We start from the raw sequence: 1063533 nt of genomic DNA, 5'->3' as shown, positions 1-1063533 counted from the left end.
CCCTCCACGAATTGACTACTCCAACCTGCTGCAGATGCTCCTTCAGCCGCCCCACTAGCGCCGCCTTCAGGCCGCCCGTGTCCAGGCCGCGCTTCTTGAGCTCTCGCTGCAGATCCTTCACCTGGCACGTAGGAGCACGAGAACGGCGCGTCAATTGAGAGCTGCAGACTGGCACGAGCGACCGCACAGGCGCAAGGCCACGGACCTTCAGGCTGCTCAGCTCGTCGACGTCCAGCTTCATCATGCCTCTCCTCACTCGCAGCGATCTATTGACTTGATGTGCGCTTATATGTGGACCACACAGGAACAATTTTACTTGACCCTAAGTGATTAGCATGGACGCCGCATTGACTCTGGGCGACGCCGCGCTCGAGCAGCTACGCGAGCAGCTGCTCGCCTTCAGCGCCGATGCGTCTACGCAGCCAACGCATCTCCACCTCGTGGAGCAGCTAGCGGCGGAGCTGCCGGTGGCAGCGGCGTCGGAGCTGCAGCGTCTGCTCCCAGACGTCCTCCGCGCCGTCAAAGCGCTCTGTCGCCTGGCCATCAAGTGCGTGGCAGCGGTCGCAGCGGACACGCAGAACGTGGCGGCCCTGGTGGCTCTGGACGACAAGTTGCGGCCGATTCTGCGCGTGCTGCGGGCGGTTGTGGGCCGTCTCAAGGCCCGAGAGCTGGCCGACGCAGTGTACGAGGCCAAGGAGCTGCGACGCTGGCTGCCGTTCGTGGCGACGACCTGCAGCTTCGTTGAGGCGGCGGAGCTGCCGGGCGCGGACCTGATGCAGAGCGTTGAATTGGCTGGCGAGACCCTGGACGGCTGTGTGGAGCTGCTGCAGGTGGACGGGCGGACGCAGGTGCTGGCGGAATACGTCGCGCAGATCGTGGCGCTGTGCTCGCAGGACGTGAGCAAGGACGAGTGGGTGGCTGCTGCGTCGGTCAACAAGAGGGTCATGCTGCATGTGGTGCAGCAAGTGCCGTTCCCTCACTTGGGCGGAGATCTGCTGGGCCGCTTGCTGGCGCTCACGTTCCCACTGGTGGACGACCTGACTGATGCCACGCAGCTCGTTGGGGCGCGACTGCTGCGCCACCTTGTGAGGAACGTCACGCCCACGGAGCTGCGCTGGTACTCGGACGTCCTGCTGGAGGTACTACACACGGCGATGGTCTCTCGAAAGCCGGCGACGCTTGATGTGCTTCTCGACTGCCTCGTGGAATCGCTGGACAAGGTGTCTCCTCCGGGCGAGCTCAAGCACTACGACCGCTTTACGCCGCGGATGCTCCGCGACACCAGTCTGTGCAGCGATATTGCGGTACGAGTGGTGTTTGTTCGGCACCTGCGGGCTCTTGTCATTCGACAGGGTGCGCCGCATAGCCTCAATGTGATCCGCTACCTCCAGCCGCTGCTGAAGGTGCTAATCGCGGGCGTTGAGAGCGTCAACGTCGCAATGTTGGAGGAGACTCTTGAAACATTACAAGCTACCATCCTCGCTGCGTGGCCCCGCATTGCACCTCATACCGAGCAGATTCTCGTTGGTGTGCTACGTGCCGTGGCTTTCTGTGAGATTTTTGAAGAGGGGGCCGATTTTACGCCGTCCCCAAAGGAAAAGGAGCAGCTTCTTGCACTCGGCGAGGATATCCTCGACTTGTTGCACCAAGTCAATGCTGGAAACCCCGTTGTTAGTGATATGTTGGCCACTGTCGGTAGCCAGAGCCCCAACCTGTCGCCGTTTTGCGATCGTATGCAGGTTAAATGGACATCTCGCTAGCAAGGTAGGAGGATATGCTCTAGGCTAACTTTGTGAACGAGCAACAGTTGTTGAAGTGGAGCTCCTGTACTCAATCACAAATGCCAAAACACGACACCAACATTAGTTGCCTCAAAGCAAACGCAAGAAGCATTATCGATCAACTTCACTGGAGTATTAACTTGCGCATTCTCAGCGCGGACCAAAGTACTGGGACTTCGACGATGGACCTAGTTGCTCGCACGCTTCGCCAAATGCTTCCGCCGAGCACATTCAGCACGGTGCCACTCCGCGTGCGCAGCCCACGCCCCGCGCGATCTCATGCGTTTCCCGCATCCTCGCTCTGGGCAAGCAAAGTCAACTTCTTCTTCCGACGACGATCCAGGATCCTGGTCAAGCACCATCTCCAAGTCGGTGCTGGTGAGAGTGAATCCGGGAAGAACATCGCGGCCATCGAGGTCTCTCCACGCAGTGTCGTCCGAGCATTTCACCTGCCCGCGTTCGTTGAGATAGTACTCATACATCTTGTAGTGGCCGGGGCGCGGATCGATCAACCAGCCCAACTGAACGCCATGCCGGAAGTACTCGTAGCGCATCTTGCTGTTTAGAGCTCTGCGTTGAGATCCACGACCGGAGAGCTTGTCAATTTCAACGACGAAGCTCGGGTCAAACGGTTCTCCGCGGTACGTCCACATTTGTGTGCGATCTAGACCCCTGTCCTTCTCATCTCGCAGTGTGTATGCCACGTCAGGCATTCTCACTGCTGGCTTTATTGGACGCTGCTCCAGAACGAACGCTCCTTGTGAGGTTGTCACTCTGCCTCCTTCTCGAGACCACTTGGCCCACCGGCCAAAAAGTTGTGTTATCTTGGCTGCGACCGCCTCATTGTTATACGACCATTCAGTAGGGAGTGAAGTGTCCTTCGTCGATTAAGAACGCTGGCTGGACACCAAAATCGGGGCTTACAATTGGACCGTGCTCCGCCGCGCGAGCGTCGCACCAGGGTAGCTTTTGACTGGGCACAACGTCGGCTTCTCTTTCAAGTCGCGGACAAGTCGACCAAGTGCGTCTTTGGGGTCTTTCTTCTTGCCCTTTGCGGTCTTCATGGTGCTTGTCCTTCCAGCAGAAGTTGCTGTTCTCCTACTGTGTGGCCCACTTTACTTAGTCCAGCCAATCGCTGCATGAATAGTCATTAACTTCAACTTGCGGGGTGTCCAATGGATACTATCTATCCGCCCGTCGCGCCGCGCCACTTGAGTACAAATCTTTTTATATTGAATCGATCTGGATAAAGAGGACATGCACGAAAATACTACTGTACTACGCACGCTTACACGTTCGGTCCGTAGACCGACAGGTCGTTGCCCGGCAGGATGAACTGCTTGAAGTTCTCCTTGAACGACTTGGCCAGCTTGAGTGCCGTCTCGTCGAACGCCGCCTTGTCCGTCCACGAGTCCTTGGGGTTCAGGATCTCGGACGGCACGCCCGCCACCGCCGTCGGGATCTCGAAGCCGAACAGCGGGTCCTTGACGAACGTCGCGTCGTTGATGCTGCCGTCCAGCACCGCGTCCACGCACTTGCGCGTGAACGGCAGCTTCATGCGCTTGCCCACGCCGTACACACCGCCCGTCCAGCCCGTGTTGATCAGGTACACGTGCGTGTTGTGCTCCTGCAGCTTCTTCTTCAAAAGGTCCGCGTACTTGGTCGGGTGCAGCGTCATGAACGCCGCGCCGAAGCACGTCGAGAACGTCGCCTGCGGCTCCGTGATGCCGCGCTCCGTGCCCGCCACCTTGGCCGTGTAGCCCGACAGGAAGTGGTACTGCGCCTGGCCCGCAGACAGCTTCGACACCGGAGGCAGCACGCCGTACGCGTCGCACGTCAGGAAGATCACGGCGTTCGGGTGGTTGCCGCGCGAGTTGGGCTGGTGGTGCGGGATGTGGTAGATCGGGTACGACACGCGGCCGTTCTCCGTCTTGCTCGAGTTGAAGTAGTCGGGCTCGTTGTTGGCGTCGATCCAGACGTTCTCCAGCATGGCGTTCGGGCGGATGGCGTTGAAAATGTCCGGCTCGTTCTCCTTGCTCAGGTCGATGGTCTTGGCGTAGCAGCCGCCCTCGAAGTTGAACACGCCCTCGTCGTCCCAGCCGTGCTCGTCATCGCCGATCAGCTCGCGCTTGGGGTCGGCCGACAGCGTCGTCTTGCCCGTGCCCGACAGCCCGAAGAAGATGGCCGTGTCGCCCGCCTTGCCGATGTTGGCCGACGCGTGCATGGCCATCACGCCGTTCAGCGGCAGGTAGTAGTTCATCATACTGAAGATGCCCTTCTTCATCTCGCCGCCGTAGAACGTGCCGCCGATGACGGCCATGTGCTTCTCGATGTTGAAGATCACGAACACCTCCGAGTGCAGGCCGTGCGCCTCCCAGTCCTCGTCCACGACGTTGCACGCGTTGATGACCGTGAAGTCGGCGTTGAAGTTCTCGGCCACGCTCGAGAACTCGGGGCGGATGAACATGTTGGTCACGAAGTGGTGCTGCCACGCCAGCTCCGTGATGATTCGCACGTTGAGGCGGGACTTCTCGTTCACGCCGCAGTGGCCGTCGAACACGTACATGCGGTCCACGCCGCTGAAGTGCTTGGCGGCCTTGGCGTACAGCGCGTCGAACACCTCGGGCGTCGTGGGCTGGTTGATCGAGCCCCACCACACGTTGTCCTGCGACGGCGCCTGCTTCACGATGAACTTGTCCTTGGGCGAGCGGCCCGTGAACTTGCCCGTGTCCACGGTGAACGTGCCGTTGGCCACGAACGTGCCCTCGTTGAACTTCTTCTCGTGGTCCGCGAGCTGCTCGTACGTCAGGTTGTGGAACACCTTGCAGTCGTTCTGGATGCCCAGCTCGCCCAGGCCGAGCGCCGCGGTCGTGGTCTCGTGCTGCGCCATGGCTTCGGTTGTGTGTGTGGTGCGGGTTGCGCTTGGTTGCTGGAGCTGCTAGTGCTCGGGCCGGTGCCAATTGGGAAGTGACCTCTGGAGGCCAACGCGAGACCGACAGTGCTTTGTTGAGAGGGCTGCGTGATGCCTGGGAGTACTTTGGGTCGAGTGCACGTTGGTCAAGCCAAGCCTCGATGTGAAGCACGGCCTGCCGGCTACGCACGTTGCATTTCGACCGGAGCCCTACCGGTTTTGGCGAACAAAGAGGCGCCGCCGACACGCCCTCGTCGACGCAGGTAGGTGTTCCTTTTCGGCCAATCAGAAGCATGTTGTATTTGGCCTCGTCTCTGGCGACACCTAGGGCATACGAAGCGCAAGTGGGTCGGCTCTCCCGGGTAAGTTGCCATGTCGACGCGGCGCGCCAGAGACGAGACTGTTGTGACGTGTTCGGCGTGCGTAGCAAGGCCATTCAAATTCCGCGCGGTCTCCGACGTGGTGCTTGGTTTTGGTAGAAGGACACGCTCGTTCAAAACAACACGACTCGGACCCGAAGATCCCACAGCTTGCGTTTCTTGCCATTTAATCCCATCTGTCGGCGCGGCCTCCGTCACAGGTTTATCGTGGAGCGCTTCAACACGTGAGATACGTACTCTGCGGCGTTCAACCATCTGTGCGAGGCACGGTGGCAGTGTCGATTCCACGCGTGAGCTCAACTCGAGGTCATACCGAAATGGATAACAAGGAACGGAGGGCGGGAGAGCTAGGTTGGCTTGGTCGACAATTTCCGAGCGTGCTAAGCTACTTCGTCACTTACCAAACCACACGACTCGCGGCCACAAGTTTTATTCGCCTCGATGACCGCTTGAAGCGGCCCGCATCGGCTTCTTCTCCTCTCGCCCTGTTCAACGCACCATGGGTTTGAACAACTCGTCGGGCCCCGATTCGGGGCAACTTCAAGAGCCACACACACTCCTGCCCTCGCTACGTACACACTGCATGCCATCCAAACATCGGAGTCAGCGCGTTCATTCGCAGAAATTCTAACCAATCGTCGCCTTTAAATTCAACCACTTCAACTTGCCGGTATCCGCGATGATAACGCGAACCAAATGACGCAGATGAAAGGGTTACTACATGTAGTAGGAAGTTTTCGAGAGTTTTGAATGAAGTCGACACCAGATGTCCATCGGCAGATATGCTGTTGAACGACAGCGTTGCATGTTTAAACTAGCCGTATATTGACTCGAATTCGATGAAGCAGAGCACATGCAAACTACACCACTAAGCTAGATAGATAAAATAAATTCTCCTACAGCAACCGGCCACCAGCAGCAGCAAGCTCAATTGCAGCGGACGCTTGAGCCTAATCAGACTTACACGTTCGGTCCGTAGACCGACAGGTCGTTGCCCGGCAGGATGAACTGCTTGAAGTTCTCCTTGAACGACTTGGCCAGCTTGAGTGCCGTCTCGTCGAACGCCGCCTTGTCCGTCCACGAGTCCTTGGGGTTCAGGATCTCGGACGGCACGCCCGCCACCGCCGTCGGGATCTCGAAGCCGAACAGCGGGTCCTTGACGAACGTCGCGTCGTTGATGCTGCCGTCCAGCACCGCGTCCACGCACTTGCGCGTGAACGGCAGCTTCATGCGCTTGCCCACGCCGTACACACCGCCCGTCCAGCCCGTGTTGATCAGGTACACGTGCGTGTTGTGCTCCTGCAGCTTCTTCTTCAAAAGGTCCGCGTACTTGGTCGGGTGCAGCGTCATGAACGCCGCGCCGAAGCACGTCGAGAACGTCGCCTGCGGCTCCGTGATGCCGCGCTCCGTGCCCGCCACCTTGGCCGTGTAGCCCGACAGGAAGTGGTACTGCGCCTGGCCCGCAGACAGCTTCGACACCGGAGGCAGCACGCCGTACGCGTCGCACGTCAGGAAGATCACGGCGTTCGGGTGGTTGCCGCGCGAGTTGGGCTGGTGGTGCGGGATGTGGTAGATCGGGTACGACACGCGGCCGTTCTCCGTCTTGCTCGAGTTGAAGTAGTCGGGCTCGTTGTTGGCGTCGATCCAGACGTTCTCCAGCATGGCGTTCGGGCGGATGGCGTTGAAAATGTCCGGCTCGTTCTCCTTGCTCAGGTCGATGGTCTTGGCGTAGCAGCCGCCCTCGAAGTTGAACACGCCCTCGTCGTCCCAGCCGTGCTCGTCATCGCCGATCAGCTCGCGCTTGGGGTCGGCCGACAGCGTCGTCTTGCCCGTGCCCGACAGCCCGAAGAAGATGGCCGTGTCGCCCGCCTTGCCGATGTTGGCCGACGCGTGCATGGCCATCACGCCGTTCAGCGGCAGGTAGTAGTTCATCATACTGAAGATGCCCTTCTTCATCTCGCCGCCGTAGAACGTGCCGCCGATGACGGCCATGTGCTTCTCGATGTTGAAGATCACGAACACCTCCGAGTGCAGGCCGTGCGCCTCCCAGTCCTCGTCCACGACGTTGCACGCGTTGATGACCGTGAAGTCGGCGTTGAAGTTCTCGGCCACGCTCGAGAACTCGGGGCGGATGAACATGTTGGTCACGAAGTGGTGCTGCCACGCCAGCTCCGTGATGATTCGCACGTTGAGGCGGGACTTCTCGTTCACGCCGCAGTGGCCGTCGAACACGTACATGCGGTCCACGCCGCTGAAGTACTTGGCGGCCTTGGCGTACAGCGCGTCGAACACCTCGGGCGTCGTGGGCTGGTTGATCGAGCCCCACCACACGTTGTCCTGCGACGGCGCCTGCTTCACGATGAACTTGTCCTTGGGCGAGCGGCCCGTGAACTTGCCCGTGTCCACGGCGAACGTGCCGTTGGCCACGAACGTGCCCTCGTTGAACTTCTTCTCGTGGTCCGCGAGCTGCTCGTACGTCAGGTTGTGGAACACCTTGCAGTCGTTCTGGATGCCCAGCTCGCCCAGGCCGAGCGCCGCGGTCGTGGTCTCGTGCTGCGCCATGGCTTCGGTTGGACTTGAAGGTTGTGCTGCGCTTGACTTACAGCGCTTGGTCTCTTGACTTGTTGTTGGAGCTTGTGCTTGGTCCAATGCCAATTGGAAAGTGAGGCCCGGCGACCAAGGTGCTGGTTGAGTTTAAACATCGGCAGGCGGAGCAGAGCAGCGCGGGTACGTGGCCGAGCAAGCGACCCCTCTCGGAGAAAGATTGGCGACGTACCTCGTTGCATTTCAGCGAACAACGCAAAGGTTTACTTCAAGTCGGTGGGACCGTGCGCGTTATCGCGTTTCTACGGTGATGTTGAAGTTTTGGCTTAATTGGCATCTAGGCGCCACTTGGTAACGGAAAATGTACCGACGGGCTCGATTTTCACGGGGGTGTCGTAGATCCGCGGCAGGCCAATGAGTAAGCTGCCGTCGCTCTTGGAGCGCCCCATGTCGCCCTGTTCCTCGCGGATGCCTCGTGGACGGTAGCGCAGCGGCCCGGCGGAATCGCCGCCGGGCATGGCGAGCCCCCGGCGCTGCTGCAGCGGCTTCAGCAGCTCCTTGCGCGCCATGAGCAGCTCGGAGCGGTCCTTCACCCGGCGGAACTCGAGCGCGTTGGTCGGGTCCACGGGCAGCTCCGCCGGCGGCAGCTGTACGATGCAGCCAGACACGCCCAGCGAGGACTTGAGCTTCACGAGCCGCTCCTTGGCGCGCAGCCGGTTGAATTCCGTGGCAAATCCGGCGCCACTTGCTATCTCGTCCACGATCTGGTCCGTGGACTTGTAGCGGAAGCTCTCGTCGTAGAGCCACATCTGGCCGGCGTTGCGCTGCACGAAGTCCGCCACCATCATCTTTCGCCCTTGGATCTGCTGGAGGTGGCGCGCCTTCACCTCGTCGCGGTTGTTGCTGCTGCCTGTGGCCTCCTGCAGACGCAGGTGCATCTTCATTTCGTCGTCGTCCACGATGCCGTCTCCGTCGATGTCTATGGCTCCGTAGGCGTTGGAGAATACCTCGGGGCTGCTCACGCTGGCTGCCAGATTGGGCTCGACGTCATCGAGCTGGTTGGGATCGAGCGCCGGTGACACGAACTTCTTCTTCGGTTGCAAATCCGGTAGCGGGTGCTTGGTGAACGACGAACTGCGCAGCTTTCGAGTCGTCTCCACCCACGTTTGCCGCTCGGCCGACGAGGTGGGGGCCGTTAACGCGTCGGCTGCAATGTCGCCTTGAATACACGAGCGCATTTGGTGCGACGAGCGCACAGTGCGGTTGCGCTCCGTGCTCTCGAGGAACGGCATGAGCTTCTTGAAGTTTTTGTGGGTCGCGATGAACTGGGCTGCCTGCTCGTCGTTCATGCCCGTGAAGATGGAGCCGTATCTCCAAAGTCGCTCGTGGTTGCGCTCCACGAATTCCTTTGCAATAAGCAGCCGGCCAGCGCCTTGACGCATTGCTAACAAATCGGCTTCAGTTGGCTCAGGACCTTCATCAAGGGGGTCTTTTCGTCGATCGAGTAGCATCGCGTCCAGGAACTTCGCGAGGCGCATCTCGCGGACGTCCACGAACCCGTCGCCGTCGATGTCGTAGCCGAGTTTGAGCGCCCCCTTTATCGTTGGTCCTGGTTTGACGCTAGACTTCCTACGGGCCTTCGCTCGGAGCTTGGCCGCTGGTTTGTCGACGACGTCCGAGACGTCTGCGCTCAGGTACTTCCATCGGGCCTTGGAGTTGGAATTGCCGGCCTGCGGCTTGCGAATGCGCTTGCCCTTCGTGCGCCCGTCGTGGCCGCTCATCCCGGATGCGTGCAATCCACGCACTCTTGGACTCCGAGTCGGAGGCTCAAGTTAACGCTCCTTCGACGCAATCGCCCAGAAATAGACACACGGTGGCCCAGAGTGTTCTTGACACTTTTCATATTTGTCTCGAGTCCAGAAGTGAGTGAGTGAACGAAGTACTTAGTAAGTTACGACGAGCAACGCAGCCTTGTGCTTGATCACCAAAAGCGAAGTCACAAGTAAGCATGCATTGGAGGATCGCCGATAGAGAATCAACTGGATTCAGTATACTATATTCGGTAGTTGACCGGTAGCCTAACGGTGGCTCTGTGACGCGTCGACATGGCAACTTACCCGGGAGAGCCGACCCACTTGCGCTTCGTATGCCCTAGGTGTCGCCAGAGACGAGGCCAAATACAACATGCTTCTGATTGGCCGAAAAGGAACACCTACCTGCGTCGACGAGGGCGTGTCGGCGGCGCCTCTTTGTTCGCCAAAACCGGTAGGGCTCCGGTCGAAATGCAACGTGCGTAGCCGGCAGGCCGTGCTTCACATCGAGGCTTGGCTTGACCAACGTGCACTCGACCCAAAGTACTCCCAGGCATCACGCAGCCCTCTCAACAAAGCACTGTCGGTCTCGCGTTGGCCTCCAGAGGTCACTTCCCAATTGGCACCGGCCCGAGCACTAGCAGCTCCAGCAACCAAGCGCAACCCGCACCACACACACAACCGAAGCCATGGCGCAGCACGAGACCACGACCGCGGCGCTCGGCCTGGGCGAGCTGGGCATCCAGAACGACTGCAAGGTGTTCCACAACCTGACGTACGAGCAGCTCGCGGACCACGAGAAGAAGTTCAACGAGGGCACGTTCGTGGCCAACGGCACGTTCACCGTGGACACGGGCAAGTTCACGGGCCGCTCGCCCAAGGACAAGTTCATCGTGAAGCAGGCGCCGTCGCAGGACAACGTGTGGTGGGGCTCGATCAACCAGCCCACGACGCCCGAGGTGTTCGACGCGCTGTACGCCAAGGCCGCCAAGCACTTCAGCGGCGTGGACCGCATGTACGTGTTCGACGGCCACTGCGGCGTGAACGAGAAGTCCCGCCTCAACGTGCGAATCATCACGGAGCTGGCGTGGCAGCACCACTTCGTGACCAACATGTTCATCCGCCCCGAGTTCTCGAGCGTGGCCGAGAACTTCAACGCCGACTTCACGGTCATCAACGCGTGCAACGTCGTGGACGAGGACTGGGAGGCGCACGGCCTGCACTCGGAGGTGTTCGTGATCTTCAACATCGAGAAGCACATGGCCGTCATCGGCGGCACGTTCTACGGCGGCGAGATGAAGAAGGGCATCTTCAGTATGATGAACTACTACCTGCCGCTGAACGGCGTGATGGCCATGCACGCGTCGGCCAACATCGGCAAGGCGGGCGACACGGCCATCTTCTTCGGGCTGTCGGGCACGGGCAAGACGACGCTGTCGGCCGACCCCAAGCGCGAGCTGATCGGCGATGACGAGCACGGCTGGGACGACGAGGGCGTGTTCAACTTCGAGGGCGGCTGCTACGCCAAGACCATCGACCTGAGCAAGGAGAACGAGCCGGACATTTTCAACGCCATCCGCCCGAACGCCATGCTGGAGAACGTCTGGATCGACGCCAACAACGAGCCCGACTACTTCAACTCGAGCAAGACGGAGAACGGCCGCGTGTCGTACCCGATCTACCACATCCCGCACCACCAGCCCAACTCGCGCGGCAACCACCCGAACGCCGTGATCTTCCTGACGTGCGACGCGTACGGCGTGCTGCCTCCGGTGTCGAAGCTGTCTGCGGGCCAGGCGCAGTACCACTTCCTGTCGGGCTACACGGCCAAGGTGGCGGGCACGGAGCGCGGCATCACGGAGCCGCAGGCGACGTTCTCGACGTGCTTCGGCGCGGCGTTCATGACGCTGCACCCGACCAAGTACGCGGACCTTTTGAAGAAGAAGCTGCAGGAGCACAACACGCACGTGTACCTGATCAACACGGGCTGGACGGGCGGTGTGTACGGCGTGGGCAAGCGCATGAAGCTGCCGTTCACGCGCAAGTGCGTGGACGCGGTGCTGGACGGCAGCATCAACGACGCGACGTTCGTCAAGGACCCGCTGTTCGGCTTCGAGATCCCGACGGCGGTGGCGGGCGTGCCGTCCGAGATCCTGAACCCCAAGGACTCGTGGACGGACAAGGCGGCGTTCGACGAGACGGCGCTCAAGCTGGCCAAGTCGTTCAAGGAGAACTTCAAGCAGTTCATCCTGCCGGGCAACGACCTGTCGGTCTACGGACCGAACGTGTAGTTATCGTGTGTATACTTTCATCAAATCAAACAAAATGAAGAGAAACATTTTAAACCCACAAGTTGAAGTGAGCGAATCTCGAGGCGGTGATTGGGAATTATTCCTGCGAATGGATTTGTCAAGAAGTAGCAAACCGAGGGGCACTCGGCTCTGCTGCATTTAGAACGCTGTGTCTGTGTATCTGTTTGCTTGCTGTAGTGACGAATAGCTAGGCCCACTTAAAACCTATGTTTACCGATCTCACTCGTCTGGGCACTGCGCTGTTCTTTCGTCTGGTGCGTTGTTGAAGCTCACAGAATCGCCATTGATTTCAAGATTCCACTTCGAAAGCTCGACGCTGTTTCCCGATGCATCGACAGACTGCACTTGTCCACACTGCCACTCGCTAAGAACAGGCTTGTAAGCAAGAACATCCGTCGGCTTGAAACCACATGAGCCAGCTGCCGCAGTTGGATACGTACCTCAGTCGATGAGCCCGCTTTTCCGGTATTGCCATCGAGTACAGCCGCGACAATTTCGTATGGCTGATTCCACAGCGCTAGCTATTATAGCTCCTGCTAACAGGCGCGCGTCACAGATCTCTGCTTAGTACAGTCACAGCGGGGAGAGATAGAAAGATAAAGTGAGAGTACTCGATCGCGTTTGATAGGTGTCGAGTCAACACGTTACATCGATTGCAGCGCCTGGGAGGTGGTTGATGGAGTACAGGCAGCCTTGAAGCACCAGGCCAGCGCAGTCGGCAAACATGACACCGACCGTGTCGCCCACAGGCACCGCTGCTGCCAGCTCAACGTGACTCGGTGGGATCTCCTTCGACAGCAGCATGTAGGCGCTCACGTAGACGCCGCCGCCGAGCAGTCTGACCACGAAACACACGACCAGCAACCCTCAGTTGTACCAAAAATGCGCGGCCGCCACGAGCGTGAAGAACCCGAGCAGCAGCACCTGCAGCGCTGGCATGAGGTATAGAATTGGCCGCGTAGCTTGGAACAGCACGCCGGAGGACCTCGAGATGAACACCCCCGCTTGGTAGGCCAAGCCCGCGGCCGAGTAGAAGCTCGCGTGCGCGTCCTTGCTCTCCACTGGGAACCCGATGGCCGACCACACTCCCGTCTGCATGGTATACTCGGCCAAGTAGACCGTCGCCAGCGGGATAATATACGACCCCAGTGTCATAATGAACTTCATCTTGGCTCGTTTCGGGTCGGTTCCCGCTGCCGTCGCTCCTGGGGCGGTCCGGCAATAGGTGGGATGCATCTTGCTGCTGCCGGCGCTATATGTACATACTGCACCAAAATCGTGGCAGTATGGAAAGGGGTTGGCAGCAAGATAGCAATCGAGTTTTAACCAATCACAGCTCATATCCTTCAAGATGTGTTCGAGCTGCTGTCAGAAGTTCTGACTCAGAACTGAGACCCACTAGTGGGAATATCAAGTGTATCTCGCTTCCAGCAGAATGAGCCGGCACAGCAAGAACGCGACGGCCACCACGCACTTCACGTACCACGAGCGCGCGGCCGCGGGCCACGGCACGCTGAAGCGGCGCTTCGGGCGCGACGCGCAGCTGTCCTTCGGCGTGTGCTGCCTGTGCCTGGCCTCCACGCGCGGGCGCAGTCCGCTGGCGTCGCCCGCGGGCTTCGTCTACTGCAAGGAGTGCATCTACGCCAACCTGCTGGCGCAGAAGCGCGCCATCCAGGAGAACACGGCGGCCTACGCGCGCTTCTTGGAGGCGCACGACCGCAAGGCGCAGGACGCGGCGCTGCAGCAGGAGCGCGACACGCTGCGGAAGGCGCTGGACGCGGCCGAGGGCCAGCAGTCGATGACGGCTGCCTCCACCTCCTCCTCCTTGGAGCCACAGGAGCGCGCCGCGCTGGCCACGCGCAAGCTGCAAGAGAAGGTGGACGCGGCCACGGACAACGAGCGGCGCGAGGCTATGAAGCGCACGAGCTTCTGGATTCCGGAATGCACGCCGTCGCAGGAGACGACGGTGGCCATGCCCGACACCAAGACGCGGGACCCCATGAGTCTCGACGAGATGAAGCTCAAGCACCTCCTGCCGATCAAGTTCGAGTGGGACGCTCCTGGAGACAACGCCAAAGAGGCCCACGTGCTCTGCGCCGTGACCAAGAAGGAGATCTCCCACCGCCGCGCCGTGCTGCTGAGACCGTCCGGCCAGGTGGTGCTGGAGAGCTGCCTCAAGGACATGGTGCTGCCGAGCATGACGTGCCCCGTGACGGGTCTGAAGCTGCGCAAGAAGGACATCGTGCACCTGCAGGCGGGCGGCACGGGCTTTAGCGCGCACAGTACCGTGCAGGCCAAAAAATACAGACCCACCATGACCTAAAGATACCTACACGGGTACGCGCCTGGTCGGTTTGTTGGTCTGTGGGTGTGTGCTGAAATGCTGTGTAGTTACTGTCGGATCGTTTCGTAGTGACGCGCGTGCTGCTACTGGAGTATTTTTAACAGGCGCGGCACCTAAGAATGTACCTATAACTGGATTTCTCCGAGAAGACGCATATTTAGGTACCAGAAAGAGACTACTAGTGCAGACACGAGAGGCATCATTGGATAGGTCTTATAGTTTGTGTCATACAAACAAAATGTATCTGTTGGCTCTGAGGCCACTTGGGTCACTATCCAGGGGAGTGACAGATGTAGCCATCCCGTAATAGTGACAGGGCACTATTCCATGTAACCCCGTTACATCCTCCCCCACTTAGATTCGATCTTATCGACCAATCAGAGCGAGGTTACGCCGGCGACTCATATTTCACTCGCAAAGTCGAAATCCAACGACGACGGTGCGAGCTCTGGCGCCTCGGCTCCTCACAGAGCAACTGGCGCATCGCCGAGCAAGCCGCAGGGTCTCCACGTCGACCGGAAGCATGCCTCCAACGCGCAGTGCGCGCAGTGCGAAAGCACCTCCGAAACCGCGGGCCGTAGGGCCGAAGACCAGGGCGGCCGAGGCCAAGGACGAGTCGTCCGCGCTGATGGAGGCCACGAAGGCGGCCGAGGAGGTGGTGCGCTCTCGTAGCAGCACGCCGGAGAGTGGCCGTCAGGCCGGGGCTCGGAGCAAGTCTCCTGACGCCGCGCAAGGCAAGGAGGAGAGTCCTCGGGGCCATAAAAGCCCGGCTCGCGACTGGGAAGCCGCCGTCTTTGACTGCACGATGGTCCAGTACTCCGGTGAGAGTTCACCCGACGACGAGAACGTCTCGGAGGGCAGCACGCACGCTGCCGAAGGCACGGAGCTGGCGGCAGGCGACATGACCAACGCCTCGGCCGACGCAAAGGCCTCGTCAGAGAAGGAGGCGGAGGACGCCGAGTCCGGCTCAGGCGACAGCAAGCAGTCGCACGACGAAGTCGCCATGGCCGACGCTGGGGTCGTGGCCGAGAAGTCGCCGAGCGACGCGGGCTCCAAGCCCAAGGAGGTGCTGGCATCCAAGCATCTGGCGCTGGCACAAGGTCGTGAGCGTGCCCAAGCGTCGAAAGCGGCTGCCGCTGCGAAGGCCGCCGAGGCCAAGGCGAAGAAGCGTTCAGCTTCCAGGTCGCCTCGCGGCTCCAGCTCCAAGCTGTTCATCGACTCGGAGTCCGAGGACGAGGAGGGTGCCGTCCACGAGCCCAAGGAGCTCTCCAACAACCTCGACGAGCAGCAGCAGCAATACCACGCTGCTAGCTCGGGTGCGTATGCCAGGCAGCCGACTGCCACGACTGCCATCGAGTCTTCTTCAGGCGGGGATGCCACGTACCTGCAGGGCTACTTCCCGCCCGAGCCTGGCACTGGTGCGCCAGCGCTGTTGGAGAAGCTCTCGGCTCCTCGTGGCCTTATCGGCGGGTACACCTCGAGGGGTTCCTATGAGCGTGCTCTTGTTGAGAAAGAGCCACTCTTCCCTTGGCGACGTTGAAGTCGCCCGGTGTGTGCTACTAGCACCACACAAGCTCACACTGAAGGAGTTCACCACGCTTCGCAAGAAGCCGGAGGACAAGGGTGGACTCCATCCTGTGTGGGGTTTCCACTGGGTCAAGCCGAATGACAACATGACCTGGAGCGAGGTGGAAGACCTCTTCTGGCGCTACGTCCAGAGCAAAGGGTATTCAGACCAAGAGTTCAAAGAACTCGTGAGGATCGCACTCTGTCCGCAATCCTGGACGTGCGCGAGCTCCGCATCGAGTTCGCTCAACTCGTGAGCAAGCGCAAACTCCACTCGAAAATGGACGAGCTGAAGCAAGAGGCGAGAGCCAAAGCTCGTGAAGAGCGTGGGCGTGGTGCGACTACGTCTGCTACCGTGCCCCGGGTACCGGCCAAGAAGCCAAGGACTACTTACGAAGCTGCCGCTGCTTCTCGTCCCATATCGCAACAGCCTTCGGGCAGTCTGCCTGGAGCTGCTCAACGGGCTCCCACGAGTTATCCGACTCAGGGTAACCCCTCCACTTCACGAGCAGCTGGCGCTTGCCATGGAGCCGCCGCTCCCGGACGACTCGTTTTACGTGGTAGTGGATCTGCCCATTACGATCAAGGAGGGCCGGCGGTGGCCTCGCACGGCCATGGCTACGAGCCTGAGGCGACGCAGCCGTATGCTGGGGCCCCGAGTCAGGTGGTGACCCTGCAGCAAGAGGAGATTCGTCTTCTCCGGGACCGTGTGTATGTCCTCGAGATCGCGCTTGGCGTCGGCCTTGGTGGCGAGGCTGCCGCTCGTGCCGGTCAGCCTGGTGCTGTGGAGCGGCTCCGTGAGGATGTTGCCTCGCTCTATAAGAAACTCGCAGTCTCCATGGCCGTGTGGATCGTCGAGCCGACCTGTCGTCTTACGACTCGCTGCGAAACCAGCTCGCTGGCCTTCGGGCCGAGCTTCATGGCCACGCGCCGTATCCGGAGCAGCAGCAGCCCCACTCGTATCAGGCCCAGTTTGGCCAGGGCTCGTACGGGGCCCCTGCGTATGCTGCTTCGATGTACGCCGCGCCGTCTTACGACCAGCGCGCGTATCAGGCGCCTTACCGCGACTCGACGCCGCGCTTCGAGGAGCTGCGCTCTTCTCCACCGGGCCACCCACCGCTTCCTGCGGGGCAGCCAGAGCCAGAGGGTCATGGTACCTCTTAAGACGACTCACGTAAAACGTCGGGTGAGTCGTCATCGACTTGGGCAAGTCTATGGTGTACGCCGCGCCATGCCGGCTGAGGACCGTGAAGGGTCCAATGAAGCGGTGCTTCAGCTTGTTGCTCTCGACCGAGCTAACAGTGTTTAGCGGTAGGTTTCTAGTATCTAGGAGAACTAAATCCCCAACCTTAAACACGTTCATGTTTCCTCTTCCATTTCGGTCAGAGTACTCCTTCTGTTTATCTTGGGCTTGCGCCATGGTGTCTCGCACCCTGCTGATTATGTTCAGCCTGTCTTCGGCAAACGAGGACAGTTGCTTCCGCAAGGTGGCTGGACTCACGTCCGAGACTTGGGAGGAAAAGGTTTTCCGAGCCTCTCCCCCACTTAGGACCGAAGCCCCGGTACTGCCTCGTAATGTGAGCAGCACCTGGGGGTGGCGCAACCCGTTCAGGTAAAAGGGCGTAAAGCCCGTCGATGCATGTACCGCATTGTTGAGTGCGAACTCAACCATGGGCAAGCGATCAGCCCAAGAGCGGGGCATCTCCGCGCAGATACTGCGGAGCGTGTCTTCGAGCACGCGATTGACGCGCTCCGTCTGGCCATCCGTCTGCGGGTGATCCGCCGTCGACATCGACAGTCGTGTGCCGAGAAGGCGAAACAGCGTCTGCCAGAACGTAGCGGTGAACCGCGGGTCTCGATCAGAGACAATGGTCTCGGGCAGACCGTGGTGTCGGAAGACACAGTCCATGAACAGGCGAGCGACCTCGTCGCCAGTGACGGTGTCACGAACTGGAGCAACGTGGACCATCTTGCTCAGACGGCACACGAAGGCAACAACACCAGTGTTGCCACGGTCATCGGCCGGAAGTCCGAAGACAAAGTCGAGACTCATCGACTTCCAGCAGTCCGCTGGGACCGGCAGGCTCTGCAATGGTGCCGAGGCGTGACCGGCAGGCTTCACGCGCTGGCACGTCTCGCACCTACGGACGTAGGTGGCGACCCACTTGTACATGTGACGCCACCAAAACATCTGCGAGACAGACGCGTACGTCTTCTCACGGCCGAGATGGCCACTGGATGGAGCGTCGTGCGCCTCCATCAGGATGTCGTACTTGAGATCCTCGTCGTTGGGCACGACAATACGGGGAGGATCCTCGGGCTCGACCCTATAGTGGAGCAAACCGTCAGCCCACTCATAGCGGTGCAGCCTTGCACGTTGTCGGGACGTGAGCCACTCGGCCTTGGCTTCCGAGTCAGCGGCCAAGAACCGCACAAGAGGTTCGATACTGGCATCGACTCGGTACCCCAGCCTGATGCGATCATACAGATCCGTCGTGACCCGACTAATATGAGCAAGCTCGTAGTCGGGTCGGCGCGACAGCGCGTCGGCAAGCACGTTCAACTTGCCCGGCTTGTACTCGACACGGAAGTTGTATTCCGCGAAGAATGACAGCCAACGCGCCATCTGCTGTGAGAGATGCGGCGTGTTGACGGCAGTCCGCAAGGACGCGTGGTCTGTATAAACGACAAAGGGCGTCGAGCCCAGGAGGTGCACTCGGAACTTGACAAGAGCGTACTTCATGACAAGTAGCTCCTTGTCGTGGACTGGATAGTTCCGTTCGGCTGTCTTGAGCTGCCTGGACTGGAACGAGATGACCCGTTCGCGGCCTTCATCGTCGGCCTGCAATAGCACACAGCCAATTGCGTAGTCAGACGAATCACAGACTACGCTGAAAGGCTTCGTCTCGTCCAGCAATGCCAGGACTGGCGCGCGCTGTAAGCTCGCTTTGATGTCGTTAAAAGCATCTTGATGGCGACGCTCCCAGCGCCAGTCGACATCCTTCTTCAGGAGATCCGACAAGGGCCGTGCCAGCTCGGCGTAGCCTGCACTATACTTGTGCAGGTAGTTGGCGAGGCCCAACCACTGTCGTAAGTCCTTCTGCGACCGAGGCGGCGGCCAAGCCGCGATGGTTTTCACCTTCTCCGGGTCCGCCCGGACCCCGGCGCTGCTGACGAAGCAGCCCAGTACCTTGATCTCCTCAGCTGCGAACACACACTTGTCGATGTTGGCGTACAGCTTGTTCGCCCGCATGACTTCGAACACACGTCGAAGGTGCTGGAGATGCACCTCCATGGCCGTCTGGCCTGCCTCGGCACGGCTGTGGACGAAGATGTCGTCAAAGTACGTCTGTGTGAACGCACGCAAAGGTCGGAACAGTTGTATGACCAAGCGATTGAACGTTGCCGGGGCGTTAGAAAGCCCCTGAGGCATGACCAGCCACTCCCAGAGCATACCGCTCGGCGTGCTCACAGCCGTGAGTGGGATGTCGCTCTCGCGCATCAGGATCTGGTAGTATCCGTCCACCAGGTCCAGCGCGCTATACAGCGTGCAGCCGGCCATGTTGTTGAGCAACACGTCCTTGCGCGGGATCGGTGTCTGCGCAGGCACTGTCGCGCTGTTCAGCTTGTTATAAGCATGAACCAGACGCCACTTTCCGTTCGGTTTGCGAACACAGAAGGTAGGCGTCGAGTGCGGGGACTTCGACTCCCGCACCATGCCTGCCTTCGCCTTGGCGGCAAAGAAGGCATCAATGACTTCACACTGCTCCCGGGGAAGAGGCCATTGCCTCGTGACACAGTACTTCGTGCCCGGCACGAGATCGATCTCGTGCCTGATTCCCCTGTCCGGAGGGAGATTGGACGGTGAATCCTTGGACACCACGTCCTCAAACTCCTTCACCAAGGGGTACACCGGGTCCCGGGGGTTCTTAAGAATCTCAGAGCCCATGCGCGACGCGCGCTGTCTCTGGAACTCCTCCAGGACTGCCTGGTCCATGACCGAGGACGAGTTCAACTCGGCCGACGTGGACTCCGGTCGAAGAAACCAACTCTGCGATCTCCCCGGCCTTTAGCTCGGCCAAGAAGTCCTCCATGGCGAGCTCCTCAAGGTTCAGCAACTCTGAAACCTCGGGCAGAGCTGTAAGCTCGACAGCTCCTGTCTTGACCCGACTACCGGTCACGCCGTCGAAGATGTGATAACACTCTTCGGCGGCTGGAGCCTTGGCTGGAGGCTCGGAGTCGCTGGCGACTGGCGTCGTCGGCCACACGACTAGGCCCGGCTTACGACGTGACCCTCGGGTGTCTTCGTCTCGTGGCGCCGCCTTGACGGCACCACCGATCTTCTCGATCTCGTGCGGAACTACGTTACCCGCCTTGTCCTTGAGCGGAACTTGGCTACCCGCCTTGTCCTTGAGCGGAACATGGTTACCCGCCTTGTTCTTGAGCGGAACTTGGTTACCCGCCTTGCTGGGTGGAACTATGTTACCCACCTCGCCGTGTGGAACTTGGTTACCCACACCAGGAGCGCTTCCAGCGACTCCCGCATCAGTTATGGTCTGAGTGACCTCCTGTGGAACTATGTTACCCACATCGGAAGCGCCTGCATTGCCTTCCTCATCAGTTACGGTCTGAGCGACCTCGCGTGGAACTTGGTTACCCACGCCAACGCCAGCGGCGCCTTCTCCAGCAACCCTTGCTGCCTGCGGTACTTCGTTACCCGCGTGTGGACCTACGTTACCCACCTGGTAGGTGCTGTCCGGCACCTCCACTCTCAGGCCTTGTCCGGCCCGGTCGGAGTCGTCGTCAGTCTCGACGGACCCCAAGAACTCATTAGACGCTGCTGCGCCCTGGCGGCCCTCGCGGGCGCCCCAGCTGCTGCCAGAGGTGGGAACATGACTCACCAAAGCTCTGTCAGACCGTGGGGGACGGCTGGCCCCGATGGCCTTGCCGCGCCAGTCGATCCAAGGCTCGTGTTTCTCCAGCCACGGCATGCCAAGGATCAAGTCGTACTTGTCCATGTCTAGGACCAAGAACGGCTCCGTGCTGTCGAAGTCCTCGAACTTGACAGTGAGGTCCACGTGGACCCGAGGTACTTCTACCTCCGTACCGTCGGCCAGTCTTACCGAGACCAGCCCGTTGTCTTTGCTGCCTCGTAGCGCATCGGCGTACTTGTCGCGATTGCGTGCGACAGTCTGGCGGCGCGCAAAGTTCTTGGACGCCCCAGAGTCGATCAAGATTCTCAAGGGACGATCGTATCCCGGTACACTCGCGAGCACCACAAGCAGCCCACCGCTGCCCTTCTCCGCTTCGAGAGTACAGAGACTCTCAGAGGCTAAGTCCCCATGGCGTGCGCCACCCGCACGCCCCTCATGAAGACTTAGTGTTTCCCCAGTAGGGCGCCTGCCCCTACTGGTGTCCGGCGTTCCCCTGGTTCCTGGGGCGCGGCTTCTGCCACCGACCCCTAGAGCCAAAGGGCTTCGAAGAGAACTTCTTCTTCAGTCCTCCCGCGGGGCAAGCACGTTTCATATGCCCAAGCTTGCCACAGCCGTAGCAGCGAATGTCGCTCTGCTCGGCCATGCCCAGATCCATGGGAACCGGCCCGTTGATCGCTCCATTGCCGGAGTTACCATTAGGCGCACCGCCAGAGGCAGGGTTGCTCTGCCATACCGTGGCGGGGGTACGAGCCTGCTTGTGGCTGTACTCCTCCTGGAGGGCGATCTGAATCGCCTCCTCCATAGTGTTTGCTTGCACACGGAACAGTTGCGTGCGGGCAGGACCGACACGCAGACCGTCCATGAACACGGTCACCTTGATGTGTTCAGGCAGGGGGTTCCCCACCAAAGAGGCAGCGAGCACTCGCATCTCCTGGATGTACTCATGCAGCTCGCGCCTTCCTTGTTTGCAGGCGAGGAAGCGCGAACGCTGGCGGTACTCGTAGTTCACCGGAAGAAACGCGGCCCGCAGCTGCTCGCACAGCTGGGACCATGATGCGAAGCATCCAGGCGTCGTCGCTTCGCGCGTATACGCCCAACTCTTAGCGCGACCACTAAGGTTGGAGAGCGCAAAGGCGACACGGAGTCGCTCGTCCGAGACGAGAGCCGCGTCCATCGCGAGCTCAACCTCTCGAACCCAGAAGTGAAGGTTTTCCCCTTCCTTCCCTTCGAAGGGGTGAACCTTCAGCCGCAGGGGCTTCGGTTGCACCGGCTTCGGCGCGGCCGCAGTGGCCTGCAGCCCTTGAAAGTGGGCGATGAGCCCTCGCTCGTAGGTGTCGAACGCGTTGATACGCTCAACCTGCTCAGCCGGCGTCGCCACCGCTAAGCTACGCAGGGCATCTGTCCCAAAGATGCCTGCCATCTTACGAATGGACTCGTACTGCGAGTCGTTCAGATGGGGAAACTCCGTACGATCCATCTTGGCTCACTCGATGAGACCACAGAGGATTCAGGTAGTCCAATCTACCCGCGTAGGCGTAGGATTGACTACAAGTGCTACCAAGTGTGACGGGGCACACAGCACTTCTTAACAGAGGAAGCAGGAGTATACAAACTCCAAGTGAACAGCCGTTCACGTGTCCCTGGTCTGAAGGGGACGACTTGACTTGAAAAGCGGTAGATCTAAGACTGAATGTATTTATAGGTTGGTACAGATTTGGCCTGCATACAAATCCTAAGTTCCCTATAGTTTGTGTCATACAAAATGTATCTGTTGGCTCTGAGGCCACTTGGGTCACTATCCAGGGGAGTGACCGATGTAGCCATCCCGGAATAGTGACAGGGTCACTATTCCATGTAACCCCGTTACAGTTAGGAACCCGGTTTTGGAAAGATACAAATTTTTCTGCCGGCCAAGCACAGCTCTTCGACCTGTGAATAGGTCGCTCCGGAGGTCGAATTAATTGAAAGTTGACCTCTGTAGCTGGTATTTACTAGCAATAATGGCTCGACCTCAGCGAAACATGTTCAAATCGCAAGTTAGTCTTGTATGCGAACCCGACTTGGAGCCATTTCTGTTAATAAGGCTTCAGAAATTAATTGATGAACATTACAGTAGCACGATAACGTTGTTGGCAAGAATGAATAGTTGCTAAATAAATCGTTTGCTTACAGTCGACTAAGTCGAGTATTTTGGGTGCTGAACTACATCACGAAGATACTGAGGACGACTAGTGTCTCATTTTGGCCTGGAAACTGAGAGAGAGAGAGTTAAAGCTATTGCAGATCGTCAAAAGCACGCAGATTTTTGGTAGCTCACTGTTCGAAACCATTCCTGAGGTTTCACATGATGATAGGCTTCAGCAGACACAGCTGGTACACGTAATTGATATATTAGTACATCGAAGCTGAGCCGGAAGCTAATGATACTCAAGTTGAAGTGCACCCTGGATAGATACCGATATTCGCAGATAGATTCACAAAGTGATGTATGTAGTCCAAAACAATTTTACACGGAAAGAGATGTGCTCATTCCTCAAACAGGGCTGAAGCACGCAACCCTGCTGCTATGAATTTTGATGCCATTATCATATTGAATGGGGCAAGTATCTAAGTATCCAGAGAGTGACTGGTGCGCAGCATGTGCGGCGCACCGAAGTAGCTTGCAAAGCGGATTAGTGTAGTATTTCCCGGGTTCAAAGCAACACAACACACAACGATGCGGGGGCCAACCCGCACGGAAGTAAGGCTGCTGCTGCTCGAAGAAGTGGACATACATAATAAACTTGCACTTGAGCCTACTAAATCCTCATGTAGCTCGACTGGACACTTCAGTCCAGCGAGCCACGCAACTGCTCGACCTGTTTACGCCGTAAGACACCTCAGCGTCGAGAGTAATCATTCGAAGAGATCATCCATGGTCACCAATCGGTGCTGCTGACGCACTTGGGTGATCGTAGCTTGGGTTATGCTGCGGTGACACCAAGCTGAACCTGGAATTCACTACACTGCCCCCGAAGCTTGTGTCACCGCTCATATCGTCTCGATCACCGACAGCGACTGCATTTCTCCGCAAGAAAGCTAGTCATGCTGGCCACGGTCCTTACGAGAGCGATTTGAACGGCGAGAATGTCGTTGACCGCCACTTGGAGGCTGTCCAGCCTCTGCGACTCTTGTCTTCGGACGCTTGCGTTTTTTGCTCGCAGCAAGAGGCCTTGCTCCAGCTCGATCGTCATTATCAGATTGTGGAGCGCTGCGATCAGCACCTCCATCACGTTTTCGCCGCTTGTTCCCGGATAGTCGGCGCCTTGCCTGTCCCGCGTTGCCTGGTGGCACACGCGATTCACCGGTCGACGTAGCGTCGGGAACGACAGGTTGCCCGTCGGCGCTCTGCCTTGTGTTCCCCTGCAGCCTTTGCCAATGCTCCGCGAGCGCCTGGTCCTCAGCATGCAGTACATAGTTGTTCACCAGAACACGAATCTCCTTAGCCGAATCACTCAGCGGCTCGTAGGAGTCTTCGATGGCCTGGAAACCTTTCCACCCGACCAAAACCTCGTAGTCCTCGGTGTTTTCGTTCCAGCGATGGCCTTTGAGTTTCTCCACTGCGAGCACGATGCCTTGCGATGCCACGTACTGCAGTAACTCCTCGGAAACGTCCAGGCTGTCGTCCTCATAAAACTTGAGCCTGGAGGGATGCACGTCCAGCTCTTCAACTGTGATAAGATGTTGTACGCCGAACGAATGCTTATCAGCTCGCACCACCTTATAAGGGCCAACCCACGTCACCTGCAACTTGTTGCGGTGCTTCTCGTCGACTCTGGAACGCATCACGTAGTCTCCGGGCGCGAAATTCACCATATTTTCGCCTCGTTCTCGCCGTTTGTTGAGGTGACGTTGTTTTCCCTTTTTGTCGGCGACGTCGTTGTGCATGTTCTGGATACTCGCGCGAAGTGTGTCTAGGAGCGCATCAATTTCATCACTTGCAGGAATTTCTTGCAGGTCGTTCTTGTCAGGTAGATAAAACTCCTTCAATGGGTCGGGCACTCGAGACCCGTGAACAGATCTACTGGAGCGCAATTTCCGAGCGAAGGCACAGCAGTATGGTTGAGATTTGACTGGATCATCGGCACCAGGTACACCCAGTCCTTGTAGCTCACCTTGTACTCGAGTATCATCGCACGAATGACTTGAAGAATGCCGCGATTGATTCGTTCAATTGAACCGTTCACCCACGGACTGTACGCAGATGTGAAAGACTGCTGGGAGCGGAGGCGGCGACAGAGCTCGGCAACTACCTCACACTTGAAGTGTGATCCTTGGTCGGATATCCAGTCAGGTGGAACTCCAAACCGCGAGTGCCAATCCAGCAACGCGTCCACCACGACGTGACTCTCAGGTGTATCCGCGACTACCAGCTCACAGTAATGGGTTGCGTGGTCTTTCAGGACCAAAAGGTACTTGCTCGCACCATAACTCGGCCCCAGATATAGGAAATCAAAATGTAAAACGGCGTTCCGTGTACTGCAGTCAATCTGCTCACCCCATGGCCTCGGGATTATCTTGCCTCCGGGAGAGTGTAGACACAACGAACATCCACTCACAAAAGTTGCTACCGTCTTCGTCAGGCGATCAATTGCAAACAGCCGATTCAGGTGGACTGTCATTGCTTGTTGTCCCCGATGTCCTTGGGCTCCGCAGTGCGCCACGACGCACAGTCGCTGGATCAAATCCGTAGCTTCGTGCGGCACCCAGATGCGGTTCCCAAGCGTTATGACGCCATTCTCACCACGCTCAGCCTTCGGCGGAGGTGAAAACTTTGCTTGGATCTCGCGCAGCTCCTCCAGCGTAGGCCAAGTGAAGCCGTCGTCATCGAGAGGTCTTAGCAAAGGCGACGCGTGTCGCTCGGCCCCTTGTTGCCGTCGTACTGCTTTTATCCGTTTGACGGAAACAGCGGGCACATGGTTCCCAGCCCAACGGGAAATCATGTCTGCCCACACATTATCTGGTCCGGGCACATGCTCTACGACGTATCGAAAGTTCATCAGCTTCATCGCCCATCTTAGAAGCTTGCCCTTGATATGCTTTTTCACGCTTTCGTGTGGGGCGAAGACGTGAATCAGGTTCCTATGATCGCAGTACATCCTGAAGGGTTTTGGGCGGAGAAGCAAGTAGCCCAGCTTCTCGCACGCAATGACTATTGGTAGTGCTTCCTTCTCGATAATTGACCTGTTTAGTTGGCTGCCCGTGAACGTCCCGCTCATGCAGTGGATCAATCGGTGTTGCTGTTCCGTGGCAGGCTTGGAAGAGTCAAACTCCGCAACTTGGGTCACGATCAACGACCAACCAACGTCCGATGCGTCTGAAAACAGGCACGTGGTCGCGTTGTCATCAGGGAAGTCGAGCGTGGCGGACGTTGCAAGCAGCTCCTTCACGTGATCATACGCCCGGCGCTCTTCCTCAGTAATATCGATCTCAATACCTGCGGCAGCACGTCTTGTTCGTTTAGTGTCGGCAAGTGCTGCATCCAATCGGCGCTGCAGGGGTGGGACTTGGCGCGCGAAATCGACGATACTCTCGCGCATCCAATTGATGGCGCAGACAAACTGCTGTAGCTCCACAGCAGTACGCGGGTACGGGAGTGCTCGCAGAGTATCAATGCGCTCGGTATCATGCCGCACACCTTGGTGATCAATAACGTGACCACACCACTTCACCTTGGTCTGGTACAAACTGCATTTCTTAGCACTCAACTTGAGGCCAAACTGGTTGAGCAGTGAGAACAGCTCCGCGAGCTTAATCAAGTAGGTCTCGATGTCCGCAGCGTACAACAGCAGGTCATCAATCCAGATCAGAAGGTGCTCGTAGATTAAGGTTGAGAAGCACTCCTCAATTGTCTTCTGGAAGTGAATGGCAGCGTCACTGCTTCCTTGCGGCACTCGACGCGGCGTGAAAATCTTCATGTCAGTCATATAGGAGAAAAACTCTTGGCAGAGCTCTGCAAGCGGCAACTGCCAGAAACCCTTGAGGAAATCAAAAAGGCCAAAGTGCTTCATTCCTCGGGCGTTTTCCAGATCTAACGAAAGAATAGGCATCACTGCCGCCATGACGTCCGTCAGCGAGTTGACTGCTCGGTAGTCGGTAGTCTGGCGGAGGTCCATGAGGTCGGCCGATTTCTTGACTGGAAAAACGGGGCTCGACCAGCGGCTCTTGGGGTTCTCGTACACCAGTCCTAGAGCCACAAGACGATCGTTAAATTCTTGCAGGAACTTCCGGATGTGCGGCGGGTACTTGCGGGGCTTACACTTAGCTGGGCGAGCCCCGCTCTGCAGACGCACTTCCAGGGGCGGCACGTTTGCCGGTGGGTCAGCACGCAACTCGAGGCGCCACACATCGTACGCGTGCACGATCGTGCGCAGCTGCTCCACATGCTCCAGCGGAAATCCGTTCTCCACGGCGCGGTCAATCAATCGTTCCACTGCAGCAAAAATGTCATCATCATCACTTGGCGGGGATCCATCGGCACCCACAGGCATTTCATCTGCCTCCAAATTGATCGGATCTCCACTTAGTTCATCTCCATCACGCGAGGCCAGCTGCTCCAGCTGGTGATCTACATCAATGCCGAGCGATAGTAGGAGGTCATTTCCAACGATGAACTCGCCATCGTCGACATCCACCACCACCACGTCGACCATGCCCATAGGTTCAACAGGGCCGACTGCTGTATGGATCATTACGTGCAGCTTGGCCTTCAGGCGGGGCGTCACCACCGTGGAGCCAAACGTCTGGTTCTCCACGGGGACAGCAAGTTCTTCGTCTGTGATACTTGGGTCGAGAGCACGCAATTGCTCCCAGTGCGACCGCCCAATGACTGTAAAGTCCGACCCACTGTCAGGGCAGTACGGTACTTCCAGCACACCGTTGAGCATCACCGTGCGGCCCCCACTTGGCAGCAATTCTCCGAGGCGCTTTAGCTTCGCCTTCTTGTTCTTGCGCAGTGCCTTGATCAGCTTGACCTTCTCGTCTTCCGTCGCCACCGTGCACTCGCGGATCCAATGCATTGCCTTGCACTTCGGGCACGGGCCTGGCGGCGGCTTCCCGGTCGTCGATGGCTTGGCAGGACCGAACGGTTTTTGGCTATTGTCGGAGTGTGCGGGCCTCCAATTAGATCTCGCTTCAGCACTAACAGGCACAGTCTGCTTTGCGGGCCGCTTGTTGTTCCAGTCTTTCTTCGGCTTGGCTGGCTGGGTTTTCTTCGACTTGTCTTGGTCTCGTTCAGCGGGCTCTCGCTTCTGCTGCTTGAGGCGGATGAACTGCCGCTCGTGCTCGTTCGCCTTCTCGACGACCAGCTTGAACAGCAGCTTCGGGTCCGTGGCAGCTGGGACGTGCGTGAAGCGGATGCACTGCTTCACCTCGTTCTTCAGCGCCTCCGGCTTGAGCTGCGACACGAGTCGCTTGCACTTCTCACGTACGCCGTTGGCGTGGCTGAAGCATGCCGTCAGCCCGTTCTCCTTGGTGATCTAGTTGAACAGGATAAAGTAGTCCAGCACTCGGGCGGTCACGTCGCTCTCGCTCATGTTCATGCGCAGCTCGCGCTTGAACAGCTCCTTGATATCCGGCGGCGCGTCGTTCTTGACACTGTCGACAATGCGCTCGATCTCTGCCAGGAGAATGGTGTCGGTTACAGCGGCGGGGGTCGTGTCCAGCTGGAGCTCGCAGAAAACCTCCAGTAGATCCTCGTCGAATGCCTCCTTGATGGACTCGGCGACGATGTCGTAGTCTTCGCCCGAGATACGGCAGCGGGAGCACAGCTTGGTCTCGTAGTCGCGCCGGTCGCGCTGCCACTTCACCAACGCCTCGTGGGAGATCGACGTGATCTTCGGCAGCAGGATAGGGACGAAGAGTGGCACAGAACCGGTCAGCCCGTCGCTTTCCGTCGAGCGCGTCATCTTCAGCAGCTGGCCGTCCGGATGCTCAGGGACTTGGGTCTCTGCACTTGGAGAGGAGGTTGTAGTAGGCTTTCGACGTCACTGAGCGGCGCAGTCGGTCTGTGGCGGGCTGCGCTCGGGCAGTGGTGTCCTACTAAAGAATTCTTTGTAGTATTTCCCGGGTTCAAAGCAACACAACACACAACGATGCGGGGGCCAACCCGCACGGAAGTAGGGCTTTGTGTATTGCTAGGAAGAATCGAAAGTGAAGGGGGTGAGGCACTGGGTCTGATGGTAACCAGCCCGTGGCCTCACCGGCCTCCTAACGAGAGAAGCAGCTTCTAGAAGCTTCTAGAAGGCAGCTGCTGCTCGAAGAAGTGGACATACAGAATAAACTTGCACTTGAGCCTACTAAATCCTCATGTAGCTTGATTGGACACTTCAGTCCAGCGAGCCACGCAACTGCTCGACCTGTTTACGCCGTAAGACACCTCAGCGTCGAGAGTAATCATTCGAAGAGATCATCCATTGTCACCAATCGGTGCTGCTGACGCACTTGGGTGATCGTAGCTTGGGTTATGCTGCGGTGCCACCCAGCTGGACCTGGAATTCACTACAATACTGCACCAAAATCGTGGCAGTATGGAAAGGGGTTGGCAGCAAGATAGCAATCGAGTTTTAACCAATCACAGCTCATATCCTTCAAGTTAGAGCTGACCCACTGTGGGAATATCTAGTGTATCTCGCTTCCAGCAGAATGAGCCGGCACAGCAAGAACGCGACGGCCACCATGCACTTCACGTACCACGAGCGCGCGGCCGCGGGCCACGGCACGCTGAAGCGGCGCTTCGGGCGCGACGCGCAGCTGTCCTTCGGCGTGTGCTGCCTGTGCCTGGCCTCCACGCGCGGGCGCAGTCCGCTGGCGTCGCCCGCGGGCTTCGTCTACTGCAAGGAGTGCATCTACGCCAACCTGCTGGCGCAGAAGCGCGCCATCCAGGAGAACACGGCGGCCTACGCGCGCTTCTTGGAGGCGCACGACCGCAAGGCGCAGGACGCGGCGCTGCAGCAGGAGCGCGACACGCTGCGGAAGGCGCTGGACGCGGCCGAGGGCCAGCAGTCGATGACGGCTGCCTCCTCCTCCTCCTCCTTGGAGCCACAGGAGCGCGCCGCGCTGGCCACGCGCAAGCTGCAAGAGAAGGTGGACGCGGCCACGGACAACGAGCGGTGCGAGGCTATGAAGCGCACGAGCTTCTGGATTCCGGAATGCACGCCGTCGCAGGAGACGACGGTGGCCATGCCCGACACCAAGACGCGGGACCCCATGAGTCTCGACGAGATGAAGCTCAAGCACCTCCTGCCGATCAAGTTCGAGTGGGACGCTCCTGGAGACAACGCCAAAGAGGCCCACGTGCTCTGCGCCGTGACCAAGAAGGAGATCTCCCACCGCCGCGCCGTGCTGCTGAGACCGTCCGGCCAGGTGGTGCTGGAGAGCTGCCTCAAGGACATGGTGCTGCCGAGCATGACGTGCCCCGTGACGGGTCTGAAGCTGCGCAAGCAGGACATCGTGCACCTGCAGGCGGGCGGCACGGGCTTTAGCGCGCACAGTACCGTGCAGGCCAAAAAATACAGACCCACCATGACCTAAAGATACCTACACGGGTACGCGCCTGGTCGGTTTGTTGGTCTGTGGGTGTGTGCTGAAATGCTGTGTAGTTACTGTCGGATCGTTTCGTAGTGACGCGCGTGCTGCTACTGGAGTATTTTTAACAGGCGCGGCCCCTAAGAATGTACCTATAACTGGATTTCTCCGAGAAGACGCATATTTAGGTACCAGAAAGAGACTACTAGTGCAGACACGAGAGGCATCATTGGGTAGGTCTTACTGCGACTAGATCAACGGTGATGCTTAGAGCTACACTAGTGCTCCAGTTCACGAGCACATGAAGTTTGCCATTCATGCGACTCTTTGACATAAATTACTGTAATGCCTTTTCATATGCAAGTTATTTATGATAATGTGCGAGTAATTTATGATATTTGTCATCTATAGAGATCGACGAAAGTTGTAGACACTGGGGTATTCCTGCTAAACGGCTTCTGCTTGGAAACCCGCTGGCAGATGTCTTCCCCACAGATTGGGTGCGTTGCCATCACCGAAGTAATCTATTGGACACGCGCGACCTTTCGCTGTACGAAAGCCTGCACTCAAAATTGACTACGTCTAAGTATGGCATCTTGCAGAAGAACGTAAGTGCTGATGAAGCAGAGGGGTCTCCGCGCTGAAACGCGTCAATTACTCCTTTTAGGTATTGATGTATCCCGTTCCGAACTATGGCGTTGATCTGACAAGCACAGGACAAAACGAATTTATCAGTTTCTCGGTAATATTGGACACCGTTAGGGGCCGCGCCTGTTAATAGTTCGCGGATGGTATGGCGAGTTTTCCGTTTAAAAGTGTAACGGAGCCCTCTGTTAGAGTTCAGTGCTTAAATGGTGTTTACTTAAAGAGTTTTTGCCGTTTTAACTGGGCGTCCCTTCATGAATGCACATGACAGGTCGGAAACCTGTGATTTCGGCGAATTTAACTCTTCAATATGAGGAACATCGCCGTTGAGACCGACATGGATAGAAAGTCTGCATCTAGTTTGGGTAATGTCGCTGTATGAAGGGCTAAATGTATGTAGATCTCGAGCGATTTATCCTCAAAGTTGGCGTTGCCTGGCCCCTCTGCGATGTTTCTTACCGTTATTTATGCAGCATATAAAAAGCTATATGTATTTGTGTGACCTTTCAGGTAGGGGTGAAAGATCGCGCATTACTAGCGACAAGATGGCTGACAAATAGTAAGGGGGGAATGCACACCATGTCCTCGTTGCCGAACGGGACAAGAAAAGGAGAAGCCACTTTGGCATTACTCCTTTGATGGACGTATTAGTAGATATGCAAAGTTTCAGCATCCCTAGACTCGCCAGGAAAAACCGAATTTATTATTTTCCCGAGATTCCCGTACATTGTTGAAGGGACGTCCAGTTAAATAACTTAACAACCGGAATCTGCCTCAAGTAACTCGAGTGGGACATGATTTGACATTTTACTAAATAAAAGATCCGCTGAACACTGAAACGTATTGCGGACTTAACCAACATGTAGAACATAGATCAACAAATACATATCAAGTGATAGCATTCCTGTACGACCAAGTAGTCGAGCACAGGAGCTCCTCGAGTACAACATTAGGGCCGATTTTCGGGCGCGTGTAATCATGACGCTTTTCGACCAATCACATTCTGGTTTAGGAGGTTCATACAAAACATAGGATAAGATACCACCATCATTTTGATGTATCCTTGTATCGACACTGTTGATTGGTAGAAACTCGACTGAATGTGAATACATACGGAGGTGGGGGGGGTCATAAGTGCCTAGTTTGAGAGGAGACTTTTGAATTAATATGGCGAACTGTGAGCCGTCGGTGCTGGCAAATGTGCTTTGAAGTACATTGCTGTCGCTTGGACCCTTTGATTAATCGTTACTATCTGTAGCGGATCTTTTATTTTTGAGTGACCCCCACAAATGTACAAGTACATCAGGGAGAACTCGAACCACCGTGTCACGATGGACGACGTGCGAAGCGTGATCAGGCGAATGAAGACGCAAGGCAAGTGGTTATGCTGGTATTCTATACTATCTGTGTACTGATGTTTATACTTCTTATGACTGCAGCCGTGGAACTGTCCGATGACGACGCGGTTGCGGAGATGATCCTGAACTTCAATGGAGAGTCGCCCGCTAATGTAGCTTCCGTTCACGAAAGCCAACGAGGAGATACTGATGTTATTTCGTTTACCAGTGGGCACATGCGCGCGATGGTAGAGAACGTTCCGGAGGTTCTGCAGATGGACTGCACACATCAGAAAAAATAGTGAGCCCTCCAACTCTGTTATGCATATCATCCAGGTTTAATATTTGACCGTTTTTTTTTATTTGCTGACACCAATTTTCCAGGTATTAACCATGTGTTCATGTCATTTGTGAATAGATACAACTACCAGCTTTTCACGATTGTAGCTATGGATCAATATGGCCAAGGGCAACCGGTGCAGTACTCCCTCATCGAAACGAATGACGATTGGCACATGTCACAGTGCCTCGACCACTTCAAGCGTGCAAATGAGCACTGGCGGTTCGTGCGGATAGTCATCGTCGACAAGGACGTGCGCGAGATCGATGTGATTCGCAAGAAATTTCCAGAGGCGCGGATTCTTCTCTGCCACTTTCATGTCATCAAGTGGCTTCATGACACCATCAAGAAATCTCAGACCTATGGCGTCTACGAAGCAGAAGTTTTGACGCAGATGAAGCACACCATCACGAACATGACATACTCCAGAACTGAGGAAGATTATGCGTGGCATCGGGATGAGTTCAAGATTCTGGCCTCGCGGAATGGTCGTGTGGAGCTATGGGAGTATTTTGACAAGAACTGTAATGCGTGCCGAGAGATGTGGGTGATTGCTTATCGTGTCGATTTGCCACACTTCGGCAATCACACGAATAATCATGTCGAGAGCCTATTTGGTAAGCTGAAACGAAAGCTGAAAGGCCATCTAACTATGCGTGCTAGTCTGGAGGTGCTTCTGGAATATCAGCGCCGAAAAGAAGAAGCATATCGGTCCAAGGTCGGGATGCCAGGTACCTTGAGAGACGCATCGAACTCGGAGGAGTTGAACGTCGCTTTGGGCATGACGGCGCGGTGGGTAGCTGCTGCTCTGAAGACGCAATTTGACATTGCTGCGAATCCCGAGGTTGTCGATACCTACGCTTTCAAGGACAATGGCGCTACGATCACCGTACACAGCGAAGAGAAAGAGTATATTTCTTGAGAAGGAAGGCTGGGTGTGCGACTGCGAGTTCTCGCAGACTACGAAGCTTCCATGCAGGCACGCAATAGTCTACCCGAAAGTATGCGGAAGCCCCTTCGTCATCCCATTCTCTTCAATTTCGCCCAGGTATGTCCAGGTTTTCTATGAGTATTGACCAGGTGTTATCCAGGTATTTGGCTTTATCCATGTATTGACCAAGTATTAACCATGTTTTGTTATTGATATGTACCAGTAGGTGGTTTCGACAGAATCGCATCTCGCAACAGGACTTGATGGAGGTGGAAAATCCGTTAAGATCTACAAGGAGCATGAAGCTGCGAGTGCTGGCAGTTTGAGTGAAGCCGAGAAGTATCGGCGTACGCAGCAGGCGTTCGGTCGGATCAGAAGCGAGCTTGTCCGATGTGATAACACTGGGTTCGAGTCTGCGATGAAGCAGATTGACCAGTGGTGGTACACTTACGTCAAGGGCGGTTTCCGCTGGTGCAAGCTGATGCAGACCTGGTCGACGACTCGGGCCCCGATCGAGATGACGCTGCTGGTGGTGGCGGTAACAGTGGAAGCCGCGGAGGCGGTGGAGGTAGCCCAGGAACAGAGGGTACGAATGTAGGTCCTGGTGCTTCTGGCGGAGAGAATACAGCTTACGAAAACGGACCATATGATGAGGAAGACGAACCTCCGACACAAGTGGCAGCCCCCGCCCAAAAATCGGTGCAATCAGGTAAACGCTCAAAGGTTCGACTGACAAACAAGAGGCGTATCGGTCGACCACGGTTGAATCGTGCTCATATGAGAGAGGAGGCAGCATTGGCGCTGAAAGAATACAACAATGGAATGAAACTCAGAGCTCTACTACGAGATAAGGACGTGACGGAAGTGGTAGCAACGCTGGAAGTGATTAAGCCAGGTGTCCGCGAGCTCAGCTCGTTTTTGACAACGCATGAAACAAAGAAGAAAGGTGACGGAAAGTCAATCCAGTGGATGTCGGACACGGAAAATATTTGCGAGGACGTGCGCTTCCGCCCACTGGAGTCCGTCGTTGAAGACGCTCTAGCTAAACGGAGAGGTGGTTTGGCGAAAGGGGAGGAGATTGAGCTGGACAGTGATGGAGAGGTGACACGCGAAACGGAAGGTTACGTGGCCGCCATTGAGACAGTTGGCAGATTTACCCGGGAGCAGTTAGAAGCGCTGCAGTCGCTGTGGAATTGGCAGGCTACATGCCGGAATGCGGTACTGTGTTGCACATGGCTGAGCCAAGACGTGAAAGGTATCGTAGCGGACCCCCCCTAGGCTGTTACTTGGCAAAGTTCTCGAATGCTGACCATACACACCGCTACTTGGCTTTGGCTTCGACCTGACCTACGCAGACCTTTTCTGCTTCAGAGACTCCGCTTGGCTGAACGACAACGCCTTGCGGGCGTTTAGCGTGTTTCTGTCTACTTACAAGAGCAACGTGACGGTGATGGTTACTTCTCTCAAGAAGGGTAAGATGGGAAAGCACATACTCACGCCAACTTCACTGGACGAGGTTGCTAATGGCATTGAGGCGCATGCTTTTGTCTTTATGCCGGTCAATTTTGGCGGGGTTCATTGGGATGCACCGTAGTGGACCGTGAAGGGCGGCAAGTGAAGACGTTTGACAGCATGGGTGGGAAGAGAAACAAGAAACGACTTAAGAAGATGGCTAGCGAGCTCCTCGCAGATCCCCTTAAGGAAGAAGCTTACAGCGACATCGAAGTGACGGGGCCGAAGCAGACAGATAGCGATAGCTGCGGGGTGTTCCGTCTATTGTGGACGAGCGTTGACAGCGAAGTGCCAGGTGATGTGTCTCCCAGTGACATCACCAAGCTGCGCTGGGCAATGCTGCACAAGATCATCACGATGAAGCGTAGTTATGCTGTGAACGGCAGCGAGCAGTGCATCTTATGGATAATACATGGACAACTTCTGTTTGCAACCTGTAAGAAACCTGTACGAGTAGAAGAGTACATGCTGCTTGTTTTGAAGCCATTATCACGTCATGTGGTTCCGATCGATACCAATCGACGCACCTCGACTTTTTGCCGAGTAGTGCACACATGAGTTTTCCAGGTTGCATACCTGCAAACTACCTAGACACTGAAACAGGAAATGAATGGCTAGAATGCATCCGACACAGCCTGTAGGCCGTCATTTTCACTTTTCATCAAGTACTACGCACATGAGTTTTCCAGGTTTTTAACCTGGACATTAACTGTTCTGGTAATTTAACCATCCTTGTTTAAATTACTTTCATCTGATAACGCTCATAATTCATATACCTGGATATAACCTGGGGCATCACCTGGACAATACCTGCATAATCAGAAATCTGAGTATGTTTCTAACCTGGGAAACCTGGGCGCGTAGGCTGTCCCAAATACAACAACGAATTTCGCAATAGATCACCTACTCGCTAATGGGGAAGGCGAAGCAGGATGGGGATTCACCATTCCGCTTCGCCTCGTGCTGCACGCACGAGATGTGCAGATGCATCAATAGATAGGATAACCTGCCGGGGTCCCCGAAACCAAACAGTTTTGCATGTTCTACCGAGGTGACACGGTTTTCAATCAGAACAGTTGTGTATAGGCCAACACTCCGTTGATTTTTATGTTTCTACAGTATTACATCCAATTGGCACTTCGTGACTGCTTACTCCTTGGCGATCTCGATGATGATCTTGCCCCGGGCGCGGCTGGACATCTGAACCTTGAAAGCCTCCATCACGTTCTCGAGCGGGTGCACCGAGTCGATGATCGTCTTGACCTTGCCAGCGTCAATCAGCTTCTTGACCTCCAGCAGGTACTCGGTGCATGGCGCGTTGAAGATCTGGTGAAAGGTAGCTCCAATGGGCGACTCGATGGGCTTGTCGACCGTCAGAATTGTCACGAAGATGCCGGTCTTCTCCTTGAGCACCTTCTGCGCGGCGTCATTCCACGAGGCCGGCTCATGCCGCAGTCGTAGATCAAGTCGATCGAGTGCTCGGCCAGCACGTCGCTCCACTTCTCCTTGGTGTAGTTAATAATCTGGTCGGCGCCCAGCGACTTGACCAGCTCCACGTTGCGGTGGCTGCACGTCGTGATGACCTCAGCACCCAGCGCCTTGGCGATCTGAATGCCGAACACGCCGGTGCCGCTGCTTCCGCCCAGGATGAGCACGCGCTGACCCTTCTGGAGCTTGCCGTAGGTGACGAGCGCCTGCCAGCTCGTCTGGCCGGCCAGCGGCACGCCGGCCGCCTCGTTCCACGACATGCTGCTGGGCTTGGGAGCCACGTACTTGGTCTCAATGTTGATGTACTCGCCGAAGGTGCCGAAGCTGACGAAGCCGGGCATGGCGAAGATCTCGTCGCCCACCTTGTAGTCCTTGACGTCGCTGCCCACCTCCACGACCTTGACGGCCATGTCGAAGCCCACACGGAAGGGGTTCTCGGCCGTGGGCGTGTGCGGCAGGATGTGCGGGCCGTACGTGACCAGCTTGTAGTCCACGGGGTTCACGGCGGCGCTGAAGACCTTGACGCGCAGCTCGTCGGCCTTGAGCGGCTTCTGGGTCACGTTGGCATTGAACTTGATCTCCTCCATGGCGTCGCCGTACTTGTAGTACTCGTAGGCCTTGAACGTGGCGGGGTAGGCGGCCATGGTGCTTGGTGCTTGGGTTGAAGGGGGACTTTGTTTGCAAAATAGCCAAGAAAATGGGGAACGTGACAGGGAAGTACTCAAATTCCTGGAGTGGGGACGTCCTCCAAAACTCTGTGGTCAAAATCGTTTTGGGGGTCGTCCCCTAAAGCAACATGAGCGCAGCGACCGTGATGCTCCACTAGTGTAAGTAAAAGTAAAAAAAGGCCTGTACTGGTATGCACTGCTACATCAAGCAAAAGATGTCAGTGCTTCAAACTTTTCCAAAAAGGCCCCCTAAGCCTTTCCCTAACACAGTTCGAACTGCGAACTTAAAAACGCTGACTATTATGTTGCAGGATAAAACTTTTCTAAGGCCCCCTAACACAGTTCTTCGAACTATTGTACTGGCACAATGAAATGATACATCAACCTGATATTTCAGACCATAACTTTAAAACTACTTCGCGGATCATGGCAAGAAGACCCGCAATAGAAAGCTTGTAACTTCAGCATTGTAGACAACCAGTACATGTTGACACCGCTAAGTTTTTAGTTGAGATGAAGAACCAAACGTCATCTCTGGAAAAATGGTGCAAATCGCTATCGCAACACAAGATTTGGTCGCTATATCAAAGACAAAAGCACAATTACCAGTAATTCCAGTGCAAGCGCGCAGCTTGAACGACAGCGGACCCTACATGCAAGTTTTCATGAGCAACAGCTGCGCCGAGTGAACTCCACACGAGGTTCATTGTGCCGCCAACGGTGGTGTTGCCACCACTCCAACGTGCATAAAAAACTCATAAAAGGTCACATTGAAATTTGTACTAATAGCATGTGTATACATGTAGTACGAGACATATGTAGACATATGGTGTGAACATAGCCTCGATTTTTGGGGGGAATCAAATGTGATGTAGCGCCTTGAGCTTTCGCCCTCGACACTCCGCCAGTTCCCGGGTTGCGTTCCTAGACAGAGAATCTAGGGAACTAGAGAGAGCGAATCTCCTAGTACATAGACGGCCCGCCCGGACGAGGGATTTATCCGGGGCCGTGAGTTCCCGGGACCTTTACTGGGACTCGGTCAGTTACCGCACCTTGTGTACCCCCTTCGAATCGGTTGTTTGGATCAGAGGGAAGGTCAACCACTGAGGATCTCCTGGGAATCCTGACCTTATCAGTACGCTGGTTCGGTAGCAATACAATCAATCGCCCGGGGACGTCAACTTCCCGGGCGATTGCTCGCACATCCAACCTGGATTTCTAGATGGGCTCTGACTTGGAAAATGTATTGGGTTTATAGGTTCAACCGATGCGTTGGGCCAGATTGCGTGAATCAAATGCTTACACAACCGATCCGTAGCGTTATCCGCAGTGTGCTTGACGACACTCGCCTCATTCCGCAAAAAGTCAAGGTGTAACGCGTATATTTGTCATCGGTTAGCGTCCAACCCGGAGCTGAATGGAGAAGAAGACTTACTGGGTGGTGATGAGGAAGGTTCTACTCGTAGTGGGCGCGATAAACACCGATCATTTGTGGCATCATTAGTTCGCGAGATGTTTGATGGATCATGGACTGAATCGCTGGACGACGACGACGGCATGTTGTACACGGGATCCTGCACTTACTCAAGTGTTGACTCAAGCAGCGCGGAAGGCGAAACCGAGACCAAGGCAACAGAACCAATCGCTCCCACTTGTGTTGCCCGCGAATCCTGGTTAGAGCTCAAAGGCCGTAGCAGAGCAGTGCGCGAGTGTGTTGTGTGTCGCTTCGAAGGCAGACGACCAACCCAGAAGACCGATTACTGTGAGCAGCCCAAGGTAGCGTTGTGCAAGCGTCGATATGAGGTCGGCCCTACGAAATTGCATCTTTGCCAAGAACCAACTTGGACGTGCTGGCAAAAGTACCATGAATACTATTTCCCGAAACGCGTCTACAACCCCCAAGGTCGTTTGATGCGCAGCTCTCCAATTTACCTGGCCCAAGCCCCGTTTCTAAAGCAGAACAAGAAGCCCAGCCGCGATGCTCAAGCTGACGAAGAGACGGAGAGGAACACACCATGCTCAGAGCGTCGTTAGATGTGTCTGATTGAAGAAATTACTACCAGCAACCCTACGTTGTCAATAAATTGTGTTTGGCCCTCCACTTGCTCAATAATCCCACCACTAATTATTGAGGTTGCAGCCGTCGCCTGAGTAGAATCCAAATGCAACGACGGACGCGGGTGGCAGAGCCGAATCTCGTCACCGACTGCGCTCACTCCGTCGTCGAGCCACGGTGTGCAATAGATCGCCCCTTGAATAGCGGCGCAACAACGTTATCAGTAGCAGCACAGTCATCTTCAGCAGGAACTTCGATCGTGGGGATCGGAGCTACTCGCGAGTGTCGCGCTCTTGCAACAGAGGTGCCTCCAACGGTGGGCAACGCGTATGCTGTCATGGCGGACAGCACGAACAAGAAGACCAATGTCGAGCACGGCACCGATGCTGTCATGGCTGGCACCACGGAAGAGACGACCAACAGTGAGCTCGACGCCAACGCCACCACGTCAGACAGCACGAACGAGAAGACCAACGGCGAGCACTGCGACCGTGCCGCCGTGTTGGACAGCACGACGAGAGGCCTAATAGGGAGCACGGTGACGAGCCCAACGACGGGCATGACGCCCGTACCGTCACGTCAGACAGCACGGCGGCGAGACCAACGGCGAGAATAACGCCCGTGCAGTCGCGACAGGCACAAAGGCGAACGGCGAGCTCGATGCCAGCATGCTGGCCTCAGCGGCGAGGAGACGGCAACGGTGAACACGACACCCGTGCCGCGATGTCGGGTGTCTACTTGGGAGCGCTGGCGGTCGAGGCTTGAGCAAAATGTGTCAAATTTTGAAATGAGCATGGATTGCAATCACGCCGCGCGCGCAGCTTGAAGGACGCCGATTGGCGGAAAAACAAGAGCTCGACGCTCTGATTGGCGGAGTAGGATAAATGGAATGGAGAAGAAGACTTACTGGGTGGTGATGAGGAAGGTTCTACTCGTAGTGGGCGCGATAAACACCGATCATTTGTGGCATCATTAGTTCGCGAGATGTTTGATGGATCATGGACTGAATCGCTGGACGACGACGACGGCATGTTGTACACGGGATCCTGCACTTACTCAAGTGTTGACTCAAGCAGCGCGGAAGGCGAAACCGAGACCAAGGCAACAGAACCAATCGCTCCCACTTGTGTTGCCCGCGAATCCTGGTTAGAGCTCAAAGGCCGTAGCAGAGCAGTGCGCGAGTGTGTTGTGTGTCGCTTCGAAGGCAGACGACCAACCCAGAAGACCGATTACTGTGAGCAGCCCAAGGTAGCGTTGTGCAAGCGTCGATATGAGGTCGGCCCTACGAAATTGCATCTTTGCCAAGAACCAACTTGGACGTGCTGGCAAAAGTACCATGAATACTATTTCCCGAAACGCGTCTACAACCCCCAAGGTCGTTTGATGCGCAGCTCTCCAATTTACCTGGCCCAAGCCCCGTTTCTAAAGCAGAACAAGAAGCCCAGCCGCGATGCTCAAGCTGACGAAGAGACGGAGAGGAACACACCATGCTCAGAGCGTCGTTAGATGTGTCTGATTGAAGAAATTACTACCAGCAACCCTACGTTGTCAATAAATTGTGTTTGGCCCTCCACTTGCTCAATAATCCCACCACTAATTATTGAGGTTGCAGCCGTCGCCTGAGTAGAATCCAAATGCAACGACGGACGCGGGTGGCAGAGCCGAATCTCGTCACCGACTGCGCTCACTCCGTCGTCGAGCCACGGTGTGCAATAGATCGCCCCTTGAATAGCGGCGCAACAACGTTATCAGTAGCAGCACAGTCATCTTCAGCAGGAACTTCGATCGTGGGGATCGGAGCTACTCGCGAGTGTCGCGCTCTTGCAACAGAGGTGCCTCCAACGGTGGGCAACGCGTATGCTGTCATGGCGGACAGCACGAACAAGAAGACCAATGTCGAGCACGGCACCGATGCTGTCATGGCTGGCACCACGGAAGAGACGACCAACAGTGAGCTCGACGCCAACGCCACCACGTCAGACAGCACGAACGAGAAGACCAACGGCGAGCACTGCGACCGTGCCGCCGTGTTGGACAGCACGACGAGAGGCCTAATAGGGAGCACGGTGACGAGCCCAACGACGGGCATGACGCCCGTACCGTCACGTCAGACAGCACGGCGGCGAGACCAACGGCGAGAATAACGCCCGTGCAGTCGCGACAGGCACAAAGGCGAACGGCGAGCTCGATGCCAGCATGCTGGCCTCAGCGGCGAGGAGACGGCAACGGTGAACACGACACCCGTGCCGCGATGTCGGGTGTCTACTTGGGAGCGCTGGCGGTCGAGGCTTGAGCAAAATGTGTCAAATTTTGAAATGAGCATGGATTGCAATCACGCCGCGCGCGCAGCTTGAAGGACGCCGATTGGAATCACGCCGCGCGTACAGCGATTGGAATCACGCCGCGCGCGCACGCGAGCTGATTGGCGGAAAAACAAGAGCTCGACGCTCTGATTGGCGGAGTAGGATGTTCTCGGCGTGCCGATTGGCGGAATGGCCGAAAAGCGAACCCCAGGCAAAAGCTTAGTTTGGCGCGAAGATCGGTTTCATGGATCCGACCGACGCCATCGTTGTCAGCTGTAATCTGATTGGATGAAGTGGTTGATGTTTATCTACTTCAACCCTGAATTATCATTCTGAATTACCACTCTGAATTGTTTCTCTGATATATGATCCAGTGCCCTCTGGACCATATTTCAAGACCTGAGTATGGTTCAGTTTCGAATTGGATTGGAAAGCCTAACATGGCCGACTTCTCCGATGCAGAGGATCGACTGCTTTTTCGGCTGGCTAAACAGCAGCGCGATGAAGGGCACAAGATCGATTGGAATCGAGTGTGGCGAGAATTGAAATCTGCCGGAAAAACACAGCATCAACTGCAGATCCGGCTAACAACGCTGAATCGAACTCACGGAACACGTTTAGATCGTTTCCCCAGACAGTTCTTTACTGGTGCGCAACGCGGATAAGTGCATCGCAGCATTCGGACCAATACTTCCGTGGGAAGCGTGGCGGACTGTTCTCATCGTGCCATGGGGGAGCTCTTCCGAGCTGTTTCTCGATGACAGGTCGCCCCGAGACGCCGAGATCCCGATCAGCATACAGGCGAGATTTCAGAAGTTGGAGTGACCTCGATGCTGTCTGCGCTCCCTATACTGAAGGCCACTGACATTTTTCTGGATGTTGGATCTGGAATCGGGAATGTCATCGCCCAAGTAGCTCTGGAGTCGAACGTCGGTTGCTGCGTTGGATTGGAGGTACAAAGGGAGCTAGCGGAGCTGTCAAAGAGTATCGTTGCCTCCGCAAAGGATTCTCACTTAAGATTGACCAAAATCTGCGTTCATGACGACGACATTCGCCATCTACGCAACACGACAATGACTGCAATGCAGGCGAGCACCGTAGTGTTCTCGAACAACCTCGTGTTCGATCCATCAAGTAATCTCGCACTCGAAACCTTCGTTACCAGGGCGCCAAGACTAGCTCATGCCATCACCATGGACAAATTGTGCGGGCGCCACCGCGAGGATTGCAAGCGACCGTTCTGTGCGGTTTGGAGTCTCCACCAGACAATCCAAGTTTCTGTCACGTGGTCTGCAAAGCTACACAGTGCATATTGGTACATTAAGCACTAGAAGCTAGTGCCCGTAGCGAAGCTTTAGCCACCACACACATGATCGCGGTACCGTATGCATAAGCATTGGTATTGCTCTCGTCTAATCGTGCCACTACGCCTGCGATGCGAAGATTATGAACTCTATCCACTTCGAGCTATTCTGCCGTGAAGCTCTCGCTTTCTACAGCGTTTTTGGTATTGGTATGGTCTACCCGTTTCCTAAGACCAGGCATTTCCTTAGAGAAGACACCCAACCTTCGGACGTGTCCAATTTTGTATCTTACGGTGCTTCATCGACTCGCATTTGCGAAACTAAGCCGGTATTTGATAGGAACCACGGCGGCCTCGAGGGAGCAGTGCACACGGGAAACTTCAACGTTTTGCCATGCGCTCGGCTAGAAATAGGCCTATGATAAGCGTTCGCGAGCGATATTACCTCGACGGGCGTTATATTCGATGCAATTCACGCGTGGCACTGTAAATGCTACACTATATTGATAGACGGCGAATTGAAGACCTGTTGGCAACGTTGGCGGCTATGTTGGCCACTATCGAGGCCACATTGACGTGGACGAAGTTGAGTCAAAACGATTTACAAGTGGCCTGAGGTTGAAGACGACGCACTGGTCCTGCGAATGTAATAATACTACATTTGTAGTTAGCATGTGCTAAGGTTACAGATGAATGTAATGAGCGATACATCATCATGTCGATCGTGAAGATACATGTTTGATTCCAATATAACACAGTAGCATATGAACAGAATAATTCCGTGGGCGATATCAATCTGCGGTACTGTGTTTGGTGGCAGCCGTCGGCGTCGAGTCGTAAGCACAAGCGCGGTATTTGCTGTACCGGATGGCCAGAAGCGATGTTGCTCGTACCGTCCGTACTTGCCAAGATCTAGTCACCGTTCAACTGGTTTTTAACTGCATGGTTGGCTTCGTCGTCATGTCGGTGGTGGTGCTGTTGCCGCCATTTGTACCCCTCGTGTTCGGTTCTGTCAGAGAGCGACCTCGCTGGTTTGTGAAGTCTATTGCGCTTCGGTGAATAGGGCATTCAAAATGTTTTCGATGCACTCTGCGAGGGAGAACTTTCATCATCCCCAAAACGTACCCAAAGTCACCTAAAATTCCCCAAACTGTTTGGGGACTTTCAATAAAAACGGTTTGTTACTCCCCAAAATCCCAATTAAACGCCCCCCAAACTGCCCCCAAAAAATAAATAACTCTTAGTATTGGGGTAACTAAATATTAGGCTAATTTTTGTGTAATATTCCCGAGGCGCGATAGCGCCCGACCAACGGAGGTGAGCGGTTGCGAGGATCGTAGCCGCAGCAAGCCCGCGCGGTATTTGCGGAGGCGGGCCCAGCGACGAGCATTCCAGCGAGCCGAACACTGCACTCGCCAGGTGAGAGAATCTTTTTATCGCGAGCGAAGCGAACAGCGGGGGCGCAGAAGGGGCGCCCAGCCAAGCGCAGCGCGGCTGGTTACTCTAAGCTATATATATAATGGGTCTTAGTAAAAGTTAGGTTCATGGTTCCTAAATATGAGGTTTGACGTTTGGTTATTTTTTGGGGGGGGGGGGTTGGGGTGCGTTTTGGGAATGAAGAAATGGACGCCCTCTTCGAGGTTGTTACGACAAACAACACATTCGGCGTAAAATGTCTGGTGCGTAAACTACAAAACCGAATGGCTCGAAGGATCTCGTTATTCGTCAATATAAACAGAATGGCGCAGCCACTACACGTATGGAACCGCAAGCGCACTATCATCCGCAGTAGTTGCCTGCAATGCGGATGTTTAATCACGAATCTAGACTCTGGTCACCTTACCACAACTTTGACGCCACTGAGATAGATTGCATTACGCCTAAACGAAATACGCGAATTTGATTGTTCATATCGTGGTCAATATGAGACCGGTACTTCTCGACGCCAATAGCACAACGTAAACAGGAGTGTATATGGTGGACATATATCAGAGTAACAATTCAGAGTGATAATTCAGAATGATAATTCAGGGTTGAAGTAGATAAACATCAACCACTTCATCCAATCAGATTACAGCTGACAACGATGGCGTCGGTCGGATCCATGAAACCGATCTTCGCGCCAAACTAAGCTTTCGCCTGGGGTTCGCTTTTCGGCCATTCCGCCAATCGGCACGCCGGTAACATCCTACTCCGCCAATCAGAGCGTCGAGCTCTTGTTTTTCCGCCAATCAGCTCGCGTGCGCGCGCGGCGTGATTCCAATCGCTGTACGCGCGGCGTGATTCCAATCGGCGTCCTTCAAGCTGCGCGCGCGGCGTGATTGCAATCCATGCTCATTTCAAAATTTGACACATTTTGCTCAAGCCTCGACCGCCAGCGCTCCCAAGTAGACACCCGACATCGCGGCACGGGTGTCGTGTTCACCGTTGCCGTCTCCTCGCCGCTGAGGCCAGCATGCTGGCATCGAGCTCGCCGTTCGCCTTTGTGCCTGTCGCGACTGCACGGGCGTTATTCTCGCCGTTGGTCTCGCCGCCGTGCTGTCTGACGTGACGGTACGGGCGTCATGCCCGTCGTTGGGCTCGTCACCGTGCTCCCTATTAGGCCTCTCGTCGTGCTGTCCAACACGGCGGCACGGTCGCAGTGCTCGCCGTTGGTCTTCTCGTTCGTGCTGTCTGACGTGGTGGCGTTGGCGTCGAGCTCACTGTTGGTCGTCTCTTCCGTGGTGCCAGCCATGACAGCATCGGTGCCGTGCTCGACATTGGTCTTCTTGTTCGTGCTGTCCGCCATGACAGCATACGCGTTGCCCACCGTTGGAGGCACCTCTGTTGCAAGAGCGCGACACTCGCGAGTAGCTCCGATCCCCACGATCGAAGTTCCTGCTGAAGATGACTGTGCTGCTACTGATAACGTTGTTGCGCCGCTATTCAAGGGGCGATCTATTGCACACCGTGGCTCGACGACGGAGTGAGCGCAGTCGGTGACGAGATTCGGCTCTGCCACCCGCGTCCGTCGTTGCATTTGGATTCTACTCAGGCGACGGCTGCAACCTCAATAATTAGTGGTGGGATTATTGAGCAAGTGGAGGGCCAAACACAATTTATTGACAACGTAGGGTTGCTGGTAGTAACTTCTTCAATCAGACACATCTAACGACGCTCTGAGCATGGTGTGTTCCTCTCCGTCTCTTCGTCAGCTTGAGCATCGCGGCTGGGCTTCTTGTTCTGCTTTAGAAACGGGGCTTGGGCCAGGTAAATTGGAGAGCTGCGCATCAAACGACCTTGGGGGTTGTAGACGCGTTTCGGGAAATAGTATTCATGGTACTTTTGCCAGCACGTCCAAGTTGGTTCTTGGCAAAGATGCAATTTCGTAGGGTCGACCTCATATCGACGCTTGCACAACGCTACCTTGGGCTGCTCACAGTAATCGGTCTTCTGGGTTGGTCGTCTGCCTTCGAAGCGACACACAACACACTCGCGCACTGCTCTGCTACGGCTTTGAGCTCTAACCAGGATTCGCTGTTTGGTTCCTTGCCCAACAGTCAACAACTGCTGCGTAGTATTGTTCTCAGTTTCAACCCATGGATCCCAGCTGAGGGAAGATCTTTAGACCGCATAGAAACATCGAGACATTTGGTCTCGAAGACCCCTTGACCTTGTGAGCCGATCTTTGCGAGGGGGGATTTTCGTCATTTGCCGATACACATCCAAGCACTCAGACCGTTGCGAAATGGTCGATCGGAGGAGCGACAGAGGAGCGTTCATGCTACCTCCGCCGTCCAAGAGTTTGGCGCCGAATGGGAGGTCTATGTACAAAACGCCAAGCGGTCAGGACGAGGTATGAACACAACCTTTATGCTGTAGTTTGCAATAAGGGATTTATAATGTGGCATGCTTTACCTCAGGTGCTCGCGCGTTTTAGTTGCGGGAAAGACGTAGAATTCGACACGTTGTATCCAGTGTTCGTGCCAACGAAGGGCCGGGTACGTTCGAGTCTGCTTCCTCGTCGATGAAGATATTCTAACACCTTCTATTGATCCAAGCCCAACGAGTCCAGCTGGAATTCATCAGGTGATATCGATGTCTTCGTGGCATCACTACCTGTAAAAGAAATGCACGACTTTCATGTCGACAAGTGGCATCTGTTCACAACTATCTGTGGATGCTTCGCTGGCTGAATTCTTGCATGGAACTCTCAGAGGTAAGGAGAATGCTGAGCATCTCCATTATAATCTTACTTACTTGTGCTTGTTGCAGATTTCACGCGAAGACATTCGTGCTCGTATGAGATTTCACAGAGCTTCGTGACTGAGAAGACGGGATTTCCTAGACGAGCACATCGAGCAATATCATCAAATGTGCGACGATGAGTCCATTGCTTGGAAAACGATACAGACCCACGTGATGCAAGGACGACGTCAAGAGCGATGGTACAATTAGAAACAAGACTTGCTTATCGCCATGGATATCGTGTGGCTGAGGTCCCACACTCATCTACCTGGTAGCGATGTCCATGCAGCATGTGTGACGTCTATTCGTCTTCGGAGTGGCAAAGGACCCAACCGTTTGGAATGTCACTGGAGGCTCTGTATGGTTTACCTGCCTCTCGGTTGTACCTCGGCGATCGCATCGAGGATCTATTCGGGTAGATAGGCTACACTCGGCCTGTGTTGTTACTTGCTACGAAAGCGCATATTGAAATAGATATTACGTTGTTATCTTCGCCCTAACTACCACTACAATGTATGCTTAGTGTCACTTGCTCACACGTAGACGCCTGGTAGCTTACAAGCGTAAACACAGTTCTTTCCGTGTGGTCGACTCGGTTCAACCCCATACCATTCGGTCGGGAATCGCCGCCACCGTCGTTGCTAATGATTTCATTCATGTTCCCCTTATGTGATTTGGTGTTGCTGTTCTCGTCGATGTCGATAAGGTCCCGATCGCGAACAGGCGAGACTACGTGCACGTGCTCAATTCAGGAGGGATGGCTCTGCTAGACTCAGCGATACAGCCAGCTCCGGATCGAGATATGCGAGTCAAATCGTGAGAGTAGCTGGCGAGGCTGTTTGGGTAGGACGCGGCGCTGCCAAAGGAATTGTCGACAGAATAACAACGTTGCAGAAGCTTCCACTCCAGCTCGGCTGTAATTGATAGGCTCAGTCCCCATGCCCTGATGCTGACCTCGCGATGGGCTCACACAGTCTCTACTAGAGACAACGAAACGCAAAACAGGCGCTGCTGCAGCTTGGAAATGCTCCTTGCCCCGGTGAATCCTTCGCCAGGTCTTTCTGCAGACTTGAGGAGGCATCAAATTCTCAGTGACTCGCGCGCAAGACAAAGACACCTTTCATCTAGTCAATTTACAGCTCACCTTAGCGGCTCGTCCGTCGGATACTACACCAGCAGCATCAACCTCCGTTCCCAACCGCATGTCCTCCACGACTTGACCTTCGTCCAGCGCATGGCTTCGGCGCTCTCACCGAACTGGACATGGCTCCTGCTGCTCCCTGGAAACGACTGTGGCCACATCAAACCTTGCGCTCTTGAACCTACTGAAGATTGAAAATGGATGTTACCCACGGTACTGCTTGTACTGACACATTTGTGATGGACCGAAGAGTTTCGGCGAATCATAGTGCGTCTCGCAAAACCAGACACAATGTATGATTAAGCGAAAATACCTCTGAGATCACATTAGTAAATCGCATAATAAACGAAAATCCTCTGAGATTAGATTATGTTAAACCTTACCTTAGGTACGGTTTTGCAGGTTTGACTTGAACTTTGTATTGGAAGCTTAATATAGAACAGTATGGCGGTAACGAAAGGGTTAAGTAACACGCTAAAGGCTCCGATTATTTGCTTCTTTCTAGTCTGCGTTAATTCATTCATTGCGTTGCTCGTGGAAATATGCTCGACTAAGGATTTGCATTTGTCAACTCAATTGCAGTCCTGTTGGGCAGATCTCGAGCGTCGCAGATCTGCTTTGATACCCTACTTGCACGCCTGATAGCACGATAGCGGGCTCAACAACATTATTTTGAGCTCGTTATCGTTAAGTATATATATTTCCTTATTGTGTTCAACGTGCATGAGTATGAGGTTATCTACCTACGCGTGTAGACTAACAGTTTTAGCAGCCCTGTATGCCACAGTCGCGACAACAACATTGGCCATTGCGGCTGTGTGCAGATGACACCTGGAGGAAGAATTTCGCAATGGATCGCAAACGCTTACAGTAATAACTCGCTCGTATTTTCACACTGAAAATGAACAGACCACGAAATTGAAACATTGAAACCATGTCGTTAACCCCTCACTCACTTTTCGTTGTGCCAGTGTGCAGTGCACATTCTGCTATTACACTTTAGTAAAATACAAGTGTACCAGCATTCGAACCACAGGTGTACCAGGCTACCGTTAACAACGTATGAATGATACTTTCACCTCCGCTCGTGCTAGCATGATGCGCTGTCTGCATGTTGGCTTGTTATACGGCTGCACAACCCTCACACCAATGGCGCGCGCATGGAGATGACACTTGTCTAGGTTGTTGGAGCGGGGCCGCCCCCTCTTTCGAAGATCTTGCGGGCACCTCAGGAGACACAACGCTGTCTGCCAGCTTTTCTCAATTGTGATTTGTTAAAAATCACGCCCTGTAGCCAGAAAGGACCGAAATATCAATGTTGCGGTCGTTTCAAAACACGGTAAGAGCCCCGACAATATATTGGTTCCACTATGGCGTCCGATGGGTACACAATCTTTTGAACCGTCTTTTGCACAATAGGACCTAATGTATTTTTATGGTAACCAAAGGGTAAAAGTATGGGACGACTCTTCGGGAGGAGGCGCGGGCGGAACTGCCGAAATCCAGCTGAGTGATTGTTTCCTATCAAACCTTTTCCCCTCTGAAAGCAGATAATTTGACGTCAATTGTCGCCTAATAAGGACCGTAGTCCTAATAAGGGGATTGCATAATTCTTACCCTTAATAAGCTTCGCTTCTTACCAGCGGCCGCAGAGCGACCCTTTTAACGACGACATAAAGTTTAGCACGCAAATATGCATAATAAAGGGCCCTAGCGGGTCCAAATAAGGGTAAAATGTCACGTTTAAGTCTATTTTTGATGTTCTCCATTCGAATTTGCTGTCTCATAACTTCGACCCTCTGATTTTATGGCATTGTTGGATAGTGACGTCGGTTCAGTTCGAGATGATCCTATCCTATACCACCTTCTATTAGCCATCAAATGTCGCTTAACCGAGGTTTTTTTTTCATTTTTTGGTCCCCATGTGAGCGATTCTAAATTGGGACCCTAACGCATTCTCAGAATTAATGTAAAAAGTAAAGCGGAGTGTATATGAGAGACGTAAAAACTCCCTAAATCGGAGTCGCATGATTATAAGGGGGACTTCTTCCCCAATGATAAGGAGCGTTCTTAACAGAGGTAGATTGGTATCACCGTACGACCAAGGTCTAAGTGTGCTAGAGACGTGCGGGTATCATCTTACAACATGCACCTCGCTGATAAGAATGAAATGTATCCGTTCACCCAATTTTTCAATTATCTACTTTCAACTTAAAACGTTTCTTTTCATCTGAAGGAGGGGGAATACCGTATATATCACTAGATACCGCGCTAAAAGAGGACAAGACGACACAGGGGTGTGGAGCCGACATTTGTCGCCCCCTCTTCCAGTCACTGCAGCGAAGGTAGGTGACATGTAAGCAGAACTAGCAGGGGGGAGCGAAGCAAATGGGGAGTGTACATCTGATCTGCTTCGAGAGATGCTGTTTAAAATTGCAAAGAAGATGCTTAAATACAAAACTCAAATATAACTTTAGGAAGTGCTATAGATAGCTGATACACCATGTGTTTCCCTACTGGTCGTTGATTGGGTAGTCGTCGACTACCAGCAACATTGGAGTGCTTCGCTGACTTTTGGGGGCATATCACGACAATCGAAGAGGAATCGGACCGCAACCTCGATCGCTGGAAGTTTAACTACCACCGCCTCTTAGAATTTTGAATTTGCTGCAGTTTAGTCGGCTACCTGAGACGCGCACCTGCATCTCCGTGGTCGTATCGCTAGATCTCTAGGATACGAGCCCGCGGTATACGCCCGAACTCACCACCTCTTTTGCCTAGCAAGTGATAAGAAGCGCTATGAGCCTAGGCGGCTTCATGAGCGATACCTTTACGAGAATCCTGGCGCATTATATAAATTCTTAGCAATTGTTGCGCTTTCGCATGTCTAGTCATTTTTACCCTGAAATTTTTTTTCGGGGGTGAAGAGATCCTCTATTTACGTTAGGTTTTGAAAGGGTTCTAAACTTATGGGGTCGCAAGGTAGCGTGACCACATCTTCTAGCCACATCTTCTAACCACCTTGAATACTTGTCATTCGTAGCGGTCGTGGGGCGCGTTTTTTTATTCTTTCATCGGCTACTTTTCATTTATGGTCAAAAAGACTGTTTTTCATTTTATATTGGCTAGTTTCCATTTTGATGGTGTTGTTGCATTCATTGAGGGGTTATATTACATTTATTGAAAAATGTATAGCAAATGTCCGGGTTTCTCGGTCCTTAGTTCGTAGCACCCGAAGTGCTCACTACGTCTAGCCTTATGCCGTCCAATTACTATTTTGCTGGATCTTCACGCTACCGCTGTTGTATCGAAGGTATGCACTAGTTGGGGACAATCTTGTGCCCCATCTGGAAGGAAAAGTCGATCGTCCTTGCAAGAGCTTCAACCACCAGGACAGTCACCTCGTCTTGATCCTCGTACGCGATCTCCCAGAACCGCTTTCCACCTAGTGAAGGGAGGTTTAATCTTACCAACATAGGTCCGCTGAGACTCCTCGCCATCCGCCTCAGCCACTGTCTTGTCAATTAGCACGCTCCAGTTGATAACACTTGCTGGCTTGTCCACAAGCCGTTTCACCAGGGCATCGACGGAGTATTGGGATGCTCTCACACCATCTCGCTGGAGACATTTGCTCTTCTTGCGCGGTCTACCGGGAGGCCTGCGAGCTGGAAGCCCTCGAAGCATCACCGCCAAATCAAGAGTGTCGACGAGGTGAAGGCATGTTAGTACATGAGCACAAAGCCATACCGTCTGGTAGAAATCTTTGCAGTCACACTTGAACTTTTTTCTGATGGTGTTGATCTCCTCCAGGGACCACAAAATGCTGCTGGGGTTGTGCAGAGTCTTGGCGTCGCCTAAACCATGATATCAGCGTAGGTGGTAAGGTCGAAATCCCCCCGTCTTCGCAGTCGGTGTGCTCTGTTTTTGGACTTGGGAAGCTGATGGCAGCAAGGCGATAACTTCTTCGGAGAGACCATATTTTATGCGTAGGGTGTTCAAACACTTTTTGGGACCTTGGCCTCTCAGCAGCAAACCGGCGATTTCCGGAAGTAATGGTGTGTGAATTGCCGTCCGCTGTGTCTCAATCGGTGCCACAACTACAGTATGCATACCACTACGCGACAACCGAAACTTGCTGTCGGGATCAAGAGTGATACGTGCCTCAGCTGTACAATCGACATGTGAAGTACACCAGAGACGTTTGGTGACACTGTTGTTGTTTGACAGCGCGAATCGTGCGTTTTCGAGCCCATCGAAAACCCCTCGAGCCTCGGCTAGAGACTCAAAGCGTGCTGGGTGTTCGAGCGTCCCATCAATAGTCAGTCCCTGGCTTTGTCGTACTGTTAGGACGGCCTTCTCGCTTTCAGAAATCTCCGACAACACGTCTTGGTCCGAATCGTCTGGGTCCTAGTCATTGTCACTGCCTTCGTACTGGTACTCCTCGCTGCTGCCATCGTGCGATGAAGGTTCATCCAAGTCGGGACTACCGGGGCTAGCCGCGGTCGAGTTGGTCTCTTCACTACGTTGACGCCGGCGAGTTGCTCGGGAACGACGACGCGTTACGACTCCCATAAATTCCTCACTGCCGCTCGTTCGTGACCTATTCTTCGTAGATCCCTTAGTGGAGACCATCGCACTAGCGGTCCACACACAGCGGGGTGACGTAGCGATCCTCCTCTCGATGCCAGGTGCTGTCGGATTCCAAGACGAGGACGGAGCCAGAAGTTGACGAAGAAGCGCGTGTTGATGAGCCGAGAGTTGGTTGTAGGTCTAGAGAGGTTGCCGGAAAAACCGAGAGTGAATGATAGCTCAACGAGCGGAAAGCGGTTTGGCGCATCGCGATCGATGTCGTGATGGAGAGACAGACGCGCACACTATAATTTATTCTGAACAAATCGTACATATTTGTATACATTATAATTTTCTAGCTCCATGCACGCACATTCATACACTCTGTAGCGTCGAACGTGTTTGTGTCTATGTAAAATCCATTCAGAGCGAAGTAACTGTGCGTGCGCGCGGTGGATGTGTAACGATAACTGAAATTAAATAAATAACTGTAACGAAAAATAAAATACCAAAAAACGATTTACTAAAATATATCCATCATCGTTGTGGAAGCGGCGTCGATGTGCGCGTGGCATGGCAAATTGCTTTGTGCCATGCCAGACCAACCTCGCAAGGTAAGCTTCACACCTAGGTGAATAATATGTAATAACGTCTTCTGTACTTAAACCACCTAGGTGAAAAACATATGATAGCGGCTTCTGTACTTAAACCTGCCGCGAACTTTGTCCGACCTTTAAAGGCCAGAAATGCTGTTGTGGACGGCGCGTGCTCCTGGCGACGATGCAGTGCGCAGTGGCGGATACCCCCGTGAGAGTGACGATTCGATCTCACGGGCAGTGACGGTGAAGAGGGCAGTTGAAGCTGGGCCTGCTGGGTGTGCAGCAGACCAAGATCGAAATGCGTTCGGTGGCGGACTGGGTGCTGTGGCAGGACCCCAGGGCTGGTGTCACCGGCCAAGTGAAGTGAGGCGTCAGTACGCAGGTGATGGCGTGCTTACGGCAAGAGGGAGGACACGGTGAAGGACATGAGGACCTGAGTATGCGAACAAGGACGGCGACGTGGAAGATGCGGAACGAGCGGCGGGGAGTGTGACTACGGAGAGTCGCCGAGGGAAGGTTTCCAGCGAGCAGGAGACCCCTGGTGGTGGCCGACGCTATAGCGAAAGTAGGTGTAGCTATAGTTAGGCTAGGATAAGTGAGAGACCTGGGTGCGCGGTCGTGCGCCCTCCTCTCAGTTGTAGTTTGCACAGGATCGGTCTAAGCCAAGGAGCTAATCTACTACGCGTAGGGATTCGTCCTTACCCAGCACCAAGCGAGGTCTTAAGCGTTCTGTTCTGGGGCGAGAGCCCTTTACTGTGTGGGACGTCGGCGGAACGTGAGAGTAATTGAGAGGTACGGCTCGAGTAGTACAGTGAGAGCGAAGACGGGTTGATGTGCGTCTAGCGTGGCTCGGATGCGTGGTTAGCGACGACGCGGGATGCGGGGTGTCTATTGTTGACGTCTCGACCGAGTGGACGGTGGACCTGGAGTGCGGGTATGCACAAGTGAAGGGTCCTCGTCGTGCATGTGTACGTGTTCGGGTTTACGGAGGGGACAGGCCTACGGACCTGCCCGAGGTTGCGATTGCCTAAGAATGTTCCTTACCTAAGCCGATCTCTAGCATACGCCACTTCCGTAGCTCCTACTCCGGCCAATGTGCCCTCACCCTCAGGTTGGACTTTGCAGCGATGCAGTGTAGTGGCCGAGTACGACGACACTGTAAATGTTACAGTTCCAGAAACTTGCGTCGATGCAGCACACCTATTTTTCGGTACGGCACCGAACAGTTAAACCTGCAAGCCCTGAACTGAAAAATATATGATATGCATGCAACAGCCATGTCAAGTAGTGGGTGTCAAGTTTCGATTTAGCTCCGTTCTTAGCTCCGGAATATCTACCAATCATGTCCATCGGGAAAATACGGCGCTTGAGACCCCCGCGAGATGGCACTTGAGTTTCGCGCCACGACTGGACCTCGAGCGGCTTCGAGATCGCAGATAAGTATGCCGTGTACTGCTGCTTGGGGATAACACCACACTCGCTAAGCTAACTGTTGTTGTCTATTTTGTCTTATTTAACTTGTAGGCTTCCCCAGCGGCTACCACTGCAGCCCCTGATGGCTTCCTCTGCTGGACCAGCGCTGATCCGCCCCTGTTGACCAGGTGCTGCTGCCCGTGCTGAACCTGGAGCTGCTGCCCCTGTTGATCCTAGTGCAGCTGCCCGTGCTGGAGTGGAGTCGATTCCTGTGTTGAGCCTGACGTCGCTACCCGTGCCGAGCCTGGAGCCGCTGCGCGTGCTGCGCCTGGAGCTGCTGCCGCGCTGGCCAAGCAACTGCCAGAGCTGAGCGCAGAGTTGCTGCGATTGACGTTGGCGTCTGTTTTGGGGTTGCAGCAGCTGCCTGTGTTGGCGGTGGAGTTATCGTGCAGTGGTAGACCTGCTCGTGCTGAGCTTGGGTCCTTTGGCCGTGCTGGAATTGTCGCCTTAGACACCCTGTTAGACGTGATGCTCAGGATATCGTTCAGGCAGCAGGAGGTGGCCAAGTTGAGCAAGCATTTGTTGCGAAGGTTAATTTGGAAAAAAGAGCGCGATGCACTGGGTGCGGCAAGCGAGTTTGAAGACCAGGATGAGATGCTGCTATCCTACTTCTACTACATCAATTCGAGGCACTACCTTGCTGATCGGAGACTGCGGAAACGAGCTTCGTCGAGGCTAGAGTATTATCTTTATGGCATGGCACCAGATGAATTAATCCAGCCCAGAAAAATATCCATAGAGCTTTTGCCCCCATCCACGCCGTCTTCACTCCAGGAGATCCTTACTTGCTTGCCTATCATCGATCTAATAACTGAGCTCGACCTCCAAGGAAGTTGTTGGAGGTTCGCAACCGTTTTTGAGGTTCGTTTTTATCCAATCAGATGCAAATGAGCTTCCTAAATTTTCGACCTAAAACGAAACTTGACACCAAATAATGTACAGAATGAAATAAATCCATCGGAAATGCAATGTAGCTGGCTAGAATGCAATGTATCCCCACTAAATGGAAAGTAGCCGGTGAGAGAATGAAAAAAAGTTTTTCCGCGGTCGTGGCGATCATAGCGTTAGGCTTCCTGTTTGGGTGGTCTTGCCTGCTTGAGTTGTTACAGCCACGCTGGCCGTGCGACTGCCGATTTGTCGCGAATGAGTGAAGCGATCACTCAAAAGGTGACGATCCAGGATCGAGACCCCACCCGAGACTGTCAACGTGGTCGTGGAGTCTATTCATGACCCGTCAACTCGGAAAGTGATGGACCTCGGTGAAGGACCAGGACTAGAGGGGCGGTTGACACGATGCGGCTCTGGATCTCAGCCCGAGCCCCACGCTGACTGCCTGATTCGGGTCGGATGCAGGGTTCAAGTGTTATGTACAACCTGGATATGCAGTCGGTATCCTGAATCAGGGTGACCAAGGTGTGTTCAGACTGGACCAAGCCAAAAGTGTGCCAGCCCATGAGCCCCGGACCAAGCTCGAGCCAATCATGCCCCAAGAGTGGAAGAGGTGCCTGACCAAACTCGTCAGTGCTCAAGCTGCCTGACCGATGCCCGTGTACCCTGAATCGACAACGTGTATTCTGAACAGACTACTCTCTGAGCTCCCAAGATCCGACCATACAAACGCAAGTCAATAACGACCGACCAAGCCGACCGTCCATAATCTGCTCGGCACATGGAACCTTGGACTCCCTCCCTGCTGTGCTGCCGATCCTCGCTGGATCTTTTCGACTCGAGCCGACAACAACCCATACTGAAACCAAGACAAAACTTCCAGGACTGCATGTTACGATTAGCGATAGCCTACAAAGATACGACCAAACATAGTTCGTTTTTCCTGCTACAGCGCAAGTGTCTTCGGTTGGGGGCCGAGCTGGTTCAGACTCAGAGGAGCCTTGTGTCTTCGGTTGTTCCCCTGCATTCAGGGTACCTCGGCTAACAGCGTAAGGGTCGTGTGTGGAGCTCTCAAAATAAGTATCAAATCAAGTTAAAGCAAGTACCTGTGTTGTCGCACGGCCAGGGTTGATAAGCTTTATTTCATATTCTAATTGGGATGTTTGTCCTGGACAGCACTGCCATTTCATATTAAGATACTCCTAGGGCGGTTGAGGTAGTCACCACCCAGTGATTTGTTGATAGGCTCCTGAGTGATAGGAATGACTGTGCTTTGTATTGATTCGGCTTCTTTCCCTCTTGATTAAGGGTGGTGCGCGATTGATTGAGGGTCTTGGGCTTGCCAGTGTCCTGGATCTACCCTCTTTGTTGACTGGTGTGTAGGGCCCACCGTCCAAGGGCCAAGCAAAGAATAAGTGACGGTTGTGTGTATTGTATATTTGTGTATAACTCTGTATTGTTAAGGCTATCTCTCCGGATCCAGGCTGTGGGGGCTGTGTTCTGAAGTGTGCGTTGGCTCTGCTTCCTGGTCCTAGCGATATTATCCTGTTTCCCACAACTCATCAAGTGCAAGTCTCACGTTCGAAGACAAACGACACCCAAAGGGATTCCACAAGAAACACACGCCACCCGGGACGACACCAAGTGCTCGTCCAGGGTTGTTTCGAGGGGACAAGGCTAAACACTTTTCGGGCCACTGTACACCTGGGCGGCAACAGGCGTTCACCCGTCTCGCCTCAGCATTACCTTCGACTAGGGTAGTCCCCATTCGGGAGTCCACCTCCAGGGCGAGTTCAACTATACACGTGGGCAATCGGGCGTTCACCCGCCTCGCCTCAGAATTACTTACGTGAATTAATACTGTGGAAGAACTAAAGTGGTGCCAGCCTGCTACGCGCTAGTGTGACTTCGGCGGAAGGATTAATGAAGAATGTCAACTGAGGACCATGATTGAAAACCGGTTTCAAGCCTGAATGGCTAAACGCAGGTGTTGCGAAAAACGAAGGCCGGAGGAGATTTGAGTATATATTCCTGGACAATACGTGGCTACGCTACAACATGCAGATGGAGAAATGCAAAAGCTGCGTCCAGGGTTCGGAAGGGAGAAGTGCGTCCAGCGATTCACTCTTCGCTTTCGCCCTTCAACGTCTTCTTCACCGTCATCCTCTTTGTCATCCTCGCCGTCGAATTGGTTCGCCTCACCATCGTCTTCTTCGTCTTCGCTGGGCTCGTTGTCCGCGCGACCAGGGGCGATCCAGTTGCGAGCGCGCTGTGGAAACTCAATCGTGTGGTTATCACGAAGGTCCGCTGAAACGTACCGAGTACCCTCAACCTCGTTGGCCGCAGTTGCCCACAAAGTGCGGGTAGGCTCGCGGTCGTCCAGCTCAATGAGTTGCTGAGGCAGCGGTTTGGGTTCGCCGTCTCAACCGACACAACGTGGGTCCCCCCTGATCCAGTTGCAGACACGTTGAGGCAGCGACCAGATCCCCGGTTCTTGAAAGAGCGTTTCAGGGAAATCCTTGATCTGCCGCAGGCTCTTGAGCTGGGTTTTGTACCTGCGAATCAGTGAACCCGTGCGCTTGCGGCGAAGCTTGTAGAGTGTCCTGGACGCATCATCCCGATCAAGGTTGATTGTGATCCGGTGCAGCAACTCCCACCAGGCTTGGCAGAACCTTTCCATGAACTCCACGAATTTCTTGAGACCAAGCATAATGTCAGCGCTGAGTGAGTCTGCATCGTGGTAGTACAGCACCTTAGTGCGTTCAGCGAACATGATTTTCTACGGGAGCTTCTTATCATCTTGCCCCTCGGGTTGTGGCCAAGAAGGGCCTTGCGTACACGCTCAATCTTCGGAAGAAGATGCGGACGCACCCCGCCTTCTATGTGGGCTCGCTCAAGCCGTACCAGGACCCGATGCAGGTGCAGATGGAGGCACCGAGGGTGACGAGGTCACAGGCGCGGAGGTCGCGGTCGTCGAGGACGCAGTCGCAGGCGTCGAAGACGCGACCATCAACGCGGGCACCGCGGCCACAAGCGGGAGTGCCGCGTGCACAGCAGGAGCCACAGGCGCAGGAAGCGCAGCAGGCGGGGCCTGCATGCGGGCCAGAAGGTCGAGCTGACCCTGAAGCACAGCCTGGTTACGTTGTAACTCCGTAAACTCTCGAGCGTGTCGCTTTTCGCGATCGCGAAAGTAGTTCATCCACCCGTTCAGGCGAACGAAGTCGTCCTCCAAGGTCCCAAGCCGGTCCCAGACCGCCCGAGGCACACCAAGCCACTCCACCCGCTCAGCGAGCCTGTCGAGACCAGTCGCACAACGAGCCAGACGCGCGTCAATGTCGTGGACGTGATCCCGAAGGCGACCAGCCTGTTGCTGAGTCTCGTGCAACTCGTCAGACGTTGCGAGACGGGTTGACGCGTCCTCCACCGGCTCTGCTCGATGAGCATGGGAATCTGCATTACCATGTGGAGCGCCTCCTGGCGAAGGGGCGGTGCCGGGGTCAAAACCAGTATCTGGTGAAATGGCGAGGGTACCCTCCCTCCGAGAACTCATGGGAGTTTGAGGTGCCCATCCGCCAAGATTGCTCAGACGTCGTGGACGCTTTTGATCAGCTTGATCACCAGCGCCCCGAGGGCTCAAGGCCGGCACGCCGGCCGTCCCGCGCTTCCCGGCAATAAGCTGGGGAGCTGCTGGGTCAGCCACATTGCTCCGAGGCTGACCCTGAGCTACCGCGCTCACTCGCTCGCGGGAAGGAGCGGCTGGAGTGCTCGAAGGAGCGAAGCGCGCAGCGCTAAACTGGGTCTGCGACTGGGCGATTGCCACAACGCTGCGTTTGGCTCGGACCTTCGCAAAGTCGACGCGGAGCTTGCGTTCAATGCGAACATCCACTTCGCTGAAGCTGACTCTGAGAGCTTCCATGGAGCTGAGCTTCCGGCTGTGCTCGGCCCAGGACTCGAACTGAGCGTCGTATATTCCCCCGGGCCAAGTACCACCGGGTACGTCCGCATGGCGGGCACGGACTTCTGCATCTGCAGCCGCAACCACTCGCGATACTCCGCGACAATCGTCGACTGTGGAGTAAGGAGTCGCTCTCGCAGAGACGTATGCAGTGCGAACACCTCCGGAGTACGGACCGCGGGCCCAATGGCGTGGAGCGCGAGGAACTGCTGGAACGCCAGGCAACACGCCTCAGCGGGGTCGCGAGGCCGGACGCCGTAATCAGCAGCGCTGGGGTTCAGCAGAGGCCGCAGCTCAGGGCGCTGGGAGCGCATGGGATCCATCTGCGCCGCAACATGCTCGGACTGAGCTTCGTCCAAAGGGTTGGAGATGACGGGGCCCAGGGGCACGTCCTCGCCACGAGGCGGTGAATACCGTGGATCAGTGAGCGCGCGCAGCTCGTAGAGACCGAAGGAGCGCTCAGGGAACGGGTTTGGAGTTCGCAGCGGTGGCCGCGGCTCCTCCCTCGACGGCGCAGCGCGCTCTGTAGGTGGACGGCTCGGCGAGTGCGCAGGAGACGTACGCGCGGAGCGCTCTTGATCGCGACGGCTCGGAGAGCCAACTGGGGCCGGGGAGCCTTCTTCACGGCGTGTCGACGGCGTGGGCGAAGCGTCGCGGCGGCTTGGGGAGCGTCGCGTGGCTGGTGACGCACATCCTCGGTTCGGAGAATCCAGTATGGACTCGTCCACCTCACCCTCTTCACCAAAGAGTTCCCTAGGATCCATGATCTGGCGGGTTGATGCTCGAGGGGAGGTGGGGCTTGCGCGCTGCGAGCTGTGCTTCTGGCGGTGCGACGCGAATTTCTCGGACACCGTTTGTCTTAACAGGAGATCTGTCTCTCTTAGATCGACAAGATTCGCAAACGCTACGAATGCGATTGCAAGGGGTTCTGGTCGTCGGGCTGGCTGTGCAGCCACATCATTGCGACCCTCTCAATTAGGGACGAGTACGACCTCAAGGCTGCTACGGCCCACCTACCACACCAGGAGGTCAGCGCAAGCCTCGCAACTGCCTCTCGAAGGAAGGCGCGAGCTATTTCGACAAGGATAAACTCATGGTCGATCTTGAGAAGCGGCCTGCAATGCCAATGAACTGGAACTTGATGAAGCAGTTGCCCGTCACAGGCACTGATGGCCAGGTGACGAATCGCTATATGCCCGGCCAAATCATAGACTGGCAGGATTGCTCGGGCCCCACAGGGTTTTTCCGCTGGACGGTTCGCTTTCAAGATGGTCGCGAACTGCAGTTCGAACTCGATCAACTCGCAGAGCTGCTGAGTTCGTCTGCCGCACTGGGTCTTAACATCACAGGAAAGATCTTCTAGATTGAAGCTCTCACCGACTAGGGGTCACTCTAGCATATGCACGTTGCATACACCACATGGCACACGCCTTCATTTCTAAATGCCTTGAACCTCCACCTTGTTTTTAGATGCATTGAACTTCCACCGTTTTGGCATTGAAAGTAATCCACACCCGTATAACCGCACCAAAGCCAAGGGGATGTTTAGGCTGTTTTGTTGTAACCATCCACGAATGACAAGATAGAATCAAATAGTTCTGGCAGTATGATATTATTCACAATCAAATCGGTTCAGTGGATCCAATTACTTCATTTTATTTTCATTTTTCAGGTGAGGTATGTTGTGTTCATGTAGTGCTATTATGCCCTAACGAAAGTACTTACCATAACAAGTTCATATGAGCAAGTTAGTACTAGTTTAGTACATGTGTGACGTAGGTTATATAGCGTGATTCGGCACTGCCAAAGCCAAAACATTGCATATTAATCACCGCATATCAATGCTATGATATATTTCGTAGTGTTGCACAGGCATTGTTACGTTTAAAGTCAATTGCGCATCAGAAAATAGTATGCAAAGTTAACGTTGCATTACGCATATAACGTTGCTGTAAAGTGGGAGTCTTATAGCAGAAACGGCTTGCTATCAACACCTTTGCTGTGATAATGTAGCTAGCGACATTCTTACATTTGTGTATCACAATATGCATGTGTCCGCTACCCAACAGTATAGCTGCATGTGGGTGTCTAGCCCAATTTATAGTTCTTAGATATTTCCGATTGCGAGCCTAGTCAAATGATGACAGATCCAAACTAGTACTTTCAAGCTAATTTATCGATAGCACTCTAACCGACGTGGGTCACACTGCATAGTATACAGATTCCACATCGGTGGATGTGGTACAATATGATAATAGCACTAGTAGCTGAAAACTGTTTGCGATCATGAAAGTACAAGTGTATACATTTAGTTTTTTGCGGGAGTATAGGCAATTTATCAACATGTTCAATACCAGCGCTAAGAATGTCCGCTCGCGTCACTCGATTAACCCCGCGAGAGGCAATTGCCTTACAATACGACTCGCATATACTACAGTCACTACAGCAATTCAACCCCTAAGATAGGGCTAACTATCTAACTATAGGTGACTAGTCCTTACAAAGGCTATAGGTGACTAGTCTTTACAAAGGTTAATTTTAGCATTTGTAAAGACTAGTCACCGTCTAACCTCCAGAGGGTCTGAGGCAGGTATTGGGGCGCAGTTTGGGGCGCTGTTTTTATGTGGTTATAACTAAATCTTAGTTCAGGTGAAGTCCAGAAGGCTATCTTTTAGTAAAACGGAGGGTGGTGAAGATAGCAACGTTTCCCTTCTAGCCCCAACCTTATTCTGTAGTGATTATACAGAATAAGATAACTTGATTAAAGTATACGTCAAAAATGCTGGAGGTATGCTATTGCAACCCTTTACAGGGTGACGGTACAGCAATCGTGCACTTCCAGCACAAAATACCTGCGAAAGTGGACAAAAGATGAACAATGTATCCACCATCTGATAAAAATGGTGTGTGCTCATTGGGCGAAACAAACGTAACACACATGTTAGTACCTTTAGAACTGCAATACCTGTCAAGCTCGGTATGAGTCCGAACCGAGGAGCGTTAACAGCACCAGTCATCCGTCCTTCATGCCACGCGGCGGGTGAGGCCCAGGCGCTAGGGGAAAAAATTGCCCAGTTCCTAACTAACTGAAAAAATTGCCCAGTTCCTAACTAACGGAGTGAGGAGGAACTGGGCAATTATTTCCTAGCGTCACTAGACCTCCGATAGACTTCGTGTATGCATCTATTCGCTCCTTACGAATCCTCGCCATCGTCTTGCTAACTAGCGCTGGTGATCACTTTATCGCGATGTGGCGTTCGCTCATGTCCGTCGCACGCACAGTATCCATAAGATGTAATATACGAATGTATTATCGATAAACTCTGCTACATCCTAAATATACAGCAGCATGCGGGCCAAACGCTCTCGGTGGTCACCCCAGGCTTCGCGCCGTGTACGTCGAAGCGTTTGCTAGAAGTCCCTTGTTCAGTAGACTCCGTTTCACGGCCGCCTTACCCTGTAGCATCCGTCGTATTCAAATCAGCACAAAGCCTTGTTCTGTACATTCCGCTGTATCCACTTGGTTCGGTCTGGTTTTCTCTGTAGCATCCGTCATATCCATCGCTGCCGGACTGGTCTATTCTGTAGGTACCATCACAATAAATTCAGTCAATACACGTTGGTCTGCAGCTTCCTTCTAGCCCCTCTATCGCATCGCCTCCATCTGCCGTTTATCCCCTACCTGGTAAGCGCCTGAACGACGCATGCGCTGCTGTGGAGCGCTAGTTGAAGCCGTTGCTACCGCTGCCGATGCATTCATGGAGGTGGTTGGTCCAGGAGTGACGAACGCGCGTCTCGATACTTAGTGGTAGCCGGCAGCACCGCCTCGCACGGCGCACTATGGGATCGCGCGCGCTTGAATACAATTCCAGACTGACCTTAGACAATATATCGAACAGACTGTAAATAGACTTGCTTACCTTTAGTATCACTACCACGAGTAGACTGTTATGGAGACCTCGAGCTCCCAGTAGGGCCTGGCCCTCGCCTACGCAGCAGCACTAGCACGTTCTTACCGGGCCGCGAAGTACTCGGACACCGAGAGCCTGGAAGGCGTCGAGGATGTGCACGCGGGCGCTGGCGTTCGCAAAGGTGCGGGGGCACGCAGAGCAGCAGCACGAGAGGAGCGAGGCTCCGAGGCGGATCTCGCGAGAGGCTGTCTGCGGTCGATAGACCAACAGGCTTTATAACTTGAAGTCATGTGAGGGCGCATTGCGCCGAGAAGTTCTCAGAGAAGTCCACGCGATGTGGATTGACTCGATGGAGAAGGGGGCTTGACGGAACAAGACCCGAAGGTTGACCGTTAAGCGTGGACACCCGTGTCAACGGTTTGATGGGGGAGGGTGTAACGGGGTTACACGAGAGTTACCCGAAGGGTTATGAAGTGGGTACACACTGTCTGCCCTAACTCAGTAGGATAATCTGTACACGGTTTCAGAGCCACGGATTATGCATATGACTAGGGTTCACTATGCTAGATAGTGATCCGGATACATTTACACCGTAGGCGGCTTGGCCGCGCTAAAGGGAAATACATTCAGTTTGAGATTTACATAGCTAAGGGTTAAGGGTTGACTCTTGGAGTCCGTAGGGTGTACGGACTCGTACGTTCTAGTATTAGAACGGGCTATCTTAAGCTGAGACTCTGTGAGTCTGTTACGTCTTCCTCTGACGCTAAAGCTACGGCAGCCCCGCTGCATGACTTGTTCTGCCACCGCTTTCGCTCAGAGGTAGCAAAACCCTTACCAGCACTTTCATCATCAGAAGAATCACCACGATCGGGGCAGTTAGACCGCAAGTGCCCAACTTCACCACAGTGAAAGGACGCTGAAATGATTTGCCAAGAAGCCACGGCACAGGTCGTGTGGAATCGCTTCGTTGATAAGCCGACGAAGCGGGAGTACTCTAATTACGTGCTGAGTTTTACTCTAATGTGTATACATCGGAGAAAAGCGTGGGTCAGTGGTTGCGCGAGATGGAGTCGCTGCGTCGACAGCTTCTTCATTACGGCAAATGCGTGGCAGATGATGATTATTCGGATACGCTTTTGGGTCACGTGGCGCGTACCCTTAGTGACGTAGTGCGGTAACTGTCGAAACACTATGTTGTGCGCCGTGATGGTGGAGCAGATCGCCCTGTTCCCACGGCAACCCAAGTAATGAATGCCCTACGGGCTGAATCGGCGCTGGAAGAGAAGATCGGTGCTGAAGAGCAGAACCCGGTTGGTGTCGCTGCGTGCGGTAAGAAGACTGCACAGCCGAAGCAGCAAAATGACAACCAAGGCCGAGGCAAGCGTAAGAGAAATGGTCGCGGAAAGAAGAATCTGAAGAAAGGGAAGCAAGGTAGCAAAACAAGTGCGAAGAAGAGTGATAGGGAAGAAACTCGGACCTGCTTTCACTGTGGTGAAGTTGGGCACTTGCGGTCTAACTGCCCCGATCGTGGTGATTCTTCTGATGATGAAAGTGCTGGTAAGGGTTTTGCTACCTCTGAGCGAAAGCGGTGGCAGAACAAGTCATGCAGCGGGGCTGCCGTAGCTTTAGCGTCAGAGGAAGACGTAACAGACTCACAGAGTCTCAGCTTAAGATAGCCCGTTCTAATACTAGAACGTACGAGTCCGTACACCCTACGGACTCCAAGAGTCAACCCTTAACCCTTAGCTATGTAAATCTCAAACTGAATGTATTTCCCTTTAGCGCGGCCAAGCCGCCTACGGTGTAAATGTATCCGGATCACTATCTAGCATAGTGAACCCTAGTCATATGCATAATCCGTGGCTCTGAAACCGTGTACAGATTATCCTACTGAGTTAGGGCAGACAGTGTGTACCCACTTCATAACCCTTCGGGTAACTCTCGTGTAACCTGCTGCGCGGGCACACCAGAAAAATAGCATCTCGCGCGGCATTATCTTTCGCTGCAAAGCTCAGTGTTTGCACTGGACCGTTCAGGTCGAGGGTGCCATCCACAACACTCCAACACTCCATGCGAGTCAAGAAGGTCCGTAGTTGAACAGCATAAGGATCAAAACTTCCCTTCACTCGCGGCACATTATCCTTTTTTCTGGTATTTCTGCGCGAGGGTAGCCAAATCGAACTCCAGGCGGAAATACACCAAAGTTGAAGCCACCGGAATTGTAGCCACCTCCAGTTGCATTTAGGTTAGGCACAGTCGGAACTCCGACGCCAGGCGCCATGCCTGCACTTGGTGTACCACCAGCGACGTCTGCTCCATAAACACCTCCAGCACTTGCTGCGACTCCTGGTACATCACCAATACCAGGGAGGCCAGCCACCGCACCAGCGAGTCCAGCTACACCACCGGCAGTCACAGTACTCATGGCAGTAGTCATTGTAGGCTAGAGAGCACCGTAGTAGTGGCCGTAGATGCCACCATAGAAACACCAGTCGTACTTGAACCAGTTGCTTGGCCACTTGACGCCGCAGTCGACGAACTCGGCGAGGCCATAGTCATTCAGAGCTTCACGAGGGTAGTCTGTAAAGCCCCTGGCTCATAACCTGAGGGCTTACGCAGTAGGACAGTAGTGCTTCCGGGCACGTAGTGTCGAGGGCCGAGGAGGACCAGACACGAGAACGCAGGAGCACGAGCTTGCTTGCCCACGGAAAGAATGGGATTGAGGAGGAGAAAACCTCTCGGGATGTTCACGATAGGGAGGGTTCAGACGCATCTACGAGCCCAGCGAAATGTATGCCCCTCTTCAATACCCACTTCTCTTTCCGTACGGGGAGAGCGGATGGACTTATGATCTTCCGTACGTCGGCAACCCGGTTAATTCCAAGGGGGGCTGACAATGTCCCTACGGGAATTTGAGGCGTATCTGCTTTACGACAGAACGTCGAGCGATTCTCTGGTTCTTCAGGGGGGCTTAACCCAACAGTACTGTGTGGACCAGTGGGCTAAGGCGGAGCAAGAAAGACTACGCTATATTGAGAAGAACCAGCTTGAGTACCGGTTGAAGACGCTTCAGGGTATCACAGACGCGTTACGGAGCGAATCGGTAGAGATCCATCGGTTAGCGGCTGATGAAGTAGTTGCACAGGGTGCATCTAGGCGCAACAACTGCCAGACGGATGTAACAACCGCTACTGGGACCGACCCAGAAGCTGGTAACCTCGGTCGTCGGGTTATTATACCTCCCAAGTTCACTGGAGGACCCCGCTACATGTACCAGCGCTTCTCGGATGCAATGGTAATTGTACGAGAGACCGGTGCTCCTAACCTATTCATCACCATGACCTGCAACCCTAGCTGGCCTAAAATCAAAGAGAATTTGAAATCAGGACAGAAAGCGCCAGATCGACCTGAATTGGTGGCCCGTGTGTTTGTGCAGAAGCTAAAACCTCTAGACAAAGATCTCGACGAGGGAATTCTGGGTATTCAAGCTGCCAGGGTCCAAGTGGTCGATTATCAAAAGCGGGGACTACCTCATGCCCATATCCTGGTGATTTTGCGTCCAGAAGATAGGCCGACGTGTGCGGAAGAAGTCGATCGGTCCGTGTCCGCGGGACTTCCTAATAAGGAGACGCACGCGGAACTTTACGAGACGGTCATGTCCAGTATGCTACACGGTCCTTGCGGGCGAGAACATCCCAATTTTCCCTGCATGAAGAACGGCAAGTGTTCGAAGAAGTTTCCCAAGTCGCTTTCGGAAGAAACTGTTGTGGCGCCTGATAAGTACCCGGCATACAGACGTCGACGTCGCCCCGAGTGAATTCTATGTCACAAAGGAAAACTATGGGACAACGTAACAATCAATCAGTGGATTACAATGCGTTTCTTTCCCAAAAGTACAACTGCCACATCAACTTAGAAGTGTGTTCCACCAACAAAGCCGTGAAGTACATCTACAAATACGTCTACATCGGACATGTTGGCGATTACAATCGACGGCGAGGACATCGACGCTAATCAAATTTTGCAGTACCTGTTGAGACGTTACATTTCTCCTGTGGAGGCATGCATGCGACTGTTTGGACATCCGATCCAAGCTTCTACACACTCTGTGGTGAGCCTTCCACTTCATCTAGTAGGTATGAGCCTGGCCGCGTATCAGGAACATGTCACCACGCTGCAACTTCACAACTTGGTTCGCCGAGGTGATTGTTCCATGCTTACGGCATTTTTCAGGCTCTGCGAGCGAAACCCAGTCGAAACTGCTGGTCTGCTGTATAAAGACGTCCCTAAGCAATACGGGTGGGACAAGAACAACAAGATTTGGGTGCCCTACAAAAACTATGTGGCCTCATTGGGTCGATTCATTCATGTGTCCCCTCAAGATCCTGATCGTTTTTACCTGTGTCTTCTACTATGTTATCGTCGATCGCCGAAGTCATTTGTGGATCTCCGCCTGGTGCACGGTGCAGAATACCCTACGTTCCAGGAAGCTGCACTTGCAGCTGGGTATTTAGAGGACGATGGAGGGTGTAGAGATTGTCTGACAGAGGCCGCAACGTTTAAGATGCCGGATGCGCTTACGCAACGTTTCGGGATTATACTGGTATATTCGATGCCTGGGCACCCTGCCGATCTCTGGAACCGTTTTAAGCAAGACATGTCAGACCGTTTTGTTCGTGAAATAGTAATCAACGACTACCGTAATGGCGTACAACGCGAAGATGGAGTACGAATGCGGGTGGCGGGGTATAAAACGTTTAAAAAAAATGGCGCAATATCTGGATTCAAATGGAAAGACGCTGGAACTGTATGGCCTTCCTAGCTTAGAAGCAGGGTCGGCATCTGTGAACATTGTCCAACAAGAGATCAATGCATATCCCCAAAACGAACTGGAGCATGTGGCTGCACTGGAAGACCGCCTCAATGACAATCAGAGCAAGTTATCCATGCCATGAAGCCCGATGTGCGGAGACAAACTATTCTTCGTGGATGGACTGGGTGGTACTGGAAAGTCTTCTTACTAAAGTAAATACTAGCGCATGTCCAACTGCAACGAAAGGTTGCCATAGCTGTTGCTTCCAGTGGTATTGCAGCGACACTTTTGACAGGAGGTCACACAGCTCATTCAACGTTCCGTATCCCGCTCAAGCCCATGGAATTCTCGACTTGCAACTTTCCTGGCAAAGCCAGAAAGCAGGGCTTATACGAAGCGCGAGTTTGATAATCTGGGATGAAGCTCCGATGATGCATCGTGCGTGCTTTGAGACCGCCAATAGATCTTTCTGAGACATCATGACACACGATCAGGAGCCTTTCGGAGGAAAAATTATGGTAGTCAGTGGTGATCACCGTCAAATTCTACCTGTCCTGAAGGATGCTGCACGAGCGGAAACATTAAAAGCGTGTTTTAAATCCTCTCCGCTCTGGGGCATTTGCGTCAAGTACGTCTTACCGAGAATATGCGCGTGCGCACTGTCCCTTACCCAGAAAGCGCTGAAGCGTTGGCTGAATTTTCAAAGTTCTTGCTTCAGATAGGCGAGGGTAGGTATCCCGTCAACACAGAGATCAGCGAGAATGATATTTGTCTTCCAAGTGACATGTGCATTATCCCCGACGACCGGCGCTCAGAACAGGCGAGTGCAGGGGAACCTGGCGAGGCCGAAGACATGGAAGAGTTTTCTAACTTCAAGCTTCTCCCTCTCATTGAGAATACTAGCCGTGTTGACCCGACCGAAACCAACGATGACCGCCGGAAGCGCAATGTTAACGCACTGATTGATGCCGTGTACCCGGGAATTGATGTTCATGATTTACGGGACGAGTACTTCATGGAGCACGCAATTTTAGCCCCGAACAACGCAAGCGTTAGACGTATTAATGACATGGTAGCGGAGCGTCTAGCGGGAGCGACGAGGGAATATCTGTCTGTTGACAGTCTTGAGGGGGTTGCGGACGCGAACATTTTTGAGCCCGAATTCCTGAACTCGCTTAACTTCTCTGGTATTTCGCCGCATAGATTAGTTTTGAAGGTTGGGACGCCGATCATTATAATTAGAAACCTGAACAGCAACTCAGGCCTGTGTAATGGAACACGTCTTCGGGTTATTTCGCTGCGAGAGAGGAGTATCGAGGCAATCATCAAGAGTATCGAGGCAATCATCATGACGGGCCCTTTCAAGGGTAAGAAAGTCTTTGTCCCACGTATAAAAATTCTACTCTGAGGATGACGACAAAGAGTTCCCGTTCAAGCTACGACGTAAGCAGTTTCCTGTGGTACCAGCCTTTGCTATGACGATTAACAAGGCTCAAGGACAGTCAATTCACTATGTGGGAATCTACCCGAAACTCCCGTGTTCGCCCACGGTCAGCTTTATGTGGCGCTCTCCAGGGTAACATCAAGAAAAGCGATCAAAATTGCGGTCGACCCAGAAGCTATCGGCGTAGATGGAAGCGTGCATACAAAGAACATTGTGTACCGAGAGATTTTCCAAGACATAACTTCTTAGTTAACACAAATATACATTTTGTCAGTGTATACTTTTTATAATTACTGTATAATTACTCTATTTGATCTATACTTGGGAAATTCTAAAAGCCCACCGGGGCGAAGCGCAGGCCTTCCGAAAATACAGTCGCCGTGGCTTTTTAAGCTGCATCACTAATAAGCTGGCCGGCAGTTTTTTTACGTAAAAAGGGGGCGTAATTACGTGTATGAATTTTTTAAAATTGATTTTTAGGATTTATTGTATTATTTGTAATGGGTGGTGTTACTGGTGTAGCTATGTCTAATTCAGTAATTGTTTTGCTGAAATTAAAATTGTATCATTTTTAGTTAAAAAAGCTATTTCCTGAAAAATTAATAAACATTTTGTCCCTTTTTTAAAAACAATTAATTTAAAAATTATCCCATCAAAATTTGCTTTCGTAACTCTTTTTTTAATTCATTATAAAAAACTTCTAAAAAATAAAATTTTATAATAATAAAATTTTCAAATTTATGTAATCAATTATAAAATTGTTTAAATTTCTAATCGTGTTTTCATTTCATTTGGTATTTTGCTCTATTTCGTTCTATTTCATTTAGTATTGTTTTTACCATACAAAAACATAGATAAATGAGTACCGTACAAATTTCCGACCTTTTTAGTAAAACAGCCGCCACGGTACTGCGCGTCCACCGCGGTCCACGCTCGGCCGCGGTACTCTTGAAAAACCAAGCAAGAAATTTCCGACCTCTACTGCCGAACCCGGCGGTGTGCCCGTGGCAAAAGGCCGGAATGCGGGCGCGCACCGTCGTCCGCCGCGGGCGCCGTGGTCCACCGCGACGCATAGAGGACGCCAGTCACTGGCCGTTGCGGCGCGCTTCAACTTGACAAACAGGAGCAGGATATCTGTCGACGCTGGCGGTGCGGCAACAAAATGCTCTCAGATTTTCATGGTCTAGGTGTGCCATTCGCCAAACTTCCTCGGCAGGGGGAGCGATGCCAGCTCCCCAACATGCGCCATCCTCCGGAGATGCGTCACCTCGAGCCCGTCTCGGCGACGCTGGCCGCAGGGCCCTCGTGTCGGCGCTCCGACCCACTTCCCCGCGCTTCGCCCCTCCCAGTTCAGTCGAAGCTCGACCTCCTTCGCCACCTCAAGCCCCACCCGCCATCTCCATCCCGCTAGCCGCGAGTGGCAACGGAGTGTCCCCACGCCCCAGCGGCGGCTCCCCGAAGATGTTCGGGATGGGCAATAAAGCCCTTATTGCAGTGCTCGCGAGCGCCGGTTGCCCGACCTCAACACCAGCCCCACCGGTACGGTCACCGAGTACCAACTCGCGCAAGGATCGACTGTCGCCACGCCCGCTGAGCACCAACCAGCCACCGCGCCTTCCGTTGCGCCCCCCGAGCGGCAGCCAAATTCAGCAGATGCCCAGCCACAACTACCAACGCTTGACGAGCAGCTACCAACCACGACACCCGCCCTCCTGCTGTGCGGAGTGCCTCAAACAAGTCCGCCAGAAGGCGAGAGCGAGGTGTTGGGAGAAGAAGGCGGCGGCACAACGTGAGGACCAAGAGGACGAGGAGAAGGACGAGGAGGAGAAGGAGGAGAGCGCGGACGAGTACGAGGAGAAGGACGGAGTCGTGCATTTCTAGGCAGTGTGGCGTTTTGCGCGTCTCTGAGTGCTCTTCGAATGCACTCGGATATTTACACAAGTTGCCCAAAGCAAGTTGCAGTCTGCAACTTACCAATTTTATATTGATGTACATATGGTGGTAGAGCAGAGTACACTGCTCCAACGCGTCTAAGAACCACTGTGCATTCAGTTCGCTATGTGTGTCTATCTGTTTGCTGTAGTGACGAATAGCTGGGCCCACTCAAGAACCGTAGCTCACTGATCTCACTCGTCTGGACACTGCACTGTTCCTCGCCTGGTGCCTTGTTGAAGCTCACAGAATCGCCACTGGTCTCAAGAGTCCACCTCGATAGCTCGACGCTGTTACCCGTTGCATCGACAGACTGCACTTGTCCACACTGCCAATCGCTAAGAACAGGCTGCCACGTCTCAAGGCACAGCGTCAACGTCTTGTAAGCAAGAACATCCTTCGGCTTGAAACCACATGAACCAGCTGCCGCAGTTGGATACGAATCCAACGACTTGGTTAGACCCTGTTCACACCGAAAGAATAGTTAGCACCACGTTTTATCCATGCATCGCCCAAGACTGCGAACGTACCTCGGCCGACGAGTCTGATTGTCCGGTAGTGCTATCGAGTACAGTCGCCACAATTTCGTATGGCCGCTTCCACATTTCTTCATATTTGCCTTTCCGCTTTTGCTTCGGTGCATCGGCATTACCGTTACTCTCTTCATTACGCAGCCAATCGGGTGAAGCGGAAGACCGAACTTGGCTGTCTTGCGAAGGCCGGCGATTCTCCGCAGGTGATGGACCATACTTCGACAGGTCCGGTGCTGCAGTCCGAGTGCCTTCGTTAAGTAAGTTGTCGTCGTGCTGAACTGCCACCTGGTCCCCAGTCACTTCATCAAAGAGGACATGCGCCATCGCGCGAGGATAAGCGCGAAGCCCTGTATTGCTACCACTCACGCGTGTCGCTGATGCTTCCTTCGACTGACCTACCGTTCGTCCGTGCACCTGCGAAGTCGTAGCGTTGCTACCGGACGACGAGGCTTGGCTTGCCGCCGCATTAGCTTGGTCGCCGTTTCTTTGGCGTCTTCCGTTCCGTTGTCTCAACCGACGCCGTCTTCTACGCGGTTCCTTCGCGGTCTGCGCTGGTGCATCTGTATTGCCGACGACTCCATACGATGTCGAGCTCTTGGCTGACGCTGCTTCCTTTGGTTTAGCACGACGGGCGGTGGCAGGCGTTGCCACAACTTTTCGGTTTTGTTGTGCGGCATCCTCATCTTCCGACTCACTGCTACTCTCACTCTCACTAGAGCTTGAGTTGGAGCTCTCACTGCTGGAGCTTGAGCTGGAGCTCGAACTCGAGCTTTCCACCTTTTTTGCGGCAGCAGCAGCACCTTTCCCCGCACCGTTCTCCCGCGGCTTGCTCTCTGCACTAATTTGTTCCTTAGTGTCCTTCGGAGCGTGACGAGCCTTCTTGATTTTTCTCTCGGGCTTCTTCTGCTGCTTCAGCTTCAGTTTCCGCTTCCGTTGCGTGGATTTGAGCTTCGCCGTCTCTTCCTCGCTCTCGGAGGACGACGCCTTCTCACTGTCACTAACATCGTCCTCCAGAGGCGGACATTGGACGACAATGGTGTCGTCGTCCCGCACGAGGCGGATGCTCTGCGTGGCCAGCAGTGGCAGCTCTTGCAGCCGCAGCTCCAGCCCCTTGGGACATCTCCGGCGCAGCTCAAACTCCCGCAGCAGCGCGTGCGCCAAGTCCCCCACGAGCTTCGCGTCCGTTGGCACGAGATACCAGCACGACGAGAACCCGCGTCGGCGCAGCACGTGGCGCCCCAGCTCGTCCGCGAATACCAGGCGCACTCGGACGTCCATCTCTATGATCGGCTGCAATTGATGGAGCGACTGTCCAATATTCTCATTGGTCAAAACGTATTTCAGCCAATGGGATGCCCCGCATCTCACCCAAGATGAAGTTGAACGCAACAAGTCGACCTGTATCTGGGACCTCTCCATTCCAAGACCTCCTCCGCCGCACTAAAGGGCCCATGGAGCGCATCAACCGTTTGCGCGCGCAGATCGGCGCTTCGACGACATCTGCGCCTCCTACAGGCGGATCTGTGGGCGTGTTTGTGTCGCCCAGAGACGCCTCATGCCCCCAGCACGTCTACGACGCGGTGCTCTCGCCTGTCGCGCTCGAGTTTGTGGCGGAGTTGGCTGCTGTGTTCCAGCCGCAAGTGGATCAGGTAAGCATCGCAGTAGTAGCAGTATAACTATTATAGCCTTGACTGGTAATATTGCATCTTCAGCTGCACGCGCGGCGCCAAGCCCGTCGCCTGGCGACGGAGCAGCAAGGCGCGATGCCGCACTTCTTGGAGGAGACGCGGGCGATCCGTGAAGATCCGACGTGGAGAGTTGACCCCCAGCCGCGCGCGCTGGAAGATCGACGCGTGGATATTGGAGACGTGTCTCCTGCGAACCGTGAGTTCTTGCTGTGTGCATTGAACTCGGGGGCTCAGGTACGAACGGGCTGAAGCGGAGGTCATATTTCCAGTGGTTGCATGTTTAATTCACGATGTGTTTGTTCTGCGGTGCAGGGTGTGCAAGTGGACTTCGACGACGGGCATTGCCCCACGTGGAACAACACGATCCAGGGGCACTTCAATGTGCTGCAAGCTGCTCGAGGGCTACTGGAGGTTTCGGGCCAACGGATCGTGGAGAACCCAGCACTTCTTGTCATCCGTCCACGAGCATGGAACATGGATGAATCGGTGTGTCACTTGCATGTTGGATTGTTGTCGCGGGTAATGTTGCAGTCTTACTGACGGGCTTGGCATTTGCAGCACATGCTGGTGAATGGGCGTGTTGTACCAGGCGCACTGTTTGACTTTGCGATGCATTTGTTCCACAAGTAAGTTTGGGTTTCGATTTGCAATACTTTCGCAAAAGTGTACTGAAGTGTCGATCGTGTTCTGCAGCGGCAAGCATCTTTTGAAGACTGAAAGGGGTCCATTTCTGTATCTTCCAAAGGTGAGCTTAACTTTCTGTTTAGCGCAAAAATCCCAGCATAGTCTTATGAACTTGACCTCGTGCGCGATGTAGCTGGAAGGATACACAGAAGCTACACTGTGGAGGAAAACCTTCGAGTACACTGAAAAGAAGCTCGGCCTTCCACACGTAAGTCGCTCGCTGGTTAGTAATGTGTTGTGGTTGAATCGTCCGAAGTTGAACGAAGACCTCTGTTCTGTTATGCTACAGGGATGTATCAAGGCGACGGTGCTGATCGAGAACATTTTTGCAGCGTTTGAGATGGACGAGATTCTATATGAGCTCCGTCACCACTCCTCCGGTTTGAACTGTGGCATGTGGGACTACACGGCGTCTATCGTGGTCAATTTTCGCCTGAAACCCGAATTTTCGCTGCCCGATCGTCAACAGTATGTGTCGATGAAGTCTGACTTTCTCAGGTACGTTTACAATACTTCCTGGAAAGTTGTAGGATCCTTCTGGTTAACACTGTTCTTTTATGCAGATACTACATGGACTTGCTGATTCTCACGTGCAAACGTCGTCACGCCCCGGCCACTACCGGCATGGTGCCGTTTGTTTTGTCGGAGTTGCCGTCGGGGATGTCACAAGCAGAGGCAGTTGAAAAGGCTACATCGGGCAAGGGCATGGAAGCTCTAGCCGGGTCTGACGGAGCACTTGTGTACGACCTGGCGCTTGTTGAGCCGGTGGCCAAAGTGTTCACGGAGACTCGCGGAAAGATCAACGAGGCTGATCGCTCTCCACTTACCTTCGACGAGGCGCTACTGACCGAAAAACTGCTTACACTGCCACGCGGAGATGTGACGTTGAAATCGGTGGAGATGAATGTACGAGTGGCACTTTTGTATGTCATTCACTGGCTGTATGACCATGGTACAGTCGTCGTGAATGGATGCATTGAGGATTCAGCAACTGCCGAAATCTCAAGAGCCCAGCTTTGGCAGTGGGTGCACCATCGTGTGCCGATCGCAGGGACACCACGGCGCGTCGACGCCACGTAAGTTTTTGCTTACTAGCACATTCCTTGGTTGCGTTGTATGTTTATTGATGTGCGTCTTTGATGTTACAGCCTCATCGAAGAGATGCTACTGAAGGTGCTCCACGAGGAAAACAATAAGCAGCGTCATCAGCCTCAGTATCTCGAGGCTGCACGACAGCTTGTCTTCTTGATGTCGACCATGCGCTTCCCCCCGGCATTCATCACGACGTTCCTCCAAGAACAGGAGGCGCTCACCAAAATTCTGCAACGTTGAGCGACGATCGCCTGAAGAACAAGAAAGAGGTGTGTCGAGAGGTCAAGAAGGCATGCCGTGTATTGATGTCGAGTAAATCCCATTCCTTGCGTGTAAATTCAGTGCTGGCCTACGAATCTCAAAGTCTCGTGGGTGCGGCTCCTTTCAACCACGATGCTGCATTGACTTAGCTTAACGCGGACACCTTGTCTAGTTATCTATTTAGTCCTCGGCCTCTTCACCCTCCTCCAGCTCCTCGCCCTCTTCGAGTTCACTGTCGTCGGAATTGCTCTTACTCTTCCCTTGCAGCTTTAACCGAGCCTGACGAATGATCTCCTCCGCCTTCGCGGCTTCTTCTGCCTCAGTCAACACCTTGGTCGGGTTTCGGATAGGTGAGTACGGTTCCGTCGACACCATTTCGACCACAGGCTTCACGTTGACAGCGGCTAAGCTAGGAGGCAACGTGCCAACACGGTCTCGAGAGCGCGAGCGCGAACGGTTGCGACTACGGCTGCGACTGCGGTTCGGGCGACTGCGCCTTGATTCGCGCCGAGACTCGGAGCGAGAGCGAGATCTGGAGCGTGAGACGGACGGCGAGCCATGACTGCGACGACGCTTCCGAGATCCTCTGTGGCGGCGCTTCCTGTGAGTTTTATCGTCTTCGAGCTCGTCTGCAGCAGAGGGCCGACGGCGCGAACGGCGTGGTCGGTCCTCGTCATCTTCGTCTTCGGGAGCTAGATCGCGACTTTCCTTGCGACTCCGTTTGCGATGCTTGGTCTTCTTCTCCTCTTCCCGGCTGCTGTCCTCCTTAGCCATTGCGACCCACATGTCGTACACCTGACGCACGAACGCAGGAAACTCGATGGGTGTGGCATCGCCCTGCTTCGCGCGCTGCGCCTTCACTACAGCCTCCAACACAGTATTAGCCTCTTCGGCTGTCAGCTTTTTAGTGTCCGCACCCTCGCCATCAGCCGTCTCACCGCCATCCTTTTCAGACTCGCCAGACGCCGTCACAACATCCATCTCTTCCACAACCTCTTCTTCACCCTCTTCGGGGGCATTGTTATCCAAAGCAACGCCGACACCACTTTCAAGTGCATCCACAAAAACTACATACGTCGTCGCTTCAGTCACTCGTAACGGTGGTTCCCCACTGTGATCCAGGTGCTCGCGCATCGCTGTGGCTGCAGGCTCCAGGTCTCGACGAAGCCTACGCACGAACTTGTCGAATATACGGCGCTGGTTCTTCCAGTGCAAATGTTCGCTATCTCCGTCTTCATGTTCGACGTCATCTTCGTCCTCATCAGCATCGCCTTCTGCTTCGCTCTTGGATTCTTTAGCCTGCTGCTCGCTAGCATGCTTTAGGTGCTCAGCCGAAAATTCATTCCACGTGCTTCCCACAGTAAGTTTTCCGCTAGCGGCCAATTCTTTTAATTGCTCATTGAGCTCACGCCCCAACTTCTCTTCTCGCTCAGCACGCTCGGCACGTTCACGCTTGCGCTTCGCATGCTCCAGCTCGCGTTGTTCACGCAGGAATCCCTCCACCCAATCATAAACGTCATGCTTATCCACGACCCGGAGCGCTTCTTCGCCAATCTTGCCTCCACTGTCAGGGAGCTCCACTTCCTCCAGCAAATCCAGGACTCGACGCTTGGTATCACTATCCAGACGCTTGCCAGAACGACCACCGTTCAACTCCAACTCCTTGGCTTCGACACGCTTCCGCACCAAATCCATGAACGCAGTCTGGAGCACTTCCCGCCGCTTTGCCAGGCGAGCCTTCTGGTTACGCTCCAGATCCTGCATGAACGTAGCGAAAAGCTGCTGCTTCTCGCGAGTCTCTTCAATAGCGCACCATCGCGCATCCTTGCGCAGTGCGTAGAAATTGTTGCTCTCCGTCACTTCATCCCACGAGACCGGCCGGCGGCGCGAAGCTGGAGCCAAAGTCGACTCGAAGAGTCCGAGCAGCTCGATAAACTCCTCCCTCGACTTCTTCACCAGTCGACGCTTTTCAATAGTCGCGCGGTTCTTCGCCTGCGTGCAATACTCGGCGTACGCCTGCTTCTTCTCTCCAACCGTGTTCAACGCGAACTTCCAGCGCGGGTCGTTGTGCATCGACGCGTCCTTGCTGATTGTCCGCTGGGCGTCGCCCCACTTGAGCGTCGGCGTGATCTGCTTGTCCTCCAGAAACTGCTTGAACGCGGCCAGCCGCTCTGCGCGCGGCATGTCCGTGAACTGTGCGGCCTGTTCCCGTTCCTGCTCCTCCTTGCGCTTCCTGCGCGCCTGTTCCTGCGCCTCCTGTCGCTTTACTTCCTCTTCATCGTCCTCGTCCTCCTTCTCCGTCGACGCGGAGCTGCCGTGCTCGGGCGCCTGGACCAGATTCTGGCTCTGATAATGATGCGGCACCTGCGCCGCCATAGGCGACGCCGCCGACGCGGCGTGCAACGCGTCGCTCGTCATCTTGGCCACTTGTTCCCTGGCCTTCTGCATGCGGAACTCCTCGGGCTGGTCCCACACCGTCGTCTTCGTCACTGTGTTAAAGTAGTAGAAGGCGCCCGTGGCGTCGTCCTTGTACTCCACCCACTTGGGCGTGCTGGGCTCCGCTGCAGTCGGCACGTCGTACGTGCTGACCCCCGTGGCGGCGTTGTAGTAGTACGTGGCTCCCTGTGGGGTCCTGTGTTCGCTCCATCCAGGCGGCAGCATGGGTCCGGCATTGGCAGGCGACGGTGGAGCTTGGAACGCCATCGGCGGCGGGATGTTGAGCCCCATAGGCGGCCGCAGTCCGGGCGGAGGCCCCCGGAAGGCTGGAGGGGGCCCTCGGAACGCGAACGGGGGCGTCGGTCCGCGCGCAGCAAACGGCGGACAGAAGGGGGGCGGCCCGCCGCGCGGGAAGTTGGCGGGCTGCTGTGGGGGCCCTCGGAATGGCGGCGGACCGCCGCGCGGGTACGCGCCGCCGTTGCCGTTGGACGACGGGCCGTAGTGGCTCATGGCGGAGTGTTCACTAACAGGCACAGAGAGACAGACACACGCCTTCAGAAGTCTGTCGCCTGCGCTTGAGGGAGTGCGAGGGGTGCTGGCTGGGGACTGGGCTGGCAAGCGGGGGCTGCTCTCCTCTCCAGACCGTTGGCTAGTACTCACTCGGGGCGGGGCTGGTCCGTCTTGACCCGCTTCACTCTGCTGGCTGCGATCACCACGAATAAGACTGGCGTGTGGAAGCTACCCTGCAACTTTTCACCCAAGAGAGGTTTTACTCTGTCTAATCCGTTGATATAATCTTATGTTTTAGGTGAGGGGATCCGTATTTTAGCTTGGTTTATCTACTACCTGTGTTAAACAGAGAACCTTTATGTTCGAATAGTGACTTCAAATTGGTACGCATGTGACAAAGTTAGCGCGTAATTTTTTTTCTAAGACGCCGATTTCGTGTACACCACGTGAAATGACGGACATGGCTACAGTATCGTATTGGCCAAGGATGACTCCGATGCCGCCACCTCCGCCGCCGCCTGGGACCGGCCCCGCTTCAGGTCTGCCGCCGCCAATGCCTCCGCAGCTGCAGGCCATGATGCGTCAGATGCAGCAGCGCCAGCCCAAGTTCCAGCAGCAGCCGCAGACGCAGCCTCCAGCTCCCTACCAGCAGCACCAAGGAGGTCGCGGAGGGTTCCGTGGTGGCCGTGGAGGCCGCGGAAGAGGTCGAGGGCGAGGAGGACGCGGGCGCGGCGGCTTCCAGCAGCAGCAGCAAAACCAACAGTTCAGGCAGAACCGCAACTATAACCAGCCCCAGTACAAGCGCAAGAGAGGCCCCAGTGACGACGTACGCGACGGCTCGAGATTCTTCATGCCGTCGTTCCTGGAGGACCCGTGGAAGCAGCTGGAGCGAGGCAATGGAGGACCTGAACCTTCCCAGCACAGCAATGACCACCAGCAGAGAGAGGAGATGCGACCACGTCAAGTGCAGCAGTATCGGACCGAGGACGGACCTGGACGAGTGTTCTTTCAGCCGTCGTTCCTTGAAGATCCGTGGGCGCAGTTGGTGAGGTAATTGATTGATTGTCTGCAGGTACAGGCGTAGTAAGGTATCAAATGAAGCTTGGACAAGAAAATATTGTGGTGGACTTGGTTTGTCGAGGTTATTGTCTCTGCAGTTGATGCAGGTCTAGGTTGCTGTAGACTTCAGAAGACGACTGCGGCGGACGCCTCGTAGACGGGTTCGTGTCTGGAGAAGGTGACGAAGTTGGCACGGCGTACGCGCGCATGCTGGTCCTTGATGATGTGTGCAGTCTCGATGGTGGACAATGCGAACAGCATTGTGGAAGTTGCGCAGGTGTGGGCTAGTCGAGGGTACAAGTTGTAGTGCCGGAGGTATGCTACCGATTCTGGGCACGCCACGATTCGACTGAGCTGGCAGCGTATCGGGTCAACAGGACTGCAACACGCAGGTGAAGCTCAGTTAGTGTAGTGAATCAACGCGATGGAACCGAGAGTCTCCTACCAGAAAGCGGGAAAGCAGCAGCATACACTTAGTGCAAGGTGGAATGCCGAGAACAGGAGCGAAGCAAGCATGAGACCTACGACGCCCTCATGCAAGCACGAATCTACCAGCATGCGATGCACGAAAGCACTAGATGCTTGTGAGAAGGTACACGCGTAGTAGAGCAGCAGCAGCGCTGCTAGGAGCTGAGGAATGGCCGTCAGCAGGAACATGAGCGACATTTCGTGGTACAGCTCGCGGCTCTGGAGCTGTGGTGCAGCATGCATACTGTGATTCTCCAGTGTACGGTCATACGCAGCAACACCGAGTGATACGTACATCGGTAGCATGGTACCATTGACAGAAGCCAGCGCCTCCCTGCCGAAACACGACCATCGTTGATGTGAGACCTCGCATGGAAAATGTACAAGCCTGTCAGTATCAAGGGCATTTTACAAGTGCACTGCAACCCAGGAAGGCAGGGTACAGACGAAGATACAGCGGCAGGGTTTTCATCCGATAGAGGGTTTACTTGGTGCACAATTTGTACAGTACTAACTTAGTATTTTCTCAAACAAGAATCTATCACCACGCCCATCATCGGCTAGACTTTACCGGAGCTAGGAAGTTGGGCCAGATCACTGCACCGTGGCAGTGGCAGTGAGTCAGGCCATCTTGAATGGTGTTAAACATGCACGAGGAACTCTGATTCGCAATAAACTCACCAACGCTTCACTTGTGCAAGAAAAAATAAGGCTGGACAATAGTATTGACATGGTGGCAGGCATCGCTAACCAAGTTCTATGCAAAGCTCTCCATGGACGAAGGCGCGTTCTCAACCACTTCATAACCTTTGCCCTTGAATGGAATCACGTTTTTCCCCGACGCAAGCTTTGCCTCGTTTTCCTCCCTCGTGTGCTTCACGAAACTGTTGACGACCATTTCGCGATCCAAAATCTGCTGAAGCTCCTTCTCACTAATACCCCCGCTTTCAACACCCGTGCGAATCTCCACGTCATCCTTCAGAAGAAGCTCCAACTCGCTATTTGTGAGCTTAGCGTTTTCTGCTGGAGTCTCCCTCTCTTTGAATCCACCTCGCTGGATGACGACGCGCTCAAGCTTACGCTTCTCGAACGCGCGCTGGGTCATGCGGTCCTCAAAAGAGTTCTCAGTCACAAGACGGTACACGATGATTTCGTTTTTCTGGCCGATTCTGTGGCAACGATCCATCGCCTGATTGTCCTGCTGAGGGTTCCAATCCGAGTCGTAGAAGATAACCGTATCAGCTGCAATTAGATTGATACCGAGACCACCAGCGCGCGTTGACAGCATGAAAATGAAAACGTTGTCCTCATCCGACGCAGACTTCGCCCCTGCAGACACCTTGTTGAATTTCTCCATCTGGTCGACACGATCCATCAGCTTTGTACTGCCATCGAGACGGCAGTAGCTGTAATCTCGCATGATGAAATAGTCCTCCAAGATATCCAGCATCCGTGTCATTTGACTGAAGAGAAGCACCTTGTGTCCCTTGCGCTTGAGTGCTGGCAGCATCTGGTCCAATACACGCAGTTTGCCGGATGTTTGGACGAGATTTTCATCCGTGATAACACCACCGCTTGCCGTCAACGGCTCGTCGAACAAGTAAGGGTGTAGGCAGCACTTGCGGCATTGAACCATTTTGTTTCTCAAGGTGGTCGTCTTGAACGCGTTCTGGGCTTGATACTTACCGTACTTTTGCTCCATAGCCTCTGCGAGCGTACCATCGCGAATCATCTGATAGTACTCGCGCTGCCTCAAGGTCATGGCACAGTAAACGAAAATCTCTGTCTTCGAAACCATCTCCTCCACCACGTCCACCTTCAAGCGACGAAGCAGGAACGGTCGAAGAATTTCGTGTAGTTTTGTGATCACTTCGACCTTCTTTTCGCCGTGCAGGACATCTTGCGCAGCCACGGACTCATTCGCCGCAGCAGCCGTGGCAATAGCGTCAGGTGTGAATGAGAACCAGCTCTCGAAAAGTTCAAGGTCGTCAAATACATCCGGCAAGATAAAGTTGAGCAGAGACCACAGCTCGGTCAAATTGTTCTGCAGCGGGGTGCCGGTCAGCAGCAGGCGGTTCTCCGATCGACCACGCTTAAGCTCACGTACCAGCAAGCAGTCCATGTTCTTCAGTCGGTGACCTTCGTCGATCACCATGTACTTCCACACGAAGCCCGAGCTCGCAAAAGCCCTGGAATCTTGGAGCATCATCTCATACGACGAAATGATGACCGGGAAGTCAGCGTCGTTTTTCTTCTTTCGGTTGAGCTCGTTCTTCCTCATTTTGCTACGTTCAGCCCTGGTGCCGTGATAAATAATCACCGGCATGCTAGGAGCCCACTTGCGGAACTCGGTGGCCCAGTTCATGAGCGTCGACAGCGGCGCCACGATAAGGTGCGGTCCTCGCACTCCGAGCGCCTTGAGGTGAGCCAGAAGACCGATCACCTGGATGGTCTTACCCAGACCCATCTCGTCTGCCAGAATGCCGTTCAGGCCGTTCTCAAACAAATTGCAGAGCCATCGGATGCCCTCCAGCTGATAGTCGCGCAGCGTGCCGCCAACCATGAGCTTGGGTTGCTTGAACGCCACCTTCTTAGGCTGCTGGCGCGTGTCTAGAGACGTGTCGCCCTGCACCTCGCGCAGCTTGTCCACGCCTTTCTTGGTTTTCTTGTTGGCGTTAGCCGACGCCTTCTTGCCGCGCTTGCGCTTACCCTTAGCGGTCTGCTCTTCCGCCTCATCGTCCTCCGCATCCTGCGCCACAACGGTGTCGTTGACGGTGGCAGCGCTCTCCATGTTGGAGAACAGGAAGCTCGAGTACAGACTGGCCTTCTCCAGCAGCGAGTCCAGCTTGGCGATCTTCTCGCCTGTGTCCTCGGCGGTCTCCGCCGGGGTGGGGGCTCGCTTGGCAGCGGAGGCCTCGCGCTCCTTGCGCGCCTGCTCCTCGATCGCCTCCATCGCTGCCAGGTCGGGCATGGCGCGCTGGGCCGCGGCGTCGTCCGGGAAGGCACTGGCGACCATCACTCTCGAGTCCGTTGTTACTCCTGACGTCACAATGCGGAATGAGACCGTTGGTCGCCAACGGCTGTGGAGCAAAAGCGCGCCAAAGGCATCCATTGGACCAAAAGGTGGCGCTTTTCGGCATATGGGACAAGAGTGTAGCCATGTATCGGTCGTTACGGGTGTTTGTTTGTTGCTGTTTGCTGCTGATGCTGCTTTAGCGCTGCAAAACACGTGGAGAGGACAATGGGAAGGCGATGCATGCAAGCGTCGTTGCTAGTATTGGTTGGGTGCGTGCTGCTTGCGACGGAGACTGCAGGATTTACTCATCAGAAGCCACTGGTCCGTCGAAAAGATGACCATGTTGAAGTGGCCAAGTCGTTAGGCTGGAGTCAGACGCATCGTGAAGACGACCCGACAGCGATCGATGCAGATATTCTACCTGACTACTGGGTACGACGCGCTTACAGCTAATAACAATTGGTTTGGAGTGGCGTTTGATGAGTTGCTGCATGCCAACTGACAGGAGCCGCACGTTGGCGTGCTCTTCGAAGTTGACCCTCGAGTGCCCACCAACGGAGCAGAGCCGCCGGAGCAGCTTGTCAAGGTGACCGACCGAAGGCACAAGTTCCCAGTATTCGCTACGATATGCTCGCTTACTTTCCTTGCCACCGTGATCACACTTCTTATCGTCTGCACTAGCTAGTAATGATGGCAAACAATCAACCCGAGCTGCGATTTGTATCGATTGCGTGCCATCATCCGCACGAACTTGCTGTCCATTTACTTAACTGGTTCGCTTACGTGCTCGAAGCCACCTCAAGCATACTTCAGTATTACTCATTATGTCCTCATCACTCACGCAAGCGCGAGAGATCACTATACTGCCGGGCATGTAACGCAGCTTCCAGCAAAAAGTCCACAAGCGAGAGGCCAAAGGGGCTCCTTCGCCAATTGATCAGGGAAAACTCGGTCGAACTTTTCACCACGATGGGGTCTGTAGCAGCACACGCAATTGCCCCACAAAACTTGCGAAGAAGGCGGCAATCGTTGCCTCCGAAACGGCCATCGCTCCATGCCTCTCTGAAAGAACTGGCTTTGGACAGCACACTAATCTGCTGGCTCACGCTCTCGTCTAGTCGGTAGGCCGTTCGCAGAACACGGTGTTGGTCTTCAATCTGCTCAATCTGATCCGCCGAAAAATGCTGCTGCAGACGCACACTTTGAATCTGCAACTGGACCACAAAGTCTTGACTCCGTGACTTACACAACGTCGCTGGGAGGAACGGGGGGAGGCTAGCACTGGAGTTTGACGTGAGGCTACCGTTCTGGCTACAATGGGGAGCCATTTGGTGCACTTTACTAATAAGAGAAAGCACGAAAATGGCAGTAGTCTCCACAGCAGCTTGACAGCACGTTGAAAAGTTTTCCTCCAGTTCATCTACCGCTTCTATCGCGAAGCTGCCTTGCTCTTTCAGAAATGAGAAGGTTGCCTCTCGACTCAGCGCAAAGTCACCCACTTCGAAATTATTACTTTGAGCCATCGAAAGTCGCTGTGGAGCAGATAATGGCCCTAATGCGCCGCTCATCAAAGCGACATCTGTCACAAGCTTACCCAGACACTCGCGTCGGGAGAAACTCAGCGCAGTAGCCGGCTCGCACAATGAATTCAAAGCCACATTTACACGGTCCACAACACTGCTCGCAGCCAAGATTGTGACCCACCATTCTTTCCCAGGAGCCCCTGGTAACTGAGCGTCTTGGACAAACTTGGTTAAACGCGCACGATGTTCCGCAAACCATTTCAATACCTTCGCTATCGATCGCCACCTGCCTTCCTCAAATTTTGGGCACATTTCTCCATTCATTTCACGAATAAGAGCGCGCTGTCGTCGAAAGTGCCCAGTCAACACCGTCAGAGCAGCCACGAAGCGCTCATTGCAGAGGCCATCGAACGTTTCCTGAATTGTTCGCTCGAGCTGCTGCACGACTTCCCACTCAGAATAAAAGGGGGCCACGCACTCGCGGGACAAACTACCCATCAGAGCTCGTGCGCTCGAAGGCATTTTTGCTAACGGCTCGCTGGTAGAGACGCCTATCAGTTGCGTCCTCCACCCTGGCGCCACAACATCGAAACATTTGATAATCGCGTCGCACTGGTGAGCGATGATCTGAGATGAGTCCTCTCGAACAGGGACCGAGACCAAGTGAAAATCGTGGAGTTGTCCATTGCGTTCAAACCGTACGTGAACGTCCAAATACGGCGAGCCAGCATTTTTCCCCTTTTCAATTGCAATCGCAAACGCCCACACTGCGCGTAGCGAGTCCTTCAGTGTCTGCAAGTTGACGGCACAAGCCACACGACACAAGCACGCCAACTGCTGCTCCGTAAAGCTCGATCCTCCGAGACTCTTATCCATTCCTGTTTCCTCCGCCGTCTTCTGAAAAAGCGGCACAACTTGGTTGAGCGCTATCCCCATACCCACGTATTTCAAGCACATGTTAAACTTCAGAAGCGAGTCCACCCGCGCCACATAACGCGACTCGTTCATGTCAATTTCTCCAGACCCTGCATCTGCTCCTTCCAGTAGTGAGAACATCACCGGCACATTCCACGCATTGCGATACTCGTTGTTTGTGGTCTGAAACAGGACGCCAGCAATAAGCTCCTCCACGATGTCTCTGTCAATAAGGTACGTGCGAGACTGAGCAGCGGCTGCATGAGCCTCGACGCTCGGGTTCGGATCACTGACCATCGGGGCCACAGCCACGTCTCCGCTAGCCACTGGCATCATCAGATCTTCGCGGGCCGCCCGGCCGCTGGAGAAGTACGCGCGCTTCTCGCCGTCCCCGAGGTTCTGGTACTCCTCCCAACGCTGCGGGTGCTGCTGCTCCATGTGACGCTTCATGTTGTCGGGTCGCCACGGCTCCGTGAAGGTGCGGACACGATTGGTCTTCTTCCGCTTGGCACCGACGATCTCCTCCCGCTCGAAGGCCTGGCACAGCAGGCACACGGCCTTCGTGGGCAGCTGCGTCAGCGCGTCGCGTTCCGTGACGGCCACCGCATACTTGATCTCCCACTTTGGCCCGAACTTGCGCTGCGAGCCAGCAGCCGGCGGAGCGGCGGGTGCCTCCGCCACGATCGTGGTCGCCGCAGCAACAGCAACAACGGCGTCGGACTTGTCCTCGGACATTCGGCGTCAAGACTGCCCGTTGATCAGGAGACCAATTCACTTGTACCGTTACGGTACACTGTACCGTCGAATTGGTACGCTGGGTCCGAGCGGAGGGTGCTACCAGGTGGAGATCGCGTTCCTGCTAGCCCTGGGAAGTACAAGATTACACAGCCTCTAGATCTGAATGAGGTGGAAGAAGACCGGTTCTTCCTCGAGCATGAGTACCCATTTCTCCTTGTGCGAGAGATTGCACTTAGCTCGGAGGAGGAGAAAGGAAACGCGATTGCCCAAGCCCAGCAATGGAAGACGAGCTGCTGGAGGCAAAGTTGGGTATGACCGCACAGGCTATCAATTCGACCAGTCGCAAACTCTATATGCGTTTAGTTATCACACGCAGTTCATCCCGGACATGTCCTATATCGACGCGGCGACTTGGCCCCGCCTCTCTGATGCAGACCAAGAGAAGGCTTACAAACCCTGTGTGCCGATTGTTGTCGTCGAACTCATGCTGGGGACGGACAGCATCAAAGACTTGCAAGCGCAGGTGACGAGATTTATTGACGCTGGGTGTCGTGAAGGAGTTATTGTCGACACAAAACGTGATCGGGTCTGGATCTACAATCAACACCAGCGGCCGTACTTTGCTCCACTGGCACCTATCGAGTTTGAGTGGTGGCCAGGATTCGCGCTCGACTGCATCGCGATTCGAGACGCGCGGTTACGGGATGCGTGAAGCTACCCGAAAGGTGAACTTCGAAATAAGTTGTGCAGACGACTCCTGGGAAACTCTGCAAGGTGTTCGTCACTCAGGTCTCACCCGCGCTCTACAGCATCCGGTCCATTTTTCTTAACGTTATCCCCCTTGTGAAGTATTTGCGGTTGACGAATACAGGTCTTCCAGCTCTTTGCAGTTGCAAGCAGTTGCAAGCAACACTTTGCATCGAGGTACAGTGTACCATCGGCGGGCGAACAGCATGATTCGGTACAGTGTACCTATCCGACCCGTTTCTGCTCCGGCTAGCGTCACCTTGGACCTCGAGCAGTTGGGAATCTGAACGAAGTGGCCAGGCAAGCAGGCCCAGGGCAGGCAGGCAGGCAGGCAGCAGCGATGGAGTCGCGGCGCACGCGGGTGGAACAAAAGGGCCGCTTTACCATCACCGAGATCATCCCCGGCTCGCCCTACTCGCCGCGGCTGTCGTCGCCCACGTTCCAGGACGACGAAGTGTCGGTCGCGGACTTCCCCGCCGCTGTCGTGAGCGACGCGCCCGCGTCCAACGGAAGCTGCAGCGAGGTCGCCACGATCGCGCCCCAACCGGTGCAGGGCGTTGACCTGCACCTTGACGAGCTGGAGAAGCCCGCCTCGATCGGAGCTGTGCAGCCCCCGCCGCTGAAGATGGAGGAGCCGCCCGAGACCCACACGCAGCCGCCCGAAGCTGTCTCGGTGCCTCCTGCACCGATAGAGACGACGCTCACAATCGTCCCCCAAGTACGTAGCATTGTGCCTATTGTATTTGTCCGCTGTATGGTAGAGGGGGCGCCGTCGAAGGGTGCCATGATACTGACATGGAATACGTGCAGACGGAACCTTCCTCGGTTGTTGTGGACACGATCTGCGAGGTGTCGACGCCCAGGGCTGCTAGCACTATCATTACTGGTAGTGCGGCGCCCGGCTCGCCGTCGAGGAAGTACTCGTCGCCCAAGAAAAGCACGCAGCGCGCTCGCCGGTGCGTTTCCTCGCTGACTTGTGTGGTCGCTTCGCGTCAACGCGCGGAACGCTCCTTGCAGATTTTTTGGCTCATATGACCTCCGTGTGGCTTTGCTCGCCCTTGATTTTTTCAAAGGGTTAAGCGCAGAGGCCGCTTCACCATTATTGAACTTGCGTCGGACTCCCCCACATCGAGAAAGAACGCCGACGACGTACGACCAGAGGTGCTGTACGATACGGAGGAGAGGTCGCTTCTAACTTTCTTGTGTTTGTCGTTTATTTAGTTGTACGACCATCGCTTCGTGACCACGACGTCGATCGGAGGGAGCTCAGTTGAAAGTGCCCCTCAGCTGGGCCAGCTCAGCCGCAGCTTCGACAGCATGGAGCGTCGCCCCAAACCGAAGCGTGTCACTCGATCCATGCCTCGACTGCGACAAACTGCAGCCATTCGGCGATCACGGCGACGCAGTGAGAGTCCGGACCGCGAGTTTATCGAATCCACTGACATGGTGGACCCTAGTGGAAATCAACAACAGCAGCAAGAAGCTGCGGCGTATGCTAAACTCCAGGCTCTGCCAGCAGTGGAGGGCGCGGATGCACTGGCCAACGTTGCCCTAACGACCGCGATGGCGGCATCTGCTGCGACTGTGGTAACGGCGAGCACGAGCATGGCCACCTCGATGGGAAGTGTAGCTATTCCCGACAGTAGATCTACTGGTACTATCGCTCATAGTACCGTCACAGTTGCCCCAAGCGCTGTAACTGGTGCTATCGCTGCAAGTACTGTCACAATCGCTCCGAATGCTGTAAGGCCCGTCACGCCGCCTACACAGCTCATGCAAGTTGGAGAAACTACCGGTAGTGTCGTCACCCTCCCGCAAACTTCGGTCACCATCTCGGCCGCTCAATTTCTGCAGCAGCAGCAGACGATTGCATCGCTTATCCGACAGCAGCACGATCTGAAGCAGATTATCAGCGTGCTTCAGGAGCAACAGCAGCAACTCATGACGATCCCATCGCAGATCAATGAGCTCAAGCGTCAACGAGCAGGACTGTACGTTTCTGCATCCTTTCGATCTGTTGACGCTGCTGTGTATACATATTTTGAGTATCTGACATTTCTTTATGGGTTTGCGTACCTTGAATTCAGCAGCAACGGGGAGACTCGAGAAGAAGAATTGGTGCGCTAAAATGTTGTGTACGCGGGCTGTAGCAGCATCATCCACTAACCATTATTACTGCTTGTTTTTCTTTTTGTCGACACAGCGAGAGCTGTACATGCAGGTGGACAAGCTGACCCAGTCCAACGAATCTCTGCATTCGTTGCTCAATGCAGCGGAACGTGAGGCGCGCCACCGCACTTTGGAAATTGAGTGTTTGTCGGAAGAGAACGACGAACTGCGTCACCGCTGCGGGCAACTTGAATCACGCTACATCGATGAGCGCAAGCAAAGCTTCATGCTTGAGGAAGAGCTGCAGCGTTTGCGTATCCTGTCACTGACCCGACAGGAACAGCAGCTGCGTCAGCGACAGCAGCAGCAAAATCAAAAACTCACCAGCTCTCAGACTAGTGTCGCTGTCGAGTAGAGTGTTAGCTAGTGCCCAATTTTCAATTCAAGTGACTAATACGATTTCAGCGTTTAGTGTATTATCGCACGAAGATATGTTTTCGATAAAGGATGTCACCCTTAGCGCCTTGTCGCACAAAGGGGGTGCAGCATTCAGTGAGAACCAGGGATGGAGAAGAAAACGCATGAAAGGCGTCGTGGCGCAACAGCTAACTCTGAAATTGAAAGTGCGTTCTCCACCATGGTTGGGCGCTGGCTCGTTAAGGGTGAAGATGGCAAATGGAAGCTGGCAGCCAAGAAAAAGCTCGACCGGGTCCAGCTATCGCGATCCGCTAAGTGCTTAAAGGAGAATCCGAGAAAGCACTTGAGCAGCACGTCGACAGGCAGAGGTGACGTCGAGGGAAACCGCAAGCAGACAAAATCTACACGTCGTCCAGCTCGAATGAGCAATAAATTGACTGAGGATTTCTTAAAGCGCTCAAAAGAGCGATCGCTTCCTCCCGATTGCTCGGGTTTGAAACCTGCTACTCCCCACCACGCCGACCGTCCTCCAAATGGTGGAGAACATCGCAAAAGGGATCCCTCTCCACGCGCTAACGGTGCTACACGACAGAAACAAGTCGGTGATGCTAAGCCTGATGCGAAGAAAGAATACGCTGAAGTGAAGCGTGCGCCACCCACCAAAGTTAAAAGTATGCCGAAGACTCAAGGGCGCGTACTCGTCTTGAACAACAAGACCAGCACCAACATTACCATCAAGCCTACGAGCGGCACGAATGGCACTTCACCACTCTCAAAAAGTGAAACAAGATCCGAAGTTCCTGGGGGACAGATAAACACGGCTACGCAGCCAAGTGACCGCTGTGATACCAAGAAGGAAGCGCGAGCCGAAGAGAAAAGACCTGTGAAAGACACTACAAGTGCATTGCGTACTGATGGCACTTCGGACGGAATCCCGATGCTCTGCAACGGGCAGAAGAAATGCAAGGTGGGAGGGTGCTACAGGGCAGCGTACAAGCGAGGTTTGTGTCCAGGGCACGGAGGTCGAGACCAGTGCCAGAAGGAAGATTGCACGAACTACTCGTACACCCAAGGTTTATGCCAGGCCCATGGAGGCGGCAGACTAGGGACGAATATTGGGGACGACAAGTGTACGAGCACCAAAGCCGAACTGGTAGCGACCAAGCGCACGAAGTCGGAGCTCAACAAGTCTGTCGCAGTCTCCGATAGTGCTGCTCCCAAGACCAAGGAGCCTTCGATCCAAACAACCAAGAAGCGTCCGAAGTTGCAGACGACGAAGAAGCCCTCCGAGCCTTCCAACAATGACGCCTGGAACTCGTCCGATTTACCCAATCTCTTTCGCAACGCAGGCCACAAGCGTGTACGTGAAGCCGAGGAGAGCGTGGCGAACTTGAAGCGGGAGAAAGTTGAAATGGGCGTCGTGGAGCACGACAAAAGAGCTAACAGTAAAGTTGCAACTCGGAAGGTGTCCCGCTCGCCTATTGTCGAGTCCGAGGAATATGTATGCACGGTCAGACGCTGCAAGATGCCTGTGCTGTCGGACGGGTTCTGCGAGAATCATGCAAACCGCAAACGGTGTAAGGAAGATGGTTGTGGGAATTTGGCACGCAAAGGCACTCGGGGCTTCTGCTGCCGCCACGCCACGAAGGAATGTCTAGTGGACGGATGCACCAAGAAAGCGCGGGTGCGAGGGCGCTGCTCGGTGCATGGTGGAAAGCACTTGTGTCGCGAGGAAGGCTGCAAGAAGTCGGCGTACTTGCGAGGGCTCTGTAAAGCTCATGGTCGCGAAGCCCAGAACCAACCGGCGAGGTAAGTTCCACGGCGGCCACAGTCAAGCGGCCACAGTCAAGCGCGGGTGAAGAAGGGAGGCGGGGATTAGGCTCACAGCCAGCCTAGTGTCGGAGGTGTATGTAGCAAAATTTGCGCGTGATAGTGAGGTGCCAGCAGGAACACGAAACGATGTGTTCGTGCTCAGGATTTTTTGAGAATGAACAGCGATTAGCACTTCAACGTGTCCACCATTGCGCCGGTTGTGCGGTTGTCCTCGCAGCAGCGGCGGATGGATCGAATCTGTAGGTCCAATGCCAAAGTGAAGTGAAGATGAACATGCTGGTCCCGGCCGGCATGCTAAGGTGACTGTTAGCACACGCACACATGTTGCCGGCCACCTGCATCTCGTTGCAGCTGCTTCGCGCAATGCTTGCAACTGCAATGGCGTGATAGGCCGCCGGCCACGCAACGTGTGCGCTCAGATCCGCACGAACACCTTGTCATCGGCGTCCAGGTGGCTCGCTTTCGCGCCGACATGTGCTCTCGGCCACCAGGTCTCCGTTAGGTAGCCATCATGTCATGGCTACTTCGAGAAGCCTGGCGACACCTGCTACAGGACGCGTACGTGCTCGTCTAGCAGCTACCATTGCACTACTGTACCAGCCCCTCAGCTCTAGCGTCAAGGCAGGCGTCTCCGCTCCGGAGATCAGCAGAACGTCATCGGCGCTGCCACCCCCTAAAGAATCCTGCCGCGAGCCGAGGGCGGCGGGAATCGAGCGATGTGTACCCATCGCGCCTTACCCGGCAGAGCCGAGAGCAAGTTACAGCGGCGACTGGAATCTCATGTCAGCTCAACTCCAGCTCGGCGATTGATATTGCTGCACCCAAAGCTGCCTCCAACGCTGCAGCACCTTCACTGCCTGCGCAGAAGCTTCACGCTCGACTCGCCCCGCCGGAGGCTGAGGACTCGCCACTGTGGACCGGCGCGCATTGCGCACTCCCGGTCCAGATCTCGAATCACTGGGTTTCACAGGTGGCGCTCCCTCTCACTTCAGTATCGCGGCCAGAGCCGGGCCGCAGGGGGATCAATCCCCGCAGGTCGCTGAGAAATTGCCAGCCGCCTTCTGTCCAACACTCACTCTTTCATTCCTGGAAACGCGGGCTGCAGCGTGGAAGGGTGCGCGTGATTGGCGATCGGCCGCATACAGTACAGTACTGCACCCCGCACTTGCCTAATAATACCCGGCGCAGCAAGGACCAACACTCCCGACCGCCGCATACAACCCCCAAGAGCTCAGCTTCGCGATGGTCACGCAGCGCGTGGCGCCCATACGACCCGACGCCGCGGGCGCGTACCACGCCGCGGGCAAGGCGGCGCTCGCCGGGTCCCCGCTCGCCGTGGAGCAGGCCGAGGCGCTGATGGACGACGAGGACCTCAGCGACGACGCGGCGCCGCTCGGGCTCGCCGTGAACACGCGCAACTACCAGGCGCTGATCGACAACCTGGCGCGCAGGCGGCGCGCGGGCTCGGGCGCCTCGTCCGTCTCGAGCGGCGGCGACGGCGGGTATCGCCGACAAACGCTCGCCATGGGTACAGTGTACCAGCAGCACGTTGACAACCAGCAGCAGCTGGAGAGGGACAAGAAGCTCGCGCAGACGGTGGCCGCCGACCGGGAAGAGCAGCAGGAGCAGGAGCACGAGAAGGAGGAGGCAGCTGAGGCAGTGGACGACCGCACGGTCGTGGGACTCCCCGTGGACACGAGGAACTACGAGGCCATCGTGAGCGGCAGTCGCCCCATTCGCTCGGACCCCGGCACCTTCAACCTGCTGAACAGACGCGCGACGGTCGCGACGATGCCCCAAATGCCCATCTCTCAGCGTGCCAAGGAGGACGAGGAAGAGCTGAGGTCTCAGCAGAGTCAGCCCGTGGCTGTGGTCGGCGATGTCGGAGAGGACGACGCCGTGATGGGACTCCCCATAAGTACAGGGAACTACGTGGCGTATCTGGCAGGAGAACAGGGCTCTGGACTCAAGCAGGCGGGCCACCGCAACCGAGGATACAGCAACTTGGCGCCGGAGAAGGAGCCCCGCGTGAGCGACCCGTATCTGTCGTCCTCTCGGCGTGGAAGGTCCCCTCCGGACTCGTTCACTACGGCTCCTAGCAACAACAACAACAACAGCAGCAAGAACGACGACCGGCTCCCGTCCTGCTTCGACAACCGCCGCGCATCGAATGCGGCGTTCGTCCCTCACGCTGGTTGGGTGTTTATCCGACATGGCGCGTTCAAGACGTGGAAGCGGTACTACGCAGTGCTGTCCGGGACCGAGTTTAAGTACAGCAAGGGCGTAGGCCAGTCGCCGAAGGGATTTGGTCTGCTGAGTGCGGTGAAGCGGATGGAGGATCTGCGATATGGGATCTTGCTTGAGTTTGGTGATGGCGGTACGTTGCAGATTCGCTGCCCCAGTGAGACCGAGTATGAACAGTGGCTGGAGTTCATGGAGAAGACCATCGAGCGCAACCAGACTATTAACACGCAGTCCAAGACGTCGTACACGCTGACGGCATCGGAGCAGCACGAAGGATATTTGTTCAAGCAGGAGAAGAACAAGGCGTGGAAGCGGTGCTTCTTCGTTGTGCGTATCGACGGCTACATTGAGTGCCGTGATCATGAGCATGGACCGGCTGACCGCAAGTATTCTGGATATATCAAGGCCGTGTCGTTTGCGGACTGCCACGCGAATGGACTTGCGATCCAGCTCAGCACAGATACATCGATGGTGTGCTACGCTGATTCGTACGATGAGCAGATGCTTTGGTACGGCGCGATATCCGCCGCTGCCAGCGCGAACGGCAAGACGGCGCAGCCCAAGACATCTGTCAAGAGCTGCTATGTTCAAACAGCACTGTCGAACTACGCAGGGTGGCTCTATAAGCAGGCTGGATTATTTAAGGGCTGGAAGCGCCTGTACTTCACGCTCCATGGTGTGGAGTTGGCGTACGCGAAGGACACAAACTCGGAGACCGTGCTTTGCGATAAGGCACATTCGGTGGAGGAATGGGAGGGCCACGCGAACGGGCTGTTGATTCGGCTGATCAGCGGGCGCGTCTGGAAGGTCCACGCCGAGTCGTACGAGACAGCCAAGCGGTGGCGCTCCGTCATCAGCAGCGCGTGCCGGCACGCAGAGACATTCAACCTAAAGAAGTACCTGAACAGCCGGCGTCGCAAGAAACTACGGCCAGTGTTCGGCGGGTGGTTGACGGAGGTGAATAAGGGCTCTCGTCTGCGTCGATTCTACGTGATCGACGGCTCGACGCTGGGAGTTGCCAACGATGTCGACAACCAGCTCGAGCGCCTCGGCACGGTCGTGGACGTGGGCTCGACGCGCGACCTGGAGTGCGGCATGGTGTTCACGCTTGCCAATGGCAACAAGCTCAAGGTGAACTGCGACTCGCTGGCCGACTCGAGGTGCTGGTACGAGTGCTTGAACTTCTCGTTCAAGCAGTGAGTTCTGTGCAAAATTGTGGCTGTGGCGTCAGTCTTAGGGTATTAGGACCACGGAGTCAAGGTCCGGCTGAAGAGCTTTGCTTTCGCGGTTCATAGTGACGGAGGAAGGAAAATATTTAGTTGTTTTTTTAAGTTGATCTGCAGTGTTGTTGCCGTGTTCTTAAACTCCAAGTTGGAGCTCCGCTGCGCAGCAGACTGCTGCCAGCAGTGCAGTTATTGGAGCTGCACATCCTGGTTGCACCAAGCTTGCCGACCTGATATCAAGTGATCTTGAAGTTGTAGGATACCTGCATCTTATTCCGGGTCAGCTAGGCAAGATGAGGCATCTTGCATGAACACTTTGCACTATGGTGGGGAGGTTCAATAGACATGCACATGATTGCTGCAGCCTACTTGCGCGCTTTGGGCGCTTCCTGTTTGAGCGGCAGACTCCGCACCGCCTCCAGCGCGAGCTTGATCGCGTCTCGTGGAGGCAGCTCGTTTTCGTTCTCCAGCACGGCCAATGCAACCCGAGCAGTGACCTCGAGGAACTCGCTGAAGACGAGCATCCTGTCCTCGGCTCGCTCCACCTCGCACATGCCGGAGAAGCTCTGGTCCACTGCGCGATCGAACATCACTTCCTGCTCCTCCGGTGTGCCAGAGCAGAAGATGCCGCAGTCGTACAACATGCTCTTCAACCCCACCGCAGACAGCAACAGCGGCCAGGTGGACGATACCGGTGGACTCGTCGACGGAGCTGTGGCTGATCCATCTTCCGCCTCGGGGTTGTCGGTTTTCTTTCGGATCGACGGCTTCGGCGCATGATCTTGAGCGTACTTGGCGTACAGCTTGAGGAGCTTCGGCTTGGCTTCCTGGAAGATCGCCACCATTTTCTAACAGTTTTGCATCGCACGCACATTAGAAACCCTATCGCAGCTACGTATAAGGATGAAGCAACACAACGTACATCATGGTGCGAGTGGTCTCGGAATGGGCCACTGGTAAGTCGAGTGATGGTAGGCAAGATCTGCGCTTTGAGTACGCTGTCGAAAGTCTCGCTGAGTGGGGCCTTGGAGGTTGACACAGCCTGCACCACCCGCAGCAAGACATGCAGGAACCCGACCCGAGACAGCGTGCCTCGATCACTCATTGCAACCAGTCCGTCGTGGCGCAACGTCTGGGAGACCACCTTCTCCACGACTTTCTGGTCGTTGGCGTCGTGGAATCTGATGAGCTCGCATTCGTGTAAGAAGTGTGAAAACTCGGCACCGTTCATGCCGTAGGTGAGCTCGCTGCTGCCTGTTGCGTAGTGCATGTACCCAGCGTTCAGCTCCGAGAACCGAGACAGCAGCAGTTCTTGAAGGAGGTCGCGCTCGCGAGGGTCCTTTTCAATATCCTCGGCACGGATGCGGCTCCAGTCGTAGAGGAAGGCGGCCTCAACCTCCATGTCGGTCAAGAACTGGCCCGAGTTGACTTGCTGCAGCATCTCGGCGTGGGCGTATTGCTTCAGCTCCTCCGCGGCCGAGTCTCCCTTGGCCTCCGCATCACCGACCTGGTCTTCAGTCGTAGCTGCTTGTTGCTGCTGCGACTGTTTTGCTGATCCACTAGAGACTGCGGTCGACTTTGAGTCCGCCTTAGCATCCGAGGCATGATCGGGGATATCAACACGCTTCTGCGACGGAAAGAACGCACTCGCAGTCCACGCTGTGAATTGAGGCGTTCCGATCTCGTTCACCGGCACTTCTTGCTGGTATTCAAACACGTTGAACGATTAGAGTGAGAAAGTCTCTCTCAAAAGCCTCATGAATGAGCTTACCTGGAGCTGGACCGTTAACGTCTCGTTGTCCTTGCAAGTCTCGGCGATTCGCTTTTCGGGACGAAGCACTTGGCCATTCGACTTGACGATAGCAGCAGGCAGGAAAAATCCCTGCTTAATGTGTGCGTCTTCACGAGTACGACAGCGTCCGTGGGGTGCTGCTAGTGCATATCGCTGCGCAACAGCTAGTCCGAGCCATAGACAGGTCTGCGAACCTTCACCACAGGGGACCACGAACTGCAATCCGTGCACCTTGACATTAACGCGCATACTCACCGAACCTGAACTGTGAACCGACGCAAAAGAAGGAATAGCTAACGACCGATGAGTTTATTGTTGTTATTTTGCGCACCTTCATCGCATCCGTCTGAGGGTCAGTAAGTTCAGTCCAGCAACTTGGACTCGATGTGTCGGCCAGCGAATTTGCAGGGTCTTGAAGATAGCTCGCGCTTCTGGCAGCAACTCCACTGGTAGCCTTCGAGGGGGTACTTGCGCGCCACGAAGCGGCCCGGGTGGAACGAGCACGAGAGAGACGTGTTGGACTTGTTGGTGAACGTCTCGTTGCAGTTCTTGCACCGGCGCGGCTTGTGCATCGTCTCCAGCTCCTTGGAGATTTCAGCTCGGTCACGCGCGCGCTGCTTCTCTCGCGTGAGCTCGTCCTTCTTCACCTTGCGGAGATACTCCTTCTGCGTGTCAAGCAGCTGCTGCTGTAGCTCGCTCACTTGGCACACGAGGTCTTCAATACGCTCCTTCGATGAGTCGTCGATACGTTCGAGTGTCTTGACTTCGGTCTTCTTGTTGCGGAGCTGCTCAGTCTTGCACTCGATCTCGGAGTCCTTTTCTTCGATGACTTCACGAGTAGCAGCGAGACTAGCAGAGAGGTCCTCCATGTGTGCACTGAGACGCGTGATCTCTTTCTTGAGCAGTGCGTTCTTCTCACGAAGCTCCTCAATTGTGCGGTCCTTTTGTCGCAGCTTACTCTGAGCATTCTCAACTTCCACATCCAAAGCGTGGATGCGATAGCTTGCTTGCTGTAAGGCAACAAAAAGAATAAAGAGGTGAAATGAGCCAGCAGGTTTACTCGAGCAATGCTACAGTATTCGTTGCGTACCTTGGTTTCAGATTTCACATTTTCAAGTTCCTTTGAAAGCGACTTCCTATAGTCAGATTGACAACCTATCATATCAGTACGGCAAATACAACCGTGGTTAACTAAATAACGTACTTCTTTTTGAGCTCGTGCAAAGCAGTCTTGTTTTGGCCACGAGCTGCTTCCCACGCAGATTCAACAGCCTTAAGATGCCCAAACAAACGAATTATTTAGATAATTAGCCAACACCACCAGAGAATTGAGGAAAGCAACAAAATAATGGGGGCGAACCGCTAGTCGGACAGCAAGATTCTTCGCCTCTTCTGCTTTGTCAGCGGCATCTTCCTCAGCAGCAGACAGCTTCCGCTTGAGCTTCTGGTTCTTTTCCTTCAGCTCAAGGATGGTGTTCTCGTGCTCGATGCCCACAACTTCCATCCTACAGACACCACGCAGAAATAGTTAGCAATACACTCGCAAGAATCAATACCTTGCCGCCAACTCACTCTCGAAGCTTTTCCTTCTGTCGAGCGTTGCGCTTTTGCGAGTCCTCCAACTCCTTCAGCAAATCCAAGCGCTTCTCGGTTTCCCCTTTAATGTTGGAGACCTGTTCCATGAGGAAGGCGTTCTCGCGTTCTAGCGCAAATGCTCGTTCACATTCGCGCTCATACTTTTTGATGTACTGTTCCAGCTTCGTAGTGGCCGACACTTTGTCTTTGTGCTCAATCCTGGCGATGAAGCGTAAGTTAGCAACCAATTTCTAATACAGACTGCAGTTAGTACACTGACGTACTTTCGACTGGCGACTTCACGGGTGATGGTGTCTTCGGCAGTCTCCTTGTAGCGCTGAAGAACTCGCAGCTCGCCCATCATCTTGGCCTTTTCCAGACGCAAGTCCTGGTGGTCGGATAGCAGACGTTGGTACTGGTCTTCCAGACCCTTGGCCTTCCGCTTCCACATTTCTTCCGTCACGCTCCAGGGCTTTTGCGTCCATCCATCCATGATGTCAGGCATGCTGTCGAGGTTCACGAAGCTGTTTGGCTACAAGTGCTGGACAAACAAGGGACGAAGAAAGGAGCTGGTAGCACCTGCCGAGAGCAGCAGGCCGCAACAACAATTATAGAGAGAAAAGAGGCTAGCTCCCACCAAGTTGTCTGCCGCAAGGCCAAGTCCAACGAGCTACAAAAAGATTCAACTACAGGCTATTAGCAGCAATGGCGAGGGAATGCAACCAAACGATCAAAGATAGCAGTGCACACCTTGTCAAAGCTTTCAGCAAGCTATATCGCTGCCACTAAAGAAAGAACGAGGAAAAGCACACATATGTACAGCCAAGAAAAGCTCATCGACAGCAGCCTCAGCGATAAGGGCAAGAAGCTTAATCACTCACATTATAGACTTGTCCGGTAAATGAGGCTGCGTCGGTGACCTGCTCACTCAAAGCAATGTACATATAAAACACATCCAAACTTACCGAGGAAACTGACCAGGCCTATCGCATTGAAAATAGCTGTTGGCAGCGACTTGATAGGCTTTCCGGTTCAAGATCAGAACTCGAGCGCGAGAATGCAACGGGGAACAATCTCACATTACGAACTGCCGCGGATCCGTTGAAACAACAACCAGAAAAGATCGATGGTATTACTTGTCCCCATCCTCATCACCGAGATCGTCAAGATCGGGCATAACTCGACCAGCATGCACCTCGTTACCAGGCACCACGGAGCTGGCGTCGTCCTCACCGTTGCTTTCCACATCACTATCGTCACTGTCCTCCCCAAGAGGAGGCAACTCACGTCCAGCGTGGACTTCCTGGCCTGTACTACCTTGTGCGCTCTCTTCCGTCTTTTTCTCTTCCTCCTCGGCTTCGCTCTCAGACGAGGAAGATCCCTCTTCCAGCCACTCTTGGAACTTCTCAGCGCGTTCTTTCTCCTCCGTCTTGCTTTCACGATGAGTGTAGTCCGTGCCGTCCCAGAATCCGCACTCGAGCTTGCGACCAGCGAAGAATCGTCCGTTCATGACCTCTACGCACCGAGCAGCGCTGCCACTTGAAGCGAACTTGATCACAACGACGCCATCCACGTGCTTAGCGAACAGAGTTATTTTCGAAACCTCTCCGATCTTCGAGCACTCGTCGTGGATGTCTTCCTGCAATTCCTTTTCATACTCTTCATCTGTAAAGGGAACACACTCTTTTAGTCGTGTATTACAGTGGTGATTGATAGAGATGGATACGAAGCGCACCTTCGATTTCCGCAGGGGTAAACATGTGCTTGATCACCACAATACGCAAGCCAGCAGGCTCGCTGACTTCGCCTTCATTCCAAGATAATGCCTAGCAAAAAAAACAAAGAAAAGTTAGAGCAACCACGTTTGAATGCAGTATTCACATCAGTCCCATTACACTTGCATACCTTTTCTTTTTCAAACATTTTGATCTTGGCGCGGGTGTCAATCTTTGGTTTCTTCCGCTTCACAAAATCTTGTCCTTTTTGTTTAAACTCAGCGGGTGATACATCGATAGGCCACCTACAGAATATCGGCATTCAGCAACACACGTCAGCAACGGGGAGATACAAAACAATCACAGGCTGAGGCGCTTACTCTGGTCGGATCTGTGACTTGTCAAGAAGTTGAACGGCGAGCTCTACTGAGGCCTCCTTCATGTAGCAAACTGAACAATCGCCCTGTTGGCAAACATTGCACAATAGATCGACGCGTCAGCATTGCAACCACAAGAAAAGATTATGCCAACAGGACCGAGTCTTACGTTGAGTCCGCCGCTTTCCTTGTTCTGGTACATCTTGATACGAGGCTCGCCGGTTGCAATATCGGACTGGATCACGCCGCACTTGGCAAAGTGGTCGTGAACTTCCTGCACCGTGATGTCTAGCGGCAGGCCGTTTACGTAGACCCACGTATTCACTTTGCTCTTCTTCCACTTGTCGCTCTTCTTCTTTTTCTTCTTCTTTCGCTTCTTAGCAGCGTCTGCATCTACCTCTGTCTGGTCTGCAGGCTTCGCTTCCGTTGCCGCCGGCCTCGCGGACGGCACTTCGTTCTTGCCAGCACTTTCATCACCATTCTCACTTATCGCACTATTCTCTTTGCCAACTGGTGAATCTTCTCCTTGTGTCTTCTCGCTTTCCGCCATCGCAGCTTCCTGAAGCGACGCCAGCTCTTCCTCAATCTTGTCCTCGGGCGTCACGTACGTCTTCGACTCAGCGTCAAACACATACTGTTTGCCATCCTCCGCGACCAACGCCTCCGTAGCCCTTAGGAAACACAAAAACGCAGACAAATAAATATCTTCTTCATAAATCCCCACAAAATGACCCACATCCACGTACTCTTTCTCAAAAACTTGATGCTCAGCAGGAACCTCCGTGGTCTGCTCTTGCAGCTCCGCCTCCCGATCCATGTCGTCATTGGCTTCCTGCAAAAACTCCTTCAGCGACGGCACCTCACCTGTAAAACACCACATAAAACCCCATATTTACTACAACATTCTACAACAAAATTGAATTGCATTGACGACTGACCGATGGGCTTCCATCCGTCCAGCTCCTGGCTCCAGACGAGCGTCATGCCGTCCACTCCTCCGTCCACGAAGAGCGCCACAAGCTGCTGCGTGGTCAAGGGGCCCGTCCTGGTCGCTGGTTGGCTCGGTTCTGCCACGTTCTCCGCCATGTAGAACCACGCGGCCGCCCAGACGCGGCAGTAGGCGGCGAACGGCTCGACGTCGGCCAGCGCCGTCCACTCCGAGAGGCTCTGGGTCCACGCCAGCTGCTGCGGCTGCACGATGCCCTTGCGCAGCAGTCGCTTGAGGATCGGCGCGGCCACGGGGCCCTTCTGCTGGCCTGTGGCGGCGTCCAGGTACAGCCAGCGCTCGGCATCGGGCGTCGCCATGGTGCGCTGGTCGCGGAGCTCCCGTTGATGTGAGCTGCTCGTGATTGGGGAGATGTGATTGGATGAAACAACAACGGTAATTTTGACGAATGAAAACGCACACGAAATGGGTACGTTATCAGAGATATGGCTACATTGTGTCGTTGCGTTATGGCGGACTCGAAGACGGTGACGTCCCATTCCAGTGAGGAGCCAGGACGCGGCGACTTTGTGGAGGTCGGGTATGCGCCGCTGGACAACCAGAGAGCTGTGGAGCTGGTGATGCACCCGAGTGCTGGCGCCATCTCGACGTTCGTGGGCACTACGCGCGACAACTTCCAAGGTTTGTTACAAGGGTCATTGCATTGCATTGCATTGCACTGTACAATACTATCGTGATGGCAAGAGCTGATGATGTTGATGTTGCAGGGAAGAAGGTGGTGCGGCTGGAGTATGAGGGTTACACGCCGATGGCGGTGTCGGAGCTGCGCAAGATCTGCGTCACGATCCGCGAGAAGTGGCCTGAGGTTGTGGGGGTCGCTCTGTTCCATCGGCTGGGCGTTGTGGAGGTGGCGGAGGCCAGTGTCATCGTGGCTGTGAGCTCGCCGCATCGACGAGAAGCGCTGGAAGCTTGCGCCTTTGCGATTGATACACTCAAGGCCACGGTCCCCATTTGGAAGAGTGAACAGTACGAAGGGGACACGAGAGTGTGGAAGGAGAACGTGGAGTGGAAAGATGGAGCTGCTGCCAGGTCCTCTTGCTGCGGAAGCAAGCGCGTCATGGTCCCTGTCGACGACAAATGATTTCCAGTTGAGATGGATACATCGTCAAGGTAGTCGAGTAGATGACCACTAAATTTAGCGGTTGAAGGCGGCATCTTTCGCCATCGCTGTGAGCGACTCGTCACAATGGGTGCTGTCCGTGGAGTCGAGCCTCGGCGACTGGCGCTGCGATACGAGCCCCCGGGAATTATTGTGGAGTACGTCTACCAGAGCAACGCGGGAAGGCAGCTCTACCACCATGAAATTGACTTAAAAGCGGAACTGTCGCTAAGCTCGGGCAGGTTAAGTGTAAGCAGGCACCATACCACAACAACAAATCCATCGTTTGTGTTGTAATTTTTGTCTGCATGAATACTTTCACGATGCCACTAGGAATATCGTATCGAAGGACTCGTCCACGACATCATCAAGCAGCACGATGAGGTTATAGGAGGCAGCAAGGTTTCGTCGACGCAGGTACAGTAGAGCGAGTCTACTGTCGTAGCTCACTCAAGACGACTTACATCTTCTCGTTGCAGCTTGTCCGCTTGGTGCGAAAGTTAGTCGATCACCAGCGCACACCAGCAGAGGTCGCTTCGCCAGCCCCAGCAAAGCTACCACAAGCCGACTACAACCGCGTCTCCGAGACGCAGCTCAAGCAAGTGAAGCAGAAGATGGACCTGGTCTTCGAGCAGAACATCATCCGTCCCGACCAGGAGGGCTACCAATACGACAAGCAGGTCGATTTCCAGGCAGCGACAGAAGCTTCCGACTGGGACGACTGACAAGAAAGTAAGAACCACACACACACCACGCTTCTTGCATAACAGTCATTAAAATAAACTGGATAATAGCAGATTACAGAGTAACAGCGGTCAGGACACGAAGCCTCCTAGTCCACACTAGCGCTGTCCATCGGCCGCCATTCGGTCGCTTCGTTCTCCAGGCTGTTCCGGGGGCTTACACGCCCTTCTTGCGCAGCTGGTGGAAGTGCACGAACTTGGACTTCCGCTTCTTGGGCTTCTTCTTGTCCTTCTTGGCCTTCTTGGCGGCGTCGGCCATGTTGGCGTCGGCCTCCTGGTTCAGCAGCGCGGCCTCGGCCTCGGCGGGCGTCTGCTCCTTGACCACGCCCGTGATCTCGCTGCTGGCCACGGGCACCGAGGCGCCCATGAGCTTCTTGAGACTGGCTACCGACTTGCCCGTGCCCTGCGCGGCGATGGCCTTCTTGAGGTTCTCCTGGATCTTGGCCTCCTGCACGGCCTGGTGCGGCACGCCGATGCGCTTGCGCAGCTCCGTGCGGAACTTTCGCTTGATCTTGGAGCGCAGACTCTTGGCCATCGTGCTGGTCGTGCGAGCGTGGAGCTGGTGACGGGGGTGCGGCAACTCGGGGCAACTTCGACGGTGAGTGCAGAGGCAGCAGAGCCCAAGCGCTTTGGTGCCAGTGGCCAATCAACCCGGAGCAGAATCGGATTGGACGATATTGGAGAATGATAATGGATTTGATTGGTTAATAACTACGAGTCTGCGACGTGTGAGGGTCGAGCTTCAAGCACAGGTTGCTGCTGCTGCAGCAGCGAGTACTGCGAGTGCCCTGATGCATTGCACACTCTATCTAAGCAGGCTCAAGCATATTAATATTCATCTAGCATCAAGCTCGAGTGCAAAGTCCGGCATGAATTGCTGTATTTGTCTTGAAGTTGTGACGGTATGAGAATCTTATTGAAGTGCCAGCCTCTGCCAGTTCCTGGGGGGTTTCTTGCCTAGAACCATCAGGAAGGATAAACGCATCGACGGACAATTAGCATCGCAAGTATTTATTTATCATGCGTGTTCTTTATGAGCTCAAAGCCCAGCAGCAACACCCAGGCAACCTCTGCCACTACCAAACGTCATATCCCTTATGTTGCTGCATCAAAACCAAATGATTAGATGAAGGCGAAACGGCTGCTTCGAGCTGAGGCTCAAAGTTCAACACCAGCACCACTACCAAGCTGCCATTTGCCAAGCTTCCTCCTCTCCGCCATGTTCTCGCTCGCCCGCCGCGTGGCCACCAGCGCCAAGAGCAGCTCGCGCCGCCTCTCATCCTCGCTCGGCTATTTCCCGGGCACGGAGATGCCCTTCGTGCCCGACGTGGTCTTCCGCGACCCTCGGGACGACGACCCGATCCCGTGCTTCCGCAGTACGTCAGAGGACGCAACTCTGCGTAGTTGCCCCAATTCTAACGCAACTTTGCTGCTTACTGCTGCAGTCCTAAACGAAGATGGAGACGTCGTGGAGGGAGCCACGGACCCGCAGCTGAGCCAGAGCCTCTGCACGCAGATCTACAGCCAAATGATCCGCCTCAACGTACGAATTGCTCGAAGTTTTAGAGAGAAGTCCACGCTAACCTTTAGGGGGCTGACGGTAACGATGTTCTTTGGTGCAGACCATGGACAACATTTTCTACGACGCGCAGCGCCAGGGCCGCATCTCCTTCTACATGACGTCGTACGGCGAGGAAGCCATCTCGTTCGGCAGTGCGTCGGCGCTGCGGCTCAGTGACATGGTCTTCGCGCAGTACCGTGAGCCCGGAGTGCTCATGTGGCGCGGCTTCACGCTGCAGAACTTCGCCGACCAGTGCTTCAGCAACAAGGACGGACACGGCAAGGGCCGGCAGATGCCCGTGCACTACGGCTCCAAGAACCTCAACCACCAGACCATCTCGTCCCCCTTGGCCACGCAGCTGCCCCAGGTAAGTTATTCTCAAAAGCACATCTGCCACGTTAATACTGACAGTTCATCTGGATTTGTGCAGGCTGCGGGTGCTGCGTACGCGTTCAAGTTGGCCAAAGAGGACCGTATCTCCGTCTGCTACTTCGGTGAGGGCGCCGCTAGCGAGGGCGACTTCCACGCTGCATTGAATTTTGCGGCTACGAAGGACTGCCCCATTCTCTTCTTCGTGCGCAACAACGGCTTTGCCATCAGTACCCCCACGGCTGAGCAGTTCCGGGGAGACGGCATCGCGTCGCGAGGCAGTGGATACGGCATTCCCATCATGCGCGTGGATGGCAATGACTTCCTCGCTGTCCACGAGGCCACTCGTCGTGCGCGTGAGTTCATTCTGAGGGAGAATCGACCCGTGCTGATTGAGGCCATGTCCTATCGCCAAGGCCACCACTCGACGTCGGACGACTCCACCCAGTACCGTCCGGTGGCGGAGATCAAGCACTGGAAGGAGACCTGCGACCCGATTGAGCGCACCAAGCGCTATCTGCTGGTAAGTGATTGGTGATGTTGTGTGTGTCGGAGTTCCTACTTCTAACAAAACCTTTGGATATCTTTACAGAAACGCGGATGGCTGAGTGAGGAGCAGGACCGTCACATGCAAGACAACGAGCGGACAAACGTGCTTGCTGCGCTGCAGCAGGCCGAAACCAAGGAGCGGCCATCGCTCGAGACGATGTTCGAAGACGTTTACGATGTCAAGACGCCGCACCTGCTGGTATGATTCAACTTGCTTGTTTGCCGAGGGTGTTTTGGATAGAGGAACTCATAGGAATTGTTTGACAAACACAACAGGAGCAAGAGCGCGAGATGCTGGAGCACGTGGCAAAGTACCCTGACTACTACACCGAAGCACACTAGACAGATTCCGCATCAAAACACAAACAGCTTCGTACCACCATTCGTACCATCATCCGTTCGCAATAACGTTCAACACATTTGTACGACCCTAACACTGGTTTCAAAGCGGTTCTTAAGCTTACACTACGCCGGACCGAGTTTTACCGTGGTGCACCCGCTAGCTTCTCGGCACAGTTTCGGGCGCATCGGCCAGGAAGCGAGCGACAAGCCGAACACGAATTCCTCGGACGAAGCTGCTACGGCTTGTTTGACGTCAATGTAGAGTGATCGCAGTGCCATCTCAGCCAGTTCGTCTTCGTCTCCTCCAGTGAGATCTTTCTTGCCACTACGCGCAGCCACGACGAAGCAAACGTTTGAATTTCCCGAGCGAAGGGCGCTTATGGCATCATTCACAAGCCCTTCCCGATAGATTTCATCTTCGAATACCCGACGACAGTACTCAACATGAACTGCGTGAGGAAGATCCACCGACTTTACCAGAGCTTTTACGACAGGTGAAGAACGTCTTTCAACTTGAGGTTCAATGGGAGATTGCTCTGCACTTTCATCATTGCTGTCGCTCCTTTCGGCCACCTTTGCCAGCTCTTGCTGAAGTGAAATCGAGTTGTACCCCTGTTTGGTGGTAGCAGAATTTTCATGTTGTTCGAGGATGGTGTCATTAAGCTGGCGTTCAAGAGGTTTGAGCGTCAAGTTTTGCCACATTGCTTCAATTCGGTTAACCCCATTCCATTCAGGAAAAATATCATCATGTTTTGAGCCGAACGAGGCCGCCGTCGCTGCCTGGTAGCTTTCAGGAAATTGAGCTTTGCTTGTCGCTTTGGTCGAAAGGGAAGATGGAGCGTGCTCAGCTAGCATTTCTTCCATCGCAGCGATCTCCTTGACGTAACTTGGTGTTTTCGTGATAGGTTCATGGTCCTCTGTGCGCTTGCTCGGACTCTTCTCTTGAGCATCGGGAGTTGAAGCTTCATAAACAGAAGTTGAGGTAGTTAGATTCGATACCGACGGTATTCTAAAGTCACGGTTGAGAGAAGGGAGCTTTCGAGGATGTAGCATGATTTGGTCGGTATGCTCGTGATTCGAAGCCTCGGAAAGGGTAGGCTTCCTCAAATGCCGGACAGGAGTTGGTGTTGCTTTCGGTGCTTCCACTGTCTCTATCCATTGCTGCCGAAGCGTATGATATCGCCGGAGGCATGCACTACAAAGTGGTTGAGACTCGTACAGCTGACTACGATCCCTTTTCGGAAGGCGGTGCTGTAAGTGAAAGGACAAGGCGGAGTGGAATTCCGTGAAGCCTCCAGCTAAACTCATATCCTGCTGGCGAACAAAGTCGTCGTAGAACTCGCAGCTCCGCAAGACCTTCTTAGTTAGATATCCGCTCGGTTCCTTATCGTCGTCGATGTCTTCATCATATAATTGGTTCACAGGCTCTGACAGGCCTTTTCCACAGCTCTTGGAGCAGTAGCGTCCAGCACAGCGCCATTTTTTCCACTGTGGAGTAGGAGCCATGCCGGCTCCAAACTGAGTTGGTGCTGATAAAGTTCGCGAGAGACCTCTCGGAGTAGCTTTAGACGGCAACGGTGTGGCAGATGCAGGACGAACAGAAGCAAGTGTGAAGGCCTTCACCTGTAGTAACCACCAATTGCCAGTAGTATCTTGCAGCAGATCTAGCACCAGTTCATTAAACCGAAGTCGCACAGCCTTCTCCAATGATATCGCACACATCGAAGCCAGAAGTCGGGGCTCGGGCCACGCCTGATCGATGTTGCACTTGACAAGCTGGCAGTCCGTACTACCTGAATATGTGACTGCTGAAGAACAGTCAGTAGAATCTCCACCTGTAATGATCCAAATAGTTGACGAGTTTTTATCGCGCTTGCGAGAAGCACAGCGTGTTATCCAAGCTTTCCGTTCTACCGGGGGAGCAGTGTTTGTGGCGGATGCACTGCTTGATGCTCCTTTGAACGGAATATACTTTTGGATAGCGAATAAATCCGTGTCTACATTCGGGCTCGCGTCATCGGCATCTGAGTATTTTACCCAAAGCTCGTCCATTGCTTCCCCGACTTCCTGTCGAGAACGTAAAATTCTAATCTCGTTGCTTCGAGACTCAAAGTCCTCGGCACATTTCGTCACTGCACAAACTTCAGCTGATGAATTCGACACGATATCAAGCAGCGTGTCTCGATGCTCTTGCCAGTCAGAGGCCCTCGAGTACAACCGACAATGTAAGACGAATGACGCTGTTTCATCCACGACTTCGAGTCCTTGCTCCTGATTTTGGTTTTGCTCCTGGCAAAACAACAGAGCGACACCCAAACGATTGCGTCGGACCGGAACGCGAAGTAGAGTTGGGGCCACTTGTATGGGAAAACCGGCTAATTCAGCTGAAACAACACCGTCGGAGCTATTCGGTCCTTGTGGTACTTTCTGGAGAATGAAGCGCACAAGTTGCTGGAAGAAAGCAAGGCCAGGTCGCCATGAGGGATGCTGTGCGTACTGAAACGAAGAGAAATTAGCTTCATCCACGAGCGTTTGGTGTCGCCGACTCTGCGAGTCGTGAAGGACTTGCTTATCAACTGGGGTGTATCGCTGCGACGACAACGCTGGAAGTTTAGCTCGTTCAGCCTACACAACCGATAATTAGCGTCTTAACTGCACAGTCTGCGAAACAGTAACATCTCCGTCACCTTTTTCAGCGCGACGTCTTTGAGAGCACTAGCTGCAGTATGTTGCTGAGCGTGTCGCAATCGTTGAGCTCGTCGCGCTCGTCCACCGCCGGTGTTCTTCTTACTGCCGAGCTTTCGCAACAACTTCTCGGGTTTATCATCGTACAGATCCTTGAGCCACACCCGATACGCGTCCTTCAGCTCGTCACTCTGGAGCTTGGCGCTCGCTCGGGTAGCCGCCGTCATGAGGAACGCACTATAGCTATCTCCAGTCGTGGCATTCGCAAAAACACACTATTTTTACAGGAGGCATGGGATGTTCATGCTAAAGTCTCGATGAAATGCAAGCCGAGCGTTCGTATTGATGAGAGCAATCGGCAGTAATGGCCCTACCACCTCCATCTAGCTTGCTACTGTAGCTCTATAGCTATTACAGCAGCCAGTCGTAGTTGTCAATTTGGAACTGCGTGAGCGACGTGATGACCTCGTCCGCCTTGCCAAAGAGTTCGACCCTCTGGGCCTCATCCGTGTGGATGCGCACGTCGGGGATCGCGATGCTGTGCATGCCCGCCGCGTTCGCAGCCGTGTAACCGTTCACCGAGTCCTCGAACACGATGCAGTGCGGCGCCTGGTCGCCGTCCTCGCCCTCCTTGAGGCCAAAGAGGCGCTGGCTAGCGGTGCGGAAAATGTCGGGCGCGGGCTTGCCGCGCTTCACCGCGGGGTCGTCGCCGCACACGATGGTGGAGAAGTACGAGAAGAGCTTGGGATGGTGCTTGATCTTGGCGTCCACGACGCTGCGGCTGTTGGACGTGGCCAGCGCGATGGGGACGCCCCGCGCGTGCAGGGTGCTGAGCACCTCGACGCCGCCTGGGAGCTCCTCGACGCGGTCCGACATGTCCCGCATGCGCTCGGCCCACTGCTCGAACATCTCGTTGGGCGTGATGTCCGCCTCGGTGAGACCGGCGGCGGTGATGGCCATGCTGGTCCACTCGACGGCGGGGCGGCCCAGGATGGCCTTGTGCATGGCCATGGTGAACTCCTTGCCGAACTGGCGCACGACGCCGTCGATGGCCACGCGGCTGAGCTCCTCCGTGTCCAGCAGCGTGCCGTCCATGTCGAAGATGGCGCCGCGCACGGCGGGCTTGGGCGCTGCGGCGCTGGCGCTGGTCATGGCTGCAGGTGTGTGCTTGTGAGACTGCTAAACGCGGAGTGACGTACTGCACGGTACTGCAGCGGGTGACCGTTTCTGAAGTTGTCGATACGTTTCGAGTCGCAAGTCGCGATTATGCAGCAATACAAAAACCAAGTGTAAGGTGGGAATGATGGTTGCATTTCGGTTTTGTAGCCATTTTGGTGGACGGACAAGATTCGGCTTTTGATGTTGCTGCTGCTAGGCTGCGTGAGCATTGATAAGGCCTATTATCCATCACCACGAGCTTGCTAGGTGAGGCTGCGACGAAATCAAGCGAGATCACTCGAGCTCGTCCTCGGCGACCTCCTGCCGCTCGGTCTCCTCTTCAACGTTGTAAATGTGCTCGGCCATCTGCCAGACATGCAGGATGTTGTCTTCGGCAACGGAGGCCACGACCCACGGCTCGGTCGGGTGCCACGAGAAGTCCAAGACCTTGGAGGTGTGGCCGGCGTGGATGAACAGCAACTCCGAAGGGCCGTCCTGCGAGTCATCGGGGGTCTGCTCTTCGCCAATCTACAGCAAAGCACCAACGGGCAACGAGTTAGTTGCCTAGGTGTTTCTTCATGCAGGCAGTCAACTGAAGCCCATGCTTACCTTGGCGAGGTCCCAGATGTGCAGTCGGCGGTCGGCGGAGCACGAACCGAGGACACCGTCGTGGTGAGGAGACCACTGGAGCTGGTAGATCTCGTCTCCGTGGCCTTCCAGAGAGTGCAGCTTGGTCTTCAGCCTGCGCAGGTCCCACAGATTCACCACTTTATCCGACGAGCCTGTCGCCACGAGGTACTCACTGGACGGACTGAAGGCGAGGCAGTTAACCTCTGCCGAGTGGGCCTGGACGGTCGCGGCGGGCTTGTCGTAGCTCTCCGATCGCGTGTCCCAACTGTATCGATCGATCAAAACAAACACACACTTAGCACGGGTACGTACATAGCTCCAAGGTCCAACCCAAGCAGACAACGTACAGCAGCATGTTATTGTCGTCGCCTACGGATCCGAAGATCTTGGGGTGATGCCTGTGCCACGCCACGTCTTCAATCACATCGGTGTGGCCTGTGTACTTGTGCAGCGGCTGCACGTTCTTGCCGGCGTTGCGAATATCCCACTCGCAGATGATAGCGTCGTCCGAGCCCGACACGAGGTGGAAGGCCTCGTGCGGATCCCAGCAGAGACCGTACCCTTCCTTGTCATGACCCAACAGACAAAAGTCCGGGTCACAGCTCGAATCTTCGGGGTCGGACTTTCGTTTGGAAATGTCAAACACGTGCACCTCAGCTTGGGGCGTCTTGGTGGCTACGATAAACTCGTCCGAGGGCATGCAGCGAGCTCGATTCACCTCTCCGTCGTGGTTAATGCGCAGGGAAGTCTTGATCTTGCGTTTAGCGGCATTATTGTAGTCACCCAGCTCTAATCAACCCCACAACAAGAACAGTTAGCAACTGAGCTACACTGTAGCAGACATTTGTCCTTCGTCAGTCACCTTGGGTATCCTCGTTCAACTTGGGTGTATCGCGCTTCTTATCAAGTGGTAACCCCACTTTCGCCTTCAAGAGCTGGTTCTGCTCAGCCCCCGATGTGTTCGTGCCCAAGAGCAGTTCATACACGGAGAAGTCGGACTCCGTCGTGCTGTCCAATGCATAACACCAATTAAAAAATCCCCATTGGATCATCATCACTACGAGAACTGTAGCAATGACAGCAATTTAACCAGGTAACAGCAACGTACGTCGAGGACAGCCACTGCACAGTAAGCGACGGCCAGTCGAGCGAGTGGGTTATCACGACGTCGTACAGGAACGGCGTGTTTTTCTTCCAGGCCCTGTACTCGTCGCTCTCCAGCCGCGTGTCGGGCTCCTCTTCCTCGCCTTCAGCGTTCTCTGCGTCGGTGGGGGCGGCGGGCGTCTCGTCCTCCTCCATCGGAACGGGGTCCTCGTGCTCGTGCTCAGCGACGTCCGTCACCGCGGACGGGGGCGAGCGGGACATGGCGTTTGGATGGCTGCGGGATACGCTGGACACGGCTATTCGTTGGCTAAATTGACTCGGTGATTGGCAGTTGGTTGTCGATTGTTGAGTTCTACCCACGACGTGGAAGCAGAACTCTTCTGCTTTGACTGTAGGCTACACAACTGCAGTAGAGCGAACAATGCTTCGGTCTAGTGGTAAATTCATTAATCAGTGACGAGCCGCGTTAAATACTAGCGGCTGTGCTGTATCAATAGCTGCGTGGCCCTAGGTGGCCAGATTACTCGAGGTCTTCCTCGGCGACCTCGGCCTGCTCCGTCTCCTCGTCTTCCTCGTTGTAAATGTTCTCGGCCATCTGCCAGATCTGCAGGACGTTGTCCTCGGCCACGGAGGCCACGACCCACGCGTCGTTGGGGTTCCACGAGAAGTCCGAGATCTTGGAAGTGTGGCCGCCGTGGATGAACAGCAGCTCAGGAGGACCGTCCTCAGCGTCTTCGGGCGATTGCTCGTCACCGATCTGTTGTTGTTCATAAAGCAAATAGTTAGCAAGAGAACGAGTACGGATATCAATAATAATGCGCGCGTCTTACCTTGCTGAGGTCCCACACGTGCATGCGGCGGTCAGCTGAGCACGAGCCCAGGATGGTCTCGTTGTGAGGAGACCACTGGATCTGGTAGACCTCGTCGTTGTGGCCCTCGAACGAGTGCAGCTTCGCCTTCATGTTACGCATGTCCCACAGGTTCACGTGCTTGTCGGCCGAGCCCGTCGCCACGAGGTACTCGCTGAACGGGCTGAAGGCAAGGCAGTTGACCTCGGCCGTGTGGGCGTACACCGTCGTCGCGGGCTTGTCGTAGCTCTCCGTGCGCATATCCCAGCTGCAACCAACAGAACAAAGTCAATCAGCACACGCACGGACGTCACACCAAGTCGCACCCAGTCAACGTACATGAGCAGCTTCTTGTCGTCGCCAACAGAGCCAAATATCTTGGTGTGGTGCATGTGCCACGCCACGTCCTCGATCACATCGCTGTGGCCGCTGTACTTGTGCAGCGGCTGCACCGTCTTGCCGGCGTTGCGGATGTCCCACTCGCAGATGATGGCGTCGTCCGAGCCCGAGATCAGATGGAAGGCCTCGTGCGGGTCCCAGCACAGGCCGTAGCCCTCCTTGGTGTGGCCCAGCAGACGGAAGTCCGGGTCCGAGCCCGAGTTCTCCTCGGGCTGCGACGGCCGCTTCGAGATGTCAAACACGTGCACCTCAGCGTGCGGCGTCTTGGTGGCCACGATCATCTCATCCGACGGCATGTAGCGCGCGCGGTTCACCTCGCCGTCGTGGTTGATGCGGATCTTGATGTCCACTTTGCCGGAGACGCCGCCGAAGCCGCCCAGCTCCTGGCTCTCCTCGTCGTACTTGCGCGCGTCGATCTCCGTGTCCTCCAGCGGCAGACGCACCTCCGCCACCATCAGGTGGTTCTGCTCGGCGCCCGACGTGTGCGTGCCCAGCAGCAGCTTGTGCACGGAGAAGTCGTCGCCAGCCGAGCTGCAAAAAACGTTAAAGAGCGGCATAACATTGTCAATTCCCGGCCAAAATGACTCGAACAACCACCAAAAGGTTGCAAATAACAAGGAGCGGATGGGTCTTACGTGTGCGAGTTGGGCAGCCACTGCACGCTGAGCGACGGCCACTCGAGCGCGTGCGTCATCACCAGGTCGTACAGGAACGGCGTGTTCTTCTTCCAGATCTTGTACTCCTCGTTGATGAGCTTCTCCTGCATGGCAGCGTCATTGGCGGCCGCGGGGTCAACTGCCGTGGTGGGGGCGGGCGCGGGCGGAGCAGCAGCAGCGGTCTCGAGGTGCTCGGAGGCGTCGGCCATTGTCGTCTTGGATTAGGCGGGGCGAGAGCGAAATTGGCGCGGACTTCGGATGGCCGTTGCAAGATAGACCAGAGTGGCTCTAGATTGTTATTGACCAATGAGACCTCATAATAGGTCAGTAATTGCACCAATCATCTCTTCGATTTTGTACCCTCATATCTGTTACTCACTCGATCTACTGACATGAAGCGAAGTGAGTAGCGAGATTCGAAGGCGGCGGCGGAGGCGGCGGCGTATGTTGTTGCTGTTGCTGCTGCTGACGGACTGCTATGGTTGTGTTTCTGCAGAGGTTCAACTGACTGTGGCGGGCTCGCTGCTGTTGCTGGCGCTCGTGGGCGTGATCGTGGCGTCGGCTGCGTACTCGACGCCATGGGGACTATTTGTTCGTGAGTGGCCAGCGGATACCTTGCGCTGAATTTGTGGTGCGCGGCGTTGGGCGGTATGGATATTTAGTGTTGCGTCGTCTTGGTATGATTGGGTAGTGTTCCCGTACGTGTTGCTGCCGATGACGGCGGCGATTTTCTCGACCTTGTCGGGAGGAGACGACCTCAGGTGGGCGCAAATTGCGGCTGTGGTGTGGATATTTGGAAGGAACTTAGTCGTTTGGTGTGTGCGGGGGTGTCTACGCAGTGCGTGGACGAGCTTCGGGTGTTTCTTCGAGGCCTTCCTCTGGATCACTGCGTTCGCCATCCCCTCCATCCTGTACCGAGTTGATGCGGTACGTTGGTTTGATGTGTGTTGGGATTTCCAACACGTTGGACGTGGGGGATCGAGAAAGCGCGCAGCTAATCTCTTGTTTTCTGCTGTTGCCGGCAAGTAGATTAACAGCTCTCAGCTCGGCTGGCTGTTTGCATCTAACGTGCTCGTGTTCGTAGCTTTCATGAGCTTGGCCTTGATTAACGCAGACTGAGCCTTGTTGTGCTGAGTCTGTTGGAAGTGTCAAGTACAAAGCATAGTGATGTGCAACTTTTGCTTATTCATGCTGCGCTCCTGCACCAGCAAACGTTCTGCTGGCTTAGATATCGGAGAAGACGTATTATGGCATTTCCCTGCTTTGACCACAAAAAAAGCGTATCATGTAGAATTGCGGATCGATGCTACATTATTAGACTTACACGCATCCTACAGACAACAACATACTGCTACCGCTGCCTCGCTCTATTGCACGGACGAGACCTTATGCACAGACTTCCTCCTCGGCGTCGGCGAAGTCGAGCACCCAGTAGTGCCTGTACCGCTTGGACGCGTCGTACTTGTAGCCCGGGCCGACGAACGGGAGGTCGCTGTAGATGAAGGAGTCCGAGTCCTCGGACCATATCGCGACCACCGTCTCGACGGAGCTGTAGCCCGCAGCCACGACCTCGGCCGATGCAGACACATTCAAGCTCTGCGCTGTGGCCCGGTCGGCGAGCTTGGATCCGTCGGAGCCAGTGGTGTCGACGAAGTTGTTCTGGGCCATGTCGTCAGCCAGCACTTGCGCCGCTCTCATGAGCTTCTCGTTGATGCAGACTGCGATGAGGCCCTTTTCGGCGCGCTTGCTGTTGACGGCCTCGAGTAGCTTTGCGCTGAAATCGGCCACCTGCAGCTCACGCTCGGCGGGGGCGCTGGCATTTGCTAGTCCGACGAATGCGAGAGCGAGAAGGGTTTTGGCACTGCTGATCATCATGTTGCTGCATGGTGCGAGACTGCAGCCGTTGGTTGGTGGGCGCTGGGTGAGCTGAGAAGGCAAATTGAAAGTGAGCCGTCATGAGCTCGACGGTCAGGGGCTCCACAGGTGTCCGTCCAAGCAGGCCGGACGTATATTTCAGACACCAGTCGGAACGAGATAGGCCATGACCGCACGTGGCATTCGTGTGGCTCTAGGATCGTCGAGCCATATAGAGTTGGTCTTATGCATGGGTCGGTCCACAAAGCCAGCAGCTAGCGCTTCTTACCGCGGCGCATACGGGTATCTGATCAGTGATTGGCTATCGAAGTTGAAGTCAAAGAGTATCGCGTTCGATGTTCCGTACATTGACGATTTGTGCTTCTGGTGCTCGGAATGATCCTTCCCTGCAGCGCTTTGCAAGCACGTTATCGACAAGCTCCTCGAAGGCTCGGGTCATATCTTCAATCATATTTCACTTCACTTCGTATTGGAGCGGGTGGGCTGGATGGACCCAATCCTTGAAGTATCTGTTGTAGCAACCCTCTTTGCTGTTGTCAAATTTTGACGTTCAAGCGTCCATGAAGCTTTGGTTCCTCCTTCGGTGGAGCGTACCGGGTAGATCCTTCGGGGTTGCAACTAACATGTAAGCCACACTGACATCTCGCCATTTTCATTGGCTCGCAAACGAGGTCGACTTCAACTTCGATAGCCGCCGCGGTAGAAGCGCTAGCTGCTGGCTTTGTGGACCGACCCATGCATAAGACCAACTCTATATGGCTCGACGATCCTAGAGCCACACGAATGCCACGTGCGGTCATGGCCTATCTCGTTCCGACTGGTGTCTGAAATATACGTCCGGCCTGCTTGGACGGACACCTGTGGAGCCCCTGATCGTCGAGCTCATGACGGCTCACTTTCAATTTGCCTTCTCAGCTCACCCAGCGCCCACCAACCAACGGCTGCAGTCTCGCACCATGCAGCAACATGATGATCAGCAGTGCCAAAACCCTTCTCGCTCTCGCATTCGTCGGACTAGCAAATGCCAGCGCCCCCGCCGAGCGTGAGCTGCAGGTGGCCGATTTCAGCGCAAAGCTACTCGAGGCCGTCAACAGCAAGCGCGCCGAAAAGGGCCTCATCGCAGTCTGCATCAACGAGAAGCTCATGAGAGCGGCGCAAGTGCTGGCTGACGACATGGCCCAGAACAACTTCGTCGACACCACTGGCTCCGACGGATCCAAGCTCGCCGACCGGGCCACAGCGCAGAGCTTGAATGTGTCTGCATCGGCCGAGGTCGTGGCTGCGGGCTACAGCTCCGTCGAGACGGTGGTCGCGATATGGTCCGAGGACTCGGACTCCTTCATCTACAGCGACCTCCCGTTCGTCGGCCCGGGCTACAAGTACGACGCGTCCAAGCGGTACAGGCACTACTGGGTGCTCGACTTCGCCGACGCCGAGGAGGAAGTCTGTGCATAAGGTCTCGTCCGTGCAATAGAGCGAGGCAGCGGTAGCAGTATGTTGTTGTCTGTAGGATGCGTGTAAGTCTAATAATGTAGCGTGCCGTGTATCGATCCGAGTGCTTAAAGTTGCCGCCACTACGACAAACCGTTGCTACAGCTTGCGGAGCTCGTAACTGCAGTGTTCGTGCGACCTGTTTACAAGACTCAAGAGCTTGTTTCGGTGCGCCGATCCTCTCCGCTGTCTCAAGCTCGACCAGGACCGCGGAGAGAGGCCCCGTCGATATTGGCCGGCGAAGTGCTGCTGGCTGAGGTCGCAGAATTTGGCCTGCAGCAGCGGCGAAGAAGGCGGCGCCGGAACGGATCCTGTAACGGAGCTCGGCCTGATATGAAAACGGATGCCACCAAGACAGGCTCGAAGCCACTGGCAACGGGCGTCGCCGAATGAAAGGCGGGCGGCGCAGCGCGCTGCTCTTGCAGCGCCCCAGCAAGCAGGAGTCCTGCTTCAACAAGACGGGCCGTCAGCAAAGCAGGTCAAGGGCTCGAGCAAACCCACCACTTGGCCTCAATAGACAGGCCGACCGGGTAGGGCACGCGGTAGCTGCGCCGCTGGCAGCGTGGCGGCAGCTCCGACAGCAGCTCCCCTCTCCGCGTGTGCAATGTTCGTGGCGCCACGCTGCATCGCGTTGCACACGAGCAGCCTAGCCTGCCTCACAGCGGGCCGAGGAGCTCGGAGGCGACCAAGGTGCGTCTCCTCCACTCCGAGTCCGACCAAGGCCACAAGAAGAAGTGCGCGTTCTAGATTGATCAACGCAGCTGTGGGGGATCAGGCTGCGGGCAATGAATTTCGGCAGGATGTGTTTGTTTGTTTGTTGCCCTGATTTCAAGAGCTCCGCCACATGAACACGAACGGCAACAACCGCCCAAAACGGCCCTCAAGTACCTTGAGCCTCCATGCCCGGCGTTGACAGGGCCGTAGTGAGCGCGTGCCAGGCCCAACACAAGCTGCAACCGCAGTTTCCTCTTCGCGCGCGTATCGTACTGTAGTGAAGTGCGAGCGGCTCGGTTAGCCTCATGTCATGTACTTGAATGGCGCTGACGGTATCCTTCATCACCGCAAAAAACGCTTGTAAACAAGCAGTCCAAATAAACGAATGCAAACGCCGGTTTAATGAATGAAGACCATCACAACTGATGGCAAGAATCCACGACGATAATGCTGCATCCACAGCAGCGCCATGGCAAAATCTGCCGAGGCGATCTCTCGTCGGAGATCCAGCAGCAAAAGTCCCCGCGCCGTCCGTCCGTCGCGTCGTTGATTGTCTGGTTGTTGTGCCGCACAACTTGTGCGGCGCGGCCTTTCGCGTCGTCCGGGCCGCCGTCCGTTTCTGACCCCGTCGCCGTCGCCCAGCTGCTCGCTCTTTCATTACCGAATCCGCCGCGAGAGCAGCAGCAGCCGTTCCTCCAGTCTCCTCTCCCAGCAGCAGCCCCTCCAATTCCCCTCGAGCGAGCATGAGCGAGTCGGACCTGAGCACCAGCAGCCGCGCGGCCGACATCACCGTGGGCGCCGCCGGCAAGGTCGGCGAGGGCGTCAACTCGTACTACGTGTACAAGGTCACGTCGGCCGAGGACGTGGTGGTGGAGCGCCGCTACTCGGACTTCCTGTGGCTGCACCACCAGCTCTCCAAGCAGTGCGCGGGCTACGTGATCCCGCCGCTGCCGGCCAAGGTCGTGGGCCTGCTGCAGGGGCCCGAGTTCCTCGAGCACCGGCGCGCGGGCCTCGAGCGCTTCCTGCGCAAGGTGGTGAACCACGACGAACTGCGCAACTCCAACTTCTTCCGCAGCTTCCTCGAGTGCTCCATCGTGGAGCTCACGGCGCTCAAGGCCGAGGCCCAGCGCGCCAACTCGGTCAACGCCACGTCCATGTCGTCCGTCGTGCAGCGCACACAGATGCTCAACAACTGGTGGGGCAAGACCTACCAGCGCATGGTGGAGAACGACACGCTCAACATCTTCGGCTCGCGCGGCAACGCCGAGGACGGCGAGACCAGTGGCGTGATCGAAGACCCCGAGTTCACCAAGGTGGCCAAGTACGTGGCCAAGCTGTACGCGCAGATCCAGTCGCTCAAGACTAAGGTGCGCGCCGCCAGCCACCAGAACAAACTGGCGGCCGGGGCCCACTGCGACCTCATCGAGTGCCTCAACTGGGTGGCCGACGCCGAGGAGGAGAACGCCGAGATGCCCACGTCCTACTACAGCGCGCTGCTGGCCATGCTGGACACGCGCGCGCGCCAGATGGACGCCGAGCTCGAGGCCTTCTCCGCCAGCGTGGACGACATCGCCCGCTGGGTCAAGGCCGTGCAGAACGCGCTGGACGTGCGCGAGGACCGCCGCTACCTGTACCAGGCGCAGCTCGCGGCGCACCGCAAGGCCGTGAACGGCGACGGCCCGGACTCGCCGTCCGCCACCAGGCTCAGCAACGCCCTCGTCGCGGCCAAGGACGAGTTCGAGCGCGTGCACGCGCGCGTGATGCGCGAGGTGGAGCGCTTCCGCGGCCAGAAGGCCGTGGAGCTCAAGAAGCTCTTTCTCGAGTTCGCGCAGCTGCAGCTGCGTAACTCCAAGGAGCTGGAGAAGATCGTGGCCCAGAGCGCCACGGAGCTCGAGACGCCGCTGCCGCCCAAGCTGCTGTACGCCGCGCAGACCCCCGCCAGCATGTTCGAGTCGCGCGACTCGTTCGGCCTGGACAAGAACGACGCCATTGGCGCCACCAAGTCCACGGCGTCGACCCAGTCCCCCACTGGCAGCAGCGGCGCCGACCACCTGTCCAAGGCGGAGGCGCCCGTGGCCGCCGAGACCTACTCGGACGTCCATATTTAAGCTCGCGCGGACCCCACAACTCCTGTATTGTGCACATATTCGTGTTTGTTCCTACTTCTCTCAGCGACGACGCAGGCGCCTTCGCCAGAGGTGCGCGGCTCATGCTGCGCACCGATCGCCGTGAATTCCTCGTCGCTGTAGCGCTGTACATAACTCAACTATCAATCCTATCAATTTGAGCGACCACCTCCAACCATTCGTGCAGTTCCTTTAGACCAGCAAAGCCTGCGTGCATGCGCTGACCCGCCTGCTTACGAAGGGCGGACTTGCGGCGGCGTCGTCGGTGCACGCGCACCGAATTGCGCGTCAAACGCGACGTGGCAATGTCCTGTCGTCGCGCCGGAATGAAATCGGTGGATAGGACAGGACACCTTCAACGCAGGGTCGGAACATTGACAACGTAGCGCTGAGCGCTGACGTCAGTGCACGAAGATCGCCATGCATGTCAAGCGACTGGATGCGGGGGCGTTTGCAATGCCGGCAACGCGACGCTAGCGCTGCAACTGTGCTCTGAAATGCTGGGGGCGCTAATGGCACGAAGGCACGCTGCAACAGAGCAGTATCCGGAGTTCATGCCCGAGCAACTCACGCCCGCACCCATGCATCATCGATTGCATCCGCTGGTCTACACACTTGCAGCACTCCAACCCTGGAAACCAAATGCACCGACAGCAACAAGGTGTAAATTACCGAGTTGATCTGCGATTCACACTTGTGGACACCGTAGTGTTCAGGTTGGTGTGAAGTAAATGGTATCACCAGCTTTCGATCTGTCCGCCAAGTTCACTCTTGGACACGTCGGTAAGATACCGAGTCGAAACACATGCGTGTGGCGTGTAGATAGCAGAGTCACTCGGTTCGACTGGAGCTCGCTAGGAAGATATTGTATGGCGTGCAGAGCTGTCGGATGCCAGTACTTCCAGCGTGGGTGCCGTGGTCTCTTTGCTTCAGGTGCCGCGTTGCGAGTGGCGAGCACTGAGATGGCCGCTGCTGAAGTGGCCGCTAAGATGGGCACTAGAAGTGGTGGACGGCCCAGGAACAATTCCGCCTGAAGTGCTGAAGGACGCGGGTCTCTCTTTGGTGAAGGATGCTACAGCTTCCCGGTGGAATTCGAGGACCTTGAGCGACGCGAGCTCCCGTGAATCGCGGTCGTCCTTGTCGCCCCCGTCCGTCTCAGCGGAGCTGAACACGAAGCCTTTGTCTACATGGAGAAGCAAAGGCAGAGACAACAACACGGACATGTGTGAATAATCTGCATTTCTTGATATTGATCATGGCTTGTCGGTCACTGCTCGGGGCCTGGCGGCAAACGTCAGTCGCCAGTCTCCGAGCAGGCGACTTTGTAAGCGTTTTCTTTCTTACACAGCTCATAGAATGGGACTGTAAGCGACGCAGATTTCTGCTCACCAAGGGGGTCGCAGGCCACTTGAGCCGAGTTCGCTGATAGCACACATTTCTCCCTTAGGACGTTCGCGAGTGTGGGGAAGTAAATGTTCTGAATACTACACAACACCACAAAACACACACACACAAAGTTAAGCTGTGAGCGTCCACAAAATCAATCATGGGTCTTCAAAACGTACTACTTGATGCAAATGTCGATCAGGTTGGCAGTGAGCGGCACCAACAGGAGATACAACCAGTATACACCGCTGCAATCACACAGTATCCACAACTAACCAGTCACCACCTTCCCTCGAAGCAAAGTATCCGATAATTTAATACAAACCTTGAAAGCAATCGAAGCGAGACTCCGTACAGATCCCGTCCTAGCGACCCCATGAAGGGGAACACGAGGAGGAAGGAAAAGAATAGCCACAGACTGAACGCGAGCACGAGCCGATTGAATTTCGTCCACGACAAGGTCTCCAGGATGACTTTCAGGTTGGCGGACATCAGTAGCACAGAGTAGATGACACTGCCCTGGAGATAGAGCCCCGCGCTGAATCCGCTGACGTTGATCGTCCCGTACATGGCCAACATAAAACAAATGAACGCCTGGATGATAGCGTTGAATAGCCACGTCGAGAAGCGCTTCATGTTGATCCCTTCGTTCCGTTGCCCAGGCACATACAGCACTGGGTTGCGGAGGACTTGTTCGGGCGCGACATCCTCGTCAAAAACGCCAATCGCAATGATCGGCAACGCCAGGAAGAAGTTCCACCCCGCCATGATGAAACTCTCGAACACACTCGTGCCGGACTGCCCGTTGTAAAAGTTAAAGAGGAAGAGCGCAATGACAAGAGCGACGTTTTTGTAGAAGGAATACAGAATGACTTTGGAGATCCGCTGGTAGTTGTAGCGACCGTGGACTAGGAGAAGCCTCTCCAGGAAGCGGAACTGCGCGATCGCATAGTCGCTGGCGTTCACAGCTTGGACGCCTTCCTGGCCTGACACGCCAACCCCCACATGGGCCGACTGAATCATGTTCACATCATTTGCTCCATCTCCAATGGCCAACGTGATCGGCTTTTGCGGCGAGTTGTACCGAATGAGGTTGACGATGTCTGCCTTCTGGGCAGGAGACACACGGCACGCGATAACAGCTTGGCAAACGCTGGAGATTTCCAAAATCATTTGAGATAGCACCTTTGCTGCATGTAAAGCTCGCTCCGACGAGGTGTTCTTCGGTGGGAAAACATGCACCATGGCTTTCCCGTCGCAAACAAGCGCGAGATGAGCGGACACCTTGTTGGCGTTGATATGAGACTGTACGTCATCGAGCTTGTAGATCTTGTCAACTTGTCTGCCCAAATCATCGAGATCTTCACAGTTGACAATGAGAAGCCGCATGCCATCGTTGATCAACTGGCACGCGTGTCCGATGTTGATCGCGGTTTCTTCTTTATCGCCTGTAAGCATCCAGATCTTAATCCCAGCTTGGGCAAGGTTCGCTATCGCAGTCGGAACACCTTTTTGCAGTTTGTCTTCGATTGCAGTTGCACCAACAATTTTCATCTCCGTTTCGATCAACTCGGCGACTTCGTCCAGAAGTTCATCACGATTCGTTAGAGACGTCACAGCTTCCTGGTACTTGACGTCCCATGCCAAGTACTCTTCCTCTGTCAGCTCTTTACTGCATATGACCAAGGTCCGAAGGCCTTCACTAGCAAACCGCTTCAGCTCCTCGTCCATTTTTGCCGTGTGTTCGTCAATCTTGCTCCGAGGCATCATGACATTGTCCGCGCCCTTGCAATACAAAAAGTAGCGACCGTCTTCGGTTCGGAGCGTCACCGACATCCGCTTTCTCGTGCTGTTGAACTCGTTCACGTTGAGGATTGTGTACTTGCGCACGGCCGAGGTTCCCCTCTTCGTAGTCACCTTCACTTCCAGGAGCGGGGCTGGGGTGATGAAGTTGTATCCCAAGCACTTGGCAGCTTTTACCAGCGCTTCTTCATCTGGAGAGGAGGCACGATAGTCAATTTGACCTGTTTTCGCGTTCGTCTCGGGGATCACCGTGTGGCAAACGGAAAGCACGGTGAGGAACTCGTCAATTGCTGCGGCCTCTGGAGCATTCGCAGCTAGTGCATTTACTAAGCGCGGGTCGTCGAAATGAATGAAGGGGTTAAACTCCACTTGCGCGTCTCGAGGATCATGGTGTTTGTCGTCGCCCCCTTTGTCGATTGAACTGCTTGACTCGCCCTTTGCAGCTGCATTTTTCTTCGCCAGCTCTGCCACTGCACGGCCGATTTCGGTTGTGCCGAAACCATAGGACACACCAGCAATGAAGCACTTGCGAAACTCCATGATGTTGCACGTGAGAGTACCCGTCTTGTCGCTGAAGATGTGATGTACCTGGCCCAGCTCTTCATTCAAATCGGACGTCCGCGCATTGGCGTAGGTTCCTTCGTGACACATTTCCGGGTCACTAGAGATGTTCTTCGCCTGGACAACTTTGACCATGTCGAGGGAGACGTACAACGAGATGGGAACGAGGTTGTTGTACAGGATGAGGAAGGTGAAGAAGCTCACCAGGTTGGATCCAGACGACGTCCGTGTAATGGCCGAGCTAAAGTACCACAGATTTTCCTCGTACTTATCCATCCAGATCGTATTGCAAATGGTGCTGATGATGCACAGCACGAATTGCGTGATAAAGATCAGCAGAATGCAGCGGTTGACCACTTTGTACACGTTGCTCTGCTTCGACGGCGTTGCGCGGGCATTCTGCATCAACTTCGTCTCGGAGCCAGTAAAGATGACGACGCCGTAAATGTAAGCACAGCCGCGAACGCTGCAGCCACGCAGAATAGTGTTGGACGGCCCAATGGGGGCGGCCTCATTGTTAGGCCCGAATTCAATCCTGCCCGTGAAATTGTACAGCCGGTTGTTGGGCTGTTCGTACTCCATCGTGCCACTGAACTGCATCATTTGCTTGCTGTGCTCGGCTTCTGGCAGCGCCGGGTCGTTCAGTTTCCTGTAGCCGATGTGCTGCGTCACCTGCTCAATAGCGGATCGTCGCTTCAAGTTTGTTTCACCGTCTAGGTTGCACGTCTCGACGAAGCAGCGACCTTCCTCTTCAGAGGTTGCGAGAATGAACACGTCTGCGGGGGCTTCGTCGCCGTCGCCGAGACGTAAAACGTCGCCGACCAGCACCTCCTGCCACTCCTTGGTCACGATTTCCCCGTGACGACCCAGCACCTTGCAATGTCTCGAGTTCTGTACATTGTCGGCATCGTGGCGCTTTTTGTCCTCGATGCCCTGCTTGATCATGGAGACCAGCAGCACGATCACCAAAGGGCCGGCCGTCGTGTACTTGTTGGTCGGCGACCACGTCGTCGCCACTTGGAGAATTGATATCACCAGGAAATAGCAGTTGGCGATAACCCTGAAAAACTCAAAGAGCATCTTGGGCACGAAGCTCATGATCGTGTACTTGGACGTTGTCACGTAGTTGTCGGTGTACTTGCCTTCGCGCCGCAGCCGCTCATTTTCGGCGTCGTTATTGAGGTGAACTTTGCGGAAATTTCCGGCTGCGGTTGCCATAGCGCTCGGACTGCGCGAGTCGAGCAGAAGGCTGCGATCTGCGGCGCTGCAGTCGCCGTAATTGAGCTTGACGGCGGAGAGGCGCACGAAATGTGGTGGAGGGGTTTCGTCGTCACCGTCGCGATCGCTATTCGTGACCAAATGGCGAGAGTGATATTCTGGGCCGTACTTGGACATGGTGTAACTTTAGCCATACAACGACGCATACAAGGGCGTCGACAAAAATTGCACTTCAAGTTTCCCCATACAAAAGACAAGTCATTCAAAGCGCCAATATTGTGTACTTCTTACGTACATCTAGTGTGCCCCACACTACAATAACCCGGTTACGCAGGTTACGCGCCACTCGTGTCCCCCACCCAAGCCAAAAGCTCCGATATGATGGCGACGCTGCCGCCGACTGCCTCCGACGTGACCATGGTAAGGACCTCACACCCCTCCCCGCTCCTCTTAACCCCACGCTCACTACCTATCTTTGCACGCGCACACTCACAGTCCGACGGAGCCCTATTCGAGTTCGAGGAGGAGGCGACGCGCCAGCCATACGCCGTGCAGACATGGACGAGTTATATCCGCGCGCTGTCCGACGCCCCCAGCGCCACGCGCTACGCCGTCTACGAGCGCGGGTTGCGCGCCCTCCCGCGCAGTTACAAGCTCTGGAAACTGTACCTGGACAACGTGTACGAGAGCGACGCGCGCGGGAAGCGCGTGGACTCGCCCGCCTTCACGCAGCTCGTGGCGCTGTACGAGCGCGCGCTTGCGCAGCTGTCCACGATGCCGAGGCTGTGGCTGGACTACCTCAATGTGTTGCGGGAGATGCGCGTGGTGACCGCGCGGCGCCACGTGTTCGACCGCGCGCTGCGGGCGCTGCCCATTACCCAGCACCACCGCATCTGGACGCCGTACTTGGCCTTTGTCAAGCAGATCGGCGTACCTCGCACGGCCGTGCGCGTGTACAGGAGATACCTGATGCTAGAGCCGTCGAAACGAGGCGAGTTCGTGGACTATTTGGTGTCTGTGGAGCACTACGACGAGGCGAGTGTGCAGCTGGTGAAGCTCATCGAGGCCGCTGAGGACAAGCAGAGCAGCTCGGACCGCACGCCGCACAGTATGTGGATGCAGCTGTGCGATATGGTGTCGCAACACCCGACCAAGGTGGCCAAGTCGCTGGACGTGGAAGCGATCCTGCGAAGCGGCATGACCAGGTTCAGCGACGAGGTGGGACGGCTGTGGTGCTCGCTCGCCACGTACTTTGTGCGTCTCGGCATGTTCGAGTCCGCACGCGATGTGTACGAGGAGGGCATTCGCACAGTGGTCACAGTGCGTGACTTTAGTATGATCTTCGACGCGTACGTGAAGTTTATCGAGGCTATGCTCACGGCCGAGATGGATCTGGCAGCTGGTGGAGACGACGAGGAGGATGACGAAGAAGAAGATGAGGTGGATCACCAAGCGCAGGTTGACCGCCTGCTGAAGGTGTACGAGGATGTAGCGGAGCGGCGCCCTCTGTTGCTTAACTCGGTGTTGCTCCGACAGAACCCCCACAATGTGCAGGAGTGGGAAAAGCGCGTGGAGCTTGTGAAGTCCGATCTGCAAAAGGTCATCCGTACATACGCCGAGGCTGTGAAAACAGTGGACCCAGTCAAGTCGGGCGGCCGATTGCCCACACTCTGGATTCATTTCGCGAAGTTTTACGATGAACATGGCGACCTGAACAACGTGCGCGCAATTTTCAAGAAGGCGGTGGAGGTCGAGTACCGCAATCCACAGGAACTTGCAGCTGTGTATTGCGAATGGGCGGAGTTGGAGCTTCGTCACGAGAATTTCGACGAGGCGCTCGAAATTGTGCGGGGTGCTTGTTCGATCCCGGCGTCCCGTACGATTCGTCTTCGCAAACAGCAGTCGCTGACCGCAAAGGACAATGTTCACCTCAGTGTCAAACTTTGGACACTGCGCCTTGATCTGGAGGAAAGTTTGGGCGACCTCGAATCAACGCGTGCTGCGTATGACGAGGTGTTTGAGCTGAAGATGATCACGCCGCAAATGGTACTAAACTTTGCCGCGTACCTGGAAGAGAACAAATACTTCGAAGAATCCTTCCGCGTTTACGAGCGCGGTTTGGCGCTCTTCCCAAAGTTTCCTCACGCCGGGGAGTTGTGGCAAGTCTATCTGGCCAAGTTTGTTCAGCGGTATGCTGGCACCAAGATGGAGCGCACTCGCGATCTTTATGAACAGGCTATTCGAGCTGCCCCGACGAAGTCTGTTCGTGCATTCTACGAGAAGTTCGCCGAGTTTGAGGAGCAGCACGGCATGCTGCGCAATGTGATGACTATTTATGAGCGCGCGTCCGACGCCGTTCCTGACGATGACAAGCTAGCAATTTACGACAAGTACATCAAGAAGGCGCAGAAGTTTTTTGGCGTGGCAAAGGTGCGAGATGTGTATCAGCGTGGCATCACCAAGCTGCCAGACAAGTGCGTGCCGCACTTGTGTCTCAAGTTCGCACAGATGGAAACTAAGCTGGGAGAATTCGACCGTGCTCGAGCCATCTACGCGCACGCATCGCAGTTCTGCGATCCTCGGCAACACGAGAAGTCGTTCTGGAAGGTGTGGCACGAGTTCGAGGTTTCTCACGGCTCCGAGCACACATTCCTCGAGATGCTACGCATCAAGCGCTCCGTGGTAGCCCAGTACTCGCAGGTGAACTATGTTGCGTCCGAGATTGCTCCCCAGGCTGAAGAAACAGCGAAGATCCCCGGCATGGTTGCAGCATCAACGCCAGCTCCGACTGCCCCTGGTGATGCGATGGCTGCACTGGAGGCGCAACTCGATGTGCCCCCAGCCAGCGATGAGGACGCAGCAAAGAAGAGGAAGGGCGAGACGATGGAGTCTGAAACAGAGCGGAATGTGCGTCAAAAGCAGATCGTCGAGGTGGCAAATGAGGAGGAGATCGATCTGGACGATGAAGATGAGGACGATGAAGGGGAACAGGAAACTGCAGGTGGGGAACCTGACATTGAAGAGCGGGAACTCCCGGCGACCCTATTTGGCAGCAGTGTCAAGGCGTCGTCGGAATGAGGTTAGACTGCGGACAGTAAAAAGCAGCTTGATAGACGGACTTTCATCAACAATTTCCAGACTTGGCCTCAATCCCATGGCAGTGGATCGTCATCGAGCACTCCACACAAGGTATATTCTTCGCTCTCGTCTATTTTTCATACCCTGTCTATTTTGGCTGAATGTTGTCTTGGTGTTCTAATACGACGAAGTTTGTGCATGCACTTGTGTGTGGACACCGGGCCCAGATAGGCAGGTTAGATGGCTTACGATCCGTACAAGGCGCTGCTCGCTAACGCGTCGCGAGAGCACTTGAAGCGCAGCGCTGAGCTTAATACGCACCTTGTGGGCAATGTCTTCCTCCCGGCGATCGATTCGCAGCAAAAGAAGCTGTCAAAGTCGACAGCGTCGCTTAAGCATCTGAAGGTGATTGAGCAGTGCATTTTGGCGGAGAATAAACGCGAGGAACGATTGGCGAGGTGCGCGGCGATCAAGGATCGACGAATTCTGACCAAGAAGTTCCAAGCGCAACGCGAGCGTGAGAGGGAGTTGATCCAGGCGTTGATGCTAGGGAACTCTTACTCTGAACGACAGCACGATATCAAACTGCTTGAGACGGAAGAGAATGCTGCCACTACGCCTCGACAACAACTCAACCAAGAAACCACTGGTCTCAGCGCCAGGGTTCCTACCCCAGATCGTGTGTTCCGCAAGGCTGATGTCAGTGGAGGTTATGCAAAGGCAAAGCCTCACGCGCACAAGAAGTTTAAACTTCCAGAATGCAATGGCTCACCGGGCAAGAAGGCCGACGTTAGGGCGCAAATGGAGGCTTCGATTAAACTGTCTTCTTCAAGTCGAAAAGCCCCTCCAAGTGTACAAGAAGCTCAAACAGAAACTAGCGAGTCACCAACTCGGAAGAAGCGAAGTCCCTCACGGTCAGCAGGTTTCAAAAGTAGTGTGAAATCTCCAAAGCAGCTCGGATCGCCGAAGTCCACCAAGGACGACGTCACGGCTAACGCGGTGGGGCCCACAGAGACTTCTCCTAAGAGAAGGGCACAGCCACGTACCAATTCGCTGCCGCGACGAGCCCCGCATCTCTCAACCTTGCCGACTAACCCCACAGATACAGAAACTCCGTCAAACGTGGTGGAGTCTGATATTAACGATGGCACTCAACAACCTAAGGACTCGTCCGTAGCGTTTGAAGGAGCGCTCAGTTTTTCAGAAGCGCAGCGAATGACGATGGGAGGCGAATTCAATCAGCTGATAGCGAGGTGCGATAAGGTTCTCGCTGAAATTGCAACGCAGACGACACCGCGCTTGCAGGGCAATGACCTAGGAGAGGAGAAGCTCAAGAAAGGAGAGGAGAAGCTCAAGAAAGCGCCATCTCGACCGGAGTTACCCCCCATGCTTCCGCCTCCGTTGGCTGACAAGTTGAGTCAAGATGTACCGGTATCGGTCACCTCGCCGCGTCGTCCGCACTCGACTCGAGTCACACGATCCACACGACAAGCTTTCCTCGATAGTCTAGCCGTCGAGCCCAAGGTGCCTCCTAAAGACGAAGAATCAAGTGTCCAGAGTGCTACAATCGCTGTGATCGATGCTAGAGCTGGAGCTGAAGCCTCGCACGACCAGCAAATTCTTGCTGAAGGGGAAGTCAACGCAGAAACTAATGACGAAGAGCATCCAACTGACGATAGCCGAGTCGCGCTTGACCCCGTCGACGATGGCGCCACCACCGACGCGGAGTACAGCGAGGACGGCGACCATGCCGCTGAAGACAGCCTTCCTGATGTAAGTACCGGTGCGGATCTCGATCCGAATCCCGACGTGGATGAAGATGACGAGCTGGAGACGGATGTGGCTGAAACGCTCTTCGACTTGGTCGACATGGTGGAAGCTGCCGCTGCAGAGGAAGAACGGCAGAAGGCGTTACCAAGTCCAGGCACCGTATCGCCTCGACCACGGTCCTCCATGGTGCGGACAGACATATCATTAGCAGACCTTCTCAAGCGGATGCCTTCCTCACTCTTCCTTGTGTTTGTTTGCATATTGATGACCCCCAGGGCCGAACGACCAAGCACGTACTGCACATCCAGTCTTTGTACCGCGGGTATCGCGCGCGGATCGCGTTCCGCCTCGCGCTGTACGAGGACGCGCTGAGCTGCGGCGTGCTGGGGGCGATGCCCGGCACGATCCAGGGGCGCTCGGGCTGGTACCTGGACCCGAAGCGGCTGATGGCCTACTACTTCGTCATCCCGGAGCCCGACGGCGACTGGGAGCAGAAGTACACGCTGCGCTGCAGCCGCCTCGTGCTCACGCCCTACGACATGCAGCACGAGGTGCTCAGCAAGGTGCCGGCCTCGCTGCAGCAGGCCGACGACGCAGAGGAGCAGGAAGAGGAATGAAAGAATGTTTGTCACTCAACTTCACTTCAACTTGTACCAGTGTGTACCCATCACGCATCCACGTCACATCCCGAAACCAAAACGGGGCAAACGTCGCATATTATTGGCCATTTTTCCCCTTACGACTTGGTACAGAAGGAGCGTCGTGGTTCCGCCGCTCGAGAGCTCCCGGCCGCCCTCCGCCAAGCACCAAGAGCCAAGCGCGCGACAGCTAGATATAGACCACAGAGCCCTCCACTTGCTCCCTCCCCCCTACGACACTGTAGCTGCGTCGTGTCGTCTAAGCCTCGCGTGCGTACGTACCTGCAAAGAAGAATGATCAGCCGGCTGGCTGTCGCTAATCAGAATAGAGAGTTGCTAACTTGCAGGTTGGGTGTCTGTCTGCATTGCCTCTTGCAGCGTTGCCGGACTATATCAAGTTAGAGAGACTCAAGCGCGAGATGGCCAGCAGCGAGCGAGACGGCGACTTGTACGTGAACGTGACGAAGAACGCCAGTCGCGACGGCTTCGACGCCGTGGAGGAGCGACTGAGCACCGCCAGTGCGCGGCACTTGATGGAGCAGGACGACGCAGACTACGCCAGCGTGCTGTACCCGAGGCCGTCGATGGACGTCATGTCGCCCACGTCCTCCAGCAGCAACGGCTCCGCTGCCGAGTTCTATCCGACGGGTGCCAGTCACCAGATGAAGCACAATGCTGAGGTCTTGAGGGCGTCGACTGCAGCTGCGCCAACGTCCACCACGGCGACGGAAACCGACTCGGACCTGGAGGAGAGTCGCAGCGACGCAGACAAGGAGAAGGAGCATGTAGTGCGCGCCACGAGCGCCGCGGAGGACAAGAGAGGGGCTGATGATGCGGAAGTTACAGATGACGAAGAGTGCAAAGGGCTTGGAGGTGTGGAGGAGAAAGACCAGGACCGGTTTAAACTCGCCATTGCGCTGGACTTTGAGACAGATACGAATGGCGCGATGAGCATTGGCCCACCCAGCGTCACCCGGCAGACATCCAGCAGTTTCTCCGATCTGGGGGACTATGATGACTTTTCGTTCTCAGATGCGATCACAGTAAGTGGTGGAGGCGCTGGTAGCGTCGAAGGCGGCAGCAGTGCGGGCACGCCGACCACGTTCTACCCGATTTACGAGAATGACGCCTTTCGGTTTACGCACGGGAGTGTGAGTAGTTGTGGATATGGCAGCTACGACACGATTGACAAGATTCCTGGTGCCTTCATGAACAGCCCCGCGAGAAGTGGACGCAGTGCTAATTCACCCACAGTGTTGCGCCTAGACAACTATGGCTACAGTGGAGGCCGCATTACGCCTACCTTTCAACTGACGCAACCTGCGGATGAGTCTCAGCCGTTGATTGGAGATATTTATCCAGTTTCTGGTGAGGTGGTGCGGCAGCGAGTCGACCATGCTGCTTATATTATATTTTACAAGGGCGATGACAGTGGCGAGGAGCAGAGCTCGAAGCAAGATATCCTGGGTTTGTCCTCTTCGTCCGAGGATGACGGCGATGGCGGCGAGTGGAGCGAAGAGGGCTCTGGCAGAGTAGCCCCACCTCGATCGTACGCATCGCTTGGTGCTGCTGGTCACAAAGTGCAAACCGACAACTGCTTCACGCGAGATTACAATCATCCAACGCGGTCGCTGGGCAGAGGTCTGTTTCGCGCATCTACAAGCGTTGGTAGTGCCTTCCTCAAGGGTGCGGCCGGCCTGGTAAACAAAACATACCAAGGCGGGGCAAGTGGTGGTGTATTTGGATTCGCGAAAGGATTGGGCATGGGGATGCTGGGTTTGGGAACGCATACCGTGAAAGGTGCGGTCCGGGGAGTCGGGCAGGTGACACATCTTGTTGGAGAAATGGTGTTGGGGACTGCGCCGCACTTCAGCATTGATGGTACGCTAATACTTACCAACTACCGTATCATCTGGCAAGCGCTCAGCACGAAAGATGCGATGGAGATTCCTCTGGCTTCCATCCTGTCCGCTGAGAGCTCGACGACAGCGCCTCACGTCGCCAACATCGAAGGCAAACACCTACTGCGAGCCTCCTTGGCATTCCAAGACGAGAACACGTGCTCCGAGTTCCTGAGCTGCATTTGGGAACTGTACTCGACCGGTGGATCTCCACCTCATTTTCTGTTTGCGCACTTGCACTATCAGGCGCTGCGGCATAAGGAAGAGGTGAAGTCCGTGACTGGAACAGGATTGGAGACGCCGAATGACCAGTTCTATGACGCAGAGGAAGACTATCGGAGGCTTAAGTTACTGGATGAAGATAGCTGGATGCGGCTATACGACAACTCGGACTACACCATGTTCCCGTCATACCCGGAGACTTTTGTGATCCCGTCTGTGCTGGATGAAGATGATCTTCGCGAGCTGAGCGCGTACCGCAGCGCAAGTCGTATTCCGGCGGTAGTGTGGCGCCACCCGCACACGGGCGCGCTTGTCTGCCGATGCGCACAGCCCTGTACTGGATTAAGTGGATACGTCGTGGAGGCTGATCAGAAAATGGTATCGGCGCTTCAACACGCGACGAGTGCTTATGGCGACGCGAAGTTTCACTTCTTCGACGCGAGAAGCCAAATGGCAGCTGCGGCGAACTCAGCGCAAGGCAAAGGAACGGAAGACCCGCGGAATTACCCGAACTCAGAGCTGCACTTCTGCGATATCGCGAACATCCACGCCGTTCGCTCGTCGTTCGCTTCGCTAGCGTCGGTATGCCAGCCGGGCCAAGAGCGTGAAAGTAGTGGGTGGCTGTTCCAGCTACGAAACACCTTTTGGTTCCTGCATCTGTCGAACATCCTCTCCACGTCGCAGGAAATTTGCCGATATCTGTGCCAGAGCGATTCCGTCATGATTCACTGCAGTGACGGATGGGATCGCACCCCTCAGCTCACAGCCATGGTTCAGCTCCTGTTGGATCCGTACTACCGGACAGTCCGAGGCCTGCTGTGCCTAATTGAAAAGGAGTGGTGCTCTTTTGGACACATGTTTAGATACCGCTATGGCCAAGGCGAAGGACCAGGTCAGCAGGAACTCGAGGAGCAGTCCCCCGTGTTCATCCAATGGCTAGATGCGCTGTGGCAGATTTGGCGTCAGCAGCCTTGGGCGTTCGAGTTCAACGAAGCGCTGCTCTCGGCGCTCTATGAGCACATTTTTTCGGGGCTGTATGGCAACTTTCTCTACAACAACGAGCGGCAGCGCAAACAAGAAGAGGCCGACGCCCCCACGCGCTCTTTGTGGTTCGTGCTTTTGGAGCAAATGGAGAAGTACGTCAATGTGGAATACGACAGCGCCAAGAACTTCAACAGCATTGGCTTAATCCTTCCCTTTTCTTCCGAGGAAAACGATTTGGTTATGTGGGCGAACCACTTGGTCTATGCTGACCCTGTCTGCCGGAAATACGACTGAGAGGCGTGTCGTGCTCCAGAAAATCGCTAAAAATCGCCTTGAGCGGAGGGTGGCGAACAGATCAAGTGTGCGGTGCGCGCGGTTCGAACCATGAGTGTGCTTTGTCTTATGCAAGCATCACGTCAAGAAACTCGAGTACCGGAAGCTCCAGTTTGTCGTCCAAGAGATGCTTGTCACTGAAGAAAAAGACGCCGGGGGCATTGATTTGTCAGTCTTCACAAGGTCTCGATCTGCTCATGGTTGACGTACATGAATTCGGCCGTTGGGTCGCGTTGGTTGCGAGGTGGAGACGGCGCACGAGGTGGAGACAACGCAGGAGGACCAAGGGCATGTGCCGTGTTGTTGGAAGCAGCATTGCTACCGGGCATCGCTAGTAAACATAATCAGGTAGAGTAGGTTAGCAAGTTAGGTAAGATAGGATAGCATGTGAGTTGTGTAGAAGTACGAAGATGATCCGCGCGCGGAATGAAGCAAACCTGGTAGCGATGTTGCTTCCAGCGGGCGTTTGTGTCTTGCGTTGGGCTTCGCCATTTGCTTTTGACTTGCTTTGATTCGCGCTCTGGAGACTGGTTGCTCGACCACTTCGCTAGTATCAATCGGTAGCAGCTGGAATTGTGGAGCGCTTTGATCGCTGGCCGAGTTATCGACACCTAAAGTATTGGCAGGATCGTCGCAGTGAATCTCTGCAAACAGAAGACGTTAGTTTCCTAGCTACCAGACTATTGAGGAAGACGAGGAAGATAATCGGTTACCTGGAACCTCAGGGTGGTGTTCGTGCTCATTTTCCCATTGAATGATTTCTGCTGCAGCGGCCAGTTCCTGTGAAATCGATGGGACTTGAGGGGCTTTCGGTGGTTCCTGTCCGCGTGGAGCGCCTAACTCCCCTCGACAACTCTTCGGGGCAACGCCAGTTGAAGGCTGCTCTAGCGCCACTTCAGCCATGTGCTCATTTTCCCACTGAACAATCTCTGCTGCGGCCTCCAAGTCATCCCAAAAGTACTCTGGCCGCGCCTGCTCTGCCTCGACTACAGGATTCGCCGTTGGAAGGTTGTCAGGGGTAACGACTCGATGCGTTGTGCTGGATGGCTGGTCGGGCTGTCTGTTTGAGCTCATTCTCGTGGCCTCTTGGGGAGGATAGCAGTGCCGATGCGGAAGCTCCGGCATAGGAACAACTGACGGCATCAAATGGCGGCGCACGTTCTCAACCGGGTGAAATGGACTGGCAAGTGGAGGCTGAGCAGGTTTCTGAGCACGTCTGCGGCGTTCCAGGGCGTCCCGCCTTCTCCGTTCAATAAGTTCTTGCTGCTCCTTTGTCAATGTCTCGGGTGACTTGGTGGGCTCTGCGTGCTCTGTGAGGTCAACCACTGGCGTGTCCACGCGAGCTCTGGGCTCTGATCTTGGCTTAGCCCTCGATACACGCGCAGGTTTCACTGCTGCTTGGGGGGCTACTGGAGTGTAGCCATTCTTGAGCAAGATCTCACGAGCAATCTCCTGTGGTGTCTTCGTGACGCCATGTTTCTCCGCGTCTAAACCACTTTATGTTAGTGAACACAATTATGGCAGAGCTCGAAGACCAGTAGATGCTCTGATTGCATACAGATCTTGGCCTTGGCCACCATTTTCTTCCCATACAGACGCTCAATCTGCAGTAACACATTCTCGCTTAGTTTTATGGGTTTTTCTCCGCCTCGCTGCCAACCGCCACGCACCTCAGCCCATCGCCCTGCCTTCGCCAACTCCCGCACGTGCTTCTGCTTCGCCGCCACCGTCTGCTTCTTCTTAGGCCCCGAGGGCGCAGGAGCCGCGCGCTTCCACGTCGGCGCGGTCTTCATGGCGGTTCCGCACTCAACAGACCAAGTTGAAGTTGCAAAATATCTGCTAATCAAAATGGATGGCTACATCGGGGCTATAGCTAATCAGATGGCTACATTTGTTTTACAGCTATCCAATGGCATGATCTACGGCACTCACCACCTACGTGCTCAGTTCTGCGGAGGAGGAAGCACCTCGTCGCTCCAGAAGCCCCAGCAGTTGCCCATGCACGTGTCCAGACCGCACGTGCGGCAATGGATGGGGCGGGGGTCCAGCGCCAGCACCGCTGCTGCTGCCTCCGGGTCGGCGTCGATCGCCTCGAGGCGAGCTGCGATTTTGTTCAGTTGGTTGCGGATAGAGCGGCGCTTGTTCTTGCTGCTGTTCTTGTCCTCCAGTAGCCCAGCCAGGATCTTCTCGAGTGCCTTCTGGTGCTCCAGCAAGTCCGCGCGAGGCAGGTACTGCAGGAACGTGACGTAGCAGTCCTTTAGGTACTGGTGGTCCGTGCAGTGCACCTCGCCGTGACGAGCGTAGTAGCAGCTATCACAAACCAGCACCAGGTCTCGGCACACAGTGCACACCTTCCGGCCGCTGAACTCGTCGTGCGGCGTCTGGCATTCGATGCACTTGCCCACGACTTCGTTGCTGTTTTGAGCCCCCATCAAAACACTAAAAAAACAGAGCCACATCCAGTCAGTTGCCTGGAATCCCAATAGTAAGAAATCAATCCAAACGTCAACTCACCGCTTGTCGAAGACGAAGTTCTTGCCGCGGAAAAAGCCGCCGTCCTGGTACGCCTCGAGGTACTTGTGGATGCCGCCCTTGAGGTGGTGCACGTCGTTCACGCCCTGACTGCGCAGGAAGTTTGACGCCTTCTCGCAACGAATGCCGCCGGTGCAGTACATCAGGACCTTCTTATCCTTCATCTCGTCCACGCGGTTTTGCAGGAACGTGTAGTACTCGGAGAAGTTCTTGACCTTAGGATCCACCGCGTCCTCAAAATGGCCGATCAAGTACTCCTTGTGCGCTCTAACATCCAAGACAACCGTGCCCTCCTTGTCCTTAACAGCCTGGCGCATTGCCTCATGGAACTGCTGCGGAGTCAGGTAGCCCCGCTCCTCATCAGACGCGGCCATGTCCGGGCGAGCAACGACGCCGCCCGTGGACACGATCTCCTTGACGTGCTTGACGATGAGGCCCACGAACGGCGGGTTCTCGTGCGCATGGAAGCTGTGCTTGAAGTCCTCGGCGCGCATGGCGAAGACCTCGTGGGCGCACAGGAAGGCGATGTACTCGTCGATCTTGGCCCGCGACGAGCTGGAGAGCGTGGCGTTGATGCCTTCCTCGCTGATGAGGATGCGACCCACAAGCCCCAGACGCTCGCACAGCTGCTCCTGCTCCTGCTTGAGCTCCAGCGGCGCCGCTACCTCCACATACTTGTAGAAGAGGATCACGGCGTGGCCCACAGGCTCCGAGTCGGTTGTCACCATTGCTTCCTGCTTTGTGTCGCTTGGACGAATGGGTACGAATCGACTAGCGCTTACTTGTACCTTAATAAGGGGTGGCATACTTACCCTTATCAAGGTCCTATTCCATTCGTGTGCACCACATACTGTACCGCGCGAAGAGCTCCATTGCATTGAGATCATGGCGACCGAAGGAGCTGGCGCCGCGCCCGAGCCCAACAAGGAGCCCACGACGAATGGGACACCCAGCCCGGGCACGCGCAATGTGAGCAAGGCGAAGAGGCTGCTGCCCATGGAGCTGCGGGTGCGTAACGGTACTTTGCTGATCGTGTTTGGTGCTGGGAGATCGACTGATGGAAGTGCACCATGCTTTTTTGCTTCAGAAACGCCGTCGGGCCGCTAAGCTCCAATTATCCGCTGACAAGAAGAGAAAGGTGGCGCTGGGAGTAGCAACTTCACAGCAGACTCCTCAGAAAACTACCAGGTAGCCTACCAGCTGAGCAGAGGGATATCATCGGGCCACGGGGCGAAATGTCTGACTTGTTGCTTTGGGGTTGGTCTCCTAGTAAACCAGCGGAGGAAGGCAAGGTTGATTCTCCTCAAAAACCTGACAGCCATGAAGTTGCTCAAGAGGAGAAATTGACTACTGCGCCGTCGTCGTCAGCATCCGCAACGAAGAAGACGTCGCCATCAGCGCAGACAAAAAAGAGCTCGCTTCTTGCGGCGGCTGCGATCCCCACTACTTTGAATCGGTTGCAGTCCCTTTATGCGCCGTCCTTGCTGAACAAGCAGAGAAAACGTCGTCCGGCGGGGGCAAACGTGCCAAATACCTTCTATGTGAGTGGATCTGATATTGTGAATGCATTGCTTCGTTGTGCTGACGTATAAGTATGATCGCCAGGTGTCCGATCTACCGCTAGACATTGTACCCAAGACGAAGCTTTCCATCCTTACAGCATTTCCGTATCCGTTTCAGCGCTCCAAGTAAGTGGGTCTAAGGGCGCTATGTGTGTGAACCGCTATCAGCTAACCTTAACTATAATGGGCATGATCACCAGCTCAAAAATCAAAAAGCAAGCACTCCAACGTTTCATCACCAGTGGTGCAAAAGACAGTTCCCTCCACTCTGCTTCGCAAAGTGCGGCAGTCCGATGGCACGAAGCCTTGCATTATTTTGTGCACCCCGCAGCCTCGGTGCCGTCGTCAATCTTACTCAACCGCGCTACTGCTGCAAGTACCAGCGAGCCTTTGTTGGGAGGACCTAAAGGCGAGCGCAAGCGGGAAGAGAAGGCATTTTTCACGGCACGGTGGAACACATGGCAAGAGGCATTTCGCGACCTGTACATGAACTTTCGTCGGCAGTCGACAGGTTCCAGTACTGATGGATCGTTCTACCTCCGATCAAGCGATTACGTGGTTTGCTTTGTGTATGATGTTGGTGCCGCCAGGAAGAAAGAGACTTCTTCATCGATAATCAGTCTTTGCCGCCAGCACGATATGGACACGGAGTCGTCCGACGAAACAGAGGAAGAAGCCAAGCCTACCAAAAAAGTGAAGAAGTGCAAGCTCTACGCAGTGATGTCTCAATCCAACTCAAGAATTCGCAAGGTATTGCATCATCTTAACGTGGAGTACTCGATGCCCTACGTCAACGCGAACCAGACTGAGCGCGAGGCTGGGGAGTTCCACCTTTTGGAGGAGGAGCAGGAAGCGAGCAGATCGAGGAACAAGAATGCAAGTGGTGGTGGTGGTCTTGTCGCGCCCGTGACTCGCGCAGCACCCTCTCAGGAAAATATGCACGGTGCCGACTCGCTGCTTCTCTTCCATGGCCACGACGCTGTGCACGGGGTATATGAGTTTCTCATCAACCGAGCGCGTAAGTAGCTTTTCATTGTCCGCTGCTTTTGCTACGATCGGTCAGCTCATCGTTGCTACTGTTGCTATTGTTTTTGCAGCCATGTCAAACCAGGATGTTCCTGAACTCTACGCTTTGCATCCGTTCGCCAACGCCACGATCCAAAGCCTGCAAGTGACGTCGTACGGGCGTGTTAGCGGCCTTGCAACTGGACCATCCTCAGAAGAGCAGCCATCTCGAACAGCTACACTTTTCCGGACGGAGGTGCTGGGCTTTTGCTTCCCTTCAAGCATTGAAAAACTGCTGGACGTGTTGAAGGACGAGTGGGAAGCAATGAAGACATCCGAGGAGACTGCCGCCGAAGACTCGGAGGTCGCGTTGAGGACGTACATGGAAGCAGTGTCCGGTGCCGAGCGATTGAACGCGGCCAAACTGGACGAGCAGACTGCTGCTGAAGAGAAGCAGCGACAGAAGCGTCAGCAAGAGCTCGAATTTTCTAAGCGGCGAGTGGAGGCTGTGGTAGTGACGAAACTGGAAAGCCGCTACGTTGTGGAGACTACGACCCGGCCGATCGTGGTAAAGCGGTAAACAAAATCATATATTTTTGACGGCCTTATCTTTTCAGTGCGCTAAAGCCTTTCAGTGAGGAATTACACTGGCTAAGTAGGTTGGTTACCCAGATTTGTCAAAACGTAAGTACTACAGTACTTCAAGTAGTAAGTAACAGGTGAAAATAAGCATCTGAAACGATCTAAAACTAGAATATAAGCAGTTGCAGAACTAATTCCCAGAGCCATTCATAAGTGCATTACAACGCAGTAGACCCAGCCTTGACCTACTGCAGCCCTTCTCCTCCTCGATTTTGCTGGCAGCACTGGGTTTAATCGGCACGATGGCCACAGCGTGACTTAGACATTCACTAAATGTATACAATTTATTTCAAAATATTTTATCTAGGAAGCGATGGTACGAGTACATGTAATTCGCATCGAGCTAGCTCAATGCAGTGCAATAGGAACGAAGAAGCAAGCAAGTGAAGCACATCTGCCGAATTATAGTCCAGGCCGAGAAATAGTCCACGCATAACCTCCGAAAGTGAGTGAGTCCGTTTTTGGAAAGCCCTGGGGATATCTGAGTGGATGGATATCCACTCAGATAAGGTCGTTCCTCTTTCTAAAGTCCTCTAATAAGCCTAACGGACTTGTAAACGTTAGTACTAAACAGTGCTAAAGCACGGAGAAGCTCTGGATTTTATCGTGTAGCTAGTTATGATTTTAGGTTTGATTCTAACCAGGCAGAGCTGTTCTGCCGGTTGGCGCATAAACTTCAGCAGTTAAGTTAGTGGTTTCGTTTTTATTCGGGTCACAGCGATACATCACCTAGGTTTGCAAGCTCGAAGCATGAAAACATGCACTGCCAACTACTACTGTAGTATCTCGAGCCCGAGCATGCATTGGTCATTCGCTCTGCCTTAGCTATCTCGAACTATCATGCAGCTAATGCCGATGCTTGATTTGAATGCGGCGGTCTGCACCGCGCCATGGCCTAGGGACCGTACCATGCGGTCCAATAATGATATAGTGTTGCATCTGAAATAAGCGTCGCTACAAATGTAGTTTTGAACGATTTTAGTGTCGAGCACTTCGCGTTGGATGCTGAAGTTGATGCACTTTGGTTATCTCTTTCCTAACCTTTTAAAGTGCGCGTCGCCTATACGTCTGCACAAATTATACTATAAGGCGTTAGGCTTACAACACAAGATCCTGGTGCTTTTCGACAGCAGTTGGATCGCCTTCAGCTAGCCGTCTACGATGCCCCTAATGGATGGCAACGGTACCCAACTATGACGAAAGGAAGCAAAGTATGGTCAGAGGCAGTGTCCTACACTATGGGGCAGGCAAAGGTGTTGCATGAGTCGATTTTCTTGGGTACCTGGGTTACCTACCCTCCGAGAGTACTGGGAGTACAGCTGCACGATTGATGCTAATAAACAATCTCAACGATATTGCCAAACGCTTTTGAGGGATGTGAACCTGGGAATCAAGACGAGACGTCAGCAATGGGCTCAACGAACTCAAAGCCAACTGTCCCGCCGCCTTCAAGAACGAAGAGACCAGATTTGTGAGCGTGGCGAACGCTGGCATGAGCAATGAAATCACCAACTTGGTACCGACGGCACGACCTCGCTTGGTTGGTGTCAAGATCTTTACTTTACTGCATATATGCATATGACCTGGGCAGCACTGGCGAGGCAGTCTCTGCGACTGTGATCCGTGCTGTCATGTATGGGCGACTAGCGTGGGCGCGTGTTGTTCCAACATGCGATCCGTAGGCGAGGCTGCAGCAGAGCGCAGTATCGGGTGTAGTTAGCCGACTAAACCGCAACAAATAAATAAATAAATAAGATCCTGGTGCTTTAGTTTTTGCTTACGTTTCAACTATCTCCGCAAAGGCCAAAAGCAAACGATAGGAATTTTGAGTAACAAGAAAATAGAAGAATCTAAATCTAGTACTTTATTTTCCATTTTTATTTCTACTGGGATAGAAGCAAATACACTCTAATTATTAGTCGTGCTTCGAAAATATGACGATAAGTCATACCTTTGTACGTTTTCGTGACACCTCGCTCACCAAAATTTTCCCGACAGCTCAAAATCACGCAAAGAGAGCATAATATGCAAATATTATTTGAACAGATCTCGATGAGCTGAAGCCAATCATGGTCTTAGGTTCTAGCCTAAAGCAAATATTAATATTGTATTCACAAGAGCGAACCAAAACTTCGACTTTCTACCATAATTAGTCAGGGTTACTGTACTACTAAAAGTGAAGGGGATTAATAAATAATTAGTCAGGGTTACTGTACTACTAAAAGTGAAGGGGATTGTAATCTAAAATTACTTACTTCAAGTTGAAGTAGTAGATCCGAACAAACTTACTACAAATAAATATTATTTAGCACGATTTTAATAGACTAGAAAATGATAGCAATGCTGCCGAAGTTTTGGTTAGAGGTAGCCGATTCCATAAAGCTGGAGCTACTATTGAGATAAATACTTCAATTGCTTATGACTCATTTTATGTTTTTTTCGTTGAACTTGCGTTTTGGAGACCTGCAAATGGAATTGCGTATGCTTGCTGAACTGACAACTGGATAACTCATATCTGATAAGAGTCTATTACATTGAGAATAAAATACGGAAAATGTACAGCCCATGTTTTCGGATTGGAGGGGGTGAAATGGCCCGCAAATCTATCGTGATGCAGAAACCAAATCGGCATCAGTGGCGTTTGAGAAGCATGAACAACCCGCAAACGTAGCCGCGAAGCAAGGCTTAGGTCTACAGTTCCCTGCCTAGCGCTGGGCCGGCCTTCTAAAGGTTTTAAGGACAGGTAGAGCCACATTTAGCAGCTCGATTACCCAGTTCCCAGGGATTTGCAATAGATTTGGGTGCCATGACACCCGTCCTGAAAACCGAAACATGGATGTCCATGATTTCAGCATGTTTTACATGTTTGGAGATCTTACTTGGTTTTAGTATGCCTTTATCCCTAACCCTATTCCGAAACATGGGCTGTAGGGCCAGCCAATAGAATATGGAGTATTGGTATCAACCTCAGCACTAACGCTTGACGAAAAAAACGTTGTATTCCTGTCTACGGTCGGGTAATATGCATCAGCCTAAAAAAAGTTGAAAAATTGTGGTTTCTATTGGGGATAATTTCCATGCTATATCAAAGAACGAAACAGCTTTGTCCTTACTCGAACAAAGTCGTGCGTTGCACGAAGCTCTGAAATTTAGTACAAATTTGTATTTCAGTGTGTGTAAAGCCTAGTTGCTGGTAGAACTAACTCACGCGTACGCACCATGCCACGGGGTCAGGACCTGATCGCTTGCGGCCTGCGGGGGAGGAGGGAGGGTTTTGGACTGACGACAGGAGGCCACTGATTTTTTTCTAAAAACGAATTTATCTTACCAGCCAGTCCGAAGGTAAGTTTATCTTACCGAATTACCTATGGTATCACCTTCTATATGTTAAGCCATACACCCCCCTGATTGACCAATCACAGGCCTTTCGGGAAGACTGGTGTGCACTGCCCTTTTATAGTGACTCACTTGATATTTGTATCGAAACGCGTTTTCTATGCGTTTGCATGGCTAGGCAGGGCACCGAAATGTCGACTCTATAGAGTTCGCTGAAGTGTATGGCATAACATAGGTAATTCGGTACGCAGCTGCCCGCTGATTTGTTTACTCTGGATATATTGAATACCCCCAAAACTGCACCAAATAGCACAGAAAGTAGTATTTGCCTACTGTGCAGTTTATGTACAGTACCTACAATAATTAGTCTGACCTGATGGGAGGGTTAGGGTATCTATGTTACACCTATTTGACGAAAAACTATCATTTTCAACGAATTCTACTCAATGAGAATCGTCTATTACAGGGGTCTGTGGATAAAAATTGACTTCGTGCCTAGCCTTCAAAGTATGAAAATTGCACGTTTTACGCAAATTTGGAGTCAGACTAATTACTGTAAGCACTGTAGTAGCAGGGGCAGTGCCCAGTGCTCGCAAACGACTTGGCTGAGAACCGGAGGCGCTGAGTGATGGCGTCGATACGTTCCACTGGAAGAGATTTGGAAGGGCTGACACGGTCTCGCTGCACTGCCCACTGTTTCCAATCAGGTTTGAACTGTCAGTTCATATCGCAAAATGATCGTACTCTTTGTTTATCTCTTTTTTAGAACTCTGCACGGAAAATGCACGTATGTTCAGCTTTGCAGGCGGGTCAGCATTAGAGCGCGTATATGCATACAATATGTCCACAAATAAGTTTAATGCGCGGCGATGGCGCAGTCGTCGGCAAGCGCAGACCAGGACAGGTCCTCGTGGGACCAGTAACACTTTCTAATTGAGCGCTTGGTTTTGAGCCAGTGGTTCGATGCGTGACTCAGCTCGCAGCTGGCGATTTTCGAGTTGCCTGCGCCTACCTGACCATGCATTTCAGGTGCCGTATTTACCCCCGTTCTTTTGCATGAATACATGTATTAATAATATAAGCGCCATCTACATTGTAGTTCAACGTAAATCATCGGCGACTGAGAGTTTGTTGCAATTGGGAATTACGTAGTGATAGGCTTCTGCCAGTCGGCAAGATTCACTATACCGGTACTACGAGATCTGGCATAGAAATCGATGAGACGGTAAAAAAAATGCCGTCTTGAAGACGTGATGTATGTTTGGCATCTTTAGATTTCTAGATACGAGGGCCATTCGGCTACATATGCCCACCCGAACTGCGAGTATACCCTAAGCAAATTTCCCGGGTTCGCATGCGTTGGATATTGATCACCGTCAGCGTTTACGTGTAAATCTGAAACACATAACTACATGTATCACTTAGAAGGTTCAGATTTGAAACCCATCGATAGCTACAGAAGTTTGGAAAACCTCCCCGCCGAGCATATCGAGGAGGTTCGGGCGATCCCACGTGCTCGGCTTGAACCTGTTTAGAAAACCCCGCTTGCGGGGCTCCGCTCGGCTTGTGGCCCGATCTTTTGCCGGTCGTTTGGTTCCTTGGTGTACGGTGAGCTTTCGGCTCGGACGGAGTAAAAAACCTAGTTCAACGTTGCAAGTCGCGCGTTGCAGACTTGCACGCTCCACCGAAATCGAGCGGGCAGCTACAGGGCGTTGGTAACTTGGCGATGATGTGGCTCTGGGGTCGTCACCGTCGGAACGACAGGACGTTGGGCGACCGGCGTTGAGTTGTGCGTTCGCAAGGGGGGTAAGTGAGACGCAAGATGGTCACTTGCGACTGCCTCCGCGAGCACAGCAGCAGCGTTGGTGTCCGCCGACAGCAGCTCAGCCACAGACTCCTCAGCGCCCACGCAGTTGTCTCACAAGCCAGCAACATTTGAAGCAGCACGGTTGAGCTCCTGTGAACTTCTACTGTACATGCATGTGAATAAGATGGCAAGAACCACGAGCTACTGTCTACAGTACAGGTAACGTTGCACGCCTGCAGCAGCAAGTTGGTCCCTTTGGCGGCGGTCCATGAGGACACATCCAATTTCTGCTGGGGTGGACCCTCCGGTCAGCGCCCACATTTGCCCGCGTGGTGGCTTGCTTCGTGGAGTGAGGAGATTCGAGGCCGTTGAATAATATTCGGTGCAACCACCCGCCAAGCGCTTCTTTGTCGTTATCAGCGACGTTGGTCCGCTCTGGCTTGCTCCGTGGGCCCCCGGCCTGTTGCCAACGGCGTTGAAGTCCCATGTTGGGCCTGCACATCGAGCGCGCGGTGCTTGATGGCTGCACGGCGAGTGCCAGGACTGGCCACGTCACTTCTGTTCAAGCGCTGCTTGGCCTCCCGCTCTTGAGCGCCCGCCGCTTTCATTCGCAGCGCTCCTCGGCTTTGCCAGTTTTGCCAGCAGCGTCCTGACGCCGGGACGGTTTTGACGGATCTTGTGCACAAGCAAGCACCGATACATTGTATCGCGCTGGATCCCTTCGCCTTCGGCTTCCAAGCAAAGCTAGCGAATGCATTCTGCACCCATGCAGCGGGCTGCTTGTTCCACCCGGCTGGCAACCGAGTTCGTGGCGCAGCAGCGGACAGCGGACAGCGTACGCTGTCGGCAGGTCTCCACACTTGCCGTTTGCATGTGCATCTGCTCATGCGGCTTCAAGCTGTTTGCCCGATCTCTCAATCGAGTGCGCGGCGGGAAGCACGTGCGATGACGACCAAATTGAGCTCTCCAGGCTGGAGACTGTCCCCTGCAACTACAGTAGCAACCAGCAAGTGCCATGTATGTACATGAAGGACCCAGCACGCGGCGGCGCCGGCCTGCTAGGTACCTTCCAGCTTCAGCGCGCGGCGCGGCAAGTTGCCTGGCAAGTTTCCGCTGATGTTTTCTTTCAGTCGTGACCGCTCGCCCGTCGCTTGCTCGGAGGATGGGCGATCGCCAAAGCCGAGTCACCTCGCGCACTGACTTGCCGACTCTATGCTGGCTCCCTCAGTCGGCGATTTCCACACTCGCAGCCACGCCACCCCATCCGAGGAAGAGGTTGAGGCGGAGAGGCGCAGCTTACCACGGGAGCGCAGCACAGGAGAGAGAGCGAAACAGGATCGACCCGCCCGCCCGCGACGCAGGCCGCGCTCATTGTCGCTTTTCCGCCAGTGGAGCAGCAAGCACCAAGCAGCCCCGAGCCAGGGAGCGCGCGCGGTCTATGGTCATCGCGTGGTTCAGCCTCTTCAAGTTCAGCTGGCTGCGGAGATGTAAGACGTGCGGCGTGCGCGGCTCCAAGTGCCTCTGCCGGCGGCCGTCGCTCGCGCTCGAGCACATTTTCTTCCTCGAGGAGCGCAAGAACAAGTTCGGCGCGCGCAACTTCAGCCACGTGAGCGACACCATGATGACGTCCAACAGCACCATGTTCACCAACAGCACGGTCAACACGGTGGGCGCCGGCCCGCCCAGCAACCTCAGCGGCTCCACGGTCGTCATGCGCGGCGCCGGGTCCTTCGCGGACAGCGACGTGAACCCGACCGACTACTACTACCCAATCGCGCCCTCGACCACCTCCGACGAGAATGGCAACGAGGTCCTGACGCCCCGCATGGACAAGAAGACGGACATGCAGCTCCGCGCCGAGCGCCGCAGCCGGAAGACGAGGCAACGCAGCGCTAGCTACAGGAACTCCAAGGTATCGGCTTCGGCGGACGTCGCCCCCGCCGCGCTCATCAGGAAACAGTCGGGCCGCATGCTGTCCAAGGCGAGACACACCGGCGACAAGAACGTGCAGCCGCCCATTAAGGAGATCGTGACGGGCGAGTACATTCTGTACACGGAGGAGAACATCCCCGTGTCGCTCCCGCACCGCCAGCAGCTCGTGCCGCACAACCGGCGGCGGTCGCGCTCCCAGCCCAAGAGCGTCAAGATGGGAACGCGCCCACAGTACAAGGAGGAGCCCGGCGTCTCGTTCCAGTTCTACGGACGCAGCGGAAACGGCCGCGCCCCCGCTCCCCCCGCCCCCGTTCCGTCGCTCATGTCGTCGAGCAGAAGCATGAGCATGCGCAGCAGCAGCAGCACCAACGACTCATTCATCATGGGCTCGAGCTCCGTGTCGTCCACGCGCGCCTCGCAGTACTCGGACCGCGTGAGCCTCGAGACGAACTTCGGCTCGTTCAACCCTCCGACGGCGCTGGGCAACACGGGCCGCCTCATCGAGAGCGGGTACGCCCCGAGTATCCAGGAGGACGACGAGGCGCAGGCGCTGGAGCAGCTCAACGGCTGGCTCCATGCGTCGTCCGTGTCCACGCAGGACTCCTTCATGTTGTCGCGGTGAGTGTGTGCTCGTGAGAAGTGCCAAGGCGGAGGAAAGGCAGCCCATTTTGGATGGAACAAGATGGAGATAACTGGACAGCCCTCCTCCTTCCTCGGCAGCTAGACAGCGAATTGATTGTTTGGAAAAATACCCCGTGCATGCCAGCCGGGTCTATTAACTTAAATATTATAATGAGTGACGAACAGCATGAGGACTTCTCGATGCGTGGAGGAAACCTTTCCTTCGGCTAGAGAATTCCACTGGCGGGATGCGACCAGTTGAAGGAATCTTAGCGCTGAGCAGAGAGCATGCCATGGCGCTCCATGGATACCATCGCCACCTTGATGGTTCGAGGGCGACGGTCTCATCGGGACACTCGCCATCAAGTTGTCAACACCTTTACTGGGTAAAAAACATGCACGAGTCTTCCAGCGTCGCGAAGCGAATTGTATTTCGTTCTCTCACCGAGAAGAAGAGCAACAAGCGCTCGATGCATTCTCAACACGGAGCAAGCTACAATATAACCAGCTCCACTATTCGTCGTCAACTTGAGCAGCTCCGTTCACGACGTCGCTAAAGCGGCTCGCTTTTGCTGCGACCTCCGCACTTCAACACGACAGCGCTACAGCAGCTCGAAGCCTGAATGTCTAGGACAGTGATAACGGGCCCGTTCGGGTTTACATGAAGGCAGCGAGTGTCCACCGAAGTGGGCTTCTGAGATGCCACCCAAACGTTGGATGCAAGTGCTGTTGCGTGCAATCGAGAGGAGTGCTGACCGCAACGGCAACGGCAACGGCAACCTGATCATGCAGGTTTGTGTACAAGTTGGTGTACCCTATCACCGCATATAAGTACTACTTTGTGTAGTGCACACCATTCTTTGCGGCGACGCTCCTCGCCACGCATTACGCCGAGACCCCGCAGCCGCAGATCCCGCGGCTCCTGTGTCTCTTGTGCCTGTAGCCCCCGTCGCGATGGCTTCCGCATCTTCCTCGGCCGCAGTGTCAGCCATGGTGCAGCGCGTGTCGCAGGCGTACCTCGAGTGCCGCCGCAGCGTCACGGCCAAGGTGGACGAGGTGAAGCTGCTGGACGAGCAGATCGCCGCCGTGTTCCAGCAGATCTCGGCGCTGTCCGAGGCCCCCGAGGGCGAGGAGGAGCTCTCTGAGGAGGCCAAGGCCGCCGCCAAGAGCGTGGGCCGCCTGGAGGTCACGCTCGCCGGCGTAGAGGGTGAGGAGCCCGCGCCCAACACCACCATCACCGTCACCCTGGACCCCGAGTACGAGGCCGACGAGTACGAGACCGTGGAGGAGGTCGTGGAGAAGAAGGACGTCGTGGTGACGGACGAGCACGGCCACGTTGTGGAGGACGGCCAGGTGCCCGAGGAGGACGGCGAGAGCACGCCGCGCAAGCTCAAGACCACCACCAAGATCACGCGCACGGTCATCAAGAAGCGCGTCAAGAAGGAGAAGGAGCCGGTGGTGCGCACCGTGGCCTGGACGGCTGCTGCCAAGAGCGAGGAAGGCGAGGAGGTGTCGGACGCTGCGGCGCTGACGTTCCCCGCCACGTTTGTCTTCGACCCTGTGCAGTCGCGCGAGGCGGTTGTGACGATCACGGTCGCCCCCGCCGCCGCGGCCTCGTCGAACGAGGAGGAGCCGGAGCCGATCAAGGAGATCGAGTTCCCGATTTCGTCGCTGTTCCAGGGCAGCGCGCTGGACAAGTGGTACACCACCACGGACGAGGAAGAGGATGAGGAGCCCACGACCATCACGGAGCTGGTGCAGGAGGCTGTGCTGGAGGCGATTCAGGAGGAAGTTGCTGCTGAGGAGGCTGAGAAGGTTGAGGAGGCGAAGAAGGCCGAGGAGACCGTGGAGGCTGAAAAGGCCGAGGAAGCTGAGAAGTCCGAGGAGACTGAGGAGACCGAGGAGGTTGAGAAGACCGAGGAAGCTGAGAAGTCCGAGGAGACTGAGGAGGCCGAGAAGTCCGAGGAGACCGAGGAGACTGAGAAGTCCGAGGAAGCTGAGAAGGTCGAGAATGCCGAGGAGACTGAGAAGGTTGAAGAGTCCGAGAAGGCTGAGGAGTCTGAGAAGACTGAGGAGGCCGAGAAGTCCGAGGAGACTGAGCAGGTTGAGGAAGCCGAGCAAGTGCAGGAGGAGCCCAAGCCGGCTGTCAGCCGTTTCCACGTGAAGGCGAACTTCGTCCTGTCTGAGGCCGAGAAGCTGAGCATTTCGGTGGTGGCTCTGTCCAAGAAGAAGCAGGAAGCCGAGGCCACCCTGCAGGTGCTGGAGCGTGAGGCTGCCAGCCTGCGCACCAAGTACGAGCGTCTGAACGCGAGCCAGCGTCAGCTGAACGCCTCCAGCGTTTCCAAGCCCAAGTCCAACCTCCTTGGCGGCCGCTTCGGCGCCGGTGTGCCTGTGCAGCGCAAGACGTGGTTCCAGAGCTCTCGCGAGCGTGCAAACGCCTTCATCACCAAGCACCAGCAGGTGCTCATTAGCGTCGGCATGTTCGCTGGCAGCGTGTTCCTCTTCCATACCAACGGCGAGAACCTGCTGGCTTAAGCGCGGAGCGTAAGATGCTTTTTTGCTATTCTCTACGCTCACTGCGCTCTTGTTTTTTTTGTTGGTGCTGGGCCGGCGTAAGACGACGATGCTCGTAATCCAGCACGCAAGTGACGCGAAGCTACGCATAACCGAGCTGAGCTGCAGTCGTCTTTACTAATAGATATCAACAGGTGTTTGGCCTCACTCTCATTCCTCTTGTGTTCCATTGTGCAGTCCAAGCAGTTGTGAAGTGGTTGGAGTCTCACGATGTGGAAAAGCGGCCCCCACTGTCTTCGTAGGAGCGATAAGCCACGTAGTCGGTGACAAGCCTGCAGTACATTGATGAACGCGCACGTGAGCCGATGGCACCGTCAGTACTCAAATCGCTAGCTTACCGAACGACGTCGTGGCCGAGCTTGCACCGCTGAAGATCCTGCCACGTGATGCGGTCTGGATGTGCCGGCGCTACAGCATCAAATACTTGGGTCTAAAGCAGATCGAGTGACCAGGACGAGCGTGAGTTCTGGTTAAGTTTCTCCTCACACCTCGAGTCATGGTCATACCCGTAGACGATGAATGGTGGGTGCATCGTCCTTGCTTTCACGAACATAGATTTTTTCAAGCAGACTGCGAAGGAAAAAGTCTAATGTGAAGGCGTCCAAGAACCCTTGCTTGTGAAAGTCGAGGACTCTCCAAAAAAACTGAACATTGCGTTAGTGGCAATGCACCAAACGAAGAAAAACAACACGAGATGCATGATTGAGCAAAGCTTACCCGCAATGAAGCCGTGGAAACCTTGTCGTTCATAAGTAGAGTGAAGTCGAGATACGCATGATAATCCATTTCGCCATTGAAAGTGGGAACCTCGGCAAACACGTGCGTTATGAAGGCGTCTGTCAAGTCATGAGTCGGTTCGTTTCCTGTTGGGTTGAAGGCACGTTTCTTCCCGTAGTCCTCAAGCTCGCTCATGCTGAGCATGCCATTGCCGTCGCGATCTAGTTGGAGATATTGGCGATGCACAAGTCGAATCCGCGTGGGGTGAAACGCATTCGATTGTTGGTCGTATTTGTCGCGTAGCGAGTTGTCCATCAGGCGAAAGAATTCTGCAAAGCGGTTGCACGTCACGATTTGGTGAATCGACAGCCCGCGCGTTCGAACTTGCTGAATGCCATGGGGTAGCAGCAGCATCCGTGCGCAAATCAGCTCGTAATACTGCTGGAAATCCTTGTCCTCATTCAGGGCAAGCTCATAGCTCGAGGCTTGAATAGTCTCCGTGATGAGGGACACATACATCTTCTCCGATAGAGTTTCATCGTCCTTGTCGGCTCCTTCCTGGGCGACTCGCTCGAGTACGAATCGAGCTACCCGCAGCGACAACTGCAATTGGTGAAGATACTCCAGAATGGTATACCCGCTTATCCGCCCCTGTGTGTCTTGAGGAAACTACAACACCAACGCAGTTATCAACATCAATGACATTAAAAAATACCCTGTACCAGTATCGAGCTGGCATTTACCATGAGAAAACGTTGGGCAGATAGCAATACGCCCAGCTTAGCCCGCAAGCCCGCAGAATCACACCAAGAGCCTTTCGAGACAGAGCAGTAGTCTTCATACGCCAGCATGAGCGTCATCTGCTTATCCAGCATGCGGTCCACTTCCACGATCCCGGTCTTCTTCGTCCTTTGCTTCATCTCTCTCTTCAGATCCAGCGTCAACTTTGACTCACCTGCTTCAACAAGTCGCGACAGTGATTAAGCCTCTCCAGCAATGATCCCAACAATACGAGTAAGCTGCGCGTACATGCAAAGGAGCAGATATACTCGACCAGCTGAGTGAACTCGGAACTGGAGAGGATGACAGCATCCAGACGAGCAGCCACCCTGCCGCGCCGGATGCGCTCTCCGCATGTGAACGGCGTCCGTTTGCGTGGGAAGAAGAAGCGCGGGATACTAGAGGTCGTGTTCTTCTCCTTCGCCGTCCTGGAGACGACAATATCACCTAGGGGCACTGGTAGTCGCGATAAGCGCTCCATGCTGGCGGCAGCAATGCGCGCTCTCTTCAACGTGGTCGCGCCGTTTCATCGAACATGGCTACATCACTTTTCCTCCAATCAGCTTCAGTCGATGTGGCGCACACAATATTGTGTTGTGAGCCAACTGTGCTCCCCACTATTGCTTTGGGATCAGCAGGATGGAGCCTGAGGGACCTGCGGCGAGTGCCGCCGACGTCGTGTCTGAGCATGTACTGAGCGAACAAGCGCCTGCATCTGATGCTGCGTTGACCACTACTGCCAATGACACCGCAATTACAGCGCACGAGGAGACGCAGAGCGAGACGCAAGAGGCGGCGGGAGCCCCCGACCTACAGCTCGACGACGGCGCGTCCAACCAGCCAGAGCAGAGCGACGGGCCAGTGCAGAGTGAGGCCCCCGCTGCAGCTGAGGAGCAAGACGCAGAGAACGCACAGCAAGTAGATGTCGAAATGGAGGAGGCCTCGGAGGACGCGGCTCCTCCCGCTTCAGATCCCGCTGTTGCGGATGAGGTCGATGCCGCGAGTGCGCAACAAGAGAGCGAGACTGTAGCAGGGAACGATACGTTGGAGACTAGCACCCACGAGGAGCCTTTGCCTGTGTCTGCTCCGAATGTTGAAGAGCCTGCCAGTAACTCGGAGAGTCTGCCAGAGGAAGCAGCGCCTGAGGATGCATCCACGCAGCAGGCGGACGAGAATGTCGAGCCCGCTGCTACGGTTCAACCTTCAGCTGATGCTGCGCTGCCAGCGGAAGAAGCCCTGGTTGATAGTTCTGCTGATGTTGCTGGAGCGAGTGCATCGCCCCCGCCCACGCATGATGAGAGCGAATACGATCCGTCCGCACCAGCAATCAATGCGTCTGCTGTCCCTCACGGCGAGGATGAGTATGATCCAGCCAACCCGTCTCCCATCGGGACACCCGTTGCAACGGGCTTTGGTGACCACCGCCCGGCTGCTGAGCAGGAAGAGTACGATCCGGATCATCCGTCCATGACGTCGTCGGCAGCAAATGACGAGCCTGTTGCGATGGATGTGGACCAGTCTTCGTCGGCGACTGCAAGCGGTGAACAATCCAATGCGACCCCGGCGAAAAGGAAGGCCGATGAAGTGCCAAACGCTTCCTCCGATGCACCTGTTAACGGAGATGTCGACCCTAAACGACCACGCCTTGGTAGCAACGAAAGCAGTCACCATGATGACGACCACAAGCACGGCCGCCGTCGTCGCGGAAGCAGCGACGCAACTGCATCCCCTAGCACCAGTAAGCACAAGCGTCTTGAAGAAGACCACAAGGGTCTCTCAGCGGCGGCCTGGGACCGGCTTATGGATTTCCAGACGAGCGGCGAGTTCAAAGTGACTCAAGTGAGCCGCGCTGCGTTTGCGTCCGTTGGAGCCATGCCGGAGTTTGCTCAGATTGCTATCATCGCTCGGTTTGTACGCACTCCGATGCGTGACGTGCGTGACAAGAATGGCCAGCTGATGCGCATCTACCGTGAGTACCAGAAGGAGAACCCACAGGTTGCAGCACTGCAGCCCGTAGACGCCTTTATCTCGGACTACAAGAGCGATCCGGGTCTCTTCCGCTTTGGATACGCACCACCGCAGCCTGCTACGGGTGTGTCTACTGTTCAAGTGCCTTATCAACGCGATCAGCCGGAAGAAGATGCTCCTGTTAAACATTCTCCTCGACAAGCAAGAGCTGCATCCACGCGTTCTGAGCCCCAGCAGAACCAGCAAAAGAGCGTGGATGAGTTCGGTCGGGTTGCACACAACGGCAAGGCAAGTGCTCAGAACTCCAATGCGCCTGCCAACCCACCTAGCCAGCGACCAGCAGCTTCCGATCCCCGCTTAGCCTCTCGAAGCCGTCAGGGCCCTCCTTCTCCAGTTAGTCAAGCAATGCCGCGGTCAGCAACGAGCGCGAGGGCTGAAGACCCGCGCCGACGTGAGCAGCCGCATGCTCAGGGTCCCAGTGGCCTCGTGCGTGATCCTCGTCGTCGAGGCTCTTCGACAAACCAGCAGCAATCCCCAAGAGGAAGCCAACCCGGACCCTCTCGCCCCGCCGGCTCGAACGATCTGTTCGATCGACTGCCAGTCGCCGTGAAGACCGTAGTCAACAGCATGCGTCGGGAAGGAAGATTGCAAGAACCACTGAACGACAACGTGGTCACCCGGTTGTTGCATCTGCCCGAGCGTGTGGCGCTGCAGGCTGTGGAGAATTTCAGCAACGTGGATCTATCGCAGGTGGAAAACCTGCAAGGATTCCTGGTGGGAATCATCAACCGCGTCAATGAAAAGGCGATTGCTTCGGAGAAACAGCAGCGCCGATCTCAGGCCCCCTCTCCTCGTGGACATACGCAAGCAGCTCTTCCTCGCGGCAGCGGCGGCTACGCAGCAGTTCCTCAAGGTGGGTCTGTTCTGGGTGGCCCTCCCCAAGGTGGACGTTTGAATGGTGCCAACGGTGCAAATGGTGGCGCGTACCGTGGTCAAGGAGCCCCTATGGCTGCTGGGCCTGGTCCGGCATTGTATGAACGCCCCTACGAAGCTCCGCAAGACTCGCGTGATCCTCGACGTCGACAGCCTGCAGCACCACAGAGTGTCCAGCCCCCTCAGCAGTTCGGTGGAGCAGTTCGGGGACCCCCTCCGGTTGGGGCTGGACGTGGTGGCCCTGGAATGGGGATACCGTCGTTCGCTGCGCTGCCCATGTCCGTGCAGAACCACATTCACTCGTTGGTGGCCAACCGTACACTGTCGTCTCTGGAAGAGCTTGGAGGCAAGTGCTACGAGGTGCTTGGTCAGCTCTCAGAGCCGCTGGCAAACCAGGTGCTCACTCGATTCGCTGGCGCCAACCTCTCCAACGTTCGCAACAAGAGTGGGTTCCTTGTTGGAGTCGTCAAGCGAGCTCGCCAGGAGTACGGCTTCAACTAAATAGCAGCAACTAAACGCACTCAACGTGGAACAGCACGCTTTCTCCATCTTCTCCAGGTTGTGTTTGTTTGCATCGATACCTCGCTCTTGAACGCATGTTACTAACCAATATATTTACGTAAGTAGTTGTTGCCCTGGGATCACTCGACTTTTTCTCAATAGCGGCTACTTCATAGCAGCAAATGGGGCTCGAAGGGGACGTCCGGCAGACTATCATCGTCGTCCGTGGTCTCTTCCGTCTCTGAGCTGCGTGTTGTTCTTTTTGTTCGGAGCTTGCGCTCGTAGAACAACATATAGGCGCAACTGCTCAACACCTCAGCTACAGAAGCCTCGCGTACGCTCTCGTCGGAGACGAAAAACCACTGCGAGGGGCTGGCCCGACGATACGCTGTGAAATGGCCGCACCGCTCGTTGCCATGGTGCAGAATGACAGCTGTCAGATCGTACAGCAAGTACTGCTGCTTCGATGCCTCGCTGAACGGTGGTGGTGACGCCACTGCCCGCCGCATGATGCCGCTTGCTGATCGCGTGATGCCATTCCCCGGCTTTTGCTCGGTGACGGAGTCCAGTTCATATTGACAATAGACGCTCATGTCGAGCTCGAGAGGGAACTCCACGTAATTCTCGAGCTTGTAAGCGCCGCCAGTCCTCCTATATACCTTGCGGTTCAAGTGGAAACAGAAGACGTCGGGGCTGCGAGAGAACTGAAGACGTTTGTGGCAGTCTCCACGGCTGCGTGGGATCGGCCGCTCGAGCTGCTCCAAGTCAAAGCTTGTTGAAGAGCTCGCCAGCTGCTCCAGCGTGTGAATCCAGTCCTTCCGCTCGTGCTGCACAATCTCCAGGTCCATTACTTCATCGAAGTTTGAGCTGCCACTACTTGCCTTGGGCTGCTGCTTCATCGCCTCTGCATATTCCTTCCGAGTCACTTCGAGTTCATCCACGACGCTGCAGTAGCTGCACTCCACGTCCTTGATCACCTCCGGTTCCGTGTACAGATGGATTGCGTCTGTCAGTCTCGACACCTTCCGGTCTCCAGGGGCAACCAAAGACAGCGAGACGTCCAGGAACGGATGGTTATTTAGAGGCCGGAAGCGGCGGCAGCGCGTGCACTGCAGCAGGTTAACCTGCAGGCCTTGCAGCGGATTCCAATTCCGTTCATCCACCGCTTGGGACAGCCGCAGGTCGCTGATCGACCTTGTCGTCGCGGGTTCCATCAGACTGCCAGCGTACAGATCCACGAGGCCTCGGTCCTGCACGGAGCAGCGCCGCTGCTCACTGTTCACCAACTTGAACAGAAACTGCAGCAACTCTTGCGAATCCTACCATTCCAGTCAGCGACAGCAAGTCAGCACAAATTATACCAGCAACTTAAGCCTTGCTCCGCCCTTTACCTGCTGCTTGTTGCCCCGAAAGGCCCTCAGCTTGCTGGTGAGCTCTGCGTTGAGCGTCCTGGGCGCCACGATGCCGCATGGCTCGTGCTCCTCCCTCGGCGCTAGCGCTGTTCAGCGATACGGTACACAGCAACATTAGCAGATGCATAGAGGTCGTTGTATTGCCAGCACGCACGCACCTTCGAGACAGTCGCGTAGGGCGCCCGTGAACGCGATGTTGCGGCGCGTGACGCGCGCGCGCTGCTCGATCTCCTCGAGGAACTCGTGCACGCTCGGCAGTGAGGCCAGCGCCTGCAGGATGGCGTTGAAGAAGCAGGTGTTGCCGAGGTTCTGCAGCCCCGGCACCACCAGCCGCGGCGTCTTGGCTGCGAGACTCAGCATGGCGGAGGTGGACGCTTGCTTGGCTTGGCTTGCGCTTCCGCCGGTGATGCCTGCCGTGCGAAGGGAGAGGATGATTTTGTGAAAGGGTTTCTACCAATGGGAGGTCGGCGTTAGCGGAGCCAATCGGAGGGAAGTTGAAGTGGACGACATGGGTCGCGTGGACAATATGCGGCGTCTCGGACGTGCTTCGACTCGACTCACCGCGTGCAGATTAGCTGTCCACCTGCTGTGTGTACATTTCCATCCTACAGTACGCGTGCGTGCTAGCCACGGTATCCATCGTGGAGTTCCCACAAAGGCACCTGAGTGTTTTCAAGTGCTTCGAAAACATTGTGAAGAAGTGACTGGTTATTCGTGAGGGGCTCATGGTTACCTTTGAGCCGCTACAGCATCGCGAACGCGTTGTGCACTGCATAATGTCTCCCCGAGGGATTACCTCGACGCCTTTGGCGCCGCTGCTGCTGTTGTGGATGTGGCAATGGCAACTATGCGAGCGCGGTATACCTTAGCAACGTTGAGACTGTGCAGTGCTTCAGCATGAACAGGCTATTGGACACTACCGCTACCGGACTCCTCGTTGCTGATACAGCAGCGTGATCGATGGAGACGATGGTGCACTGTGTGAAAGTATATCCGGGGTCAAACATTATGTATTCCGACTATAGTTTCGGACGACAAAGCTTTATGCGCGATGCGAGGGTTGTCCATACCATGCAGCATGTAGAGCATGCATGTGTGCGTCATAACCGCCCTCCACTTCCAGCAAAGCAATGAGTTAGCAAATAGGTAGGCAAGTTGAAGCGCCACACGTCACAGGTTTTTTGTATTTCTTCCAATCCGGCGTTTCCACAATGATCTCGCCTCCCATTGGTCAATATCCTTGATCGCCCCCTTGCGAGCTGCACACGTGGGGAAACTCTGCCAAAGCTCGAGCTGCTCGCCGCGCCCCCTTCTGCTCCGGGCCTCTTCCCCCCTCTCCGCAGCAGTCCGCAACTGTAGTCGCCCACCTTCTCAGTGCCGGCCACAGCAGCAGCCGCCACAGCAACCTGTCCATCAATCAATAGAGAGAGAGAGAGAGAGAGATCTTGTGAGGCATCATGAGCCAGAAGCTGCGCGACCTGATCCGCGGCGTGCGCGCCTGCAAGACGGCGGCCGAGGAGCGCGCCGTCATCGCCAAGGAGAGCGCGCTCATCCGCACGGCCTTCAAGGACCAGGAGAAGCAGTACCGCCACCGCAACGTGGCCAAGCTGCTCTTCATCCACATGCTCGGCTACCCGTCGCACTTCGGCCAGATGGAGTGCGTCAAGCTCATCGCCAGCCCCTACTTCGCCGAGAAGCGCATGGGCTACCTGGGCCTCATCCTGCTGCTCACGGACCAGGAGGACGTGCTCACGCTCGTCACCAACTCGGTCAAGAAGTGGGTGTCCCTGTCGGTACTTCAGTTTGGACGTTGGCTTGCACTAATCTGAGCGTAATGTTGCTGCTATTTCCCAGTGACCTGAACAACCAGAACCACTTCATCGTGGCGCTGTCGCTCACGTGTGTGGGCAACGTTGCGTCGGTGAGTGACAAGATGATGGCGATGATTGTGGTGGAATGCTGATAGACTGAAATGTATTGCACGTTACAGGCGGATATGGCGCGCGACCTGGTGATGGATGTGGACCGTCACCTGCGCAGTGACAACGACCATCTGCGCAAGAAGGCGGCGCTGGCTGCTATCCGCGTGTTCACGAAGGTGCCGGATCTGGTGGAGGACTTCACTGAGTCCATCCTGGGACTGCTTCGCTCCAAGCACCACGGCGTGCTGCTGGCGGGCGTGCAGCTGATTACGGAAGTGGTGCTACTGGATGTGGAGAACCTGAAGCGATTCAGCAGCCTTGTGCCGAAGCTCGTGCGTCAGCTGCGCAACTTGCTGTCGATGGGCTACTCGAGCGAGTACGACGTCAGCGGCATCGCTGATCCCTTCTTGCAGGTCGCAATTTTGAGGCTGCTGCGTCTCTTGGGCAAGGACAACGAGGAAGCCAGTGAGGCGATGAACGATGTGCTGGCGCAGGTGGCTACGAACACGGAGACGGCCAAGACTGCTGGCAACGCCATCCTCTACGAATGCGTGCAGACCATTATGACGATTGAGAGTGACAGCGGGCTTCGCGTGTTGGCTATCAACATCCTGGGACGCTTCCTGCTGAACCGTGACAACAACATCCGCTACGTCGCGCTGAATACGCTTTCCAAGGTTGTGACGGACGACCTCGCGGCAGTGCAGCGCCACACCAACACTATTGTGGACTGCCTGAAGGACCCAGACACGTCCATTCGTCAACGCGCGCTCGAGCTCATCTACTCGCTTGTAAACTCTTCCAACATTCAATCGGTACGTGTGGGGAGCTCGAATTTACAACGGGGTTGGGAACTGAGGACTCACTATGATTGACGTGATGATCGTATACTTCACAGCTCGCGCGTGAGATGCTGAACTACCTCGTGATTGCTCCGAACGAGCAAAAAGCCGAGCTGTGCTCACGCATTGCTGGTAGGTATCTAGATTATCTTTTGATTGCTCACAGGCGGTTATTCTAACCACGAATTTATGATGTGGGTTTGATGCAGATGCGGTTGACCGCTACGCACCGTCAAGCCGGTGGCATATTGATACGCTAATTACAATGCTATCCATTGCTGGTTCGACGTTGCCCGACGAACGGATATGCAGCTCGCTCATCACGCTTATCCAGCGTAACACCGACTTGCACGCATACGTGGTTCACAAGCTCTTCTGGGCGCTGCACGACGATGTGTCCCAGTTGTCTCTTGTTCACGTTGGTATCTGGTGTGTCGGCGAGTATAGCAAGCTCTTGCTGCTGGATGCGCCTGCGTCTGAGGAGACCCTGAACGACAAGAGCCGAGTCGATGAGAGCAGTGTTGTGGAGCTCTTCAAGACTATTCTGCGCCACCATGGATCCACGGACATCACGCGCGCGTACTCCCTGAACGCTATGGTGAAGCTTACGACTCGCTTTAGCTCGCCGGCTGAGATCGCTAAGCTGAACGCGATGATTTCTTCCTTCAACACATCCATGGTACTGGAACTTCAGCAGCGTGCTACCGAGTATACAACCCTTGGCCAGCCGCAGTGGTCGTCCCTGCGCAATGACGTTCTCGCTGGTATGCCCGCTATCGATGCATCGAAGGTGCGCAGTCGCAATGAGAACCTCGCGTCCTCGGCTGTGGGCTCGGCTGACCTTCTTGGAGACGACGATGCTGGTGCGAGCTCGAGCAGTGGAACTGCAGCTGCTGCCCCGAAGCCTGTGCAGGCTGCTCAGTCGAGTGCTGGTGCCAGTCTGCTAGACCTGGACGACATCTTTGGTGGTGGTACATCGACTTCAAGCGCTGGTACGGCTATGTCAGCCTCATCATCTGCTCCTGCCGCACCCCCTGCGGTTGACTTGCTCGCGGATATCTTCTCGAGCGGCCCGGCGGCGCCGGCACCGGCAACTGCTTCCTTCGGCTCAAGCAACGGTGGTGCGCCAGCACCGGGAGCTAACGACTTGCTTGGATTGATGGATTTTGGCGCTCCTGCTCCTGCCCCGGCGCCTCCGGTAGCAAACCCTCCGCTGCGCGCTTACGAGAAAAACGGTCTGACTGTGGACCTGGAGATCACGAAGCCCAACCCCGATGACAAATCTGTGACGTACATTACCGCGACTACGCGTAACTCGACGGCGATGTCGATCGACAAGTTCGTGTTCCTGGCTGCGTTCCCCAAGTACATCAAGTTGAAAATGGAACCCCCGACCGGCGACGTGGTGCCGCCGAACAACAGCGGCGTGGTCACACAGGTTGTCAAGATCCAGAACAGTATGCAGGGCGAGGTAAGTTTGCTGTTGAAGTGTTGGCTGGCTGGAGCCCAGCGAACAGATCCTAACCTTCACCTTTTGTTGTTGTTGTTGTAGAAACCCGTGCTCATGCGAATCAAGCTCGAGTTCTTCGTGAATGGCAGCAAGGTGGAGGATATGGCGACCGTGAACAACTTCCCGTCCAACATTTAATCAGTCCAACTAGAGACGAAGCGGGTGTTCGTGTGTGGGCGGCCTGGCTAGAGCTTATGACCGCAGCATCGTTCTGCGCTGACAAGCAACCGGATGACAGGTGTGTCAGCAATTGAGGCAACGACTCCCAACAGCAGAATGACGCTGACTCACCTCTCGCCCCCTTTTGAGGACGTCAACTCGAAGAGATGAAGACCAAAACAACAATATAGCCGTGCCTGTTTCGTGTTGATAGCCGTCGTGCTACTCAGACTTGTTCATAGTGCAGAGATTAGCGCCTACCTACAAAGTGGTTTCTGCTGAGGACAACAAGGCAAACATCCGCTCTAAGCGCGCCGCTTGAGCGTGGTGAGGCGGAATTGCCAGTAGGCCTTCCTCACGCGGTCTGTCTCGTTCATGAGTGTCTCCAGCAGTTTCGTGGCCGATGCGACCGTGTCGTCCGTGCCTTCCTTCGCGTACAAGTCCACCAGCAAGCCCGCGGCGAAGATGCAGTCCGGTGTAGCTGTCAGAATGTTCTGCGCCTTCTCCTTGAGCTGAGCCGCAAACGCAGCCTCATGGCCGCGGATCAGTCCACGGATGTAGTTCCACGGACTCTCGTTGTGAACCGCGATGGAGACCTTCTCCAGCGCGTAGTCGACCTCGCGCTGACGGTCCGCGGCCGTGGCCAGCCCCGACGTGTTGCTCAGCACGAACCAGCGGTAGTTCCACGCCGAGTTGTTGCGCACGTCCTCGAGCAGCAGCTTGTCGACGTACTCGAGCTCGCCGTCCCAGAGCCCGAAGGTCTTGACCGCCCACTGGCGGTGCGCCCACGCGTGGTAGTTCTTCGAGTCGATGTCGATGGAGGCCTCGCACAGCGCCTTCTCCTCGCTGCCGTCGCGCATCATGTTGCAGATCTCGCGGCGGTAGTGCCAGATCTGGTAGTTCTTGGGGTTCTGCAGCGCCATGTCGGCCGTGAACTGCAGCTCCGGCTTGAGGTCCGAGCCCAGCGCCTCCAGCACGCGGCGCCGGAAGTACCAGACCGTGTAGTTGGCCGGGTTGGCCTCGATCACGTCCAGCGTCAGCGCCAGCGTGCGCTCGCTATACTCGTTGATCTTGAGCACGCCGCGGAAGCAGTCCATGACATCCGTGACTGGGGACGAGAGGGAGGAGGCAAACAGCGTTAGATTAGACAAGATATAGGGAAGAGAGAGGGCAGACGCACAGTCGGCGGGGTACGCGATGCTCACGATGGGGTCCGGGCCGTCATCTTGCGGGATCTTGACGACGTCGGCCCAATCGGGGTCCTCGCTGTACTTCATCCTGGGTCTTTGGTCGAAATGAAAGTGGCTAATTTTTGACAAGTCAATTCTTGACATCGTGGTTTTGACACACGTCGTTTTTGACATTGATGCCCTCGATCTATCTACTATGCCTAGAGCTACGTCACTACTTGCTGCAAGTTCCTCCTCTTCCCTATTGTCTACGGAGTACTGCTGAGTCGGCTCACGCGGCCTTGCCCTTGAGCACGGCGCGCATGTCGTTGGCGGTCTGCTTGGCGATGTCCTGCGAGCGCATCATGAAGCGGTCCGAGACCCAGCACACGACGAAGTAGACGAGGCCGAAGGGGATCTGCTCGGCCAGCAGGTCGCCCGCTTGGCGGGGCAGCTCCATGAAGCGCGAGTAGAAGCTGACCACGAACCAGAAGCCCTGCAGCAGCGAGAAGGCGAAGGCCACCTTGAAGGCCAGCAGCGGGTTGACCCACCGCCGGATGAACAGCACCGTGCTGGCCCCGATGAGCACGGACAGCGCCTCGAAGCCGGCGATGAAGCCGAGGCCGCGCGGGCTGTGGCGCATGCGCTGCACCTCGAGGTAGCTCATGAGCGCCACGAGCCCCGCCATCTTGCTCAGGAAGGAGACCCACAGGTCGTTGAAGTACACCGTTTTGGCGTAGTGCTGCAGCACCTTCTGGTTGGCGGCCTTCTCGGCCGAGAGCTGCACCGCCTGCTGCTTCAAGCGCTCGGCGCGCTGGCCCGCGCTCGTCTTGGTCGCCGCCGCCATGTTCCCTCGATCAATCCGATCAGCTTTTGATGCTCTTGACACGCATCTACCCCTTTTATTTGGGTAGCATTCTCTTTTTTATTGGGTAATGTTCTAGAAGAGGGCACCTGTATAATCCGATCCGCATCGTATTAGACAGGTACCTGGTTCAAGCGCAAAGCTGTGGCCACGCATAAACCAAAGCAGCAACTTCCCATTGCCCCCCTCCGCCAAGTATGCTCCGCCGTGTCATCCTCTCCAGCGTCGCCGCCCGTGGCGCGGCCCACGTGTCCCAGCAGATGCGCTGCGTGAGCCAGACGGCGGCGCGCTTCTCCGACGAGAAGCCCGCGGGCGCGGAGGCCGCCGCCAAGCCCGAGGAGCCCGCGGCCGAGCTGACCGAGGCCGAGAAGCTGCAGAAGCAGGTGAAGGACCTGGAGGCCAAGAACAAGGACATGAACGACCGCCTGCTGCGCGCGCTGGCCGACGCCGAGAACGTGCGCCGCATCTCGCGCGTGGACGTGAACAACGCGCGCGAGTTCGCCATCTCCAAGTTCGCCAAGGCGCTGCTGGACGTGTCGGACAACCTCAAGCGCGCGCACGAGAGCATCGACATCGAGGCGCTGCAGCCGGAGAAGCAGCTGGACGCCATCAAGGTGCTGCACGAGGGCGTCGTCATGACGGAGACCCAGCTGCAGAAGGTCTTCCGCGAGTTCAAGATCAACCAGGTGGGCGCCATCGGCGACAAGTTCGACCCCAACGTGCACGACGCGCTCTTCGAGTACGAGGACACCACCAAGGAGGCCGGCTCCATTGGCCAGCTTATGAAGACGGGCTATCTGCTGAACGAGCGTGTCATCCGCCCGGCCCAGGTGGGCGTCGTCAAGGCCCCCAAGCAGTAGAGGGAGAAACGAGCCGAGCCCCGGACCTCTGCAATTGTGCAGCCAAATCTTGGCGCGGAATGGTGGAGATGATTGGGAAATGGAGCTCGAGCCGACACGGTTGGGGATGAATCGTATCACGACGACGTGATTTCTTTCCACCATAGACCACCGAGTTGAAAACGTGTTTGGAAGCGGGTCCAGCGGATCGGGAGCGCTACCAGCGGTTGGCTGTTGGGCGGAGAGCGAGGTTGCGAGGGTTAGAAGCGAGTTCGTTCGTGTCCGCCCCGAGGCGTATTATATAGACGAGATCTTCAATCGATGATTGCTTTCATTTTGTTATGGAATCCGTGCACGGCATGTTGAAGTGAGACTTGCATGTACATGTATGTATTGGTTCTTTGGGCAAACTACGCTCCATTAGGGGGAGTCGAACATCTCAAAAACGCCAAAAATAATGAGCAAAACCGAGCCAGAATTCTGAGCAGTAAAGTGTCGAAAAGATGAGCCATTTTGGAGGGGGGTCGATCCCTCCATTTTTCGGACTTAGTCGAGTGGAGGGAACTTTTCCGCCATCTGTCCCACTACAGATCCCGACCAGTTTCTTCAACAAATGATGGTGTGTAACTTTGTAGGGAATACTGATTATGCAAGAGACATGCGATACCAAAGTTAATACTGAGAAACAAGGTAATTTGATGTAGACCTTTCTAACAGCATTGAATAGCTAGAACGTTTATCACAGGATATTTTACAATAGGATAATTTGGAGGTATTTGTAGAGGAGGGAACAAAGAAGGGAATTGCTTGTCTCTGAAATGAGCAGCTCAGATAAGCCACCTCCGGAGGTGGCTTGTTTCAGAGTTAAGCAAAACGCTGTCGAGATTGTGAGCACGGCCAAGCTCAAAACTTGAGCACGTTTTTGGCAATGTTCGACCCCCCCTATTAAACGGGAGTGGGAGACATGGCAGCCTCGCGAGCCTCCTGCGCTTCGCGCTCCAGTCGCTTCTTCTCTAGGAAGTTGTGCCACACCGTGCGGCCACCCTTCTTTGAGTACCAGAACACGATGCCCACCATCGCGACCACCACAATGACAGCGATGATGTACCCGAGCACCACCACCACCGTGCCATCAGCGGTGCACATGTACACGAGTCCCAGCAAGATGCCCGGCGCCACCAAGAAGAGGATCACCAGGAAGAGCACCGCGGACATGGACCACGCAGCACTGAAGAAGGCCAGCGAGCGAGCCCAGCTCAGAATGGGCTTGCGGGTGATTGGGATCGGGTAGAAGAGCAGGATGCCGAACACGTTGAACCAGAAGTGCACGAGCGCGATGGCAACCGAGTCGGACTTGCCCGTCACCAAGGCGGCCAGCAACGCCGTGCCGGTTGTACCCAAGTTGGCTCCGATCACCAGCGGGTAGACTTGCTCCAGCGTGATCACACCCAGGCCTGCCAGCGGGGTAAGGGTGGACGTGACGACCGTCGACGAGTGCACGCAGAAGGTGATCATGGTGCCGACGATGATGTTGATGTAGCCGTTGTAGTTGAGCAGCTTGGAAATGAGGCGCTTCGTGGGGCCCATGAAGACCTTCGCCAGCATCTTCACCAGCGTCAGCAGCGAGCACACGAGGATACAGAAACCGATGACGACCGTGATGGCACCGATGCTGCCGTCGCTCAGGCTGGAGCCCTCGAAGGCGCCAGAAGTGACGAACGACTGGCCGGGCTCGCACACAACGTCACCGGTAGCAACTTCATAGATGGCGTCCTTGTCCACAACCAGCAGTTCCTGCGTCAGCGGGTTCACGACGGCGTCAACAGGGCTACTGAACGAGCCGCTGTTGGTCTTGGCGTTCGACATGGCGATCGACAGCTCCTCGAGCGGGTGGAGCAGCACCTCAAGGGGGAACAGCACGAACACCGACCAGAGGTTGTACATGTCGTGGACCGTAGCGGCAGCCATAGCGCGCTGGAAGCGGGCGCGGTCTCCGACCTGGCCAAACGCCACCATGATGCACGTGATGCACGTGCCGATGTTGGCGCCCATGATCACATACACACCCTGGCGGATGGTCATGCCGCCGGAGCCCACGAGGGCCACGACGATGGACGTCACCGTGCCGGAGCTGTGCAGCAACGCGGTGGCGATGGTTCCGATCATCAGGCCAGCCACCGGGTTGTCGGCGAAGTCGAAGGCGCCCTTGGTGTCGCAGCCCAGCGCCAGCGTGAAGCCGTCGCCGATGAGCTTGACGGCCACCATGAAGAAGTACAGCGCGGCCAGCGACCCGAAGCCGTAGATGACGCCCCACAAGATCTTCTCCTGCAGAGACATCTTGGAGTACGAGTCCTCTTCTCCATCTTCGTGCTTGTGGTGGCAGTCAGAGCTGACGATTGAACTGGGGCGAGGAACGAGGTAAGGCGTGACCGCCTTCTCGTAGTTGGCTGGACTGTTGATCATCTTGATGCTGCGCGCTGAATTGAAAACTGAAGTTAAACAACTGAAGCACCCAAGTTCGAGTCCTTGACATGTGTACACTGAATCAACACGTCTTGCATTCTATCCTGAATCTGCCTCTTGCATCGTGAATCTTCGGGATTCACGCTTATGCGTGCATTGACGTTGAAGTGGCTTTACGTTTTAATCAATTTTTAATCGAGATAGGCATTGGAAAGGCAAGACAGCGCTGCTCGAGCTGGAAGCCTTTCGAACGAACTGTAAACTACAGCCCTGATCCCTATGCAATTACTACTGCAGTAACATGCATGGCATGGATACGGCACGATCGTGAATACGGTAAGTTAGCCTTCAGATAAGCTTATCCTTCAGCGTGTGTTGTTGTTGTCGTTGCGGTAAGTTTTCCTTCACCGCGCTGTTGTTGCGGTTCATGTCCATGCATGTGTACAAGCATAGAAGGTGAGAGCCAAATACTACAAAAGCAAAGAGAACATTATTTTCCGCACATCGATACTAATCTACCCCTTGATGAGAGCCTTGGACTGCAGGCCTTTCTTGAAGGCCTTGATGACGCGGATCTGCGCGCGAATGCGAGCGAAGCCGCGCACCCAGAGCTCCTGGCCGCGGCCCGAAGTCATCTTGCGGACCTCATCCTCGTCGACCTCGCGGCAGAGGGCCATCCAGCTCGGAGCGTTCTTCATCGAGATGGAGCGGAGCACCAGGCCCAAAGGCATCGAGACGAAGCCCATGGCAATGCAAGCGAACCACTGGCTCACGTTGAGAGGCTTGCACTTGAACCAGTCGCCCGTGTGCTGCACCATCACGTACTGCATGGCCACCTGCAGGACGCAGACGTACAGGAACACGCGGTTCTTGGAGATGCCCGCGAAGATGTTGATCTCGTCGTGGATCTTGCGGCAGTTGAGCTCGTTGAACAGCTGCGCCCACACGAACGTGTTGAACACGATGGTCATGTGCACCGTCGGGTCGTCCTCCACGTCCTCGGGCAGGTCGGTGATGCGTCCCGAAGGAATGTCAAACCACTTCTCACCCGTGAAGACAATTGCCAGAAGGAGAATGAGCTGGTAGATCGACTGACCGATGATGTGCTTCGTCATCTTCTTGGAGATCAGAGGCTGCGTCTTCGGGTACGGCTTGCGCTCCAGCAGCTGCGGCGTCGGCTCTTCAGTCGCAAGAGCGAGCGAAGCGAACGAGTCCATGATGAGGTTCACCCACAGCATCTGCACAGCCGACAGGGGAGACTGCTCCAGCACAACGGCACCGATGAAGGCCAGCGAGATGGCAACGACGTTGACGGTCAGCTGGAACTGCAGGAACTTGGCGATCGAGTCGTACACGTTGCGGCCCCACTTGATGGCGTTCACGATCGAGTTAAAGTTGTCGTCCATCAGGATAATGTCCGACGCGTCCTTGGCCACAGCCGTGCCGCTGATACCCATAGCAAAACCCACGTTCGCCTTCTTCAGAGCAGGCGCGTCGTTCGTGCCGTCACCAGTCACAGCAACCACCTGAGGACCGTGCGGAACCACGTTGCTCTGCATCAGACCGGACACCAAAGTGTACTTGTCCTTGGGCGACGAGCGAGCAAGCACACGGAGCATGGGCCAGATCTTGTCGAACTCCGACTGGATGATGTTGCCCTGAGCGTCGAGCACGCGGTTGCGGAACGTCTGGCCGTCCATAACAAGGGAGCCATCGCCCGGCTTGGTGATACCGCACTTGCTGGCGATCGAGCGCGCTGTCGTGATGTTGTCGCCCGTCACCATGCGCACCGTGATACCGGCGCGGTTGCACTGCTGGATGGCGCCAGGCACCTCGGGGCGGACAGGGTCCTCAATGCCGACAATGGCAACACAAGTCAAGTTCTTCTCCACGTCCTCGTCCGACCAGTTGACCGTCTCCTCAGCAGGCACATCCAGGTCGCGGTAGGCCAGGCACAGCGTACGGTACGCCTGTGAAGCGTACTTCTCAATCACCTCAGCACCGATCTTGGCCTTGCGGGCGTCGTCCAGACCCTCGAACGAGCCGTCCACGCGCTGCATGTTCTGGCACAGACCCAGCACCACCTCCGTCGCACCCTTCGTGTACACACGGCAAGTCGTGGCGCTGCGACGAACCACCACCGACATGCGCTTCTTGGCACTGCTGAACGTCAGCATGTGCACCACCTCGTTGTTCGCGCGAATCTCAGGGTACTCGACACCACCGTCACGGATGAACTGCAGCAGAGCGCACTCCGTCTTGTTACCGGTGTGCTCGGGCAGACCGTTCTCCACCTTGGGCGGCAAGATCTCGGCCGTCGAGTTCACGGCAATACCCATGCAGAACGCCTCCTTGGTCGCCTCCGACAGCGCGCCGATGCCAGCCGAAGCGGACGAGAACTCGTTGTCGCCGATCCACAGCTGCATCACCGTCATGCGGTTGGTCGTCAGCGTGCCCGTCTTGTCCGAGCACACCGTCGTGGCGCTTCCCATGGTCTCACAGGCGTCGAGGTGGCGCACCAGGTTGTTGTCCACAAGCATCTTCTTCACCGAGTAGGCGAGAGCGATGGTGACAGCGAGCGGGAGGCCCTCGGGGATGGCCACCACGAGCACCGTAATGGCGATAATGAAGAAGCTGAGGTAGTCGCTGACGTAGCCACTCTTCCAGGGCTTGTTGTCGTTGCCGAACGTGTCGATGGAGAAGCGGATCGACATGATGACGAACACAAGAAGAGCCACGAGCGTGCCGAGCTTGCCGATGAGCACAGTCAGGTTGTAGAGCTTACCCTCGAGCGGCGACTGGCTCTCGCCATCCTCCTCAGCAGCCTTGCTGGGCTCCTCGAGGACGCCAGCGTCCTTGGGGGTCTCGATCTCGACGTAGACCTGGTCGTTAGCCGTGTTCTTCTTGTTCTCGGCGGCGGCCTTGCTGTCGCTTCCACCGGCAGCAGCGGCGCCCGGACGGTTGCCGTTGATCAGGCTCTTGATGATACCGGCCTGCGAGTGCTCGCCGACGCAGACGACGAGCATCTTGCCCACGCCCTCCATGACCTTGGTGCCGGAGAGCAGGAAGGGGTTCTCGGCGTTCTTGGGGAGCAGGTCGGACTCGCCGGTCATGGCGCTCTCGTCCATCTTGATCTCCTTCTCGTCGAAGACGATGCCGTCGGCGGGGATGATGTCGCCCAGGTCGACGCGCACAATGTCGCCGACCACGAGGCTCCACTTGCTGACCTCGGCGGGCTGGCCGTTGCGGATGACCTTGATCTTCTCGTCCTCCTTGACGGCGTTGAGGGCGCGGAACTGCGCCTCCTTCTGGTAGTCGTTCATGGCCGTGACGATCGTCACGACGATGACGGCCAGGATGATACAGGCTCCCTCGACCCAGCCCGTCTCCGGGTGGTCGCCCACGGTCACGGACAGGACGATGGAGATGAAGCCCGAGATGGTCAGCACGATGATGGTGATGTCCTGGTACGCGTCCCACATGAGCTCCAGGAAGCTCTTGGGCTTAGGGGGCGCCACGTAGTTCTTGCCGAAGCTCTCCTCGCGCGCCGCGAGGTCGGCGGCGTTGTTGTTGTCCAGGCCCTGGCGCGGGTCCACGTTGAGCGCGGCGGCGACGCCCTGCAGGCCGCCTATGTTGGCGAGCACCTCCTGCTGCTTCTCATGGGGCGTCTCCACGAGGCGGATGAGGTCTCCCGTGACCAGCTTGAACGAGGCCATGGCGGTCGGTCGGTCGGTCTTCTTCTCTCGGAACGGGGCGGGAAGGGAGAGTGACGGCCGGATCAGAGCAGACAAACTCTATCTGCTGTTTTTAGCCCGGTGGGAGGGTAGGTGGGTCTTAGTACAGCGAGCGCGTGCTGCGACTTGCCTCGGCCGTGGGAAGTTCGGGAATGACACGGCTCCGGGACTCGACTAAGCGTGCCCAGGCGTCGTTGGTGTGCCGCTCGTGTGGTGGGAGCCAGCGCGGCGATGTGAGTGAGTGTGATCTGGACGGGCCGAGGGAGGGCGCAAGGACCGGGCGCCGCGCGGACAAGGCAACAACTGGGCGCGCGAGCGAGCGGCAGGCGCCGCCAGCACGTGTGGGCCATGGAGCATGAGCGAGCGCGCGAGCGGTGTGGAGGCCGCTACAGCAGCTAGCATTGTCCTGCTACAATGCTAATGTAGCGTCCAATAATACTACGCGAAATACCAAGGAGCGTTTTTTTTCCTGAGAGATTCGTTTTGACCGGCAATTGGAGATTGGAGGGAGGGATCATCGAATTGGCTTGTGTTCACTATGGCCAGCGGGTGGATTTTCACTACATGTCGCAGAGCACATATTTGTAGAGGTTTCCGTCCGGCGGTCAGCCCTGAAGGGGCTCAAAAGTGGACAAAGTTTCCCCCGAGAAGGCAGCCAGATTTTATCGTATTCTGCGCTAGGTTGAAAAAGAACTCGCGGATGCACAAGGATATCGACGCCGGCTGCCGCGGGCTGCTGGCCGGCGGCCAGTGGCCGCACAGTCGAGCGCAGCAGCGCATCGCGAGCGTTGTACGATGCCGCATCAAAAGATAGAGGTTGCATCATGTCCCGTTTGTGCGCTTAGTCGAAAGGAAAGATCGCTGCGGGATCAATCGATCCTCCGGCAGAGGACCAACATGTGAAAATGCGGGGCCAGAAGACCCCGCCAGCGCTGCAGCAGGCCAGCCTGCCCAATTTGGCGGCGCCGTACCGCGCAGATTGCCGGAGCTCGGTGTCCGTGCCGCCCAGTCCGATGGTTTTCAGACGGGTGTCCAATACAATACATGGCCAAAGCACCATTAAATGGCCAGACCTTTCAGACGACACTGCGCAAGCAAGCTGGGTGTGAAGGTGTCTGCGTGGCCGCGTGATATGTTAGCAGTTGCAGACTCTCTCCGGCTTCGCTCGAGCCGGCATAAAATCCAGCTGAGATCAGACTCGCGGGCGGCACGTGTGCCTGCCTGCTTGGTGTAGACTTCCGTTGCTTGCTGCATCAACGCGCGGCACACAGCACGATCGGCATCAGATGGAGTGTAAGGCTCGACAAGACCGCAAAGGACTTCAAAACTACATGTAGTTGTGCCTTGCGAACGCTTTGGCGTTGCGAGGCGGTGCCGAGCGACATACACGCGCTCCTGTCCGCGGTGCAGTGGCGGCTGGTGATGGGCCTGCGCGTCCAAGTGAAGCACCAAATCGATTAAGCGGAGACTTGCCCGTTCTATGGGAGCAATAACCGCCGTCCACTTTTTGCGGGGCTTCAGCCTGTGATCCGTCAAACGGAAGCGACGTCATCTGCTCTTTACCACTACCTCGTGACATTTGCGGCGCGCTGGTGCTGACAGCAGAGTGCAGGCTGCAGTTGTGCATGTGTAGTGAAGCATCCAGCAAATACAGTCAGTACTTACGCGCTTGCGCACATTTTTCTGCCAGTGCAGTTTCATATTCGGCGCCGCCCACCAACCACGCGATGTGTTTATTTTGTGCTGGCCATGTTGCCCCGTTGCGGGGGAAACCTTGACCGTGCGCTGGCTTTGGCAGCATGCCCTCTGAGGAAGACTGGGCGAACTTTCAAATGGTACTGAAAGAGTTAACTCGAGTGACGCGATACGGAATTGGCGAGTCACAGGCTCGAGTTGGAGACCGCCACTGGTAAATGCGAGCATGAACGAGGCGCCCAAAAGTTACAGCGCCGGGCTCACCGTATCTAAACGGCAGCGCGGTCCACATGTACAGGGCGATATTTTGGTCAGGATTTGCTTGCCGATAAGCTGCGCCGAAGGCGGCTTCCGTAGTTTGTGTACCCGTCGTGTGCGAGCACCATGGTACACTGTGTTGTAGCGCATAGCACACCGGTATGCAGGGAATCGCCATGTTTGCATTAAAAATAGTGCTTCCTCATTTTAATCAAACCCTCGGATTAATCAATAGAACTCTGTCGATGACTGGCGCACAGCGCTCCGTTCACACTGAAGCTAGGCGAATTCTCCGCTGCGTCCTCCTTGGTTTTGTTCCGCGTCAAAAGATTCGACATATGACATTTAGATCATCGCAACGCGATGCATTTACCAGCCGTTTGAATCTTGGGTGCATTCACGAATTATTACCTTTTTGGCTAAATGGGCATAGTCATCAAAATTGCATTTGTCGCCCACAACCTGCGCTACAACACTGCCGGAGCCATAATGAGCGACAGGTTGCAGCTAATTTTCACAAGCCTCTAGTCAATCAGATACGCTGTTCATAGTTTTTTGTTTCAATTTCGACCAGCTCTCAATGCGGTGCGATACGTAGATCGTCGTCGCTATATCCGTAATATGTTAGCAGTACAGCACAGCACACGCTTCAGTATTGCTAGGGAAATTACATCGCTTCACTCTGAGCTCCTTGTTGTTACGAGGATGAGGACTTGTGTTCTCTCAACACCAATCCTTTCAGGGCTTTTACTTGCACACGGAAATCCTCGAGCTGCGTGACTCTAGCAAGAGTGTAGCGCACGAAGGGAGGGTTTTGTGAGTAGACATATTAGGCTAGCGCAAGAAGTTCGTTGTAGTCCAAAGTACAAAGGGTAGTAAATCCGCAAATATGTCCGGGGGCTGCACTGAAGAGTACGCAACGCACATGTGTTTCTGTGAGGTACAGGGCATATTCTCCCTCCAAAAATGAACATTGTCGCCGGTCAAGGTACACTAACCGAAATGACATTTAGATGGTTTTCTTTCCTTAATAGCTGCTTGGCCTTGCTGTGCCATGTGTTCGAGTGACAGCAAGACGCCGTCATGCTTCCTCGAATATGCGTGTGTCCTACCTTTGTCATGGACAGTATTCTCCACAAACCAAACCAGTCAACTTCTGCCGAGTCGTTGTTATTGTTGTGAAAGCGATTCATGTACTTAAGTATACCTAGCGTCCACACAAGCACTGACTGTGTAATTAGACGTTGTTTGCAGACTGTTTGTCTGTAGTAGTGAATATGGCTAATATGCTGACGGTTTCCATTCGTTCCTCTTGAAGCTCACTCGGATTGCCAAAAGTTACTGATACGATGCCATACCAATAGATGTATTGATCTTCTTAAAAAGAGATTACTCTAACTACGTATGTTATACTGCGTCCCTGGAGATGAATTCGCAACCGATACAGTAGCAAATGAGTTCGCTTAAGGACCCGTTGAGCGTGCTAATCGATCTGAAGCCGCGAACGGAATTAATGGCGCAGCAAACAGACACGCGAAAAGCACCTAGCAATACCATTAGTTTTATCACAATCGGTCCCGCCGCACATGGATATAACGCCCCAAATATCCTCCGTCATGCATATTTAATGTTCCTTGGCGGTATTGTGAACTCACCAACATGCAGCGACTTACACTTAGTACACCAAGGTCCCGAACGTTAATAGATCATACTGGTAGTCACGGTTCTTAGTACATGTACTTGCTTCGTGCTTCACCGTACACGGCTAGGCTACAGCAAAGACAGTTTGAAGCCCCCACAGTGGGTGGACCGGATCCTCAATGTCTAGCATGCTGAAAACTTCATAAGCCATGCATGATATTAATACCGGGATCATAAACAGTATGCCATCGAGCATTCTCGGTCTTTAAAACTTATTGTGGAGCCGCGTGTGTGTGTGCGAAGGTGACGATACCACCGCTATGTTGAGCTTGCTGCCGTCTGTCTTGAGATCGCGCGAAAGGAAATCAATACAGCACACTCAGTCTTTACTCGTGCCTCAGCAGCAATCCTATCAGAGGTCGCAACAAGCCTCAGCAGCTCTTGGCTAAATCTCAGTTTTAGCGCTCGATCTACATACGCGTAGTCCCCGAAGGACATACCAGTATCTGAGAAGGAGGGGCTGGTTGCGGTGGGCTTCGCGTCCTTACGTGAACACGTTCTGTAAGCTCTTGAAGCAATGCTTCAATGCTTGGCCGTTGGCATTGCCGGCTTCAAAATGGACTTTTCCAGATAATAGGCACAGTAGCTGGAAATGGGGGTCTTCAGAATCGGTAGTCTTTTTATACACAGCCCAATAGCGCAACTGTGAATCTTCGCGAATCCCTTCGTTTCAACGTAGTTCCTGCAAATTACCGTGAGTGATCCCATCTGGCAGCCTGACTGATAAGCTCGATGTGCTTTGATGTGACAGAAGCACCCGTACATTGTGCATGCATGCAGTGTACCGTATTACATGTAATAGTTTAGAAGCCGCGCGCACTACGGTACAGTACTTAGTGCTGTAAAGGACATCATCACCATAAAAAACTTTTTCTTGACTGCTCGGCGAAGGGCACTTGTCCTGAGCAAGCCAGGTACCCCTCCTTCGTGTATCAACACAATATTGAACTGCACATACAGTACAGTGTCATTCCTCTTCACGAAATACATGTAAGCTCTTCTGACCACGTTGCATCCCCGCGGTGAGATACACGTACAGTCGGTTTCGGTATGGCAAGTACCTCGAATCTACTGATTCGCATCCTGCTAGCGACTAACAGAAAAGTATCTTCGGGGGAGGTGTCATAAAATGATGTGTAGCATCCTGCTCCGGCGTGTGGCGAGCCTCGCTGCCAGCCAGCGACCTTTGTGCTGGTCGACCGTGAGGCAGGCACTAGGTGGCGTCCCCATGGCGTCTGGCTCAGCATGTTGAGCTCTTGCATCGGCTTCGGTCGCGTTCGCTTGGAGGTGGAACTACAAAACGTTGGTTGCGATTGAGTTGAGATTCGCGTAGCGTGCGTCCCCTCGTGATTGAACTGACCTTGAAGACCTTGAAGTTGACATATGTACATAGAACGCACAATATTTTAATCAATATTTTAATCAGCGCTACTCGATTTTAATCGATGTTAAACGCATCGCCGTTTCGGTGTGAGGAGTGCAGCTTTACGTTATCATACACAACGAGGTTTGAGCTTGATGCGACCCGCGACCCGTGCATTGAGTAAGGGGTGTATTTACAGTAGACTCGGCAATGGAGCAGTGGTAGCTCGGTTTGGAGGCACTCGCGTGCCTGGACCCATCACTTGCAGCCCGTGACCCGAGATTCCTTGTGCGCGCGGTAAGCTCCACCGTATGACCTGGCAAGCGAAAAGCTGTCGCAGCCAGCTGGGCGAATCTTGCCATCGAATCTTGTCAACGCTGGACGATTAATTAATCTCGAGTGGAAAGGCTCGTAAAGCCGCAGCTTTACCCAGACGAATGGCGACTTTGACATGTCCGCGTCGTTTATGCGTTGCTTCGCCGTCTCCGGTTCGGAGCTCGAAGTCTACGACCGGGCTCCAGCGCACGCTGTAGATTCCTGCAGTGCTGTTGCATACTCCTGACAAGTTATTGTAGATAAATAGAATCGGAACCCGTCGGATCGGAAGCGTGGTGCGATTATGGAGATCAGCCTGCCAACCTCACGCTGCCCAGGCCTACGCCAACTGAGCTTGCCTGCCAGGTGGTCTGTGGTGGGATTTACGCGGTTGGTTCCTAGTCCTCTATGCAACGCCTCATCGCCTCAATTTCAACTCAGTTCCCAATTTGACACTCATCCAGCAAGCTCACGAAGCAAGCCGTTGAAGCAATGATCCACGAACCTTCAACCGACTACGGAAAGGTCACCACGCCGAACCTCGACCCGCGATCAAGCTCTGTTGTCAGCGACTGCCACCAGAAGCACAACATCGCTGAGGAAGATGAAGAAGAGGACTCGTACTCCAAGATGTCTCTGCAGAAGAAGATCCTGTGGGGCGTCATCTACGGCTTCGCGTCGCTGGCCGCGCTGTACTTCTTCATGGTGGCCGTCAAGCTCATCGGCGACGGCTTCACGCTGGCGCTGGGCTGCGACACCAAGGGCGCCTTCGACTTCGCCGACAACCCGGTGGCTGGCCTGATGATCGGAACCATCGCCACCGCGCTGCTGCACAGCTCCGGCACGGTGACGTCCATCGTCGTGGCCCTCGTGGGCTCCGGCGGCATGACCATCCGCCAGGGTGTGTATGTGATCATGGGCGCCAACATCGGCACGTGCATCACGTGCATCATGGTGGCGTTTGGCCAGGTCGGAGACCGCGCCCGCTTCCAGCGCGCTATGGCTGCCGCTACGGTCCACGACATGTACAACCTCTGGTCGGTGTTCGTGCTGTTCCCCCTTGAGGTGCTGCTCCACCCGCTCGAGGAGATGTCGATCGCCATGTCGAACGCCAAGACCAACAGCGGCTCGTTCAGTAGCCCTGTTGACGCCGTCGTGAACCCGCTGACGCATGAACTGCTGGTTGTGGACAAGGACGCCATCTATGAAGTTGCTACCGGTGACGTTGTGTGCGAGCCCGGCCAGTCGTTCGTCACTTCTGGCGCCTTCGAGGGCTCCAGCCTGAGCGACGGCAGCATCGGTGCCATCACGGTCGTCATCGGTTTCTGTATCCTCGTGTGCTCGCTGCTGACGCTGGTGAAGATGCTGGCGAAGGTCTTCATGGGCCCCACGAAGCGCCTCATTTCCAAGCTGCTCAACTACAACGGCTACATCAACATCATCGTCGGCACCATGATCACCTTCTGCGTGCACTCGTCGACGGTCGTCACGTCCACCCTTACCCCGCTGGCAGGCCTGGGTGTGATCACGCTGGAGCAAGTCTACCCGCTGGTGATCGGAGCCAACTTGGGTACAACCGGCACGGCGTTGCTGGCCGCCTTGGTGACGGGCAAGTCCGACTCGGTTGCCATCGCGCTCGTGCACTTCTGGTTCAACGTGTTCGGCATCCTGCTCTTCTACCCGATCCCAATCACCCGCAAGCCCATTCTGAGCTGGGCTCGCTCGCTGGCCTTCTTCAGTGCTGCGTGGTCCATGTCCGCGGTGCTCTTCCTGGTGATCCTCTTCTTGGTGGCGCCGGGCATCTTGCTGGGACTCGTGTACATGTGCACCGCTGATGGCACGGCGGTGGTGGTGCTCGGGTACATCATCGCTGTCATTGTGGTGGTCGCGATGGTGGGCATCGTGTTCTGGTACTCAAAGAAGGGTGGCCGCACGGTGTGGCACAACTTCCTAGAGAAGAAGCGGCTGGAGCGCGAAGCGCAGGAGGCCCGTGACGCTGCTAGGTCGCACACCCAGTCCAACCTCCCACACAATGCGGTTTAAACGAGCGTAATTAGTTTGTCCTGTGAATCAAGTACATGTATTTCATCTCATAGTTTCGGTACTGCAACATTCTGTAATCACTCGTGGTTGTATTTTTATGCAGTTCACCTTACCTGGTGCAGGTCTACCACTAGCCAACGCGGGCTAAAACAACTAACTGCACGATACATGTATGTACCAGGAATCAAATCTTGCATTTTAACTTGGTGCTTTGCGAGTCGCAGTTTGCAACTCCGGTCAACGACAAAATAATATGTTGTCGTGGATTCCTATATTATAGGAACCCATGCCAGGGGCTAACAATAGACAGTGATCTACGAAAACTGGATGGCCATCGTCAACCAACAGCCACGGCTCGATCGGCATTCTTTTGGAAGTAAGGTATAATGAGCTCACTTACGTTGGTAACCATCTCCCATAGCCATACTGCTCCACTGCCGCGCCGTCAGAGAACATTGGCTCGATCGGCGTTCGTCGCGAAAAACGAAAGTAAAAAAAGTCGCGGCTTGATTGTTCGAAGCTTTACAAACACAACGGTACATGGAACTAGAATTCAGAGCTCGACTTCGTTGCATGCATTCGCTTTCCTGGCCCGGTAGTCAAAACGTTAAAAGAGGGGTCCGGTCGGCAATAGTAACGACGAACATTCGTAGTAATCGCGATTACTACGACGAACATTTCGTCGGCAATTCCGAGCCAATCCTGTTTGAAAACCGACGAAATGTTCGTCGTTAGTAACGCGATTACTAATATCGCTCTCAGTAGTACTATCTCAAATGCGTTTGAAAAAGCAATGCTAGGATTTCAAGTCCTCAGTAGTAGTAGTAGTAGTAGTATAGTATAGTGATTTCGAAAAAAAGCGAATGAACGCGCATTGTTTCCAGCACTGCGAACTCTTACCTGTCCTCTGTAGAGGGGCTGCTGGTAGCCCACTGGGTAAAGGTTCCAGCAGGGGCGTAACTAGACCTTTTTTCTTGGGGGACACGGGGCTAGGGTTTCGAAAGTAGACTTCAAATTTAGTTGAAGCGGCGCTTCACTGCGGCAGCCGCCACTATCGTGTATTCACCTCTAGGCTTCATGGGGCCTAAACGGCTCAAGGCGGTGAGCATCACCGCGTTCTTTAAGCGTAGTGAGCCCGACATCAGCAGCGAGCAGACCATACCTAAGCAACATGCTGTCCAACAACACGATGTTCCTACAAAGAATGGTCTAGAGCACCAAAAGAAGGAAACGGCGGCATGGTGTCAGTTGAACGAAGTACCGCTGGATCATCGAGAGTGCAGTCGCAGCGACTTCGTGCGCACCGATCCTGCTGATCGCCCCCCGAACTTGTTCCTAATAGACCAGCTATCCTACGACCCGGTTCTCCGTAACGCAGTGCTTCGTACGTACGCTCGATTGAGGGCCCATCAGCCTTGCTTGAGCCAATACCCCGCCCGTAAGTTCGGCAGCAAGATGCGCTCTTTTCAGTCGTCTTGGTACGAAAAGTATCCGTGGTTGGAGTACTCGGCGAGCACGGATGCAGCTTATTGTCTATGGTGTTACCTGAGTCGTGAGGTCATGCTCGTGGACAAACAGACTAATGTGTACACAACGCCGTCACAAGGGTTCAATAATTAAAAAAAAACGTGCAGTAAGGATGGATTCGCGGCGCACATAAGTGAATCATTTTCGAAGCACCACAGTACACATGCAGCTTATGTAGAGTTGCTTTCAGCAAGGCACGACATCGATTATCTCTTGCCTGCGCCGATAGAACGCAACGAGCCCAAAACCGCATGCGGCTTGGCATGATATTTGATGTTTGCCTTTTTCTCGCTAGACAAGGAATACCCTTCCGTGGGCATTCTGAGGCAGTAAGTTATGCATGGCAAAAACTTTTTTATGCTTCTGTTTTTAATTTGTTTTGCTTGTTTGTTGTATGCATTAGGATATGTCATCAAATAAAAGCAACCTTTTGGAGATGGTTGGCTTTATGATGGAGAAAGTTACTGATTTCTCGAGCGGAATGTCTTCTGCACCGCGCAACGCCCAGTACACGTCTCCATTAGTGCAGCAGCAGTTCGTGCAATCCGCAGCGGACTTGGTCCGTGAAAATATTATTGACAACGAAATGGCTGGCAAGTACTTTTCCGTGTTGGTTGACGACGCCAGCTGCGAAGGCAAGAAATAATTTATGTCGATAGTGGTGCGCTTTGTGTGCTCTCGCACGGGACGAAATCTGGAGCGATTCTTAGGGGTAGTTCATGTTCGGTCAACGGGAGCTGCTGATCTTTTCGACGGCCTCATGAACCAGCTTACAGCATGGAACATCCCAGTGCTCAATCTACGCGGCCAAGGATACGACGGGGCAGCTAATATGTCGGGGGACTACATAGGACTCCAAGCAAGAGTGTGTGGAGAATGTCCGTACGCATATTACGTGCACTGCTTCGCACACAGGTTGAACCTGGCCATTGTGTGTGCAGCCAAAAAAAATGTTTCGGTGGTAGAATGTTTTGATGTTGTGCAAAACATTCATACTACGTGTGGTGCCTCTTGCAAACGGAATGGTATGTTAATGGACACAGCGCGTGACGAGAAGGACAAACTACTGAGAGAGGGCGCTCTGGAGACTGGCCAGGGGCTGAATCAGCTATGAACACAGAGGCGCTTAGTCCTACGCGATGGAATTGTCGTGTGAGGGCCCTAATTCGCGTTAGATCCCTATGGATGCCGATCTCTAACGTGCTTCGAACGGTAGCTAGTGATGCTGTCGATCCTCAAAAGCGAGCTGATGCTGCTGGAACTCTCGACAAAATGTGGACTTTTCAATTCGTTTTTCACGTAGAAGTTCTCATTACTGTGCTCGGGAAACTTAACGTGCTATCGCAATATCTGCAAAAAATGATATGGACGTCGCCTCTGCTGCATTGTTAGCGGTGCGAATTCAAGAAGAGCTGTAGCAAATGATTGATACGCCTATGCGCAGTGAGGCTGAGAACAGTTTCACTGCTGTATGGATTAGGTGTGTTGGTTTCTGTAGCACACTGCCAGCTAGTGGGGGGATGTTGGTGCCTGCAATAAAGGCGCCGTGGTTTCGGCGAGGATCGCGACACTGAGGCAAAGGGAAACGTGATGTCCCTGGTGCAGACAACGATACTCAGCAAACCCAAGAACAACATTTCTACGAAGATGTGTACTTGCCGGTTGTAAAAAGCATTCTTCAGGAGCTAAAAATTCGATTTGGTGTAGATGTTCTTGGTTTTATGGGTCTGTGCGGTGGTCTAAGCCCCAAAAACAATTTTTCAAGCTGGAATCCCAACGATATCAGACGCATTGCAATGGACTATTACCCCAACGACTTCAATAGGCAGTTCCAAGCGGTGTTTGATCAAGCTGTCCACTTTGGTGCTATCGCTCGACGTGATCATCGCTTCAAAGGGCTCAAGTCCTTGGGTGACTTGAGTGCAGCGATGGTGGCTACAGACATGAAGAGGGTTTTCCCGATCTTGTATCGGCTGCTACAGCTCGTGTGTGTTCTGCCTGTGTCAACTGCAAGCACCGAACGATCATTGTCTACAATGAAGCGGGTGAAGATACGACTACGAACTACGCTGGGCGATGAATTGATGTCGCATCTCTTGCTACTTTCAATTGAGCGCGACTTATCTGGAGCCATCAACAGAGATGATGCAATTGATCGATTTGGCACCATCACCGAGCGCCGCATTGACATTTAATGCATTAATACACGTAAGCACTTAGTTAAATTGTCTTCCACCAATCCGGGGGGTGGGCACGCCCCCCCCCCTAATCGTGCCTAGTTACGCCCCTGGGTCCGGAGTTCAAATCCCACCAAGGACAAAAAATGGAAGAAGAATAAATTGATATACTCTCCAATCCAATATCTCATCACAATCACTCAACAATAATTACCTCTGATACCCAATTCACCCAAGGAAGATCAACAATTCAGTTTCCCAAGAGCGTATAACCAGCAATAACCAGTTAATCAACTCATCAGTTTTTACCTGTCCTCTGTCCAATTGAGACCACCACCCCGGGTCTAAGAAATAGTACCAATATTATCGTAGCTAAGATATGAGTACATTTATACCAACCAAAGTTGCTGAGCTGGATTCGAAGCTCAAACGAGCTGAAAATGTGCGCCAAGTTCAGAGGTCAATATAAAGCGCGTCTCTAATGAAGTTTGCTGCCTCTACAAATGCAACGCGAATGTGCACCATTTTTGTTTCGCAGTACTAGACTACGACTCGTAGTCTACGAGTGTAGTGTTCGTAGTACTAAACGATCACTTGAAAATGACTCATACATGTATTTTCAAGCACACTTTTGTACATTCAGATTAAGGCCCCTGTGGCCGACCCCATCTACGAAAATAAAAAAGCAACGAGCACTTTAACTGCACTCATCGAAAGTACCTTAACTAAAGCGCCGCTTGTCACGTGACTTAGGCATCATTGCGTCACATGTCAATTTTGCGACTACGCTCTGAGTGATCGTTGGTGGCAGCCACAACAAATGTGTTCTGGTCTTCCTTTGAGCAGATGTACCTGAAGCTGTACTTGCAGAAAGACCTGAGTCGGCACGACTGCAGTCGAATAAATAATAAACTTTTACTCAATGAGGTTCACAATACCGGGGTTTAAGTTTCCAATTTGCCACAGAGAGGCGAGTGTAACGGACGACCGGAGGGAAACTCGGCCCAGGCACTCCGGCGCGTGCGATCTGCCGATCGCCACGTGACTGCACCAGGATCAAGACGAGAACGGAGAAATGCAGAACAACAACGAAATGGCCCACGTCCGGCCTCAAGAAGATCAAGATCAAAGGAGACAGAGTACAGATATTAAAAAGAGATCAAGACTCCGCTCGAAGCCCGAGTCAACAAGAGCGAGAGAAGACGAAGAGAAGCATCTATTTTGGAACACGAAGAAAATGAAACTACCCAAAGAGAAACCAAGTGACAGAGGTCGCAAACAACAAGAATCTACGACGACTACACCTTGCGACGAGAAAGAACCGAAGAAACTCAGCAAAATGCCGACACCTGCCTCGCCTAAGCCCCGTGTTAGAGGCAGCCCACGGAAGGTGACGACGGAAGCGACATGTGTGCGGAAGCAAGGGAAGGTGACGGCAGGAGAAGTTCGCAAAGCAGCAGTGAAACCCCGAGACGGAGGAGCATTTCAACTAGAAGGACTGCGGCCACGTGACGAGGGAACTACGGAAAACACGGTCCAACCGACGCTAGGAAGCTACGAGCAAAGCGGGGACGTGGACATGAACGCGGGCCTCAACACAGACGACAACGGCGCTGATCAAGAGGATGAAATGATGCAGGAGGAGCAACGTGACACCGGAAACGGAGACAGGGCCATCGAAGGAGAAGCAGTGCTCGATCATTACCACTCGGAAGCAGAGTGGGTGGCATTCGAAGAAAGTTTCAAGTCTACGCAGCTGATGCTAGCGTTCTCCATCGACGAGACGTCGACCTTCGTGGAAACGCTTGGGCCTGTGGGAATCATGGAGCTGGCCCCTGGCATTGTCCAAGTGTGCGGATCGCACGGGACCCAGTTCAGTGATAAGCTTATCCCGACCAGCCAGCCAGCAGAAGAACTGATTGCAACACCGGTTATCAACAACCGGGCACTTTGGAAGTTCTTGCGCAAAGGATACATGAAAGTGCATGGCGTCACCGTGTGGGTGGAGCCGTACTACCCCGAGAAGGGGTCACCAACCTTGATATTTTGCAGATCGAGTACAGGAACCCGAATCCGGTATCGGCGGTGGATCTACACAAACTACTGCAGAGGTGTGGGGCGTTTGAGGGTATCGCGGTATCGCACGGACGGAAGCAAGGGCGTGCGCTCAAATGGCCTGCGATTTCCTGCATCAACAAGACTACTGAAAGCCCAAGAACACAGGTCCCGGAGTACGCTTTCCGACTGATGTTTGCGAACGTATCGACATGTACAAGGCCTGGTTGGCGCACGACTGGGAGACTGTGCGTGATATTCAACACGGGTCAACGATCACGCTGAAGCCAATTAAGAGCGTCCAGTGGGACTACCAGCGCGAGATGATGGTGCGACCGAGGGCTGCCTCGGAACGTGCAAGGATGGAATGTCGTCTTCACCTGTATGGTATTCAGCCAGAGCTCAAAGCATGAGTGATAGAGACTACACTGGTAGGTCTGGGATTTGATGGTGCGCGAGTAACATGCCCTCCAGGACGACGATCGGGGGACATTGACCTAGCAACCGCTAAAGACACTACCCGACTGTATGAAATGTTCAACTTCAAACAATCCAAGCGGCTTATGATTGGCAACATCCGCATGTTTGTGAACCGAGTCAACCCGGATGGCCGTCACCTCTGCTTCGGGTGTGACCGCCCAGGACACTTCCAACGAACCTGCTCAAAGATACAATCACTAGACTGGAACGGGGGCCACCAGCGCCGGAGCGATCAAGAGCAGTATCAAGCTCGTAGGTTTGGTCGAGGACCAGCACGAAGCTCCCCCGGATCCCATGCATCTCCGCAGCATGGGCACATCAAGTACAACGGTCGGTCGAGTAGCGAAGGAGGAAGCAGTGAACGATCAGTTACGTTGAGAGAGCGTCTCGAGGCAGAGAGACTCGAGTCGCATGGACAACTCGTACCCGGAAACAGCGGGCGCTCGCTTACTCTGAGAGAGCGTCTCGATGCAAACAGACTTGAGTCGCACGGGCAACTCGTACCCGGGAGCATGATGCCAATGATCAAGTCGTTAATCGCGGCCGAAGTACGCGAACAGTCCCAACTCGTGCGGAGGGACATACAAATCGAGCTTGCTCGTCACACCCAAGAACTCAACACTAAGCTGGATGCCCACGATACGGCGATAGCAGAAATGAGAGCCTCGCAGCAAGAAACCTCCTCGGACATCAAGGCGCTCTTGCTGCAGATCGGGCAGTCGATGAATATTCCGAATTTTGGCGGTGGGGGTCTCGAGAGCGGTACAGGCTCCCGCCAATAACACACCGCACAAAACGATTTGCTGGATGGAGGTATCTGTTCCTAATTCTACTTGTAGCACTAAGCGTGGTCCCAACGGTAGTGGCTGTACATCCTGAGGCAAGGTCAGTGGGGGTGATTGCAACCACAACAATTGACCAGGTGCAGGTTTATTCTTCGGACGACGCGGAAAATTCAGAGCAAGAAGATCGCAGATTAATAACACTAGAGCCAGATCGGCCAAACTCCACCCGGCATCACCGCGGACGGCGTAGGCGTGCATGGAACCCAATCGTGGAACGTGGGCAGTATAGTGCCGAAGGCGGCGAACATGCCGTCCGTGAGGAGATCTTGCAAAGGGAACATTTTGCAGAACACTACATAGGGGACCAGGGCACCGTGCGCGAGGGCAACGCAGACCTGGATATCCGCGTTGCCACCGCGAACATTAGCAAGGGCACATGGAGTAAGATGGAAGAAATTAGAGTGTGGTTTATAGCAAATTCCGTTGACTTCCTGGTACTTTCAGACGCTGGAATCCAGGGCGCCCAAGAACGATTTGTATGGAGTAGATCACGTGATGGAGCGGCAGCCCCAACCTTAATGTTGGTTAGAAATGATCGGGTTGCAATCGTCATGGATAAAAAACGGTGGCAGTCGCGCTGGAGGAAAAGCTGCACTGCATACTCGCAGTCGGGCCGGTCACTGAGCATGCACTTCCGACTGGGGGGCAACACGGATCTTACCATCATAGGAACCTATTGCCCGGATAGCCCACATCGTAACCCAGAGGAGACACGGCGTGAGCGCTCCTGGATCGAACGGCAAGCTCAGATAGCGGAACAAAGTGGCAACATCTGTGTATTAGCGGGCGACTTCAACACTTACCCAGACGAAGACCTTGATCGGGACGGGGTGGGCCAGCGAGAGACGGCTGCAAGGGTTGCGAGTGATTAATTTCGATTGTGGACTCAAACTAATAGCATCGTGTCGACTTTCAAACACCGCCACAGTACGTCTCAGCGCTTCACATACCAAAATGGGGGGAAAAATCGGCGCTAGACGACATCTACATTTCAAGACGGCACTCACATCAGATACGAGAAAGTGGCATATGGCTGTACTCGCTCAATAAAGGGGACCATGTCGGCACACCATTCGTGTGCATCGCGTTGGACCGTACTCAGCAGTGCAGACGGCGGCTTCGCAATGTTCAAGCGGTTAAAGTGCTGAATATGAAGAATAGAAGTAAAAGCGACTTTGATGACTTTCGGATTGCAATGGAGGATAACCTGTCAACAGGAAGAATGTGTCTGACGGAACCGCTAGATGCCCTGCACAACACGGATGATGACAACACGCGCCAGTGGCTGGATAAAGCGATTCGCAACCTGTACACGTGCACGTACCAGACAGCAAAAGATCTGTGGGGCGAGAGAAGTCAGTGTCAGCAAGCTATCGACCGCGCGGTTAGTGTGAAACGCACGGTACGGTGCACAGGTCAGTGGCGGGCAGTGCGACGCCTTCAGAGTGCCACAGGGACGACATTGGACCAGCTGCAGAGAGCGTACCGCAAAGTGCAGTGGCCGAAGTGGGTGCTCTTCTGACACGAGGCGGTCCCCAGAAAATTGCCGACGATGTGCCGTCAGCTCTGTGACCTGGAGTTTGTATCGGATGCTGATTGGTGGATGACTTGGATACGGCGCGGCTGTATCCGTGTGACATGGATGGCGACTGTGGGAGAGAAGTGATTTCTCGGGATGAATCCAGCGTCTGACCGCAGATGGGCCCAACTGGCTGGAAGTGTGAATCCTGGGAGTGCACGCCCATAATTTCAGAGAACATTCAGTCCAGCCGCGGACTTTCCCTTACGATGAGTGCCTAAAGTCTGGCGGAAAATGTCTCTGGAGAATGTATCCCAGAGTACGCCTCATCTTGCTGTGGCTCAGAGTGCCCCAGAGGATCAAATTACCCTGAGAATCAACCCACTACTACCATGATCATGCGCAGGAGGCCGCTAAACCCACTAAAAGTGTGGCTTTGAGGAGATACACACGAGTCTGCACTGCAGCAGACTTGTTACCCAGAGTGCCGCACGGAAAACCTAGAGTGCCGCACGATGACCCAGAGTTCAAATCCCTGAGTGCAGGTGACCCAGAGTTCCAAAGATGATTCCCTGGGTTTGGACCATAAATCCAGACTCTCTATACTGAACTTAAGTGTTTCCCGAGCCAACACCCAAGAATCCCCACAGTTCCCCAAGATTCCTCAGAATTCCCAGGATTTCAGAAGATGACCCTGAGTGTCACCTGGTTTTCAGGGATTCGAGTCAGTTCGAAGCCAGTCTGCAATCAAAATGATGCGTGACCTTGAAGAACCGTCATGGATGCACAGACTGGATACTTTCGAGGAGTCGAGAGGGAGTCCTGTACCATACTAAACCAAGTCTAAGGACCCACAATTGGCACTTTCGACGCCGTGCGACAATGGATTCGCAAGCCGATCGCAAGATTGGACCGCTGATCCCAAGGTATACTCAAGACAAGACATTTTGACCCCAAGCATAGTGAACATAAGATATTTGCCCGAAGAAGAGAGAGAGAGAAGTAGCTGATAAAAACCAAACAGAGTTCCTTTTACCCTGTACTGCGCAAGTGACTTCGGCCAAGCCTGCCGACGGAAATCCGGAGGACCCGAGACTACGACCGCGGGACGCTAAGGGCACATCAACGGCGAAGGACAGCCGTCTGTGTGGGCTCCATCAAACTCAAGTCCAGTTAGGTGGTGACCAGCGACGGCCTTGAGCTTCCTGGGGTGATCCATCTATTCCATATCCTAGTTGGGTCACTTGCTGTGCTCGTGGTAGCCCATTTCATATTATTCCAGAGGGTATTCTGGGGTGCTAGGTAGTCGCCTCCAGGATTTTGTATTGACTGCTTGTGTGAAGGGAAGGTAACTGATAGTGATTGTATTTTCCTCCTTTATTGGAGGTGGTGCGCGTTTGTGTGAGTCTCAGGGGAGCTAGGCCCCTGAATTTCAGACTCGAGTGAGCCTAGTGTGTGTGTGTGACCCACCGTCCAAGGGTCCAAAAGAATAAGTGACGGCTAGTTGTAGTGTTTGTATACTCTGTATTTGTTGGTTTTATCGAGCTAGGAGGGCATTTGGGTAAGGTGTCTTCTGAGTTCCAAGTCCCAGAGTTGACTGAAATCCTGGACCCTGAATTCGTGATATTCTGGGTTTCAAGGGATCTGATTCTCTGGGTTTGCCTTTTGGTGTGGAGGTGCGTTCTGAAGTAGACGTGCGCTCCCGCACTTCTTCGAGGCTACATTTACAACCGGTGGAGTGCCGTTCCGTCGAAGACAAACGAGCCGACAGGGACTACACAAGGTACCCACGCCAACCAAGGAGTGTGATTCTCAGGGTTTAAAGCTTTGCGGCTGCGAATCTCTGGGTCTATCTTCTTGCTGTTGACTCTCAAGTCGATTCTCTGGGTCTACCCCTGGGGAACAGTCTTGGGCTGCGCTATACGAACCCCCCTGGGCGACAAAGGTTTCATCGGCCTCGCCTCAGCTGGTGCGCGTGCCCGGATTCGATTGTCGAGGATTTCACCGGAATCAAGTGTTGAAGAAGTGTTGAGTACCCGTCAACTTCAAGCTACCAAGATGCCTGGAGGACGAGGGGCGAAGAAGAGTGGACGCGGTGACGGAGGACGCGGTGAGGCGTCACGTCAGTCGCGTCGTGTTCAAGGTATGGAGCCTGAGGAGCATAAGGACCTGGAAATAGTCGTCCGCGACGCTCGGAAGGCGAAGAAGGCTGCTTGCGAGAGCGAGGCAGTGCAAGGTGGGGGCGTCGAGGCGTCTGCAGTCCAAGGTCAGCCTGCCGCTGGATCGCAAACTCAGGAGGAAGAAGTTTCCCCTGGGTTCCAAGGTTCGACGGAGGTGAATTCTGGGTCGCGGATTCCTGAAGTCCCAGAGGAACACACCCGCGAGGGTGGTGCTCAGGCGTCTGAGGGAGGCGCCAATGCGGTTGAGCCTCCGGAGGTGATTGACTTGGTCTCATCTTCGGACGAGTCTGTTGTGGAAGTGAAGTCGGAGCCCGTGCGAGCAAAGGAGGAGGCGAAGACTCAGAGTTCCAAGGTGAATTCTGGGTTCGCACCACCTGAACCCAGAGTTTCAGCGCCAAGTTCGCAGGCGGCACCCAGGAAGACGCCTGAAAGCGACATCCGGGAAGCTGCTGCGCCTGCTCCGGAATCGGGAGCAGCGGCGTTGGACGCCGGGAGCATGGTGCTGTACGTTCGACGTGAAGTTCGACGCTGGGAAGAGGTGAATCCTGGGAAGGTGACGCCGCCAAGTGTCGTTTATGAGTGGCCGACTCCGAAACCGGATGCCAACTCGTACTTCGCGGCCGCATACGCAACGGGAGACTACCTCAAGTGGCGTTTGTCTCTGGAGAATCAAGATGAAGCCTGGATCTCTGAGTTTCACCTCGCCCGGTGGGGCGTCGGAACTGCTCAGGACCTCATGGCGACTACGATTCCCCAGAGTATCATGACCACCCGCGAATGCGTCGCCATTCTGCAGACTCTGTTCTTCGAAGCCGGATTTGAGTTTGCCAATTTGATCCCTGGCTGGTCTTCGACGCGTGCTTCCAGGATTCCAGAAAGTCTGGTGCGCTCTGTCATGGAGGAAACCTAGAATTTCATCGCTGTGGAACTGGTCGAGTGGAGATTGGTGATAGCTGGTGTGCCTTTCAAGGTAAACTCCGAAGATCACGCCGCACCAAGCGCCCAAGAGCAAGCACCAAGACTGGACTACCACAAGGAAGATGGAGACGGTGATCTATTGATGACGGACTACGATGCGGATCTACTGAGCCGACAGTTTGTCCTGAGATTCAGAGTCACTGGACTCCGGATTTCACGGAGCCCACGAGGGTCGAGTGATGGTGAGCCACGATCCAAGCGTACTCAGCATGTACCGCCTCGGCCACAAGTCCCGTCAACGCCATCCGCGCTGTCTACACCGTCGCTGTCCTCTCTTCCAGCGTACAAGTCTTCGACTGGTGCCTCGCTTCAGAATTCCACTCCCCTGAATTCCATGTCCAATGGACGTGATTCTCTGGAGGCGGAAGCCAAGGACGCTACCCCAGGCGCGGTGCCAAGTGTCATCGGTACCTCGCGCGCTTCGGATGAGAGTACTGCCTCGGGCGTTCAAACGTCTTATGGTAGCTCTTCGTCTTCGTCGATGATGTCGCTTGGACAACGAGTTGGAGCTCTAGCGCTTGTGGCCCAGAGTGCCGGTGGCTTTGCAGCTGCCGGTGATCTTGGATTTCAGGTCACGCGGACAGTCATCCCGTCGCGTATTGTGTCAGTCGACCAAGATGACGTTTAGATGGCATCGTCGGTGCACTCTGACGCAGAGATCGCACCCAGGAAGGCCGGTCTCCCCAGGATTTCAGCCACGACTCCCGAGCCGAAACTCAGGGTTTCTGCCCCGATTGCTGGATTTGGTGGTCCAAGGGATGTCAGCGCCGATGAGCGGAGTCAACACCAGAGCTCTAAGAGCGAGGTGCGCTCTCGACGCTCGACGAAATCCAGAAAATCATCTGCGTCGAGCCGCTCGAGTGGATCCAGGAATCTTGGGTCAGTTTCGTCCGTGTCCGCGAGGTCTGGGCCCGCCCAAATCGAGCTGAACGTCTTGCGACAACAGCAGGAGTGGCAGGCCCGCATGGAACAGGAGCAACGCGAGTTTCTCGCCAGAGAACGCCTGGATGCCTTGCAGCGCGAGCGCCTCAGGGAACAACGTGACCTGGACGCGCGTCGCCAGATCCAGGAACTTACGGATCGCTTGGTCCACGCTGAGATCGCCCGAGGAGAAGCGGAACGGCGTGCGCAGGACGTGGAGGCTCGCCAGATCCAGAGTTCCACTGAAACTCAGGGGATGACCCAGAGTATCACGGAAGCTGTACGTCTTGAGCGTGAGCGCCTGGATGCCGCCTACGCCGAGCGCTGGCAACAGCACGAAGCCGAAGCCGACTCGGAGCGCGCGCGCTGGGTTTCCCAGACCTACGCCGGTTGGAAGGAACAAATGTCAACTATGGAGCAGAAGGTCCAAGAACTTGAGGCGGAGAAAGAGCGAGAGCGGGAGTCTTCCGAGAATATCCAGCGCTTCCAAGCCGGCCAAGTGCGCGACCTTCGTGCAACATTGGCCCAAGTTCAAGCGCGTCGCGCAACCGTCGCCCCTGATTTGGCAACAAATGTGAGGTCGTCAGTGGCTCAGAACCCTGAAGTTGCAACCCGACCCCAAGAATCCAGTGGCGTAATCAACGGAATCGCAAGTGTCACAGGCCAGAGACGGGAGACAGCTGATCCGAAGAACACGTCCGAAGTCGCCGCCTCCCAGCTAAGAGCGACCCTCGCGCAGACTCCCGCCGACACTTCCGGCAGAATCGCGCGCGTCAAGCGGGGATATGGCGCTACGGAGACCAAGGTGACGCAGGATGTCAAGCTCGAGCCTGTGTCTCTGGGGAAGACGTCGGATCCCAGGAGAACAGCGACCTCTAAGGCCTCGCAGGACTCTAAAGCAGACTCCAAGCGCTCTGCACCCAAGAAACACCGGCAGAAGAAGAAGAAGCGTCAGGATGTCAATCCACCCTCGGACTCAGACCCAAGCTCCGATTCCAGCGACGATGACTCGTCCTCTGAGAGTTCGGATGACAGTTCGGACGGGAACCCTGGGGTTAACCTGATGACGGCCTCTACGGCTCAAGCTGGCACTACGCTCCTGACGTTCAGACCGTACATCAACTCGAATACTCTGGGTGAGTTCGATACTAAGGCGTCACTCAGGGAACGCGTGCATTGGTGGGAGCGTTTTGCGAACATGGCGGCTCAGGGAGGTTGGTCTACGAAGATGCGAATTCAGGAACTCAAGTTGAAACTCTCGGGAGCTGCGCGTGACTGGTTCAACCAGTTGCCCAAACACACTCAGCGTGACTGGAAGGAGTTGGCGTCTGCATTCAGGAAGAAGTACTGCAAAGCGCGCTCGTCGTACTCTGAACGTTACTTCACGATGGAGATGAAGAACTCAGAGAGCGCCCTGGATTTCTTTTATCGTCTGAATTCCGCCGCTGGGAAGGCTGACATTGACTTTCGCAAGTCTTCGAAGCGCCTGGAGAAACATATCCGGAGGTTCGTCACGAAACTCAGGGACACGCGCCTCAAGACGTCGCTGCAGGGCCAGAGATTCAGGAGTATCGCTGATCTAGAGTACGCTCTGGAACAGGACGAAGATGTCTGGAGCCGCAGCGACCATGATGCTCCGCCACCCAGAGTTCGTGACTTTCGTGCCGACAATATTCCTCAGGGACGTTTCAAGCCGAAGCGACAAGGACGTGCGTATGTGACTAGGGGCGATGTCTCTGACTCTGAGCCAGACGAAGACCCTGAAATTCACGCGCGTTTCCAGGAAATCACGGACGAACCCAGAGTTTCAGCCCGAAGTGCGAGCGCGAATTCAGGGTCAACTCGTGAGATCTCTGGAGAAGAAGCTTCTACGCCTAGCGCTGGGAGTCTGGCGAGTATGAAGGGTGCCAAGTGGACTCAGACGCTGACGAACGAGGTCTATCGCGTGATGGATAACATGGGATGGCGTCCACCGAACGCCCAACCAGGACCGAACGCGAACTCTGGATTCCGTTCCCCTCGCCGCGAAAACCCGAATTGGGACAAGTTCTGCGAGAAGTGCGGCAAGTGGGGGCACCCAGAGGAAAACTGCTGGAAAGACGTGAAGTGTGATCGCTCCCTGGAAGTGGGTCATCCGACTCACTTGTGTCGCGCGCAACCGTGCGAGAACTGTGGCAAACTGCATCTCGGGAAACCGTGTGAAGACTGGAAGACACTGGAAGCTGTGAAAAAACTCGCCCGCCAAGGTGCACTGAAGGACATGCCGAGCCAAATCCTGGATAAACTCCTGGATGGCGAAGCAAACTCTGGGAGGCCGTCAAACCAATAAGCCCGCTGGGTGGGGACCCAGTACGCGCCGGGCTGAAGAAGGCCCCAGAGTTATGTGTTCTAGTGTATGTAGGCCCGGAGCTGAGAACAAGAACCCAAGATAACCAACAATGCATGACTACTTTGACTCAGGATTTCATGACTTCCCCTGAAAACCAGCATCCTGAACAAGCGAACTCTGGGTCGGTGAACTCTGAAGAAATTGTGGAGTACAAGCTGAACCCTGGAGAGCGCTACGGATGGTGGGAAAACAATGATCCTGACCCAAAGAAACGTGATGTGGCGATGGTGCATGGTGCTGTGAACGACTGCCGGACGAGAGTTCTCCTGGATACCGGTGCGACTGTGAATATTGTGAGCTTCGACTAAGCGCGTAAGCTCGGACTCACACTCAAGTCGCACAAGCAAACCAAGGTGTCTGGCATGGGAGGCGTTCCGACGTACATCGGTGCCAGTGCTCAGGTGAAGATTACTCTCGGTTCGAGGGTGATATATCTCCTGGATGTCTGGATTGCTAACATCGGCGAAGGGATCGAAGTTCTTCTGGGTATGAGTTTCATGTTTGCAGCTGGAGTGAGGATCAGTGTTCGCGAAGGTCTCGCGACACTTCCGGATGAAGAGGCGATGATGATGTGTGGATGGATTCCAGAGGATCGCCTGGGTGTCGACATGCCCGTGGAAACCACAGGTAGTTGGTATCTGGCCCCTGGGGAATCCAAGGTGGTGAAGATCTCGTATGGACCGACGAACCCACAGCGTGAGGTTGTGTGGGTAGGACGAGGTGACCGCTGGGTAATGCACCTGATTTACGCTGCGAGATCCTGGCCGGTCGCCGTGAAGGTAGTCAACATCTCGGACAAGGACGTCTGGATTCACAACAGAACGCCAGTCGCCCGAATTGTGGAGTACGGCTTCTTCCCACGTGCCGGACGCTTTGTGCGCCCTGGTTCGTTTGCGTATCGGGAGTGGCAGACGCTTATTCTGGAGAGTGTTCAGTCGCGTGAGGGCAGACTTCGGGCGGAACGCCTGGCTGCGCTTAAGCCATCCTGTGTCGAGACCCCAGAGTATCAGTGGCCTACGAAGATTCTGCCGCGACCTGCAAAGGGCCCCGACATGGCACTGCTTGCCTCGATTCTCAGGAAACCGAAGCCTCGTCGCGTGCGCTTCGCTGAAGACGCTGCAACTCAGACTGAAGGAGTGCCTCCTGAAGACCCTCCTGAACTCCGAGAAGTTGCTGTTGATACGAGTGACTTGGGTGACGTTCTGAAGGAGGCGGTGACCGATGTTGCCTCGCAGACTGTCGGAACCCCAGAGGGCATGAGTCCTGAAGGTGATACGGCCGCTGAAACCTTGAGTTTACAGGTTGAAGTTGGCAGTGATTCTCAGGGTCAGTGGTGCGACGAAGGTGATTCTCTGGGATTCGATGTGGATGACGACGATTCTCAGGGTGCTGTTGAAGACTACTGGGATATCCCGATCTCAGGGATGCCGGGAACTCCGTTGGAGAAGCTGAAGCAGGAATATGAGCGCTGCATGCGACTTTCGACAGAGGACCTCGACTACGAGCCTGCGGTCTACATACGTGAAGGAAGTGAGTTGCTCTCTCAGTTGCGTGACCAGTTGGTTATGCTTCCTGAGATGCGTGACTTGACCCCTGAGTGCAAGATCGAGGAGGCAGATGTTGGAGTCCCTGGGAAAACGACGCCCGAGATGGAAGACCAAGTGAGGCGAATTCTGGAGTATCATCGGAAGATCTTCTTGGGAGACGGCAATGCAGCTCCCCCACCTGCCCGTGGAGTGGTTTGTGACCTGGATGTAGGCGACGCTAAACCTGTTGCCCAGCGTCCAAGGTCCATTGCACCACACCTGTGGACTAAGGTGTATGAACTTCTGAAGAAGCTTCTGGAGAACGGGCTGATCGAGACTTCTACGTCCCCCTGGGCATCTCCAATCGTGATCGTCCTCAAGAAGAATGGCGTCGACATCCGGATGTGCATCGACTATCGCGTGGTGAATGGCTTCATCAAGCTCTCACACTATCCGCTGCCGCTTATTGATGATCTTTTGATTGGCTTTGAGTCGGCGATGTGGTTTATGAGCTTGGACATGGCGAGTGGTTTCTGGGCTATCAAGATGACCGAGAGAGCCAAGTTGATCTCTGCGTTCGTCTGTCCCTATGGGCACTACCAGTGGGTCAGGATGCCGTTTGGCCTCAAGAACGCGCCGCTGATCTACCAGGCAGTTCTCAATAACTGTCTGTGGGGATTTCTGCGGCTTTCCCCTGAGGAAGAAGCTGAGGTCGACCAAGATGTCTTGGACTTTTGGGGGTTGAACTCTGGGGAACCCAGAGTTTCAGGTGAAAATGCACCGCGACTTTCAGTGTTGACGGATGAGATGACTGTTTTTCAGCGTAACATCCCGGCTCCCTCTCAGATGGGCCCTGTCCTGGGTCGAAGCTCGTATATCGACGACATCGCCCACGGTGCGCCTACTTGGGAGCAGCTGTGCCAGGATCTGAACGCGCTGCTCTTCCGATTACGTTACTGGAATATCTCTGTGAGTCTTCCCAAGAGCGAATTCGGGAAGTTGTCCATTCCGTACCTCTCTCACGAGATTAGTGCTGAGGGCATCCGAGCGACCCCTAAAATCGCGAAGGGGGTCCAAGACTTGCCGTTCCCGACGACACTGAAAGGCGTCCAGAGTTTCATGGGGAGTCTGAATTACTACAACAAGTTCATTGAAGATCTACCCGTGATCGCGGCCGTCCTGTACGAGCTAACTGAGGAACAAGTGAAATCCAGGAGAGACCTGTCGAGATCCCAGGAAGCCTTTGAAATCCTGAAGCGCAAGATCGTTTCGACTCCGTTGCTCAGACATCCAGATCGTTCAAGGCCCTTCATGATTATTCCCCACGTAAACCCGTGGGCAGCATCCGCTGTGTTGGGCCAGGAGTACGACGGGATTGTGCACCCGGTTCGATTCACAGGTCGCGTCTTGAATGACGCTGAGCTGCGGTATCACATTGCGGAAAAGGAGGTGATTGCTATCCTGAGAGTCCTGGAGGTGTTTCGCACTTTGGTTGAAGGCAGCCCTAAGATCGTCGTCTACACGCGATATTCTGTGTTGAAGTGGTTGCTGACCTCGCAGTCGGCAGACGGTCGAACGGTGAAGTGGGGTCTGAAGTTGTCCCACTGGAACCTGGAGATACGCAGCGTTCAACGGGATGAAGACGGCTTGGCTGCAATTCTGCGTGCGGATATTACCCCCAGAGAACACTTGGATGAGATCGCTGAAAACCTGATCCCAGCTAAGGGGCGCGTTAAACCTCCAGGCGCGAACTCAGGAGATGGAAGCCCAAAGCGAACCCATGGGACCTCTGGAGTACCAGGCGGAACGCTGGCGACGCATCAAAGTGCACCAGGACAAAGATGGTCACCTGCTGCAACTCAAGGATTTCCTGAAAGGAGACACGACGAAGCTGTCGCACGCTCAAGCCAGGAAACTCGCGAAGGTCGCTGATGATTTCGTTTTGGATTCCAGAGAAGTCCTGTACCGCTTGAGTCGGTCTACCAGAGATCGACCCCGAGATATGGTTGACGAACTCAGACTCGTGGTGCCGAAAGCTCTGCGACCGGATATCCTGCATTACGCTCACGAAGATTTTCAGGGTGGGCACTAGGGGATCACGAGGACGGACGAGAAGCTGCGCTCTGAGCTCTACTGGCACGGCATGTACGCCGATGTGGAAGTTTTCGTCAAAGAGTGTGTGGATTGCGCCAGCGGCAAGGGGCGCCCTCAGAATCCAGGGCCTTCCCCTGGGAACATCGAACCGAGGCGCCCTTTTGAAGTTGTGTCTATGGATTTCGCGACACACTTGCCTAAGTCGGACCGTGGGAACACGTTCCTGCTGCTTTTTCAGGATGCGTTCTCAGGATTCGTCATGTGTAAACCCATGAGTTCCACCACGGCGCAAGATGTCACTGAAGTGTACGAAGAGCAGGTCCTCAGGAGATTCGGCGCGAGCTCGATGCTGAGGCACGACCAAGACCCAAGGTTCATGAGTGAGGTGTTCATGCGCTTCCGTGAACTTTTGGGTAGCAAGCAGCGAGCCACTCTGGCGTATCGCCCCCAGGCGAACGGACAACAGGAGCGGTCGGTGCAGACTGTCGTGCGCAGCATTCGAGCGTACATTGCTGAGGCGGACCAGAGTGACTGGGACGACCATGCTGAGCGCCTGGTGTTTGCCCTGAATACATCGTTCGATGCCACTCGCCTGGACACTCCGTTTTTTCTGGTGCACGGCTGGGACGCACACGGCACGGTGTCTGCAATGTTAGGACCCAGGCCCTCGAGTATCCAGGAGCACACTGCGTACGACTGGCGCAGGAAGCTACAGCGTGACTATAGTTATGCACAAGCTTGCGCCGAGGATCTTCAGAAGAAGGCCAAGCGCGCGCGCTCTGCCGAACAAACCAGGAAGTGGAGAGAGCTGTCCGAACGACTGAAGGCAGGATTCGCAGCCGGTGATGCTGTGTGGCTGTATATACCCAAAGTGCAGCCCGGGCTGAGCCGCAAACTGGCTCACATGTGGCATGGCTCCTTCAGAATTCAGGAAATCCATGACAACTTCCGCGTGAAACTCAGGGTCAAGAACACAGGATATCGCGTGAATCCCTGGGTACACGTGAGCCGTTTGAAACCCAGAGCACTATTCTCGAAGCGGCCCACTGTGGAGATCGACGTGGACGAGGATGATGACTTTGATGCGGCGCTATTGCCTGAAGACAGTTGGGAGCCCAACGCTGCGAACGATGAGTACGAAGTTGAGCGAATCCTGGATTTGCGATGGACTAAACGGACTCGGACAGCGAGACGAATTCGTGAGTACCTTGTGAAGTGGAAGGGGTATGATGAGACCGAGTGGCTGCCTGTGTCGAAGCTCAACTGTGGTGCCCTGCTCTACGAATTCAATCAAGACGCAAGAGCGCGGGCCCGTTTCCAGGCCATGCAGGCTGGAGATGATCACCCAGGATTCTAGCACTCTGGGGTGACAATGACCCAGAGTTACACGTGATATTCAGGGGAAACTCTGGGTGACACTGTGAAACTCTGGGGAAAATCGACGGAATGTGTGAATATTGGAGACGGAAAGCGTGAATGTGATTTGACTTGATTTGATTATGGAGAAGGTGATACTGCTGAGGCTTTGGCAGTGTGTGAGAAGGAAGATGAAGGCGGCGAGCTTTACAAGGACATGGAGACAGTAAACGAAGTTGGATGACCCAGAGAACAAGTCAGAAAATGATGAATTTCTGGGGAAGACATTGAAATCGAGATGAAATCCTGGGTATTATGGAGAGTTACGCTACGACATGTGAAATTCAGGTGGTTCTCGGGATTTGGAGGTGACCTTGACTCTCACGAGTGCTTGAGAGACAGCGGGTTGAGCTTGCGGATGGCCAGGGGCTTGATGTGGCGCTTGATGTTGTTCGGCACGTATTGTAGCCACTCATCGTCGTCAGCCGCCGTGTTCCATTGGACTCGAGCAGGCTCACGAATGTCCAACGTCGCTAGCTGGACGTCTAAGTCCTTGCACTTAGCTCCCCCGAGTTTCTTGGCCCTGGGATCCTCCCAAATCCAGTAGCAGCACTTGTCCGGGAACTTCCAGAGACCCGGTTCGTGCCACAACGACGGGATGAACCCAGGGGTGTTGCGCGAGCGCTCGACGAGCGTCTTGTACGCTCTGCGTAGCGCGTTTCGACGCGACTTCCGCTGAGATTCCATGGTGGCGTCTGCTTGTTCTTCAGTCGGAATAGGCACCCAGTGCCCGCGCTCCCAGATTGCCTGTGCGTGCTTGTGCATGATGTCCACGACGTCCTCCATCAGCTTGAGCGCTTTCGCGGAGAGTAGCTCTCGCTCATGGAAGTTGAACACTCGGAACCGACCCTGAAGCATAGTCTCCCAGGGTTCAGAATCCAGGACTTCTTGGTATGCCTCACGGTCCCAGCGCTCGTGAGCAACGTCGTACGAATACTTGTGGATCTCGTACTCTGGGAACCCGGGAGTCTGGCAAGACGCACTCTTGGTCGAACTTGGATATTGAACAAGAACCCCATAGATGCACCAGGAGGTCTCGTTGTTCTCAGGGTCTTCGGCCGTCATCAACTCACTTGAAGTGAGCTCCGAGCACGATTTCCGCACGAGCGTCGACGGATGCTTGGAGCGTGATGTAGCCTTGGACTCCTGAGTACCACTAGAACCCTGAGTGGCAGAAGTGTCTGTCTTGTTTCCCGTGCGACGTTTCTTCTTCGACTTCGAGTTGGAACCCTGAGGTTTCTTGCATGATTCAGAACGGGGGCGCTTAGCAGGAGGCTTGACTTCCAGGGGTTCTTCTACCCCATTGTCGTCCTCTGCGTCGTCGTCGTCCTCTGCGTCCTCGATGTCCTCCAGAGTTTCAGGGGCGACCTCCTCCTCCTCCTCTTCAGAGCTATTACTAGAGGCGCTCTCCTCAGGTTCCTGGGCGGGAGGCTGGTAGTCCGGGTCGTTCTCGATGTCGTCCATCGTGGAATCGGCGTCCTCATCAGGGTACACCATGTGGTCATCGAGGTTCCCCCAGGGTGATGGCACATCACCGCGTCGAAGGCACCTGTCCAGACGCTCGTCTGCCATTTCGTAGTAGGCTTCAGGGACATACTTGCTCCAGGGAGTCAGGTCAAGACGACGCCAGTACATCATGCTCACGAGCATCTTGATCAGCTGCGGCTGCCTGAAGTGCCCGTGAGCCGCACGGTCGCTGCCAATCCACTCCATGGCTGTGTCGTACTTGAGCCCAGCAAGAATGGCCTGACGTACGTCTGGCCGAACTTCCTTCCAGACGACACCCCCAGGGAGCATCGTGTGCGCGGCCTCCTCGGACACCACAGCCTTTTCGCCGGCGCGACGCACAGAGTCCCGGCCAGGTTGATGACTCTTGGGACGACGCTGAACCTTGTGAACCTTTGAGCTCGCGCACTTCGACTGTGTGTCTGGCGCCTTAGAGTCCCGTGATTTTCTGGAGCCTTGACCCTTCTTGGAACCCTGAGATTTCTTGGAATCCTGAGTTTTGCCCCCAGTCTTCGAACTGCTGCGAGGCTTGCTACCAGGACCCGTGAGATCCAGAATTTCAGGACGGCCGGACGATCCAGACCCTGAAGACGGAGGCATACGCGTGCTTTTCTCTGGGTACGGGGCCACCGCAGCCTTGCGCTTGTCCATGGCCGTGACGTTGATGACAGTGTCCCAGGATTCGGGAGGCTTCGAGTCCTTGATGCAGAGCTTGAAGAGGTCGCGGAGGCGCCAATTACCCGTGAAGTCTGTGTGCTCTTGAAGGAAATCGGAGAACTTCCAGGGGTCCACGGTGGCTGACTCAAGACGCGATTTCAGGATTCGCACTTGTGCCTCAGAGTCGGCAAGGCGCGCCTTGAGTTGCGCCTTCTCGGACTCCAGAGAATCAATCTCGTCTTGATACCGCGTCTTCTGCTCGCCCAGCGCGACTTTGTACTTGGACTCAGCGTCATCCACCTTGCCCAGGGCCTCTTGGACCTCCAGGAACCAGTAGTCGCACGTGAATTTCCAGGCGCGCTTCAGTTCCTTGTACTTGCGTCGCGTGTCGACTACTTCCTGAGTGGCGGTGAAACCCTGCTGAGAGTCAGCCAGAGAACGCATGTTTCGGTAGGCCCCGAGGACTCGACGCAGGTAACCGGTCATCTTGAACACGCGCTCAGCGAGCCTTGTGCTGTTGAAGTGACGCAGGAGTGAGGCCATCTCGCGTCGAATACCGATGGAATTCAGGGTATTGTCCAGTTCGAACGCTGAAAGAGGCGAACGACGTGGACACAGGACATCGATCCCAGCGTCGGCGCCACAGACTTCCTTCAACCCCTGAAGATCCTCGTCGGAGAGCTCCTCGAAGCCGACCAACGTGGTCGCGCCGCCGTAGCCTTCCATGGCGAACGCGCCCGCGCGAATGTCGTTCACGACCCCTGGGACCCCCGCGAGATACGCGTTGGTCTTGAGATTCGGCGGAGCCGGCAGTTTCCAGTGCGGGGGGCGTTTAGGGACCAGGAAGTCAGGGGGATCGACCTCCTCCTGCCGAAGCATGCCTGCGAAGATGAGTCCCCTGACGTCCTCTAGCGTAGCGTGTCGTGGTAACTTGAACTCAGGGGCGCCCTCCATGTCCACGTCAGGAGTCACGCCGCCTGCGTCTGGAGCCTTGGACTCTAAGTTCGCGTCACCAGTTTCCTGGGTTGCAGCGTCAGTCGAGGCGTTGCCATCGGCCTCGCGCATGTCCGCGTCGGAGGTCTTGCCGGTGGCGCTGGAGAAGGAGACGCGCTTGGTCACGCCCGTCTTGGTGCTGCCCGTCGAAGTGTCGCCGGACGCTGAGTTACCCGCCTGGCCGGTGCCGCCGCCTGCTGATGCGGTGCTCGCAGGGGCGTCGCCGGTGCGCTGCTGTGTCGGAGGTGGCGCGCTGCCGGGGGGCGCCGTGCCTTGAGCTGGCGCCGTCGCTTGCTTGCCGTCCGAAGTCGCGCTCTCCGCCATGTTGACGATCTGCGAAATGGCGATGTGACCGCGCATTGCCCATTGGAGTTTTTACGTTTGAAAGGAGAACCTTGAAGATAGGTCCTGACCAACCGTTTGGGAGACAGGGTGCCGCCAAAGTGAGTGAAATCCTGAGAGTCGACAGAGTGCAACGGCCGTATCGAAGTCGACGGTGGATAGACCTGTGTGTTTTTGTGGACTGGCCATGGTTCACCAGTTCGGAGCGATTTCCTCTTTGATGGACCCGGACCAGGAGGGGCGGTTGACACGAGGCGGTCCCCAGAAAATTGCCGACGATGTGTCGTCACCTCTGTGACCTGGAGTTTGTATCGGATGCTGATTGGTGGATGACTTGGATACGGCGCGGCTGTATCCGTGTGACATGGATGGCGACTGTGGGAGAGAAGTGATTTCTCGGGATGAATCCAGCGTCTGACCGCAGATGGGCCCAACTGGCTGGAAGTGTGAATCCTGGGAGTGCACGCCCATAATTTCAGAGAACATTCAGTCCAGCCGCGGACTTTCCCTTACGATGAGTGCCTAAAGTCTGGCGGAAAGTGTCTCTGGAGAATGTATCCCAGAGTACGCCTCATCTTGCTGTGGCTCAGAGTGCCCCAGAGGATCAAATTACCCTGAGAATCAACCCACTACTACCATGATCATGCGCAGGAGGCCGCTAAACCCACTAAAAGTGTGGCTTTGAGGAGATACACACGAGTCTGCACTGCAGCAGACTTGTTACCCAGAGTGCCGCACGGAAAACCTAGAGTGCCGCACGATGACCCAGAGTTCAAATCCCTGAGTGCAGGTGACCCAGAGTTCCAAAGATGATTCCCTGGGTTTGGACCATAAATCCAGACTCTCTATACTGAACTTAAGTGTTTCCCGAGCCAACACCCAAGAATCCCCACAGTTCCCCAAGATTCCTCAGAATTCCCAGGATTTCAGAAGATGACCCTGAGTGTCACCTGGTTTTCAGGGATTCGAGTCAGTTCGAAGCCAGTCTGCAATCAAAATGATGCGTGACCTTGAAGAACCGTCATGGATGCACAGACTGGATACTTTCGAGGAGTCGAGAGGGAGTCCTGTACCATACTAAACCAAGTCTAAGGACCCACAATTGGCACTTTCGACGCCGTGCGACAATGGATTCGCAAGCCGATCGCAAGATTGGACCGCTGATCCCAAGGTATACTCAAGACAAGACATTTTGACCCCAAGCATAGTGAACATAAGATATTTGCCCGAAGAAGAGAGAGTGAGAAGTAGCTGATAAAAACCAAACAGAGTTCCTTTTACCCTGTACTGCGCAAGTGACTTCGGCCAAGCCTGCCGACGGAAATCCGGAGGACCCGAGACTACGACCGCGGGACGCTAAGGGCACATCAACGGCGAAGGACAGCCGTCTGTGTGGGCTCCATCAAACTCAAGTCCAGTTAGGTGGTGACCAGCGACGGCCTTGAGCTTCCTGGGGTGATCCATCTATTCCATATCCTAGTTGGGTCACTTGCTGTGCTCGTGGTAGCCCATTTCATATTATTCCAGAGGGTATTCTGGGGTGCTAGGTAGTCGCCTCCAGGATTTTGTATTGACTGCTTGTGTGAAGGGAAGGTAACTGATAGTGATTGTATTTTCCTCCTTTATTGGAGGTGGTGCGCGTTTGTGTGAGTCTCAGGGGAGCTAGGCCCCTGAATTTCAGACTCGAGTGAGCCTAGTGTGTGTGTGTGACCCACCGTCCAAGGGTCCAAAAGAATAAGTGACGGCTAGTTGTAGTGTTTGTATACTCTGTATTTGTTGGTTTTATCGAGCTAGGAGGGCATTTGGGTAAGGTGTCTTCTGAGTTCCAAGTCCCAGAGTTGACTGAAATCCTGGACCCTGAATTCGTGATATTCTGGGTTTCAAGGGATCTGATTCTCTGGGTTTGCCTTTTGGTGTGGAGGTGCGTTCTGAAGTAGACGTGCGCTCCCGCACTTCTTCGAGGCTACATTTACAACCGGTGGAGTGCCGTTCCGTCGAAGACAAACGAGCCGACAGGGATTACACAAGGTACCCACGCCAACCAAGGAGTGTGATTCTCAGGGTTTAAAGCTTTGCGGCTGCGAATCTCTGGGTCTATCTTCTTGCGGTTGACTCTCAAGTCGATTCTCTGGGTCTACCCCTGGGGAACAGTCTTGGGCTGCGCTATACGAACCCCCCTGGGCGACAAAGGTTTCATCGGCCTCGCCTCAGCTGGTGCGCGTGCCCGGATTCGATTGTCGAGGATTTCACCGGAATCAAGTGTTGAAGAAGTGTTGAGTACCCGTCAACTTCAAGCTACCAAGATGCCTGGAGGACGAGGGGCGAAGAAGAGTGGACGCGGTGACGGAGGACGCGGTGAGGCGTCACGTCAGTCGCGTCGTGTTCAAGGTATGGAGCCTGAGGAGCATAAGGACCTGGAAATAGTCGTCCGCGACGCTCGGAAGGCGAAGAAGGCTGCTTGCGAGAGCGAGGCAGTGCAAGGTGGGGGCGTCGAGGCGTCTGCAGTCCAAGGTCAGCCTGCCGCTGGATCGCAAACTCAGGAGGAAGAAGTTTCCCCTGGGTTCCAAGGTTCGACGGAGGTGAATTCTGGGTCGCGGATTCCTGAAGTCCCAGAGGAACACACCCGCGAGGGTGGTGCTCAGGCGTCTGAGGGAGGCGCCAATGCGGTTGAGCCTCCGGAGGTGATTGACTTGGTCTCATCTTCGGACGAGTCTGTTGTGGAAGTGAAGTCGGAGCCCGTGCGAGCAAAGGAGGAGGCGAAGACTCAGAGTTCCAAGGTGAATTCTGGGTTCGCACCACCTGAACCCAGAGTTTCAGCGCCAAGTTCGCAGGCGGCACCCAGGAAGACGCCTGAAAGCGACATCCGGGAAGCTGCTGCGCCTGCTCCGGAATCGGGAGCAGCGGCGTTGGACGCCGGGAGCATGGTGCTGTACGTTCGACGTGAAGTTCGACGCTGGGAAGAGGTGAATCCTGGGAAGGTGACGCCGCCAAGTGTCGTTTATGAGTGGCCGACTCCGAAACCGGATGCCAACTCGTACTTCGCGGCCGCATACGCAACGGGAGACTACCTCAAGTGGCGTTTGTCTCTGGAGAATCAAGATGAAGCCTGGATCTCTGAGTTTCACCTCGCCCGGTGGGGCGTCGGAACTGCTCAGGACCTCATGGCGACTACGATTCCCCAGAGTATCATGACCACCCGCGAATGCGTCGCCATTCTGCAGACTCTGTTCTTCGAAGCCGGATTTGAGTTTGCCAATTTGATCCCTGGCTGGTCTTCGACGCGTGCTTCCAGGATTCCAGAAAGTCTGGTGCGCTCTGTCATGGAGGAAACCTAGAATTTCATCGCTGTGGAACTGGTCGAGTGGAGATTGGTGATAGCTGGTGTGCCTTTCAAGGTAAACTCCGAAGATCACGCCGCACCAAGCGCCCAAGAGCAAGCACCAAGACTGGACTACCACAAGGAAGATGGAGACGGTGATCTATTGATGACGGACTACGATGCGGATCTACTGAGCCGACAGTTTGTCCTGAGATTCAGAGTCACTGGACTCCGGATTTCACGGAGCCCACGAGGGTCGAGTGATGGTGAGCCACGATCCAAGCGTACTCAGCATGTACCGCCTCGGCCACAAGTCCCGTCAACGCCATCCGCGCTGTCTACACCGTCGCTGTCCTCTCTTCCAGCGTACAAGTCTTCGACTGGTGCCTCGCTTCAGAATTCCACTCCCCTGAATTCCATGTCCAATGGACGTGATTCTCTGGAGGCGGAAGCCAAGGACGCTACCCCAGGCGCGGTGCCAAGTGTCATCGGTACCTCGCGCGCTTCGGATGAGAGTACTGCCTCGGGCGTTCAAACGTCTTATGGTAGCTCTTCGTCTTCGTCGATGATGTCGCTTGGACAACGAGTTGGAGCTCTAGCGCTTGTGGCCCAGAGTGCCGGTGGCTTTGCAGCTGCCGGTGATCTTGGATTTCAGGTCACGCGGACAGTCATCCCGTCGCGTATTGTGTCAGTCGACCAAGATGACGTTTAGATGGCATCGTCGGTGCACTCTGACGCAGAGATCGCACCCAGGAAGGCCGGTCTCCCCAGGATTTCAGCCACGACTCCCGAGCCGAAACTCAGGGTTTCTGCCCCGATTGCTGGATTTGGTGGTCCAAGGGATGTCAGCGCCGATGAGCGGAGTCAACACCAGAGCTCTAAGAGCGAGGTGCGCTCTCGACGCTCGACGAAATCCAGAAAATCATCTGCGTCGAGCCGCTCGAGTGGATCCAGGAATCTTGGGTCAGTTTCGTCCGTGTCCGCGAGGTCTGGGCCCGCCCAAATCGAGCTGAACGTCTTGCGACAACAGCAGGAGTGGCAGGCCCGCATGGAACAGGAGCAACGCGAGTTTCTCGCCAGAGAACGCCTGGATGCCTTGCAGCGCGAGCGCCTCAGGGAACAACGTGACCTGGACGCGCGTCGCCAGATCCAGGAACTTACGGATCGCTTGGTCCACGCTGAGATCGCCCGAGGATCCATCTATTCCATATCCTAGTTGGGTCACTTGCTGTGCTCGTGGTAGCCCATTTCATATTATTCCAGAGGGTATTCTGGGGTGCTAGGTAGTCGCCTCCAGGATTTTGTATTGACTGCTTGTGTGAAGGGAAGGTAACTGATAGTGATTGTATTTTCCTCCTTTATTGGAGGTGGTGCGCGTTTGTGTGAGTCTCAGGGGAGCTAGGCCCCTGAATTTCAGACTCGAGTGAGCCTAGTGTGTGTGTGTGACCCACCGTCCAAGGGTCCAAAAGAATAAGTGACGGCTAGTTGTAGTGTTTGTATACTCTGTATTTGTTGGTTTTATCGAGCTAGGAGGGCATTTGGGTAAGGTGTCTTCTGAGTTCCAAGTCCCAGAGTTGACTGAAATCCTGGACCCTGAATTCGTGATATTCTGGGTTTCAAGGGATCTGATTCTCTGGGTTTGCCTTTTGGTGTGGAGGTGCGTTCTGAAGTAGACGTGCGCTCCCGCACTTCTTCGAGGCTACATTTACAACCGGTGGAGTGCCGTTCCGTCGAAGACAAACGAGCCGACAGGGATTACACAAGGTACCCACGCCAACCAAGGAGTGTGATTCTCAGAGTTTAAAGCTTTGCGGCTGCGAATCTCTGGGTCTATCTTCTTGCTGTTGACTCTCAAGTCGATTCTCTGGGTCTACCCCTGGGAAACAGTCTTGGGCTGCGCTATACGACCCCCCCCCCTGGGCGACAAAGGTTTCATCGGCCTCGCCTCACTTCCCTCAGCGTGTTACGGATAGCAGCCCTCACAGCGCGGGGGCCCAAGCTTTGAGCGCGTGGCGAAACACGCAACCTCCAGGCACCCTACCTGGAATGCATGAGTGGCTAAACAAAGGTTGGAAACTGTGGCAGAGCGTAATACGAACTCGTTGAAGCTGGCGCCAGCGTCAAAGAGGGAAATGTTCGCGGCTCAAACGAAAACATTGGATGAATTCGGGACAGTTGCGCCAATTTCTCCGGTCTACCATACACACTCAGCTCCCGCCGGTGCACATTCAAGGTGGTCTAGTTGGGGAAGTGCCACACTTTACGTACGAAGAAACCAAGCAGGCCGTAACATCATCTATGGTAGATTTGTTGAACTCGTGGGTTCCCCCACACGAAAAAACAGCAGAGCCGATGCACCTCACTGCAGACACAGTGGAGGCAGAAAGTGAACTGCCAGAGTTTATAAGAACGTGGCTATTGGACGAAATCAAAGCTGGTGGAACTCACCGTGACGCATTCTGTGGACCAGGGGATGAATGGGGTGACTTTACTTATGACGAGACTCTGCAGCAACAAGTTGATCGAATGGCAAATAAAGGCGTCGCCCCAGGATATGGAGGCATTCCACAAGAACTATGGATAGCAGCGCCCGCCAGTGTACGCGAGAGATAACGACTGATCTTCAATACAATACTGCGCACTGGGGTAGTTCCGGAAATTCTTAACCACCGCCAAATGGTCTTCCTTCCCAAGCCCTCTCACGCCACGGGAGTGTGGGAGCGCCAGGGGCTCCCGCCGTGGAGGCCGATTACCGTCCAAAGCTCACTCGCGACTCGCCTATTAACAGCAATCAGCTGCTACTTGGAGACTCGTGTTCCAAACCACCCAATGCAGCACGGGTTCCAAAGAGACAAGAATGTCCAAGATGCTGCGCTTGCGACTACACTGCTCCTCGACAGAGCCGTTCTGAGGAAGGAGCCACTATACCTGTTAAGCAAAAATTGTGAGAAATGTTACGACCGGATCCCACGTTGGGTAATGGCATACATCTACAAACGAATTGGGGTCCCAAAACTTTTATATGACATTCTGATGGGATTTCTCGGTCCTGGTGAAATTGATATTCGGACTGCGTTTGGATGGGTGTCTAGCGGGACGCGCGAATTCGGCTTAGGCCAGGGATCGGTGCTCTCCATCCGGCACATCGGCTACTACATGGATGTCTTGATGCAGCGTCAAGACCAAGGGCCTGATGCTGTAATAATTACGCACTCGCAAGGCGCGGAGCCGCATCAGATCGCTTCTACCGTATTGGTGGACGATGTCATTGATGTTGCAACGACCCGATCAGGCATTGAGCATCGAGTCGCTGTCTCAAATGTTTTTACGGGAATTCACGGAACTGGTGGGGTTTTCGGTGCTTCTAAGTCGTTTCTGCTCCAGTATACGCCCACCGAGCGTAGCGCTAGTGCCACCGTCTAGCTGCATGATGGCACTGGCCAACCGAGGGCGGTGACGATTGTAAGTCCAGCAGAGGGATTCAAGCACCTGGGTACTATCCAAAGCACCGATGACGTATGGAGCGCAACCTTCGCACCTGTGTGGAATGCGTTGAGACGCGAGGCAGACATAATAACCCATCTACAGCTAACCCATGACCAACTCCAGAATATTGTGAACCACGTGTGGCTACCTCGCGTACAGTATCGAACGCAACTAAATACTTCCCACAAGATTGCAAAGTACGTCGATATTCTAATTCGACGGGTGGCGAAGCACGTCCTTAAACTACCTCATAGCACACCTAAAGATGTGTTTCACGACGAGACACAGGGCCTTGGCCTCGCCAGCTTTGAAGACATGTGTAACGTGGCACGAGCTCAGCTAGCCATCCGAGTGATGAACTCACCCCACTTGTCAGCCTACCACTTGCTAATGGAGGCATTCTAAATGTACCAGATCCAATACGGGTTAACGTGCCACCCGCTTCAAATGCCGATGGATCCCCCCAGCCACCCCCAGCGCTCGATCCTGAGACGAGGCCGATGAAACCTTTGTCGCCCAGGGGGGGGGTCGTATAGCGCAGCCCAAGACTGTTTCCCAGGGGTAGACCCAGAGAATCGACTTGAGAGTCAACAGCAAGAAGATAGACCCAGAGATTCGCAGCCGCAAAGCTTTAAACCCTGAGAATCACACTCCTTGGTTGGCGTGGGTACCTTGTGTAATCCCTGTCGGCTCGTTTGTCTTCGACGGAACGGCACTCCACCGGTTGTAAATGTAGCCTCGAAGAAGTGCGGGAGCGCACGTCTACTTCAGAACGCACCTCCACACCAAAAGGCAAACCCAGAGAATCAGATCCCTTGAAACCCAGAATATCACGAATTCAGGGTCCAGGATTTCAGTCAACTCTGGGACTTGGAACTCAGAAGACACCTTACCCAAATGCCCTCCTAGCTCGATAAAACCAACAAATACAGAGTATACAAACACTACAACTAGCCGTCACTTATTCTTTTGGACCCTTGGACGGTGGGTCACACACACACACTAGGCTCACTCGAGTCTGAAATTCAGGGGCCTAGCTCCCCTGAGACTCACACAAACGCGCACCACCTCCAATAAAGGAGGAAAATACAATCACTATCAGTTACCTTCCCTTCACACAAGCAGTCAATACAAAATCCTGGAGGCGACTACCTAGCACCCCAGAATACCCTCTGGAATAATATGAAATGGGCTACCACGAGCACAGCAAGTGACCCAACTAGGATATGGAATAGATGGATCACCCCAGGAAGCTCAAGGCCGTCGCTGGTCACCACCTAACTGGACTTGAGTTTGATGGAGCCCACACAGACGGCTGTCCTTCGCCGTTGATGTGCCCTTAGCGTCCCGCGGTCGTAGTCTCGGGTCCTCCGGATTTCCGTCGGCAGGCTTGGCCGAAGTCACTTGCGCAGTACAGGGTAAAAGGAACTCTGTTTGGTTTTTATCAGCTACTTCTCTCTCTCTCTTCTTCGGGCAAATATCTTATGTTCACTATGCTTGGGGTCAAAATGTCTTGTCTTGAGTATACCTTGGGATCAGCGGTCCAATCTTGCGATCGGCTTGCGAATCCATTGTCGCACGGCGTCGAAAGTGCCAATTGTGGGTCCTTAGACTTGGTTTAGTATGGTACAGGACTCCCTCTCGACTCCTCGAAAGTATCCAGTCTGTGCATCCATGACGGTTCTTCAAGGTCACGCATCATTTTGATTGCAGACTGGCTTCGAACTGACTCGAATCCCTGAAAACCAGGTGACACTCAGGGTCATCTTCTGAAATCCTGGGAATTCTGAGGAATCTTGGGGAACTGTGGGGATTCTTGGGTGTTGGCTCGGGAAACACTTAAGTTCAGTATAGAGAGTCTGGATTTATGGTCCAAACCCAGGGAATCATCTTTGGAACTCTGGGTCACCTGCACTCAGGGATTTGAACTCTGGGTCATCGTGCGGCACTCTAGGTTTTCCGTGCGGCACTCTGGGTAACAAGTCTGCTGCAGTGCAGACTCGTGTGTATCTCCTCAAAACCACACTTTTAGTGGGTTTAGTGGCCTCCTGCGCATGATCATGGTAGTAGTGGGTTGATTCTCAGGGTAATTTGATCCTCTGGGGCACTCTGAGCCACAGCAAGATGAGGCGTACTCTGGGATACATTCTCCAGAGACACTTTCTGCCAGACTTTAGGCACTCATCGTAAGGGAAAGTCCGCGGCTGGACTGAATGTTTTCTGAAATTATGGGCGTGCACTCCCAGGATTCACACTTCCAGCCAGTTGGGCCCATCTGCGGTCAGACGCTGGATTCATCCCGAGAAATCACTTCTCTCCCACAGTCGCCATCCATGTCACACGGGTACAGCCGCGCCGTATCCAAGTCATCCACCAATCAGCATCCGATATAAACTCCAGGTCACAGAGGTGACGGCACATCGTCGGCAATTTTCTGGGGATCGCCCTGGTCAATCCACCAAACTATCCGCGCGGTGGTCGCAGTTGGAACGAAGGTGGATGTTACTTGGGAGAACCCCCAAGCCTGTACGACTAATCGACCAAACGATCGGCCAATTTGGAACGAGTTGACAGAAGATCTCCGAGCACGGCTACTTCGCTACAACCTCAAGTACCCCCACAAAGTGCGCTATGTTGGAGATATCGCCAACACATCTGGTACGCGGCTAGAGCAACCGACCTCGTTACAACGAAAATTCCGCTGGTCGCGCCAGCAAGTTGGCGATTACAAGGCGATAGAGGATGACATCAAAGCCGTACTGTGCCAGAACCCTACCAGAGAGCTGATAACGCCGGTCGGACGAATCCCAGTAGACACAAGTTATCTACAGATTCATACGATGGACGTAGGCCCTGGTCAGTTTTTCATTGCGAACGAATTTGATATCACGGGCGAGGTATTGGAAATGCGCGGTTATGAACTTGGAAAACGCGTTGACGATATAGTAAGCGACAACCCCCATGGTCATGGCCTAGACATCAATGTTCAGTGGTGGCAGGAGACGCGCCCCAACAGCGGTGTGTGGAAACCACGCCCAGGTGAAATTGGATCGGAACTAGCCAATATATGCGTACCAGTAGAAGTGGTGTATCTTCGTCGACGCGGAGGTAGGTCGGCCAAAGACCGAGTGATTATCTGGAGTGATACATCTATTGGAGGCGTTACTGGTGTAATGAGCAGAGATTTAATCAGGGAAGCATTTAATCGATCGTCGCGAAACTATGACGAAGTCATGGCAAGAGGAGAGCTCCAACCTCCCGGCCGAGCGTGTAGCTAGTGCAATCGGCGCCAAGGTGCCGTAGTGTGCGCGGTGTGTCTGGAGTGGCATCATGTAAACTGCAAGACGTGTACCACCCGCCCGGTACGAACTGATCGTCGACCGTGGGTGCATTGGTGTGGTATCGGAAAATGGATATTACCGGAGCGATTGCCCGTCGCCCAAGAATCAAGGTACAATCAAGGAGTAGCCAAGTGCGAGATGGAAGTGGCTGCTTTGGTTAAGCTGACGACATTATCCTCGTTGGAGTGGCAGATAGTGGCAGAAGCTTCGTCGGGTCCTAATACAACCCCGAACGAGGCTTCATGGTACCCACTTTTAGGTACAGATGCATTTAGTTACGTACTTCGGCCGCACTTATTAGTGTAGCCGCGGTCGTCATTTGATGTGTCCGGAATCGCCTTATTGCGATCGTTCACACTAGATATTTGTATAGGACATAGGACTCATCATAGGATGACCAGAACGAGGCCCCCAGGGCCTCAGAAAACTCAGTAATAGAAAGACAGTCTTCCCCCAAAGCCAACAAGGGTCAAGTCCGACTTCGGTAAGTGTAGCTAGCTTATTGTAGTGCCTGGACACGCTCGGCTGCGTGTGGATGCCTGTCGGGGAGCTTATCGTGCATTGACCGAGAGTTTCCTTGGTAGCGCCAAGAGTTGGCGTGGCCGGAGAGGCAGGAACGGTATTAGAGTATCGTTCGGTATATATTTGTGGGATTAGAGTGTCCCTGAGTGTATTAGTCTACCTACCGAGGTTTTACCTTGGTCCCCCTGTATAAGGCCTAACACGCCGGTACCCTTCCTTTCTGAGGGACTGCAGTGGGGTTGCGCGAAAGCGCTACATAGTATCCTAGCCTAAGCTCGTGGCTAGTGGTACAGGTTTTTGGGTTGACCGAAGACAACCTAAGGTGCACAGAGGCGCTTGCAACCGACCCGGTGTAAGGGATCGTTCCTGGTCTTCAGGTTTTGATCTAATAAGCGCTTACCTTTGCGGGTTAGCGTGTTGTTGGTGTCTCTAATACCTTTTGGTAGAGGAGAATTTTAATGGTATTACCACACCACAACTGGTGCCGCGACCCGGGATTGGTGCGACCTTCGGTGTGTCTGGGTTGTTGTAGGTCTTACCCCAACGAGCAAAGAGGAGAAGAAGAAGAGAAGAGAAGAGAAGACAAGACAAGACAAGACAAGACAAGAAGAAGAAGAAGACGTGTGAAGATGGCGAAAGGAGTCAAGTCAGCGGTACCAGCGACGCCGGTGAAGTCGAGTGGAACGCGCAACGAGGCTTCGATGCTCTCCGGGAGTTCGTTCTCGGCCCCAGCGACGGATCGGATGTAGTCGATCGACGAGCGCTCGGTGAGCTACGACACGGCGATTGATTCCTCGGACGCCAAGGAAGATGAGGAAGACGATGACTGGGATGTCAGGACTGTGACGTCCGAGACTTCGGAAGCTGCGGTTGTGTCGGCGGGCCGCAGTGGAGGATCGAGGTCGATCACCCGCGACCTCTCCGAAACGTTCAACGACATGCCGGGCCCCGAGCCCGCCTATGACGCGGATGACGGTGCGACCGAGGGTTTCAGAGCCTCGGTGACGATAGGAGGGGCAACCTCCAAGACTGTTGGCACTCGTCCTCCCCTCAACGGCGATACCCCGGCGGCCAACAAGGATCTAGGCCGATGCCTGGAGCTGATGAAGACCAAGAGCGAGTGGATGCAGTTGTTCTCACCGAAGCAGGTCCGCCAGGCCATCTGGATGGACCTCGGAGGGGCTTTGGCAACACCGATCAACTCAACGAGCACTCGGCAGGTCGCTCAGAACACTGTGGGCCTCCTGCGGGCGATGGGGTGCGAACCTCAGATCCTCCCGACCGAAGCTGCTCTTGCGAGCTGGACGCCAACCACCGCCGCCAAGGCTCTTACCAAGTGGAGGAAGAAGTTACGTGAGGCCTTTGGGGTGGCAGACCGAGGCTCAACGAAGCTTCGTTCGGCCCCGGGAGCGGTTGACCCCTCCAAGGTCCCGCTACCAGCGACCCCTCGGAAGGCAGCCACGGATGACGGAGTCTTCGCAGTCAAGGGCGAGGCTTCGCCGTACATGCAAGACTCGCACATGGTAACTCCACGATCTACGGAACGTAGTGAACGTCTGGCTAGGGAGAACGAAGCTTCATTCGCCACGCCTGGCACGCGCTGAGCGACCGGTCGTCGGTCCGGCCGACGTTACGACCTCCAAGATGATTCGTCGGACAGCGACGACGACCTCGGGCCCGACTACTACGAAGGGGACCTACCGAGCGAATGGGCACGTCAGGTGCGCGAGCTAAGCGCGACCTACAACCAGAGATCAACCCCAAAGCTCGAAATCGCCACGCATTTGCCTCTCGCCAACATCAAGCCGTTCTACGGAACGCGCGACAAGAGCGAGCACTCCATGCAGTGGCTCCGAACGTTCATCTATGAGATGAAGGGAACGCATGCACCACCCAACGAGTGGTGTATGCCGTTCGAACTTAAGCTCAGGGATGGAGCCCTGCACTGGTGTCGCCAGCTCCCACGCAAGACAAGACGCACGTGGAAGTTGCTGAGCGAGGCGTTCATCAAGTACTATTGCTCGAAGTTTTCCCAGTCTGCGAAGGCTCGGTACTACTCGGCCAAGCGGGAAGACAAGGAACACGTTTGTGACTACCTCAACCGGCTTAACGGCTACGCTCGCAACGCCGGTGTGCAATTTGAAAACGGTGGTCGTGACGCGAAGGACCACGTGGACCACTTCTTGGTCACGTGTGACGACCGAAACTTAGAAGACCGTCTGTGCCACGTCCAGGTCAAGAGCATCCATGACCTCGAAGACATGATCAACGACATCCTGCGTCACCGTGACCGCAAATCTAACCGAGAATCGTCATTCCGCCGCTCTCGGAGTCAAGATGATGGACGTCGACGCGATGCGAGGTCGAACGAGGATTCTCGTGGTGGCTACCGCCGCGAACGACGCTACCACGACGAAGGCCGTCGCGAACGACGTCGCCGTGACCGACGCGATGGATCGCCGTACCAGTTCCGAGTCACTTTGGTTGACGCGCTGGCCGATGTGATGGCGGAATGGAACGTCGGAGGCTCGGTCGGTGCACGCAACGAGGCTCCATACGCCCCCCCCCCCGACGTGATGCTGAGGCGAACGAGGATTACTTCGAGGATGAGCACCAATACTCGGACGACCAACGCTCGGACGAGGATTCAGACGCTAATTACGACTCGGATGGGTCTACCGGACATGTCGCTGCTGCTAACGATGCTGAGCGCAGGGCCGCAGCCGAAGGAACGTTCGCTCGGTCTGATAACCGACGCTTCAGGAACGGAGGAGGCCCGTCCAACCGTGAACGAGATGGTCGACGCCAGTATGGGCCGTGTGCCGCGTGCGGAAGCCCGTCCCACTCGGTGCACTTCTGCTACCGGCTATGCAAACTGTGCAAACAGGTGCACGACGCTGGGACGTGTGAAGCGCTCCACGAGCTCACCAAGCTCCTGAAGTCCAAGGTCGACAAGAAGGATCTGTCGCCAGAGCTGCAAAGCCTGGTGTATGGAAGCCATTTAAACTAGGCAGCCCGCCAACTGAAACTGGGTTGGTCCCAATCGGGCTGCCACAGTTAGCTGAGCCTGCTGTTGATGCGGACTATCTGTTCGCGTTCGCAGGCGAAAGCAAACGGCCGGACGACCTGAAGAACAATGAACGTGTGAAACCGACGGAAAATGGAGAGAACCGGGACGCAAGTCTCGTTGCGATTGGTATTGATGAAGATGATGATGATGAACGTGATGGACACCCGACCGAGGCTTTGATCACAAGTCTAGCCCAGATAAGGGGGCCACCTCGGAACCTCGTTCGGGCGGTGAAATTACTGCCCGGTGAGACCAACGATACGACAAGAGGAAGCGAATGAGGGCTTTGGTCAATGACGCAGTGACGACGCGCGAACGAGGATACTCCTTGACACTGGAGCGAATGTTAGCGTGATTTCTGCCAGCTTCGCCAAGCGGCTACGTGTGCGAGAAGTCCGGGACCACGGACGAAGTCTCGAAGTCCGCGGCATCAACCCAGGGGTGATCGAGACCCGGCGACGGGCGCTCGTCAAGATCACCCTCGGGTGGGAGCAGGTCTACGAATTTGAAATGTTGATAATGGATCACAGTGCCGGGGTGGATGTGGTCCTTGGGATGGACTTCATGATCCCGGCTGGAATCCGGCTGGATCTATTTCATGGCACCGCACGCCTTCCGGACGAGGTCATGGTACCACTACTAAAGTCGCAGAGTGCTGAAGATGACGAACCTTACGGCACGCAGCCTTCGTGTGGGCCGATCGAGGATTTATACGTACCCGGTCGCGAGTGGCGAGAGTTTCGACTGCCGCGCCAGCGTCTACCTCGTTCGGAGTACGATGTGTGGGTACGACGCACGGGCAAGCTCGTGCCGACCGTGACGAGGTTTCGACGGGGGCAGCCGACGTGGATACGGCTCACCAATATTACGACCACAGCGGCACAGTGCGCCAAGCATGACTCCGTGGTGCTGTGGGTACCGCATGGTGAACTACCGCGAGAGACCGGCTACGCGAGGTTGGACTCTAACAAGTACAAAGAGTGGCAGGTGTTGGCCTATTTAACGAGTCGTGATGAGACTCTGCAAGGACGAGAATGTCGTCTCTACGAGCAATGGTTGGCTGAACAGCCGCCTGCGGTCGAGCGCCGAACTTACCCGACGCCGCGAAAGATCCTGCCGAGGCCACCGGATGCACCGCCATGGCCAGAAGGCCGTCAACAAGCTCCGTTGGATGATGAGTACTCGTCACCCGATGTACATGGCTACGACGACGACCCCAGGGTCAGTGAAGGCTCGGTCGATGTCGCTCGAGCTGATACAACCGATGTGGATCGTGCTGGTGGGTCGAACGATGGTTCGGACGACGAGGCCAGCGCGTCGTATGACTCGGACGTACCCGGAGACTCGCCGCCTAGCCGAGTGGGTTGCCTGCCCGTGAATCCGAACAGTGGTGCTGAATCCACCGGCCAGGGAGCGACATACGCCTCGGTTGAGGCATCGGAAGCCAGTGATGAGCTGAGTGATGGTGACAGCGTGACGAACGACGGTTCGGAGGATGACCGCGACGTGGTAGCAGTGGCCGAGACAACTACATGGGACGTCCTGCCAACAGGGACCGCTGTGTCCAGCCTGGAGCAAGGAGAAACGCTGGCTGCGGTGTGTAGTAGCGAAGTCGACTGGGGTGAACACGACCCAGGGCCTAACGACGTTCCTACTGAAGCCGGAGCGTCCACCGCTGACGCCGACTCTGAATTCCATGATTCGGATGTAAGTGCGATCGATGACCCCGAGCAGCTACTGGAGGCGACCTATATCTCGGTCATGCATGCCATGGTTGCAGAAGGGTCTGGCGAAGGTGATGACACCGTGAACGATGTTTCAGGGCATGTCGCAAACAAGATTAATCTCACCGAGAACGCGCTGGAGTGTCTACCAACACCTCGACTGAAGCCTACCACACGGATTTGGCCCTACATGGAACGAGGTAAACCAAGACACGAGTGCTGATTCTCGGTGGCGGGCTGGCCGAGTTTTCGAAGTGGAACGGACTTGAGATTATGAACCTGTGCGCAGCCGAACATCGTTCGTTTTGGTAGTGACATGTACGCGTTGCGAGGGCAGCATGATTTGTTTGCACGTGGCCCAAGTCGCGGACGAGGACTAGTTGCATACGTTAACGACGATTGACCTGCTCGCGTGGGTAACCCAGCTCGCGACGACAGACGAAAGAAGCTACTGGAGATGATGATTGAACTGCCTGCGAGGGCTATCCAGCTCGCAGTGACAGACGAAGGAAATTACTGGAATTTGCATATTACATGTGATGTGAACGAATCACGATGGAGTGTCATGTCAGAATGCCTCGGTCAGCACCTCAGCAGATGAAACGAAGAAGGATGAAGCTCAACAGAGGGTAACCGAGGCTTCGGACGCCGATATTAACGTGGAAAAAGTTCGCGCCCGTGCGCCGGACCTCGGCTTGCGACGAAGTATGGATTTGATGATGAAGAGGAGATACGAGTGGATCTGGGACAGCTACGACCGACATGTAAGTCTCGTTCAAGACAGCGGTACATGCTGTAGCCTGCGCGAAAACTGTGGGAACCCTCAACGAGAATTGGTGCGACACGATTGCAACACGGCGAGTCGTCGGGTGGAGGCTGGGGCACCCAGACTTTACGTTACGACCACCGAGTATTTGCTGTAAGAGCACCACGAACCACGGTCATCACTGGTACGGTTTCTCGCGCCAAATAGGAAGAAGCTGAAGGCGCCACCGATGTTTCTGGTGCGGTGGTTCCCGAGCCGCAGACAGCCCGAATTGGTTACGACCACCGGAAAGTCCGGATGGAACTGTGGAAAGAAGGCAGCGAAGTCACGGTCGACACAGCTACACTATCTCCGAGTGATAACGAAGCAAGTCAAGGTGGTACCGACGTTGGCGGTGCAGCGATTCGTGATCTTCAGGCTGGGGCAACCATACCTGCTTCCTTTACGACCACCGAAGTTCCGACGTAGGGATGGTGTGAGGCAGGACGAGTCATAGCACGTTCCCTGACTACTGCACTTGACGTTGAACCCTCGGACGACGCAGAACTAGCTACTGCAGATGCCGGTGATGCCGAGAAGTATGCGACCGAGGTGTGTCGAGCGGCGGTCCGCAGCATGTCGATGGAACGTCGGACCATACGACCACCGGAACTCCGATTGTTTTGCATTGCGGCCAGAAGTGTGGCAGGGCATGTCGCTCAGTTTGAGCCCCAGGTGATGCAGCACTATCAAAAGCAGACGCCAATGCTGTCGAGGAGACTGAGCCAAGGCAGGCCAGGGGCAGTCAGCGGGATGGCGATCAAGCGACCAACGTCGGACCATACGACCACCGGAATTCCGGTTGGATGGGCTTCCGCTTAGAGTGTGGCCGGCTACAGTACGTCGTTCCGATTACGTTTACTCGCTAGAGAAGCCGCCAGTGAAGCTGATGAGAAAGGAATCACGATGCGAAGAGCAGCCGTCAGCTTGATGTCGATGAAACGACCAACGTCGGATCATCCGACCACCGGAATGGATCTGGCAGGATTCCTACTGCGCGCCCCGTAGCGGCTCCGAGCGTCATCAAACTCTCGCTGGTCCCAGCAGAAGATGCAATATCACCGGAGGAACCTTGTGGTGTGTCGACCGACGCTTCAGCAGCGACGGAAGGTACTGGAGACGCGGTCACAGGTGCCGTTTGTGCCGGTACCGTATTATCAGCGTCAACAGGAGCGCCGGTGGGTAATGAAAGATCTTGCGGCCCTAGCCAGCGTTGCAAAGTGTCGGTGACTACATTGACAGCACCCTGGGATGCTGGAGAACAAGCTGGCGTCATTAACGAGGATCCAACTGATGGCGAAGAGCAGCAAGAACGTCGAGCGTATCGGACCAGAACACTGAAGGTCCAGGAGAGCGGCGGTCCCAGCGGTCAGGCGCAAGCGCGATGAATGAACAATGGAGTTTACGGACGAGAGGCGCCTAGACGCTCACCTGTTGTGGAGGCTCGTGTCCAAGCGGGGAAGTTGTGGTATCGGAAAATGGAGATTACCGGAGCGATTGCCCGTCGCCCAAGAATCAAGGTACAATCAAGGAGCAGCCAAGTGCGAGATGGAAGTGGCTGCTTTGGTTAAGCTGACGACATTATCCTCGTTGGAGTGGCAGATAGTGGCAGAAGCTTCGTCGGGTCCTAATACAACCCCGAACGAGGCTTCATGGTACCCACTTTTAGGTACAGATGCATTTAGTTACGTACTTCGGCCGCACTTATTAGTGTAGCCGCGGTCGTCATTTGATGTGTCCGGAATCGCCTTATTGCGATCGTTCACACTAGATATTTGTATAGGACATAGGACTCATCATAGGATGACCAGAACGAGGCCCCCAGGGCCTCAGAAAACTCAGTAATAGAAAGACAGTCTTCCCCCAAAGCCAACAAGGGTCAAGTCCGACTTCGGTAAGTGTAGCTAGCTTATTGTAGTGCCTGGACACGCTCGGCTGCGTGTGGATGCCTGTCGGGGAGCTTATCGTGCATTGACCGAGAGTTTCCTTGGTAGCGCCAAGAGTTGGCGTGGCCGGAGAGGCAGGAACGGTATTAGAGTATCGTTCGGTATATATTTGTGGGATTAGAGTGTCCCTGAGTGTATTAGTCTACCTACCGAGGTTTTACCTTGGTCCCCCTGTATAAGGCCTAACACGCCGGTACCCTTCCTTTCTGAGGGACTGCAGTGGGGTTGCGCGAAAGCGCTACATAGTATCCTAGCCTAAGCTCGTGGCTAGTGGTACAGGTTTTTGGGTTGACCGAAGACAACCTAAGGTGCACAGAGGCGCTTGCAACCGACCCGGTGTAAGGGATCGTTCCTGGTCTTCAGGTTTTGATCTAATAAGCGCTTACCTTTGCGGGTTAGCGTGTTGTTGGTGTCTCTAATACCTTTTGGTAGAGGAGAATTTTAGTGGTATTACCACACCACATTGGGAAGAATTCCGCAACTGTGAAAATTGTATTGCAGCAGGAGATTGGAGTGTATGTCATGGGGGGACACCAAGGGCCACCGGTGGATGGGGACTTCGTACAGGAACTGTCCGCAAAATTGGCAGAATTGCGGTGCACTGGGCGGATATGACATCGACCCGATGCGAGTGCCACGCCCTCATTGCTGGGTTGATGGCATCGGGTGACACAGGTACCCAAGTCTGTGACAACTTAGCAGCCATTCGAACCTTAGAGACTGCGCGTGCCATTGCAAACGGTATTCGATCGTCGCATATTAAGTATAGCAACAAGCATCGAGTGGAAATTCGTACAATGGTGGCGCTGATGCGTCCGGGTGGGACGTTTACAACACAGTGGGTACGCTCGCACCAAGAGCACGAGCTCACATCGGACCCGACACTTAATGAGCAGCGCCAAGCACTTGCAGCAGCTGACGCAGATGCTGCCCAGAGCCACGACCTCAGTATGACCGGCTCATATACAGGCATCATGTGCTGGGATGCTGCTCACTTCATTGATTCTCACGGAAACCCGGTCGTAGGCCGAACCCAGCGATTCTTGACGAAACTAGCAGCGGAAAGACGGAAGTTCACCTGAATTGAAGCAATGGGCACACGTGGAGAACACAGGCAGACGGCGTGCGATACTGACTTGAATATGACTAAGTTACTGGGGTGGGATGACTACCAAAAGCGTTTTTATTGGAGATCGATTACCAATGTCTTACACACTAATCTCAGGAAACACCGCATTCACACCCAGTGGGAGCCACACTGTCGGATATGCAGTGAGCCGCGGATGGATACACAAGCTCATCGATATGGAGTGGGTCAGGACGGATGCGTTGCAACGCCAAGCCTGTATGTTGAGGTGGGGAGACAACTCGAGATCCTGTGTCATCGCCTCTGGATTCAGGACCAGGAGTATATGATACCAGGCCGGTGCCACCTTGTTGCCAAAGAAAGCGGCCGACAAACTCGATCATGGTGGACATGTGATGATAAGGAAATAGGTCCATGGCGGGTGCTCGTCCAACTCAATCCCAACCTATGGGCTCACGCAGCGCAGGTAATCTCGCTGGTACGAGAGTGGCGATGGGCATCGTATGTCAGCCACCTTCTAACCCTGGAAATGCAGTTTTGCAAGAAGCGACCAGCGGGTCGTCTCTTACCTGTGCAACTCCAACGAGCGGCACACGGATGCCACCCTCACGCGGCACAATACTCCTACCACCCGTGCCAGGTGACGGGACTTTGGGAATCGGGAGCGCTAGACCCGCGATACCCGAAATACGGTGCAGCATTACTGAAACCGGAGCCACCTGCTGATCAAGCTGCATGGTGGATCGATGACACGTTTATACCAGCGGACGAAAGCCGATGGGACTCTATTCGCGCCGAATACATCGGATGCAGAGATGAGAGAAAAACATTGTGGGTCGCGTGCTATGATACCTCACCGGCACATCGAGCGGCCTCCGAGATGGGAATCGAGTGGTTTGTCTGTATCCCGGTGAATACACTTCGAATGAGGACTAGGCAAGCGGTAAGCCAAACCTCTTCCACCGAACGTCGGAATATCACAGCCAAGAACCCCTCTCCAGTGTGGATCGGTATTATTCCCCGCACATAACTCATGCACAGCAGCACTGCTGGGCATCGGAATGGTGGTCTGCATTACAGTGCGGTCTCTCTACACACTGGCTTATCATCGAGTACACGAGTGAGGACTTGCCCGTATACGGTCCCCGTCAGGCACTTGTTACATGGAACTCTGCACTAGCCACAACTGGGGCGGACCCCGTTCTGCTGGAAAACCGTCGCTGGCTACAAAATGAGTTCCCAGAGGTATACTCGGCTCCATGCGGTTGGAAGACGTGGCCATCGGCTACTCCGGCAACCGTGCGATGGGCTCAATACCTCATGGTCACTTCTGCCGGTGGCGCGAGACTGCATCTTGGCGTCCTACGCAGTATCTGGATGTCCAATAGACTGCACTGGAAGCCAACATGCCAGGAAAACGTACGGGTAATACAGGCAAGAGACGAAGGCACGCTACTGGACGATGTTAATGCCGACATTCGGAGAAGTCGGCGCCAGCACACCCGCGCAGGTATGGGATTGGACACCGTACTGGCTCGCCATATATCGGTACGTCGTGAGCGGGCCGAGAGGTGGCGTGAGAATTGGCAGATAAGACGACAGGAGGCGGCCCTAGCTGAGGAGGACGACGATCCTCGTGGGACAACAATGGAGGAGCAAGGGCAAGCTCATGCGTGACCCAGAAGGTCCTGATCAGATACATATTTAGGAGGAAATTAGGACGGAGCCGTAGCCGCCGGGTACCTGAGGGGCACGGTCAGCGGGGTTCGATGCAGTGCTCGCCCCGAGCGCTATCGGCGGTAACCGCAAAAAATAAAATAAAATAAAAATAAAATAAAATAAAATTCATAATACCGGGGTTTGACCGTCGGATTTTACAATGAATGGCCATGGCCGCAACTACGACTAAGCCCTCCCCCCCCATTTGCTTGAGCAGCCCAGAATCTAAAAGCCGGTTTTGCAGGCCAGCAACCTGGGCAAGACTGGGCTGACCCACAGTCTTCCGTTCGCGCTGAGGCGGGATGGTGAGTGTTTCCGAGGCACGCGCCTCGCGCCAATGGCTTCGCAACGCGGTGCTGCGTGCCAATCACACCGACGGCGGCCTTAGATTGTTGCCCCCTCGGCTACAAACATTCCTGGCCGTCACCAGCGCAAAGCGAACGCGTGATCCCTCTCGATTAGGCATGCCCTGCTCGATTAACAGGCATCTACAAACTAAGCACTTGGTACATAAACAATCCAAAGTACCTAAATGGAGTTTTCAAAAATGTCCTTGTTTAAGAGAATGGCTTCAGGCTCGGTTCTATAGTAAATATGCCGTTGGTACATGTATTTCTCGGTGCTTTTATCTTATCTAGCGCAGTAGCAACTGGGCTAGAACTACTAGAACCACTCATTCCGTCGCCGCTACAATAACCACTGCCACCACCCTCCTCCCGTTACTTTCGTCACTATGCCTTCAAGCTTCGCGCCAATATAATTCGTGCTAGCTCGACCTCCCTCTGCTCTGTGCATTTGGCACGCCAATGAAGCTCTCATACATGACAGCGCATTCCGCGGCAGCCGTACCTGCCAAATTATGAGATGGAGCTGGGTCGACCAGGCAATCGTAACAGACCAATATACCAAAGTAAGTATTTTAAATAATAAACTAACTACATGTAACCTGGCAATCGACTCATTATCAAATCTTCGTTACCTTACATTGGCTTGTGGATACCACAGAATGAGCAAGAAGCAGCTACACTGTACCTGCGCTCTGTTGCGCATCATGGAATTTATCAGATATTATGGGTAACAACAGCTCTCTAGCTTGGTGGACCTGGCATCACCACCGCACAGACTGAAATTCTCGATCGACGCAGTGTCGGGACTACCCGTGAAATAGTCCCGGTGTGAGAACGATTCACACTCGGCCCCATGAATATATATCTTGCCAGGAACACAAACACTGTTGATAGCGACTTGTAGAACACATTCTCTAAATCATATGCTTCACCGCCATACTAATATATAGATTTTTGTATGGTGCCTAATTCAAGATTTCCAAAGTGCCGATTTCAAGTCCAAATGGGAATTAGGCACAATATCCTAGTTTGTTGATGCCTGTCGATTAATACACCGATTATAATAATCTAAGCTGAGAGAGTTTTACACTGCTGTAGCCTGCATGTAGTGTTAGGGTGGTGTTGTGCTAGCCAGTATACCTACGCCAGGAGGACGTCCAATTATCCATTTTTGGTCATTGCTGATGAGCTGTGGAGTTCGGTCTTCGCGAAAGACTGAGCGGCGGTAACAATGATACAGTGCGCCGGTGCGCCGGTATTTCGCGTGCACCATTTGAAGTGCGGTGTGTGCAATCTATACGCTGCGATTCACGCGGTAATCGTTGAAGCCGGCTGTGCTCAATCTTCGCGCCAGCGCCAGCGCTGGCTGCGGCCCCAGGACGCTGCGGCCCGCAAGTACGCGCGCACCACCAGTTCTCACTTTAGCTTTTGCCTTCGAGGTCACACGCACCCATCCGACCAAGCCCAAGCCGAGACAAGCGCAGCCCGAGCACACCGTCCAACAACAATGGCGCCGTTCAAGTTTGTGACGGGGGACCTCGTCCGACTGGTGGAAACGCCGCAAGAGAAGCAGCACGAAGTGCTGTCCAACCTCAGAGGACTCGAAGCGGCCCTTGACGTCGACCTAAAACAAAGTCTGGACTCAAGTAACACTGGTGATCTGCAGCATCGCGAAGAGGCTTTCGGCAAGAACTATGTGCCACCGCCGCGGTCGAAGAGCTTCCTGGAGTTGATGTGGCTCGCCTTCCACGATATCACCATCGTCATTCTGACCATCTCGGGTTCGTCTCTATCGTATTGGCGTCCACAGTGGGCGACCACAAAGAGACCGGTTGGCTCAAAGGAGCGTGCATCATTCATGCCGTCGTCGTAGTCATCCTCGTGACGACCACCAACGACTACCAAAAGGAGGCCCAATTTCGCGCCCTAAATGCGGTGAAAGAAGACGAGAAGATCAAAGTCATCCGCAACGGCCAGCCTACGGAGGTCACCAAGTGGAACTTGTTGGTCGGCGACATTGTCCGGGTAGACCTGGGCGACATCATCCCCGCGGACGGCATCGTCTTCGATGAGAAGGAGATCAAGATGGATGAGAGCGCCATGACAGGCGAGTCCGACCTGCTCCCCAAGAACCATGACCACCCGTTCCTGTTGTCTGGTACAAAGGTGATGGAGGGTCTAGGCAAGATGCTAGTCATTTGTGTGGGCGAGAACTCGCAAGCCGGTATCATCAAGAACCTCATCAATAACGCTTCTTCTGGTAAGAAGAAGGAGCCTGCTGCTACGAAGACTGGCCACGCCAACATCGAGGAAGACGTGTACGTGGAGATTGAGACCATCTTGATCGTTGGTTAGCTGGATGCCATCGTCTGTCGGGCCATTTGATCAGCAAGACTACCTCTCCGGTGGTGGGGGTATCCGCTAGACACTCACTGCAAGTCCGCGGCTCCAGGAAGCAGTCACCGTCCTGGGCCGTCGTCGTCTTCCAGCTGCAGCTCGAAGCACTGATGGTGTCGGCCGACGCCGACGCGCTCGCGTTCCGATCCGTCATTTACGGGGACTTTCCAGCAATGAATGAAGAGTAGCCAGCCACTCGTCGCACAAGTGAGACTTCACCTACCGAGCGATTATGAAAATCGATCTCGGACGAATCGCCTGCGGGCCGCACACCGGATTGGACGATCGGCCACGAACGCGGGGATGACGGTGGACGCATCCAGCCGTAAGCTTTGGGACTGCAACCACACAACCGGCGGTTGCCTCTCACGGTCGATCCAAACGGAGACGACGTGAGCTCCTCATTGCTGGATTGGAACAATGTACGTGGTCGACGCGCAGGAGGTTATGGGGTGACGACACGAACGTTGATTCCCGTGCAGCATTGAAGGTAAAGCAGAGCTGCAGCTGGAAGACGACGACGGCCCAGGACGGTGACTGCTTCCTGGAGCCGCGGACTTGCAGTGAGTGTCTAGCGGATACCCCCACCACCGGAGAGGTAGTCTTGCTGATTGGCCGCACACCGGATTGGACGATCGGCCACGAACGCAGCAAGTTTGCTGTATTCGTGGCACTTTTGGTGTTCGTGATCATGTCGATTCACTTCTCCATTGACACGTTCGGAAGAGAGGGCAAGCCCTGGAAGAGCGGCTACGTCAACGACTACATGAACTACTTCATCATTGCGATCACCGTACTTGCAGTGGCCATCCTCGAGGGCCTCCCTCTCGCTGTGACTATCTCACTTGCCTACTCGGTGAAGAAGATGCTTGTGGACAACAACCTGGTGCGCCACCTCGACGCCTGTGAGACCATGGGGAGCGCCACGACGGTGTGCTCGGACAAGACGGGCACGCTGACGACCAACCGCATGACGGTGATGCAGCTGTGAATCGGCGACAACGAGTTCTCGTCCGCTTCGGCTGGCATCGGCGCGCTGTCGGAGGCGACCAAGGAGGCGTTCTGCATGGGTATTGCCGTGAACTCGACGGCCGAGATCTTGCCGCCCAAGGTGGAGAACGGTCTGCCCGAGCACACCGGTAACAAGACGGAGTGCGCTCTGCTGCAGTTCATCCGTGACGGTGGCGTCGAGTACCCTGAGATTCGCGCGAACAACGAGGTGGTGCATATGCTGACGTTCAGCAGTGCCAAGAAGCGCATGTCGGTGGTGGTTCGTCGCAGCGCCACGACTTGCCGTGTGTACACGAAGGGTGCGACGGAGGTGGTGCTGGGTCTGTGCCAGAACATGCAGCGCGTGGACGGCTCGTTCAAGGGCCTGGACGACGCTCGCAAGGCCAAGATCGGCGCCGAGGTGATTGAGAAGTACGCTTCGCAGGCGTACCGAACTTTGGTGTCCGGTCTGATGCAGAGCAACGTGGTTCCGCACGGTCCTCAGGTGGTTGCTGTGACTGGTGACGGCACGAACGACGCGCCTGCTCTGAAGAAGGCGAACGTGGGTTTTGCTATGGGTATCAGCGGCACGGCTGTGGCCAAGGATGCGTCGGACATTATCCTCATGGACGACAACTTCAACTCGATCGTGAACGCTATCAAGTGGGCCGCAACGTGTACGACTCGATCGCCAAGTTCCTGCAGTTCCAGCTGACCGTCAATGTCTCCGCAGTTCTGCTCGCGTTTATCGGTGCTGTCATTTTGGATCAGTCGCCGCTGTCTGCCGTCCAAATGCTGTGGGTTAACCTCATCATGGACTCGTTCGCCTCGCTTGCTCTCGCGACTGAGGAGCCGACGCCTGCTCTACTGGAGCGCAAGCCGTACCCGAAGACTCAACCGTTGATCTCCAAGAAGATGGTCAAGCACATTATCGGCCAGTCGATCTTCCAGCTCGCGCTCATGCTGGCGATCGTGTTCACAGGTGAAAAGTGGTTCGACATCCCGTCGGGTCGAGTCGTTGACCTCGACGAAGACGTCAAGAACGACCCGACCGTGCACATGACCATCGTGTTCAACACGTTCGTGTGGGCGCAGCTGTTCAACGAGCTCAACTGCCGCAAGATCTACGACGAGATCAACATCTTCACGGGCATCACCAAGAACCGCGTGTTCCTGTACGTCTGCGTCCTGCAGGTGGTCATGCAGTACGTGATGGTGCAGCACACGGGGGACTGGTTCAAGTACAGCCCTCTGACTGCGGGTCAGTGGTTCGCCTGCATCGGTATGGGCTTCGTTTCACTGCCGCTTGGCCTTGCGCTGCGCTGCATCTCCATTAAGAACGCACCGAACTGGATGGCGTTCTGCCGTGAGGACTCCACGGAGCCACTGGATCGTTACCATCGCCCGAGTGCTGGCACAACTCCGCGTCGTGAAGGCCTTCAAGAAGGCGCTTCAGTCCAAGGCGATCACTGAAGGATAAGCCGTTTTACATGTTAACTCGCAAACAGGCAAAAAGGTTGACGTTGCTTCTTATACATATTCTCCCTGTCCGCTTCAAGCTAACAACTTCAGCTTCACGATCAAGTTGAAGTTCAAACCGGTATACCGGTTTTAGTACTAGCCAAAACCAATTATTATCCCTGAGAACATAATTTGCTCCGAGAAATTCACGTTAGCGTTGAAGCAGACCCAGGCCAATGTCTGCACGCTGCGCTACAGTATAAGCTGGAGACGGAAATGACCGTTGCAGCAATACCTCTTTTTGGCAACCGGTAAGAAATCGGTTTGCGCGGCAAAAATACGAAAAGCCGCGTATCAAGTCACTCATCACTTTTCATGTTGCTGGCGCGCGCACGCCCAATTAACATACAAACACAGGCGCCCCAGCCACCATGTTGGTCAGCATGCGGCACTCGCGATACTGTCTGCTGCAGCCCCGTACGTCCGCTCCTCCTCGCCGCCGCCGTCGCCACAACAGCCCCCGTTTAACGTTGGTTTTGGATAGGTATACCCCTGCCAACCGGTACGCGATGCAAAGATGTGCGTGGCTGCAACGGTTCTTTGTGACTCAAGACTATTTCGTCGCGCGCAAGGATCCTTGCGCGGAGTCAGCGCGGAGGCATTCAGCAAGGCTCGAGCCACCTGGTAGGTGATGATGGTTTATTCCTCTATCTTCCCTGGCAGGCAGCAACGCCGCTCGCCCGCCTTCGTGCTGCTGGTGGCGCTCCCGGTGCTGCTCAGCCTCAGCCTCGTGTCCTATCTGTACCTGTACCAACTGCCCGCCATGGCCGGCAGCTCGCCTGACCAACAGGTCACCACGTCACAGCAAAAGTCCTCGGGCATGGAGAAGCGCGTGGACCTCACGATCGTCGGCGCCGGACTGGCCGGTGCGTCACCTGCAAAAGATATACTCGTGATGTACCTGTACTGGTACATGTTGAAGAGAGCTATGATCTGATACCGAAGCTGCTGATCTGGCCGACAGGCTTGACCGCCAGCCTGGAGGCGGCGAATCTGGACCCGTCCCTCAAGATTCTGCTCGTGGAGAAGGAGAAGAAGGTCGGAGGCAACTCGGCCAAGGCCTCGTCCGGCATCAACGCGGCGCTGGACGCCGCGGACGAGCCGCTGTTCACGCAGGACACGCTCAAGTCGGGCGGCGGTCTCGCGGTTGAGACGATCGTCGACACGTTCATCCCCAAGGTGCGGATTGTTGCTGGTTTATTGCTTAGGGTGCTTGAGATTTGGGCTGATCCATGGTGGCTGCGTGTGCTTTTGCTGGTTGTTGTGTTGTGCGGTGCGTTTCTGCAGACCCCGGGCGCCAAGGAGTTTCTGGAGGGCTACAATGTAGACTTGTCGGTGCTGTCGCAGCTCGGAGGCCACTCGGCCAAGCGCACGCACCGCAACAAGAGCGGACCCAACATCGGCTTCACGATCATCAGCACGCTGCAGAAGGAGACCACGACCAGATCCAACATTGAGATTCTTACCGGAGCCGCCGCGAAGAAGCTACTGCTGGGAGATGAGGCGCAGTCGCCGCCGACTGTGACAGGAGTGGAGCTCAAGCTGGTGGATGGACAGACCCTCTCGGTGTTCAGCAAGGCGGTCATCTTGACGACGGGCGGCTTCTCGGCTAGCCACTCGATGTTGAAGCGCTTCGCGCCTGGTATGGAGGTCTACCCGACCACCAACGGCGTGTGGGCTCAGGGCGAGGGTGTTCAGATGTCGGAAGCCATTGGTGTCGACCTCACGCTCATGGACAAGGTTCAGCTCCACCCGACGGGTTTTATCAACCCGAAAGACCGCGAAGCAGGCACGCGCTTCCTCGCCCCCGAAGCCATTCGTGGGTCTGGCGCGGTGCTGCTGAACAAGAACGGCAAGCGTTTCGTGGACGAGCTGACTACGCGCGACAAGGCGTCAGCCGCTATGCTTGCCCAGCCTGGACAGGAAGCCTACATGCTGCTGTTCGAGGATGGCGCGAAGGCCATGGCCTCGGAACTTCCGTTCTATAAGCACATGGGCATTGTCACGATGACCGAGTCGGTTGCAGATGCAGCGAAGTTCTGCCACTTTGAAGACCCCCAGTCGTTGCTGAAGGAGCTGAACGACTACGCTGATATTGCCGCCGGCAACAAGGAAGACCCCTTCGGCAAGAAGACGTTCCCGTACCCGATTCAGCGCATCCCCAGCATCGACACGCCGATGCAGATTTATGCCATGGAGGTGGCACCCACGGTTCACTACACTATGGGTACGTATATATTCCTTACTGTTTTCAACGTATTGTTAGGAATCTCTGACCCTAATGCTGCCAATGTTGAATTGATTCCAGGCGGTGTCAAGGTCACTCCCAACACGGAGGTGATCCACAAGAACGGCGAGATCGTGCCAGGCCTGTTTGCGGCCGGCGAGGTATCGGGCGGCCTACACGGCGCCAACCGCCTGGGTGGCAATTCGCTCGCGGAGTGCGTTGTCTTCGGCCGCGTCTCCGCACAGCAGGCCGTCAGCACGCTACGTCAGTGACCATGTACCTTGAACTTGTGCTGCATATTCGCCTGCTTCGTCCTGTGAGGGATGGCAGCAAACCTCCAAGAAGCAAGAAAAAATTAAATGGAGCTCGTGATTTGATACAGGCGCTGCGGCTTCCAGACTTTGAGTCCCGATGCCACCCACGGATTTAAAAGGAGGCGTAAGTAGGAAGTATCGCCAAACGTTATCGTCGTTGCCTGTGAACTGATCAAATGCATGCCGCCCACATCAGAGATGCTGATGATTCCCCTGCATCAGAAACCAGTACGATGCAGCCCGCAACGTCGACTCGCGACCGCGCTGTACAGCTCGCTGCGGCAGCTGCAGGCCTTCCCTGGCGAGGACGAGCGCATGCGCTGGCGCTGGCGGCTGCACCAGCTGCGGCGGCAGCAGGACATGGAGCAACAGACGCTTGGGCCGCGCAAGTGCCTTTTCTTCTGAAAAAGGAACAAGTGCCTTTTTTCAGAAAAAGGAACACTGGCCCTCTTCAGCAAACGCTTGGAACCTGAAACCTGGAAGATAGTTCGCGGTTCCAGGGAAAATTGCCTTCAGCATGCTCATTTTTTACCTGAAACCGCGAAAAATGTTCCAAGATTACCTCGTTTTAGTGACAAAGTTTCAGGCAGCTCTGTGAAGCTTGGAACTTTTTAATCGAATAGAAGGTCGTGTGGGCCACACCACCAAGGATGGCGCCATGCCGTGCATGCAGCGGAGACAGCTCAGCTCGACTGAGGGCGCGCTCTGCTGCAATAACAGCACCACGAACTCTGCGTGCGCGCAAAGAGACTTAAGCACCCTCGTGCCATCGAGAGCTCTCGAGCACGGCCACCACACGCTCTGTTGAGCCCCCTCCCGCCGCCGCGCGATCTCTCGCGTGCATGCCGTCGTGCGCACGCGATCAGGCAGCCCGCCACGTGCGCTGCTTGGCGCTGCTTGTCGTAGGCAATCCTTACTTAGCAGTGACCACTAGGCAGTGGGAACGTCTCTCTCCCTCTCTCCTCTCTCGCTGCTGGCGTTCATGCCGCACGCCGGCGCTCGCGTGGCCAACGAACGCGTGGGAAAGTGGAAATGAGGGAGGGCACTGCAAAATTTTATGTACAGAATGAATGTTGTAAAAGTGTGCGGTTCCAGGTGAATTTACCTGAAGTGCCTCGAAAAACTGCATCTTGGAACTTTTTTTCCAGGTTTCAGGTTCCAAATTTGCTGAAGAGGGCCACTGTGTCTTGAGTGGGTTTCTTTCTCTTGAAATGTAAGGTGGTGCCTTTGACTCTATAGCCTAGTTTCAATGGCGTGTAACTTAGATACTAGCTGCCAGGAGATGGGGGCTCGTCCTTTATTGCCGAACCCGAGATCCCATCGACTTCTGCTTGTCCTCAAAATTCCGTGTGGGGTTTCCATTCTTCGATTTGCCGCCTCTCACACACCCCTGCCTCTCGTCGAGCCATGGCGGGTACTGCAATCCGGTGGAGACCTCCAGACAAGGAAGACGAGAGGTTGCGCGCGGCCGCTGATCTTCGCAAGTCGCTCCTGAAAGGAAAACGAAGTCCGCTCGTGTATTCAACTATCGTGATGCCCCTGAACGCTGTTTGTTCAAATCGACTTCTGCGTGGAGTACTGGAGAAGAATGCGGTCGCCTTGCAGAACATCCGGGTGGAAGCTTGGAAGCTGACGAACTTCCATTGCGCGAGGCTCTTCGAGCACCACAGGTCGATTTATCCTGACTATCCAGCTGTACCAGCTAGCTCCCGCGTGTTGGAGACAGTGTTGAAGCTCGACGCGGGGTTCTTCTATCGATGTTGCTCTGGGCTAGCAGCTAGCACCTACGCGAGAGCGTCAAATTCAGATCGAACTGGACCACTCGAAGCTTCTCTGACCCTCTTCTTGGAACAGCGCAGTCGCTTTGACACCTACACGCCTCCGAATGTCACCCATATGAGTTCCTTCCTCAACATTTTGTCGAAGGAGATGGCTACCGCTGCGAGTAATCACATCCGCTACAACTTTGAAGCGCGCCTCGTTCAATACGTCGTTTTACGATATGGATATACAAGACCCGATGCCCAGAAATTGGCTACCAGACTGAAGAACGCGAACACGCACCACACGGACGACGAGATCGACCTGCTGGCTTGGCTAGAGCTGCCCCCGACTGCAGCGAATATCAAGAATCACCTCGTGCTCTTCCTTGGAAAATTGTACGACATTTTGGAGTTTATGGAGCCGCTAGTGCGGGGAGATGATGTGCCAAAGGGGTGTCGTGTATTCTCTCTGCTCCCCCAGCCTGCTACGTGCATTCCGGCATACTACCTCCCATCTGTACCAGATCGCGAAGGACATCATACGCTCGCACGACGAAGACATTTTCAACATGTGCACTGCTCTCGATGGCCAGGGTCGCAAACGGTACGCTACTTCCGCTGAGTTCCACACAGTGCGCGAGCGAATGTGGAAAACCGTCTTCGATTTAAGCCGTTGTGTCAGCTCCGATGGCAATCCAGACACCGATCCTCGGATCGGTAGAGGGCGTCGCAAGTTCGAGTATATGATCCGGACCAATGGATATGCAGTGTGTATTCTGACATCTATACCTCGTGAGCTGCAACGAACGGTGCAGCCGGGCCTGTACAAGCCCCACACTCTCATTGGAGTCGACCCCGGGGAGCGAATGCCCCTCACCTGCTACAGCCGTCCGGTCCCCGGTACCTACGTCAACCTTCCGGACGAGCCTTGCCCAATGCCTGGCTGGTGCAGTGTGTGCCACGACTACAATGGGGGCAAGCGTCATGGTAAGAAGCGTCGGCGAGGTCACAGACGGCGTCAGCGTCGTCGCAAACGCCGAAGCCAAGCTGTGTGCGACGTAGTCGGCTGGTGTGATATCTGCAACAAGACCCAGCCGAAGTTCCTCCCCCGAAAGCACGGCGTCCGTCGCAGAACGCACTTCTTGAGAGAAGGAGCCCATGTCTTTCAAACCTCTTCGGCTGAGTATCGACACATGGCGCGAATTGAGCACCACGCGCACTGGTTCCAAAATCTCAAAAAAAGGCACATGGGCTATGGAGAGTTTATCGACAACATGCCTTCGCTGAAGACGGCCTCATCGTCAGGGCTACAAGTACATGTGGCGACACATGGACGACATTCTGCTGTTCAGCGCCTCCGTGGGGTTCCGCAAGTGGCGCTTTACATTGTCTAGGTTCAAGCGCCAAGCCGTTTGCAAACTAGCAAAGAGAATCGTGCCGACTATCGACCGCGACGTGTACGTCTGTCTCGGCAACTGGAACCAGCACAAGGGAGTTTCGGGCTACATGAACGCGCCCATCAAGCGCCTCACCGCTGAGCTCTCTCGCCGCGCAACGCTCATATCCGTGGATGAGTTTCGCACCAGCCGTCTGTGCTCGGACTGCTTCCCACCAATGGTAGGCATGCCATTTGCAGATCCCGAATCGGACGAGGCGAAGCCATCGAGGAACGTGCGGTTGTGCGGCGCGTTGTGCTGGGAACGCGACGTCAATGCGGCCAAGAATATGTGGCAACTAGACCTGCAGCAAGTTACTGGTCGCCGGCGCCCATGGCAATTCCTGCGCGGACGCCGCCTCAACTAGGACATGCACTCAGTCGTGGGAACGGGGGGGGGGGAACCCAAACGCAAGCCCACTCGGTACACGGTCGCGACGTAGCTCCGGCAGCGACAGTCCGAACGTTTATTTCTTTCGAGAATATAACCCGTAGCGACAGCTTAGGAAGCGTAGACCAGTCCGAGCGTACTTCTCTGGCCCACTTAAGAAACAGCATTCGGCATTAAACCTCAATTTGATGTGGACCACATGTCACATATGATTGGGTATAATCAACTGTTTCAGCTTACTATTGGCCAAAATAAATGGGTCCGCGCATGTCGAGATAATCGCGTAGAAAAACCTCAAAACTGTAGCCCTTCTAACTCGTCTCCAACGCCATTCGTTGTAGGAATGGCGTTACAGCAACCATATGACGACAACACGACAGAAATTAAAGCAACCACCAGGCCTAAAGCAACCCTAAAACCAGCTGGCACCCGGTAATTTATTTTAAATGACGCGTAAATGACAGGGACACGTCGCCCTCGTCATGGTCTTGCTACATATATCTCTAAATTTAGACACGTCGTGGTGGCGTCTAACTGATGTTCTCTACACAGCAATACGTGAAACACATGACAATATGTGTCCCACATTTTCAACACTTAGCAGATTTTGAGCGACAGCAAAAATGGAGAAGAAATCGCTGGCACATGAGCTGGTGCGCGCGAGAATCGCCGAGATTGCACTCCTCAAGATGAAGCTGGATGAGCTTACCGAGCATCTGGAAAAGCTTCTGGCAGCGCAGCTACAAATCCAAGCCCTCGTCGAAGATCGCGAAGAGAACAGCTATGCGTTAGCAGCCGTCTTGGGCGATGAAGGGGCCGACCAAGGTGGTCTCACCGAAGAGGACGACGCTGTTTCCCCAGATGTTCTACTGGAGCTGGCGGTGCGAAAAATGAAAGACTAAGGCAGCATAGACTCTGTATTTAAAGGTAAATACAGACTGTGGTGTTTCTCAGAGCTGGTTCTGTAGCTGCTGATGAATCTGGCTAGCTTTAGCGACGTCGCGTTCAGAGAGATGACGTTCGTGGGAGTAACACATGATGACCCACAGCATTTTCAATCGCATCACCTTGACGTCGTTCTTGGAAATTCTAGAAAGTTGCATCTGCAAGTTCCCCGTAAGATAGCTGTGGGCTTGGGCTACTACCATTACACCACAGCTAGCAAAATCAGGTTGTTGAGGGGCACAGATCCACTCAATCGGATCGAAGAAAAGATGGCCACGGGGGTCAGAAGCCTTGTGCCACCGCTCCACATAACCACGAAGCCCCTCCTTTCCTTCATTTTCTTTGTCTTTCGGAATTCCAGTCCACACGATTTCCATTTCATGGTGATAGTCATCATCAATGAGCGGCTCGTACATGTAAACATGCACCCGAAGCTTGCTTGTTTTTGCCGTGTAGCGTAGGCGAAGGATAATTACCCCCCAGTGGTCTGCGTGCAGATTAACGGGGTGGATAATAAAATTCGTTGCTGCAAGTGCTGTCTTAGGGAGACTTGGCCATCCGATAGCCCATGTCAGTGATGACAGCACATGGCACTTCCCCACCGATCTCGCAAGGGTCTCCAAGCAAAAGTCCACAGGGCTATCATTTAGCCATCCACGACAGATCCCTCCCACGATGTTGTCAGCTGATCAGGACTTTGTTGGAGAGCGTCACAAATTCAGTGCGTAGCCGACTTGAAGTAAACTTTGATATAATTTCGTTCGCTAGACCTTGGTGCCGCTCGGGAACAGCATCACGCGGTAGTCCTGCAGTTGCTGTCTCCGCAGCGAAAAGATCCACGATGGAGTCAACTTTACGCCAATCTTGCTCCAGCCACTTTCGGTCCTTCAACCATGAGGTACACTTCGCCTTGATCGCGTAGAATCCTGTTAGAGCACCTACATATTGTTTAGAAACATAAGCATGTTAAAGCAACCCTATTAAAGCAACCATATCGCTAAAGCAACCATATCACTAAAGCAACCATACCCGCTAAATTTCCACAGTTTGGATCAATCGCCAAGACGACGTCGAGAACAAGTCCTTGCTTCTTGGCCTTTTCATCCAGTACAATTGGCTGCTTCTCCTTCCGGGTAGTAGTCGTTGCTGCCTGCATTGATAGGGCGAGGTCTTGTGGAATTACAAATGTGTGCATGTAGTCCGCAGGTCGTACAATTTCCCAATGACAATCAATCTTCCGAGCTCTTAGATAGGCATCCTCCAGCTGAACAGGATACTTCGACAGCATCTCCATCACCCGCTTCAGATTTGAGGTGTTTCTGGCCCAAATCAGGAACTGATCCAAAGTCACGGCAAGTTCAGCGGGGTACTTGTGAACAGCAAGACGGTCGGCTTTGAGACTGATCGTAGTTCGCCTCAGCTGTTTCGGAGTTGACCTTGACTTTCCTTGGCTTGGTGGCTTAGGAACTCTAACGACATCGACCTGGCGCACGCGCGACTCTGTGTCAGGCTTCGTAGAGCTTGAAACCTTGTCACAGCTACTCATTCCGCAGCTGTCATGAGATTTCTCGTCGATGGGGGGTCGAATTGGAGATGACTGCGAAAGGTGAGTGCGTTGTGTCGGTAACATACTTTCGTCGGACTCGTAATCGCCATAATTCATGGACATGGGGCTGCTTTCCAATGCGTCCATGAGCGTCATAGTCCCCATTGCCTCCACGGGGTCCAGAATGGAGTCTGAGACAGGTTCAGATACTTCTTTCTTCTTGCTTGCTATCTTCAGCAGATTCTGTAGAACTCGGTTGGGGGGCAGGGTTAACACGGTTGAGCCCTATGTCGATCGTTTCCTTCCAGGCACTTAGCTCTTGGTAGAAGTCTGCACTAGACAAATCTGACAGGTGTTCCAATAGCGGTTCCAGCATAGCTTTTGCGTATGCGTATTTTTCAGCTGAAGACAATACAACCTGGTTTGCCCGTTCACCTCGCCGTAGCCGTACGTACGCAACTTGCTTCCTAGCTTTGGTTGGCGAAGCGTTACCCCCCGCAGCATAAAGTGGTTGTTCTGGTTCAGCCCCAGTGTCGTTCGGCAACTTTACTTTCGGCAACCTTAACTTGGACATCTGCACAATTGGCTGTAACATTTCCGCTGCAGCCGTCAATCGTTTTTCACTTCCAAGGCATGGCTTCAAATAGCTGGAAGCAGTTTGAAGCCATGCCCCTCGCGTGCTAAGTGCATAAGATGACGACATGGTAAATGGTGACTGCTATAAAATAGACAAGTACACGTCCACTCCACATCGTGACAGCGAAAGGTTTGATTCCCGCAATAAATTTTCCATTGTAAAGGACTCGACGCTGTACGCTCACAAGTCGCATCTGCCATGAAGTTCACAAATCATTTCCACTCTTTTCTCACTTTCTCGAAGATGTCAGGGTACAATCGAGTTGCTACCGTCCGGAGAAACATCGGTATGGTTTTAGGAACAGGCGAAGTCGAATGGTGCTGCGCGATGACGAACCCGATCTGCTGAGTTATCATGATTTGATGCTGCACCAAGCCCGCAATAGTCTTGTCAATTCATGTCTTGTGCACCAACAGTATTTTCACTTGATTCCAGTTTGACTCGATCCTGTTCGTTGTAGTATTCCCAGCCGTGAAAAATTTGCTGCGAGCAAAGTTCGCCCACATGTCTCGACACGAATCCCAGTTCTTTTCAAAGTACGAGAATAAAGCTTGTTTCTTGTTGTCTTCGCAGTATTGCTTCAATGCACCGTAACTAGAATCGTAACCTGTCTCTGTGGAGCTGCATATGGTTTGTTTTCCAAAGTTAGCGTTACCACAAGAATCATAAATAGAACCTGTTGCGTACCTGTACAGCGTTTTTATCATCAGGTTGAGTAACTCGTCGCGTTCAGACACCTTCAGCTTGTATGGGGCCCGCTGCATCACCTTCTTCCAGTACGAAATGGCATGGAATTGACAAAGTAAAACTTTCGCAGCAGGAAATAGTGTTTTCAGCACCCTCCACTCAACGAAATCTTTGTCGATCACGATGGAGGATATCATCCGCCAACTTGGGTTCTTCTCTTGGAGATACTCCAGGATTGTTGTCATCATCGGAGCTCGTTGGTTGAGGCATATGAAGTCTACAACTGGGAACCCTCTACCAGTAGCGGTTGTGACGACCAGACTCCCTGAAATATCCAACACACAACAGTAGAAAATCACTTTGTTAATAAGGTTGCTATATCATCGATATGGTTGCTATAACTACGCAAGGTTGCCGTAACAAAGATAAAGTTTCTATACCGAACAACTCATACGCACCCAAGTGATAGCCCAAATTGTTCGTGCCGTGAGTGAAATCCATCGTAAGAGTGTCGCCCCAGCGCTCGAACATCAACTTCTGCACCTTTGTTTGCATCACGATACCGCATGTCACGTCCATTTGGTCTTGAATAACAAGGACGTCACTACCGTCTAACTGGCGGATAGCTTGCAGCATGTCTTTCAAACGGGCCTCCGCCGCGTCGTGCCCCATAATACTGCGGATCAGATTACGGGTCTGTTGAGGTGTTATTTTGCAGCCTAGCAAACACACAAAGCGCGAACAGTAACGTAAGTATCACTTCAGCATATCATATATAAAACTACGCACCGATTCTCTCATTCAGGAAGTTCGTGATGTGCTTGGAAGAAACACTAGCATCCGCTAAAGTCTTAACATCTTCGAGATCTTGCGCGTCCAACGGAAGTGTCTTTGTTGTCAGGTACAACGATGCTTGCGTTCGGGTGGTCGGGTGCGTGTGGGTAAAGTTCTGATTATCAACAGCGACATGTGAGAAATACTAACAAAGCAAACAAATACACGAAAAGGCAGATACCTCGTTTCTTATGATAATTCGAAATTTGCCATTTTCCATCCGCTGAACGGTTGGTGTCATGCGTGCAGGACACCCGCAATAGTTGCCTTTTCTATTGCGATGTCCCTTGGAGCGCGACGCTTGCGAAACACCGTGTGTACAGCGGAGGACCTTGTGACTCCAATTAAAACGTGAAGGGATTTGGTCCCGATGATTGCTGCATATGAAAGGGGGTTTCGTTAATAACTTAAATTTCTCATCAAACAGAGGTCACACATACCTGTTGTAGTGATTTCGTGTCTCCGAGCTTCGTACTCGAAACTTGAGGTGGTGCTTCTGCTTGTATATTTTCAAGTGTGCGTTGAACTTGCTCCAACTCTTGATAATCGCTGGGGTAAAGGGCGGAACGGGGCTGATAATTTCTTCGCGCTCCTCGTTGATCTCCCGCAACTCGTCAAGGTGCTTGCTTGATCGCTTCCGCGGTATGTACTGCTTGTTCCGCTTGCGTAAACGTGGGGCCGAATCAGCGTCGACAGACTCGTGAAGCTGCAGCTCCGTCTTACGCTTTTTCGCGAAAGATTGGGCTTCATCCCCAGCAGAAAGCTTGCATTTGGCCAGAGCGGTATCTATCGATTCCAAAGTGAATGTCAATATTAATGATAGCGCAACCTTTTTGCTTAAAGCAACTTTAACGAAAATACCTGGTGTTTTCTTGCGTGCTGTGGCTTTCTTTCTCGGCTCGGGGCTCTGTTTGCGTGTCCTGCGTTCTAAACAAACTAAAAAATACACAATACATTATCAGTTCAACTCAATAAGTATCAACAATAATCCAAACGAGTCTTACCCGCTTCTGCTTCGTCTTCTGTGCTGGATTCTCCGTCGTCGTCTGCCTCCTGTTCATCGTCACTCGCCTCCTCTTCATCGTCGTCGTCACCCTCCTCTTCATCGCTATCGCTCTCCTCGTCATCATCGACCTCTTCTTCGTCTTCCTCCTCTTGGTAGCAATCCTCCGCCTCTTCGTCGCCGTTGTCTTCCTCATCCTCCTCATCCAGAACAGAGTCTTCGTCTTCGTCGTCGTCTTTTTCAATCCCGAGAGCGGCGTACATGTAGTTTAGCTCCTCGTTTACGTTCCGCAGCTTTCGGCCTAAACAATACATACCGACAGAATTCAAACAAAATGTGAGGCACGTAGATACTCTCGTTGCCACCAACATGGAGCATACTGATTACCGTTTATAATGGCTCCCCCCGCAGGAGCCATCGGTCCCCCCTCGCCGTTTGGTGCTTGACTGATTCGCGAGAGGTGCGTGCCCCACGTGGTCTCCGTTGCAGCGCGATTCTTAAAATGAGCGGCTGTGAGGTGGCGCACTTAATGACATCGTACCTAATCAGAAGCGCACTTTAGCGTGATTTGCGTACCTAAGGGCTTAATGGTAATTTAGACATTTAAATTACGCTCGTAATTTTTGAAATCCCTAAAAGCAACCATACATGTCTCAGAATGGCTAAAAGCAACCATACTTATGGTTGCTCTAACCACTCCCGCGCTACAACATCGACAACCGAACATAAGGGTAAAGCAGTCACTCGCGATTACGGTGATATTTTATTATCTAATATCGCTAATTTTTGACGGCACCTCGCTAAAAAACCTAATGTTGCCTAAAACGGACTTCAGATAAAAGGCTGTTTCTCTTTTCTTTCTGCTGCTAGATTTTTTTAAATCATAGCGTGAAACGGAGCAAATGCGCAGCTTTCGGTTGAGGTATTGCGAGTCGACAAACGATTTTTTTGTAAATAGTTATGTCCAGAAAACCGAAGTGTTGTTTCTTATGTGGGCCAGAGAAGTATATTTCTTTCGAGAATATAACCACCAAAAACAAGGAAATTCGCCTCGAGAAGATAGGTAACCACCAAAAACATGGTGGAAACGTCGCCCATTGCAGGAATGGATTCCACCGCTGTGTACGACTCGGCAAATGCCAGCGACAGCGAGGTTTGGTCCTCGTCTGAAGGCGAGGAGCAGGTGATCGAGATCTCCTCGCACAGCCGGATCCTCATTTCTCCGCGGAAGGCTCGGTCCTCAGCATGGGGCGAGAAGTCGCAGCGCAGCGGTCGCAGACGCGTGAGCACCGGCAAAAAGAGACCGACCCGAGTTCTCCAGGACATGGGCATGGTCGGCAGTCCCCACTCCCAGACCAGTCGCCATTCCGCGCAAGCTAAACGGCTAGTGAAGTCGTACTGGCCTGGCAGTCCTCGGAAGACCCCATCGGATAATCAGCCAGCCACTTCGAACAACAAACAACACTCGGAAAGTGGTGGAAGCGATGGTGATATTGCTTCGGATCAAGAAGGTGATGACTCACGTTCTGACAGTTGCAGCTCACTGGAAGACGCGGAGTCGCCTGTGCATCGACGGGTTCCACGAACGAAGCGCGGGGTCAACAAGACCGCCAAAAGCGCGTTCAAGTACACAGCAGCAACATCTTTGAACGATTCAATGCAGTCTCTCGATTCACCTACAACACCAGGCAAGGAAATGGAGGAGCTGAAGGCTACTCTGACGAAGCTGGCCCGGCACGATGACAGCGACGAGAACCCCATCTCGCAGAAGGTGCCCGACATCTCGTCGGCAACAGCTCTGCACGAGTACTTGACAGCCGCGACTGCACTAGGAGGAGTCAATGCCCTTGCTGGAGCTGAACCAAATTGCGCGGGGTTGACAAGGGCTAGGCATGCATCGTTTCACCAACCTCGTAAAAGTCCCTTTATCTCGAAGCCTCGATCGAAATCTGTGCGTGAGACTGCAGATAGCCCGAGGATCCACCGTGGATCTACTGCTGACAAGCTGAACAGTATGCTGGATAGTCCTGTGGAGGGTGGGAATGATCACCTTAGCTTCAACAAGACATTATTCAGCAAGCCACCTCCACCATTCGAAGGGCCGGGGAGGTATGCTCCTGGTTTGGCTTTTCCTGTTCCAAGTGGTGGGGTCGGTGGCGGAGCTCAGGGCAGCCGAGCTATGTTATCTGCGCTGAAGGCCTTGCAAGACAAGATCAGTCGGTTGGAGGAAGAGCGCGGGGCGTTGAAACAAGAACTCTCGGAAGCCAAGCTCAGTGCACGGAAGCGAGAAGCTGAGCTTGCGTCGTCGGAGAAGAAATTCGCGTATGAACTGAATCAAACGAAGGAGTCTGCGAGAGCGGCTTATGATGCTCTACGTTGCGATCGTGAGGAGCTAAAGCTACAGCTGGTAAAATCGGAAGAGAGAAGGAAAGCTACACAATTCGAGCTCCAGCACTTCCAAGAGCTCACAAAGACATTCTCAGCGAAGGCGGACGATCTACAGGCCCAACTGCAGATTTCCGAGTCGCACAGAACACGTCTAAAGGCTGGTAAGACCATTCATTATACAGTCCCGAGCCTTGGAGGGGAGTACTAACTCGTGGTTGATAAATCTCGTACAGAAATGAAGGAGTCTGAAAGCGAGCACAAACGATTAGTGAACGAGCTACAAACAGAGCTGACTCAGGTTCACCAGGAACAACAGGACGCAGTTGAAAAGATTGAGCTGCTAGAAACCCAATTTGAACGCGAATCAAGCAACCATGCTGAGAACAGAGAGCGGTTAAAGGACTCCGAGGTACGTTAATTGCCTAGGTGCACCAGAATGAACTGCGCTAATTCACTTGTGTTGATACCTTTGAACCAGCAAACGGTGGCGTCAATCTCTCAGCTGAACGAGAAGCTGGTTGCCAAAGTGATGGAGGCTACTGAAACCGCGAACCAGGCCATCAAGAGAAACAAAAAGCTCCAGCAACAAATACGACCGTCTACTCTTCTTAAACCGACAGCCGCGAGTCGTGCTAGTGCAGCAGCAGTGAATGAAGCAGCTTCAAGAAGAGCAGGAAGCTCCGCAGCAGCCCAGGGTAATCCGTCTGCGCGAACTCTCAAGAAGAAGAAGAAGACGTCGACAGGAACTGCGTCAGGCACTCAATCCGTGACGAAAAAGCCGAAAAAAGCGAAGGGTGTTAACAACATGACGCTGCTACGTGAAGCAAACCTCGGCAAGTACGTCGCAATCACCACTTGTACTCGCCGAATCTGAAGTAGTCGCTGAGAGCTGACTTGTTTCACTTGTCTTGATTTATTCAGGGATATTCCTTTCTTGCTGGGGAACTCAGTCCAACCGTCATTTTCAGTCATTGGAAATGTTCAGGATGCACTGCGACGGTGTGATACGACGTACGTGATGCCGACTCTTCTAGGTGAAGCCCCAACAACCCCAGGGTCTACTTCAAGTCCTCAAAATACAGTGAAGAAGATCCACAGCACAACAGATATTCATGCAGAGACAACCAACCCGGTAGAAGAAGAAAGTGTACAGCAACTGCCACGCTCAGCTTCTCCACCATCGGATGAACCAGTTTCGGCGACCCCACAAGCGAGTACAGGTGGCTGTCGACGAAGCACCAAGCATAAGCCACCAGCCATCAAAGTGGCAACTCCGTCGCCAAAATCGTACGCGAGCCCTATGCAGGTACGCCAGCAGTCATTTGCTATCCATTCGGAACTATTTCACCATGTACATCCCAGCTGACAGTCTCCAAACTTGTGTTTTGCATTACCTCGCAGTCTCAAATTATGGAGGATCTCGCTGCTGCCGTCGACGCTGCTGATAAGGAGTTTAAGAGCCTCAACAAGCGGTATAAGGATCTTGTCGTCCAGATGGAAGCCAACAATCGACGAGGGACTCCTGGAGCTGGAGATGCTAAAGGCAACAACTCGTCAGCTCAGCTGTCTCAGGCTCTGGGCCCGCTGCTGGACGACCTGGAGGCCAAGGCGAAGCAGCTCAACCTGCTCAAACAGGTGTACCAGCAAGCATCCAACAGCACCGTCAACCCCCCAAGACACGTCGTTCTCAGCCCCGAGGCGATTCGACGCAAAACGGCGTCTCTCCGTCTATTGAACGAGTTCCGTCAGCTAGAGAGCGACTCAAAGAACAAAGGCAGTGGCAGGTCGGCGTCCCCCTCCACTAATATGGGCTTCTTCCATTGACACTCAACATTCAGCGGAGCCCTGAGCGGATAGAAAGAAAACGTGACTTCAACCCACAAACTAATACAGCACCAATAGAGTAGATCAACTTCGTTAGTCCGAGTCCGCAAAGTTCCTGCGCCGCTTCTTGGGGTTTGTCGAGCCGGAGGAAGTCGAGTTGAGAGTCTCTCGCTGGTACTTCAGCAGCAGGTTTGTCTAAGAGGAACAGCAGAATAGCATCAAGTGTCCTGCCGAAGGTCATCGCACTGGAGCGGGCCTAATTACCAGGTTGGGGTGTTTCCGGGCGCAGAGCGTGACGTCCTCCGCCTTGATGATCTTCCGGTTGGCGTGGCGCGCGAAGAACTGCAGCTCCGTCGCCATCACTATTATACAAAGAAACCCAGCAGATTCAGCAGGATAAAACTACACTTAATGGCTCAGGCATGTTGCTGTACTGCAGCAAATTGCACGCACCCTCGGACTGCTTGTAGACGAGGTCCGCCAGCAGCGCCATGGCCTCCTTGGACATGGCTGGTCGGGAACGCGCGTGGTGCTCGTTCTGCTGCTTCTGCGCTGGGAATCCACAGCCACGGGTGAGCGGAGGGCGCGGGGAAGAAGCGCACACCATTGCAGCAGACCTTCCTCGTCGCAGACGCGCCCGACGGTGTACAGGATGCTCTGGCGCACACGCAGTTCCTCGCTCTCAAGTCCGCTGCTCATCGTTTGAAGTTGCGGCGATTTGACCCGGGGGGATTTTGAGTTGTGTACAATACACGAAATGACCACTTCAACTTGACCAGCCGAGCTGGGCGGCGGGGGTGATACTTTGAGGGTCTTTAGCGAGAACTAGCAACGACGGGTAACCTATCGGGCTGGCGCTGACTGCCCCCCCCCCCCCCCGCAACAACCATGGCGAGATTGCCATGCTGCTCTCGAAGCAACAGACGTGCTCGAACCAGCTCCATCGTGGATTCTCGTGTGAAGATTCGAGAGCTATCCAAGCAGTGAAGAAAATGACCCGCCATGGCATAGTACAGCATAACGTGCGGCTCGGTGATATCGGTCTCTCGCAAACAGGACCACCAAAGACGCGTCAGCAACAATAGCAGCCCCCGCACATGACTAGGCACGACAGATCGTTATTAAGTTGGCGCTGCATGCGTAGTCGGAGCGGTGACGAGCTGCGCTCGCCACCGGATGCGAATGTGGACCGCTGGCTGGCCCCGCCTCAGCTGCTGCACCCGACCATCGACGACGGCTGCCGCGCCCAGTCCACATGGACCGTAGCGACTCGCTAAGCGAGGCATCCAAGGGCTTCCGGCGCGCGGTAAAACCGCGGGCACCGAATTTCACCAGGTGGCACCACATCTCCTAAGGCTCAGCGTACTCATTTCTCCTAAGGCTCATACAAACGCCAAGTGCTCGCGAAAAAGTGGCAGCAGCTGTTTTGCGCGCGCGTGTCACATCCCGTGGACGCAATCCAAAAGACCGGTGTGGCGCACACCACTCATCAGCGGGTAGGGCTGCGTTCCATACTGAAAGCCTATCGCCGCACTCTTCCTTTTGCCTCAAAGACCAAAGTGATCCGGACGAGTGCACCCTTCTAGAACAATGAGCCAGGCATCGATCGAGCCAGGTGAGCACCGCTGCGGTTGGTACCGCGATGCTGTTGTTAAGTAGGCACAACCAACTCACCTCGCTGCCGTGTCAACCAACGACTACAGACTTCCTGCTTAACGCGGCGGACATGGAACTCCACGGCGCGGTGGACGGACTGGACGATACGCTGACGCTGCTGGACGTCGGCTCAGTGGACGGCGGCGCCATGCTCGGCGCGTCTGTGGACGACCTGGACCTGAGCTTCTTGTCGGAGCTGCTGCACCAGGGCGAGGAGCTCGTCCCCGAGCCGACGTCGCCGCTCTCGACGACGACGTCGTCGAAGCAGCTGGTGGTGTCGTCTCCCGGCGGAAGGAGCGACACCACGGAGAGCAGCGACGATGACGATGACGTAGTGAATGCATCAGAGCTTGCCACATCTGTGGCCGTGCAGAAGGCTGCGACGGTGACTGCCGGGGACAAGAAGGCGGAGGACCGCAAGGCTAAGCGCAGAGCGCAGGTGGCTATCAGTGCACGACGCCACCGTTCCCGCAAGAAAGTAAGTGCTTGCGCCTGTGTATTGGACGGTACAGAAGATCGAATGGAGAGAGCTAATTTGTTGTGCTACCTGCTGCTTGTAGAACGAGATGATCAACTTGAAGAAGGAGGCGAGCTACCTGAACTACCAGCTGGACTTCCTGCGCTCCAAGCACAAGCTGATGCGTGCCGATGGAGCCGTGGCCGAGTGGGAGGAGAAGGCCATCGCCCAGCGCCACAAGCGCCGCCAGGCCGAGGAACTCAACATGCAGCTGCGCTACGCGCTATTTCAGCAGAGTGGCTATCTCAACAACTTCAAGGCGATGTTCTCACTTGGCCTGCCGTCACACAGCATGGAGCTCAACATGCGGCGCTTCCTGCACACTTACACTCACCTGCGGAAAGATCCGCAGTCTCGTACGCGCGACTTGGTGTCCGTCTGCACGGATGCCAAGCTGGAGCTGGGCATGCAGACGGTTCTGCGTGAGACTGAGGGCATTCCAGTTCTGCGTCCGCACATCAGCACGCGACAGATCAGCACGAGTTCAACGGAGTTCGGCGCGTCCACTGTGGCAGTGTACGCTTTCGACACGATGAACACGGTGCAGATCTTCCTTGCTGCGTGTGGGGCCATTCTGGGATGCGGCAGTGCGTGGCCCAACTACACGCAGCTGGACTCGTACGGAAAGGTTGTGGACTCGCCTTCCGACAGTATTCGCTATGGCGTTTCAGGGTGCCGCTACCGCAGCGAAGACGGCCAGGACGAAGTGGCTGTCGAGAGCCGTGGACTGTCATATTACAAGATCATGGATCGATGCGCAGTGTTGGTGTGGGACTACGCTGACGACGACGACCTGTACCTGATGAACAAGAATACGCTGGTCAAGCGCGACGTCATCGGAACGTAAGTTTGTCGCCATCTATTCTGCCTTCATTACTACTGTGGATGGCGCTAACATGCTTGTCTGCTGTGTTTCACAGTGTGGTGGTCCGGCCCGAGGTTTGTGAAGACGGCGTTGAGCGCGTCGTGTGCCGCAGCATTTGCACCAAGGTGCACTCGGCGAGCATGACTCAACTGTCTCCGGACATCCGCCGGTTCTCCAAGTCGAAGAAGATGGGCGCGCAGATCTGTGGCTCGATGGTCTACCAGACCATCGTCGGCCACTGCCCGGATGCCCGACCAATTGCCGCATAAAGAAGTCCGACATGCGTCCTCGTCTTTGGTTGAATATTTAGTCCAGCTTACAGTAGGGTTGTTGACAAAGGATAACGGAATGAAAAGCTGAAGTTGCACTTCTGTAGTAAAAGCTGAAGTCTAGTTTAACTGGACCAAGCGGATCACAAGTCGCTCGGGATCGTCACCATGACCTTGACCACGCTGCCGATTGGCAGACCCACGGCACTCGTGAACGTGGCCGAACTGACCTCGTGGAATAGGGGACCACAGTTTTTGTGAGTCAATAGTACCAAGTCAAAGCACCCTTGGCACTTTGCCAGACACGAATGCACTCAACTCGACGAACGCTCCTATGAGCCTCCCCGCTGGCTACGTGAACCCCTCGGCCGATGCCGGTACGCCTCGTGCGCTCTATAGTGCACCGTAAGCAGCCAGCAGCCCTCTAACGTGCCGTCGTTTGATTGATTCGCTAGACGCATCCGCACCCGCCCTCGAGCCTCTAATTGGAGAGGCCACAGACAACCAAGCACGAGATTTAGCGGCGGCCAAATGGACGATGCCGATCTGAGTTTCTTGTCTGAGCTGCTGTCTCCTGACCCGAACGCTCTCAGTGTCATCCCCGTGGTGAGCGCTGCGCCCTCTCCGTCATCTTCGATCCACAGCGTCGACAGCAGTAACAGCGCCGACAGCGCGCAGTCCCCTGACGAGTTCGACGGCACGCGAGACGCGCAGCGGAAGCGGAAGGTAGTATCCTCCCCAGAGTCTGAGGACGCTCAGGTGGGCGACCGAGACGAGAGACGCCGATTACTCAGTGCTAAGAACGCACGCACGTATCGCTCTCGAAAGAAGGTGGGGTCTGTTTGCTAGCCTTACTCTTTCAGTGCAGTGTGATGGTGCTTACCTGACAAATCGCTACTCTGGTTGTAGACCGAGCTGGTGACATTGAGGGAGCAAGTGCATCGTTTCGAGGAGCAGCTGAAGGCGCTGCGTCTAAGGCACAACGCATTGAGAGCTGATGGCGCCGTGGCGTGTTGGGAAGAGAAGGCTATTGCTCAGCGTTTTAAGCGTCGTCAAGCGGAGGAGATCAATGAGCAGTTGCAGCAGGCACTGTTTGCCCACAGTGGATTCGTGAAAATCTCAAGTCGATCTTTACCGAGTCAGCACCTCCAAGCGCGGCGCTCAACATGCGGCACTTTCTTCACAAGTACACGCACTTGCGGAAAGACCCCCAACTTCGTGCGCGTGACCTGGAAGCTGTCGGAACGGCCGCAAAGATAGATCGAGCGATGCAATTTGTGCTGCGTGAGACCTCGACGATCCCAGCATCAACATCTCCGGAGATTTTGTTCCAAGAGCTCAACCTCGGTGCTGAGGGCCTCGGCAAGACGAGCACGGCGGTGTATGCGTTCAACACGAGGAATGCAAGCAACGCGTTCGAGGTGGCATGCAAAGCTATCCTGAGCACGTGCGGAGTTTGGCCCGATCACACCCGCGTGGAAACCTCCACCAAGTTTGTCGACGTGCCCCCGACTGAGTTCAATGTTATGTGCAGCATGACAAAGCATCGCTACATGCACAACTCCACAAAGGAGCAGGCTTGCATCGAGACAAGGGACCTCTACTACTCACGCATGGTCGGCTCGTGCGGCGTGCTGGTGTGGGACTTCGTTGACGCGGACGAGCTGTACCCTTTGAAGGGCAGCACGTTCATCAAGCGCAACACCGTCGGAGCGTAAGTGTGTGATGTCACGGAGCTGGAAGTCCAAGTCTGAGTGCTGATAACTTTGTGTATGCTGTTAACACAGACTGGTGCTACGCCCCGAAACTTGCCCGGACGGCGTGGAGCGAATGGTTTGCAGGAGTATCTGCACGGACATGCAAATTCTCGTGAACGTGCCGAAACCGCCACTCAAAGTGGCCGAGTTCGCACGTCTGGAGGATATGATGCTCTGCGAGACAATCAAGGAAGGCACAACTGAGTGGCAAGACGCATGTACTGCTGCTGTATGAAATACCAGGTTAGTTCAGAGAAAACTAAGTCAGAGAAAGCTTATCATCGATAATTGCACATGAGGGGCACCTTGAAACTTCGAAAGGGCATCTCAATAGTTTCATGAAATTAAGCAATTAGTGTAGTCCACATCACCAACGTATCAATACAATTTGTAAGTCAAGTTATCAACCATTCCCCATTACGAAGGATCGGTTGACCGACGGACATGGCTACGTCAGCGTCAGCGGACGACAGCGCGCAGCTGGAGGCGGTGGTGCTATCGGCGCTCAACTCGCTGTACCAGCCGCACCTGACCAACCCCGAGGCGACGCGCGCGGCGGACGCGTTCCTGCGCGGCTTCCAGCTCACACCGGCGGCCTTCGACGTCTGCGCGGCTCTGCTGGACCAGCTGTTGCCTTCCGAAAACAACGCGGCGCTAAATTCGGATGTCGTCCCCGCGGTCTTCTTTTCGGCGCAGACGCTGGCCAATAAGCTGCGCCGCCAGCCCTCCACTTCAACCTGCGACTTCTGCGCGTGGAGTACGCGGATCGTAGCCTGGTTATCCCGCAGCGCCAAGCTGCCCAAGATGGTGGTTACGCAGCTGTTGCTGGCCTTGGTGGCGACGTTGCCGCGTCTCCAGCCGCAAGACCTCAAGTTGCAGGACGCCCAGAACACAGCCAGCCTGCTCCTCGCGGTTATCCGGGAGAGTTACGCCCAGTGCAATGGCCAGAGTGTTGTGGGGTACGCCCTGCTACACTTGGCTCAGCACGGCGTAACCTCCACCGTACTCGCCGAGCTACTGCTGCTGCTAGTGGAGGAGGCGGACTCATTGGCCGAGCGAGGACTCAGACAGAGGATGCAGGACGAGGTGGACGCCTGGGCGCCCGCTGTGCTGGATCAGCTGCTGCCCCAGGTCATGCACGATGCCAGCAGTACCCACTCAGTGGATACCCAGGAAACGGTGCTGCGCGCGCTCACGAGCTGGTTACGTTACGTCCGCGTGGACGCCGAGGTGGTGGTGCGTAACCCGCTGCTGCACTCTCTGCTGGGCTTCCTGGCTCGCGACGATCTTTTCGACGCGTCCGTGGACTTGGCGGTTGAAGTTGTGCGCTCGTACGCGCACCAGAACGTGGTGGTGCAGTGGCTGGCTCCGAGGTTAATCTCGTTGAGAGGAGCTTTCGGTGCCGCAGCAGAGGTTGAGGACGTGGATACGTGCTTGGGACTCTGCAGGATCTTCACGGAGATGGGCGAGGCGTACCTAGAGCTGTTACTGCAGCAACATGCAGTGGGGAACGACCACGCGGCGCTGGTGGATCTGCTACTGGACTGCATGGGTTACCCGGACGCGGAGGTGGCGGATGTATCCATCCCGTTCTGGTTCCGACTGCTTGAAGAGCTGCAGCGGCGCGCCACGCCCGCGCTCTTGGCGCAGTACAAGCCCCGACTGGAGCGGCTAGCGACTCTGTGCATGCAGAAGCTGCAATTTCGAGAGGAGTTCCCGACACTGCCACTGGACAAGCAGCAGGACTTCAAGGGCTTCCGTCAGGAACTCGGAGACATTCTCCGTGACTGCTGCCAGCTACTGGGGGTTGATGCTGTTCTCCAGCACTGCGTGAACGGATTAAACCAGATTTTCCAAGCACCTGCTGAGTCGCGTAGCTGGGAGGCGGTGGAGGCGCATTTGCATTGTTTCCGGTCCATTGCACGGGAAGTGGAGAGGACCAAGTCCAACGCTGAAGCTCTGGACGCGCCTATTACGCTGATCTTCCAGCACCTCCCGCAGTTTGCCGACCACCCGGCGATCTGCTACACGTCGTGTTTGATTGTATCGCGGTACGCTGAGTGGCTACGCGCACATCCAGCATCGCTTTCAGCCCAGGTGGGGTTTCTGAATACCTGCGTGACTAAGAGCGCAGGGGATGCTCGTTATGCAGAGTGGGAGGTAGCGCGTGCCGCTGCATCGGCAGTTCGCGCGTTGGCCATGGACTGCTGGTCGATGTTGGGGGGAGATATCGTCGCCTTCTACCTGCACATTGAGGAGCACGAGCTTATGGTCGTGGAGGACCAAGTCCTGATTTTGGAGGGTATTTGCGCGGGTGTGGCAAGTTCTGGAGATATGGCGCGCATTTTGTCGCTTCTGGATCAAGTCATGAAGGGCATTGGCCAGCGACTCACTGCGTTATTTGCTTCGAGTGCTGCCAAGAGTCATGTACAGGTCGGGCTTAACGAGTTGCTGCGGCTGATGGCGATTTACGAGTACCTGGACATTACGAAGCTGCAAGGCGAGAAGCACCCGCTTGTGATGCTTACCGAGCAGTTGTGGCCGCTGATCAACCAGATGCTGGCGCTGTATCGCGGCCACGATGAACTCGTGGAACGTGTCTGCCGTTGCTATAAGCGCATTCTTCGCATGTGTGGTGCTGAAATTGCCCCACTGCTGCCGCAGCTTGTGGACAACTTATTGGCTTTCTACCAAGCAGAGCCAAAGTCGTCGTATCTCTACACTGCCAGCATGGTGCTCAAGTTTTTTGCTCGTGGTCGAACCAACTCGGCGGAGATGGACTCACTCTTCGCTCGCATGTTATTTACGCTGATCGAGACGACTACGCCGATCTTCGCGAGTGTGAACGATATGGAAGCGCGCCCAGACGTGGTGGAAGAGTTTTTCTTCCTCATGGAGCGTGCCGTGCGTTGCGTGCCGCATGTGCTTGCTGCTCCTGTCCCGGGCTCCGCCTCGGGACAAGATCGACCACTCATGACGAGTATGTTTTCGTGCGCAGTGGCAGCACTAGCCATTTCGCACAACGATGCCAACAAGGCGGTGCTGTGCTTTCTGGAGCAAGTATACGTGCAATCTCAGACTGAGGATGCGCGTGTTAAGCTTGCTTCATTGTGCACATCTAGCAACGCGGCACACGAAGATAGCAACAAAATGTTGGTAAGTTATCTGCTGCGAGGCGTTGTACTTGGCGCCATGTCACCTACACGGGTGGATTCAGACTACGGATCGGCGGCGGGTGTTATGCTGCAGCTAGCCAAGGTCAACGGCCCTCAGCTTCAGCTGTGGATCGCAGAGTGGTTTGAGCAGGCCACGGCAGGAACGTTCGCAACTGCAGCAGTCAACTTCCTCACACCCGACGAGGCGCGCGATTTCCAGAGCGAGCTGTTCAGTGCTGCTAACGAGCGCGCATTCCGCCGTACCGTTCGTCATTTCGGTAAGCTGTGCGCTTCTCGCAATACATCGTTAAAGGATTGCGAGCGTCAGTAGAGCCCAGCAACAAAAGGCACCCATACGTGCAGCGCTACTTGAACGGCACAAGGACCATGGAAGTCGACCCAGGTTTGGGGCCCTTCAAGTATAGGTAGGTTCGCGGGAGGGGATGGAAGGTAGCAGTGCGATTCAGCCGGTGACCTCTGTGCATCTTGTCAGTGTTGATTAATCCTCTCTATATTCAAGAACAGGTAGCATTCGCTTCTCCTGAGGTCAATCCGAGTCTTCTTATTGTCAAAGCGCGCCACTTGGCTCATCTGTTTCGGCGCTGGACGTGTTTCTAGACGACAAGTGCAGATCGATGGCGTAGGTCGAGTTGGTAGAGATGTGACCGCCTCCTCGCACCACGGTGGTGCTAGTGATGTCTTCGTCTTCATTTGCCAGCGCTGTATCTTCAACAGCGCCGTATTCCCACGCAGCACCTTCCTCGTAGGTGTCAGCGTTGTCTGCAGCAGGCCAAAAGGTAGGATCGTTGGCGTCATTGTCGCCCAAATTGTACGTCAGCCTCGCTAGCAATTTGCTCTTCATCCGGAATTGTAGCGTAGACGATGTTGTCTTCAGCTAATGAAGCAGGGACTTCGTCTGTTCCCACCGCTGTTTCTTCTGCTTCATGTTGTTCTTGATCAGGCCCAAGTAGCTCATGCGCTTCACTCTCTGGATCCACCTCCGCAATTGCATTGGTGTCTTTGGTAGCGATACTGACGTCTTCTGTTGTGCCGATGCTGTCGAACTCTGCCGGTGAAGGACTGTCAACAGCATCAGCGCTAGCAGCAGAAACGGCTTCATAGACAACCGCCCTGGTAGGAGTGCTTTGCCGCTGAATCTGGTCACCACTGCCAACTCGAGATTGGTGAGCACTATTTGGTGGCGAGGAGGATACGCGGTGGGGATCCAGCGGTGCAGATCTGTGTTTCGAGTCAGCTGATGCTGCGCGTCGGGCACTACGAGAAGGTGGTGGGGATTCTCTCACAGCAGCGATGGATGCGTGTCTTCCAGAGCGGTGCGAGCTCGAGGCGCGGCCGGAAGATGGAGTAGTTGCATGCGGAATGTTGGTGTCATCGTCACTATCGTCTCCTGCCATTCGTCTCGCAGCAAGACCGTCAAGGTGGGCGGACAAAGTCGCAAGCTGAGCCTGTAGTATCTCCGGTGGACACGAATCGTAGAGCTGCTGGGCAGCTATGTGGTGCAACAACCCAGCGAAGACCCGGCAGAACAGCGCAAGCAATTCCAGCATCAGTCGGTCCTCGGTTTGTTGTGCTGCCTCGTGCTCGCTGTTGACGACGATTTCAGCCACCGACCCTGCGATGCTGCTGCTTCCCGCTCCTTCCGTAGCAGTGAGTGCAAATGGTGACGCCGATAGCCGAGCCTTAGCCACGCGTGCAACCTGCACCACCCCAAACGGAAGCGCTCCATTGCCCCAGGGCGAGAGAATTGGCACAAGGTACAATCCGCGAGCACCACCGGGGATGTCCACGGTATCATTAAAGGCTGTTTGAGCTGAGGGCTCTGTCAGAATCATCGCAGTGGCGTCACTACGAAGGAGAAGCGCACAGAGAGAAGCTTGAGCGCTGACGTAGCGGCGGACGAGGGTTTGCGTGCTGCCATCCCCCGTGTCATGGGGCAATTGCTCACCAGCATGCCACAGCTTGTGTGCTGCAGCATCGAAGATAAAGATTCGTAGCTGCTTGATGCCCAAACACTCGCCCAGTTCGTTCTGCGCGACAGCTACAAGCTGCACTACAGAAGGAGTTAGCGAAGGTCCCTGATACTCAGACGGTAATGGAGACGACGGGCCAGTAGCCAATGGACTACCAGGCACTTCCGAATGCGGAGATCGCATCGTATTCAGCCCCACTGAGGCCTTGGTGATAATTTCGCTTGGCATCTGCAGGATCTGGTGCGTTTTGTGATTGATTTTCTGCAGCGTCTTGGTCACGGCCGTCTGACGGAGGATGATTCCTGCTTGAATGGCAAGCAGAGAGCCGAGGATCTGGTCGTTGGGCGAGAAAGGTTTCTGGTGGGTGGTGTTCCAAGCACGAAGCACTGCGAAGACCCCGTGGCCGTTTACCTTTGTCCGATTGCTGTCTCCAGCGCCAGCTAAGTGTGCTTCGAGATAGAGCTGGAGCTCGTGCACGATCGGCAGGGCCAAAACCTCACGGGATGTCGTGTTTGTGATCGAATCGGTGGAGCTGAAGAAGCGCGGGTCGTCATTGGCACAGGGGACGTTGCAGAGTACATTGTGTCGTGCTGCGTAGCCAGAGATTCCTTTGTCGAGCGGCAACTCCCAGCGCTCAGGCCCACGCTCCGAGGACGTCGCGACCAGTTTCCGAGCTGCATAGTCCACCGTGAAGAGCGCTACGTGCTCGCAGTGCATCAACTCGCACATCCGCTTCAGCAACGTCTGCAGCACGGTCGGCAGATGAGTGGAGCATACGACGTGGACGCAGCTGTTGAGCCACTTCTTCAGCACCACCGACAAGTTGATGGCGTTCGTGATGCTGAACTGCGAGTCGACTTTTTCCAGCACCTTGAGGATGTTGGGGTCAATGTACTGGTACGCTTCTGCAGTGACGAGATGACCGGCGGTACCCAGTGCTGTATTTTGCACAACTTGTACTCGTACTGGTGACCCCGCCCTCCTTGGAGTGGACGATGTGATAGACGCAGTTGACGCGCTATTCGGCCGGCCGCCATAGTTGACGTCGCTGTCCGCGCGCTTCTTCGGTCTAGTCAAACGAGAGACCTGATCAGTGTCGCTGGAAGACTCGTCGAGGTCATCTTCGTGGTTTTTAGCGTCGTGCATGTGCTTGAGAGCCTCAATTTCAGCCTTGAGGCGCTTGATCTTCTTCTCCTGGTTGGACGTGAGGGCCTTATCTTCGGCATGTCGAGCTTCCAAGACCTGCAGAAGGTGACACAAACACAGCAATCGCCATCAGGATGCTGCAAGTAAGCTAAGCCTCGATTCGAGTGCGTACGCGAAGTTTGCGGAGGAAGTCCTGATTCTCTCTGACCAGCGCCTGCAGTGCACTCTGCTGAGCGGAGTTGTCGGATGGATTTTGCTGCTGGTCCACAAGTTTCTGGAGATTCGCGTATACAGCGGCGTACCGTGCTGCGAGTTTGTCGTACTCGTGTCGTTGTCTGAGCACGGTCTTGTCCAGCTCGTCGATGCGGGCCTGTTGCTGCGTCTTCTCGCCTTGAAGTCGTTGGGTCTCGAGACTGAGCTGTGCGATCTGTTTCTCGGTCATGTGGCGATGCTTGGTGCTTGCTGAGACTTCGCGCTCCAAGAGTACCAGTCGCTGCTTCAAGAACGAAATCGTCTGGGCGTCCTGCCGCATCTTCTCGTGCAGCAACGGGTCCTTCGGGAACAAGGACGCGGAGTCGAACTCGTCGCTGGGCGTGACCTCATCGACGGTCAGTAAAGGGTCCGGCATCACCACTTTTGCTCGGGTATTCGCAGGCAACGGCGTGAGTCTGCTACGCTGCAGTGTTGCTAGGTGTGGGCTGGTGCCGCTGCTGCTCTGAAGTGTCCGCTTCTTCGAAGAGCTGTAGACACTCGCACTGAGGGGACTGTACATCGGCAGATCTGGAGCAGACCCACAACGGTTCAAAATGGAGAGCTCCATCGAGCGCTTCTTGTTCGCTGTAGACTCAACATTAACACTTTGTGTTTGGTTCGTCTCGTCCTCTTCTTCGCCCTCGCAGCCTTCATGTACATTGGGCGACAGCGCAGTGGAGGAGTTTCGGAGAGCAGTTGACGTGCTATCGAGCGAGCTGGTAGACTGTGACTGTGGTGCGCTGGCTGGCATCTTCCACTTGGATTTCTTCTTCCTTAGGCTCGTGGATAACGGGCCTCCCTGACGACTACGAATTGCACCCGGACGCGCATTGCCGTCACCACCCCCTCGTCGTAGCTTGGGAGGATTCTTACCGCCTCCATTTGGCAAAATGACACTGCTGCTCGACTCGTGGATAATGAAAAACGAAGAAGACGCCGAAAATCCCGCTGGGTTGTTGGTGCGGCGGACGTCTCGTTCGCTCTCATCTGTGAATGCATCGCCCCTCTCTGGACTGGAGCTTGAACTGCGAGAGTTGACAACGGGCATCGCTACTAGCTGCCTTGGGTGCCCTCGCAATACGCGACTCGACTCGAACGAAACCGCTGCATCCCCAATCTAAATAACGCACCCGCTCGTTGTAGACCTGTATGGCTATGAGGCGAGATGGAGAGAAGCCTCCGCTTGAGGATCTGAGACCCACAGCGATCTCACTCATCGACGCCAAACGATATTCAAGATGCTCTAGGACGTTGAGGGTGCTGCGTCAATATCCAGCCGTGCAAGTCTTCGTTTCCTTGGACCACAGCGAATTTGTCACTGCGGCACATGCTGCAAGTCTAAACTCAACCCGAGGTCAAGCGCACCAAATTCTAACCTCCTGTCCGACGCAGCACGCATCACCAGAAGTGTGCCCGGTGGTTTACCAAAGCATTTGTAATTGGGGCCAAAACGGGCACAATAAATGTGGCTGAGTTCGCAGAAGTCAAGGACATGCTCCACTTCAAGGCAATCGAGGAAGGGAAAATGGACTGGGTAATGCTGCTGTACTGTGCCTGGCTTCGTCAAAGCAAGCATAACAAAAGATTGCTGGCATGAGCTGGCATGACGAAGGCGTGACGAAAGTGTTGATAACAAACAATACGTGGTACACTGTACCATTTATTGCCCCAATTCACTTTATGGAGCAGGAAAACCCGGGTTTTCCAAGAGGGGAGTGCTTACGTACACAGTTTTTTTTTATGGGGGTCGAGGGGGGGTGAATGTGATATAGAGGAGGCGGGCCCAGCGACGAGCATTCCAGCGAGCCGAGCACTGTTCTCGCCAGGTGAGAGAATCTTTTTATCGCAGGAGCGCAGCGGAGCAAAGCCATTTCCCGCGGATGACATCCGTCCTGCGGGAAGGTCGCCACATTGTGGGATGATGGGCTGCCTTTACAAACTCCAAGATATCACCGAAAATAGACTGTGTACGTAAGTCCTGCCTTTCCAAGAGCGATGGATGGGTAGACAAAAATATGGGGTGGGTGGGTATGGGTTTTTACAAACCCTATTCCCTTTTATCAATTCATTTGCAATTCAAATTCAATTGAAAGCTCAGCTCATTCAACTCCAGGCACCGACCAGGCACCGATTGTCACCGATTTTAGCGGGGTGGGTGGGTTTTTAATAACCCACCCAATACCCACTGTTCGAACTGTCGGGGTGGGTGGGTGGGTAACTACGGGATATCCCAACCCACAAAAACCCAACGCATGGAGCGAAGCGCCGGGGAACGTGAGCCACCAGTGGTGGTCAATGAGCTGGACGGGGGCGAACCTTCGACGGAGCTACTGCACGATGGACCTTCGACCCACGAGTCGCTCGATGCTGGTACGGAATATTGAACCGGGAGAGCTTAGAGCGCTCATATTCCGTTCTGGTAATCGTCGTTTTGATGGGTTTGATGCACAGACTTCCTTGTGCCGGGAGATATGCAGGCGGAAACGGTGGAGGAGATGCCACTTCAGCTCGGCGAATTAGTGGCATACAGCGGAGATGTTGGGGGAGCGTGTGGCCAAGTGGACGACCTGGACACAAGCTTCTTGTCGGGCTTGTTGCCACCAGCCAGCAACGCGCTAGTGGAGCCTTTGCCCGCAAGCAACGAGTCCGAAGACTCGTCACCCGCACCAGACAGTCTCAGCAGCGACGCCGCTGATAACAGCAGCAGCAGCACCGATGAGGTAGCGGTGGGTGCTGGCATCCCGAAGAGAACGGAGACATTAGAGTCGACAGCTTTTCAGGAGATGTGGAGGGTGGTGAAGCCGATGACGAGCAAGAAGGACGACTGGTAGACCGGAAAGCAAGACGCCGAGCGCAGATTGCCAGTAGCGCCCGCCGAGTGCGCAGCAAAAAGAAGGTGGGTCATTTACTACATTTATTGTCGACTCGAGACACTAACTGCAGGTTGTGTGTTTGAACGACTCAATATGAGATGATGTCACTCAAGACTGAGGCGACTTTACTCGAGCAGCAATTAGAAGCCCTCCGCTCGAAGCACAAGCAGATGCGGGCCAGTAACAGTGTGGCAGCGTGGGAGGAGCAAGCTATCACCCAACGTCTCAAGCGCCATCAAGCGGACCAGATAAATGAGCAGCTACAGCAGGCGCTGTTTACCCACACCAGCTACGTTACGAAACTTAGGTCGATCCTCGCCGAGTCAGCACCGCCGAGCACGGCGCTCAATATGAGGCACTTTCTTCACAAGTACACGCACTTGAGGAAAGACCCCCAACTTCGTGCGCGTGACCTGGAAGATGTCGGAACGGCCGCAAAGATAGATCGAGCGATGCAAGTTGTGCTGCGTGAGACTTCGACGATGTCAGGATCAACGTCTCCCGATATCTTGTTCCAAGAGCTCAACCTCGGTGCTGAGGGCCTCGGCAAGACGAGCACGGCGGTGTATGCGTTCAACACGAGGAATGCAAGCAACGCGTTCGAGGTGGCATGCAAAGCTATCCTGAGCACGTGCGGAGTTTGGCCCGATCACACCCGCGTGGAAACCTCCACCAAGTTTGTCGACGTGCCCCGCACTGAGTTCAACGTTATGTGCAGCATGACAAAGCATCGCTACGTGCACAACTCCACGAAGGAGCAGGCTTGCATCGAGACAAGGGACCTCTACTACTCACGCATGGTCGGCTCGTGCGGCGTGCTGGTGTGGGACTATGTGGATTCGGACGACCTGTACCCGTTGAAGGGCAGCACGTTTATCAAGCGCAACACCGTCGGAGCGTAAGTGTGTGATGTCACGGAGCTGGAAGTCCAAGTCTGAGTGCTGATAACTTTGTGTATGCTGCTAACACAGATGGGTGAAACGCCCCGAAACTTGCCCGGACGGCGTGGAGCGAATGGTCTGCAGGAGTATCTGCACCGAAATGAAAGTCCTCGGGAACGTCCTCAGGCCAGCATTGGACGGGGCCGAAGCGGCACGGATCGAGGACATTATGATTTTCATGGAACTGAAGGGGAGGGCAGCCGACTGGAACGACGAGTTGACAGCTAACTTTTGAGTGATACTCAAAAATTAGCTGTCGTGACTATATCGTTGATTACTCAATCAAATTTTGGTACACTGTACCTTTTCCACATGTCACTTTTCAATTGGAGCTCTCCACCAGCATGGGACCAGGAGGGCGTCGGCGCCGCGCTACTTGAGCCGCCATCGACGGCTGACAAGCAGGACAGGAATGAGCTCTCGACAGGTCTGCCAAGCTCCGGGTCTTTAAGCTTTGCGGCGCTTGATGGCGGTGCGTCGGAATCTGAATGATAGCGACGTTTTGTTTATTCAAAGGTTGGCGCTAATTCTCTGAATTACTGTAATTGCGCAGACTTCCTGGTGCCAGGGGATATGGAGCTACAGGCCGGACCACTGGAGGAGGCGCCGCTGCAGCTGAACGCCTGTGGACTGGTGACACACGGTGGAGAGAGCGGCGCGTGCGGCCAAGTGGAGGAGGACCTGGACGTGAACTTCTTCTCGGACTTGTTGCAGCCGGAGAGCAGCGCCAGAGTGGAGATTCTGTCCGACTCGGGGGACTCGTCACCGACGGCGGACAGTATCAGCAGCGACGCAGCCGACAGCAGTAGCAGCCCGGAGGGGATAGCAACGAGTGGAAGTGGACCTCGGAGACAGAAGAGAGCGAAGACGTCCGAATCGCCGGCCTCCTCCTCCTCCTCGTCAGCTTCCCCAGAAGCAGTGGAAGCAGAGCCAGACCCTGAGCAGGAAGGGCAACTGGTAGACCGCAAGGCCAGACGCCGAGCACAAGTAGCCAGCAGTGCACGTCGACTGCGGTGCAAAAAGAAGGTGAGTCAACTGTGTTGCTGGTGTTATCGAAGCAGGACTAACAGTAGCCTCGGCACTCGTTGGTTTGGTTGTTTCCACCTGTTCAGCATGAGATGGCAACACTGAAGACTGAGGCGATTTCCCTTGAGCAGCAGTTGGAAACACTGCGCTCGAAGCATAAGCAGATGCGTGCGAGTAGCGCGGTGGCGTGTTGGGAAGAGAAGGCGATTGCACAGCGCCACAAGCGGCGACACGCTGAAAAGGTGAACGAACAGCTACGCCAGGCGCTATTCATGCAGAGCGGCTTCGTGCGCAACCTCAGGTCGATGTTCTCTGAGGCGATGCCGTGCAGCATTGAACTGAATATGCTGAGCTTCGTCGGGGGCAAATCAACGGCCTTCATCGAGGAGTTCACGAGCGTATAGTTGGGCCACACCGCTCCGCAATGCATGATCGCCCTGCACGCGGCCTTGAAGGTCTTGCATGCGTTCCGTGTCTCCATCGCGTAGACCGCAACCGTGGTCATACCGAATCCGTCGCGTCCTAGATCAATCTGCTGGCAGGTGATGTGGGGCGTTGTCCATGGGTTGATGCCTCCGGTCTCCTGCAAAATGATCTGCTTGGCCATGTCCAGCTTCGCTTCAGTGCAGACTCGCTCCAAATTGCTCACGCGAGTGAGAGGGTCGTTCAGCAAACGCGTGGGCGTGTGCAGAAAGTTGCGCATTGGAGCGAGAACTTCGGCATTTTCCTGTGGGATTATGTGGACACCGACGACATGAACCCGCTGCAGAAGGATACGAAGGCCATGCGTGCTACCATTGGAGCGTAAGTGTCCTCGTGTTTGTTTTCTTCTTGATTAAACTGCTAATGCTTTGCTTGCACTTTCAGTGTGCGGGTGCGACCGGAGGTCTGCATGGACGGCGTGGAGCGCATTGTGTGCCGCAACATAAGACGCACCTGCTGGACTTGTCGGCGCTTACTCCGACTCTGGAACAGTACTCAAGAGGGAGGCAGCTATGCGCACAGCTCGGTAGCGTTTTTATCAGTTCAGGGGCAGTTCACTTCAGGTTCAGGTCATGCACAAAAACTTAGCCACATATGATTGCTATAACACGACTATCAAAAGATAATCGCGAACACGAGGCACGCACATGATTATCGTGGGCTCTTGCTGTTGATACGTGATCGCATGGTTTCAAAGATACAAGTAACTTCACTACACTTGCAGGTTGGCTCTAAGACGAGTGATACGACACAGCTCCACTATTGGCTGTCATAGTCGAGCAACAGCACCATCAACACGGTGTATGCCCTGCATCGCGTCGCTCATGTAGAGACTCAGTAACGCGTTCGTTAACGGCAATTAGCACCCAGAATCAGCATGGTAAGTCCAGTACAACGCTTGAGTACAGGCTCAGCCGATTTGTCTGCAATAACCGCATCGACACGGTACAAATACCGTGTACTTCAGTCAGCCCTACGATCAGCTGCGAACACCTGCAACTGCACCAACACGGTACACACGACGTGTTCGCTCTGTATACCGTTTGAGTACAGGCTCAATGAATCGGTCAACTCGTAAAGCCACCACAAGTATTTAAGTAATGCACATGCTACGTGGGTCGCAGCACTCAGCCGAGCAGACAACACGGGCTCGCTCAGGGGTCAAGTTAAAGCAATCCGGTACGTCAACACGTCACAGAAGTGGCACGCTGTCAAGCGCGACTTTTGAGCAACAACCATCAACAACACTGCCGCCATGAAGTCGCCGTACGATGCACGATACTTGAGCGCAAGCTAGCGTGTTGCTGCTAACAACAACTGTGAGGCAGTCGTACAGGCTGAGAGCCTACGCCAGGGCAAAATCTTTGTACATACACTGTGTGCAGGCGAATACGATCACCCTCCGCCCAATGCCAGGCTCAGCGCGTCGTAGCCATACCAGCTCAACACGCTGAATCACCTTTTTACAGCGCTCAGCATCGGCACCATGGTCGATATGCGCGGCACAGTCATCCAAAAGCCGGCTATATACGCGCTATCCCCCCAAGCTGCGGGTCAAGGGAGCACTGCATTGGCATTTGCAGCTTCCATAAAGCTATAGAAGAAGTAAGGTAAGCCGTATGCAGCTACCGAGGGAAACGCCATTAGTGGCGATGATAACACCTTCTTAATGTAGAGTGTGAGCAGGAGTGCAAATGAAACCATACGCGGGCTTCGTGTCCAAGTGCAAACTATCAGCGCCACGGACGCTAATAATGCCTGGACAGAGAGAGAACTCGTTTTGACAAATAATTTATAATGGAATGTGTAGCAGCAGCGTACATACGCACCCCGCAGAACATTTTCTTGCGACCCGCCCACCAGATCCCGGGGCTACATGTAGTCTTTCGCAACCCTGCTCATTTTCAAGCCACAACTTATGACTTTAAATGAACAATTGGTTGCCCTCTGTGATACTTAAGTACATGTTTGTACCTCATTGAAGGACTGCATAATTACACCGTGTAATTACACCGTGTCAGGTGTGATTGATTACCTTGATGCATTTTTCCAGGCGGGGAAACCATCCGAAGATTTGAGCATGTGTTGTTAACATGACCTAGGCTGAACTGAACTGCCGATGAACTGTTTTGCGCTCTTCCCACACTCTGCGGGTCACTGGTGTACGAGAGCATCAGAAGTGAGTCCGCAACGCCCTAATTCGAACGTGGTGCAGCGTCAGCGCTACCGTAGCGTGAAGCTGTAATGAGCACCTACATGTTGTATTTCCCCCTTGAGCCTCTTTCACGATAACGAAATTTGATCATGCTCCATCGTTCACCTTGTCAGCACCGTTCTCTTCCAACTACACTTTGCCAATCCAAGTTGGCAGGCAAAGCCGCGAGTCCCGTAAATACGAAAAATATTTTTTTCAAAAATTTATTTTCGAGGATTAGTACAGACCAATGTGGATTTAGTCCACAGCAAACATCTAAGTTCCATACTCCATGGGCTCGCTACGAATAGCAGCGGCGACAGACCTTGCGTCCGCTTACAGTACAGGTTGTAGTTGGTCTCGTCATAATACACGATAAAAGCACCGTTCCGCTCATGCTTCAGCAACGCTTCACCAAACACCCTCCTCTTCTCGATATTTACAGCATTATTGCAGGTTTCGGGCTCTACGCGAACCTATCACAGGGAACAATACTTAGTACAGTACGTAGATGGTAAAAGTGATAGCATAATAACTTGATGGCGTACCTGCTCAACAGTGTAAAGCTTATCGCAAAGCTTCTTACTGATCAACGAAGTGCTGATGTGCACCCTGAAGTCGAACGCAAGCATTTCCTGCATCTGCACGAGTATGTACTGGCAGTTGTCTTCCAGGTAGCCCACGAGAGCTTCCTCCATTTCTGGAGTACACTTCGTGCACGCCGCCCGCGCGCCGCCTCTCTTCTTGACATCAGCGGCTTGGCGCTGGACGATGTTGCGGGCAGTAGTGGGAGGGATGCCGTTGCAGTCGGCAACCAGCACCCAGTCACGCCCTTCTCGGTGTGCATCGAGCACACGCGTGCGGGCCGCAAGCCCATGCTTCGGCTCTTGGGGCATGTTGCCGGCGGAGACAGTCTGTTACTGACCAGTGATTTGAGTTTGCTCTGCACTAAATCCACATTGCTCTAAATACTAATTTCAGAAACTATTTTCCGATTTTTGGATGTTACTAAAGTTACTTCACACCGTTTTGCTTTACACTGCTGCCAACTTGGATTGGCAAAGGTGTAGTAATTTCGCAGTTCATTGAAGAACTGGTTGCCCTTCGGTTGAATTATTCAATTTTAGGCGGCATTGATCAACATATAAGCAACGCGTGTAAGACTTGTACAATTCACACGGGCTTGCTATCGCGCACCATGTTCGTGGGTAAATGAGCGACTTCTAGCGAGATAAGCAAGCGAACAAGTCACAGCAAGGACACTGAGGAAAGGCAGGGCACGGAAAAATCATACATAAGGCCTATTATTTTTTTAAACACACAAGCTTTGCAGCGCTTCGTTACGACCACGATTGATCACTAACCAAAGCGCTGCTTGGATACTCACACGGGTCCGTCTGTCTACTGTCGATTACACCACGATTTCGGCTTTGGGGATGCGATTCGGGTGGGTTTTGATCAGCAAGTTCCATGCCGAGTTTTCGACAATGTCTGCGTTGCGGCAGAACACCGTCAAGAACGCTTCGTTCACTTTTCCTCGCGGATGCGTCATGACTCCGACGGGCGGTGTGCTGTGCGTGATGGACCGGAATTTGGTGCGTACGCCTTGGTCCGGCAGTCGCTCGGATTCCAAAATCATGCTGTGACACAAAAGTTAAGTTTATGTGAGTGACTGGTTACAGCAAGGTGAGGTTAAAAATCACAAGAGCAAACGTACCAGCCAACTTCGTCGTTGCGTAGCGTCGTCTCGGGGTCTTCATCTGCTGCTGGGGGGTACAGATCGTCATCCGTGATGGTTTCCCACGTGATCATGACGTAATCGTCCCGAACATGTCGACGAACCAAGAAGTACGAGTGGAAATACACCATGCGACCCTTGTGGTCGCGCAGCACGGGCACGATGGTGCGTCCATAGCGCGTGTTGGCGTCCAGCTCCATGAGTCGCTCGCACGTCACGTGGCGGCGGAATCGCTCGGGCACATCGAACACAAAGTTCGAGAACGAGTTCCAGCAGGCCTCGCCCACCTCGTGGTGGGTGAACCCGGAGACGAGACGACCCCGCACTTGCTTGATCTCGAGATCGGGTCCATTCGAGTTCAACTTGATATCCGTCAAAGGATAGGACGTCCCGGGGCCGAACTCACTGCGAATGTACTGCTCTCCGATCACCATGCGCTTGTCCGCGATGCGAGTGAGCATGGTGGATCGCTCGAGTGTGTCGACAGGCAGGCGGTGGTACCAGTGCTGGATGTGCGGCTTCTGCGGAGGCATGTTGATGAGTCCAATGCTGCGGTCGGTGAGCACGCCTTCGTCGTCGTCCACTTTCTTGCGCTTGCGGTGCTGCGTGATCACGTCCTGCTCGCGCTTGATGCTCGTCGGGGAGCTGGATCCTTGGTGGTGGGTCATGATGGCCATCTGCTCCTGCAGCATCTGCACCTGCTCGCGGAGCCTGGCGAGCTCCTCCTTCTGGCGGTTGCGGTGCTTCCTGGCGGACTTGGCCACCTGCGCGCGCCTCCGCAGCTTCTTCTCCTCCTCGGTGAGGCTCTTGACGGGGGCGTTCAGGATCTCCTCCGAGTCCTTCAAGCTCGAGCACGCGCCGTCGCCGTTGACGCTCGACGGGGGCGAGCACGCGGGTGAGTCCGACCTCGTGGAGCTGGGCGCCGACGCCACGCGCGGACGCGGACGCTGGCGCGCGCCCGCCCTCGAGTTCTTCCTTGGCGAGGCGCCGAAGAAGGCCTTGGGCTGCTTGAGGTCGCGGAGGGCGGACGGGGACAGCAGCGCGCTGTCCTGCGGCTGCGGCAGGTTCAGCGGCTGGTGCAGCAGGCCGTCGTCGAAGGCCTTGAGCTGCAGCTGCAGCTGGTGCTGCTGCTGTGGGGCAGGGCTGTCGCTCTGGTGCGCGGGCAGCGCCTGCACCGTGGCGGCGAAGTCCAGGTCGGCGATGGAGGCCGGGTACGCGCTCATGAAGAACTCGTGCTCGGGCGAGCCCACGCTCTCCCCGTCCAGGAACGGGTACAGCTCGTCGTCCAGCGGCGCGGGGTGGAACGCGTGCGCGAGCGGCGTCTCCATGGTCGGGGCGGAGTGGCAAGTTAGTGTGTAGCTGCAGCGGCGGCAGGGGATCTGAGCTGCGGCTGGACTCTTTTGCTGTGAACCCCAGCGTCACGGCCGTCGCAGCGAGGAGGGACCCAATTGGGCTTAGTTTGGGTAGGTCAAGATAAGTTGTTTCGGGGTGATAGAGATGGAAAATACGATGGTTAGACAGCGTAGTAGCAGCATCTGGATATAAATTCGCTTTTTAGAGCATCGTTTATTGTAAGACTTTGTAATGCTGTTAAATCGAAAGTGCTCTTACTGAAGAGGCCCTGCAAATTTGATATTGAAGCCCAAAGTAAGAAATTCGAAGGGCCTCTCCTCAGCGATGTGCGGCAGGCGGGAACGCGACCCATTGTCCGCCTCGCTGCATGAATGCGACCCACCCAGCTCAAAAGGCATGAAACAAGGAGTCTTTCAACCGGCTGCAATGGCAAAGCTGGAGCGCCCGCTGCAGCGGAGCCCGTCCGTCGAGCCAGTCGCGCTTGGCGGGTGCGAGCAATCCTCTCCTGGCGCGCGTAAGCATCATGTTCAGACGTCAGGTCATCAAAGCCGGGCCACTGCCCCGGTGCTGTTCAAATGCCCTTGACAAGTTGAAGTTGTTCGGAGCAACCACGGCCGCGAAGGCATTTCGCTAATACATGTATGTAAATGACGCGCGGCCCATGGCCATGCACATGCACGCTGGCTCCACGCTCGCACCCTGCATGGAGGGCGCCGCTGGCTGCGGTTTTGCCCGCTTCGTGCTCGTCGCTGCCCGGCGGGCCGAACGCCGGCACGGGGAGGCGATTCCGACGGTGATTGGGCGGTGTTAAACCGGGCGATGTAATCGCTCCGATTTCATCAACGGAGACGGGCACCAATTGGCAATTGCTGGCTCCTTCAGTCAATTCTGAACCACGTGGGGCGGCCAAAAGCTCAGAAACTCCGGTCTGATGGAGGTTTGGCTGGCAAGTCGCCACTGAGTGCGAGTCTCAGATAGCGCAAGTCGAGCGTGGATGTACATGTAGTTGTGGCTGCTACGGACCAGGCAGCATCGGCAGCTTCAACGTGTTAAAGCTAGTCCTGTCAACCTCAGCTGTCATAACCTTACCTTGGGGTTGGCAATTCACGTTTAATTACCAGTTATAACGGTTACATTCAGTTAAAAAGAATTTTCACACGTAATTCACAGCTGATGTTCACTGTGAATATTGAAGTTGCGCAATACAGAGGGGAGGTATTGAAGTTTGGCGGTCTTCCCCGCTCCCCCTTCGGAATCTAGAGGCTTCACACTTAGATCCCCCCAGAGCCTGCTCCGGCCCTTGCTTGGCCGAACTGGTGCCTTTGCCGACGCGCGTAGGACCTACGACGCGCGACCTGCACTCGTCGTTGGCAGCGAGCTCCTCGACGCAACTGGCAGTGCCCCTCAACGACTGCAACTACCTTGTGAACTTGCTGCTGCTGGTGTGCAAGGCGCGACCTTCTCGGCGCCTGAACGACTGACCGTCTGTCCTCGACTCTGACGTGTCCAACCTCCAGACTCCGTTACCGTAGACCCTCGTGCGCACTGCTCCAAAGCCGTGGTGTGTCCCGCAAACACCTGTGAACATCAGCAAGGAGGGCGCAATGGCTCCGCCGAAACACAAAATTTATGCTTTGTTTCGTGCGCACGCACCCAGAATTAAGGGTGTAAAACCCCATCCTGATGCCATGTGCTTGGGTTGCGAAATGGTGGTGGCGAACGCGCAGCCGTCGCGAAACTGGTGCAGCATACGATCAAGTGCGACAAGATCGGCGAGGAGACGAAGGAACGGTGGCGGCGCCACGAAGCGGACCTCCGACACAAGCAAGCGGCGAAGCTGACAACCCCTTCGAAGCCTCAGGGCCCAAGAACGCCAACATTGACGAAGCGACTTTTTGGTACGAATTCACCACGGAGTCGCCCGCGCAAGACCCCGCGGCCATCACCATCGTCACAACCCACACCAAAGAAGTCGGCCCAAGAAATCAAAGAAGAGAATTATTTGCGGGTTGCAATTGGGCTTGTTTCGACTGGGATCCCTTTTCGTGTTGTGGAGGAGCCTCTTTTCCAAGCTATGTTTGACTATGAATTGCCTTCTCGACGTCAAATTTCGGGGCGTTTGCTGGACGTCCTTTACGACCGCGAGAAGACTCAGTTGATTTTGAGAATAACGGAGAGTGGCGTGACGAACTTGGCCTCATTACGGATGGGTGGTCCAACACAAATGGGGATAGCATTATCAACTTTGTTTTTGTGAACCCTCGGACCCCACCTTTATTTTGGAAGTCGATCAACTCAAAAGCTGAAGCTCATACGGCAGAGTATATCGCTGGTACAATTTGGTCAACCATTTTGGAGTTCGAGTCTGTAATTGGTTCAGGCAAAGTCACTTCAGTAGTGACGGACAACGCTGCCAACATGAAGAAGGCGTGGCGACTCGTAAGAAAACAGCGCGTCGGACTTGTATGTACGGGCTGTACTGCGCACGGCATGAATCTTCTGATGAAAGATATTTTCAATCTGGATTTTTTCAAGGATGTGCTTGACCGTGCAAAACAACTGGTTCGGTTTTTCAAGGATCATCGGGGCTTGTGGTCAAGATTTCGCGATCTGCAAAAAGCGCTTCGAAAGAAAGGGGAAAAACGGCGGCGCCTCTCGCTACCAGTGCCAACGCGGTGGTATACACATGAAAAATGCGTCGCGAACGTCTTTCACAACAAAGACATCATTGCAGCTATTTTCTCGGACATGGCGCTGCTTAGGAACTACAAGGGAGCATCACTAGACGAGGCACTCGTTATTTTTCGCGATGACGATTTTTGGCAAAAAACTGCCGTTGTGTTGAAGCTCATCCAGCCAGTCAACAAGTGCCTCGCTGCGTTTGAGCGCGACGCCTGCAGCTTGTCGTTGGTGTATCACCAGTTTAGTTGGCTATGCAAACATCCAGTCTACACCGAGCCCCTTGATGATTGTAGCGTGTTGCTACAAGCGGAGGTGCTCGGGCTGATAAATGCCCGACGAGGAAAAATATGCACGCCGACGGTGAAAATTGCATACCTGCTTGACCAGACCAAGACCATGTACGATCCGAACGATCTGGAGGTCAAGGCACTGATTAACGATGCCGCGCAACTTGCCCAGGACTTGCAATTGGTACCGACAGAGTTGGCGGAGAAATTTCACAAGCAGCTGCAAGACTTTGTCCTCATGAAGTCTGCGTGGACAGTTAAATCGCGTGAAGATAACAACGCCTACAGCCCGATCGCATGGTGGTCGCTAGAAACCTCGAACACCTACGCGTTGGTGCAGGAGTTCGCAAAGTTGCTGTTGTATATCCCAACGTCGTCGGCGTCAGCAAAACAAATCGACCAGGCGCAAATACCGTGGTCCACACTAATTACACTTCTAACTGTACCGTGAAAATAGCAACGTTTCTAAAACATTATGATGCAGTAATAGGAACGTTATATTATACATACTTAAGTATGTAAAAATGTTACATTTACGGAGTTGCCCGAGTAACAAAAACTAAATATCTAACGAGCTGGGTCATCACAATTCTATTCATGATCAAACTGCTAAATATTCTTATGAAGTTAAAAAGATCAATGTTAGGGCTAAAAAGAGTAATAATAATGCTTTTGTGAAATCGGGTTATTACCCGCGGAATTTGTGGACAAACACTAATTACAGTCTTGCTTAACTTAGTTTTTTAGATTTTCTATATCCGCAATATTTGCAAACAAACACTAATTACAAGTTTTGATTTGCTTAGATTATTAGCTTTTCTAAACAGCAAGAATGGCGGTTTTTTCTTTGTTGCCGATACACCAAAGCACACCTTCTACGAGCCCTTGGGAGAGCCGGGCTCCTGGGCTCTTGGGTGAACCCAAAAAGTCGCGAGCTCGGGCTCCTGGGCTCTTGAGTTCAATAGGTTAAGTGAAAGAGCCCTCCAGAACTGTAGCCCTCGTTAAGGGCTCCCCCCTCACCTGTGTTAAATATCTCGCTGATGATTGGCCGTCATTGAAGTATCTCCAGGTTCTAACCTGAAAAGGCATAGGAAAGAGGGCTTCTCCTTGAGGGGAAGGAAGGACGATCGGCGACGCTGGGGTGGCCTCGGAGCGGCTGTACACATATGAGCGGCACGAGATCTTCTAGTGTGGTGATCTTTGAGCTCGATCTTCTAGCGTGGCGCATCGATCACGCGAAGTTGCTCGCCTTAAGTCTAGGTAAATTTGGCCAATCCGATATTACTAGGAGGAGCCCGTCATAGATTTGAGGCTAAATTTGAGGAGCCCTGGAGGGGAGCCAATGGGGAGACCGAACTAGGGGTCCTTGATCTCGTAATACCATGATGGAGCCCATTTTGTGCGACTTTTGGCTCTCGTATTAGGGGGAGCCCACTTTTCAAGTTGACGGGCTCGGGCTCGTAGAAGGTGTGCACCAAAGGTCTTCGCAGCTAAAAATAATGATGAAAACTAACGCACTACTTTTGTAAATATTGTCCCTTTGTTAATTTTGAGCATGATAAATGGCGCAAGACTGCGCTAGTAAAAATATCCTGTTTAAGAGCGCAATCCTTTTAAACTTTAACGAAACTTGCGTATCTATTTATTTTAAAAATACTGTTATCGAGAATAATGTGCACTAATTGTCATTTTAAGCTATCTATTTCAACATTTACAATAACGTTGTCATGTTCCTGACGGCCCAGACAACAAGTTGGCACGGATCGGAGATGGCGGTGGGATGTACATGATCTAGGTGTGCTTTCGCTTCGTGTTTAGTGGCGGAGAGCGCTACTTAAACATCGTCAAGATTGGATCCTCTGATAACGATTTGAGTTATCATGTGGAGGACATCGTGAATTTACTCGAAGTATAGAGACTACTGCATCGTACGATACGTTCTACATTCGGAGCACCTCTCGACTGCGCAACGATGTACAAGCCTATGGCATCGCGATTGGGATTAATTCTTCGCGTTTACGATGAGAACGACAGAGAGCGAAAGGGACTCCTGAACATTGGGCCATCGCAGATCCTTCTAGTGCGAGATATCCTTATCTCTGTGGCACTGCCACAGTGTGACAGCCACATTCCCCCGCCTGGGCGGCACTTGCAGATGTGGACCGCATTGCGTGCAATGCAACTGTGCAGGGAAACATGTCCCCCGGTGCTTGAAATTGGAGAGGCCGGGAGCGTGAGCATCCCTGAGGATGGCGAAGACAGCTGGAACGACGTTGATGGTGTCGGTGACAAAGCAGCACGGGACGCCGAAGATCACCGCTCTTGGCAAGTAATTGGTGCAGCTCAACGCCGAGGAGGGAACCTTCGTGGATAACATGGCCTGCTACGTGACCTCAAGCACGGAGAAGACTTACTGCACGACCGTGATCTGCTTGACGCGCAGCACGCCGAGCGCATGCAACCGGAAGGAGCGCTACGACTGCAGCACGGTGAAGGCACCCGACGCTGGACCCCGAGAGCACGTACTCATTCAGCTGCAAGGTCGCGTCCGAAGTCGAGAACCTGCTCGTCGTGCCTACGGACGACGAGGCTACCACCGTGGACCCTGCGAAGACGGAAAGTGAGATCCAAGGCGGCGGCGCCCATGTAAGTAAAGGCACCGCGTCCGTGCTCCGACAGCTCAACAAGAACGCGGACCCGACGGTAGCTCCGAGGCAGATCCGCTGAACGCCGACGTCATGGCGCCGCTGCCGCCCACTTCAACTTTCCAGCTGCATACGAACGACCAAGTCTACTTCTTACCGCAGCGACCTGATATCATTGCCGCTCAATGTCTGGTCGACAAAGGCCGCGGGAGCATCTTGTGCTCTGCTACGTCCTGCTGACGGACTAGTACGACTTCAAGATGCTCAAGTAGCGTGCGATGGCCAACTTGAGCATCCTCAGCGTGTAGTCGCGTGCGACCAGTGCGGGAGCTGCCCGAACCAGGTTCTCCATATTACTTCATTTAGGTGTATTAAATGCAACACGCTGCCACAGTTCTCACATTGTCATTGTGTCATTTGGGTTGAATGCATTACGTACAGCGCATTCGAGGGGACATAAGAAACTCGTGGCAATGAAAAAACTATTTACCCTTCTTTAGACCTGCATTTTCGGCAATGAATACTAGATCTCGCACAAGGTTAACATCCATCTGACATCGCTTTGCAGTCACCGCGTTTCCCGCTGTAGAGAAAGCTCGTTCCGATGGCACCGACGTAGCAACACACCCAAGCCATTTCCGTGCGAGAAGAGCGAGGGACGGATAGTTATGGCCGTTGACAGACCACCACACGAGCGGGTCTTGCTTACGGGGGACAGACTTAGCCGCTTGACGACATGCGGCGCGACGTGGATAACTTCATCGACGCGTTCGGGACTGGACATGGAATGAAGGCTTTTAGGTAGCATCTGGATTATCTTATCCAAGACGAACTGAAGCTGACATGCCTTCGTAGCGGAGTCGCGGTTGGTGATTTCGATGATCGGGAACACTACGTTGAGGCATTGTGGCCAATAGCCTTCTGAGCGTGAAGAAACAGAAAGGAAGGCAGAAAAGGATGCGAAAGGTTCTGGAGGACCTCTCGCTGCAAATCGAGCTTCTTCATGGCAACCAAGAGCAGAATTTCCAAACGATGCTCGCCTTCCAGCTAGTTTTAAGGCCAGATGGATGTCGACAATTATCGGTACCGCCAAAACTATGTCGAGCTCAAACCGAGAATAGATCCCATAAACCCTTCCATCTCGAAACGTGGAGGAGAGGAGAAATTCTCAGAAGAAGCTGGTCGCGTCATTGCGAAAGAACAGCACCTACAACGTAGCACGTTTGAGCTGGTTCGGGTCGAGCACGAGAAGTTGTTTCATCAACAAATGGACTCTCATCACGGCGAGCGCTTGGAGTATCAGACAAAGGCAGAGGCTGCTGTCCAGAAGGAAATTGCTCAAACCAAGAAAGACTTCCTCGTACAGTTTCAGACGCAGGTGAAGACGGCTCACGAGCTGCAGTCGTTTTTCTTTAGCCAGCTCGACAATACTATTCCGTTTTGTACGGCGGCTGCCCGATTTACATCCACCCGGTCGCGGGACAACAACAGCTTGAACTCGAAGCTCTCAAAGCTCAATCGAAAAGAATGCTCGTGAAAGATCTCATGCACACGGCGGAGCGTGCACCGGCAACCCGCGCTGCGAAAGGTAGGCACCTCAGCAGGCTTTTGCTACCAAGTACATAGTGATCAGTTACCTATTATGTGCAGTAAAGCCAGCAAGCAAACAAGAACGAAAGAGGAGCCATGCTTTTCATTTTGTAGCAAGAACCGCTGATTTAGCCACAAAACGAGTAACGACACGAGTACAAAAATATGAAGCAAGAATTACCTCGACGCCATGGCTCCGCATATCAGGCTGACAGCTTCTTCTTGATCCGGTCGATCTGGTTCACACTGATGCCGAGCTCCTTCACAATCTCCTTGTACCGGGCGCCGTCGTTAATGCGCTTGAACACCGCGGCCTTGTCCGAGTCGGAGAGCGACACGCGCTTGGGCATTTTTGGTGGTGACAAGCCACTGAGCGCGCTTGCGTCCACAGCTGGAATCGTCTTCCGCTGTAACGCCCCCGGATGCTTGGCCTCCGCGCACGCGATTAAAATCTGGTGCTTGTTCTTCTTGATGCGGCTTACTTGCTAACTCCAAAATCCGCAGCGATCTTGTTCTGCGCCTCACGCTTGTCCAATCGCTTCAGAATCTCCGCCTTGTCGGACAGCGGGATCATCTTGCGCTTCTTGACGTTGAAATTGTCCTACGACTTCGCCATAAAATTGTCGTCAGGGTCTTTCTGTCCAAGTCGGCGTCGTCCTCGGCCTCAACACAGAGCTTCAAGATAGTTTCTTTGTGTTTCACGGTATTCTTGAGCTGCTACATGCTGATGTCAAAGCAATTTGCGACTTCTTCCGGCTTCTCACTATCATCCAAACGCTTGAGAATCTGGAATTTCTGTCGGAGCGTTGTCGTCACATGCTTGCGCTTAGAGGGAGCTTTCTCACTGACACCAGCATCACCAACGTCGGAGGCCGCACCGATCCTCGGGAAGCTCTTCTTCATTAGCGCTGTAGCGTCTGCAGCAGCCGAAACATAATCCTGAATACGAGCCTTGTTCTTGAGTAGATTGGCGACTGTAAGTACCGTGACTCCATACTCCTCCATGATATCGCAGACCCGATGGCCAGCATCCAGACGCTCGATGACCTCCATCTTGATAACAAAAGGCAGCGTGACACGGGAGCGCTTGGTTTCTTGAGCGTGGGACACTGTCAAATGCTGTCGCCTCATTTGCGACTCCGTCGTCGCCTCGACGCAAAACGTCAGAATGCGCGCCTTGTCCCGCTTGATGTTGGTCACCACAGCCGGGCTGACCCCAAACGCCTTCGCGGCGTTGGCTTGGGTCTCGCCAGCTTCCAGACACAATAACAGCTCGAGCTTCTTGGCAACTGTCAGCAGCTTGGACTTGCGCTTAAGCTGCGGGCCTGCAGTTGGTGAGTCGACCTCCTGGGGTGTGGGTGCGCTCTCTGGGAGTAACGAAGATGCTTGAAGCAAGCCCTGCATGGTCAGCGGCTCGCTTTCCGCCGGAGAAAGCTCTATCGGCGGTGACGAAAGCATTGGGATTGGCGCTTTCTCCTCGAGCTCTTCCTCGATCATATCGTCTGGCAACGTCATTGGGCGCTTCTCCATCGTGCTAAGACCTCAAATGTAATCCTAGAAAGCGGCACCAATACTCTCGCGGTTGATGTTGCTTTAACGAATAGAATGACACGAAAAGTTTGCGTTGTGATTTACCTAGGATAACCTATATCGGATAGCAAAGGATATAATATATCACAAGATATCCCCCGTACACTTAACCTCTTTGACCTTTGCTGTATCGGAATTGGAGGTACAATTGGGATTGATCCGGAGAAGATGCCGCTGCGCACGTGATTACAATCTGGTCCTTGTTCTTCTTCACTGGTGGTTTAAGCGAATAAGACTGGTGTTTGTTCTTCGTCACTGGTATATTTAAGTTTACTGGTTTGTTGCATATGTTTAAGAAAAGGTTTGCCTATTTTCAAAATATCTGCTTTATTCAATATTTTAATTTTGGAAATATTGGAAGGTGACTCAAAATAAGAGTTTTTTATTTTTAAATTTGCTGACAAATTTCTAGTAGTAGTAGTTTTATTTTAATAAAACGTAATAGAATACGTAGTATAGGGATTTTTATTTTTATTTTTTGCGGTTACCGCCGATAGCGCTCGGGGCGAGCACTGCATCGAACCCCTCAGGTACCCGGCGGCTACGGCTCCGTCCTAATTTCCTACAACTTGCATCCTAAATATGTATCTGATCAGGACCTTCTCGTACTGATGTTCTCGCTCTACCGTGGGTCACGCATGAGCTTGCCCTTGCTCCTCCATTGTTGTCCCACGAGGATCGTCGTCCTCCTCAGCTAGGGCCGTCTTATCTGCCAATTCTCACGCCACCTCTCGGCCCGCTCACGACGTACCGATATATGGCTAGGGTTTAGGCCCGTACGGTGTCAAATCCCATACCTGCGCGGGTGTGCTGGCGCCGACTTCTCCGAATTACGTAGTATAGGGATATAAACAGCACCAACACACACAGAGTTTTGCGGTTAACATGTAAACTGCGAGGAGAGCGGGGATAAGCCAAACATTGAACGTCGGTGCACACCCAACTAATATAATATGTTACGTATTATTATAAGTAATAACGTTAAGGTGCTCGACCAGTTTACCGCAATGTTTTACTTTTTCCGCGGAAAAATGGTCATAACCTTTTTTTTCTAGACATCCTCTCAGAAATTTAAGAATATGCCGCAAATCTACAGAAACTCGCCTACAACAAGGTGATCTTGTCGTGGTTCTAGTGGAGGGAGAGAATCGAACACCATAGTTTTGGGAGCGGATCACCAGAGATTTGGACACCACCACCAGAGATTTGGGCGCCACCACCAATGATCAATGAGGGATCAAATCACCAGAGATATCGCACTCCACCACCAAAGAAAAGGTGTTCTATCACCACAGAAAAGGAAAACATCACCACGGTGGTGACACCCTGGTGGTGTCCACCCTATTATAGTACGAGTAGCGAGTTCAGGCCGCCCTGCGTTTGCTGATTCTTTGGCGATCGCAGTCCAGCCTGCACGCGAGGCCGTGCTCTTCGCCAGCAATGCCTAGTAGCTCCAAGCGCTCCGACGAGATGGTGCTCGTCGACAAGCATCGGGAAGATGCGGCTGCTGGAGAGGGACAACAATGCCTACAGAGGCCACAAGGACATAGAGGCCGGTACGTAGTGATCTATCACTCCCACTCATAACGACATGCGAGAAGGGGTAAAGCGCATTAAAATGTAGCGTTCATTGTAAATGCAATTTTCAATTAGATGCACCGCGTTCTTTGAAGCACGGTGAGGTGTATGGCTGTAGTGCGAGACCAACATATGAACAGCCAATGGCAAAGGCTTTAAGAAATGAATTAATGATGGCTGGTGGGCGCCTTTATCAAATGCACTAGCATCTACGGCGTTTAGTCTGCTCGCATGACTGCCGACTACTACTTATCGACCCAAACGATTCTGTGCTGGCGATCTCAGCGTTGATTGTTGCCACTTGAAGTGGGGCTCTTGCGCTGCTTGCACGGGTCATTGGGGCTGCGCCGTAGTTTGAGGCGACATTTATGGTGTGTAGCACCGAATCGCTATAGCTCCGCTGGTATCCATTCGCCCCTTGATATGCAGTGCGTATCTCTGAAAGTGACTCGCTCCGCATTTCACGCTCTCTTAAAAGCATTGCCTCGTACGACCCGATCTCCGCTTCAAGTGGGGTCAGGCGGAATAACTCCATGTCGGCAGGCGTGGTTGTGCTCTCGATGTCTTCACGAATACCACTCTCGGTATCGATGTGATGCTCGATGAATACGGGAGGCGGCGATCTAGGTTGCGGGCCAAGTACTGGAAGCCCATGAAACGTACCTAAGTGGTGGCTGGTGTCAGCACTTGGCGGACGGGCTTGGGGTCCTTGCTCGGGGTAGTGAGCGGCAGGATCTCCATTCGTATCAGCAGGACAAACTCGACCATCACTGCTTTCTTGGTGAGAATTGCCGTCTACTTGACGCCCAGATCCTGGCCGTCGGGAACTCTGCGTGGTAGTACCAGTTTGACGTCGATTACTTACGAAGACCGGTACTGGTGCAGGCATTCCGGGGCAATGCAACGACAGTTCTCTTGCAGCATGTATCACGTGAGTACAGATGCCGAATTTCATGTTGAATCTACACGAACAACTTCGTAGGCGTGCGTCCACGAGCCAACCGTCCCGGGGCATGTCTTGCCACTGCATTTTCAGCACGTGAATAGACTTGTCTGGCATCTGTGACTTCTTCAGGTCTTCTACGTAAAAGTCGTCGGCCTGTTCACTTTCTTTATCTGCACACGACGTGCGTGGTCGGTGACGAACTTGTACCAGATGCACGGGAAGATCTCCAGCAGAGGGAAGCGGAGCGGCCCGTAGCTCTTTTCGGCGAACAGTCAAGTTGTAGAGTGCCTTTAAGCGCTCCAACACTGAGTGAGTGCTGCTAAATGTTTTGTGCATGTGAACGAACACAAGCCGCGACCTGTCCAACCGATCAACCATTTCCGTTGGCGTTGCGCGTTTCGACTTGTTCACCAGCTTGAGCGTCTTGTGATATTGTTCAAGCGGATTGTTCGTGGTAGCACACCCTGGTGGGGTGTGATACGCTTACCAGCAAGAGAATCGAGGATGGAGGATCCACTGCGCGATGATATAGTCGGCTACGACCTTGAAGGGAGGACAAGAATCGGACGCAGACGCCCATGCAGCGAGCACCCTCGATCGTCTTAGCAGGAATTCTTCCTCTGTGCGAGAGTAGTGGAGATTGTTCAAATCTCGCCAAATCATAGCAATAGTCACAGGGGCTAAAGCTGCTTTTTCAATGCGGGCTTTCACGTTTTGACATACGTGGAACCAGCACATCAGAATCTTCGAGTGGGGCAGCTGAGCAACACACGCATTGAATTGCGCATTATCTGCGTCGGTCATGATGAACTGGGGCGAGAACTGAACCACGAATGTTTCCCAAAGGACGCGTTTCAAAAATGCGCAGCACCACTCAATATCAGTACCGGTTCGCTGGGAAGTACAAAAGTACACAATAGGAAAAAATTTCCCACAGGAATCGGATATCCCGAACACGAAAACAGGATACTTCATTTTTACGATACTGTGTGTGCTGTCGACGTGAAAAAGGGTGGTGCACCGAGGGTCACGCTGAATGTTGACGTATTGATCCAACAGTGTGAAACAGGTGAGGCCGATTCGAAAGGGGGAAGTCGGTGTCCCGGTACCGAGCTTGGGGGTCAAAGTCGCACCCTCGCGTGTAGTATCACACATAATCAGAAGTTCATCTGTAGTTTCCGCACTATTTGCCACAACACCGTACATACGAGCCATACAGAGATCAATTACTGGTTGCATAACGTCTTTTTTGTTGAGCTGCGCCACTTCTTCACGAAATTTTGCACTTGAGGCACCGTTGGCTTAGGCCCTTGCATGACGCCGGTGTCAACCTTTTTCGCCAGCAACCCGAACAAGTCAACTGGTGAGTTGGACGCATCTTCTTCGAGCCGTTCTGCTAGCCACTTTTCATCGCATCCGTGAGTCGAACCGGCTTGGGCGAGGAGATGTCTGGGTTCGCCATCGTGCGCTCGCCATCCACTGCGATGGTGGCAAGGCCACTGAGCTCACATATTAGTAGTCGATAGATGCACTTGCATACCACACCACTGTCTTGACAGCGCGCCGACGTGCATCTGGTGAGTATCCTGCGCACCTTGTGCTTCACGAGGAGTTTTTCAGCGTCGTCGTGGTCATTGTGGTTCAGCCGACAACGGACAGGATCATTGCGCTGACGACTATAAGTTGGGAGAGTATCTAGAAAATCGCCCATCGAGACGTCGGACCCAGTCTCATTGCTCCAAAGTACTCGCCATGGTCTTGGAGGCCTTGGGGGGCGTCTTGAGGTTGCTGCGCTTGCGTCCGTGGAGGTCATGTATGGGTGCTGGAGGCAAAGCTGCAGAACTCTGTGAAGTAGCTGGCACGAGCCACGCGGCTGGTGGTTTCAGTCTTGCTGAGTAGCATGAAAACTATTTTAGTAATTCGAGACTGCTATGGCCGTCTATAAACAGCGCTACTTGTGTGCGTTATTGTGTGTTCTGAGCGTACCATCAATACGTTCTAGCATCTGTGGTGATCCAGCCCAAATCTCTGGTGTTTTGATCCAAATCTGTGGTGCGTTGTGCCACCCAAATCTCTGGTGATGAAATCCTGTTTTTGTGGTGGTGAGTTCCAAATGGAACCCCCCCACCCGTTCTAGTGTTTTGCAAGCGAGCTACCTGCATCAAGGAAAAACCAGGATGCTTTGACGAGCGCCGGCCAGTTTAGCGCAGCGAAACATATTGGGGTTTGTATGACGAAGCATCCCCCTTGGCCCTTGTGGTGAAAAAAGTACGCAATTTGGTGAAGAGCGTACAGATTTTGGCTTTTCCTGTAACACATTGCGCGTTTTCTGCAATGGGGGATGCTTCGTCATACAAACCCCAATATGTTTCGCTGCGCTAAACTGGCCGGTCAAAGCATCCTGGGTTTTCCTTGATGCAGGTTGCTCGCTTGCAAAACACTAGAACCACGACAAGATCACCATGTTGTAGGCGAGTTTCTGTAGATTTGCGGCATATTTTTAAATTTCTGAGAGGATGTCTAGAAAAAAAAGCTATGACCATTTTCCGCGGAAAAAGTAAAACATTGCGGTAAACTGGTCGAGCACCTTACTGTATAAATACTAGCAAAGCTTGGAACTTGCTACCGATCGGTTAAAAAACAAACAGATGTTAAAGGGCAACTTCGAGTCTTCTGTAGCAATCTATGCATGATGTGTGCTGTGTTGCGCGGTCAACCGTGCAGTGACTGCAAATCACCGGTAATGATGGGTTATCAACCCAGCCACAGACTGAGTCCGGGACCCGGTCTCTACGTTGATTGGACCCAGCTGAGGACCTGGGGGTAATAACAGCCAGTTGTATTTTAGCCAATCACATGCATCTGGAATGAACAGAGGTCAAAGCCGCATATCCGCTCTGCAGCACAAGCACCAAGCTCCGATGAGATGCCATAGAGGCTTCTGGGCTTATGCCGGTGAAGCCGGCGCTGAGATCTCTGGCAGCGCTGCCCGATTTGCGCGGAAGCAAGCCGCCCAAGATGCACCTGGAGTGAACAAAGCCGCACAAGACTGGTTGCGAACTCGCGTAGGAAGGACTTTGCGCTCGCTGTGGCTGGCGGAAGAACTGCCGCGTCGACAGACGTACATTCTCAACAACGCTGACGACACCTTCCCGCTGGAAGACTACCCAAAAGGCATCGTGGATGGCCGCAAGGACCGTCGGCGATACCCTCGGATGGTGCGTCCAGACGTATCGACGCCGGAGGTTGTGCATGAAGCTTCGGCGGCAGTGCAGGCCGGCAATAGCTCCAACGACCAGGACAGTACTGTGGATAAAGCGCTGGATACGTACCGAGGGGAGCTGGTGCGTGCCGCACTCGCCGCCGAGGTTACCGCACTCGCTCGAGCGATTAGAGGGGGCGCGATTGAAGACGTTGTGAGCCGGGCAGCGGCTATAGTGGAATGCATGGGAGCGCAGATCGCGTCAGAGCTGTCTCTATCAGCCCGGCAGCGGGTCGTCGGTATCTCTAGTGATGTGGCTGCTCATGTGCGGGCTGCTACGACACAGATGCAAATGTACACCGATGCTGAGGTGAGCGCAGCCATTGCGGACAGCGTGACGAGGGTTCGTAGCGCCGATCAAGCGCTCTGCAGTTACGTTCGTAACGCCATGCACTCAGACCCCAAATTGAAGACTACGTATCAAGAACGTGAGAAGTATCGTGCTGTCAGTACTGTTCACCTGAATCACTGTTACTGGCTGGCTACTGTACCCACATCGGCATCGGTTGAGTGTAGTGCGTGTAGCCAAGACGACGTACCTACATGTGGAGAGGCTACCGCAATCGAGGCAACTCCGCATACGGGCGATTTTGCACGGAAACGACTACGAGTTATTGAGCACGAACAAGACCTCGATACTACCGTCGGTCAAGTTCGAATTGTGAACAAATTAAGCGGAGCTTGTGGTACCCGATTGGTTAGTGGTGTTATTGGGGATGCGGCTAGTGAAGTTGGTACACGCATTATTGGTGAAGCCAATGTACATATGGCCAGTGCTGAGGAGGAGATGAGTAGCGGCGATGTGGACAATGAGTGCCATAACGAAGCAAGAGCTAGTGACGAAGTGAACAATGAGAACCATGATGACGCAAGTGCTAGTGGCAATGGGAGCAATGAACACGTGGATGAAAACTCGAGTGATAGAGAAGATGTGGGCAGTGATAGCGTGCATGACGAGGACGATAGCGATGATGCGAACGGAAAGAGTGCACATTACGAGGAGGGTTTCGAGGGTGACAAATACCAAAGCTCGGAATCAAAAAGCTCAGTCTGTTCCGACGGTAGTGTATACGAGGAAACGAGCGCGAAAGGACCAGCCTCCGCCCCCAGTGTACCCAACCGTCGCGTTTTGAGGCAGCGCAAGTCGCACGATGATGCGCTGTTCGTTTGGGTGGACTGCCAGGGTTCGGGCGACGCTAAAAGCTTCCGGTTTTACCGCGAGGACTTGGATAGCTTGCTGCCACTTTCTTTCATGACGTCGATGGCCATTGACTACTTTATTTATCGGGACATGGTCAAGCAAGATGGGTTGGTCTGTACGAGACCACACTCTACTTGTCGATGGAGGTGGCCCGATATACACTGAAACCGCAAAAAAACGCCGCTTGCTAAAAAATCTGATTGAGCAATTCGACTGGAAACGTTATCGCTACATGCTAGTTCCCGTATCCGGCCGCAAGCATTGGAGCCTCCTCGTAATTGAAAATCCGCTGCATTCGGTGCCGCCGAAGGTGTATCATATCAACTCGCTGCGAAGGGCTCATAGTTCCGCCTACGCCTTCGATGTCACCAAGTGGTTTCTGTCTAACCTTCACGAAAAGGAATTTGACGCATTTGAATGGAAGACTTTTGTCTTCAACACAAAGCCACAGCAATCAAACAGTGTGGATTGTGGACTATACCTGCTTCATTACATGGATACGTAGCGGCAGCCGAACCACAATCCATTGAGGACAAATTGGGTGAATGGATATCGACAGACTTTAACGCTACAAAAGCTGCTTCTTACCGCTCCAAGCTCCACAGCAGAGTCGCACGTGGGCCTCAACAGGGTAAGTAACATGTTTAAAAACAATATACGTAATTTGCATCAATCGAGACCTCGCATGTGATCCTCATCACAGCTCTTTTGCCTCAATAACTACCACCTCGCCTAAACGGCAGCTCAACCGCGAAGTCACACTTAGGTAGCTACACTGCGGCACCCACCTACCGCAAAGTCACACTTAGGTAGCTACCCTGCGGTACCTACACTGCGGCACCTACCGCGATGTCATACTGCGGTAGCTACCGCGATGTCACACTGCGGTAGCTACCGCGATGTCACACTGTGGTAGCTACCGCGATCTCACACTGCGGTAGCTACCGCGATGTTACACTGCGGTAGTTACACTGCGGCACCTACCGCAAAGTCACAATGTTGAGAGTTGTATTTACCGCTGTAATTTATCTGAAGCGCGCAGTTATCGCGTATGACCGCGGCTGTGCTTGATGTTAAACGTCCTGGTCTCGTACTCCGAGCTCATGTGCAATTGCAGCTACGTTTTGAGACACCCAATTGAGCGATTTTTTGCGAATACAGCGGACGGTGTCAACACGCTTAATCGCCTCTTCGACTGCCTGATACTTGTCGAACGCCTCGTGGTTGCAAACCCAGCTAGCGATGGTCTTTACAAGATCAATAATTTTTGGTCGTCGGTTGAAGAAGCGTCTCTCGTGATGGTCACACCACTTGGTACCGAGCTGTTGCTCCAGCGTTTCAACTGCATAACCGCCAGGGAGGCCACATGTCCATTCGGTCCATAACTCACGAACCGATTGAATGCCCCGACTGAGTCTGTAACTGGAAATCGCAGAGGGGTCGCTCGGTGTACTGCTACCTGTGCTGGCTCCGGAGGCGGCTTGGGTGGCGCTGGGGGTTGTCGATTGTAAGCCATTCACGATCTTAACTTCCACAAATGCTGATACATTCCTGAGTGGGGCAAGAACTTCCATGACATCTGCTACACGTTCACCAACCGCGTCCAGGCTATTTCGAATACCACTCAATGATGCTCTCATCTCCTGTCGAACACCATCGAGCGTCAACTTCAGCGCGGGCATGGCTTTCTCAAGCTGACGCTCGGTGGGGTCACTAACGTGGTTCATGGCATTCTTCATTTCCAGCTGAAATTGTTTAAAATCATCGCTCTTGAAGATCTCATTGTTCCAAATCTTATGTCCCGGCATTTGCTCGGACCAAATGGCAGCATCCTGCAGAATTACGGTGCGCAGATACTGAAGCAGCTCGAGAAAACCACCAGCCGCGATTGACTGTTCACATTTCACCTGAAGTCATCTTCGACTGCCACTCCTCCACCAACGGAAAAATACGTTTCTGAAGAGGTTGGGGAGGAGCAACGCAAGTACGCGCCAGAAAATAACTGCCTCTTCCTGGTTCAAAGCCCGCAAGCGTTCGCATTGCTTCTCGCGGGAGTGAGGTGAGGTAACATTTCTCCATCGCCTGAGTATTCCACCTCCCTAGGCGCCGTATCTGAGCTTCACTGGCACCCCCAAGGTCTGCCATTCGGGAGCCCGATCCTCTGCCTAGATGTGTTTTGGCCCTGCTGCGTAGACCGATGTGGTCGAGCGCGTCAACAATAGCCGCCCGATGAACCTTGTACGACATTGGCTTGGTTGGATCTTTCCCCGTCTTTAGCAGTTTTATAGGATACCATTATTCCGACTTCGTGGAATCAGGAAACGACTCTTTATCCACGTGTCATCGCCAAAACAGATAGAATCCGAGCAATCCATGACCACAAATCTCCACTTTCTTACTGCGCATACATGCACCCACTTCAATACGACCAACTTGGTTGGTTTTCCCTTGTGTCATGACCATCACCAGCGCCCGACAAACACTGTAGCCTTCATTTTCCAGTAGAATCGAGTGAAGATCAGCTAGCTCCATCAGCCGAGCAGACTCGCCACGCATTAGCGCATAGTGAGACAACAGGAACGCCAGCAAATTCCTCATGCTAGTTCCAGGGTCGTGCGACGAGGTCCAAAAGTAGCGAGCAATCTGTTGTAGCTGATCCGTTGTTGTGTAGCCATCCAGTAAAGTATCAGCTCCTCGATCTGCAAAGTTCTTACGCCGCAGCTGGTCCTCCTCGTACGTCGTAATTTTGAGAAGTGCTGTAACAGCGCCATCTCGAGGAGACGGGTTGCTGTTGATATTCAGTCGTTTCTGTTGCCGCCACAAGTCAACCATGGCAGCCACATAGCTGTTGACAGTCGATTTACCAACTTTTTCGCTTCTCCCTCCGTGACCCTTTCGTCGCTTTTCCCTCCCAATCACGCACTCCACAAGAAAAAGGTGAAGTTCTGGCCCTGTTACTGTGTACTGAGTGAGATCACTGAAAGCCGCGCCCTTGTCGTCACACCACCGCTTGAACTCGTCCTGCTTGCTTGTATATGCCCTCGAAGTGTTCTGAGGACGAATGTTAGAAGCTTTTTCGTAGGTGCGGCGCACAGACTCATCTAACGCTACACGCATGAGAGATTCCTCGGTCATGCTGCTCCTGTTTTCAGTGCTGCTGCATCTTGTTCTTCAGTGCTGGAAGTTCGCCCCCTCCCTCTCCATTTCAGCCAATGGGTGTGACGAGGACACCGGGGCGGCTTATTTGTACCGGTGGCTAGGGCAATAACAACGGGTATACGTGCCGGACCCCGGTTATGATAATGTATACTACAGGTGAAGAGACGGAAACTCATAAGTTTTGGAATTGTATTTTTTAGGTGCGTCAGGCCACTGTAGCCATTCCCTTGACAATGGCTGCAGTCGGTCGGTGGCATGTCAAACTTGCTGTCGGCTGCGAACTGCAGCTCCATCAGCAACAGCGGGGGAGCCGTATAACTACGCACGGCTGCCCCGATCTAATATGTGAAGCTACCTAATAGACGGCGGGGGACTTGGGGTCCTGCACCGAGAACTTGGCCGAGAGCATGGGCGCCGAGAGGCTGTCACCGTGGGTGGGCAGGCTCTGGCCGAGCAGGCGGTTCCAGTCATTGCGCGACTCGGCGTGGAAGTAGCCGTAGACGAAGTACGAGAGCGCGCCGACGGCCATCCAGGCGACGCTGAGACCCAGCGCTAGGTGGCCGATCTGCGCGATCATGTACCAGTCGGCAAGAATGCTGATCATCGGAATGAACGGCACCAGCGGAGCGGCGAACAGACCGGGCGAGTTGGCGGTCTGGGGGCACTTGATAAACAACACCACCGAGATACCCACAGTGATGACGAGGAAGACGATGGCGAGAACCAGGCACGCCGAGGACGAGTTGTTCTCGTATCCCTCCTGGTACAGGAAGGCCGTGCATCCAGACGTCACGAACATCGCAGCGACCAAAATCGGGGCCAGCTTGGGCGACTGCGGCTTCATGCGCGCCAGCGTCAGCGAAACGTTGGCAACGATGAATGACATCATGACACCGAAGTTCACGATGTCCCAGAGCGTGTCGAACGGCACCACAACGGCGATCACCGTGAAGAACAGGCCCGTGATGAGCGTGTTCTTGAACAGGTTGCCCTTGGAGTCCACCTCGGCGAAAACACGGGGGAGGAGTCCGTCGCAGGCAAGCACGTAATTGAGGCGCGGCTGGGCCAGGAAGCCGATGAGCGCCACAACCGGCATCGTCACCACCTCACCTGCACGCACAATGGTGCCAGCCCACTTCCAGCCGTGGCCCTCGAAGCCATCGCCAAAGCTGCCGGCATCGAGGTAGTTCACCATACCGGCCAGCACGAGAGAGCACAGCGTGCTGAGCACCATTGTTCCGACCACAACGGACATGACGGCAATGGGCATGATCTTCTTGGGGTTCTTGGTCTCTCCGGCGAGGCAGCAAACCTCATCGAAGCCCACGTAGCCGAAAAATGCCTGCGAAGCGCCGGTGATGATACCCTGGGTTCCAAACGACATATCACCATCCAGCTCAACGCGCGCAGGGACGAACGGTGACAGGTTGTTGGGGTTCATGGCAGCGAATCCTGCGATGATGATGAAGGCCACGACGCACATCTTGACAATGGTGACGATGTTCACGAAGGCTTTGCCGAATCGGACGCCCATCAGCAGCACCACCATGCTCAGGAATTGGATGAGACCGCCGCTCAGATTAGCGGACTGCAGGTTGAGCCAGTGGAAGCTCTTGTCCGGGTGCTCGATCAGCAGCCACTCCTCGACCTTGTCACCCCAGCTACGCGCGACACCCGCACCGGACACCGCGTACTCCAGCGTCAGCAACCACGCGGCGACGACGGCGGGAAGCTCTCCAATCGTGTGGTAGGCGTACGCGTACGTACTGCCCGAAGACGGTACACGCGTAGACAGCTCCATGTACGCTAGCGCATTGAGACAGCAAATAACGCCACCAACGAGCCAGCTCAACACCGCAGCGGGGCCAGCGGTCTCCGAGATGATCGATCCGGCGGTGGAGAAGATGCCGCTGCCGATGGTTCCTCCCACCCCGATACAGCAAAGGTCAAAGAGGTTAAGTGTACGGGGGATATCTTGCGATCGCTCTTCTGCGTCGATGACAGCAAGGGGCTTGGTGCGCCACAGCGCCGAGAAACCGGAGCGGCGAGTCTCGGCCATTGTCGATGGAGTGTTCTAGTCAACGGGAGCGGGGCGAGACGTCTGCGTTCTGCCACTTGCGCCGACAAAAGAAGAATGACCGGCCAACCCGATGACCTGAGCCGAGGTGGGGGTGGTGTGAGCTTCGGCGACATGGACCCGCTAGCGAAAGCACGGCACCACCCAATCCAGCCGCGGGCCGTGCACGTGTCACGCCCGGACTCGCCAAACCTTCACCGCTTTCCTCGTCTTTGGCCGTTTAGCAGTGCATAGCGTCGGGCAGCATTCCGGATGTTGCGCGGTCGCAGTCCCTATGCGTTGAAACGCGACCTGATGGATCTTGTGGGGATGTCGGCTGCATGAGGCACTGATTAAAGCAACATTGAAATGTTGGCGTTGCGTAACATTGAGCGCAACAATGGTGCCTCTGCCTAACATTGCACAATGTTACGGTATCTCTCGTAGCAGAATATTTGGTTTACCAATGTGACAATAGCGTCGCCACGACAGCTCGACAGCTCGACAGCACGCTGTATCACTCGGGGCGTGCGCCAACAGCTTCCGCCGCTAACGCGGCAAGCGCGTCATGGTGTACGCGCCGACACATGCAGCAGGAGAATGGACTCTACGGGATCTACGCGCAGCTCTACCGGGCGCCACGTGTTGTCTATTCCTAGTTGGCAGGACACTCTCGCGTTGGCTTTCGCCTGCGGACTTAGCAACGGCACTTCGGGGGGGCCCGCCCCTCTCTCGCTTCGCTCGGGGGGCGCCGCTGTGCGGCCTGCCCCACCCCTCGTGCCTTACGCTAAGTCCTCGGCTCGGCCAGGCGCGGTGTCTAGGAAAAAAAATATCGGGTTGCAGCGCTCGCCTTCGCTCGCTCGCGCAGACCCGCCCCCGCCTGATCGGCGGGTGTTGACGATCGGTGGACGCGCTCAGCGAGGCTCGCGCTCGCGTTCGCTCGCCCTCCCCTTTAACCTAACTGCGCTGTTGGCTAGAGGCGCATTAAAAGCGCTTAAGACTCCTTGGAAGATAGCGCATTCGATTGCATGCAACACGCATCGCGCCTAACGCAACGCAACGCACTGGGAAGGCGTTTGCTCCCGCATCCGTAGTACACACATGCATATAAGCACCGCAGTAGGCCAGCGCGCGGGCGCTTGCTTCCTACCCGGTAGATTCTGAAATGAGAACTGTTGTGAGCCAGTCGCTCCAAACATGAAATTTCACGTCTGGAAAATTTACATTGCGTCAATGTTAGCGATCACGCAACATTGAACCCCATCAATGTTATTGATCCCACACATTGAGGCTGATTTTCAATGTTGCTTTAATGACTCTCGCTGCATCATGCAGATGGGCTCCGAGTCTCGACAACGGAACGCATGGGGAAATGGCTGGAGCTGAGCCCTTCGTCGACGATGAGAAACCGCATACATGTACCGGTATTGCGCTTCCTGCAGTCGCGCGGGCGTTATCATCGTCTACCGTCGGGCATTCCGGTGTTTTGGCGAGGTGCGAAGTTGGAGACCGGCAGCACGTGGCAGAGATCCCGGCGCTTGGTCAACGACGACGGGAAGACTGTCAGAGGGAAACACGCCAAGTTCGACCTCGACGAAGGACGGACGGCTGCCACGTCCAGTGTCCGCGTCCGAAGCCGACTGTGCAAATCATTTTGAGCCGATCACGCCCGTCACACTCTTTGTCGGGTCGCGACCGAGGATACGTACATGTACAGCTTGTTGGAAGTTACAGTATTTCAGCGCCACCCAGAGCTTGCTGCTGGAGCAGTCCGTTCGTAGCGCAGGTTGGAGCGCTTGTTGCTGGAGAATCTTGGAGTGCTCGATCTTTCGTGTCGGGTGCAATTAATTTTGTAGCTGTGTGTCATTGGCTTAAAACAACTGTCCTTTAACACATCATATATGTTTTGTACACAACTATTATGCATTAACGAAGGTGGTGAATTTCTGCGAATGGCGCCCGAACTGAGACCAAAAAGCTCAGCCAGCTACGCGACCAGCATGAGCACGTCGGCCAAGGAGCTGCCCCGCGGCTGGAAGGAGGTGCAGAGCAAGAGCCGCCCCGGCAAGGTGTACTTCCTGCACGTCAAGAGCGGCGAGAAGACCTGGAAGCTCTCGCACGTGCACGCTAAGGAGCGCGAGTTCCGCCACCGAGCGGCGGACAAGAAAAAGCGCCGCTCTGCCGACGGCTCCTCCAGCTCGGAGACCGTTCAGGTGCGTTCTGATAGCTGCAGCGATCAGAAAACTGTGCGAGCATAGTGTAGCAATGGTGCTGACCTTATTGCGCGTGTTGGGTATTGGCTGCAGGCGCTGCATATCCTCGTGAAGCACTCTGGATCCAGAAGGCCGTCATCATGGCGACAGGAGACCATCACCCGCAGCAAGGCGGTGGCGGAGGCCAAGGCGGGAGGAATCCGCGAGAAGCTGCTAGCATGTGTGGAGGCCAACCCTGATGTACGTTAGCTGGGGGGATCGCAGTGGCAGATACATTTTGACTTACGTGTCTATCTCGACCTTCACAGAGATCATCCGAAGCTTTGCGCGAGCTTTTTGAAGAAATCGCCAAGGAGGAGAGCGACTGCAGCAGGTATGTTGGCAGGACCATGATCTTTTGTGTATGACGAGTTGAAAACTTATGCAATGTGTTGACGTGCCAATACAGTGCCAAGCGTGGAGGCGATCTGGGTCCGTTCACTCGTGGAAAGATGACCCCGTCGTTCGAGAAGGCAGCGTTCGCGCTCAAAGTGGGTGAAATGAGCGACTTGGTGGAGAGCGACAGCGGTATCCACGTCATTCTTCGCATCGCATGAGTATGCTGGCCAGACATCAGAGTGGCCAGGTTTGTGGATATGCGGAAGCACCTCCAGCCCAGCCAGGTTTTGTTGATATTTTCCAACATACAGACTGAAGAGAATCACACGTGAGTGTTCACGTTCATCGGCATTACGATCACCCTGCGCACTGTGGAACTGAACGCGACTTAATGGACGCTTTGGTGCATGTATGCAGTCTATGACATGGATATATTAGCTGAGGAAAGCTGGGTACAAAATCTAAAGCTCGAAAACCTTGGCGAAGACGTTGTCCTCTTCCTTGACTTCGCTGTCGTCGGCGTTGTCAACGCCGTTCGAGAAGAGAGCCTTGCAGGGCTGGAATGCGAGCGGCACCTTACCCTTCTCCTTACGCTTGAGCTGCTTGTCGAAAAGACTCTTGTACGTGATCTCCATGCTCTCGTCCACGTCCACGAACTGGTGACGCAGCTTCTCCTCGAACATCCGCGCCTTCACTGCAACGTCGGCGTTGTAGTGGTGCTTCATCGTGTACAGCTCCCACAACGAGCTCTGCCAGGCATTGCACTTGATCGGGTCAAGCTCGTCGTTCACGAACGGGTCATGGCCGTCCTTCAGCACCAGCTCCGTCTTCTCCTTGGAAAGCTTCTTGGCCGCAGCGTCAACAGCCGTGCCGCTCGCCAACTCTTCCCGGCGCTTGGCGGCCTTCTCGGCTGCGGTGAATGCGCCGGTACGGTGAATAAGCTGCAAGCACTCCTTGTGACGCAGAATCAAGTTGTACACCATCGGGATAATAAACAGGATAGCGCCCGGCTCCGCCGTGAGGGCACTGCGCGACAGCCGCTTGGCGAAAGCAGCCACCGTGTACGCCGGCAAGTGGGTCGACGAGAGGAAGAGGTTCAACAGGCCGAAGAAGCGGTCGCGCTGCTTGGCAGAGTACAGCGTCGGGTCGTCCAGTAGCGCATACAGCTTGTTGTAGAAGTCGGGCGAGTCGAAGTTGTAGTCCTTGATCAGGATGAACAGACTGTTCAGCGCCAGCAGACTCGTGACTCCACCAATGCTGTACGAGTCCGTGAGGAAGTCGGCGAGCAGCAGCGGGTTGGTCAGGTGCGGCATGATTTCGTCCGGCAGCTGCACCAGCACCTTCTTGTACGAGGTCTGCGGCAGCTTGTGGCGCAGCACAGCAATCCACGCCAAGCTGAAAGCGTGACGGTGCTGCTTCACGTTGCGCAGCCCACGAGTCTTCTTGGTCTTCTTCGCCTTGGCGTCGCCTGCCTTGCGCTTTGATCCAGCAGTGGCCAGCACCTCCTCCTCCTCTTCCGCGTCGCTCTCGTCATCACTGCTCACGATTTCCTGCTCCGGCAGACTGGCGTCCTTCGGCTCCACCAGGAACGACGTGATTTCCTTGTCGTCGTACGGCATCTGCACCATGTTCAGCATCCTCAGGGCGTTGCCCACCAGCTTCAAGTTCTCCTCCTCCGTCGTCTCCTCCTTCTCGTGCGCCTTGTCCAGAATCTGCGCCAGGTTCTTGAGCGTGTAGTACTGGACGTCCATGTAGGCGGCCACGTACTCGCCCTTGAAGACGCTGACCAGCTCGCCCTTGAGCTTGTCCGTGGTCGCCAGCTCCTGCACCACACGCGTGAACGTTTCATTGCCGAACAGAGGCCCGTTTCCGCCACGGATTTCGCCCTCGCGCGACACAAACTCCATCAGTGTGCGCAGCGCGCCCACGCGCAGGTTGGCGTCGGCCTCGGCGTCCCCGATCCACTGCAGCATCTCCTTGATGAAGCCCACGTAGACGTCCCAGAGCCAGCGGTGGAACTTGTCGATTGCCTGCGAGTCTCCGCCCTTGGCCTTCTTGGCTGCCTCCTGCGTCGTGGGCTTGAGCTGCAGGTCGCCCTTGTCCAGGAAGAAGAGCAGCAGGCGGCGCGTGCTCTGCATGGCCGCCTGGGCCACGGCCTTGTCCTCGCTCTGCAGCGCCTTCACCACCTTGGGCAGCTCATTGATCTGCTTGACATCCTCCTTGATCTTGGCCTCCAGCTGCTTGATCTCCGCCGCGCTCGCCATGGTCGTAGAGCTCTTCGGGACTGATGGAGTGGCGTTGCACCATGCATTGACTGGCACCAAGGTTGCCTCTCACTAGTCATACCATGCCATAAGATAGGTTTCCAATGTGCGCCTATGATTGGTCAAGCAACTGTTCTAATTTCCGCCAATTGAACGACGGGCTAAACGGCACCAATTGACGGCACGTCGTTACAGAAGAAGCCGTGCCTCGTCGGCGCTGTAGACGGCGTTCTCCATCGCTTTACGCTTCGCATCACGCTTTCAGGGCCTTTTTCATTATTTCAGCTGCCTACTGGGGTCGCTCTTCGACTGGAGTGAGCCATGGACGCCTCGGACGAGCGCGAGAACGACTATCTGCGCTTCCTGCGCGGCATGAGGCCGGACGACGCCAACATCCAAGCTTCCATGCGTGCGTAGCTTCGCTTTACTGCAATAGACACTCTACCGGTTGCATTGAACTGAGATCTGTGGCTTTGGTGTTGATATTTGCCAGCTGATCTGTCGACGGCTCAGTCGTCCGACTTGGACTTCCGCACGTCGTTCGTGGGGCCCGACGGATTGCCGGAGATCGACCATGACGGAGCTGAGTTTGCCAGGATGCTGCTGGCCCAAGCTGAACAGGAGCAGAAGGACACAGACACTGAGGCGGAGGAAGCTGTCGCAGCCGCTCAAGCTGAAGCGGAGGAGGCTGCCGCGGCGGTGAACGGAGTGCTGCAGTTGGCGACAGCGCGAGTGCGACCGGAGTTTCGTGTCACCCGACGAGTAGAGACGCCACCAGCACCTATTCGGTCGAACGACACGTTTGTGTTGTCCAAGAAAACCTGCAGATACTACAACAAAGAGCGCGAGAGATGCAAGCGCGCTGCCACGGGCCTGGATGGACGTTGCGCTATCCACAAACTGAGTCAATTCTGCAAGCACCCCAAGTGCAACAAGTTCAACCAGGGAAATGGATACTGCATCAAGCATGGCGGTGGCAAGAAATGCAAGCAAGCAGGATGCAACAAGCAGGTCCAAGGCTATGGATACTGCTCGGGACATGGTGGCAAGCCCTTGTGCCCCATTGAAGGATGCGAGAACAAGAGGATGGAAGGAGGGTAAGCCACTTGTGTGCATACTTGCTTGGGCCTTCCAATGCCTGGCAAAGCTAGATTGCTAACTCACTATGTGACGTGTGAGACAGGTATTGCAAGGCTCACGGTGGCGGTAGATTCTGTCAAGAGGAAGGCTGTAAGAGGCGTGACATTGGCGGCGGTCGCTGCATTTCGCACGGTGGTGGTAAAAAGTGCCAAGCGAAGGACTGCACGAAAGTGGATCGCGGTGGTGGGTTTTGCAAGGCCCATGGCGGCGGCAAGAAGTGCGAAGCTGACAACTGCAAGAACTGGGCTCTCGGCGGAGGCATTTGTCTGGAGCACAAGGGTCCTGGCAAACGCTGCAAGACGCTTGGATGCACGAAGTACGATCTTGGAGGCGGGCACTGCATTGCCCACGGTGGAGGACGGAAGTGCGTGGTTGAAGGCTGCGACAAAATCCGCCAAGTGAACAAGCGCTGCCGTGGTCACGGCGGCAAGGTCATGTGCAGTATTCCGAACTGCGACCGCGCGGCGCAGAACCGGAAACTCTGCAAAGCTCACGGCGGTGGCAAGCAGTGCCAACACGAAGGCTGCACCAACAAGCAAAAAGGCAAGGGACTGTGCATTCGCCACGGCGGTGGGACGAAGTGCAAGGAGGATGGTTGCAGCGCGATCGAGCGGGGCGGAGGCTACTGCAAGGGCCACGGCGGCGGCAAGAAGTGCTCGTACGCGTATTGCAAGAAGTGGGTCCTCGGCGGCGGCTTCTGCGACGACCACCTGGACATGGAGCTGTCCCACCAGCCCGAAGAGATGCCGCGCATGGCGGCCAATTCATATTTAACCAGCGAGTCCGTCGCGACAATCTAAGCTCAAACCCGAACGAAACACCTGATCGTAGTCACAACGTAGCCACAGTACACGTACGAGTTAGTCATGCCAAGCCTCAACACTTTCAATAATGTGTAGCCATGTGTCCAAAACTCAAATTTTAGCTCTTTTTGGCTCTTTTTTCAGTGCACGACCAGCGCCACGTACCGCGACATTCGCCAACGTCGCGATGCTCGTCCGCAGCTTGTTGCTAGCGCTGAGCTTGGGGCTCCTGGGCCCCATCGCCGCCGATGACTACCCGCCGTCTCCTCCCATCAACTACAGGACGTACGCCGAGATGGCCGCGTACCTCATGCAGCTCAACGCCTCGTTCCCAGACGTCGTGCAGGTGTCCATCGCCCAGGAAACATACGACTTGCCGTACCCCGAGGAGCTGCAGTGCGTCGTGGACGACGGCACGAAGGCCACGGAGCCGTGCAAGCAGTTCGTGGTGCACCTGACCAACCACTCGACGCTGGCGAACGACCCGCAGCGACCGGAAGTCTTCATCAGTGGAGCGCTGCACGGCAACGAACGCGTCGGCCCCAATGCGGCCATCGAACTCGTGGCACTGTTCGCACATGCGACGTCTAAATACGCAGAGGACGACAACTTGAAGCCCACGGTGGACACACAGCGCTGGCTGAGAGAATTGGTGAACACGAGGAACGTGCTGGTGACGCCCATGACGAATGCGTACGGCTACTCGCACAACCACCGGGAGGAGCTGACGGTGGACCCGAACCGAGACTACAACTACATGAGATCAGGCGCCGAGTGCATGCAGACCATGACGTCCCGCGTTGTGAACGAGATCTGGAGAGATCATATCTTCCAGTTGGCTGTAACTTTCCACGGCGGGACGCGAGCGGTGGCGTACGAGTGGGGATCCCCCGATCATTATCTGGATGGAGACGAGAAGAAGCCAAGTGAGAAGTCTCCGGATCACATGGCTCAGTTCCAGATTAGCCACACGCTGTCCAATTTTGCTGGCATCTTCCCTGATGGGAAGCTTTATCCGACGGGGACTATGAACGACGTTGTGTATGGCGTCACTGGTGGGATGGAGGACTGGGGCTACTCGGCATCGTGGGAAAACCACTTTTACAAGGCGAACTCGCAGCCGTTCCGACCGTGTAATCCTACTACGTTTGGTGGATACCCGGAAGAGAAGACTGTTTACAACAACATCACCCACCGCGCTTTCAACATGCTCGTGGAGACGTCTAACTTCAAGGAGCCGAGACCTGGTGACCTGGGAAACTTCCAAGAGCTATACAAAGCCAACGTCGACTTCTACAGGACGGACAGTGTCAAGAAAGAGTTCGTGGGTCATGTACCGCGAAATGTTCGTCTGGCACTCATGATGATCGAGATGGTCCAGCCTCTGGTGCGTTGGGTGGATGCAGCAGAGGCATCGAGTCCCCAAAACCAAGGCATGCTGAGCACCTTCCCGGCAGCAACTTTGTATATGACGAGCTCCGAAGTGGGCCAAGTCACTGAGATGGGCTGTGGTGCTCTGGCGTGGGAGCGCAACGAGGTCGCAACGTGCAATGTCTCGGACTGCGCTGTTACCGGCGCGGCGCACTCCAAACTGCAAGTTGCATGGGAAGTACTTGGCGCACTCACCATTGACAGCACACATGTTCAAGTGTCGTCCAGCCCGAAGTTCGAAGCTGAAAGCATTTTGGTGGAGACCGCAATCCAAAAGGGCACCACTCGCCGGTTCTACGAGTTTGCGTCGGATTCGTCTGAAGCTACGGCTGCCAACGTCGATACGATGGGGACGTCGCTGTTTGTAACGTGTCTCAGCCTTCAAAATGCCACCTCAGACAAGCTGTACGTTCGAGCTGTGGCAACTGTAGACCAGGTAAGCTACCCCATGATTCTCTTCTCAACGAGCCGCTTGCTAACGTAAAATGCTTGTATCATAGGACTGGAAAGAGCAAGGTACTGGGGGTGATTCTCCGTCACCGCAAGTTCCGCCACAGTCGCATCTGGTGAATGCTCGAACGAACCCCGATTGGAACTTCGAGTGGAATGGTCACCGAGTGAAGGGTACTCTTGATTGGACGTCACCGGTGCGTAAAATACGCTGGCAAAACTTGCTTCTGAATATGAAGTGCTGACATATATTGCAACCACAGATTATCACCGTCGATGTCGCGAACAAGCTGGCAGCTAGCCCCACCAAATCGCAAGAATCGGCAGCATCTGCGCAGAATGCGCCAAGTCAGGACGATAGCGAGGATAGCGTTGACGGCGCAGATCCACCGACAATCGGTGAAGAGCGTGCAAAGGATGCTTCTGCATCAGACGAAGACGAAAGTGATGATGAAAGTGACGACTCCAGCGACGACGACTCTAACACTGACACGACCTCGGCCTCCAAGCCTTCCACAACGAAGGCTACGGATAATGATGATTCCGAGTCCGAGTCCGACGACAGGGAGAGCGAAGACATTGAAGATGACAAGGAGACTACGCTGGACGACGAGATGAAGGCCTCCTCTGATGACCAGAGCACCACACCCCAGCCTTCTTCCAATGTTACGACTCAAGATGCCACCGCTCTGGCAGCGAATGGATCGGGCTTGGACGACAGCACTCCTTCCTCGCTGCTTCAGTTCGGGTACCTCATCATGAGCTCCTGCGCGATGATCATCGTGCTCACTCTGGCGTATCTCTACCGTCGCGTGTTCCGGCGTGCTCGGCAGCCGTACATGAACATCAGCAGCCTCGAGCAGCCAACGCGCGTCACAATCAACAACTTCGACGACGAGGACTACGACGTGGATGACAACGAAAGCGACGACGAAGACGTCAGCCAAGGCCCGCGCATCCCTCGCCACGCCCAGTCGTCCAGAAGCGTCATGTAGATGCCATCCCAAAAACTGCAACTCGCATCGCGTCACACGTCACAGATTTCGTTAATCTCAACTTTATGTTCTCTACACAAATCAATTCTCCACTCGAAAGACCACTTGGGCCGGATAAGCATGGAGAACTTGCCTCAATGCATGGTCACCGTGCGTTTCCACCAGGTACTGTCCACTGTTGCAACCACTATGTGCACCTACACATGCATCTCTTCTGCCTCCTCCCAAATTTCCAGACACCAACTCTATCTAGGAGCGTCAAAACGACAATATTCCCGCACTTGCTAACGTTATTAATACGTTCTCCTGTTCAAACCAAGGCGCTGCATGACGGACTATTCAAGGAGGAAGATGTGATTGCATTGGAGACTAACCGGCGTCTCAGTGGCAAGTACCGCGGCCTGCGTGCCTGTGAGGGACGGTTCGACGCCATGCTTGAGAGGGGTAAGGCTGAAGAAGAAGGTGCTGACCCAGCCACGTTACCAGCCTCGGAGGTGCTTTATGCCGAGTACATCACCTGTGCCAGCGGCGCGCTGTGCGAGAAGTCGATGCTGAGGTGGACGAGCTGTCTCGAGTCAGTGCAGGCTGAGAAGAAGAGTTACCGAGAGTGTGACCACGTCAAGAAGCTGCTGGAGCGCTGTATGCGCAGCACGACCGAGGACCTCCTGAAGGCCGCACAGCCCAAGGTCTTCCGACCGAGCGCCGCTCCGTAGACGCCAAGACTGGAGCCTCATACTTCAGAAGAACACACACACATGTTCGCTTTTGATTTTTGTATCTGTTTCTGGTTTAAGGCCACGCGATGGGGACAAGCAACGCGCAATTCCGAGCCAAACTAACCTTCGCGCCTACGTGTTGATAGGGAAAACCTGACAGGGGGAGCAGGAGGCTACGCGCCGGCGCGACAACTCAACTCTTCGGCCAGATCCTGCTTGTCCTTGGCGGGGAATTTCTAAACAATCTGGTACGAGTCCGTGGAAAGCAGCTTCTCGAACCCAAACGCAATCGGCGAGCCGTCCTCGATCTTCTGAACAGCCTCCACCTGCACGTCGCTATACACGCTGCGCGAAAAGAACGAGACGGAGATGGGGAAGAACGCATCCATGTCGCTGCCGCGAACCGAAAACTCCAACGTGCCCGAGTTGTTCCTGGACAAGCCGAAACAAAACGTTAGTTGCATGAATATACAACATCACAACACGATGATAAGGTACGTACGCAGAGCTGATCTGGTCCTGATGCCAAAGGAGCGTGCCTTCGGCCGAGTTGTGCTGGTACTGTCCGTCCACGTTGGCCACGCTTGGTGCGTCGTGGCCGCCGAGCGGGATTACGACGTTCACGTTGTCCAGCACCATGTCGCGGTCCAACGAATACTCGACGCTCACGTTCATCTTTCCGTTGCCTTCCTCCTCGGGCCAGCACGTGATGTTCAGCGGCAGCATCGACTCGTCCTGTGTCTTCAAGCTCCATCGCAAGAATGCCACACGGGAAGTCGGGAACGGCTTCGTAGGATCCCGCAGGGCAAGTACTGATTCGCTGTCATAAAGCCTCTTGTCCACCTTGGGGTGCGTCTGGAATGAGATGCCATCCACGCCTCCAGTACGCAGCTTCAGGCGGCAGCAGCCGGCGCTCGGGTCGTTCACCGACACGTACATGCTGCCCTTGACCTCGAGCTGCTCTAGTGCACCGTCGCGGGTAAGCACGACCGTCATCTTCTCCTCCACCACCGCGCCGATCGGGTCGTGGCTGACCGCAGCAGCCACCTCGGGCTTCTGCACCGTCTCGACTGCTGCGCTCATAGGCGGGATCTCCTTCAATCCGTCCTCCGCCGCCATGGCGTCCATGAACGACTTGCCGCCGCTGCCGAGGCCCATGCCCTTGCCACTGCTGGAGCTGCCCAGCTTCATACCAGCAGCCTTCGACACCACCGGCTCTGGACGGCTGTTGTATGAGGTCGGCGACGTCGCGGCCGGCGAGCTGGGGCTGTTCATGAAGCTGTCACTGCTGCCGCCGCTGCGCGGAGACTTAAACGCGTTGCTAAAGGAGCTGCCGAACGAGTTCTGCGATCCGAATCCGCTGCCACCCATGCCCGCACGCTCCAGCCGCGCGCGCTCGCGCTGCTCCTCCTTAATGCGCGCCGTGTGGCGCTTCATGTCGTCCTTGGCGGCCGCGCGCTTGCTCTCGAGAATCATGTTGTGCAGCTTCTCCTCGTGGCTCTCCATCTCCATGTTGACGCGGATCTGCGAGACGTTGATGTTCTCCGAGTGGCCCCCGGCCGTGATGAGCTCGTCGAAGCCGAAGACCAGCTCGAACTGCTTGTCGCGGATGGACGCCTCGCTCAGCGGCGCGCAGATGTCGGGCACGAGCTTGGCCAGCACCTGGATGGTGTGCAGGTCCTCCACGATGTTGCTCGTCTTGTTGGTGATGATGAGCACGAAGAAGCTTTCGAGCGGCTGGTACACGTAGCGCACGCTCTCCGTGTCAATGAACGTGTGCTCGCGCGAGCCGCTGGACAGCAGCTTGGGAAACGCGGCTAGCAGACCCTGCTCAAGGAATAGGCAATAGAACCCATTAACCACCCGAATAATGCAATTAACCCAGCGTTTCCACCCACCTCGAGGCGGATCCGGGTGATCTCCACGAACTGGCGCGCCACGAGCACTGCGCGCACAATACAGAGACGCCGTCAGTATATGGAACAGTCTAGCAGACACTGTCAGACGGTCGCAGTAGCCGCACCTTTGCCATTTCGGGTCAACAAGGCGGCCGAGAGCACCACCTACGTCAACACACAGCGACGTCCCCAGGGAGAGTTAGCGCGCGGGGCCAATGGGTACAGAGAGAGAAGACACATAAGTGTGTTGGAGAGGTGGCAACATGGCTGGAAGGCTGCGTGGGAGGTGGATACACAGCTTCCAGGCAAGCGCACGACACTCACCATTTTGCACGAGGAATCCTTTCCTTATCTTACAACAACGCGGCCCCCTCTATACGTGGAGCTTCGAGGGGGGCAGTCACTATTTTGACCAATGAGGTGATGGATGGAACTCGATTGGGGGAAATGATGTTTCGGCCAATGGCAGAGCAGGATAAAGTTGAAGTGGCTCCCTATCTGATTTGCATATACTTCTCGTTGTACTTCTCGTTTATTCACCTAGCTCCAAAGACCTAACAGTTTAGCCTGACTTTGGAATTCCTCGATCGAAGTCGCCGGCGGAAGTGCGTGGATCGCTTTGGGCTGTGCAGCTAGCCATTCCGAGTCTGGGTCAAAAGGAGGAGAATCTTTCTCCTTTTTTCGTCGATTCAAAGCGGCCTTCTTCTTCTGCTGTGTAGCATTGAGCGAGGTGGAATGGTGCTTTGCATCGTCATGCCGGTGCTTGTAGTCGTGAGCCCGAGGTGGTGCAGCGCCGTACAGTCCCGCCGCTGATACAGCAGCCAGCAGTGCGGCTTGGCTGTTAATGAGGCTCTCGGTGGCGCCAAACGATGGAGGAAGCGACGACGTTGACGAGGAAGTCGCGAGACTCGACAGCTGAGCTGGAAGTTTGGATGCAGCTATCGACGGTGGCGCCTTCCGCTCACTTGGCGTGTGGTCGATACTTCTGACCGATTCCTGGGCGTCATGATGCGGATGTTCCGGCGTAGTCTTCACCAAACAGGGCATGGACTGAGACCCGAGCATCGCGAGCTTCTGGATCTCTCCATCTTTTCGCAGCTTCCGAGTCGCCGCGTCTTTAAGCTTCCGTGCTGCATGAACAGCGTGAGTCTTACGCACTACCACGCGAGACAGCGGCGACAGCGTGTAGTTGGGCGTCATGAAAGCCCCCGACGCACCCAGACGCTTCCCGGGGCCGCCATGCAACTGCTCTGGAGATCGCACTCCGTCCATTTGGTTATGGCTTCCCTTTGTGTCGTCTTGAGGCTCACGCTCTTGGTTTCCCTCGTGTTCTACCGCCCGAGCATCAGCCCAAGTGTCTTCTTCTTCGCTCTCTCGCTCCTCCGTCTCCGTCATGACCGCGAGACTTTCTTCAGGATCCAATTTACCAAAGAACCGCGTCTCCATATACTCGCGCGCGCCTTCATCACGTTGTTGACCCACTGTCGTCTCGTTCTTCCTCACCACAACTTCATTATTGTCCCCACTGGTAGAACAGTTCCCCTTGGTCTCAGAAGACCTCGTCGAAGTGCCAAGCAGGTCAGCCGCGATGGTGGGTAAGTGAGGAGGCGGTGGCGTGCTCGCTGCAAGTTCAGCCTCGAACTTTTGTTCATTCAGGGACGAATCCTGCGAGATCTCGATGGTGTAATTCGGTAGAACAGCGAACTGTTTGTGCCTTTCCCCGGACACGAGCGGTGGGCGGATGAGCCCCGTCGGTAGCTGTATACTACCCCGCAGAGACGCCGGAGTGGAGGCGGACAACCCCCCGTTTGAAGCAAAGTCCAGGGATAAATGCAACAACGCAGAGACCGCACCCGATTCGACCTTAGGAGAAGGACCTGAGAGATTCGACAGTGCCAGAGTGCAGTGCTCGCGGATTGCTTCGTTCTCCAGTTTGGCGAGCTGGATGAGCGCCGGCATGGCCCCTTCGTCCACCATTTTGGCCGAGTTTTTCTCCTCCGGGACGATGGTGAGGTTGCACAGAGCTCCAGCGCAGCATTGGAGCGTGTTCAACGAAGAGAGTCTGGCCGCACGATACGATTCGTTGACCAACATAGGGGTGACGCCCAACTCGACTAACTGCAGTCGATACTCGGGCACCGACGACAGCGCCCACAAGCTGGAAGCACAACGCCAACGTGTCTCCGGTAGCTGTTCGTCACTCATAAGTGACTCGATGGCTCTGAGAACGCTGCTGTCCACGAGGAAGGGAGAGGGCCTCGGAGTCGGACCTGGCGATCGTCCCTTACCGGGTGTATGAATGTCTGCTGAGTGCAGTGGCTCTCTTGCAGGCGCAAACACTATGGTGCACAGCGCGTCTGCGCAGTCTAGACTTGAGTTAACGTCTTGCTTGGCTGCAACGTGACGGACGAGGTTGCAGAACAGCTCGAGAATTGGACCAGGTTGTTCACTCATCGCTGAAGCGAACCCGGGAATGTGACTGAGCTGTCGGAACAGGATGCACACCAGCGCGACAAACTCTTCATCGGTTGAGAGGTGAGATTCGTCGCTGCTGGCGGGAGTTGCCGTTAGAATCCCGTTCAAATGCACCACAACGTTCTCCCTCAGCATGACTTCCAGCAGCTCTGCGTTGTGCGTCAAGCAGCAGAGCGTTAGGACGCAGGTCTTGATGGCTTGAGAGGAATACGTTAACAGATCGTCCTTGTCCTCACTCGCATTCCCACCACTTCTGCTGACATGAATTTGCAGCATTTGCGTTAATGCACACGGGATCTCTGCGCTCTGCAAGAACCGCCGCGTATCTTCGTGCCACCCGAGCCAACACAACGCCGCAGCAGCGTACACAGCGCACTCGGATGCATCACAGTCGTCTTTAGCAGTGTGCAGATCCAGGAATTTCAATAAAGTTGCCAAATTCGCCGACGACGCCACCGCCATGCGGCTATCCTCATTTTTTGCGAGCGTGAAGAACACCAGTGCGAGTGTCTTCTCCGCGCAGTGGCTACTGCAGTGGTTGTGGGCGTGACTGTGCTCGTGGACTTCCGCGTAATGGTCTTCGTACATTGAAATCCGGTGAAGCGCGTCCAAAATTCCTGTTTGGACACTTAGCACTCGTGAATTTTCGTAATACACGAGTTCACTCAGCAACGTCTCGTGTAGCGATGCCAGCCGCCTCTCGTCGGCATCCGAACGGGGCAGCGCTGGATCGTACGCCATTAACTGGAAGAGCGCATGGAGAGATGAACGCTCAGTGCAAAGCGCATTCCTTCCCACCGGGTGAGCCAGCAACTTCCCAAAGATAATGGTGACGAGAGTTGCGACTTGCTTCGAGGCCAAGCCAGCGTAAACGGACAAGATCTTGACCAGCCCCTCCTTGACCATGTTCTTCATCGTCTCCGCATTCAACAGGTTCAACAAGGCCCGGATACACGTCTCTTTCGTCGAGACGCTGACAGCTCGAACCATACTGATCATCATCAACACCCCCACTGCACCTTCGCCAACGAGCACGGCTTCATTGCCGCGAATGCACGATAAGTTGCAGAGCACCTTGGCACAGTCGCGTTGGCTGTCTTCGCTGTACGAGTTGCTGAGCACCGCTACAATCGCCACAATACCTGCGGACGCCAAAGTTCCCCGAATTTCGGGTTCTACGGATAAATTTGCGAGTGTGATAGCACAGCAGCGTTGGATGGTGGCGTCCTCTTTGATCTTGGCTAGTGTCGCCAGCACGGAGATGACGCCCATGCGTACGAGGGCAATGCAACAGCTCGGATGACAGGATACGCTGGCGAGCACGTGGCAACAGGAAGCTTTGCTCACCTGGTCGTGCGACTCCACACAAGTCGCTAGCACCATCTCGATCGCGCCCACTTCGACCATAATGAGCGAACACTGCTCGTCCCGGCACAGCAGACTCAAGCACGAGCAACAGAAGCGCTCGATTGCAACATTGGAGTGCTCCAGGGTCAAAATCCGCGTCACGCATTGCACCACCGCCGCATTACAGACATGAGCTGCTGTATGAGAATCCGCCGCAAGGCTGGCAAACGCTGCAGTGCATCGCGCGCGGATCTCGCTCAACAGACCAGCAGATTCCGAGCAAATGGAGGGCGACTCAGCATCTAGCTCATCAATACTGGAGAGAAAGAGGAGCGCAGGGACCACCCCCGCCTCCGTCACTGCAGCTCGAGTAGCCGCTTTCTCGCAGAGTCCATGAAGGGCCTTCGAGAACAGGTTTCTTCTCTCGAAGGACTGCGCCGGTGCCATGCTGAGTTGGATCAGAGAGGTGATCGCCCCGGCAGTGACAATGTCCGCCGCAGCCTTCTGCACACTGAGAAGATTGCAGAGCGCCAGCGTGCACATTTGCTTGGCGTCGTCTCCAGTAGCGCGTCGGGATAAAGACGACAGAGTATTCACTGCATCGCGCTCGACCAGTTTGACACGGGAGTCTTCACAGCACGACACGTTGAAGAGTGTCCGAGCACAAACCTGGAGCAGATCCTCCTCCTTGCTTTCGGGATTTCCTTCAAAGCTGAAGTCCTGGTTCACATCGCGCTCTTTGTCGTCATCACTGTGCACTCGCCCACACAATTCGTTGACAAGCGGCAGCAGACCTTCCGATACCATCCGAATCGCGTTGCCGGGGTCTTTACTGAGATTCCAGATAGTAATTCCGATCAAACACTTGGTAATGATGGCGCTGGACGCACCTGATAACGCCACTAAGGTGCCCATGCAGCCTTTGGCGACCATCTCGTTCCGGCAGGCTGGGAGTCTCGATAGGTTGAGCAAAATGTGCGCTAAAAGCTCTTGAATCAACGGGATATTCGGGTGGAGCAGTGACGTGATGGCGCTGACGATGCCCTCTTCCATGAGACGCAGTCGAATGCGCTTGAGATTGGACAGATTGCACAACGCCTTCGCAGTGATGTCGTCGTATTCCTCCTCCGTTTTACCAGCAAAGCCGCTCATGTTAATACCCCCATTTCGTGTCGACGTGAGTGCGATGAAGGCTTTGAGCACGCTCTCGATCTTGTGGTACGACTGCGAGACGCACGTGAGGTTGAAGAGTGCACAGCGGCAGATGTGAGAGACCTTCTCGTGTTCGTTGATGAGCGTCGAGAGCGCACTCACAGCCCCGTCCTCCACCAAGAGCCCCTCCTCGCCTTGCAACGAGCACAAGTTGCACAGTGTGATGGCACACGCCGTTCGAATGGTCTTGTCTTCCGTGTCGTTCACAATCTCCGCTACCGTCTTGACTGCGCCTTGCTGCACGATCACTCGGCGCAGCTCGCAGAGATGCGATAGGTTCATGAACGTCGTGACGCAGTTGAGTCGCGTCGTCTTGTCTCCGTCTTTGCAGAGTCGAATGAGAGCCTCCACGACGTTCTCCTCTACCATGAGCCGAGCATTCTCCGGGTTAAAGCTCCAGTTGCTGAGCGTTAGCGAACAGCGTTGCTGCTGCCTGCGCTGCACACTAGTGAGGGTGGATCCAGGCTCGCCCTCTTCTTCGCTCGGACTGGCAAGTATTACCGTGGAGGCGCTACGACGCGGTCCACCTTGCTTGCCACTTCCCCCCGCTACAGCGAAGGCATCGGACACGCCGTCTTTCAGTACGTTGCGCCCCTCGGTCCGCGCGACTTCACCGGAGAAGCTGAAGTCGAGCTTCTTGCCGCCGCTGGAGGCCATGGCCTGGAAGCTCCGCTTCATGCGGGACATGTAGAGCATGCCGTCGATATAGTCGCCGCGGGTACTGAACATGTCACCGACGTAAGGTTTCAGAGTCTGCGAGGAGTACTCAGTGCCTGCACGCTTCCGTCCGTTCTTCCGCAGTATTTGAGCCGTCTTGGCCATGGCCGGGAACGCTGCTGCTGCCGACTGAGAGACCGGTCCTGGAACTGGGGACGTCTGCATGATGGAGTTGACGCGGATGGACGAGTTCCTGTTCGTCTGAATCCGAGCAACAGTGGCCACATTGGTGCTGGTGGTTGTCTGGATGGGGGTGTCGATGGTGAACTGTAGTTGAGTTGGCTGAGGGATGAACTGACGGACTGCACGGTCAGCGTACTCCATCGCAAACTCGTTGTTGCCACTGAAGTGTGTGGCGATGGTCTTGGTGGGGGTTGGTGCGACGCTGGTTTCGAGTAGCAGTCGGAATACTCGATCTCGGTCCCGCAAGTAAGTGCTAGATAGTGCTGTGAACTTCTTTTTCATCATAGTGGAGGGCTTCGGACTGGCAGCAACAACGGGGGCTTTGGCGCGGCTGACTCCATTGGGAACTCCTACGCTGTCGCTCTCGGGCATACTTGCACGGCGCTCCCCATTCGTAGGCCCAACACTCACCACATTCAGTTCCGCTGCAACGCGAGCCTTTTCACGATTCCAGAGCGCTGCCAGGTCCATGGAGGGCTCGTGCAGCCCTTGATCGAACACAAAGCAGCTTCGGACAGATTGCAGACGGTCACTACAGAGCAATTTTAGATATTGCATGGGGTAACCGTTCTGGTAGCACATTGCTACAGTGTACTAGAGCTCGCGTTGATAAGTACAAGGACGTAATGCAGAAATCTACTTCAAACTAAAACTTATCATACTGGCTTGAGTGGTGGGGAGTGTTCAGTGAGCTAGGTATTTATTTGGTGGCGGCTAGCATCGGGGATGCTATAACGAACCATGGCAAGAGTCCAATCCTCAGATGTCACCGGCACAACTCGGTTCAACAACCGCTCAGTCAGATCAAAAAGTGAATGCGTTTGTGGTTTCCCACGAGGGGCTAGCAGGTCGTGTTGTCCTTGTCTCCTATTTTTACGGACAAGGCACCATCTATTCGCGTTCGTGAGCCTGGAGCACGGGTTTGGTCCGTCGCACACTATACAAATGGTCTCCACCTAAGGCACGTGCACCAGTTGCCTCCTCCATTATATCGGAATGGGTGAACGGGCCTCCTCCCCCGCGGTGGCGCCGCCATCGAGAATGCTATCAACTGGAACTATTCGAGAGGCCAGTAATTCATTCGAGTCCGCTACGAACAACAGCAGCAGCTGCACGGCGCTACCGGTTCCAGCCCACCGCCAATCGTCCACAAGGTCGATGCTGCTCAGCTCCTCGACGCCGATCCCTCCTCAGTCTCGCTCGGGTGGCCGTATCACTCCACCCGTGAGGGTTGAGATGAGCATCACGGAGCAAATTGCGAGGCAAACGCGCAAGTCCACGGTGCTCGATCCGAAGAACGCACTTCTGATCATGGCCATCCCAGACTACGACGACTACAAGATCATGCAACCGTACAGCTGCAGGTCCCTCTCCAACAAGAGCAAGTTCGTGGGTGGCCGAGACTTTATCACACGCCACAACCCGCAAGAGGTCAACGAGTTCAAGAAGCAGTACTCGCGCGATGTCGGCAACCTGAATCGACATCGGTCCATCCTGGCACCGCCGACCTCCAATCTCTCGACCACCGGCCTGTTTTCCTCTTCATCCGGGTCCATTGGTCCCCAGGGCTCGCCTTCTAGGAGCGGTAGCAGCAACAACAATCTACTGGTGAAGGACGGTGGACTATGGCGGAAGACGTTCACGTCCACTATGAAAGCCTGTTGGGTGCTCACGGACATGGGCATCCAGGCGCTTATCGGACCAGAATACAGACTAACCACGAGGACCCCAGTTCTACCTGCACTACCGTCTCCACGACCTCAGAGACCGCCGATCCTTCCTCTGTCATGCCGGTCACCTGCTACGTCGTTGAGACCCGAGACGCCATCTTCCTTGTCGGCCTTTTCAGCGCGCGAGTCAGCTCGGAAGGGGATTGGAGTGGACTTGGCGGACGAGAAGACGCTGGCAGCACTCTCGCGACTTGCAGCGAGCACTCCGAAGCCTCGCACCCCCCCCTGCTCACCTTTGAAAAGAGCCTCGAGTTTGTCGACTAAGTCGAACAGTGAGAGTGCCTCCACTCCATCAACCTGTACGGATGGGGCAGAGCTGCTCTCCCTTGCTCCCTACGCGGGCATTTCATGGGAGCGGAAGGATGAATGTGATCGGAACCAAAGCCCAGCAGCATCTCTTGAGTCAAACCCTGCAACGCAGCAGAAGAATGTCGGGGCTTCAATGTTCTCCCCTACCGAGCAACGCCTTCCCGCTGTGTCATCCATAACGCAGCATTTCGCCATGGAGGTGTCACCTCCGATGCTGGCATTGGACACTCTTCAGACTGGGCAAGTGTACCTGTTCCCGGTGCGAGTGCGGAACGTGGGCTCTCGACAGGAGCGCTTCCGTGTGAACCGAGTGACTGCCACTTGTGCCGGTTTCCAAGCTGGCATAGCTGAAGCCAGCTACCAGCGCGAATCTGCACGTCTAGCTCCGGGCTTGGCTGCGATCGTCACTGTTGCGCTCAGCTTCCACCACCCTGGTCGAGCGGCGGGCTCTCTGCGGGTAGAAGCAGAAGGCCTCGGAGCTTGCGATATTGACATCAAATGCATCGTGCGATAGAGAAGGCAGCTTTAGAAAATACACACCAGCGTATGATGCCCCGCAGTCACCTTCCATACATCAAGATGCAGGCTTTCTCGCTTCAAACGGTTTGAATTTGCGTTTGAGAAAGACTGTCACTTCACATTGAGCTCTTGGCCGAGCAGCTCTCAGTTCCAGATCTTCCTGGTGAGGCGCAGACACAGCTAGAAGAAGCAGCAACAATGCAGGTTGATCAAGATCCCGTCCAAGCGGCTGCAGGTGAGGAAGGAGTTGTCGATGTGCCTAACCAGGACGACGAAGAGCGACACTGGGGGTTTGCTGTGGGCGACGTCGTCCAAATAGCGCAAGGACGTTCTCAGAAGCGGACGTACGCGCTGTACTGTGGCCAAGGGCGTGTCATCCACGCGTGGACCCCGTCTCGCCAGAGCTTCCGCGTTCGAGTGGACTCGCTACGCGGCCTGCAGCGCGCCGGGTACAAAGCGACGGTGAGCTCGAAGGAGTTTGATGCGTTCTTTCTCCAGCTGCTCGATCTCTCTCCGTTGGCGGCAGCGGAGGTGGTTCTGCGTGCCAAAACTGCGCTGCACGCTACGACGGCTTCTCGCGTCTCGAACCTGTCGTTCATTCTCTTCGCCCGGTACGGGGACAGCATCTTCGTGCTGCTCCAGTCTCTCAAGACGGCGTACGGCATCGCCCTGCACAGGTGGGCGTTCGGGTCACCTCCAGCTTCAGAGCGCCCGGAAAGTCCACGAAGCCGCGGATCTCCGCTGGATGACCCCGTTCGCATCCACAGGCGCAGCAACGAAGGCGATGACAACGCAGCATCAGCTGAGCCAACAAAGTCTGCGATTGAGACTTTCCTCGGAACGAACGGCGAGCACCTGATCAGCGAGTGGCTGGGGAGATCGCTTGGCGAGTTTACTGGAGCTTTACGCAGGAAAAGCCCGTGGTTTACGGTTCTCATGCCGGCAGCTACCAACTGCCTGAGTAAGTTTGCATCTGCAGGAAGTACATCGCGATGAGCATCGTAGCTGACACTTGACCCAATGTGCCCAACGTAACGTAGCGCTGCTGTTTCTGCTCTACGACCAGCCTTCAGCGGAGTTCCGAGTCCGGTTCACGGCAGCCGGAGGTCTATCGGAGCGACTGGCCGGAGATCGCATGGAGTGCGGGTACGCACGATGCTCCTGGGTGGCGTTGACTTGTACTGGACAAATCATTTTAACCTGCTTGAGTTTTGTCCGCAGCGTTTGCTGGATGGACTTCACGCAGCTCAAGGTTATGGTCCTGAAGTGCTCGCACTACATGTGCGCCCCGTGCCTCGGTCTGTTGCCACGCAGAGAGTGCCCGTACTGTCGGTAAGTCCCGCCACGGCAAACGGCGTTCTCGAGTAGCCTTCAAATGCTAACTCTTATGTCTCCCTTGCTTGTCACTGAACAGTGCACCGATTCGATTCGCGTTTGAAGTCAGCGAATGCGTCAAGCAGGAGGCGTGTCGACTCATGCTGGAGGCGATGGCTCTCGAGGACAAGGCACCCGCTCCTGATCTCCAAGAAGATGAGCCAGTCGACAAGAACAACCACGCGGAAAATCCCCCGAATGTCGAAGACGAGCCCGAAACGAGCAGTTGACAAGCGATTGAAAGCACCATGCTGCCAAGCCTTCGATCTTTCCTGCACCGACAACAACCAATATAGTAAGCCACAAGACACTCAGCAACCCCACCGAAATAATGATAATGCCGACACTACGTTACCTCATACTTTTTCGCAATTCGTATCTCGAAAACATTTTTCTCATTCCTGGAAATCAATTCACTAGGATGGAGCAGATCCGGGAGCTCCCGGGCGGCAAGTTCATCCGCAAGTACTCACCCGAGCACCCGCTGTTCGATGCTGGCACGCGTCTGTGGGCGACCAAGTACTACCAAGCGCCAGAGTGCGAGAGCAGTGGGTTGTTGAGAGGACGCTCCCGAATATTGGCTCATGCGTTTTGTGAGTTTTGTGAAACAGGTCAATGGTACAGCTGGAGGAAGCTTGCGATCAAGATATCAAAGAATCCCCCGCTATAACATGTCGACTGGCCAACTGCGATGTGAGCTTCCAGTCCGTTGCGGCGTATGAGGAACACTACGACATGTACGGCCCTCCTCTTCTCGATCATCTCATTTCTTGTTGAAGCCTAAATTTTGTGGCTTATTGCGTGCATACAGGTTGCACCGCAACATTTGTCGGGAATGCTCGCGATCATTTCTGAGTCTTCGTCTATTAGATATCCACATAAGGTAAGGGTCATTGCAACAGCTTGCTTCACACCTTAGAAAGGGTAATAGGCTCACTTAGAAGCTTTATGGAACTTTCTGGTAGTGAAACCCATGATGCTTTCTTCAAAATCCTTTCGAAGAAGAAACCATTGTACGTGTGCTTGGTCGATGGCTGTCCGAAGACGTTCCAGCACGACGACAAGCGGACCCGGCACCTGATCCAAGTGCACCAGTACCCGGAGTCGTTTTCGTTCCACCAGCGACGCAACCAGAACAAGAAGAAGGGCAAGGCGGGCAAAGAGAACTCGGGTGCCAAGCAGGAACGGCCTGAGGAGCCTGACGTGGATGCCGAAACCTTGAAGAAACGCGAGGCGCGAAAGCGGAGACGACAACAGAAGAAGAAGAAGCTCTTGGAACAGGCAAAGCAAGAAGGTTCTGGCATGCAAGTGGGCGAGGGAATTCCCCGTGGTGATCCCAACATCGAATCTGCGCAGAGTGAAGTCACCGATGTCGACATGGCTGAATTGGAGGAAAGCATGCGTGAGCTTCGTATTCCCAAGAGTATTCACTTCGGTCGCAAGCGCAGAGTCTAATTCGACGCCTAGCGCTTGACCTTGCAAGATCGCTACCACCTACAGTAACGCTTTGAATTTCCAGTGTTTCCACTACTTCGGTTATACTTATGAAGTACAAACTCATGCCTCGAAACCAAGACTTAGTTGTGCATTCGAGCAAACATCGCTACACACCTTAGCTTTAGTTCACCCAACGGGCTACTGCATCGTCAAAAAGCTACTACTCCTCGAACTTCATGGAGAACAGCTCCCCGTACTTTGACGGAAAATCCGAGAAGAGCTGTCCGACACGGCCTGAGTTCACCACCGTAGTAGCCAAAGCTCGAATATCCGCTGCCTTGACCACCTGCGTGTGATCTTGCTTGACCCATTCGTACAGTTCGCGAGGTGAAGCATTTTCTGGTAGCTTGCCGATGTACGGGGTGCAGTTGAGTGGCGTGTTCTGCTGGATCCGCTAGCTCTCAGCGAGAGACCCGCAGTCAACAGGGTCAAAGCCGATGGTAGTCATAAACGCACTCACTTCCTCCTTAGCGTTGGCGTTATCACCTGCAATGGGGAGTGCCCAGCGCTCGGGGTCGTTCTCAGGTCGAGGCCCGTAGTGGAAATGGAACTGGTCGAGGTTGTGGAATGCCTTAACCATGCTGGAGCCTTCCAAGTGACACTGAACTAGTTCACTGGTCGTGTAGAGACGCTTGTCGAGCTCTTCAAAGTATCCATCCCGCTCTGGGTAGTAGTTCATCGTATCGATGACAATCTTCCCAGCAAACGCCTTGACGGGGAGTTGGAAGGCGTTCTCCAAAGGGATAGAGACCGACACGATGTCACTTCGTTCCACTGCATCTTCGACGGTTGCTGCGCTTGCTTGAGGTCCCAGCTTCGCGACAGCGGCGGACAGAGAGGCTGGACCTCTGGAGTTGCTCAAAATGACACGGTAGCCTGCCTTGATAGCGTGCTCGGCCATGGTGGAGTTCATGTTGCCAAACCCAACGAAGCCGATCGTTTGCGTCATGACTGGAGTTTGCTGGCCTCGAGGAGGAGGGAAAGTGTGTTCTGGATTGTGTTTTCAATTATGTGGAGATAAAAGACCATGGCAGTGCAGGATTGCATCACTCCGAAGCACCACGCAGGACTTGATGACGTCAGTGATAACCTCACGTAAACTGACTTACTACTGTAGTACCTAAAGTAAGTTACCCTGACTTGGGCGGAAACAAGACGGCTCTCACCTCCTGGTGATAATCGCTTCGAAGACAAAGCAGCAGTGGCCGCCACTGGCTAAAGCGGAAGTTTCGAATAGGCTCTCGAATGAGCTTGAGGAAAGGCGAGAGGCTTTGAGAGTTGTGGCTGGCCGTCAGCTCCCGCATTGTTGGCTCTAAGTGCTTCAAAATCGCGACTATGATGTACACCTGCCAGCAAGATGGTAAAAATTCACGCATCGTTAGTGCTCCTATTTCATAAACAACCATGCGTCAGGTCCTGCCTACCTGGAACTCAACTCCATACAAAACGCTGAAGTAGGTGTAGAGTACGATGTTTTCCCAGTCGAAATAATTCCAAAAGCTTTGGCTGTGCCAACGCTGCACGAGACTCAGAAGCGAGCAGTGGCATCGATCGATGGTTCGCAAAACCTGTCGCGAGAAAGGAACAGACGATAGTAAGTAGGGAATACTTCATCGGTGTTGACAGTGTAGTGTAAACCTACCAGTGGAAACTCTCGCTCCAGTATGAGCTCAACCCCTTCAGCAATCAACATTGCTGGTGATACTTCATTCACTCCGTCAGCTTCATTACCTCGCTTAGCAGCACTTCTTGGCCAGAGGAAGCAACCTGACGGAGTGGTAAGACAATGCGATAGGAATCGCAGGATATCTGCTTCGTCGTAGGTTGGATACAATATCATCAACACCGTAACCGGAAAACAGTCCATGGCCGCCTTGCCGAACTTTTTCACGATACAGTGTAGCAAGGTGGGCGAAGATTCTAGTGATAAACCACTTGTGTAGTTCTTGTAGAGCCGATTCATGAGTTTTCGCCCCGAATCCGTCGGAAAGAACTCTGCAGCATCTTGTCCCGAGTAAACACCGGTGTTGCCATCCAACGCCCCGATGTTAGAAACGTCTAAACGACTGCGGTTGCTAGGTACGAGGCTGTACACGAGTTTTGCGAAGACCTCGGTGAACGCAGCCGCTGATCTGGAAGTGCCGGAAGTTGTTGAGACCACGAGTTTACTTTCCAGCTCGTTAACCATCTCCCACGAAGCTTGCGAGATCAGCACAAAATCCATGGGCACTGACGAGCCGCTCTTGACGCCATCGTGAATCGCTTGGAGTATTTTATCTCGCAGCGTAACGATGAACTCTGAAGCGTGTTTAACTTCCGATTCTTTGACGTTAGCTGCCGTACTGCCATTCTGCCGGGAATACCCATCGAAGGCGCAAAGCTCACACCGAGGGATTCTCTCACCCGCGCCTCCAACAAACTCGAACTCGTAGCAAAGTTGCTTCTCAAGCAGCGAACACGAGCCTAGAATCTCGCTATCACCACACAACACATCACGTTGCTGTACACTCTTGGCATCAAGGTTTAATAACTTGAGCTCTGCAATCAGACCACTGCACTCGAGCAACGCTGGGACGCTTGAAACGAGCGAGAGAACCAGCGAAAACGCCACACAGCAGGTATCTTCAGCATCGCACGATCTCATACACTCCCCTTTCACGTGGCGTGTCAGAGCCCTCGAAAGGAATTCAACCAACAGGCCGCACTCATTTAAGAGCAAGGACGACGAAGCGTACTGCGTACTCAAACAGCATTGCAATAGACGTAGGCGCCTAACCAGGTGGGTTAGCTGGGGAGGACATTCATGCTCGGGGCTGTTTATTGCCACTGCGAAGTCGGCACTCTCTCGAAATTGCGCGATAACCCGATATATGGTTGTTTGTACCCCATCGAGGCTGAAACAAGCCTTCGCGGATGCTGGAGCGCATAAGCAGGCCAAAAGTTCTCGGAAATCAATTGTTGCAAACCCCTGCCATTTGTCGTTCATTTCGAGCAAGTAGGTATTCAATATTGATGTATCGTGGGCGTAGCGAATTCCAGGCACGGAACTGCCCAGCGCACGGACGTTATGGCCACGGAACTGCAGCTCGTGATCTTGCGTGGATATTACGTTGCGACCTTCCCAAAGTTCACTGACAAGCCCAACTTCTTGCGCTATTCTGAATGTCTGTGGGATTAATGTCAAATCCGTGATCGACTTCAAGAGTTTCTTGTGATAACCCTCATAAATCAGTCTTTCACTCGGAGACCACGTTTCCTTCCTCCAGAATTGTAAGACGCGCTTGCACGTCTCAAAAATTAGCTTTGTGTTGTCAATGCTTGGTACTGGAGCCTTGAAATTGGTCACAGTCATGCTCTGCAGGATCATGTTTACCAGTAGCAGCCCAGTCAGTCGAATCGATAGTTTGCTAAGGGCACCACTCCGGATTCTTTTTGACACGCTGCCAACGACCAAATCGCATACTTCGGTGATGTCTTTCTGTTGCCTAAACGGAAACCATGGACTGTTCTCTTCAGATTCTTTCATGCTGGACAAAATGTCCATCCAACCAGAATCAATGACCTGCAAGTACGCAAGGGATTAATATCTACTAAGTACAGCACAGCCATGAACAAAAATAATACCGAGAAAAATATATTGGCAACGTACCATTACAAGCCCTGCGGTTAGATCACCGCCGCATGCTGCATGAAGATATGTTGCAACACTGTTAGAGATAGCCTTTGTCCACAGGTCGTCGTATGAATCTTTTACGATCGTTTGCGAATGTCTGGGTATCGTCACGATTACCTACAGCAAATAATATTATACAATCAAACAAAGATCAGCACCTCAATTGAATAATGTTGTGACAAATAACCAGCATTGAGGAAATGTGCCAGTACCGATGTGATTGATAGGATGAGTGCGTCAATAACACCCGAACCGAGGTACTCGTAGTCAGCGTCCAGTTCCTCATGTTGCTCCTGGTATATCGCTTCAGGCTGCACTGAGCGGAAAATTGAGTCGTTCTCGGCCGCAATGATCTCCAGGGCCGGCCTCCCCCAGGAGGTATGTCGTTGCTTGATGTAGGTGTGTGCAGACACACGCCTCCATCGACTTAAAAGCTCTCGACCCTCTTGGTACTCGCAGACGTATGATAGAACAGCCAGTGCCTACGACAAGAAACCCATGGAGAAACGAATTAGCCAGCGGTGAACTATCTGAAAATACAAAACCAACTTACACTCTGAACAGCGCGTTTTTCAATGACGTCGGTTGCGGACGTTGTCGATTTTATCAAAGCCAAAGGCCGAACTCGAGACATGTACTGAAGTAAATCAGCGATGAAACCCGACTCCTCCATCGCTACAAACAGTTGCCGTGCACTTGGGCAATTTAGTAGCCACAATCTAACCCATTGCATGGGGCAATCATCGATCAAGGCCATCATCAGAAGAGGATTGGCACGCTTTGCTTCGACTTCAGTCTCCGTCTTGGAGTACATCGTCAGGAGATCAAACGTCGAGAACATCACTCGAGCGAGTGCATCAGCTGAAAAATACACCCAGTGCCGCGTAACTCGGCAAATCAGCGCGTGCAAAACACGAAAGCAATCCAAAACGGCAATAGAGTGCGCATCGGCACTTTCAAAAAGGCTCTGGCGATCCAAGTTCAGTTTGTCCGAATTCAATTGCAACCCCATAAACTCGAGGACAGCTCCATACAGTTCCAGAAATTGAGCAGCGTCCTCAATTTGGCTCATCAGGTCGAATATAACCTTTTTAGCACGTTCGGCAGTATCGCATTTTTCTCCCCGGATATCAACATCGAGGAACAACCCGACAGTCGCAGAACACGCAGCAAGGAATACTGGTCCAGAGTGAACGATCTCCACAATGGGCACCTACACAGACCACGCACAGTGACGTTGTGAAAAATCTGGTACGCTTCGAAGCCAAAAGAGCCAACATTTTCCTCTTACCTGCATCAACTCGTCCAGCGCCACCGCACGTTCCAGCGCATCAGTGCTCTGCATCCGTATAACCGTCCCAGGAAAATCCTCCATGCACGGAAAACTGTATCCCAATTCACAGATCACAACCAGTTAGTCGATATAAACCCTCGTGTTCCCCTGTTGGTATTGCCCAATTAATCGCCCACCTCATTGCGGACCTGGACACATCGTCCAGATCATCGTCGAACGTGAGCACCTCGAAGGAGCAGCTCTCCGACTCCTCAGCCCTTTCAGCTTCTCGTTCCTCGTCCGACTTCGGTTGCATCTCTCTCGAGTCCGCCAGCTTCTGCAATTTGTCCCAGAATTGATCCAGGAAGTGCTCGTCTGTACCTTCAAACCCCCTTTTGTTCTCCTTTTCAGCACTCAGCAGACGCGTCAACCTGGCCACCTCCTGCTCCACATCGCTTCTCAGTTGTCTCAAGGCGCCCTCCAGCTCGCTGCTCTTCTCCACATGAGCTTTGGCACTTGCAACAACTTGCACAGGGTCCTGCGGCTCCTCAGAGGCCGCAGATCTCACCGCGTCTCGCACGCAGCCGCCCACCCGCGTCTTGAGCACGTTCCGGATGAACTTCACCACTTGCAGCTGCCAAAAAGACGGCTCTTGACTCTGCAGAGCCAGCAGCGTCGACTGGAAAAGCTGCAGCAGGCCTCCGAGCTGCCACAAGTCGAACGCATGAGCCAAAAATCGCCTAAACCAAAGCGCAGTTCACTACGTAGATGACAAAGAACACGTACCGGTGCGTCCTCTAGCAGCGGGAACAGCGTTTGATCTACGAGAGAGCGCTGCTGCCGCAGGAGCTCCTCCAGAGCACCGGTAGCTTCGAGCGTCGCCATTGTTGCCACAAATGACGCTTCAACTGTCCACATATCTTTTGAGCAGTCACAGATCAGATATCCAACCCCAAATAGGTTTCCAAATGTACATAGAAGTTACATTCCAAAATCCAGATATACCACAAATACGCATTTTACCACAATTAACTACCCAAATCATGGCGCGGTGGCAGCTTGCGCTGGTCGCGGCGGCCGTGCTGCTGTGCCAAGCGGGCTTCTTCTACCTGCAGGCGTGGCGCTGCGAGCTGCAGGTCCAGCGGGCGGCGGACGATGCGGACTCACTTCGGGTGCTGGTCGTGACGGACGTGCATCTGCTGGGCAGGAGGAGGCGCTCGGGCGCCGAGCGGCTCTGGGTGGACTGGCAGGTGCGCGCGTCCGCCCGGGCGGCCGTTGACGTGCACAAGCCGGAGGTGGCGCTCGTGCTGGGCGACCAATTCGACGAAGGCAGCCGCTGGACGCCCGACGCACACTGGGACGAGTATGCGGACAGGTTCTTCAGTGCCTTCGCCAGCTTCCTGCCGCTCAAGACGCTGTACTTGGTACGGGATTGAGATTGGGACGAGGGTGATGGCAATGGAGGTGACGCTGACGCTGTGTATGACTGTCTAGGTTGGCAACCACGACACGTCATTCGGCCGGGAGATGCGGATCGAGGACCTCAAGCGCTACGAAGTCACGTTCGGAGCTGCCAACCGCATCGACGAGATCGGGGGCCACACATTCGTGAGTCTCAACACAATGGCGCTGGACTCGGACGTAGCGAGCGAGGCAGTGAGGACAGAGGCGCGAAGGTGCAGCACTACATTAACCTGCGTACTTTGGGGATAGAACGTGGTCTTTACGTGGTTATGCTGTCTTTGCTGTTGCAGCTTCCTGGAGAGCGTTAACTTTGCCGATCTGCGAGCGCGCGCGCCTGGCAGTGTCATCTTGCTCACGCATTTGCCGCTCTTCCGCATGGACGATCTCCAGTGCGGGGAAGAGCGACTGCGCGAGTCGGGTCATGTCACGTACGAGCACCCGGGCTTCAAGTACGAGACCCACCACCACGTGCTCTCGCGCGCGCTGTCAGCGGAGCTGCTGGACAAGGTGCAGCCGAGCCTGGTGCTCTCGGGCCACACGCACGCCTGGTGCGAATACCAGCACCCCGACGCGGTGGCCATGGAGTACACCGTCCCGGCGTTCTCGTGGGGTCAGCGTCCCGACCCAAGCTACGCGCTGTTGCGGCTGCCCCGGGCGGGCCTTGCTGGCATGAAGCGACCACCGAAAGTCACCGCGTGCCGCTTGCCGAGCGAACCACTCACCTTCGCAACGTACGCCGCGACAGTCGCGACCATCGTGCTGACAAGTGTTGTCAGGTTCGTGCTGGCGAGGCAAGCGGCGCCCAAGACCAAGGGCGCGTAAGAATTTCTGGCTCAGAATGACGCCGATGCTCAGCGAGTGGTGGGTGACGAGGACGCTGAGCTGATCGTTTTCGTCCATGTCCGTCCACTGCTGAGGTGAGAGCAACACACGGCAACTGTAGCTACCGATTTCAACTTGAAGCGCTCCGGTATCCATCCGGCCCGTCAAAACTTGGGTCAAGTCTTGGACCGAGCGCCAAGCTGGACGCGGCCGAACAAGGAGGACGGTCTCAGCTACAGGAAGGTGCTTTGGTCATGGCAGTAGCGCGCGCAATCGGGGCTCGGCTGCTTGCGCGTTTAACAAGTGAAGACACGTTGAAGACCTTGCGTCGCGCTTGCATTGCATTTCCACCCACGACGCGACCACGACTCGTTTGCACCGCACATTGACGGGCCAAAAGGTGATCGCTGACCTGCTTTAACTAGTCCTGTCAACCTTACCTTACAAACCTCCAACCTCCCACAGGTTAAGGTAAGGTTAATCTCACCTTCCTAACCTCCCTAACCTCCCCTATACAAAACTCAGTATAATGGAAAAAGCCGGGACCAAACTCCCAGCCAACTCCAGTACTACTGGCGGGCACGGAGCTGGTAGTGGGCGTACAGTACCTTGGGCGTGGCTGCAGCTTCCAGCCTGCACGAACGCAGCATATTGCAGAACAGATTTCTAAGCCTCACCGTTTGATCTACCAATAATGTGAACTTCTACAGTGTAGTAGTAAAACAATTCACCTTTTATTGTGCCTTTCAATCCATTTACTTCAGAAGTACAAACATGTGTAGCTAGTTCCCGAACCACCACGCCAATTCCATCGCACGTCGGCTGGTTCAGCAGCCAGAGAGAGAGTAGTGCGTCCACCTAGGTAGCCCGGTGGACGTAGCGAGAGAGATCAAAGTGCGAGGCAGACACGTCAACACTACCAGACAGCTACTGGCCGTCGGACCAGACGTCCTCGGATAGGAACGGTGGGGAGGACACATTATCGGCGACCGTCACCCCCGGATAGGGTCTTTGGGCTGTGTCCCGCAGGTAATCCGTATTTCTCTATCTACTTCGAGTTCAGGAGCTCAAGCCTGAGTGCGGCGAGCGAACTCCTTCGCCCTTACGATCATGGCAGGCTCTGGCCACAGTCCCCACCACCCTACTGTGTTACGCCCTCATCGTGCACCAATCGTCCTAATCTCTGCCTCACCTTGCTGCTGCCAGTTTGGACATACCTGCCTCTGATGTTGCTCTTGCCCAGACTGTGTATGCGACACCGGCCACTACTCAAACGGAGCTGGATGCCCGCACTTCCTCGCTGGCGCTGCCGCATTCAGAGACACCCAGCCAGCTTTTTGCGCTCGGAGTTGTAGCTGCGTCAGCCCGCAACCAAGACTCACATCGCCGCGTTGGGAATCAGAAGAAGAAGGCCAATACTGGTGAAACGTCTATCGCTACGAAGCAACCCTCCTTTGCGTGGACGACTGCAGCAGCTGATGCCCTGCTGCGGGCTCGTTTTGACACGGCTGCAACTTTCTTCTCAAAGCTATGCTGCCGTACTTTGGCAGCAGCAAACAGAACACCTTGATCTCGTAGTAAACCAGCAGCAATACGTAGGAAAGTTGGCTTGGTGCAGCGAAGATTGTCTTCAAACCAACTTGCATACGCGGCTGTCTGTAGCATGGGCTCAAAGTGCAGTGAGGTCACGGTACGAATCTGTTCCTTAGGGCCTTGCGGCGCATCGTCGGATTCTCCTGATAGGAGGACTGCAACCTGTGCGACAGCTGAGCGTGTAGCAACCAGTACAGCTTCCTCTTCGTTCATTGTGTGTGCGGCTGAACTGCCTCAATCTCCAGCTACTTTCTCCTTCTCCAGCTCCCAGAGCTGGAGAAGGAGACGGGGTAATTCTCCAGTTGTCACGTTGTGAACTAAACTATTTTGACCAATCAAAAGTCAAGAAATAGAGTTGATGAGAGGTCATCTCCATCTCCAGCTACCCAGCGAACACGCTCTAAAAATGAATCGTGAATTTAATAACAAAAGAAATTACAAAATACGCCCGTAGTTTACATTTTGGTACATTCAGAATCCTCCAAGTAGAAACTGGGTGTGTCATGCCGCTGCGCGCACCTCCTGACGGCGGGGATAAGGTCGCCAAGGGCTCCCCGCATGAACGCAGGACAGAGTACGGCACCTTCTCCGCCTCGAGCGAGCTCAAAGACACAGAGAAGTCCGCCGCTAGTGCCTCCCAGAAGCGCCCAAACCCAGCATCCGCCAATGCAACAGAGAAGTCGCTGCCGTCTCTGCATCCCGAGTCGCCGGCCACCGCCTGGTGGCGCAAACTCTTCTTCGAGTTCTTCGACAAGAAGCAGCTGGACAGCGAACTGGACGCGAGCCAGGTGTGGGAGCTCACGGCGGAGCACACGAGCGCCGAGGCCGCGGCGGCCTTCCGACAGGTCTGCGCGCAGAGCCGCCAAGGCCGCAGCAGGTGCAGGATCAAGAGCGCAATCATTCGCACACACTGGTGGAAGCTCGTGGCCTGCTGGGCGCTGCAGCTCGCCAGCCTGCTCTGCGACGCATGCACGCCTGTGCTGCTGTACATGCTACTGGCTATGGCCATCTCCAGGGAGTACACACAGACGCAGATCTACGCGCTGTTGGGATTATTATATGTGACGGCTCTGGGTGAAGTATTGCTGCATTGCCACAGCCACTTTATGGGCTTCAAGATCAATATTAAGATCGTGGGGGCGCTGAGAGCGCTGGTGTTTGAGAACACCATTAGCCAGCCGGAGCATATCCCGGGCCATGCAGTCGGGAGCTACGACAGTGAGAGCGGCAAGAAGAGGATGGCGGAGGTGGCGCATTTGTACGCGGAAGACGTGGCCAATGTGGCGCGCATGGTGACGCACATGCAGTTCCTGTGGCGCAGTGTGCTGCAGATTATATTCGAGCTGTGCATCCTCGTGCAGGTGATTGGGATCAGGTTCAAGCCTGTCGCTATCGCCTTCCTGTTTATGGCAGTGTTTGCTAAGTTCCTCTCCGCGGCGGGCAGTCGACTGCAACGCAAGCTGCAGAAGAAGATCGAAGCGCGGCTGAATGTAATTCATGAGTGCTTTAAGGGCATCCAGATGGTCAAACTCAATGCGTGGGAGGACAAGATGCAGTGCAAGATTGAACACGCGCGGAAAGAGGAAAACCGCGAGCGTCGCAGGGTTAATGTCGTGGCTGCGTTGCAGTACTGCGTCGGAGTGGATTCACCCAACTTGGCTTCAATCTTTATCTTCGGGTGGGTCGCGCTGCAAGATACCAGCGCGCTTTCTCCAGCGCGGGTGTTTCCAGCGCTATTGCTTCTCCGTCGGATCAAGACGCATTTCTCCAACACTGCGCGGCTCTTTGACGTCGCCAGCAAGGGCCAGGCATCCCTTTGCAAGATCGACTGCTACCTCAACGAGTGCGACGTAAAGTCTTGTGCACAAAACGAAGCCGAAAAGACTCGAGATATGCAGCTTAGCAACGTGGGGTCTAACGGGCCTGAAACAGTGATGGCGATGGAACATGCCTGCTTTGGTCAATCGTCAGAAGAAGGGAAGGCACTGTTGGCCAACGTTTCGTTTCGCCTACGACGGGGGCAGTTGGCTATGCTTCAGGGGAAGGCAGGAGCTGGCAAGTCCACGCTACTCAATGCGTTGTTGGGCAATACCAAATGCATCGATGGAGACGTTTTTGTAGCGCAAGATTGCAAGATTGCGTACTGTGCGCAGGAGCCGTGGTTGCAGACACTCAGTATCCGCGACAACATTCTATTTGGCTCGGAATTTGACAGTCAAAAGTACTGGTGCGTGGTCGAGGCCTGCTGTCTGAAGGATGACTTGCGGATGCTCCCAGAGGGTGATAGCACGCATGTCGGGCCGAAGGGAATCAATCTGTCTGGTGGGCAAAAAGCTCGAATTGCACTTGCACGTGCTTGCTACGCCGATGCCGATATTTATTTACTGGACTGCCCCTTTGCGAGCGTGGATGCCATTGTCCAGAACGAGATCTTCACGAAGTGCATTGTGGAGCTGCTGCGGTTCAAGACTGTGTTGATGGTCACACACAATCGGGAGCTTTCGTCGTCGAGCTTTGTAGATCACGTTCTTCGCGTCAAAGATCTCACGGTTGTGGTCGAGTCGGCCGAAAAGGGCTGGGATGTCGGTCGTCATCCGTCGAGGAGAGTGGATCCGAGAAATTCGCTCCCGCCATGGCGAGGTGAAAGCAAGCAGGATGGCCAGAAAAAGAGTGCACAACAACCTCGGGGTCTAGCGCTTTGGCAACCCGTTGCATTGCCGCTATCCTCCGCTGCTGTACTTGTCAAGCCAGTTGCATCAAAAGCAGTCGCCACTTCAAGCAGCACTCAAGTACCAGTGACATCGGAGTGTGTCGGGATTAAAGTGGCGAGGAAGTTCAAGTGGAAGGAAGAATGGTTTTCTCTCAAGACGTGGAAAATGCTGCTCAAAGGTGGCAAGTGCATGCGATACCACGTCCCTGCCAAATTCTTCCTCTTTCTTTACGCATTCGCTGTCACATCGAAGGACGTCTTTCTTATGAAGTGGAGTGACCGCGTCGACCATGGAGACGTCTCGAATATGGACGGCTCTGCAAAAGTTTATGGGGTTCTGGTGCTTAGTTCAATGGTTTCGGGGTTTGCCAGCTCGGTCCTGCATGCGCACGCTATGGCCAACTCCGCCAACAGAATGTTTCACGAAATGACAGCAGCACTATTGCGTGCACCGATGACGTTCTTCTACTCGACGCCTGTGGGGGAGCTCTTCAATAGATACTTCAATGATATTCGCGTTCTGGATACAACCTTCGCGTTGGCCTTTATGGCCATGTTCCGTTCGGCCGTGACGATTCTCGCTGCTGATGGGATTCTTTGGTACTTCACGGGTGTCGCTGGTACTAGCATTATCCTGATCGTGTTGTACGTGGTGAAAGAGTTCATGACGCTCGGCTTCCTGGTGGGGCTTCTGCGGCTCTCTTTCCGTGCCGAAGCTGCGAATCTAAATTTCATCTCAGAAGCGCTGGACGGTTCCGCGACAATCCGCGCGTTTGGTCGGCAGCAGATCAACCGTTTCCGCGTGGAGCATGGAGTGTTATCCGATGAACTGATGAAGGGGCAGTATCACACGGAGGTGTTCAACCGATTCGTGTTGATCCGCTGCGACCGTGTGCTGGGTATTCACATGCTACTGCTGATGTTCTTGCTATCGATGCACAATATCTCGCCGGCTGAGCTGGGACTCATGCTTTACTACGTGTTCACCATCAACTCGGACGTTTACACGCTCAGTTCCAAGCTGCTTGAAGTCGCATTGTGTCTGTTAAATGTTGAGCGAGTGCGCAAGTACGGACTGATTGAGCCGGAACTGCAAAGCTACGAAGGTAACCCGTTGACGATTCCAGCGAGCTGGCCTCACCGTGGTGATGTTGTATTCGAGAAGGTATCCTTCAGCTATGCGAGCTCGTCCAGTGACGAGAAAGCAGCTCTGGCACTTTGCGATGTCAGCTTTTCCGTGAAGGGAGGTGAAAAGGTTGGCGTGGTTGGCCGCACCGGGTCGGGGAAGAGTTCGCTGGCGATGGCGCTGTTCAGGGTTCACCCGTTGACAAAAGGACGGATTATTGTCGACGGCCTTGATGCATCGCTGCTGAGCTTGAGCGCGCTGCGCACTAATGTGTGCATCATCCCGCAGTCGCCTCTGTTCTACAGGTGCTCGGTTCGCAATTATCTGGATCCGTTTAACGAGTTCGGCGACGTGGCGTTGCTGAACGCGCTACGTCGTTGCGGACTGAAGGGTAGCATGGCAAACTTGGAAGCGGAGCTGTCCGACAATGGTGAGAATTGGAGCTTGGGAGAGCGTCAAATGCTGTGCCTTGCACGTGCCGTGCTGCGACCGGCACGTATCGTGGTGCTGGATGAGTCGTTTTCTGCTGTGGACCAAGCCAACCAATCTACACTGCTCAACGTGCTCGATACGGCTTTCCGCGACTCGACTCTGTTCCTCATAACCCATCGCCTGGACGACGTGCTCCAGTTCGACAACATCCTTGTCATGAAGGAAGGACGAGCAGTGGAATTCGGGCCTGCAGAAGACCTTGCGGCTGACCCTGGCAGCGCGTTTTATGAATTTTTGGAGACAACGCTGCTGACATACTAGCAAGTCAAGCCCGTAGCATCACCAAGAATGGCAGAAGTGTTTCGTGTTAGTCAAGTTACCCCAGCGAGCGACCACAAATTAGCGTAACTATGTAATATACAAGTAGTAGATCCACTCATCCCAACAAACGCACACTCGAGGGAAACGCCGAACATCCCAGCTATCACTCATCGTCTCTGTGGAGGAGGTGTTTCGCTCGCAGCTTCGTGGACTTGTGAATTTCCTCCGCATCCACGATCGGCAGACGGCAATACGGGCAGCACTTTTCCCCTTCCATGTTGGCCTGGACCGCAGCGTAGCACACAGCGCACGTGAAGTGGTCGCACGGGAAAGCCACCGCTCGCACGCGCAGCAAATCGGAGTAGCAGATACTGCACTGCAACTCCTCCTCCACCAGTCGGTTCGCCAGAGTATTGTGGCGATCGTCCGAGTACTTCCTCGCCGAGTCCGCCGCCGCGCGGCGTCTTCGTGTCTCAACCCAATTCTCCATCTGCGTCATCGCATCCATTGCCGCCGGCGCACTAGCTGCCGGGAGAGTATTCCACAACAGCTCCCTCGCAGCCCGACGCACCTGCTCCTCCGTCTCACTCTGGCGGTCGTTCCCTTCCTCCGACGACGCTTCTCCGTTAGATAACTCTGCTGGCATTCCAGCCGACGCCGAACCCATGGAAGCCCCCACGCCAGAGGACGTCGTGAGTGCGTCCGCCTTGGTGAACAGCGAGATGAGCCCTCCCACGACAAATCCAGCCATGCCGCCGACTACAGCGCCTACCATGGCGCCTGCCAGCACTTGGTTAGCGTTGGACGCCACCTGCGGCGACGCGCCGAAGCCGTAGCGCGCCCAGGTCACGAAGTGCTCGCAGTTGTGCGCCAAGTAGCTGTACTGCGCCTCTCCGAGCCGCGACATGGCACGACGCACCACCTCGCCCCCCTCCAGCGGCTGTAAATTGTGGTCCGCCAGCATCCTCTTGTCGAGCTCGTCTGTGAACTTCTCGGGCGGCTCGGACGCCTCAGCGGCGTTCGAGCGCTGCACGGAGCGGATCGAGTCCACGCGCACCTGGAAGTCGCGCTCCGAGGGCGACCACAAGTGCGCCACACGGTTACCGCCCACATACAGCGCCAGGTGGCTGTACTGCCCGCGGTCGAAGCGCACGACGTCGCCCAGCGCGAACGAGGGAGCCGCCATCGTAGTTCCGGCGTCTCTTCGAGGAATGGAAAATGACATGATGCCGAATATACTCGTTTAAGTTGCCAATGATACCTTGATGTCTCGAACAAGTATCGACACTTAAGTGGGCAGTAACGGTACATTCGAACTCGAGTGCATCATCGTTGCTCATTGATACAGTGTCAATGCGCAGCGCACGAGCAGCGGACCGGCTGAAGGCGGTGCGCAGCGAGCAGCCGTTCCGGGCGCAGGCCCTGCCCCCGCGACGGTACCTGTCTGCCGGGGCGAGTCCCGTGGCGCTAACGCCCAGCTTCTCGAGCCTCTCACCGCTGTACCCGCTGGCCGCGTCCCCGCACTCGGTGGTCTCCTCCGCCTCCTCTACCACGCTGGACGACGCCATCGGCCGCCTCTTCACGCGCTACTTGCCCACGTTCTTTGACTTGCTGGAGAAATACCAGTACCAAAAGGTAGAGGTTTTAGTCGTAAAATGATGGGAAATACGGTGCTAGCGATGAGGTTGTTGACGGTGTGTTGTTGTGTTGCAGGCACTGCTGATACTGGAGGATGAAGAGGAGACACAATGGAAGAGCTGGGAAGCCTTCAAAGTCATGCTGAAACTCGGTGCATCCTGTGAGAGCACGTACGTTGGGTAACGGGGGATAAGAGTGTGTTGGTTGTGTTTGTTTTTTAACTTCTGGTTGTTTGGCTTTGTTCCAATAGGTATCATTTGATGAAGTACGTGGAGGCGGAGCTGGTGCAGACCGACACGATCGAGCAGTTGTATGGGAAACTGGTTGTGCTTATGAGTCACTTGGCGGATGAGCTCAAACCGATTGTAGAGCGGCAGAGCAGACACTTTTCCGTGCATACGCCGACCCCGAGTGTCATTGGGAATAGCAATGCAGGTGTTAATGGGACTCATGCCGGGGAGGATGATAGCGGTGACAGTGGCGATTATGCCTCTGACCCCATGCTCATGATGGAGATTGCGATGTGCGGCGATATGAGCTACTATGTGGAGCTACTGGAGCAGGGTGCCGAGTTCTTTTCGGTACGTAGACCGAGATCTGTCTACGAGTCGTGTTGATAGTATGACTCCTTATTTCCCTGTTGGCGTTCAATGCAGCTTCGTGTTCCGATGATACAGATTTACCGTGGTCTCGCGCTTTCAACGGTTCCTCGTGACTATCATAGTGTACGTGAGAGCCCTACAATATATTTGCCTGCGGCTTTGGGGTGGTTTACTCACTTGATAACATGCAGATTCTGAAACGACTGGAAACCTTGCTACTACGATTCGACACTTTCGACCACCCGCTTCTGGAGACGTTAAAGCAATCAGCCATCGAGGAGCTCAGTACGGTGCACGCAGCTATTCAGTGTGAAATTCGCGTGGCGGAATACGATTTCACCCGCTCAATCGTGGCATTACACCGACTCAAGGTCCAGCTTCGCTCCTGGAGTGATCATATTGATGCTGTGTCGGACTACCCGCTTTTTGAAGGCACTGGTGTCGACTGTGGTGCTGGTGGTGATGAAGAGGGCTTACTCCTGGACGAGTCGGACGATAACTACGGCGTTACTTCGGAGTCAATCTACTCCAACACGAGTCACCAGTCCACGTCGTCCTATGCACGTGGGCCCTTGTTGAATTCAAGTATGAGCGGAGACTCGTACGGTCCAAACAGTGCCACCCCAGGTGCCGCTCCTTCATCGCTGGTTGAGTCCCTGGTATCTTATCGTGGAGGGCGTTTTACAAACGTGGGTGATACCTCCTACGACATCGCCGACGAGATGTCCTTGCTTGAAAGGCACCAGTCGGGTGTCTCGCTGAACAGCTGCTCCAGTCCAGCGTCGGAGACGCACAGCACCTTCAGGCGACTATTTTCTCACAGCAGTTTGCTGCGAAGCGGGCTGACTTCAGCTCTTCCAATTCGACGTGGGCTTGTTCAAAAGCCAGGGGATCCTTACATCAGCTCGGGTGGAGTGAACTCCTCCGTACCGACCAACACGCTTGAGCAAGCCATCTTGGGTGGAGGAGAAAATGGTACTGGAGGCAGTGGGGGTGTTGGCGTTGGCTCGTTGGGGGCGAGTCAAGGCAATGCAAGCGGCGGAGGCATGATTGGCGGAAGTACTAATCCAGTGGCGGCCGAAATGATGGCGTCTTCCATGAAGAAACAAGAGCGTGACGATGGTTTTGCACTGCCAGTTTTCCAGTGGTCCAAGCGTTTCTACCGCTCGCTTGTGGCGAAATTCACGCTCTACTTTCACCGCTGGCTCGAACCTTTCGAGAAGAAGACAGACTACCTGTCACTCGAGCTCTCGCGCTTTATCAAAACACCACTGGGGATTTCGTATCTTCAACTGATGGATGTTCTGCTGTCCAAAGGTAGGAAGGTGCAGCGTGTATTGAGTCGTTTACTTAGCTAATGGGTTTACTTGATGTGCTTCTTGGTTTGTAGCAAGTCGAGGGGATGGAAGCAAGCTTCGTGTCATGCTAATTCTTGAAACACAAGCACTCGAGAACAAGGGCGCTCACTACTATGAGAACGGATACCGGTGTCCAGGCTCAAGCAACGCGCTGTACACGCGCACGGATCAAGAGAAGCAAGACGACAAGGAGGAGCAGGAAGCCAAACAGAAGGCCATCGCTTCTGCAGGCTCTGCAGATACGTCGGGCAGAAGCAGCCGCACTCATTCGCCTGCATCTTCTAGAGGGGGAGGCGCGTCGCCAGCAAATGGACGTCGGCGGTCGCTGGATCAGCAGACGAATCACGCGTTGTTTATGCGTGTTGACCGCGAGGAGAACGAGGAGCAGAATGACTTCTCGGAGCTATGGGGGCTTCGCAGCTGGCCAGCAGTGTTTTGTTATCCTGAAGGCTCGACACTCCCGCTGGATCACTGGCCGAACATCGTTAGTCTCATCATGGATAACCGTTCTTCGCTCGACTCCGTTCGGCCTGTGTAAGTCTCCGCATCCTGAGAGCAGTATTCCTTATGACTTCGTACTTATATACTCGTTGCCTGCTGTAGGTTCATGCACGCGGAGCGGCGGCAGAAGACAACGTATCACATCTCGCGAGTGGACGAAGCCATGTACCTCGTGCTACTCGCAGAAGGAGTGAAGAAGTCTAACGAAAAGGTGGCTCAGGTACGGCATGTAGAATTCTGGTTACGATAAGGCACTTGGAAGCGAATTACACTGACGAGAAATGCTACGTGGTGATGATGATATAGGACTTCATGCAAACTGTAACTGAGAACTTGCAGCACTCGGGCGCGTTTGCACCTCGAGTTTTGGCTGCAACTTCGTCCACCACGGCATAGAAGTTCGAAAGAGCGTATCGAAAGCATTTTGTGCATAGCGAAGGATCAACGCAATGTTTTGCTTCACGAGTGTATTAGTCACATGAACGAGTATACAGTACACGCCCGCTGTATCTGGAGCTGGTCCTAAAGAATGTAGACAGGCTTGACGTCGGTTGGTGAGAACACGTCGTGGGTGTCCACGCATTTGATCATGCCGTCGGTGCTGCCTTGTGTGAGGAGCTCGATGCCTCGCTTGCTATACACACGGCCATTCGGGAGTACCAGGGGCGGGTTGTGCTCGTCCATGACGCTCTGTGTTACGCGGCAGACCAGTCGCGAGTGTGGATGGTACGCAAACGGAAGACCTGAGCACAATTGGCTGCCGACCTCGCTGCATGCAGGACAAATTGGTACCGTTGAGTCGGTGTGGCTGTGCTTTCGCCTCTTGCCACCGGCACAATTGGTGTTCCGTTGGCTGGATCTGTCGGCGCCATCTTCATTGCTGCTTGGCTTGAACCACATCTCATCGCTTTCGTTGCCGCTGTCTTCGTCGTCATCAGCGCCTGCACCAGTACTTTCGTCACCTTCTCGACGCGGCCGTTTGCCTCGGGTTCCACTGCGAGCAAGCTTCGCCTTCAGATTAGCGTCTCGTGTGAGATGGCACGCTCGTGTATTCAGCGTGGACAGTCCAGCGTGGAGCGCGATACAGAGTGACGGCGGGTCGTGCATCCCGTAGACGTCGTTGAAAGTCTTGAGGAACATCTCTTCCAGTGCGAGCCACCGATCCATCGAAAACACCTTTTCATACGCCTCAATGCCGCACTTTTCCGGTGACTCAAACGCCAACGTAGCCATGGCAATCTGAACCTCGCCTATTGCAGTATCACGAAGATCCTGCTTTTCCGGCTGCATAGCTAGCGGCGTCAAGTACGTGCGCGCGTACTGAACAGCCTCTAGCGGCTTGCGCGCGCGCACAAACTCAACGAAATCCTGCAGCCGAAGGTGGAATTCCAGCTGAGACTGCAGTCGTCGAAGCCGCGAGCCATTCTGCGAGCACCACGAGATCGCCTTGGCCGTTTGGTGCGCCCGAAGGTTCTTCAGCACAGCTTGGCATTCCACGTGCAGCTCATGATCCACCAAATGGCCGACGTCTAGCAGTGCGACAACAAAGAGCAAATAAAACCAGTTTAAAAAAATATCATCACCAGTACATTCTCAGCCTCTCAGTGAACCACCTTACCTTTGGTATCTTCCACAATCTTGGCGCTTTCCAGGAACCCTTGCCGAAGCAAATAGTCGGCGATGAGTCTATCATTAATTTCCTCTTCTCGATTCGTCCCCTCCTGGTGGCTCGGCATCGAGGGGTCACCTCCGATCTTTGCCGCCTCCAACGCCTCCAAGTACTGCGCTCGCGTGGCGCAGCTCTCGAGGTCGCGCTGCTGCTCGAGCGCGCTGCTCTTGGCGCTGTGCTTGAGTTGCTTGAGCTTCGCGGCCAGCTCGGCCAGCTTGCCGATGGCGGCCTCCACATCCATGCGGTGGCCGGGCTGCTGCGCGTCGCCGTCGTCCAGCGCCTCGATCTGCGCCGTGGCCTGCGCCAGCTCGCGCGTCAGCTGCTTGTGGTACAGGCGGAAGCTCCTGCTGGCCCCCTCAAGAGGCACGCGCACGAGCGGCAGACTCAGCTCCATCTTGGGCGCGTCTCTAAGGTCTCACTTGTGCGCTGGGAGTGCTTGTGGGGGGAGTCAAAGGCAGCGGGCGGACGCTGCTGGCTGGCTGGCTGGTTGGTTGGCGAGCGCGCGGAGCGAGGCAAGCACAGGCAACGACAACACACAGCAGAGAAAAGCCGTCAGGAGAAGACTCTTCTCCTGGTTCAAAGCTGCATGTACCATGGAGGAGAGACCTACAGAGAAAGAGAGAGAGAGGGGGGGGGCAGATAGAGATACACACACGCGCGTAGGCGACGAACGTGGCTGCTGGGTGCTGAGGCTGGGAAGGGGAGGGGCCTTTGCTTGACGCGGCCGAGGCTTCTTGCGGAATGACGGAGCTCAGCTCATGCGCTTCTTCCTTCGTCGCTCGGTTTTTGTTGCACTTTTGGCCCAGCAGACCCGGGTCGAAGTTGCGATGGTTTCTGATAAGTAGGGGAAACGGAGACTTATGATTGGGCGAGGGAGGGAAATTTGGGAAATTTGGGAAATGTAAGAAAGCACTTCAAACTGCTTGCTACCATGAAGCTGCGGTGGAGACTTACTCCAGGTCTTCGCCGTAAATTGACTTGTCCCCTGTGGCTTATGAGGCTCCTCTGATCGCTCGACGCACTGGAGGCGGGAAGAGAGGTTCAATTTGCTCACAAGCGTGAGTGGTTCTACAGACCTAACTTGTGTGACGTAGCGCGGACGCAACGCTGGAGTTGTTGAATACAGTACTACGTGTAGTATTAGTTGGTGTTTTGTTTCTTCCTTCAGTTCACTCTCCATCTTGCCGATTAGGAGTTTTAGTTTGCCCCGTAAGCAAGTGGGCGCTGATTGGTTGATTCTACACTGGACGTATCTCCTGCGCGAATCCATGACGTTGCGTCGCTCTGGTCGCAAACCGTATCGCGAATAAGGGTGGATCGTACACCGAGTAGTTGGAACATTCATGTATGCGCCAAAGCATCCCCACCGCTAGATAAGCTCAACGTCCAGGTACGGGGACTTTAAAACACGGAGGTGCGTGGATTTGAACAAGAGTGATTGTCAACTAGTTGCCGAAGTTGAAGTTGTCATGCCATGTGATTCGAGACGAGATGGTCTGGTGGCGTTCTGCTGTTGCCTTACTGTATGAGTTAGCGCCAAATTAAGTTCAAAAGGGGTAGAGCGTAGTAACAAAGTTTCTTTTGCATTCTCTTCGCCATTGATACCTGCCGAAAACGTCTAAAGCTAAGCTGACAGGCTCGTTCACTAAGCTGCACATGATCTCTCACTTTCTGCGCGCACCATCCTATCGTGCAAGCGCTTATTTCTACACCATCAAACAACCAAATGCCGTTAGTACTTTACCCCAATCCCGTAGCCAAAATGACAACCACAACACCCGACTTGCCTTGCGGTTGAAGCGCTTGCGAGTGGCCCTCTTCTCGTTCTTCGCGTCAATCTTCTGCTGCTCTTCGTACGAAAGAGACGAGTACTCCTTGTGTTTCTTCTCGTTCAGCTCAGCCTGGCGACGAGCGATCTCCTGCGCACGGGGAAGTGAAAAGAATGGACCAAATTAGGAAGGCAATCTAGAAGCAAATGCGAAATAATGGGACTTACGTCCTCCTTGGCAGAGGCAAGCGCCTCGGCGGCCTGCTTGATCTTCAGACGCCTCTTGGTAGCGCTGTGCTTAGCCTGTTCAAAATGAAACACATCGTTAGTGAATGTTACGGACCCCAACGCAAGCAACTGAGAACGTACATTCGGCGACAGCTTGATGGTGGCTCCGGCACCATCAACCAGGGCGAATACGAGCTGAAGCGCCTTCGGCACGTCCAGCTTCTTTGAGCCAACCGAGAGCTTGAAACGGATACGCAGCACATGCTTCTGCGTCTTGGGCATGCCCCTACGATACAGGAAAGCATTAGTCGTTAAGTCGCATAGGAGCGCCTAGAATGAGCTTAGACTGTGCAATAACCAAAAATACTTACACAATTAGCTGCCTGTTCATGTCCGTGATCACAATGTACTCGAGGAAGTCCTCTAGCTCGTTGATAGACTGCAGCAAGGAGGAATAGCATCCGATACATTAAGCGATGTCCACTCATGCAAATTTTTAGGAATCAAGAAATCGAGAACCGTACCGCCTGGAGAGAGTGCGTCAGCGCAGTCTTGGGGATCTCCGTGCAATCCGTAGCAACCCACATCGACTCGGGCACCTCCTTCACCGGGACTTGCTTCGCGTGCTCAAGCTAATAGCACAGCAAAGACGTTTAGATGGTTAGGCATGTGGGTTGTTCAACAAACGAAAAGACTGCAGCTTACCAGCTCAGGGAAAAGCTTGGTCAACGCCGTGAATCCCAGCTTCTTGCTGATTCCAAGAATGAACGGGTCCACGTCCTCGCCGTGCAGGCCGACATCGATAGTCTAATCAGAATAGTGCATTCAACACGTCGCAAGTAAGTATCATGACATCACGTTCGCCTGTGCATGCAGCAAAACCGTACCAAGTAATCCGACGTCGGCACGATGATGCGGTAAATGCGCGAGATGAGGTCGTGGTGAGACTTCAACTGCAATCGCAACACCAAACAAACCAAGTCAGCGCGCAACACCCTAGCTTTCAATCGCACGCAAGCCAAAACAGTACCTCCAGGTCGGCGACAAAGCGCGTCAGGAAGCGGCGGCCCGTGCAGAAGTACTTGAAGTTGCTGCGGCTCTCCTCAATGAGGCCCATGCCGTTCTGCACAGATGATCCCGTGTACGAGAACTGGGTGCGCAGCACTGGCTCCGCTTCCTCCAGCCTGGTCATCGTCGCAACACGCATCAGCACCTCATCCAGCAACACAGTCTCCTCGCCAACGCAAAAACTGCCCGTACCACTTGTCAGCAATGCGGCGGTTCTGCGCCTTGCCAACGAAGTACAGCACCAGGAACAGGATGCCAAAGCTCCAGCTGGCCGCCTCGATCGCAAAGTAGTCCGCTGCAGCCGGAAAAACACCCAAAGTCGTACCGCAATGTCAATAAACCAGAAATCAACTCCCCCATTGCCAATTGCCATTGTAGACGCACGGTTCTGGAACGGGATGAACTGCTTGGCCAGCGTAGCGAAGTCCCGGGGCGGCAGCGCGTGCACAGGCGTCGGGGCCGCGCGCTCCTGCGTCTAAACGGCGCCGCAACACGTCAGCAACTCGCTCCAATAGAGAACCATTGTTGGCATTGCCACTCACCTCCACGACGTCGAACTCGTCCTGCTCTTGGGCTGATGGCACGTAAAACACACACGCCGTTAGCACGCAGGAGAGCGCTGCACTCGATGCCGCTGCAAGGGGAGGGGCTCCTCACCGTGCACGAACGCCAACGCCATTGCCAGCAGCGCCAGAACGCCGACCTTGCGCCACATTTCGCTCCTGCGTGTCTTTATCCGCTCGATGAGTTGGCAGCTCGATTGTGACCCGCCACGCGGTCAAGGTATCCGCTAGCATGTCGAAAAACCTCGGGGAATTGATTAGCATGAGGTTTTATAGAACCGGTACATTTGCCAGTCGACCACTTCCATCCAGGCTCGCTCTTCAAGCACTGCAAGGTCCGAGGGCTTGGCTAGGCCGATAAACGCATGCTGAGTTTTGCTTGTTAACATGCAGTCGCTACTGATGTGGAAAATAGTGTGAATGAAATTTTGTACGTGTAGTTACGTACGTCTTTATCGGCTAGCCGATTTTGATTTTTTTTGTGAACTTGGTATGGCAAGGCGCGAGCTGAAGTTCATCATCCTAACAAGTAAAGTCCCGAAGAAGCTCTGAATTTCGCATCACAAGTTGTGATTCACAACGCTTCGTGTGAGCTTAGTTTAGTTTGTAGGGAAGGCCCAAGCGTAATTACAACTAACCCACCTCGAGGTGTGGGTCTAGTCTAAAATACGCGTGTCATGATCACCGCACACGCAAACAAGCTGGGTATTTTCAATTGCTTCACCGCCAGGATCCTTTAAGTACGATCACTGAACTTGGATGTGTAAATAGGGAGAGCTACGAGATGTACCGTAGCAAGCAAGCCATCACCTCCGAGTTGGAGCGAATAAACATGAAATGAAGCAGTTGCGGTATTTTTTACGGAAAGCTGTGATTGTAGCGATCATCGTTTCAATGCCTTGCATACAAAGGCGAACTCCACGCACTACAGAGACTGAATAAAACACAGATGGATGCGAGTGGAGGGGGGCGGAAATGCTTACGATGGTCCCTACATCGGAAGCGGTTAGTGTATATAAGTCAAAAGTTTGTATGTTGACTCTGATGTGGCCCGAAAATGGATTTTGATCGGCAACTAACTGCTGGACGCCAACTCGCGCAGTCTTCTAGCGATAGCGTGGATGAATGGGTTGCTCTGCAAGGACAAACAACGTAAAATGTTAGCAGAGAAGCACAATATACATAGACAACGACATAATGAAGCACGTACCTCAATGTCACTGACGATGGCAAGCACTTTGCCGAGTGTGTGCTGGACGGCGCCCGTGCTTGATGCCGCTTCGGGGTGGCCCAGGTAGTGCGCGAAGTGCAGCAACAGCACGACGAGCATGTTCTCCACTACAAACGACACACTGTCGGCGTGGTACTCCAGTACACTCTCCAGAGGCGTGGTCTCGCACTGGTGCTCACGCCGACGAAGAGCGCGCTGCTGCGAGGATGACACGGAGGAAACTGAAATTGAGCGAGCCGAGTCAGATTCATTTTTGACAGCTGCAAGTGCGTCCACAAGCTGCTTGCTCGTCTCGAGAGCGAAGACTGTCGAATCGAAACGCGCAGTAAACTCGTTGATCGACGGCGCAAGCGTCCACAACGGATCAGTGGCTGCTGCAAATGCGCGCGGGTCCACCGATGACATGGACGGGAACTGGTTCCTGTTCTGTTGTTGGGCCTTGTTCGTGATGGACAACAGTGGAGCGGCACGGCCTTCCTTGCTCCCACCAACCGCAAGCGTCATACGGCTTGCGCAGAAAGCCACCGCATTACACAGAATCATACGAGAGGCGTATAGTTTCTCCTCATCAAGGAGGGACATGTGCAGCAAGCTTGCACTGCCACTGGACTTCACCGCCGCAGCGTCACACTTTTCCAAGATTTTATCTTCACAATCCACACACGAAAACCGCTGGATAGTCGCGTTACGCTGCTCCTCCGTCGGGTTATTGCTCCACCATGAAGCTCCGTTATTGTCGCTCATCCCATCGATATCGTCGCTGGGAGGCACCAACTCCGCGCTATAGTACAGGAAGACCTGAAGAATCAACTGCGAGATCTTCTCCCACTTAGCGGTTGCCAGCGTTTGCTCGCACAGGTCAGGGAACTGGATGACGTAGCGGAAGACGAACGTCACGTAGGACAACTCGCGCAGCAGGTTCACTGAGGTAGGCTGTGACTGCTGACCACCAGCACATAGCTTCAATGCTGACGTGAAAAGCTTCCGATTCTTGTTCACGAAATACAGAACTTGGCTCGTAAGTGCGCGGTTCTTGGGAAGTGCAGCGCAGCATGCGCTCAACAGTCGAGCCACCGGAAGCCACTTGCGGTAATACACAGCCTCGACACGCTGGAATGCTGCCACAGATGCGAGAGAGGACGGTGCGTTGTTTTGCTGAACAAAATACTGTGGTCGGTGTGTGGGCAGGTTGCGCGCATCGGAAAGCACACGGACCAGCCCACCTTCTAGCAATGCAACCGCTCCGTCCTGCGTCTCAGCAACTCGGGCGAAAAGCGACAAAAAGCACTCATACATTGTGCCAATGGTCGTAGAATCCATTCCGGGTGGAAGCACGCTGCTTTTCACCATAGTTGCATTCCCATTGCCGCGTTCAAATGCCGCTGCATCCATCTCGCTCAGCTTCTTGAAGATGTCAATGAAGTGCAGCAGGTAGCCACGTTCGCGGAAAGTTGATACAAGCGACGAGTGGTCTTCAAATGCAACCAGAGACTCGAGCGCAGACACCGCCAGTGCCATACCCAAAGTGTCTTCGCCATCGCTTGCGTCCCGGCATACCAGATCAACAACCTGGTTAGTGAGAAGATGCCGAACACGCTGTTCCTGACTGAGTGCAGAGCCAGACAAACCGAATTTCGCCGAGGCTGAGTCCTGTGAAGTACGACTGGGCAGCACATGCAGCACATGGACAATGCATGAGTACAGCAGGGTGCGGGAGTTGCGCGCCGCTGACGGGTTTCCTGTTGCCGCAGCGCTGCTGTAGATGGAACGGAACAGTAGCTCGAGGAAGCCCAAGTTCTGGCGATGACGGCTCTCCGGCAGCACAAGGGGCTGGCTTGCATCATCAGTGTAGCTGAGCTGTGAGAAGAGCATCAGTGCAATCCGCGACACAATTTCAAACAACTGAGCCGAGGCACTAGCCTTCTCGGTCAGTTTGCTCAGCACAGCTGCGACAATACCGCTCATCAGCTCGAGTCGTACTTCCGCGGATGCAACAGAATCAAGTCCCTGCCACATAGCCGGCGTTTCGAGTCCTTCTTGTTCACGAGGAAGCGCTAGGTAGTCCAGCACAATCACCTCCATAAGCTCCCGCAGCGAGTTCAACGCGTGACTCTCAGCAGCGATTCGCTCCGAATAAATGTTCCACTGCACAGCCCACTGGATGAACCTTTCGGCTGCTGCTTCAGCACTGTTCTGGCTGCTGGTACTGCTTGCGCCGTCTCCGTTTACACGGAACCTCTTGGCCGATGAAGAGTAGTAGTCACCCATTCCGTCCTCAGTTGCCGTCAAGTCGAGCGTCTGAAGAGCCTGGCAGAATCGCTCAATATCGATTTTGAGCCACTTGTAGTATCCCTGTTCTACTGCCACGGTCACCTGCTCAGCCAAAGCCAACACCTGCTGGTTCGTTGGCACCGGTGGTGGTGAAATGTGGAATGAGCATTCATCGAGTAGCTGCAACAGCAGCATCTGCTCTTGCCTTGCGATAGCATGGTGCTCATTTCGGTAGCCCACAGAGATGGATAGCAAGTATCCCATCAGCTTGTTAATCTGCTTCATGTGCGGGGGTTCCTTGTGCAGCCCTACATGCAAGTACACCGCCAGTGTTTTGAAGAACCACCCACGCATGTTCAGCTCGGCGATGGTTGTAGCAGCAGTCCTTCTCCTCGACACATGGTAGACGCGGCTGAACAACTGGATCTGAGAAGCAAAGTAGTCGCTCGGAACACTCTCAAGCGCCGCAATAGTGTTCGGCGATGAGAATTCCTGGGTGATCAGGCAGTGAAGAACGTGGTAGCAACGTTCAGCTAATTCTGGCGTCTCCAAGCCAAAGTCCGCGTTCGACACAAGGGTAATCACTGCAGCAAGACCAGTCTTCATGTACGAAGTTGGGGCAGCGGCGGTCTTCGAATCACCATGCTGATTAACATTGCCGAGCAGCAAATGCGCCAAATTAGGCGCCGGCTTGCTCAAATTTTCGAGCAGCAAATCAAGGATGGCGGCTCGAATAGAGGGTGGAGATGTATCTTGAGCAAACAATTCAAACGGGGACGAGAGCATCCGGCTGTCCTGGCATTTTCTCCTCCTGGGAGAGTCCGATCCGGCCTCGTCATGATCATCGCTAGCTTCAGTCTCGTTATCTCCTTGCTCATTCTCGTCGTCATCATACACGTTCAGCAAACGGTTCATGTAGCCAATCATTATGTCTGCGCTCGCCCCGCTGTCAATAAGCAGGTCTACAAGATCGGTCCCGCTCATGCGCCCGCTAATCAGTCGCAAAATAACTGCAGAAAGGTGCGGGATGTGCGCCGACTTTGAATACTTGATATACTTCACAATGTTCACGAAATCAGAGCGGTGGCGACACAGAATCGTGTGCATCATCTCGACTTGCAAGCGGTGGGAAAGCTGGCGGTTAAGGTCAATATTCACGAATTGGACGTCTTTCTCCAACACCAAAACCACGATCTCGAGTGCGTGCTGCACACACCGCTCACGCAGGGCAGCAACCGCCGTAGTTTTAGTGAGATACGTTTCACTAGGTTTTTTCGACACGTCAATGACGAAGTTCAGTGAGCCGTGTTTGGCTTCCGTCTCGCGTTTAACAATGTCCAGGCAGTAAAAGAATGAGTGTTCCAGGTGCATGTCCGTCGACGTACTCTCCAGATTCTCAACGCCTCCGTCTCCAGAGATAATAGACAGCACTTTTGTCAACAGTGGGTTGCTTGACAAGAACCGAGCCAGCAGTTGATAGGACAAACTACCCTCCGTGGTCGAAGTATCCGCATTCCGAAGAATCTTCTTGAAAATGGCAAGCGTGCCATTCACAAGCGCCCACTTTTCTTCCTCCCGCTCGTACTTCCGCAGGTCAAACTTCAAGAAAATGTGCTCCAACAAGAACTCGAAGTAGAACTGGATAGCCGCAACACGACCATCACCCTCGAACGATTTCCAGGCGTGTGGGTTCTCAAACAGTTCATAGAGCAGCGTGACGAATCCACGTGTTGCTGGGTACGTTCTACTCAATGATTCGTAGTGCTCAAGTTCGTAACTGATATCCTGATTGCCGTAGACCAACGTGTCTCCTGTAGTACGTAAAATCTGCAGCGCATCCACTTGACGCCACACAAATGGCGCAATATCCGGAACCCGCGCGAATACTGCCAGTGTCTTCATAAGAGCACCCTTCAGCGAGCTTGGGATACGACACTGTAGGAAAGCCACAAAAGTCGGGATCGGGGACCAATCATGATTGTGAAAGAAAATCAGGGCCAGCTGGGGGTCCGAAATCACTTCCTGGATAAGTTTCTGGATCGTCTCGAGAGCCTCCAACTCCTTCGGACGGATAAATCGGGGGCCAGGATTAGCTGCGCTGCTCACATTGTTGAAAGTGCTGCCATCGATACCAACCCCTTGCGCGACGCCACCAGGCATGAGCGGGGAGTATCCAACAGGCTTCTCAGCATCCGTAAGAAGTCGCTGGTACTTCGCCATCACGGCAAAGAATTGATCCCAACTAAGCTGCTGGGGGTTCTGCTTGATGTGGTGGAAGGCCTGCTGGGCGCACTCTGGTCCGCTGGCAGCAGCTGCCACTAGACGCATGTAAGCAGCCAGGCACCCAGGGTTTTTGAAAGCTGCGTCGCGGCATGCGATCAAAAAGTCGTGACAGCTGCCACCATCAACGCTGCTAGACATCGTTTCAGGTTGTTGGAGATCATCCCCCGCGTTGCTTCCGGTACTACTGCCATTGCTGCCGTGAAAGTCATACTCCTCGTTGGTGCCACGCCAAAATGAGCAACAGAACGCCGCGTTGCGGGCGCATAGCGACGTTGCAAACTCAATAATATTTTCGAGACAATCTCCAGTCCAGACTGCCACTTCGCCATCACTTTCTGATTGCATCGCAGCGATGGCGGCCTTGTCAGCGACGGTTGGCACATCGATCATCATCTTGGACGAATAAGTACAGAACAGCAGCTCGAAGTTACGTTCGTAAATGTTGTACAGCCGCAGGTCGCGCTTCCGGTCCGGCAGATATTTAAGCTGCACCTCGACCAGCGTGTGAAAGACGCGGTTCTCAATAGCCTTTTTGACCACGCGAGTCGATTCGTCCGCCTCCGCGAAAGTGACATTGCTGTTATCGTTGCCATCTCCGTTGCCAGCAAGAAAACCGGCCCATGCGAGCATCGCAACACTCTGAAAACTCTTTTGCTCCCACTCCTCCTCGAAAAAAATGCGGTGGAGCTCCTTCACCACAGAGGCGTGCTCCCGTCGGCAAAGCGCGGTTCCAACCTCCATATCACCTGTCTCGCGATCCATTTTTCTCGTTTTCTGCAGCAACACGACGAACAGCGCCACCTGAACCGCAGTAATTGTCTGCAGCATGCAAGACACCTGTCTCACTGCTCCCTCGGGCGACGTTCCAGCGAGTGATCCGCCTTCGAACAGCTGCGAGAACGACGACAGGTTCACAATGTGCGGCGACACCTTCGCCACCACATTTTTTAGCCGCCCGCACAGCGACTTTAACAGCTCTGCGAGCTTCTGTACTTCGTGGGCCAGCGTCAAGGTGCTCGACACAATGAACACCAGGCAGTCCGCCACAAGCGTGTGCCAGTAGCTCACGCTCTGCTCCATCCTGGGCACCTGTGCTAGCTGGGTAAGCTCTCCATCAAAAGCCGCCACGAGATTGGCCAGCAGCTCCTCTGTCAGCAGCTTGTTCGTGAACGTCACGATGAACTGCGCGCGTTGCTTGTCCAGCCGCGTCTCGAGCCGGAGGCGCAGCAGCTCCTTGAGCAGGTGCAGCTTGTACTCCGTCTCGGACGTGAGGAAGTAGCGCGCCGCGCTCTGCACCGAGTCGGCGATGGTGGCAGGCGGCAGCTGGTCGGCGCGCTCCACCCACTCGCGCTGCTGCTGCTCGCTGGCCAGCAGCCAGAACTCGAAGCAAGTCTGCTCGCTGGCGCGAAACTCGTCGCTAAGCTTGCAAATCTCCTGCTGGATGAGCGGCGACACGTCGACGTGCTTGCCGGCCACGGTCACCGTGTTGGCCTGCAGGGCCGCGCGCTCCGTGGCGCTGGGCGGTGCGAGCGTCAGCGGCTTCAGCAGCTCGGGCGCCGCCGCCACCAGCTGCGCCATGAACTGCGGCGCGTCGTCGTCCGTCATGCTCTGTCCCGCGAAGGCCAGCAGGTCCTGGTGGAGCTGCCGGAACCGCAGCGCCGGCGCGTCCGCGAGCGACAGGCTCTCGCTCATGGTCGCAATTTGGAGTCCGTTGGCTTGTGGGGGCTTTGGGGGGATTGCATTGGCGCCGAAAGCTGTCGTATTTAAGTGAATGACTGACCATCACTCCCAAATGGTGTGTCACACACGATTGCGCACTCATTGCATCAGATCGGCTTGAACCAGAGGAAGATGAGGAAGCTGCGGATCTCCTCGCGACTCAAGGCCCCCGTCACGTGGCTTGCGCTGGTCTTCATCTTGCTATGCGCGTACCACGAAAACCTCGTGTGTCTTGCGGATAGAACGGCGCCGGCTACGACGTATCGAGTCGACGGCAAGACCAACATCAAGGACATATTCAAGTGCTCGGGCCTCCACTTCATCGGCTCCTTCAACGAGTACTACGTGGCCTGCGAGCTGGCTGTGCCCGCCCAGGAGACAATTCAGCTGCTTGAGATCGTGGACGTGACGCTGGACGGCTCCAAGCTGTCGCCGCTGCCTGGCGTCCACGCAGAACTGGCGTTCCAGCTCAACGCGAGCATCGCCACCGTGTCCATGCGCAACAGCCAGCTGCAGGCAAGCGCCGTGGAGATCCACGCAGCAAATGTAACTATGGATGAGCACTCGGCTGTAAATGTTACGGCGCGAGGGCTCAAATTCGGGCCCGGCTACAACTCGTGGAACTCGATGGGAGGCAGCTACGGAGGCATAGGGGGCGCGTCGCTCACGGAAGTCCGCTCGAAATGCGATGACATGCCTCCTAATGACTTTTTCAGAGTTGTGGGAGATGTGTCCGGGGATATGGCGAACTTTAGGGGTTATGGAAGTGGAGGAGGCAACGACAAGAGCCGAGGAGGAGGACGGATTAGATTGGTGGCGGGACAGAATGTAGAGATCAATGGATCGCTGCTGACAAATGGAGGAGATGCGTGTACAGACTGCTATGATAGTGCTGGTGCTGGCGGGAGCATTCTTATTGTTGCAACGAAACGCATTCATGGCAATGCAACGGTGCAAGCTAATGGTGGGCAACCGAGTGTCCGCAATGGAGATGGTTTTAGTGACGGTGGTGGAGGGGGCGGTGGAGGAGGTGGACGAATTGTGTTTGATTCGATGAATGCGGAGGAGTTGGGACCATCTCGGGTTGAGGCATACGGTGGTGGTTTTAGCTCAGACAATAACGCGGCGATTGGATGGTGTCAATTGGGAGGTGACGGGACAATATTAAAGCTGCAGCATACGACCAAGGAAGACGGTGGGCTTGACGGTAGCGAAGAACAGGACCGCGCTGGTGACGGCAAGACGCTCCTAAGCACGTTGTTAATAAAAGGGGGTCGTCTAGCACACTCTGGTCCGGTGAAGCGAATCCAGATCTACGGGTGCACTCCCATATTCGAGCAAACGTCAAGAGGTGCTCGGTTTCTCCCAGAATCCCTGGCACATGTTTTCGTAAGTGGGGGAGCAACAGTTTGCGCATCAGTAATCCAGCTGAAGGTACGTACATTGCTTGATCAGCGTGGGCTACTTTCTTAAAGCAAGATACGGTGAGTTGATTTTTTGTTACTGTGGGGCTTTGTAGGATAGCGTTGGAGGTATCGAGAGTTCGATTGTGGTAATGTTGTGGAGGCACTACCAACCAACCATCCTAAAGCTCGGTGAAGCTAATACTACCTTGGTTTGTGTGCTGTATGCCAGATCGACTCCGGCTCAGAACTCAATATTCTGGATCGTGATCGGGTTGTTCAGCTATCGGCAGCGCAGATCACTATTCAGGTAGGCGCAAAATGCGGGGAGGACTTTGCTCCTGATTATAGTGCATGACGTGCTGAATGCTGTATTTGGGCAGGGATATGTGGGCCCGTCTTCGCTACAAGAGCGCGACTTGTTTGGTTTAAATCTTATTGCCGCTGACGTATCGTTTTCAAATGCGTTGGCTATGGTGCATGAGCTTGGAGTGGCTGCTCGCGGTGCGCTGTCCATTGATAAGTTTTCTGAACTCAAGTTTCGGGCGCAAGTGAAAGTCGAAACGGGTGCTTCAACTAAGGTTGAAGGTTTTCTACAGCCTTTGGCTAAGCCCTTCCAACAAACGGGTGGTGACGGCCCCGATGATATTCCAGTAATCAGCTTTACTAGCAAGAAAGACATCGAGCTTCGACCGCAAACTGTTGAAATGGGCCAGGTCAAGTTCCGCATCGATGCCAATGGTACAGGCATCCTAGATATGCCGTTTGACACTCCCTTTTTGAGGCTGTCAATATCGGCAGCAAATGTGTTTGTCGCCAACGTGAACAGTGGTCCTGTGTTTGAGTGCAAAGGTATCAAGCATCAAGCTGATGCAGCTACCTGCAAATCTCTACATGGAATAAGTGATGATGCCAAGCCGTATTCTATCAGTGTATTCGCTTCCGAGGTTGCGACGATTGGGAACATTTCCGCAGGATCCATTATTTTGTGCAGCGGGAACAATATGACCATCGAGGGTGCAATTTCCAGCTCGTGGCTGGGGTGCGGGTCTGGTGTGGGGCCAGGAAAGAGTGAAGTATCGGGAGAAGCCAGCGGTGGAGCTGGTCATGGTGGACGAGGTGGCAACGTTTTGCCTGGAAGCACTGGAGGTGGTGCCACCTACGACATTTCGAAAGAGCTTGGACTCCAACAATCAGCAAGTTGGATCGTACCATCGTCTGCCGACATGGGGTGGCCAATTTGGCCTGGAAGCGGTGCAGCGAGTGGGGATACACCAAATAAAATCACTGGAGGCAATGGGGGCGGAATTATCTACATCGGATCCAAGAATCTCGTTGTAGCTAAGACTGCGTCAATATTAGCACAAGGAGGGGTTGGGTCCATGGGTGGCGGTGGTGGATCAGGTGGAGCATTAACGCTTTTCATCGCTAACATTTCAGGCGGTGGCGCGATTGATTTATCCGGAGGACCAGCATCGACACCTGTAGTGTCCCCGAATGTCGACGAAACAGCGAATCAAACGTCGATTTGGGATCCGAACTTGCTTCCTGGAAAAGCCGGGAAAATTGGAGGAGGAGGCGGAGGAGGAATAATCCGAATCACGTATCTGGATGATAAAGCTGGAGGAAACGGCGAACAATTTATCGAAGACGGAGGCCGCATTTCTGTGGACGGTGGTGAAAGCACAGGGGGCGAGAATGGGGGCACTGGTGTAATGGTTGGGGCGAATTGCAGTCCAGGTCGCGGAGGTGTATTTTGCTTGCCGTGCCCGGAGGGCAGTCACAGTCCAGGTCGCTTTTCGAAGTGTTCACCTTGTGACCCCGGAACTTGTTCAAGCCATGCTGGCGCTGCAACCTGCGATGCCTGTCCTATCGGTCACTTTAACCCGGATTTTGGTAAGAAGGAGTGCCAGCCATGTCCGCTAGGATCATTTAGCGCGAAGACGGGGCTGAAGAAGTGTGAGCTATGTCCACCAGGCGCATTTGCTGGCTTGCCTGGCAGCAGCGCATGTTCTGCTTGCCCGGTTGGTACTATTTCAACGTCATCCGGTAGTAGCAATTGCACCATTTGTGGTATCGGGGAGACCACAGTAAAAGCTGGTGCTACCGTGTGCGCTGCCTGCAAGACTAAGCCTGTTCACTCAGAGTTCAATATGCGCGGGAACTGTTCTTACGCCTGCTTCAAAGGCCGCAACGGTCTGGATTGTTTGACACCCTTCGAGCGCTTGGTGAAGCCCATTGGTGGGCCTATAGGCTTTGTGATTTTGGTATTTAGCATGATGGGGCTTATCTTCGGTGGCTGGGGGTTTCTTTCGTATCGAAGCTCTAGGTCCGAGCTGCGTCGTTACGCTGAGTACAAAGCACAAAGGCTTCGCGACGAGCTCTCACTGGAAACGTTAACGCGGACACTAACGCCTCGGCTCACCGACCAAGATTTAATTGCTCATGTTGCGCGATTATATCTTGCCGGAGACAACCATCTTAAGAGTGCGTGGCGACTGAACCCGTATTTTCTGCCTGCGAGTTTGCGCGACATCGTCGAGGAAGGCACGTACGCAAGTTTTGCTTCGACATGCAACAAATTGGTGGATTGGGACCCGGCAGGCTGGGAAGCATGGATCTACCGCTTGCTGCTTGTCACGATGCCTCCCGTGAGCACCCTTTTCATGCGCCGTCGCCAATTGCATCGTGTGGTGGAGCTTTCCAAGTATATCGTTCACTACGGCGGGCGTTTCTTTCGTGATATGAACTTTCGGGTGCACGGTACACAGCTAAAAGTTGGCTTCAGCTCCGACTTTTCTCTTGGATACTTTGACGTGCTGATATCGCAGTCCAATTCTTCATCGTCCTCGAACTTAGCTGCAATGCAAGCAGTAAGTCACGAGGATTTGGTGCTCGTTGTTGGCGGGAGTGGATCATTTTTCAGACCATATCATCTCGATACGAACGACATCATCCTGCGGGCTATACCTTCGCGTTTGGAACTATTGGAGCACAACTTTTGGATTGATTTTGTGGCTGACATCAACCAAAAGCTGCGCGTTTTACCTCAGCCTTCATCGACCGTTCGGCGTGTGCACGAGGCGGCCGAGGTTTCTCGTGACATTATTGCGCTTGTAGATACTTTCAACGAGAAGCACGTAAAGGACGGGTTTGCTGTGGCGTTTGGGACGTTTTCAGTTGGTGACGCAGTTGCAGCTGACGGGAATGAGAGTTGCTTCGAGTCATTCACAGTCGAAAGTGTGGATACGACATTCGCATTGTACCCGCAAGAGGCATTCAAGCTGGCTTTCCTAGTATCCCGATTGAACTCACCAGAAGCTTCACCAGCAACACTGCGTGATGTGCGTGACAGTGCGCCAGACCCACCCGTGGAGTTGGCATCTGAAATGAATGACAAGGTAAAGGCCGAAACTGATCCTAGATCCGCCGACTTCCGATACTCGCAAATTAGAATGGAGGCGCTGTTTGCACAGCCTGAGCGTCAATCGTTTGGAAACTACGGCGACGACTTAAGCGATGACAGTGACAGTCTGACGCCACTCAAGAAGCCTTTGAGTGGCTCCAACGCACGCCGCGCGAGGGCACTGCTAGAGTTTGTGTGCACAAATGATACAGCGAAACGGTGGCTGATGGTGCTTTGGCAGCCTGTGTACCCTCTTTTCCGCTTGCGAAATCTGCCGCGACCTGAGCTTCCTGTTCGCTGGTTGCTTTCTGTGACTATGGTGCTGCTGCTAATCGCCGACATGGGTGTTGCCTTTTGGATCATGGTGGAGTATTATTGTGTACAAATTCGCGATCCAACTGCTCAGGACTCGGGCTGCTCTCGGGTACGTACTTTGAAGCAATCGAAGATATACCCTTTTGGTGATTCTAATGGTGTGCGTTTGTGTTTTGTCTGTCATTCTGTCGAGTCCAGACAGCTCTATGGTCTGTGTTAGGTATCCTACCTGCAGCGATTGTTGGCTCACCACTACTTGGATTGGTATTTGTCACGAGGAAGAGTATCTTTTGCGGCAAGTTGTTCGCCGTGTGGAATACCAGTTCGATCATGAACCAAGTTGTAGCCTTTATCTGTGGGCTGGCATTCTTGGCGTACATTCACGACGAAATCCTCTTGGTGGCAGTCGGCGGTGTGCTCATCAAATATCTCGAGAAGGAGGTGGCGCTACGTTGCATCGCGCAATACGCCAGCGAGCGGCCACTGCGCGGTTGGCGCGGCCTGCACACCACCCGTGATTGGTATGATGCTGCGTATACTCCCTTAGTTCATTACGAAAGCTGAGGTGAAGCATCGAATAGAGCCAATACACTGTATTTCGTGTTAACCTTAGCCGATCGCTCTCCAGTTAACTCTTCCGACAGCTCTACCATCTCCGCGAGAAGAGCTTCATGTAAAAATACGTGACGATAAACACGATAATCAGCATGGCCACCAGCCACAGCGATGTCCAGAAGCCAATACTGGACGCCAGTTGCTCCTTTAGCTTGGCGTTCTCACGGTCAAGCAGAGCCGTGTTCGACTCGGCGCTCTGCCCCACGGCGTCCAGGATCTTCACATCTTCAGCCAGCGACTGGTTGATCGTCTGCGTCCGGTCCTTGAGTTGCTTGGCCAGCGACATCATCTCCGACTGAATCGACTCCTGCTCTTCACGCGCCACGGTCTCGGACGCACTTGCCTGCGCCCCAGCGCGATCCACAAGGCCCAGTCTCTTCCTGATGGCCTTGGTGGACAGCTTCTCCTCCTGTGGGGTGGCCACCTCGAGCATCGCCTTGAAGTCGTCCGCCGTCAGGTCTGAGCGCAGCTCCGGCGTTGAATCCACCACCGCCTCCTTTACCTCCTCACTGAGCGCCGACTGCCTCTCTTGGCCATCCACAGGATCCTCGGGTTCAGTCTGCACCTTGGCAGCAGCACGAGCGCGTTCCTCCCTCATCTTGGCGACCTCGGCAGCTCGTGGAATCCGCATGGGTTTGACATTGTCCACCTCCAGCTCTCTCTTAAGTGTGGCGATGGCGTCCATCACGGGGGCAAACTCCGGCCCCAGGGCCTTCAAGCCGTCGCTGTTCTGGCTGAGCTGCTGGAAGTGCAGCGCCAAGTGCTGATACTGTTTGGACACGTAAGCACGAGAGTTGTGAGTGTTATAGGCGGAGAGGAGAGAGTGGAAACGTGGTAAGATGTGTGGGTACCTGGTCTATGATGTCGGCATCTAGAGGGTACTCCTTGTTGGCTTGGAATCGCGTCCAGGCCGCGAGGAAGCGGCGGCAATCCACCGCCTCCATCGTAGCAAGCACAGGTAATGTCATTGTGCACAGAAGGGGGTATGAATTTCAAATTTAACATTATTCTGCGACACCCCCTAACCTTTTCCAACATTACCCCTATTTTTGCTTCGTTAACCTCAACTCAACTATTTTTCGTAATACCCCATGCCCCTCCCCATAATTTGACTTACTCGTCGTTCAGCGCAGCACCAATGCGGAGGAATACGTCGCGCGGGATGCCACACGTGCACCCCGGAACGTCACACACATACTGCTGGCCTAGTACGACACTGCTCTCACCTCGACTACGCGGCACCGAGTTGTTACTATTCACGGTGTCTTCTCGCAGTCGAGGGGTCTTCTTCATCGGTGTCGGGGGCACACTGCGCTGGGACAAGGTCGGTTGAAGCGCCTGGTCTTGCCGAGTGCTTCCTAGAGGCTCCGCGTTGTGCTGCTGGTTGAAACGAACAGCATTAATCTTGACGGACGCGTTCTCGACCTGCCGTTTGAGCACGTGCAGCTCGCGAGCGTATTGCGCACAGTCTTCTTGAGCCTGACGAGCTTCTGTCAGCAGCTCCTCGATCTCTTGCAACTCGATCTCCAATGTCTTCACCGCACTCTGCTGCTTCGCCACGCAAGCCTGCGCGAGATCCCGCTGCTTGACGGCGCTGGCAAGTCGCTGCGCATACAGCTGTCGTCGCTGGCTGCGCTGCTCCTGAGCCTCTCGAGACTTGGCTAACAGAGCCAACAGCTCCGCGGCTGCCTCGCTTCTCGCTACTTTCTGCCGGTCAATTTCGTCGTGGATGGCTCGCTGCTCGGCTACTCGAGCTTGTGCTTGTGTTTTCAAAGCGATCAAACGACTACGCTTCGCTCGGGTGATGTTAAACTCGCAGCACAGCCGAGCCCACGTACTTAGCGCTCGAGTCAGAGACCGCCTGCGCCAGAAGTGCAGCTTCTTGTCCGCAACTAACAGGCCACGCAGCGGTTGGTCCAGTAGATGGATACCCGCGGATAGTCTGAAGCTGGAAGGGTCCATCTCGGATGGGCATTGATGCGCACAGCGGAGACCGTGGCACCATCCGTCTACAGCGAGAGTATCCGCTGAAGATTGGAGGCTACCGAGACCCCGTGGACGGAGGATACCAGGCGATGCAAAGGTAGCAACCGACCCCCAGCATCCGATGAAGAGAGCCCCAAAAGTGTAGAGCCCCACCCCATGGCGAGTTCTGCATGTAGTGGCAGCCACCGACAGCGTCCCAGAGCTTCCCGCCGCACCGACGTCGCCTTCGTAGTGCAGAGCGGGGTCGTAGCGCGTTCCGTGACCCGCTTGATTTCCGTTGAGCCATTGCCCGCAGTACATGTGACCCGACGAAGTTGTCAGCACGCCGAGGCCATGAGGCTCCCATTCGTTTTGCTCCGATCGGCCTTGCAGTCGAGCCTGTCCCCGGTAGATCCCGCCGCCGAATGCAAGGACGCGGAACGAGGTGTCGTCTGAGAAATTGCTGTCGTCCGAAGATGCAGCATCTGCTTCGTCGCCTGCAGCAGTCGCTCCATCGACTTCCAGCTCATTGTCGTCCTCCTCAAGCGTCTTGCGGGCTCGGTCGAGCTCCAGACGCAGCGCGGTCAGTTCGAACTCGCCGTACGCGGACGGGATGGCGTCTGGATTGCGGATGCTCAACCTGCCCGACGGATTTGGTTCCGCTTCGGCAGCAACAAAAGCATCAACAGCGCCGGCGATCGAATCTCCGGGCGCCAGCTTCAACACGTCACTTGCCGGCGGCTCCGCAGATCCCGAGCCTCCACTTGCAGTTGCAGTTGCCGCCGGTGCGCGCAGGGACTGGTCTGCAGGCAGAGCTTCTGACGCAGCCTGGCCGTGAGCGCGCAGGGCGGCGGCGTCACCCCGGCCGGCCATCTGGACTGACGTGCAGGCGCCGCGTTCAAGCGGGGGGCACTCGACTGCGAATCGTCGCCGCTTCGCATGGTTTTGCTGGAGCGGCTCGCCGACACCAAGCAGAGCGCGAGCGCTTTTGCGCAACGCAACACGTGGTTGAAGCGCGCGCAGGTTCAAGCCTAGTTCAACCGCAGGCGCGTGTGTTAAAGCACGCCGAGCGCGATTGTGAGGTGGGGCCTTTGTCAGTCTTGGTTGCGTTGCGATTAGCGAGTCGCGCGTGGCTCGAGAGTCTGCCCCAACTCGTCGAACGCCGATTGCGCTACGCTCACCCACGAGCGCCACTAGCCCCGCGTCAACCACGCAGATACATGTACGTACATGCACGCGCGCCGAGTGTCTTCAAGGCCCACGGCGGGCGGACTTGGTCGGGATCTGCAGCACAGGTTTCGTGTTCAAGTTGCCAGCGGATTTCCGGTGCATTTTCGTCTGTCTCTGGTGGACAAAGACCGGATCTGTCTGCCACGTCACAGGTGCGCGCGATTTGGCTAGGGACCGCCGAACTTGCAGTTGTTGCAGGCGAGCGTATCAGTGGGCGGAGGAGGGGCCATGCTGCTGCAGGCGGCGAGCGAGCTCTAAACAGCTCGCGGCGTTTGACGCCACTCGCGCGCGTTAAACCGCAAGCAGGGCTCATTCCACATTCCGCTCCGTCCGCCCCAAGCGCCTGCCCCAGTCCAAGCAGAAGGAAGCCGGCCCCGTCGTCGATAAAATGATGCAAGTTTCCCAGTTCCGAGCACTGCGCCGCGCACAGTCGGTCGCACACGCCCGCCCGGTGCAGTCGGCGCTGGCCCGAGCCTTCTCGGCGCAGAGCGACGTGGACGTGGAGGTCTGCGAGGAGGAGATGCTGCGCGCGCTCGACAAGTTCCAGAAGGACGCGGCCAGCAACACCGTGCCGTGGTTCCTCGAGAACATGCCGCCCTCGTACTTCCGCTCCGTGCACGAGGAGGACCGCATGCAGCACCTGAACGCCATCACGGCGCTGCTCGGCGCTGAGCAGCCCGAGGTGCTGCTGCGCTCGCCCGACCAGACGGTCTTCTCGCACTTCCGTTCGGGCGCCAACTTCCCCGGACGTCTGGCCAACGTGCTGGACCAGCTCCCGCAGACGGTGGACGGCGCCACGCTGGCCCGTGTCAAGATCTTCACAGCCCTGGACGACTCGCTTGGCCTCGACATCTTCCGCTTCGGTCAGCAGGAGCCCTTCCTGAACAAGACCGAGGATGAGAAGCAGGCTCGCGCCGCCATCCAGCAGTTCTGCGCCGACATCCAGGCCGGCAAGTACGCCGGCCAGGCCTGCTACCCCGTGGCCGGCCCGCACTTCGAGCCTGAGGCCGTCGACGCCTTCCTCAACCAGAGCAACACCATGTACGTGCAGTTCAGCAACCCCCGCCGTCTCGCCAAGCAGATGGAGCTGTTCCAGCGCGTGCGCGGCACCGAGGGTGTGTCCGTCGACGTCGAGCACAACTGGGAGACCCGCAACGAGGAGAACAAGTACGCCGCGAGCGGCGTCCCGCAGACCATGCTGACCATCGCGGCCTCCAACGTCATCCCCAAGAGCTTCATGCAGAAGGCCGCCACCTACCTGGGTCTGTGCAACCTCAACGTGGTGCGTGCTCACCTCGACGTGGTCAAGGACACCGAGAGCAACAACGGTGACGGCCACGTGGCCATGATCCGCATCCTGGTGCAGCCCAGCGAGCAGGCCCTGGCCGACAACTTCGAGTTCGAGTGGTCCAAGATTTCGGGCAACCTCAAGTACCTCAAGTGGGTGGACGACCGACCCGTGCACCTGACGCTGCAGCACCCCGACCTGGGCATCTCGCGCGCCGAGCTCATCTACGCCTACGGCAACATGCTGCACGGTGTTCTCGCAAAGAAGGACCCGTTCGCGTACTCGCTGACCCGCATCATGGAGACGCTCGAGCACGAGCAGCACCTGCCGTTCGCTTCGCGTATCTCGGACTTCTTCCTGAGGAAGTTCGACCCGCAGCAGCAGGCTCTGACCGACGCCGAGCAGGACGCCATTGTGGACGAGATCAAGGCCGACGTCCGCCGCAACGTGGAGCAGGAGGACGCCATCGTGCTGCTCAACAGCATGGCCGACGCCGTCCGTGGCACGCTCCGCACCAACAAGTTCGTGCGCGAGCGCTACGCTCTGTCGCTCCGCATGGACCCCAAGGTTATGGGCTACGGCACCGTGGGCAAGGACACTCCTTTCGGCGTCTTTTTCATCTACGGCCGTCGCTTCAAGGGCTTCCACGTCCGCTTCCGTGACATTGCTCGCGGTGGTCTCCGCATGGTGTACCCCAGCTCCACGGACGCCCACGCGCTCGAAAGCGCTCGCCAGTACAACGAGGCGTACAACCTCGCGTTCGCCCAGCAGCTCAAGAACAAGGACATCCCGGAGGGTGGCTCCAAGGCTGTGGTGCTGTGCGACCCCATCGTCGGACCCGTTGGCGATGTCGCCCCGCGTGACTTTATCATCCGTAAGAGCGTCAAGGCCTTCTCAGACGCGCTGCTCGACCTGAACACCACCGACGAGGCTGTCAAGGAGAAGGTCGTGGACTACTACGGCCAGGACGAGCTGATCTACCTTGGCCCGGATGAGAACATCATCCCCGAAGACATCACGTGGATGACGAACCGTGCTGCGGACCGCGGCTACCCGGTGCCGCGCGCCTTCATCAGCTCCAAGCCCGACGCTGGTTTCAACCACAAGGTCTACGGTGTCACCAGTGAGGGTGTGGCTGTCTTCGCTGACGTCGCCCTGCGCTCGCAGAACATCGACCCCACCAAGGAGCCCTTCACGGTGAAGATCACCGGCGGAACTGATGGCGATGTAGCTGGCAATGTGATCAAGATCCTGCACCGCGAGTACGGTAACAACCTGCGCGTTGTCGGCATTTGCGACGGCACGGGTGTGGTCGAGGACCCGCAGGGCCTCGACATGGGCGAGCTGCTGCGTCTCGTGGACGAGTCGCTGCCGCTGTCCAGCTTCGACGCCACCAAGATCTCGGCGGCGACGGGCGTCAAGCACGACATCAACACGGCCGAGGGCATCCGCGCTCGTAACTCGATGCACAACCGCGTCAAGAGCGACCTGTTCATCCCCGCTGGTGGCCGCCCCAACACCATCAACGAGCACAACTGGCGCGACTACCTCGACGCGGACGGAAAGCCGTCGTCGAGCCTGATCGTGGAGGGCGCCAACCTGTTCATCACGCCCGAGGCGCGTCAGCTGCTGTTCGACAACGCCGGTGTGGTCATCGTCAAGGACAGTTCGGCCAACAAGTGCGGTGTGGTGTGCTCGTCGTACGAGATCGTGGCCAGCATGCTGCTCGAGACCGACGAGTTCCTCGCCGTCAAGGACGAGCTTGTCGTCGAGGTCGTCGACAAGCTGCGCGCGCTGGCCCGCGTGGAGGCCCAGCTGCTCTTCCGCGAGTACAAGAAGGACCCGTCGTCGGCGCTGCCGCCAGCCAGCGAGCGCATCAGTCGCGCGATCACCCGCGTGCACGACGCCGTCCTGGCCCACTTCGACGACGTGTGCGAGGAGGACCAGCAGATCCTCTTCACGCTCATCGAGGAGCACCTGCCGCCCAAGCTCCGCGAGCTGGCGCTGCACCGCGTGCACCAGAACGTGCCGCTCGCCTACATCCGCTCGATCGTGGCCTCGAGCCTGGCCAGCAAGATCGTGTACCGCGAGGGCCTGCAGTTCACGGAGGCGCTGCCGGAGGGCAACCTGGGCGACATGGCCCTGCAGTACCTCAAGCAGGAGAAGAAGGTGCAGCGCCTCGTGCAGGACGTGCGCTCCTCGCAGCTCGCGAACAAGGACGACATCGCCGACCTCATTGCTCGCGGTGGCGTTCGCGCTGGCATGGACACCCCCAACTAAATTGTGCATTAAGGGTTAACTGATAGGAGGGTAGCAGGGTAGTAGACGTGTATGTATCGCTCGAAGAAAGCTTTCGATTTCAACTGTTTCGCATATTGGTTCGCATCGTCCTTTTGGTGCAAGTTGAAGTGCTCTTCAAAGATACTTTTATTGCGCATGTGCTGGTGCAGGTGGACAGCGTACAAATGCACGCGCGAACCTCTCTCCAGGTTGCTGCTACATACGAATACTACAACATGTATGCATGTAGTAGTGCAACGTCCCCCATCCACGGACTGAAAGCTAGATTATCAACATGCGGACACCTTCGCTGACGCCATAGTCTCTAATGTGCACATCATTCCCCATCTGACATTCGTCTCCAGGAACCAACTCGAGTACATGTACCAATGGTACAGTACCAGGTACTATTACATGCAGCTCACTGAGTGTCATCGTCCAATGTCGTCTCATAGTGTTGCTGACGACATATTGGGCTGTTACCCCTTACCTTTTTTGGGATCCCAACGAGACTTACTCCGCACGAGCGCATGGCACTTGGAACCGCTACTGGTTCCCAGTCGCGGGGGTTATCCGTTGTGACTTTATCTCGACGATCCGTTCACTCGACCACACCGCGACGGGGCTACGCTGCAAGCGAGTGAGCCGTTCTACCTGCACAAGTGTGTTTCGATCTTGGTGTTTAGCGATGGAGAACAAGCAGCAAGAGCTAGACCACGTGGATCCAGCATCTGAGCTGGACAAAGAGAGCGAGGTTTCCACCCGAGGTGCGTCGGATAGTAGCAGATGAAGACCAAGTTGTGCTCTCTTACTAATGCTTACACGCCATGATCACTTGTAGATGGAGCGGTACTGTCGCGGATGTCCTTGATCACATTGGAAGCTCGAGGCTGATCTACTCTACTGTTTGTTCGTGTAGGTCGCGTTTTTGGAGAATCGTGGGGCCGTCGTAAAGAGCAAGTCGCCATCGAATGCAGCTCTACTGAAGGCTGGACTGAAGACTAACTTGTCCCCAGCGGAGGCAACAGCTCAGTTGCGTGTGCTGTGCCGGAAGTTCGCTGCTCTCACCGAGAAAGTGAAGGTACGAGGCCTCTGTTACACGAAGTAGAGATCTTCACCCCACTGAAGGTTCGCGTTCATTTCGTTAGGACGAGACAAAAGTCCGCGAAGCCGCGGAACGAGAAGTTCGTCGACTCAAAGCGTTGCTTGACAAAGATTCATCACCCGTTGTTGCGTCCTGCCGTGCCGAAACTCAAGCATACGTTCGCGAGCTCAAAGATAGCCAAGAGAAACTCAAGCGAGAGCTGCGAATCGAAAAAGAGAAGAACGAGCGCGTCGTGGCCAAAGCGCTGGAGCTCGAGCGCGAAAAGAGCGCGCTTCTTGCTACTCAGTCGCAACAGCAGACGCAACCGACCACTCGATCGCAGCAGGACGCGAGTTCTGGCAGCTTGAAGCACCAGTCCGCTTGGGATAAGGAGCAAGTGTATAAAATTCAGTCGACACTCAAGCTCACGATTGAAGAACTCGAAGAGGAGCTGTCGCGAAAAGAGGAGGAAGTTCAAACGTATCGAGAGCGGTCTCAGCGCGATCGTGTTCGGATTAAAGCGCTTGAGGACGAGATCCGCGCCAAGGACGATGCACAACGCGCTGCTCAAGAAGCTCGACGACAGCTTGAAGCAGACTTACGACAGGCGCAGAACGACATCACCAATGAACTGGAAAACATGCAGCGTATCCACGACCAAGGTCAGGAAGACCGCGCGTTGCGAGACACACTGGAGCAGCAGTTGGTCACCCTAGGCGAAGTGAACGCTGCTCTGGAGCAACGCAGTCGCGCACTTGTACGCCGGTTGGAGCTATCAGCGGCTGTGACACAGGAATGTCAAGACCTCAAGCTTCAGCTGCGCGATGCCGAAGTGGACAATGAAACACTGATCCAAACTGCAAGTGTTCGTCTATCATATAGCTGCTCTTCATCATGTGAACTAACCCGTGTTGTGTTTGTCAGATTCGCAACCTAAAGGATGAGCAGTTCGGGCGTGAAAAGGACTGGAAAATGAGGTTAGAGAGCGCCAAGGAAGAGAAGGTCCAAGTGGAGCAGCAAGTCCGTGAGCTGCAGGAGGATCTCGCCTCGCTCCAGGCGCAGAATTCGCTCTTCTCCGAGTGGATGCTGGTTCGCAATGAAAACGCAATAGCTGCGCAGCGTGATACGCCTCAGGACCCGACTGAGTACCCGCAAGAGCCTCAACAATCACAACCTCGGGCTGCATCACCAACAGCCAAACGCAAGAGTTCTTCATGGCATTTGGAGCAAGACTACGACGCCGACTGCAGTAGTAGCAGCACGTATGCTTGTCGTGACACCACCGGCACCAATCTACGTGGACGTCGGACGGCTTCTCCACGAACAAGTGCTAGGAATGAAGACGACGATGACTCACACTTCATTTTCTCAAAAACAAGCGTGCGCTCTCGTCCGAGTACTCCAGCATCGCCACGGCTATCGTCGTCGAGGAGGTGGCAGTCGGCTAATCCTTTGAGTCCTCGTGGAGTAGCACGCACTCGTAACCTGGAGCGAACCAAGGCAACACCGCGTTCACCCCGCCGAAAGATGTCGACGACATCGATATCGTCCGCGTGCTCGTCGGCTACTTCGATAACACCGAGTGCGTCTTCATCCTCCGCTAGAGATGACCACGAGCGGTTGCGGAAGCTCATGAGCCGGAACCGCGAGCTACAGCAGCGACTGCAACAGGAAACGATGGCCACGCAGAACCTAGAGCGAGAGATCACCAACATGACGTCCTAAGCTGGGAATATTTTGACACGTGTGCTAGATTGAGAGCAGGATGATACCGACGGCTGGCCTGAATGAAGAAGCCCGTCCATCTTGCCCCGTTATTTCTTCTTGGAGCCGATGGCTCCATTGCTTTGAGAACCGCTATCAGCGTTGCCTGTACTGAGAGTTGCACTCTCCTCGTACAGCTTGCTAACGTAGTCGATCATGCGTTGTGACTCGTTCTTGATCTTCTCTTCAACTCCAGTTAGAGCTTCACGCATCGACGAATCTGTGAGTATGCGGCGCATACTGCTCAGCAGCTCCTCGTCACGCTTGCGCAGCGCCGATAAGCAGTTCTTGTCCTCCTCCACATGCGCTTCGAGACCTCCAGCCTTCTCTTCGAGTTCTGCTGCAACGGCCGACACGCCTAGCGCTCGGTACGACGCTGCTTCGCTGCGCGCCGCAGTCAACTGAGCCTCGTTCTCCTCTACGCGCGACATCATGAACTTCACACAGGGCAGCTCGCTTTCGAAGTAGTTGAGCGAGGCCTCGAGCTGCTGAGAAATACAGGACGTCTGCTTTGCGCGCAGGGCGTGCACCTGGCTGTGGGCAAGTCGTGCCTGACGCACTTCATTTTCCACTCGGCTAACTTCCGTCGTGATAACGCGCCGACGCTGCGCCCTGGAGAACCGCCGCGTTACGTGCTGGTGCTCGGCTCGGAATCGCGCCGTGTCCGTGATGAAGCGCTCCTCCACTGCGCGCATCCCCTCGTCAGCCTGGTACTGCTCGCCAACCACGCGCTCCAGCTCGCTCTTCACTGCGCGCAGCTGGGCCTCAAGCTCCTCTTGCTTCTGGCGCAGAGTCTGTGCCTCCGCGCTCGCTGCCTTCTTCTTCTCGCGGAGCGGGGCCAGCTCGGCATCCTTACGGTTCTGCATCTCCTGCAGCGCCTTGGTCACCTCCTGCATTGCCGTCTCGTCCTGCGCGGTCTGTGAATCGTCTTCCGGGCTCTCGTTATCCTCTTCTTCAACTTCCTCCTCTACCTCATGCTGCTGCTCGGAGCTCTGCACGCGCTCCTCCACCAGCTTGGTGAGCTTCTTCAGCCGCGTCTCGTGCAGCTTCAGCGCGTCGCTCCGCAGATCCCGTCGCTGGAAGGACTCGCGGATGGTCTGGCCCCGCACAGCTTCGTCCGCGCTCGTCACCGCCGCGATCTTGGCCTCCAGGTTCTGCACATCCTTCGTCAGAGGCGAGTCCAGGTCCACGCCATGCAGCGACAGCGCGTGGGCGCACACTAGGCGACTGAGACTCCTCGCGGCGCGCTCCACCTCTGCATTCACGTCCTCCGCGTCCTCTGCAGCGCCCTGCAACTGGTCCGCAATGGCCCTCACGGCCGCCACGACCTCGCCAGCCATCTGTCGATGCGGCGCGGCCCCCACGGACCCCTCAGCGGCCTCGACGTTGCTGCTCTCCACCGAAAGGCAGTTGGCCAGCAGCGCCTCCAGGTTGTCGAGCACTGCAGCTGCCGGCCGCGAGCGCAGCACGTTGCTGAGCAGCAGCGACAGCGCGTCGCTCTGGAAGAAGGTGAGGATCGTCTCCGTGTGCACGTAGAGCCTGCTCCAGCCCAGGAGCCCCACGAGCGCTGCGTGCGTGTCCGGGATGGCCGCCGCTACTTCGAGACGACGCGTGAGCGGCAGCTGCGACGCGTCTTCCTGCGCGGCGGCGCCTCGGTTGGCGGCGGCCGCGCGGTTCTCGCTCTGGTCGGCCTTGTTGCCCTGGCTGCTGCTGGTCTTCTTCTTGCTCTTGCTCTTCTTCTTCTTGGCGGCGCCGCCGGAGCTCGTCGGCGTGCTGGCCGTGCTGGCGCTGCTGCCGCCCACGCTGCTGGTCTTGGTCAGCGAGCTGAACATGTTGGTGGTCTTGACGGCCTCGTGCGCCAGCATTGTCGGTGAGAGCTTGCGTTGCGCGCTGCGGGTCCGGTGCGATTCTGACTTGAGACCGTCGGACGCCCACGTGGTCGGCCTTCTAGATTTGCAAGATCGCGAAGGGCTGCGATCGATCGGCATACGCAGGGAATGGCGGGTCCAGCAGGAAGGCTTCGTATCCTGGTGATAGCGTTGTGCGGGGCATGCATTGGCATTGGGATGGCGTGTGTGTATTGAATGACAGTTAAACTATAGTCCGAGGCTGAAGATCTCGTCTTCGCCGACAGCGACAGCGGCGGCGTCGGCAGCGGCTTCGTCGTGCTTCTTGCCCTCGCCTTCCTCCTGCTCTGCTACTGCGGGCACCTCGGGCTTGATGTCCACGTCGGCCTCGACCGCCTCCGCAGCTTCTCGTGCCTCCGCCGCTGCTGCAGCGGCCTGGGCCTCGCCGATCTTGGCGGCGGCCGCGCGCAGAGCCGCCTCGTTGTGCTCGCGCGCCGCCAGCTGCGCCTGCTCGTTGATGGACGGCGTGTCTGTCTTGCCCTCCTCTTCGGCGTCGGGCGCCATGGCCGCCGCAGCGGCGTCAACCATCTCCATGGCCTGCGACGTCGTCACGGGCGCCGCCGTGAGTGTGTCCATGAGGAAGGCCGTCTCGTCCGCCGCCGTGGTAGTGGGCAGGGACACAGCAGGCGGCACTGATACCGACTGCGGCACGCCCGCAGTGGCCAGCGCCGCCGCGTCATCAGCAGCGGCGGCGGCCGCGTCGCCGGTGGGCGCACCGCCCGCGTTGTCCACGACGACGGGGTCGAGCCTGTGCCGCGAGCAGAAGCGCGCGAACCAGCCGGGCGAGGCCTTGAAGTTGGCCATCTTCTCGTAGTTCTTGGACAGGATGATGGCCTGCTGGCGCACGGCCGTCTGCGTGAGCGGCACGAGCTGGTAGGGCTGCGACTCGCGCATGCGCACGATCCACTGGTACAGCTCCTGCTCGAAGGGCGCGTTGCGCTTGAAGCCGCCGCGCTTGCGCTTGTCGCGGTTCTGCTCGTTGCCCATGTAGTAGCGGTTGCGCACCGTGTCCTTCATCTGCCGCAGCTTGCGGATGGCGCCCTCCGACACGCCGTACTGCTTGGCCAGGTCCACGTTCTTCACCTTGGCCTCGCGCTGCACGATCTCCAGGATCTCCATGCGCTCCTGGTCGTTCAGGCGGCGTCCGGCGCCGCGTCGACCCATGGCTCTGCTGCTGCTGCTGCGGGGCACCGTCGAGCTTGACGCCTTTGGACGCACGCTCTCGCCGACACAAAAGGCCTTGTTCTGAGTCTGGCTTCCTCTCTAAGTACGAAACCAATGGCCCAGAGAACGTGGTGTGGAGGACGTAAATCCATGTGGACATTGTGTTCAGGCTGCCATTTTGCTGCCATGAAGCCGGCGGATCAGCCGCCGCAGCCGAGGAGGAAGCGCCGCAAGCCGCGCTCGCTGCTGCTGCTGCTCAAGAGCTTCGTGGGGCTGCGCGTGCGCATCGACCTGAAGAACGACTCGGTGCTGGAGGGCGTGGTGCAGGAGGTCGTGCAGGACATGGACTTCATGCTGCTGGACGCCTGCGAGACCAAGCCCAACGTATGCCGGTCGTAGCAAAAGACAGCAGTAAGGCGCACTACAATATTCACTATTTTATGCATGGATTATAGGGCACTACACTGATGCTGGACGAAGTGTTCGTCATGGGCAAGACGGTGCTGTACGTGCACATCCCCGACCGCATCAACATCTCGCAACACCTCCAGCAATACGTGCGTCGACCCTTTTGAGACAGTATCCCTGTCAGATTAATTGCTGATCAAACTGTGTGCTTGTGCAGACTCGTATGCTGCGGCAGAGTGCAACGATGTACACAAGAGCGAAGCGGACGGCGCCGTCGTCGAAATAGAAGACTACCAATATTAAATGCATGGTGAAAGATACATTGGATATTATACAGGTGGAAGACGCTGTGTTGTTGGTGGAATAGGCTTCCTGGTGTACTGCTGCTGTCGGTGCTGCGGCGAGCTGCTTGATCCTGCTAGTGCGAATTTGAGCCCTCCGCCGAAAGTCTTCTGCAGTTCGGTGAGTCGATCTTTGAGCTGCAGGATGAGGTCTTTCTGGAACTCGGCCTCGCGCATCTTCTCCTTCCGCTCGCGCAGAACCTCAGTACTGACCGAAAGCTTTTTGTTCGTGGAAGTTGTGACCGTGGTCTTGTACTTGGTCTCACGAACTTCTTGGGTCTGCATTCGCACGTTATGGAACTCGCGACGCAGCTCGTTCACCTGCGTTGTGAGGATCGCGTTCTCGCGCTGCAAGCGGTGCAGCTCACTCTCGCTGATGGCCATGCCTTTCATGATCTTCCGCTTGAGCGACTCCACCTCCTTCTCCAAGTACTCGCGTTGGCGGTTGTACTCAGCCTGCGAGTTCGGCTCTTTGGCGTCGGGGGTGACGCCATCTTCGTACTTCTTATTGAGCGCCATGACGGCAACCTTAAGGGCCTTCTTGTTGTCCAAGAGCTGCGCACAACCCAGTAGATCTGTCTGTACCTGACGCACTAACGCTTTACCGAGGGCTACTTGAGCAGCTTGAAGGTTGAGCTCCTTCTGCATACCGTCCATCTTGAGTCGCAGTTCTCCAATCATGAGGTCCAAAGCCGCGTTGCTCTTGTGGTACTGCTCCAGCTCCGCATCCATCTCTTCGATCTGCGTCTTCATATCGGCGATTTCCTGTTCTCGAGGCTCAATCTGTCGCTTGAGCTCCTTGATCTTGTAGTCCAGCACGAACTTGAATTTCTCGAGCTCCTGATTCTTCTTCTTTAAATCGTAAATGCGCTTCTCCTTGTCTTGGATGGTCTCCTCACGCTCGCGAATCTCCTTCTTGTGACCCTGAATGTCTTTTTCAAGGCCGCGAATATTTTCCGCTAGCTCCTTGCCCTTCTCTTCGAGAGATCGGATCTCTTCGCGTTGATCCTCAATGTCCTTCTGCAGAGCGGAGAACTTCTTCTTCATGATGCCATTCTCTCCTTTCAAGCGCAGAGTTGCCTCGCGTTCGTCCGACAGCTTGAGCTCATACTTGGTCTTTAATTCCTCAACTTCAAGCTCTGAATCCTCTTCAAGTGCCCGCTTTAGCGCTTCATTCGTCGCGATAAGCTCCTCCTTGGCTCGAGCACACACCGCTTGTAACTCCTGCTCGCGAGCTACCTTTTGGTCATATTCTGTTGTCATCTCCGCCAGGAACTGCGTATGACTTTCAACGAGAAGATGATTTTCTTCCTCGAACCGCGTGTTCTGCTCACCCCGCGCTTGCTCCAGCGCTGCATATCGAGCTTTCTCAGCTTCCACTTTTGATTCGTAGGTCGTTTTCAGCTCTTGCACTTCACTGCGGTGCGTTGATGCCATTTCGCGCATCTTCTTCTGGTACTCGTTCTCCATTTCGGTTTTGTCGTTTTGCAAGTCTCCACAGCGCTGTCTGTCTTGCGTCAGCTCGGCTGTAAATTTGTCAGATACTTCCTTGATCTTCTCCTTGTAGTTGAGGTCTTTTAGTCGAAGCTGATACTCGTTGTGCAGTGTTAGTTCATCCACCTTGGATTTCAGCTCGTTCATTAGACGGTTCTTCTCCTCCAGATCCGACTTGGTAACCAGAATCTCCTCTGCGAAAGGCAAGCCAGAACCATTCGCACCATTACCGCCACCTCCAACCATCGCGGTGTCGCTTCGGGCTTCTCTTGATCCGATAACACCACCACCTTGGCCACTACTAGCGCCACTGCCACTCCCTTTTCCGATCACATTCACCGTCTCGAAAATACACAGCGAACCATCTTCACCGGCCGAGAAGAGAAACTGGTTATCGAACGACAGCCGAAGACGCGACACTGGCAAGTCGTGGCAATGGTACTCAGTGTACGCTTGGTTTGTTGAACCTGTCGCCGCATTTGAGTTTGCTAGCGTTGACCCAGTCTGACCTGAAGCTATGATTGAGCCTGGTGAAGTTAGAGACTGCCCCGCACCACTACCCACTGCAGGCGTAGGCGGCGGACGATCTCTTTCTAACGGAAGCCGATATAACCGCACCATACCAGGACGACCAGGCTCCGCTGAACCCACGAAAAGCACTTGCTGGGAGTTTGCCAGTGTGAGTGGCCCAAGAGTTGCCCCATTTCCACCAGTCCAATTTTCTGTGCGTGCAAGTCCAGACGCCATATCAATCTCCTTCAGCATATTGTCGGAACCTGTGACATAAGCTATATCTCCTTCTGGTGCCAAGGCAGCATCAATATACGAACATCGCGCTTGCGAATGGCCCTCGCCAACTTTTGATGCTGCACGAAGGCTCCACAGCAGCACTGTGCCATCAGCACCACAAGTAAGTAGCTTTCGATCGTCAGGTTTCCACGAAATCGCCGTCACACGATTCGAATGGCCCCGAAGTACAGCTATCAATTCACCAGTGTACGTAGCGTACACGTGAACGACATTGTTATTTGCCGCTGCGAAGAATTGACCACCATGAGAGAACCGAACTTCTCGGCAGCCCTTGATAGCGAACTCCCGGCACGATCGGATGTCGTCCATAAGCACGTTGAGCATGCGCAACTTGTCGGTAAACCCCACAACAACATGCAAGCCCGAAGGGTGGAAGGCAACGCACAGTGCGTCTTCACGGAAGAACTTGAGGATATCTGTCGACTTGTCCAAGTAATTCCACACTCGAACAGACCGATCCAATGCACAGGTGACCACGAGCGGTTTACGGATACACGTATCTAGTCCAGTGATGTGGCAGCTCCCGTTGCCACTCGGCGCATGGAAAGCAGTGGATACCAGCTCGAAATTCATAGCGTCCTCTTTGAGGATATCGGTGCTGGAGAGTGTGAGCGCGTACAACTGGTTATTCTCCAGCGAGCACACGAGTAAATCTTCGCTTGGACTGATGGCCAGGTCCTTGATCGTGCTCGTATCGCCTTCAATCCGGAACGTTTTCGCCTTCTTGTAGTACTCACGCGATCCTCCGTCATCGCTGCGATCGTAAATCCTCACACAGCCCCCCGATCCGCCGCACACAAAACCCTTCGAGTAGCCCAGCAACGAGTTCACGAAGCTCCCGTCACCAGTCGTACCTGTCGTCGGAGGTGTCAAAATCTGCCGAAACTCAAACTGTTCAAACAGCCACAACTCGCCCGAGTCCGCCGAGGCCACGACCCGATCGTCGCTGACCCACGCGTGCCGTAAGAAATGCGCCGGCTCGCGCTTCAACGGCGTCGACTGCAGTCGCAGTTGGCCGTCTGTAAACCGGAAGAACTTGAGCAATCCATTGCCACTGGCACAGATCGTGAGCGGATCATTAGGGCTGAAGTCTGCCTGGTGCACAGCGTTGCCCTGCGGCGTCGACGCCTTGACGCTGGCCAGCAGCTTGGTCTTCTCCCACAGCCAGAGCGACAGCACCCAGTCGGGTGCGCCGCCTTGCGTGATGCAGTACTTGCTGTCTCCAGAGAAGGCCACCCAGACGCAAGTGTCCGCCTGCGCGTCGCTCAGCGTCAGCGTCTTGCGGCGCCGCAGCGTGTTGAGGTCGTGGATGTGCACCACCGCGCGCTCCGCCTGCTCCGCCACCGCCACGTAGCGCTTGTTCGGCGCCACAGCCAGGGCCGTGATGCCTTTGCCCGCGGTCTCCACGCCATGCAGGAACTGCTGCTCCTTGGACTCGAGGTTGTAGATGATGACGTTGTGGCCGCATGGATACACGAGCACGCCCTCCTCCGCGAACGCGATGTTGTTGTGCACACTGCCCTTGAGTCCGAAGAAGTGGCTACACCCGCAATTCCCCCAGTCAGCGCACGCACTTACTATAGAGTAATACATACAATAAGACTGTCATTACCGATGGATCAGGCCCGGCGCGCTGCTGCTGTTGTTGCCGCCAGTGCCCGGCATCCCTCCGATGTAGCTATGTTGACGTCGGTTCATGGGACAAACACACAAAAACCGCCTGTAATTTGTGTGCGCGCACACCACAATGTTCCACCCGCAATGGTACACCGCCCCGTCTTGCCCGCCAGCAGAATTTTCCGCTGCGCTCCACCACGTGATTCATCGCTTCCCCTTTGGCGTCCAGTGGCTTGCTGGAGGCAGAATCTTCGACCGCGTCGACCAAGGTGAGGCCCGCACCAGGGGGCGAGACGGACGGCAGGATCCGCGCGGCCTCCGCGTGACCCGCCGACCGTCTCACAACTCACGCGGAGCGGCGGCGCGCATTGCGCCTGCTCCCTTGCTACTAACTAGACAAAAGCTAACTACGTGATCTATTGGGCCACTGGGCAGTAGAGCAAACATGCCGGAACTCGTGCAGAAGCACCTGGCGGTGCAGGACCTGAGCAAGCTCAAGCTGGAGGAGCTGACCCCGCTGACGCCCGAGGTCATCAGTCGCCAGGCCACGATCAACATCGGCACCATCGGCCACGTCGCCCACGGCAAGTCGACGGTGGTCAAGGCCATCTCGGGCGTGCAGACGGTGCGCTTCAAGAACGAGCTGGAGCGCAACATCACCATCAAGCTGGGCTACGCTAACGCCAAGATCTACCGCGCCGAGAACGGCACGGGCATCGGCTGCTACCGCGCGTTCGGCAGCTCCAAGCCCGACCGCTTCACGGATGAGAACGACGACAAGACGGTCTGGGTGCTGCAGCGCCACGTCTCGTTTGTGGACTGCCCCGGTCACGACATTCTCATGGCTACGATGCTTAACGGCGCCGCCGTCATGGACGCCGCCCTGCTGCTGGTCGCCGGTAACGAGGTGTGCCCGCAGCCCCAGACGTCCGAGCACCTGGCCGCTATTGAGATCATGCGTCTACAGAACATCATCATCCTGCAGAACAAGGTGGACCTGATCAAGGAGGACGCCGCCGTGGCCCAGCACGAGCAGATCAAGAAGTTCGTGGCCGGCACGGTCGCCCACGACGCCCCCATCATCCCCATCTCGGCCGTGCTCAAGTACAACGTGGACGTGGTGTGCGAGTACATCTGCCGCAACATCCCCATCCCGAAGCGCGACTTCACGTCCAAGCCCAAGCTCATCGTCATCCGTTCGTTCGACGTCAACAAGCCCGGCGAGGACGTGGAGAACCTCAAGGGTGGTGTCGCTGGTGGCTCCATCCTCGAGGGTGTGCTGCGTGTCGGCGACGAGATCGAGGTGCGCCCCGGTATCGTCAGCAAGGACGAGGAGGGCAAGATGACGTGCGTGCCCATCTTCTCGCGCATTGTGTCGCTGTACGCTGAGAAGAACGACCTGCAGTTTGCCGTCCCCGGTGGACTGATCGGTGTAGGAACGCACATTGACCCGACGCTCACGCGTTCGGACCGTCTTGTGGGCCAGGTGCTGGGTCTCAAGGGCAGCCTGCCGCACGTGTTCACGGAGCTGGAAATTAACTTCTACCTGCTCAAGCGTCTGCTGGGTGTCAAGACCCAGGAGGGCAGCAAGGCTTCCAAGGTGCAGAAGCTGTCGAAGGCCGAGGTGCTCATGGTGAACATCGGCTCCACGGCTACGGGTGGCAAGGTGCTGGCTGTCAAGCAGGATCTGGCCAAGATTCTGCTCACGGTTCCCGTGTGCACGCAGGAGGGAGAGAAGATCGCTATCAGTCGTCGTATTGACAAGCACTGGCGCCTCATCGGCTGGGGACAGATCCGCCGTGGCAGCCGGATCGAGATCGCCGACTCGGAATAGATACATACCCCGCCCTGCTCACCTCGTGTCGCCGCAGAGAAAAGCAAGTTATCGAGCGCGCCGGAGGATTGGAAGCCAGGAAAGGATCAGATGGAGATGGAAGAGAGAATGCGGAGTCTGCAGCTCGTGTAGTATGGTAATTCCAGTCTCATGCATTGCGTTTCTCGTCGTGGGAAAGGTATATTTCGAGTCACTCGACATCAATCAGCTCAACTACCACTGGGTTTATTGATGTAATGTGCCCATCTTCGAACTCCGCAGCAGCGAATAATCCATTCCTTCTTTCTCGGCCTCTAGCGAATGCTGTCGATAAACTTTGTCTTTGTGAACAAGGCGAAGTCTTGGCATGGATACTATGGGGCGAGTATATCCATCGCTGCACTGATCGATGAACTCAGGCGCCTAACTTCTGCGTCCGGTACTTGGCAAAAGGTGGCCCGAACAACGATTGGATTCGATACCCCAGCGCGGAGTGATGCAGAACAAGATTCCAGCGAGGGTCCAGGTGATGATGAACGAAGACAACAAGCTTGAACTGCATCGTCAACTAGGGGATCCTGCCTTTGGCTTCCCTGAAAAGGGCTCCCGTGACGCCCACAGCAATATCCACATATTGGTCGAGGTGGACAAGAGGCCGTGGTGGAGTCTCAGCTGGCTTTGGGAAGGTGAGCTCCAAGAGCGAGTTAGATTAGTTGCGAAGAAACACATTTAAGCCAACTGGGTACGACAATGGCAAGTTAACGCGAAATGAGATACTGGTAGTAGTATTATGCTTTGTTCCAATTCTGTCTAAACGAAGGAACTCGTAGTTTTAACAGGGCAGGTGGAAAGAGACGACTGCCGACAGATGTCGTTAGCCAAAGAAGTTAAGTGACAACAACATGCCTCAAACTGAAAACGAAAACATAACTCGTAGTTTTGTATTTGAGCGTCCGACTCTAACTCGTTGTTTTACCATAACCCAACGACCTCACTTCGATACATGTACTTAGTTAGTAGTCTTGGATGTCATTCTGAAGCAGGCTCTTTGCTTATAGTTGAAATGTTTCAGCCATTCCACGATTTCCCCTGGAAGTCGAGCTTAAATCGAGCTCTTCGCTCGTGCATCGTAGTTTGCTCATGACAATAATCTAGGTGTGTGGAGCGGAGTAATTGTCTGACTACACGGTTCTTATTGTCCAGGCAGAGGTGGGGGGGGGGGGGGGAAGCGACCTTCAGATTGGCACGTGACGTAAATACGATCATAGCTTGGCTCCTCACTGTCCACTAGTCCACTACAGCTACCGCATCTGGACGTGAAGCGTATACAGAGTACCGTAGAAACACACCACTTAAGAATCTCCATCTTTAACGATACTAAGTAAGTTGTATTAATATCGTAAGTCGAGAATTGGAGGGCCGTTGGCATCGAGGATGAAACTGGAAAATTGGGAACGGCAATACACTGAGAGTCAGTCAGTCAGCGAGTCTGACTACATGTACAGCGGCTCCAGAAAGTCACCGCCCAGGCAACTTCAACATCGATTTTGGGCAATAGCTAGACAACCACTACAGAGAACTCCGGTTATAGTGGAGGTGTTTGGCCATCAACTTCACAAGCTCTCTTATAGATTTTTGCTGTTATAAGAGGGAACCTATTATTGAACATTCAAACTACTATAAAGCATGGAAGTAGGAGGTGATTGACGTCTGGCGCTTAGAGATAATTGCCATTCTCCTCGTGGCATTGACAACGTTCTGTACACTGGTGTCCTGTAATCCGTGAGCAAACATGTAGACCTGAAGCTTTTGAGCTGCTTCTAGTGCCTCGCTGTGCGAAAACGGTCGTTCCTCCTCACCACCACAATCACTCTCACTGTCACTTGAAACTTGCTCGCTTGCGTCGTCGCTGTGTGGGCTATCGTCAACAGCACCTTCAACATCAACGTAGCGTGCCGCACTCAATGGATCCAATAGATCTAATCTAGATATCAGCGCTTCTAGATCTTCCAGCTCCGTTTCTCTTGTCATCGGCTCACTGTCGCGCTCAAGCCTAGCGCTCATGCTTCCTGACACAATCCTAGTAAGTGTCAAATTGTCGCATCCGCATCCGCGTTCCATGCGCCCACGACAAATTTTATTGCCGTCAACAAATCTAACCGCTTCTGTGGACCGGTCTGCTCAATCACCCACTGCACAAATAATTTCTTGTACTTCAGCTTGAAGTTTCGAATAATGCCGGCGTCCATTGGTTGCAGGTGCGACGTAGTATTTTTTGGTAGGAAATGAATGTACACATTGTTCAGTTCAAAGTCAACATGACCGGCAGCGTTGTCGAGCAGCAAAAGTATTCTGCGTCCATGCATCTTCAGATTTAGCGCCCGCACCCACTTCAAAAACACTTCAGATGTCATCCACAACTGAAAGAGGCCGCATCGAGTATTCTCGATTCGAGAATGCCGATCGCCACACGTTGCATTTTGAGTGTCGGAATCAGTATTGTCTGCCTATCTGGCACGGAATGACTAGCACGCAATGATGAATTAATATCGAGAAACAGCCAAGTAAATTGAATCTCGACTTCACCGATCTAATGCAATTGCGGTAAATGAAAAGCACCGCCGACCTACAGCAACGACCTTAATGGGCGTAGACGTAGATTGCGGGCTTGCCCGGCGACGCCGTCTCCATCTTCTTCTCATCCGCGTTAGGGATCTCCTCGCCCACGTAGAAAAACTGCATGTAAAGCAAACAAAAGATACGTTAGCAACACATTCCGGGTAGGTTTTGCTCGAAATATACAGCAGCGGCATCTTACGTCGATGTCCTGGAGGTCCAGCGACCGGCAGAGGTACAACTTGTTAGAGGCAAGCACGCTCTTCTGGTCGTATGGCATCCTGTGAACAAACAAAGCGGAATCATTCAGTTAGCAAACATTGTGACAGATAGAGAGGGGGGGGGGGGTAACCACATACCTCAGCTCCAGAGCCTCACGGCCGCGCAGCTCGGCCTCCGCCTTGACGAAGGCAGCGAACTGCATCACGTTCTTGGTCAGCTTCTTTAGCGAGTCCTCCTTCGAGATCTCGGCCTTGAGCTGCTTCATGAAGTCAGCACGGAACTGCTTGGTCGCATCATCGAACAGACCGTCCATGAACACGAGCACCTTCTGCTGCCACTCCGGGAACTCCGTGGTCAGGTACACCTGCGCGTGCGTGGGCTTCTTGGCCGGCTCAGCAGGAGCAGCGCCCTTCTTGCCCTTCTTCTTGTTGCCGCTCTTGGCAAGCGCCTCACGGAAGCTGCGGGTGACCTTGTTCAGGAAGTCACCCGCACGCAGCAGCGCGTGGTCGACCTCCTCGGTCTTGGGCCAGGAGGCAACCGAGACGAAGCCCTCCTTGCCAATAGCAGTCCACATGTATTCGCAGAAGTGCGGGCAAATAGGGGAGAAAATGACGAGCTGCGACTCAATGAAGCGCATGATGACGTCGTAGTGCATCGGCACCTCGCTGCGGCTGCAGATGTCACGGTACGAGTCACGAGCAATCTGGTACTCGAAGAAGCCCGTGTGAAGACCCTCACGCCACTGCAAACGCTCGTAGAACGAGGCCGTCGTGTTGATGAGGTTGTTCATCTGGTTCAGGAACACCTTGTCGTTGAAGTTGAGCTCGCCCGTGCGCAGCGAGGCCTTGTCCTCCACAGTGCGCTTGATCCACTCCTCCTCCGTGGTGAGACGCAGAATGGCCATGCGGCACGTGTCCAGCGCGTAGTTAGCGTCGTCCATGCCATCACCGGCGTCAGCGCAAGCGAAACGAGTGGCGTCGGCACCGAACTCAATGGCGCAGTCCTTGAGCGTAAGGAAGTTACCCATCGACTTGGACATCTTCTTGCCGTCCACCTGTACGTGGCCGTTGGTGAAGAAGCCACGCGGCCACTTGGACGGGTCGTCACGCCAGATCTCGGCGTGGTTGTACAGACACATCGTCAAGTGGTTGCGGATCAGGTCCTTGCCGGACGCGCGCACGTCAACGGGGTACCAGTACTCGAACTCGTCACGGATCTGCTTGAGCACAGCCAGCGGGATCGTCGACTCCGTGGGCGGCGACGCCTTCAGGAAGATGTAGTCGAACACCTCCTTGGTCATCTGCTCCGGCTTAATGCCGTGCGGGCCCAGCTTGGAGCCGTCCAGGTTGGCTTGCAGGTGGTGGGCGATGGTGTAGTAGGCCATGTAGATGGTCGAGTCCGTAAGGGACTCCACCACGAACTCGGGGTCCCACGGAAGACGCGTGCCGAGGCCGGACTGACGGCACGGGGCCCACTCCTTCAGCCATCCGAGGGTCGACTTGTACTCGCCAAGCGCCACCGGGTTGTAGGCGTCGAAGGTCTCCGGGTTGCTGATGTGCTCCATCACGCGCTTCTTCCAGTCCTCGGCACCATACGTCAGGTACCACTGGTCCAGGTGAGCAACGACGCACTCGTCACTGCTGCGCGACATCACCAGCGACTCCGGCTCCCAGTACGGGATGGCGTTACCAGCGTCCAGCAGCTCCTGGCGCATGACCGCCTTGGCGTCGCACACCTTCTGGCCCTTCTGGGAGCCAACGATGAGAACACCCTCGTAGAATCCCTTGAGGTACACGAGCTCCTTGGCCTTGGCGAGCTTGTCCTTGTCGTTCTGCGACACGATCTTCAGGTCGTTGCACACCTTCTCGGCAGCCATGTCACCGAAGCCCGGGATCTCGATAATCGGCACGGGCTCGTACGGCAGCACCATGTGGTCCTCAATGCCGTACTTCTCGCGCAGAGCGGGCTTCTGCTTGAGGTCGCGGAACGCGGCGAAGTCATCCGGCGAGTCGGACGGCACGCTCATGACCACACCCGTACCCTTGCCCATGGAGATGGTAAGCAGGGGCAGCGTGTAGATCGTGTCGTACGGCGCGTTGGGCGACGAGAGCGGCAGGCCGAGCAGGTCCCAGCCCTTCATCTCGAGCAGGCACTCCTCCTTGCCCCAGACGCGCGAGTACTCCTGGTGGGCCAGGTTGCGCGCGGCGCGGCGGCTCATCACGAACACGTCGTTGTCGTCGTTGATGAGGAAGGCGCCGTAGTCGCCCTCGGGCAGCACGAAGCAGTTCGTCTGGCCGTAGAGCGTCTCGGGACGCAGCGTGGCGGCGGCCAGGTACACCTTCTTGCCGGCAAGCGCGGCCAGCTTCTCCGGGAAGGGCTCCTGCACGCGCAGCTTGGCGAGCGTGTACTCCTGCGGGCCCACGCCCTCACCCGAGGCACGGTCGTGATCGGCGCAGCTCTGTCCGTCCAGGATGGAGTAGACGTTGGGGCGCTTGCCGCGCACGACGCGGCCCTGCTCGTTGAGCTTGTTGAGCTGCCACGTGACGAACGCGTCGTAGAACGGGTTCACGTCCGTCGTGATAAAGGAGCGGCGCCAGTCGATGTTCATGCCGAAGCGCTTGAGGTCGGCGATGGCGTGCGGCGGGAAGTACTGCAGCCAGTAGAGCGGGTCGTGGAACTTGGCGATCTCCTCCTCGGGGATGTTGGAGATCTTGAGGATGTCGTACTGGTGCACGACGCCGCCCGTCTTGGCGGCGGCCTTGGACTTCTTGCCGTGGGCCTTGTCGAGCGAGCCCTCGGCGGTCTTCTTGGCGGCCTGCGGCTTGTTGTCCGCCAGGTCGCGCGAGAAGTCGGGCGGGTTGCCGTACGTCTCGAGCTCGCGCTTGAGCTTGTTGGCGGCGGCCTGGATGGGCATGCCCGTGCAGTGGAAGCCGAAGGGGAAGATGACGTTCTCGCCCTTGAGGCGGTGGTAGCGCGACGCGAACTCGACCTTCATGAGCGTGAACAGGTGGCCCACGTGCAGGTAGCCGTTCATGTACGGGTACGGGAACGTCACCATGTACTTGGGCTTGCTCGGGTCCGGGTCCGACTCGAAGAGCTTCACGGCGTCCCACTTGGCGATGATCTCGTGCTCGATGTCGATCAGGTGGTCGCGGCGCGCCATCTTCTTCACGGGCGCGGCGGCGCCGTCCTCGAGCTGCACGTCCTCCATCTTGACCGTCACGTTCTCCATCGCTGGTGTACTTCTCCTTCGTGCGGGGCTTTGCGGGCCACTGAAAGATTGTGTGGGAAAATTGCTGGGGGCGACGTCAGGGGCCGGCGTCCGATAGGGGAGAGTAGTACGGCCACAAACGTCGGTTAGGCTGTATGGCAGGATCTGCGTCCGGCGTCCGATGATTGGAGAATATACTGAGAATATACTGTTCGAGTACCGGTATAACAGTATTCTGGGCTGCAATGGCTATTACAGGCTGTGATTCACAGCAAACACGAAGCGTTTGCAGCCAGAAGAAAGTTGTTTGGAATAAATTGGTGCAGGTTGTGGTTCTGGTGGTTGTTGACCATGCTGCCAGCGTACGATAAACTTACATCGCGTACCTACATAATACAGGGACCATCTATTAATAATAATGTAGCCCACTTCAACGTGCCTGTCTTTGAAATGCTGTCTCTCATTGGCGTTTTGCGCCGCTGAAGCCAACGCGTCGATATATCCCTTCTTGTTCACTGGCCCAGTGTACGCTCTGGATTGCATTTGAATTCCGAGCCGGGGGCATGCGGTACGAAGCGGGATCGCGCGCTCTTGTTCAAGCATCCCGCTAAAGAACATATAACCGCGTGTAGGGAACCGTATGTGGTACTTCACCACTAAGTCCACAATGTCGTTCGTCTCTCTCTCATTCCGTACATCGATGTCGGTGGGATCATACGTCCGAACGGGCCGGGCAATAGGGATGGAGACTCTGGGTGGCTCATGGTAGGATTGCACACGAGCATGATACTTTTTGGCAGAGGTCCACCAATACCATAAAAAATTGTATTGCCAGCAGCATGACTCCATTATAAAGATTTCAATATAGCGGCCAGCAATAGTAAATATTGCCGTATTTTATATTGTATTGTTAGTTATTTCTTCATGTTCTTCTAACTCTCGCTCTTCTTCCACTACTTCCCGTAGGCACGCCTATCTCGATAAAATCTCTGCGATCCACAGGCCAAAACACGCCGAGCTCCTCCTCTTCAAAACGCGCAATGGCATCTTGTGATAAATCTGACGCTGGCTGCCAAGTAGGACGGGGGTATCCAACCCAGCTCACAAAGTAGTAGTCGTTGCCATCCAGATCAGTCTTTTTTGCATAAATAAACTCAAGGGTGTATACATTTGGCCCTTCAATGTCGGAGCTGTCACTCTCTGACGAAGTTGAGTCGCTCACAACAGCATTCGTAGGGGCACTTGGCGCACCGACGCTAGCCCTTACTATTTCCGCCAATGTTGGCCGGCGGGCTGGCTGACGAGTACGACTGGTACTTGAACGCTTCCAAAGGCTTGGAGGGACCGGATGGAGCTGCTCTCGAAGAAGGAATACTGGGCCTCAAACCCCTCGTGTTTACCAGCCAGGTGCGCCAGAAGGTTGGAGTACCCGGATCCGGGCATCTGCTTGCGATCTTGGTCACAGAGCTTGCAGCGAAAGAGGCCTTGGCCGAGATGGTCGAAGAGGAAGGCGGTGAGAAGCTTGTTGGAGACCATTGTTTTTGGAGAATGCAATGTTGAAATGAGACGCTAGGCCGCCCGAGAATGGCGGCTGGGCTTCTCTACGAGTCTGCTCCTGACCAGTAATTGTATCGACGCTAGTGTAGTGTGGAGGACCCCATTGTTGATGTGTCATCGGTGGTGCCATGTGATGCCATCAAACGTAGATTTGTGGTGGGCCGCAGAACCGCACTTTTTTCATATTTATTGTCAATAATTGGGTCAATATCATATTGTATTGGTAGCTGGGATGTCCAATAATAAATATTTTTATTGCAAAACCCAATTATTTATTGAATTGAAATATTTTTTCCGACCTCTGCTTTTTGGCTACGTCAAGAAAGTGGGCTCTAACGAGCGGCACTTGCTGAGGAACGCACCGGATCAACTCTTTCTTGTCGTGATCGGTCGCATCCGAGTAGATCCAGCCGAGGTTGAGTTTACCCATCCGTTGCCGAAATTCTTTCTCTGCTGCCTCGACAAAAGCCTTATCGTTCTGCACAACGCATAGTACCCTGGGCTTCCGGCTTTCTGCCTTGAGATAGTGCCCCAAAAAGGATAAGGAGCACTGGTCTTTCACTCTGTCGTGTGGCCAAAACTCATCTGACATTCCCAGCTTCTCAACGCAGAACATCCCAGGTTCATCGATAAGATAGTTCCCAGTAGTGCCTCCATCAATGAGATACATCCCACAAATGCCATCCGGGATCCAGTCGTAGTCGTCGCTGAAAAGACCTTGACTTCTTTCTGGCGGGGGGTAAATGATCGGATCGTCGTCGTCCACGGGCGTCAAATAGACTACCTCTAGGGGGTCAGACATACCCGGTTTGTACACCTCGATGGCCGATTTGACTGCCGAGTCACACTGCAACACATGGGCCCATATCTTCTCGAGGGCATACTGGGGGCGACGACCGCACGTGTTCGTGTAGCACATGTGGAGACGAACAAATGCATCTCGACGTGGCTTTGCCGACTGCGGTTCCCAGGTCACGTTCGATACCTGGGTATTGTACGCCGCTCGCGTGTCTTCATTCTCGCACACGACCTCAAGGAGGTCGGCAAAACACACGCTGAACGGCCTACCCTCGTACTCCGCGAAGCGCTCGTCCGAAACTCTCTTCACATCCGTGCCGTGGGCGCGGTAGATACCTCCAAAGAACTCATCCAGAACGCTAGCGAGAGTGACCCTGTTGTCCGAGATGCGGGTGATCGAGTACGCCTCACTGAGGCTCACCCACGTGACGTTGCAGTCGAAGTGCAGATCCTTGAACGCCCGCTCGAGCGTCCTCAGCTCAGCCTGAGTGACCCGCGTTGACATGGAAGTTGCTGGAAGTTCGTAAGTCCACGGACCTTCTTCAACGTGGGCTTAACAAAATCTAAGCCCGCTTAAATTGCGCGTCGTCACAGATTTCCCGATGTGGAAGATGCCACAACGAGGTTCAGTTGTGGCATCTTCCACATCGGCCACAAAGAACGCGGGCGCGGGATCCCGGCCCGGAATTTTCCCTCCACCGTCGTGCGGGGACCCGCGTTCTTTGTGGTTAGCGCCACAACGGGGAAATTCTCCAAGGGGGAATAATATAACAAGCTAAAAACAGGGGCCTCATTGCTGGAAAATTTGGGTCGTGTGACCCCAAACACAGACCAAAAAGGGAATGAAAAGTTAACAAAAAACGTGGGAAAGTTCCGAAATGTGATGCAAATTTTACACGGTTTGGAAAATAACGTACTCGCCCGATTAAAGCCCGGGCTTTATTTTATAGTGCAGGCCCAGAAGCTTGAAATTCTCAGATATTTTATCAGCTCCAAAACTTTAATCTTGGAGTTTGTGTGGACGAGCCGATAGGTACCGGTTTTTCTTGTGACGGGCTTCTATTCGGGAGGGGGCTTATATTCAGGCGAGTATGTTAATTAACAAAGCACAAAAGCGGCTATAACTGGTTGCATTACGGTTTTTTTCTACCGCTACCTCTTTCGTGTACAGTAACACGATTCGTGTTTTTGACGGTGTTATTTTAATAACACCTATTAAAAAACACCTATTAACACCTATTAACACCTATTAAAATACGTTGTCCTAGTGATCTTCCTTCACGCGAGAAGCAACGTATTCTAACGATTTTAATTCGCAGTTCGTTAGAACTGTCGTTTGTCGACGATTGGAGGGACCCAATGTCACAAACCGGTATCGTCACCGGTCCACAACCGGTTTTGAAGAGAGACCGGAGGGTTCCAGTACCGGTGCGACATCGGTTGAGCAACTAGGGAGTGGGACCAGCAAGCTTCAACCAATCAAAGCGGGCTGATTTGGCATTATTTTTTGCCAAAGAGATACATTTTGCACTGCATGCCAGCACAAGCACGAGTTACTTTCCCTGCATTCAAGAATATACTGCGGGGGTGGTAAGTGCAGCAACCATACATAACAGTCCTTGCTCGTTTGTGCCGAAGCTAAACGTGATGAATCGACTAACACCGTTGTATGGAATTCCATACGTTTACGTCCTTCGTATATATATATATTAGCGTTTTGAAGCAGTATCGGTTGACACGGATTGTCCAGTAGCAGGCAGCAGGCTGTAAGCTAGGAGAATGTACGGTACGTGCAAAACTAACAACATGCGCATAGGTTTCTTGTGGTATCCTTTTAGAATAATTGGAGGGCAGGTTGGTGCATACATCGTGGCATGGTGCATTGAAATCCAAGTTTGGGTGATCTGTCTGGTATGACATTAGAGATGTAGTTGCATACCGTCGGTTGCCGTTCATACAGCCTCGTGTCGCATTGGATGCGTACTAAACTCGTAAGTGTATTGCTGACAACAGCTCTTTGCTCTATCATGTGATAGTTTCTGTGGTCGTGCACCAGCGGTGGCATTGCTAACGTTTACTTCTGTTTTTATTGCAATTTCGTCGGCCAGATACTTAGCGGTGAGAATCGTGGAACGGGCGAAGCTGCTACGTTGCTTCGATTACTGTGGCACTTGGTGAGTTTGAGATGACATGAGCGATAGCGGAAGGGTGGCAAGATCACTGTGACCAAAGCCCACCGAGTCCTCTCCTGCTAACTCAATCTACCCGCTGCGGCGTGGAAAGCTGCGGGTTGAAGGCTACGTAGGTTGGCAGTTTGTGACAGGGTGATGACATGAGCCACATAGGATACCGCCAAACGCTCGCCACGATCTCTCTCGCTATAACCTATCTAGCTGCTGCCGCAACTTCGAGTCCTGCTCCTTTTTCTTCGCTTTCGTGGGCCGGGTTCAGATACGAATTGTTGTGCACTGAAAATAAAATTTCGAGTTGGGTACACGTTTTTCCCCTCTACGACTGTGTGGTAGCGTGCAAAAACTGGTAAGCTTACTTGGCCACCTCGTAGCCCTCCACGAACTGCGTTTCCCCGCCGGGTAAGCAATCGATTCAAAAGCATAAAATTTTACCGGTAAGTACCGGTAGATTGAGGGTGAGCTTCGTTATTCGGATAGGGGCTTCTATTCGGGTGAGTACGTTCGTCATGTGACCCACACAAAGGCGTACCCCGGTTACCCGATCAAGTAGACGCCGATGAGTTCGAGTGCGGACCGGCAAGCTGCGCGCTTGAAGCGCCGCGCCGAGCGCCTGGGCCCGCAATCGCGAGCCCACAGCAGCTCCGTCGGCGGCACCAGCAGCACCAGCAGTAGCAGACACAGCAGCGCGATGAGCTCCCGGGACGCGTCGGCCGCCGCCTTCTCCTCGCGGGCACGCGGCTCCAGCCTCCCGACCCACAGCAGCAGCGGCGAGAGCCTGCGTCGGCCGCCGCCCGCACCTGTCGCCTCTGGCCACTCGTCTACGTCGGCCAACGCTGTGGCTATGAGCACGCGCCGCGGCAGCAATAGCGCGCGCAGCCCGCGAGACATCAACGTGCTGGTGGACAAGCTGCTGGCCAAGGTGCACGGCGCGCCGTCCGCCATCACCACCCGCCGCACTGTCGTGCGCCTCCACGACGCCGTGTCCGTCGCGCCACAGACAGACTCGGTACGTGCTGCAGCTGCAGTCTTTTCACCGCTCCTATTGCTGTACTAATGACACGATGTGCTGCGTAGTTTTCGGTGCTGGAGAAGATCAAGCGGAAGATCGCGACGGACGCGCCGCAGTTCTACCCTAACTCGCAGGAGACGGTCACGAGGCTCAACGAGGTCTACTCGCGCTTCGTCAAATTCAAGAACCTCGACAAGAAGACGTACGTGCGGCGTGGTGTTACGCTGCAAAACAATTATGGCTCTTGTACTGATGCTTACTTGATTTTTGTTGTTGTTGTTGTTGTTGCTAGTGAGGCGTTGTTGTTACTGTATGGGCTGATGGATTCAGCGCCTCCGCCGCCTCAAAGTGAGAGCGTCAACAGTCATCAGGATGTAGAGCCGATGAACGTTGACACTTTTGAGATGCGAGGGTCGATGCCGGGGAGCCTGGACAACTCTGTCTCGGAGAGGAATGGGGAGTTCGGTGTGCACCATCGGTCGCAGTCGATGCCTGGGGCAGCACCTTTTACGTTTGGAGGGCAAGACGCAGTGTCGCCTGTTTCAACGATGGACCAGTCGAAAACGGATCTGGATTCGCTCGAGGACTCGTTCAAGTTCGCTGTCGGTATCGCTCCAGTTCACAAAACAAGCAGAGGGAAAGGCAGTCCGCGTACAGGCACCAGTCCTCGCACACATACAGGTGGGACGATCGCTCCAGGTCCAATGCGATCTCCCAGCGGCGGAGTTGGAGGAGGCCGCTCGTCCTTTGATGTGCCGGAGGAAGTTCTGCTTCGAGACGTTTTGTATGCCTTGCAAGCGGTCGAGTCGCGGTATTTGTACTTCGACGACGCAGCTGATCGCTTTCAGATCACGAGGAGTGTGGGCGTTCCGACGCGTAAGTACTGACTTGCGTTTCCGGTATGATGAGGATAGATTCTTACGCTTAACATTCGTGTGATGCCCCTTTTGACAGCGATGCGCGAGCTGATTCACATGCTGTGCGACCTGGGTTGGCTCTATCGCAAGATTTCGGAGTACATTAAGCAGCATCGCGAAGAATTAGCGTTTGGCCTGGTTGGTTCCTGCTTTCTTACCATGGTGGTCCATAATGAAGGCAACTTACCCTTCGCATCTTGCTTGTTACATGTAGGTTGGCCAGAGCTTTTGCCACGTGCTCAACACTGTGCTGACAGACTACTTCCGCCTAATAGCGGTTCTGGCGTCTCAGATCGACGAAGATGCCGAAACGAGACAGCCACATGAACGATCACTGAGCAGTCTTACCTTGCGGACTCTGATCGTATGGATCCAGGACCCTCTAGACAAAATGCGCTTGATGGCTCGTCTAATCGACAGGCATGTAGGCTCTGCTGAGAGGTTTGGAGAAAATGTTCGGCGGCTAACAGTCGTGTGTTGCTGTAGCGTTGAAGGTCTTCGTGGTGGCGCGCTTGCGTCCGGTATTCACTCGCACGTGCTGCACGGCGATCCGGACGTGTCACAGTCTGTTCAAACTGTGATGAAGCGAATTGCTGCTCCAATCATTCGTATGATCAAACGCTGGGTGTTTGAAGGCGAGCTTGAAGACGTGCATGTAGGTCACGCTTATGTGCGTTGATCTGGTATGGATCTAACCGATGCCCATGCGTATCATTTGTTCGATAGGGCGAGTTTTTCGTGGTGGCAGATTCAACAGTGAGTGACGACCAATTTTGGGCCAACAAATACACTCTGAATCGGAAGATGTTGCCGACGTTCATCTCAGTGTACGTTCATAATATTATGTCGAGCGCGCTTACGGTAAGGTGGATAGCTAACTCGTGTTGATATCGATTCATTCTTATAAAAAATAGTGAGCTCGCGAGGAAAATTCTGGTTATTGGAAAGAGTATCAACTTTATTCGCGAATGCTGTGGGAATGCTGATGTGCGTGAAGTTTTAGTGTTGTTTAGTGCGTCCATCTTCGCTAACAACGCTTCAATGTTAATACAGTGGGTCATGGATGCTGCGCAAGAAGGCACTGTGATCGGAATGGATACCGAAGACGAAGCAGCAAATTTTGCAGAGCTGAAGCGTCTGGAAACAATGATCGAGAATGTTTCGAACTCTACAAACGAGTACCTGATTCGCACATTGATGGAGAAATATCGACTTCTGGATCATTGCCAGGCACTGAAACGCTATCTGTTGCTCGGACAGGTACGATGTGGTATGGCTGTATAATGCTCTAAGCCGACCAGAGACGAACGCGACATTAATTGTTTTGTGTTTGCGATTACTGACAGGGCGACTTTATTCAATACCTGATGGACCTTTTAGGGCCAGAGCTGTCTAAGAGAGGCTCGCAAGTGTATCGCCATACACTAACGAATGTGCTGGAAACCGCTCTAAATGCTTCCAACGCGAAGTTTGAGGTTTGGATCATCGTTCTAGAGGTCTATGAAGTAGGCTCGCACCTAACACTCTGTTGATTTTAGTCAGCGGATATCCTTGGACGTCTGGATGTTGAGCTGCTGCAAGGATCCTCGGGTGAGCAATGTGCGATTTTGCGCCGCTTTCAAGATATATTCTTACGGAATGGTTTGCTCCTGGTTAATAAAATGTTGTGCAGCGGACACTGGATGGGACATCTTTAGTTTGCACTACAACTTGCAAGCGCCGGTGAATAGCGTTATTCCTGCCTCCTCGATGCTTCAATATCAGCAAATATTTGACTTCCTGTGGCGGCTCAAGCGAGTAGAGCACTCGTTGTCTGCGTCATGGACAAAGGACATGAATCTCGGGCACGAGGTTCAGGTAAGCGTGGGTGAAATTGCGAGCGTACGAGTGTACATTAACTGGCGTGGTTGTACTTTAAAACTGCAGGGGTGTATACCGGGGATTCGACCTGTCTTGCACAGAAGTCAGCTCGTGCGATCTGAGATGATTCACTTCAGCACCAATCTTTTGAACTACATGATGTTTGAGGTAATACGGTTAACCCGTGCAACCAATTGTAACTGGCACGCTAATAACTTACTTTATCGATGGTATCTTAGGTTCTCGAAATTGCCTGGCACAAGCTGGTAAAAGATCTGAACGCAGCGAAGGACTTGGACGAGTTGATCGAAAGTCACGCAGCTTACATCTTCTCCATCAAGAAAAATGTACGATATAAAACTGTTCCATACTGAAATTGTTTATATTAACAACTAACGGGTGAGTTCATGTGTGACCGACCGTAGGGCTTCATGATGAAGGAGTCAAGAGAACTTCTGAAGCAGTTGAAGCTCATTTTTGCAACCATCATCAGGTTTTGCAAGGCGCAGGAGAACTTATACACTACTGCGATGCACGCGAAGCAAGTGGAGGGAATGCGTCAGCAACTGATTGGACGACGAGAGCTTGATGTACACTACTGCATCTCTCCTGTTGTTTGTCGTATCGTGCTAGATACTAACGGTTTTGGTGTGTATTTGGTAGGGTTCGTGGGGAATACCCGAGGAAGACGAGTACAGCGTGCAATCAGAACAAGATACGTTCGGGGCCAACTCGAAGATCTTACGCCAAATTGAAGAGATTTCGGAGGAATACAGTCGCCAATTCCTGGAGCTCCTGGAAATTGTGAAACAGAACTCCATCCGGTACGCGACTTTGAAGGTCGGTTCATTCTCATGCTTATACTTAACACCAATGTGCGTTGATGACATGCAGAGGATCACAAAGCCTGTCATTCTTGATGTCGCGCTTCGATTTCAACGAGTTTTATCTCAAGAAGGTCACCCCTCCCATGGACGCAGATGAATAACCAGTTAAGGTGAGAGCAGCAACTTGTTACGAAGTACTAGATACTTTATGAACAACAAAATGGACACTTCTCTCAAGCGTCTGCTAGCTATTGTCTTTCACCTTTGTGCCATGCTAATCCAGGAGATCTCGTAAGAAGTAGCAGAGCTCGTTGTTGGCAATATTGACGCCCTTGTTGATGGAGAACAGGTCTCCCAGATGGCGAACAGTATCCAGCGTACAATCGACGGAAATTGAGTTTCCAAACGCGTCCTGCAAGCTTTGGCTCGAAGCATCACCTGCCACAAGAGTAGCATTCCCGTTGTCTTGGCTGCTATCGCTGCTCGGATGTTCAGCTCCTCGGAAAAGCTGTTGAATTTCACTTAAAATCAAGTGGAGCATCTTCGAGAAAGTGTTCCGGTCAATCAGGAGTGAGTCTTCGTCTTCCATCTGCGTTCGCAATTTGCTTAGTGCTGCTTTCAAGTGCTGTACCGCTTGTCGATCCACGTTACCTCTCTTGCTGAGCAAAGGAGACGACGCAAACTTCTCCACTCGGGCAAGTGCATCGGTGTTGCTTGCAGCGGGCGAGTCTTCTGCGATGGAAACTTTGGTTGTGCCAAGCGTGAAGTAAAATGTTATCTTGTCGTTGTGCGCAGTCTCTCCGACCTCAGAAGCAAGCGCGGGGGCGAGGTCTTGTCCCCAGAGAGCACACACCATTCCAGCGCGGATTTCAGGATCGGATGAAGGAACAGGAGGAAGGTCCGTCAAGCAAGCCATGCGCGAGTACGTCGAATGATACTGCACCAGAAAGGAGTGGAGAAGAGCACTCGTGTCCTGGATTGCTGCGGTGCTAACCGGCAGAATGTGCTGCATACGCTGCAAGCGCACAAAGTAGTTGACGATTGCGGCGACGTCGGGTGCTTTGTTGTCTGTTGGTGGTGGAGCAGTGACGTCTTCCTTACCTGCTTCGGACTGAGCGTTGATCGTAGCTAAGACTGAAGGCGGCAGCTTTTCGACGGAAGTGACACTACCGTTCTGCAACTCAAGAGTGTCGAACAGCACTGCCTCGTGCTGTTGAACCTCTAGCGCCAAATCCAGATAGTGGAATGCAGCTTGAACGTGCGTGTCCTCGCTACCCGGGACCAGCTTCTGGCCAAACAGGTTAACCAGTTCGATCAAGACCAACCGTACCAACTGGCGATCATATCCACCTTCAATCGACGACTTGATGGACCCTGTGAAGGCCTCGACACATTCTTCAAATCGCAGCTCCAAATGTTGCTCGCCTTGTACAGGTAAATCGACCTGGATCTGGGTCATGGTTCCGTACAACTTTTTTGAGAGTATCACCCCCTTCAGCAGCAGAAGTCGTGCTTTGGTGGATGACATTCGCTGCGTGGTATGGTCAAGAGCTCGAATACCGCTCTCAACAGATTGCAGTGCTCTCTCCTGACGAGTTTGTACGTTTTCGCTGCCAGAGTCCAGAGGAAATTCGAGTAGCACCTGCGCTAAATCAGCGTGGATCTGAACGAACTCGGGAATTCCAGGCCGGTAGATGTTGAGTCGCTTTTCAGCGTGCTGGTGATCAGCACTAACGCCGATCCAGCCGTCGTGTTCCAGCAAGGCGTCCAGCACGTGTTCTGCTTCGCTCAGGCGTTCGTTGACTGCATTCAGTGCAAGTGGCTGGGATGACAAGAGCGCTTTGGATCGGAGCAACGAGCTCAACGCTTGAAGTGTGTGAATGTAGGTAAGCGAAGCTGAGGTGTGGGATGTCAGGGCTTCTTCTCGCAGAACGCCGAGTTCTCTTTCGGTTTTTGCACGCTCGCCGAGAAAGACTTCGGCCTGCAATCGTAATGACTCGAGGTGCTGTCGAAGGAGCTCTTCACCTGTCCTCTTGGCTTCTTCGATTGCAGTCTCGGCAGCTTCAAAGGCAGCGTGATAGCGTGTTTGGGCAAGTAGACAGGCGACGACGTGTGCTCGACACTTGGCAACAAACGTACCTCGACCAAGTACCAGCGAGAACTTCAGCTTCTGGTCCAGTTCCAAGCGCAAGTGGTGCTCCGGACCGGTAGGAATCGTGTTGTATTCGCTGATTGCATCCATCGCACTTGACATGGATGTACTCCACTCACCCTCGCAAAATGCAAGATAGCTCAGCTGCAGGTGAATATCGGCTCGAATGCGATGGGTCTGGAGCAGCTCCCACGAAACCGACTGTGGTTCTGCAGCCACCTCTCCAGCAGCTTCTCCAACTACAGCATCTCTTGGGGTTTGAGCAGGAGAAGTCGACGCCTCACTGGGCTTGACGATCAATAGCATCGCTTGGGCCAATTTCTTGGCCGCTGAGCGAGCGATTGCTGCGTCGCGGTCGTATCGGCTTTCATGGCGAGCTAGTGCAACAGCGAGGTGCAAAATCGTCACCAAGATGTGCCCCACCAGCTCGTCGGGGTAAAATTTCTTCAGCTCCGACTGCGTTTGCTCTGCGTTAAGCGAAGCCAACCAGTTCAAGGCGGCTCGATTACTCTCGTCCAGAATTGGTTTACTGTCGTGGAAAACGACAGCGTCGGGCTCCGGAATGCCGCTGCTACTGCGCGGCGTTGACCCACCTTGCAACAGCTTCATGATAATCTGGAATGTTTCCTGGAAGCGAGCACATTGGACTAGCGCTTCAACGCGGAACCTACGAGCGTTTGCTACATGGTTTGCGTCTTCGAGGCAGTATTCCGCCACGTATTCGTACCCGGTGATGACAGGCATCACAGTGGTTGCACACTGGTGTTCATACTGGAGCAAAACCTCAGGAACCAGCACCAGCATGATGCAGAGAGTGAAGGGAGAGACGCGATCTGGGTCTGAGAGCAGCTTTCGACCTGGCCAGAACTGTCCAAGCATCCGGTACGAGCCAAACAGGAAGCATTTGGTCGGGTGTGGCAACGAGCAGCCGTAGAATCGAGTGAAGATTGCCGCTGCCATCAATGCGTAGTCGACGGCCTTGTGCAGTTTGTCACCCGATGAGAGCATGATCAGCTTGGAGAGGACGCTGCAGCATTGCATCCCCACCCAGAGTTCGTCCCCAGCGATTTTGTCTTTATTCGCACTCTCAAGGAACTGGTCAGCAGGTGGAGTAAGGGCTTCACGCCAGGACATTGCGACGTTGAGCGTGCTGAAGGCGTTGTCCAGTGACTCAAGCCAGCTCTTGGTAGCCGACTTTACGTCTCCGTTGGCGAGGTGGAAGTCTCCAGCCTCTTGCAGCGCCTGGCAGACGATTCGCTTTTGACGCTTTTGTCGAGACAGAATCACACAGCGGTTGTATGCAGCCACAATCTGGCGGCGAAGTGCGAGCAGGTCGTCTTGATAGTGGTGCGCGTTAGTACTGCTGCGCTGGTCAAGACGATGGTACCGTTCGACTAGTTCGTGGCACGTGTTTAACGCTTGGTGGCTCTTGTTGATGGCGTTCGATAGCTCGTCGTAAATTTCCGAGAGATCCGCCAGTTTGGCTCGTTCAAGGTCCCGATCAGCGACGAGTTCTTGGATGCGCTGCTCCAGCACCTGCTTGTTGGCGCGGAATGCGATCTCCTCGGGCGAGAGCACTTCTTCCACTACAAGGCGCGACTTTTTCTTCTTCTTTTTCGCCTCTTGCTCCTGATATGCGGTGACGTAGGCGTTCAGTTCTTCTTGGGCGGCTTTCAAGAGCGTTTCCTGGTGGTCCAGGATCTGCTGCTGCGCGTAAATCAAGATGGGGAAGTTCTGCTCGGAGAACCGACTGCCCTCGGTACTGCTACCACACAAGGCGTGATACCTGCTTCCTTTCTGCACGATGCTCTTCCAGTCCTTGAACGAACAAAACACTCGCAACGAGAACGCCATCAGCTGCGCGAACCAAGTTTGGTCAACGTTCAGAGCGCTAGTGGCGGCGTACACCACAGTCGACAGGGCCATCGACTGTTCTCCTGAGGCAGGGGCTCGTGCTGTTTGGAGCGCTGTAGATTGAACTTGTGACCCGTTCGTCGCGATGTCCATCATGTCCAGCAACGCGTCCACGCAAGTCGACAGGTGTCCAAGCCTCGTAGGTGACGTTCCAATCCGACTTGGCGCGATCCACGCTAGCCAAATAGCGTTCCAAAGCTGCTGGGCTGCAGCTTGAAGCCCTTGCCAGCAATTGGCAAGCCGAAATAGTTTGCAGCATCCCGCAGTCTTCTCCAAGAGTTCACCAAAGAGCTGATCGACTTGGTTGGCTTCTGGGGTGTCACTTGGCTCAGCTTGGGGTACGGTAGCGTCTTGGTCTTCTGCTGGTACATTCTCCTGGTCCACATCCGTTTCTAACGCGTTCTTGGTTTCGTTTGCGCCCTTTGTTTCGTCTTCCTTGTTGTTCTCAGGATGAAGTAACGCGTACGTGCAGTCTTCCGTATCTGGGCCATTTGCTGTGTCGACTTCCTCAATTGTGTTGCATAGTTTCACGATCTTCCGGAACTGTTGGCAGATCAAAACAGGGTTAGTCGTATCGTACCTGCCTGCCCAAGCAACATTCGATGGCGGACGTACCAGCAGCACCGATTGAATGTAGAACAGCTCCCCGCACCACCGATACAAGTACTCATCGTCAGCTCCAGCTACCGCATCAGCCACAGTTGCTTCAGTCTCAGGGGTCTCACTGGTTTTGTTCTCTTCGTCAGGGCGAGAGCTGAGCGGGTTCGCTTCATCCGGAACGACAACATTCTTCAGCTGAGGTAGCAACTCTCCACCGCCAAGCGATTGAAGGGTAGCTCGAAACTGGTTGCTGATCTCTCCTGCTACCTTGAGAGACGCGAGGAATTTGTCCATTTGAGAGACGTCATTCCCTCCAGATCCGAGGACCGCCCCGCACACTTTGCTTGCGAACTCGATTGTTCGACGATCCGAAGAACTGTGCCGCTCCAGGATGGCGAAAACCTTCAAGAGATCGTTCCCAGCGGCTTGGAGGAGCTCAGCCAAGCTCTGCATCACTCCTGCTTCACCCTTCTCCGTCTCACTTCCGCTCCTCGGTGTGGCTTGTGGTGTATTACTCTGGCTTTTGTCTTTGGCTGCGGCTGCTGGGGCTCCTTTCGACCCTCGTGGAGTAGCTGCTGCTGTTGTTGGAGGCGCAGGAGTGGAAACTTCTTGACTCCCTTGTGAATTGCTGGCCAACTTGAAAAGAGCCACAACTTCACGCAAGCTGTCGTGCTCTTCACTGTTGTTGCCGGAATGAACCTGCTCGTGGTTCTGAACGATGAGTGGAATGGTGACCCGAGAGATGTCGCTGTGGGCTTCTTGAGCAATTCGAAAGAGCTCGAAGCCTATACGAGCGTGAATGTTTCGCGTGTCGTCGTCCCATTTCTCGCTTGGAATCGCATGAAGCGCCTACATAACAGCAAGGAACGAAGCACTGAGCCCCGAGTCATTCCTCCGTCAGAGTTACAGCGCCTACCTGGACTCACCTTGTAAAACGTCACGAGTGCGGCGAATGTCAAACCATCACAACTGCCTTTCAAGTGCAGCAGCGGCAATAACAGTCGGTATCCTTTGAAGCACAGGACGCGAATCGCTTCGATGTTGTCTGTCGCGCAGGCGATCTCAATGGCCATGGAGATTTTGCGACTGTCTTCAAGCGCTTTGGTCTGTGTCGTGGTCAACGATTGAGCGTCAAAGTCCGAAGTCGCGACGAGCTTTCCATCCCTCTCCAAGTCGCCAGGCTCGTTGTGACACAAGATCAGCAGTGCCTGGATGCAGAGGTTTAGTATCGGCAGGGGGAATTGGGCCACAACGTCTCGCTTCAGTGCTTGTCTGTAGAACAAGTTGGCCATCCACGAAGGCCTCCCAGCACACGCGTGCGAGACTACGGCGTTGTACAGATAATGAGCGGCTTTGTTGGCTCGAGTTGCAAGCTGGGTGTCGTAGCACGCCTTCGCGAGATACCCGTAGCACATGGGCAACGGCAGCGGGTTGAGCGCTACCACCGGCTCCGAAGTCTCGCCGATGGAGTTGATCACTTCGTGTTTGTTGTCATAAGCAGCAACAGCGAACACGTAGCTCTCGTTGGGTAGCAAGCCGGAGATCATCACGTCCAAGTGTGGAGGGTACACGGGGGTAGCCGTTCCGGTGAGGTGGTTGCTGTTGAGTGAGACAGCAGTCCCCACCCCTGTGGCCTTGGCGAATACCATGTAATACTCTACCCTCCGCTTTCGAAGCGATGGCAATGAAGGCCGATACCCCACTATTTGCAGCGTGATCGCTGAGCTCGATCGAGATATGACGATGGGCGCGAGAGGGACAGCGGACTCCACGGCTTCCGTCCTTATTGAAGCTAGTTGGCGACAGAGCTTCTCCTCTTGCTGCTCCACTTGTTGCAGCAGTTGAATGCTCTCGTCTGCTATTGCCAGTCGCTCTTTCACCGACTTCTGCGGATGAACAAGCCGCTGGATGTTCAGTAACACTCGCGCGTAGCCATTTTGATCGCACTCTTCGAGGAGCTTGAGCTCGGCAGTTGATAGCACGCTGCTTGTTTGTAGAGAAACACCTGGTGTGACGACGGAAGGTTTTGAGTTGGTTAGAGGGAGAACATCCACCATCGAGGCTGCCTGAAGTTCCAATCGGTACAAAAGCAGCGTCAAGTCCACTTGAACACAACACATGTCCTGATGAACACCCCCAAATTGAGAGCCTGTTCCTCGCACACCTACGCGATCTCGAGGGTTTTCTCCGTCACTCAGCGGACTTGAGTCCCTAATTGTGCACGTAAATGAATACTTGGAGATTGGCGTCGTAATTCCTGGGTCCGACTGTCTGTCAACCACCGAGTGGAAGTGCGAATGGAAGTTCACTAACTCGCTCCGGCGCGAGTTTATCCGCTCGAGACACTGACGCACCACTTGGCTGCCTCTGCGCGCTTTGCCACGGATCGACAGAAGCGTAGCCAGACGCAAACAAACGCGACCGTGGAGCAGTAAATCCTCAAATTTCACGGCGGTGAAGGTGAAGTGGATCGTCAGCAGCAATTCACACGTGAGACGTACGAATGGTCTTGACATTTGAGGTGGCTCCGTAGCGTCCAGATCCTTCAGCATTGGGACCGCAAACTCTCGCCACATTTGCAACGCCACTGACGCCAGCAACTCTGCATTCGTACGCGAAATGGAGCCGTCGCCGTGGAAGACGCAGTCCTGCATGGCTTTCGACAATCTTAAAAGGAACTTGGACGCTGGAAGTTCACCCCCAGACACTGACAATTGCTGTCGTGGCTTTAGCTTCACTTCCAAGCGCTCGTCTTCTGAGAGGGACTCCCACGACAGCCAGGACGCTTTGATCTCACGAAGCGCCTCGAACAGCTCAAGCAAGCAGCTAATGATTGACGCATCTCTCCCCAATAAGCCCTCCGACGAGGAGTTCAGTCGTGCGTGGGCACTTCTAATGAGCAGACGCATCTCATCGCCGGGTTTCCCCAGTAGAAAGCTGTGCCGAATAGCGCTCAGGTGGAATGATACTGGGAAAATCGTGTTGTCCAGTGCAGACTGCGATGTCAGTTCTTCCTCTTCTTCTCCGTTCAAAGGCTTCAGCATAGGGGCCACAATCTCCATAACGAATGCAAGCAGCTCTGACATGGTCTCGTTCGTTGGGGGCTGCGTGGTGGAAGGTATCAATACGAATGCCCCTTGCCCTCCACACCTCTGCTTGACTTCGCGAGATAAACTTTCCAAGGCATCAATCGCAGCGCGCATCTGGTCACGAGTCTCTGGAAATGCCGCCTCAATTGAACTTCTAGTGACCGGTTGACGTCCTGCTGCAGCTTTGACTCTTGTCGCTAGCATAGTAGACGTCGTCTCTGCTTGGGTCAGAACACGCTGCACTTCCACCGGCAACGGCATATCAAGCTCCTCCTCCTTACGCAGCCGTTGGACGATTTGTTGCAGATAAGCGGCACACGCCACTGCCGATTTAAGGTGTTGATCACTTCTCATCGTCTCTTTCAACGCCAAATCCTCGTAGCACTCGCAAATCGCCGAGCCAAGTTGCAGCCGCCACATAATGTACTTGGTCGTCGACAACGCCACCGAAGATTCCATGGCCAGCAGACTCCACTTCAGATACGCCACTACTTCTCGAGAAAAGCCCAAAGCTTGTAGAGGCTTCGCGATGGAATAAATGAGCACAGACCCGTTCAAAGTCAACCACGTGAACTGGCCCGAGTACTGGCGCTCCATAGCCACCGCCGTCTCCATCCCCAGGCGCAAGAATGACAACGCCTCGATCATATTCTCCAGTCTTCCGGGATGTTTCACGAATCCATCACACCGCTTCTGAACGTGGAAGCAGCTCATGGCTACACCAAAGAGCGACCGAACGTAGGCTTGGCCCTCAATTCGACTCCGTTTTACCGTCGATGACGACGTAGAAGCGAGAGTACGCTTGAGAATATCTTGGGGTTTACTAACAGCGACTTCTTCCGGTGTTTTCTCCTTCATTTCGTCCAGAACGAGCACTTTTTCGTAGAAAAACATGGAGGCGGCTCGAAATTCCTGAATGTGGTAGAACTTGTCTCCGAATACGAGGAGCAGCTCGGTCTTCTTGGCCGTGTTGATCTGATCACTGGTAGCTTGCATGAGCCTGTCCACTAGAGGGGTCAGCTTCTGGGCGATGTCACCGTAGAAGACCACTTCTTGACGTGCGTTGACGACGTCTTCTGGAGAACCGCCAAAGCTCTCGGAGGTCAGTTCCTTGGACTGTTTCTCGCGGGTGAGCTGCAGTATTGCAGTGAACTCGCGCGTGAACTGTTCCACCACTACATCTGCGTCAGCGTCGGCGTCTGCGCCGTCTTCAGGCGCTGAAGCTTTCGGGACATCCGCCGACTCGATTCGGATCCGTGTCCCCACCGTCTTCGTCATGGAATTGCTCGAGTCACTGTCACCGCCCCGCTGTGCTTGAACGATACGGCGTTGAGTGTGGATATGGGCCCGGATCTTCTTTCGTAATGAAGGGTCGGAGGAACTACTTTCAACAGTCGAAAAAGCGTTGAGATGTCGAAGCCGACGGCGTTAGCGGCCTTTGCAGCCAAGCAACAACGGGTTGAATTGGTTGATGGTCTTAGCAAGACGGTAGAGGCAAGTTCACCAGGTAAGAGCCTCGCACAAATCAAGGTTCCATCGTTGAAGCCGTTAGGCGATGGTGGAGGTGATGGCGGTAGCAATGGCTTGGGGCCTCCCGTGAAACCTCTGAAGGCGTTGAATGAGCTGCGGCCTGTCGGTGATGGTCGGGGATCTTCTTCTCACAAGCTGGTAGGGATCGCGGCGACATTGGCACCAATGAAGTCACCGGAGACCGACAAGGTCAATAATACTAGTACTCTCGAGCCGGTGGAGACTCCATCACGGCGTTTATCCAGTCTGAAGCCCCTGGCGTCGGTGAGCAGCGACAACCAGGGAGGAAAAACTGAAGCAGAGACCCCACCAAATGCAGGCGAGGGTCAAAAGGATCCAGATAAACCGAAGCCCAAAGCCGTTGATGAAGCTGCTCAACCTAATGCGGAAACCTCTTCTAGTCCAGACGAAAGTGCAGCGACCGACACCAAAGCTCCGTCTGGAGACGCCAACAGCGACGACGATGACTTCAATTTTGATGATGCTGATGGTGAAGAAGAAGAAGAAGACACTGCAGCTAAAGCAGAGCCAGAAGAGCAAGGAGACAGCTCGACTCCGGTGGCTGCAGCGAAGCCTGCTGCTGTTGACGTCGAGGAACTCTATGATTGTCCTCCCGACTTGAGCCACGAAGCCTCTCACTCACTACAAGAAAAGTACGTCCTCTCCAGTTGAAGTTGGTGAACAACAACGTATTTCACCTTTGCTTTGGTGATCTTCATAGGCAACCAAAGATGTTTTTGCCCCGGGCAAGCGACATCGAACTGTTTCACGTAGTCCTGACCGATGATACAGATCGATTGCAGCGGTTTCTGGAGGAGATATCCCCTCATGAGATGCTCGAAATTGTTGATGATTCCGGTCGCAACCTCTATCACTACGCTGCTCTGTCAAGAGATAAACTGGTGCAGGATCTGATCTTCCAGCACGTGAACTCGTATCGTGACACAGAGTTCGAGATCGAGTTGAAAGCACTGATGCGAAAGAAGGACCGGATGAATGGGTAGGGAGAACGATTTGTCTGCTTTACCTTCTTCTCCTAAAACTTATACGTGTCTGTGGCTAGGTGGATGCAAGAGAAGAAGTTAAACGGGAACGCGTGGGTGCCACCTCGAGTGAAAGAGCTGCAACGCGAGACGACAAAGCAAAAATGCGCCGACTGGACGCAAATATGCGGCAGTGTGGACGAGAATGGCCGCTCCTTCATCCACTATGTGAGTTTGGGAGACGTCTCGTTCGTTAAACACTCTAATGGGCACTGTTTTGCTGTTCAGCTTGCCACTACAGCATCACTTGTCCCTATCGAAGATAACTACGAGTTTTGTAGTGCTCTTCGTTCCAAGCCCAGCATTTTGTCTACTAAAGGTAGTTAGCCAACTTTCCATTGGAAACCACCTTGTATTTCACTATTATTGCGCCTTGTTTGTTAGATAACTTCAAGAAGCTCGCACTCTACTACGCAGTCGAAAGTGGGAACCTTCGGCAAGTCAAGTGGTACTTTCAAATGGGTGTCAGACTGAGCCAAGCGGATGTCGACTTGCTGTTTTCATTCAACGTATCTCGAGTTATGGAGAACGTTATCCTGCGTCAACTCGAGTCGATTGACATTCAAAACTACTACTTACCAACACCAAAAGGTGACAGTGAAGAAAACGACAACCACTGCGACCCCGGAGTTAGTACCTTCGTGCTGGCCAAGTTGCAGCGGATCACAGACGATAGTGCTGGACGTTTGCACCAGCTACCGTTGCACCGCGCTGCCATGTTTGGGAATGTCCGTGCTGTGGAACTTCTTCTCGAAGAAGGGGCAGATCCAAGAGCTCGCGATGCAAACCAGTGGACGGCAATGCATGTACGTGGAGGTATTGTGGAGGTATTGTGATTCCAGTACTGAACCATGGTTGCTTAATCTTCTGTTGTTGTAGTATTGTGCTGAAGAAGCCACAGATAATCACATAGCAATCGCTCGACTTCTCATGGAGACGCCACAATCCGTCGACGTAAATGCGAGATCACTGAAAGGCCGATCACCGCTCCATGTTGCCGTTCATTTAAGAAAACGCAAAATGTTGCACGGCAACGGCAGTTTAAACGATGAAGATCGCTTAGCGTTTGTGAAGTATCTTCACGAGTGTAAGGCAGATCTGGACCTCAGGGATGCGAATGGGGCGACGCCATTACTTTTAGCTTGCCGTGGTGACGATGTGAGTGTGATTGAATTCCTTTTACGCGTCGGGTGTGATCCAACAGCGACGGGTGACAACAAATGGAACGCGCTTCACTTTGCCGGTACGATAGGTAGTCCCAGCTTCTGATACAAACGCATGAAGCTCACTATTAAACTTGTCGCCAGCAATTCGAAGGAATTCCAGTATGATATCGTTCCTCCAGTCGTGGGATGCTGACTCGCGGCTGTGGACTTACTCGCCTGGAATTCAAGGGAAAAAGCCTATCGACGTCGCAAAGAGCGATAACGTCCGGCAAATGCTAGTGGTAAGACATCTAAACACTATCTCTCTGTGAATGGTTAACTCATGAAATTACTGCCAAGTAGAACCTGTGGACGGAATGCTACAGTGGAAATGTCGACCAAGTGCGACGTCTGCTACTAGCTCGTTCAAAACGCGGCTCAAAGCCGTCCGAGCGTATCGGATTCGTATCAGTGAAGGACAACACAGCTCAAGCTGAAAGAACTCCACTTCATCTAGCGGTACGAGTTCAAATCCACCTTATTATTGACTGAGTAAACCAGCAAATTGACCATTATTTTCTGTAGATTCTGGGGTATATGGACGCTCTGCAGTCTTCAGAGTATTCGCCTGCCCCCAATTCGTCACACGAAGAGCGTCTCAAGCATCAGAAATCATCGGAATTGAAACGAACCGCTCCAAGTCGGTTCTTGCAAGTTTCAATCCTGCTGCTTCAAGCTGGAGCAGACTTACGTGCTGCCGACAAGTGGGGGGTTACCCCTCTCATGCTCGCTGCTTCACTAAAGGATGCCATCTTCATGGAGACTCTCCTCGAGCGGATGTCCGACGAAGATGATCTCTTAGCTGTTGATGCAGAAGGCAACACCGCCTTGCATTACAGCTACGCATTCTGTCAGGTACACAGCGCATCATGATCATTGAGTAGACGAACGAATACTCACATCGTCTATGCCATAGGCTCAAGTCTCAACAATGCTGGAAGACCAGATGGACGATGTGGTGAGTAAACCTCTTACTCAGGAAATCTGACAATGTTTACTCACGAAATCGCATTTGTTTCAGGAAATTGAAAACAAACAGGGAAAATCCCCATTCGAGATGACAGGATATCGCGACAAGATCTACCCAAAAGAGTACCGTGACTTCCTCAAACAGCAACAAGACTTCCGAAGACGCCAACGCCAACGCCAGCACACAACCTTCAAATGAATTGACCTCCAAGTAAGTATATTGTTACACAGCTTTCTGCTTCATAGTCTAAGGCTCCTCTGCGGGCGGTTAGTTATTGATTGAGTCGGTCTTGTCTTGGTCTTAGATACGCCTCTCTCCTTAGAAGCCTTCGAACGTGTCGCTGCCCGTGAACTGCCGGATCTTGGTGTCTTCCGGGTAGGCGTCGAAGTTGCCGGCATCGAACGCGTCCTTGATGGCCGGGGTGTACGGCGCCTTCATCGTCTTCTTGACCATCGCGGCCCAGTCGAACTTGGCGTTCGTGAAGAAGGGGTGGTTCACCACGTCCTGCATGCCGCCAGCCAGCGAGCCAATGCGCAGCGCCGGGTTGGTCTCCAGCAGCTTCATGACCAGGTCCCTAGCGTCCGGGTCGAACTTGGGCGGGAACTTGACCATGGCGCGGCCCTGCAGGATCTTCTCGAAGATCTTGTTCTGGTCGTTGTGCTGGAATGGCGTGCGGCCGGCGATGAGCTCGTAGAGCAGGCAACCAAGCGCCCAGTGGTCCACCGCCTTGCCGTGGCCCTTGTTGAGCACCAGCTCGGGGGCGAGATACTCAGGAGTTCCGCACAAGGTGAAGGAGCGTTCGTAGAGCGCACCATTGCGGTAGTACGGCACGTGCTTGGCGAAGCCGAAGTCGACCATCTTGAGGTAGCCGGCGCTGTCGATGACCAGGTTCTCGGGCTTGAGGTCGCGGTAGGCCACCGTCATCTTCTGCAGGTAGCGGAGGGCCTCGACCACGTTGGCAGTGTAGAACCTCGCGGCCGAGACGTCGAACGCGCCACAGACGCCCTTGGCCACCTTGAAGGCCTTCTCGTAGAGCAGACTCCACAACTCACCGCCCTGCACCAGCTCGAACAGCATGTAGAGCTGGTTGGCGTCCTGGTACGTCTCATGCAGCTTGAGGATGAACGGGTGGTCGCACTCGGCGATGATGCCCTTCTCGTACATGACGTTCTTCTGCTGGTGGGTCTCGACGATCAGCGCCTTGGACATGCACTTGAGCGCGAACGCCTGGTTGGTGGGGCGGTGGCGAACGATGATCACGCGGCCGAAGGTGCCCGTGCCGATGGTGCGGATCTTCTCGAGGTCCTTGTACAGGATCTTCTTGGCCGCCGGAGCTGCGGGGGTAGCGGATCCCGGACGGACGTCGCTGCGTCCACCGAGAACCGACTGCTGCACGAGCTGCTGGCGTTGGATCTCACGCTGCATGATGTGGTCGAGCTTGCCCAGAAGCTGCTCGAACGCGGCGCGTTGAAGCGTGAGGCATTCCACTCTACCGACCGCAACGCAGTCCGCAGCACGAGGCTCGTTCGCCAGTAGAGCGCGTTCGCCGAAGAACTCGCCCGAACGGAGCTGCATGATCTCGAAGCCCGACTTGCGCACGCTCACCTTGCCGTCCGAGATCATGTAGAACGTGTCCGCGGCGTCACCTTCCTTGATAATGGTGCTCTTGTCCTCGAACGAGACGACGTTGAGTGCGTGTGCGAGGATGTCCAGCTCGTCGTCGGTCAATGAAGACAGCAGCGGCACGCTACGCAGCACGCGGATGCGCATCTGACGGTCGATCAGCGAGCGCAGCGGACCCAGCAGCTTGGTGAACTCGGCGCGGTCCATGACGTAGCAGTCCACAGGACCCACCGCGATGCAGTTGGCCTGGCGAGGCTCGTTGAGCACGAGTGCCATCTCTCCGAAGTAGTTGCCGCGCTGGAGCGTCATGAGCTCCTTCTCGGCTTCGTCGCCGCTTCCGGTTCTACTCGTGCAGCGCACCGTGCCCTCCACGATGATGTAGAACGTGTTGCCGTCCTCACCCTGTCGGATGATGTAGTCGCCATCGTTGAAGCGCTGCAGCTTGAGCGCCGCCGCCACCTTCTGCAGCTGGTTGTTGCTCAGACGCTGCAGCAGCTCGACGTTCTTGAGGAAGTTGACTCGCGCGAGCTGCGTGGCCGACGCAGTCGTGGCCATGATCTTGCGGAAGGTAGTGCGTTCTACCGTCCACAGGATGCAGCCCGTGGTGGCGCGGATCGTGGCCGCGCGCGGGCAGTTGTAGAGCAACGCCAGCTCACCGAAGGCGTCGCCGTTCGTGTAGGTGCCCACGAGCTTGCCATCGATCACGATGTCGCAGTTGCCGCTCTCCAGCACGTAGAAGCACTTGCCCGACGTGCCCTGGGCGATCACCGCCTCGCCCGCCTGAATGGTGACCATGGCCATGACGTCGATCATCTCGTCGATCTCGCCCTGGTCCAGCGAGCTGAAGAGGTAGTGCGCCTTGAGCGCCTTGGTGATCATGGCTCGGGTCTGGTTGTTCTTGGGCACGCGCACGTGCTGCGTGCTGTCCAGGTCGCCAGGTTCCACCGCGTCCTCCTTGATGGGGGCACGACGCACGCCCTTGTGCTCGTTCAGGTCGAGCACGTTCATGGCCGGAGGAGCCGCATTACCCAACTGCACCGTCGTGGTCGTAGCAGCAGCCGACGAATTGGCGCTCGGCTTGATGGTCGGGGGCGACGGCGGCAGGATCAAATCCTTCATACGCTTGGAGAAGTCCATGGTTCAACTGCTTGCTCGCGTGCTAGGCGACTCGGGCGTTTTTCCGAAGGACGGGGGGTGGGCGCGGGGGCGACGGGGCTGACTTGCTTGGAGGCGAAAGCGAAAGTGATCGACACCATCAAGCACGTGGAGAGCCCGAAGCAGCCCGATAAGGAAGCATGGACCGTGTCCGACAAGAACCACCTAAGAATACCGAGCCATGGCGACATGGTTCACTGCCTTCTTGTCTTCTTAGTCATGCCAGCCTTCGAGGCGCAGGAATAGCAGGATGTCAACAATGGGCATTGCCTATACAGAGCTGTTGAAGCTCTTTGGCGACAAACCGTCGGTCGTTTCGTGGATCGGCATGAGGTTTGGAGGCAAAGCAGCGAGTGAACGGATATAGGATTGGCTAGGGCAACGATGGCCCATGAGCGAGTGGGGAAGCGCGTGCGGGTGTATTGGTCTGACGAGGAGGAGTGGTTTGAAGGCACCATCCAGAACTACGATGAGACCCAAGGATACTACGTCGTGTATGACGACGGAGACGAACGGTGGGAACTCGATGGACAGCCGATGCTGGTGGAAGGTGAAGAGGAAGCGCAGACGAACGAGAACTACCAGGCGCTGACTATTGAACGGGATCCAGATCGAACGCCTGAAATGATGGAGCCGCCAACTTCACCAGGAAGCGACTATGACGACGACTACGAGCAAGAAGCGAGTCACCAACAGCTTGAGCAGGACGGCGATGCTACTGCTAATGATGTCCCTGATACCCACGACACGGTGCAGGAAAACAATCTGACCGAGAACGAGATCGACAGTAGCTCCCACCAAGAGAAGGAGGTTGATCAACAAGACCGCGATAATGGTTTGCAGGAGAGCAGCGATGACCGCGCGGGCCTTGATGACGGGGCCGACAGCGATGGCGGCAACAGCGAAGGTGAAGCGTCGGTCGCAGAATCGGAGATGCCTCAGACTTTTGCCAAAACTGCATCTAAATTGTCCCCCGGTAGTACAGGTCGACCTCGTTCTACCTCTGCCGTACCTTCGACTGTGCCTGTTCCAGTCAAAGGACTTCTGGAGGGGAGGGTACTACGCGCTACTGGCCTCCAAACAAACAGAGCGCTTGCTCCCAGCGCATTTGTACGGGTGTCGTTTGTCGAGTCTGGTGACACAACGCACGCGAGTGCCATGCTTCGTTGCAAGGAGACACTATCCACCACGAGTATCATTCGAGGCTCCGTCAGTCCTGTATGGAGTGACAACCCGTTAAGTGATGCTGGTGGGGATAGTTCTAATGGTGACTTTAAACTTGAATTACTTCCCAAGATCATCCCTCCTGCAACGAAACCCGCGTGGCACCAACTTCCAGGCGATGTCCTGTTCACCGTCTTCTCAGCTTCGAGGTCTGACAACAGCTCTCGCACGGGATCAAACGAGCACATTGGCCAAGCAACTGTATCCTTACGAACTCTATTACAAGACCTATTAACCACCTCCCCATACACCGTACGCGTCCTTGAGCTTCGATCTCGCAGCGGAAAGCGTCTCGGGTACGGGAATGCTTCAACGAGGAGCCTCTTCGACGATGGGAGGCCTGAAGCTCCGACGTTAGTCGCATCGTTCCGCTTCATCCCAATGTACGAGACCAAAACCAAGCAAACGGTACCTCGCTCCTTGCGTAGCGTACCGAGTGTACCAAGGTTGAATACCCGGATAGTCCCCGCTAAAAGTTTGTCTCGAGCTAGTGCACGACAGGAGAAGGCTTACACTGCAAAGCGAACGATACCAGCTCAAACGAGCAGCAGTTCCATAAATCGGCGACGATTTGAGAAGCAGGTCGCGAAAGATAATCGATCTTTTGCTAAGCGACTGGAATGGAAAGAGGCTCGACGCACTCGTCAATCCGCACAAGCTAAAGCTCAGGAGAAGAAGAAGGTGACTCCACCGCAGCATGGAGCGAGGAAACACGGACACAAAGCCTCATCTGGGATCAACCGGACCAAGTACGTGCAGCAAGTTGCAGCGGAGAACAAGGTGATAGGTAAGCGGCTGCAGAATATCATCGGTAGTGACGAAGGTGCTCGAAATCCTGAGAAGTTTTCGAGTTGGGCAGCAGCGGAGCCGAAAGATAGCGCAGACTGCGACTACATGGATCGAGACAAGCTGCATGCACAGGACAAGCGCTGGCAGCGACAGGTTGAGCTCGATTTCCTAATGGAAAAGGCCCAAACCAAGTATCAGCAGCAAAATCAAATGGTGGAGGAAGTCATGGAGCTCCAAGAAGCGGTTGCATCCTTGAAAACCCAAGTGGATACGCTCAACAAGAGCGTCCTTCGCCTCGATATCCTGAACAAGAAGGACCAGCACGTCCGTGACTGTCTACTGCGTGCTGCTGTAACGTCAGGAAGTAAGCCAGTGAAGGTATCACCCCGACCGCCCACCTCCAAACTCTCGTCCAAGGCAAAAACCGAGAGTAGCAACAACAACAACCAAGAAGACGGCGAAACTTCAGGGAAGTACCGCAAAGAGGAAGAATGGGAGCTTCTAACGCAACACAGAGATCGTCTTCAAGCGGACAAGCTGAAGCTAAGTCAAGAGTTGAAGGCTCTTAACCAACAAGACCTTGATCTTGATAAAGAAATCAACGACCAGCAAGCCAAGTGGGAACATGCAATAGCGACGCAGCTCTTCCATCGGCAAATGGAGAAGAACAACCCAATTCAAGCGCAGAAGGCGGTTCAGGAGATGAAGAGGAGACAGAAAGCCCTCGAGCTGTCGCGAGAGGAGGAAGAGCAGTGGGCGTGTTACCAGGCGCATCAAGAACTTACCCAACTCCAAATCGCCATCCAGATACTCAAAGACCAGCGCGGTGACGAACCTCGTCGTTTAGCTGCTACGAGAGCGTCAAGTTCCTCCTCCACCGCGGTCTGTGACTACCTCATGAAGAAAATTGAGAAGCAGGAGACCAAACTACTGCAGCTTCAAGCAGAAGTAGAGCAACGGCGCAAAGACTACCATGCTATGCTCGCTAGTGGCGGCAACGAGAGTCTACGAAGGCGCGTACAGGAGCTGCAAAAACTCGTGTTCCTATGCAAGACGCAAGCTACACACGTCAAGAAGGCGGAGCGGATTGCACAGCGCAAAGGGGAGCAAGTCGACATGGAGTTCCAGCGACGCATGTTCAACGAGCAAACTGAAACAGAGATTGTATTGAAGAGACCTCATAAGCAGTAAATGGAATAATGCAATCTACACGAGTACTACCAAGCAAGCAAAGCCTATGATCGTACTGCTTACCAAGCCATGTCCCGGCCGAGAATCGCGTACAGCTTCTCGTTGTACGGAGCGTAGAAAGCAGCCAGCTTCGCGCGGACTGCATCATCGATGGGGTCGTACTTGCGCGTGTTCTTGGCTGAAGTGTCCTTGATGCGGTGGTACGGCAGGTCCAGGAAGTTGAACACCTTGTCCATCGTGGCCTGTAGAATACACCAAAAGCAAGTTAGCAGCAGTTGGGGTAAGATGCCTGCAGTTAACTACGTACGTGAAGCTTCTCCGTGCTCTTGAACTCGTCCAGAGTGAGCAGCAGCACGTTCTCCTTTCCATACGCCTCAATCCAGCCCGCCAGCTGCAGCGCGTACAGTCCGCGCGCTACGAATGAGTGTGCGCCGTGGTCGAACTCGAGCTGCTTGCGCATCACCTTCTCGTCAAACTCCTCGAAGTCCATGTCCGGGTGCACGCCGAGCTTCGACAGCTCCTCGATCTCGTCGTCGACGATCTGCTCGAAGCTGCGGCCCTTGAGGTGGTGGTGGCCGCGGTTGCGCAGCTGCTTCTCGGAGCCCTCCGTGTCTGCAGTCATCGAGTAGTGCGAGTACGCACGCTCCACCGGGTTGCGCATGATAGCCATGATCTTGCGGCAGTGCGGGATCACCTGCTTCATGCGGTTGATCACCGTCTCTCCGCCGAGCATGTAGCTGGGCGTAGCCTCACCCGACATCAGCGACGGGAATCGGTACAGGATCTTCCGCTCCAGGTACGTGTCCTCGAAGTAGCGGAGGTGCTGCTTGGCGCCTTCAGGAGTCGAGGCGTCGGGCAGCTCCTTGTTCCATCGCCAGTCGAAGTAGTGGGTCTCCTTGCGCTTGGCAGGCCACACGAGGTCGTGCTGCAGGATGTAGTCGTAGAGCGACGTGGTGCCGGCCTTCTGCGCGCCAATGACGACGAACGAGGGCGGCACGCGCTTGCCGTAGTCCGTGGACAGGTCCACCGAGCGACGCGTCTGCCACACCGTCGTGCCCTGCTTGAGATCCATGCGGTTGAGCGGGAAGCCCTCGTCGACGTAGTCGAAGATCATGTGCACGCGGTGCTGGTCCCAGTTGTTCTTGACGCGGTGGCGGCTGATGTTGTTGAGCTCGTAGAGGTTGCCCTGCTTGAACTCGTAGCGCTGCATGTTCTGGTCGTTGGGTCCCACCATGAAGTCGATGTCGGGGCTCGTGAACACGGGGATGTGCATGCGGTGCGTGAAGTGCACCCACGAACCGGTGTCATGGTGAACGGGGATGTCAGCTCCAGGCGGCATGGACGCCAAGATGCAGCGCACGATGCGGTTCACAGGGATGTTGATCTGCTCGAAGATCGGGGCGAGCTCCTTCTGCCACGAATGGTACCATGGGAACGTGAAGACGTTCTTCAGGTAGTCGTCGCAGAAGACGAACACGACCTTGCCGATGCCCCACGTGTCGTGGCCGGCGCGACGCACCGGCACGTTGTCCTTCTGGTTGGCCGGGTCCCAGAGCTCGCGGCCGCCGGCCAGGATCCGCTTCTGCAGCAGCGAGATGTCGATGTTCTCCTGCACGGGCACCACCATGGCGAAGTCCTTGGCCACCTCTTCAGGGAGCTCCTGCATCGGGACCTTCTTGTGTCTGCAGTGCAATAGATCATCGTAATGTTAGTCAATTGCATTGCATTGCAGTATTATTTGATGCGCATCATTAGTTGTGACACATTGTCGTTCGCGCGCCTTACTCTAGGGGCACCTGGGGGATGGCGGTCATGCTTGTAGTGGCGGCAGTAAAGAGCGGCGGGGCTGTGTTCGGGCGGTCAAGGCGGGCTCTGTAGGGCCGGCAGCGCGCGTGTCGAGGCGGTCGATGCGGGCCAGCAGATCAGCGACGTCTCCATGCAACGTCAGTCGATGCGCCACACCACGCGCACACCAGGCCTCACTTCGGTGTGCGGCACACCAATCCGCACTTAGCACGCGCGACTGGTCCCGACGTCAAGTGTACCTTGTCGCTGGTACAGCGCGGGCTAGGGGAGTGAGAGGTGAGCGATTGGCTGGCAGACCCACCGTTTAAGCGCGCTTAGCCGCGTTCCGATAGTGTCTGGGGTTGAGCGTTTAAGCGCGCTTGGTTGGGCCGGCCGGTGTGGTTGGTTCCCAGCGCTCACGGGCCGAGCCCAGAGCCTCGGGCAGTCTTTTTGCGGCGCCGTCTTCATCAAGTTTCAATTTTAAGACTAGCAATATGGTACGTTGCCTCTGGCGATTGAGATGAGGCCGGCGCGCAATGCGCCGAGCCAATGAGCGTGCGCAGGTGAATGTCCGACGAGTGTAGCCGGGTTCCGCGCAACAAGCGGCGCTGGAGCTGCTGCGGCTGGCTCGCAATCATGCAGCGAAAAAACACAGTGGCAATCGGTGGATGGATGTCTATCTGTCTCTCGCGCTCCGCTCTCTTCCGACCTCCAAGTGGCGCCAATTGGATTGCAGTGAATATGGGCGCACGAGGACGAAAGGATCGCGGGACTACGCTACGAAGCAGGAAGGGCACGAGTCGAATAAACAGGTCAACGAGCAGTGGATACGATGTCGGACGGAGAGCGAGACGCAGAGACAGACACTCCAGCTACGAAATACTGCGAGCAGCAGCCACAGCAGCCTACAGACGACGGACACTTCACCTGCCAATGCAACGGATACGTATACAGGTCGACCAGGTTGCTAACGTACGCACTGCCATGTTGATCTCTATTGCAGGGTATTGATCTTGTCGCTGGTGGCAAGGTCGTCGGCAAGAAGAACCGCACGAACCCCAAGTCGGACAATGTGTACCTGAACCTGCTCGTTCGCCTGTACCGTTTCCTGGCTCGTCGCACGGACGCCAAGTTCAACGACATCGTGCTGCGTCGTCTCTACCAGAGCAACACCAACCAGGCTCCTCTGTCCCTGGGCAAGGTCGCTCGCTTCATGAAGAAGCACGAGGGCAAGATCGCCGTCGTGGTGGGCACCGTCACGGACGACATCCGTCTTCTGAACGTCCCCAAGCTCTCGGTTGTGGCCCTCAACTTCACCGAGACGGCCCGCGCTCGCATCGTCAAGGCTGGCGGTGAGTGCCTGAGCTTCGACCAGCTGGCCCTGCGTGCCCCCAAGGGCTCCAACACGGTGCTGCTCCGTGGCGCCCGCAAGGCCCGTGGCGTGTACGCCCACTTCGGCCACAAGTCGACGCTCGAGTCGGTGCACACGCACGACCACGTCAAGCCGTACGTCCGCAGCAAGGGCCGCAAGTTCGAGCGCGCCCGTGGCCGCAGGAAATCGCGTGGCTTCAAGGTGTAAGCGGCCTAGCCACGAACACTCTGAAACCAGGCCTTCTCTGTCTTGTGCCTTCCGGACGTGGATTTCGCGGGCTGTCATCTTCAAGTGGCGGGTGTGGCAGGTGTAGCGGCAGTTTGGCTAGGAGCTGCTGCGTGCTGGCGGCGAGCTTGCCTCGCTGTTTGGCGCCACTGCTGCAGTCGTGGAGACGGCTGCTTGCTTATCAGCGGTTGGAATAAACGAACCCAGGGAATAAAATTGAGACGCGCACCAATTTGACTTTATTCGTATCCGTTCTGTGGTACGGCCTCGAAACGATGCTTGACATGTCATGTACACTGCAACAGTCGCCACAAAAAGTATCTTTCGTGTTGACGAGGCTAATGACTTCAATGAACGCAAGAAAGCAAGCAAGCCAGGTGCACGTTGGTCGACTAACTCATTTCCTACGCGAGAGAATGTACTTGAGCTTGGCGACGATCTCGGCTGTTCAAGTCGACGACGTATGAACAGATGTGCAATTAGTCCACCATCCAGGGGTTGACGATGAAGCCAACCACTTTCAGTGCAGCACGTACCACATTCATACGGCGAGTCGGCTGTGTAGTCTGTGATGATCTCCTCGATGCTGTCCTTGAAGTAGATCTGGAACTCGGACGGGTCCTGGTTGAACCGCACCCAGACCACGCCAGACATAGGCCGCTCCGCCTGCAGTGGACACGAAAGATGACGATGGACAACGCATTAGCACGCTTACCGCACAGTAAACTTGCAACAATAACACAGATACGTACAATCTTCGTGGACTTGCTCGATGTGATGACGCGCTCTCCCACTTTGCGGTTGTAGATCTTGTTGAGATCGATGCCCAGCATACGCTGCTGCTTCTTACCATACTTGTTCTTCTTGATAACGTGCCACTCCTTGAACATTGCGGCAGTAACATCGTTGAACATAAACGTCTCTGGAGGAGGACGGGAACGACTGTCCACATTCGCGGTCTCCTCCACTGCTGACGGCGCTGGTGCAGAGATCTGAGGTGCATCGGCGAAGATTTCTGAAGAAGGAAGAACATAACTGCGTGTCAGCATCCGCACAAGACATGAAGAACACCGACATCGGCTTACTCGTTGCTAGCGTCACCTCGTGGAGATTCAGCGGCCGCAGCTTGGTGTGCATGTCGATCTCATCACTTGCGAGGTCCAGACGTTCGCGGTCTGCCTCGCTGATCTTAAGCACATAAAGCTCCTGGAAGAGCTGAAGCCTGTGCTTTTTGTTAAGAGTCGGTAGCAGATCTTGGCCGACTGTGGTGCCGTCGATAGCCACCACAGTGTAGTCGTCGCTCTTCGGCCTACAACATAGCACAAGTAACGACACGGTTAGCGATGATAGATCACACAACCAACAGCAGTATGTTGCAATCCGCACATGAAGATTTTGAGGAAAGCCTTGTCGTTGGGCAGTGGCGCCTTGGCGGCTGCAGCGCTCGGCTTCGCCGCTGCGGCAGGTGCAGCGACATCTACAGTACAGAGCACAACACATGAATGATCAGCCACTCCACCACCACACCAACTCTCACCATGGAAAAGCTGCAGCATACCAGCAGGTGCGTCGCCCGACGGCGGGCACGCATCCGGTCGCTCACACAGACAGTACTCGTGGCCTCCCGCATCACCGAAGTTTTTGATCTTCCGAGACCGGTCAAGAGCTGCAACACACAACACCCACCCACCAGCAACACACCATGAGCACACCATCAGCACAAGCTTACCCCGTCTCACAACCAACACACTTTACCTGGGAAGTCCTCATCCGGAATGCCGTCCGAGTCGTGCAGTCGGAGCTCGTAGCACTCCGGGTGCCCGTAATACAGCGGCGGCTGACGCGTCTCCGCCTGGTGCACCCTCAGCAGCTCCTGGATCGCTTCGTCCACCGTCGACACGTCATACAGATCGATCTTCATCTCGTCCCTCGTGGGCAAGTAGATGGTCAGGTGCAGCACGGCTCCTCCGTCCGCCCCCATCATCTGCGGCCTGGTGCCCATGGCCGCAGCCGCCGGGCCCTTGAGCGCCTTGTCCAGCAGCGACGACTCGTGGAACGAGATGGGCTCCACGTCCTCCCTCTCGAAGGTGAAGCCGTCTCCCGGCTGCTTCTTCTCACCTGCTGCAGCACTGTCCTCCTTGTCCCCGTTCTTGACACTTGCTGCAGCGCTGCTCTTCTTGTCGCGACCTGCTTGGGTCGACGTGCGGCGCCGTGATGCAGCGGCGCTGGAGGCCACGCTCTTCTCGCGCGTGTCGCGCGTCTTGACGGCGTCGTCCCCGGCCTTGGCGCCTCCGTTGGCCGCCGAGATGCTGGCGCTGCTGCCCTTGCGCAGGCCCTTGGGCGACTTCTTCCCCGCCGACGAGGACGAGCCGGAGGTCGACGCCAGCGGCTTGAAGGCCGTCATCTTGTCGATCCACGAGTTGCGCAGCTGCGACTCCATCTTGGGCGACGAGTTGTAGATGCGGTCCACCTCCGAGTCCTGCCGGTCGTGGAACGTCGGGCTGTTGCACGCCGCCAGGCGCATGAGCCCCACCACGTGGTTCAGCTCGCTCAGCTCCGTGAACTGCATGGCCACTACAGTCGCTACAGCGGCGAATGCACACGCAGGAAGGAAGCTCTACTCTACTCGCTAGTAGCGAGTCGCTACAACGTCCAGTACCGCCTTCCCCCTCTACAAGGTACAATACACTATGTACCCCACACAAAATAGAAAGTAATTTTCGTATCTAGCCGCTGAGATTCGTCGAATCTACGATTGGATTAGACATTCCGGCCGGTTTTCACAATATAAAAGAGATGAAAAAAGAAAACGTAATCGGAGTCTCTGGACTTCGTAAAAAAAATCTGGCGTCCCATCGTACTTAATTGGGCTGGTGTTCTCCATCAATCACTGAACCCACATCGCGCTTGGCTCGTGGTCAGTAGCAGCAATGGAGCGGAAAAAATACTTCCGCTTGGTCCTTGGATCGTCTAGCCCAGCATCCCAGGGTGTTGTACGCGCTTTGAAGCTTCCCGATGGGGTTGATGTTGATGATTTCTGCTTGGTGCTCCATGGTAAACGCGAAAGCTTGAACCTCCCACCAAGCCTTGAGCCTTCAGCTCTCAAAGTGTTTGCGAACGGCAAAGCTCCGACACCTCTGGAACTGGACAAAAGTTTGGAGAACTATGGTGTGAACACAGCAGACCCACTCATCGTGCGAGTGCCAAGGATCTGGTTCCAGTTGAAAGGTGCCGACAGACGCGATCTCTCTTGCCCAGCTTCAGTTCCGCTCACCGAGGAGGACGCTGTTGAAGTTCTACTGGACGCAGTTCAGAAATTTTACAAGGACAACCATCTTGCCGGGATCGCTGCGTCCGACCTTGTGGTCTACGCCGGCGATGATTTCACGGAGCTTCTGGCTCGTGGGGGGCAGATTGGCTCGCGTGGTAATTCAGAACAGACACCACTCATCGTGATGATGGCCCCAATGAGACTTCCCATCGACATTGGAGAAGAGCAGAACGAGAGCAAACGACAGGAACTCCAGCGCTACCAGAAGCAAGGAGAACTGATCCATAACAACTGCAAGGACTACTGCGGTCAAATTCTGGACAAGATTGACTACTACTACGAACACGACGACGGCGACACACTCCCATTCATCTGTGTACAAGGGTCGTCGGGCATGGGGAAATCCCAACTAGCATTTGCGTTGGGAGGGCACCGACCGTACTTCTACTGGCTTGGGGTTAGCGGTGGTGTCGGCGGTCAAGTGCTGTACGGTAATTTTACGTCGATATCGACAGCCTTTCTTGATTGCGTGCGCCTGGATCAGCCAAATGCTGAGAAATCGGACCATGTACTTGACACCTCGTCAAGCTTCTACGGTCGAGACTTGTGGACTTTCGGTTTTCTTCGTGCACTGCTAGAGCATTGCGACTTGAGTACCTCGAAAATGATCCGGTTTGAAGAGCCCGTTACACTTAGGTGGAAAAGTGCAATCAGAAAGCTGTGCGTACTGTGATTGACAAAGTCAAAAAAGAAGGTAAGCGAGTGCCCTTCTTCGTGTTGGATGAGATGGCGCCGGATTCGAGAGGGGGTACGAATGAGGCTGCGTTTCAGCGTAACGTCTTCCGTGTTTGTGGCCTCTTGGTGATGGTCATGGGAACGGACTCCAAAATCACCAATTTGGTCAACCATTCTCATGGCAGCTCCGGGTCGCCGCACCAGTGGATGTCGGTCGTTCCACGATTTCCGAGTTATCGAATCATGCTCTTTACTCCGACGGAGATGGAACTTTGGCCGAGAGTTTCGGCGCGGTATCCTGTCGTGGATATCATTGTGCGGCGGTCGCGTGGTAGATTTTCGAGGTCGTTCATCGTCGGTGCGGTGGAGTGCTTCCAACGAGACTTCAGCATTGAGCTTTGTGATTTGCTCGACGCGGCATTCTCCCATGTTTGCAGCGATGCGCACAAGACGAAAATGTTTCTGAAACCAATTGGCGGTAAAGTTTCTCAGCTTGTGGCGATCTCTTACACGAACGCAGTGGGTGATGTAGAAGATTCGACGGCGATAACTTCCGTGAATACAATGGGCGTGGGTGGACCAGCGTTGAAGAAACGGCGTGTACAAGTGAAGTCCTCCGGTATGCACAAACATTTTGCAAACTTGGTCGACGAGGAGGTTACAGATGTGGCGGTATCGGCACAACAATTGATGATAGGAGACGTTGCTTGGGAGCCTAAATGCAGTTTTGCCTCAATTGTCGACGACATGCTGCTGTATCTTGCAATATTGGGCGGCAAGACCTATCCGAGCTACTACGACCGAGTTAGTGGCACTTATCACTCAACCAAGCAGATCTTCTCGATCGTAAATCCCGACGAGTATGTAATCCATGAAAACACGCAAGCCCCGACCCTCGATTTCAAGAGATATGAGAACATGGTAGCTCACGCAATTTTCAGTTCGTCGCGAAGAAATGGAGTGCGAGGGATTCCGTTCAGCGACTTTTTGCCTTGCTTCCTTGGTGAATTTGAGGATAAGATCTGGATGAAAGAGGTTTTGATGGTGGTGGAAACAGAATCCGATTCAAATGGCCGACTAATTGACGCGAGCAACTTGTTGGAAGGTTACGATGCCGGAGGCCTAGCAGAGAGAACGATTCCGTTTCTCGCTCCCCCCAACACTGAGTGGCCGCAGCCCATTCTTGACACCAATACTGATGGTGGTTGCAAGTTTGGTCATTTGATTCGCACCGTCAACGAGGAAAGATGCGATGTGTACGTGCAGGATTTGGCCAAGAAAGAGAAGGCCATGTTTGTTTGCGAGTGCAAGTACCGGGAGGAGAAAATCGATGTCGGTGTGGTGACAGGTATCCTTGATGGCCTCCAAAAAAGGTGGGGCGAAGAGTGGAAGGTTGTGGTGGTGATCTGCACAGAGCTTACAAATTTTCGCGCGTGGAAGCGTCAGAACATTGGCTGTGTGAAATTCAAGCGGAGCAAGCGTGCTGGAAGGATGATCGCCAACTGGGTTTTCCAGCCGAAGCCGAAGGAGCGAGAGAAGCTGGCGATCATAATCCAGACGGGGGTGATAACGTGAACTTCGTGGTACTAATGGGCAGCGCGACGCCGTAGCCTCCGAAGCATAGCTTAAGAGCTTAATGATATAATTCTTCCTTACATAAATGGTTACGGTCCTCCGCCTTCCGCTTTCGAAGCCGAACGCACCAATGCATAGAGTTCAGAGCACGAACTGTTAACAGGCTTCGTGCCGAAAACTTCATAGCTGTAGGGTACGGCTCGAAGTTCGAGCCTCGAACTCTTTAACTTAAATAATTTCTGGTATGCCGACAGCAGCAAATTCGCGCAAAAGTTACTTGGTGTTCGCGTGGAGTTTGGTGCGACGGACTGCCGCCTTTGGTAGTGCCATTTCTTGCGCCTCTCGACCGTGGGGACTATTGATCAAGCTCACGGCGAGGACTTGTACGAGGCCAGCGTTCTTGATGGTAAGGTCTCGGTGGAATGCAAGGACTACCAAGGTTGCCCCGTTTCGAGCGATGATATGAAGGGATTCTGTCCCGAGTTCAAGAGCAAGAGTAATCCGTTGTTCGTCTGGTGTTGACGACTAAATTTGACGACAATTGCTTGTCGGAACTGGATTTCTATCGCATTGGCTATCATGATGGTGCAACGACGAGTGATAACATGGGGACTACTTAAGTATGTGGCGACACGATTTGGTATTTACCTGTTGAGGGTGTGGAAAATAAGCGCCGCAGCAACAATTGCAGTGACTCAAACGCATGTACGCGCGTGGACAAGGTGGTTATCTTTCTGGAGGCATGGAAGATGAACGAAGACGGGCTTCGTCCCAAACGCAATCGCGTAGATACTAGTCGAGATCCTACTTCACCGATAGATTAACGCAACACTGTGAAGGTTTTAAAGAGCAGAGCCAACAATGAGCTCTTTTACAATAGGATTTCATCGTGGTAGCTCTGCGTGAGAGTCTTGTGAGGCAGCACGATACAGTTGCGAATGATGACCTCCGGGTTCGCAACGACAGACACACCGAAGATTGTGACGTCCCGCACCAGCGCCGTCTCGGCCGAGTGCACCTGGATCTGCGATGCGTTGGGCGGCTGGCCTTCGACGCGGGCCCACTGGCCGATGATGGAATTCCATCCAATGACGGAGAAGAGCACGCAGGCGTGGTCCTTGATGGTCACGCCCTCCAGAATGATCGAATGCGCGACTCGAGCTCCAGGGCCGATAGTCACACCCGCTGCGATCGTCACGTTCGGGCCCAGCTTGGCCGTCGGGTGCACGTTGGCCGACGAGTCCACCACCACGTTGCCCTCAATGATCGGAGAGAGCTTCCCGCCCGTTGTGCTCAACGCACTGGGGTTTGTAAAGCGGAACCGCTGCATGTAGAGCTCCGAGCACGTAATGGCCATGCCGGGCGTCTTGATCTGGCACCAGAAGTCCCCCAACTCGTACAGATGCAGACAGTGCTGGTCAGCCAGCGGCAACAACACGTCCTGCTCCAATCTAGCACCGCAAACCACAAAAAAAATGTTAAAGACACCCCAACCAAGACAATAAAAACTCCATCAACTTCCACGCACCGGAGGTTGTCGAGGTTGCTGAACTCCGGGAAGAGCTTCTTGAGGTCGTGCTGCGTGTTGGCCTCGCTGCTGGACTCGCTGCGCAGTCTCTGACGACTGATCTTGTCGCCGACGCTGACGATCGTGTCCATGAGCGACACGTCGAAGAGGTAGACCCCGCAGTTGATGATGTCGCTGACGAACGTCTCTGGCTTCTCGGCCCAGTGCAGGATCTCCTTGGTCATGGGGTCGGCCACGAGGCAGCCGTACTTCTTGGCCTCGTCGTGGAACACGCGCTTGCCCAGCACGGTGCACGAGCCGCCGTGCTTGAGGTGGAAGTGCATCATCTCGTTGAGCGGGAAGGCGCAGCACACGTCGCAGTGCAGCACGAAGAGGCTGGCCGGGTCCCCCTCGAGGATCTCGTCCCGGAAGAAGCGGATGCCGCCCGCCGTGCCCAGCGCCTTCTCCTCGCGCAGGTAGCGGATGGGCACGTTGAAGCGGCGCCAGACCGAGTCGAAGAAGCGCGAGAAGAGGCCCTCGTCGTACGAGCCGATCATCAGGATCTCCTGCAGGTTGGGCACGCGCGCGCACGCCTCCACGTGGAAGTAGAGCATCTCGCGCCCCGCGAGCTGGAACAGCGGCTTGGGCAGGTCCAGCGACAGCGGCCGGAAGTGGTTGCCCTGCTGGTTGGGCCCGCCGATGAGGATTACGGCCTTGGACGCAGGGAACGTCGCGTCCCCCGCCCCGCCCGTCGCGGCCGCCCCCGTCGACGACATGGATGGAATGGTATGTGAGACGATGGGGATCAGGCGGTCAGTGGCTTCCTTGGATCGGGGAAAAGATGGCTACATAATCGTAGATTCCACGAATCTCAGCGGCTAGATATGAAAATTACTTTCTATTTTGTGTGGGGTACATAGCGTATTGTACCTTGTAGAGGGGGAAGGCGGTACTGGACGTTGTAGTGAGTAGAGTAGAGTAGAGTAGAGTACCCTTCCTGCGTGTGCATTCGCCGCTGTAGCGACTGTAGTGGCCATGCAGTTCACGGAGCTGAGCGAGCTGAACCACGTGGTGGGGCTCATGCGCCTGGCGGCGTGCAACAGCCCGACGTTCCACGACCGGCAGGACTCGGAGGTGGACCGCATCTACAACTCGTCGCCCAAGATGGAGTCGCAGCTGCGCAACTCGTGGATCGACAAGATGACGGCCTTCAAGCCGCTGGCGTCGACCTCCGGCTCGTCCTCGTCGGCGGGGAAGAAGTCGCCCAAGGGCCTGCGCAAGGGCAGCAGCGCCAGCATCTCGGCGGCCAACGGAGGCGCCAAGGCCGGGGACGACGCCGTCAAGACGCGCGACACGCGCGAGAAGAGCGTGGCCTCCAGCGCCGCTGCATCACGGCGCCGCACGTCGACCCAAGCAGGTCGCGACAAGAAGAGCAGCGCTGCAGCAAGTGTCAAGAACGGGGACAAGGAGGACAGTGCTGCAGCAGGTGAGAAGAAGCAGCCGGGAGACGGCTTCACCTTCGAGAGGGAGGACGTGGAGCCCATCTCGTTCCACGAGTCGTCGCTGCTGGACAAGGCGCTCAAGGGCCCGGCGGCTGCGGCCATGGGCACCAGGCCGCAGATGATGGGGGCGGACGGAGGAGCCGTGCTGCACCTGACCATCTACTTGCCCACGAGGGACGAGATGAAGATCGATCTGTATGACGTGTCGACGGTGGACGAAGCGATCCAGGAGCTGCTGAGGGTGCACCAGGCGGAGACGCGTCAGCCGCCGCTGTATTACGGGCACCCGGAGTGCTACGAGCTCCGACTGCACGACTCGGACGGCATTCCGGATGAGGACTTCCCAGGTAAAGTGAGACGGGGTAAGCTTGTGCTGATGGTGTGCTCATGGTGTGTTGCTGGTGGGTGGGTGTTGTGTGTTGCAGCTCTTGACCGGTCTCGGAAGATCAAAAACTTCGGTGATGCGGGAGGCCACGAGTACTGTCTGTGAGCGACCGGATGCGTGCCCGCCGTCGGGCGACGCACCTGCTGGTATGCTGCAGCTTTTCCATGGTGAGAGTTGGTGTGGTGGTGGAGTGGCTGATCATTCATGTGTTGTGCTCTGTACTGTAGATGTCGCTGCACCTGCCGCAGCGGCGAAGCCGAGCGCTGCAGCCGCCAAGGCGCCACTGCCCAACGACAAGGCTTTCCTCAAAATCTTCATGTGCGGATTGCAACATACTGCTGTTGGTTGAGTGATCTATCATCGCTAACCGTGTCGTTACTTGTGCTATGTTGTAGGCCGAAGAGCGACGACTACACTGTGGTGGCTATCGACGGCACCACAGTCGGCCAAGATCTGCTACCGACTCTTAACAAAAAGCACAGGCTTCAGCTCTTCCAGGAGCTTTATGTGCTTAAGATCAGCGAGGCAGACCGCGAACGTCTGGACCTCGCAAGTGATGAGATCGACATGCACACCAAGCTGCGGCCGCTGAATCTCCACGAGGTGACGCTAGCAACGAGTAAGCCGATGTCGGTGTTCTTCATGTCTTGTGCGGATGCTGACACGCAGTTATGTTCTTCCTTCTTCAGAAATCTTCGCCGATGCACCTCAGATCTCTGCACCAGCGCCGTCAGCAGTGGAGGAGACCGCGAATGTGGACAGTCGTTCCCGTCCTCCTCCAGAGACGTTTATGTTCAACGATGTTACTGCCGCAATGTTCAAGGAGTGGCACGTTATCAAGAAGAACAAGTATGGTAAGAAGCAGCAGCGTATGCTGGGCATCGATCTCAACAAGATCTACAACCGCAAAGTGGGAGAGCGCGTCATCACATCGAGCAAGTCCACGAAGATTGTACGTATCTGTGTTATTGTTGCAAGTTTACTGTGCGGTAAGCGTGCTAATGCGTTGTCCATCGTCATCTTTCGTGTCCACTGCAGGCGGAGCGGCCTATGTCTGGCGTGGTCTGGGTGCGGTTCAACCAAGACCCGTCCGAGTTCCAGATCTACTTCAAGGACAGCATCGAGGAGATCATCACAGACTACACACCAACTTTGCCGACGGCAAATTGCCGGTTTCGGCACGGAAATTGTTCCCGAATTGCTTCGTGTATGCTACCTAATACAAGCGCGTGGTCGAATCCATGGCAGTGCTTGTCGACCTGCAACGTCTGCGGTGAGATGTCCAGGGTTCCGTTGAGAGGCGGCCCAGAATAAGGCCGCGAACCTGTTTGCGCGGCGCGCAATGCGCGCTGCCAGCACAGAAACCCACGATGAACTACACTACAACTACTAGTACGTACTTTACAGTATTTGGAATCACCCACTTGCTGTTAACATGTCAAAACGTCTGTACAGTACAGTATTTGGAATCACCCACTTGCTGCTGACATGTCAAAACGTCTAAAAAGCAAGTGGTTGATTTTGATACATTTTAGCAGCGGTTCATTCATTGTCAAAAGGACTGTTATTCCACTATTGGCTACTTCCCATTTCGATGAAGCAGTATTGCACGTAACTCCGGAAATTACATAATAATACCCCGTTCACTATATAATAATGATAGGAACTTGATTTCAGTACAGCGTACCACAATTTTCGCCCAGATGGGTCACTAGGACAAATTATGGTACTTAAGTACCAATAATATTAATGTATACTTCGAAGTACCTCCCGGCCGCTGTCGCTGGACCTGCCCAAGCCGCTGTTCCAGCTCGCGGGGCGCGAGATGCTCTACTTCCACGTGGAGGCGTGCGCGCGCGTGCCCAACCTGCAGGAGATCCTTGTCGGTTGTTGCGCATTGCCAGGAAGGTTGGAACGTCCTGGCGGGGCCTAAGGCTCCGGGATCTTGGTTGCTGGAGCTTGGAGAGGAGAAGGATATTCAGAAGTGGATAGTTCTCTTCTCAGTGCCAAGCCCAGCGCCCACATTGATCCTACATGCATTGTATAAATACACTAGCTACTTCAGCTTCTTATTCTACTAGGATCCTTGCAGCGGACACGAGCATAAGACACAGAGGTCCTCCGACAATCCTGATGATCGGCTCGTACGACGAGGGCCTGGCGGGCGGCATCCGCTTCTTCCGGGACGAGATCCTCGAGGGGGACCCGGCCAGCCTCTTCGTGCTGCACTGCGACGTGTGCTGCGCCTTCCCGCTCAACGAGATGATGCACTTCCACCTCAAGCACGGCGGCTCGTGCACCGTGCTGGGCAAGCGCGTGTTCCACGACGAGGCCAAGAAGTACGGCTGCCTCGTGGCCGACCCCATGACCAAGGAGATCCTGCACTGGGCCGAGAAGCCAGAGACGTTCGTCAGCGACATCATCAACTGCGGGGTCTACCTCTTCGACGTGTCGCTCATGGACACGATCGTCAGCGTCGGCGACAAGATCAGTCGTCAGAGACTGCGCAGCGAGTCCAGCAGCGAGGCCAACACGCAGCACGACCTCAAGAAGCTCTTCCCGGAGTTCAGCAACCTCGACAACCTCCGGTGCGTGGAAGTTGATGGAGTTTTTATTGTCTTGGTTGGGGTGTCTTTAACATTTTTTTTGTGGTTTGCGGTGCTAGATTGGAGCAGGACGTGTTGTTGCCGCTGGCTGACCAGCACTGTCTGCATCTGTACGAGTTGGGGGACTTCTGGTGCCAGATCAAGACGCCCGGCATGGCCATTACGTGCTCGGAGCTCTACATGCAGCGGTTCCGCTTTACAAACCCCAGTGCGTTGAGCACAACGGGCGGGAAGCTCTCTCCGATCATTGAGGGCAACGTGGTGGTGGACTCGTCGGCCAATGTGCACCCGACGGCCAAGCTGGGCCCGAACGTGACGATCGCAGCGGGTGTGACTATCGGCCCTGGAGCTCGAGTCGCGCATTCGATCATTCTGGAGGGCGTGACCATCAAGGACCACGCCTGCGTGCTCTTCTCCGTCATTGGATGGAATTCCATCATCGGCCAGTGGGCCCGCGTCGAAGGCCAGCCGCCCAACGCATCGCAGATCCAGGTGCACTCGGCCGAGACGGCGCTGGTGCGGGACGTCACAATCTTCGGTGTGTCTGTCGTTGCGAACCCGGAGGTCATCATTCGCAACTGTATCGTGCTGCCTCACAAGACTCTCACGCAGAGCTACCACGATGAAATCCTATTGTAAAAGAGCTCATTGTTGGCTCTGCTCTTTAAAACCTTCACAGTGTTGCGTTAATCTATCGGTGAAGTAGGATCTCGACTAGTATCTACGCGATTGCGTTTGGGACGAAGCCCGTCTTCGTTCATCTTCCATGCCTCCAGAAAGATAACCACCTTGTCCACGCGCGTACATGCGTTTGAGTCACTGCAATTGTTGCTGCGGCGCTTATTTTCCACACCCTCAACAGGTAAATACCAAATCGTGTCGCCACATACTTAAGTAGTCCCCATGTTATCACTCGTCGTTGCACCATCATGATAGCCAATGCGATAGAAATCCAGTTCCGACAAGCAATTGTCGTCAAATTTAGTCGTCAACACCAGACGAACAACGGATTACTCTTGCTCTTGAACTCGGGACAGAATCCCTTCATATCATCGCTCGAAACGGGGCAACCTTGGTAGTCCTTGCATTCCACCGAGACCTTACCATCAAGAACGCTGGCCTCGTACAAGTCCTCGCCGTGAGCTTGATCAATAGTCCCCACGGTCGAGAGGCGCAAGAAATGGCACTACCAAAGGCGGCAGTCCGTCGCACCAAACTCCACGCGAACACCAAGTAACTTTTGCGCGAATTTGCTGCTGTCGGCATACCAGAAATTATTTAAGTTAAAGAGTTCGAGGCTCGAACTTCGAGCCGTACCCTACAGCTATGAAGTTTTCGGCACGAAGCCTGTTAACAGTTCGTGCTCTGAACTCTATGCATTGGTGCGTTCGGCTTCGAAAGCGGAAGGCGGAGGACCGTAACCATTTATGTAAGGAAGAATTATATCATTAAGCTCTTAACCTATGCTTCGGAGGCTACGGCGTCGCGCTGCCCATTAGTACCACGAAGTTCACGTTATCAGCCCCGTCTGGATTATGATCGCCAGCTTCACTCGCTCCTTCGGCTTCGGCTGGAAAACCCAGTTGGCGATCATCCTTCCAGCACGCTTGCTCCGCTTGAATTTCACACAGCCAATGTTCTGACGCTTCCACGCGCGAAAATTTGTAAGCTCTGTGCAGATCACCACCACAACCTTCCACTCTTCGCCCCACCTTTTTTGGAGGCCATCAAGGATACCTGTCACCACACCGACATCGATTTTCTCCTCCCGGTACTTGCACTCGCAAACAAACATGGCCTTCTCTTTCTTGGCCAAATCCTGCACGTACACATCGCATCTTTCCTCGTTGACGGTGCGAATCAAATGACCAAACTTGCAACCACCATCAGTATTGGTGTCAAGAATGGGCTGCGGCCACTCAGTGTTGGGGGGAGCGAGAAACGGAATCGTTCTCTCTGCTAGGCCTCCGGCATCGTAACCTTCCAACAAGTTGCTCGCGTCAATTAGTCGGCCATTTGAATCGGATTCTGTTTCCACCACCATCAAAACCTCTTTCATCCAGATCTTATCCTCAAATTCACCAAGGAAGCAAGGCAAAAAGTCGCTGAACGGAATCCCTCGCACTCCATTTCTTCGCGACGAACTGAAAATTGCGTGAGCTACCATGTTCTCATATCTCTTGAAATCGAGGGTCGGGGCTTGCGTGTTTTCATGGATTACATACTCGTCGGGATTTACGATCGAGAAGATCTGCTTGGTTGAGTGATAAGTGCCACTAACTCGGTCGTAGTAGCTCGGATAGGTCTTGCCGCCCAATATTGCAAGATACAGCAGCATGTCGTCGACAATTGAGGCAAAACTGCATTTAGGCTCCCAAGCAACGTCTCCTATCATCAATTGTTGTGCCGATACCGCCACATCTGTAATCTCCTCGTCGACCAAGTTTGCAAAATGTTCGTGCATACCGGAGGACTTCACTTGTACACGCCGTTTCTTCAACGCTGGTCCACCCACGCCCATTGTATTCACGGAAGTTATCGCCGTCGAATCTTCTACATCACCCACTGCGTTCGTGTAAGAGATCGCCACAAGCTGAGAAACTTTACCGCCAATTGGTTTCAGAAACATTTTCGTCTTGTGCGCATCGCTGCAAACATGGGAGAATGCCGCGTCGAGCAAATCACTAAGCTCAATGCTGAAGTCTCGTTGGAAGCACTCCACCGCACCGACGATGAACGACCTCGAAAATCTACCACGCGACCGCCGCACAATGATATCCACGACAGGATACCGCGCCGAAACTCTCGGCCAAAGTTCCATCTCCGTCGGAGTAAAGAGCATGATTTGATAACTCGGAAATCGTGGAACGACCGACATCCACTGGTGCGGCGACCCGGAGCTGCCATGAGAATGGTTAACCAAATTGGTGATTTTGGAGTCCGTTCCCATGACCATCACCAAGAGGCCACAAACACGGAAGACGTTACGCTGAAACGCAGCCTCATTCGTACCCCCTCTCGAATCCGGCGCCATCTCATCCAACACGAAGAAGGGCACTTGTTTACCTTTCTTTTTGACTTTGTCAATCACAGTACGCACAGCTTTCTGATTGCACTTTTCCACCTGAAGTGTAACGGGCTCTTCAAACCGGATCATTTTCGAGGTACTCAAGTCGCAATGCTCCAGTAGCGCACGAAGGAATCCGCAAGTCCACAAGTCTCGACCGTAGAATCTCGACGAGGTGTCAAGAACATCGTTCGTTTTCGCATCGTTTGGTTGATCCAGGCGCACGCACTGAAGAAAGGCTGTCGATATCGACGTAAAATTACCGTACAGCACTTGACCGCCGACACCACCGCTAACCCCAAGCCAGTAGAAGTACGGTCGGCGCCCTCCCAACGCAAATGCTAGTTGGGATTTCCCCATGCCCGACGACCCTTGCACACAGATGAATGGGAGTGTTTTGCCGTCGTAATACTTGTAGTAGTAGTCAACCTTGTCCAGAATTTGATCGCAGTAGTCCTTGCAGTTGACAGCGATCAGATCTCCTTGCTCCTGATAGCGCTGGAGTTCCTGTCGTTCGCTCTCGTTCTGCTCTTCTCCAATGTCGATGGGAAGTCTCGTTGGGGCCACTTTCACGATGAGCGGTGTCTCCCTTGTTCGGCCACGCGAGGTGAGCGTTAACGTGACACTCAACGGATCGTTTGCGTCTGCAGATGCTTGGTTCTCGTAAGCCACGAGCTGAGATGGTACAAACCCTGCTAGAACATCGCGATTTGCATCATAAGCGACATTCAGTAGAGCTTCAACAGTGTCCTCTTCTGGGAGCGGGGCTGGACGTGGTCGGGTGCCCGCGAATGCAGCGCGTGTACTAGCATCTTCCAATTGATACCATACTTCCGGCACTCGCACAATGAGCGGATCATCGTAATTCTCTCCATAGTCATCAAAAGTCTGCTTGCGATCGATAGGCGTCCGAGCTTCGTTGTTCACGAACACTTTGATGGCGGAAGCGCGAAGCACTGGTGAGAGCTGCAACTCGGCGCGTTTACTGAGCAGCACCTCGCGGAAATCGTCAAGATTAGCACCCTCGCCAAGTCTCAAAGATTCGACATTGCCCTGAGTGTCTGGACTAGACGCTCCGCGGACCAACCGGAAGTACTTCCTCCGCTGCATTGCTGCTACTGACCACGAGCCAAGCGCCGCAGACAAGCAGCACGGCGATTCCTCCAGATGTGGGTTCAGTGATTGATGGAGAACACCAGCCCAATTAAGTACGATGGGACGCCAGATTTTTTTTACGAAGTCCGGAGACTCCGATTTAAGGGAGTTTTTACGTCTCTTATTCCTTTTTATTAATAATAATAATACTTCTTACATCTTATAATTGTTGGCGGGCGGGGGGGGGGGATTGTCGTAATCAGTGTAGTTGGGGCATAGCCCCCCTTATAATGAAATGTGCATAAAGACTTTTTACCCTTTTTACAGGTACTTTTTACTCCAATTTATGAACCCCTGTATTACAATTGAGAATGGGGTAGGGCAAATGAACTATCATAGCCTGCCCGGGGGCGATTTCGATCGAATTTTACCTCTTTTTAACTCTTTGCCAACCGCCCGAAACCAAAGCCCTTCTGGACATGGTGCTGTCCATACCAAAGCAAAATAACTAATTTGATGGCTAAAACTGCGAACAGTGGCTGATCCGAAATGCTTATGTACCAGATAATGTCCAGATGGAAGTGATTTATGTGCATCCAAACCATCAACAAATACACAAAAAACTACAGTATAAGCCCAGCCGGTGAGCTCAATACTAAATGTTACCACTAAATAAAAAAATAGTAGTAGTACTGTACTGTACTGTAGATGAGACAGTATGGCCGCCACCGATGTCTGTTGAGTTGAGACCGCCCTTGTGGCGGTGATTGGCTTCCTCGAGGCGGCAGTGTTGAGCGCGACGGAGGAGGAGGAGAAGAAGGAGGTGATAGCAGCGCGATGGTAGAGGAGGAGACCAGCGCAGTGTCAAGCCCAAGACGGCGGAGACGTCGCCGACGCCGGCGGCTGCCAGGGAGCCACCGGCTACGCAGTTCAGCATCACACCGACGGCCAGGGCGCTGGCGATCAGCTTGTTTGAGGCGGCGGGCGCTTGACCACGCGCACGCCGTCGTCTCCCCCCGGCAACTCCGTGACGATGACGACGGAGAAGGAGATCATGACGATGGTGGGGGACGGAGTCTATGGCGTCGTCGTGTCCGAGACCGTGGAGACGTCGACGACGGTCGACGCAGCCTTTGAGACGCCTGCGACACAGTTCAGCGTCACACTGACTCCTTGAATGCCGTCGAATGGCTTGTTCGAGGCGGCGGATAGGGTGGCTGCCGAGACGACAATGACGGGTGGAAGTTCGATTGATGTGGAGAGCATGACGGTATAGGTGTTGCTCTTGATCGTGCGTTGGAGGTCATGAACCGAAGCAAGTGTAGGGAGATATACACAGAGAATCAAACTAGTAAACCAGTCGTAATTGAGTTGGAGATCGAGACTGACAGCCTAACACGCCGACGGATACAACGGCGGAGTTCGCACCTGAAAATCCCTACAGACGAGTGAATTATCGATACAAGAAACAAGTACTACGTAGTAGATTACTAGTAAAATGGAAGGAAGCGTGGTTAGCGCAGTAGACTAGCACGACGAGCATTTCTGATGGCAGCTCTCTGGTTTCGATGCTCGTTTTCGACCAACCGCAGGTCTCTCTTAGTCAGGTAAGCTACATCGACTTCGCAGCGGCTCCAGTTGATATCTGCGCGGAGCCGTCCTGTAGGTCCGTACCGCAAGTCTCCCACGCTATCGTAGGCGAACCAGCCTTCTGGGAGATCAACTCCTCCGGCGAAACTGGGTTCTTCTTCCACTGGCCGATACAGCTGTGCCAGGACCTCGTCAGCATTCGCAGCGACCTCAAAGTCGTCTTCATCAGGGGGCTGCTTGGCTTCTTCATCGTCCGTGTCTTCTTTACTCTCTGGTACAAAGTCGCTGTCGCTGTCACTGTCGCGGATATCTCCCACTCTTGACAACGATGCAATGCGAGGTGCGGCGGAAACTTCGGTCAGTGTTAGGGAGTGCCTGTTGGCTGAAGCCACAACCGTAGTTGGTGCTGGGGAGTGCGCCGCGGTTGATGCCGTAGTCTGCGATGGGGTCGCAGCCGTAGTTGGTGATAGAGCGTGCCCAGTGGCGGAAGTCACAGTCTGAGGCGGAGGGCACTCAGTAGTGGGAACTGTGGGAGGCTCAATCGCTACCGCTGTCGCGGCTGCAGGACGCCGTTGGTGGTTTATCGTTGAAGCCTCACGAGTCGTTTCTTCCTCAGCTTCCGGTGGCTCTTGAAATGCGGCAGCTACTCCTTTTGTATGAATATAGCCCGAATGTGAACTAAAGAACCTACCGACCATGTTGGCGAGTTGGTTTGCTGGAATGCCGTAATCCGCGAAGTATCGCCTCAGTAGTTTTGCACCAGCCTCCGTGATGCTGGTTCCCTGTCGTTTTGCCGCCTGGCACATGTTCATGGAGCTCTGCTTCTGATATGGCCCCCGCCACACACGGCAGCTTAGGCGTGGGGGGTTGCGCCAACGCCTCAGGCTGCACGGCATGGTGGAGCACGTGGACGGCAGAATGGGAAATGACGGGAAAGGTTCAACAAGCAGTTCATAGATAAAATAAATACGTTGCAATCCAACGCTCCTATTGTCGACGCTTATATTGACGTTGCATCAACCGTTCCCACCGGCATTCGGAGACTACCGGGATTAGCGATGGCTATTGGATGCCCCACTCTCCATCAACTATAATAGTATTAGCTTCCAGTGAAGACATCAAACGTGTCGACGGTGGGCGATGGCTTACCGCCTCACCACAATAACGACCCAACATTGAGTCTGAGGACTCGATGTGTCGGAGGCCCGGCCGATACTGGTCGATGGCAACGGCCGTATTAGCGCCTTCAACACCGCCGGCAACGACTCACCGCCGTCCGTGATCGACCGAACACAGACCAACAGGCTGTACGCCAACTTTCACCTCATCGAGTCGAATGAGCCACACGTGCGCGTAGACGCAAGAGAAAGCGGTGATATTGCGATAAGGATTGCGGCAATCAGCTAGGAGTACGCACAGCCTTCATGACCTCCTTCCAATGCTGTAGAAACTTAGTAACATACTGAGTGAGCAACGGTCAAACCTATTGACTTTCATCAACTCAACTCAACTCAACTCTGGTTAGGTTTGTGTACCACACAAATAGCCTTTTGGAGTCCAGAGCCACGGACGGAGACGATACGGCCCACGATGGAATGTGCGGGCGGCATCGTACATGCAGCCGTGACAAGCCGCAGCGCTAGTACCAACGACGGAAGAGCGGCGGCAGCGGCGCAGGTGGGCGCAGCATTCACAGAGGCGTCATGACCAAGGCAACGGAGACGTCGGCGACGACGAAGGCCGTCTGTGAGCCACCCGCGACGCAGTTCAGCATCACGCCGATGGCCAGCGCGCGCTGGCGATCGGCTTGTTCGAGGCGGCGGGCGCTGGTGCGCTTCGCCACGCGCAAGCAGCCGTCCCCACCAGCAAGTTCAAGATGATGACGGCGGAGGAGAAGATCGTGTCGATGTTGGGGGCTGGCGTCCAAGGAGGCGTGATGTCCAAGGTGGTGGAGACGCCGTCGACGCCGGAGGCCGCCTGTGAGCCACCGGCGACGCTGATCAGCCTCACACCGACAGCCAGTGCGCGCTGGCGATCGGCTTGTTCGAGGCGGCGGGCGCTGGTGCGCTTCGCCACGCGCGTGCAGCCGTCCCCCACCAGCAAGTTCGAGATGAAGACTGGGGAGGAGAAGATCGTGTCGATGTTGGGGGCTGGCGTCCAAAGGGACGTGATGTCCAAGGTGGTGGAGACGCCGGCGACGCCGGAGGCCTGGTGCGCTTCACCACGCGCAAGCAGCCGTCCCCCACCAGTAAGTTCAAGATGATGACGGCGGAGGAGAAGATCGTGTCGATGTTGGGGGCTGGCGTCCAAGGACGCGTCATGCCCAAGATGGTGGACACGCCGTCGACGCCGGAAGCCGCCTGTGAACCCCCGGCGACGCGGTTCAGTGTCACACCGACGGCCCGCGCGCGCTGGCGATCGGCTTGTTCGAGGCGGCGGGCGCTGGTGCGCTTCGCCACGCGCGTGCAGCAGTCCCCCACCAGCAAGTTCGAGATGAGGATGGAACCAATCTCGATAACTTCGTCCCTGTCTCCATTGCACGTCGAGGTCCAAACCCCGACGCGACGTGGACGACGACCCCGCTGACTTGTTTGACGGAGACCGCGGAACGCAGGAAACCCCGGTCGTCATTTCAGCCACGTCTTCGTCTGAACTACACGAGATTTTGATTGGTATGAGCCAGCCGCCGTGCGCTATGCCGGGTGAGGCTGCGCCTGTGTGTGTCGAGGTCTCGACGGACTTGAAGGGAGCAATTCCTATGGCTCGGGACGAGGCGAGCACGCAGTTTACGACAACTCATGCGTCGAATACCCATGTCTCTGCGGTTCATATCGAGCCAAGAAACTCGACGCGGAAAAACTCGACGCAGAAAATGTCGACGAGGGACGCGTCGAAGGAGATGCGCCAGCAAGAACTTGGTAATCACCCCGTGATGTCCGTCAGCGAGCGCACTACAACACGTCCCCAGCCGCGTCTCGGCTCGGACAGCGACTTCGACGATCGACTGAACCTTGAGGTCGATGCACTCGGACATCGAGCGGTGATTGCAACCAATACGACTTGCTCCGTCACATCGGCCGCACCTCCGCGACTTCGACGGCCCGCAGCTGCTCATGGACAAAAACCTTGGCTGGCTTCATCTGGGTCCGACTCAGTGTCGGTTGCGACAACATCTAGGCGACCGTTGGGCACGGCGCGGGCCTCGACGACTCCCGAGCAATCGCGTTACGACGCACGAGTGCGACCGGTCTCACTCGATGCGCTCAAGCAACTCAACCCAGGGCGAACACTCGACGTCCGCCTGCGTTCCAGCCGGGATGCACCGCGCCTGTGGGTCACGCGCAGCAAAACGTGGGTTACAACCATGTTTAAGACTAAGATCGAGCGACAAACATACCTGCGGGTGACCAACATCACGGACGAGACAATAACGCTCGACGCAGACATGACAGTGGGCTGGTGGACACCCTCCGATGTGTTTCCGTCTGCGCCCCGCTTCGTACTGGCGACTAATCGACATTACCAAGATTGGCAGAACCTGGCGTATGAAGTGACCTGGGACGATGACGAAACCTGGCGGGATGACGAACTCGTCTGGCCCATGTATGGATGGCCGACGGACGAAGATCTGGAATCCGACGGGCGTCGGGGTGAGCAAGAGGAGGAAGATCGCACGGGGAGTGAGCCGAGATTGTACCCAGTTGCTGTCGCGAACTCACTGCCAGCACGGCCGACGTGTGCGTCTGAAGCGGCAGCGTCGCCGGACGACAAGTCACTGAAGTACGGCCCCTCGACGTGGTTGCGCGAGACGACGACGGAAATAGCCGTCGTGAGGACGACGTGCGTACGGTCGGACCAAGGGTCGCGGAGAAGCGACTATGCGAGACGCCCAGATGAAGCGCCTGGAACTGAACAACAGGTCGAGGATTCGTCGGGCGAGGTGGTGCGAGGCGTGCAATTCTATGGGAGCTCGCGGCAATGGGGCGAGATGCGACAGCCGGACGAAGGGTCGCACGTTGAGAAATCCAGTCGCGACGAGTCGCAGAAGTGCGACAGCGTGAGACGGGTGAGATGGAACGTCGCGGAACAGTCGGATGAACTGTCCCAGAAATGCGACGCCGTGAGACGGAGGGAATACGACACCGTGCGACAGCCGGGCGAAGGGTCGCTCTTGAGATGGACAGAATGTGACACCGTGCGACAGCCGAGCGAAGGGGCGCTGAGACGCGACGACCTGAGACTGGCCGAATGCGACTCCGGGAGCCGATCAGATGCGAAGTCTCAGAAGTGCGACAGTATGCGACCTGCGGAGAAAGGTGGAGGATTGCATCGTTGGAGTCATTCCGCCGTCGAAATCGTGAAGAACAAGTCGAATGCGACCTTCGACGTAGTTGACGAGGAGCCTGACGATTGCTGGACTGGATAACCGGCGCAGGCAGTGGAGGAAGGGCATCGCATCGTTAACCTCGAGCTATTATCCGGCCTCAAGAGGCATGAAGGCGCCAGCTTTGCGGTCTACCGAGGTGACGTATGCGATGCGTCGAGAGAAGCGGCGCGATCCACCGTCGACTAGACCGAATACCATGGCGTGCCGCCCGAAGGGTTGCTGGTCGAGGTACCAGGTGCCACTCGACGGATGCACAGTGGAGTCGAAGAACCTGCCGCCCGGAAGACGGTGGACGAGGGGTCTGCAGCTATATTGACTTCAGACCCGGGATGCACTACAAGCCCCGTGTTGTTAAGACGCGCGTCGACACAGGGCCGTGGGGCCCGATGCGCTGACTGGCGGGCCGTTCCGGTGCGAGCCGAGCTTTGGCCCGGCACGCGTACTCAGGTAGGCGACGCGGCGGAAACCTCATCGCAGACCTGGTACGCGAAGGCACAGCGCCGCCCCGAGGACACCGGGGAACCGGGTTCTGGGGAACGCGGTCAACGCCCCGCGACGGCCGGTTTTGCTGACGCGATGCACAGGGCGATGGACGGTGCCGGCTCGGCGAAGACTCATTCAGGCTACTGCAGTGCAGAATGCGTCGAGCCTGGGTGCGACGAGGATGCCAGAAGTTCCACGTTGCACGACGGACAGTCGCGCTAACGCTAGACGCTGGACGAGGAACGGTGACGCCAACACAGCACGGGCGCCGGTGGTTGTCGTACAGCCAGCGGATCGCTCGCGAGAAGATATCCGACCCCGGACGTTAGATCCAGAAACCGCGTCACCTGCCAATCTCGTCGCGGAGGATTGCGACGCGAAAAAACTCGACGTGGAAAATCTCGACGCGAAAAATCGCGACGAGGACAACCCTGTCGCAAACGTGCCGGAATTAGATCCGCCGACGCCGGATAACATGGATTTGGGGCGCGGGGCCGCCCACGTCCTCGCGGTGACGATGCGCTCGGCTTCTGCGTGCGCGACGAACCCCAGAGGCAGAGTTCCAGGTGTCCTACAAGAGCTGGCTGCTCAGAACCCGTCGAGCCTGGTCAAGACCCCTCCCAGAGCGGCTAAAGGCGCAGAGAGTCATGGCCCTGGGCATTTTACGGGGCGCGGTGCGTTGGACGAAGACGCGTTTTGCGCCGGATCTGGTTGTGCATTCAAGTTTTTAGGTCGCAACGAGAAACACGTCACGCGACGGTGCCCAGTCAAAGCGCCTAGGGCTATGTGTTCGACAGCACCGCCGACTCGCGCAGGTGAACGCGCAAGAAGTCGACCAAGGTGTACACGTCGCAGATCGGACTCGGGGCGGAGTCGCGACGACGGACACGGCTGAAGTCAATTTGCCGATACGGTATTGCTTGGATTGCGACAGCTCCGGTCTCCCCAACGAGCTTAAGCGCATGTCCGACGCACTGGCAGGATGCGAGCTACAACGTCATGAGTGCAACGCGACGGGAAACTCGTCGCAGACCCGGTGCGCAGAGACGCTACACCACCGAGAGGAGATCGTCAGGAAACCAGATGCCACGAAACACGGTCAATGTCGTGCGACGGACAGTCACGCTGAAGCGAGACGCGGGGCGATGGGAAGTGCCCCCGACGCGGCGAGAGCGCAGGGGGGTGGCATCCAGCCCGGTGCAGCGCGGAACGCGTCGAGACTGAGCGCGACGAGGATGCCAGAAGTTCTACATTGCGCGATGGACAGTCACGCGGAGGCGAGACGTGGGGCGATGGACAGTGGCCTCGACGCGGCTAGGACGCAGGTGGCCGGCATCGAGCCTGCTGCAACGAGGAACGCGTCGAGTCCGATCAGGAGGCCTGTTGAAGTGTCGAAATACGTGGAGGGTCCAACGTCAGTACAGCTCTCAGCCTTCGACGACGCGATAAACAGAAACCCACCGTGCATCGAGGCTGATTGGGGATTCGAGGTTGCGAGGAACGTGTCGGACGCTACGAGTGACTCGTCGCGCGACGGGACAGAGTCGACGCGCCGAGGGATATACATCCTTCAGAACCGCCGACTCGCGCAGGTGAACGTGCTAGTAGTCGGCCAAGCCAGGGACGACGCCGATCGGACCCGGGGCGACGTCGAGGTGATGAACAGGGCTAGAGTGAATTCGTCGATGTGGTATTGCTGGGATCGCGGCGGAATAAGATGTGCCCGCGGGCTAGACCTCATGCTCGACGCTGTGTCGCGAGGCGCCACGTTGGTGAGCCCGTACGCCGTACGTCTTGAGACGGGCGGCACGCCTGGTCAGTTTTCGGTCAAGGACGTTTCCAAGTTGAGGCCTGTCCGCGCTATGATCAATGGGGCGACCCCGTCGAACGAGCCCGCTGACTGCCGCGACGAGATGCCGCTAGAAGTGAGCCGGGACACTAGCGCTGTGAAGAGCGACGGCGTTGCGTACTCAAAGGTCAGGGACAAGCACACCAAGACGGTTCGCGTCGTGGTGGACTTGACGCCCTCGTTTCGGCTCGCGCGCGACCGAGATCCGCGGTGTACGTCAAGGGCGATAATCGCCGTCGGAAAACTGCCGAACCAGTGCGCCGAGCCCAAGCGACGGTCGCTACAGATCGGACCGCGTGCGCAGATGCAGTGCGTCAGGTTGTGCGCCAAAGCGCAGGACAGTCAGAACGAGTCGCGTCGCGAGACGAGTAGTTCGCTTCACCAACTGTATTTCGACGTCCGCACCTCCAAGCAAAACCCCGTTGAAGAGTTTCCGTCACACGCCACGACGTGTTGGGCCGTGTCAACGAACGGACCGTTTGACTCCACCGATACGTGTTTACCGGAGCACAGCCCGACACTCGCTCCGGACGAGGATGCTTCCGAAGGGGAGAAAACCTTGGAGCTGCATGCTTGCCGAGGTTCCCGACATGGATGCGCGCACCGCGAGTCCGACGCGACCTGGAGAGGCTATACTGACGAACTAGATGCCAACTGCGAAAAGTGGCGACGCGACTTCTCACGTCAGCGAATCGGCCGTTATCGTCTTGGGGCGATCTATTCGCGCGACGACGAGGGGCGGCTGAACCGATCCCTGGTGGGTGAGCGCCTTTAGTGGCGCGGTGGAAGTTGGCAGGGTGGCTGCCGACAGGTGGATAGGTGGAAATCCTCGACTTTGGGAATGGCCGGAGCGAGGGGTTGGATGAGGGAAGTGTGGAGGACCAGCCGGTTGCTGAAGATGGGACGGCGGAGGGTCGTCTCATAAAAGATGTGAAGAAGTGGAAAGAAACGAAGGAAAAGAACAAGAACCACGTGTTGGAGTTACGGCTACAACGACTACGAGTAACGACAACGTGGTGCACTAGGACCCTCTCAAGGGGGACCATGTCAGTGAACGCGACGAGGGATGTCGCCGACGGCGACGCTTGGTCTGAGGCCGGCACGCTGGGGCGTCGCTGTCCGAGGCCTCGGACTTGAACCGCGCTGTGACTTGACGCGCTCGATCGGCAGCAGCAGCCGAATGCGACGCGACTGCGAGCCTTGGACGGCTGCGCTGTCCGGAGCGGTCGTGTCGGCCACTGTCAAAGGTCGCCGACTGTGCCGCCGAGACGAAGGCGAAGACGATGGAGTTGAGACCGAACTGGGAGACCGGCACGCTTAACGCGTTGATATCCCGGCTCCGCTATACCGAGGTCGCCGGACACCTGCTGAAGCTAGCGGCGGGGTAGACGCCGGACCTGGACGGAGCGTTGGACTTGGACGGTGCGTCGGAACCCGAGGCTTACCCGCGGATAACGAGGTATTAGCCTCAGGACTGAAAACGGGGGCAGCAGAACGCACGCTGACGCCCGTACTCGACGTAGTGGAAGCGAGACAGGAGCAGCGGGAGCCGCCGCACGGCTTGACTCCGAAGGCCACAGCGTTCATCTCCACCGCGACGGAAGCTTCAAGTCGACGGATCAGGTCGTAGGTGTGCCCGTACGGACGTGACTACACCGGTAAGACGTTATTGAAATCCATTGCGCACGTGCTACGCCATCTACCAACCTCGACGCGCTTGCCGAAGCACCCGTCCTCAAACCGCGACATGCTCGTCGCGGTCCTGGATGGCCACGTCGCGCTCGTCTTCCAGCTCGATTACGTGAGCGCTGGGACAGTGGACTTGGGCGCTCGCGGGCTCTCGCCGCTAGCCCCACACGCGACGTATTTCCAGCCGCACCGCGCGGTATTGCGCCGCACGAGACGTGGCCTGAAACTCGCCGATTCCTCCAAGTCGCGGATACGCGTCGCGCCCCGCCGGAGTTCTTCGGTGTGGGTCACAAGGAGCGCGTTATTGCGCCGAGGGTCTACTTAGAGCGGCTCGCTAAATGCTGCGCTGACTCGACTTCCGCACGGCTCTGCGTGAGCGCATTACGGACAAGGGTGAGATGCTCAACAAGGGCAGTGCGTCGGCGGTGTTGCGCTCCTCTTTGGAGAGTCGAAGCTTGACGCACTTGATCCCTCGCGACGCCGCCAGGGCTTGACGTGCGCGGTCGCGGTCGGCGAAAGCTACGCCGCGTTGCTGCTCCACAGCTGCGAAGGATTGCTGCGCTTGATCACATTCCGCCACGGTAGCGCCGAGTCGCGATTGGACCGGGGAGAGGCAGCTTGGGCTACCGCGAGCTGATCGGACGGGTCAGGGAGGCGAGACCGATGTGCTCTGCTTGCATAGACGACGATGCCAGCAGTCTCGAGGTTGCCCGTGTCGGGCCCGCCCTCCTCAACGTAGATGTCCTCAGCGCGAACCATGATGCTTGAAAGGCGACAGAGCGGACGGCGACGACAAAAATGCGACGAATGGAGATGCGGCCACAGAGCGGGGCAGGTACTGCAACGACACACCCACCTGGGGAGTGCGCGTGCGTGGCAGCGGGACGGTTGTGGTGTAGTGCCCCGCGAAGAAGTGGGCGCGCCGGGCGCCGGAGGAAGAAGGCGAGATGGATGTCGGCGGACGCGAGTGATGGACTTCGACGCGGCTGATTAACACGCGACGCGTATTGATGGGCGCGACGCAGGGCCGAGCTCGACGGGAAAGTCGGCGCGGGTGATGGGCCGTGAGACACGGTGCCAGAATCCAGTGCGACGCGTAACCATCCGACGGGTCGACCAGCGCGCCCGTTTCCCCAAAACCCGTCAACCCAAAACCCCGTCGAGGAAATCCCGTCGAGGAAATCCCGTCGAGGAAATCCCGTCGAGGAAATCCCGTCGAGCTCAAGTTGTGATTACGTTACGCAAATCAGGTTGAAGAGCGGTAGTGCAAGCACGACAGAGTGCAGAGCGGTAGGCTTAGCAAGCAGTAGTACAGAATAGCCAGTAGCAAGGACATAGGATAGGGTAAGGACTCAGTCCCGAAATTTCTCTGAACCACTCAGACCTCTCCCCTCCGGAAGATCGCCGGGTTCTTGAAAACCACCAACCGTCGGCAAGCAGAGCCGCAAGGAACACGCGGCCCCCCGTCGCTCGCTGGCTCGGGCACTCCCCCCCCCCCCCTCAAACGCCGTGCTGGAAACGAAGGCACGTAAAACGTATACCGGTTAGGAGGCGCTCGATAACGCGCAGCCTAGACGAAGGACCACACGACCTGATAACCGCTGTGCACAAGACCACGCGTCGGCCCGATAACGCCACGCAACAAGCCCCAGGAAACGCCGGCCCGATAACGCCGCACGCCCGACGGGATCTCCGAGGAAACGCCGGCCCGATAAGTCCGCACGCCCAAGGAACAACCGACGCCCTAAGACAAGGAACAAGCGTCCACTCAACCCCCCAACTCTGAAGCTTGCGAAGACTTGGGCTCTATATTCGAAGATACGCTACTCAAGATCCGGGAAATTGCCCGTCGCGACCGCAGATTGGACGCGTCGGGTTTGTGCGAGGACGAACTCCGCGATTTCTGTGAGGCCGCTACTCCACACCGTCGAAGCCTCACGAGTCGTTTCTTTCTCAGCTTCCGGTGGCTCTTGAAATGCGGCAGCGACTTCTTTTGTATGAATATAGCCCGAATGTGTACTAAAGAACCTACCGGCCATATTGGCGAGTTCGTTTGCAGGAATGCCGTAATCCGCGAAGTATCGCCTCAGTAGTTTTGCGCCAGCCCGGGTGATGCTGGTATCTGGCCGTTTTGCCGCCTGGCACATGTTGATGAAGCACCGCTCCTGCCGCCACTCCCGACGCCTTAGGCCGCGCGGCATGGTGGAACACGTGGACGGCAGAATGAAAAATGACGGGAAAGGTTCAACAAGCAGTTCATAGATAAAATAAATACGTTGCAATCCAACGCTCCTATTGTCGACGCTTATATTGACGTTGCATCAACCGTTCCCACCGGCATTCGGAGACTACCGGGATTAGCGATGGCTATTGGATGCCCCACTCTCCATCAACTATAATAGTATTAGCTTCCGGTGAAGAGATCAAACGTGTCGACGGTGGGCGATGGCTTACCGCCTCACCACAATAACGACCCAACATTGAGTCTGAGGACTCGATGTGTCGGAGGCCCGGCCGTTACTGGTCGATGGCAACGGCCGTATTAGCGCCTTCAACACCGCCGGCAACGACTCACCACCGCCCGTGATCGACCGAACACAGACCAACAGGCTGTACGCCAACTTTCACCTCATCGAGTCGAATGAGCCACACGTGCGCGTAGACGCAAGAGAAAGCGGTGATATTGCGATAAGGATTGCGGCAAACAGCTAGGAGTACGCACAGCCTTCATGACCTCCTTCCAGTGCTGTAGAAACTTAGTAACATACTGAGTGAGCAACGGTCAAACCTATTGACTTTCATCAACTCAACTCAACTCAACTCTGGTTAGGTTTGTGTACCACACAAATAGCCTTTTGGAGTCCAGAGCCACGGACGGAGACGATACGGCCCACGATGGAATGTGCGGGCGGCATCGTACATGCAGCCGTGACAAGCCGCAGCGCTAGTACCAACGACGGAAGAGCGGCGGCAGCGGCGCAGGTGGGCGCAGCATTCACAGAGGCGTCATGACCAAGGCAACGGAGACGTCGGCGACGACGAAGGCCGTCTGTGAGCCACCGGCTACGCAGTGCAGCATCACACCGACGGCCAGCGTGCGCTGGCGATCGGCTTGTTCGAGGCGGCGGGCGCTGATGCGCTTCGCCACGCGCGTGCAGCCGTTCCCCACCAGCAAGTTCGAGATGAAGACGGGGGAGGAGAAGATCGTGACGAAGTTGGGGGGGTCGAAGCGCAGGATAGTGGCGTGTCCAAGATGACGGAGACCCCGGCGACGGCGGAAGCCGCCCCTTACCCACCCGCGGCGCTGTTTAGTATTAGACCGACGGCAACTGCGCTGGGGATTGGCTTCTTCAATGCGGCGGGTGCAGTGTCGTCTGGCGAGACGGCCATGGCCGGCGGAGGTTGGATGTATGAAGAGAGCACCGTGGTCAAGACGGTCGGATATGCAGTGCAACTGCAAGGATCTGCCCCACCAGACGTATAGAGAAGGCCCCATCCGATCCGGGATTCCTCCACCACACTGGCAACGACGAAGGATGAGAAGATAGCTGCGATCGAGGCAAAGGCCAGGATAGTAGACAGCGGAGCCGTTGACGATGGCGTTGACCACCGAGATGCCTGCGAAGGATTCCACCGCCTTCTGGTGTAATGGTGAGTGGTTTTCGAGGCAATGACGATGCGTTTGCAAGAGTTTCGATCGTAGTGGGGTGCCGATCGCTTGGGTGACTATGACGTGCGTGGTGCGGGCGAGTCATGTCTGAGCTTCATCCAAACGAAGTTGAGGGTGGCAGGCGAGTCATGTCTACATACGCTGAGGGTGCCAGGCGAGAAATGTCTGAGCTACTTCCGTACAAAGTACGTATTGAAAGGCGAGTGAAGGCGGCGATGTAGGGTATGATGCTGTGCCGTGAAATGCCAGGCGAGCAATGTCTGGGCAGTGTGAATGGAAAGAGTGATGCATTAGAATTATCTGTGAGCTACAAGTTTTTGTCCTTCACGGCGTTGGCAGGATGTTGGTTGGGGGAGCACGATCTCTGACACAGGCGTATTCGACTTGTTTTTCTTAGTCCGAGTCTTGAAGAGGCTGTTTCCTGTGGCTGATGCACAGACGAGATCTAGCGCTTCACGAACACTCGGAGTCGAAGCATGAGAAAAAACATCTTTGAAGTGGTAGGCTGCAAAGCATTCCACATGAAAACCGACTTCGCATTTTGCGCAGCCGCACCGCGACCGCTTCTGGAACCCTCGCATTCGACAAAGGAGGCACTTCAGCTGTCCATCCGACTCGACGGTAGAATTTGGCGTCAAAATGTGCCCACTCTGGATTCCACCGACCACCCCGCTCAGAGAACCCTCCTGTTTTTTTCCTTTTCGTTGCCCTCTTCAGTTCCATATTGGATCGGAGTTTGGCAGTAAGCTGTTCAGCAATCCGACGCTTGAACTCACGCAGCGGTACAGTAGAGTTTCCAGGTGGCACAACCTCTCGGAAAAGCGCATAGGCGTTGATCACGCACAGGTCCAGCGGCCATGTAAAGATACTCATAGACAGTCGCATCTCCTTGCGTCTCGTCGGGTTTGTTGAGCGCAACTGGTCAACTCGGTCCACGCCATTCATAGCGGAAGTGTAGGCGGCAATCACCTCTGGAACCAGAAAGGTTTTCTTGTGGAGATTTTCCTTGCCAGTCCATCTCTTGATCGGAAACAAACCACGCACGCAGTCAATTGCTTCGGGATCTTCCATGATCATCACGAGTTTTGATGGTGTCTTGCGTAAATCGTCTGTATAAAACAAGACGGTTTTTCTGTCCTTGAAAACAATGAAGGCTGCGTTTGGTGCAAACACGCTCACAGGAGGTGGAAATGCACTACGCTTTGCCTTTGGCAACTTGCGTTGACTTTTGACATGCTCACGTTTTCGCTGAGAGTATCCTGGCTCTTGCTCCGGTATTGCGATCAGTTCCCATGTACCTCTTGCTGCGGCCTCGACCCGCGCAATCGACGCTGCAACGGCTGGCTTGCTTGTTTTCTCGACATTCTTTTCTCGTATCGTCCCCACAAGTCTCGTTTCGCCATCCGAAAATGCCAGCAATGCCTTTGCTAAGATATGACGCGTGTAGAAGTTATCCGTCACCATAAGCCGCCTCCCACTCGGTGATTCCACCAATAAGGCCTGATGCCCCATCATAGCAATCCAAAGGGCCGAGGCACTCGTCTTTTCTATACGAATGTCCGGGTTGGAAAGTGTGCGGTTGACAGGAGCAGTAAGGCTGGGGAACAGCTTTGTATAGCGCGCGACAGGCGAAGTTTTTATCCAATTGCCCGACCCATTGTCCCAGACGCTGTGAATGTATAGCGATTTCCACCCAACAGAGGCGTAGAAACAATTCCGTACTTTTCGGGCTTTGAAGGCATATAGAATTTAGCCCGCGTGCGGGCTTTCGTTCGCACAGTGCACTCATCAAAGGAACTGGCACCATAGGGGGTTGCAATCTGCGCGAATTTGGTTTGCATGTGCTCGAGAACGATATGGCTATGCCAGAGGGGGTCTTTCCCATCACCCGGCGTCATATCCAGCGGATGCAACTTCACTCGACCTCGAATTTCCTGAAACCGCGCTCGACTCATCGTCATCGAAAAATCATGCTGTCCGAGAAAACGCCTTTCACTCCAAAACTCCGTGATTTCATTGAGCGGGCATATACTCATTGCTAACTCGAGACCGATATAAGCGTCGAATTCGCTATCTATTGTTTCCGCCTTGCCAAGCAACTTGAGGCCTTCATTCGTCCAATCTTGGATCCTGTTCTTGAATTCTCGAGTTATGAAAAGCGAGAACAGACCCAGTTCTCCATGGTCTTGAAACGCCTTTTCAACTCGTGTTCGTTCAGCAATGTGGAGGCCGCTAGATGTCTTCAAACTTGCGATGTACATCTCGGATCTAGAGCTTGTAGGGGCACTGGTGTTGGAACCCTGCTGCTGGACGGAATCGTCTCGGTTCGTGGTCCTGAATTCTCGCCAGCAGTTTTGCACCGTTTTGCTTGTCTCGGTGGCCCAGAGATGCCCTCCCTCCAGTCCTGCTACCGCGTGCATCTCGCGCTTTTGTCTGAGAACGCGTCTTGGCCCGCGCCATGATTGGCAGTCGTGCGAAGAAGAGAATGAAAGGTTAGAAGAATCCCTGTCTGAAGAATGAAAGGATAGCAGTCTTCCTGCTCAGCGATAGGTCAAAATGGAGAAGGTTAGAGACCTATTCAGCGATTGGTCAAAATAAAATCTCACTGGTAAATGAAATTTCGCCGGAATGTATATGATACTACAGTAGCTAAGAAAGGTACAACTCCAGAAAAGTCACTGCCAGCTCAGAATAGCAGCCCGTACGAAGAAATGTATGGAGAATTACATCTGGGCACCTCTGCCGCACTGTGAATAGTGCACCCAGTCGCCCCCGCAAAAGGGAACAACACTAAATTATTATTATGATACTACAGTAGGTTGCTGCAGGCGTGTAGCCTGGTATTAGGCAGGCCGCCTTCAATTTATACTTTGTACGGAAGTAGCTCAGACATTTCTCGCCTGGCACCCTCAGCGTATGTAGACATGACTCGCCTGCCACCCTCAACTTCGTTTGGATGAAGCTCAGACATGACTCGCCCGCACCACGCACGTCATAGTCACCCAAGCGATCGGCACCCCACTACGATCGAAACTCTTGCAAACGCATCGTCATTGCCTCGAAAACCACTCACCATTACACCAGAAGGCGGTGGAATCCTTCGCAGGCATCTCGGTGGTCAACGCCATCGTCAACGGCTCCGCTGTCTACTATCCTGGCCTTTGCCTCGATCGCAGCTATCTTCTCATCCTTCGTCGTTGCCAGTGTGGTGGAGGAATCCCGGATCGGATGGGGCCTTCTCTATACGTCTGGTGGGGCAGATCCTTGCAGTTGCACTGCATATCCGACCGTCTTGACCACGGTGCTCTCTTCATACATCCAACCTCCGCCGGCCATGGCCGTCTCGCCAGACGACACTGCACCCGCCGCATTGAAGAAGCCAATCCCCAGCGCAGTTGCCGTCGGTCTAATACTAAACAGCGCCGCGGGTGGGTAAGGGGCGGCTTCCGCCGTCGCCGGGGTCTCCGTCATCTTGGACACGCCACTATCCTGCGCTTCGACCCCCCCAACTTCGTCACGATCTTCTCCTCCCCCGTCTTCATCTCGAACTTGCTGGTGGGGAACGGCTGCACGCGCGTGGCGAAGCGCATCAGCGCCCGCCGCCTCGAACAAGCCGATCGCCAGCGCGCACTGGCCGTCGGTGTGATGCTGCACTGCGTACCCGGTGGCTCACTGGCGGTCGCCGGCGTCGACGGTGTCTCCACCACCTTGGACATCACGTCCCCTTGGACGCCAGCCCCCAACATCGACACGATCTTCTCCTCCGCCGTCGCGTTGGATGGATCCGACCAGGACCGTCGACGGTCCCAAGACGCCGTGGATCGTACGTGTCCACGACACGAGGTCCCAGTCATACAATCACGTCCTCTCGGTGATGTCCAAGCTGAAGCCTGATTCGTGCAACATCTCGAAGAGTGCCCCCGCAGCTCGCGTGACGTTCGTGAGCCTGTCAAAGTCCGGCATCCGGAAGGGACCAGTGAACTTAATCGTGTTGGGCTTGATGAAACGCAGGATCGGATCGTGCTCCAGCAGCCGGATTAGCTCCACTCCGGCCAGCATGTACCTCAACTCCGCCGCCGTGAACTCGCTTCCTCTGTCGTCGCCTTTCGCCTTGTCCAGCGGTTTTTCGGCCGAATCCGGCGCGCGGAGCTTCTCCGGAGGCCTGCGCTTAGGCGACTCGAAGCTGCTGTCGGAGTCCACGATCGATTGATAACGAGTTGGAGGTGACGGCGGGGTCGTCGAGGTCTGGGCTGGGCCCGCCGCGGGACTCGGCGCGTAATGGCCCGTCGAAGAACTCGTCGCGTCTTGCTTGACGGACCCGGCGAGAATCGTCAAGGGTTCTTGCACGACACGAATCGCGTGTAACCAAGACTCGAGATCCCAGTCGCATAGCCTCTCCACCTCAAAGGCTCTCAGCACGAAGGCCGAGTCCAGCAGCATCTGGAAGAGGGTCGGCGCGGCGTAGACGACGCTGGTGAGACTGTCGAAGTCTGGCGCTATGAAGGGGCCCGTGAAGTTGCTCGTCAACCTGGGCCTAAGGAAGACCAAGATCGGGTCTTGCTCCAGCAGTCGGAAGAGCTCCGTACGCGCCACGACGTATCGCACTTCCTCGACGGTGTACTGGCGTCCCGCGGCCTTGCCTTGCGGCTTGGACAGCGACTCTTCCGCCGAGTCCGGCGCGCGCCGCTCCTTCTTCTTCCTCTGGGGCGACTTGCGCTTGGTGACGGCCTTGGCGGTGGGTTGTTGTTGGTCGTCGGCCTTTGCAGGCTTCCGACCGGTAGGACCACGACTTGCGTCGCGGCCCTTTGCGGCTCCCTCGTCGGGGGCCACATCGGGAACGGCAAACATTTCTTCGTAGCCCTCCTGATCGTCGCTGGCTCCGTGGCCTGTCGTGAAGGTTCCCTCAGAGCTCCACGACTCGACAGGTCTCTCACTGTGCTCTCTTGCGGTCGGCGACCTTCCAGCCGACTGCGCACCTGCCTCTGATGCCTCTTGGATCGTTGGCTCATCAACCGAAGTAGTACTCCCGGGTCGCGGCACATTGTGGAGTAGCGGCCTCACAGAAATCGCGGAGTTCGTCCTCGCACAAACCCGACGCGTCCAATCTGCGGTCGCGACGGGCAATTTCCCGGATCTTGAGTAGCGTATCTTCGAATATAGAGCCCAAGTCTTCGCAAGCTTCAGAGTTGGGGGGTTGAGTGGACGCTTGTTCCTTGTCTTAGGGCGTCGGTTGTTCCTTGGGCGTGCGGACTTATCGGGCCGGCGTTTCCTCGGAGATCCCGTCGGGCGTGCGGCGTTATCGGGCCGGCGTTTCCTGGGGCTTGTTGCGTGGCGTTATCGGGCCGACGCGTGGTCTTGTGCACAGCGGTTATCAGGTCGTGTGGTCCTTCGTCTAGGCTGCGCGTTATCGAGCGCCTCCTAACCGGTATACGTTTTACGTGCCTTCGTTTCCAGCACGGGGTTTGAGGGGGGGGGGGAGTGCCCGAGCCAGCGAGCGACGGGGGGCCGCGTGTTCCTTGCGGCTCTGCTTGCCGACGGTTGGTGGTTTTCAAGAACCCGGCGATCTTCCGGAGGGGAGAGGTCTGAGTGGTTCAGAGAAATTTCGGGACTGAGTCCTTACCCTATCCTATGTCCTTGCTACTGGCTATTCTGTACTACTGCTTGCTAAGCCTACCGCTCTGCACTCTGTCGTGCTTGCACTACCGCTCTTCAACCTGATTTGCGTAACGTAATCACAACTTGAGCTCGACGGGATTTCCTCGACGGGATTTCCTCGACGGGATTTCCTCGACGGGATTTCCTCGACGGGGTTTTGGGTTGACGGGTTTTGGGGAAACGGGCGCGCTGGTCGACCCGTCGGATGGTTACGCGTCGCACTGGATTCTGGCACCGTGTCTCACGGCCCATCACCCGCGCCGACTTTCCCGTCGAGCTCGGCCCTGCGTCGCGCCCATCAATACGCGTCGCGTGTTAATCAGCCGCGTCGAAGTCCATCACTCGCGTCCGCCGACATCCATCTCGCCTTCTTCCTCCGGCGCCCGGCGCGCCCACTTCTTCGCGGGGCACTACACCACAACGGCAAACCACCAACGACGTCCTGCAGCCGCGACAGCGGTAGCGATTGAGCCTCCCACAGTTCCCACTACTGAGTACCCTCCGCCTCAGACTGTGACTTCCGCCCCTGGGCACGCTCTATCACCAACTACGGCAACGACCCCAGCACACACTGTGGCTGTAGCCACTGGGCATGCTCCAAGAACGGCTGCGACCCCAGCGCCGACAGTGGCTCCCGCTACTCGTGCCCAGTCTGGGCACCCGCCGGCACCAACTACGAGTGCAGACAGTGTCTTTCGCCGCTGATCACCCTCCAACACCAACTACAGCGTCCGTCGCTGCGTCCCCAGCACAGACTACGGCTTGAGCCGATAGCTCCTCCCGAGCACTGGCTGCAGCTTCTACCCATGACGGCGACAGCGACTTCGTGCACCAGACGATGTTAGCTCACGTTGCTTATCGCTAATCTGTCGGCAAGGAACTCTCGGTTGCGATCTCCGCGTTGTCTCCGCCGGCGTGTACTGGCAGTATAGGCCATCAGCCTCAAGTATAACTAGCCTGAGTATTCTTTGCGTTTAGCTTCGTCTACATTTCCATCTGCCCTTGCCTTCCTACGCCTACCATCAAACGGACCGCCTATAACCACCATGATCTCCTTATCGGCCGAATCTCAGCCCGCTGTTGTTGGCTCGGCGGACACGGTGTCCGCCGCCTCAAACAAGCCGATCGCCAGCGCGTTTATCATCGCTGTAATACTGAACTTCGTCGCGGGTGGCTCGCTGGCGGACTCCGACGTCGACGGCGGCTCCACCAGCTTGTCCATGACGTCTCATTGGACGCCAGCCCCCAACATCGTCACGATCCTCTCCTACGCCGTCATCATCTTGAACTTGCTGGTGGGGGACGGCTACACGCGCGTGGCGAAGCGCACCAGTGCCCGCCGCCTCGAACAAGCCGATCGCCAGCGCGCGCTGGCCGTCGGTGTGATGCTGAACTGCGTCGCGGGTGGCTCACAGACGGCCTTCGTCGTCGCCGACGTCTCCGTTGCCTTGGTCATGACGCCTCTGTGGATGCTGCGCCCACCTGCGCCGCTGCCGCCGCTCTTCCGTCGTTGGTACTAGCGCTGCGGCTTGTCGCGGCTGCATGTACGATGCCGCCCGCACATTCCATCGTGGGCCGTATCGTCTCCGTCCGTGGCTCTGGACTCCAAAAGGCTATTTGTGTGGTACACAAACCTAACCAGAGTTGAGTTGAGTTGAGTTGATGAAAGTCAATAGGTTTGACCGTTGCTCACTCAGTATGTTACTAAGTTTCTACAGCACTGGAAGGAGGTCATGAAGGCTGTGCGTACTCCTAGCTGTTTGCCGCAATCCTTATCGCAATATCACCGCTTTCTCTTGCGTCTACGCGCACGTGTGGCTCATTCGACTCGATGAGGTGAAAGTTGGCGTACAGCCTGTTGGTCTGTGTTCGGTCGATCACGGACGGCGGTGAGTCGTTGCCGGCGGTGTTGAAGGCGCTAATACGGCCGTTGCCATCGACCAGTAACGGCCGAGCCTCCGACACATCGAGTCCTCAGGCTCAATGATCTCTTCACCGGAAGCTCATACTAGTTGATATGCATTAGCCATTGTTAATCCCCGTAATCTAAGAATGCCGGTGAGAAACTGATAACGATGTAGACGCTCATGACCGCACACACGCAACCTTAGGGTCCTGATGGCGATTGCGGAGTCGGCGTCGCAGACATATATATTTCTATATCAAGGTCTCGATAGTGGGGATATGCGGACGATGGCGGAGAGCCTTCTGTCGAAAACGAAGAGGCTGCACGGTGGTGAATACGATGCTGCCGACAACTCGACTCCCTCGTTGGATCGCCTGACGATGATTGGCGAGGAGGCAGAGAGTGAGTGGAAGAACACGACGTTGGGCTGCATCGACGATGAGGAAGACCGGGAGTGAGCACCCGACCGCCACTCGGATTGGGGGCGTTGCCGCGCAGGTCGATGCCCACAGTGAACGGGCAGTTCTGCTATCCTCTTGCGCTCGAGCGCGATGCTCAGCAGTGTCTTCCGCCTAATACAGCGGTTGATGCTCAAAGCAGTAGCACCTCAATGTGAAGTCCTTCCGCGCAAAAATGACGTATGATAAATGAAATACAAATAATCCGTTTAGTGTGGCATACACGCGTTACCGTTACATTTGTGTGGCACACACATCACCGTTTCGCGCGCAGACGCGAGCAATGAGACCGAGGTGGTGGCGATTTTGTCCAAGATGGAAACCATCGGAAGCCGCGACGAGCGCATAACCGATTGGGCACAGACGCCACCGAGCCGTCCGCAGAATTTAGCGGTTGTCAGGTTCTACGAGGCAGCAAGTACAGTTGTGGACGACGGACAGAGTGTTACACTGCGTGGACAGCTCTGTGGCGACGGCGAGGTGTACGTGCACGCGCACGCACATGCAGACGTCCCCCAGCTGGACGGCAGGTGAGGGTGACGGAGGAGGAGGAGAAGGAGGAGGTGACGGCAGCGGCGATGGTAGAGGAGGAGACCAGCGCAGTGTCAAGCCCAAGACGGCGGAGACGTCGCCGACGCCGGCGGCTGCCAGGGAGCCACCGGCTACGCAGTTCGGCATCACACCGACGGCCAGGGCGCTGGCGATCAGCTTGTTTGAGGCGGCGGGCGCTTGACCACGCGCATGCCGTCGTCTCCCCCCGGCAACTCCGTGACGATGCCGACGGAGAAGGAGATCGTGACGATGGTGGGGGACGGAGTCCACGGCGTCGTCGTGTCCGAGACCGTGGAGACGTCGTCGTCGGTGGATGTGTCCTCGGTGACCTCCCCGACGTCGATCAGCACTGTGCCGAGTACCGGGATGGCGATGTCGGCTTGTTCGTGGTGGTGAGCGCCGTTTGTGGCCGAGAAGGCAACGATGGACGGAGTGTTACACTGCGTGGACAACTCCGTGACGACGGCGAGGTGTACGGGCACGAGCATGTGCCAGACATACCACAGAGATAATGGTAGAGAATTTTATGCAAAATTATATGTAATTTTACGTGTTGGAATTCGTAGTAATCGTACTGGGGGCGTCTTGTGGTGCTTGAATGGCCTCGGATTTTTTGGTAGTGGACATTAGCGGCCCCTAATTCACTGCTTTGTCAGGTCCTCACGTGAATGCGTGCTCGCTGGTGACAAACGAAAAAATATTTATCAGTGTAAAAAATATATAAACTAGAGGCGAAGCTTTGGTCTGGGAGGACAGTGTAGACTTCCTTTGTGTGCCTAAATTTATAAACGTGGGGTAGGCAAGAATAATGTAACATGAAAGTTGGTGGCAAGTTTTCAAACCCTGGTGTAGCGCCTTTAAAAATATGGCGAAGCTGCCGCGCAAAAGACACGAAAGAACTTCAAGGCGCACTCGGCCGGGGGCAAAGCCCCCGGCCGAGCGCGTTGAGGTCATGCATTCCAGCTATACAAATTTACACAAGAAGGATTCATGGGGTTTAGTCAATTTACAGACGCAGGAAAGAGTGCAATCTGTTAGTTGTTATTTCAATGATTTTGAGTAAATGTTAGCTTATAACGAAAAATGCAGCTATCCTAGTTATGATTTTCCGAATAAATTTCATATATTCAAGAACTGCTCACTACAGTGTGTGGTACACGCTATGGATACGGTCGATATTCTGGGAACAACCAGTCACGAAACGTACAAACTCCTTAATGTTACGGTAGCCATAATCTGTGGACTATGGACTCAGGCGACATTTGCCAATATAAGTTGGGGGGGGGCGGCCGCTGAAATAAAATTGGTTAGGCTGTTCAGCCAGCTAAAGCTGTCCTCCCAGTAAAATATTCTTTCGTGAATTCGCACCTTCGTGAGCGTGAGCGTGACAGATTTCTTCGGATGCATAGGGGGAGTTGATTTGTTGGGTTGGCGTCAAGTCGACCATTCTTCAGATAGAAGTAGGGCTGATATAATGTTTTATTGAGGCGCCTAAGATGCGGGACTCTGTGGAGAATGCGGCTCCTGCTTTCACTGAGCTCGCTTCCGTACCGCTCCCACTCGCATGGATCTTCATGGCATTCCTCGCAAATCATGCTTTTGATTTACGAAGGACTACAACCACACAGCTCTGTACAACCTCACACACAAACGGCTATAGTCACACAATGAACATACGAGTATCGTACAACATTACGAGATATGAACAGTCCTATTGGCCAAAATTGGTCAAATTATGGTCTAGAATATATGTCCATAAGAGAGGGACCCGGTAGTCAAAGAGTTAAGAACACACGAACTCATGTAGAACGGCGCCCAAACGCGACCCTTCAAATGTTACCTTGGTCGAAGGTATAACAAGTTATTAAACTGAGGTCAACTTTTTTATCGAACCGGAGATCGCCCCGTTTGTATCAGCAAACAAGCGATTGCGTTAATCGTTGAAGTTTAAGTAAGAGTTGACGACCGACGATTTATGCACATGGACCGTGGAACCCTTTTCAAGGGGTGGCTGAACTCCGGTTAAATGTGGTAACGGAGGCAAATGACACCGTAAAAAACATATGAGAGGTCAGGCAGCTCCGTAAAAGTATCCGCTAATGTACGAAACAATGTACTGAAGAGTCGTTTGGATTAAGTTATTCATAGATAGCCTAATTCAAGGTGTCGATCAGTACACTGATAGATCCTTGGCACAACTGGCATGGAGCAGTGAAGTCTAAATCCAAAGGCTATACTATGCTACCGCTAACTATTACGAACCACTCATGCGGAAGCAAGAAGGCAGCACTAGAATTAGTTGGCATATTAGTTGCTGCAATCGTTGACTGAAGAAATCTATAAATCGCTTGCTACACACAGTTCTGCAGCAGCGGGGGCAACCGAGTACGAAGATTGGCATGATACAGAAAGCGGTGACTAGGCCAGACGTGCCATATAGTGGAGACAAAAGCAGGATGTATGCTCTGTAGCTGTGAAGAAAACGTGGAGAATTCTCTTTTTGCCCTGACAATCTTGATAAATAGACGAAGTATTGTCATTTGCGCAGGAAGTAAGACGTCGTTGCTCTCCAAATCGCATGCTATTTCCTGAGCAAGTTAAAGTAGCAATGTGCAATTCTGACACCAACTTTAGTGCTTTTCACAATAACATGAACTCACTGTAAGTGATTTAAAAGAGCTTCAAGATGAACGACTACACGTCTCACTCCACATACATGTTCGCCAGATTCACTATACCATAACAAACATTTAACAAACGCTAGTGTTAGCTATATATTTGGCGTTTGTGTGAAATTGCAAGACCATACGTGTTGGGGGGGGGGGCACTCTGCTGGTCTCGCTGTTTCAATGAACTTAAAATTAATGTAATGCAAGAGCAAATGCGCGTACCGGTCAGAGGTCGGAAAACAATATTGCATTACAGTAAATAATTGGGTTTTTCAATAAAAATCTTTGTTACTGGGCGCCTCGGTTTCCAATACAATATCATATTGACCCAATTATTGACAACTAGCCGAGCGCCGCCGCTACGCGGCGGTAGTTTCGTGGTTAGTTGTAGTAGTAAGGGCCGCCCACCTCCGCTTCGCTCCGGTGGGCTTTTATTTAGTTTAAAGGTTATTAAATTTTGCTTGTGTGCATGTAAAAAATGTTTATTTACGTTGAGCTACTATCAGTAGTGTGACTGACGTGACTGAAATCAGCTTAATACATATCCCTATGTCAGAGTAGATGAATGTAGTAAGGTAAAACATTTGATCTATCTGTTGTAAACCGGTCCAAACAGGTGCAACTACTTAATCCAATTACAAAGTCCCCGCGGAGTACATACCTTAAGTAATCTGTGTGTTGTATATGTAGTAGAATTAAACTTTGGCATGAGCTACATGTCGTGGTGGGGTAGATCAATACGGTGTTGCTATCTACAGTGTGCGCACTTTGAAGTCTGTATACTGTTATTTTATCATGTTATCGCATAACTATAGTTTGTTTCTCTATACGGTTGGTAGGCTATAGCATTTACATTCTGTGACCAGGCGATAAGCCCAAAGTGATGGATTCGCTATTCATGTTCTCAGCATTACATTTCGAGCTAGTTTTCTTTAAAAAAATCGTGTATATATCGTGCTGCATCGTTTCAGCATTTTGTACGGTCCTAAGAATGTAATGAGCTGTGGGCTGCGTTAATTTCGACGTATCCCACTTCAAATCTCATTTTTAATGAGCTAAGACGTGCGTATCAGTAAATTATTCTGCTACGTAATGCACATTAATACTTTTGTGTACTACCTACAGTTGAGTAGCGAAAGTATCGCCGTCGCGTTCAAATTCATACAGCGTGCAATGCTAATTCGTTAATATACAGGTATTGTACGGCTCATCAGTATTGCGGTTATCTATTTATCGGTTCGGATACGGGTCAGACCTGGCGTTTTGGTCAGGCATTTCAGGAGGGATAACGTACCTTGGGTAGGACACTAGCGCGTTGACTCTCGTCTGCGGACTTCGACACGGGGGCCCCGCCCCTCTCTCGCTTCGCTCAGGGGGCGCCGCTGCGCGGCCTGCCCCACCCCCTCAATCGAAGTCCTCGACTCGGCCAGGCGCTGTGTCTAGAAAAAAAAATATCGGGTTGCAGCGCTCGCGTTCGGTCGCTCGCGCAGACCCCCCCCCCCCCCCCCCCCCGCCTGATCGGCGGGTGTTGGCAATGCGTGAATGCACTTGGTGAGTCTCGAGCTCGCGCTGCTCGCCCTCGCCCGTGATGTCGCCCACCCTTGCCAACTAGCAGCTGGAAGTGGCCAGGAAACGTCTTTATAGTTGTATTGAAAAACCTGACCGGAAATTCAGGCCCGACCTGTATCCAACCCGGTAAACAATCTACCAGTATTGTTAGAGTGTGTGGAAACGCGTCAATGGAATGCCAGTATGAACTACAATAAAACCTCCACTCCAATGCATGTCTAGGCATCTACTATCCCCAGAACCCATTATCTTACCGCTAAATACTATAAGTTACAGATAAACGCCACACGTTTAAGCCAATGTAGCTATATGCCTTTATAGATGAGCACTCAGCACCTCTGCAGCTATAATATATCCTTCCCTAAAGTATTACACAAAAACTAACCTGAAACTATTAATCAATCGTCTTCAGCTACTGTACCTCTCGCTACATGTACTCGCACTGCTATCGCTTATTACGTCGGTGCTATCGCCTTCTATGCGCTTCTATCGCTTACTATACGCTGCTATCATTTACTATCATTTACTATGCGCTGCTATCGCTAAGTATCCGTTGCAATCGTTTTCGACGTGTTGCTACCGCTAACTATACGTTCAAATCGCTTACTACGCGCTGCTAGCGCTTAACTATGCGCTCCTATCGCTGAATACGCGCTGCTATAGCTAACTATGCGCTGCTATGGCTTACAATGTGCTTATATTTAACCAAGTTCGCTGAATTAAAATTATACTATATAGTAGGGCAAGCCCAGCTATCGCTGTCACTATGCACTACTCGCATAGCTATTATATCATTGGGCTATCGCTGCTACTGCTCATTAATATCGTAAAAATGGCTAATAATAATATTAACCTCGCGGCACAGCGGGGGAAATCTGGTCGCCCCCGCTACGCGGCGGTGCTTTTAGTTTTGGTCCCAGATGTGTGGCTTCGGGCCTCGCATAGGAGCTGCCTGCAAGCAGGGCCTTGCCGCACCCGCACGCCTTCAGCCCAAGGCGGTCCATGCCGAGCGGTGGCGGCACAATGCGCGCCTTGCAGGTAGAGCAGTCGAATTGGTCCATTGGAGAAGTGAAACGGTGCTATTAATAGACATACAATATAAACCAATCATTTTAATACCGATTATAGGGCAATGGGCCGCCTTCGCTACGCTCGGCAGCAACAAATTGTTTTTGCCATTTCTGGGGGCCTTTCTGGGGGCCGCCTCGGCAGCTAATCGTACTCAGTGTAATTCGTACTTAGTGGATAAGCTTGACGATTTCTGTGACCGACGGACAGCGCGTTGCTCCAATTGATGTTTAGGACTAGCCGAGCGCCGCCGCTACGCGGCGGAAGGTTTTGTGGTTAGCCGTAGTAGTTAGGACCGCCCACCTTCGCTTCGCTCCGGTGGGCTAATTAGTCCGGCGTGTTTGTGTAAAACTTGTCAAAAAAACCAAATTCAAATGCAAAAGAACACGTATTATTCAAAGTTATGTGCAGGACCCCTCCTCGCCGTGACTACGCCGTCTCGAAAATTTGTCTGTACACGATGTTCGCTGTGTACGCTCCATCGTCTTCTTCTAACTGGGGGTATTCAATCAACGCCTTGATCTTGGATCGGGCGGTAACCCGGGAGAGCGCGACATACAGCTGGCCGTGTGAGAAGCAGGGAGACGCGAGGTACAATCCGAGGTTAAACACCGTTTGTCCTTGGGCCTTGTTGATGGTCATCGCGAACGCGGGCTGTACCGGGAACTGCTTACGCCTCAAGCGAAACGGGAAGTCTCGAGCGTTGTCGTCACTGATGAATACAATCCTGGGAATCAACACGTTTTTTCCGCGGCGCTCCCTCGTCATGATCGTCGCGTGGATGACATGAGGTTTTAGCTTCATCGCGTGCCGTTGAATAGGCCTAAGTCCGGGTTCAAATTTCGCATGAGCATGATTGGTGCTCCCACCTTAAGCGTCAGTCGGTGGGGTGGGATACCGTTAATGTTCACAGAATTCAGGACTTCTTGGTCGAAGAAGTTGCTGCCTTGGTCGTCTTGTACTAAGTCAATAGAGAGATACTCTTGGGCGTCACCCTCCAGGCGCGCAGACACCACATCGTTAATACGTTGAGCCATAGCATTAGTCGTCGTCAAGATAGTACGGCTTGCGAAGTAGTCATCAGTTGCAATTGCCGGGTTGTTGATATCCGCATACATGGCATCAACCATCCGAGTTAGGCCAATTGGGATAGCCCCTGGCATGATCTCAGCATCCTCGTCTGGTTCTTCAGGCGGGTTCTCAACCAACATGTCCCGCGGGATCTTCATATAGTCGCCTCCAAGGGTAGGGTTCACCTCGTGTCTGCCTTCACCAACTTGTAGAAGGAACTCGGAAAAGGCTGCCAGCTCAGTCGATGTGCTTGCGCTGTGGGTCGACCGCACTCGCATGTTCTCGGTGAGGTGGACTTGTTCGAAGTGCTGCCATAGGCTGGACGACTTCAGACAGGCGTCGATCGTTTCGGCAGGCGTGCCTCTCACTACCACGGGCAGAATTTACCGAAAATCACCCGACAGTACGAACGTTTTCCTGCCAAACGGTTCTTGATCGTTTTCCATGATATCTCGTAGACTACGGTCGACAGCTTCAAAGGCATGGCGGTGGGTCATTGGCGCCTCGTCCCAGATGATCAGACTGGCCTCTTGAATTAACTTCCGGAGTTTGGACTGCTTGTAAATCGAGCAAGTCGAGTATTCATTCAGCTTGAGAGGAATCTTGAACGTAGAGTGTGCGGTGCGCCCACCCATCAGCAGTAAAGCCGCAATCCCGCTAGACGCCACCGCAAGTGCGAACTTTCCCGAAAGGCGGACACTTGCCAGGATATGCTTGAGTAGTGTTGATTTTCCCGTACCACCTGGTCCGTCGATAAAGAACAGTTTTTTGCCAACTTGAGGATATTCCACTGCATCCATAACCTTTTCGTAGATGGCGCGTTGACCTTCGTTCAGGTCACCGGTACGCTCGTGAATTCGGAGTAACACATCCGGCTTGTAACCTGTCCGTTCCCGGCGGATAAGGTTGTTTTCCAACAGAGATTCCAGAACCAAAACCCGATGCTCGCTCAACTGCGGGAGATCAAAGTCATGCACGGCATACCCGCTTACTTGCAAGTGGTCGTTAAGTCTCTTGAGCGTGTGGAATTGGACAGTATCCGCCTTTGTCTGACCTTCAAGATTCTTGTACTTCTTCTCGATATCACTGGAAAGTTCTTCGTAGAACTGATCCCACAACGCCCGAACGTCTGTAACATGGGAATACACCAGCAACGTTGCGAACAGCTGGCGCAGTTGCTTCGGCATCTTAAACGTTGCGGCCTCCGACATGCATGCGACACACTCTTGATCGCCGTCCAGAAAACCGGCGTGCTTCGCCACCAAATGATACGTGCTGTAAAGGACTCTATTCACAGTGCGGGCATCCTCGAAGGAAGTCGGTCCCCTGTGGTGACATAGTAACACGCGCAGATAGAAGCGCTCCATATCTCTGTGTGAAACGTGGATCAAGCGTCCAATCACCGCCTGGTAGTTAGTTCTACGAACCCACTTTTTCGCCTTGTCATCCCAGGAAAATTTCTTCGGGATATCTTGGTACAACATGGTCTTGGCAATCTGGTTGCATTGGTACATAGCTCGAAAAAGCTCGTCAATATTGTACGTTTCCCCCGATCTGCGACCGCTGCTGGGTCCTCGGTGGGTTGAAAAATCACCGTCTGACCATCTTCTAAGTGAACGGTAAGCTTCGTAAAGGAGTGTGTCTTGCCTTGGATATCGTACGCCAAAAGCCGCATACATGCCTCTACCGATGATATGTGTCTGGCGTTCAAAAACGGTAGGATCTGGTTGGGCTCCACACGGGGGCTGTTGGGGTCTCGCACGGCTTCAATAGTAATCACAGCTCTGTCGGACCCTTTGTATACGTACTTGTACAGATACTTCACCGCCGTAATTGCCGTACACACCTCCACGTTGATGTGGCAATTGTACTTTTGCGATAGGTACGGGTTGTACGGAACCACCCACTGGTTCACTGTCTCGTTGTCGTACGTCTTGCCTTTGTACGTTAGAACCCCCGGTTCACGCCGGCGCCGCCTGTACACAGGATATCCATCTTGGTTCGCTCGAGTCACTTCTACCAACGGCTTCGGGTACCCCTTGGTGCACTTCCCCTCCTTCATGCACGGGCTCGTAGGGTTCGCAGCTCCGCACGGACCATGCATCATGCAACTCATGATCGTTTCGTACAGATCGGGATTAACGTCCTTGTTGGGCACCTCCGCAGACACCAACTTGTCAATAATCTCGCGAGTCCGAGGCTTGTCTCCATCCTCCAGAATCGTGAGAATGTGGGCGTGTGGAAGGCCGCGCTTCTGGAATTCTACTACGTAAATACGGGCCTGTAGTCGCCCGATAATACCTTCGTCCAAATCCGCCAGAAGGGTCTTGAGCTTTTGTTGCCAGACCCGGGCAACGATATCCGGGTGGTCTTGAGCGGTTTGACCCGCAGGGAGCTTTTCCAGGATCTCTTCCCACTTGGGGTTGCAAGTCTTGGTAAGGAACACATCAGGCTTCCCGTATTCACGTACAATAGCCATTGAGACTTGATACGCCTTATACATGTAGCGCGGGCCACCGACATGCGAGTCCGGAAGGATAACTCGTTTGCCGATTTGGCCCAGAAAGTGCTCGTCATCGCCGCTGCGTCTCCGATCTGGGTGTACCAATTCGCCGGTTTCACGATCGAACTCGGACACAACTGCTTCACCTTCATCTGGCGTCACAGTCGTCTAATTGAGCAGCGCGTCTTGAACTCCGTGATACTGGTCCGCACGGATCTCCTTCTGATGAGTAGCCACCCATCGCAACTGTTCGTGTTCACGCTTAGCTCGCTGGTCGACCACCCATTGCTGGCACAGCCGCTCACCTTGGAAAAGAGTCGATTGATCCCAATCCTTCTGGAACAGCCGATAAGCGGTGTGTTCGCGCAAAGCCATCTTCCGTTTCTTCCGATACAGAGCTCCGTCCGCGTACAGGTTTGAATACGTCCATCCGAGGTCGCCGTAAGGAAACTGCAGAGGATATTGAAGAGGATCGTACTTCTCGTCGGTCTCAAATAGACGCAACAGTTGATGGTCCCGCGCGTAGAGAAGCAGATCGCGTGGCTTGGGAACGTTACCATCCGTGACCACAACGGCGCCGACTTCAGAAACAGTAGGCGAGTTGTGCGTCCCGGGTTGGGATGGCTTAGCATGGAGCTTGTACTCAATGTCCATGATGGGTATACCCTTCGCCAAATCCGCTCGCAGCTTCTCCCCGAAGTTTAGGAAATGCTGTGCAAACGGATTACACCGCTTCATGATATCCTCGATATCCTTCAAAGCCACGTTGTCCAGATCAGCATAAATACTTTTGCGTCGCTTGGCACGCTCTTGCATAACCGGATCCACGATGTAGACCTGTGCGAACTTGGGCGCCGTTCTCTCGCCTGTAGCGCGGTCCACGTAAGGCAGCATAGATCCCAGGTAATGGTCCATTGCTCCTTGGATACGATACGTGTACACGCCGTTTTGTCCCGCAACCTCGTCGTCTTGAGCTACCCCTTGAAATCGTCTGTCGCTGGAGGAAGCACCGATTGACGTAAAAGCAATGGCCTGGTTGTACGCCCGGATATTGCGGCGGAACTTGTCGTCTCTATACCCCTCCAAGAGCCGCGGAGGTGCTGCACGAAGCGGAGGTAGTTTCACCCTGCCCCGCATGCAGCAAATGAATTCGAACTCGCCCGGCCATTTCCAAGCGTGGCACAACCGGCCCATGGTTGTGGGAGGTAGTTTGTGGCGCCCGTTGACGATGTGTTGTCCCCTAACGTTGGCAACCCGAAAGGTTTCATGGTTGGCGTGTGCGTGGCGATGCTTAACAGCCCTGCGCCGAATGCGGTTCTGTTCACGCAGTGCCTCGAGTTCTGTTTCCGTTAGGGCTTCGCGCCTGGTAGCGTATTGTTCCCGGTCGACCGCTTGTGACCTTTCTCGCTCCTCCTGGATCTGTGATGCACGCCTGACGGCATGGCGTTCACGATCACTTGCTTGCGAAGCCGCACGCTGCTCAACGGTCTGTTGTGCGCGTCTCGCAGCTTCTCGCTCTCGGTTTAGCTGCCGAGCCGCCTCGCGTGCATCCGCAGATTGCCCTTCGCGATGGGTTCGCAAAGAAGAGCGATTGCGATCACGCGCCTCATCCCGATTCGCAGGGTTTTGACGTGCACGTCTTGCCTGTTTACGGAGTCGATCAGCTTCCCTTGCTGCAGCTCGTTGGGAATCCGTCCTATTAGCCCTTGAGGCTCGCGCGCGTTCTCGGGTTTTAGCCTTGGTACGCTCCTTTTGCGATGCGGTCATGTTAGCTTGGCGAATCCTTTGACGTTCCGCGTTGCGGGCTCGATCGGCTACCGCTCTATCGGCTGAGGAGGGGATCGGCGGTGATCCCTGTACAGCCTCTTCTTCCGCAATGCGATGTCCCACTGCGTATGCAGTCGCAAACTGTCGCTGGTTCTCCAGCGGGTCATCCTCTTCCGTCTTGCCTTCCTGCTCCACTGTAGGTTGTTCAACAACCACGTCGACCGGAGGCGCAGGCGGCGGTGCACCGCTGCCATCTCCAGCAATACTGAGAGCTTCCAACTCCTTTTCCAAGCCGCGTTTCACCCGAGAGCGTGTTTTCTGGCGCTTCCGCTTTACTCCCTCCTCCTCTGGCTCTACCGGTGTCTTGTTCACATGCGCATATGTGCTTCAGGGCCGCTCAGATTTCAGCTCGAGTGCGTTGACGTTTGGGGCGGCGGGCCATGGCTCACTCACTGCGAACACGAAACAGAGTAGCGTGACGCGTTAGACATAAAGTCTAAGTACACCGCACATAGCAGTAGTCTTCCATGCTGCTTGGTTGTGTTGGACATCTGCGTACTGCCCGGGTGGTGCGGCTCCCATCGAAGTTTACTATCTCATGGAACGAAGTAACCGACACGAAACACCGAAGTGAATTCGCTCGCAAACGTGCAGTCGGCAAGTCAGGGTTGAGCGCCTGGGCAGTACTGAGGGTCTTCGTGCGATATCCTTTTGCGCATTCATGGGAATGGCTTGGTCGCATGGGCCAAAGGACCCATTACGGCCAGATCAACTGGTTCGCGTTCGGGTTTGTTGTCAATAGACCGGTGCCAATATAAATTACCAAAATGTGTCAGATTTCGATAATCTACGTTATGCTACTCGCCAGAGTGGGCGGTGGGTTTAAATACTCTGTAAAGGTCAAAAATGTGTACGACTATAAATAGTCCTACCCAAATTAGACCAATATTTTTAAAAAAAAACCTAAGCACGGCTTCCGCCTAGCGAGGCAAGCCCCGCTAGGATGATACTTCCCCCTAAGCAGCACCAGGAGCCTCGGACTATCTGTGCGTGGTGGTGGTGGTGGCTTGTGAGGCTAACTAACATGCATACACGCAGCGTACCTCGTCGGCGTCGTGGCGCGCGCGAGTCCCAAATTCAAACTGGGGGCAAAAGTATGCATCTCGACTTAGTGTGGTCCACATTAATAATTCTTAAAAATATTTAATTGGTGCCACGCTGAATATTTTTAAAAGAGCAAGGGAACTATTTTACATTACTATGGGCCGTTGGCGCCGCTATTAATCGTACGCGAGCTAGCCCGAGCAATAGGTTCGACGAATGCGTGCCAGGCGAGCAGCGCCTTGCAGCACGACCGCGCAATATCGCCTGAGGGGTTCTGCGGGTGCCGCCTTCGCTTCGCTCGGCAGCAAATAGAGCGCCCACTAGGCGTTCTATTTTTTTAGAACGCCTAGGCGTCTAGTACGAGGGAAGACGGTAGAACTTGGCATCATCAGTTCAAAACTCTATGCAAGCGGGCTTTTATCATATTTATCCTAACCATCTACTAGAGAGACCGTCCAGTGTGTCCGTCCCGTGTGTAGCACGTGACAACATAATAAGGTGGCCCACATAACCAGTTGCCGAGCGCAGCGAAGCAGTGGAGCCGCCTTCGGCGTCCAAGGCAGCTTAGGTACGATTATGTGGACCACCTTTAAAGTGGACAGGGAGGCCTTGGTAGTGGCCTCTAAGCTATATCGGCATTCCTGCTACGTGCAACGCAAACTGAGGGCCCAGTCGAGCAAGGCATATCTTCCCAGTTGCCTCAGGAACAGTGTATGTGAACTCGGAAATCACTTTGCAGTTGTCGTTCAAAGTTTTCACTTCAATGCTGCATCTGTGCAATCTGGATGCTGCAAAAATCTTCAACTCACCCCATTCAGCAGTTCCGTTTCTGATCGACTCAATATAGTCGTGGTCAAGTAAGCCCGTCAAATCTTCAAGTCCAGCCATGAACTCCGTCAGCAGCGTGGTGTAGTCGGCGATAGAGGGTGCGAGGCTGAAACGGAGGCAACGATGAAGACTTGATTTAGTCTCCTCCGGTACATACCACTCAGGTGGGTCAATGCAAACCTCTTCTAGATCAGCTTCTTCGTCAAGCAGAGCCTTGTATCTGCGGTGACATTCATCCAAATCAATACTCGCCTCCAACAGCTCGCGCGGGAGATGGAGGTCTTCCACATCAAATGACTGTCGTTTAACAAGGCCACAAACCCGAAATGCTTTTTTGATGTCGGTGGCGTCCTTCATCTCAATCCAGGTCAGAACCCATTGAGATACCGTTCGGTAGTGAGGAACCTTGGGGTTACCCTGCTTTGTCTGCAAAGTTGGATCGATCAGCGCTTTGCCTATATACTCATCGAATCGGTCGTTGTAGAAAGCTTGAAAGCTCCTGTTTAGAGCCACATAGAGCGGTTGGAGTAGATTTGTCATGTTCGGCGGTACCAATAACACGAAGATGTTATAACGGCGAAGGTTCGTCCAACTGACAGCAGGATTGTTGGTAACAAGGAGTTCGGTCATCATATGCCATTTACAACATGTGCTACATTGGGTAGGCGTTCTATTTTGCTATAGCTTCAATTCGAGGGTGAGATAAGATTTGGGATTGTGGGCCAACCTCGCATACAACGGCTAGGCGTCTAGTACGAGGGAAGACGGTAGTCGCTAAGGGCATGGACATTTACTTTAATGCTATATTCAAGTAAGTACTTAAGTATTCCGTACCCAAGCGACTGGTATTTACATTAGCTGTAAATACCCCTTGCACGAAAACAGTTAATACGCTTTTATAATGCTGTGAACATGTAACTACGCGTAGACTGGGACTCAGGTTGGCCCCATCCTTGTATTTGAGGTTGTGAAAGCTGGATCTGGCATGATAGATGCTCACGGTGTCCTTCGAGGCATACACGCGCTCCATGTGCTCGTACACCAACCACGAGTACTCGTACTTGCTCATGGCCTTCACCGTCGCGTCGTCGAGCGAGTTGATGAGAAGCTGGAACGCCTTCTTATCCTGCGAGATGAATTCATCGCGTCGACGTTGACCCCAGTGCCAGTTGTATCGATGCGTCTTGTTCACGATCTCCCACACACCTTCCGCTTCAAGCAGCGCTCGAATCCGAATCTGCCAGGCTGTGAAGTCTGGCTTGCGGGAGTTGAAGTTCCAACAGTCTTTCCAGTTGGAGCGCGAAATGTTCTTGGGGTGGGGGCTTCTTGACGTCTTGTTTCTCTGGCGAAGTTGGGCTCAAAACCTGTTGAGATTGAGAGATCTTGAAGAGGAAGAAGACCAAGCAGGTAGAAGGAAGAAGTCGAAGTGGTATTGATGGAGCGCTTGGTCAGAGCACCCGTAGGCTACGTAACTACCGAGGAATGAAGGAAAAGACCCTCACCAGGTCCAAACAACCTCCCACCTCATCTGTGACAGGCCACTGTCACACAGGCGCCACCGTGTGTGCGCGGTGGCCAATCAGAGCCCACTATAAGTTTAATGGCTGGGACGGTCTCGAGTGCCGAGACCGTCTCGGCACTTAATACCAGAGTTCAATTTGCCTACTACTTCCTCTGCTTGTGTAAGCACGTAACGGGGTGCAGTTTGCCCGTTACATCATCTATCTATAACTATACTGATGACGTTTTCTTGAAGGCTGAAGGTCTGCCTGGCTGGCTGGAGGTCTGCACACGGAGGACGTGAATTTGGTACGGAAACTGAGATTTTTCCCTAAAACTCAGGTTGCCGCCGGAACGAATTAGAGCCCACGTCGAAAAAGATGTGCAAAACATCGATTTGACCGAGACGCGACTAGCTTCGCTTTTGAAGTCGCGAATCCGTATTGGAGAGCAGGTGTTGCCAGTGTAATCAGCTTTACCTGGCGATTCCGAGTAACTGTCTTGTACTCAGAGACAACCACGAAGTTTGACGAGCACCTCCTTCTCTCTCAGCTAAAAGCAAAACTGCGGCGTAGCCATACGCAAGTAACTATGGGTACGCCTTTGACACGGAAAACGTACGCACAGTGGCAAGTCACAAAAATCATCCATGGAGAGCTACTGAAGAATGCGCTCCAGCTGCCAACGTCAACGCTGGTGAGGCGGCCCCCGGTCGTGGGATTCGTCTATGGGTGCGCTAGAGGTTCTCCCAGAATTGGAGGCGGCGGTGGAATACTTTGTGCCGACCCGCACAGCACAATTTGGGCTACTAGTCTAGCCTTCCCTTCCCCAAAGTGTACATTCAACATAGCGAGTTTCGTGGCACTTTTTCATCTCCTCTGTGCAGCTGACAGACTAGGAGTCAAAGGAATTCACGTTGCCGGAGATAATGATCTCATGATAAGGACGCTGAATACTCGTACTCTTCCCCAGGCTGCTCGGCTACGGGGTTGGTTTCTTAAACGCAGACACATGACTGACAAGGTCCGAGTTGAGTCATGGATGCAAACCTCCAAAGCGGCAAACCAGGGTTCGTGTAGTCTGGCAACTGCGGCGGTGGAGTCTGGGCAGACGCTGGAACCAACACCAGAGTACCTCAACTTGACATTTCCCAGAATGCCGCAGCTTCTGCAAGAAGGCCTCGTGGAATGGTCTAATAGAAGGGGAGACGCACAGGTTCTGCTGGCAGACCCCGAAGAACAGCAAACGAAGACGTAAGTAGTGAGAATCGGCCAAGGGTAAAACCACGGCAGTAGGGTTGTTAGGACTCTGAAGTTACCCAGTTGTCCAATATACGTCATCATCATCATATAACTAGTATAGCAGCATCCTCACGGCGAATTTTCGCCCTGGTTGCTAGAGGGGCATTGCTTCGGAAAATGTTTGTATCTTAGCTTCTCAGACCGCCCCCAAGTATCCTATACACACTCATACTTTTACCAAATTGGTTTCAAAAAAAATATGCACGAAGTGCCGGGTTTGCATCAGATTTTATTAAAATGACCGCCGGTCATTTTAATATGACCGGGCTTGGAGTTTAATATAGAAAACGGTATAGGCAGCACGGGGACCGATGCCACGAGCAAGCGCAGCGAGCACTGGTAGACAGCGCGCGTGTTCCCGACGTTGCACACATGCTGATCAACTAGAACTTTCATGTCCGAGTCATCCGTCGCCGCCATAAATGAAGACAGGAAAGAGGCTTGACGTAACAGCAAGGGTTATCGTGCCGCATCTGGTAGTGCCGTCGTAGCTTTCGACCTCTTTCAACCGTAAATCAATGTATAGTATTTGCTTAGTCCTTGCTTCCATGCTACAGTAGTAGATAAATACTTTCGAATCATTATAAGTGGCTTTGGCGTTGCCACCGTTGGCCGCTGAATCGATTGCAACAAATTTCCGGGTGGGCATCGTTAAATATCCCCCACAGTACCAGGCTAAATCGTGCTCGAGCATTCAATATATCAGTAAAATTGTAACTCATGGCGAAAAATTCAGTCACATTACATTCAACAACCGGTACCAGAGGTCTGCCAATACCGTATTTTATTGTATTGTGATCACTGTCAAGCCCCAATAAATATTACAATTCTTGGACAAACAATAATAAATATTGCCGTAATTTATATTGTATTGGAGCATAGAACATACTGTTTTATCGATTTAGAGGGGGGAGAAGAAGGTGGGGACTCATTGCCCTCTTCGTCCTCAGCGAGGACAGTATCAGCAGCGTTCGAAACGAGCAGTTGAGTGGCATAATTTACCTTGGTATTCAAGTTATTAGTCGTGGAGGTCTCACTGGGTTTCATTGTGGGGCCAACCTGAGTCCCAGTCTACGCGTAGTTACATGTTCACAGCATTATAAAAGCGTATTAGCTGTTTTCGTGCAAGGGGTATTTACAGCTAATGCAAATACTAGTCGCTTGGGTACGGAATACTCAAGTACTTACTTGAATATGGCATTAAAGTAAATGTCCATGCCCTTAGCGACTAGAACTTGACATCATCAGATCAAAACTCTATGCAAGCGGGCTTTTATCATATTTATTGTCAATAATTGGGTCAATATGATATTGTATTGGAAACCGAGGCGTCCAGTAATAAATATTTTTATTGGAAACCCAATTATTACTGTATTGCTATATTGTTTTCCGACCTCTGCTTCAAACCAAACTCCTGCTGGAAATGGACACTCGAAAGTACAACAACACCGCTTCGGACATGCAGGCACACCTAGCCGAAGACGAGCACCGATGTCAGCATGTACAGCATTGCCCAAGCTGTTCCAAACCCAGCAACGCGATTGCGCACTTCGGACAAGAATCAAGCCATCCATTTAGCTGGCGTACGGCCAGCAGAAGTCCGCGCAAGCCTGGCCACTTCATCTAGGTGTGCATGATGAAGGCCAGGCACGATCGTGAGGGCGGAGCCACCGCACCAGCTCCCGTTGCAGCCATGGCGGCACTAGACACAGTCAAAGACGAAGACGAATCGCTAGACAACTACGACGTCCTGGCAATTGCAGTGTCTATGGAGTCACTGCACACTAAGTCGGAAACTGCGCTTCTCACGTCAACGAGTTGGTGTGCACTGATGTCAAGGGACCGATTGAGGTCCCAACCTTTAGCGGCAAGCGCTATGTTCTCGTGCTCGTTGATGATTTTTTTGGCATCGTCGCTACTCGTCTGCTGACCCACAAGTCGGAAGCACTGGCACATTTCAAGGAGTATGTAGTGGCAGCAGTGACAAAGCACAACTGTCGGATCCAAGAGGTGAACCCAGACAACGGTGGCGAGTTCATATCGCCTGAGTGGAAAGAGTACTGCAGATCAAAGGGTATCCATTGTCGCGGAACAACAACGTACACACCTGAGCAAAACGGCAGCGCGGAAGTACGATTTCGAGTACTGTTCAGGAAGGTTCGGCCACTACTCATTGGGGCCCAACTACCCAAGCAGTTTTGGGGAGAAGCTCTTCTCACAGCAACGCTCCTCAACAACGTTAGCCCACTTCGACGTGCAGATGTCACGCCCTACGAACGGTGGCACCGCAAGGAACCCGACTACAGCAACTTACGTGTGTTCGGTTCGCTTGCGTACACTTACGTGACGCCTACTCATCCCGAACGACTCGAGTTAACTGCGACGCCGGGAAAACGGAAGACACTTGACAACCGCAGCGTGAGAGGGATCTTTGTCCGCTATGCAGAAGACCAGAAAGCCTGGCGTGTTCTTCATTGTGGAACCAACAGAGTTGTGACAACGTGTCACGCGTGGGCAGCAATGGAGCTCAAGCAACACGAGGTATGACTACAATAGATAAGGTAGTATACCACTTTAGTACATATGGATGGAAGACGATGTTTTGACCCTGGCTGACCAACATCGCAGAGTTGAGTGCCAGATCAAGACGCTGGGCATGTGCTCGGAGCTCTAAATGGCTCCGTGAGTTGAGCACAACGGGTGGGAAGATCTCTCCGATCATTGAGGGCAACGTGGTGGTGGACCGACGACCAAGCTGGGCCCGAACGTGACGATCGTAGCGCTAAGTAGGTGGACGTCGCAACTTTCTCGAAAACGTACGATTTGTCCTTGTTGAAGTTCGGTCCTAGAAGAAGATACTATGGGACGGTGTGAAGTTGCAAGTGCCTTTCTTCCTGAGCGAGTACTTTGTCTCTCGATGAACTCCCAACTGTCGGGAACAAGGATGATCAAACCGTTAGACTTGCCCAGTCTTGCTTCTTTATAGCCCCGACCATTTCCCATTCGCCCGCCTCGCTCACAGATCGGAACTCCAAACAACGCCTACCATGGAAGGCACGTGGTTCGCCATCATCAATGCTGCGCTGTTCGTGATGCAAGCCGTCGTGAACATCGTGTACGCCAAGCGCTTCGTCACCGTGGCGCGGGACTACGAAACGCTGATCACGCCAGCAAGCTACGCGTTCGTGCTCTGGATTCTCGTGTACGCACTGGAAGCTGTGCTCGTCGTCGTCGATGTCATCGCGCCGCGCTACTCAATGTTCGGTGAAGCCAACCAGCCAGCTCAGCTACGTCTGTGCTTCGGTTTGACCTTCGTCTTGAACACCATTTGGGTCTTCTTGTACGTGTCGGGCCACGTGTACGCGGCGACTGTGATCATCTACGCCCTCTGGCTGGCCTTGCTGGTGCTGTACATCTACGCCGTGAACGATCGGAACGCGCGCGAGACTGGTCCGTTTGACTGGACCCTGTACCTGTGTAATGAGCTTCCAATCTCTGCGTACTTCGCGTGGGTGACGACAGTTGCCTTCACCCACCTGGCGATGTCGATGCAGCACTCGAACCACGACTTCCTGGGCCTCACGACCTACGTCTCGTATCTCTGCGTTGTCATCGTGCTGGGGCTGCTGACTTCACGCTACGCGCAAGACTTGATCTCCGGCCTGGTTATCATCTGGTATCTCATCGCTGTCTTGATCAAGCACGTCCAGCTCCCACACTCGGTGCAGTGCATGGATATCGCCGTGCGCGCGTGTGCTGGAGAAGGAGCTGCGATCATTGCGGCGGTGCTGGCGATCAATCTTTGCCGGTCGCTTATGGAGGACAGGTGGGTCGTCGTTTGGGGTGACTAAACTTGAGGATCACGGCTAATAAGCGTGCAACTTGTATATGTGTGCTTGCTTCTCTGTAACAATGGAGTGAAGTCGTCCTCCAGCCTCGAATATGGGCTCGGGGATGGCTGTCGTCGCGGGTGCCACCTACGGGGCCACCAGTGCATAACAGCGCACTTCCTGCTGTTCCTCGCGCCACTGCTCGCGTCGCTATCGCTGTGCACTCAGCTACTGGCGTTCCAGTCCCGTAGCACATCCAGGCGTAGTAATTCAGGAACAAAGCTTGCTTCTTTTCCATTCACCGCTTGATCCTCTGCTGTGACTTGCACGTCCGTTGTCTTTGTTTCATCACGTCCTAGAGCTTTGGTGCTGGCCGTCCCTTCCATGAGACCGTGAGCGTGAGCGCCGATAACTTTGACGGCCATGTTGAGGTGACAACGATGCGTCTCGACGTCGAGACGGGTTCCTGGACTCTTTGCTTCTCTCCACCCCACCTTTGGATCTTCCTCGCGAGCGGTGTTTGCGTTTGTGTTTGCGTTTGTGCTTGCTCGACTTTTTCTTCTTCTTCGAGCGATGACGACGGGATAACGATACGTCGGAAGCTGAATCGCTATCGCTGCTGCTCCAATCACCTCGTGACTCTTTCTGAAGCTTTTTCATCAGCTTTCTCTTCTGCTTGGACGACAGATTAGCCAGAAACGCGTCCTCAGCAGCTTCCACGTCCTCTGCCAGCAGCAAGAAAAAAATCCGCCATCAGACTCAACAGCATCACTCCACAGAAGCAACATTTGAAAGCTCACCATCGTCTGACTGCAAGATCTCGTACTCATTAGTCGCCGCCTCCTGCATCTCCAACGGCAGCGCTCCTCGTCGAAACACCAGCTCCTGCTTGGCAGACTTGAGCTTGTTGATCTCCGTCACTGGGTCCTCCCACCTCTGCCTCGTAGCATCTAAACCCCGCACAAAATAATGCCCACCATCAGAACGTTTTGCCCTCTAAATCTCACTCTCTCACTTCCAACTACCCCCTCACCATTGGGATTATGGTCCCGTAGTTTGCACTCTCTGTCACCGCTCTGGTGCCCCCACTCCCCGCAGCGGATGCAGCGCACATTGCGCAGCCAGAGCCCCACCGGGTTGAAGTTGACCCGGATCGTCTCCGTGTATTTGCCCTCCACCGGGGCGTCCTTCAGGATGGGGAACCGCTCCACCTGGTCCTTGATCGTCAGCGTCTCCTCCGCTCGGCGCCCCACGTATCTCTCGAGCTTCCGCTGCGGCTCTCCCCGCCTCTCGGCCCTGCGTCTGAACTCACGCACCGCCTCATCCTCCCCGCCCTGCGTCTGCTTCGCGTGCTGAGCCTCGTCCTTGGCCTCTGGCAGCCCCGGAGGCGCCGCGTACAGGAAGTTGACCTGCTGACTGGCGGCGCGTCGCGCTGCGCCGGCGTCCCCCGCTGCTGCGGCGGCCTGCTGGGCCTGCAGAGCCTCCGCCGCCTTGCGCACCTCCTTGGCCTTCTCGCGCTCGCGCTCCTCGCGCTCTTTGGCGCGCTGCTCCGCCACCCAGACGCGCTTCTGGTTGGCCTTGCTGGCCGGATGCCACGACTTTTGGCCCAGGAACTGCAGCGACATTATTGAACACTAATTTGTGTCTAATGTGTGCATAATGTTTTGGTATTTGAGAAGTGGCTACACTTTTAATAGATTTTGACCCGCTTTATAGTCCAAAATGTTCGGGGGCGGCGCGTGCAGCTTCAGCTTCGGCGCCACGGTGATGGAAGATGTAGCGGAGGTTTTGCTGCGCTCTGTGGGCTGATTGATCCGGTTGTATTGTGTTGTATTGGAGCAGGTGCGGTCACTGGAGCCGGTGCTGGCGGAGAAGGACCGCGCGCAGTTCTTCGCGGGCACGAGCACCTTGAACCAGCCCAACCAGGTATGCTGCGTATGATACACTGGCAGCATATCCATTGACCTGGACACTCAGGACTATTATTTTTGTGTCTGCCTGTTGCAGATCCACCTGGTGGAGGTGAGCGACAATGCCAGCGACATCACGACGCGCCAAGTGTTCCGTCACCCTGGGGAGGTGCTGAGTCTGGCTCCGAGTCCACAGGACCGGCAGCTGCTGGTTACGTGCGGCAAGCAGCGTGAACAAGCGACTGAAGCTTCGCTCTGGAAACTGCCGGACGCTGATGAGGCTGTTGCCCCCTCGGGGGAAGACGCAGAGGACAGCCACGCTGTTGATGCTGCAGCTCAAGATCTGACGCAGTTGGCGGCGTTCCCGGCGCAGAAGCTGCCGGTGTCCGAGTACGAGGCGAATCAAGTGCATTTAACACTGACATCGGGGTCTAAAGCTGACGTTTGGGCTTTGTATTGGCTAATGTAGAGTGGCCTGGGATGCAACAGCAGACTCGCCTACGCTGGCATCGGCGCATGAGACCTTGCTGCGTACGTGGCAATTGGACGGTGGATCGGTGGAGGCGCAGGAGAAACTGGAGCTGGACGTGTCGATGCTTGGAGGCACTACGAAGAGAGGGGCTAGTGCGCTGGCTTGGGACCCTCACCACTCTTCGCAGCTGGCCTTCGCCCTTGGCGGCAGTGTGCGCACGTGGGATCTCCGAGCAAAGCAAGACAGCGTCAGTGTGGAAGACGCACACCCAAGCGCAACCCTGTCGCTCGACTTCAACCCGAACAAGCCGTACGCGATTGCGAGCGGTGGAGACGATGGCAAACTCAAGTTCTGGGACCTGCGCAATGCCCGCAAGCCGGTGCTGTCGATGAACGCGCACTCGCACTGGGTCTGGAGCACGCGTTATCACCCGCAGCACGACCAGCTTGTCCTCTCTGGGGGCTCGGACGCAACGTTGGCTCTGTGGCGCGTGTCCTCGATCTCGTCATCACCGCTGGTTGAGTTGGACGAGCGCGATCTCATGGACGAGACCGCAGGTGGTGCCGCCGTGGCAGATACGCTCATTCGACGCGTTGAAGAGCACGAAGACGCAGTGTACGCAGCGCGGTGGGCTGCTGGAGGAGACGCCTGGATGTTTGCTTCCGTGTCCTACGACGGCCGTCTTGCTGTCAACCAGGTGCCATCGACAGAGAAGTACAAGATCTTGCTGTAAGGATCACGAAGTATTACGAAAGTGATATGCATGCTATGATAGTGTGTCTTGTTGTTTATCTTGAGTTTGCTTGGGTACGTCGGGCCTGGAGACCTGCTGTCTGTCTGTTTGTCTGTCGTATGTCGATAGGAAGGTCTCCTCTCGATATCTACACCATGGTTGATTGTTTCTTTTTTTGTTGGTTTCTGCTGCTCTACTAACGCTTGATTCACGCACCTCACACTCCACGTCAAGCTTCACTCAACCGCGCATGAGCTTACTGGCCTCGTTGCGAAGCCAGTCGAGCTCGTCCATAGCCTGCTGGAATCCAGTCATATCACCCTTGCCAACGCAGTCTGCCACTCTCTGGGCCGCGGCAGCGAGACGCTCCTCCAAACTACTGCTAGCAGCGGGTTCGGTCCTCTGAGGAGTGGCACCAAGAGCCGCAGCAGCTGCCGCCGCGCCGGCAGAAGTACTCGATGAAGAGGACGCACTGCTGCGCACGATCCCAGATCCAGGTGCGAGCATCTTCTTGCCAGAGGCCTTCGGTGTCGTACGGGGAACGCCAGGGAATCCGGGCGGCGGAGCCGTGGCAGGGACGCGGTCTCCTCGGTCCTCCTTCTTAGTGGCAAGCAGGCGCGCGGCATTGTTTGCACCGATCCCAAGCGAGCTCTGAATAATCTCGTCCTTTGCGCGAGTCTTGTCCTCGCTGCTCAAGCTGCCCCGTCGTGCCAATTCTGCTACCTTGCGCAAGCGAGCACCGTTCGGGCTCATCATGGGAAAGCCGTTGCCCTTGGTCGACGATGTTGTCGACGCATCATCGTCGTCATCTCCCATCGGAGGAGGTGGCGGCGGCGGGGGAATCGATAACGCCGAAAGTCCGCCTTGCTGCTGACGAGCAGCGTTGTAGAACGAGACGAAGTTTCCCGAGATCTCTGTGTTGTCATCGTAGCCGCCAGTCACCTGCACAACGTCCTCGTCCGTGTAGTCCTGCGAGCTGGATTCATCGTTAGCTGATGTTGATGAGCTCGCATCTGAGGCCGAATCATCATGAGCTCCATCCTCGGCGTCTCCATGACGCTCAGCGATGCCAGGCATAGCACCCGCAGTTCCGTAGCTCGGGTATCCTCCCTGCTCACCGTTGTCACCGAACGACATGTCGCGAGCCAGCTCAAGGCGGCTCTTGCTACGTCGACGGAACTTGAAAAACTCGGCGGCATTGCCAAAGCTACCGCGCCGAGCAGCGGCTCCTCCAGATAGTGGCATGCCACCAGAACTCGGCGGCGAACTTGACAACGTGCCCGAAGACGACGGTGGGGGTGGTGGGGGCTGCGAACCTCGACTACGCGACGACGGCTGCAACGAAAGCCCCGTTAGCTGCGCTGCAGCTTCAGCTGCGGACGAGTTGAGTCCGCTCGTGCTGCTCTCAAGATCGGATTCGAGTAGCTTCTTCCGACCAGTATTGGTTTGCGGCGTGTTGAGCACGGCCTCAGCCACCTGCCAGGGCACCGTCATCGATGGCCGTCTTGTAAGCCCAGGCGGCGGAGCCAGCACCGCGTTCTGGTCCTGCCCTTGACTTCCTCCTGCTGCAGCATCATTGGCGGTCGAGTCGTCCTTTGACGCGATATTATAGTACGATGTCTGCTGGTTGTAGAAGGTCGCGCCGCTACTTGCCGAGGAGGCATTGAGTTTCTTGGTTCGAGCGGGCGGCGGAGACCAAGACGGCAGAGCTGTGGAAACAAAGCCACCACTCTCGTCCATCGGCGGTGGCGGCGGGAACGAATCTTCCGGGAACTGAAGCAGCGAGTTGCGGCCAGATGCAGCGCCATCGTCGAGGCCGCCGCGTCCAGGATCCGTTTCCTGGGACGATGTCGAGTTGCCTCCTCCAAAGTCGTACGAAGAGAAGTAGTCTTCAGGGGTCTGGCCGCCGGTGTATGAGTAGCGCATAGGCATGTTATCGCCCGACGAATCGACGTTCGGCAGCTGCGAGCTGCGCGAGCGACTGCGGTGTCCGCGCACAGGAATCACGTCGCCCGACGATCCTGAATTCAGCGGACCATGGCTACGGCTGAGATCACTCGGGCCATGGCTGCGGCTGAGGTCGCTGGACTGGTTGCCAAAGCCGCTGTACTGCGCGCTACCGAACTGCGTGCTGCTGCTGCTTCGAGTGTGGTGCGCGCGCTTGGGTGTGCTGCCGGGAGTGAGCGAGCTGCGCAAGCTGTCGCGGTAGTGCGACTTGGCGGCGTTGCTGAGCACCGCCTTGCTCACTAGACCGGTCACCTCGCTGGCATGTACTGGCACGTTCTGCGACGCTACGCGCAGCGCCGTCAACTGCTTGAGCTCCTGCACCGACATGCCGGTCTTGGGGATAACCGGCGGGGTGGCCACCGCTGCCGGGGTGGACGTGGCGTTGACCACCGCCATGTTGATCTTGGGCGTGACCGGCCTCGAGGACGAGAAGCCCTCGGGCGCGGCGGTCTTGGGCGTGGCGGGGTTGGACGCCGCCGACTGCTGCATCCTCTTCTGCGTGAGTCGCTTGAGATCTTCCACCGTCATACCGCTCTTGATGCCCATCTTGGCTCCGGTCATCGAGGGCTTCTGGGCGCCGCCAGGGCGGGCGGCGGCGCCGGCGTTGCGGTATCCTCCGCTCCTATTGGGGTGGAAGCCCGGCGCCTTGCTCTGCTGCTGCTGTTGTAGCTGCTGCTGCTGTTGCTGCTGCTTCTGGTACTGCTGGTACTGGTAGGGGTTCTGTGCCTGGGCCTGCGCCTGCAGCTGCTGCTGGTAGGCCGAGAACGGCTGCTGGGACGCCGCCGCCGCCTGCTGCTGCATGTAGCTCTGCTGCGAGCGGACGCCCCCCTTGCGGCGGTTCATGTCCGCCATGCTGGACCACAGACGACGACACGCACGACACGACACACACGGGCGCTCACTGCACTGCGCGGCTCGCGGGGCTTGCTTCTGCCTGGGGGTGCGCTGCGAGGGCCGGGCTGTTTCGGGGTCACTTGGCTCTCTGTGAGCTCTTCGCCCCCCTCGGTGCTTGCTGTGTGCAAAATTCGGTCCTGTAATCACTTGCGCTCTGTATGCGGCTATATTTGCAGTCCAACAGCTTAGATTTGCAATAAATAGAACTTTTCATCAACAGGTTGTAATTTGTGAACGCGCTGCTGGATCCCATCGCGCCCCTTCAAGATCGCATTCTGGGATTGCAGTAGTCGAAGTGCTAACGTTATGGGCAAGAAGTCTCGCTGCCAACGACCAACCTCGTCTGCGGCCGCTGCATCGCACGCCGTCGCCGTCGCCACCGACGCGCAGCATCTCAAGCTGGATCCGCGAGGCGATGGGATGTACTCCGGCACGTTCCGCTGGCTCGAGACCAAGGCGTTTCCGCAGCTGCCGGCGTTCCCTGCGCGCGGCGTGGACTTCTCCGGGGGTTGGAAGGAGTTTCTGGCCTCGAGAAGCTGCCCCAGCGACCATGTGGACTTGGTGGCCACGGCCACGTTCGACCCGTCGATGCTGGACGCGCTGAGCTTCCCCGTCACGCTGCTGTACGTGGCGCAGCTGCTGCAGCTCTGCTCGGGCCCGGAGCTGCGCGTGCTGGTGGTGGGCGCCTCGCAGAAGGCGGAGCAGCGCGTGTGGCGCATCACCAACTACTGGTGCGAGGTGGCCGCCTTCTTCGCTAAGGCCAGCGTCACGCTTTTCTTCATTGGCCCCGAAGTCGACGAACAGGACGCCGCCAGACGCAAGGAGGATCTGCCCGAGAACCTGACGGTCCGCCACTTCCGAGGGACGTTTGGAGATTTCCAGGATTCACAGGCCTTCAGCGACTGCACGCCCGGATCTTCAATCATTGTGGGCTACAACACGGGCTTCGGCAACTTTGTGGACTCGAATCGCCACGAGCTGCTCTTCAGTTGGCTGCCGGATCTATATCGCATCGCGGATTCGGGGATCCCCGCTATCTTCACGTGCGCCAACGACTACGCAGATATGAACGGGGAGTTTGCTGTGCAGTCGCGCATAATTGGCGCCAAGATGCTGCTACTGCCGAAGCAGAACCCGTTCAGCGCTGCCTCGCACCTTCATGAGGAAGGTCAGCGCGACACGGCGTGGTCGCGCGGAAGCAGTTTCCTGTACGTTGTACGGGGCGTCAACAAGACAAGAAGAGTCGAGATAGCCTCAGGAGACGTCGTAGCACTTCAGAATCGACTGGATGCTGAGCTGGACATTCATCTCGAGGACAGTTTGGGCCGGCACTTTTACAAAGGAATGGTCCTGACAAAGGAGCAGGCGTCGCGGTGTAAGGCGCTAAACGGCAGTCAGACCCTGGGGCAGAACGCTGCTAGCCCTCAAACTGAATTGGAGACGCCTCACTTCGAGCTCCTTCCAGGCCAGCGTGAGGACGAGGTTGTCGCCGCCGTATTCGTGCCCAAGATGAAGTCAGAGGAGCGGATTGCTGTGGATCTCTCAGATTCCGTCTTGAGCGTTTTCGTGCCGGGGAAGTATCTGTTCAAGACAAAGCTGCCTTTTCAAGTGGACCAAGGAGATGGCTCGCTAGAAGCTGTGTTGACACTGCCTGTTCTCCGTGTTTCCTTGCGTAAAGTATAGACTAGCTACGGTACCTAGCATCCGCACGTCCTATCTCATTTAATCCAGCTAGCCTTCCTTTCACTCACTCCGCTTACTTCTTGATGGGCTCGAACGAGATGTCTTTGGCGATCTCGCGCGCGACTTTTTCGCTCCGAAGCAGCTCGACCAGAGTCACAGCCCAGGCGATGGCTGTCGCGGGGCCTTCACTCGTCACGCAGTTCTCAGCGATCACCACCTTGTCGTCCGAGTACAAGTCGGCCATGACCAGTTTGTCGGTCGGATGGCCAGCCATGGGGCCCTCGACAAGGGCGTTGTGGAAGAGCACGTCGTAAACGGCTTCACCAACCGCAGCGTACAGCTTTCCCGCCCCCTTCTGCTCCTTCAGCAGATTGACCAGCGTCCGACAAGCCCCCAAGGTCTTAGCACCGGGGCCTCCGGGGACTGCAATGACATCGTACTCGTCGTTCACGCAGAACTCGATCGGCTTGTCCGCTTGAACGTCCGTCCCTTTGGCCAACTTCACGATGTGGTGGAGATGGCCATCGACGTTGGCGACAGTCACGCGCACGCCGCCGCGAGCCAAGATATCGCAGAGAGCAGCCACCTCGATCTCCTCACTGCCCACGGCCTGCGTGCATTTATCATGTTACCAGTGCAGAACGCCGTTACCTTGGGGATCGCAGTCCTTACAACTGGAACGAGCGCGGTCGGCTTGGGGTTCACGATCTCACTGATCGCCTGCGCAATTCGGTCCATGTTGCTTCTTCAGAGAAAGCTTGGATGTGCGCGCCCCCAGTACACGTTGGTGGACCAGGCTAGTTGAAGTTCATCTTGCCTGTTCCCAAAAACCACGAGAAATTCGTCCTAACGGTCTTGAAGCTGCGTGTTGCAGCTCGGCGTCCTCTTTCTCAGCTCACAACCGAATCTGCGTGACAACCATGATGGCTGGTGGCTCGTCCGAATACACTGCGCTGGGGGAGGAGGATTTACCGGTGCAAGCTCTGCCCCACGTTAAGCCTCGGGCTTTGATCGTGGTGGCAGACGGCAGCGAGGAGCTCGAGACGCTGGCACTTTCCGATGTCTTGATCCGCGGCGGACTCCATGTCGTTGTTGGTTCTGTTGGTCGAACGAAAAACAACATTATCATGGGCAACTACGGCCTGCGCGTCCAGGCCGAAAAGCCTATCGAGGAGTGCAGCTTCGAGACCTTCGAGCTGATCGTCTTGCCAGGGGTGAGTGAATATTCAACCTCGTGAAATGGCACTGATCACTGACGGGGTGACGGGGATGAACAGGGAGCTGGAGCCAGCCATGTGCGCGACTCGGACCTGGTGATCAAGATGCTGCTTTGGCAAAAGCAAGCTGGCCGCTGGATTGCTGCGAGCTCTTCGGCACCCGCGGTTGTGCTGAACCCGCATGGACTGCTTGGTGAACGTGCAACGTGCTCGCTTTCGCACGAGCGAGAGATGACGCGCGAGTTCGTGGACGAAGACGTTGTCGTGGACACTCGCTGCGTCACGAGCCAAGGCCCCGGGAGCGTGATCAAATTCGCGTTGACCCTGGTGAAGCTTCTGAACGGCGAGCTCGCAGCTGAAAAGGCTGCGAGGGAGCTCCTGCAGCCATGGCCGTAGGCAAAGAGCTGGCGAAGAGCTCCGTAACGTAACGAAGAAAGCTCACAATAATCTCACGAATAATAACTTCTGCAGCTTCGTTTAAAAACTCTTGCAGCTTAAGCCTGGCGTCACATGACAATAGACGCGTAATATCTGGCAAACACTAGCGATGCAAACATGAGCGCATCAATGCGATCCAACACGCCTCCATGGCCAGGAATCAATTTCCCAGAGTCTTTTACCCCGGCAGCACGCTTCAGCAAACTTTCAAATAGATCTCCAAGTCGTCCAACTATCACAGCCAGCACCGTGAATCCAATTTGTGCAATCGCCGACCCCGGCACGCTAAGTAAATCCGACGAGATGAACATCGCCGTCACACCAAAGAAAATAGCTCCAAGAGTTCCTTCGTAGTCCTTGTTCTTGGACAGGTGCGATGCCAGTGGGTTGTAGTAGCTGTAGTGACATCTCTCCAGTATTTTACCCGTAAGATAAGCCCCCGTATCTGACGCCCAAACGACGTAGAGCAGCACAATCAGCAACTTGCGGTACGATTCAAGACGCTCGTCATCCACGAAAGCCACAATAACGGAAAGGCTGCCAATGATGTACAAGTAGCCCAGCATGTCCAGCGCAATGTGGAGGAATGTCGCGGGCCCGGAAGTGCGTGTTGTTTGCAGACGGAAAAGCACGATAACCACAACACCCGAGAGGAAAACTTGGGCCGGCTCCAACGAAACACCACAGCGGAATCGGTTGATCGGGCACGCAGTCGAATGCATGGTCAGCAATGTAAAGACTGCCTTCTCGACGATGCAGATGAAGGCATATCTCCAATTCGGCGTGAAAAACGCGCAGAGAGCAGTGACGTAGTCGGTGGCGATGCTGTAGAACCACCTCAACTTGAATAGTTGCTTCTCCTGCAGCTCCGGAATGTGGTTTACGTACATGAGGAACGTTGTCGTGGTCACGACGGTGGTGAGTGCTGCTAGAACCAACGCAGCAATCCACTCGTTCTGATTGAAGTACTTATCGGCGATTTGGGACACCGCACATTTCGAGAAACTCGGATGGTTCAGATAGTCTTCGTGGTCTCCCACGTTGCTGCCATGGCTGGGTCTTCGTTGGCGGGGGATGCCTTCTAGCTGTGGAGAGACAGCGGCTGGTCTGGAAGACAGTGGGGGCGACAGCGGCGACGACTGGACGGTCTCGCCGCTTGCGCTGCCAGTGGTGCGTCCTCTGTTTACATACACATTGCCTGTTACGTTGTCGTCGATGTTCCGTTCCCCGTCACTGCCACTCTCGCTCCGCGTGCTGCGGCTGTAGCTGTCGGAGCTGCTGTTGTCTCCGTCGCTGTTGGCGTCCCTGCCCATAAGGTGCGGCTCGCAGGCGTTCATCTTGGTCATGATGCGCAGGTAGATGCGGTGCTGCAGCCACGCGTACTCGAACGAGCAGATGCTGGTCACGAACGTGCAGAACGTGGCGGTGGCGAAGGCCGGCGACAGCCACAGGAAGACCGTGATGAGCGGCACCAGCACCAGCGCCGACAGCACGCGCTGCACCACGTTCATGCGCAGCCATCGCCTGAGGGTCTTGCAGGCGCCGCAGCCCCCGGTAGTTGCAGCGCTGGAGACGTTCGAGTCGCTGGGCGACGGCGGCGCCAGCACGACGATGTTGGCGGTGGCTGTGTGGTAGAAGAAGGCGGACGGGGAGCCGGGCGAGTGCGGCGTCATGGGCGTAACAGGGAGGCGCGTGAAGCTGCCGGCGCTGGGTACGCTGCGCAGTAGCGGCGGCTCGGCAGACGTTTCCTCCCGGAGCAGCGGCGAAGGCTCCGTCATGCAGTTGGTCGCATTAATCGCGAGCAGATTAAAGTTCAGACTAAGTGTACCACATATGTGGTACATGTACGCACCGTAGCAGCGACAGAGTTTCGTCGTCGAGGAGTGGGAGGATGGCATGGTTCAATCCGATCGATTGAGCCGTAGGCGAGGCGCGCGAAAACGATCTTACTATATATTCTTACGTGCGAAAAAGTAGGTCGCCCAAGCTGCGAGGAGCTGTTCAAAGCCTTGATGTTGTCAGGTAGGTAGTCCACGGCGTCTGCCAGTCACCACTGTGGTGTTGAACTGCGTAGTAATACAGTAATTTGCTTCAATAGCGCAATGGCTCCATTTATACATTCTCTAAGATAATTTCATAGGAGAGGCTAGCTGAACTCTCATTGGCTGGATTTGGGGTGTGCACAGATACTCGTTTCAGCAGGGTATTCGATGCCACGACTGCGCTATTGAGGCAAATTACTGTATTGCATGTATGGTAGAACACTGCACAATTTACAGTATAGTGCCCTGAAGAATCCAGGCCGCACCCTGGCGTCTGCGTGCAATGACGCCTTACACCTGAACTTCTAGTTGAAGCGAAGCTCAGCATGGTTAAGGCAACAAAGCACACGGCAAAGTTGGTAGCGTTGGCTAGCTCATAGCCCTCACTGAGGGCTATGAGCCTGAGGGCCTCACCATTGGAGAGTCTCCAATGGAGACTCGACGCAGTCCTATACGACGCCCACAGTAGTACAGGTCGCAAGCGTCAGTCGCGAGAGACCGCTGATGGATGGTTCCGGAGGCTTCGGATCAACCCGACGCGGGTTACCCGAGCACGCGTTGCCACGCCAGTGCGGGCGAAACGATGGCGTTTCGCGACTGCAAGACCGACTCGGCTCAAGTCCAGCAGGCTCAAGTCCAGCCCAGGCAGCAAGCAGCAGCAGCAGCCAGCCATCTCGCGGCCGTTGCGGCCCCAAAAAAAAAGAACCCCCGCAGTCTTGTGGACGCGAGCTTAATGCGCTGAAGGGTCTCCGCACGTGGACTCTGCAGAGCGTGCGTAATATGCACTATGGTAGTGTATGAGTTTTGAGGAGATAAAATGACTTGGAAAATGTATGCCCCCATATGCCGAATGATAGACTAGCAAATACATCAGAGGAATATCCTCAGCGTCTGAGGTAGGGTGTGCGTTTTATACGCGGGATCCCACTCGCGTCTCGTGATTGGCTCAAAATAGCTCGGATCGTTTGTACTTGATGTCAGTATCGCGTGGCGTGGCGGTTCGGATTGTCAGCTCACTTTGCATTTTGCGGCCTTCAGGGCACACCCGGCCGTCGAGCGGAACCACAGAGACCCACGCGAACCGGATCCGACGGCATGGCGTCGCTGCTAGACACGCTGGTGGGCGGCTACGCGTCGCTCTTCTGCCTGAGCGACCAGCAGCGGGGCTCGCCGCAAATGTCGGCCAAAGTCCACGCGCCGCTGGGGCGCAGGCCGGCGCCGCACAAGAAGCCGGCCAAGCGGTCGATCGACGACCGCCTGCGCGCGCTCATCGGCGACATGATCGGCGAGGAGGAGCTCGAGCAGCGCGTACGTAGCGCGAATCTCCCCCTGTGTGTGTGGTGAGAGCTGAGATTGACGATTTGCTCTTGCGACTTGATTTTGTGTGGCTGCAGCTCACGTTCGGACGCGTGCTGGGCACCGGTGCGACATCCAAGGTCTACGAAGCCGTGGACACGGCCACGGGCGAGCGCGTGTCTGTCAAGGTGTTCGACAAGGTCGGGATGGTGGAGGCGCGGCGCTCCATGGTGGCTGACGGCCAGTATGTGCCTGAAAAGGCCGTGCACCGCGTGCGACGACGACTGCTGAAGCTCGTGTCCGAGCTCGAGATCTCCAAGTCGCTGGACCACCCCAACATCATCAAGTACCTGGGCGCCTACGAGACGTCGCACCGGATCTGCATCGTCCACGAGCTGGTCGAGGGCTCTGACCTGCTGGAGCATCTGCTGGAGAACGGCAAGATGCCGGAGGACCAAGCCGCCGGGGTTTTCCGCCAGCTGCTGTCGGCGCTCGAGTACTGCCACGCGCGCAACGTCTTCCACCGGGACTTGAAACTGGAGAATGTCATGATCACTAAAGACTTGAAAGTGAAGCTCATTGACTTTGGACTGTCTGAAGTGGTGGCCTTCCGTGAGCAGCCGCTCAAGACAGTGTGCGGCACGCCGCTGTACTGCAGCCCAGAGATCCTTTTCCTCCACACGACAGCTGAAGCTGCTCGCAACGGCTTCCACGGAGGCCCTGCCGACGTGTGGAGCGTGGGTGTGCTCATATTTGCGCTCCTGACAGGATGCGCACCTTTCGATGACTCGGACTTCCACCGACTGCGCCGAGACGTGTCACGCAACCACATCAACTACCCTGCGTACATTTCCGACCAAGCGAAGGGGCTGCTGAAGAATGTGCTTGTGACAGACGCGCTTATGCGGCCCACCGTCACCGACTTGCTATCTTATGGTTGGTTCCAGGACGCAGTCGAGGATAGTGCCAGCAACCAGGAAGACGCAGTCACCGCCGACGAAGACTGGCTGTGCACCAAACAGAAAAATGCCTTCAAGGAGGAAATTCGGTGCCGCTCGCTGTCTTGTCGCCGAACTAGCGGCTCCGACGGCACGTACAGCTCTAGCGCTAGTCTGGAAGACCATACGAAGCGCCATTCTTCGTCGCCCACGCACTACTCTAGCGGAGGTGACACTACAACGGCTTAACTTGCTCATTGATAAGCATTAATATATTTAACTGAAAGCCCATGCGCTAACATTTAAGCTGAAGAAGTGGGGGCTGCCATGGTCTTCACTCCTGCTCGAGCCTGTTCAGCCTTCAGGCGCAGCTCCTCAGCACGACGGCGAGCCTCCTCTGCCTTCTTGGCGGCCGCTTCCTTCCGCTGGTGAGCGAGCTCCTTGTTTCGCTCGATTTCTTCCAGCTTGCGTTGCATCTCACGCTGGCGCTGGGCCTCTTCCTCGCTAAGCTGCGTCTCAATCTGACGTCGCGAGTTCGCGCGGACCTTGGACGCCGCCTGGAAGGCTTGGCGCCGCATCGCCTCCGCCTTCTCACGCGCCTCACGAGCCTTTTGCTCCGCCTCGGAGCGCTTCCGCATGGCTTCGTCCTTGCGCTTTTGTACGGCGAGTAGCTCTGCCTCCTGCGCTTCACGCATCTTGGCTGCTTCAAGCTCGGCCTGCTTGGCGAGGCGCTCGCTGTTCTTTTGCTCGTAGAGCGAGGTGGCCTCACGAGCCTTTTCGCTCATCTGCTTCGCGCGCGTCTTGCTGTCAATCACGGTCTGCATGGCCGCGCGCTTGCGCTGCTCCGCCTCAGCTTTGGCTTGCTGCAGCGCCGCCGAAGACGTCTGGTGCTCCAGTGACCGTTGCGACGTCTCCGACTCGTACACCTTGAGAGCGCGCTCCCGCTCGTTGAACTCGGCTAACGACGCCTTGCACACAGCGTCGAGCAGTTTCTGGTCGGCCTCCTCTTCGGCCTTTTCACGGGCGCGGCGCGCTTCCCACATCGTGTCCACCGCGGCGTCCACGCTGCTTCTGGTGGCGCTGGACGTCGCACTGGACACACTGTTCCTCTCGCCGGCATAGCCAGCACCAGCAGCGACTCCAGCAGCAGCCAGCGACGCGTTAGCAGCCATCGCCGCATCGCTGTAGGTGGACGAGGGCGTAGTGCTGTCAAGGCTCGAAGCGCTGGCGTTGCTGGACGAGCGGCCCGCGCGCTGCGTTGGCTCCGTCTTGAAGCTTGGCGGTCGGCCGGCGGCGGTGCTGACGTTGGCTCCTCTCTCCTGCTGCTGTGGCATGTTGCGCCAAGTCTGAGGGCGCGAATAGTCGAGCGCTTCTTGGGCGGGAGGCGTAGCCATTGGAGCGGCGTCGATCGGCACGGCGTACGGAATTGCCTGGGGCTGCTGCTGCGGAGGCGGTAGCGGCGCTTGAGTGTACGAATATTGCGGCGGCGGCTGCTGCGCGTAGGAAGCGTAGGCAGGGTATGAGGTGTAGTTAGGGTAGGCGTAGGAGGCGCCACTGCCCGAGTGGAAGTTGGTGTGGCTCGAGTTGGGATGGTAATAGCTCATGAACAGCGCGCAGATGTTCTGCAAAACTTTGGAAAATGGCTAGATAGAGCTGTAGCGCAAGTCGGAAGAACCCATATGCGACGAATAGCAGCGTCGTGTAATCCTGCATTTCCACCAATCACATGGCATAAACGTTAGACTCTAACGAGGGTGGAACTATCGGTGGCCATGGGTAAGACATCCAAGGATAAACGTGTACGTCTCCAGCTCTGTCGGCCTGCTCTCTCTCTCCTGCTACCTGCTCACCCCGCCTCCCTCTCAATGCTCGACAGGACATCTACTACCGCAAGGCCAAGCAGCAGGGCTACCGCGCGCGCTCGGCCTTCAAGCTGCTGCAGCTGGATGACAAGTTCGGGCTGCTGCGCGGCGCCACCCGCGTCGTGGACCTGTGCGCGGCCCCCGGCGGCTGGAGCCAGGTGATCGCAGAGCGCGTGCCCAAGGACAGCACCATCATCGCCGTGGACCTCATGGAGATGGCGCCGCTGGACGGCGTCGTGCAGCTGCAGGGCGACATCACGCACAAGGCCACGGCCGACGAGATCGTGGCGCAGTTCCAAGGCCAGAAGGCGCAGGTCGTCGTGAGCGACGGCGCCCCCGACGTGCTCGGGCTGCACGACCTGGACGAGTATCTGCAGGCGCAGCTCGTGCTGGCGGGACTCAACATCAGCCTGCAGATCCTGGAGGACGGCGGCACCTTCGTGGCCAAGCTCTTCCGAGGCAAGGAGGTGTCGCTGCTGTATGCCCAGCTGCGCCGCTTCTTCAGCAAGGTCACGTGCGCCAAGCCCAAGACCAGTCGCAACTCGAGCTTCGAGTCGTTCGTCGTGTGCCAGGATTTCCATCTGCCCGAGGGATTCGTTCCGGACATGGAGCGGAACTTGCTGGACTTGCGCTACGTCGAGGACGCGGACGACGCTGACGACTGGCACACCAGCAACGTATCAGCGGAGCGCGGCGTCTGCGTGGATGTCGTCTTCCTGGGCGCTGGCGATGTGTTCGGTTACGATGCCGACCAGTCGTACCCGCTCGACGAAGGCGAGGGAAGCGATGCCGCGCAGGGCGACGCGGCCAAGTATGTCCATCAGGAGCCTCTGCAGAAGCCGATCAACCCGCCGTACGCAAATGCTCTCAAGAAGCAGCAGTGCAAGCAATAGAATAGAAGTCTATATCATCTAGAATGTTTTAGATGCACTCAAGCCTTGTCAACTGCTGCAGGCAGCTCCATTTCCTCGCTTCCTGGTCCGCGCTTCTTCCGCTTCTTCTTGGAGTCTTCAACTGCAGGATCACAAGCACAGTTGGCCGAAGTTAGTGCAAAACGCAGTCTTGGTCACTTACCGAGCACTACATACCTCGTGGGTTCTCGCTGGTGTAAAACTTCTTCAGCAGCGTGATGGCTTCCTCCTTGAGGATGCCCGACACGCACGGAAAGCCGCGGTGCACTTTGCTGCTTGGAAGCGCGCTGCTCGACAAGAGTTCCGTTAACACCAACACACACAGAGCTAAGCACGCCAAGAGTCTCTCACCTGCGCTCGTGCAGATTCAACACGGAGCTGCACCCTCCAAAGCGGTCGTTGTGGCAGCCAAAGTATACGTGTTTAATGAACACGTGCGCGAGTGCGCCCGCGCACATGATGCACGGCTCACACGTCACATACAGCGTGCATTCGGCCAGCACCTCTTTCGCCTTGTCGCCGTATGTGGCGGCGATGGACTCAATCGCCACGATCTCAGCGTGCATCGTTGCCTGCAGTCATAACCCAATATATTATCCCAGTGATCTATGGACCGATAGTCATTTGCTATGAAAGATACTCACGTTGAACAGCTCGTTCACGCGGTTGGACGCGCGTGCGATGATCTCGCCCTTGTACACGAACACGCACCCCACCGGCACCTCCGCCCGCTCCAGCGCTCTCTCGCCCTGTGGATGAAACGCAATTGAGTATCATAACTGTACAGTCAATAGACTACGTCCCGATGCCGCCTACCTCGAGCAGGGCTTCGCGCATGAAGCGCTCGTGCTCATCGACGTCCACCATTGCCACGGGTAATTGCAATCGTAACCCTTTTTTGCCAGCGAGTTACACAAATGGGTACCCAATAGGGTTACGTCCAGTTTTCGAGACGAATATGAGCCGCTCCTTGCTGCAGCTACGACGCAGTCTCCGCGCGGCGACGCGGCCGGCGTTCGCACCGACGCGCCGCTGGATCAACTATGGCCACGACATGCACAAGGTCGAATCCGTCCTGTTTTGGTTCACGCAGGTGTATTACGTGGCTCTAACGGTGTTCAGCACTGTGATGCGGTTGTGCGGACAGGAAATGCTCAACGGTACGGCCAAGGTCTCCATCACCGAGTACGACGAAGGAGGCTTTGTCATTAACGACGTGGTGCGTAAAGCCGAGCTGCGCTGTCCACAGTCTCCTTTCTGATCTAACTGGAGAGTTGCGATGACTGCAGAACATGCGCGGAGGAGTGGCGTTGTTCTCCGAGATCGCCATGGTATGTTTAGTTTGGTGGAGCTGCAAGCGCTATGATCGCCTTTGCTCACAGCGATATTGTCTTTTGTGGCCTTGTAGTTGTGGAAGCCGAAGCGGGTTGAGGAGATCACGCGCGAGCATCTCACCGTGTTCACGATCGCCAACCCACCTATCGGTACGTCGAGGGATGGTGGTCTGCTGGCTCGGTTGATGCCAATGCCTAACTGTTATTTGTGCAGAGATTTTGGTGCTTGGTTGCGGTGAACGTATCAACCACGGACTGGCCCCGGAGCTCAAGGAGATGCTCAAGGTGAACGGCATTGTGGTGGAGTACCTGGACACTGTCAACGCTTGTGCCACCTTCAACATCCTGAATGCTGAGGACCGCCGAGTGGCTGCCGCACTGCTGCCGTACGATCCTAATGCCGCCCCCGAGGTGCACGAGACTACGGAATAAACACAGTAGAACACCTAGCAGGAGAGATAAAAGTCACGGACCTCGACTCGAGGTTTCTTTCAAGATGCAATGACACTACGTACTCCGCAAGGTTAAACTAGCCTCCACCTTATCGCCGCAACTGTTTCTTGCATGTAGGGCACTTGTAGCGTACTCCTCTGTTCTCAAACTTGTCAACGCAGCCATTGTGGACCACGGTCTCACAGTTCCGATCCTGGCATTTCGCACCCTGAAGCAGCTCGTACTGGCAAATTGGGCACTTCTTGATCTGCATGTCGCGCAGGAACGCGATAAGTTCTAAGTATGCACGCGGACCCAGCGTAAAACTGCGGGTCGGCATTGGCACGGCACTCGGAGCTAGCCACTTTTCAGCTGTCAGCTTCCGAAGCAACTCCTCCACCTCGTCAATTTTGGTGTTTTCGCGAAGGTTGAACAGATACGCCTCCTCCAGCGCTCCTTCTTCCCTGAACCCACGGAGGACATACATATAGCGGAGATCAGCAATGCTACATTCACAAGTATCAGGTTTGAATGCGTGTACTCACGTATCCACGATCTCCTCCATCACCTTGCGCAGGAACACGATTTCCCACGACTTGAAGTTGCTACCAAACGCCGTCAGGGAGTCGTTGCTCTAGTAACAGTCACGAGTGCACGAACACAGCAACGTCAGTTAGTCACAGATATACCTTACATTGGTATGCCACTCCATTCGTACTGTGTTGACCACGGCCAGGTACATCTTTCCGTCGTCGTACATGCCGCGACGCATGTCGAGCGCAAAAGGGCGGATGTTCTCCGCCACTTTCTTCACCATATCGTCCACGTCTGAGGCAGTGAGATCTGTTTCAACCAAAGATACACAACTATCAGTACCCCAAAAGGCACTTCATGCACACACACAGCTTGCAGTCGTCGCCTGACCTTCGCCTGTGAGCTTCCTGGCCAACCGCCGCACCTCCTGGTCCTCCATCGCTCCTGCCGCCTGGAATATATCACGCCGCAAGCATTTTCAATCAGTTGGCAGTCTGGACATCGCATCACGAGCACCGTAGCGACCATGATGCGCTGGAGCAGCATGCGGTCCGAGTCGTTCATTATCGCCATGGCTAATCAGTCACTAACCAAAATATTGGCGCCAACGTCAGCTTACCTATCCAATCGCATAATAGTATGATGGTAGACAGGTCCATTTCCTGCCACAGTTATAGTATCAAAAGATCACCATGGTGCTGCGCCGCTGCGTGGGGGTTCGCCGCTTCAGCTCTGTCGCCACGGACCTGCCGCTGGCCCCGCTTGGTACGATCCCGCGCGGAGATGTCGACCGCATCCCGGAGGACGTGGTGCGCGCGCTGGACAAGTTCATCGTGGGCCAGCAGGAGGCCAAGAAGGCGGTGGCCGTGGCGCTGCGCACTCGCTGGCGCCGCCGACAGCTGCGGAACGACGCGTTGCGCGCCGAGATCTCGCCCATGAACATCCTCATGAGCGGCCCCACAGGCTCGGGCAAGACGGAGATCGCTCGGCGGCTGGCCAAGATCTCCGGCTCGCCGTTCCTCAAGGTGGAGGCCACCAAGTTCACCGAGGTGGGCATCTACGGCGCCAACGCCGACTCCATGATCAAGGACCTCGTGGACGTGGCCGTCAACATGGAGAGAGCGGAGGCGCAGAAGCTGCACGCAGCGGCAGCCCGTGAGCGAGCCATCGACCGACTCGTGGACCTGCTGGACCGCAAGAAGCTCAGCGACGTCTCGCGCGCCGAGCTCCGCGAGGAAATCGCGTCCGGCAAGGCGGACAACCGCAAAGTGCGCGTGCAGCTGAAGCCGTTCTCGAGCAAGACGCGCCCTACATCCGCCAACCCGGAGATGATGATGGAGATGCCGCCGGAGCTGGAGAACATGATGAAGCACTTGGACACTCTCATGGCCTCGCGCTTTTCCGGCGGTGCTGGTAAAAGTGACGACAAGACGCAGAGTATGACGGTGAAGGAAGCTCTTCCCCGTCTGGAAGCAGAGGAGGCTGACGAGATCATTGACGACGACGAGGTGGTCAAGAGGGCGTTGGAGAACGTGCAGCACAACGGCATCGTGTTCCTGGACGAGATTGACAAGCTCGCCAGTGCTGGGGATCAGGCACGCAGTGGAGGCAGTGGCGCCAGCTACCGCAAGGGCGAAGGTGTGCAGAAGGAGCTGTTGGCCCTGACTGAAGGATGCGCTGTTAACACTCGCTATGGACTGGTTTACACGGACCACATCCTGTTCATTGCTAGCGGGGCGTTCCACCGCTCCAAGCCGTCGGACCTCATGCCTGAACTACAGGGTCGTTTGCCTATTCGCGTGGCCCTTTCTCCTCTTGGTGCCGCCGAGTTTGAGAAGATCCTGAAGGACACGGACCACAACCTGCTGGAGCAGACAAGTGCGCTGATGGAGACGGAGGGCGTGAAGCTCACATTCACGGACGACGCTATCAGCGAGATTGCGACTATCGCAGAGCAGGTGAACGCCCAGACGGACAACATCGGCGCCCGTCGCCTGGCGACGATCATCAGCAAGATCACGGAAGAGGTGTCCTTCCACGCACCAAAGATGAACGGCGTGAACTTCGAGGTGGACAAGAAATACGTGCAACAGCGGCTCTCGAACGTGCTGGAGCGCACAGACCTGTCCAAGTTCATCCTGTAGACAAGCGTCACAAGTGAACATCGAATAGATGGCGGCGAGTGAGCCCATTGTGTTGATATTGCTTGCTTTACCCGTGATAACATATTGCTCTCTCCAGCTCTTGTTGATTGCTACAAGTCGTTACGCCTTGACAACGATTTTCCAGGCGTCTGCGAAGTCCATGCCCCCTTTCACTTTCGCTTCCACGGCGTGCGTGACTTCTTTCCCGTAGATGCATTCCAGGATATCGAGCTGCGGGTCGCCCATCAGCTCGTCGTACTTGGCGTTCATTGCCGCCGTGTAATTCGTGATCCGCTCCAGCTTGGGCAGGTCATCGAAGATTGGCATGAGGTAGACCTGGCAGGGCAAAGTCTCGCCTTTGCGCTCGCCCTCCAACACGTCCACGTCGATCTCGTTGCGAGCGTAGAGATCGTCGTCCACTTCCTCGAGCACGTCCAGAGCTGCCAGCGTGTCGTCGTCGACACTGTAGACCTCGCCGTCCACTCGGTAGCCTTCGGTCGGCGCTCGATAGAGACACGGGTAGAAGGCCTGGTCGTCCAGCACCATGTGGAACTCCTCGTTCGTCGTGCGACCAGCGCCCACAAGCGAAGCCTTGCCCAGCTCGATGGCTGGGAGCAGGTACGTGGTGTAGTTGTACAGACCAGTCTTCAGCGTCCCATACACGAACACCAGCGTGCGCTTCGCCGTGGCTGTCTCCTTCGAGGCCATCGCGTCCGGCGAGCGCTTTTGATTCGCTTCAATCACGGGTGCTTAGTAGTCAGTAGTAGTAATATTAGCACTACTACGGCACTGATTTACATGTACTTAGTAGGTGAATGGACTCCTCAGTGATAAATTTATAGAGCGCGAATAGTGCTACAGTAGTATTAATAAAAATAGTTGTGATAATATTGCAACTAAACCCACGTAGGATCTTCAAAAGGCGCGCGAATCGGTGGTTACCCCCCCCCCGCGCTTTACACTCTCCAGCTCGTTTCATGATAGGCAGGCGAAGGAATGAACCGATGAGGTGTGCCATGATGGATTGTCATCATGGGAGCTAAACTAACGGAGACTTGTCTTTGCATCGTGTGTGGCCACCAGAGCATTTGTGCAGCAACAAACTCTGCACTAAGCGGGAGTCAGCTTATCGCAAGATTTACACCGTCTATTTGTATCCTTCTTACTTGACCAATACTGCCAACATGTAGCCGCTCTTGCGCCAGCAGGTTCTTCAACACTAGCAGCGACTCGCAGGAGATCGGTCCGCGGTTTCTCTTTGGCTGGAACTTCGAGTAGACTGGGCGCATGTGTCTAAGCGATTGTGGGTCGAGCTGGCTGTCGACAAGAAATGAAATGTTCGAATGTGGAGTAATCTTGTGGAATATTGATGTGATTGTTTTTCGAGGATAGAGAGAAGATGTATCCACCAGTTGCAAAACCTGCGATCATACCAGGAGTTGTTGTTTTGGACACGATCCTTTGTTATGAGCTGTACGAGGACTCGATAGATTGTTCTGCCTTTTCGCCACCAAAGAAAGCCGCATGAAGGCGTTTCTAACTTGGAAGCGGCCCGTTGGTTGACGCTGCTGTGTGGACGGCTCCAGAGTCTCCTCTAACGAGTGAGCACAAAAACAACTGATCCTGCGCCACCATCGCGCTCTCGCGCATGGCAAGCACGGTAGTAGTAATACATCGTTATTATGTTATACCTAGAGATATTAATAGTAGCAATACACTCAGTAAAATTATAAGTAGTCATTGCGCTAATAAGCTGTAGGATTATTACTACCAAACTTTTACTAACTATGTCTCAATTCGTTGACAACTGAAGTGTTTATTTTCCATCAAGTCTACTGAAATCGTCAATTTCAGGTTTCAGACACGGGAACCAGACCCATAAAAGCAGGCGAAGCATGGACCTGCGCGCGGCGCTCAACGCCGTGGACGGCGACTACGACGACGGTGAGCGCTTGCCTGTCTGCTCTGTAGCTCTAATACCGGGTGCTCACCGCTCTGCTGGCGCTTGAACGCGGCCGCAGCCCCCTTTGTCAATGCAGAGCCAGTCCCCATCCAGACGGAGACTGTGGACGTGTATCTGCTGCGGCCCGAGGAGCCGCGCGAGATCGAGCTCAAGGACTTCACCATCATGAAGCCCAAGAACAACAAGATGCACCGCCTCGTGCGCTTCTACCCGCGCTGCCAGATCTCGTACCGGGCCACGCTGCCGGCCGAGGAGAAGACGGTCGTGTCCCCCGGAGGCACAGTCACCACCACGATGCTGCCCGAGCGCCTGCCGCGCCACAACGGAGGCTTCAGCAACCCGAGTCGCAACGCAGAAATCTTCAGACTCAAGCGGGAGCTGCTGAAGGAGTATTACGACTCGATCCAGGACGACGACCGAGAGGCAGCCATGTTTGACGCGCTCATTGGCAGAAGTGCGCACCCGGCCAACCCGCCGCCGCAACCCAGCTGGGCTTCTAATGCAGACTACTACGACGATCGCTCGGAGCCAAGGACATACAGTCCTGAACCCGTCCGTGAGCACCGGCCGCTCCCCAAGTACAAGCCCGTGAAGGTGGGGGATGAAGACTTCGTCCCGTTGACTGGAGACAGGCCTGGGAGTTTGACACTTGATGAGCGCGTGAAGTATATTTCGTCCCTCTGGCCGGGCTTGGCTCCAGTTGATGATGACGAGGACATCATGGACTATTATGGAGTTGAAGTACAGATCATCTCGGAGGAGGAGAGAGAAAAGGAGCTGGCTGACGAGAAGGAGGAAAGTAGTTGGCAAGCGCAAGACGACGCGTTGGCACCTGCAGCAGCCGCGGCTGAGCCGGTCAACACTGAGACCGAGATGAAAGAAGAAGAAGCTGGCGCTAGTAGCTCCGAGACAACGGCACCGTCGTCGCCCGAACTGTCTGTGGAAACGCGGAGTGCAGCACTGCAGAAGCTGAAGGAGGCCGCAGCTGAAGACGACGACGATATCAAACCAAATCCGATTGCGACGAAGCAGGACGACTGGGTTCAGTGCGATAAGTGCCAGAAGTGGCGCCGACTGCCGAGTAGGTGTCGTGCTGGTGGATGCGCATTCGAAACAGCTCCAGTAACTCGTGGTATGTGTATATACAGATCAAGTGAATGTGTCGGAGCTGCCGGCCGTTTGGTACTGCAAAATGAACCGATGGGACAAGCGCCACAACGTAAGTCATGCGAGCCGGGTTTGAAGTGTTGTGTTGCTGAGCTAACGCGTTCATTTCGTTCTGGCAGAAATGTGCCGCTCCAGAGGAAAAGCTCGTGGTGCTCATGAAAGGAGCAGATTTGGTGGAATACCGCCAGCGCAAGTTCGCGCAGGACTTTATTCAGCGCTGCAAGCGTTTGGATAAGCTGTCGCACCACTATCGGTACACTCACGCCCACGATGACGACGGCGAGCGGAAGTTTATTCAGTGCACGGAGTGCCTGAAGCTCCGTCCTCTGATCGGCGGCATGGACCCGAACAAGGTGGCTGAGCCCTTTGCGTGTTGGATGAACTGGGACGAGCTCCTGGCAAGCTGCTCAGCACCTGAGGGTCCCTTGTACCCACGAGTTAAGCTGGAACCACAGCACGTCTCCTTGCCTACACACACCATGGAGAACGAATCGAAGGGGAAAAAGACGTCAAACAACAACGACTCCGTTCCATCCGGACGCGGTGGCAAACCCGGCAAAAAGGGTAAGCGGAAAGCTGCGACGGAGAAGGGCCCGGGAACGAAGAAGACGAAGCGAAAGACAGCAGCATGAACGAAGAAAAGGAATCAGATCAAGTGTAAAAAACTATCACCGCGGCAGCTCGAGCTCAGCGCTTCACACCGGGCCGCTTTAGTTTTCTATCGCTGTCATCACTTTCCAGGTCACCCCTCCGTGACTCGTACTCGACTGCCCCGTACAGTATGCAATTCACTTCTTCTCATTGTTGCTCAGCAAAATTGCGATACCTTCTGCAATGGTTCTCGTCATCAAACAGCGGCCCCGCGAGCTCAACCACGTCGAAAGAAGACCGGGAACTTCTGGCGAGGGGTCTTAAAAGCGGCCTTAAGTTTTGCATCATTGCGAGAAGATATGCATACACACAGCAAGACGAGTAGCTGAGGCGGAAGACACGCAGGTTACCGACGGAGGGTCAGGAAACTGCAGTAGCGCTAGAAAGAGCCAACGAAAGAGCAGAAAAAGAGTCACAGCCAAACAGCCACCGCCCCTGCGTGCACATGCAGCAGGCCAGCAGAGCCTCGGGAACCAGGCACGTACACCAAACCACAAGCTACATCGCTCTTCCAGCAAAAGAGAACGGCGAAGGCAGGCAGCGCCGTGCCCCCCGCACATTCTCCTCATTACTGCAGGATTTAAACCTCTCGAACGTGTTATCATCATCGAGACGGCACGAGGCCTTCCCTCAAATGTGGCTAAAGCGTCCTCACAATGGGGAAGAGCGGCGCTCAGCAGTTCGTTGCCGCTAGTTCCGTCCTAGGCTCGCACCGAACAACATGCACATGCACCCAGGATCGCAGCAGTTCGGTCACCCTCCCCTCCTCTTCCTCCCTTCCGTCAGCGCCCAGCCATCGCGCGCAGTGTCCGTCGTCCAGCTCGGCTCGCTATGTATCCCGCCAGCCAACCACAAAAGAATGTGTGGAGTTTTGACATCCTAGATTTATACGATTCCAAAACCTGCCCTTTCTTCGCATTTCTGAGTTATTACTGGTAGTACTTGTTGGAATCTAAAATCTACCCCAAATGCTGAAGTGCAAAATAGCTAGGCAGTGTTTCCTTCGTTGCCCCTTACAACGAGGTGCTGCGTTACGCTGCACGGTGTTACAACATGCTATTGAGCCTGAGTTTGAAAACAATTCAGTCTGCGGTTGCACTAGCGCAGCGAATCACTTCTCAGCTCGAGATATTGGACGTTTAGTATTCGCAGCGAATACAGTATTGCTCTCAACTGACCTTGATCCTCCGTGAATTGGATGGAAGTCTATCTGCCACATGTACAGCAATCTACAGCAACCATTTGCAGCTCTGCTACTGCTATCCATACAACCAGAGCCGTTGTCGGCGGTGCGCTCGGTCGTGAGCAAGCAGCTCGCTTGTTGAAGTTGCATAGACTTGGCGTTTTTCACAGAATCCTTCAACTCCACCATTTTGGAATTCATCAAATCAAGAGCACACACACCCAGGACGAGCGAGATCTTCTCTCCTCCCCCCAGCATGGACACCTACGTCTTCGTATACGGCACGCTCAAGCGCGGGCTCATCAACTACGAGCGGTACCTGCACCCGGCGGAGCTCGCGGGCAAGGCGGAGTTCATGGGCACGGGGCTCACGGCCTGCGCCGAGTTCCACCTCGTCTTGAACCCGGACCGCTCCGTGCCGTGTCTGTACCGGACGCACGCCGAGGGCTACCAGGTGCCCGGGGAGGTCTACCGCGTGGACACGGACGCGCTGGCGGCGCTGGACATCCTGGAGGCCGTCAAGGACAAGTACTACGTGCGCGAGGAGATCCCCGTGAGCGTCGTGGAGGGCAAGCTCAAGCACGAGACCGTCACGTGCCAGGCGTACATCATGCCCATTCGCGAGGAGCTGCTCAAGCTGCCGCGCATCCCCAACTACACGGCGCAGATGCACAAGACGTACCGCTCGCGCACCAAGACGCCCAGCCTCGAGGTGCTCAAGTGTCTGTACGGTGAGGACGTGACGGATGCCGTGCAGAGCAAGCTGAACGACGGGATGGAGTTCGACGGGGCGTGGAAGGCCGTGGTGGGCGCGTGACTGAATGCAAGGAGGCTGCATGTAGTAAGTCGGCACATTTGATCCGTCGCCAATGTCATTTCCTTTGTCTTCTACGTTGTCGACTTGATTCCTAAACGGAGACGACTATCACAGTAATGTCATCACTGCTGCCGAACTCCCGTGCCTCCTTGACGATGGCCTGGGCAGCGGATTCTGCTGACGGCCGCGCCCCGTTAGCTCCGAGTTCCTTGAGCACAAGCGCCATGGTTCGGTTGTTGTTCAGCACCGACCAGACGCCATCCGTGGCGATCACCAGCATGCTGCGACCGACGAGCAGCTCGCTTTGGCGGATCTCGGGCGTTGGGATCACCCAGTTCTTCATATCCGGGCCCTTCATGTCGATATCGCCAATGGTCCGGAAGGGTTCGAGCACGCCTGCGATCCGGTTGTTCTGGATGTAGGCGCCGCTCCGAAGCGCCCGCATCCGCTCCTTGATGTTTGCAGCGCAGTGGTCTTCCGACAGCGCGGCCGTCTTGACAGCAGCTGGGATGGCAGCTTTCCCCTTCGCCTTCTTCCCCGACTCAACCGACTCTGGCGCCTCTCGGATGATCGCGCGGCAGTCCCCGATGTTCAGCACGATCTTCTGCGGCGTGTCGGTGCTGGGGTCAACGTAGAGCAGCACGGCCAGCAGGCAGGCGCCGCTAGTGTCCATCTTCCGAGTGGCCATCGCACAGAACGTGCGGTCCAGCTCCTCCATTGCTCTGCGGAGCTTGGCGTGATCAAAGCCGTCCTCGTTCGAGTAGACGTTGTCTATCGCCATGAGCAGCTCGTCCACGAGGAAGTCGCCAGCCCACGACCCGCCGTGACCGTCCATGACAGCGAACAAGTGGAACCGCTCGTTGCTGGCCACCACGTAGCGGTCCTCATTGGCGTGGCCCTGTGAGCCCTCGACCGACAGCGAGGCCACGTCCACCAGCCGGATACCGTTCTTCTTGCCCGCAGCTCCGCCCGACTTGGAAGCGGCTTGCACGCCCTGCTCCTCCTGGTTCTCCTCTCCGTCTTCTGAGCGGTACACGACGTCCCTGGGCTCCGTCACTTTGGTCAGAGCGCGCTGCAGCCGCTGCGCGGTCTCCATCGTCCTTGCAGACGTCAGGGCTTCGAAAAACAAGCAATGAAACTGAACTGAATAGCTATACCGGTATCCGGCTCTTATCCTTTTCATTGGTCGCACATCTAAAACGTCCTCCATTGGTGGACGGACGGACGCCACCGAGACTAGCATAGCATGCTGCAACGCAACGTCCTTCCTATTTATCTCGTGATGCGGAACGAGCGCACCTTGGCGAGCAGCTCCTTGGCCTCGCCCTTCGAGAAGTGCTCACGGACAGGCTCCAGAATCCTGCGCATCAAAAATACATTCGACAAAGAAAAAGTTAACAAAAAAAACAAATTCCCGCTCAAGAGATCGGACGACGAAGACGTACTCGTTCAGGTACTTGGTCAGCGCCGTCTTGAGGTCGGCGCCGTTCACTTCACGCGCGACGAAGGCGTCCTCCAGCTCCTGGTAGGCGGCGAACGTCTTCTCCGTGCCGTCTGCCAGCTTCACCGTCACACCCTGTGCGGCGAAGCGCGGGCAGATGATGTGCTTCATGTAGTCCAGGATCGGGTTCGACTCCACGACGCCCTCGGGGCAGAAAGCCTTCTCGATCTTGCGGCTCACGTCTTCGGCAGCATCCTCCATGAAAATGGCCGACTCCGGGTCACTCTTGGACATCTTCTCCTGGCCCTCCTTCAGACCCATGAGCATGTGGTGGCTCAGGATAACGGGCTTGAAGCGGATCTTCGCCTGGTCGCAGTAGTCGCGCGCAAGCATGTTGATCTTGCGCTGGTCAATGCCGAGCTGGCAGATGTCGGCCTTCAGGTTGAAGATGTCAGCGCACTGCATAAGCGGGTACATGATCTGCGCGGCCTGCATGCCCTCCTTCTCCTTGCGGCCCATAATCGTGCAGCACTTCAGCGTGCGAGCGATCGTGGTGCGGCGGGCGATATCCATCACGCGCAGCCAGTACGAAGCGCTGTGCGCAATGATCTCCTTCGACGCCCACAGGAACTCCACGTTGGTCATGTCCATGCCCACCGACTTCCAGATCTCCACCATGTACTGGCCCACCAGGCGGATCTTGTCCAGGTCGCCGCCCATCTTGTTGTTGAGCATGGCAAACCAGTCAGCCACCCAGAAGCGGAACACACTGCCGGCCGACGTAAGCTTGTTCACGTTCACCGTGCGCAGGACACCCTGAGCAATGTGCATTCGTCCAGAGGGCTCGAAACCATCGTAGCACACGGGGTGCTCCTTCTTCTCCACCAGAGCCTGCAGCTCGTTCTCCTGGATGCACTCCTCACCCACAGAGCGCGCCACGGCATAGCGCTCCTCAAGCGACAGCGACGAGGGCTTCCACTCCTTGACAGCTTCCGGGAATCCAGGCAGAGTGAGGTTGGCCATCTTGTCGCTATCCGGGACCGGGGACACCTTAAGCTTCTTGATGCTCGCGAACATCGTCTTCAGCGGGCCGCTGGCGAAGTGCTGGCGCACGGGCTCGAGCAGCGCGTTGATGTACTTGGTCAGGCACGGCTTCAGGTCGGCAGGGTGGACCTTCTCGCTTGCAAACGCCGTCTCCAGCTCCTCGTACGTGGCGAACGTAAGGTTGCCGCCGTTCTTCTCACTCCGTTCAAGCGTGACGCCCTCAGCGTGAAGGGGGAACACCAGGTACTTCATGTAGTTGAGCACCGGGTTGCCCTCCACTTCGCCGGGCACGCAGTAGGCCTTCTTGATCTTGGTCTTGACCTCGGCGGCCGTGTCGTCGACGTAAATGGCCGACTCCGCGTCCGTGGTGCTCATCTTGAACTGGTCCTGCTTCAGACCAAGCAGCAGCGGGTGGGAGAGGAAGACGGGCTTCTTCTCCAGCTCCTTCTGCGCAATGTACTCGCGCACGAGCTCGTTGGCGGGCTCCTGGTCGGCCCCGAGCTGGTAGATGTCCGCCTGCAGCAAGAAGCCGTCGGCGAGCTGCATGAGCGGGTACAGGATGCGGTTCGTGTTGTGCACGGCGTCGTCCGTCTTGCGGCCCATGATGGGCGCGCACTGCTGCACGCGCTCGACCGTGAAGCGGCCGGCGCCGTCGAGCACCTGCGACCAGTAGGCGCCAGCGTGGCGCGCCGTCTCGGTGGAGGCCAGCATGATCTCGAGGTTCGGCAGCTTGTCGGCGTCCAGGCCCAGCGCCTTCCAGACCTCCACCATGTAGGTGCTGACGCTCTGCAGCTTCTTGAGGTCGCCGCCGAACTTGTTGTTGAGCAGCGCGTGCGTGTCGGCCACCAGCAGACGCACGTGGCAGCCGGCGTCCATGAGGCGCTGGGCGTTGAGCGCGCGCAGCAGGCCGGCGGCGAGCGTCACGCGGCCCGAGGGCTCGAAGCCGTCGTAGGCGATGGGGTGCGTCTTCTCGGCGAAGAGCGCGCGCAGCTGGGCCTCGGCCTCGGCGGACAGCGGCGCGTCAGTGATGGCCGCGAGCTTGGCCAGCTTCTCGTCAATGGGCAGCGCGGCGGCCGCGGGGGCGGCGGGCACGGGCGCGTCCAGCGTCAGGGCGCTGAAGCCCTTCTGCACGTCGATGGCGGCGGAGGCGGGGGCGGGCGGGGGCGTCGCCATCAGGGTCGGAGGTGCGAGCTCGAGCTGGGGTTTTCCAATTGGCTGTGGATTGATTCGCGGGGCGTAGGATTACCAGGCTGTGTACAAGTGGTGTGGCGGGTAACGTCATCACGGAGGTTGCGCCAAGGTGGGCTGAAGAAAGCTCGTGTGGCAGACACGGTTCCACCGGCGTTCAGGCGACATCGCGTGCAGGCACTGTCTACTAGACTACACTAGTCTGAAAGACAGTGTCGAGCAACCAGACGGTGTCACTAGTGTGGTGGGTCGGTGGCGCGCTGACGCGCCCCCTCTTGCAACGCGTGTCCCAGAGCCACTTCAGATTTTGGCTTGGCCGACGGGTTTGCGATCGCGCATCGGTCGTGGCCTTGCAGTGGCAACACGGTGTTGTGCGCCGACGTTGTTGCTTCCGAGGGTCTAGTTCGCGCCGGCAGTTTGAGGATGTCGTTCAACCAATTTAGTTGTCTGCGCCGCATCGCATTCCGCTGCTTGGGTCGTTGCGCCTGGAAAAAGAATCAAGACCGCAGGCGGGGCGTCATCCTTCTCTCTTGCCGTGAACATGCAGTGTCTCGTGCAAATTTGCAGGCACAGCGCTCTTTCTGTGCGTGGAAATTGGCGCCATCGCCCGCGGTACCCGGCGGCTGGCCAATTGCACTTGTCCAAGTCTGTTAAATCTCAGCGATTGGATACCTTTTGGTACTTGTCCTGACCCCTAATATTAGAATTGCTATCGGACCAGCACGAGGACCATACTGCTGTCCTCACTGAGAAGTCTAACTAGCGATTCAATTGGCGTCACCACGTTTTTGCAGTCCAAAAGTGCAGTGCTAATGCCACCGAAATGTATCCGTGCTGGTCGAATAGCAGCGACAGCCCCGTTCCACAGGACGATGCAAGGCCAGCAGCTCTCGCCGCCGCCGGACGAGCACCATTTGGGGTCTTTCCCCGGCAGCCTTAGGAATTGGCCCCGACTCCCGCAGCAGCACCAACCGCTACCTCATTACAAGGATGTGCTTGTGCTCGTTCAATATCCAGCCGTTCGTGCCGCAGTGGGCGTCCTCGGCCTGCAGCGACCTGGGGCTGCGCAAGCTGGCGCCCGTCAAGTCCTCGCGACCGCGGCGCAAGGTGCGCCACCGCCACGCCAAGCGCGCGTGGTGCGACAGCCTCATCTACTCCAACCTGGTGTACGCGCTGGCGGCGCTCATCTCGTTCAGCTGCGACCAGAACTTCTGCGGCGTGCTGCAGATGGGCGCGGCCGTGGCCTCCACCATGTTCCACCGCTCCAAGGAGACCAAGTACCTGCTGCTGGACGCGCTCATCAGCGGCACGCTCGGCGTCATCTTCATCTTCGCCGGCCAGCACACGCTCACCAACGAGTGGTACGGCATCCTGGCCATCAAGACGCTGCTGGGCCTGCTCTGCATCTTCACGTGGCTCTACTGCGGCATGCCCGGCGGCGAGCGCTACGACAAGTGGCACAAGCGCTGGCACTACGTGTCGGGCGCGACCACGATCTCGACCACGCTGTTCCTGACCATGTACCTCCCGGAGTTTGATCTGCTCATGCACGAGCTCATCCAGGACATTGTTATCGTCAGAAGCATGTTTATCTAAGGGCGGGGGTGGCCAGGCAGTGCGGCGGCGGCGACCAAGGTATTTTTGTTCATGGATAAGAAGTGGTGACCGTGTGAACAACTCGCGAAGCAATACCGTGTGCCTGCCGAGGTGTAACACCGGTCGTAGAAGAACGTGTCTCCATCGAGCGCACCTCTGGTTGCCGTGTAGCCAAGCCTCGGCCCGCCGTCGCCATATGCAGCCCCATGTTGTACGTTTCCAAATTGATTCAATAGAATTTTGTTACATAACGCAGAGTGTTCCTAGGCAAACTCAGCGGTATCGGTCGACTGCTGTCACAAAGCGGTCTACAATGTAGACTACGTGCAGGCGTATGTTGGTGAACCGCCTCCTTCGACCGACTTGATGGATACTTCAGTGTTAACGTATCTTGGCGCAAAGGGGGTGTCCTGCCTGAGTCAGGACGCCTGGAGCGGACACCAAGCAGCGCGGCGAGCAACGACTTGCAATGCTAGCGTACCGTAGCTGCTGGTCTGCAAGTTGTAGTGCAACCAAGTAAGCCCGATCAGCATGTGCTCGGGGCCCTGAACGCGCCGCGAATGCGCTCTAAAATCAGGACCTTCCTCGGGGTTTCCTCGCCTGTTTCTAGACAAGATATATTTGTGCGTATCCGAGTAAAACCTAGGACGGGGCCTAGGACCGGAGCCAAACACACGTCGCGGTACGGTAGTACCAAGCAACCTGCACTACGAGCACCAACGTTCTAGCAAACAATTCGTTAGCATAAGCAAATTTGGCGAACATGTCGGAAGAGTTAGACGGTTTTTCAGTATCAGTACATGTAGTTCTTCTTGAAGCTCACTGCTGTTGTCGAGCTCTCTATCAATACTGCCCTCCTTGAACCAGAATGCTGCGCTGTGCTACGTACTTGGAAGATTAATCCGCGGTAAGCTTATTAGTGAGCGGTATGTTTGAGGAGGTGAAGGCTATGATAGACAACACACATTCAGGCTGCAAGTGTTGCAGCTTGTTTGTGAAAACCTCAAACATGGCTAAACTGCACACACGAAACCGAAGCACACAACAACAGTGACGCCTGCCTTCGAGGCGACAACCACTTCATGCCAGTACGTGCCACCGGCAAGCTACTGGCCGTCACCGCGGTCCCGTTGCGAGACGTTGAAATAGGTTCTCCAGGCAGCAGGCCCTTCATGTGTGCCGCGGCCCGAGAGATATCAGGATCAAGCGCGCGGCCAAGGACGCCGTCCTGCTATGCGTCGCGTTGTGGGGCTCCCAATCTAAATCACTTTGGGAAGGAACCTGCAGGAGGAGACCAGCCGATATGCCTTTCTCTGTCAGGCAGCATTATTCCTACTTCAGCGGCGGCGGGCAGAGAGCAAGAGGAGCAGGTTGAGGCGCGTCCGGGCGAGCCGAGTCCAGTTGCCCTCCGACGCCTTCCTTCAACGCAGCCGCCGAGCGAGTATTAATAGCGGGTAGTTACGCGGCGCCGCATCCCATCACACTCCCCCGTGTCACCGTTGCTGCCAGCTCGTACTTCCCGTCTCGACGCCCCATGGCCAGCAAGCTCAACGCCTTCCTGGCCGCCGTGCCCGCCAACGCCAGCGTGCCCAGCCCGCCCAAGTCGGCGCCGGCCGCGCTGGCCTTCCCGCCGCTGGAGCTCAAGGCGGCGCCCGAGAGCGTGGGCTCCGTCGCGCCCACGACGCCGCAGCCGCCCATGGCCCACCGCAGACGCTCGTCGTCGCTGCGCAGATATAACCCCAGTCTCAAGCTGGCGCTGGACGCGGGCAGCTCCAACCAGGACCAGGACCGACCAGAGGACGACCGGGATGTGGCGCGGCCCTCGCCGCTCAAGAGCTTCATGGCGGCGCAGGCGGCCGCGGCCAAGCTCAAGGCGCAGACGGAGGAGAAGCACCACGACGTGCCGACGCCCGACCTGGCACGCACCGGCAGCGGCTCCGAGCTGGACGCCAAATCGGAGGCCGGACCCATGCGCATGGCCAGCATGCAGGGTTCGCACCACCGCCGCGTGTCCACCGACACGACGCTGTTCAACCGGTACCTGCGGCAGCAGGCCGACCGCGACATCGGCCAGGACACGGTGCAGCACTTCACCAATGTACCCATCATCACCGCCACGGCGGCGGCTGTGGACGCGCTCGAGGGCGAGATGAGCGTGGACAACAACGCGGACGAGGAGCACGAGAGCGCCGTCGTGCACGTGCTGGACCCGGAGGAGATCCTCGCGCTCTTCCGTCTGGGCACCACCATCCCCGTGGCCAGTGCGCTGGAGCTCGTACGGCGAGCCACGACCCTCATGTCGCTGGAGCAGAACGTCATCTCGATCCGCGCGCCGTACACACTCGTGGGCGACCTGCACGGCCAGTTCCAAGACCTGCTCGAGCTCTTCCGTGTGCACGGGTCCCCAGCCGTAGACAACCCGTTCCTGTTCCTCGGAGACTACGTGGACCGCGGCGTTTCGTCCTGCGAGATCATCCTGCTGCTGCTGGCGTTCAAGGTGGCGTTCCCGGAGAGCGTGCACTTGCTGCGCGGCAACCACGAGTGCCGTAGTCTCAGTACATTCTATGGGTTTCGGGCCGAGTGCCTCAAGAAGTACGGGCCGGTCGTGTACAACCGCATGATCAAGTGTTTTGAGAGTATGTCGCTGGCTGCGCGACTGGAGACCGTCCATGGCACGTTCCTAGCTGTGCATGGGGGGCTGTCCCCAGATATTGCGTTAGTGGAAGATATTAACCTCCAAGTCAATCGCTTCATGGAGCCCGAGCCCAACGGAGCGCTCTGCGACTTGCTGTGGTCTGATCCCGCCAAGGGGGAAGCTCAGGAGCAGGAGTGGGCTCCAAATGGCATGCGCGGCTGCTCCTTCACGTTTAATGAACACGCGTGCCGCGAGTTTCTCGAGCGCAACAACCTCCTCGCTATAGTTCGAGCCCACGAGCTCGAGGAGGACGGCTACAAGGAGCATTTCCGCCATGAGTCCGACCGCACGGAAGAAGACGAGGAGGGCAAGCTGGCTTTACCTGCAGTGGTCACGGTGTTTTCTGCGCCCGAGTACTGCAACACGAACCACAATGTCGGGGCGACGTTGAAGATCCCGTGGGAAAAGCAGAATGGCCGCCTGTTGCAGTACCAGCAGCACAAGCGCAGTCAGTACCCGGAGTTCGAGTTTACTCGCCAAAGCGAAGAGGAGGCTGTCAAGGCGTTTCTGGAGGAGAATCTCCCGTTCTTGCCGATCGACTTCTACGATTTGGTGAACATGTGCCGGCAATTGCGGTTCACGCTCGAACGAGCAGCCAGCATAACGGCGGCCGCGGAACCTCCTCGTAAGCAGTCTCTGGTGTCTTCGTTGTGTGCTCCGGCGGCCGGCCTGGACAAGAAAATCGAAGAGGAGGAGGACCCGGAGCTGCCCGTGTCGCCCCCCTGTTCTGCTATGACTACCGAAATGGAAGACAAAGATGCCGAGCACAGCGCGACAGACACTCACGAAGTAGCGGGTGAATCATTGCAGGAGTGGGAGCTGGTAGGCGACTGCAAGAGCCCCGAATCTGTTGATGGCAGCTCCAAGAAGGCGAAGAAAGACCTCAAGAAAGAGAAGAAGGAGAAGAAGCTCAAGGAGAAGCAGGAGAAGAAGCAGAAGAAGCAGAAGGAAAAGGAGAAGAAGAAGTGGGACACGAATCGTATCGTGACGGGCTGGAAGTTCTGCCCAGGGTTTGTGCGCTTCTACGACCGGTACTTTGCGCGTGATGGTGTCAAGAAGAGTGGTCCCGAAATTACTTCAGCTCCAACCAAGAGAGGGTCATGGATGCCGCATGTTAAGACTCCATTCAAGCGCTCGACCTCAACAGGCGAGGCACAGACTGACACTGAAACGAATGACACGGTCACGGAGACGACAGGCCCAATTCGACGAAAGAGCATGACCGACTGGATGCCGATGCCGTCGTTCGAGCAGGTGGCGCAGCTAACAACTACGCTCCAGGGACACATTCCTATTCACGCGAGCGGCGTCAACGTGTTTACAAAGGCACAGTGGCAAGCCCTCAAGCTGTATTTCTCTCTCTTAGATCTCGATGGCAACGGCATTCTGGTGGAGGAGAGCTTTGTTGTGCTTCTCGCAGAACAGGACAGCGGTACGTTTTGTTATGGTTGCTGTCGATTTTTGTTGAAAATTGCTGACTTGACTCCTAATTATTTGTTTTTGAGCAGATGCGTACGCGACTGAAGACGAATTGAGTCTCTTGATGGAGGTCATGGACTGCAACGCAGACAACATGATCACGGAGCAAGATTTCTTGCTATTTGCATACCGCGCGTTGCTGCGGTGGAAGAAGGCTCTGCATGGTTCCGGCTAGCAGCTGCAGATACAACAAATCGAACTCGCTGAGCGAATCCCCCTTGCCAGATTAGAAGTGATATTAACGCGCATCCCGCCCAGTATGAAGGAACGTTGTCATTTTATCGTACGAAATGCATGTCTTGCTTATCGAATACTGTTTTATTTATATGCTATGCTATGCTATCCACGCTTATGAATAGGAGAACCTCGTGCTCTGCTTGGTCCAGCCTTGCCTTTTTCCTTGCGCATGGTGACGTTGAAGCTCTTCGTCCCCACGGTACCAGGGATGGAGTATGCCCCAGGCCCGACAGCCTCCGGCACTGTCGGCTTCACGCGGAATCGTGCCTCGTTTCCGACTGTCAAGCGAACGTCTTTCGACCTCGTGTAGACAGCACCAACATCATCCGCAGTTTCCTTGTAGGCGCCAGGACCAGGTAGATCGCACACGTCTTTCGTGTCAAACACGGATCTCTCTTGTGTTGAGAGGAACGGTATGCGTGGGGAGAGCAAGCTCGCAGCGTCCGAGGCGGGGACGCCCTCCACTGCCGCTGGAGCACTGGACGCAACAGTCGAGAACCCCTTGGACACGTTGTACTGGCCGACGGCAGGAGTAACCTGGTCACCCACGCAGTGGACGTGCGGCGGTGCATGTGGTGGCGCGTTCTTCGCGAATCTGTTCGAGCTGGACTTGAATGGGGCCGAGTTGAGATATTGAGGCGTGTTGAACGATCCAGCCTCCGTGTACGCCCCGGGGCCTGGGGTGAACTCCTCGACATCCATACGCTCCAGCTCCCCCCAGACCTGCCGCTCCGACGTGGTGCCGAAGACTCCGTTTCGACCGATGCATAGCTTTCCTTTGACTGTGTGATTCAGAGACCGTGGGGTTTCACTCTTGTATGCGCCGGGACCTGGTGCTGGAGGGGCCTTGGTGGGGGCCAGACAAGGACGCTCTGTCGCGCACGAGAAGCCGATCCCATCCGCGCGGTGGTACGGAATCGACGCTCCGCTCGACTTCCGGCCGAGCTGTTTGGGTCCAGCGTATCGACCAGCAGAGCCGTATTTGCCAGGACCTGGAGTTGTGATGTACGTCGGGTGGCTGAACGGGGCATTGACCTGCGAAGTCAGCTCCGTGCGGCCTGTCGTAGACCCAAAGGCTTCAGTCTTGGGACCAAAGCTCCGTTGTTCTTGGCGGTATCGCTCCGCGCGCTCTTCCTTGGCTAGAAGCTCCTGCTCTCGATCTGGGTCGTACACTCCTACCGGCTTGGGAGCTGGAAGAATCGGCACCTTGGAGGCGAACACCGCACTCTGTCGAGATCCTCGATGCTGACTGCGACGCGCGCCAATGCGAGGCCGCTGAGCTTCCGGAATCAATGTGGGCGACTTAGCTGAAGGCGGAGTCGTGACTGCCGAGGTTTCCGGCACAGGGAGGGTGTTATACTGTCCTGGACCTGGCAGCTTCGTGAGTCTCTTGTTCTCCTCCCAAACTTCGCGCTTAGCAGTCGATTTGAGTGACGGCGCGACGTTCTTCTTCTCGTTCCATATCGGGTTGTGTCGGCTGTAGGCTGCAGGCCCCACCGTGTCCTGGCCGATTCCCGAGTAAATCTCGTCGGGAGGTGCTTGTCGCTGGAGTTCAAGACCTACTTGGACGTAGCCATAGCTCTGCTGTCGTTGGGGGATAGCGGGGACTGACGGCTTGACCAAGTGCGCAAATTTGTGGGGGCCTTGATGCTCACGTTGGTTATTGGAAGGCGGCGATGAGGCAGGACGCAGATAACTTCCTGGCCCCGGGTTGTCCTGTACGCTGGACGCTCGAAAAATCGTGGATCCCGGAGCACTGGGGGCAAAACGAGAGATCTATCATGCCAGATTGAGTTAGTAAGTACTACGAAGTAGTTGATAAAATCACCCCATGTTTGGGTATATGCTCCTTACCTTAGTGGCGAACACATTCGACGGGGGCTGACCGTGTTGGTGACGCGATTCATCGATGTACGCCCCGGGACCTGTTCAAATTAAGAATCTCTTGGTTATACGGTACTGGTAAAATGCCAATTCAAAGTGCACTCCGAACAGACCTGGGGTGATCGCGGACGTGGTCTTGTTCTCGTTGAGGTTACGCTTCTCCGACGTAGCGAAGCTAGAGAAGAGTGGCCGGCGCGCTCGAACTCCGAAACTCGTGATGACTTGCTCTGTTGCGTACGATCCTGGAGCGACGGTGGCTGGCGTTGGCGCGCCAGTGCCAAACGCCGACACGCGCTTTGACCGCGTCGTAATTGTCATCTTAAGTGCCAATACTGGGGATATCCACCGCAACGCGAAGTGAAGCAAGGGTGCAAATGACAGAAACAGCTCAAGAGCTCAAGACCATCAAGTTATTTATTGCCGAGGATATATTGGGGGTGCGTGTATGTCTCGTCCACTACGCGATGTCAAGATCCGCTAGTGGCTCGCACAATCGGCGTGCGAGGTCTGGGCGGTAGGTGGCGAGTTTGCTCTGCAGCATGGCGATATCGTCCAGCAATTGACGCAGTGAAACCCCGGATCGAGAACGGTGAGGATCCGCGCAAAGGATTCGACCCGAGACTGGAGCCGCTGCTGAGCGCCCATGCGAACGGAGCTCGTACTTTGCCAGCTCCTTCTGCAGGCTCTCCATGACTGGGCGAAGGCGACGCTCGTGAACATCTAGCCACTGACGGGTGAGGAGACTGGCTTGGCGCAACGTCGTGGGGCGTCCAAGCACAGTGAGGCGCGCACCTTCATGCAAGTCCCAGACCGAGAGCGGAATCCCCGTCACGGAATGGGCAATGTGCGAAATGGTGAACACGTTGGGCGAATCCTCCAGCACCACCTGGAAATGACGCGTCGGAATGGAGAAGTAGAGTCGGAGACGGCATTGACGCGTCTCCCCAAGCAGAGACGTCTCCTTCCACCAACAGTGAAAGCAGAGAATTTCCAACGCAGCAATGCTACAGCACAGACACACAGCAGTGTTAGTTAGAATAGTTAATGCATTGAAAATCCAGGAAGTAACTTACTTCTTCATCGAAGTCTGTTTGTGCAGCGTGGCAGCATTCTCAAACTCTAGTGGGTCAGCCGCTCGTGTCATCGGGTCAGCGTCGTCGTTGCCAGCCCATTCGTTGTCGCCGAACAATGGTACAAGAGGATGCATCTCCTGTCGAGAGTTGGTAACAAAGTTGTAGTAGTACGTGTTCGTCGGCTTTTTCGTCGAGTTGCTCGTCTCGGGGGACACGAGCTCTTCAAATGCCATCCAGGCACCATCCTGTGTAGAATGGCTTGGGGCTTGCTGTTGCTGATGACGCAGTATCTTGATTTGGTCTAGGAAGTAGCGCTCGCCGCCGCTTTCATCATCGCTCTCATGCTGTCGTTTCGGCGGGTTGGGAGTTGTTGCAGCCTGCTTGATCAATGACAGCAAGTATGGTTCACGGCTTAAGTCCACACCAAAGCGACGCGCGTGCGCATACAAGTCTTCAGGGGTAAGCAGGGCTGTAGAAGTCTTCAAGTCGGAGGCCATTTGGCTTGAGAAGGAATACCTCCTTTGCGAGGCTGAAGCTGGCGTCGGAAGTTAGAGTCTCTTTCTTCAACACAAACTCGAATTGCTTTCTTTACCATATTCGAGAAGGTGCTAAAAATATTCGATGCAGGTAGCATCAGGCGGACTTGACCGCTTTTTGATGATCGGAGCGCATGGAAGCAGCCATTTTGACAGCAAATATCTTGGCCTTGTAGCGTGGCGCCCATACTTCGCGCCAGTTGGCAACCAGTGAATCGAGGGCATACGCGTGCGTATGCGGACACGGTTGAGAGGCAAACTTCGTGATGCTGCCGGAAGATTCATTGGAAACTTGGCGCACCTGTGACCGGCGAAGTTCCCTGCGCTTGAAGAACTCGTTGGTGGTGAGATTGCTGGACACTAAGTAGAGGTGGAATCCAGAAAAACACACGAGAGCGAATCCCATTCCAACACAGAGCACGAAGAGCACTGTGACTGCAGCTTCTGCATGGACCAGGTACCGCACAACCACCATGGGATCGCCTTGCACCACGGTGTGCGTACTTTCGTCCAGAAATGGCTCCCCGAGGAGTTGTTTATACTCGTCATGTAGAATGGCGAAAAGAACGTAGGAGCCGTATCCGCACAGTAGCACGTTCATCTAGCAACGCACAATGTTCATCTCCATTATTTGGTTTCATTTGCCTTGAACATGCCAGTTAAAATAATGTTCTCTACGCACCATGAGGAATCGGAGGAAGACCCAGTGGTTGCGCTCGCCAATGCACGTGTTCAGCCACCCACAGTCTGGTAATAAACACACAGCGTTAGCCGCTACTTCTATAACAGTAATGACGGTACTGCAGCAAATGCACAATAGTTTCAAGTGACGGACGTACGGTGGTCGAAGCGCGGAACGCAGTTGTTGCAAACGGAACAGTGCTTCGAGCGGGCGAGTCTGAAGTGACAAGCACGACGTTAGCAACACAAGCCCAGTCGAGAGAATGTCAACAAAATAGGAAGCCTGTGACGGACTTGATGGTCTGGCACGTCGGACACTCTCGCTTCCGATAGAGCACGTCGTCGTACTCGTAGTTGTCAAAGTACACGAGGGTTTCTGTCAACGTGCAACGAAAGGTAAGGAGATGCAAGGCCAAAATGAAGAATCATTTGAATACGTACGGGGCAGTAGGATCCCGGGCGACGACATGGACGCCACGGTGAAGCTGTGCAGCGCGCCCAGCACCGCCACGAGGCTCAAGTATCTGCAAGTACAGTGCGTTCGTCAGCTGACCCCGGCTCACAGGCGCAGCGCGTCGACAGGATCAAACCTACATGTGGACGTCGCCGAGCGAGTCATTGGGCAAATGCGGCAGGCCGGAGAAGAGGAAGGCGCTGTAGCCGCCGACCACCAGCAGCAGGTAGAAGATCTGTGCAATGTTGCAGCAAGTCAAGTACCGTACATGTAGCCATTTGAGTGCGGCTTGCAGGGGATGGGTACACGACACGACGACAAAAAGATACTTCGTCACGTCGCGACGCGGGCGATCGCCACGCGGAGTCCGCTTCCAGCGCCCGAAGCGAGCGAAACCTGGCGCATTTACCGCATACAGTGACGCTGTGCAGTGTACACTACCAACCTGCTGCAGAGGGTTGCGCTGGTAGAGCGCGTAGTCGAGGAGCGCGCTGGCGGCGCGCGATGCGTGGACAGTCATGCGCTTGATTTTCCTGACTTGTCCGGGCTTCACTTGCCTTTTTGTCCGGCGAGATGGCTAAAACGTTTGATTGGCCGAATAGGGGCGCTTCGGTGAGGGGGGTTAGGGGAGAATTTGTGGGCTCGAAGCTCCCGCTCTATACGAAGTGCCGCCGCACAGAACTCAAACGCCACATTTCCGCTCTTGCGAGGAACTTGGTACGTGTCCGGTCGCCCCCCCCCCCCCCGTTGCCGCTGCAGCCATGAGCACACGCGTGTTTGTGCGGCTGTACGACGGCGCCACGCAGCGCGAGACCGACGACGAGGTGCTGGAGCTGCCGCCGCCGCCGATCAAGTGGAAGGACGCCATCACCGCCATGGTGGCGGCCGTGGGCAAGCAGGGCGAGTACGAGGACGGCGTGACGACCCCCAAGGCGCGGCTCTTCCTGCTGCCCACGGAGACCACGGGCATCGCCGCCGAGGTGCGTCGCCGCTTCAACCTCTATTGGACCCCTTGTTGATCGAGGTCTAACCGTTCGTTGCTCGCTGATCCGACAGCTCAACGCCCGCTCGCTGCGCTTCGGCGTCCGCGAGAACGACCGCTTCGTCGTGTGTCTCCAGGGCGAAGACTACCAGCAGCCCAGCGAGAGGCAAGCGTCTACATCGAATCCTGCGCCCGAGGCTGTTGCCACAACAACTGCTGCAGTCAATGGATCGTCGGCGAGGCCCATGACGCTGTCTACTCCGAGCGCCAGCAACGCCCCACCGCAGCCTACCATCTCACCTTACGCCAATACCCAAAATACAGCTCCGTCCAGCAGTGTTGCACCGTCGGGGGGCATGGGTGGCCCTCCTAGAGGCGGACTGGGCGGCGGCGCCCCGTCGGGCAGCTTGATGTCCAGCGGTAAGAAGGGGAACAAACGCTACCGCAGTATCTCGGGCAAGATGGCGGCGATCAAGTCGCTCGGCGACAAGGGAATCATCTCCAACGATGACCGAGGCCACCTGAAGGACCTGCTGCTCAACAGCGACTCGCCGCAGCTGCAAGAGGCGCTGGACAAATACAACAACACGGGCGACTTCCAAGCCGTGAAGGACCTCCTGCTCAAGGAGATGCAGAACCCGTCCTCGAAGCGCAACACTGGAGACTGGCTGTCGGAGAGTTTTGTGAACGATATCGCGCTCAACTTCAACACAACCCCGCCCGCTGCCAAGTCGGAGCCTATTCCACTGCAGAACATCAACAACTCGGGGCGCTTCAACACCGCCCCTGCAGCGTTGACCCCCTCGGCCAATTCGTACGCGTACCAGACGAACAACCAGTCTACGCCGATGAACGCTGTCAGCTACCCGCAGAGCTCTCCTATGGCGATGAACCAGTACTCGGTCTCTGCGAACATGGTCACCCCAACAGGCGGCCACCTCTCAACCAGCAACGGATACCCTACTTCAATGCCTGTTTCGTCGGGCTACCAGCAACCGACGGTCATGCAGCAGCAGTATTCCCAGCCCCAAGTATCACCAACCAACAACATGTACGGCACCGCTGCTCCACAGATCAACCTGCCGCTTCGGGACCGCGCAACCTACTTGAAGCGTGGATTCGAGTCGTCTCCCGTCCACAACATGATGGGGATGACGCAGCCTGCCGTTTCTCCGGCGGCATCGGCACAAATGGGCATGAATGGCTACGGGATGCAGCAAGGGTATGCGATGAACCAAGGATCCTACCCTGCTAACGTTATCTACGCCGGAGAACAGACTCAGTACGCCATGAACCCGTACATGTCTGGTGCCAACGGTGTTTATAACCCGTATCAGCAGCAGCAGTACGCCATGAATAGGTACGCTTACGGCAGTATGCAACCGGATATGGGCTACAATTACTACGCTGCGGGCTATGGATATGGTAAGGCCCAGCTCCGCGCCGGGCCTGGTGGTAAGTGGACGACCGCTCCGCCGATGCCTTCGTACCCCCCGCCGTGCTCCAAGGAGGAGAAGAAGGAGAAAATTGCCAAGTGGTTGAAGAAGCGCGAGAACCGCAACTGGTCCAACAAGCCGTCGTACCCCGTGCGGCACAGCATTGCCAAAAACCGCAAGCGTGGGGAGGACGGTCGGTTTATCACGAAGGCGCGTCTTGCAGAGATGGCGGCGGAGGAGGCAGCGGCAGCAGCCGCGTCCGGGAACAGCGATGAGCCCCAGAAGGCGTCTCCTACGGCGGCTACGACTGAGGAAGCGCCTGCCACGTTGGTGTCTGAAACTGCGATCCCGCAAGCTACGCCTGTGCCGTGAGTTATTTTACCGCGATAGATTAGTTTGTTGTACAACGTAGTTATCCATGCAGAAGTATATCCAACCTCCTGAGTTGAGCCCAAATTTCAAGAAACGTGATAGTAAACTTGGAAGTACACAAGTACCAGGGTTACAGCCTCACTCACAACGCGTCTATTGATTTTACGTCCACGACAACACGGATGCTAAGGTATTAATTGCCCTTCTATAAAGGAAGCACGGCGGGGCTTACTCCCACCGGCACAACAGGATCCGGCGTCTTGTCGGTCGGGGTCTTCATCCTCATGTCGATAAGCTTCTGGAGGCTGTGGAACTCGTTCTTGGAGCTGCATACCATTTGACCGTCCTCCCAGCTGTAGCGATTCCAGTTGAGGATTGAGACGGCCCACTGGTCGGTAACTTCTCGAGTTGACCCCGCGAAGGTGATCGATACCAACTTGTCTGCTTCCACAGGCTGCGGGGAGCCACGACGGCGCACGGACGGAGTTCGCGGTTGGGCATCGACGCGGAACTGGTTGGGTATCTGGCCGATCTCGTCCGACGAAGGGAGCAGGAACACGTCGACCTTGGACCCCGATAGAGCCACAGCCCCGAGCAACTCGCCACCCATGCGCGAAAAGTACTGCAGCACGCCCTCGTCGAGGATGCAGTAGACAATACGGACATCTTCGCCGTCTATCTTGAGCAGGTAGCCCTCAACGTTGCCTCCGTAGCTCATGCTGGCTGTATCGAGTCCTGTATCGAGAGGCTGAAGCGCGAGTGCAAGGCTGGAGCTGAACGTACTCGAGCGCGCAAAGAAGGATGTGAGGGAGGGGTGCAGTGCAGGAGCAGGAGAGAACTAGAGGCAGAGTCAGTCAGCATGAGCTCAAGAGGGAGATGAAGGTGGTTGGGGGCAACCGCCATGTGGTTCGAGGACGACATCAGGGGCTGGGAAGCATAAATGACACCAATACCCGAGCAGCATGGCGCACTTCTTGTTGAAGTTGTTTGCACAGGCTCTCTTCGTACGCGAGCGCAGGCTGGTAAACCACTGACATGGTAGTGCTGCCGTTACGTTAAATAGTGTCGCTTCGGAGCATACACTTGAGCAAATTCCAAGGCGTCAGGATGCCGCTCTCGAGGGTGATTCGGCAGCGCGACTCGAATCTGCCCGGCGACGGCCCGCCCCCGAGCGAGGTGCTGGACGCCATGCGCTCGTACGCCGAGGGCCACCAGGTGCAGGAGATGCTGCACATTCTGCTGGCTCGGCTACTGGAGACCCAGCCGCTGGACCCGTTCGAGTTCCTCATGCAGACTCTTCAGAAGGACGAGCAGCTGGACGCGCTGGAGAGGAAGGCGGCGCTGCACCGGTTCGACTTGCGGCGTGAAAAAACCAAGAAGCAGCTGGTGCTGCAGCTCTACAAGCGTCTGGTGGCGCTGCAGCGCATGCAGCACAAGGACAAGCTCGAAGCGCAGGGCGCGCACCTTGCACGCGGGTTTCTGACCGCGCAACTTCGACTCGATGAGACTCGAGCCCACATGCAGACGCTCTTCCCCAGCCACTACCGCGACCTCATCGCGTGGTTCCTCACGCACGAAGAAGAGCTGCCAGTCGCCGTCCCGGTCGAGCAGTTCACCAAGACCTGCATGCAGGTTCTGAGCACGCAGGCGTCTGCATAAGGAAAGGCTAGTGGCAGTGAACGGCAGTCTGCATACACATTCTTACTTCGTCAACAACGCATGTTTTAGGAGGTTTTTTAGAAGGGTTCTACATTCAGAGATCTGAAAGAATACAAACAAGCCCGGATGCGAGGAGCTCCGTTAGTAGGCATGGCGAATGCGCCGCCCCTACGACGCGCACGCGCCGCCGACCAGGGCCCCCTGGACTGGCTGGTGCCTTTCATCCCTCCAGTGCTGCGCGTGAACCGCGACACGCGCGCTCAGATCCGCCGCAAGCTGGAGGAGCTGCTGTCGAAGGAGGCACTGCAGAACGCCGTGCTCGCGCTCCGCCCGCACTGGCGCTCGCTAGCCTTTTACTCGCTGGTGCTTGCAATTTGGGTCAGGGGATTGGTGTACATCCACCAGAACGAGCCCGAGTTTGCCGTAGCGTACGTGATTCTCTCGGGTTTCGCGGCGTTATGCTACCACCTCCTTGTCGGAGGGGAAGAGCGCGCGAGCGGCATGAGCGCATACTCGGTCTTCAACCGCGGGGCTCAGCGGATGCTGGGATCACTCTCAGCTGAGCAGTTTGAGGTACGGAACAAACAGCTCGTGGGCCAGGAGTCCTGGCTTCAATGGCGCCAGTTGTGGAGGGGCTAATGATATGATACGCCGCTTATGTGCTGTGCTGTAGAACGAGATTCGTCACCGACAGCCAGGGCACGAAGACGCTCCGAGTCCACGACGTGCTGGTCGAGCTCCTCACGACTTTGACGACCACGACGACCTCTACGATGAAGATGACCCGTAAGTTTGTGAAGATACTTTTTTAGGTGTGACTGATGGTACTTACTCTCATCGTCCTTGTTGGCGTGAACAGAGATTTGCTGGAAGCATTGAAACTCTCGCTGCAGGAAAAGAAGCGCGAGGCACGCCGAGCTCGCCGCACGAGTCGTAGAAAATAAGTGAACTCGTTAAGTACAAGCGGTTGCTCCATTCATTCCATTGCCTCCTAGAACCCCAGCGGGCAGCGACTGATGCGCTTCTTGGGATTTCCGTTCTCGTCCAGCTCGACCATCTCTGCTAGCTTGTCGGGTGAAATAGGAGGATGGCCAGGGGGCAGGACGATCTCTCCGGGGGCAGCGTTGGCCTTCCGATTCGAGTATCTCAACATGCCATTCAGCACACCAACTGCACGCACAAGAACACATCTACAGGTCTCAGTCTCCAACGCTACATCTCAAACAACACACACAAAGGGATCGGCAACGCAACGCACCAACGAACAGCACGGAGCCCGTGACCATGGAGGTCGAGAACAGGCGCAGTTCGGTCACAGACGTCAAGTTGTCGTCCAGAGCCACCATCGTGAGCGACACTAGCCCCGACAGAGCCACAGTGCAGACGCCAGACGCCGCCATCAACTGCAGCATGTCAACACCACGTCAGCCTCCTCTCACGCAGCAGCTCGGACAATTGAACGTACCAGCGACGCGTCCCCTGCCACGATGGACAGTAGGGACGGCTTGGACGGCGAGGGCTTCACAGGAGGCTCCGCCGCAGCGCTACCAGCATCTGGCTGCTTTGCCACCGCCCTCTGCTTCATGGTCGCTGCGCTGTTAGACCCAAAATCGACGCCCATGTCCTTCTCCTTCTTGCAGCTCTGGTTCCCGACTGCTGCCAAGTGCTGCGTGCCTGCGTGCCGTGTGAGTGCCAGCTTCTACACTGAAAATTAGCAGTTCAGTTGCATTTATGATGATTGATAGTTTACCCTACAAAAGGGAATGTTGCGAGACGAGCGCTACGCTCTACATACGGTGCGCTTGCTTCAACTTCCGTAAGTACTGTAGCAACCGCTTCAGGCCAACTTGAGCTGCTTCATGAGCGCTGCGATGTCCTGAGCGACCTCTTCGTCCTCCTTCGTCTTCACCGGCACGGCCTTCGCCTCCAGCACCCAAGTCGCAGCCTCCTTGGTCCGCTTCATTTTCATATAAGTCTGCAACACAGGATGAATGAACTGAGCACTGGACACACACACTCACTTGCATAACACAACATTACCTGTGCCAGGAGAAATACGTTCTTTTTCCAGAACCCGGGGCTGATTTTCTCTGAACCTCAACACCAAGATCACCATTACATATATGAGCGCAAGAAACACCGGTCAGATCGCATCAACTTTAGCTTACCTGCTGCCTCGAAGTGCTGCACAGCCTCCTCGTACGTCGCAGTAGGGGGCGTGCCAAAAAGTGCAGCAGCAGCACGCTTCTCGATCCAAGTCATGTCAGCAAAGGCCAAGCACCACTGGCCCAGGATGTTGTGGGATATGGCATCAGTCGGGTCCAGCTCGATAGCTCGTTGAATGTGGTCCTACGAAAAGCAAGATAGTATTAGGCATCCCGTTATCGCTAGACATCTTGCTAGTGCCCGCTTACCCGAATGACGTAGGCGCCCGCGATCTTCTCCTTCAAGTCGCGGAAGTTCCCCACCGTGCTGTTCCCAAACCGCGCAGCGATCAGCAACCTTTCAATATGGTGTTTTTGTATGGAGAATTTACCTGGTCATGATGGCCATCCACTTGTTGGAGGCTGCTGAATCACTGTTGAGAGCATACGCCTTCTCTGCGTCAGCGAGGCCTTCAAATGCCAGAGCCTTCTTCTCGTCGGGGTTGCTCTTCTCGTCAACCAGGTAATTGCATGCGCGGGCTAAGCGCCAGAGCTGTATATTGTGGTCAGATGGAGTCCCGCAAACTAGAAAGGATGTTCATACTCGTACGCACCATCTCGACGCTGGGAGGGTGTTTCGGCAACTCTACTTTCAGATACTCTCGCGTCTGGGCGTGCAGTCCCTGGTCAAACAGATCGTCGGCTCGCTTGATAATCGCCTCGATGTCTCCAGGAATGCCGCTCTTCTCCTCGTCCTCGCTGACTGCAGCACGCGCCGGTCGTGGTGCTTGCTGGCCGCCAGACTTGGCAACTGCAGATGCGTTTGAGCCTATTTGACCGGAACAGAAATAATTAGCGGTGTAGTATGCTATACCAAGCTGTGCAAACCTCACCTTCATGCTGCTGAATAAGCTCGAAGTCTCTTGCATCATGCGGGAACACCGCCTTCTCCTCAAGAACTGGTACCTCTTGATTCAGCCTCGATGAGCGCGTAAAAAGTTCCATACTGGCTGCTATGGTTCAACATCAAACACGGCGCGTTAGTGTTTCTTCTGCATCCACGTCTTCAATACCAGATCTAGTACCTGTAAAGATTCCGACGGCAACCCACATAAGAGGCTGGAACATCGGCAGCTCCACAAAAGAGATCTCCTCGTCCTCGATGTTCCACGTGATGACGAGCGACACGACAGTCACCAGCACCATCAGCATAAGTCCGAACGCGGCCAGTAGCTGCATCGCCACAACAACGCAGCAGTTCCGAGTTAGCAAAAGAACACAATACTCTAGCAAAATCACCACATCCAGCTCCCAACCATGTTCCGCCCTCTGTCAACCGCGAGCATCTGCTGCTCGTTCGGTTGTTCCACCTCCGCATCCTCCACCTCCTCCTCGGACTGCCACTCGTAGTCCACGTCCTCTCCTTCGTCCCTCTCTGCGGTTGCGCGCGCTTCACCCTCCCCATGGTCACGCGCACTCCTCGTCGCGAACTTGTAGACGACCACCGCCGCCGTCGCGGTGCCCGCCACGGCCGCCAGCGACCAGAACCAGCCGCGATAATTCGGCGTCATTCGTATCGCTCACTTCAAAGTGCTCGACGAAACCCATCGAGTACTCAATTCGTACTTAGCAGGGGATAGAAGTGCCCAAAACAGGCCATCCATTATTGCCCAAAACAAGCGACCTACCCGCCATGGGGGTGCGAGGCGGCGGCGACAAGCCCAAGAAGCACAAGGACCGCGGCGTCAAGTTCAATGAGAAGCACACGCTCAAGTACGGCCTGTCGGTGTGCAGCCGCAACGCCAAGACGAGCGTGGTGGAGTCCGTCATGTGCAAGTTCTGCGTGGCGTTCGGCAAGGAGTCGGCGGCGGACGCCACCCGCAAGCGCCGCGCCACGGCCAACATCAAGTACTTCCGGCAGCCCTTCCGCGCCGACCACTACCTGTCGCACCTGGAGATCAACCACAAGCACAAGTGGGCCGAGTACGAGCAGTCGTCCAGCCCCGAGAAGGAGAAGTTCTTCGCCGCGCACATCGAGGAGGCCACCATCAACTCGCTCGCGATGGCGCAGCAGCAGATCATCAGCGCCCAGGCGGGCACTGCCGTCAGCAGCTGCGCCCCCGGGGCCAGCCCGGCGTCGGGTGTAGCGGGGACGGGGGCGCCACCCGTGCAGCGTGTGGGTCCCGTTCGGCTGCCGGCCTCGGAGATCGAGAAGCGCGTGGTGGAAGAGCTCGTGGGCGACATGTTCTTCAACGCCTGCGACGAGGACGGACTCTCGAAGGAGCAGGCGCTGGACGTCTTCCGCCGCAAGGAGGGGGCGGAGAACTACGACATTCTCCTCAAGAACCAGCGGCTGTACGACCTAGCCATCAAGTTCGTGGCCTGTGGCGCGTCCTACCGCTTGACCTCTCGCATGGTGCAGTGCACCAAGGAGGAGACCAAGATGGCGTACTACGGCGGTTGCTCAGAGCACAGAGTGGCGGGCTACGTCCGTGCAGTGATTGCGAGTAATCTGCAGAAGATCGCGCTGATGATGCGCTCCTCGTGGGCGTATGCGCTGGCCACGGATGCGGCCGTCCACCAAGGTACGTCGTACTTGGATATTCGCGTGCGGCTATGGCAAAACGGAGCGTTGCAGGACTTCCACCTGCTGACGCTGCCCTCGTTCGACCAGCACCCAGCGCCGTCGATGATGGAGCGCCTTGAGAAGTTCCTCGACATCATGGATTCAAATTGGCGTGGTAAACTGCTCGGCACGACCACCAACGGCGGCGTTAATACAGGCCGCAATACCGGTACAACAGGCAGCCAGCAGGGGCTGTCCGCTCGACTCACGACGGTTGTGACGAAGCCTGCGTTCTATCTAATCTGGTGCGGCGTGCACCAACTGGAGCTCGTGGTGAAGAACTGCGTCGCCGCGTTCTGCCAGAAAGCCTTTTATGACGAGCTGGTGTCGGTCCTGGCTACACTACGCCAAGACCAGCAGAGCTCCCATCAAGAGGGCCCGTTGTCCCCATTTGCCACGGAAGTCATCCCCGACGTCACGACTGCGTTCTCCAGTACTCGTGGCTTTGCCGAGAAGTTGATGGCAGCGCTCAAGTGGCTGATAGAACACCGACTCGCCGTCATTCAACGACTTCAGACCGCTTTCCCGACTTCTGTGCCCTCTGCATCGTGGTGGGTCTGCGTAGCGGTCGCCCACCGCGTGATGGCCGAGATCGCGTACTTTATGAAAAAGTTGCTGAGCATGGAGAAAGGTCCGAACCGCGTGAGCGAGCAAGTTCAGGAACTGTGCAAGCTGGCGCTGATCATGGCGGACGTTGTTGGTGCTAGGCGGGACTTGTGGGAATCGCGAAACCCGGACGAAGCCTGCGCGGCAGGGTCCTTCCAACTGACCTTCCAGAACGCGCAGCAGTTCATCCAGAACGAGGGCGGTCCGCTGGCTATTGAGATGTTTGACACACTTCGCGGAGTTGAGCGGCTTCACATCGCCAAGTCTGTGGCGCACTTTGCGGTGGATCTGATAGCTGGCGTTGCCACCATCGCTCAGGATGGACGACACTACTGCGCCGAAGACGTGGGCGTGCTTGTCAATCCGCCAGTCGTGATGCCTATCGAAGTGTGCGAAATGGGGCAGGAGGCGTTCGTGAAGCTCCTCTGTGAGCAGGAGGCGCGCTTGCGCGAGACTTTCTCCGACGAGGAGATCAAGACGATTCAGAGCGAGTACGAAGAGTTCGTGCTGGCTGTGAGTCGCGAGCCGATTCTCGGCGGGGTGCTCAAGGAGCACAACCGAGACACAGATGTGTCCTTCGCCTGGTCCTGCGTCAACGGCCGGTTCCGCATGCTGCAAGAGTTCGTCGGCGGCCTGGCTTCGGTGGTCCCTGACGTGTCGGCAGGCACTCTAGCGGCGGACCTGACGTGGCTCAACTGGGAGAAACCGGACTATCGCCAGACGATGATCGACTTCTCGCTCGAAGGCATCTTGCATGCAAAGCAGAAGATGAAGGTGGAGCTCGTGGACGTTCACTCTCTGCAGTCCGCAGCCTCGTCCACTGCGGACGGGAGCATGTTGGGTAGCACACCTGCGACTCCGGACGTGGATCTCGCGTCCTCCTCCCCCGCGGCAGCAGTAGCAGCAGCAGCAGCAGCGTCGCTGGGGGCCAACTTGGGTAGCATCCCTCTTCCCACTGCAACGATGGCCATGCCGCTTGGCATGCAGAGCACGATAACGGCGCAGGACATCGCGAGCCTCTCGGGCATGGCCATGCCCAAAACGGGCTCCACTAGCAGCTCAAGTGGCAGTGCCAATGGCACCGACCAGCATTACATGCTCGTGTAGCTACGTAGGTCGTGAATAAAGCTCTCGGTATCAACGCAAGCTGCTCCCCAATCCCAAGTCCAGATGCCTGTCCTCTACACCGCATTTACCGAAAAGCTTAAGTAAATGGGGGCCGCCCCGACAGCTTTGGCGCTGCTGTGGCTGCAGCTCGCGTGGGTGGCGCTCGGGAAGGAGGTCTTCACGGGCAAGGCCACCACGTACGGCCTCGAGTCGGCGCTGGGTGGGAGCTGCAGCGCGCGCATGGCGCCGTACGGCCTGAACTCGTCGCTCTTCGTGGCCATGAACTACGACCAGTACTACGAGTCGTCCAGCTGCAGCCGCTGCTTGTCCATCACGGGCGAGAGCGGCACCGTCACGGCCTTCGTGGCCGACTTGTGCTACGAGTGCGGCTACGGCAACCTGGACCTGAACACGGCGCTGTGGTACACGGTCGTGGGCGGGGACCCGCGCATCTCGGAGATCTCGTGGCACTTCACTCCGTGCCCCGACGAGCAGGAGAAGTTCTGCTGGAAGGAGGGCAGCAACCCGCAGTGGTTCGCGCTGCAGGTGCCCAACTCGCGGGACGGCGTCAAGGCCATGGAGATCAACGGCGTGGAGGGGGAAGTCATCGGCGTCACCTCGTTCTACCAGGTCTCTCCGTCCGACGCCATCGACCTGGAGCATGTGGAGGTCAAGATCACCTCCAACGAAGGAATCACGTCCAAGGCGACGCTCAAGCCTGCAGACTACAACAACTGCCCCATGACCGACGACTCCACTAGCCCCGCGGCGGGAGGTGGCACCATCACGACGGTGATCACGGACACGACCGGGGCGACCACGCACCTCACGGCGTGGCAAGCCTACAGGCGCCGGAGAGTACACTTCTTCTAGTTGGTTTAGTACATGCATTACTCTGTTAGTTTGTGGCTGTCTACCCTTGGTTGTGGGCGTTCGTGTTCATGCCGCCGGTGAAGGTGAACGGCACTTTGGCCAGGTTCTGCATGTTCTTCTTCCAGTTCTCGGTCATGTCGCTCATCTTGCCCTCCATCTCGGCGATCTTGCCCGCGGGCTTGCGCTGCATGCCCAACGTCTCGAGGTACCCGGCCTGCTCGCTCTTCTTGAGCCCCTTCATGTTCATGATGCTCTGGAAGTCCTCCGCCGTGCCCTCGGGCCACATGATCTTGAAGCTCTCAACCAGCATCTCGTTCGGGGTCCCGATGAGCTTCAGCGCGCTCTCCACCTTGGCGATCTCGTTCGTGACGAACTTGGTGTAGCGCGCCGGAATCGTCGCCGTGCTCGCCGATGAGGACGACGACGGGAACGCGTCGTTCGTCAGCACTGGCAACTGCAGGAAGAGCGTCTTCAGCGCGTACACATCCAGCAGCAGCTGCTGGGTCGCTACCTGGTTCACCTTCCGGCACTTCATCACGGCCTGCAGGATCTTGGGCACGAACGAGGCCGCGAATTTATCGCAAAAGTTGGTGAAGTACAACCCAGACAGCATTTGGCGCAGCACCGGCACGAACGCGCGGAGCTTCTCGCCCATCTGCGTCACGTACAGACTCTCGTCGCCTACTGCTTCCCACGTCTGCCAATTCACCTTGTGGAGCGCGGTGAGCTCGTCATCCAGCGACGTCTCCAATCCAGCCACGATGCACTTCATCGCGGTAGCGCCAACATCGTGGAACGTATCAATCTCCTGTGACAGCTCGATAGCTTCGCTGAACGCCTTGTCGATCTTGGCGCGGATGACTTCCTCCAGCGACGGCAGCGTTTCCGCACAGTACTCGGCCGTGTTGATCACGAAGCACAGTTCTTCCTCCTGTTTATCACCAAGCTTTACCTTGCTGATGGCACTACTGCTCGAGGAGTCGAGACCACCGGTGTTTCCCGTCGAAGCAGCAGGCAGCTTATCGAGGAGCCGCTGCGAGTATAGCTGGAAGCAGTGCTTGAACTCGTTCTGGAGATCGAAGAACGTCTGCCCGTTCGTCAGCGCCGTGCAACGCTTGATGGAGTTCCGGATGTACGCGAACATGTTCACTGAGCTTGAAAACACGGGCAGCTGGCCGTTTCGATCCACAAGCTCCGCACTCATCACTTCGTTGATCATCTGCTCCATGTTCTTGCGCTCCAGGGCGACGTACGCCGTCATGAAAGGGTCAAACGAGCGAGAGATCATTCCTCGGATTGTCGGCAGACTCTGACTGTTGTCGCCAGTGAGCTCGCCGTTCTTCTCCATTTCTTCCTCCAGTGCCTTGCGTTCCGCCTCACGCTTCTTGCGGCGATGCTTTCTCTTGATGCCTTCTGCGGAGTGAGGATCAATCACCTCCCCGTTCTCGTCCAGCTCCATCTCCTCCTGCTCTTCACCTTCCACCACTCCTTCGAACCGCTGGGCCGCGTCACGTTCAAACATTAGCGTTCGCTGCAGAGACTTGAGTAGCAGCGTCACATCCATTTCATCCGGGGTGTGTGCGCCAATCTGTGCAAGCAAATGCGTCCGCGTGCACTCACAGAAGCGGATGCACATTCGTCGGGCCATGCGCCAGTGTTTTGGGAACACTGCATTCAAGCGATCGTCGATGGAATTGAGCAAGTTGTAAAACCACGTGTAGCGCGTTTCAGCCTGATGCAGCCCAGCACACTCGCCTCCCTCGCCATACATCCTCTCATAGGACATGAGCTGCTCGTCACAGAACACGTGGATGAGCTTCTCTCGAGTCGCCCTCCCCAGCGCATCCACAACAGCACATGCCGCCGAGAGGTTGGAAAACACTGCCTTCCGCTCTTCTTCAGAGGGGAAGTTCTCCTCCAGAGACTCCATGGGGCCAATGGACCGGAAGTCGGCGAAGATCTGTCCCCCGAGCTCTTCCTGCAACGTACGCACAGTCTTGTGCAGCTCAACGATCTTGCCGACGCTCGTGTAGCCGTCAAAGTGCGAGAAGAGCTGGTTCACAGCTTCCAGTAGCGACGCGGCCTCTCTGTAATTGCGCTGGGAGGACATGAACTCGAGCTGGTCCACCGCGTTGACCAGCATGTGCAGTCGTTTGAGCGCGGTGAGCGTGGTCTGTAGGTGCCGCTTGGCGTAGTCCAGCTGCTTGATGTCGCGGCAGATCTCCTGCACCATGACCTCCGACTGCTCCGCCTTGCCTCGGATATCGTGGATCTTGTGGAAGAGCTGCTGCGTGGCCATCTTGGCCTCCTTGAGATCCACGAGCGCCTGGTGGGCCGCCAGGCTTTGGTCCTGCGACGCCTGCGAGAGCGAGTCGTCCAGCTCCTTCATGCGCACGCGCAGGCGGCTCACAAAGTCCCCGATGTCGCCCAGACTCTGCTCGTCCGGGAAGTTGCGGTTGATGAACTCGCGCGCGTCGAACTCGGGCCGGTCCAGCACGTCCTCCGACGGCAGCACCTACATGCAGGACGTTATGGTGACGGATACGGAGGTGAGGACTGGGCTGTCCACAGCCGCTGGAGCCACAGCAAACGCATCACCTTGGCCAGCGTGTCTTCCACGTTCTGCGGCAGCTTCAGAGCGACGCCGTCGCCGGCCGCAGGCTCGCGGCCAGCGGCCGAGGACGACCCGCGGCGCAGTATCCGCTCCATGCTCGGCGAAAGTAGCTCTTTGGCTCGCGCGGGACTATTGACTGGAATATAATATGCAACTTGGGAGGATCGACTTCAGGCCGAAGCGACGCTTGCTTACAACTGCTCTGCTCTGCCCAGAGGCTGCAGCATTTAGCTATCATCACTACAGAGCCATACCGGCCAGCCACGCGGCGGGCAGGCACCACACACCACGCGGCGGTAGGATATCCTGCGACGCCGGGTTGGCTTCACATGCGTCGCACTGCGACGAGGGGACCGTTTCTTTTTCGCAGGTCGTCCTCGACCCGACACACACTCCTCGACCCCCACACTAGCTGTAGGACCTACCCGAGGCTTCGCCGAAACACTTGGTTTTTGTATGTTGCATCGTACCTGAGAACGAGGGTGCGGACAGGGCCCTATCCCTGCCCGAAGAAAATATCCGCAATACGCTGCCAGAATGTAGCGGACCTCACGACAGTTTTTCCTACCCAGACGGGATCCTCAAGGTGTTTCCAGGCGTCACTTTCCATTTGGATCGCAACCGCACAAGCAACCCAAGAACACAACACAACCCGCAAGCCTAGATGCAGATCTTCGTCAAGACCCTGACGGGCAAGACGATCACGCTGGACGTGGAGCCGTCGGACTCGATCGACAACGTCAAGCAAAAGATCCAGGACAAGGAAGGCATCCCGCCTGACCAGCAGCGCCTGATCTTCGCCGGCAAGCAGCTGGAGGACGGCCGCACGCTGAGCGACTACAACATCCAGAAGGAGTCGACGCTGCACCTGGTGCTGCGTCTGCGTGGTGGCATGCAGATCTTCGTCAAGACGCTGACGGGCAAGACGATCACGCTGGACGTGGAGCCGTCGGACTCGATCGACAACGTCAAGCAAAAGATCCAGGACAAGGAAGGCATCCCGCCTGACCAGCAGCGCCTGATCTTCGCCGGCAAGCAGCTGGAGGACGGCCGCACGCTGAGCGACTACAACATCCAGAAGGAGTCGACGCTGCACCTGGTGCTGCGTCTGCGTGGTGGCATGCAGATCTTCGTCAAGACCCTGACGGGCAAGACGATCACGCTGGACGTGGAGCCGTCGGACTCGATCGACAACGTCAAGCAAAAGATCCAGGACAAGGAAGGCATCCCGCCTGACCAGCAGCGCCTGATCTTCGCCGGCAAGCAGCTGGAGGACGGCCGCACGCTGAGCGACTACAACATCCAGAAGGAGTCGACGCTGCACCTGGTGCTGCGTCTGCGTGGTGGCATGCAGATCTTCGTCAAGACCCTGACGGGCAAGACGATCACGCTGGACGTGGAGCCGTCGGACTCGATCGACAACGTCAAGCAAAAGATCCAGGACAAGGAAGGCATCCCGCCTGACCAGCAGCGCCTGATCTTCGCCGGCAAGCAGCTGGAGGACGGCCGCACGCTGAGCGACTACAACATCCAGAAGGAGTCGACGCTGCACCTGGTGCTGCGCCTGCGTGGTGGCAACTAAGTCGTCAACGACGTGGACCCGCTTGCAGGTAATGGCTGCTGGATGAAGTAAGTGCAGCAGTCGCTAGCGCCTGAGGATAATAGATAGCGCAGCTATCGAGTCATGAAAGTATATGGTGAATTCTTCTGGTTTAGTTCTGTCTTGATTGTAACGTATGCGGATTCCTGGCGGTTGCATTGATCTATTTTAATCCGGTCCTCCTCCAGTGGCGATGGCGTCTCAAGGGGTTTGGCCGGTAGTATTACAAGCAGTCTGAGCGGCGGTGCAGAGTTTGTGAGCTGAGACCCGACACTAGCCTAGCGACCATGAAGTCCGAGGCGGAGCTGAGTGACAAGGAGTGGCGGCAAATGCGGCGGCAAATGTCGAAGCTCGACTTTGATCCGGTGCCGGAGACGCCTGCCCTACTTCCGAGGTCTCTCTACGGTGAGAGCGATAAGGAGCTAGCCGCGATCTGTGAGGAACACGAGAAGCCCGAGGAAGCCCTTGAAAGTGCTGTAGTCGCTGCTGATGCGTGCTCTAACCACAACGACTCGCCAACGAGCCGCAGCTGTAGCGGAATTTCACCAGGTCGAGAGAGTATTGTGCTTAGTGCCCCCATCCGCAGTGCTATACCGGCCAGTTATCCCGATGATATCAACCAAAAGCAGTCCGAGAAGGAGGCGATCAAAGCTCGAGGTGAGTTACCTTCCACGTCGATGGCAGTATCTCCGCTGGTTACGAATCGCTTTCGTCTGCGAGAGAAGAATCCTCGAAACAAGCCCGAGTTGGACGATGCCGACATTGCAGTACTTGACGCTCAGTTGGCGATGGCACAAGAGGCGACACGGCGCTCCATCATGAGTGCGTTTATGGAGCTAAGGGCGAAAAAGACGAAGGACGAAGCTTTGGAGAGGTCGAAGCTATCAGCAGCCCACATGACCGACGTAGCCACCCTGAAAGTAAACATTTTCACGATCAACCCTTTCATCTCGGCTTGCACAGTTTAGACGTACTTACTATCGTGTTTGTATGTAGAACAAGGTGAAGGAGCTGAAACTGCGTGTAGCTCAAGCAGAGGCGAAACGAGAGCAACAAGAACTGCTGTTAGATCGTTTTTCGGAGCTCACAGCCAAACAATCGCACCGCAATGTAAGTTTCGGACCCCTCTTCTACTATATACTTCATCAACTAACTTGGTTTATTTTCTTGGTAGCAAATGCGCTGGAGTGAAGCTCGGTCTCTAGGAATATGCTTTCGCGGGTGGAGCACAACAGCTCAACAAGCGGTAGCAAAACGCAATGCTCTTCGGCGCGTGCTTGGACAATGCTGCAGACGACAGCTACTTGCGAGTTTTTGTTATTGGAAACAAAATCTCCAAGCGTTTGGACTTCAGAACCAGCTTCAAGAGCAGCGAGAGCGCTACGAGCATCGCATCGTCGAGATGGCTAAGGAGTATCAGCTCAAAATCAACCAGGTACTATACTCTCTTTATGACACCAAGAGGAAATGCTGGCAATGGCTAACAACATTTGATCTTCATTCGCCCATTTAACTGCACAGCTCCAGCAAGAAATTGCCGACGCAAAATGCCAAGTGGCTGAATCACACAAGTGCCGGCAAAAGTTGGAGGAAGACCTCCGTCTAATATTCTTGCGAGGCGTGTCGGCAATGAATATCGAAGCTCTAACAGCGTTTGGGTCGAGTCACAAGGTCAACCACAAGTCAGGCGGGCAGGAGCGATTGATCCCTTCGTCGCGACAGCATCAACCAAGCTCCACCCAAGCTATCGCCCCGATCAAAAATCCTACCGCTGCTCCGTCCAAGAACCACGTACCTGTCACGCCCGCATCTGAGGAAGTGCCACCTCCAACACCCTCGGTACACGTAGAAGCAACGGTTCTTGCTCCCATCGTGACTCCAGATTCAGGCTCCATCTCCTCAACCTCAATTCCTGTGTCTGTGTCGCGTCCAAACTCCTCTCGAGCGCTCCCATATCACGCCCTAGCGGCCAGTGGATGGTCCCGTCCTACCAGCACTTCTGAATTGCGCAGCGCTGAAATGATTCGGCAGCACGAGTTGTCGTTGCCAGTTGGTCGTCAGTCTGCGAGTCGATCGGCATTCTCATCGTATCGGCCATACTCAGCTCCCTCGCCGACGAGGAAGAAGCCGATCTCGCAGTCGAATGCCAAGTACCAGGTCGAGATGCAGTACGTGAGAAGTGCAATTGCGACCTCAGCGGCACGAGGCACTCGGACTCGACCCGTATCAGTGACTCGCTCTCCATCGGCGTCAAGTAGGTCACGTAGGTAGATAAGTGTGCTGATTCATTGGGGCCAAAAATGAACGGCGTTTCACCTGCATTATTCCTGCTGCAGCTCCGTTTCGGGATTGGGAACCTCATTAGAGCCACTTGTGTTTCAAAGTTGCATCGTGGGATGAACCGACAGCAAGTTGGTAGTAAGGCGCACCTGCGCTCTCCACGCCTCGATCAAAGGGAGGAAGATCCTGAGGAAGGTACAGAGATCCTGGACGATGGCGATGAAGACGACGGGGTACGAACACGCTTCATCTACTACATACAAAGCTCGCCTCTTGTGGTGTATTTCTTAATTGTTGTTCATAACCTGCCGTAGATTGACCTAGAAGGCTATGAGGAGTACTTGGAGCGCTTAAAGAGGTAAAATGGGTTTTTCTCGCGCGCCTTATCTACTGTTATTTGTTCACACGCTGCCTCTGTCTTGTTCCAGCAAGACAGCAGTTCGTCCTTGCAGCGCGCGCGTCGTACGGCCATTGCCTTCGGACACGTCCCAATTTTCAATGACCAATGCAGACAACCCAGTGCCCACGAGACCTGCCCGACCGGTTAGTGCTCGTCCTCGAATGCGAACTACACCTAGAAATTCCGTTGATGACCGCACCCTGAACGGTTCTCAATCACGTGCAAGCGGTCTGGGGGTGAGACGGAAGCGACAAGGCGAGCGGCTAGTTCACGCTCGCATCCGGGCAGTGTACAATGACGTTGGGAGATTATCTGGTCCAGTGAAGCAAGCGTCGACATCTTATAGCGTGACATCAGCTCTTAACAACAAGAGCAAGGGCCTTCAAGATGCAGAATTGCATGATGAATACTACCGGCTACTCGACGCGGAGACTGAGCTCAAGGCTGTCTGCCTTCAAGAACAGCAAAAGCGAGTGATGGCTGTCGCTCATGCGCGTCGCCTCGAAGAGATCATAGCGATGAAGGACAAGAAAATCGAGTCGCTGCTTCATGCCAAGGCCGTCGGCGCCGACAGAACTCTGGGTACCAGCAAAAGCGTCATTCAACGAGAAATGGCAGAACGGGACCGGCAATTCCACGCACTAACGCAGCGACTGAAGCAGAAGATCGCTCAACAGTCCCAATTACTGAGCTCGTATGAGGAAGCGATGCAATCTCTTCGCAGCGGGATTAAGAGCACGAATCTTATGGAGCTTGAGGAGGAGCGAAGTCAGCTGTATCAAGAGTTGCGCCACCACCAAGAACTCCTGGGTCGGCAGCGGCTTGAGTGGGAAGCCCATCAACAAAAGCTAATAGCATTCGCGGAGGCAAACGCCAATAACAAGCTTCAGATCGCCAAACTACAGCAAGACAACGAAATCATTGCTCACGAAAAGCGGAAGCTGGAGCAAGAAGTCGGGTTTCTAAAGTCGCGGGTCGAGCTGCTCCAAAGCAATCTCAACCTGGAGCAGCGCAAACGGACGTACGACCGCGAGTTCAGTGAAAGTGTTGGGAAACATGCGTCTTCGCCGCCAACACAAAAGGTGATGCTCGCTCAAGCGCTCGAGGAGATGAAGAAATTGATGCGGAGAGAAACGATAGCCTCCATCAGGCGTGAAAAGTTGAAATCACTGAAGCCACCTCGATCAGAAAGTTTTGCTTCGCCAGCGACGACTGCTCTGCCGACTGCTCCAGCCCCGAAAACCCCAAGTAGAGTGACACTTGCTTCTCCAAAACCTCCTCGTCCTTCAAGTGCTGCGTCCACCCGCCCCACCGCCACGTCGTCCCGGCAAGTTGTACCTCAAGCAACACAGCAGAAGTCAGGAAGAAACCGCCAAGGTTCCGAGATTGGTATCACTGCTAGTACAGCTCCTTCCGCGCCAGAAACCTCAAGTTCCCTTACTTCAGACTTGGCGGTTGAGACGGACACTATGAACCGTGACGACACCCCAGCTTCAGCGGAACAAGTCACAGTCGGAAGTGTCGAGTTGCCCCAGCAAGAAAATGATGCTGTCTGTGCCCCAACACCAGACGAAGGTGCAAACATACAGGAACAAGTCGAACAGGAGAGTTCAAACCCAACTTGCCAGCCCATCGGTAGCAATCCCGAACCAGATCCTGGCGGTGGCCAACAATCTTTCGGCATCGACACTACTGATACTCAGACCACAGATCAACTTGCAGATGATGAAATTGAGGTGATGCAGCAGCAAACACTTGCTGCCGTCCAGAGTGTTTTACGCTTCGATATTGACGACGAATTCGACAGCGAGCTGTCGGCAGACTTGCTGGACGATGCTCAGCATCCGATGCTGAAGAGTGATACTAAATTAGCTATTGAAATGGCTGATGCAGTCACACACGTAGCCTCCGAAGAGGTGGGAGGTGGCCCAAGCGAAGCCGTACCGGACAACGGGAGCCAATTATCGCAGGCTTTAGATGATCTGTATCCGTCCGATTTCCTCGACACGGACGCACAGACCTCCGTGGACGGTGAAGATGACACTTCCAGTTAACAGTCCTACTTCAAGAAGTAGGCTTCAAACAAAACAAAAACAAATTGAGACTTCGTTCTCCTTTATCTGGTTTCCTATGGAGCCCCACGAGTAGATCGACGCCCGCGCGACTTCCCCCTTGCACGAACATACACAGGCTCAAAGAACTCCACGTGCTTGCTGTTTTTGCCGTCTTCATGTTTCGGGTGGTGGCCCAACAGCTTGAGAAGTCCACCACTGCTGTGGGAAGACGGTGCGGCTCCGTCGTCCGACTGGTTCTCCACTATTCCACGTTTGTTCTTGTCCGCTCGCTCTTGCGCGCGCTGGTGGACGAGCTCCAGATACATATCGCCATCGTCCGAGTTAAATAGATGCGAGTAGTACTCGAAGAGCGCTGCGTTGCGGGCCTCGATTTTGGCATCGTCCTTAGCCTCCCCACTCTCGAGATGAACCAGCATCTTGTTCTGGGCCGGGAAAGGTGCAATTCCAGGAGGTTCTTGTGCCATCGGGTACGGTTGGTGGTGGTGTCCGTGGTGCGTGTGCTGGTTACTAGCAGTTGCTTGAGTTTCCGCCTCTGTGCTCTTCTTCTTGAGGCCGAACGTGTGCCGCACGAACTTGGAGAGGGAGCTAGGAGACCCCTTGGACGTGGAGGACACAGACGAGCGCGACGTGGACGACGAGTTCGACAAGAAGCTCTCGCGCCCCGTGAGTAGCCCACCATGGGGGTCCCCGTGTTTCTCCACGTACAGGCGCACGAACTCGCGGTGCAGCCGCATGAGCGCTTGGAAGGAGCCGGAGAAGCCCAGGCGCGTGTGGCTCTCGCGCGGCGGGCCCACGACGAGCTCCACGTAGTAGCGCACGCGGAGCTTCGTCTTCTTCTTGGCGTCCGTCACGTTCAGCTCCTCCTTGTGCGCGGTCACATCTAACCCGATGGGCGGCGGGGCCATCGCTGATACACTCACTAACTTCGCCTTCTTCCTTCCCTGTTGCTGGCAGATTGCAATTTGACTGGAGTTCGATTCGAGTTCGAGTAATGGGCGGTACGGGAGCCAGGGGATGCATAAAAGACCCATCTGCGACGTGTGAGAAAGAGGAGTGATTGTCATTTGCTAGCTCAACTACGCCGACTGCTTGTCATCGTCCAGGGGCTCGTGCACGCGATGGACGTCAGCGATCCAGCGACCCACCTGCTTGGCGCACGAGGCCAAGACGCTGTCGCCTTCGAACATGGAGTCCTCGACCGCCAGCTCCTTGTCGTAGGCGGCCTCGGTGGGCGGCTGCAGGAACCCGCTGAACGGCTCCTTGGCCGGTGAGCCCGTGTCCGAGACAGCCACGCTAGAGCCGCGCTCCGTCTGGTCGCCAACCTCGTGGCTGTCCACCACGGAGATGGACAGGTCGACCTTCTTGATCTGCTGCTCGTAGATCATGCGCTCCATCGTGCCCGTGCTCACTAGTCTGTACACGTGCACAGTCTTGGCCTGGCCGATGCGGTGCGAACGGCACATGGACTGGTACATTACACAGGAAAGATAAGTTTCGGTAAGTGACTAAATACCCCCACGGACGGCGCTGTCTGTCACGCACCTGGTGGTCGTTAGAAGGGTTCCAGCTCACGTCGAACAGCACGAGTCGATTTGCCGCGTGAAGATTAATACCCTCTGCACCAGCGCGCGTAGACACCAAAAGCAGCTTGACCGGCGACTCAGCCGAGCTAAAGCGCTGTATGTAAATCAGGCACAAAAAGTGAAGCGTGTTAGTAAGAAAACAGGGTATCGGAGGGCTGTCAAGCAGCGCGGTACCTGGATGTACTCCATGCGCTTAGCGCCGTTGGTACTGCCGTCAATTTGTAAGAACCACTCGTTTGTTGCCACACTTGGAGCTGTGGCAGTGAATTTCCGAGCGGCGGCGGCGTTGGCGCCAGCTTGGTTCCGTCGTTTGCGCAAAATCCCAGCGGGGTCACGATTCGGGCGCACAGCGATTCTGCGGCGCTTGATTTTGTTAGCCGCACCTTCTTGCTTCCGAGACTTGGCTGCGTTGTCCGCGGCGAGCGATGGGCTGAAGGCGCTCGCGCGCAGGAAGTCGGAAATCACTTTGAGCGTAGGAACGCTCTGAGAGAACACGACCACCTTATCGCCGCACGCAAAGCTTTCCTCCACGATGCGCATGAGCACAGCCATCTTCCCACTGTTTTCCAGCACTTCCAAGTGATACGGGCTCGGCAAAGCTCGCGTTGATGGTTCCAAGACTCCTTCAGGCGTCGTGTTTCTCCTGTTTGCTTTTGCGCTGCCTTGAAGCATTGCCGAGCGTGCCCACTCGTAGGATTTCTGTGTGTCCGAGAGCTTTTGGCGCTTTCGACGCCTTTGAGCCGCAGCAATCTGTCGTTTCTCCTGCAAGCGCTCTTCACTCTCCCATGCCCAGCCACTCGAATCGTCTAACGGCAGCAGATCGTCATTGGGCTCCTCGTCATCTTCCAGCAGCAACGCAGAGCCATCGTCCAACGAAGGACACAGTTTGGAATAAATAATATCCGGGTGGTTCATTACCTGTAGCAGCGCAGCGTATGCCGTCAGAAGGTCAGCAGTGGCGGCACCACTGTCGCCGTAAGAATCGAGGAAGTCGCAGTACAATTGATATTGCACTGGCGATAGCTTGCAATACAAGATCCACTCCATCTTCGGTGGCAGCTGAGATCGCAGCAGCGCCTTTCCGCGACGAAGCACAACACTCTGCAGCTGCTCGATCAGCTCCTGAGACCGCGCAGCATTTCCCTCCACAATCGGGCGCTCATATTTCGCACGGAACTCCTCGTAGCTACCAAGGAAGCCTTCGCGCGCAAAATTAACCATGCACCAGTATTCGGATAGCGAGTTCTGCACTGGGTAACCGGTAAGCACCAAGCGGCGGGGGGACTGGATCTGAGCCACACTTTGGCACAGCAACGAGCTTGGGTCCTTCATTCGATGGCCTTCATCCATAACTACGAGATCAGCGCCAGGAGCGCACAACAGGCGTCGAAACTCTCGTGCAGTGCGCTGCACTTTGGCCGTCTCTTGGGCAGAGGCACTGGTAATCTCCATAGTTGCAGAAGCCATGCGTGAGCATACCCGAAGAGAGGAGGCCCCTTCGGACGCACCGCTCACTGGCACAGTCGTTGGGTTTAACAGCCCACGGAACATTTCATAGCCCATGAGCAGCACGCCACCGGTGCGCTTCCATCGCTGTAAAAGCCGCAGTCGGCCCGCAGTGGTGCCTTTTGTAGTGGAAGAATCCAGCGTCAACACGGGGCAGCGCTCGCGCGCTTCGGCACCCAGCCACTTTTTAAACTCCGAGTCCCAATTCGGCAAGCAAATGGCTGGACAGAGCACCAGCACCGTTGCCGGTGGCTCCTCCACCTCCTCGCGAGCCTTCTCTTGTTGATCTACCGCTGCTTGCGGCTCCTTCTTGTTCGTACGAGGTTTCTGAGAGTCCCTCTTTTTGCTACGCCGCTTTCTCGCCTCGAGCTCGTCCACTAGGAAGGAATAGATAACTGTGATGACTTGCAGGGTCTTGCCGAGTCCCATGTAGTCTGCCAGGATACAGCCTCGACCTGCGGTCACATGCGAGTGCAGGAACTGGACGCCTTCGACTTGGTGCGGCTTCAGCAAGGGCTTGATCTCTCGCGCGATCCACATAGCGTTGTCTCTCTGCTCTTGGCTGTCGATGGGAGCGGAGCCAACCGGTAGTCGCACGCGGCCATACTCGTCCATCTCCTCGTCGACTGCGGCTTGGTCGAGGTCCGACGCCAGCGGGCTCGCGGCCTCCACGCTCGTCGTCTCATCGTCTCCGACCACCATGAGATCGTCGTCGCCGGGGCAGATGCAGGGCAGCATCATGCAGCTCATGCACTGTGACGTGGCATCCACTGCGAAGAGCTGACGTAGCTTCGCCGTCGCTGCGCCATCGACGCTGGAGATGTGCGCACTCTGAACCTCCGCCGAAAAGTCCACAGCGCCCTCGACGTCGCCCACGCAGATGCATGGCAGCAGGCCACAAGTGCATCCGTTGCCGCCCATATTGGTAGGTATAATATTGGTTTTGTAGCCGCGTCTACCAGTGATGGGATCCTAGGAGTTGAGCTTTTAACTTTTTGTCACTCAATTGAGGTTCGTAGTGACATCTTTCTATTTTTTATCTTTCGACCAATCGCATCATAGCGTTCTACATAAACTATTGCTTCAACTTTGGCATGTATTCCCCTGGGAAGATGGATTATGACCAGCGCCACAGGTTTTCACACGTTGGCAATGGAGCGGAGGAAGCTCCATTGCCAACGTGTGAAAACCTGTACTTCCGGTTGGTCCGTGGAGCGTCTAGTCCAGCCACCGAGGGCAATGTCGAATCTTTGAGACTTGGCAATGGTGCGATTTCCGCGAGGTGCTGCTCTCTAAACGCGTCGAGTTGCAGCTCTCGCCAATACTTCGCGCTTCCGCCGTTCAAGTGTTCGTGAACAGTGGAGCTCAGACGCCGATTGATCGCAAGCCAACTTTTGATGACTATGGAGAGAGTTACGAGGACCCACTCATTGTGCGAGTGCCGGAAGTATGGTATCAATTGGAAGATGCCAGCACACGCGCTGCATTCGCGGGTACCCTACCACGTCCAGCCCCGCTCCCGGAAGGAGACACTGTCGAAGATCTACTTAATGTCGTCTATGACGCGAATCGAGATGTGTTAGCAGGGTTTGTACCATCTCAGCTCGTGGCGTACGAGAACCAAGCATCCGCAGACGCAAACACTGCTTGAGTGTCACGTTAAAGCTTGCCTCACGTGGCCGAACAAGAGAGACGCCCCTTATCGTGATGGTGCCGCAGCGCGAGGTATACGGCGCACCGCCAGCGAGAGAATTCAGGAACATTGTCGAAATCGGAGATGAAAGCGATCTGGAGGAGCTTCGGCGCTATCACGAACAGGGCCGGCTGATCCGTGACAATTGCAAGGACTTCTGTAGCCAAATTTTGGATAAAATTGACCACTACTGCAATTTCTTACACGTACGAAATGGACGATGGGGACGGGTCAGTGGCAATGGTATCCACGGATACAATGGGCGTAGCTGAGCCAGCGCAGAAGAAACGTCGTGTCCAAGTGGAGGCTTTAGGTATGCACCATCATTTCGCAAACATGGTTGACGAGGAAATTACAGATGTGTCGGCAGTAAGCGGAGATCTGATGATACCAAGCCAATTTCGACCAGGATGCCTTATTGGCTGGAGGCCAAAATGCGGTTTTTCTTCAATCGACGATTACATGTTGCTGTATCTCTCGATTGTAGGTGGCAAAACATACCCGATCTATTATGACAAAATCGCGAATATGAAGTACTCAACCAGGCACGTCTTTTCGCTCGACTATCTTGAAGAGTTGGGAGTGTACCCTCCCTGATACTCGATTACACGACGATCGAGAATATGGCAATTTCCAGCTCTTCGCGGAGGAATGGAGTTCGAGATATTCCTTTCCGCGACTTTCTGCCTTGTTTCCTTGGTGAATTTGAGGATAAAATCTGGGTGAATGAGGTCTTGCTTTTGGCTGAAACAGAAGCCGGTGCAAAGAAGCAACATATTCAGGCAAGTGAGTTGTTAGACGGGTACGATGCCGGCACCTTGCCCGAGAGAACGATTCCATTCCTCGCTCCTCCCAACACGCAGTGGCCACAACCCATTCTCGACACTAATGCTGATGGTTGCAACTTTGGTCATTTGGTTTGCGTTGTCGATGAAGAAAGGTGCGATATGTACGTTCAAGGTTTGGACAACGAGAAGGCCGTGTTTATTTGCGAGTGCGCGTACCTGGAGCAGGACGTGGATATTGGTGAAGTGAGGGGTATCCTAACTGGAGTGGAAACCGAGTGGGTAGAAGACTGGAATGTGATCATCGTGTTTTGCTCTCACCTTAACATTTGCCGTACGGACTGGGCGCCCAAGAACGTTGGCTGTGTCAAGTTGACGCGTGGCGAGCGACCTGGAACTGTGATCGTCACCTGGGTTTTTCAGCCGAAACTGGAGGAAAGGGAGAAGTTGGTGGTCGTAACCGAGACAGGGATGATAACAGAGGCGTGAAAACTTCTTCGGGTCATGCATGCATGAGGTACCGAACCATGGATTTACGATTTTTTATGACGTTGAGCATAAAAGTATGGTACTTCAGTATTGCATTGTAAACCTGTGAGGTTTCGTCTAGTACGGCTGTCTTTTTAAACGCTAGCTCGGTTTATCTACTCATCGCAGCGCTATGTTTCTAGCTAGCTGTCTACATGGGCGTGACCGAGTTGAAGTGCTCGCCGAGCGTGTAGTAGTGCAGGTGGTACGTCAGCTGCAGCTTGGTCGCATTTCCATCGTCCTCATTCAAGAACTCTCCTCCCATCACGAGCACGTCGCCTTCCGCCGAGAAAACCTCGATGGGGGTCCGCAGCGCGCAGGCGAGCGCTCGAAGCTCAAGTTGTCCGCCCCAGTCCGCCGTATTCGCCACTCTGTCACAGTAGGTCGCAAACGCCTCTTCCGGACTGGCAGCCGCCTCGTCTAGCGCCATGAAGGGCAGGAAGTCGTCCTCGTGTGCGAGCATGTAGTCGCTCGTGAGCTTCCGCAGGTACTGGAAGCCCGCCACGACGTCTCCGATCGGCAGGTTCTTCTGCTTCATCTGGTCCGCCACCGCGTGGTACATACAGTGGCCGTCGGACGGGATGTCCTTGATCTGGAGTCCGTGTCTGGCCAGCTGGGCCGCGATCACGTCGGCCTCGATCTGGCGCTCGCTCACCGTGTTCTTGTTGGCTTCTTCGATGCGCTCGCGGCGCTCGCGCTCCTGCTGCTTCTTGGCCTCGCGCTTGCGCTGCGCCTTGGCCTGCTTGGACGGCACTGCGGTCTCCGTCTCGGCCTCAGCCTCAGCGGGGGCAGGGGAGCTGTCGGCGGCGTCCTGGTCGTCCGTCTCCGTCTCGAAAGCCTTGAGCTCCTGCTTGTGACGCTCTTTGAGTGCGCTCTCCATTGCTGCGACCTGCGTCTCGATGTCCTTCTTGCTCAGTCGGTCCTTCTTGGCCTTCTTCTGGAATGCCTTGACGTCGTTCTGCAGATTCTGTGAGAGAAGAGAAGAAGAGAGAAGGGAGCAGACGAGAAGGGCCGGTCAGCAGTGCAGGTTACTGGAGCGAGTAGAGCTCGGATTGGAGTGAAAATTGCACGGTTAGAGTTGCAAAAGAGTCTAGGTTGGACGTACGCGCAGTTCCAGCTTGTGGCGCTGCTTAGTCTGCCCCAGCGTCTCGGTCTTCGACGCCATCGCTGCCACCTCCTGTCTTTTCTGGGGAATTGCAGAGTGGCGTATCCGGTTACATGTACGCGTTATGGATAGTTTTCAGATTTGTGTACCCAACGCGTACCTTAGGGATTTGTGTATCCAAAACGTACTATATAGTACATCATCGCTGTCTCTGAGGGTGTCTAGGGGTACTCTTGTTGCTCATATATGGGATGGTTGGGCGGATGTTGAGCGGACGACGAGCGGACAAGACGAACATTCTCGATGCTCATTCTGGGACAAGACGACAAAAGAAACATGAGCGTTGCTTTCTTTGGGGACGGGGACTCATACTCGTCACCTGCAGTAGCTACGCGGAACAACCGCCGCGCGCCCAATGAAGCTGTCGCTGCGACAGACGCAGTCACACCGGCGTCAATGACTCCTCTGCTCTCCAGCATCGATCGCATCAACGCTGCTCTGGAAGCTGCACTGGCACAGCCTCCACCGCCGACCGGGACAGTGCGTGTGTGCCACGCAACGGAAGATGAGTGGAACGCGTTTGCTGACAGCGAGGATCAAATCGTTCGACTCAATTATCTTGAATGGTTTGCTGACACGGAAGAGATTCACATCATCGAGTTTGCCGACGCTCCACACGAAGATTACATTTCCGCGTTTGAAAAAGTTACTTCATTTGGCGAGCTACACGTTTATCGATGGCTCAAAGGCCACTTGGCCGCCAAGAATTCTCAAGGGCCACATTGGTGTCCAGATCTCAGTTATGGACCACGCGAAGACACACCGCACTCCGTGCTTCCGCCAAACATTCCAATTTTTGCAGACTTTCGGACGATCAAGGTTGAAATTGGAGTTTCTCAGCAGTGGGGCATGGCACCAGGAGAGCTCGACCACAAGGCGATAGCGATATGGGCTGTGATGCCAGTTGAGTACGTGCTATGTGTGAAATTCGAGCCCGACTTTACGAATGCGGAATACAAGTTGTATGATGCTCGCGTCAATCCACTCGTGCAGCTGGCTCCACTCCCAATCGTCGCTCCAAGAACCGTGATCCAGTTGGACGGACGTCGAATCCTTGGTATTCCACCAGGGATGGCGCTCCCGGTAGGGTTTCCTGCAACTCTGTTGGTGGATTTGTACTCTCCATTGGTCTGGGCAAGGCGTTGATCAGACGTCCAGCAATCTCTTGCGCAGCAACTACCGAGTCAGAAATAATAATCTGTGATTGCACCATTTAAAAGAAAGACAAGAACACATTGTGATCCTGAATGAGAAAAAAAAGCGGAGGTTCATGGTGGCCACCTCGATTCTCGTTATCAGAAGCGACGATATCAGTTATGGAACACATCAGATGTTATGAATTCATATAAAGGACGGTCCATGTCCAGCTCCAAAAAAATTCCATTTGTACTTTTACACTATTTTTTACTACCCCCCTCCTACCCCCCTTTCTTTATAGTATTTTCTATAAGAATACAGAAAAAAGCTGGACACCTGGACACTAATAACATACATTGATCTAGAACTCATATAGTCGCTTCTGATCAAAAGAAAGCTGGCTACCAAAGCTGGACACACGTGGCCACTCACCTGGACAGCAACTTAATGCTCGACATCTCAGCGCAACCAGACGATGCAACACCCCCTGTTTTCAGCCAAGGATACAAAAAATACACACCTGGACACACGATAATGTGACGGGTTCATAGATTGTAGTACTTCGACATCATAAGATGTTCATCCGCTAAAGTGACTCGCGGGGACATTGTACCCCGACGACATCATAAAAAAATTATGATCTTAAGCGAAGAATATATTGAATATAAAAAACATAACCTTAGTAATATAAAAAATGTGTAACTTTATCAAGAGTAACGGAGAACAGTGCAAGCTTGCTCGCAACAAAGATCGATGCGGGAAACATCAGATTATTGCAGTTGAACAAAATAATCTTGAGATCAGTATAGTAGAAGAAATGTCACCACGAGTAAGTACTCCAGCTAATACCGAAGTTGTTGATACGCCAGCGCCATCGGAGATCAAGCCCGCCGAGGTCTCGAACTTGAACACGCGAGATTGCTACCAATTCAAGTAGCTCTTTTTTTAGCTTCTATGGTTGATTAATATCTAATCCAATTAACCCAACCTCACCGAGATATTCGATGATTTTTTTTGTTTGACATAACACAAGCTTATCAGCCGAATCTACAACTTCTTGAAGATGTGTTATATTATCAGTGGATTGATCAGTATTGATAAATGAACCAATAATACGATCACGTGTTTCAATTACTCTTTCTAACTTTTTCAATTCATCAATAAGATCTTTCATGATCGGCAATGAAGGATCATACTTAAAATTTATAAACGCCATCTTAGAATGTGCTTTTATATTATACGTTCTAGAAGTCAAGTGTGAGTAATTTATTTATCTCGTCGAAATCGGCATCATAAAAAATGTGATCTTACTGATACTTTGCTTGTATCTCCGCAAGAGATGGGATTTCCACTATATAAACCTTAGCTGGAGAAGTATTCTTGGTGATGTGATTAAGGTCTTCCAGAGTAAGTCTTGACTGAACTATGACTTCTGGCTTGGGTTTGGGAGTTGGTAAAGAGTAATAGTCTTCATCAATACGAATTGGCTTTGACTCGTGCGTTTCAATGTATTCAACATCCATTGCTTTGTGTATATTAGAACAAAGTAAGTTTGTATTACACCTCGATTTCGCAGCAGCCTATATCTACCATAATCAGCTGTCCGTATGTGAATGGATGCTGACGGCAGAGCAATTGATCGACCCGTAAGATAAATGCAATTTCGTCTGGATCATATAATATAAAACGGCACCAAAAGGCTTCTCCCTAACCAAATACTTTTACGAAGAACCCGTCATTAGTGTCGTATTCGTCGATTATTTTGTAATCCATGTCTATATTGAAGCAATTGATCAAAAATTATCATACTGATCTTTGAAGAGTTCGAAAAACTTATCTAATTGATTGTGTTCGATACCATGCAGCTGGCCAATCAGAGGCGGCGATTTTAGAAATACAACCTGGGTTGCAAATGGCCGGCAATGTGAGTGTTCTACCATATTACACTGCGAGCCACCTACCAAGTCGCACCGTGGGTTGTCTACCATGTTGTAAGGCAAAGAGTACCATATTACGTTGAGTGGTGTTTACAATGTTGCAATAGTAGCTCCATATCATGTTGCAACGCGAAAACTACGGTAACCTATCGTTGTGGTCAGATACAGAACGGACCTGATCTGTGGTCGGGTTTCATGCATTCTAGGCATTCTGGGGGTTGCACCCCCAGCCTCCGCATAAAGAAAACTAACTCCGAGTTGCAGCAACGTGCCCAATCGCTGGAATGCTCGGCGCTGGGCCCGCCTCCGCAAATACCGCGCGGCCCTGCTTCGCGGGCACCCCGCGCGGGTTTGCTGCGGCTACGCGACCTCGCAACCGCTCGCTTCCGCTAGAACATGTGTTTTCATCTGACCTAAGACATACAAAAACTCATATAAAATACCAGGTCCGTTCTGTATACGAGTCGTATAATACGACCCATTTGAGATGCTACCAAAACTACCATATTACCACGAGTGCCTACGGTAATTAGTCTGTGTGCGGAAATAGTCTATGTTCGAAAATAGTATTGGTCAGACTATTTATTGTACTGGTCAAATTTTAGAATTCATAATTAGTCTGACCACTTCAACTTCAAAATTAGTCTCCCCTGTGTCGTGCGGGTAAGGGTGCAAGGCTCTTATCAATGACTAAGGACGCCTGGAAAACGAAGTGGAACGAGAAGTCTTAGCAAAACTATAGTCTAGGTCAGACTATTTATTGTCTAAGAGCAATGAACCATTCAATCAAAAATAGTATAGGTCAGACTAATTACCGTAGGCAGTGTACCATGGTAACTACCATAGTATTCTGCGTGTACACTCTGCCATGTTGCGCTACGAGGAGCCTACCATATTACACTTATCTAGCATGTTGCAATGCGTAGACTACCATGTGAACTGTTACCATGTTGTGTTGCATCACAAGCGCTCTACCTCTTGAAATGAAAGCATTCTATCATATTGCACTGCAAGCTGCCTACGACATTGTATTGCGAGCAGCCTACCATATTACACTGCAAGTGCCTACCATGTTGTACTAGAGCCATCTAGTTGCATTGCTTTCCACACAGAAAACTCAACTGTCGCAACTCCTCCACTCCGTGTTGCACTATGATACTTGTAATATGGGCGCACATCGGGACGCAGGGGGCGAGCTGTCTGTCGTGCAGTGCGGTGCACCCCAAGTTCTACTCGACTCGACTCCCGAGTAGAGCGTGGTGGTCAAGTCGCGACCGGGCAACCCGCCACAGCTCCTCGGCGGTGCTGTGATCCTAACAGTGGACGACGCAGGACTTGTCTTACTAGCAGAAACGCTGGAGTACAGCAACATGGTGCGGTCATAAGCAAGGAGGGGGCGTTGAGGACCTGCGGATACCCGTTCAGGCTGAAACGCGCATATGTATCAAGTGGGGCACTTCTCGTTGACCAAGACTGTAGACTCGGTCGTCAGGGTTAGTGATAAGTGGGGTTCGAGTTCACGGGCCAAACGCTGGTATGAAATGTAAAAGGTAGCAAGAACTGTAATATGGTAGGTAGAGCACCCCGGTAGCCAACTTGCAGTGTACAACATGGTAGAGCACTCATGTTGCAATACTGTATGATAGGTAACTCGCAGTGCAACATGGTAGGGAGATCACAATGCAACCTGATAGACAACATTCAGTGTGACCGGTAGCAACTCACGCTGCAACATCGTAGGTTGATCGCTGTGTAATATGGTAGAATATCATCAAATCTCCGACCGCACTTAAGATGATAGGTATACAAATCCCCAGTCAAGCGCAGTCGGAGCATAACAGTATTACCCTACCCTTCCCAAAGTGTTATGCATACACAGTCCAAGATAGATTAGTCGTCCCGTTTGCTCATTGGTCGGAGCCTTGGGATGGATGGCACGGAGCGAGCGTAGCGAGCCCCCGCCTGCGGTTTGACAGTCCGTGTGCGTAGCACGCGGCTGCAAACCCAGGACCCAGCAGTGCTCTACCTAGCAAGCGGAGGCGACGCGTGCGAGCCGCAGCGGGCTTAGGGTTCTGGCCCAGCGAGCGCAGCGAGCCTTTAGGGGTTTTAGGTTCGCGCGTAGCGCGTAGCTGGGTGATAGTTAAAGGTGACCCCCCTCCTATCCGCATGTTTTGTGTACGAGTCGGAGAAAGTCGGAGGGTCGGAGGTTTTTGGGTATGGTAGAACGCTCGGTGCAATATGGTAGAAAAACATATTACGTAGACCGCCAAATCTTGGTCGCAGCTCTGATTGCCTCTGATTGGTCGAAAGTTGAATCCTAAGAATCAGTCAGAAAGACGCGCTGTCCGTCCGTCACAAAATCGTCACGCTTATTCACTAAGTACGATTCCTACTAATTCCGATTAGCTGCCGAGCGCAGCGAAGGCGGCTCCGTCGCCGAAGGCGACCCCTCATACGATATTGCGGGGCCGCAGGTCCCGCCCCGGCCTCTGTAGTACTAACCTAACATTGAAAGTAGTGCAGCGAGCCGACGAGGCGAGCGGAACGGGTCCGCCACTGCCGTAGCGAAGCGTAGGCAGTCTGCTCCAATAGCGGAGCGAGCATAGCGAGCGAAGCGCCAACAAACTAAAAAATCACCGCGGGGTACCCCCCCTCCTCCCTCCCCCCCCCCCCCCCAAGGTCAGTACAGTAGCGATAAATATCCTTCCTCACTTCCGCTTTTGCACTCTCCAGTCGACCGCCTTTCCTGCCATCTCGCTACCTGTCGAGCTACTGTAAAGACGGCATCAGCAGATTAAGAGTCTTGTCACGACCGCCAGGATGCCACCCGTACTGCTGTGCACCGACTTCGATGATACCATTACTCAACGCGACACAACGTCGCTGCTCTTCCAGTTGGCGTCTTGCTCCAAGTCAACTGAGCAGCAACTGGTTGCGCAGTACGTAACCGAGCTGGAAGAGCTGCTCAAGAGCTACGACAGCTCATGGGGACAACAAGGACGCGTGAGTAAGTTTGACCGTGCCGGGCTGCGCGATTTCCTGGAGGGTTACGCAGCTGTGGACCTGCGTTCGACGCAGCGGGTGGTTGAGTGTCGGGCACTTCAAGGCATTCGACGGTCGGACATTGTCGCGGCGGCCAGCACCGTCCAGCTCCGAGCGAATTGTGCCGAGACGCTGGCGGCTGTGGAGCAGTGGGAGGTGCTTTCCGCCAATTGGAGCACGGAGCTGGTGGTCTCTGTACTACAACAAGCAGAGATTGCGACCTCCTCGTCACAGATCATCGCGAATGGTGAGGAGATCCAATGTTCCATGCGTTTAAAGTGAGTTTTGGTTGACGATCTTGCTGTGATGTAGAACTGAAGATGGATGAAGATGGAGTGTCTACTGGTGAGATTGACCTGGAGGTGCAGTCTCCTGTGGACAAGGAACGGCGCGTCGCTGAGCTCCGATCGAGACTTGGAAAGACCCAGTCGATGGTGGTTTACGTCGGTGACAGCGCGACGGATCTGCTCGCGATGCTTGGGGCGGACGTGGGGATTTGGCTCGACTCGGATGCAACTTTGTCGTCTTCAAAGTTACTGCAACAACTTGTGGGGGTTTATGGGATTGATACCCGCCCGCTGACGAGTTGCAACTCGCTTCTGGATTGCACGAAAGCGACGTCAGACGCACACCGACGCCCAGGCAATGGTAGGCCAGTCATCTTTACAGCGACACTATGGTCCCATATTCGGACGGTCGTTGGAGAGCGTTTACGAAACTGATATGGGAGTAAAGTCTTCCTTCCATTAAACGTGGTTGATGTAGGGAGTCCATTTTCGAGCTCCGAGAAATCCATTTCATCTTTCTTGGTCTAGTTCGATAAACTTTGTCTTCGTGAGCAAGGCAAAGTCTTGGCATGGCTACTTTGAGGCAAGTAAATCCATTGCTGCACTGATCGATGAGCTCGGACGCCTAACTCCTGCGTCCAGCTACACCCTGTACCTGGCAAAAGGTGGCCCAAACAACGATTGGATTCACTATTTCAGCGCGGATCTTCGCTCTTAACGATCCCCCGAGGGTCCAGGCGATGATGATCGAAGACAACAAGACAAGATTGAGCTGTATAGTCAATCCTGTTTTTGGCTTCCCTGAAGTGATGCCACCGCAATCCACCTTTTGGTTGAGGTGTCATAGTGGAGGCTCAGTAGTTGGCTCCGCGGAGGTGGGCTCCGAAAGCAAGTTCGATTAGCTGCGAAGAAGCACGTTTAACTTCATTACGTTGAAGTAAAAGCTACTTGGAGTAGGTTATCATTGTACCACCATGGGTCCAATCGGTCGTGCTATTTATCAAAAATACAAAGAAGGAACCCCTGCAGATAGAGGCACGGCAGTAATCAATGCTCAAGACATTCACCGATAGACGCTGTCTCGACTACCATCATCAGTTTGTCGCGAGCTCTTTGATTTTGAAGCGAGATATCTCGCTTATAATAGCAACTCATCCTTAAATTTCGATGAATTATCGCTAATTTTTGATAGAATTACGAAAAAAAAACCTACGGAGGACTAAAATTGCTAGCAGAAAAAGCGTTGTGCCTCCTTCAGTTCTCACAGATAGTGGGCAGCAAAAATCAGCTGCCTCTTAAGGCCTTACATGGCCAAAAATCTTGAGTAGAAACGAAGATAGAGCACAATTTCTAAATCATCATACTTTCGTGGGACAGAGAAGTAGTCTTCTCGTTATCGTTCTCTACATCTTGCACGTATACGTCGCTACGTTTCTTGCCGCAAACACGAACCAAATGACCGAACTTGCGCCCGTGTTGGTTCGTGGCGAGAATGCCTTGCGGTCACTCTGCATTGGGAGGTGCGAGAAATGGAATCGTTCTGACCAGCAGAGCACAAACCCTGCCAGCAATCCTTCAAACAAATTGCACAGCTCAATTCCTCGAACTGAATCTGCATCTTGAACGAACAAGTTCATCTTCATCCACACTTTGTCTTGAAAATTTACCTAGGATGAAGTCTTTACCCACGCATTCCATTCCTTCATGAGAAATCTGGCGCATTATAAGTTCGATCGTGGCGACCAAAGTGTTAGACTCCAGATGTTCGAGGGAATAATTACTGTTGTTGCAAAAGGCAGAAGGTTGCCTGGTTGCCCGATATAGAGAGAGAAGGCCCCAGGTACTTGACCTGGTGGCGTATATTTAGGCACTTATTTCGGAGCCTGCTGGAAGCTGGCACTCTGACGTCTAAGTGAGTTACCCTAAACTATTCCTAGTTGATCGGTTTCCCTTCCTGAGGTCGTGGTGAGGCGGCGGTTTGAGGGGATGCGGTTGCAGAGGTTAATCGGGAGTTCCATTAGGGGGTGACTTAGGGGGTTCCAGGGGATGTAGTGATGGTTGCCCGATATAACATGTCTAGAGTTCGTTCACTTTAGTAGTAAACACACGAATAACAAGAATCGCGATTGGAGAAGTGCAGTCTCCGAAGTCTTGTACTTATTCATAGTCATTCCAATCTCGTGACTGTTAATTATTCAACATTTACAACCCAAGCGGAGCCCCGCTTGAGTTATCGAAGCTACGGAAGAAGTACCTTCAGAAGTTTCTTTAGCTAAGCTCTGTGTTTCAAAGAGCATACCAAGCTGCCCTCCCGGCTTTAGCGACCACGCTACTGCATCCATTGGGTCCTCAAGTTATTTGCGCAAGACTCCAGAAGTGCTTCACAACTGTCCAATACAATATACATTCTCACAACCTGCAAAGTCAGCACCGGTCATCCGAAAGCTCCAGCAGCTGGAGTCCAGCTGCATTTCAGTGTCGTGGATATCGACAAGTTATGCCCGAAGACACGTAGTTTGGGGGCCAGGCGGATGGGTAGGTAGGCCCATTGCTTTGTTGGTTTTCGTGGCGGCACAATAGCCGAAGCCCTGGTCAACGATTGATGATGTGGTCATAGGTTAGACAGAAGTTGCGTGACTCGAGATCGGCGGCATGAAAGACAAACAGCGACACGGCTTCAGTTTACCTCTTAAGAACGTCCCTCACCCCTCCCAGCTCCGAGTCGATATTCAGCTTTGTGAACACTCGGAGGTGCTGAGCCGCGACTCCTGGTGGGAGAATAGCTTGGGTACTCTCCAAAGCCGCCCTCTGTAGGTCTTTTCCACAGTGTTATCGCCAGTGAGAGGCAACAAATCTACAGCGCACCAAGCGGAACCAGACCCTCAGCATTTCCACGACGATCGGGTTCTCTTCACCCACTCCGTAGCCATCCAAGCCCGAGTCGACTGTCAGTGCCTCCTGCGCCTCCATGTCGGGGAACACCTTGATTTTCGACGCGAGAAGCCTGGTCAGAAATTCCCCGACATCAGCACCAGCTCGAAGCTTCAAACACCCCACGTCATCCTCGGATCGAGGGCGGGTGGCTCCATCGACCAACTTGAAATATTTCTCTGCTCCACCTTCAACCGGTTGCCAGCACAAAGAGAAAATTGGTTCACTTCCGCTTGACTTGATAAACTGTGTAAGATCTGGCAGCAACAAACAAAACGAAAATAAAAGGCGATTGTAATTCTTGTCTTGCTATGCTACACTACGAAAGCGAGTTCTGTATACTACACGTTCAGGCACAACTGCTCCAAAGCAGCGCGGCAGTGGGACGCTAGCTGGGCATCACGATGTTTGGCGTGCAGCCGAAGAACGTGCAGGCAGCGTTCATCATTTGCGCTGGAGGCAGCAGTCGACCTTGGATCGACCTCCGACACCAGTCTGGCAAATGCACCGAGCGCTCGGGCACATTCCCGAAGCAGCTCGATGGAGAAGAGAGACCGCTCGCTCGCGTGCTCCAGCTGCGCCAGAACCACCGGCGTGGCTTGAATCCGAAGTTGCTCCGCCGTCCGCCGAGCCAGCGCTAACTCGCTCTCTGGGAACCGGGGGACAGCGCGCGCGATGTTAGCTAGCGCTCCGACCGCGCAGCGCGACATGCTCAAGTCCGTAGCTTCAGCTGCTTGAACCAAAGGTGTCACGAGGTCAGCGTGAGCAACCAGACAAGAGTTCTGTACGTCCTCCGTGAGCTCTGCAAGTCCAGCGCAGCCTTCCCGCATCGCGTCCAGGTACCGAGACGTCAGCATGATCTTCATGGCTTCGACGCCTGAGCTAGGCGTCGGCTTCTTGAGTGACAACGTCCGCCAGATTTGAGTTCCGAGGCCTTCGTGGTCTGCTGCGTGCGACTGCGTCGAAGTCGACGTGTGTGTTACCTGGTTGGACACTTGAGCATGGCCACCTGAAGTCGACGCGCTTTCCCTCGCCACCCGCTTCTGGCTGCTGCTCTGCGAGCACGGCAGTGCCGTTACATCGATTACAGCCGTGAGCTTCTGATGGAGAATCCGATACAGTCCATCCCAGAGCAGCACGCTGCCGCTGCGGCGCTGGAACTCTACAAGAAGTGTGCGCTGGTGTGCGTACACCCGCACAACAAACTCGACGTGGCTGTAGTGCACGTACTTGAGGCACTTGAACTTGCACTTCAGCGGGTGGAAGATGGCTTCAATCCCGCAGTCTGCGAACAGCGCGGCGAGCGTCGACGTCACCTCAGCGGCGGCAGTACCAGTGCCCGTGTTCATCCGCTTGGGTTTGCAGTAAAAATGATACGGGTCTACGGGATACGGCGGCGGAGGCAGCGACGGCGCGATGATATGCTGCAGCACCGACGGGAGTCCTTCCCTTCGGTCCTCCACCTCCTCGACCTCCACCACCTCGTCCATGACGCTGTCCAGATCTTCGTCCTCATCGTCGACCTCGTCGTCGCTGCCTAGACCAAAGTCGTGGCGGCCTGTGTTGGGGTTCACCACGTACGACGCGAAGCTGCTGGTGCTGCTGGTGCTGGCGCAACTGTTTCCGCTGGCAGTGCGCGCCCTCCTCAGCCGTCTCCACTGTTCGTACGGCGTGCTCTGTCCGCCCGCACCTCCGCTCTCACTGTGGCCGCTGGAGCTGGGCGAGAAGCCGTCGACGCTCGAGTTCGCGCTCACTTTGGTCGTGCGGCTGCTGCGCAGCACGGGGATGCCCAGCGCGCCGTGGCTGCGGCTCAGCGCGGCCTTGGCGCCGCCCGTCTCGCTCCTTCTCAGCTCCATCTTGGACGGCAGCCGTGACGTCGACGAGCGCAGCGACACAGCGGACGCGCGCGACGAGTGCGATGCCACAAGCCGCGGCGGGCCGTCGAAGTGGCCGCGTGAGTTGTGCTGCACTTGCTGCTGTTGGTGATGGACGAGCTGCGGTCGCTGGTGCTGGCGGTGGTAGTGGTGCTCCAGCTGCGCGATGGGCTGCTGCGCGTACTGGCGGCGCAGGCGGCGCGCGGCCGCGCGGCTGTCGGCGTCCGCTGCAGTGGCGGTGGCGTTGGCCACGAGCGCGGCGTTCTCCTGGCCGGCGCTGCGCGAGCGCTGCATCGTGGGGATGGTGCGGCTGGAGACGACGGCCGACGGAGCGCCGGAACTCTTGCGCGGCGTCCACGCGCCGGGAGACTGGAAGGCGCTGGCCATGGCTGGGCTACCCTGCCGCCTGCAGCTGGTGAAGGGGTCTGCTGTATCTGTCTGTCTGGCGGAATGGGGCGGGCGATACAAAGCGCAAGATTTCCGACCTGAGTCGCCGTGTCCGCGAATCGCAGGGCGACGATTTTTCGAGCACGAAGCTGGGAAGGCGCTCAGAACGGATTGGAATAACGCAAAACAGTATTCGGATCACTAAAGAAATTGGAGGTAATTCCTCGCACTACCAAAACAAGGTGCATGTACAAGGTAAAGGTACATGCATAGGGAAATACAATTTGCTGGGCTTAGTAAAGCCCGGAACGGCCAGTGAGGATACCGTAGCTGGCACACTTGCTGTCCGCCACACGGCGGAAGTGCATTAGGTCATTGGTGTCCCGACGACGACTCCAAGCCTCGCTTCTTGTGGTGGCGAAGCGAGGGTAGCCATAGCTATCGGGCTTCATCGTAGTCACCACCGATAGCGCAACGACACGATGTACGGGTCTGGGTAGTGCCGCGGCCAAAAGATTATCACTCAGGGCAGGAATCGTACTCACAGCCCCGAAGCCAAAATCGTATCCAAAGCTTTAACTTCTTTTCTTTTGGTGTCTTTGTCGCCCTTGCTTCAGTTATAGTCCGAGGCCTTACGGTAATTGTTGTGCCTGCGCTCGTGTGGCGTCCGTAGGGTCTGCTTGGGGCCAAGTCGGCGGCGCAGCAAGTGATGCAAACGCAGGCTACTGCATCAAAGCCGCAATATAGGAATAAAAAGCAAATCGACTGCGGACTCCGCAATGCGGTGACGTGTTCCAGTACTACGTAGGGAGCTGTCGCTGTGGCTGGCCACGGTGCTGGCGCTACTCTGTGTACTTGCTCCGTCTAACAAGACCGCGATGTAAAAAACGCCTGAACATGTGTACCTACTGACTTGGGAAAGTTGAGGTTAAGCCTACCAGCTCAGTAGGTTAAAAGAACAACGTGTAGCCATTATTATGATCCATCAATGTGACCTTCCGCCCTTGCCATCAGATCGGCGGCATCTGGACGTGTTTGATGGCGATGGTTGCGCGCGGCTAGCGGCTGCGGATCACGGATCACTACACGCAGGCATCTGCTCTCCGTATCGTGCTCGATATCCTATTCCTACGCCTAGTATTGTGTTACCTACACCGGCGGTAGGCTGCTGATGTCGCGTCGGTCGTTGCGCCGCAGCAGCCGCATCTGCCGATCAAACTTGCGCACGTGTCCTTGCGGGTCGATGGCCGACGCGTCTCGCTCGGCTGCCAGGTTCCTGCTTGACGTCGCGCTGCTGCTGCGCAAGCTCGAGGAGCTGCCGAATCCGGACACGATCGGCCGCGAGGTGATGGCGCTCTTCGGGCGTGGGGACGTGGCTGCTGCAACCGAGATCGGCACGATCTCCTCCGACCCGTTGATGCGTCGAATGACGTGCTTCTCCATGCTCACAGGCAGCAGATACCCTCCCCCCTCACCGGTAGTATCCACGTCGTTGTGGGGGCCAGAGTTGGTGCTTCGACTGCTGGTGCTGCCGTTCGCTGGGACTGGAGCTGGAGCTGGCACTGCTGCGCCAGGTGAGAGGTCCTGGAAGCACAACTTCGGCGTCCCAAGCACTCGCATCTGCTTCTTCTCGAGCTGAGGGATCATGGCCTGCGACGAGAGGATGGTCTTGAGCACGTACACCATCCACTTTTGCTCCCGATAGGTCTGCCGCACGCATTGAGTGGCAGCGGCTACTGCTGGTAGCAGAGCACTGCAACTGCCAAACACTCTTCGACCCTCAGCGGACGGTGACAGCAACCCCGATGCTAGTGGTGTGCCTTCGTTGGGGTCATTATCCCCCACGTCAGTCGATATTTGTTGCAGCAAGTCTCCAGGTCGTGGAAGTAATGAAGTGTTGGTCTGCACGTGGGTGAATCGACGGAGTCCGACTGTGGCTGGAGGCGTGGCCCCGACAGGAGCATCTCCGACCATGTTGAAGCTGAAGATTGAGATCTTTTCACACTCGTAGCGCACTTGCTGCAGCTCCTCATCCGTCTGTCGCAACACCGAGAGCAAGCTGGGAATGAGTTGGCTGCGAGCGTCGACGGCGGCGCCTTCTTCGACCACTAACCGGTGTAAGGTAGCGGCACAAATCCGTCCTAGTAGACTATTGCGATACGTATTTCGTAGTCGCAACGGAGACGTAGGTCCCGGCGTCAGAACTGGAGTTGACAGCGTCATCCGCTGCGCTTTAGGCTTCGGCTGGCTCATCAGTTGCAGCAGAGTCTGGATCATGCCCCGTCTTACCATCGCCACTCGAAACACTTTGACTGTGCTCAAATTCGCGATAGCAGCACTCGCTTCCAGTAGAATGCGATCACTGGCTTGACCCGAGACAATCTCCTCTTGGAAATACTTGATCCCATGCAGCATGTGCCGTTCCAGCATGAGACTAACCGAAGCGTCTTTGTCAGGGTCCCCACTCTCGTTGTCGTCCTCCTTCTCCAAGTCTTTCATGGTGTCCACCGGTTTGTCTGCGGGGGTGACGCCTACATCGTAAAGCGATCCATCCCCGTCGTCGTGTTTTTCGTAAAACAACGCAAGATGCTCCGTGACGCTCAGCGTGAGATTTCGGATCGTGACAGCGCCGCACTCTCGAAGTCGCAGGTTTCTTGCAGACCCCAAAGGATTCGCACTTGTCGTCGACGCACCGCCACCGCCGCAGATACTCACAATTACATGCACAGCTTGAGTTTCACATAACTGCAACTGGATGTGCTGATACGTGGATAGCAACATGAGAACGCGGACGCACTCGCGTGCTATCACGCTGCTATTGGCATGCCGTCGATGTAACAGAGCACAGAGGCTTACAGTACGCTGACGTAGTAATGCCTCGGCACATTTCGGTTTCCCAGCTAGTGTATGCGTCAAACTCGCTGCTAGTTCGCACGCATAGACGTCACTTCCCAACGCGCGATATTCCAGCAGAGGTAGAAGGCGCAGGATGATGTTCTCCTCCATCAGAGCCAACGCTAGTGAATCGTCATGAGCGATGTTGTGGAGGCACTTGAGAGCTGCCATGTAGGTGCTGGTTCCCGTGGGTTCACGCTCCAGCATCGGCATCATCGGTTGAGGTTTCCCTTGATCATTCGAGAGCTCCCATGACACGGAAACGGGTGATGCGGTACTAGTAGCTGGCAACCCATTCGCCGTGACCTCCAGCAGCGTCAATACTGCTCGAGGAACACGCATTTCTCCAAACAAGTGCAACGAATCCGTCACCAGTGAGCAATTGGCTAACGCCTCGATGGCGAACTGCCGAACTATAGGGTGATCGCACTCCGTACAGAGAATCAAAAGCTGCAACGTCTTGCGCTCGCACAGCATCTCCACCCAGGGTTGGCGACAGCTCAGGTTACGCAGTGCCATCGCAGCGGAAGCACGGGACTCGATATCTCCATCCACGTAGTTGCGAATGACCTCCATGACTTGAGCGCGCATGAGCTCCTTGTGATTTTCTTCGTAGCTTGCCAGGTTGCAAATGATGGCGAGCGCGAACCTTCGACTCTCCATGCTGAGATGGCCAGCTAGACACTGCAGTTGTTGTTGCTGCTTCTGTGGGGTCCTCACTCGTCCGAAGAGGAACGACGTGATTGCCGGATCGTTGAATGACGGCGCCCTCCAGTTCGGGCTCGAGTGGCCTCCAGTAGCTGCTCCTGGCTGCTTGCACTCCACTGCAGTTGAAAGGTACGCCATGACCCCGTTCGCTAAGAGTTTGTGATGATACTGACGGTCGCACGATAAATTGAAGAGAGCCCGCAAGCCGATACTGAACACCTCGTCGGGGGACGACGATGACAACACTCCATTGTCCACAGTCCCGGAGACTCGACGATCACCGGTCATCCCAGTGCCGCTGGTTACTGCAGTCGTGCCGGACATCATGACCTGCGACAGCCTCATCAGCGCGTAGAGCACTCCATCCTCGACAACCTTCGGGCGCGTCGCTCCATGGGATAGCAGGTTGGACAGCGTCTTGGCGTGAATCTGCTTTGCCTGGATCGAGTTCGCTCGCAGTAGAGCGACAACAATGAAGTCCTTGAGCTCTGCGGAGGACCAAACACACGCCACTGTAGATACGTTACAGGCTGCAATGGCTGCGTATTGCTGACACTCGACTTGACTAGTACGACCAAGTCGGTTCAGCGCTCGGGCCAAGTCTGCGCACTGCACGAGTTGCTGGCAACCTTCGGCTGTGAACGAGATAATGGCGAATGCCGCTGAGCAAGCCAGCAGAGACTGGGACTCCTCGTTGACGTTGCAGCAGTTGATAAGCCCTTGGATCACGCGCAGGTTCACGGATGTTGAGGCGCACAGGTGATACAGCGTCGCTGCACAAAATGCCTGCGTGATGCCACCTCTAGAAGACGAAGAAACACCAGACACCGGTCCACCGCCCCCAGCTCCCGATGGTAGCGCGCACACCGCAATCAGCATACTTTCAGCCTCGTCCGAATGCGTGACATGCTTCTGACTGTCACGTCGTTGAGTGGCAGCTCGAGTCAAAGCAAACAGCGATGCTGAGGCATAGCATGTTATCGGGAGCTGTCGTTGCAGCTGTATTCGCCGCGGATGTGACGGAGGGGAATTGGAGGGGATCGACGTCGCCAAACTCAGGTACGTCTTCATGCAAGGCAGAGCAAGCATCACCACCAGCTCAATGTTCGCCATATCCATCAACTCATTAGCGATGAGGAAGATCGAGGCCAGAAATCGCTCCTGATCGTCATCAAACGCCAAGTTCAGAGCCTGGAATTGGTCTTTCTCGGTATTCGGCGGGGGAGGGATCGTCGACATGGCGAGCGACGTCCCTGTTTCTTCTTGGTCCTTCGCCAGATACGTCTCGAAGAAGTTAAAGCCACTCACCAACGCGCGTACCACTTGATCGCCATACACGAGCTGCTGTAGATAGTTATCGAAGAGCAGGTTGCAGAGCACTGAGGCGTAGATGTATCGGAGGCGCCTCGAGTGCCCAACGTCTTCAGCTGCTGCCGCCAGAAGCTTCCCGTCCAACGTCCGAAGCAACTCGTTCGCGAAAGTCGCTTGCTGGGCGAAGTTAAGAAGAGCAATAAGCGCGTCTTCCTTCGCGTCCTCCGACATGTCCGTGGTCCAGGGGAATCCAGACGCGTGCGAGGCGCGTGATGATCGCAAGTACCAGATCGGCTCAGGTTCAGCCAGAGCTCCGAGCGGGATACTCCCAACGAACGCGCTGGTCGTATCATGCGCAGAACCTTCATGCGTCTCGGTCATCGACGGCATCCTTCCTTCCTGTTGCTGCTCTTGAGGTCGAGGCTGTTGTTCAGCGGGTGGAGGAGGAGCTCGATCATCCTCCGTTTCGTCGGCCGATATGGGAGGCAGCACCGTGATCGCGTGTAGCATCAAGAGTACCTGGGGTACCTCAGTGAAGGCGGATCTGCACGAGCTCTCGAAGCTCAGGTTGCACAGAGTTCGAATTGCATTGCGCATCAGCGTCCGCGCGTCTCGCGCGTTGGCAGCGTATCGCTTGTGGTCCATCAGCGCTAGCTTTGTAGCCTGCTGGATCAGATCTTGGGGGAAGTTTTGTCGCCGCAGGTCAATGTTACTGGAGAAGTTTGCCAAAGCTCGCGAACATGGGATGCTCGTACAGCGGAATCTCTCCTCGGTCGTGACGCTCGAGTTGAAGTTTCCCACGTCACGCAGCGCGCCGGATAGCATCAAACTCAGCGATTTAATGCCGTGAGAGCCCATCATATTGTGATACTCGACGTGCGCCGAGAAGTTGGCGAGCGTGTCGGCTGCTAGACGCAGCAGCCTCATACAAACGCTCATGTCGGCGGTCCACGCAGGAGGCTGAACACCAAGACTTAGCAAAAATCGTGAGCTGGACCCACCACCGTTGCCGTCGACTAGTTTGCAGAGCTGGCTGACCAAAGTGTGCAGCGTTTCGGCGCCTCCACCACGGAGTACACCCAGACAGCTTGAGCGATACAGCGACAAGTTGAACAGCGCCTCCACCGCGGACTGAGACGTAGACGGCGACGCCGACATTTGACTGATGACGTTCATCAGCCCTAGAGGACTTTGAACCGCCTGCGGGTCGCCAACGAACACGCGGTCGGGGAACGAGTGTCCGTAGAAGACGAGGTTCGCGATACAGCTCACCACCAACTGCTGGAGAGGAACGTGCGGGACTGTGAGCATCGACAGCAGCTCCGTTATCGCTCGACACCGCACTAACACCGCAGCGCGCGCTCGACTTTGGGACAGGCGGCAAAGTGCTGTCGTGCAGGCAACTTTTACATCCATCAGAGGCGTCCAGCTCAGTTCAAGCAGGGCCGACACACCGTCCTTTGACGCGAAGTCTTCCAGCACCGATAGATCAGTCGTGACGTTGACGAGAACTGTAGCTGAGTACCGCAAGACCTTGGAGTCTTCCACGTCGCTGAAGTCGGCGATCTGCGCGATGGCTCCACCACCGATGATCGCTAGTTCACTGCCCACCTGGCACGAGAGTTTGTAGAGCGAGTGCGCGCAGGTTATCCGCGCTCCTAGATTTTGAGTGTGGTCTAGATTCACTTCGGAGTGGCGAGGCTTGAGTTCGTATGGAGTCATGAAAGCACTGAGGTCACCTCTAATGGTATTCACACGCTGAAGAGGGGCGGCCTTGGTCGTTAAACTCCCGCGCTTCATGGTCGCACTTTTGAACGAGGATCGCAACGGCGGCTTTCCGTTTGGAGATGACGCCTGTGTACTGCGGGCTGCAGCCTTCTCCGTCGACTGCTCGTCGTTGGTGAAGCGTACTTTGCTCTTGGAGCTGATGGACAGGTTCCGCTGGTTGCCGTCGGTATCGTAGTGGTTGTTGCTGATGGATTTGCTCCTGTATTGGCCACTCGCAGCGTCTTCCTTGAGCTTAGTCTGGATTCCTTCCATGAGTAGATCAACACCAACGTCCGTCTCCTCCGTTCCGGCTTCGCTGGCTTGCAGGAGATACTTCCTCTGAGCAGGCTTTTGTATCCCAAGGGAATGTCTGGCGCGCACCGCGTGTGCCAAAGCTCTCAAGCGCAATACAATTGGTGACGACGGCTTTTCCTCCTCTACGAACTCGGTCACTGACTTCATGGAGGACGCACTTGACGTTCTGCGATTCGAGCTGCCGCTGTTCGGTCGAGACTTACGACGTGGAAGCTGGCCCGAGACTCCGCGAGACATTCGCCGCTCCATCGGTGTAATACCCCCAGCTCTCATACTCCCCGACCTTGCGATGGCTGTCTTCGGTTCGCTCGCTCCCTTGGGCTCATGGGCAACGCTCGGTAGCTGCTGGCCTCCTTGCTCATGCATCATCCTTGCCGTCGCGAAGTCTCGCCCGCCCTCCAACGCAGTAGTGGAGCTGCTAATGCTCCAGCTGTGCTCGTCTTGGCATTAAATGAGAGTGGCGCGCAACACACTCGCGCGTCCAGGAAGCTCCAGCAAACGAACTTAGCTTTCAGCACACTCTCGCTTTAGCGCTGGGGGAAACTGCTTGGGTATATAAACAGCAACACTGTCAGCACAACGGCGGCCTCGTCACAAGTCAACATCAACGCGCAACGTAGCAGAATCTGTCTATTAGTAAGTAGGCACTGCAAGCAAAATACAAGTGAGGTGAGACGCACGCTACCGGGCCACGCATGGATGCACATGGAGCAAACCCGGCCAACGCACGGACCCATCGGTTTGCGCCTATTTCCGCTGCGTGGGCAGCCACCTGTGGTCCTTGCTGGCGTTTTTCTTGCGCTTCTTGGCCATGAACTTGGACAGCCGCCCGGTCTCCTGCAGGTCCTGGAACTTGGCCTGCAGCTCCAGCTTCTTCTTGTCCTTCCGCTGCAACACGAACAAAACGCGTCAGTCTTTCCCCAATTTTCTGCTTCTCACCGCAGTATAGGAGCCCACCGACCTTGAGGTAGAAGGCGCCCTTGCCGCTGGCCACAGCCTCGCGCTCCTCGCGCTTCCGCTTGGTCAGCGCGCTCTTGATCTTCTCCGTCTTCTGCTTCTCCGTCATCTCCTGCTGCCTCAGCGCGATCTCGTGCTGCACCATACAATCATTAAAGTAAGTACTCACTCTTCCGCACCAGCTTTTGAGTTATTACGGGTACTGACTAACCTTGAGCTCGTCCTTCTTGGTGACGCTCTTGGTCTTCTTGAGCTGCTGCTTGAGCTCCTGCAGCTCGCGCTGCTTGTAGTCGTCCAGGAACGCGTAGCTCTTGTTGAACAGGTCCTCGTTCAGCCGCCCGCTCTGCGCCTCGAAGCGCGGGTCCAGCGCGCGCCGCTTCTTGACCTCCACCACCTGCCGGAAGCGCCCCACGGCGCGCTTGGACGACAGCTCCAGCGGCTGGTTCTTGTTCGCGCGCCGCGCCGGGCCGCTCTCCGAGTGGGCAGGCGCGTCCGCCTCCTTCTGCGTGGCGAAGCCCTGCTTCTTCTGGCGCAGACGCTCCTCCAGGGGCACGTCGCGTGTGTCGCTCGACTTCACCGGCGCCATGGTTGAATACGGTAGCGACCAATGAACTTGACTTGGCGTTTGTATGAGGGAAATCAATTGCAGTTAGTGGTAGATAGGGTTTATAACCAACGCTTGTTATATGTCAGATGTTGAAGTTACGACCACCAAAATATTGTCAATACAGTCGGCGGGCATCAATCATGACTTTACTTTTCTCAACTTTCTCCATTCCTGAATTTGCGGTGCTGCCAAGAAGTTGACAAGATGGAGCAGAAGAAATATTTCAAGCTGGTCGATGGAGCTGGCCGCGCTCGATCCGAGGGTGGGGTGGACTTTTTGGAGCTTCGAGCTGGTGCTGATGTCGGGGAATTCCTCGCGAGGCTCCTCTCGTCGAACATCAAGGTGTTTCCCAACATGGAGGCGCAGGAGGCATTGACGGCCGACTCGGGCTTGGATGGCTACGGAGTGGATGAAGAGAGAGAGAGAACCCGATCGTCGTGGAAATGCCGAGGGTCTGGTTCCGCTTGGTCGGTGGCACCACTCGCGCTGTAGATTCGCTATCTCTCACTGGCGATAACACTGTGGAAGACCTACAGAGGGCAGCGTTCGAGAGAACCCAAGCTATTCTCCCACCAGGAGTCGCGGCTCAGCACCTCCGAGTGTTTGCGGGCAGCGAGGAGCAGGAAGCTCTGAATATCGGCACGGAGCTGGGTGGTCATGGGGTGAATCGATCTGACCCGCTGGTCGTTGAGGTGCCTCGGGTCTGGTTCGAGCTGGTGGATGAAGGCACTAGTGGTGTATTCGTTGGTACTAACCCAGCTTCAGTGCCTCTAACGAAGGACGACACCATTGAAACTCTCCTGAAGGCAGTGAAGAGGAAATGCAGGTATAACCTGGATGGAATCGACGTGTCCGACCTCCGTGCCCGCGACCACAACTGGTGAGGGCCACTGGACAATGAGTCACCGATCGGTGAGCGTGGAAAGATACAGAAGACTGCGTTTGTTGTGAAGGTGCCTGCGCGCGAGGTCGAGATTAAAGAAACGGAGGATGAGAGTGTATTGGAGGAGTTGCAGCTTTACCAAGAGCGAGGGCGGATGATCCGCGAAGACTGTCAGGAGTACTGCAACTCCATTCTGGATAAAATCGACGAGTACTATTTCCGCCCGTCTTCTCCGATGCAGTTCATGTGCGTGCAAGGATCGTCTGGTACGGGGAAGTCGCAGCTAGCTTTTGCGTTGGACGGCCGACGACCATACTTCTACTGGATCTCCCGTGATGTTGACGGGTACTCGCAAAGTATCTATCGGACTGTGGCGTCGCTATCGAACGAGTTTCTTTACTACATGAGGAAAGACAAACCACAGCTTGAGGAGGAGTGTCATCTCTTGTACACCCGCTCTAGGTTCTACTCCGGTTCCTGCTTCGAGAAGCGCAAGTTGTGGACATTTGGGTTTATTCGCGCAATGCTCGAACAAAGTCGGTTGGAGAAACACCAACACGCTAGATGTATGATACGCTTCGCAGAGCGTACAACGCTACACATGGACAATGTGACCTTGACAGCGTCCGAGCTATCGTCACAGAGATGATGGAGGAGGAGAAGAAAAGAGGAACCAAGCTGCCATTTTTCATTCTGGATGAAATGGCAATCGACACGAGCGAGGAGCCGGACGTGGCAGCTTTCCAGCAGAACGTGTTCCGCGCCTGCGATTTGGTGGTGATTCTCATGGCCACCGACGCGACGATCACCGACTTGTATCAACGGCTACGCTCCGGCAGCTACGCCGACTCGATACCGTGGATGTCGATTGTCCCGAGATTTCCTAGCTACCAACTCGTGCTGCTTTCGGCCAGCGAACGTCTAGAGTGGTTCAAGGCAGTCGAACGGTACCCAATTGTGGAAAGCATTGTGATGCATTCGCGCGGGAGGTTCTCGAGGTATTTCGTGGAGCAAGTCGTGAAGAGCTTGACGAAAACAGCAGCAAAGACTTATGGGCGCTGTTGGATGAAGCTTTTGCCGCTATCAATTCGAGGATTCAGGAGGGTAAACGCTATATGAGCTCGCGTAGAGGACGAAGCGCTCAGCTAGTAGCTATCTCGTTCACCAATGCGGGTGGTCAAGCGAGTGAGCCAGCGCGGAAAAGGTATCAAGTGGAAGTGGAGACCTCCGCCATGCACAGACACTTTGCCAACTTGGTCGATGAGCACCTCACAGATCTCACTAAAGCTCACTCTTTGTTGACAAACTGGGGCGGGTGGAAACATACGTGTCGCTTCCCTGCGATTGAGGAGGACCTGCTGCTGTATCTCGCGATCTTGGGCGGGAAGTCCTGTCAAGCTACCGTATTAATCGGTACACGACGTACTCAACCAAGTGGGTGTTCTCAGATGCTAACGCGCTTCCTTCGGCCAAAGGCACGAATGCTGGAGCGAATGGTATTAATATCATAATGTTCGAGAACATGGTCGCTCACGCCATTTTCAGTTCATCTCGAAGAAATGGAGTGCAAGGGATTGGTTTTAGCGACTTTTTGGTTGACTTGCTGGGTGAATTTCAAGACAAAACGTGGAAGAAGATGGCATTGTTCGTACAAGATGCGGATTCCGCTCGAGCAATTGAACCGAGTGCTTTGAAGGATACACTGACGGGGTTATCTCGTTGCTGAGCAGAACGATTCCGTTCCTCGCACCTCCCAACGCAGAGTGACCGCAAGACATTCTCGCTACTAACAAGCAAGGATGCAAGTTCGGTCATTTGGTTCGTGCTTGTGGCAAGAAACGTAGCGACGTCTACGTGCAAGGTGTGGAGAACAATAACGAGAAGGCAATGCTGCTGTTTGATTGCAAGTGGTGTAACAAGGTCGTCGATAGCAACGTCATGAGCGAGATTCTGAAGGGGCTGGATGACGCGTGGTCGGGGTGGGAGTTTGTGGTGGTGTTCATCAAGGAGCTGGCGGGGGTTATTGGCATGGAATGGGATCGCCCGACCATTGGTTGTGCCAAAATCAAGTGCCAGCAGGATGGTAACGCTAGTGTAGGGCGTTTTGCTGTTAGTAAAATTTACTAGACACTAACTCACTGTTAGCTGTACGTTTGCTGACGAGTTAGTAGCAAGAGAATAATCATGATATATATTAACCTTAAGGCTGATTGCAGTTAATGTCTTTCTTACCTACTAGATCTAAACATTCTGCGTCCTTGACACCCGTCTTCTAGCGAAATATATTCGGACCAGGGTGAATTCAGCTCTGCGTCTTAAAACTCGTCGATCATCTCGATCGGAGTGTGACGGGCCAGGTTCTAGGTCGATCTTTCCCACCTTACCCATTTTATCAGGTACAGTCACTGCATATCAACAGTCTTACGTGCGTAGATGCTTTCAACAACAAACACAGCACCGCCAACGCTGCTAATACAGGATCTCGCCTCACTATCAGTTCTGTCCGCACGAGTTGGTCCTTAAAAATAAAACACAACCTAACGGATGGGACTATCCGTTCTAGACTGGCACTTCAAGCAACTACGGCTCTGGCGCTGCACTGGCATCTAGAGTAGACTTGGCAGCATCTAATGTGACAGTACCGTTGAGTTGGGACAATGTGGGCCACAATATCGAATTAAAAGTGTCTTATCTCTTAAAATATAGAAAACCAGAAGGATCGAAGCGGCGTAGTTTACGCCGCTCCTACAGACTTCAATAACTTTATCTACGCGGCGTAGATAAAGTCGACACGAGTCTCGTAGGCCGCTCGCGCGAGTCGAACTATGCCTAGTCTACTTCGGCCTATCCCTATCTGTCGCTCGATCTCGTGTCTTCTTCTATTACTCGAAGCAGAGACTTGCCGCTTGAAAACCCAGATATCCATCTAGGATATCTCAACATTTTCAACACGCAAGACATCTGAATTAGGGGGCAATCGTTCATTGGCCTCACGCCCCAGGTTGAGGGTGCGGTGAGCGCCCCCCCCCAAGAAAGTGCTTGCCGGAGCTTCAGACTTGGGCTGATCGGTTTCATTCCAGCGCGTGCCGTCAGATCATGCGACTTGAGAGGCCGAGGGTAGCTTCTGGCCTAGCACGGGATAGCTCTCGTAGGTTTTGCTCAGCCAGCGGCCCAGGAGCTTGATTGCGAGGCCATCAGCCTTCCCAGACAGCAGGGCGGTGGCGCCACCGATGCGCACCGAGTGAGTGGCGTACTGATGCGGGTCAACGCCAATACTGGAGACCACAGCCTTGAGCCTGTCGGATACTTCACCCGCCCTGAGGTCGACACACAGATTTGGTGCCGCGTTCTGCCGCAACTCCGCTCGGGCTCGTAGCACGTGGTACAGCGCCTTTGTCGGACACAGCACGGGGTCGTCAGTCGCATGCATGGTCCTTCACGCTCCTCGACCGAACTGGTCGTTCTTCGCGCCAGCCAGGCCAATCGTGACAGCCTCGGCCGCGAGGTAGTGAACGCGAGCTCCTTGGCGGTCGGCAAAATGCGCGTGTTCGGACTTGAGGCAGTACTGGTGCCGTCCGGATTCCACGACCAGGTACTCGGAGCGCCGTAATAGGAAAAAGTAGGCCAGTAAAACGGAGCCCCACAGAAGACGCTGACGGGGTTGAGAGAAATCGAGGCGACGGTAAAGCAGTCTCAGAAATGCCGGTGTAAGGGGCTGCTTTTTCGTCAGGGGACCCGAAAGGCGGCGAATCCCACGCATGAGCATGTCAAAATCGGGGGCATGCTCAACTTCGATTCCCGCGTAGCGCTTGTGGTACCACCGTATACTCGACAGCTTCAGCTGAATAGTGCCATACTGGTTGCCTCGGTGTCGCCCACTCCAACCGTGTCGCCGACAAAAAATCGCAAACAGCCCCAGTTTAGTGCTGTTGTCGCGCCGATCAGAACTCAGCCATTCCGACCACTGCATGTATGCCGAGAACTGAGCCCACTGGCGCCAATGGCTTCGGTACGTCACTGAGGTAGTGCCGGCAAGGGCCCGGCCGCGCAGCATTGATCCCAAAAGTGTAAGAGATTCTCGTAAGCCGCTGGGACTTGTACCTGTTCCCAACCACACGACAAGTTAGTTCACGTAGCGTAAAGTGCATGATCATTGCTCCAGGCTCGTGAACCCGCGTCCGCCATCACGTTGTCGACTCCAGGTACGTGACTCGCGGTACAAATCAACGAGTACTGGAACTCAGCGAGCGAGAGAAGGCGGTTGTACACCTGCGCGCGTGGCAGACGACTAGCCCGTCGTTGCGTCCACGAGACTGCAGTGGCATTATCAATCCAAAATCGAACGTGAATAGGACGGCACCCAAATCGTTGCCACCATACTGGTCCCCATAGGAGTGCGGCCAGCACAGCACTCTGGAGCTCGCGTGCGTTGATTGAGTTCGCGGTGGTTGTCGCGCGAAATTCCTGCTTGATGTCTTCAGTGAATCGAATCCGGAAAAATTGGCGAAGAGTTGGTTCCAGAGCGCAGAGCCCCTCGTCAGATGCGTCCATGTGGACGTCCACCATCGGCGATGTCATCCCGACTGGGAGATCGGGATACCGTTGAAGCGACTGGGACGGAGCAGAATGTATCGAAACCAGTGCAAATCTTGGAAGGCGTCCGCCGACAACTGGTGCCGCCCGTATCGGCGCGATGTATTCGCGGCGGTTTGTAGGCGCTGGTAAAAGGCCCTTGCCGGTGGGCAGCACGACGCCACGTGGCGGAGCGACCCCAGGAGCTGCAGCAGGTTGGTCTTTGTCGTTGTGCCTCCGTCGAGGAGTGCCTGCACTCGCTGCTGTGCCTTCGAGATCTTTTCTGCCGGGATGGTGAGTGTGCCGGCGCGTGTGTCCCACAGCAGGCCCAGCGCTCGTCCTTGCTCACTCCACTTAAACTTGCGGGTGTTGATTGCTTTGGGCCCAAGAACTGTAGCCATCGCTCGTCGTAGTGCGAGGTTAGCCTTGAAGCATCGAAGGCCGTCCTCCGGCTCGATGCACGTGTGATCGTCACACCAGAACAGCCCTGTCAGTGGTCGTGACACTGCGGTTGTTGCGCACGGCGATTCTTCGTAGAGGCCGTTGATAAGCGTTCCCGGTAGGAAGTACCAAGCGGGCGATCCACACCACCCGAAGCCACATGCGAGGTCCACCACCAGGTACTCGCCCAGGACAAACGCAAACATGTGCGCGTGATCGGCGCTGACCGGCACGTGCCGGAATGCGCCCGCGACGTCCCCGAGCATTAGTAGAATCCGAATGTCCGGGTACTCCCGTCGTAACTCGACAATGCGGCGAGCGATGTCAGCGGGCGGATTGTACTTGATAGCCGGGAGGTGGGAACGATCGGTAAAGTCGTTGATTGACGAGCCTTCAGGAAATGAGTAATCGTCGATAACCCGAATGTCGGTGCCATCCTTGGCCACCACGCCGATGGGGGAGAGGAAGATGTCGTGCCACTGGTCGAGCAGGGACGCCCGGACGACCAGGTAGCGACCGTCGGCCTGGCCCTTGCGGATGTGCGCCCAAACTTGCGAGAGGTGCTCGTCAATGGAGCTGTGGTTGCGCGGCCGGGATGGCTGGCGGGCGGGGCGTGACGGTAGCCACTCGGGTACGACGCCATGACGAACGACCTCGTTCCAGCGACGCGCAGCCTCATGCAGCGCCGGGTCGCGCGGTAGGGGCAGCTCGTAGAGATCTTTATTCGGACGGGGATCGGCCTCTGTCTGGCCCCGAAGCAGTCGCACGAAATCAGGGAGCGGGAGTGCCGAGGCGACCGCCAGGTCAAAATGAAACGCGACCATATTGACATCCAGTCCGTCTTCCAGCGTCTGCGCCGGGGTGCTGGGCATCTCCACGCCCCACTGAGCGGCAGCAGCCGCAACTTCCTTCGCGATCTCAGCCCGACAATGTTCACTTAGCAACTCCAAACTCTTCATATATTCGTTGTGTTCTGCCGCTAGACAACTGCGTGTGGCGGTGTTTGTCAGCGGCCGGCCAGCATGGGGCTGGCTGGAGGCTGCAGGAAGGGAAGAGCTGGCTGAGACCCCGTCACCTCAGAGATCGGCGAATTCCGGCGCGAGACCTCCGAAGTGCTGCTTGATGTGGTCCTTGGCCTCACTCGACAAGGCCGTAGGGCGAAAGTGGGCTCGCCCTTTCGCGAAGCACTGCCCGGGTGTGCCGTTGCCGCTGCACCCCATCTTGGACAGGTGCTTGAGACAAAGTTGCTGCGAACCTTGCTTGGGCAGACCTCGCGCCACCGACTTGGGGATTCTTCCTGTGAGCTTCGCCAGTTGGTGTTCCTTGCCCTTCGAGCGGACCTTCGGCGACGGGTGCTGCTGCGCCTCGATCATCGCTGTCAGCTTGTCCAACTTGGCCTTCTGTAGATTGTACAGCAGCTCCGAGAGGAGTGAGTCTTGAAGCGTAAACTCGTCAGTGACGCGGACGGCAGCCGCTAGCCCCACCGAGATGACCAGCCCACGAAACTTGCCCAGCTTCATGTTGATCCACAGCAGAAGGCGCTTGGTCGTCTCGCGGTCCGGGTCGCCACCATCGGCGAATTCCTCGATGAAAGTGATGGCGGCGTTCAGCACGTCCACCGTGGCGGCGTTGTAAAACTTGCGTCCGAAGTGGCGCAAACTCGTGAGCGCCTCGAGCAGCCCGGTATAGGACGGCTCGGCCGCCGCGGGCTGCAGACCGTTCTTCCTAGAGAAATCCGTCATGTTGACCACCGCCCCGCTCGCCTCCATTGTCGAAATGCGTGATTCGTGGGCAAAGTGCATAACCGAAAGACCGCGAATGTGGAACCCAAAATCGAACGCGCCGCGGAGAATTGGATGAGCAGCACGAAAGCGGGTTTCACGAGCCTGCTGAGCACATTCGAGAATACATTGAGCATCCTTACCTTGGTGGTCCGGGTGACCGATAGCATTGTGTATCTGCTGCTCCAGCGTCGTTGGACGGAAGGTCGTCGATGCACGTCCGCGGATTTCGTCCACCGCGCTGAAGGATGTCTCGGCGACCGCCGCTGCAGCTGGCGTCGTCGTGCCCACTCCGCTGCTGCCGGGCGGCGCGGGGCCCTGACCAAACGCGAGGACCTGCTGTCGAACGGCCCGGGCATCGGCTGCGTCATCCGCCTCCGTGTCAGAGGCAGTCAGGTCAGTCATCAGCGCGTCTGCCTCTGCTGCGTCCGGGCCGCCTCGGGAACCTTGTGGCGCGTAGCGGGGCGTCCGTCGTCGCCCGCCGTGGCTTTGCGCTTGGTCGGGGCTGGCTTGGCCGTGGAGGGGGGGGGGTTGAGCACGGCTGCGCGTCGCTGGAACGAGGTCGTTCGTCATGGCGTCGTACCCGAGTGGCTACCGTCACGCCCCGCCCGCCAGCCATCCCGGCCGCGCAACCACAGCTCCATTGACGAGCACCTCTCGCAAGTTTGGGCGCACATCCGCAAGGGCCAGGCCGACGGTCGCTACCTGGTCGTCCGGGCGTCCCTGCTCGACCAGTGGCACGACATCTTCCTCTCCCCCATCGGCGTGGTGGCCAAGGATGGCACCGACATTCGGGTTATCGACGATTACTCATTTCCTGAAGGCTCGTCAATCAACGACTTTACCGATCGTTCCCACCTCCCGGCTATCAAGTACAATCCGCCCGCTGACATCGCTCGCCGCATTGTCGAGTTACGACGGGAGTACCCGGACATTCGGATTCTACTAATGCTCGGGGACGTCGCGGGCGCATTCCGGCACGTGCCGGTCAGCGCCGATCACGCGCACATGTTTGCGTTTGTCCTGGGCGAGTACCTGGTGGTGGACCTCGCATGTGGCTTCGGGTGGTGTGGATCGCCCGCTTGGTACTTCCTACCGGGAACGCTTATCAACGGCCTCTACGAAGAATCGCCGTGCGCAACAACCGCAGTGTCACGACCACTGACAGGGCTGTTCTGGTGTGACGATCACACGTGCATCGAGCCGGAGGACGGTCTTCGATGCTTCAAGGCTAACCTCGCACTACGACGAGCGATGGCTACAGTTCTTGGGCCCAAAGCAATCAACACCCGCAAGTTTAAGTGGAGTGAGCAAGGACGAGCGCTGGGCCTGCTGTGGGACACACGCGCCGGCACACTCACCATCCCGGCAGAAAAGATCTCGAAGGCACAGCAGCGAGTGCAGGCACTCCTCGACGGAGGCACAACGACAAAGACCAACCTGCTGCAGCTCCTGGGGTCGCTCCGCCACGTGGCGTCGTGCTGCCCACAGGCAAGGGCCTTTTACCAGCGCCTACAAACCGCCGCGAATACATCGCGCCGATACGGGCGGCACCAGTTGTCGGCGGACGCCTTCCAAGATTTGCACTGGTTTCGATACATTCTGCTCCGTCCCAGTCGCTTCAACGGTATCCCGATCTCCCAGTCGGGATGACATCGCCGATGGTGGACGTCCACATGGACGCATCTGACGAGGGGCTCTGCGCTCTGGAACCAACTCTTCGCCAATTTTTCCGGATTCGATTCACTGAAGACATCAAGCAGGAATTTCGCGCGACAACCACCGCGAACTCAATCAACGCACGCGAGCTCCAGAGTGCTGTGCTGGCCGCACTCCTATGGGGACCAGTATGGTGGCAACGATTTGGGTGCCGTCCTATTCACGTTCGATTTTGGATTGATAATGCCACTGCAGTCTCGTGGACGCAACGACGGGCTAGTCGTCTGCCACGCGCGCAGGTGTACAACCGCCTTCTCTCGCTCGCTGAGTTCCAGTACTCGTTGATTTGTACCGCGAGTCACGTACCTGGAGTCGACAACGTGATGGCGGACGCGGGTTCACGAGCCTGGAGCAATGATCATGCACTTTACGCTACGTGAACTAACTTGTCGTGTGGTTGGGAACAGGTACAAGTCCCAGCGGCTTACGAGAATCTCTTACACTTTTGGGATCAATGCTGCGCGGCCGGGCCCTTGCCGGCACTACCTCAGTGACGTACCGAAGCCATTGGCGCCAGTGGGCTCAGTTCTCGGCATACATGCAGTGGTCGGAATGGCTGAGTTCTGATCGGCGCGACAACAGCACTAAACTGGGGCTGTTTGCGATTTTTTGTCGGCGACACGGTTGGAGTGGGCGACACCGAGGCAACCAGTATGGCACTATTCAGCTGAAGCTGTCGAGTATACGGTGGTACCACAAGCGCTACGCGGGAATCGAAGTTGAGCATGCCCCCGATTTTGACATGCTCATGCGTGGGATTCGCCGCCTTTCGGGTCCCCTGACGAAAAAGCAGCCCCTTACACCGGCATTTCTGAGACTGCTTTACCGTCGCCTCGATTTCTCTCAACCCCGTCAGCGTCTTCTGTGGGGCTCCGTTTTACTGGCCTACTTTTTCCTATTACGGCGCTCCGAGTACCTGGTCGTGGAATCCGGACGGCACCAGTACTGCCTCAAGTCCGAACACGCGCATTTTGCCGACCGCCAAGGAGCTCGCGTTCACTACCTCGCGGCCGAGGCTGTCACGATTGGCCTGGCTGGCGCGAAGAACGACCAGTTCGGTCGAGGAGCGTGAAGGACCATGCATGCGACTGACGACCCCGTGCTGTGTCCGACAAAGGCGCTGTACCACGTGCTACGAGCCCGAGCGGAGTTGCGGCAGAACGCGGCACCAAATCTGTGTGTCGACCTCAGGGCGGGTGAAGTATCCGACAGGCTCAAGGCTGTGGTCTCCAGTATTGGCGTTGACCCGCATCAGTACGCCACTCACTCGGTGCGCATCGGTGGCGCCACCGCCCTGCTGTCTGGGAAGGCTGATGGCCTCGCAATCAAGCTCCTGGGCCGCTGGCTGAGCAAAACCTACGAGAGCTATCCCGTGCTAGGCCAGAAGCTACCCTCGGCCTCTCAAGTCGCATGATCTGACGGCACGCGCTGGAATGAAACCGATCAGCCCAAGTCTGAAGCTCCGGCAAGCACTTTCTTGGGGGGGGGCGCTCACCGCACCCTCAACCTGGGGCGTGAGGCCAATGAACGATTGCCCCCTAATTCAGATGTCTTGCGTGTTGAACATACTCGTGCCCTTTTTGCCTTTCTTGTTGAGCGCGCCGTCCAGGGCGTGCTTGCGGGGCGCCGTGATCACGGCCAGCGTGTCGGGCCGGATGATGGGGACGGGGGCCTCAGCGTCAAAGGGCACAGAGAGGGACTTGGCGATCTTTGCTGGCAACCCCGCCCGGCTCTTGCCGCACTGGGCGCTCACCTCATCCATCAGCACCACCATCTCCTCTGCGTTGACTGCCGAAGCATTCTCCCCCGCACCCGTCTGGAGGACGTAGTTGACCCAGTTGACCTTGATAACATTCGGCGGTTGCTCCAGTTTGAGCTTGACGGGTACACCGTCACCGCGGACGTGCAGAGAGGGGTGACCCCCCGCCATGCGATACCCAGAGACGACGCCAAATGCCCATTCGTCCAAGGATGGTCCGTCCGGCATGATAAACGCGATAGGATGCCCAATGAATGTACCGGGCCACAGCTCGCCTTCCTCATCGCCGACACGGCGCCGTTGTAGGACAGCGATGTCGACTTCCTCGTCCAGCGCTTCGTCGTCACCATCGAGGCTGACAAGAGCCACCTTGGCCTTGCTTCCTTGAACACTCGTGACCCGGACGTACCGAAAGTCGGGAAGAGCCGGGATGTGGGCCGGCCAGAGAAAGGCGAGAGCACCGGGGACAATAGCGGTCGACACCATTATTCGAGCGAGAAGACCGGAGCTGGAGCGTGTGGAGCGCGGAGCGAGGAACTTCAGTTTAGCTTCGAGCGAGAAACTTTGCGAGTGAGAAGCCCACGAGTCTCGTAGGCCGCTCGCGCGAATCGAACTATGCCTAGTCTACTTCAGCCTATCCCTATCTGTCGCTCGATCTCGTGTCTTCTTCTATCACTCGAAGCAGAGACTTGCCGCTTGAAAACCCAGATATCCATCTAGGATACCTCAACAGTCTTACGTGCGTAGATGCTTTCAACAACAAACACAGCACCGCCATCGCTGCTAATACAGGATCTCGCCTCACTATCAGTTCTGTCCGCACGAGTTGGTCCTTAAAAATAAAACACAACCTAACGGATGGGACTATCCGATCTAGACTGGCACTTCAAGCAACTACGGCTCTGGCGCTGCACTGGCATCTAGAGTAGACTTGGCAGCATCTAATGTGACAGTACCGTTGAGTTGGGACAATGTGGGCCACAATATCGAATTAAAAGTGTCTTATCTCTTAAAATATAGAAAACCAGAAGGATCGAAGCGGCGTAGTTTACGCCGCTCCTAAAGACTTCAATAACTTTATCTACGCCGCGTAGATAAAGTTATTGAAGTCTTTAGTAATTTCCGTTTTTTGTGCAAAAATTAGTGATGCTCGTTCGGCAAATACATGTTAGCAAAAAGTACTAGACACTAACTAACTGTTATACTGGGAGCACCCGAAGAATGAGGGGGTGGACAGCTCCCACGCGTAAGCGTAACCTGGCGCAACCTTCGTGCTACACCATCCAGAAGGATGTCGACCGAGCAGGTTCAACGGCAACTTTCAGCAAGGCAGACTGAGGCAGGAAATGTACGACAACAGACCCATGAACCAGCTTCAGAAAGTGAACTGCGGCACGCGCGATATTCATGGGTGTGGCCCCGCAGGGGCCACGCCCTTGAATCACGCGGGCCACAGTTCTCCCTTATCATGGCAATTAGCACCGGTACCATCACCAGCGTTTTATACCACTGGTGTTCCCAGCCAAGTCGAAGACGACCTAGTTTACACGTACAGCTGACTCTACAGTTAGTGTATAGGGAGTACACTAGGTAAAGCCAATGTAGAGTGGGTGTTCCAGCCTGAGCAAGGCGCTCGTGACAAGCTGATAATAGTTGTCGAGACAGCGTCTACAGGCGGTGTGGAGGGTTGATGATCCACCAGCTCACTCGTGCGCGCCAAGATTCTCTCACTCACTTCGTGGTATTTAGATCTGCTAACGTAGTGCCGACCCCAGGCTTCAGCTGCAATGCTTTCTTGATAAAATGCGGTTAAGATGGTTAATTCTAATTACTTGATCACACCCAGCTCGATCTACAAGTCTCTCTATCAAGGAATTCCAACCTTATAGCTTCGTGTTGTGCTTGAACACCGCAGCGATCTCCGAGAACACCTGGGTATAGTGTGCGCGCGAGCGAATACTCGTGTGGTCTCCAGGCACCATCGCCACGTAGTTCGGAACTGCGGAGCCATCTTGAGCGTTGGCTTTGCTGTTCCCAACCAGTTTCTGCAGCGACCGGCATGCAAAGTCCAGGTAGTACGTGTCCTCAATGCCGCAAATGACGTGGACTTTGCCCCGCAGTTTGGTCTTCAGAAGCTCCGGCCGCTTCTGGAGAAACTTACAGATGTCGAAGCGCTCCCAGTACTTCGCCACGTCGCGGTTGATATCACCAGATACCTTGTCGAAGAGAGGAATGGGCATTCCATCAGCCCCCCGAGGACTAAACAGTGCAAACTGCAACAATCAGCGTTAGTCTCACAATAAAACCAAGATGAATGCAGTAACTGGCATCACAAACTTACAAATGCATCCCATTGTCCGCCATTGCCACGTCCATAGACCCTCTCCACAAGGTTCTCGTCGCGGTTGCTGCATGTAACGAGTCCATTGCTTCGGCTTGTCGGGTACGGGTTGCCGTTCGCGTCCCAGTACGCGTTGTCAGCCTCGTAAATGTTCACGACCTGGAAGCGCGAGAAGTCGACCGGGTCAGGAGCAGAGCTCCAAGTGCCTCCAAAGAAGTCGGGGAACTGCAGCTGGAGCCACAGCGTCGACCAGGCTCCGGACGAGTGGCCGTGCAGGAAGCGACCACCAGCAGAAGGAACCGCGGGGTACTGACTCTCCAGGAACGGGATGAACTCGGTCACCAGTGCCGTCCCCCACGGGCCATTGGCGTCGGTATCAGCGAAGGAAGTGTGGCCAAACTTGAATCGGGATCCCAGTGTAACACGAAGCATGGAGGTCGGCCACCGTCCGGCCTGCCAGTCCTGTCCCATCTCAGACGACAAGAAACCCTTGGCCCGCTTCGCGTACGACTCGGTTCCAGTGAACCCTTCAATGTAGTACACCGTCGGGAAATGGCGCGAGTCTTTCAAGGCCTCGTAGTCCTTCGGAAGCACAACGGACGCCATCATGTAGACGTCCTGGTTGTGGTACTCGCTCAAGATCTCGCTCTTCATGGAGACGTGCTCCACGAACTCGGACGGGGTCAAGTCCATTTTGTCCTCGATCACCTGGTCCACTACGACCTTGACGACGTTGTCGGCATCGTCACCGTCGAAGCGCACCTCCACCGGTTTGCTGTACGTGTTGCCCACCCGCGAGTTGGCGTCCGGATCGTTGACATCTTCAGTAGCAACCAGCAGACAATACACACCACCGTTAACGTTAACGGTTAAAATATACAGTGTCACCCTACTCATTGCAAGCGTACCGTGGTGGATCAGCGCCTGGACGAAGAGCTCATTGGAGAAGACGTCGAGGTTCTGCGGGACGAAGCCCAGCGCCTCGGGCGTCGAAAACTCGGTGCTCTCGAACTCGATCACGTCTCCCGGTTGAACGTTCCTCTATAGGATTTAAAGACAGCAGATAAATCAGCAGTCAGTTCGACAGTAAATATCGTTGCGCGTGCGCTGATTTGGGGCACAATGACGACGTACGACGTCCTTGGCGAAGAGCGGGCGCGGCGCCTCCAGGTCGAAGGCCTCGAAGCGCGGCTCCGGGTCGGGCGAGGGGGCGAAGAAGAGGATAACGCGCCCGTCCTCGATGGGCTCCAGACACTCGTACACGACGCGGAAGACGAAGTTGGACTTGCGCGAGCCCTGTAAGACGCACACACACATTGATCCAAGACGTCAGTAACATGGGTGCGTTAGCTTGCCAATGCATTGTTGAATAGATTACCTCTGGATAGGAATAGTAGCTGCGGCCGCCGTCGTGGCGCGAGAAGTCCGAGAAGACGGTCTCCAGCGCTCGGTTCATGGCGAAACGCGACGTGAGATGGAGGCAGCGAGAGACAAAGTGAAGTGAAGAAGGCCAACGTCAAACAAGAACGTCCTTGGCTCAGAAGGTGACGCCATAAGAAAAGGTGAGTGGCGCGACACTACAGGATGTGGACCACGTGAATGATATATCAAATTAGAGAAGAATAGTATCGAATCGCTAAATTGATACATGAACGTCAACCACAGCGATTGGAAATGATTACTCCACTGAGTGATGTGTAGCACATAAAGTATCTTCTTTCATAAGCAAGTAGAAAAAGTATTTTAATACTTTTATTAAATATCTGCAAAGCAACCGCACCATGGCTCCCATCGCATACGACCCGGAGAACATCTTCCTCAAGATCATCAAGGGCGAGATCCCGAGCTTCAAGCTGTTCGAGACGGAGCACGTGCTGGCCATCCTGGACGCGTTCCCGGTGGCCCCGGGCCACGCGCTGCTGCTGCCCAAGGCGCCGGGCTTCGCGACGGTGCTGGACATGACGCCCGAGGTGGCGGCCAACGTGTTCAAGGAGCTGCCGCGCCTGGCCAAGGCCGTGCAGGAGGCCACGGGCTGCGACGGCCTCAACATCGTGCAGAACAACGGCGCGGCCTCGGGCCAGGCCGTCTTCCACGCGCACATCCACGTGATCCCGCGCTTCGAGGGCGACGAGCTCATCAAGCTCCCGGCCGGCCAGACCATGATCGCCAAGGAGGACGGCCAGGCCATGCAGGCCAAGATCCAGAACAAGCTCTAGGCCCACTATCCTTAGCTCTAGTGGCTGCAATATACGTAGTGTCGTGGCCATTCGCCCCTTGTAGTCACACACCACACCCGTTTCGCCTCTGACGTCCTTGAACCTCATGGCCCGCTGACATGTTTACCCTCGCGCTTGTATATTTAGGGATGCAGACGTCGCAAGGCGGGCGGCGGAAACAACCAACGCAAGGTCGGTCGTTTTTCAGTTGCCGCGTGACTGGTGAGTGCTGGCGGTGTATTTCCAGTGCTTCATTCTCGAAGCGCAACCGCCGACGAGAAAACCATTTTCCAGGAGCGACAGAAGCTTGCTGGCCGCCGCAGGAGGCGACAATGACCGTTCTCGAAGCTGTCCTCGGTCCGGGGGCGGCGCGAGTCACCGACGTGTCTGTGGACGCAGAGTCGTCGTACCAAACGGTGCAGGTTGGCGAGTCCCCCGTGGCGGCATCAAGTGGGTGGGCCCCAAAGATGCTGGCGGAGGCGGCGGCGGGACTCGGGACGTCGACCATGTCCATCTTGTCGGCAGTGAGTGACGGAGCTACAGGCGACAACGGAGGCGCCTTAGGGTTAGCGGAGACCAGCGCACGCTGCATCTTCGTGAACGATCCCGACGCGAACGCAGCGCAGAAGTTCTGCAACAACAAGGTGGTCACAGCCAAGTACACCAAGCTCAACTTCATCCCGCGGTTCTTCTACGGACGGCTCTCGCAGGTGGCCAACTTCTACTTCTTGCTGGTCGGCGCGGGCCAGATCATCCCCGAGATCTCGTCGACACAGACGATTCCGTACCAGTGGATTGTGCTCATGCTCGTGCTGACGATCGACGCGGTGTTCGCAGCTATCGAGGACCGCGGCCGACACATTGCCGACGCGAAAATGAACGCGAGGGTCTCGCACATCTTCGATCTGGACATGCCGGACTGCTTCCGCGACGATACGTGGCGGAATGTCGCGGTCGGAGACATCATCAAGGTGGAGAACTACGAGTCGATTCCAGCCGACGTCCTCTTGTTGGCCGTTTCCGAGCCGGATCCGAATGCCCCTACTGGCATTTGCTTCGTCGAGACGAAGTCGCTGGATGGCGAGACGAACCTCAAGGTGCGGCAGGCATTGAGCTGTACGTTTTCACAGCTCAGTGACCCACGCGCGCTCGCTCAGCTTCCTGGTCGAGTGATCTGCGAGAAGCCCAACCACGACGTCAACAATTTTGCCGGGCGATTTGAGCCGCAGAGCGGACACGCCATCCCGATCGACCTCAAGAACGTGGCTTTGCGAGGCTGTGTGATTCGCAACACCCCGTTCATCCATGGTTTGGTCTTGAACACAGGTAGCGACACCAAGATCATGCAGGCTGGATCGCACACTCCCCCGACCAAGATCAGCAAGATCTTGGCCATCGTGAACCGCGGCAATGCGCTGCTTATGGCGATTCTGGCGTCGTTGTGCGTCTTGGGAGCAGTGCTGTGTGCGTTCTGGGTAGCCGAGAACCTCGAAGGCGCGACGTACTTGCATCTCGAAAACCTCAGCGGTGTTGCGCCATTCCGCAATGACGTTGTCGGAGTCCTGATCTATCTGGGGTACTACTGGATCCTCATCGCGTCGTTCGTCCCCATTACGCTGTACGTCACCATCGCGATTGTCAAGACCTACCAGACGTTCTTCTTGAATCGGGATCTCGCCATGTACGACGAGGTGACCGACACGCCAGCTCTGGTGCGGAACTCTGATCTCAATGATGATCTTGGTCAGGTCACGCACATTTTCAGCGACAAGACCGGCACGCTGACTGCGAACGAGATGGACTTCCGCAAGATGAGCATCCACGGCGTGTCGTACGGACGTGGCACGACTGAAATCGGTCGAGAAGCTACGCGCCGACTTGGTAAGGATTTATCAGCTAGTGACGTGCTGGCGGACAGCACACCCATCCTGGTGAAGACGGAGAACGTCAACTTCTTGGACCCAGCGGGGGATCTGGAGCGAGATAGCGACGCTCGTCTGAATCCGGAACAAGCTGCTCGTATTCACGACTTCTTCGTGCACCTCGCAGTTTGTCACTCGGTTGTTCGAGAAACTTTGTCGGGGAACGACACGGGCACCGGTTTCTCCGCTTCATCACCTGATGAGCTCGCGCTGGTATCTGGCGCCAACTACTTCGGCTACTCGTTCCAAGCTCGTCGCAACGGTGAAGTGGCGATCTCAGTTCCTGGCAAGCGTGAGGAAGTGGTCTATGAGCTCCTGGAGATGGTCGACTTCACCAGCACGCGCAAGCGCATGTCAGTCGTGGTGCGCACCCCTGACAAGCGCATCTTGTTGCTGACCAAAGGTGCGGACTCAGTTATCTTTCCTCGACTGGCGCCGTCATCGGACCCGGCAATGGTGGAGACGACACTTACCCACCTTGAGCGGTATGCGACTGAGGGTCTGCGCACACTAGTGATCGCTCAAAAGGAGCTCTCCCCGGACGCGTACACCGAGTGGTCTTGCGAGTACGACGCAGCATTGGGAGATCTTGAGCAAATGGCGCGCCAGAAGCGTGGCGAACCGAATCGTATCGAGGAGCTTGAGGAAGTGTTGGAGCAAGGATTGGAGCTCTTGGGCGCGACAGCGATCGAGGACCGACTACAGGACCAAGTGACGTCCACGCTGGGAGACCTCTCTCGGGCTGGTATCAAGATCTGGGTGCTTACAGGCGACAAGGAGGAAACGGCAGTAAACATCGGCTTTGCATGCCAGCTCCTCAATAACGACATGGAGCGAATCATGATCAACTCGGAGACAACACCGTCGGCCTCGGATCTCTACGACATGCTGCTGGCTCGCTGCGTTGAGGCGCGTAAGCGCTTGGAGCGACAAGCAAAGGGGGCAAAGGAGGAGACTCAACCCCAAGCGATCGTGATTGACGGTCGGAGCTTGACGATGGTGTTCAGCAACAACGTGCTGTCCGAGCTCTTCCTTGAGGTGTCCCAGCAGTGCGTGTCCGTCATCTGCTGCCGTGTTTCTCCGAAGCAGAAAGCTCAGGTGGTTCGGCTCTTCAAGACCAACTTGCACGGCTGCCGTTCGCTTGCCATCGGTGATGGCGCCAACGACGTTGCCATGATCCAGGAAGCTCACATCGGCGTTGGCATTTCGGGTCACGAGGGCATGCAGGCAGTGAACGCGAGTGACTTCGCCATTGCTCAGTTCCGGTTCCTGAAGCGGCTGCTACTTGTCCATGGTCACTGGAACTATCGACGCATGGCCAAGCTCGCGCTGTACGTGGTGTACAAGAACATCTTGCTGTTCGGAACCGAGTTCGTGCTGGCAGTACTTCCTCAGTGCGGGTCCTCAGGCACGCTTTTCTTTAACAATATGTGGATCAACGGCTACAACGTCTTCTGGTCTTCGATGCCCATCGGTATCGTGGCCATCATGGAGCAAGAAGTCCCAGCGCGCATTGCCGAGCAGTTTCCCGGACTCTACCATGTCGGAGCGCAGGGTGAGCTCTTCAGTCTGCGCATCTTCGCGCAATGGGTGGCTGAAGCTCTGTACGAGTGCGTTGTCTGCGGGTTGGTGCCGGCCATGATCATTGGCGGACCTGTAGATTCGACGGGCAATGGTTTCTCGCGTGACCTGTGCGGTGCCATCGCGTACTGCTGCCTGATCAGTGTTGTGTGGGTCAAGCTCGCGCTCAACATGGTCACGTGGAATGCCATCACCGCGTTCGCCTTCATCGCCTCCATCGTCTTCTGGTACATTTCGGGCTACGTCATTGCTGCGTCGTTCCCGACATCCGTAGCGGACACCGCCTTCCCGCACATCTTCGTGTTGCCCGAGTTCTACCTGGCGATCTTGTTGTCTCTTCTCCTGTGTCTTGGACGCGACTTTCTCTACAAGGCGTACAAACGCGAGATGCACCCGGAGTACTATCACATCCTCCAGGAGTTCCACCGACGTGGAAGTCAGAACCCGGACAAAGCTCGCTGGACGCCGCCGGAGCTGCGTTACGAGCGCTTCCAAGCTGACCTGAACGAGGAGAAACCGCGCTTCGACCTGCCTGAACAGCAAGCGCTGCCGAACCGTAAACCATCTCAAGCAGACCAGAAGGTGTACACCGGTTTCGCCTTCTCGACGCAAGTTCTTGAGGACCGGTTCCTGAATCCTTTGCGCGAAATGGTGCTCCCTGTGAGCCAAGTTGCAAACGCCATTGGTCGGGTGCTGTCGCCGAGCGGAAGTCCCACGAGTCGCAACAATCCAGACAGCCCAACACGCCGCGAAGCCACGGAGGAGCCCAAGACATTTGAAGAGAAGATCCTTGCTCTGCCGATTGAGGAGCAGGCTGTTTACGAGATCCAGCGATACCAAGTCTTCACCGGGTGGGGATCGCTTCGGCCTGGGCATCTTCTCATCACGGACCCACCCAAGTTCACGAACGCTCTGATGACCGACGGTGCCGGCGCTTTCGATCTCGATCACTGGGTCGTGGACCCGAGCTTCGGTGGCTCCGATCAGTGGCAGTACGCCACCAGGTTCAAAGACTTCCTGCGTGCTCAACAGAAATTGCAGCAACAGGATACGCAGGAGAGTGGGCCACCAGAGCTGCAGACCCACGCCAGCGGCCTCGACCCAGACCTGCAGGAGCGACGGCGTATCAAGAAGAAGCTCAACCGACTCGTGGGCCGCAGCGTGCGCCGTCGCCGCTGGGTTCGCAAGGAGAAACTGCTCGCCGAGGCTATAGAGCGCGCCAACATCGCGTTGGCAGCACCAGATCCGACCACTCCGCCTCATTCTCCGGTTCCTTCTCAATAATCTGTATAACTTGCATATATATATTAGGCCAGCACAATCTATGGCTGCTCTTACCTCAATCGTAGTAGATTTTTTTCGTTGAAAACCTTCGCATCACGAAAGCAATGCAAAGCGTAGTGGCAGGTCGACGCGCGCGAAACAACCGAACGTGACCACCATAGTCACAGCAGTCAGATACCAAAACTGGGCGTGGAAGTCTTGCAGCATAAGACGCTGTATCCAAAGCCGCGCAGGCATGCCGTCAATACTGCCGGTAATGCCGTCAGGGTGGGTCGCATCGCCCAAGTCCTCGGGCGACGAGCGTAGTCGAGACCGGAGCTTACACGTGAAGATTTCTCGAGCGAGAAAGGCACCACCAAGACGTCCGATGAACATGCACACGCACCGTAGCCAAAGGTTCGTTTGGTCCTGTAGCACCGCAAGAGCACTGCCCGGCTTCTCGAAAACGGCCAGCAGCGTCAGGAGTGAAGGTACCAGAATCAGAGCTGTAGTGTCGGCCATGTTGTCTTGTTCCGCGAGCTTCATCAGGAAATACAGTGGCCGTAGAGCATCGCTGGTAGCTGTTCTCGATGAGGAGGCCATGATGTTAACTGATGGTGCTACGTTTCCATTCCCGCTTGTTCGGTCGGTACACTTCCTGCAGTTCATTTTAGCTCGCGAGCACTTGTCACGAAGAAATGAAGCCTTCCGTGTGCCTGCTTTTCGAGATGGCGAAGAAATGTCCAGTGCTGATGCTTGGGTATCTCTGCGCGAAAGGTTTACACCCCGATCTCGTTCACGGTTGCGACTTCCTGTTTCTTGCCAAGACGGCAGCTCACCGATAGCAGGTTCCTTCTCATCGATATTTCGAGTTAATAGGAATCCATCAGAGCCGTATCCACTGTCATATCCACAGTCGTGATCTCCGTCTTCAAGTAGATCGTCTTCCGTCTCCATTGCTGCTGCGCCTGCCACGCCGCAGTTTAGCCCCAAAAGACCTCGCCTTCTAAGTGACCTTCCGTTTGGCATACATCTAGAAACATCTATGGCCGATGTAGTAGAACGCACGCAAAAAGCAACCGACGAGGTGATGTTGGCATGCAGCGGCATTGCTAGAATAGCCGAAGACGAGCGCTTGAAGTCAGTGTACACACCCGTGTTCAGGAACGCGATGTGAATGTTGTTGAGCATCAGCATACCCCAATACAACGCGTCGATGGGGGTATCCGACCCCACGAGGATGTACCAGAACACGTAGTAGTAGAGCTGCCCAACGTACAGCAACGACGGGTGCGAGAACGGCTCCGACATGCTGTTCACCATATGCGTGATCACGAAGAAGTAGCCCTGCATGAGCAGCAGATACAGCACCGAGATCGCCAGCTTCAGCCACGACTCACTGGTGGTCGACGATGAGGCAGCAGGATCTTCCGCGAGTGCAAATAGTCGCACACACAAGTGTCCAAGAAACAGCGGCACATGCACGATCAACGTGCTGTACGCGACCGCGTGCTCGAAGCTGAATCGCACGCGCGCAATGCGCGAGCAGAAGAGAATGATGCACAACACCGGCGACAGCAAGTACAGCAGGAACCACGACCGCGTCGAGCCTTCCCCACCGCGCGCGGAGCTGTACGACGAGAACATGATGAGCCACAACACGAACACGCAGAATCCGCACCCGTACAGCAGCCGCGTGGCGGATTGTCCCTGTCGCGGAGTCTCCTCCACCTGCTCGTTCCTCGTCTGTCGCGCGCTCTCACCCTCCCCTTGACTGCGCACTCCACCGGAGCGTTGTCTCGCCCCGAGCGACAAGGATCTGGGACTACGGTACTCCACGTCCTCCTCCTCTTCGGGCACGCCGTGCATCCTGTTGTCCTGCTCCTGCTCCATGACCAGATCGTCGTACTGCGAGCGCGGCGTCCTCGGCTGCATACTGAAGAACAGCGGCACGGCGCTCAGCGCCACGATGCCGAAGAGCGTGTTGCCCACAATCCACGAGTACCTGCTGGCCGGTAAGCTCATGTACCACTCGACGAGGCTGATGGCTACGCTGACGGCCGCCAGCGCGTAGTAGACTCTCGTCTGCGCCTCTCCGTCCGCCGCGTCCTCCAGCGCGGAGAAGCGGAACACCAGCTGGAAGGGCGTGGCCACCAGCGCCAAGTTGCACAGGTACCAGACCGGGTTCACCACCAGCGAGTAGGCGGCGTGGCCGAACTGCCCCACGACGCACAGCAGCGTGAGCAGCACGAGCGACACGAGCGGGAACGTGGCGCGCCACAGGAACAGGTTCCACTCGCTGTGGGTCTCCGGGCCCTGGCGGAACTTCTCCAGCAGCTCCAGCGCCGCGTGCGACTGCCGGCGGGCGCGTCTCGGGCCGGCGGTCAGGAAGCTCTTCCAGGCGCTCCAGGCGCCGCGCGGGGCCAGCGAAGCCGGCGACGAGCTGGAGATGGCGCTCGGCAAGCTGCTGCTCGAGTGCGGCGCGCGCACGAGCTGCGCCGTCCACGAGATGAGCGCCACGGTGCCCCGCCACAGGGGCGCCAGCGCGCGGGCCATGGACGTATGTCTGCTGCCACTTGGGACTTGTTGAAATGTGACTACAAAGGCAACAAATTCTAAGATTTGGGATATGTTGCGCTAGGCGCAACGTAGTGCGGTTGAGTTGCGCTACGAGCAACGTAACTGCATATCAGCAGCGCGTTCAACGCCAGTCACTAGGAAACATCGCGAGCAGCTAGCTACACACGCATACACGACAAGCTAAATAGCGAGATGGCGACCGACGGAGTGCACGTGGACCGCGCGCAGTCGAACGCCATGAACCTGCAGGTGCTCAAGCGCCAGGACGCCGACGTCATGGAGATCGTGGACACGGCCAGCCACGTCGTCATGTACGAGTTCGACCAGGACGCGCAGAGCTGGGTGCGTGAAGTGTACTGTTGGATCGGGGAAGCTTCCCTCAACGCACGTTCCTCTTGTGTTAAGAATGTTCTAACGGTTCCGCTGTCTCGTGCAATGGATTGCTAATGCTGCAGAAGCGAAAGGACGTCGAGGGCTGCTTGTTCGTGGTCAAGAGGTGTGTGGACAGCTCCATCAGAGGCTGTGGATCGGATCGCTAATGTTTGTGCTGTGCTGTGGCTGCAGATCGTCCTCGCCGCGCTTCCAGATCTTCGTGAACAACCGCCTGAGCACCACCAACATGACGCTGCCGCTGGACGAGCGCCTTGAGGTGGACAACGTTGACAGCTTCCTCATCCTGCGCAGCCCCGACTCGGTAAGATGTAGTATCTATCTGCTGCGATCTATTGGAGACTGTTGGTCTGACTGAAGCGTGTGCTGGTGCTGGCAGGCGTACTCGTCGGGCTACGCCATCTACGGCATCTGGTTCTTCCCCGAGGAGGACCGCGGCAAGATCCTGCAGTTGCTCCAACGGTATGATAACGTTTGACCCGCGACTGTCAACTAGTGAAATGCTGACGAATCGGTGTTGATGTTGCAGTCTAATCCAGTCGCTGAAGGTCCCACAGAGTGCTGCTATTGCGGACGCTACGCCCACCAAGCAGCAGCCTGCGAAGGCTCAGTCTCCTGTTCAGACGCAGACGAAGCCCAAGCAGCAGCAGCAGACGTCACAGGCTCCTCAGCAGACCGAACAGCAGCAGCAACAGGAGCGACCGCCGTCACAGTCGCGTAACCGGGGACGTTCGCGCAACAAGCGGGACGACTCAAAGCGCCGCGGCGCCAACGCTGCAGCCAACCCCACAGCGATCCTACAGCGCTCGCCGAAGGGCAAGCGTAGCAACAGCAGCAGCAGCAGCGGAGGCAGCGCTAATGGCTCAACCAAGCAAGAGCCCGCTCCGGTGGTCGCCAGCACGAGCGGCATGGTTCCCATCTCGAAGGCAGACGGCATTGCTGCTGGCGAGGCCATTATGGGCATGTTTGCGCAGAACCAACCTCAGCAGCAGAAGCAGCAGCAGTCGACGGCCTCCAGCGTCAGCAAGGAGCAGTTGAAGCAGACGCTGATCGGCCTGCTGGACGACGCGCAGTTCTTCGACCAGATCTACCACGCGTACGTGGACCGCGTCTCGAAGCGGGGATGAAGCGCGAGCTTCAACGGGCGTAGATAGTGTAGGCAACGATGGCGGCCATTGAGGATCGTTGGCATAGAACTTGAGCGGCCACCCTTCCACCCCACCCAATCCCCACCGCCTCCACGCTCTCGAAATGAGGCGGACGAGTACGAGGCCCTATTGCACGCGCCAGAACTGAGAGACCAGACCAACCCCACACACACATAACATGGAATCGCACAAGTTTGGGCGTGCACAAATTCCTCGGATGTTGCCTTTCATTCGCGCATTTACCACACCCCCGTTTCAGTCAATACAGTCATGAGCACGAGTGGCGACGGCGGCAACCCGTTCACTCGGTTTGCATTCGGCTCGGCCGCTAATAAGGCCCACAGCAGCGCCAATGCAGCCGACGTCAAGGTGGAGGTCGTCTCACAGCCGTCCACAAGCCCTAAAACTAAGCGAGCACGAGGGGAGAAGGAGAAGACGACCCCCAGCCGCCCGACGAAGCTCATCAAGACCGAGCCTGGAACCGAGACCAAGAGCAAGCCATGCATCGACACATCCGAACCGGAGTCTACGGAGCCCGACAGGCGACTAGAATTGCTGCTGGAGTTGTATAAAGCAAGGGAGCGCACGGTCACCCCCATCGACGAGTTCGGGACGCACGCCTGCGTAGCTGAGGGCGTGAGCTGCGCCAAGGTGGAGCGCTTCCAGTTGCTGGTTGCTGCGTTGCTCAGCTCTCAGACGCAAGACCCGATCACGTACGCGGCGATGCAGCGTCTGCATCAACTCGGAGAGAACGTCGAGGGCCTCACGATTGAGACGTTGCTGGCTACGAGTGAGGAGGAGCTGAGCGAAGTGCTGAAGCCCGTGGGCTTCTACCACCGCAAAGCGCAGCAGCTCAAGCGCGTGGCTGCCATCCTACGCACTCAATTCCACGGCGACATCCCCCGCTCACTGGACGAGCTGCAGCAGCTACCAGGCATCGGACCCAAGATCGGTCGAGTCATCACTCTGCTGGCGTGGGGTCACGTCGACGGCATCGTGGTGGACACACACGTGCATCGCCTCGCTCAACGACTTGGCTGGGCGTCCACCTCGACCCCTGAAGACACGCGACGAGAGCTGGAGGACTGGATCCCGCGCGAACACTGGGGGAAGCTGTCCCTCGCCGTCGTGGGCTTCGGCCAGACCGTGTGCACTGCCAAACACCCGTCCTGTTCGTCATGTCCGCTAGCCCCCAAATGCCCCAGCGCCTTCAAGATCGAGCCAAAGAAGACCGAGACCAAGAAACACAAGAAGATCTCCACCTAATCTCGCGAGAAAAAAATAACAAGAGCATTTTATTAATTGCAGCGCCTGCGCGACGAGACGGCTGGATTCGGTCGACGTTTTTTTTCTGGTGATACATATTGCGTCTCCCTTCTCTCCTCTCTCCTCTCTTCAGCTCACGCGGCCTGCGAGTACACCACGAGCAGCAGCAGGAAGCAGAAGCCGAGCGTGGTGATGGCCAGCACCGCCAGCGCGCGGTCCGAGACTTCGTCCATGTTCTCGCGCTTGCGTCTGTGGGACAGCATCTGCGCGGACAGCGAGGCCGGCATGGAGCTCTTGGGGCTGCCGACCAGCAGGCTGCCGGCGGCCGAGAGCGACGCCATCCACGTCCCCACGGAGCGCAGCAGCTTGAGCGGCTCCACGCTCACGGAGAAGCCCCTAGACACCTCCCCCAGGTCCTCGTCGTCCTTGCGGCGCCGCCGTTTCCTCCGCGCCGCGGCGCCCTCGTCGAACTGCGGGCGCATGCCTTCTCGCGGCAGCAGGCCGCCCAGCTCCTCGTCGTGGCCGTCGTCGCCCTCGTCCTCGCTGCCGCTGGCCATGAGCGGCTGCCACAGCTTCCCCGCGTCGTCGTCCATGACGGTGCAGCCCTTCCGCGGGTACGCGGCCTGGAAGCGGCCCCACACGACGTCCATGCTTCGGTGTGGAGGGAGAGCTCTTGGTAGTCGAGTGGCTGGTCTGGGTCTGAGTGTGAAGTGTGAAGCCGCCCGCTTCAATGCGCCTGCCGGCACAAAGGGACGCAGTACAGCGGAGAAGCACTTGTGTAGCCATGTTCATCAGAATTGATATCGTAGGGAGTTGGGTACAATCGGACTAGCTAAACAAAAGTGTAACCTTCGGAAATGCATACAACATTAGTACTACGAGAATGGAAGCGGATATGTTTGCGACAAAAGGATTTCTTTTTGACACATCGGCGTTATCCGCGCTTGTAATTGGTCGAGAGGGAGATGGAGGACACGGCGGCGCTGCGGCGCGAGCTCCAGCAGCTCTCGCCCGCGCAGCTCCGGGAGTTGCTGAGCGCCAGTGGCCATGGCCAGCTGCTGCGCGACGAGGCAGCAGAGGAGGAGGAGAAAAAGAAGATCGCGGTCGTGGACGAGCAGCTCGTGGCGGCTGCGAAGGACGAGGGCAACGCCTTCTTCCGCCAGGGCCAAATGCAGGACGCCGTCGCCGCCTACTCTCGGTGTGGATACTGTTCTACCCGTTCCATCTAAAATTATTGCATTGTCTAACTATTATGTAATGTATTGTGGGGTGTAGGTGCATTGCAATGGACCCGAGCAACGCTGTGTGCCTCTCGAACCGAGCTGCAGCCTACCTGAAGGTGCGACAGCGTCTAGGGCTCGCTTGAGTATTATTCGTGATAACTTACCTTGCTGTTGCTGGATATGTTATTGCAGCTGAAGCAGTTTGATCTTGCCGTCGCAGATTGTTCCAAGGCTATCGAGGTGGCTCCGACTATAAAGGTGCAGGGCTATTATGCTACGGACACGTTGCTGTTGTTGGTGGCATCTTTGCTGACAGCGTACTGTAGCCTTTTATGCGAAGATCAGCCGCGTACGTTGCACTGCGGCAGTTTGGAAAAGCTGTTGACGACCTGATTGCTGCGCTGGAGTTTGAGCCACGAAACAAGGAATGCCGCACGAAGCTGCAAGTGATTGTGGACACTGCTGCGGAGAGGCCTCAGCGAGCGGATCCAACGGCCGATGCGAAGCTGCGGGACGCAGGTTTCCGCGCTGCAGTGGCCCTTTCTGTTCGTGAGGGTTGGTCGAAGACTGCAGTGCGAGGCAACCCAGGCCCTGCCGCGGTGAACGGGCACACGCTTTTCCGAGGGAGGGATGACCGCGTTTACTTGTTCGGCGGGAGGGCTGTGCGTGAGCAAAAGCCTGTAGTTTTTGTTCTGGACAAGAAGGATGACTCAAGTTGGGATACAGTGCCCACTCGAGGAACCGATGTGCCGTCATCTCGAGCGTGGCACTCGACCTCGGCTATCGGCAGCATGGACAGTGAATGCTACTGCGTCTACGGTGGCGTTTCGTCCAAGGGGGAGGATCCTAATGTGCACTTGCTCGTACCAACTTCACCACGGGGTTTCCAATGGCAACTGGCTCGTTGTTCGCAAGACCCAAAACAGGTCCCCGCTCCTCGGTCTGGCCATGCAGCGGTATCAGTAGCAGACGCAAATGAAGATCGGGCTGTCTACATATTTGGTGGAAGAACGAAGCAAGGCGTGAGCGATCAATTGCTTGTACTGCGATCGAAAATGCGTGTTCGCGGTGGAAATGACGCAGTTGAATCGGCAGATGTGGAATTTGTTTGGGACGAAGTCCATACGGATGACAGCACGGATAAACGTCTCGCCTGGCCTTCACCTCGAGATGGACACTCAATGTGCTTGTTGGACAGCACGGGAACGCAGCCGCAGCGACTTATAGTCTTTGGAGGAAATGGCCAGCTCAACGATGAACGAATGAATGACACCTGGTTGTTTGACGTTGAGAAGAAGCGCTGGGCATTGGTGCAATGTTCTGGAGATGTTCCGCCGCCGCGGTCTTATCATACAGCGCACACCATCGGCGACTTTCTCTTCGTTATTGGTGGACGAACTGTGGAGTTAGAGGACGACAGTGTGTACATGCTAGACGTTATCGCCTTAAAGTGGTCAAAAGTACCGATCCCGACCGACCGAGCACTAACCCCTCGAGCGTGGCATTCCAGCGTTCTCACGAAAGCTGGTAAATTGTTCGTGCTGGGTGGAGGAACCTACCACGGCCCATTGAAAGACGCCGCCACGCTGGACTTGAGTTACTTCAAGGACACCGCAGCTTCACAAATCCGTACCACCGTATAAAACGATGCAAGAAACCTACAAGCCCATTGAAACCGTGCACAGCGGTACAAATATTTCGTTCTATTGATGATTACGGCTTTGCGGTGGCTTCCTCCTTTGGCTTGGGGTGTAGCGACTGGTCCATCAGGACATTTTCGATGAGCTGCTGGCTGGATGTGATGGTGGCGAACATGAAGCCCAGTACGAACTCCGTGAAGGCACCGACGGTCGACAGGTCGAATGTGCCGCCCTCGGACATCTGCGGCGACACCAAGCAGCACGTCTGGAACATGGAGAAATCGTCACGGCCTCGCACGCGCTTACTGATCACGTAGCCCTTCTCGCGGAACCCGAAACTGGAAAACGGCGACTTGGAGTTCTCGAGCGCCGATGCCGTCGAGACCCACACCACCACCTGTCGATCATCCTCAATGTAGCGGCGCACGACCTGCTTGACGCGGAAATCTGCAGCCATGTCGTTCGCCATGAACTCGATTGCGAACATTTCCGCAACCGTATCGGATGAAGACTCAACGTCCTACAAGTTGACATGAAGAAAAAGATTACAATCAGAAAAAAATCATGACAAACACAATGCAGCACTGCACATAGTCCTTCCTTACCTTGGAGAAGTTCTCGTACAGATTCCCTCGGTGCTTCTCACTGCCGCGGAAGTGGCTCCACACTGCCTCTGCCGCCGTGTTGAAGTCGAACGGTAGCATCTTGTTGGTGAAGATGTCGACGTACATCCCCTCGGGGCCTTCGCGCATTTGCGCGTTGGTGCACGCCGTCTCCAGGTGCTTGAGTCCGTTGGCAGCGAGCACGTCGTCCACTTCGCCGTACGCGGCGTCTGCGCGAGCCAGCAGCGTATCGTAGGTATCTTTGTCCAGTAGAAGGTCCCACGTCGAGCCTGGCGCACTGCCGACTGAGTCAGCCACGACCCCATTGAACCCCGCCAACTGCTGCCGCGTTCGCCTCTGCATCACCGCCTCCATACTCTTGGCCAGCTTGATCTGGCTTTCCAGCACCAGCTTGAGCCGCGCGTTCTCCCGCTCTGCCTTCTCTCGTCGAAGCTGCTGGGTCGCCGCCATGTCACGCCACACGGGAGGCATGCCTACTGTATCCACAATGGATCTCGTGGTGGTCGTCGTGTTGGTCGTCGTGTTGGTCGAGTCCTTGTTCTCAATGTACTGCTGTCGAAGAGACTGCAGTTGGTCCTCCATTTGATTGACCTTGTTGCGCAGGTAGGCCAGCTCGTTCTTGCGGTTGTCTCGCGCCCGGTTCGGGTTCAGCCGCACGCGCTTCTTCGTCTTCCCGCTCGCGGCCTCTTGGCCGACGCGTCCACCTCGGCGAGAGGGACCAACAGTGCCATTGGATGATACAGTGGAGCTGTCGCTGGGCGAGCTGGCCACTTGGGAGGTGGCGGGCTCCGTCTTGACCCCCGAGGGGCCGCCCGGGGAGCCCGAGAGCCCCACCTCCAGCAGCAGACTCTCCAGCTCCTCGTCCGCGATGACGCCGTCCTGTCCTCCTCCAGTCATCGCCATGCTGGTCGTCGGCGGCTCCGTGGAGGGGGAGCGATGCAGGGGGATGCCCCGGAAGGAGGTAGGGAGGATCCCGTGCGTCGGCGCGTCGTGCGCGAAGTCGTCCACGAAGGAGAGCGCCGCCTCCAGCGCCTCCATCTCGTCGTCGTGCAGCAGCATCGCGGCGTCTCGCGGTCAAAATGTCGGAGGAGAATAATTGCGATTTCTATGAAACACATGGGAGCGCCGTATGGTCATCATTTGACAGGTCACAATTGGACGATCGCAATTGGATGGCTGCAGGTTGAAACAACGTGTGTACGTCTTCTCGAGTTGAGGCTCCTTGTCTTGGAGTTGAGGCTCCGTCCACTTTTGCCGGACCGCCATGGTAAGAAGATGAAGCCATGCAGCTATTAACACCCTCGATCGATTGTCTTTCTTCTTCAGCTTGACGCTAACGAAGCGGGCTGCAAAGCGCTTTGCAGCCATTCACGCTACTTCAACACCGTTCTGCATCTCCAAGGAGCTATCATGTTACAGTAAAACGGTTCCCCACCTGCAGAAAATCCTCCGTACGTCGGGAAACCCTCTCAGTACTTGTTTCTCGTGTTCCACTGAATCATGGTAAATCCTCTGGAAGTCCATCGTCTTCGTTCGCCGTCGGCAGACACCTTCATGGAGAACTTCACCTCTGTTGCATCAAAGCGGCTACCAGAGGCACGTAACACAGTAAATGCATCGTGACGAACAATACTCGTGGCATCCGGTGTGCTGGCGCCGTATTCAAACTACCAGCTTGCCGTATCCACCTGCAGGTTGTTGAAGTTGCGATCGGGAGCACGAGCGGTGGGGTGGCTACAAGCCGTAAGCCGTAAGCACCAGGAACACAAGCTCCACAGAAATGGGTGAGCCCTTCGTCATTGTAAGAAAGATTCTTACATGCAGGGTGTTGGAAGTAGGAGGAACATCTCACTAGCGCCGCTGGACTAAAAAACAATTCTGATAACACGTGCTACGTTGCAACTCTGCAGCACGTCGAGTACCAAATGCAGCAACGCATGATTGATTCGGCCCTTATAAGAAAATAAAGAAAACGGAGGAGACTTCGGCATCCTCGTCATTGTGCCTGGACAGCAGAAGCCTTGGACGCAACGCCTGGGAGCTGGTAGACGCGCTTGCGCGAGAACTCGGCGACGAGGTGCGAGTTATTCGCGGGGTCGTCCTCCGGCGCGCCGTCGCCGAGGCCTTCGTCGCTGCTGCCTTTGTGGTCGAAACTCTGACTCAAGAAGGTCGCTGACGAGTTGGACGGGGGGTCTTCGAGCGTCTGCAGGAACTGGCGCGACGACGTCGGTGGTGTGTCTGGACTTGGCATGGGGTCCCCCAGAATCGCGTGGCGGTAGCTGGCCTTGCGGTTCTTCCACTTGGTCATGACTGCTTCAAGGCTGGAGCAGCCGTCCAGGAAGTTGGGCAGCTCACCACGCAGTCGGTTGTCGCGGAAGTCCGACTCCTTGAGGAACTTGAGGCGAGCGATGCTTCCAGGCACTCGGCCCTCCAGCGCGTTGTCGAAGAGGTAGAGATACTCGAGGTCTTCGAGCTCGCCCAGTGTCTCTGGGATGGGGCCGCTGAGCTGGTTGCTCGACAGGTTGAGGAACTCGAGCGCCTTGCAGCAGCCGAGCGACGGCGGGATGATGCCCGTGAGCTCGTTGTTCCTCAGCGACAGGAACACGAGCGCCTGCATGCGGCCGACGTCCGTCGGGATTTTGCCCGTGAGGCAGTTGCCACGCACGCTGAGCTTCGTGAGCTGCGTGAGTTGACACAGCGCGTCGGGCAGCGCCCCGCAGAGGTTGTTGTGCTGCAGCTGCAGCGTCCGCAGACTCTGGAGCTTGCCCAGCTCCTTGGGGATCGTCCCGGACAGCGAGTTCTGGTACAGATTGAGCTCCTGCAGCTGCTCGCAGTCGCCGATCTGGCGCGGGATGGCGCCCGTCAGGTCGTTGCAGCTCAAGTCGAGGCGCTTGAGGTCCGCGAGCGTCCGCAGCTCGGCCGGGATCTCGCCGCGCAGCTGGTTCTTGGACAGGTCGAGCACGCGGAGCTGCGGCAGGCGCGCGAGGCTGGCCGCCGGTAGACACCCGCTCAACTCGTTGGCCGGCAGCTCGAGCGCCACGACGTGGCCCATGGCCACCTCGACGCCGAACCACTGCTCCGGGTCGCGCGTGGGCTGCTTCCAGCCGTCTCGGCGGCGCCAGCGGTCGCCGCCCAGTGCGTCGTAGAGTTCCACGAGCGCGGCCACCTCGGTCGGCGGGATCGAGCTCTGTCCTTGGCCCATTGTTGCGGAGCAGGTCTTATTCTCTCTCTTCCAGGCTCTACCGACAAGGCGGGACGCGGCGGTTTCTGGGATGGAGCCCACCTAGGGAACGGAGACGGCAATATGGGTTCGCTCAAGGAGAAGACACTGCTCGAGCGAGATCAGACCCAGCAGCGCGAATATGATTCAGTTCGGTGGGCCGCAAAGTGCTGCGTTGTGCAGCATTACTGCAGCCGTCACGACAGGGCGGCTCCATGATGTGGCCGTCCCATCTGGTCGAAGCAGACGAAAGCTCTCGATCCCGAGCGCCGAGGTGGATCGTTACGCCGCCAGGAGGAGACACGAGGATGGCATCGAGAAGGTGTGCAGATGAATGAATGGGGAATACCGCAGCTACCGCTGGCTGCGTTCATTAGATTAAACGGTCTCATCGTAATCGAGCGGAGAATAATTATGGGGACTGGGGACTATCAGTAAGGTGCCGATGTTGCGGACGGACAGCGCCGCCTTATAGCGCGTAGCTCTGCTGATCCAGCGAGGGCTCGCGGCTGCGCGTCGACGGCGGCGACATTGTCACGTCCGACTGGTACTGAGGCACGTAGCGAGGCACGTACTGCGGCTGGTGCTCATTGCCGGCGTCGGCCACGGCCACCTCGAAGTTGGGTCCGTTCACGGACGCCGCGGCCAAGGCCTTGGCTGCTAGCCGCTTCTGCTTGCGCTTGTTGATGCTGTACGAGATGATGCTGTTCTCAGGCGGAGCAGTAGATGCGGGCGCGAACGGCCGCGTGAGCTCGTCACCCGAGAGCGCACCGCGGCGGCCTCGCTGGCGGGGCGCCGATGCATCGAAATCCACGGGCAGCACGGGTATCCGCGAGCTCTCGGGCATGGGCTCGGGCGCGGGCTCGCCGCTGGCGCTGCGCGAGGACGCGAAAGACGATTTGCGGGAGCTGGACGAGCCCTTGGTCAGCGAGGACACGAGCTGGTTCAGGTCGAAGGCGAAGGCCGGCTGGAAGCTGTGCGAGTCCTTGGAGGGCGGTACGCTGTCCAGCGCGGAGTTGAGGTCGCGGCGCTGGGCCAGCGTCGGCAGGCGGCGCATGGTGGTGGTGCCCCAGGCCGCGGCCACGGCCTCGTACTCGAAGCCCTCGTAGTTGGCGAACGTGGACATCTCGGGCGACAGCTCGCGGCTGGCCATGGCGGCCACCGAGATGGGGACGTTGTAGTAGTTGCCGCTGCGCGTGCTGCGCATGACGGACGTGTAGCGCGGCTCGACCATCATCGTGCTTGACTAGGGTGCTCTAGAGACCGCGAGTTAGCGAGTGGCGTCGCTGCCGCGCGAGGGTGTGTTGCGTTGCGGTGCGGAGCGGCTCGGAGAAACGGGCGGCCGCGTCTGTCGTGGCGGCGGCGGCGTGCTGATGAGGAAGGCCCACCAAGACGTGCTGCTCGCTCGGTTGTGCGCCGGTCGTCAAGTGATCAAGTGCCGTGGCCACGCAGGCCGCGCCGGTGCCGCCACGCCCTGGCCTCGCCCGGAGCCTGCCCGTCGCGCGTTGCACTCCTCTCCCCTACGGTTAGGTCTGCCCATCCGGTCGCCATTTCAGCTGCCGAGCGGACACCTTAGGAGGAATTTCCATAAATCAGTGATTTTCACTGAGATTTGACAAAATGATTGTGAGAGCTTGAAACTACTGACTCAGTGATTTGGTAAATAGTAATACTACAGTAGTATTTATTCGCTTCTTTCGATTACTATATTATTCCGAAGTGTACCGAGAGGCTCTCGTTGGGTAAGGCCCCAGTCGATGTGAAGGAAGCAGACACCACGACGAAGGCCGTAGCCTACTTAACTATGCGTCGACATGCTTCCCCCCTTCACAACCGAGCAGAGTTGCCGCGGTAAGAGACTTGAAAGAACTGAGTACCGATGGGATCCGACATATTAAACTAAGAACATGAACCGAAAACCTTGTGACGCACACAACGTTTGCAGGTGGGTGCGGATTAACTTTGTCTTTCTACGTTGTGGGAATCCGCCAGTTTATAAGTTGCCGATACACTAGTAGTAGTTACTATATCGCAACACAATATAATATCATCATCAACGAGACTTTTACACGAACTGCGTTTATTTTTTTTTGGTAAGATGTTTCTATTTACATACTACATTTATTCTGGGGTAGGAGTAAAGCGCTATTTGAAGCCGATCAAATGAAGACGAGAGCTATGCATAGGCTGGGATAGCTAAAGAACTTAGTGTGAGCATCTTCACCGCGGCCGCGCCGTCACTATCGCTACCGGCAATTCAACGCGCGCGACCGTTGAATTGTTGCTATGGCGATGTTATGTACAATGTAAATTTGCTTTCCATTACAACACATCTCCTGCTCCTGCTTCGCAGCCGCAGCATCTGCTACATTGACTTAGAGCCTATCAGGATTTTTTATATTTATGAGCTTTTCGCCCGTCGACCATTATCATCTTCTGCAGACGCAAACTTTTTTTTCTTTATTCTTTTAGTGGCCACCTCAGCAACGTAGTACTAGATGCACTTGAGTGCGAGGGAGTTAAAAAGGTGACGGACCGTTCGGGGCGTACTTGGTGCGTGTGTTCGGCTGGAGGTGCACCACTAAAAACGCGCGTTGTACTTCCTCACCTGTCAAGTAATATTAATAATATTAATACATGTGGTTGAATTTGCATCACTTACGGCCTCGCGGCACCGCTGATCCCCGATGTGTGGACTGGTACGCGGTAAGCCGTCGCTTTAGAGCTGTCTTCCATCCATCTCGAGCTTGTCTCGAATTTGAGATGGAGAGCATAGACAATCAGTTAACTTCAGTTACCGGGGCCAGTTTTCCGGCTTCAGTATTACCGGCTTCAGTTACCAAGGTGCCGCCTAATTAATCTGTGTTGGGCTGGTCATAGCACTCCCTCCGGGTTACTGCTATCCCAGAATTAAAGGGAACATATTTCATCTGAAGCTACTATCGATGCATGAAAGCCAATACGTTGTGCAGATGACAATTTTATTTTAGTGGATGCACCATCTCCTGGGTCCTTTGAGCTTATATGCGTTGTTCTATCGCGAAAAAAAAGCTGGGTTTCGGCGGAGGTGGCAGATGCAAAACAATTGTGGAGAAGCTTGGACCCTTGTATTTCGTAGTGAATCCTCGAGACGACCAACGAATAAAGTTGCTTGAATGTTTGTGCAGAACACCAGACAAGTTGTATAGTGCAAAAAGTATAACCACCAAAAAGGCACTAAACGCAGCAAGCCCCACACCGGAACCCAGTTTGTGGCTGGTAGTTGCGAGCATTCCACACCTTAACCGCTAGGAAGGGGTCACCTGTCTACTGTACCGTAGCAACCGGAGTATGTATTAATAACATCGACAGTGATACTATATTATGTAGTACTAGTTGTAGTAGGTAACATGCTATCTGCATGTACTATTTCTAGTATTACTATAGGTCTACATTTGACTTGCAAATTGTATGGACGCGCTAGTACGATACTACTGATGCTGCATCAGTGAATTCAGGCAAACTATTAAATCATTTTGTCAAATCTCAGTGAAAATCACTGATTTATGGAAATTCCTCGACACCTTGGCCCCGATATGAGCTGAGCTCAAGCTCTCAGCGGCTGGCGCCGCGGCCAGCAGCTTTGCACGCCGGGATGCCAATCTGATGGGAACGCGCGCGAGAGACAAGAGGCCGCTGGTGCTTGCCGAGCCGAGCTCCGCTTGGAGCGAGCGACCTTGGCACGGCCCGACTCCGAGCCGCGCGCACATGGTCCGACAGCAGGGTGGAGGCATGCAGATGCGGTGCTGTGTACTCGATGAGATGTGATGTCCAGGGCACAGATGTGCCGGAGCGCGGTTGACTCAAACTTGGAGCGCTACGTGCAGCGTATTATAACAGAGACCACTAAGTTATGCGCATCGATCGACACCGGCACTGCCGCCGCGTTGGAGAGGCACAGAGCTGTAGCTCGGCGCTCTATGTAAAAGTACGGTTTGCTCCGGGAAGCAAGCGCCGAGACCGGTCGAGCGAGCTCACGGTAGTCGCCGCTCCCTGCGTCAACGGAGTACATGTAGTAGCGCGTTCAGTGGAGGCAACGAGATTGACGTGATGCGCATCAAGGTCTTCCCTTCGGCGGTGGAGCGGCGGCCGCCACCGCCACTTTCATCCTGAGGATACCTGCACTGCAACGAGAGTGAACTGCACCTCAATCCACATGAAGCGGGTTTGGCCTCGTCGATGGCAGTGGGACCGGTTTGCAAGAGATGATCGCGAGTGTGCAAACAGCGTGCAGCGCACCGGATGCTCATGCTTCGCCAACAGTGCAGAGACGACCGAGTGCTATGTACAAGTACCGTAGGCCTTGGCGGGGTCGAGGGATTATGGCTCACATGGCGCGCTCTCTCCGACACCTAGCGTAGTGCACACGGCGAGAGCTTAGTCCAAGCGCAAACCTTGAGCTGTGGATAGTTCAGGTGGAAGCAACGGTCACTTTTTGACGCTGGTAATGAACGATGTTGAAGCTGCCTCCACCGCTCACCTAAGGCGCCGCAATTGATGCCTCAGGAGACAAGATGCAGCTCTCTACAAGCAGCGCACTATCCCGAATCACCAGCGATCTCTTGGTCACCACAGGCGGTTAAACCACATGACCAAGCCACAGCGTGGCAAGCAGTCCTCACGACTGGAACAGTACTTCTACATGACAACCAACGGGATGTGTATGACCAACACCTACTGTACGCGAACACCACCAGAGCCGATCCTTATCCAAAAAGCGCTCGCGAGTGGCGTGACGCGACACGGACAAGTTCATCCGCATGCGCATCAACCGCGTGGTCAGCCGGGATGGCGATCTGCTCCATGTGCGCTACGCTGCCCCTACATGGCCACTGCAGTCGTCGCCTCGTTCGGGCACGCCGCACGCCACGAGCTGCAACACGCATGGGTACGCACGCGCAGCGGAATAACTTTAGCTCGTCGTGAGTCCACGAATCGCTGCGTGGCGGGAGATAGGCCTGCAGGGTCAAGTCGCAGCCAGCGATTCGTCGCCAAGTTGAAGTCGACTAAAATCGCACAATATTACCCCGATTCAATGACATTAGTCAACTTTCCCCCGATTCAATGACAAATCGAGATTTTGCACTGCCTGCCAGTCAAAGCAGCAGACAGCACCATGGCCGGCGCGACGGAGCAGCCCAAGCCGCGCATCAAGAAGCTGACGGCCGAGAAGCTGCAGCAGTTCCGCGACGAGATCGTCAAGGGCAATGGGCAGCAGGCGGACCTGACGTCGCGCGGCATCGAGACCATCGTGAGCCTCGAGGGGCTGCAGCAGGCCACCAAGCTGGACCTGAGCCACAACAAGCTCACCAAGCTCTCGCAGCTCAAGTCCGTACCGCGCGTGACGATGCTCAAGCTCACGGACAACAAGCTGAACGGCGACGGCCTGGCCGAGATCCAGCACCTCAAGAAGCTCGTGATCCTCAACGCCGCCGAGAACAGCGTCACGCGCATCCCGTTCGAGGTGCTGCGCAACGTGCGCACGCTCAAGGCGCTGGTGCTCAACAACAACTCCATCTCGGCGCTGGACTGGATGCCCAAGCTGCCGGAGCTCAACTCGCTGATTGTGAGCAACAACCGCATCACGCAGATCCCGCAGCGCGTGCTGGACGGACTGCCGAGTTTGAAGAAGATCTCCATGTACGTGGCTGGGGTGGATGGTGCGGTTACTTGTTGGTGGATATGCGGATACTTATGTACTTGGATCGCGCGTTTTTTTACCTAACCTAACTAGCTCGCACAACTTGCTGGAGGAAATCCCCAACTTGAGTCAGTTGTCGGAGATCACGGAGCTTCGGCTTTCCCACAACAAGATTAAGAAGATCCCGGCGCATCTGGCCCAACTGAGTAAGTGGGATCTGGTCTTAAAAGCAGCATGCGCGACAAGATCTGACACTGTCGGTGTGTTTGACTTGTGCAGAGAATCTGAAGGTGCTGGAGTTGAGTCACAACCAGATCGACGACTGGTCCGGTCTCGAGGCGCTGAGCTCTCTTGAAAACCTGCGGCAGCTGAATCTGATTGGCAACCCCATCGTCGGAAAGAAGCTGGAGGTTACTGCCAAGGCTGCCTTGGATGACGACAGCGACAGTGAAGGCAGCGATGACGAAGATGAAGCCAGCGGAAGTGAAAGCGACGACGACAAGAAGAAAAAGAAGAAGCGCAAGTCCTCCAAGAAGAAGAAGGCCATCTCCGATGAGGAAAAGCAGCAGATCAAGGAGGCCAAGAAGCTCGACGCCAAGCACAAGCAGTACAACTTCAAGATGAAGCGTTTGTTCCCGAACCTGGTTGTGCGTGACGCCGTGCGTGTGTTGGACAAGCGTGTTCACGGTTACGTCGCGCCGCCGAAGGAAGAGAAGAAGCCGAAGCAGAAAAAGCCGGAGCCGTCCGACAAAAAGAAAGCGAAGGCCGCGACGGGTAAGCGCAAGCGTGAGGACTCCAAGAAGCCGAAGGGTGAGAAGGAGGTTCCTGCTGTTGTCAGCACTGACGACGCCGATAAGGCCGCCAAGAAGGAGAAGAAGGCTCACAAGAAGCACAAAAGCGACAAGCATGATGCCGAGGCCCCAGCCAAGGAGGCTGAGACCTCTGCGCCCGAGAAGAAGTCCAAGCACCACAAAAAGCAGGCCCCATCCGACGAGTCTACGCCTATGGAGGTCGATCAGACAGAGACTGCGGCCAAGTCAGACAAGAAGGACGCCGCAAAGGCAGACAAGAAGGCTTCCAAGGACAAGAAGCGGAAGGAGCCGAAGCAAGACAAGAAGAAGGAGCAGCGACAGCCCAAGGAGATCGCGAGCGGTGTGGTGGCCGTGAAGCAGTTCAAGAAGGGCAAGAAGGCCAAGAGCGCGAAGGCCAAGCCCGTGGACCTGACGCAGCTCAACTTCACGCCGGACGTGGGCTTCGGTGGCTCGTCCGCATGGGACTAACCTCTGTAGCCATTTCCTCTTCAACTTGCCTTTATGTGCAACACACCAAATAGACTTTCTGGTGGTCTTTGTCGACCTCTGTAAATTCATGAAGTATGCCGTTCTACAGGTGCCCTATGAACGGCGCAGAATCCCCACAACAGACAGGAAGAGCAGGCAACAATGGCGAGCAACCCGGTCAGCGAGTTCATCACCAAGCTCATGGAGCCCAAGAGCAAGGGCGAGGCCGAGACTCTGGTGCGTTGCGCTCTCCTGCGTCTCCTCTCTCAGCTGATGTCAACCTCTCTAACGCTTCTTCCGCTTATGCCTCGTGCAGGAGCACCTGTCCTCGCTGGCCGAGGGCGCCAAGTGGCGGCTGGATGACGACCTGCCGGCCCACAAGAAGGCTGGCTTCCACCGCCACCACCAGTACACCAGCCCCGAGGGCTTCCCGGAGGTGCCGCGCCAGTACATCGTGCCCTCGCACTCGAAGGAGCAGAACTTTGCCACGTACGCGGCCAACTCGTACGCGTCGGCGATCGCCATCCAGGAGGAGATGAAGTCCCGCAAGTTCTAAGCTGTTCGATGACGCCCAGTTGCTTGAGGTCTGAAGGAGATGCAGATAAGTGGTGGTGATAAGCTACTTTGAGGGCCAATGGCAGGAATACACACAACACTCAATACTCAGCAGAAACAAAAATGAAGGAATCGACGATGGCACACTAGACCTAGCGACCCATTACGCAGGATCTTGAAGAGTTCTTGGGATATTTGCAGGCGGCTTCATTTGACTTGAGATGCTATGCAGATGCCGGCAGTTGCTTGGGAATAGAAGGAGAATTGTACAGATAGACCTGGTTACAGAAGCAAAAAGTCAAGACTTGATACAGTATTCGTGCTCGTCGGAGGGAGGGAAACTTACTTTGGTGCCTTTGTAGTTCCGCTCATCGTCCGGTTTCCATCCTGGTATGGAGAATACGTACGTCACGATGCGCACGTTAAGGCGCCGCGCCTCTTCCAACCTTGTCATCAACGACCAAAAACATTTCAATTTAAATAACGATACTCGCTTCCGCCGGACCAAGGGAAATCAATGCGCCGTACTTGGGTAACAGCATTTTGATCCCCTGTATCGGTACCAAACACACAGTTTGCAATAGCTTTCGTTAGTCAACTGATTAGCGCTTCAACTCCGAGCACGAAATCCACGTACTTGAGGCACGAGATACAGGAACAAGGCCGTAGCAGGCGTCAGATTCGCCTCCAATGCATCACCGTGTCGGACTTCCACCAGCGACTGCACTCCATGCTCCTGCATGTTTCAAACATATAGAAACCTCCGCATCAGTGGCTGCACCAACGCCCTCTCAGCAGACGCGTGTCGGCACCTCGACTCGTGCATGCGCTCGCTTCACCAGGTCCTCATTATACTCCACACCAATGCATCTGCGATTGGTACACATAATACAACACTCAGAGGTTAGCTACTTATCGGTGGTGGTAACAAGACAGACTAATTGCAATCCACTCGGAAGGCATTGAAAGTGCGCCCCACCTGACGCCGGATTTCTCAGCCGCGTGCACGAGGAGCCGCGCGTCTCCGCAGCCCAAATCGAACAGCACGTCGTCGACTGTAAGAGCCAGCAGATCCAATGCGTGGTCGAGCACGCCGTCGCCGCTGGGTGTGAACGGCGCGAGCTTGGGCCCCAGCGCCGCGGCCTCTTGCTGCATCGCGCGACGTGTTCAGCTGTGTAAATATCAGTTGTGTCTCGACGCATAAATATATGTACATTGCTTCAATACTGGCGGTATTCATTTTTGAGGTCCATATCCTGGGCACAATTGATTTTGTACGAAGTAACGTTATTTTATTTTCCTAAAATAACGTTAGATACAATCGGTAAGTTTTTTTTACTGGTAACTTACCATTTGGCGGACATGTGATCGACTTGTACTGTAAGTTACTCGGTCTCACTCGGTGTAGCGGTCAATTACGAGGACTCGTTGACAGGTTTATACCGGTAGTCATGGTACTAGAAGTGGCCTTTTGGGGTGGCGTCGCAAAATTGACTTTCGATATCAGCGAAGACCGGCGTCGTTCGATAGAACTCGAAATGCAAGGCGGTTGCAGCTCCGCGCTATTTCGTGTATTCACACACGAGAAATGGCAATGTGAAAATTGCAGCGTAGGCGCCACTTCGCCATAAAAGCGACTAGAGGCGAAGCTTTGGTCTGGGAGGACAGTGTAGACTTCCTTTGTGTGCCTATATTGATAAACGTGGGGTAGGCAAGAATAATGTAACATGAAAGTTGGTGGCAAGTTTTCAAACCCTGGTGTAGCGCCTTAAAAATAATGGCGAAGTTGCCGCGCAAAAGACACGAAAGAACTTTAAGGCGCGCTCGGCCGGGGGTTTTGCCCCGGCCGAGCGCGTTGAGGTCATGCATTCCAGCTAAACAAATTTACACAAGAAGGATTCATGGGGTTTAGTCAATTTACAGACGCAGGAAAGAGTGCAATCCGTTGGTTGTTATTTCAATGATTTTTAGTAAATGTTAGCTTATAACGAAAAAATACAGCTATCCTAGTAATGATTTTCCGAATAAATTTCATAAATTCAAGAACTGCTCACTACAGTGTGTGGTACACGCTACGGATACGGTCAACATTCTGGGAACAACCAGCCACGAAACGTACAAACTCCTTGATGCTACGGTAGCCACAATCTGTGGACTATGGACTCAGGCGACATTCGCCAATTAAAGTTGGGGGGGGGGCCGCTGAAATAAAATTGGTTAGGCTGTTCAGCCAGCCAGCCTCCCAGTATGAAAAAGAGCTCTAGCCCCCTAATTGAACATGGTGGCTCCTTGCATTGTCGCCTCTAGGCAACAGTTTTGCGCCTGCGTTGCAGCGACAAACTTTGAACTGCGCGGCCTTCTTACGCGTTCCTCACTAGACGAGGTTCCAACTTGAAAACGCACGCCGGGTGTCGCGGAGTGTCAAGCTTTGAGTTCATTTAAACTTATGAAAAAATTTTCACATCACAAGCGTGCTCGGTTGGCCGAGACTGATGAGTACGTGAAGCTCCTCTGACTTAATCCGGCACGTGTAGTCCGCTGGGGTATGTTCACTTGTTGGCAGGTAGCTTAGAAGAGGCTGACCTCCTTCTTCTTGGCCTGCTGCTTCCACTTGGGGAGCTTCGCGAACTCGTCCTTGCTCATTTCCATTATCGTCAGGAACTCGGCGTCCGTAAGGTAACTCTGTGGGAAACAAATCCGTTCATCAGTTCAAGCTGCTACGAGATTGAACAACCGCAGTAGTCTACGCTTACCTCCTTCGAAGTAATGTCGATGCCCTCAACGCCGGCCTTCAACTGCTCGTAGGTGAAAGTCTCGCCCGAACGACCGGTAGCCTTCGCAGAAACCGGAGCGGGGGCAGGGACTGCCTGCGGGGACGCCGGAGCAGCCTTCGGGGACACCGGAGCGGCCTTGGGGGACACCGGTGCAGCCTTGGGCGATGCCGGGGTGGCCTTAGGAGATGCCGGAGTAGCCTGAGGAGATGCCGGGGCAGCCTTCGGGGACACAGGTGCAGCCTTGGGAGAAACAGGTGCAGCAGGGGGCTCAGTTGGAAGGACAGGGATAACCCTTGCCGCCACCGGAGCTGGCTCAGGGGTCTCCTTCTCGCAGATGTCCTCGTTGGTAATCGTGCCGGGGAGGTCCTTGGGGACGTTCTTCTCCTTCTCCTCCTTCAGCTTCTGGAGGCGAGCTTTGTAGGGGTCCAAGAACTCGTTCTTCGTGAAGAACTCGCTGTCCCAAGCAAGGAAGTTGCTCGTGAACATGAGCGGCTCTTCGTTGCAGTGCACCGCCACGATGGGTGTGCCCTCGCCGCGGCCGTCGCTCTTGGCAACAGCAAGGTACTTCTCAGCGAGAGCCATGGCCTCACGCCTCTCCGGCTCGTTAGCACCGGCACCGATCCATACGTACAGCGTCGTGTAAGTATCCAGAATGAAGACGTCATCCGTGTTGAGGTCGTCCTGGGCAAAGTTCACGATCTCGTGCGCGTCGAAGTATCCGTGCGCGTTCGAGCACTGGAACAGGCGAGGCTCGTGAGGGGCCTCGAACGACGACTTTGCCTTGGCGTACTCACCCTTGCCACCGAGGAACTCCCAGAACTCGTCCGACTCGTTGCCCTCCTCAACGACCTCGGTCTCGCGGCTCTTCTTCAAGATCGAGGCAATCTTGGAAGCAATCTCGCGCTCAGCAGAGCTGCTTCCGGCACCCTGCCACTCGTAAACAGTGCTAGGGGTCACCAGGACAAAGCAGTCGCCAGATGTCAGGCTCGAGGTCTTCTCGTCCACCTGCACCGCCAGGGTATTCTGCTCGTTGGTTCCCTTGACCTGGTACAGCGAAACACCGTCCGTGTCGTACGAGTCTTCGTCGTCGCGGTTGGCGAAGCCACTGGCCTTGCCACCAGCGTGCACGATCATCGTTCCCTTGAACAACGCACGGAAGTGGGCGGGCTCCTTGCCCTGCACAACACGGACCTGGACAGGGTTGCCGCCAAGGCTGTCGTCCAAGAAGGTGGCCAGCAGAGCAGACGCAGCCTTCTCATCCGTCGTCGACGAACGTCCTTGCCAGAAGTAAATCACCTGGGTGGGCTTACCGCTGGAGGGCGTGACGACGTGCAGAACAATGTAGCTGTCGCCATCGTACAAGTGGCCGTACTGCTCCTTAGGAACTTCCACCTTCTCCAGGTCCTCAATACGCCACACCGTGATTTCGTGCTTGCCGTCACCGTTGGGGTCAACGCCAATGTCCTCCTCGGACTGCGACGCCGCCTTCAGCAGCGCCTTAACGTCCACGGGCTTGTCGTCCTGCATCTTCGCGACACCCTGGCTCGGCTGGTAGCCAAACTCAAGCACCTTGGGCTCAGTCCAGGCCTTGAACAGCGCCGTGAACAGCGGGGTCTCGCCCTCCTCCACAACGCGAGTGATAGGCGTGTGCGCAGGGCGGCCCTCCTTCTTCAGGTAATGCACAGCGACCGTCAGAGCGTTCTTACGCTCGCTCTCCGACGCAGTCTTGCCCACCCACACGAACACTTCGTTGCCCGCGTCAATGATAAACACGTCCTCCGACTTCAGGATGTCCTTGGTCAGCACACCCGAGGCAGGGGTCACATCAGCAACCTGTAGGTTGTCGTCGGTAGAGCCGCTCACGCGCAGCACCGTCGTGTTCTTCTTGACCGCGTTCTCGTGGTGCTCGTCCGTCTCGCCTGAGCGCGTGACGGAGGCAAACCCGCCCAGAATCTCCCAGAAGGCAGCGTTCTCCGGCTCCTCGTCAATGAAGGTGACGTTGGCGCGGCCACCGCGGGCCTCCCGGGTCTTGCTGACAAACTCCAGAGCCTTGGCCTTCTCCAGACGGTTGGCCTCCGTGCCGGCGTACACATAGAGCTCCAGACCGGCGTCCAGAACGAAAGCGTCGTCCACACTTAGGGACGAGCTCTGCAGCGGCACCTGCTCCACGCGCACCGTGCGCTTGCCCTTGATGCGGTACAGACGCGTCACGTACTCGTCGCGCTTGACCTCGTTGAAGCCGCTGGCGACGCCTCCCTCGAGGTACTGGAGGCCCGTGGACTTGAAGTACGACAGGAACAGCGCCTGCAACAGAGATAGATAGATATCAGTCAATGGTATCGACCGAGCAGGCCGGCGATTGCTGTGCATATACGCACCGACTCGTAGCCCTGGCACTCGCGGTGCTGCACGGGCACGCCGCCCAGCGCGTCGTCGAGCTCCACGGTCTTGTAGGCGGCCACGCCGCTCTCGTCCGTGGACGTGTCCTTGCCCAGCCAGAAGTGGATGTGCCACGCCAGGCCGCTGCATGCAGGACAGAGGGGGGATGCACAGGGTTATTATAGTTAGATGCAGGCTCACTAGATGCTATGGTATGGGGTCGTGCGCTCGTACGTCGTCGCCTCGCTGGTCTTGAGGAAGATGTAGCTGTCGCCGCTGTGCAGCTTGTGCAGCTCGGCGGCGGGCACGGCCACAGGCTGCAGGTCCTCGATGCGCCAGGCCTCCAGCCCCGCCGTCTTGCCGGCCCCCGCGAACGCGCTGTCGGTCGCCATGCTCGTCTTGTTGTCTTCTCTTGAAGCTGCTAGTTGCTAAATGAAGCGGATTTTCCAGCAAACGTATCCAGGAGCTGAACGCATGTTGGTGAGTTTTGAGGATACGATAACGCGGAGGGGCGAATTCACTTGGGTTCACTATGGCCATTTGTGATTCACGTCGGACGAAATTTCGCATATAATTTGTGTACAACTTGGGTGGCGCACACCATTATAGGGTCGCGCACACCAAAATCATAAGAAGCCATCAAATTGTCCACGTGGACACTCTGTATCACGTGTACTGTACTATCGTCGCCAAGAACAACTGAGCGAGAATTCGGTCCGCCGGAGATTGCATTTGTGTGCCCGTATGATACGGCGTATCGTCCTCTTGGCCAGACGCTTCCCATTGCGCAGCCACGGTTGTGCCGACATCGACACAAAGCACTAACAAATGCGTGTGTACACCGTTGGTGGTCCACTGCAAGTCCGAATCTGGCTGGTCGCAGTAGCGTCTTGCCAACACCGCGCACGCAGCCTGCTAACGAGTCGCATCTGATCATACATGTACATGTTCCGAGGTGGTCCATCGCTGGTCATAATTTATGTCCGATGCACCCTAGCGAGCTGGTCCATCGCTGGTCGTAAGCAAAGTTCGATGCATCCTAGCGTTGTTGCTCCGTCGTCCGCGCACCACGCGCTTTCACTACAGCAGAGAGCCACGCCGCCCCCCGTTGCACCAGCATATCGTTGCAGCAGGCAGTATCAAGTTAGGTCGAGCACACCCGGCGACTCAGCGGCACTAACAAGTCTTCGACCGTCGAGGCCACGCACCAGCAGCCTCGGCAATGAGCTCGTTGTCGGAGTTCCCGTTTCAGCACCAACAACACATTCACGATCGATGAGCCCCTCAGCAAAGATAACACTCCCCGCACCATCGCCGCTGCCTTGAGCTGTCAACAAACATCGCGCGCATTCACCCCGCGAGCTCAATGGCGGCCAATCCAGCAATGAAGGCCCCGCAGCACGTGACCTTAGGGCTTGCTGCCGTTTAGTGCCCGCAGTACTGTCGTATGTTCGTGCTGCTCGAGGTGCAATCCGTTGCAAAAACAGCTCGGGCCTGCAACCCGTCCACCAGCTCGACGGTGCCCATCCTGCGAGACCGCGTTCTTCCTCGCGCCGACCACCCATCCGGTGGCCCATTCTTCCCAGCCTGAATCAGCGCATACACCCGCGGTCGGTGGCTTGCTGCGAGGAGCTAGCGCTCAAGAAATCCCCCGGCGACTCCAGCGTTGGCGCTGCAGTGCGAAGTCCTTGCACTGACTGCTGCCCATCCTAGCAATTGTATCTGCCCGACGCCACGGCATTGGCTAAAAGGCGCGTATCCGTCCCGCGTTTCAGCCAATGCAGTTTTTTGGCGCATTTTCCGCCATTCGCGTCGCGCGGCGCCGGCTGGCTTTCGGCCAATGAGACAGAACTTCAACCGGATACTTTTGTGTGCCGAACATAAAAGACGCCGGTGTGTCAAGGCGTTCGTGTTCATTCGGCGATTCGCTCCCAAGCAGCCAAGCCCAAGCACCACTCGATCACCATGCTGGCGCGCCAGGTCCGTGCCCAGAAGCGCTCCCTGCAGGTCGCCGCGGCCGCCGTGCCGCGCACGTCCTCGGCGGTGCACGCGCGCTTCCTGTCGGCGCCCGTGTCCACCGAGGACCACGAGGAGGACGAGGACGCCATGGACGGCGGCGAGCCCACGGGCTCCGAGCACGACATGCTGGACACGTACCTCACGACGCTCAAGAAGTACAACCCGCCCATCAAGACGGGCCTCAAGGGCCTCAACATCGTGCACGACCCGCTCTACAACAAGGGCACGGGCTTCCCGCACGTCGAGCGCGACCGCCTCGGTACGCAATCCACGGTGTCTGCAGCCGTGTGCAGTCTATTGACTCTGGTTCTCTGTTGATGATGATGTTGTAATGCTCAGGCCTGCGTGGTCTTGTGCCGCCGCGCCGTCTGATGGTGGAGGCACAGCTCGCCAAGCTGTACGACACCTTTTCCGAGGAGAAGGACCCGCTCAGCAAGAGCCGATTCCTGACGGACCTGCACGACCGTAACGAGACGCTGTTCTTCCGTCTTTTGATCAAGCACATGAAGGAGATGGGTGCGTACTTGCTTGGCTCAGCTGTGCAATGTCATCTTGGAGCAGGCATTGACCCTTGTCTGTCTGTCAACTTCAACTTCAGCCCCCATCGTGTACACTCCGACCGTCGGTCTGGTGTGCCAGAAGTTCGGTCACCTGTTCCGTCGCCCGCGTGGTATGTTCTTCAGTACGCGCGACCGCAGCCAGTTTGGTGCTATGGTCCACAACTGGCCCTGCGACGATGTGGAAGTGATCGTGGTCACTGACGGCAGCCGTATCCTGGGTCTGGGTGACCTCGGAGCCAACGGTATGGGTATCCCCATCGGTAAACTTGCTCTGTACACGGCTGCTGGTGGTATTGACCCGCGCAAGGTTCTCCCCGTCATGCTTGACACGGGTACCAACAACAAGAAGCTCCTCGAGGACCCGTACTACCTCGGTGTGCAGCAGCCGCGTCTTACCGGCGAGGCCTTCTGGTCCATGGTGGACGAGTTCATGCGCGCTGTGCGTCACCGTTGGCCCAAGGTGCTTGTGCAGTTCGAGGACTTCTCGAGCGAGCACGCTGCGGACGTGCTGAACGCGTACCGCCTGAAGCAGCTCTGCTTCAACGATGACATCCAGGGTACGGGTGCGACCGTGCTGGCTGGTGCTTTGAGCGCTTGCGAGCGTGTTCAGATTCCCCTGAAGGACCAGCGTATTGTCATTCTCGGCGCTGGTAGCGCTGGCCTGGGTGTGGCCACCACTCTGCTTCAGGGTATGCTTCGCGAGGGTATGACGACCGAGGAGGCTCGCGAGCGATTCTACATTCTCGACCAGCATGGACTGCTGGGCGAGTCTCGCGAGTCGCTGAACTCGGGCCAGCAGTTCTTCTCGCGCAAGGATATCGCTGACAAGACCAGCCTCGTCGACGTGATCAAGCAGGTGAAGCCCACCATGCTCATGGGTCTGAGCGCTGCGGCTGGCGCGTTCACGCAGGAGGCCGTGGAGGAGATGGCCAAGCACGCCGAGCACCCGATTGTGTTCCCGCTGTCGAACCCGACCTCTGTGGCCGAGTGCACGGCTGAGCAGGCGTACGAGTGGACCAAGGGCAAGTGCGTCTTCGCCAGTGGCAGTCCGTTCGATCCTGTTGTGTACAACGGCTCCCAGTACAACATCAGCCAGTGCAACAACATGTTCATCTTCCCGGGTGTGGGTCTCGCGTCGTCGGTCATTCAGGCGACGCGTGTGACGGATGGCATGCTTTACTCGGCTGCCAAGGCGCTGTCGCTGTGCATGACCCCGGAGGAGATTGCGAACGGCCAGGTGTTCCCGTCCGTGGAGAACATCCGTGACGTGTCGCTCAAGGTGGCCACGGCCGTCGCCCAGACCGCGCTCGACGAGGATGTTGCTGGCTTCCGGCCCAAGATCCGCCGCGGCGCGACTCTCGAGGACTTTGTTGCGTCCAAGATGTACTACCCGACGTACCATGCGCTTGTCGAGTAAGCAAACGACCTAGATCCGTTGCTTCACCTAGCGAACCATGCTTGGTGGGTAGAAGGCGCGTACTGGTGCGCCATGCATGCACGCTCTCGAAAGCCAGGGGCGAGTTGCAGTACGTATAGCAATTGCACACATCGTAGGAGCAAAGATCCATATAAATACTTCGCTGCGTTGATCGTGCTGCAGGCCTGGGCCTCAGCGTAGACACTGATCCACGCGGTGCATCGGTACCACGGCAACTTCGAGGTGCCACAAAGGGGGACGATGTTTTCGTATTTCTGCTTGGTTAGTCGCAGCGCGCTCCTTTGCAGCACTGAAGCAACCAGCGAAACGATTTGCTGCGTACGTACTTCTATGAGCCCAGCTCACCTTTTGCTGGGTGTGTGCGGGGCCAAAAGGGCAAACTTGGACACAAGCGCGTCGAAGAGATCTTCGTCCTCCTCGTCTTCCGAGTTGTTCGACTTGCGCACTGCATGCAAGCAGCCCGTGACAGATCCTCGTGGGGCGTCGATGTCCACTCCACTCGCGTACTCAAAGGTCTGGCCAGGAGCCAGCAGCGGTGTTGCGCCGACGATCCCTGGTGAGTTCCGAGGCAGCGCGACCCGCTGACCCTTCTCGCTCTCGAACGTGTATTGACGACCCAGAATCTGGACCGAGCACTCCTCGTCTACATAAATCAGAGGCACAAAAGCAGTCACACCGTGAGCTTTAGCACTCTCATTCACTGCATGCAGAGCTCACACAGATCGGTGCGTCCATTCTTACTTTGGTTGGTGATGGTTACCCGATACGTGAAGCGGTAGGTGTTGGAAGCTGGGTTGCTGTGGCTCTGCACGTAGTGGCTCGTCGCCTCAATGCGGATACCGTTTGTCACAGTCACTGCACAGCAACGCGCACTCTCATCATCAGACGGACGTCCAACCCAAATCATACAATAGTATTGTCATCAACTCCTACCGCTCGAGCATTGAGCAAGAAGAAGTTGCGTGGACAGCTCGCCCAGCGCTCTAGAAGATCCAAAACCCCAATGTTAACCACCCGACATCCAGCGACACAATAGACAACTCAACATACTCGATGGCTTCATCCAGCTTCGCACTCCTAACCTGTCAGCAACCCAATTAATTATTGTCAGTTCCTTTTGACACGCACCAACCAGATTTCCAGCTCCCATCGCCACCTTCGCGTCCCTCAGCTGCATGTTCTCTCGGAAACCCGCGCGGATGCTCTCCATAATGTCCACACTGGGCGACCCCATGCGGACGGCATTGTCTCGCAGCCGGTAGAACTGATCCAGCGACGTGAGCACCCTCGGCCCCTGCGCCTGCGTCAACGTCTGCAGCTCCTCCTTCTCCGCCTTGGACAGCGGCTCCACGAAGCTGCCGGTGCCCCACTGCTCCAGCTGCAGCTCGCGGCGGATGTTGAAGTGCGGCGTACGCTGCAGCGCCCGCGCGTCGCGCAGCAGACAGCGGTAGATGGCGCGGACCGTCGCCGGCGAAGACATCAGCGTCGTCTGGGGTGGAAAAACAACTATGTGTTTGGTGTACACCACACTATCGTTACTTCAACATCAAACGTAGTGTGCGCCACACCAGCCTACTTCAGAGGGGGAAGATTTTTTATAGCGGTTCACAAAGATTGCATCTGTAGCTGCTCGCGTAGTGAGGTGAAGCGATGGCGGCCGAAACGACGACGACGGCGACGCACAGCAAGCTGCAGCTGCCCGAGGAGGTGGTGACGCACCCGCTGGTGCTGCTGAGCATCGTGGACCACTACAACCGCGTGGCGCGCGACACGAGCAAGCGCGTGGTGGGCGTGCTGCTGGGCTCGACCTTCCACGGCAAGTGCGACATCACCAACTCGTTCGCCGTGCCCTTCGACGAGGACCTGCGCAACCCGGGCATCTGGTACCTGGACCACGACTTCCTGGAGAACATGTACCAGATGTTCAAGAAGATCAACGCCAAGGAGCGCATCGTGGGCTTCTACAGCTCGGGCCCCAAGATCCGCAAGGCCGACCTCGACATCGACGACCTGTTCCGCCGCTACTGCCCCAACCCGGTGCTGGTCATCTGCGACGTGCGCCCCAACGTCGAGGGCCTCCCCACCACGGCCTACGGCTCCGTGGAGGAGGTGGAGGAGGACGGCAAGGCCATCAAGCGCGTCTTCAAGCACATCAAGTCCACCGTGGGCGCCTACGAGGCCGAGGAGGTCGGCGTCGAGCACCTGCTGCGCGACATCAACGACCCGTCCGTGAGCTCGCTGGCCGGCCAGGTCAAGCACAAGATGACGGCGCTCAACGGGCTCAAGGAGCGGCTAGAGGAGATGAAGACGTACCTGGAGAACGTGGTGGCCGGCCGCCTGCCGCCCAACCACCAGATCATCTACAACATGCAGACCATCTTCAACCTGCTGCCCAACCTGAACGTGGACGAGCTCGTGCGCTCCATGTTCATGAAGACGAACGACATGCACTTCGTACGTAGAGTTTTGATTTGTTTTTTAGGGGCGTACTGATGTTTTATTTTATTTGTTTTTGCGCGGCTGCAGGTGATCTACTTGTCTTCGCTCATCCGCTGCACGATCGCGCTGCACAACCTCGTGAACAACAAGATTAAGTACAAAGAGTCGGAGGAGGTAGGCTTCACGACGGAGAAGAAGGAGGAGAAGAAGGACGCGGCTGCCGACAAGGCCGCCAAGGACAAGACGAGCGAAAAGGCCCCGTAGAGTTGTCGCGACATAATGCGCTGACGAAGTAAGTCGCGCTCCCAATGAATGACTTTCTACTCTAATGGCGTTCTTGGCGTCACTTGCACTATGACACAAGTTGTCAGGCGAAGGCAAAGGAAATAGCTGGTCGGGTCGGGTCGAGTGTGGTCCAGTTTTTCCCGGTGCGAGATACAAACGACGTCGTGATGGTGATGCGACTGTTTTGTCAAGAGCGAAAATGACTAAACGGATCCAGACGGGTCGCTTATAGGAGACTTTACCCACTTACTGCTGGTGTGCGCGCCTGCTAGGCCTTTTCGATATTCCAGCACGTCGTTCACTTCCGAATTCGCCAGCCCGACACTCCAGACCCGTACGTGAAAATTCACGGATTTCAAGAAAGTCGATGGAAACTGGAGAAGAAAACGCCAAGCAAGGTGGCGATGGACTGCAATTGCAGTCGTCAGACGTTGTCTCGCACACCTCGGCAAGCGCGTTCATGGCTGAAGGACCCGACGCGTTTCACCGCTTTGTGGCTGACGAGTTGAGGCTTGCTGCGGGGCAGGCACTCCCTCGACTTGAGATCCGTGTGCGCAACCTCTCGCTTTCGGTGGAGACGCCCGTGACACATGACGACGCAGCGGGTGCAGCTTCCTCGGAGCTTCCGACTTTGCCCCGAGTACTTCATCGTGCTGTGACCAAGTCGCTTGGTGCCTGCATCCCGTCGTTCCTGAAGAAGCACGCTAGGCGTGACAAGCAATCAGCAAGGCGCTACATTCTTCAAGACTTATCGGGCGTCTTCAAACCGGGGAGTATGACGCTTGTACTTGGTCAACCAGGGTCGGGGAAGTCGTCGTTGCTGCAACTGCTTAGCGGTCGGTTCCCTCTGGAGAACAACAACGTCGCCCTTGAAGGTGAGATCGCGTACAACGATGAGCCTCGTGAATCGCTGGATCGCCGCTTACCGCAGTTTGCAGCCTACGTCGCCCAGCAAGACCTGCATTTGTCCACTCTCACGGTCCGTGAGACGCACGAGTTCGCTCACACGTGCAGCACTGCGTACTTCGGCAACCATGTTGAGGAACTGTTGAGTCGCGGAGCTCAGCCTGAAGACAACGCAGAGGTTCAAGCTACAGCACGCTCGTTGTTGCGTCACTTGCCGCAGATAACGTTGGAGCTTCTCGGCCTGCAGCAGTGCGCAGACACGATCATTGGCGGCAATTTACTGCGCGGGGTGTCCGGTGGCGAGCGCAAGCGCGTTACTACCGGAGAAATGCTGGTAGGCTTCAAGCTGGCTCTGTTCTTGGATAGTATCACCACTGGCCTCGACAGCGCTGCAGCCTTCGACATCATTTCAAGTCTGCGTGGCCGAGCACGATCCTTTGGCCAGACTGTCGTAGCAGCACTACTGCAGCCAGCGCCTGAAGTCTTCGAACTATTCGACGACGTTCTGCTGCTGATGGGCGGTCGCGTGGCTTACCACGGTCCTGTAAGTGAGGTGCGAGGCTACTTCGAAGCACTAGGCTTCTATTGTCCTCCAGGACGCGACTTCGCCGACTTCCTCATGGATCTGGGCACTGAAGACCAACTTCGGTACCAAACAATTGCTCTACCGTCCAACCAGGCCCTTCCGCGTACGGCGAAGCAGTTCGCTGCCGTGTTTTCGGGCTCTTTGATCCATCAGCGGAAGTTGCAGGAACTGCAGACTCTGGTGGACCCAGGCATTGTGGAAGGCGCACACAAGTACATGGATACTATTCCTGAGTTCCAGCAAGGCTTCGTTGCGAGTACATGGACCCTCGTGCGCCGTGAAATGCTCGTGCTGAGCCGCAACGTCGCGTTCGTGGTCGGACGAGCAGTGATGACGGTGATCATGGGGCTGTTGTATGCGAGCACGTTCTACGACTTCGACGCCACCGACGTGCAGGTGATCATGGGGGTGGTCTTCTCCGTGATCTTCTTTGTGTCGCTGGGCCAGGCCGCGCAAATCCCGACCCTGTTTGAAGCTCGCGACATCTTCTACCGCCAGCGTCGAGCCAACTTCTATCGGTCCTCGTCGTTTGTGCTTGCTAGCGCATTGAGCCACATACCAGTGGCGTTGTTCGAGACGTTTGTCTTCGGATCGCTGATTTACTGGTTGTGTGGGTTCGTGCCTGAAGCTGAACTGTTCGTGCGCTACGAGGCCATCGTGTTTCTCTCCAGCTTAGCGTACGGAGCCTGGTACTTCCTGTTGGTCGCCCTTACGCCCAACATGAACGTGGCGATGCCGATGGCGATGCTGTCCGTGCTCGTCATGGCCACGTATGCAGGCTTCGCTATCCCGAAAGACCAGCTTCCGGACTACCTGCTCTGGCTGTATTGGGCGAGCCCGGTCGCTTGGGGCATTCGCGGGCTGGCTGTCAACCAGTTCCGGGCTGCACGCTTTGACATCTGCGTCTACGAAGGCGTCGACTACTGCAGTCTTTCGGGTGGCACCATGGGCGAGTACTACCTCTCACTATTTGACGTACCGGCGAGCAAAAGCTACGTGGATCTCAGCATGGTCTTCGTCGTGGGCTGCTACCTCCTCTTCTTGGGTCTGTCTGTGTGGGCCTTGGAACACCGCCGCTTCGAGGGCCCCGAAGATACAAGTGCAAGCGCGTCTACTGACGAGAACGACAACGTCGAACCCCACAGTTCGGATCAAGTCCCAGCCAAACCAAAACAGCCTAGTGACGAGTTATACGGACTGCTCAAAACCCCGCGAGGAACGGAGTCAGTGGAGATTGCGATCCAGCCTTCGAGTGGCAAGCGCAACTTTGTTCCAGTCACGCTGGCATTTGAGGACATTTGGTACTCGGTGCCGATGCCTCACCACCTCAAGAAGGAAGATGGCAAAGCTGAACAGGGAATGCTGCAAATTCTGAAGGGTGTCTCAGGGTTTGCGAGACCAGGATTCATGACCGCGCTAATGGGGTCTTCCGGCGCTGGGAAAACCACGTTGATGGACGTCATCGCGCACCGCAAGACGGGAGGATCTGTACGCGGACGAATCCTGCTCAACGGCCACGAGGCGAGTGACTTGGCCATGCGTCGCTGCACAGGGTACTGCGAGCAAACGGATGTCCACTGCGAGGGCGCCACGTTCCGCGAGGCGCTCACCTTCAGTGCCTTTCTTCGACAGCCAGCAGACGTTCCGAGCAGCGTCAAGCGAGACACCGTCCGCGAGTGCCTCGATCTGCTGGACCTGCACTCCATCGCTGATCGGATTGTTCGTGGCGCGTCCATGGAGCAACTCAAGCGCCTCACAGTCGGTGTCGAGCTAGCTGCTCAGCCGAGTATCTTGTTCCTTGACGAACCTACCAGCGGATTGGATGCAGCCGCGGCGAAGACCATCATGGAGGGCGTGAAAAAGGTGGCGCGTTCTGGCCGAACCGTGATCACGACAATTCACCAGCCGTCGGCTGAAGTATTCGGACTTTTCGACAGTGTGCTGCTGCTTCAACGTGGTGGACGAACCGTGTTCTTCGGTGATGTAGGCCCACAGTGCCGCGACCTGGTGCAATACTTTGAACAGCTCCCAGGCGTCTCTCCTCTTCAGCCGGAAGCCAACCCGGCCACGTGGATGCTCGAGTGTATTGGCGCGGGGGTAAACACAGGCGATAAGAGCTCTGGAAATGCCGCAGCGGTCGATTTTGCGGACGTCTTCCAGTCTAGCAAGCTCCGCGAACAACTTGACGCTACGATGAAAGAGCCTGGGGTTGCATGCCCCTCTGAAAGCCAAGCTGAGCTGACGTTTGCCAGGAAGAGAGCTGCTGGACCACTCGTGCAGCTCCACTTTTTGGTGCAACGCAGCTTCAGATCGTACTGGCGGACGGCGTCGTACAACATCACTCGGGTGGGTATATCTCTCATCTTGGCTCTCATCTTTGGCATTTCTTTTCTCGAGGCGGACTATGGATCGTACGCGGGCGCGAATGCTGGTGTTGGAATGCTCTTCATCGCTACGGGCTTCAATGGGATCGTGTCATTCTTTGGCGTACTACCTGTTGCGGTGGGCGACCGAGCTTCATTCTACCGGGAGCGTGGCTCTCAGTGTTTCAGTGCTTTTTGGTACTTCGTCGCTGGGTCAATCGTGGAGATCCCTTACGTGTTCGCTAGCACCCTCCTCTTCTCGGTGATCTTCTACCCCATGGTCGGGTTCACGGGAGGTATCGCGTCGGGGGCATTGTTTTGGGTCAACACGGCGCTTCTGGTGTTGCTCCAAGTCTACATGGGTCAGTTGCTGGCGTACGCACTACCGACGGCAGAGCTGGCGATGGTGGTTGGTGTGGTGGTGAACACTGCCAGTTTCCTCTTCATGGGTTTCAACCCGCCCGTGCACTCGATCCCCGCAGGGTACAAGTGGCTCTACCAGATCGTGCCGCTGCGGTATTCCTTTAGCGCTCTCACCGCTCTCGTGTTCGCTGACTGCCCAGCCGCTGGGGACTCTGACATCGGGTGCCAGGAGTTGCGCGACGCCCCCGTTACTCTCACGTTCTCGAATGTCAAGGAGTACGTGGAGTACACGTTCGGTGCTCGCCACGACGAGTTTGTACGCAACATGGGCGTGGTGGTGCTTATCATCGTCATTCTGCGTATTCTGGCTCTACTAGCGCTGCGCTTCATCAACTACGAGCGGCGCTAGGTACAAGGTGGACATTGTGTCAACAAGGTGGACAATTGAGTTAAATGGTTAAATGAAACCTTTCATTCAACGATGGCGTTAACGCTGCATCTTTGATCTAAGCGCAGCTCTCGCCCTCACCGTCCGAGAGGTCGAGCACCCAGTAGTGCTTGTACTGCTTGGTCTTGTCGAACTTGTAGCCGGGGCCGATGTACGGGTAGTCGGCGTAGATGTAGTCGCTCGAGGCCTTGAGCCAAGCCGCAACCATGCTGTCCACCGTGGTGTAGCCGGCGCCAACGAGCTCAGCGGCAGCCGAGACGATCAGGTTCTGCGCCTCGAGGCGGTCCACCTGGGTGGAGCCGTCCGAGCCCGACGTGCCGATGAAGTTATTGGCGGCCATATCCTCAGCGTGGACCTGGGCAGCTGCCGCGAGCTTCGAGTTGATGCAGACCGTGGTCAGGTTCTTCTCGGCGCGCTTGGCGTTGACGGCGTTCAGCACTTTGGAGCTGAAGTCAGCGACCTGGAGCTCACGGGAAACTTCAACGGCGTTGGCCGAGCCAACGAGAGCGACGAGTGCGAGGGCGAGGAAGCTCTTCATGGTGGGTCTTGTACTTCGCTTGGAGTGGAGGGAGGGGGTTTGGTATTGCGCTGCAATTTGGAAAATGAAGTGAAAAGCCTGAAGATTTTTTCGGGGGAGCGTCGTGAGTAGCACGGAGCACACACACACATCGAGCGTGGAGGCTGTGGTCCGGAGCCCTAGCAGCAGCTTAGAAACGCGCTCCACGCCGAGCAAAGCTTATGATCATCGGAATTTCGACTGCAGATGGGGACAAGTTCGCCACGGTGGCCTCCAAACTACAGTACGTACATGTAACGCAACGCAAGGTGTTTGGCCCAAGTTTTCCGGCGTCACGACGCCGAGACCCGCCGCGCTCTTTTGTGACGCGGGCGCAAGAGCGTGCCTAGCAGAGGTCAATCAATGCTGGCGCGCGCTGGTGTGGGTCGGTTGTGCTACGCTGCCCTGAAGACGCGTTAATGTGGCAGGGCTATCCAACTTGGTCTGGCTGTCTTCTGCCGTCATGTGCCCCTTCACCTTTACGAAAGTGACGAGGCAAATCAGCGGCGTATCCTTGAAGCGTGTGTAACGTGGCGTAGCCGTTCGAGTCGACAATCCGTCCACTGCACGAAGATCGCCATGTGGACCTCGGTGGGGAACGTCCAGCGGCTATGCCATTACACGTTGAGAAGGCAGCGGATTGAATCGCAATGGCGGCTACATGTACGACAAGGGACCAACGAAGCTACAGTTGTATTAAAAGTTGTTTTTTGCATTACAGAGTTAGTGTGTTGTTTGTGGTGGCCTAACAGTCACTCGTAGATTATACTCTACGCGCAGGACTCGCCGTCGGCGTTGGCGAAGTCCAGCACCCAGTAGTGCTTGTACTGCTTGGACTTGTCGTAGGCGTAACCGGGGCCGATGAACTTAAAGTCGCTGTACAGGTACGTGCTCGAGGACTTGGTCCACGTGGCCACCACGGCGTCCACGCTGGACTGGCCGGCGGCCACAAGCTCGGCCGACTGCTTGGTCTCGATGCCCTCGTCTTCATACCGCGTGCTTGGGGTCGAGCCGTCGGAGCCCTTGGTGCTGACCGTGTTCCTCGCAGCGTTGTCGTCGGCCAGGTCCTGGGCAGCAGCCGCCAGCTTTGTGTTGATGCACACGGCAGCGAGGCCCTTCTTCGAGCGCAGGGCGTTCACGGCGTTCAACAGCTTCGTGCTGAAGTCAGCCACCTGCAGCTCACGGGCGACGTGCTCGTTGGTCTCAGCGTTGGCCATGCCGGCGAGGGCCACGACCGCAAACGCGAAAAGTCCCTTGATGTTCATGGTCTTGGGTGGCTGGTTCTCTTGAAAGGATGTGTTGCGGTCGCGCTGCAATTTGAGAAGTGATTCGTGGCTTAGCGAGATTCACCAAGCGAAGATCTACATGTATCGAGACCAAGCCATGCCGATTCGGCATGGCTTGAGCTGATCAGCATTGCCGATCAGCTCGAGGCCCAGCTTGATACAGTACAGGCGTCCCGGGTTAGTCCCGGCTGTATATTTTAATGTACCTCGCACAGGAAGTACAACAAGCTCTCAAGATTTGCGCGCTACTTCTGCAAGCATATTGATTTAGATGAGTTTACAGCGAGACCTACTGCTACAAGTGGCATGTTGCGGGAATACCTCCAGTATTCTTGAGCTAAGATTTTAGTAAGTCAGTACATACTCATTTATGTTCAGAGGCGTGAATCTTGTTGATTCGCAAACATCATAAGTACCACTGTGGCGAATAGACCGGGGACGCCTGTACCCTGCAAAGCCCATGATCAGGATTGTGCGCCTTATTTGAAGCGGGAACGCTGCAGTAAATCAGGATAGCGGCGCAATCCGCGTCGCGGTGGCGAATACATGGATGTACGGTAACTACGCCCAGTAATGTTTAATGCAGTGAATGCTGTTCGTTGTTGGCAGCATTGCGACGTAAGTTCTTATAGATGTAAGGACATTTCATCTGCATGGAGATGGTCTAGTCAACGCCTCACGTGTAGTGAGGGCCTCACTGAGGCACTCGATGAAAACAAAATTTCGCTGCACATCAGGGTGTTCGTGCTGCTGAGTTTCTAGCGCCAGGCTGCATATCACCTGCGGCGGCCAGCAGGCAGGTGCCGATCGACGCAGAGGGGCCAATGACCGATCGTGATAAAGTTCAACCGGGCAATGCCGCGTCTTCGGCGAACCCTCAATCCAAATTCGCTAGGTCCTAGGAGTCCTAGCTAGGACACTTAGCTTCCTCGCAAATGACACGTTGCCACGGACATTGCAGCTGACGGATGAATCAGACCAAAGCGGTCTTGAACAAACCGCAGATACCAGGTGTTTTGAAATGGGAAAGAAGTTAGCATATCAAGCTTAGCCTTAGGAGAGTATGGTGCCGCTGTGGACCTCGCAAACTCCAGATCGGTATCTCTACATGCAGACCTCGCCGTCCGCGTTGGCCATGTCGAGCACCCAGTAGTGCTTGTACTCTTTGGTGGCGTCGTAGCGGTAGCCGGGGCCGATGAACTTGAGGTCGCTGAACAGGTACGCGCCGGCAGACTTGACCCACGTGTCCACGACGGCGTTCACGGTGGTCTGGCCCGCGGCGACCATCTCGGCCGACTTGGAGGTGGCGATGTGCTGCGTGGCGTAGCGAATCGTGGGCGTGGATCCGCCCGATCCCGTGGTGCCGACCTTGTTGGTCTGGGCCATGTAGTCGGCCTGGACCTGGGCCGCCTTCATGAGCTTCTTGTTGATACAGACGGCCTTGAGCCCCTTCTCGGCGCGCTTGCTGTTGATGGCGAGTGCCAGCTTGGTGCTGAAGTCGGCGATCTGCAGCTCGCGCGTCACGGCGGTATCGGCCTCCTGCACTGCTGACTCGCCGTTGGCGACACCCAGGAGCGCCACAAGTGCGATCGCGAACAGGCCCTTGATGTTCATGGTGCGGAGGGTAGGCTGGTTGGAAGTTGTTGTCCTTCGCTTTGAGAGGCGGTTGGAATTGGGCTGCAATTTGAATAGTGAGGACCTGGAAAACCGGAGCAGAGCGAGGGCTCCCAACCCCGCTAGGTCGTCTGCTGTAGCGTGTTGGAGCCATCTTGTGGAGGTGAGCGTTCTATCCTTCGCTAGTGCGCGGGCTGGCACTCGGCAACCAGCGCAACAACGGAAAGGAAACCCCCGCAAGAGCTAGGAATCCATTCAGCACGGGCGAGTGCGTGGAAGTTGGAACCAAGGCACACCCAACGGCGTTGAGCGGTCAGGAATCAGGAACGAAACGACTCACTCCGAACAGCAAAAATCGGAGACCGTAATCAAAGTCTGGCGCAACCTAGGGCGGTTAGAGTCCGTTCCGCTGGAGTGCTGGGTTGGCCGCTGGACTCGACTTCGGCGCGCGGTGCACGCAGGTCTCTCAGCGATCTGTTGCTTTTTGTGAAAAGCTTACAAGCTAAATACCCGCGCCCCCCTTGGCTGAGCCCCCGGGTCTCGCTCTGTCGAGCTCGCCCCGTGGTGTGGCTCAGCCGGTGGGCGCGGAACTAAAATGTTTTGCACTGCAAGCTTATAGCGAATTTCGTTTTTCCATCTCGAGAAAGCGCCTAATACAACTAGGTTTAACTTCTTCAAAGCCAGCAACTTGCTGATCCCAGTTATGCGGGTGTTCTACAGCGCATTGGGTGCACTACACGCAAGTCTCTTCGACGTGCTCACGGAGCCTGATGTCAAGATAACACTACCGGTATCCAGACTGCACTGTGATCGATAACAGCACATCAATGCATTTGCCCCAACGAAGCGGACCATCGAGGCATCATCTACGGATCGCTCGCAATTCAAAGGCGCTCTACTACACCGCTACTACACTCTCTTCCAATACTAGCTTGCAATCCAAGCCGACGCACAGCAACAATAGTTCTCTACGCGGATAGCTTAGAGCCAGCGTCATTTCTTGTCAGACCATCAGTTTAATACATTCGGTACATTTTAATATGAACTAGAGTATCCAAAATCTCATGGTATTACCGGTATAAAGAGCGCAGCGTCCGGATCGATGCTTTTGACGTGGTTTTGGATTTGGAATAAAACTTAAGCAAAACAAAATGTGCGGTTTAATTCACACCCTCGATTAGATGGGCGTGATGTTTGCTGCAGCAAGAGCCTAAGTAAAGCAATATGAACGCATGGCGCAGCGAAATTAGCGCCAATTTGCACCGCGGACTTTATAACTGCAGTAACGTGTAAATTGCAGATGTAGTTCGTAAAAATAGAGGTATTTTACTAGGTGCGGCTCGTGAAGAAGTCTCGTTGGATGACATTATACTGGGTTGCAACAACTCACGCACCATGGAGTACCGTAGACCTTGACAGTTTTCTTCCTGATCGTGGGGTGAGCAAAAAAAAGATAGTAACAGAAATAGCGATAACAATATCAGTTTCAAAGTCAGTAACTAATAGCGGTTGCAGTAGCGGTGGCATTGACAGTAGGGCAGTTGCAGTGGTATGGCAGTGATCGTGACGCAGGCGAACAATTCCAACAGCAATATACCGAATAAAAATTATTGTGCCTTTCACTTATTCTGCCGTGATAATTCTGGCATAACTCTAATCCGTTATCGACCTTAATTATGCCCCGAGTTAGCTAATTCCCATGTTAATTCCGGGTCGTAGCGGCGATGGTGAAGCCGACTCAAGGCGGAATAAGCTAATCCAGCCTTCGTTATTAATAGGCGGAAACAGAGCGATTGGCGGTTTCCTATCCGCCAATCCATGCCATTCTGTAATAGGCGGAAACAGAGCGATCGGCGGTTTCCTATCCGCCAATCCATGCCATTCTGTTCGTATCTCCGTCGATTAGCTCTCAAATGCTGATCGCGGATGTTAGGGGAAGCGCTCACAATCTTAGGCATAATTAGCACTAAATAAGCGTTGATCACCCTTTTATGACTCTAATTCCGCCTGAATTAACAGCTCACCCGCCAAAATACGTGAAAGACACAATACGTCATATTGATATTACTTACGCAGCAATACAAGTCACACACATTATTTGGAAAAGAGGAGAGTGATTTATAAGGGTCTAGAGGACGATAAGATCATCGATGATGTTTGGATCGCGTCGTTTTCACCACGGTGGACGGCGATATTCAGATGGCATCTACGTATAAATTTAGCTTGAGCAAGCCATGAAATGCCCCGTGATATTATGCAGCAAGTCAAGCAGTATGGAGTAGATTTTGGCAGTCTTTCTCAGGCATGAAAAAGAAAGCAGGAGCAATATCATTACAGTGCCATTATCAATGCTGGAGATCGTAGTTGTAGCGTAAATAACAATGGTAGCGGTAGTGGCAGCAGATAATAAACAGCCGCAGCAGCGATAGCAGCAGATACGAACAAGCAATATCAATGACAACATTACTATGACATCATTAACAGTAGTGAAATAGTAGTTGTAGTAGCTGTAGTACAGCTGCTCCAGCTGTAGTTGCAGTAGTGGTAAGCAGATAGTGCCTGTGGCCAGCAGTAACGCGCGCCACAGGTAGCATAACAAATGCAATATCTTTAACAATAGTGGAATATGAGTAGTATAGCAATATAAGTAGTGATGAGGTAGGAGTAGCAGCAGCAGCGATAGTGCCCACGCGAAGCGCGTCAATCATCCGAAGTGCCGGTAAAATGCAAGCATTAAACCCTCCGTTTTCACAGGTTTTGGCTAAAAGCTGACGCAATCTTTCGTTTAAAACTGGGGCGCGCTTCGCGTGCGGGTCTCTAAGCGGACCGAACAATTTTGTGTTTTTTGCTACTAAAACGGTTAGGACGCCCAGTCTGCACTTGTTACTATTATTAACATTAAGACCAATATTTTTGTGATTACTATACATGAAACGCTTCATACTACTACAAGAAACTTAAATTTTCATACTATTATAATTGTTGTTGACCAGGGGCATGAATAAAAAATTTCAATATGAAAATTGTCAATTAATGACGAAAATATGTGTTATTGGCAAGCGCCATATTAAATTTGTATTACTGGCTCGTATGATTTCAGGATATTCAAAAACACTGTCAAGGCGCATGGAACTGAAATATTTAATCAGTATAATAATTAGCTTTGGTTATCGTCATATTTAAATCATTATTACTGTCAAGCAATTTTACCAATTCAATATAATACTGAATTGGAGGGGCCCTGATGTTGACAACATCATGCTGCAATTGGTATTTATTGCAACTGCCACTGTCGCCACCACTGCCATGCTACAGCTACTGTGGCTGCTACTGTAACTGCTATTGCCACTGCTTCAGCCACTGTCACTGACACTGGCACTATCGCTGCTGCTGCTACTCCTACCTCATCACTACTTATATTGCTATACTACTCATATTCCACTATTGTTAAAGATATTGCATTTGTTATGCTACCTGTGGCGCGCGTTACTGCTGGCCACAGGCACTATCTGCTTACCACTACTGCAACTACAGCTGGAGCAGCTGTACTACAGCTACTACAACTACTATTTCACTACTGTTAATGATGTCATAGTAATGTTGTCATTGATATTGCTTGTTCGTATCTGCTGCTATCGCTGCTGCGGCTGTTTATTATCTGCTGCCACTACCGCTACCATTGTTATTTACGCTACAACTACGATCTCCAGCATTGATAATGGCACTGTAATGATATTGCTCCTGCTTTCTTTTTCATGCCTGAGAAAGACTGCCAAAATCTACTCCATACTGCTTGACTTGCTGCATAATATCACGGGGCATTTCATGGCTTGCTCAAGCTAAATTTATACGTAGATGCCATCTGAATATCGCCGTCCACCGTGGTGAAAACGACGCGATCCAAACATCATCGATGATCTTATCGTCCTCTAGACCCTTATAAATCACTCTCCTCTTTTCCAAATAATGTGTGTGACTTGTATTGCTGCGTAAGTAATATCAATATGACGTATTGTGTCTTTCACGTATTTTGGCGGGTGAGCTGTTAATTCAGGCGGAATTAGAGTCATAAAAGGGTGATCAACGCTTATTTAGTGCTAATTATGCCTAAGATTGTGAGCGCTTCCCCTAACATCCGCGATCAGCATTTGAGAGCTAATCGACGGAGATACGAACAGAATGGCATGGATTGGCGGATAGGAAACCGCCGATCGCTCTGTTTCCGCCTATTACAGAATGGCATGGATTGGCGGATAGGAAACCGCCAATCGCTCTGTTTCCGCCTATTAATAACGAAGGCTGGATTAGCTTATTCCGCCTTGAGTCGGCTTCACCATCGCCGCTCCTAATTCGGCCACGGAGGGACGACCCGGAATTAACATGGGAATTAGCTAACTCGGGGCATAATTAAGGTCGATAACGGATTAGAGTTATGCCAGAATTATCACGGCAGAATAAGTGAAAGGCACAATAATTTTTATTCGGTATATTGCTGTTGGAATTGTTCGCCTGCGTCACGATCACTGCCAGCTACCACTGCAACTGCCCTACTGTCAATGTCACCGCTACTGCAACCGCTATTAGTTACTGTAGGATAAGGAAGCTTTCTCCCAACTTGGCATTCCTTGCGCTTCTCTGTCATTGCATCTATCCAATCAGGACAAGTTCTTCAATGAATTTAGCCAATCACGATCGATTCGTGTGTATCCCAACATTTTCCCAATTATTTTGGGAATTTACAGTCTTGCTAGAATAATATCCAATACAAAAGTTTAGTGTAATTGTTGCATTACTCATATTTGACCGCAAATTCCCAATACAAATCATGATTGTATCGTTGGTGGCTGTGACTCGTCTGCTTTCTCTCCTCTCCCATTTGAAAAGATGCAGCGAGCGCCGAGAGGGCTTGACATCCCGCAAGGGACAGCAGGGCAGGAGGCAGCGGCGATGAAGTGCTTCAGCGAATTCTTAGCTCTTGCTAACATGAATGAGGAGTCAATTGCTAGTATTGCGAAGTCGCTGTCTATTCCTGATGCTCTACCAAGTCAAAACTTTTACTCTTTGCTAACCGCCTTCTCCATTTTCTTGCAAACTAAGCCAAGTGCTCGAGGAGGCCGTCTTGCTAAGGCTACTGCTGTGGGCTATATGTCCCAAGTTGTGAACCTGCTCCGAGAGCGGTACCCTCTGTACTTGTCAGACAGCAAGCGAATTGCGAAAATACGCGACAAAATGGGTTCAACTATTGAGGAGCGAAATTTGCTAGCTGGCGTGCAGACTGGTGAAGCTCCAGGCTGCACGCTCGGCGACTTGCGTGTTCTGGTGCAGGAAACTGCGATTAAGGGGGTTGGCTCAGGTTATAAGAGCTTACATGACGCTGCTGTACTAACGTTAATGTGGCACACGTTTGGTCGAGCGATCGATACCTGTTTTGCTAGGAAGAGCCAGCTATCTATGGCGGCATCTGGGGAGCTCTTTCTGCATCTAGCTCGAATCAAGACTTCGGTGGTTCAAGGCATCTCAATTTACAAGGCCGCGACTCACTGGGAGCAGTGTATGCTGCACGGCCTCGGAATGCTGTTCGTCGGAGCGTCGGAGCCTTCCAGCTATGTGTTCCCGCTAGTGCCGCACGCGGCGGCATCGAATTTGCCAGGGGAGAAGACCTACAGCCAAGACGAAGCTATACTCTACTGGGAGAACCTTGAAGAGAAAGCTGAACCAAGGAACGAGCCACCAACAAAGCGCGTGAGAGGAAGGCCCAACGTGTCCAAGTATATTAACGACGTCATCACCATGGTCTGCGAGCGCCAAGCCCAGGCCTCTGCCCCGCTGCCCCCGACGCTCACCGCAGGGCTGAGCAGCCACTCCTTGCGCCGCGGCTCCGCAGCGTATGCAAACGCCTCACCGCAGCTTGCGATCCAGTGGATCTCGACCCGGGGAGCTTGGCTGCTAGACTCGCTCACGAAGGCGTTCGCGTACGTGGGTACCACGACACGCGAGGACCAGAGTGTCGGCAAAGTCCTCGCTGGATACCGAGACCCGCACCTGCCATGCGTCACGCCCACGATTGCCACCTTGAGCGAGCTTCTTCCTGCGCTCGAGTACGCCCAGCTGCTAACCCTGCGCGGCCAGCTCTTCAAGAACGTCAGCGGCTTCACGGACACCACGCTCAACGTTGACGCCTTAGTCCTGGATGCGGCGCTCGCGTCCCTGCTCATCCATCTTGACGACGTCGCAACGGCAGTCCAGCAGGAGCAGGCTGCCACAGGCTTCACATCGCATTACCTGTACCGCTTCCACGAAGCTCTGGACGCAACCAACGTAGCGCTGGGAGCTCGGCTCTCGCTGGACACGTGCATTGGTTGGGGTCGGCAGCTTCGCACGGCTTGGCAAACGGAGAACTTCGGACAGCTGGGTGAACGCAGCAATGGAAACACCACCATACTTGCCGCAGCCGTCACCCAGATGCTATCGTCCATCGCAGCAATGCAGCGCACACTTCAGAAGCTCGTCGCGGCCCACGAGAGCAAGGCCACCAGCGCTGACGGTCCTGCTCCTTGTCGCTGTGCTGGCCAGGCCCCGCAGGCGAGCACTGACACCGTCGTTGAAGCGCACTCTCTTGCTGGCTGCTTCTACAACTGGTACACACAGGAGCTGTGGCACACGGCAACCCAAAAGAAACAACAGTTTGTTCGCGCTGACCTCAAGGCAGGCGTCAACATCATGATCATAGCAGCAGGGCGAGAGGTAGACGTACCAACGGCGCCACTGGACCGGGACGGCGTCGCGTATCGGCTGTGGAAGCAGAGTGTCTGGACGCTAGCGGAAGACTTGGACAAGAAGGTCAACGCTGCGCTTGGGAGTATCGACGGTAAAGGCCGATCCAAAACCGCGGGGTCGCTACGGAAGCGCTGGAGAAAGCTGCGCGCTGGCCACCGCTCTGCGTACGACGCGCTCTGCTCAGCATTTATCACCCGCAAAGCGAACGGTGGCATCGTCGACCGCTGCACACCAGCTAGTCACCAATGGAAGCAAAAAGACTTGGAGTCGTAGGATCACGCAGCTTGTATTAACTCTTAATACATTCCTATTCAGACAACATGGATAATCGAATTCAAGGCGCAAATGCACACGTCATCGCCATCCCACAACTTAAGCACAGCGCATGGATTCCCGTCAGTCCCGATACAAAGTCATACACAATAGAAAAACGCTCACATACCGTCAGCGAGCGCGCACGACCTCGTGCTTGGCCGACAGCTACCAAAACCGGCAGCACAACACCCGCCCTGCCGGGTTTTGTAGCTGCTTTCGACGGGTCCTTGCGTGGGGCGCGTGGGGCGCGCCTGGGGGCACTCGGGTCTGGGGTGGTCGGCGGGGGAGGCGTGCGGCACGCTCGGAGCGCGCTGTCGTGTTGGAGATGCGGGGCGGAAAGTGTGAAGGCGGAGAAGGCTGCGCAGCCGGCCAAAAATAAAACCTTAAGGTTTTTTCTTGGCTTTGGAGCCGATAAACCAGTCCATACTTTGTTGAAGTCATTTGGAATCTCACTTATGATTGGCTCTCCTCATTGGGAGCGGCGTTTGGGACCTGGTCGATTAATGACTTTGAAACTGATATTGTTATCGCTATTTCTGTTACTATCTTTTTTTTGCTCACCCCACGATCAGGAAGAAAACTGTCAAGGTCTACGGTACTCCATGGTGCGTGAGTTGTTGCAACCCAGTATAATGTCATCCAACGAGACTTCTTCACGAGCCGCACCTAGTAAAATACCTCTATTTTTACGAACTACATCTGCAATTTACACGTTACTGCAGTTATAAAGTCCGCGGTGCAAATTGGCGCTAATTTCGCTGCGCCATGCGTTCATATTGCTTTACTTAGGCTCTTGCTGCAGCAAACATCACGCCCATCTAATCGAGGGTGTGAATTAAACCGCACATTTTGTTTTGCTTAAGTTTTATTCCAAATCCAAAACCACGTCAAAAGCATCGATCCGGACGCTGCGCTGCTTTATACCGGTAATACCATGAGATTTTGGATACTCTAGTTCATATTAAAATGTACCGAATGTATTAAACTGATGGTCTGACAAGAAATGACGCTGGCTCTAAGCTATCCGCTTAGAGAACAAAGGGTGTTACACCCCTGAGCGTTGTGCTCTTAGCCTTCGCTAAGAGAACTACTTGAAAAAACCAGGGTGTTGCTATTGGTTGTTAGATCGATCGATCGGTGCACGTTACTATGTAGTGATTGAGTTTACCAACAGTCCTCAATGTGCATACGTCCGCATCGGTTTTTTGAGTCATACCATGAGTACCCCTCACTGGGTACCGGTAGTAAGTTTGCAACTAGACTTGGGTAGCGTAGACCCAATAGCCCTCCAGGGCGTTAGGCTGACCAACTGTAGCTGCCACACTTGGGCAAAACTGACTGCCCAGTACTGTGCAATGATGCTCTGGGCATGGGCATTTCCTTTGGACATCAACTTACGAGTAAGGCTCTAAAACGCACTTCTCAGCAGTCTCAGCACCACCCCGAAAAATGTTGGCGGGGTGAGTTTGATGCTGGTTGCGTCGTTATAAAACCTGGCAGCTAAGGGTTCGACGTCGGGTCGGTTTTGTTTTCGGATCAACAAAATAGTTTGGTTCACTTCAACGCGCTTATACAATTACAGAATAACCTTTTATTTTATTACAGTAATACCAGTGTCCACTTCTGTATAGCAGCGTTCAGGGTTGGCATGCACGGTGTCTGTTGACCATTCCCATGGCATCACGAAGCAGTTATTTTGTAAGCCACCCAGCGGAGACGCGCGAAGAGCTAAGGATAATCCTTATTTGCGTCAAGTCATGTGGATTCTTTGATCTCCGGCCAGACAGCGAAACGCTTACGTCCAGGTTAGGAGTGCTGGCGCGCCCCAGCAGACCACGGGGCACAGTTGTACGTTTCGAGATTTTTTTTTAAATCCTGATGTAAGAATCCGTTGGCAGCGGCCAACCCAGGAACGAACTCTAACCGCCCTAGGTTACGCCAGACTTTGATTACGGTCTCCGATTTTTGCTGTTCGGAGTGAGTCGTTTCGTTCCTGATTCCTGACCGCTCAACGCCGTTGGGTGTGCCTTGGTTCCAACTTCCACGCACTCGCCCGTGCTGAATGGATTCCTAGCTCTTGCGGGGGTTTCCTTTCCGTTGTTGCGCTGGTTGCCGAGTGCCAGCCCGCGCACTAGCGAAGGATAGAACGCTCACCTCCACAAGATGGCTCCAACACGCTACAGCAGACGACCTAGCGGGGTTGGGAGCCCTCGCTCTGCTCCGGTTTTCCAGGTCCTCACTATTCAAATTGCAGCCCAATTCCAACCGCCTCTCAAAGCGAAGGACAACAACTTCCAACCAGCCTACCCTCCGCACCATGAACATCAAGGGCCTGTTCGCGATCGCACTTGTGGCGCTCCTGGGTGTCGCCAACGGCGAGTCAGCAGTGCAGGAGGCCGATACCGCCGTGACGCGCGAGCTGCAGATCGCCGACTTCAGCACCAAGCTGGCACTCGCCATCAACAGCAAGCGCGCCGAGAAGGGGCTCAAGGCCGTCTGTATCAACAAGAAGCTCATGAAGGCGGCCCAGGTCCAGGCCGACTACATGGCCCAGACCAACAAGGTCGGCACCACGGGATCGGGCGGATCCACGCCCACGATTCGCTACGCCACGCAGCACATCGCCACCTCCAAGTCGGCCGAGATGGTCGCCGCGGGCCAGACCACCGTGAACGCCGTCGTGGACACGTGGGTCAAGTCTGCCGGCGCGTACCTGTTCAGCGACCTCAAGTTCATCGGCCCCGGCTACCGCTACGACGCCACCAAAGAGTACAAGCACTACTGGGTGCTCGACATGGCCAACGCGGACGGCGAGGTCTGCATGTAGAGATACCGATCTGGAGTTTGCGAGGTCCACAGCGGCACCATACTCTCCTAAGGCTAAGCTTGATATGCTAACTTCTTTCCCATTTCAAAACTTTGACATTTGTCTGGTGTCTGCGGTTTGTGCACAACTTGTGGATGAGTGTGCCAACGCCCTCCTCAGGAAATGCCATCAAAGCACTAACAATGAGCCATTGACACTGGCACCCGCATCAACTACTAACATTACGCACTAGAAAATTCAACCACAATTCCCACGAGTGCCGAGGATATTATTTGATTCACGGGAGGATTACTCTACTTGACCTTCTTGGCATGCGTTGCTAGTACATGATACATGTAATTAGATGATCTATTGTAGTTGTGTGGCCCGTCACACGGCCAACAGCCGCGTGTCCGAGCTGCTGGACGTGCAGGAGTTGACGACGGACGTGATGTGGCACACCATGGCGGTGTCGGTGACGACGATGTACGGCTAGATGCGGCCGGTGGCAGGGGCAAGTCAGCGGGCTGGAGCCACCGACCAACGCTGGAAGTGGGCGATTGAAGTTGAAGCAGCATGACTGCCGAAGATCGCAGGAGGGACGACGTGTGAAGGCGAGTCAAGGTGGAAGCATGCCAGGAGGCGAGGCGACGCCAGCGGAGCGAACGTGAGGACAAGAAGTGTCGAGTCGACAAGAAGGGGGAGAGGTCCAAGTAGGATAGGAAGGGCGCTGTAGCTAGAGTTAGTGTAGGCGACGGAGGGGCTACGGTAGATAGGAGGGAGGCGAGCGGCAGCCGTGTCGACTCGACCCTCAGTTAAGATTTGTTGCGGGACGTGCAGCGAGTTGAGACTAATACATTGATCTGCGCCGGAAGCACGGGTTGCTGACCTTCGTACTGCGGCGGAGGGCGCCGGCGAGGAGTCGAGCAGTAAGGGAGAGGTAAGCTGAGGTAGAGCTCGCACATGATGAGGGCAGTGGACAAGTAGAGCGACGGGACCGTGGAGAGAGACCACGGGGGTTGTGGCGGAGCGCCTCGACCGAGGGACAAAGGGTCCACGTGTACCTACGGGTGAAGGACACCTGCGTCCGTTGCATGTAACCGGGCTAGTTGCGGGGAGCAGCCGTCGGGGCTACCCGACCGTCGGTGCCGATAACGCTTCCTCCCAGTCATCTCTATCCGTCACGAGGTGGCGGCCAGTAGCTGTCTGGTTAACCACTGTAAGAACTGCCTCGTGCTGATGCCACCGCGGCTAACCCGCTACCTAGGTGCAGAGGTCTGCAATCGATGACGGCTGGCTGACGACCTGTAATGGATGGGGCAGGGAGGTTGGCGCTAGCTACATGGTGGTCATAGCAGTGGCTCTCTGGGCACGTCTTAAAGAGGAAGACGTTGCGAGCTGAGTCATTGTGGGCAATCCCCGCAGCGAGACAAACGAGGAATGAGAATAAGATGGGATACTGATAAGTATGGATGTTGCTTATTGCAGTTTTACGAGCTACGGAGATGGCTACAACAGTGGTACGCGATGAGCGCGCGCAACGGCGCGCTGCTTCGGCTGAACGGACGGCTGCTGAAGCGGCGGCGGCTGCAGCGAAACGGCAGAAGCCAAGTGGAGGGATGACGGTCGAGACGGACGAAGGAGGCACGCAGGTCTCCGTGACGCTGGGGACGTCGGAGATCCGAAGCGCGGGTGATACATCGCTGGGCACGAGCGGCTGTGACGGCGCCGGAGGACGTACTGCAGGAAGCGACAACGGCAGTGGACAACCGGGAGGAAGACGCGCGCCGGCTGGAAGCGGTGACGTCGAGGGCCGTGGTCGTCCATCTGGCGATGCTGGCTCATCGGGCGGCAGCGGAAGCCCGAGCAGCGACAGCGTAACGCAACCTGGGCCGAGCGTGGACGTCGCGGGACACAGCGGCGGAATTGTGGACCTGACGAACATTGGAGATGATGGCGGACGGGGCAGTGCGATGCACAGCCAAGCGCCTCCACCGTCACCACCAGCACGAGGAACAGAAGTGGGGATGGCACCGGCAGGTGGTCCAGCACGAATGCAAGCGCCACCACCACCGCTGGTCGTCCGTGAGAAAGCCAAGTCCCTCAAACTGTCCAAGTTCAAGGGACTCGACGACAGCATGCCTGTGACGATGTGGCTGAAGACAGTGAGAGCGGAAGTGCGCAGACAGGCGGCGACGATGGGCGTCCAGTGGACCGAAGCGCAGCTTTACCACGAGGTGGCGGCACACTTGGACGGCGAAGCGCAGCGCTGGTTCGCGACGGTGATGGAGACAGTCGCGCCGGGCGACGAGAACATCGACACCTTGGCGTCCATGCTGAGGGCGAAGTACATGACGAGACGCACGACGCCGGAGGTCGTCGATCTGCTCAACGCGCGTCGACAGATGCGGGGTGAGAGGTTGCTGGAGTACGCGTAATCGCTGCACGAGATCGCGGAGCAGGGCGACATCAGCGAGGACTGGCTGGTGAGCGCGTTCCTGAAGGGCATGAGCAGCCCGATGGGTGCGACCCACGTGCGTGGACACCGCCCCAGGACGCTGGATGAGGCGGTCAGCTTGGCGATCCCACACGTCGGCGACTACGGAGAAGGGTACGGTGTAGGACTGGAGGCAGCAGCGAGCGCGTGGGATGTACGCCAGGCGTCCAAAGGCCGCGGGGCCTCGGCGAGAGCGACGTCGGGTCAAGAGCAGTCGGGACTTGGGGGAAACTCGGCCGGAGTGGTGACGGGGTATGGACCAATGTGGAGGACTGCCTCCAAGCCACCGAGGTATGATACCGAGGGACGATTGGTAGGTACCGGTAAGACCGGGACGGATGAGTGGTGGAAGGCCATACCGCCGGGATACCGGTTGGTACCGGACACCAGCGGGTTGGCGAATTCGAATTTTCAAACGCGTGGCGCCCCTGAGCCACAGATTGGCGCGCGCAACAAACGTCCAGGGGGCGAACAGCTCTCGAAGTGTCCGGGTAAGACGTTCAAGGTCGAAGGCGCAGCTGTTGCCGGTGGCGGCAACGGCGGAGGCGGGTTCAACGGAAGAGGGACGTTTGGGGCAAGAACCGATGCCCCAGACCCAGCCCTGGCGACGCGCGAGGGCCGACTCAGGAACCATGAGCGGTATCTGGAACGGCGGGCGCAGCGGACACCATTCACGCCCCGCACGGGCACGTTCTGCTTCTACTGCGGCCAGTCGGACCACTTCGTAAGGGACTGCGACCTGAAGACGGCGGACTTGGCTGCACCAGGACGCGGCGCACAGAACGCGAGTGCCGAGGATGGTGATGCGGGAAACGAGCAGCGAGCATAAGGGCCTCGGCCCTATCGCTCGCTCGTTCTGACCCGGGCAAGAAGGAGAAGAAACGAGGACGACACCGACGCGGTCGGCGACGGTGGGCGAGAACGTCTGACCCAGGTTCGGTTGGGCAAGACGGGGGACGTCGAGAGGCCGAAGACGGGAGACATCGCGAGGACAAAGACGAAAGACGTCGCGAGGGCGAAGGCGGAGGACGTCACGAGGACGAGGCTGTTTCGGGAGGAGTGGTGCTAGGGGAAGCGGGAGGCCAGTCTGGGGATGGCGCCGTGCGGACAGTGCGCGTGCCTACCCAGGCTGAGCAAGAAGACACGGCGGCAAGGACGAGCATTGCGGTATCACGGGCTGGGGATGGCGCCGTTCGACGAGTACGGTCGGTGCTCGAAGGTGGCGAGTCCGTACAGCGGCGCGTGCGATTCCAGGGCGACGAGGACGGTGCCGGCACGTTGGTCACCGGGGAGAAGACAAGCGCAGTGGACACGGCGGCGGAAGGCGACGCCGATGCGAAGAGTAGCGTCGAGACGGGGCGTAGCACCACGGCGAAGCCCAGCGACGGTGATGTCGTGGTTGGTGACAGAGAGGGTGGCGTGGACAGCATGGAGGACCGGACGGGCGAGTCGCACGGCGGACCCAGCCGAGTAGTGGTCGACCTCGGCCAACTCTCAGGAGGACTTGCGGATGACGAAGGGCGTGACCTTGTCGCCAGGCAACTGGACGCGTGGTTGACGGAGATGGCCAAGGACGGTGACGCGCAGACGAAGGACGCCCCAACCAAGGTGGAGGCATCACCAGCGGCGCTGGCAACTGCGCTGACTGCAGAGCAAAGACGCCACGACTTGACGAGGGCCAAGGCACTACGGAAACGCGTTGCTGAAGCGAGTGTGGTGGCGGCCGAGAAGGAAGAGGAAGCGCGACGATTGCGGAAGCGAGAGAAGCGGCTTGCACGCGATAGGGCAGAAGCGACTCGAGCGTGAGCAGCTCACAGCGGACATGGCGGTGGGCAGCTTGATGCTGACGGACTCCATGCCCAAGGAGCCCGACGGGAGCGAGACCAAGGGCGAACTGGCGAGAGGAGTGACGGCAGAGGCACCGTTCCAGATGCCCGAGCCGAGTGAGGAGTCCAAGGAGGCGCTGAGGTGGAGCGCACGAGCAGCGCAAGCGCTCGGCGAAGTTCGTGGTCGGAAGGACGTCCTGCTGGACGGCCTGGCGAAACTGGCAGTGGCGGAGGAGAACCGCCAAGAGGAAATTGCCGGTGGAAGCATCGTGGGCGAGGTGGACATCCGTGACGGTGCGGCCAAGCAAGTGATCATGGCGGCAGCGGATCTGGACGCAGTGGAGCCCGACGAATGGACGCGGCCCGTGGAAACGACAATCCGCGTCTCAAGAACGAGGCGCAGATTCGAGAAGCGAGTGGGGAAGGCGAGAGCGCGAGAGCAGCGCCGGATCCGTGAGTGGTTGGCCGCGCGAGCGAAGACAGAGGGCGGCTACGCCGCGCTTGGACGACGCGGAGGCGATGCACCGAGGTTACTGTCGGCGGCGGAGGCACACGCGATTGGCTTTGCGCTGCCACGCGCCACCGAGCAGATGAAGCAAGCGATCAGGGGCAAGAAGCCCATGAAGCAGTACCGCTACCATAGTGGCAGCATCTACCGGCAGCCGAGCATTGGCTGGATCGACGAAGGGACGCGGCCAGTACGAGTGGGGAGACTACGGGCAGTCCGTGCACCGGCGACGGACACGTTGCCGACGGCACGAGTGATGATGCGAGAGCAGTGGTGCGACATCAAGCTGGACACAGGTGCGCAATACACCGTGGCCGGCGAGTCGTGGAAGCGCTTGGGCATACAGCAGGACGAGCTGCCGCCAGTGGACTTCGTCGAGGGGTTCACGGGCACCGTGGCCAGAGTGCTCGGAGTGTGGCAGTTCAAGATGGAGACGCAGTACGAGCAGACAATGTCCGTGAAGGCGCTGGTGGTCGAGGGCGCTGCTGACGAGTTCCTGTCAGGAGAAGATTGGATGCTGGGCAACGGGGTGAAGATCGACTTCACCGCTTGCGAGATGAAGTGGTACAGCGGGGACATCAAGAAGATCGTGCCGTTCTCCTGCACCCGTGAAGGGCCACAGGGCGATTCGGGTGACACTGGTGCGTCGGGCGAAGATCGGCACTCGGACCTGTCACAACGTGGAGCTGGCAGAGGCGGCGCCGGAGGGCACTACGGGCGTCTTCATGCCCGCCCCGCGCAAAGAGCTACAACTGTTGTTGGCTCCAACGTTGACGACAGTCCGAGGTGGTAAGATCGTAGTCCCGATACTCAACCTGGTAGGACGAAGGGCGAAGCTACCAACGCGTTAGGTACTTGGCACATGGGCACCGAGCAGCGACGACCTTAACGTGATGGAGCTGGGCGGCGCTTTGAGCTGAGACAAGGTGAAGGAGTGGCTGGAGCGTGAGCTGGGCGCCAACCCCGAGCCGTTATGCAATGAGGACGAACTTGACATCGGGGACATAAGCGCAGAGGACAAAGAGTTGCTATTACGAGTTCTTAGGAACTACCCTGTGCTACTAGAGCCGAGGAAAGGCTGTCCACCAATGACGGCTTTGGGGGTGGAGCACGCCACCCACACTGGCAATGAGGCCCCGATCAAGGTGCGACCGAGAAGGTATGCGCGCAGTGAGCAGGAGGTCATTGATAAGGAGGTGACGAACATGCTGCAGGACGGCGTGATCGAGCCCAGTAGTGGTGCTTGGGGCTTTCCGGTAGTGTTGGTAAAGCAGAAGGATGGGTCGGTGCGGTTTTGCATCGACTACAGACATCTTAATGCCATCACTAAGCGGGACGTCTACCCACTACCACGGATAGATGATACCCTTGACAATCTACATGGGGCTCGGCGATTCACGAGCCTGGACCTTCACACGGGATATTGGCAAGTCCCGGCGGCGGCGGCAGATCGCGATAAGACCGGCTTCGTGACGAGGCAAGGCCTGTTCAGATTCGTAAGAATGCCGTTTGGGTTAGCGAATGCTCCTGGTACTTTCCAGAGAATGATGGACGCAGTGTTGAGAGGGCTTACCTGGGAGATCTGTCTGGTGTACTTGGACGACGTCATCGTCTTCTCGAAGGGGAACATGACGCGACACGTCGTAGAACGGGCGATGGTGATGGAGAGGCTGGCACAGGCGGGTCTATCGCTGAAGGCCAGCAAGTGCTCATTTGAGAAGGAGAAGCTAGAGTACTTAGGGCACGAGTTGGACGCCTCGGGGGTGCGCCCGATGGAGAGTCTGGTTGATAGTGTGCGCAAGTTTCCGGCGCCGACTGATGCCAAGGAGGTGAAGCGGTTCGTCCACATGGCGGGCTACTACAGGCGGTTCGTGCCTGGTTTTGCGAGCGTGGCAGCGCCACTCACACGGCTGTTGCGGAAGGATGCAGTGTGGCGATGGGCAGAGTCACAGCAGGAGGCGTTCGAGCAGCTGAAGTGTGCGTTGACGGAGCGACCGGTGCTGGCCTATCCCGACTTCACGCGCCCCTTCAAGCTGGTGACAGACGCTTCCAATGTTGGATTGGGGGTGACGCTGACGCAGGACCAAGGGCAGGGCGAGCAACCGGTGGCGTACGCCTCAAAAAGGTCAACTCACCCACGGTCGCAAAGTACAGCATCACGGACTTGGAGTGCGCTGCCGTGGTGTGGGCTGTGAAGCTGTTTAGGCCCTACCTCTATGGGCGTAAGTTCGAGCTGGTAACGGATCATACCGCTCTAAAGTGGCTCATGACTTCGAAGGATCTCACGGGGCGGCTACACAGATGGTCGCTGCAGTTGCAGGAATACGATTTCGAGGTTGTGTATCGACCAGGGGCGAGTAACGTGGTCGCCGACGCGCTGTCACGCGCGCCGGTGCACACGGTGACGGCAGCTGGTCAAGGACCTGGAGGAGAACAAGGTGCAGAGGCGGCAGCGCAGGGCGGAGAAGGGCAAGTGTGGCGAAGTGGATCCGCGAAATTTGCAGATCGCGGGGGTCCTCTTGCACACGGCGCCCGAACTGCCGACTAACGGAGGGGGTACTCCGATCTTCCGTGAAGTTGCTGATCCTCACCTTGTGTACCCGTCGGTGGGCTGGATCGCTCTTCGGGTGATCTCGAGAAGACGCGCTTGGGGTTGAGTCTTGGACTGTCTGGTGGACAGCGGGAACTTGTGGCAGCAACGCGGATATGCTTCACGCTGTGCCGGAGTAGTTGTGGCGGTTTCGATCTGGGGTTGTCTAGATCGACACTCGCCGGCCAGGTGTGATCTTGGCCTGGGGTTGCCTTGTGGTCGGTGTGTGACCTTCCTTTCCTTTCCTTGCTTGCCGCTTCCTCTAGCGGTGGGTCGAAGTGAGGGTTGACGGACGCTGGGCCAAGCTATCCTGGCGTCCGAGGTTCCTTGATCTTGGGGTGTAAGTCGACTTGCGTAGCGTCGGGTGGGCCAAAGTATATCCCGTGCCCGGTATTGCGAAGGCGAAGACCACTTGTGAAGAAGGAGGTAAAATCAACTCTGTTTAAAATGTTAGCTTGTTCTAAGTCCTTGTCCTATCGTTCCCCTGCACTCCTGCGCTCGTGCGGTCTGTGCGCGTGCTCTCTAGCTCCCTTGAACGTTGGTGGTGTCGCTGACTCTCTGCCCGGCGTCTGCGCAATCCGTGCGGTCGAGATCATCACTCTTTCTCCAAGATCGCGTCATCCCCGCCAAGATCGATATCGTCGACTTGGATCGATTACGCCGGGGTTTGGCTCTCAAGCACCTCCAGAGATGTTGTTCACCTAGATGTTGCCCCCTTGACCTTCTTGCTGGTTACTATCGTGCCAGACTACGCGTCGCCACGCTTTGCCGATCTTGGTCCACACTGTCGATCTTGGCCATCTTGTTGATCTTGGGTATCCGCGCGAAAATATCTCCATCCACTACACCACACAAGTGACGGACGCTCTGATCCGTGAGCGTCAAGCAGAGAACAAGACGGTAAAGAAGCTGAGGCGGAAGGGACGCTACGCTGGACGAGATGTCGTGGTGGTCGGCGAGTTGGTGCACATTCGCGAGGACGACGGCAGTCTGCGCGTTGTGTTGCCAGCGGCACTATGGGCCGACGTACTGCGAGAGAATCACGACTCTATCTTTGCGTGCCATCTGCGGGTGCCGCAGACGTACGCAAGAATCGCAGCGAAGTATTGGTGGCCGGACATGAGGGCTCACATCAGACGCTGGGTCAGGTCGTGCCGTGACTGTGGCACGAGGAAGTCGAAAGCAAAGGAGGTGATACCTCCGCTACGCAGCCAAGGGGTGGGCGATGTAGGTGACAGATGGGCCCTGGATGTGGCTGGGCCTTTGCCAGTGACTGAAGGCGGAAACCGCTATGTCGTGGCGGCAGTGGACTACAGTACGAGATATGCAGTAGCAGTGGCGGTGCCGAGCCACACTGCCACGCTGTTCGTCACGGAAGCACACAACCACTGGGACCGCTGGCTTCCGTGCGCCACCTACGCATACAATGGGGCACGCCATTCTGGCACGGGCTTCAGCCCCAATGAGCTGATGATGGGGCGGCGCCTGAGGGCACCGAACGAGCTGCTGAGGAGCAGCGGGGTAACGCAAGTCGGGCCGTTCGCCGACTACCATCGGGCGTTGGTGGACAGCATGCAGAGAGCAACCGAGGCGGCGATGGCGGCGCTCGCGAAAGACCAGCGCCGGCGAGCCAAGTACTACGACAGGCGTGTGCGTCAGCACGCCGAGTTTGATGTTGGTAATCGCGTGTGGGTGCTGTGCCCACCACGCGGAAAAGGACTCACAAAGTTGACGCATCAGTGACTGGGGTCGGCACACATCGTTGTCGACGCGGGCTTCGACAACTGGAAGGTGGAGCGAGAAGACACGGGCGAGCACCTGATCGTGCACTGCAGTTTCCTGGTTTCCTGCCACTGCCCGAGTGACTCGCTCGTTAGTGTGGCAGAACGCATACTGAGGGAGATGGCGGAGGAGGACAACGACGTGGGGTCAGACGCAGAGGAGCCCGACCAGAACGAGGACGCAGTGGTGCGGGGTGGCGAGGAAGCCACCGTGGCCACGGCGGACCAGATGCCGACGGCGGATGGGATGGCGGCAGTGATGGATGAGAGGACGAGTGGTAGCGTGGCCGTTGAGCGGTCGCGTAACGCCTCCACCGAGGACGTTGCGGTGGCGGAGATGCCCGCTCAGACGCCAGGAATAGCGGCGACAGATGCACGAGCGTCGAGATCTGGTGCTGCGAGAGGCAGAGCAACACCATCACTACGCAACAAGCAGCGGAAACGACGAGCGGAAGCAGATGCAGAAACTGGAGGCGAGGACGCGCTCAAGCGCCGGCGCCAGCAGGAAGCGAATGAAGCGCGCGAAGCACGGCGGCTCGGCCGGCAAGCGGCGCGTGAAGGTCAAGCAGCGGCAGCAGCCACGCAAGTTGGCGATGGAGCAGATGGAGCGGCAGCCACGACGCAAGAAGGCGGTGAGGTGCAGATGCTGCGTGGACGAGGACGACGAGCACGACCAGCACCAATGCCGGAGCTCCTGCAAGTGGCCACGGCAGGACACATCGTTGAGAGGGCAAGGCGGCGTGTGCGGAACAGGGCTGGTCGCTACGTGCTGGAGCACGAGGTGGAGTACGGCGTCAGGCCGGGCGGACCGACAGACAGGAGGTGGCTCACGGCGGACGAGTTCGAGACGCTGCTCGATGCCGGAAAGATCGAGGGCGATCTTCCAGCCGGGGCTGGCGTGTAGTTGTGTGGCCCGTCACACGGCCAACAGCCGCGTGTCCGAGCTGCTGGACGTGCAGGAGTTGACGACGGACGTGATGTGGCACACCATGGCGGTGTCGGTGACGACGATGTACGGCTAGATGCGGCCGGTGGCAGGGGCAAGTCAGCGGGCTGGAGCCACCGACCAACGCTGGAAGTGGGCGATTGAAGTTGAAGCAGCGTGACTGCCGAAGATCGCAGGAGGGACGACGTGTGAAGGCGAGTCAAGGTGGAAGCATACCAGGAGGCGAGGCGACGCCAGCGGAGCGAACGTGAGGACAAGAAGTGTCGAGTCGACAAGAAGGGGGAGAGGTCCAAGTAGGATAGGAAGGGCGCTGTAGCTAGAGTTAGTGTAGGCGACGGAGGGGCTACGGTAGATAGGAGGGAGGCGAGCGGCAGCCGTGTCGACTCGACCCTCAGTTAAGATTTGTTGCGGGACGTGCAGCGAGTTGAGACTAATACATTGATCTGCGCCGGAAGCACGGGTTGCTGACCTTCGTACTGCGGCGGAGGGCGCCGGCGAGGAGTCGAGCAGTAAGGGAGAGGTAAGCTGAGGTAGAGCTCGCACATGATGAGGGCAGTGGACAAGTAGAGCGACGGGACCGTGGAGAGAGACCACGGGGGTTGTGGCGGAGCGCCTCGACCGAGGGACAAAGGGTCCACGTGTACCTACGGGTGAAGGACACCTGCGTCCGTTGCATGTAACCGGGCTAGTTGCGGGGAGCAGCCGTCGGGGCTACCCGACCGTCGGTGCCGATAACGCTTCCTCCCAGTCATCTCTATCCGTCACGAGGTGGCGGCCAGTAGCTGTCTGGTTAACCACTGTAAGAACTGCCTCGTGCTGATGCCACCGCGGCTAACCCGCTACCTAGGTGCAGAGGTCTGCAATCGATGACGGCTGGCTGACGACCTGTAATGGATGGGGCAGGGAGGTTGGCGCTAGCTACACTATCATGCAAGAGTATAAGATCACATCATTTTTTTTCCTGTTCGTCCGACTTCACGTGGGTAAACCTTTGCATCATTGGCCTGGCGTAGAGGTTCCTCCCATCACTGGCAAGTCGTATCCATACTTGCCCCCCCACCTCTGCTGGAAATCATGGGCAGTGCAAGACCCTCTTCTTGGCCGACGCCGAGCACCGGGCTTACCATCGCTCACTTTCCAATTCCCCCTCTACGCCGAGCAACTCCACCTCCTCCTCCGCCATGAACATCAAGGGACTCTTCGCGCTCACTGTTGTCGCTCTCGTCGGCATGGCCAATACTGAGGCTGCCGTGAGCGAAGACCACGTCGCTCGTGAGCTGCAGGTCGCTGACTTCAGCACGAAGCTGCTAAACGCTGTGAACGCCAAGCGCGCTGAGAAGGGGCTCAAGGCTGTGTGCATCAACACTAAGCTGGCTTGTGGCTGCCGGCCAGACCAGCGTTGACGCGGTCGTGGCGACGTGGATCAAGTCCTTGAGCGCGTACCTGTACGACGACCTCAAGTTCATCGGCCCGGGCTACGCCTACGACAAGACCAAGGTGTACAAGCACTACTGGGTGCTCGACCTGGCCAACGCTGCCGGTGAGTCGTGCGCTTAACAAGGTGGAGAACGACTGAAAGGATCGCGATCTAGGTTGCTTTGCAACAAAAACTTACGCCTACTCGTGTAGTGCGTATTTTCAATACATGAAGTAATGATATACTTTTTGTTCTCAGGATGTCCTCAGTGCGACAAGCATACCGGTACAGCACAGTACATATCGAGCCTTAAGAAACGACTGCGGCTAAGACGCAACTTCTTGCTACCTTTACATGTAGCTGGTGGATACTAAGTAGTGTATAGGTACAGCAAGAGGGTGCTCACAAAAGGAGCTTTTCGTGATAATTACACGGGCAGTATAGGGAACTTGCTTGCGCTTTTACTGTATGAAGTCATTCAGACGAAAGTTATTACTAATAACTTTACAAACCTACTTGTTCGTTTGTGTCTTGCAAAACAACTTCAACTTGATTTCGGTGAGTGCGGGGCGCCCGTACGTAGCATAGGGAGTCTCCCCATCGTGGCACGAAATATTGCTCGGAATCTTGAGCTTTGCCATGATAGACTGTAATGCAGTGATCGACGCGTTGCATTTGACTTTGCCCCGCCCCCGAGGCGCACCTGACCTCTCACTTTCCGATTTTCATCAACCTCCTCACACGAGATCAAGCCAAGTACAAACTCAAGCCATGATCATCAAGGGGCTCTTCGCAATCGCCGCCGTCGCTCTCGTCGGCATGGTCCATGCCGAGGCGGACGACCACGTCGCTCGTGAGCTTCAGGTCGCTGACTTCAGCACGAAGCTGCTGAACGCCGTGAACGCCAAGCGCGCCGAGAAGGGGCTCAAGGCTGTGTGCATCAACACCAAGCTGGCCAAGGCGGCGCAGACGCTGGCCGACGACAATGCCAAGAACAACAAGGTCGGCACCAGGGGCTCGGATGGCTCGACCCCCACCTCGCGCTACACCGCGCAGAGCATCAAGACGTCGACGTCGGCTGAGCTGGCGGCCGCTGGTCAGGCCAGCGCCGACGCCGTGGTGGCCACGTGGATCAAGTCCTCGAGCGCGTACCTGTACAGCGACTTCAAGTTCATCGGCCCCGGTTACGTCTACGACAAAACCAAGATGTACAAGCACTACTGGGTGCTCGACCTTGCCAACGCCGACGGCGAGACCTGCGCCTAGACAACTGCGGGAGCCCTCCACCATTGTAATTTCACCGGTACAACCTTCATGTTAATCATTTCGATTTGACGTCCTTCCGCAAGAGACATAGCTGGACAGAATACGTCCACTTCAGTTTTGTCCAATTATGTGTCGGCTATGAGCGGTGATTTCGTCCAATGATCGCTCTGGACACTATGACCAGCCACCAGCAGCTCAATTCCCAATCGCCATGGCCCGGGCGATCGCCACCAAGACCAAGAAGAAGCCGGCGGACTTCAAGCGGCCCAAGCGCAAGGTCGGCCGCCGCGCCGCGCCCGCCGCCAACGTCACGTCCGTGGGCATCACCTCGCGGCGCATCAACCTGCTGGAGCAGTCGCTGCTGCAGGACAAGAGCGGCGCCGCGCAGCTGACGCACCGCAACCAGGCGCTGCCGGAGCTGCTGCAGCAGGCGGGCCACTACAATGCGCACGTGCGCCAGCGCGCGCTGCAGGGCCTCAAGGAGCTGGCCGCGCAGGAGACGGCGGCCAACCTGCGGGCCAACGCGGCCGTGCTGCTGGAGCGCTTCCTGCCCACTCTGCTGGACGAGGAGGCCGTGGTGCGCGAGGCCGCCGTGCACGCCTGGAAGGCCATGCTACCGGTGCTCCGCAGTGTGCTGGCCCCGTTCGCCACGCTCGTGGCCACGTACTTCTGCAGTGGCCTGACCCACCTGCAAGTGGGCGTGCGTCAGGATGCGCTCAAGGCCATCGGAGAGCTGGTGGACGAGGCGCCCGAGCTGCTGAGGGAGGACGCGGGCCGCGAGGCGCTGGCCCGGCTGCTCGAGAACTTCAGGGGCCTCATCTGCGCCGCGCAGACGCAGGGCATCAGGATGATGAACACGTACGACCTGCTTGTGGGCTCGGACTCGGCGAACTCTTCAGCCAAGAAGGGAGCGGGCGGACGCAAGAACCAGAAGAACGGGCAGAAGAAGAGCAAGAAGCCCAAGGCGCCGTCGGGCGCGCTGGCACTGCGCTTTACGGCGCTGAAGGTGCTGCACAAGCTGCTGCTGTCGGTGAGCACTGGGCTGCGTGATGGCAAGACTGGCGCAGCTGTGGGTGCTCGGTCGGCATCAGTGCCTACGACTAAGGCGCTGCTGCTCTACCCGGCTCCGCAGCTTGTTACGACCAGCATGTTCGCCTCTTCGACTGCGACCACTAGCACTGGAGAGAAGGCGAGTGCCTCGTGGCAGGAGAAAGTGCGCGCGCTGCTGCCTGCTCTGCTGGATTTGTGGCTCGAGTGCCTTGAAGGCAGCACCGATGCACTCTCGGACGTGCACGTGGAGCACATGAAGTACATTGTGGAGTGCACAACCGCTGTGGTTGGTGCCAACACCGACTTGCTGGATGTTGATTTGGCGGATGACGCTGCGAACAAGGAGTTCTTCCAGGCCGCTCTGAAGCTGCGTGAGGAGCTTCTAGCGCCCGAGAGCTTCCCGATGCTGCCAAGTGCTAGTGCGACCCTAGCTGCTGCGTCTGATAGTTTGGGCGTCCTCTCGAGATGGCATGGAATGAACGCTGCGCTCTCAAAGTTGGCGTGTGAATACCTCCGCCTCCCCGCCTTGATGCATGGGTCTGGCAAGGATGCGTCGCAGACTGAATCGATTGAACAGCGCGTGTGTACGTACGTCGTCACTACGCTCGCGAAGTACAAGGAGACGCCGGAGCTCCGTGCGGTCGCCAGCATGCAGAATGTGCTCCAGCCTCTGCTCGAGGTTGTGACGCTCATCTTGGCGTCTGTGTCTCAGCGCAGCGAGACCCCTTCGTCGGCGGAAAACCAAGGTGACGAACGCAGCCTCTTGCTGGAGGCGGTGACTCAATTTTACGCGCTGTGCACGCCCAAGTCGGTGAGCTTCCGCAGCTGCACGGCGTTTGTGGTTGAGCAGTTGGAGATCGCGTTGCGTGGGCAGCAACGGCCGAGCCAGAAGCTGCCCTGGCCGATGGTTATGCAGTGGGTGGTGTGCCTTGCTGACCTGCTGGGCCAGCTCGACCCGCAGCACATGGAGCTCGGCAGGCGCAGCTTGCTTGCATTGATCTCCGTTCTGAAGCAGCTCCCGACTGAATTTGCCAGCGGAGAGCAGATGGAGAGCGTGCTGAAGAACCTGTCTGCGTTCTTCGACCTAGCTGCAGTGCCGTCTCCTTCGATGACAGAAGACGAGAAGCAGAGAATGCTGGCCAGGACACGCTTCGATGCGCTGGGTGCGGCGGATCAGCTGGTGTTCGTGGCGCTGGTGTACCATTTACCTCGGTATCCTGTGTCGCTACTGCGTGCTCTTGCAAGCTGCTGCAAGAGCCCTCGCATTTACAGCGAGGCGAAGAGTTTCCTGGTCGACATTCTGTTCCAGCGACGCGAGGCTGTGGACCTTGCTCACATCGTGAGTTTCCTTGTGAGTACCACGCTCGCGCCTGTTGATGCGAACGCGCACCAGCAGCGCCAGCAACTGCAGCTTGTGGACCACGTGTGCCGTACCTTCGTCGCGATGAACTTGGGCAACTCCCTCCCGAAAATCTTGGCGCCGACGCTTGCGAAGGCCCAGGCTCGAGAGGACATGAACTCGATGGAGTTGCACACCTTGGTGTTGCTCTACCGCACGTGCGTGGCGTCCGCGTCTAGCCGCAGCGTTGAGGCTCACCAGCAACGTTCGGATATCCCTGCGGAGATGGAGCGAGAGCTGGTCAATTTGAGCGTCAAGATTTTGGCGAGCTACTGTGCGACACCGGCGGCCGACCAGGTCGCCACACCAGAGGAGATTGATTCGCGTGAGCAGGAGCGGCTACTCGTGGAGGCTTGTGTGGCGACTTTGGCTCATGGCGAGGCCAACATCTTCGCTTCCTTCGTGGACGAGCTTCTGGCCGCTCGGCAACAGGTGTCTGTCTTGAGTCGCCGTTTGCGCGTGCTCCAGGCGCTTGTGCGGACATCAAACCTGGCTGGAGCTTTCAGGCGCCATCAGAACCATGTGACTCACCTGTTACACTTGGCGGAGCAGCAGCACGCTGGCGAAGAGGACGTTGCGCAACTTGTCCGACAGTTGCGTGGAGACCTGGAGCTACTCGCAGTGGGCCAGCTTAGTGAAAACAACTCCAAGTAAGTAGATAGATGCGAACCAATGGATACCATTTTCGTATACACTAGACGTGACGGACTTCGACTCGGATTTCAGACCATGACCAGTGATGGTACTTCATTCACTCTTCCATTCCAAGATTTGCACTACTGAAGAGAAGACAATGGAGTTCAAAGGCTGTTGTTTCCAGTTGGTCGATAGAGCGACTCGTCCTACATTCCAGGGTGTCGGTGATATCGAGATCGTGGAGTTGTCCGGCGTTGAGCGGTGCTTGACGAATGTGAAAGTATTTTGCCAAGAGACATTCACGCATTGGATCTCAAGGTTTTTGCGAACAAGGAGGCACAGGAGCCACTGAAGTCGGATGGTGTATTGGTTAGTTATGGGGCCTATGGGAACCCGCTGATCGTGGAAGTGCCGCGGGTCTGGTTTCGGTTGGTGGAGTCACACGCTGCTTATGAGGGAACTTTTGTTGACTCGGTCGCTCTCTCCGAAGAAAACAGTATTGGTACCCTACGGGAAGTAGTGTGCCGAAAAGCCAAGGACTATTTGCCAGCAGGACTTACAGCGTCGGATCTTGAAATTTTTCCAAACAAGGAGACGCAGCAGGTGTTTTCATTGAGCACATGCGTGGCTAGCCATGGACAGCATGAAGAAAAATCCCTCATCGTCGAAGTGCCACGTGTCTGGTTTAAACTGATAAATGCCAGCTCTCGAGCTCTCTTTGGTAGAACCTCTACAGACTCTGTCCCTCTTTCTGAAGAAGACAGTATTGATAGTTTTCGGGAAGCAGTGCTTCAGAAATCTGAGGACTATCTTCCACCATGGGTTTCTGCATCAGTGTTTGCGGACATGGACGCTCAGGATTCAGATACCGTCTTGGGCGGTTGCGGAGACTATGAGAAACCTCTCATCGTGCGCGTGCCGGGGGTCTGGTTTCAGCTGGTAAATGCAGGAGCTCGCGCTGTATTCGCGGGAATGACTGCAGACTCAGTCCCTCTCTCGGACGGGACCAGTATTGATACTCTAGGGGAAGTAGTGTTTCAACAAGTCAAGGACCATCTCCCACCAAGTCTTACAGCGTCAGTGCTTAAAGTCTTTTCGAGCAAAGAGGACCCTCTGCCGTTGAGCACGTGGCAAGCACGAAGTTGAACCGCTTATCGTCGAAATGCCGCTTGTCTGGTTCTGGTTGGTGGACGCATCCACAAGCGGTGGATTCACCCATGCCACTGCAGACTTCGTCCCTGTGCCAGAAGATAGCAGCCTCCAAAGCTTACGGGGCGCTGTGAAAGCTCAGTATGTCCACAGTCGTCTCGCAGCGATTGACGCATCTGAACCCGAGGTTTATGAGTCGAATGTGGACATGCTTCTAGAGAAGTTAAGTGACGAGGAGCTCGTCGGTTTGCGTGCCAAGACGAAGGACACCGCTCTCATCGTTGTCATTCCTCACCGCGGAGGAGAACCGACGAGTTTGAGAGTTTGTATTGTACTTCAAGAGGTCATCGACATGACGGTTGGGGATTCGCCTGATATTGAAGTAATAGCGCAAAAATCGATATTACTGGATTCTTATTCTCTTTTACCCTTTCTGGAGAACGCCATAAAACTTGTGGTACAAAGCAGCCAAAGCCATGGTGTCGACGAGTGGTGCCGTGAGTCTCCTGGCCTTGGTGATAATCTTCGTATCGTGCAGAACTGTTGGTGCTAGACGCTCTACTCTAATGCCAGAAGACAACCCACAATATTGGCAGGCGTGCCCATGGGACGCCAAGATCTGCGCCGATGGCACGTGGGTGTATCGCGCTGCCGACCGTGATTGCAAGTTTGACGACTGTCTGGTGGAGTTTCCGGCAAAGGAATCCGGTCAACACACGACGTACACGTCACCGACACTCCGTTGAGTGCATCGATTCAGGAAACATTGATAGTGAAAGGTCAATTTGAACTAAGCTTGCTATTTCAACAAATCCACACTCACAAAGCGTCGGCAGTTGCGCTCTATCAACCCGTCAAGAGGGATTTCGTATCGATGAAGCCTCGGTCATGGATCAAGACGATGGCGGTGAGCGCGCTCTCGTCGCCAAGGAGGGCCTTTCGAAAGGCCAACATCAGCTCTGCACCTCTCGCTGATCCCGCCGCCTCCTCGGTCACATCGATCCCGCTGTCGATGCTAGCTAGACTCACTCAATTAGTCCAGTTCCTCGATCTGAACCACCTTGAAGAGGAAGGACTCTACAGCAAAGCCGGCGTGGGGCTCGAGCGCAAGGAAATCCTTCGCTTCTGTAAAAACCCGGATAGCTTGCCCGATTTGAGTCTCTATAGCCCCCATTCCATCGCTAGTGCAGTCAAAGAGGTGGGTTTCTAGATACTTGGAGATAACTTCAGTTTATGCTAACTTTTCGCCATTGTTTGTAGATACTGAGCGAGATGTATGCGCCGCTTGTTCCTGCTGACATCAGCCACCAGCTCTTGGAAGCTGTATCTAGTGGCCGTATTGATGAACAAGCAGAACGCACAGTAATTGAGATATTCAAACAAATTCGCGCGACCACGCGGGAGTTTCTCCAGGTCCTTCTGAACCATCTGAATAATGTACGTCTCCGCAGCGATACTTGGATTTGCAAGCTGTAAGTTCTGACCGAGTATGATGTGCCAGCTTGCTGCAAGTCCGCCAAGCCGTTTGAGTGTGACGAATCTGGCCTTGCACGTTGGCATCGCGTTGATTCGGCCCACGGAGGACAAAGCCGCTTTGAATTCAAGTACAGCCAGGCAAATATTCCTATCTTCCGTCGAGTTCAGTGTATTAATGTGTGGACTCTCTTTTTTGATACGATTCCAAGAGACTATGATACGGCGTCGAAAATGCGTCGCTGAGTTCCTTATCCGTCAGGCTTCGGAACTTCCATACGATTGTGCAACCGAAATGAATATTCCGGCGATCCCAGAACTGTTATCCCCACCGCTCATCGACGTAACTTCATCTCAACCAAAGCAACTCCATTTCATTCAAGTTACTTGGGATGCTGGAGCGTTGAGCTTGACATTCGAGCAATTAGAGGTAAGAAGAACTGTGGACCAAGGGTCCTGAATCCGGTTTCTCAAGGAATATTCGCTTTATCAGGAAATGTTTGGCAAATTTGGCGAGATCGAGAATCTTGGTATTAACGACCAAGGCAACAGGTACTGATAGACTCGGTGGCAACTGGATGGCCGTCTACTGACCCTCTTAATCTGTGTAGAGCGATCATAGCTTACGTTACTGCACAAGGCGCGGAGGAAGCAGAGCGTGCAAACATTCCGAATGTACGCATCCGTCGACGCAAACCGAGACAAAGCGAAAAACGGCGTGAGGACAGCCCGAAACACTCAAAAACGAATACCAGCCACAGCCTTCACGAAGATGGGACTGATGTGTTGACTCTAAATGGTATACCGCCAACTCTGCCAGAAAGCAAGCTAATGGAGCCCATTCCAAGACGGTCTTCTGGTCAGCGTCACGACGACAATATCGTAGTTGAAGATATTGAAGATGAAGAAGACCGACATGACGAAATTTCTCCACAGCAACTGCATCCGGCGAGTTTTCTACGGGAAGACATTTATACTCCTCACACCGATACGAATGACTCTCAAGCCACGGTGGACGATGAAATCATTGATAGCGCTGCTGCCTCTACATCGGAGAGTACCCAACTCAACGAGTGTTCGGCTCCAAAACCTTCAGAGGTGGATCCTGTCCAAGACAATCTGACCGAGCTAAGTCCTGATATGGTCAAAGCAACCAATCCTGAGAAAAGTTCTGCTTCCCAAAACGACTCGGATGCGGAGGCACAACAAACTGAAGAGGCAACACAGGTCTCGATTGAATTGGACAGCAAAATATCCTCTGTTCAAGGCCAAAACAACAAGGCAGAGACCGAAAGTGTGGCAGTTTCTTCGCCACTTTCAAACCAGCGTGTCATTAACGATAACAAGCCGATTAGCTCAACAAAGCTGGCGTATGCAGATGACCAAGCTTCGTACATGGAGAGTCAGATTACAACTCCAGCCACGGTAGCCACCATACGCTCGCCGCCGTCACCCCGTGTACCTATTCCAACAAACAATAGCACAGACTCGGAAAGTATCAAGGCTGCAGCGTTTGCGGATAATACTCCTGTGACTACAAGTGTGCTGTCAGAGCAAAGGGCTATTCCTTTAACAGCCAGTGAAGTGACAAACAATGAGCTTCTAAATTCTGATCAAGGGGGTTCTCTGATAGCAACAATGCCATCTTTGAGTACCGCGTCGACAGACGTACTACAAAGCAAGCTTCTTGACATGGAAAAGGTAATACTTGCATCAAAAATTGTCGAGAGGGATTCAAGCTGACGATTGTTGCGCACTTGCGCGAATATTGCAGATCCTCAGTACATCCACTACAGCGTTGTCAGCAACGAAGTTATCAAATGAGTTCGAGCGCGCAGTACTCCAGCTACACCAGCAAATTCTGGATATGGTTGAGGAGTGCTTGATATTGGCAGGCGCAAGACACGGAGAAATGGGCGAATGCTTGACAGTCAAGACTTCAGCGAATGCTGAGTTTCTGGATTTCCTGGAAGCGCAGGCAAAGACACAAGTAAAAGTCCTGGAGGTCGAAGTGCGCGCTGGTCAGGAACTACTCCGCTTGCACAAAACCCAGCACGAGAAAGAACGTGTTGAGGTACATACTTGAACAAACTGCATATAGTACCGTGCGTGCATTAACCCTCGAGTATATTTTACAGCTCGAGGAAGAGATTACAGCACTGCGCGTTGGGCGTACGGAGACTGAACGGCTTTGTGCTGAGCTACGTGCGGATCTCCGCAAGTGCCGAAGCGAATTGGCTTGTCACGTGGCAAATGCTACGGATATACAGAGGTACGTCTGTTGTTGAGCCACGTTAGTTAGTTGTTTACCGCCTTGTTTATCAACAGTTACTTCTGTGCAGGCAGAAAAGTATATTGGAGGAAAAACTTGCAACCAGCGACAACCAGCTTCACGCGAAAGATGTAGCGCTAGTGAAACTCCGAGCTGAATACGACAAAATGTACCGCGTTGCGGCGGAGGCGCAGATGCGAGCAGAAAAGTACAAGCTGGGTGAATTCGACGAGAGTCCAAGTAGCCAGATCGAGCACAAGCTTCCAGTACCCATGATTCCAACCTATGACAAGCGAGCCACAAGGGCACGAATAAGTGAAGATCTCCCGCAAACCACGAAGCTTTTCTCAAAGCTATCTAAAGCTTCTACAAGTAAGAGCACTCTGGAGGATTCAGACCGACCAACAGAGCCCCTGCGTAACCTGGACACCCCTAAAACTTCATCGAGACCCTCAAATATCGCTGCTTTGGAGGCTATCAAGCAGCAAATGGCGCGGGATATTCAAGACCAAATCGCTTCCACAAAGTATGGTACCGCGTTGAACGCTGATCTGTGTACTGCTATCTAACTGGTTTCCCTTGTTGAGAAATTCAGGGCAGCTCTGAGGGAGATGGAGGTATGCAGTGCTAGTGGGAAAACGCTGGAAGAAGAGGAGGAAGAATTACGACAGCTGCAGCAGCAACTCACTGCGAAATCCTCGGAGATGGTTGCAGCGATGGACGAGTCCAGGTCGAAGCTGCAGGAGCTTTTTGACCCAACAACAGCATCATCCTTCAGCGACACAAATCGTGCTGAAGATGATAAAATGGGATCTAATAACCAAGAGCCGACTATCTTCGACTCGACTGCATTAGTGAACGAGCTGATCGCTCGAGCAGAACAAGCCCCTGCGTACAGCTCCAACCAGCCATTCCAACACGGGAATGCATCGATCGATGGTTCGTGGATCGTTGCGAATTCATCCATTATCCAGCAACCTGCTGAGTACCATCGGCCACCTCGTGATGCCCAAAGTCTGCTTTACAAGAAGTGGACTAATGACCGCTCTCGCAAGATCGCGCAGCTAGCGACCTACAGAGACCAGCAGGCAGTGATCCAAGCTCAGCAGTCCATGCGAACATTCCAGCAAACGCTCGCTGAGTTCCGCAACCAGCGATAACTGTTGGTAATACTCAACAAGTATGCTTATCTTCAGTATGTAAACCATTTTAGGTCTCAGTTGTCGTCCGCCACTTTGAGGACGTGGTCGATCTGCAATCCCCCAAGCTTTCTGCGCAGCCCCGACGCCGTATTCAGCGTGTGGACGTAGACAGCTGCTCCATCTTGTCCTTCCTTCGACTCTTGCTTGCAGTAGGTGATAACGCCGCCGCCACTTCCTCCAGCCCCAAACACCACAACTTTGACTCGGTCAACGCATCGTGGACTCTCCAAGTCGTGCACAACGATAGTCGGCACCTCGCCCTCAGAACTGGCAAGTGCTTTCTGGACGAAGACTCCAGTGTCGATGGCAGTCACAGGCACTCCGTCCACCAAGAACGGCGCTTGCTTCTTGTGCTTGATAATGTAGCGACCCGGGCAATTCCGGATCATCTTCCACGAGACGAAGTCCCTACTCCACCCACACAGACAACAAGCAAGCCAATTAGACAATTATTGTCTCCACTATCAAAATGCACACACCCTTTCCGTACCACAAACGTTGCAGTAGCTCCCCGCCATCGCCCACGTAGTTCCCGTCGCCTACAAACGCCGCCGCACCGTCCATTGCTTGCTGCTCTCCACCAGCTTGTGTATCGTACTTTACTGAGCACAGGATCCCCCCATTTCGACCATGTCCAAGTTCCGCGTGGTGCAGTTGACGCAGGAGGCGCTCAAGGTGCAATGCAAGGTGGACGACTTTGAGGAGTGGGGCGCGCCGACGCTCGACCTCCAGCAATACCAGCGCAAGGAGGAGCTGCAACGCGCGACGGCCTTTTCCCAGCGCGGGTCCATCTTCTGGGCGCTCGTGGAGGACAACGGGGACGCTGCCACTGAATTGGTGCCCGGTCGGACCGTGCTGTGTTGCCACTGTGAGAGTCACCGCTTCGACTGCGCTATGAGTCGTAGCTCTGGAGAGGTAGAGCGCGGGTATTCGCACCACATTGGGTCGGTCTTCACTCTACCGCAGTACCGCAAGCGCGGACTCGCGACGTTCTTCATGAAAGAGGTGGCCAAACAGTTAGGGCAGCTTCCGGGGGCTCTGGTGTCCGTGCTGTACTCGGACATCGGACCGACGTACTACGACAAGCTCGGGTGGAAGCTGCACCCGTCCAAGATGGCGACGTTGGACGTGGCCCATCCGCGCAATGCCAAGTCCGTCAAGGAGTCCCAAGTGGAGGTGGAGTCTCTGTTTCTTGACGGCAAGCTCGACGCATTTCTTCAGGCGGATAACGCCAGACTGGTTGATGACCTGTCGAGCGAGAGGTTCCAAGGGGGAGAGGCGTTTGCGGTGCTGCCGACTCGCGACTCCCTGGAGTGGCAGTTCTGCATTGGCGTGCACTTTGCTCGGGTCCGGGCGTACGACGAGCTTCCGTCTCGTTGTGGCGTGAAGATCGACGAGAACGCGTTCGTCATTTGGTGCCACAACTTGAAGGAGTCGACGCTCTATGTGGTTCGCGCTCGCTTCCCAGAGGCTGGCGAGAATGCAGCGAAGCAGACGCAACTGTTGCTGAGTACGGCATTGGAGGAGGTTCGCAAGTTCAAGCTCAAGAAGGTCGCGATCTGGGATCCGCCGTCTGCTCTGCTGCGTGAGGAAGTCCGCAGTCGCCTTGAAATCGAGGTTGGTGAACGCGAGGACTCGCTCTCAAGCGCAATGGTGTTTCGCCGGGGTAACGATGGAGCGGAGGGGGACTCCGCGGCTCCACTTCCTCGCTGGCTCGGCAACGAAAAGTATGCATGGGTCTAGATTGATCGGCATGCTGATGTAGCACGAAGGCAACGCTGCAGTACAGTTAAAACAGCAGAACCGTGCTGCTCTTTTGTGTATTAACTGATCCCTACCATTGAGGAGATCACTTCAACGTATTCGTACTTAGCTGGAATCCGGCGATCGTTGATGTGTGTAGCATCCCCCCTTGATCTTCATCTTCACGATGGACAAGTTCCGCCTGGTGCAGTTGACGCAGGAGGCGCTCAAGGTGCAGTGCAAGATCGCCGACCACGAGCACTGGGGGGCTCCGCTGCTGAACGTGCAGCAATGGCAGCAGAAAGATGAAGTGCAGCGCGCCACCCGCTTCTCCCAGGATGGAGCTCTCTTCTGGGCCCTCGTGGACAAACCCGAGGGGAATCCCACAACCTTGAGTGACTCGGGGCTGGTAGCCGGTCGAGACCTGCTCTACTGTCATTGCAAGACCCTTCGCTTCCCCTGTGTCTACCGTCGAAGCTCGGGGGAGATCGAGCGAGGCTACTCGTACCAAATCAGCTCGGTCTACACGCTCCCGGAGTTCCGGAAGCGCGGCCTTGCGGGCTTCTTCCTAACCGAAGTGGCCAAGCAGCTGGAGCAACTACCTCAAGCTCTCGTCTCTGTGCTCTACTCGGACGTCGGACCGACGTTCTACGACAAGCTCGGCTGGAAGTGCCACCCCTCCAAGATGGCTACACTGGAGGTTGACCACCCTCGCAACGCCAAGGCTGTCGGCAACAACAACGGTAGCAATGAGCTCGAGACGTTGCTACTGGATCATAAGCTGGAGAAGTTCCTGGAAGCTGATAACGCCCGGCTGGTGGACGAGTTGTCTAGCGAGGAGTTTCAAGGGCGTGACGCGTTCTTGATCCTGCCGACCCGCGACTCAATTGAGTGGCAGTTCGTCAACGGCGTGCACTATGCGCGTGTTGCGGGTTTTGACGAGCTGCCCTCACGCGGTGGCGTCAGGATTAACGATGACGCCTTCGTGCTCTGGTGGCACAACCTAAAGGAGTCGACGCTGTACGTGGATCGGGCTCGGTTCCCAGATTCCCGTGACAATGCTGTTGAGACCACGCGCGTTCTGCTGGACGCGGCGATGCAAGAAGCACGCAAGTTCAAGCTCAAGAAGGTCGTGATCTGGGACCCGCCGTCTGGTTTGCTGCGCGACGAAGTCCACCGTCTCGTTGAGATTGAAGTGGCTGATCGCAAGCTCTCGCTGTCGAGTGCCATGGTGTTTTACCATGGAAATGTGGACGAAAGCAAGGCGACAGCTCTTCCTCACTGGTTCTGCAACGAAAAGTATGCCTGGGTCTGAGCCGATGTACAATTCGAGGAAAGAGGTGTATACCGGTCGAGTTACCATGACGTTCTTCGCAGATTGGGTGGATTCAAGGTGAACTGCAGTACTTACTCTCATGAATTGGATCGCAACTATCCGTTTTGGCACAGCAAATCGAGTCAACCTGAAATCGATCGAGTTTTTATGTTTCTTCGTATTGAGCTCTGCTAAGTATTACTGTGGTCTAAGCTTGTCGGAGGCCTTCCAATGGGTCTTCACAACAAGCGGCGGGTTCTTTGGTCGGCGATGGACCCACTCGCTCACTCGGCGAAGCTGGCGGCCATGTAGAGCGCCCAGGAGCGCGAGAGGCCGTCGTCCATCTTGGCCTTCTGCAGCACGCCCAGCGCGCGCTGCTTGTCCACCATGGCGAAGTTGGCGTACAGCAGCGAGAGCCACGAGTTGCCCGTGTCCTCGCGCGTGACGATCATCTCCTTGCTCAGCACCTGCTCCCACTCCTCCTTGACGAACTGCTTGGTGCGCACGAACTCGGTGACGGCCGACACGGGGATCATCTGGATGCCGTGGATGCAGTGCTTCTCGGCGCTGAACCACGTGGCGTAGTCCACCTTGTTGTCGAAGAAGATGCCCGTGACCTTGTTGGGGCGGAAGTTGGTCGGGTGGATCTGGTTGGCGTCCTCGATGAGGAAGTACGTCTTGATGGCGTGCGCGTTGACGCGCGTCATGAGCTTGCCGACGGCCTCGAGCGCCGCGTTGTTGGTCACCTTGCCGAACATGTACATACCGAAGGCGAAGTTGACGTCCTCCGAGGTGCTCTCCTGGTCCTTGCCGTCGGCGAACGGGGTCACGCCGTGCGAGTACGAGTGGCCGCGGAACCAGTCGAAGGAGCGGAAGCGCGTGAAGAACTTGTCCTCCGGGTCGTAGTTGGCGACGTCGCGCACGAGCAGGTTGGCCATGGTGTTGAGCTTGCCCAGCTCGCTCCAGGTCGGGTCGAGGCGGTTGACGATGGCCGCCGTGTGGACCCAGTAGCCGTAGTGGAAGTGGTGGTCGTTGTACATGGTGTTGCCGAAGTCGGAGTTGAGGTCCTTGGTCTTGAAGCCCTGCGAGCTCACGATGCCGCCGTAAATCTGGTCGTACTGGAGCTTGTTGGCCCAGCTATTGGTCACGAATGGCGTCATCACGCCGCGGAGTTTGGCCAGGCACGTGTTCAGGAGGCTCTTGTCTCCACCGACGACGGCCGCATCGTTCGCGATCAAGCACAAGGAGGCGTACTTCTGGGCAGCCTTGCCGTTGAAGTAGTAGCTGCCGTCAAGCGGAATGGACCACGCAGCGTTGATGTCCTCGCGCAGGTGGTCGAGGACGCGCTGCTGCTGAGTCACGGCAGATGCGATCTTGCGGGCCGGGTAGAAGTCCTCGGGCACTGGCTGGGTCTCCTTGATCTCCCACACAGGGTCGGCAGAGCCGCCCGGCGTCGTGAAAGCCTGGTACGCTCCACGAGTCGTCGAGTACGCAACCATGCCGTCCACCTTGCGGGCCCCGGCACTCGTGTCGATGGACTCGACCTGGTGCTTCATAGCGAAGTGCAGCAGACCAACGGAGCAGTCACCCGTCGTCTTCCACTTGAACGCGTAGGAGCTTTCGTCGCGCAGATCCACGGTTGCTGCCTGCACGACGCAGGACTTGTGCTGGTCAAGGGTGCTCAGCCAGGAGTCGTCGTCGACAAGCGCCACTCGCAGGATGCCGTCGAACGCCGCAGTGCTCATGAGTGCAGTGTTGCCGTCAGCAGTCAGAGTGATCTCCTGCTCGCTCCGACCGTCGCTCGAGAGTGCGTACACAACCCACTTCTGGCCGGAGTTGTACGCGATCACGAACTTGGAGCCGCGCACTTGTCCACCAAGCGGCTGGCCGTTGACGCTGGAGATCGCAGCACTCGACACGAGGCGCGGGGTGAGTCCCGAGTACTTCATGGAGGTGTACACCATGCCTGACACGAGGTCCGACACCATGGTGCCGCTGGACGAGCTAGCCGAAAACTTGACGGTCACACCTTGGTCGGCCCAGTCCACGACTTGGAAGTTGGGCTTCTGCTGCATCTCGACGGCAGAAAACATGAACTCGCGGACCTGGCCGTGCGCGTAGAATTTGACGGCGCCGTTGTTTCCGGAGCTCCCGCCGCTGAAGCGGTTGCGATACGGGTAGCTCACGGACATGCCGAAGGGCGCGTTGTCGACAACCATCTGCAGCGAGTACGGATTCGGCCAGATAGGCTGGATGGCCGCGTTCGAGTCGTGCGCGATGATGTTGCCCCACCAGTTGTTGGTCGGGATGGCGCGGTTCTTGATCACCGACGAATCCAGGTACTTGGGAGGGCAGAGGCCCATCATGGCGTCCGTGTGCTCAACCAGGTAGCTCGGTGGTTCCGAGGCTCCAAGCGTCGAGGAATTGCCACCACCGACGATGGGGGTGGACGGAGCTCCTGTCGCCGCCGAAGCAGCTTCAGGGCTGGAGATGGTCTCGTTCGACACAGGCGCATCCGACGGCCCAACGACAGGCAGATCGCCGCCGAGACTGGAGCTGCCACTCTTGCTGAACGCTTGAGCCGAAACTTCAGCAACCTGGAGAAGGGCCCCGAGCCCGATCAAAGCTGACGCGGAGATCTTCATGGTGTTTCGAGGAGACGAGTGTAGCTTGGCGTTCTTGACTGGTTGGAAGGAGTCAAAATGACAAGTGAGCTCTCAACACGCTTGCTTCATGCAGGCTACAGGACGACGATGCCCTTGATGGCCCCTCCTTGAGGTTGTGGCGATCTTACATCAGTTCATACACCACTTGCACATGCTTGACGATCAGGCGGAAGCGAACGACGTTGTCGACAGGGCTAGCCTTGTTGACACTATATAGTAGTTAATTAACAGCTGAGATAGCAGCCTCAGTCTCTCGACCTTGACGTGCGTTGCGCGTTAAGGCACTTGAGTGGTTGAAGATGTTGCAGGTTGTGCACACGTTGCGACTTGTGCAATCTGAGTTGATAGCACGTAGGGAAAGCAGACTCAGACATGGTCGAAAACAAGAATGTTTAATGCTGCAGGCCCTACAACACATAACGTCTTAGCGAGGGAGGGGTACAAGTGTCATCCCCTTAAAGATGAGGTATCCTCCAAGCTCTCGCTGTCGAGTGCCATGATGTTTTGCCGTGGAAATGAAAGCCGGCTGCATCTCTTTCCCGTTGCTTTTGCAACGGAAAATTTATTCGGCTCTAAGCCGATCAACTAGTACAATGTGTTGGTCGCAAACAACAGTAAGTTCGATTGATCATGTTTTTCGGTGCTTTGGTGGTTCAACGAATTCAGGTAAGCGTCACTTCAGTACTCAGGTTATTAAGGTTGGCATACCCCAACTTGTTCTGGCTTTGATATTTCTTCGTGTTGTAGGGCCTGCAGCATTAAACATTCTTGTTTTCGACCATGTCTGAGTCTGCTTTCCCTACGTGCTATCAACTCAGATTGCACAAGTCGCAACGTGTGCACAACCTGCAACATCTTCAACCACTCAAGTGCCTTAACGCGCAACGCACGTCAAGGTCGAGAGACTGAGGCTGCTATCTCAGCTGTTAATTAACTACTATATAGTGTCAACAAGGCTAGCCCTGTCGACAACGTCGTTCGCTTCCGCCTGATCGTCAAGCATGTGCAAGTGGTGTATGAACTGATGTAAGATCGCCACAACCTCAAGGAGGGGCCATCAAGGGCATCGTCGTCCTGTAGCCTGCATGAAGCAAGCGTGTTGAGAGCTCACTTGTCATTTTGACTCCTTCCAACCAGTCAAGAACGCCAAGCTACACTCGTCTCCTCGAAACACCATGAAGATCTCCGCGTCAGCTTTGATCGGGCTCGGGGCCCTTCTCCAGGTTGCTGAAGTTTCGGCTCAAGCGTTCAGCAAGAGTGGCAGCTCCAGTCTCGGCGGCGATCTGCCTGTCGTTGGGCCGTCGGATGCGCCTGTGTCGAACGAGACCATCTCCAGCCCTGAAGCTGCTTCGGCGGCGACAGGAGCTCCGTCCACCCCCATCGTCGGTGGTGGCAATTCCTCGACGCTTGGAGCCTCGGAACCACCGAGCTACCTGGTTGAGCACACGGACGCCATGATGGGCCTCTGCCCTCCCAAGTACCTGGATTCGTCGGTGATCAAGAACCGCGCCATCCCGACCAACAACTGGTGGGGCAACATCATCGCGCACGACTCGAACGCGGCCATCCAGCCTATCTGGCCGAATCCGTACTCGCTGCAGATGGTTGTCGACAACGCGCCCTTCGGCATGTCCGTGAGCTACCCGTATCGCAACCGCTTCAGCGGCGGGAGCTCCGGAAACAACGGCGCCGTCAAATTCTACGCGCACGGCCAGGTCCGCGAGTTCATGTTTTCTGCCGTCGAGATGCAGCAGAAGCCCAACTTCCAAGTCGTGGACTGGGCCGACCAAGGTGTGACCGTCAAGTTTTCGGCTAGCTCGTCCAGCGGCACCATGGTGTCGGACCTCGTGTCAGGCATGGTGTACACCTCCATGAAGTACTCGGGACTCACCCCGCGCCTCGTGTCGAGTGCTGCGATCTCCAGCGTCAACGGCCAGCCGCTTGGTGGACAAGTGCGCGGCTCCAAGTTCGTGATCGCGTACAACTCCGGCCAGAAGTGGGTTGTGTACGCACTCTCGAGCGACGGTCGGAGCGAGCAGGAGATCACTCTGACTGCTGACGGCAACACTGCACTCATGAGCACTGCGGCGTTCGACGGCATCCTGCGAGTGGCGCTTGTCGACGACGACTCCTGGCTGAGCACCCTTGACCAGCACAAGTCCTGCGTCGTGCAGGCAGCAACCGTGGATCTGCGCGACGAAAGCTCCTACGCGTTCAAGTGGAAGACGACGGGTGACTGCTCCGTTGGTCTGCTGCACTTCGCTATGAAGCACCAGGTCGAGTCCATCGACACGAGTGCCGGGGCCCGCAAGGTGGACGGCATGGTTGCGTACTCGACGACTCGTGGAGCGTACCAGGCTTTCACGACGCCGGGCGGCTCTGCCGACCCTGTGTGGGAGATCAAGGAGACCCAGCCAGTGCCCGAGGACTTCTACCCGGCCCGCAAGATCGCATCTGCCGTGACTCAGCAGCAGCGCGTCCTCGACCACCTGCGCGAGGACATCAACGCTGCGTGGTCCATTCCGCTTGACGGCAGCTACTACTTCAACGGCAAGGCTGCCCAGAAGTACGCCTCCTTGTGCTTGATCGCGAACGATGCGGCCGTCGTCGGTGGAGACAAGAGCCTCCTGAACACGTGCCTGGCCAAACTCCGCGGCGTGATGACGCCATTCGTGACCAATAGCTGGGCCAACAAGCTCCAGTACGACCAGATTTACGGCGGCATCGTGAGCTCGCAGGGCTTCAAGACCAAGGACCTCAACTCCGACTTCGGCAACACCATGTACAACGACCACCACTTCCACTACGGCTACTGGGTCCACACGGCGGCCATCGTCAACCGCCTCGACCCGACCTGGAGCGAGCTGGGCAAGCTCAACACCATGGCCAACCTGCTCGTGCGCGACGTCGCCAACTACGACCCGGAGGACAAGTTCTTCACGCGCTTCCGCTCCTTCGACTGGTTCCGCGGCCACTCGTACTCGCACGGCGTGACCCCGTTCGCCGACGGCAAGGACCAGGAGAGCACCTCGGAGGACGTCAACTTCGCCTTCGGTATGTACATGTTCGGCAAGGTGACCAACAACGCGGCGCTCGAGGCCGTCGGCAAGCTCATGACGCGCGTCAACGCGCACGCCATCAAGACGTACTTCCTCATCGAGGACGCCAACCAGATCCACCCGACCAACTTCCGCCCCAACAAGGTCACGGGCATCTTCTTCGACAACAAGGTGGACTACGCCACGTGGTTCAGCGCCGAGAAGCACTGCATCCACGGCATCCAGATGATCCCCGTGTCGGCCGTCACCGAGTTCGTGCGCACCAAGCAGTTCGTCAAGGAGGAGTGGGAGCAGGTGCTGAGCAAGGAGATGATCGTCACGCGCGAGGACACGGGCAACTCGTGGCTCTCGCTGCTGTACGCCAACTTCGCCATGGTGGACAAGCAGCGCGCGCTGGGCGTGCTGCAGAAGGCCAAGATGGACGACGGCCTCTCGCGCTCCTGGGCGCTCTACATGGCCGCCAGCTTCGCCGAGTGAGCGAGTGGGTCCATCGCCGACCAAAGAACCCGCCGCTTGTTGTGAAGACCCATTGGAAGGCCTCCGACAAGCTTAGTCGTCGTCAACTTCCTAGTCGCAACTTTTGCTTTCTTTTCGTTCCCTGCATAATTATCTCCTGGTAAACAAAGTTCACTTGCTAAAACGCCACAAAACACGCTTAAAAAATATATCGGTTAAGAAAAACATGTACTTGTACGCTAGACAACTGACAGCACACCGCTCGGCTTACCGTTCGGCTGCACAACACTCGAAGTAGATATTAGCGGAAGCTTTTCTGCTTCGGAATGTAATCGTACCTAGTCGAGAAGGGCACTAAACCCTGCTAAGTCCGTAAATCTTGGGCGCTAAACCTTGTGTGGTGCCCAAATCTTTCCTTGGTCAGAAAGAGACCCCACCACCTCCGCTCGACGCACGACCATGAACGGCATGATGGTACGTGCGCCCGCCCCCTTCCTCCTCCTCCTATGGCCCGCCAGCCTGCTAACCCTCCGTCTTGCGCATCGAGCAGCAGCCGCAGATCATCCTGCTGAAGGAAGGCACGGACACGAGCCAGGGCAAGGCCCAGCTCATCAGCAACATCAACGCGTGCCAGGCCGTGATGGAGGCCGTGCGCACGACGCTCGGCCCGCGCGGCATGGACAAGCTGATCCACACGGGCGGCAAGACCACCATCTCCAACGACGGCGCCACCATCATGAACCTGCTGGACGTGGTGCACCCGGCGGCCAAGACGCTCGTGGACATCTCGCTCTCGCAGGACGCCGAGGTGGGCGACGGCACCACGTCCGTCGTGCTACTGGGCGCCGAGTTCATGCGCCAGGCCAAGCCCTTCGTCGAGGAGAACATGCACCCGCAGATGATCATCAAGAGCTTCCGCAAGGCCGGCCAGCTGGCCGTGCAGAAGATCAAGGAGATCGAGATCCGCGTGGCCGACTCGGACGAGGTGGGCCGCCGCCAGATGCTGGAGCGCGTCAGCGGCACGGCGCTCAACTCGAAGCTCATCTCGCGCCACAAGCAGTTCTTCTCCCCCATGGTAAGGGCGCTTGGCTGTCCACTGTCACAGATTTTGTGCTGACATTAGTTATTTGATTTTTGTGTAGATTGTCGACGCGGTGCTGAGTCTGGACGAGGGCCTCGACATCAGCATGGTCGGTGTCAAGAAGGTGCCCGGCGGATCGGTCACCGACTCGTTCCTGGTGAAGGGCGTGGCCTTCAAGAAGACGTTCTCGTACGCCGGTTTCGAGCAGCAGCCCAAGACCTTCGTGAACCCCAAGATCCTGCTGCTGAACGTCGAGCTGGAGCTCAAGTCGGAGAAGGAGAACGCCGAGGTGCGTCTGGACGACCCCACCAAGTACCAGTCGATTGTGGACGCGGAGTGGAACATTATCTATGAGAAGCTGGAGCTGTGCGTGAAGAGCGGCGCCCAGATTGTTCTGTCCAAGCTGCCTGTGGGTGACCTGGCGACGCAGTACTTCGCCGACCGCGGCCTGTTCTGCGCAGGTCGTGTGGCTCAGGACGACATGGAGCGCACCCAGCGTGCCACCGGTGGTGTGGTGCAGACTTCGGTGCACGACATGAACCCGTCGGTGCTCGGCTCGTGCGGCCGCTTTGAGGAGCGTCAGGTCGGCAACGAGCGATACAACATCTTTATGGAGTGTGCCGAGGCCAAGAGCGCCACGATCGTGCTGCGCGGTGGTGCCGAGCAGTTCATCGAGGAGGCTCACCGATCGGTGCACGACGCGCTCATGGTTGTGAAGCGCGCCGTGGCTTCGTCTACGGTTGTGGCTGGCGGTGGCGCCATTGAGATGGAGATCTCGCGCCACCTGCGCCAGTACGCGCGCACCATCGAGGGCAAGGCGCAGCTGCTGGTGAACGCCTACGCCAAGGCGTTCGAGATTATCCCTCGCCAGATCGCCGAGAACGCCGGCCACGACGCGACCGACATTCTCAACCGCCTGCGCCAGAAGCACTTCAAGGATCCGGAGGAGGGCAAGTGGTTCGGCGTCGACATCACTACGGGCGGCATCTGTGACACATACGAGTCTCACGTGTGGGAACCTGCGGCCAACAAGATTAACTCGATCGCGGCGGCGACGGAGGCAGCATGCCTCATTCTGTCCGTGGACGAGACCGTGCGTAACCCCAAGTCGGAGCAGCCGCAGGCCGGCCCCGCTGGTGGCGCGCCTATGAGCGCGGCCATGGGCGGCCAGGGCATGCGTGGCATGATGGGCGGCGGCCGGGGAGGCCTCAGCGGCATGGGCCGCGGTGTGCGCGCTTTCCGCGGCAAGGGTGGCGCATAAGCGCCGCGCATGCCGATATTTGCTGCGCCTTTAGGTAGAGACAACGCGGCCTGACCCCGACCCGGGAGGCTGCGCGAGGGCTTGTGACTTTGACTTTGAGGAGGGAGAGAGCCAGGCAAGAAACCGTGTAGGTGTGGGGGCCGTGGTAAAGTTGCGGCTGACGTCGACACAAAAACATACTTATTGAGTACAAGTTCACTGCCAAACTACGATCGCAAACGTCTCGTTACGCAGAGCTACAAGGCTGCTACGTGCGCTGGAAGAGCACGCTGAGGGCTTGACAATTGCTTTGACCCTGAAGTAGCAACCACGTTGAAGTTGGTGACCAATCTTGCGAATCTTTGAGCGACGCTTGGGTTAAGATCTTTCAAGTGCTGGACGCCGTTCATTTTCGGACTCTCCGGTCACTACCCAAGCGTCTAGGAAGCCTCGCTCGCCTCGCCCCTCGCAAGCACCATGTTGAGTACGTCCTAGCTAATGAGGCGGTCTCAATGCAAGCTCATGGAGCTAACGCTGTAACTTGAACTACAGGTCGCATGCTCAAGTCCAACGCCCGCTATATCGCGGGGGCCGGCGCCGTGACGCTCGGCCTGGCCGCGTCGACCATGGTGCAGCCCAAGACCGCGGAGAGCTCCAACTCGACGGCCGAAGTGCTGCTGGACATCTCGGGCCGCCTCAAGAACATCGAGAGGGACCTGGGCATCGGCGGCGGCGGCGCTGCGGCCGCCAAGTCCAAGTACAACAACTACCCCGTGCTCACGCCCAAGCACAAGAGCCTCATGGCCAAGCACCTGACGCCCGAGATCTACGACAAGCTCAAGGACCGCAAGACGGCCAGCGGCTACACAATCGACCAGGCCATCCAGACGGGCATCGACACGCCCCACCTAGGCGTGGGCGTCGTGGCCGGCGACGAGGAGTCGTACCATACCTTCAAGGACCTCATGGACCCCGTCATCGAAGGCTGGCACGGCTACAAGCCCACGGACACCCACAAGACGGACATCGACCCGTCCAAGATCCGCAACGGCAAGATCCCGGACAGCTACGTCATCTCGACCCGCATCCGTGCTGGCCGCAGTGTGCGTGGCCTGGCACTGCCGCCTGGAACTTCGCGTGGCGAGCGTCGCGAGGTGGAGCGCGTGCTGTCCAAGGCCCTGAGCAACCTCACCAAGGACCTGGCGGGCAAGTACTACCCGCTGAGCAAGATGACCAAGGAGGAGGAGCAGCAACTCATCGACGACCACTTCCTCTTCCAGAAGCCCGGTGGTGGCACCTTGCTGACCAACGCTGGCGCCGCGCGCGACTGGCCCGATGGGCGTGGCATCTTCCACAACAACAACAAGACCTTCCTGGTCTGGGTGAACGAGGAGGACCACATGCGCGTGATCGCCATGCAGAACGGTGGCAACATCCAGGAGGTGTTCGACCGCTTCAGCCGTGGTGTGTCGGACGTCGAGAAGGTCGTCAAGGGCGAGGGCCGCGAGTACATGTACGACAACCACCTGGGCTTCGTGTGCACGTGCCCGTCCAACCTAGGCACGGGTCTGCGCGCTAGCGTCATGATCAAGTTCCCGCACCTGTCCAAGGAGTCCGAGCGCTTCTACAGCTTGTGCTCTGCTCTGGGCCTCCAAGCTCGCGGTTCGAAGGGCGAGCACTCGCCCCCTGGCCCCGGTGGTGTCTACGACGTCTCCAACAAGGCCCGCATCGGCTTCTCGGAAGTGGAGCTGGTGCAGACCATGATCGACGGCATCTGGAAGCTCATTGAGCTCGAGGAGGACCTGAAGAAGGGCCGCTCGATCGACAAGAAGGTCGCCGCCATCTTGAAGTAGGCCATGCATGCAACGCGAGACTTGAGACCATCAAGCAGCGCTCTTGTGAATGTTGAAAGGGTGGGGAGGTGTGACAGATGAAGCCTCACCGCATCAGTCAGGGAGGAAATCTACGCGCAGTTGAGAGATAACAACATGAGCTGAAAAACAAATAAAAAGTGAAGTCTCTTCATCACGCAATCGTCTTGCATTACCAGCGCGTGCTCTCTATCACTCCAGCAGCAATACAATCCAAACCTCCACGATGACGAGCTGCGAGTGCCTGCTTTCGTGCAAATCTACCTATGCCTGTTGGCGGCCACTGCGCTGCCTCAAGGCGAGCGGCCTGACGCTGAAAGGTTAAGCTTAGTATTTACAGAGCCTTGGTGACGACCTCCATGTGCTTGACGACCTCCAGCACCGACTTGAAGCTGAAGGGCTCCGTGGCGGCCATATCGGCCAGCACCTTGCGGTTCAGCTCGATGCCCGAGCCGTTCATCTTGCCGTACAGCTTCGAGTACGAGAGACCCTCCTGACGCGCGCCGGCGTTGATCTTCTGGATCCACAGCGAGCGCATGTCCTGCGAGCATTGGAAAATAAAATATAATAATAATAAGTACGAGAAGCTTGCAGCTGGCAAAAAATAATTGCGTCTTCTGTACGTACGCGCTTCTTCTGCTTGCGGTCACGGTACTGGTACTGCAGACCCTTCTCCACGCGGTTGATGGCCGTGCGGTAGCACGAGTTGGCGCGGCCGCGGTAGCCCTTGGCCATGGCCAGGATCTTCTTGTGCTTCGCCCACGACATGCTGCTCTGACTGCTACGTACTGCTGCCTTCCTTCCTAGTCCGAGTCTGCGGCGGGGAGCTCCTTTGGTGACCACTGCCGTCTGGTCCGATTTATGTCCAATCAGAGGAATACTTGGATATGATTGGTCGAAAGTATTATTGCGGGAGTTATTGAGCCGCACACAGCACAGCACAACCGACGCCCATGATGCTGTATCGCCTGGGTCGCCGTGCGGCCGCCACTTCCGTCCAGCGATCGCTGCGCCGAGGAGCGATGACGCAGCCGTGTGGCCAGCGCCGCTCCTTCCGCTTCAGCTCGGCGGCGGGCAAGCCGGCGGCTTCGGACGGCAACAGCCGCGTGGCCAGCGCCGCGTCCTTCTTCCTGGACGCCAAGGCCGCGTGCAAGGGCAAGCGCTGCGCGCTGGGCAAGGACTACAGCGGCATCGGCGCCAACCCGGCCACGTGCGGTGAAGACTCGTTCTTCCTCACGCCCGACGTGGTGGGCGTGGCCGACGGCGTGGGCGGCTGGAACGAGAACGGCGTGGACCCGGGCAAGATCTCGCGCAGCCTCATGCGCAACGCGGCGGTGTTCGTGCGCCAGCAGACGGCCAGCAACGAGAGCGCCACTACGCAGCAGGTGCTCGCGCATGGCTACAACCAGGCGCTGCTGGACGACGAGGTGGAGGCCGGCAGCACGACCGCGTGCATTGTGAGGCTCAAGCAGTCGCCCGAGGGCAAGCCCGTGCTCGAGTACTCGAACCTTGGAGACTCGGGCTTCGTGGTCATTCGGAACGGAGAAATCATCTTCCGCAGTAAATTCCAGTACTACGGGCGCGCGCCGTATCAGCTGGCGAAGATCCCGCTGCGGTTCAAGCAGTACGGCGCCATTGAGAACCACCCCGATGATGTACGTCTTGCTGCGTTGATCCCGAGATGGTGTTTGTGTGTGATGGTAGACAGAATTTACTTATCGATGTTGTGTCGTTGGGCTGGTCTACTGTAGGCGGACTCGGGCGAAATCGACGTACAGGACGGTGACCTTGTCGTGCTTGCAACCGATGGTGTTTGGGATAATTTCGCGCCTGACCTGCAGAAGGCGCCTTCGCAGTTCCCGGTGAGTCCCTGTGTGTAGAGTTGGCCGTCTGTATACGCTGGAGCTAGTGCTAACGAGCGGTGCATTTCTCTTCTTCTTCTGAGCAGCCTGTGCTTTCGTGGAGGCGGTACTGGTCGGGCGAGCTCGCGTCCTTCGTGGATGTGATAGCGGAGAACCCATACAAGGCCGCCGAGAACATTGTGCTGGCCTCTCTCCGCCACAACCTAAAGCCGGATGACATTACGGTCGTCGTGGCGAAGGTAGTCGTGATGGCGTCGAAGCTGTAGACCGCAAATAGGTGTCAAGTGGCTGCGACGCGTCCTCACATAGATAAATGCCGCTCTAAGAAAGTCGCGTGGGACTGAAATCTGCCGCTGCTGCGTGTACGTACCAATGTGTGTGTCCTCCGAATGCCTTCAACCCGAAGATACTTCCATGCGGACGTCATCAGCTGCACGCGGGCGTAATCGCACGGCACCTGGCGATCTCTTTGAGCCAGCCTTGACACTAAGCATATGCAGCACAGGAAGTCCATTGTTGCCATGCAGTTGACGCCGCTAGGCACATTGGCGCTGCGCTGCAGGTATGAATGGGTGTTGGTTGGTGCCGCCGTTGCATCCATGAAGTTGATACAGTGCACCCAATGTTGAAGTGGATCCACCGGCTGGGATTCGCCGATAGTCCAGCCGGTTTTCAGCCAGTCACGCCGCAGCAGCCAAGAAAATGGAACGATTGTCGACTTTCGAGTGATCGCATTCCCGCTTTTGACCCGCGCTGGCTTCGTCGACACGAGCGCGGCTATCTTCCGACCTTCATCGCGGAGATCGCGTCGAGGCGACGACGCCCTGAGACGAGCAAGCCCGGCCTCCTCTACCAGTCCACCACCGGCCCATGGCGTCGGACCAAGCGCGTGACCCAGCGAGGCGCGCTCCGCCGATCCGAGCGCACTCGGACTCGTCCGAGTCGTCCAGCGCACAGCGGAGGCGCGCGCGCCTCGGCAGTGCCCGACTCACCGCCACGCCGTCGCCGTTCCACAACCTGCTGACGGCCCGTCAGCGCCGACGCACGTTCAGCGGCACGTCGGGCGAGTTCAACGAGCTGCTGAACCTGGAGAGCAGCACCGCCAAGTCCGTCGAGGTGTTCCGCGGCGAGGCCCGCGGCATCCTGCACGGCATCTTCTTCGTGCTGCTGCTGCGCTTCGTGCTGGCGCTCGTGGTCACAGTGGGCACGCTAGGAGTGGCCGCTGTGCTGATCCTCATGGTCAAAGAGCCCGGCGCGTCCTTCACGAGCTACTTGCTCTTCTACTAGTGAGTAGGAGGCGCGGAAAGCTTGACGGGTGGCAGTATTTATTCGAGAACCGCTTCGGTGTCTCAAGGCTCAACTGCGTGGGCAGAGCGGGGTAGCTACGATCTTTTGTTAATAAAGCAATTCGGCTGCTTTGATGGGTTTCATATCGGTTCTACTGACTACAGCTACAATGACATCCCTTAGGACTCTGCGCCCTTCAAGGGTTTGCAAACGCGAAGCAGCACGTAATGCGGCATGCGCGGACACCTTCAACTTGGTGCTCGAGCTTCAAGGCTCAATACAGGCTTTCAGAAGCACGGTATTTCTAAAAGTACGTAGCGAAAAACACGTTGCCCTGATACGTGATTTTGACTACGGGGTTTCCGTGGTCGGCTGTTCAGCGATACGGAAAATCAAAAACCCGTGGCAAAACTACGTACGCGTAACCTTCGAGTGCACGCAACGTTTTTAAGCTGGAACCTCGGCTCAACAAACTTTAGCTATCAGCGCCTTCAATCGGCGAACACGTTGGCAGCGTATACGCACAACGCGCCGTCGCTGGACCACCTAGATGTAAGGTACAGTGAAGTAAAGTAAAAAAATTAATTGATGTCTTCTTTCTTCTTACTGTTAAAACCTTGTTCGTTCCGTGCCTTCGATGAATCTGTAGGTGCTGTATCCTGCGCTCATCACCATACACACACGTCTCGGTTGTCTGGAGCGTCTTCGTCTAATTTACCTGTGTTGGGTGTTGTAAGCAGGGATTGACAGTAACACGATTTTCTTCTGAATTACTATAGTCATATAATAGTAGAAGACAACAGGATACTATAGTAATAGTATCATCGGGTCTAGGATATCGACTACTACAGTACTATTAATACATTATTAGTAATGGAGCACCTCAGTCGCGTTGCTCCGTTGAGTTGCTTAGAGGGCCGACGCCCTGCGCCGACGTCCCCGCTCTCCCAATGGATCTAATGAATCTGTTGATTAATCGGGTCTAAGCCATCACGTGCAGGTCAGTCCAGCTCCCGTTCCGACAACACATCTTCAATGAGGAATACTATTATCATAGAACTGCATGAAGACGTCGTCATTGCATGTAAGAAGTGCCTTGCGATCTTTACATGCTCCCCCAGACCCCCGCAATAGAAGCCTAACTCCGAGTTGGGGCAACGGGTCCGTTCGCTGGAATGCTCGTCGCTGGGCCCGCCTACGCAAATACCGCGTGGCCCTGCTTCGCGGGCACCTCGCGCGGGTTTGCTGCGGCTACGCTCCTTGTAGTGGAATGTCAGTTGGCTACCCGCTGCCGACTGCAACGGACGACGGCGGGCTGAAGAAAGCCGCCGTCATGAAACTCACGCCCTGTGGCAAGAGTCGACGGAAACGAACATGTAGTGGTTACCTAGGTAGCACAGGGAGAGAAGCGCCTACATAGTATGCATGAAGAAGGTAGCGAGAAGCTAACCAACAAATACAATTTGCAATTCGCAATTTCAAGGGCAAGTCGACGACAGCAAGGCCGCCGACTTACAAGTCCAAGTTCAGCTTGTCGATGCTGAAGACACTACAAAGTATACTTTAGCTGTGTACGAACAGCATGTCAGAGCCAAGTCCTCCGAAGCGGAGCCGGGCCAACACGACTTCGGGAGTACAAGCACGAGTGTGAAGGCCAAGGGCGTCACGCTCCAAGACCCACCGCAAATCACAAGCTTCGCTCATGAAGACTTGGTGAGGTACGAGGAAGCAGTGGAGAATCGCTGCGCAGAGACCGGAGAATCGGTTGCATCTGTCAGACGCCCCGTGTTGAAGTCTATCAACAAGAGGCTGCTGAAGTTCTTGGCGGAGTTCGAGCTGCGTATTCCAGTGGAGAATATGACTGAGGAGAAACTGGTGAGCGCGATTGAAAACATCATCGGCAGCGTGACTAACGACACGATTCCTGATGTGATGGGGATCATGGCGTCCAACCTGAAGATGGATCTGAGTCAGAAGGACGTGAAGGCTAGGATCCTGGGGTACTTCGACTGTATGGAAGAGGTGATTGAGATGCATGGTCTTGCTGGGTGCCCGAAGGATAACGTGAAGCTGAAGTGTAAAGTGATTGTGGAGAATCTAAGACCGGCTACACTGAAGGAGCAAGTGAGGCGTGCACTCGAGTGTGATCCCAGCTTGAAGTCTGATCTTCACCGTCTTTTTGATCTCGTCTAGCAGGAAGCTATTCGGAACCAGCAGGCCTACGACATGTACCAGCACATGGGGAAACGTGACAACGGTGGTCGTGATAGCAAAAACAACAAGAAGCAGCCCGATAGTGCAAGTCCGCAAGGACGATCGACGACCAAGTATGAAGCCATCACACCAGAAGAGGGATGGTCTGCCACCCGGGGGTTGTTTGTACTGCAAGCGCAACGACCACTAGCTCGAGGACTGTCCGAGCGCCACTGAGACGAACAAGAAGGACGCTATGAAGACGTTCTTGGAGAACAAGAGACGCGGGAAGGAGGCGTCGACGGTGAAGCGCCTGGTTACGAATGACTCGCTTGGAGAGAGTGAAGTGATCTTCAATGACCTAGTGGCCATGCCCTATTGCCTCGACAACGGCACCATGTACAACGTCATCCCTCGCAGTATTGTGGATGAGTTGCAGCTTCTTGACCCGAGCGTGACACTCAAAGCCCTGGAGCCTCCTGTTCGAGGCAGGTCAGTTGGTGGTGCGTAAATTACGTGCACTCAGTCCGTGGATTTGGATATTGGTCTGCAAACAGTGGCTGGTAGAGTGAATATCCGCGGCCTGACGTGTGTGATCACCGAGACTGATGAGGATGAGTTCTTGCTCGGGAAGCGGACCCTAAGATCGCTCGGAATTGATGTTGACGAGCTTCTTGCAGGTCTCGTGGCCCAAGGTTCCTCTGATGTGGACCCGTTTGATGACGAACGGGACTACAAGGCGATCGCTCGACCCGATACGGATGCGATCAAGGCTCGGCTGCACGAAATGGTAGCTGAGGCTGTTGACAACGGATTTTCTGCCGATAGAAGCGATGAACTGTACGAAATTGTGTCGAAGCGAGATATCTGGCGCCTACAAATTAGTGATGACCCGCCTGCTCGCCTGCGTCCGTTCACTATCCGCCTCAAGGAAGGCGCGGAGTCGTATCGCTGTAAACCTCGGAAGTATGCTCCGGCTCAGCGGCAATTCCTCCGGGAGTTCAACGAAAAACTGATCCAGCTTGGCTGGGCGTACAAGAACCCGGAGAGTCGCTGGGCGTGCCCAGCCCTGCCAGTTCGCAAGCCTGGAAAAGAGAATGAGTGGCGACAAACAATCGATTTCCGTCCGGTGAACGCCCTCACGCAGCCGCTGACTGGTGGTATGACCAATAATGAGACTCACCTTGAAGATGTCAGGGGGAAGCAGCACAAGCAGACGGCTGACTTCATTAAGAGTTTCTTTCAACTGGCCCTAGCAGCTGGAAGTCAAGAATGCCACTGCCGATGGAGAAGTTGTCACGCCAACACGTCTACAGCAAGGATCGGTGGACTCCTCGCTTCAGTTCCAGCAATCTATTGAGAAGGTGATGCCAGAGAAGGACCTCCTTTTCAAAACCTTCTTGTGTGGATTGATGATCTGTTGATCTACGCGTCGACCATTGATGAGTTTCTCGAGGTCATCGACTTGATCTATTCACTGCTAGAAGAGTACGGCCTATTTCTAGGCATGGACAAGACGTGTCTGTACACCACCAGTGCGAAGTGGTGCGGTCGTGTATTGACCAAGGACGGAGTGGCGTACGACGCTGATAAGGTTCAGGCCCTTGTAGAAATGCCTCCACACGGCTGGAGCATTGCAGTAATTTCTTTGCGCTGCTGGCTGGATGCGAAGTAGCAATTTCTTTGCGCTGCTGGCTGGATGCGAAGTAGCCTCGTTGACTTCACTAGAACATGCAAGCCACTTCAAGACCGATTCGACAAAGAATTAGCTGGAACCCGCCGAACGAAGAAGGTTGCAGGCAGCATTGTGGAGAAGTGCTGAATAAGAATTGTTCTCTGAGAAAGGCGGCAGGGCCGATCGACTGGAAGTATGGGAAATCAGCGATCGAGAGACAGGCAGCAAGGATCTGTGGATCAGAGGGAGTTCTTCGAGAGATCTCAAGTGGCCCGATGACGCCGGCGCGTAAGGCAGGACATGTGGCAAGCCGGATTGTGGATGATCGTGCTCGAACCGTGGCGTGATTCGGGGTCGACCCAAGCCTCGATCGACGACAGATCTCGCAGATCTAGGACGGCCGAGGACGGAAGATGATGGATCGGCGGCGTGCGGCAACCGGCACAAGTCGTCGATCGAGAGTTGATCGCCGATCGCCGATCGGGAGTCGATCGTGGATCGGGAGCCAATCGTGGATCGGGAGCCAATCGTGGGTTGATCGGGGATCGGGGATCGACCACGATGGAATGCACATGGAGGACGAAGTCAGGACAAGAATCCAGTGGTTGTGGAGTTGTAGGATGGTAGATGAGATGGTAGCGGTAGAGAGACACCAGCTAAACATAAATCAGAACGCAATTTGCACAGAAGACCACAAGTACCCTCAAGTCGTCAAGTCCCAGGAACTACATTGGCCTCGGCAAGCGTTGACACTTCGGGTAGTGAACTAGCGGTACGGTTAAGACTGGATTAATACATTGGCCAGCTTGACCTACTCTAGTGATCTTTCTCTCGTGTGCAAGTCCTCGATCGACCGGATACTGCTTGGCCGGCGATCGCTGCGTCTCTCAATCGACCTCGATCCCGCTATAGGAAGCGGCAATCAACTCAGGAAAGGAAGGAACATACCCGGAAAGGCAACTACAGGCCGTGGATCGACTCCAGGACGACCGATCGGAGCGAACAACCCTCGATCGGAGCGTATACTCGGACGCAGAGCGAAGATTCCCGCGCTGCTCCACAACCTATCCCCGCGTCACGCCAAGACATTCGATCTTCACCAAGTGCTGCATCTTCGGAGCCCCCAGAGAGCAAATCCAGCCCGCCGACGTGTACACAAGGTGAGAACAAGTTCAGCCGATCATGGATCGTTGGGGGACCCCCTCCGTTAGTCGGTGTCTGGGCGCTGGTGGGAAGCTCGATTAGGCCTTAACCAGATTTTGGCCGATCCCGCTACACCACAATGGTGCGCGTGCCCGGATCTCTTGGGGACTGCGGATTTCACCGTGAGTCCGTAGAAGATGCGCAAGTGAAGAAAGAACCAGGGGAAGAGGCGTCGTCGGATATCGGATCGACGAAGACGCTGCTGAACAAAACGAGATCCGCGGATCGACAGAGTGCTCGGAGGACTTCTGTCGACGGAATCGAGGGCGATCTGGAAACAGATCTAGAAGACAAACCTCAACATCCTCCCCAGGTCCCTTCGGGGACCCCGGTGGATCTTGGTGCGAACCGAGCTTCACTAACAAAACAAACTAAGGCGGGATCGGACCGATACGCGTTCGCTGACTCGCCGATCAGGCTCGATCTGGACTACCTGGACGCGATCGCGGACAAGGACCAGATCGTGAGGAAGAAGCTGAGAGCGCCAGGCCTGGACGACGAAGATCCCAGACCGTCGGCGCTCGACTGGTCCGAGGCTGACCTGGATCGTCAGTATCACTTGAAGGAACTGCGACACTTCTTGCGTCAAGATCCCGTCATGGTGATCTTGCGGCCAGAGCAGATCGACGACCCGAAGGACCCGATCTCGACCCCCCCCCGAGTGACGGACAACAAGCTGATGGCGGTGAAGAACCTGCTCGGGCTGTTGAAGGAAGCCGGCTTCGTGGCTGGCGCCTTTGAAGCGAATGATCTTTTCGATCAGGATCTCGATGTGATCCAGACAGCGATCCAGACATTGGTCGACAAGTTGAGACCTTTGGTCGACGTGATCGGACAGTCCGGACCTGAAGGTGCCAGATCTAGTGTCGCCAGCTCCCGCGTCGTCGCCGCGGATGGAGTCCACTGGGTACCGATCGTCGTCTCCTTATGTCTCCGCAGCGGAACACGTATCAGATACGTCGTCTGAACCTCAACGGATGTCCCTCGGCCCTTCAGGATCTGCGATGCTGGACGCACGATCACGGAGTCAACGTCAGGAACGCATGTGATCAGGACCTCGGAAGCAGAAACCCAAGTCGACCGATCGGACCACCAGTGCTACCGGATCAGATGAGTCGAATGGCAAACTGGAGTCTTACTTTCAGGCTGCGATGGCTTGATTTCTGAAGGAACAACAGACCACGGTGGTAACATCTACTCCAGTGGTCGACGACAACGTTGGATCGCGGGACGTGGAGATGGAATCAGCCGGATCGCCGTATCAAGGTCTCTCTCAGTGGGAATACGATCCGGACGACATTGATCTACCGAGTTCGGCCCCTGCTGCGGTGGCCACCGCTGCCTCAGGATCCACTGGGTCCTCATTGATCCAGCGTGTGCGGATTTCGGCGATGTCCGATCTTAAGGAGTTTAGTGGCAAGGATCAGGACGAAGACCGCGCCCGATCGTGGATCAACAAGGTAAAGTCGGCGTTCCTGCGAGATCAGGCTACGGACGAAGAGAAGTGCCTGACCTTTGCTGATCTACTGACGGGCCCGGCGAAGAACTGGTACCGCCAGCTGGGCCGATCGACGCGGAACAAGTGGAGCGATCTACTCCGGAGTTTCCAGATCCAGTATTGTGGCCTGGGAGTATCGGTCGCTTGGCAGTATTACCATTCTCGCAAGTGATCAGATGAATCGCCGTTGGAGTACCTCTATCGACTGAAGGTGGCGGCTCTGCGTGCGAGATTGAAGATTAAGGACGGAGATTCCAAGGCCCGCCGAGAACATGTCGAACACTTTATCGAGACGCTGGGCGATCTGGAACTAACCGATCAGCTCACCCTACTCCGGCTTGCGGACGCGGAAGATCTGGAGGAAGTCCTGCGCGCTCGAGAGCGCGCGAAGAGCAGACAGAAGCGATCTGCCTTTGGATCGAAGTATCGCCAGAAGGTTCCGACCTCAGCACCAGCTGCTGCAACCAAGCGGGCAGTGCGTGCAGTTCAGATCGCGAGCCAGGAATCTGGATCGGACACAGGATCGGAAGGATCGGACTCGGAGGGTGATCTACGTCGCGTTTACCTAGCGTCGGCCGATGACAAGTCTCGCAACGCTGGGGGCGACTCGACGAAGCCGGATCGGAGCGATCAAGCCGCTGCTCACACTGTGGATCGCGGAAACACACCGATCTCGATTGTTGGAGACGTTTGATGTGCGAGAAGTGTGGCAAGAGAGGTCATCCGGCGGATCGTTGCCTGTTTGTACGCCGTGGATGTGGTGAACTACACGAGATGGGCAAGTGTCCGATGGAGGAATTCTACAACCAGATCCGTCAATGGTTCAACCCGGTGAAGCACGCTGGCATGTTGCCCGCGATCGCCGAGAAGATGTTAAACTAGGACGCTCGCCGGGTTGGAATCCGGTACGAGCCGAGCGTTCTAGGTACTGCATCTATGCATTCGTGAACAAGAACACGGTAGATCGAGTAAGTGGACGGACTGATCTACGCGGTAATACATGTGATCTGCATGCGAAATTTGCCGCCAAGGTCTTAAGTCTACATCGATCGGACGACTTCAGCCGTTCTGACGCCGAAGTGTCCTTGGATCTCCAGTCTGGAGAGACGCGGGGCTATTGGAAGCAACGCAGACCGGAGGAATGGTTCAAGCCAGCTGATGGAGAAGTGACGACCGAGCTCCCGGAGCATGATCGTGATCGAAGTCTGCCTCGCGTCAGCGAACACCGCAGATCTGGCGATGTGGTGCCCGATCTTCTCCCTGGGGAGTCCAGAGGGTACTGGAAACATCATTCGCCAGGTAAGTGGTTCCGTCAGGCCAAGATCACTGGCAAGATCAACAATGAGAAGTCGATCTTACTCTTAGACACCGGCGCCGAGGTGTCCATCGTGGACACCGCCTTTGCTCGTAAGGTGGGGTGCTATGTCGACACGAGTCAGAGCCAGGAATGTGTGGGGATTGGCGAAAGCGTGTACATGACGGAAGGAAGGACCAGGATCAAGGTTACGCTGGCGGGATCGCTGGTGTATTTCTTCGATATCTGGGTTGGCGATCTATCAGGACAAAAGGCGATCCTGGGTATGGACTTTATGGTTCCAGTGGGGATCCGCCTCGATCTTGCGGACGGCTCTATCTGTCTCCCCGACGAAGTCAAGATCCAGCTTAGCGGACGGCGTCAGCTGTACAACGACAATGTCAGACACGTGTGTGTAGATCAGGGAATGCCGCTACGAATGAAGGTGACGGATCGAGAAAAGCTATGGGTCACCCGTGGAGATCGTTGGGTGCCGACCGTGGTCCGAGGACCCGGCAGGATCAGATATCTCCAGGTTACCAACATCAGCGACAAAGACCTCGTTTTGCATCGGAATGAACGGATCGGGATGTGGCTGGCTGGAGATCGGATACCCCGAATCCCAGGATATGTGTCGATCGGATCTCGTCGATAGATGGAATGGCAGAATCTAGCCTTTCAAGCCACGGCAGATGACCGGCCGACGAACCAGGAGGCACCAACGGGACCTCCGGTACCTGCCGTCGAGCGACCTAATTATCCAACGCCCCGAGCCATTCTCCAGAGACGCCAGATATCCCCGATCGTCGATCAGTCGACGGGTCCACCCGATCCAACAAGCGAACCGGAGGCAATGAGCCCTGATCCGGGGGCGGCCGTCGTTGATACTCTTAGATCAGGGGGCGGACCGTTGCAGGACGATGATCGCGTGACAGAGGAGTCGGGGTCGCCTGCTTCAACTGTCCTCGTCGGAGATCCACCAGACCCACGGTCGGATCCTGTTGAGTCGGTGTGTGAACCTTCCGGATCGGAGGAGGAATGCTCTCCAAAGCGGAAACAGGTGGAGCCGGACTTCCAGCCTTCGCCGATCACGGATCAAGCGTGTGCACCGATAGATGACGCGAAGCCGCAAGATGATCGTGCTGGCGATCCAGAGGGGAAGCCAGAACATGTGGATTCCGGTGGTAAAGCAGCTGAGAAGGGCGAAATCGTGCCCCCTCATTTGCCATCGGCCGATCAGGTCGACGGTTGTGCCGTCGAACCAGATCTTGGGGGCGGGAGTACCGATCGGACACACCCTGTTGCGGTCTTAGCTGTGGAAGAGTCGAGATCAAGTGATGATACAGCAGTCGACGGTGTTCCTGCATCTGAACGACTGCCGCAAGTGGCTGAAGACTCATCGATCGTTGGAGGTGATCAGCTGGAAATGGAGGCCAAACCCACTTCAAATCGGGACGACCTCATTGCATCCGAACCAGATCGAGATGTTGGCGCTGATGATCAGGTCCATTACCACGAGGGCCGGAATCTGTCAGCAGAAGATGTCGAAGGTGAATTAGCTGTGCTTCCTGAAATTGTGATCTCGACGACGGATGAGGTAAAGATCGATGATATCAAGGTGGGAGATCTGGAGTTCAACACCCTGGAGGAGATCGATCGGCTGCGAAAGAAGATCTGGCACAGGAATCACCTGCTGATCGGCAAGGGCAATGCACTTCCCCCAGCAGCCCAGGGCGTCACCTGCGACATCGACGTGGGCGACGCGAAGCCGATCACTCAACGTGTCCGGAAAGTTGCCCCTCAGTTCGTGGAGAAGGTGTCCGAGCTGATCAAGGGATTATTGTCAGCCAAGATGATTCGGAAATCTCGATCACCATGGGCCTCGCCGATCGTCGTGATCACCAAGAAGAACGGCGTGGATATCCGACTCTGCATAGATTATCGGCTCGTCAACAGTCTAACCAGGCTGATGGTATATCCGATGCCCTTGATCAACGATTTGCTGGAGGATCTGGATAAGGTACTCTGGTATTGCTCTTTGGACATGGCTAGTGGATTCTGGGTGGTGACAATGACCGATCGAGCTCGTGCGATCTCGGCCTTTATCACCCACATGGGTCTGTTCGAGTGGAACCGGATGCCGTTCGGCTTGAAGAACGCTCCTCAGATCTACCAGCGACTTCTGGACGACGCGTTTTATGGGTTCACCAGGATCCCGCGATCGTCAGACTGTGAAGTCACTACGGACTTGATCGAGTCAGGAGAACCAGAAGATCCGGGGCGTCCATCAGTGCTAGGTCGCAGATTGTACATCGATGACATTCTTGTGACGGCCGGATCATGGGATGAGCTGTGCGATCGTGTGGGTCACCTGCTGGACGCTTGTGATAAGTGGAACATCTCGATCAGTGTGGAGAAGAGCTCTTGGGGGATGCGTAGGTGGACTATCTGGGACATCGTGTGTCGAACGACGGGCTAGAGGCCAATCCGAAGGATCTCACCGCTCTGACTGATCTGCTGTTCCCCGGATTGCTCCGATCGATGCAGTCGTTCTTGGGCAGCCTCAATTATTACAGCCGTTTCTTGGAAGATTACGCGATCTACGCGGCGATCCTGTACGAACTGCGCGAGGTGGACTTCGCCGAGCTGAAGAAACGCCCCGATCTGCGCCAGATCCTAGATCGTCAAGTGCCGAACTTAGTGACTACAGACCCAGTGGACCCGGATCGGACTCCATCAGTTCCCGAAGTCGGTGTCGCCGATGAACGCTGGATCCGTGCTCATCGTGCCTTTTCGACCCTGAAGATGAAGATCGCGACGACACCGATCCTGCGGTACTTCGATCGCGATCGGACTCCGGTCGTGATTGTGTATGCGAGTGACTGGGCGATCTCGGCTGCATTGATGCAGGAACACGACCAGATCTATCATCCCGTTACCTTCGCCAGTCGAACGCTGAAGTCGAATGAATTGAACTATAACGTGGTGGAGAAAGAAGTGCTGGCGTTGTTACGGATTCTGGACCTGAACTATAACATGCTGGTTGGACGATCGATCCGGGTCTTGCTTGACCCGACACTCGACGTTGGCGTGGCTGTTCCGATCGCCCGGTCTTCAAGGCCGATTGGGTCAGTGGGCTGCACTCCTATCGCCCTGGACACTGGAGATCACGAAGTGCACCAAGGGAGAGGACGAGATATTGGGGGCGATCGCCGCTAGTATTAAGCCTCGATCGGATATGGACGACGCGTTGATCGCGATCGCGCCGAAGAAAGAACCCCGGCGGAAGGTTCAAGCCCCGATCCCGACTGTGCGCGTGGATGAAGAGCTGCTGGTGATAAGTTTCGATGGATCCGCCCGCGTCAAGCGAGGCGGGGGCGCGTACAGCGCGATCTTGTGGAAGTTACCCGAATGGAGTGTGGTGAAGGCACGATCGGGCTATGCTGAAGGGCTGACGGTTAACGAGGCGGAGTATCGTGGTCTGTTGTTGGGTTTCGACCTCCTTGACGGCGTAGATCGAGGCAGGTTGGTGGTCTGCGGTGATTCCAACTCGGTGATCCGGCAAGTACGGGGCGAGATCGACTGCAAAGCACCTAAGCTGACATTGTTAAAGCAGAAGGTGCTGGACCAACTACGGAACTGGCTAGATCACGAGCTGTTACATGTGAAACGAGACTGGAACGGAAGTGCAGACAGCCTGGCCAGTGCAGCACTCCAACGTGAAGGGGGCATCGTCGTCGAGGATGAGGTCGATCATGGGGATCTAGTGACACTGAACCGACTTGATGAGATCCTGGTCGTCCGATCGGATGAGTCGATCGCCCGACTATCGCCGATGACCACCCGATCGGGCGCCAGATCACGGCCGAACCCGACCGTCATGCAGGAGGAGTTCGTGCGAGGGTTGCGGATCGATCGAATTCGTCGAGCTCAAGATGAAGAAACGTGGATCGCGGGTATGAAGAAGTACCTGATGGGAGATGTGGCTGATCTGACGCAGGATGAGGCTCGATCCTATGGCAACATCGCAGCGGATTACGAGATCGACGGTGATAATCTGCTATTCTATTGCCCACCCTCCAAGCGATCGGAGGCAGATCGAGATGGGCTGATGAGACTGGTTGCACCGGAGACACTGCATCGAGATATCTTGCATCACTATCACTCCACTCTGGAAGGGGGACACCACGGGATCGGGCGTACCTATCAGCGGATCCGCGATCACTTTCACTGGAGAGGTCTCTTCAGGAGTGTGCAGAAGTATGTCGGTGAATGTGTCGACTGCGAGACCGGCAAAGGACGACCCACGATCAGGGGCGAGTCGCCGGGGAACATCCAGGCGACATACCCGTTCCAGATCATAGCAATGGATCACATACCTTCGCTACCCAAGTCGTACAAGGGTAATACGGAACTGTTGATCTGGGTCGATCTGTTCACGGGATACGTGATCGCGAAGGCGAGTTCGTCCCGAACGGCGCAGACGATCGCCGAGTCTTACGAAGAGTGCGTGTTCCGGCGATTTGGTGCTAGCGAGGTGATCAGGCATGATCGCGAACCGGGATTTATGGCCGACTTCTTCCGCGCCTTTAACAAGATCCTGGGTATGCGTCAGTGAGCGACGATGGCATATCGACCTCAAGCTAACGGTACTGCAGAGCGAATTGTTCAGACGGCGACGAGGTCCCTGAAGATGTTCGTGGAGGATCTGGATAAGAGAGATTGGGATGAGTACGCAGAGCGATTGACCTTCGCGATCAACACGGCTCAAGATCGAGTACGTGGAGACTCCCCTTTTTATCTGGTGCATGGTTGGGATCCTCGATCGACGCTCGAGGCGACGATACCTTTGGGTAGTACTCGGACTCGGGATCGGAATCCTCGACGGTGGCGTTATCGGATCCAGAGGCACTACGATCAGGCACGAAGTCAGGTGAATGCTCGCCTACGCGAGGCGATCGCGGATCGGGCCGATCGACACAGTGAAGAAGTTCGACCACACTCGATCGAGGCTGGATCTCAGGTGTGGCTGTACCTGGATCGTGTGAAAGAGGGGTATGCCCGGAAGCTGGCTCACCTGTGGCACGGCCCGTTCCGCGTTGCGGAGAAGGTGAACGAGTACACGATGAAGCTTCAGATCGCTGGTACAGACTATCACCTGTTCCCGATCGTGCATGTCTCGAAGCTGAAGTTGGTCAGAGACTTCCCCGATCGACCGCAGATCGCGCTCACGGTGGACGAAACAGATCGACTTGATTTCGACGAAGTCTTACTTCCGGAGGACAGCTGGGCCCCAGATCGAGACTCGAACGAGTACGAAGTGGAGAAGATCACGGACATGCGGACGGGTCGAAGGACGTGGTACGGCCGGACTTAAGAATTCCTGGTACACTGGAAGGGTTACGACGAGCCTGACTGGGTCGACGAAGCTGATTTGGCGCGATGCAGTCTCACAAGGAGGAGTGAGATCGGGCCACCAGGGTGAGCGGGTCACCTTGGTGAGCGAGATGGATGACGGATCGACGGGGAGGCCGTCGATCGGAGGAAGGGGTTTCATATTACTGAGTATGTGCGTGTGAGTGCAGATCGGATGATTATGGAGCGACAACAGGGAGTTACGATCGTGGATCTTGGCTGATCGTGTTGGCGACGGATGGATCGACTCGAGAGAAATGGTGATCGACGAGGAGTTGGGGTATTACGGTGAACGATGCTACGGCCGCGGCTGAGCCCCGACGTCGTGGTTGAACTCGTTGCAAAGACGCGAGATCTACAGCGCCGGATACGTTTCGAGTATCGGTTCCACTAAGCGATCGTGATTGCTCGCCTCAACCAAGCGGATTGATCTGGGCAGACTAGGCCATGGAGATGCATGGAGATTTGGAGACTGTGTCCACAGTGAGCCGCCGTACGACCCGACTTGCGGCCAGGGGGCGGATGTGGAGAAGTGCTGAATAAGAATTGTTCCCTGAGAAAGGCGGCAGGGCCGATCGACTGGAAGTATGGGAAATCAGCGATCGAGAGACAGGCAGCGAGGATCTGTGGATCAGAGGGAGTTCTTCGAGAGATCTCAAGTGGCCCGATGACGCCGGCGCGTAAGGCAGGACATGTGGCAAGCCGGATTGTGGATGATCGTGCTCGAACCGTGGCGTGATTCGGGGTCGACCCAAGCCCCGATCGACGACAGATCTCGCAGATCTAGGACGGCCGAGGACGGAAGATGATGGATCGGCGGCGTGCGGCAACCGGCACAAGTCGTTGATCGAGAGTTGATCGCCGATCGCCGATCGGGAGTCGATCGTGGATCGGGAGCCAATCGTGGGTTGATCGGGGATTGGGGATCGACCACGACGGAATGCACATGGAGGACGAAGTCAGGACAAGAATCCAGTGGTTGTGGAGTTGTAGCATGGTAGATGAGATGGTAGCGGTAGAGAGACACCAGCTAAACATAAATCAGAACGCAATTTGCACAGAAGACCACAAGTACCCTCAAGTCGTCAAGTCCCAGGAACTACATTGGCCTCGGCAAGCGTTGACACTTCGGGTAGTGAACTAGCGGTACGGTTAAGACTGGATTAATACATTGGCCAGCTTGACCTACTCTAGTGATCTTTCTCTCGTGTGCAAGTCCTCGATCGACCGGATACTGCTTGGCCGGCGATCGCTGCGTCTCTCAATCGACCTCGATCCCGCTATAGGAAGCGGCAATCAACTCAGGAAAGGAAGGAACATACCCGGAAAGGCAACTACAGGCCGTGGATCGACTCCAGGACGACCGATCGGAGCGAACAACCCTCGATCGGAGCGTATACTCGGACGCAGAGCGAAGATTCCCGCGCTGCTCCACAACCTATCCCCGCGCCACGCCAAGACATTCGATCTTCACCAAGTGCTGCATCTTCGGAGCCCCCAGAGAGCAGATTCAGCCCGCCGACGTGTACACAAGGTGAGAACAAGTTCAGCCGATCACGGATCGTTGGGGGACCACCCCCTCCGTTAGTTGGTGTCTGGGCGCTGGTGGGAAGCTCGATCAGGCCTTAACCAGATTTTGGCCGATCCAGCATCGTGATCGAGTTGTCGTCGGAAGAGCTCGACAGCTTCAACCAAGTGAAGGAGCTGCTGCGTAACGCAGCCACGCTTGCACTGCCTGATCCCGAGGCTACCATCTGCATGTATAGTGACGCAAGTGATGAAGGATGGAGCATTATACTCACAATGGTGAAGGATTGGAGCAAGACCGCGGCTGTAGCAGAGCAGAATCATGACCTCCTGCACTGCATGAGTGGAACCTTTCATGGTGCTTCCAGCAACTGGAGCGTTATTGAAAATGAAGGGTATCCCATTGTTCGTGCGTGCAGTGAGCTTGACTATCTACTGATTCGAGACAAAGGCTTCAAGATGTTCACGGATCACCGAAACTTGATCTACATCTTTGCTCCGGGGACTGAAATTAAGAAACACGTGCGCGGAAAGCTACTGCGCTGGAGCTTGAAACTCAACGAATTCAAGTATGAAATTGAGCACATCCCGGGAGACGAGAACGTCTGGGCCGACATGTTTTCTAGGTGGGCCGGCCCAAAGCCTGCCGTGGCCAGGACGAGCTCGCTCAAGCGCTGGGAGACAGAAAAGCAGCTCCAACTGAGACCGCTTGACACTGTTGAGTGGCCGGCTATTGACGACATTGTGAAAGCACAGAGTGGTAGGGTGGCACCCACCTCTCACAACCTTGATGAGCGCGGTGTGTACGTGGACTCGTACCGTAGACTATGGATTCCGGACGCGGCTGGTGACCTTCTCCAGCGACTCATGGTGATTGCCCTCTGTGGCAGTCAAGGCCACCGTGGTTTCAACGCGATGGTGCAAGAACTTGAAGGCTACTTTGACATCAACAACCTGCACATTAAAGCACGCGCGTTTTGTGCATCCTGTCTACTGTGCTGTCACGTGAAGGGTGGAAACACTATCCCCCGACCCTATGAAGAGCTGTACCGATCCAGTGGGCGCAATGAAGCCCTCCACATGGACTACCTCTTCATTGGCAAGTATGGTATGATGACTCAAGTGACTACATTCTGGTACTAAAGGATGACTACTCGCACTTTTGTGAGCTGGCGCCGTGTAAGACGGCTGACTCGGTGACGGCTGCAAATGCAATTCTGCAGTGGAACATGAGATTTGGATCAACGAAAGTCCTGATCAGTGACACCGCAGCTCACTTTAAAAACGAATTGCTTGCTGAGCTGTGCCGCTACACTCACACCCGACAGGACTTTACCGTTGCGTATTGTCCCTGGATAAACAGCAGTGTGGAGCGCATCAATAGGGATATATTGCAAGTACTGCGAGTGATGATCCTGGAATTTCGGCTGCGCAAAGAGCAATGGGCTGACATTCTACCCCTCATCCAAGCCAACCTAAACCAGACACCTGTTCAATCTCTGGCGAATCTAGCTCCGATCGAGGTGTTTACTGGTCTGGAGAAGCCATCACTACTCAAGAACATCCTGGTGACCTCGGACGAGGGCAAGGAGCGCGTTGTGACGTTCGATGAGCTCCCTGTCGGAATTCTGGCCAAAGTCGATGCCCTTCGCCAAAAATTCCACAACATGCACAAGAAATTGGAGCAGGCAAAAGAAAAGCAGACTCGATGCAATCAACGAACGGCGTATGCAGTAAACTTTTACATTGGTGATTATGTTTTGTGGTCCCGCATCGAGTCGAGATTGAGGACCAACAAACTATCAGTTAAATGGATTGGCCCCTACAGAGTCATCGATGCCCAGCCGAACTCCTTCACTGTTGAACACCTCATCAATGGATCTACTCGGAACGTACACGCCTCCCGTCTCAAGCACTATGGTGACAGCTCTTTTGAAGTGACTGAAGAGATTGTTGAGCACATTGCCAACCAGGACATCTACCTGACAGTCCGAGAATTCGTCCAGCACCGTCCGAGTGATGACCGCGGCTACGACATCCTGGTAGCGTGGGAAGGGCTTGAGGATATCGAGAACTCCTGGGAGCCAATCCACACGCTGTATGAAGATGTGCGCGTAAAGTTGCAGCAGTATGTGGACAAGGTCGGTACCTTCACCTCACATTGTACATGCAAAATCTCAACTTAGGGGGCCAAGTTGGGGACAAGCGCACGGCCACTGCTCCGGCTCGGGTGACAACGACTCTGAACGCGAAGAAGAAGAAGACCAACCATAAGCAGCGTCAGCACAAGCATGTGCACCGCTCCAAAGCGAAGACCAAGGGCACGCGCGGATAGCCTACCTTGGAGGGCAGTGTAGTGGAATGTCAGTTGGCTACCCGCTGCCGACTGCAACGGACGACGGCGGGCTGGAGAAAGCCGCCGTCATGAAACTCACGCCCTGTGGCAAGAGTCGACGGAAACGAACATGCAGTGGTTACCTAGGTAGCACAGGGAGAGAAGCGCCTACATAGTATGCGTGAAGAAGGTAGCGAGAAGCTAACCAACAAATACAATTTGCAATTCGCAATCTCAAGGGCAAGTCGACGACAGCAAGGCCGCCGCCGACTTACAAGTCCAAGTTCAGCTTGTCGATGCTGAAGACACTACACTCCTCGCAACCACTCACTACCGCTTCTAGTGGTGACTGCACTCGAGCAGGTCAATGATGCCCTGGTTGGTAGGCACGAACACGAAGAGAGAGTCTGTCCAATCTTATTTTTTTAAAATAAACTGTAGGAAACTGAGTCTGACGCTCCCGTATATGAACTTGCTGACCGTGTTCCCTCCGCTCTAAATCAGGGTACGAACGTATTGCGACGAGGCATTTAGTCACATCATCACAGCGGATAAACTGTAGCATTTTAGCTAAAGCTGCACCCGTCGTCCTGTTGCTGAGCCAGATTAGCATTTCTCTGTTTGGAAAGTTCCCTCTATATCGTGTACCTCCGATTTAATGACATATGGCCACTAAATTCCACATCTTGATGCAGTGAAATCTCAATCCTATCCATGTCACAACTCTAGAGATGTCAGTAAACACAGGAATTTTTGGTCAAAAATGGCCCTGGGAGACTCAATCAGAATGTCAGCCCTAACCCGTTCCTTCTAAACTGATATCAGGTATTGTGAAAACCGAACACTATGTCCTATTTTACTGGGAGGACAGCTTTAGCTGGCTGAACAGCCTAACCAATTTTATTTCAGCGGCCGGGATTTTTTCCCACTTTAATTGGCAAATGTCGCCTGAGTCCATAGTCCACAGCTTTTGGCTACCGTGACATCACAAAGATTGTACAGTTCGTGGCTGGTTGTTCCCAAAATGTCGACCGTATCCGTAGTGTGTACCACACACTGTAGTGAGCAGTTCTTGAATTTATGAAATTTATTCGCAAGGTCAAAACTAGGATAGCTGTATTTTCTCGTTATCAGCTAAAATTTACTCAAAATCAATGGTGAAGTTGCCGTGCAAAAGACACGAAATAGCGCCTTTAAGTTCTTTCGTGTCTTTTGCACGGCAACTTCGCCATTTTTTAAAAAGGCGCAACACCAGGGTTTGAAAACTTGCCACCAATTTTCATGTTACATTATTCTTGCCTACCCCACGTTTGCACACAAAGGAAGTGTACACTGTCCTCCCAGACCAAAGCTTCGCCTCTAGTTTGCAAATCGATCGATTTGGGGTGGCTGAGACCTTGTTTTGTTATATATAAATAGGATGCTACTCCGATTTGGCTTTCACCAGACCTGTTCATATATCGCGGCGAATGCCCATGTGACATTAGGCATTATGAGGGTAGCTCGTTTATATGAACGGTGCCCCATGTCAACGTGAGCGGCAAACTCGACGCTGCCGTATACATGAAACACCCGATGGGTACATGCAATATGTGTCTGCGTCTGAACTATTCACGGGGCTGAAATTTGGCACGAGTGGCTGCTTATACGCTAGCTCTAGCCCGCTGCACGATGCAGTGCACCTCTGCGGCCATTTATATAGCCCAGGAAGTTAGACTCTCATTAGCATTTGATAGGGATTTGCACATGGACGGTTTACGACCAACATTACGATTTAGGATGTGGTGTACCCCTTTTTATATATTTTCTACCCCACCTAATCAAGCTAATCTGGTCTGGACATCTTTGCCGGTTTTCACAATAAGTAAATGCAAGTATGGACCCTTGAAAAAGCTAAGTAAAAGTGAGTGCACCAATGTAAGTAGGGACTTCGTCCCCAATAAAGAGAAGTGATAGATGATTATAAGTGGGGACTTCGTCACCAATAACTTAGCACTTCCTAGTGATTTCGATGATCGATCTTCAAAATTCCTACATCTCTGTCGCTGCACGCTTCACACAGTTGGAATCTTCGTGCAAAAATTCTCCGTTTGTGAGCATGAGGTGCTGGTTCTTATTCAAAGTTGAACCATCCAGTTGAGAAGCATCAGTCGATTCCTGAAGCCACTTTAGACCCGTCTGATTGATACATATTATGCACTTACCGCTCTAAGTGGCTCCCATATAAGCTGTGCAACATGGGTGTCATTCCTTCGAAGGAGAAATTAAGCTCACGCCACCAAAGCAATCTTGACCACTTCAGGGGATCGGAGTTTGCTGTATGCGGGACTGACACGAGCAAAGCCAGTGTAACAATGTTGTGTGCGGCGGTTAGATCAGTGGCCCTGCACGTCGTAAATCGTCATCTGTACTAAATGGGAATGTGGCCAAACCTCATTTGGAAGTCGAAAGATTGACACACACCGCTAAATTTCTTCAAGTGCGTGACAGTAGTCAGTGTTAACTAGGTCGTCTTCGACTTGGCTGGGAACACCTGTGGTATAAAACGCTGATGCTGGTACCGGTGCTAATTGCCGTGATAAGGGAGATGTTACCGAATTGGCGGTCCAAGCGTAGATCATTTAGAGGAGAAGCTTGTCATCAAGGCCAGTGAGCTGAAAGGCTGGCGTTCATAGTTACATTTGTGTATTTTAGCGAGTAGCCAAGGCAAGAGGGGCGGTGGTTTCATATCCACCTTCTCCGATAGCGTCTACTCGCTCACTCTCTTTAAAACCAGACAATAAAGAAGAGCAACCCCACTGCGCTATCTTCGTTGAGGCTTCTTTCATCCAACGCAGCTTCTTCGGAGTAGGCCCCGCCTGACAGAAAAGAGGTCTACTCTAGGTGTACGTGGCACCATATTGCGACAGGAGAACTGTAGCCCGCATGATTCAAGGGTGTGGCCCCGCAATCTTAACGCGTTTAGCGTTCTTTCACTTAACCCTTTTGTTCCAAAACGCTGCATTATGCATCGTTTTACAAATTTTGTCCAATCCAATGTAGACGTTATATTTTAAGATAATAGTACTGCTATTGGTAAAGGGCGTAAAACGATGCATTATGCAGCGTTTTACAAATCTCTCTAAACTGTTATACTATGTTCCTCTATGTTGTTATATTTGGGTTACCGGAAATCCGGTGTAAACCGATGCCTGATGCATCTTTTTGCAAAAATATCTTAATTAAAGTATACTTGTCTTTCAATAGGGAATGTATCGGGAACAAAAGGATTAACTGTAGCAACCTTTGCTCCTCTTCAAGCGCTTCCTCTGGAGGCCGATCCCACCGAATAATATCGGTGCTGATTGCCGCGGTTCACTTTCTGAAGCTGGTGGATGGGGCTGTTGATGTCGCTGTGCACTTCCTGCCTTGCTGAAAGTTGCCGTTGAACCTGCTCGGTCGACATTCTTATGGCTCGTATAGCACGAAGGTTGCGCCAGGTTGCGCTTACGCGTCCAATTAATCCGTTGAGAGCTGTCCACCCCCTCATTCTTCGGGTGTTCCCAGTATAAATGTGGCATATCTGAGTTACTAGTTACTGCAGTAGTATTAGTCGGCTCCTCGTCCCAAAATACTACACCATTGCACGGCGTTATTCACAAAGCCAACACTCAAATTTAAAAAGTGCGCACTCAAATCCAAAACCCTCTCAGATATATTACCTTTTACAAATGATATACCTGCTAAATCCGGTTGAACAATTAAGCTCCAACTTGCATGTCTTCAAAGCGGAGGGCACGTTGGTGGTGAGGCAACGAGTGACAGAACGCTCGGTTGCACAACTCTGGCGTGACAACTTCAGCGAAGAGAGGGTTTGCTGCAAGCTCCAGGAAGCCAGCGCGGTGCTCCGTGATGGTCGTTCCTTCTGGCACGCGGAGGATGGCCGGGCGCTGCCGCGCGAGAAAGCGCTTGACAACGCTCTTGTACACCGATAACACGTTCTCGATAGGGTTCAGCATGGGGGAGTATGGCCCAAGCTTCAGCATCTCGGTTCCCGCAGATTCTGGTTCTTCAAACACGTCTTGGCCGAGGTGTGGCACGGGGCGTTGTCTAGGACAAGGACCACCTCGTCCAGTGGGGTTGTCGAACGGATATGGCGAAGGAAACGCCGGATAAACTCGTTGGCCAGCTCCGACGTGAACGAATCGAACTGAGACTCCTGGTAGGTCACACCTGTACTGGAGATAACAGCAATAACATGGATGTTCTTACCTTTGCTCGCCACACTCGTCTGCCCTGCTCGATGCCCTCGCCTGCTCCAGCCCCTCCGCGCGAGCACGACAAGTTGAAGTTGGTCTCATCCAGGTAGAAGATATTCTTGTTGCTGGCGAGAGCCGCGTAGAACTTGACGACGTAGTCGTAGCGCTTCTACTTGTTGCTGTCGCTGTTGCGATTGACGACGTCGCGGTGGAGCTTCTTTAGCGTGAAGCGATGCGCGTCCATGGCGCGACGCACCGTCTCTCGGTTGATGCGCACGTCAAACGTCTGCTCAACGAGCTCCGTCATCTGGACGAGCGTCAATTCAGGCGTAGCAGCGAGCTCGCTGAGCAGGTAAGCGACGTGCACGACCTGGATCTTCTTCTCGGAGCTGCCGCGCTACTTCTGGACGCCACTCTAGTCGCCAGTGTCCATCGCCGTCTTGATCCAACCCCAGGCGGTCCTCTCGTGGACATCATGGAGCGCTGCCACCGTCTTCCAGTCCTTGGCCTTCTCTGCTGCGCGTAGGATGCACGCGCGCACTTGTTGCGGGTACCTCTTGTAGCTTGTGGGGGGCATGGCGCCAATTGCAAAGTGAACTCGATAGAAGTGCGAGCGCAGCGTTCGCGCCAAGCTCCCGCGATTTTTAAGCACCTTTGGGTCCAACCAACATAATCCTATTAAAAAGAATAATACACGGTATGTGATATTGGATAGTTCATTTAAATTTGAGTGCGCACGTTTTGAATTTGAGTGTTGGCTTTGTGAATAACGCCGTGCAATGGTGTAGCTACTATAGTATTTTGAGCATCACATTAATATTGGTATCAGCAGGATAGTAGTTCAAAACAAACTACTGTCAATCCCTGGTTGTAAGTTTCAAATTGTACCCCCATGATGTTTTGGCCTTCTCGCCTTCTGACGGATGATACTTCGATGATTCTAGCACGAGGACATGGTGACGCATCGATTTCGTTGGTACCGGAATGAGTAGCAACGAAATCAACGCCTCACCACGTTCCAGAAATGGAAGTAGGATTTCTTGGGGGTTGTATGATATTTCCTGTCAATTGTTGATGTAGTGATCTTCATACGGCGCGTTGGCAGTGCCCTCTTCAAACTTCAGATATATTTGGAAGGCGCTGCCCGCCTCTTGCCTTGATTTGGAGCAGCGGAGGAGACTACTGGTCGACCACGCTGGTCCTTGGATGACAAGAGGACAGATGGAGTCTTGGCAGGCCGATAGCGGCAGATAAAGTAGCACACAGACAAGCTCAGGTCGCCAACGAGGAGCGCTCGGCCTTTTATCATACTGCGCATGCGCCCATGACCAACTACTCATCGTCCAGAGCCCCCCCCCCCCTCTCATGGGTTTACGGGGTCGAAAATCACGTAGCGGCGCCCCTGCCAAAAATAGATCGGGTCGCTACGTGTTTTTGCCAAAAACACGTCCTTCTGAAAGCCTCTAATACCATACTTTTCGCTTGCCCAGCAAAGTATTGCTCCAGTGTTGCGTTTTGCTAAGAGATCGAGAATTTTCCTTCAGCCCGGGTCTTTATCAAAAGGGCCTAAAAACATTTTTCAAACAGAAGCCACAAAGCCATCAAATGTACATATACAGCGCGTCTGGTAATGGAAGGCACCCCATGGGCTAGTCATACGTACAAAAATCAAGTTAAAACGATTTACTTCTAACAGCTACAGCAATGCAAGGCGCGGATGAGTAGATACTGAAGTTATCATCCATATTACACATTTCGACAGAAGATATGGCCTATTGGCCGGAATATGCACAACGAATCTTCCCGCATATATGGTTTTTACTTTGGGTAAGTATTTTTGCCTGTATGGACTGCGCATATCACTTGCACACAAAAATGTATCACTGGATTTTTGTATGGGTGTGCATAAGTCTCTGCATATCTCCCGTCCGAAGTAAAAATAAATAAAAGCGCCTGAACAGATATGTGTAGCGATGGTAAGGTCTCAGAAGCCAAGAGTTGGCTAAGAGTCCGAGGGCATTTCTCCTACTCATCGTGGGAGATCGGTACAAAAACCAAGGTAAAGTCGGATTGATGTGGGTTATTACATGAGTCGGATGATCAATGATTTGTCAAAATCTAGACCTTAATAGCCAATGAAACTCCTTCATATTCAAGTCCCAGCGATTTCGCATCGGATAGTGTAGATTTCGTGCGAAACTAAGGCAAAACAGAATTCCTCTCCGACTAGAAAATCATTTTGACTTGATATTTGTATGCTGTTCGGCCAAAACTACCTTCAGGGATGCCATCAATTACCGGATCCGCTGTAGTACCATAGATGGTCGATTGGTAGTCATCGCCAGTGCACCATAAAGCTAAAGGGTTAATGTGTGCTTGCATTGGATGGTGAGGGCAGGATGATACGACTGTGTGTTTGTATAGAGCCGTACAACTTTGCGCGTAGAAACTTACGACTCGTACGTTTCAGCACTGTCGTACAACTCTACGCGTAAAATCTGACGAGTCGTATTTTTTTAGCATAATCGTACGACTTTACGGGTAAGATGTAGATAAGGATGGATATCGTTAAAGTGCCGACACATATGTTTTTCTACTTATCCACTGTATGGTGGCCATGGTCCAATCAAATGACGATAAGCGATTATTGTCGAATGAGGAGGCCGATGGATAGCATTTTATCCAATCGTCAACGTTAGGGGTAGGTTAATGAGCCGCCGACACTCCTGGCGACGTATAATGTCAGCTGGGCTGTGGAGATATGTTATCCACCTATAGTGAGGTTAAGTAATTAGGCGATTATACACATATTTGCTTGCTGCCGACACTTCACATTGAGTTTGCATTGCGTATGTTTGCTGTTGGAAGCTTTTTGTATGGCGCTTTCACTTACGTCACAAATTCAATCGAGTTTTCTCGGCGGCGCCTTACCCGCATGCGTGCATGACACATAGCGGCTTCTGGTAAGGCGTTGCTCATGGGACTTTTGTCGCTGCTGCTGAGGTGTCGCCAGCGAGACATGCAAGTGACTCTACAGAAGATATATCAAAGCGGAGCGTGAACCAGCGAGTATCAAATATTTAATCTTTTCAATATTAAATGAAAATAAATACAGTGCCTATGCTGTGCACTGACCACCGCAGCACCAGGTAGAAAGCGCCGCTCCACCAGTAAGTGCGGTGTGGCCACGCCCTCCGCCTCCCCTGCACGACAGCAGCGACCGTGTCCCTCGCCGCCCAGGGATCAACGCTCGCAGCCGTCTGCGTCAACGAGCGCAGGCGCCGCGCTGCTGCTGCTGCTGGTGGTGCTGGTGGTGCTGGTTGGCGAGGCGGTGCTGGTTGGCGAGGCGGTGCTGGGGCGAGGGCGGCTACTGCGGGTCCCTGGGCTGGCTCGGCAGCGCCGCGTACTGCTGGTGTGTCTGCCGCCTCCTGCTCTGACCTCCGCTCCTTCTCCATCTTGGACCCTTCTTCTTCATCTTGTCTCCTTTCACGCGCGCGTCGTCCGGCGAGGGCGGGTGGATACCGTGTGAGCGACCACCAGGCGCAGACTTCTCGTTGAGTGTTCTTGCTTCCTCTCCTCGCTCTCGCCCTCCACGCACTTGGTGTCGCCGTCGCGCTCTTGTTCTCCCCACCACCCTCCACGCACTTGGCGCCTCCGCCGTCCGTCGTGCCCATGGTGCCTTCGCCGTCCTTCGTGCACTTGGTGAGCCCGCCGTCCTTGGTGCCCTTGGTCAACCTGCCGTCCTTCGTGCCTTTGGGCAGCCTGCCGCCCATCGTGCCGTGGGTCTCCCCGCCGTCATTCGCGATCTTACCCCCCCTCCCCCGGCTCCTTCCGTACCTTGCTGGGTCCGGAGTGGAGGAGTCGGTCCTATTCAGCAACGAGGCGTCCGTCCACCTTCACGGCACATTTAGTCGGGCATCGATTAGGAAGCAGGGGCGGACACAGGTGCCCACCCCCACCCCCCACCCCCCCTCCGTGTTGTTTTTGACTGCGTCCCCCCCCCCTGTTTGGAAGAGAGCTTATGAAGCGTCTTGATGCGCGCTGCTCTACGTACAAGCAGAAAGTATTTGATGGTGTGGAGATTCAACACCACTGGAGGTGTTGGAATGCTAGACTTTTGTGAGGAATCAGTCGCAGGTGACTAGTACCGATGTCAGTTGCGCCAGGAATTTCTTATTATCAAGGACTTCTTCAGTCTATCAGGTGAGACACTTTTTGCGGACAACAACGCGCCAGCCCACATCGCGAAGATAGCTGTGGGCTGCCTTCGTGAGTCGAATCTGATTTCGTTGGGCCACCCGCCGAATAGCCCGGATCTCAACCCCATCGAGAACATTTGGTTCGTAATGAAGGAGTTGCAGAAGAACCCTGCAATATCGCTAGATGGTCTCAGGATTCTTTCGATGCCAAAGAGGTTGAAAGCTGTACTTACCAGTAGAGTCGGTCATACAAATACTAAATATTGTGCTCACCACGCATGTTGGACATTACCCGTTTAAAGGGATTTGACGTCGCGAAATCATGGTCGATATATATGTAAATCCCTCTAAACGCTTACGGCAGTGTCGGCACTCTGGTCAAATTTTATTATATAGATACCGCCCAGCGAACAGCTGAACAACGAATCAGGGCTTTAATGACCGTCCTACATGCTAATGGCGCAGCTAAATACCCAGCTGGTTGATATAAGAACGACAGGGTGTCGAACTTGTTCGGGACTAAAACACGGAGTAAGGCGAGGTATTAGACATCTTTCGAAAGCGACTGATGGATGTTGTTTGTGGGATAGCGCCAAACTATATCCCATAAACGATAGTGACAAGATTTCGTTTCGAAGTGAAGGTATATCGGATATTTGTTAGCGACTGTTCGAATCAACCATCAGAGGTACCACAAAGTCACCACCAAGTAGGATCTCTCACTCACGGTGCCGCGCGATGGAAGGGTCACCGCTCAGTGCTACCGTGCTTCTGCTGCTTCTTGATGAGCTCGACGGGACCGACGATGCGCTCGCGCTGGAGCGGCGTGCGTCACACATTGAGAGGCCACTTATCCCGAATGTCCGATTCGATTTTGCCGCATATCCCGGCGCCAACGCCCTCAAAGACTTCCGCTTCACCTGCGCAGAGCTACAGAGGCTGACTGCCCTCGTGAAGATGCCACATGTGTTCATCAGCGAACCTGGAGATCGCCTCATAGGTGTGGAGGCCCTGGCCATGCTTTGCTATCGCCTCTCATATCCGGCGGCATATACGGAAGCAGTTTGGCCGCTCGGATCCGGCATGCAGCCGCATCATCACGGATACCTGTAAGTGCTTTGGACTATGGAGCATTGTGTATAATGCATCATATGTAACTACTGCTTGTTTAGACTGCTTCCTCAACAATGAATGAAAAGACACTGTTTTTTTTCGCTCAGCTGGACAGCGAGAAGGTAGGCCTCTTGAGGACCAAAACGTTGACGAACCTTCCGCTCTTCCTCCGTGCAGACCTTCGCTTGGAAGTCGTCTGGACCCAGTGACGCGTTCGTCGCTTTAGCCCCATCACTTGACTCGCTGTACTGGTTTGCTTCTTCCCCGGAATTGCTGCCGGAGACTTCTTCCTCGGAACTCGATTGCTTAGCTGGAGATTGAGCTTAGTGAGCTAGTTGAGCGACGGAGACGCATGTCGAGAACAGCTTGACTCTGGGAAGGGGAGGAAGGTGGTAAGCACGAACGTCCGGCGGTCATTGGCGCGAGATCTTTGTGTGAGAAGACCTGGAAAACCGCATGCAATATCTGCAATACTCGATAAGAGAGACGAGAGCAATATATATCTAAAAGAGAGTTCATCATCTAGCAGCGATTCTCACATCCAATATAGCCGTTGGGTAGAGTGGCGTTTTGCCGACTTCTCAGATCGCGTTTGTTGGATAGATCGAGGGATTAAGAGTCCGTGTAAAAATGGGCGGTTTTATGTGCTTCTATCCCACAACCAACAAACAACACTCGCTTCGAAAGGTGTCTATTAGACCCCAAAACCAGTTATCGGTCAATTAACAGCACCGAGCCAACTACCTTGAGTTTAGTATCGAAAAAAGTATTTCAGCTTAACATTGCATTATAACGCATTTAACAGTCTGAGATCTGCTCTATGCCATAAAGATCGAGGTATTGATTTGTAACGCAGTCTTCATTTCACATTCTCTGTATCAGTTATGAACCTGCTAGAATATAGTAGTCTCTAAGCCACCGATTAATTGGGCAGTCGCTCTAATAAAACATACTCTGTTGGGCTCACTTCGAAACCTACTCGATGGCAAGAAGCGCCCCAAGCACCCCGCGATCACCGGCGGAATTGCTCCGCCGGCTCGCCCAAGACGCGGCACTCGTTTATGACGACGTGTCCCAGCATAGAGCGGCGGCTCCGAAGCGGTCGTGACGTTGGGGAACTTTACCATGACGGAGTCCCACCTGCCCTGGAGCCACGTAGAGACCGAGCTTACAAGCCAGTGGAACTCCGGTCGCGGGCGCAAGTCCGCCACCACGCCGAAGGATGGGTTCATGACACTACTGTGCGTCTTAAAGCACTATGAGACGTGGCAGAAGCACGCCATTGACTTCGGCTACAAGTGTAATGGGCCTACTTTGGCTCACTACTACGGCTTACACGTGTGCGCACGTGTATGAGGAAGCGAAGGTTTCTTTTACTTGAGTTAAATATTCTCGAGATCCACGAGTATACTTTAAACAAGTATAAAGACTCTAAGTAGCGAGTTTTGGTAAAGATGAGAACTGCTATTTTTGTTTTATGCTCTCTGTCTCCCTCTAATTGTAATATTCTAAGTTAGGAATCTGCCGACGGCTGGTTGGCAGAATTCCAATGCTATGCATGTCGCTCATAGGCTAAAAGATGCTTCTTTCAGCCAATAGGAATCCTAAGTCTCTAACTCGTACGTCTTATCGAGTACTACTTATCAATAAATCGTATTTGAGTACGAGTTGCTGTAAGTCGCGGGTGATCAATTCAATCAACACCAAGTACGGCACATGAGCCATTTTGTGCATAATGTAGCGCACCCAACACGAATAAGCATTCTGATGGCAATTTTAGAAAATTTTAAATTATCACTAAGTACATACACTAACTAGTGTACGAGAATATACATAGCGCAATACAGATAACGACAGAAATACGATCTACCCAAAAATACTTCTCTGTCCCACGAAAGCATAATGATTTGCTCTATCTTCGCTTCTACTTAAGATTTTTAAGCTTAGAAGCAGGCGCTAACACCTGATTTTTGCTGTCTATTATCTTTGAGAGCTAATGGAGCCACAACGCTTTTTCTTCCAGCAAATTTAGTTCTAAGTAGTTTTTTTTTTTGTAATTCTATCAAAAATTAGCGATAACTCGTCGATTTTTCAGGATGAGCTGCTATTGCCAATGTTAGCTTGGTGAATCAACTACATCCTGTGGAAAGGCCTGACAAGCGAGATATCTCGCTTCAAAATCAACGAGGTTTTCTAATCAAGTGTGCAATAATTGGAAAAATCAAATTTTGCCCAAACCAACGTCAAATAGCCAATAGTATTCACTGTATGGTACACAAAAACTTAACTACCCATACTTTTGTGGGGCATAGAAGTACGTCATGCGACAAGTACCTACTTCTGATCCGATACAAATACATATGTGTACTTTATCCAATTACATGAATATTTGCTATTATTTTTTTGCCAACCAATACTTCCCAAAATTACGGACGCATAGGGCGTCATGACTCATGCATGATTCATGGTGCATGGCGTCCTTCGCGCACTTTATAAAGAGAAAATGCGAGTCAAGTGCTCACGCAAAATACTGTATGAGCGCCAAGTGAGTTGCCTCGTTGCCGAGGTAGGCCTTGATCAATATCAAACTGAGCAATGTTCTGCGTTGTACCGTGCGCGACTAGATGAAAAGCGAAGAGAAAATTACCAACTTCAGCGGCTCATAGAAGCGCAAGACCATGAAACGGAAAGGAAGAAAGGAAATGACCCCATTTTACATGCTTTGGTTGTGCACATGAAGGATGGCTCGGGTATAATAATGTAAGTAATATAGTTACCATTTATTAACCATTTCCAGTTATGGTTCACTTCTCCGGTTCCCGTTATCAACAAGCCAGCTGTCGGTCAGCTTGTAAAAACACAAATGGCGTTCTCGTTAGACTTCTGGTGACGGTACTGGAACACGCCCCTGGCAGTGAGTATGATGTGGTCGAAACGTCAATCACTATGGTGCTGTGTATAAAAAGGGACATGAAGGGAAAGGAGCACCAGACTCAGCGAGGGTGACTGACTTGACTTGATCCAGGTGGTATGACAGTCGTTCTTACGGTGCGGGTTGATGATAAGATAATTTTTCTGGCATGTCATTTACTATACCATATTTTTAACTTACAAACGAAATTAATTTGAGTAATATTTGCAGAAAATGAACCTAGAATCTTGTCCACTATCAAGAAAGTTCCCGGCGGGGACATCAACAATAAAAGCTGAAACCCTACCCAGTGGGGCACTACTACTGTGTTCAAGAGAACGCACGGATGGACGCAAGATGCTGAGATTACTGTGCCAGTGAGCTGCTGCTGAACGAACTGGACGGACTAGATGTAACCCTCGCAATCAACTTTGACTGACATCTGTCCAGGGAAGACCAAAGGGTCGTGACAGAGAAAACTTTATATGTGGTGGACCCGTTGCCCGCGAACACCACATCCATGTGCCAGTCTCTCTACGTAAATATAACGGTCTTTCTGAAATCAGCCCGGCTCAGTACAGCAAAAGAATCTACCACGTCACTTTGTTATATTTATTTTGCTGTACAGTATTATTACATACATTATCGACCTTTCTCTAAGCATTATACCTTAATTTTGACCAATCAGCTTGACTGGAGTATTTGTAGCTTTCTGTTTATTAAGGAGTGGTCAGTGCTGACGTATTTTTCCGTGGTCATCTGTACATTTGTCGTAAATTCTATTAGTATCCGATAAAGCTACATGCATGTTCACTGCGAGCCCAACGCACACGCAACGCTTATATAAATTTATGAGTTTCGCATCAGCCGTCTGTCCTCAGACTGCTTCACATCAATGGTAGGTATGCCATTTGCAGACCCCGAATCAGACGAGGCGAAGCCATCCAGGACGTGTGGTTCTGCGAGAACATACTCTGTGGCGCGACATGCTGGGAGCGCGATACCAACGCGGCAAAAAAAGGTGGTAACTAACCGGTCGCGCGTGGCAATTTCTACGCGGATGCCGCCTAAACTGGGATATGCAATTAGTCGTGGGAACGGTAGGGGGGCAAGCGCGAGCCTACTCGGTACACGGTCGTGACATAGCCCCGGTAGCAGCAGCTTACGAAGAGTTAGACCAGTCTGAACGTTTATTTCGTTTGTAGAGTATAGAAAGAGAGGCCTGGGTTAGCACCACTGCACCGACAGGAAACGTGGTAAAGTTGCTGCGTTTTGCTTTCTCTTCGCATTGTCTTGTGTTTTTAATGCCCTGAAATTATTTGTCTGCCAGGGTTTCTGACAGATTTCACCGAATAAAAGGCCTTCACAAAAAATAAAAATAGACCCCGCCGTAATTTAGAATATGGATCAGAAAATAGAAGCCCTGCACGTATTATAAGCCCCTCTAAAGACCATACAACATTGTTTAGTTGCAACTTACTGAGCATAAATGTAACGTAGTATTACGAACTAAATTACTTTGTTAAAAACTTAATAACTTCGTTAATAATGTCCCCTTATCGACGTACCGAGAAAGAACAGGTACTAATGAGAGACCTAAATCTAGCACTGAAATGAGGGGGCGTTACCAAGTGTAAAAATAGTCAGTATTCACACGATATATGTTGTTTCTTACTCATATACTGTAAATACAAACTAATATGGATTTGAGTCCGACCTGCCTTCCGTTGCGATCCAATTATTAGATGACCTACACAGTTTAACCCCCTCCGCTCTCTCTCTTAATGACGATAGCTTTTTGGAGGCAAAACGGAATAGTGGCCCGGGTACTATTCGGTGAAATCCGTTAGACTACAGTAAAAAGTGTCAATAGTGTGGGCCACGGTATTTGCGCCACCCGAAATCTGGCTCAGCCTACAGTATTAGTGTGAGCTACAGTAATTACTCACCACACCAATAATACAGCCACGCTAATATGCAAATCACAGATTATATATGATGCCTAATAGTCTACCGTTAGTTAGAAAGGCTTATCAAAAGTGGAGTCGAATGCGTTATGGAAAACTGCTTGACCAATCTATTCTATCGTGTTTTACTAACAAGTATACGAAGTCTTAGCTTCTAACTCCAACGTGTGTGGCGAGGGTACCAGAAACAACTCGGTCACCAGTTGAAGTGTACAATCACTACAGTGATGCCTAGAGACCGAGCGAAGTGAAACCTTGGAGCTCTTTGGTAGATGTAAAATATGAATGTGTATTATGTCTGAGCTTAATCAGCCTTCTTCCCCTCAAACTCATCGCGATACTTCTCGATGATCACTTGCAGGTGCTTGGAAAGCTGCGACTCCTCCCACACTCCGTTGATGTTCTTCGACATCCCACATAGAATCATTGTCTTCCTGAGATACGACACGCCGTCCTTGTCGACTTTTTGACTAATTGTGCGCACACAACGCGCTGCAAGCTCTAAAAAGAATTACTTACCTGGATTGCTGAGTTTGCCTACTCATTTTCGTTCGATTTGGCTTGGAAAAAGCTTGCTTGTGCTCCAAATGAAACTTTTTTCCCATTCCGTCGACCACATCTCCTAAGGAATCCGCAGACTGGCACAATTGGGTCGCGTTGGGAGGGAGAAATTTGATGCTCATGTTCTTGCTGGATAACTCGTCCTTGCACCCTTCGATGCTGTGCCCACTTGCGTTGTAAACATACACGACTTGGTGTTCGCCACGCGGATGACGCCGGTTGTAGGTGTCGTCTGCGACCCAGTGGCGAAATACTTGATGGTCCATCCAGCCCTTTGTCCCACTCCGATAAGTGACACCGGGTACATCATCTGGGACTGTCAATTGGATAGCTTAGGTTCTTGTTTTGGAATATGACCATCGGAGGCTCCATATGCGCACTAGCGTCGCCCCTAATTTTAATGACGAGTGTCATACCCTCTCCACCGCTCACTACATCCAGGTATCGAATGCTCATGTCTCCGCGAAATTCTAGCGTCCGCTTGTTATTCATATTCACCACAAAATGGGCTTCATCCATATTGAAGACTTCGTTCTTGTCCAGATCTCGCACTATCAAATGCACCCTTCATTTTGCCGAGATGGGCAGCAACGCTGCGCTTAATTTATTCTTCTTTTTCGGAGCTGCACTCGAGTTTTCCACACTGCTTTCTTGACACAATGTCGATGCAGCTGCAGCAATGTTGGATTCATCAGTAGTTGACGCAGTCTTGGAGCTTACCTCCTTTGTCGTCCAGCGTTGTAGCGCGAAAGCTGCCCTCGATATTAGTCAAAATGTGAACGGCAAAGTGCTGCAGTAACGAGCGCGAGAGTTTAATGCCAGTCTTGCACAGGCGGCAAAACTCACCAAGCCGTTGGCTGTAAAGCCACTCAACCCATGGCGCTCGCTTTCTGCCTCACCCGGACCCCGCTTTACGACGCATCCGCTTCTTGACTCCGTTTTGAGTCGCAACAACGGATCGACGATGCTTTGAGAGATGCCTTTCCTTCTCCTTCCACCAGCGACAAGCCTTTTGAAGGTTCGCCTTCTGATTATCAGTAAAGAGACTTGGGAACTTGACCACAGCCTTTGAAGGCGCAACTGACTCTGACCGGCCTTATGTAGCGCCTGCATGTATGCCACTACACGCGTCCAATCCGTTAGAAATGCGACGACTTGAGGGGCACGTCGTGCATGTTGCGGACGCTCCGGATCTAGCACCACGACGGAGTCATCGCCTTCCTTTTCAACCCTCGTATCAGCGCTATCAGCAGTACTCGTTGCAAGGTTGATATCAGTGTTTGAGTCGGATTCTGTTTCTTTGTCTTCACTCCTCACCAGGGGAAAGAAATCAGCTAGCACATTCTGCCGAAGAGCTCGCTGCTTAGGTTTCTGTGGGTTTGTGATCGTTCTCTTTTCTTTACTGTTAGCTGGCGAAGTGGAGCACTCACGGCAACGAACGTGACCATCTTGCTTCTCTTCGACGGGGACACCGCAGAAAGGATAGTGTGGGTCAGACCATCTGCGGGCTGGTAAACATTGTTAGTGTGCCCTATGGTATTTGCGCAGCCACACTATTGTGCAGCCCACATTATTGACACTTTTTACTGTATGAGATGCGCGCCGCTTACACCATACGTAGCGGCCGTGGCGACCAAAGCGTTAGGCCTCCGGCAAGTAATGTAGTCGTACCGAAGAAGCTTCGAAATTTAAGGTTTTCTAATATAATAGCCCGCTCTGAAATTTGAGGTCTCTTCCATGTCTGTAAGAATTTCCCGCATGGATTGAGGGCTTTACTACCCTCTAAAAAGATTATACGCATATGTCAAGCTGCAGATACTTCTTGAGCAAGGTTCTTGTGCTATTAGTTTCTCTTTTTTATCACCACTTCCCCTCTTCCAAACTTTCTATCTCTACTTTTAGATCACATTACCAGGCAGATGCTGCGTCCGCGAAGAAGCAGATGTAGGAGATGCCGGCAATGAATGAAGGTCTATCATACCGCTAAAAATTGGGGGCTCGCAGTCAAGGCTCGCAACAGGCTCTCAATGCATGCAAGGAGGCACACGGGCAAAATACACCCACCGACCTCAACGCTATCAATGAAGCCTTCACCAAAAAAGTGCACGCTACAATGCTCGACCTTGGAGTAAATCGCGTGTACAACGCGGACCAAACAGGTTGCTAATTTTAGACAAGATTACAAATTAATTTTATTTGTTGTATAATATCTAATTTTGTGGCTGTACAGGCAGTACTACCACTTCTGACACCAGCTGTTGTGTATTTGTCGTGTACATGAGCAGGTTTTAGACACTACAAACTAATTTGAGCATGAGGTCGACCATACCACCGTCGGCATCACTCTACTCAACACTATCTCCCTCGTAGGCTTCGTCCTAGACCTACGGTGATCCGTCCCGCGCTCTTCCCGAAGCCCACATCTATACCCAGCTGCAGCCTAGGCACACAGGAAAAGTCAATTCATGGCAGGTTTCGGTCTTTCACCTAAGACATCTAGAAAAATTGATCCAAGCCAGCGCAAAGGAGACGCACTGGACCACCGAAACTGTGAATTCTCGCCGCAATATTCACGAATCGAATTCCACAGCTGTCAATCTTGACCAAAAGTGTTTTAAGTGCGGTGATCACCCACACAGAGTGCTTTAGTGCCCTGATATTGCAAGTGGGGATGTCGATGATCAGCTGGACTGTAAGCCGGTGAGCGTGCCGGGATCTACTGACTAGGAACGCCACCTGTACAGAAGCTCGAGCGTGTTTTACAAGCTATATTGATAGAGAGTGTAAAAAATGGGGGTGGATTATTTTTATGCATCAGGTGTCTACTTTTCATTACGTGCCAAAACGACTGTTTTTTTATTAATTAGTGGCTATTTTAAATGCAGGCCGATTAATTGTATGCATGAGGGTGATATTGTATGATAAAGTGAAAGCGAGGTTTAAGGTTTTTCTGGTATTTTGGGGGGATTTTACCGTATTTCTGTTTCTAATTTGTTCTATACCTAAGTAATATCTATATCATCAATCATTCAATCCGTCGCATCAGTGTGGGGTCGTACCTCGCGGAAGAAGTGGGCGCCGGGCGCCGGAGGAAGAAGGCGCCGGGACGCGAGTGATGGACTTCGACGCGGCTGATGGAACGCGACGCGGATTGATGGGCGCGACGCAGGGCCGAGCTCGACGGGAAAGTCGGCGTGGGTGATGGGCCGTGAGACACGGTGCCAGAATCCAGTGCGACGCGTAATCATCCGACGGGTCGACCAGCGCACCCGGTTCTGCAAAACGCGCCGACCCTAAACCCCGCCGACCAAAACGTGCCGAGGTAAGATCTTGATTGCGCCACGCAAATCAGGTTGAAGGACGGCAGTGCAAGCACGACAGAAGTAGGGATAGGCACAGAACGATAGGCTTAGCAAGCAGTAGTACGGAGTAGCCAGTAGCTAGGGCATAGGATAGGGTAAGGACTCAGTCCCGAAATTTCTCTGAACCACAAAGACCTCCCGTCTTCTCCGAGGTTTCAGGGGAACCACCAAGCGCCGGCAAGTAGAGCCGCCTCGATATCGCGGCCCCCCGTCGTTTGCTGGTTCGGGTGCTCACCCCCCACAGACCCGTGCTGGAACAAAGGCGCGTTAAACGTATACCGTTTAGGTGGGCGCCCGATAACGCGCTGCCTAGGCGAAGGACCGCACCGGCCTGATAACCGCCGTGCACAAGACCCCCCGTGTAGGCCCGATAACGCCGCACGCCCGACGGGAACTCCGAGGAAACGCCGGCCCGATAACGCCGCACGCCCAAGGCTCGACGTCCTACGACAAGGAACAAGCGTCAACACAAGAACCCCCAACTCCGAAGCCTGCGAAGACTTGGGCCTGTATTTCGAAGATACGCTACTCCAACAACCGGGAATAATTTGCTCGGCGCGACCGCTATCCAGACGCGCCGAGTTTGTGCGAGATCGCATTCGCGAGATTTCTGCGAGGGCGCTACTCCACAATGGTGCCGCGACCCGGGAGTACTACTTCGAATGACGGGCCAACGATCCAAGTGGCATCGGAGGCAGGTGCGCAGTCGACTGGAAGGTCGCCGACCGCAAGAGAGCACAGTGAGAGACCTGTCGCGTCGTGGAGCTCTGACGGAACCTTCACGACAGTCCACGGGGCCAGCGACGACCAGGAGGGCTACGAAGAACAGTTTGCCGTTCCCGATGCGGCTCCCGTCGAGGGAGCAGCGAAGGGCCGCGACGCAAGTCGCGGTCCTACCAGTCGGAAGCCTGCAAAGGCCGACGACCAACAACAACCCACCGCCAAGGCAGCCACGAAGCGCAAGTCGCCCAAGAGGAAGAAAAAGAAGCTGCGCGCGCCGGACTCGGCGGAGGAGTCGCTGTCCAAGCCGCAAGGCAAGGACACGGGACGTCAGTACACCGTCGAGGAGGTACGGTACGTCGTGGCGCGCACGGAGCTCTTCCGTCTGCTAGAACAAGACCCAATCTTGGTCTTCCTCAAGCCCATGCTGATGAGCAACTTCACAGGCCCGTCGTGGCGCCGGACTTCGATAGACTCACCAGCGTTGCCCACGCCGCGCCGACTCTCTTCCAGATGCTGCGTGACTCGGGGTTCGTGCTGGGGGCTTTCGAGATGGAGAGGCTGTGCGATTGGGACCTCAAATCTTGGTTACGTGCGATTCGCGTCGTGCAGGAGCCCTTGACGATTCTCGCCGGACCCGTCAAACAAGACGCGACGAGTTCCGCGACGGGCCAAGACGCGCCGAGCCCCTCGGCGGGTCCAGCCCAGACTTCGACGACCACGCCCTCGCCTCCACCTCGATACCAATCGAGCGTGGACTCCGACAGCAGTTTCGAGTCGCCCAAGCGCATGCCCATGAACCGGCCGCCGCGCGTCATGCAGCTATCCGCGGCGCCCACACGCACAGAGGTGACGAAACCCGCCGAGGAGGTGCTTCCCAAGGCCTTGAGAGAATCTATCATCAAGCTGATGCAGACGACAGTGATGAACACCCCGCGCGCCGACACGGCCGCAATTCCGACGGGGCCGAAGCCGCCCGCGAATCCCACACCCACGGTGGCTCGCCCCCAGGAGGCAGCGGATGTCGCCATGGAGTCGGTCAGTTCGCGTTCTTCGACGAGGTCCAGAACTCGACGCGACGCGGACGACCCCGATGACCTGTTCGACTTGGACATCGGAGTGCCAAGAACCACGGCCGCCGTCTCGACGGCGACAGCCGGCGGCGTAGCCCTCGCCCGCGTACGCCTCTCAGCATCTTCCAAGCTGAAAGAGTTCTCGGGACGGGACGCCAGCGAAGAGAAAGCCAGACTGTGGCTCAACCGTCTGAAGTCCGCCGCGCGGCGCGACGGGATGGCGGGCGAAGAAGTGTGCGGGCAGTTCAGCGATCTAATGAGCGGCCCTGCGCGCCAATGGTATCTCCAGTTGCCCAGGAAGGTCAAGAAATCATGGACCGAGCTGATGGAGCAATTCCGGGTGCAGTACTGCGGCAAGGGCGTATCAATGGCCAGTCGCTACTACCATGCGGCTCAGCGACCCGACGAGACCCCTCTGGATTACTTGTACCGGCTCAACGTCGCGGGCTTGAGGGCCAACATCCCATACGCCGAGGGCACGACTGAAAAGAAGCGCGAACACGCCGAGCATTTCATCCGGACGGTGGACACGCAGGAGGCCGAACTCGCCTCGCGTCTCACGCTGATGGAGGTCGCCGACTCCGAGGCGCTGGAGAAGAAGCTGCGTGCCCGACAACGTGGATTGGCTCACCAGAAAAAGACTTCCTTCGGCTCGAACAAGTTCCGCCAAAGGCGCCGACCCCGCCGACTCAGCCGGCGCGCGCCGTGCATGCGATTCACTTCGCGTCGGACGAGTACGACTTGGAACGCGAAAGTCGCGACAGCGACGATCGCCAGTACGACCAAGACGAGGCGGACGAAGAACGCGCCAAGTTGTTCGTCGCGGGACAGGCCCCGCCGGAAGAGCCGGCGCGTCGTAACTTCGATCCCGACGACTCGGGACGCGACCGCCCGCGGTGCCGCCACTGTGGTTCACGTCGCCATGTCGAAGGAGACTGCTGGAAGTTGTTGACGTGTCAGAAGTGTGGTGGCCAGCACCCGACGGAGCGATGCTTGAGGATGTGCAAGGCCTGCGGTGACGTGCACGAAGCCGGAGAATGCCCGATGGAGGAGTTCTTCAACCAATTGCGCCAGTGGTTTGACCCGAATAAACACGCGGGAATGCTGCCGCCGGCCGCCGAGAAGATGTTAAACTAGGACGCTCGCTGGCTTGGAAACCAGTACGAGACGAGCGACCTGTTTTCGTCTATGCATATGTGACCAAGAAGTCGCGAGAAGTGGTTAGTGAGAGCCCGACTTCCCTGAATGATAATACATGTGAAAACAACCCGGAACGTACCACGCAAGGACGCGCGCCGCGAATCTCGGCGGTCCGACGTACGACGGACGACGAGTTTGCACGTGAACCACCCCTGGACGAGATCGACTTGCAACCAGGAGAGCGACGCGGATACTGGAAACATTACGCGCCGCACAAGTGGTACAAGCAGGCCTAGATTCATGGAAAGCTGAACAACCGCCGTGCTGTGTTATTGCTCGACACAGGTGCCGAGGTGTCCATCCTGGACACCACCTTTGCTCGTGAGGTAGGCTGCCTGATTGACACGGAGATCACGCAAGAGTGTGTGGGAATTCGTGATGCGACATATTACACGGTGGGGAGAACCAGAGTCAAGATTACCTTGGCTGGGAACTTGGTGTACTACATGCACCTGTGGGTCGACGACTTGGTCGGCCAACACGCAATCCTGGGAATGAACTTCATGGTGCCCGCTGGAGTGCGCATCGACACTGCGGATGGCGCGGCGTGCCTCCCCGACGAGGTGCATATCCAGATGATCGGACGAAGACCGCTATACGGCGCACGGATGCACCCGGTCAACGTCAAGACGCCTGTGAGGCTCGAACCAGGAGACACGCATGAAGTCTTGCTGAGGCCGGATCGAAACGCGCCGTTCCTGTGGGTGACAAGGGCAGAGTCGTGGGTGACTACCTTTGTCAAGGGGAGAGTCGGAAAGGAAACGTACCTGCGTGTCACGAACATCGGAGACGCAGCGATAACCCTCGACGCGCATGAAACGCTTGGGTGGTGGACGCCGTCTGACGGCCAGCCTCGGAACCGTGGATTCATCCGACTGGGCTCCACCCGGTACAAGCAGTGGCAGAATCTGGCGTACGGCGCGACGCGTGACGCGGAGATGAACTGGATCCCAGTCGAGCTCGACGGACCGATGACGGATCGCCCCTCATACCCGACGCCTAAAGCCATCTTGCGCCCGGAGTCGAGACAACTCGGGACGCGACGCGCCGTGACCCCAGTGTTGGCGGCTGTCGCGGAAGCGCCGAAGGGAAGGGGGGTAGACTTGCCACCCGACGACCACAAGCCGGATACGGACGAGGAGGCGGTGGAAAGCGAACCCGATATGCCTCCGACTGTGGCTGGAAGCGCTGCGATGGAATAATCGCCGGAGTCGGAACTCGCCGAGCCAAAACTCGACGGACCAAACCCCGCCGAGCCGAATTTCGACGAGGCGAAACCTGATGAGCAGGAGGAAGACGACGCGGTCCTCATCCACGAGGGGTCCGACCTCTTCGTAGAGGATCTCGAGTCTGAGATGGCAGTGCTGCCAGACGTCTCGCTGACCGCCGAGGTAAAGATCGAGGACTTGAAGGTCGGCATGCCGACTGGACTCCCGCCCGAGGAAGCCGCGAGACAAGAAACGCGGCTACGCCAAATCATCTGGAAGCGACGGAAGTGGTTGATCGGCAAAGGCAACGCCTTGCCGACGGCCGCCCTGGGTGTTGTCTGCGACATCGACGTGGGCGACGCAAAACCCGTCGCGCAACGCGTCCGGAAAATCCCGCCGCAGTTTCGAGAGAAGGTCGCCGACTTGATCAAAGGGCTGCTGAGCACGAGGATGATCCAGAAGTCGAAGTCGCCGTGGGCGTCGCCCATTGTCGTGATCATAAAGGAGAACGGCGTCGATATCCGGCTTTGCATTGACTACAGGCTCATCAACGGGCTGACACAGTTGATGATTTACCCCATGCCGCTCGTCAACGACTTGCTCGAAGACTTGGACAAGTATCTGTGGTACTGCTCCCTCGACATGGCGAGCGGCTTCTGGGTCGTCCCCATGACAGACCGGGCCCGGCTCACCTCAGCCTTCATCACGCCGATGGGACTGTACGAATGGCTGCGTATGCCGTTCGGCCTGTGCAACGCGCCGCAGATTTACCAACGCTTGATCGACAACGCGCTCTACGGGTTCATGAAGCTGTCCCCGGATGGCAGCACTCGGGACGTCTTTGAAGACGGCGAACCGGTGAAGCCAGGTATTCACTCCGTTCTGGGACGGAGGTCGTACATCGACGACATCCTCATCGGGGGCACGTCGTGGGACGACCTGTGCGAGAAGGTCGAACGCTTGCTGGATGTCTGCGAGCAGTGGCACTTGTCCATCAGTGTCGAGAAGAGCGAGTGGGGCATGTCCAAGGTCGACTACCTGGGCCACCGAGTCTCAGGACTCGGTGTCGAGGCGAAGCCGAAGAATCTGGAGTCGCTGACGTCGCTCGAGTTCCCGCGCACGATCAAGGGCCTGCAACCGTTCTTGGGTAGCCTCAATTACTACCACCGGTTCATTGCAGACTTTGCGGTGTATGCAACCGCGCTGTATTCGCTGACGGAGACCGACTTCAGCGAGTACGTCACGCATCCAGAAGTCCGCGGACATGAGAAGTGGACGCACGCGACGCGCGCCTTCGACGCGCTGAAGGCAAAACTCGCCGAGACCCCAATGTTGAAGCACTTCGACGCGAACCGAGAATCCGTCGTGATCGTGTACGCCAGCGACTGGGCCATCTCAGGGGTGCTCACGCAGGTCCACGACGAAGTGTACATGCCTGTGAAGTTCACCAGTCGTACGTTGAAGCCCAACGAGCTGAACTACGACATCGTCGAAAAGGAGATCTTGGCCCTGTTGCGCGTCTTAAACGAGTGCTACACGATGCTAGCAGGGAGACCGGTCCGCGTCTTGACACGTCACGCGACACTCGCCTGGTTGTTCCGGTCCAAAGGACTACAGGGGCGACTGTCACAGTGGGCCGCGATCCTCTCGCCGTGGAAGTTGGAAATCTGCCGATCCATGAAGGGAGAAGAAGAACTCCTCGGCGCGCTGGCCGCGAGCATTACCCCGCGAGCCTTCGTCGACGCGGCGCTAGAAGAGATCGCCCCACGGAGACGGGCGTCCAGGATTGTAGTCATTCCAGTCCCCGACGTGGCGCGCGACGAGGTCTTGCACGTTTTGAGATTTGACGGATCGGCCAAGGCGAAGCGAGAAGGCGGAGCATACAGTGCCGTCATTTGGCAGCTGCCGAACTGGGAGATCGTGCGCGCCGCGTCGGGATATGCGACGGACCTCACGGTCAACGAGGCGGAATACCGCGGGCTGCTGCTCGGATGTTCTCTTCTAGAGGAGCTTGACGACGTCACCCGACTCGTCGTATGCGGAGACTCCAACCTTGTCATCAGGCAGATGCGGGACGAGATGGACTGCAATTCCCCGGGGCTGAAGCTGCTGCGACAAAAGACGCGAAACGCACTCCAGGCATGGCCGCGCCACGAACTCTTCCACGTACGACGAGACTGGAACGCGAGTGCCGACATGCTGGCTGGACAAGCTCTGCAGCGTCAAGGAGGCCGCAACGCGCACAGCCCCGAAGAGATTCAAGATCTGAAGACGCTGAATCGCTTGGAAGAAGTCATCCGACCACGGGCATCGAGTCCCGGGATGGCGTCTCCAGCCAGTCCCGACGCGGATAATCTCGACGCGGAAAACCTCGACTCGGAAAACCTCGACTCGGAAAATCGCGACGCGGAAAATCGCGACGCGAAAACGCGCGGCGCAGATGACCCCGCCGGGAAGGCCATGGACGCGGGACGCGGGACAGCACAAGTCCTCGCTGTGACGACGCGCTCGGCTGCCGCACGCACGACAACACGTAGGGTCCGACCTCCAGAAGTCCTGGAGGAGCTGGTGGTGCAACGACTGCGCCTGGACCGCATCCGCGTCGCTCAGGACGAAGAGGTCTGGATCGTCAACCTCAAGAAGTATCTCCGTGGCGACGTCGGAGACCTATCTCGGCGCGAGGTGAAGAACTTCCAAAAGCTTGCGCCTCAGTACGAAGAGGGTGAAGGCGGGCTGCTCAACTACCAGCCGAGACGCGACGATTCCGCCGAGGATCGCGATGTGATGATGAAGCTGGTGATCCGGGAGACTCTTCGGGAAGATGTACACCACTATCACGCGAGCCTGGAAGGCGGACACCAGGGTATTAGCCGCACGTACCAACGCGTGAGGCGCCACTTCCATTGGCCAGGGATCTTCAGAAGCGTCCAGCGCTACGTCGGCGAATGCACCGACTGCGAGACGGGAAAGGGTCGGCCGACCATCCAGGGCGAGTCGCCGGGCAACATCGTCGCGACGTACCCGTTCCAGGTCATTGCCATGGACCATATTCCGTCGTTGCCGGCATCCTACAAAGGCAACACAGAGCTGTTAGTCTGGGTCGACCTCTTCACGGGGTTCGTCGTGGTCAAAGCGAATGCGTCACGAACCGCGCAGACGGTGGCCGAGGCGTACGAGGAGGCGGTGTTCAGGCGCTTCGGCGCGAGCGAGGCTATCCGCCACGACCGCGAGCCGGGCTTCATGTCCGACTTCTTCAAGGCGTTCAGCAAACTCATGGGTCAGAGACAGCGAGCGACGCTTGCTTATCGTCCCCAAGCCAACGGTGCTGCAGAACGGATGGTGCAGACGGTTACAAGAGCGATCAAGATGTACATCGCAGACGTCGACCAACGCGACTGGGACGAATACGCCGAGCGTCTTACCTTCGCGCTAAACACGTCGCACGACCGGACGAGGAATGAAACCCCGTTCTTCTTAGTGCACGGCTGGGATCCTCGGTCGACGCTGGAAGCGACGCTGGCCGTCGGGAACACGTCGACCCGGGACGCCGAGGCGAGGCGGTGGAGGCTCCGTATTCAGCGACACTACAAGGTGACAAGGGCACAAGCGTTGGAGTTAGTCCGAGAGGCCGTCGACGAGAGAGCGCGTCGACAAACTGAAAACGCGACGCGACATGAGATCGCGACGGGCTCGCAAGTTTGGCTGTACCTGGATCGGGTGAAGCCGGGGTATGCGCGCAAACTCGCGCACATGTGGCACGGACCCTTCCGCGTCGCCGAGCTGGTCAGCGCGTTCGCAGTGCGCCTCGAGACGACGGGTACGCCCTATCAGCTGTACCCCGTCGTCCACATCTCCAAGCTGAAGCCCGTCCGGGAATTCCCGTCGCGACCCGCGACGCAGCTGACGGTGCCGGCCGAGGAGCGCTTCGACTTCGACGAGGAGCTCTTGCCCGAGGATAGCTGGGAAGCCACGCGCGAGCTGGAGGACGACGTCTTCGAGGTCGAGAAGATCGTGAATGTGCGCGAGGGGCGGGCTACCCGGTATGGGCGCACGCGACGCGAGTTCGAAGTCAAATGGAAAGGCTACCCGGACACAACGTGGGTCGACGAGCTCGATCTGAATTGCGGCGGGTTGCTGTACGACTTCCTGCGCCAGCGCACGGGACGCAACCGGTTCGAGGCGATGCAGTCGCACGAGAATGCGGAGGCGGTGGAGCCTGGTGGGTGAGCGCCCACGGGTGCGACTAAGTCGGCGGGGGGGCTGCCGACGGGAGGACTGGTGGGAAGCCTCGACTCTGGGAATGGCCGGAGCGAGGGATTGGATGAGGGAAGTGAGGAGGACCAGCCTGTTGCTGAAGATGGGACGGCGGAGGGCCGTCTCATAAAAGATGTGGAGAAGTGGAAAGAAACAAGGGAAAAGATCAAGGCTACGTGTTGAAGTTACGGCTACAACAACTAAACGCAACGGACTGCAACGATGGGCCAAGACTCAAACCTGCTGGACAAACTTACCTGCAAGACGCGGCACATGGAAGGCTGGGTGATCGCGCGTCACTCGGCAGCGTACGTTGGCGTCCATCTCGGCCACAGTGAGCGGCGTCCGATAGAACCGGCGCCAGGACTCCTGCGCGTCGATGTCGCCGAGCGCGGCTTGCAACGTCGTGTGCTGGAGGCCTGGATACCACCGTCCGATCGACGTGTGCGCGGACGGAAAGTGAAGCACCATTGGGTCCAGCAAGAGGTCCATGTCTGCGAGCCCTTGCTGGAACAGCCCAACCACCAGCTGCAACAGGCTGTTGAGGTGGTTGCCCGCGTGTGAGCGACGCGAGTTGCGCGCCGTGCGCCACCTTTTCCACGCCGCGCCCTGCACGAAGAGCTCATGGGTGGCCTCCCAGTACGCCTGAGCCCAGTGCTCGATGTGGTGCCGGAGCCGACGTAGGAATGGGCGGAACGCCGCGTCGCCGGACGCGAAGAGAAGCGCCTCAGCGGCTTGAGCGAGGTAGCGCCACGGCAGAGTCGCGTATAGCGCGTCGACGTTGGCCAGAGTCACGAGGGCGCGGTTCCAGTTCGCAGGCGCGGGGGGAACACGGCGCGGAATGATCCAGCCGGGCGGCGGCAGAAAGAGCGTTCCAACTCCTGCACGGTGATGAGATGAAGGCGGAGACGTCGTACCCGCTTGGGCCTAGGAGCGTAGCGAGGCTGCCGCCAGCCAGACGGAGTTCCGGCAGGCGGAATCACAGGGTCGAAGAAGGGCGCCGCCGGAGCACTCCCCGCCGAGCCGCTGGAGGCGGTGCTCGAGGACGAGGCGCGGGACGACGAGGAAGCGGACGAGTCGTTGCCACTGGAGTCGCCCGAATCGCCCGGACCAGTGCCTGGTCCAGCTCCGGCTGCCGCACGGCCCCTCGACGAGGAGTGCGTCGGCCGTGCAGGAGAAGAGTGACGCGAGGCCGCCGACCCCGCCGAGTGCACCGACCCCGCCGCGTGCGCCGAACGCGTTGAGCCGGCCGAACGCGTCGACGCCAAGGAGGGCGAGCGAGAACGCGAGCGCGAGCGTGGAGGCGAGTGCGAACGCGAACGAGAGGCCGAGCGGGAACGCGAACGCGAAGCAGAACGGGAGCGCGGGGGTGTCCGGGAACGTGACTGCGAACGTGGAGGCGGACGCGCCGGCGACCGTGAGCGAGACTCGGGGCTATGCAGCCGGCGGCGCTTGGACTGAGCTCGCCGCGCTTGGTCCTCGCTGTCCGAAGACTCGGAGCCGAAGAGCGACGCGTCCTCTCGTGCGCGCGCTGCAGCTGCAGCGGCCGCGGAGGACGTAGCTGCAGATGAGGCCTGCGCAGCGGCGTTGTCGGAGGCCGCAGTGTCGGCCATGATAGAGAGCCGTCGACTACGTCGAAGGGGCGAAGAACCAGACGACGTAGCGGACGCCACTCCTGACGGCCTAGACGCGCGTGACTGAGAACCCGAACGACTCGACGCGCCGTGTCGAGGTCGCCGAAAACCCGACGAGGACGAGGCAGCGGACGAAGTCGGAACAGGACGGGAGCCCGAAGGACCTGCTGGAGGGGAAGCGCCAGTCGTCGAGCCCGCCGTCGAAGCCGACGAGTCCGCCCGGGCACCAGAGCTCGACGCAGTTGGAGCAGGAACAGGAACCGCGGATGCCACAGGAACTGCTGCGGACGTAGGAATAGCAGGGGGGAGGGGGATCGCACCGTCGATCTCCGCCGTGAAAGTGGCTTCGAGTCGCCTAACCAGGTCAGCGGTGTCGATCTGCCCGCCTACACGCGTTACGACGCCGGCGAGACGATCAGCAAGCTCGTCGCGCACCCGCCGCGCCAGCTCTCGGCCCCGACGCGCGTCTCGAAGCATCCGACGCCAAGCCACAGCGCGTTCGTCGCGCTCTCGGATGGCCAAGTCGCGCTCCTCCTCCAGCTCGGCGACGCGAGCGCTGAGACGATGGGTCTGGGCGCCGACTGCTCCTCGACGCTGCTGAGACGACCGCCGCGTGGACAGCCACCCAGCTCGATACTGCGCCGCGCGAGATGTGGCGCAAAGTTCGCCGGCTTGAGCCCGCGCCATCTCGGACTCGGCGGCCACACGGAGAGTCGTAGCAGTAGCCACTGACTCCTCCAGCTCGTGAATACGCGTCGCGCCGCGGCGGAGCTCCTCAGCGTGGGCCACTAAGAGCGCGTTGACGCGCCGAAGGCCGTCCTGCAGCGGGACGTTCAGGTTCTGGGCCGCCTCGATCTCCATGCGGCTCTGAGAAAGCGACGCACGGGCCGCGCGGAGCTCTTCGTCGACAGGGGCGCGCTGCTGCTCCAGAGCGGTCAAGGCCTGACGAGCCTGATCTCTCTCGGCGACGGCAGCGTCTCGCCGCTGCTCAAGGGCGGCCACGGCTTGACGTGCCCGGTCCCTCTCGGTGACAGCAGCGTCTCGCTCGCGTCTCAGGGCCGTGGAGGCGCGACGCACTTGATCTCGCATGTCGAGGGCCCCGCCACGCTCTTGCTCGACGACCATGAGAACGCGGGTCACGCGGTCACGCTCGGCGAGGGCGGCATCGCGCTGCTGCTCGGCAGTGGCCACGAGCTGCCGCATGTGATCTCGTTCAGCTTCGGCGGCGGCCACGCGCGCTTGGACAGGAGCGAGGGCGGCTTGGGCGGCTGCGAGGTCGACGCGAAGGTCGTCACGCTCGGCGCGCGCGTCGTCGCGCTCGCCTTGTCCAGCAAACAGCCGCGCTAGCGACACGGTGGAGGGAGGCGGCGTAGCAGGAGCGCGTGCGAGTTGGGCAGTCAAGTCAGTGACCTAGTTTCGTGCCGCCCGGAGCTGAGCTTGAAGATCACGATATTGCTCTGTCGAGGAGCCTCGCTCGGCGCGGAGTAGAGCCTCGGCAGCGTCGGCGCGCTCAGCACGAGCGCGGAAGTCGGCCACTCGGTCCTCCAGGACGGCGTAGTCCCGCTCAGCGTGCTCCCGGGAGAGGAGCGCCTGCTCGAGCCGGATCATGCCTTGGCGATAACCCTCGCGAGCACGATGCAAGATCGCGAGATTGCGGTCATGCAGCACGGACGCGTGAGTAGCCAAGCCCGCATTGTGCGCTGAGACGAGTTCGTACTCGGCGCGCAGCTCCTGGTTCTCGCGCTGGAGAGTGTGCGCGTCGGCGACAAGAGCAGTCACCGAGTGGACGGGGGCGCCTGAAGCCGGAAGCTGGACTTGGGGCGCGACGGGGAGGCGAGGACGATGCGCGCCGAGGGCACAAACCGCGCAGCCAGCGGCCTCGAGGTCGTCGGTGTCAAGCTGTTCTTCCTCCAGGTCGATGTCGTTGACGTCGACGTCGTGGCGGCGAGCCATGAAGCTTGGAGTACCGCGAAGCGGACTGCGAGGGCAGAAAACGCGATGGTGTCGAGACGAAGCGAAGGCGCGGGGCAGGTTCTGCGACGACACGAGTGCGCGTGCGTGGCAGCGAGACGAATGTGGTGTAGTACCCCGCGGAAGAAGTGGGCGCGCCGGGCGCCGGAGGAAGAAGGCGCCGGGACGCGAGTGATGGACTTCGACGCGGCTGATGGAACGCGACGCGGATTGATGGGCGCGACGCAGGGCCGAGCTCGACGGGAAAGTCGGCGTGGGTGATGGGCCGTGAGACACGGTGCCAGAATCCAGTGCGACGCGTAATCATCCGACGGGTCGACCAGCGCACCCGGTTCTGCAAAACGCGCCGACCCTAAACCCCGCCGAGCAAAACGCGCCGACCCTAACCCCCGCCGACCAAAACGTGCCGAGGTAAGATCTTGATTGCGCCACGCAAATCAGGTTGAAGGACGGCAGTGCAAGCACGACAGAAGTAGGGATAGGCACAGAACGATAGGCTTAGCAAGCAGTAGTACGGAGTAGCCAGTAGCTAGGGCATAGGATAGGGTAAGGACTCAGTCCCGAAATTTCTCTGAACCACAAAGACCTCCCGTCTTCTCCGAGGTTCCAGGGGAACCACCAAGCGCCGGCAAGTAGAGCCGCCTCGATATCGCGGCCCCCCGTCGTTTGCTGGTTCGGGTGCTCACCCCCCACAGACCCGTGCTGGAACAAAGGCACGTTAAACGTATACCGTTTAGGTGGGCGCCCGATAACGCGCTGCCTAGGCGAAGGACCGCACCGGCCTGATAACCGCCGTGCACAAGACCCCCCGTGTAGGCCCGATAACGCCGCACGCCCGACGGGAACTCCGAGGAAACGCCGGCCCGATAACGCCGCACGCCCAAGGCTCGACGCCCTACGACAAGGAACAAGCGTCAACACAAGAACCCCCAACTCCGAAGCCTGCGAAGACTTGGGCCTGTATGTCGAAGATACGCTACTCCAACAACCGGGAATAATTTGCTCGGCGCGACCGCTATCCAGACGCGCCGAGTTTGTGCGAGATCGCATTCGCGAGATTTCTGCGAGGGCGCTACTCCACACCAGCGACCGCGTCACGATGTTGTGGCCCATCCGGAAGGAGTAGTTGATCGCCATTGCTAATCCTTCCACGCCCAGTGTGTCAACTTCCTCGCGGTCATCGTACTCGACCTTCCAGTACCGCTTGCCTCCGCGAGTGAATGGGGGCTTGATTTTCCCAACAAAGTTGAGCTCCGTTTCCTCGCCGTCTTCGACAGTGGTCGCCCACACCTGTAAGATGCTCCAGTTAATCACGCTTGCAGGCTTGTCAACCAGCCGCTTGATGAGCGCGTCTATCGAGTACTGGGACTTCCGAGGGCCATCCCGCGCGAGACACTTGGTCTTCTTTCGAGGTCTTCCAGGTGGCTTCCGAGCCGGTAGACTTCGTAGCATGACTTGGAGATCAAACGAGTCGACCAGATGTAAGCAGGCCAACACATGAGCGCACAGCCACCCCGTTTGGAAGAACGCTTTGCAGTCGCACTTGAACTTTGATCGAATCACTTCGATTCCATCAAGATTCCAGGAAGGGTTATCCCAGGCATGATCGAAGGTAACGCGGTCCAGGACTTCAACCGTGTGGAGCGACAAGTACCGAAGCTGAATGTTCTCGACCTTCTCGTCCTTCTTGAGCGTACCATCCAGCGATGCCTTGTACGTCTTGACGCGATGTGCGTTAACCTTCAGCCCATGCAAGTTGTCGTCACGAACGACATAGTAGTCGGAGTTGAAATAGTACTCTTGAATTCGGTTGATGACGCGTTGCGACTTTCGCTGGTGGTTTGGGTAATGATTGGCACTTGCACAGAGCTGCACAGCCGCCCCGAGAACTTCAGCGCTAACGGGTCCTGACGCGTAGTGCCGAATCCGATCCGAGCCAATATCCATTGCACACTCAACCAAAATCTTGGGTAGTGTTCCCGCAAGTACATGGTCCGTCGCAGCGCGAAGGTGGTCAACCGCCGTCGCCTTAATCGCACGGTGATGGGATTCAATCGGATTTTGGTTTAGCACCACACCAGGGGTACCGCTCGCGGCGTAAACCATAGATCCCATGGGTCTGTCAAATACTCATCGTCGAGCCATTGCGCGTACTCGGGTTCACCCATAGCCGCCCACGAGATCCGACAACGCCTCAAACTGCTCGATAGTCCGGCATTGACTCAAATATTCCAGCTGAGGTTTGATGATACCGTCATACCGGCCACGATCGGAAAGAAGTGCCTTCTTGCCGCGGGCTTTACGATACAAATTAGGCCAGCAGTTCAGGAGCTTGATGTCAGGCCACTTTGTCGGAACGCGTTTGCAATAGACGTCGAGTGGTCCATGGATCCATGCTGAAGCGTTAGGGCGCCGCCGAAAAACGATTCACCGCGCTCTCTGCAAACTGTGAAGAGCTGCGCGTAAGCAAACGCCGTCTCCGTTCGCACAAACATGAATGCCATCGGATAAACTTGTGCTGGTACTTGTGTGACGCTGTGTATCGAACACCGAAAGTACCAAACGAAACAAGCGTCCATCCACCAAAGTGGAGCTTGTACGTTCCGTCGGTTGCACCCAGTACTTGCGACCGCTCACCGAGAATCACTCGTGGCAGAGTCCGAAACAACCGCCGGGAAGTGAATATAATGCCGAGCGAGAGTTTGCCATCGTCCAGGTGATCGGTAAAGCAGTCCAGGACCAGCAGTTCGTGCTGGTAGCCGAAGGGCTCTTGTAATATCCGCACATCATCCGACTCCACCAGGTAACTCATATGCTGGAAGAATTGCTCCTTCGTTGTGCACATCCTCGGCGATGCCCACTCCATCACATCTGCGTAGGTCGTGATGGAGAAATCGCCGCGCTTTCTCAGCTTGTGAGCTCGGTTTTCCAGCTGGCTGGTGCTTGGCAGCAAGTTGAGCTGTTCAGGCGACTCCTTGTATCTCATGCGAAGCGTGTTCAAATACTTTTTGGGTCCTTGGCCTCCGAGCAACAAATTGTCGATCTCCGGTAGCAGCGGCTTGTGAATACCGGTTCGCTGCTCTTCAACGGGGGCTGGCTCAGTAGTGTGCATCCCACCTCTGGATAAAACATACTGCTCATCTTTGTTGCATTTGATCCGTGCCACCGCAGCACAGTCGACATGAGACGTACACGATAACAGCGTAGTCGTTCTCCCATTGTTGTCGATGGAAAGCGAGCGCTCTCAAGCCCATCCAAAACTGCCCTTGCCTCTTCCATCGTATCGAACAGCACCGGGTGTTCCATGACAGCTCGTTCACTTTCATCGGGACGGGTTTCTGGAGGAGTCGTATTGTCTTGCTGCGGTGGGGAGTCGTCACTGCTTCCCTCGTTGTCACTTTCGTACTCGTAGTCCTCATCACTGCCACTTGGACTTTTACCAGCCCCGTCATCGAAGTCGAGTTCGGCGGTCTTTTCTTCGCTGTCAGCACTACGCTGTCTGCGACGCGGAATGGCGGCTGATCGACGTCGCGTTACCACACCCGAAAAATCCTCGCTATCACATGAAGATGGGGTGAGCGATATTGATGACGGGGGCCCGGTAGAGCGGCCGGCCGGTTCGGTCTCCATTGCAGGCACGGTCGACGCCTCGCAACAGTAAGCGGTGCGTTGGCAGCAGTCTTCGATACAGGCTTGCAAAGGTCGGAAAGGGTAGCCGGGTGTGGAGGTCACGGACGGGGTTGTTGACAGTAGCTGAGATAAAGACTTGTTCGGATGCTTGAAATTGTAAACTGAGAGGTCTTAGCAAAAGCGCAGGGACCGCGGCGGTTGTATGTCCAGTCTCTGAGGTAATTTATGTGTTTACTTACCGTACGAAAGTCGGAAAAGGTAAAATTTAAATCCAGAAAGGCCCAAATTAAATCAACCTAATACAAACACAGCAGTTCAGAAAGTATGTGTTTCTTAACGGAAAAAGGAAAAGAAAACAGAAAACTTACTCGCTATCGTAAGTTAAATCAACTGGATTGTTCGCAGACCCTGCCGTCTCGATCTTGTACTCTTCTTCGCTTTCGTCGCTTCCTGATTGGCTGAGCGAAGAGGACGAGTAATCCGATTGGCTAGGAGAGGCATCAGTAAAACTCTCTGATCGGTCAGAAATGCTAGGAGTGCGCTCGGATTGACTGAAATTGTTGCGCGGGGGTCCTGGTTGGCCAAAAAGGATCTCGTCGTCATCAAAATTGTCGACAAACGGTGGGGTTCTAGGCCGAGACGAATCATCATTGCTCTCGTCGGACGATGACGATAGTGGTTCGCCATCGACTTGGCGCAAGGTGCGCGACGCATTTCTGTCGAGGCGGGAAATTTCATCGGCAAGGACCCGCTCTGCCCTCAACAGGTCCTGTCGGAGGCGGTCGATAACATCGACGGCACGGTCGATCGAGGTTCACAGTCGCTTGATTGGTCGCATCGAAAATGCACAATGACTACATCAGTCCGCCGCGGCAAAATCCTGTCCTGTAGATAAGTACAGTTGTGTGGATAGTTAATCATGGAATAAACTATGCAAAGCTCTACTTTAAATCAACTACAGTACTGTGTAGTGCGACTAAGTGACAGTTGTAAATCAAGCCTACAGTGCGCCCAGAGGCTTGGTAGCAGTCATATATCAAGTCTTCCGGCCTCTTCAATGCATGTTTGTAGTCCATGAAGGCTTAGTAGCGGTGCATATCCGAACTCCAACTGCTCACGGAGCTGGCGTCTAATTAAATTTTTACTGGCGTCAAAAGTAGCTGTCGATAATAGAATTAATCCTATGTAATACAATAAATCCCCATGTAATAGAAAGTAGCCGATGGATGCATAAAAAAATTTCCCGTAAAAAATCAAGGCCATCCTGCGGGGAAAAGTGGATGAGACTCGGCGGTTCGGTGCATCACATTAGTTTCTTACCGAGTTGGAGGAAAGTTTAATGCAGCTCATTGACGAGAGTCATTTCCATCGATGACATATCTACAGGTGGATTCCGGACAATGACGAGACGAAACACGTCAATGAGTTGCATTAAAATTTCCTCCAAAGATAGGTGCAGTACCAGTGAAATGTCGAGCCCTCGATACTCACGCGCTCATTGTGCATTCCTGAAAAAGCGTATCAATGGGCTTATTGATGCTGGGATGTGCTATTGGAACCCTCGGAACCGATGGTTCTTTCCTCATCATGTAGTGAATAAGCCTGAAGCTGGGGGCGCATCGTATGACCGTGGACGTGCGAGGTCCGAATAGATGCGTGGATTCGATTGCATACCGATATGAGAGGCAGCCTCCTAGCTGCTCCGCGGGTTCTCGCGCTACTTTTGGCTAGACTTTTTTAAAGGAGTTCAGAGAATCCGCAATGAAGGTGTGGTGCCAGCCCATTCTGATCGAGGATGGTGTCATCACACAAACTCAGTACTCATGGGAAGGAAAAACAGTGTCTCCTGCGTCCAATCGACTGTGCGGCAAATATTTGCTGAGGTTTTTACCAACGGACTGATGTTGTGGTTGACAAACTGATGAAGGCGTGCTATTGCTTGAGAAGGTGTTGTCTATTTGTGCTGAAAAGGGTCTCGAACTTAGCCCCCCCCCCCCCCAAATTCAGTTTTAACCCGAAGGAGGTGCTGTGGTATGATCGAGTGATGGCGGGGGAAAATGTGCGCCATGATTCAGCGAGGATCACTGCTCTCTCAAGTCTACCTGCATCGACTACAAGACAGGAGCTACAACAATTTGTATGCGCACTGAACTGGATGCGGGTGTCGCTGACTGCATTCAACAATCGAATCGATTCGCTAGTGAAAGTGATGGATCGGGTCTATGAGCAAGAAAATCCAAGTACGATACCTGAAGCTGTGCGATCTCGAGTGGGGCGGTGATGAATTCGCCTGCATCGAGCGGTGCACGGCTGCGTTGCAGCATGCTCTGCTACTGGCGTACCCAGACCCCACCAAGCTTCTTTCTGTCTACACGAATGCGAGTGACGATCATTAGGGTGATTTAATTACACGGATTCCGCGTGGCCATGCGGTTCGGCCTATTAGCGAGCAAGAACACCAACCACTGACAAAGCTGAGTGGTTCATTTTCGGGAGCCGCTATCCGGAGGGCTAAAGTTGGAAAATGAAGCATATGTAATTATCGATATGCGCGCCAACGGACTGACTACCACTTGCTCCGTCCTAACGGGTTTGAACTCTGTTTTACTGACCTCCATAATCTACACTTTATCTTCCATCCTGGGCGATTGGTACGGTGGAGGTAGTTGAGAGAAACGTTGCGGTGCTGCCTTGGCCTGCTATCAGAATGGAGGCTGCAGCCACGGGAGTAGACACGTGTGGTAAAACTCGTTCAAATGGTGTTGAACCACACACCATCACCAGGATTGGGGGAGTTGCCCTTGTAACTGCTATGGCTAGATGAAGACGATGGGACCCGGTTTTAATATTGCAATTCCGGGCCCTGTAAAAAAAAAAACTCTTGAGTAACCCAATCCACCCAGCGAGAGCATGCCGAGCAACTGCAGCTAAAGCACACACAGACGCAGTGCCCGGGCGAACGCGGCGGCAAGGGCTGCTGGACGCAAAGATCGAGCCAAAAATAAAGGAACGGCCATGGCTCAGTTTGACGTTGGATACTACATGTTGTATGCTGATGTATAACAACGCCTATGTAGAAAATTGCGAGTGAAGTGGTGTGGGCCGACGGCGGTGGTCTTCACCACGCCCAACTGGATCTTCGAGATACAAAGTTTGTTGACAGGTGAGCGGAAAGAGATTCATGTTAGCCGTCTAAAGTTTTCTACAGATGCATTTCTCAAGGTGACTGGGGACCTACTGCTACACGTGGCCCACAGCACTCGTTAATACTTTACTAGGCACGCGCTAGGATCAACAGGAGAAGCGCCACGTGATAAACCCTTTAGCTCCTATGCTTCATAGCGGTCCCCTTAGACCTCTACCAGGTTTCGTTAACGATTGCCATTGGACAATATTCACTAGCCCCTACCGCAGGTCGGTTCGTAGAGGTCCATCCAGACCTCTATCATACCATCACCTATGTTTTCGTTACTGCCTGAGTGCACTAATATTAGCTCGTTAGAGGTTCCTTCCCTCCTTTGCACGCTCAACGCAAAACCGACACTGATGGGGACCTGAGAGGGGACTGGGAGGTTGAAGCTGACGAAGAAGACGACTGCGACAGCGTTGTTTCGGACGAAGGGGTGTCAGCGCACGCTGACGAAGGAGGCCATGATGGGTGGAGGAGGCGCTCCCGCCACCAACGCGTCCGAGCGCCGCGCCATGGCCGAGGAGTACATTGCCTCACTGCGCAACAACAGTGGCCTCCATGTGATGATAGCCGACCAAGTGGCGAAGGCGTACGACAAGAAGACAGAGTACGGCATTTTCTCTTCATTTTTTACGGCCGTGTTCAAGGAGCGACTTCGGAAGTGGACTTCGGACGTTTTAGTGGAGGAAGGGAACGCAAAGATCACTGAAGCGAGCGAGTTCAATGCTTACTTAGGCCTCGAGATCGCTATGAGCATCTGCCACTTGAATGAGATAGCAGAGTTCTGGTCCAAACTCCGCTTTCTTGGGCAGCAGGGATTCATTGAGACCTTGTCTAGAAACCGGTTTCAACAGATTCGAGGTGCCCTCACTCTACATGCACCTCAGCCGCCATCGTTCGACGAAGAGCGGGATCCTCTTTGGCGTTGCCGTGGAATAATGGAGCATTTCTAGCAACAATTTGCAGAGGTTGCTGCTCCTATTGGTGTGAGTAGTATTGACGAGATGACTATGCTGACGAAGGAACGGACGCGGGCAAAGACAAATATGCCATCCAAACCCGATAATTACGGGCTTCGCTTTTATGCTGTAGTGGGGTGGAGCTCGCTGTACGTGCACGCGCTATGGAACAACTCGTCCGGCAACAACATGCCGTCCACGCCTGCGGAGCGCTACACGAACCTGTTTCAAACATTGAGGACACCATTGTACAACACATTGCGGGTGGAAGATGCATCCATCGAGCCGGACACGGTGGCGACTATGTGGATTGCAATGACCGGCCATCAAACTCGTGCTCTGCAATGGATATCGCCTTGTTGTTTCGGATAACGTTTACACTCGTCACACATTTGCTCAAGCGCTGCTGAAATTTACGGACGGTGAGATGCACTTGCTGGGGACAGTGCGTATCAACTTGGTAGGCAAATTCCTTGGCAGCGCCAAGAGTGGCGTGGCCGGAGAGGCAGGAACGGTATTAGAGTATCGTTCGGTATATATTTGTGGGATTAGAGTGCCCCTGAGTGTATTAGTCTACCTACCGAGGTTTTACCTTGGTCCCCCTGTATAAGGCCTAACACGCCGGTACCCTTCCTTTCTGAGGGACTGCAGGGGGGTTGCGCGAAAGCGCTACATAGGATCCTAGCCTTAGCTCGTGGCTAGTGGTACAGGTTTTGGGGTTGACCGAAGATAACCTAAGGTGCACAGAGGCGCTTGCAACCAACCCGGTGTAAGGGATCGTTCCTGGTCTTCAGGTTTTGATCCAATAAGCGCTTACCTTTGCGGGTTAGCGTGCTTTTGGTGTCTCTAATACCTTTTGGTAGAAGAGAATTTTAGTGGTATTACCACACCACACCGGTTGATCGTGTGGATCAGCTGCGCAGCACTAATCCAATTAGTCGGCGTGAAAATCGGCTTGGAATGACGATGCTCACGTGGCTAATGGGTCTGGCAATAATAAACGCACAAACGCTACTCAGCACAGTCAAACCAGACGCAGCAAAGGGTGTATCCTTGCGTGAATTCAAACGCAGGATAGCCGACGTACTCACCAGTTGCGAGAAGCAGAACAAGCGTCGGCGTGAGTTGCAACAGAAGCAGCGCACCACCGAGACGCAGGAGGAGATAGTTGGCATGGACACGTCGCTCCAGATGATAACGCCCAACACCACCGAGCACAGCAATACAAGCTACTCTGTCATCTCTGCAGCGTGCGAAACATCAAAAAGAAGTCCCGATATGAGTGCACGAAGTGTGAGGTTGGTTTTCACGTGGAGTGTTTCCCGGCCTTTCACAACACAGACGCGCTCAAAAACTCACCTTAGCTAAGGTCTGCACTAGAAGCGCTCTGCCGAGCCTCAACCGACGACCCCGTCATCTTTACACCCAAGAAAAGCAACAGGACAATCACACCTATTGAGAAACTCAAACTACCAGAGCCATAAGCACAATATGCATCGTTCATACCTTTGGAGAGTCCGGCCAATACTTCATCATCTTCTTGGCCACGCAGTGAGGTACGGGTCCGCGCAGGTTGCCGGCCTTCTGATAGAGATAAAGGCGACTCAACTATCCCGGAGTGCGGCAAGGAGACGCGAGCGTATGACATGACACCCTCCAACAGATGGCCTTATCGCTTGGGCGGTGGCGACCGCAGCGCTAACGAAGCGCTAACGCTCGGCTTCCCGAACAAAACGCTGATCAACGCGGTTATTCATTCGCGTCGTTCTGTACATCCTGGGATGGTACCCTCTTTGGGCTTTTTGTAGAACTTGACGATTGGCCGCACAATTGCTCTGCGAATGCACAGGTGCTATCTAATGTTCTTCTCTATCAGCTCCTCCTTATATATACAGACTACATCGTCCCATACGTTTTAAGAGTACTCACGTCTTGCTGTACGTACCTTGTAGGGTCTAATCGGGTGATTATAAGGGCAAGTACTAGTATCGTAACTGCTCATTATCTTTTCTCAACTCTAAAACGATCAGTAGCAGGAAAAATGCGCTCTGTATGTCCCAACAATACTTTTACACAAAACAAACCTACATTTGCATGGCATCATTGTACAAAAAGGTTCAGTAACACCTGAGCATGGTAATCCTAACTTACTCATCCAGTCACTTACTTACTTACTTATTAAAGTCATTGGTTCATTTTAAGCGTCATTCACTTATTGTAATAACCGGCCAAAATGCCCACCTGTAGCAACCGCTTATTAGATCTCAATCACCTAATTAATCAGAGTATAAATCAGGGTATATATCGATTGTGATCCATATGCATCGCTAGGCTGCACGATTGCCCAGTAAAAGGTAGGCATTCTGCTCCAAACGCGTCTGTATCGACTGGTTTCACATAAATCGATCGTACCCACTCACATATGCATCGCAGGGACGCGATCGATTTACAAATCGATCGAGCTAAATTAGGGTGCTAATTAATCGTTTTACGACCAAAATAGGCAAAAGAAGCGGTTTTCACAATATTTAATTATTCAGTTAAACTAGATATCATTGAGTTTCACTTCCTTACGTTGTTCTTAAAAATAGTTATCGAGGCGTGCGTGGAGTGGCAACAATCATCCTTTTCCAGTGTAGCATGCGCACTAGAACAATGTTATTCCACTATCCCGTGAGGCAGGTGTGTTACGAAAAGTTGCTCCAGGAGGGGCTCGAACCCTCGACCTGCGGCTCATAAGACCACCGCTCTAACCAACTGAGCTACAGGAGCGGCAATCATAACGATTTTTGTCAATTTCATACCACCCTAAATTGATTTTTGTGTTTCAGCTCACACTCACAAGACCGTTGGAAGGGGTGCAAAATTTGCCAGAACGTTCTTAATTAAACGAAGAAGGGTCTGGTGGCGAGGATGACAAGAGAAATGCGAGTATGAATTGGTTAACTCTTCCGACGATTGCTCATCCTTCATCGACGAGTATGTAATGAGGTATACCCTCATTCTTTTTCTTTAGACTAAGGCGTAGGATTTTACAAGTTTTACGTCATAGTTTCTTCGCGCAAATCATATAACTACCTGTTCTAACCATTTGACGTTCAATCCACACACACACACACACACACACAACTTCAGGACACCATATTCAGCCGATTTATCAAACCATGTTCTCTAAGCGCTTGCACGTAGAATAAGACAATCTACACGACGTCGTTAACCTACTGATAGTCTTCTGATACTATTGTACTCCACATTATTCATTGGACAAGCCAAGCAGAGCCCCGCAAGCGGGGCTCTTTGAACAGGTCTAAGCCAAGCACGAGAGGCTGCCCGCCAAGCGAAGGGAGCCTTCCTACACAGCGTGGATGCCGACAGTCTCGCCGCGCGCCGGCGATTCTCAGTAGGCTCCGACAAGCCGCTGGAGGGGGGAAGGAGACAATGGAGGGGGCGAGGGGAATGTACATTTTTGTCACGAAAATGAGTGCTTACAATTTTATCAGCCACCCCCAGAGGTGACTGATAAAATTGTAAGCCATGAGCAGAAAAGCTCGAGGGAAATGAGCATCAGCAGTGCGAGATTGTGAGCACGTTTTTTTCAAGTTCGAGTCCCCCTATTATTAGTAAGGACGACTTGCAGAGCCAAATATATGCATCGGATTTAGGTTTGCTAATCAGCCGATTTAGCCAGAGCCGGCCGATTTGCTTACTATTCAGACGGAAGTCGATGTGCAACCGGCATTCGCTCCTTGTAGGCAAAATCAGCCGCGCAGACAACAATCGTTGCAGTCGCTCTTGGCTAGGTATTATAGTCAAGGCTACAATACTAACAGCACAACTATAATGACCCGGAAAAGCCGCACGCTATAATAAATGTAACTGAGATAAGCAAGCGACGGATTAAGGTGCGGTGTTGCCGCTGCACTAGGGCCGAGGTGGTATGTTGATCGAAATAGCTAGGTTGCACATAATTACTAGACCGATGAACGATTTATAATCCGATTATAATTGAGACATCCTCAATTTAGAGGCCTCTAAATCCTCTGTGAGCGATGCGTTACTGGTCAATTCAGCAGGACACACTAATCGGTTTTCACAATACGTACCGATATTTTTAAAAATTGGTACATATTGTGAAAACTGATTTAAAAATCCGATCAAGATAAACAAATTAGCTAACAAGGCGTGGACATTCCGACCGCGTTTCACAATACCTCATTATATACTCGTCGATGAAGGATGAGCAATCGTCGGAAGAGTTAACCAATTCATACTCGCATTTCTCTTGTCATCCTCGCCACCAGACCCTTCTTCGTTTAATTAAGAACGTTCTGGCAAATTTTGCACCCCTTCCAACGGTCTTGTGAGTGTGAGCTGAAACACAAAAATCAATTTAGGGTGGTATGAAATTGACAAAAATCGTTATGATTGCCGCTCCTGTAGCTCAGTTGGTTAGAGCGGTGGTCTTATGAGCCGCAGGTCGAGGGTTCGAGCCCCTCCTGGAGCAACTTTTCGTAACACACCTGCCTCACGGGATAGTGGAATAACATTGTTCTAGTGCGCATGCTACACTGGAAAAGGATGATTCATGCTCTTTCGTAAGACGTTACTTAGCCCCAGACAGCCTGCCGTAAGACAAAGCGTCTTACGTTTTGCAATCAACGCATTTTGGCTACATCTTGGTTTTAGTATACCAGTGGCTACATTGTATTTTGTCCGTCAAAACGTAAGACAGTTTGTCGGACAACAATTTGCACCATGCGATTGGCCAAAACTTTCAGAGGGTAGTGTCGTTGCGTGCGTTCCTCCTCGTGCCACCTACAGTCGAGCCGACGAAATAAGGCGCTCACATGTAGTCGGTAGTGCGGCCCTACTGCCAACTACAATGTACACGCTTGTTTGAGAATGGTTAAGAAATAAATGCACCCGAACCATTAGCCCAGCTTGACAAACAAAACGTTCAGGGCTTTATAGTGAATTCAAGTTAATGCATAACCAAATAGAGCCCCTCTTCCTCCGGTAGTGCGGCCCATGAACCCTGTCGTGTCCTCTGAGGACGCCTCCGAGCGAAGCAGTGCACGACGAGCGCGCACACATGCTCCGCACCGAGGCGTTGTCGGAGGGCGCGAGGGAGTAGACAATCAATACATTATGGGATCTTACCAAAGTCATGAAATGAACTGTTTTGTAGTAGCAATAAGGCAGCGTCAGCCAGTCTTGGTATTTGTATTTGTATTTGTATTTGTTGCGGTTTGCTTGGCTACCTTACTCCCGGAGGCGCACACTGCTGCAGCTCCACCTACGTCGGTAGTGGACACCACCGAGGCCACGTGTAGGTAAGCTGTTGGTGGTGTCGCAACCAAATAACTACAAAACGACGTGAGGGCCTCTAAGAGTCAAATGAACGGCGAAACTTCTCGGGAATACATGAAAAATGCCAAAGCTAAAGTAATTGATCAGCCCGGCTGAAGGCGCTTACCAGTTTGCTGGGCCTGCTACTGTAGTACTAGGAAATCTAAACGATTTAAGCTCGCCGTGGTGTTTTAAATATGCAGAGGGAGTTTGTTGGTGTCGCAGCGCTCCTCCGCACAGTTCTATCGAACCGCCAATCATTACTACCACTACTATGCTGCGCCCGATATTAGTCAGGATACGAAGTGCAACGAAATGCATCAAAAAGAGTAGCGAAGAGGAACGCAGGCCTTCCTAGCAGAGCCTGCGAACACTCTGCGCCTGGCAGTGCCAACAGAATTGGCAAGTCGTACTATTCGCCAATCAAATCACTAGATTTGATTTGTCGTCAAACTATCTTACGAATGCTCGACACAAGTGATTGTTACCACTCCACGCACGCCTCGATAACTATTTTTAACCCCTCAACGACCAAGGCATTTTTCGGATTTAATCGAATTTTTCACATGTTGAACGATAAAGCGTGTTATAGACACCGGGCACTTACTTTCACTTAACGTACGTGGCGCTTTTCTGAAAAACGCGACATGCGACCTCTCAGCAAATCCTCTAGCATGTTGTAGGTACAGCGTGGCTTTGCTAATCATGTTGTAAGAAATACCAAGATATCGAGTTTGAAAGGGTCGGGTAGTGGCCTTTTTATCAAGAGACTGGCCAGAGTAAGTAGAGACCTAGATCATGTGAGCAAAGCATCCACCTACAGTAACAAAGATCTCGATATTTCGTGACTCAACAACTGGATACCCAGAGGTTCAGTGTAGTCTGGACAAGCTATTGATCGCCCTGCTCTAGTGCAGCACATTGATTGCTTCTACTTCTTGCTTCACTAACAGCTACTCCTGTGACTTCTATCAAGCGCTCCTCCTTCATCACTTTGACCCTCTTCGCCTTGCCGCGCCTGTTAGCAGTATCCACAACAGCAGTATTTACATTTTGTATTGTTGCGTGTTCCTTGTTATATCCGAATGAGATGACTTTCTACCACCTGCTCTCCTTCTTCGGTTGCATAGGCTGCGTATAGGGCCAATCGAGTACCAGTCTCCGTTTGCTTGTTGATCTCATACTCTATATGTTGTAGAATACATCGTTACGCAACAGACATATCATGTAACTTACAACGCGGTATCATTTAATGTTGTAGAATACGTCGATACACATTGCCAAATCTTGTACCATACAACATGTTAACTTAGCCGAATCACAAACGTCTCCACCGTATGCAACCCATATAGTATTCGTCGCGCTCCTACGAAAAACGGCTTAGATTCCGACATGCGTAGAATCCCGCGGAGGCCGCCGTCTATACGAGTATCAAACGTTCCTACCAGTACGTCCAAACCACGGAAAGCGACGAGGTGGGGATTCAGTATACGTGGGTATTACTTATATCAGCACATGCAAAATGTCGTGGGAGGATATGGCCATGGGTGACCCTCTAGCGTCCGCTACGTAGAGTCCAGGATAGCGAGTATGCAGCTGCGGATGGACGTCCATCTTCATCTTCACTATCTACTCCGCGCCGCTGTCACTCACTAGTTACCTTCATCGCCGTGCGCCCAAGCAGCGAATCGCCGGCGCAATAGAAGGCGACTCGAGCAGCTGGGGACATCGAGCTACATACATGAGTTAGTTCCTGCTGTATGAAGCGCCATGTAGCATGCTTACCTGTGTAAAGATGGCAGTAGACGCATTGCTGGCGCGCTTGAATCTTCGCCATCCCTCTTGACATGAGCAGGCCTTTTGGCGTCGTGCCCAGCTCTGTCTGCCTTCTCGTCTTCATTTGTCCGGTGGCCGCTGCGTTGGAGAGATCCGACACGCGCTTTGCTTCCGTTGCCAAGACAGCGCTTCTCATGACTTGCCTGGTACCTTACTGCTACCGCTCGCTTCCATGATATTTCGTGCCGGCGTGTCCCCGGCCTTCAATGCTCCTTCATCGGTGTCTTGGGGTCAGCATTGGCTTTCCAACGTACATGCGGACGCAGCACCAGAGACTTAGTGCAAAAGTAAGGGGCATGTATTACCGCTTGCAAATACTTGTCCTCTAAAATAGACCACGCCTGTCTCTTACTATGAGTGGACACGAGATAGGCGAGGGCTGTTTTAGCTTTGTGCTTTGGTGAAGGCCGCTTTTAGGCCCAGAAACTCGGTTTGGCCTGTCTAGAATGGCATTTCTGCGTTTCCCAGCCGCAGAAAAGCGTTTTGGTCGGGAAAACAGAGCCCCAAGCTTGCATGTTAGACCAGTACTGGCGATATATATATAGATCAGACCTAGGTCTTAATTTAGAGCTGGCTGGATTAAAATCGAGATTATTGACGAGATAATAAGCATGCGTTGGCCAAAATATCTGCAAACGGCAATACAGTTAGGGTAGCAACTACTTACCGGTTGGCGGTGACATGGCAGGCGCTGGGCGCGCCCCGGGGCGGCTGGCGGGTCCTAGGCGGCGGCGAGGATCTTGAGCTTGGCGCGAGTCCATTGCACGCATTTCGACGGCACTATTGTTGGGTTCTGGATCCGGCGTTTTCTCAAATGGCCAGCAGCCACTGAATTCGGAAGAGGAGGCAGTGGCTGGGACAATTCGTGCTGTGTTTTTTTTGCACCGAGCCTACCTACCCCTGTGCATCGGGAAGGTCGCCTCGCTATGCTCAGGATTTGCTTATACTTGATTTAACTATGCTTTTGCCTTTTTTCGAGCCAATCCCTATTAAAACATGTTGTATTGTGAGAACCGGCTAAAACGCCCATTTGTAGCAACCCCATATTAGATCTCAATTGCCTAATTAATCAGAGTACAAATCAGGGTCTGATCTGGATCCATCGCTTGGCTGCTCGATTGCCCAGTAAAAGATGGACATTCTGCTCCAAGCGCGGCTATTTCGACTTGGCTTCCGCCTAATCTGCACATCCACTCACATATGCATCGCAGGACGAGTGCTAATCAATCGATTTACGAGCAAAATAGGCAAATGAAGCAGTTTTCACAATATGTCTAAAATATACAACATGTGACACGTTGTATCTGACTTACCCCCCCCCCACACACACAACGTAATGAAGTGAAACTCAATGATACACCATTTCAAGGCCAAATTGAGAGAAGCCGTGCTTCAAATTGAGAACTGCCAAAAGCAAATTGAGAAAACCTCCAATCCCGAATATGCATATCATCTAATCACCTTCAAGACCGAATTTATCGTACAGAGCAACTGACTTGCCCACTCAATGTTGATCAGAAAATTCCCTCCAGAAAATTTTGGCCGGGACAGTGCGCTTTTTCTTGATCTATCTTGTTTTGATTTTGGTCGTTTTTGTTTTGATTTTGACTTCTCTCAATTTGGCCTTGAAATGGTGTATCTAGTATAACTGAAAAGTTAAATAAGTGAATGACGCTTAAAATGAACCAATGACTTTAATAAGTAAGTAAGTAAGTGACTGGATGAGTAAGTTAGGATTACCATGCTCAGGTGTTACTGAACCTTTTTGTACAATGATGCCATGCAAATGTAGGTTTGTTTTGTGTAAAAGTATTGTTGGGACATACAGAGCGCATTTTTCCTGCTACTGATCGTTTTAGAGTTGAGAAAAGATAATGAGCAGTTACGATACTAGTACTTGCCCTTATAATCACCCGATTAGACCCTACAAGGTACGTACAGCAAGACGTGAGTACTCTTAAAACGTACGAGACGATCCGGGCCTTTCCATGCCTCACTTCAGTACGAAAAATAGGGAAGACAGAGGATATTGTAGCCTACAGGCGGAACTAAAGACTCAAGGTCTCAGGCTAGTTTGATCAGCTCTATAAAGGTGCTGTAGAAAATGCGGGTTTAGCTGTGTAAAAAGGTTTTGATAGATGACTGAACGGCAGCATCCCAGGGATTTGTTATACTTGCTTTTGGTGGGAACGCGATCATATGACGATATAAAAATATGTATTGAAGCATAACACTAAAACCGCGCTAGATGTAGTTTCACCCTTTCAGCACAGTACTAGCAACATCAAGTAGATAAGGACTCAGGGGTTTATGATCCGACAAGAGTTCTCAAGACAGCTAGGATTGCCAATTTCCCTGTTTTCGTTTTTAAGTGAGGCACGGAAAGGCCATACCGTCAAAATTTCAACTGTCCGACCGAGGAGTCCAACCAGTACCGGTACTCGACCAAATCACTTTAATGACATCTATTACATATTTAGTGACAACACACACTATCCAGTAATATTTCCCTCTCATTCAGCCTTTCCAGCCAGACAACGCGCGGACGACGACGGCAGCGGAGACGCGGACGGTGCTCGGCCTCGGGCGGGGTGGTGGACCCTGAGCCCGCTGCAGCAACAGCAAGTTGGACGTCAGCGGTGACTCGTACTGCTGCTTGGTCTCGGGTGGAGTGATGGTCCCCGGGACCAGCGCTGGCAGCAGCGACACAAGGGCCGGCACCAACGTGGAGTGCGGGTTGGTCTCGGGCGGGGTGATGATACCCCGGGGCCAGCAGCCCCAGGAGCAGGTCAGCGGCAGCGGCGACGTGCACTGCGGCATTGCGTTGCGCGGGGTGGCGGTCGCCGAGACCAGCGGCAGCACGACGAGACAGCAGCGGCGGCGGCGGCGCGGACTGCGGCTCGGTCTTCGAGCCAACAAGACAAGGTAAATACTGATGCGCTTTTGGTTGGGGGAATATTCACTTCTGACTTTATGGCTTGTGCAATGTTGTTTGTATTATAGTGTCAGTCAAGTGCGAGTAAATACACAAAGAGGCTCACCCATATTATGTTGTTGTCGTTCTCTATTTGATGGTGTTTACATGCTTGATCAATGTGCTGCGAGGCCGCTTTAACTTTGCTTTTCTGGAGTCTGCTTCTATGCTATGATTAATCTTGCTTAGGCTTCAGTCGAATGAACGACGGCAATGCCGAAGGCGGCGTTGGATCGACAACGGAGCCACGATCCACGCGTTCATGGAACTGTGTGATAAGCTCGTCAAGCTTTCCAAGCTTCTGAAACTGACGAAGCGCCTTCAACGCTGTACCTGCTGCGACGGCGGAGGAGCCGTGCGACTTCATGAGTGCGTTCTGTTGTGCTATATCGCCAAGCTCGAGCACTTCGCTTTTGTATGCAGGCGACGAAGTGTCAAGAGCGAAACCTTCAGGTAAGAAGAGCATGAGATACCCTGCGATGTGCCTGTACTCGTACAATGCTGTCTTCTTTACAGAACGCGACGCATACACGCGAGGCTCCGCTGTAAACCACTCGAACCAGATCGCCGACAACGACTGGGCTCCCTTCTTCTTCGGGCGTGTCGTCGTAGCTGCTACTGGCGGTGGTTGCTCGAAGGCAGGATGCGTGGCGTCGGCGTTTGCTGCTTGAGTTGCGGTTGTGCTGGTAAGTGTCTTGAGGTGTGCTTCAACAGCTAATATGCGCTCGTCGAGTCGTTTGTTCTGTAGGATTAAAACATCGATCTGCTCGGACTGGCGCTATATGAGATCAATCAACGCAGGCGACGGCTCCTCGCCACCACTAGCAGACGCCTTCGACTCAAGAGGCGTCGCGAATGCCTGACTAGTTGTCACGCTACACGCGAGCAGCTCGGGCTCACCGATGGCTCGTAGTGCTAGGAACTCACGTATCTTCGTGATGAGCGGGCTGCTTGGGCAGAGCACTAACATGTCGGGGTAATGCATGAACAGGGTAGCCGTAAGGACATCAGCGACGTCGTCGTCAAGGTTCAAAGCAGCGTCAGCGAACGCCATCGTGCTGGAAAAGAGAATTTGCTGCAACTTGCGAGGCGGACCAAGACTGGCGTGTCCAGAGCGGCTAGCGTTGGTAGCCGTGCGCCGTCCTTGGGCTTCCAGCCACTCAGGACGCGGGACACCTTTTGGTCGGGTTGGGTTGTACCAAGCATGTACCCGAAGGCCTTGTTGACGCGGTCCAACTGCCAGCCACCACGCTCAATAATCCGGTTCTTGGCCAAGGTACCGTCGTTGGCATGCATGGCCCCACCACGTCGAAAGGAATGGGAGGTAAGCTCCGGCGTCATGCGAATGCTTCGCAAATCGGCGAGCTTCTTAACTCTAATCAGCAACCTGTTGACGTATGCTTGTGCACCAGGAACTGCCCGCTTTGTCGAAGGTGCTTCATATTCCTCCATAGAAGGCTGGCCATCATCAACTTCCAGTAGTTCGATCAGTGTAAGCTCCTGTACATCATCAATATCATTTGATCTGTGCTTTTGGCGATGTACTGAGGGAACATGCGCTGGCTTGGTGCCTTCTGCATAACCAGCGCCACAGCCAAAGCTTGCAGAGGACATGTCAAGAAATTCGTTGGGTCGAGATGCCTTGGAGTAAAGCTGTTTTAACCCGCTTAAATCGAAGAAATAAGACTCCACCTAACATAAATGCACTCAGTGTTAAAATAATTCTGCTAATAACGTGATGATTAATTACTTACCAGGCAAGATGGATAGCTGGCTCTTCTCGACTGTTTCCGCGTCCGAGCTTCGACCGTAAAGGTACCACATCATCACGACTAGTGCCGCGTCGAGGTATTCACTCTCTGTCGCTGCCGTTGAGTACAGTAGAGACACCATAGCTTCTAAGTCTTGTTTAGAGCACGGGGGTGCTTTCTTCTCGTCGCCAACCTCCTCTCGGTTACTACAATACTTACCCAGGCCTGATAGAATTTTTTGGAGCTGAGATTTAACCAAAGCTCCTTGTAGCGGGTACTTATCTACTAGCCAATTCTTGACAGCGCAGCCTTCGCCTTGTCCTGCGCACAACACCACATAACAATGAGAATCCTGCTGGCTGCAACCAAGCACAGCACAAGAGCATCGGCATATAGACCGCACCGCGGGGAAGCCCATGTCAATGAGCCTGGAGAGCGCGGCATCGTCCCCTGTGTCCGTCTGCCTGGCGTAGCTCTCGGTCCAGAAGCGCGCCGTGCTCAGGAACTGCTCGTGGTCGTGCAGGTACATCTTGGCCACCTCTGCGTCCTGCGGGTCCGTGGGCTCCGCCGCCGAGAGCAGCGCCTGGATGGACAGCAGCGCCGTCTTGATGGTCAGCGCCGGCGACCACGCATCCTTGAGGATGTCCAGGCAGATGGCCCCCGTCTGCGACGAGATGTTGGGGTGCCAGATCTTGGTGATGAAGCGCATCTGCGGCGGCTCGAACGGGTATCTGCCCCCATGTAGCAGCAGCAGTAGCAATAGCATAGCAGGTAATAATACTTCGTTAGTATCTGGAGACTTGAAGTCCCCGACATCGCATCGTGTGTATTGGTACTTGGGAGGGATGACGATCTCGAGCTCAAAGTGGCCGCCCTCGTACGGCGTCGCCTTCGGGCCCTGGATCGTGCCTGCGTAAGCGGCAGCAGTGCATAAGTACAGCAGTAAGCAGAGCAGAGTGAGAGTGATACTGTAAGGATGGTGCTGGGCCGCACCTCGCAGCTCCGAGAGCGACGCGGCGTTGACGGGTACAGCCGTGACGCCCGATAGGTGCGAGTCCTTCTGGCACTCCTCCAGCTCCTTGCGCACGCGGCCTCCTGTGGCAGCAGCAGCACAGCAGACCGCAGCGATACACGATAGGATTAACACCCCTCCTCATAGCGGCAGCGGATGGATGGATAGGTGGATGGATCTCCCTCCCTCACTCACTCACCTGGTGCCATCTTCACGTTTCGATCAAAAATAAACGAAGGGGGGCATGTGGGGCAAGTTTTGACCAATGGTTTCTCGTTCCTGCCAAAAGGATCATTCTGATTGGTTAGATCCATCACTTCAACTTGCTCTGGACCATCATTCTTCTTCTTGCGCCGTCTTCGTTGGGCTGCTGCTGCTGCACCCCCATGCATCTGATGCAGGCGTTGGTTTTGTGGGCTGCTCCCTGTCCCTCACCACGCGGCCCTGCACCGCTGCGTGAACGCCAACGGCCGCCTGACCGTCGTCTGCTGACGGCGGCGACTGCAGCAGTTGAAACTCGGAGAGCGATCGAGAAATCTCCGAGGACCTAACGGCGGTTCGTCACGATGCAGCCGTTGGGCTTGGGCCGTCTCAACTGGAAAAGAAAACAACGCTGCAAGACCTGCGCAGCGAGTGGTTGGCACACTCCGTTCTACTTTGGATCGCGCACTCCTCGGTCGAGACGCAGTCGGAGAGAGAGATGAACGACGACGAGTTGCTGCACGAGGTGTTTCGCTTCAAGCACAAAGCCCCCAGCTCCCGCCAAGACGCGGCGCTGTGCGTTGCTCTGGCCAAGTGATGTGCTGCTTTTGTGACCGACTTGGAGGTGACGGGCGTTGCTGAGCTCAAGTGCGGCCGTGTCGAGCCCCTTGCAGACGACTGGGTCGTCCCGGCCTCCTACTTTGCTGCGCACGAGGTTGAGATTCTCCAACGAGTGGCCCGACGCCTGTCAGCATCGGGAGGGAGACACGCACGGGGCGACGTCTGGTACGATCCGTGGCTGCCCGAGTACGGGTGCGTCTTACAGCGCACCAAGCTGAACGCGACACTGGTCAAGATTGAGGTCGTTTTCGTCGACGGGTGGGAGCGCACGCTGCACTTCTTGCCAGCGGGAGAGTGTGTGCATTGCTCATTTCCTACCACCCACCACGTTCTGCATTGCGCTGACCTGGACACGGAGTTGGAGGTGAGATTTTCTAGTACATTCAATTCCGAGCTGCTTCGAGCTCAGGCGAGTAGAGGAACCGAAAGAAGTGCGGCCAGGAATGCGTTGGTGACGAGAAGGCTGGCGACAAGAACCACTAGAACAGTGGCGAAGAGAACGCCACTGCAAGCGTGATGGTAATTTGCCAGTCGCGGGATCCTTTTTGGGCACGCCAAAGATGTTTGATACCCATGGAGAGTCCGACACTTTGATCCAGTTCTTCTTCAGCAGCTCTGCCACAAAGATGTCCAATGCCTCCTGCTCAACCTTCGAGAGACGGAAGGGGGCGCGGTTGCTGGGCGTCGCACCTGGTTTCAAGACAACTTCGTGCTCGATTGAGCGGTTCCTGAGGGCCTGCGAGGTTTATATTGCGTGTGAGAGCGTGCCGCAAGTCTCTGCTGCAACGGCAACTTGTTGCAATCCAGGCGGCAACTCTGACGGAAAGACATCTGCGAACCCGTCAAGTACTGCTTGAAGCTGCGACGGCACGGACTTCACCATGGGCGACGTCTTCACTGTGACATTATACAGTTCGGCGTACTCGTCGGCCTTCACCTTTGTCTCAAACTCTGCCGCCGAGAGGACACACAACGACGATCGCATCACGGAATGGCCACACGAGGGTGGTCCGTGAAAACGCGTCCGTTTTGGATCTTCCCAAGTAACTACCGACCCTTCAGAGCCTCCTCGACGCCCCAAGAGGCCTCTCGATGACTCTATTGGACGATGAAGACTTGGAGCAGTCGCCGGGGATCGAACGGTCGTCTTAAGTGCGGATCTCGGGTCAAAGTTCCTGTAAGTTCGGATCGTACTTGAAGTCCTGGGTGTCGAACTTGGGTGTCGACGAGTCTTCGGCACCGGTCCAGAATGGCCAATCAGCATCCGCCGAACATTGCTGAACATGTCCCGACGACTCGGGTCACCACTGAAGCTTGGTCGTCAGCTCGATTCTCGTTTACCGCCAAATCACTACACCACAGCTGCCTCACCGATAGCCCGGACGTCTTCCTTGAGTGGTTAAGAGGAAAAGCTGTTCCCGTAGCAATTGGATAAACCTGTTGGTAGGATTATGACTGTCGGTGGACGCGCCTGCTAGTATCGTAGCGTGCGTTTACCCGTGGTCAGGCCAAGAGTAGTGAAGAAGTGGCCGTGTATACGAAGGGCGAGTCATCACCGAGTAGTGGAGGAGCGAGAGCGCACTCCTTTTATCCTTCCCGCCGGAGCTACACTCCGAGTTGTGGGTCGCGGCACATTACGCCGGCAGTTTTTTATTTTCATAATTTCTTACCGTAATTTACCTCCGAGAACGGTGGTAGAACGATCTTTGTGGATAGTCGTCCGTTTTACCTACACGACCTCTCAACCACCTCAGAGCTCGAAGAGGCGTCCGTTAGCCAGCGACCAGACCCGCGACCCTGTAGTCGCACATGCGAGGGTAAGATGAAACTCCCAATAATTACTGGCACATTACGACGTCATTTTCAGAATTAAATTTTTTTCAAAAAAATTAAGAGGCTATGTATATAGATACCCACACATAGAACATGACGATCGAACTATCTTTCGGAAAATACAAAGGTCAATCCATTGAGGATGTATTCAAGAATGATCCTGGATACTGTCGTTGGATTCACAACCAACCTAGTCTCAACATTAGCGAGGAAATGAAAATCTTTCTTCACTCAAGATTCCTAAATAACGATAACTCCTATATGATGACGTGGGGTAAGTATCGAGGCAAATCTTTACAGCAGATCAGTAAATTGGATCCAGGCTATCTCGATTGGCTAAGAAAAAGTCAATTCGGGATTGACAAGTGTCCAAAGCTACTCAAGGAACTGAACTAAAAATATCTCTTTTTTTACTTACGCTGTAGTGAAGTCTAGAACCTCTCCGGTTAGTCTATCGAACGTTAGTTCCTGTTCGCTAATTACGAGGATCAGCATATTCACACCTTGGCATCCGGCGTTCGTACCCTGGATCTGAATAGCCTGAGGTACATCGCGCTCAGTCAGGCGACTGACATCGGCAATAAGCATGCGGTTTGTGAGCGACCACGTCTGATAGTCAAGTAGACCATTTACGAGCTCAGGGGTTAGATCTCCGTTAATCGCTGAAATCTTAGCAATTTCGTTGGTAAAGTGGTGGAAATCATAGTCATGACTGATATCGAACACCTGAGTCGAGCCATACGAACGTTAAAGTTGCGAATCGACGACCCGGGCTGAAGCGTGTATGGAGAGCTATCGAAGGGGCTCTGGAACTGCTGAACAGTAGCAGAAGCAAAATTGTTTGTCTGTTCCGCGAATGGTAAAAGCACAACATATTTCGCGTTTTTAACACTTGCCGACAGCTGTAAATCGAAAGAAGCATTTAGTTGAGTCGAGGACTTACCAATACCAGCACGCTGGTAAAACCACTGTGCGTTGCAATCATTGTAGCGAACCTTCTTAACCGGCTTAGAGATAATAGCTTGAGGGTTCTCAAGATGAACGAAAGGGACATACAAACGAGCAGTAGTAAAAGGCATGTATGTACCATCGATGGTAGGTTCAAGAGCATTTACAACCGCTCCCCAAGCAACACTAAAGCCAGCAGATGCGGCAAGCACACCATTCATCGGATTACCGGTAGCAGAAGCGGCAATCATGACTGGACAACTATTACCAGACGATAGAGTAGTAGAGGTTAGCGACATACCCTTTGAAGCATCTACCGCGACTACAGACGTTCCCTGATTCACACGGAAACGCAGGCGAATTTGAGGGTTAGCCATCAAGTCAAGCTCACGGAAGATAGGATGCAGATCGGTGAGCTTAATCTTAAGCATGTAGTTCCACGTTCCCATGATTGCGTTAGCAGCAGTACCACCAGGTACGAAAGCTCCACGCGAGGTCTGGTTAGAAATGGTAGTCGATGCAGCAGCACCACCTACCGACGGCCACGAGCTGGAGAAGTCAGCGCCAGCCGTAGGAGGATTCGATAGAAGGCGCTTAACAAAACCATCATTAGGAATAGTTGCACCACCAGGAGGAGCCGAGACAGCAAAGGAAGACGAGAATGCCATGGTGTTTGAATATCCATCACCACTGGTAGATGCGGATCCAGAACTGTATGATACCGACTGAGCAGCGTCAGGGTACAAGAACGATTCAGCTCCGTGCTTTTCAATGTACTGAGGGCTGTAGCCAGTCTGAGCACGAACGTTGTTCCAAAAGAGCTTGTAGTCAGCCATAGAGACGATAGTCTTTCCGTTGAGTTCCAGACTCAGACTATCAATAACGTTCCAATTTTCGGCATTTTAGAGTAGCACATAGACGATTGGCAGCGACAGTTTGAGCAGTGCCACCATTCTTCATTGAGACCTTGTAGGGAAGCGTAATGTAGGCATCACGAAGGCTTGCGAAGCCCTCGGAACCGTTAAGCTGAGCCGTAGCATCGATAGTGATGACACCATTCTGGTACGAACCCTGATTTAGGTCAATGACGTGCGGTACACGCTTGCTCGAAGATACCTCGATCTCCGGGTAGCTCTTAAGCGAGCTATGGTAAGAGTACTGATCGGATAGTTGAGTTTCGCTCATCGTTGAATCTATATGGATCCTAATATAGTTTGATAAAATTAAATATTATGTCGCACCTCATCAAGCCAATCACCTCAGATCATGATCTCATCGAACTCGCTGAGAAAATGAACGTTCAACTCGATAATATATTCGAATCAAATGAGATAAAGTCCCATCTCCCCAAGAAAGGGTCATTTCGGATTCTACTTCGCCCTCCTAATCTTGAGGTAGGACACTGGACGGCGGTTCATAATGGTGAATTCTTCGATAGTATGGGGGAAGGACCACCAAAGAAGTATGGTATCGATCGATACAACACCAAGCAATACCAAGGAACCTATGGAGACTACTGTGGACCATTCTGTGTCCTATGGCTATATTCGAAGCAATACCGTAAGCCAGATGTATTCAAAACAATGAAAGATCTAAATTTGACAATTCTGGAATAAATTTAATTCAACGTATATAGTAATCATGTATCGAGAATTAACAATCTCTAGTGATATTCCTGCGCGGAAGCTTACCAAAGCTTTCAAGACAGGTAAGCTCAGCCTCACCTCAAGCGAACTAAAGGGTAGTGGTTCAGTCATCCATCTCCACCCTGCTTCGTTTGAAAAGGCGCTCAAGGCTCGTAAAGCTGGACGCGGTGTCAGACTCGACATTACCAAGCACGAAGTGAAGAAGGGCTACCAAAAGGCTCAAGGAGGCTCTATCTGGTCCAAAGTATGGGGAGGGATCAAGTCTGCATACAAATTTGCTAAGGATTCAGGTCTACTATCCAGAGCCGTTGATGCGGCGGTTCCTGCTTTAGCTACTTATGCTGGTCAGCCAACGGCTGCTGTTCCAGCCAGAGCTGCAATCAAGTCCCTAACCGGCATTGGTATTTATGATTCCGATAGCGACAAGGAAGGAGGTCGCGTATCAATGGCTGACGTAAAGAAGGCTGCAAAGAATGCTCTTGCATACACGAAGCGCAAGGGGGTCATCACCGACGCGATCGATGCTGGTGAGAAGTTCGTACTATCAAAAGCTACCAAGCCGGAACATGAGGATCTAATCAGATCTGTGCGAAAGGAGGTTCGTCGCCGCTATGGTGTAGGCGTAGCAAAGAAACGTCCAGCGAAGGGTTCGCCAGAGATGAAGGCTAAGATGGCTGCGCTCAGGGCACGTCGTAAGACTGGTGGTTCGTTTACGTTGTAGCCGCCCTAAAAAAAATACTCTGGATGTCTTTTTTTGGACGAATCAGAAGCATGATGGATACCGACGTATCTCTGAAAATCACTTTTTTATCATTTTGTTTATAGATACTGAGTGTAATACTAGCTCGAGCGCCATTATGACAGTTCATCCACGCATACTGGCTCGGTTTGTATGAAATGACCTTTCCAATAGCGGCATCACCTCTATCAAAAGCACTGACAATATCACCAGAAGCCACGTATTCGTTTTTGATCAGATCGCAACGAACGATGTAGGAACTAGTCGGGTGAATCTGAGGAATGATGTTCGATAGCTGAGCACTTGCAACAGTAGCTGATGTGGAGGGGTATGTACCCGCTGTGAGACCAACAACTTTACCGAATTCAGCATTATCGATGATCAGTCGAGGAACGCGGGTAGTAGTCGGCAATCCAGTACCACCAGAGGAGTATAAACCGGAGGTAGGTCTGGTCCATGTTCCACCGGTAGTTGGTAGAGTTGTAGGCGTAGGCGAGAAATCAAGCTGACAAGCGTAATAGACACTGTTAGCACTCATTTTGATATAGAATACGTTATCCCCCGACGGATCGATTAGATACGCCCCAGCATTGACAAGAGCAGTCTGAATGCTTCGGTTGATATCGTCATACGAATAAATACTATCAGGGAGGGATACACTGATTGTGGATGTAGTTGCAGCGGTAGGTACTTCAATTTTGAACGTTGTGTTCTGAAATTGCATTGAATCAATGTTATACTCGCTGTCATACATCGAGTATAACATTGATTCAATGCAAATCGAAATCGATTGAATGGCACATACTACATCGCGGAAGTCAGCCGCCGATCCGGGAAAGGAGTATTTCCAGGTTGAATTGGTTCCATCTTGTACCAGATTGGTGCTGTCGAGTTTGATAAAGCTGGACATATTGATTATATGTTTGTAGGCATATTTTTGTTTGATAAATTGGAATTAGTCCTCGATACGAATCGGTCTATCGAAGTTATACCTGATCTGACCCTTGACCGAATCAATGAAGAGCATTTGGCCCTTTCGCTCCGTGGATTTGTTGTGATAATAGACGATTGAACGCTCATCTACTCCCTTGATATTAAAATCTTTCACAACCATCTGGAGGTCTCGCTTAGAATTAGCTTTCAGGATCGCTACGTACTCTGAGTTCAATCTGATCATCTTGTCCGTTGCGAAGTAGCTGTGGCTTAAGAAGATGGTTGATAGCTTGAAGTGGCGCCCTCTAGTGAAGTAATGTGAGAACAAATTCTTCTGAAGAAGCTTATCGTTGCTGTAGTCATCGATGATGACGAGCTCAGGCTTATTGGAATTAATTGGTGTATGACGTACCCGTTCAACACTCGGAGGCGAGTCAGGGTCGGTGAATGTGATAAAGCCATCAAGCTTATCACGAATATAACTCCTGGTGTAACTCCTGGTGAGGATTACGAGCGATGATCGTTAGATGAGCAAATACGTGAGGAGAATGCTTGAGGATGAACATACATAATTTGTTCTTCCCTGAGAACGATGGCCCCAGAACCACCATTCTAAACAGCGCTTTGATGTCAAGTGCTGGAATATCACCCATAGAGGCGCTTTTGAATTTTTTAGGGATTGAAGCTCCGAAATCTGGAATACCACTCATGATTATCGTCTAAACTATATAGGATCAAACAAAGATGAGTTCAGGTTTTTCTTATCCTAGCCCGATATTCACATCGCCGATTTACTTTCTCCAATTGGATGCCAGCGGGTTTCTAACGCATGACTATGCTCAGACTCTTTATCTGAATAAGTATGACTATCGCTTGACGTACATTACTGGTGTCTCTCAAGGCGTAGCATCACCTGGTGTAGCGCTTGTCCCTGGAAGTGGTGGGAACATCAGCGGTCTTGGAGCACTACGCTGTAGTAGCCTACTGTTAATGGTGCTTCCGTTTCAGGCGTACCAACGTATGTAGCTGATATTACTCCAGGTACTGCCGCTATCAACAAAGCTCTGGTACTTGGTGCATCAGGTGAAATTGCTACTATTAGTAGTTGGAAGGCAACGTCGATTACTGGCACGCTGCAGACAGCGGCTCAGCCTAATATTACTAGCTTAGGCACGCTATCGTCCCTCACCGTGAGTGGAAACATATCTGGTACATTGGCAACTGCTGCTCAGACCAACGTAACTAGTGTAGGGACACTCTCGTCGCTCACCGTGAGTGGAAACATCAATGGAACGCTAGCGACGGCTGCTCAACCAAATATCACCAGCTTAGGTACGCTTACTGGATTGACTATCGGAGGCAGTTTAACCTTTACTGGTGCAAGTCGATCCATTACAGGTCTTAGCTCGCTAACTGCAACTAACATTACTGGTACGCTACAGACTGCTGCTCAGCCTAATATAACATCGTTAGGTACTCTAACCGCTGTAAATTGCTCGGGTAATGTATCGGGTACGCTAACAACAGCTGCTCAGCCCAACAGTACTAGCCTAGGAACCCTGAGCTCGCTCACAGCGACGTCGATAACAGGAACGCTACAAACCGCTGCTCAGCCTAATATTACTAGTCTAGGTACACTTAGCAATCTAACACTTAGCGCTGGTGGAACCGGTTTATTCATTCCAAATCTGAAATTTTGGGATGGAGTCAGTTCTTGGATAAATTTCAATCATGCTTACTTTCTCAATGTTATCGAAGGGGGCGCTTCAGCCAGTAGCGTTGTGGTTCTCAATAGTACGAAAGATTACTCAGGCATTCGCGATCTAACCATATCACGAAACTTTATAGCTTCGACTTCAATATCATCGCCTACGATCACATGTGATACGATTAGTAAGTCAGGTACTCAAACTATGAATGCAACGACCTTGAATATCAATCCTACTACGCTTCAACTCAGGGGAGATACTCTCAATGCTACAGGTGCGGAGCTGAACAAGCTTGCTGGATGCACAGCATCTACCGTTGAGCTGAACTATCTAGATCTTACCACCGGAGCAGGATCTGCATAAGCATCAAAGGCTCTTGTACTAGACTCTAATAGTAGCATCTCATCAGGTATCTCATCTCTAACGTCAACCAATCTGATATCCACTACTTCTACCCAATGTCAGATTGCGGCCGGGACATCATTTACATCAACAACGCGTGCCTCTGATTTTTATCTCATGATTCGTAATCAAAGCAATACGGTTGGCGCTCAGGCCGGATTATCGTTCACGATTGAAGGTACTAGTGATATGACAACGTACACCCCTAGCGTTAATCTATATTGTACTAGAACCGCTACGAGTCTTCAATATTCAATGGCTGATTTTGCAATCAGTACACGGTCAGGAGCTAATGCATTATCACCAATGACTGAACGTATGAGAATCACTCAAGCAGGATACATTCGCTTTGGATCAGCTACCAGTACTGCAAAAATAGATATAGTTTCGAGCACGAATTTACTTGGCAACGCGCAATGCGTATAGCCGAGGATGCTACTACTCCAATCGAATTTGAAATTCAGGTATACAACGATGTCGCGGGAAAAAGTAGTGGTGTAGCTCTAGGCACCACTACGAGCGACCCGCTAAGGTTCATGGTTGGAAACACAACTCAAGCTTATCTAAACAGCTCAGGAAGACTGGGAGTTGGTATGAGTACGTGGTCGCCAGAAGCAACCATTCACTCAGGCGGAGAGGTATGGGCGAATAATTTCATGCACGTAAAGGGAGGCGGCGATGGATTTGCTAGGTATCGATTCAATTGGTCTCAGACTGACTATCCAGCGATTGGTACTGATTCAACCGTAGGAGCTATCAGGTTGGGAAAATGCGATGCTAATTACGCGTGGACAGCCTATGTCCCGGTGCGTGGAGGAAGCTATACCAATGCAAGCGATGAGAGGTTGAAGGCGGACATTGTAGACTGTCCCTATGGTTTGGCAAGCCTTATGAGAATGAGACCTAGAAAATTCAGAATGGTTCAAGAGCAGACTGTCCATGTTGGCTATATCGCGCAGGAGCTGTATAAGGTCATACCAGAAGCAGTAGATATCGGAGCAAACGATGAGCTTAATCCGGATGGGTTTCCAGTGAATCCATGGGGAATCGATCTCGCCAGTTTAACCTCGGTCTCCCGTCAATTCCTTTGAATTTCAATCTTGCGATTATACTTTTCAGGCGGAGTGCTTAACGCGTTAGCTGTTATATCTAAAAATTCTAAATATTAGTAAATCTATCCAAGAACAGCAAGGCCAAATCAATAATCTCAAAGCTGAACTCAATGAGTTGAGAGCGATTATGTCGGAGTAAATATAGAATGGTATCTGTCAAACCCAGTTCGTGGCGAAGACCGCTTGCCCTCAGACTACTAACGCTAATGTCGTTGATACTGATCAACTACAATGTGATCGAATTGTCGAATTCCACGAGAGGTTATATATGGTATTGGCTCAGGGATAATTTCGCACCGACAAATATAGAGCAGATCTTGAGTAAATCGTTGTAATAGAGTATCATGGGCTGCGGACCAAGTAAAACGATCAAAAAGAACCTGACTAACCCTGAAACTGGCCAAGTCATCGGTTCAATAACGATGCACGCTGGAGTGGTTTCGATAGGGAATAATGCTTATATCCCAATCTACAACGTGCATAGTGGCAAAAATGCTGTCATGGCTATCGATATCGGAGATAAAAAAAATCAGACTCTATCGAGAGAAGAAAACAGACGTAGACATCTAAGTATATCCGCTCTGCTCTATAGAGCAAATGTCTTCACAGACTTTGACTTTTTTTTGGCTGGTAAGCCCAGACTCGGCCGCCTTCAGTTTGGGTAGATGCCTCCACCTTCTTGGTCGACTTGTCGAGGTCAGTAGCCCACACAGCGGCTTGGGTCTTCTGGGGACGATCATGAATGATGAGGTTCTTCATGATAGCTTTCAACTCAGCAACGTTGAGGTCACTATTGTCACCATAGCTGCCTCCGGAACTGGATATAATGCGCGAGTTGAAGAAGAACATGGTTTTATAATAAACGGGTGATAATATCTTTGAACTCTTTATCATCAATCAGTCGATTGCTGTACATATCCACCGTGAGAGACTTGAGCTGCTTGATGATACTGGGGTTGTCATTTCCGAGTTGTAGCTCTCCTTTTAGCTTATCGTATTCAGCCCTAAGCGTATCTAGAGGATCCTCTAACTTATTGTGGAAGCTGTATTGGAGATGAGTAATCAATAGAACCTCCTTGAACAGTTTCTTATCTTCAACGCTAAGCTTATCGTAAGCGGATTGATCGATACGGTTCTTATAGACAAGTGCCTTGATCATGGCTTGGAGGCTATCACTGATTTCCCACTTAGGACCACATTTACGCCGATTCGGCTGAACGATCACGAGCTTTTTAGCATCAAGGTCGGGGATACGAATATACTTGCTTCCGATCTGCTTGTATGAGTAGGCTGACGGCGTTGCTAATCCTTGGATCTCATTGAGATTGTAGGTACGGCCTCGGCGAACTAACTACACCTTCCAGCGGGGCAACACCTGCACCGCGCAATCCTCGACCTTGAAGCTTTCGTTTAACGCCACTCGCTTGCCTCGGCGTATCGCTTAGCCTTCGTTTGATATATCGATTTTGTCGCCTTCATAGCTGATGTAGCTGCCTTCAACACCGATCTCGCTGCTTTTGAGTTATTCCCTCTACCAGCCTCTTTTGCTTCTTCATAGCGTTTCTGAGCCTCACCGTATGTCTGAAAAGCTGCTTCTGACCCATCATGAAGCTTTTGCAAGCCGTCATCGTATTCATACTCTTCAACGCTATGCTGTCTAATATCGTGTACAGACTTTAGAATAGCCTCATTCAATATTTCAAGATTTGCATCCAGGTTTTTACGCCTTTTCTTATCAAGCTCCTTTTCTTCAAGTATCTTAGCTGCTTCTTCATCGCTCGATGGGAAGGGGTATTCAACCTCATTAAGATAGCGGTCCAAGTCCTCAACCCCGTTGAGTAGGGACGAAAAGGTATCCATCCACATGATATTCTTCATTAGCCCCTTCCAAGCTACACCACTCACCTGCTTATGTGCTTTGTTTTCACGATTTAAAATATTTAGGGGTCTAGACCCCGATGGCTGCCCAAAGTAGTATGATGGATGGGACTTAACAACACCGTTGATTTTCACGATTGGTTGTAGCCGAAATGGAATATCAATACTATTAGCGTGCAACTGGCTGTAGTAATCAGTTAAGATATTCTTGGCTTCGTTATCAGCGTTTGATAGGCTTGGGTCCATGTCTTCATCAATACCACTCATTAACCCATGCTGAGCTTCACCATTAGCTGGGGTAAAATCATTTATGTGTTTGGTTTCATTGCTCTCAACTAGTTCTAACTCGAGGCCCCTGGCTTTAGTCATATTAATAAAAGATTGGAATGTCATTATCCAGTTCACTTTCTGAGTGATTGCTTGCTTCACACGATCGCTATCTTTCCCGTAAACGCTAATGCTATTGCCATTGATCCAAACATAGCCATCTTTGTCAATAGGAGAAGATTTTGCGGAACCATTAAGAATTGGTACAATCTTCTTTATCAATCCGTTAGATTCAAGGACTTCCCTATTTTTGCTAATTGTCCAAAAAATAATTTAAGCTTGCTGTCCATTTGATCGGATCTTGTGGATGTTCCAGTATCGAACACAAAACTGTCGTCAAGTCTCTGCATAGAGCGGTTTGAATAATCTCCTTCTGAGGCATTGATTCTTTTTCTTTTTGAGCCAATATATTGCAAACCTGGTATGGGCTATTTTTGTCCTCTTTACCCATCTCATTACGTCGCTCCTTCTCATTGACGTATGCGAGGAATCTGACATCATTAATTAATACCTCACCAATATGGTCATACGTCTCAGACCAATCAATGCTCGGAACTAGTACATATTTTCTCAGTTTAATACTGTACACCTTAGCATCCATCCCAATATAATACTTAGTAAGCTGCCGGCCGTTGGAAGCAATAGGGTGAATATTTAGTTCTGCAAGGATGGGGTAAACCTCGAAGATTTTAGCGACCGCTTCCTTTGACTTTGTTTGATTTTTCATCTCAGCATTGCCTTCGTCGAACAAATCTTCTTCGACGGGCTATTGCGGCAGTGGACTATCAGGGCCAACACCAGCATCTGTCATTCTTGCACTATTATCAACTCCAACATCAGTCATATCGGGGCTCACGTGGACCCAACCATCACTGGTTTTGGGCTTAGCAGTACTGGAAGCATCAACGGACTGAGGCTTTGCAGTAGTCGATGCATCGTTCATTTCAGGTGTTGCATTACCTTCAGCATCTACCATTGTTGAGGACTCAGGGTTTTTTGGGAGTTTTCAATATTCAGACTTTTTTTAACTCTTCCGGCGTAGCCTCGTCAGGGCCAACCGAAATATCAGACTGAGCGGATTGTGTTGATTTCTTTGGAACAGAAGTGATACCATTCGCGATATCGCTAGCCCATGATGCACCTTCGTACATAAGGCGCTTGGACTTGGCTTGACGAACTCGGCGCTCAGCTCGTTCGAGTAGCTCCTGCCGCTTTTGCTCTCGTTGAGCGAGGGATGTAAAGTTGGGAAACATTGTCTAACTATATCATGGTAGTCATAAAAAAATATTAGCATCGATTAAACACATACTCACCAATAGCTTGGCATAACGGAGTCATGCCTAAATGGTTGATACGTATGACAGATACGGTTTCGCTCATTGAGAAGATTGATGTATCGATCCTTGATGCAATGAAACGGCACACCAAATATCGTTTCTAACTGGTCGCGGTACTGTAGATTGCACACGGTTTCCCGGAAATTGGCTACTGGGTCTAAATGTCTGAGTTCATTTTTGATTCGACTAACCTCTTGAATTATCCACAGCTTTCTTCGGAGCTGTACAAGCTCACGTTGATTCTCTACGCAGTTGCAACACATTCTATATATGAAGTCATATATTTTTAAGCATTATTTTTGGAAAATAAATTGATAGATATAGATGAGTCAACGGTTACAGAGGATTGCTCTATTAAACTTATTTCGAAGCTAGTTCGACTCATTTTTTATCGACTTCCAGTACTCATACTCTAAGGTTGATCTCTTGTTCTTATTGACTAATCTAAGATTATCTTGTGGCTCCCAGGAGTCAAGTTCATTACCGACCCACTGAACGAGATACTTGTACTTGCCGGTTTGCATCTTTTTGTGGTCTAAGATCTTCTCCACCTCTAAAATATCACCTCTGTTGATAGTAGCTTCAGATGTTTCTGCTTTAACAATTTTTAGATCGTTTTGACCCCTTGTAAAGAGTGTGTCCGTTTTTCGACTTGATTTGGATGCAGTAGCCATCAATACCTACCACCGAATACACAGCCTTAGGTGCTGCTTCTTTATCAAATGTTTTCTTTTTTAGTCGATACAAAACCTTTTCACCGACCTCGAACTCGTTTTCAATACTCTCGGCTTCAGCCTAGTTCAGATTCAATTACCTTACCTTTAGCTTCGTTGGGGGTCATACCAATCGTCCGATGGGTCGTGCTATTGTAGTTCTCAATAACAGCAGCTATGAGCTTCTGGGTTAGTCGCTTTGGTTCGATTTTGACAAGGCGCTGCTTCAGAGTTCTATTGAAGCGTTCAATTTTACCCATTTTGGCGTGATCACCAGGCTCATTGTTGAAATGGTCAGTTTTCTTAGTTTTGAATAATTTCTGAGCCTGTTGGTTCATGAATTCTGAACCATTATCGGTTGTGAGAATGTCAACCTTATGGAGGCGGACAAAAACCCTAATTGCTGCTAGTGCGGTCGGGCCAGTTTTGTTGGTTAGTAGTTTTGCGTAGCCTAGGCGAGAGTTGATGTTGATCGCAGTCAAGATTGGTCTTTTCTCCCAAAACGCCAAGTCCATCTGCCACGAATTGGGGTTAGTCGATGCGATTTTGAACCCATCGTATCGCTTCTTCTGCTCCTGAAATCGCTGAATATCGCTCTGGTTTGAGTACCATTCCTTGACGATTCTCATCGTAATCTTCGGCTCCAGTTCTTTAGCCTTCTGGTATAAGGCTTGGGCACCCACATAGCCCGTTTTGGGGTCATAGTATAATTTGGACAACAGCTGATCCATCGCTCTATATGGTTTTAAAACAAAAAAATCCCCTGCCAGGTAGTTGCTTATATGTCGAGCGGTTCGGTGGTGATACCATCCGCAAGTACACGACGCTTGTCATAATAGTAGTTTAGAGCTGTTTTAGTCTGGGTGTACGTAATGATTGACTTACTCTCCTTACTGAGTCTAAACCCCTTGTTGGTGCCCTGTAGCGTGATGCGATCGCGAACAACTGATTCAAAGCCATCTGGGTTGAGGACGTCGCCATTGCGGCCACCACTCTGCTGGACTCCCTTCGCTGAAACCGTGACCTTGTAAGATTCGTCTGGTAGGTAGCAAATGTAGTTCTTAGAGGACAATGATACCATAGCATCGCCAGACCACTCATCCTTGAACAAACCTGGCGTTCGGCGTTCAAACTGAGCCATCTCTTCGCTATAATCACGTGGGAACCACTCGTACTTATGCTGCTGAAAATGCTCACGAAGCTCGGGCTTGATACACTCAACGAATGGCTTCTCACAGCTGAACGCAATATAAGCCGAGTCTGTGTCCATTTCTTGGTACTGGAATTCCGAACGGTCGAAGTAGAAGTCAATGCAATCATAGTAGAATTGCAGCATACGGAGCTTAGCGAGCTGATAGATTGCAATCGATAGATGAATTGGGTTCTTATTGTTGAGCTTTCGCTTCTTCATAGTGAATTCACATGAATTATTCAGCTCTTCCATTCCATGGAAGGTGAAGTGCTCAATCTTGGCCTTGATTGCCTTATCGTCCGACTCATACCTGACCTCCTTGAGCTTGCTCATGTCCATGCCAGATCGACCAAACGCACTATTACCAACCAGTTTCATCATCTCAGCAATCATAGCCTTATTATTGCTACCCTCACAAAGCGTTTTCAGCTTAGTCAACAAGTCTAGAACCAAATGAATCTTAGGATTGGTTGTCGATTCATTCATGAATCTATCGATAATGAGCGCATCAAATGATTTAGGGTTCGTAATGATTTTTTTCAACTCTTGGACTAAATCATCCATATCAGAGTCAGATACCTTCTCAATAATGATCTTACAGATGGATTTAACATTTTCATCACCCTCTCGTCGCGCACTCGATACGGCTTCCATGAATGGTGCAAATGCCTTGTGAGAGCTAGCCTTGATGAAGCTGTCAGTCTTGGTGATCTCCATACCATGAGAAATCTACCATTTGAGTAGCGGTGCATAAATGAGGATCTTCTCACCAAAGTAGCTCCCGATGAGTTTGCGAGCCGGCTTTGCTCGGCTTTGCTTGCGCTCCTCGTTGTACTCGAACATGTGCTGACCGATGACACTCCGATCGCTGCAGTCGATAAGGGTGTTCTTGAAAATTGGGGTCATTTCACTGAAGTAGGGTTTGAGGTGCTCTGGTGTAAGGATATCACACTCGAGGAAGCCAAAGATCTTGTCATTTACAATATCATCGACGATCCCTGTGTATGCTTCGATGGTAGTCAACCGTCCACATGGCATCTCATTACCAAGAGCCCACAAATACAGAGCATTAGCATCGTAGCCGATGATCTTTTTGCAGATCCTACCCCCTCGAATCTTGGTCTCGTTGCGTTTCGCGTATCTGTTCAAGATGATAGAAGGACCACCAGCAATGTTCGCCTTCATCTTGGTGTAGATGTCCTTCTCCTTTCTATCGATACTGTACACCAACCTGTCTGAGTTGAATTCAAGTAGCTTCTTGTGGCGGAAGCCCTTTAGCGGCATGTTCTTGCGAGCAACGTTGCATCCCACACAGCTGATCAAGATATTACCATCGATGTGTCCGAGCTTGTTATTGATTCGGTCAGCCGAGGCAGTATCAGTTGTGAGTTGCTTGTAGCATAGCCCACACAGGTATTTTTGTCGCTCTAGCAAGTCGTTGAGGTGTTCTAGCGTCATATTGAATTCACGATCGGCATCAGCATCCTGGGTCTTATATCCACTTAAGCGACTAGCGGGAAAGTCAAACGCTTCAGCAGGCTCCTTACTGGGTTGCTGGAGGTTGTTGAAGCTCGTCTGATACATGGCTTTCTCAGAGAGACCAGGTAGCGACACACCATCAGTGAACATATCAAGTTCGAAACGTTTGAATAGTTCTCGCTGGGCTTTGATGGCCTTGATGAAGGGTACTACATCGAGGTTGTTGTACCAAATGAGTAGATCCTTGATTGACTTCATGCCATAGTGTTCCCAGACGAACTGTACCCGCACATAGTCCTCATCGCTGATGCTAGTGCTACGAAGAGCACTGTCGAACGCCGACTGAGGAGGGACTTCCGTCTGACTGAGTACGTCAAATGAAGTAATGTACTCGTACGGGAAGATGCCTTTTCCTAGGCCACAGACGCATCGAATCTTGTCATCACACTTGCACTCACCGAGATATGTCGACAAGTACTTTGCATAGCTGGTGCCTGCCGGAACATAGTTGCTAATGTCAAGCATTTTTATGTCTGACGTGGCGATGCACATGTAGCTAGGATTCTTGATGACTGATGTGATGTTGTCGGTACCGATGACTGCAAACAGGTCCGCCTTGATGAGGTTGATGTCGTAGCGTCCAGAGTTGAATCCGAATACTGGTACCTGACCAATGCACTGCTTCAGCTTGCCATAATCCGAACGCTTCTTACCGAACGTGAGCTTGCTGTGGAAATCGAAGAAACAAGCAAACTCCCCGTTCTGAATCCAAGCATTGACATCATCCATCTTGTACGTCTTACCCAAGTCTAGACCAGGAACCTCAGCGTCAGTCAAACCATGGACGTTGATGATTTTGCGGAGCAAAGACTCGTACTTCGAGACGTTGTACTGCTGAATCTTAGCCGCAACTTCCTTGATGTACTGGAACATATCCTTGAGCAACTCCTTCGGCTCATCGCTGACAAAGCATCGCACCTCCTCAGTCAAGCTGTCGGCCACGGAAACAGACACAGGAATGTGTTCGTTTGTGAAGATAGTATTCTCTCCGTTTTTGACACCCGTAGGCTTGAGGATAGCCTCAAAATCATAGACAATGAAGTGATCGATGTAATGATCAGCATCCTTGATGGAGTACTTAGTCAGCATGGAACGAATGCTGTTCGAAGCGGGTTGGTAGATGGTTGGCTAAGCTGGGAACGATTCGATGTTCACGAGTTCGCATTGGTTCTTAGTGTGGTTGCGTAGCTTATCAGAGCTAACAAACACCATCTCACACATAGAGCATTGGTACTTCTGCTGGAGCATACCAACGTTCGTGATGTAGAGAGCGTGATTCTCGTGCGACAGGATGTTGATCGAATCATAGTCCTTGTCCGAGCAGCGAATGCATTCAACCTTGCCCGTCTCAACATCCATGTTGAAGACGTTGATGTTCAGCTTGAAGCACTCCTTAAGCTCATCGAATTGGAGAATGTCGATAGCTTGAAATTGCGGAACAGACCCAGAGTGTAGGTGATCTCCTTGTACGAACAGTACTGCTTGAAGGCTTGTTTCACCAGAGCCTGGATTCTGCGAGGATCCTTCTTGGCTCCCTCCTGCTTGTGATAAGCAATGCAGTGGAAGACACACTCGTTGTTCGTCTTGGGGAAGTTGATGACGTGCTTGTTATTACGAATCGCCTTAGGAATGACAGCCTCGCTATCACCCAGAGCATGGTCGCGTTGGTAGATATAGATTTTGAAGCCAGTAATCCCCTTCACCATGTACCCGGAGCTGGGGTAGTTGAGCTTGTCAGCCAACTCCATGGAGCGAATCTCCGAGATCACCTTCTTACGAATATTAGCCTTGCTGTTGATAGCTACAGGAGTGCTAAATACAGACGTGTTGCTAATATTCGGGTGGAAGTAGCGAGTCTCGCTGTCATCAGTTCTGCTGACAAGCTTGTATCCAAGAGCGATGTTGACCTTGAAGGCAGACTTCTGGGTTGCGAGCACGTTCTCGAGCTTGTCGTAGAACTCAGCAGGCTGAATTCCCTCGTAGAGGTGCGACTCCATGTCCTTACCTTGGTAGAAGCGGTACTTACTGTCTTCCTTGAAATCAGCAGCCACCTTCTTTTGGAGCTTGCCTAGACTGATCTGGTACTGCTTTGCTACCAATTTTTGGTTGGTGGGGTGGGAAATGTTGCTAATGTATACCATGCACCCCGTCTTGCCACGTACCTTAATACGGTTGCTACTACCCCATCGAATGGGTTGAATATTTAATCTCTTTAATCCTTCGAGTTCGTATGCAAACATGTTGCCTATATATGCTTAACTATATTATTCTCCGTAGATATGACTTTATAATTATTTGACCTTGTATCAGGATCGACTTTATATCTTAGTCATTTACAAAATATTCTGAAATTAATTAATTCAAATATTTGGCTTTTACCTTTTTGGAGGTTTTAAGCCATTGTCTTTGACTATATTGGGATTGACTTTTTGAGAAAAAAATTAATTAATTAATTAAGTTCGGTTTCATTATTAAGTTCGACTTCACCATCAATAAGTTCGGTTTTGGGTTTACGCATGCGAGCTCGAATCTGGTCTCTGTTCTTGTCATCGTTGTCTTTTTGATAAGATAAACGGGCTTCGCGTGTGCGCTGGTAGTAGCGCTTCTGCGCTGCTTTGATTCGTTCCTTGCTAGCTTGGTATTGCTCAGGAGAGTACGCCATCTTTGTATATTACTAACTTTATATTTATCAGGATCAAAGTATGTCAAGAAATCAAATACTACTTCGAAGTATTTAACTCGGGAGCCACATTATTCCATTCAATCGACCGCAGGAGTCATATCCCAAAAGCTTCTCCAACGCTCCGCATTATCGTCGTGCTTCCACCTCATGCACAAACAAAATGTTTCTGGATCCTCCACGTGAACAAACGTCTTCATCATGAGCGGATCGTCCGTCGTGGTTGATCCTCCTTTCAAACGACTGAAAACGCGATCTGTGCACTGAGCATCCAGAACCTTCACGAAGACCTCGACCTACACGCAAATGTCAGTAAACTTACACACACCAGAACTACGCGCTCACACAGTACCTTGCGTCTGTTGCCAATGGATTGATTCTCTTCAACAGATCCGGGTAGCATGTTGACGATGGGAACCTCAATGCTCATACCGTCGAACCAACCATGCATTTCGCGAGAAAGCGCAAGCCTGTTGTTTGAGTCGCGATCGTACTTGGCGAATTCCCGTTTGTGGTCTCTGCTTTGCTTTCTCGACACCAAATGGTAGCTTTCTGCCTTGCCGTACGGTAGGAAGAACTTCTCGTCCTCAATCCGCTGAAAACGAAACTCGTCAGTCGATGAGTCCAGATTCGAAACGCTTGTAGTCAACGATATCGATGAAACTGTGTTTTGAGGAGATTCCGAATCGTCTGGAACGTAGTCGCAGTAGAAGACGCGCTGGAGATCAGTAGACACAGCGTTAGCTGGTGCAACACGCGTCTCAACAACCTGGTTAGTTAACGGAGAGCCCAGCGTTTGTGGCCCAGTCCTTAAGTCAGTTTCGAACAGCAAAGCAGCATCTTCTATAAAAGAAACAGAGTTAGTCCTCAATGAAGCAGTATTACGATGCAGCGACAGCATATAGAAGCACGTACTTGTCTCGAATAAAACATGAAAACACAATTTCTTGTCTTCATACCAAAACGCGACATTCTTGTTGCCGATGCAGCGCGTAGGATCGTAGTATCCAATGCGTAACGTCGCCATCCAGTACAGTTTGCAGCGAATCCCTTTCGTGTTCAGCGCGTTGTCAACGGATCCAGTGACAAGCCACAATCCAGTTTGTGCGTGTTCTTGCTCCGGAACCACCACCAGCACGTGAATCTGGTCCGTTGATGGCTTCTGCATGCCCTTCAACACTTTCTGCAGGCCAGACTCCCCCTGTAGCTCCTTCTCTTCGCTTGTTAAAGCCTCAACTGCGACAGTCTTCTCGCCCTTCTTCAGCTTCTTCACATCTTCTGAGTCGGACACGAGCCACGCGCCGCCCTCCGTCTTCGCCAGGAAGAGCTGCAGCTTCGTCCAAGGATCTTCAGCTCTGATCAACCCGTCGCTCTCCGCCTTGATCGCCTTCTTCAACGCGGAAACCGATGCACCCTCGTCGATATCCACCTCGAACGCACTGCCCGCCGCACCAACGATCGCACAGAAGAGCTTCACCATCTTTCCTCGAGCCGGCAGAATTTCTGGCGTACTTAAGCGAACATGAAGGTGTGTGACATAGATTTTCAACCAATGATGAGACGCCACGTCGCGCTGGTCCGAACTACTAGTAAAATCTGCCGGCGTAATGTTCTATTGGTTTTATCAATGTGGTTTGAACGAGCGGTCCCGAAACGCCCTAAGGTCCAAAAGACGTGGCTCTCGCTATAAAGTGGGCGTCGTCAAATCAACGTCTATTAGATCTGACCGGTTTAGAGGTTCTAAAACTACCCTCATATCGAAAAGACGTGGCTCTCGCTCTCAAGTGGTCGAGAGGGGTCGTCGTTGAAATCGCTGCTGTCCCGAAAGAAGGTTTCAGGAATGTTCTCGGTGGTAAATTACGGTAAGGAAAAAAACTGCCGGCGTAATGTTCCGTGACCCACTACTTTCGAGAGTGAAGCATTTCTTCACCCGCTCAAGTCTTCTCAAGGGGTTATGAAGATTGAGCTACCGCGTTTCAAGTTGACATTCAGCGCCAACGATAACGCACAGTTCGAGTCGGAGGAGCACAAAGGATACGTTTTGTCAACGCGCCAGCAGCTCGATGATTTCTTGCCCCGCTTTAGTCAGTACTTGGTACTGGAGCTGAAAGACATATCCGACACGTCGAGGGCGGTATACCGCATACTTCTTCCGGTTGGTCCCGTTGAAGAAAAAGGTATGGTGGTTATCAGTACTTCTACTCAAGCGGATACCCATGTGGATGTTGCGTGCTACGATATTCACCGCCGACTGAAAACGTTCGAGACTGAGACGATCAGCGCAAGACTGCAGCTGGCTGCTGTTTGCACACGTGCTGGAACAAATGTGCCGAGTAAGCGCTTGCAAATGACCGGCGCCGAAGAAGCAGTGGAATTACTGCGAGCATGCCGATCAAGGCGACCATTTTCTAGATTTGAGCGAGAAACTTTGCTGACGATATACAAGTTAAGTTACCGCCCCACAGGAAACCTGCAAGCATATTTGGCCAAGAACACCGCGTCACTCTTAGCCAAGGACGTTCTTCGAATCGCTATTGGGATCGGGCTCGCTGTGGAGTACCTGCATTCATGATCCCCACCGCTTCTCCATCGCGGAATTCGGTCGCGGAATGTCCTTCTCACGAAGGCTTTGAAAGCTAAACTTGTCGGATTTGGCTTGAGTCGCAGCCCACAGGAGCATTTAGAGGCGGGGGCCACCAAGACGGAAGTTGTCGAAGGCAAGAGATACTCAGAACAGGCAGACATTTACTCGTTCGGCGCGGTGCTATCGGCACTTGACAGGGGTATGGCCATCAATGAGGCACCGACGACTGGAGAGAAAAACCGCTTCCAGATCTGGGCAAACGCGATGTCGAGAATCCTACGCCCTAGCTTCTCGGACGAATGCCGTCAGCGAATTCGCCAGATCAGCGCGGCATGCTGTCAAATTGACCCAGTGCAGCGCCCAACGGCGCCTCAAGTTGTGAAGATGCTCAAGGGAATTGTTTAGAAAACTATCTCATAGATTAAAGAAACTGTTGTTTGAAAACCTAAAAGTCATAGTCTTTGAATAGTGGTGTTTGCGTGGACATTTCGACAATATGATATTGCAAGCGATTGTCAGTAAGGACTTCACTCTAATCTCATTTGGGGGAAACCTGAGCGGCGGATAGATTTCAATTTCATGACCCAAGTGCTTCCTGCAGATCTACGAAGGAACGGGGTGGCTAATGAACTAGCAGATCACCTCCGAAGGGCTAACTATAGAGGACAACGGATAGCAGCAAACGTCCGCCGATTATTTGACGCTGATGCCAAGCCATGCGAAGAGGAGCCCACACTATCCCATGCACCGCGATGGGCCAAATTGAGTACAGCTAGCTCGGACATCGCTCATTGTGCCTTTCTCCTCCTCCGTTATAGACACCGTCGATTCTCCTAGAAACCTTCGACTGCCATGAAGACGAAGGTGGACTCCAGACGCCACCTCGAGTCGTCTGCCTCGTACACGAACGCGGTGCTGCCGTCGAACTCCACCTACTTTCAATTCGACGGGACGAATTCGGACCTCGCGAGGCAGTTGTACCTGCGCGCGAAAGCTGGCGACTCTGCAAAGCCCTTCACGAACTTCCAAGTGCCCGACAAGATCCAACAACGGCTCAACGACCTCAACATTGGCTGGGACGGTCTGTCGGGCAACGCTCAGCTTGCGCTGCTGTGGGATACGGGATTTGGCATCACACTGGACAGCAAACCGGTGCAGATGTGGACGCTAGGAGGCCACTCCATGGCGGACCTTGCCATTCCGTTGGTGCAGTTTCAAGACGTTGGGTGTACCGAGATGAACTGCACGCAGCCAGACAACACCACAAGCTACAGCAACCTGTACTGCAACGGCGAGCAAATGCTCAACGCCGCGCGATGCGTCATGGACGACTTCACAGATCCCGTGGGAATCCACGGCGCTATGTGGATCACCGGCGGAAACCCAAAGTCGATCCCGGTTCCGCGGGTCAGGAAGCACGAGTGGGAAGAGGACTCGACCAAGATCCCGTACACTGTACTCGCTGTTCACACGGTGGACAAGAATGACGAGCCAGCGTACGGCGTGTGTCCAAGTAAAGACGAAAATGACGGGTACGGATCGCTCGTGTTGTCCTGCTATTCGTCCTTGAAGGTGTCGGATGACGTGCGTAGTGCCATGGAGGAAGTACAGGGCACTCCGTGGGTGTCTCGATGGCTCGTGGAGGACTATTCAGGCGCATCAACATCATCAACCGACAGCAAAAACGGGTTCAACATGCTGTTCCTCGTGCCCATCGTTGCCGGTACGGTGATCGTCGTTGGCCTCGTCGGCCTCGTCGTATTCATCAGGCATCGGCGAAGTAAAAATGCTTCGAACAACTCTCCGAACGAAAACCTTGGCTCCCCCAACAGCTTGTACCACGGCAACAATATGGACACCCCTGCAGACTACAACAACGCCCGTGGACGCCCCACGAACGAGACTATTCAAAACACAGATACGTCTTCAAGTGCCAACACGTGGAACGGACTAAGGCGCACGTCTACTTTGGGCGAGAATCTGAGCTCCGAGTCGAACGGCACGCTCAAAACGCTTTTGGGCAGCGAGTATTTAGTAGGGAAGCGCATTCCCTACGAGGCCATCCGCTTCGAGCGAGCGCTCTCGAAGGGAGCCTATGGAGAGGTGTGGGTCGGCGAACTCCAAGGTCAACAGGTCGCGATCAAGCGCCTATTTCAGAGCAAAAAGAATCGAGCGGAAGATGTGGAGGAGTTTGCGAAAGAAATCGAGCTAAGCGCCAGCTTGGTGCACCCAAACATCGTCGCTTTCGTGGGTGTAGCGTGGAACAGCCTGAACAACTTGGTGATGGTGCTCGAGTTCTTCCCCTTGGGAGATCTCCAGGGATATCTGGCCAAGAACGCTGACTTGCTCACGTGGGCCAAGGACAAGATTGACGTGGCGATTGGGGTCGGTCGTGCACTGGCGTATCTCCACGCCCGCGAGCCGCCTCTGATCCACCGGGACCTCAAATCAAAGAACATTTTGCTGACACGGAAGCTCGAGCCCAAACTCATCGACTTTGGCGTGAGTCGCGGGCGAGAAGAGTACTCCATGACGGCCGGTGTCGGCACCCCGTACTGGACGGCCCCCGAAATCCTGGAGGGAAGGCGATATACCGAGCAGGCAGACATCTACTCGTTTGGGGTGGTGCTCTCGGAGCTCGATACCTGCAAGCTTCCGTACCACGACGCGTTGACTCAGGACGGACAGAAACCCAAGCCGTTCCAGATCTTGGCGGACGTGATGGCGGGCACGCTGCGTCCGAGCTTTTCGGAGAGCTGCCCGCGACGAATTCGTCGCATTGGTGTCGCGTGCTGCCAACAAGACCCAGCAAGACGCCCCACTGCTGCTCAAGTAGTCGTGATGCTGGAAGGGGGAGATTGAGAGCGTTAATTAAAAGCTACTCGTCTATGAGATCGGCTCTAGACGCAACTTTTGCAACGATTAGCCCATTCGATTCGTTCGAACAGGGTGGAACCATATCCATAACTTAGCAGGAGGAACGAATGATAAAGTATTATCTAGGGGTCTTCTTCTTCAGCAAAAAATCGCCCAGCTGCTTCTCCAATGGCAATCTCTCACCTGCCGAACGTTCATACACCACGACAAGTCCAGGCTGAGCAACACCCAATTCACCACTTTACCACCCCGCGGACATCCGGCCGGGCCCTATTGCGATCAACTGTTTGATTCACTTACCATTGGCACCACCGCTACCGCTGTCACTCCGTCTCAAGCCTCATACGTTCGGTTTCTCCTTCCTCGTGGCCATTTACCTGAAGACACCGAGCAGCTACGAATGACTCTCGACAGTGGGGCACGTTCGCGATACCTGAAAGTGGCGCCGCTGCCATCGCATGAAGCCTTCTTTGCCTTTGACGGAACAGTAAGTACCGAGTCGATTTCTAGTGGCGCAAAGTGGCATCTGTTGCTGAGAAGGCTGCGCTGAGAAGGCTATTAGCGAGTACCAGTCACGTGCACGAAGCAGCTAGTGTACGTGATGACCATCGTCAAAGTGCAACGAGCGACACGCAGCAAGTGTAGCCAAGGCTCTGAGTGCCAGGATGCTTCCAAGGACCAACAGAGCTTCAAGGAGAGACGACCCAGCAGCAAGGACTACAACAGGAACAGGATCGAGGACGGACGACGCAAGGAGGGTACGCAAGTACTGGTAAAGATATCCGAAGCGGCGGCGAAAGATAGCGAGCAGCAGTCAAGACGGCGGCGGCGACGGGGTGAACAAGCGGAGGAAGAGTCGAAGAGCATGACATCGAGGATAGCACACAAGGGGCGTGGAAGAACGAAGGGGTGAGCGAGGCAACGCTGGAAACTCGCCGACGTGCCACCTCACCCAAGGCAACGACCAAGACCGACGATTGACCAAGGTGTGCTGGTCAGAAGCCGTTGGCCGGCACCCATGGCGCCCACGCCACCAAGTGATGGCAGTAAAAGTGTAGTCAGTATCGAAATAGCGCTGTAGGGTACAGATCAACCCATACAGTAGAGCCAAGCAGAGTGTAACGTCAATACACGAAGCAGTTGGTCGTAGCAAGTCGACTAAGGTCAAAGTGCAGTCGAAGTGAAGAGCCCGGTCCGAGGTGACGAGCAGCGTGCACACAGAGTCACAGTGCACACAGAGTCACAGTGCACACGTGCGTCCATCGACGACCAGTACCCCGCGGACACATCCGCCGGAAGGGAGAACCCGCGAGTTGTGCGCGCACGTGGGCACAGTTCACAGAGGGACAGCTCCAGTCAGCTATCGCCTACCTGGACCCGATAAGAAGCGGAGGGGTCGAGGATCACGTGCGAGCACCTGGGATTGGCGATGTACAAGGCGTTGTGCGTGTTGGATATCGCGTGGAGCGGTGTATATTTGTATAGGTGACGAATTGGCGTTGCTAGCCGCCGAGGACCCCGGCGCTGCAGAGCCGCGGACTCGGACAAGGTGCGGACGGTAGCTGCAGAAGGGCAGATCGCTTACTGAACCAACTCGGATCTCGCCCGGCAGCTTTACTTCCGCGCCAAGGCGGGGGATACAGCTCGCCCGTTCAGCAGCCTCCAGCTACCGCTTCGTCTTCAGCAACGGCTCGATGACCTTCAACTCGTGTGGGGCGATCTACCTGGCATCGATCAGCGCGCCTTGTTGTGGGATTCGGGCTTCGCGTTGTCGCCTACGAATGAAGTGATCCAGATCTGGCCCCTCGGTGGATGGTCCATGGTCGACCTGGCTGTCCCGTTGGTTGAGTTCCAGGCCGTCGGGTGCGTCGAAATCAACTGCACGCAGACTGATAACACGACGAGTCTGAGCAACCTCTTCTGCAACGGAGAGCAGATGGTCAACGCTGCGAGGTGTGCTGTGGAGGACTTTATCGACAAGAGTGACACGCGCTCGGCGATGTGGAAGACGGGCGGCAACCCTGAGGTGGTGCCAACTTCGCTCATTATGAGGCACATCTGGAAAGATGGCGGAAGCAACATCTCCTACGACGTCGCTGCGATCCACACCGTTGGTAAAGACGACGAGGCGGCGTACGGGGAGTGCACCACGAAGGAGCAGAACAAGGGATTCGGCTCTCGTACTCTGCCGTGTCTTTCAGTTGGCAAAATGTCCGAGGAAGCCAAGACCCAAATGCAGGAAGTTGAGGGCAGTGACTGGGTCTCTCGGTGGCTGGTGGAGGCCTACGGCACGCAGGCAAGCGATGCATCCAGCAGCAACGGTGGCAACACGATCATCCTGGTGCTGCTCATCCCAATCATCGCCGGGGTCATAATTGTCCTCGCCCACATTGGACTCGTTACATTCCTCTTGTGGCGACGGAAGCAAAGGAAGAGTGACAGCCCTGCGGAAGAAAACCCAATCAGCCCGAGCGTCGCCTATCAAGAGTTTCATGACTCCAAGCAGGTGCACGGAAGTAGCAGTAGATGCTCTACCCAAGTACGCTTTGGACAGTCACAGGCGACCGTCGATGACACGGAGACTGCTTCTCGCAGACTGGCGGAAGAAGCTCTCAAGAGGAACTCGACCTTCGAACGGGACTTCAGCTCCGAGTCCAACGTCACGCTAAAGACGCTCCTGTGCAGGAACACCTTGTCGAGAAGCGGATCCCGTTCGAAAATATTCGATTTGATCGAGCAATTTCCAAGGGGGTCAACGGAGAAGTGTGGGTTGGCGAATACTCTGGCCGGCAAGTCGCTATCAAGCGGTTGCTGCAGGCCAGAGACAACCGCGCGGAAGACGTAGAGGAGTTCTCGATAGAGATCGAGCTGAGTGCCAACTTGGTGCACCCCAATAACGTCACGTTCATCGGCGTGGCTTGGAACACTCTCAACAACTTGGTGATGGTGCTGGAGTATTTCCCAGCAGGGGATCTCCTAGCCTATTTAGTCAAGAACGAGGATTTGCTCACGTGGGCTCAAGACAAACTCGGTATCGCGGTCGGTGTCGCTCGTGCTGTTCGGTATCTTCACTCGCAATCTCCACCGCTGATCCACCGCGACCTCAAGTCGAAGAATATCATGCTGACGCGCAAGCTGGAACCGAAGCTCATCGACTTTGGCGTAAGTCGTGGACGGCATGAGCACTCCATGACGGCCGGTGTCGGCACCCCGTACTGGTCTGCTCCTGAAATCCTCGAAGAAAAGAGATACACGGAGCAGACGGACATCTACTCGTTCGGCGTGGTGTTATCGGAGCTTGACACTGGCAAACTGCCGTACCACGACGCGTTGACGCCGGACGGGAAGAAGCCGAAGCCGTTCCATATACTGTCAGATGTGATCGCATGAGTGCTGCGCCCGCGTTTCTCGGAGGCCTGCCCTGGGCGAATTCGACGCATCGGTTTGGCCTGTTGTCAGCACGATCCGATCCAACGCCTGACGGCAACTCAAGTGGTGAAAGTGCTGGAACGGGCGGATTAGAGGGCGTATTGCTGGCATTGAGGCCATATTGGGAATACTTTGCTTTGACGCGTGATGTCAATAAATGTCCAAGTTGCGTGAACCTCTACTATGCTACAAGTTGTGAAGCGCTTCGGACGAGAAATGCACTTACTCCCAAAGTCACAAAAACACAACTTCTGAACTCATAGTTTCTGTATCATTCGACACTACAGCTAACTGTTATGGTGTCGGAACCTAAAACACCACACTATTATAGTAATTTGCCTTCTACAGTTGGAGAGCTGAGACCTTCGAGTGTCCGAAGTTCACGTGAAGCGTGAACTAATGCACGCACCGAAGTTGAGCAACACATCGACCCCAAGAACCAAAAGTTGCAGGTTCATCTTCATACATACAGAGAGAGAGCGAAATCTGTACAGACAGGGAGAATATTATTATCTGTTGCTAATCTACTGACGCATCTGTTGTAAGCAAATCAACGGAAAACCTGTTGCCTGTGTCGGGTTATCTGTTGCGGGTGTAGGGGAGCTAAGCAACAGGTTTTCCGTGATGAAAATGCGCAACAGATACTATGAATGAGCCTCCTGGATTATCTGTCACATCGCACTACCCCATGTAGTCGAATGACAGCCGGAGTGTTTGCGTTGTAGTATATTTCTATGGCCAAGATATGCTGATACTACATTATCAACGTGATGCCCTTCATACGTCGAGTCATATCGGAATTTATTTTTGTGTGTATATTTAGATGCGCAGTAGTCCAGTGGTTACAAATCTGTTGTCTTCTCCAGGTCTCACTTTCCAGCCTGAGGCATCATGGAAGGTAGCGCTTCCGCGGCCGTGCCTTGCACTAGCTCAGCTACAACGGGGAACGCACGCTCCGTGGAGGACAACGTTGGTGACAGCGCTGATGAGGATGAGCAACTGGACTCGATTTGCCAGCAGCTAGATTTTGGGACGACGACGAAGTTGAGATCAACGTGGGTGTAGATCGCGGTGCTTTAGAGTTGGTGGAGGCTACCGTAGCGAAGTATGTGTCGGTGGGATTCTACGATTCGCTACAGGAGGCGACCGTGGCACTACAGCAGCACAACGAGTTTGAACACACCTACAAAACTCGGTACACCTCCAAAAATGTCACTGGGACTGAGTTCACATGTCGCTCGCATGCTATGTGCCCCTGCCGCCTCAAAATTGTTGAGCGGAAACTTGGAGCTAACTTAGTTCGATACGAGTTGTTGCAGAAGGGCGAGCACGGTGATGCTTCTGTCTCGCGCACGCGGCATGGTATTGCAGCTGTTCACAAGTCTGAAATTGACTCACTATTGGAGTTAGGTATGGGAGCAAGTCGAGTACGTAATATGTTGTTTCACAAATATCGACGCGATCCTGACCTTTTGAATTTGGTGCCTGAGGTTCGTAAGATCGAGAATAGAAAAGCGACTATCAAGAAAAATATGGAGGAAGGCTGGGATATTGACGACTTCAACACAATTGACATCTGGGCACACTCGCGATTGTGTCAAACCCGTGAAGTTTTCGACTCTGCCGACGAGTCAGACTTCGCAAAGATGAACGAGTTGCTCGTGCTCGAGCGCTTCCAGCACAATTTTGACGACAACGGAAAAACGAAAGCTTCGCTCGGCTTAATCATGACCTCGCGAGCGCTATTTCGTAACGTGGCAAAAGCGACAACCTCTCCGAGAGGCAGTCTTGCGATGTCGACGGACGGCACATACCGAATTCCATTGTGGCAACTGGACGTTGGTGGATTGCGGTAGGATCTCTGTTGAATGGGAGACAACTCACCATGTTCAGCGATTTAGGCCCTGGCTGTACATGTTTGTCCGGTCGGAGTGCACTTTTGCATACGAGCAAATGTTCGGTGCGCTCATTAAATACGGACGCATGTTTCTTGACGTTGACGTGAATTTAGCTTGCTGCAGTATCGATCACTGCAGTGCTATAGCTCGTGCGCTGGAGACCGTCTGGCCGGAAGTGATCATTTTGTCCTGTTGGGAACATCTTCTGGGGCAGGCCAGAAAGCAGCGCTCAAAGCTAGTCGACAAAAGCTTCTACAAGAAGTACGCACTTCCTCAGCTGAAGTGGCTTCGCGAAACGCGCTCCCTAAATCAATTTCGCAATCTCTCGAAGTGCGTTGTGCGGTGGTGGAAGTTAAAAGGAGAGACCGCGTATGCGGAGTGGCTAGAAGATGTTTAGCTCACATCGCGATGGGAGCGGTGGAGCGTAAACAGCAGTCCGATACCAGGAGTCTTGCCAACACAGCAGGCCATTGAGAGCCACCACAAAGTGATAAGAGAGGTGATCACAGCCTTTGAGAAGGCCCCGACGATTCACGTATTAAACTCTGCTCTGCCCAGACTCTTAATTCTTGGTTCGGATACGTTATCGGACGGCCCGCAGGGTCATTTCTGCGAATGTGAGTAAATTACATGCTTTGAATTGTGACATTATACTAACGCGTGCTGCTAAATTACACTTGCACAGGCCCTTTGCCGAAGGATGCAGTCTCTAAGGCCAAGTTGTTACTGACGTTGCCAGAAAGTCATCGTGAAGTAACGGAGCCCGGCCAACGTGGCATTCCCGTTCGAATCGTATTCAACAGTGGTAACGCCATTGTGCGTTCGAAGAACTTGGCTGGGTCTACGGTCACTACCACGCGCTCGAAAACGTACGTTTAAATATTGCGTTTACTTTCTACCAGGTTCATTATGCTAATTGATGATTATATACAGCTTTGTTTCGTCGCTAGAAGGTAGTACAGGAAGACTGCGCCCATCTTTGACATTTGGACGAAGTTTCTTTCATTGCAACAGGTGTCGGTCAACGTCGAGCGCGCACGAGCGATGCCAGAGTTTCAACTTCGCCCTACTTGGCCTTTATCCGACGTAAGATTCATGTTCCTGAGTCTAATATCTTACGATGGCACCTGAAAAGATTGAAATGGTTCGAGATACACTCCGATGCACCTGTAAGAGTTACATGCACTCTGGCTGGGTCTGCTCGCATGTGATTGCCTCCCTCAAACTGCTGAAAAAGCTAGATTTGGAGCTTGCAACAGAAGTTATCCAAGCACGGAGGTCTCCAGGCCGACCTCGAGCACCGGTTTGAGCCCGTCAACAAGAGCCGGCATCTACCAACTTTTGGGATCCCGATCGGCTTGAAGCCCTTCTTACCAAAGAGCCTTACACTCCTTTGCAGTGGGCTTTCATTACACAAGTTGACGTTCAAAAGGAAGGCCAAGCTTCTACTTTTCGCGAAGATCGTATTGGTACAGTTGGCGGTGTTCGACTGTCGGAGGAAGACGGGGTTTTCGAGTGGAGCGTGGCCTTCGTTCACGGCGACGTGCAATACTACCAAGTAGACGACTTGGTGCCCGGACTGATACGTGCACACGAGCAGCGAAATATTTAGGCATCTACTCTGTTGCCGTCACAGCCTCAAATTGCATTTCGATTAGCATTCATGGATACAACACATATACTGACTACACTCTACTTGTTATCTGTTGCGCATTTTCATCGCGGAAAACCTGTTGCTTAGCCCTACACCCGCAACAGATAACCCGACACGGGCAACAGGTTTTCCGTTGATTTGCTTGCAACAGATGCGTCAGTAGATTAGCAACACATAATAATTACGCCCCGTACAGACAAGGGCCAAAAGCGTTTCGAAAATGCTCAGCACGAAGGGCTCAAGTGGCAACTCAACTGGTAACATAGGGAAAACGCGGAAGAAGCTCTGGCCGCAAAACGTGGGGAACCCAGCCCAACGGCAGCCAAGCCTCAAGATAACCCCCATTTCTAGTTCTGCGGCTTTCCCCTCGCATCGACGTGCCGATGGAGGGGCGGCGTCTCGCGTCTTCTTCGGCGTCGTACGACAGCGCGGAGCTGCCTGCGAGCGGTTCCTCCTTCGACTTCGACGGGACCAACTCGGACATCGCGCGTCAACTGTACTATCGCGCCAAAGCTGGCGCCGCGGCCTCGCCGTTTGAGGGCTTCAACGTTCCATCGAGTCTCCAGACTCGGCTCGATGAGCTGCAGCTCGACTGGGAGAAGCTACCGGGCATCGCTCAGCGCGCCCTGCTGTGGGATTCCGGCTACGGATTAACTCCGGACGACGAACCTGTGAAGATTTGGACGCTGGGAGGGCATTCCATGGCGGACTTGGCCGTCCCAGTGGACGAGTTCCTGGGCGTGAACTGCACCGAACACGTGTGTCCAGAGCCCAATGGTGGCACCAGTTTGAGCAACCAACAGTGCACTGGGGCGGACATGCTCAAAGCTGCTAGGTGCGTCGTGGAGGACTTCGTTCAAACCGTCGAGATTCATCTGGCCATGTGGGTGACTGGCGGCAATCCGACGGTGGTCCCGACCCCGCGAATCTACAAACACGCCTGGAACGACAGCCTCGACCACAACTCGTACGTCGTGTTCGCTATTCATAGCGTTGACCTGGACGCCGAGCCGGCGTGGAACGCGTGTGCTAGGGCTGACCAGAACGACGGCTACGGGTCGTTGGTGGTGCCGTGCCACAACACAGCCAACATCTCCAACTTCATCGACGACTCGAAGCAAGAAGTGCAGGGCAGCGCGTGGGTGTCGCGATGGCTTCGGGAGGATTACTCGGCGACTGCAGGGACGGCTTCCAGTGACCAAAGTAGCAGCAAGTTCAACTTCATGCTCCTGGTACCGATCGTGGCCGGAGTTGTTGTTGTTCTTGGCTTGGTCGGCCTGTGTGTGTTCCTCAAGCGCAGGCGACAAGCAAAGGCTGAGCAAGGTGCGCTACAGGAGTCTCCTGTGTGTCAAGGGCGCGGCTACTATCGGGACTGCGCAGACGCCCAGCTCACCAATGAAGACGACTCTACCAGAGGACGATCTACAGCCCAGACCATTGAAGACACGACGACGAGAGGAGGAGACAAGACGATCAGGTTCAAGTCGATCGGCGACAGAGAAGATCTCAGCGCCGGGTCGAATCTCACGCTGAAAATTCTCCTCCACAGCGAGTTCTTGGTGGGAAAGCGCGTTCCCTACGACAGCATTTTCTTCAAGCGAGCGCTGTCGAAAGGCGCCAACGGGGAGGTTTGGCTCTGCGAGTTCTACGAGCAGCAGATTGCCGTGAAGCGCCTGCTGCAAAACACGACCCATCTAGCGGACGAGGTTGAGGAGTTCGCCAAGGAGATTGAGCTCAACGCCACCCTGGTTCATCCGAACATCGTGTCGTTTGTAGGCGTGGCGTGGAATACGCTCAACAATTTGTTCATGGTGCTCGAGTTCTTCCCCTTGGGGGATCTTCAGACGTATTTGGCCAAGAACGGCGACTTAATGTCGTGGGCCAGAGACAAAATCCACATCGCTGTCGGAGTCGCCCGCGCACTGGAGTATCTTCACTCTCGGTCGCCTCCACTCATCCACCGCGACCTCAAGTCAAAGAATATCATGCTCACAAGGCTGTTGGAGGCCAAACTCATCGACTTTGGCGTGAGTCGCGGACGCTTGGACAACACCATGACCGCAGGAGTGGGCACGCCCTACTGGACCGCACCCGAGATTCTGCAAGGCAGCCGGTACACCGAGCAAGCAGACATTTACTCGTTCGGGGTCGTGCTGTCGGAGCTCGACACGACTAAACTCCCGTACCACGACGCGCTGACGTCGAACGGGAAAAAGCCCAAACCTGTTCAGATCCTGGCGGACGTCATGGCCGGGATGCTGCGACCGAGTTTCTCGGAAGACTGTCCTAGACGCATCCGTCGTATCGGTGTGGCTTGCTGCCAGCAGGACCCAGCGAGACGTCCCAACGCTGCTCAAGTAGGCCGAATGCTGGAAGGAGACGACTAACTGTTAGGTCGGGGAGTGGGTAGGTAGGATAGATATCAACCAATGTTACCATTGTACAGACGGAGCCAACTTTAAGCAGCTCTACTCGTATTCGAATTTCCAGGTCACGGACCAATACATGGAAACCTGTAGTAGGTCAGGGCACCCCGGCGGCAGCATGCGCTCATCAGTTCAGAAGAAATCCAATAATCGCACATCAACTCGCGTGAACTCAGGATTGATATCCTAACAACCAAGAATAGAGAGTCTCACGTGGCAATTGAACGGCCACGAAACCTCTGGCCACTTTGGGATTTCGCCATGCTCCTGCATCACGACGTGCAGCGGTGTCTGGCGTCCTCTTCGCGCTTCCAGGACGCCAAGCTGCCGTCGAACGACAGCTACTTCGCGTTCGACGGGACCAACTCGGACCTGGCTCGGCAGCTGTACTTCCGAGCTAAAGCGGGGGACTCGGCGGCCCAGTTCAAGAACATCAGCGTCCCGTCCGCCGTCCAAGCTCGCCTCGATGAGCTCAAGCTGGACTGGAGCAAGCTGCCGGGCATCGCCCAGCGCGCGCTGCTCTGGGACTCGGGCTTCGGCGTCACCAAGGACAGCCAACCGGTGCCGATCTGGACGCTCAACGGCCACTCGATGGCGGACCTCGCAGTCCCGCTGCCGCAGTTCCAGGCCGCCGGGTGCGAGGAGATGGCCTGCGAGCAGCCGGGCAACACCACCAGCTACAGCAACTTGTGGTGCGGCGGGGCGCAGATGCTCAAGGTGGCGAGGTGCGTGGTCGAGGATTTCGAGGACAATGACGAGATCCACGCGGCCATGTGGGTAACGGGGGGCAACCCGGCCGAGGTGCCGACGCTCAAGGTGCGCAAGCACGAGTGGAAGGACGAGCGCGACGGCAACAGCTACGTCGTGTTCGCGGTGCACACGCTGGAGCTGGCGGACGAGCCGTCGTGGAATAGCTGCGCCTTGGCCACCCAGAACGACGGCTACGGGTCCTTGGTGTTGCCCTGCTACACGACTGCAAACATCACCGAGGGGATCAAGAACGACATGGAGCAGACCAAAGGCAGTCTCTGGGTCGCGCGGTGGCTCAGCGAGGACTACGGGACCGCAGCCAAAGCGACGAGCAAAGGCTTCAACTTGGTGCTGCTGGTCCCGATCATCATCGGAGCGATCATCGTCGTGCTCCTCGGTGCGCTACTGGTGCTCGTCCAGAGGCGACGAAGACAGCGGAGTCGGGAGAACCAACTACCAGACACAGTAGCCAGCCCCAGCAGCAACATCAGAGCTCAAGGCCCCCGTTCGCTTCGAGACCCCTATACACTTCACGTTGCCGGCGCAGGCTCGACGTTCGTCAACAACTCGACAATGCAATCGTCTGAGTATGGGAACGCGACTCTGAAGGCGCTGCTCTCCAGCGAGCGTCTGTCCGGGAAGCGTATTCCGTACGAGAGCATCGTTCTCAAGCGCATGATCTCCAAGGGGGCGTACGGCGAGGTGTGGCTCGGAGACATCGTCGGCCAGCAGGTGGCCGTGAAGAGGCTGCTGCAGAACAAGACCCACCTGGCGGAGGAGGTGGAGGAGTTCGCCCAGGAGATCGAGATCAGCGCGAGTTTGATCCACCCGAACATCGTCGCATTCGTCGGTGTGGCGTGGAACAGTCTCAACAACTTGGCCATGGTGATCGAGTACTTCCCCACTGGAGATCTACAGACGTATCTCCGCAAGAACTTCGACCTGTTATCGTTGCCCAAGGATAAAATCCCCATTGCAGCGGGGATCGCACTCGCGCTCGAGTATCTGCACGCTAGAACGCCGCCGCTCATCCACCGAGACCTCAAGTCCAAGAACGTCCTGTTAACGAAAAAACTCGAGGCCAAACTCATCGACTTTGGCGTCAGTCGAGGGCGTCAAGAGAACTCCATGACGGCGGGGGTCGGCACGCCGTATTGGTCCGCGCCCGAGATCCTGGAAGGCAGGAAGTACACGGAGCAGGCGGATATTTATTCATTCGGAGTGGTGATGTCGGAGCTCGACACGGGCATGATTCCCTACCAAGATACGTTGACCTCGGACGGCAAGAAACTCGAGCCAATCCAGATCCTGGCCGAGGTTGTGGCCGGAAGGCTGCGCCCAACTTTATCGAAAGACTGCCCTCAGCAAATCCGCGATATCTTCGAGGCGTGCTGCCACCAAGACCCGGATCAGCGGCCCACTGCAGCTCAAGTGGTCAAACTGCTACAAACGACCGACAATGTAGCAGAAGAAAGTAGCTAACCGAAAAATAATGATAAGTAATAATTAATCCGAGAAGACAGCTGAATTTCACATGACAGAGAGTACACCAACTCGCCGCCGTTGCCGTCAAGGTCGAACAAAACATAATCCGCAATCAGTCGCCGCATCACGAGCCATGCAGGATCAAACCACACGTTGAATCCACAGTCCGAGGAGAAACTTGGTCGCAACGTGTCTGCCACGACCCCCTTTAGGGCCTGAATGGCCTTCAGCTTTGTAGAACATTAATGCTACACTTTGCAGTAGGATTTCGGTTCCGTGGTCGTGAGTGCAAGCAGCTCTATAATCTTTTACTTACAAAAATATAATTCATAGGTCATACATCAAATCTTCGCCGTCACCCTCTAGCTCTCGAAGCAAGTGCTGTGCTGTGGGGCGGTTCACTGGGTTATGGGCCAAACAGGCTTCAACACGTTGAATTCGCAGAGGGCACTCGGACGAGAACGTCGGACGCAATGTGCCGGCCACGACCCCTTTCAAGATCTGTAAATGATTTAACCTGCCCCCGCCTTCCCTCTCATCCGCACTGTAGGGGGCAATACCCGTATCCAACTCGGACAGCACCACGCCGAACGAATAAACGTCCGCCTGCTCAGTATACCGCTTGCCTTCCAAGATCTCCGGCGCCGTCCAGTAGGGCGTGCCCACGCCAGCAGTCATCGTGATATCAGCAATTCCGCGGCTCACTCCAAAGTCGATCAGCTTGGGCTCCAGCTTATCCGTCAGCAACATGTTGCTCGACTTGAGGTCGCGATGGATGAGAGGAGGCGGGCGGTCGTGCAAGTACTCCAAAGCTTGAGCGATTCCGATTGCAATGTCGATTTTGCACCTCGCCCACGACAACAGCTCTGCGTTTGTGTTGAGGAAGCTCCACAGGGTTCCACCGGGGAACAGTCCTCAGTAAAAGACCAAATCCCGATTTCTCCATTAAACTTGTGTTTAGTATGGAAGTCATACCTACATGCATACGAAACACAATTAGTCAGCAGTCCTGAAAATAAGAGGTATGGACGCAGTAGTAGCTTTGTCTGCTTTACATGCATCTTCACGAGCATGCTTTTATGGTGGTTAGAAGATGTCCTACTCGAACAGGCTCACTCCGAAGCCCTCGTATAGCATAGCCTGCTACGTGCACGGGGTGTACGAACCGCACTTGTTTTCCCAAAGGTCAGGGGCCGTCTTGATGCCGTTGGTGATCTCCGTGACGCGCGCGGTGCCGATGGAAAGGTTGTTGGCTCAGGAGGTACTCGACCTGTGGCGAGCGATATTGCGTCAGTCACCGCCACTTTGAAAGGCTTCCAAGACGCGGCGGCGTTCCTCTGGGGTGTAGCGCGCAGCGGAAGCTTGGGAGGAAACCTATAGGGATCAAGAAAGAATGGAGAATGAAAGCGTTAGGCGAGCTTCTTCCGCGCATCGGCAGGCCATTTCGTGCGCGTATGGTGCGTTTGCCCAGTGTGGCTGCGACCGCCGGAGTTTCATCCAATTTAACAACACGGGTTGAGTATTAGCCAGCTATGATTTAGATAAGAGCATGTTACTTCTGAGTTTAGGCACTTCAACTCTACCCAATAATTGGCAAAGGGTTTTGGCGATAGCACTAGTTTCCAGCGCCAAACAGCAACGCAAATAACACAGTGGACAAGTTAGACTTACAATACTCGGATTTACACAAATAATGAAGCAATGCAATTGCCGTTTTGTATCCCCGTCTTGGTTCGTGATTTTTTGTGGTGCTATTTCGTTCTCTGCGCTTGTGGCATCTTGTGTCGAAGCAATAATAATTGGAGCGCTGTCCTGTAGATCAGTCAAAAGATTGGGGAGAATCGAACATGCCACGATGTTTCTTACCAATGCAGTAGACGAGCGTTGCTTTAGTGCCTTTTTCAAAACACGGAATATGTCCTTCAGCAGTCCGAACGCACCCTCGATTACCATACAGTTGGACGATAAGTTGAAGGTAAAGCGAACTTGTTTCACAGATAATTGTGAGCTATTGAAGTGGCTGCTCTGACAGTCTGTTGCGCCTATCCTGAACTTGAGATCTTGCGCCTGCTGCAGCACGCGTCTACGGTTGCAGGTTGCATGCTCGGCCGCGTGCCTGCCTGCGAGGCGCTTACCTGAAGACTGTATGCCGCTGGCAATTGCTGGCTGCGTGCTTCGGAGATTGTAGCACTTTGACTTTGTATAGACTTACTTGCTTATAGTATGGCATTGACTCTGCGGTACGGTGGCTTGCGGGGAACTCGTGCTCTCTCACACTTCTGCATTTGTTGCATTGCAAGCAATAGAGAGCACTGAGAGCTCCACCACTGTATCTGTCGCGGTCGTTTGCCCGGCACTTACGTGTTGACTTACCTTTACAACTTCCTACTGCTGTATACGTAGTGACCGCCACCTTGGCGATGAAGAGACTCAACATGAAGCCTCTCAAGTTATGAGCTCAAGAAGGGTACGGCCACGGACAGAGGAAGCAAGCGGTGCTCTTGTCAATGAAGATGAAGACGCTGCTAGTGGCGGAGGGCAGCGTCGTCTCATCAAGGCTGGCGGACGCATTTGTCCGCTCATTGGCAGAAAATCCAGGAGGTGCTGCACTTCTTCGTGCTGTGCTGGATGGGCTTCAAGCCCACTCAGGGAACGCCGACCAGTCGCCCCCACCCAGTGAAGAAGGAGAAGAAGATCGGGAAGACATCCACGGCCCACCCCTGGACAACATGAACCCCAGTGGCCGCTACGTGGACGAAGAGCTGGCGGAGGCGACGAGAGCTCTGCGGAACTCACCCGCCATCAAGTTGACGAAGCTGCAGATCAAGGCGGACTACAAGGCGTGGAAGTCGGAGGTCCCCTTGCAAATCGAGACGTGCACCCTCGGCGACATCACGTACGGCACCGAGCGGTACGACGAGGACGAGGGGCTGCGCCGCCCAAGTACGCGGAATGGTTCCGCATGCGGAAGAACAAGGCGTTCTCGACGCTTGCGCTGTCCCTGTCGGCCGACTTGCGGTCGGCGTTCAGGGTGGACGAGCTGCGCGACAGCATGAAGGCCGCGTCGGCGCTCTACAACCAGATCGTGCAGCACTTCGAGGCCGGCGACGGCATTAACTCCGACTACCTGCTGCAGGACCTGGTCACGCGCAAGCTGAGGCCGGGTGAGTCGGTCTCGGCGTACGTGGACGACGTCGGACGCAAGGTGACGCAACGGCGAGTTCGAGGAGTGGCAGCACGCGAGCCTCTTGCTCTCGAACTGCGTGCTGGCTTTCCGCGATCTGGCGCGTGAGCATGCCGACTGGATCAACAACAATAACAGCAAGTCGTTGAGGCTCGCAGAAGCGCTGCAGCGCCTGCACTCCGCCGAGCACCAGAGAGCCCATTTGCAGCAGCAGTCCAAGTCTGCTGTGCCGCGTGGAATGCAAGTCGCTCAAGTGACGAGCAGCAACAACAACAGCAACAAGCGCAGCAAGAAGCAGCGCAAGCGCAACAAGGGCATCAAGAGCAATAAGATGAGCAACGGTGAGGGGCACTGGTACGCCGAGTGCACGGAGAACACGGGTATCCCGCTGAAGGCCGAGCTGGCTAAGAAGTTGAAGGAGAAGCAGGGCTAAGAAGATTCCCAAGTCGCTCATCAACAGCGTGCGTCGGGCTGAGATGATTCCTAGTGCAGATGCGCAAGGCTTGATTGCTTTGCTGTGCACGGAGCGCGAGCTGATGAACATTGAGGACATTGTTGGAAGCCAGCCAACTGCTGCTCCATCACCAACTTTTCGCTCCGCATCTACGGCGTTGAGTGCCAGTGCCGGTGGAGATGGCCAAGAGGCTGCTGACTTGCTGATACAGATGGCCAACGTGCCGTCGTCACTGCTGCACCAGCAGCTGCAACTACCGCGTGAAGCACTACCAGCGCAAGGTCTGCAGCCAAGTCAAGAAGGGCAAGGCGAGTGCAGCGCCAGTGGGAGAAGGGGCTCCTACATGGGAAAATCTACTGCTCCAAGTTGGACAGGGACTGAAGCAAAACCTGCAGGGAGCCACGTCCGAGCCCTCCTACATGGGAAAATCTACTGCTCCAAGTTGGACAGGGACTGAAGCAAAGCCTGCAGGGAGCCACGTCCGAGCTATGGCGCAAGGAGGATAGACCACGAGGGGGTCATCCTGTGCCGGGGGACGACAATGTGGACTCTCGTGTTGAGCGTTGTGAAAGTCAACGATCACCAGTGTGTTGACGTGGACGCAACCGATCACCAGTGCGTGGACGCGGACGCAGTCGGTCGCCACCACGGCATTGGCGCAGCAGATCGCCACCAAGGAACTGGCGTGCTGACTCTCCATCCCAGCGTTGGCGTAGTAGGTCGCAAACCCGCGGGCGCTTCGGAACTCCATTGCGGGGAGCGAGTCGAGATGAACTGCCACTTGCTGGATGGCGTGGTGGTTCGCCACCGCGTGGACCACCAGGAAACTTTGGGCAACCGTCGCTGCACCAGCCGTGGCGAGGGTACCCAGTTGAGCGTAGTGGGGCGCCGCCGATGCTGCCGCGTGAGCCGTGGCGGGATGGTCCCTGGAATGGTCGTGGTGCTCCACCACAGTCTGGCGGTAACAATGCATCGCAACCACCCCGTGGTGGGTGGGATCGCCGACCCCAGCTCTCGTCTCCTCGCTTTGATCAGCAACAGCATGCAACAGCATGGTGCTGCGCACCCAAGTGAACCTCGACAGGTGAATGCTGTAGAGCACAATCAAGGTATGCATGACGCTAGTGATGTGAGCTCAGTGGAGTGGATACTTGATTCGGGATCCCAGGCAAACGTCTGTAGAGACCTGTCATTGTTCACAACCATTAGAGAAGACAAAACTAGTCGGCTTGACTTCGCGAATGGTACAACTGAACACACAACGATTTGTGGGTCTGTCCTACTGCGTATTGCGAACCAGGCTACTGGAGAGCTGGAGGATCGGCTGCTGGAGAACGTGGTGTATACGGCGAACGCCAAGGTCAATATCATTAGTCTGGGCTACCTGCAGACCACGGGCAAGTACAAGTTGACGTGTTCACCAGACCAGCAGATCGCTTGGCTTTCTAATCCGGGTACAACGCTGAAGTTCATGATGCGGGAGAACATCTATCACCTGCGTGCTGAACGAGTGACCGGGGTGATGGTGATGGCTGCGTTGAAGCAGCGCATGGACAGCAAGAAGGCCATGGAGTTGCTGCACCAACGCTTTGGTCACCTGGGCATGGATTCAGCGCAAACTCTCTCGAAAAAGCTGGATGTTGGAGTTAATTAAACGGCTTGACACCTTACGAGTGCGTTGCGTGTGCTGCTAGCAAGGCGAAGAGAATGCATCACGCCCGGATTCCAGTGCGGAAGTCTGGACCGCTTGAGACTCTCATGATGGATGTGTGCACCATCAATGAAGAGACGGTGGAGGGATCCATCACATTCCTGTGTGTGATCGATGAATGCACGAGGTATAAGTGGACCTTCCTACTGAAGGAGAAGAGCGAAGCCACCTTTCACATCAAGGTCTTGCTGAATCGGTCGCGTACACGCTTTCGCAAGTTGAAGGTTCAGCTACTGTTGTCTGACCAAGGTGGCGAATTCCTGACCAAGCCTCTGAAGGCATACTGCGACGAGAATGGGATTGAACAACGGACCACCGACGTATACTCTCCACAAGAGAATGGCGTGAATGAGCGTGCGAATGGTGTATTCCTGCCTCGGGTGCGAGCTATACTGGCGTCTACGCAGATGCCAACCATCCTATGGGGAGAAGCATTCCTGCACATGATGACTACTACGTTGAACTGGTTACCGACTTGATCCTTGGGTCTTGTGTCGCCGCACCGCAAGCTGTTCCAGAACGAACCGGATTTGGAGGACCTGAGGACTTTGGGGTGTCTGGCGTACGTGCGTATCCCTCCGGAGTCGCGCCAGCGGAAAGAGAAGTTGGAGCTGCGAGCTCGTTTGTGCATGCTTCTCGGTTACAGCGAATCTACCCTCGGCTACAAGTTCATCGATCTAAAAACAGCACAAGTTGTGACTACACGCCGCCAGAACGTGCGGCTCCACGAGGAGTTTACGACCGATGGAACTTACATGAAGCACCTGCTGGAGAATGCGTTCATGGATGGTGCGCATGCGCTGCCCGATACCGTGCCTGTAGCAAGGATCCGGACGAGTTTGGAAACGTATCTACCTGGTTGGGACACGACAGCTGCTGTGCAGGAGAAGCGGGTGCAGATTGTTTCTATCGCCGGTGAACCACAGGAGAACATGCTGAGATCCAGTGACAGACCAGAGTCGCTAGATGGAAGTGGATTGGATGCTGCGGATGGTACAGCATTGCCGACCTCACAGCAAGTTCCGCAGACTGAGGAGCCACCTGCGGCTACCAAAATTCGTAAGCGACGGAAGTGCAAAGCGCGCAAGAAATTGTGGAGGAGAAGGAGACGACAGGCTTTAAAATATTGCCCCCTCCGGTCGAGCCATGCATCAAGCGGCCACGGCGAGCGCAGAACCTGAACGTGCGGCTGCTGGACTATGTGGTGGGTCATGTGCGAGCTACCGGCGTGGACATCGACATCCCGAATACCTACAAGCAGGCTAGGGCAAGCAAGTATTGGTCTCAATGGCGGGCAGCCATGCTGGCAGAGCTGAAATATCTGAGAGATCACAAGATTCGGCGCCTAGTGGTGCGTGCGAAGGCGAAGACGTCCAAGGTCATCACCTGCAGATGGGTCTTCGCGGTGAAGCGAGACGAGCGAGGACGTACAAAACGGTTTAAGGCCAGAGTTGTGATCCACGGCTTCAAGCAGGAGCTGGGTGTGAACTACACGGAGACGTACGCCCCCGTCATTCGTTTCGAGACGATCCGAGCAGCTAACTACTACGCGGTGCAGCGTGGCTGGGAAGTTTTGCAGTATGATGTCAAAACGTCCTTCTTGTACAGAGCCCTAGACGAGCTGATCTTCATAGAACAAACGCCCGGCTTCCGAGTGGACGGACCTGGATTGGTATGCGAGCTACTGAAGAGCCTATACGGTTTGAAGCAAGCTCCAAACATCTGGAACCGTACACTACATGCAAAGCTGTTGACACTGGGGTTCGAACGGCTGGACTCTGACTACAGACTCTAAGTGCTGAAGGTCAACGGTGAAGTAAAACTCCTGCTGACAGTGTACGTGGACGACCTTCTGCTGATGGACCCCCGTGAGAAGTGCCTGGAGATCGCTGCCTCTCTGCAGGAAACGTTTGAGCTGACTACGATGGGAACTTTGAAGGACCTACTTGGAGTCGAGATTCTCATCGACCGCCCGCAACGCGAGATCGTGTACTCGCAGTGACAGTATATCACCGAAGTACTGAAGCGCTTTCACATAAGCGATTGCAATGGATGTGCGACCCCTGAGGCGACGACACCTTCGACGGCGACGATGGCAGCTGCGACTGGCTACCTGCCGTATCGAGAACTTGTCGGTGCACTGCAGTACCTCGCCAGCGCTTCGCGGCCTGACATTGCTCACGCCACGCGGCATCTGGGCAAGTTTCTGGCGAACTATGATCATACACACTACGCTCAGGCCAAGCGAGTCATACGGTATCTCAAGGCCACATGCGACTACGGACTTGTTATGACTGTCGAGCAAGGCGATGGAGTACACATCAGCTGCTACTCTGACGCCGACTATGCAAATGACCCTGAAGATCGGCGGATCATCAGTGGATATGTTACGATGCTGGATGGCAATGTGGTGTCGTATGCATCTAAGAAATCAACACCCTGAGCACGTGTAAAGCTGAGTATGTTGCCATGGCTGAAGCCACTAAGGACTTGCTCTGGCTTGCTGGGCTTTGTAACGAGCTGTCTTGGAAACACCCCGTGCCGTTATTGCTTGGCGACAATCAAGGGGACATCGCGTTGGCAGCCAAGCCTGGTAAGCACTCGAAGTCCAAAGCACATTGACAACAAGTACCACATGATCCGACGAAATGTGGAACTGCAACGTCTGACTACGCAACATGTTGGAACGGAGGCGATGGTGGCTGACGTGATGACCAAGGCGCTGTCGGTTGTTAAGTTCACACGGTTCCGTCAGGCGATGAAGGTGCTACCGATTGTTGCTGCTCCGACACTGCAACTGTGGATGAGGCTACTCGTGATCCTACTGCGGGGCCCAGTACGGCACCAGCAACGTCTACACCGCCGTTGTCTTCGATGCGCACCTGAACTATATGCAGCCTCTACTACGACTACGTCACCTGAAGCAGAGTTCATCATCAAGTGTGATCACGACGACCTGGTACCCGCCGTCGAGATCAAGTGGGAGTGTGAGCTATTGAAGTGGCTGCTCTGACAGTCTGTTGCGCCTATCCTGAACTTGAGATCTTGCGCCTGCTGCAGCACGCGTCTACGGTTGCAGGTTGCATGCTCGGCCGCGTGCCTGCCTGCGAGGCGCTTACCTGAAGACTGTATGCCGCTGGCAATTGCTGGCTGCGTGCTTCGGAGATTGTAGCACTTTGACTTTGTATAGACTTTCTTGCTTATAGTATGGCATTGACTCTGCGGTACGGTGGCTTGCGGGGAACTCGTGCTCTCTCACACTTCTGCTTTTGTTGCTTTGCAAGCAATAGAGAGCACTGAGAGCTCCACCACTGTATCTGTCGCGGTCGTTTGCCCGGCACTTACGTGTTGACTTACCTTTACAACTTCCTACTGCTGTAGCCTCGCATGGCACCTACCCTACGTAGTGACCGCCACCTTGGCGATGAAGAGACTCAACATGAGACCTCTCAGTAATGAACCATCTTCATGGAGCTCGTTGTATGGGTTCATAACCAACGATAATCTGAATCGGCTAGAACATGATAAACTGGCGGAAGTAGACGACTAACATTGAGGCCAAAAATTGACTCTTTGGAGTCGCTCCAAGAACCAGGGCGTATGCCAACAGATATAATTATTTTGCGATGATCGTGCGCAACTTAAAACATCCATAGAGGGATACCAAATATAGTATAATGAAAGATATATGTCAGCAAAACATAAAGTAAAATAATTGTGCAAATTACCTCTGCGATTGTATTATCTCTCGAAATCATACGGACGGACGTTTCAAGGCAATTAGGGTTCGACCCATTGCTCCGCAACATAATTATAACCCGCATTGACTGCGAAAGCCCTCAGCAATGGACTCCCATTACTCGCATGTCAAAGTCCACTCCATACTTTGTAGGGGACAAGGATCATTACTGGGCGGACCATAGTCAGCTCTAGCGATTCGCCGGCAGCTCAAACGGGCCCGTTGTGTCGTGAGCATGATGAGCGCCTGACGCCAAGGGTCTCAACGTCGACAGGGCCTTCATCAAGATGTCCGCGCGCATCAACCCGGACTTGCAGTAAGCGACCTTTAGCTTCTTGTTCTTAGGCGGGTCCTTGATGAGTTTGAATCTTGTGGCTATGTGCTTCGCGCACCCAGACGTGTTTTCGCCCTCTATTTACTTGATGATCGCTTACGGACAACTTGTAGGGGATCTTCATCTTGAGTCCGACCTCGCTCAGCAACTGGCCGATGCCCCACAGCTCGGCCGCCACCTGCGACACGGCGACGCTGCTCTGCTTCTTGCAGATCCAGCTAACCACCATGTTGAAGACCGCCAGCACGCCACCACCTCACCGACTTGCGATCCCCGCGGTCGCCGGCGAAGTCAGCATCACTTTACCCCTCCACCACAATTGTGGCCTCGCTCACGCTGCATGAATGGCGAACTTGGTGTCCGCCAATCACTCACATTAGGCGCGTGTGCGCGCCTCGTCACCCGATACATCGTATAGGCAATGTCTGACCTAGTGCACCGGGCGATCCACAACAGGCCTCCGATCAAGGACTGAAACGTCTGCACCGTCGGTCTCTCGGGGCTTCCTGTCCCTTTGTTCGGCAGGAGCTCTCCGTCGGCATCATTCTTGTGCTCATCCGCTATGGTCTCTCGCACCGTTCACGCCGCACTCAATCCAAACTTCTTCTTTTTCCTATTGCTTTGCAGCCTCCTCGCGCTCCTCGATCGAGTGCCATAACTTCGGGTCCTTCGTCTTTATTTGCACATGCAACCACACGTTCTGTCGGTTATCAAGCATCTCCGCATCTTCGACGCGCTGCATCGTCACTACGACCATGTCCTTGGGGAGGTGCACCGTGAAGCCTTTAGTTTCGTCGTTCTTCTCCACGATCATCTCCACCTCGGCCCTTGGCTACCAGACTTTCTTGCATGAATCTCGATACGCAGTTCACGAATTGCCGAAAGTCAGGATGTCCGCTATGTCCGGGCACTTGCCAGTCAGTACCCCAATGGGCGACATCCGCCCGAAGTTGGCACTGCACGCACTGCGGTTGAGCACATACGCAACGTACTCGACTGCTCACCCCCAGAACTTGAGTGGCAGCCCTCTTACAAACAACATGCGGCCAGCCATGTTGAAGATCGTTCTGTGCATTCGATCGGATTTGCCGTTCAAGACCTGGCTGTAGGCTTCAATAACTTACCGACGCACACCAGTAGCGTGGTAGAAGTCCTAAACGTTCATGTACTCGCCCCCACTGTCGGTGCGCAGCACGTGTGTGCGACAGTTGCCCTCCTTTAAAAAGAATATGGAGTGTTCGAACTTCTTCGTCACTTAAACTTTGTTTTTAAGCGAGGAAGCTCCTCACATAATTAGCTCTGATCCACAAAGTTGATCATGTCGGTTCCAAACAACCCCTAAACGGATTTTAATTTTAGCCAATTAAAATCCACGATAACTTGCCTGACCAGCCCCTTAGGAATGACTCTAGGTGAAGTCTGCAAGGAATAAACGTTTGGCAGTTGTGTCAGTTCTGCAAGCTTACCGCATTCCTTATGTAATCGCAAACAGGCTGATTCCAGGTTATAGAGAGGATTGAACATGACCCGGATAAATGGAATTGTAGGGAGGAAACGTATTGTGCTTTGCGTCCAGTTTGCCCTCCTATTTAGTGCACTACTTAGTGTTCGTACTTAGCGGTAAATCATAGTGGCCTTGAATGCGAGTTCCTCAAGTCGTGTTTCGACCCCGGTTTGACTCGGAAATGACACTTTCCAAAAGCGCCAAACTGATGCTAATCTGTACTGGATGTGCTTAATCATGCAGGCGATGGCGTATGCGTACTACTGATTGGCCATGCACGACTTACAGCAATTCGTACTCGAGTACGATTTATCAGTAAGTCGTGCTCGATAAGTCGTACGAGTTACAGTCCGAAGTGCCAAAACGTCTGCAAAGCACAATACACGTAGCTTAAAACATGTAGATATGTATTAGCTTAGTGAAGCAACATTACGAAAAACGTCATCAAAATCGTCATCTAAACAAAGATGCCCACCTCCTGGTCTACTTCGCTTGTATCGAGAACTACATTGACGCTTGTTTCGGCATCTCCAATCTGGACTGGTTCCGCCTCCTGAATGTCCTCAGGTGCATCAATTAGACCACAGGTTTTGAAGCCTAAAATGATAGTTGCGGGTGCAATATCATTCCAGGCTTCATGCACCCACTTACACAAATTGAGTCTGTCTGGAACTTGCAGCTTGAAGGGTACACCGGGGTTGCGGTGGCTGGCACACCGAGGTTGAATTGGGCGGAATCTTGAGAGCCGCAACACCAATTTCAGTTGCGTACGCCGCGGCTTCATCGGTCCGGTGACAGGAAAAGTCGTCGATCAGCAATATAAGTTCGGAAGGATCGGAAGGGTTCCCAAAGTGAAAAAATACAGTCATTGCACTTGTAAATCACTATTTCACTAACCTGTATTTAGCACAAAACAATAAGTATCATAATTAATTACAAAGTAAGCTTGTCTGTTTACCTTTGTCATTTGCATATACTTGTATGGCGTACTTTTGCTGGGCGAGGGCGATGCCGTCCTTCCACATACCTCGGCTGAACTCATGACGAAAAGTCTTGTTTTCTTGGCGCCTGATTTCAATCTTGGATTCGCGGACTTTGAATACGATGAAATGACTATACTTCGAGCCCAGGGAGTCCCCAAGCAGCATAACCATCGTACGATCCTTCTCGTTTCCAGCGCACTTGACTCACACGGTCTTGCTACCTTTCTTTGCTGTTGTCGTTTTGGGCAGGTACTCAAAACAAGCAGCTTTAACAATGGTTGACTGGGAAAACCTTACCGCATCTAGCCCGTTTTCGGGACATTGTCGATTTTAAAATTTTCAAATATGTAGTTAATGAACGCAAGGCTTCATCCATCTTACAGTACATTTCGTGATATTCGAAATGAAGGAGGTCCTGTGCTTTGGATCGCCCTACTGCGCAAGCTATCGAAAGTTGAACGCTTGCACTGCGTGGCCTCAGCTTTTGATTACGCAAACCAGATCATTAGACGATATCGTCTGATTGTGCATAATTCGTGTGATGTGATTGGCGGACAAAGTTGCGATGTGACGACAGCAAGACGATCAAGTTGCTTTTCAACGACCTCCTCACCTAGAAGCCATTTTTATCGGCTCATATCTAGTCACAATATAGCAGTTCAGCAGTAAATTGATGTGCTAAGTAAGATCGCATTCTATTCTGTAAGGACATACTTCTAACATCGATTTACGTTGGATATATTCTACAATACGATAGGGGCCAAATCGGCAAATTCTGAGCGAATCCAGTGAGCTGTTGGGCAGGTATTGGGCAACAGCAGGCGCACACACATTGGCATACGAAGGCAATAGCACTTGTTGCAGTCCGCATATAGCCACTGATATGTCTAAGCCGCGAAATTGCAGCTTTAGCCGCGATAAAACTAGTTGAAAAAAATGCAAACTTCGAAAATCGGTAGGGTTTTCTCAGTCAGACAGTGTTAAAAACACAATTAGTTGGTTAGCCCCACTTAGATTTGTCCTAGGAGATAGGACCAAATCGTGTTTTGGTGTGGCACACACCGGCCGTTTTTGTCCTAGGGAGCCCGAAATATAAGGGCATACTTCTGCTGACCAATGAACATCGTTCTCTCGGCCCGGTTCCGCGTGATCTCCCAGCCTAGAATGTAGTGTAACTCCCCGAGATCCTTCATCGCAAACCGGTCCTCGAACATCTTCTTCATCTTGTTGATGAGCTCCATCGACGGAGCAAACAAAATCAGATCATCAACATAGAGAGGGATGAAGACCAACTGTCCATCAATTACTTTAACAGCCACGCAGGCCTCCGACTGCAGCATCGTGAAGCCCTGCTCCTCCAAGAACGACTTGAGCAGCTGAAACCACACTCTGGGCGCCTGCTTCAAGCCGTACAGGCTCTTCTTCAATCTGCACACCCAGTCCTCTTTGCCTTTCACTTTGTAGCCGTTCGGGTGCTCCTTCGCCTCCTTGCTCTCGTCTGGCTCGAGCAAGTCCTCCATGCAGTACTTCCACAGCTTCTTCCTCTCCTGCTTGAGCTTGTCTCGCTCGTGCCAGACCTCGTAGTCCTTGCCGTCAAACGGCGGGATCGTCCTCTTCTCCTCGTGTGACTCCTTGGGCGTCTTCTTCTGCTCGCCCATGACGTCCTAGTTGCTGTGCTCCCCTCGCGTGAGCCTTGGGCTCATAACCTGAAGTGGAGTGTCCTCTTGGTGCTGCTCACGCAGAGATGGAAGCAACGACAACACTCAGCTGGGCGGCAAAAGCCACCTTGTTGGTCATGTGTATATTCTCAACTGAGGCCTAGATTCTTCTCTTCCACCTTTTGTCTTACTCCAACTGCAAGTGGTATAGTGGGGACAGTATAATCCGCAACGGCCCCACCTACGGATTCCCATCAACTTGCATCTCCAAATCTTGCCCTTGGCAATAATCCCATTGCAGCTCTGTGTTTTTCTAATGCCGGACGTGCCAATGGCTTTGTAAAAGCATCGGCCACGTTATCAACTCCTGGCACCCGAAGCACGTCAATTTCCTTCAAATCGATGCGCTCACGCACGAAGTGGTGGCGCACATCGATGTGCTTGGTCCGAGAATGAAACACAGGGTTGCTGGCAAGCTTCTTTGCACTTTCGTTGTCAACAAAGACTTGGGATGGCTGAATTTGCAGCACCTGCAGCTCCTTCAGTATTTGGCGCAAGTGCACCACCTCCTGCACCAGTAGACTAAGAGCCATATATTCGGCCTCGGTCGTGTGCAGCGCGACGGTCTTCTCCGTCTGGCTGCTCCACGAAATGATGCTCCCACAAAATTGAGTCACGTAGCCTGCAATAGACTTTCGATCATCAACTCGATTTGCAAAAGCCGCATCTGCGTATGCTCTCAGATGATCATCCAGCTTTTGATCTGACCACGCTACGCCACCAAGCTGGACCCCCCAGTCCGCTGTGTCTTTCGGGTAGCGCAATCCACGTTTTGCAGCTCTCCAATGCAACAGACCTGGGTTTTCCAAGAACTGACTGCACTCTCTAACTAGGTAGGCCAGATCGGGCCGGGTACCGAGCATCAGGTACATCAGGCTGCCAACCACAGCACGATATGGCGTCGATCTCATCAGTTGCCTTTCATCGTTTTCGGTCGGACACATGGCCTTGCTCAGCTTCAGATCCGCCGTGCTCGGCGTCTTGCAGCCATTGCAGTCCTGCATGTTGAACCGCTTGAGCACGGTCTCGGCATACTTCTGCTGACCAATGAACATCGTTCTCTCGGCCCGGTTCCGCGTGATCTCCCAGCCTAGAATGTAGTGTAACTCCCCGAGATCCTTCATCGCAAACCGGTCCTCGAACATCTTCTTCATCTTGTTGATGAGCTCCATCGACGGAGCAAACAAAATCAGATCATCAACATAGAGAGGGATGAAGACCAACTGTCCATCAATTACTTTAACAGCCACGCAGGCCTCCGACTGCAGCATCGTGAAGCCCTGCTCCTCCAAGAACGACTTGAGCAGCTGAAACCACACTCTGGGCGCCTGCTTCAAGCCGTACAGGCTCTTCTTCAATCTGCACACCCAGTCCTCTTTGCCTTTCACTTTGTAGCCTTCAGGCTGCTCCATATAGACCTCCACGTCAATCGCCCCATTCAAGAAAGCAGTAGTGACATCCATCTGATGCACTTCATAATTCCAGACAGCCGTCAGTGTCAAGAGAACACGCAGTGTCTCCAGCCTCACAACAGGCGAGTACACCTCTAGGTAGTCGATACCATAAATCTGCATGAAGCCCTTGATCACGAGCCTCGCTTTGAATCTTCCGATCTCTCCGTTCGCTAGATACTTGACGCGAAAGATCCAGCGATTCTGCAGCACTTTCATGTGCTTCTCACGCGGCACCAACTCCCAGGTATCGTTCTTCATCAACGAATCAAACTCATCATCAGCTGCATTTTTCCATTGCAATGAGTGCTCACTCTCCATAGCGTCACCGAAAGTATCTGGCTCTTCAAACTTGCCAGTACTCATGCAGCAATAGTCCTCCCACCATGCAAGGATCAACTCGTTCGCCGTAGCACGTTGCAACTCAGCTCGTGCTTTCCTCCATCCAGCAGGCAACGAATTCACATCATCATCTGGATTTGTATTTTCGTAGGCAATATAGACGTAGTCACCAAATCACGTGGGCGGTTTACTTACCCGACCGCTCCGTGTCACTGGAGGGTCTTTAGGGCGAGTGCCTCTCGGGCCTGTGTACTCACGAAGTGCTGTGCAAGGAGGCGTTGATAGACGCCCCACACTCGCAGCATCACTCGACACTTGGCTGTCCGAGTCGGCCCGCTCAGCAGCCGATGACCTGCTGTCCACCTCTTCCACCTCTTGACTCCCTGGTAGAGCCCTCGTCTCGTCAGCAGCCGGTCCCTTGTGCCGCCCACTGCTGCATTTCCTCTTTCTCCTTCTTTTGGAATTGCCTGGCACGCACTCACCTCGCAGGTGGTCTGCCTCATGTCCATTGACACGTTCGTCATCACGTTCTGCCACCTTGCTAAAACGTCCACTTTCAAACACCGCAAACCGCACTCTCTATAAGGCGAATCGGGCAGGGAAATCAGCGCTAAAGATAGCTCCAGCTGAGAACATAATGAAATCAAGTCAAAATTGTCCTAGGCTAGGACAAATCGGCAAAATTCGATGTTACAAGAGACAAGTTTTCAACGGCTTTTATCTTGAGAAGGACAATGGAGGACGCTAAACTGAAAAGACCACCAAGACAGCTAGAACGGGGGATTGTGCCCATGTAGTCACATGATCCTATTTGTTTCTAGTTATACGGAGCGAGGTGCCTAACTTTTGGTCCTTCCATTTGTCCTACGGACTGGGCTAAGTGGGGTTAATTCACAAATTACAAGCTAAAATAATTTTGAAACCGAACCTGTTAGACCTGCGATGAATATGCAAGTTGCACCAATCTCAGCAGTCTTCGCTCTTGCTTCCTTGGCAAAGTCAGCAGCGATTCAAGCGAGTTCAGGAGGTTGGATTTGGCCTTACCGCGGCTTCGCTCGCAACGAAAACTGATGCCGGCGCTTGAAGTGCTTTTGCCAGCACCAAGATGCTGAGAAGTTGGAAATCTTGGCTACTTTTGAAACTTCAAGGACCTGTATCTTCAACATCGTTGTGGTTACGGGGACCCCTTCATCTCCAAGCGCATTGACCCACCGTACGAGCTCATACTCAATCGCTATAGGTAAAATAGTGCCCGTGCCCGGCGGACGGGACTGTCATTTGCTCGCCCCGTTGACGTGACTGTAGAGCGCCTCGATGTGAGCCTGCTTACGCCCTCATGGCAGAATCAGTGTCCTTCGGCTGCTGTACTTGTGTTGTGGTAGACGCCGACAGAACAACTTGATGGTCGCTTTGATGTCCTTAAACTCATGCACGTGCCGTAGGACGTTAAGGTTCTCGTCAGCAGTAAAGGAGTCAGCCTTATCCTTTTTATGGCGCTCGACCTTGGCGACCTGGGAGGCGTGGCCTCCCTTTTGGGCGTTTCTTCTGTTTGGGAGCCACGAAATGGCGGAATGAATGGCTGGTCAGGGCGGGGGAAACGGGCCTGTATGCGACGACATGGGTTGCACATGGAGGCTTCCCGTTTGATGAACAACGGCATCCGATTAGACGCCGCCCAAAACTGCCTTATCGGCCTATATGTCAAGGCCTTCGAGAGTTGATAGATCGGCATATCCTCACCATCCGTCTGGTGAGACGTAAATGTGGTCTCAATAAGCTCCGAGGTACTTTAAGGTATGCGGCCTCTGATCTGGTAACTGTACCAGTTTTAGCTTATTTTTTGTATTGACTTATCCTGAAGGTACCACCTCTACCCTCACACCCTCAACAAGCAACCTTCTATAAATTGTGGCATATATCAGGAACCTTTGGCATGTCGTACCTGTGCATCTTTGATATTTAGAGACAAATTTAAAGATCGAATATGACACCCTCGTATCAGTGATGGCCACAACTGTACGGGAGGGCATTGTAAAGAGAACTATGAGTAGCAATATGTATTGGAGTATACATTAAGTTTGCAATAAGAACTGCAATGCTGGTCATGCTCGCAATATTAACTGCAATACTGCGGACATAACTACTGCATTGTTACCGCTCCCGATGATGCTGCCTTCATCGCCTGTGCTACAAGGTCGGTATTTCAAAGATGACGGTTATGCTTGAGAAAGAGCAGCTTCTCGAAATTTACCGGGGTCAATCGCTTCCGCGTCGATCTTAACACGTGCATGGCACTGCTAAAACGTCGTTCTTCCGATGCCGACGTCCCAGTAATAAAACGAAGGTCGGCATACTCCTCGCTCGGTGTCATCCGTTGTCGCTTGCGTTCACGTAGTTGGCTGGCATACGTTTTCTTGTCACGACTTTGAATTGGACGACGCTGTGTCGCCGACGCTGCTGAGGCCGAAGGCAGCAAGAAGCAGGCAACCTGGTCTTTTTCTTCGACGGTGAGACTATCCTTCTCCCCGTTGATGATCTTGACCACCGCGGACTCGAAGAGCGGGTTGTGCGCAATAGCTGCATCGGCAGCGAGATAATCCTTGAGCTCAGGATAATCTTTGGTCATTAGGCCAAAAGTCTCGTGGACAGCACCAATATGCTGGCCCTTTTTCTGCAGGTCGGTCATGATGCTTCTGAAATCGTTGAGTGACGGGATAATTGTTTTAAGGCGTTCCGAGTCAGCACGACCGATCGAGTCAATGTCGTCCAGTTGTCTGGCCTACCATTCAAGGCGCAAAAAGCGTTCAAGCATTTTGTGCGTCGATGACCACCTGGTCACATTGCGCTTGATGGGGGTCAGCGACGTCAGCTCGCGGAGCGCTCCGGCAGCTTTCAGATTTCGCAGCTGCGAAACAACTTTGTCGACCCTGGCAATCGTCTTCTCTACTGCTGGCCGTCGGGCGAGGTAGGCTTTTACAGCCAGATTCAGCTTGTGACACCCGCATCCAATCAGAGGAACCCCCATCAAGTCAGCGAGTGCCTTGTTAGTCAAACAGTTGTCGCCAATGATGACTACTGGAGCCTTGATCGACTTGCCGTAGATACCCAGTACAGACTCTAGCAGAGCGTAGTGCTCCTCCGCCGTGTACGACTTCTCGTTTAACGGAGGGGAACAGCCCAGCAACACCTCGTAGTACACTTCATTCTCCATGAACGTGACGATGACCGCGATGTAGTGTGTAGACACATCGGCCCACCCGTCAAACACGATGCCGAAGAAGAAAGGCAAGATGTTGACAATTCGGTTTTCAACCAAGGGGACCAATTGCGTGATGTACAGCATGAGAGTGTTGCTGCAAATCGGGTCGAGCTGAGACATCGAGCGTGTTAACGCATTATCCACCTCCGAGAGGGGCATGTCACGCATAACAACCCACTCAATCCAACGAAACGAAGAGAGCTCTCGGTTCGAGACGAACTTCTCCCTCTCAAAACCGAGCGGGTTTCCTTGATCCTTTTTCGCTTGCGCAAACTTGTTCATGTAGTCAGCCCCGATACAACTGATGAGATGTTTCCGGACGTTGGAGTACCCAGTTTTCCAAGCCTGCTTGGGCTTGGCTGGGCACTTGCGGAACTGGTGCGTGACGGATCCGTCAGCCGCGGTTACATCGAAGAAAAACAGCACTTCCGTAGGAATGCAGAAAATCATATACAGACCCCACTCCAACGTTTTCCCCCATAGAACCAGGGCTTCGCGAAGGCTGGGATAGGAGGATTTTGATATAACCCCCGTCTTTATTTTTTATTGATTACTTTTAATATTGGCTACGGTCATCTCCTGCGCCTGATTCGCAGCCGTAGCATCTGCCCGGGAATTTGCCAGTTCAAACTGGCAACTGGCAACACTTTACAAACTTAAAAATGCGAACCTTGGTTGAAATCTGTTTGGATCTTGTAATAAATACAAACTAGTGCTATTGTACAGTCTGCTTCAATTGGTCTCTTCACTTCATTTTGTTCCTCTACTGCTTCATACCAGTGTTGTCGGTAGCGCACCGGTTCGATCTGCCCTCGCATATAAACCTTTTGGAGGGTCCAGTACGGCACCGGAGTAGTACCGGTTTCAACACAATGTACCATGTCAAGAGGGGTCATTGTTTGACTTGACGTACCACGGATATAATCCGATTTGGTCTGCGATAGCAGCACTAACGTTGCTTCCTATCCCAGTATAATCCTATTTTGGTCTGCGATAGCAGCACTAACGTTGCATCCTATCCCAGTAAAAAATACCTTGTTAAATCAGTCTCGATTTGAGGGGAACTTATTGGACAGGTATGACAGAGAGGGCAATTCGTGTGAACATGACGCCCGAGCGAAAGCGACCGATAACCGCTATACCATCCTGCACGCAGCGTTGCCAAAGGAGGTGGGGATGAAGGGGGAGAAGCTAAAACTGCTGCTTCGGACCGGTGCTCTTGCACTTTGAAATCTAATACCGTGCCTTTAGAAAATAAAAACTTGAAAAGGGGGGACACGTTGGAGTGTATGCGATGACATGGGGAATGCTTACAGTACTTTGAGCGTCGGGGGCACGTCGGTGACGTCACTACTAGCTGTTTGATTGGTCGAAAATCCAATATCGTACTTAGCGATTCGAGTTGCAGACGTACCCTGCCTGCATTTGCCGCTGGCAACGGTTGGATTGCTCCCTTTGCCCGCTTCATTTCGCTCGTCGCATCGCGGGCGCTCTCGCACTTTGGAGCTGACCCCCTCGGCCGCACCGCACGCGCCTGGCACACATGGAGAGCCTCAGCCACCCCAGCCTGAGCGCGCAGCAGCAGCTCCGCTCCTTCATGTCGCTCCCCGCGGACGACGAGATGGCGCAGCTGATCCTCGAGGTGCGCCGTGGAGCTGCCCGACTGTATCACTGACACACTAACCGACCGGCCGCAATGGCGTTGCAACGCAGGAGCTGTCGTTCTCGCGGCGCGCGTTCACGGGCGTGGCGGCGGAGATCGCCACCTCGCCGTCGAGCAAGTCGGCGTCGGGGCTCAACTCGATCTCCGAGGACGACGAGTGCGAGGAGGAGGAATAGACGTGCCAGACGCAGGCAATGCATGGAGAAAATCTCGCGGCGGGGGAGCAACTGCACATCGCGGCAGCCTCCGGCCCCGCGCACCTCGTGCGTGTGCAGTGGAAGGTGGACGGATGTACAGCAGGGTATTGCGACGCGATATTTATTCGGAACACGAGCGTTTTAGCTTTTCTGGCGGTGGTGATGGCTTCCCCCCATTGCATGTTCTTGGTCGGACTCGCACCGCCGGACAGCCATGACGAGGTGCCCACATTGGATGCGCAATGGCTCACTTCAAGCTGTTAAAAAACCGGATGGTATTCATCAGCGCGTGAGGAGCAGGTTCTAAAAAAGCTAGGTACTGTACTGCGGCGCCGGTGTTCCGTCACGGGGCGACGTCATCACTGAAGAGCCGAGGCCTCGGCACGCAGCATCTTGCTGGAGGCGTTGTTGCTCTCGATCCACGCCGCGATGTCCGCGGGCATGGTCGGGTTGGCCTCCTCGTCCGACTGCAGCGCCGGCAGCTTTGCCACGATCTGCGCGGGGCTCAGCGGGCCCAGCACCGAGTTCTTGACCAGCACGACGGCGTTCACGAACTCGCCCTTGGCGCCCTTGGTCACGAAGCGGTGCTCCACGTAGAACGCGCGCTTGTCCCAGCAGAGCAGGCGCGACTGCAGCGTGTACGCCTGACCGAAAGACAGCTCGCGCCGGTAGCGCACAGTCTGCGAGCCCACCACGAGGTTGCCGCCCGCCGCCGTCAGCACCTCCCACACACCGTTGTGCTGCAACACGCCACACAAATACACAGGTTAGATCGCTCGTAAATGATACCTCTCCCTCTTATCAAGCACAAGCCGCCGTACCTGCCACAGATCGCGGCGACCGAAGCCGCACTCGCGCAGGAAGCGCGCGTTGTTGCAGTGACCGTTGCGGTCGATGTCCATGAGCCAGACGCGGCCCGGCACCTTGCTCACGGCGAACAGGTGGCGGCGGGGTCCGCGCGGCGCCGGCGTGAGCGCGTCGAGCCCCATGCGCAGGAAGTACCATAGGTCGCAGAAGGCGAAGCCCGAGAGCGCGCCCACGCCCACCGCCGTGGCGCCGCTCGCTCCGCCCACGAAGTAGCTGAGCGCCGAGACGGCCGTCGGCGGCAGCGCGAGCAGCAGGAAGGCCAGGACCTTGCGGGACAGCACCATGGCGTCGTCAGTCGAGATGTGCCGGCATCAGCGGCACAGATTGATACGCATCGCTTTGGTTGATGGACCAAGAAGATGTAAGCAATCTTCAAGATGCGGTGTGGCGCACACCACATTCATCGACTTCACTGCCACTGCAAAACCACCGCCAAGGCCATGGAGGCGCAGGCGCGCGCGCTGGAGGAGGAGGTGCGGCAGCTATGCGAGCTGGAGCAGACCAAGCAGACGGCGCTGCTCAAGCAGCGGCTGTACAGTCGCGTGGGCCAGTTCCTCATGGGCAGCCTGGACATGCGCCACTGGTGGTGCGGCTACTCGCCGCTCATGGTCTTCATGATGCGCGTGCTGGAGCTCTACCCGGCGTCTGAGAGCGTCTGCGTCTTCTACAAGCGCATGGAGCAGCAGCTGGGCGCCTGCACGAAGTGGTAGGCGGCATACTATACGCCTGAGCTTGCACAATACAGTGCATGGATTGCATTGCCGGGATAATTAATTAATTAATCAATCCTTTCTGCTCGTGTAGTGTGGACATCTACCACGCGTCGATGCCGAGCGTCCACGTGGAGCTGGAGTTCGAGTTCACGCCCGAGTCCATCCATGCGTTCTTCGTCAAGCTGCAAGGACTGGATGCAGATCGGATCCAGCGGCAGCTGACGGACAAGTCCATGGGCATGGCTAGCGCGCAGCAGGAGACGTCGAAGGCTGTAGCTCTCACGCTCTACGAAGTGCTCAGCCAGCGGCGGCTGCTCTCAGACTTCCGCGTTGTGCGAGTGCTTTCGAAGGTGAGCGGCAGGTGAATTGGTTGAATTACAATGGAGCAACTGATGGCTAACGTTTGCTTTTGTGTGTATTTAGTGGACTTCGTCTCCGTTCTCTCAAGTGAAGAATAATTCAGACCTGGAGAGCCTCCGTGGATGTGCTGGGCTTTATCAGCTATTGGTGTCACCAGACTCTGGCGTGCGGTGCGGATCATTTGAGTGCACTTACTGGAGTCCTACTACCTGTTGACATTTTTTGCCAATGATCTTTTCGACGTGGTGTTTTTTCGCAGTGAATGGGCCCAACGAATGGTGCAGCACTTTGGTAAAATACAGCTAACTGGCGATAACGGCGAAGACCAATACTTCCGCGACGTGATGGAGGAGTGGGTCTATATATTGGAAAGTGAAGCATTCAACAAATCGGTGCTATCTCTGGAGCTGAAATCGACAGAAGATCTTCACAACGTGAGTAATTTTGAGCTAGATTTCGGCTATCGCTTTTGTACGCTTTAATTGACTAACATACGCACTCATACCTTGTCTATCGCCGTAGTTCTTGGAGCCAACAAACTGTGTCAAGACACCGACTAAAAAGATATTATGGTCTGCGCTTGACAATGTTATGCAGGTGAACCACAGTGCACAACATCATATTGGTACGGGGAAGTTGCACATTTTAACTTGCTTTTTGACTTCCCACTGCGTAGCAAATGGATGCAGACAGTCTGGAAATCATGCTAGAATCGTTCGATACGATTCCGGGTCTCGTGTTAAACTATCTCCAGGACCCGGACCCCTCGGACGAACAAACCATTATGTTGGTGGTAAGTGACAGCTGGGAACTACTACTATGTTTTCACGTCGACTTATACTTCAGTATGTCTTATTTGATGCAGGTTACCAAGTGTTTTGCAGTGCTTCTGCGATGTCTTGGACATCGGTTCTGGAATCACCACTTAAGCACTCCCGATTTGGTGCTGAATTTGGTCATGCAGCACTGCCGTCGCTCGTCATGGCGGGTATTTGTTACAAAACAGTTTATTGAGCTTTTGCCACCTTTGCTCTTGGCAATGCGGCCACCTCAAGTCTCCAGCCAAGCGGTAAGTAGTACAGATTACCCATTGCTCTGTTGTAAATAGCGCTCTCATAACCCGTTGTGCAGTCCAATGAGGACAAACTTGACTTTTATTTGAAGACGCGGAGTGAGCTCTTACGATATTTAATCGTCGAGAATCTCCGCCCGAAGCATTACGACTCAATCGCTGTAGTGGCATCGTCAAGGGCAGCATTTACCATTCTGAGTGATTGTTATGAACATCGCATTCCTGGTTCTGTGAAAAGCGCTGCCGCAAGCGGTGTGGGTCGAGACGAAGGAGCACTTTCTGAATCAATTTCTATTGACTATTCTGTTTCGGAAAGTGCCTTCTGGTGGCCGTGCGGCTCCGGGCTTGGAGAAGATACGAATTTGGAGCAGCTGTGGATGGATCACTTGTGTGGAGTAGTCGTGAGGCCCAACAATGTTGAGTCGCTTGTCGACGTAGCAGCAGAGACCACAGCCCTGATTCTGAGCAAGCACCTGCAGCTCGCGCGTCATGTCGTGTATACAAGCATAGCAGCTAATAAAGGCGGAGGCAATGGGTTGATCGAAAAATCCGTCACTAAAGGAAAACCAATCACCACCGACTTACTGAGGAAGCTATGCTCGTGGGATTCAATCACGACAATACCGCTTCAAGTTCATGGAGCACTTTTCGAATCTATTGGAGGGACGTCCGAGCTGCTAAATGCTGTTGCTGCTCAACCCAGCCCGAGCGAAAACCTTCAGCAATTTGCAGACACATTGCGACAATACGAAATGCTGACCCAACAATATCTCCAACGAATGTGTGACGAAGTTTTGCGCAAGGGCTTGGCTAATCCATTCGGGTTTCCAGTGGTGTCCCAGCACATTAGTGCATGCTACCTGAGTCCAACCAACGACGTTGACCTGCAGGTGAAAAGGTTCGTCCGTATGCGTTGTTCACAGTGTAGAGTGTCAAGCATCGCAAGTCTAATTGCTGTTTGCTGTTGCATTGCTATACAGACTAATCGGTCAATACGCTGCCGACAAGAAGAGACCTACACAAGTGCCCTCTCCGTTGGAGGCTCTCCTCATTTCTGTTCACCGAAATGCTGAGGCATTTTTGCGCGGTCAACTTTCGATGCTTCAGTCGATGCGACTTTATGGTTTTTCGGAGGCGGTTTGTTTGCCTGCCGTGAAGAAGCTTATTTTTGTGTGGTCTCGCGTCTTCGACATGCTGGGCGGTGACCTACAGAAAGCTTTCCAAAAAGCGTCGACTGCAAAAGCGATGGCCAGCTCGTCGAATCAAGTTACGGACACCGGTATCGCGGCGGCGCATCTGCTAAAGCTTCCCAGCCTGATTAACGATTTTCTGATCACTCTACTGACCAGCTTGTTTGACCCGAAAGCGAAAATCACGGTGGAAATAACTGAGGCAACTCGAGTACAGTGCCTTGATTTTGGAATCTCGTTCTGGAAGTTCTGGGTGTCGGTGCTGAAAGACCCGACTGCATCAAGTAAGCGTGTGGTAGCGCTCATTGCACCATTGGTCGAGTGCATTGCGAGAGGCGCAGTGTCCGAAAAGAAACGAGCTGCTGAACTGCTAATGACAGTCTTGGGATGTCTTGTGCAAGGAAACACTCGGCTTGACGAACCCACCCTCACAATGATCGATAGCATAAAGGGAGAGGCTGCGTCTATCGAGTCTAAACAGTCTACCGACTTCGGACGCATGACCAAGAAGTTCCGTCAGCTGGACCAAACCTCGAATTTCTTTACGAAGCGTTCGACAGGATCAAGTGGAAGGCAAAACTTTGTGGATATGACTTCTCGGTCGAAGTCTAAGCTTCCTCCAAGGGCTAAATCTTCTACTACGAGTATGCTGAGCTCAAGTACTCGGCCAATGAGTGGAAAGTCGGCAGCAAGAGCCCAAAACCGTGCAATGGTGGATCTCACTGGTATTGAAGAGGTGTCAAACGAAGCGGCCGCTCGAAAGCAGCACAGTTTTTACTCCGAAGTAGAGTACCATGCACCGTCAAAGAGGGACCCGTCTCCTAGAGGACAAGCGCAACAGTCAAAGACTCCATTTGACATGGCGCAAGTCATCAAGGGAATTTCACACTCACATCCAGGTTCGAACAAGGCGATTCGAGTAGAGCGGCAACAGAGCACAGAGCGTGCGGTGAATCAACCGGAAGATGAAGAGGAGGAGGAAGAAGATACCGATTTACGCTTTGCAGCTCTCTTTCATCGGATTAAAACCACGCGGAAGCCGATTGCAGTTTGCTCACTGCTGCCCTTTTACCGGCAGCTGTTGCAAGTCTGCATGCCCGTTCTTTTGTCGGGCGAGTTTCAAAACGAGCGATCTGATAAGGAGCTAGAAGCGCCTGCATTGACATTCAAGAAAAGCGCAGACTATGTTCGTGCCTTCCTCCCGCTGATGGTGGAGGAATGCAATAACGAGGTTCAAGAGGGTCTTCGCAAGTGCTCTTACGGCAATGGGGGTCACCTTTTGCGTTATGAGTCCGAAAAACCAAGAGAAGGCATGCGGTGCATTAGTTTTAGCATCGTTCAAAAGGACGAGGGCTTACTCGCGAGCTCCCAGTCGAAGTTTGGAGGTAAAGGACGACCAAGCAGAGGCTTCAACGAGAAGCTGTTCCGAAATGGTGACGTGGTGCTCCTGCAAATTTCAGTGGGAAGCCAGAACCAGAGTGAGTTTATGGGAAAGCGTGAATTCCTCGGAGTGATTTTGATCAGTGAGACTGAAAAGGGGCGCAGGCAGACGTCGGCAACGAAGAAGAGTAGCAAGAATGAAGAAGAGGAATCCGTTAAAGTGCTCTTCCTGAATGATGGCGAGCTGGACAACGCTACTGCAAGTGTGTGCTCTTTCTCAACTGAAGTGTTGGCAGCGAGTGCAATCGCCGACTCGGAGTGGAAGGTAAACCCACTCTGTAATTTGGTCACGTCCGCGCGTGAGTACATCGCGCTTCGCTCGGTCGACATGCTGCCAGAGCACCTGAGAACGGCTATTCTGACCCCAGAAGCGTACAAGTCGACACAATCAGAGCTCATTACGATCACCTCGGTTTTGGACGAGCTGCGAGCTGACAAATCAAGCGAAAGTCAGGCAAAGATCGTGAAACTCCTAAAGCGCTTGGACAAGATGGACGTGATGCTGACAGACTTGAGGGTGAGGCTTTTGATACTTGCTTTTTTACGTGTATGTCGTCGTATGCTAACTCTTCGTTCAGTCTACCAGCATAGGCAAAGCTGTGAACAAGTTGCGCAAGCACGACGATAAAGATATCAAAGCTCTTTCCGCGAAATTGAAAGACAAGTGGACGAGCCTGATGGACAAGAAAGACACGTTGGAGCGTGCTCCTCGGTTTTTATCGCCCGAGCTGTGGGAGGCGATTAAGCCTCAGTACAATTCGTCACAGCTGCAGTCCATTCATAGTGTGCTGAATAACTACAGTATGGGTGTGTCTCTGCTTCAAGGACCTCCAGGAACAGGCAAGACAAAGACTATCATGGGGCTTCTCAGCGGATTGTTATCCTTGCGACTCCCAGCTACTGCAGTAATGCCAATGATAAGCCCAAAAGCCAGCTCAACTGGTCAGAACGGAGCCAAGGGAGAGTTTAGCAACTTTGAGGCCGCGCGTTCTCGCGGTGTGACAGCTGGGCAAGGCACCAGCCGTACATCGGATGCTGGTTCAACACCGACGTTTTCCTTGAGTGGTGTTACCTCTGCTCTTGGAAGTATCCTTCGTCGATCATCTGATACCTCGTCGGCTGGACCAAGTCGAACGAGCATCCAAGCCCTGAAGAATGCTGGCTCTTCACGCAGTCGGCTGGAAAACAAGCTGTCATCTCGGTCGTCGAACCAGGCGGGGTCTAGCTTGGTGGTGAAGCGCCGTGTTATCTCGAGAGCAGCATCGGAACGATCTGCCAGTCGAACCAACAACATACTGTTGTGCGCTCCGTCTAATGGAGCTGTTAACGAGCTCGTGTTGCGAATTGTTACGGACGGTCTTATGGATAGCTCTGGAAAAGTCACGAAAGTACGAGCGCCGAGTGTGCACCCGGAGGCAATGTCGGAGGAATGGATCTCAATTGTGCGTCTCGGCAATGCAGGTGAGGATGCGTCCGAGACTGTAAATTCGGTTTGCTTACCTCACATTATCCGGCGTGAGATGGCGATCCATCCAAAAGCGATCCAATTGCACTCTCTCCAAGACACACAACGACAACTGCGCGGCTCCATCCGTGATTTTCATAACAAGGAGGAGGATGCGAATGGACCGAAAAAGGACCGAAAAGCACTAGCCAAGATGCACCAACAGCTTACGGAATGCTCGGGTAAAATCCGACGCTTGCGAGATGAAGTGACAGCGATTCGAGCGAAAATGACCGAAACCATTTTGTCCAAGGCAAGCATTATTGCCTGCACGTTGTCCAAGGCTGGCAGTGGTGATTTCTCGGAATTAAAGCATGGGTTTGATGCCCTCATCATTGATGAAGCAGCGCAAGCAGTGGAGCTGAGTACGCTGGTTCCTATTCGAGAGCGCGTGGCTCGAGTTGTGCTCGTCGGTGATCCGAAACAGCTACCCGCAACAGTGAAAAGTGTTGTCGCGGCCAAAGCGCGGTACGACCGATCGCTGTTCGAACGGATAGCAGAAAGTGGCGTCGCCCCATCAATGCTGCGAGTGCAATATCGAATGCACCCTTTCTTGCGTGATTTCCCGTCCAAGAGGTTTTATGGAGGCATGCTGACCGATGGCCCGAGCGTGATGGAGCGTGTCCAGAAGGTTTGCCCCGGTGTATATGCGCACACCAGTTTCCAGCCTTTCCTGCTGTATGATGTGGAGAACTCAAGGGAGGAGGATATGAACGGGTCGAAGTACAATCGCGTGGAGGCTGCTTTTTGCATCAGCTTATGCCAGAACATGTTCGAAACCATTGCAGACGTACGCAAGAACAAGTGGAGTGTCGGATTTGTGTCTCCTTACAAGGAGCAGGTGCGCGTGCTTCGACAAGAAATTACCAAGTCTGGGATACCGACAACGGTGTCGATTGAGGTGAACACGGTGGATGGCTTTCAAGGTCGAGAGAAGGATGTGATCATATTTTCATGCGTCCGAGCTTCTAAACGTGGCGGTATTGGTTTCCTGCGCGATATCCGGCGTCTTAACGTGGCAATCACGCGAGCCCGGTTCTGCCTGTATGTGGTTGGTAACGTGAACACGTTAGTGCGTGACGAAACCTGGGCCGCTCTTGTGAAGAGTGCCCGCGATCGCAAGCTGATTATTCGCACGAAGGGGGAGGCGTTTCCTGCAGTCGCGAAAAGGCTAAAAAGTGAACAACACCGTGATCTAGCTGAATACTACAAGTCGATGCATGAGAAAGCGGCTCAAAAGTCTGCCCCCTCTGTGAAGCCAGCAAAGACTACCACGGACAAGCCTGCTAAGAATGACAAGCGAGACTCGAAATCTGCGGACGATGTGGGCGACCCAAAGACTAATCCAAACGAGAAGGGTGTCGAGGGTGCGCGTAGCACGCCCCAAGGTGAGAGTCCCAAAGCAAGTGAGCACAAGATGAAGGATCCTGTCAAAGCAGAAGGTCTACCGGAAACTCCTCGTGATACGCGCGAAGTGGCAAAACAGCCTGTTGACGGCCTCAAAAGACCAGCGGGGACAGCTTCGGAAGATGCTGCAAGCCTCAAGAAACCCCGTCTATCCGTGAAGACTTCAATGTCTGCAGCCGACTTGCAAGGTCAATACGAGATCCGAAGCTTTCGAGATCAGCAAAGTGCATCGACGTCAGCCACGACAGCTGCAGATCTGCGAGGTAAATATGAGATCCGAAGCTTTCAAGACCGAGGTAGCTCATCGAGGTCAGATTCTCGACGACATGCTGACTATGGTTCGCGTGAACGCTCACGCGATAGTTCCTCAGATCATCATAGGAGCGAGCGTCCAAGCTCGGGTTCATCAACCAGGGAAGCCCGGCGTGACGACTACAGCCGATCTCGTGAGTACAGGAGTTCAGCTGATAGGGGACGAAGTGGTCGAAGCAACGACGCATATCGACAGGATGATCGTCGATACCGCGGTGATGACCGGCGCGATCGCGACATTCGAAGCCGATATGGGTCTTCGGAGCCTAGGAGCATGTCTCGATCTCCATCTGCTCCTCTTAGTAACAAGCCGCCCCAGTCGATTTCGGAAAAGGAGTTCTGCCAGGCGAATGAGCCTCCTCCTCCGTCGAAGGCTAATCGCACGCGATCAAGTACCCCGCGCCTTGCAGGGAAACGACCGTATACCGAGTCCAGCTACCCTCCTCCAGTACATTCTGACCGCCATCGCAGCCGTGAGCATCCATCCTCTCGCTTTGACAATCGTCCTTCCTCGGGCAGAAGCAGCTACCGCACTGTCACGAACGAAAGTACCACCAATAGACCCCGCAGCAGCAATGCGACACCTCCGCGCAGTGCTAATGTGCTCGGCAACATCCTTGGCAGCGCCTCGAAGCTGGCGAACGCGACCTCGCGCGTGAATGACAAGTCCAATCCACGAACCTCCGAGTTCTCATAGACCCGCTAAGCTCACACCAATACACTTAAGTGGCTATCATCATCAAGTAGAGAAAAATGACGTTGAGTTGATGCCTTAGAGAACTAGGCGCAGCAAGGCAGCACCCACAGCCATAATGGTACCGGCAAAACCGACGGCGTACTGCAGCATCCGCTTCTCTACCTTCTCCATCGACAGCCGCAGCTCGTTTAGGGTCTCGTCCTCCGCCTGCTTCTGCAGCAAGAACTTCTTCTCGAGCTCTGCGATCTCCATGCGGATCTTGTCAAAGTCGATCTTCTCCAGCATGCGGATGTCCTGCTTGAGTGTGTTGAAGTCGCGCTCCAGCAGCTCCCGCGAGTGGCGCTGTGCAATATCTGCAGATTTCATAACACATCCGTGTCAATTCTGCGCTTCCCAGCCCAACCACTTCTACATCAAAGCAGCAACTCACCAAACTTGAGAGTCGAGTTAAACACTCGCTCGGACAGCTCCGCCTTGAGCTCGACATGCTCGGACTTCGTTGCCAGCTAGAAACAGCAGAAAATGAATTAGGACCAGCAACACACACATGAATTGACCCAAGTGGCTTACGATGCGTGACTGGGCTTCCAATGAGGCGGCCATAGCTTCCTTCATCACTTGCAGAATAGCCTCCGACTGATCAACAGTGAAGCCTGACAGAACCAACACCAAAACATTAGAACCGAGTTCAAGTTAGGTAGCGCGTGACACGACTCGCACCTCTCTCCTGCAGACTCTTCACCACATTGTGAGTGTCGAAGTGCAGCGGGGCATCGCTGCTAGACGTGGAGAAGCGGCGGCGGCCAGTGGCGAGTTGCGTCGTGGTAACTTGAAGCATCGAGCGCAAGATCGGCGAATCCTGGCTCTGTGACCTGCTGCTGCTAGTGGTGAGAGAGGAAGACGCTGCGCGACACGTGCCATACAATTGCTGCGTCTGCACACCGCCCCCAACGGTCTGGAAGTGCGGCGCAACCAGCGCGAGCGCCCGCGCGCGGGGCGCAGCAGCAGCGATTCCAGCAAGCATACTGTATTGCGTTCTGACCTGCTCTGTGGATTTGCGCAAACGCAATGAAGAATGCACTTGTTGGTCCTCAAGCTGATCGTTTACAACAGTGCACGCCAGCATTTTGGCATGTTGACAACTCGAGCGGATAGTAGTCCTTCATTTTGGTCATTGATTGCCTGTCACTCATAAGGTATTGTCTGTCCCTGGCCAAGCGGAGCCGCTGCCCCGGCCGCGCTGGTGGAAGCAGCGACAGCCGCTGCAGCAGGTCAAACAAGCTGCAGGCTTGGCGTTCCCTTGTGTCTTGCCTGGAACGACCAGCCTACCCAGCCAGCTCCCGCCCGCCGCGCCGCTGGAATGGCTTAGTGGTATCCAGACACCTCCTGGAAGTGGCCACCGGGGTTGAACTTGAGCAGGAAGTTGGGCGCCTCCTTCTCCAGCTTGGTCGGCTCCACGTCCAGCTCGCGGAGGCCGGGCAGGTCCGACGTCTTGACCTCGTTCAGGCTGAGACGCGTGGCCCAGTCGCGCGTGAACTTGGGGTCGGGGAATTGCTCGCAGAAGTAGCCGATGGCCTGGGCCACGGGCAGCGGGAGGTTGACCAGGCTCGGGTTGCGCTTGGTAATGTCGAACACGTAGTCGGCCAGCTCCTTGTACGTGAACTCCTCGTCGCCGACGAGCTCGAAGGTCTTGCCCTGAATCGTGGGGTCCTGGGTGATGTGGTAGATAGCCTTGGCCACGTCGTTCACGAACACGGGCTGGATCACGGCGTCGCCGTTGTTGACGACAGGCACGCCGCCGTAGTTGAGGCGGTTACCGATCCAGACCAGCAGACGGTCCTCGGGACCGAACATGTTGGACGGGCGCACGATGTTGGCCTCAGGGAAGGCCTTGCGGACGGCAACCTCGCCGCGGAACTTGGAGGCGGCCCACTCGGAGGGCGAGTTGGGCTGGGCCAGCAGCGACGACACGTGCACCATGCGGGGCACGCCGGCCTCCTTGGCCACCTCGGCGATGGTGCGGGCCACGTCCACGTGCACGTCGTCGTACGTGTAGTTGATCCACCACGGCAGGATGTGCTTGGTCTGGTAGTGCTTGCCGATGAGGTTCACGACGATGTCCGCGCCCTCGACGGCCTCGAAGATCGAGTCGCGGTCGCGCGGGTGGAAGGGCTGCTGCGCCACGTTGCCCAGGTCGGCCGACACGCGCAGGTGCGACACCTCGCTCTCATCGCCGCGGTACGGCAGCACGTACGCGTTTCCGTTGGTGCCTGCGGTCGCAACAGTGTGAGAATCGTTAGAGAATTACGGCGATAGGAGGGCTATCGAGGTGTGGCTGGACCGCCGGGACGAATGTCAAGAGGATGAAACTTCATGCAGACGCACCCAGGTGCGCGCAGACGTAGCGGCCCAGGAAGCCCGTGGATCCGAAGACCGCGGCGGTGATGCCGTTGTTGCTCACGCGCCCCGCGGGGTGACGCAGCGCCGCCTTGGCCACAGGAGAGAGCGCCGACATGTTGACTCCGCAGGACTCTTTATCTAGCTGGAACGGCCCCTCGCCGCACAATTTCTGCGGCTGCGAAGGAGCGACATTCGGACGACATTTCCCTCGTCCTGACTTCGAGCAACACCATTTTACGTGCTTTACACCAACGCCTTTTCTTAGCAAGTGTGCCCTCATCATTTCATCCAGCAGCTCTCTCACGCGACCAGGCTTGGACTGCCGTGTCTCGCACTTCCCCTTTGGGTCTTCTCACGCGCACGAGCCCTTCCTCCCGCTGCGACCACCTCCACCTCGCCGACGTCGCTCCTGCGCGCAACAACCGCAAGAGTTGAACGCCCAGAACCCGCTGCAAACGACCGACCAAGATGAAGCTCGTGGGCAAGAAGGAGCAGGCCTACGCGTCGCTGGACATGGAGTCGCCGCACGTGTCGCCCATGCGGCGCAGCAACTCCAACCTCTCCAACGTGCAGCTGTCCCCCTCGGCGGCCTCCACCGTTTCCATCATCTCGGAGCGCAACAACACATTCAGCAGCCACGGCGACGACGGCATCCGGCCCTTCTACAATAACGTGGCCAACGACATCTTGGCGGCGCTCGACGGACCAGTGCGGCAACTCGCATTTGAGACTAAAGGTGCATTGCTGGCAACTGGGTAGGTGGGCTCTCGAGTTGTGGCGTGCTACGAGGTGAACTGTACTAACTGCTTGACTTGGATGAATTGACTGTTGCAGACTGGCAGCGGCGTGCTACTTGCTGGCGTGGTTCCAGGCCGTGCTGATTCCCTTTTTCCTCGCGATTTTCCTCATGTACGAGCAGCACTTTGGCTTAAACGTATTTTGGCTCCTGGAAATTGTCTGACGTGTATGGATCATGTTGGGACGTAGGTACCTCGTGGACCCGTTGGTTGAAGTGATCGACGTATCACCCAAGTATTTCCTTTGCGTTTGCACATCCCGTGGACGCCACGCTCGCCGGAAGTCGCGTGGTTGCTCGCGTGCTTTCGCGTCGCTGGTTGCTGTCAGCTTGGTGTGCGTGTTCTTCGGACTGCTAGGCTACATCACAGTGCTTTCGGTTCATGCGCTGGACGCTGGCGCTTACCAGACTGGATACAACCACCTTGTCGCGGGCGTGGAGCACTTGCTCGAACAGATCGGACTGCCTGTGAATATCACGACGACGCTGCACGACAACGTTGACAAGCTGGCGCGCATAGTGGTTACGGAGACGATGGACTTGCTGTCGGTCATGTTCGTGACCCTGATCTACCTCACTTATTTCTTGTGCACACGCACACGTGCAAGTGACGCTGGAGGCGTTTGGTCCAAGATTGACCACGATATTCAGCGCTTCGTGACTCTCAAGTGCTTTCTCTCGCTTTTCGTGGCGCTATTGGTTACGATCGTTTACGTTTCACTTAACGTGGGGCTGGCCATCGTCTGGGGTATGCTGACGTTTATTCTGAACTGGATCCCCAACGTTGGAGCGATGATCGCTTCTGTCGCGCCAATTTGCATCATCGCCATCACGCCGTCCGACCTGATGAACCCGATGGAGAAGTTCTTGGCAGTGGTCCTTCCCATGTGCTTTCACATGTTCGTGGGCAACTTTGTGGAGCCAAAGGTATTCGGCCGCAAGCTCGAGATCGACCCTGTGATTGTGATCTTGTCGCTTTCGGCCTGGGGGCTTTTGTGGGGCGTCGTGGGCATGATGCTGTCTGTGCCACTCACGGCAGCAGCCAAAATTATGCTGAGTCATCTCAAGCTCTGGCCCGAGTTCGTGGCTTTGGTGGAAGGAACGTACTTCACGCGGTTTGGCAACAAGGCCGCCGGGTATAAGAAAGAGGAAGACGATAAGGCTGATTTTGAAACTATGCAAGTGCGGACCGAGAGTGAAAAGGATCGCGCTAACGGCGGCCACATGCGGGCATAAAATAAAGTTTCTTTTTACTTGCACTACCTTGTGGTATTAGCTACATTGGCCAGTGCCAAAAGGATACTAAGCGCTAGAACTATTACCAGCGGCGGCGTTGGTCGAGTGGAGGCGGAGGGGTTGTGCAGACACTTACACCTGGAAGCCGCCTCCTCTTCACCATACTCTTCTCGGCAGAGTTGCTCATCGACAATTTCGACGGGGTAATCCTCGTAGTTGGGCGGCTTCGCTGCCCTGTTGTCGTTGAGGAACATAAGCACGCCGTCACACGTATGTCGTGAAGCATTGCACGGTACGTCGTTAAAGCCCGGTGGTGTGTCGGCCTCGCCGCATGCCGAGTCCGAGCAGTACCATGCCGCTGTCGAGTTGTCTTGGCAGACATGCTGGCGGTCTTGACAGCCAGTCCAAACTTTGTGTGGAACTACAGGCGAGTTGGGCGAACAGATCGTCTCTCTGTTATCGGGCAGCAGCAGCCCGCAGTCCGAGAAGAGCTGGGGCTCCATGTTCATCGCCACACTAGCGCAGATCTTCACTGTTTTGGTGCTGGCATCGAAGAACTGTGTGTCCAGCGGTGTTGTGAAGTGCGTAGGCTCCTCCGGGTCGCACGCGTAGCAGAAAGCAAAGGATAGATAGCGCTTGGCCGCATTTTGGAACTTCTCGCACGCCGGGCCGGCCTCAATCAGTGCGAGGAACTTGCCGTTGATGTCCGCGTCGTGCACTGGCAGGCAGCAGCTCGTGGGGTTATACCAGTTGCAGAATACCAGGGGCTGGGCATTCTGTTCACCAACGGCACCAAAGCAAAGCGTTGCCGTTAGACACCAAAGGGACGATACCTTGAAAATCCACACCCACTTGCCTTCGTCGGCGGGTCCTGCAGGCACTCACACGCCCCATCCTGTGCGGACACGGTTGCCACCAGCAGAGCGACGTACAGGATCAGCACGGCGGCTACGGCCTGCACCCCGCACATTTCCCAGAGGACCACTCGGCCATTTTTGCGAAGGCACCACCGACGGTTGCAACCGCCAACGTCACGGCTGTTCCCATTGTGGCGCCACTTAACAATCGCATTTCACCACCAATACATGCACATGGTACATTTCATGAGCACATGCAGAGGTCGAAGACCTGCGACGTCCGCTGCCCGTGTTGGTTCTCAGTTGGCCGCCGGAGGGTAATAATCCCATGCGCTGCACGTGCCCCGTCATCATTCCTGCAGAGCCAAAGTGTACCTATGTTCTCGACTTTGCACAGAAAAATCATGTCCATTTTCCACCAATCGTGAGGCGGCGCCCTCTTCCACACAGAGTCACTCACCCGCTCCACATCTCTTCATTCCGTCTCGAGGCGGCAACGCTCCACCACGTACACCCGCCCCCGCGTCCTCTGCTTCGCCGCGCGACCATGAGCAACCTCGCCTCTGACGACTACTACGAGAACCTGGGCGTGGCGCGCACCGCCACGGCGCAGGAGATCAAGACGGCGTACGTGCAGCAGCTGGTTCCGCTGGTTGGAGACGGAGGAAAGTGACTGTTTCGCTCTGTGCTCACTCACTGTAGCTACCGCAAGCTCGCCATCAAGTACCACCCGGACAAGAACCTGGGAGACAAGCTCACGGCTGAAGCCAACTTCAAGATCGTCGGCGAGGCCTACAACGTGCTGTCGAACGACGACACGCGCAAGATCTGTACGCTCACCCTCTGCCGATGTACAGGATGCGGGCGCGAGTAGCTCACTGCTCTGCTTGTGACTTTGTTGTAATGGTGTCGCTGCAGATGATATCTACGGCAAGGAAGGACTGGAGGACGGCGCGCAGCCGATGACCAAGGAGCGCGCCATGGAAATCTTCGAGGAATTCTTCCGCTTCGGCGAGGCGATGGACCCGGACGCCCCCGACCGCTCCAAGGGTCTTAAGCGTGCCGCGGGTGGAGCAGTGTACGCGCCCGCCAAGGGCCTTCTCTATGGTGGCAAGTCGATCGTGGGCGGCGTGATCATGGGATCTGCCGCGATCGTGGCCGGAACTGGCGCCATGGTTGTCAACGTGGCCTCAGGCATTAAAGAGATGGGCGAGGCTGGCGTCAATGCCGCCCGCAAGCGCAAAGACAGCAAGCAGTCTAGTGACAGCGAGGCGGAAGTTTCTACTGCTACAGTGGTTGATGGACCTGCTGATACTGGAGCGAAAGGTGAAAAGACGACGATTGAACTCGCAGGGCAGAAGCCCACGCCAACCTTCATGGGCGGACTGAAGAAGGCCACGATTGGTGCTGTTGCAGCTCCTGTTGCAGTACGTTGTGTATGAATATTTCAAATCAGTATGACGGGGATCGGCGATTTAACTTCCATCGTGTGGTTCTTTGCAGGCAATTGTGACGGGCGGCGGCGTGTTGCTGGCGAGCGGTGTTGCGGCAGGTGGATACGTTGTTGGAGGCTTTGCTGGCGCTGCGACGAATGTGGCTAGTGGCGTTCGTGAAGTGAAGGCAGCGAACAAAATGGAGAAGAAGCGACGCGCTTCCAGCGCTGCCAGCACCCGTGACTCCTCGGCTTCCTCGAAGAATTCGCCGGCTTCGGCTGAACCCTCAGTAAAGGCCGTTCCGGTACAAGACGCAGTGCCAGCACCAGCAGCCCAGACGGCGTAGAGGAATAAATGACATGCGCGATCCGGAGCGAAGCCTCGGTCGTTGTGTGTAGTTAGAACGAGATAATACATAGTTAGCCTGATCTAGTTACTTCATGATTGAGCGGTTTATTTACTTTCGCTGGTGGTAGCCTTGGCACGGATCAAGCCCGGACCTCCGATGGAGCTGGCGAAGCACTCGAACCCCTTGGCCTCTAGTTGGGTGATGAGCTTCGCAAAGTCTTCGTTACCGAGACTACGAGGCAAGAGCGAAATGGTGCAGCCGCCGCCACCTGCGCCAGTCAGTTTAGTAGCTCCGTTGAATTGCTTGCAAATGCGCGCCACTTCATCAATTTGCGCGTGACCCACGCCCAACCCATTCAAAATCTTTTGGTTGTGCTCAATCTCTTGTCCAAGCACCTCTTCAGACAGCACTCTTAGCTCACTGAGGTCGACGAACTTTTCAACGAGCTCCTGGATGGTGTCGAATCGCTTCTGAACCTTCTCGCGATCTGCTTCGTAACGTTTCCGAACGTTGCCCACTTGCTCTCTTGTGGAACGCGGGACACCAGTGTTGACCAAAAGAAAACGGAACTTGTTGAGTTGACACTGAATGCGGCGGAAGGACGGCCCCGGGTGCTTTTGGAAGATCAAGGTGCCTCCAAAACACGAAACAGTGTTGTCTGCACCAGAAGGCGAGCCGTGAAGAATCACTTCTGCTCCGAAGGCGTAAGAGTTGATGAAGTCCAGCTCATGTTTGCGAGGACTGCCCGACAGCTCCGCGAAGGCACCTGAGAGCGCCACTGACATCGCTGCCGACGAGCCAAGTCCAGCGCCAATAGGCAGATTGCACGTAGCTACCTCCACGTGAAGTCCTCCCTTGGACCTACCCATACGGTTTAAACAAGCATAAAGTTAGTCGACTGACATGACCACACTACTCAGAAGCCAGAGGAACGACCGTCCTACCCGCTGAGGTATCCAGACGAGCGGAGCAACGCGCAGCACAAGAACAGCGGCGCACGCATAGCCTTAGCATCCTCCGGCGTCTCGCTATCCAGCACCTGCTCAATTCGGGTCATCACCTCTTGCGCCGGAGTTGGCACATAGTGGACTTCATCGTCGAGTCCTTCGACCACTTTTTGCAGCTCGGAGGCCGCATACGCGCGACGGAGCGGCTCCTTGTCGCGCGTGGACTTGATATCCTTGCAAGAGAACTCGATGGTCGGCTGGACGCCTGCAGGCACAGCAATGTGCGTCTGCGGACATACACACAATCAGTCAAATCCTTGGCTCTTCAACTACAGCAGCAGCATCAGCAGGTGAGTTCGCGAGTCAATGGCAAAGTACGCACAATATCCGCCTGGATGCGCAGATCCGACAGCGCCGCCGCCACCACGGGGCAGCCGTAGACCACGGCGTGCTCGCCGAGCAGCAGCAGCTTGCCGGGCGCCGACACGCGCACAACCTCGCGGTCTCCTGCCATGACGATTGGCAACTGGTCGACCGCCAGAACGTGCAACGCAAGTTCGGCACAGTGTACCGTTTCGTGTTCGAACACCACATTGTACCAAGTTTGCGGCACGCAGTCTAGCGCCAGTAGTTTTTACGAAGACCAGCCCACTTGTGAAGCAGTATTTACGCGTCGGCCCGCGGCAAAGCACGGCGAAAGGTGAGCGCGGTGTTGAAGTGTTGAAGTGACAATCACTCATGGGTATCTAACGCTGCTGTGGCTTGCCGCAGAGGGCTGCACCTGCATGCCAGGCTCGAGTCGCTCGTGGATGGAGGCGGAGGTGGAGGCGAAGCCCGCCGAAACAGCGCCGAGCCGCGCCATGGCAGTGCTGAGCGTGGTGGACTCGGCCGCTCCGGGGAAAGTCCCCGCCGTGGCGTCTGCCGCAGAGCAAGTGGACGCCGCAGACGTGACCACGGGTGCCGCGCTCTTCGACCTGTCCAGCTACACGGGCGGGGCGCCGCTGATCCCCATGGGAGACGGCGGCGCGGGGGTCGGAGGGCCCTCGACTGGAGCCCCGACAGACGCGGCCCACGCGATGTTCGACCAGGACGTGGGCAGCTCTCAGGAGCTCATGGGCAAGCACTCGGACGCAGACGAAAAGAAAATGGGCAGACCGAGCCACCCGGCGTGGCAGTACTTTGTCCGAGGAGAGAAGCGCAACCGCTTCCACCACAACGCCTACTGCAGATTTTGCACGGACAACGGAGAGAACCCCATCGCTGTGCGAGGAGTGTCGGGGAATATGATTCGCCATCTGCAGAAATGCATCTACTGCCCTGCTGAGGTGGTGACGCAACTGAAACTGTTGTGCGCACAGAAGGATGCTGCCAATTTCAATAAGCGACACCAATCGCAGAGTCGCAGTGTCGACATGCTCATGCAGGAAAACTCTCCTGCTCCAAGGAAAAAGGCACGACCCAGCGAAGACCAAGGGGACGGGTCCGTTTTGCAACTGCGGAGTGCTGCTGTGCGTGGGTCTGGCACGATTGCTGCCAAGGCGAGTGGTGCTCAGGATACGACTGGAGTGGAGGATTTCATGCCACTTCCGTTACCTTTGGAAATGGGTGGAGGTCTCGCGACGGGCGTACCGACATCAAAACCGATGAACTATGACGAACGCTTATCAACGCCGAGGAAGCCTATTGCTCCGGCCAAACCTCCACTCCGCGGCATAGCCAAGAAGCAGTCTAAACCTCGTACTCTGCAGACTCACCGACCTGATGATCTTCACATTACTCAGCACGAGAGCAATGGAATTCACACAGATGCTTTGAACAAACTTGTTGTATCGTCGACAGTTGCAGCAGGTCTGCCGTGGGATTGGGTGTGGACAGAACAATCGGCTTTGATGTTTGGTGATCTGAACTCGAAGATTGAGCTCCCGACTGCCGACTTAGTTTCGTCTTTGGGACTGGCTTCTCACGACAAACAGATTATGAAGATGAAAGACGAGCAAGTTGGAGTTACTTTGGCTGTGAATTGGTGGATGGCCAAGTGTCCACGATCGAGTTTCGTTCTGCTCTCTCTGATAAATGCTCTCGGCGAAGCGACTACTTGGGACCTTATTGACTTGGGAACTGAGGACACTGAACCGGAGACTCTAGCTGATAAACTCAAGGGCAACTTGACTGCTTTGCGAAGAAGAGGCATCCATGTGATCAATATTGTTGCCGATACAGCCCTTACGTACGCCGCATCTCGGCTAGCCGTGAGCTCGAGCGAATGGACTAGCTTGGCTATCCCAGTGTTACCGTGCTTTACACACTTACTGCAAGTACTATTGGGTGTCGTCCTGACGGAGTCCGACAAATCGATGGAGACAATTGGCGAGGTGATCGAGCTCATACGAATATTCTCAAATCACCGCGTTTTGAAAGTGTTGAGAAGAGAATGCGGTGACCCGGATGCAGTACTACACGCACCCACACAACAGAACTGGTACTCATTTATTGAAGCCGTTGATTCAGTTCGTCAGTACGAAGATATGATTAAGATTATCTCGTCCAAGGTTGTCCAGGCTTCATCTGATTCCAGAGACTCCACAACGAATAGACCACGAGCTGCTAATCCGCGAAAAGATAGTGCTGGAAATACGGTCGACGAGTTGGCGGAGTGCGGGCTTTCAAGCGCTGTAATTCAGACAATCCAGGATCCCGAGTTTTGGGAGAATGTTGTGGCGTTGAGCGAGCTGATGTCGCCGCTCAAAGAAACGTACAAGATGATGGTTGGCACTTTCACGTCGTCTTTTTCGCTGTCAGATATCTTCTACCAGTTTGGCAGAATGCATCAACAGTATGGAATAATTTTGTCTGACTGGGAAGATACCGCCGGTGGAGGACGATCTGTTGAGCAAGCACGCTCGTTACTGCAAAAAGTGAGTGACATGTGGAGAATGTTTGACCAGCCTTTGATGATACTGGGGTACACTTTCAACTACAACCTCCAGCATCCGCTTCTGGCTCGCCATCAACCATCGCTCCAGTGGCTTTCAATTGGGAAGTACGCAAAGCAGTACTTTCGCGGTTGGTTTTGCGCAGCATCGTCTACCCGGAATCCGTCGCGGTTGCTGGCTTTGTGTGACGAAGCTGCTGCCCAATTCATGGAGGACTTATTGGCATTCAAGGAACGCAAGTATCCTTTCGACGCTGAGTCAATGTGTGACTTTGACAACCCCAAGTTTTTCTACATGCTTGTATCCGATTCGCACCCGCTGATGCACATGTTCGGATCTCGACTGTTCAGCTTCGTGACTAGTACTCCTCGACTAGGCGATGTTCTCCCCGGGAAGTGCTTCCTTCCGTCTGCATCTTCGACAACATGTCCACAGCAGACTTTACTGCCATTACTACGAATGAAACTATTCGCCCAAACTGCTATGCGGCCATCGAAAGATTTGCTGGGATTCGTACAAAGCAACAGGCCCAAGGGTACCATGGTCAATACCGTCAGTGGTGGTGATGATGCGCATTCTGAGTCAATGGCAGAAGCTGATGAAGGAAGGGCACCGTTTCTACTATGCTTTGGCTCAGCTGGAAGGGTCAAAATGGGAGAAAGTGACGTCAGTATTTCGCAGGCTGACCGAGTATGGAACAAGAAACAATGGACAGCGATGGCGAAAGAATGGAAGACGCACTGGCAAAAAGAGACTGACACCAGCAATCAGCTGCAAACGTCGAGAGTTTTGGACGCGTTCACGCCAGATCTGACGCTAGACCAGATTTTCAAAGACAAATTAGCATCCAGACTCCCCCACGACCGAGAAGATGCCGTAGTGGATGTGTGATGCCCCAACCTCCGATTCTTTTTTAAGTATACATGAATGCTGCGAGTCCCATACATTTTTATTCTCCGATGTAGAGTTTACGCTGCTGTAGTGGAATGGTCATGAATAGCTTCTCCAGCGTATCCGCATCTACATTGCCGTTGCAAAGTACTTCTAAGTTGGCTGTTTGACAGGCCAAGTTCTCGAACCTGATTCGTGAATTTAGTGTCACGTATATTTGCCAACGAATCCAAACGGATGAAAACTTACGATGCGTGGAGCACATCAATGCGTTTGTCTTTTCCCGAAATGTTATCGCGGAAGGCGTCGTATCTGTTCACAGAATTGAAAGTTGTTGAGATCAGGCTCACACACGTGTGGCCGGGCACCTTACTAAAGAAACATACTTTCGATGGTTCCTTTCGCTCTTTTTGGTGATTTTGTTTAGCATCGCCACTGCTTGGCGCTCCGCCGCGTCCAACTGGAAATTGGTTTCGCAACTCGCCGATTCGCTCACAGCTGAGAAGTTGGTAGCGAAGTGTGATTCGTCGTCTGTGGCTGGTTCGCTATATCGAGCAGAAGAGTGTGGGCTTCATTCAACCCAGGCAAACAAGAGAGCAAAACGGGTCAGGTAATACTGAAGGAGCTCTTGACAACCGACGGGCCTACCTGTTAGGGGTGCTGTTGTTATCATCATCACTGCGAAGTGATCTTTGGCTGGATGTAGTTTTGATATTGCGACGTGAGCCAGTTGTTTGCGCTGGGAACGATGGTCTGACTGAGCGTTGTAACGCGATGCTCTTGCTACCGGGAGGCTTTGAGGGCTGTGGTGCTTGAGAACCTGTCGTCGTCGTACCGCTACGCTTTGACATCTTTTGGGCTCAGCTGAAGCTGTTGGTGCTTGGTGCAGTTTCTGCCAAATTGACCCCAAAGGCCGGTTGTAAAATTAGATTCATAGCATGCCAGCTTACCAGGTTGATCACTGACAATCCGGTCCCATTGAGTGGAAACATCGGAGTTGAACTACTCCCGCTTTCGTCATGAACCAAAGCGTTAGACCACCGAGAATCTTATTTGTCCGACCGAAGTCTGCAGGGGCCGTCCGCAGTCTGTCGCAGATGTCCAGCTCCTTTGCACCGGCCCCACGTCCGAATGGAACACAGTCGTCGACTCTATCTGCGGCTCCGATCATTTTAACTGGGGCTGCTCCACCGCAACCTGTTCGTCCTCAGAACACCCAAGGGAGAAGACCATCAAATGCCGTCGGATCAAGACGATGTTTTACTGCAGCCTCTGCTTCAGCTCTTCCTGTAGGGAAAGATGGGGACAAACCCTGCCTATTAGAACAAGATCCAGAAACCTGGGCGGAGGTGGACACAGAAAACATTTACCGCATCGTTATTGCCCGAAAGGATGCAGAAGAAGCCGCACAGCAACTGGCACGACGTATAGCACACTTTCGTACCCAGGAAGAACGTGCGCTTCGTGACATGCAGGGCTTGAGGAATTGCCTGGAGAAGAATCTTGTCAAGACCCAGACTTCAACAGATTCTACCGCGTCGGACATTCGACAAGGCAACGAAACTTCGAACTCCATCCCGGTTGCTTCGCGTTCGTTGAATCTTCACGGTCGTAGTACAATGACACCGTATCGCAATGCTACGCCAAATAATATCAAACAGACGAAGGCTCCGTCTTCGGAACGCAGGCGCAGATTACGTGTGCCGCGCAGTCGCGAACAATTAGAGTTTCTTGCAGTAAGTACCAGCATGCTGTCGCTTATTGCAATGCTTCCAAGGGGAGGGAGCAACGTCAAATGGTAATATTTGTGCTGTTGCTGACGTTGCTTCGTAATTTTCAGAAGCAGAAGCGTGCACTCGAAGTGCATAGGATCGAAGCGGCTCGCCAGCAAAAAGAGCGCCGGAAGGTTTGTGCATAACTTCGATCTTATAAGATTTTGTGGACGTCCTCACTGGTTGCACGCCACCATGGCCTTTTCAGGTAGCGCTAGCTGAGCAAAAGGCTAAGGAAGCAGAGCAAGAGTGCAAGCGCCGGTGTCGAAAAGATCGTATACGAGCTGAAGAGCAGCAGGCCATTGAGCAGCGCTTAGAAAAACAGGTCAGCTTTGAACGGTGAATATGCACCCGTAAATTGAACTAATCAGCTTTTCCCCAGCGACAAATGCGTGAGGCAACAAGTAAGCAGCAGTATCAGCGGCTCGCAACGGAAAAGCAACGGCAGCACGAAGCACTGAACTTGATCGCAGTTATGGAGGAGGAAGAGAGGAACTTGCGGCTTCGGCTAGAAGCGCTTCACTTTCACCGCGAGTACATGAAGCAGGAGCTCAGCTGTGGCTTCCCTACGGCAGCACGACGAGATCTGATTGATGATGATACGGTTTCATTCAGCCAATGATACCTTGACGCAAGGTCCTTGAGCAGGCTTGGCGTTCATGCGTTCTTGAAGTCGATACTTCGGACCGCAGCTGAACGACCTTCAGGCGCAGCGGGACGGCTGCGCGGGCGCTCCATGTGGATATGTGGTAGCCACCTGAGCAGGAGGAAGGGCAGAGTGCGCGGAGCTGGATTTTTTTGGCTAAATACATGACGTTCTACTACTGTACTGTACATTGCTGATCATGACATCGTTTTACTTAGTATTGTATTGTATTTTATTTAATATTTCTCCATCGTAGGTGAGTGAACACAGCCCCAGTGCTGGTGGAAGGCGAATCTGATGCCACTCAGACTACAAAAAACTATTAATATATGTTCTTTATCAGTGATCTAACACTGGCTTCACTTAGCATTTCTGGTTGCTGTAGCAATAAGCTTTGCAACAAGAATATTCTGTCGGATCTACCATTTGTCGACAAACTCTTCCCAGCGTTCACAGTGTAACAAAATGTGTGCATCAAATACTCACGTTATGTCAATGATCCGTCTCTTCTCGTTTTCATCAGGATGGAGATGGGAGATTTATCTACGAGTTTGTATGGGATGATGGGCTACCGGTAGTCGCGCTTAAAGCGATTCCGGTCCTTGGCATGTTCGTCTACACAAACTAAAATGCGACTGTAGACGAACTCCCCCGAGGCCATCCCGAATGTGACGCAGCGGAGGTGAGTCCTCCAAAATGCAGGGCGAACTTCAAGCTGCTGCTGCTGTTAAGCATCGCTTTGGCGTGTTCGAGTTCCAACACCGGCTCAAGGGCGACAAGTCTCCGCCTGATCACCATGGTTGCACCCCCCTTCGGCACGCACGCGGAGCACTTGATCTCAGTATACGAGGATCGGCGGCATGTCGAACGCGCGACCGTCTTTATCCGTCCGCTTGGTGCCTTTACTGTTGAAACGAGCCTCTCAACACCAGGATTAGAGGCCAAACGAATGCTCGGAAAAGCGGCTGGGACACGAGTGCAACGGCCTCTCGGAGAGGACCCACTTCGCTGCATCTGCCAGTCAAACCTGTCTCGAGTATGTGAGCCCTTGGCGGGATGGCTGGTCCATGGTCGCCGCTCCTCTTCTCTGCGCGCGCAGTGCACCGAACCCGCAAGCTCCCTCTCACGTAGAGTCCACGACCCACTCGCGGTGACCGCCTCGCGGGGTACAAGTAGCTGCTGCTCCATTCCGCATTTTGCTTGCTGGCATCTCGGCGTTGCGTGCTCAAGCCCCCGTTGAACCAAGAAGAAAGCAAGATGGAGAAGTCGGCGACCACCTCGTCCAAGACGCCGCTGCTCGAGCGCATGATGCGCCGCAAGCCCATGCAAGTCATCCAAGCGGAGGTACACTCAACTACCTCTGAAATTATATGGCTACATGGCCGAGCTGTATACCTGAGTGGTGACAAGAAAACGTATTACCTCTATCATTTTATAGGAGAACGCCCAAGATCTTCCCCGGTCACTATCACTATTTGACCTGATCTGCATCGGAGTGGGAGGCACGGTGGGCAGCGGCATCTTCTCCACGGCCGCCTCCATTGTGAGCGACACCGCTGGCCCGTCGGCGGTGGCGAGCTGGCTCATCGGCGGCTTGGTCTGCTGCATGAATGCGTTGGCCTACATGGAGCTTACCACGCGCGTGCCCTCGTCCGGCAGTACGTACGCGTACACCTACCACGCTGTCGGTGAGATGCCCGCCGTGGTCGCTGGCTGGTTGTTGACGCTCGAGTACGCTGTGTCCGGCGCCGGTGTGGCTCGTAGCTGGGCGCAGAAGGTCGAGGACTGGGTCGTGCTGGAGCACCCCAACGCCAGTGTCCACTGGCTCAACCTGGAGTACGCCAACTTGCTGTCGGCTCTCATCCAAGCGTTGTGTGTGGTCGTGCTGCTGGCCGGTGTTCGATTCGGCAAGGTGTTCGTCAACGGCTTCACGATCCTCAAGATGTTCGTCGTCGTGTTCATCATCATCGCTGGCTTCTGCGCCATCGACCCGGACAACCTCAGCCCGTTCGTGCCCGCCCGCGCGGAGAACAGTTCGGGCACCATGGCATACGGCACGCAGGGTATCATCACGGGCGCCACGCAGGCCTTCTTCGGCTACATCGGATTCGACGAAGTCTGCTGTCTGGCTGCTGAGGCCAAGAACCCCAAGAAGGTCATGCCTGTTGCTGTGCTGAGTGTCGTCACGGGCACGGCGGTGCTGAGTGTGCTGTGCTCGCTCGTGCTCTCCGGGATGGTGCCGTACTCACAGGCTACAAGCTTCCCAGATGGGTTTGCCGGTGTCGGATGGGACTGGGCCGCTCAGATCGTGCGCGCTGGTGAGACCATCACGATGCCTGTGGTGGTGCTTATTGCCTTCCTGGCCCAGCCGCGTCTGAACTACGCGCTCGCCTGCGACGGGCTCATGCCGGAGATCTTCGCCAAGGTCGATGCCAAGGGAAATCTGTTCGTGAACACGCTGATCACGGGCATCTTCTTCACTCTGGTGGCATTCATCGTGCCGTTCGTGACGCTGTGGGATATCGTGAACTTCGGTATCCTCGTCTCGTTCGTCATGTCCAACTCGTCCCTCATGATGATCCGCATGTCGGAACAATCGCCGCAAACGGCTCCCAAGTTCATTGGATCGTCGGTGGCTTTGGCCCTCATGACGGCCTTCTTCTACCAGCAGGGCTACGTGACGCATGACTCGACAGCGTGCCTGGTGATCGCCATCATCTGCCTGGTGGCGACCGTTGTAATGACGATCGTAATGGGCATCAAGTGCCCACAGTCAGCGAACGACCCGCTCTACTTCTCGGCACCGCTCGTACCGTACATCCCGATGATCTGCATCTTGGCAGACTTCTATCTCGTAGCTCAGATCAGCAACCTGGGTTTGATCCTCGGTGTCGCCTGGGTGTTGGTTGGCGTGCTCTCGTACTTCGCCTACGGCCAGCAGCACGCTGCCAGTCAAAACGGCTGGGCGGAGCTGCTTCAATACCACTTGCCTAGCATCCATAGCGCCGGCGATGACAGCTACGTGGGCACGCGTCCATCCCTCAACGAGGTGCGCCCTTCGATGAACTCCATGGTTAAAGACAACTAGGTAGGAAAACTCAGCAACTTACCCGAATGATGAAACGCTGCAGCGTTTTTGGCATCCCTGGCTTTACTCTGGTTTCATTGGGGGGGGGGGGGGTTCCCACCGGTAAATCTTCAGTAGGATCTCAAGAAAGTTCAACCTAAATCAATACATGCCTACTCAAGAACACGGTAGACGAGCCGAGAATTTGCAGTAGCGATTTTGCTACTGCAGTAGCAAAATCGCTACTGCAGTAGCAAAATCGCTACTGCAAAAGTCTTAAGATCGGCGAGGGAGAGAAGCTTGAAGGCCATAACGACGGAGCTGCGGCGGCAGCAGCACAGGAAGCACAAGCTCGCTCTTGCTCGCCATCAGAACGGAACGATGGCGGCACGCTAAGGTATGACACACGGTAGGAGAGCTTGCGCTTTGTAACAATCGCAGCGAAGCCGCGTATATGAAGGAATACGTCACGCGTTCGACCAAGCAGACAAAGAGAGGAAGATTTCCCCCTTCGCAGCCAGTACGGTGCTGCATTTTGCGGAGCACGAAGTACGGCGACGTCTACGGCAAGCTCGTCGCGTGCGCTGGGACGCGGGTACTGCTGTTTCCTGGTGCGTGCGGCGCCGCCGCTGGCCGCGAGGGTGCCGGTGCAGTGGTTCACGTAGGTGCGGACCAACGAGTGCTGCAGTCGCTCACAGCGATGGTCTGCTGCTTCACCGCTTCCATCCTAGTACCTGGTAGTATTAAATGAAGTGTTTATCACCACTATCCATGCCGCGGTCCCTCATCTCTGCTTAGCTTGCATGCATCTCCGAGGGGGTTCTTCAGCTTCGGAAGACCTCAATCCGAAAGGTCGCGTTTACCAGTGGGAACTTATCTCAACATTTTGACGACGATCTTGAGAGAAAACTCAAAAAAAATCTTGAGTAACCTACTGAAGATTTACCGGTGCGAACCCCCCCATTACCCTAATGAAGGACTCTGGAAATTCCGCTTATTTTCACTGAGATTTTGAAACAGGATGGTGATACATGTAATTGTGCCAATCCAACCACTTCAGTGATACAAATTAACATAGTACTTTGTAAAAACTAATTCGCAGTTCGAAGAACTGTCGATTGGGGAAGGTTTTTGAATGACATCGAACGACATTCGCGCTACATTCGTAGGTTCCCCGCCTAGCGGATGACATCGAACGACATTCATGCCACATGAAACCGTGGATCTTCCTCAATCAATTCACCGCTCGGATTGACACGTAGATAAACAGACAACTGGAGTTATAAGTTGAAATCGTAGCCTGCTAGCTCTGGAATAAAGTTGCGCCTGAAGTCACATCGTAGTCGCGGAGCTCGTGCAGTGTGCCGTTTCACCAAGCTGGGGGCGAAAGACTTTCAGAAGTTCAAACGGAGTAGCCACGCACGTAGAAAGCCACGCTTGGCTTGGTGACCATTATCATACACACTTGCTCAAGAAAATTATGAAATTATGCGTAATTGATCGCCTTACTGGTATTATTTGTAAAACAAAAAGCATCTCCAATTTATGCTAGACCTCGAAGATGGTTTGAACCAGTTCTCGACCCTAAAGTTTCTAAAGTGGCCTGAATCGACGATTACTTGAATCATTCCATTTCTGGGCTTGCTCACAGAAACGAAACTTTAATTTAAAACTGGGCCTGTTCGTTGGGCACTTGCCTGATCGGCTTAGCCGTAGTTTGTTTTTGATGTAAACCAGGTTATCCAGTTTAGACATGAACACACGGGTTCTACAGACTACGACGAAATATCCGGCAGGATGGAGTCCGGTAGACAAAGTTGTGCAATGAACAACAAGAAATTCGCCTGCCAATATTATGTGCTATTTTGTACTTCATAATTTTGTGCGTATTTTATGCCGTGTCACAGTATTTTCAAATTTTACATATACGTTAGAATCGCCAGGTGTCGAACCGCGCTGAAGGGCAAGAACGTATGCACCCCGAGAAAGTGGACTCCATCGAAATACACGTTTTGTGGAGAAAGAATGCAAGAATGCAGCCCGTGGTACCTTGTTCGTCGTAGTAGCATGCATCGTATAGCTAGCTACTGACAACTATATTCTACAACGTTGAGCTCAAAGTTGGATATACGTCCTGATGATGCTGATCGTGAGCCCAACCACAGCTTCCAATAAACTATACGGACATTATCACAGCACTACGTCGTACTTGTACATGTAACATGTTCAGAGCACTTAAAATTGTACTTCGAAGTAGTACTTTACTGACCCCATTGGCTATCGATCCGATCGTATTCTATGACCTCCTCTTTCAGACACACTAGAAGATGATATCGCAAACGTACTCCACATGCATAGTTCTATTATACGAGGCCGATTAATTGGCCATGTAAAATTATCCTGGAAGAGGATCTCGACAGGGTGAATTCCTGCACATTCATTAGAACGAGTCTTTGTGGATTGAGCACCCAACAAGACTTCCACGAAAAATATTAAAGTTGTGCAAGCCAAGGTAGATTGCTTGCTACTGTATCTTATTTGCCGAACCCTTATAGGCACAAGCAAAACTGTTTTGCGATTGAGAGGATACCATGTTGTCACTGAATACGGTGTATCGGTATTTATGATGGTTCCTTCTGAAAACGCCTTATAACCAATACACAGCGACAAGTAGAGCTTTGGCATATGCATGGAACTGTTCCAAAATTGACACAAATCTTCATGACACAATTTGTGGAGACGATTTTTGCGTCTTCGCATATTGTACTGGGTATGCAGCCCTATTTTTGTGCTCATGACACATTTATTTTTGTGTTGTTTTTGGATGTATCAAGTGAAATCTAATTAAACCGATTTCTTGCAGCACTCCAGCTGCTTTGGGGTTTTTAAGGCATCTTTTGTTTTTGAATGATAATTTTTGAATGATTGATCAAGGCTTGATCTCGACAAGAGCTCATTGAGTTTGGTTTCATTTTGTAGCATTTTATCGGTCCAAACTACCCCACCAAACAAAAATCTTTATTAGGTCTGACCGTGAACTTGCAACAGACGAACCCAAAGCACCTTACCAGGTATGTACTCCTCGACTTGTGAGTTTGAAGCAGATGCAGCGTGTTCAAGCTGTAAAATTCACTACCGGCGGGGCCAGCGCTATAAATTCGTCGATTTATTGCTGTTCGTCACGATAGCAGCTAGTCTGAGCGACATGCATCCACAATAGCGGTCTAGTACAGGTACAAAGCAAATAAGACTCCTAATATCTACCGCCTGCGCATCACCATACCCGGTAGATGCTGCAGCTGCGAAGCAGGCGCAGGAGATGCCTGTGAATAACACAACTTTGATAATGTTAATGGAAGATTGCGCGCGCGGAGTGTGCTGCTTGTTTTACTTAATGGGTATCATCACAGCTGGGTACAGGGATCATGGCCCGAGTCCCTATCAGATTTGGGACCTAACTATGATACTTTTCTTTTTTTACCTGAACTCATTCGGGACAACACAGAAGGTCGCAATATGGGGAGGAAGTCTGGCATCTCGATCCGCTCCTATGCGGCAGCAACGGCAGCTTCGGGGCAGGGGCAGCAGGCTGATGACAGTGCGGTGCAGATGCAGATAGAAGCGAGCGAACGGGCTACCCTACAGGCAACTCTAGATACGCGTCCGATCAACACGAAGAGAAAGTATGAAAGCTATCAGACTGAATTTCAGAGTTGGTGCAGTGAAAAGCATTTCTGCGATGGAGCTACGGTCACAAAAGGGAAGCTTCACCTTTTTCTGACGGAGCAGGTGGTAGGTCGAGAATCCAAGAAGAAGAAGAAGGGCACGTTCGTTGGCGGTTCGATTGTTTGCGGCTACGTGAATGCAATCGTCGATCTCTACAACCAACAAGTCGCGCTGAAGATTAACTCGAATGTCCATCCCAGGTATGCTCAAGTAAAGCAGCTGATAAAGAATGTACAAGCCCAAACAACGGAAACACGGAAAAAAGAACTACCAAGACCGTGGTGTTGGTTCGTAGCTCGATGGGTATCACTCTGAGGAGCAATTCCGACAGATTTGTGACACCTTTTTTCTTTTGGGCGATCTTCGTGGGCGGGCGGCGTTTCTGGTATCGCACTTTGGGTTGCTACGCGGGGAGAACGCACGTGACCTCGAGCTGGCCGACATGTTCTCTCAGGTGCTGGATGGAGAAGGATTTCAGACCTGTATCGCTCTGGTGGTACTAATCCAGCACGGAAAGACAAACACGTACGGGAAGCTCCAGCACGTCGGCTATATTCGCAACAAAGATGTTCACGTATGCCCTGTTGGTGCAGTTGCGTTTTACCTATTCGAGCTCTTTCATATCGATTTGGAGCCCTTTCCTTTCTTTCGTACAGCAAAAGATTGGTATGACGTCAAGTTTTTGCGTGGTCGCACTCGTACGAAGTCAATTTCGTACAACACCCACAAGAAAAGTTACGAGAGTGTGTTCAATCGTCTCGGATTAACTTTTAACAAGAAAACGCACATCAATAGACAGCAGGGCGTTCGGCAGCTTGAACGCTGCGATGTGGACAGCTCCCAAACTCGTAGACATGGCAGATGGGGGCAAGACACAATGGAGGGTGTATACTCAGCTCCGCTCGCACGGGAAGCTATGCGCGCCTTGTCAGGGCACCCCGCACGTTCGCGGCTGTACTATCTGGAGCGAGCCTGTGTGGATCCTCCCCAAGACCTGCAACCGAAGATTTTCCCTGATCTTGAAACATACAAGAAGAAAATATTGGATGGAGACTGGGAACAAAATTTGGCAGCACGTGGATTTATCGAGTTGCTGGAGTACTTACGGATCGCCGTGCTTGAGGACGCTGCGTTCCTGTATGAGCTCCTGCCCACTACTGTTCAACAGCATGAAATCTTTGGTGAACAGTTCCAGCAATACCGCTCTGAGGCACTTGCCAGGGCCAACTCAACTGAGCACCCCGTGGAGATGCAACTTCAAGTTGCAATGCCTTTACTCGCGCAGCAACTAAGTACACAGCGCTCCACAGTCATGGATACGATACCATCAGGTCACCGGCAACTAGTCAACTTGGTGGAACACTCGCAGCAGCAACTTACCTCGTTTCTCCAGGGCGAGGTTACTTTCCGGTTGCAACCTGTGCCGGACTCCTCAGGCAGACTCCACAGCCAGACGACGGTACGAGGTGGTGACGGAGTTGAACAATCAGCTGATACCCAACAGCAGCAACAACTGACCCCGCCTCTCAGCTCATCGGCTGTACCACAATACAGTATGAGTCGTCAAACATCAACGGTAAAAGAGCTGTGGGTTGAATGGCATGAAGGCTTGGCCAACCGACCTTCTATTGAATATCTAGAGTCGACATTTGGAACAAAATGGAGATCATCAGGAAAGGAAACGAAGTATTTCTCGAGACGGTTGTATATCATCAAGTACGTACGCAAGTTGGTTGAGGGGGGGATGACAGCCGATGTAGCGATCGCCAAGGCTGACTCTGAACGGGGGCGTCGAAGCATAGATGGATTCTCGAAGGTACTGCGCAGCAAACAAGTCAATTAGTACCCTTCGTGTAGCATAACATCACACTAATAAAACAACTTCTTATCTGACTGGAGGCTTGAGTGTCTAAATTGAAGGGTCAATGGCTTCTGATCTTCTGGTGTCCATGTCACCGAATCCGATAATGCGTTGGTTAGCCTCCAATTAAAATTCACCGACACTAGAGGGCCTTTACACCCACCCACTTACATGCTGTGCTGCTGTGTTGCGCACTGGGCCTGGTAAGTCGAAGTCCAGCGACTCGGGCTCAGGTAGGCTCAGCACCACAAGGTAGGTGTGCTCATACAAGAGTAGTTTGCTCTAGTGCACGTCCAGCCTCATTCTCATGGATACATGCACACCTAGTGAGCTTGTCCTGCAGGTCGAGCGGAAGCGAGCCAAAGCTGCAGCAGCACCTGCACGAACACCTGCACGAAGTGCTATGTAAGCTTTCCCTCACATACAACAACTGAAACGTGATGGGGCACGACGATCATCTTCTTGTGGGGCTGCCGCAGCCGCTTGGTGGCCTTTGGCCACGCGTCGGCGCTCGTGGTGTAGAGGACGGTCCCGCTAGCAAAGTAAAATGAGGTAGGTTAGATTCATCACCACGGCTACGAAGAGAGAGCCGAAAAGAGTATGCATGTACAGCAACTCACCGTCCGTAACGGGCGTCGTACGCGGCGGCAGCGTCGCGGGGTCGACTAGTTCTGGAAGAGTTGTTGAGAAAACGCGAATGTTGAGCCAATAGGAACACAGCAATTAGGTCATGACCTGATTTTGATATTTGCCAGGTAACACGGGGTTAATGTGGTGATACCTACGAATACCATGTGTTTAGGTCATGACCTAGTCGTGACTTGGCCGCTGATACTTTCAAGTACTTACTTGGCTACGAGATATCCGACGATGTAAGCAAACGTCGTGATTTTAATCTATGTTTATCTAGTATCCACAAGTGGTTTGGTTTTATTTTTCTGTGAACACAGGCTGTCTACTGGGCGAACCTCATCTAGAACTACATGTATTTCGGCGTACATTCACCTTCATTAGCTCTAATATTTCATGTAGCTTCGAACTGCGAACCCCCCCCCCCGGGTTCACCACCCGGGTCACCAATATTTTCATACTAGTATAGCAGCATCCTCACGGCGAATTTTCGCCCCGGTTGCATTGCTTCGGAAAAGGTTGTACCTTAGCTTCTCAGAACCGCCCCCAAGTATCCTACACGCACTCATACTTTTACCAAATTGGTTTCAAAAATATATGCACGAAGTGCCGGGTTTGCATCAGATTTTATTAAAATGACCGGGCTTGGAGTTTAATATGGAAAACGGTATAGGCAGCACGGGGACGGATGCCACGAGCAAGTCAGCGCGCGTGTTCCCGACATTACACACATGCTGATCAACTAGAACTTGCATGTCCGAGTCATCCGTCGCCGCCATAAACGAAGACAGGAAAGCGGCTTGACGTAACAGCAAGGAATCTCGCGCCGCATCTGGTAGTGCTGTCGTAGCTTTCGACCTCTTTCAACCGTAAATCAATGTATAGTCTTTTGCTAAGTCCTGGTTTCCATGCTAGAGTAGTGAATAAACACTTTCCGAATCATTACAAGTGGCTTTGGTATTGCCACCGTTGGCCGCTGAATCGATTGCAACAAATTTCCGGGTGGACATCGTTAAGTATCCCCCACAGTACCAGGCTAAATCGTGCTCGAGCATTCAGCAAGCCAATATACCGCAATTCGCATGTTGAGAGCTGCACCCGCTTATTCCCTCTAGCCCATATTCTGTATCCTACAGAATAAGCATTTCGACAGGATTTAATATCCAGCAAACTTGGTTTCCGCGAAAAACTTCGCATATAGTTTTTTGTATAGTGAGTAATCAGCCCATCATTCCTGTTGGATCTGTGATGGGTAGATAGACGGGGATTCTTCTGCGGCTATAGAAGGACGAGTATAAATCCCCAACTGGTTGGAAAATTGGGGTGTAAGACCATAGTGACCGTTTGGCAGCCACCCGCGGTGCCTTTCACTACGGAACGAGAAACCGCCCTGACCAGACGTACCACGAGTTCTGCAAGCCCGGTAAGAGCGTGCTAGTGCTGCTGCGTAGGCGAGGGCCTGGCACTACTGGGAGCTCGAGGTCGCCATAACAGTATACTCGTGTTAGTGATGCTAAAGGTAAGCAAGTCTATTTACAGTCTGTTCGATATATTGTCTAAGATCAGTTTGGAATTGTTTTCAAGCGCGCGCGAGCCCATAGTGCGCCGTGCGAGGCGGTGCTGCCGGCTACCACTAAGTATCGAGACGCGCGTTCGTCACTCCTGGGCGAACCACCTCCATTAATGCATCCGCAGCGGTAGCAACGGCTTCAACTAGCGCTCCCAGCAGCGCATGCATCGTTCAGGCGCTTACCAGGTAGGGGATAAACGGCAGATGGAGGCGATGCGATAGAGGGGCTAGAAGGAAGCTGCAGACCAACGTGTATTGACTGATGGTACCTACAGAATAGACCAGTCCGCCAGCGATGGATATGACGGATGCTACAGAGCAAACCAGACCAACCCAAGTGGATACAGCGGAAGGTACAGAACAAGGCTTTGTGCTGATTTGAATACGACGGATGCTACAGGGTAAGGCAGCCGTGAAACGGAGACTACTGAACAAGGGATTTCTAGCAAACGCTTCGACGTACACGGCGCGAAGCCTGGGGTGACCACCGAGAGCGTTTGGCCCGCATGCTGCTGTATATTTTGGATGTAGTAGAGCTTATCGATAATACATTCGTATATTACATCTTATGGATACTGTGCGTGCGACGGACATGAGCGAACGCCACAGCGCGATAAAGTGATAACCAGCGCTAGTTAGCAAGACGATGACGAGGATTCGTAAGGAGCGAATAGATGCATACACGAAGTCTATCGGTGGCCTTACCCGCCACGTGGCATGAAGGAGGATGACTGGTGCTGTTAACGCTCCTCGGTTCGGACTCATACCGAGCTTGACAGGTATTGCAGTTCTAAAGGTACTAACGTGTGTGTTACGTTTGTTTCGCCCAATGAGCACACACCATTTTTATCAGGTGGTGGATACATTGTTCATCTTTTGTCCACTTTCGCAGCTATTTTGTGCTGGAAGTACACGATTGCTGTACCGTCACCCTGTAAAGGGTTGCAATAGCATACCTCCAGCATTTTTGACGTATACTTTAATCAAGTTATCTTATTCTGTATAATCACTACAGAATAAGGTTGGGGCTAGGAGGGTTATGAGATGCACTTACATCGACCAATCATATGAAGCGATCTACATATTTTTATCTAATAAGACCAATTTTTATACTCGGCAAATAAGATATAACCACAATATTACAGTTGTGACTTATACAACATGTTGAATTTTGTATATGATACTTTTAAGTACGAATACAGAGCAACATTACCGGGGTGAACATAGGGTGCAGCTCTGTACATGCGAATTGCGGTATCAGTAAAATTGTAACTCACGGCGAAAAATTCAGTCACATTACATTCAACAACCACCGGTATGCATATTTGCTCTTACATTACATTAATTAAAAGCTCATTGAAACAGCGAGACCAGCAGTGTGCCCCCCCCCCCAACACGTAAGTGCTTTTCACAATAACACGAACTCACTGTAAGTGATTTAAAAGAGCTTCAAGATGAACGACTACACGTCTCACTCCACATACATGTTCGCCAGATTCACTATACAGTAACAAACATTTAACAAACGCTAGTGCTAGCTATACATTTGGCGTTTGTGTGAACATACAAGACCAAAAATTGGTGTCAGAATTGCACATTGCTACATTAACTTGCTCGGGAAATAACATGCGATTTTGGAGAGCAACGACGTCTACGCACAAATGACAATACTTCATCTATTTATCAAGGTTGTCAGAATAATGTACCAAATGTCAGGGCAAAAAGAGAATTCTCCACGTTTTCCTCACAGCTACAGAGCATAAATCCTGGCTATTGTCTCGACTATATGGCATGCCTGGCCTAGTCACCGCTTTCTGTATGCCAATCTTCGTAGTCGGTTGCCCCCGCTGCTGCAGAACTGTGTGTAGCAAGCGATTTATAGATTTCTTCAGTCAGCGATTGCAGCAGCTAATATGCCAACTAATTCTAGTGCTGCCTTCTTGCTTCCGCATGAGTGGTTCGTAATAATTAGCGGTAGCATAGTATAGCCTTTGGATTTACACTTCACTGCTCCATGCCAGTTTTGCCAAAGATCTATCAGTGTACTGACCGATACCTTGAATTAGGTTATCTATGAATAACTTAATTCTGGGATAGCAGTAGGAGTGCTGTGACCAGCCCAACACAGATTAATTAGGCGGCACCTCGGTAGCTGAAGCCGGTAATACTGAAGCCGGAAAACTGGCCCCGGTAGCTGAAGTTAAACAGAGCAGGATCACGTCGCAGCTTTTGCCCGAAGCAGCACGCGAAACATATCACAACAACGACAAACCATACCGGAATCCCGACCACAAGTGCAAACGGTAGCGGGAATAATGCTTGACATGGCGATCATGAACAATACAGCGCCTCCGCTGGCGATGGTTGACATTGTGACCACGTGCATCGCGTTTATGTGAAGACCTGGAAACGCTAACTCGAAATTGTTCCAGGATGGCACGAGTCATGAGTGCAATGGCGATACAGTCTCTAACCCAAAACAGGTAGTGGCTTTTGAGCCGTCTTCAGGCGAGGCCATGGGCACGTAGTCGAGTGCTGCCACAACAAGTAAGCACGGAAACGGTGACACCACACAAACCAGGAAAGACCAAAGTGCAGAAGTTTTGCGGCAGTAGTCATCGAAGTTGCTGATGCGGTCGGGCGAGTAATGTCCGCGTAATTCCACCTGGAAACTCACGCAGAAGTTGTACGCTCGCCTCCAGACGCGCCGCAGGCTTGTCATCGTTATTCACCAACTAAGTACTTGTTGACTCTGCGCACACAAGACGATGCTGGAGACTATTCTTTCTGAACCTTATAATACGCAAGTCATCTCTTTTTCAACCATAAACATATTTTACGGCCAGCTACTGTATTATTTTTAGTTGCAATCGTACCTCGATAAGAATACTGCTGCGCCAGTGCCGTTGAACTTCTGAATCCCTTGGTTGCGACGCAGCATCTCCACATAGGCGCGAACTATGGTCGGAGAGGTGACATTGTTTCGCAGATCGAGTTTGACCAGTGCTTTATGCCCCTGAATGGCCTGTGCAAGGTAGCACAATCCCTTCTCCTGTAGTCTCGGCTTCACTTGGGACCCATCCAGCACCGAATGCAGCGACAGTGACACCAATGTAGAATTTTCTGATAGCGCATCAGCCAGGACCATGACACCGTCATCCCCGATGTCGTTGAAGCTTAGATCAAGGTCTTCAAGCCGCGGATACGCTCGCAGCAAATGGGCAACAGCCTGAGCCCCTTCGTCGCCAAGTCCGTTCCTTGAGAAGTCGACAACTCGACACTTGGCACTTGGAGTGGCGGCCAGCTCCTCAGCGATCGCGGCGGCACCGTACTGGCGTAATGCCCTCCCGCTGAGCTGGAGCTTTTCTTGACTGGCGAACTCCTTGGCAAAGCGCTTCCGGAGGTCGTGCGCCTGTGAAAGGGCTGCCAACATGACTTTACACTCCGATGTAAGAGGGTTTCCGACACTTAGTTTGATGCGACGCTGTTGGTTTGCTTTGAAGGCCTTCAAGTACAGTTGCTTCGCTCCCGCGTCCGTGATCTGGTTGTGATCGAGAAGAAGTTCTTGAAGCTGTGCATTGGGCTCAAGGCCGTCTGCTAAAGCTAAAATCGCAGCATCTGCAAAAAATGTATTGTGAATTTGAGAAAAAAGATCAGTTTACGGTCATGCAACTTGGTGTCCGTACCTGTGATTAAGTTGTTGGACAGGTTGAGGACTCGAAGTGGAGGCTGCAATACGAGTAAGACGCCGACATCATACGCGCCCTTCTCACCAATCTCGTTCCCGCTCAAATCCAGCACTTCCAGCAATTGCCAGTTAGGTGACGATCTCAGTGTTTGTGTCACGATGTGGACGTAGCGATCAGTTAGGCAGCACTCCAGCAAAATCTGCCTCTTGACTCTGTTTCCGCTCATGTTGAGCATCGTTGAAGCTGGAGACGAGCTCAACTGTGTTTCGATAATTTTCTCGTGCAACTTTGTGTGGATCTGCTCCAATTGGACTTTTGGTTCCAACGGGTTTCCACCGAGATGCAGGTAGCGCAACGGGAAAGGTGCTGACATCCCGTTGATGCAGTGGAAGAATGAAGTGATCCCATCGCTTCCGATCTGTAAATGTACCAGGCACAACACTCAGCAAGTGCACTCACTACCAGTGACTCATAGATATTTTAGAATACCTGGTTCTCTTCGAGGTCGAACGTTTGCATGGCTGTCACTTGATCCATCACAAAGGCGAGGGTAGCAGCCCCACGGTCTTCAATCAAATTCCCAGCCAGCGACAGGACTTGCACTTCCATCCTTGGCAAGGTGTCCGAGAATACAGTTGCTGCCTCGTCCGTCAATGCATTCGAGCGCAGATACAGCTTCGTGATACCCTTCGAAAACTCAGATTGGAGCATTTGCACGATATCGACATCGGTGAGACCCGTGCAGGACATGTCCAGCACATGGAGCTGGCCACGGTCTTTCCCATCCAGCGCGGTGATAAGAGGCCGCATCCAGTCAGACGATGATTTTTTGTCACTCAATAGATTGAGCGATAGATCGAGTTGCGCTAGGCCGGGACATCGCGCAACAAATGCAGCGATTACTTCAAGGCCTCGAGCTGTGAAACTATGCGAAAGATTTTTAGCGAAGGCTTCAAGTACAATGAAAAACTGAGCTAGAACGTACTGGTTGTTGGCTAGATTCAGAGTCGTTAGTGCTGGCCACGCTGCTCCTCGCAAGTCAGGCGCCCAGCTCGCCCAAAAGCTATCATCCAGCTCATTGAACGAGAGGTCCAGCACGGTCAGTGCAGTGGATACAGTGGAGAACGAGATAAAAGGGAATAGCTCGATTCCAAACTCCCTGGTGAGTTGTTGCTCCGACAACAAGATCCTTTTCGGTGCTTGGATAGCGGGGACCTTCGACGAGCGTCGAGAACTTCGCGGCTGCATCAGAAACCTCGCGGCATCTTGAACCTGGACTACACTTGTTAGCTGCGTTGCAGCTGAAGGAAGCGCCATGGGCAAAAACAACCGCAACTACTGAAGAGTCACTGATACGATTTAGAGCAAAGGTTATGCTGATCGAAGCCAAGCGAACGAGAAGCTAAAGTCGGCCGCTGCAACAGCATAACAGGGCACAATTGTTAGACACAATCGCTGTTAGGCAAATAACGCTACTTTGGGGCGTACCATTGTGCTCGAGAGAGTTCTGGATCGTGTAGCAAATCCACAAGAACAAATTGGACTGCACCATTCGCCAACTGTGGTCGAGTACGAAGGACAGCATCGATAGCATCGATATGCGGAGTATTCGCTGAATGGTGAAGCCTATCACCAGCAGTGAAAGCAGTTCGATGAATCCGAACGCGATGATCCTGCCGAGGTTGTCAGCCAGACCGGCGTGACTAAACGACTGGATTTGGGGGTAATATAGTCGTGGTTGGGCAGGTAATACATAGCGGACGTGTACATGCCTGCCCGACAAAAAAGAAAGAAGAGGATGAGGCTGGGTCTCCAGAGACAGTGAAATATCACATGCAATACTACTCACTGTATATGAACGGCACGATCACCTCCGTGTACTCGACCAGAATGACAAATTCTGTCGTGAACAGCACTCGCGCACTCTGTTCAACGAAGCGCTGACGCTCCTTGGGCGAGAACACGGTATTCAGGGAGTCTTCTTGAACTGGAGCTAGGTGCAGAGTGGAAGGTTTGACTTCGGGCGCTGTAGGGAGTGTAGACGCTGGTAAGTCTACAGGGAGCACTTGCCTACTCGTCGACAGTGACGACCCCGGGTGGGGAGGACCTGACCACTCCACCTTCTCACAAGGACTGCTGTAGAGCTGTACCGACGCAATGCTAGACGATTGTCAGCGTGCGGGTCCCCCTCGATGATCCGTAGCGTAATTTCCAAGAAACTCGCATTTTTCAGTGGGTGATCCGCTGGTATCTTACGTCGAAGTCGGAGTATATCCCGTGCAAGATACATAATGTCCGATATCGAGACCCAGCCGAGTAATGCATCCAGCGCCGCCATTTGAAGCACCGTAGTGATGGACTGAGAGTTCTGCATTGAGCTGGATACGTAGAGCGCGTTGAAGACGTCGACGTTGAAGATCATAATCTGTGGCATCAAATCGTATTTATCCCCAAGGCAATAGCTGATCCAGTTCTTGGCAATAATCTTGATCACCGGGAGCAACATAACGTAAAATTTCTGGTTTGATGGTTGTACGTTGATGAATCCATACAAGTACGCTGGATAAACGAAGGTGAGCAGCACTTGGCAGATTAATACCACAATCGACCTCAATAAATCTTTCAATAACACTGGATCTCGCCTCAATATTCTGCCGAAGAATAATACGAAGCACACGACGAGGACCACGAACCACACGGGGATACCAACGACGAGAGCGAACGGTAGTGGGGACCCAATGATGCTCGACATCATCGTCATGAATGCTATCGCTCCTCCGCTCGAGATAATCGGCATGATAATTACTTGGAAAGAATTGATGTGCAGCCCTGGCACGCTTATCCGGAACTGCTCCAAGATAACTCGAGTCATGAGTGTCATCGTGAGGAAGTCCCGGGCCCAGAACAAGTAATTCGCTCTCGATCTGTCGTCAGGTGGAGCCAGCGGCGCACAGTCGATCAATGTCAAGATCACGAGGCAAGGGAATGGAGAGATCGCACTGATGAAAATCGCTCGTCTCGTGGGCGTCGCCTGGCTATCCATCAAGGACGTCAACTACTTTCTAGCCGACATCATCTCAGCGCTAAAGCACATTCCTGCAGATCACCCGCTCAAGTCGGCGAACTTTGTCGAGATCGCACTACAAATGTTGGATGAGGACGCGCAACTGAAAACCGAGGTATTGCTTCGCCATTTCTCGGTTCGGTCTCATTACCCAGACAATATCTCGAATGGCAAGAAGACGAAAGTGCATCTTGACCCAACCTCTGAAGAGGTCGAGACGAATTTCAAGTCTACCCGCCAGATATTCCCCACAATGTCGATACTAGCAAAATATCCCTCGACCCCCTTTTTAACGGCAGCCGCCGTTGCTCCGGTAAAGCCGCAAGTTGCCAAGCCTCTCCGCACGATCTTCACAACGAAGCAGCGGATAGAATACGTCCAGAAGACGGCTCAGGTGCTCTTCACGACCGAGTTTATTGTGCTGATTGAGTTCACTGAGGTCATTATCCCGTTTATTTACAGTACGTTTTAAGTATTGCGTTGATATTCCATTCTTCCCTATCTATCATACTAACTGCTCGTATGCAATTGTGGGCATTTACACGATCGCGATGTTTCAACTCCCAAATCGAGTCTTTTACCCGCAGATCCGAGCGCTCGATCGCACTTCACTCTCTTCGATGGTCGGCAATATCGCGATTTACGGCTTTATGGAGCTCCTGTCGTTCATTGCGATGAGTGTTTTATTGAAGAGAAAACTTGGGATCTCGACCCTGCATCAGCTCGCCTTTGTACTCGATCGCGAATGGCGAATGGTGCAGTCAAATCTGTTCTTGTGGATATGCTACACGATTCAAAACTCGCTGGACCACAATGGTAGGTGGGCGATCGCAATACGATTCTGGCTTACCTTTCTCGTGATCTAACCGCACTGTGACACAGGCGCCGATTTCAGCTGGCAATTTAGCTGGCTCAAGAACATGGCAAAGCCACATGATTAAGGAGTACGTCGGGTAAATGGCAACGCAGAATGTTCCGTAGCAGATAAGGGCAAAGATCGATGGCACTTACTACTTCATATGCAAAGTTCAAATGATAGATCTCAATTTTGTTGGCTATTTTGCTCAAGATGCTGCCGCTACGCCAGTACTCGTCTACCATAACAGAGGAAGGCAAGAATCGACAACTCGGCGAGTATTATATCTTACTTCGTATTCGGTGAATTCGGTGTGTGAATCAAGTTACCTATTCGGATTTTACTGCACGTTTCAAAAGCATTTCAAATTTGCTTCAGTTTCTGCCTCCGATTCAGCGACCAAACCCGTATTATACAACAAACTCGCTGATGAAGCCAAGTCGTGCGTTCGGGGGGACATCAACCGTGGGCCTGCTGGGGATGAATGCGGTCGTTGTGGTCTCGCAAATGTGCTCGTTGGTAATAGCATTTCGGGTCCATGCAAGGTCCGAACTTGCGCTGGATCAGGGAATGGCATCGACCCTTGCAGAGCGCCAATTGAAGAGTGCACTAAGTGAAAAGGACGTGGTCCCGCAGATCTAATGAGCCGGTTCTACATGTACGGTTCAATCAAGAGCTACAGTTAGTATTTCGGACAACAGAACTAGGTGGCAAACTCACTTACTGGAAGGTGGTATCCCTCAGAGCATGAAGAGCTATCGTCGGGCCGCTCTCTGCTATCCCTTGAGCTAGTTGGCCGCACGTTTCCACCAGCTTTCAAAGCTGGAAACGTTGGCGTCGGAATTTGTTGCGTTTGTGGCAATCGATTTAGGTGCACTTTTGTGGCTGGATACAGCGGTCGATTGCTTGTTGGACTTCTCCGAGGTGAGCCCCCTTGATTCGGGTAGAATACCTCCCTGAGCTCAATCGTCGGCTTCCCTTTTCGACTCAGGTTATCCAAAAGCATGGCCACTCCATGAATGAGCTAGACAAAACCAGAAAGCATCAATAAATAACCATTCGAAGGATGAAATGGGATTTCTATGCCGACTTACTTGTGCTTCAGCCCGTTCGAGGTCACGACGTGAAAGTTCTTGAGCAGCCATCGCGGTCTCCAAAGCCACTCTCTGGCGTTGAACCATCTTTGCCATTGTTACACAAACGCTGGTTATTCTCTGGCTGACAGGGCGGAGAGTTCCGTCGGGGTGAATTTTCGCTCTCCTGTCGGCAGCAGACATAAGCTGAAAAGGAAGAATTAGCTCTTGCCGATTTCTAGCTAGAAGGGTGCGCGCAAATAAGCCCAAATACCTGCTCAAGTCGCTCCTCATGCTTCAGACACAGGATGCGGCACACCAAGACTTGCCACCGGGTGACGGCTACCCGCTCTTTAGCCACAGCACTGTGGTTGATCAAGAACCTAAGCTGGTTGATGATTTCAGGCTCGCGCCCAATAGCATTGCCGGTGTTCGTCAAAGGTTGGCCAGTTATCTGCAGCGTCAACGCATTCTCGTTGAACTCTGATGCTGAAGTATTCTGGTCGAAAGACATGTCAGTTGAACTGCGTCGGGCAACGTGGTCCGCGCTGGTATCTCCGTTGTTATTATCAAGTTCTGAGTCCAACTTCTTCTCCAGTGTAGTCTCGATCTCAGTGATTTCGGGCGTCTGCTTGTCAATTTTGAGACCGAGTTTAGTTAGGGAGAACCCGCCGCCTTCTAGGATCTCCTGGACCAGTGTCTTCCTGTGGCGCGATTCAAAAGTTCGTTCGTCGGTAATACACGGCTCACCCTCTCGACTACCTTCGGCATCCTTAGATGCTGGCGTTGTAGGTGCCGGGTTCGGCCGACTTGGACTCCTAGCGGTTTTTTGTTTACCATCGAGACTTTCTCCTCCAGCGTTGTTTAGTTGGCGACTTGACTTCGAGGTCTTTAGACCAGCGAAGCTTTTCTTTGGAGAGTTCCCTGTACTTCTTGTGGACACAGGCGAGCCTCCATCTTTTCCACTTTGGTTGTTTGACCGCAGGACCTTCGGCTCAGTCTTCGCGGCGTCTACTGTTGTGCGCCTAGCAGATCGCGGGCGAAGGGCTGTACCGAGATGAGCCGCTACCAGCTCACGAGCAAGTTGCTGCTTGGCTGAGGTCATCCCGGTGTAAATCGTCTCGAGATCTAACAGAGCACTGCTGACGAGTTTTCGTTCCGAGTCGGTCAGCGCTGACGGAGCAGGTACTTCCACCTCGGGGTCGGATCGAGACGATTGCGTTTGGTTCAACAATTCTTTTGAGATCTGCATCAGCCTCTTCTTGTGGCCTTCACACATTGAGCAGGTTTTTGAGGACAAATCTCCGGGCTCGTCTTGGTTGTGTGTTTTTTGCAGTTGCTTCTTGTAGATCTGCCGCTCTGCTTCAAGAGCTTTGTTGGTGTTTTGGAGTTTCTCACACTCCAGTTTCCAAAACTCAAGCTCTGCCAAGTTCCGCTTTCGCAGAGTGCACAATTCCTCCGACATGTGCCCCAAATGAGTAGTTAGCGTCAGCAAACGGTCGGTCTGCAGCGCAGAAGAGCGCTGCGACGCCCTACGCAGCTTCAAAATATCGGCTTGAGCAGTCGAAAGCGCCTTGAACAAGTCACGAGGATGCGAAGCCATACTGACGACAAGATTCCCCTGGGAGATGCTGTTCGTCCGGCCCCGCTTCTCGTCCTCCTCTGCGATCTCCGCCTCCGCCTTCTTCAGCAGCTCCTGCTGGATTTCGTACTCTTTCTTTACACGGACAATGTCTTCCGCGTAGCGTTGGGCTAATGCCTCCATCCGCTTGACCTCATTCGGTTTGCTACTCTGTTCACTTGAACTCGTATCCGCCAACGCGTCCCTATTCACGTGCTGTTCGTGGTCGTCATCGCTCTCATCACTTAGTTCTTCGTCTTGCTCAGCTTCGCTCATCGGGGATAAAGCTACTGCACTGCTTTGCTTCTCGACCGAAGATACAGGAGGTTTCTTCGAGAACTTCTTCATCAAGAGCTTTATCGCCTCCTGACGCTCCTCAATTTTGCTGTTGCGAGTCTTGAGCGAGAACGCCAGCGACGACTTCAACATCGCCAGCTCTTCAGCGTGCGCTTCTTTCTCCTTTTGAAGCGCTCGTTGCAAACTCACCGTCCGTGCTTGAGCAACGTCGAGGGCTCTTCTGCTTTCAGCCAAGCCTTCGTCCTTGACAGCGAGCGTGCTCTTCAGCTCAACGATCAAATGGTCGTACTGTGTATTTCTTCGCTTTTGGCGAGATGCCACAGGGGAAGAGGTACCAGTATCAGTCGAGCCGTACGCTGAAGACATAATCTCATCGAGATCAATCCCTTCCTCCTCGTCCAAGTCCGTTTGAAGGCAACTATCCACTGCGCTCAACTTCACCAGCTCTGCCTGCTGAATCTTCTCCTGCAACTGTGCGCTGTGCATATGCGAGAGCTGGAGTTGCCCCTCCAGCGTCAACATCTTGGTGTTGGCTTTATCCAGTTGCGTCTTCAACTCCAGCACTTGCTCCAGCGTCTTGCGTAGATACGAGTCTGTGTCACTCGAACTAGCATCTCCTTTATCAGCGTGGGCATACCCGATGCCATTGCACGCTTTACACGGGATCGATCGACCTAGATCGGTGAATGTCGAGCGTCTTCTGATGCCAAGTTGAGGGTTGGCAACCTCTTGTCCCCTCCCGGACGCCGGTTCTTCCTCAATAGTCAAAGGCTGAGTGCAGCTATCAAGCTGTGCGAGTGCAGCCTCCAGCCCTCTCGAAACCCGGCGCTTGCCTCCTCGACGGGCGCTTTGCTCCACCGCAGCCCAAAGAATATCATTGTTCAGAAGCTCCACGAGGGAGTCCCCAATGTCCTCCCAATTGCTTTGGCACGAGCACACAGCGTCTGCGATGCGTTGGCGCTCGGCAACAGCACCCTGAGGCTTCACGAACCAAGGCACGGACTCGGTGGCTCGATACGTCGAGTTCTCCTGCGTCAGCCGTGCGAGTTTATCTCGTAGCGCTTCACACTCGACACTCGCCTCTTTCGCTCTCTGCTCCCACTTCTCCTTCTCTCGATGCAGCGCCTGCACGTTGGCATTCGCAGCCATCCAGCCGCGATTCGAGGCTTTACCTTGATGGTCAGGATCGTTGTTGCCTTGGCTTATCTCCGGTGTTAGTGGCTGCTGTAAAACGGTGGCGATGGCCTCGTTCAGAGCGGGCAACGCGCCGGGCTCCGTCCCCTGCCTGCTCACGATATCGCGCAGCATGAGCAGCTGTCGGTACTGCTCCTTGCGCAACGCGTTGTTCTCGGCCACGCGGCGGTCGACTTTGGCTTTGTGGTGCGCGATCTGCTTCTCCCACTCGTCGATCTGCTGCGTGAGCTGGGCCAAGCGCTGTTGCTGGCTTTGAGCCACGAGCTCTTTGGCCTGCATCTCCTGCTGGATGCAGACGTGGATAGTGTTGACGATCGCCGTCTCGCGCTCCTGCATGGCCGGAGCCAGCACCGAGTCGAAAAACTCGCGCAGCTCGGTGTCGATGGCCTCCGACGCCTCGTCCTGGCGGATTTTGCGCTCCAGGTCGTCGCGATACTTTTGGGGGTCGTGACCGAGAACCACCAGCAGGGAGGGAGCCCATGCTGGCGACCGGATGCGCCTGTAGAGCTCGGCGTAGGCCTTGGCGTAGGGCGAGTTCGTAGCCTCTTCGCTGCTCAGGACGATGGGCGGCGTCACGAAGCGGGGTTTTCCGGTCGCTACCATGAGCAGCTCGGTCTGCGTCTGCTTATCGTCTTCGTCGTCCTCCAGACTCATGTAGGCGCGACGTCCACCCGGTTTGGGCCCCGCATGGGCATCTTCGACTTGCATGAAGCCGCCACGGGGTTGAAAGAAGCCGCCACGAGAGTGTCGAATAAAAATAAACGCGCTTCGTTGTTGGCTACGGCACTTTGGCAGCAGTTCCCCTCGGGTTACATGTACGGTAAGCTTAGTGCATCAAACCATAGGCGTTCTGGATCATGTTGCTGTCAACCCTTGAAAGGTTGTTGCTCGATTGGCATTTTCGGGGCACGCTGTTGGTTGCCCGCCGTCTCACCGTCGCGCTGCAACTCCGACGACGGCGATGGATGGGCCCCTGTTGGCTGGCTGGCTGCCAGCTCACTGTGAGCTGAGACTCGTGTCAAACGACACCACGCAACGGGAAGGCGGCGGCGGCACGCTCGTCGTCGCTGCCAATCGCCCCGGAAGGCCTTGTGCTCGCGCGACGAACGCGCACCGCGCGCACCGCGAGCGGCATGGCCGGCAAGAAGAGCCACCCGCGGCACGTGCCTGAGGGTGCCTGTGACACTGGCCGCCTTGTCGACAATCAAACAGGGGCGGATGGATCTTATCATCCTGTGTATCTTGCCGTGCTCGGGTTGCTGCTGCCGCCGCCGCCCGAGAGGCCTGCCTCAAAGTACATGAACATTACTGTAGGGTGTTTCTCCCATGTAAAATACGTGTGCATGAACACCATACCCGCCCGTCGGCCGCGCGATTGGCGAACGAGCGAGCGCCTCGACTGGCGCCAGCGCTCGCTATGACCATATACATGTAACAGTCCGGTGAATCTCTCGCCGGCGGCGAATCTTGCTCGTGCCGCAGCGAGCGCTGCACCACCCGCTTCTTGCCGTATCATAGCCTATGATACGGTCGGTCGCGTGGTCGGTCGGGCGGTGAAAAACGCGCATCTCCCAGGTTCAACGGCCCGTCTATGGTCCCCACAATAGACGCGGCGCGGTTAGGGGCCCGGTACCAGAACTGCGGTACACTCCATAGAGTCGCCGCTTGAACTTCAAGGCGCGATTCTGCGCAATTGTCCTCGAAAAGCGTCCTCCTCTGCCGGATCGCCGCGCTCTGATCTGCTTCAGCCCGCGGCCATTACAGCGACGCCAACGGTTGCGAACAGCCCTCGCTCCTTGGGGCTCACCCGGCGTGTCGCCGAGAAAAGCGTCCGCGTGGGCGACGGCGTGTTGCGGCGTGAATAAGCTTTCTTTCTGTTTGAAGTTGTCTTGGCAGCAGAGGGTCGGCGATATTTAACGTCATGCGATGGAGATTCGGGCATTGGGCACTGCGAATGCCACGGTTGGCCAACTGTGTGACGTGTTCGGGAGCAGCTCGGCTGTGGCTTGGCCACCACGTGACTTTTGTTTAACAAGCCCTGACTGGGCCAGATCATCACGGTGATATTTTGCAGCGTACATGTGCATGCACCATGCATGCAGCCCGTTGTTTTAGTGAAAGCAATGCCCGCAGCTGACGAGGTAAACTTCAAGGTAGGATACATGTTTCACTTGCAAGTGAAAGTTCATCTTGCCCGAAAAGAATCGCTGAAAAGGGGAGTATGGTAAAGGGTTCACAGGCGTATGGTTTCCTTAGTGGTGGCTGCTCTTCGCAGCTCAGCTCAGTGTGAATTTTACGGGGAGATAGGGGTTCGATGAAGACATGAGTTATAACTTATAACAAATTCATGTCTTCACCGAAGATACACTGCACTAAAAGGTATAATGCATACGAAGCAAATGATGAGCCTTCCCCATCATTTCCACTAGTGACTGGTTGATCGCATGACCTTCGGCTTAGTGCTCGTGAACTCTTGTGGTGGAGGCTGTGCACCCAGCAGAACGCGGGTTGAAAGCACTGTCGAGGTGAGTAGGCTAGCTTAGCGACTAAGTGACACTGTACACGTCTTCAGCACGAAAGAAAAATGCGATGCGAGCAGGCGCTTTAGCTGAGGCCACGAGATCCAGTAGGACGCTGCCGACGAGTTGTCGTTCCGAGTCGGTCAGCTCTGTAGAAGTAGGGAATTCTACCTCAGTTACTCGTGCTCGTATCGCTCAGAATCATCGAGGTGTTGGTTTTCCAAACAGTCTTGTACCACAACTCCACTGGGGTTTCGCGTGTTGACAAGAACCCGTGCAAAAATGCAGGGGGAGAGGTTCGTAGTGTGTCTACAAGCCAGCTGGAAGCATTTCACTCAATAGTGCGAAAGCTCCAGTTTGTTTTTCTCAGTTAAAATGGACTTCGCATTTTGGACATCTTACTAGTATTGTACAGGTAGTACTTGCATGGAATCAAACTTATTATTTGTTATGATGATAAGGTATATCAGATTACTTTGCAAAGATTGAATCCTAATAACCCTGTAGCTCGGAAAAAACTTACTGTTTGGCTTTACATATTGCTCCTTATCAGGGCGGATTCAGTGCGGCAGAACATGGAGCCCTAGTTGCTCAAAACTCGATGCATCTCGCTACAATTGAGTATCCGACTAGCTTGAAAACGCCTTTGAAGTCAAAAAGTTGTCAAACAAGTGATGTAAGAATTCTCGTTATGCGTCTAAATACCCCTGTGTGCTGTTTGGCGCGCGTTAGTGATAGGCTTGGCTTCTAGTCGCGATGATATTGGCAGTGCTCCTTTTTTTGCGCTGAAGACCAAATGCACAGGAAGTGAGTATAAAGTTTGCATAATGAATTACATTTGTAAATTCTACTTAAGTAAATAAATAGCGTTAGATGATCGCAGAAATCATGACGAAGTGGCCCATTCATACAGGCACCGATTAATTAGCATGCACGCAAAATTTACGTTTTGTTATTGTGAAGGATGACGCTTCGGGCACACTTTACTACCGCTTCCCCCATTACTCAGAAAATATCATCTTACTCAAGTAGTACGCTATACTCAAGAAGCATACTGAACTTGATTTTTTGAGATTGTGTGGTTCAGACGACTAACTACCGGTACCCCCCTGGTCGCGCAATAGACCTTCTACAGGAAGCAATCAAGAACAGATACGACCCACAAACTGCAAAGAGTGGTACATCCAAGTTCCTACAGGAAATTATATCATCTAAGGAGATAAGTGATTGAGGTGCGTTACTACCACTATTTCCTCAAAGCTCATTTTTACTTCTAAGAGAGAGGGTGATACTCCTCAATAACATCGCACTACTGCTGGATGGTTAGCCACACACCCTTGGTACGCTTCTGGGTGCCCTTAGAACGCTTCTGGAGGCTGGGCGTCCTGTGCTCAGTGCTGCCTTGAGTTTGTCTGTGGAAAAAGTGCGCCATGCTTTTGGTGGGATGATTCAAACGAAAATGGAATGTGTAGACCACACAGTGGAGGTACTTCAATGTGACGGGCGCTCCCTCCTGAGATGATGTCCCTTGATATCATGATTCCACCAGGGTATCCATTTATACGGTTTGCAGTTTCTGGGTGATATCTGTATATTCTCAAGATCAAACTCAATGGTTGATGCTACAAGAAAAGATTCAACCACCAAACAAGCTTGTTAAAAAAGCTGGTTTTAAAACGGACTGAAAGTAGAATTTTTGTGCTGACCAGCTCAGAACATCAATTCGCGTCCTACTGTGTCTCGAAGCCTCAGCTAGACAAGCTGGCAGCCAGTCAGTCACCTTTCCTTCCGTGTTGAAGACGTGCATTGCCACTTAGTCGCTAGTAAGCTAGCCACTCAAATCGGCAGTGCTTTCAGCCCGCGTTCTGCTACGCACAACAGCTTCCACCACAAGAGTTCACGAGCACTAAGCCGAAGGTCATGCGATCAACCAGTCACTAGTGGAAATGATGGGGAAGGCTCATCATTTGCTTCGTATGCATTATACCTTTTAGTGCAGTGTATCTTCGGTGAAGACATGAATTTGTTATAAGTTATAACTCATGTCTTCATCGAACCCCTATCTCCCCGTAAAATTCACACTGAGCTGAGCTGCGAAGAGCAGCCACCACTAAGGAAACCATACGCCTGTGAACCCTTTACCATACTCCCCTTTTCAGCGATTCTTTTCGGGCAAGATGAACTTTCACTTGCAAGTGAAACATGTATCCTACCTTGAAGTTTGCCTCGTCAGCTGCGGGCATTGCTTTCACTAAAACAACGGGCTGCATGCATGGTGCATGCACATGTACGCTGCAAAATATCACCGTGATGATCTGGCCCAGTCAGGGCTTGTTAAACAAAAGTCACGTGGTGGCCAAGCCACAGCCGAGCTGCTCCCGAACACGTCACACAGTTGGCCAACCGTGGCATTCGCAGTGCCCAATGCCCGAATCTCCATCGCATGACGTTAAATATCGCCGACCCTCTGCTGCCAAGACAACTTCAAACAGAAAGAAAGCTTATTCACGCCGCAACACGCCGTCGCCCACGCGGACGCTTTTCTCGGCGACACGCCGGGTGAGCCCCAAGGAGCGAGGGCTGTTCGCAACCGTTGGCGTCGCTGTAATGGCCGCGGGCTGAAGCAGATCAGAGCGCGGCGATCCGGCAGAGGAGGACGCTTTTCGAGGACAATTGCGCAGAATCGCGCCTTGAAGTTCAAGCGGCGACTCTATGGAGTGTACCGCAGTTCTGGTACCGGGCCCCTAACCGCGCCGCGTCTATTGTGGGGACCATAGACGGGCCGTTGAACCTGGGAGATGCGCGTTTTTCACCGCCCGACCGACCACGCGACCGACCGTATCATAGGCTATGATACGGCAAGAAGCGGGTGGTGCAGCGCTCGCTGCGGCATGAGCAAGATTCGCCGCCGGCGAGAGATTCACCGGACTGTTACATGTATATGGTCATAGCGAGCGCTGGCGCCAGTCGAGGCGCTCGCTCGTTCGCCAATCGCGCGGCCGACGGGCGGGTATGGTGTTCATGCACACGTATTTTACATGGGAGAAACACCCTACAGTAATGTTCATGTACTTTGAGGCAGGCCTCTCGGGCGGCGGCGGCAGCAGCAACCCGAGCACGGCAAGATACACAGGATGATAAGATCCATCCGCCCCTGTTTGATTGTCGACAAGGCGGCCAGTGTCACAGGCACCCTCAGGCACGTGCCGCGGGTGGCTCTTCTTGCCGGCCATGCCGCTCGCGGTGCGCGCGGTGCGCGTTCGTCGCGCGAGCACAAGGCCTTCCGGGGCGATTGGCAGCGACGACGAGCGTGCCGCCGCCGCCTTCCCGTTGCGTGGTGTCGTTTGACACGAGTCTCAGCTCACAGTGAGCTGGCAGCCAGCCAGCCAACAGGGGCCCATCCATCGCCGTCGTCGGAGTTGCAGCGCGACGGTGAGACGGCGGGCAACCAACAGCGTGCCCCGAAAATGCCAATCGAGCAACAATGGCCGGGATTGTCGCCTGCGCTGCACATTCCGTCTCATGAACCGTGGCGCCTTGCAGCGTGTCTTTTTGCGTGGCGCCGCCGGCCAATCGCAGTTCGCGCGACCGCCGGCAGGGCCATACCGGGGCCAAGTCAGCCGTATCTTTGCTGCTTGGTCGGCCATTGGCGACAATTTGCGCCAATGGCGGGCCGCGCGCGTGGCTGCTGGCGACGAAAATACTGCTGGCAGCGCAGCGCCTCTTGCACCACAAGCGCGGCGGATAGACAGGCTCGGATGATGGCCGCGGGCCGCCGGCGCTGTAGACGCCCGCACACTCACTCACTCACTCACTCACAATCGAATCTGCCATCCATTGCCCAAGCGCACCCGCCACCAGCATGCAAGAGTTCTCCGACTGGATGACCACGCTGCAGACGCAGCACAGCCCCGCGTCCTCGTACGCCGAGACCGACTGCGCCGACTCGGACAGCGACGACGGCGACTGCCAGTGCCGCCTCGACTCCAAGCGCAAGTTCGCCGCCAAGGACGCCCAGCGCGTCTGGACGCGCACGGCGCCGATCAGCATCCCCACGTCCGGCCGGCGGCATCCGCACCCGCACCTGTGCGCGAGCGTCGTCGAGAGCCCGGACCTGTCCTACCACGCCGACATGCGCCTGCTGCGCGCCGGCCGCTACCTGCACGAGCACGAGGACGACCTGGACGGCTCCGAGCAGGAGCTGGACGAGGACGACCCGGCCTTCTACGGCAACCTGGCCTTCTTCCGCTCGCAGTGCGGCGCGCAACCCCGCGTGGTGCGCCGCAGCTCGCACCCGCTCAAGGCGTCCGCCGCCCCGTCCTCCCCGACTTCGGTCGACGACCGCGACGAGGACATCTTCGCCATGGAGCTGTAAGCACCCGCCGCAGTCGTAGCACCGCAGGGCAGACTATTTATTCAGCTCGCATAGAGGAGGGCTTGTAAGGCAACCAATGCACGCCGTAACTTATCCACAATCGAACATTATTACCCGCCCGCAACTTGCACTTGGCTTCATGCCGCGCACCTTGCCACCCGATCTTATCTTTGTCGTGTCGTAGCGGCGGCGCCGCAGCAGCGGAGCTTGACGTCATCGCGCGATGACACCCGGTCGCTCGTCGTGGCCGGACGCGACAGCGACAGCAGCGAGCCGGCGGCACGAGCATGCTGCGGTGCAATCGGCCAGGGCCTGCTAGCCGTGCCACCACCTCCTCGTCAGGGTCGACCGTGCGCTGCGTGTTCCCCACAAGTTGCAGTTTAGTTGCAGTTGCCCCTGTACCGGTATCTGGTACCGAATCTCGATATTCTGGAAGAGATTCGTTTGACAAAGGTAACCCAGGCCGACCCCGCCCCGCGCACACGCCGGCGCCGCTGGCCAGCCGTAAACACCGAGCCCCATGCGTGGAGCGGCCCGCGCCTGGCACGCCGGCGGGCTTCTTTTTACCGTCACCTCCGGGCTCGGCTCATTCAGCGCCAGCAGATTCGGGCTCGGCCGTGCGCGCTTGACGCGGATTCGGCGCTGCGCACTTTGGGCCAATGGGCGGCCGCCCAGCGCGCGCGTGCTCCGCGGCCGGCCAGCTGGCGGCGCTTGGGCTCGGAGCCCGGCCATGTCACGATCGCCAGCCTTCACAGCAACCGCCGACCGCGGCACCGAGCTCGTGCCGGCACCTCAGTCCGCAATTGTCGAAGCCTCGCGCACGCGCCCCCCCCGCGCCGAAGCCCGTTGACTAGCATCCAGCAATGCCCCTCGCTCAGACCCAGAGCCTGCCGACGTGGGCGCCCATGAAGCCCAGCGCCGGCGCCGCCGCCGTCTGCAAGCCCGCCTTCGACGACGAGGACCCGCTGTACCTGTCGGGCGAGGAGACCGACTGCGACTCGGAGCGCGGCAGCGACACGCTCAGCCGCGAGGACCAGCAGCTCATGGCCAGCTTCATCCGCCTGCAGCGCGACCGCGCGCACAAGCAGCTCTTCCACAAGGAGGTGTCCCGCCCGGCCTTCGCCGCCGGCCCGCGCACCTCGCCCGTGCTGATCCCCGCGCAGACGCGCAAGTACGTCGCCACCTCCACGAAGCGGTGGCTGTGGGACGAAGACGAGGAAGAGGACGAGGACGCCGACCAGTGCTCGTGCTGCAGCCACCCGACGGAACAGCAGCAGCAGAGCGAGAGCCGGCCGGCCACGCCCCCCCCCGCCGCCGAGGCCAGCGACGCCGCGACCAGCGACCTCATCTTCGACCTCGAGCTCTAGGCCGCGTCCGAGGCCCCCACAGAATAGTTTATTATGTTATGTAGCGCTCCACTACTATAAAAAGAGAAGTCCGTGTAGTGCAAGTAGTAATAAGTATGTGCAGAATGAATGCCAACACGTTACAGTGTACCATTTCAAGTGTGCTCTAGTGTTGCTGTTGCAGTTGCCGCGCTTTGCCTGTGCAAGCGAGTTGAGCTCGAAGGGTTGACTCAGCTCTTATTCCCGTAGAGAGAGCATCCCTCCCGTCCATTTAACAACGTCCCCACCGGCTTTACCGGTGCTGGAGCTCCGGGCAGCGTGGCGGAGCGGAGCTCCAGCCCGTCGGCTCCGCCGTCACCGCTGAGATCGCCATCGGGGATCGGGGCCAAGTCGGATTCATATGCGATGCCCCCGTCGCTACGCTCGCTCCTTGGCAGAGCCATAATCAGGGGTTAGCGCTCGCAATCCACATCGCAAGATGCTGGAGACGCACATCATCATGCATTGCATGACAAATGAAGGCACTTGTCGCGGCGAGGCTGCGGCTAGCGAACGCGGCAGTCTGCAGCTCGTGCCTCTGCAATCAGCGGCGCTCGGTATCGCAGCATAGAACCCGGCGACCGAAAGTTGGAATGCACCTGGTCATGGCAGTTGAGACGAAAGCTGAGAAGCAGAGAAAAGCAGGTCGTTGTATGGGAACGGGTAGGAACCCGTGAGTGTTGGTAGGATCTCAGGCAGTGAACAGCTAACGCTCCATCAATTCAGTCTTCATTTTATCCTTCGTAGGCACAAGGTGCTCGGATCCGGTGCAGGTTCCATTAGGGTTATGAGCCCAAAGCACGCTGCCGGCGGCAGCTACTCGGGGATGTCGAAGCCCCTGAAGTACACGAACGAAGGGGTGCCGAAGAACTGGAGCGGCAAAGATTGGCAGACGTACAAGTGGGCCATGATGAACGTGTTCAAGGAGAACAAGCTCAAGGAGATCGCGGTCGGAGACCTGACCAGGGCGATGCTCGCGACTGCGAGTGCGGAGAGGCTGGAGGCTTTCGACGCAGCGCAGCTCAAGATCATGCGCATGGTGGGTACGTCCGTGCCGCCGGACGTTCTTCAGCAGATACGCGACAAGGAGCCCGGATCGGAGATGTGGGCGGAGCTCTGCAACCTGTACGAGGGCAAGCAGAATGAAGCCACCAAGGCCTACACGATTCGTCGGTCAAGAAGGTGCATTCGAGTGGTCATGCAGTGGCTGGCGAGATTATTGACGCTAGTGTGATGTTCCCACCGACCCTGTCGATGAATATCGGGAAGCGGTCGCATCGTGACGAAACTCCGTCGGAAGAGGTGCGCGTCGAGCGAGATGCAGCAAAGACAGATGTGAAGAAGACACGCACCGGTCTTCGCGAGTACGACGAGCGTCGCCGTCCCAGCTACTTGAAGGACTATGTGATGAACGCTACGCTCAATACCTCGCGTACTCTGGACAAGAATGGACGACCCATAAGAGCAAGTAATGTGAAGATTCCTCGGAACCACCGTGAGATGATGCGTTCTAAGTGACGAGAGTTCTTTCTGATGCGCGAAATGGAGGAGATTGCAGCGCTGAAAGCCAAAGGTGTTATCTTGGAGATTCCTGGCGAAGAGATGCCTGAGGATGCACTGCTGGTGAATACGATGTGGGTGTATGACTTGAAGACGGACCACCAAGGATATGTGATCCGCTTCAAGGCTCGCATTGTTGCACTGGGCAATTACCAGCGACCCGGGATTGACTTTCGTGAGACGTTCGCCCCCGTTGCTAGGATGTCGTCGTTCCGACTGCTGCTGGCGATAGCAGCGGAGCTGGGACTGAGTGTGTTTGGTGGAGATATAAACACCGCATACTTGAATGCTCGTCTGAGTATTCGGCAGTACCTACGATCGATCGATGGCTATCCCTGCAATGTGAATGGGCATGTGTACGTGGTACTGAAAGCATTGTATGGACTGCGGCAGTCAGGTCACGAGTGGAATACGGAACTGAACCAGTGGTTTCTGGATCACGGGTACCTGCGATCTCTGACGGAGCCGTGTCTGTACTATCGTTTCGAGGGTGAGACGATGGCGTACGTGCTAGTCTACGTCGACGATATTCTCGTAGCGACAAACGACGAGCCGAACAAGGAGCGCTTGTTCAAGGAACTGAACGAAGCGTATGGGATCAAGGACCAAGGGTTGCTGGCGCAGTACTTGGGCGTTGAGGTCGAGCAGACCACGGAGCGGATTGCGATTCGACAGGAGAAGTACGCAAATGAGATTTTGAATAAGTTTGGCTACAGTGAGGCTCATGCTGTTGGAAATCCCATGGAAGTGAATGTGCGTCTGGCGCCGAGCAGTGATGAAGTGGTGGCGGATACAAGCTTCCCTTACCGTGAGGCAGTCGGGATGCTCATGTACTTGGCCACCAGTACGAGACTGGATTTGGCTTTTGCGGTAGGACAGCTGAGTCGCTTTGTTGCAAAGCCGACCACAAAGCATGTGAGCACTTTGAAGCGGGTGCTGAGATAAGCTGGCACACGCAACTATGGGATCACCTACTCGAGAGGGCAGATAGTTTCGAGTGAAGTGGTGCTGGAAGGATATTGCGATAGTGATTGGGCAAATGATCCTGAGCAACGCAAGAGCACTACGGGGATTGTGTTTACCCTAGCTGGCGGTGCCATTGCGTGGATGTCACGACGACAATCGATCATTGCCTTGTCCACGGCAGAGGCCGAGTATGTAGCGGCTTGTGAAGCAAGTATGGAGGCGGTTGCAGAGAGTAATATCTTGCAGGAGATCCTGCCTCATCACACTATTCGGCTATGGACAACCAAGCAGCTCACGTGATGGCTACAAGCCCGACCTACAGCCGCCGCACGCGGCACATTGAGCTACGTTGGCACTATGTGCGGGAGCAAGTGCAGAAAGGAGCTATTGAGCTGCACAAGGTGAAGGGTGAGCAGAACCCTGCCGACACGTTCACTAAGCCTCTTGACAAGAAGAGACTCAAGGCGTTGCTGTTGCTGGCCGGTGTTGGAAGCGTGCAATAGGCGAAGAGTGCTCTTCGAGGAGGGCGTGTTGGAATGCATATCTGAGACCTGGTCATGGCAGTTGAGACGAAAGCTGAGAAGCAGAGAAAGCAGGTCGTTGTATGGGAACGGGTAGTGTTGGTAGGAGCTCAGGCAGTGAGCAGCTAACGCTCCATCAATTCAGTCTTCATCCTTCGTAGGCACAAGGTGCTCGGATCCGGTGCAGGTTCCATTAGCTGGAGACGCACATCATCATGCATTGCATGACAAATGAAGGCACTTGTCGCGGCGAGGCTGCGGCTAGCGAACGCGGCAGTCTGCAGCTCGAGCCTCTGCAATCAGCGGCGCTCGGTATCGCAGCATAGAACCCGGCGACCGAAAGATTTGAACGGGCAAGAGCTTTGCCCCGTCGGCCTGCAAGTTGCCTTTTTTGCGCAATTGTGTGGCGCGCCGAGGTGCTGCAGACACTGGGGCAGATTACCCCCCTCGACGAAAGCGGGAGCGGCCCCGCGATCGGCGAGCTGCCATTGCCAGCGGCAATGTGCTGCTGCCGCATGGATACAGCTCTCGCCGCCGCGCTCTTGCTGAGTCTTGCCCCCAGCGAGCGCCGCCAGCCACAGGAGGGCATTCAGAGACCAGCCGAGCGCGCGCATGCCAATCGGGGTGATTGCGCGCGCGGCAACGCGGCGTCGAGCTTCGTGCAGTCGTTCGGCGCCCTTGTCCGTCCGTCTGCAGCGTATTGAGTCACCACCGAGACGGAAGTGGCGGCCACGGGCCGAGGGAAGGCCGAGAGCTCGTGGCCGCCACACGCCTCACACAATGCGCGGCGCATCCCTGCTGTTTGAACCCGCGTGCGCTAAAGATTGCACCATTTAGTGTCTCACACACAACATCTCTTTTCACCAATCCACTGTCGCGCAATTTCCACCAATGACATGCCGCGCAAGAATTACCGCAGTCGGACAGCAAAGGGAGCCCACAAGGTGAGGCTGCGACCACGCCGACGTGACCTGGGACCTGTGCGCCTTGATATGCAGCCGCTCGTCGCCGCCGCCCTGGGCGTCACGCTCTTCGTGGCCGTCATCGCCGTGTTTGTCCACGCCGCCCGGAGACGAGCAGCTACGGCGTCCGAGGCCGACAGCAGCGACGACGACACGTCGGGGCCGCTGAGCGTCAATGTGGTGGCCGACCACGACGAGCAGGACTCGCTGCTGCCCAAGTTCGCGGGGCTGTTGCGGTCGCCCTGGCACAACGTCAGCGCTGCGAAGAGTGAGAAGCAGCAGCAGCCCAAGGTGATGCGGCCAGTCCGGAAGGGCTCGCGCTCCATGTCGCTGCCACTCCGCAAGAAGCGGAAGCCCGCAGAGGTGCCGGTCAAGAAGGTGCACGTGCCGTACTTTTTCCCTCTGCTGGACGAGACCGCAGAGTGGTGGCAAACCCAGCAGCCTGCAGCCGAACCCCAGCCGACTCCGGAAGAGGAACCTGAAGCAAGCAGCGCAGATACGATTGACAATGCGCAGTGCACGGACGAGAAGCATACACTCGGGTCATCATTACCCTCGCAATTGTTGCAAACTTGAATAGCCTCTGTGCTGAGAGTGAGATGACCACAACTCCGATTGAGGTTGAAGGGCACTGGCCGCGGATGAATTGGCGAACGAAGCCGGTCGGTGTAGAAAGAGAAGAAGAACAGTACGCTAGACTTTGTAAATAGGTAACAAGTAGAATGGACGTACGTACGCTTGCCTACAAATGAGATCCTAGATCATCGGCGGCGCACTGCACCCGGCGTGCGCACAACTTGTCCAGGTTGAAGCTGTCTGTCCCACTTTTTACGGGACGGGGCCACCTGATACAGTAAGAGCACGGCCCATGTGCACTTATTCCCGACCAATGGCTTGGTCTCAGTATGCAGAGTGGGCGCCCACTCAAAAACCATCGCCCATCAAACCCGCGCGGGAAAAAACGAAGGGGGAAAAGGAACAGCGCGAAGCAACCGGCAAAATGATGGAGATGCCGCTCGACATCGGGCTGCGCGTCGGTGCGTGCGTCTCGCTCCGCGCCTGTATAGCCCCTCCCACTGACCTTCACTCTCTCTCTCTTTCGCCGCGCAGACGTGCTGGACGACGAGGGGATCTGGAACACGGGCGTGATCGTGGACGTGGGCAAAGAGGCCGACGAGGACGAGGACAAGGTCGAGATCAAGTACGACGGCTGGGGCGACGACTACAACCAGTGGATCGGCGTGGCCACGCAGCGCCTGGCCCCGCTGCACACGTACACGATCGTCAAGAAGTGCTGGGCCAAGCTGACCAAGTGGCCCTGGTGGCCGGCTTTCGTACGTATATTTTATTTTCTTATTTGTTTTCTTATTTATTTTTAGAACATAGTACTTCATTTTTTGCTGACGAATGATACTTGTATACTTGTGATCTGGTACAACCAATGACCAGGTTGTGCTACGCGCGCCCACGACGGCGCTGGCGGCCCAGGGCCTGGAGGAGGAGACGAAGCTCTACGTCGAGTTCTACGACTCGTTCAATGAGGACAAGCGCTCGCGCTGCTGGATGCAGAAGAAGAACGTGGCGTCCTTCCGCGACGGCTTCGAGGAGCGCGCGTCCAAGAACATTGGCAAGAACTTCCCCAAGTTCGTGGAGGGCACGCAGCGGGCCAAGGCCGGCACGTCGCCGCTGCTGTTCTCGGGCCCGGGCACGCTGCCCATCGAGTACTCGAGCAAGATGGCGGACCCGCTCGAGGAGAAGCGGAAGGAGTGCACGTCGGAGCAGTGGTTCCACCTCTATAGAGACTTTAGCAACCGCTACAAGGAGCTCTACGGCTACACGACGGCGCCCACGTCGTCGTCGACCAAGAAGACGTCCTCGTCGAGTGCCAGCAAGTCGGGCAAGCGCGGCCCTGGTCGCCCTCCCAAGAAGGCTGCGAAGGAAGTGCAGTCGGAAGGTTCGTGCCTGGTGTTTTTGAGGTCGTTGTCTAACTGGTGCGCAAGCAGAAAAGTGATGTTGTGGATGTTGCTGGTGTGTTTGTGGTGCGCTGTTGTTGCCTTTTAGTTGACGATGAGAGCGAAGAGAAGGAGGAGGAGCCGGAAGCCGACGCTGTCGAGGAGAGCGGCGACGATGAAGAAGAGGAGGAGGCGGCACCGGCTCCTGGTCGACGGACCCGTCAGAACAAGCGCGCCGCAGCCCCCGCACCAAGCACGCGCCGCAGCACCCGGGCCCGACGCGTTAAAGGTTAATTTGACGTTCCTTCCTTCCGTCTGCAGTTGTAGTGCGGGTGGATGGGTGCGTGCGTTCGTGCCTGTGCGTAGCTTTCTGCCTGCCATGCGTGCATAGTGTTGATCTTCGGCTGTGTATGTGTGGTATGGCTCGTTTTTTAATCAGTAATTGAGGAACTGACGCAAACAAGCTCTTCCAGCTCTTCCTTTGCATTTTCACCTCCCCCGTCCGTACGCGAAGCGAGCTCCAGATCTTCAAGCGTGGCCAGGGACAGCAGCGTCGGCATTGTAACCAACCACATGGACTTTGTAGTCAAACCGGAGGGTCAAGTTCCATCCTCGGAGACCAAGCTAACTGCCAACGGTATTGAAGAGAAACCAGCACCATCCGATCTTCCACAAGAGCCCGCCAGCATGTCTGACACCAAGATGCTGGGCGACGAGCAGATGATCGACGAGTCGAAGCCTGTGGTCCCAGTTGTTGAAGCTACTCGTCCGCCCAACACTGGGACCGCTGGTGGCAAACGCCGAAGGAAGGACCCGCCTGCCAAATTGTCGGCGAAGCTCGAGGGATCCCGAAACCAAACTGCGCCGAGTGAGGCGGCTGAGCACGACCCTGACTTCTACCAAGACTGGTCGGGCGGATCTCGCTACGAAGTGGACAACAAGCCTTGGAACATCCTTGGATGGCTCACGGAGGGCTTCAAGAACAAGCTCCAGCGCAAGTGAAGGCGAGGCTGGTGTGGAGGACACTGTAGCTGCTCTCTAATGTGTAAATGACCTTTGTACTGAAAGTGACTTATCGTCGTCATATTAGTTAGTAGCAATTGTGTAGTAGTAGTATCTTCACATTACGCTAGAGGACGGAGATGGAGGAGCTGTTGAGGTATCAACGTTTTCGTGTGGAGGAACAGCGATACTCTTTGTTGTCCTCCGGCGAATCGAAATGCTTCGAGGGGACAAGTGAGGCTGTTCACGGCGAACTTCTGCTAGTGACGCTGGTGCCTGTGGCGAAAGGTTAAGGCGAACTACTGAGTCAGCTTGGTGCGCTGTCAGTAGCGACTGAAACACACCGTCTCGATAGATTTTTGGCACGGATGCGCCGATGTATCGGGGCGATACGTCTGGTGCCAGCAGCTGGGAGCGGTGAAGCCACTGCTTCTCACCGGCAAATGGTGTGTGGACCGACGGGAACCGCGGATTCAGCTCGTAATACATTCCTGCCAGTGGCGATTGAGGCCTCAGAGGGGACGTCGCGTTTCTTCTTCTGTTGTTTCTTGCAGCTGGGTGAGCACCGGCGGTATCCGAGCTCTCGTAAAATTCGCACAACGATCTTGAGAGAGGGTCAATCTCACGCAAAATCTCCCACGACGGTGCTCCTGTGACCCCTTGACTACCACGGAGCGCTGAGAAATACACGCTTCCGCTATGCTCACCGACGAAAAACTCGCAGGCAAGGCCTGCGAGGCAGAATCAAGTTAGCTTTGTTGTATGGGTACCCTATCATGTTTTGCATTAACGTACCACAGGCCTGGCGAGTGTTGCAGCCTAGATTTACGCAGTTTGCGATCTCGGAAGTCACCCGCTTCATATAGAACAGCAACGGAGCCATCACACCAGCGTCGAATCCAGCGCGTCGAAGAATCTTTGTGGTACTGTTATCAGGCCGTTCAATGTCGAGATGTGCAAGCCAACGAGCACTCGGACGATCTTTTTCGTTTTCAATAGTGTCGTCTGCACCACGTTCACCCCCAGCTGCAATTTGAGTGAGAAGAAACACGTCCGAATGCGCACGTGGTGTCAAGCGCTTGTTAACACCTGCATGCTTGTGGGTTGAACCTTCGTTATGCGTTCCAGGTGAATGTCTCCACACTACCAGAAAGCTGGCATTGTTCTGACAGGGGATGCATCGTTGTAAGCAGAACACCCCCTTGGTTAGCCCCGACCGTTCTGAATTAGATGCCGTCGAAGGTGTGGGCTGCAAAGGAAGGCATATACTAGGAAGCTCCATATCGCTGCAGAGCATCTACACGAACTATCAGATTGGCTAGTTCCCACGAAACAAACCACTATTTACTCACCTGAAGCTGATGCGGAAGAAGAGTTTCCACTTGAAAGCCTAGACGACGCACAGCCACTGCATCATCCGTACAGGCAGGCGGATTCCGTCGATGAGGTAATGGAGCCTGGAAAGCTTCAAGAATTGCTTGCGGCGAGACACGCTACAAAGTTGGAGCAGATATGAAAGTTTGGCAAAACGAGACTTGCTAGAAAGCAGTTCAGCCAGCCTTACCATTAGATCTTTTATTTTCACGCGTCCTGCTGACGATGTGGTGTACCAGACGCTGGGCTGCCTGCGCTCAGATAAACGCAACTTATCAGAATTTTGCTGCACCAACTCGGGACTTGGCTTGAACTTTCCATGACGTACCCGCTTGGGCTGAGCAAGACCGTATCGGGAATCTGGAGTGGCATCCCTTCGCCCATTTTTCCTCCCCCGCTGATGGCTTGAAACAGCACCACCCACTCATGCGCAAGGTCATCGGGCGGGATACCCAAACGAGTGCATGTTCTCTCGGTGAACGAAGACAATCGCAGCGGCTGAATTAACGGTGGCTGGCGGACGGTATACAATGGCCTTCTCGTGGACTCTTGGTGCTGCTTATCGCTGGCGTACTCCTCATCGGCGCTTCGACTTCCCATTTTGTTTTCTTGCTCTTGTACTCTGGTCTCAGAGACAACAGAACTTACACCCAAGAACTTACCAGAATAGATCTCTAGACTGCGTTCGAATCCTCATCGTTGCTGATTTTGTTAGGTCACGAACGCTAAAGACGTTCTCCCAATCTGCAACACACTATCTCGACACGGCATGAACAATTCAATTAAGCAGACCGGCTCGGAGATTGGTGACCAGCGAGCGTTTGAACCACTTGTCCATCGAGAATCCTTCGCTCGAGCTGAAAACTGCCTCCGGGGGAGATACCCCAATGTGACCATCGGTGCCGTCACGTGGAATTGGCGCTGGTGGTGAATTACGCAGCATGGAGTCCGTCGAACTGTTAAACATTTTCGACACGTCGTTGACACATGCGTCAAACTTCCGCGGCATGCTGATCAGAGTAGTCCTCTTCACGATTTCCGGCTTCCCTGTTTCTTCTACTTGTTCGCCATTAGCCTCCAGTGTGCCTGCGCACAATATAACCAGAAGTTAGACTCTGAGCAGTTCATGCTTCAGTACGGTGAGCTTCATGAAGGCTTACCTTCAAAGCCAGCTTGCATAACACAAAAACGTCGACGCACCTCTTGAGATTTCTCCTCGTCATCATCGTCCGATCTGGTTTTCTCCTCAGCGCGATGCTTTGACTCAGCTTTCTTGCTACGTGTGTCCTCCCTGGGCTCGCTTGAAGGGTCTATCGCCACCGACTCGTCAAATGGCGTGGGGACACCCTTTGATTCTTGACTATCGGAGCTGTAGGCTGTATCTACTGACAAAAATGAATGCTCCAGCTCTTCAGTCTCCAAACCAAAGTCGATTGAAGTATCTGTAAGCCATGATCGCACAAAACACGAAATCAGCGTTACCCATTGTCTGCAGTAAAGCTGAAAAATACGGGTACCGTACCTTCTTGCAAGGAATGAATACCCTGAGATCCGAAGCCCTCGCTGCCTGGGCGGAGAAACGATAGGTCCGAGCTCTCCAGTCGGTGCGACTCCTGCGTCGTTCGGTCAACAAACCTGCCGATACCCTCACGGGCTATTATAATGTTGCAAAATGGTTAACGATTGACATACCAACAAAAAATAAAAGCATGATGGTACTCACGACCACGGGGCGAAAGTCGGCTCGGACGTGCATTCGTTGTTTTCCGCTCTTGATCTGCAACGCCCTTGGCCGCGTTTTGCTTCTCATTATCCAGACCTCGTAACAAATCCTGAGCAAACGCTATACGCTGCTCCAACGCTGTTTTTGGCTTGGGCCGTTTTGCTGGCTTGGGCTGCTTCGGCGACTTTGGGGCACTGACATCAGCGGATCGAGATTTTTGTTTCTCCAGGTGCCCAGTGCGGGGAGTGTCAATAAACGTTCTCGGGGATGGCTTATCTTGCACAATATCCTTCAATTCTTTTCTGGAAACTGCTTTTTCTTCTTCTTCCGAATCTTCATCTGAATCCGAAAGCCGAGTAGATCTTGGCTTGGGGCTCGCAGCAAGACTAAAATCTTCGCTGATAGGGGGGATGCTTCGTCTAGCTGCCATCTTGGCTCTCTCTGCGCATTAAAAACAACAGAAAATACAACATTAATACCCAGCGATGCCGCTTTGCATTCTTCACCCACCACGCACTTTTATTGGGGCTTTGACGACAATTTATCTCCTGTCCTGAGTGGACAGAAGATCGAAACGACGGAACAGGCCTCGACACTTGGCTTTGTTCACCGTCACATTTGACACGGACTTGGGCACGGGGTTTTCTGGTTGATTTCGGCTTTGTTACCACCACACTGCTCGCACTGTCCTCGTCATCATCGACTATAATTTCATCCATCAATACAGTAACATGCCGTGGCATACTTGGCGCAGCATTAGTTTCCTTGGGGGAGATCATGTGCTTCTCGTTTCGAGACCCCTTCACGCTTGCTGCCGGAGACACGGCTGATCGGTATTTGCGTCGTTTCTTCATGAGTAGAACCTTTCGTTCATGCTCACCACCGTCGCTGCTATCGCTGCTACCCACCGCGTCGAACTCGTAAGGCGCTTCAACCTCCATCAGTGGCTCCTCCTCAATCTTCACCGGGATCGGCTGCTTTTTTGCAGGGAGCGACCGCTTTTTCTTCTGCTTCGTGGGTGTTGAGTGTTGTTCCTTAGTTGTTTTCGGCCTTCTCACCTTCAGCTTTGGCGCGGAGGCCCCGCTACCTGCGTCCACTTCGTCATCACCGATCACTTCATAGACGTGCGTCTGCATGTGGCGCTGTTTGTTGTTCGCAAAGTTTCGATACCACAGTCCTTTGCCCATGCTCTTTCGCATCCCGTCGACGGACTCCGTCGTTGTATTCTCGTACTGCAAAGGCAGCGTCCCCGCGGCAAACCTCGGCATTTTTGTGGTTGCATCCGATCGAAGCATAAACTCCAACGCTCGCTCGAATTGCGCGCCATTTGTCCCCATGCGGTTCGCATCATAGTTGTCATCAAACTTTCTCACTTGCCGCTTCTTTTGCCAGCACCTGCACCATCAACGAAAGGCCCCTTTAAGCCCAACCAGCAACTCCACGCTTCAAAAGCGCACGCACCTACCGATCACGCTTGGCAAAGTTGGAGTCATCCAGGAAATCCACGTATAGTCGATTCTCCTTCTCGAGGTTCTTGATTCCTTCCTCCGTTCCTGGTGTCCGAATCGTAATCTACCCAACAAACATCCCCAACAACGACGTTAGGAGATACCATCCTAGAGGGTGGAATAATTCGAGCTGGGCAGCGCACCACTGATGGCCACAAGGGCCAGTTGAGGTACTTGACCCAGCACTTGACAGCCCACGTGAACGTGTGGAAGGGTGCGACTCGGTCGCTGTCCACCCGCACGATCTCGTCGTACTCTTCGGGCCAACCGTCGTACATGACTTCAACCTGCATCAAACCGATGTATCAAATTCCAGCTTCACAGCATTCCAGACACAACCACACACCCACTACAGTACCTCCTCTGGTGACGGCACACTCAGCACTCTAGCGACGTTCCACACGCCGTCGTGGTCCATCACGTCTGCCGACAAATATAAAACGAGGAAAATGTATCATTGCCACGCCACGAGCGGTTAGATTGGGCTGCCCAATTGCGCAGGACCCCGGAGCGGACGAACGCACCGAGCCAGTCGCCTTTGGTCAGCGCCACGCTCTGTCGGGGCGACGGGCTGTGGGTGGACGAATTGCTGGACCTCTTCTTGAGCGTCATGGGCGACTCGATCGCTACTCAACGGGATCGTCGTCTTTTGAGGGAATCAAAAGCAGAAGTGTCAAAAACGGATTGGCGATTGTTGATTTTGCACATAAAATGGAGAACTATTAGGTAAATTTGTACGTAAAGCACAAGGTGAAGCATAATATTCACATTGAACTTGAATGGGGGGGGGGGTAATCTTGCTGTGTTCAAGTATTAATACACTCCATGAAAAAAATGACACTCTCTTTCTCTCCAAAACTCTTTAAAGTAACATTCAAGCACATCAGCGCTCGGTGGGTGGTGGTGATCCACTAGCCATAAAATCTGCCACCAACTTCCGCTTGAACCACGAGTTCATTGAGAAGCCTTTGCTGGAGCTGAACACTGCTGTCGATGGAGGTGTCAACGGAACTCCACCCCCAACACCCGACACTGACTGGCTGACACGAAGGCGAGGCGGTGGCGCCATGTGAAGAGTTGCATTTGTTAAGTCGGAACGTTTTCGAGGGGCCATCGCCTCATCAAACTTTCTCGGTACAGCGACGATCGTCCTCCTGGACCCCTTTGCCTTCTCTTTGGCTTCAGCCACTGGTGGCACCTCTACACAACAAAATCGTCATACAGTTATTAGCCACGCATAAAAATAATAGCGGAACCCATCGCATTCACCTTTTTCGGCAGTCTGCATCCCACAGAATTGCCCACATTGTTCCTGCGATTCCTTCACACTTGCGCCGTTGGTGTTTACTACCGTTGAGGCGGCGTCGCTCGAGTCGACTGAGATTACCGATGATGAGGGCTTTGCATCAGCCTTATCGACACCCTCGAGATGAACTTGGCGACTCGCCACCGCATTTTCATCGGCGGTTCCTTTGGATTCCTCACTGTCCGAACTGTAATTTTTGCTGGCCGAGACAAGTGACTTATCGAGCTCCGCAGAATCCAAATAGGAGGAATTTTCATCTACTGTCGAGCAAAACGTTTACGTTAGCATATCTTTTTGAGCAACAGTACGAGAAGGGGGGACGGGGGTAGCAGTACCTTTGTGAAGCCTGTTCGTTTGTGGCGAAGTGGTCACAGAAAGCCCCGAGATCGCACGTTTCGATCGCTGTTCTTCGATTGTACCTGCACTTGGTGAGATAATTTGCGGTCTATCATGGGCTGCACAGACAAATATGTTCGACAGTGTCGTGAGCAATAAGGATGAAATGTCGTACGCGGAGGAGTGCTTACCATCTGCAGCGGAGGGGCTGGGGTCGTCCGATCGAACTTGTTCTGCTGTTGACACGCGTTGGTCTTCCCTTTCCTTTTTCCTTATCAGAGCCCGAAGCTTGTCTTCAGCATCCGCAATCTTTTTCTCGATAGTCCCCATTGGCCTTCTTTGTTGTTTTGTCGATCGCAGCGTGACTAAGACGCGACTACAGTCGTTCTCAACTAGCTGCTCAGGAGAATCCATAGCAGGGCACAGCTTGAGGGGTGAACCCACTTGGACAGAACTTGTCGAAACCTCTTTCTCCGCTTCATATCTCTCGTCATCTTCTGAAAGTGCCTCTGACGGCTGGATTGCTACCGGTTCATCACTTGAAGTTAAGTTGAGAAATCCCACCACGGGTGGAATGCTACGTCTGGCTCCCATCTTAACCAGCCCTGCGCACTCAAAGAGCATCACGGGTGTCATCATTAATTTCAATGAGTTAATGCAAATCTTAGAAATCCTCATTTGCAGAAAGCACCTTTTGCCCGCTTTTCCTGGTTGCTCGTGGCGCCACGAGCAACACGCCGCGAGTCCTTACTCGCTTGAGGTCGAGGCATGCGTCTCTCCTCTTTTTGCCGCGACTTTGTCTTCGACGACGAAGTAGATCGCGGTCTGGTTTGTAGCCGTCGTCTCTTCGATCGATTGCCGTCTTGGCTGCTGTCGCTATCGTCGCTGCCGCTACTGTCAATCGGCTCCAGCTCATACGGCACTTCAGGCTCCGAGTGCCGATCCAGCTCGATCTTGACCGGAGTTGGTCGCTTCTTCTCTTCGCGAGTTACTGGAGGCTCCTTTTTCATCGACAGATCCAGTCGTTTCGCCGTCGGCTTCGGTGGTAGTGCGTCATCGCTTGACGAGCCTTCATCTTCCTCATCCCCCATCGTCTCGTAGACGTGACACATCCGGTGAAGCATTCTATTTTGTGTGAAGCTCTGAAACCAGAGCTCGTCACCCATGTTCCTCCTCACCATCTCGACAGAGTCCACCAAGCCGTCCTTGTACTCGATCGGCAAAGTTCCTACAACAAACTTGGGCATCTTTGTGGACGCGTCGGACTGCAGCACCCATCCGAGAGCTCGTTCGAATTGCTCCCCAGTCGACGCCATGCGCTTTGCATCATAGTTACTCTCAAAGGCCCGGGCTGAACCCTTCTTCTGCCAGCATCTACAACAAAACCGTCAACAACAAGTTTCCACCATCCAGATCCCAGTTCGCAAGAAGCTCATACCGGTCTCGTTTGGAGAAATCCGGGCTATCGAAGAAGTCCACGTGGACGCGATGCTCCGCCATCAGGTTCCGAGCTCCTTCCGGTGTCCCTGGCGTCCGAATGGTGATCTACGACACGCCCAGCGGCAGCATTAGCACAGATCTACCGTTGATACGGTTTGAATCAAACTGTAGCTGAGCTACGCACCACCGAGGGCCACAGCGGCCAGTTGAGATACTTGACCCAGCATTTGACCGCCTTGGTGAACGTGTGGTAGGGCGCCACCCGCTCGCTGTCGATGCGCACGACCTCGTCGTAGTCCTTGGGCCAGCCGTCGTACGTGATCTCCACCTGCCAGCAACAAGCGTCAGAGGCCGTGGTCGCCCAAATAGTAGCCAAAGCACAGGGGTTCACCTCTCCAGGCGACGGGAAGCTCAGCACTCGCGCCACGTTCCACACGCCGTCGAGGTCCAGGACGTCTGCACAAATCCACGGAATCAGTGAGTTTCGGAGCGCGAGAACACGCGATGCCGGGCGACGGGGAGCGCACCCAGCCAGTCGCCCACGTGCAGGAGGCTCTTCAGCTTCAGCGACGGCCCGCTGCGGCCCCCGGCGCGGCCTGCGTTGCGCACGTCGAGCTTGGTCCTCTTCCTGGTCACCATGGCCTTGGACCTCCTGGACTTTGAGGGAGGTCTGATTGCAAAAGTGAAAATTCCGAAAACCAAGGGACTAACGTCAAAATTTGAACTTTGACGATGAATACTCTCGCTGGGCAGAAGAAGAGGAAGAAGAGGAAGGAGAGGTGGAAGAAGAAGAAGAGAAGGAGACTTGTTTATCGTCACTAGACCCTCCTCGCTGACCTAAGCGTACAAAATGGTGATCCCATATATAAAACTAAATGGCTTGAGCCTCCCCATGCAGTCCACGGTCCGAGCAACTGGTGTCGGTGGAGACAGCAACGCGCAGGAAAACCTCCCATGCAGTCCACAATTCACTGTGATGATCTGCGGCGCTCACTGCAGCACGCAGCTGCCTCGGATGAAGTCGACGATGTCGGTCTGTGCGCAGCGCTGGCAGCGGTACCAACCGTTGGTCTCGGGGCGCACCTTGGTCGGGTCGCGGTAGAATATTTGGCCGCACTCCCGACACGACGCGTAGTCGCGCGCGTCCGTACCGTCCACCGGGGCGAAGGCCGTGGCCACGGGCACCGCCCTGGGCGGCAGCTGGGCCGATGGGTAGACGGAGCCGGCCGCCCTGCCGTCGTGCACGATCGTGGCGGCCACGGCCGGGAACAGCACCTGCACCTTGCACACGGGGCAGCAGATCTCGGAGCGCAGGTGGTTGTCGATGCAGTGCGCGTGGAACAGGTGGCCGCACTGCGGCTGCTTGACCATGTCCTTCTCGAAGAGGCCCTTGCGGCAGCGCGCGCACTCGGCGTTCGTCGTGTCGACGCCCGTCCGCGGGTCCTTCATGGGCACGTACGCGCGCTGCGGGATGTCGGCCGTCGTCTGCGGCAGCGGCTGCGCGGCAGGAATCATCGCTACAAACGTGTATTCGTCAAGCCTTGAGTGCGACTCGGTTTAATCGAGAATGACGCGAGTGCAAGTTGACGCCGCTCGAGTGGATTCTCGCATTTGTCGCACAAGTTTCCTCTGGACATGGATACATTGTGTGCTGAACATCATTTGAATTAGGTTTTAGTCCAGACCAAAAACACTTTTTAGTCCGAGGAGCAATTGGGGAGACCTTTTGCAGGAACGCTGCGTTAGTTCAAAGTACGCACGCTACGTGTCCCGCCGCCCTCATTCGCGCTCCGCCTCCTGCAGGTGAGAAGGTGGTCATCTCCTCCTGCTCCTCTGCACCCCCTCTCTGTGTGTCCATATCCCCCAGGCCGCTGTAGTGCGAGCTAGAGAGACAAGAGAGAAACCAATCAGTACTCACAAGATGTTCGGCTACTTCGCGGAGAAGCTCAACGTCAAGAACCTGGGCGAGCTGCTGGCGCCCACGCTCACGCCCGAGCAGGAGTTCCACGCCGCCATCGAGCAGGGACTTCACGCCAAGTTCGTGAGCATGCTGGAGGAGCAGAACATGGACCCGAACGCCAAGAACGAGGCGGGCAACCTGCCCATCCACACGGCGGCGTACTACGGCCGCGTGGACTTCCTGGAGCTGCTGCTGGCCCACAACGTGGACGTGAACGCCATGTGCACGCGCCAGAACTCCCCGCTGCACTACGCAGCAGCGCAGAGCCGCGACGACGCTGTCAAGTACCTGGTGAACAATGGCGCCAACCCCGCGCTGCGCAACCGCAGCGGCCGCACGCCGTACGACGTGGCCAAGGGCGACAACATCCGCCAGTTCCTGCTGCCGCTGCAGTTCCGACACGAAGACCCGGCGCAGGCCGCGTCGATGCTCCCGCCCGGAATCACGCCGTCAGTGGACCCGATGGCGCCTCGCCCGGTCATTGCCCCGCCCCCGATGAGCGGAGACTACTCGGCGATGCAGGGCCCCCCGACGGGCATGCCCCCGCAGCAGCAGACAGCGCAGAACAACCTGTATGCCGCCGCCACGCACAGTGCCATCCCTCGCGGCGGACCTTCTCGATTCGCTCGCCCCAAGGACTACCGCCCCATCCAGGCTGACGGATTCGGCTCGAGTGTGGGCAACGAGGAGCTGACGGCCAAGTTCGGCAACAAGCGTGAGATCAAGGTCACGGCGCCGCCCCCGTCGGCCATGGCACCGCCGGCGCCCGCATCAACTGACGCCCCTGCACCGGAGGGAGCTGCGCCTTCTCCTCCTGCTCCTGGTGTGAACCCGTACGCCTCCAACTACGCGCGCGGGCCGGCCCCAGGCGGCTACCCGGGCTACGCGCCTCCTAATGCTGGCGTAGCAGCCCGCGGCCCGCCCCAGTTCAAGATCTTTAACCCGAAGCTGGCCAACAATGCAGATGCCAACGCACCCGCTGCCGCTGCCCCCGCTGCGCAGCCTCCGGCGTTCGGCTCGGCGGCCCCTCCTCAGTACGCCCCGGCCCAGGCGGCTGCTTATGACGCTCCTGCACAGGGCGAAGAAGTGAATTTATCGGCCAACGCGAGTGTGCTGCAGTAGTTCAACGTAGCGCTAAGAGTAAGCCAAGCCAAGCAAGTAGATGACTGATACGCTGCAGTAGTCCTACCTAACACTGCTGCTTTGAAGGGGGGGTCAACAAGTGTATCCATCTGCACCGCAACGTGGTGAATGCCTCGTCACTTGTGAAGTAACCCTTACTTACCAGTCACTTCATATCCCTACTTCATCTGAAGAGCTCCCGTCGATCCTCCAGCCAAGGAAGACATCGTGACGACGACAGCCATGAGCGCGGCCGAGCAGGAGACGACCAAGGCGCTGGAGTCGCTGTCCTTCGAGGAGCTGTCGCTGCTGAACGAGCGCAAGGAGGCGCTCAAGAAGGACCACGCGGCCTACGTGGAGGCGCACCCGGAGATCAAGACGCTGCTGAGCGGCTTCATGTCGGCGCTGCTGCTCGAGAAGCCGCAGGACGTCGTGGCCTTCGCGGCCGAGCACTTCTCGGCCTTCAAGCCGCCCCACGCGGAGCTGCAGCCCATCGTGATCGCCGGACCGTCGGGCGTGGGCAAGGGCACGCTCATCAACCTGCTGCTCGAGAAGTTCCCCGACACGTTCGGCTTCTCCGTGAGCCACACGACGCGCGGCCCGCGCGAGGGCGAGGTGGACGGCGTGGCCTACCACTTCACGCAGAAGGACAAGGTGCTCAAGGAGATCGAGTCCGGCCTCTTCCTCGAGCACGCCGAGGTGCACGGCAACGTGTACGGCACCAGCAAGCGCGCCGTGCAGGACGTGCAGGAGAAGGGCAAGATCTGCATCCTGGACATCGACATCCAGGGCGTGCAGCAGGTCAAGAAGTCGGGCATCCGCGCCAAGTACCTGTTTATTGCGCCCCCGTCCATGGAGGAGCTCGAGAAGCGGCTGCGCGGACGCGCGACCGAGACGGAGGACAAGATCCAGCTGCGCGTCAAGAACGCCGCGGGCGAGCTCGCGTACGGCCAGCAGCCGGGCGTGTTCGACGCCATCCTCGTCAACAAGGTGGTGGACGACAGCTTCCGGGAGCTCATTGACACGCTCAAGCAGTGGTACCCGTCGGTGGAGCTCAAGTAGATGCCATCTGTGGAGGATCTGAGTTGACGCAGAAGGCAATTTGAATCAGAGCCGAGTGTTGAAAAGTCTACGTGCATTTGGGCAACACTCAGCTGATGCGGTATTCTACATGCAGCGTGTCTTCAGGCTTGGGCTTCGGCACGAAGATAGACGACCGCTTCCGCCCCTTTATGCTTGACTTGCGACGTCCTTTGAACGCATCAATCACCACTGCTGCGAGTGCTGCTGGATCACCAGGAGGTGGCGTAGCAGCGCTGGGCCGTGGCGACTGCACCTTGATAGAGACCGGATGCTGTAGCCCTCCAAGCACCCGTGCCTGGTTGAGCTCGGTCATCCACTTTTGCTTATCGATTGCACTGGCTGCCGTGAATAATAATTGAGTCGTGTCATCGATGCTTAGTAGGAAACTCTGGCGCAGCAAGGCTTCCGCTTGTCCTGGCGTGACAGGTACATCACTAACTGTACATTGCCTGCGAGGATTGTGAAGGGCATATCGACGAAGACATGGTGTTTGTGATAGGTTGCTGAGAGCAATGGTGTCAGCGTACTCACGAAGCTCGCTGTCAATCAAAGCGTAGAAGAATCGGCGTCCTTGATGAACTCGAGGGAGGATTGCATCGAGAATATCTCGACCGTCGCCATCGAACGAGACTGCGCTCCTCACACGTAACATCGTGAGAAACCCTTGCTTCCTCGTCAGCGCTGCGTGAGATGGAGCGTCGGAAGGCGAAATTATCTGCATCTGCTTTGCATTTGGTCTCAAAGCCTTTGCTGGCTTCTGATGTTGCGGCTTAGTACGTGCTTCTGCTGGCGGTGTGTGCAGATAGTGCAGCAACCCAAGATGCCGCCTCTGGTAGGATTCCCCCGGCCCGGCGAAAGGGGACGGGGAATCAGCAAAGTACTTGCCCAAGCTGTTCACTGGTGTGGACGAAGGCTCTAAACGCATCGCTCGCATCGGCGACTCGATCGTACACATCTGTGCGCGGACTCTGGCGCGGACGTCAACCTCAAACATTACCGGATCCTCTTGGTTTGAGCCGATCACCTTTTCCATAGCAAGTGGCAAACCGGTGACCCCACGACTGCTTTTCATCGAGCGTCTTCTCCATTCGGCGGAAGCTGCGGTAGCCTTTGCTATATTCCTGAAACTTGGAGAGCCATCGCTTAAGTGGTCAGCAACTGGGATTTTCACGTTCAATCGTAGCATATTCGATACTTCCTCGTTTTGATGTGCAACAGTGGGCTGAGTCGTAGCTTCAGCACCGCTACATTCATCTTGCTTGGGCGAAATCACCCACTCCGGCTGATCTTCAACGACCTTTGTGTCGCCACTAGCGTGGTTTTTATCGAGAAATGATCCTATCAAGGTGGTCACCGACACGTCACTGGGAATATCATAGCGCTCCACTCTATGCTGAACCTTATAAGTAGCATCCGCATCAGTACGCAACGCGCTCTCACCCAAATCGTTATCAGTGACGTTATCAACGTGGTTTTTCAGTGGTGATCCACAAGGTGATAATATATCACTGCATTGCTGCAATTTGTCAGAGCTTTGAGCAGCGCACGGCTGAATCGTTGGGAGCCGTTGGCTCGGAGCTGCCAGCTTCTCGTTCATTACTGTCGCCGTCACTCGCTTTGCTAATAGGTATTGCTGATCGTAAAGCTCGCGTAATTGATCACTCAAGTCTTCGAGACCAACTAGCAGACCACGAGGCACAATGGCTTTCAACTTGTCGACGGGAATGCTGGCTATCGTCACAGCAGCTGACGTTGCTACCAGAGTAATAGGATGGTGATCACTGTCAACCCAGAAGACATGCCCCACCCCAACATCAGCCACAGTCGCCAATATTTTGATAGTTTTTGTCGCCTTCTTTTGCTGAGAAGGATGATTTTCTTGAGAGCAACCACTAGCAGTTTCGTCTTCACAGGGTTCATAGCGGAAGTCGCCGTTTGGACGCCGAACAAGGATAACGTTTTGACGAATGCAGCACGTGCCTTCTTTGATAAAATAAACCTCTTTCGTCGAACTTGAGCCTCGCTGGAGCTGGAAAATATCTGCAAGCAAATAACAACAAAACATTGGAAACAAGTACAAACTTGCAATGTCTGGACGAATACGAACGTACTGGTTCCTCGTATGTGCGTCTGGAACGAAAAACTATGATACAAATAAGCGATCCTCTCGAGGTCAAGCGAAACAAAAGACGATATTTGCGAGCGCAAATATTCAATGTTGCCGCGTGCGTCGTCCGTGCATGGCCAATGCCTCATGAACATGCCAGAAGGGATCGACAAAAGCTTCGTGGGCTCTGCAGCAATTGCCGCTGTATATAGAGGGGCTTCCGGTACCAAAATCGTGAACTCACCGAAGCCTTCTCCGGCCCCGACCTCACGAAGATTGTGCTCTGAAGTAGTGGAACTAGCGTTCTGTGTTACGATGTGGCTATTTGGCCCATTCGCAACGAGGTGTATACGTCCGGTGAGCAACAGGAAGAACCGATTCCCGGATCCATTGGCGTCTTCATTACCCTTATACGCGTCAGTATACCGATCCAGCGCCTCAAACCGAGCATTCAGACACAACTCCCTTCGAGCATCTTCTGACAAATCTCGCAACAGTGGAAAATGCGCGAGAGTGCCCATAGTGAGAAATCGCCGCTGATTCAGGATGTTCTTGAAAAAATCAAAAAGCTTCGGAGTCTTCTTCAGTTTGATATATCCCTCAGATTGATCGATTGCCCCATGAGAAGCGCGTTTAAAGAGTTTCTTGCTCGCAAGTTGCCACTTCGCCTTCGCGTTTGACGACCTCCCAATGAGTTCATTTGCTGCCTCCTCTTCCGTTTTAGCTAGAATTGAATGCAGGACTTGACGATCTAAGCAGAGGATTTCTGTGCCTGGTGATAGCACATGTGGTCGATCGTTTCCCTTTTCTTTTCCTCCTGAGTTTCCATTCAACGAGGTATCCGCATACACGTCGTGAACACTCCGGAAAGTACCAACTGGCGCAGTTATTTCATCGCCGTAGATGTCTCCCGGACACAAGTGAAGCATGAACAGCGCCTTGGTTGACTCTTTCTTTTCATCTGCAGGATTGCTCGTGCTTGAATCTCCAGTCGTGTGCTGAAACTTTACTTTATTCACCACAGAGTGTAGTGATCGTCGAGCACCTACCGGCGGATTGGGGGTTGCTGTCTGTTGACCTTCTGCCTTACTCGATTGCCGAGCTTTTGCTTGTTTTGCGGCATGCAGTACAAAGTCAGTAAAGCGTGAATTGGGGCTGGTAGCTTTCTCTTCCGACTCAGTCTCCACTTCGGCAATTCGCGCAATTTTACGCTGCAGAGCCTTTCGATTCGATATTCCATCAATGCCGTCCCTCTCTTGGAACAGTTGCTGGGATGTAGTAGAGTAGTTACTCGCAACACTTCTCTCAAGAGCGGCGCTTTGAACAGAGCGCTGACTCGCGTTCAGAATGGAAGTGACTTCCTTGTTCTCACGGACGTAGACGGCGAGTTTTCCAGATACGACAAACACAAGCTGCTTCAAGATGTCGTTGTGTTTGACGAGCCGTTGCCCTGGGGCAAGATGAATATGAATCATTGATCGCAGCAGTAGCGTCTTTTTGGCGGCGGAGAGCGGTAGCCAAGGAATACGCGCTGCTTCAAGATACGCCAGCAAATGAGAAGGAGGAGTACCTCTCTCTGTCATTGGTGCGGGTGCCTTTGGGGTTGGTTGTGGGACTGATCCTGGCCCTGTATTGACCGCTGGGGAAGCGGAAGTCTCGGACGGAGAGACGTAGGTACTCATATCCACTGCTGGGGTATGCTCGGCTAGCAACTTGGCGTACACTTTCTCGTCGAAAACAAGATACTCGCAATCTGTCTGAGCCACCACAGTTGCTGGGCATACTGTGCCCTCTTGAAGCACCCCCGTCCGAAAGGCATTACGTGGCGGCAAAGTTTGAATATGAACTCCGTGCATGGCGCCGCGGTGTTTCAACGCTGCGGAGGGAGACATGGCTGAATTATCTTCTGTTCTCCTCTCGCTTACGAAGTCTTCTGGGCTTGCAGTAGAGCCAGAGAAGGAGGAGTAACTGCAGAACGGGTGCTTCTGAAGCATGTCAACCGTAGCGGACATGTTCTCGATACTGTAAAATGACACGAACCCCGATAGTATCACGACAAGGGCCCGGTGCGAATCCCCCTCGCGGAACACCTCCTCACCCGCATTCTTTCGTTGCAGAGAGACCTGGGTCAGCATTTGAGCCAGCAGGAAACGTGGCAAAGTCTGAAAAAGCCCAAATCGCTTGAGTAAAATCGCTGCCTCTTCAAGGCGCCGAGCTTTACCTCTCTCAGGCTCAACAACAGCAGACGAAATCAACGATGGGCCGGATTGTCGCCGATTCACTTTCACGGATGAGGAATAACTGGATGAATACGAATGTCGTGGGCTTGCTGGGGGCGACGAGTTACTCCATACGAACGGCTGTAAGATGCTTCCAGCTTTCACGATTGTATTGTGACGCATGGGGGACACCCACCTCTCAAATGTTGAGCGAGTTACGCACAGTAAGGTTGTACCAGCATCAGCAAGCACCGGCGCATCGGAGGTATAACAGCGCTTCATCAACTCGCGGGCACCGAATGCATCACCTGGAATAAAATGTACTTCTTGCTCGAGAGACACCCGCCTCGCACTTGTTTGATGAACCAGCGCCTTGTTCCCAGTATTGCGACTGTTGTCAGACCCTTGGAAGTGGTGACTGTGAAGAGCCCCCGTCACGACAATGTACACACTATCGATTGTCGCTCCAGCTTCCAGGAGTACATCATTGGACTCGAAATGCTGGATCTCCATGTGATGGCAAAGACGCTCGAGCACAATCGGTGGAAACTGGAAGAAAAACTTTGACAGGGTTGCGTCGGTCAACAAGTATCGTGTCACCTGGCATATATCTCGACTATCAATGATCGATGATAAGGGAGCGGAGGAGTGAGGAGCGCCAAAGATTGGAGTGTACGATAGCCGAAGGAGATCATCGCGCATGAGCTGCTCGTACTGCTCTCTGGTAATTAGCAACACCTCTGTGGATGCGTCCCCCGCAGCGACTTTAAACCGCATGGGAACCTGGCGCCGCCGACGAGGGTTGGATGCCCAAATGTGTGAGTGGCCGAGGGCAACCATTTGATCGCCGAATGCTTGGCCTCGACCCAGCGACGCAACAGCACCATTAGGCACCGGAATCGTACTTGTTGCGACGTTCACAACATTTGAAGTTCCTGCAGTGGCGTTGCTTTGTGAATTGGTTGTCACCATATCAGGACTCGGAGTATCCCCATACTCAACGCAATGGATATTTAGACAGCCGGCACGAACTATCGCGAACGCTGTAGCGCAGGAATCCCTTTCAGCGTCAGGAGAAAATAAGACTTCGCCCGCCTTCAACTCTCGCGTTGTTGCACTTTGAAGCAGCGTTCTTCTCGCTGTTTCAGATAGGAGTGAGAAAAGCGCTAAATGAGCTACATCCGTTCGAGAGGTTTCCTGAATAACAACAGAAAATCACGTTAGTCATAAAAAAATTGAACAAATTGATGTCTTTCCGACCTTTGTTGACGTAAGAGTGCCTCGTTCGTATACCAACCCGAATCGCTCAGTCACTCGATCCAGTGAATCCTAATGCGCAACATATTAAATTTCGATGGACACTTGGTAAGGAAATTTTCTACTTTTGGCCCCAAACCTTTGCTAACATGATGATAGTAGTTGATTCTTGGCTGTGCTGTAGGGGACAAGAACCTTGTAAGCTACGGAGATTCAGTCATAAAACATATCACCCATGTTGCATACCACACTTCTACGACGACAGAGAGGCTTCAGATGGCGCCGACTTTCGCGACTCGATGAAGGTAAAGAGCACAAGTAAAAGTCGTCGATCCCGCATATTGCTGTACAGTAGAAGCACCATTCAAAACGAGCTGTTAGCTTCAACATTATCGATCCACGACAAACTTGTAGCATTACCTCCTTTCCCATAAGTGACCTGCAGATCTCCAAAGTCAATCGTGACGCCTTTTGCATTGGTCTTCTTGCTATTCCACGACCGAAAGTCATCGCCTCGGCTGTGACGTTCGCTAAACGCCTTGTTGAAGTAGCCACAAAGCGAGCCTTCGAGCTGAGCATAGCAAAGGTTAGCGACTAACGTGCACTCATACCATAACGAGTTAAACTCACAACAATATACGCGTGCGAATAATCATCAACGATATCCTCCTGCATCAAATGGGCGCAAAGGTAAATTGTTAATACCGATCTATTAGACTATCGATCCCTTGACTCACCTGGTAGAAGAGAACATCCCCGTCGGGGATACGCTAAACGGATCGGATCGCAGTAGAAATCACACTTAGCAAACCAGGTACTTCAGAGAATTTAATGAAAAACGGCACACCAACGGTAATTGTACACTCGGTAGCTAAGTCTAGTTGTACCAAGCGCAACAGTAGGTGTAAGTTCGCCTTTAAGCTTTTCCAGTTTGCAACTAACATCGACGTACATTTCAAAATCTGTGGTGCCACTGACGCGAACACACCAAGACTCGCCAAGTGATGCTGAATCATGACCACGTCGATGTCGCTGCGAAATCGAGGGCTGTTGAACAAAAAATACTGACATTAGTTGTCTCCTTTACTGTATTCCACCCACTTATCCGGTTGTTCCTACGGCGTCTTGAGAGCTGTAATCAGCAACGTCCGCTTCAAGTTGGCAACCAGCTCTGCGTCGCTTGGGCCTGGTGGCCCCGACATGTGTCGAACGATGCCAAGCTTGGGCGATGGCCCCGAAAGCGTGCTCATTGCAACTCACACAGAATGAGGAGACGTCGGCACCTGGACAAATAGTCCGCCGCAAACTATTTGTAGCCATGTCACAACACATGGCTACATTCTCGCACTAAGTCGCGTACTGTAATTGGAGGCCCGTTCTCAACCGAGATGGCCAAGCGCAACCGCGGCGTGGTACGGGGCGTCTTGAGTGCGTGCGTGTGTGTGTGTGTGTGTCTGAGGGCGTCCTACGTACTGACTCACGCCCGAGCAGGTTTTCCACGTGTCGCTGCTGTACAACCTGCTGCTACGCCACGAACAGCGCCGCCCCTGGTGGAGTCACATCGAGCCCAAGTTGATCCTCGGCGCCTTACCGCTGCAGGACAAGGACCATTTGGACCAGGTATCTACTATAGATGCACTGTGTTGCTGTGGAGAAACTGCTTCATCGGTCTTACGGAATGTGTATCGATATGAAGTTGGTACGAGACGAAGGCGTGAAGGCAATCGTAACCATGAACCAACCAGTAGAGTTACTGCCAAACCTCTTGGCAACACCAGTATCTCCGGGTAATGCGCCAAGGGCATTGCATTGACCGGCACTTATCAGGGTGTCTGATCGTGAGGCTATCTTCCTGTTGGCTCTGCAGAGGAGTGGGAAAGCGCAGCAGTTGCACAGTGTTTTGGCTCGACGGGGGACTTCTCTCCGCCGACCTTGGAGACCATTCAGAGGTTCGTCTGGCAGGAAAAGTCATAGCTGCTGCTGAGTGAAGGCATTTACTGATGCTGTCGCTTGAGTGCAGATGTGTGGAATTCGTCCACGAGCAGGTTGACGTAAAGCAGAACACGACGTACGTGCACTGCAAAGCGGGGCGAGGGCGGAGCACAGTGGTAGTGGTGGCCTTCCTGATCCAGTATCGTAACATGACGCTCGAGGCGGCCTTTGACTTGGTGAAGACCAAGAGGCCTCACGTGAGTCTCCATCCTAAGCAGCGCCGTATCCTGCTTGAGTTCAGTGAGAAGTCCTCGTCGTCGTCCTCATCGTCACCTACAGCGAACGCGCAGTCATAAATACACACCCGATTGTCTGGATAAAGCCAGGTTCATTTCCGCTGCGTCAAACGCAGACAAGTTTACACTAATCTATAGGTGTAGATCCCTTCGTCGTTGGTAGGCTCTTCCCACTCGAAGCCAAAGCTCTTGGCAGTGTTCAAGACGTAGTCAATGGACACGTTGCGCTTCGTGTACGCCAGCAAGAACTCGGACGCGGCCTTGCCTCCGTCCTCCCCGCTGCGTCGACCGGGCTTGAGCAGGTACTTGGCCGTCTCGAAGAGCGACACGACATGCTCCTGCTCGTAGATGATGTCGGCGCCCAGAATGATATCGAACTTGTCCTGGATCTTGTCCAGGTCGACGCCCCACAGCAGCTTCTGGCACTGCACGCGGTCCTCCACCTCGTTGAGCTTACAGTTGGCGACCAGCAGCTCGATGGTGTCGTCGTCTCCGTCCGTGATTAGCACCTGCTCGTCCGTGAGGTAGGACGCCAAGATGCCGATGAGTCCGAGCCCGCTGCCCAGCTCGATGACCGATTTGCCGGCGAAGCGGCCGCGGTTCTGGTACATGAAGTCGCTGAGGAAGTCGCCGGCGCGCCAGAGCGTGAGGCCCGTGGACTGCAGCGTCTGGCCGATGTCGCGGCGCAGGCCGTTGAGGCGGATGGTGATCTCGGCGTCGGCGCCATCCTGCGTCTGGCCGAACTTGAACTCGAACGAGTCCTCCCGGGGCTCGACGTCCAGCGCCTTCTGGATGTCCTTGCGCACGTCCACCGAATCGCCCTCCACGGCGATGCCGCGCTCGATGGCGAACTCCTGCAGCGCCGCCAGCGCCGCGCCCGACAGCATTAGCTGCTCGCCATCGCTCTCACTGTCGCTGTTCATTCCGCAGCCGTTGGTGGTCAATTGCTGCTGATGATGACCAACAAAAAACAATAATTGTGTCCGAATTCTGTGAGTGAAGGTCGAATTCATTCAGGAATTAATTGGCATTTTCAGAGCTGACTGTCGATATGACTATTGAGTCGCCGGCGGTGCTGGGGCACCTGAGCTCCTGGCTGACCAGCCCAGAGCTGTGTGCTATACGGGCGGCCAGTCGCAACTTGCACGCTGCAATTCCGCGGCACACATGGGAGCTCACGGCCAGCAACATCAGCAACGCCGAGGCGATGGGTCGACTCGCCAAGGTGTTCCCGCACGTGTGGTGTCTGCGGCTGCAGGACGCCATCCTGGAGGAGATGCCGACCATGCAGGCGATCGTGCCGTGGTTGAACAGGGGCTGGAAGCTGCGAGAACTCATCTTCACCCGAGTCACGTGCATCAGCGGGTTCTACGTGCATCTCCTGGCCGAGGAGCTCAAGAAGGTCACGATTCGCCAATGCTACCAGGTGCAACAGCCCGCCATCGTCGCGCCGAACCTGGAGGTTTTGGTCATTGAACACTGCCCCGTGAGCAAGTTCCACGCCGGCACAAGCCTTCCGCAGCTCAAAAAGCTGGCGCTGTCGTCGCGGAGCTTGTCGGCGCTGCGGGCGCGGCATCTGATCAAGAATACGCTGCCGAGATCACCCGCGTTGGAAGTCCTGAGTCTTGCCGGTTGCTTGCAGCTTGAACAGGTGCTGGTGGATCCAGGAGACCTCCCAGCTTTGCGGAAGCTCGACCTCAGCAGCTGCGCCAAACTCACTCGAGTGCACGTGAGCTCGAAGCTGCTGGAGACGCTCGATCTGTCGCGCAACGACGAGTTGCAGTTCGTGTTACTGGACCTCGAGCGCGCGGTGGACCTGGACTTGTCGTTCCTCAAGAACCTCACCCACTTGTACATCCGCTCGCCGTCGCTGCGGCGCCTGAACCTCCGAGGCTGCGACCAGCTGAGGCGGAACGCCACGAGCGTGCACTGTCCGAATCTGCAATTCGTCGTGCTTCAAGGCACATCGCTAGAGGTCGACGACTTGAACACGAGCGAGGTCAACGACGAGGTGCTCGCGTTGCCAGCCAGCGCAGAGCAGCAGCGCTAGATAGCTGGGTGCCATCCAGGATATTGACTATACAATCATTCCGACCGAACCGTTTTATAAAAACATAGAAACACTATATCTTGATGTCACTATCAATTGATGTTGTCACTCGCATCAAGTCTCAAAAACGCTCGTTTCTGCTTGAACCGGTACGGCATTCCGACGAAAGAAGTGCGACCGACCATGGGGAACGCCACGAGCTGGTTGACGCAGTCGCTCTGCCCCGAGGAGCAGGCGCTGTGGGTGGCGGCCAAGAGCGGGGACGTGGCCACGCTGCGCCAAGGACTGGCGCGCCTCACGCCCGAGACGCGCTTCCACGCCGAGTGGAGGGACCCCGTGTACGGCTACTCGCCGCTGGCCAACGCGTGCTCGCAGGGTCATCTGCACTGCGTGCAGGCGCTGCTCGCGTACGGCGTGGACTGCAACGCCCGCGACTCGCAGGGCAACACGCCGCTGCACATCGCCACGGCCTGTGGCAAGAGCGAAGTCGTGCGGCTGCTGCTGGAGACCCCGGCGGTGGACTGCTTCGCCAAGACGTCCACCAAGGCGCAGACAGCGCTGGACATCGCACGCCATGCATACAGAACATCGGAGGGACGAGGACACAAGTACATACAGTGCGTGGAGCACATTGAGAAGGTACAAAACTTGATGTTGATGGATTGGGAGCAGTGGCTGGCATTGTGCATTGACGCACTTTCGGTTTGGTCTGATTTGGTTTGGTAATGATCATTGTAGAAACTCTGTATCTACTCAGGGTGGCTGTATGAGAGATCGGACAACTTTTTGTCGATTGCGTCGGGAATATCAAGCTTGGACTCGTGGAAGAAGAGGTACATTTCAAGGAACGGTTCTTGAGAAGATTTTTAGGCGCTAATGTGTTTATTGGGCCCAGATACGCGATGGTACTTCGGACTGCAGCGCGAGATGTTGCCGAGATCGATCTGTTCCCGATGAGGCCTGGAGAGCGACGCCCGCCGGTCCCTAGGTACGTGTTACTACGTCACGGTAGCGTTTTCAACTTTCACTTTAATCGAGACAAACATTGGTGTGTTGTGGCTCGCCAGCTCGGAGCTTCTGTATCGAACAAGCGACGGAATTCAACAGAGTGATGATGGCACTTGGCTCAACCGAAAAGAATTTCGGATGTCTTTGAAGGTGTCGCGGAAGTTAGACACAAGTCGAGCGTCGGCTGTCCAGTCGATGGACTTCGCTGCTACAAACCAAGGCGAACTGGTTGCGTGGAAATCGTTCTTGACCAGTCTGCGGGTAACGTTTTCTGCTGATATTCCCTATGAGTTGTTGTCGGTTCGTTTTAACGTGCGATATTGCTCGTAGGTCAACGCCCCAGCGAGTCCGATCACTACCGCTTTCGGAGGTCAGCGAATTGCTCCACCACAACCTGCTCGGCCTGCTGCTATGTCGGCTCCAAGCGCAAGTCCTACCCAGGCTGCACTGCTTCAGGAGCAACGCGATTTGGAGCGAGCTCTACGACTCTCTCTTGAGGAATCCCGGCGTCACCCCAGAACGAACTCGGCGCCGTCTGCTCCACCTCCTTCCGACACAATGCTGGAAACCCTAGGCTACTCGGAAGCGATTGTGGGGCCTGATGGAGTGGAGATTGTGCAGCTTATGCGTGAGGATGACTCGACGGCTGTTCATGGCACAGCATCTCCACCTCCTTCCTTGAGCTCCCCGGCGAAGAATACTCCTGGACAAGGTGCTGGGGCTCAGAGCAATGACGAGTGCGTGATTTGCTTTGATGGGCATCAGGAAGCGGTTTGCGTCCCATGTGGCCACAACGCAGTCTGCATGGACTGCGCGCAGGAGCTTCTTGACACCACTCGTCTGTGCCCGGTGTGTCGGCAGCAAGTGAGGGAGGTGATTCGTCTCTACCGTGTTTGAGGTGGTCGATCTACTGTAACACCAGCACAGAATTGTTCGGAATACATAAATTAATTTTCATGTTGAAGCTTTCACACAAAACACTAGGTGCTCCTACTTCCCCTTTTGTTGGCTAGACACGGTACAACTTGATCAGCTCCCGAATATGAGCTCGGCAAACCGGACATTCCGCAGTAGTTGTAAGTATCTCCTCGGCGCATTTCATACAGACTGCGTTGTGGCCGCAAGGCACACATACAGCAGACTGAGGGCCATCGAAGCATATAACACACTCGCCGATAGACGAGTGCGCTGCTGTGCTTCCGTTGTTTACCACGGGTGGGTATTGCTGTGAGGTCGAGCACGCCACTGAACCACTGCCATGCTCACTGGTATCCACAGCCGAGACCTCTCTTCCACTTGATTCGCATCCTTCCCAATCTCCCCAGTCAGGAGCTGATACTGCCAATGGTGGCGAAGGAGCTGCGACAGTTGCACCGGGGGCATGGCCTGTGTTAGCCGACGCCTGAAGAGAGAGTTGAATAGCTCTTCGAATATCTTCATCTTCTTCTTGAGAAATTGGTCTTGACGAAGTGGGAGCCGTGGACTGAGCACTGGGATTCCAACCAGCGATATTAGCGTGTCTCGCCTCCACCGGTCTCAGCTGTTCGTGGAGACTGCTGCCCATGTACGATCGCTCGGTCAACTGCTGCTGCTGATGTGTAAAGAAATTCTTCCACGCATCAAAACCCGCCTGGTCAACTGCAGCAAAGTGCACGGGATTCTGAAGCGCCGAGCTGGCTCGGTAGTGACACTTGTTCAGCTGGTCTCCTCGCAGAATGAACGTGAAATCCTTGGGACTAAACCATCTCGGGTCAGAGGTAGCCTCCATCCCAGCCGCAACATTGTACAGCATGACCGAGGTGGGGCAAACTTGACGCACGCCGCCGCTTTCCTTCACACTGAAGAGCGCTAGTTCCAGCACGTTCGGCTCACCACGCTCCAGTACGATGCACAGGCGCCGTGCCCACGAATTCAGCGACGAAATACCCGACACCAGCGATAGCACGTTGTCGGTCTTCTCATACAACCAGCCACTATACAAACAGAATTTCTGCAGTTACACACCAAACCGTTAGCAGACTCAGCAGCACGTTCCAACGTCATTACGCTCGAACCTTTTCAAGAACTTCAACGCACTTGGCGTATGGTTCGGCCTCGGTCTCTTCCTCCTCGCCCGAGAATCTGCTTCGAGCCAGGTCCAGCGGCGTCTTCATGTACAAGTTGATCTCGAACGGGTTCACCGCCGGCACTTCCAGTAGGAACTTGACCATCTCGGACTTGGCTCGCTTGCACGCGAGATGCAGCGGCGTGTTCATCTTCAAGTCCTTGGCGTTGCAGTTGGCGCCCGCCTGAATCAGTAGGCGCGCGCACTCGACGTGGCCTTTGGCTGCAGCCTCCAGCAGCGCTGTGCGGCCCGTGTAGGGCTCCTGCCACTCGAGGTACTGGCGCGTCTCGGGCGTGAGGCGCGACGTGGCCGAGCGGATGATGCGAGCGTCGCCATAGCGCGCAGCGGCCCAGAAAACCTGGTCCTCCGCGTAGAAGCACTGCGCCAGCCAGCTTACCGCGTTGCCCATGCCGCCTGCCGGATCGGATGCAAATTCACTTGTGACGCCGAGATGACTGTGGGATGCGTCGGAATGATGGTTTTATTAAGGAGTTTGTATATGAAGGCAAAATCAGATAGGTTGATGCCTTGAACGCGGGTAGGGGTGCAATCTTTCCTTGTAACAGTGCGGTCGACACCTCGGACTTTCGTACTTAGTCGGGCAAAAGTCCCAATATGAAGTTTTAGAAGTCCAAATGACTGCATGTGCACTTGAAGGTTGACAAGGGCGAAACCCCGCTACTTGAGTATAATCTCGTACTCAGACCTTCGTAAAATCCCCCACAGCACTTCTAAACTCCTCCCTTTAGCAAAGCTGGTGGTTCTTACTGACTCCTCATCGTCTCAGTCCCCGATCTATACTGTGTAAACCCAAATGTTGTGCATTTGCACTGCTGGCTTTGGGGAGTTCATTGTCATTGATCAATTGGCAGGCCATGGTTTCATTCGCCAACACATGTTTGGTTGTGCGCGAGCGAATTAACCCCTTGGTTCCCGACGTCGTAAGTTACGACTTTGCGAAATTAGAGCGCTTAAGCAGTTCAGAACGAAACGAAAATCTGATAAAAATCTGAGAAAATCTGATATTTTTTCGTCCTCTCGATTGCGTCTCGTTGTCTGAGGACGACAACTTTCGTAAGAACTTGTTGTGGCAAAACGGAATCAGAGGCGGAGCCAGTGTGAAATCTATAGTCTAGTCATAATGATGGACTCCAACAGCGACAGCGACAGCGACGATGATGTACTCGCTTACCGCCAGGCGGCGAAGGAGATGCTGGACACATCACGCGTGAAGAGACTACATGGAGACTGGAAGGCGGCATCCAGGCTGCGCCACAGCGCGTTGCTATTGCTATCGAAGGCTTCGCCACGATACTCTATACCCCGTGTCCGATTCGACATCAACAACGTCACGGACGACACCTGCCTGCTGTTCTACCGCTTCACCCAACGCCATCTACGCCGTTTACAAGCTTCATTTCAGCTACCGAACGTCATTCGCACGGGCGCGAGCTCTCGTACGTGTTGTAGCGGTCTCGAAGGACTCTGCATCACCCTACACAGACTTTGCTAGCCAACGCGATGGATGGAGATGTCAGGTATTTACGGCCGGTGGCCCAGCGCTCTAAGTAGTATTTTCTACTTTGTGATCGATTTTATTAGCGAGAGATGCAGCAGGTTGCTCAAGGGGAATTTAGATTATGTGAGCTCTAGATTGCATGAGTTTAGCCAAGCTATCTACGACCAAGGTGCTGAGTTGGACCGTATTTGGGGGTTCGTGGACGGAACCGTTAGGGGCATTTGCAGGCCAGGAGGGGCTCGGGAGCAGCAAAGTGTATACAGTGGCCACAAACGCAAGCATGCGCTCAAGTTCGAGACCGTCGCTTCAGCTATTAGTAACAAGTGAATCTAAAATGCATGTATATTGTGATGTTAAACGGAGAAGTAGCTTTCTAGCGACGGAGGCTCCACGCCAAAATATCTGCTGTTATTGTTCCCTCCACGAAGAATAGTGATACAATTGGTCAGAACCACTGCAGTTTTGTACAGCTTTGCTACAGGAACTTCTCCCAAGCACATTTTTCTCTTGTAGTCGACACCAGCCCAGTAGTTGACAACCTGGCCGTACGGCCATTCCACGGACGTCCTGACCTTCGACATGGAGGCGTTTATTGCAGCTTGAGCGGGCGTTAAACTTGATCCTTTAAAAGGAGATACAAACACATCGGTACGGCCGTACGCTTGGTCCCCGTAGACAAAGTAGCCTTGAAATCTCCCGTCGCGGCGGACTCGTTCCTCCAGTCCGGACTCTCGCAGCAGTAGGATGTCGTGTCTTCGGCCTTCAGCCGGCCCGTGTAGGTGGAAGATCATGCCGTCTGGAGTAACGACGGTCTGGAACTTGAGCGCATGTTTGCGTTTGTGACCACTGTACACACTTTGCTGCTCCCGAGCCCCTCCTGGCCTGCAAATGCCCCTAACGGTTCCGTCCACGAACCCCCAAATACGGTCCATCTCAGCGCCTTGGTCGTAGATAGCTTGGCTAAACTCATGCAATCTAGAGCTCACATAATCTAAATTCCCCTTGAGCAACCTGCTGCATCTCTCGCTAATAAAATCGATCACAAAGTAGAAAATACTACTTAGAGCGCTGGGCCACCGGCCGTAAATACCTGACATCTCCATCCATCGCGTTGGCTAGCAAAGTCTGTGTAGGGTGATGCAGAGTCCTTCGAGACCGCTTGTAGTGGGCCTACCTTGGCTCACTACTACGGCTTACACGTATGCGCACGTGTATGAGGAAGCGTAGGTTTCTTTTACTTGAGTTAAGTATACTCGAGATCCATGAGTATACTTTAAACAAGATAAAGACTCCAAGTAGCGGGTTTTGGTAAAAGATGAGAACTGCTATTTTTGTTTTATGTTTCTGACTTCCTCTAAATGTAATATTCTAAACTAGGAATCTGCCAACGGCTGGTTGGCAGAATTTTAATGCTATACATGTCGCTCATTGGCTAAAAGATGCTGCTTTCAGCCAATAGGAATCCTAAATGTGTATGGACCACCCGTCGTGGTGATCCTAAATGTATGTAGCCTTTGGTGTGTCTACACCAAGGACGAGAAAGTCTTTCGAACCCCTAACAGCCAATAGGAATCCTAAGTCTCTATGGACCACCCGTCGTGGTGGTCGTAAATGTATGTAGCCTTTGGTGTGTCTACACCAAGGACGAGAAAGTCTTTCGAACCTCTAACAGACGTCGTATCTGTTAGAGTTACAAGTGACTGTAGCCACTTGTCCGTATAACCCCGCTACACCATCCCCCCGTCAAGGTTAGACGTGCCGGTCCCGGCACGTCAAAGACCATCGACCGCTTGGTCAATGTGTGACGTTGAAGAGAGCGCGCTCGTAATGGAACGAACGCGTCGAAGTTTAAGACCGCTGGCGCAGCAGCGGAGAACCTCTCTGCTGCTGAGTAGCATGCGCGGCAACGTGCGAAGCGCGTCGCTGCCGCGGGGGGCAGGTACCTGTGTCTGCCCTCGAAGTGTCTTCGGGGGCTGCTGTTAACAGCAGCGCTCGCATTACGTTCCAGTGTGCAGCGCATAGTGGGCTTCGTATGCCCTCACCATGTCCGGGACGTCTTCGAGCAAGACGTTCCGCGGCTCCGATGTATCTTGGTTGGGAGGGAATCCTCTCCAACGGATACGAAAACGAACTGGTTGCCTGTTCGTTCTCGGGATACTGTGATCTACAATCCGCTCAACAATCCATCGAGTTGAGCCGTGTGCATCACGAATCGGCGGCGGTGGTGGCGGAAACACGCCCCGTGTGTGGTCAACTTGGTGTTGACCCTGATCTCGCGTCTCCCCACGACCGGAACTCGGTCGTGGAGTAGTTCCAGAGCGCTGGGTTCGGCGCTCTGAAGTATCCTCAGGTTGCGGCGGCCTCCCAGACCGCCTCGATCGTTCCGGCCGAGCTGGACCATTAGCCCGACCCGCTGCTCCAGCGCGAAGTCGTGCTGGAGAGGACAATGGCTTCCGCCGAGTCTTCTGCTTCGGTTCAGCCGAGCTAGGTAGCTCGTGCTGCAGGTATGGCTTCAGCCGCCCGACGTAAAAGGTCGGATGGAGGCGCATGCTAGATGGAATATCTAGCGTGTAGGCGTTGCCATACCGTGCCAACACCGTGAACGGCCTGATGAAGCGCGGAGCGAGCTTGCTCGCCCCGAAGTCGGAAACTGCATGTTTAGGCAGGTTTTGAGTTGCTAACAAGACTAATGAACCCTTCTCGAATTCATTAGTGTTGCCCCTGCCAACATTGTCTGCGTTCAGCTTCTGTCGGTCGACAGAAGCTGCAATAGCGTCTTGGACAAACCGAATGACGGCTTGTCTGCGCTGCACGAAGTTGATTGCGTCCGAGCTGAACGAGTTCAGCTCGTTTCCAGCACTAGGCCCGGCCTCTGCGTTCGTCTTCGTGGTGTCTGTGCCCTGCACAGACACGCTCTTCTTCTTCTTGTTCTTGTTGGTGTCTGTGCCCCGCACAGACACGTTCTTCGTGCGCTTGTCGGCGTCTATGCCCTGCACAGACGCTCGGTTCTTGGCTTTACTTCGTGTCGTTGCGGCTGACACTGTACAAGTGTCAGCGGCATTCTGCGGCTGCTGCGTTGCAGTCGTAGATCCTCCCCCACTTAAGGAAGGAGTCACCATCCCGAGTAGACTCGGGAGGCGTGGGTGCCTCATGACATTCACGTAGAAGGGTGTATGCCCGGTCGAGGCATGCACCGAGTTGTTGATGGCGAACTCCGCCATCGGCAGGCACTCGCTCCAGTGTAGGAACGAGTGAGCGTAACGCTTAAGCACGTCTACGAGCACGCGGTTCACGCGCTCGGTCTGCCCGTCCGTCTGTGGATGGTCCGCAGTCGACATCGAAAGTTGACTCCCAAGAAGTGTAAACACTTCTTGCCAAAGGTGCGCAGTGAAGCGCGGGTCTCGATCCGACACAATGTCGATCGGCATGCCATGGTGTTTAAACACCATGTCAACGAACAGACGCGCCGTCAGCTTCGCTGTCACTTCAGCGGGTACCGCAGCAAGATGTACCATCTTGCTGAAGCGGTCAACAAAGACCACAACGCCCGTGTTCCCCTGGCTGTCCGGGGGAAGACCGAACACGAAGTCCAAAGACATGGACTGTCAACACTCCCGTGGAGTTGGTAGTGACTGCAAGGGAGCCTGCGCGAAAGGCGCAGGCTTCACACGTTGACAAACCTCGCAAGCACGGACGTACTTGCGCACCCATTTATACTGGTGGACCCAGTAGAAGTCTCGCGTGAGAAGAAGGTATGTCTTCTCACGGCCGGGATGCCCCGCAGTCGGTGCATCGTGACACTCATACATGATCCTGAGTCGCAGGTCATGGTCATTGGGCACGACAACGCGGTCCGCGTTGTCGTCGACTGCACTGTAGAGTAATAAGCCGTCGTGCACCCTATAACGATGTGCACGAGCACGAAGATGCTTCGGCAACTTCTGACGAGCTTGGTCAGAAGGCGCTGAGCCGTAGGCCAGCAAGATCTTCGCGTCCGCGTCGTGCGCGTCCGCGACCTTCACGTCGTCCAACAGTGACGACGTCGGGGTGCTCGATCGCATGGTGTCAATGGCATTGACGTCGGCATCAGTCGTGGCGTAGTCAGGTCGACGCGAGAGCGCGTCGGCCACCACATTGAGTCTTCCGGGTTTGTACTCAACCCGGAAGTTATACTCTGCGAAGAATGAGAGCCATCTCGCCATCCGTTGCGAGATGTGCGGCGACTTCACAGCCGTCCGCAACGACGCGTGGTCCGTATAGACCACGAACGGTTTGCTTCCGAGTAGATACACTCGGAACTTCGCGAGTGCGTACTTCATGGCAAGGAGCTCCTTGTCATGTACCGGGTAGTTGCGCTCAGCTGGCTTCAGCTGACGCGATTGGTAGTAGACGACACGATCACGACCCTCGTGATCGTGCTGCATCAACGCACATCCGATTGCGAAGTCGGATGCGTCACACACAACGTGGAATGGGCGATCTTGGTCGGCCACCGCCAAGATCGGCGCCTCAGTCAAGCCCCGCTTGACTGCATCGAAGGCCTGCTGACACTCAGCAGTCCAAACCCACTCGGCGTCCTTCTTCAGGAGCTGTGACAGCGGGCGTATCATGCCCGCGTAGTCCTTCACGTACTTGCACAAGTACGTGGCCAAGCCAAGGAACTGCCGCAGTTCCTTGACGTTCGACGGCGTCGGCCACTCATTGATCACTCTGACCTTCTCAGGGTCAGGGCGGACACCGTTCTTCCCAACGAGACACCCGAGCACGGGTATCTCGCTCGCCCCAAGATGCACTTCTTCAGGTTCGCATAGAGCTTGTGCTTGCGCATGAGCGCAAGCAGCTTCCGGAGATGCACCTTGTGCATCTCAACATCGCTCATCCCGTCCTCAGCCCGGCTGTGGACGAACACATCGTCGAAGTAGCTCGGTGCGAAGTCGCGCACCGAGCGCAACAAGTGTGTCACGCACTGTTGAAGGTCGCAGAGGCGTTCTTCAGACCCTGCGGCATCACTAGCCACTCCCAGAGCATGCCGCTCGGCGTGCTCACTGCCGTGAGAGGGACATCGCTCTCACGCATGAGGATCTGATAGAACCCATCGCGCAGATCAAGAGAACTGTAGATAGTGCTCCTGGCCATCGAATCGATGATAACATCTTTTCGAGGTATCGGTGTCTGTGCCGGTATCGTCGCATCGTTCAGCTTGTTATACGCATGAACGATGCGCCAGCCGCCCTGTGGCTTCTTGACACAGAACGTCGGAGCACTGTGCGGGGATTTCGATTCCCGCACTTGTCCAGCTTTGCGACGACTTTCGAAGAAGTCGCCGATCGCTTTGACCTGCTCTCGCGGCAGTGGCCACTGCCGCGTGACACAGTACGTCGTGCCCGGCACGAGATCAATCTCGTGCTGGATTCCCTTGTCCTGCGGAAGCTCCGCAGGAATCTCTTCCGGAAGTACGTCCGCGTACTCCCGTAATATCTCGTAGTAGGGACTCGTATTCAACGAGCCCCAGCTCTGCTCTTCAAAGCGCTCCTTCTTCGTCTTCGCACTGAGAGTGTCCTCGCTCTCAGTGGTGGTCTCCATGAAGAACTGCCTCAGTTCTTCATTCTCTCGGCGTCCGAGAGAATGCATATTTGCTCGATGCGTCCATCATGCAAGTCACGCGCGAAGCGCTTCCAGCTCATGACTGGAAGCGAAGTCAACTCCGACGCTTGCGTCGGAGGGTTAGCGAGAGTCATCTCCCTGTACCGGAATCCGGCACAGGTACGCGTCAAGACGTTCAGCGTCTCGACGTCCGGCTTCTCAGCCTCCGTCTGCCCAGCAGACATTTCTTGTAGCGTCTCGGCCCCAGGCCGAGACTTGCGCAGCGACCTTCGCATGCGCTGTCTTCTTGTCCTGCGGAGCCCGGCTCCGCAGGACTCTTGACCTCGTCCAGGCCCAGCCGTGGACGGGTGTTCTTCTTCAGTACCGCCGGCGGGTTCATCCCGCGGGCGAGCGACTTCAAGCCCGGCTTGATCGCCCGGCGCTTCGTCGTGCAGCCCGGCTGCACGACAGCATGCAAGTTTTTCCGATGCGGGACGTTTGCAACCGTCCGCACCGCTTGCAGCGTCGACTCCCGGAGTCGACACGCCATCTTTACCTCGACGCCTGTTATTGGCGGAGCCATTTATTACAAGGGGTGCGTCGACTCCCGGAATCGACGCGAAATTCCTTTTCGCAGCGCCGGTTCCCGGAACCGTCGCGACTTTAATACCTCGACGCCAACCATTGGCGGAGACCCCCATTACGGAGGGTGCGTCGGCTCCCCGAGCCGACGAATCAGATTCACTCAAGCCATCGACTCCCGGAGTCGACGGCGTTACGTCACCTTGGCTCTTATTATTGGCCAGACCTGATCCAATCAGATCCGCGTCAGCCTCCACGGCTGAGGCGTGTGACTCGCCTGCGTCATCCGTGCCCCTTGAGGTCGGAGACTCTTCCTGATTTGCTGAAAAGCGGGTATCGACCTCCGAGGTCAATACATTTCCTTCATTAGCTGTCGGCGGCAACACCGACGCTAGCTGCTCTTGCGCGCGTGCTCGCGCGCGCCCAGGGCGCTCCGGGACAGCGGCATTAGGCGCTGTCTCGAGTGGGGAGTCGCACGCACCAACAGGTGCGTGCGTAGCGGCAACAGGGCCATCGCTCACTGTTCCGCTGTCGCGACCGAAGCGCACGAGAGTGCGCTTCTCCCAATCGATGACCGGATCATGTCGTGCAAGCCACGGCATGCCCAATACAATGTCAAACTTATCATCCAGATCCAGGACGATAAAGGTCTCGACAAACTCTTGACCTTCATACGTGAAGCGCACGCGTACCATGCGCTTCTCGGTCTTCACGACGGCACCCGTTGCCAGTCGTACTTCCAACATACTTCGAGGTATCTTTAAATCATCGAAGTCAAGCCTTGATAGACTTTGCAGTCGAACAAAGTTCTTCGACGCGCCAGAATCTACCAAAGCACGGAGAGAGCCGCTTGCTCTCATCGAGTTCACATTCAGGATGACAAGGTCAGGCTTGTCATCTTGGCTCTTGCAGTGAGAATGAACCTCACTGGGGGCTGCAGTCCTCAGTGTCGCGTGTCCAAGGTCGACACGCGGAACTGCATTACCAGTAGGGCGCCCCGCGCCTACTAGCGTCCAGCGTTTTTTGTTTGGTTGCGACGGTGCCCGGCACCGCCGCGATAGCCACCCTGCTGGTGCACGGGGGCCGTGCACTCCCGAGCAAAGTGACCGACTCTACCACAACGGTAGCATCGCACATTGTTTCCCTGCGACTGCTGGGGCCCAGCAGTTGCAGCACTCGAGAGGTCCATGGGTCCTGGGCCTCCCGTCCTCACTACCGGGCGTGGCTGTGGCCTCGGCACATGTGCATGCAGCTTAGCCTGCCGCAGGCTAAACTCCTCCTGCATTGGAAGAGTAATTGCAGCTTCGAGAGTACTCGGGTACTCACGGAAGAGATAGGTCTTCACAGGCCCATCTCTCAGTCCCTTCATGAACGTGACGACCCTGGTCGCCTCATCGATCGGATTGGTCACGATGTTCGAGACCAAGTACCGTGCTCTCTGAGCGTAAGCATGGACATCATGCTTGCCCTGGTGCAGGTCGAAGAACTCCGCCCTCGACCGGAACTCATTTTGCGGGGGCTCAAATGCTTGTCTGAGCTCCTCCTTGAAACCCTCGTACGTGCTAAAGCACGTAGGATCAGAGAGTCGGCGTCCATACGCCCAACTTCTCGCTCGTCCGCCAAGGCATGAAATGGCGAACGCAACCTTGGACAACGGGTCGACGATACGTCGAGCCGCAATGGCAGTGTCGAGTTCGACAAGCCAACGGAGGAGAGGTTCACCCTCTCTTCCGACATAGTTACTCACACTGAGCTTTAGCGATTGCGCGCGTGGTGTCGTCCCGGATGACACCGCGGTAGTAGCAGCAACATCGCGTTGTTCCTTCAGGATGAAACCCAGAGCAACACCATGTTGCTCTGTCGGCGTTAGCGTACGCAGCATCGTAGCTACAGCCGCCTCACCAATGACTGTTGACAGTCGTTGGAGGGCCTCCCACTCTGGATCCGACAGGTGGGGACAGTCAGCGCGTGCAACGTGAGTTGCAGGCGTAGTGGAGCTTTCCATGGGCACCTCCGCGCTCATGAAAAGGTTCTCGGCTCCTCGTTCGTACAGCTCCGTTCGAACGTTCAGGTAGTCGGTCGTTGGACGGGCTACAAAGTGCTACCAGGTGTAGTGGGCCTACCTTGGCCCACTACTTTAGCTTACACGTGTGCGCGTGTATGTGAGGAAGCGCAGCCTAGTTTAAATTAGAGTTAATTATACTCGGGCCTCCGAGTATAGATTAATCTAAATAAACGATCTAAATAATGTTTTTGGGTTAAAATGAGAACTGCTATTTTTGTTTTATGTTTCTGACTTCCTCTAAATGTAATATTCTAAGATAGGAATCTGCCAACGGCTCGTTGGCAGAATTCCAATGCTATGCATGTCGCTCATTGGCTAAGAGGTGCTGCTCTCAGCCAATAGGAATCCTAAGTCTCTATGGACCACCCGTCGTGGTGGTCGTAAATGTATGTAGCCTTTGGTGTGTCTACACCAAGGACGAGAAAGTCTTTCGAACCTCTAACAGACGTCGTATCTGTTAGAGTTACAAGTGACTGTAGCCACTTGTCCGTGTAACCCCGTTACACCGCTACAACACGTACGAGAGCTCGCGCCCGTGCGAATGACGTTCGGTAGCTGAAATGAAGCTTGTAAACGGCGTAGATGGCGTTGGGTGAAGCGGTAGAACAGCAGGCAGGTGTCGTCCGTGACGTTGTTGATGTCGAATCGGACACGGGGTATAGAGTATCGTGGCGAAGCCTTCGATAGCAATAGCAACGCGCTGTGGCGCAGCCTGGATGCCGCCTTCCAGTCTCCATGTAGTCTCTTCACGCGTGATGTGTCCAGCATCTCCTTCGCCGCCTGGCGGTAAGCGAGTACATCATCGTCGCTGTCGCTGTCGCTGTTGGAGTCCATCGTTATGACTAGACTATAGATTTCACACTGGCTCCGCCTCTGATTCCGTTTTGCCACAACAAGCTCTTACGAAAGTTGTCGTTCTCTCTCAGACAACGAGACGCAATCGAGAGGACGAAAAAATATCAGATTTTCTCAGATTTTTATCAGATTTTCGTTTCGTTCTGAACTGCTTAAGCGCTCTAATAGCGTTTGGCTCGAAACGAGATTGCTATACTTTAATAGGGGTAGTCAATGTCCGCAACAGCAGCTCACTTTTTTCCGCCGCAGCAAGTCGATTTTTTTTCCGGGGCTGTGATTGGCCAGGAAAAAAATCGGCGACCGGAACAAAAAGTCGTTCCGGTCGAGCCGCGGCAGCAGCTCGTTTTTTTTCTGGCGCCAAGATCTGAGCACCAACGGTACGGTAGCATGGTCGTCGCGCGAGAGAAGATTGCGCTGCGAGCAGAGTACTCGGAAGGCCAATCTGGTAAGCCTACTTGTGTCAGTCGGATGCCTTGGTGTCCAGCAAGCGTTGCTCCAGCGCGATCATGTAACAATGCACAATTTATGTCGAGGGACGGAGAGAACACGAACCCTTCCACGAGCTCTGTATCTATACTACACTCGAGTCTTCCTTAGCAAGCTGCCTAGGACTGTGTCTAAAGCTGCATCCACTAATCGCTGCGTGTTGGAAGGCGCTGAGAGTAGTGAGCGGACGGCAGTTCTCTCCGCTAGTTACAGCTAACTTAGCCCTACTTTCGCATCGGCAGGCCGAGCAACAAGCGCCTCCCCCAACAAAACTCAACACGCTCAGTCTCCTCACCTTGACCATCAACAACAGGTGGGCCTCCTTCGTGCCCACGCGCGACCTCAGCAACTCTACAACTCGGATAGACGCCGACTGGAGTTTCATGCTAATATCAACACCTACCACGCCGATTGCAGTAGGATGAACACGCTGTTGCCTTCTCACACTCAACCTGAAGGAGGCAGAGGACACCACCTTCCTCTTGCTGGCGCTCCGGGCATTCCAGCGTACGCTTCCAGCATCCCAGAGGACAAGCGCGTAGGCTGGGGCGTTTGAAGCCGAGGGGGGACGGAAAATCTTGATCTGTTGCTGCGGACAGTGAATGGGGTGGTCAACGCACTCAGCTTGTGATTGGTAAAAAAACATTTGTCGTGTCTGAGTGAGAAAAAAAATTAGTTGCTGCTGCAGGCATTGACTACCCCTAATCAAGTGTATTTTCGTCAGCAAAAGTATAAACAAGAGAGGTAAAAATCAGAATTGCACAAAAACCCGGATATGGAGCTGTCATCAGAGATGTGTTGTGCATAAGTGAGAGGTAAACGTTTTGATTGGCTAAATATTGATGATATGACGATTAGAGCCTTGCAGTCATCTCTCAACATCGCGAAAGCTGGACGTTTTGTGTATTTTACCAATCCTATTGATCCACCATCTGGGATTAGTATGCACTCGTTCTACGTTCAATGTCGTACCTCGCGTCGTTTTCGACTCTTATGTCGTAAGTTCCCCCCCAGAGATCTCTACAATCTTATACTTCTGGCGGGACTTCTCTTGTTACGGACAGGACTTGCCTTTACAAAATCGTAGTTATTTTTTACGTCGTAAGTTACGACATAAAGTACCGTAGATTATGTGTTTTGGAGCCTCAATCTTGGGAACCATGGGGTTAAGTGTTAGCTGCACCGCACGAATGCTTGACCTCAATCGGACACGGCATTCCGCAGGACAACAATATCTGTTAACTTGAGTTCACTAAAGTGTACCACTTTTTCGTCGTATCGCACAATTTGTGGTACCGTCGACACCGCATGAATTTGCATATCACGACGTAAATAAATGCATCAGCCGACAACAATGATGCAAGTTATTTGGACGTGTCAATGCATTAATTCGGGCGTGGCTGAGACAAACTGACACAAACAGACAACCAGGGAACTCGTGGTGTTGTTAGCGAAGGTCAAAAAGCACAGTTTGCACAGTAAGGAAACGACTTCATTGACGTTAAAGAGCTACAGACTGCTCTACGTCCGATGGTTGTCCACCGTTCACGAGAGCCTCTATAGCTTGCATGGTCAATCGCTGAACTCCGAAGGCCTCCTCAAGTTGACGGTGCTGCTCTGGTGTAAATTGACCAAACTCGTCCGGTAGATAGCTCACCAGCAACGCCTCTACTGTGTCCGGCAGAATTGGACACAATCCAAGCTCGTCACCACCATGACTGTTCTCGTAGTGTTGCTGCGTGAACACTGGCGTTCGATCAACTGCATACCGCATAAAGTGGTCCATGTGGTGTGGTAATACCACTAAATTCTCTTCCACCAAAAGGTATTGGAGACACCAACAACACGCTAACCCGCAAAGGTAAGCGCTTATTGGATCAAAACCTGAAGACCAGGAAGGACTCCTTACACCGGGTCGGTTGCAAGCGCCTCTGTGCACCTTAGGTTATCTTCGGTCAACCCAGAAACCTGTACCACTAGCCACGAGCTAAGGCTAGGATACTATGTAGCGCTTTCGCGCAACCCCACTGCAGTCCCTCAGAAAGGAAGGGTACCGGCGTGTTAGGCCTTATACAGGGGGACCAAGGTAAAACCTCGGTAGGTAGACTAATACACTCAGGGGCACTCTAATCCCACATATATATACTGAACGATACTCTAATACCGTTCCTGCCTCTCCGGTCACGCCAACTCTTGGCGCTGCCAAGGAAACTCTCGGTCAATGCACGATAAGCTCCCCGACAGGCGTCCACACGCAGCCGAGCGTGTCCAGGCACTACAATAAGCTAGCTACACTTACCGAAGTCGGACTCGACCCTTGTTGGCTTTGGGGGAAGACTGTCTTTTTATTACTGAGTTTTCTGAGGCCTTGGGGGCCTCGTTCTGGTCATCCTATGATGAGTCCTATGTCCCTATACAAACATCTAGTGTGAACGATCGCAATGAGGCGATCCTGGACACATCAAATGACGACCGCGGCTACACTAATAAGTGCGGCCGAAGTACGTAACTAAATGCATCTGTACCAAAAAGTAGGCACCGTGAAGCCTCGTTCGGCGTTGTATTAGGACCCAACGAGGCTCCAGCCACTAACCGTCACTCTAACGAGGATAATGTCGTCAGCTTAACCAAAGCAGCCACTACTGTAACGGGGTTACACGCACAAGTGGCTACAGTCACTTGTAACTCTAACAGATACGACGTCTGTTAGAGGTTCGAACGACTTTCTCGACCTTGGTGTAGACACACCAAAGGCTACATACATTTACGACCACCACGACGGGTGGTCCATAGAGACTTAGGATTCCTATTGGCTGAGAGCAGCATCTCTTAGCCAATGAGCGACATGCATAGCATTGGAATTCTGCCAACGAGCCGTTGGCAGATTCCTATCTTAGAATATTACATTTAGAGGAAGTCAGAAACATAAAACAAAAATAGCAGTTCTCATTTTAACCCAAAAACATTATTTAGATCGTTTATTTAGATTAATCTATACTCGGAGGCCCGAGTATAATTAACTCTAATTTAAACTAGGCTGCGCTTCCTCACATGCACGCGTACACGTGTAAGCTAAAGTAGTGGGCCAAAGTAGGCCCATTACAACTTCCATCTCGCACTTGACTGCTCCTTGATTGTACCTTGATTCTTGGGCGACGGGCAAACGCTCCGGTAATCTCCATTTTCCGATACCACAACTGCCCCCGCCTGGACACGAGCCTCCGCAACAGGTGAGCGTCTAGGCGCCTCCAGTCCATAAACTTCATGGTTCATTCATCGCGCTTGCGCCTGACCGCTGCGACCGCCGCTCCCCTGGACCTTCAGTGTTCTGGGCCGGTACGCTCGACGTTCTTGCTGCTCTTCGCCATCAGTTGGATCCTCGTTAATGACGCCAGCTTGTTCTCCAGCATCCCAGGGTGCTGTCACTGTAGTCACCGATACTTTGCAACGCTGGCTAGGGCCGCAAGATCTGTCATTACCCACCGGCGCTCCTGTTGGCGCTGATAATACGGTACCGGCACCTGTGACCGCGTCTCCAGTACCTTCCGTCGCTGCTGAAGCATGGGTCGACACACCACAAGGTTCCTCCGGTGATATTGCATCTTCTGCTGGAGCCACCGAGACTTAGAGGACGCTTAGAGCCGCTACGGGGCGCATGGCGACGCACACACCAGGAGCATTCCGGTAGTCGTATGGTCCGACCTTGGTCGTTCCATCGATATGATGCAGGCTGCTGGTCTTTGCATGTTGGTTCCGTTTACTCCATCTTCACTGCCATCTTTTGCAACGTGTTGAACTCGAACAGAACGTCGTCCGGCAGCCGGTCACTTTCCAATCAGTAGTCCATCCATTGCTACACCACCGGAATTCCGGTGGTCGTATGGTCCGACCTTCCATCAACAGGCTGCGGACCGCCGCTCGCCGCACCTCGGCCGCATGCTTCTCAGCGTCACTGGACTCTGCCGTAGCCGGTTCTGTGTCGTCCGAGGGCTCCACTTCATGGGCAGTAGTCAAGGAACGTGCGACGACTCGTCCAGCCTCACTCCATTACTACGTCGGAACTTCGGTGGTCGTAAAGGAGGCAGGTATGGTTGCCCCAGCCTGAAGCTCGCGAATCGCTGCACCGCCAACGTCGGTCACACCATCAGTTGCTTCGTTATCACTCGGAGATAGTGTAGCTGTGTCAACCGTGGTTTCGTTGCCTTCGTTCCACAGTTCCATCCGGATTTTCCGGTGGTCGTAACCAAATCGGGTTTAGTTGCCTCAGTCTGTGGCTCGGGAACCACCGCACCAGAAACGTTGGTCGAGTCTTCAGCTTCTTCCTCTTTGGCGTGAGCAACCATACCAGTGTTGACTGTGGTTCGTGATGCACATACAGCAAATACTCGGTGGTCGTAACGTAACGTCTGGGTACCCCAGTCTCCACCCGACGACTCGCCGTGTTGCAATCGTGTCGCACCAATTCTCGTTGAGAGTTCCCACAGTTTTCGCGCAGGCTACAGCAGGTACCGCTGCCTTGAACGAGACTTACATGTCGGTCGTAGCTGTCCCAGATCCACTCGTATCTCCTCTTCATAATCAAATCCATACATCGTCGCAAGCCGAGGTCCGGCGCACGGGCGCGAACTTCTTCCACGTTAATATCGGCGTCCGAAGCCTCGATCACCCTCCCTTGAGCTTCATCCTTCTTTGTTTCATCTGCTGAGGCGCTGACCGAGGCATTCTGACATGACACTCCATCGTGACTCGTTCACATCACATGTAATATGCAAATTCCAGTAATTTCCTTCGTCTGTCACTGCGAGCTGGATAGCCCTCACAGGCAGTTCAATCATCATCTCCAGTAGCTTCTTTCGTCTGTCGTCGCGAGCTGGGCTACCCTCGCGAGCAGGTCAATCTTCGTTAACGTATGCAACTAGCTCTCGTCCGCGACTTGGGCCACGTGCAAACAAATCATGCTGCCCTCGCAACTCGTACATGTCACCACCATAACGAACGATGTTCGGCTGCGCACAGGATCATAATCTCAAGTTCGTTCCACTTCGAAACCTCGGCCAGCCCGCCACCGAGAATCAGCACTCGTGTCTTGGTTTACCTCGTTCCATGTAGGGCCAAATCCGAGTGGTAGGCTTCAGTCGAGGTGTCGGTAGATACTCCAGCGTGTTCTCGGTGAGATTAATCCTGTTTGCGACATGCTCTGAAACATCGTTCAGGGTGTCATCACCTTCGTCAGACCCTTCTGCAACCATGGCATACATGACCGAGATATAGGTCGCCTCCAGTAGCTGCTCGGGGTCATCGATCGCACTTACATCTGAATCATGGAATTCAGTGTCGGCGTCAGCGGTGGAGGTTCCGGCTTCAGTAGGAACGTCGTTAGGCCCTGGGTCGTGTTCGCCCCAGTCGACCTCGCTACTACACACCGCAACGACGTTTCTCCTGGCTCCAGGCTGGACGCAGCGATCCCTGTTGGCAGGACATCCCATGTAGTTGTCTCGGCCACTGCTACCACGTCGCGGTCATCCTCCGAACCGTCCTTCGTCACGCTGTCACCATCACGCAGCTTATCACTGGCTTCCGATGCCTCAATCGAGGCGTATGTCGCTCCATGGCCGGTAGATTCAGCACCACTGTTCGAATTCACGGGCAGGCAACCCGCTCGGCTAGGCGGCGAATCTCCGGGTATGTCCGAGTCATCCGACGCGCTGGCCTCGTCGTCCGAACCATCGTTCGACCCACCAGCACGGTCCACATCGGTTGTATCAGCTCGAGCGACCTCGACCGAGCCTTCACTGGCCCTGGGGCCGTCGTCGTAGCCATGTACATCGGGTGACGAGTACTCATCATCCAACGGTGCTTGTCGACAGCCTTCTGGCCATGGCGGGGCATCCGGTGGCCTCGGCAGGATCTTTCGCGGCGTCGGGTAAGTTCGGCGCTAGACCGCAGGCGGCTGTTCAGCCAACCATTGCTCGTAGAGACGTCGTTCTCGTCCTTGCAGAGTCTCATCACGACTCGTTGAATAGGCCAACACCTGCCACTCTTTGTACTTGTTAGAATCCAATCTCACGTAGCCGGTCTCTCGCGTTAGTTCACCATGTGGTACCCACAGCACCACGGAGTCATGCTTGGCACACTCAGAGGTTAGGATAATCGACCAAATCACGGTATAAGTATTACTGGCCCTACTGGGGGTCCGGTATAAATATCTGTTATACAATACTTTCGTATAGAAATCAAGTATCAGTATTAATACAGATTATATTAATACTTTAGGTAATACTTTATACTAGTACAAATTTATGTTGCCCACATTAGCTCGGCTTCGCCAGTGGCGAGTCTATGTTGTGAATTATCTCCGTGCGAATCGCTCGGAAGGACTGAGCCCAAGGAATAGTTTAACGTCTGAAGCGTTCCTATCACTTGACGATCCGAATGGCGTTGAAGACCTTCATAGTATTCATACGACGGTCCTTCTGTTGAAGAGGCAGCCAGGAACCAAAGGTGACTTCACTGGCAAGGCATGCTGCCCTGCGGTTCGGCATGATCATAATCTCGGCATTATACAGAGAGCCCTCAAATTGGAAGTTTAAGGCCGCGCTGTGCCTCATCCACTCGTAGAAGCGGCGCGCTAAGCTGTGCATTGCTCTGCTATAGTATAGTGATAGGCATATTGGTTTTATTCTCGGATGGTGATACTGCCTATACTAGCCGAATATGGGAGACACCCGATGCAACGTTGATATCTACTGCGGCGAGGGTGGTGACGGCAGCACCGGGTACTACCTAAGTTCGACGTGGCCTCGGGCCTTGTGCGCGACCCGTCGTGTATGCGATCGGGTTGAATGAGGAAAGTGTAGGCGCCGCAGAGGCCAGAAACCAAAGGCCAAAGAAACTTCTATCTAAATGCATAGGGGTAGTTTTCATTATGACAGTTTAGTATTCGGTTGCGAACATAAAGTCTGTTTTGGTGCGAAGTCTGAGTAACCAAAGTCTGATTTAGAGCTATGATGAAGTCTGGATAAGCTGACTAAAACGAACGGTATTCTGCGTGCAAAGCACAACAATACTTATCTATATAGATCTTTATGGCCGCCAACTACAGCGGTGATACCAATTGTACTCTGACATTTATTTCAGAGTTAAGGAGCGATTGGAATTCCTCGTCTAATTAATCCTTCATATCTGTTCATCTTCATTCAGGAGTAAGAGCATCTCCACGAACCTCAACTATACATTTGGGGTCTCAAAGATCCTGCTACGTCTAAGAATAAGACCGCACCTCAGGAGATACTTCGAGGTATTTAAGGGTGTTAATGTAGCGTATCGATAGTATTGTGTGTAAGGGTAGCAATATTAGCATCAGCTTCTGTAAATGCGCAAATTCCGAGCCCGGTAGCCTCGACTGCAGCCTCAACCGCAAGCGAACAAATACAGTACCATAATAAGGTAAGCTTTACTAAGAAAACAAATAAGACTTGCGACTGATCCTAATAAAAATTTATCAACATTTTCACAGACCACCATTTATCTTGCGGTGCGTGTGCTGGGGCTGCACACCCAGACCCCTGCACTCTCCCTTTGAGGTAAAAGGGCACTGTGAAATGCCTGGACCACTTCTTATTCGAACGCTGCTAATGTAGTTAGGGTCAATAGTTATAAGCACCGTTTAAACGGTATCGAAAGGCTTTTTTTCATGTTGCCACGCACGCCCAGTGTGCACTCATACCGTTCATCTAATTTCAAGTAAAGAAAAAACAATCTAGAAGTCAAATCATACCGGGGCAAGTGCACGCTCACAGAAGGCCTTGGCGGTCGTGGAAGCATATTAGTGGGCGCGCGCATGTTCTAAATGCACCACGTGCGTATCATCAGCCATGCATGCGGATTGATACGGGGTCACTTAGGCTAACCCTGGTCGATATATATATATATATATATATGAATCGACCAGAATGCCCAGTTGTCCGTAGGCGTTCTGAAGAATTTACATATATATCAACCAGGATTTGGAGAAGCCAAATCCCTTGAGAGCGTGAAAACCCGAGCGGACAAAACGCTTGGCGGCCACAATATATATAAAGATTACTAATTTACACTTATACCATCCACGAATAGTAGCTAGTTTGGAGTCAAGTTGGCCCGGCTTCTGGAAGTATAACCGTAAAATATTACTGGTATTACCAATTCTGAGGAGTAGTATTACTTCAATTATCCTTATACATTCGCCCAAAAAACGAGTATAAGTATTAATACAATCTGTATTAATACCGAAATTGTATTACTCAGTAATACAATACTTTGAATTATCCTAACCTCTGGGCACACTGTGCCCCTGTGGTCGTAATATTGGTGAGCCGTATCCACGTCGGCTACCCCCGTCAAAGCCTCGTTACGGTCGGCACGAGCTTGTCCGTGCGTCGTACCTACACATCGTACTTCGAACGAGGTAGCCGCTGGCGCGGCAGTCGAAACTCTCGCCACTCGCGACCGGGTACGTATAAATCCTCGGTCGACCCACACGAAAGCTGCGTGCCGTAAGGTTCGTCATCTTCAACACTCTGCGACTGTAGCAGTGATACCATGACGTCGTCCGGAAGGCGTGCGGTGCCATGAAATAGATCCAGTCGGATTCCAGCTGGGATGATGAAGTCCATCCCAAGGACCACATCCACCCCGGCACTGTGATCCATTATCCACATTTCAAATTCGTAGACCTGCTCCCACCCTAGGGTGATCTTGACGAGCGTCCGTCGCCGGGTCTCCATCACCCCTGGGTTGATGCCGCGGACTTCGAGACTTCGTCCGTGGTTCCGGACTTCGAGACTTCGTCCGTGGTTCCGGACTTCTCGCACACGTAGCCGCTTGGCGAAGCTGGCAGAAACCACGCTAACATTCGCTCCAGTGTCAAGGAGTATCCTCGTTCGCGCGTCGTCCACAGCGCCATTGGCTAAAGCTCTCATTCGCTTCCTCTTGTCGTATCGTTGGGACGACCACCACCACAGTCTCTCACCGGGCAGTAATTTCACCGCCCGAACGAGGCTCCGAGGTGGTCCCCTGATCTGGGCTAGACTTGTGATCAAAGGCTCGGTCGGGTGTCCATCACGTTCATCATCATCATCTTCATCAATATCAATCTCAACGAGACTTGCGTCTCGGTTCTCCCCATTTTCCGTCGGTTTCACACGTTCATTGTTCTTCAGGTCGTCAGACCGTTTGCTTTCGCCCGTGAACGCGAACAGATAGTCCGCATCAACAGCAGGCTCAGCTAACTGTGGCAGCCCGATTGGGACCAACCCAGTTTCAGTTGGCGGGCTGCCTAGTTTAAATGGCTTCCATACTCCAGGCTTTGCAGCTCTGGCGACAGATCCTTCTTGTCGGCCTTGGACTTCAGGAACTTGGTGAGCTCGTGGAGTGCTTCACACTTCCCAGCGTCGTGCACCTGTTTGCACAGTTTGCACCGCCGGTAGCAGAAGTGCACTGAGTGGGACAGGCTTCCGCACGTGGCACACGGCCCATACTGGCGTCAACCATCTCGTTCACGGTTGGACGGGCCTCCTCCGTTCCTGAAGCGTCGGTTATCAGACCGAGCGAACGTTCCTTCGGCTGCGGCCCTGCGCTCGGCATCGTTAGCGGCAGCGACATGTCCGGTATACCCATCCGAGTCGTAATCAGCGTCTTAGTCGTCCGAGTATTGGCGCTCATCCTCGAAGTAATCCTCGTTCGCTTCAGCATCACGTCGGGGGGGGCGTATGGAGCCTCGTTGCGTGCACCGACCGAGGCTCCGACGTTCAATTCCGCCATTACATCGGCAAGGGCGTCGATCAAAGTCACTCTCGACCGGTGCGGTGACCCGTCACGTCGGTCACGGCGGCGGTCGTCGTCACGGTAACGTCGTTCGTGGCGGTCTTCGTCGCGGTAATGTCGTTCGCGGCGGTAACCACTTCGAGAATCCTCGTTCGACCGCGCGTCGCGATGGCGACCGTCATCTTGACTCCAGGAGCGGCGGAACGACGATTAGCAAGTTGATTTGTTATCACGGTGACGCAGAATGTCGTTGATCATATCTTCGAGGTCATGGATGCTCTTGACCCGAACGGACACAGACGCTCTTCTAGGTCTCGGTCGTTACATGTAACCAAGAAGTGTTTGACGTGGTCCTTCGCGTCACAATCACCGTGCTCAAACTGCACCCCGGCGTTGCGAGTGTAGCCGTTGAGCCGGTTGAGGTAGTCACATACATGATCTTTGCTCTCTCGTTTGGCCGAGTAGTACCAAGCCTTTGCAGACTGGGAGAACTTCGAGCAGCAGTACTTAATGAATGCCTCGCACAGCAGTTTCCACGTGCGGCTCGTCTTGCGTGGAAGCTGGCGGCACCAATACAAAGCCCCATCTCTGAGCTTGAGTTCGAACGGCATGTACCACTCGTTGGGCAGTGCATGTGTCCCCCTCATCTCGTAGACGAACGTACGAAGCCACCGCATGGAGTGTTCGGTCTTGTAATCTCGAGCTTCGGGGTTGAGCTCTGATCGTCAGGCGCGCTCAGTTCGCGCGCCTGACGAGCCCATTCGCTTGGCAGGTCACCCTCGTAACAGTCGGACCCGAGATCATCGTCACTGTCCGACGAGTCATCTCGGAGGTCGTAACGGCGGCTGGACCAGCGACCGGTTGCCCCGCGCGTGCCAGGCGTACCATACGAAGACTCGGTCTCCCTAGCCAAACGTTCACTACGGTCCGTAGATCGCGGGGCTACCATGTGCGAGTCTTGCATGTAAGGTGACGCCTCACCCTTGGCTGCGAAAACTCCGTCATCCGTGGCCGCCTTCCGAGGGGTTGCTGGTAGCGGGACCTTGGACGGGTCAACCGCTTCCGAGGCCGAACGAAGCTTCGTTGAGCCTCCGTCTACCACCCCAAATGCCTCACGTAACTTCTTCCTCCACTTGGTAAGCGCCATGGCACCGGTGGTTGGCGTCCAGCTCGTGAGTGCAGCATCCGCCGGGAGAATCTGGGGCTCGCACCCCATTCCACGCAGGAGGTCAACAGTGTTCTGAGCGACCTGCCGAGTGCTTGTTGAGTTGATCGGCGTTGCCAAAGCCCCTCCGTGGTCCATCCAGATGGCCTGGTAGACCTGCTTCGGGGAGAACAACTGCATCCACTCACTTTTGGTCTTCATCAGCTCCAGGCATCGGCCTAGAACCTTGTTGGCCGCCGGAGTATCGCCGTTGAGGGAAGGACGAGTGCCAACCGGCTTGGAGGTTGCCCCTCCAACCGTGACCGAGGCTTTGAAACCCTCGGTCGCACCGTCATCCCCGTCGCAGGCGGGCTCGGGGCCCGGCATGTCGTTGAATGTTTCGGAGAGGTCGCGGGTGATGGACCTCGATCCTCCACTGCGGCCGGCCGACACAACCGCATCTTCCGAAGTCTCGGACGTCACAATCCTGACATCCCATTCATCGCTTCATCATCTTCCTTGGCGTCCGAGGAATCAATCGCCGTGTCGTAGCTCACTGAGCGCTCGTCAATCGACTCCATCAGATCCGTTGCTGGGGCCGAGAACGAACTCCCGGAGAGTATCGAAGCCTCGTTGCGCGTTCCACTCAATTTCACCGGCGTCGCCGGTACCGCTGACTTGACTCCTTTCGCCATCTTCACACGTCTTCTTCTTCTCTTCTCTTCCCCTCGTTGCTCGTTGGGGTAAGACCTACAACAAGCCAGACACACAGAAGGTCGCACCAATCCCGGGTCGCATCACCAGTTGTAGTGTGGTAATACCACTAAAATTCTCTTCCACCAAAATGTATTAGAGACACCAACAACACGCTAACCCGCAAAGGTAAGCGCTAACTGGATCAAAACCTGAAGACCAGGAACGATCCCTTACACCGGGTCGGTTGCAAGCGCCTCTGTGCACCTTAGGTTATCTTCGGTCAACCCCAAAACCTGTACCACTAGCCACGAGCTAAGGCTAGGATACTATGTAGCGCTTTCGCGCAACCCCACTGCAGTCCCTCAGAAAGGAAGGGTACCGGCGTGTTAGGCCTTATACAGGGGGACCAAGGTAAAACCTCGGTAGGTAGACTAATACACTCAGGGGCACTCTAATCCCACATATATATACTGAACGATACTCTAATACCGTTCCTGCCTCTCCGGTCACGCCAACTCTTGGCGCTGCCAAGGAAACTCTCGGTCAATGCACGATAAGCTCCCCGACAGGCGTCCACACGCAGCCGAGCGTGTCCAGGCACTACAATAAGCTAGCTACACTTACCGAAGTCGGACTCGACCCTTGTTGGCTTTGGGGGAAGACTGTCTTTTTATTACTGAGTTTTCCGAGGCCTTGGGGGCCTCGTTCTGGTCATCCTATGATGAGTCCTATGTCCCTATACAAACATCTAGTGTGAACGATCGCAATGAGGCGATCCTGGACACATCAAATGACGACCGCGGCTACACTAATAAGTGCGGCCGAAGTACGTAACTAAATGCATCTGTACCAAAAAGTAGGCACCGTGAAGCCTCGTTCGGCGTTGTATTAGGACCCGACGAGGCTCCAGCCACTAACCGTCACTCTAACGAGGATAATGTCGTCAGCTTAACCAAAGCAGCCACTTCCATCTCGCACTTGACTGGTCCTTGATTGTACCTTGATTCTTGGGTGACGGGCAATCACTCCGGTAATCTCCATTTTCCGATACCACATCCACGTGGAAGTAAAACTGGCGAACGTCATGCTCAGTAACTTGCATCAGCACCTCCGCGAGACAGCGCTTCAGCATAGCTTTACTCTCGTCCGTTACCCCTGCCTCCGAACGGTTCCGCCAGAGCCTTGACTTCACGGTTCCAAACACTTCATCTAAAGGGTTTAGAAATGGAGAGTATATGAGCACGAACTCGATCTTGAGCAGGTTCGCCACTGCGTCTCCATTCAAGTAGTCGGTAACAGACGAACGGTGGTGCATACTCGCGTTGTCCATTATGAAGGCTCGGGTACCAGCACGTCGAGCAGCAGGGAATTTCCGCAGATAGGCGGCGACCATCTCTTTCATGAAGCCACATACGACGTCCGCCAACACGCTTCCCTCCACAATTTCAAAATGCAGGACGCGGAATGCCGGTGAGGCCGCGAGCAGGAGCGAGATGTGGTCTGGATGCTCCGAGTAGAATTCATCCGCGACAGTTGGAATCCAACTTGCGATAGACCACGCTCGACGCTTGGAAATCCTGGATAGCTTCATCTCATCGTAATATACCGCCTCATACAGTGTGTTCTAGCCATATTGGTTTGGTAGTGTAGTGGCATACCTGTGGCGCTCATCAATCGCCCGTTGAGAGTTTCGATCACGGGGTAACCTACGAAAGTCGCCTAGCCGGAATCCTGCCACTTTCATGAGATGCTTACTGACGGTAGCTTTAGCGGGTTTGATGCCGTAGACCATTTGGATGAAGGCAACCGTATGCGCGAACGATGCCGTCTTGCTGACGAACTGGAAACGGGCTGCAGCGAAAATCATCTCCTCAGTCAGCATGGGATTGCGGCCTCGACGCTCTGAATGCGTTCCTTGCTTTCGGAGGTGGAGGCTAACGGTACTTTGGGTTGTACCAAGCCGCAACGCAGCTTTGCGCTGGGGCTCGGACCCTGCCAGCTCGAGAATGAGGCGGTAGTCCGCCTCAGACAGGCGCGGCTTCTTCTTCCCGTAGCCAGCCACTCGACGTAGCTTTCGGGCATCTGCATCGGAGATCGCAATCTCCTCTCTAGCTTCTTCACGCACTCTCAACTGGTCTAGTCGCCGAACTTCACTTGCTTTTGCTGCTGCTAGCCGCTCGTAGTGTTCTTGTTCTTTCGCGGCCGATACCTTCGCACACTGGTACGCCAAAGCAAGCTCCTCAATTTGACGTCTGCCTCGCTGACGTGGAAGTGTTCGCACCCGGTCGGTCTGTTTACCTTGCCGTTGCTGACGCCGCGAGTCCTCCAAGATAGCGCCACGGGAGCGGAGATAGATACCTTCTAGAGCAGGATCAAGCGCGATACTTGGGTTCAGTCGCGGTAGCTGAGAAGGAAGCTCACACGGGTGGCCTCTCGTGCTCATGTTTGGATTAGGAGGGGAGTTTAGGCGAATCTGCTGCCCGTCGACACCGCACGAATTTGCATATCGCGACGTAAATAATTGCATCAGCCGACAACAATGATGCAAAGCGCCAGTGACGCAAATAAATGCATGAACCCACGCATGTTTATAACCAAAGCGATTTGTGGCTCGGAGAGGGTTACCCTCTCGCCCCTGAAAACACAAACCGCCACCATACAACTATACTTTAATCAAGTCAAACAAGCGAAAGTCCTAATCTTAACTTTTTAGGTCCCAATTTGACTTATATTAGGACTTAAGGCAAGTTGCCACTTTAGTAGAGAGTGAGCAATTTAGTAGAGGGTCACATTGACCAATGAACACACAGTATTTCGCGTATAGCTTCCATGATTGGTTGATAATATAATTATACTGGGAACACCCGAAGAATGAGGGGGTGGACAGCTCCCAACGGATTAATTGGACGCGCAAGCGTAACTTCGCGCAACCTTCGTGCTACACAAACCAGAAGGATGTCGACCGAGCAGGTTCAACGGCAACTTTCAGCAAGGCAGGAAATGGACAGCGACATCAACAGCCCCATGTACCAGCTTCAGAAAGTGAACTGCGGCACGCGCGATATTCATGGGTGTGGTCCCTGTGGGTGCCACAGTTCTTCCTTATCACGGCAATCAGCACCGGTACCAGCACTATCGTTTTATACCACAGGTGTTCCCAGCCAAGTCGAAGACGACCTAGTTCAAGGCGCAAGGGATCAAACAGCTGGTATTTCAATACAAACTCCCTGATAAAATCTCAACTAAACTGGCACAACCTCGAATTCGAGATGGCGTAGTTGCTTGCGCTAAATGTGATGAATATTGCATGAATTTAGTTAGCTGGTATCGTCTCTGATTGCTGAAATCTTGAGCCACATTTTCATACCTCACTCAGCACCATGCGGTCAATATTACAAGCAGGGGCGGTTGGCTAAAAGTTGCTATCGAAAATTCTACTAAACTGGCAATTTGCCTTAGGACTAAAGTCCGAACGTGACGCACCCCGCCAATGCTCATGTCATAGAGGGGGGTCAAAAACAACAAAGCCGATGCGCATTGAAGCCGTTAGAGCATCTCCAGCGGTGCGTCTTATCCTAAGACGTAACAGGGTCTTTGAGACCACAATTTTACAGTTGAGACCCGCGCAGACCGACTTACTTCCAGCGGTGAGTTCTAAAGCGAGTCTTATAAGGTTATTCCCGCATTTGAAAATTGCATTCAGTCTTAATGCAATCTTTTAAATACTAGGTACGGCGTTTTGTATGGGTGGCATTATTGTGAAAACCGCTTCTTTTGCTTATTTTGCTCGTAAATCGATCGATTAGCACCCTAATTTAGCTCGATTGATTTGTAAATCGATCGCGCCCTGCGATGCATATGTGAGTGGACGTGCAGATTAGGCGATCGTTTTATGGAAGCCACGTCGATATAGCCGCGCTTCGAGCAGAATGCCCACCTTTTACTAGGCAAGCGCGCAGGCAAGCGATTCATCTAGATCTCGGTCGATTTCAGCCCTGACTTGTACTGATTAAATAAGTGATTGAGGTCTAATAAGGGGTTGCTACAGATGGACGTTTTAGCCGGCTCTCACAATAAGATTGTGGTCTTATTTTAAGACACGAAAGCCAATCTATAGGTCCCGGTGAAGTTAAAACCTGCAATAGGACCTTCTGGTGGAAGCCTTAAGTCTCGGCCAAGTCTTAACAACGCTACTTTTAGGATAAAACCGTGTTTGAGACCAACCGCTGGAGATGCACTTAGGGTCGTGATTGGTAAAAAATGCCACTAGTAGGCGTCATATGATTGACTCGTTGAAGTTGTCGTTTCCAGTGAAAAGCGCTGCCGGTAAAGCGCCAACGCTCATCAGCGGTCGAACGCTCGCGAACTTCCCCATCCGCAGCGAGCACGCCACCAAGAAAAAGTCGTTTGCACCATTTGATCTGTTCGTCGTAGACGAGATCTCCATGATGAACAAAACTCAGTAGCTAGAGCTCGACCGCCTGTTGCGGCGCTACATGCACGTCGCCTGCGTGCCGTTCGGCGGCGTGCACATCGTGCTCGTCGGCGACTTCCTGCAGCTGCCGCCGGTAAGGGCGGGTTCAATCTACTTGGACCCCATGTACAAGGCGCGGCCGAGCACCGTCGGCGTCCAGGGCTTCGAGTTGTGGCGACAGGTTACAACCATCGTCATGCTGGACGAATCGGTCCGCTTTCGCGAGGAGGATCCCGAATGGGGAGAAGGCTGCCGAAACGCGTAGGGCACTGGACGCCCGAATTCGTGGCAATGATCAACGCCCGCGTGTGCAACCACGAGCTGCATGAAGGCAACTTCATCGCCGACAGCACTGGCGTGTTGTCTGCGCTCGTGCCCCCCGAAAACGCCACTCGATCCGCAATCAACAACGCCTTTACGAAGGCGACCGCGTCGATACTGCCACGCGGATTCTATCCGACACGCGTGGTTGCTAACTTCAAACGTGCGCTGAATGCGCTTAGCGTGAGCGACCTGCGGTACGTCTTGAGTCTTCCGACAATCGCTTTGGACGGATGGCCCCGTACCTTGATCTTTTGGACGGCTTGTCAATCCAGGTGACCTAGTACGTCGCGACGGCGAAGGGCATCACGAACGGCACGCTCGGCCGACTCGAGTACGTCCACTTCCCGGCCGACACCGAGTTCCGGCTCGTCCGCGACGCTGCAACGTCGATGATCGTGCGCCTGCCGAGCCGCGCACCAGAATACGCCGTGATCCGCGTACCGCGCCCGCAGGCTGTCGCGGTGCGGCCGGGCGGCGACCCAGATCGGTTCCCCGTCTTGTTCAACACGAAGGCCAAAGCGAAGACCACAATCAGGCTCGCGCCGGCGCCCGACGGCCAACCGCGCGCCGTCACCGTGCGACCGCAGCAATTCCCCTTCGCGTGCGCGGTCGGGTCGACCGTGTACATAGTCCAAGGCGAAACGCTACGGTCAATGGTCGTCGTCGACGGTCGTGATTAACAAGCCGTAGCAGACTTATCTACTTGTCTCGAGGGTTACCACATGCAATGGACTACTAGCTCTACAACCGATGACGGCGAACGCGATACAAGAAGAAGAGCGGCTCAATGGCCTCAGCGATGCTACGTTGGCGGGTTTCCACCTGCCAGTGGCCGACAACATGGCAGATCAAGGCCCCGATCTAAGCAGCCACCCAACTCCGAGCGAAACACAATGAACCATAATGCTTTGATAGTCCCTAACATCGATAATAAACACGTTAGCGACCACCTTGCAAATGCATGCACATTGCATGCGCACCTTTGGCGAGCCAAAATCGGCCGACTGCACACGCGCGCAAAACGAAGTGGCTCGACGTAGCGACGCCCGTTGTACGTGCCCAGCTAGCACTGCGCAGCGTTGGCCACGGTCCGCTCGGTCCGACGCTGCGCAGCTGGGGTGCGCGGCGCCGTTCGCGCTAGATCGCTCGCGTGTCGCCGTCCCCGTCACTTGCGCCGATGTCACCCGAACGTCGCCTGAATGGGCTACCGAACGTCGCCAGACCGTCGCCCGAAGGTCGCACGATCAAAACGCACCGCCTTTGGTAGACCCCCCGTACGATAGTTCTTCGAACTACGAACATGATATTATGCAGCCTGATGTAAAAAAACATAATTCTAGACAACAACACTCTCAATAATGCAGGCTCAATGACAAGTTCAAATGCTTGTAGCTGCTCAAGTTGACTGGTGAGAAGCCAGTGCTTCCTCGTCGTCTTCTAGCTTGTAGCTAGCAAGGATCGTCCCCAGCTCCCGTTAGACCGCACTTTCTAAAGCCCGCCAAGATGATAGTTGCGGAAAGCGCTTCCCATGCGGACACTACTCATTTCACGATAGTCGACCGCTGAGGCGCTGACATTGTGAACTTCTCGGTGCTGTTACTCGCGGTGTAGAGCGTTAGTTGGTCTCGCAGAAATGCTACCCAGGCGGCACCCAAGCGGTCCTCGAGAGGCTTGATCCAAACAGCGTCCGCGGGCTGGCTTAGCCACGTAAGTCCGGGAGGCACCTTCTGCAGCACTACGTTTAGCGAGCGAGCATACTCAACCACACTATCAACCCAATGCCCGCTGAAATCATCGAGGAGTAGCATCACAGGAGGGCTCAATGGGTCGCGGTGGACAAAATGAAATTGAGGAACTCGAAAGTCATGTCCCCCGTCAACCAGGCAGCCTCGTTTCCGTAAATCTGGAGGTCGTGTTTTTGTTGAAGAGCTTATATTTCTTTCCACACGTGGCGACAAAATCCGTGACGGATACGCGCGTTTTCAGCGCGCACCTCCGGCACCTTCGACGGCTTCGAATTCAACATGAGGAACGGGGTGTACCTGTTGCCTTCTGAGTCGCCCAAATCCATGGCGGTAATGCGCTCTTTGTCTTTCTAGCTGCTCTTCACCCAGACCGTTCTAGAGCCCGTCGGCGCGAGCGTCGTTCGTGGCAGCATCTCAAAGAAAATGCCTGTCTGGTCCGCATTGTAGATCTTGGTGATGCCCTCCACGTACGCCTTGTGGCGAACCTCTCTAGTAAATGCAGCGGCACGTAACGCTGCCATAGGAGGCGTCTCCTGGCCAAAATGGGTTCGAGCGCGGAACGAGAGCCTATGGCGATGCGTGAACCCTCGGCGCCATTGCCACGACGCCGCAAAATGGTCCGGCGGAATAGCAGCAGCTTGTGCTATCTCCAACGCCTGCAGCTTTAGCATGAGAGCTGAAATCGGGAGCCCTTCACGCCGGAAGTCATTGACCCATTTGACGATACGCTGCTCAACCTCGCTAGGAAGGGTCAAGCCCACCCCGGATGCACGACCACGTAATTGGGACGCCACCCGGCCATTTTGCGCACGCTCTTCAAGGGCACACCGTATGCCAAGCCACTTGTAGACTAGTTTTGCTTTGTTGGCCCGCTTTGCCTCGCTCATGCCGTCGAAGAACCGGTCCAGAGTTGCTCTCATGCTGCCTGAAGCCTCGAAGTGCTGGATGATTTGAATCTTGAACTCGACAGCGTGTAACCTGCCGTTGGTATTACCGGCGTCTGTGGCCATCACCATGAATTCGGTGTCATCCCCTTCGCATCGGAAAGAGCAAAATTAGTTGTGGCAATTGATGCGCAGCCTCAATGCCAAATCAAAGGGTAGAAATGGTTGGTCGAGTTATTACGCTAAGGCTAGTGGTGGGCAACTATCTTGCCAACGTGGAGTGTGAGAATGGTTGGTGTATAGCGTCTCAATGGCCTTGCAACCCTTAGAGATCACAAATGTCCTAAAATAGTCTTAAACTAGGATATCTGTAGTAAGTGCCTAAAATTGCCTAAAATGGCTATCTGCGGGTACGGTGCCCTTTCCTCGATACCTGCCTATGACATATAGCCCCATTTGACATGAGCATTGTGGTACTTATTCTCCTGGCTGCCTTCGTCGAGCGTCGCCACTTTACCAAAATGCACGGTTGCCGCCTTCACGTTGACCCGTATGATCGGCCAATTAGTGGCCGGCCTAGCCGTCCCTACACTTCGACGCGATGTTGGTAATACGCCGCTCAACGCGCTCCCGCTGCGCTCGACGCACAAGAGCGATCGCATCCGTGATAAGCATGGACGACTGGCGATGCGTATATGCGAGCTTCTCAGCTGAGCAAGGCGACACGGGAGGCGTGCCTTCAAGGAGGTCGTAGTCTTCAATCTCCAGAGGGCGCGTTGCAGCGACAGCCACCGTCTTCTGCTCCACCACCTCGTCGCTTTCATCACTGCCAGTGCTGCCTGAACTTTGCTGCGGAGTAACCTGCTTCACCTGCGCTGCCTCCTTCTCTTCCGACGACCCCAACCTCTCCACATCCTCTTCCTCAGTCAGGAACTCGCCCTCATCAATCTTCTTCATCACAGAGTGATTCTCCGGCCGATAGAAGTTTTATGGGCTCATATACCGATCGAGTCGGGGATTAGATCGGTTGTCAAGTCGAACAATGTAATGGACGGGCCTTCGGGCAGTAGCTTAATGCAGCCCGACTGAATGCTGTACCATGCCTACATGTTCCTAGCGATGTCAGAGCCTTTTGTGGTGCTTTGCATCTATTGTCATAGGGCCCCACACAAATTTACTCCTCTGCATTTATGGATTACAACCATCAAGAACATTGTCGGCCCTATCGCCACTTGGTGGACACGTCGTAGTGGAAGGACTTGCTGTCCGTCAAGGACGTGTTGTTGTTGTTAGGTAGGTCGTGGGGTGTTCTTGGTCAGGTTGCATGGCGAAGCAGCTACAGGTTCCTCACAACTCAACTGCCAACTAAGAGCTACTCGCGGTCATCCTCCTTCTCCTTAACCTCTGAAGCATCAAAAAGTTCGTCATGACGCGACAGTCAAGCGGCGGGCTAGACGGTAACATGCCTCGGCCGGCAGCATCGAACACACGGTCGTCGCGCAAGGCTCAAGGTCGCAAGGGTGACACGTGTGTCTACCACAACGGCTTCCAGTACACCAAGGGCTGGACCTCGATGGTGAAGATGAAGTTCCGGTGCAGCGTGTATAGAAGCATCGAGCCGCCGTACAAAGCGCTTCTTCACGTGTACGCCGCCGGTGGGTGTAAAGTGACGGGGGAACTCACATGCGTTCATCCGCAAGATCCTGTATCGGCAACGGACACTATTGACGTGACGAAGGAGGTGCAGGAAATGGTCGACACACTGTGCATCCTATGCCTGTGTATGAAATTTGGCAAGCCACCCTGAGGGTCGTTCTTAACCACTGCCATGGCGTGCCATGCAATGGCACTTCGTCTTGGCTGGATGGCACGATGGCACAAAGTGGTTAGAAACGAAATGTGCCATTTTGGGTCATATCCTAATATTTCGGTTAAAAACAACAAAATACAATTTTGCTCAAAAGGGAAAGCTTGCAGAGATGGCGAAGCAGAACGGCAAGCGCGCGCGGGGCACCTCCTCGGGCGCGACAACGAGTGCGCGCAAGCGCGCTAACGCCGGACTAGCAAGGACATCAGCTCTCTCTGCATCTACCGAAGTCGCTGGCGAGACTCCTAGCACCGCTGAGCGCCCCCACAGGCCACCAAGCGCGGCTCCAAGCGCGACAACGAGCACACGAAGACAAAACAAGATCATTGAGGCACCTGCGCCATCAAGCCAGGGTGCCGAAGGGCTTCTGATAGCCGACACGACGGTGCACAGCGCATCAAGTGCAGTGACGACTTCAACTGGCACGCTTGACATTGCTATTTCCTCTCTCTCTCTCTTCAAGAAGGCATGGGGGGAAAAACCAGAGCTGCTCATTCTTCGTTAAATGAGGCTTGCCTTCGAGTGGCTTGCGTATCAAAGCTCGAGAAGGCTGCCCCAGGGTGTGGTGGGTGAAAATTAGCTACGCGCTGCCTGAGGTGTTCGAGGCCTGCGCGCACTTGAACTTGTCGCCCGTAGCCCTTCGCGCTGACGGAGTAAAAGTCTAAATGAGCAGCTCTACCTACAAGACTTCGCCGACAACTACCGCTTCAGAACTTTGCACCCACGGTTGGTTACCAGCGACCGGCTGTGGGATGAAGAGGACAAAACTGACTGCGTCGACGAGGCCGCTTGCGACGTCGCGGACTCAACCGCCTCGGGGGTTTCTTGTCGTTCAGCATCTTGAGACTCTTGTCGGGAAACCCCCTGACGTCTACGTTGAAGTTGCCCTTGGACTCGAACATGCACATGCGCTTCACTCCGATCGAACCCGAAAAGCGCGCTTCCGTCATCGCTGCGCTCTGCCGGAAACTTCCCACAGCAGAGCACCCAGCGTTTGACCACGCTGGGCTAAGCGCCTCGCAGGCGCCCCCAGGCCGGCGTAACCCGCGCGAGATAGCTCCTACAAGACCTCTACAGCCGCCAACAGTTGGTGAGGACGTCATGCAGCTTCCTGATTCGTTCGTGACGGAGTTGAGAGCACCCCTACCAACGATGCCCGTGCAGACTCCAGGATGGACCTGTACGACCGATAATCAGCCGCTTTCAGCTAGGACTGAGTCACGTGTTGCTCGTTCTAATGCTGAGCTACTCGACCGAATAGATGACGTGCTCAGCTCAGCATCGGACAACGAATCAGTGCCTCCCATAACGGTTGAACCATCGACTACTAATGGTACGACCGAGAACGTAGCTTTGGTCGAGCGCGTATTCAATTGGACAGTCAAGAATCCCGGTAAAGTTGCCCCGCCGACTTGTAATGACCATGATTCGTGGACCGTTGCGCAGTTGCGGAAGGAATGCACCGAGCGCAAGCTTCGCCTGGCCCGTGCGACGACCAAGCAGGATCAAATTCGTCCTCTACGCTCCTATGATGCGACAAACGCGCTGTTCAGGCTAGCATTGACAGCGAAAACCTATTGGACCCCAGCATGCGCAAAACTAAGCACTGCTTCATCCGACTATCGAATGTTCTCTTCTCGGATCGGCTCGCTGAACGGTTGGCGCATTCAGACGACGCATTAACCCGTGACCAGATTGAGGCCGGTGCTGTGAATTCCAAGACTGTGTTCTGGAAGGAAGTTGGCGTCGAGCACCGTACGAACAAGAGGGTCTACAACAATCTCTTCGAGGCCGCTGCTTCTAACCCCCGCTTCAGCGGTATCAACCCCTCCTATATTGTACAGCATGACGACGCCAGACTGTACGACATGTGAAAAAAAGGAAACAGCAGCTTTGTGAAGGCGAATGCTAAGTTCTACGTATCCGGCCAAAATTCGGAGGGATTCTACGAGTTTTGTGACGGAAACTTGGACGCTGCGTATTTGTATATGCACTCAAGTCAAACCAGAACTGGCGGCTTTTGTCAAAGGTGGTATGCGTCCAGAAGATGCAATTGACTTGATGAATCTTCCTGGCTCTCATTCCGATGTTCCAGCGAACAAGTCGGCGAAGAAGCAAGACCAGGTGGTAAGGACGGTGAATCGTATAGCAGACATGTTTGGTGGGACCCCGGTCGCTGTCGCTTCCGGTCCAACAAGGTCAATGGAAGCAGAGAACCGAGACGAGAACCAGCTGATTGATCGCATCGGCAAGATGCATCAGCTTATTGAGCAGGTCAATAAGCAGGTGAAGGAGCGTCAACGCAAGGATGCACTATCTGGAACTACGGATCCGACGCTACCTGTGAGTCTTCGCAAGTACCAGCAGCGCTTGCAGTACTATGAAGATCAACTGGATGCTCTATTGGGACCACATGGTTACGTTGCTGATGTGAGACCCTACGACGCACTTCGACTATTATTTTTGCACCACCGTTGCTGTGGTACCTCCTGCTTTTATTTCCTTTTTGGTGAACTTCGTACGCTTCATAGTTAGGGAAAGTGAATGAGAATGAATGGAAATGGCATTGATTGTTACTGGTTTTCCTCCTGCTCCCTTGCTCGTCGAGCTTGATTACGCGATGGGCGCATGATCGAGTTTTTCTCAATCAATCCGACGAGAGCATCGCGGACCCATTCCGAATTGTTGTAGCTGTCCGTATCAGTAGCTAAATCCGACGAGTCATACAGATGTCGATATCGCGACGAGTCCTGGGGCTCCACGGTAAAATCTGCAGGAGGATCTCGCTCAAAGCGGCTATCTTCAATTACATCCAGTAGATCTTCATCTTCTTCCACACAATAGCCGCCAGCCTCAATTATGCGACGATTGATGCACCGGTTGTGCAGTATACACGCAGCCAAGATTGTACGAGGCACACGTTTGAACGCGATCTCGAGCGGCGCCTTAAACACTCGCCACTTGCAGACCAGGAGCCCGAATTCCATTTCAATTCGAATACGGACTTGACTCAGATGGATGTTGTAGCTATCGCGGGCAGACGTTGAGATTTTTAGGCGGGGAAAAGGAGTCAAAAGGTGGTTCGAGTTGGTGTGTGTGTTATCACCAACGACGTACAAACCATTAGGAAGGTTGCTCACCACAGACGAAAGTCTCCACTTCAAAAAAGCAACAGCATCCCCGGTGCCCCCAGCACTTGAGCACGTTGCAGCAGTAAATCGACTAAGGTGATAACAGCACGTCTGTACGTTAACTCCATACCGTTGGTAGTGACCGGAGAAAATGACCGAACCCGCGCAACTTCCTTCCTCCACGGAACTCGAATTCGACAAAGCTAACCATCCACCGCACCAATACACCCTTTCATCACGCGAGAGCTGCTAAGTTGCTCAAAGACTTGGCAGCATGGCGTTGGGCTGCTATAGTAGTAGGGAACCGTAGCTGCAGATCCGGATGAGCAATGATCGCGTCCACGACATCGTGTATAGCAGCATAAAATGCTCCAACACTCACACCACTGTTTGAGCAAATATCATGATAGGATCCACCACTAAGCCAACGCAGGCACATTTGAAGCTTATTTATGTGCGTGATCGGCTCGATTCCAGTCCGGTTTCGCGATTGCTTCTCATCGACAGGGAGGTAGGGCTCTAGCTTTGTAGCGAGCGCCATGAAGGATGCATACGACATTTTGTAGTACTTCTTGAACTGGTCTTCGTCCGACAAGAGCTGCGAATGAGATTACCAGTCGAGACGCGTGCGTAGACGGCACCTCCGGCGCATTCCAACGGGGAGCGCCACCACGATGGTGACCAGACGAAGCAGTACAACGAGAGCAATGAAGCGGGATTCCATGATGCTGGCAGCTTTTGGTGTTGGGCAACGTGACTTTTGGAGTTTGGCACCGTTGCAGATGCAGGTCGAATGGCACTTTGCTTTTGCCACCCATGACACTTCTACCCTACCCCTAAGAACGAGGGACCAATTAAATCGCTCACATGTGTGCCATTGCATGGCATGGCGTGGTTAAGAACGGCCCTGAGGATGGCTTTATCCGGAATGGGTTGACGGACGAGCAAGTATCCAGTCGACTCTATCGCGTTCGACGCAAGCACTACGGGTCGCACCTGCTAGGCCTGGTCGAAGTTCCACCTTTCTCTATGGCGGAGGGCAAGCCGCTAAGCTTCTTCCAGTGTCACCAGCCTCACCCCAGCAAGGACCCGATCGCGAAGCCTCAACGAATCATAGGTTGGGTTCGCCCAGAGCTTCGTCAGCTTCTGATGTATCACAATGTGTCCATGTTCATCGATGGTACCTTTCGCTCGGTTCCAAGGGGCTTCAAGCATGGCATTATCGTGATGGTGCACGACCGCGCCAGCGAGCTGTACGTACCCGTCTATTCACCGGCAAACAGAGGGATATGTATTTCGACATTCTCGAGCTGGTTTTCCGAAACACCTCTAAAAAACTTGCACCGAGTAAAATTGTGTGCGACTTTGAGCAGCCATTGATCGAGGCATCCCTAAAGCAGTTTAACAACGCATTGATCGTTGGCTGCCTGTTTCAGTGGAAACAAGCGGTGCGTCGTAGAATGCAAAAGAAACTTCATATTCCGGAGGACGAAATCAAGGTCGCAATGGCCAAAGGCGTCCTCGACATGCTCACGGTCATCGAGCCTGAGCTAGTACCTGACAAGGGCATCAAATGGGTCATGCGGGAAATTCGGATGCCTTGTGACGCGAAGGGCATTTGGTACTCGCACCCCAAATGGAAAGCATTTTGGGGGCACTTCAGGGCGACGTGGCTTGAGCGCTACAACATCGAGGAGTGGAATGTACATGGTGTGCAACACGAGTTGGTGGCGCGGACTAACAACCCTCTGGAACGTTTCCACAGGGAACTCAACAAGGCGTTCACAGACCACCCCAACATCGTCACGTTCGTGTCTACCATTCGGCGGATTTCGCAGGACTAAGTCGCAAAGTTAGCTGACATTACAACTGGGCGGAGGAAAGCAGGCACGAAGAAAACTGCAAACGCGCGCACAGGCAAGAAGCGCGGTAAAGGTAAGAAGAAGCGTAAGCAGATCAATGATCCAGATGAAGAGCGAATCGCGACGGACGCGTTTGACCTGCCACTGTCACTTGATCTGAGAAGTGTCGAAGGACTCTCAGATTTGGAGAGTGAAGATGAAGCTCCTTCGCTTGAAGAAATGGAGAGAGAGGTAGACAGCGACGGTAGCGATGACGAGGAAGAAGAAGGGACTGAAGACAATGACTTCATGCCCGACTTCTCGTTCGAGTACCTGGAAGACTACCACGAATCCGCGGCCAGAAACGCCACTGAGTCAGCCCAGCTGACAACGCCGTTATTGTAGGATGTGGAGAACCACTTGCCTGGTAACAGAACGCACAAACTGCATTTCAACCAGATACTTGCATATTAAACTCGTTGATATTTCTCGAACACTACTTTTGATCGGGTCGGTAGGTTTGGCCGGGATTAGCACCCGACCTAACGTACCGACCCGATCAGTATACGACCCCATTAACCCCCCCCCCCCCCCCCCCGCACTCATACGTTGTATATGACTACATGTTATGAAAAAGAACAGCATGTCTTTTTCTACGTGAAATGCACAGGTGTAGGTGAAAATATGCACAAAGAACGAGTAGTAATGGCAGAGAATGGTGGATTAGACTGAATATTTGATTGCTTACAGATTACTAACAGGAACCGCTCTCCCCATCATGCGTATGAGACAGTGCTACCCCTACTATGCCCTGGGTACTCCAATCAGATTAGACAGGATATGATACATGATTGTGCATAGTGGCTCGAAATGCAAGATGAATCTCGTCCGATATACCAGGGTATGTAAAAGAAGAGGTAAGCTGCAAAGAATGAACACCGTAGACACTATATTTTGCTATGTAAGGGTTATATTGCGCATGTAAGTACTAATATGCACCCCTCAGAAAGAATGCAGCCTGGTGAGGTGGCCCAATCCAATAAAACCGAGCAGGACATGCGCTACAATAATGCTAAGACGCCATTAGCCCGCGGTTGGGAAGACGTGTCACTTGATTGCTAGCCAAGTACAGCAGGTTTTTCGTTTTTAAGGCATGCATAGCCTGGTACGTTGGGATGCAATCATAGGATACTTCGAGCATAAACCCGCCCTTGTGTTAGATTTTTGTTCACCATCAATAAAAAGGACACTGCAAGTTGTAGTATATCCACCCTGTTGAAATTTAGCTACCCATCCGAGGGCGTCATAGACAACATGTGCGTCTGTCTGTGTCAACCAGTTTCCCGCAGGTTATAGAAATGTGTCGTACTTACGGAAGGTAATAGTTAGATCAAATACGCATACTTTTAACATGTAGTATACAGCTTTAACATGGTGTATATTGATCAAAGCCAGGGACCGAAAAACCTCGCGAGTGCGGGGGGGGGGGGTAACCCTTTCGTGGACACATCAGTTTGTATACTATACAAAGCAAGGTATTAAAATCTGAATTGGGGCTTGCTGCCCCGAACGACTGTGTAGCCATTCCGACCGTTGGACAGTGTGTCGAGTGGAATAGGGCCTTTTGCCCCGAACCACTTGATCATGGTACTACTAGCCGTGCGCCCTATTGGTCGAAATTATCCAGAAATTGGCTGCTACAGGAAACGAAAGGGCGCAGCGGTGGAACCAGCGGCTGTGGTGATGAGCGTATCTTCCCGATATCTTACGGGGGGTGGCGTGGCACCGTGAGCCCAAAACCACGTGCCGTGCTCAGTTGTATCAATCTGAGCAGAGTTCATTCGAATCAGGGGGCGGGACTTCCCCCGCGGGAACATGCAGCGCCGCCGAGAAAAGCGAGATTCGGATGCGGAAGGACGCCAGCCCGCTGCAAAGCGCTCGCGGCGGGATCTACGATCGTCGGCTACCACTACAGCGAGCGCCCGCAATGGTTAGTAAAGGTGTTCATGTTCTTATATATGTTATCCAGGTTCTGACATAGTGGAACACAGATGATAGCGTGTATTTCAAGGAGCTGTGGCGTATCCTTCGCCGGAGTGGATGGACATCGAAGCCTCCGCCACTGGGTGCCTGCCAAAAGGGTCATAACGACCCGGAGTAAATGCAGCAGAAATGCTTGAATATGTCGACCATCATTCTCGTGAAGATCGCCTGTCAATGGCAGGCTGTCACATATCTTCTTCCACCAGCCGCTTGTGAATCGCGCGTCGAACCTCGCCCAGGTCCTTGTTGTAGCTCACGTAGACCTCGCACAGCACACACAGAGCGTCGCACGTGTCATTCTGGAGCTCCATCACCACGGCAGCGTGGGCAGAAGAGCGCTGAATCGTAAATGAGCATGCTGAGATGAACTGCAGAAAGATCTAGCCATAGGAATATCCGGAGCAAAGTGACGCTGTAGGGCGAATAGAGGTGGTACTTGGGCATGTGTAATCGGGCGGAGTTGTTGTCGATAAGCATGTTGTGGCGGGTGCAACTAGGGTATATGCCGACATATCCACCCGCATATCTGCGGTAACTATGTAAGGCCCTTATGACCCTTTTGGCAGGCACCCACTGCGAGGAGGCTGAGCGACGGAATATCGCTACATTCGACCTGGATGTAGTATGAAAGATCAAGAAGGCGAAGACTTTTTTGTGGGCGAAGAAGCCCTCGTGCGATATAACAAGCAAATGAGCGGTACCCAACTTGTGATCAGCGACGGTGATACCGTGCAATCTGTGGCTCCAACAGCGGGTGCGGTGGAAGCGTTAGGCGGCAGCGTTGCGAGGACTACAGGGGACAACGATATCGTCTCTGGCTTGCGTGGACGTGCAATTGACGATGCTGGGCAAATATGGGGAGCCGACCAGACCATACTACGCGGCGATAAGAGCACTGTTCAACGATATCAGTCAAGGTGTCCAAGTGAATCTGTTCCAGCTGGTATTAGTGACAATGAACGAGGGGTATGTGCAGTTGAGTTGAAGCTTGCATTCGATTTGGACGTTGGTTCGGCGGCAGAGTTGGTGCCAAGCGTGCAAGGTCGACTTAGTGATAATACAGGAAATGATGTGCCCCGCGTCGATGCCGCTGTATATGCAACGCCCTATGCATATGACGTTGCGGTCGACCCCTCTACGGCAGTCTCCGCTGATGTTTGTAGAGAAGGAATCCTACTACTCAGTCGACAGCAGCTACTACTTCGGAAGGTGGATCGGTTGGTAGCGCTGGGTCCAGTGGTTATTGCGAGCGCCAAGCTGAACGTTGTTGTGATGTTGGACACGGACGTGAAGCCCCTCCTGTCCACGGGTATGGGCGCGGACGAGGAACTTCCCCTGGACGCGAATCTGGACGTGGACGCGGATCTGGACGTGGGCGTGGAGCTGGGCGTGAGCTTAGGCGTGGGGGTGGGCGTGATAGTGGAGATGACCGTGAGAGTGGAGCTTATCGTGGACGTGGAGCTGGCCTTGGACAGGGTACTGAGCGTGGAAGTGGAGCTGGCCGTGGTCGTGGGGCTGACAGCGGGCGTGGCCAAAGTCTAGCGTCGACCGTGCAAGTGGCAGCGTGATAGATACTGATGAAGATGACGGCACGAATTCTGTTGAAGATGGGCCCATCGACCTGTCCTCGGCAGTAGATAGCTCCGAGTTGTACGTGAATAGCTTGGTAGCATTCACACCCTCACAGGAGATGTGGTTGATGGAAAAAAACTAGCTCCGATGTTTCGACAAGTTGGAACTGCTTATGTGATTGGGCGTGTCTGTCGACAAATCAGGAAAGGGAAGCAAGCTCTGGTTTACGAAGTGAGGTGGCTGGATAGCATGTTCTCCGCCAGTGTCGAGATCGCGACAGGGGGGTATTGAAAACTACAGACTACTCGTACGAACTGCCTCAAAGCCAAGTTGGACTGAGCTTACGACTGATCCAGCAGGTGACGATATCCCCATCGATGCGGTTCTTGAAGATCTCCAGGAGGCTGCACCGGGATCTCTTCATTTTGACCCATACCAACCTCTGCCTACGTGCCTATCGGAGGTGGAGGCAGTGAAAAACATGCGTTTTGACCCAAGAGTTGAAATGAACACACCCACAGATCTGTACAAGCATATCGATGGCTCAACCGCGACCCGGGTGAAGCCCGATTCTGTTTATCTGTTCACGCATTCTGCGTCGTCCAGTTTTTTTGCTTACGCGCCTGTGTACTTCTGGAATCGAATATTGAATGAAACAAACGCGCATGCAGCTGTGAAGGGAATCCATCTCACTCAACCGGTGACGCTAAAAGAGCTCATGGCATTTCTGGGAATACTGTTCTACATGGCGATCATTGACAAAGGCGAATATTCAAATTACTGGGGTGTGCAACCAGAAGTGGCAACCTGTATTCCTCTGGACTGGAGCGGATAATGTCTTTACGACATTTCAAGCTCATTCGGACGATATTTGGTTTTCGGGCTGCACCATCATCATTGAACAGGAAGCCCGCTGCGCGTATATGTCCCTTACTGAATCTACTAAAGCGAACCGGCGGAAGTCATATCGAAATGGGGAGAGATGTCGCGCTGGATGAATGTAGTATTGCAGCCAGATCCAAGTTTGGGCGCCACGTGATCATGTTCAACTCGATGAAGCCCACGGAAAAATATCATTCCCACCTATATACTGTCTGCTGCGGGACGACGTGGATAGCGGTGAACTTTCGGTTCCATTGCAGCAGCAACATGGTTGACAGATTGGATGGTGTCGCTGATGTACATGAAACGGTGCGGCTACAGCAAAAATTTGCTGCAGCAAAAGTTTCATCGATTCGCCAGCTTGTTCTTGAAGTCGTTCGTCCTCTGTATGGATCGAACCGGATAATAAACATGGACAACTATTACACTTCTGTGCAACTGCGGCAAGCCTTACGACTTCAAGGTTTGTACGCACGAGGCACTGTAAGGAGTTCGAGCCGTCACTTTCCGAAGCACACGGTCTTAGACCCGAAGACAGCGAAGCGCACCAATCACCGTCAAGGTGTCTCGCGCGAGAATAGCATTGTCGCAGCGTCCTGGTGGGATGGAAGCTTAGTGCAAATAGTCTCTAATGCTGACGCGTCGGATAGAACTACTGTGAATCGGCAAGTTGGCAAGCAGTACAAACCTATCCTGCTCCGACATGTGTGAAAGAGTATAACCGCCACATGCAGGGGGTAGATCGCTTCGATCAATTTCGTGAGCGGTTCTCGATTGCTGACGGTCATTCGTACAAGGCATGGCACAAGAAGCTCGCGCTGGGATTGATCGATTTCGCCAGAGTGAACGCATACAGAACGCGTCGAAAGACCGAGACCCACATTAAACCTTCATGATCGAGCCCGCTTCGGAGCTGATTTCAGGCCGTTGGGCCGATGCTCAAAGCGATTGCAAAATGGCTTTTGATGGGAGAGCTATTCCATCAAATGTCCGGGCATCAGTGTAGACCGTCAAGAACCCGGCGCCAAATCAGCCCCAAAACACCCCGAAAGAATGTGTAGCAGTTGCATCAATGCAGGCCTTGGAGGGGTGTAATCGCAAACGACGTGGTTATGTCGTTTGTCGCTGGGAAAATCGCTATGCCACAGAGAAAACTGATTATTGTGGATATCACAATGTCTGCCTCTGTCGAGGTGTGTATCTTGGCGAGGCAAAAGATTTCATGTGTCCAGACACCGATCTCACATGCTGGGAAAAGTTCCATAGGTTCTACGTCCCGAACAAACTCTTTTCGGCTAAGAGGAACATTCGAAAGCTGGCAGAGCTCTACAAGTTGAAGAAAGCTCAAACTCCGACAAGTGCAACAACGCAGAGTGAGACTCGGTCCGTAGACACACCACACCCACCGCTACTCGAAGTTGATTGCCTTGGTGAATAAGTGGAGGTATAGTCGATATATACGAAGCAGACCGATTTGCATAGCAAGAAAACATAGCTTGGTTGTCCTGTTGATCAACTTTTATTTGATACTTTTATCTTCTCAACACTATCCTTTCAAATGAAATAAAACCAAACTGGACCAAAGATGTGCCCATCCTCATCAGGAGACCGAGCTCGAGCATATCGCCTTCCTGCTTGTCTGCCTCTAGGTCCATTCGGCGATCCATCACGCCGTGTTTGGCCAGCCTGGCTAGAACGTTCCCGTCGGCAGCGTTGACGTCAGTGAGGTTGTTGGACAGCCTGAAGTCCTCAAGTTCGACAACTGCGAGATTTTATCCCATCGGGGAGCAGACAGCAGAAGTTCTCGGCCGGCGGCTGCGTGGTGACCTTGACCTAGTCCGGTGGGCGGCGTCGACGTTCATTAGCACATCGGGAGGCCTGGCGTCCACGTGTAGGTCGGGCAGCGTGGCGACCGTGATACGTCGAGCAGCGTGGCGACAACGGGCACGTCGGGCAGTGTGGCGACCGTGGACATGAAGGTCAGCGTGGCGACAGTGGGCACGTCGGGTAGCGTAGCGACAACGGGCACGTCGGCCGCGTGGCGACCGCAAGCACGTCGGGTAGTGTGGCGGCCTGGAGGATGACAGACAGTGCGACGTCCTATGCTGAGGGATAAAGTGATGCCATTCACAGCTATGCTGAGTGTAGCTGGTCCGTTCTCTGCTAATTTAATTCTATATGCCACCAGGCGATACCTTGTCAGCGTACGAATGCACGCTCATGCCAGCGAGGTTTGAGAGAATGACGTTTACGAGCGGTGTGCCACAAAGTTCCAGGGCCGGGCCGGTTTCTCCACTGCCACGAGCAAAGGAGATGCGGACGTCGGAACACTTGGCGTTGACGCTGGACCCACTGCTGAACGACATCACAACCGCACTTATGATTGGTCGGCACGACTAAGCTTGTCCTATGAATTGGTCTCCGCGCACACTAACCACGCGTCTACGGTAGTCTACTTACTTATGCACTAACGGCCGCTAAACCATACCGAGGCCATCACGATCCGTCAACGCCAAGCTGGGACCGCGGACCTTCGCTGATCCCCATCGTAGAATCTCACTATAGCCACCGTCACCGCCACACTAACACCACCGAATCGCAGCACTGATACCTACTTGCGAACTCACGATGATCGCAACATACCTACGCTTTCATAAAATGCTAGTCCGCCAACGCCACTAACGCGACAACGCATGCACGGCGGCATGGTATATCGATTAGCATATAAAATCACCAGGGATAATAGAGCGGAGCTCGTCCGTAGATAGAGCGCACCTCGAGCACGCTGCGTACAGTGTAAATACAAAACCCGTGTTTCTTAGCTACTGGTTCTGACATTCTGTGGCTGTGTGGCAAACTACACATGTAGGGAAAAGGTATCGCCTGGTAGCATATGGAATTAAATTAGCAGAGAACGGACCAGCTACACTCAGCATAGCTGTGAATGGCATCACTTTATCCCTGAGCATAGGACGTCGCACTGTCCGTCATGCTCCAGGCCGCCACGCTGCCCGACGTGCTTGCGGTCGCCACGCAGCCGACGTGCCCGTTGTCGCCACGCTACCCGACCTACACGTGGAGGCAAGGCCTCTCGATGTGCTAATGAACGTCGACGCCGCCCACCGGACTAGGTCAAGGTCACTACGCAGCCGCCGGCCGAGAACTTCTGCTGTCTGCTCCCCGATGGGATAAAATCTCGCCGTTGTCGAACTCGAGGACTACAGGCTGCTCGAAAATCTCACGCACGGCCCACTGCAGCTGCCAACTGGACCCGACGTCCACATTGCCTGAAGTTGTTATAATGGTGTTGGCCGTTGTGCGCACGACACTACGCTCCTCGCCGTGATTACGGAGGTCACGCTGCTCGGTGTGCGATCTGCTCTCATGCTGCAGGTGAAGTGTCCGCCTGGTACGGTCTATCCTGAATGTCTCGCGCTTGCTGCACCGCGTATGTGAAGCTTGAAGGTCTGCCCGCTGCAGCATGGTATAAGATACGCCAGGCGACCCCACCGTTATCAAGCCCGCCGTCTGCAGCAGAAGCTCACCATGCGTCATGGTGGCCAGAACAATCCATCTCGTAGTTCCTACGGGAGATGGTGCAGGCACTGCACATGTCCTTCGTCGCCTGAGATGAGCGGCATACAGTACCTATCAACCGGTTGGTGCTTTCAATGCGTGAAGCGAGACCACGGAAGTACAGACTACCCAAGCCTAAAGACTTTCAGCATAGGCAAACTACAAACCATTGACAAAATATCACAACGTTTTTCACTTCGTAAAAGCGAGGGGGTCTTGTGAAGTTCGAGCCGATCTATTCGAGTTGATGATCACTTTGCACTGCTAATTACCTTTGACGGTAAGAGATACTAGTAGTACGTAATATGAGAACAAAGGCTTAGGTAGTACAATGTACTATTACTAGTAGACGTGCAGCTTGGAAACATTTATCACAAAAAACGCTAGCATACAGGCATATATTTCTGCAGTGTCGTACGAAACTGGAGCTATGGATACGGGTAGTAGTGCTCGATCAGGCAAAAGGTTTCGCACCCGCGTTGATGAAATCGACGCGGTGATAAGGCCTCACGTGTCAAACCTTCCGGTGCCACCATCTGCCATTCTGGAGAGCGGTAGTACTCGCATTGGCTACACTCGCATCTGTGTTCTTGCAGCTGGGGTGTGAGCTGAGAGGCTAACACGTCAATAACGTCCATCGCCATGCTCAAAAAGAGCATCAGATTGTAGCCCTTTTCCTGCATGTACCCTTTCAATCGATGATCTCGATCGAGTCTGCGTCGTCCTGGTTATCGGCTTCCATTTGAATAAATCGCTCGATATGATCGTCGATAGATGCTCAGAAATTTGAGGCGCCTTTGGATCCGACGGCGAGTGATCTAGGTAAGATTATAGGAAACCTGTCAGAAAGAGTAGTCGATAAAAATGAAAATGTCGTCTTACCTTGGACAGTTCCATGGAGGTTTGGAGCCATCGCAGCATCCAGACATATTCGTGGATATCTTCTTTGGTCGCCGTGTCGTCGAAAACCTTCTTGTAGACATCATACATCTCCTTGACTGGGCGGGCAGCAATAAAGTCATCCACGTCATCCGTTGACCCAAGTACAGGATCGAACGTCTAGAAAAAGGAAATACGCAAAATTAGCAGAGAAAACTTTACGCATACTATTCTACAAACAAATCTACGCGTCCTTTTGGATCTTGATATACTGGATAGAGCGAGTCAAACTTGATCTCCTTGTTGTGACTATAGAAGGAGAGAGCCTACTTTCGTAGCTATTAGTTCAAAGCAGCGATAACAATGTAATCGTGACAATCGAGCTTCACCTGATCGAGGCTGACGTCATTTTGGTTGTAAATGCGCTTGCCATTGGACGTGTGGGTTTTCACAGGTGGCGGCACCTACTCACACAGAAATACGTACGAAATAGATTTGAGTTAGAGTTCGCTTGTGCACACAAAAAACACGGTGGTTGTACGTCTTGACGCTCCGAGTCGGGTCTTGGATCTGCCATCTCTCCAGCAAGCAGCAGATTCCAATCTGAGGAGCTGGGGGAGAGCGAGTGACGGATACAAAGATGCTGTAGAAGTGCGCTGGATTGCTACGGATGCGCTGGATGGCTACTGATACGCTTGCGACCTTTAGCAAGACTTCAACGATGCGTCACCTGATTCTGTAAGATATCTTGCCGGTGGCGCTGGAGAAGGAGACGCGCTTGGTCGCGCCCGGCTTGGTGCTGCCCGTTGAAGTGTCGCCGGACGCTGAGTTACCCGTCTGGCCGCTGCCGTCGCCTGCTGGTGCGGTGCTCGCAGGGGCGTCGCCGGTGCGCTGCTGCGTCGGAGGTGGCGCGCTGCCGGGGGGCGCCGTGCCTTGAGCTGGCACCGTCGCTTTCTTGCCGTCCGAAGGCGCGCTCTCCGCCATGTTGACGATCTGTGAAATGGCGATGTGACCGCGCATTGCCCGTTGGAGTTTTTGCGTTTGAGAGGAGACCCTTGAAGATAGGTCCTGACCAACCGTTGGGGAGACAGGGTGCCGCCCAAAGTGAGTGAAACCCTGGGAGTCGACAGAGTGCAACGGCCGTATCGAAGTCGACGGTGGATGGACCTGTGTGGTTTTGTGGCCTGGCCATGGTTCACCAGTTCGGAGCGATTTCCTCTTCGATGGACCCGGACCAGGAGGGGCGGTTGACACGAGGCGGTCCCCAGAAAATTGCCGACGATGTACCGTCACCTGATGACTAGGAGTTTGTATCGGATGCTGATTGGTGGATGACTTGGATACGGCGCGGCTGTACCCGTGTGACATGGATGACGACTGTGGGAGAGAAATGATTTCTCGGGATGAATCCAGCGTCTGACCGCAGATGGGCCCAACTGGCTGGAAGTGTGAGCCCTGGGAGTGCACGCCCAGGATTTCAGTGAACACTCAGTCCAGCCGCGGACTTTCCCTTACGATGAGTGCCTAAAGTCTGGCCCAAAGTGTCTCTGGAGAATGTATCCCAGAGTACGCCTCATCTTGCTGTGGCTCAGAGTGCCCCAGAGGATCAAATTACCCTGAGAATCAACCCACTACCACCGTGATCATGCGCAGGAGGCCGCTAAACCCGCTAAAAGTGTGGCTTTGTGGAGATGCACGCAGGCCTGCAATGTAGCAGACTTGTTACCCAGAGTGCTGCACGGAAACCCAGAGTGCCGCACGATGACCCAGAGTTCACCTCCCTGAGTGCAGGTGACCCAGAGTTCCAAAGATGATTCTCTGGGTTTGGACCATAAATCCAGACTCTCTATACTGAACTTAAGTGTTTCCCAAGCCAACACCCAAGAATCCCCACAGCTCCCCAAGATTCCTCAGAATTCCCAGGATTTCAGAAGATGACCCTGAGTGTCACCTGATTTTCAGGGACTCGAGTCAGTTCGAAGCCAGTCTGCAATCAAAGTGATGCGTGACCGTGAAGAACCGTTGTGGATGCGCAGACTGGATACTTTCGAAGAGTCGCGAGGGAGTCCTGCACCATACTAAACCAAGTCTAAGGACCCACAAATGGCACTTTCGACGCCGTGCGACTATAGATTCGCAAGCCGATCGCAAGTTTGGACCGCTGAACCCAAGGTATACTCAAGACAAGACATTTGATCCCGAGCATAGTGAACAGAAGATATTTGCCCGAAGAGAGAGAGAGAGAGAGAGAGAGAGAGAGAGAGAGAGAGAGAGAGAGAGAGAGAGAGAGAGAGAGAGAGAGAGAGAGAGAAGTAGCTGATAAAAACCAAACAGAGTTCCTTTTACCCTGTACTGCGCAAGTGACTTCGGCCAAGCCTGCCGACGGAAATCCGGAGGACCCGAGACTACGACCGCGGGACGCTAAGGGCACATCAACGGCGAAGGACAGCCGTCTGTGTGGGCTCCATCAAACTCAAGTCCAGTTAGGTGGGGACCAGCGACGGCCTTGAGCTTCCTGGAGTGATCCATATATTCCATATCCTAGTTGGGTCACTTGCTGTGCTCGTGGTAGCCCATTTCATATTATTCCAGAGGGTATTCTGGGGTGCTAGGTAGTCGCCTCCAGGAATTTGTATTGACTGCTTGTGTGAAGGGAAGGTAACTGATAGTGATTGTATTTTCCTCCTTTATTGGAGGTGGTGCGCGTTTGTGTGAGTCTCAGGGGAGCTAGGCCCCTGAATTTCAGACTCGAGTGAGCCTAGTGTGTGTGACCCACCGTCCAAGGGTCCAAAAGAATAAGTGACGGCTAGTTGTAGTGTTTGTATACTCTGTATTTGTTGGTTTTATCGAGCTAGGAGGGCATTTGGGTAAGGTGCCTTCTGAGTTCCAAGTCCCAGAGTTGACTGAAATCCTGGACCCTGAATTCGTGATATTCTGGGTTTCAGGGGATCTGATTCTCTGGTTTTGCCTTTTGGTGTGGAGGTGCGTTCTGAAGTAGACGTGCGCTCCCGCACTTCTTCGAGGCTACATTTTCAACCGGTGGAGTGCCGTTCCGTCGAAGACAAACGAGCCGACAGGTTTACACAAGGTACCCACGCCAACCAAGGAGTGTGATTTTCAGGGTTTAAAGTTTTGCGGCTGCGAATCTCTGGGTCTATCTTCTTGCTGTTGACTCTCAAGTCGATTCTCTGGGTCTACCCCTGGGGAACAGTCTTGGGCTGCGCTATACGAACCCCCCTGGGCGACAAAGGTTTCATCGGCCTCGCCTCACAAAACCCAATGGGGGATTCTGCCCCGAACGATCGGGCCAAAACGCACCGTGTTTTGAGAAGGGCGTGATTGGAGACAAGATGTCCCGGTTGTCCACGAAAGGGGTTAATCATCTACGCTCCGGCCCAGTTGCCAGAGCGTTGGACTTTCGGTGCAGCCTCTGGAACAGTAGCTCCTAATTGAACTCGTACATCTTAAGCAGCACGTCAGCTTGCCCGGGTTGTGCTTGGTGTAGATCGCCACTGTTACACGCGACGTGTAGCTGCAACCGTCCAAGGTACCCTTGGGAGGCAACGTGGAGGTAGCAGCGGTTGCGAAAACCTACGACGATTAGGAAGAGGCATCCGTTTTAGATCGTAGTGGCCCCCAGGGCAAGAGCTAGCACTCAATCTACTCACTTCTACCTTTTCGTGGCGCGGAACAATGAATTCTTTAGCTCCTTTGGGCATGGAGCCCGACTTCGATGAAGAAGGGGGAACTGATCCCCACCTAGCTGCCACCGCGGCTGTCGCGATGGTGCCGAGTCAAGGAGGAGAAGGAGACGTGGTCACGCAGGAGACCACTCGCAGAATGGCTGTCCACCGCGGGCAGGCAGGAGACGAGACCAAGCAGCAACTGAACGAGCTCGCGCGCACTTCAGCCGCTGCTCACCACACTGCGGCTGAACAGATCAACCAGGTCCGTCGGCAGCAAGGTGAAATCGCTGCCAAAACTTCCGAGTACTTGCAGCAGCAGTATGACCAGCAGTTGGACTTGAAGCAACAGCAAGAAGATATTCGCAAGCAGATGGACGAGCAACGCCAGCACTTTCAAGAACCATTTCGACTGCTGAAAGCTGAGGAGGAGGCCATGGGTCGCCAAGAGAGGTAGAGTGAAGATTTGGCTGAAGTCGTCCGCCCCCACATCGAAGCAAGGTGGGGCCTGTTCGTCGGCGAGCGCAGAGGCAGAGGCAGCACGCTCGGCCCCCGAGCCCACCGTTATGTTGGCCACTGACGCCAATATGCCCGTGCCTCCGATGTACCGTGGTAGCACCAAGAAGGAGAAATGCGAGTTCATGGATAGCTACATGGTCTACAAACGTCGGGTAGAGGCACTGAATCAAGGGACCCAGACGCGAGTGTTTATAATGCCACTGGGTGCCTGCATCGAGCAGGGGACTTTTGTTCGGGTGTGTCGGTTTGAGTTGTTCAAGAACCCAAGTGATGTTACTGTGGATAGCTGGAACTAGTATTTTGTAGGCTCTAAAACTTGACTTCACGGCGTACAAGAAGTTGCAACAGCCGGTGCGGTCGTTGGCTATGGACGTGGGGTTGAATGACACTAGCTCTCGACTATCGAAGCTGCTAGCCGACTTCTATGCTATTCTGGATGATCTGAATATGGAGGATATTATCCACGAGGACCCAAGACCGTAGTGGACTACCTGACCAACGCCCTGCGACCACCTTAAGGCTACGATCAAGGATTATCTCTCGCGCCCGCCGTACAAGCCGGTCAAGCGCGATGTGCAGGTGTTTGTGAAGTGGCTTACGCCGCAGCTCGAAGAGTTCATGTAATATGAGGTTCATATCCTGTTGGCTGCGCCAGCAGCTAGTGCGTCGAGGTCTCACGCGTAGCAGAATAGCGGTCCGTCCCGAGTGTTTGCCAAGCTAGCTGCTAATACAATCAAGGCGGCTACAGCAGCGAGTCAACCAGCGAGGAGTGAGCCGGATGCGCGCACCTCGTATGAGAAGAAGTCCCAACCAACGAGGCCGGGCATGAAGGCGAAGTCGCACGCGTGTTTCAAGTGCGGAGGCCTGACGTATGGTATATTCCAGTCTCCGGACGTAGCGAATGCGCAGGAGGCAAAAACTATCTACGAGCAGCGCACGGGGCGCAAAGAGGTTCGCGAGGTTCCAATTGGCGCGGTAACTCACTCCGATGCGGCTGTCTCAGAGCCGCTGGTAAAGCGCTCGCCTATTCCAGCTCAAGTAAATGGACTAGTTAACACCACCGTGACGTTGGATAGTGGAGCTGGGGTCACGCTCATTCGACCAGAAATACTGGAGAAACTTCGAAAAACAGACAGCGAGTTGGCCAACCGCGATTCGGAGAATCCTGGCCTTTTTGAAGGGGTTGGGGGGTCCTTCTCCCTAGTTCGTGAGGAATTTGATATTGATTTTAAGTTTGATACCCCAGGAGGACCATTGGTGTTGCGGCGCGTAAAGTGCTGGGTCGGCACGCTTCCTGAGGGAGTCGGTGATGTGCTTGTGGCTGATGAAGTGATGGCTCGATTGGGCTATGATCCTGTTCAATTGCTTGCGCACGCCCAGCGTCTACAATCTGAGTATGATTTCGCGGGACCGGTTGCCCGCGAGCCTAGCACTGCACCGGCAAAGGCAGCAGCGATTGGATTGCAACCTTCACCCGAAGAGGAGGCGCTCAAGGCCATGGAGAGCAAGGCTTACTTTTCAAGCTCGGTGGCAGCATGAAGTCTGTCAGACGCTGAAGTGGCCGCTGCGTTACGAGAGCAAGTCCAAGAAGTAAGAATTATGGACGCCCCTTCGGCCTGCATTGATGAACTAGAGATTTTACTTGAAGATATGGTAAAAGCCATTGCTTTGAGCTGGGTAAGTAGTAGATATGCCCCCAATGGAGATAAAGCTCAAGCCGGGCGCGAAGCCGTTTCGCTGTCGGCTTCGGCGCTACTCGCGAGAGCACCGAGAATTTCTAGCGCAGCATGTCAAGGAACTTCTGGAGACGGGGCCTGTGCTACCGAAACCCGTCGAGTCGATGGTGCTCTCCGCCTTTGGTAATCAACAAACCAGGGATTGGCAACTTTCGTATGACTGTCGATGTCGGAGGACCTAACGAGCAAGTGGAGCCAACTACGTGGCCAATGCCTATCCTCGAAGTAGAGTTTGACAGGCTGCGAGGCGCCAAGTACTACTTGAGCCATGATTTTATGCAGGGTTTCTGGCAGTTCGGAACAGCTCCATCGTGCCAGGAAATTTGCTCGATCCTCACTAAAGAAGGTGTAATTTCACCCACCAGAGTGCTAATAGGGGGAACGAACAGCGTGACGCACGTGCAGGCGACTGTGCAGGTCATGTTTGCCGATGTTCACAACAAATGGTTGCTCATCTGGATTGACGATTTGTTAGGCTACTCCGCTTTGCTACGGAACGTGCTGGCGATCTGCGTGAAGCGTGGGCTAAAGCTGAACCCTCGCAAGTGCAAGTTTTTTCTGCGCGAGGCGTCGGGCGATGGTGTAAAGCATGGCCCTGAGAGAATTGCTGCTTTGCAAGCTTTTACATCACCAGTCACTGGTCAGCAGCTCCAGCAATTCGTTTGTGCGCTTAACTGGATGAGGATGTCGATCCCCGCTTATAACAAACTGGTCGAGCCCCTCATCACTTTCCTAGAGAAAGTCTACACGGCCAGGGGTGGTCGCAAGAAGGCCAATGTGCGAGGGGTACAGTTGGCTACAATTGTCTGGGGAACAGATGAAGAAGCGTGCCTGGAAGCATGACGTGGAGCTTTGCAGAACGCGCTGCAAGTTACTCACCCTGATCCCGAGAAGCGGCTTTATGTGTTTTCAGATGTGAGCGATCTGCACTGGGGCGCAGCGATTAACCACGTTACTCACGAGCACCTAAGTCGCGAATTCAGCGAGCAGCACCATGAACCACTGATGATGATAAGTGGAACATTTTCTGGTGCGGCCAAACGATGGGCCATTGTGGAGAAAGAGGCTTACGCGATAGGGGAGACGTGTAAACGAGCTGACTATCTGGTTCAGCGCGCGGACGGATTCCTACTTTTCACTGATCACCGCAATTTGAGGTTCATATTTGCTCCTACAGCGGTGATGGCCTTGGTTCCCAAGTACACCACCGACAAATTGCATCGGTGGTCTCAAATCCTGATGGGATTCCGGTATGAGATTCATGATATTGCAGGGGACTCCAATGTGTGGGCTGATCTTCTCGGCAGATGGGGTTCATCGTTCACTACAGTGTGCGCGATACGCCACACGGTTTTCCCAGTCTCATCTCAGCTCGACTCTACTTTTGAATGGCCGACGATTGAGGTCATCCTCGCGAGCCAACGTGGGAAGCGAGCACCTCCAGGGTTCCGAAACGATGATATGCAAGTGTGCCGTGATAGCAGCGGCAGGTTGTGGCTACCAGACTCAGCGTCGGATCTTCAACTGCGCGTGTGTATCATTGGACATCTTGGCGCGGCTGGCCATCGGTCTGTGGACGTGAATCTGGCTTCAATTCGTGAGCACTTTGCCTGGAGAAGGATGTTAGCCTGTTCATGACTCGTTGCTTGTACTGTGCAAGTGTTTCGGGCGGCCCGCCAAACCCCAGACCGCTGGGTGAAGGGATACACGGCGAAAAACTTAACGAAGTCCTTCATTGAGTCTACTTGCACTTGGGTCAGTCTTTCACTGGCGAGGAATATGTTTTAGTGCTCAAGGATGAAGCGTCTCATTTCGTCTGGCTGATCCCGTGCGAAGTTGCTACAGCCAACACGACCTAGGTCTCGCTGATTGACTGATTTGCTAGTTTCGGCGTCTGTCACACTTGGGTGGGTGCCCAGGGCACGCACTTTAAAAACCGCGTGATCAAAGCACGGGAGCATTTGCTAGGAGCACACCATCCCTTTACGACAGCCCGCTGTCCCTGGGCTAACGGTACCGTCCAGGTTGTGATGCGGGAGGTGCTCAGGTGCGCGAGGTCACTTCTCTCGGAATGGCGCATTGCCACAACGGAATGGCCGAAAAATATCAAGTTGGTTCAAATGGTGCTGAATAATTCGCCGTCTTACTGGCTGCGAGGAGTGGCACCAATCACTGCGATGACTGGTATCAAAGCGATGTCGCCTTTCGATCCGATTGCTGTTCCTCAGTCGGCTTCGCCTGCGCCACTAGAGGAGATCCAGCAGAATCGCCGTCTTCAAATCGAGAAGCTGCAAGCTGCACTGGAGCAGATGCATAAGCGGATGGTTGAAGCCAACCAAAACGTTCGCGCTCGTGGTCGCCAAACATGGGGGCAGAAGCAAGGCACCCGGATGGCTCAATTCAAAGTAGGTGACTACGTGCTGTACGCAGGCGTGTGGGCGCATTCGCGCTCAAAGCTTCGAGTGCGATGGTGTGGATCTGTGCAAGTCACAGCCGCGACGTCAAATTGGATTTTCAAGATCATGAATATTGTGACCGGCGACGAGCGCGAAGCCCATGCCAGTCGGCTGAAATTCTACAGTGATAGCTCTTTGGAGCTGTCGGAGGCCCTGTTGCAGCACGTGGCGCACAACAGTGAAGGACACGTCGTCCTGAAGTTCGTCTGTGCTTCATACGAAGCAGCAGCAAAGTGCTATAAGTTGCTGGTGCGATGGTGAGGTCTGAGCGAGCAGGAGGGTTCGTGGGAACCAGTGCAGGTAATGCTGGAGGACGTACCAGCAGCCGTCAAAGCGTTCATCACCGCTCATGCAGACGAAGATATTGTTCGTCAGCTCGCCGAAGCCCATGGACTCGCAATTGAGTACTTGACATGGATCACCGGGGGGGGGAGTGTTACACGCGACGTGTAGCTGCAACCGTCCAAGGTACCTTTGGGAGGCACCGTGGAGGTAGTAGCGGTTGCGAAACCTACGATGATTAGGATGAGGCATCCGTTTTAGATCGTAGTGGCCCTCAGGGCAAGAGCTAGCACTCAATCTACTCACTTCTACTTTTTCGTGGCGCGGAACAGCCAGCAACCTCTTACTGCACCCATACACACACCAACACACCAAGTTATTAGCTCGATTTCGACGCTCTCTAATCCTCCTAAAGTCACGCACCGGAAACGCGCTTTGGCGTCGCCCTTTCCTCCGAACAGAATGACGCTTACGATGGCTACGAAGCACAGCACAGCTCCCGCCAGGAACAGCTTCTTCTCGGCCTCGACGCTCATCCCCAGCAGCGAGTCCTCCGCCAGCTGCAGCACCCACAGTGGCTCCATGGCAACTTGCGTGAAATTGATTATTTGGTACCTTTTGAAAGTGGTGGTCGACTACTATGTAACCCGTACTGTGCGGCGATACCCATGTCATCGGCTACACATTCACCATGTCGAGCGAGCCATTTATTTCATCCAGGTTTGCACTTACAGAGACAAGATTGCCATCACTGCCCCAATACACAGATTGTCCCGAAGCGTTGCGCGGGAGTCTGCCGGAGACTCAGTAAGGCTTGCAGATCGGATGCGCGAGTGCACAACTGTGTGGTAGGGCGTAAATGTGAGCCGCACAGGTGACACGTCGCTTGCACCACGTAGAGCAGAGATGATGTCGCACAACATGGCCCCGATCACGCTTGAACCGTTCACGGATTGCAACACCATACCTGGACGTACACCTAGCAGCCGAGCAGGCCCGAGCACTTCTGAGACGACGATCAGCGATGATGGTGGGGAGAAGTTAAGCACGCAGGAAGACCGAGCATTGTGAAGGAGATCGATCACGTCTTGCCAGCTCTTTCCAGCGACCGACACCTTCCCAATTCCAATAAGTTCTTGACCCGGGGACACGTCCGTCCGCATTCCTGGCACGTCCTTCACAACCACGCTGCCCTGAGGCATCTCAATGAAGTTCAGCCCCAGTCGTTGCTCCTTGGACCAAACCAGTCGCGTAGGCCCCTTGTCCTCTAGAAACCGCGTCTTAGCTCGCTGTAAAGTCACACAAAGTGCGCCCCCCCCCCCCCGTGTACACAATGGCGGTCTCCTTCGGCACGGTTGTCTGCAGCAAGGTTGGTGCTGGTGGCAGCTTGGTATTGAGGTCGTGAGTCTGCCGCTTGCCGTAGCCGAAAAAACGCATCGTCTCGAGAAGCTCGAGTAGTGCGCACTGCGCGTGCGTTTGCTAACTGCAAAATTGTGGAAGTTGCCCCCCTCACCGGCGAGTCTCGAGTCTCGAACAGCTAAAAGTCCAGACGCGCGAAAGTGGTTGCCTGTCCAAGCTCTCGCGCCTGTTCCAAGATGAAATGGGCACTCAGAAGTACATGCATGGTGGCTTTCATGTACTTCCTCAAATTGTGCCCTGTCAATGTTTGCACCATTACATAACGGAAAACGCCAATTTGTATACTGCATACTATTCAATTGAACACTTGACAATTTTAAAAAGGTATACAAATAGGAGAGGGTATACTACCAACGTAGATCCGATGCATACAAGTTCTGGATATCTGTTGCAAGCTGGCTATATATATACTGCAACACTATTTTGAAGATGTCCTTGCAACTTATATGCCAGTCCTCAAACCATGGAGACTTTCATAGGTTGCGTTCGAGTTGGCCCACAACGTCGTTCATGGACAGTGTTATTCCAGCAAGTTGATTTTGTCGAAAACCATTTTTTTCTTTAGGTATCTACGGTAATTTTGCGTGAAGCTCCAAAACTGACAAACCGCACCGAAGATAATTGCCATTTTAAAGATAAAAACGACCGGATCTTGTTTGCCGTACCTGACAAAGTAAATACTCACACGGCTTCATTTTTAAAATAAAATACATGTAAATATTAAAATAAAAGACTGTAAGTATTTGACGCCGTGATCATGTGATTTTCAATTCTAAGGGATCTCTTAGCCAATCCGAAGATGTTAATATGCTAAACCTAACATAAACTTTGCTGTTTAAGCAAATTTGAAAGTACTCAACGCTCTGTATGGTTGTTGAGGTATACAAATTGGCGTAGGTACAATAGCTTTGTATACTAATCAAATTCTATCAGATTTGAGAGGAGGTATTCAATTCGGGAAGGGTACGGTATTTGGCGCCATCCGTTAGTGTCACATCGTACCAGCTACCTCTGGAAGCTGGTGATCTGATACAAAAGGTCCCATCGAAGCTGTTATTCAGGAAGTAACTATGCTGTATAGTCTGTATCACTGTGGTTTTGCTAGAACCAACCATCTAAACTCTGATGCTGGTAGTGCGCCCTTTCTAATCTAACTGACTTCATAGTTTGACGATTCTTCCATACTCCTCTTCTCCTGTGTCTCCGTTAACCTGGCATCAGGTTATGAGCTCAGGTCAAACCTCCAGCGACGATTTCCCCAGTCTCGTCGGAGCCGACAACATCGACGTCTGGAAAGCTCACTTGTGCGTAGCCCTCGACGGAAAACGTCTACGAGGCTTCGCGACGAAGCCTGACTACGATGGTTTCTCCGAGGACGACACCAAGGACAGCGGGAGGGACATGTCCGCCGACGACGACCCGCCGAAGAGCACGCCGGCAAAGACGGCTGAGAGCGACTCCGAAGCGGTCGACTACGACGAGAGTGACGACAATGCCAAGCCCCAATCCGGCTCTGACGACGACTTAAGTGGTGACTCGGGCACTGCGATCGAGCGCAAGGACCTTTCCGTGATATTGTCGTTCAACCGCCGTAATGCACATCAAGCGCGGAAGCTGTTGAAGAACCCGAATGCCAACCCTTTGAACCAGCGAGAGCGCCGTCACCAGGAAGTCAAGACCAAGGCATTTCTGATGAACACGATGTCATATTCGGCTGGTCAAGAATCTCGTCACGTCTTACGACATCTTCCGCTTCAGCTGAGGGAGCAGTCTTCCATGACAACCTTTACGTCATCCAACACTACCTGATGGAGATCAAGTACGAAGAAGGCTTGGATCTCACCGAGTTCTTCGTCAAGCTTAAGAACGCGATGAAAAACGCGTCGGCAGCCACCTAATCGGTGATGACGAACGGACAGAAGTCAATTTACCTGTTCCGCTCCATGACAAAGCCGTGGACGGACGATATCCGCATTTGGAAGGATCAACGAAAGTACATCCCGTATGCGGACCTCAAGCAGAGTATTAAGGGCAAGGTGCGAGACCTCTAAGCCCAAGAGCTCTATACACAGGCAAAGGGTACCCCGGAGACGTCAGCGACCAAGGACGAGCGTGCTCTGATTGCGACAGGGCCTCCCAACACTCCCCCCAGCCAAGGCAATAGCTACGACAATACCTGTTCGACCCGAGGGCTGAACATGAGAAGGGTGGCTCAGAACTGCCTGTCAACTTTGTCTTCAAAGGCAACACAAAGTGCGAACATCTAAAGAACAAGCACAAGAACAAGCGCAATGGGAATGGGGCTGGTGATAACTGCAACGGCAATCGTCGCAAGAATCGACAACGCCAAAACCCCCAAGACAGCTCTGACGATGATATTTACCGTCAGGGTAAGTCCCGCAAACGCAAACGCCGCCAGGACAACTCGGGCAACGACGATGAAGCCGAAGGCAACCGCCGTAAGGTTTTTCAACAAGGACGCCGCGAGTCCGGTCTCATTGCAGTAGCCACCATTATCCCCCGCCTCTAAGTCTCACAGCTCAAGTCAACGTTGATCTGGACACCACGTGGGCTATTGGCTCTCGGTGTAGGCGCCATGTGACGCATGAAGCCCAGTGGCTCCCGAACATCTCTACGAGTGGTGGTTCCATCATTGTCGGCGGAAAGAATCAAATCCCGATAGAAGGTATTGGACTCGTTGAGCTAGAAGTCATCGACCCCAAAGGCAACATGAAGAAGCTCATGCTTCACGGCGTACTCTATGCCCCATAGCGACACTTCAGCTTACTCTCGGTCCCGGCTGCCGTGAAGCACGACTTTCGCTTCAGCTTCGATCGCAAAACGTGCGTCATGCAGACCGATGTACGCTTTAGTATCAAGGCACCAATGACGTACAACATTGATCTGTATCAGTTCGAGGCCATACCTGGAGTGAACGCATCGGCACTCATTGCCATGTCGGGTAAACAACGCTCGCTTATGTTTTTACACAAACTCTTGGGCATCCTAACGTTCGCGTCTTGCTTCATCTATCTAGGAGCCAAGCTATCCGTGGACTCGACGGTACTGCGTCTGTAAACCTGGAGCAGCTGTTCTTCTGTACGGCATGCACGCTAGCAAAGTCTCACCGCTCACCCTTCTTATTCCAATAGAGTATTTGACCGTGCTACAGCACCATTGGCAAAGGTTCATACAGATCTTTGTGGTCCTTTACCTGTGCCTAGCCTTACTGGTTGCCGTTACGTCGTGATCTTTATCGATGACTATTCCCGATTCATGTTCACATTCCCGATGAAAAACCGGAGTCAGCTCAATGAATGCTAGGATGACTTCCGAAAGAAAGCCCTGAACATTTTCAGACACGACATCGGTGTGCTGGAGTGGCGTCCGTGTGCTATCGAAGAACACGACATCCACGTTCCCCAGGCAGATAATGCCAAGCAATACGAAACGCTTGAACGCGAAAGCTTCAGGAAATATGGCACACACGCACAATTCACCAACGCATACACTCCGCAACAGAACGGAGTTGCGGAACGTCGCATGGAAACTATCACGGAACGGGTACGGGCCCTACCAATTGATGGTAAACTTCCCAAGACACTCTGGGCAGAGTATGTCCGTCATGTTACGGCCTTCATCGACATGACCTCTAGCTCAAAGACTAACGTCCGTGCAACCTATGAACTCTGGTACAAACGCATTCCTTCCATGCAGCACAAGAAGATGTTTGGATGTAGCGCGTACGTTCATACTACAGAGCAATACCGCGACAAGCTCGATGTTCGAGCACGACTGTGCATGTACCTAGGCGTCCTCGGCCACAAGAAGAGATATCGCTTAATGAATCTCAACTCCCATGCCATTATCTACAGCCGAGATGTCATATTTAAGGAAGATGAATACCGTTTCCTGACTAACCCAACGGAAACACCAGAAAAACCTGCGATCGAGTCAGATCAGCATGTCCACACGGAATCGATTGAGCATGTACCTGCTACGACATCACCTGCAGCTAAGCGCTGGCTACCACTCCTTCGGGTGGTGCTCGACAGGACACAGATACATTTCTCGTTCCGAACAGAGACATCCTCTGAAACTCCATCGCCTCCAAATCATCAGCGAGCCCGTGCCACGACCGATCGCACGGAAGTAACCCTTAATTCCGAGATTTACAGAAGCAAAAGCAACGAAGAAAACCGCTCTATACACTGCTAGCTATCCGGTATATAATCGAGCCCACCACATATCGAGCAGCCATGAGGCCGGATCACGCTAATCGGTGTCGTAAAGTAGCTAAAGCGGAATATAAGTCCCATACAGACAACCGAACTAGGGTACTGGTACCCTGTCCGAAAGGAATGAAACTTATAACCTGCCGATGGGTTTTTGTAGTGATATATATTGGCACAGGCGAACTGACCGCTTCAACGCGCGTCTAGTGATCAAAGGATTCCTCCAGGAACATGGCGTTGATTACAATGAGATTTTCGCACCTATTATTAGAATGGAGGCACTGAGACGCCTTCTAACAATCGCAGCTAGAACTTGAAGCCCACCAAATGGGCGTAAAAACTGTATTTCCCAACTGTTTGCTAGAGGAGGAGATCTACATGGCTCAACCGCAAACTTTTAAAGTCCCCGGTAAAGCGCACCTACTGTGTAAACTCCTAAAGAACCTGTACGGCATGAAACAAGCTCCCCGGGTACACTTCAAACCGTAGTCTGCCTTCCTTGGAAGCCTAACCACGATGGTGCCCCGCCAGCGCTGCCGAAGGCAGCGTTCTAGCGCACCGCTCTGCGGTGCAAGATAGGGTGTCGTACCTGGAAGGGTTGATTGGTTTAGAGACAGGGAACATTATTCCTGTCACCTTTTTCGTGACACCCCTCCCTGTCTTGGTTATGTTACTTAAAATGCATTTTCTATGGTCAAATCGGTAGGGCATTCTTTCGGTTGCAGGACATATTTTTTGACTGCATTAATCTCATCCAACCGCACCGACATGATACAGTCTGTCGGTGGATATGTGACTATGCTTGCGAGTAGACTTATCTCATGACTTTCGAGCAAACATCACACGTTGGCTCTATTTACACAGAGGCAGAGTACATCGCCCTGTGTCACGGCATACACGAGATGATTTTCCTCAAACTTCTTCTCAAAGTTTTGGCACGACGCAGCCCAATGTTATTCACGAGAATAACCAAAGCTGCATTAAGATATGCTATAACCCCGAACTACACGGGAGGTCGAAGCCCATTGATGTTCGATACAATTTTGTGGAGGAAAAAGTCGAGCGACACGAGTTCTCCGTCGCTTACTGCAATACCAAAATTATGGTTGCTGATATATTACTAAGGCTTTAGACAAGCATCAGTTCAGAGAACTAAGGGCAAAGCTCAGGATGAAATCCCTTGACGCTCAATTAGCCTTTTGACACAGTGTACGAGAATAAAACTAATGCATGAAGAGTGCCTACTCAATTGAGTTCCTTTAGTTTTTTTCAACTGGGTTTTATCTTTTGTTCGCTCTAATGTTTTCCCCTCACCAAGGTTTCCCTGGTATTGTACCGAATTATAAAAGGCATATGATTCTCTATATCCATGCAGACACAATTTGGTTTTTGCTGGGAAATTTATTTTCGATAAGGTAAACGCGGTTCCTAACTAACTACTTTTTTCTTGAAGACAATAAAAGGTCGAATATAGGCCACGACGGTAATCCAGTCCGTCACCGATGACTCTGGCTTGGACTCCTTCAAGTCATAGATGCGCCGAACCATGCTCTTCTTCGCTTGGACACTGAGCACGAATGCATGCCCGTTGAGGCTATGATTATACGCGACGACAACGTAAAGTCCGTTGTGGAGACGCACTTCCTCTAGTTCACGTGTACCACGCCGTACGGCAACGGTGCAGTTGTCTTTGGCGTTGGCCTTGAAGATAAAATCTCGGCTGGCGTCTCTTAGGCGGCACCGAAACCGCAGCACTACCTTCCACAAAGTGCCCCGTGTGAAGTCCACTCCATGGCCTCGGAGTTCGTCCGCAACAAACGTGTCAATATCATCCTCCGTGACGATGTCTGGGCGATCATCAAGCCCGGTCGCGCGCTTCAATGCACTGTACATGCACAAGCCTCGTGCGTCAGCACCAATTGACCGCTTGCCGAACTCGGCATTAGGCCAGACGTCCTTGAATTTCTCCTCACCGGACTCGGCGAAAACATCGTCCAACCGTTGCAGGCGAGGCTCCCAAGTGCGTTGTTAGTAGCGTGGGTTGACGAGCAGATAACTGAGCCATAGGACACGGTACTCCGGACCACGAGGAGAACTATGGCGGTCGTAGATACAGGCCACTCTCCAGATCTTTGTCGTCGTTGCATAGTTAGCTGTAACAATCACTGTAGTACCTGTCGTATATCGGGTAATACACGTCGCCAACTAATGATTCATTGGTGTTAGATGTGCCCAGTTCGATGCCTGTATCTTCACATTCGATGGCAGCATCCAGTTTGGTGGCACGAGGACCATGCGCCCTGGCTGTGACACTCTGGTCGGTTGCAGCAGTCGGGCTCTACGTATGCCTTGCTCGGTTCTATTAGTAGCTTTCTCGACCTCAATGTGATGCTCGCCTCCATCGAAAGCACGACCTGCAAGTCCCGTCAATATCTGAGCTACAGCCTGGTTGGTTGCGCGAGAGGTTCGACCCACGTCACTACGGCCCCTCGATACAGTGCCATGATAACAATCTGCCGTGACAGCGGCAACGGCTTCCACGGCGTAATCGCCGGCGCTCCATCGCCACTCCGCGAGCTGCACGGCCCACCAAGTCTCGCTGCGGGTGCTGTATTCATAGCCGCTGCAGCAACCTCGGCCATGGCGGCTTGAAGGGCTTCTACCAGTAGCCCACCAATAGTCTTCCTCGCCTTATCTCCAGCGGCCTTCTTCCTCTTCTACAGCTAGGCCCCCTGTGACCTTTTCCAACCCGGTTCCCGCGGCCTCACGCCCTCCGGTCGCCGTGCTCTCTGCCTCCGTGCTGGACTTGGCACTGGGACCTTGGCTCTCCTTGCGATCCGCTGCCCGCTTGCGCTTGCACTCTCGGATCATGACTGCAGTGCCGAGCTTCTTTTATTCTAGGCCTTTTAGAGCTGAGGACGGCGCGCCTGGCACCATTGCTGCTGCATGCGCTGTCTCCGGGAGTGTTCCCACGCATTACCCGCGAAGTCCTTCTTTCCAAAACAACAGGCCTGAGTGGGTTAAGTCGGAGCAGCTAACTCGGAGATTCCTTGGTAGACGACTCTTTAAAGCCTGAGGCGCTTGCTACGAGATTCTCCAGAGACCTGTAATATTGCATGCATTCTGGCATGTGAAAAAGAGATGGAAAGATGCAAGGAGGCTGTCAATGTGTGCACCTTTACATAGTGGCACATCGTACCAGCTACCTCTGGAAGCTGATGATCTGATAGAAAAGGCCCCATCAAAGCTGTTAGTTAGGAAGTAATTATGCTGTATAGTCTGTACCAGTGTAGTTTTGCTAGTATCTAAACTCTGCTGCTGGCAAGGCACCATCTCTAATCTAACTGACTTCGTCTTTTTGACGACTCCTCCACACTCCTATCCTCCCAGTCTCTCCGTTAACCTCGCAACATGTTCCACCCTCAAATAGTACCCACCTCGCATTTTTGATAACTTTGGATGGGCACTTACAGTAGTACGGTACAACAGGGCGCGCAACCTACTTTTCTACCGATCGTTGATTGGTTAAAGTTAAACTGGGTGTTCAAGTGCACCTTTGCGAGTCTAACAGATGCGAAACAAGCGATACATCATGTTTATCGTCGCGCATTGCGATAGTTTTGGCAGCAGTGTTTTTCGGAATACCATGTACTTCTCTGGCCCACTTAAGAAACAACATTCGGTATTAAACCTCAATTTGATGTGGACCACATGCCAAATATGATTGGGTATAATAACGCGTTGCATCTTATGATTGGCCAAAATGAAATGGGTCTGCATATGTCGAGATAAGTGCGTACAAACCCCTCAAAACTGTAGCCCTTCTAACTCGTCTCCAGCAGGCGCTACAACATTGGCAACCGTACATATGGATAAAGCAGTCACTCGCGATTATGGTGGTATTTATTTTCTAATATCGCTAATTTTTGACGGCACATCGCTAAAAAAACTAATGGTGCCTAAAACGGACTTCAGATAAGAGGGTGTTTCTCTTTTCTTTCTGCTGCTAGATTTTTAATCACAGCGTGAAACGGAGCAAATGCGCAGCTTTCGGTTGAGGTATAGCGCTTCACCAAACGATTTTTTTGTAAAAAGTTATGTCCTGAAAACCGGAGTTTTGTTTCTTATGTGGGCCAGAGAAGTAGTAACTTAATATCCGTAGAGGCCGAGAGCCTCGTCTATACAGCTCTCTGCAGGCTTTCGTCGTGTCAACCAAATCGACAACGATCCCACCCATGCTCTTCTAAGGCAGCCCACAGCCTACCGGTAGTATCTTACCAGGGGGCGGCATTGTACCTGAACAACAGTTTTGACACGAGGCGGTCCCCAGAAAATTGCCGACGATGTACCGTCACCTGATGACTAGGAGTTTGTATCGGATGCTGATTGGTGGATGACTTGGATACGGCGCGGCTGTACCCGTGTGACATGGATGACGACTGTGGGAGAGAAATGATTTCTCGGGATGAATCCAGCGTCTGACCGCAGATGGGCCCAACTGGCTGGAAGTGTGAGCCCTGGGAGTGCACGCCCAGGATTTCAGTGAACACTCAGTCCAGCCGCGGACTTTCCCTTACGATGAGTGCCTAAAGTCTGGCCCAAAGTGTCTCTGGAGAATGTATCCCAGAGTACGCCTCATCTTGCTGTGGCTCAGAGTGCCCCAGAGGATCAAATTACCCTGAGAATCAACCCACTACCACCGTGATCATGCGCAGGAGGCCGCTAAACCCGCTAAAAGTGTGGCTTTGTGGAGATGCACGCAGGCCTGCAATGTAGCAGACTTGTTACCCAGAGTGCTGCACGGAAACCCAGAGTGCCGCACGATGACCCAGAGTTCACCTCCCTGAGTGCAGGTGACCCAGAGTTCCAAAGATGATTCTCTGGGTTTGGACCATAAATCCAGACTCTCTATACTGAACTTAAGTGTTTCCCAAGCCAACACCCAAGAATCCCCACAGCTCCCCAAGATTCCTCAGAATTCCCAGGATTTCAGAAGATGACCCTGAGTGTCACCTGATTTTCAGGGACTCGAGTCAGTTCGAAGCCAGTCTGCAATCAAAGTGATGCGTGACCGTGAAGAACCGTTGTGGATGCGCAGACTGGATACTTTCGAAGAGTCGCGAGGGAGTCCTGCACCATACTAAACCAAGTCTAAGGACCCACAAATGGCACTTTCGACGCCGTGCGACTATAGATTCGCAAGCCGATCGCAAGTTTGGACCGCTGAACCCAAGGTATACTCAAGACAAGACATTTGATCCCGAGCATAGTGAACAGAAGATATTTGCCCGAAGAGAGAGAGAGAGAGAGAGAGAGAGAGAGAGAGAGAGAGAGAGAGAGAGAGAGAGAGAGAGAAGTAGCTGATAAAAACCAAACAGAGTTCCTTTTACCCTGTACTGCGCAAGTGACTTCGGCCAAGCCTGCCGACGGAAATCCGGAGGACCCGAGACTACGACCGCGGGACGCTAAGGGCACATCAACGGCGAAGGACAGCCGTCTGTGTGGGCTCCATCAAACTCAAGTCCAGTTAGGTGGGGACCAGCGACGGCCTTGAGCTTCCTGGAGTGATCCATATATTCCATATCCTAGTTGGGTCACTTGCTGTGCTCGTGGTAGCCCATTTCATATTATTCCAGAGGGTATTCTGGGGTGCTAGGTAGTCGCCTCCAGGAATTTGTATTGACTGCTTGTGTGAAGGGAAGGTAACTGATAGTGATTGTATTTTCCTCCTTTATTGGAGGTGGTGCGCGTTTGTGTGAGTCTCAGGGGAGCTAGGCCCCTGAATTTCAGACTCGAGTGAGCCTAGTGTGTGTGTGACCCACCGTCCAAGGGTCCAAAAGAATAAGTGACGGCTAGTTGTAGTGTTTGTATACTCTGTATTTGTTGGTTTTATCGAGCTAGGAGGGCATTTGGGTAAGGTGTCTTCTGAGTTCCAAGTCCCAGAGTTGACTGAAATCCTGGACCCTGAATTCGTGATATTCTGGGTTTCAGGGGATCTGATTCTCTGGTTTTGCCTTTTGGTGTGGAGGTGCGTTCTGAAGTAGACGTGCGCTCCCGCACTTCTTCGAGGCTACATTTTCAACCGGTGGAGTGCCGTTCCGTCGAAGACAAACGAGCCGACAGGTTTTACACAAGGTACCCACGCCAACCAAGGAGTGTGATTTTCAGGGTTTAAAGTTTTGCGGCTGCGAATCTCTGGGTCTATCTTCTTGCTGATGACTCTCAAGTCGATTCTCTGGGTCTACACCTGGGGAACAGTCTTGGGCTGCGCTATACGAACCCCCCTGGGCGACAAAGGTTTCATCGGCCTCGCCTCAGTTTGCCGAACATATCCGCGGTCAGCAAGAACTTTAGCTCGGGTGACGGCGGAATTGGGTGGCCGCGCATGCCGTACATAATGACGGCCACGCCGATGATGTCGGGGATGAATACGCCCGAGCAGCCGGCACACGCGCAACCACTTGAGCGCCACGTAGCAGATTCAGGAGGTGGCGTTGAAGGTGTCCGGGATCAGGCCATCCAGCAGGGTCTCGCACGGTACGCAGGCCACAAGCACATCACCCACTTGTCCATGCACCACGCATCCTGGTCGCTGCTGGTCTTGATGCCCGTGGACGACAGCAGCATCACGCAGTAGATGGCCACGACCGCGTACAAATTGGTGAAGACCGTGGAGGTCATGCAAATGGTGACCAGCACGGGCCCGACGCGCGAGAAGTTGTCGGGCATAGCAATGCCATCTTGAGATCGTCCGCGACCAGGCGTCTATTGGGACTGGCAGTATGTAACGGGTCAGGTGTGTGCCCGTCACTGGCTTACACGTAGCGGTGAGGAAGCTTAGTTTAGACTCCGATTTAATGAGACCAAGCAGCCAGTCATGGGTAAAATCCACTCTGTTTTATGTTAGGACCAGCGCGGCTACCCTGATCTCTTGTGAACCACTTGAATGCAAGTCAACGCCTGATTAGCTGAAATGGGGTATGGCTCCCCCAATCCAGCCAATCACGATGACCTTCAGTACACGCTAGCCGTGTGCTAACTTAACTCATTTATGTACTGTCAATCTACCTACTTATGTAACTGGGGCCATTACATTACCCCCTCTTAAGGTTGCGCTTATACAACATAAGCGCAAAATACACATTTCGGAAAGAACACCCGAAGAACACCATGGCCGATCGAGGTGGCGAAGTAACGGCGCTCGCGCTACCAAGCGACACAGGACGGCGCAGGCGCAGCAAGTTTGCACACATCAAGACATCCTGTCGGCGCACGCGCCGATGCAACGCGCAGCGCCCCAAGCCGCGGCTGCGGACATCCACGGACACCTGAAGGGATGGTGGTCGTGGCAACGACGCAGCATAGGAAACGACTCCAACGCTTGACGACAAGCGCACAGAGCGGAGACCCGGTGAGTGTCGAGACACAGGATGGCGATCAGCCGCTGATGCTGATCATCAGCGTGACGTGGCTCTTCGAGACGACCCTTCGAAGTAACTCCCGACGAAGAGGCGTGTAACCGTGGACCCGAACCGACGCGGCAGCGAGACCAGCTTGGACACCTTCGGCACTGGTCAGACAGAACCGTGAAGCGAATCATCTCCTCCGATGCTTCCTTGACGACTCCAAGAAACCACACCCAGTGGTCGTAGTTCTCCACAGGGACGAGAGAAAACGCGAACGGCAGAATGTGGTTGTTGTAGTCCTTGCCCGTTGCACCCAAAAATACGCCGAAGTTGTTCATTTCACCCTTGAGGTGGGCGCCATCCACACCCAACAATCGTTTAGTCATCTGAGCGACCCGTATCCCAATGTTTGGGATAAAACACGCCCGAACGAAAGTCCCGTCGCTTGCTTTCTCAAAGCGCTAGATCGAACCTGGGTTTTTCTCCGCCATCAACTTCAAGTAGCTCTCCAGCTTCTGGTAGCTGACGCGGTGTTCAATGCTATTGGCGTCGTCGATCGGGCGCTAGATGCGAGATATGGCGGATGCACCGAGCTTGTAGCCTTTACCGAGCAAGAAGTCTGCAATGGCACGACCCGTCATCCTGTCGGTCCTCCCTTCGTACATCGGAAGCATATCGGACTCGATCAGTCGGGCGAGGTCGAACAGTCTCTGCGTTCTGTTACGCATGTCCTTGACGGGGCGACAGCCACTGGGCGGCTTGAAAACCCCACATATTTGATGTGGTTGTGGCAGAAGTTGGTGCGGGTCACCTTCCAAAACCCATTGAACCCACACACGTTGAACAAGAAAGGACACACGATGTCTTCACCGCTTGCATCTTGGTCGAAAAAAACTGTTGGTCGTTCAGCTTCTTGCACACGTACTCGCGTTACCGACGCCGTTCCGCTTGCTGCTGAAGCTCTCCACCTTGAGCTGGAAACCGCATGCCTGGGCAAATCCTTTGCATCGTGCTTGGATTGCTTTCTGGGGGCCGTGATACTCGCCTGCAACGTTGTCGCAACGGTCGTAAGCGACGCCGTAGTCGTCTTGACTTGGGTGGTTTGCTGGACAACCAAACTGTTGCAAAGCAGGTCCATCGACTTTGCTGCCGCTAGATCAGCAGCCTCGAGTAAAAACGGAACCTCGCCGTAGACATTCTTCGCTTTACCTGGGGCCATCCTCTCATTGAGCGAGTTGAAAGTTGTCAAGTTGCTTCACGTGGGTAAGAGTGAAAATGCAGCTGATGTGAATTCACGGCTTGCCCGAATCTGAGCGGAAAGAATGCCACCCAGCCCTCATAAGACAGTGGGGATCTTACCTACGTTTCCCCTGAAATATAGCAGCCTATATATGCAAATTCGTACAATATCTATACCGCAATCGCAGCCCAAGAACCGGTTGATGTGACAGTGCCAGGAATTACTACTAATATATTATTGGGGACGAAGTCCCCACTTATAATCATCTATCACTCCTCTTTACTCTATTTCTTACCTCTCTTACTTACCTCTCTTAATCTGAGATATGAACGGTTAGGGTTTACATCTAGAATCGCTTCCCCGGGGCCAAACGTTGCGCAAAAACCCTTGGTTGAAGAACCCTCTTTAGATCCATAGAAGCGCTTTACTGCGTAAAAACTGGAGTGACCCCTTCTGAGAAGGGGTCGATGCCATTAAAGTGGGGGACACGATTTAGCCTCGACGATAAACGCTAATCAAACAGGCACCGGGAATCGAATCGCGGGGTTAGATACATTGCTACACTTTAGATCCCACTGAGCGCAAAAAAAAACGCCACCAAGTCCGCGGCTTCACTCTGATTTAGAGCGCGCTTGCATCCATTACTACGAGTGAGTTAGTGCTGGGGAGGGTAGAATTGCTAAAAGAGAGTGCACTTCAACTTGCCTGCATGGATACGTGCTACGCTCACCATGCAGCCTGTAGCCTACAGATAGCTCCTGGCAGTGGCGCAGATGGTCTCCTTATACCTTGGGGGCCCACACCCCGCACTACGCAACTAGCTCCAAGCCACAACGACGGGTTCGTTCGCTGCCCTGCTGGTCGCTGGGCCCTCCTACGCGGACATGCTTCACGGGCACCCCGCGAGGGTTTGCTTTGGCTGTGCTCCTCGCAACCACTTGCTGCCGATAGAATAGAGAATTTTGCGATAGTGTAACAATTTTTAAATTGTGTTAAGTGATATGGTATAAGTGATAAGGTAGCACTAGAGAGGAAGTACGGCGCGCATCGAGAGCCGAGATGTTGTATTGAATACGCTGGAAAATCGAAACTGAATATTATAGCTTTCAACAACAATTATCCCTTGCTACATGTATTTGCTTCGGGCTGTCGGCTACCACTAATTGATCTTGAACCGCTGGTGCTGCAGTTCACCCGCGCGGTTACCGGTAACCGTGATCTAGGGTTTCGCGAGATATAGTCCAGCATCATTAGTGCTCTCTTGTTGCTGGTGTGTAATTGCCGTTGATTATCTTGACCTCGCGACAGATAGTAACGTTATTTGCTGATAATGAAGACTTCACCATGCAGCTCCACCAGTGTTGCTAATTGCTTATTGGTTTGATGGCCTGCACGGGTTAAACTGAGACTTTAAATTGCAACGGTCACGAACACGCCCTTAGCCCTATGTTTGCTTCACTACACTACAAAAATAGTAACGGTGATTGATAAGATCAATTAGAGGGTGGGGACGTCGGCCTGAAGTGGAGACTCCACTGCAGGGTGTCGACCCTTAAGCAACCCAACGGAGCAACGCGACTGAGATGCTCCATTACTAGTTGGGGCATAGCCCCCCTTATAATGAAATGTGCATAAAGACTTTTTACCCTTTTTACAGGTACTTTTACTCCAATTTATGAACCCCTGTATTACAATTGAGAATGGGGTAGGGCAAATGAACTATCAGTGGCGATTTCGATCGAATTTTACCTCTTTTTAAGAACACACGAACTCATGTTGAACGGCGCCCAAACGCGACCCTTCAAATGTTACCTTGTTCGAAGGTATAACAAGTTATTAAACTGAGGTCGGCATTTTATCGAACCGGAGATCGCCCCGTTTGTATCAGCAAACAAACGATTGCTTTAATCGTTGAAGTTTAAGGTAAGAGTTGACGGCCGACGATTTATGCACATGAACCGCGGAACCCTTTTCAAGGGGTGGCTGAACTCCGGTTAAATGTGGTAACGGAGGCAAATGACAGTAGAGCCCGCCGTAAAAGACATACGAGAGGTCAGGCAGCTCGGTAAAAAGTCTCCGCTAACGTACGAAACAATGTACTGAAGAGTCGTTTGGACGAGAGCTATGCATAGGCTGGGATAGCTAAAGAACGTAGTGTGAGCATCTTCATCGCGGCAGCGCCGTCACTATCTCTATCGCCATAGCAGCAATTCAACGAGAAACAAAGTCGCGCGCGTTGCACGAAGAAGCTCTGAAATCTACGACTTATTAATACCTGTTACCTACAATATGTGGGGCATGTAAATTTGCTTTTTATTACAACGCAGCCGCAGCATCGACTTAGTGCCTATCAGGATTTTATTATTTATGAGCTTTTCGCCCGTCGACCATTATCATCTTCTGCAGACGCAAACTTTTCTTTATTTATTTTTTTTAGTAGCCACCTCAGCAACGTAGTACTAGATGCACTTGAGTGCGAGGGGGTTAAAGAGATGACGGATCGTTCGGGACGTACTTGGTGTGTGTGTGTTCGGCAGCACTGAGAACGCGCGTTGTACTTCCTTACCTGTCAAGTAATATTAATACATGTAGTTGAATCAGGGCTTAATAGCAACATGTGATACCTATTGATACGATGACATATATGCATGTATTACTTGTATCAATATCAGGTGATACCACTAGAAGCTTGGGATCAGGATCATTGATCCGCCCACACAAACTGATTGGTATCTGGTAATATTATATCCGATAGCTTGCTCAGAACTGTTAACTTCCGTGATAGAAGTTCTGCACGTAGGTTGCCTTCAGCATGAGGTCTACACCAAAATGCCTACTCACTCGCAGGCTTCGTTTTCAGAAACATGCCTGCTTTGCCGGGGCGATCCCAGTCTCTACAAAAAGTCAATGACTAGCACAGTTTCCTTGCTGTCATGCTGCCCTCGCTTTCTTTCGCGAATAACTGCAGATGCCCAACTGCGCCCAATTCGATGGAGCTTCGTTCTCTTTCGTTTTCAAAGCTAGGGCTCACGTGTCGCACGAGTAGTACATATTATGTACCAATATAGGTATTTTGACCAATCAAATCGCATTAGTTTTTAATTTTACCACAACCACCTTCATTGATAGAGTATTTGTTTTTGATACTTAGTACGATATTGATATGATATTGATACGACAGTGTACGTGTATCAAGATCAGTTGATCCAGCCCCGCTCATTTTAAACTTTGTATCTGTATCATGCATATCGTAAAAATAGCCGATGATATGAAGCCCTGAGTTGAATGTGCATCACTTACGGCCTCGCGGCGACAACTTGACACCGCTGATCGCCGATGTGTGGACTGGTACGCGGTAAGCCGTCGCTTTCGAGGTGTCTTCCATCCATCTCGAGCTTGAGATGGAGAGCAAGGGCGACAATCAGTTAAACCGATAAATGTATGTTCCTTTAGCCCAAGAACAGATATTAAGGCTAACTATGCCATGACATACCAATGCAACTGTTAAAAATGATGCCTACCTGTTGAACACCAGCAATATTTAACCGTTAGCGGCTCGGTCAACTTGCTGTCGTCCGCGTCCAGAACTCCAAACCACATCGCCGACGAGTCACGCTCTATGGGCATGCTGGTTTTGGAGCCCGTCACTTGAGACCCCACTGGGCACTTTGATAGGACAAATAGGGAAAATGGTAGGACAAAACTGGAAGTCACTTGAGTTAAGTAAATTGTACCGCAATATACTTAACTCAAGTGACTTTCAGTTTTGTCCTAGCAGTCCGTCTAGGACAAATTTATGGTAAACTATACTGAAATCAAGTGAAAAACGATTTTGTCGTCTCATTTATCGTAGCAAGAGGGGCGGCTGGGGATACGGGACAAAACCACAGGTTTTACTTTAGTTTGATTTGGGGGAGAAGGCGCAACCAAACTCAGTGTACAAACTTAAAATCCGTGTGCTGAGGCGCGGGCTTCCAACCTTCATCAATTGAAGCAATGTGACACCAATTTCCCAAATGTGGCAATAGTCTTTGGCTTTTTTTACTATTTAAAAATGTTTTCTTTTAAGAAATATTTAAAAAAATTAAATAAATATGTTTTTTTGTTTTGCAAACTGTAATCGTTTCCAGGCGACTAGATCTAGCCCCTCTAAATCAAGAGTACAGAACCCAATCTGTAATCATTTCCTCACGTCTAGATATAGCCTCTCTTAATCTAGAGCGTACAGAACTTGTAGCCATTTCTTCACACAGTGAGCTGGAATGGCCGAGCGTGGCTTCGAGTTCCGCCGCAACCTCGAGCAGCTCGTGCACGATGGCGTGCTGGCGCCACGGCGTGCTGCACAGCGCTCCCGCTTCCGCTCGGGCGTACCGGTCTCGAGCGCTGAGCCAGCAGACGTGCAGCTGCAGCAGCGCACGAAGAAGAAGCTGGCTCGGGCGCTGAGCGCTCTACGCGAGGACTACGGGGCGTCGCTGGAGCTGAGTCGTGAGGCGCTGGGTTACGCTAACACGCTGGAGGACGCACTGCGCTTCCTGGCACTGCAGTGCACAAGTGACGAACTCCCGCCGACGCTGCGTGCGCAACCCACGGAGCTGCTTGGCGCGAAGGACGCGGATGGAGACAGCGGCGAGCTGCTGGCGGAGGTGAACGCCCCAGTCGGGGAGAAGAAGGTGGTAGAACGTGTAGAGCGGGAGACGGAGAAGGCCGAGGAGGTAGAACAGGCGATCGACAGTTGGGAGGACCAAGAGGGGCAGGAACTACAGGAGCAGCAGCAGGAGCCGAGCAGAGGTGACGCCAAGCAGACGGAGGCGCTGTCGTGGACGCAGCAGTACGTGCTGAGCATGGCAGCGCGGGAAGAGGAGCAGGCGCGGCGTGAGGCGGAGGTGACGCCCGAGGCGCGCGAGCTGGAGGAGCTAGAGAAGCGCTACCATGAGCTGGTGGCGGCACTGAATCGCCTCAAGGAGCGGAAGAGCAAGAAGAAGGCCAAGAGCGGGGACAAGCAGAAGACGCGTGAGTTGAACGAACAGATGCAGGACACAAGGCGTCAGTTGCTGGCGCGTGGATGGAGGGACCCCATGCAGCAGCAGCAGCAACAACAACAACAGCAGCAGAAGAAGAAAACAACGAAGAAGAAGCACGAGAAGAAGGAGGACGAGAAGGACGTCTCGGCTGTTACTGTGTCGACGGCCGAGAAGAAAGTCGCGCCTCCAACATCGAACCACGCGCTAGACGATGGTGATGATGAGTTGTTGTCGCTAGCGCTAGGAATCGCGGACGACGAAGAAGACGCAGGCCAGACTGAAGAGAATGAGATGGCTTCGAAGCAGAACGGGGACGTAGAAGAACAAGTTGAGGAGTCCAATCCTACTGCCCAGACAGAAGCTGACGAAGAAGACGACGAGGGTGGCTTATTCGGTCTCTTGGAGGAGGCTGAGGCGACGGTCGTAAGCGCTGACGAAATCAAGAAGAGTGCTGCAGTCGACACAGCGGCTATCATCGCCGCCCAAGCCGCAGCAGATCTCGCGGCGTCAAAGGGGAAGAAGGGCAAAGGAGGGAAGAAAAAGAAAGGTCGCAATATGCTCAAGGTCCAGGCAGCGGCAGCTCAAGCTGCTCAGGCGCAAGCTACTGCTGCTGCTCCCTGGACGGGCAAGTCGCCGCGCGATCACCTGGAGCAGCACTGCCGTAAGAATGGTTTGCAGAAGCCGCAGTACAAGAAGTTGCCTCGCCCCGCAGGCGGAGGACACCTATACTCGGTTGTCCTCGCCAACAAAACTCGTGGCAAGCAAGACGTCACCGTTCGAGATGCCAGTGACGCCGCGCGGGGGTTTGACTCGATTTCAGACGCAAAGGACGCCGTTGCTACCAGCGCGTTGTTTGAGCTAGCGTCAGACCTGCCGCTCTATCGAGTATTACCGCCGGTGTACCGCGATATGTGGCAGCGATGGATTGCAGAGAGGCAACAAACTGAGGCAGCAGCCGCGGCTGCTGATCGAGATGAGCAAGACGAACTCCTGAACGAGATTTTCAATACGCTTCCCGCGGAGATTGCTGAAAAGCGAGCTGTCATAGAGATACCGACTCCTAAGCCAAAACCCGCAGCTCCTGTCGTGGAAAAGGGTGTCGAGGATGCTGGGAATGTTTTAGAAGACTGGAGTGTGGACGACTGGGATGCCGATTTGTCCGATGACGACGAAGCGAAAGCTGAAGAGGCAAATGCAGTTGCAAGCGATGATGTCGCGGCACCTATTGATCAAGTGGAGGTCGAGGAAGAGAGCGAGAGTGCCAGGGCCGCCGCATTGGAGCTGTCTCGCCAGCTACGAGAACAACTCCAGAAGCAGATGCGCTCTAGCGCGTACAAGTCGAAGCTCTCACAGCGTGAGTCTCTGCCGATTGCATCGTTCAAGAAGCAAGTTGTTGAAATGCTGTCTGACCACGACGTCATATTGATATCTGGCGAGACCGGCTGTGGCAAGAGTACGCAAGTGCCGCAGTTTTTACTGGAAGATCTATTGCTTTCGGAATCCGGAGGGGCTCGAGGGCAGATTGTTTGCACGCAGCCTCGGCGACTAGCTGCTATCAGCCTGGCTGAACGAGTCTCCGAGGAGCTCGGCGAATCCAATATGGGCACAGGCGACTCGCTGACAGGCTTTCAAATCCGCCTCGAAACACGGATGACACGCCGCACGCGTCTGCTCTTCTGCACAACTGGTATCCTACTGCGCAAGTTGCAGGACCCCCACACCCTCGGTGAGGAAGTGAGCCACGTGATCGTGGATGAAGTCCATGAACGCGACCTCCAGAGCGATGTACTTTTGGCCATGCTGCGCCAATTCCTGGCCGAGGGCAACGCGGCACGACGCCGGAAATTTGGAGGCACGTTGCCGCCGCTCAAGGTGATCCTTATGAGTGCCACGCTTAATGCCGCAAGCTTCCAGCAGTACTTTGGAGGTGCTGCCGTGTGCCCAATGATTGAAGTTCCTGGTCGCACGTTCCCTGTGGAGCAGTTCTACCTCGAGGATGTTCTTGAGAAGACCAACTTTGTTGTGGACGAAGAGTCCCCCGCTTACGTGCCAGTGGATGAAAGTGGATCCGACAGGAACTCGACGCAGGTCACCATCTCAGGCCGCGGAGGCACATCCTACTCGCAGCAAGTTTCTTGGACATCATCTTCGGGCAAGTCCTCCTCCAAGGCAACGGTAACTGAGACACAGCGTATGCTGAAAGAGACGTACAGTGAGTCGACCCTGCAAACCTTGGAGCGCATGGACCCGTCTGTTGTCAACTACGAGCTCATCCAAGCGCTTTTGGAGCATATTACCACGGAGACGGATATGCTGTCGTTATCGAAGAAGAGTGATCAGAGGAGGAGTGCTTCGGTGCTTGTATTCCTTCCAGGCCTTCAAGAGATCACTACACTACTGGACATACTTGCAGGTAGCCGTTTACTGCGCCATGACCCTCAAGGCCGTGAGTTCGAGCTGCTGCCACTGCATTCCTCGCTGTCGGCGCAGGAGCAGCAACGCATCTTCCGGCAGCGTCCTGGTGTCATTCGGATTATCGCCGCGACCAACATTGCCGAGACGTCTCTGACAATCGACGACGTCAAGGTCGTGATTGATTCTGGACGTGTCAAGCAAATGAGTCATGATGCTCAACGCCGCACCAATGTGCTCGAAGAAATCTGGGTCGCGCGTGCCAATGCCAAGCAGCGTGCTGGTCGTGCAGGTCGTACAAGTGGGGGCTCATGCTTCCGCCTGTTCCCGCAGTCTGTTTTCCGTTCGGTCATGCTCGAGCAGCCAGTGCCTGAAATCCGGCGTGCTCCTCTGACGTCGCTGTGTCTGCAGATCAAGACCTTCGGTGTTGGTGGCAATGAGGAGAAGGACGGATGTGGAGAGTTTCTTCGTGCTTGCTTAGACCCTCCGGATGATGTTAGTATTCGCGATGCGCTGGAGGAGCTTTTCGAAATTGGGGCGCTAAAACGTGAGGACGAGTCGCTCACCAAACTGGGTGCGCACTTGGCTCGACTGCCTGTGGACGTGAAGGTAGGCAAGCTGCTTCTTCTTGGAGCACTGTTCGGGGTGTTCGATGCCGCAAGTACCTGTGCCGCCGTGCTGGAGACGAAGTCGCCTTTCGTGGCACCTTTCGGTCGCCAGAGTGAGATGAAGCAGGCTCGCCAAACCTTCGCCATCGGTGCTAGTGATTTGCTCACAGACGTGAACGCCTTCGAAGCTTGGCGCTACGTTGTGCAGCACGGCAAAGAAAACGGTATCAACGAGAAGAACTTCTGCCACCAGAACTTCTTGAGCCACCGAGGGCTGCGTGAGTTGAGCAAGCTCAAGCGCCAGTTCCGAGGGCTTGTGACGCAACTTGGATTCCTGCCACCGACTGCGTCCGAAGTTGACGAGCGAATGACAGTCCAGCAGTTGGCGACGATATCTGCAGTGCTCTACGCTGGACTGGCCCCGAACCTGGTGCATGCTGAGCCGCCGTCGGGGAACGGCCCCAAGCGCGCAGTCCTTCGCGAGCGTGATCACAGCATTGTCGTGGTGCATCCGGGATCGATCAACTACAAGGTGGCAAGCTTCCGTGCGAGCAATTTCCTCACGTACGCGGTGAAGCTGCACACGTCGCAGGTGTACCTCCCATCCTCCAGTCTCGTGCTTCCCTTGGCTGTGTGTCTCTTCAGCCACGCGCTAGAGCCACTGCCGCAGCTACGACGCAAGGACAAGGATGGCAACGAAGCCATTGGCCTGCGCGTGAACGATTGGGTCGTCTTCCAGTCCTCGTACCGGTCTGCAGCCCTACTGCAGGAAATGCGCGATGCGGTGCTCGAGGTCATCGACTCGAGTCTCCAGACGCCGCCCTTCGCCCGCGGTGGGAATGCTGAGTCGAAAACGCAACAAACTGAGCGCGAGTCCCTTGTTGATGTGCTGCGCACGCTCTTCCTTGCCGAGTACGAGGAGCGTGACCCACACAAGCAGCTATCGGGACAGCTATGCGCTGGCAAAAAGAAGCATTAAGTAGACCAAGAGGATGATGGCAATAGATAGAGGCTACGTGGCATCGATGAAGAGCATGTTGAAGTGGAGTTGACCTACGAGAATGGGATCTACTACTGAGTAATGGCTGGTTTAGTACTGCGCGGCGATGTAGAGCGCCCACGAGAGCGAGAGGCCGTTCATCATGGTGCACTGGTTGAGCTTCACGAGAGCTTCGGCCTTGTTCACGCGCGCGTAGTTGAGGTAAAGCAGCGACAGCCACGAGTTGCCCACGTCATTGGTGGTGACAATGTCGAGCTTGGACAGGATGTTGTCCCATTCCTGCTGCACAAACGTCGACGTGCGCACGTACTCGGTGATCGGCGTGACCGGCAGCATCTGGATGCCGTGGATCATATACTCGTCCGCGGAGAACCACGTCGCGTAGTCGGCCTTGTTGTCGAAGAGGATGCCGGGCACCATCCGCGGACGATACGCCACAGGGTGGATCGTGTTCGAGCTGTCGAACAGGAAGTACGTCTGGATGGCGCGCATGCCCACCTTGCTCATGAGCAGACCGATGGACTGCATGCGCGCGTTGTTCGTGACCTTGCCGAAGAGCGCCATGGCGTACGAGAAGTTGATGTCCTCAGACGTGGACTCTTCGTCCTTGCCGTCTCCCAGCGACGTCATGCCGTGCGAGTACGAGTGGCCCCGGAACCAGTCGAAGCCGCGGAACTTGGGGAAGTACGGGTCGTCGCGTGACGGGTTGGCCACATCACGCAGCAGAAGACGCGTCATGCTGTTAAGCTCTCCGATCCGCGACCAGGTCGGGTGCAGGTAGTTTATGACCGAGGCCATGTGCACCCAGTAGCCGTAGTGATAGTGGTGGTCGTTGTACACGGTGTTGCCGAAGTCCGCGTTCATGTCGCCCGTCACGAACCCTTCGGAGCTCACGATGCCGCCCATGACCGCGTCGTACTTGAGCTTGTACTTCCAGCTATTATCCAGGAACGGAGCGATGGCATTCTCGAGCTTGGTCACGCACCGACGCAGCAGGGAGATGTCGGTGCCGACGATCACTGGGTCGTTGGCCATCAGACACAGCGACGCGTACTGCTGCACGAGTTTACCCGTGAAGTAGTAGCTGCCGTCAGTGGCCACCGTCCAAATGCTCTGGATGTCAGCGCGCAGCTTGGTGAACAGATCTTGCTGCAGAGCGACGGCTTTCGTGAGGCGAGTGCGCGGGTAGTGGGTCACGGGAATGTTGCGAGACTCGTAGAAGCACCACGCGGGCGGAGATGTGAGCGTCACGAAAGCCTTCATGAGACCGCGAGTGGCCGAGTACATGGCGACGTTGGCCACTTCAGCGACGCTAGCCGCTGTGAGCGACTTGGCGTGGTGGTCCAGTCCGTAGTGCAGCAGTCCCTTGGAGCAATCGCCGTCGGTCCTCCACTTGAAAGTGTACTTGGAGTCGCTGGTGATCTCCACGTCTCCTCCAGTCACAATGCAGCTACTGTACTTGTCTTGGGCCGCAGACTGAGTGTCGTCCAAGATGGACGAAATCCGCATCACGCCGTTGAACGAGGTCACGGCCCGCAAGATCATGCTGGTAGCGAGGTTGAGCTGGATGCCGCTTGTCGAAGACGACGACGGGATGACGTGGAGCCACCACTGCTGGCCGCTGACTGCCACGATGTTGAACTTAGTGCCGGAGTAGCGGGTGCCGATCGTCGCTGCGACTCCATTGATGGTTGCAATGGGGGCCTCGAGGAGGATTTCGGGTGTGAGCCCCTGGTACGTAGCGGTGAAGTACGCCATGCCGCTCACCATGCTGGTTTTGATGGTACCTGTGGACGACGGAGCTTGCAGCTGCAGGGTGACGCCCAGGTCCGTCCAGTTGACGACCTGCATGTCCGGGATCGATGTCGCGAACTCGCACGCAGTCAGTTGGATCTCATTTCGCTTCGGGTGTGCGTAGTATTTGGCGACGCCGTCGGTGACGCCGCCGAAGAACCGGTTGCGGTACGGATAGCTGAGCGCGAAGCCGTATGCCCCCGAGTACTCCACACTCACTGCGAACGGGTTGGGCCAGACGGGAGAAGTGGCGTTGGTGCTGGTATCGCACGTGACGAGGTTGGCCCACCACGCGTTCGTGGGCACTGGTCGACTCCGCATGGTGTCGAGGTGGCGAGGCTTGCAGAACGTCGACTGCTCTGTAGTAGCGTTGACCAGCAGCGTCGGCGACGGGAACGCGCCACTGGGGTCCCATGAGTCGCTCTGCGCATTGACAAGCGTGTTTCCCTCTCCGTAGAGAAGCTGGGAACAGAGCCCTGCTAGGATGAGCCAGGAGCGTCGGGAGGCGGAAGACGCCGTACTGGAAGGCGAAGGCTGGAGCATGCTCATTGTGGGACGAGATGAGAACTGAGAGCATTCGTGCCAGGCAGCAGCACCAGCTAGCCTGCATGGTCATGATCTCGTTGTATTGCGCATGATCCCGTGCTTCGCCACCAAGCCAGAAACGAAAAGCGCTCCGCAAATAGTTTGATGCTCCATGCACTTTGACCGCATCGACACCTTCCTGGGCTGACTGACTTGACGTTTCCTGTGACAACGCGAGGTTTTGGGCGACGAAACGAACGCGCGAACTCTTGGTGGGGGAAGAAGCCCCCAGCGATATGCCCCAAGCGCGAGATTGACAGCTGTGCTGGTGTAATTTTGGCGCTCGGAACGTTCTGTCATCGGACGCCTGCGCTAGTGTGGTGAAGCCCGCAGCAACACGTTCGCAGTGTAATTGTAGGGATCGAATTCTGCTTCGTGCGCACAGGTTCTCCTCAGTTGCCCCAGCGTAGGAACCCGTTCAGCATGTGCGCAGCAATTGGCGGAGACCGCTGTAACCGATGCTGTGAAGCTTGCTTGGCCGACGCCCTCGCAATACACCCCCAAGTGCGGAGAACACGACGACCTCAGGTCGATAATGTAACCCCCCACTGTACTGTAGCAATCTAGCTTGGAAGTTGAAGTTTGTATCCATATGGTCTCCTAACCCTGATAGGCGGGAATTTCGTCCAATCCGCAGCGCCCAGAATAAAAACGCAAGTCGGCCGCCGCCACTTGGTCTGAGTATGGGGCCGCCTTCCACCTAAAACCGGAGATAAAAGACCCCGCCCGTCGTCTGCGAGCCCGAACGCCTCGCCGGATCCCTCCTCCCTGCGCGTCCCCCCGCCCCTGGCCCCCCTCGCGTCCCCCGATGAGCGAGCGCGCGGCCGACGGCGCCGCCCACGCGGCCTCGAAGGCGCCCAAAGATCCCTCGATCCAGCTCAGCGTGGACGACGAGATCGCGACCGTCCAGACCACGGCGTCCACCACCAAGAAGAAGGAGGACATGCGCAACGAGAGCACGGGCATCACGGTCGGAGACTCGACCCACACGCTGTCGGACGTACGTGGCGCAAGAAGGAGAAGGAAGAAGGAGGAGGAGAAGGAGGAGGAGAAGAAGGAGGAGGAGAGAGCTGATTATTATTTGTTATTTGTTGTTGTGGATTAGGGTAAGACGATTCACTACTCGGCCGAGAGGATCATCGGCAACGGGTCGTTCGGCGTCGTGTTCCAAGCCACAGTGGAGGAGACGGGCGAGATCGTGGCCATCAAGAAGGTGCTGCAGGATAAGCGCTTCAAGGTGGGATTGACATTGTTATTCGGATGTTTTTATGTTCTTTTCTTATTTGGCTAATTGTTTTTATTCTTCTTGCAGAACCGGGAGCTGCAGATCATGCGGCAGCTGCACCACGTGAACATTGTGCAGCTCAAGCACTGCTTCTACTGCAACGGCGAGAAGCCCGACGAGCTGTACCTGAATCTGGTGCTTGAGTACATCCCCGACACGGTCTACGGCGTGGCCAGGCAGCTGCAGAAGGCCAAGCAGTACATGCCCATCGTGCTGGTCAAGCTGTACATCTACCAGATCTGCCGCTCGCTGGCCTACATCCACTCGATGGGCATCTGCCATCGCGACATCAAGCCGCAGAACTTGCTGCTCGACCCCAGGTCCCACGTGGTAAAGCTTTGCGATTTCGGAAGCGCCAAGGTGCTGCAGAAGAACGAGCCCAACGTGTCGTACATCTGCTCACGCTATTACCGCGCCCCCGAGCTCATCTTCGGCGCCACGGACTACACCACAGCTATCGGTATGTATCGTGCTTTTGCAGTTGGACTGTTGCGAGTGAAGTATGCTGGGTACTGATGTCGTTGGTGCCTTTATTTTTTTAGATATTTGGTCACTAGGCTGCGTGTGCGCTGAGCTGCTGTTGGGACAGCCTCTGTTCCCTGGTGAGAGCGGGGTGGATCAGTTGGTCGAGATCATTAAGGTTCTGGGCACGCCGGCGCGCGAGGAGATCGAAGCCATGAACCCGAACTACACGGAATTCCAGTTCCCGCAGATTAAGGCCCACTCTTGGAGCAAGATCTTCCGCTCACGGACCCCTCCCGAGGCGATTAACTTGCTGTCCAAAATGTTGGTCTATGATCCGAAACGGTAAGATTTCGAAGGGTGCTGTAGCTCGTAGCACCGCAATTCATGCTGACTGATCGCTGTTGGCTTGTGAATTTAGACGTGTGAAGCCGCTGGAAGCCGCCGCCCACCCGTTCTTCGATGAGCTGCGGCAGAAAGACCTGAAACTTCCAAATGATGTCCCCGCGCCCGCGCTGTTCAACTTCACTCTGCAAGGTGCGCATTCGCACTAGTTTTTCATGAGTCGACTCGGCAGATTTAGTAACCTGTTATGTGCTTGATCATCCTGCGTGCTGAATGCAGAACTGTCGCAAGTGGATGTTAGCACGCGCGAGATTTTAGTACCGGCTCATGAGCGAAACTCAACCAATTGGCCGGTCTTAGAGGACGGCACGTGGCCTGATGCAGCTGCTCACGGGACGTCCTAAACGCTTGTACATCAAGCAAAACATGAATGGCCCGAAGGAGACAGCAATCACGTTGACCGAGGGCGAACCAAAATGTATTTTGCTTGTATCTTTTGCGGGTCTGCGGATATTGCGGTATTGCTCATTCCTGCTGCAGATGGGTCGTAGTGACTCATAAGGTAAGAATGTTGGTGGAGGAGCTGTCACTACCGCTACCTTCCCTGATGCTAGAAAGGGGGTGAACTGCCATCTGGCCAAGCAGATGAGCTTCGGGCCCGTTACGAAATCCTGCCGATGTGTGCAAACGACGACCTTGAATTGTGACAGCAAACAAGCAGTTGCAGAGATACGTAAGACAAGGCCAACAACTCGCCGTGCACGGTGGTGGAACGTACCTCCGTTTTGCACCATAGGCGTCAAGGCGTCTGAGCTCCCTCCTGACCTATTGCTGTTGTGAGAGCTCAACCCCAGTGAAGTTTGAGGCCTCACTCGCGCTTGCTCGGCTGCTTTGGCTTGCTGGAAATGCTCTTCCCATTCTTTCTTTGTGTTTTTGATATCCTGCTCGGCATTTTCGTTAGTATTTCGTTTCATTACCCACACAGCACGGCTTTGATGGACCTACGTTTCGAATGAGCTCGAGAGAGACTTCGTTTTGCAATATGAGCTCGGTCAGCTCCACGTCAATGAGAGCGGACTCGTCGAGCAGCTACAGCAGCACACGTCATAAATTCGTGAGCATCATGTGGAGATTAAGCGATGCACGACACTTACATCCGAGTGAGATAACCGCCGCGGGTCTTGCTTCATTTCGCCTTGGTTCTTTGGCCCAGTAGCTTTACCTTCACCCGCCGGTATTCGAGGTGACCTCAGAGCATCAAGCGATTCTTCGGTCTCCTTGGTCTGACGGAGCAGCATTTCTCTCAGTCGCGCGTTCTCCCGCTGTAAGCTCGCGTTTTGTTGCTGTTAGTACATGCAAAACAAGCAAGATTCAGTCGTTTGCGGGACGTTTGGTGCTACCAAAGCTAATGATCGCACCTCTAGTGACTTCACACGCTTCGTTTCAAGAATCCGAGTTCTGCTTGGATCGCATTCGAGGGTGACAAGCTGCTTCTTCAGGTCTTGGATCTGTTCCTGAAGAATCGGGATGTTGTTGTTCTCGGTCTGTAGCTGCTTGTTCTCTTCCAGCAGCGACTCGCTCACTGCGTCGAGCTGGTGATTCTTGTATCGCGCTAGAGATTCCTACAATTACCCAACGTAATTAGCTAGACGAACCATTGAAGTTCAATGACAGAGATGAACGTACCATTAGCACTTCGATATGCTTCAGCAGCTTCCGGATGGTGGTGTTAGGATCGGACGGGTCCAAACCCAGATTCGACGTGGATACGCTGGGGGATAAAGTCACCTTCCTTGCGTCTCCAACCACCCCCTCAGCCCCAGTATTCTCCGTCTCGCTATTCGGCAGTGGATTGGCATTGCGCATTTTGTCGACAAAACTGGATGATGGAGCTCCATCATCAGGATCGCTTTCGTTCGAGTACTTAGACTCATCAGCTAGTGAAGCTCCGCTGGCGTTTCCAGCCATATATTCCAGCAAAATCGGATTGTTGTTCAGGAAGTCGTCCCGAAACAAGCGAACATTTCCGCGGGGCATGAGGCCGCTAGCAAAGGGGTCAACACTATTAGGCGTCAAGGTACCGGTAGCAACGCGACCTCCTCGCGCCCCAGGAGCAGCAGGCGCAGTATACGGCCGAGCCCCGATGAATCGGTTGTTGCTTTGTCTGTTCTTGTGTATCGATGCGAAAAACTCCTCAGTCAAGTCCTTGTCAAGCTGAGTAATGTGATCCCCGTCTAGCGTCTTGAGGCGTGATAGCACTCGCACAACCCGGAATTTATACCCCTCGACATCGCGAGAGCAGGGGTTTCCCCCCAAATCCAACGACCGCAGCTGCCAACCCACACCAGCTCTGTTAGACCACGTATCAATCTCAAGGTTAAGAGCTCACAATACCTTTGGAAGGCCACGGCAGATGTGCAACGCTGAATCAAAGTCGGCAATCCGATTTCCGTACACGGAGAGTGTATTCAGCTTGAGCAACTTTTGCAACGGAGATATATCTACGATCTGAAGAATAAATCAACCGCAATGCAGAAGCCGAATTAGTTCGAGCACCTTCTAGTTATCGCAACTCCGCATCAAGATTCACACCTGGTTGTTGGAAACGAACAATTTCTCCAACCCAGCACACTAACAACCGAAATCGTCAAAATTCGAAGCAACAAATACGTCCTGGCATAGACTCGAACCTGCAGGTTATCCAGCGTCTTAATCTGGTTGAAATTGATATTGAGCTGCTCCCAACAACAACAACAATGGCTTCAATATCCAAGGCCACCCACACGCAGCGCTTCTAGTTACCGACCTCAATCAGGTTAACGAAGTGTTGAAAATGCTGCAGCGATGTCAAGTGGTTGTGCGACAACGAAAGGATCTCCAGCGACGCCAAGCTCTGTGCACAGCTTTCATCAACCTGCGCCAGCTCTTCATCCCGCATGATCAGCTGCATCGCATCAACCACAAATCCATCAACCACAGTGTCAAAAAGAGGCTGAAACCTAGTGACAAGACAACTGCAGGTACCTCTTTCAGCGTCAACAGGTCGTAGACCCCCGCGCAGTTCATGACCACGTCGGTTGTCAGAGCCAATGCTCTCGAAGTGGCCATCGTCCTCTCAGCTTCTCCTTGATTCACCTCCATATCGCCGCTCTCGTCCTTGCGCACCGACGTTCACGACTGTTCAAGATCGAGGAGCGCTTGTGTAGCACACACCACTTCAACTTGGGCCGCGAAACGGCGCGAATGCACAGTGTAGCCATCTTTGCGCACTTCCAGCAATGCAATACGTCCGCGATGAGATCGCTGGAACCCCGATGCTTCGCCGGCCCAGCTCTCTCACAGCTCTTGGCGAGGACGTCGGGACCTCGTGCGGGCAAAATGGCCGCCATGACAAGGCGAAAAGCAAGGTTTCGTGGTACCGGTAGGTGATTCTACCTTCTTCATCGTTGTGCAGGGACCTTATACGCAATGATGTGTACAACCAGAAACTCGTTTGGAGACACAGTTCCGCTTCCGGAGATGCCGCCTGAGCCGCTAGCAATGGACCCGCCGATGGTGATCCCAGCGGACCTTCGACCGCTAGGCAGCAGACGTCGTTATCTCCGCACGATACAGCTCATCCCTGATCCTTTGCCAGAGGATGAGACGAACCGCGAGCTCGAAAGCGCAGAAGCATCGGGCCCACGCCCAGTCAATCGATTGCTGCGTCACCAGAACTCGATGAAGCGACTGCCCTCAGGCAGTAGAGATCGGAAACTCCTGAAGTCTGTTTCTCAGAGAGACTTAACACCCCCTGAACGCCAGCCTTCAAGGAGACGTACGTCCAGCCACTACATGGGAAAAAAGGAGGTTCCTATTCCAGAAACCCTCGAGGTGGAGACTCAACAAGTCCCAGCATCACATGTCAATAAAGACACTTCAACGGTGGAGACATCAAACAACGGCAAAGGCTCTTCAACCCGTCTGGTACAAAGCGTGCTTCATAAAAGTATTGTCGATGTGTTGGAGCATCTCTAACCGAATTCTGGCTGTGCACTCTTGTAGATCCCCGTGCGCAATGCTGCTGGGGGACCGCGCAAGGTTAATGTGGATTTAAACGAAGAGAACGCGACTGCGCGAGCTCTACGACTGCGATGGGTTTCTCGAGAAGAGACGCTCGATGTTCAAAGCAGTCGTGGGTACTTCGGCAAGACCGCCAAGGAACAATTTTACGCGCAGTACAAGCAGCTTTACTCGCGGCCATACTTGTTCATGGACAGCAAAGTGGCTGGTAGGGCAAAAGGTGCCGCTCCTGTCATCGAAGTGTCGTCGCTACCAGAGCTCGAAGACTCAGACGACGAAGGCACTAATACAATCATCCCCGTGTACCCGTCCTCAAGCGAGATGAAGAAGGTGAACGACGAGTTGAATCCGTCTCGACTCGTATCCAGAGTCTCGTCATCGATCCTCAGCGCCGACCGCCCGGAGCTGCCACTACGAGACAAGTTGTCTCCTCGAGCGCACTTCCTGGCCTCGTGCTCAGCGAAGTCTCAAGTCGTGGTTCCCTTCCTCATCCGCAACAGGAACACTACCGTCTTTGACTTCTCCTTCCAGTCGCTCGGAGACGCAGCGATCTCGGCCTTTGCCAAATGTCTGGTACACGATCTGCCCTGTGTGGAAGAGATCAGCGTCCGTGACAACCGCCTCAGTGACGATGGACTGAACGAACTCCTCCAAGCTGTGAGTGACGGTGGATCAAGCCTAAATCTCCGTCGACTTGACATCTCGCAGAACCAAATAGGCCCCAAGAGTGCTCAAACACTGCGTGAATACCTCGTATCATCGAGCTGTACTCTGGAGATGCTGCACGTGGACAACGCCGACATCGACGATCACGAGTGTGCCGCCTTTATGACGGCGTTTGAGAAGAACCAGTCGATCTCGCGGCTCTGGATGAGCAGGAACTGCATCGGTAAGGCCGAGAACCTCAATGTTGTTCAGCCAAACTTCACCACAGGCGGCGAGGCCATCGCCAACATGCTGCATATGAACCCTGTGCTCGTGCATCTCGATCTGTCGTGGAACTATCTGCGTCTGGAGAGCAGCATAGCGCTTGCGAACTCCATTCGTGACAACGGTACACTCGTGGAGCTCAAACTCGCCTACAACGCGTGTGCAGACGCCGGTGCCATGATGTTTGGAGAGGCTTTACGCTTCAACAAGAGCCTGCAGATGCTGGACTTGTCCTACAACAGCATTGGCGTGAAAGGCGCCATGGTGCTCGCCAACGCCATCCGGTCGAACCGCACGCTGCGAACTCTCCAGCTTAACGGCAACAGCATCGGAAGAGAAGGCGGACAACTGCTAATGGCAGCGCTCTGTGGGAATCGAACCGAGGTCGGCTGCTCCATTGAGCTGCACGCCTGCAACCTCGGAGCGAACATCCTCCCAATCGGAGCATCGGCTCCTTCTGCAGTCACAACTCGACCAAAATCCGCGTCACTAACCGATCCACGTGGTCTCGCTCCACAGTCGAATACTGGTGGCGAGTTCAATGTCCAAGACTTGCCGGTGTTCGACGCCAAGTCGAGCCGAATCTTCAATCCGAGAGAGCCTGCAGGCAGGTACTCGCTTAACCTGGTGGAGCCTTACGACAAAATGATCGCCATGGAGCTCGTTCGTCTTGCAACAACGAGGAAAGGATGTCGTTTCTTGCGTATTGAATACAAGTCTCTGACGTCGGTAAAGAAACCGATCACCCTTATCAAGAAGGAGAACCTCGTCGTGGAGCAGCATAAAGGAGCAGGAGGGACGCACCGCAGTACCGAGAACAGCGAAGAGGAAACCACACTAGAGACAAGAGGGTTAGACGTTCTCTTCGCCAACGTCGACCGCGACAAGTCCGGATACATCGACCAAGACGAGCTCGAGGCGGTTCTAAACCAACTCGGACTGTACCCTCAAATGGAAAGCTTGACGTCCATGCTGCAGAAGTTCGACTACAACAAGTCGGGCTTCATCGAGGAGGGCGAGTTCTGCGCCTTCTTCTTCCACGCCGTCTTCCAGATGATCGACGAGGATTCTTCAGGCAAAATCGACGCCGACGAGGTCGAGGAGGCCTTCAAGATGCTGGGCATCCACAACTACGACGAGAAGGAGATCGCCAACGCCATTTCGACCTACGACATCAGCGGAGACGGCGAGATGGAGGAGTTCGAGTTCGTCGAGTTCATGAAAGACCGACTGCTGGACCGGATCAAGAGCAAACTGCTTGGCCATGACTTGAGCGACGACGATGTGAACCTCGAAAAGGTCCCGCTCGTCTCGCTGTTGGACGCAGCGACGCAGAAGCCCTGGGTTATCCCTGAAGACGGCCAGCTGGAGATCGACTTCCTCTACGACCGTGAGGCGTTCGCTACGAGTGACGAAGCCTTCCGCCAGGGCAAAATCTCCCGAGTTGGGCTCGAGCTCCTGATCCGAAACATCACTCAAGTCGCCACGTCCAAGGCGGAGCAAGACGATCTCTTCCACGTGGCCATGTACGACTCGGAGATCCGCCTCACAGCAGTCCAGGCTTACCAGCTCCTGGACGCGTGCCACTACCTCAAGCCCGAGAGCAAGAAGATCGAGACGATTGCACTCATGCTGCCGCAAATGCTGACGGCCAAGGAGGCGCAGATCCTCGTAGGACGGACGCTGACGCTCATGCAGCGGTGTCGACTCAAAGCTCGGATGGGCAGCGCGTACTCCGTCGTGCTGGGGAACCCGACGGCGCACTACTCGTTCGATCTGGCCAAGCACAAGGACCGCATCGCTCTGAACAAACTGGCCGAGGTCGCGCAGAGCGAGAAGCTCTTCTCCAAGCTGCGATCGGGCCGCGCCGACACGTCCCAGCACGGCAACTGGGAGAACTTCCGCAACGAAGAGCTGGACGGCCACAGCATCGTGCTCACCAACACCTTCTTCCACGCGCTGCCTCGTCGAGGCAAGCTCTGCTTCGACTACGTGAGCACCACGCGCCCCAAGCGCGGCACCACGCAGATCAGCGACCGGCGCTTCGACCAGCTCATCGACATGCTCCAAATGGACGTCGTGCTGCCCGACGCCCTGGGCGCGCTTGGACCCACGCGCTCTCAACGCGAACGCGGCCAGCGCCAGCCCAAGCCTTTGCAAAACAAAGCCCAAGCTGACGATAGTACTGAGGACAATGAAGAGGTCGCGCCACTGCGCGGAGCTCTAGCTGCGCGCATGAAGCGCGCGGCGTCCCAGGAGCAGTCCGAGTTCTGGAACAAGACGCGCGCGTCGGTGCTCAAGCGCGGCTGGGACTTTGTCGTGAACCACGCGTACACGTTCCGCCTCACGGGCGCCACTAAGGAGAACGTGGGGCTCAAGATGGTGCAGATCGAGTCGGCCATTTGCGACCGGTGGCTCTCGTGCGAGCAGGCCTCCAAGATCATCGCGTGCATGCCTGCCGCCTTCCACGCGCGGCCGGAGACGGCGCGCATCCTGTTCTCGCGGCTCATCGACCTGCACAACTTCTACCGCATCTACGACGCCATGTCCAGGCAGGAGCAGCACGTGTGCGCGAGCATGCTGGGCTGGCTCAACATCATGAACCCCATGGCGCCCGAGCGCTTCTACGCGTTGAACTTGTCCGTCTACGACGAGCGCGAGATGACCAAGGTGCTAGTGGACCTGGCCATCGGCGAACCGGGCGAGAACTGGCTCAACCAGAGCTTCACGATGGTGCAGGGCGAGCCGGGCATCCCCGGCTGGAAGCTGCCCGCGCGCTGGGAGAAGGAGGACAACAAGGAGGGCGGCGTCAACCGCGCGGGCTTCCTCGAGCTCGAGTACTATTCGGGCCAGGACCGGGGCTGCGCGCCGGTGCTCTCGCTGCGCAAGACGCTCATGAAGCGCGTGCTCTGCGGCACCCGGCAGTACTGTCTGTAGACATGGCTACATGTGCATGTGAAGGTCAGCTTCAACAAGCGACATGTGCACAAGATCGGGAAGCTTTGACTGGTGGAGGTGTGCTGTAGCCATGTATTGCGCAAAGCGGGGGATGCGTTTTGGATCGCGGCCAGCGTTGCGCGTTGAAGTGGAGCCTCCGGTTGACAAGCATGAGCCTGGCCTCTGCAGGATGCCACTCGAGATTGCAGTGGCCAGGTGAGTCAGCGCACGCCATCGCGGTGGTGGGTGGAGGTGGCCGCAAGGCTCCTTGCGTCTCAATGCCGGCGGCTTCAAATCGGCCGGGATGTGGCTCACTGGCGGTGAGCGAGGACCGCATGCTCTTTCGTGTGCGGGCTCCGGGAAGCCACCCGTTTGGCTCGCGGGCAGCGATGACCACCACACCAGCAGTGCTGGTTCAGCACCGCGAGCTGCGACAACCGCGCTGGTCTGTCTGCCTGCCGTCCCACTCGCTGTCACGGACAGTGTCAGCGCTCGGTTGGCCTTGCGCGTTGTGAACCTTGCCTCCACCTCTCACCTCGCGAAGCCTTCTCGGGTAATACTTTCCGTACGATATCATGGTGGTCGTCACGGGAGACCTGCAGTCAACGAACGCCAGGAAAAATGCTGCGTTGCATCCCATTCTGGGGCGTGAATCTCGCGAGAAATTCTCACTGTGAACGAACGAACGAACGAACGAACGAAGAGCGAGCCCCGCTGGGCCGGGCCACGTGAGCGTTGACGCCGCAACCAACACGGGAGGTCTTCGGCTCCAGTCGACCGGTCTCTGTTGAGCAGCGGCCCTGTCTCCGTGGGCGGCGAGAGAGTTCACGCGTCCAATCTGCCCCTGCGGATGCCACAGCCCAAGGTCCGAGCGGAGCGGAGACCTTCCTCCGCGGCGGAGTCCGCCGGCGGATGCAGATATCCAGCGCGTTGAAACTTTTTCTTAGCGTTAGTCTCGCTTGAAGCGCGTCTTCAAAGCTCAACACGATCTCGAGCCTGTTCCTCCGTTTATCCTGGGCTCGTGTGCAGGCTCTGAAATCGCTGAAGCGCCGACTCTTTCGGCTGCCACGCTCACTCGTGTGGACGAGCAAGCCGACGATGCATTCGCTCTATGTCGGGTTGGCTTCAACCAGGAGCGCGAGCAGGAGCTGCCCCACGCAGACAAGCCGCGGACCAGCTCAGCTCGCTTTCATTTGCGATAACGAGGCTTCCTTGCGTACATCTGGCTGGCACTGTGGGGAAGGTGGCGTCGCTGCCAACATGGCACGCAATGTATGGGGCTAACTGAAACACCAGCACATTTTGATGAGACTTTGGTGGCGGCTCGCCTGCATGCGGGGCGATATTTGTCAACAGCGCGCCTGCGTCAACAGCGCCGAGCGACCCGAGAGATGCGGTCGCGCAGATGGCAGTCTTTTTCAGCAGGCGATGCTTGAAGGGCGATGCAAAATAACTCGGTGGATAGTCGACGCGGGGGCGGTCATGAAGTTGCTGCGAGGAATCCCCCGGCGGCGCGGGGCCTTTGCCAAGCTGAAGCTGCTGCTTGGCGGGGTTTGACGCCGCCTCAATCAATCCAGCGAGATATCGCCCGGTACCTGCCCGCTGCAATCCCACTGAGCGTACATGCCGCATGTAACATGCGGGCATTTTCTGATTGAGGACTCCTCAAGGACACATCCGGCCGCTTCAACCACTTCAACCACGTTGCGTCGCCGAATGAGTGAGCGCACAAGGATGGCAGAACGCAAGTTGTGGGGTCCGCAGTCGAGGGAGGCGAGTCCGACCGGCCTTCAGTGAAGGCCCTTCACGCAGCGAAATCAGGCCCGCTTGTTCTCTGGGAAGAAGGAATCAGCCCCGGAGCGGAATTTCCCTCGGGGCGGCACCGCTTTGACGGCCCACACACGTGATCCCACGAGCTTTAACTTGTGCGGCACAATGCAGCGCTGGCGGCGCTAGACGCGCGCCAAGCAGCAAGCCCGACGACTGCCGCTTCGCAGTCGCAACGGCGGCAAGGCAACACACCACCCCGCGATCGCTATAGTCGAGGTGGCACGCTGCACGGACGCCACGTGCAAGCGGCCCCAGTCACTCGATTCCGGGGCGGTGTCGAGCCGGCAAATCCCCATCGAGCGCATGCGAAATGAACCGCAGCCCTGCCTCCAGAGACTTGGCGCTGCTGGCTCAAGCGAGCGAGCGCCGGGTGTCGGCGGTCGCGCAAGGCTTTTAACCAGCAGCCGGCAGTCAACCAGCCAGCCCCGCTACGGAGATCCCGGGCGAGCCGTGGCCAGCCGCCGGCACTCGCGTGCCGGTGTGTCCGGCATAGCAGGCAGCTTCCGACTCGAGTTTCGACCCGAGTCAAAAGAGAGTGCTTCTTCAGCCCAGCTGACGAGCTGACGGTGATGGGCAGAGCAGCAACGGGGCGCGCAGACGGGGCCGACAAATAAATGACGGTCTCGGCCCGAGCCCGAGCAACCTCCTCCCGGTTCACTTCCGGATTTCACGCGCGTTGCGCACGTCGAGCAGAGAGCGACCGCCTTCAACATCCCCCAGACTGAACTATGGGCGTGTCCGTGACCGCGTGCGACTCGCCGCTGGCGCTCAGCAGCCCGCAGCCCGACAAGGAGCAGGCCGGCAGACCGCCGCAGTGGCGCCCCGACACGGCCAGCGACTCGTGCCTGTGCTGCGGCAACGACTTCTCCATCTGGACGCGCCGCCGCCACCACTGCCGCGCGTGCGGCGAGCTCGTGTGCGGCGAGTGCTCGCCCTTCTACGTGCGGCTGCCCGAGCTCGGCTACAAGGGCCGCGTGCGCGTGTGCACGCACTGCCACGCGCTGGCCGAGTCCTCGCTCGAGTCCTCCGCCTCCACGCACAGCCTCACGCGCCTCGAGTCGGCCGCCGCGTCCAGCGAGTCCTCGGACAACGAGCTGCTGGGCGACATCGAGGAAGAGCTCGTCTTCCGCGCCCTGGACGTGCTGGCGCTCACCTCGCGCAACAAGCGCTCCAAGATGCAGTACCAGTACTTCGTGCAGTCCGAGGCCGTGAGCTGGCTCATGGACGACGGCATCATGTCCAGCCGCACGGGCTGCGCGGCGCTCTTCCTGCGCCTCATCGACTACGGCTACGTGACGCTCAAGCCCTGGAACGGATCGGGCCGCAGCGCCTTCTACATCCTGAGCGAGGAGGTGTCGATCGAGAACCGCTCGTCGCACTACGACACCGCCATCCACTCGGAGACGACCAAGTGCCGCAACTGCGCGCAGTCGTTCCAGAAGGCGCTGGCGCCTGTCGACGGCTTCTGCTCCATCGACTGCAAGACCAACGCGCTCATCAGCCAGTCCGACTCGGCCCACATCCGTCGCTTCTGCGCCTAAGGGCCTTCGCTCCCAGGGTTTGCTCGCTCGCTCTCAACCCCCTTCTATCTATCGGCGCCATCCTCGATGGGCGTCCGGCCTGTATTATAGAGTGTTCAGTGTGTATTTACAAAGAGTAGTTAAGGTGTCGGTGTCCAAGTTGAGGCTGCTACTCGAACAGCCTTGCACAATTGCACCGCACGATAAGGTATTTCATCACAGCATTTCTTGTCCTTATCGATCTCGTGAACATTCCGTTGTTTCTTGCGGCGGTGCTTACATTCGCAGACAACAGAGCTCCGATTCTGGTGGATTTCAAACCGAGCAACGTGTTTATCGCTCCTTGTCTACTGCTCGGACGATCAGTAGAGCTCATGCTGATCTTCGTTCGGCGACGATGCAGATAGCTTGATCGCTTCATGCATTCATCGACTCGATCAAATGCTCACCGCGCACTTTCCGGTGCGACGCATTCAACGAGCTCAGGAATGGCTGCTGTGTCACCATAGCGCTAGTCGATGACCGTCTTTCGTCTGGCCGTTTCCGAAGTCTGCAGTTGACAAGCTCAGAAGAGCGCGAGCCTCACCAAACTGACGTGAAAATGCGTCAAGCAGCGAAGGTTTCAGCCATGTCCGACGTTGCAGAACCTCTGCACTGCCATCGACGCCTCAGGCCGATTTCCGGTGCTGTTGGTGCTAGGCGCACACGCCACCAGAATGCTCGCCGAGCACCAATTCATGTAGCACCGATGCCACTCAACACCATCTACCTATAAAGCCAACATCCAGAACACACCTCGTTCCTCAACTCTCTACCTCTCCTTCCATTGCCTGGCATCTACTGCAGCTACCTGACCCGCTCCTATATTGCGCGAGTTTCTCCACTGTAACTGTTCCCAGCTCCTGCCTCTATACGTTCAGGCGATCCTCCGCCACCTTGGAGCGCACGATCTTCCACTCACTAGGCGGCCACACGACGGCCAGCACGCGCGAGTCGATGAGCGCCAGCGGCACGGGGCCGAACACGTCGCTGTCGTTGCTGAACGTGGGGTTGTCGCCCTCCACCCAGCACTTGCCCACGGGCACCACGTGGGTCTCGCCGCTGCGGTCCCTCAGCACGTCCCCCTCGATGGCCACGAGCCGCTTGATGAGGTACTGGCCCGCCGCCTCGGGCGACTCGAGCACCACCACGTCGCCGCGCTGGTAGCGGTGGCGCATCTGCACCGAGAACTTGTCCAGCAGCACGCGGTCGCGCACCGCGTCCTGCCTCAGGCCGTCGTTGAGCGCCGGCTGCATGGAGCGGCCCTTGACGCTGGCCAGGCTCACGCCCAGCGCGTTCACCGTCACGCCCACGGGCAGCCACAGCGCCGCCTTGGCCGCAGTCTGCCACCTCCCCATTGTAAAAGTGAAGTCGCAGTGACGAATTAGACTATTTGACGGTATTTTAGTAATTCGTAGGTTCATTCGATGGTCAAGCAGTTGAAGTCATTGACACATGCATGTTTATTAGCCTTTGATATGTTGAAGAAGTACGTACACACAGTTGCTGCCGCTCTACGAGTCGTTGGTGACCCCGCAGACGTGCATGAACGAATAGAGAGTGGCCACCACGAGGAAGTGCAGCAGCAACATGTACCCGAACGCCATGTTGCGCGTGATGCGGTGAGCCAGCAGCAGCTTGGCGCTCGTCAGCAGGATCTTGTCCACCGGGTTGAGGTTCGTGAAGCGCTGCTGGTTCTCCATCTTGTTGAACTGCACGAACGGGTTCATCTTCTCCTCGTACATTCCTCGGTAGCGCGCCTCGACGTCGGACGCACCCCCAGATCCGTCTTCCAGCGCGGAGAAACTGGGCTTGACGCGCGAACCCGCGGACTTGCCGTCACCGCCGTAACTCTGCAGGTATCGGATCTTGTGGTAGAGCTGCATGTTGTCCGTCTCGAGACGCGCCACCGTGCTCTTGTACGACTGCGCGAGCTCCTCCACGCGGTTCTTCTCGCTCTGGAGCTCCTTCATGCGCTCGCGGAATCGATCACGCTGGCCACGGACAATCTCCAGCATCTTGCTATCGGACGAGGTGGTCGAGTTCGAAGACGCTGAGTCTGCTGTCGCTGATGCAGTCGCGTTGCCGCGAGAAGATCCTGAAGTTCCCGCAAATTGGTCCTCCATGGCGTCCATGAGGATCTCCGACCCAATGTCGCCACCGATGACTCCAGTTGTGCTGCGGTTTCGTCGAGCTTTCTCTAGCGCAGCCACACTCTCCTCTAAATTGCGGATCAGGGTTGCCTGCTCACGAATCTTGGCGTCTCGGTCGTGGAGTTCCCCTTGGACGTTTTGCAGCGCTGATGTCCGAGCTTGAAGCGTGCGCTCACACTCCTGGAGCGAATGCTCGAGACGACGTACACGCGACACAAGAATCTTTTCCACTTCAACTGTAGCAGCCTCCAGACCACCTGCAGCTTCGCTGTTCTCCGCAGCATCTACTGAAGAAGTCTTGGTCCTTTCGTCATCGTCGTCGACGATGTTGTACTCTAGCTGCTGCAACACACGCAGCTGGCGCGTCACCTCGTGGAACTTCTCAATCGTTGGTCTCGCCGCAAGCTGCGCTTCCATATCCTTTTGCACTTGCTGCACGTTCTCTAGAGCACTCTTCAGTCGCTTCGACTCCTCGGTTGCCGCTGCACTCGCCGTCGATTGGGCCTCCTTCAGACGGAAGACCTCCTGTCGCAGCGCCGCCACAACGGAATCCTGTTCTGCCTGCATCTCCCTCGCCGACTGCAAGCCTTCACTGGCATCTCCGTCACCACTTAGACGTGTTGACGCGCGCGCGTCGAAGATCTCGGACGAGGTCGAAGCGCTCAACAACTCGTCAAGCTGTTTCTTCAGTTGGGCGTTCTCCAGCTGCAGCGTCTGCGAGAGCAGCGACTCCTGTGAAATAGCTTCCATCTCCGCGTCGAGCGCATTACGGGCAAGTCCCGAGCGCTGTTTGTGCGCGAACAGATCCGACTGCATCGCATCCATCTTGGCAAACGTCTCCCTTAGCTCCGCACGCGACGCCTCCAGCTGTCGCTCGTAGTCACGGCGTTGCTGGGCCCACTCCAGTCTTGCATTCTCCAGCTGATCCTCCAGCTCCCTCGTGCGTTGCTCCACTTGCAGGTGCACCACGTCGTCCTGCTCCCTCGCAGCGGCAGCGACCTGCTCTTCCAAGTTCCGAATGGTGATGTCCTGGTTCTTGAGCGTCGCGAACTCCGCCTCGTACTCCTTGAGCTCCCTCTTGAGCTTCCTGTTCTCCTCCGTCAGCTCATCCGTAGCGGAACTTGAAGCCACCAATGCTAATGCTGGTGCAGGGTCGGGAGCAGCATAGAGGCCCTTGTAGAGCTGGAAGAAGGCGTTCTCCGAGAACTTGGCTCGGCGGGTGAGGTGGTCGATCTCCTCCTGGTAGGCCTTGAGCAATGGCCCCGCCCCCGCCGCCTTGTCGGCGTCAGTGGCCAGACGTCGGAAGTGCTTGGTAGTCTCCGCCAGCTTCTTGCGGGAGCGGACGCTCGCATCTTTCTCGCTCTTCATGGTGCTGCCCTGCGAGTCCAGCTGCACGCGCTTGCTGTCGAGATCGAAGGCCTTCCAGAACTGCAACACGGGGAGCACGCTCTGCCGGCTCAAGGACGTGCGGGGGCGCGGCCGGTTGTCGCCCCCGCTGCTGCCTGGAGGCGTCGCCGCCGCCGACACTTCGGTCATGACTTTGTCACCCGCGACTTGGGCCATTCCGCGAGTTTCACGCGGATTTCAACCGGAGAAAATAGGTGGAGACGGGGGGTATAGTGTTTAGAGCAGATGCAATGCAGTGGGGTCTGCTGGAGCGGCGTGTGGGAGGCAAACGAGCAAGAAGAAGAGAGCTTCTCGTTGGCTCCTTCGACCGCTATCGCCTTTGTTGCGTGGCGATTGTTCCGAGCTATTACAAGATGTGTTCTTGTACAGAGACAATGTCTGTCGTGAAATCGCTGTAACAGAACTGACTACCGGTTGTACCCGTGTTTGACTTCATGGTTGCAGAGGAGACCCCCTGCAGGTAGTCAAAATTTGATCAGCATGTCCATGCGTCGCGGTGGGATGCTCGCGCTGCGGACGCTGCGTCAGAGCGGCGTGAGGACTTCGGTGGGTGGATCTACCTGCCGTATGTTGTCGACACACGTCTCCGTGATCGGTAGGTAGTGAATTTGTTGCAAGAAATCTGGTGTATCCATGTTGCAATCGAGGCTGACGCTGACCACCGCAGGTTTGCACTGGAAGACGGATGAGACGCGACTGCGCGAGGTGTTTTCGGGCTACGGAACGCTGGAGGAGGCCAAGCTGCTGACGCCCGACCACTCCAACACGCACCTGTGGGCGTCCCTCGTGTACTCGACGTTCGACGAGGCACTGGAGGCTGCCAGCGAGATGAACGGCCAGGAGCTGGACGGCCGCCTGCTGCGTGTGAGCATCGTGGACCCACCCACTGAGGGCGAGCCGGTGGCTGCCACCAAGTAAAGCTACGGACGGGGAATAAACGGAGTAGAATTTGATATTACAAGGTTGTGGGCTACAGGGAGTGTTGGGTCGCGCTTACTCGGCTGTGGGCACTGCCCGCGTGTTCTTCCACGCAAGCAGACCGTGGAAGTCTTCCTTGACAAGATTGAGTAGTGTCCCAAGTTTGTCGTTCGCTCGGGCAGCTCCTACACTCACGCGGGAGATGTTTTGCGCCAAGCGGTCGCCAGTTCGGGCTGCTACAGCTTGGACGAGCTCGTAGTTCTTCTCGTGCATCTCGCGGGCGCGGTGGAAGTTCTGGGACGCTGTGTAGATCTGACCGAGGCGTGCACACGCGTCTGCTTGGTTGACGACGTTTTCCGCGCGGGTTGCTATGGTCACGTAGTGGTTGAGGAACTCGATCGATAGCTGCTGGTTTCCCAGCTTCTCGTGAGCTGTCGCCAATGCTGCACAGGCATTGCCCTCCCCCTCCGCGTCGCCACTTTGTCTCGCTGCCGCAAGCTGCAACGCGGACACAAAACACACAAACACGTCGACTTGGTGAGAAGCTGAAGCTATGGGGATTTCAATGAGAAAACGTACATTGGTCTCCAGGAAGAGAAGCGCGTTGGCGGGCTCGTTGAGAGCGTTGTAGCAGGTGCCGATCTTGAACTGCGCGTGGGCTTCCGCTTCGGAGTTGTGCGACTTGACCGCGCAGTTCAGATGAAGTTTGTACAGCTCGATGGCTTCGAGGAAGTGCTTGGCTTGTTCATGACGCAACGCAAGGTCCACGTACACTTTGCCTAGCTGTGAGTAAGCCTCTCCACGTAGCTCTTCGTCATCTTCGTGCTCGTACACAACCTTCGCGATAGCGACGTAGAGCTCCAGATATTGACGCGCCTGCTCCAGATCACCAGCGGAATGATACCCACCGCCGATCTGGCTCAGCACGCGCATCTCGCTGATCTGATCCTTCACCAGCCTTGCAATCTCCAAACACTTCTCGTAGAAGAAGATCATGGTCTTGGTGTCCTGCTTCTCGGAACAATACGTGGCGAGGCTGTCGTAAGCCGCCATCACGTCCGGAATCTCACCGCGTCGCTTGCAGTGCTCGGCAGCTACTAGCTGATCTCGTAAGAACTCCATCTCCGGCAGCTCCAGCATTGTGAAATCACTGGATCTTGGTGCAGCACCGTCGGAAGCCCCATTGGAATTCGGGTTCTGAGGCTCTGGAGCGCTCCCGTTCGCTCTGTGCTGGGACGCTGGATCGTTCCGGTGTGTTAGATAGAAGAGGTCCACGAACGACTGCACGTATCCATCAATGAGCAGCTGGGTGCAGATATCCTCCTTCATCTTCGCCTGCAGCTCGGCTTGCGAGATGATGCCACCTCCAGCCAACGCCGTGTCCTTCCAGCTGACCTGACCTGCGCCATTTGCAGTGCCAGGGATCGCGGAGCTGGGTCCTCGCATGGGTTGCGCCCTCACAGGCCGTTGGTGAGCCTCATGCACCACCCGCTTTTCGCTGGGCGCTGGTACGCGACTAGATGCGCCATTATCAAGCTTCGGCCGGCTCCCGGAGTCTCCCAGACGCTTCTTGCTCGCCATCGTGCAGTGACCAACATGGCTACGTCTTTCGCGTCGCTTCGTGGTACGGTTCATTTAAGTACGACCCATTGTGTTGTTGCATCGAGCAGGTCCAAAACGTGAGGTGGCGGACACTTGTCGATCGTCATCGCCACACGAACAATGGCCCAGGAACGCGAAGGTATCACTTGCCCCTTGCTGTATGCCATGACGCTGAGTGTCGATTGCAATAACGCGCTTACGGTTGTGTCCACATTGTTGCATTGGCAGAATTCGTTGCTGTGTGCGGCAAGCTCAAGCTGGAGGTGCTGGAGCTGCTGCGCACCAAGCACCAGCTGCCCCAGGAGGCTCTGGACTGGGTGGACGAAGTGGTGGAGTACAACTGCATCGGCGGCAAGCTCAACCGCGGCATCAGCGTCGTGCACTGGTGAGTTGCAACGCATTGGCTTGGATTTCTTGTACCGGGAGTGTATCATTTTGCTGACGTGTTGCGTTTGCTGGCTCGCTGTAGCACGCAGGCCATGGCCCCCGGCAAGGTCCTCACTTCGGAGATGAAAGAGAAGGCCAGCGTTCTGGGATGGTGCATTGAGTGGGTGAGTGGCAGCGATGTTGGCGTGTCAATGTTTGTGTTGTAGTGGTTGTTAACGGGCGATACGGTGTTACAGCTCCAAGCGTTCTTCCTCGTGGCCGACGACATCATGGACGAGTCGATCACTCGCCGTGGCCAGCCGTGCTGGTACCGCAAGCCCAACGTCAAGATGATCGCCATCAACGACGCCTTCTTGCTCGAGGCGTTCGTCTTCCAGATCCTCAAGAAGCACTTCCGCTCGGAGCCGTACTACCTGGATCTGGTTGACACTTTCCACGATGTACGTCGCGCTGCTCCCGTGCGTGGTCGAAGATGAAAGTCTAACTCACGATGCTTATGTCTCCAGGTTGTCTTCCACACGGAGATTGGCCAGCTGCTGGATCTGACGTCGCAGCCTCTGGATGGCGATGTGGACCTCGACCGCTTCACTGTTGAGCGGTACGTCTTACAATGCTACCGCAACTTCAATACTGGTAAATATCTAACTCCCACGCGCGTGTGGATGCGCAGCTACCGTCAGATTGTGATCAACAAGACGGCCTACTACACGTTTTACCTGTCGGCTGCGTGTGCCATGTTCCTGAACGGGGTTGTCGATGAGCCTTCGCACAACCTGGCCAAGAAGATCTGCGTGCAGATCGGCGAGTACTTCCAGATCCAGGATGATTTCCTCGACTGCTATGGCGACGAGAATGTAATTGGCAAGGTTGGCACCGATATCCAGGACAACAAGTGCAGCTGGCTGGTTGTTCAGGCGCTCGACCGCGCCACCCCTGAGCAGAGGGAGACGCTCAAGACGAACTACGGTCGCAACGACTCTGACGCCATCGCGGCCGTCAAGAAGCTATACAATGAGCTGGATCTCGCCGCGGTTTACCACCGTTACGAGGATGAGACGTACAAGACGCTGTCCGAGGAGATCGCGCAGGTGACGATGATGCCGTCGGAGGTGTTCACGCTGCTGGTTAGCAAGATCTTCAAGCGCAACAAGTAAGCGCCAGCCTACGAAGTGTAGGTGCTGTAGCTTGATAACCTGTGCTACTCAAACAAAAAATACGTGAGAGCAATAAATGCAACTTTGAAATGCAACTCTTTATCCCCATTTGCGAATTGAGGAGCTGACTGCTACGGTATCATTCATTCAAGGGATAGCACACTCGCAAAAGTGCAACAAAATCTAACTTCAACTGGTTGAGAGGGTGGGCGGCCTTCGCACTGCTTGGGCCGAAATTGCCTACCGATACAACGTGATCGGAAAGTTTTCTGTAATCATGTTCCCGTTCTCGAACAGCACTACAACGTTGGTTTCGAACTCGACCTTGAAAGCTAACACGGCACATGCATTGCTAAACGAGTAAGCACTTCCACAGCCATCCCTGCATGACAGCAATATTCTAACGCACCTGGAGTAAGCATCGTAGGGCAAGTGAACAGGCGCGGGAAGATCATGTAAATGGGGATCGCCATTTGACGGCAAACATCACCCCATCCAATCTGGACATTTTGAATTTCAGTCGCTGTTCCGTACAATTTGAGTTAGTGGGTTCCGTAGACCATGTTGCGCCATTTACTTCTGTGTTACCATCTCGCGCAACTCCACCAGCATGCGCCACGCTCTCAACCCGAATCAGTTGCAGCTCCACCGATTTAATCGGGCTTTTCGCTTCCTCGGTAATGATCTGGGTGATGAAATACGATAGTAAGCGCCCCGAAAACAATCCACTCACCAAGTATTCAAAGTTCTTACTTCTCCTGTAAAAGGCAAGTTTACAGGGCAATTCGTGCGGTGAACCTTGCCGGTAATGTGAAAATACGGCATCGCCGACAGACTTTGCTGTGCTCGGTCAACATAAAAGACAAACATCAGCAACAGCAACAAACGCTAACAAAAGCATCACTTCCATCCATCCTCACCGGACGAACGTTCTCCAAAGACTCCGGGGTAATGTGGAATTCCTCCGGTGAGTCCGGCAATGGTTCCCGAAGCTAAAAAACAAAACAAAACAAAACAAGAAAGTATCAATAAAATAGCACCGTAACAAGAATTTCCTCCAGCTACTCACCGGCACTTCCACCACAAACTCTAACGTTTTGTGCAGCTTGTTCTTCATGATGCCGCGAATGCAGTCACACACGATCTCGTACTTCACAGACACGTACACTCCATGGTACGTCTCCAGCAGCTCCTGGCCGTCGTTGCCCTGCAACTCGAACTCGAAGGGGAACTTGGAGATTCCGGGAGGAACTTTGCCTGCTGGGGCCACTGGCAGGTGGAAGTAGACGAGCTCCAGCGGCGCCACGTTGTTGTAGAAGGAGTCGAAGAGGCCGGCGCTCTTGGTGGACAGCTGCAGACGCGCGCTGCCCTCCACCTTCATGGCCAGCCCCTGGTGGGAGAAGCCCTTGGGCGACGAGATGATCACCTGGCCCTGGACGATCTCCTACGAAGGAATAGTCGATAGTTTGTAGTGGTTAAGTTAAGGTTATGATAGTGTTAAAAGAGGGGAGGGGGTACGCGGGTTTTCACTTACATGGGGGTGGAAGATGCGGTCGATGCGGTTGAGCTTCACGTCGAGCGTCGAGCTCATGGCTTTCTCTTTCACTTTCAAATGGATCCGCTCTTTGAAGGGAAAATAACTATTTTCGGAGTTTTGACCAATGAGAGGAGGTTATGACTTGAAAGTTGAAGTTGGCGGCATGCTTAGTGGCAATGGAGGAAAGAGGGGATCTAATGTGCAGGTTGATATTGTTATCGAGTCACGGACGGTTGAGTTCGATCGAGTTCTATGTTGCCGGTCTCAGCTGTGAGCAAAATTGAAGCCGAGGTCGAGGCTGCGGCTACTTGTGCGCGCTCTGGGGTGGGCCGTGCAGTGACATCGTCTTCTCGCTTGGTCTGTGGACTGCTGCGCTCGGGAGAAATCGATGCCATCAGGTTGGTGAGGGACGAGTCGACAGGAAGTAGCCTGCTCACGCCGTGGACATTCGATTGGGCAAGCCCGTGAACGACCGTGATCGAATTGCTCGGCTCACTGGAGACAGCATCTTGTCCGTGGGGCTGGGCAGGATACTGTTCAAGCAAGAGGCAAAGAGGTTAGAGGCTCAGCTCGATTGCAACGTTGGCACAAAAGAGAAGACTCGACGTACTCGTGCAGTTGCCGCACGCGGTCAGTGGTTGGGTCGTCGCTTTTGCAGCAGACGAACAGCAGCTCCTTGCGGAAGCGGGCGGCGTCAACCTCGACGTGGTGGCTCAGGGTCATGGGTATCCTGCTTGGAGCTTGAGTCGCTGAGGAGGAGAGTGGGACTGCCGAAGCTAAATCGGAAATGCGCTTGATGCTAGGACAGGAGGACCGGCGCCCGTAGTCTTTGAGCAGTTTTGCTTTGCTTGGTAGGGCCGCCCTACGTTACGTTACACATCTTGTTTCCCATGACGATTGCAAAGCACGCTCAAGACAGCGAGCGCTCCAGTCCAAGAGAACCCCCACCAGCCGCGTTCGAGAAGCGACATAACTGCGCTTTCCCAGGCAAGGCGTTTCCCGAGAAGCCTTGGCAGTGCTTGCTAGCCACTCAAAGCGCACGCCCGAGTTTCGAGCCGCAGGAAGTTAAAACCGACGCCCAAGGAATGTTGGCACCACGCTGTCGCACGTTGCAAAATTCGGGGAGGAGACGCCATGCAGTTTCATTCGTGCCACACTGGCGTTGAAAGCTGTAGCTGGGTCCAAGTAGTTAAAAGGAGCAGGCTATGATTTCTTAACGTATCAGGATATCATCAGCATATTGCAGGCATCGTACATGTTACTAAGTCTCCTGGCTATCCTCCCAATACAGAGCAATGTCGGGATTTTCTGGCGTGTGCGGCACGCTTTCGTGTGGTTCTGCCGTGTCCAGTTCCTCTTCGTCGGTGTATTCTGCAGTGGCTTGCTCGCTTACGTCAGTCAGATTGGCGTTATTTCTTGGTCTGTTTCCACGCCTTGGGCCGAAGTTGTTGTGGAATTTTGCGCGAGTACTGATAGTTGTAAACCCTCTGTCGACAGTGGTTGGTGGCGGAAACGGCACCAGTTTGCCCTGGATGCAGTTCTCCGGAATGTCGACTTGGTCTTCTGGCGCTTCACCAGTTACAGACCGATTAGATCCATCCAGCTCCGAAGATGGAGGCATCACAAAGCCAAGATGGTGCAGTGCTTCGTGAATCCACCGCCCGGGGTTTGATGCCGGACCTTTCTGTGGCGAGTGCTGTTGGCCTGCTTGGTTGGGACGAGAACCACTGCTTCGGTTTGTGAGTCGCATTTCCCGGTTCGCCAGGAACGGCTGGAAGCGCTGGTTGGTCTGCTGGGTGTTTGCAAGCTCGTGAAGTGCGCGCTTGAGCTTCTTCATGTGCAGGAATTGGTTTCTTGCCGCACGCTCCTTGGCGAACAGTTGCTGGTAGAATTCCTCCATCTCAGCGCGTGTTTGGTCGACTTCGTCTTGACCAGCCTTCAGCAACCGCTCGTACTTGGCTTGGTCAGCCTTGTGAGTCTTCTTCATCAGAGCCACGCGCTGATGTAGTCGGGTAACCTCTTTTTCCTGGCTTGCAATGATTGTCTGGACCTCCTCGGGGGACGTTCCCTCAATTGGCGGTGCACCTCCAATGCGGGCAGTAGATGGCGCAGGCGAAAGAATGCTCGACGATGCAGTTGCCCCCTCAAGAAGCCGAACCTTGTCACTCAGTCCCTTGTTTTTGACCGCCAGGTCGAAGGTTTGCTGATGCAGCTTGAAACCCTTTTCATCCGCAGCGCGGTATTGCTCCTTGAGCTGTCGGATTCGTTCCTTGCAAACACGCAACTCCTCTTGTAGCGCTCGTCTTTTGCTTGGAAAACTATCCTAAAAGGTAATTGCATAATGCACAGACTGTCAGGCCTCAGTTGAAAGTGATGAGAACTTGCATTGACTCACCTTCGAGTTCTGCAGGTCTTCGAGCTCTTTTGCTAGCAGACGTTCCGAGTTTTTCAGCGTGCGGTTTTCACGTATCAATTCCTCGATTCGCTTCTGTTTTTCCTTCACGCGGTTCTCTAGCTGCAACGGCAGCACGGTTAGCTACTGCAAACAGAACGGTTAAATCCCCTAAAGCGCTCACCTGGAGGACAATTTCACCTGTAGAGAACCGCTGAAGCTGGCTGTAAAGTTCTGTGTTGAGCTTCTTGGCCTGGTTTAGCTTTTTCGTCAGCAGAGCGATCTGCAAGTCCTTCGCTTCTGCTGCACTCGGGCGCGCTTTAGGGCTACGCCGCGGTGTCTGGTGTTCTTCATGGTGCGGTATCAGCAGATCTGGTTCTGCTTCAGTTGGTTGATCTGGAGATACAGCTCCACCGCCTACCAGTCCATTTGCTTCGGCATCAAGTTCCTCTACTAGCTCTTCCTCTGCAACAGCATCATTTCCTCCTTGGCTGTTGTTTTCTTCTGCTATTATGCCCCCGTCCTCCGCAACGACGGCGTCGAGATCGTGCTCAGCGTCTTCTACAGCTTCCGTCGTCGGGTCACAAACTACTTCTGACGCACCAGGGCGCACGTTTCCCTACAAATAACGCACAACAACTCAACACGCGAGCCCGACCATCACCGACCTCACGATTCGTATGTACCTCGACTTCCCCCGCTTCCTCCTCCGCCTCCAAGTCGTCTTCGTACTCGTCGCCGGATGCATCGTTCTCCATTATTGCGCTTCCTTCCTCTTTCAAGGCGACAATAATAGCCTAGGACAGCCCCAGACAGCAACTGCGACAATCGAAATACCTCTTCGTAGAGCTGACGCGTGAGCCTTTCACACCCCGCGACTTCTACGATCGTAAGCGCTCCGAACGTCGATATGCAACGACTCGCATCACTTCAACATGAGCCCCCTAGTGATGGTCTAGGCGGGTGCAGTGCTGCTCTGCCATAATAATAAATGCATTTAACTTGCATTATACCTAGTAAGGTATTATGAAGCGGCGTTGCCGAGTGAATCCTGCAGACGCGCAGTTCCTCTGCGTCGTGAAGCAGACCGCAGCCTGCCGTCGTGATCCCTTGCGCGTCTGCTTGCGTTCAACGTTGCGTTGTGTGGCGCACACACTCTTGGGCCCCCAAGCAGCAGCCAGAGCCAGTCCAAACCGAATCCTCTGAAGCAATCGGTCGGTTAAAAATTGCTCGCTCGCCCACTTGTGGAAAACCAGGCGGCAGCTCAAGGCGATGATGCTCGCGCGAATGACGGCGCCGTACCCCATGTACGACCTGGAGGGCGGCATGGGCGCGCCCGCCAAGGAGTACAAGGCCCCCAAGGGCCGCGCCATCAGGCGCCTGCGGGACAACAAGGCGCTGCGGGTGCGTTGACGAGCAGCTGCGAGTATTGCTACAAGGCTGCGCTTCCTTCATTCGGACTCTGACGCTCTCTTTCTCCTTGTATGGCTGTCGTTGCGGGGACAGATCGGCTGCTGCTTGGGCGTGTGGTACCTCTTCTCCGCCAGCGCCACCTTCACCAACAAGGTGCTGATCAAGGAGCACCACGTGTCGGCCGAGATGCTCACCATGTGCCACCTCTTCATCAGCATCATCCTCGACTGTACGAGCGATTGTTGCAGTGGTGGGTTTAGAGGGCTATTTACTGACTCGTGTGACCTGTTGTTGTGCTGCTCTGTAGTTGTGGTGCTGACGTTCCCCAGCTCGCCGAGCAGCACGGGGGCTTGGCGCATGCAGCGCGTGCGCATGCGCAGCATCATGTGGATCGTGCCGCTGAGCCTCTTCTCCGTGTTCGCCAAGATGCTCACGTACTGGAGCTACAATGCCGTGCCGGTGTCCATCACGCAGACCTGCAAGGCGTCGCAGCCCCTCTTCAACGTGGTGCTGGCCTTCGCGGTCTACCGCTCGCGGTTCTCCTTCGCCACGTACTCGAGTCTCGTGCCGATCGTCTTTGGCGTTGTCATGGCCTCGGTATCTGAAATGGGCATGAACGTAAGTGCAAGACCCTTTGTTTGTTTGGAGATACAAAATGGGTACGCGAGCTGACAGGGATGTTTGGTGTGGATTGCGTTCTGGTGGTGCAGGACCTGGCCTTCTCAGGAGTGGTGTTCGCCGTTACGTCAGCGCTGCTCGGTGTCATGCAGAGCATGTACGCCAAGTTCCTGCTGCGCCGCCGTATCGTGGTTGACACGGTCAACGTGAGTGAAGATGTTCGCTGGGAGTTTATTATCTTTATTGTCGTTGCTCACCTTTTTTTCTCTTATGACAGCTCCACTTCTACAGCGCGTTTGTGTCTTTCGCCATCAACGCGCCGTTCGTGCTGATGAGCGCGCGTGCGCACCAGGACAACTTTGTGGCGAGTTTCCCGTTTGGCAAGGTGCTCATGTGCAGCATGATGCACTTCATCGGCAGCTTCTGCTCGTCGTGGGTGCTGGGTGAAGTGTCGGAGCTTACGTTCTCCATCATGAGCACGATGAAGCGTGTGGTCGTCATCCTCAGCGCCGTGTTGTACTTTGGCAACCCCGTCACTGTCCAGTCGGTTATCGGCATGGCACTTGCGGTACGTAACTTTCGCCTCGCGAGATGCATTTGCATAAGATCTTGCGCTGATGGTTTTTCTTGGTGACCTTGTTGCTACAGATTGGAGGAGTTGCTGCCTATCAGCTAGTCAAGATCTCGGAGAAGCAGTCAAAAATGCTGCCGTTGCCGCTAACGGTGAAAACGTCCGAGTAAGCCGCGCCATTGCGCTTCGTTGCTTTTCATATAGTACGAGAAGACGATATAGATTACAGTTCATGAAGAAAGAAGCAGTGGAAGTCAAGGGCGTGAGCAAATAAATAAACGACGCTGGCGGACGATGCCAGCGTACAGTTGCAGCTGAAGATAAAAGTTCAGAAACAAATGAACGTGAAAGATAACAAACTCACCGTGTACACTACGAATTCGCCGAGCTTTCGTGTAGTCTTGTAGAAGTACATGCGCAGGAGTTTTCGTTATGTGAAGGTAGGTGCTGCCACAAGTACCAGAGACGCCTGTGGTATCAGCTACCTACAGCGTCCGGTGCGACGGTAACAATGTTTATCGAAAATGTAACTTGCTCATCATTCAATTAAAAACACGTCAAGGTTTGCCAGCTTCTTGGTACTGTACCGCGGCCAAAGCAGTTATACGTCAACACTGCGCTGGTTCAGTGAGAGCTGGTCGGACGCCGAAGCGTTGGTGCCTCCTGGAGTCGTATTAGCCGAAGTTTGGCCGGCAGCGTCGCTGCCCGAGGGCGACAGGTTCGGCAGCGCGCCGTTCGACGGCGTCGTGGCGCCACCGGCAGCCGCCGCGTTCTGCTGCATGCTCTGCATGCGCTGGTACTGCTGCAGCATCTGCTGCTGCAACTGCGGGTTGGGCCATTGCACGCCCGTGGCGGCGGCGCCGTTCTGGGTCTGGAGGAGCTGCTGGAGCATCGCCGCTTGCTGCTGCTGAAGCTGCTGCTGGTACACAGCCTGCGGGTCCGTAGGGCCCTAAAACAACAGCGGAGCAGCAACAATGACGACGTCAGCACAAGCAAGCTAGATACAATGATAGTAGAGACTGAGGGCCGCACCTTCTTGGCGGGCTTGATGTCGTCGCGCGGGACGATGTCGATGAGGAAGTCGAAGACGTCGGTCTTGGTGATGGCCATGGCGATGTCGTTGCGCTGCAGCGTGCGGCGCTTGTTCTCCTCCGTGTGGATCCAGGCGCGCAGACTCAGCTCGAGGATGAACATCTCGCAGGCCTTGGCGAAGAGCACGGGCGCCTCGGCGCTGATCATGCGCACGTCCTCGTCCGTCTTCATGATCTTCTTGATGCGCGCGAGCGGCAGCTGGTGCGTCTTGAAGTCGAAGGCGTTGGGGTCGATCTGCGAGATGTCCTGGATCTGGTGCTGCCAGAACGCGTGCAGCGCGAGCTGCTGCTGCTGCATCTGCGCGCGCTGGTTCTGCAGCTGCAGCTGCATCTGCAGGTTGGCGTTGTTGGCGTTGGCGTCTCCGTCGCTCGACATGGCTGGGAGGGGCTGGGCTGGGCGGCTACATTAGCGACGCAAGGGAAGGGAAGGCACACACGTGCGCATGCGGCGTCAGTGAGCGGCGACTATAGGCGGAAAAGGGCGCTTCGCTCTCATTGGGCATGCATTACCTTTTTCGCGGCGGTGGTTGGTCGAAGAATGGCAGAATGGTAGTCACTCCTGGGGCTTGGGTAGCCACATTTTTGACTTCGTGGAAGAGAGTAGGTCCCTGTCTAAGGTGATGATACCGCGAGTTTGGCGGGAAAGCGTTTGAATTTGCACTTGCCCTCAGTATGCGGGGATGAGCAGTCAAACCGGCTATATTTTAGGACATGGCATGGGTTTGACGGGCATGCCCCTTCATGCTCCCTCTCTGCTGCATTTAGCTATTGCAGCGGTCCGACTTTGACAGCATGGTGGCGACAGCGAACACAGGGACTTGGCACTGGCAGGAGCGCTTTGAGCCTGTGGACGTGGAGGGCGCGGCACGCCGCCAGATACTCAACGTGAGCGCAACCGCGTCGCCATTGGCTGCGGGCGTTGAAGCTGCTCACACGTCGCAGATTCTGACAGTCCTCGGTGTCCTGCAGGTCCGCAGGTCGATAGCGTATGACCACTGGCTCAAGAAGAAGAGTCGATCGAGCAGGGAGGACACGAACGTATTTGAATCAGATCGCAACGAGGATGGCAACGAGGATAAGCAGGCGGAGATCGATGCCGCCTTTCAGGATTGGCTCCAACGCAAGAGGAAGACAAGCAGAAAGAAGAAGATTGTTGCAAACAACAATGAGCAGGTGTGCTATACGCTGCATGTGCAATAAACTTGCCGCGAACTAACATCTCCCATTGTTGACCAGCCGAAGCCGTCGCGCAAACCTCCTTCACTGCATGTAAATCCAAAGACGAAGAGCAAGACGCGCAAACCAGAGCAGAATTCAAATATGCACCACAGTCATTCCGAAGCTGAAAGACAGCAGGCCTACAATGCCTGGTTAGCGCGAGTTCTTCTGGAAGATCGGATCAGACGAGCTCAGCGTCGTGAGGAGCTCGATCGGCTCGAGCAGCAGCAACGCGAGAAGCACAAGTTCACCTGGCGAAAAAATCTTGCAGTTTGCGCCTACTCAACTTTAGTCGATAACTAAGTGATATCAAGCTATATATCGGTTGCAGGAATATGCATTATCGTCGCGTTAATGGATCATCGTAACCTTATTGTCCTAGCTAAATGTCAGTCTCTTCCAGTCTCTCGACTGGGGTCTTTTCATGTGGCGCGCGGCGAGCTGGGCTACTCGGCGGACTTGCGTTCTTCCCTTCGCTCCGAGGCGAAACGTGGATGAGTTGGGGCTTCCCCTCCTTACCCTCGCGATGTGGTGCGTCTCCGCCCATGATGCGCTGCAACTCCTTGCTCATGAACTCGCTGGCAGTGTCACCGTGCAGCTCGGTGTCCTCGCAGAAGCAAAGCAGAATGGTGTCGATAGCGGCGTCGTACACATTCACGAACGCTGAGGCCACAAGCCAAGCAAGCACACAGGCCACCACCACAGGAGCAAGTGGCGACGTCACAGTCTCACCACTCAACAGCGAAAGCTGCTCCGCCGACAGTGACAGTGACGACGATTTGGACAGCAACGGGAACACCGCGAGTCCGACGGCAAGTGTCACGGTCAGTTTGATGAGGAACAGCAGGAAGAAGCTGATGGAGTTGACCACCGCTACACGCGCCATGTTCTTGAAAATGAGCTTGAACGAGCGCGCGGACGCCGCACAGAAGGAACTTCCTTTCATCGCGATCAGAATGTAGGCGTTCTTCGATAAAAACTTGATGCACTTCTCGAAGCACCACAAACAGCACTTAACTGATAAAAGCGCCACACGAACAACTCGATTAGTCTGCTGGATCTGCTTGGTGCTGCGCGAATTCAATCAAAGGATAAAGATTCAGTCATTGTCATCCTAAAGTTTACACGAAAGCTTTGACTTACTTTCGATCGAGATACTCGAGCATGATCCGCAAGAATTGAACAAACGCGATGATGAAAGACCCGAAGCAGAGCGATCCGAGACTGAAGCGTAGCGTGTATCCTAGCGCTCGAGCGATTGGAAATCGTGTCTCGAGTGTTCGCTTCCCGTTGTCTGAAGGAGGGGTCCAGTAGAACTGCGCGACACTGCCAGCGATGACGCAGATTGAGATTGCTTGCAGAAGCTGGTTCGTCCACAGGAAACCGAAGACGTGGAACGCTAGCAACACCTGCTGCAGCTTCTTGGCAGGAATCTCTTCCGCAGCGCTCAGTTCCGTCGTGACATTGAACGTTGCAGCGGATTCCTTCACTGCCGAAGTCAGATCGTCCGAGCTTAAGAGATAAGCAGCCACCGCCACGCAGTAGATCACGAGCCCCACGAAAAACGCCGTGGGAACGATTGGCCAGATCAAAAGCATCGGCAGCTTCTGAATTGCTTTGGAGCTCTCCCGAATGATCGCGATGGCGATTTTCAAGCGTTTACGCATCGCAACGAGCAGTAGGAAGACAACTCCAGTGACCACCCAAGACACGTACGCAGCCGCCTTAAACTGCAGCTTGGTGTTTTCGTCGCTGGTCACCGCCAATGCTGTTGTGTCGATTGTGGTTGCATTCATGAAAGATAAGCCACCAAGTTGTTCAGAAGAGATCAGATCCGAGCGCACGGAGCAAAAGAGGCTCAATAGCACCAAACCAATAAGTACCAACGAGCAGGTCAGCCATACCACACAGCCGGCGAAGAATTGAAGCACGATCAACCAGAGGATTCCTAGGATCAAGGCCCCAAGCCCACCGACCAGTAGAACTACCGAACGTGCAGCGTACATGTCGTTCAAGAATCGCCCCAGCACCTGCAAGTTGCCTTGCAGTTGACTCAATAAGGGGCTTGTTCCACCCGTAGCCTCGACTTCCCACACTTCCTTGTGAGCTCGTTTGGTATTGCAGACTGTAGCGCATTTGCCAGCCTCAAACAAGTCCACGGTGCAAGCTGGGTCGGCACCTTCGGGGTCAATACAAACCTCTTCCAGTATCGTTTCGTTGGTCGATGCTACAGGTAAGCAGCGGAAGAAGGCAGCTTCAGTGTCTTGAGCAACAGTCCAGCACGTTTCATTGCCATAGGTACAAGTTTTCGAGCCAGCCATTGGGCAGCTTTCCACGCAGACGCCGAAGAACTTTGCATTTGCTGGTGACACCCCGTTTGCTGCTGCAACTAAAAGATCTTCGTTCAGTCGAGGGTATGTCGTGAACCGCGCGTTGCCATAATCCCCTTCACCACAAACGTTTCCGTTGTAGTCTTTGCCGTAGATCAAGCTGTTTGATTCAAAAGGACGCTGATGAGGCCACCACATGCACTGGCTGTTATGAGAGTACGCAATTTGTCTTTTTACCTGAGCGGTTGCCCGGTTTGCAAGGCAACGATAGCAACCACGATCTAGGATGTGAGCCAAATGATAACAATTGATCGTTAGGAAGTTGTAGGTGATCGTGAAATCTCCTCGTCGGCGTCTCACGTACCATGCCAATCCAGTAGACTACAAACAAGAGGCAACAGAACGTATCGCGACATCTAAAAGCACGAGATGGTCGTGACAATTAGCATTGGTACTGGTACTCCAACGTTCTTACAATGAAAATCATCAACTAACCTTCGAGCGCTTTGTGGAGCTAGACCAGACCTCGGGCCTGCGGCCCCTTCTTTTTCAGAGATTGCCTCGGGGCTTGAGCAACATCCAACCATGTCGACACCCAGCGAGGTCCTCCAACCACTTCAACCAGGCCTCTTTCGAATCTGGCATTAGACCTAGTGAAGATGATTTTATTGTCGGTCTGGGCCGTTGAGATGTGTCTCGTATCGGGGAAACTCCCGTGTCGAAATAGCTGCTTTGGCTGACTACCTCGCTAACTTTGATATGGAGATCGGAGCTGTTTGAGGGCAAAGTCAATGTCACCAGAGACGGATGCGAACGATCATGTGCCGCTCGAGTTTTTACTCGGTGCTCGCGTGAAATACTACTACCCGGAACCATCGATCGCCAAACACCAAGGGCGCACCACCAGAGTACGTTGATAACTAACTATGTGCAACGAATGGAGAACGAACTAACCGTGCTCTGTTCTGTAGGCAAAGCGGATCTTTGCATCATCGATTCACCCACGCAAAAGAGAGGAGCGAGCTCGAGAACTGTTGCGGCAAGTGTTAGATGAAGAAGACTCGCAGGAAGCTGATGGGCCATCCGAATCGGCGATCCCACAACTCAAGTCGGACAAGTCAGACGTGTTAAAAGCTCTCGAAGCAGCAGCATCAACACCATTTAGCGACAGAGAGGACATTTTCGACCCCGACAGCTTCCACTTAGGTTTTGAGGGCTATCAGCGAAGCTCTACTCGGATAAAAAGCCTACAGCAACTGCGTGACGATGATTTAAGGCGCCAACAGCAGCGAGATGCTAGTTTTCATGGGTATGAAGAAGGCGGTGCACCCTTCCTGGATGTCACTGGGGCAGCAGCACGCATTCCCCACACGACGACGCGCCAACTTCGAGATCTTAAGCTCAGCGTGGTCAAAGCGAAAAAGAAATCGGAGGACAAAAGAACGCATGAGATGATCCGACTTTTGCAGGAGCAGCAAGCGCACACACGTACCGCACTTCACAAGCACCAGCAACTGTCGAAAGCACTTTTACAGCATAAGAATCCGCGCGTGATGGCAACTAGCGTGCTCCAGTTGGACAGCATCGAAAAGAACGAAGGTGATGCAAGAAGAGCTATCCGCACTATCGCTCCGCTACACGCGCATGACTCCTACTACGACCAGCAATGGCTAGAGGAGCAGGAACACCTTGGACGACCAACTATGGCTACTTTGACTCTGGATCCGCTGGTTATACCTTCTTCGCCATCGTCGGAGGCAATTGATACAACTTCTCAACATCCCTCGGGTAACAATGACGAGGATACACTGGCCAGTGCGGACGGAGGTGACGAGTTCGAGCAGATTCGAAAGCGATTAGATGATCGCCAACGCGAGGAATTTGCCGGTAGTGCAGCCAACGGGCTGTTCTTCGGAGGAGGGTATATCGCCAAAAAGACGAAGGACAAGTACAGGAAGAAATCAAAGTCAAGGCCGGTTAGCGATGACCCCGGCAACGGGCTCGAGACCGTCCTTGGTACTCAATCGGCCTCAGTTCTTCCGTTGGCTGAAGCCAACCCGCCAGCACTGCGCCGTCGAAAAGCGAGCGCGGGTCAACACCGCCCTAGAAACCACAAACTTCAATCCGGCAAAGAATAAAGCTCCTGTACGAACCACTTCCCGCCCTCTATTTACTCGTGTCATCTCTCTCACGGCTTGCTCTCCGTCGGCACGAATGGCGACGACACCGGGACCGCTGCTTTCATGGGACGGCACCTCACCGCCGTGCCGTAGCAGATCACGGAGCAGTGCATGCCGAACACCAGGCGGTTCATGGTCGTGTTCGAGTCGAACCGCACGTTGATCACCGCCGTGGCACCTTGAGCTCTGGCCGCGTACTGCACTCGGTGCACCGCCTCCGCCATCGTCTCGTTCATGAGCGACGTGTACGACGCCGCCTCGCCTGCGGCAGCAACAGTAAAAACATCAGACCAATGCTCAAAAATGTATCAAAGTGTTGCCATCTCATGTCGTCGAACCTCCGACCAGCCCCGCCAAAGCCACATACATGTCACTAATGACGGACTTGGAGCGAACCGCCACGGCCGACACCATGCCGAACTCCTCGAGCACTTCTCGGCCCTTGATGTGGTCGCCTAAGGATGATGATAATTATTCTACTTTAGAGGATTATATGGAAGTGCATTTCTCTCTGTGCAGGACGTCATACGCGTGGTGAAGTAGAGCGACTTGGTGCGTTCTGGGGGGGCGTCGCTTCCTGCGGCGGAGGCGAAGGCGCGGCGCGGTGTTGCGCGCTGCACGCGACGTGCTACGCGCCCGAGCATCGTCGGAATGGGAGGCGATTGACAAATGATATGCGCCGGAATGATGGTAGCGTAGAGTTGGGTCTTTCCTCCCGGTAGTTTAGAGGTGATATCATTTTAGATGTCGCCTATCCTATTGAGTGGTTTCTAGTTAGAAGGTTGTGAGCTGCGCTGACGGAGCGATGCTGGAGAACCTCGACTATAGCTTCTCCTACTGCGTGTAGTGGTTGCTCGCTGCTACAGATAACAGAACACAGCGATAGTAAGTACAAGCCTACCGAATGGTTTGTGGTTTTCAATGGGTACATTAGGGCCTCACCTCGAATGTTGCAGCTTGATACGCTTCAGGCGGGGAGTGTGATGCCTCCTCACTCTGGTTGTCGTCTTCGAAGTCCGTGTCGATATCGGGTGGCTGATGCAGAGCCTCCGACTTTGCCTCGTCGTCGTCGCTGTCTCGGACCGGAGTCATGAGCGAGACCTCCTCGACGCCACCATCGGTGTCTTCCTCGTCCCATTCGTCGCTGTCATACTGGTTCTCGGCCATCGCCCGTGCTCGCTGCTGAGCCAACAGCAACGCCCGCTGGTTCCTCCGCTTGCGACGCTCTTCGAACCACCTCTTGCGACGATTGATGTTGTACACGCGAAGCACCACACAAGCAGCAAGGAACATGATCCCGATGAGCAGAAGGATCCCTTCCAACGACATTCCAGACGGGCTCCGGGGCGACTTTACAATGACAGTCGCCTTCGGGCTTGGCTCGACGACAACGTCGTTATGGGCCCCAGTTTGCTCGAGAGTCTGGAGAGGAGTTGCAGCAACTTCTTGCCCACTCTCGATCTTGGCCTGCTCAGCGAAGACTTCAAGCACGGATTCAGGCTCGATCCGATTAGACTCCAGCACTTCCACGATCGGTAGCGGTGGTGTTGCAACCTGCTCTTGATCCAATAAAGCATCATTTCGTGTATCATCGACTTGGGCATCATCAAGTTCTCCAGAGGCCTCCACAGCTGGTCGGCGTTCTTCGACTGCCGGTTGGGCTGATGACACGATCATTTCCTCGTGCCACACACTAGGCAGATTCTTGCCGTCTTGAGCGTCATTGCCGTCATGGAGAGGCTCAGTGTTGGTGGAGGTATATGATGTTGACACTGGTGCAGACTCGTTCTCTGTAGTATCCACTTCAATTGCAGCAGGCGCTTCGACTACAGCCTCCTCCTTGCTGTTAACTTCACTACCAGCGATCGCTTTACGCTCGTTCGCCTCCAGTTCGTTTATGACCTGGATCTCCACGATTTCTTTGAGTTGAGCTTGAATCGACTGACGCTCTTTCTCAACCAGCTCGTGCGTGACACCTAAAATATGGCGACGGAGCTCCTGCATTTCGCCCGTGAGCATATTTTGATGTTGCTCACGATCGAGCCGCATCCTGTCCATGTGGCGCTGCAACTCCGTCAAAACGGTCTGAGACTTCACCTCAATCTCCGAGGTCGAGAGCTGAAAGCCTTGAAGCTCTTGTTGGAGTGCAGTGACTCGGTCACGCATACGATCTTGTTCAGCTCGCGATAAGGTAAGAGGCGAGCTCTTCGAGAACAGTCCAAGCAGACCCATGAGCTCTTCCACGAGAAATCCACACGTCCCAACCAACAGACAGCTCGCCACCACCACAAAGCTCCAACTTGGAATACCTGCACTCGCCAACACATTACTTATCGCTGATAATTCACCAGTGGGCACCTCCGCTTTCGAGAGCTGTTCTTTGTCGCCCCCTCCGCTTGAACCACCGTAATTGTTGTGATCATCTCCAGCAACGAGATCTCCAGCTTTTTGTACTTCAGATTCAAACACCTTGTCCATTGATGCCATCATCTCGGCTATAGTTTGAGTTGAAGTCGGTGGTGAAGCTGCGTCCGAGTCAACAACACGCGATCCAAGGTCACTGTGTTGTGTAGCACAAGTAGACGGTTTGGTCTGTTCACTCATGGTCAGCGTCGATAACTCGCTTGGCAGCATGCCGTCATCGCAAAAGTCAGCCTTGTGAGGTGACTTGGGGAAGTCATCTCTAGTCTCATAGCACGAGCTGTCGTGCGAGTTCGACCTAGAACGCGAGAACACTTCGGGAAAGTTGCTAGTCGAGTACACGACGGGTTGCTCCGGCTGCTGGTTCGTCTTGGCTCGTGCCGCTTTCGTCCCGTAAAATAAATCGTTCCACAGCGCTTCGCTGTCTCCGTCCCTGGCCGCCTTTTCCAGCAATCGGTCCGCTTGCATTGCGTCCTCCTCCTCCCACCTCCTCAACGCCGACTCATTAAACTCCTCTTGATTCGAGTGCATCGCAGTCGTGCGCCACCTGTCCGGGGTCTTCATCTGATCATATCTCAGCGGATTCCTCGGTGACGGAGCTGCCGTTGCCCCCACCAACCGCTTCGGCGTCGGAGCTTTGATCCTCGAGAAGGCCAAATTCTGTCGAAATTCCGACGTGGACGAGCTCAAGGATGACTCTCGAGGTCTCACAGGCGAGTAGAAGTCTCCTGCAGCATTGAGCTTCTGACCTGTCGGTCGTAAAGTGACGTGCTTGACTGAAGAATTGTTCGGTGGCTTTGGGTGCTCCTCCGGACGGCGTAAAGGCGGCAACACGGACGGATACGGGATTCTGGACGGCTTGAGGCCAATAGGCGGCCGGTCGTTGAGCTGGTTGCACTGTTGCTTGGCGGCTTCTCGCTGCTCCCGCTCCATGATGAGGTGCATGAGAGCGTCCTCCTCCGGGTCGTGGTGCTGCAGCGGCCGTGTCCTGCGAAGCGTTGGCCTCGGCCTGTCGCTGCTGTCCAGTCCTAGGCCTAGAGACGACGATAGAGAGGGCGCCGCCATGCGCATGAGACGCTGCTGCACCTCCGCTAGCCGCCGCTGGTCCTGCTGCAGTTGCCACTTGAGCAGCGCGTTGCGCACTGGGCGGTTGCGCTCCCTGCGATAGTCATGGCGCGCTGTCATCGCTCGCTCGCTTGGATTCGACGGTTTTGATGGTTGGTTTCAACTTTCCGACTATAGTGAAATCAAGATACTCGACCGCTTGGCGCCAAAACCGATGCTATTGTCGAGCTGAGCTGGCCATGAAGGTGTTTCAACGCTTGCCTGTTGTCTGTCAGTGTGGAGTGCAGTCGACGGTTAATATCAAATCTGAACGGCTCGATTCATTATCGGTATCGGTTGATTAGCTGGAAGTCACTTGTGCTTGCTGCTTGTGTTGTTCATCTAAAGTACACCCGCTGACCCGCAGCAGCACCTCGTCAACATAAAAACCCGGGCAAGAGGGGGTGGAGCTTTCTTTTATCCATCGTGAGGGCGGGCCCTCGGTGGGGGGCGTCACCATTGCCTTCGTGTCCCACCAAGGCCTCACGGTTTAAAAAAAACGGTGGTTGGGCTCAGCGTCCGCATTGCCGTTGCAGCTGTTGCTCCCTCTCCGCTCGCCCACGAAGCACTCGGCGTACTCGTCGCGGGTCGTGACGGACAGGATCTCGCCCATCTTGCGCTTGAACCGCTCGCAGTACGCCGCAGGCGGAATGGCCGACAGACCGTCGGGGTCCTTCGCGAGCAACTTGGTCTTGGCGAAGCGCTCCAACTTCTTGTCCATGTTCCATGTCTGAAGAATGTCGATGAGACCGAAGTAGTAGATGGATGGACCCACGACGGTGTTCGCTCGGCGCGTACCCGTTGCAACGCGCGGGAGACCAGTCCGAGGCTTTGATTCCCTGATTGGGGGAGCATTGGACCCCTCCCGGCCTCCCCGGCTCATCATGGTCGAGTTGTTGGTGGTCCGACGTCTCGGTCCCACCGCATCCTTGGGCGGAACAACAGGCTCTTCCTCCAGATCCGGGTTCACCATGTACTCCACGTTGTGGATACCCAGCAACAGCGAGTAGTCCATGATTCCTAGACGGGACAGGAAGTTCGCGTCCTTCACCAGCTGATCGTACAGCTCCTCGGCCACCTTAGGATCGAGGCGAACCTTCGCCGTCAAATCATTGTCCTTCAAAATCACATTGGGCTCATGACGCCCAACCCGTGCGCGACAGTTCTCTGCATCCGTCGAGCCGAAGACATATTTGGCGTTACAGTGACGACACGTTACACGCTTGCCCTTGGACGGGTGCTTGGCACTACGGTTCACCCACGAACCCTTGATATCGTACCGACGGTGGATAACCTTTTCGGTGCTGAACAGGTTGGCCATGACGACGAAGTTGAACGTGTTGCCATACAGCCGAATAGCGTGACAACCGTAGAACCGCGTCAGCAAACTGTCCGGGTTTGTCAGCAGGAACGACGCATATTCTGCTGCCACCGAACGCAGGAAAACCGATTCTTCGTCGCTCATGCTCTTCACAATCAACTGTTGATCATGTGAGAAGAACATGAAAGCACCACTTGCACCTTCACTCAAACGCTCCTTCGTCGTACGACTCAGACTCTCGATATACTGGTTAGTATCGATGCCAAAGTGTTCTCGGATGGTCTGGAAAGTGTGGGGACAGTAATCAATAAATAACGTGCCCTTCCCAAGTTCAGCTTTAGGGCGATTGCGAATCATGTACTCGTCCACGCCCAACGATCCACGGTTGTCCTCCGTGCCCTGAGGCTGCAGGAACAATTCCTGCTGATTGGCTCCAGGAGGCAAGTGCTGCGTGTCACGCACAGCCTGAATGATACCAGTCGTGGTATAGTACAGCACCTCGCAACGCAGAGCAAGGTTCACTTGAGGACTAAGATCCACATCGACATCGACGTCCGCCTTCTTTCCTTTTCCCTTCTTCAAGGCGTCGTGAAAGTCGTTCATCTGAAACCACACAACAAAGTCGAAGTATCCCTTGCATGTAATCATGAAGTTCATCATCTGCTCCACCCAACTGGATCGTTCTTCTCCTTGGACCAAAAATGGCACGTAAATGCAAAAAGACAGACCCCAGTAAATGATAATGGCGATCACATAGCTAAGGGTCAAAGACAGCAAAAGCCACGTAATGTCAGCACCACTATACAAATCGCCAAGTAAATACGAGAGATCTTACATCGTGACCGAGTGTAGCACACGAAGACGCATGCGGAGTGTCTCCGAAAGGCCGGAGTTGAGACGCCTGTACGCCCAGTAGATGACTCTGTACACGAGCAAAAAAGTTAAAATGCTGTTAATTGAAGGCTGCCTCTAAAAGATGTAGCGGAGGAAACGTACGTGATGGCGTAAACCCAGTACAAAATGAGCCAGATGTAGAAGAGCAGCCACGACCTGATGGTAGACAAACACAACAACCATCCCACCAAATTACTACCTAGTTCCAGCTACTCATGTCAACGATGAACGTACTGAAAGTTGAGGTTCCAGAGATTGCCCGTCTCGCTCGAACCGGAACCGTCATTATCATCATCATGTCGCAACTTGCTCTTGCTTGCTGTCCAACAGTATCCGAATTCGGATTCGCCGGCAAAGTCTGGGATGGATACCAGGATGATGCACGTAATGAGACCTGTCAAAACACCCACTGTTAGATCACACTCCTCCCGCTGCGCGTTTGCACCAAGTTATAAGCATACCTGTGGCCCACACGAACCCGTGATAGCGGCGAACGTTGCTCTTGTAGTCCGTGAACGGACTCTGCAATGACGACAGCATGTCGATGGCCATGACGAAGAACCAACTCTCCGAAGTCCAAAGGAAGAACTGCGTGAGCGCGGCTGTGGCTGTGCATGAAGCCCCCGTCAGCGTCTTAGAGCAATCTCCGTTGCCGCACTTGTACAGCTCCGTGATGAGCAGCACCGCCACCAGACAAATGTCGCAGATACTGCGGAAGAAGATAATCGGGTTCGGGTGCTTCCTCCACGTTGGGCGGGTCAGGAACGTGTACACCACAGCGCAGCAACAGAAAAGCGTGATGAGGCTTCCCGCCACGAGTCCCACCGAGACGTCGGCGTTGTTGTCGGCGAAGGCGATCGTCAGCGCGGCGCCGCAGATGAAGATGAAGAACATGCAGGCTTGGATCTTGTAGTTGTTGGCCCAGTGGATGGAGTTCTCGACCTTGATCTTGGCATGGAACCAGCCGATGCCTTCATTGGGGCCGCCCTGGATCTTGTCCGTGATGTAGCTGCCGTTGTCGAAGCTGTCCTCGGAGCTCTCATCTACAGAACGCATTTGTTTAGAGCTGGGTGGGTCCTTCTTCAGCTCAATCGGAGTTCGCATGGACGAGTAGCCATTACTGACAACAAGTACACATACACACACAGAAGCAGACACGAGCGTTACCACCACGTAGCAAACAGCATCTCCCTCTCCTGTTTCCCAGTGACTTACCCTGCTTCGAGCATTCCGTTCGGGAAGCCCGCGGCGTTCGGCGCGCTGTCTGTACGGGCGTAGTAGGGCACGTCGCCGCCGGGCATCTGACGCTCGGACTCGGATATGCCGTAGTCCATCTCGTTCGGGTCGTAGTGCGGCTGCTTGCGGGGCTGCTGCGGCGGGGGCGGGGGCGGCGCGTGCGGACGCTGTGACCTTTTCCCCTTGCGGCCGGAGGGCGCGGAGCTCGAGGGCCCGTTGTGCATGGGCTGCCGCTCGGACACGTAGAGGCCGCCGCTGTCTCGGTTGTCTCTGCTGGCCATGCGCTACTGCCGCCAAAGACTGACTGGGGCCTTGTCGGTCGGGCGCCTGACTGCGTGTGTGTAGGCCTCGCTGGGGCCTAACGCGGCGTGTGTAGCGTGTGCGTCGCTGGCGTCCCTCTGGGCCTTTCCCGTCGTCGACTAGACTCGCCTCGACCCTCGGCGCTGCGCTGCGTGCGGCGTGGCTTCCTTCCTGCTGCCGCTCGTCTCTTTCGTCAAGTGTACGCCCAGCTTGCCGCACGGGCCAAAAAGCCAGCGCCGTTACGGTTGGTACTGGTACATGGTGCCATTATGGTACCCTGTACCGGGGATTTGGGCTCCGTACAGCGCCATAAACGCTGCGACACCAGTGGGCGACAGCACCGGCAGAGAGCGATTTTCGCTGGCGTCGTCGCTGGTCGTCGTGAATTCGCTACGACTGGGCTGCAGCAACACCTCGTTGCGGACTTGGCGGCGCGCATCGAGTACACTACTGTAGTAGACACCAGCAAGCGAGCCCCGTGCAACCGCCGCGCTGCATACCGTAGAGGTCCCACTCTCTATCGTGGGTTCAGTTTTAGGGAGGATACCGGTATGTACAGGTACGAAATGAATAATGCACTATGGTAGGCTTAGTGGGATATGTATTCTGCATAGTGATGTTTTCAGAACCGGTATGTACTGCGGCATCCAGTCGTTGGAAAGGATCGCGTTTTGGATCCACTTCTCGTTTCTTCGTTCCCAAGCCAAGATGGTACGCTGCTGCTTCTGCTGCTGTTGAGCTGCCCCCCCCCCCCGCCTTCCCTGTGTAGTTATTGACAAGCATATGTGTTGATGCCGCTGAGCAGAAGCTCTACACGTATCCCGGAAACTACCGTGTCTTCAAGGTGCTCATCGCCGCCGAGTACAACGGCATCCACATCGAGCTGCCCAAGTTCGACATGGCCAAGGACCTCAAGACCAAGTCGTTCAAGGCCAAGACCCCCGTGGGCAAGGTCCCGGTCCTCGAGACGAAGGAGGGCACGATCTTTGAAAGCGGCGCCATCGCCCGCTACATCGCTCGTCTGCGCCCGGACACGGGTCTCTACGGCAAGACCTTCTTCGAGTCGGGCCAGGTGGACTCCTGGATCGACTTCTCCGCCTACGAGCTCGAGGTTCCCCTTGAGGTGTGGGTGCACCCGATCCTCGGTGTCGGCAAGTTCAACGCAGCCGCCCTCACTAAGGCCAAGGCCGACGTCAAGAAGGCTCTGCAGACCCTCGAGAACCACCTGCACCTGCGCACCTACCTCGTGGGCGAGCAGATCACTCTTGCTGACATTGTCGTTGCCTCCGCTCTCGTGTACCCATTCAAGTTCGTGCTGGACAAGGAGTTCCGCAAGCCGTACACGGCTGTGAACCGTTGGTTCGCGACGCTGGTGAACCAGCCCGAGTTCCAGGCCGTGGTGGGCGACGTGCCTCTCATTGACGTGGCTCTGACCGCCGAGGGCGACAACTCTGGCAAGAAGGCCAAGAAGGACGCCCCGAAGAAGGAGAAGGCCGCCCCGAAGGAGGAGGCCCCCAAGCCCAAGAAGGTGGAGCACCCGCTGGCCGTGCTGAACCGCGAGAAGCCGTCGTCGATGAACCTGGACGCGTGGAAGGTGCAGTACTCGAACACCAAGGACCTGGCGGACGCCATGAAGTGGTTCTGGGAGCACCTGGACACGGAGGGCTACTCGCTGTGGTTCTGCGACTACAACTACAACAAGGAGAACACCAAGATGTTCATGACGTGCAACGCCGTGGGCGGCTTCCTGCAGCGCTCGGAGGCCATGCGCAAGTACGCGTTCGGTGTGATGGACGTGTGCGGCGCCGAGGGCTCGGAGATCATCATCACGGGCTGCTGGCTGTTCCGTGGCGACTCGGAGAAGCACATGGTCGAGGCCAACCCGGACGCCGAGTACTACACGTGGACGAAGGCGGAGCTGAACGACGAGACGAAGGCTCGCATTGCCGCCTACTGGTGCAACGAGGACGAGCTGGAGGGCAAGCCCATCGCCGACTCGAAGGTGTTCAAGTAAGTCGCTTTGTCTTAACCCGTCCTCATAAGCCCCGTAGTAAGTTGGCTACTGTGGCTGCTGTGCTTGCTTGGGAAGAAAGGATCGACCAAGAGGTTAGCGTTAAAGATAATTATTAACAGCATTTGCTGTCGGAATATTTTCTTGTCTTGCTGAAAGTGCTAGCTATCGGGCAAAGTGTTGTTGCAGGCAGTGTAGTTTGGGCGTCCCAAGTACCATAACCACAACGTGCTGCACTCCATAGCCTGGAAGTTTATCTGATGCTGATCAAGTACAGTGCAGCTCCGATGTGTTTTGGAAAAAGAATGATGTGGTTGTGTTTGCTGCCACGCAAATTAGATAAGCTGTGCATGTACGCGTACAACACACGTGATACTTGAGGTAGTTTGTTTCAGGACCCCAGATTGGAAGGGTGCTACTTAGTGCCAAGTATTAAATACTTATTAGCACAATTTAATCACTTCTGAGTAATTGCCCAAAGGTTTTAAGGTTTTAAGGAAAGTTGGCGAGTTCGACATCGCCAGCCGGACGAAACAGGTGGAGAGCACAATACGGATCGACCTGCCGGAGAAACCGTTATCGACGTACTTCGAAGTAATATATTATATGTGCGGTTGTGAGCATACTAACTAATAGGAAGCATCATTTAACAAAGAAAAAAAAAGAAAATTTGCCCAAAGTGTTTGTTGCGGGTTGTTCACAGTCGTGGATGCTATTGTAACAACGACACTGCTGCCAACTTGGATTGGCAAAGGTGTAGTTATTACCAGACCCCTACCAGTACGTGAATTTCCGATTTTTCCCCCGTATTTTCCGTCTTGACCCGAAATCGCTCATTTAGTTAAATGAGTGCTTTTGCAACAAATGATTCCCACTATGGCTCGTACTCAGTACTAAGTACTGGTAAAACTTCGACTACGCGACTGCGTCTCCGACTGAGATAAGGTAATTTTTTTACATATTAGAATATACTTCTCTAAGTAGGTACTAAGTATAGGTATTAATATATATATAGATTAGCTGATATGACGTTCAGTCGGTAGCTGTTCATCTGAAACAATTGGCGGGAACCCGGGTTCCCGCAAATGATACCGACCAAATCGCGAATTATTTATTTAAGTTTTGGCCCCCATATTGGTAGCGTTGGGGCAAGTCAAACCATCAACCCAGGTGCTGTCGACGAAAAACTACCCGCAAATCTGTCACCAGTACTGAATAGGCCCGAATAACGTACCTTACCATGCCCAAGTCCACCTTACATGAGCAGGAGGTTAGCCATATGACCGGAAAGCACTCTACCGCCGTACCAGGCAAGCGTTTGGATTTTCATGGAGAGACACAGGACGAGAGCGGAGACGAATTCACCTTCCGTTTCTCTTCCGAGCTTAAGCTACGTTCAACGCAGGTCGTAGACCAACTCTTCAATACATTCGATCATATATGGGTACCGGTAGTTTTGGGGGAACCGGGGTCCCGATGGGTACCCGGGTTCCCGCCAATTGTTTCATCTGGTGAAGAACGCTTGCTGTACTTCGGTACTCACCAGTGGTTCAATAAAGAGATCAACAAACGAATCTTGGCATTGTTACTGGCGATGTCCAAGGCAGCCTTTTGCCAGGTTTAAAAAGGATTGCATTTATAAATATACAATCATCTTGAAACTAGGTTCATAGAGAAATCTATGAACCTAGAATATTCGTTTTGTTCCCGATAAAAATAAATTATGTACGGACGGCGCAAGATAACTGAGCGTTCTCGAAAAGAAAAAATCGTATGTGGCTCAACCACTGCATGTTCACTCAAGCAAGCGCTATGGCATGATTCAGGTTTCCAGACAGCAAAGAATTAACATGCACGGTGGATGAGAACAACTTGAGGCGGTAATTTAACGCTGAATCTCCCAACCCGGATCGCCCGTAGCTTCGACTACATCTCGCCGACTTCCGTACTTCAATCATGTGCTCAGACTTTCGAGTGCATAAATTTCATGTGAGCACGTTCGCTGTTTTTATATTTTTGCAACTACTAATAACCAGACCTCTACAAATACGGGAAAGGCCAATTTTCCCACTTTTTCAGAAAATATGACATTTTTTGAATAGCAAAATATGGGAAATATGGAATTTTCTCTTAATAAGCTATTGCTTGGAGTATACGCAGCTAAAAGAGAAGTCATGTAGCTACTGCACGCCATATAAATCGAATAGTCAACCGCCAAATGGGTTTACGAAGCATTCGCTCACGTTTCGAAGCTATGCCTGATACCGCATTGTGAGAAATCCGACCCAACAATAATGCAGTATTAGTCAAAATTGCGAGAACTGTGGTTACCCGGAGGGCATCGCTAATGAAAGCAACACTGTTGAAGCTTCACGAAGGCTCTGTAGTGCAGTGCTTGAGTTGTATAACTCTTGGGGACTGGCGTGGCAATGACGGAGGCTGGCGATAGGGATCAGCTTGCTATGTTACACAGGTAATTGACATTTGTGTCAATTTTTTTCGTGATACATCGTTGTTTTTCACGTTAAACAAACTTAATTTTGGTTTGTCGCTGAACTGACAGGATCGTGGTGTGCGGAAACTAATAAACTCATCTCAGAGAAGTGAGAGATTCCCGCTAGAAAGTGCTGACAAGTTTACATGTCTTTGATATATTCAGCATTAGCTGGTGGTGCGGTCGACTTGTGTTATCCAAGCAAGCGAGAGAGAGCCGCAAAAATAACAAATAGCTGTCTCATGCAGTGGAGAAGAGCAGACCTTTAGATTGCATTCTAGCATTTTTTACGGACCCTCTGCTCCTGTGTATGCAAAACACAAGTTGCTTTCATCGAAAATGTGTTCGCTTGTGGACTCTTCATTGCCGTCGTAGACAAAATAGTGAATACTGCGTTGAGTGGATTGCTTGCAGTCTGCAAGTTGCAGATACGCAGTAACAATTCATGTTACTAACTATAGTACGTCAATAAGAGAAAATCGATGCAAGGAACTGACACAACTTGCTACAAAAACAACTAGTTCCAGTACACAACAGCGGAAGCTGATAATGCATCCCGAAAGTGCACCCAAACCGCCCCAAACATCCCGAAAAATGAACTTTTTTTGGTGGATTTGGGCACATATTTCGGGCGGAATACACAGTGTTTGGGCAAAGCCCGAGATATTTTTGCCCAAAACGTGCAACATACCAGCAACGTAAGTGCAACATTAAGGCAACATAAAAATATGTACTATCCAACTTAAACTTGTGCTGCTCTCCAACCATTTAGGATGCTGTCCGTTTAACCAGTCATTGCGAGCACGAGTTCCGTGCGACTCAGCGCAGTCTTGCGCTCAGTTGGGAAATTTCTGGATGGAACACAAGAACCACACCTACAGTATCAAGAGCGGCTACAACGGCACGGTCTACTACATCTGTAGCCGTGTCCGCTCGACCGGCTGTCCGGCTCGTCTGACTGTCAAGTCAACCGGTGTTGTCCTGGAGGTTAACAGCCACACCTGTGACCCCCCACGTGAAACCGTTATCGACGCTTCGGCCGAGATGAAGGAGATCATCGAGACACTGACCGCAAGCGACATGGCTATGGCTCCGACGCGCGTTTGGTCCACCGCGATGGCGACTCTTCACCGGAAGTACGGCAAGTCGGCGTCCCTTCGTGTGATGGCGAAACCGTCAGCCGTTTCGTTTGTCAAGAACGTTAGACGGGAGTTAACAGGCGGTGACGTGTTCCGTGCAATCGAATTGGAACCCACGTCACTCGTCAGCGCTGATGACGCCCGCCCCTTCCTGCAATTCAGCTATCTCTACGCCCAAGCGGGGAAGCACAAGCGCATGGTGGGGTTCGCCCATCCCGATCTCCTACGGCTGCTCAAGTACCCGAAGAACCCACTTTTTGTCGACTGCACCTTCAAGGCGTGCCCCAAGCCCTTTTCCCAAGTTGCAATAATAATGGGATTCGATCCGGCGTTCGACTTGTACCTCCCGATTTTCTACGTCCTCCTCCAAGGCAAAGAGCAGCAGACGTACTGGCACATGTTGGACATGGTGATCATGCAGTGTGACATGCAAGTGGACCCTCGGACCGTCACCTGTGACTTTGAACTGGGCTTGATCAACGCTGAGCGTGAGCAGTTCCCCGGGGTGCCTCTTGTGGGATGCCTATTCCACTGGAAGCAAGCCTTGCGTCGCAAGATGCTTGACTTGCGCATCCCGGTTGACACGGTTGCTAACGTCATGTCAAGTGGCGTGATCGACGTGTTAACCGTCATCACAGTGGACGAAATTATTTCGAAGGGCATCCCGTACGTTCGCAGTCGCATCGATGAGTCTGGCCATCGAGTCAAGTGGTCCACCTTTTGGCGCTACTTTGCCAAGACCTGGATGCGGACGTATGGTCCTTCAACGTGGAACGTCAATACTATTGCTGAGGCAGTGGACATTGTCAACCGCACCAATAACGCTCTGGAGCGTTTCAACCGGACGTTGAACGAGTCGTTTACGACTTCTCACCCAAGCTTGTTGACATTTGTTGACGTGATCAAGACCAAGTCTCAAAACTATGTCGACCTCATCGAAGACATTCGCCATCAGCGCCAGCAGCCACCTGACCATGCCAACTTGGCACGCGTCGAAGTGCCTGACGACTACCTGCGCTTCGAACCGGAACCCACGCAGGAGTAGCGACACGAACAGATCTAGCTCGTAGGCTAAGTTCAATACAACACCATCCATCCCAACATATACACCGGGTCGCACCATGATATCCCAAATGTGTACCTAAATTTTATCCGTCCTCATAGTGTCCTAAAAATTCGCCGGGTTGATAGGACGAATCCCAAATGTGTACCTAAATTATAGTTATCCTAACTATGTACCGAAATACAACCTGTCCCGAATATACACCTAAAACGTCGGTTAATGTGTCCGTAATCTGTGCCTAAAACTTACATCCCTTCGGGATTTTTTTTGGGTTTGGGCACATATTTGGGGTGCATTATCCAATACCGTTGACTTGACAGTCAGACGAGCCGGACAGCCGGTCGAGCGGACACGGCTACAGATGTAGTAGACCGTGCCGTTGTAGCCGCTCTTGATACTGTAGGTGTGGTTCTTGTGTTCCATCCAGAAATTTCCCAACTGAGCGCAAGACTGCGCTGAGTCGCACGGAACTCGTGCTCGCAATGACTGGTTAAACGAACAGCATCCTAAATGGTTGGAGAGCAGCACAAGTTTAAGTTGGATAGTACATATTTTTATGTTGCCTTAATGTTGCACTTACGTTGCTGGTATGTTGCATGTTTTGGGCAAAAATATCTCGGGCTTTGCCCAAACACCGTGTATTCCGCCCGAAATATGTGCCCAAATCCACCAAAAAAGTTCATTTTTCGGGATGTTTGGGGCGGTTTGGGTGCACTTTCGGGATGCATTATCAGCTTCCAAGTCAACCGGTGTTGTCCTGGAGGTTAACAGCACCCCCCACGTGAAACCGTTATCGACGCTTCGGCCGAGATGAAGGAGATCATCGAGACACTGACCGCAAGCGACATGGCTATGGCTCCGACGCGCGTTTGGTCCACCGCGATGGCGACTCTTCACCGGAAGTACGGCAAGTCGGCGTCCCTTCGTGTGATGGCGAAACCGTCAGCCGTTTCGTTTGTCAAGAACGTTAGACGGGAGTTAACAGGCGGTGACGTGTTCCGTGCAATCGAATTGGAACCCACGTCACTCGTCAGCGCTGATGACGCCCGCCCCTTCCTGCAATTCAGCTATCTCTACGCCCAAGCGGGGAAGCACAAGCGCATGGTGGGGTTCGCCCATCCCGACCTCCTACGGCTGCTCAAGTACCCGAAGAACCCACTTTTTGTCGACTGCACCTTCAAGGCGTGCCCCAAGCCCTTTTCCCAAGTTGCAATAATAATGGGATTCGATCCGGCGTTCGACTTGTACCTCCCGATTTTCTACGTCCTCCTCCAAGGCAAAGAGCAGCAGACGTACTGGCACATGTTGGACATGGTGATCATGCAGTGTGACATGCAAGTGGACCCTCGGACCGTCACCTGTGACTTTGAACTGGGCTTGATCAACGCTGAGCGTGAGCAGTTCCCCGGGGTGCCTCTTGTGGGATGCCTATTCCACTGGAAGCAAGCCTTGCGTCGCAAGATGCTTGACTTGCGCATCCCGGTTGACACGGTTGCTAACGTCATGTCAAGTGGCGTGATCGACGTGTTAACCGTCATCACAGTGGACGAAATTATTTCGAAGGGCATCCCGTACGTTCGCAGTCGCATCGATGAGTCTGGCCATCGAGTCAAGTGGTCCACCTTTTGGCGCTACTTTGCCAAGACCTGGATGCGGACGTATGGTCCTTCAACGTGGAACGTCAATACCAGTGGACATTGTCAACCGCACCAATAACGCTCTGGAGCGTTTCAACCGGACGTTGAACGAGTCGTTTACGACTTCTTACCCAAGCTTGTTGACATTTGTTGACGTGATCAAGACCAAGTCTCAAAACTATGTCGACCTCATCGAAGACATTCGCCATCAGCGCCAGCAGCCACCTGACCATGCCAACTTGGCACGCGTCGAAGTGCCTGACGACTACTTGCGCTTCGAACCGGAACCCACGCAGGAGTAGCGACACGAACAGATCTAGCTCGTAGGCTAAGTTCAATACAACACCATCCATCCCAACATATACACCGGGTCGCACCATGATATCCCAAATGTGTACCTAAATTTTATCCGTCCTCAAAGTGTCCTAAAAATTCGCCGGGTTGATAGGACGAATCCCAAATGTGTACCTAAATTATAGTTATCCTAACTATGTACCGAAATACAACCTGTCCCGAATATACACCTAAAACGTCGGTTAATGTGTCCGTAATCTGTGCCTAAAACTTACATCCCTTCGGGATTTTTTTTGGGTTTGGGCACATATTTGGGGTGCATTATCCAATACCGTTGACTTGACAGTCAGACGAGCCGGACAGCCGGTCGAGCGGACACGGCTACAGATGTAGTAGACCGTGCCGTTGTAGCCGCTCTTGATACTGTAGGTGTGGTTCTTGTGTTCCATCCAGAAATTTCCCAACTGAGCGCAAGACTGCGCTGAGTCGCACGGAACTCGTGCTCGCAATGACTGGTTAAACGAACAGCATCCTAAATGGTTGGAGAGCAGCACAAGTTTAAGTTGGATAGTACATATTTTTATGTTGCCTTAATGTTGCACTTACGTTGCTGGTATGTTGCATGTTTTGGGCAAAAATATCTCGGGCTTTGCCCAAACACCGTGTATTCCGCCCGAAATATGTGCCCAAATCCACCAAAAAAGTTCATTTTCGGGATGTTTGGGGCGGTTTGGGTGCACTTTCGGGATGCATTATCAGCTTCCAAGTCAACCGGTGTTGTCCTGGAGGTTAACAGCCACACCTGTGACCCCCCACGTGAAACCGTTATCGACGCTTCGGCCGAGATGAAGGAGATCATCGAGACACTGACCGCAAGCGACATGGCTATGGCTCCGACGCGCGTTTGGTCCACCGCGATGGCGACTCTTCACCGGAAGTACGGCAAGTCGGCGTCCCTTCGTGTGATGGCGAAACCGTCAGCCGTTTCGTTTGTCAAGAACGTTAGACGGGAGTTAACAGGCGGTGACGTGTTCCGTGCAATCGAATTGGAACCCACGTCACTCGTCAGCGCTGATGACGCCCGCCCCTTCCTGCAATTCAGCTATCTCTACGCCCAAGCGGGGAAACACAAGCGCATGGTGGGGTTCGCCCATCCCGACCTCCTACGGCTGCTCAAGTACCCGAAGAACCCACTTTTTGTCGACTGCACCTTCAAGGCGTGCCCCAAGCCCTTTTCCCAAGTTGCAATAATAATGGGATTCGATCCGGCGTTCGACTTGTACCTCCCGATTTTCTACGTCCTCCTCCAAGGCAAAGAGCAGCAGACGTACTGGCACATGTTGGACATGGTGATCATGCAGTGTGACATGCAAGTGGACCCTCGGACCGTCACCTGTGACTTTGAACTGGGCTTGATCAACGCTGAGCGTGAGCAGTTCCCCGGGGTGCCTCTTGTGGGATGCCTATTCCACTGGAAGCAAGCCTTGCGTCGCAAGATGCTTGACTTGCGCATCCCGGTTGACACGGTTGCTAACGTCATGTCAAGTGGCGTGATCGACGTGTTAACCCGTCATCACAGTGGACGAAATTATTTCGAAGGGCATCCCGTACGTTCGCAGTCGCATCGATGAGTCTGGCCATCGAGTCAAGTGGTCCACCTTTTGGCGCTACTTTGCCAAGACCTGGATGCGGACGTATGGTCCTTCAACGTGGAACGTCAATACTATTGCTGAGGCAGTGGACATTGTCAACCGCACCAATAACGCTCTGGAGCGTTTCAACCGGACGTTGAACGAGTCGTTTACGACTTCTTACCCAAGCTTGTTGACATTTGTTGACGTGATCAAGACCAAGTCTCAAAACTATGTCGACCTCATCGAAGACATTCGCCATCAGCGCCAGCAGCCACCTGACCATGCCAACTTGGCACGCGTCGAAGTGCCTGACGACTACCTGCGCTTCGAACCGGAACCCACGCAGGAGTAGCGACACGAACAGATCTAGCTCGTAGGCTAAGTTCAATACAACACCATCCATCCCAACATATACACCGGGTCGCACCATGATATCCCAAATGTGTACCTAAATTTTATCCGTCCTCAAAGTGTCCTAAAAATTCGCCGGGTTGATAGGACGAATCCCAAATGTGTACCTAAATTATAGTTATCCTAACTATGTACCGAAATACAACCTGTCCCGAATATACACCTAAAACGTCGGTTAATGTGTCCGTAATCTGTGCCTAAAACTTACATCCCTTCGGGATTTTTTTTGGGTTTGGGCACATATTTGGGGTGCATTATCCAATACCCACAACAGCTACATTGACAGCAATATGATCAGCCTATTAACCCAGGTGGATAGCTTCAACAAGCACTTCAATCGACGTTACTACTAGATATGTATGCGAACCCTCAAATTTCTCCCATGATAATCGTCTTTACGCAAGTACAACAGAATCGATTTCACAATTTGCGTATCCAATCGGGGAATTTGCCTGCCAAAGTGCTCTTCCGGGTAGCCCAAATCGGCCTCGACAGAATCCATGGTGGAAGCTAAGCCAGCATCGTAACTTTCTTACAAACAAAAGCGCCTTTACCTTTAACAAGAAACACTGCTTGACAAAACAAGGTAAGCGGATGTAGCTTGGATACGTTGTAGCAAATGCACAAGCTCGTGTGAATCACGTGAGCAATTGGCTTGATCCCTTCGGGATGGATTGACAACGCAATCACCTTGCAGGTTGTAGTCTACAATGCACTCACTTCTAGATTACTTGAAGTAAACGTTTTGTAACTTAGGCCTCATCAAAACAGTGGCTGCATAATTACCACAATGGGCTATCTCGGTTGTCTAATATGCCAACAAGGTCTCTCTGTAATAGATTTCATGTTTTGTTAGGTACACTGTAAAATGTATTCTTGGTTTGTAAACTCATGGCAGTACTAGGCGTCGAACTTTGCTGCATGAAGCTGCTTGAAATTTTTGCTTACACTTTAACAAAAAGTGAAGTGCGAGTTATTGCCAGTTGCCGCTGGCCACCGCTGCTGCACAAGATGCTAAAACCTGCCACTCTTTTTTACCGTCTGTGCAATTGCTGCTCAACTGTAATTTGAGTAACACAAAATTTCGTAGGCCCTAACCACAACAAAAACATTTTGACATTTGACTCGACACAAATAAAGTTTGGTCTGACTATTTAGGCGCGTGTCGAAAGCCAACCGATTGCAGGGCCAGCGGGGGGGCTTGGCCTCCCATTCTCTTTCTTCCCCAAGATCGGCAAGATGGTTTTCGTACGTTTGCCTGTTGTCGGGAAGCGTTCGTATGTAGGACTCCTCTTAACTCACCGTATGCGTTGCCTGCCCGTTTACCGCCGAGCAGAAGCTCTACACGTACCCCGCCAACTACCGCGTCTTCAAGGTGCTCATCGCCGCCGAGTACAACGGCGTCGACATCGAGCTGCCGGAGTTCGACATGGCCACGGACCTCAAGTCCGAGGAGTTCCAGTCCAAGACCCCCGTGGGCAAGGTGCCGATCCTCGAGACCGAGGAGGGCACGATCTTCGAGAGCGGCGCTATCGCCAAGTACGTGGCTCGCCTCCGCAACGACACCGGCCTGTACGGCAAGACCTTCTTCGAGTCGGGCCAGGTGGACTCCTGGATCGACTTCTCCGCCTACGAGCTGGAGATCCCCCTCCAGGCCTGGCTGTACCCCATCCTGGGCTGGGCTAAGTACAACGCCGAGGCCCTCACTAAGGCCAAGGCTGACGTCAAGAAGGCTCTGCAGACCCTCGAGAACCACCTGCACCTGCGCACCTACCTCGTGGGCGAGCAGATCACCCTGGCTGACATCTTCATAGCCACGGCCCTTGTGTACCCGTTCAAGTTCGTGCTGGACAAGGAGTTCCGCAAGCCGTACTCGGCCGTGAACCGCTGGTTCGCGACGCTGGTGAACCAGCCCGAGTTCCAGGCCGTGGTGGGCGACGTGCCTCTCATTGACGTGGCTCTGACCGCCGAGGGCGACAACTCTGGCAAGAAGGCCAAGAAGGACGCCCCGAAGAAGGAGAAGGCCGCCCCGAAGGAGGAGGCCCCCAAGCCCAAGAAGGTGGAGCACCCGCTGGCCGTGCTGAACCGCGAGAAGCCGTCGTCGATGAACCTGGACGCGTGGAAGGTGCAGTACTCGAACACCAAGGACCTGGCGGACGCCATGAAGTGGTTCTGGGAGCACCTGGACACGGAGGGCTACTCGCTGTGGTTCTGCGACTACAACTACAACAAGGAGAACACCAAGATGTTCATGACGTGCAACGCCGTGGGCGGCTTCCTGCAGCGCTCGGAGGCCATGCGCAAGTACGCGTTCGGTGTGATGGACGTGTGCGGCGCCGAGGGCTCGGAGATCATCATCACGGGCTGCTGGCTGTTCCGTGGCGACTCGGAGAAGCACATGGTCGAGGCCAACCCGGACGCCGAGTACTACACGTGGACGAAGGCGGAGCTGAACGACGAGACGAAGGCTCGCATTGCCGCCTACTGGTGCAACGAAGACGAGCTGGAGGGCAAGCCCATCGCCGACTCGAAGGTGTTCAAGTAAGCTGCGTCAAGTGTCTGAGCTCGTCGTCAACTACTCGGGCCGCAGACTTTCTGCGTCGCCGGAGTTTGTCGTTCGTTAAACTTGGAAATGGAAGAAATTAGAGAACCTATAACCGTGTTGTCTGTTCGATAGCAATTGTTCGTGTACGCAGAGACATCACTAGGGGGATGCCTCTTGCCGCCTGCCTTTACTACAGTCTCGGTGCTGGTAAATTGGCGACTGGCACCTTCTGGCGATGCAAACTTGCAAAAAACCTCGGAGGTTTTTCTTGACTTGGTGTGGTACACACGATAGATACATTTTGACCAATTGCGCGGCGCGGCCTCGGCGCGGTTTCCGCGGCTCACTTGTGAAGTTGCTTCCCAGCCCTCAGAGGGAGGAGAGAGAAGCGTGTGTCGGCCGCCGCCTTACGTACCCCATTGCGCCGCGCAGAGGCGAGGGAACCCCGCGCCGCCGCACCCAAGACACGGAGCAGCGCACCGCTCCACTTACAGGCCCGCGCGACGGACTTAACTGCGCCGCGCCGCGCCGCGCCTGAAACGCGCGCCAAAGTCGTCCGATCGAAGCTATTTCCGCGCTGGGGGTGGCTGGATCCGGGGCAAAATAGCAACAGGAGACGACAGCGGAGCGTAGAACGACATGGGCGACTTCCCGCCGCCCGAGCGCACGAGCGTCAAGGCCTCCGAGCTCGTGCATCGCGCCGTGGACAAGAGCTATGAGGACTTCCGCACTCTCATGCACCAGCTGCCCACGATGCGCGAGGAGGAGCGCCGCGAGCCGCTGCTGGCGCATCTGCAGAGCTCCCGCAAGCGCTTTGCACAGATCCTGGCGGTGCTCAAGTGGTCGGTGCAGTCGCCGCTGCTGCAGCAGTGCGACACGTTGCTGCAGCAGACGGAGAGCTACCGCAACAACGTGAACGAGACCAACGACCGACTGTTCTTCATGCACGCGGATCTCAACCGCGCCAAGGAGCGGCGGTACGACCTGAGCACGGCCGTGGACGTGCTGTATGGAGGCAGCTACCTGCGGCTGCCGACCATCATCAAGAACGCCATGTTCCCGCGCGAGCTGCCCGAGGTGGATACGGAACAGGCAGCGACGGAGGTGGCGGATATCATCCGCTTCCGATTAATTGAGGCAGAGATCCCAGAGCAGTTCTCCAACATTAAGCTGGAGGGGGGCTTCGTCACGTGTCAAGCGGAAGGCGAGTTCGAGATCGTGCTGACAATTCAGGGCAAGGAGAAGGACGCCAAGTGGAGGGTTATCAGCGTGAACACGGCGCTCACGGACTCGCAGGCCTTTGAAGACCACTCGCAGGCGGCGTCGACGAGTGCCTTGCGCATCATTCGGACAAATGCGCCCAACGCGGCGCACTATAACCACTTGAAGAACCTCGTGCAGCGCGCCATGAACAAGTCGGAGAAGCCATTTGTAGACGCGTTTCAGGTGATGCGCGAGTTCTGCTCGTCGCTGGCGCTGCAGATTCTGGCTTCGCAGGGAAAACTACTCATGGATGGTCGCTGGAAGAATCGTATCATGATCAAGCACCATCGCGACCAGAATGTGTTGGATATTTGCTACTGGCCCAAGGCTTGCACGTGGAAGGAGGCGCAGGCGCTGACGGAACAGCAGCGGCTTCTCCAACAATTGAGCGATCCGGTTGCAAACGCTCGAAGGGGCTCCGCGCTGCCGTTTCCCGAGTCGAGCTTGTGTGTACGCCTGGGTTTTGATCCGAACAAGAAGAAGCTTCTGTCCGTTACTCTGAGTCCTTCGCTTCCGCCGAACCTCCCGGGATATGCGGCACTACTGAGCGCTTTGGAGGTGCCGTCCAACATGTTCTTGCTGAGTGCCGAAAACTTGCTGATCGCGGCAATGCGCGCTCACGTTTCGGCAGCTCTTTTCTCGATTGGCAGGCAACTTGTTGTCGATTCCCCGGATGACAAGGCTTCTACGCAGCTGGTTTCGGGAGAAGATGTGTCCATGGTCTGCTCGGATACAAGTCTGCGGATTGCACGGGCAGATATTGGCGGACTGCAGCAGTTTTTGGAAGTGACGTTTGACATTCGCGAGGGTCGGTTTATTGTGAGCTCGGTCGCTGCGGCGAAACATTCTGCGCTTTATGTCACGGTAAAGCAACTGGAACGGATACTGAACACGCAGTGCAAGATCGAGCTGGGAGGCACTGTTGACAAGTCGTTCCCGAATGATTTTGCGCTTGTCTCTGGTGACGGAAAGGGTGACAAGTCCAATGAACTCATTCACGCTAGTGTTCGAAAGGTGCTGTGCGAGATCGTGGCTGACGAAGTTGCCCAAATTGGGTCCTCCTTTAAGGGCATTGAAGTACTGCGCAGTGTTAACTTGAACTGGGAGCGATATCTCGCATTCCGACAACAGCACGGCGGCCAGACTGAGGATTTGACGATTTCGGAAACGGCACTTTATTTCCAGCTGACATCGTCCAAGGAATCTACGTGCTATCTGGTTATCGAGATCAATAAGTATGGTGAAGTGGACGGCATGAATGGAAATGTCCATGAAGCAGCAGAAATTGAGGAATACGTGCGATTGCCGTGCTTTTCGTTACTGCAGACGAGTGCAGGGATGCCAGGGCAGCCATCAGGCGTGCAATTTATCCAGCGATTTGGAGCATTTAAAAAGGAAGATTTGCATCCTTCTGTCACTCGTCACAATGAGATTATCGTGAACGGTCTTCGTGGTGGCAGCCGAAAGCGCCCTTACGGCTCCAGTGGCAATGCTTTGGTTGGGAACAGCGTACGATCAACGAAAAAGGCGATGCTTGACGGCGGCCGAGTACAAGAAATTACCGGGTATTGGCTGGATGATGCCGAGCAGCAAGCGGTCTCTCGCAATTTTGTTCCGCACATCGCATCGGTGCTACTGCACGCGATCAACATGTGCAGCGAGAGGATTCAATTGCAGCACTTCGTGAACTTTGCCAGACGGCGCAAGTCGAGGATTCGTTATTCAGGCGAAGCTGGCACATCGAACGGAAATGGCACGGGTGGCCAAGTGGTAACGCTGTCTTTCCCGGAGAAAGTCAACACGGATCCATTGAAGATCATTGCGATCCAAGGTCACCTGAAGCATGGCGGGGGTTTCGAGCTGTGCCTTCAGCTTGCTTCACCACCGTTTAAGTTCATTCTCCCGAAGGAACCGAAAGAGCACTTGCTATCGGAGCGTTCGCACTACGTCAACCCCCGAGGTCAATTGATCTTCAAGTACCCGACAACGTTGGTCACGAGTGAACTTTTCAGTGAAAATCCGCTGGAGATGTTCATGGTCGAGTTGATTTGCGTCGTAAGACCGCTGTGTGAGCTCGCTGTAAAGCTGGAGAAGATGCTTACCCCCGTTGGCCGCTACACCAATGACATCAAGAGCGACGGACATTTTTACGTTGAAAGCGCCGATCCGTTCGCGATTGTGTTGGCTTGCCGAGCGCCCAACCCGAGACATTGCATTGCTGCTGGATCATCACCGGATGGCATGACGACGTACCGCGTGACCGTGCAGTTCAAGCAGAAAATGGGCTTTGTGGTGAACTACAGCCACAAGGCCGAACATCCATTGATGCACTTCATCCAATCGGCGCTGAATGGACACAGTGACCCGGCACAATTTGTTGAGGCCTTAGAGCGCACGTGCATCCCGATGGGCATCTTGGCCAGCGTCGTCGAGTCTCAGCTACTTTGCGCCAAATACTACCGCCAAGACCCACCGCCAAACACAAAGGATGGCGCAGCAAACGGCGGCCCCAAGGCGTTTGGTCGAGGCAAGATGGGTGGAAAGGGAATGAAGCTGGGCTACAAGTTTAAGCTTCCAGGAGAGGAGAAGGGCTACTACGCTGAAAAATCTTACGGTGGTGATGACAAGTCCTTCGTTCCTGCCGAGCTGGTGATGATCCCACGGTCGCAGACGCAGGTTCGCTTGTCTTACGGCGACCGGTGCGCCGTAGATATTTATTTTCTGGAGGTACGTTCCGCTGTCCATCAAGCCAAATGGCCCTGCCCCAACGCAGTCAGATCGCTAACTTTATTGGGTTTTGTTGTTGTCATTCAGAATCATTCGGTGAAGATGCAGACCTCGTCAGGAGGTGTGCGTGTACCTAGCTGCCCGTCTGAGAAAGGTATTGTCATGGACTGCCAGAATTTTGCTGACAAGTTACGCAGCACCCTGTCGGAGATGGCGTCGGCCTAGGCGCACACCGAGGCGAGTAGTCTTTGTGAGAAATTGCAGCGCGCGCTTACATAGCGTAGCTACTCTCCAGATGTGAACCCAAAGGATGAGTCGAAGAGGAAAGATGCGGAGGGGCCGACAGTCAATCAAGTCTGGCCGGTGAAATGGATGATAGGCACTAGGACATGCGGCACAACAAGAAGCTGGCGTGGAAAAAACAAACGAGAAATACCGTTGCGGGAGCAGCTCCACCGCAGTCTCGCGACGGAATAGATCTGAGCAATATAATAAAACGGTGACGAGGAACGCGGCATCGCACAGCTCAAAAACATACTATCAAAAAAATGGACAGCAGAATACAAAGAACTGCGTTGACATTCTAGCGATAGCATCGATGCTAGCTACTACTCCGTGTGACTGCCAACCAGCGAGTCTCGACAGACTCCAGCTTACAGCTCCGTCTTCTCGTTCTGCTTCTCCTGGAAAAACTCGAGGATGTTCTTGCGGAGCGCGAAGAGCGTCTTCTTCTGGGGCGACACGTTGTCGTTGTCGAGCAGGTCCTCGAGACGCTTGATCTCCGTGTCCACGTACGAGGGGCCCTTGGCCACGATCTTCTTGATGGCCTTGACGTAGAGCGCGCCGTACTTGGCGTCGTTGCCCTCCAGGCCGTCCACAGCCGTCTGCGCCTTCTCCAGCACGGCAGCGGTGATGTCGCCGCTCTCCGAGATGATCAGGTCCAGCTCCTCGACGCGGCCGGCCTCAGCCGTGAGGCCGCCGTCCACAGTGCGGTACGTGCCGGCGTGCTCGTTGATGAACTCGACGAACGAGGCCTTGTCGCGGCCGTTCGAGTAGTCCTCGGGCTCGTCCGCGCCAGGGGGGAAGTAGAAGAGCGTGGGGTAGCCCTTGACGTTGTAGCGCTTGGCCAACTCGGCGTTCTCCGTGGCGTCCACCTTGGCAATGAGCACGTTGTCCTCGCCCTCGTAGATGGCGCCCACCTCCTCGTAGGTCGGGGCGAGCTTCTTGCAGTGGCCGCACCACGGCGCGTAGAACTCGACGATGGCGTGCTTCTTCGAGTGGATGACCTCAGCGTCGAAGTCGCTCTCGGTCAGCGCGGCCACGTGGCTCGGGGCCTTGGCCACGCGCACGTTGGTGCCGGCCTTGCCGTTCAGGAACGAGACGAAGTCGTCCTCGCTGCGGCCGCCCTTGTAGTCCTCGGGCTCCGTGGAGCCCACGGGGAAGTACTTGAGCGTGGGGAAGCCCGTGACGCCGAACTTGGAGCCCAGGTCCTTGTGCTCGTCGGCGTCCACCTCGGCCACCACGACGCTGTCCGTCTTCTTGAAGGCCGTGGCCACCGTCTCGTAGGCCGGCGCCAGGTTCTTGCAGTGGCCGCACCACGGCGCGTAGAACTTGACCAGCACGTGCTTGGAGCCGTCCACCACGTCGTCGAAGTTGTCGGGCGTCAGCACCGTCACGTCGCCGGCCTTGACCACGGCCAGCGCCACCGCCGCCAGCGAAACTGCGAACTTCCACACACCCATTCTTGCCCTTTGCTGCCTTCCTACCTACTCGTCCAAAGTGCGAATGACTGAGTGGGTACGTGGTGGATCGCGGACCAGATTGAAGATGTGTTTTAAACCGTTAAACTTGGTTTCAGTATGCGGAGGCACCGGACGACACGTGGCGGCAGAAAACCTCGCCAACGGCATACGGCATACAGTAGTGGGCATGGCTACATCGTGGTCATCACGACGGATGAGAAGCACAGCACTGAAACGAGAAGAAGGAAAAATAGAAGATAACAAACGACAAAAAGCTGGTTATAAATTTTTAATCGACGTAGCGTGTGGCATGGTGGACGCCGAGTTCCTCGGGAGATACGTCCGAGCCGTTCTGGTCTTCCTCGATTACGTTCATCTCCTCGTTCTGTGGGCATGCAAAGGTGATCAGTATCCAGGGTGCGAGAACATTGAATCAGAAATCGACAACCCAGGCAGCAAAGAGCACCTACCGCGCGTACGAGCGTCTCCTTGCGCACGTCGTTCTCCAGGAACTGCACGATCTCCTCGAAGGTGGGGCGCACCGACTGGTCGTCGGACGTGCAGCGCTTGTACAGGTCGCGCACGCTGTCCATGCAGTTCTTGCTCAGCGACGGGCGCAGATTCTCGTAGGCCACCATGTGCATCAGCGTGCTGCCCGACACCTTCTTGTTGCGCGCGCCCTTGGCCTTGATGTCGTGGTACGGAATCTTGCGCGTGTCTAGCTCCGCCAGCACTGCTCACAACGAAACAACAGGGAACCAACCCGTCAGTCAAAACTACCGCTTCAAATCTTGCAATCCAAAGGTGGTATGATGGCGTACCAATGCCGAAGCTGTACACGTCGGCCTTCTCTGTGTAGCGCTCTCCGCGGATCATCTCGGGCGGCAGCCACAGGGGCGTGCCGGTCACGCTCATAGTCTCATCCACGGACTTTTCCCGACTCAAGCCGAAGTCGCTTACCTTGGCGCCCCACGTCGAGCTGCGCGTCGTCAATCAAACAGGCATATCATAGCGAGTCAGAGGGTCACACTCTTTCCATCTGCCGCTCGACGAGCGCAACTCTGTCAAACATTACCTAACGAGGATGTTCATGCTCTTGAGGTCGCGATGAATAATGGGGGGCTTCATACTGTGCAGGTAGGCCATGCCGCGCGAGGTGTCGATGGTCATGCGCAGAATGGGCTTGGCCCAGGTCATCTTGTTCTCCGGGTTCCGCAGCACCGCGAATAGGTCGCCGCGCTCGAGGAACTCGGTCACAAAGCAGCTGCACAGGGGCACAACGAGAAAGAGAGACGGATGCATCACACACACAGCAAGTCAGTTCGCGACGCCACCATCACCACCTCCACACCATCCTCCTTCCATCCCTCGGCTTGCACGTACATGTTGGAGTACGAGTTCCAACTGGCACCGATGAACTGCACAATGTTGGGGTGGCGCAGGTTCATCATGAGCTGGATCTCGTCGCCGAACATGCGCAGGTTGTCCTCCGTGATCTTGTTTCGCAGCATGCGCTTGACCACGACGGGCGTGCCGCAGTACGTGCCCTTGATGACCTCCCCGAAGGCGCCGGCGCCGATGATCTTCTGCAGCTTGAGGTCGTTGAAATTGATCTCGGCCATGCGCAGGCCCTTGTTGCTCTCGAGCATCGTCTCCACCACGTTCTTCTCCTTGTCCTTGAACTCCTGGAAGTCCACCGTGTTGTTGTTGGGCCGCCGGTTGGACCGGTCCGCGCGCTCGGGCGCGTCCACCGCGGGGCGGCCGCGCCTCGACCCGCCGCCTTCGTGCTGGTTGTCCTGGCGGTGGCGCGAGCCGTCGGCTGCCCCGCTGGGCACGGGCCCGCGCTGGTTTTCGTGCGCGACGTAGTCCTTCGGATCCTTGGACGAGCACCCGCCCATGGTTAGTCAGTAGGCTATGAGGAGGGCGGGCGGGACAGCGCTCGACTTGGGAAATGGGAATCGTATGCCTCCGCCCGTTGTGGGCTCTTCTGAACTCTGGTGGAAAAAGGTCCAGTTGGTGTAGGCTCACACCAACTGCGCGCGATCTCGACAGACGACAATGGCTACAGTCCACAAAATCCGAAATTGAATCAACTCCGTCACGCGGGCATGCAGATGCCTGTGTGTACATATCACTAGGGTTACTATGGTATCTGCTACGGCGCGAGGGGTCCGGCCGCCAGCGCTTGGCCGAGCTTACGAACGTCTAGACCTTGGGCGCGAGCCGCCTCCAGCAGCGCGACCACGTCCGTCTTGATGCTGGCGGCTCGGGCCTTCTCCTGCTCCGCCTGCAGCCGAGTGCGCTCTTCGTCCAGACTCGACACCGCCAGCTACCAGCGATAACAGCAGATACAACGTTGCAAAAGGTGAGTTTCTGCTGCCTGCCTGCACGACAATAACCTACCAGCGACGCACCATTTCGACCAGTAGCTGGCACTTGAACTTCTCCATGTTGGACTCCTCCGTCATGCGCGCGCACTTGTCCCTCAGATGGGCGTTCTCGGCCTCCAGCGCTGCATTGCGTTCCTCCAGCATCCGCGCGCGCTCCTGCGTCTGCTGCAGCGCCGTATGATCTGGCAACAACAGCAGTCCATCAGTCTCTTGATGATCTCGCGCTTACCAGCTGCAGCCAGCTTCGTACCGAGCTCCCACTGCCCCGCGGCGCCGAGCGACAGCGTCGCAGCGCCCAGCGTCAATCGGATCGGGATCTCCCTCTCCACCGCCTTCGCCTCCTCCTCGGACGGCTGCGGCGTCCGACCCGCCGGTGTCGCCGCCGTCGCCATGGGACTCGCCATCTTCAATTACACCAGCATACAATCGTCGGTGTACCACTATTCCGGTACATCCGCTATCCCACCGTAAAGCATACAGATCCAACTTAGCCTATTGCGTAGGTCGCAACGTCTTAGCGCCCCCGCCGCTGTGCCACCCATACAAAAGGCAGTAAACTCGCCCCCGGGAGCAGCCGACGTGGACATGGCGCCCGCCGCCAACGCCAACGGCAATGGCAACGTGGCGTTCCTGAGCCCCGAGGAGAAGCAGAAGATGCTGGAGGAGCGCAGCCGCCGCTGGGCCAAGATGAACGCCAAGCGCTACGGCGAGAAGCGCAAGTTCGGCTTCGTCGAGTCCGTCAAGGACGACATGCCCCCCGAGCACGTGCGCAAGATCATCAAGGACCACGGCGACATGAGCAGCAAGAAGTTCCGCCACGACAAGCGCGTGTACCTGGGCGCGCTCAAGTACGTGCCGCACGCCATCTTCAAGCTGCTGGAGAACATGCCCATGCCCTGGGAGCAGGTCAAGGACGTCAAGGTGCTGTACCACATCACGGGCGCCATCACCTTCGTGAACGAGATCCCGTGGGTCATCGAGCCCGTGTACATCGCCCAGTGGGGCACCATGTGGATCATGATGCGGCGCGAGAAGCGCGACCGCCGCCACTTCAAGCGCATGCGCTTCCCGCCCTTCGACGACGAGGAGCCGCCGCTCGACTACGGCGACAACATCCTGGACATCGAGCCCTCGGAGAGCATCACCATGGAGCTGGACGAGGAGGACGACGAGGCCGTGATCGAGTGGCTCTACGACTCCAAGCCGCTCGTGGACTCCAAGTTCGTCAACGGCCCGAGCTACCGCAAGTGGCGCCTGCCCGTGCCGATCATGGCCAACCTGCACCGCCTCGCTGGCCAGCTCATGAGCGACCTGATCGACCCCAACTACGAGTACCTGTTCGACAAGAAGTCGTTCTTCACGGCCAAGGCGCTGAATGTAGCCATCCCCGGCGGCCCCAAGTTCGAGCCGCTGTACCGCGACCTGGACGAGGACGACGAGGACTGGAACGAGTTCAACGACATCAACAAGATCATCATCCGCCACCAGATCCGCACCGAGTACAAGGTGGCCTTCCCCTTCCTGTACAACAGTCGACCGCGCTCGGTGCACATCCAGCCGTACCACACGCCCGTGCTGTGCTACATCAAGGCGGAGGACCCGGACCTGCCGGCGTTCTATTTCGACCCGATTGTGAACCCGATCTCACACTTCCGCGTGAATCGCTCTGGGAAGAAGGAAAATGGTGCCAAGGAAGAGGAGGAAGAGGATGATGACGACGACGACGAGTTCCAGCTGCCCATGGGGTTCGACCCTCTTCTCACGGACGAGCCGCTGTACACCCCGGAGACGGCCAACGGTATCGCTCTGTACTGGGCGCCGCGCCCGTTTAACTTGCGTACAGGTCGTACGCGCCGTGCCATTGACGTGCCGCTTGTGAACAAGTGGTTCCAGGAGCACTGCCCCCAGGGTCAGCCGGTGAAGGTTCGTGTCAGCTACCAGAAACTGCTCAAGTGCTGGGTGTTGAACGCGCTGCACCACCGCCCTCCGAAGGCTCTGAACAAGCGCTACTTGTTCAAGTCGCTCAAGTCGACCAAGTTCTTCCAGAGCACGGAACTGGATTGGGTCGAAGCTGGTCTGCAGGTCTGTCGCCAGGGATACAACATGCTGAACCTGCTGATTCACCGCAAGAACCTGAACTACCTTCACTTGGACTACAATTTCAACCTGAAGCCCATCAAGACTCTTACCACGAAAGAGCGCAAAAAGTCGCGTTTCGGTAACGCCTTCCACTTGACGCGAGAGATTCTGCGTCTGACGAAGTTGATTGTGGATGCTCACGTCCAGTACCGATTGGGCAACGTTGACGCGTTCCAGCTTGCTGATGGACTCCAGTACATTTTTGCCCACGTTGGTCAGCTGACAGGCATGTACAGATACAAGTACCGTTTGATGCGCCAGGTCCGCATGTGCAAGGACTTGAAGCACTTGATCTACTACCGGTTCAACACTGGACCGGTGGGCAAGGGACCTGGATGTGGTTTCTGGGCTCCTGGCTGGCGTGTGTGGCTGTTCTTCCTGCGAGGTATTGTGCCGCTGCTTGAGCGGTGGCTTGGAAACTTGCTGGCGCGGCAGTTTGAGGGTCGCCACTCGAAGGGTATTGCAAAGACTGTCACCAAGCAGCGTGTGGAAAGCCACTTTGACCTGGAACTTCGTGCCGCAGTGATGCACGACATTCTTGACATGATGCCGGAAGGCGTGAAGGTGAACAAGTCGCGTACGATCATGGCACATCTCAGTGAAGCATGGCGCTGGTACGTATTGCCAGATTAAACTGCTTTGAGCTGCGGTTTTTGTTTCTAATATTTTGCTATTGCGGTTGTGTGTGTGCAGTTGGAAGGCGAACATCCCCTGGAAGGTGCCGGGCCTGCCTGCTCCTATTGAGAACATGATTCTTCGCTATGTGAAGTCCAAGGCAGACTGGTGGACCAATGTGGCGCACTACAACCGTGAGCGTATCAAGCGCGGTGCTACTGTTGACAAGACCGTTTGTAAGAAAAATTTGGGCCGACTGACCCGACTGTGGCTGAAGGCGGAGCAAGAGCGTCAGCACAACTACCTCAAGGATGGTCCCTATGTATCGGCTGAGGAGGCCGTAGCGGTGTACACGACGACCGTGCACTGGCTGGAAAGCCGCAAGTTCGCGCCTATTCCGTTCCCGCCACTTTCGTACAAGCACGACACCAAGCTTCTCATTCTTGCGTTGGAGCGGCTGAAGGAGAACTACTCCGTGAACAATAGGTTGAACCAGACCCAACGTGAAGAGCTCGGACTGATTGAGCAGGCATACGACAATCCTCATGAAGCGCTGTCCCGTATCAAGCGACACTTGCTTACCCAGCGAGCTTTCAAGGAAGTGCACATTGAGTTCATGGATCTGTACAGTCACTTGATCCCGGTGTACGACATTGAACCGCTGGAGAAGATCACAGATGCGTACCTTGACCAGTACTTGTGGTATGAAGCTGATAAGCGCCACCTCTTCCCGTGCTGGATTAAGCCCAGCGACTCTGAACCACCCCCGCTGCTTGTTTACAAGTGGTGCCAAGGAGTCAACAATTTGCACAAGGTTTGGGACACATCTGAGGAGGAGTGCGTGGTGATGCTTGCGTCCAAGCTCGAAAAGGTTTACGAGAAGATCGACTTGACGCTGTTGAACAGGCTGCTGAGATTGATTCTGGACCACAATATCGCCGACTACATGACTGCGAAGAACAACATTGTCATCGCGTACAAGGACATGATGCACACGAACTCATACGGTCTCATCCGTGGACTGCAGTTTGGCTCCTTCATCTTCCAGTACTATGGTTTGATTTTGGATCTGCTGCTGCTGGGTCTGACCCGTGCTACTGAAATCGCTGGTCCACCCGAGCTCCCGAATGAGTACCTGTCGTTCAAGGATACTGCAACGGAGACACGGCACCCGATTCGCTTGTACACGCGCTACATCGACAAGATCTACGTGTTGTTCCGATTCGACGCGGACGATTCTCGTGACCTGATTCAGCGGTACTTGACAGAGCACCCGGATCCGAACAACGAGAATGTTGTTGGCTACAACAACAAGAAGTGCTGGCCTCGCGATGCACGTATGAGACTGATGAAGCACGATGTGAACCTCGGAAGGGCAACGTTCTGGGATATGAAGAACCGCTTGCCGCGATCGATGACTACGTTCGAGTGGGACAACAGTTTTGTATCGGTGTATTCGAAGGATAACCCGAACTTGCTGTTCAACATGTGCGGATTCGAAGTGCGGATTCTACCCAAGATGCGTGCTGTTGATGCCGAATTCACGCACAAAGATGGTGTGTGGATCCTGCAAAACGAGACTACCAAGGAGCGCACAGCGCAGGCGTACCTCCGAGTGGATGATGAGTCATTGCACTCGTTCGAGAACCGGATTCGCCAGATTTTGATGTCTTCTGGTAGTACGACCTTCACGAAGGTTGCGAACAAGTGGAACTCGGCACTGATCGGACTCATGACATACTACCGTGAGTCTGTTGTCCAGACTCAGGAGCTGCTAGACCTCCTTGTGAAGTGCGAGAACAAGATTCAGACTCGTATCAAGATTGGATTGAACTCGAAGATGCCGTCCCGATTCCCACCCGTCGTGTTTTACACGCCGAAGGAACTGGGTGGTCTCGGTATGCTGTCGATGGGCCACGTTCTGATCCCCCAATCTGACCTTCGCTACTCGAAGCAGACTGATGGTGGTGGTGTGACGCATTTCCGTTCGGGTATGTCTCACGAAGAGGACCAGCTGATCCCCAACTTGTTCCGCTACTTGCAGCCTTGGGAGTCAGAGTTCATTGACTCGCAGCGTGTGTGGGCTGAGTACGCTTTGAAGCGACAGGAAGCTAATGCTCAGAACCGTCGCTTGACGCTGGAGGATCTGGAAGACTCGTGGGATCGCGGTATCCCGCGTATTAATACGTTGTTCCAAAAGGACCGTCACACACTCGCATACGACAAGGGTTGGCGTGTACGGACAGGCTTCAAGTGTTACCAGGTGATGCGCCAGAACCCTTTCTGGTGGACCCACCAACGGCACGATGGTAAGCTGTGGAACCTGAACAACTACCGAACGGATATGATTCAGGCGCTGGGTGGTGTTGAGGGTATTCTCGAGCATACGCTGTTCAAAGGCACGTACTTTCCCACGTGGGAAGGCTTGTTCTGGGAGAAGGCTTCCGGTTTTGAAGAGAGTATGAAGTACAAGAAGCTGACGAATGCGCAGCGGTCGGGTCTGAACCAGATTCCCAACCGTCGCTTCACGTTGTGGTGGTCGCCGACGATCAACCGCGCAAACGTATATGTCGGCTTCCAGGTGCAACTGGATTTGACCGGTATCTTCATGCACGGCAAAATCCCGACGCTCAAGATCTCCTTGATCCAGATCTTCCGAGCTCACTTGTGGCAAAAGATCCACGAATCATTGGTCATGGACCTTGTTCAAGGTAAGTCATTCCGCCCTGGTGTATGGAGTTGTGCGGTTCAGAATTGCTGATATTTTTTCCCGTGGTATCTGTTGTACAGTGTTTGACCAGGAGCTGGATGCCTTGGAGATTGAGAATGTTCAGAAGGAGACAATCCACCCGCGGAAGTCGTACAAGATGAACTCGTCGTGTGCTGATGTTCTCCTCTTTGCTGCATACAAGTGGCAAATGGGACGGCCAACGCTGTTGCACGACACGAAGGACAGCTACGATGGATCGACTAGCACGAAGTACTGGATTGATGTGCAGCTTCGTTGGGGTGACTTTGACTCCCACGATATTGAGCGTTACGCGCGTGCCAAGTTCCTGGACTACACGACGGACAACATGACGATCTATCCCTCTCCGACGGGTGTGCTGCTTGCGGTGGACCTTGCGTACAACCTGTACAGTGGTTATGGCAACTGGTTCCCTGGCTGCAAGCCACTCATGCAGCAGGCAATGGCGAAGATTATGAAGGCAAACCCCGCCATGTATGTCCTGCGTGAACGTATTCGCAAGGGTTTGCAGCTATACTCTTCTGAGCCGACGGAGCCGTATCTATCGAGCCAGAACTACGGTGAACTGTTCTCCAACCAGATCATTTGGTTCGTTGACGACACGAACGTGTACCGAGTGACGATCCACAAGACGTTCGAGGGTAACCTGACGACGAAGCCCATCAACGGTGCCATTTTCATCTTCAACCCGCGCACTGGTCAGTTGTTCCTGAAGATCATTCACACGTCAGTGTGGGCAGGCCAGAAACGACTGGGTCAACTGGCGAAGTGGAAGACCGCCGAAGAAGTAGCAGCCCTTATTCGATCGCTGCCCGTTGAAGAGCAGCCGAAACAGATCATTGTGACGCGCAATGGTATGCTTGATCCGCTGGAAGTGCACTTGTTGGACTTCCCGAACATTGTCATCAAGGGCAGTGAGCTCCAGCTGCCGTTCCAGGCGTGCTTGAAGGTTGAGAAGTTCGGCGACTTGATCCTGAAGGCGACGGAGCCTCAGATGGTTCTGTTCAACATCTACGACGACTGGCTGAACACTATCACGTCGTACACTGCATTCTCCCGTTTGATCTTGATTCTGCGCGCGCTGCACGTAAGCAACGACCGTACCAAGATCATTCTGCGGCCTGATGGAGAGACGACTACACAGCCACACCACATTTGGCCGTCACTGACTGATGAGCAGTGGCTGAAGGTGGAAGTGCAGTTGAAGGACCTGATCTTGGGCGACTACGGCAAGAAGAACAACGTGAATGTTGCCTCGCTGACCCAATCGGAGATCCGTGATATCATTTTGGGTATGGAGATCTCGGCGCCGTCGCTCCAGCGGCAGCAGGTCGCGGAGATCGAGCAGCAGGCGCGTGAGCAGAGCCAGCTTACGTCCGTGACGACGAAGACGGTGAACAAGCACGGTGATGAGATGGTGGTCACCACGACCAGCCAGTACGAGCAGCACTCGTTCGCGTCTAAGACCGACTGGCGCGTGCGTGCCATCTCGGCGACCAACCTGCACCTGCGTACGAACCACATCTACGTGTCGTCAGACGACATCAAGGAGACCGGTTTCACATACGTGCTGCCGAAGAACGTGCTGAACAAGTTCATCACCGTGTCAGACCTGCGCACGCAGATCTGCGGGCTCATGTACGGTGTCAGTCCGCCTGACAACCCGCAGGTGAAGGAGATCCGCTGCATCGTGATGCCGCCGCAACTCGGCACGCACCAGAGCGTGACGATCCCGCTCCACCTGCCAGACCACGAGTACCTGGAGGGCATGGAGGCGCTGGGCTGGATCCACACGCAGCCGAACGAGCTGCCGAGCTTGCCGCCGCAGGACGTGACGTTCCACTCGAAGATCATGTCCGAGAACACCTCGTGGGACGGCGAGAAGAGCATCATCATCACGTGCAGCTTCACCCCAGGTTCGTGCTCGCTGACGGCGTACAAGCTGACGCCTGGCGGCTACGAGTGGGGTCGGCAGAACAAGGACAGCGGCGCGAACCCTGCGGGCTTCGCGCCGACCCACTACGAGAAGGTGCAGATGCTGCTGTCGGACCGCTTCATGGGCTTCTACATGGTGCCGGACGAAGACGTGTGGAACTACAACTTCATGGGCGTCAAGCACAACACGGGCATGAAGTACGACCTCAAGCTGGGCAACCCCAAGGAGTTCTACCACGAGATCCACCGCAAGACGCACTTCATGAACTTCAGCGCGCTCGAGGCCACGGACGAGGACGTGACCACCGTGGACGAGGAGCAGCAGAACGTCTTCGCATGAGCCAACAGATCGCCAAGCTTGCGGCCAATGGCTCCATCAGATCCCCCCTCCGTAAAAAATCTCCACCACATTCATCAGTAATAATGCAATCGTCTTTGTCATCAAATAGCACGCGCACGCAGCTATCATAGTGCAATAGGCAACGTCAACGTGGTCAAGTACATGTATTAATACATGTCGTTGCCTTTTACGTCGATTTAATTCGTAGTGGTGTGCCCGCTAATTTGTAGCGAATTAGCGCTAATTCGTTCTCCCCCCTCAGCCCCCACAAACACTCGGATTTCCGCCAAGGAAACAAGAAGAGCTCGAGCCTCGAGCTGCGCCGCCCCCTTGCCCCCTTCGCCGCCGCGCTCGCGCCCACCGCCCGCGCGCATCAGCAGCGACAAGAGGTGCGTCTGCTCTGCCCAACGCCGCCTTCGCCCCGCTCCAGCGCGCTCTGTAGCCGCCGCAATTTAGTGCTAAGCGTTGGCATCACCTTGTGTCCGCCAAATCCTTGCAGGAACCGAGCGTTTGGAGGCATACAACCGCCAAGACAAGCGTCTCCAATTGATTGCAACACCCGCGCGCCCATGTCGGGAGACGCGCGCGCCAAGGACAACAAGTCCTCGCTGAGCCATCGCGCCCAGCAGAAGTTCAAGTGCGTGGATTATTATTGATAGTGCTGTGGATTTTGACAGAGTTTTTGACGTTGTTGACACTATTTCCACGTGTTTTTGACAGCGCCGGCAAGTACGAGGAGGCCGTGGACGCCCTGGAGAAGCTCGTGGAGGAGATCGACCCCCGCCAGGACTTCAAGGTGCGCCACAATGTGGCGCTGGCCAGGTTCGCGGCCGGACTGGACTCGCCCGACAAGCTGCAGGCCGCGCTGAGGCAGAACCTGCGCGCGCAGCTGCAGGAGCACGACAAGAACAGCAAGCCCGCGGCTGCTGCTGCGTCTGCGGGAGACGCTGGAGGAGCGGACGACGCGGCGGCTGCGGACGACAGCGGCTCGTTCTCCATTGAGAGGGAGATGGCCTACCTCCGCTACAACTACGCGGCGGCGCTGTTCCTGTCCAAGCAGTACGCGCAGGCCAGCTCGGTGCTGGAGCAGGTGATGCGCAACGTGGACCCCATCGACGAGAACGTGGCCATGCACGCCAGCTTCCTGTACCTGGACGTGATCCTGCACAGCAGCAGGGGCTGTGTGAGCACGGAGCGCGAGCGCGCCACGACGATCAAGAAGGCGCAGGGCATCTTGGCGTTCCTGGAGAAGCCCCATCGGTTCAACACGGTGCAGGAGCTGCCCGACCACCTGGTGCAGCGGGACGCCAATGGCAACGCCGTGGAGACGGAGGCGCAGAAGAAGAACCGGTGGGATGTCACGGAGTTCCGCTTCAGGCTGCACCTGTACCGCGCCAAGTTCATGCTGCTGCAGAGCAACTTGAAGACCGCGAAGAAGGAGGTCAAGTCCGCACTGGAGATCTTCCAGAAGGAGATCAAGACGTACGACCGGGGAGATGCGGCTGCCGCGTCATCGTCTTCGTTGGCGATGGAGTCGGAGAAGACGAGCACGGCGATCGGACACCCGTGCCTGGTGGTGCAGAACTCGACAGCGCTGTTTTTGAAGGCCAACCTGGAATATTTAAAGAAGAACTACAAGAAATGTATCAAGCTTCTGGCATCGTGTACACAGGAAGCCGTGAGCGAGGTAAGAGTGGACGTGGCATGCTGCAGAGGGGCAGCGGGATGACTAAAACGTGTTGCGTGTTGTGTACATGCAGAGTGTTTTGTTGAATAATATGGGCTGCATCCACTACCAGATGGGGCAGCGAAAGGCGGCACAGTCATACTTTGCCAGAGCACTTCAAGCTACTACCAAGGCGACGAAGATGGATGCGGTCGTCATTGCGAGCTCCGCCCGCCATGAAATCATGTACAATAACGGTCTGCACCTGCTGCTTCAGGGCGAGTACGCGCTGGCCTTCCGGTGCTTCCATGAGTCGTCGAGGCTGTTTTTCAACCGACCCAAGCTGTGGCTGCGCCTCGGCGAGTGCTGTACTGCAGCTTTCGCGAAGGAGCAGAAATTGGCGGTGGTGGCTGGAAACAAAAGCGGGCTGATCCAGGGAATTGTAGGTTCTGGTTCGCACCGTCGAGTGTTGCTTCCGACCAGCTTGCCATCTGCAGCCTCGCAGGATATCAAGCTGCCCGAGAAGAACGGCAACGGTTCTCGTGCAACGTCTGCCGATGCCAATGACTCGGACGGTTCGCCGACGATGAGCCTTCCATTCGGCGCAAAGTGCTTCAAGAACGCGGTCTTGCTCTGCAACCAGCTCTTGGACTCTGGAAACGTGAACGGAAATGCTGACACCAACGCCGCCGGCGAGGCAGCAGATAGCGAAGTTCAGGATGCGCAAGCTCTCAACGTGCTGCGGCAAAAGGCGCTGGTGAACCTGTCGTATGTCTACTTGTCGATGTACGAGCCCCAGCTTGCGATCACAACTGCGAAGGAGCTGTTGGCACTTCCGACGTGCTCCAAGGCAAACAGCTTTTTGGCCCGATCATACACTGCGGAGGCTCTCTGCATGCTGTCTCGGGCACCAGAGGCGACGGAGGCACTGCAATCTGAGCGAGACTTGATCGCTATGGCCGAGGAATACGCACGGGAAGCCAACATCCAGGTAAGACCAGAGAACTACGTGGTGATATCGTCGTATGAATGAATTCTAACGGTTTTATTGTGCCTATTAATGCTGCAGTTGTCACGAGCTCGCGCCGGTGTCCACGTGAACAACGCGACGACACTTCTGCTGCAGGGACGCAACTCGGAAGCGGAGGAAAGCGTGACGCGTGCTGTGAGGGAAAACCCGAACTGCCGCGAGTCGCTGGAGCTGTTAGTCTACGTGTTGCTCAAGAAGGGCGACACGAAGAAGGCGCTTCGCGTTCTGAAAGAAGCACAAGTGGTGCAGTAAGCTGCCCTGCCCCTGGCCTCCAGGGGTGGTGTTTGACAGGCATAGTAAGGATGTACACGGGTGAACCTTGGCGATCTGCACAAAGAGGGCATGTCGGATCTAAAACAAAACAAAAAAGGATCGGATAGATTCCTACTGCAAAGGGCTTGCTTGTTCAAAGTCTGAAGTCCACGTGCATCCACAGAGATATCGCTTGCATAGACCACTTCAACTTCAGCAAGTGCCACGTGGCAGTTCAAGACGAAGATACGTTCCGGTGCCAAGATACTGCAGTTCCACAGCGGACTTTGGTCTTTTGTATCATTCCAGTTTGCCAAGCCCCTCCGCTTGCTGCTCTACCCTAACGAGCCGAGAACTTTGCTGCTTTCTCCATCTCAACTGTGTCCACCTTCTCGCAACCTTTCTCTCTCGGCTCTCTGTGTTTGTTTGTCTTCCTACCTAGTGCGTTGCCTGCGAGGCACGGCAAGGAGAGAGCACTCGACCATCGCTGCAGACGACCGAGGTAGCGAGCTCTCCCTCTGTGTATCCTTCTCTCCTCTCCTCTCGCCACCTGCTCATGATCTGAAAGCTGGCAGCTCTTCGCCTCTCGTGCTCTTCCTCGCCGTAGTGTTTCGTGCTCTGCATGTCGAAAACCCCAACGATTGCGCACATAATATACCGCTTACTCCGCTCGGTTGTCCGACGCGCCGTCCACCTTGCCACCGCGGCGGCTGCCGGTCTTCTCGCGACGGGCACCCTCGCGACGGTCGCTCTTGGGGGCCTCGTCACCGTTGCGCTCCTTGCGCTCGCCGCGACCACCCTTGGGGCCGTGACCACGGCCACGGCCACGAGAGTCATTGCCGCGGAAACCGCCGCGCTGTCCCTCCTTGCGCTCGGCGCGCTCGCCCACCTGCAGCACCTTCTCGAACAGCTTGAACTCCTTGGTCTCAGCCAGCGCGGCACGCATACTCTCCTGCTCGTGAAAGTCCACGAAGCCGAAACCACGCTGTCCGGGGATGCTCACGCCAGCGATCGAGCCGTAGCCCTTGAACAGCTCGCGCAGGTCGTTCTCACGCGCCTGCGTCGGCACGTCGCGGATGAAGAGGCTGTACAGGCGCTTGTGCTCCTTCTCCTTGCCGTTGCCCGCCTTGCTCTTGGGCGACTTCTCAGGGGCCGGGGCGCCAGTAGCAGGAGCGATCGCAGCAGGAGCAGGAGCCGCCGCGGGGGCAGCAGCGGGCTTGGGGGTGGCCGGCTTCACAGGCGCCGCAGGAGCGGCAGCAGCAGGGGGCGTGATGGTCGCCACAGCCTTCGAGGCCGAGAACAACGCGGCCCACGTCTTGGGCTTCTCGGGCTCAGCAGGGGCCGGGATCACCGGGTCGGCCGGAGCCGCCGTGGGGGCAGCAGCAGGGGCAGGCGACGCAGCGGCGGCCGGAGCCTTCTCCTGCTTCTTGGGCGACTTAACGGGCGACTTGGCCGGGGACTTGACGGGCGACGGCGTCTTGACCTTGGCGTCCTCCTCCTTGGGCTTGGTGGTCGTGGTGGTGGTCGTCGTGGTCGTCTTCTTGACAGGAGACGAGGCGACGGTGGCTGTGGCCTTGACGGGCGACGTGGGCGCGGCCGCCTCCTTCACCACCTTCTTGGTCGTTGTTGTGGTCGTTGTCTTGGTGGCCGCAGCCTTGACGGGGGAAGACGCCGCCGCCTTCTTGGGGGAGGCGGGCACGGGCGAGGACGAGACGAGCTCGTCCTTCTGCTGCTGCTGCTGCTTCTTCTGGTCCTCCTTGGTCTTCTTCTCCACGACCTTCTTGGCGGGGGACGTGGGCGCCTGCGTCTCCGTCTTCTTGCCGTTCTTGGCGGGGGACGCCGGCGTCTCCGTCTTCTTGTCCGCCGCCGTCTTCTTGTCCTTCACCACGGCCGTCTCGGGCGCCACCTCGACGGGCGACGCACCGGGAAGCTCCAGGAAGCGCAGGCAGTCGTTGAGCACGAAGTAGCCCTTGGGCTGCACGGCCAAGAAGAAGGTCTGCACGAAGGGCTTGGGCACGGGGCTGCTGCGCAGCGTCATGACGCCCGTGACGAGCACGAACACGCCGCCGCCCAGCGAGTTCTGGCAGTCGATGGAGCCTGCGTCCAGGTCCACGCGCGCGCCCGCGTAGCCGCGCTTGAGGATCTGGTCGTTGATGGCGCGCTGGCCGGCGATGGGCTCCTCCATGTGCGAGCCCAGGCCGTGGCACCAGCGGCTCTCGGCCTTGTAGAAGCGGTGCAGGCTCTGCGGCTCCTTGGCCAGGAAGTGGTAGTACTGGCGCATGAACGTGTTGCCCACGGTGCTGGGCGACGGCGTCACCTCGTCCTCGTGGACGCTGCTGCTGGGGGCGGAGGTCTCGGGCATCGTCTCTTGGCTTGGGGAGCTGGGCTTTGCCGCTCGACGGGAGATTTCGGATTGGATCCAAATCTAACGGTCGATCGAGCCGCGCAGTGTACCGAAAATCGGGTACAGCACTGTATAACCCTATAGTATGGTCTATTGGAATCGAAGGTTTTCAGGTGCTGGTCCGTTCTGACTCACTTCAACTTGCCTACTTGCCTACTTGAGCGCGAAGACGAGCGGGATGATAATGGCGGCGAGTACCAGCGAGAGCAGGCAGAGATACCAGAGGTACTTCTGCCGCGCCTCACGTTGCAACTGACGCGCATGCTGCAGCTCGTCCACACCCTTGCCGATCTCCACGCGCACGGCCTCCACCTTGGTGGCGATCTGGTCCACCCCCTGCCCCTGCTCGCTGACCAGCGTCCCCACCTGCCTGAACAACGCGTTGACGGCCGCGGCCTCCTGCGCGATCTCGCCAGCCTCCAGCACCTCCTCCTTGGCCGTCTGGATCTCCTGGGCCGAGATGGCTACAGACCCGTTGCCGGCCATGAAGTCGGCGTCGCACAGCGCCTCGCGCCGCGCCGCCGCCTGGCGCTGAGCCGTCTGCAGCTCCTGCATCACGCGCACAAAGGAGCGCTGCACATCGCGGAAGCCGCCGCTCTCGGCCTTGCCGCGCTTGTGCTCGCGCAGGAACGTGGCCAGCGCCTGGTACGTCGTAGTGGCCTCATCGAGCTGCGGCACGACGCCGGAGATGTAGTCTTGCTCGGTCTTGAGCGTCGGGCTGGACGCGGCCTCGCTGATACTGGAGGCGAGTGCGCGCAGTCGCTCGAGCAAGCTGCTGGCTTCTTCGAGCGTCGAGATGACTGGCACCGCGTCGGCCGACATGGCGCTGGGCTAACGCTGCGAAGGTGGAGCCGAGAGGGCGTAGACCTCGTTAATATTCGCCGAGATTGTGTTGTTCCTTCCCGCTGTAGGTTGATGGCACGCCAAAGTATTTCAAGGATGTCGAGAGCTCTTATCCAAGCCCCACTCGTGGCGTTGAAGCTGTCTTTAGCCAAGAACTTCGGCCGACCATATTCCACTCGGTCGACGCCGTGTCCTTATAAATGGATCGAGTTGGTGTCGAATGCGACGCAGCGGGGGAACATGGCACTCATTCTGCGACCAAAGATAGTGAAGCAGCCAAGTCCATCTTTGCTTGATGCGTGAAGTGAGTGGCATGGTTCGTTTCAGGGCGCTGTAGCTGCCTATTTTGGACGGTGTAGGCGCTGAATCAGCCAACTGCAACAACACACACGTCTTGAGCGCTGGTAGTCACCGGCTCTCGTTCTCATTTCTCGCGACCGACCCCCAGCGCAAAGACAAAGGTACCGTTCTAGACACCAAGCCAAAGCTAGCAAGGTGGCGGTGGACACGATGCCTGGACCGATGATGATGAGCCCGAGCAGCTTGGACCACGACGCGCTCAAGTCAACGATTGAAGGTACTTCCGTTGTTCAGAAGCCGAAGAAGAGCATGCTCGGCCGGATCAAAAAGAAGTTGTCCAAGAAGCTGGGGCGCGGGAAATCCATGACAGTGGCGTCGCCAATGCCGCAGGATTTAGCCAAAGCGGAGCCTGGAGTGGCGGACGTTGATGGCAGTCAGCAGCAAAACGGGGAGGACGAGAACAACGCTGAAGTGGTTGACAAGGAGGACCTTAATCCGGAGCAGTTGAGCGGTGAAGCTTCTCCAGATAGGGATCAAATGGACTCGGTGTTGGCATTCAACGCGTCACTGCCAACGATCGAGAGCGTCGCCAATGAAAGCGACGACGAGTACAGCAACGACGTGAAACAAGAGTCCAAGCAGAAAAGTTCCCCCAAGCCAGAGCGGTTTGACGACGACAACGATGTCGACGAAGGTGTTATTACACAAGATGGACCGGAGGAGGACGAGATCATCGCGTCTCATAACGAGGAGGAGGAAACACCTCGCATGGAGAACGATGTTGAACCTGAAGGTGGCAACGCCAGTCAGCAAAGTCCCAGCGAGGAAGACGACGACGACGACACGTTGGAAGTTTTCGCGAACGGAGAAGGGAACCAGTCCCTGCATTCATCTCCTCGCCAGCCCGAGGATGACGATGAAGAGGGCGACGAAGAAGAATTCCACAGCGATGAGGCTGACGCAGGTTCGCCTTCCGAGTCCTCACCGCCTGTCGAGTTGGTAATTATCGGAGTCACTCCGATGTCGCTAAGAGCGTCTGCACCCTTCGAGCGAGGTGAGTTTCAAGAAGAAGAGGAACCTCTTGAAACGGAGCCCGATGTCGTGGCAACGCCTCGAGTGTCGGAACCTCTTTCGTCCCCGTTAAAGCGCGTTCGCCCTGGTCCTGGTGTTGAAATGATGCCTTCAATGTCTCCCGGAGGCAACAACCTGCCTCATCCCCCGCTCCAGGATATTCGCGAAGAAGACGATGGAAACTCCTCGGGTGTAGTCCAGCAATCTACCCCGATGTCACGGAGGTTTGGCGGTCGACAGCACGCCCTCGTGGCCTCAGAAGCACCCATTCTGTCTTCAGCCGCAGCGCAGGTTTGTCCTCAAGACGACGAGCAGGAGACGCCCTCACCCGATGATAACGACATTGAAGAGAAGTATGACGAGTCCCGACAGGGTAATGAAGGCGAAGAAGGAGACCCCGAGGCATTAGACACAGGTGCTCTGATCACTCGTGCGTTTGGTGAACGGATTGTGACTTTGTTAGCGGCCGATCCCTGGGGGGACCGGCAGGATGGCTTTGATGCCATCAAACTCGCAGTCAAGAAGGCAGATGTGTCGACGATTGAGCCCGTAACTCGGCAGCGACTGCTTTGTGCATCGCTGGCAGCAGTGCAATGCGGAGTGGAGGATCGAGTTGCTCCCGTTATGTTCTGTGCACTCGAGTGCTTACGCGCAGTTCTCAAGGAATTCGCGCGTGTGCTACCCGACGAACGCAGTGTTGAGCTGAAAAGTGCGGCAGTTCTCAACAACCAATTGTCATCTCTTGTCGGTGCTCTGGTGCGGAAGCTTGGCGACTCCAACAAGCGGACGCAGCGTGAATCCACACAAGCTTTAATCCGAGTTGCCCGTGTGCGATCACTGCGAGCTCTTCCTCACTTGCTGCTGCACTTGAGTGGACGCGAGGTCCCACCTCGACGACAGCTCGAGACGTTACGCCGGTTGATGCAGGAGCTCGGTCTTTCCAACTCCACTGAGGCTTCACCCCACCAGCAACAGCTGACAGCGGAGACCGTGCTCGAGTTTGTCGCCCCAAGCCTCAAGATCGCCGAGGAGAAAACTCGGAAGGCTGCCGTGGAGATTCTCGCTGACCTCCAGACTCGAACGGGAAACTCGACTGCCTGGCACGCGCAGCTAGCACGAGCGGGGGCAGTTAAGCCGGAAATGCTCCGCGTGATCACGCGCCGAGTTGAAGAACTGCTAGCAAAGCGTGAAGCGCAGCAGGCAGCCAACTCGCCAGTAGCTCCAGGAATGGGCACCACTGCCACCAACCAGACGGAAGAGCAAGCCGACGATGAAGCCGCCTTCCCTCCGGCAGAACTCGTCGACGTCCCCCAAGAAGACGCCCAGTCGAGCATTACGCTGCTTGAGGCCTCGTTGCTCAACGCCCAGAACGTGGTTGGGCCGGTCTGCTGGCGAAAGCTTTCGAGCAAGACATGGAGCGACAGAAAGGAGGCTCTCCTCGATGCCGAGAAGGCCATGACAGAGGCCAAGTCCGATCTGCGCGACACTCGACCGGCATTTGGCAGTGATGCTCAGAGCACATTTGTGGCTTACAGCGCCTTGTTGCACCGAGCGCTTGGTGACAGCATCGCTCCAGTGGTGAACACTGCATTGGACGCTTTCGCCACATTGGTGAAGATTTATGGGCCTCGAGTCGAATGGCGTGAGGCGGATGTACGTGACATTACGCTGCTGACGCTGCTTCGGTTGCTCGCAGCGATGCAGAAGCCCAACACACGCACGACTCGCGCTGCGTGCCGTGGAGTCCTCAAGTTGGCGCGGCTACCCAATGCTCGTCATCCGCTTCGATACGTGCTCTCGTGTATATTCGGTGGCGAGGGCAGCAGTGCCTGTGATCCTCAAGTGCAGATGCATCTACTCCGTCTCCTGGTACCGGAGTTCGGATTCCAAGCCGACGGACTGGGCGCCTCCCGTGTGCTGGAAGCTGTCAGTAAGGGCTTGACCCACAGCAGTGCTCGCGTTCGTCGCTCCGCTGCGGATGTGGCTTTAAGTGCACAACGGCTTCTGGGTCGAGACTTTGTGCTCGCAAGACTGCAAGGGGTCAAGCCCGTGACTCTCAAGGAGCTCGAAAAGAGCTTCGTGGATGGAATTGGGGGATCCGGTGGCGGTGAACGACCACAGACTGTGCATGCAACAGCGGCCGAAGCCTCCGCGCCTGCAGCTATTGGTGGGTCGGATCTACCGCCCGTGACTTTCGGCGGATTGGGAGAGTTTTCATCCCGACGATTACTTAGCAGCGCGCCTGTGGGCAACGGCCGGTTGCAGTGCGCGCCGTTGTATGAGGAAGTTTCTGCAGGTCCGAGTGCTCCAAGTCGCGCTTCGATGTTGAGCAACGAGGAAGAAAACTTGATGGACGCGATCCTCGGTGCAGACGATTTCTAAGTGCTGTGACGGAAAAGTAAAGGAATACATAGGCTCTGGTGGTTTCATTAAAGAAGACCGTGTCATTTGTTTTTCTTTCCGCTGCCTGATACCACCAGCTAGTCCAACGACTAGCTGGTAAAAGATCGATTTCATAAATCCAAAAACACTAATGAATGCAGGGCACGAAGTACTTCATGGCGCTGGGTGATCCTTGAGTAACACGAAAAGCCGACTGTCAACGTTGCCTATGCAGCCGTGGCTTCAACTCCATTCTCACTTTGGCTCTGCTTGGGCTTCCACTCGCCGAAAGCACGAGAAGTTACCTGCGCCGACACAGCTGCAACCATTACGAGGCCGACCGCACCAACAATCCAGATCAGCAAGATGACGCCGAAGTACACGACGGGGTTGTCGTGGAACGTCATCCACTCGGTGAAGAATGGCGCATCACCACCACCGAACAGCGCGATCGCAGGCTGGACCACAGCGAGGAAGATGGCGGCAGCGCTCAGACCACCAATAACGGGCTTCAGTACAGTGAAGTACAGGACAATTACCCACATGCGGGATGTCATCTCAAACACCGGCAAATACGCGCTAATGCCACCCGTGAGCTTGATCCTGAACTTCTCGGCGCATTCTTTCGACTGCAGAGGCTCTTCCGCACGCAGCAAACTTGACGGGATTGCGAAGGATGCAAAATTAGCGAGGCGAGCGTCTGCCTTCATCATAGTTTGAATGATCCACAGCACGAGATAGAAGAGCGCCAGCCCAACCGCACCGCCGAAGACAAGCACATACGGTCCAACGGCCGTGTAGATCGTGAACCAAGACGCCACGTACAGCGCCAGGTAGAACACAACCACCACCGCGTATCCCAAGCCCTTTAGACACGATAGACGGTCAGGAAGCTGCTCCAGCAGCACGCACGGAATTGCCAGGATCGCCACCACCAGAATCCCCACGGCCCACAGCAGATTCAGCAACAAGCCGGCCAGCAAGAGGCTCACTCCGACAAGACCCCCAATGGCCACCAGAATGTTCAACAGGTGGGAAACGAGCAGAACGCTAGCTCGTTTAACGAGAGTCTTCACGTCGCAGCACCTAGCGCTGAACTTGCAACATCCTCCGCGACTTTCACTTGGGAACGTTAGCCCGAGCTTCTCGTGTAGACCAGCACCAGCCACGTGAAGCTGGTGATAGCTCGACTCCAGCGGCTCCATTTTTACGAACAGTAAGAGTCTTTGACTGTGGGTCCTCTTCTCGCTTGCGAAGATTTTGAAGTGAGAAGTCTCGAAGGATACACACTTTGCTGACGTACCTATCAAGGTGTAGCTATCAAAAGATGGAAATCGGGTGCACTTACTAGGTATGCGGCTGAACCCAATGAAGAGCTTGACGAGTCGTCAATGACGACGTTGCAGGTTGCCTCCCTCCATTATTTCTCGACATGCAGCACTACGGCACCCATCGCGACGCCAGTGAGATGGTTCGCTTCACTATCACGACCTCCACGAATGACGTGGCTTGGAGTCTGTTCGAAGTCATCAACTACTTCTTAACGTATAGCAGTCGCCTCTCCCCCATGAATGGCGCTTTCATCTGTCTCTTTGCTGTCGAGACCTTCGTCCTCTTCTTCTTGGGCAACGCCGACTGCTTCGTCCGTTTCGGCTTTGGCTTCACTTCTTTGACGGGCTCATCGCTGGCTGAGCTTTCTTCTGCGCTTTCCTGCTTTGCTAGTCCTTCTTCTGCCTCCTCAATCCCGACGACGTCGTACATGTGTGTCTCCCAGTGGCGCGCCTTGCTGTCGGCAAATTTCCCGAACCAGGCGTCGTCGCCCATGGACTTCCGCAGTTTAGCGACAGGATCCGCTATTGTTTTCTTGTACTGGAGCGGCAGCGTGCCCCTGCCGACGAACTTGGGCATCTCGTCCGATGCACTTGACTGCAGTACGAACTCCAGCGCTCGCTCGAACTGGTTGCCGTTGGATCCGGTGCGGTTCTCGTCGTACTTGTCGGCGAAGGGCTTGACTTGGCCCTTGGTCTGCCACACGCGGCCTCGCTTGGCAAAGTTGGCGTCGTCAACGAAGTCCACGTCCAGCCGGTTCTCCCTCGACAAGTTCTTGATGCCAGCTTCCGTCCCAGGCGACCGAATGGTGACCTGCAGTACATCAACACCCAACAATGAGCACAAGAAAAATATAATAACATAAATTAAAAAAAAGTCGACGAACCACGGATGGCCATATCGGCCAGTTCAGGTACTTGACCCAGCACTTGACCGCCCACGTGTACGTGTGGTAGGGCGCGACGCGGTCGCTGTCGACGCGAACAACTTCGTTGTAGTCGCTGGGCCAACCGTCGTAAGTGATTGCCACCTGCCCGGGAATGAAAGAGCCCAGCGTTAATAAATAATAGCGAATAATAATAAAGAATACTGGGCTCAGTACCTCGCCCGCCGACGGGACGCTCAGGACACGGGCGACGCTCCACACTCCGTCGAGGTCCATGACGTCTGCATGTTATGTTGTTATTGGTGTCGGTTTGGGGAGTGGAGAAGCAAGGAGAACATTGTGAGATAGACTACGAACCTAGCCAGTCGCCCTCGCTTAGTACGGCGCTGCGTGCGGGCGCGGGCTCATCGTCAGCCGCCGCGCGCTTGAGCGTCTTCCTCTTGGGCGCCATTGTGTTATAGTTCTTTTTAATGATATACTTGTGAATTCCTGAGAACTCGCATACTTCAAGTAACTACGAGAATCAAGTTTATACAGAAATTGTATTTTGATACGCAATTAACATGCAATCAATAGTTACAACTAAACTTCCTAATTTTGAGCGTCTGCGCAAGACTCCATTTATCTTCAGGACGGAGTGAACTTGGAGCCGAGGGTAATCGAGTACCAATTCGGACCATCGTTGTCCTGAACGCAAATGTAGAGTTGAGTCTTGTCAAAGCGCAGGTCGCCCACCGTGCATGTGCCCTCCGCTGCCGTCGGCGCAGTACCGCTGCCAGCGACATTAAGCTTGGCTGTCGACATCGAGACTTTGGTACCGGAGAAGTTGACCGCAGCTCCTTTGAAATTCACTGCAGCCCCTTCGAAGTCCACTTTGTCCGATGAGAAGGTGACTGTGGCTGCCTGAGCAAAGTCCACAGTCGATCCTAAGAATTCCACGGGGGTTGTCGCTGAAAAGTCGACCGCAGCTCCCTTGAAATGTGCACTCCCCGTGAAGTCGGTCGTTCCCGAGATACCAACGGCTCCCTCAAAGTTTGCAGCCCCGGTGAAGTCGGTCGCTCCTGCGAAACTAACTGCAGTTGATGAAGAGAAATCGACTGTACTCCCGTCAAATTTCGCTTTTCCCTTGAAATCCACCGGAGTAGATGATGAGAAGTCTACGCCACTCCCCGTGAAACCTGCTGATCCCGAGAAGCCAACTGCAGTAGATGAAGAGAAACCCACCGAAGTGCCTGTGAAGTCTGCCGCCCCTGCGAAGCCAACTGCAGTTGATGACGAAAAGTCGACTGTACTCCCCTCAAACTTTGCTTTTCCCAAGAAATCAACCAAAGTTGTTGCCGAGAAATCGACGGCAGTTCCAGTGAAGCCGGTGGATCCTGCTATGCCAACCGCGGTAGTCGATGAGAAGTCTACCTTTGTTCCCTCAAACTTCGCATTTCCAGTGAAGTCCGTTGATCCGGAGAAACTGACTGCAGTTGTTGCCGAGAACCCCACATCCGTGCCCTTGAAGTTCAAGTGATCTCCTGAAAAATCGACATTGGAGCCTGAAAAAGTCGCCTGCGCGCCGGAAAAGGTCACTATAGCAGCAGGAACAAGCAGCTTTGGTGTCGATACAGTCAGTGATGTGCCAGTGTGTTCAATTGATGCTTGGTCCTTTCCAAGCGTGAGCTTTCCTTTGAAACTGACATCACCACTAGTAGATGAGACCGACAGCACGGCCCCAGCGCCATTTGTGACCGAGAAGTCGTTAAGTTGAACGGTAAGCGGCCCGCCAGCCACATTCACTCCATCGCTAGTTAACGTCACCGTCCCAGTAGCTCCAATATCCACATTCGTTTTCGACTTGAGACTCACGTACTGGACATTATCCACTGTAAACGATTTCTTCGCTACAGAGAGGAGCGCTGTGCCACTCGGATACTCAACGCGGAATTCTCCGTGTGTGGTATCGCTTGACCCTGCCCCAGGCATCACCGTGACAGAGCCTCCGGTACTAGCAGAGTTTGCGCCAGCGCTCAACTTAATTGACCCGCCGGTGCCCCCAGCCACTCCAGAATCTCCAATTGCGACTTCGAAGTCGCCCGAAGTTCCACCAGTTGCAGATCCCGTAGAGAGCGTCACACTACCGCTGTTTCCTGTCCCAGTACTGTCACCACTTCCAAATTGAAGGTTGCCAGTGTTGAAGTTGACCTTTGCAGCAGCCGATTTTACCACGACCGCTGCACTGCTACCAGCCGAGTTGGTTCCACTTGTGATCCGAACAGCACCGCCTGCAGCGGAGGCGTCACTGCCAGCACCACCGCTGATGGTAACATCTCCTCCTGCATACCCGCCACCTCCAGTCACGGATACAGCACCACCAGTCCCTGTCGCGTGAGAGCTTGCGCCTGCGACTAAAGTGACGCCACCTCCTACGTCCGCGTTTCCACTTCCGACAGAGAGACCAATGCTACCACCGTGGCCACCAGTAGCCGTGGAAGTTGAGAGAGAAATGGCGCCAGAATTTCCACCAGATGAGGCACCTGTAGATAAGGTGAGACCCCCACTGACTTTACCGGTACCAGAGTCTGCTGTTGCAATCACAACATTGCCACTCGTGGCAACTTCCCCAGTACCGCTGAGAATGTTCACATCTCCTCCACGCGTTCCAGTCGCCGACGCAGCTCCAGCGGTAATTGCCACGCTACCCCCAGTGGTCTTTCCAAGCCCACCAATGAGCTGTAATAAGCCTCCTGCTCCAACAGTGTTGGTTCCAGAACTTATGGAGACCCCAGCACCAACCTCAGCTACACCGCTGGAGCCGGAAGCGATAGTAATCTTGCCGGATGTTCCAGTTGAAGCAGTGGCAGTTTTGATATTTACTGCACCGGAGTCGCCCCCACCAGTCGAGGCACCCGACGAAATCGTGACAGCTCCACTTGCGGCGGTTGTCGTCGACACTTCGCTGGACACTATCACATCGCCACTACCACCACTCGTGCTGCCTCCGCTTACAATTTGGATCCGGCCGCCAACTGCCCCAGTGCCTACTCCACCTCGAATGTCGACAGCACCCCCTGTCTTGGTGCCTACACCACCAATAACGCTGAGTTTCCCACCAACGCCGTTGTCGTTTGTACTCTCTCCGCTGATAAGCTTCAATTCGCCACCAGTTGCAGCTTTTCCACTGCCGACTTGCACCAGGATATTTCCTCCGGTACCACCAACCGAGTTTCCAGACAGCACGCTCACAGTCCCTGACGACCCTGTGTTAGTGCTGCCTGTAGTCGCTCCAGACGACAATGTAACTCCACCCGTGCCAGCTGCCGTTGAGCTAGACGACAGTACTTCCACGCTCCCTGTGATAGCGGAAGTACTCCCACCACTCGAGATCCGAACTTTGCCACCGACGTCGGAGCCACCAGCACCACCAGTCAGCTTGGCATCGCCTCCAGCGGTGCCACCTTTGCCTGCGACAATAGCCATCAAGCCTCCTACGCCATCTGTAGTGTCTCCTCCAGCAATGTTCATTGCACCACCATCCGATGTGTCACCAGCACCAACGCTCAAAGTCACCGCGCCCCCGCTACCGCCCGTAGCGGCGGCTGTACCCACAGTAAGACCCCCAGAGCTACCATGGGATGATTTACCTGACAGTAACGACACCGACCCACTCACTTGTCCCGAAGCTGCCACGATCCCGCTACTGATGGCAACGTCGCCACTCGAGCTGCCCGAGTCGCTCCCGCCGCTTGTGACCACAACATCTCCACCTTTTGTTTTGGTTCCCACTCCTCCGACAAGCTGAACCTTTCCACCGACGGTTGTCCCGGTGCCTCCTGTGAGTAGTGTGCGGCCGCCAACGCCTGCCGCGTGCGTACTGCTTCCAGCGTAGAGCTCGAGGTTCCCCGCCGTAGCTGCGTCTCCAGATCCCACTGATAGTGTGACGGAGCCTGCTGCACCGCCGACAGCAGTACTTGTCTTAACGAGAACAGAACCAGAAGCGCCGGAGGTTGTCGTGCCCGTACGAAGCTCTATCGACCCGCTCTTCGAAGTTGTAGTGGGGTCTGCGCTTCTAATCAACACGTCTCCACTCGGAAGAGCGGTTCCGGTCCCGCTGACAAGCTCAACTCGACCACCGGCAGTCGCAGTTCCATCTCCACCGCTGATCAAAACATCACCACCAGTCTTCCCAAGGCCACCAGTAAGCGTGACTTTACCGCCAATGCTTGTGTTGCCGGTCGCACCACCAGCGCTAACCTCGACATTGCCACCAGTATTTGCGTCACCTGATCCCACGGACAAAGTAATTGAACCGCCAGATCCACCAACAGCAGTGGATGTAGCAAGCTTCACGCTGCCAGTGGGTCCGCCTTGCGAGGTTCCAGAAGACAGCGTCACCGAGCCGCTTCCTTTTGCCGTGCCAGCATTGCCACTCGCAATTGTAACATCCCCGCTTAAGGCCCCGGTACCGGACCCACTCGTCAGTATCAAGTTTCCTCCTTTAGTGGAAGCCCCCGAACCGGCGACAATAGCGACGTTGCCACCGGTGGCCTTCCCAGTTCCTCCTGTGATCGTAACAGCCCCACCTGTACTTGCTGTAGCTGTGTTAGTACCACCTTGTAAGCTTAAAGCCCCTGCGATTCCAGTGTCGGTGGAGCCTACTGTGACGGAGATTGATCCTCCACTTCCACCGACGGCATCTGACGTCGAAAGCGTCAAGTCGCCCGACTTGCCAGCAGTTGATTTTCCAGAGGAAAGCGAGAGCGAGCCGCTAGCTTTTGACGACCCGCTCGTCAAGCTCACACTCCCACCGACTGTACCGTCACCAACGCCTCCTGTAATGTTTACATCTCCTCCTAATAGTTTCCCGTGCCCTCCAGTCACCGAGATTGCTCCGCCTATACCAGCAGCATTAGTGGAACTGCCGCTGGTTAGTTTAATCGAACCAGCATCAGCGACGTCGCCTTCTCCGACACTTAGGAAAATGGACCCTGCTTTGCCTTTGACAGCGTCTGTAGTCTCCAGCCAAACAGCACCACTATTACCACCGCTGGTAGCTCCAGTGTACAGGGCAATGTCCCCGCTGTCGTGATTGGCCCCAGCGTCACCTGTTGAAACCAACACGTTGCCGCTGGCGGCATCATCGCCCGTGCCACTAGCAACGCGAACAGTACCGCCAACTGGGGTATCAGTGGCAGTAGCCACACCTGGTGTGGTTCCACCGGTAATAGATATCTCACCACCAAACAACGGACCTGACCCTCCCTTCACAACGACACTTCCACCAGTACCACCAGCATTAGTACTTGGTCCAGCATTCAGCGTTAGCGTTCCACCGGTAGAAGTTTCTGCAGCGCCTAAACTCACAGTCACTGCTCCAGAAATCCCGCCTTTGGTGTTTGAGGTAAGAATGGAGATACTTCCTGTATCCCCTCCTACCGAACTACCAGTAGACAGTGTGATTGAACCGCTTGCCTTCGCAGAATTCGTAGATGCACTAGTGATGGAAACGGAGCCAGTTGCCCCACTATCACTAGCACCGCTGGAGATATCAACGTTTCCACCAGCTTTAGAGCCACCTTTTCCTGCTGTTAGTGTCAATCCACCTCCTGCACCATCACCCAAGCCGCCACTTAAGAGTAGTTCGCCGCCCGTGCCACTAATGGCTCCGTTTTCACCAGCAGCAATGGTAACATCGCCGGCATCCGTGTCTTCCGTCTTGCCTACCTTGAACAAGATCGATCCTGCGTTGCCATCTAGAGCATCTCCAGTTTCAAATGATATGTCTCCAGAATTGCCACCGTTGGTAGCACCAGTCACGAATCCTAAAGGGCCACTGTCGTGGTTAATACCAGCGTCACCCGTTGACACAAGTGCGTAGCCACTGCTCGCTCCACTTCCAGATCCACTTTGAAGTCGGACATTTCCTCCAATATCCGATTTCCCGGTTCCAGCAGTCAACTCAACGTGGCCTCCTTGGCTTGTTCCTGATCCACCTTGTACAAGAACACGACCTCCCATACCTCCATCATTTGTACTTTTTCCTCCGATAAGCTGAACCTCTCCACTCTCCGAGTCGCTAGCGGTGCCAGCGGAGATAACAACGCTACCGCTGACCCCATTTGTAGCATCAGCTGTGGAAATGTATACCCCGCCGGAATAGTCTCCACTTGAAATACCAGATGACAACGTCAAGGAGCCACTTCTTTTGCTCTGACCTGACGCTCCTGTTGCCAAGATGATGTTGCCACTACTGACCGAGGTGCCACTCCCACTTGTAATTTGAACCTTGCCTCCAGTAGTATCATCCGCTGAACCACCACTGATGGAAACGTTACCGCCAGACTTCTTGCCGTATCCTGCTTGGAAGTCGAGAACTCCCCCTACTCCATTGTCTGGCGTTGAATCTCCAGCTCGAAGCTTGATGTCACCTCCGTCTATTCCATCACCGGACCCAGAACTTAGACTAATCTGGCCTCCATTTCCTCCCGTCGCACCAGCCGTTGTTAGCGTGATAGCCCCCGAACTCCCCTTGTTTGCAATACCAGTGGAGATAGTTAGAGATCCACTATCTGCAAGCCCGGAAGCTGAAGTAGATACTCCAATATTTCCGCTCATTTTAGCCACGGTCCCGCCGCTGATAATGCTGATGGAACCACCGGTAGTTTGAACTGAATCCCCGCCGTTGATCTTGACGTTTCCACCCGCCTGATTAGCGCCACCGCCTTTCATGATAATATCGCCACCAGGGCCTGTCAGTTGATTGGCCCCTGCTGTCACCAGTACTGACCCGCTCGTTTTGTCCGTTCCGCTAGTGCCAACTGTCAGGTTGATTGAGCCGCTTTTCCCATTCAGGGATGCGCCAGAAATGATGCTAGTGTCCCCACTTTGGACATTTTTTGATGCACCACTCGCCACTGTTACCGAGCCACTAGCGAAGTTATCCAATGCATCAGCAGCCGTAAGCGCAACCGACCCACTCATGCCAGCACTGCTACTTCCACTTGACAGCAGCAGCTTGCCCCCTGAACCAGCGCTACCAGACCCTCCAGATATGGTAGCATCACCTCCACTTGCAGATCCATCACCTCCAGCAACAGAAACTCGCCCACCAACACCTATCCCAACAGAATTGCTATCAAGAGCGTTGCTATCTCCACTTCGCAAGAGCACATGGCCACCGGCAATCGAATTGCCCGACCCCACCAACAATTTGATGTCGCCCGCTGCGCCCTTCGTCGCGCCCGACGTCACGATGTTGACCGCCCCGGAGTTGCCGCCCAGAGACACACCGGTCGACAACGAGATGGACCCACTGGCCTGGGCGCCGCCCGTAGACAACGAAATCCGGCCGCTCGTCAGAGCTGTGCCGGACTCCAAGCTCGAGATCAGCACGTCTCCGCTCGCCACGTTCGTGCCGCCGCCACTTTGAACCGCTACATCACCACCTGCAGTCGAGGTTCCTGCGCCTCCGCTTACTTTGACAACGCCGCCCGTTTGGCCCTTTCCGCCGGAGACCTCCACCTTTCCGCCCACACCCGACGACGTGCTTGACGACGTGCCAGCAGACAGCGTGATCGCGCCGCTGGCTGCCTTGCCTCCGGCTCCCACGCGCATCGTGATATCACCGCCCTTGCCACTCGCGGAGCCATCCGACGTCGCCACCAACACAGAGCCAGAGTCTCCACTGCTTGCGATGCCGCTCGAGACCGTCACGCTGCCGCTCGTCTGAGCAGAGCCCGAACCCGCCGTGGACACCACCACATCGCCGCTCGTCGCCGTGGTCCCATTGCCGCTGGTAATGCGCACGCTGCCACCAAGTGACGAATCGCCCACACCGCCTGTCAACGTCAAGTCGCCACCTGTCGCGGTACCAGCTCCGCCGCGAACTGCCACCACGCCTCCCTTGCCGCTCACAGCCCTGCTTTGACCGCCGTCCACGCTCACGGAGCCTCCTGTAGCCGCGTCGCCCGAGCCCACGCTCAGAGAGATCGACCCGCTTGCGCCGCCCGTCGAAGCACCCGTCGAGACCGACACCGATCCGGAGCTACCACCGCTCGACGCGCCCGACGACAGCCGCACCGCACCGCTCGTGCTCGTCAGCGCCGTTCCCGATGCCGCGCTCGACACGGCCACATCACCGCTCGTCGCACTGTCCCCGCTGCCGCTAGAGATCAGGACGCTGCCGCCAAGGACCGACGTACCAGATCCCGCGGACAGCTGCACGTTGCCGCCCGTAGCGGTGCCGTTGCCACCCTGCACCGACACTCGCCCGCCGACGCCCTGCTGGTTCACGCTCGTGCCGCCACCGATCTGCACGTCGCCTCCGACGGCAGCGTCTCCCGAGCCCACACGCACGATGATCGACCCGCTGGCACCGCCGTTCGTGCCGCTACTCGCCTTCGACGTCAAAAGCGACACGCTGCCGGAGTTACCGCCCAGCGACTCGCCGCTCGAGACCGTCACGGACCCGCTCACCTTGCCCGTGCCGGACTTGGCGCTAGCCATGGACACAGACCCACTGTTCGCACTCGCTCCGGAACCGCTCGAGATCACCACGCTGCCGCCCACGTCCGCTGAACCGACACCGCCGTTGATGTCCACCTCGCCGCCGGTCTTCACACCCGTTCCACCTAGCAGCACCACACGTCCGCCAGCGCTCACGCCGTTGCTGTCCGCCACGTTGCTGTCGCCGCTGCGCACAAGCACGTTGCCGCCCGCGTTTGAGTCGCCCGACCCCACCAGCAAGTCGATGTCCCCGGACGCACCCTTCGTCGCGCCCGACGTCACGATGTTGACCGCCCCGGAGTTGCCGCCCAGAGACACACCGGTCGACAACGAGATGGACCCACTGGCCTGGGCACCGCCCGTAGACAACGAAATCCGGCCGCTCGTCAGAGCTGTGCCGGACTCCAAGCTCGAGATCAGCACGTCTCCGCTCGCCACATTCGTGCCGCCGCCACTTTGAACCGCTACATCACCACCTGCAGTCGAGGTTCCTGCGCCTCCGCTTACTTTGACAACGCCGCCCGTTTGGCCCTTTCCGCCGGAGACCTCCACCTTTCCGCCCACACCCGACGACGTGCTTGACGACGTGCCAGCAGACAGCGTGATCGCGCCGCTGGCTGCCTTGCCTCCGGCTCCCACGCGCATCGTGATATCACCGCCCTTGCCACTCGCGGAGCCATCCGACGTCGCCACCAACACAGAGCCAGAGTCTCCACTGCTTGCGATGCCGCTCGAGACCGTCACGCTGCCGCTCGTCTGAGCAGAGCCCGAACCCGCCGTGGACACCACCACATCGCCGCTCGTCGCCGTGGTCCCATTGCCGCTGGTAATGCGCACGCTGCCACCAAGTGACGAATCGCCCACACCGCCTGTCAACGTCAAGTCGCCACCTGTCGCGGTACCAGCTCCGCCGCGAACTGCCACCACGCCTCCCTTGCCGCTCACAGCCCTGCTTTGACCGCCGTCCACGCTCACGGAGCCTCCTGTAGCCGCGTCGCCCGAGCCCACGCTCAGAGAGATCGACCCGCTTGCGCCGCCCGTCGAAGCACCCGTCGAGACCGACACCGATCCGGAGCTACCACCGCTCGACGCGCCCGACGACAGCCGCACCGACCCGCTCGTGCTCGTCAGCGCCGTTCCCGATGCCGCGCTCGACACGGCCACATCACCGCTCGTCGCACTGCCCCCGCTGCCGCTAGAGATCAGGACGCTGCCGCCAAGGACCGACGTACCAGATCCCGCGGACAGCTGCACGTTGCCGCCCGTAGCGGTGCCGTTGCCACCCTGCACCGACACTCGCCCGCCGACGCCCTGCTGGTTCACGCTCGTGCCGCCACCGATCTGCACGTCGCCTCCGACGGCAGCGTCTCCCGAGCCCACACGCACGATGATCGACCCGCTGGCACCGCCGTTCGTGCCGCCACTCGCCTTCGACGTCAAAAGCGACACGCTGCCGGAGTTACCGCCCAGCGACTCGCCGCTCGAGACCGTCACGGACCCGCTCACTTTGCCCGTGCCGGACTTGGCGCTAGCCATGGACACAGACCCACTGTTCGCACTCGCTCCGGAACCGCTCGAGATCACCACGCTGCCGCCCACGTCCGCTGAACCGACACCGCCGTTGATGTCCACCTCGCCGCCGGTCTTCACACCCGTTCCACCTAGCAGCACCACACGTCCGCCAGCGCTCACGCCGTTGCTGTCCGCCACGTTGCTGTCGCCGCTGCGCACAAGCACGTTGCCGCCCGCGTTTGAGTCGCCCGACCCCACCAGCAAGTCGATGTCCCCGGACGCACCCTTCGTCGCGCCCGACGTCACGATGTTGACCGCCCCGGAGTTGCCGCCCAGAGACACACCGGTCGACAACGAGATGGACCCACTGGCCTGGGCGCCGCCCGTAGACAACGAAATCCGGCCGCTCGTCAGAGCCGTGCCGGACTCCAAGCTCGAGATCAGCACGTCTCCGCTCGCCACGTTCGTGCCGCCGCCACTTTGAACCGCTACATCACCACCTGCAGTCGAGGTTCCTGCGCCTCCGCTTACTTTGACAACGCCGCCCGTTTGGCCCTTTCCGCCGGAGACCTCCACCTTTCCGCCCACACCCGACGACGTGCTTGACGACGTGCCAGCAGACAGCGTGATCGCGCCGCTGGCTGCCTTGCCTCCGGCTCCCACGCGCATCGTGATATCACCGCCCTTGCCACTCGCAGAGCCATCCGACGTCGCCACCAACACAGAGCCAGAGTCTCCACTGCTTGCGATGCCGCTCGAGACCGTCACGCTGCCGCTCGTCTGAGCAGAGCCCGAACCCGCCGTGGACACCACCACATCGCCACTCGTCGCCGTGGTCCCATTGCCGCTGGTAATGCGCACGCTGCCACCAAGTGACGAATCGCCCACACCGCCTGTCAACGTCAAGTCGCCACCTGTCGCGGTACCAGCTCCGCCGCGAACTGCCACCACGCCTCCCTTGCCGCTCACAGCCCTGCTTTGACCGCCGTCCACGCTCACGGAGCCTCCTGTAGCCGCGTCGCCCGAGCCCACGCTCAGAGAGATCGACCCGCTTGCGCCGCCCGTCGAAGCACCCGTCGAGACCGACACCGATCCGGAGCTACCACCGCTCGACGCGCCCGACGACAGCCGCACCGACCCGCTCGTGCTCGTCAGCGCCGTTCCCGATGCCGCGCTCGACACGGCCACATCACCGCTCGTCGCACTGTCCCCGCTGCCGCTAGAGATCAGGACGCTGCCGCCAAGGACCGACGTACCAGATCCCGCGGACAGCTGCACGTTGCCGCCCGTAGCGGTGCCGTTGCCACCCTGCACCGACACTCGCCCACCAACACCCTGCTGGTTCACGCTCGTGCCGCCACCGATCTGCACGTCGCCTCCGACGGCAGCGTCTCCCGAGCCCACACGCACGATGATCGACCCGCTGGCACCGCCGTTCGTGCCGCCACTCGCCTTCGACGTCAAAAGCGACACGCTGCCGGAGTTACCGCCCAGCGACTCGCCGCTCGAGACCGTCACGGACCCGCTCACTTTGCCCGTGCCGGACTTGGCGCTAGCCATGGACACAGACCCACTGTTCGCACTCGCTCCGGAACCGCTCGAGATCACCACGCTGCCGCCCACGTCCGCTGAACCGACACCGCCGTTGATGTCCACCTCGCCGCCGGTCTTCACACCCGTTCCACCTAGCAGCACCACACGTCCGCCAGCGCTCACGCCGTTGCTGTCCGCCACGTTGCTGTCGCCGCTGCGCACAAGCACGTTGCCGCCCGCGTTTGAGTCGCCCGACCCCACCAGCAAGTCGATGTCCCCGGACGCACCCTTCGTCGCGCCCGACGTCACGATGTTGACCGCCCCGGAGTTGCCGCCCAGAGACACACCGGTCGACAACGAGATGGACCCACTGGCCTGGGCGCCGCCCGTAGACAACGAAATCCGGCCGCTCGTCAGAGCCGTGCCGGACTCCAAGCTCGAGATCAGCACGTCTCCGCTCGCCACGTTCGTGCCGCCGCCACTTTGAACGGCCACACCACCGCCAATTGTAGAGCTGCCACTACCGCCTGCAACCGAAATGGCCCCGCCTTGTTTGCTTGACCCAGCTTTCAGACTAATGGCTCCTCCTGTCCCGGTAGTATTGGTAGAAGTACCTGCCACAACGTTGATACCTCCGCCCGTATCAGCGTCGCCACTCCCAATGCGGATCTCGACGGAGCCGCCTTTTCCGCCCGTTGCATCCGATGTCGAAATCGATACCGCTCCCGAGTTACCTGCTTTCGACACGCCCGACGAGAGCACCACATTGCCGCTAGCATGAGTCGCACCCGAGGCAGCGCTAGAGATGCTTACATCGCCGCTTGAAGCGTCGGTGCCGCTGCCACTAGCAATAAGCACGCTTCCGCCGATACTAGTCGATCCGGACCCGCCATTCAGCGCCACATTGCCTCCCCTTGTAGTACCCGTTCCGCCTGTCAAACTGACCAGGCCTCCCGCGCCGGCACTGCTATCTCCGCCGCGCACACCGACCGACCCACTATCAATGGCATCGCCACTGCCAACGGACACGAGGATCGAGCCGCCCTTACCGCTCCTAGCACCCGAAGTCAAGATGGAGATTCCGCCCGATGAACCGCTCTTCGAAATGCCACTTGACATCATCACGCTGCCGCTCGTCTGAGCAGAGCCCGAACCCGCCGTGGACACCACCACATCGCCGCTCGTCGCCGTGGTCCCATTGCCACTGGTAATGCGCACGCTGCCACCAAGTGACGAATCGCCCACACCGCCTGTCAACGTCAAGTCGCCACCTGTCGCGGTACCAGCTCCGCCGCGAACTGCCACCACGCCTCCCTTGCCGCTCACAGCCCTGCTTTGACCGCCGTCCACGCTCACGGAGCCTCCTGTAGCCGCGTCGCCCGAGCCCACGCTCAGAGAGATCGACCCGCTTGCGCCGCCCGTCGAAGCACCCGTCGAGACCGACACCGATCCGGAGCTACCACCGCTCGACGCGCCCGACGACAGCCGCACCGACCCGCTCGTGCTCGTCAGCGCCGTTCCCGATGCCGCGCTCGACACGGCCACATCACCGCTCGTCGCACTGCCCCCGCTGCCGCTAGAGATCAGGACGCTGCCGCCAAGGACCGACGTACCAGATCCCGCGGACAGCTGCACGTTGCCGCCCGTAGCGGTGCCGTTGCCACCCTGCACCGACACTCGCCCGCCGACGCCCTGCTGGTTCACGCTCGTGCCGCCACCGATCTGCACGTCGCCTCCGACGGCAGCGTCTCCCGAGCCCACACGCACGATGATCGACCCGCTGGCACCGCCGTTCGTGCCGCCACTCGCCTTCGACGTCAAAAGCGACACGCTGCCGGAGTTACCGCCCAGCGACTCGCCGCTCGAGACCGTCACGGACCCGCTCACTTTGCCCGTGCCGGACTTGGCGCTAGCCATGGACACAGACCCACTGTTCGCACTCGCTCCGGAACCGCTCGAGATCACCACGCTGCCGCCCACGTCTGCTGAACCGACACCGCCGTTGATGTCCACCTCGCCGCCGGTCTTCACACCCGTTCCACCTAGCAGCACCACACGTCCGCCAGCGCTCACGCCGTTGCTGTCCGCCACGTTGCTGTCGCCGCTGCGCACAAGCACGTTGCCGCCCGCGTTCGAGTCGCCCGACCCCACCAGCAAGTCGATGTCGCCCGCTGCGCCCTTCGTCGCGCCCGACGTCACGATGTTGACCGCCCCGGAGTTGCCGCCCAGAGACACACCGGTCGACAACGAGATGGACCCACTGGCCTGGGCGCCGCCCGTAGACAACGAAATCCGGCCGCTCGTCAGAGCCGTGCCGGACTCCAAGCTCGAGATCAGCACGTCTCCGCTCGCCACATTCGTGCCGCCGCCACTTTGAACCGCTACATCACCACCTGCAGTCGAGGTTCCTGCGCCTCCGCTTACTTTGACAACGCCGCCCGTTTGGCCCTTTCCGCCGGAGACCTCCACCTTTCCGCCCACACCCGACGACGTGCTTGACGACGTGCCAGCAGACAGCGTGATCGCGCCGCTGGCTGCCTTGCCTCCGGCTCCCACGCGCATCGTGATATCACCGCCCTTGCCACTCGCGGAGCCATCCGACGTCGCCACCAACACAGAGCCAGAGTCTCCACTGCTTGCGATGCCGCTCGAGACCGTCACGCTGCCGCTCGTCTGAGCAGAGCCCGAACCCGCCGTGGACACCACCACATCGCCGCTCGTCGCCGTGGTCCCATTGCCACTGGTAATGCGCACGCTGCCACCAAGTGACGAATCGCCCACACCGCCTGTCAACGTCAAGTCGCCACCTGTCGCGGTACCAGCTCCGCCGCGAACTGCCACCACGCCTCCCTTGCCGCTCACAGCCCTGCTTTGACCGCCGTCCACGCTCACGGAGCCTCCTGTAGCCGCGTCGCCCGAGCCCACGCTCAGAGAGATCGACCCGCTTGCGCCGCCCGTCGAAGCACCCGTCGAGACCGACACCGATCCGGAGCTACCACCGCTCGACGCGCCCGACGACAGCCGCACCGACCCGCTCGTGCTCGTCAGCGCCGTTCCCGATGCCGCGCTCGACACGGCCACATCACCGCTCGTCGCACTGTCCCCGCTGCCGCTAGAGATCAGGACGCTGCCGCCAAGGACCGACGTACCAGATCCCGCGGACAGCTGCACGTTGCCGCCCGTAGCGGTGCCGTTGCCACCCTGCACCGACACTCGCCCACCGACGCCCTGCTGGTTCACGCTCGTGCCGCCACCGATCTGCACGTCGCCTCCGACGGCAGCGTCTCCCGAGCCCACACGCACGATGATCGACCCGCTGGCACCGCCGTTCGTGCCGCCACTCGCCTTCGACGTCAAAAGCGACACGCTGCCGGAGTTACCGCCCAGCGACTCGCCGCTCGAGACCGTCACGGACCCGCTCACTTTGCCCGTGCCGGACTTGGCGCTAGCCATGGACACAGACCCACTGTTCGCACTCGCTCCGGAACCGCTCGAGATCACCACGCTGCCGCCCACGTCCGCTGAACCGACACCGCCGTTGATGTCCACCTCGCCGCCGGTCTTCACACCCGTTCCACCTAGCAGCACCACACGTCCGCCAGCGCTCACGCCGTTGCTGTCCGCCACGTTGCTGTCGCCGCTGCGCACAAGCACGTTGCCGCCCGCGTTTGAGTCGCCCGACCCCACCAGCAAGTCGATGTCCCCGGACGCACCCTTCGTCGCGCCCGACGTCACGATGTTGACCGCCCCGGAGTTGCCGCCCAGAGACACACCGGTCGACAACGAGATGGACCCACTGGCCTGGGCGCCGCCCGTAGACAACGAAATCCGGCCGCTCGTCGGAGCTGTGCCGGACTCCAAGCTCGAGATCAGCACGTCTCCGCTCGCCACGTTCGTGCCGCCGCCACTTTGAACGGCCACACCACCGCCAATTGTAGAGCTGCCACTACCGCCTGCAACCGAAATGGCCCCGCCTTGTTTGCTTGACCCAGCTTTCAGACTAATGGCTCCTCCTGTCCCGGTAGTATTGGTAGAAGTACCTGCCACAACGTTGATACCTCCGCCCGTATCAGCGTCGCCACTCCCAATGCGGATCTCGACGGAGCCGCCTTTTCCGCCCGTTGCATCCGATGTCGAAATCGATACCGCTCCCGAGTTACCTGCTTTCGACACGCCCGACGAGAGCACCACATTGCCGCTAGCATGAGTCGCACCCGAGGCAGCGCTAGAGATGCTTACATCGCCGCTTGAAGCGTCGGTGCCGCTGCCACTAGCAATAAGCACGCTTCCGCCGATACTGGCCGATCCGGACCCGCCATTCAGCGCCAAATTGCCTCCCCTTGTAATACCCGTTCCGCCTGTCAAACTGACCAGGCCTCCCGCGCCGGCACTGCTATCTCCGCCGCGCACACTGACCGACCCACTATCAATGGCATCGCCACTGCCAACGGACACGAGGATCGAGCCGCCCTTACCGCTCGTAGCACCCGAAGTCAAGATGGAGACTCCGCCCGATGGACCGCTCTTCGAAATGCCACTTGACATCGTCACGCTGCCGCTCGTCTGAGCAGGGCCCGAACCCGCCGTGGACACCACCACATCGCCACTCGTCGCCGTGGTCCCATTGCCGCTGGTAATGCGCACGCTGCCACCAAGTGACGAATCGCCCACACCGCCTGTCAACGTCAAGTCGCCACCTGTCGCGGTACCAGCTCCGCCGCGAACTGCCACCACGCCTCCCTTGCCGCTCACAGCCCTGCTTTGACCGCCGTCCACGCTCACGGAGCCTCCTGTAGCCGCGTCGCCCGAGCCCACGCTCAGAGAGATCGACCCGCTTGCGCCGCCCGTCGAAGCACCCGTCGAGACCGACACCGATCCGGAGCTACCACCGCTCGACGCGCCCGACGACAGCCGCACCGCACCGCTCGTGCTCGTCAGCGCCGTTCCCGATGCCGCGCTCGACACGGCCACATCACCGCTCGTCGCACTGTCCCCGCTGCCGCTAGAGATCAGGACGCTGCCGCCAAGGACCGACGTACCAGATCCCGCGGACAGCTGCACGTTGCCGCCCGTAGCGGTGCCGTTGCCACCCTGCACCGACACTCGCCCACCGACGCCCTGCTGGTTCACGCTCGTGCCGCCACCGATCTGCACGTCGCCTCCGACGGCAGCGTCTCCCGAGCCCACACGCACGATGATCGACCCGCTGGCACCGCCGTTCGTGCCGCCACTCGCCTTCGACGTCAAAAGCGACACGCTGCCGGAGTTACCGCCCAGCGACTCGCCGCTCGAGACCGTCACGGACCCGCTCACCTTGCCCGTGCCGGACTTGGCGCTAGCCATGGACACAGACCCACTGTTCGCACTCGCTCCGGAACCGCTCGAAATCACCACGCTGCCGCCCACGTCCGCTGAACCGACACCGCCGTTGATGTCCACCTCGCCGCCGGTCTTCACACCCGTTCCACCTAGCAGCACCACACGTCCGCCAGCGCTCACGCCGTTGCTGTCCGCCACGTTGCTGTCGCCGCTGCGCACAAGCACGTTGCCGCCCGCGTTTGAGTCGCCCGACCCCACCAGCAAGTCGATGTCCCCGGACGCACCCTTCGTCGCGCCCGACGTCACGATGTTGACCGCCCCGGAGTTGCCGCCCAGAGACACACCGGTCGACAACGAGATGGACCCACTGGCCTGGGCGCCGCCCGTAGACAACGAAATCCGGCCGCTCGTCAGAGCCGTGCCGGACTCCAAGCTCGAGATCAGCACGTCTCCGCTCGCCACATTCGTGCCGCCGCCACTTTGAACCGCTACATCACCACCTGCAGTCGAGGTTCCTGCGCCTCCGCTTACTTTGACAACGCCGCCCGTTTGGCCCTTTCCGCCGGAGACCTCCACCTTTCCGCCCACACCCGACGACGTGCTTGACGACGTGCCAGCAGACAGCGTGATCGCGCCGCTGGCTGCCTTGCCTCCGGCTCCCACGCGCATCGTGATATCACCGCCCTTGCCACTCGCGGAGCCATCCGACGTCGCCACCAACACAGAGCCAGAGTCTCCACCGCTTGCGATGCCGCTCGAGACCGTCACGCTGCCGCTCGTCTGAGCAGAGCCCGAACCCGCCGTGGACACCACCACATCGCCGCTCGTCGCCGTGGTCCCATTGCCGCTGGTAATGCGCACGCTGCCACCAAGTGACGAATCGCCCACACCGCCTGTCAACGTCAAGTCGCCACCTGTCGCGGTACCAGCTCCGCCGCGAACTGCCACCACGCCTCCCTTGCCGCTCACAGCCCTGCTTTGACCGCCGTCCACGCTCACGGAGCCTCCTGTAGCCGCGTCGCCCGAGCCCACGCTCAGAGAGATCGACCCGCTTGCGCCGCCCGTCGAAGCACCCGTCGAGACCGACACCGATCCGGAGCTACCACCGCTCGACGCGCCCGACGACAGCCGCACCGCACCGCTCGTGCTCGTCAGCGCCGTTCCCGATGCCGCGCTCGACACGGCCACATCACCGCTCGTCGCACTGTCCCCGCTGCCGCTAGAGATCAGGACGCTGCCGCCAAGGACCGACGTACCAGATCCCGCGGACAGCTGCACGTTGCCGCCCGTAGCGGTGCCGTTGCCACCCTGCACCGACACTCGCCCACCGACGCCCTGCTGGTTCACGCTCGTGCCGCCACCGATCTGCACGTCGCCTCCGACGGCAGCGTCTCCCGAGCCCACACGCACGATGATCGACCCGCTGGCACCGCCGTTCGTGCCGCCACTCGCCTTCGACGTCAAAAGCGACACGCTGCCGGAGTTACCGCCCAGCGACTCGCCGCTCGAGACCGTCACGGACCCGCTCACCTTGCCCGTGCCGGACTTGGCGCTAGCCATGGACACAGACCCACTGTTCGCACTCGCTCCGGAACCGCTCGAGATCACCACGCTGCCGCCCACGTCTGCTGAACCGACACCGCCGTTGATGTCCACCTCGCCGCCGGTCTTCACACCCGTTCCACCTAGCAGCACCACACGTCCGCCAGCGCTCACGCCGTTGCTGTCCGCCACGTTGCTGTCGCCGCTGCGCACAAGCACGTTGCCGCCCGCGTTTGAGTCGCCCGACCCCACCAGCAAGTCGATGTCCCCGGACGCACCCTTCGTCGCGCCCGACGTCACGATGTTGACCGCCCCGGAGTTGCCGCCCAGAGACACACCGGTCGACAACGAGATGGACCCACTGGCCTGGGCACCGCCCGTAGACAACGAAATCCGGCCGCTCGTCAGAGCCGTGCCGGACTCCAAGCTCGAGATCAGCACGTCTCCGCTCGCCACGTTCGTGCCGCCGCCACTTTGAACGGCCACACCACCGCCAATTGTAGAGCTGCCACTACCGCCTGCAACCGAAATGGCCCCGCCTTGTTTGCTTGACCCAGCTTTCAGACTAATGGCTCCTCCTGTCCCGGTAGTATTGGTAGAAGTACCTGCCACAACGTTGATACCTCCGCCCGTATCAGCGTCGCCACTCCCAATGCGGATCTCGACGGAGCCGCCTTTTCCGCCCGTTGCATCCGATGTCGAAATCGATACCGCTCCCGAGTTACCTGCTTTCGACACGCCCGACGAGAGCACCACATTGCCGCTAGCATGAGTCGCACCCGAGGCAGCGCTAGAGATGCTTACATCGCCGCTTGAAGCGTCGGTGCCGCTGCCACTAGCAATAAGCACGCTTCCGCCGATACTAGTCGATCCGGACCCGCCATTCAGCGCCAAATTGCCTCCCCTTGTAATACCCGTTCCGCCTGTCAAACTGACCAGGCCTCCCGCGCCGGCACTGCTATCTCCGCCGCGCACACTGACCGACCCACTATCAATGGCATCGCCACTGCCAACGGACACGAGGATCGAGCCGCCCTTACCGCTCGTAGCACCCGAAGTCAAGATGGAGACTCCGCCCGATGGACCGCTCTTCGAAATGCCACTTGACATCGTCACGCTGCCGCTCGTCTGAGCAGGGCCCGAACCCGCCGTGGACACCACCACATCGCCGCTCGTCGCCGTGGTCCCATTGCCACTGGTAATGCGCACGCTGCCACCAAGTGACGAATCGCCCACACCGCCTGTCAACGTCAAGTCGCCACCTGTCGCGGTACCAGCTCCGCCGCGAACTGCCACCACGCCTCCCTTGCCGCTCACAGCCCTGCTTTGACCGCCGTCCACGCTCACGGAGCCTCCTGTAGCCGCGTCGCCCGAGCCCACGCTCAGAGAGATCGACCCGCTTGCGCCGCCCGTCGAAGCACCCGTCGAGACCGACACCGATCCGGAGCTACCACCGCTCGACGCGCCCGACGACAGCCGCACCGCACCGCTCGTGCTCGTCAGCGCCGTTCCCGATGCCGCGCTCGACACGGCCACATCACCGCTCGTCGCACTGTCCCCGCTGCCGCTAGAGATCAGGACGCTGCCGCCAAGGACCGACGTACCAGATCCCGCGGACAGCTGCACGTTGCCGCCCGTAGCGGTGCCGTTGCCACCCTGCACCGACACTCGCCCGCCGACGCCCTGCTGGTTCACGCTCGTGCCGCCACCGATCTGCACGTCGCCTCCGACGGCAGCGTCTCCCGAGCCCACACGCACGATGATCGACCCGCTGGCACCGCCGTTCGTGCCGCCACTCGCCTTCGACGTCAAAAGCGACACGCTGCCGGAGTTACCGCCCAGCGACTCGCCGCTCGAGACCGTCACGGACCCGCTCACTTTGCCCGTGCCGGACTTGGCGCTAGCCATGGACACAGACCCACTGTTCGCACTCGCTCCGGAACCGCTCGAGATCACCACGCTGCCGCCCACGTCCGCTGAACCGACACCGCCGTTGATGTCCACCTCGCCGCCGGTCTTCACACCCGTTCCACCTAGCAGCACCACACGTCCGCCAGCGCTCACGCCGTTGCTGTCCGCCACGTTGCTGTCGCCGCTGCGCACAAGCACGTTGCCGCCCGCGTTTGAGTCGCCCGACCCCACCAGCAAGTCGATGTCCCCGGACGCACCCTTCGTCGCGCCCGACGTCACGATGTTGACCGCCCCGGAGTTGCCGCCCAGAGACACACCGGTCGACAACGAGATGGACCCACTGGCCTGGGCGCCGCCCGTAGACAACGAAATCCGGCCGCTCGTCAGAGCCGTGCCGGACTCCAAGCTCGAGATCAGCACGTCTCCGCTCGCCACATTCGTGCCGCCGCCACTTTGAACCGCTACATCACCACCTGCAGTCGAGGTTCCTGCGCCTCCGCTTACTTTGACAACGCCGCCCGTTTGGCCCTTTCCGCCGGAGACCTCCACCTTTCCGCCCACACCCGACGACGTGCTTGACGACGTGCCAGCAGACAGCGTGATCGCGCCGCTGGCTGCCTTGCCTCCGGCTCCCACGCGCATCGTGATATCACCGCCCTTGCCACTCGCAGAGCCATCCGACGTCGCCACCAACACAGAGCCAGAGTCTCCACTGCTTGCGATGCCGCTTGACATCGTCACGCTGCCGCTCGTCTGAGCAGAGCCCGAACCCGCCGTGGACACCACCACATCGCCGCTCGTCGCCGTGGTCCCATTGCCGCTGGTAATGCGCACGCTGCCACCAAGTGACGAATCGCCCACACCGCCTGTCAACGTCAAGTCGCCACCTGTCGCGGTACCAGCTCCGCCGCGAACTGCCACCACGCCTCCCTTGCCGCTCACAGCCCTGCTTTGACCGCCGTCCACGCTCACGGAGCCTCCTGTAGCCGCGTCGCCCGAGCCCACGCTCAGAGAGATCGACCCGCTTGCGCCGCCCGTCGAAGCACCCGTCGAGACCGACACCGATCCGGAGCTACCACCGCTCGACGCGCCCGACGACAGCCGCACCGCACCGCTCGTGCTCGTCAGCGCCGTTCCCGATGCCGCGCTCGACACGGCCACATCACCGCTCGTCGCACTGTCCCCGCTGCCGCTAGAGATCAGGACGCTGCCGCCAAGGACCGACGTACCAGATCCCGCGGACAGCTGCACGTTGCCGCCCGTAGCGGTGCCGTTGCCACCCTGCACCGACACTCGCCCGCCGACGCCCTGCTGGTTCACGCTCGTGCCGCCACCGATCTGCACGTCGCCTCCGACGGCAGCGTCTCCCGAGCCCACACGCACGATGATCGACCCGCTGGCACCGCCGTTCGTGCCGCCACTCGCCTTCGACGTCAAAAGCGACACGCTGCCGGAGTTACCGCCCAGCGACTCGCCGCTCGAGACCGTCACGGACCCGCTCACTTTGCCCGTGCCGGACTTGGCGCTAGCCATGGACACAGACCCACTGTTCGCACTCGCTCCGGAACCGCTCGAGATCACCACGCTGCCGCCCACGTCCGCTGAACCGACACCGCCGTTGATGTCCACCTCGCCGCCGGTCTTCACACCCGTTCCACCTAGCAGCACCACACGTCCGCCAGCGCTCACGCCGTTGCTGTCCGCCACGTTGCTGTCGCCGCTGCGCACAAGCACGTTGCCGCCCGCGTTTGAGTCGCCCGACCCCACCAGCAAGTCGATGTCCCCGGACGCACCCTTCGTCGCGCCCGACGTCACGATGTTGACCGCCCCGGAGTTGCCGCCCAGAGACACACCGGTCGACAACGAGATGGACCCACTGGCCTGGGCGCCGCCCGTAGACAACGAAATCCGGCCGCTCGTCAGAGCCGTGCCGGACTCCAAGCTCGAGATCAGCACGTCTCCGCTCGCCACGTTCGTGCCGCCGCCACTTTGAACCGCTACATCACCACCTGCAGTCGAGGTTCCTGCGCCTCCGCTTACTTTGACAACGCCGCCCGTTTGGCCCTTTCCGCCGGAGACCTCCACCTTTCCGCCCACACCCGACGACGTGCTTGACGACGTGCCAGCAGACAGCGTGATCGCGCCGCTGGCTGCCTTGCCTCCGGCTCCCACGCGCATCGTGATATCACCGCCCTTGCCACTCGCGGAGCCATCCGACGTCGCCACCAACACAGAGCCAGAGTCTCCACCGCTTGCGATGCCGCTCGAGACCGTCACGCTGCCGCTCGTCTGAGCAGAGCCCGAACCCGCCGTGGACACCACCACATCGCCGCTCGTCGCCGTGGTCCCATTGCCGCTGGTAATGCGCACGCTGCCACCAAGTGACGAATCGCCCACACCGCCTGTCAACGTCAAGTCGCCACCTGTCGCGGTACCAGCTCCGCCGCGAACTGCCACCACGCCTCCCTTGCCGCTCACAGCCCTGCTTTGACCGCCGTCCACGCTCACGGAGCCTCCTGTAGCCGCGTCGCCCGAGCCCACGCTCAGAGAGATCGACCCGCTTGCGCCGCCCGTCGAAGCACCCGTCGAGACCGACACCGATCCGGAGCTACCACCGCTCGACGCGCCCGACGACAGCCGCACCGCACCGCTCGTGCTCGTCAGCGCCGTTCCCGATGCCGCGCTCGACACGGCCACATCACCGCTCGTCGCACTGTCCCCGCTGCCGCTAGAGATCAGGACGCTGCCGCCAAGGACCGACGTACCAGATCCCGCGGACAGCTGCACGTTGCCGCCCGTAGCGGTGCCGTTGCCACCCTGCACCGACACTCGCCCACCGACGCCCTGCTGGTTCACGCTCGTGCCGCCACCGATCTGCACGTCGCCTCCGACGGCAGCGTCTCCCGAGCCCACACGCACGATGATCGACCCGCTGGCACCGCCGTTCGTGCCGCCACTCGCCTTCGACGTCAAAAGCGACACGCTGCCGGAGTTACCGCCCAGCGACTCGCCGCTCGAGACCGTCACGGACCCGCTCACTTTGCCCGTGCCGGACTTGGCGCTAGCCATGGACACAGACCCACTGTTCGCACTCGCTCCGGAACCGCTCGAGATCACCACGCTGCCGCCCACGTCCGCTGAACCGACACCGCCGTTGATGTCCACCTCGCCGCCGGTCTTCACACCCGTTCCACCTAGCAGCACCACACGTCCGCCAGCGCTCACGCCGTTGCTGTCCGCCACGTTGCTGTCGCCGCTGCGCACAAGCACGTTGCCGCCCGCGTTTGAGTCGCCCGACCCCACCAGCAAGTCGATGTCCCCGGACGCACCCTTCGTCGCGCCCGACGTCACGATGTTGACCGCCCCGGAGTTGCCGCCCAGAGACACACCGGTCGACAACGAGATGGACCCACTGGCCTGGGCGCCGCCCGTAGACAACGAAATCCGGCCGCTCGTCAGAGCCGTGCCGGACTCCAAGCTCGAGATCAGCACGTCTCCGCTCGCCACGTTCGTGCCGCCGCCACTTTGAACCGCTACATCACCACCTGCAGTCGAGGTTCCTGCGCCTCCGCTTACTTTGACAACGCCGCCCGTTTGGCCCTTTCCGCCGGAGACCTCCACCTTTCCGCCCACACCCGACGACGTGCTTGACGACGTGCCAGCAGACAGCGTGATCGCGCCGCTGGCTGCCTTGCCTCCGGCTCCCACGCGCATCGTGATATCACCGCCCTTGCCACTCGCAGAGCCATCCGACGTCGCTACCAACACAGAGCCAGAGTCTCCACTGCTTGCGATGCCGCTCGAGACCGTCACGCTGCCGCTCGTCTGAGCAGAGCCCGAACCCGCCGTGGACACCACCACATCGCCGCTCGTCGCCGTGGTCCCATTGCCGCTGGTAATACGCACGCTGCCACCAAGTGACGAATCGCCCACACCGCCTGTCAACGTCAAGTCGCCACCTGTCGCGGTACCAGCTCCGCCGCGAACTGCCACCACGCCTCCCTTGCCGCTCACAGCCCTGCTTTGACCGCCGTCCACGCTCACGGAGCCTCCTGTAGCCGCGTCGCCCGAGCCCACGCTCAGAGAGATCGACCCGCTTGCGCCGCCCGTCGAAGCACCCGTCGAGACCGACACCGATCCGGAGCTACCACCGCTCGACGCGCCCGACGACAGCCGCACCGACCCGCTCGTGCTCGTCAGCGCCGTTCCCGATGCCGCGCTCGACACGGCCACATCACCGCTCGTCGCACTGCCCCCGCTGCCGCTAGAGATCAGGACGCTGCCGCCAAGGACCGACGTACCAGATCCCGCGGACAGCTGCACGTTGCCGCCCGTAGCGGTGCCGTTGCCACCCTGCACCGACACTCGCCCGCCGACGCCCTGCTGGTTCACGCTCGTGCCGCCACCGATCTGCACGTCGCCTCCGACGGCAGCGTCTCCCGAGCCCACACGCACGATGATCGACCCGCTGGCACCGCCGTTCGTGCCGCCACTCGCCTTCGACGTCAAAAGCGACACGCTGCCGGAGTTACCGCCCAGCGACTCGCCGCTCGAGACCGTCACGGACCCGCTCACTTTGCCCGTGCCGGACTTGGCGCTAGCCATGGACACAGACCCACTGTTCGCACTCGCTCCGGAACCGCTCGAGATCACCACGCTGCCGCCCACGTCCGCTGAACCGACACCGCCGTTGATGTCCACCTCGCCGCCGGTCTTCACACCCGTTCCACCTAGCAGCACCACACGTCCGCCAGCGCTCACGCCGTTGCTGTCCGCCACGTTGCTGTCGCCGCTGCGCACAAGCACGTTGCCGCCCGCGTTTGAGTCGCCCGACCCCACCAGCAAGTCGATGTCCCCGGACGCACCCTTCGTCGCGCCCGACGTCACGATGTTGACCGCCCCGGAGTTGCCGCCCAGAGACACACCGGTCGACAACGAGATGGACCCACTGGCCTGGGCACCGCCCGTAGACAACGAAATCCGGCCGCTCGTCAGAGCCGTGCCGGACTCCAAGCTCGAGATCAGCACGTCTCCGCTCGCCACGTTCGTGCCGCCGCCACTTTGAACGGCCACACCACCGCCAATTGTAGAGCTGCCACTACCGCCTGCAACCGAAATGGCCCCGCCTTGTTTGCTTGACCCAGCTTTCAGACTAATGGCTCCTCCTGTCCCGGTAGTATTGGTAGAAGTACCTGCCACAACGTTGATACCTCCGCCCGTATCAGCGTCGCCACTCCCAATGCGGATCTCGACGGAGCCGCCTTTTCCGCCCGTTGCATCCGATGTCGAAATCGATACCGCTCCCGAGTTACCTGCTTTCGACACGCCCGACGAGAGCACCACATTGCCGCTAGCATGAGTCGCACCCGAGGCAGCGCTAGAGATGCTTACATCGCCGCTTGAAGCGTCGGTGCCGCTGCCACTAGCAATAAGCACGCTTCCGCCGATACTAGTCGATCCGGACCCGCCATTCAGCGCCAAATTGCCTCCCCTTGTAATACCCGTTCCGCCTGTCAAACTGACCAGGCCTCCCGCGCCGGCACTGCTATCTCCGCCGCGCACACTGACCGACCCACTATCAATGGCATCGCCACTGCCAACGGACACGAGGATCGAGCCGCCCTTACCGCTCGTAGCACCCGAAGTCAAGATGGAGACTCCGCCCGATGGACCGCTCTTCGAAATGCCACTTGACATCGTCACGCTGCCGCTCGTCTGAGCAGGGCCCGAACCCGCCGTGGACACCACCACATCGCCGCTCGTCGCCGTGGTCCCATTGCCACTGGTAATGCGCACGCTGCCACCAAGTGACGAATCGCCAACACCACCTGTCAACGTCAAGTCGCCACCTGTCGCGGTACCAGCTCCGCCGCGAACTGCCACCACGCCTCCCTTGCCGCTCACAGCCCTGCTTTGACCGCCGTCCACGCTCACGGAGCCTCCTGTAGCCGCGTCGCCCGAGCCCACGCTCAGAGAGATCGACCCGCTTGCGCCGCCCGTCGAAGCACCCGTCGAGACCGACACCGATCCGGAGCTACCACCGCTCGACGCGCCCGACGACAGCCGCACCGACCCGCTCGTGCTCGTCAGCGCCGTTCCCGATACCGCGCTCGACACGGCCACATCACCGCTCGTCGCACTGTCCCCGCTGCCGCTAGAGATCAGGACGCTGCCGCCAAGGGCCGACGTACCAGATCCCGCGGACAGCTGCACGTTGCCGCCCGTAGCGGTGCCGTTGCCACCCTGCACCGACACTCGCCCGCCGACGCCCTGCTGGTTCACGCTCGTGCCGCCACCGATCTGCACGTCGCCTCCGACGGCAGCGTCTCCCGAGCCCACACGCACGATGATCGACCCGCTGGCACCGCCGTTCGTGCCGCCACTCGCCTTCGACGTCAAAAGCGACACGCTGCCGGAGTTACCGCCCAGCGACTCGCCGCTCGAGACCGTCACGGACCCGCTCACTTTGCCCGTGCCGGACTTGGCGCTAGCCATGGACACAGACCCACTGTTCGCACTCGCTCCGGAACCGCTCGAGATCACCACGCTGCCGCCCACGTCCGCTGAACCGACACCGCCGTTGATGTCCACCTCGCCGCCGGTCTTCACACCCGTTCCACCTAGCAGCACCACACGTCCGCCAGCGCTCACGCCGTTGCTGTCCGCCACGTTGCTGTCGCCGCTGCGCACAAGCACGTTGCCGCCCGCGTTCGAGTCGCCCGACCCCACCAGCAAGTCGATGTCGCCCGCTGCGCCCTTCGTCGCGCCCGACGTCACGATGTTGACCGCCCCGGAGTTGCCGCCCAGAGACACACCGGTCGACAACGAGATGGACCCACTGGCCTGGGCGCCGCCCGTAGACAACGAAATCCGGCCGCTCGTCAGAGCCGTGCCGGACTCCAAGCTCGAGATCAGCACGTCTCCGCTCGCCACATTCGTGCCGCCGCCACTTTGAACCGCTACATCACCACCTGCAGTCGAGGTTCCTGCGCCTCCGCTTACTTTGACAACGCCGCCCGTTTGGCCCTTTCCGCCGGAGACCTCCACCTTTCCGCCCACACCCGACGACGTGCTTGACGACGTGCCAGCAGACAGCGTGATCGCGCCGCTGGCTGCCTTGCCTCCGGCTCCCACGCGCATCGTGATATCACCGCCCTTGCCACTCGCAGAGCCATCCGACGTCGCTACCAACACAGAGCCAGAGTCTCCACTGCTTGCGATGCCGCTCGAGACCGTCACGCTGCCGCTCGTCTGAGCAGAGCCCGAACCCGCCGTGGACACCACCACATCGCCGCTCGTCGCCGTGGTCCCATTGCCGCTGGTAATACGCACGCTGCCACCAAGTGACGAATCGCCCACACCGCCTGTCAACGTCAAGTCGCCACCTGTCGCGGTACCAGCTCCGCCGCGAACTGCCACCACGCTCGATCCTCGTGTCCGTTGGCAGTGGCGATGCCATTGATAGTGGGTCGGTCGGTGTGCGCGGCGGAGATAGCAGTGCCGGCGCGGGAGGCCTGGTCAGTTTGACAGGCGGAACGGGTACTACAAGGGGAGGCAATGTGGCGCTGAATGGCGGGTCCGGATCGACTAGTATCGGCGGAAGCGTGCTTATTGCTAGTGGCAGCGGCACCGACGCTTCAAGCGGCGATGTAAGCATCTCTAGCGCTGCCTCGGGTGCGACTCATGCTAGCGGCAATGTGGTGCTCTCGTCGGGCGTGTCGAAAGCAGGTAACTCGGGAGCGGTATTGATTTCGACATCGGATGCAACGGGCGGAAAAGGCGGCTCCGTCGAGATCCGCATTGGGAGTGGCGACGCTGATACGGGCGGAGGTATCAACGTTGTGGCAGGTACTTCTACCAATACTACCGGGACAGGAGGAGCCATTAGTCTGAAAGCTGGGTCAAGCAAACAAGGCGGGGCCATTTCGGTTGCAGGCGGTAGTGGCAGCTCTACAATTGGCGGTGGTGTGGCCGTTCAAAGTGGCGGCGGCACGAACGTGGCGAGCGGAGACGTGCTGATCTCGAGCTTGGAGTCCGGCACGGCTCTGACGAGCGGCCGGATTTCGTTGTCTACGGGCGGCGCCCAGGCCAGTGGGTCCATCTCGTTGTCGACCGGTGTGTCTCTGGGCGGCAACTCCGGGGCGGTCAACATCGTGACGTCGGGCGCGACGAAGGGCGCAGCGGGCGACATCGACTTGCTGGTGGGGTCGGGCGACTCAAACGCGGGCGGCAACGTGCTTGTGCGCAGCGGCGACAGCAACGTGGCGGACAGCAACGGCGTGAGCGCTGGCGGACGTGTGGTGCTGCTAGGTGGAACGGGTGTGAAGACCGGCGGCGAGGTGGACATCAACGGCGGTGTCGGTTCAGCGGACGTGGGCGGCAGCGTGGTGATCTCGAGCGGTTCCGGAGCGAGTGCGAACAGTGGGTCTGTGTCCATGGCTAGCGCCAAGTCCGGCACGGGCAAGGTGAGCGGGTCCGTGACGGTCTCGAGCGGCGAGTCGCTGGGCGGTAACTCCGGCAGCGTGTCGCTTTTGACGTCGAAGGCGAGTGGCGGCACGAACGGCGGTGCCAGCGGGTCGATCATCGTGCGTGTGGGCTCGGGAGACGCTGCCGTCGGAGGCGACGTGCAGATCGGTGGCGGCACGAGCGTGAACCAGCAGGGCGTCGGCGGGCGAGTGTCGGTGCAGGGTGGCAACGGCACCGCTACGGGCGGCAACGTGCAGCTGTCCGCGGGATCTGGTACGTCGGTCCTTGGCGGCAGCGTCCTGATCTCTAGCGGCAGCGGGGACAGTGCGACGAGCGGTGATGTGGCCGTGTCGAGCGCGGCATCGGGAACGGCGCTGACGAGCACGAGCGGTGCGGTGCGGCTGTCGTCGGGCGCGTCGAGCGGTGGTAGCTCCGGATCGGTGTCGGTCTCGACGGGTGCTTCGACGGGCGGCGCAAGCGGGTCGATCTCTCTGAGCGTGGGCTCGGGCGACGCGGCTACAGGAGGCTCCGTGAGCGTGGACGGCGGTCAAAGCAGGGCTGTGAACGGCAAGGGAGGCGTGGTGGCAGTTCGCGGCGGAGCTGGTACCGCGACAGGTGGCGACTTGACGTTGACAGGCGGTGTGGGCGATTCGTCACTTGGTGGCAGCGTGCGCATTACCAGCGGCAATGGGACCACGGCGACGAGCGGCGATGTGGTGGTGTCCACGGCGGGTTCGGGCTCTGCTCAGACGAGCGGCAGCGTGACGATGTCAAGTGGCATTTCGAAGAGCGGTTCATCGGGCGGAATCTCCATCTTGACTTCGGGTGCTAGGAGCGGTAAGGGCGGCTCGATCCTCGTGTCCGTTGGCAGTGGCGATGCCATTGATAGTGGGTCGGTCGGTGTGCGCGGCGGAGATAGCAGTGCCGGCGCGGGAGGCCTGGTCAGTTTGACAGGCGGAACGGGTACTACAAGGGGAGGCAATGTGGCGCTGAATGGCGGGTCCGGATCGACTAGTATCGGCGGAAGCGTGCTTATTGCTAGTGGCAGCGGCACCGACGCTTCAAGCGGCGATGTAAGCATCTCTAGCGCTGCCTCGGGTGCGACTCATGCTAGCGGCAATGTGGTGCTCTCGTCGGGCGTGTCGAAAGCAGGTAACTCGGGAGCGGTATTGATTTCGACATCGGATGCAACGGGCGGAAAAGGCGGCTCCGTCGAGATCCGCATTGGGAGTGGCGACGCTGATACGGGCGGAGGTATCAACGTTGTGGCAGGTACTTCTACCAATACTACCGGGACAGGAGGAGCCATTAGTCTGAAAGCTGGGTCAAGCAAACAAGGCGGGGCCATTTCGGTTGCAGGCGGTAGTGGCAGCTCTACAATTGGCGGTGGTGTGGCCGTTCAAAGTGGCGGCGGCACGAACGTGGCGAGCGGAGACGTGCTGATCTCGAGCTTGGAGTCCGGCACGGCTCTGACGAGCGGCCGGATTTCGCTGTCTACGGGCGGCGCCCAGGCCAGTGGGTCCATCTCGTTGTCGACCGGTGTGTCTCTGGGCGGCAACTCCGGGGCGGTCAACATCGTGACGTCGGGCGCGACGAAGGGCGCAGCGGGCGACATCGACTTGCTGGTGGGGTCGGGCGACTCAAACGCGGGCGGCAACGTGCTTGTGCGCAGCGGCGACAGCAACGTGGCGGACAGCAACGGCGTGAGCGCTGGCGGACGTGTGGTGCTGCTAGGTGGAACGGGTGTGAAGACCGGCGGCGAGGTGGACATCAACGGCGGTGTCGGTTCAGCGGACGTGGGCGGCAGCGTGGTGATCTCGAGCGGTTCCGGAGCGAGTGCGAACAGTGGGTCTGTGTCCATGGCTAGCGCCAAGTCCGGCACGGGCAAGGTGAGCGGGTCCGTGACGGTCTCGAGCGGCGAGTCGCTGGGCGGTAACTCCGGCAGCGTGTCGCTTTTGACGTCGAAGGCGAGTGGCGGCACGAACGGCGGTGCCAGCGGGTCGATCATCGTGCGTGTGGGCTCGGGAGACGCTGCCGTCGGAGGCGACGTGCAGATCGGTGGCGGCACGAGCGTGAACCAGCAGGGCGTCGGCGGGCGAGTGTCGGTGCAGGGTGGCAACGGCACCGCTACGGGCGGCAACGTGCAGCTGTCCGCGGGATCTGGTACGTCGGTCCTTGGCGGCAGCGTCCTGATCTCTAGCG

The 1063533-nt window shown here is 54.9% G+C and overlaps 343 protein-coding genes and 2 non-coding genes across 345 annotated transcripts in view; 172 read left to right on the top strand and 173 right to left on the bottom strand.

Annotated features, from left to right (window-relative positions):
- Window positions 1–241, bottom strand: part of PHYSODRAFT_478283 (hypothetical protein) — a gene marked incomplete at both ends in the record, with an annotated part of 1360 nt that extends 1119 nt beyond the window's left edge. The window contains one exon of the mRNA XM_009521349.1: window positions 26–241. Within this exon, the coding sequence (XP_009519644.1) occupies window positions 26–241 (216 nt within the window). The remainder of the gene's footprint in view (window positions 1–25) is intronic.
- A 94-nt stretch (window positions 242–335) lies between these two features.
- PHYSODRAFT_311376 (hypothetical protein) lies at window positions 336–1760 on the top strand (the record flags this gene model as incomplete). The annotated part of the gene is made up of 1 exon (XM_009521348.1): window positions 336–1760. One exon carries the CDS (start codon window positions 336–338, stop codon window positions 1758–1760), a length of 1425 nt encoding a protein of 474 aa, XP_009519643.1.
- Window positions 1761–1969: 209 nt separating this feature from the next.
- On the bottom strand, window positions 1970–2845 carry PHYSODRAFT_311375 (hypothetical protein; the record flags this gene model as incomplete). The annotated part of the gene is made up of 2 exons (XM_009521347.1): window positions 1970–2659; window positions 2714–2845. The coding sequence occupies 2 exons, from the start codon at window positions 2843–2845 to the stop codon at window positions 1970–1972; spliced, it is 822 nt and encodes a 273-aa protein (XP_009519642.1).
- Window positions 2846–3021: 176 nt separating this feature from the next.
- Window positions 3022–4732, bottom strand: PHYSODRAFT_284911 (hypothetical protein). Its single transcript, XM_009521346.1, has one exon. It carries the CDS (start codon window positions 4669–4671, stop codon window positions 3070–3072), a length of 1602 nt encoding a protein of 533 aa, XP_009519641.1. The 5' UTR covers window positions 4672–4732; the 3' UTR covers window positions 3022–3069.
- A 1143-nt stretch (window positions 4733–5875) lies between these two features.
- PHYSODRAFT_344687 (hypothetical protein) lies at window positions 5876–7634 on the bottom strand (the record flags this gene model as incomplete). Its single annotated transcript, XM_009521345.1, has 1 exon — window positions 5876–7634. One exon carries the CDS (start codon window positions 7632–7634, stop codon window positions 6033–6035), a length of 1602 nt encoding a protein of 533 aa, XP_009519640.1. The 3' UTR covers window positions 5876–6032.
- Window positions 7635–7942: 308 nt separating this feature from the next.
- PHYSODRAFT_480820 (hypothetical protein) lies at window positions 7943–9397 on the bottom strand (the record flags this gene model as incomplete). Its single annotated transcript, XM_009521344.1, has 2 exons — window positions 7943–8656; window positions 8699–9397. 2 exons carry the CDS (start codon window positions 9395–9397, stop codon window positions 7943–7945), a joined length of 1413 nt encoding a protein of 470 aa, XP_009519639.1.
- A 658-nt stretch (window positions 9398–10055) lies between these two features.
- On the top strand, window positions 10056–11718 carry PHYSODRAFT_353951 (hypothetical protein; the record flags this gene model as incomplete). The annotated part of the gene is made up of 1 exon (XM_009521343.1): window positions 10056–11718. The coding sequence occupies exon 1, from the start codon at window positions 10117–10119 to the stop codon at window positions 11716–11718; it is 1602 nt and encodes a 533-aa protein (XP_009519638.1). The 5' UTR covers window positions 10056–10116.
- Window positions 11719–12275: 557 nt separating this feature from the next.
- On the bottom strand, window positions 12276–12906 carry PHYSODRAFT_325472 (hypothetical protein; the record flags this gene model as incomplete). The annotated part of the gene is made up of 3 exons (XM_009521342.1): window positions 12276–12299; window positions 12388–12577; window positions 12650–12906. 3 exons carry the CDS (start codon window positions 12904–12906, stop codon window positions 12276–12278), a joined length of 471 nt encoding a protein of 156 aa, XP_009519637.1.
- Window positions 12907–13174: 268 nt separating this feature from the next.
- Window positions 13175–14099, top strand: PHYSODRAFT_359247 (hypothetical protein; the record flags this gene model as incomplete). Its single annotated transcript, XM_009521341.1, has 2 exons — window positions 13175–14021; window positions 14047–14099. 2 exons carry the CDS (start codon window positions 13175–13177, stop codon window positions 14055–14057), a joined length of 858 nt encoding a protein of 285 aa, XP_009519636.1. The 3' UTR covers window positions 14058–14099.
- Window positions 14100–14606: 507 nt separating this feature from the next.
- On the top strand, window positions 14607–15906 carry PHYSODRAFT_325470 (hypothetical protein; the record flags this gene model as incomplete). Its single annotated transcript, XM_009521340.1, has 2 exons — window positions 14607–15567; window positions 15647–15906. The coding sequence occupies 2 exons, from the start codon at window positions 14607–14609 to the stop codon at window positions 15904–15906; spliced, it is 1221 nt and encodes a 406-aa protein (XP_009519635.1).
- An 11294-nt stretch (window positions 15907–27200) lies between these two features.
- On the bottom strand, window positions 27201–27677 carry PHYSODRAFT_453002 (hypothetical protein; the record flags this gene model as incomplete). Its single annotated transcript, XM_009521339.1, has 1 exon — window positions 27201–27677. A coding segment is annotated over one exon (477 nt), but the record flags the coding sequence as incomplete, so codon positions are not given.
- Window positions 27678–28100: 423 nt separating this feature from the next.
- PHYSODRAFT_481141 (hypothetical protein) lies at window positions 28101–28529 on the bottom strand (the record flags this gene model as incomplete). The annotated part of the gene is made up of 1 exon (XM_009521338.1): window positions 28101–28529. One exon carries the CDS (start codon window positions 28527–28529, stop codon window positions 28101–28103), a length of 429 nt encoding a protein of 142 aa, XP_009519633.1.
- A 736-nt stretch (window positions 28530–29265) lies between these two features.
- On the top strand, window positions 29266–35369 carry PHYSODRAFT_344684 (hypothetical protein; the record flags this gene model as incomplete). The annotated part of the gene is made up of 8 exons (XM_009521337.1): window positions 29266–30112; window positions 32232–32395; window positions 32654–33358; window positions 33627–33986; window positions 34055–34655; window positions 34756–34872; window positions 34995–35304; window positions 35354–35369. The coding sequence occupies 8 exons, from the start codon at window positions 29266–29268 to the stop codon at window positions 35367–35369; spliced, it is 3120 nt and encodes a 1039-aa protein (XP_009519632.1).
- A 692-nt stretch (window positions 35370–36061) lies between these two features.
- On the bottom strand, window positions 36062–37044 carry PHYSODRAFT_325466 (hypothetical protein; the record flags this gene model as incomplete). The annotated part of the gene is made up of 2 exons (XM_009521336.1): window positions 36062–36328; window positions 36403–37044. The coding sequence occupies 2 exons, from the start codon at window positions 37042–37044 to the stop codon at window positions 36062–36064; spliced, it is 909 nt and encodes a 302-aa protein (XP_009519631.1).
- Window positions 37045–39461: 2417 nt separating this feature from the next.
- PHYSODRAFT_325465 (hypothetical protein) lies at window positions 39462–41356 on the top strand (the record flags this gene model as incomplete). The annotated part of the gene is made up of 3 exons (XM_009521335.1): window positions 39462–39702; window positions 40955–41153; window positions 41236–41356. The coding sequence occupies 3 exons, from the start codon at window positions 39462–39464 to the stop codon at window positions 41354–41356; spliced, it is 561 nt and encodes a 186-aa protein (XP_009519630.1).
- Window positions 41357–41867: 511 nt separating this feature from the next.
- On the top strand, window positions 41868–42092 carry PHYSODRAFT_483158 (hypothetical protein; the record flags this gene model as incomplete). The annotated part of the gene is made up of 1 exon (XM_009521334.1): window positions 41868–42092. The coding sequence occupies one exon, from the start codon at window positions 41868–41870 to the stop codon at window positions 42090–42092; it is 225 nt and encodes a 74-aa protein (XP_009519629.1).
- A 114-nt stretch (window positions 42093–42206) lies between these two features.
- Window positions 42207–42758, top strand: PHYSODRAFT_481434 (hypothetical protein; the record flags this gene model as incomplete). The annotated part of the gene is made up of 1 exon (XM_009521333.1): window positions 42207–42758. A coding segment is annotated over one exon (552 nt), but the record flags the coding sequence as incomplete, so codon positions are not given.
- Window positions 42759–45294: 2536 nt separating this feature from the next.
- Window positions 45295–45699, top strand: PHYSODRAFT_325464 (hypothetical protein; the record flags this gene model as incomplete). Its single annotated transcript, XM_009521332.1, has 1 exon — window positions 45295–45699. One exon carries the CDS (start codon window positions 45295–45297, stop codon window positions 45697–45699), a length of 405 nt encoding a protein of 134 aa, XP_009519627.1.
- Window positions 45700–51418: 5719 nt separating this feature from the next.
- PHYSODRAFT_325463 (hypothetical protein) lies at window positions 51419–52730 on the bottom strand (the record flags this gene model as incomplete). The annotated part of the gene is made up of 5 exons (XM_009521331.1): window positions 51419–51543; window positions 51569–51653; window positions 51710–51772; window positions 51846–51952; window positions 52520–52730. 5 exons carry the CDS (start codon window positions 52728–52730, stop codon window positions 51419–51421), a joined length of 591 nt encoding a protein of 196 aa, XP_009519626.1.
- Window positions 52731–58682: 5952 nt separating this feature from the next.
- PHYSODRAFT_393444 (hypothetical protein) lies at window positions 58683–60067 on the bottom strand (the record flags this gene model as incomplete). The annotated part of the gene is made up of 3 exons (XM_009521330.1): window positions 58683–58760; window positions 58845–59647; window positions 59755–60067. Coding segments are annotated over 3 exons (1194 nt in total), but the record flags the coding sequence as incomplete, so codon positions are not given.
- A 5548-nt stretch (window positions 60068–65615) lies between these two features.
- On the bottom strand, window positions 65616–65930 carry PHYSODRAFT_296462 (hypothetical protein; the record flags this gene model as incomplete). Its single annotated transcript, XM_009521329.1, has 1 exon — window positions 65616–65930. The coding sequence occupies one exon, from the start codon at window positions 65928–65930 to the stop codon at window positions 65616–65618; it is 315 nt and encodes a 104-aa protein (XP_009519624.1).
- Window positions 65931–70974: 5044 nt separating this feature from the next.
- On the top strand, window positions 70975–71631 carry PHYSODRAFT_260184 (hypothetical protein; the record flags this gene model as incomplete). The annotated part of the gene is made up of 1 exon (XM_009521328.1): window positions 70975–71631. The coding sequence occupies one exon, from the start codon at window positions 70975–70977 to the stop codon at window positions 71629–71631; it is 657 nt and encodes a 218-aa protein (XP_009519623.1).
- Window positions 71632–72948: 1317 nt separating this feature from the next.
- PHYSODRAFT_311370 (hypothetical protein) lies at window positions 72949–73493 on the bottom strand (the record flags this gene model as incomplete). The annotated part of the gene is made up of 2 exons (XM_009521327.1): window positions 72949–72992; window positions 73028–73493. The coding sequence occupies 2 exons, from the start codon at window positions 73491–73493 to the stop codon at window positions 72949–72951; spliced, it is 510 nt and encodes a 169-aa protein (XP_009519622.1).
- A 485-nt stretch (window positions 73494–73978) lies between these two features.
- Window positions 73979–75667, top strand: PHYSODRAFT_483419 (hypothetical protein; the record flags this gene model as incomplete). Its single annotated transcript, XM_009521326.1, has 7 exons — window positions 73979–74137; window positions 74216–74389; window positions 74462–74529; window positions 74597–74648; window positions 74721–74795; window positions 74877–75055; window positions 75151–75667. The coding sequence occupies 7 exons, from the start codon at window positions 73979–73981 to the stop codon at window positions 75665–75667; spliced, it is 1224 nt and encodes a 407-aa protein (XP_009519621.1).
- A 289-nt stretch (window positions 75668–75956) lies between these two features.
- Window positions 75957–78886, bottom strand: PHYSODRAFT_344681 (hypothetical protein; the record flags this gene model as incomplete). The annotated part of the gene is made up of 1 exon (XM_009521325.1): window positions 75957–78886. One exon carries the CDS (start codon window positions 78884–78886, stop codon window positions 76121–76123), a length of 2766 nt encoding a protein of 921 aa, XP_009519620.1. The 3' UTR covers window positions 75957–76120.
- A 496-nt stretch (window positions 78887–79382) lies between these two features.
- On the top strand, window positions 79383–79940 carry PHYSODRAFT_483367 (hypothetical protein; the record flags this gene model as incomplete). Its single annotated transcript, XM_009521324.1, has 3 exons — window positions 79383–79558; window positions 79706–79759; window positions 79829–79940. 3 exons carry the CDS (start codon window positions 79383–79385, stop codon window positions 79938–79940), a joined length of 342 nt encoding a protein of 113 aa, XP_009519619.1.
- A 131-nt stretch (window positions 79941–80071) lies between these two features.
- Window positions 80072–80656, bottom strand: PHYSODRAFT_478735 (hypothetical protein; the record flags this gene model as incomplete). Its single annotated transcript, XM_009521323.1, has 2 exons — window positions 80072–80324; window positions 80391–80656. The coding sequence occupies 2 exons, from the start codon at window positions 80654–80656 to the stop codon at window positions 80072–80074; spliced, it is 519 nt and encodes a 172-aa protein (XP_009519618.1).
- Window positions 80657–81170: 514 nt separating this feature from the next.
- Window positions 81171–83429, bottom strand: PHYSODRAFT_325453 (hypothetical protein; the record flags this gene model as incomplete). Its single annotated transcript, XM_009521322.1, has 1 exon — window positions 81171–83429. One exon carries the CDS (start codon window positions 83427–83429, stop codon window positions 81171–81173), a length of 2259 nt encoding a protein of 752 aa, XP_009519617.1.
- Window positions 83430–83669: 240 nt separating this feature from the next.
- Window positions 83670–84114, top strand: PHYSODRAFT_486229 (hypothetical protein; the record flags this gene model as incomplete). Its single annotated transcript, XM_009521321.1, has 2 exons — window positions 83670–83861; window positions 83935–84114. 2 exons carry the CDS (start codon window positions 83670–83672, stop codon window positions 84112–84114), a joined length of 372 nt encoding a protein of 123 aa, XP_009519616.1.
- A 54-nt stretch (window positions 84115–84168) lies between these two features.
- PHYSODRAFT_349905 (hypothetical protein) lies at window positions 84169–86602 on the bottom strand (the record flags this gene model as incomplete). Its single annotated transcript, XM_009521320.1, has 1 exon — window positions 84169–86602. The coding sequence occupies one exon, from the start codon at window positions 86600–86602 to the stop codon at window positions 84263–84265; it is 2340 nt and encodes a 779-aa protein (XP_009519615.1). The 3' UTR covers window positions 84169–84262.
- A 1090-nt stretch (window positions 86603–87692) lies between these two features.
- Window positions 87693–89938, top strand: PHYSODRAFT_349904 (hypothetical protein; the record flags this gene model as incomplete). Its single annotated transcript, XM_009521319.1, has 6 exons — window positions 87693–88070; window positions 88163–88308; window positions 88426–88513; window positions 88649–89343; window positions 89440–89470; window positions 89556–89938. 6 exons carry the CDS (start codon window positions 87693–87695, stop codon window positions 89874–89876), a joined length of 1659 nt encoding a protein of 552 aa, XP_009519614.1. The 3' UTR covers window positions 89877–89938.
- A 1441-nt stretch (window positions 89939–91379) lies between these two features.
- On the top strand, window positions 91380–91661 carry PHYSODRAFT_452164 (hypothetical protein; the record flags this gene model as incomplete). Its single annotated transcript, XM_009521318.1, has 1 exon — window positions 91380–91661. A coding segment is annotated over one exon (282 nt), but the record flags the coding sequence as incomplete, so codon positions are not given.
- A 1292-nt stretch (window positions 91662–92953) lies between these two features.
- On the top strand, window positions 92954–95293 carry PHYSODRAFT_541890 (hypothetical protein; the record flags this gene model as incomplete). Its single annotated transcript, XM_009521317.1, has 2 exons — window positions 92954–93307; window positions 93359–95293. The coding sequence occupies 2 exons, from the start codon at window positions 92954–92956 to the stop codon at window positions 95153–95155; spliced, it is 2151 nt and encodes a 716-aa protein (XP_009519612.1). The 3' UTR covers window positions 95156–95293.
- Window positions 95294–95543: 250 nt separating this feature from the next.
- On the bottom strand, window positions 95544–97219 carry PHYSODRAFT_485048 (hypothetical protein; the record flags this gene model as incomplete). The annotated part of the gene is made up of 4 exons (XM_009521316.1): window positions 95544–96026; window positions 96101–96670; window positions 96746–96880; window positions 96950–97219. The coding sequence occupies 4 exons, from the start codon at window positions 97217–97219 to the stop codon at window positions 95544–95546; spliced, it is 1458 nt and encodes a 485-aa protein (XP_009519611.1).
- A 113-nt stretch (window positions 97220–97332) lies between these two features.
- On the bottom strand, window positions 97333–99050 carry PHYSODRAFT_486638 (hypothetical protein; the record flags this gene model as incomplete). Its single annotated transcript, XM_009521315.1, has 6 exons — window positions 97333–97980; window positions 98061–98102; window positions 98171–98242; window positions 98331–98475; window positions 98543–98764; window positions 98830–99050. 6 exons carry the CDS (start codon window positions 99048–99050, stop codon window positions 97333–97335), a joined length of 1350 nt encoding a protein of 449 aa, XP_009519610.1.
- A 627-nt stretch (window positions 99051–99677) lies between these two features.
- Window positions 99678–101723, bottom strand: PHYSODRAFT_311360 (hypothetical protein; the record flags this gene model as incomplete). The annotated part of the gene is made up of 7 exons (XM_009521314.1): window positions 99678–100210; window positions 100281–100371; window positions 100451–100565; window positions 100641–100723; window positions 100807–101308; window positions 101384–101501; window positions 101576–101723. The coding sequence occupies 7 exons, from the start codon at window positions 101721–101723 to the stop codon at window positions 99678–99680; spliced, it is 1590 nt and encodes a 529-aa protein (XP_009519609.1).
- A 369-nt stretch (window positions 101724–102092) lies between these two features.
- On the top strand, window positions 102093–103028 carry PHYSODRAFT_556917 (hypothetical protein; the record flags this gene model as incomplete). The annotated part of the gene is made up of 2 exons (XM_009521313.1): window positions 102093–102264; window positions 102351–103028. The coding sequence occupies 2 exons, from the start codon at window positions 102093–102095 to the stop codon at window positions 102722–102724; spliced, it is 546 nt and encodes a 181-aa protein (XP_009519608.1). The 3' UTR covers window positions 102725–103028.
- A 614-nt stretch (window positions 103029–103642) lies between these two features.
- PHYSODRAFT_480285 (hypothetical protein) lies at window positions 103643–104020 on the bottom strand (the record flags this gene model as incomplete). Its single annotated transcript, XM_009521312.1, has 1 exon — window positions 103643–104020. The coding sequence occupies one exon, from the start codon at window positions 104018–104020 to the stop codon at window positions 103643–103645; it is 378 nt and encodes a 125-aa protein (XP_009519607.1).
- Window positions 104021–104675: 655 nt separating this feature from the next.
- PHYSODRAFT_556912 (hypothetical protein) lies at window positions 104676–106306 on the top strand (the record flags this gene model as incomplete). The annotated part of the gene is made up of 6 exons (XM_009521311.1): window positions 104676–104861; window positions 104931–105028; window positions 105108–105413; window positions 105477–105938; window positions 106008–106163; window positions 106241–106306. Exons 1-6 carry the CDS (start codon window positions 104705–104707, stop codon window positions 106304–106306), a joined length of 1245 nt encoding a protein of 414 aa, XP_009519606.1. The 5' UTR covers window positions 104676–104704.
- Window positions 106307–106429: 123 nt separating this feature from the next.
- On the bottom strand, window positions 106430–107008 carry PHYSODRAFT_484568 (hypothetical protein; the record flags this gene model as incomplete). The annotated part of the gene is made up of 3 exons (XM_009521310.1): window positions 106430–106585; window positions 106649–106744; window positions 106880–107008. 3 exons carry the CDS (start codon window positions 107006–107008, stop codon window positions 106430–106432), a joined length of 381 nt encoding a protein of 126 aa, XP_009519605.1.
- A 444-nt stretch (window positions 107009–107452) lies between these two features.
- On the bottom strand, window positions 107453–108028 carry PHYSODRAFT_443619 (hypothetical protein; the record flags this gene model as incomplete). The annotated part of the gene is made up of 2 exons (XM_009521309.1): window positions 107453–107681; window positions 107739–108028. Coding segments are annotated over 2 exons (519 nt in total), but the record flags the coding sequence as incomplete, so codon positions are not given.
- Window positions 108029–109402: 1374 nt separating this feature from the next.
- PHYSODRAFT_556908 (hypothetical protein) lies at window positions 109403–112078 on the bottom strand (the record flags this gene model as incomplete). Its single annotated transcript, XM_009521308.1, has 6 exons — window positions 109403–110129; window positions 110448–110677; window positions 110759–111044; window positions 111127–111568; window positions 111642–111787; window positions 111888–112078. The coding sequence occupies 6 exons, from the start codon at window positions 112076–112078 to the stop codon at window positions 109403–109405; spliced, it is 2022 nt and encodes a 673-aa protein (XP_009519603.1).
- A 325-nt stretch (window positions 112079–112403) lies between these two features.
- Window positions 112404–113896, bottom strand: PHYSODRAFT_260120 (hypothetical protein; the record flags this gene model as incomplete). Its single annotated transcript, XM_009521307.1, has 4 exons — window positions 112404–112640; window positions 112714–112999; window positions 113071–113661; window positions 113766–113896. 4 exons carry the CDS (start codon window positions 113894–113896, stop codon window positions 112404–112406), a joined length of 1245 nt encoding a protein of 414 aa, XP_009519602.1.
- Window positions 113897–114622: 726 nt separating this feature from the next.
- Window positions 114623–118632, bottom strand: PHYSODRAFT_284904 (hypothetical protein). Its single transcript, XM_009521306.1, has one exon. It carries the CDS (start codon window positions 115656–115658, stop codon window positions 115173–115175), a length of 486 nt encoding a protein of 161 aa, XP_009519601.1. The 5' UTR covers window positions 115659–118632; the 3' UTR covers window positions 114623–115172.
- On the top strand, window positions 118610–119974 carry PHYSODRAFT_556902 (hypothetical protein; the record flags this gene model as incomplete). The annotated part of the gene is made up of 1 exon (XM_009521305.1): window positions 118610–119974. One exon carries the CDS (start codon window positions 118610–118612, stop codon window positions 119972–119974), a length of 1365 nt encoding a protein of 454 aa, XP_009519600.1.
- Window positions 119975–120921: 947 nt separating this feature from the next.
- On the bottom strand, window positions 120922–124687 carry PHYSODRAFT_478276 (hypothetical protein; the record flags this gene model as incomplete). Its single annotated transcript, XM_009521304.1, has 3 exons — window positions 120922–121169; window positions 121210–121273; window positions 121700–124687. The coding sequence occupies 3 exons, from the start codon at window positions 124685–124687 to the stop codon at window positions 120922–120924; spliced, it is 3300 nt and encodes a 1099-aa protein (XP_009519599.1).
- Window positions 124688–125338: 651 nt separating this feature from the next.
- On the top strand, window positions 125339–128038 carry PHYSODRAFT_260292 (hypothetical protein; the record flags this gene model as incomplete). The annotated part of the gene is made up of 2 exons (XM_009521303.1): window positions 125339–125380; window positions 125456–128038. 2 exons carry the CDS (start codon window positions 125339–125341, stop codon window positions 128036–128038), a joined length of 2625 nt encoding a protein of 874 aa, XP_009519598.1.
- A 1869-nt stretch (window positions 128039–129907) lies between these two features.
- On the top strand, window positions 129908–130425 carry PHYSODRAFT_487628 (hypothetical protein; the record flags this gene model as incomplete). Its single annotated transcript, XM_009521302.1, has 2 exons — window positions 129908–129994; window positions 130084–130425. 2 exons carry the CDS (start codon window positions 129908–129910, stop codon window positions 130423–130425), a joined length of 429 nt encoding a protein of 142 aa, XP_009519597.1.
- A 440-nt stretch (window positions 130426–130865) lies between these two features.
- Window positions 130866–133847, top strand: PHYSODRAFT_311351 (hypothetical protein; the record flags this gene model as incomplete). The annotated part of the gene is made up of 2 exons (XM_009521301.1): window positions 130866–131096; window positions 131196–133847. 2 exons carry the CDS (start codon window positions 130866–130868, stop codon window positions 133845–133847), a joined length of 2883 nt encoding a protein of 960 aa, XP_009519596.1.
- Window positions 133848–135829: 1982 nt separating this feature from the next.
- On the bottom strand, window positions 135830–137146 carry PHYSODRAFT_487598 (hypothetical protein; the record flags this gene model as incomplete). The annotated part of the gene is made up of 2 exons (XM_009521300.1): window positions 135830–136325; window positions 136401–137146. 2 exons carry the CDS (start codon window positions 137144–137146, stop codon window positions 135830–135832), a joined length of 1242 nt encoding a protein of 413 aa, XP_009519595.1.
- A 157-nt stretch (window positions 137147–137303) lies between these two features.
- PHYSODRAFT_483159 (hypothetical protein) lies at window positions 137304–137610 on the top strand (the record flags this gene model as incomplete). Its single annotated transcript, XM_009521299.1, has 2 exons — window positions 137304–137426; window positions 137506–137610. The coding sequence occupies 2 exons, from the start codon at window positions 137304–137306 to the stop codon at window positions 137608–137610; spliced, it is 228 nt and encodes a 75-aa protein (XP_009519594.1).
- Window positions 137611–137653: 43 nt separating this feature from the next.
- Window positions 137654–139565, top strand: PHYSODRAFT_296440 (hypothetical protein; the record flags this gene model as incomplete). Its single annotated transcript, XM_009521298.1, has 4 exons — window positions 137654–137959; window positions 138024–138106; window positions 138181–138998; window positions 139078–139565. The coding sequence occupies 4 exons, from the start codon at window positions 137654–137656 to the stop codon at window positions 139563–139565; spliced, it is 1695 nt and encodes a 564-aa protein (XP_009519593.1).
- Window positions 139566–146208: 6643 nt separating this feature from the next.
- On the top strand, window positions 146209–147324 carry PHYSODRAFT_480413 (hypothetical protein; the record flags this gene model as incomplete). Its single annotated transcript, XM_009521297.1, has 1 exon — window positions 146209–147324. One exon carries the CDS (start codon window positions 146209–146211, stop codon window positions 147322–147324), a length of 1116 nt encoding a protein of 371 aa, XP_009519592.1.
- Window positions 147325–148280: 956 nt separating this feature from the next.
- PHYSODRAFT_541865 (hypothetical protein) lies at window positions 148281–149855 on the top strand (the record flags this gene model as incomplete). Its single annotated transcript, XM_009521296.1, has 1 exon — window positions 148281–149855. A coding segment is annotated over exon 1 (1542 nt), but the record flags the coding sequence as incomplete, so codon positions are not given.
- Window positions 149856–149962: 107 nt separating this feature from the next.
- Window positions 149963–154980, top strand: PHYSODRAFT_284903 (hypothetical protein). The gene has a single exon (XM_009521295.1). The coding sequence runs from the start codon at window positions 152034–152036 to the stop codon at window positions 154794–154796; it is 2763 nt and encodes a 920-aa protein (XP_009519590.1). The 5' UTR covers window positions 149963–152033; the 3' UTR covers window positions 154797–154980.
- PHYSODRAFT_483935 (hypothetical protein) lies at window positions 154967–156568 on the bottom strand (the record flags this gene model as incomplete). Its single annotated transcript, XM_009521294.1, has 3 exons — window positions 154967–156115; window positions 156188–156294; window positions 156367–156568. The coding sequence occupies 3 exons, from the start codon at window positions 156566–156568 to the stop codon at window positions 154967–154969; spliced, it is 1458 nt and encodes a 485-aa protein (XP_009519589.1).
- Window positions 156569–157665: 1097 nt separating this feature from the next.
- PHYSODRAFT_478083 (hypothetical protein) lies at window positions 157666–160620 on the top strand (the record flags this gene model as incomplete). Its single annotated transcript, XM_009521293.1, has 6 exons — window positions 157666–157985; window positions 158063–158129; window positions 158199–158945; window positions 159029–159104; window positions 159182–160443; window positions 160525–160620. 6 exons carry the CDS (start codon window positions 157666–157668, stop codon window positions 160618–160620), a joined length of 2568 nt encoding a protein of 855 aa, XP_009519588.1.
- Window positions 160621–160830: 210 nt separating this feature from the next.
- On the bottom strand, window positions 160831–162657 carry PHYSODRAFT_556892 (hypothetical protein; the record flags this gene model as incomplete). Its single annotated transcript, XM_009521292.1, has 3 exons — window positions 160831–161749; window positions 161822–161907; window positions 162107–162657. The coding sequence occupies 3 exons, from the start codon at window positions 162655–162657 to the stop codon at window positions 160947–160949; spliced, it is 1440 nt and encodes a 479-aa protein (XP_009519587.1). The 3' UTR covers window positions 160831–160946.
- Window positions 162658–162872: 215 nt separating this feature from the next.
- On the top strand, window positions 162873–163535 carry PHYSODRAFT_311338 (hypothetical protein; the record flags this gene model as incomplete). The annotated part of the gene is made up of 1 exon (XM_009521291.1): window positions 162873–163535. The coding sequence occupies one exon, from the start codon at window positions 162873–162875 to the stop codon at window positions 163533–163535; it is 663 nt and encodes a 220-aa protein (XP_009519586.1).
- A 924-nt stretch (window positions 163536–164459) lies between these two features.
- PHYSODRAFT_325421 (hypothetical protein) lies at window positions 164460–165977 on the bottom strand (the record flags this gene model as incomplete). The annotated part of the gene is made up of 1 exon (XM_009521290.1): window positions 164460–165977. One exon carries the CDS (start codon window positions 165975–165977, stop codon window positions 164460–164462), a length of 1518 nt encoding a protein of 505 aa, XP_009519585.1.
- A 472-nt stretch (window positions 165978–166449) lies between these two features.
- PHYSODRAFT_541858 (hypothetical protein) lies at window positions 166450–169693 on the bottom strand (the record flags this gene model as incomplete). The annotated part of the gene is made up of 1 exon (XM_009521289.1): window positions 166450–169693. One exon carries the CDS (start codon window positions 169691–169693, stop codon window positions 166493–166495), a length of 3201 nt encoding a protein of 1066 aa, XP_009519584.1. The 3' UTR covers window positions 166450–166492.
- A 5842-nt stretch (window positions 169694–175535) lies between these two features.
- On the top strand, window positions 175536–177086 carry PHYSODRAFT_260128 (hypothetical protein; the record flags this gene model as incomplete). Its single annotated transcript, XM_009521288.1, has 1 exon — window positions 175536–177086. One exon carries the CDS (start codon window positions 175536–175538, stop codon window positions 177084–177086), a length of 1551 nt encoding a protein of 516 aa, XP_009519583.1.
- A 4797-nt stretch (window positions 177087–181883) lies between these two features.
- PHYSODRAFT_296427 (hypothetical protein) lies at window positions 181884–185042 on the top strand (the record flags this gene model as incomplete). The annotated part of the gene is made up of 5 exons (XM_009521287.1): window positions 181884–182901; window positions 183014–183199; window positions 183241–183276; window positions 183320–184087; window positions 184165–185042. The coding sequence occupies 5 exons, from the start codon at window positions 181884–181886 to the stop codon at window positions 185040–185042; spliced, it is 2886 nt and encodes a 961-aa protein (XP_009519582.1).
- A 2705-nt stretch (window positions 185043–187747) lies between these two features.
- On the top strand, window positions 187748–188779 carry PHYSODRAFT_485673 (hypothetical protein; the record flags this gene model as incomplete). The annotated part of the gene is made up of 1 exon (XM_009521286.1): window positions 187748–188779. The coding sequence occupies one exon, from the start codon at window positions 187748–187750 to the stop codon at window positions 188777–188779; it is 1032 nt and encodes a 343-aa protein (XP_009519581.1).
- Window positions 188780–189727: 948 nt separating this feature from the next.
- Window positions 189728–190138, bottom strand: PHYSODRAFT_482561 (hypothetical protein; the record flags this gene model as incomplete). The annotated part of the gene is made up of 1 exon (XM_009521285.1): window positions 189728–190138. A coding segment is annotated over one exon (411 nt), but the record flags the coding sequence as incomplete, so codon positions are not given.
- A 12856-nt stretch (window positions 190139–202994) lies between these two features.
- PHYSODRAFT_484724 (hypothetical protein) lies at window positions 202995–204026 on the top strand (the record flags this gene model as incomplete). The annotated part of the gene is made up of 1 exon (XM_009521284.1): window positions 202995–204026. One exon carries the CDS (start codon window positions 202995–202997, stop codon window positions 204024–204026), a length of 1032 nt encoding a protein of 343 aa, XP_009519579.1.
- A 2660-nt stretch (window positions 204027–206686) lies between these two features.
- PHYSODRAFT_296426 (hypothetical protein) lies at window positions 206687–207433 on the top strand (the record flags this gene model as incomplete). Its single annotated transcript, XM_009521283.1, has 1 exon — window positions 206687–207433. One exon carries the CDS (start codon window positions 206687–206689, stop codon window positions 207431–207433), a length of 747 nt encoding a protein of 248 aa, XP_009519578.1.
- Window positions 207434–211988: 4555 nt separating this feature from the next.
- On the top strand, window positions 211989–216140 carry PHYSODRAFT_260223 (hypothetical protein; the record flags this gene model as incomplete). Its single annotated transcript, XM_009521282.1, has 7 exons — window positions 211989–212027; window positions 212109–212904; window positions 213004–213890; window positions 213953–214345; window positions 214417–214675; window positions 214770–216025; window positions 216066–216140. 7 exons carry the CDS (start codon window positions 211989–211991, stop codon window positions 216138–216140), a joined length of 3705 nt encoding a protein of 1234 aa, XP_009519577.1.
- A 3420-nt stretch (window positions 216141–219560) lies between these two features.
- PHYSODRAFT_296425 (hypothetical protein) lies at window positions 219561–219986 on the top strand (the record flags this gene model as incomplete). The annotated part of the gene is made up of 1 exon (XM_009521281.1): window positions 219561–219986. The coding sequence occupies one exon, from the start codon at window positions 219561–219563 to the stop codon at window positions 219984–219986; it is 426 nt and encodes a 141-aa protein (XP_009519576.1).
- A 3578-nt stretch (window positions 219987–223564) lies between these two features.
- Window positions 223565–226917, top strand: PHYSODRAFT_260276 (hypothetical protein; the record flags this gene model as incomplete). The annotated part of the gene is made up of 5 exons (XM_009521280.1): window positions 223565–223838; window positions 223868–224407; window positions 224937–225430; window positions 225461–226121; window positions 226178–226917. 5 exons carry the CDS (start codon window positions 223565–223567, stop codon window positions 226915–226917), a joined length of 2709 nt encoding a protein of 902 aa, XP_009519575.1.
- A 679-nt stretch (window positions 226918–227596) lies between these two features.
- PHYSODRAFT_541857 (hypothetical protein) lies at window positions 227597–229630 on the top strand (the record flags this gene model as incomplete). Its single annotated transcript, XM_009521279.1, has 5 exons — window positions 227597–227662; window positions 227795–227831; window positions 227930–228144; window positions 228253–229192; window positions 229274–229630. 5 exons carry the CDS (start codon window positions 227597–227599, stop codon window positions 229462–229464), a joined length of 1449 nt encoding a protein of 482 aa, XP_009519574.1. The 3' UTR covers window positions 229465–229630.
- Window positions 229631–232673: 3043 nt separating this feature from the next.
- Window positions 232674–233006, top strand: PHYSODRAFT_448877 (hypothetical protein; the record flags this gene model as incomplete). Its single annotated transcript, XM_009521278.1, has 2 exons — window positions 232674–232886; window positions 232923–233006. Coding segments are annotated over 2 exons (297 nt in total), but the record flags the coding sequence as incomplete, so codon positions are not given.
- A 712-nt stretch (window positions 233007–233718) lies between these two features.
- On the top strand, window positions 233719–233997 carry PHYSODRAFT_486468 (hypothetical protein; the record flags this gene model as incomplete). The annotated part of the gene is made up of 1 exon (XM_009521277.1): window positions 233719–233997. The coding sequence occupies one exon, from the start codon at window positions 233719–233721 to the stop codon at window positions 233995–233997; it is 279 nt and encodes a 92-aa protein (XP_009519572.1).
- A 2228-nt stretch (window positions 233998–236225) lies between these two features.
- Window positions 236226–236609, bottom strand: PHYSODRAFT_478277 (hypothetical protein; the record flags this gene model as incomplete). Its single annotated transcript, XM_009521276.1, has 2 exons — window positions 236226–236304; window positions 236446–236609. Coding segments are annotated over 2 exons (243 nt in total), but the record flags the coding sequence as incomplete, so codon positions are not given.
- Window positions 236610–237119: 510 nt separating this feature from the next.
- On the bottom strand, window positions 237120–237546 carry PHYSODRAFT_447464 (hypothetical protein; the record flags this gene model as incomplete). The annotated part of the gene is made up of 2 exons (XM_009521275.1): window positions 237120–237285; window positions 237356–237546. Coding segments are annotated over 2 exons (357 nt in total), but the record flags the coding sequence as incomplete, so codon positions are not given.
- A 145-nt stretch (window positions 237547–237691) lies between these two features.
- PHYSODRAFT_484149 (hypothetical protein) lies at window positions 237692–237862 on the bottom strand (the record flags this gene model as incomplete). The annotated part of the gene is made up of 1 exon (XM_009521274.1): window positions 237692–237862. A coding segment is annotated over one exon (171 nt), but the record flags the coding sequence as incomplete, so codon positions are not given.
- Window positions 237863–238174: 312 nt separating this feature from the next.
- Window positions 238175–238396, bottom strand: PHYSODRAFT_485040 (hypothetical protein; the record flags this gene model as incomplete). Its single annotated transcript, XM_009521273.1, has 1 exon — window positions 238175–238396. A coding segment is annotated over one exon (222 nt), but the record flags the coding sequence as incomplete, so codon positions are not given.
- A 2365-nt stretch (window positions 238397–240761) lies between these two features.
- PHYSODRAFT_481371 (hypothetical protein) lies at window positions 240762–242959 on the top strand (the record flags this gene model as incomplete). The annotated part of the gene is made up of 5 exons (XM_009521272.1): window positions 240762–241296; window positions 241369–241544; window positions 241614–241972; window positions 242057–242441; window positions 242537–242959. 5 exons carry the CDS (start codon window positions 240762–240764, stop codon window positions 242957–242959), a joined length of 1878 nt encoding a protein of 625 aa, XP_009519567.1.
- Window positions 242960–243052: 93 nt separating this feature from the next.
- On the bottom strand, window positions 243053–243658 carry PHYSODRAFT_325410 (hypothetical protein; the record flags this gene model as incomplete). Its single annotated transcript, XM_009521271.1, has 4 exons — window positions 243053–243154; window positions 243224–243321; window positions 243413–243511; window positions 243577–243658. The coding sequence occupies 4 exons, from the start codon at window positions 243656–243658 to the stop codon at window positions 243053–243055; spliced, it is 381 nt and encodes a 126-aa protein (XP_009519566.1).
- Window positions 243659–244940: 1282 nt separating this feature from the next.
- On the top strand, window positions 244941–247685 carry PHYSODRAFT_353942 (hypothetical protein). Its single transcript, XM_009521270.1, has 2 exons — window positions 244941–247097; window positions 247176–247685. The coding sequence occupies exon 1, from the start codon at window positions 245182–245184 to the stop codon at window positions 245977–245979; it is 798 nt and encodes a 265-aa protein (XP_009519565.1). The 5' UTR covers window positions 244941–245181; the 3' UTR covers window positions 245980–247097; window positions 247176–247685.
- A 782-nt stretch (window positions 247686–248467) lies between these two features.
- Window positions 248468–251566, top strand: PHYSODRAFT_359228 (hypothetical protein; the record flags this gene model as incomplete). The annotated part of the gene is made up of 1 exon (XM_009521269.1): window positions 248468–251566. The coding sequence occupies one exon, from the start codon at window positions 248468–248470 to the stop codon at window positions 251507–251509; it is 3042 nt and encodes a 1013-aa protein (XP_009519564.1). The 3' UTR covers window positions 251510–251566.
- A 1279-nt stretch (window positions 251567–252845) lies between these two features.
- Window positions 252846–255087, bottom strand: PHYSODRAFT_436590 (hypothetical protein; the record flags this gene model as incomplete). Its single annotated transcript, XM_009521268.1, has 4 exons — window positions 252846–253244; window positions 253368–254411; window positions 254488–254868; window positions 254950–255087. Coding segments are annotated over 4 exons (1962 nt in total), but the record flags the coding sequence as incomplete, so codon positions are not given.
- A 2703-nt stretch (window positions 255088–257790) lies between these two features.
- PHYSODRAFT_487511 (hypothetical protein) lies at window positions 257791–258616 on the top strand (the record flags this gene model as incomplete). The annotated part of the gene is made up of 2 exons (XM_009521267.1): window positions 257791–258338; window positions 258412–258616. The coding sequence occupies 2 exons, from the start codon at window positions 257791–257793 to the stop codon at window positions 258614–258616; spliced, it is 753 nt and encodes a 250-aa protein (XP_009519562.1).
- Window positions 258617–259723: 1107 nt separating this feature from the next.
- Window positions 259724–260110, bottom strand: PHYSODRAFT_438049 (hypothetical protein; the record flags this gene model as incomplete). The annotated part of the gene is made up of 1 exon (XM_009521266.1): window positions 259724–260110. A coding segment is annotated over one exon (387 nt), but the record flags the coding sequence as incomplete, so codon positions are not given.
- A 3385-nt stretch (window positions 260111–263495) lies between these two features.
- PHYSODRAFT_483810 (hypothetical protein) lies at window positions 263496–265150 on the bottom strand (the record flags this gene model as incomplete). The annotated part of the gene is made up of 2 exons (XM_009521265.1): window positions 263496–263724; window positions 263802–265150. The coding sequence occupies 2 exons, from the start codon at window positions 265148–265150 to the stop codon at window positions 263496–263498; spliced, it is 1578 nt and encodes a 525-aa protein (XP_009519560.1).
- A 6121-nt stretch (window positions 265151–271271) lies between these two features.
- On the bottom strand, window positions 271272–271490 carry PHYSODRAFT_482887 (hypothetical protein; the record flags this gene model as incomplete). The annotated part of the gene is made up of 1 exon (XM_009521264.1): window positions 271272–271490. A coding segment is annotated over one exon (219 nt), but the record flags the coding sequence as incomplete, so codon positions are not given.
- A 1606-nt stretch (window positions 271491–273096) lies between these two features.
- PHYSODRAFT_296411 (hypothetical protein) lies at window positions 273097–273909 on the bottom strand (the record flags this gene model as incomplete). Its single annotated transcript, XM_009521263.1, has 1 exon — window positions 273097–273909. One exon carries the CDS (start codon window positions 273907–273909, stop codon window positions 273097–273099), a length of 813 nt encoding a protein of 270 aa, XP_009519558.1.
- Window positions 273910–275749: 1840 nt separating this feature from the next.
- PHYSODRAFT_296410 (hypothetical protein) lies at window positions 275750–276871 on the bottom strand (the record flags this gene model as incomplete). Its single annotated transcript, XM_009521262.1, has 1 exon — window positions 275750–276871. One exon carries the CDS (start codon window positions 276869–276871, stop codon window positions 275750–275752), a length of 1122 nt encoding a protein of 373 aa, XP_009519557.1.
- A 396-nt stretch (window positions 276872–277267) lies between these two features.
- PHYSODRAFT_455650 (hypothetical protein) lies at window positions 277268–277606 on the bottom strand (the record flags this gene model as incomplete). The annotated part of the gene is made up of 1 exon (XM_009521261.1): window positions 277268–277606. A coding segment is annotated over one exon (339 nt), but the record flags the coding sequence as incomplete, so codon positions are not given.
- Window positions 277607–277889: 283 nt separating this feature from the next.
- PHYSODRAFT_296409 (hypothetical protein) lies at window positions 277890–278306 on the bottom strand (the record flags this gene model as incomplete). The annotated part of the gene is made up of 1 exon (XM_009521260.1): window positions 277890–278306. The coding sequence occupies one exon, from the start codon at window positions 278304–278306 to the stop codon at window positions 277890–277892; it is 417 nt and encodes a 138-aa protein (XP_009519555.1).
- Window positions 278307–279810: 1504 nt separating this feature from the next.
- On the top strand, window positions 279811–280236 carry PHYSODRAFT_452290 (hypothetical protein; the record flags this gene model as incomplete). The annotated part of the gene is made up of 1 exon (XM_009521259.1): window positions 279811–280236. A coding segment is annotated over one exon (426 nt), but the record flags the coding sequence as incomplete, so codon positions are not given.
- A 4234-nt stretch (window positions 280237–284470) lies between these two features.
- On the bottom strand, window positions 284471–286174 carry PHYSODRAFT_483689 (hypothetical protein; the record flags this gene model as incomplete). Its single annotated transcript, XM_009521258.1, has 2 exons — window positions 284471–285757; window positions 285803–286174. 2 exons carry the CDS (start codon window positions 286172–286174, stop codon window positions 284471–284473), a joined length of 1659 nt encoding a protein of 552 aa, XP_009519553.1.
- Window positions 286175–288153: 1979 nt separating this feature from the next.
- Window positions 288154–289077, top strand: PHYSODRAFT_353940 (hypothetical protein). Its single transcript, XM_009521257.1, has 4 exons — window positions 288154–288384; window positions 288478–288624; window positions 288693–288757; window positions 288833–289077. Exons 1-4 carry the CDS (start codon window positions 288172–288174, stop codon window positions 288978–288980), a joined length of 573 nt encoding a protein of 190 aa, XP_009519552.1. The 5' UTR covers window positions 288154–288171; the 3' UTR covers window positions 288981–289077.
- A 146-nt stretch (window positions 289078–289223) lies between these two features.
- Window positions 289224–291026, bottom strand: PHYSODRAFT_485830 (hypothetical protein; the record flags this gene model as incomplete). The annotated part of the gene is made up of 2 exons (XM_009521256.1): window positions 289224–290204; window positions 290265–291026. 2 exons carry the CDS (start codon window positions 291024–291026, stop codon window positions 289224–289226), a joined length of 1743 nt encoding a protein of 580 aa, XP_009519551.1.
- A 1437-nt stretch (window positions 291027–292463) lies between these two features.
- On the top strand, window positions 292464–296611 carry PHYSODRAFT_353939 (hypothetical protein). Its single transcript, XM_009521255.1, has one exon. It carries the CDS (start codon window positions 293058–293060, stop codon window positions 294882–294884), a length of 1827 nt encoding a protein of 608 aa, XP_009519550.1. The 5' UTR covers window positions 292464–293057; the 3' UTR covers window positions 294885–296611.
- Window positions 296612–296797: 186 nt separating this feature from the next.
- Window positions 296798–298786, bottom strand: PHYSODRAFT_296404 (hypothetical protein; the record flags this gene model as incomplete). The annotated part of the gene is made up of 4 exons (XM_009521254.1): window positions 296798–296993; window positions 297064–298558; window positions 298585–298624; window positions 298784–298786. 4 exons carry the CDS (start codon window positions 298784–298786, stop codon window positions 296798–296800), a joined length of 1734 nt encoding a protein of 577 aa, XP_009519549.1.
- Window positions 298787–300016: 1230 nt separating this feature from the next.
- Window positions 300017–304189, bottom strand: PHYSODRAFT_438601 (hypothetical protein; the record flags this gene model as incomplete). Its single annotated transcript, XM_009521253.1, has 5 exons — window positions 300017–300224; window positions 300297–300716; window positions 300798–300976; window positions 301052–302962; window positions 303062–304189. Coding segments are annotated over 5 exons (3846 nt in total), but the record flags the coding sequence as incomplete, so codon positions are not given.
- Window positions 304190–305434: 1245 nt separating this feature from the next.
- Window positions 305435–306946, top strand: PHYSODRAFT_311324 (hypothetical protein; the record flags this gene model as incomplete). Its single annotated transcript, XM_009521252.1, has 1 exon — window positions 305435–306946. One exon carries the CDS (start codon window positions 305435–305437, stop codon window positions 306944–306946), a length of 1512 nt encoding a protein of 503 aa, XP_009519547.1.
- Window positions 306947–308746: 1800 nt separating this feature from the next.
- PHYSODRAFT_349884 (hypothetical protein) lies at window positions 308747–309780 on the top strand (the record flags this gene model as incomplete). The annotated part of the gene is made up of 4 exons (XM_009521251.1): window positions 308747–308873; window positions 308981–309062; window positions 309137–309208; window positions 309291–309780. 4 exons carry the CDS (start codon window positions 308747–308749, stop codon window positions 309778–309780), a joined length of 771 nt encoding a protein of 256 aa, XP_009519546.1.
- A 202-nt stretch (window positions 309781–309982) lies between these two features.
- On the bottom strand, window positions 309983–310771 carry PHYSODRAFT_311322 (hypothetical protein; the record flags this gene model as incomplete). The annotated part of the gene is made up of 2 exons (XM_009521250.1): window positions 309983–310216; window positions 310247–310771. 2 exons carry the CDS (start codon window positions 310769–310771, stop codon window positions 309983–309985), a joined length of 759 nt encoding a protein of 252 aa, XP_009519545.1.
- Window positions 310772–311350: 579 nt separating this feature from the next.
- On the bottom strand, window positions 311351–315653 carry PHYSODRAFT_478476 (hypothetical protein; the record flags this gene model as incomplete). Its single annotated transcript, XM_009521249.1, has 8 exons — window positions 311351–312648; window positions 312940–312988; window positions 313472–313612; window positions 313708–313788; window positions 314049–314582; window position 314751; window positions 314966–315474; window positions 315555–315653. The coding sequence occupies 8 exons, from the start codon at window positions 315651–315653 to the stop codon at window positions 311351–311353; spliced, it is 2712 nt and encodes a 903-aa protein (XP_009519544.1).
- An 83-nt stretch (window positions 315654–315736) lies between these two features.
- PHYSODRAFT_344664 (hypothetical protein) lies at window positions 315737–317054 on the top strand (the record flags this gene model as incomplete). The annotated part of the gene is made up of 4 exons (XM_009521248.1): window positions 315737–315748; window positions 315827–316192; window positions 316263–316444; window positions 316523–317054. 4 exons carry the CDS (start codon window positions 315737–315739, stop codon window positions 317052–317054), a joined length of 1092 nt encoding a protein of 363 aa, XP_009519543.1.
- Window positions 317055–319753: 2699 nt separating this feature from the next.
- PHYSODRAFT_482354 (hypothetical protein) lies at window positions 319754–323087 on the top strand (the record flags this gene model as incomplete). The annotated part of the gene is made up of 5 exons (XM_009521247.1): window positions 319754–319967; window positions 320127–320490; window positions 320551–321925; window positions 322019–322834; window positions 322896–323087. 5 exons carry the CDS (start codon window positions 319754–319756, stop codon window positions 323085–323087), a joined length of 2961 nt encoding a protein of 986 aa, XP_009519542.1.
- A 312-nt stretch (window positions 323088–323399) lies between these two features.
- PHYSODRAFT_484187 (hypothetical protein) lies at window positions 323400–324422 on the bottom strand (the record flags this gene model as incomplete). The annotated part of the gene is made up of 1 exon (XM_009521246.1): window positions 323400–324422. One exon carries the CDS (start codon window positions 324420–324422, stop codon window positions 323400–323402), a length of 1023 nt encoding a protein of 340 aa, XP_009519541.1.
- A 167-nt stretch (window positions 324423–324589) lies between these two features.
- PHYSODRAFT_482732 (hypothetical protein) lies at window positions 324590–327731 on the top strand (the record flags this gene model as incomplete). Its single annotated transcript, XM_009521245.1, has 9 exons — window positions 324590–324871; window positions 324950–325044; window positions 325125–325455; window positions 325531–325599; window positions 325668–326257; window positions 326513–326793; window positions 326867–327368; window positions 327438–327555; window positions 327642–327731. The coding sequence occupies 9 exons, from the start codon at window positions 324590–324592 to the stop codon at window positions 327729–327731; spliced, it is 2358 nt and encodes a 785-aa protein (XP_009519540.1).
- Window positions 327732–327791: 60 nt separating this feature from the next.
- PHYSODRAFT_353936 (hypothetical protein) lies at window positions 327792–329188 on the bottom strand. The gene is made up of 2 exons (XM_009521244.1): window positions 328954–329188; window positions 327792–328864 (listed from the first exon to the last, which is right to left on the bottom strand). The coding sequence occupies exons 1-2, from the start codon at window positions 329069–329071 to the stop codon at window positions 327858–327860; spliced, it is 1125 nt and encodes a 374-aa protein (XP_009519539.1). The 5' UTR covers window positions 329072–329188; the 3' UTR covers window positions 327792–327857.
- A 1480-nt stretch (window positions 329189–330668) lies between these two features.
- On the bottom strand, window positions 330669–332815 carry PHYSODRAFT_349881 (hypothetical protein; the record flags this gene model as incomplete). The annotated part of the gene is made up of 13 exons (XM_009521243.1): window positions 332726–332815; window positions 332611–332642; window positions 332453–332543; window positions 332261–332363; window positions 332031–332184; window positions 331888–331953; window positions 331706–331807; window positions 331525–331632; window positions 331372–331439; window positions 331142–331286; window positions 331001–331075; window positions 330783–330923; window positions 330669–330689 (listed from the first exon to the last, which is right to left on the bottom strand). The coding sequence occupies exons 1-13, from the start codon at window positions 332781–332783 to the stop codon at window positions 330669–330671; spliced, it is 1164 nt and encodes a 387-aa protein (XP_009519538.1). The 5' UTR covers window positions 332784–332815.
- Window positions 332816–333595: 780 nt separating this feature from the next.
- PHYSODRAFT_541828 (hypothetical protein) lies at window positions 333596–340108 on the bottom strand (the record flags this gene model as incomplete). The annotated part of the gene is made up of 2 exons (XM_009521242.1): window positions 333596–333766; window positions 333842–340108. 2 exons carry the CDS (start codon window positions 340106–340108, stop codon window positions 333707–333709), a joined length of 6327 nt encoding a protein of 2108 aa, XP_009519537.1. The 3' UTR covers window positions 333596–333706.
- A 159-nt stretch (window positions 340109–340267) lies between these two features.
- PHYSODRAFT_483958 (hypothetical protein) lies at window positions 340268–345823 on the top strand (the record flags this gene model as incomplete). The annotated part of the gene is made up of 6 exons (XM_009521241.1): window positions 340268–341569; window positions 341655–341687; window positions 341771–341848; window positions 341922–344579; window positions 344622–345405; window positions 345462–345823. 6 exons carry the CDS (start codon window positions 340268–340270, stop codon window positions 345821–345823), a joined length of 5217 nt encoding a protein of 1738 aa, XP_009519536.1.
- An 82-nt stretch (window positions 345824–345905) lies between these two features.
- Window positions 345906–346842, bottom strand: PHYSODRAFT_478538 (hypothetical protein; the record flags this gene model as incomplete). The annotated part of the gene is made up of 2 exons (XM_009521240.1): window positions 345906–346643; window positions 346726–346842. 2 exons carry the CDS (start codon window positions 346840–346842, stop codon window positions 345906–345908), a joined length of 855 nt encoding a protein of 284 aa, XP_009519535.1.
- Window positions 346843–346987: 145 nt separating this feature from the next.
- PHYSODRAFT_485858 (hypothetical protein) lies at window positions 346988–347836 on the bottom strand (the record flags this gene model as incomplete). The annotated part of the gene is made up of 1 exon (XM_009521239.1): window positions 346988–347836. The coding sequence occupies one exon, from the start codon at window positions 347834–347836 to the stop codon at window positions 346988–346990; it is 849 nt and encodes a 282-aa protein (XP_009519534.1).
- Window positions 347837–349370: 1534 nt separating this feature from the next.
- On the top strand, window positions 349371–352725 carry PHYSODRAFT_541826 (hypothetical protein). Its single transcript, XM_009521238.1, has one exon. The coding sequence runs from the start codon at window positions 349458–349460 to the stop codon at window positions 352635–352637; it is 3180 nt and encodes a 1059-aa protein (XP_009519533.1). The 5' UTR covers window positions 349371–349457; the 3' UTR covers window positions 352638–352725.
- Window positions 352726–353325: 600 nt separating this feature from the next.
- Window positions 353326–355446, top strand: PHYSODRAFT_296389 (hypothetical protein; the record flags this gene model as incomplete). Its single annotated transcript, XM_009521237.1, has 5 exons — window positions 353326–353404; window positions 353479–353486; window positions 353557–353718; window positions 353786–354586; window positions 354646–355446. The coding sequence occupies 5 exons, from the start codon at window positions 353326–353328 to the stop codon at window positions 355444–355446; spliced, it is 1851 nt and encodes a 616-aa protein (XP_009519532.1).
- Window positions 355447–355535: 89 nt separating this feature from the next.
- PHYSODRAFT_325382 (hypothetical protein) lies at window positions 355536–357350 on the bottom strand (the record flags this gene model as incomplete). Its single annotated transcript, XM_009521236.1, has 1 exon — window positions 355536–357350. One exon carries the CDS (start codon window positions 357348–357350, stop codon window positions 355536–355538), a length of 1815 nt encoding a protein of 604 aa, XP_009519531.1.
- Window positions 357351–357581: 231 nt separating this feature from the next.
- Window positions 357582–358556, bottom strand: PHYSODRAFT_556852 (hypothetical protein; the record flags this gene model as incomplete). Its single annotated transcript, XM_009521235.1, has 3 exons — window positions 357582–357653; window positions 357726–357875; window positions 357918–358556. The coding sequence occupies 3 exons, from the start codon at window positions 358554–358556 to the stop codon at window positions 357582–357584; spliced, it is 861 nt and encodes a 286-aa protein (XP_009519530.1).
- Window positions 358557–358742: 186 nt separating this feature from the next.
- On the top strand, window positions 358743–359250 carry PHYSODRAFT_311307 (hypothetical protein; the record flags this gene model as incomplete). The annotated part of the gene is made up of 3 exons (XM_009521234.1): window positions 358743–358940; window positions 359012–359113; window positions 359182–359250. 3 exons carry the CDS (start codon window positions 358743–358745, stop codon window positions 359248–359250), a joined length of 369 nt encoding a protein of 122 aa, XP_009519529.1.
- A 4421-nt stretch (window positions 359251–363671) lies between these two features.
- PHYSODRAFT_325378 (hypothetical protein) lies at window positions 363672–365060 on the top strand (the record flags this gene model as incomplete). The annotated part of the gene is made up of 1 exon (XM_009521233.1): window positions 363672–365060. The coding sequence occupies one exon, from the start codon at window positions 363672–363674 to the stop codon at window positions 365058–365060; it is 1389 nt and encodes a 462-aa protein (XP_009519528.1).
- A 2069-nt stretch (window positions 365061–367129) lies between these two features.
- Window positions 367130–367405, bottom strand: PHYSODRAFT_482202 (hypothetical protein; the record flags this gene model as incomplete). The annotated part of the gene is made up of 1 exon (XM_009521232.1): window positions 367130–367405. One exon carries the CDS (start codon window positions 367403–367405, stop codon window positions 367130–367132), a length of 276 nt encoding a protein of 91 aa, XP_009519527.1.
- A 179-nt stretch (window positions 367406–367584) lies between these two features.
- On the bottom strand, window positions 367585–371109 carry PHYSODRAFT_556845 (hypothetical protein; the record flags this gene model as incomplete). Its single annotated transcript, XM_009521231.1, has 3 exons — window positions 367585–367775; window positions 367858–367936; window positions 368015–371109. The coding sequence occupies 3 exons, from the start codon at window positions 371107–371109 to the stop codon at window positions 367680–367682; spliced, it is 3270 nt and encodes a 1089-aa protein (XP_009519526.1). The 3' UTR covers window positions 367585–367679.
- Window positions 371110–372354: 1245 nt separating this feature from the next.
- On the bottom strand, window positions 372355–373948 carry PHYSODRAFT_325376 (hypothetical protein; the record flags this gene model as incomplete). Its single annotated transcript, XM_009521230.1, has 3 exons — window positions 372355–372609; window positions 372992–373123; window positions 373208–373948. The coding sequence occupies 3 exons, from the start codon at window positions 373946–373948 to the stop codon at window positions 372355–372357; spliced, it is 1128 nt and encodes a 375-aa protein (XP_009519525.1).
- Window positions 373949–376476: 2528 nt separating this feature from the next.
- PHYSODRAFT_487955 (hypothetical protein) lies at window positions 376477–380409 on the top strand (the record flags this gene model as incomplete). The annotated part of the gene is made up of 17 exons (XM_009521229.1): window positions 376477–376641; window positions 376710–376846; window positions 376937–377343; window positions 377377–377520; window positions 377599–377699; window positions 377776–378216; window positions 378288–378388; window positions 378476–378548; window positions 378615–378821; window positions 378908–379036; window positions 379100–379151; window positions 379234–379418; window positions 379488–379589; window positions 379661–379768; window positions 379847–380011; window positions 380085–380245; window positions 380316–380409. 17 exons carry the CDS (start codon window positions 376477–376479, stop codon window positions 380407–380409), a joined length of 2772 nt encoding a protein of 923 aa, XP_009519524.1.
- A 113-nt stretch (window positions 380410–380522) lies between these two features.
- PHYSODRAFT_311302 (hypothetical protein) lies at window positions 380523–389281 on the bottom strand (the record flags this gene model as incomplete). Its single annotated transcript, XM_009521228.1, has 6 exons — window positions 380523–381760; window positions 381809–384329; window positions 384381–384857; window positions 384930–385763; window positions 385841–387910; window positions 388049–389281. The coding sequence occupies 6 exons, from the start codon at window positions 389279–389281 to the stop codon at window positions 380523–380525; spliced, it is 8373 nt and encodes a 2790-aa protein (XP_009519523.1).
- Window positions 389282–389413: 132 nt separating this feature from the next.
- On the top strand, window positions 389414–392769 carry PHYSODRAFT_325373 (hypothetical protein; the record flags this gene model as incomplete). Its single annotated transcript, XM_009521227.1, has 8 exons — window positions 389414–390186; window positions 390285–390533; window positions 390597–390744; window positions 390972–391382; window positions 391922–392023; window positions 392085–392240; window positions 392307–392636; window positions 392698–392769. The coding sequence occupies 8 exons, from the start codon at window positions 389414–389416 to the stop codon at window positions 392767–392769; spliced, it is 2241 nt and encodes a 746-aa protein (XP_009519522.1).
- A 183-nt stretch (window positions 392770–392952) lies between these two features.
- On the bottom strand, window positions 392953–395596 carry PHYSODRAFT_541813 (hypothetical protein). The gene has a single exon (XM_009521226.1). The coding sequence runs from the start codon at window positions 395509–395511 to the stop codon at window positions 393070–393072; it is 2442 nt and encodes an 813-aa protein (XP_009519521.1). The 5' UTR covers window positions 395512–395596; the 3' UTR covers window positions 392953–393069.
- A 317-nt stretch (window positions 395597–395913) lies between these two features.
- On the top strand, window positions 395914–398733 carry PHYSODRAFT_483075 (hypothetical protein; the record flags this gene model as incomplete). Its single annotated transcript, XM_009521225.1, has 3 exons — window positions 395914–396214; window positions 396353–397177; window positions 397241–398733. The coding sequence occupies 3 exons, from the start codon at window positions 395914–395916 to the stop codon at window positions 398731–398733; spliced, it is 2619 nt and encodes an 872-aa protein (XP_009519520.1).
- Window positions 398734–399028: 295 nt separating this feature from the next.
- On the bottom strand, window positions 399029–400547 carry PHYSODRAFT_296378 (hypothetical protein; the record flags this gene model as incomplete). The annotated part of the gene is made up of 2 exons (XM_009521224.1): window positions 399029–400415; window positions 400519–400547. The coding sequence occupies 2 exons, from the start codon at window positions 400545–400547 to the stop codon at window positions 399029–399031; spliced, it is 1416 nt and encodes a 471-aa protein (XP_009519519.1).
- Window positions 400548–400974: 427 nt separating this feature from the next.
- Window positions 400975–402347, top strand: PHYSODRAFT_284882 (hypothetical protein). The gene is made up of 2 exons (XM_009521223.1): window positions 400975–401015; window positions 401522–402347. The coding sequence occupies exons 1-2, from the start codon at window positions 401013–401015 to the stop codon at window positions 402095–402097; spliced, it is 579 nt and encodes a 192-aa protein (XP_009519518.1). The 5' UTR covers window positions 400975–401012; the 3' UTR covers window positions 402098–402347.
- A 165-nt stretch (window positions 402348–402512) lies between these two features.
- On the bottom strand, window positions 402513–404186 carry PHYSODRAFT_359214 (hypothetical protein; the record flags this gene model as incomplete). Its single annotated transcript, XM_009521222.1, has 7 exons — window positions 403871–404186; window positions 403674–403781; window positions 403502–403592; window positions 403201–403424; window positions 402868–403130; window positions 402652–402781; window positions 402513–402559 (listed from the first exon to the last, which is right to left on the bottom strand). The coding sequence occupies exons 1-7, from the start codon at window positions 404115–404117 to the stop codon at window positions 402513–402515; spliced, it is 1110 nt and encodes a 369-aa protein (XP_009519517.1). The 5' UTR covers window positions 404118–404186.
- An 859-nt stretch (window positions 404187–405045) lies between these two features.
- PHYSODRAFT_296375 (hypothetical protein) lies at window positions 405046–406119 on the top strand (the record flags this gene model as incomplete). Its single annotated transcript, XM_009521221.1, has 1 exon — window positions 405046–406119. The coding sequence occupies one exon, from the start codon at window positions 405046–405048 to the stop codon at window positions 406117–406119; it is 1074 nt and encodes a 357-aa protein (XP_009519516.1).
- Window positions 406120–406250: 131 nt separating this feature from the next.
- On the top strand, window positions 406251–407696 carry PHYSODRAFT_296374 (hypothetical protein; the record flags this gene model as incomplete). The annotated part of the gene is made up of 1 exon (XM_009521220.1): window positions 406251–407696. One exon carries the CDS (start codon window positions 406251–406253, stop codon window positions 407694–407696), a length of 1446 nt encoding a protein of 481 aa, XP_009519515.1.
- Window positions 407697–408532: 836 nt separating this feature from the next.
- On the bottom strand, window positions 408533–409594 carry PHYSODRAFT_284879 (hypothetical protein). Its single transcript, XM_009521219.1, has 2 exons — window positions 409225–409594; window positions 408533–409147 (listed from the first exon to the last, which is right to left on the bottom strand). Exons 1-2 carry the CDS (start codon window positions 409548–409550, stop codon window positions 408568–408570), a joined length of 906 nt encoding a protein of 301 aa, XP_009519514.1. The 5' UTR covers window positions 409551–409594; the 3' UTR covers window positions 408533–408567.
- Window positions 409595–410238: 644 nt separating this feature from the next.
- On the top strand, window positions 410239–412310 carry PHYSODRAFT_296372 (hypothetical protein; the record flags this gene model as incomplete). Its single annotated transcript, XM_009521218.1, has 6 exons — window positions 410239–411084; window positions 411131–411257; window positions 411318–411408; window positions 411486–411709; window positions 411780–412079; window positions 412129–412310. 6 exons carry the CDS (start codon window positions 410239–410241, stop codon window positions 412308–412310), a joined length of 1770 nt encoding a protein of 589 aa, XP_009519513.1.
- Window positions 412311–413308: 998 nt separating this feature from the next.
- PHYSODRAFT_284878 (hypothetical protein) lies at window positions 413309–414370 on the top strand. The gene is made up of 2 exons (XM_009521217.1): window positions 413309–413678; window positions 413756–414370. Exons 1-2 carry the CDS (start codon window positions 413353–413355, stop codon window positions 414333–414335), a joined length of 906 nt encoding a protein of 301 aa, XP_009519512.1. The 5' UTR covers window positions 413309–413352; the 3' UTR covers window positions 414336–414370.
- An 836-nt stretch (window positions 414371–415206) lies between these two features.
- Window positions 415207–417873, bottom strand: PHYSODRAFT_296370 (hypothetical protein; the record flags this gene model as incomplete). The annotated part of the gene is made up of 1 exon (XM_009521216.1): window positions 415207–417873. The coding sequence occupies one exon, from the start codon at window positions 417871–417873 to the stop codon at window positions 415207–415209; it is 2667 nt and encodes an 888-aa protein (XP_009519511.1).
- A 1597-nt stretch (window positions 417874–419470) lies between these two features.
- On the bottom strand, window positions 419471–420260 carry PHYSODRAFT_325362 (hypothetical protein; the record flags this gene model as incomplete). The annotated part of the gene is made up of 4 exons (XM_009521215.1): window positions 419471–419611; window positions 419658–419764; window positions 419844–419945; window positions 420140–420260. The coding sequence occupies 4 exons, from the start codon at window positions 420258–420260 to the stop codon at window positions 419471–419473; spliced, it is 471 nt and encodes a 156-aa protein (XP_009519510.1).
- Window positions 420261–421038: 778 nt separating this feature from the next.
- On the top strand, window positions 421039–428350 carry PHYSODRAFT_325361 (hypothetical protein; the record flags this gene model as incomplete). The annotated part of the gene is made up of 15 exons (XM_009521214.1): window positions 421039–421125; window positions 421220–421582; window positions 421612–421934; window positions 421996–423835; window positions 423884–423976; window positions 424022–424488; window positions 424559–425066; window positions 425116–426924; window positions 426987–427284; window positions 427338–427519; window positions 427556–427626; window positions 427691–427805; window positions 427894–428052; window positions 428130–428171; window positions 428234–428350. The coding sequence occupies 15 exons, from the start codon at window positions 421039–421041 to the stop codon at window positions 428348–428350; spliced, it is 6474 nt and encodes a 2157-aa protein (XP_009519509.1).
- A 25-nt stretch (window positions 428351–428375) lies between these two features.
- Window positions 428376–430057, bottom strand: PHYSODRAFT_325360 (hypothetical protein; the record flags this gene model as incomplete). The annotated part of the gene is made up of 4 exons (XM_009521213.1): window positions 428376–428619; window positions 428696–429076; window positions 429684–429825; window positions 429889–430057. 4 exons carry the CDS (start codon window positions 430055–430057, stop codon window positions 428376–428378), a joined length of 936 nt encoding a protein of 311 aa, XP_009519508.1.
- An 807-nt stretch (window positions 430058–430864) lies between these two features.
- PHYSODRAFT_325359 (hypothetical protein) lies at window positions 430865–431340 on the top strand (the record flags this gene model as incomplete). The annotated part of the gene is made up of 2 exons (XM_009521212.1): window positions 430865–431062; window positions 431092–431340. The coding sequence occupies 2 exons, from the start codon at window positions 430865–430867 to the stop codon at window positions 431338–431340; spliced, it is 447 nt and encodes a 148-aa protein (XP_009519507.1).
- Window positions 431341–433163: 1823 nt separating this feature from the next.
- PHYSODRAFT_481445 (hypothetical protein) lies at window positions 433164–433787 on the bottom strand (the record flags this gene model as incomplete). Its single annotated transcript, XM_009521211.1, has 1 exon — window positions 433164–433787. The coding sequence occupies one exon, from the start codon at window positions 433785–433787 to the stop codon at window positions 433164–433166; it is 624 nt and encodes a 207-aa protein (XP_009519506.1).
- Window positions 433788–434766: 979 nt separating this feature from the next.
- PHYSODRAFT_325358 (hypothetical protein) lies at window positions 434767–435272 on the bottom strand (the record flags this gene model as incomplete). Its single annotated transcript, XM_009521210.1, has 2 exons — window positions 434767–435015; window positions 435045–435272. The coding sequence occupies 2 exons, from the start codon at window positions 435270–435272 to the stop codon at window positions 434767–434769; spliced, it is 477 nt and encodes a 158-aa protein (XP_009519505.1).
- Window positions 435273–435384: 112 nt separating this feature from the next.
- Window positions 435385–436568, bottom strand: PHYSODRAFT_325357 (hypothetical protein; the record flags this gene model as incomplete). The annotated part of the gene is made up of 2 exons (XM_009521209.1): window positions 435385–436412; window positions 436484–436568. 2 exons carry the CDS (start codon window positions 436566–436568, stop codon window positions 435385–435387), a joined length of 1113 nt encoding a protein of 370 aa, XP_009519504.1.
- Window positions 436569–438227: 1659 nt separating this feature from the next.
- PHYSODRAFT_325356 (hypothetical protein) lies at window positions 438228–438701 on the top strand (the record flags this gene model as incomplete). The annotated part of the gene is made up of 1 exon (XM_009521208.1): window positions 438228–438701. The coding sequence occupies one exon, from the start codon at window positions 438228–438230 to the stop codon at window positions 438699–438701; it is 474 nt and encodes a 157-aa protein (XP_009519503.1).
- Window positions 438702–452487: 13786 nt separating this feature from the next.
- On the bottom strand, window positions 452488–453258 carry PHYSODRAFT_430957 (hypothetical protein; the record flags this gene model as incomplete). Its single annotated transcript, XM_009521207.1, has 1 exon — window positions 452488–453258. A coding segment is annotated over one exon (771 nt), but the record flags the coding sequence as incomplete, so codon positions are not given.
- A 343-nt stretch (window positions 453259–453601) lies between these two features.
- On the bottom strand, window positions 453602–453931 carry PHYSODRAFT_403690 (hypothetical protein; the record flags this gene model as incomplete). The annotated part of the gene is made up of 1 exon (XM_009521206.1): window positions 453602–453931. A coding segment is annotated over one exon (330 nt), but the record flags the coding sequence as incomplete, so codon positions are not given.
- A 1058-nt stretch (window positions 453932–454989) lies between these two features.
- Window positions 454990–455304, top strand: PHYSODRAFT_403175 (hypothetical protein; the record flags this gene model as incomplete). Its single annotated transcript, XM_009521205.1, has 1 exon — window positions 454990–455304. A coding segment is annotated over one exon (315 nt), but the record flags the coding sequence as incomplete, so codon positions are not given.
- A 3220-nt stretch (window positions 455305–458524) lies between these two features.
- Window positions 458525–459558, top strand: PHYSODRAFT_484827 (hypothetical protein; the record flags this gene model as incomplete). Its single annotated transcript, XM_009521204.1, has 2 exons — window positions 458525–459303; window positions 459396–459558. The coding sequence occupies 2 exons, from the start codon at window positions 458525–458527 to the stop codon at window positions 459556–459558; spliced, it is 942 nt and encodes a 313-aa protein (XP_009519499.1).
- A 517-nt stretch (window positions 459559–460075) lies between these two features.
- PHYSODRAFT_482173 (hypothetical protein) lies at window positions 460076–460932 on the bottom strand (the record flags this gene model as incomplete). Its single annotated transcript, XM_009521203.1, has 2 exons — window positions 460076–460257; window positions 460341–460932. The coding sequence occupies 2 exons, from the start codon at window positions 460930–460932 to the stop codon at window positions 460076–460078; spliced, it is 774 nt and encodes a 257-aa protein (XP_009519498.1).
- Window positions 460933–461029: 97 nt separating this feature from the next.
- PHYSODRAFT_253154 (hypothetical protein) lies at window positions 461030–462422 on the top strand (the record flags this gene model as incomplete). Its single annotated transcript, XM_009521202.1, has 4 exons — window positions 461030–461107; window positions 461150–461233; window positions 461315–461607; window positions 461687–462422. The coding sequence occupies 4 exons, from the start codon at window positions 461030–461032 to the stop codon at window positions 462420–462422; spliced, it is 1191 nt and encodes a 396-aa protein (XP_009519497.1).
- Window positions 462423–462572: 150 nt separating this feature from the next.
- On the bottom strand, window positions 462573–465281 carry PHYSODRAFT_541798 (hypothetical protein; the record flags this gene model as incomplete). Its single annotated transcript, XM_009521201.1, has 2 exons — window positions 462573–465078; window positions 465196–465281. 2 exons carry the CDS (start codon window positions 465279–465281, stop codon window positions 462663–462665), a joined length of 2502 nt encoding a protein of 833 aa, XP_009519496.1. The 3' UTR covers window positions 462573–462662.
- A 462-nt stretch (window positions 465282–465743) lies between these two features.
- On the top strand, window positions 465744–467006 carry PHYSODRAFT_487398 (hypothetical protein; the record flags this gene model as incomplete). Its single annotated transcript, XM_009521200.1, has 2 exons — window positions 465744–466670; window positions 466794–467006. The coding sequence occupies 2 exons, from the start codon at window positions 465744–465746 to the stop codon at window positions 467004–467006; spliced, it is 1140 nt and encodes a 379-aa protein (XP_009519495.1).
- A 73-nt stretch (window positions 467007–467079) lies between these two features.
- PHYSODRAFT_487441 (hypothetical protein) lies at window positions 467080–467744 on the bottom strand (the record flags this gene model as incomplete). The annotated part of the gene is made up of 2 exons (XM_009521199.1): window positions 467080–467616; window positions 467679–467744. 2 exons carry the CDS (start codon window positions 467742–467744, stop codon window positions 467080–467082), a joined length of 603 nt encoding a protein of 200 aa, XP_009519494.1.
- A 182-nt stretch (window positions 467745–467926) lies between these two features.
- Window positions 467927–468619, top strand: PHYSODRAFT_311292 (hypothetical protein; the record flags this gene model as incomplete). Its single annotated transcript, XM_009521198.1, has 2 exons — window positions 467927–468220; window positions 468284–468619. The coding sequence occupies 2 exons, from the start codon at window positions 467927–467929 to the stop codon at window positions 468617–468619; spliced, it is 630 nt and encodes a 209-aa protein (XP_009519493.1).
- Window positions 468620–468729: 110 nt separating this feature from the next.
- On the bottom strand, window positions 468730–470439 carry PHYSODRAFT_311281 (hypothetical protein; the record flags this gene model as incomplete). The annotated part of the gene is made up of 1 exon (XM_009521197.1): window positions 468730–470439. One exon carries the CDS (start codon window positions 470437–470439, stop codon window positions 468730–468732), a length of 1710 nt encoding a protein of 569 aa, XP_009519492.1.
- Window positions 470440–471741: 1302 nt separating this feature from the next.
- PHYSODRAFT_344650 (hypothetical protein) lies at window positions 471742–473186 on the top strand (the record flags this gene model as incomplete). Its single annotated transcript, XM_009521196.1, has 2 exons — window positions 471742–472011; window positions 472098–473186. Exons 1-2 carry the CDS (start codon window positions 471799–471801, stop codon window positions 473184–473186), a joined length of 1302 nt encoding a protein of 433 aa, XP_009519491.1. The 5' UTR covers window positions 471742–471798.
- A 53-nt stretch (window positions 473187–473239) lies between these two features.
- On the bottom strand, window positions 473240–474541 carry PHYSODRAFT_311279 (hypothetical protein; the record flags this gene model as incomplete). The annotated part of the gene is made up of 1 exon (XM_009521195.1): window positions 473240–474541. The coding sequence occupies one exon, from the start codon at window positions 474539–474541 to the stop codon at window positions 473240–473242; it is 1302 nt and encodes a 433-aa protein (XP_009519490.1).
- Window positions 474542–474709: 168 nt separating this feature from the next.
- On the top strand, window positions 474710–475692 carry PHYSODRAFT_325341 (hypothetical protein; the record flags this gene model as incomplete). The annotated part of the gene is made up of 2 exons (XM_009521194.1): window positions 474710–474736; window positions 474814–475692. The coding sequence occupies 2 exons, from the start codon at window positions 474710–474712 to the stop codon at window positions 475690–475692; spliced, it is 906 nt and encodes a 301-aa protein (XP_009519489.1).
- Window positions 475693–476057: 365 nt separating this feature from the next.
- PHYSODRAFT_483770 (hypothetical protein) lies at window positions 476058–476577 on the bottom strand (the record flags this gene model as incomplete). Its single annotated transcript, XM_009521193.1, has 3 exons — window positions 476058–476282; window positions 476355–476459; window positions 476527–476577. The coding sequence occupies 3 exons, from the start codon at window positions 476575–476577 to the stop codon at window positions 476058–476060; spliced, it is 381 nt and encodes a 126-aa protein (XP_009519488.1).
- Window positions 476578–476678: 101 nt separating this feature from the next.
- On the top strand, window positions 476679–477563 carry PHYSODRAFT_353930 (hypothetical protein). The gene is made up of 5 exons (XM_009521192.1): window positions 476679–476773; window positions 476858–476929; window positions 477000–477041; window positions 477119–477194; window positions 477259–477563. The coding sequence occupies exons 1-5, from the start codon at window positions 476765–476767 to the stop codon at window positions 477474–477476; spliced, it is 417 nt and encodes a 138-aa protein (XP_009519487.1). The 5' UTR covers window positions 476679–476764; the 3' UTR covers window positions 477477–477563.
- Window positions 477564–477585: 22 nt separating this feature from the next.
- On the bottom strand, window positions 477586–478574 carry PHYSODRAFT_487732 (hypothetical protein; the record flags this gene model as incomplete). Its single annotated transcript, XM_009521191.1, has 5 exons — window positions 477586–477940; window positions 478022–478110; window positions 478195–478319; window positions 478401–478461; window positions 478536–478574. The coding sequence occupies 5 exons, from the start codon at window positions 478572–478574 to the stop codon at window positions 477586–477588; spliced, it is 669 nt and encodes a 222-aa protein (XP_009519486.1).
- A 128-nt stretch (window positions 478575–478702) lies between these two features.
- Window positions 478703–480154, top strand: PHYSODRAFT_296351 (hypothetical protein; the record flags this gene model as incomplete). Its single annotated transcript, XM_009521190.1, has 1 exon — window positions 478703–480154. One exon carries the CDS (start codon window positions 478703–478705, stop codon window positions 480152–480154), a length of 1452 nt encoding a protein of 483 aa, XP_009519485.1.
- A 120-nt stretch (window positions 480155–480274) lies between these two features.
- On the bottom strand, window positions 480275–480885 carry PHYSODRAFT_359204 (hypothetical protein; the record flags this gene model as incomplete). The annotated part of the gene is made up of 1 exon (XM_009521189.1): window positions 480275–480885. Exon 1 carries the CDS (start codon window positions 480860–480862, stop codon window positions 480275–480277), a length of 588 nt encoding a protein of 195 aa, XP_009519484.1. The 5' UTR covers window positions 480863–480885.
- A 1164-nt stretch (window positions 480886–482049) lies between these two features.
- On the top strand, window positions 482050–483916 carry PHYSODRAFT_486618 (hypothetical protein; the record flags this gene model as incomplete). Its single annotated transcript, XM_009521188.1, has 4 exons — window positions 482050–482112; window positions 482196–483198; window positions 483266–483336; window positions 483404–483916. The coding sequence occupies 4 exons, from the start codon at window positions 482050–482052 to the stop codon at window positions 483914–483916; spliced, it is 1650 nt and encodes a 549-aa protein (XP_009519483.1).
- Window positions 483917–485811: 1895 nt separating this feature from the next.
- PHYSODRAFT_284874 (hypothetical protein) lies at window positions 485812–486618 on the bottom strand. Its single transcript, XM_009521187.1, has one exon. It carries the CDS (start codon window positions 486606–486608, stop codon window positions 486027–486029), a length of 582 nt encoding a protein of 193 aa, XP_009519482.1. The 5' UTR covers window positions 486609–486618; the 3' UTR covers window positions 485812–486026.
- A 565-nt stretch (window positions 486619–487183) lies between these two features.
- On the bottom strand, window positions 487184–489593 carry PHYSODRAFT_344643 (hypothetical protein; the record flags this gene model as incomplete). Its single annotated transcript, XM_009521186.1, has 2 exons — window positions 487184–487295; window positions 487381–489593. The coding sequence occupies 2 exons, from the start codon at window positions 489591–489593 to the stop codon at window positions 487208–487210; spliced, it is 2301 nt and encodes a 766-aa protein (XP_009519481.1). The 3' UTR covers window positions 487184–487207.
- Window positions 489594–490598: 1005 nt separating this feature from the next.
- PHYSODRAFT_482862 (hypothetical protein) lies at window positions 490599–491204 on the top strand (the record flags this gene model as incomplete). Its single annotated transcript, XM_009521185.1, has 1 exon — window positions 490599–491204. The coding sequence occupies one exon, from the start codon at window positions 490599–490601 to the stop codon at window positions 491202–491204; it is 606 nt and encodes a 201-aa protein (XP_009519480.1).
- Window positions 491205–492615: 1411 nt separating this feature from the next.
- Window positions 492616–495553, top strand: PHYSODRAFT_344642 (hypothetical protein; the record flags this gene model as incomplete). The annotated part of the gene is made up of 2 exons (XM_009521184.1): window positions 492616–495331; window positions 495408–495553. The coding sequence occupies exons 1-2, from the start codon at window positions 492739–492741 to the stop codon at window positions 495551–495553; spliced, it is 2739 nt and encodes a 912-aa protein (XP_009519479.1). The 5' UTR covers window positions 492616–492738.
- A 164-nt stretch (window positions 495554–495717) lies between these two features.
- PHYSODRAFT_485886 (hypothetical protein) lies at window positions 495718–497817 on the bottom strand (the record flags this gene model as incomplete). The annotated part of the gene is made up of 3 exons (XM_009521183.1): window positions 495718–497391; window positions 497470–497540; window positions 497613–497817. The coding sequence occupies 3 exons, from the start codon at window positions 497815–497817 to the stop codon at window positions 495718–495720; spliced, it is 1950 nt and encodes a 649-aa protein (XP_009519478.1).
- Window positions 497818–497956: 139 nt separating this feature from the next.
- On the bottom strand, window positions 497957–499069 carry PHYSODRAFT_481878 (hypothetical protein; the record flags this gene model as incomplete). The annotated part of the gene is made up of 2 exons (XM_009521182.1): window positions 497957–498503; window positions 498573–499069. The coding sequence occupies 2 exons, from the start codon at window positions 499067–499069 to the stop codon at window positions 497957–497959; spliced, it is 1044 nt and encodes a 347-aa protein (XP_009519477.1).
- Window positions 499070–499205: 136 nt separating this feature from the next.
- Window positions 499206–500321, bottom strand: PHYSODRAFT_482345 (hypothetical protein; the record flags this gene model as incomplete). The annotated part of the gene is made up of 6 exons (XM_009521181.1): window positions 499206–499367; window positions 499410–499709; window positions 499791–499855; window positions 499948–500006; window positions 500084–500165; window positions 500231–500321. Coding segments are annotated over 6 exons (759 nt in total), but the record flags the coding sequence as incomplete, so codon positions are not given.
- A 736-nt stretch (window positions 500322–501057) lies between these two features.
- On the top strand, window positions 501058–505663 carry PHYSODRAFT_284872 (hypothetical protein). The gene has a single exon (XM_009521180.1). The coding sequence runs from the start codon at window positions 501471–501473 to the stop codon at window positions 503031–503033; it is 1563 nt and encodes a 520-aa protein (XP_009519475.1). The 5' UTR covers window positions 501058–501470; the 3' UTR covers window positions 503034–505663.
- Window positions 505664–505683: 20 nt separating this feature from the next.
- On the bottom strand, window positions 505684–506382 carry PHYSODRAFT_556794 (hypothetical protein; the record flags this gene model as incomplete). The annotated part of the gene is made up of 3 exons (XM_009521179.1): window positions 506158–506382; window positions 505951–506095; window positions 505684–505862 (listed from the first exon to the last, which is right to left on the bottom strand). Exons 1-3 carry the CDS (start codon window positions 506311–506313, stop codon window positions 505684–505686), a joined length of 480 nt encoding a protein of 159 aa, XP_009519474.1. The 5' UTR covers window positions 506314–506382.
- A 147-nt stretch (window positions 506383–506529) lies between these two features.
- PHYSODRAFT_485810 (hypothetical protein) lies at window positions 506530–508407 on the bottom strand (the record flags this gene model as incomplete). Its single annotated transcript, XM_009521178.1, has 9 exons — window positions 506530–506667; window positions 506733–506782; window positions 506861–507041; window positions 507116–507164; window positions 507229–507389; window positions 507451–507582; window positions 507725–507849; window positions 507922–508069; window positions 508153–508407. The coding sequence occupies 9 exons, from the start codon at window positions 508405–508407 to the stop codon at window positions 506530–506532; spliced, it is 1239 nt and encodes a 412-aa protein (XP_009519473.1).
- Window positions 508408–508529: 122 nt separating this feature from the next.
- Window positions 508530–511175, top strand: PHYSODRAFT_296338 (hypothetical protein; the record flags this gene model as incomplete). The annotated part of the gene is made up of 1 exon (XM_009521177.1): window positions 508530–511175. One exon carries the CDS (start codon window positions 508530–508532, stop codon window positions 511173–511175), a length of 2646 nt encoding a protein of 881 aa, XP_009519472.1.
- A 105-nt stretch (window positions 511176–511280) lies between these two features.
- PHYSODRAFT_481765 (hypothetical protein) lies at window positions 511281–512048 on the top strand (the record flags this gene model as incomplete). Its single annotated transcript, XM_009521176.1, has 1 exon — window positions 511281–512048. One exon carries the CDS (start codon window positions 511281–511283, stop codon window positions 512046–512048), a length of 768 nt encoding a protein of 255 aa, XP_009519471.1.
- A 40-nt stretch (window positions 512049–512088) lies between these two features.
- Window positions 512089–514889, bottom strand: PHYSODRAFT_253106 (hypothetical protein; the record flags this gene model as incomplete). Its single annotated transcript, XM_009521175.1, has 3 exons — window positions 512089–514563; window positions 514647–514791; window positions 514858–514889. 3 exons carry the CDS (start codon window positions 514887–514889, stop codon window positions 512089–512091), a joined length of 2652 nt encoding a protein of 883 aa, XP_009519470.1.
- Window positions 514890–515323: 434 nt separating this feature from the next.
- Window positions 515324–516376, top strand: PHYSODRAFT_353926 (hypothetical protein; the record flags this gene model as incomplete). The annotated part of the gene is made up of 1 exon (XM_009521174.1): window positions 515324–516376. One exon carries the CDS (start codon window positions 515327–515329, stop codon window positions 516242–516244), a length of 918 nt encoding a protein of 305 aa, XP_009519469.1. The 3' UTR covers window positions 516245–516376.
- Window positions 516377–516549: 173 nt separating this feature from the next.
- Window positions 516550–517512, top strand: PHYSODRAFT_253137 (hypothetical protein; the record flags this gene model as incomplete). The annotated part of the gene is made up of 4 exons (XM_009521173.1): window positions 516550–516919; window positions 517031–517182; window positions 517259–517372; window positions 517468–517512. The coding sequence occupies 4 exons, from the start codon at window positions 516550–516552 to the stop codon at window positions 517510–517512; spliced, it is 681 nt and encodes a 226-aa protein (XP_009519468.1).
- Window positions 517513–519460: 1948 nt separating this feature from the next.
- PHYSODRAFT_466032 (hypothetical protein) lies at window positions 519461–520000 on the top strand (the record flags this gene model as incomplete). Its single annotated transcript, XM_009521172.1, has 1 exon — window positions 519461–520000. A coding segment is annotated over one exon (540 nt), but the record flags the coding sequence as incomplete, so codon positions are not given.
- Window positions 520001–521085: 1085 nt separating this feature from the next.
- Window positions 521086–521922, bottom strand: PHYSODRAFT_444559 (hypothetical protein; the record flags this gene model as incomplete). Its single annotated transcript, XM_009521171.1, has 1 exon — window positions 521086–521922. A coding segment is annotated over one exon (837 nt), but the record flags the coding sequence as incomplete, so codon positions are not given.
- Window positions 521923–522093: 171 nt separating this feature from the next.
- Window positions 522094–524808, bottom strand: PHYSODRAFT_487469 (hypothetical protein; the record flags this gene model as incomplete). The annotated part of the gene is made up of 4 exons (XM_009521170.1): window positions 522094–522483; window positions 522560–522694; window positions 522775–523567; window positions 524255–524808. The coding sequence occupies 4 exons, from the start codon at window positions 524806–524808 to the stop codon at window positions 522094–522096; spliced, it is 1872 nt and encodes a 623-aa protein (XP_009519465.1).
- A 410-nt stretch (window positions 524809–525218) lies between these two features.
- PHYSODRAFT_325315 (hypothetical protein) lies at window positions 525219–527073 on the top strand (the record flags this gene model as incomplete). The annotated part of the gene is made up of 4 exons (XM_009521169.1): window positions 525219–525372; window positions 525453–525717; window positions 525795–525958; window positions 526760–527073. 4 exons carry the CDS (start codon window positions 525219–525221, stop codon window positions 527071–527073), a joined length of 897 nt encoding a protein of 298 aa, XP_009519464.1.
- A 190-nt stretch (window positions 527074–527263) lies between these two features.
- On the bottom strand, window positions 527264–528284 carry PHYSODRAFT_349859 (OTU ovarian tumor-like cysteine protease; the record flags this gene model as incomplete). Its single annotated transcript, XM_009521168.1, has 2 exons — window positions 528218–528284; window positions 527264–528079 (listed from the first exon to the last, which is right to left on the bottom strand). Exons 1-2 carry the CDS (start codon window positions 528275–528277, stop codon window positions 527264–527266), a joined length of 876 nt encoding a protein of 291 aa, XP_009519463.1. The 5' UTR covers window positions 528278–528284.
- A 269-nt stretch (window positions 528285–528553) lies between these two features.
- Window positions 528554–529423, top strand: PHYSODRAFT_483773 (hypothetical protein; the record flags this gene model as incomplete). Its single annotated transcript, XM_009521167.1, has 1 exon — window positions 528554–529423. One exon carries the CDS (start codon window positions 528554–528556, stop codon window positions 529421–529423), a length of 870 nt encoding a protein of 289 aa, XP_009519462.1.
- A 685-nt stretch (window positions 529424–530108) lies between these two features.
- On the top strand, window positions 530109–530321 carry PHYSODRAFT_447973 (hypothetical protein; the record flags this gene model as incomplete). The annotated part of the gene is made up of 1 exon (XM_009521166.1): window positions 530109–530321. A coding segment is annotated over one exon (213 nt), but the record flags the coding sequence as incomplete, so codon positions are not given.
- A 3850-nt stretch (window positions 530322–534171) lies between these two features.
- On the top strand, window positions 534172–534675 carry PHYSODRAFT_296334 (hypothetical protein; the record flags this gene model as incomplete). The annotated part of the gene is made up of 1 exon (XM_009521165.1): window positions 534172–534675. One exon carries the CDS (start codon window positions 534172–534174, stop codon window positions 534673–534675), a length of 504 nt encoding a protein of 167 aa, XP_009519460.1.
- Window positions 534676–537362: 2687 nt separating this feature from the next.
- On the bottom strand, window positions 537363–539872 carry PHYSODRAFT_344634 (hypothetical protein; the record flags this gene model as incomplete). The annotated part of the gene is made up of 3 exons (XM_009521164.1): window positions 537363–537488; window positions 537546–537684; window positions 537957–539872. The coding sequence occupies 3 exons, from the start codon at window positions 539870–539872 to the stop codon at window positions 537363–537365; spliced, it is 2181 nt and encodes a 726-aa protein (XP_009519459.1).
- Window positions 539873–541021: 1149 nt separating this feature from the next.
- Window positions 541022–546826, bottom strand: PHYSODRAFT_482602 (hypothetical protein; the record flags this gene model as incomplete). Its single annotated transcript, XM_009521163.1, has 10 exons — window positions 541022–541169; window positions 541245–541567; window positions 541844–542945; window positions 543024–543466; window positions 543593–543694; window positions 543836–544261; window positions 544343–544681; window positions 544799–545080; window positions 545279–546525; window positions 546787–546826. 10 exons carry the CDS (start codon window positions 546824–546826, stop codon window positions 541022–541024), a joined length of 4452 nt encoding a protein of 1483 aa, XP_009519458.1.
- A 789-nt stretch (window positions 546827–547615) lies between these two features.
- PHYSODRAFT_485386 (hypothetical protein) lies at window positions 547616–548411 on the bottom strand (the record flags this gene model as incomplete). Its single annotated transcript, XM_009521162.1, has 3 exons — window positions 547616–547756; window positions 547830–547961; window positions 548037–548411. 3 exons carry the CDS (start codon window positions 548409–548411, stop codon window positions 547616–547618), a joined length of 648 nt encoding a protein of 215 aa, XP_009519457.1.
- Window positions 548412–548636: 225 nt separating this feature from the next.
- On the top strand, window positions 548637–551497 carry PHYSODRAFT_325308 (hypothetical protein; the record flags this gene model as incomplete). The annotated part of the gene is made up of 6 exons (XM_009521161.1): window positions 548637–548837; window positions 548969–549241; window positions 549335–549810; window positions 549900–550332; window positions 551152–551398; window positions 551487–551497. 6 exons carry the CDS (start codon window positions 548637–548639, stop codon window positions 551495–551497), a joined length of 1641 nt encoding a protein of 546 aa, XP_009519456.1.
- A 912-nt stretch (window positions 551498–552409) lies between these two features.
- On the bottom strand, window positions 552410–552745 carry PHYSODRAFT_325307 (hypothetical protein; the record flags this gene model as incomplete). The annotated part of the gene is made up of 1 exon (XM_009521160.1): window positions 552410–552745. The coding sequence occupies one exon, from the start codon at window positions 552743–552745 to the stop codon at window positions 552410–552412; it is 336 nt and encodes a 111-aa protein (XP_009519455.1).
- Window positions 552746–553889: 1144 nt separating this feature from the next.
- PHYSODRAFT_254578 (hypothetical protein) lies at window positions 553890–555200 on the bottom strand (the record flags this gene model as incomplete). Its single annotated transcript, XM_009521159.1, has 1 exon — window positions 553890–555200. One exon carries the CDS (start codon window positions 555198–555200, stop codon window positions 553890–553892), a length of 1311 nt encoding a protein of 436 aa, XP_009519454.1.
- A 204-nt stretch (window positions 555201–555404) lies between these two features.
- PHYSODRAFT_296330 (hypothetical protein) lies at window positions 555405–556514 on the bottom strand (the record flags this gene model as incomplete). The annotated part of the gene is made up of 1 exon (XM_009521158.1): window positions 555405–556514. The coding sequence occupies one exon, from the start codon at window positions 556512–556514 to the stop codon at window positions 555405–555407; it is 1110 nt and encodes a 369-aa protein (XP_009519453.1).
- A 2392-nt stretch (window positions 556515–558906) lies between these two features.
- PHYSODRAFT_325303 (hypothetical protein) lies at window positions 558907–559242 on the top strand (the record flags this gene model as incomplete). The annotated part of the gene is made up of 1 exon (XM_009521157.1): window positions 558907–559242. The coding sequence occupies one exon, from the start codon at window positions 558907–558909 to the stop codon at window positions 559240–559242; it is 336 nt and encodes a 111-aa protein (XP_009519452.1).
- Window positions 559243–559371: 129 nt separating this feature from the next.
- PHYSODRAFT_253194 (hypothetical protein) lies at window positions 559372–560073 on the bottom strand (the record flags this gene model as incomplete). Its single annotated transcript, XM_009521156.1, has 1 exon — window positions 559372–560073. The coding sequence occupies one exon, from the start codon at window positions 560071–560073 to the stop codon at window positions 559372–559374; it is 702 nt and encodes a 233-aa protein (XP_009519451.1).
- A 1397-nt stretch (window positions 560074–561470) lies between these two features.
- PHYSODRAFT_482441 (hypothetical protein) lies at window positions 561471–563384 on the bottom strand (the record flags this gene model as incomplete). Its single annotated transcript, XM_009521155.1, has 5 exons — window positions 561471–561860; window positions 561929–562749; window positions 562837–562969; window positions 563063–563224; window positions 563307–563384. The coding sequence occupies 5 exons, from the start codon at window positions 563382–563384 to the stop codon at window positions 561471–561473; spliced, it is 1584 nt and encodes a 527-aa protein (XP_009519450.1).
- A 325-nt stretch (window positions 563385–563709) lies between these two features.
- Window positions 563710–564144, top strand: PHYSODRAFT_311252 (hypothetical protein; the record flags this gene model as incomplete). The annotated part of the gene is made up of 1 exon (XM_009521154.1): window positions 563710–564144. The coding sequence occupies one exon, from the start codon at window positions 563710–563712 to the stop codon at window positions 564142–564144; it is 435 nt and encodes a 144-aa protein (XP_009519449.1).
- Window positions 564145–564476: 332 nt separating this feature from the next.
- On the top strand, window positions 564477–568931 carry PHYSODRAFT_253204 (hypothetical protein; the record flags this gene model as incomplete). The annotated part of the gene is made up of 1 exon (XM_009521153.1): window positions 564477–568931. One exon carries the CDS (start codon window positions 564477–564479, stop codon window positions 568929–568931), a length of 4455 nt encoding a protein of 1484 aa, XP_009519448.1.
- Window positions 568932–569024: 93 nt separating this feature from the next.
- On the bottom strand, window positions 569025–571466 carry PHYSODRAFT_487917 (hypothetical protein; the record flags this gene model as incomplete). The annotated part of the gene is made up of 3 exons (XM_009521152.1): window positions 569025–569484; window positions 569566–570656; window positions 570750–571466. 3 exons carry the CDS (start codon window positions 571464–571466, stop codon window positions 569025–569027), a joined length of 2268 nt encoding a protein of 755 aa, XP_009519447.1.
- Window positions 571467–571682: 216 nt separating this feature from the next.
- PHYSODRAFT_482317 (hypothetical protein) lies at window positions 571683–573007 on the top strand (the record flags this gene model as incomplete). The annotated part of the gene is made up of 5 exons (XM_009521151.1): window positions 571683–571832; window positions 571946–571986; window positions 572055–572184; window positions 572260–572342; window positions 572410–573007. The coding sequence occupies 5 exons, from the start codon at window positions 571683–571685 to the stop codon at window positions 573005–573007; spliced, it is 1002 nt and encodes a 333-aa protein (XP_009519446.1).
- A 291-nt stretch (window positions 573008–573298) lies between these two features.
- On the top strand, window positions 573299–574294 carry PHYSODRAFT_478985 (hypothetical protein; the record flags this gene model as incomplete). The annotated part of the gene is made up of 2 exons (XM_009521150.1): window positions 573299–573403; window positions 573563–574294. The coding sequence occupies 2 exons, from the start codon at window positions 573299–573301 to the stop codon at window positions 574292–574294; spliced, it is 837 nt and encodes a 278-aa protein (XP_009519445.1).
- Window positions 574295–574297: 3 nt separating this feature from the next.
- On the bottom strand, window positions 574298–574936 carry PHYSODRAFT_284870 (hypothetical protein). Its single transcript, XM_009521149.1, has one exon. It carries the CDS (start codon window positions 574885–574887, stop codon window positions 574429–574431), a length of 459 nt encoding a protein of 152 aa, XP_009519444.1. The 5' UTR covers window positions 574888–574936; the 3' UTR covers window positions 574298–574428.
- Window positions 574937–575259: 323 nt separating this feature from the next.
- Window positions 575260–577160, top strand: PHYSODRAFT_311246 (hypothetical protein; the record flags this gene model as incomplete). Its single annotated transcript, XM_009521148.1, has 6 exons — window positions 575260–575492; window positions 575570–575633; window positions 575710–575775; window positions 575844–576539; window positions 576613–576614; window positions 576716–577160. The coding sequence occupies 6 exons, from the start codon at window positions 575260–575262 to the stop codon at window positions 577158–577160; spliced, it is 1506 nt and encodes a 501-aa protein (XP_009519443.1).
- A 70-nt stretch (window positions 577161–577230) lies between these two features.
- Window positions 577231–578362, bottom strand: PHYSODRAFT_482382 (hypothetical protein; the record flags this gene model as incomplete). The annotated part of the gene is made up of 2 exons (XM_009521147.1): window positions 577231–577677; window positions 577763–578362. 2 exons carry the CDS (start codon window positions 578360–578362, stop codon window positions 577231–577233), a joined length of 1047 nt encoding a protein of 348 aa, XP_009519442.1.
- Window positions 578363–579776: 1414 nt separating this feature from the next.
- PHYSODRAFT_311245 (hypothetical protein) lies at window positions 579777–580982 on the bottom strand (the record flags this gene model as incomplete). Its single annotated transcript, XM_009521146.1, has 1 exon — window positions 579777–580982. The coding sequence occupies one exon, from the start codon at window positions 580980–580982 to the stop codon at window positions 579777–579779; it is 1206 nt and encodes a 401-aa protein (XP_009519441.1).
- Window positions 580983–581469: 487 nt separating this feature from the next.
- PHYSODRAFT_480933 (hypothetical protein) lies at window positions 581470–582234 on the bottom strand (the record flags this gene model as incomplete). The annotated part of the gene is made up of 1 exon (XM_009521145.1): window positions 581470–582234. One exon carries the CDS (start codon window positions 582232–582234, stop codon window positions 581470–581472), a length of 765 nt encoding a protein of 254 aa, XP_009519440.1.
- A 3921-nt stretch (window positions 582235–586155) lies between these two features.
- PHYSODRAFT_556765 (hypothetical protein) lies at window positions 586156–588029 on the top strand (the record flags this gene model as incomplete). Its single annotated transcript, XM_009521144.1, has 3 exons — window positions 586156–586679; window positions 586774–586886; window positions 586960–588029. The coding sequence occupies 3 exons, from the start codon at window positions 586156–586158 to the stop codon at window positions 587958–587960; spliced, it is 1638 nt and encodes a 545-aa protein (XP_009519439.1). The 3' UTR covers window positions 587961–588029.
- A 93-nt stretch (window positions 588030–588122) lies between these two features.
- On the top strand, window positions 588123–588516 carry PHYSODRAFT_484868 (hypothetical protein; the record flags this gene model as incomplete). Its single annotated transcript, XM_009521143.1, has 2 exons — window positions 588123–588197; window positions 588277–588516. The coding sequence occupies 2 exons, from the start codon at window positions 588123–588125 to the stop codon at window positions 588514–588516; spliced, it is 315 nt and encodes a 104-aa protein (XP_009519438.1).
- Window positions 588517–588703: 187 nt separating this feature from the next.
- On the bottom strand, window positions 588704–594060 carry PHYSODRAFT_349852 (hypothetical protein; the record flags this gene model as incomplete). Its single annotated transcript, XM_009521142.1, has 9 exons — window positions 588704–588793; window positions 588862–589066; window positions 589153–589251; window positions 589328–589385; window positions 589495–589664; window positions 591099–591197; window positions 591269–593593; window positions 593668–593812; window positions 593903–594060. The coding sequence occupies 8 exons, from the start codon at window positions 594058–594060 to the stop codon at window positions 588992–588994; spliced, it is 3129 nt and encodes a 1042-aa protein (XP_009519437.1). The 3' UTR covers window positions 588704–588793; window positions 588862–588991.
- On the top strand, window positions 593982–598012 carry PHYSODRAFT_353922 (hypothetical protein). Its single transcript, XM_009521141.1, has one exon. It carries the CDS (start codon window positions 596360–596362, stop codon window positions 597662–597664), a length of 1305 nt encoding a protein of 434 aa, XP_009519436.1. The 5' UTR covers window positions 593982–596359; the 3' UTR covers window positions 597665–598012.
- An 884-nt stretch (window positions 598013–598896) lies between these two features.
- PHYSODRAFT_349849 (hypothetical protein) lies at window positions 598897–600514 on the top strand (the record flags this gene model as incomplete). The annotated part of the gene is made up of 4 exons (XM_009521140.1): window positions 598897–598943; window positions 599422–600139; window positions 600212–600384; window positions 600496–600514. The coding sequence occupies 4 exons, from the start codon at window positions 598897–598899 to the stop codon at window positions 600512–600514; spliced, it is 957 nt and encodes a 318-aa protein (XP_009519435.1).
- Window positions 600515–600854: 340 nt separating this feature from the next.
- Window positions 600855–601064, top strand: PHYSODRAFT_408575 (hypothetical protein; the record flags this gene model as incomplete). Its single annotated transcript, XM_009521139.1, has 1 exon — window positions 600855–601064. A coding segment is annotated over one exon (210 nt), but the record flags the coding sequence as incomplete, so codon positions are not given.
- A 120-nt stretch (window positions 601065–601184) lies between these two features.
- On the top strand, window positions 601185–605036 carry PHYSODRAFT_479482 (pleiotropic drug resistance protein ABC superfamily; the record flags this gene model as incomplete). Its single annotated transcript, XM_009521138.1, has 3 exons — window positions 601185–603032; window positions 603078–603209; window positions 603258–605036. The coding sequence occupies 3 exons, from the start codon at window positions 601185–601187 to the stop codon at window positions 605034–605036; spliced, it is 3759 nt and encodes a 1252-aa protein (XP_009519433.1).
- A 97-nt stretch (window positions 605037–605133) lies between these two features.
- Window positions 605134–605613, bottom strand: PHYSODRAFT_486896 (hypothetical protein; the record flags this gene model as incomplete). Its single annotated transcript, XM_009521137.1, has 1 exon — window positions 605134–605613. One exon carries the CDS (start codon window positions 605611–605613, stop codon window positions 605134–605136), a length of 480 nt encoding a protein of 159 aa, XP_009519432.1.
- A 788-nt stretch (window positions 605614–606401) lies between these two features.
- PHYSODRAFT_485352 (hypothetical protein) lies at window positions 606402–606896 on the bottom strand (the record flags this gene model as incomplete). Its single annotated transcript, XM_009521136.1, has 1 exon — window positions 606402–606896. One exon carries the CDS (start codon window positions 606894–606896, stop codon window positions 606402–606404), a length of 495 nt encoding a protein of 164 aa, XP_009519431.1.
- Window positions 606897–608021: 1125 nt separating this feature from the next.
- Window positions 608022–608531, bottom strand: PHYSODRAFT_325279 (hypothetical protein; the record flags this gene model as incomplete). The annotated part of the gene is made up of 1 exon (XM_009521135.1): window positions 608022–608531. One exon carries the CDS (start codon window positions 608529–608531, stop codon window positions 608022–608024), a length of 510 nt encoding a protein of 169 aa, XP_009519430.1.
- Window positions 608532–613514: 4983 nt separating this feature from the next.
- On the top strand, window positions 613515–614507 carry PHYSODRAFT_408619 (hypothetical protein; the record flags this gene model as incomplete). The annotated part of the gene is made up of 3 exons (XM_009521134.1): window positions 613515–613799; window positions 613893–614273; window positions 614346–614507. Coding segments are annotated over 3 exons (828 nt in total), but the record flags the coding sequence as incomplete, so codon positions are not given.
- A 486-nt stretch (window positions 614508–614993) lies between these two features.
- On the top strand, window positions 614994–615581 carry PHYSODRAFT_479188 (hypothetical protein; the record flags this gene model as incomplete). Its single annotated transcript, XM_009521133.1, has 2 exons — window positions 614994–615038; window positions 615114–615581. 2 exons carry the CDS (start codon window positions 614994–614996, stop codon window positions 615579–615581), a joined length of 513 nt encoding a protein of 170 aa, XP_009519428.1.
- Window positions 615582–617940: 2359 nt separating this feature from the next.
- PHYSODRAFT_478976 (hypothetical protein) lies at window positions 617941–618450 on the top strand (the record flags this gene model as incomplete). Its single annotated transcript, XM_009521132.1, has 1 exon — window positions 617941–618450. One exon carries the CDS (start codon window positions 617941–617943, stop codon window positions 618448–618450), a length of 510 nt encoding a protein of 169 aa, XP_009519427.1.
- Window positions 618451–622354: 3904 nt separating this feature from the next.
- On the top strand, window positions 622355–624053 carry PHYSODRAFT_485988 (hypothetical protein; the record flags this gene model as incomplete). Its single annotated transcript, XM_009521131.1, has 4 exons — window positions 622355–622642; window positions 622728–622869; window positions 622978–623281; window positions 623360–624053. The coding sequence occupies 4 exons, from the start codon at window positions 622355–622357 to the stop codon at window positions 624051–624053; spliced, it is 1428 nt and encodes a 475-aa protein (XP_009519426.1).
- A 5705-nt stretch (window positions 624054–629758) lies between these two features.
- Window positions 629759–630134, top strand: PHYSODRAFT_325275 (hypothetical protein; the record flags this gene model as incomplete). Its single annotated transcript, XM_009521130.1, has 2 exons — window positions 629759–629929; window positions 629970–630134. 2 exons carry the CDS (start codon window positions 629759–629761, stop codon window positions 630132–630134), a joined length of 336 nt encoding a protein of 111 aa, XP_009519425.1.
- A 631-nt stretch (window positions 630135–630765) lies between these two features.
- PHYSODRAFT_484737 (hypothetical protein) lies at window positions 630766–631260 on the top strand (the record flags this gene model as incomplete). Its single annotated transcript, XM_009521129.1, has 1 exon — window positions 630766–631260. One exon carries the CDS (start codon window positions 630766–630768, stop codon window positions 631258–631260), a length of 495 nt encoding a protein of 164 aa, XP_009519424.1.
- Window positions 631261–631471: 211 nt separating this feature from the next.
- Window positions 631472–634363, top strand: PHYSODRAFT_296313 (hypothetical protein; the record flags this gene model as incomplete). Its single annotated transcript, XM_009521128.1, has 1 exon — window positions 631472–634363. One exon carries the CDS (start codon window positions 631472–631474, stop codon window positions 634361–634363), a length of 2892 nt encoding a protein of 963 aa, XP_009519423.1.
- Window positions 634364–638738: 4375 nt separating this feature from the next.
- On the top strand, window positions 638739–639255 carry PHYSODRAFT_484883 (hypothetical protein; the record flags this gene model as incomplete). Its single annotated transcript, XM_009521127.1, has 2 exons — window positions 638739–639041; window positions 639106–639255. Coding segments are annotated over 2 exons (453 nt in total), but the record flags the coding sequence as incomplete, so codon positions are not given.
- Window positions 639256–639511: 256 nt separating this feature from the next.
- PHYSODRAFT_485420 (hypothetical protein) lies at window positions 639512–640399 on the top strand (the record flags this gene model as incomplete). The annotated part of the gene is made up of 3 exons (XM_009521126.1): window positions 639512–639765; window positions 639835–640131; window positions 640255–640399. 3 exons carry the CDS (start codon window positions 639512–639514, stop codon window positions 640397–640399), a joined length of 696 nt encoding a protein of 231 aa, XP_009519421.1.
- Window positions 640400–640455: 56 nt separating this feature from the next.
- PHYSODRAFT_480903 (hypothetical protein) lies at window positions 640456–640830 on the bottom strand (the record flags this gene model as incomplete). The annotated part of the gene is made up of 1 exon (XM_009521125.1): window positions 640456–640830. The coding sequence occupies one exon, from the start codon at window positions 640828–640830 to the stop codon at window positions 640456–640458; it is 375 nt and encodes a 124-aa protein (XP_009519420.1).
- Window positions 640831–641071: 241 nt separating this feature from the next.
- On the top strand, window positions 641072–642184 carry PHYSODRAFT_484193 (hypothetical protein; the record flags this gene model as incomplete). The annotated part of the gene is made up of 1 exon (XM_009521124.1): window positions 641072–642184. The coding sequence occupies one exon, from the start codon at window positions 641072–641074 to the stop codon at window positions 642182–642184; it is 1113 nt and encodes a 370-aa protein (XP_009519419.1).
- Window positions 642185–642371: 187 nt separating this feature from the next.
- PHYSODRAFT_482286 (hypothetical protein) lies at window positions 642372–643499 on the top strand (the record flags this gene model as incomplete). Its single annotated transcript, XM_009521123.1, has 1 exon — window positions 642372–643499. The coding sequence occupies one exon, from the start codon at window positions 642372–642374 to the stop codon at window positions 643497–643499; it is 1128 nt and encodes a 375-aa protein (XP_009519418.1).
- A 284-nt stretch (window positions 643500–643783) lies between these two features.
- On the bottom strand, window positions 643784–646144 carry PHYSODRAFT_480193 (putative endo-1,3-beta-glucanase; the record flags this gene model as incomplete). Its single annotated transcript, XM_009521122.1, has 1 exon — window positions 643784–646144. The coding sequence occupies one exon, from the start codon at window positions 646142–646144 to the stop codon at window positions 643784–643786; it is 2361 nt and encodes a 786-aa protein (XP_009519417.1).
- Window positions 646145–647340: 1196 nt separating this feature from the next.
- PHYSODRAFT_253210 (hypothetical protein) lies at window positions 647341–649701 on the top strand (the record flags this gene model as incomplete). The annotated part of the gene is made up of 1 exon (XM_009521121.1): window positions 647341–649701. The coding sequence occupies one exon, from the start codon at window positions 647341–647343 to the stop codon at window positions 649699–649701; it is 2361 nt and encodes a 786-aa protein (XP_009519416.1).
- Window positions 649702–651268: 1567 nt separating this feature from the next.
- PHYSODRAFT_353917 (hypothetical protein) lies at window positions 651269–654028 on the top strand. The gene is made up of 2 exons (XM_009521120.1): window positions 651269–652485; window positions 652554–654028. Exons 1-2 carry the CDS (start codon window positions 652479–652481, stop codon window positions 653852–653854), a joined length of 1308 nt encoding a protein of 435 aa, XP_009519415.1. The 5' UTR covers window positions 651269–652478; the 3' UTR covers window positions 653855–654028.
- Window positions 654015–654682, bottom strand: PHYSODRAFT_284863 (Mitochondrial/chloroplast ribosomal protein L20). The gene is made up of 2 exons (XM_009521119.1): window positions 654500–654682; window positions 654015–654413 (listed from the first exon to the last, which is right to left on the bottom strand). The coding sequence occupies exons 1-2, from the start codon at window positions 654638–654640 to the stop codon at window positions 654207–654209; spliced, it is 348 nt and encodes a 115-aa protein (XP_009519414.1). The 5' UTR covers window positions 654641–654682; the 3' UTR covers window positions 654015–654206.
- A 157-nt stretch (window positions 654683–654839) lies between these two features.
- PHYSODRAFT_556737 (hypothetical protein) lies at window positions 654840–656000 on the top strand (the record flags this gene model as incomplete). Its single annotated transcript, XM_009521118.1, has 3 exons — window positions 654840–655527; window positions 655624–655734; window positions 655821–656000. Exons 1-3 carry the CDS (start codon window positions 654895–654897, stop codon window positions 655998–656000), a joined length of 924 nt encoding a protein of 307 aa, XP_009519413.1. The 5' UTR covers window positions 654840–654894.
- A 496-nt stretch (window positions 656001–656496) lies between these two features.
- Window positions 656497–657163, top strand: PHYSODRAFT_284860 (hypothetical protein). The gene has a single exon (XM_009521117.1). It carries the CDS (start codon window positions 656605–656607, stop codon window positions 657019–657021), a length of 417 nt encoding a protein of 138 aa, XP_009519412.1. The 5' UTR covers window positions 656497–656604; the 3' UTR covers window positions 657022–657163.
- Window positions 657164–658686: 1523 nt separating this feature from the next.
- On the top strand, window positions 658687–659214 carry PHYSODRAFT_481217 (hypothetical protein; the record flags this gene model as incomplete). The annotated part of the gene is made up of 1 exon (XM_009521116.1): window positions 658687–659214. A coding segment is annotated over one exon (528 nt), but the record flags the coding sequence as incomplete, so codon positions are not given.
- A 1396-nt stretch (window positions 659215–660610) lies between these two features.
- Window positions 660611–661036, top strand: PHYSODRAFT_481170 (hypothetical protein; the record flags this gene model as incomplete). Its single annotated transcript, XM_009521115.1, has 2 exons — window positions 660611–660853; window positions 660890–661036. Coding segments are annotated over 2 exons (390 nt in total), but the record flags the coding sequence as incomplete, so codon positions are not given.
- Window positions 661037–662171: 1135 nt separating this feature from the next.
- Window positions 662172–663059, top strand: PHYSODRAFT_483599 (hypothetical protein; the record flags this gene model as incomplete). Its single annotated transcript, XM_009521114.1, has 1 exon — window positions 662172–663059. One exon carries the CDS (start codon window positions 662172–662174, stop codon window positions 663057–663059), a length of 888 nt encoding a protein of 295 aa, XP_009519409.1.
- A 14842-nt stretch (window positions 663060–677901) lies between these two features.
- On the bottom strand, window positions 677902–678976 carry PHYSODRAFT_311228 (hypothetical protein; the record flags this gene model as incomplete). Its single annotated transcript, XM_009521113.1, has 4 exons — window positions 677902–678221; window positions 678290–678465; window positions 678573–678796; window positions 678872–678976. 4 exons carry the CDS (start codon window positions 678974–678976, stop codon window positions 677902–677904), a joined length of 825 nt encoding a protein of 274 aa, XP_009519408.1.
- A 2688-nt stretch (window positions 678977–681664) lies between these two features.
- PHYSODRAFT_253174 (hypothetical protein) lies at window positions 681665–682172 on the bottom strand (the record flags this gene model as incomplete). The annotated part of the gene is made up of 2 exons (XM_009521112.1): window positions 681665–681751; window positions 681807–682172. The coding sequence occupies 2 exons, from the start codon at window positions 682170–682172 to the stop codon at window positions 681665–681667; spliced, it is 453 nt and encodes a 150-aa protein (XP_009519407.1).
- A 1257-nt stretch (window positions 682173–683429) lies between these two features.
- Window positions 683430–683642, top strand: PHYSODRAFT_423102 (hypothetical protein; the record flags this gene model as incomplete). Its single annotated transcript, XM_009521111.1, has 1 exon — window positions 683430–683642. A coding segment is annotated over one exon (213 nt), but the record flags the coding sequence as incomplete, so codon positions are not given.
- Window positions 683643–687061: 3419 nt separating this feature from the next.
- Window positions 687062–687418, top strand: PHYSODRAFT_485898 (hypothetical protein; the record flags this gene model as incomplete). The annotated part of the gene is made up of 1 exon (XM_009521110.1): window positions 687062–687418. A coding segment is annotated over one exon (357 nt), but the record flags the coding sequence as incomplete, so codon positions are not given.
- A 1475-nt stretch (window positions 687419–688893) lies between these two features.
- PHYSODRAFT_325261 (hypothetical protein) lies at window positions 688894–689460 on the bottom strand (the record flags this gene model as incomplete). The annotated part of the gene is made up of 2 exons (XM_009521109.1): window positions 688894–689059; window positions 689342–689460. 2 exons carry the CDS (start codon window positions 689458–689460, stop codon window positions 688894–688896), a joined length of 285 nt encoding a protein of 94 aa, XP_009519404.1.
- A 3683-nt stretch (window positions 689461–693143) lies between these two features.
- PHYSODRAFT_253124 (hypothetical protein) lies at window positions 693144–695442 on the top strand (the record flags this gene model as incomplete). Its single annotated transcript, XM_009521108.1, has 4 exons — window positions 693144–693210; window positions 693301–693586; window positions 693679–694910; window positions 694940–695442. The coding sequence occupies 4 exons, from the start codon at window positions 693144–693146 to the stop codon at window positions 695440–695442; spliced, it is 2088 nt and encodes a 695-aa protein (XP_009519403.1).
- Window positions 695443–702724: 7282 nt separating this feature from the next.
- On the bottom strand, window positions 702725–704554 carry PHYSODRAFT_482333 (hypothetical protein; the record flags this gene model as incomplete). The annotated part of the gene is made up of 3 exons (XM_009521107.1): window positions 702725–703645; window positions 703835–703923; window positions 704050–704554. Coding segments are annotated over 3 exons (1515 nt in total), but the record flags the coding sequence as incomplete, so codon positions are not given.
- Window positions 704555–705667: 1113 nt separating this feature from the next.
- On the bottom strand, window positions 705668–706024 carry PHYSODRAFT_483859 (hypothetical protein; the record flags this gene model as incomplete). The annotated part of the gene is made up of 1 exon (XM_009521106.1): window positions 705668–706024. A coding segment is annotated over one exon (357 nt), but the record flags the coding sequence as incomplete, so codon positions are not given.
- A 63-nt stretch (window positions 706025–706087) lies between these two features.
- PHYSODRAFT_480397 (hypothetical protein) lies at window positions 706088–706519 on the bottom strand (the record flags this gene model as incomplete). Its single annotated transcript, XM_009521105.1, has 1 exon — window positions 706088–706519. A coding segment is annotated over one exon (432 nt), but the record flags the coding sequence as incomplete, so codon positions are not given.
- Window positions 706520–712141: 5622 nt separating this feature from the next.
- On the top strand, window positions 712142–712345 carry PHYSODRAFT_483052 (hypothetical protein; the record flags this gene model as incomplete). Its single annotated transcript, XM_009521104.1, has 1 exon — window positions 712142–712345. The coding sequence occupies one exon, from the start codon at window positions 712142–712144 to the stop codon at window positions 712343–712345; it is 204 nt and encodes a 67-aa protein (XP_009519399.1).
- Window positions 712346–712426: 81 nt separating this feature from the next.
- PHYSODRAFT_405929 (hypothetical protein) lies at window positions 712427–712633 on the top strand (the record flags this gene model as incomplete). The annotated part of the gene is made up of 1 exon (XM_009521103.1): window positions 712427–712633. A coding segment is annotated over one exon (207 nt), but the record flags the coding sequence as incomplete, so codon positions are not given.
- A 2416-nt stretch (window positions 712634–715049) lies between these two features.
- Window positions 715050–715123, bottom strand: PHYSODRAFT_t415. The gene has a single exon. It is a non-coding gene; the product is annotated as a tRNA-Ile (tRNA).
- A 1658-nt stretch (window positions 715124–716781) lies between these two features.
- Window positions 716782–716855, top strand: PHYSODRAFT_t526. Its single transcript has one exon. It is a non-coding gene; the product is annotated as a tRNA-Ile (tRNA).
- A 7706-nt stretch (window positions 716856–724561) lies between these two features.
- On the bottom strand, window positions 724562–725482 carry PHYSODRAFT_261502 (hypothetical protein; the record flags this gene model as incomplete). The annotated part of the gene is made up of 5 exons (XM_009521102.1): window positions 724562–724582; window positions 724665–724992; window positions 725098–725170; window positions 725255–725356; window positions 725473–725482. Coding segments are annotated over 5 exons (534 nt in total), but the record flags the coding sequence as incomplete, so codon positions are not given.
- Window positions 725483–728021: 2539 nt separating this feature from the next.
- PHYSODRAFT_486101 (hypothetical protein) lies at window positions 728022–728324 on the top strand (the record flags this gene model as incomplete). Its single annotated transcript, XM_009521101.1, has 1 exon — window positions 728022–728324. The coding sequence occupies one exon, from the start codon at window positions 728022–728024 to the stop codon at window positions 728322–728324; it is 303 nt and encodes a 100-aa protein (XP_009519396.1).
- Window positions 728325–730168: 1844 nt separating this feature from the next.
- Window positions 730169–730492, top strand: PHYSODRAFT_478628 (hypothetical protein; the record flags this gene model as incomplete). The annotated part of the gene is made up of 1 exon (XM_009521100.1): window positions 730169–730492. One exon carries the CDS (start codon window positions 730169–730171, stop codon window positions 730490–730492), a length of 324 nt encoding a protein of 107 aa, XP_009519395.1.
- Window positions 730493–730517: 25 nt separating this feature from the next.
- On the top strand, window positions 730518–731150 carry PHYSODRAFT_463581 (hypothetical protein; the record flags this gene model as incomplete). Its single annotated transcript, XM_009521099.1, has 1 exon — window positions 730518–731150. A coding segment is annotated over one exon (633 nt), but the record flags the coding sequence as incomplete, so codon positions are not given.
- Window positions 731151–731232: 82 nt separating this feature from the next.
- Window positions 731233–732171, bottom strand: PHYSODRAFT_483915 (hypothetical protein; the record flags this gene model as incomplete). Its single annotated transcript, XM_009521098.1, has 2 exons — window positions 731233–731785; window positions 731843–732171. 2 exons carry the CDS (start codon window positions 732169–732171, stop codon window positions 731233–731235), a joined length of 882 nt encoding a protein of 293 aa, XP_009519393.1.
- Window positions 732172–732938: 767 nt separating this feature from the next.
- PHYSODRAFT_481306 (hypothetical protein) lies at window positions 732939–733220 on the top strand (the record flags this gene model as incomplete). The annotated part of the gene is made up of 1 exon (XM_009521097.1): window positions 732939–733220. One exon carries the CDS (start codon window positions 732939–732941, stop codon window positions 733218–733220), a length of 282 nt encoding a protein of 93 aa, XP_009519392.1.
- An 8373-nt stretch (window positions 733221–741593) lies between these two features.
- On the bottom strand, window positions 741594–743132 carry PHYSODRAFT_479057 (hypothetical protein; the record flags this gene model as incomplete). The annotated part of the gene is made up of 2 exons (XM_009521096.1): window positions 741594–742256; window positions 742479–743132. 2 exons carry the CDS (start codon window positions 743130–743132, stop codon window positions 741594–741596), a joined length of 1317 nt encoding a protein of 438 aa, XP_009519391.1.
- Window positions 743133–743730: 598 nt separating this feature from the next.
- On the top strand, window positions 743731–744254 carry PHYSODRAFT_486773 (hypothetical protein; the record flags this gene model as incomplete). Its single annotated transcript, XM_009521095.1, has 3 exons — window positions 743731–743777; window positions 743854–744092; window positions 744142–744254. 3 exons carry the CDS (start codon window positions 743731–743733, stop codon window positions 744252–744254), a joined length of 399 nt encoding a protein of 132 aa, XP_009519390.1.
- A 598-nt stretch (window positions 744255–744852) lies between these two features.
- On the bottom strand, window positions 744853–745065 carry PHYSODRAFT_479701 (hypothetical protein; the record flags this gene model as incomplete). Its single annotated transcript, XM_009521094.1, has 1 exon — window positions 744853–745065. One exon carries the CDS (start codon window positions 745063–745065, stop codon window positions 744853–744855), a length of 213 nt encoding a protein of 70 aa, XP_009519389.1.
- PHYSODRAFT_284859 (hypothetical protein) lies at window positions 745058–746567 on the bottom strand. Its single transcript, XM_009521093.1, has 3 exons — window positions 745999–746567; window positions 745436–745926; window positions 745058–745379 (listed from the first exon to the last, which is right to left on the bottom strand). The coding sequence occupies exons 1-3, from the start codon at window positions 746561–746563 to the stop codon at window positions 745164–745166; spliced, it is 1272 nt and encodes a 423-aa protein (XP_009519388.1). The 5' UTR covers window positions 746564–746567; the 3' UTR covers window positions 745058–745163.
- A 1952-nt stretch (window positions 746568–748519) lies between these two features.
- PHYSODRAFT_485044 (hypothetical protein) lies at window positions 748520–750529 on the top strand (the record flags this gene model as incomplete). Its single annotated transcript, XM_009521092.1, has 1 exon — window positions 748520–750529. The coding sequence occupies one exon, from the start codon at window positions 748520–748522 to the stop codon at window positions 750527–750529; it is 2010 nt and encodes a 669-aa protein (XP_009519387.1).
- Window positions 750530–751973: 1444 nt separating this feature from the next.
- PHYSODRAFT_253201 (hypothetical protein) lies at window positions 751974–753934 on the top strand (the record flags this gene model as incomplete). Its single annotated transcript, XM_009521091.1, has 5 exons — window positions 751974–751987; window positions 752051–752093; window positions 752157–752912; window positions 753099–753203; window positions 753230–753934. 5 exons carry the CDS (start codon window positions 751974–751976, stop codon window positions 753932–753934), a joined length of 1623 nt encoding a protein of 540 aa, XP_009519386.1.
- Window positions 753935–757012: 3078 nt separating this feature from the next.
- Window positions 757013–757483, top strand: PHYSODRAFT_480098 (hypothetical protein; the record flags this gene model as incomplete). The annotated part of the gene is made up of 2 exons (XM_009521090.1): window positions 757013–757174; window positions 757196–757483. The coding sequence occupies 2 exons, from the start codon at window positions 757013–757015 to the stop codon at window positions 757481–757483; spliced, it is 450 nt and encodes a 149-aa protein (XP_009519385.1).
- A 425-nt stretch (window positions 757484–757908) lies between these two features.
- On the top strand, window positions 757909–759912 carry PHYSODRAFT_483581 (hypothetical protein; the record flags this gene model as incomplete). The annotated part of the gene is made up of 1 exon (XM_009521089.1): window positions 757909–759912. The coding sequence occupies one exon, from the start codon at window positions 757909–757911 to the stop codon at window positions 759910–759912; it is 2004 nt and encodes a 667-aa protein (XP_009519384.1).
- A 300-nt stretch (window positions 759913–760212) lies between these two features.
- Window positions 760213–762183, top strand: PHYSODRAFT_325252 (hypothetical protein; the record flags this gene model as incomplete). Its single annotated transcript, XM_009521088.1, has 1 exon — window positions 760213–762183. One exon carries the CDS (start codon window positions 760213–760215, stop codon window positions 762181–762183), a length of 1971 nt encoding a protein of 656 aa, XP_009519383.1.
- A 1701-nt stretch (window positions 762184–763884) lies between these two features.
- PHYSODRAFT_403919 (hypothetical protein) lies at window positions 763885–764154 on the bottom strand (the record flags this gene model as incomplete). The annotated part of the gene is made up of 1 exon (XM_009521087.1): window positions 763885–764154. A coding segment is annotated over one exon (270 nt), but the record flags the coding sequence as incomplete, so codon positions are not given.
- A 539-nt stretch (window positions 764155–764693) lies between these two features.
- PHYSODRAFT_250316 (hypothetical protein) lies at window positions 764694–765803 on the top strand (the record flags this gene model as incomplete). The annotated part of the gene is made up of 3 exons (XM_009521086.1): window positions 764694–765097; window positions 765217–765391; window positions 765414–765803. 3 exons carry the CDS (start codon window positions 764694–764696, stop codon window positions 765801–765803), a joined length of 969 nt encoding a protein of 322 aa, XP_009519381.1.
- A 5661-nt stretch (window positions 765804–771464) lies between these two features.
- On the bottom strand, window positions 771465–771837 carry PHYSODRAFT_325249 (hypothetical protein; the record flags this gene model as incomplete). The annotated part of the gene is made up of 2 exons (XM_009521085.1): window positions 771465–771626; window positions 771709–771837. The coding sequence occupies 2 exons, from the start codon at window positions 771835–771837 to the stop codon at window positions 771465–771467; spliced, it is 291 nt and encodes a 96-aa protein (XP_009519380.1).
- Window positions 771838–771971: 134 nt separating this feature from the next.
- On the bottom strand, window positions 771972–772172 carry PHYSODRAFT_408582 (hypothetical protein; the record flags this gene model as incomplete). Its single annotated transcript, XM_009521084.1, has 1 exon — window positions 771972–772172. A coding segment is annotated over one exon (201 nt), but the record flags the coding sequence as incomplete, so codon positions are not given.
- A 1587-nt stretch (window positions 772173–773759) lies between these two features.
- PHYSODRAFT_485322 (hypothetical protein) lies at window positions 773760–773981 on the bottom strand (the record flags this gene model as incomplete). Its single annotated transcript, XM_009521083.1, has 1 exon — window positions 773760–773981. One exon carries the CDS (start codon window positions 773979–773981, stop codon window positions 773760–773762), a length of 222 nt encoding a protein of 73 aa, XP_009519378.1.
- A 147-nt stretch (window positions 773982–774128) lies between these two features.
- Window positions 774129–774299, bottom strand: PHYSODRAFT_408076 (hypothetical protein; the record flags this gene model as incomplete). The annotated part of the gene is made up of 1 exon (XM_009521082.1): window positions 774129–774299. A coding segment is annotated over one exon (171 nt), but the record flags the coding sequence as incomplete, so codon positions are not given.
- A 4347-nt stretch (window positions 774300–778646) lies between these two features.
- Window positions 778647–778874, bottom strand: PHYSODRAFT_480105 (hypothetical protein; the record flags this gene model as incomplete). Its single annotated transcript, XM_009521081.1, has 1 exon — window positions 778647–778874. A coding segment is annotated over one exon (228 nt), but the record flags the coding sequence as incomplete, so codon positions are not given.
- A 935-nt stretch (window positions 778875–779809) lies between these two features.
- PHYSODRAFT_296297 (hypothetical protein) lies at window positions 779810–780817 on the bottom strand (the record flags this gene model as incomplete). Its single annotated transcript, XM_009521080.1, has 2 exons — window positions 779810–780385; window positions 780446–780817. The coding sequence occupies 2 exons, from the start codon at window positions 780815–780817 to the stop codon at window positions 779810–779812; spliced, it is 948 nt and encodes a 315-aa protein (XP_009519375.1).
- A 1591-nt stretch (window positions 780818–782408) lies between these two features.
- Window positions 782409–782686, top strand: PHYSODRAFT_379401 (hypothetical protein; the record flags this gene model as incomplete). The annotated part of the gene is made up of 2 exons (XM_009521079.1): window positions 782409–782507; window positions 782579–782686. Coding segments are annotated over 2 exons (207 nt in total), but the record flags the coding sequence as incomplete, so codon positions are not given.
- Window positions 782687–782980: 294 nt separating this feature from the next.
- Window positions 782981–783876, bottom strand: PHYSODRAFT_349843 (hypothetical protein; the record flags this gene model as incomplete). The annotated part of the gene is made up of 2 exons (XM_009521078.1): window positions 782981–783465; window positions 783547–783876. The coding sequence occupies 2 exons, from the start codon at window positions 783874–783876 to the stop codon at window positions 783085–783087; spliced, it is 711 nt and encodes a 236-aa protein (XP_009519373.1). The 3' UTR covers window positions 782981–783084.
- A 273-nt stretch (window positions 783877–784149) lies between these two features.
- PHYSODRAFT_359182 (hypothetical protein) lies at window positions 784150–792287 on the top strand (the record flags this gene model as incomplete). The annotated part of the gene is made up of 10 exons (XM_009521077.1): window positions 784150–784298; window positions 784397–784655; window positions 784729–784835; window positions 784925–785099; window positions 785188–785262; window positions 785342–785458; window positions 785531–785734; window positions 785797–786635; window positions 786718–788914; window positions 788946–792287. The coding sequence occupies 10 exons, from the start codon at window positions 784150–784152 to the stop codon at window positions 792285–792287; spliced, it is 7464 nt and encodes a 2487-aa protein (XP_009519372.1).
- Window positions 792288–792362: 75 nt separating this feature from the next.
- PHYSODRAFT_478596 (hypothetical protein) lies at window positions 792363–793125 on the bottom strand (the record flags this gene model as incomplete). Its single annotated transcript, XM_009521076.1, has 4 exons — window positions 792363–792640; window positions 792718–792793; window positions 792858–792940; window positions 793008–793125. The coding sequence occupies 4 exons, from the start codon at window positions 793123–793125 to the stop codon at window positions 792363–792365; spliced, it is 555 nt and encodes a 184-aa protein (XP_009519371.1).
- A 306-nt stretch (window positions 793126–793431) lies between these two features.
- On the bottom strand, window positions 793432–852415 carry PHYSODRAFT_284843 (hypothetical protein). Its single transcript, XM_009521075.1, has 4 exons — window positions 852395–852415; window positions 838989–839106; window positions 794673–794809; window positions 793432–794557 (listed from the first exon to the last, which is right to left on the bottom strand). Exons 3-4 carry the CDS (start codon window positions 794800–794802, stop codon window positions 793653–793655), a joined length of 1035 nt encoding a protein of 344 aa, XP_009519370.1. The 5' UTR covers window positions 794803–794809; window positions 838989–839106; window positions 852395–852415; the 3' UTR covers window positions 793432–793652.
- A 699-nt stretch (window positions 852416–853114) lies between these two features.
- PHYSODRAFT_349829 (hypothetical protein) lies at window positions 853115–853769 on the bottom strand (the record flags this gene model as incomplete). Its single annotated transcript, XM_009521074.1, has 2 exons — window positions 853115–853641; window positions 853760–853769. 2 exons carry the CDS (start codon window positions 853767–853769, stop codon window positions 853115–853117), a joined length of 537 nt encoding a protein of 178 aa, XP_009519369.1.
- A 115-nt stretch (window positions 853770–853884) lies between these two features.
- Window positions 853885–855206, top strand: PHYSODRAFT_344609 (hypothetical protein; the record flags this gene model as incomplete). Its single annotated transcript, XM_009521073.1, has 1 exon — window positions 853885–855206. Exon 1 carries the CDS (start codon window positions 854046–854048, stop codon window positions 855204–855206), a length of 1161 nt encoding a protein of 386 aa, XP_009519368.1. The 5' UTR covers window positions 853885–854045.
- Window positions 855207–855433: 227 nt separating this feature from the next.
- PHYSODRAFT_284842 (hypothetical protein) lies at window positions 855434–856337 on the top strand. The gene has a single exon (XM_009521072.1). It carries the CDS (start codon window positions 855450–855452, stop codon window positions 856266–856268), a length of 819 nt encoding a protein of 272 aa, XP_009519367.1. The 5' UTR covers window positions 855434–855449; the 3' UTR covers window positions 856269–856337.
- Window positions 856338–856356: 19 nt separating this feature from the next.
- Window positions 856357–857244, bottom strand: PHYSODRAFT_486653 (hypothetical protein; the record flags this gene model as incomplete). Its single annotated transcript, XM_009521071.1, has 2 exons — window positions 856357–856960; window positions 857105–857244. 2 exons carry the CDS (start codon window positions 857242–857244, stop codon window positions 856357–856359), a joined length of 744 nt encoding a protein of 247 aa, XP_009519366.1.
- Window positions 857245–863562: 6318 nt separating this feature from the next.
- On the top strand, window positions 863563–864185 carry PHYSODRAFT_556681 (hypothetical protein; the record flags this gene model as incomplete). Its single annotated transcript, XM_009521070.1, has 3 exons — window positions 863563–863659; window positions 863740–863821; window positions 863893–864185. The coding sequence occupies 3 exons, from the start codon at window positions 863563–863565 to the stop codon at window positions 864158–864160; spliced, it is 447 nt and encodes a 148-aa protein (XP_009519365.1). The 3' UTR covers window positions 864161–864185.
- Window positions 864186–864222: 37 nt separating this feature from the next.
- On the bottom strand, window positions 864223–865023 carry PHYSODRAFT_296275 (hypothetical protein; the record flags this gene model as incomplete). The annotated part of the gene is made up of 1 exon (XM_009521069.1): window positions 864223–865023. One exon carries the CDS (start codon window positions 865021–865023, stop codon window positions 864223–864225), a length of 801 nt encoding a protein of 266 aa, XP_009519364.1.
- A 128-nt stretch (window positions 865024–865151) lies between these two features.
- Window positions 865152–866150, top strand: PHYSODRAFT_486588 (hypothetical protein; the record flags this gene model as incomplete). The annotated part of the gene is made up of 1 exon (XM_009521068.1): window positions 865152–866150. The coding sequence occupies one exon, from the start codon at window positions 865152–865154 to the stop codon at window positions 866148–866150; it is 999 nt and encodes a 332-aa protein (XP_009519363.1).
- A 183-nt stretch (window positions 866151–866333) lies between these two features.
- Window positions 866334–868055, top strand: PHYSODRAFT_250287 (hypothetical protein; the record flags this gene model as incomplete). Its single annotated transcript, XM_009521067.1, has 7 exons — window positions 866334–866789; window positions 866889–866983; window positions 867046–867138; window positions 867289–867319; window positions 867351–867419; window positions 867489–867786; window positions 867820–868055. The coding sequence occupies 7 exons, from the start codon at window positions 866334–866336 to the stop codon at window positions 868053–868055; spliced, it is 1278 nt and encodes a 425-aa protein (XP_009519362.1).
- Window positions 868056–868167: 112 nt separating this feature from the next.
- Window positions 868168–869671, bottom strand: PHYSODRAFT_349825 (hypothetical protein; the record flags this gene model as incomplete). The annotated part of the gene is made up of 2 exons (XM_009521066.1): window positions 868168–869148; window positions 869213–869671. 2 exons carry the CDS (start codon window positions 869669–869671, stop codon window positions 868168–868170), a joined length of 1440 nt encoding a protein of 479 aa, XP_009519361.1.
- A 1463-nt stretch (window positions 869672–871134) lies between these two features.
- On the bottom strand, window positions 871135–871896 carry PHYSODRAFT_485490 (hypothetical protein; the record flags this gene model as incomplete). Its single annotated transcript, XM_009521065.1, has 1 exon — window positions 871135–871896. A coding segment is annotated over one exon (762 nt), but the record flags the coding sequence as incomplete, so codon positions are not given.
- Window positions 871897–883672: 11776 nt separating this feature from the next.
- Window positions 883673–886358, bottom strand: PHYSODRAFT_325223 (hypothetical protein; the record flags this gene model as incomplete). Its single annotated transcript, XM_009521064.1, has 10 exons — window positions 883673–883753; window positions 883832–883906; window positions 884001–884054; window positions 884125–884179; window positions 884254–884347; window positions 884862–885075; window positions 885152–885222; window positions 885448–885767; window positions 885809–886223; window positions 886316–886358. 10 exons carry the CDS (start codon window positions 886356–886358, stop codon window positions 883673–883675), a joined length of 1422 nt encoding a protein of 473 aa, XP_009519359.1.
- A 2417-nt stretch (window positions 886359–888775) lies between these two features.
- PHYSODRAFT_325222 (hypothetical protein) lies at window positions 888776–894439 on the bottom strand (the record flags this gene model as incomplete). The annotated part of the gene is made up of 8 exons (XM_009521063.1): window positions 888776–889664; window positions 889691–889791; window positions 889860–890343; window positions 890442–890716; window positions 890821–891736; window positions 891793–892050; window positions 892962–893573; window positions 893655–894439. The coding sequence occupies 8 exons, from the start codon at window positions 894437–894439 to the stop codon at window positions 888776–888778; spliced, it is 4320 nt and encodes a 1439-aa protein (XP_009519358.1).
- Window positions 894440–896492: 2053 nt separating this feature from the next.
- Window positions 896493–897474, top strand: PHYSODRAFT_250339 (hypothetical protein; the record flags this gene model as incomplete). Its single annotated transcript, XM_009521062.1, has 3 exons — window positions 896493–896681; window positions 896974–896988; window positions 897076–897474. 3 exons carry the CDS (start codon window positions 896493–896495, stop codon window positions 897472–897474), a joined length of 603 nt encoding a protein of 200 aa, XP_009519357.1.
- A 1250-nt stretch (window positions 897475–898724) lies between these two features.
- Window positions 898725–898883, bottom strand: PHYSODRAFT_487276 (hypothetical protein; the record flags this gene model as incomplete). Its single annotated transcript, XM_009521061.1, has 1 exon — window positions 898725–898883. A coding segment is annotated over one exon (159 nt), but the record flags the coding sequence as incomplete, so codon positions are not given.
- A 213-nt stretch (window positions 898884–899096) lies between these two features.
- PHYSODRAFT_428493 (hypothetical protein) lies at window positions 899097–899504 on the bottom strand (the record flags this gene model as incomplete). Its single annotated transcript, XM_009521060.1, has 1 exon — window positions 899097–899504. A coding segment is annotated over one exon (408 nt), but the record flags the coding sequence as incomplete, so codon positions are not given.
- Window positions 899505–899999: 495 nt separating this feature from the next.
- On the bottom strand, window positions 900000–900380 carry PHYSODRAFT_296271 (hypothetical protein; the record flags this gene model as incomplete). Its single annotated transcript, XM_009521059.1, has 1 exon — window positions 900000–900380. One exon carries the CDS (start codon window positions 900378–900380, stop codon window positions 900000–900002), a length of 381 nt encoding a protein of 126 aa, XP_009519354.1.
- A 505-nt stretch (window positions 900381–900885) lies between these two features.
- PHYSODRAFT_485674 (hypothetical protein) lies at window positions 900886–906265 on the top strand (the record flags this gene model as incomplete). Its single annotated transcript, XM_009521058.1, has 4 exons — window positions 900886–901202; window positions 902764–902803; window positions 905322–905684; window positions 905732–906265. 4 exons carry the CDS (start codon window positions 900886–900888, stop codon window positions 906263–906265), a joined length of 1254 nt encoding a protein of 417 aa, XP_009519353.1.
- Window positions 906266–908327: 2062 nt separating this feature from the next.
- On the top strand, window positions 908328–908980 carry PHYSODRAFT_381607 (hypothetical protein; the record flags this gene model as incomplete). Its single annotated transcript, XM_009521057.1, has 2 exons — window positions 908328–908403; window positions 908895–908980. Coding segments are annotated over 2 exons (162 nt in total), but the record flags the coding sequence as incomplete, so codon positions are not given.
- Window positions 908981–909260: 280 nt separating this feature from the next.
- PHYSODRAFT_250326 (hypothetical protein) lies at window positions 909261–909847 on the top strand (the record flags this gene model as incomplete). The annotated part of the gene is made up of 2 exons (XM_009521056.1): window positions 909261–909271; window positions 909490–909847. The coding sequence occupies 2 exons, from the start codon at window positions 909261–909263 to the stop codon at window positions 909845–909847; spliced, it is 369 nt and encodes a 122-aa protein (XP_009519351.1).
- Window positions 909848–913900: 4053 nt separating this feature from the next.
- PHYSODRAFT_325215 (hypothetical protein) lies at window positions 913901–914314 on the bottom strand (the record flags this gene model as incomplete). The annotated part of the gene is made up of 1 exon (XM_009521055.1): window positions 913901–914314. One exon carries the CDS (start codon window positions 914312–914314, stop codon window positions 913901–913903), a length of 414 nt encoding a protein of 137 aa, XP_009519350.1.
- A 449-nt stretch (window positions 914315–914763) lies between these two features.
- On the bottom strand, window positions 914764–915036 carry PHYSODRAFT_482387 (hypothetical protein; the record flags this gene model as incomplete). The annotated part of the gene is made up of 1 exon (XM_009521054.1): window positions 914764–915036. A coding segment is annotated over one exon (273 nt), but the record flags the coding sequence as incomplete, so codon positions are not given.
- Window positions 915037–915214: 178 nt separating this feature from the next.
- Window positions 915215–915373, bottom strand: PHYSODRAFT_375495 (hypothetical protein; the record flags this gene model as incomplete). The annotated part of the gene is made up of 1 exon (XM_009521053.1): window positions 915215–915373. A coding segment is annotated over one exon (159 nt), but the record flags the coding sequence as incomplete, so codon positions are not given.
- A 3624-nt stretch (window positions 915374–918997) lies between these two features.
- Window positions 918998–919354, top strand: PHYSODRAFT_250340 (hypothetical protein; the record flags this gene model as incomplete). Its single annotated transcript, XM_009521052.1, has 1 exon — window positions 918998–919354. One exon carries the CDS (start codon window positions 918998–919000, stop codon window positions 919352–919354), a length of 357 nt encoding a protein of 118 aa, XP_009519347.1.
- A 908-nt stretch (window positions 919355–920262) lies between these two features.
- PHYSODRAFT_379080 (hypothetical protein) lies at window positions 920263–920571 on the top strand (the record flags this gene model as incomplete). The annotated part of the gene is made up of 2 exons (XM_009521051.1): window positions 920263–920376; window positions 920434–920571. Coding segments are annotated over 2 exons (252 nt in total), but the record flags the coding sequence as incomplete, so codon positions are not given.
- A 2971-nt stretch (window positions 920572–923542) lies between these two features.
- PHYSODRAFT_311193 (hypothetical protein) lies at window positions 923543–924061 on the top strand (the record flags this gene model as incomplete). Its single annotated transcript, XM_009521050.1, has 2 exons — window positions 923543–923857; window positions 923885–924061. 2 exons carry the CDS (start codon window positions 923543–923545, stop codon window positions 924059–924061), a joined length of 492 nt encoding a protein of 163 aa, XP_009519345.1.
- Window positions 924062–924618: 557 nt separating this feature from the next.
- PHYSODRAFT_296264 (hypothetical protein) lies at window positions 924619–925327 on the bottom strand (the record flags this gene model as incomplete). The annotated part of the gene is made up of 2 exons (XM_009521049.1): window positions 924619–925179; window positions 925223–925327. The coding sequence occupies 2 exons, from the start codon at window positions 925325–925327 to the stop codon at window positions 924619–924621; spliced, it is 666 nt and encodes a 221-aa protein (XP_009519344.1).
- A 1206-nt stretch (window positions 925328–926533) lies between these two features.
- PHYSODRAFT_325210 (hypothetical protein) lies at window positions 926534–928387 on the top strand (the record flags this gene model as incomplete). Its single annotated transcript, XM_009521048.1, has 7 exons — window positions 926534–927026; window positions 927068–927162; window positions 927229–927345; window positions 927579–927768; window positions 927849–928063; window positions 928121–928271; window positions 928347–928387. 7 exons carry the CDS (start codon window positions 926534–926536, stop codon window positions 928385–928387), a joined length of 1302 nt encoding a protein of 433 aa, XP_009519343.1.
- Window positions 928388–935844: 7457 nt separating this feature from the next.
- On the bottom strand, window positions 935845–936273 carry PHYSODRAFT_250293 (hypothetical protein; the record flags this gene model as incomplete). The annotated part of the gene is made up of 2 exons (XM_009521047.1): window positions 935845–936004; window positions 936110–936273. The coding sequence occupies 2 exons, from the start codon at window positions 936271–936273 to the stop codon at window positions 935845–935847; spliced, it is 324 nt and encodes a 107-aa protein (XP_009519342.1).
- Window positions 936274–942452: 6179 nt separating this feature from the next.
- On the top strand, window positions 942453–947210 carry PHYSODRAFT_481054 (hypothetical protein; the record flags this gene model as incomplete). The annotated part of the gene is made up of 5 exons (XM_009521046.1): window positions 942453–942833; window positions 942966–943233; window positions 943582–944252; window positions 944316–944408; window positions 944451–947210. 5 exons carry the CDS (start codon window positions 942453–942455, stop codon window positions 947208–947210), a joined length of 4173 nt encoding a protein of 1390 aa, XP_009519341.1.
- A 111-nt stretch (window positions 947211–947321) lies between these two features.
- On the bottom strand, window positions 947322–949574 carry PHYSODRAFT_480248 (putative endo-1,3-beta-glucanase; the record flags this gene model as incomplete). Its single annotated transcript, XM_009521045.1, has 1 exon — window positions 947322–949574. The coding sequence occupies one exon, from the start codon at window positions 949572–949574 to the stop codon at window positions 947322–947324; it is 2253 nt and encodes a 750-aa protein (XP_009519340.1).
- Window positions 949575–950463: 889 nt separating this feature from the next.
- Window positions 950464–952103, top strand: PHYSODRAFT_437572 (hypothetical protein; the record flags this gene model as incomplete). The annotated part of the gene is made up of 6 exons (XM_009521044.1): window positions 950464–950610; window positions 950716–950847; window positions 950923–951355; window positions 951438–951702; window positions 951779–951894; window positions 951982–952103. Coding segments are annotated over 6 exons (1215 nt in total), but the record flags the coding sequence as incomplete, so codon positions are not given.
- A 154-nt stretch (window positions 952104–952257) lies between these two features.
- On the bottom strand, window positions 952258–954810 carry PHYSODRAFT_485027 (hypothetical protein; the record flags this gene model as incomplete). Its single annotated transcript, XM_009521043.1, has 11 exons — window positions 952258–952397; window positions 952466–952643; window positions 952708–952791; window positions 952857–953045; window positions 953103–953324; window positions 953389–954033; window positions 954097–954210; window positions 954295–954333; window positions 954393–954437; window positions 954509–954646; window positions 954727–954810. The coding sequence occupies 11 exons, from the start codon at window positions 954808–954810 to the stop codon at window positions 952258–952260; spliced, it is 1878 nt and encodes a 625-aa protein (XP_009519338.1).
- Window positions 954811–955759: 949 nt separating this feature from the next.
- On the top strand, window positions 955760–959631 carry PHYSODRAFT_250329 (hypothetical protein; the record flags this gene model as incomplete). Its single annotated transcript, XM_009521042.1, has 2 exons — window positions 955760–955782; window positions 955875–959631. The coding sequence occupies 2 exons, from the start codon at window positions 955760–955762 to the stop codon at window positions 959629–959631; spliced, it is 3780 nt and encodes a 1259-aa protein (XP_009519337.1).
- Window positions 959632–962189: 2558 nt separating this feature from the next.
- Window positions 962190–963002, top strand: PHYSODRAFT_311188 (hypothetical protein; the record flags this gene model as incomplete). The annotated part of the gene is made up of 1 exon (XM_009521041.1): window positions 962190–963002. The coding sequence occupies one exon, from the start codon at window positions 962190–962192 to the stop codon at window positions 963000–963002; it is 813 nt and encodes a 270-aa protein (XP_009519336.1).
- Window positions 963003–963889: 887 nt separating this feature from the next.
- PHYSODRAFT_556671 (hypothetical protein) lies at window positions 963890–964378 on the bottom strand (the record flags this gene model as incomplete). The annotated part of the gene is made up of 1 exon (XM_009521040.1): window positions 963890–964378. The coding sequence occupies one exon, from the start codon at window positions 964376–964378 to the stop codon at window positions 963890–963892; it is 489 nt and encodes a 162-aa protein (XP_009519335.1).
- Window positions 964379–964534: 156 nt separating this feature from the next.
- PHYSODRAFT_484998 (hypothetical protein) lies at window positions 964535–966736 on the bottom strand (the record flags this gene model as incomplete). The annotated part of the gene is made up of 2 exons (XM_009521039.1): window positions 964535–965744; window positions 965799–966736. 2 exons carry the CDS (start codon window positions 966734–966736, stop codon window positions 964535–964537), a joined length of 2148 nt encoding a protein of 715 aa, XP_009519334.1.
- A 324-nt stretch (window positions 966737–967060) lies between these two features.
- PHYSODRAFT_311185 (hypothetical protein) lies at window positions 967061–967498 on the top strand (the record flags this gene model as incomplete). Its single annotated transcript, XM_009521038.1, has 2 exons — window positions 967061–967175; window positions 967248–967498. 2 exons carry the CDS (start codon window positions 967061–967063, stop codon window positions 967496–967498), a joined length of 366 nt encoding a protein of 121 aa, XP_009519333.1.
- A 75-nt stretch (window positions 967499–967573) lies between these two features.
- PHYSODRAFT_482093 (hypothetical protein) lies at window positions 967574–968827 on the bottom strand (the record flags this gene model as incomplete). The annotated part of the gene is made up of 3 exons (XM_009521037.1): window positions 967574–967996; window positions 968078–968654; window positions 968736–968827. 3 exons carry the CDS (start codon window positions 968825–968827, stop codon window positions 967574–967576), a joined length of 1092 nt encoding a protein of 363 aa, XP_009519332.1.
- A 360-nt stretch (window positions 968828–969187) lies between these two features.
- PHYSODRAFT_556668 (hypothetical protein) lies at window positions 969188–970641 on the top strand (the record flags this gene model as incomplete). The annotated part of the gene is made up of 6 exons (XM_009521036.1): window positions 969188–969239; window positions 969329–969485; window positions 969570–969651; window positions 969724–969927; window positions 969994–970085; window positions 970158–970641. The coding sequence occupies exons 1-6, from the start codon at window positions 969221–969223 to the stop codon at window positions 970639–970641; spliced, it is 1038 nt and encodes a 345-aa protein (XP_009519331.1). The 5' UTR covers window positions 969188–969220.
- A 240-nt stretch (window positions 970642–970881) lies between these two features.
- Window positions 970882–972901, bottom strand: PHYSODRAFT_486874 (hypothetical protein; the record flags this gene model as incomplete). The annotated part of the gene is made up of 7 exons (XM_009521035.1): window positions 970882–970973; window positions 971248–971326; window positions 971395–971481; window positions 971562–971633; window positions 971711–972085; window positions 972675–972711; window positions 972789–972901. The coding sequence occupies 7 exons, from the start codon at window positions 972899–972901 to the stop codon at window positions 970882–970884; spliced, it is 855 nt and encodes a 284-aa protein (XP_009519330.1).
- A 538-nt stretch (window positions 972902–973439) lies between these two features.
- On the bottom strand, window positions 973440–974928 carry PHYSODRAFT_487740 (hypothetical protein; the record flags this gene model as incomplete). Its single annotated transcript, XM_009521034.1, has 2 exons — window positions 973440–974501; window positions 974755–974928. Coding segments are annotated over 2 exons (1236 nt in total), but the record flags the coding sequence as incomplete, so codon positions are not given.
- A 914-nt stretch (window positions 974929–975842) lies between these two features.
- PHYSODRAFT_344601 (hypothetical protein) lies at window positions 975843–977489 on the top strand (the record flags this gene model as incomplete). Its single annotated transcript, XM_009521033.1, has 6 exons — window positions 975843–975974; window positions 976077–976212; window positions 976291–976601; window positions 976694–976807; window positions 976879–977169; window positions 977250–977489. The coding sequence occupies 6 exons, from the start codon at window positions 975843–975845 to the stop codon at window positions 977340–977342; spliced, it is 1077 nt and encodes a 358-aa protein (XP_009519328.1). The 3' UTR covers window positions 977343–977489.
- A 284-nt stretch (window positions 977490–977773) lies between these two features.
- On the bottom strand, window positions 977774–978639 carry PHYSODRAFT_296248 (hypothetical protein; the record flags this gene model as incomplete). Its single annotated transcript, XM_009521032.1, has 2 exons — window positions 977774–978121; window positions 978205–978639. 2 exons carry the CDS (start codon window positions 978637–978639, stop codon window positions 977774–977776), a joined length of 783 nt encoding a protein of 260 aa, XP_009519327.1.
- A 416-nt stretch (window positions 978640–979055) lies between these two features.
- PHYSODRAFT_296247 (hypothetical protein) lies at window positions 979056–979784 on the top strand (the record flags this gene model as incomplete). The annotated part of the gene is made up of 2 exons (XM_009521031.1): window positions 979056–979436; window positions 979500–979784. 2 exons carry the CDS (start codon window positions 979056–979058, stop codon window positions 979782–979784), a joined length of 666 nt encoding a protein of 221 aa, XP_009519326.1.
- Window positions 979785–979863: 79 nt separating this feature from the next.
- On the bottom strand, window positions 979864–982398 carry PHYSODRAFT_485041 (hypothetical protein; the record flags this gene model as incomplete). The annotated part of the gene is made up of 5 exons (XM_009521030.1): window positions 979864–980551; window positions 980625–981971; window positions 982049–982092; window positions 982176–982227; window positions 982307–982398. 5 exons carry the CDS (start codon window positions 982396–982398, stop codon window positions 979864–979866), a joined length of 2223 nt encoding a protein of 740 aa, XP_009519325.1.
- A 204-nt stretch (window positions 982399–982602) lies between these two features.
- PHYSODRAFT_296245 (hypothetical protein) lies at window positions 982603–983949 on the top strand (the record flags this gene model as incomplete). Its single annotated transcript, XM_009521029.1, has 2 exons — window positions 982603–982719; window positions 982783–983949. The coding sequence occupies 2 exons, from the start codon at window positions 982603–982605 to the stop codon at window positions 983947–983949; spliced, it is 1284 nt and encodes a 427-aa protein (XP_009519324.1).
- Window positions 983950–983999: 50 nt separating this feature from the next.
- On the bottom strand, window positions 984000–984433 carry PHYSODRAFT_349821 (hypothetical protein; the record flags this gene model as incomplete). Its single annotated transcript, XM_009521028.1, has 2 exons — window positions 984330–984433; window positions 984000–984253 (listed from the first exon to the last, which is right to left on the bottom strand). Exons 1-2 carry the CDS (start codon window positions 984403–984405, stop codon window positions 984000–984002), a joined length of 330 nt encoding a protein of 109 aa, XP_009519323.1. The 5' UTR covers window positions 984406–984433.
- A 488-nt stretch (window positions 984434–984921) lies between these two features.
- Window positions 984922–987597, bottom strand: PHYSODRAFT_483240 (hypothetical protein; the record flags this gene model as incomplete). The annotated part of the gene is given in 4 exon segments (XM_009521027.1): window positions 984922–985461; window positions 985663–986444; window positions 986461–986486; window positions 986690–987597. The coding sequence occupies 4 exon segments, from the start codon at window positions 987595–987597 to the stop codon at window positions 984922–984924; spliced, it is 2256 nt and encodes a 751-aa protein (XP_009519322.1).
- A 176-nt stretch (window positions 987598–987773) lies between these two features.
- On the bottom strand, window positions 987774–991248 carry PHYSODRAFT_541628 (hypothetical protein; the record flags this gene model as incomplete). Its single annotated transcript, XM_009521026.1, has 6 exons — window positions 987774–989594; window positions 989673–989759; window positions 989834–989887; window positions 989966–990125; window positions 990193–990851; window positions 990947–991248. The coding sequence occupies 6 exons, from the start codon at window positions 991246–991248 to the stop codon at window positions 988007–988009; spliced, it is 2850 nt and encodes a 949-aa protein (XP_009519321.1). The 3' UTR covers window positions 987774–988006.
- Window positions 991249–991847: 599 nt separating this feature from the next.
- On the top strand, window positions 991848–993281 carry PHYSODRAFT_359164 (hypothetical protein; the record flags this gene model as incomplete). Its single annotated transcript, XM_009521025.1, has 3 exons — window positions 991848–991898; window positions 991919–991978; window positions 992037–993281. The coding sequence occupies 3 exons, from the start codon at window positions 991848–991850 to the stop codon at window positions 993279–993281; spliced, it is 1356 nt and encodes a 451-aa protein (XP_009519320.1).
- Window positions 993282–996627: 3346 nt separating this feature from the next.
- Window positions 996628–997077, top strand: PHYSODRAFT_487572 (hypothetical protein; the record flags this gene model as incomplete). Its single annotated transcript, XM_009521024.1, has 1 exon — window positions 996628–997077. A coding segment is annotated over one exon (450 nt), but the record flags the coding sequence as incomplete, so codon positions are not given.
- A 249-nt stretch (window positions 997078–997326) lies between these two features.
- On the top strand, window positions 997327–997956 carry PHYSODRAFT_481097 (hypothetical protein; the record flags this gene model as incomplete). The annotated part of the gene is made up of 1 exon (XM_009521023.1): window positions 997327–997956. One exon carries the CDS (start codon window positions 997327–997329, stop codon window positions 997954–997956), a length of 630 nt encoding a protein of 209 aa, XP_009519318.1.
- An 828-nt stretch (window positions 997957–998784) lies between these two features.
- PHYSODRAFT_325183 (hypothetical protein) lies at window positions 998785–999913 on the top strand (the record flags this gene model as incomplete). Its single annotated transcript, XM_009521022.1, has 2 exons — window positions 998785–999637; window positions 999666–999913. The coding sequence occupies 2 exons, from the start codon at window positions 998785–998787 to the stop codon at window positions 999911–999913; spliced, it is 1101 nt and encodes a 366-aa protein (XP_009519317.1).
- Window positions 999914–1000750: 837 nt separating this feature from the next.
- On the top strand, window positions 1000751–1001891 carry PHYSODRAFT_325182 (hypothetical protein; the record flags this gene model as incomplete). Its single annotated transcript, XM_009521021.1, has 2 exons — window positions 1000751–1001450; window positions 1001485–1001891. The coding sequence occupies 2 exons, from the start codon at window positions 1000751–1000753 to the stop codon at window positions 1001889–1001891; spliced, it is 1107 nt and encodes a 368-aa protein (XP_009519316.1).
- A 1284-nt stretch (window positions 1001892–1003175) lies between these two features.
- Window positions 1003176–1004605, top strand: PHYSODRAFT_284839 (hypothetical protein). The gene is made up of 2 exons (XM_009521020.1): window positions 1003176–1003198; window positions 1003287–1004605. The coding sequence occupies exons 1-2, from the start codon at window positions 1003190–1003192 to the stop codon at window positions 1004493–1004495; spliced, it is 1218 nt and encodes a 405-aa protein (XP_009519315.1). The 5' UTR covers window positions 1003176–1003189; the 3' UTR covers window positions 1004496–1004605.
- A 529-nt stretch (window positions 1004606–1005134) lies between these two features.
- Window positions 1005135–1008710, top strand: PHYSODRAFT_478431 (hypothetical protein; the record flags this gene model as incomplete). The annotated part of the gene is made up of 2 exons (XM_009521019.1): window positions 1005135–1008485; window positions 1008573–1008710. 2 exons carry the CDS (start codon window positions 1005135–1005137, stop codon window positions 1008708–1008710), a joined length of 3489 nt encoding a protein of 1162 aa, XP_009519314.1.
- Window positions 1008711–1009041: 331 nt separating this feature from the next.
- On the bottom strand, window positions 1009042–1010259 carry PHYSODRAFT_353904 (hypothetical protein). Its single transcript, XM_009521018.1, has one exon. The coding sequence runs from the start codon at window positions 1010225–1010227 to the stop codon at window positions 1009139–1009141; it is 1089 nt and encodes a 362-aa protein (XP_009519313.1). The 5' UTR covers window positions 1010228–1010259; the 3' UTR covers window positions 1009042–1009138.
- Window positions 1010260–1010516: 257 nt separating this feature from the next.
- Window positions 1010517–1012165, bottom strand: PHYSODRAFT_556648 (hypothetical protein; the record flags this gene model as incomplete). The annotated part of the gene is made up of 5 exons (XM_009521017.1): window positions 1011611–1012165; window positions 1011303–1011491; window positions 1011049–1011206; window positions 1010698–1010963; window positions 1010517–1010612 (listed from the first exon to the last, which is right to left on the bottom strand). Exons 1-5 carry the CDS (start codon window positions 1012123–1012125, stop codon window positions 1010517–1010519), a joined length of 1224 nt encoding a protein of 407 aa, XP_009519312.1. The 5' UTR covers window positions 1012126–1012165.
- Window positions 1012166–1013214: 1049 nt separating this feature from the next.
- Window positions 1013215–1020498, top strand: PHYSODRAFT_541614 (hypothetical protein). Its single transcript, XM_009521016.1, has 3 exons — window positions 1013215–1015370; window positions 1015450–1018082; window positions 1018162–1020498. The coding sequence occupies exons 1-3, from the start codon at window positions 1013272–1013274 to the stop codon at window positions 1020393–1020395; spliced, it is 6966 nt and encodes a 2321-aa protein (XP_009519311.1). The 5' UTR covers window positions 1013215–1013271; the 3' UTR covers window positions 1020396–1020498.
- A 466-nt stretch (window positions 1020499–1020964) lies between these two features.
- On the top strand, window positions 1020965–1023343 carry PHYSODRAFT_480853 (hypothetical protein; the record flags this gene model as incomplete). Its single annotated transcript, XM_009521015.1, has 4 exons — window positions 1020965–1021032; window positions 1021116–1022082; window positions 1022156–1023052; window positions 1023131–1023343. The coding sequence occupies 4 exons, from the start codon at window positions 1020965–1020967 to the stop codon at window positions 1023341–1023343; spliced, it is 2145 nt and encodes a 714-aa protein (XP_009519310.1).
- Window positions 1023344–1024004: 661 nt separating this feature from the next.
- PHYSODRAFT_481443 (hypothetical protein) lies at window positions 1024005–1025705 on the bottom strand (the record flags this gene model as incomplete). The annotated part of the gene is made up of 2 exons (XM_009521014.1): window positions 1024005–1025108; window positions 1025250–1025705. The coding sequence occupies 2 exons, from the start codon at window positions 1025703–1025705 to the stop codon at window positions 1024005–1024007; spliced, it is 1560 nt and encodes a 519-aa protein (XP_009519309.1).
- Window positions 1025706–1025900: 195 nt separating this feature from the next.
- Window positions 1025901–1026569, bottom strand: PHYSODRAFT_256609 (hypothetical protein; the record flags this gene model as incomplete). Its single annotated transcript, XM_009521013.1, has 1 exon — window positions 1025901–1026569. One exon carries the CDS (start codon window positions 1026567–1026569, stop codon window positions 1025901–1025903), a length of 669 nt encoding a protein of 222 aa, XP_009519308.1.
- Window positions 1026570–1027910: 1341 nt separating this feature from the next.
- PHYSODRAFT_480832 (hypothetical protein) lies at window positions 1027911–1030343 on the top strand (the record flags this gene model as incomplete). Its single annotated transcript, XM_009521012.1, has 2 exons — window positions 1027911–1028256; window positions 1028356–1030343. The coding sequence occupies 2 exons, from the start codon at window positions 1027911–1027913 to the stop codon at window positions 1030341–1030343; spliced, it is 2334 nt and encodes a 777-aa protein (XP_009519307.1).
- A 227-nt stretch (window positions 1030344–1030570) lies between these two features.
- Window positions 1030571–1031588, bottom strand: PHYSODRAFT_344593 (hypothetical protein; the record flags this gene model as incomplete). The annotated part of the gene is made up of 1 exon (XM_009521011.1): window positions 1030571–1031588. The coding sequence occupies exon 1, from the start codon at window positions 1031546–1031548 to the stop codon at window positions 1030571–1030573; it is 978 nt and encodes a 325-aa protein (XP_009519306.1). The 5' UTR covers window positions 1031549–1031588.
- A 288-nt stretch (window positions 1031589–1031876) lies between these two features.
- On the bottom strand, window positions 1031877–1033009 carry PHYSODRAFT_325170 (hypothetical protein; the record flags this gene model as incomplete). Its single annotated transcript, XM_009521010.1, has 4 exons — window positions 1031877–1032485; window positions 1032559–1032702; window positions 1032775–1032839; window positions 1032916–1033009. The coding sequence occupies 4 exons, from the start codon at window positions 1033007–1033009 to the stop codon at window positions 1031877–1031879; spliced, it is 912 nt and encodes a 303-aa protein (XP_009519305.1).
- A 176-nt stretch (window positions 1033010–1033185) lies between these two features.
- On the bottom strand, window positions 1033186–1039524 carry PHYSODRAFT_296231 (hypothetical protein; the record flags this gene model as incomplete). The annotated part of the gene is made up of 2 exons (XM_009521009.1): window positions 1033186–1039025; window positions 1039200–1039524. The coding sequence occupies 2 exons, from the start codon at window positions 1039522–1039524 to the stop codon at window positions 1033186–1033188; spliced, it is 6165 nt and encodes a 2054-aa protein (XP_009519304.1).
- Window positions 1039525–1040478: 954 nt separating this feature from the next.
- On the bottom strand, window positions 1040479–1042584 carry PHYSODRAFT_483645 (hypothetical protein; the record flags this gene model as incomplete). Its single annotated transcript, XM_009521008.1, has 3 exons — window positions 1040479–1040596; window positions 1041623–1041763; window positions 1041902–1042584. Coding segments are annotated over 3 exons (942 nt in total), but the record flags the coding sequence as incomplete, so codon positions are not given.
- Window positions 1042585–1048020: 5436 nt separating this feature from the next.
- On the bottom strand, window positions 1048021–1057038 carry PHYSODRAFT_407228 (hypothetical protein; the record flags this gene model as incomplete). The annotated part of the gene is made up of 6 exons (XM_009521007.1): window positions 1048021–1048723; window positions 1051508–1051858; window positions 1054973–1055267; window positions 1055358–1055712; window positions 1056109–1056282; window positions 1056880–1057038. Coding segments are annotated over 6 exons (2037 nt in total), but the record flags the coding sequence as incomplete, so codon positions are not given.
- Window positions 1057039–1063533: the final 6495 nt, after the last annotated feature.

Source organism: Phytophthora sojae (genome assembly GCF_000149755.1).
Source record: "Phytophthora sojae unplaced genomic scaffold PHYSOscaffold_2, whole genome shotgun sequence".
In the NCBI taxonomy this organism is placed as follows: domain Eukaryota; phylum Oomycota; class Peronosporomycetes; order Peronosporales; family Peronosporaceae; genus Phytophthora; species Phytophthora sojae.
This window is presented reverse-complemented; position numbering and strand designations above follow the sequence as displayed.

Excerpts from the sequence above, each read along its gene's own strand:
- PHYSODRAFT_284911 (XM_009521346.1), bottom strand. The coding sequence starts at position 4,671 with ATGGCGCAGCACGAGACCACGACCGCGGCGCTCGGCCTGGGCGAGCTG.
- PHYSODRAFT_284904 (XM_009521306.1), bottom strand. The coding sequence starts at position 115,658 with ATGATCAGCAGTGCCAAAACCCTTCTCGCTCTCGCATTCGTCGGACTA.
- PHYSODRAFT_284903 (XM_009521295.1), top strand. The coding sequence starts at position 152,034 with ATGGAGCCTGAGGGACCTGCGGCGAGTGCCGCCGACGTCGTGTCTGAG.
- PHYSODRAFT_353942 (XM_009521270.1), top strand. The coding sequence starts at position 245,182 with ATGATCAACTTGAAGAAGGAGGCGAGCTACCTGAACTACCAGCTGGAC.
- PHYSODRAFT_353940 (XM_009521257.1), top strand. The coding sequence starts at position 288,172 with ATGAGCACGTCGGCCAAGGAGCTGCCCCGCGGCTGGAAGGAGGTGCAG. Across the intron at positions 288,385-288,477 it reads CCAGCTCGGAGACCGTTCAG|GCGCTGCATATCCTCGTGAA; the intron begins GTGCGTTCTGAT and ends TATTGGCTGCAG. Across the intron at positions 288,758-288,832 it reads GAGGAGAGCGACTGCAGCAG|TGCCAAGCGTGGAGGCGATC; the intron begins GTATGTTGGCAG and ends GTGCCAATACAG.
- PHYSODRAFT_353939 (XM_009521255.1), top strand. The coding sequence starts at position 293,058 with ATGTGTAGCCATGTGTCCAAAACTCAAATTTTAGCTCTTTTTGGCTCT.
- PHYSODRAFT_353936 (XM_009521244.1), bottom strand. The coding sequence starts at position 329,071 with ATGCCGAGCCACCAGGAGGGGACGAATCGAGAAGAGGAAATTAATGAT. Across the intron at positions 328,865-328,953 it reads GATTGTGGAAGATACCAAAG|ACGTCGGCCATTTGGTGGAT; the intron begins GTAAGGTGGTTC and ends TCGCACTGCTAG.
- PHYSODRAFT_541826 (XM_009521238.1), top strand. The coding sequence starts at position 349,458 with ATGATGCAAGTTTCCCAGTTCCGAGCACTGCGCCGCGCACAGTCGGTC.
- PHYSODRAFT_541813 (XM_009521226.1), bottom strand. The coding sequence starts at position 395,511 with ATGGACTTCTCCAAGCGTATGAAGGATTTGATCCTGCCGCCGTCGCCC.
- PHYSODRAFT_284879 (XM_009521219.1), bottom strand. The coding sequence starts at position 409,550 with ATGATGCACTTCCACCTCAAGCACGGCGGCTCGTGCACCGTGCTGGGC. Across the intron at positions 409,148-409,224 it reads AGCAACCTCGACAACCTCCG|ATTGGAGCAGGACGTGTTGT; the intron begins GTGCGTGGAAGT and ends TTGCGGTGCTAG.
- PHYSODRAFT_284878 (XM_009521217.1), top strand. The coding sequence starts at position 413,353 with ATGATGCACTTCCACCTCAAGCACGGCGGCTCGTGCACCGTGCTGGGC. Across the intron at positions 413,679-413,755 it reads AGCAACCTCGACAACCTCCG|ATTGGAGCAGGACGTGTTGT; the intron begins GTGCGTGGAAGT and ends TTGCGGTGCTAG.
- PHYSODRAFT_353930 (XM_009521192.1), top strand. Across the intron at positions 477,042-477,118 it reads TGTTCTCCGAGATCGCCATG|TTGTGGAAGCCGAAGCGGGT; the intron begins GTATGTTTAGTT and ends GTGGCCTTGTAG. Across the intron at positions 477,195-477,258 it reads GATCGCCAACCCACCTATCG|AGATTTTGGTGCTTGGTTGC; the intron begins GTACGTCGAGGG and ends TTATTTGTGCAG.
- PHYSODRAFT_284874 (XM_009521187.1), bottom strand. The coding sequence starts at position 486,608 with ATGGACACTAGCGGCGCCTGCCTGCTGGCCGTGCTGCTCTACGTTGAC.
- PHYSODRAFT_284872 (XM_009521180.1), top strand. The coding sequence starts at position 501,471 with ATGACGCTGTCTACTCCGAGCGCCAGCAACGCCCCACCGCAGCCTACC.
- PHYSODRAFT_284870 (XM_009521149.1), bottom strand. The coding sequence starts at position 574,887 with ATGGACGACGACGCGGGGAAGCTGTGGCAGCCGCTCATGGCCAGCGGC.
- PHYSODRAFT_353922 (XM_009521141.1), top strand. The coding sequence starts at position 596,360 with ATGTTCTTCAGTACGCGCGACCGCAGCCAGTTTGGTGCTATGGTCCAC.
- PHYSODRAFT_284863 (XM_009521119.1), bottom strand. The coding sequence starts at position 654,640 with ATGTCGTGGGCGAAGCACAAGAAGATCCTGGCCATGGCCAAGGGCTAC. Across the intron at positions 654,414-654,499 it reads ACCGCAAGCAGAAGAAGCGC|GACATGCGCTCGCTGTGGAT; the intron begins GTACGTACAGAA and ends CAATGCTCGCAG.
- PHYSODRAFT_284860 (XM_009521117.1), top strand. The coding sequence starts at position 656,605 with ATGGCGTCGGACCAAGCGCGTGACCCAGCGAGGCGCGCTCCGCCGATC.
- PHYSODRAFT_284859 (XM_009521093.1), bottom strand. The coding sequence starts at position 746,563 with ATGGTGAAGCTCTTCTGTGCGATCGTTGGTGCGGCGGGCAGTGCGTTC. Across the intron at positions 745,927-745,998 it reads TCATGTTTTATTCGAGACAA|AAGATGCTGCTTTGCTGTTC; the intron begins GTACGTGCTTCT and ends TTTCTTTTATAG. Across the intron at positions 745,380-745,435 it reads CCATTGGCAACAGACGCAAG|GTCGAGGTCTTCGTGAAGGT; the intron begins GTACTGTGTGAG and ends ATTTGCGTGTAG.
- PHYSODRAFT_284843 (XM_009521075.1), bottom strand. The coding sequence starts at position 794,802 with ATGTCGGCGCTCTCTCCTGTGGCCAAGGCGGCGCTGCGTCACCCCGCG. Across the intron at positions 794,558-794,672 it reads CTACGTCTGCGCGCACCTGG|GCACCAACGGAAACGCGTAC; the intron begins GTGCGTCTGCAT and ends TTGCGACCGCAG.
- PHYSODRAFT_284842 (XM_009521072.1), top strand. The coding sequence starts at position 855,450 with ATGAGCGCGGCCGAGCAGGAGACGACCAAGGCGCTGGAGTCGCTGTCC.
- PHYSODRAFT_353904 (XM_009521018.1), bottom strand. The coding sequence starts at position 1,010,227 with ATGGGTGTGTGGAAGTTCGCAGTTTCGCTGGCGGCGGTGGCGCTGGCC.
- PHYSODRAFT_541614 (XM_009521016.1), top strand. The coding sequence starts at position 1,013,272 with ATGCTGGAGGAGCGCAGCCGCCGCTGGGCCAAGATGAACGCCAAGCGC. Across the intron at positions 1,015,371-1,015,449 it reads CTCAGTGAAGCATGGCGCTG|TTGGAAGGCGAACATCCCCT; the intron begins GTACGTATTGCC and ends GTGTGTGTGCAG. Across the intron at positions 1,018,083-1,018,161 it reads GGTCATGGACCTTGTTCAAG|TGTTTGACCAGGAGCTGGAT; the intron begins GTAAGTCATTCC and ends TCTGTTGTACAG.